This window comes from Pleurodeles waltl, chromosome 3_1, assembly GCF_031143425.1.
Source record: "Pleurodeles waltl isolate 20211129_DDA chromosome 3_1, aPleWal1.hap1.20221129, whole genome shotgun sequence".
Taxonomy (NCBI): domain Eukaryota; kingdom Metazoa; phylum Chordata; class Amphibia; order Caudata; family Salamandridae; genus Pleurodeles; species Pleurodeles waltl.
In genome coordinates this window covers 1,897,187,271-1,898,072,021 of record NC_090440.1, presented here as the reverse complement: position 1 = coordinate 1,898,072,021, position 884,751 = coordinate 1,897,187,271, and the positions used below count along the sequence as shown (strand labels likewise).

The following is an 884,751-nucleotide window of genomic DNA, read 5'->3' as shown; positions in this document are numbered from 1 at the left end:
CAATACTAAACAACAACCTGAGGGTAACAAACACCTAAGAAAGAAAGGGGGGAATCTCCACGCACTGAGACCCCACAGAATAGGTATAATCTTAGAAATAGAGAGAATATAAAAACGCCTGATAGATATCAATATACTGATACATGCCAATCTCGTTCCTTTTAGGACTCATCGGAAAAGAGAAATGAGAGAGGTGGGCGATCGGAGCGGAGAACAGAATATGTGAAACCGAGACAGGAATCACAATGCTCTTCGGAAGTTTCTATTGAGAAGGAAGAGAAACCAGTGCAACAAAAACAACAGTTTAAAAAGAAAAAAGTGGCAGCAGTCTCAGTTAGACATGCCACTCAGGAAGAGGGTTCTCTTGAAGAACAAGAACTGGGTTCTAGCACTGCTAGACAGAGCGGCAGAGGTCACAATAGTTCACCTGAATCTTCTAGAGCATCTGGAGGTGAAAGCAACTGATGACTTCATACAAGTAGAAACAGCAGATATGTGTGTCTCCGAACCCGATCGGTTGTATAGAGTAACTCTACAATTGGAAGGAGACATTGAACGCACCATACACGCAATCTTTTGGGATCGTGTAGTTAAAATACATGACATTTTGTTGGCCGAACAAGATTGGCCACCTGATTTTGTCCGCACCTGCCCTGCTGGCGAGGAAGTTATTAAACCTTCCTTTTCGCCCCTTGTTCCTGAGGAACTCGCTGAGTCCTATTCTATTGAATTAGCTCTCGCACAGGCACCTGCGTTATATAGAAATCACGTAGGGTGGGACAGGGATTCTCCATACCATGTAATTCCCATTAAAGGTGAACCGCAGCCACAACCGCAGTATCCCATAAAACATGAAGCAAGGGCACTGGTGAGAGAAATACTTACACAATTAGAATACCAGGGGGTAATTGAACCCTGTGTCTCGCCGATGAATAATCCCTTATTCCCTGTAGCTAAACCAGACCATTCATATAGAATAGTCTTACAATACAGACATTTAAACGGACATACACGTACATATGCCATACAAAATTTGCATAGCACTGCACTAATGAGCAACATTGTGCAGAAAAAATATAAAACAACTTTGGATATCTCGAATGGATTCTTCTGCCAGAATATAGCGCCTGAAAGCTGAGACTTAACAAGCTTAGCGCACTAGGCTCCCAGAAAAAGTTCTGTTGTTTGCCTCAGGGGTATAAGAACAGCCCAGGACTGTTTTCAGCTTGTGTGACTGCTATTTTACACGAGTTGGACCCTGAAGCATTGTCATATGTGGATGATATATATCTCACGGATGACGAATTACAACATTTAAGACAGGTAGCCTGCATTGTTGTAGGGTTTGCCGAACTCCGCTACAAATTTAATTTTAAAAAAATAAAAAATTGCCTTCCTCAGCGTCCTGTTCCTGGGATATGAGCTGTCGAATGAAGGGAAGAGCCTAGCGCCACAATTTTTTTGAAAAGTGTGCACAATTGCAACCACCAAATACATTTAAAAAACTCCAATCATTGTTGGGTTTTCTAAATTTTGGCAGAACATACATTCCTGATTATGCTACACGCATAAAACCTTTATATGAATTGATACGTCCTGATTTTTCGAGCAAATTCTGGGCAATTGAACATACACATACTCTTCAAGAGTTACAGGCAGATATGTTAGCTGCAAAACATTTACACACACGGGACAATAAGACGCATTTGGTCATCAGGGTGATAGCTGGGGCCATTGGGTTTACTTATGTCACATTTAATGAAGGTGAGACAGTCCTGACTGCATACAAGTCACACTTGTATTCTGCTGCTGAACAACGCTTTCCTCCCACGGAGAAAATTCTCACTGCTGTACAGATGGCTGTTATTAAAGAAAGACCTCTTGCCCAAGGAAAACGCATTATTGTTGTTTCTCCTATTCCGGCCCTTGAGGCTGTTACAAAAGCTAGCATCCCGAATGCAAAAGCACTTCACCCACAATGGATTACGTCTTTAACAGCCACTGATGTAGACTAAATTTTTGACCCAAAGTTACAAACTCAGGAATTTCTACAATATGAAGTTGAATATCCAGTTCCCGCTGACACATTGCCTATTGATCAATATCAAGTAGTCATGTACACCGATGGCTCTGCGCAACCAGCGATTGGAACAAAACATCAATACTCTGCTGCATGTGCGGTTGTGAGCGGCTATACGGAGGGGGAGAAATTCTGTCCCTAACATACCTATACACAGACCTTAGGGGATTGTACAGCACAATTGGCTGAGCTAAAAGCTCTACTAATGGCTCTAGAACATACAGATCCGACACAGTTGACAGTGATTGTTTGTGATTCGTATTATTGCGTCCAGTCTTTTAATGAATACCTGCATTACTGGCGCTTGAATGGGTTCAGAGATTCGAAAGGCAACACCATAAAACACAGACTACTGTGGGGGAAGGTAGCAGACCTGAAAGAGACGCTACCCAAAGTCCATGTTGTGCATACACTTGGACACTAGCGTGTTGGAATACACGTAGCTGGAAACACTTTGGCTGATGAAGCCGCAAAGTCAGCAGTGGCGGTTGCCACTGTAGGTGCAGTGACTCGTTCGAGTTCCAAACCCGGCACAGACATTATGGCTGCCATAAAAGCTACAGTTGATGGTTCGCCTTCTCCTAAAGGATTTCCTAATAAATATCAATACTTGATGGGAAGCATGCTGAATGCTGAGGTTAAAATTCCAGGCGTACGCGACATCCCCAATAAAGATGTAAGACCACAATTGATTAAAGCAGCACATGAGGGGGTGGCATCTGCACATGCTGGCGTGGCTGCTACAATCTCACTCTTGCAGGCCCGTTATTGGTGGCCTGGTCTCGATAAAGAGACTAAGCAGTATGTCCTTTGTTGTGACATCTGTCAACAAATTAAAGTTTCCACGGCTAAGCGCCCGCCGCAGACGCCCCTCTTAATCTCCAACAGACCATTACAATGTGTGTACCTGGATCATTGCGGTCCGTTAACACCGGATAGTGCATAGAAATATATACTAGTCGCTGTTGATTCTTGCTCCAGATTTGTGTGGGTGTGGCCAGAATGCTCGGCTGACGCTTGGACTGTTATTAAAGATTTGCGAGTCTTTGCCGGTACATATGCAGTTGCGGTGTTCCATTCGGACCAGGGCCCTGCTTTTGCCTCAAGGGCATTCAGGGACACCATGGCTTCGTTGGGGATCCAGCTCCAGTACTCATCTCCATTTCATCCCGAGGGAAATTCTGTTGTGGAGCGATTAAACCGTGATTTAAAGCAATCCTTAACAGCCAGAGTCTTAGGTACGGGTCATAGTTGGCTAACCCACCTGTATGGAGTTCAGAGAGCACTAAATAACCTGCCTAGAAGGTCCCTAGGGGGTCGTACTTCATATGAGTGCCTGTTCGGAACACAAATGTTTGTTCCGGATCTTAATGGTCCTGGTGTGGAGGCGGCGGAAACACGTTTTGACATAAATGATCGTGTCACTGTTTTACAGGAATTACAGCAGTTCAGTGAAGATAATTCTTCTAAAAGTGCTGCCTCCACAGGAATCAAGGATGTGCCAGTAACACCTACCGGCTGGATTCCCAGGGTTGGGGATCTTGTGCGTGAAAAGGTTGCAGTGAAAAAAGAATTTGGCCCTTCTTATCGTGCACCAGTCCCTGTGTTGGGGATACACGGAACCAAAACTGTTATTCTACCCCCGTTCCCAGGTGCCAAAGAAAATCGCTTTGTTTCTATTGACAATATCAAGTTACAACATGTGGCCGATTCTACACAGCCGACCAAGAGGAACGTCCAGTAGTTCCCGAATCCCTCTCACTACTGGAGAAGAAGTTCTGCTTCAAGCCTCCCCGAGCTTGGGGAGGGTGGATGATGATTTCGCATTAGTTCCACTAGCAACGAGCAACTTAGAAACATTTGATCAAGTCACCATTACTACAAACGTGACGGTTGGTGCTGTTTACAGTGTACCACCACGGGAAACACCGACTCCTCCATTGACAACGGCAACGCCTTTTGCACGAACTGCCTCTGGTTACTTTGCCGACAACAACGATGGTCTATCAGACTCGTTTGCCTCTTCGACTGCTGACCTGTCGGGTCCACGTAAGCTGATACATTGGCTTAGACTGTCGCGCCGCGCGGTGCGGCGCGAGCCGAGAGCTCGACTCAAGCCGGGCGTTCGGCTCGGGCAGCGCACCGCGTTGCTAGGACACGGCGCGCCCCCAGCCTCTCCTGCGCATTTCGAGGCCCCAGACTTGCATGGGGCCTCGTTCTACCTTCTGCTTTCCACTATACTAGGGGTCTATGACCCCTCTTACCTGTTTTTTCGTTTCTTTCCCTTTTTTCTTCTTTTCTGCAGTCTTTTGTTGTGCCTTTCTTTATGTCTTTTCCCCCTTCCCAGATTCCTGTTCTTTCCCAGCATTCCTTATTCCCTATTCTCTATGGTTCCTGTTCTATTCTGTTCTATGTGTTGTTTCCCTGTCTAAGATGGTGTCCTTTTACTTCCTGTGGGTCACTTCCTGTTTTTTAGTATATAAGGGCTGTGTTTTCTTCTTTCTTTGCGCTGCAACACTTTCTGCTCAGTTACTGTCTTCGCTCCTGATTTTCCTCACCTTTTGGTTCTGGATTTCAGCATTCTGTGTTTCCTGACTTTTGCTCCTTTTGGATTCCTGTTTGTTTGTTCTTGTTTTTTCCAGGAATCTTCCTGTTTGGAGGTTTTTCCCCTTTTTCTAAGGTTTTTTTTCCCTCTGGCGCTATTTTCTGAAGGGCACGGTCTGTTCTTGGCGTCCCCATTGCCTACAGCACCGTGGCTACCAGAAAGAGTCGCCCCTTTTTGGGCCAAAGTCGAACATTGAAGATCCACGCCACCAGATCTGCAAATTCCAGGCGCAAGAAGCACGTGAGTCGTGACAGATTGCAGCGCCTAACCATTCCGACGTCCTCAAACACCATGGATGACACAGTGGCGGCTGCTGCAGATCCGGAACAATCTCTTTTGACCACGATTCAGCAACAAGCTCAGGAATTGCAACAACTACGCAATGAAAATGCTGCGTTACGACAGGCTTTGGCTCTCCGCACCAGTGATGTTCCAACTATCTCCGCTTCTACCCCTTGTTTCTCTGGTGAACCAACCAAGCTTCGCGAGTTCCTGGATGCATTAACAGTGTACTTCGCCTTCCGACCTACCCAATTCTCCCACGACAGGACCAAGGTGGGTTATCTTATCAGTGCCTTATCCGGTCCAGCCTTGGCCTGGGCAACCCCGATGGTGTCCTCCAACGACCCTGTATTGTCGGACCATTCCACCTTTGTGAGTCGCTTCAAACAGATGTTTAGCCGTCCTGGATTGGAAGCCTCTGCTGAAGAAGCCCTATGTGACATCCAACAAGGCTCGCAAGACGTCCTGCAATATATAACCCGTTTTCGTCAGCTGGCGGCAGAGACCACTTGGGTGGAACGTACTCTGGTAACTTTATTTCGTAGAGGACTCAAAGAAGAAATAAAGGATGAACTAGTACATTCTACCAGAGCGGAAGATCTTCGTGGCCTGATGGATCAAGCACTGTCCATCGAATATCGTCTTCAGGAACGGAGATCGGAAAAGAAAAGGAGTAGAGGGTTTTCCCAGCCAAGTAGCTCACGAGCTTGCCTGCAGCGTTCCGAGGAACCTCGCACTCCTGCTAGAGACATCGAAGGGGAACCCATGCAGGTGGATACTACCCGAGGTCCGCTCTCTGCTAGTGAACGAGAAGACAGACGCAAGAGAGGGTTGTGCCTGTACTGTGGTTCTGCTGGTCACATGCTTCGTACCTGTCCTGTACGTCTGCCCAGGCCTTCGGGAAACGCCACCTCCCGTCCTCTGTAAGAAGGGAGGGGACAGGATCTACAGCTATACCTTCCATCAGCTCCTTTAATGACAATACAACCGCCTTGTTCATTTTTCCTGTCCTGTTACAACTTCCTGACGGTCGTCAAGAAAAGACTATGGCATTACTAGATTGTGGTGCTAGTGGTATATACATGGACAAGACGTGGGCTGCTGCTCACCAAGTTCCTACACAAGCAAAAGAAGTACCCGAACAGGTACACACCGTGGATGGATCCTTGATATCCTCGGGTCCTGTAGACACCACTACCCTGATGTTAAGTCTACAGGTGGGAAACCATCAAGAACACATTTCCTTCGATCTTATCACGTCCCCCAACCATACCATCATTCTTGGAATTCCGTGGTTCATCAGACATAACCCGTATATAAATTGGGTAACCCGGACAGTGTCTTTGTCTTCGCAATTTTGTCATGAGAACTGTTTTACTTCTGACAAGTATTGGTCTCCGAAAAGATCCTTAGATACTGAAGGTGCCACTGGTATGTCCATTAATACGGTCCAAGGGGTCCCAGACCACTATTTGGAGTTTCAGGATGTTTTCCAAAAACCGTCGAAACCTGTGCTACCTCCACATCGAGAATATGATTGTGCTATTCCATTGGAACCCGGCACAATTGTTCCTTTTGGGAGGATGTACTCCCTCACGGAACCCGAAAGGGAAGTTCTAAAAGAGTATCTGGACGAAAATATACAGAGTGGCCTATTGTCCCATCGTCGTCTCCGGCTGGGGCTCCTCTCTTTTTTGTGCCCAAGAAGACAAAGGATCTTCGTCCTTGCCTGGATTTTCGAGGTCTGAATAAAATAACAATTAAAGATCGTTATCCTTTGCCTCTCATCAGGGACATACTAGAAGCTATCAGAGGGGCTCAACGTTTTACTAAATTAGATTTACGAGGAGCTTACCACCTTTTACGCATAAAAGAAGGCGACGAATGGAAGACAGCTTTCAGGACTCCATTTGGCCATTTTGAATATAGGGTTATGCCGTTTGGTCTCACTAACGCCCCCGCAATCTTCCAGAGATTTATGGACTCAGTGTTTTCAGACCTTCTGAATCAGACAGTCGTGATCTACCTAGATGATATTCTTATTTATTCTAGAAATCCTGAACTCCATTCTTCCCATGTGAAACAAGTTCTTCAAAGACTTCGTGCTCATCAACTATTTTGCAAACCAGAAAAATGTGAGTTCGACATGACGGAAGTCAAATATCTGGGCTATCATTTAAGTCCCACCGGCATAGCTATGGATCAGGAAACGGTACGAGCTATCCTAGAGTGGCCTTCTCCTTCTTCCATAAAAGAAACACAATGTTTCCTAGGGTTAGCAAACTTCTATCGGCAATTCATTCTAGACTTTGCCAGACTGACTAGCCACATAACTCACACCTTTAAAAAGGAAAATTTAAAGAAAGGGTTTGTCTGGACTGAGGCGGCTGAAGCAGCCTTTCAAGAATTAAAGAGAGCCTTCACCCAAGCCCCCATCTTGAGACATCCAGATACCACCAAACAATTTATAGTCGTAACTGATGCTTCTCAGAGAGCCATCGGAGCTGTCTTACTCCAACGACAAGAGGATGATGGTCTTGAACATCCTGTTTTCTACTTGTCTCATATCCTTTCCACAGCTGAACAACACTATTCTGTACTGGAAAGGGAATTATTGGCTCTGAAAACAGCCTGCCTTGAGTGGAGACAGTTTCTGATGGGTTCCAAGGAACCATTTGAGGTGAGGACAGACCACCGTAACCTACAATGTCTACAAAATTTTGTATGCCAGAATAGTCGTCAGGCCCGCTGGGCCTTTTTCTTCAGTCAGTACGATTTTTTCGTCACATATATTCCTGGATCTCAAAACATTCTGGCTGATGCTCTGTCTCGCCGATATCCAGAGTGTACTCCTTCCTCATCTCAGTATCTTCTGGAACCCAGTAAGATCATTGGAGTGGCTCAGTCTTTCCTGGAAGAAGTACAACTGGAATACGCCAACCTATCGGACCACGACATAGAAGAACTAAGACCATTATTACATAAGAAACAAGGATATTTTTATTATCAAAACCTGATATTCCTCCCTACTAACAAGGTGCAAGAAAAGGCATTACAAATGTGCCATGATTCACCTGTAGCTGGTCATAGAGGCATCAAGGCCACTCAAGAACTTCTTTCACGATTTTTCTGGTGGCCTACCTGGAAGCTGGATGTGGAAAGATACGTTCAGGCCTGTCCCATATGTGCCCAAATCAAGATACCCCATACCAGAACGGCAGGATTACTACAGCCTTTGCCTGTTCCACCGGCCCCATGGCATACCATCTCTACTGATTTTATGTGTTCACTCCCACCATCAGCAGGAAACCGGGTCATCATGGTCACTGTGGATTCTTTCACGAAGATGGCTCATTTCACTGCCCTGAAAAGGCTACCTACTTCTCAAGAACTAAGTCAAATATTCATTGATCATATCTTCCGTCTCCATGGACTTCCACATACCATAATATCTGATAGAGGACCTCAGTACATTTCCCGATTTTGGAGGCATTTTTGTAAAACACTAAATATTAATAGAGCCCTGTCTTCAGGGTTCCATCCTCAGACCAACGGCCAGACAGAGCGTATAGAGCGACTAGAGCAATATCTTCGATGCTTTTGCAATTCTACCCAAAGTAACTGGAACACTTACCTCTTACCTCTCTATAGCTGAATTTTCCTACAATAACTCAGTCCATAGTGCCTCCAAGGTCACTCCCTTTTTCTGTTCTTATGGTTTTCATCCTACCTCTTTTCCTACTTCTCCACAATCCAACTCTCCTCTACCCGCCATTACCTATTTCTCCAAACGCCTTCTCCAAATCCATAGACTAATTCGATCTAATTTGTTATATACCAAGAGATATATGAAGAAGGCTGCAGACAAGAGACGTGCAACCAATCCAGACTATCATCCGCAAGATAAAGTCTGGCTCTCCTCCAAATTCTTACCCTCACGTCTTTCTCAAAATAAGTTCACACCTCGTTACTATGGGCCTTTCCGTATTCTTCAGTTGGTCAATCCTGTCACTGTCCGTCTTCACTTACCTCATACATGGAAGATTCATCCGGTCTTTCATGTTTCTCAGCTTAAACCTTATGTGCCTGACCCTTACTCACGTCAGTTTCCTTGTCCACCTCCTGTACTCGTGGATGATGTTCCTGAATATGAAGTACAGGAAATTTGTGACTCTCGTCTTTTTCACAAACGCCTTCAGTATCTGATTCATTGGAAGGGTTATCCTCTCAGTGAATGCTCTTGGGAAGATGCATCTTCCGTTCACGCGCCTCTCCTGATTCAACGCTTTCACGGTTTATTTCCTCTCAAACCTGGACCTTCGGGAGGGGGACCTACTGTCGCGCTGCGCGGTGCGGCGCGAGCCGAGAGCTCGACTCAAGCCGGGCGTTCGGCTCGGGCCGCGCACCGCGTTGCTAGGACGCGGCGCGCCCCCAGCCTCTCCTGCGCATTTCGAAGCCCCAGACTTGCATGGGGCCTCGTTCTACCTTCTGCTTTCCACTATACTAGGGGTCTATGACCCCTCTTACTTGTTTTTTCGTTTCTTTCCCTTTTTTCTTCTTTTCTGCAGTCTTTTGTTGTGCCTTTCTTTATGTCTTTTCCCCCTTCCCAGATTCCTGTTCTTTCCCAGCATTCCTTGTTCCCTATTCTCTATGGTTCCTGTTCTATTCTGTTCTATGTGTTGTTTCCCTGTCTAAGATGGTGTCCTTTTACTTCCTGTGGGTCACTTCCTGTATTTTAGTATATAAGGGCTGTGTTTTCTTCTTTCTTTGCGCTGCAACACTTTCTGCTCAGTTAGTGTCTTCGCTCCTGATTTTCCTCACCTTTTGGTTCTGGATTTCAGCATTCTGTGTTTCCTGACTTTTGCTCCTTTTGGATTCCTGTTTGTTTGTTCTTGTTTTTTCCAGGAATCTTCCTGTTTGGAGGTTTTTCCCCTTTTTCTAAGGTTTTTTTTCCCTCTGGCGCTATTTTCTGAAGGGCACGGTCTGTTCTTGGCGTCCCCATTGCCTACAGCACCGTGGCTACCCGAAAGAGTCGCCCCTTTTTGGGCCAAAGTCGAACATTGAAGATCCACGCCACCAGATCTGCAAATTCCAGGCACAAGCAGCACGTGAGTCGTGACATAGACATACATATTTTATTTTTCCATGGAACTATCTGTGGCTTGCATGGACTCTCCTAGCATTTTTTCTTTGGATTGGGTTTGTTATTACCTTTTTTCTGTTAATACATGGGCATTTTCTTCCCGAGAGATCAGCGGTTGAACAGGTGGAGGAGGTATTGAAACCACATTTTTCATCACATAAGATTCGAAGAGACTTGTCCTTTGTGAACATTCCTGCGGTGCCAATTCCAGATGGGATTGTGTGGGATAAAGTAATGTTTGATATATACGGTGCTACTGAAATAATTCAAATACCGTATGTGCTAAAGTTATCCATGAATGATATAGTCATACCAGGCATTGTATCTGATGATTGGGATGTGAAAACAGTTGACTTGATGACAGAATTGCAATATTATACTGTCTATGAAAATGAGGATGTTTACCAGTTTAAGGACAATTATGGTGACATGTTTTGCTATAATTATTATGGGCACCACTCATACATAAAGCGAGCAGTCCAAAAACGATATTTGATTATACTCAATGGGAACATTGCCCAACTCCCCCACAAGGGAGTTCAAAAACTTATTTTGAGAAATGTAAGTATTTTTCTGGGCATCATCCAAAAAATGCTGCGTCATATTACTTTAAGGTAACTCCAACTAGGGATAAACAAATGTTGTTGACGAATACGAAATTTATATATTCAGACTCCTTTGTTTCCCGGTTATCAATTGAAGGTTATGAATATTGGTCAAGGAATGTTGATTGGAAAAATGTTTGGGGAACAAAAAATTGGCAAACTAAGGGTAGAGAGACATTGTTTAGAGCATGTCTCATCTACGTTCAAATGATTTTTTTAAATTAAAGTGTACAACAGACCAGTTGTTTAGGCTTAGCTACAATCATAGAATTAAACATGCCCAGCATGCCTGCCCCTGCAAAATTTAATAACTGGCAAAAATACACAAATGCTACGTTCAATGAGCTTAATGAATGGGTGAAGAATGGTACATTTAACACTTCACTGACGCGTCCAGGAGGGTGGTTATTGTGGCCAATAGATACCAATGGGTGTCATCAACGTTTTGTCACCTCCTGTGGGGGTTTCCGGATGAGTAGGTCAGACCCTCGCTCTATATCACCAGAACATGCTGAAATAATTAGAACATATAGTGTGGGAAAGTTGTGCCAACAGTGGCTAAAATCGTCCTCACTAGATGCAGTTAAGACACATCTCACTCTCCTGTCTAATAACACTGATTTACAAGATTTTTTGTCAGGCCCAAAGATACCACGTAGGAAGCGTTTCTTGTATGAAGTATACAATGAAATATGGAAACTTTCCCAACAGGAGGCTGCAGCCCGGTTGAGGCAGATAGATCAGGAAAATCTGAAAGATGCATTAGCTGTTGTGGATAATGGGATTCACACCTTGTCCGACCGAATATATACAATTAACAACATTGTTTCTTCTGCTATAGACATTATACTGTAGTGTAGTCATTTTTATGTATCCTTTGCGCGTTTGCTTCAGGCATTAGGCCTTCGTGCACTTTGCCCTGGATGTATTTTATTCCTTTGCTCGCAGCATCGGGCCTCTGTGCACTTTGCTCTAAATGCATTTTATTCAGCTTCGTACTGTTATTATTCAAATAGCCAGTTCTACGGTCTTGTTTTATTTTTTATATCACACTGTTTAGCCTACTTCAGCACTGGAGTTTTCAATAACACATTTTTGCTCACTCTGTGCTTCAGTCAAGGGTACAGTCTGGTACATTGCCGATAGACGTGGTAGGAGTTTAGTCTTTGGGTTGCAGCTTGCGTAGGGAGATTTTGTTACCACATCGAAACGTTAGTTATAAAAACACTTCCTAGTCCTAATACAGGAGAGAGGGAGATTCCGACCAGGGAACCATAACTAGACGCTGACTGCCCTGTTGCAGATGCTGATCCATATCACAGGCCTTTGCTCAGGTATGAGGGTTGATGTCTTCCCAGGGAATCTGAAAGGCAAGCTTAGGGCTTAACATGCTGTGCTCGAAATGAACTTACTTAGAGAGAAAGTAACCTATCAACACTATGATAGCGTTGTCCTTATGTTTCACTCTCCTCGTGACTATTTCAATCCTACTGTGTTGTATGGTTCTGGTTATTGTGGCTCACGTCTTATTATCTAAAATGCAGTCGTTTTATTAAAAACAAACTATAAAACTTAACCTGTCTTTGTCATTTGTATATGAGATCATACTGTAAATGAGAGAGCTGGTTGGGATCTGAGCGACCACGACTTCCCTGAGAAGTTCTAAAAGATGCCATGCGCTCAGCTGCCCAATCATCCCTTCCCCTTGGAAGAGATGAGGCACTGCTAGTTAGCCGGAGCAAAACCGGATTGAAGGTGACAGAGGTCCTTCTTAGTGGGTTAGACTCAGTCCCCCACAATCGGAACGACCCTGCTACCCAGAAATCCAGTAGTCTCATTTAGGATAATGAGAGCCAATGCAACATGGCGCCGCCAACGATTGGTCTGGCTCTAATTTTCAGGTCCGGCTGACTCTCTCGGTCTCATATATATATTGACTCCTTAGTTCCGTTAACGGAGACGTCCGTGGCACTGAGGACTTCCGCCACCGCGATATAGGTAGATCCTATTCATAGCGGTTGGTTGTTCAAGCTTGAACTCTGAAAGGAAAAACCCCGATATTGGTGTGCCTTCTCTGAACTAGCGCTGTTTTCGAAATGGCGAATCCCCAAGTAATGCACATAGCAGTTAATATGCGCCAACCGCTCACGGTTCATCTACTAGCACATGGTCTAACAAACCAGGGGGGTCCGGTCACGTTTGTGGTGGACGCTCATGCAGCCTATAGAACAGAACTTTTTTATTCTTGGGTCATATTTCCAGCAGTTCATGGGAATTCAAACACCTTTCACGAATACACTCTTGCAAATGTCCCTGGACAATACAAGGCATATGCATATTTAGAAATACCTCTCTCTTATCAAGAACATAATTATTGGCTTGATGGCGCCCTACCCCACACCATAGCCCCTGTTAGGCTAGGTCCACTGAGTAATGATGGTCCTAACTGGCCTTTATTGGCGACATATACACCACATCCAGCGGTTGCTAATTTGACGGTGGCTGAAATTCGTCGTTTATATACAGAATTAACGGCTACATACAGACGCTTAGTACAATTTGTGATGCAGACACTAAACACAAACCCAGCGCGTGCTGCTCCAGCTCAACCACATGCAGTGGTTCCGGGTATCAATCCGGCAACTGTGCACTCTGTAATGGGCAAAGTACCGGCTAAACGAGAGGAAACTCCATTTTGGCTGGCGCAAAAAATTAATACGCTGGAGGCAGTATTTCCCCATACGGGGCCTCAGGATAAACATAGAATATTAACGATGTGTTTGCCGTTTGGTATGGTTCCTACAGTGGACCATTGTAATACATGGGGCACGGTGTTTGCCGCGCTCTACACTACAGCACACGGTACACCGACATTGGCTAACTTACTGTAAGTGCTCAAACAAATTCAAGATGAATATGGGGCTGCCCCGGCCTTAGATTTGGGGATGCAACTGATAGGCAATTTTGCCACGGTTTCGTCCATCATATTGAGTAATCTGAAAGGGGAGGCAGTGGCACTAGCGGTGCGTATGCGTCTTCGTGACGTCCCACAACTAGATCAGGAGCGGGAGCTGCCGAGAATAATAGCGGAAACATATTCCAGTATTGGTCGTGGTAGCCTTGGGGCTAGACCACAGAAACCACAGTTTCAGGGAAAGGGTAGTAAAGATACTACTAAACAACAGCAACCTGAGGGTAATAAAAAGCGCTGGGAGAAAAAACAACAAACACCTAAAAAAGAAAGGGGAGAATCTCCGAGATCGGAGACCCCACAGACAAGGTATAATCTCAGGAATAGGGATAATTTAAAGACGCCTGATAGATATCAATATACTGATACACGCCAATCTCGTTCCTTTCAGGACTCATCGGAAAAGAGAAATGAGAGAGGTGGGCGATCAGAGCGGCGAACAGAGTACGTGAAACCGAGACAGGAATCACAACGCTCGTCGGAGGTTTCTGTCAAGAAGGAAGAGAAACCGATCCAACAAAAACAGCAGTTTAAAAAGAAAAAGGTGGCGGCAGTCTCCGTTAGACATGCCACACAGGAAGAGGGTTCTCTTGAAGAACAAGACATGGGCACTAGCACTGCTAGACAGCGCAGCAGAGGTCACAATAGTTCGCTGGAATCTTCTAGAGCATCTGGAGGTGAAAGCAACTGATGACTTCATACAAGTCGAAACAGCAGATATGCTGGTCTCTGATCCCGATAGAGTTTATATAGTAACTTTACATTTAGAAGGGGACATTGAGCGCACTATAAACGCCATATTTTGGGATCGTGTAGTCAAGATATATGACATTCTGCTGGCCGAACAGAATTGGCCCCCTGACTTTGTTCGCGACTGTCCAGTTGGGGAGGAGGTTATTACACCTTCATTCTCACCACTTGTTCCGGGAGAATTCGCAGAGTCCTATAGCATTAAATGGGCTCTGGCACAAGCACCCGCCTTATATAGAAATCATGTGGGGTGGGATAGGGATTCTTCTTATCATGTAATTCCGATTAAGGGCAAACCTCAGCCACAACCAAAATATCCTATATAATTTGAAGCAAGGGCATCGGTAAGAAACATACTTACACAATTGGAGTACCAGGGAGTTATTGAACCCTGTGTCTCGCCGATGAATAATCCCTTATTCCCTGTAGCTAAACCGGACCATTCTTATAGAATAGTGGTGGACTACAGACATTTGAATGGACATGCACGCACATATGCTATACAAAATTCACATAGCGCAGCACTCATGAATAATATTGTGTGTAAAAAATACAAAACCACTTTAGATATCTCGAATGGTTTCTTCTGCCAGAATATAGCGCCCGAAAGCAGGGATTTTACGAGCTTTAGTGCGTTTGGCTCTCAGAATTTTTGTTGTTGTTTGCCTCAGGGGTATAAGAATAGCCAGGACTGTTTTCAGCTCGTGTAACTGAAATATTGTATGAACTGGACCCTGAGCCATTGTCATATGTGGATGATATATATCTCACAGATGACGAGTTACTACAACATTTAAGGCGGGTAGCCCGCATTGTTGTGGGATTTGCCCAAATTGGCTACAAATTTAACTTCAAAAAGTCGAAAATTGCCTTCCTCAGCGTCATTTTCCTGGGATATGAGCTGTCGAACGAGGGTAAGAGCTTAGCGCCACACTTTTTAGAAAAATGTGCACAATTGCAACCTCCTAATACGATTAAGAAACTCCAATCGTTGTTGGGTTTTCTAAATTTTGGCAGAACTTACATTCCTGATTATGCTACACGTATAAAACCATTGTACGAGTTGATTCGCACAGATTTTTCGAGTAGATTTTGGATGATTGAACATACACATATTCTTCGAGACTTGCAAACTGATCTCCTAGCTGCAAAGCATTTACATACGCGGGACAATAAGATACATTTGGTCATCAGGGTAATAGCTGGGGCCGTTGGGTTTACGTATGTCACCTTTAATGAAGGTGAGACAGTCCCGATCGGATACAAGTCTCACTTGTATTTTGCTGCAGAACAACGTTTTGCACAAACTGAGAAAATTCTCACTGCTGTACGGATGGCTGTGATTAAAGAACGACCTCTTGCCCAGGGCCAACGCATCATTGTTGTTTCCCCGATTCCAGCTTTAGAGGCTGTTACAAAAGCGAGTGTTCCTAATTCGAAAGCACTACACCCGCGATGGATACAATGGGCTACGTCTTTGACAGCCACTGATGTAGATTACATTTTTGACCCAAAACTGCAGACTCAGGAATTTCTCCAATATGAAATAGAATATCCGGTTCCTGCTGGCACGTTGCCTATTGATCAATATCAAGTGGTCATGTACACCGATGGCTCTGCGCAGCCTGCGGTGGGAACTAAACAACAATATTCTGCTGCATGTGCGGTTGTGAGCGGCTATATGGAGGGGGAGAAGTTCTGCCCCCAACATACTTATACACAGACATTGGGGGACTGTACGGCACAGTTGGCTGAGCTGAAAGCTCTATTATTAGCCTTAGAACATACGGATCCGGCACAGTTTACACTGCTTGTTTGTGATTCCTATTACTGTGTTCAGTCTTTTAATGAATATTTGCAATACTGGAGATTAAATGGGTTCAGAGATTCCAAGGGTAACACCATAAAACACAGATTGCTGTGGGGGAAGGTAGCAGATCTCAAGGAGACGCTTCCTAAAGCCCATGTTGTACATACTCTTGGACACCAGCGCGTTGGAATACACGTTGCTGGAAATACCTTGGCTGATGAAGCCGCGAAATCGGCAGTGGCAGTTGCCACTGTAGCCGCAGTAACTCATTCGAGTTCCAAACCAGACACAGAGATTTTGGCAGCCATAAAAGCTACAGCTGATGGCACGCCATATCCTAAAGGATTTCCGTCTAAATATCATTACTCTATGGGTGGTATGCTGAACGCTGAAGTTAAGATTCCAGGCGTTGGTGTACGCGACATGCCCAATAAAGTTGTGCGACCTCAATTAATTACTGCAGCACATGAGGGGGCGGCATCTGCACATGCTGGCGTGGCTGCCACAATTTCGCTGTTACAGGCCCGTTACTGCTGGCCTGGTCTCTATAAAGAGACGAAGCAGTATGTCCTTTGTTGTGACATCTGTCAACAAATTAAAGTTTCAACGGCTAAACGCCCGCATCAGACACCCCTTCTAATATCGAATAAACCGTTACAGTGTGTGTACTTGGATCATTGTGGTCCGCTGACACCAGATAGTGCATACAAATATATTTTACAAATATATTTTGGTGGCTGTAGATTCGTGCTCCAGATTTGTGTGGGTGTGGCCACAGCGCTCGGCTGACGCTCGAACTGTTATTAAATATTTGCGCATCTTTGTCGGTACATATGCAGTTGCGGCTTTCCATTCGGACCAGGGCCCTGCTTTTGCCTCTAAGGCATTCAGGGACGCCATGGCTTTGTTGGGGGTCCAGCTCTAGTTCTCGTCTCCATTTCATCCCGAGGGAAATTCTGTCGTGGAGCGTTTAAATCGCGATTTAAAGCAATCCTTAACGGCTAGAGTTATAGGTACGGGTCGTAGTTGGCTAACCCACCTGTATGGAGTACAGAGAGCACTGAAAACCTTGCCTAGAAGGTCCCTGGGGGGTCGTACTTCATATGAGTGCCTGTTCGGAACACGTATGTTTGTCCCAGATCTAGATGGTCCTGGTGTGGAGGCGGCAGAAACACCGTTTGACATAAATGATCGTGTCACTGTTTTGCAGGATTTACAACAATTCCGTGAAGATAACTCTTCTACCAGTGCTGCCTCCATAGGAATTAAGGATGAACCAGTAACGCCTACTGATTGGATTCCCAGAGTTGGGGATCTAGTGTGTGAAAAGGTCGCAGTGAAAATAGAATTTGGCCCTTTATATCGAGCACCAGTCCCTGTACTGGGAATCCACGGAACAAGAACTGTGATTTTGCCGCCGTTGCAAGGTGCCAAGGGAAATCGCTTTGTCTCCATCGACAATGTCAAGTTACAACATGTGGCCGATTCTGCACAGCAGACCAAGAGGAACGCCCCGTAGTTCCTGAATCCCTCTCACTACTGGGGATGATGTTCCGCTGCAGATGATTTGCACCAATGCTGTTTCCTCTCCGGGCGTGGGGAGGGTGGACGCTGATCTTGCGGTTGTTCCACTGACGGCAAATAATTTGGACTCTTTTGATCGAGTTGCAGTGACTACTGATGTTGCTGAGGGTGTTATCTACAGCGTGCCACGGCGAGAGACACCTGCTGCTCCTTTGTTTACGGTGGCTCCTTTTTCGAGAACTGCCTCCGGATGTTTTAATACCAATGATGATGGTATGTCGGACTCTTTGTCCTCTTCTACACCGGACCCGGGTCCACGTAAGCTGATGTATTGGCTTGAAGATACGTATTTTGTTTTTCCATGGAACTATCTGTGGCTTTTCATGACTCTGTTGGCTTTTTTTCTGTGGATAGGGTTTGTTGTTACCTTTTTTCTAGTAATACATGGTCATTTTCTCCCTGAAAGATCAGAGGTTGAGCAGGTGGAGAAGGTGTTGAAACCACATTTTTCATCCCATATGGTTCGAAGAGACTTGTCCTTTGTGAACATTTCCGCTGTACCTATTCCGGATGGGATTGTGGGGATTAGAGTAATGTTTGATATATATGGTCCCACTGAGATAATTCAGATACCGTATGTTCTCAAGTTATCAATGAATGATATAGTTATACCAGGCATTGTATCTGATGACTGGGATGTGAAGACAGTTGATTCTATGTTGACGGAATTTCAATATTATACTGTCTATGAAAATGAAGATGCTTACCAGTTTAGGGATAATTATGGTGACATGTTTTGTTACAATTATTATGGACACCACTTTATTCATAAAGCCAGTAGCCCTAAAACGATATTTGATTATATGCAATGGGAACATTGCCCAACTCCTCCGGAGGGGAGTTCTAAAACATATTCTGACAAATTTGCATATTTTTCTGGGCATCATCAAACAAGTGCTAAATCGTATTATTTTAAGATTACTCTGCATGCACATAAGCACATACTGCTGACTGATACCAAATTTCTGTATTCAAATTCGTTTGTTTCCCAACTGTCAATTGAAGGGTATGAATATTGGTCCAAGAATGGGGATTTGAAAAGTGTTTGGGGAACAAAACATTGGCAAGTGCGGGGTAGAGAGACATTGTTTAGGGCATGTATTATTCCTGTCTGTAAAGAAATGGCTCCCTGTTGCAGTTACCCCCCACTTTTTGCCTGATACTGATGCTGACTTGACTGACAAGTGTGCTGGGACCCTGCTAACCAGGCCCCAGCACCAGTGTTCTTTCACCTAAAATGTACCATTGTCTCCACAATTGGCACAACCCTGGCACCCAGGTAAGTCCCTTGTAATTGGCACCCCTGGTACCAAGGGCCCTGATGCCAGGGAAGGTCTCTAAGGGATGCAGCATGTCTTATGCCACCCTAGGGACCCCTCACTCAGCACAGGCACACTGCTTGCCAGCTTGTGTGTGCTGGTGGGGAGAAAATGACTAAGTCGACATGGCACTCCCCTCAGGGTGACATGCCAACCTCACACTGCCTGTGGCATAGGTAAGTCACCCCTCTAGTAGGCCTCACAGCCCTAAGGCAGGGTGCACTATACCACAGGTGAGGGCATATGTGCATGAGCACTATGCCCCTACAGTGTCTAAGCAAAACCTTAGACATTGTAAGTGCTGGGTAGCCATAAGAGTATATGGTCTGGGAGTCTGTCAAAAACGAACTCCACAGCTCCATAATGGCTACACTGAATACTGGGAAGTTTAGTATCAAACTTCTCAGAATAATAAACCCACACTGATGCCAGTGTTGGATTTAATAAAAAATGCACACAGAGTGCATCTTAGAGATGCACCCTGTATTTTACCCAATTGTTCAGTGCAGGACTGACTGGTCTGTGCCAGCCTGCTGCTGAGAGACGAGTTTCTGACCCCATGTGGTGAGAGCCTTTGTGCTCTCTGAGGACAGAAACAAAGCCTGCTCTGGGTGGAGGTACTTCACACCTCCCCCCTGCAGGAACTGTAACACCTAGCAGTGAGCTTCAAAGGCTCAAGCTTCGTGTTACAATGCCCCAGGGCACTCCAGCTAGTGGAGATGCGCGCCCCCTGGACCCAGCCCCCACTTTTGGCGGCAAGTCCAGGAGAGATAATGAGAAAAACAAGGAGGAGTCACTGGCCAGTCAGGACAGCCCCTAAGGTGTCCTGAGCTGAGGTGACTCTGACTTTTAGAAATCCTCCATCTTCTAGAAAGAGGATTCCCCCAATAGGAATAGGGATGTGCCCCCCTCCCCTCAGGGAGGAGGCACAAAGAGGGTGTACCCACCCTCAAGGACAGTAGCCATTGGCTACTGCCCTCCCAGATCTAAACACACCCCTAAATTCAGTATTTAGGGGCTCCCCAGAACCTAGGAAATCAGATTCCTGCAACTTACGAAGAAGAGGACTGCTGAGCTGAAAAACCCCTGCAGAGAAGACGGAGACACCAACTGCTTTGGCCCCAGCCCTTCCGGCCTGTCTCCCTCCTTCAGAAGAAAACTGTTCCAGCGACGCTTTCCCCAGGACCAGCGACCTCTGAATCCTCAGAGGACTCCCCTGCTTCCAAAAGACCAAGAAACTCCCGAGAACAGCGGCCCTGTTCAACAAAGACTGCAACTTTGTTTCCAGAGGAGCAGATTTAAAGACCCCTGCAATTCCCACCAGAAGCGTGAGACTTGCAACACTGCACCCGGCGACCCGACTCGACTGGTGGAGAAACAACGCTACAGGGAGGACCCCCAGGCGACTCCAAGACTGTGAGTAACCAAAGTTGTCCCCCCTGATCCCCCACAGCGACGCCTGCAGAGGGAATCCGAGGCTCCCCCTGACCGCGACTGTCTGAATCCAAAATCCCGACGCCTGGAAAAGACCCTGCACCCGCAGCCCCCAGGACCTGAAGGATCGGAACTCCAGTGCAGGAGTGACCCCCAGGAGGCCCTCTCCCTTGCCCAGGTGGTGGCTACCCCGAGGAGCCCCCCCCTTGCCTGCCTGCATCGCTGAAGAGACCCCTTGGTCTCTCATTGAAACCTATTGAAAACCCGACGTGTGTTTGCACACTGCACCCGGCCACCCCCGTGCTGCTGAGGGTGTACTTTTTGTGCTGACTTGTGTCCCCCCTGGTGCCCTACAAAACCCCCATGGTCTGCCCTCCGATGACGCGGGTACTTACCTGCTGGCAGACTGGAACCGGGGCACCCCCTTCTCCCTTGAAGCCTATGTGTTTTGGGCACCACTTTGAACTCTGCACCTGACCGGCCCTGAGCTGCTGGTGTGGTAACTTTGGGGTTGCTCTGAACCCCCAACGGTGGGCTACCTTGGACCCCAATTTGAACCCGGTAGGTGGTTTACTTACCTGCAAGAACTAACAATAACTTACCTCCCCTAGGAACTGTTGAAAATTGCACTGTGTCCACTTTTGAAATAGCGATATGTGTTTTATGTAAAAAGTATATATGCTATTGTGATTATCCTAAGGTACTTACCTGCAATACCTTTCAAATGAGATATTACATGTAGAATTTGAACCTGTGGTTCTTAAAATAAACTAAGAAAAGATAATTTTCTATAACAAAAACCTATTGGCCTGGAGTTGTCTCTGAGTGTGTGTTCCTCATTTATTGCCTGTGTGTATGTACAACAAATGCTTAACACTACTCCTTTGATAAGCCTACTGCTCGACCACACTACCACAAAATAGAGCATTAGTATTATCTCTTTTTGCCACTATCTTACCTCTAAGGGGAACCCTTGGACTCTGTGCATACTATACCTTACTTTCAAATAGTGCATACAGAGCCAACTTCCTACACTGTCCAAATGATTTTCTTAAATGACACTGTACATCAGACTAGCTGTTTGGGCTTAGCATCTATTAGAGAAATGAATTTGCCTAGCATACCTGTCCCTTCCAAATTGAAAGATTGGCAGCACTATATTAATGCCACTTTTACTGAGCTTACAGAGTAGGTCCAGAATGGTACGTTTAACACTTCTTTGACATGTCCAGGCGGGTGGTTATTGTGGCCCATTGACACTAATGGGTGTCATCAACGTTTTGTTACCTCCTCCGGGGGTTTCAGGACAAGTAGGGCAGACCCTCGCTACATATCACCTGAAAATGCTGATATTATTACTACATATAGCGTGGGGAAGCTATGTCAACAATGGTTAAAATCATCCACGCTAGATGCAGTTAAAACACATCTCACGCATCTGTCTAATTATACTGACTTGCAGGATTTTTTGTCAGGCCAGAGAGTGCCCCGGAGAAAACGTTTTTGTACGAAGTGTACAATGAAATATGGAAACTTTCTCAACAGGAGGCAGATAGATCAGGAAAATTTAAAACAGGCATTGTCTGTTTTGGATAATGGAATACATATCCTGTCCTACCGTATATATACGATTGACAACATTGTTTCCTCTGCTATAGACATTATTAGATCAGATATGTCTTCTTTATATCATGGACAGAGTCAAACACGGTCCATTATGCAGTTGGGTTGGACACTTCAGACGTTGAAGGCGGGTCGCGTTCCTTGGCAGCACATCAGAGCCAGGGAAATATTTTTTTCTTTTAATTTGACACGTCAACAACAACTGATGGCGAAAAAGGAAGCGACATATGTTATGTTGAATATTGAAAAATTTGAAAGGTTGCCTTTTACTGTGGCCGAGATTCCCTCAGCTGAATGGTTGATACACGGGGTTATTATTCTGCCTATTTCTACTTTGCAATTCACTTCTTGTTTAAAACATGTTCCGGTGGGCAGATATGAAAAATTGGGAGACAGTTATATACATGAGGTGTGGGAACTTCCCTTTTTATACAGATGTCTTAATGGCATGAGAGAGGTTTTTCTTAGCGGTAGTGAATGCGAAACTTCTGTCAGCCATTCGATGGTTTGTAAGCAGCTGTCCTTGCATGGGGCGTGTAATGCCTCGGTTGAGAACTTGGCTTGCTATCTAAAGGGAGTTCCAGTCCCCATGATTAAAAACACATTCCAGGTGCTTTCAAACGGCAGCTACGTCCTCCTTAACAGTGAAGACTGTTGTGGCATGCGTGCCGGAATAGTTTACGTGGTTTTGGTCACCAAGGCCGTTACTTGCTGCGGGAATGTGTTGTTTCCCCCCACTAAATTAAGGGAGGTAGCAGACATCTGGCCTCACATTGCTACTTCCAAGGTGAATTTCGACGAGTTGAGTCGACTAAGGGCTCTATTATTTCAAAAGCATGTGGCTCTTACATCTGCCCGCGAGACCTACGCACTTCAGGTGGCGAGCATCGGCAGAAATACAGTCCTTGTTAAATACTAACTTTCCGAGCCACTTTGGTGAACTCGTGGGACGTATATTTAATGCGTCAGCACTGCTGGAATTGCACATTTTTTCAAAGCCGTTGGTGCTGGTTTTGCTCATGCCTTCTCTTCCATATTCGGTTTAATACCTTCGCTAATTCATTCTATTTTCGGAAGCATTTTTGGAGGATTTCCGATAACTTTGGCTTTATTGGCTGGTGTTTTGCTGTTGCTGTTGTTCTTCCGCAATGGCTGTCCCGCCGCAACAAGACCAAATGTGGGTGCTCCCATCGGCGCAGCTGTGTCGTGAGCGCATGATGCAGCATTTTGGATCAACACTCCTGGGACATATGGAGTGTGACTGGTCTCTGTCATTCCGACCAGTTTTGGATTGTGTGCAACCCGTGTTTCGGTGCCTTTGGTGCTCGTTTGAACATGCACTGGCTCTCTGTCTCTCACTGCAGCGCCCCCCAGTGGTTGATGCTGATCTATTGATGTTCCCGGTTAGGGCTCATTCCCAGACATGTGCCCTGCGGTTGCGTTTGCTTCGTGAGGCAGTTTACGAGATTCCCTTCCTGGAGGGAGATGGTATTGTCTCGTTCATAGGTCCTGCACGGGATGCCGCCCTGGATGGTTCTGGGGCTTTGGAACACACCTGCTCCATGATAGTGTTTGGCGTGGATTTTCCGGTGTTGACATCTGCCGAAGTGGAGAATATCCTGCTTTCCGTGGCTTCCGTTTGAATTGGGTTTCTTCAAATTTGACATTGTATAAATTTGGCTCTTAAGTCACATGCTTATAAATTTAAATTTAGTTTTGGTGCTTTGGTGTCCTCTGAACTTGTCGAAATGTGTTTTGTAGATTTGTAGATTTTTGTATCTGGGGCATATTTTTTTACGTTTTGATTAGAACCACTTTCTACCGACAAGGGGAGGGTGTAGTGTGGTCATTTTTATGTATCCTTTGCGCGTTTGCTTCAGGCGTTAGGCCTTCGTGCACTTTGCCCTGGATGTATTTTATTCCTTTGCTCGCAGCATCGGGCCTCTGTGCACTTTGCTCTAAATGCATTTTAATCAGCTTCGTACTGTTATTATTCAAATAGCCAGTTCTACGGTCTTGTTTTATTTTTTATATCACACTGTTTAGCCTACTTCAGCACTGGAGTTTTCAATAACACATTTTTGCTCACTCTGTGCTTCAGTCAGGGTACAGTCTGGTACATTGCCGATAGACGTGGTAGGAGTTTAGTCTTTGGGTTGCAGCTTGCGTAGGGAGATTTTGTTACCACATCGACATGTTAGTTATAAAAACACTTCCTAGTCCTAATAAAGGAGAGAGGGAGATTCCGACCAGGGAACCATAACTAGACGCTGACTGCCCTGTTGCAGATGCTGATCCAGATCACAGGCCTTTGCTCAGGTATGAGGGTTGATGTCTTCCCAGGGAATCTGAAAGGCAAGCTTTGGGCTTAACATGCTGTGCTCGAAATAGAACTTACTTAGAGAGAAAGTAACCTATCAACACTATGATAGCGTTGTTCTTATGTTTCACTCTCCTTGTGACTATTTCAATCCTACTGTGTTGTATGGTTCTGGTTATTGTGGCTCACGTCTTGTTATCTAAAATGCAGTCGTTTTATTAAAAACAAACTATAAAACTTAACCTGCCTTTGTCATTTGTATATGAGATCATACTGTAAATGAGAGAGCTGGTTGGGATCTGAGCGACCACGACTTCCCTGAGAAGTTCTAAAAGATGTCATGCGCTCGGCTGCCCAATCATCCCTTCCCCTTGGAAGAGATGAGGCACTGCTAGTTAGCCGGAGCAAAACCGGATTGAAGGTGACAGAGGTCCTTCTTAGTGGGTTAGACTCAGTCCCCCACAACCGGAACGACCCTGCTACCCAGAAATCCAGTAGTCTCATTTAGGATAATGAGAGCCAACGCGACAATACGATCTGATATGTCTTCTTTATATCATGGACAGAGTCAGACCAGGTCCATTATGCAGTTAGGTTGGACGCTTCAGACATTGAAGGCGGGTCGCGTTCCGTGGCAGCACATCAGTGCCAGGGAAATATTTTTTTCCTATAATTTGACACGACAACAACAACTAATGGCTAAGAAGGAAGCGACTTATGTCATGCTCAACATTGAAAAGTTAGAAAGATTGCCTTTTACTGTGGCAGAGATTCCTTCAGCAGAGTGGTTGATACACAGGGTTATTAATCTGCCTATTTCTACATTACAATTCACTTCTTGTTTGAAACATGTTCTGGTAGGCAGATATGAAAAGTTGGGAGATAGTTACATCCATGAGGTGTGGGAGCTTCCCTTCTCGTACAAATGCCTCAATGGCATGAAAGAGGTCTTTCTTAGTGGTAGTGGATGTGAGACTTCAGTCAGCCATTTGATGATTTGTAAGCAGCTGTCCTTGCATGGGGCGTGTAATGCATCAGTTGCGAACTTGGCTTGCTATCTGAAGGGAGTTCCAGTTCCCTTGATTAAACGCACGTTCCAGGTGCTTTCAAACGCCAGCTACGTCCTCCTCAATAGTGAGGACTGTTGTGGCATGCGGGCCAGAATAGTTTACGTTGTTTCGGTCACTAAGGTCGTTACTTGCTGCGGGAACGTGTTGTTTCCCCCTAACAAAATTAGGAAGGTAGCAGATATTTGGCCTCACATTGCTACTTCCAAGGTGAATTTTGACAAGTTAAGTAGACTAAAGGCTTTATTGTTTCAGAATCATGTGGCCCTTACATCTGCAAGCGAGACCTACGCACTTCAGGTGGCAAGATCATCGGCGGAAATACAGTCCCTGTTAAATACAAACTTTCCGAGACACTTTGGTGAACTTGTGGGACGTATATTTAATGCGACCAGCACAGCTGGATTAGCTCATTTTTTCAAAGCTGTTGGTATTGGTTTTGTTCACACCTTTTCCTCCATATTCGGTTTAATACCTTCGGCTATTCATTCCATTTTTGGAAGCATTTTTGGGGGATTTCCAATAACTTTGGCTTTATTAGCTGGCATTTTGCTGTTGCTGTTGTTCTTCCACAATGGCTGTCCCGCCGCAACGAGGACAAATGTGGGCGCTCCCATCAACGCAGCTGTGTCGTGAACGCATGATGCAGCACTTTGTAGCAACACTCCTGGAACATTTGGAGTGTGTCTGGTCTCATTCAGACCGGTTTTGGATTGTGTGCAGCCCGTGTTTCGGTGCCGTTGGTGCTCTTTTGAACATGCACTGGGCGTTTGTCTCTCACAGCAACGCCCCCCAGTGATTGATGCTGATCTGTTGATGTTCTCGATGAGGGTTCATTACCAGACATGCGCGCTGCGGCTGCGTTTGCTTAGAGAAGCTGATTACGAGCTACCCTTACTGGAGGAAGTTGATGTTAACTCGTTCGTAGGCACTGCACGGGATGCCGCCTTGGTTGATACTGGGGCTTTGGAACACACCTGCTCCTGGGTAGTTTTTGGCGTGGATTTACCGGTTTTGTCATCTGCTGAGGTGGAGAATCTCCTGCATTCTATGACTAATGCTTGATTTCGACTTATTCTAGATTGACATATTTCTTTAAATTCGGCATTTGGACGCATGCTCACTTTTAAATTAGCAAATTAGTATGCTTGTGTGTCCTCTTAACTTGTTAAAATTTGAATAGGGTTTTTGATATATTTTAGCTTAGGGCATTTTAGCTTCGGCTTAAACCACTTTCTACAGACAAGGGGAGGGTGTAGTGTAGCCATTTTTAATATAGCTTCATGCACGTTAGTTTAACATACTAGGCAGCTGTGCACTTTGTCCTAGATACATTTTATTTAGCCTTGTACTGTTAATTTACAATAACCAGTTTTACGGTCTTGTTTTAATTTCCTTCTATCACACTGTTTAGCTTAGTTCAGCACTGTGTTCTCAAATAATGCATTCTTGATCGCCCTGTGCTTCAGTCAAGGCTACAGTCTGGTACACTGCCGGTAAACGTGGTAGAAGTTTAGTCTCCAGTAGTCGTAGAAAATACACATCCTTACGTAGGGGCATTTTCTTAGAACATCTGCGTGTTAATTATAAAAACACTTCCTAGTCCTAGTACACGTCAGAGGGAGATTCCGGCCAGGAACCTACAACCAGATGCTGACTGCCCCGTTGCAGATGCTGATGCACATTACAGGCCTTTGAACAGGTATGAGGGTTGATGTCCTCCCGGGGGAACCTGAAAGGCAGGCTTAGAGCTTCACATGCTGTGCTCAACATATAACTTAGAGAGAACATAATCTAGCAGCACTATGATAGCTTTATTCTTGTGCTTCACTCTCATCTTTATTATTTTAATCCTACTGTGTTGTGTAGTTCTGGTTGTTGCAGCTCAAGCTTTGCTATCTAAAATGCAGTCGTTTTATTAAACCAATCTTTAAAACTTAAACTGCCTTTGTCATTTCTATGTGAGACCGTACTGTGAATGAGAGAACGGGTTGGGACCTGAATGACCACGACTTCCCTGGAAAGTGCTAAGATGTCATGCGCTCGGCTGCCCAATTGTCTCTTCCCTTTGGGAGAGATGAGGCACTGCTAGTTAGCCGGAGCAAAACACGGATTTAGAGTGACAAGGGTTCTTCACCGTGGGTCAGACTTAGTCCCCCACACCGTGAACGATCTTGCCGCTCAGAATCCAGTAGTCTCATTAGGATAATGAGAGCCTACGCGACACCTTCACCATACCCGTTCATCTCCACTTGTTTATTGTACATTCCCCCATCCTGATCCTGCACCATTCAGCATATCCTCCTATCCCCTTACCCTACTCGCATAGCACTTCATGTTTCCAACCCATATCGCTTCAATTTTGCCCTACATATTCTTCTCGCTTCGGGCCTACTCCCCTCATCCTCTACCACAGAGCTCTTCCTCTCCATTCAGCTGTTTCTCCTCATCCTCTGCCCTTCGCATCTTTTTACGGTATTCTCCATCCTTCACACGGGCCTTACACTTTTTTATCCCATCATCCTCTTCTCCTGCCATCCTTCCCACCATCTTACTCCATTTTCCTCTGACCCTACACCATTCCAATCCTACAATACAAAGCACTGCCTAGCCTTATGCAATTAATTTATATTGTACTTCTGTATCCTTGATTAGGCGCCAAAGTTGTGCGCTTATCTTGCTTTGGAGCTGCACTAAGACATGTATTGAAGACTGTTTTATTAGGTTTAATCACGATATACACACAAGGGTAGCTAGTCATCATTTCAGTTCATATGAACTTCCCTTACTCACCCCCCCACACTGTTTTTATTTCTCCCTCATATATATACAGCTGCAACAAACCTTGTATTTGCTTGCATTCAACGGAACAAATGTAATGGTCGGTCACGGGAGTCACGTTATCTCGCTCAAGTCTTTTTCCATGTAGTCCAAGACTATTTGCCATACTGATAAAGTCATCTCTTTAAGAACATTTCTCGATAGACGCTCACTTGACATTGTGCACCAGATTTTATTATACCACGTGTATATTGTCAGCGCCATGGTTTATTTCCACATTCTGGCTGTCCCCATTCATGTGATGGCTAATAATTGTAAGCACAAGAGCCATTCTCTTTTCCTAAAGTCTTTCCCAGATTGTTGCTTTCATATCCAGTACTGTAATCCTTGGCTCTGCCGGGTTTATTTACCATATTATTTCCATATTCACTGCTAGAACCTCTTTCCAATAGATCATCCGCATTTTGTCTCATAATTCTTTATAGTAGACCTTTTTAAGCCTTAGCTGCTAACCTATAGAAAGTATGTGACGAGTTTAGCCTATGTGGGGAGTATTTTGATATCATTGAGTGGATGGGAAATATTACGCATACCCTGAGGCACCACATTTGCATAGATGTAGGTGAAAAGTGCGTGAGTATATACCATTTTTTTAAATTGCCTACATAATAGTTTATCTACATTGACTAAAGAACAATGGGAAACTGCCCGGAGCTGAATGGTGCCACCCTTCTTGGGTATAATCTACTATTGACTATCATATATGGTCTAAGGAGTCCAACCAAGAGAGGCATAGGATCAGAATATAGAAAAGGGGCGTTGTACTTCCATGTTGTTTGATGCTTTCATGAGTCTTCCCAGGAGTGGCAGAATAGAAACGTTTATGTTATCAGTCATGGAATGTCCTCTGAGGAGTCCACCCAGGACCAACAGCGTAGCAACCAGAATTCAGCAGGCATACTATATGCTCTGATGGTTCCATTCTAGAGTTGCAGAAAGCAACCCATAAGAATGAATATTAAACAGCAGCACAGGAGCCACCGTTATACACCTAGCTATAATGTGCGCTCTGTGGAGTTCAACCAAGACCGACATGGAACAACCTACAGGAACGAGCATGTCACAAGCAACCACATTATGGTTTATAGCCTCGACTTGCCCCTGGTAGAATAGAAAAACATAGAAATCAATCTTTTTCTTGGTGTGTGCGTTTATGCATAGATGAAAAATACAGAAAACCGTCGAGAACCACTTTACATTATTGACTCGGTCAGTTTCGGGAAAGTCAGCCCGGCAACTTTTGTCTTAAACCCTTCTCTACCCCTTCCCAGTGTACATTAAAAATGCATTGTAGCTTAAAAATCATTAAACCACCCCACCCCCCGCCCCTCATCCACCCCCAGGAGCAATGAGAACAGTACTACGGGGAAGGAAGGCAACTGACCTGAATCAACTCCTAGCAAATAGCTGACCATGCAGAACTAGGTTGTGCGAAACCAGTACAAAAACATCTTAAGGCCAAGATGAAGGGAATGCGGAGTTCGATAAAGCAGAAACCAGCAAACTATTCTGGAAAATGGTGACGTGCAGTAACCCGAGGCCTCATGGTATAAAAAGAAAAATAATTACAATAGAAACCAGAGTTGCATGTTTCAAACCAATATTGAGCAAGAAGAAACTTATCATGAAGGAGACAGGTCCTTTGACAAATGTAATACACCTGGCCACCCACACTGCACGCAGATCTGGATGACTACGTAAGTATCAGGTAACAGCCTGAAAGCAAGAGGGGAAGAAAAAGGCGCAGTTTTAAGGTGGATCACATCGGAGGCCATGTGCAACATTGTTCTCTACTCTGAGTAAGCTGTGATCAAGAAAGTTTCACTGTTTGGCAGGTGCTCATCTGTAAGACCTAAGACAAAATCATGTGGTAATGTTCTTATTACTCTCCAGCAATCTTCATTAAAAAATGTGATGTACTGCAGCACACAATCTTAGCATTCTCTTCCCGGTGTAGCAGGATGGCCTGGAAGCTCATTTACACTAGCAAGACAGCCTGGAACTGCACTTGTAGTGTTGAGCCATCAGTCTTCTTTCGCTGCTTTGCATACTGATACTAATGATTCCTTATACAAAACTTCTTCCTGTTATTTTATCCATCAACATGAAAGCACAAAACTTTCAGGCCACCTTATTTATGCCACTGAACATGCGTTGATTGTTCTTCACCATTATCTTCTTATCAAAGCGTGCAGATAATTTTTCAGTATCAATATGATGTTCTGATGGTTCGGGTCCTCAAAATGCTCTTTTCTCTTCTAACTTTTTCATAACACATCGTCTGCTGTCCTTATACCAATTTGTTTCCCTCCTCTCCTATGCTCTATGGCAATTTTACATCAGGGTCATCAGCTTTTAGGCATGCTTCAAAGTGGCTCTATTCTGATATATTTTTGCAATGAGCCTATGGGTTTATCTGGTACCCACTATCTCCTAAGTGTCTGACAGCACAATGGGCGCATTCCAGCTTAGCAATTCTGTAGCAGTGTTATTCTCGGCACCCTGATATACCTCCATAAAAAAAAAAATAGTTGACCAGAGATTTTGATTTGTGTTTTTGGATCATTAGAGATGTAATTTAAGGTGGGTAGACATTGCTGACCTCGGCTGAATATTTCTGGACAAAATGTTTTAAAAATGGCCGATGTGTTGCAGTCATGAGATAATATTTCAGGAACTATGAGACCTATATTCTTCATTTTGGTGTCAAAACCTAGGTTGTGGAGGGTCGATCGAGACAAAATAATTCCTCAGAGCAAACCTTCTCCCATTTTCTTAAATGGCAGTTAGAATAGAGGGGGACAAATATGGAAATAAAACAAATAATAATGGTTTTTAATACTTTTATGTATACACCAATGTTTCTGACGTGAATATGAAGAGATAAAAATGTTTATCACTCCTGTTTTAGACACATTTGCATAATTCACTTTATTTGTTTCAGTAATCGCTTGTGGTACATTTGCAGAATGTTGAACATCTGAGAAGAGCATATTGATAGCGAGATCTTTTTGTAGCACAGGTTTTGCATGTATGTGTAAGTCATGTCAGTAGAGGCTTTAAAAAAAATGTATAGGTTTTAGCACCCCATAAATATCTTCCCAACCAAATTCACACAGATCTTTCTCTAAATATGCATGATCCAAAACATTTACACATCTTTTGATCAAGTAGAACACTCTTTTAATGTGTCCACGCACAGAATATGACACCAGTGGAAGGTCACTTAGTGGGACTGATCTCTCTTGAAATCACTGTACCAAATATCATAAAATGTGGGACAGTCAGAACTCGTTTTCTACACCTGCACAAGGTATTTTTCTACGTCTTTAAAGTCAAATTATTCGGTCTCAACAAATCCTTTTAGAAACTAAGAATAAGAATACTGGGCATCTCTTGGTCAGGTTTCTTGTACAGAATATGAAGCAGATAAAGTGTCTTCTCTGTCCTTTTCCATAACATATCCGTAACTGACAATCCTCGACTTATTAACAGTGCAACAAATCTAAGTAACGCAATAATACCATCTGTCATTTGACAGTACAATGACTCGATTGGAACCATTTCGAACAGCCCACTCAACGTGGCACAACACGAAGGTCAGCTTCCTCCAATTTGCTAAGTTCTTGAACAATATGGCACATACCTATTGAATCTCTCTCTGCAGGCACCAACTCCTCATTGGCAATCATTTCACTTCCAGTAATTGGAAATTCAGTGTTCACTGTAGCATCTGCGATGTTTTGGTGAATTAACATCTCCAAGTTCATCTTGCCTGATGCTGATGACCAGAATTTATCAAGTTGCACAGGGATAGGTGTCAACTTTTTGATGCAGGCAAGGTCAATTGCTCCACTTGTAGACATACTTCTGATTCTCTCACATTCTGTTAAAGATAATTCAAGATAACTGTCAAAGACAATGTGCAGTTCTTGCAAGGTGCATAACTGACTCGGATATATGTAGAACAGTCTGAACAACCTCTCTGAAGTTTTGCATAGATGAAATCTTGACCATTTGCAATAGTGACACATAGTCCACAACAACAGCAGTTTTCAATGAGGACACCCTTTTGAATTGAAATTCTTCAGGTAAAAGTTTTTTTCAAACTCTTATACGAGTTCACGCTTCACTAGTGTGGTTGCAGCATCTCCATCAAATAACGCTTTTGTAGAAAGAAGATCATGCAACAGAATGTCCTTGGTAAATTCATCCCTTTCTTTTGCTACATCAATCTATGTGCTTTTGATAAAAAAAATATTTTTTGGTGTAACCTGTTGTGTAGTGGCTGGTTGGGTGAAACTCTTACTATGGCAATCAAAGTGTGGAAGTTTAGCTTTAGTGATTAAATCAAACAGCTTTTTCTTATACAATACAAAGCTCTCCTGCTTCAGTTCTGCGTATAGTTTTAATCCATGTTCCAGGACATCTAATAGATGTGTCTTTATATTGTTATCCACAAATTGTTTGGTCACAAACTTGTGTAGTCGCACAGGCTCAGTCAGGTTTTCTTGATGCGGCATGAAACAAAGAAGGCTGTCAACATGTTTATTAAAACGTTCCCTTCTCTTTCCCACAAGTTCGTGGGGAGGAACAGTTTCACAATGGTCCTTTAATTTTGAATTTGCCATCTCTCTGAAAACATTGCAAATAGAAAGGGCTTTTGCCATTGAGCAACATATTCACTTTTACCAGTCTGACCAACAATTGCCTTGGAGCTTTTTTTGTGATCTCTCTGGATCATCTGTTCTAGTTTCACATCTGGAGCCACAGCATTGAACCTTCCCTCTTCCACCACCAAATGTCTTTGGATGAATTTTCTGTAGATGTATAATTTTTCCACCACTAGCTTCTTCACTGTTTCCAAATACCAGGACCCATATCTCAGATAGTTTATGCAATCAAATTCACGAAACACAAAAATCAGTGACTCCGCAGTCTTCATGTGAAGCTCCCAATCACATTCCCGATTAGCACATACCAAGTTTTTCACTAGAGCCATCATGTGTAAAACATTTCTCCAGTACTTGCAAAGTTCTGATTTTATATCACATTCTTTGATAAACTCTACAAACTTGGTTTTAAGGTTTTCTTGTTTTGAACTGAGTGTATTGAACATTGCCTGGCTTTGCATTATGCCTTTTGAATGAAGTGCACCCTGTGACTTGTTCACTTCTGAATTAAGATATGCAAAACCGAATTTGCCGTCATTGTTACAGAAAGCATTCCAACACAATGTTTCTATAGCCTCAGAAATGATAAGCATACCTTGTAACAAACAAACATAATGAGTTCCGCTCAGTACTGACTGGACAGTTTTGCTTCTGAAGATATCAGCCTCAATTAGTGCATTGTCTATGCCACATCCACTGGGAACTTCCTGCAAATTTTGTCATGTGGAAAACACCCATCATTGGATAAAGATCATCAAATTCTACTGGATTGCTCATAAAAATGTCACCTACAATACATAAAAAGCCTTCATTACAGACAATTGTCAGGCTAGGCTGATCTTCACGCTGAGCACGCACATTTTGGAAATTATTTTAGAGCTGTGTATACTGTTGTGTAGCTTGTGACTGGAAATGGTATTGCTGGTAAAAACCCAGCCTTCTTCAGTGTGACAGTATTATGGGAGATCAGAGCATGAATTCCAGCACATGGCTTTTCTCCATCCTTCAGTCTGCACCCAATAAGCAATATGATAAATTCAGTTAAATCAGCTTTGGGGACCATAGCATTAGGTAGAAGAGGATCCATGTCCTCTGCCATTTTGAAACTTTCTGGTAGACTGGGATGGCTTGTAGTGATTTTGCACATGTTGGCAAGGCAGGTGGGTTATGCGTTTGCAGCTTCATTTGTTTCTGACACAGCTTGTTTTCCAGCAGCTACTTCATTGATATAGTCTTGAAAAACGCACCACGGCAGTATCATGTGTGCTGAATGTTATAGACAAAAAAAGACCTGTCTTCAGAATTAAAATTATCTAGAGCAGCAATTGTAAATCTTTTACTGGTTAAAATTTACAAGATTTTACAGCATGAGCTGATAACAAGTTCCTTCTCCATACTATGCCATTATAACTTGTTGATACACCAGTCCTACTGACTGAAGTGATTAGCTCTCTACTTTTGCACTGGTCATAGACTGTATGGGCAGTCATGTGTAGCTGTGTTTTCGTTTGCAGTGATGTAATTTATAAAACACAATTTGGAAAAGGCAGTACATTTGCACAGCATAAGCCTGTCGGTTCATGGGATTGCCTTCTACTTCACTTATATCTTCAAAGCTATTATCAATGTTGTTGGCCTCTGTTCCAAACTCAAGAACCTTAGTTTGTAACAGCTTTGCTGATATTAAGCAATGATATAAAAAATGTTAAGACAACATCAGGCATTCTTGTTGACACCTCTGATTTGCAGTGCTCTGGGGCATCACCAAATTTGTAATTAAGTCCAAAATCTAAATCTTTCAGGGCCTTTCTTAAAATGGTTCCTGATTTTACTGCATCCTGAGATGTTATTTTGGCAGCAAGAACTTTAGGAGTCAAATCAGCTGAGAACACCTTAAGTGTCTCATTCCGTTTTTGTTAGACTGACAATAACGAATTCTTTCATTGTACATTCTCACAGGAAAAATCTTAATTATGGATCAATACACTTTCATTAATGTTGACCATTATTTCTCTGACCTCACTGACTGTAAACCCATAGTCAGCACTCAAGAGTGGCCTTGAAACTTCATTTGCTTTTTCAAAGACGGCAAACTTAACTGAAGGCTGGTGGTTACGTTGCTGCTGGGAGCTCATTGCATGTTCATATTATCAAATTTATGCACAAATGCAGTTCAGGTGGGCATACAAATCCGCTGCAAATACATTCACCTCGGTGTTTAGATCAGCTACATGGATTAAATCTTCATTTTGGAAGATACTAGCTGCGGATAAAAACATATTTGCCCTTTGAGACTCACATACTCTGTACTTTGTTCTTTCATCAATCCTTTTGACCCTTGTTCTGACTAACCCACAAATAACACATCTCACATCCTCTGCTTTCTGAGCAGTTGTTGGAAGTGCATGGTGGGTGGCCATCGATCTAAGTGGATGGGCATTGGGTTTGGTTGTTGTAGCTTTCTCAGAAGTCTCAGATTATTGTTGTGTTTCACTGGTTTCTGCTATTTTTTGACAAATTTGTTCCAGGGTCTTTTCCATTGTAGACGACTTGCAGCACTTGTTGTTACAATGATAAATTATTTGATCCTCTTCATCCAACAGTTTCAAACTTTTGGGAACTTTGTCTTGCCTTTTTTCTCCGGCATCTAGAACCCTCTTCTGTCCAGCGGCAGTTGATGTTAGCTTTCCTTTCAGATTAGTTTGGCATATGACGCATTTTTCTTTGTTGAAGGAGTCCTCAGATTTTTTTTTAGTTAGCAACGCTCTGTCAGGAGGTAAAGACCACCTGTTTCGCTCATCTTTACGAATTACAATCAACAGAAAACTTGAAACAAAAACTTAATTATAATAAGTAACCAATATGATGACTAAAACACGTCATTATAGAGCAGCCATTCTGGAAAATGGCAGCAGGGTTTCTCTGAGGAGTTATTTTCTGTCTCTAGGACTACTTAACCCCCATAACCTATGTTTTGAAATAAAAAAAGAAGTATATAGGTCTCACAGTTCCTGAAATATTACATCATCACTGCAACAGGTCTGCCATTTTTAAAAATGACATCCATATAAATAAATCGGCCCAGATTAGCAATGTCTACCCAAGCTAAATTACTTCTCTAATGATACAAAAACACAAATCAAAAATGAAAATCTCAGGACCGCAATATATATATATTTTTTTTTACAGAGGTATATCAAGGAGCCAGGTCTATATCCATTATTTTCATACATACCATTGTTTTCCCCGGGATGCGTAAAAAGTACTCTCCGCTGTGGTTTCCAACTTTTTACTATAATAGGTCACAATGGTCTTTTAGATTTTCATCAAAATCTATATGTTCTGCTTCAAATGGATGTACACTCCTCAATAATACATCGACTCATTTCTCACATGGCTTTCTTTCCTTCAGGGATCCAATTAATCTCAAATTATTCTGCATAGATTGCCTCTCCAGTCTCTTGTCAGTCACTTTTATGTTCTTGTCATACTTGATAGTTTGAAGGTCAGATCTCTTGATTTGATGCTGTGATCAAAAAGTCCACCCTTCAAAATATTATTCTGCATTTTTCTCCAGCTTGGAATCCACTCTTTGTAAGCTGATCCATTTCTGCTGTGGTGTGATGACTCTCCCCAGGGAGCACTGTCATAATTAAGTACTTCGTCCACCTTGTGTGTGGTGGTTAATGCTCAATATTAATGCTAGAAAGTTTTTTTGCATGACTGACGATACAGGACGACAAGAAAAGATTGATTGGGAAATCACTGGCAGAAAAGGAGACCTGGAGGTCATGAGACGCTAGAGGACTTTCTAAGGGACCTGTGACTTCCATGCATAATTGGGCCAGGCAACTTAGTTACAGGGGAAAAGATGAGCGAAGCCTAGAATCAAAGGCACTCTGGAAAAATGCAGGCACCTAATGGCTTCACCACTGGGGTCTTTAAATCTGTCTAATAAAGATTAGGATCATATTTTGAGCATGTTTTAAGATTAGAAACAAGGTCCAAGAAACAAGATTATCAAATAACCTCCAGCAGACCACCATAACTCAGATACATAAAAAAGGGAAAATCAGTAGAGGAATGTGCATCTTGGCTCCCCAGGTTATTCGCAAATACTGAAACTAATATTCTTGCAAAGATACTGAAGACTCTACACCTACCTAGGCAGGGCCTAAAGCATCACTGAATGTTACGTAACCCACAACACCTGATTTTCTTTTTTTTGGGTGTGTGTTTGGGGAGGGGGTCCCAAACTGTGAGGACTAGTTTGGTCCTCATATTGTAAGTAAACGCTGTCAGTTTCAGACAAACACTATCCTTGTGAGGACCGGTGTGTTAGGAGGCCCAGTGCCCACAGTGTGTTTAGGTAGTTTCGAGCGAGTGCATCAAAAACAAAAAGTGTAGTTTCCTCGGTCCGCTTTATAACCTTACCTGCTATTAAAGTACACGTGGAGTTACAATAGTAAATATAGACTTCATTGCGGGGGGTGAGAGAGAGAATGGGGCCTTATAACCAATGCTTAATCTGGAGACAGAGAAGGGATTCCACAGAGTAAACAAAAGCAGTTTTATAGTCCTTGGGTCTGAGGTTATTGAAGATAAAGAAACAGTTAAGGAATGACATCTTGGTATTGTGTCACTATTAAAAACGAATGCCCAACTTAAACCTTTACACAAATAAGCATATATTACACAATACTCCATGTATTTAAAATGGCAACTGGACATTGTTTTGGGATTGAGGACACCTAGGAATGTTTATTAAGAAAAAAAAGTGCTTCCTCGCATACAAAACTACTATTGGGCCCAGCTAGTGGAGGCAAATAATTAGGCATTGACGTAGATTGAGGAGCCTTCCCCTTAGAATTGACGGAGCTGCTATGGGGGACACAAACTATCTGCATGCACAGTATGGAGGGGTTAACCCATAAACAGCCAGATGCCACAAAAGTTTACATTAATACCTGGAAGGCAACTACATCCTTGAAAGACTAGAGAGTGAAGCATGCAGCTTGAATTTATATATCGGTTAGAAACAAGCTAAATAATTGACTATGCTCGAAAGGGTTGTGAAATGGAATCTGATAGGCATGTCTAAACTTGTGGCCGAATGCAATGAGCCAGCTAAATAAAACATAATTCTATAAATACCCACAACTCATGCACACTCTTCATGTGCTGCGGATTTGGGATAAACTGCAGACTACTTGCCGAATGAGAGCATTAACTGGAGAGCTACACGAAGGCCTAATATACACAAATAAGCATATATTACACAATACTCCATGTATTTGAAATGGCAGCTGGACATTGTTTTGGGACTGGGGACACCTAGGAATGTTTATGAAGAAAACAAAAACTGTCTTCCTCGTATGCAAAACTACTATTGGGCCCAGCTAGTGGAGGCAAATAATTAGACATTTACATAGATTGAGGAGCCTTCCCTTAGAATTGACAGAGCTGGTATGGGAGACACACACTATCTGCATGCACAGTATGGAGGGGATAACCCTTAACAGCCAGATGCCACAAAAGTTTACATTAGGACCTGGAAGGCAACTGCATCCTTGAAAGACTAGAAAGTGAAGCATGCCGCTTGAACTTATGTATCAGTTAGAAACAAGCTAAATAATTTACTGTGCTCGAAAGGGTTGTGAAATGGAATCTGATAGGCATGTCTAAACTTGTGGCCGAAAGCAGTGAGGCAGCTAAATAAAACATAATTCTATAAATACCTGCAACTCAGGCACACACTGCATGTGCGCTATGGGTGTGGGATAAACTGCAGACTACTTGCCGAATGAGAGTATTAACTGGGAAGCTAAATGAAGGACTAATATAGGAAATATGTGAAATATATCATACCGGAAATGGCATGCCTGAGGTCCAGATGGGAGAGGGAAACTATAGGACTTGGACTGGAAAGAGACCTGGATACATAGGAAGATATAAAGAATGCAGTAACTATTTATACCATAGGAGTAGTGCAGAAAATGGAGGAGGAAGTGAGAACAGCTCTGAAAAGGTATAATTGTAACAATCCAGTTATCAGTACTGGCAAAATAAGAGGCTTAGGCCCATACGTTACACTAGACTATAGTTCACTAGGTGCCCAATGGACTTTTATTCTGGGGAAATTGAAATAACTGGGTGCAGAGGAGGCTGTGTTTTCTGAAGACTCCTGGGAAGACTACAGCCTTTGTGTCAGAGTACGGGGCAGATGTTCGTTTTGGAGTCGTTCTGCAGTGTAAATGTTCTTTTTTTCTGGAAAATCCAATAAGAATACATAAAAAAAAAAAAAAAATTCTATATGCACACACTGAAGAGAACTTTGTGAACATTACCATAAAGACTCGGTTCTTATGCACTTCTGAACTGCAAGCCAGTGCAGCTTTCTCAACATGACCATATATAGGAGCTCTAGTAGAACCGGGAAAGTCAGAACTACGATTTATAATTCATAGATCTACAGTTGGCAACATTACAACTAGATCACATATCTTTCCCTAGGCAATATCCAGAGCAAGGGCAATGCTACTCTTTTAAAGGAAAACATGTAAATGCAGCATCATCACTAAACTGCTCGCAGGGAGCAGGAGGGTTAGCAACAGCCAAGCCACACTGGAAAGTACAACACAAGCAGAAGTATAGAAAAAACAAAAAAAAACAGTACACTAGATTGTTTCGCTCGAAATTTAGACATCAGAAATTTCAGAAACTCATCATAGCGGCAGTAGATCTGATTTATGTTGCAGAATACAATTAAATAAGTAAGGAGTACAAATATACCAATACCAAACAAATGCACTTGTGCCATTAATTCCAAAAATGTCAAAATGTGGCCATGCCAATTTCCCCTCGAAAATATAATATAATTCCTGGCACAACCATCAAAGAGGGACAATAGATGGGAAAAACTGTGTTTTTTTTTATTTAAAAAATAAATAAACCCATCCTCTCGATACATAAAGAACACTTTGCGTTTTAAATCATATATTTCACTGGTAACAAGTATTAACATTTGAGAAAGGGCCAGGTTTGTTGTAGAAAGTCTTCATCTGTCGACCTATGAAAGGCACTGCTGAAGGAAGAAGGCAGTCCTCGACGTCGCCCAAAGAGCAAGATTTTTCCAGGGAGCCATTTTGAGACTTAGCGCTGAAAGGCAATTCATGTTCTCATATCAGAGACTGCTGATGCATATCTGTAGGAGTATAGCTTGTTGTCGGCCCCACCACTGAGCAGCAACTGTCCGGAGAAAAGACATAGCACAATAAGCACAATCCAAATCTAACAGCATGCCATTTGGTAGCTATGGTTAGACGTGTGTTCCAGCATTTGAACAATCAGTTCTCACAAATGACAAGCACGAACTAGCATTGTACCCTGAGGTTTGTAAAAGAGGACGAGGAGCCTGGGAGAACTTAGGTGAGAAATGTATTCTCTAAGTTGATCAATTAAGGATTGAATACGGCCAAACCTCCTCACGGGACAGTCGGCTTTGAAAAATCAGACAATCTAGTACCATATTATGCTTTTAACTAGTCATTGTCAAGGCATCAAACACCATGTACAGTGGCACACAGAGAGCATTCTTATATGAAATATGTTTTTATAGTACCAACTTGTACTAATTTTGGACTACTCTTCTGACGATTGGTATGGAAAGTGAAATCACATGAAACAAATAGGGACCTTAGCTATATGGAGTTGAGTCAAGACGACCACGTATTTAAATTTCGAAGAATAATTAAACAAAGCACTATTACTAACTTGTAACTAACCACAGCTCAAAAGTAGGCTTTCTTGAATGGCCATGACTCCAGACTATCAGGAAACAGTTTATAATTACTTTATCCTGTCTAACGAATTCATGGATCTGATAGACTTGTCTCTTCCTCAATGCAAGTCAAGTCGTTCAAAGGACACCTCACTACAGAGCCTCACCCTGCACATTACATTTTACAGTGACTCTGATCGTGCCACTACAACCCGGAAACTGGGATGAACAGGAAAAAAAAAAAAAAAAAAAAAAAAAAAAAAAAAAAAGCTTTTTTTTCTTTTCTTTTTAAGTCAACACTATCCGATTTAAATTCCCTTTATTGAATTTCAACATGCGTTTCTTACAAAGCACATGCCATCGCCTTTGGCATGGTAGTAACTTGCTTAATAGTTCTGTGCATCAGCCCCACAAAACGTTTTGTTTTTAAGTAATAAATAACATGCACTCCACTTACACCCGCATATTGTCACAAAAGACCGTCAGGAAGGAAGGGGCAATAATAGAGGTACAAAGAATGAAAGTTAAAGGAAACATTCCACAGTTAAGAGGACAATTCCCACGCCTTTACAAATCTCACCCCTACCCTTGAAGAAGGACCTCTGATCCACTAGTACCTCCCTTCTCCACCCAAACCCCAAATGTAACCTCAGAAAAAGCAACTCAACAACTGCATCATATCATAATGCAAAGGTCACTCTGGTAAGTTTCCAAAAATTGGGCTATTAGCCTCTGGATGTATGAATTTCTTCCCCTTATAGTTCCACTTACATTTTCACCAGGAAGCCCATTCAGAGTTTAACAACTCTCTTTCCCAATTCACTCTCTACCTTATAAAGAGCTTTCTTCCTTGATAGTGCTTAAGGACTCAAGTCAACACAGTCATACAAAATGTATAATTCAAAATCAAAAATCACATTTTTACAGTCCATGAGTACCCCTACAAATAGATCGGAGGTATGACTGTAAAATTTGGTTACATAATTTGATTTTTGAATTTGAACTACATTTTATATCATCAGGTGTCTATATGGGATTTGTCTGCCAGTATAAATACATGATCAAAATGGGCAGAGAATGCATTTGAAACAGATGGTACAAAGTAAAAACCTGACAATATGGAAATGTTGGAATAGTGGACTGAAGTTATGTGGGTGCTTAAAACGTTGCAGCATTCTTGATTGTTATGATCGGTGGGGGCGTGTAGAATAGGCAATAATTAATGGCCCTTTGATATTTTGTATATGGAATGAATGTCAATTATATGGGGTTGTACCTCTCTCTTCTGATAAACGGCATTTGGACCTATTGAGTATATTATACAGATATGAAATAAGAGGCTTTCTTGTTTCCAAAGTGATGTGGTATTTATTCACATCAATTTATGTTTTGCCTAAATATGCTCTTTGATTTTAATTTTGACATCATTAGTAGTATGTGGGTTACTGTGGAGGTGTTATATTGATGCTATCATATGGTGGAGGCGTCATAGTTTTATATGTTGTTTTTATTGTACATTGCAGCCCTGAAGTACTTCTTTTAAGAACGAAACGCATTGGCTATGGCTGTATACGGTTTTATCAGTGTGACATGAAGGATGTTGGCAGAAAAATAAAGCAGACACACAAAACTGGATGCTTCGGACTTGTTTTTTTCTGAGTGCACCACCAGATCAGTTGTATTACAAGTATCTGTGCTTGCAGTAGTTCCATTTGGTGGATGGAACTAGGGAGTAAGTGCACCAGATTGGACTTTGCGTAACTCAATGGAAGATGTGATACAGTTGGCCTGCCGCTGTCCCCTTTTTTCGTATTGATTTCATCCAATCTGCCCTCCATCGAAGTGAATATTCACCATTGTTAGAAATGGGGTTCCTGGTTGGCTAGGGTAGGCACCTCATCCAGGCAGGGACCACCATTCTAGTCAGGGCAAGGGTGCTACACACCCAAAAATAACCCCTGCTCACCCCCTTGGTAGCATGGCACGAGCAGTCAGGCTTATCCCAGAGGCAATGTGTAAAGCGTTTGCACAACACACACACACCACTAGGGACACAATAAATACACCGCAAAGAAAACTCCACAACAAGTTATACAAAAATAAACTGTATTGCACAAAACATCATTAGACCAAACATAGCATGTATCAGTAATACCCTGCTACACAAGCAGTTGTCAGAATATCGCACTGGTTACTAGTACTCTGCAAGAATAAGTAGTAGTCACTAGGTAGGTCTATAGTATTCTGCAACACAAGCAGTAGTCAGGTCATCATTATCATCCAAAACGCACGTCAAAATAAACACATTATCATGAATACCAAGGCGTCACCATGAATGCAAATAGAATGAAACATTCCCCAAATGGCAAGTCATAAAAACAGTACCCCACCCTCTATAGGCAATGCAGACCCAGAAATAAGCTGGTCACCTCACACACCAAGAAACGCAATGAATGTAACATCAGGCCATCAAATGCAGGGAGAGCACAGGGGGTTAGAAAATTATAAAACTACCAATAATCCCTGGAGTACACCAACCGTAGGATACAGGGCTACCTGCACGCCTACTATAATGATTACAGTCGCTCAGGGAGACTGTGGGGCACTGGGACCCTTGCATGCCTACTACTGTCATTACAGTAATTTTCCATCAAGACTCGAAGGCTTAGGACCTCCGTTGAGGGCTGCCACTCCACCCTGCTAGTGGAGGAGTGAATGCCCCCGCAACCACACAGCAATGGGCCCCCCCTCGCGCCACCCCCAAACAAAGGTATGCGCAAACATGAGGGGATGGGCCCACGCACTTCTCCACTGGTCAGAGGAGGCAGTATTTTGGTAGGTTCCCCCCACGTCAACTCCTAAGGCTATCGTGGCCCGTTTGAATGCTCTCACACAGGGCGCCTCCTGGTTCCTGGGCCCACACCTGACACGCAGCCGAACACCACGCCACTCTAGGGAGCACCCTCGGCTGCAGGCGCCTAGTGAGGAGATCCTCTGGTGACCGGGGAGTCCCCTGCACTCTTCATGCGGTGCCAGCTGCAAGTCAGTTACATAGCTCCTACCACGTCCCAAACGCGGCTTCACCACATGGGGTAGGTGGTGCTTCTGTATAGTGCTGGTGTCATCCTCCTGGGGTCCTTGGAGGGGCCGCCACTCTCCCACTGCCCTTCATGGGTAATCATGGCCCCATGGAGCCCTGGTGAGACTACTGGGGCTGCGGTGGTGCGAACCCCCAAGTACTCGAAGTCCTGCCGCACTAGTTAGGGCTCCGACGGCAAGAGCATGTGCCTGCTTGCTGCCCCGGGTGAGACTAAGGAGTGTGCACCTTATCTCGCAAAGTAAACGCTGCCGTCACCCACCATACTCCTCCTTTCCGGCCCCCTCGCACTGGGGCAAAACAACTCAGCACTCTCGATGGTGCCTCAGAGAGAAACCATGCCTCTGGGGAAGTATACAGTGGCGCTCACCAGGTGCTATACGGCAGAGGGCTCCAGCCCAAAGTCGAGCACTCCAGCGAAAGCAGCTTGCAGTGGAACAGGGGGGCTGTGGGGGAAACACACCACCCAGCCCCTGAGAGAACACTTTGGGGGGGAGGGGGCACCCAGAGTAAGAGGACAAGCAGCGGGCCAGCACATAATGGTCCAGAAAGAGAAGTGGCAGGCCTTCTAGTGACCTAGCAGGTCACAGGTCAGTCCAACAGCAGAGCAGTCCCAGGGCGGTTCCTGGTGAGTCCTTTCAGCATCTGGTTCAGAGGCAATACAGTGTCTGAAAATGTGGGGGACTACCCCCTGTACTTATACTCGTTTTGCTCAGTTTCCACAAAGGTGGGGGAGGGGAGTTCCAACCAGCACTGACCGGTTCCAGGAATGTCTCTTTCTCCTCCAGCACTGGCTCCCGACATCAGTAGGGGGTAAACAAGCCCTTTCTGTGAGGGCAGGACACAGCCTATACAAACGTAAGTGCGACCTGCCTCTCCCTCTCCCTGCCCAGGAAGACCATTCAGTATGCAGATGCAATCTTGTTACACCTCACCCTCCCTGTGTACTGGCTTTCTGAGAAGTATGCATACAGCCCAGCTGTCACTCTGCCCCAGACATGGACTGGAGACAAGCTGCAAAACACAAGAGTCATAAGCACAGAGAAATGCTCACTTTCTAAAAGTAGCAGCATTTCTCGCTACCATTCCAAACATACTAAACATGCTCACACTATTCCTCATAGATCAGAAGATACCACTTAGACACATGTCATGGCATTCCCAACGCAATTCTATGAGAGAAGCAGCACTCACAGTAGTGAGAAACTAAATAGGCTGTTTGCCACTACTAGGACATGTAGTACATAAAGACATAAGTACTAGCTTTTACGTACACAGCACCCTGCCCATAGGGCTATATAAGGCCTACCTTAGAGGTGACTTATGTAGCAAAGGAGTTTATGCCTTGGCAGGTAGTTTGACTTGCCAAGTCAATGTGGCCGAAAACTGCACATGCGGGCCCTACAGTGGCAGGCCTGAGACATGTTTGAAAGGCTACTTCTGTGGGTGGCGCAATCTGTACTGCAGGCCCAATAGTAGAATTTAATTTACAGGCCCTGGGTATATCTTATACCACTTTGCAAGAGACTTGTAGGTAAATTAAATAAGCCAAATAGGTGTAAACCAAGTTGAGGGGAGAGAGCGCATGCACTTTAGCACTGATTAGCAGTCGTAAAGTGTGCAGAGTCCCAAAGCCAACAAAAAGAGGGTCAGAAATATAGGAGGTGGAAGGCAAAAGTTGGCAAGGTCCAACAACCATCAAATGTATTAATAAGATCTGTGAGTGTGAAATGTTCTGATTTGACCCAGTTAACTTTCAAGCCAACACATGCCAATGAATAGCCAACAAATTTGAGATCTATGATGATTGGGAGGCCATTCATTTCTGGAATTTCGTAGTTTAGTACAATATTGTCAGTGTAAAGGGATATCAAAAGAGTCCTCCCTCTGACCTAAAGGCTGCACTGGGAGTGAAAAAGTAAGCAAGACAGAGGCTCAATAGCCAAGGCAAATATCAAGAGACAACGGGCAACCCTGGCAAGTGCCCCTGTTGATGGGCAGAACATCTGAGTAGAGATTATTAACGTTTACATAGGCAAGTGTGGGGCCGGTATATAATAAGTTTATCGGGCTCTAAGTAGGACCATGAGGTTAAGAACTTCCTACACAAAGGTCTATTCTAATGCCCAATGCATCAAAAGCCTTTTTGGCATCTGATAAGATGGTAAACTTTGATCTACCTAGTGTATGATGGCCATTAGTGTGCACAAGTTGAAGGATTTTGACCTCTGGCACATAACCCGAGATTGCTCCAGGAGCACTAACATCTACACCAGATGTTGTAAAATCTGCATCAGGATTTGGTATATTGACTAAGACTAACTGAAGTGTAACGATTGTGTATTTTTTTTTTTTTTTTTTTACTGTGCTGCTCTGCTCCCTAGAGAGCAAAGTGTACTTTTGTTTGGCTATAAACTAATAAAACTTTGTTTTAAGAAAAAGAAAACAAATTAAAAAAAACAGGATTTGGTAGACGATTTTACTACCAACATTTAAATAATGAAAGCAGCCTGTATGGGGAGCAATGATGGGGCCTGAGGGTCATGGCCTGGCTCAGTAGCATAGAGAATTATGGTATCCAGCATTGACGGAGGCAGTTACCTTTAGCAATGGCCCAGTTATACACTTCCACCAACCTGGAAGCCAGGTCATCAGAAATGTCTTTATAAAATTCCATCAGGAAGCCATCGCTTCCCAGGGCTTTACTGCTTGTAAGACTATTGACTGCAATTTTAACATCTCCAATCATGAGAGGGAAGTTATCAATCTTCCACAATCTAGGCGAGAGTAGCATTGTTTAGGTGACCCCCTGTTTCACATGAATAATAATTAGAGGGGGAGGAGTACAGTTAGCCGTAACATTGCTTGAAGACCTGCTAAATATCAGGCGGCTGTCTCGTAAATGAGCCATCGCGTGTAGACAACCAATACGCACATATCACAATTACAGGCCCTCGATACCCATACTAACGGTTTACCTGGTTTATAACCTTTCGTAAATGGACTATCTCAGGCACTGTGGCCCAGATATAGCACCTGACAGTCTGCCATCTCTCTGTATTCCTGTATTTTAAGCAGTATACTACCCTTGCTTAAGTCGTATCCATTTTTGAGATGTCCAAGCTCCTTCCCCAGCTTTCCTAGTTGTGTAAACACTGATCTAAGGGTACCTGCCCTCTTGGAGACCTATACATTCCAAATGTACATGTTGGAAGCTTTCCACAATGATTCTTTTTCAGATATCGAGTCCTCATTGAGTGTAAAATATTCCAAAATACAAGACCTGTTCTTAGACTAGAAGACCTAATCTAACAGGTGAGTCCCTTTTGATCGTCAATATTTAATCGCCTCTGGAAAAGGAGGATTAGATAGTGAAAGCACCACTGGAGGGTGGTCTGATAAAGTTCTAGGCAGAATGTTCACTTCCCGAGCTTTCGCCATTATAGATTGTAAGGAAAGCCATATTAATTCACAAACTTGGGTCATACATTGTCTAATACACACTGACTACAGGATGCAGAGTTCCCCATGCATCTACTGGAGTGTGCAGCTGCATAACGTGGCTTGCTTTCAGCGGTATTCCATAGGGGTCAGAAGATCCATCATGTTGCAGTTAGCACTAGATTGAAGTTGCCACCACAACAACATTGGAACATCCGTAAACATTCAACTCTTAAGCATGACATCATCAAAAATTATAGTGCATCCACACTGGGACCATTTACCAAAACAATTGGCACCAAGTCCAAACACCCCACAACTATTATGACCCACCTGTGAGCCCCCCCACTCCTTCCAGTGGAGTGACGATTATAATTTTCCATTAGTCACCACACCTCTGGAACACGTTGAGTACGAAGCAAAAATACCTGTGCCAGTCCCAGGCGGAGGCCAATGTGGATTGCCTCAATGGCGATCTGTGCATCTCTTGAAGTACAGACACGTAAGTGTTGTGGCGATCAAGGTAAGAATGTATTGACAGGTTTTAAGGGAAATGTTAATCCTGCATATATTCCAACTAATTAGTTCAGTGTGGTGACCCCTGGGAGACATGGTCCATGTGCCCCTGTAATCCAAAATGGGTGTAGTGATATGTGTGAATGTGCCTACTATTCCATTCACAATATGATCTCCCAGTGTCAAACCACTGAACAAACAAGCAGTTTGCAAACCACACAACAGCCCTTACCACCTACAACCCGCCACCCACCTCAACCCAAAACTAAGAAAGAAAGAGCAACCACCACAGTGACTCACATTGTTACTGCAGTTGCGTTAAACACAAGGGGGTGCTTAAAAGTGTGCACCCGAAGAAGGGGAATTAATATTACCCATCAATGTAATAGAAATAAATCTGTTAAACACATGCAACAAATAACAATCAAGATGTGCATCAAGGGCTCAGGAATCGTCAAGCTAAGTTGGTCAGTCGCAGAAGCTTTTACCTCATTATCATACATATACAATGCACAAATTCAGAAGCTCATTCATAACTGATTTAACTATCTGGAAGCACAACAGTATTTGATAATAAGGATGTGATATACAGTCAATCACTGTCACATAGGCCAGATGTTACAGTTCTCCAATCCCCGTGGTTAAATTCTGGACTACTGGACCCAGATCTCGTTCCAACTCTGAATTTTAGACATGTTCCAGTGAATTCCAGTGCCAGTTCAATTTGGCTGCAAAAAAAATTGTTTTTCCACTGTGCTCGACTCACAATTTGGCTTGATACAACATCAAATACTTTTTTGATAAAATATTTTTATTGTTTTATGCAATAAGAAAAAAACAATAGCAACGGCATTGACACTGGCGACAAATCATAGAAGAACACATTTCATCCCAATTCAACATGAAGACATTACTACTGCATAGATCTCTTCTGCTGTCCTCAGCCCTTGTTATCCCGGATGAGTCAGCCACTCATCCTTGTAAAATTTAAGGGGGCATACATGGGTCACGTACAGTTTTCTACAACACAGAACCCTTGATGGCCTATTTCAGCAGCTTTTCGAACTCTGGGAAATACTTTCTGGGTTCTTATACTAATGGAGTAAAGTCAGGATAGAACGATATTGGAGAACAAGATTAGCCCCATTCAGGTGAAGAACATCATCTCTGTCCCATTAGAAGTAAGATAATTGTACTCTTGGATCGGATTCCAGTATGTTCTCCACAAATGTTTGTATGTTGGTCACAAGTGACTTTTCTACAGGAAGGTGCCCCGAAAATGAGGGGGCGCAAGATATATGGATAAGTGTGTTGAACTAGGGCGCCACCTCCAGGGGAGTCCCAAGTCAAGCATTTTTATCACCCGACAATGTGAAACACTTTGTCAGACTAATGGTACATGAGCTGATGGAAAAGTAACAATACCGCCGTAGTGACTGGTAGCTGTATTACGTGTGGGGCGATGCACAGCACAAGCAGCCCAGTCTGCCTGACTGCAAATCAAGGCCCTGGGGGGCTGCGGTCTCAAACACTCACCCCAACTGCCCACTCTCTACTCTCAGCTTCACCTCTAACACCTGCAATGGTAAGCCAGGCCATGTTGCAAAGAACCTCGCGCAGGACTGCTATGTGCAAGATGGCTCCAGAGGTTTCAGCAAGTCATTGGCGATTTCAGACAGGCTCAGTGAGTGCCAATACAATGCCAGCAACCACCCGTCCGATAGCTGTCTCATACCCCGATGCGTCATGATAGTCCGGTGGAGGTCGTGGAACAGATTGCTGTCTGAGCTGCACAGTTGTGACACCCCAATGCAGCACATGACTAGGCAGCCAACAGGCAGGGCAGGCCCATCCGTCCAGAGCTATCCGCACAACTTCCATCGGACGTAACACAACTAAAGCCAAGAGCCCCCCAGATCCCAACACGTTGGGAGCCTCAGCCCCCGGTCGCCCACTCAACAGTGGTAAGCGCCCATAGCAGGCCACTATACCCAGCAGCTCCAGAGTCACGTGAGCAGACTGTGGGCAGACACTCGTAGAGCCCCTTGTAGGCCACACCCAGCCATGTTAGAGTCCGGAAAATGGGCCCAAAGAGAGCCCTCAGTTGGAGAGCTCTGCAAGCTTCCACCAGTCCCGTCGAGGACACAGACTGGTGCCAGGAGCTTCCTGAGCTCTGCCCGAGCAGTAGTGAGCATTCATTGGTTGGCAACAGGCACCATATTTGCTGCTGTTTTAGTTGGGCCAGCGAAGCATGGAATGCACGCAGCCATTGCAATGCACGGCTCCCTAGAACGTCGGGACAATTGATCTTGATGAAGAAAGTTAGGTTTGCATGTTGTCCAGGATGTACTGTACGTCAACGTCAAAAATATTAAAAACAAAATAAACAAATATTGGCAAAGCCAACAGGTCTCGCCTTTAAAATGCCGAGTTGGTGGCTCTGCCAATAAATGTTTGCTTTGGCATTTGGGGCAAAGGGAAAAAGTAAAGAAAAACATAATTCTAAAATACCCACCAATGCATATTATTGTAGGCGTACAAATGGGCAGCCAATAATAGATAAAGCTAAAAAAGCAAAACCACTGCAAAACGGTTGATGATGCGTTCACCTGAGTGTAGCTACATGGTCATGCAGTGGCTTTATTTAATATAAAGTTATTTAAAATAACTTGTATTTAAATTTCCAAGATGGCTGACCGGCAGTTATAAACAATAAATTTAAAACATATTCCACCCCCTCCCCCCTAAAACAGGTCTTGCTAGGCATGAGCTACTGGTTTTGCTACTGTGTTTTAACCATACTGTACACCAGTGTGGCTGCTGTTCAGCATGGCTAAATGTGGCATAGAGGAGAGTGGCATGGAGTGTCCTAGAGTGGAATGGCGAAGACTACAGTGCTGTAAGGTGGAGTGGCAGAGAGTGCTATGTATAGGAGTGCCATAGTGTGGAGTGGCATAGACTAGAGTGGACTTGTGTACAGTGCATTGGTGTAGAGTGTTGCAGAGTACGTTGGCTTAGAGTACAGTGGCATTGAGTGTAGTGTCTTTAAATTCAGCAGTGCACATTACAGCGTCGTAGATTAGAGTTGTGCACAGTAGAGGTGCTTAGTGGAGTGGCGCAGATTAGAGTGGAACAGAATGCAGAGTAGATTTGAGTGGCACAGAGTGCAAAGTAGAGTTTAGTTGCATAGTGCTGTGGCGCAGAGTGGTGGAGAGCAGAGTGCAGTGGCATATAGTGGGGTAGTGCATAGTAAAGTGGTGTAAAGTTCAGTGGTGGAGGGTACAGTGTTGCAGAATTGTGTCAGAGTGCAGTGGTGTAGAGTGGCATAAAAAGGAGTGCCACAGAGTACAGTGATGCAGAGTAGAGTGCAGTGACAGAGTGCAGTTGTATAGAGTCCATTGGTGCAGAGTACAGTGGTTAAGAGTAGAGTGGCGTAGACCACACTGGCGTGGAGTGTCACAGAGTGGAATGGCACAGAGTGGCATAGAGTAGATTGTTTCAGGGTAGAGTGAAGTGGCATAGAGAAGAGTGGGGCAAGGTAGAGTGCAGACGCGTAGAATGGCCGAGTGTAATGACATAAAAGTGGTTTGGAGTGAAGTAGCATAGAGTGCAGTGGTGCAGAGTATATTACAGTGGCATACAGTGGAATGGCATAGAGTTGAGTGCTGCAGAGTAAAGTCCATTGGCATAGAGTGCAGTGGCGTAGAGTGCAGTTGTGCAAAGACTGGTGTGTCCTAGAGTAGTGCAGAGGTGAAGAGTGCACTGGCATAGAGTAGAGTGGTACAGGTAGAGTAGAGAGGCATAGAATGAGTGGTGTAGAGTAGTGCAGAGTGCAGTGGAGTGGAGCCAAGTAGAATGGTGTACATTGGTATAGAGTGGAGTATTCATGGTGTGATGGCACACTGCCATTACAGACAACACATTTTCAATTGAAATGAACATTACATTTGATTAGACATACAGTTTTACTAATAAAACTGTATAGTGTACAGACAAAAATGTTTGGAAATGCCATCACCTATTGGAATGATTTGGTTTGATCATAATATTAAAGTATTTGTTTCCAACACACTTCAGAAATAACAAAAATGTGCTTCATTTGTGTTCCTAATTCTGATGCATTCTGAAATAATTAGAAAGTGGTTTTAAATGTGCACTAGGAAGACAGCACCTGACATTAACCTCAGTCTTTGAATGCATAGCAAACATGACAAGATAAGAAAAAGATTTACAGGCCTGTTCACAGAAAGGGAGCACTCAGAAGGATACTATAAACAAGGGTTTGGCAAGGGACGGAACAAACTCAAGCTGGACAGCCTAAAATAAATAAAGCTAGCAAATGGAAAGCAAGAAAAAGTGAGTTAAAAAGCACAACACCAATGGCAAGCAAAGGGTAGAATATATTCCTAAGTCAGATTTCTGAATGAGCCCAAAATGTCTTTAGCAAACCAGATAGCTGGGCTGGCTGGTAGGATGTGACACCATAAATGTTAGATAAGATAGACATATTGCACTTTAGGCAGGTTCATTTTAGCTGTAAGTTATCACGTTTCTGTCTCAAAGCTGTAATTTTTTTAATTTCCTGTTTCACTACTTGTGAGCAGGTGCCTTGAAAGTTATTTAGGTATCCCTTAAGGTCTGAAATTTTTAAAAGCCCTGTTTTTTCAGACCTCTGAAAAGCAAAGTCATTTCCAAATTTCCTTCTATGAATAGGGGGAAGAGTTCAACAGCTTGCTCTTTCTGAAAGAAAAGAATGCCATGCAAGTTAGGTTTGTTGAAACATGGTACTTTCAATCGTAAGAGTGTATTGGATCAGCAGCTTCATCTAGGGTGGCAGATCTGAAACTGTTGGTACAATTACATACAGCAATTGGTGTACTATGCACTGTGATCTGCAGTGCTATCTGAAGTACAGTGCGGGCAAGTGTAAGGTCACAAGGTCTGAGGTCATATGGTCCTAATGTTTCAGATATACAAGTAGTCTGGGCTGTTGAGTGCATCTTTTGTAATTTGTTTAGAAATGATTTATGGGCTCCTAGATATTAACAGTTCACAAATTCTAGGTGAGAGCGCACATGAACTGCTATGGCTTGAACTCTGTGGAAAGGCTATGTAGGGGAAAATCAGTGGTAAGATTCTGAGCATGTTTGTTGAGGATGTTGACATAACATCTATTTGCAGTTACAGATTAAGTAGTAGGGCCTGAAGATTAAATGTGATAGTGAGAATATGTGACTCCAACAGAAAAAAAACCAGAAGGAAGGTGGCAATCCAGGCCCAAAACTTTTCCCTGAATGCCCACTCACTCCTTTGTGGTCAGCAGTGCTGGGTTGTGGGCCTTGTTTGGAGCAGCAGTGAGGTCTAGAAAGATCAAGACAACTGCTCCATTAGCACCGACTTGTGTTCCTAGTTCTCCAACTATAGAGACCAGGAAGGATTCAATTCAATGAATTCTGGCTTTTGTATGTAGGCTTCGTTTTAACCAATAGCTTCTGTTGGCTATTACTCTGTAGTTTGCAGGGCATTTGCATCCAGAACAGTCTCTTTAGGAGTGACTGACAGATAAGCTTTTGAGCTTTTTTGGCATGATAGTGAAAAAGTTAGTGACATTGTTGCAGCTTTGACAGATGGGATTTTCTTGAAGACAGCCGGGGGCATGTGTCAATTGGTGATCCAGATTTATTGCTTTGTGAAAGTAAGTGGCCTGAAAGCATACTTCTTTAATTTATTTGGATAAGTACTTCTGGTTTGGGGTGGAAGTTATTCCCTGGTACCTGCAAAATAAGTGGCCAGAGTTTGGGAGGGAACAGATTCACTGCAGCAAGCAGCAGGGAATTTAAACAGAGATGATTATGAAGATCTGCTTTGTGGGAATAGATGCACAGACAAGGTGAGAGCAGTAACATTTCTTTTTAGGTCGAAGCCAACTTGACACCATTGATGTCTGGTTGCAAAGACATACTGTGGACATTCTGCAAGTTTACCTACAAATGCATCCCACTCATTGACTTTTTGCTTCGTCACTCAATTGTTTTCCTTCTGTTCACTGTCTTTATTTTTTTTAGCCCATCCATTGTGTCTTTGTAAAGACTCATTTGAACTTGAAAAATAAATAAAATGTCTTCGTCCCTCCAGTGGAGCACAGCCTATTTACCACCTTTCTGATTAGCTTCTTCATTTCTTCCAGTAGTGCTTGCTTTTCCGGGACTCTTTTTCTTTTAAATTAAGCTCTCCATGAGTGCAAGTTTTATCCAGCTGTCTTCCTTGCATGATTCTCCCCATCCTTGTGCTCCATGTCTCTTGTAAGCACAGCGTGATTCTGTGCAACCCCCACACTCCACATTAGTGTTTTGACTGTGTGTTTCTGTCCCCACCCACACCCCCATTGCTCTCATTTACTTGCTTCTGTTTTTTAGGTCGAGCTTGCAAGCGCTCTTATCCGTTTTAATTATTGTGGGCTTTTAACCACGCCCATCTCATGTCCATTACTTTCATTCATTCCTGCGCTTCCCTTTCAAAAATCACTTGATGTCATTGGTAAATGCTTTACGTTTGTCCAACCTGGAGGCTCTTTTTATCACGCCTTGCAGATTGCCCCTGTTACATGGATTAATGCATGTTTGCCGATATACTTCAGCGTGGGTGAACTATTTTTTTACTTATGTCTCTGCCTTTCGTGCTGCATGGCGGCCATGGCGCCCGCAGTGCAAACAGGCACGCCATCGTGAACTCGATCGGCAGTATTGGAGCGCTGGTCACATTGTTCAGAGTTACCTAATCAGAGTAATTTCTTGTGGCTCGCCCCTTAAAAAAATTGAAATTGATAAATGCTTTATGTAAAACAGAAATCCTCAAAGTGAAAGTGGCACTACCGGTAAAGCAGATACTACAATATTCACTGCACTCTGGAAACTCACCCCATAATGCTTTTGCAGGGCATTACTTGTACAAAACATTTTTGCTCATAACTCAACCTGTGGTGGTCCTAGGACAACAAGACCACCTTCAAAACATTGACCACAATGTGCTCTCTGTGTCTACAAAGCTAGAGGGCTGATACTACAATGTTCACTGCACTCGGGAAACTCGACCCATAATGCTTTGCAGGGCGTTACTTTTACAAAACATTTTTGCTCATAACTCAGTCTGTGGTGGTCCTAAGACAATGGGACCACCTTCAAAACATACTGTCTACATCATCTCCGACTCCCCACACTAGTTAGTGGGGGCCTCAAAATAATAACCTCTCCCAATATGCAGTGTCTTTTAAGCTTTCTCATGGCTACAAACTTTTGTTTTACAGCTGGAAGAAATGTTGTTTTAAAGGCCTTGTTTGTAATGTCATTGCAGTAGGCCCGGTAGCCCTACAAATGCCCTCCAGGGGTTAAGTATATGTTTACACTGCATTACTTTCTCGTGTTTTTTCATGAGGTTATGCCTTCTAGGAGCTAACAATAGGGTTACATGACCATGTTTCTTACAAATTATATTTTTGTTGTAGTGCCCTCTAGGAGCTATTTTAAGCATTACAGTCTAATGCCAAAAGTTTACTTCTGATAAAGGTTTATATGATAATTGTATATATTTGAATAACCTCTCCTTATTACAATTATGATCATGATTTATGCCAACTTAACATACTAATTACACTATGAATGTTTGAACATCCTTGATATGTTTTGGTGACACTTCTGGTTTATTTGTACTTTGTGGCTTTCTTGTGTCTTCTTTGAGTTATTGTGTTAGCCAGTCAGCAACCCTGATGGTGGGGTGGTGAAAGTGGTATTCTAATGGAATTAGCATGGCAGATTTAAGTTAGGATGATAAATGGTAACATTTTCATTTTTTGCTGCAGACAGAGGAAGAAGATCAATGGAAGTGCATTCGTTTTATGCAGGGCCACTGTAATTATATAGTAGAACAAGAAGAAATTATGAGACAGGGTTGACCAATTTAAGTGGCAAGAAAAGTTGAGTTATGAATTTACAGTGCCAATAGCTCTAACTAAAGCAAATGTGAGACCCATTGCATTACAAATGCTTGTTTTTAATATATAGTGGTAACTTGGCCCCAGGAGCACTGGATTGCTTTATATGGAGTTCTAGTAATACTACATAAGGGTCACATTCATTTTTTAGGCATGGGGAGAATTACTGATGTGTCAGAATTCACATGATGTTTAGCCAACACTGGGACTCGAACCAGGTTTCCCAGTCTCAGAGTTGGCAGTCCTGGCCCTCAGGCCACATCCTCTATCTTCCAACACTCCCTGAATTCGTGAGCTCATCAGTGTGCTTCTTCACCGTCCGCACTGCTTCAACCCCTTCCCTGATCCACTTTCCACTTAGTTTTTATTAGGAAAGCCAATAGGTCATTAAACAGTGACCTATTGACTTTACAAGTGCTTTTTTTTTTGTTTTGTTTTTTTGCCTGGGCTGCCCTTTTTCCAATATCCCTTCTTCCACCCCACCTGTCCTTGTCTCCCTGCTCTCAGCCGTTGCACGATCTGCTGGAGCAGTTAGGAGGCATTTCCTGTCACACTGCAGCAAGGCCACAGCTGATAACAGACTACAGCTGCCATCAGAACTGGCAGGACGCCATCTTGCCATGAGATGGTGGGAACATATCCTGTTATTCTCTCACTGGGGTATCCGTGGCCTGAGGAAACACAGCAGGGCAGGGCTAGGCGTACAGACCTGCTCAGCACCAGTACACCCTCGCCGGTGATAGTGTCATTTACAAATATGCTCAACATTGTGGCGGAACTGAAAGATTTCTAGGCTGCCCCAGCCAATGCAGCCGTCCCCCACTAACTGTGTGTGTTGGGGAATTCATACAGCAACTACAAATTCTAAGGTTATCAGCAGTGGCAGGTACTTCATCCCTCACACACACACTCTGTACGCTCGGGCGGCACAGTCAGCTTATACTATTTTTTATAATTTTTCTAATATGAGCTTTCGTTAAGCAGTACACAAAATGTACGGGGAAAGAAGAAAAAAAGTCATGAGTAAAGACTCACATCTCTGATTTCAAAGTTCGTCTTAAGCTCTTGTGAGCGGCAGCCTTGACTGAAAAAAGTCTCTTCTCCCCTTTCCGTGCTTCAGGAAGAGTGGTGCAAAAGGCTCAATAGTCTGTATAAGTGAAGATCAATGCTTCCCAAACTTTTTAGAACCACAACTCAATTTTAAGAACGACAAACTTTCGTGAACCACCTAGCTTTAGTGGACACAAGACAGGTAGTTTTCTAATGAATTTAAAATATTGTGTGGTAGCACACTGTCAGTTAGGGGCAGCACATTTGCCATTCAAATGGGCACTACATTTGCACACACACAGTTTTACTAATGAAACTATATTGAACACAAATGATAATGTGTGGAAAAATGGATACAGTGACTATCATTTGTGGATCAGCATGCAAAGTGCCTTGATTTGTTTTGATTGTATTAAAATCTTTTCTTCCATCAAACTTTAGCATTACAAAAACGCGCTTCATTTTTGCTTTCCTAACTGCTGAATGTGTACAGTTCTTATACAGCTATTTACATTTTGCTGTCTGTTATAAACACTGACATCCTAAAGCCCTTCCTTTCACACAAGTGAATTATGTGACATATTGTCACATAATTCATTTACATTTCTTTCTCGGACTACAAAGTGAGAAGAGTTTGTAAACACCAGTCCCTATGTTAAAAAAACATAAGCAGCAATTTGTCAGAAGGCAAAGCCTGATATTCAACCTCTGTCTTTGACAAGTACAGAATTCATAGGCATCTTTATTTATTGCTTGGACTATCACGGCCCACCGAAAATGTGGTCACCACCCACAGCTTTGGAAACACAGGTGGAGGGGTCCTCGATTTAATAAAAAAAACTAGATTTGGCAATCGGTATACTAAGTGCTTTAAACGGAAAACCGAAGTGTAGCTACTCACTCTTTAGAGTACCCGTTTGCTCCCGAGAAGTGTTTGTAATCTTCCATTAAATGTATTGCAGCAGTGCTGAGAAGTGCAGACGCGCAGGTATTCAGTATCGGACAGTACATGCCAATGTAAAGCACTGCACATGCTGTATTAGAATTCTGTGGCATGATATGGCATCACATTCTCTGAAATGCACAGCACTGGGCATCATATCCTGCGTCTAATTCGGCTAGACATGGCAGCCAAAAATGCTGCACCACAAAGTTGGGAGTACTCTAGCTTCTCAGTGCCAAACATCATATACGTGTGTACCCTACACAGTTGCCCAACGAACCAGCCTGCAGACCTATGCAATGTATGTTGTCTTAGCTCTGCCAGGTTGAACCCTTAGTTAGAGCTTTGAACACATTATGTTGTGCGTATAACAGTGAGATCTTCCTCTGGATGTCCGAGCAATAATAACGGGGCTTACCTTCTGAACAAACCCATTGGCCTAAGCTAAGCTAGTGCCAAGAAGGACCATTCAAGAATCCATGTAGTATGGTCAGATGGTCTAGAATAGATGTCTGCTCTGTCCCAGAGCACTGTAAAACCCCCTTTAACGGCATTAAGATTTGGTGACAATGCATCCAGTGCTGTACCGACAATGGACTGGCTTTGAGTGCAAGTGGGTGACTGAATTACGTAATAACCGTACCGATCTCTAAGTGGTGAGTGACTTTGTACATTCGTTTATCTCAAGTGGAAAATGTAAAACCACTGGAGCTCATTATAGAGAAAAAAAGCAGAAGGGTGATGCTCTAAAGATTGAATCAAAGAGCTCTCCCTCCCTCAAGTAAAAGAATGAAGCCAGAGACTGAAGATCACAAGACTTGTTTATATTGCACATGCTTACAAGTTGCAAATGTTCACAGAATGTTGGGTCAAGTTCCTGTCAGGATTAGAAACCAGGGGCCCTGATGCAAGTAAGGAAAGTGGATCCACCGGTGTCTGCAGATCTAGTAGTAAAATATAGCCACTCAGGGGTTTCAGTGGGCCCCTGGTGCAACTCCACCTGCTTTACTGTTTATAGCTACATCCCTGACAGATGTTGCTTGTTATGAGCACCTCTTAGCCACTGGTCCACAATGATTTCTAGGTACCATCCGTAGGTGAAGATACCTGGAGCTTAACTATTAAGCCCTTTGTTACTGCCACAAGGTGCTCACTTTAAAGGAAGTGTGTCAGGTGGGCAAAACAGCAAATATTTACAGACAACTGAAACTGTGGTCTGGCTTGTCTCTAAGAGCCAAAGCACAAACCTAGAGAAAGAAGTCAATATGTAAGAGATACACAAAATATTAAAAACACTTTCTTGTAAACTAGTGTTTCGTTTTGCTACATTAGATTATGTCACAAATGGACTTTAAACAGTAATAACCTTCACATACAGTATTCCCTACCCCGAAAACTCCAATGACTCTGTCATGAGTGAACAAAGATATGGCACTCGGTCATGTGCACTCCAGACATGGCCAGGATTGTTTTCATTCCTGAAACACAACTATTGTCTATTAACTATTACATGTGAGTTTTTATATAGCACACACACACACACTGCACTGAATTGCTTCTAGATGTTCTCATATTTCACACTCAAATAACTGTCACAGTGAACTAAAGGGATTAGCATATGATAACACAAGTTTGGCCAAATTAAAAATTGATTTGAATCATGGTTTCCTGCTGCCAACTGTGCAACAAACATTTGCGATGCAATAGGTCTTGCATTTGCTTGAGTTAGAGCTATTGGCGTAAATGCATAACTGGACACATACATTGGCCAACCCTGCTGCATAATTTGGTCCTCTCTGATACATTATTCCAGTGGCCCTGCATATAACTAAAGCACTTCCATTTACCTTCTTCCGCTAAAATTGTTGAGAGTTTTGGTCTGACTCTATTCTCTTATGCGGATGACACCCAAATTGTGGTCTCTGACGTCTGAAAACCAATGAACCATAAATGCACTTTCCCTCTGTCTTCAGCAGGTGGCAAAGTGGATCTTTGATAATTCTCTGAAGCTAAATGGGGACAAGAACGAACTTTTGTTGGTTGGTAAATCCCCTTCATTGTGGGGCCCACACCTGTGGCCGACATCCTTGGGGGCTCCTCCACTTCACCCCACATCAGTAAAGAGCTTAGGTGTGGGTTGATCAGGAGCTGTCCATGAAAAAACAGAGAATGGTGGCTGCCAAGTGCTTCACCATCCTAAAATGGCTAAGACAAATCCTTTATTGCATTACTTTTGCAGCCCAGTGCACCGTAATCCAGGCATTAGTCATGTCAAGGCTGGACTACGGAAACATTCTTTACCTTGGAGTCAACAAAACCTTTTTAAAATGGCTCAAAGTAGTACAGAATGCTGTGGCACGTCTTCTGCTCCACCCAGCAGAGCATGTTAGTTATGCCACCTTACTATCTTCCCTTCATTGGACTGTGGAAAAACGGGTACATTTCAAAGCACTGTTTCATGTTTAAATGCCTCAACAATGGTGCTCCCTTCTACCAGAGTGCGGAAGTTACTTATTACCTGCTGCACCGGAGCCTTAAATCAAGTGGTCAGCTCTTTCCCGTTATTCCTAGAGCTATGAGGTCCCAGCAAGGTGGATATGCATTCCAGGCTCTGGGACACAAATTATGAACTCTCTTCCGTTATACCTGAGAAACTAATTCCTTGTTGGAATTCAGGAAGTTGCTGAAAACTTGGTTGTTCCTGTTGGCTTAAATCTTGGAAAAGGTCTCTGAATATCGTACTCTCTGGCGAGCACTGGGAAACCCATTAGGGTAGCTACGTGATTTATAAGATGGGTAATCAATCAATCAATGCAGCAAAAATTAGAATATAGCCATTATTTCTTTTTTTTATATTATTATTTTGGGGGCCCCAATCTAGTGTAGGGACCCAGAGATGACCTAGACAGAAAGAGCACATTTTGACATGAGTTATGGGCAAACATATTTTGTAAAGAGAATGCCTCTCAAAGCATTATGCAGCGAGTTTCCAAGTGCAGCAAATATTGTAGTATCTTGACTGTAATGCTTAGAACAGCCCCAAGAGGGCACCACTATAAAAATAACATAAGTAAAAAACATGGTCATGTAACCAAATGTTTAGCCCCTAGAGAGCATAACCACATGAAAACAGAATGTCAGAACGTAATGTAATGTAACCATATATTTTGCCCCGAGGGGGCTAGTGCATTACACATTTTCAGGCCTACTAGAATAATGTTACAAACAAGGGTCTTAAAACACAAACTACTCCCAGCTGTATATCAAAAGTTAAAGCCATGAGAGTGCTTAAAAAGCACTGACTGGTGGGAGGGGTTATTATTTTGCAGTCTCCCCCAACCTAGTGTGGGGACCCAGAGATGCCCTAGATAGGAATAGTGTGGTGTGCTGAACTTTTATATGGTGGATCCATTGTCCTAGGCCACTGAGTTATGGGCAAACATGTTTTGTAAAAGGAATGCCCTACAAAGCATTATGGGGGACATTTCCGAGTGCAGCTAATATTGTAGTATCTTGATTGTAATGCTTAGAACATCCCCTAGAAGACAACATAACAAAAATTGCATTTGTAACAAACATGGTCATCTAACTATATAGTCAACCAATATACAGCATAACGACATGGGCTGAATTTCCCGAGTACAATGAATATTGCAGTATCGGCTCGCTCGCTGTGCTGGGAGAGCCACTTTGAAGATTTCTGTGTTTTTTTCTGTGCTAAATGCTTGTATATTTTTCAACTGTGTTACTCATGTAAAGCTCTCCTCAGATCGAGGTCACGCTATATGAACCTTTATTAAAAAAATAATTAAAACAATTAAAAAGAACTCCCCTCCAGCTTGCAGCCTTTGTGCGCAGACACCACAAGGAAAGAGTGGCATGCCAAAAACGAGGAAGAAACAACATACAGCCACACCTCGTGAAGCAGCTAGGCAAAAGAAAAACAGTGCGCCACACTAAGATATATGGCCGAACGTGCAATAATCCAAGTAACAGGGTCAGTCTCCAAGGCAGTAACAAAGCAGTCACAAGGCGGGACAAACGCAAACCATTTACCTACGAAATCAAGAGAATTTTAAAAGGCAGGCCAAGGAACAAATGAAAGTGATGGGAGTGTTGCAAGCCCACAGATGTAGATTACTACTTCTCGAGAGACCGCGCTTGTGCGCTGCCTAGGCTCAGCCTAAAAAGTGCCCCTATCCTTTTGTAGGTGTGCACATGCTTCTACAAAATGAGGCAGAGTGTTAAGTTATAGTCTTTTTTTATTCTCTAGACATGCTGCACAGCATCAGGGATGCAGTACAGCATTGCTACAAACTACTGGCAAAGCCAAATGGTTCCAAAGGTGCAACTTATTGGCTATGCCAATGTTAATGGTTGTTCTGTATATGTTGAGTTGATGGGTAGCAGTTTTTACAGTCCTTGCCAAGTTTTACCCATTGTTTGTTAGAGTGCTCTGTCAGAGCCTTTAACTGTAGCGAGTTCCTTTATGAACCTATTCCACAATCTGATACTTTTTTTTAATGAGGTGGTATTGTTGGAGGCTTTTGACAGAATTCACAAAATTTTGGAATTGCTGATGCAATGCAGTAAAAGGTTTTGGGAGAAGGTTCGTGGTTGTGACCACAGTTTCCAAGGTGTCCAATTTTAGCTTTTTCAGCCAAATTCAAGAGTTATTGTATGAAGCTGGTTCTTGGAATTAGTATTTTCTGGAATTGTGATGCTGAAAGGAATGGCTGGATCGTGGCTACAGGTTAGGGCTAGAGAACTGGAGGTGCATATGTTGACAATGCTGTTGAACACTCATGCAGTGGTTTGTCCTCTTGAGCACATTGAGCTGCTGCATTTTTTGCAGGTATATTTTATTTTCTCTAGTTGTGATGCTGATCAGAACATTAACGTTTTGGTGGCTGAGGCTGGCACCAGAATCATATAAATATGTTGTGCATGAGGTGCTTTGACGTGGTTGGTGGCATATTAGCAAGAAGAAATCCACCTGCTGAGGACCGGGTAATATTTGACAAGTAGAGCTTCTCATTCAGGTGAGCAATTACATAGGTGAAATATGTTATAGGCTCCTCCCACCTTTTTGTTCAGGTGGTTTTTCATGGCAATCTTATACTGAGGTAATACTTCTTCCACAACGGGGGCCAAGTCATCTGCTAGTTAATTTAGTTGTAGGACACATCGATAACATTTATTTTTGGATACAAATCTTGCATTGAAAAGCAATTATAGTCTTCTAGTATTTGGGTGGATGATAGTGTTGAGGTCAGTAAGAGTTGCATTGGGTTTGGGAGATCTACTGGCCTGCTTATGCTGTTGCGGTGTCTAAGTGGTGGGCTTTACTGCATAACTGTTGGGACACATGGGATGATGCACCCCAAAGGGCAGTTCAAAAGGCATGACCAGTTGTATTTTATGATAACTTTTTTTAGGTTGCTGACAGGTTTGCCTAAATGTCAAAGTTACTCCAGCCTGACACTTACATATGTTATAAGGTGACTCCAACTTGATACTTGTATACTTATCAGCAGACTGAGTTAGGAAGCATGACCTTGTATTGTGGATGTGGTGTCTTAGGATTTACCTACCCTGATAGAAAGGCAGCTGAAATGCATCTGTTTGCTTTTGTGGTTTGTAGTCCTTATGACAGACTAGGAGGCAAGGACGAGAAATTGTGTGTTGGTAGCTTGATTGTGTGGTCTAGTATCCTGGTTTTGTGCATTATTTGGGGGAGAAGAGGGCTTTGTGTTTGGACTGTGGCCCTGGCAAGTTAGATTTTTTTTCAAGTAATTTAAAGGGTGTGTGCAAGAAGAGATGGGGCTGGGTACTGCTGTGTCTCAGAAAGTCTTTAGCATCACAAAGAGAAGGCAAGGCTGAAACATACTGTGACAGGGAAGTGATCAGGAACAAGGTTAGAGCATGAGGTCGAGAGGAGTTTGAAAGAGGGTTTTATTGACTGGGAAGCAAAACGTTACATACTTGAATAAGCTTTAGGTGCTGGCCAGGAGAGAATAAGGACGATTAAATGAGAGGGGATAAGCAGAAAGTCAAATCGTGAATTGATTTGGTTGGAGGAGAACTTTACTCTGATAGGAGTGTCAAGAAAGGGTAGGGGTGATTAGACTGGTTAGGTGGCTAAGACAACAGAATAGGAGAGGGTTCAGGTAAGAGTCTAATTGTATTGCTTGGGTTGGTTCTGCAGTCCTGGTTAAAACCACCAAGTTAGTTAGATGGGCTTGAGGCAGCCTTGGAAAAGACAGGGAGAAATGATGGTGTTATGCGATACAGGAGTGTTAGGGATAAGTGAGGGGTATTGTAAAGGTAATAAAACCTAAGGGCGAGGGGGGCTCGTAGTCCAACTAAGGAAATTGATCAATTTGGTCACCTAGATGCTCTGTGGGGGGGGATCACTGAGTAAATTCCGATCTGCTGAGTGACATAGGGCCTGATTTAAATTTCAGCAGACTGGGTACTCCATCACAGTGGTGACGGATATCCTGTCCGCCGAAATATAAATCCTGTAGGAAATGATGGGATTTATATGTTGGCGGACGGGATATTCATCACTGCTGTGACAGAGTAACCCGTCCACCGAAATCTAAATCAGGCCCATAGTGTCTTCAGGAGGAAAGCTCATGGACCAAGATGAAAAAGGTGGTCCTTAATGTCTGGAGATTAATTAATGTTGTTGCTGGCCTGGTGAAGAGCAAGTAAATTATACCAGTGATTAGTTTACTTGTATATCCTGGGGAAACTGTGTGATTAAGATGCTATGAGCTCTGTGGTATGTCTCAAAAGTATATAAGTCTATGGGTCTGAGTGCTCCTTCTTAAAACGGTGTGGTCGTGGCTTGGGTATTTGCCATTCGGTAAGTGGGCACCCAAGGGATTTTTTCCTAAGAACTGGATTGAAACCTTTAAATATAGTTTGTGGTTTATGGATCCACCCAGAAGTATTTGCGGGCACAACAAGAACACTTTAGGTATCTCACTAGGTCTTTGTGGTCCATCCAGAATTGGGAAGGAACACAATACAAGGAGATTTCAGAAACTTCAGTAAAGGGCCTTTGAAGCATACCATGAAGTAGTCATGTGCACATCAACAAACTTTTACACACCTCAGTTGAGTCTATTAGACTTACCCGGAAGCAGAAGTATTCTGGAACTATTCACAGACATCCTAACAATCCACAGTAGCAGCTCGGAGGGTCATACCCAAGTGAAGTCTTACATGACGACTATTTTAAAGAAACTCCTATATACCTTTTTTCTCCAGTTCATTAACCTCAATATACAACAGCCTCCCTCTGTCAACTTCTGGATGCCACAATCACACCTTCTTCCTCAGTCAATGCTGCAGGATGTAGGAGCAACTCCTTCCTGAGCCACTATGTTGCTTAACATTTCTAAGTATCGGTAGTGTTGCAAGAGATCCACCTGATGGGATCCTGTTGTTGCTTGCTCAACAGGGGAGCTTACATTACCCTAGCACAAGCCAATTTTACCGCAGGTTCTCGAGGAGTAGCGATTCTAATTAGGAAAACTCCCATGCTCCATAGCCACAAACAATGGATCCTGATGAGAAATATGTGGCAGTATGAGGTATGCAGGGCAGGAGAAATGTGACGCTCATTATTGTATATGCCTCGCCTTCACGTTTGCAGCATTTCACTCTGGAAAACGTGACATACTATTGAGCCATAACCCTTCCTTACGCAAAGTGGGTGGAGATTTCAATGATGTCATGCTCCAAGACTTGATTTATCAGGGCACAACGCAAACCGGACAAGAAACAACTTTAGCTTGCTTCGCCAACACACTGGGACTATTAGACCTTTGAGGCACACATAATCCTAATAGCCGCACATACTCCTACTTCTCACGCACTCAGAATCTTCTCTAGGCTAGATTATATCTTTGCCCCAGAGGGAGAGGTAACAGTAATAAACTCTGCCAAGTACAAGGCTAGAGGGATATCAGATCACTCGCCACTCATGATTAGGGTAGGAAACAAAGCCCGATGGCCTAGCACCGGATGGAGGTTATATGCCTGGGAACTGCGAGACCAGCAGGCCCTGAAAAAACAGAGTTGACACAAAGGTATGCTTTGAAGAAAATAAGGCCTCTGTAAGCTCTGCAGTTGTGCTGTGGAAAGAGTGCAAAACTGTGCTAAGAGACAGGGCGCAAAATATTAGCGCCTACAAAAGAAAAACAAGAAATGGAGGATACAGACAACCAACTTGGCTCTTGAAAAGCGTGTAGGTCACGACATGGGACCACAAACTACATACCATGGCAATCGTACAGGAGCAGTACCGTTCCCTAGCAGACAGGGAAGTGAGAACTCAAACCCTGTTGACACAACACAACACAAACTTTATGATGCCAGGGATAAGGCTGGTAGGATACTAGCCTGGCTGAAACGAGTCCCGCTGGGTTCATAGCATTGTAGACACAGCAAGTACTGTTCACACCACTGATGCAGGCCCAGGCATTTGCCAGCTACTATAGGGCCTTCTATGAAGCATGTTCGCAGGCTGAAGCTTCACAAATATAGTCCTACCTGGAAGCAATCTACATGTCAAGTCTTCTGCCAGAAGAGTGCAAAGACCTAGAGGAAGACATTCCCCTCTCGGAGATTCAATTAGCTATTACCCAACTAAAGGCAGGGAAGGTTCCTGGTCCAATCGGGATACAGGTTGAATTTTCCAAATGTAATTCTCGAATCCTTGTTCTGCATCTGCTGCAACTTTACGAAGAGGCCAACCGTGAAGGGAGTTCCCCCCAACCTAGAGAGGGCCATAATAGCAGTTATACACAAACCAGGGAAACTGACCACAAACTGCAGTTCCTATCGCCCAATCTCGCTCTTAAACAAAGAAACTAATATACAAGCAATTATATTGGTCGCAAGATTGGTAAAGTTTATCGCACCCTTGATCCACAAAGACCAATCGAGCTTTATGCCACAATGGTCGACCAGACTCAATCTGGTTTGATTGTACAACTGGCTTGAGACAGTCCAAAATCGAAAAGATCTGCATGTCTTTCTTACGTTAGATGCTTAAAAAGAATTTGATGCCTTCCACTGGTCCTTCTTAATGCAGGTGCTAAGTATGGATTTGGCCCCAAATTCCAAGACTGGATTAAACTGCTATATAGGAACCTTGTGGCTAAGGTTAGGGTAAATGGTGTCCATACATATGGATTTGCAATAGCACGGGGCACGAGGCAAGGTTGCCCCCATTCCCTCTCCTGTTTGCCCTGATCTTAGAGCCACTGACACGTCTCATTCGAACCAAACTGATAATCAGAGGCTTTGGAAGAAAATGAGAGGATTTCACTGTATCCATGATGATATCCCTCTCTGTCACCCGTCCCAAAGAGACCATCCCGGCAATATTACAAGTGCTTGATGAATACGGGGCCAATTCTGGATATACCATAAGTTAGGTCTATACCTAACTGGAGTAGAAACCCCAACTATGTATAATGAGAAATGAGTTTAAATACCTGGGCATCTTTGTCAGTTTAAAAAGAGAGCAGGACCTAAAATGCAATCTCTGTCGAGTAATAGAGTTCCTGGTGGACATGAACAGGTGGGGGGAAAATGGTGCGAACACCGATGGGTCGAGTGACGATGTTCAAGATGATTGCTCTGCCTAAATATCCTCTACATACTCCAAAAAAACTACTATCCTATCCCAGATTAATATTTCATCAAAAGTAATGAGGAAATCCGCCAATTGTTATAGGGGAGGTAAGGAGGATCCCAGAATAGCATTGCAGACCCTACAAAGAAATCCATACAATGGTGGACTAGCCCACCCAGACATCAGGGCGTATTACTGGGCAGCCCATTTGATAGTCATTCATGAAAGTGGATATGCACCTGAGGACCTCCCCACTTACCAAGTAGAACGTTTTCAATTCCTACAATACCTGTATGGAGGTCGGGGATGGAAGAAGTTATTGCCAGCAACACACGTGACAATTGAAGCCTGGATTAGAAAAAGTAAATGTTTAGGCTGGGAGACGAGAAACACCAGGGAGACCCCACTGTGGATAGGGCAGAGATTCAAGGAACTAGGAAAACTAAAGGAGTTCAAGTCCTAGCATCTTATAGGAATATCTAAATTGCAAGACCTTCAAGAGAATGAAGAATTAATCCCTTTTACCTCACTCCAGCAAGACTACCACCTCCATCCAAAGCAGTATTACAAGTATTTGCAGTTGAGCCATACATGGCGAGCCGAGGGAATAGACACAACAGACGTTCCGGACTATGTTCCCCTTGGAGGGCTGGCTACTCCAGGGGGAAATAATGGAAAAAGCGTCTTGCATACATATAAGACCATAAATAATAATAAAACAGATAATATGCAGAACCTGAGACATGGAAAAAGGAGCTGGGAGAACTGGATGACACTGACTAGGAGGCGGTTCTGATGCATCCAAAAGAGGTAGCGATAAAAACAAGGCTGAGGCTCATACAATTCAAAATTCTCCATAGAATTTATTATGATTGTGTTACACTACATAAATTCGGGAGAGCAGTCTCATCTAATTGCTTGAGATGCAGAGAACATCAAGGTACATTCCTACACATACTCTGGGAGTGCCTCAGTATCCGCCAATTTTGGGGGCAAATAATAAATGAGCTAAGTAAAATCCTTAATGTAACCCTACAGGCAGACCCCAAGTACATGCTCCTAGGTATCCCCACAGACAGAGATATCCAGAGAGTGCAGCTGCTTTTCTGACATCTGGGTCTGGTAGTGGCAGAGAGATATTGCCCGAATATAGTGTGCAACTGAGCCACCAAACCCAGAAGAATGGAGGATGGAGCTGGATTTATATATGGTGGTAGACAAAGTTACATACAAGATAAGAGGCTTACAAAAAAAATATGATAAGATCTGGGGGCCCTGGAGTATATAATATGATTTAGATGTGACTGATGTATGATTACTATAAGTCCCATTGTATCTCTGTGTATGAAACAAAGTTTTTTGAGGAAAGTAACCTGCTCGAGGAAATAATAGGGTGCACTATGGGGTTAAATGTAATTCATGATGAGTGTCATCTCAATGCAAATTATTATCTGATTAAAAATACAATACAAATATATATTTTTTTAATTCTAAATATCACATGGAAGCAATAGGTATCGCTCCGAAAAGTCACTAATTCAAGGAAAGAACAAAGTGGCATACAAAAGCTCTGAAAGGCGAAGACATTCAAGGGTTGAAAATAGTAGAGGGACCTGGCACTATCAAACTCCAAATCAGAGTAGATGGGGACATAAATAAAGGAGATGAACTTGAAAAAAAATCATTAAAGGTGTCGGAGTCCTAAGGACAGCAAAACTAGGAAACGAGGAGAGAGTAACTAGGAAAGAACAAACCGCCACCCACTACAGTTATCGGAGCATTTGTGAACTAGGTTCTAGCTCCTTATATAGGAAGAAACAGGAAATTAAGATAGAGAGGCATCAGGAAATTACATGCTTGAGTTGATTCACTATGATAGATTGGAAATTCACAGACAAGGTATTAGCAGAAACATTCTTACTACATTGGGAAAGACATACTGTATCACTTCCTGTTTTCTGGAACAAGGCAAAGATTAGAGCCATATTGTGCACAAGTGTGAATCCAGAGCCACCAAGAGTTGTTTCTAAATTCAGGGTGCAACTAGATAGAAGGGACTCATCCCAAAGAGGCTTCTAAGAGACTGCACTGAGCAGAAGGGACGAGAGTCACTGAGGACTCCACCCGTACACCTGTGCATAGGTAGAAAAATTGGCACTTTGGTCTCCTGTATTTGTGCATATCCTGACTACTCCCCCAGGAGCAATGCAACGCCCTGTGACGTAGGCATCTGTGGGCCCACCCACAGCATACTTTCCTGAAACTAACAATAAGTTCAAAATGGGGCGAGGAGATGAGTCCCAACCTCACATTAACTAATAACAAAATGTTATAGGCTTATGTGTGGAAAGCCCTCCAAATTACTCTGTGCAGCTGTTGAAGTGCCCACGCAGGCACCCTACTGACAGTGGCCCTGAAATGTTGGAAAAGGTGTGTGCAAAAAAGGGCAGGTGCTCAGCTTTATGCACTGGCGCTGCTACTGGTGTGGCTTCTTCACGGAAACCCGCTGGTTTATTTTACTGACACCCAGCTCTCAACCTGGACAGACGCCAGGCTGGTGTTAGTGGGGGACTGCTATCAGATGAGCACCTTGCTACCACTACATGAATTGCTGGACCAGTTTGATTTACCCCCAGGCCAGTTCCTAATATTCCAAGCCAGTTCCTAATATTCTAGGCAGTGGTGAGGACCTTCAGGGACCTCTGGGTCGAGGGGGACGGGAGGAACCCAAGACACATGCAGTACTGCAATCATTGATAGTCGTGGGATAAGCAAGACACCATGTGAAATGGCTCTGCCAGTCACTGGCAGAAATAATTTGTCAGCCCTTGGCGAAGACCCAGGAAAGGTGGGAGACTATATCAGTGTGGGAGATCAGGTGGGCCAGGATACTAGAGTAACCTAAGAGAATATCGAGGAATATCAGACTCAACTACATTAAATTTAAGTATGTTCACATGACATACCGGACACCTAAAATAATATGGATCATTTACGGTGGCAATCCAAGACTATGCTCTAGATGTACCATACTGGATGTTGACTTTGTACATGTGACCTGGAGTTGCCTGCACCTTTGTTTTGTGAGGGGGTGACAATTACACTCACCACTCTTCTTGGTAACATATGTCAATGTACCCTAGATACAAACTTACGTGGCCTAAACCCTAGACCGAAGATGCAGAAAGTGGGCACCAAATTCATAAACCTGGCCTTGGCAAAAAGGTGCATAGCTCTGACATTGAAATCCAGGAGGAGATAGTCACTTAAAATTTGGGTGGGGGAAGTCACAGTTGGGGCACAGGCAGAGGAAAGAGCCCTCATTAGAGAAGATGCCCTAGGCATACGTAGATGCCCAATAGCTAGGTTATAGGTGGAGATCCTAAAGCAATTGGAACACCCAGAGGGGGTATTAGGGGACAGGGTAGACTGTCAGGATTCGGGGGGTGATACCCCCAGTACAGATCATGCAGAGGATAATGAAGGGGAAGATGACAGATTCCAACACAGAAATGCGGTGACCTGAAGGCAGACATGTATATTCTGGAACACAGCTGCTGACTTGTGAGGACTGTGGGATGGCACCTTTCCAGCCATGGTTGCTCCGCCCTATTGCCCTCATGCTTGTAAACACCTGCATCAGGCACTTTCTCCCTTGCCCGCTTGTTGGATCGCCCTCTTCAAAAAGGTACCCTGATGAGGGGCAGGTGGGCCCCTGGGACAGAACAGTTGGGAAGTTCTCATGTTCATGTTTCAACATGTGGGATTCTACGAACACACCCAGGTACTTTATGGATATGTCACTACCAGCACACACTAGACGTAGCCAAAGCCCTAGCTATCTCTGATATATGTACGATTGGCAGGACGGGTAGAGCTGCAAACAACCAGTTGGGAAGTTGGATACGGAGGATTTGCCCACATGGGGTCGAATGAGGAGTCAGAACATGAAGGTACCAACATGGCACATAGTGTATCATCGTAGATGACTCCTCTATAATATACCTGAATACTACAATTATTATATACCTGTACGGTTCCTATTACTAATGTTCTGTTTTTTTGTTTATTTAATAAATTGTGCTGAAAATGTTGAATTGGCTAAGCAATATTTCTTTATTTGTACCTTTGTTTGAAGTGACATGTCGCAGTAATTGTGCTAAAAAGTTGAAATGCCAATAAACATGTTTACAAAAACAATGTGTGAAAAGCCCTCAAAGTTACAGATTCAAGTCACACCTCGCCAGAATCCTTTTGGCCGTAGTTCATACACCAGTCTTTCTCTCATGTTTTGTTTTCAGTTCATTCTATTTCAGCTCCTTCATTATTCTCTCTGAGCAACTATAATGTTTCTGCAGCCTCAACTATGTTCTATTTTGCTGCTGTCTATTTGCAAACCCTCGTATTTGCCACTGCATGTAGGCTGTTGCTTTTTCAAGGGCCATCCATGCCTAGGCCAGGTGAAGACTTTAAACATTTAGACCTTTGTATTTCCACCCCTCTGTAGGATTATCCATTCCCAGCTCCTCTTTAAGTGTAACACTGTTCCACAGAGCCACCGGGGGAACCAGAAATCTTCAATCCTATTTCTGTCAGCAACAATGTCAGGTGCCTCCAATAGCCTCCTGAAGATTTACAGAAAAAGCCTCTGTCCCCAGGTAAGTGTAATTAAGGTCTTAATTTCCCACATCTTTCCAGATTCATGTCCGATGTCTCCTTGTCACCGTAACCTCTAAATCACAGAATGAGGAACTGCAAACAAAGGCAACCACCAAGTGTTGCACGCATTACTAGGACTAATTCTGGTAGGGTAATTGTGTTTTACAGGGTCCACGGTCAGGCCTATCACTGTCTTTTGAAAATATAAAACATTGAGGTTTAGTGCTCTAGGTTTAGCTTGCAGACGTTCACTAGCTTCAATTTAAAAGTTGTAGACACACTGCAATATTCTATGTAATTTCTCTATTTTGTGGTAGTGTGGTCGAGCAGTAGGCTTATCAAAGGAGTAGTGTTAAGCATTTGTTGTACATACACACAGGCAATAAATGAGGAACACACACTCGGAGACAAATCCAGCCAATAGGTTTTGTTATAGAAAAATATATTTTCTTAGTTTATTTTAAGAACCACAGGTTCAATTTCTACATGTAATATCTCATTTGAAAGGTATTGCAGGTAAGTACTTTAGGAACTTTGAATCATTACATTAGCATGTATACTTTTTACATAAAACACAATAAGCTGTTTTAAAAGTGGACACAGTGCAATTTTCACAGTTCCTGGGGGAGGTAAGTTTTTGTTAGTTTTGTCAGGTAAGTAAATCACTTACAAGTCTCAGGTTTGGGTCCAAGGTAGCCCACTGTTGGGGGTTCAGAGCAACCCAAAAGTTACCACACCAGCAGCTCAGGGCCGGTCAGGTGCAGAGTTCAAAGTGGTGCCCAAAACACATAGGCTTCAATGGAGAGAAGGGGGTGCCCCGGTTCCGGTCTGCCGGCAGGTAAGTACCCACGTCTTCGGAGGGCAGACCAGGGGGGTTTTGTAGGGCACCGGGGGGGACACAAGTCAGCACAAAAAGTACACCCTCAGCAGCGCGGGAGCGGCCGGGTGCAGTGTGCAAACACGCGTCAGGTTTTCAATGAGAGACCAAGGGATCTCTTCAGCGGTGCAGGCAGGCAAGGGGGGGGCTCCTCGGGGTAGCCACCACCTGGGCAAGGGAGAGGGCCTCCTGGGGGTCACTCCTGCACAGGAGTTCCGTTCCTTTAGGCGCTGGGGGCTGCGGGTGCAGGGTCTTTTCCAGCCGTCGGGAAATGGAGTTCAGGCAGTCGCGGTCAGGGGGAGCCTCGGGATTCCCTCTGCAGGCGTCGCTGTGGGGGCTCAGGGGGGACAACTTTGGTTACTCACGGTCTCAGAGTCGCCGGAGGGTCCTCCCTGAGGTGTTGGTTCTCCACCAGTCGAATCGGGGTCGCCGGGTGCAGTGTTGCAAGTCTCACGCTTCTTGCGGGGAGTTGCAGGGGTCTTTAAATCTGCTCCTTGAAACAAAGTTGCAGTTCTTTTGGAGCAGTGCCGCTGTCCTCGGGAGTTTCTTGTCTTTCTTGAAGCAGGGCAGTCCTCAGAGGATTCAGAGGTCGCTGGTCCCTTGTAAAGCGTCGCTGGAGCAGGGTTCTTTGGAAGGCAGGAGACAGGCCGGTAGGACTGGGGCCAAAGCAGTTGGTGTCTTCTGTTCTTCCTCTGCAGGGGTTTTTCAGCTCAGCAGTCTTCTTCTTGTAGTTTCAGGAATCTAAATTCTTAGGTTCAGGGGAGCCCTTAAATACTAAATTTAAGGGCGTGTTTAGGTCTGGGGGGTTAGTAGCCAATGGCTACTAGCCCTGAGGGTGGGTACACCCTCTTTGTGCCTCCTCCCAAGGGGAGGGGGTCACATCCCTAATCCTATTGGGGAATCCTCCATCTGCAAGATGGAGGATTTCTAAAAGTTAGAGTCACTTCAGCTCAGGACACCTTAGGGGCTGTCCTGACTGGCCAGTGACTCCTCCTTGTTATTCTCATTATCTCCTCCGGTCTTGCCGCCAAAAGTGGGGCCGTGGCCGGAGGGGGCGGGCAACTCCACTAGCTGGAGTGCCCTGCGGTGCTGGAACAAAGGGGGTAAGCCTTTGAGGCTCACCGCCAGGTGTTACAGCTCCTGCCTGGGGGAGGTGATAGCATCTCCACCCAGTGCAGGCTTTGTTACTGGCCTCAGAGTGACAAAGGCACTCTCCCCGTGGGGCCAGCAACATGTCTCGGTTGTGGCAGGCTGCTGGAACCAGTCAGCCTACACAGATAGTCGGTTAAGGTTTCAGGGGGCACCTCTAAGGTGCCCTCTGAGGTGTATTTCACAATAAAATGTACACTGGCATCAGTGTGCATTTATTGTGCTGAGAAGTTTGATACCAAACTTCCCAGTTTTCAGTGTAGCCATTATGGTGCTGTGGAGTCCGTGTTTGACAGACTCCCAGACCATATACTCTTATGGCTACCCTGCACTTACAATGTCTAAGGTTTGGCTTAGACACTGTAGGGGCACAGTACTCATGCACTGGTGCCCTCACCTATGGTATAGTGCACCCTGCCTTAGGGCTGTAAGGCCTACTAGAGGGGTGACTTATCTATACTGCATAGGCAGTGTGAGGTTGGCATGGCACCCTGAGGGGAGTGCCATGTCGACTTACTCGTTTTGTTCTCACCAGCACACACAAGCTGGCAAGCAGTGTGTCTGTGCTGAGTGCGGGGTCCCCAGGGTGGCATAAGATATGCTGCAGCCCTTAGAGACCTTCCCTGGCATCAGGGCCCTTGGTACCAGGGGTACCAGTTACAAGGGACTTACCTGGATGCCAGGGTGTGCCAATTGTGGAATCAAAAGTACAGGTTAGGGAAAGAACACTGGTGCTGGGGCCTGGTTAGCAGGCCTCAGCACACTTTCAATTCAAAACATAGCATCAGCAAAGGCAAAAAGTCAGGGGGTAACCATGCCAAGGAGGCATTTCCTTACAACTCTTGATAACATTCACAGAAAAAAATGAAACAAAAAAAGTTGGTGGCTGTTGCTGCTAACGACTGTACACACCACCCCTCCAGTTATGCTGATTAGCGAATTTTAATGTTTTTCTGCTTTGTGGTACGTACATCATCATAATGGATGTAATATTACTGTCAACTTACTGTCCTATTGCTTGGCTGCTGTACATCTCCCCATGACATGAATGATATGCTTATGAATCCCCAAAACGCAACAAGGATTGTGTTAAAAAAATGTAAGAAAAAAAGTTGTTTGTGAAGCTCTTACCCCTGCCTCTGTCCAGTCCACACACAAAACCTTATCCTCATGGGCTGCCAAGTCATAGAGAGGAGCCTTGCAACTGAAAATGAAAGATTAAAAACACACTTTACCGACAAAGGGCTAAGGAAAGAAGTTAATCAAAATCTTTGTAACTTACATGAAACTACTTCTGCTTCACAAGGGTACAAGTGAGTGAAATAATCGCCAAAAGGGCAAGATCCTCATTGTAGGCAAAATGATAGACCTGCCAGCCGAAGAAGAGCCAAAACTACAGACTGGGGTGGGCATCAGGCACCACAATACCGGATAAATAAAATTCTGTAGGCAACACAATACTAGTGTAAATCAGAATAAAGTGTCTTACTACAGTTTAACAAACTTTAAGAATTATTCAACCCAGAGTAGCCCCCTTTCTATACACTGAGAGAACTGTAGTTTGCAGAGAAAACTCACTCCTAGTTGACAAAAGGTAGAGCAATACCACAAAGACACATGTAAACTGACAGAAAGTCATCAATCTGAGACATCTGTTTATTCTGCCAATTGTCCTAGCCGTTATGCCCGAGCTAACCTGACTTTTGCCTTCGGCTCTACCCTGTATTTTCTAATATAATCACTGACATTTGCCCTACCCAGACTTGGCTGAATTTAGAGAGGAGTGCCAGAAAGCAGGCAATATAAACTCCAGGTGGTGGAACATTCAGTTCTCAAAGCCATAGTATCCATAGTGGCTGTGTTTTTTCTTCCTTAGTTAAAGGGAACTATAAAAGCAAACAGCAATAAAACTTTCTTTACCTCCTGGTGTCCCAAAGTTTGACAATGTTGTCCAGGGAGCCAGATATAAGCTGCTGCTCATGCACGGGAGACCATTTCACGGAGGTAACCCAGCCGGTGTGAGAGGTCAGCGAGAGGAGCACCAATGAACCATCTATGAAGATCCAAAGAGAGAAAAGATGAATGTGGATGACACAATCTACATGAACAAGATCTACCACCAGCCGTGCTCAGAAACCACTGTTTGATTCCTTCTAGACACATGTAGAGAACCAAATTCACACTCCTGGCTCAAGCTGGGGATCTTTATCTGGCACAGACTAACTAGTTAAAAAAACAAAAAAAAAACACTGGATTTTGAAGGCTCATTCAGTACAATTGCAAACATCACTGAGTTTAGACATCAGATATAAATGGTGAAATAGTTTTAATACAATCTTTTTCTGTCTAATTTGCTCCACATTTTGGAAGCTAAGAGCAAAAGGAAACCTGACTGATGGTGTCCAAGCACTTTTGTGCCAGGCACACATTTTTCTAATTGAGCTACTATGCACTGCTCTATATTCTCGCTGAGCGGCCAGCATTATATTTTTCAGGAGAGAGCAGACATGTCCTATGTTAAGGTTGTCATGAAAGAGCTGGACCTGAGAGGGCCATTCATAATATCAAACCAAACTGGAGTGAGAGGTTCACAGGTTATTTGACTAATAGGAGGGGTATCAGATTAGATGAGTAATGTGATGGTGTATGGTTTGCAATAACCCACTTATCCATGTCTGATATAGGAAAGAAGCTTGTCCATGACACTTCAGGAGCTTTTCTGGAAATAATCAACAGTTCAATGCTGGTAACAGGACGGATACTTTCAATTCTCTTATGTCTTGTACCGTTATGGCAAAGTGATTAGCTTCTGATGGCTAGCTGTTTCTTTAATAGAGGAAGGGAGAGTTTCATAGAACTATATTATGTATAATTTTAAATAATTATTTCGGTTAATTTAGATTGACCTTTTTGTAGTGTTTTCTCTCAGCCCAAGCGTGGACGTTTTTCAGTTTCATGTGGATTTCCTCAATGCCATCTCCGCTGCATGAACAGCTTTTCTGTTGGTATTTCTGTCCTCTGAGAATCATGGAGATAATTTTTGAGTTAATATGAGCCCGGCCATGAGCAGAGACGTTCATATAGAATTTCACTAAGATAGTTGGGATAATGGATGACTGAATCATTAGGGACAAGGTTAGAGTAGGTAACTGGAAAAGATGGTGGACTCACTGCAGACCAGTTTCTTGTTGTCCATAGTTTTGATTGTCCAGTCAGGAGCCATTATTTTGTTTCAGCAGCAGAGGAAGTTATAAAGTCAGATTTTGCAAAGTATGAGGAAGTCAGCTGACCACCACTCCAGTTTAGAAGGAATTGATCTTTTGCCACATAAAGCTTTCAAAATCACTAGGTCAGTTATTGAGCCCTTGTTTCGAGTGGGCAGATGGCAGGGTTGGATCTGGGGAAAAGTTGGTCACAAGAGGAAAGAAGTTAATTTGTCATATAGTCTGAGTTACTCAATGAATACATTCTTTCTCTCAAGAGGGTGGTAGAAAACGAGAAGTCTGACGAGTTAGAGAATGGTGTGTGTGTATATATATGGAAAATGTCACTTACCCAGTGTACATTTGTTCGTGGCATGAGACGCTGCAGATTCACAAGCTTTGCACATCCCGCCATCTAGTGTTGGGCTCGGAGTGTTACAAGTTGTTTTTCTTCGAAGAAGTATTTTCGAGTCACGAGATCGAGGGACTCCTCCCCTTTCGGCTCCATTGCGCATGGGCGTCGACTCCATCTTAGATTGTTTTCCCCGCAGAGGGTGAGGTAGGAGTTGTGTATTATAGTAATAGTGCCCATGCAATGGAGTAAATATGTATGTACATAATGTAGTTTAAAGTGATATATTTACAAATTTACAAATGTTCAAGATCAACTTCAAAACGGCTACAGGCTTCCGGGGAGGTGGGTGGGCGCATGTGAATCTGCAGCGTCTCATGCCACGAACAGATGTACACTGGGTAAGTGACATTTGCCGTTCAATGGCATGTGTAGCTGCAGATACACATGCTTTGCATAGACTAGTAAGCAGTTATCTCACCAAAAGCAGTGGTTCAGCCTGCAGGAGTTGAAGTTGTTTGAAACAAAGTTCGTAGTACTGCTTGTCCTACTGTGGCTTGTTGTGCTGTTAACACATCCACGCAGTAGTGCTTGGTAAACGTATGAGGCGTAGACCATGTGGCTGCCTTACATATTTCAGTCATTGGAATGTTTCCTAGAAAGGCCACGGTAGCACCTTTCTTCCTAGTTGAGTGTGCCCTTGGTGTAATAGGCAGTTCTCTTTTTGCTTTGAGATAACAGGTTTGAATGCATTTAACTATCCATCTAGCAATGCCTTGTTTGGAAATTGGATTTCCTGTATGAGGTTTTTGGAAAGCAACAAATAATTGTTTTGTTTTCCGAATTTGTTTTGTTCTGTCAATGTAGTACATTAACGCTCTTTTTATGTCTAATGTATGTAGTGCTCTTTCAGCTACAGAATCTGGCTGTGGGAAGAACACTGGTAGTTCTACTGTTTGATTAAAGTGGAACGGTGATATGACTTTTGGTAAAAAATGTGGATTTGTTCGTAAAACTACTTTATGCTTGTGTATCTGAATAAATGGTTCTTGTATGGTAAATGCTTGTATCTCACTTACTCTTCTTAGAGATGTGATGGCAATTAGAAATGCAACTTTCCATGTTAAGTATTGCATCTCACACGAGTGCATGGGTTCAAAAGGTGGACCCATGAGTCGTGTTAAGACAATGTTGAGGTTCCACAAAGGAACTGGTGGTGTTCTTAGTGGTATAATTCTCTTTAGGCCTTCCATAAACGCTTTTATGACTGGTATCCTAAATAGTGAAGTTGAGTGCGTAATTTGCAGATAAGCTGAAATTGCGGTAAGATGTATCTTAATGGATGAAAAAGTTAGCTTTGACTTTTGCAAATGTAGTAAGTAACTTACGATGTCTTTGGCAGATGCGTGTAAGGGTTGAATTTGATTATTATGGCAATAATAAACAAATCTTTTCCACTTATTTGCATAGCAATGTCTAGTGGTTGGTTTTCTAGCTTGTTTTATGACTTCCATACATTCCTGTGTAAGGTCTAAGTGTCCGAACTCTAAGACTTCAGGAGCCAAATTGCTAGATTCAGCGATGCTGGATTTGGGTGTCTGATCTGTTGCTTGTGTTGAGTTAACAGATCTGGTCTGTTTGGTAGTTTGACATGAGGCACTACTGAGAGGTCTAGTAGTGTTGTGTACCAAGGTTGTCTTGCCCAAGTTGGTGCTATTAGTATGAGTTTGAGTTTGTTTTGACTCAATTTGTTTACCAGATATGGAAGGAGTGGGAGAGGGGGAAAAGCATATGCAAATATCCCTGACCAACTCATCCATAACGCATTGCCCTGAGATTGCTCTTGTGGGTACCTGGATGCGTAGTTTTGGCATTTTGCGTTTTCTTTTGTTGCAAAAAGGTCTATTTGTGGTGTTCCCCATCTTTGGAAGGAAATGTTTAGTATTTGGGGGTGAATCTCCCATTCGTGGATCTGTTGGTGATCCCGAGAGAGATTGTCTGCTAACTGATTCTGAATCCCTGGAATAAACTGTGCTATTAGGCGAATGTGGTTGTGAATCGCCCAATGCCATATTTTTTGTGCCAGGAGACACAACTGTGTCGAGTGTGTTCCTCCTTGTTTGTTCAGATAATACATCGTTGTCATGTTGTCTGTTGACAAGAACGTGTTTGTGGCTTATTATGGGTTGAAATGCCTTCAACGCTAGAAATACTGCCAGTAGTTCTAAGTGATTTATGTGAAACTGTCTCTGCTGAGTGTCCAATTGTCCTTGGATGCTGTGTTGATTGAGGTGTGCTCCTCACCCTATCATGGAGGCATCTGTTGTTATCACGTATTGAGGCACTGGGTCTTGGAAAGGCCGCCCTTGGTTTAAATTTATATTGTTCCACCATTGAAGCGAGGTGTATGTTTGGCGGTCTATCAACACTAGATCTAAAAGTTGACCCTGTGCCTGTGACCATTGTGATGCTAGGCACTGCTGTAAGGGCCGCATGTGCAACCTTGCGTTTGGGACAATGGCTATGCATGAGGACATCATGCCTAGTAGTTTCATCACCATCATGACTTGTATCTTTTGTTTTGGATACATGGCCTGTATTACATTGTGAAATGCCTGTACCCTTTGTGTACTTGGAGTGGCAATCCCTTTTGTTGTGTTGATTGTCGCCCCTAAGTATTGCTGTGTTTGACACGGCTGAAGGTGTGATTTTGTGTAGTTGAGTGAGAAACCTAGTTTGTGGAGGGTTTCTATTACGTACTTTGTGTGTTGTGAACACCGTTCTTGGGTGTTGGTTTTGATTAACCAATCATCTAGGTACGGGAACACATGTATTTGCTGCCTTCTGATATGTGCAGCCACTACTGCCAGGCATTTTGTAAAAACTCTTGGCGCAGTTGTTATTCCGAATGGCAACACCTTGAATTGGTAATGTACATTTTGGTATACAAACCTTAAGTACTTTCTGTGTGAAGGATGTATCGGTATATGGAAATATGCATCCTTTAGGTCTAGTGTTGTCATGTAGTCTTGTTGTTTGAGCAGTGGGATTACGTCCTGTAATGTTACCATGTGAAAGTGATCTGATTTGATGTAGGTATTTAATGTTCTGAGATCTAATATAGGTCCTAGAGTTTTGTCCTTTTTGGGTATGAGAAAGTACAGAGTAAACTCCTGATCCCTTCTGTTGAATTAGAACTAATTCTATTGCTCCTTTTTGTAGCAATGCTTGGACTTCTAGTCCTAGAAGATCCATGTGTTGTTTTGACATATTGTGTGTTTTCGGTGGGACGTTTGGAGGGAATTTGAGAAATTCTATGCAATAACCATGCTGAATAATGGCCAGTACCCAAGTGTCTGTTGTTATTTCCTCCCAATTTTTGTAAAACTTGGTTAGTCTCCCCCCCACAGGTGTTATGTGTTGGGGATTTGTCACGTGGAAGTCACTGCTTGTTTTGAGGAGTTTTGGGGCTTTGGAACTTCCCTCTACTCTTTTGGAATTGTCCCCGAAAACTTCCCTGCTGATATTGGCTCTGATAAGTGGGCCTTGTTTGTGAGGTTGTGGGTTCTGTAGCTTGTCCTCGAAACCCCCCTCTAAACTGCGTTTTGCGACATGTGCCTCTGCTCTGTGGGGAGTAGAGTGCGCCCATGGCTTTGGCCGTATCAGTGTCTTTTTTCAGTTTTTCGATAGCAGTGTCCACCTCCGGCCCAAACAACTGCTGTCCGTTAAAAGGCATATTCAGCACGGCTTGTTATATTTCCGGCTTGAATCCTGACGTACGCAACCATGCGTGTCTCCTTATGGTTACTGCAGTATTTACTGTCCTAGCAGCTGTATCTGCTGCATCCATTGCTGACCGTATCTGATTATTTGAGATACTTTGTCCTTCCTCCACCACTTGTTGTGCCCTTTTCTGGAACTCTTTGGGTAAGTGTTGAATGAAATGCTGCATTTCGTCCCAATGAGCCCTATCATATCTTGCCAGCAGTGCTTGTGAGTTGGCAATGCGCCATTGGTTTGATGCTTGTGCTGCAACCCTTTTCCCCGCAGCGTCGAACTAGCGACTCTCCTTGTCTGGAGGAGGTGCGTCTCCCGAGGTGTGAGAGTTTGCTCTCTTGCGAGCTGCCCATACTACCACAGAGTCTAGTGTTAATTGCTGCGTGATATACACAGGGTCTGTTGGCGGTGGCTTGTACTTTTTCTCCACCCTTGGAGTTATGGCCCTGCCCTTCACAGGCTCCTGAAACACTTGTTTGGAGTGTTTTAGCATTCCAGGTAGCATAGGTAAGCTCTGGTATTGGCTATGAGTGGAGTATAGTGTATTAAACAAAAAGTCATCCTCAATCGGTTCTGCATGCAAGGTGACATTATGAAATGCCGCTGCTCTTGACACCACCTGTGTGTAGGCTGTACTGTCCTCTGGTGGCAACGGCCTCGCTGGGTAACAGTCTGGGCTGTTATCCGACACTGGCACATCATAAAGATCCCATGCGTCGGGATCATCCTGACTCATTCCAGTATGAGTTGGGGATTGCATCAGTGGTGGAGTGGCTACCGGTGATGTGTGCGTTGATGGTGGTGGAGATGGTGGCGGTGTTGTTTGTCTTGCCACCTTTGCCTGTGGCTGCTTGTCCTTATCTTGAAAGGCAAGTCTTCTTTTCATTTTAATTGGGGGAAGAGTACTTATCTTCCCTGTGTCCTTTTGGATGTGGAGCCTTCTTTGAGTGTAGTCTGGCTCCATTGATTCCAGTTCTTGTCCGAACTTATGTCCTAGCATTTGGGAGGACAGTCCCTGTTCCTCTGTGTAGGAACCGGATTTCGGTTCCGAGGCTGGATGTTTCGGAATGGAAACCTTTTCGGTAGCCTTTTTCGGCTCCGACGACACTTTCTTTATTTTCGGCGTCCCGGTCTCTCGGTGCAGACTCATTTCGGTGCCGCCCTCTCGGTGCCGAACTTGCTCGCCCCCGCTGTCTCGGGCTCGAGTTTGCTGTGTGCCGGTATCTCGACCGGAGTCGGATGACTTCGACACAAGCGTGCCCTTTTTCGGTGCCGATGATCGGTCACCTATTTTTAGGGTTAAGCCATGGCCTGCTGGCAGTGGCGTCCCCTGGGCTTTTGTGGTCTGTAGGAAGTTGGCTCTGTATGTGCTATTTCAAAGTAAGGAATAGCATGCACAGAGTCCAAGGGTTCCCCTTAGAGGTAAAATAGTGGTAAAAATAGATAATACTAATGCTCTATTTTGTGGTAGTGTGGTCGAGCAGTAGGCTTATCCAAGGAGTAGTGTTAAGCATTTGTTGTACATACACATAGGCAATAACTGAGGTACACACACTCAGAGACAAATCCAGCCAATAGGTTTTTGTATAGAAAAATATCTTTTCTTAGTTTATTTTAAGAACCACAGGTTCAAATTCTACAGGTAATATCTCATTCGAAAGGTATTGCAGGTAAGTACTTTAGGAACTTTAAATCATAAAAATTGCATGTATACTTTTCAAGTTATTGACAAATAGCTGTTTTAAAAGTGGACACTTAGTGCAATTTTCACAGTTCCTAGGGGAGGTAAGTTTTTGTTAGGTTTACCAGGTAAGTAAGACACTTACAGGGTTCAGTTCTTGGTCCAAGGTAGCCCACCGTTGGGGGTTCAGAGCAACCCCAAGGTCACCACACCAGCAGCTCAGGGCCGGTCAGGTGCAGAGTTCAAAGTGGTGCCCAAAACACATAGGCTAGAATGGAGAGAAGGGGGTGCCCCGGTTCCGGTCTGCTGGCAGGTAAGTACCCGCGTCTTCGGAGGGCAGACCAGGGGGGTTTTGTAGGGCACCGGGGGGGGACACAAGCCCACACAGAAATTTCACCCTCAGCAGCACGGGGGCGGCCGGGTGCAGTGTAGAAACAAGCGTCGGGTTCGCAATGTTAGTCTATGAGAGATCTCGGGATCTCTTCAGCGCTGCAGGCAGGCAAGGGGGGGGTTCCTCGGGGAAACCTCCACTTGGGCAAGGGAGAGGGACTCCTGGGGGTCACTTCTCCAGTGAAAGTCCGGTCCTTCAGGTCCTGGGGGCTGCGGGTGCAGGGTCTCTCCCAGGCGTCGGGACTTTGGATTCAAAGAGTCGCGGTCAGGGGAAGCCTCGGGATTCCCTCTGCAGGCGGCGCTGTGGGGGCTCAGGGGGGACAGGTTTTGGTACTCACAGTATCAGAGTAGTCCTGGGGTCCCTCCTGAGGTGTTGGATCTCCACCAGCCGAGTCGGGGTCGCCGGGTGCAGTGTTGCAAGTCTCACGCTTCTTGCGGGGAGCTTGCAGGGTTCTTTCAAAGCTGCTGGAAACAAAGTTGCAGCCTTTCTTGGAGCAGGTCCGCTGTCCTCGGGAGTTTCTTGTCTTTTCGAAGCAGGGGCAGTCCTCAGAGGATGTCGAGGTCGCTGGTCCCTTTGGAAGGCGTCGCTGGAGCAGGATCTTTTGGAAGGCAGGAGACAGGCCGGTGAGTTTCTGGAGCCAAGGCAGTTGTCGTCTTCTGGTCTTCCTCTGCAGGGGTTTTCAGCTAGGCAGTCCTTCTTCTTGTAGTTGCAGGAATCTAATTTTCAAGGGTTCAGGGTAGCCCTTAAATACTAAATTTAAGGGCGTGTTTAGGTCTGGGGGGTTAGTAGCCAATGGCTACTAGCCCTGAGGGTGGGTACACCCTCTTTGTGCCTCCTCCCAAGGGGAGGGGGTCACAATCCTAACCCTATTGGGGGAATCCTCCATCTGCACGATGGAGGATTTCTAAAAGTCAGAGTCACCTCAGCTCAGGACACCTTAGGGGCTGTCCTGACTGGCCAGTGACTCCTCCTTGTTGCTTTCTTTGTTCCCTCCAGCCTTGCCGCCAAAAGTGGGGGCCGTGGCCGGAGGGGGCGGGCAACTCCACTAAGCTGGAGTGCCCTGCTGGGCTGTGACAAAGGGGTGAGCCTTTGAGGCTCACCGCCAGGTGTTACAGCTCCTGCCTGGGGGAGGTGTTAGCATCTCCACCCAGTGCAGGCTTTGTTACTGGCCTCAGAGTGACAAAGGCACTCTCCCCATGGGGCCAGCAACATGTCTCTGGTGTGGCAGGCTGCTGGAACTAGTCAGCCTACACAGACAGTCGGTTAAGTTTCAGGGGGCACCTCTAAGGTGCCCTCTGTGGTGTATTTTACAATAAAATGTACACTGGCATCAGAGTTCATTTATTGTGCTGAGAAGTTTGATACCAAACTTCCCAGTTTTCAGTGTAGCCATTATGGTGCTGTGGAGTTCGTGTTTGACAGACTCCCAGACCATATACTCTTATGGCTACCCTGCACTTACAATGTCTAAGGTTTTGTTTAGACACTGTAGGGGTACCATGCTCATGCACTGGTACCCTCACCTATGGTATAGTGCACCCTGCCTTAGGGCTGTAAGGCCTGCTAGAGGGGTGTCTTACCTATACTGCATAGGCAGTGAGAGGCTGGCATGGCACCCTGAGGGGAGTGCCATGTCGACTTACTCGTTTTGTCCTCACTAGCACACACAAGCTGGCAAGCAGTGTGTCTGTGCTGAGTGAGAGGTCTCCAGGGTGGCATAAGACATGCTGCAGCCCTTAGAGACCTTCCTTGGCATCAGGGCCCTTGGTACTAGAAGTACCAGTTACAAGGGACTTATCTGGATGCCAGGGTCTGCCAATTGTGGATACAAAAGTACAGGTTAGGGAAAGAACACTGGTGCTGGGGCCTGGTTAGCAGGCCTCAGCACACTTTCAATTGTAAACATAGCATCAGCAAAGGCAAAAAGTCAGGGGGCAACCATGCCAAGGAGGCATTTCCTTACATGGTCTTCTCGTGAGTTTTATGTTTCAACGTCTTACTCACGGTTTTAGGCGTTTCATCGGGATCGAGCTCGTCCGAGTCCGAATCCTGGATGGAGAAGGTTTCTTCTTCCTCCTTCAAGTGCCTTTGTCCTGTTGGCGCCGACGCCATTTGCAGTCTTCTTGCTCTTCGGTCTCTTAATGTCTTCCTCGACCGAAACGCTCGACAGGCTTCACAAGTATCTTCTCTGTATTCTGGAGACAAACAAGTTACAGACCAGGTGCTGATCTGTATACGGATACTTGTTGTGACATTTGGGGCAGAAACTGAATGGGGTCTGTTCCATCAGCCTTGAAGAGACACGTGGCCGGGCCGACCAGGCCCCGACGGGGGAATCGAAAAAACCCCGAAGGGCCACCGGAGCTCTTCAAAAGTCGGTGTCGAACTGTTGTAACTAACCTGATACCGAGCGCAAACAATACCGTCGAATTTTCAGAGATTCTAACTATCTTTCCGAACCGTAACGCGGAGCAAAAAGGAACACGTCCGAACCCGATGGCGGAAAAAAAACAATCTAAGATGGAGTCTACGCCCATGCGTAATGGAGCCGAAAGGGGAGGAGTCCCTCGATCTCGTGACTCGAAAAGACTTCTTCGAAGAAAAACAACTTGTAACACTCTGAGCCCAACACTAGATGGCGGGATGTGCAAAGCATGTGTATCTGCAGCTACACATGCCATCGAACATATATATATATATATATATATATATATATATATATATATAAATAATCAGATTGAATGTAAGAACCTGGAAGAGGTCAGAATTCTGGGGGTTTAGAGACTTGAATGAGAGATAGTTCCAGTAGATGATCATTTTAAAAACCTCCCTGTTTGTGTGGTCTGTCTGAGTGTGGTAATTTATGTTTGTCTGGTACTAGGAGATCAAGCAGTGGCTTGAAAAAAAGGCATATACCAGATCTCTTTTCACGACAAGGATGTCAAGACTGTGATCTATGACTGAATATGAGAGATCTGGATATAAAGTAACTTAATTTCTCATTGTCAACAAGGACACAATTTTCCATTTTGTGGCTTTTTCATTAATAAGCTGGCATATTCTGGGAATCAGGGTCTTGGTTAATTTCCACAGAACTAACTGGATTCACAAATCTGAACATAAGCATTTCTAAAAGGAAAACCAAGGACTGGACACAGTGTCCTTGGTCACGTGGATTCATACAGTAACCTTAGTGGATTTGAGAGAGAGCAAGAGAAATTCTGTGATGGAAGAAGGGCTTACTCCATTGTTAACTTTCAGTTGTGCTGTGTAGATTGAGTTTTGTAGTGTGTGGATTGAGTTTTTTTTTTTTTATAAACACATTTTTATTGCTTTTCATGAGAAACATAAATAACACAAAAAAGAAAAACTCAACACAACCTGCACCGGTACAAGGGGGTATTACCAATTCTGGTATGCATCCATTTGATATAGAACACATAGGTTATTGTTAGTGCTACTTAACGTAACAAAAACAAAAATGCAGGAACGCACAACCACTGGCTCGACTTCAAACGAACCAGCCCGTACACTTCCACCACACCTTCCCATGTTTGTGGTGACAACCCCTTGATTCATACACCACTTTTTCTTGTGCTGCGCACCAGTCCACTCCACACCTCCATTTCTGGAGGGAAGGACCCCTGGCGGTATTTCAGGCGGCTGCAATGTCCCTCTTTGCAATCAGCAAGGCCGTTCCAATAAATGTTCGGTCCGCTCTATAGCCCTCCAGCTCCTCCATCGTACCCAATAGGACCATTTTTGGGGACAACAGTTGTGACCTTCCTAGTACTTTGTTCAACTCTTGAGTTATCTTTCCCCAATACATCTGTATCACAGGACATGACCATATCATGTGGAAGAAATTTGCCGGGCCCGAGCGCACCGCAGGCATTAAACAGAGGTCCGGAGCCCATCTTATGCAGTCTGTCGGGAGATAAGTATGCTCTGCGTAGGAAATAGAATTGTATCGCCCTCAACCTCGCTGACACCGCCAGTACAGAGGAGCCATCAAAGCCTCCGCCCACTCGGCTTCATCAAGCGGTCCCACCCACGCCTCCCACCCACTCTTAAGGTGACTCAGGTCCCTGGGGGCGTTGTTTATTAACATTCTCTAAGTTTGGGATACACTTTTCCTCCCCAAGCTACCCATAAGCAGTTTAGCCTCGAGTGGGTTGAATTCCGGTATTGGGTCCACGCCAGTCAGATGCGTACTCAGGGCATGCCGGAGTTGAAGGTATCTAAAGAACTGAGTTGGGGACAGCCGAAGCTCATACTGTAATTCCTGGAAGGACTTCAGTGTGTTCCCTTTCCAGACGTCTCCCACCAGGGAGATGCCCAGTGTGTCCCACCTCGTGAAGCCCCCCAGTGTGGCCGTTTCACTCAGCCATTTACCTTGCCACAGTGGAGTTTGCCAGGTGACGACATTGTTCCATCCAGTGTGCCGTAGCGCCGCACGCCATGCAAGAAAGACCGCTCTAGTTACTGGCTCTAAGTCTCGGGGAATTAGTGTGCCGTAGAGGAAGTCTAGAATACGAGGGAACCCCAACTCCTCTAGCTCTATCTGATAGGATGGGTGCATCCATCCCCCGTTGAACCATTCATGAATGACCAGCAGTTGAGTCGCCAAGTAATACAGATATGGATCGGCCATGCCCAGTCCCCCATCGTACACCTCTCTATGCCAGATTTGCGATGCCACCCGGTGCCTCGCACAGCCCCACAGAAATGAGGCAGTGGCTCCCTCTAATTTCCAGAACCAGGAGCGAGGGATCACAAACGGTAAGTTTTGGAGCACATATAGGAGTCGCGGCAAGACCATCATTTTATATAGGGCTATACGAGCCAAAACATTTAAAGGCAATGCTTGCCACCACTGGAGATCTGCCCTGACGCGAGACACAAGCGGCGCCAGGTTCAGAGCCCAGGATAGCTCCGGAAGCAACTGACCCATACTCCGAGATATTTAAAACTCAACCGGCGCAAGGGCACCACTTCCTGCCAGTCAAAGCATTCTCGTGACATCGCCAGGGGGACCAACACCGATTTGGTGGGGTTAATTTTGAGCCCAGAGGCCTCCTCAAAACAACGAAGGAGAAGAAAACTTCGGGGTCCCGTCACACTAGGAGTCTCCATATACAGCAGGACATCATCGGCATATAGGGCCAATCGGTCTTCAAACGAAGGGCCCCACCTCCACCCGCGATGTATTGGATCTCCCCTTATCAGTCGTGCCAAGGGCTCGATGGCCAGGGCAAAAAGGAGAGGGGAAAGGGGGCAGCCCTGGCGCGTTCCCCGATGGATAGAGAAGACTGAAGATAAGGTCCCACTCACCTGTACACGTGCTGTAGGGTTAGCATACAAGGTCTGTACCATTCAACGAAACCTTGGCCCGAAGCCCGCCCACTGGAGTACCAAGAAGAGGAACCCCCAGTCAACTGAGTCAAAGGCCTTCCCAAAGTCTCTAAATAGGAGGGCCAGATTCTGGGGCAACCGGTAATGCCTCGCAAAGGCCACGTGAAGCCGTCGTATACAATGGCGCGTACTGCGGCCAGCCATGAAGCCACACTGGTCTGGATGTATCAGAAGGGGCATAACCTTCTTAAGGCGGGAGGCAAGGATCGTGGCGTAAATTTTCACTTCACTGTTAATCAGGGATATCGGTCTGTAGTCAGCACAATGGAGGGACGGGGGTTGAGTCTTGGGCAAAACGACAACAGTGGCTACATCCAACCCCTCTGGGAAGGAGCCCAGGTAGCCCACCTCTGCACACAAAGCTTTAAGACGCGGCACCAGGTCATCCCGAAAAACCTTGTAATATTCTGCTGGAAGCCCATCAGGCCAAGGAGTCCTGCCCACTCCCGTCACAGAGATGGCCTCTCTAACTTCCGTTTCGGTGAAACGGTTCCTCCAACGCCTGGACCTCCCCCAAGGGCAGTGCAGGGAGAGGAACATCTGCCAAGAACTGATCGGTGTGGCCCGGAACATTCACACCCGCAGCCTGGTACAGGACCCTGTAATATGCGGCAAACGTCTCGGCCACCTCTTAGAGCTTGGATACATGTTCCCCTTGCTCATTACAAATTTCGGGGATGATTCGGGAGGTCTGTTGCTGGGATGCCAGCCAGTACAGCAATTTCCCAGTCTTATTTCCCCAACCATAAACCCTGGCCATGGATGCACACCACAGGTGCTTAGCCGCTTCTAAAGATTGGTTACGGATCTCCTCTTGTATCAGCAAGAGTTGTCTGGTTACCTTTTCATTGGGGTGGACCCCCTGCTCCACCTCCAAGTGTAGGGCCCGTGCCTCTAGCTGGGCAACGCGGGAAGTCAAGGCCCATACAAACCCTGCGTGGTATACCCTGTCGAACCCTTTACGGGCTAAAAAGGGGCTGTGGTTTCTTGCATCAGGAGCATATTGGGTTTGTGTCAGTGGACATGTGTAAATACAGCTGCACGTTTGGTCTTGCCTAGAAGACCATTAACGTTCCAAGATATGATATGAGTCGACCCCATTCATCTGGTTTGTTTGTGGACGCTCACCTCGCCCCTCTCTCTCAGTTCCCTTTGTATATCCCGAAACAAATACCACCTCCTCCTGTGTTGAGTGTGTTCCCTGCCATGACCTCTTTGCTCTACTACCCCCTGCAGGTGCGAGAGATAACAAATCAACGTTAAATTCAGATAACATTAACAGCTGCCCTGTGGCAGGGCAAAAACTCCCATACCCCCCAACTCTCACCCCTCCCCATACTTCCCCTGAGAAGCATCTGTCGCCCTTATCAAACAGCTCACTCCCTAACATAGTGAGTTGAAAACACCAATTATCTGAGCTGTGATGGACCCCTCCATTTCTGCGGATTAAAGAGTTTTAAGTAATAAATAGACGTAATGCAACCACATCGCGATTGGGGGTCATACTGGCCTCTTCCTCTAGCCTCCAAAGGGAGTTACAGCACCGGACTCTGGGACAGATCGGTGTCCTCCACCGTTTCGGGGCGCAGCTGTGCCAGGTCCTCCCCTTGAGAGCCTACCCCCGCACTCCCCGGCTCAGCAGCCACCAGGGGCCCCGAGGACAGTTCTCTTGTAGGTCCCACAAGGGAGCTGGATTGCGAGCCCCGCCGCTCCCTGTGCTTCCTGGAGCGTGTTCTCCGGCGGGGGCCCTGCGGTCGCTGCTTTTGATTGTCTGTCTGCCGCCTGACACGGGTTTGCCGCTGCTCTCCTCCGGCAGAGCCCAACGGGACCTCCTCTGTTAGCCATGTCCAGGCCACACCCGGGGTCTCAAAGAAATATGTCCTGTTATTGTGGAGCACCCTAAGCTTTGCAGGAAAGAGAAGGGGGTAGGGCACGTCCATCGCTCTCAATTTCTGTTTCACTTCTATAAAGGAGCAGCGCTGCACCTGCACGTCCCTCGTGTAGTCTTGGAACACCATGACTTTTGCTCCTTCACATTGTAAGACGCCCCTCGAGCGTGCCGCCTGAAGTATTGCGTCCCTGTCCTTGAAATTGAAAAGGCAGAGAATCACTGGCCTTGGCGGAGAGCCCAGTGGAGGCCTGGCCTGTAGAGCCCTGTGGGCTCATTCAATCGCAAACCACGGTGTGAGGCGGTCCCAGGGCATCCAGGACCAGAACCACTCCTCCAAGGCGGCGGCCAGGGAGGAGGCCGCTGTGTTCTCCGGGAGGCCCACGATCCGAAGGTTGTTGCGTCGGGACCTATTTTCAGCATCTTCAGCCCTGCAGTACAGTTCTGCTGTACGGGCTGTTAGCGTGGACACCTGTGTTATAAGGGCAGTCAGGTCGTCTTCCACAGTGAAGATTCTGGATTCTGCCTCCGTGATCCTGGCTGTTGCGTTGCGGAGGTCCTGGCGTACTAAAGCCACGTCCACCCTTACTTCTCCAATCTTAGCTTCCAACGCTGTCTGGGACGCCTCAATACCCTGAAGGATGGCTGCCAGGTCGCCGGTCGCCGCCTGCTTCCCGCCGCCTGCTTCCCACCACCTTCATCCGACGCCTGATCCTCTTTTCGAGCTCCACCTGGGCCAGTGGCAAACTGGTCTATGCGCATTTGCACAGCAGACGGGCGCATGTCTGTCTGTCTGTCTTTGCCCATTACAACAGAGGCAATCGAACTTGCCGTCAAGCCTGTTCCTGTGCCTCACTTCACAGACCAGCCCCCGATAGTCCTTGGGGCTAGGTCCCTGCTTCAGCCGAACCACCACCTGTGGCCACAGCTCTACGACCGTGGGCACCTATGTAAGTGTATCTTCACCCCTGCAAAATATGTCCTGCAAGGTTCACCCTTCAGTATCTGAGGTCTCTATTTCCTCTCTCGCAACGTAGACCGCCAACAGCGACCGGGGAGTCCCCAGGTTTGGACCCGAGGTCCGGCACCCCCACCCCCTCCCCCAGCAGCAGCGGGCTCCTCCATGGGCCCCGGCCTGCCCCCCGGGGGGGAGGGGGGATGTGGGTGCTGCTTCTGTGCCTCCAGGTGCCTGGCGGTTCCAGTCTTGCCTCCAGCTCCGTTCGCCTCCAGGGGCCCCCGTGCCAAGCAGGACAAAGGGGGAGGGGAGGGAGGCGCCTTGTCACTTCCGGTTTCTCCACCCCCCATCCCCCCAACCCCCCCGGGCAAGTCTTCACATCAGCTCTGCTCCCCCCGAGTCATCCAGTGACTTTCCTCCAGCACAGAACCAGAGGGGGGGAGAGGGGAGGGGGGGGGGGCTCCTAGTTACACTGACAAGTGTCACCATTAACTGTCCTATATGATCTTACACAAGGGGTACCCATCTCCCAATTATGACACAGAGAGTCAGGGTGGTATTACAAAATTAAGAAATAGAATCCTGAGCGGGGAGATGAACAGCACCAGAGTGAGGCAGACAGTCAGTAAACAGCTCCTGTCTAACTATGGCCAGGAACTGGTGCAAACACTGACCTCAGGACGATGACCCGAGGAGAAGAGTGGCTAATGGCCTTAAATGAGCAGACTTGCCGGAAGCAGCAAGTAATCTGAAGAGGAGAGAAGATACAGAGTGAAGAGGCAGTGGCCATAATGGGTCTATTCTTTTACCACAAGACTGCACATCCTTCACCCTTGACTACTGGAGAACACCGAAGACTGCACTCGGATCCAGCTTAACCCCACGTGCAGTGCTGCCTCTCCCAGTGCAGAACAATAGACACTGCAGACATCATTTAGAGGTATGGCGCGGTGGGATAGCCCATAATGGCACCATGCAAAACATCTGTTAATGAAGATGGCAATGGGGTTGTGGGAGGTGAGGGCGCCAGACTACTAAAGGGGTGGCATTCTGATAAGAGCTCAAAAGCTTATTACTACCCCCTTCTGCCTAGGTCACTTCTGTAGAGCGGATTGTGGTTTGCAGAACTGCTGGGGAGAGCATTCCACACTGCTGTTTTGAAGAATCAGGCAGAGTGAGATACCAGAAGACAACAGGATTATGAAACATAGCACTGTAAGAGTGCTGAAGGCTCCCAACTAGGACTGAGAATTGATGATAGAGCACCGCACTACCTTTTCACTGTCCTGTATCATGAGGAGGGTAGAGCTAGGAAAACTGCAACATGATTGCAGCTTGTGTTAAGGAGATAAGGGGACCTCAAAAAACAAAAAAGCTCTCAGACAGTGAAAGAGGACCTTACAATGACATCCAAAAAACACAAGATGGCACCCCTCAACAAGGAATGTTCTCAGCACTACCTGAATGACCTGCATGACAAATTGAGCAAATCTTTGGCAGACCAACTACGTGCTACAATGGCATACATAAATAATGGCAGTGGGAGATCTCTCAAAAAAGATTTACATGCAATTGGAGACATAGTGAACCAGAATGAATAAGCCTTATTGGCGAAGACTGCGACACAGGAACAAGCACAATCTAGTGTCATCAGTGACTAAGGTGCTTCTGGAGATGAGGGACAAGTGTGACGATCTGTAGGAAAGCTATTTTAGAGTAATATATTAGATAATGTAAAACAATATTTGGACAGAACTGACAATTAAATCTTCTTTGTGAACCTGCCTCGACATGTCCTCCAAAGTGGAGATAACGAGGGCGAAAGGCATAATCAGAGCACACAGAACAGATCGGCATGTACATTGCCGGAAGCACGTTCAAGAGTTATTCTGGCCAAGGTGTCTCCTGGACTATCAAAAAGAAGCTAGAATGCAAAGGCAGGATATCAGATACAGTGAAATTGAAAGAATTGTCTAATCAACTGTATCAGGAAGTCAAAGCTGAGCAAACAGCCGACTCCACAGGAGGTTATAAAGGAGCTGAGAAATAAACAAAAGATCTAGATGGGCGCTTACATTCGTATTAATGATTCAGCTGGAGGGGAAGATATGCTGATCAGGTATTCTGAAGAGAGTATGTAGAGCCATCCTGAAGCCATCTGGTAAGGAGGCACCAAACTCCCATAAAAACGCACAAGACATCAATCAAGATATGACGACAGGTAGCAATGGATCCACAGCTGCAGGAAGAAGGGAAAGGGCTGCTCATGGGCTGTAAAATCCCCAGACAACAGACTGGATCTGGAGAATTGTGTATTGCTACTACCGTGTCCTGCTAGGTGGCGCTGCAAGGCTTCACAGTGATTCCAAACCACCCCCGCAGTGACAGAGCAAAGCCACATATAGGTGCCAATGTTGTACGCTGACATCAGTTTCTTGTTTCTTCCTTTCCATGCCTCAGATGCACAGCATGAACAATTATTGGTAAGTGTGCAGAGTACTAACTTGGATCTTTTTTAGATATTAAAAAGAGGCCGTCTCATAGAATAGGGATGTGGGAGGGCAGTGAGGGATCTGCACTTAGAGTGTAGAGCATAAACAAGGTAGAGGGTCCATAGAGTCATCTCACACGAAAAGTACCGCAGAATCGAGAAGATTTAGTCCTTCCTACCAGACCTGTTTGTCAAATTAGTAGTGGTCTGTGAACGTATGCACCAATGGCCACATTGTAGCATGGCAGAGAGGAAGCACAGGTACTTCTGATGCCAATACAGTGGTAAGTGCCTTCCTCTCAGAAGAATGGGCTCTCTGACCTTCTGCGGCTGCTTCTTGGTCAGTACATAGCAGATCTTTATGCATAAGACTATTCGCCTTGACAAGAGCCTCTTCTGCACTTTCTTACCTTTTTTAGCTCAAGAGAACATAGCAAAAAGTTGATCATTCAATTGATCAGCCTTCAAGCAATCCATGTAAAAACTTAAAATTGTTTTGGAGTCCAAATGATGGCACCTCTTTTACTCTTTCAAGGAGGCAGACAGAGAAAATAATGCTGATAGACTGATCGATTACTTAATGTGAAAGGAAGTCAATACCTTTGGTACAAAGACCACCTGAATTTTAAGCACTTGTCTGAAAAAAATGCAGTGTAGAGTGCTTGCATCACAAGCGCCAGCAGCTCACTCATGTGACAAGCTGACGTAATCATAATGAGTTAGACAGGCTTCAAAGTCAGGAGAAGTAGAGAAAAGCTATGAATAGTCTTGAAGGATGCACACATGAGGAATGTCAAGACCAAGTTAAGGTACCACTGTGGTATCACAAATGGGTTGCAAGGGAACAGGTGTAAAAACCATTAATAAACCTCATCAGGTGATCTGAACAAGAAAGTTTACTTTGGCAAATGTAGAAAGCACAAAAGTACCCCGTAAAGGCTTTGCTGGGCTAAGACAAAACAAACAAAAGGTTGGCTGAAGGCTTTGCCTATAAGGGGTGCCCGGCATAAATTGATTTTGTAGATGTGCACCTGTCAGTGAAGAAGACACCCACCACTTTAGGCAGCAAATTCAAAGCAGTCAATTGCCACCTCAGACTCCACACATGGAAGTGTAGATTGCGTAGGTTCTGGTGGAGGATGCAGCCCTGTTGCTGAGAAAGTAGATCCTTGGCAAGCCGATCAGATGCGCATGCCCAAAGGTTCTGGGTACCCATACTTTGCGGGCCCAATCCGAGGACTCTAGGGTGACTTGGGACCACTTGTTCTTGACCTTCTTCAGAACTCAGGGCAGGAGAGATCACGACGGAAAGGAGTACATGAGTACCTTGTTCCACTCCAGCCGGAATGTGTATTCCAATGAGCAATCAAACAAATGAAATTGTTGACGCTGAATGTTCTCGATGGTGGCAAAAAGATCTAGCCAGGGTTCTCCCACAAGTTGGAAGATGCCCAGCTGTAACTTAGGCTGACAATGCCACTTGTTATCTGCCAGACGACATCTACTCAGTTTGTCTGCTGTAACACTACGGGGCCACCACCAAGTGATCGTCAACCAAATAAATGCCCTGGCACTCCGGCCACCTGCCGACACAAAAAGGCTCCTGACTCCTACAACTTCGGAGTGGTAGGTTTGTCACTACTGTGAACTCTGGGTGGGAAAGGAAGAGTGGTCTTCTGCAGGACAAACTGCAGTCAGATAGCCACCATTGCAGATCTTGAGCGGTCTCTGGATGCTTGGCCCACAGGCACTTTTGGTTCTACTGCAGAGCACCCAAGGGCAACCTAGCATAGATGACAATGAGGATGCACAAAGCTAAGAGATCTCCAAGCCTCAGAGAAACCCTCACCTGAATTCAGGATCGAGCTGAAACACTGGGATCATAGTTTGAATGTCCTGAACACGTTGCTGCGGAGGAAAAGCCCTGAACTCCACTATGTCCAAGATCGCCCACTGAACAGAAGCCATAGTGAGGTAATCAGGTGGGACAGCAGCCCAATTATGGTGAATCCCAATGATGTCTGAACAGACAGCTGTGAGCCCGCCTTCAGCTGTCAGTTGTTGAGAGATGGGCATGCAGGGACTCCTGACCTCTGAAGATGGGCAGCGCCCATCACCATCACTTCTGTGAACACCTGAGGAGCACTGGTGAGGTGGGAGGACAGCACAACAAACTGAATTTGCTTCTGGCTGACCTTGAACTGCAGTTAATGCCTGTGAGACTGCAGGAAGGGTGTAGAAAAATACAAGACCCGCATGTTCAAGGACACCATCCAGTCTCAGAGGTCCAGAGCAGATAGGATCTGGGCCAATCTGAGCATTTTGAATCTGTCCTGCGGCAGGAAAGTGTTGAGCGGTCAGAGATCCAGCCTGAAACCCTGTATACTTTGGAACAAGGAAGTACCAGGAGTAGAAACCCCAGTGTTTTCCTGTGTCCAATAGCCTATGGCACTTCTTAAGATCAACAGGTTTACCTCAAGTAACAGGATGGATAAGTGATCTTCTTAAATCAGTTCTAGTGTGGGAGGGATATTGGGACAGGGAAGAAAGAAAAGGTAACAATTTGCAAGACATTGATTGGACGTAATATATCACCTGTCTAGGAGTGCTGGCTCCTTCCTTCCACTGGCTGGCCATGCACTACCAAGGGCAAATGAAAGTGGTTTGTTGGCTACTGTAGGCGGGGGAGAGTAGTTGGAAGACTGCTGTCCCTGCTGAACTGCACGGTGTTTACTGGTTCCGCGTCCCAACCAGAAAGGACTGGGTTGTCGGTTGCATCACTGTCTGGATTAGGCCATCGCCGTTAGCCCTCCTGAAGTAGTGCCTACATTTCCTGAAATAGTGCGGAAACTGTTAGGCAGGGATCAATGTCCCCAAAGAAAGCGCAGTAGCTCTGCCATCTCAAAAGCATTCTAAAGCAGAGGTCACCTTCTCCCTAAAAAGTCGAGAACCATCAAAGGACGTATCCATTAATGAAGCCTGCATATCACCAAAGAAATCGGTAGACATAATAGACATGTCTATGAAGTACAAAACTGGTACCGACTACTTTGCGAATGAAGTCTGTGGTATCCACACCAGCACAGATAACATGTTTAAAAGCGTACTGCCCCTCATGGATTGCCATTCATGTAGCGACTCAAAAGGGAACTAGATTCATGAAGTGTAGTGCTGAACTACCAAAGGAAAACATGTTTACTGAAGGAAAGAATAATTTTGGATTCTTTAGCCGCAGGACTGGTACAAACTGAATTAGGGGTTCCCCTTACCCATTGAGGCCTTTATAATAAGGCCCTCCAGAATAAAGTGCTTGGTGCGAAAGTCATATAACCTGGAGCCAGTGTAGAACACTGGGCTACCTGCCAGTTAATAGATGGGCAAGAACATGGTTTCAACCAAGTAGCCATCAAGGTATCTGTGAGGGCATCAATAAATGGAAGTAAGGGCTCAGAGGTTGCTGGTCCAGGCCACAGAATTTCCATCAAAACAGGAGTTTCATTCTCAATGGAAGACCAGCTGTCCTGTGAACCACCACTGCAAATGAGTCACAAACTTACTTAGGTGGCCCATGTGACAAGTCAAGCTCTTTCTCAGAGGAGGTACTGAGCCCTATCATATTTTGTAAATCAATGTACATTATACCTTCAGTCTAATGAGGGGTGAGTAAGCGATCCTTCCCACATCATCATTATCAATACCTTGGGGGTGCACCCTGCTCAGGCAAAGGATCAGAATCAGAGTCAAAAAGGTAATGGAGATTCTTAATAGCTGTGACATAAGAGCACAGGATTAGTCAGGGTGCATGACAATGTACTGAGTCTTTGTAATTCCACAGCGCCACATCGGTCGAGCTGACATCTTTTCAGGATCAAATAAGGGTGCCAGAAATGGTTCATCCTCCAGTGCTGTCGAAACCAGCGTATATGGTCGGGCCCCAGTAGAAGCCAATAAATGAGTTGGTACAGGCCTGGTAACAGATCCCAAAGGGACAGGCTGCGCCGAGGAGGGACCAGCTAGCATTAACCCATCTGGATTACCTTGTGCTTTGGAGAGACCCAAAGACAGGCAGACGAGTGCTGAAAATTTCAGCATGGCCTCAAAATCTGCGGGGTCGACGATAGCCTGGAAAACGTATAGTGCTTTGGAACTAACAGGAAACAGTTCTATGGCCAAAGACCTTGATGGAACGTGACTTATATCTTGATGTTATTGCACCTTCTCTTGTGAGTCAGTGGCTGAATGAGTTTGAATTCAGCTTATCTTTCATATGTTTGTGGTTAGACTTGAACTTTGAACAGGTAGTGGACTAGCCTGTGACTGGAACCAAGACTGGGCCTATGACTTGAAGGTGGATCTGCAAGAAGACTGAAACGACTTCTTATGCTCGGCCAAATACAGCTCTGCATCCCAGTTTCTCATCACCTTAGCGAGCATTAAGGAGCACTTGTCACACAATTCTGTGTTGTGTTTGGAGCCCAAATGCGACAGGCACACTTTGAGTGTCCATGACCAACGTCTGCTTCCTGCAGCCATGGCCTAACTTGAAGTCTGTTGTGTTTACTGGGTACATCATTCCCTAGCACACCATGAACAAGGCTACAAGAGTCACTGGAAGACAAAGATGGGAGCAGAGCATCAGAACTGTGAGGTAAGAAGCAAAAATAAAGAACTGACATCAGCAAGTAGGGTTGGCGATTATATACGTCTCAGCCCCGTCATTTCCGAAACAGTACGGAACCAGCACAACGCAACCTACCAGTGCACAGGAGCACTGTTATAAAATTCTCAGCGTCCACTCCTGCAGTTAAAAAGTATCCATCAGAACATAAAGTTCACCTCTTTGCAAATTACATGTTAACAACAGTGAGGGATACAGACAGTCCTGAGAAAACTGAACATTCTGAAACATTACAGAAAGCTCTGGCTCCAAGGTCAACCTTGAAAATCAGAACTCGAGTGTCTCACTGGATGGGGCCACTTGAAAAAGGTGGGAAATCACAGTGCCTTTATAATGGGCAATAGAAAATATTAAGCATGTGTATCAATATAACTCCCTCCTTAGATCTCTGTACAACAGTTGCAAACACCACGTCCCTCCTGAACAACCTTGCCACCCTCGGTCTCAAGAAACTAGTGAACCTCCGCACCTACTAAGCAGGTCACGCCCTCGACTCCGTCTTCTCGGCTGGAAACATCACCCTCTCAGACACCTCCGAGCTCCACTGGACCGACCACCGATGAGACGACTTCACCTTTACAAAAAACACCACACGCCACAAAGCTCCCTGCCCCCCAGGCAGAAACTGGAGAAAAGTCACGAAGCCCAGCTCACCGATAACCCCACTGGAAGGCACAAACACAAACCACTCAGCGAGCAACCTGAACTGATGGATTACTGAATGTGCCAACATCATAGCCCCCTTCAGAAAACCTGGCGAAAACCAGCACCGGAAGAAACCTAACTGGTTCATCCAAACGCAACTGCAGATGACTGGAACGAAAATGGAGGAACAGCAAAACAATTGCGGACTGCACAGCCTACATTGATGCAGTCACCATGCACCACCAGCGCATCAGAGCCTCCAAGAAAGCTGCCACTCAAGAACACATCAGCACCAATGCACACAACAGCAAGGAGCTACTGACCATAGTCAAATAATTCACATACCCTGGATCAGACACCTCGGACATCTCCCCTCACCCCAACCCTCCCCACCCCCAACCCCTCAAGACCTCTGTGATAACCTCATCACCTTTTTCCACCAGAAACTTCAGGGAATATACAAAGGATTCAAGAACCAAAAGCCACCCCCACCGCCTACCAGCATCACCACGGACCCCACGTAGCAAACCTTGAACCACTGGACCCCTATCTCTACAGAAGACACCCAGAAACTCATGAACTCCATCCATTCAGTGGCACCCTCGGGCCTGTGCCCGCATCACATCTTCAAGCTGGCCAACACCACCCTCATTCTTCCGGGCCATCAAATGTTCCATTGAAACCGCCACCGTCCCATCCAACTGGAAACACACTGAGTTCAACCCGCTCCTAAAGAAATCGTCCTCCGACCCAAGGAAGATAAAAAAATAATAAAAAAAATACAGACCTATCTCTCTGCTCCCCTTCCCAGCCGAGGTAATAGAAAAGGCCATCAACTGCAACTGACAGTTCCTTGAGTCAAACCACATTCTAGTCCCCTCACCCTCGTTTCAGAAACAACCACAGCACCGAGACAGCCCTCCTCGCAGCCACCAACTACATCCACGCCATACTGGACCACAGGGACATGCCGCGCTCATCCTCCTCGACCTCTCCGCCGCATTTGACACAGTCTCCCACTCCACCCTTTGCACCATACTCCATGATGCTTGCATCCGCGGCGAAGCACTGGAATGGATTCGATCTTTGCTGACACGAAGAACCCAGAGTGTTAGTCTCCCACCGTACACTTTGCTGCCCAAAGAAACATGCTCCGGAGTACCCCAGGGATCCTCACTAAGCCGAACCCTCTTCAACATCTACATGGCCCCGCTCGCCAACATCGTCAGACAGCACAGACTAAAAATTGTTTCCTATGCAGACGATACCCAACTGATTCTCTCCCTGACCGACAACCCATCAACAGCCAATAGAAACTTTCACAACAGTATGAGTGTAGTCACTGCCTGGTTGGAAGCCAGCTGCCTCAGGCTCAACCTGGACAAGACAGAAATCCTCTTACTTGGCTCTACACCCTCCACCTTGGATGACTCCTGGTGGCCAACTGCCCAAGGAAACACCCCCATCCATCACACAAGCACCTTGGGGCTCATCCTGGACTCCACGCTTTCCATGACCTGTCGTCAACACCGTCTCATCAGCCTGCTTCCACACCCTGCGTCTCCTCCAGAGGATCTTCAAGTGGATCCACACCGAGTCTTGAAGGATGGTTACCGATGCTCTACTCAGCAGCAAACTGGACTACAGCAACGCACTCTATGCCGGCATCACAAAGAAGCTACAAGCAAGGCTACAGAGAATCCAGAACACAGCAGCCAGACTCATTCTGGATATCACCCGCCACAGCCACATCTCTGCCCACCTCAGACACCTCCAATGGTTCCCGGCTGGCAAACAAATCACCTTCAAGTTACTGACTCACACCTACAAAGCACTCCACAACATCAGACCAGACTACCTCAACCACCGCCTGACCTTCTACACTCCCACCAGGCAACTCAGATTCTATCATCTCGCTCTCGCCGCCATCCCAAGAAACAGGAAAAGCACAGCTGGAGGCAGATCCTTCTCCTACCTCGCAGCCCAGATTCGGAATACTCTCCATCTCAACCTCAGACAGGCCGCATTACTGAACCATTCCAGGAAGGACCTCAAGACCTGGCTCTTCAAGTGATCAGCATGTCCACAATAGTGCCTTGAGACCCCATGGATAATAAACCACGCTTTAAAAGTACTGATTGACTGAACGATCTGGCACTATTTAGAGAAATGAAGACGTTCACAGGTTGCAGCCAATGCTCATTTGTGGCTGGGAAGAATTAAAGTAACAATGACGAACATTTTTCAGAGTTTACATGATCTATCCAAAGGCTCCCTTACAGGGATAATCAGAAGACATCATGCTAACATACAATTGACATTTACATGTTGACATGGCAATTGAGGTTGGCTCAGCCTTGCCAATCTTAGGAAATATATAATGGCCACTCAACTGCAGATTGCATTTGACTTGTTGCAAGCCGTGGCGAAGCAGAAGCAGTTTGTGGATCAGGCCATGATGAATAGGCCAATCTGGGATATATTATGGCTTCCCAAACGTCATGAAACTAGGCTTGCATAAATTTCCGACATAACTAATGTCAATATGGGATGAGACATTAAGAGGTAAAGGGATTATGCGTCCATCCTCATATACCAGAACCCTGCATTCATACCTGCCCAGGAGGGAACCATTTGGGAAACTGGTGTTGGAGTAAACGCAGGATGTTTGGAAACCTTTCCTTACAATGTCCATCTAGAACTAGTGTGGAGAGAATGTCAACCTATAAATGCAATAAGATGCACTGTTCCAAAAGAAAGGGCTCCCAGCTCCAAAAAGGGTAGTGGGTATTTGCAGTCACCACATGCAATAGTCTTACAGGAACCATTGGGTGAAATGTTTAATCATCGGGCCATGCTCCTCGTCAGGCCATGTAAGGAAATGCCTCCTTGGCATGGTTACCCCCTGACTTTTTGCCTTTGCTGATGCTATGTTTTGAATTGAAAGTGTGCTGAGGCCTGCTAACCAGGCCCCAACACCAGTGTTCTTTCCCTAACCTGTACTTTTGATTCCACAATTGGCACACCCTGGCATCCAGGTAAGTCCCTTGTAACTGGTACCCCTGGTACCAAGGGCCCTGATGCCAGGGAAGGTCTCTAAGGGCTGCAGCATATCTTATGCCACCCTGGGGACCCCTCACTCAGCACAGACACACTGCTTGCCAGCTTGTGTGTGCTGGTGAGAACAAAACGAGTAAGTCGACATGGCACTCCCCTCAGGGTGCCATGCCAACCTCACACTGCCTATGCAGTATAGATAAGTCACCCCTCTAGTAGGCCTTACAGCCCTAAGGCAGGGTGCACTATACCATAGGTGAGGGCACCAGTGCATGAGTACTGTGCCCCTACAGTGTCTAAGCCAAACCTTAGACATTGTAAGTGCAGGGTAGCCATAAGAGTATATGGTCTGGGAGTCTGTCAAACACGGACTCCACAGCACCATAATGGCTACACTGAAAACTGGGAAGTTTGGTATCAAACTTCTCAGCACAATAAATGCACACTGATGCCAGTGTACATTTTATTGTGAAATACACCCCAGAGAGCACCTTAGAGGTGCCCCCTGAAACCTTAACCGACTATCTGTGTAGGCTGACTGGTTCCAGCAGCCTGCCACAACCGAGACATGTTGCTGGCCCCATGGGGAGAGTGCCTTTGTCACTCTGAGGCCAGTAACAAAGCCTGCACTGGGTGGAGATGCTAACACCTCCCCCAGGCAGGAGCTGTAACACCTGGCGGTGAGCCTCAAAGGCTCACCCCTTTGTTCCAGCACCGCAGGACACTCCAGCTAGTGGAGTTGCCCGCCCCCTCCGGCCACAGACCCCACTTTTGGCGGCAAGGCCGGAGGAAATAATGAGAACAACAAGGAGGAGTCACTGGCCAGTCAGGACAGCCCCTAAGGTGTCCTGAGCTGAAGTGACTAACTTTTAGAAATCCTCCATCTTGCAGATGGAGGATTCCCCAATAGGATTAGGGATGTGACCCCCTCCCCTTGGGAGGAGGCACAAAGAGGGTGTACCCACCCTCAGGGCTAGTAGCCATTGGCTACTAACCCCCCAGACCTAAACACGCCCTTAAATTTAGTATTTAAGGGCTCCCCTGAACCTAAGAATTTAGATTCCTGAAACTACAAGAGGAAGAAGACTGCTGAGCTGACAAACCCCTGCAGAGGAAGAACAGAAGACACCAACTGCTTTGGCCCCAGTCCTACCGGCCTGTCTCCTGCCTTCCAAAGAACCCTGCTCCAGCGACGCTTTCCAAGGGACCAGCGACCTCTGAATCCTCTGAGGACTGCCCTGCTTCAAGAAAGACAAGAAACTCCTGAGGACAGCGGCACTGCTCCAAAAGAACTGCAACTTTGTTTCAAGGAGCAGATTTAAAGACCCCTGCAACTCCCCGCAAGAAGCGTGAGACTTGCAACACTGCACCCGGCGACCCCGACTTGACTGGTGGAGAACTAACACCTCAGGGAGGACCCTCCGGCGACTCCGAGACCGTGAGTAACCAAAGTTGTCCTCCCTGAGCCCCCACAGCGACGCCTGCAGAGGGAATCCCGAGGCCCCCCCTGACCGCAACTGCCTGAACTCCATTTCCCGACGGCTGGAAAAGACCCTGCACCCGCAGCCCCCAGCACCTAAAGGAACGGAACTCCTGTGCAGGAGTGACCCCCAGGAGGCCCTCTCCCTTGCCCAGGTGGTGGCTACCCCGAGGAGCCCCCCCCTTGCCTGCCTGCAACGCTGAAGAGATCCCTTGATCTCTCATTGAAAACCATTGTAAACCCGACACGTGTTTGCACACTGCACCCGGCCGCCCCCGCGCTGCTGAGGGTGTACTTTCTGTGCTGACTTGTGTCCCCCCCCCCCCCCCGGTGCCCTACAAAACCCCCCTGGTCTGCCCTCCGAAGACGCGGGTACTTACCTGCTGGCAGACCGGAGCCGGGGCACCCCCTTCTCTCCATTGAAGCCTATGTGTTTTGGGCACCTCTTTGACCTCTGCACCTGACCGGCCCTGAGCTGCTGGTGTGGTAACTTTTGGGTTGCTCTGAACCCCCAACGGTGGGCTCCCTTGGACCAAAAACTGAAACCTGTAAGTGACTTACTTACCTACCTGTGAAACCTAACAATACTTTACCTCCCCCAGGAACTGTGAAAATTGCACTAAGTGTCCACTTTTAAAACAGCTTATTGTGTTTTATGTAAAAAGTATACATGCTAATGTAATGATTCAAAGTTCCTAAAGTACTTACCTGCAATACCTTTCAAATGAGATATTACATGTAGAATTTGAACCTGTGGTTCTTAAAATAAACTAAGAAAAGATTTTTCTATAACAAAACCTATTGGCTGGATTTGTCTCTGAGTGTGTGTTCCTCATTTATTGCCTGTGTGTATGTACAACAAATGCTTATCACTACTCCTTTGATAAGCCTACTGCTCGACCACACTACCACAAAATAGAGCATTAGTATTATCTCTTTTTGCCACTATCTTACCTCTAAGGGGAACCCTTGGACTCTGCGCATACTATTCCTTATTTTGAAATAGTGCATACAGAGCCAACTTCCTACAGGCCAGCACTGCAGTGCCTGACGGGGCCTACCAGAGGGTTCTTTGCCAGAGATGTTTTTAAGAAAGAATGCCGGTAGTGAGTGGATGTGAGAGGAGCTGGAAAAACTGAAACTTGGCTAAAAGGTGCCCAAGAAAACTATCTATCTTTCTTTAATACAACTTGGCACCCCTGCCACGGTTAAAAAGGGGGAAGAACAGAAAACAATGATCTGGTTCCCTACCAACAACTAAATTTATGTCTACCACTGTAATTGAGATGTAGATATTCTGGAACTGTGTGTGGGAAATCCCTACATTACAGGACTCCTAGTCATGGCCAACATGTTTATTGCCTAATACAGTCATACAGATAAGGTGGAAATTCTTCAGGACCTGTTTGTTGTGCCTAAACCTCACTATGAGAGTAAAAAAACTCTACTCCTATTGCCTATGTAAGAAATAACTGACATCTTATGTTGGAATCATAACCTGAGTGGGGAGGCCTAATCAAACAACATAAAACAAGATAAGTTAAAAACAACTCACGGGAACAAAGTAGTGACCACATTTTCCATTCTAAAAAAACATGCGTTTCCGGAGTATGTGAAAATGACATGCCACGCTCATGCAGGACATGGGGTAGAGCTCTTATGGGATTGGCAGCAAAACAATAAAGCTAAGAACTGGGGAAAAAAAGTCAACAATGTCTTAATTGAGTGACGAGGACCCAGTGGCTATGGAAATGCCACCAATATGTCTTTGGAATGAAAGTTAACAACTCAGTAAAATGTAGAAAACGCTGATAGACTATTTAAGTCTTTAAGTCAAGTTACACACATTAAATGCCCTAAAAATGTGCAAGTGCTGGCTTTTTACTGGGATTCAGGATGATAAGCAATACAGATATACTGTATTTGATGAATATTTACAAAAGGAGAACCAGGATGGGAAGCTAGTTTCTACCCATTGTGAATATCACTCAGTACTACACACACACATATATATATATATATATATATATATATATATATATATAAAAATGTTTTGCCTTTGCAGAAGCTAAGATTTGATTGAAAGTGTGCTGGGACCCTGCTAACCAGGCTCCAGCACCAGTGTTCTTTCCCTAAACTGTACCTTTGCTTCCACAGTTGGCACAGCCCTGGCACTCAGGTAAGTCCCTTGTAACTGGTACCCTTGGTACCGAGGGACCTGATGCCAGGGAAGGTCTCTAAGGGCTGCAGCATGTCTTATGCCACCCTGGGGGGCCCTCACTCAGCACATGCACACTGCCTCACAGCTTGTGTGTGCTGGTGGGGAGAAAAAGACTAAGTCGACATGGCACTCCCCTCAGAGTGCCATGCCAACCTCACACTGCCTGTGGAATAGGTAAGTCACCCCTCTAGCAGGCCTTCCAGCCCTAACGCAGGGTGCACTATACCACAGGTGAGGACATATGTGCATGAGCACGATGCCCCTACAGTGTTTAAGCAAAACCTTGGACATTGTAAGTGCAGGGTAGTCATAAGAGTATACGGTCTGGGAGTTTGTCGAACACGAACTCCACAGTTCCGTAATGGCTACACTGAAATCTGGGAAGTTCGGTATCAAACTTATCAACACAATAAATGCACACTGATGCCAGTGTGGAATTTATTGTAAAATGCACCCAGAGGGCATCTTAGAGATGCCCCCTGAATACCAATCCGACTTCTAGTGTTAGACTGACCAGTTTCTGCCAGCCTGCCACAACCAGACGAGTTGCTGGCCACATGGGGAGAGTGCCTTTATCACTCTGTGGCCAGGAACAAAACCTGTACTGGGTGGAGGTGCTTCTCACCTCCCCCTGCAGGAGCTGTAACACCTGGCGGTGAGCCTCAAAGGCTCACCCCTTTTTTTATAGCGCCACAGGGAATCCCAGCTAGTGGAGATGCCCGCCCCTCCGGCCACTGCCCCCACTTTTGGCGGCAAGGCTGGAGGAGATAATGAGAAAAACTAGGAGGAGTCACCCACCAGTCAGGACAGCCCCCAAGGTGCCCTGAGCTGAGGTGACCCCTGCATTTAGAAATCCTCCATCTTAGTTTTGGAGGATTCCCCCAGTAGGATGAGGGATGTGCCCCCCTCCCCTCGGTGAGGAGCCACCCTCCAGGACAGTAGCCATTGGCTACTGCCCTCCCAGACCTAAAAACACCCCTAAATTTAGTATTTAGGGGCACCCCAGAACCCAGGAAATCAGATTCCTGCAACCTGAACTAGGAAGGACTGCTGACCTGCAAGCCTGCAAAGACGACGGAAGACGACAACTGCTTTGGTCCCAGCCCTACCGGCTGGTCTCCTGATTTGATAAACTACAACAGCTACGCATCCAACAGGGACCAGCGACCTCTGAAGCCTCAGAGGACTTCACACTCTGCACACGACGCCCCAGGCTCGAGATCCAGAGAACAAACACCACAGGGAGGACTACCAGGCGACTGCAACCCTGTGAGTAGCCCGAGACGACTACCCTGGACCCCCACAGCGACGCCTGCAGAGAGAATCCAGAGGCTCCCCCTGACCGCGACTGCCTGTAACAAGGACCAGAAGGAACCAAACCTCAGTGCAGGAGTGACCCCCAGGTGACCCTCTGCCTAGCCCAGGTGGTGGCTGGCCCGAGAAGCCCCCCCTGTGCCTTCCTGCACCGCTAGAGTGAAACCCGGGTCCCTCGATTGTTTCCTATACAATACCCTATGCCTGCTTTGCACACTGCACTGGGCCGTCCCTGTGCCGCTGAGGGTGTGTTTTGTGTGCCTACTTGTGTCCCCCCCAGTGCTCCACAAAACCCCCCTGGTCTGCCCCCAGAGGACGCAGGTACTGGCAGACTGGAACCGGAGCACCCCTGTTCTCCATAGGCGCCTATGTGTTTTGGACACCTCTTTGACCTCTACACCTGACCGGCCCTGAGCTGCTGGTGTGGTAACTTTGGGGTTGCCTTCAACCCCAAAAGGTGGGCTGCCTATGCCTAAGAACTGAGACTTGTAATTGTCTTGCTTACCTCACAATCTAACCAATACTTACCTCCCCGAGGAACTGCCGATTTTTGCACGGTCTACTTTTAAAACAGCCATTTTAACAAAAACTGTACATGATATTGCTCTGATTCAAAGTTCCTAACTTACCTGTGAGGCATACCTTGTAGTTTATGTATTTACTTCAAATCTTGAACTTGTGGATACTTTTCTATATAAAAACTATTGGCCTGGAGTTAAGTCTTTGAGTGTGTGTTCCTCATTTATTACCTGTGTGTGTACAACAAATGCTTAACACTACCCTCTGATAAGCCTACTGCTCGACCACACTACCACAAAATAGAGCATTAGAGTTATCTAATGTTGCCACTATCTTACCTCTAAGGGGAACCCTTGGACTCTGTGCACACTATTTCTTACTTTGAGATAGTATATCCAGAGCCAACTTCCTACAATAAAAACACGGGATCGAGTGACTCCTGCTCTTCGGCTCCATTGCGCATGGGCATCGACTCCATGTTAGATTGTTTTCCATATATATATATATACATATGTACAAGTGTTTGTTCAACTTAAACGCCTAAAGGCTTCTGGGGAGGTGAGAGGGTGCATGTAACGAACAAATGTACACTGGGTAAGTGACATTTTCCATTCAATGGCATGTGTAGCTGCAGATACACATGCTGTGCATAGACTAAAGAGCAGTTGTTCCTCCCATAAAAGCGGTGGTTAGCCTGTAGGAGTTGAAGTTGTTTGAAATAATGTTCTTAGTACAGCTTGACCTACTGTGGCTTGTTGTTGTGATAATAAGTCTACACAGTACTGTTTAGTGAATGTATGTGGTGATGACCAGGTAACTGCTTTACATATTTCAGCCATTGGTATATTCCCTAAAAAAAGCCATTGTTGCACCTTTCTTTCTTGTAGACTGTGCTTTGAGAGTAATTATAAGCTGTCTTTTTGCTTTGATATAGCATGTTTGGATGCATTTTACAATCCATCTAGCTAAACCTTGTTTTGATACAGGATTGCCTGTATGTGGTTGTTGGAAAGCTACAAATAGTGGTTTAGTCTTTGTAAATGGTTTAGTTCAGTCTATATAGTACATTAGAGCTCTTTTGATGTCTAATGTATGTAGAGCTCTTTCTGCCACATAATCTGGCTATGGAAAGAAGACTGGCAGTCCCACTGTTTGATTAATATGAAATGGTGATACAACTTTTGATTTGTTCTTAGTACAACTTTATGTTTGTCTACTTGGAAGAAAGGTTCCTCAAGAGTAAAAGGCTTATATTTCACTTACTCTTCATAAAGAATTAATTGCCACTAGGAAGGCAACTTTCCATGTTAGAAATAGAATTTGACACGAGTGCATTGGCTCAAATGGTGGACCCATAAGTCTTGTTAGCATTATATTTAGATTCCAAGATGGAACTGGTGGTGTTCTGGGTGGAATGATCCGTTTTTAGCCTTCCATGAAAGCTTTACTGACAGGAACACTAAATAAAGAGCTATGTTGTATATTTTGTAAATATGCAGAAATTGCAGTAAGATGTATTTTTATTGAAGAAAATGCTAAATCTGATTTTTGTAAATTAAGTAAATAACATCCAATATTTTGTATTGATGCTGTAAGAGGGTCTATATTTTTAGATTGACAGTAATATACAAATCTTTTCCATTTGTCTGCACAGCACTAATAGTGGGTTTTCATGCTTGTTTAATAACTTCCATACATTCTGATGGGAGTTGTAAATATCCAAACTTTATGACCTCAGGAGCCAAATTGCTAGATTGAGTGTCTTGGGATTTGGATGTCTGATTTGACCTCTGTTTTGTGTCAACAGATCTGGTCTGCATGGGAGTTTGAAGTGTGGTACTACCGATAGATCTAGTAATGTTGTGTACCGCAGCTGACGTGCCCATGTTGGTGCTATGAGTATCATGTTGAGTGAAGTTTGACGCAACTTGTTGACTAGAAACGGAAGGAGTGGGAGAGGGGGAAAAGCGTACGCAAATATCCCTGACCAATTGATCCAATTGATCCATAGATCATTGCCCTTGGATAGGGGATGTGGGTGTCTGGATGCTAAGTTTTGGCATTTTGTGTTTTCGCTTGTTACAAACAGGTCTATGTTTGGTTTTCCCCACTTTTGAAAGCACTTTTGAAGTACTTGAGGATGAATCTCCCATTCGTGAGTTTGTTGGTGATTTCTGCTGAGGATATCTGCCAACTTATTGTCTATCCCTGGGATGTACTGTGCTAATACATGAATTTGGTTGTGGATTGCAAAGTTCCAAATGTTTTGGGCTAGAAGGGACAGTTGGGATGAACGTGTCCTGCCCTGTTTGTTGAGATAATACATGATTGTCATGTTGTCTGTTTTGATAAGAACATTCTTCTGAGTGAGAAGAGTTTGAAAGGCTTTGAGTGCTAGAAAGACAGCTAATAACTCCAAGTGGTTTATGAGTAGCTGTTTCTGTTTGACATCCCATTGTCCTTGAATGTTGTGATTGTTTAGGTGAGCTCCCCAACCAATCATTGATGCATCTATTGTAATTATGGTCTGAGGTACAGGGTCCTAAAATGACCTCCCTGTGATTAGATTGGTAGAATTCCACCACTGAAGGGACATATATGTTTGGCGGTCTATCAACACTAGATCTTGGAGTTGACTGTGTGCCTGTGACCATTGTTGTGCAAGGCACTGTTGTAAGGGCTGCATGTTTAATCTTGCGTGTGGAACAATTGCAATGCAGGATGCCATCATTCCTAGAATTTTCATGAGAAATCTTACAGTGTATTGTTGATTTGGTTGTATTTGTGGAATTATATTTTGGAAAGCTTGTATCCTTTGTGTGTTCGGATATGCTAGAGCTTGTTGAGTATTTAGTATCACACCTAAATACGGTTGTATTTGTGCTGGTTGGAGGTGTGATTTTTGGAAGTTTATTGAGAAACCTAGTGTGTGTAAGGTCTGTATTACATAACGTGTATGATTTTGGCATTGTGTACGAATGCTTGATTCTATTAGCCAATTGTTTAGATATGGAAAGCCATGTTTATGTTGTCTTCTTAGTTAAGCTGCCACTCCTGCCAAGCACTTTATGAATACCCTTTGCGCTGTTATTCCAAAGGGTAACACTTTGAATTGGTAGTGTGTTCCTTGAATGACAAACCTGGGGTATTTTCTGTGGACAGGATGGATGGGTATGTGAAAATATGCATCCTTGAGGTCTAAGGCTGTCATAAAATCTCATTTTTGTAACAGTGGGATGACATCCTGTAAAGTTACCATGTGAAAATGTTCTGACAGGATGTAAAGATTGAGGGGCCTGAGGTCTAATATTGGCCAGAGGGTGCCATCTTTTTTTGGAATTAGAAAGTATAGTGAATAAACTCCTGTTCCTATCAGAGACCTTCAGCCCCCCTGTCCCCCCCTCCCTTCGGAGAGAGGTGTAGAGTGGAAGGGAGTGAGGGAAGTCACTGTTTTGGGTGTGTTGCAGGCTGTTTAGAGGTCTGGTATTTTCCTCTATTTCTGGAGTATTGTCCTCTATATGTGCCTCTAAAACCACCTCATTGGTTCTGTGTTTGGTAAGTTGGTTTTGTTTTCAGAGGTTGATGCCTCCGAGAGCTGTGGTCTGAAACCACCTCGAAATTGAGGTTTACGAAATGACCCTCTATATGGTGTAGAATAAAGTGCACCCATTGCTTTAGCTGTGTCGGAGTCTTTTCGTAGCTTTTCTATGACTGTGTCTACCTCTGGCCCAAAAATATGTTTTTTATTGAAGGGCATGTTTAACACAGCCTGTTGTATTTCTGGCTTGAATCCAGAAGATCGGTGCCATGCATGTCTACAGACAGTGACTGCTGTGTTGACACTCCTTGCAGCTGTACCAGCTGCATCTAGGGCAGATCTTATTTGGTTATTTGTGATATCTTGCCCTTCTTCCACTACCTGTGGAGCTATTTTCTGGTGTTCTCTGGGGAGATGCTGTATTATATCTTGCATCTCATCCCAATGGGCTTTATCATAACAATCTAGTAGTGCTTGTGAGTTTCCTATTCTCCATTGGTTTGCTGCTTGGGACGCAACCCTTTTCTCCCCACAGCATCTAATTTTCTGCTTCCCTTATCAGGAGGGGGTGCATCTCCTAAGGACTGACTATTTACTTTCTTCCTGGCAGCACTAACTACAACAGAATCAGGTGGTACCTCATGGATGATATAATCAGGGTCAGAAGGGGCAGGTTTGTACTTCTTTTCTATTCTAGGTGTTATAATGCGTGCTTTTACCAGCTCATTAAAAATTTTATCTGCATATTTTAACATGCCTGGGAGCATCGGGAGGCATTGGTACCTAGAATGAGTTGAGGATAATGTGTTGAATAAAAAATCCTCTTCTAGTGGTTCTGTATGCATTGTAACCCCATGATAGGCTGCAGCCCTAGCTATGACCTGGTTATATACAGTAGTATCCTCCGTTGTTGATGGTTTAGAGGGGTAGCTGTCTGGATCATTGCTTGGGATGGGATCAGGGTCATAAAGATCCCATGGATCAACAGTGTCCTGTTGTGAGTCATATGAATGAGTGGGCGAAGGAGAGGTAGTTAAGTGCGGAGAATGAGGAGGAGAAGACTGAGGAGGTGCTGTCTTCTCTTTCTGTTTTGGCACTTTAGCTGGGGGCTGCATAGTGTCCAATTCCACCTGAAATGCTAGCTTCCTCTTTGTTTTTAAAGGAGGTGCTGAGATAATTCTCCCTGTTTCTTTATGTGGATCCTGGATTGCCTCTCATCCATAATTTGAAGTATTGGTTCGATCTCCGACTCCTCCTCAGAGGTTTTGTGGCTTTCTTTAAGTCTTTTAGAAAGTTTGTGTTCCTCTGTATATGCTGTTTTTTCAGCTCCGAAGTGTGTTTTTTCAGGATCGAAAAGGATGAGGAAGGTTTCGGCTCCGAAACAGGTTTTCTTATTTTCGACTCCGAAAATTAGTGTTTACTGGAGTCTGAAACTGAGCTTTTTGTCGACTCTGTGGTTTACGGAGGGGTGGCCTTTTTCGGTGCCGAACTGGAGGGTCGGTCACCGACAGTCTTTTTTCAGGCCAAGCCATGGCCTTCCGGTAGTAGTGTACCCAAGGTCTTCTGTTTTTTCTTATGTGAGGGTGCAGGGGCAGACGTACTCACATGCTGGCCAGCTGTGACTGGTCTGTCTCCCTCAGATTCCTGCTCCAACTCCGAATCTCAGACTGAGACCGCTGTCTGCAGTTCTTCTTCTACGTCAAAATGTTCTCCGCTCTTCGACGCCATTTCGAGCCTTCTTGCTCTTCTGTCTCTTAGAGTCTTTTTCGATCAGAAGGATCCACAGGCCTCACAGTTTTCCTCCCAATGGTCTGGAGAAAGGCAGAGGTTGCAAACCAGAGGCTAGTCTGTGTATGGGTACTTCGCTTGGCACAGAGGGCAGAATCGGAATGGAGTCCCATCCATGAGGCTCTCCATGTGGTCGGCCTGACTAGTGGGAACAAAGTTGTTTCCCGACGGTACTGCTGTGTCGATGGAAGATTATTAACCTGATCGATACAATACTGACGAAATGAAAGTTTTCCGAATCGAAATGTCAGAGCGAGAAGGAAACACGTCCCGTGACTCGAAAAGACGTCTTTGAAGACAAACAACTTGTAACACTCCTAGCCCAACACTAGATGTCAGAATCCATGTGCACAGCATGAGTATCTGCAGCAACACATGCCATCGAAAATATATATACATACACACACGCGCACACACACACACACATTCTTACCCCCCATTAAAAAAAAGAATTTACAAAAAAGTGTTTTCATTTGGGAGAACAGTCCACCCATTTTCAACTATATTGATATATAGATTTGAAGGAAGCCCCGAAACCACTTGAAGGGGCCAGAGCGCCACCATACACTTTTACGTCAAAGCCTATTTGGTTTGCCAAAGACATCTTGACATCTTGGGGACATTCTGGAAGCTTTCCTGGGAATGTATTCGGCCCAATGCTTACCACTGGCTTGGTGATTTGTAACTCAAATGTGCTTACTTTATATTTGCTGGCTTTATTTGTTTTAGGCTGTCCAGTATGTCTCTGTACCTCCAAAGGAGCACAGCTTGTTTACTCTATTATTCCATGAGTGCTCGCTTTCTTGTAAACAGGTCTTTCAATTTTGTTCTTATCGTGTCAGATTTGCTGTGCATTCAAAGACAGAAGTCAAATGTTAGGCTCTGTCTTCCAAGGGAGCTTAGTGTATACTTTTTTTTTTTTCCTCTGACTTACAAGTGAGATCATTTATCTGACAATCTGGGGTTGTGAAAGGAAATACTTTTTTCTAGCACACAAAATGTAAATGTCTGTAAATTAACTGTGCAAGTATTTCAGAACATATCAGAATTAGGAAAGCACAAATGAAAGTGCTGGAAACAAATATGAGATACAATGAAAACAAATCAATAGACTAGGTGATGCCATTTCCACACATTATCATTGCACACTGTATAGTTTCATCAGTAAGACTGTATGTCTGTGCAAATGCAATGGTCATTTCAATTTAAAATGTGTTGTCCGTATAGCCAGAGTGCTACCACACCATCCATACTCTTTTTCGCTCTATGCCACTCCACTCTATGAAATCCCACTCTACTCCATTGTATGACACACTGGTCTACTCCACTCTAGGGCACTCTATGCCACTGCACTCTGCGACATTCCACATTACGCCACTTCTCTCTATGACACACTGATCCACTCTAATCAACTCCACTCTATGCCACTCCACTCAACACTTAACTCTATGACACTCCACGACATGCTACAACATGACAATCCAAGCTATGACACAACACTTTACTCCACTCAATGCCACTTTACTCCATGACACACTTTACTCTACTCCATGCTACGCCACTCCACCCTACTCCGCTCTATGCCATTCCACTCTACTCCACTCTATGTTACTTTATTCCACTCCACTCTATAACTCTGTTCTCTACTCTATGCCACTGCATTCTACGACACTATGCAACTCCCTCTATGCCACGTTATTTCACTCTACTTGACAACACTACTCCACACCATGCCACCCCACCTTATGACACTCTAGACCACTCCACTCTCAAACCTTCCACTCTACCCCGCTTGGCACTCCTTCACAACACTCCACAGCCTTCCGCTCCACTCTCTTCTACACCACTAACTTTTAGCCATGCTTAACAGCAGACACACTAGAGTACAACATGGCTAACACACATTAGAAGAGCCAATAACTCCTGCATAGGCAAGATTTATTGGCTTTTAATTTTGTGGAGGGCTACCTAGAGGGCAGCAATATTAAACAAGAATTTGTAATGCAATGGGTCTCGCATATTTCAAACAAGTTAAGTGTCATCTTTTGACAACAGCACCCACGAGCCAAAACAAAAAACGAGTGGAAACTGAGAAAAGACGACTTAACAAAATAAAAATAAAAGTTGGCTTTAAAAAATAAAACTTGGCAATTTTTTTGTCCTGCTGGGAATGTATTTGCCAGTCACAAGCCTTTTGTTTGCGGGGCAACGGAAGATACTACCTCGATCCTGTCGGGGGCAGTGGTCGGGCACTAATTAAGTTGCAATCAATTAGTGCTTGATCCCTGCTCCTCACAGAGGAATGGAAATGATACCAGACATGCCTTGACGCAAACCAGCAAACGGTGAACGACAGGCGGGCTTCCAAGCTCTTTACTGAACACAACAGTGTCTCACATGCGATACGCATGTGCTAGCACATGCACTCACAGGCTCAACCGTAAAAATAAAAATAAAAAATTGCAGTAAGTCTCCTGGATATTGAATTCATGAATCCAGGAGAGCTCACAATATTTTAAGCACTCCAAACTAAAGCTGTATGCTCCTCAGACAGAGTGCAGGGGCCCCTTGTGATTGGTTCAAAATCCCGAAAAAGCCACAAGGTTCGTGCTGGTCTCAGAGGCAGTACTGAACACATCTTTACTTGATGGTGGAAAAAAACCTATCTATAGCAGAGTTGGTGCCACGTTCATTGCGGATAATGGAAAATGTTACAGCACACCCTGTGACTCGAAGCTCCTTCAATCAAAAACAAGTTGTAATGTCGGAGCCCAACATCAGACTGCAGAAGTATGCACAGCATGTGAATCTCCAGCCACACGTGCTACATACATAATCACAACTGAGCTCATGGCAGGTGCCTCACCATGGTCAACATAAAGTGATGACTATTTCTCTCAGTGCTGTATATGTCTCACAAATGTGATACATAGCAACCAACAGCACATAACATCAAATTTGATTCTTGTATCTGTTCCTTTACATACTAGTTTGTTTACTCTTCTCTGCAGATGTAGTTGCTTTGCAAGCAACTCAGTCATGTTCTTTTCCTCTGACTCCACCATACTCTTCAACTCTCACTCTCAGTACCTTCCCTTCCTCTCTGCAGCGCTATGAAGCAAGCTAAGGTTGCCACTGAGCACTATAAATGCCTACATAGCATTACACACAGGAGAATGGAAATCGCATGGTGTTCTCTCCCACTCTGGAGTACATCAAGATAGCTGCCAATGCATGACTCCTCTAAGCTGTAACACACATCACAAAGAAAGTGCAAAACAGTATAATTCAGACCTTTCCCAAAAATGCAGAAATGTCTATTGGTGAAACACTGCTTAGGTAGGGGTTCAACTGAAAAAGTTATTTCAAGGATAATAAAACAAGTTACAACAAAACAAACAAATGAGGGAAGGAACCAGAAACAGTTAAATAAGATGAGGAAATGAGTCAAGAATGGAGAAGCAAGTAAGCTCGAGAGACCCAGAACTAGGCAAAGAAAATGATTACTTGAAAACAAAGGTAACAACTTGTAGAAATCCAATGCCCTTAAAGGTATATGGCGGTAGTTATAACTCTTAGATTTTGCCTTTATACCTCCATTAGGACTTTGGATCAACATCCCAAGAATGTTGACACCACTATCATTGTAGTCACATGCCCAAAGTAAATTTAGGAGGTGGCTGTTCACCTTTGGTGCGTGGGTCCCAGAGCCGGATATGCCTGTCGGTGCTTCCTGATGCTAGGCGTCGACACATAGGTGAATAGGATATACAGTTGAAAACTTTGCTACCAGTCTATAGAAAGAAACGAGGGATAAGAAATTAATATTTCTGGATCACCATTAACCACACCAATAAAAGACCTTTAAGAACCAGCCAGTGATAGCTTCAGTGGTTTTTCAGATGCTCTGAGCCAGTCAGTGAATCTTTCGAGTTCCCTACAGGCCACCCTATCTTGAATCCATGTGTGTGCAAAAATCAAACATAAGCTGACCTGACAGGTGGTGGAAGCAGGACTTCCTTGGCAAGTCAATACGTGAGAAAACACCCCAGCATTTATTGCCAAATGAGGCGAGCAGAGTGTGAATGCTTCTACCAAGGGTGACTGATTATTACAGACTTTTTCTCATGCACAATGAATTGAAAGCTCACCAGTGTGGATCTTGAGCCCCCTGTCTCGACATCCCACACTTTGATTGTGTGATCCCAGGATGCACTGCAGATTTCATCTGTGTCAGACCAGAGCACTGAGGAAACTGCCTCACTGTGGCCAGATAAGGTGACAACAGGTGTCTAGAACAAAAACAAAACGAATAACATCATATATAAATACAGCAAAAGAGTTTGCTCTCAAAACCGAGCTGTGCTCAAGAAAAGTGTAGTAGTCTGATGATGTCTACCAAGCACCCTAAAGACCATTTCTTTTCTCAGTGGCACAAATAGCAAGGTTTTCATTTGAGCTGTTTGACTGCATGTGTATTTGGTTTTGTCCGAAGGTCTAACCGAGGAGTCTCCAACCAGTCAACCGTGAGGTGCCAGTAGCTCCAGACACCTTTAGCATAGCTCAAAGCCTTAAGTTAATTTTTTTAATAAATACAGGGTCACATTTTTCTTGTAAAGTTAAGGGAAAGCTGTGTTTTCTTTACATTATCATCATCAGGCTGCAGATAGAGTCTGATAATGAGCAATGCTCAATCAGATTTATGGGCCAGACTGGGACACAAAGGTGAGGCACTGAAGTATTTACCTCGTAAATAAAAGCACTTGTCGACTCAGCATTGGAATAACATTCCATTGTGATAACAAAATGATGTTTCTGAATGCTTTTCAATGTGAGAAAATTAAAATGAAAATTCACTTGAATGACAAACTCTTCCTTTTAATGTTCTCCCATTTCGAAGTGTAGCATTTACAGGCACAGTTTGTTGCTCCCAGTGGCCAGTAGACACCGTGACATGCTTCTAACTGAAAAATAGTAATTTGTTTTAAATGGGAAAATTTTCACGCGAAGAAAACCTTTTCCATGAAACATTGTGTTTTGATTTAAGCGAATTATACCTTAATATTTTATGAAGCATGTTTTTTCACTTAAAATTCCTCCAATTTACACAAATGTATTTTTCTTTTATAAATATAGCACCATGTCGAGAGGCCACTCGGAGCAGGATGCCTGGTGTTTTTAAATGTGACACTTGAAATGGTAGAAAATTGAAATGAGTTATATGGAATCCATATAAACAAAGGTAATTCTTCCGTTTAATTTTCTTGAAACAGTGGCATATTTGTAAGTGAAAAATACAGCCACTATTTTAAGTGGGAGAAAATTCAAGTGCAGAAAAACTTCCATATTCTGAACATTTTTGCATAACATTTTTCTGCACTTTAAATTTCTCCCATTAAAAAAAAAATTGTTGTATGCTTGTGCTATATATGTAACAGTGCCACATATGGTAAAAGGTATTCCTGTGCCACAAGTATATGCAACACAGTCCCTTTGTCACACACACATATAACGCATTCAGATGCACGCATGTTCATACAACCCCAAAGACTAGGCTCTCACTGACACACATGGCAGCCCTGTTATAGAATCCCTTGTCAAAGTATTTTGTTCAAACCATAGTATCTGGCTCTATGGACATTAGACTTAAGCTAAATTAAGATGAGTGCGGGGGCGTCTGGACACAATGCGCGAGTTGCTTTGCCTTCAGTATCTCACAATGATTTTCACTAATCAGAAGTAGCTCTCACTACAGAAAAGGTTGGAGACGGCTGGTCTAACCACAAAGCATAACTCTTAATCCTGCACTTCTCTTTAAAGCTGAATGTGTTTTTGCTGGAGAAAGATGTAGCCTAGAGTTGCTAATGTTTTGTCTTGGGGAGACACCACTGCTTAAGGTATGTTCGCAGAGTGTGCTTCTTCCTTACCCTTGTTAAGCCCAATTGCTCCGTTTTCTGTTTCTTCCTAGGGCGGTCTGTGCTTTCTTCCACAAGATCTTCTTCATCTGTAGGAACTTTGGTTCAAGAGGAAGAAAGAAACAAGCTACTTTTCATAGCTGTCGATCAGGGCAATCAAACATAATACAGCAAGATGGATAGTTTGATGTTTCAGAACAAGACATTAGCAATATATAAGTAGGGGAGGCATGTGCTGTTTGATTACTTTAAGTATAAAAAGATGGTGGGCATTCAGTAAGGTATAAAACATACATTTTAGACAATATAAATGCTGTAAAACAGACCACAATTACATTGCACGAATAAAATAAAAAATAAAAAAAAAAAACCTTGGTGTGACTTTACCCTGAAAAATGGAACAATGCCACTATTAATTACTAGCAGGTGTTCAAGATGTTGATGCACACCTTATTAATTTTCAGTATTCTATTTCATTTTTGGGAGTGGAGAAGTACACAAAACTGAAATTTCCCAAAGCGCTTCCAGCGAGCATGTGTGAGTGGTATTTTAGCAAAGCCACAACCCAAGGTATTGCCTACAGGCTGCAAGATAAAACTTCTAACAATCGCAAGCTCTTATTTGCCCAGTAGCTTCACATAAATCAAACTTGCTCCAGCCTGTTCCTTTCTATAACTTGTCAAAACAGAAAATCATAAGGAATAAAACATATGGGAAATGAAGAAAAAGCTACTTTCCCAAAATATATTTGTAATGGATTATGTGTCGTCCCAAACACTCTCCACCTTATGAATATGCTCCTGGCGCTATAACGCATCCAGAAACCTTTCTGCCCTAGCAATAGCTTTTGCGCACCATACAGATCCAATTTAAGGTGACCACCTCAACCCATGTCATGACTGATGCCTTCTCCACTCCTAAGCTTTTGAGTCGCACCCTAATGCATTCTGGTTATGGTAGTGTTGGTTTGCATCCCTTGATCTAAATAAACTAACCCATCTGATTCCAATTATTTGATTTGCAGAATAAGTCTTGGACTGGAAGCAATGTTCATAAGGACATGGAGTGAGATGGCCATCTTTTTCCTATTACAGGTCCATCCAGCTTCATGTGAAAATATTTGGTTACAGTTAGCAACGTTAACATCAGTTCTTTGATGTTTTCAGTGACCCATCAAGCTATGCATAGGAACAAAAAACTTTTATGATGGAGAAAAATTGCAAAAACACATTTTCAAACCTTGGGATCTTATTAACCCTGGCACTGATTAAGGAAGGACTACATGAGTAATCTGTAGGAAGAAAGTATCCATCAAAAGTACAGGAACTACAGATAAACGTTCTCTTCTAAAGGATTCATAATCCTGCTGATTTCACACATTATGAATGCATAGGATGTGGGATTCTACAATACTGGTTAGCCACAGAACTTAAACAACACTGCCCCAAGCAAGATCTACATCACCTGCTATCTGAGCAGTGAGACTGTAATGCTTTGCAAACGTATACAGAGTGAAACAAGTAGTCGTCTGATAAACAGCAAATACCTGGCAAGAAAACAGGAGCTGTCATTTCCCCCACAGTGTGATCCCAAATGCCAGGTAGAAGACCCTTATTATCCAAAGTGCACCAGATCTTTATACATAAAGTGATTCAATGTAAAATTGTAGGTCTAGTGATTGCCTTGCTCTCCTCTGCCCTGTCTAAACCCGCAGAGCTGCCTGCCCACTCTTTTCTTGTGTAGTAAATGCAGTAAGATACTGTACCGTTGAGGTACAAGTTATCCTATGGAAGCTCTCCACTTTCTTGGTATGTTGAGGAAGAAAGAAGGATGGACTATTTGGTAGGAGGCATCCAAACTAGTGCTAACCAGATGGGAGAAGGGGTCCTTGAGGTCATCTGGGAGATTGTTTGCAAATATTTCAGCCAGATCCAACAACGCTTAGAGGGACAGTTCAAGGAGACTTGTGCAGTGTGCAGGCCTAGCCTACCCGACACAGTCTCCTGCTGATGGAGTCAAGAATTTTAGATTCACGATCTAGAAGAGTAGAGAGGAAAGGATTTAGGATTTAAAATGGCAGTTAATGCTTGTAACATCAAACTCTTCTATGAAGGTTGTGACATCAAACATTTGGGTTGCATGCGCTGGCATAACGCGCTGTGAAATTTGTATGTGGACTGCAAGACTTTAAAAGGGCTTTTTCCCCTGGCAGCTAGGTCTGGCTCAAAATGCAGCAATGCCTGTGAATCAACTGATGGCAGATAAAAGATTTCAGTCAGGATGCTGGACTTCGTTTTAGCAGTGGGCAATTCCAGTGCTTCCCCCTCTTTTAGTACCAGAGCGGTAAAGTAACAAGACTTCTTCTTGAGGGGGATTTGTGGGGCAAGGAGTCCCCCCGCATCTGTCAACTTGTCAAGGCCACTTCCATTTTGTAGTTTAAAGTCAGCTTGTGACTTCTATGGAATTCCATGGAAGGAGATTGCCAGCATTCAAATTATCTGTTAGATCCGACAACCTTAAAGTGGTCTTCCTCCCAACTTTCTGCCTGCCTCCTTCCATTTTCTGACCTGCTTTTTGCTGCCTTCAGGACTCTATGCACTTTATCACTGCTTGCGCTTTCTCCTTTAAAATATTGCAACATTGCATTGATTCGTACTCAAGTGGCATATTTAATTTTTTTAAAGTTCCTAGTAAAGTGCATTACATGTGCCCAGGGGCTGAAAAGTAAATGCTACTAGTGGTCCCGCAGCACTGATAATGCCACCCACTTAAGTAGCCCCTTAACCATGTCCCAGGCCTGCCATTGCAGAGCCAGTCCATCCAGTCTACCCTGCCACTTCGAACTGGCATGATAAACCTCTTACCAGGCCTAACACTCCCCTTTATATACATAAAAGCCACCCCGAAGGTAGGCTCTAAGTGACCCACAGGTGTACATTGTATTTAAAAAGCTTTCACTACTGCAAGGTCTATTTGTCCCATAGGATAGCATTGGGATTACTTTGTTACATCTTATGAGTGTTTAAGTCTCAAGCTGGAAGAGATAAATTTCTCAAGTTTGGTGTCTCTGAATTCACAATTTAAATTCACAACTTATGATGAAGTCAGATTTTAAATTGCAGTTCTGGAAATGCTACATTTAGAAAGATGGCATGTTCTTGCTTTTGCTATTTTGTGCCTACTACCCGTCTTAAATACACAACTGGGGTGGGGTGACAGCTGGACTTGTGCAATCCCTCTAGACAGCCACACAAAAAGTAAGCTTAGGTGAAACAGATAAGCCATCAACATCTTGATGGGGCATCCCGGCCAGTGAGTGTCCTGCCACACCCAAAGAGCTGCATACCGCCCCCTGTAGTGAGTCTGGAGTCAGGGCAGGAAGGGAAGGCCTCTGCGCACTTCTGGACTGAGGACATTCTGCAAGAAAGGAGGACTGCTGTGTTGCTGAAAGGACTTTCAGTCTGTTGTACTCCTGCTCTGCTGTGCTGACCTGCTGACCTACGTGCCTTACTTGCCTGGTAGTGAGCAGGGCTGCACCTGAATCTCTCCAACACAGGAGCAAAGTGACTCCAAGGACTTGCTGGGTTGCCTCACGATCTGAAGTCTCAGGGACATCAAAGAATTTCCTTCCATCTATAAACAGCACCTGGACTTTGCTTCCTGCAAGTCATGCTCTGCCAAGTGGTGCCAATTCATCCGAGGGCCCGTGGAAGTGAGTATAAACTGCTGCATCTGCCAGAATTTGCGCATCAATGTCGCTGCACCAATCGGAACCAATGCATCGCCTGCTGCGGGATCCTTGAACCAGTGCTGTTGCAGGACCAGATTGTTGCATCGCACTCAGAAATGCCACACCGTCTCCGGAACCATTGCTTCGGAACAAAATAATTGCCGCCACTGCATGGAGAAGATCTAGCATTGCCCCCTTCAGTGTGTATTATTCTGCTGTATCACATTCGGAAACGCTACAGTCGGAACCGCCGCATCACAGTCGGAACTGCCGCATCACAGTCGGAACTGTCGAATTGCTGCAGATGCGTGGAGATATTCAGCATAACCCCAACTACGTGGGGATCATCACGCATCTCGTGCTGACAAGGATTAAGGTACTGTTTCTCAGCGGGTCTGTGTGAGACTTGTAGCCAGCCTGTGCTCCAATGCAGGCGTGCTGAACTCGATTTTGTCCTGGTCCAGCGCGACCAGATATGCCAATAGGCGCTTATTGCGTCAAAGCGATACATGCACATTTATTCTTCGAAATGTCATATCTCAACTTCTATTTATTGGACTTTTGTCACTGTGGTCTTATTTTGCTCATAAAAATATAATCTATGCCTGCAAGGCTACCCTCCGGGGGCAGGCTAAACATCTCCTGTGCATGCGTGAGCGTGCACGCTACTTCAAGGTGTCGGAACTTCCGGCCAGGGCATTACGACTCGAACGTCGGCTTGCTGTCTCTGCGCATGCTTCCATAACAAGGCAATTAACCCTAATTAGAGAGAAGATTAGGCACTCGGTTCTCGAAACGGTGAAACATATGTGGCGGGCCTCAGCAGCCCGCGTGTACGGCTAATAGGGTCATCCTCAAGTTTGTTGATGAGTCAGGGGTCCGCTCCAAGACGCGCTGCGAAATCGCGCAGCGCTTTGCCACTTATTATGCGAGACTCTACGAGGAGCAGCCCAGGCCACAGTTGGAGAGGGAGGTCCCCCTGCTGGGGGATGTCTCTAGCTCTAGACTCTCATTGATGGAGAGGCAAAGCCTCGATGAGCCCGTGGGTCTCGAGGAAGTTAGGTAAGCCATTTCCATGCTGGCTGTAGGTAAGAATCCAGGCCCCGACGGCTTCCCGGCAGAACTTTACAGCAAGTATAGTGACATCCTAGGACCTCACTTGCTTGCCATGTACGAGGAAGCCTTTCCTCCGGGCCTGGACCAAGCCACCATAGTGGTGATTCCTAAGACCAACCCCCCATCACAACATTGTTCTGCCTAATTTTGCTTCTCAATTCTGAAATTAAGATACTGTCCACAATCCTCACAAGCGGACTGAAGAGGGCGCTGCCCGCGTTGATACACCCAGATCAGTGCAGCCTTATGCACTGAAGAAGTACCAGGCACTGCATTAGGCGATTACATGTGGCATTGGCCCACCGAGGCCTCTTAATCCCTCCTTTGGCGCTACTACTAGATTTCAAAAAGGCCTTAGACACGTTGGACTGGACATATCTAGACCAGGTGCTGTTGAGCAACGGGTTTGGTCCCAAGTTTGGTGCCCTAGTGAAACTCCTTTATTCTAACCTGATAGCACGGGGGCAGGTGAATGGGGTGCCCCCTGTCCCCCCTCCTCTTCAAGTTGGCGATGGAGCCTCTGGTGAAGCTCATACGGGAGGATCCCCTGATTGACGGTTGGTCTTGGTCCACAGGGCAAGAGGACCGCGTGGCGCTTTACACAGACGATGTGCTCCTATTCCCGGCCAACCCAGCCCACAGTGGGCCCCGGGCGTTGCAGATCCTGGGACCGTTCTCTGAGGCCTCCGGCCCGATCCTTAACCCCGGTAAATCCCTGCTGGTGCCACTGCGCCCCGCTATGGATTGCTTCGACTGGCAGCAGGACATCACTATCAAGCGCAACAGCTTCTGGTATTTGGAAATTACCTTTGGCTCTGTTGTCCGAGCTGGCTTGGGCACTTAATGTTTCGCCACTCACTCGACGGATTAGAGATGACTTCCACGATGGCAGACCCTACCCCTCAATTTATTGCGCAGAATAGCACTATATAAAATGATGGTACTGCCCCGGTTCCTCTACCTGCTACAGAACTACTCCTACTCCATGCCTCGGCGATGGTTTAGGGAAGTAGATGCCGCAGCGCGACAGTTTCTATGGTGTGGCACCCGGCCCAGGTTGGCTCTTAGCACCTGTCAAAGAGATGTATATGAAGGCGGGGGTGGGGATGTCTAACATTTACTATTATTACTTAGCAATGCACCTGCTAGTGATAAACGACTGGATTGGCGGGGGGGTGGGCTGGTCTGACCCTGCGTACCAGCTAGAACTCCTGACAATGGGCTTTTCTGAATTACTCGGAGTGCTTTACAGTAGCCCTATGCCTCGTGTGGTCCCAGAGGTGACCAGGGTGGTGCTGATGGGTTGGCGGGAGGCTCAGAGGGTAACGGGTTGGTGGCACCGTCTCACACAGCAGATCCCGCTGTGGCAGGGGAGATGGTTGGGGGGAGGTCTCTGCATTAGAGGGGTTTCAAAAATGGGACCTTATAGGAATCTCACTACTGGGTGACGTCTGGGAGGGGTCCCACATGCGGTCCTTTGAGGAGCTTCAACAGCAGTATTCGCTTAGCAAGACCCAATTTCACAACTACCTGCAACTCCGGCACGCATTACACATGCATGTCTGGACTGGCATGGTCCTCCCCGAGTTCAGTCCCATGGAGGCCAAGGTGCTGATGGGCGGCCTGGGGGGGTCAGGGGGGGGGGGGGGGGGGGGTCGGGGGAAGTTACCGCTCTCTGGTCACCAACACAGCTCAGTCACTGGACAAACTCCGACAGCTGTGGGAGGAGTGGTTGGGCCCTGTGGAGGCTACATAAGGCGGGCCTCTGGCCCCACACAGAGTGTCCCCGTTGCACCAGCCCTGACGCCGACTTCTATCATATGGTGCGGACCTGACCACGCATAGCGTCCTACTGGCAGGCAGTGGTGACAGAAATTTCTGAGGTCTTGCAGGTGGAGGTGGACACGGCCCCATTGCTGCTTTTATTGGTGGTCATGGAGGGAGTGGGATCCAGCAGAGCTGAGCAGACCTTTTTGGGGGTGGCTTATTTGGTGGACAAAAGAGAAATTGTAGCTGGCTGGAAAGCGGAGGTAGCGCCGACAATAGCGAAGTGGTGCTGCAGAGTGGACTGGTGTGCCCAGCGTGAAAAACTTGTGTACTAAGCGAGAGGGTGCCCGGCTAAATACGAGAGTGTGTGGAGGAAATGGGTGGCTGCCTGGGGTGGGGACTCAGGGGCTGGGTCAAAGGGGCCTTACTGTGGGGTGCCTTATCACTGATTGTCCTGATTACTGTCAAGCATGTGCCTCAGTCATTTGTGCGATATTGTTTGGTGCCATGCCCGGAGGGGCGCGGTTGTGACCCACTTAGTGTACGTCTTGTTACAAAACTAATAAAGTTGTTTATAAAAAAAAAAATATATATATATATAATCTATTTTTGCTAAGCTGGTGTGGTCTTTTTGTGGCTTTTTCACTGTTACTGTTTGACGTGCTGCACAAATACTTTACACATTGTCTCTTAAGTTAGCTCTGACTGCTCTGTGCCAAGCTACCAGAGTAGTTGAGAAAAGGTTAACTTTTAGTGTGTATCTGACTTATACAGACAACGGCTGTGGTTCCTTCTTGGACAGGGTGCATACCTCTGCTGAAAGAAACACAATTTCTAACATGGTCTATATTGAGATACCCGAAACCCATAACAGGGCACCAGAATTGTAAACTGTCAGCTAACTTTAAAGGTGGAAGCAGCGCTGAAATCAGCTCTGTGTGCATCGCTTCTTATGGTGCCCGTAGACAGTGCTGAGGGAACCTAGACCAGAGTTTTTGCAGGAAAGTTGCAAAGCTTGTAGAATTGCGACTAGCCTTGTGAAAGGTCCAGAAGGTACTGGGACCCAACCTGAACATATCTAAGATGGACAGATGATGGGCCTCAGTTTAAGAATGGTTAGCTGACTGAGTTTAAAACTCAGACTTCTTCTACAGTACTGGCAAGTCTGATGAGCACCGGACTGGCATTGGCAAGTCTCCGAATGGTCCACAGAGAAGGACCAATTATGCAAGGAAGAGGACTTCTTCTTGTGAGATTGTTTGTGCTAGTTATGGAAGGATTTTTCGGCGGTTCGTTCCTAGTCCTGTGAACTACTTGAAGAAGTACTATATGGGAGTATCCTTAGCAAGCCGTTGCCAAAAATAGTTTGGCTTCCCACTCTCTGGTAATCTTCAGGTGCATTAGAAAGCAACAGCCACAGGCCGAGGGGTCAATCAAATCCTAGACCCCACATAAAGATGTATGGATCCAACAGAGATTCTTCTTGCAACATCATCAACAGGGTATAAACCTATAGAGTTAAGAACGGGACATCTGCTTTTGGATTCACTGACAATGTTATTTGGAAAAACACCTAGGATAGGTCCAGAACTGTGTTAATGAGGCACTGAAAACATTAAATGAAATCAGCGCAGTAGATGGCATCACAGATAGCCGGATGTTGGCAGATCCTTGGAGAGTGAAACTGTGATTAGAGTCATGTGGTGGTGCTGCAGAGGTATTGGGGGGGGGGGGGGGGGGGGGGGGGGGGGGGGCGGACTATTTCAAATCTTAAGGTTAGGAATACAAGAGAAGATGTAGCTACCACAAAACATCAAGATGTCCAAAGCCAGCAATTGTGAGACACCCAACCAAAAATAAAGAGATTTGGAATAAAAATGTTTCTTAGAAGCAGTAGGTTATTTAGGAAAACCCTCCCTTGAAATGAAGAAACAATTCCTTCCACTCAATAATGGGACACATTTTTCAAATAATGGAACCCAGAAAGATGAAAATCTTAAAGGCCTGAGGAGTGCAGGACAGAGCTGAATTTGTATAGAATATAGCTCTTGGTGATCCTAAATATAAGAGTCCAAAATGGTAAATAGACGAAAATATATTTGAGTGATGTATTGTAATTTCATAAATGCCCACGATGATCACAAAAAGACAGCCAACAAGTGCTTTGCCCCTCTTGGCACAAATGCCTGAGGATTTTCAAGGTGTATAGGTATGGCAGCCAGGTGGAACAATCACTAACGGAAGGATGTGTTCTGCAATTGGTCAGAAGAACATTCAATTATAAAAAAAGCATAGAAGTCCATCAGAAAACAATTCCAGAAGCGCATGTCCAGACCAAGGTTCCATGTATCTGTGTATCAATAGGAAACAGTCCACGAGTCCCACGTCGTCATATGTGAACTGAGGGACTGAATTTCACTCTTTTATATTCAGCATGACCAAAAGCTATATTATATAAAAATTCAGCTCTGTCCTGCTCTACTCAGGTGATATATTTTTAAGTGGCTTAGGGTCCCCCATTCTAAAGGATATCTGAAACCCTGGATTTTATCCATTACCATAGGACAGGTACCTTCTGGGACTCTAATCCCTTTCTTCTATTCAAGGCTACTTGCACAAAAAGTCCCACCACTAGAAAGTCACGTGCTAGATTGCAGGATTTCTGCTGTGACCAAACAGTAACAATGTTGTAATCTTCCTTCACTTCAATTGTACACATTTGCAAAAGTGCTGCATGACAGTCATAGTGGAGGTCCTGTCAACGGCACATGTTACTTGATGAGACTCCTTACTAAGGAAAGAGGGTCATTACTTGTGGCCTCATAAACTTGACTAAAGTACTGTGGAGTGGGTGCTGTAGACACACAGAAGTTTTGTCGCATTCATTAGGTTAGAGGAGTTCTCTTAAGTGATAAAGAATTCCAGAAGGGAGGGTTTCACCAGTGAAGCAGCTTTTCCATCCCAAGTTGACATAGTGTTTCATGGTTCTACACCTCTGAGAAGAGATTCGTTCTTAGGATTGTGGTCTGGAATGTACACTGCTGCCTAGATTTCATCTGCCAAATACATTTTTAGATGCTGGTTTCTGCTGGTTTAGTAATAATCCTCAATAAAAATGTTTTAGTGAGTTTACACTAAACAATACACTAGGACTGGTGATATATGTGACCAAAACTAGCAATTGTTTGAGAGAAAGAGAGAGATAACTGAAATAATATATGGATGTTACACTACTTAAATTAAATACTATATTGGCGAGCGGGGAGTGACAAAGGGGAGTTTGGCACATGCCAAATCAGTAAGGGTAGGCATGTGTCCAGGTAAGTGGTTGATCTTAGAGTGAGGTGGATAGCTTATCACTCATAAGGTGACAAGGGAAGATATGTCTTTGAGGTGAAGATGAATTAAGAGTTAATGAGGGAATGCTGAGGTATGGACTGAAATGGATGGCTAGTAGGGGGCAAGAAGATGGTCCATGCAAGGTAATTAGCTGTAACACCATGTGTAAGTTTGGACCATAAATTTAGGAGCTTGTTGAGGGTTCTTTTTTATACAGTAAGCCAGGTTAGTAGAGGCCTACAGAGTGGGAAAAAAAGAGGACACTCAACACTGGTTTGTAGAAAGACAGGGAACATTTTCATCTAGTTAGAAAGCTATTGTCCAGTCTGCACTAAAGCGTTAATCAGAGTCATGAGGATAAAGGTGGAATGCAGCAGAATTTCAGTGGGTACAGAAGAAAGTAAAAGGCAGAGTTGATGTTGAGTTTAAGGTGGAGAATTTCATTTCACTGTTAAATGAAGACAGGGGTTGTAGGCTAGACAAGGAGGAGGAAGGGAAGAGAAAATGGACTCAGGAGGGAAAGAAATGGTGTGGTTTCTTGTGCAGGGACAGAGCAATATAAAATATTTCTGGCCATAGGTCTTGCAATAGCAAACTGAAGGCTGTCAGCACTTGAGGACAGACAAACTCTGATGTATTCAGCTGAAAGGTAGGAGTGCCTGAAGAAAGTGTCACATAGGTTCTCATTATCCTAATAAGACTACTGGATTTGGGTGGGAGAATCACCTGAATTGCAGGGTACTGAGTACAATCCCACACCATGTGACACCTGTCAGCCTAATCTGGGTTTTCAGGCTAACTAGCAGCGCCTCATCTCTGCCCAAAAGCAGGGATGATTGTGGCAACCGGGAGCACGACAAGAAAGAATCCTCAGGGGAACTGTGGTTGATCAGATCTCATCCCTTTCTCTCAGTTACATTAGTCTCACACAGGCAAAAACAACAGAGGCAGAATATAGTTCAATAAGGGTTTATTGAAGTAACTCAATCTTAGATAAAATGGCATCTATTGCAATAACGAGGATAATAAAACACAATAGAAACAAAATTGTGACAAGGAGAGTGAAACACAAAAACAGTCCCACCATACTGTCACTAGGAGTGATATATATTTTTCCTACCTAAGCTATGTTAGAGCAGAACGTGATAAGCCTTAAACTGCCCTTAAGGTTTCGCCCCAGGAAAGAAATCATCCCCCATACCTGAGCAGGGAAGCCTGTTTTCTAAAAAAGACACCGTCCCCATGTAGGCCAGGGCTTTGGTAGTCTAAGCAAACAGCAATAGTAAAGACGATGCAGTCGTGGTCATCTGGATGGAATCTCCCTCTGACATGCAAGGGACAGAGAAGTGTTTATATAATAAAACAGCCAATGTTCTAGGAAATGTCCCCTTGTAAGAATGTATATGTTTCTGTGAATGTCGGAGACACAGCGTACCACTTTTGCCGGCAATCCTATCTCACTGCAGCCTTGAAGAAAGCACAAAATTAAATGAATGCAGTGGTAAGAACTTAATGCTTGCCTAGGCAAAGCAACAAACCGATAGAGAAAATAAAACAACACAAGAAATGTGGCTCATGCTAGAAAAATATAGCGAGGCTGAATAAAATGTAACTAGGCCAAAGTGTATAACGGACGCCTTGCTAAAATAATGTGTCTAAAACATGGCAAAAATAGTTATACAACAAAAGGTGCCTGTGACTGACATAGCATACAAGGAGTAAAAGGAGAGGACAAGGACAGTCACTGAAATGGCCTCTGGCAGCGAATTAGAGCCCACAAAGCAAAAAGACACAGAGTAAGATCAATCACCCAGGGTACCGGGCAGGCTGAGTGTGCAGCAACCATGATGCCCAAGCTAGACACAGATAAGAAGACTATTTCAAGACTGCTGGCATTAAAGGCATCAGAGGCATCAGAGAGATTCAGGATGAAAATGGAGCTATTGTTGTGATAGACAGAATGTGAAGTTTGAAATTATTGCGACAAAAGACTCAGCAGGAAAACCCTACAAGAAAAAAACAGGACTAGAGCAGAATACACAAGTTCCTGGGGCAAAGCAGACCTTCCAGACAGGAGTTTGGAAACTCTGTCCCTAAAGTCATACATGTAATCCTCCTGCATGTAAATCTCATACTAACAGATGGTGGTTGGGGAGATGCAGTGAAACCACAGCCATGGGTAGGCTTTCAAATCTGAGGTCTGGCTTTAAGGGGACAAGTTTAGTCCATCCATAAAACTGGATCTAGTATAAACCTGGTATGAAGGAGGCAACATTTTGTTTCTTGCTCGTCTGCAACTCTTAGTCTGTACTAACTGCAGCAGGTGGGCAGACAATATTTCCCAAAGCTCTATGTGAAAAAGGGAAATAAATACACTTCTATGAGCTATTTAAATTCTGCCTTGGAAACGGCACAAGGGATAAAAAGACATCTTCCTTCAAGCTACATTTGTGTACTTCGAGGGCGTGGTAATCCTTTCTTTATCATTAATGTTTTTTTCAGTTTCATTCATTTATTTAATATTTTTGGTTTAATGTATAATATTTTCATTTCCATGAAAATTGTCCTTTGTGTGTTTAGCCTTGCCTGGCTACAAACTACAAAGGCATTTATGTACCCGTCATCCAGTTTCACTGCTGCAAAAAATGGCCACATTCAAACAATACCAAGTAAAGATGATTCTTATTGACCCAGACTTGCTATGTCTGTGATGATTGCCATACCTCTTAGGGTTATCCATTCTGCCACTGTGAAGAAATGGTGTGTATTATATGGTGTGGAAGTGAGACATCATAATGTAACAAACTACTGACCCTACTAGAACCAGTCAGGTCTTGTTTGTCAACCCTTATCTCAACCCTGGGTAGTTGTGGCTTTGTGCAGTCAGACTACAACAAAAGAACCAATGTAAAGCATTTAACCAGCACTGAGACAATCGAAGAACAAAGAAACCGACACTGAGGAAATCCGACACCAATTTATAAAAATAGGTTATATTTTTATTAATTTATGGACAATAAGACAAAAAAGATCCACTGAGGGATTCTAAAGCTAGAGACTTTTAAAGGGACAATAAATCAAGACACTTCACTCAACTACCAAACCGCATTGGCAAATTCAATTAATTTGTCACTTAAAAACTTTCTCAGCAAAAGGTTTCACCTAGGATGAATGAAGTTGCTTGGAAGTACTTTGGGCAACAAACTCCATCAGAAAGCAAGGCAAGGTGATTACAAGGTCTGAACAAACAGTTACCATGGCAAGAAAAGCAGTCTTGTCCAGTTCAAGTGCCACTAACTTCTATGGAGTGGGCCTGATACAAGGGATACAGAAGATGTTCAAGGATGTTTAAGATGCTGTACAGGCGATGGGGTCAAAGTCCCTTGAAACCCTTTTTCATCTAGCAAAAGTCCACTCACCACTGGACTGGTCACACAAACCAAGTAGTTTCCTTCTTTTAGCAATAACATTTCTTCTGGAAACCAATCTGCACTCCAATGATTCTCCTGTGTCCAGCGGACTCGGGTACAACTTTTTTGCACTGGACTGCGCTAAAGTGAGGACTGACGATTCCGTGAATCTTGGCTATCAACTCAGCTAGGAAGGCGCCCTCAACTTTTGTGGCCCTGCGCTGTGAACAGAAAGTCAGCCAACCGACTCTTGGAGTCTCTGCTTCGGGCTGGGCTTGGGTTACAGCTTCTCCACAACCAGGACACCACAGTCACAGTTCTAGCTTCGCTTGCTCAAGGAGCAGCAACTGCAGTCCAACTTTGGTGCAGTTTCTTATTTGCCGGTTCCAGGGTCAGCAGGGCAGTCCTTCGGTTCTCTTTTCCAGTGTAGGCAAGATCTGAGTTCTGGGTTCCAATGGTGCCCTTTTATGCCCAGAAAGTGCCCACTGGGAAAGTCGCAGTCACTAGCCAATGGGATACTACAGTCTGTCTCGCTTATTGACAACTTCCTGTGAAATGTGGCGTCTAGCTATTCCAGAATGGCGGGTTCTGCCAACTCGCAAGAAGGCAGAACCCTACCTCGAGCATGTGGCTACCAGTGGACTATACGCCCACAGGAAAAACAATTAAGCAACTGTTTTTTCTCTCTATACCCACTGCCAGGCCCATTGTATGTGTGTGCACCACTTGCCCTTCAAATGTGGCTTCCCCCTTTGAAGCTCTCCATTTGGGTAAATACCCTGACAACCTGTGCGGCTTCTTGCTGGGGAGGGGGGGGGGGGGGGGGGGAGTAACACCTCCTCCAAGTGTCAGGCCTCTATTGTTAGCTTTCCTATGAGTCGTTCACATGTCTCCTCAGGAGGACAGAAAGCAGTCTGTGTGCAGCTTAAATGGGCAATGGAAACCTTAGGCAATCAAAGTGGCAACTTACTAAAGTTGCACTTTGCCCATCAATTACATTAAATTTGATTCAACCATTAATTGGATTTAATGCATTTATTTTTTGATACTATGAAATACCTATCTCAGTAGTCCCAATCAGACAATCGGAAGTTAGCAGAGTTGAAGTGTCAGCCTGTAACTCTGTACTTGCCAATGAATTTACCGGTCTCTCTTATAGTAAAAGCAATAATTAAGGGGTTTTACTGCCAGAATCTGCAAAACACACGTTCTGCTTTGTAACATATCGCACCAGATTTTAGGACTCAGGAGACATACTGTAGGGGTGACAGACATATTCAAAGGGAGACTTGGGGTTTGCTATTATCGTAAATGGCAAAATTGAGTTAGCAGTTAAAACTGCTCTACCAGTCTGCAGTGGCAGTCGTCAAGACAAGTTTCACACTGTCATACTTGTGGTGGCACAACTAGTGCTGCAGTCAAAGAGTGACACTTTAACGTACAGGCCCTAAGTTCCCCTGGTACCATAAACCAGGAACTTACAAAAAGGTTAAGCTATGACAACTTGGTATAGGCCAATCAACTATACACTTTCACAAGGGTCAGGGCACATGCACCGAGTCCCAGTCAGGGCATTTCAGAGCTACTAGACCAGTGCTCAGTAGTCTAATTGGTGCAAAGAGTGAGGCGAAACCTGCAAAACACATGTTTCCTCACATCCACACAGCCGGATTATGTACAGGCCAGTCCATTTTTTCCAAGTTTGTCAGAGAACATTGGGCACCCAGCCCCTCAACTACCATTGATGAACTTGACCACCCAGCTCCTCAATATATTCTTTACTTGGTCAAACATGGCTTACAATGTTCCTGCATGAAAGATAATCTGGCTATAATTATTGCTTCCTCCACATGTCTCAGGCATTGTTTTTCACAATTTCCTGGATTGAAAATGTTCTAGAATGCTTTAGAAAAACCATAACACAGTAAGAAAACCTTCTCCTTCTTGGTAAAGGAAACTGATGGGCTCCTTTTCAGCCAGTGCACAAGGCTGACCTCTTACATTTGTCCTGGAAGGTCACCATTATAGTAGACATCACCTCAGCCAAGGTTGGGGGTGGTGTGGTCTGTGAGCTCAGAACTCAGAAGCGTGGGAGACTCTTAAATTGCAACAAGATTGCTCTAAAAACTAACCATTCTTACCTCCTTTCAAAAGAATATTTAACATTTTCACAAGAATCAGACAGACAACTCCCCTACCTACCTTTTCCTCACACCCTTTCATCCCCAACAGAGAGGTCATTACACCGTTTAAAAGAATGATTTGCTACCACATAGGCATGACAGAAAATATACACAAATCAGCATTACTCATGGTTAACTGGTGCCGATCATGCTGGTTTGGTTTCCTCAAAGAAAGTCTTTGTGCCAGAAAGATGTGCCCTCAGAAGCAGCTTAAAAGAGTATGAGGAAATGCAAGGCCAAGCACTGCAAGGGTTAATGCTAGCTAGGCCATCTATCTAGGCATATTATTTAGCATTAAACCCAACTTTTTAAAGCTGTTCATTCTATATTAAAATCAAAACCTTCCTGTGCAAACACATAAATCGGCTGAGCTTTCAACATGGGTAAGTCCTTCGTATGAGATATAGAGATCATAATATCACAGGTCAAACAAAGTTGACTAGGACTTTATGCATCATTCAGCACTCTGTAACAAAAGTGAACAGGTGCCAAACTGGATTGACTTGGCGTTAGGCCCATCTCCAGTCCCATGGGCAGTGAGTACTTAAGCAAATTAAACTGAGCTTGCTTTTTCATGGACTGACAGTTTCAGTGGTTCAAAAAAGGGCAATATACTTAAAACACAACAAAGTATCTTGAGTAAGTAGATTCAAAAGAAGTGCTTGGGTTGCTTACCTGCAGACCATATCTTCAACATTTTGTCCCAAGACCCACTGCAGAACTAAAGAAACAAAAGACATTTGCATAAAACTGTATCGGAGTCAAAGCCACCACTGCATTCACATGTCCTATGATAGAACATTAACACACAATATCACAAAAAGCAGTGGCAAAGAATAATAGCAATGCAACTCCTACTAGAGAACTACATGTCAAGAGTGAATCTTCCTATTCCAAGGACAAATTTCACTTGCAGCTGATTTACTGAACTCTGCTGTTCAGTGGGCACAGAACCTTAGGTGCCACTGGCTGGTTACAGGGCAGGACAGGCCTTTTATTCCACTGGGCATTTCCCTGATGGTGTGCAACAGCCTTTAGGGAGGGTTTCAAAAGCCCTGGGACGCTCCTGGTGCCACTTTCACTGTGCCTAGCTCCCCAAGGTTAACTGCAGCAGGAAAAGGGAGGCCTCAAAGGAGCGAGAACAAGAAGAGGGGAAGGTAGAAAGAAAGCAATCAGTGAGTGAGAAGAGAGAGAGAGGACAGAAGAAGAGTGACAAGAGTATGGATGGATGGACAGTGAGACTACACAAGTAAACAAAGGGAGTGAGGGAGGTTTGAGCATATTTTACTGAGCTGCTTTTGGTTTCCCACTCCAGCTGGTTATCAAGACAACATTAAGTGATGTTTCTTAAGTATGGGAAAGGACCCTGGCTCCCCAGCCTTAGCTCACATCAAGATGTGCCACCCATAAGAAATGACCACAGTACAATGCCCGGCAGTTTGTTGGCCCACCTGTTCCTACTAAGGGCACAACGGGCGTATTATACATACGGAGCACTTTTCCTGTTTGCGGCATGGCGCACCTTTCAAGGGCAATGCGTTGTATCACAATGAATGTGCCGCCTTCATTGCGCATACAAACTCGTGCTGCCCTGGGGGCAGCACATTCAAGTGAAATGTGGGGCAGTTATTCAAAAGCTGCTCCATGTTTCTCTGTGATGGCGGCATGCCGCCTGCATTTCCGAGAAGGATTAAGGATACCCTTATAGGTGGGTGCGGTGAGTGACTTCACCCACCTGCAGGGGGATGTCTGTGGTCCAGGGGCTGCTTTTACGAGGCACACTGGAAGTGTGCCATCTTTTTGTGGAGCACTTTCAAGTGCACCTTCTAAGGGCATGTTTGCCGCTGCACTCTCATCGGTAATACAGCAAATGGGCAAAGTGATTCACTGATTTGCATGGGGGCACACACCCATGCAAATGAGGGAACGTACTGTCATGATCGTGTTGGGCCTATATGTACACCAGCACTATCAGTATTACAGAAAGGGACACACAAGTTTCTCGGTCCCTTCTATAATCCCACTGTGCCTGGAGGCATACAAAGTGGACGAACATGCCTGTTGCACCCCCAGGGGACAATGTATAATATGGCCCAGGACTTCATTTAAAAAAAATATATCAATACAGTCTTAGACTGCGAACTCTGCAATTGTTTGCAAGCCAAACAGTGGGATTTCACATGAAGAAGAGACGAGCCTCCTTACAAGACACCACAGCATACTGTCCCTCCTCGCTGCTATCAGACACACTAAAGTATACAAAAAAGTTATGGATGGAATCTTAGAATTATCTGCCACTGGTAATTATTCAGGCCGAATCACAGTCCATTGTTATTTTGCATACCATGCCAACTCAGCTTAGACCGAGCCACATGTAAACCAGTCTTGACCTTGCTCCAATGGGAACAGTCCACCTTGAACTGACAGGCCATGCCTTCCCTGAACTGGAACACAAGCAACCCAGGACTGGTTTCCCCTAGTTAAGGCTTATCAGACATATATAGCATGGTTCTAGAGAGACACAGGGGTGTGGAATTTATTAAAATATCTACTTGTCCAAGGGACAGGTTGCTTCTCAAATCTACTTGTCCTGTAAAAAGATCTACTTGTCCCTTTGGTGCCATGTAGTGTGGCAACAAATTATGGCAGCAATTAATAGCCTCTCTGATTATGCCAGGGATACTACCATAGTAGGGCTTGAATACTTACCTACTGTAGCAATTTCCTTATTTTGCCACCTTTCTGCAGATCTGCATACTGGGGCTGGAGGAAGCAGTAAGCAATAGTTCCAGGGCTGGAATGCCTTTGAGTCTGCAAACCTACTAACCTGCATGTTTTAAAGATTTTTACCAGCTTCTCTCTAATATTTTCCCATAATAAGAAAGGTTGGACATTTACTCCGGACAATGGCAGAATTAGAACTTCTTCCAGAGTTGGGAAGAAAGTGGCTAGAGGGAAAATGAACTTGCAAATGCTCAATAGATTTTCACATGAGCAAATCTACACATCGTATTTACCCATGCTAAAATACAGTTCACAAATATTTTACAGAGGTACGACATATACCATGGGTGCACTTTTGTGACTTTCTTAAAAAATTTGAGGCCACATGTAGGTAGGTTCAGATTTGTGACCTGCAAATTGCGAGTCGCAAATCCGAATGTAGGATGGTGTCCTTGACACCATCTGTGATTCGCAAGGGCTTCGCAAATGCCCACCTCATGAATAATCATGAGGTGGGTCGCAATTTGCGACCCCCTCGCGAATGGTGGCCTGCTGGAGACAGAGCAGGACCACTGCCTGCTCTGAATTATTTTTTACAGTGACATTCACAATGGGGAAGGGGTCCCATGGGGATCCCTTCCCTTTTGTGAAAGTGTTAGCACCCATTTGAAATGGGTGCAAACTGCGATTGGTTTGCGCCCGCGTTCGCAGTCACAAAACAATCCTACATTGCACTGCGAGTCGCAATTAGGAAGGGAACACCCCTCACTAATTGCGAGTCGCAAACCCGTTTTGTGATTCGGTAACCAGGTTACTGAATTGCAAAACTGGGTTTGTGCATCGCAATGTGCTTTTTGCACGTCGCAAACAGCGAAAGTCGCTGTTTGCGACATGCAAAAAGCTACCTACATGTGGGTCTTGGTCCCTAATTAGGTCTGGTGTTAACAAAGACATTTTGTTTTTATTAAACTTCTATTTCTCTCTCTTTCGGCTGGCTTTAATGTGAGTGATCGCATTCTGCTCTTCCACAAGGAGCAGATTGCCACACAAAGTAGTTTTGTTCAGTGTCAGGAACTACAGTGGCAATCAGTGACATAACGAAACTGGAGGGTGCCCCTTTGCAAAGAACATGGAGGAGCCCCCTCTCCAGACTCACTCAGGGCTGGTGCTGTGCTGAAGGGGCCCCCTGGGGGGCGGCTGTGGGGCCTTTGTTATGCCGCTAGTGGCAACGTGTGCTTTTAGAGTTCAAAAACTTGGGGGCGGGTGGGGGGCGGTTGCCAGTGTTTGTTACAATGTTGAGGGCCTGGTAGCTCCCACAACAATAAAGTGTTACAAAAGCCATGTCAAAACAAGACACGCATTGATGAAACTAAAAGACTTATAAAAATATGTCAGATCAGTTGGCTTTGTCAGTGTTTGTTTATTTTCATGCTTCCCATAATCGTGTTGAAAATGGTTACATTGATTTTCCATTAGAAATATTTTTGGGAAATACTACCATGCATCAACACATTTTACTAAATGACACTTCATTTGCATATAATCAGAGAGCATTCTGGGAGCATTATACTTAGCATCTTAGCCTAAACTTTTCAAACGTGTGTACACCTTTTTTTTTTTTGTACTGGAACCAACGTCCGTAGTGAAGTGTGACCTTAAAACATTTATTTACAGCACTCACCCGAATAATGAAGGCTTTCAAATAATGAACCATAAATACAAGTTTGAACAGCAGTATCCTTTGGAAACACATTACCTCAACTGCAGAGAGTTCCACTCTCTGTAAACAGGCAGCCAAAGGGTTTGTGCTGCAGGGGGTTGGGCCTACTTGTCCCAAGGACAAAGTAAACATAAAGACTTGTTGCCCTTGACCCCAAACAAGATGTCCCGGGCGTCGGGCAATAGGAATTCCACATCCCTGGAGACAGCATGAACGGGATCCACGTCTGGCCAATCAGTCAGGATAGGCTTTGGATAGGAACATTCAGGGAGGACACTGTGTCTGATCCTATACTTTTAGGCATCTGCTCCAGTTATACACAGTTGCTCTTGCTAATCTAATTATATTTTTATATTTAAATGTGCCTGTCAGCATGTTTTATTATGTCTTCGGGTGTCACACAAGCTTTTTTCAATTCTGTCTCAGATAGGTGTATTCTGCAAACCATCTCACAACCCGCTGGGCTGCTATATAATTTATCTTGTAATCCAAGACTTCAACGTACCCTCAAACACAGGACGTTGAAGCTTAAGTAGTGAAACACTATGTCTATTGGAATTCCATAACGAGCCTAGCAGAACATTATGTATCTTCTTAAACAGGAGAACTGGTACTAGCAAAGTGATACAATCTTACTGCTATTATGCTCAGAACCACAAGCGGCAGGGACCTTCAAAACACAACATTTCCTGTAAGAGAAGTGTAGTATATTTATGGAATGTTAATAGAGTTCCCTTTGAATGTATTATGGAATGGTTAGATGGTTGAGATCTGAATAGACATCTTGAGCGGTGGGCAGAAGCAGCTAAGAGTCGTGGATGATGTGTATTATTACCATCCTAACTAAAGAAGCTGCTTTCCATCTGCTGCGGAGTGTTCCTGCTTTCCTACACTGGCAACAATTGTCAATAACCTCACTTCGTCTCTCCCCTCAACAGCACTGGCAACCTCTTCAAGTAATTTTATTTACTGGACTCTAATAACGTTTCTGAGGGATGAACATTTGAGTACTGGGAGCAACTGGCATCTAATATTTTGTCTCCAATGAAGGTTATTAAAGTTTTTTATAATGCTCTGAAAAAGGGGACCACAGAATCTGAATAAGGTAGCAAAACTGACCTGTGTGATGAGTATTTGTGATTATGAGAAAAAGAATGGTGGTGTTGAAGAATCCAAAGTATGTATTCCACTGGGCATTTCCCTGATGGTGTGCTATAGCTCTTGGGGACGGCAAGAAAGAACCGGTTTATCTGAAAGATTATGAGTGATTTCATAAACTTCCAATGTGTCTCATTCAAGGCATTTTATTTATACTTTGAAGTCTCAATAGTACATTGCATATTAATGTTATAAACGCTTGAAGATGCAAGTACTTTTCTAGGTTTTGTTCCATCTTCTTCTAATATTGTGTAATTAGTTTTACTTCTTTGTTTAAAGGCAAGGAGATGTGTGGTATCTTGCATTATGGAATGTTACCATGGATGGCAACACAGTTTCACTTTCTAAAGAGACAAAATGCCAGCAGAACCTGCCTCAGTGATGAGCCACTAGAAGGTACCCTGAGAAATGTCTCAAGTCACATAGAACAGCTCTGTTCTCAGAGGTGGGTGTCTCTCATTTAGCTGATAAGGTAAAAAAAAACACTCATGATTTATGATCTGAATGGACTGTAGACAGGCCAGGGCTACAGCAAGGATTCTCTGTCACACTCTGCCTACATTTAAAAGCTAGAGCCCTTGCTATGGACAATAATTCTCACCAGCATAACTGCCGACATTCTGTAACTTCTAGCGATTATAATATGCTGCACATGCAAACGCCAGGCTTTACTTCCTGATTCCTAGAACACGTGCTGATCACGTGGTGCTCGAGCTCAAAAGAACTAGACTACTAAAAAGCAACAAATACTAAAACAATGTAGATACAACATTTAGAAAATGGGACTTTCTAAACTTGCAAAACAGCTGTGACTCAAACCGCAATTGCGAGTACAATAAGGCTTGCAATACTACTACGCCTGACACTCACTATTTTCAGGTATTGCTGGTTTAACATGAAAAAGGTTTCCAAACTCACAAGATGGTTGTGACCCAGACTGCAGCAATTAGACCATAAAACTTGTGACGTAGTCAAGTAGCAATACATTGTTGGGGAGCGGCTCTGCGCCTGATACGGTGGGCCCACCACCTAACGAGCCTGACTCACTTGTGGAAAGGCACATGGCTAGAACAACTCTCAACACTAAATCGCTTCCACCAATGGGACCAGATAGGAATGATATACCTGGGAGACATCTACAAAGAAGATATTTTAATGTCCTTTCAGGATTTAAAAGAGCAATATGCTCTAGCAAATACACAATTCTTCCCCCACACACTCAACTCCCAGAATATAGCCCTCTTGAGACTAAGATACTAATGGGGCGTTTGGAGCAGGAGAGCAATAACCCAAATCTACCGATCCTTGCTCACTCATGCTCCGGAAGGCTGTGACTCCCTGAGACAAAACTGGGTAATTTGGGTTGGTGAATTATAGGACACTGAATGGAGGGAAGCATCCCTGGCCCCAAGGGAACTAGCTATATATCCATGCGCTTGCGTATGGTACAGATCAATTACTTCAAAGCAAACTACCTATCCACCTCACACATACAACAAACGTTTCCAGAGGCCCTGGCTGGCAATTTATTAATCCCGCGGCCTTCCTCAGGAGCATGCCAAAGTGTGGTGGGAATGGTGGAACTATCATGGGTTGTCAATATATAAAGGTCCCACCATGTGGAGACTGTCATGCATGCAATGTCACAGTTCTGAATATCTACTGTTCGCAACTAGTATTGTATAGAGGGTGCTCACTGTTTAAAAATAAATTAAATTGGTTATAAAAAAAAAAAACTTGTGATGTGAAGTGCACAGATTTAAACAAGTCTGACTTCCCACCCAAAGGCCAGACTTGATAGTTTGTTGGGGTCAGAGCAAGCACAAAATTAAGATAATTTATTTCCACACCAGTATGGTTATAGTTCAACCATTAGAGCATGCATAGCTGCTTCTGACAACCAAAGAGGCAGGCCTCCAAACGCAACCTAACAGAGCCAGTTGTCCACTGAGTTCGGCAAGCTTGTGGCTACATTTTCCAATACAAATCAATCAGACTTTCCTCTAATTCCATTAGATGCCTAGCACTCTCCCTCCATAAACAACAGGAGTCTGACTTCACGCACTTCAACCTCTAGGCATAAATGTTGAGTTGCAACAATATTTTAACATAGGTTAGCAAAAATACGAGGAGTATACACCAAATAAACAAGGCCTCAAAGGCTTGTGAGGCATGCTATGAGTGTTTGGTGGTGGGTCTCAGTCAGTGTTAAAGTCTAATGTGAACAGCACCTTTGTATTCAGATTTGTAAAACAGCATTGCGGCCAAGCTACTGTATTTCTGGATTCACTGAAGGCATCAGCTGCTGCTGAACACAAATAGGAGCGCAGTATGAGAGTCTCTCCCAAGCAGCAACCGAAAAGGACATTTTCTGGGTCGAGGGATTGGTCTCATCAGTGACAAAAGGGAAAACCTACAAGAAGAATGGAGAAGAGACTGACGCAACATAATACAAACAGAGCATGTGCCAAAGCAGCGACACCAGGACATAACATAAATCCACTCACTATGAAGTCACACCTTGGAAAACAGTGTCTGACATTTGATCCCGGACTTTGAATGCCCAGCAAATGTGACAAGATAAGAACAGGATTTACAGGCCTGTTTACAGAGGAGCTAACAGCAAGTGAAAAGATGAGCGCTCATCTGAAGTGCTCTTTAACAAAAAAACAAAAAAAGTAGTTCCTAAAACAGTTCCTAAAATAGGAACAGTGGATTGAGAGTAGTAATTAGTCCACGCTCTTGGGAGGGCTAAACACAGGAAAAGGCATGATGCATGCATGCCAAGGACAAATGGGGAAAAATTATCTGAGTGTGACGATGTAGCCAGCAAATTCAAAGCCTATGGGTGGGCTGAAGCTCACAAAGTATACACAACAGTCTAATTGAAAAAGAGCAAGCACTGTCTAGCGAAGACGTAAAAATGAGCACTGGTTACCTTAAATACACACAGCTGGGCACTCAGGGCACTAGAGTAATTAGATACGCAGAGGATATTACCATCCCAACACAATATATTGTCAGTATAAAACCCACAGCCTGAAACAAAAACCAAAGCACAGAAACTGTGTAACAATATACAATCAGCCAAAACAATTCTTACTGACTGTAATTAGACTTGCAGTAACTACATAAAATCAGCAGTCAGTACAGATAAAGAGACAGTCCCTCTCCCAGAGCTCTACACTGTGTGAAATGAGCTCACACTATGTCCAGATCCTCAGCACAGTCATTAAGGAGAGGAGCTCAAGCTTTCCTTAGTGCCTGCAATGAGACGCAAAATGTATGGCCAGCACAGTGATCAAAGAAGGAAAACAGAGACCAATGAGATTTCTTTATTGCCTGAAATGAACAGTCCAGTCTGCACAGATCACTGGCAAAGAGACAATAAGGAGGAGATTCAGACACTATTCAGCTCCCTGCAGTGAGCTCAAAGAAATAGAAACTCCCAAGTTCTCTATAGCTTTTACGACAGGAACTTGAAACAATGTATCCGTGCCTCAAGCTCCCTTCACAGACCAAGCACTAAAACAGTGGAAGCTTATTCTTACACATACAGTACACGTACAGCAAGGGCAGAAGCAGTAAATGTATCCATTACACACTACACTAACAACCGAAATGAAAGCTTCGGTCACCCACTCAAGACGCTGTAAGACTACTGCATACACAAAACAGATTTACTATGCCCAACAGAAGTAAACTCCTTCACACACAGAAATAGTCAATTTCTGACTAAAGCAAGGCAGGCTTTCTCACACACTCAACCAAGATTTAGACAAACAGCATCAGCACTCTTTATGCACAGAGAAGTCAGCATAAAAGTTGATATTCCTAGTAGGCACTTTGGTCCAACTGTTGCTATGGCGCTTGAAATCTTTCTAGCTTATGGCTTTACAAACTTAGAAACTATGAACTATGATGCAGCATAGGGAAGGGACTGGAGCGTGGCTACTCAGGCTATGGTAGGGGAGAAATGACCATAGTTCTGAAGGGTAGGGGAGCCTCACACACAGAACATGAAGCAGCACTGCTAGCTCCGCTGTCAAACATTGCACAGGCATCAACAGTGCAGGCTACATGCTACACATAACTGCCAAGGTTTCTTTCATATTATTATGAGCCCGTAACATGGCCTGAAACCTGGAAACATCAGTGGAAAGAGTCTATGTTAATGGCAGCTGAATGTGTGGGTTTGAAAGAGATATTACGTTGGTAATTACAAAAAAGCCGTCCCACAACAGCAATGCTCATGAGAGGGCAGAAAGTCCCTGATGTCTGTGTATGCATCTTCTATTATGTACATTGTCATTCTCCCTTACACTGCTTCTTCCTCTTCACTGCTCAGAAGCTCTCACCTTGGACAGGCATACAAGCCTTCATCAATTAGGTCTTATTCTTTCAGAGATACTTATTTGGCAAAGCAGTAGCAGTATGTGTGTCACTGCAGAGGACAACAAAGGTACAGGCACCTGGGATGGCTATGCGCTACATCTTGTGATCTAGGTGCAGTTGCAAAGGGCTTCTAGCAGCAAGAAAAATAAACTGCAGCAGCATCATAGCAAGATAGGGGCACAGACGTAACCTAGAAGATGAGTTTGCAGAGTTCCTCTAGGTCAGTGGTTCACAACCCTTTGACTGCTGTGGACCCCCACTTTATCATTACTGAACCCCAGGGACCCCGACTGAATCATTATTGGAATCTGGGTACTCCCACACTGAGGCATTACTGAAAGCTGGGGACCTAATCTGCTAATACTATTTAATTTTCTAAGCAGCAAGGACCCCCTGAGGAGGCTTTGCAGACCCCCCCAGGGGTCCCCAGACCACAGGCTGGGAACCACTGCTCTAGGTTATAGATGTTCTTTTCACACCCAACTTGGCTGCTGGACGAACACTGTTCCCCTCTCATTAAAGGACTAGGAAAGAAGGTTTCCACGTTGCTGAAAAACCAAGTGATGAATATGTGCCACACATAGTGCACAAACATAATGCCTCATTTGAATGGCATTTTTCACTTTACTGGGGTAAGGCAACATGCCACTTGAGTTACTCCCAACAGCCATAATATCCCTTCTAGAGCCATTTTTAAATTGTTTATATTTTGTGTTCTATACAACACAGAATTCACCCAACAGAGATTCAGAGCACTGTACATATGTGTGTGTGAAAGCAGCAGGCAGAAGACAACTAGGTGTTGTTCTAAGACTAATCAAATAAAATATTACTTACAATATAGCAAGTGAACCCAGAGGACGTCAGTACACTAGTTAAATGCTGTGTATGTGGAATAACTGAGTATTACAGATCAAATGTGTAACAGTTAGGTAGTTGTGCATTAACTAGCAGATGTGTCATAATAAATAACATTAGCAGTTCCAGATATATTTAAGTGAAGTACAGTTTAGGATGTAGTCTGGATTATCAATAACCAAAATCAAGAAATAAACGTGATTAAAATAAAGCTGTTGCCTGAGGGCCTTTTGAACAGTAGATAACTGGTTTACAAACAATCAAAAGAACAAACACTGTAATACATAACAGCACAGCACGAAGTAAACGTTTTTGCATAAAACAGTCCTACATTAACTAGTAGACATGACATAGAATAACATTTAGTTTGAGGTATATACATCAGTCAGAGCCTAGGTTTCAGCATGAATTGCCAAGTACCGAGCAGAATAAATATTACGTTGGAGGATTCCTTTAGCTTCAACCACCTGGAACAAGTGCTTCCTGTTTCTACACGGCGACACATGAATCTGCGTTCATACACCCTGATTTTTAAATCTACTGCAGTAATGTAAGCAGTAAGCATCCCAGTAATTAAACCCGATTGTCATTACTGCTGGAGCAATCATCGGCCTCAGTCTGTTATCAAAAGAGGAATGGTCGTATGGTACAGTTTAAGAAACTCTGCTGAATAATTGTGCATTACTTTTATGTGTGCAGTCATCAACAACGTGGGATCCAGCTGACTTTCAGTGGGGCTTGCTTTTGGAGACTGTAGCAATTTCAATAAGTTCAGTCGAGACAGGAAGGTACAGAACAATCATGAATACCCCGTTTATATTCAGGTGAGCAGTGAAAAGTCTGTTTTGACATCATGTATACATTCATTTCTTTGGCCTGCATGTAAGTCCAAATAATTCTCACTCAATGGCTCTTTCTAAATATTAAACATAGTGAGAAAAAGACAACACTCTTTGAAAATGCAGCTGGTAACTGCAAATCCTCAAGTCAATGCCTTGCAGGGCGGAAATAAAACTCTGACTCGTGGCAAACAATGAAGTTAAATCACAGTTTAAGCTGTCCAGAGACCTCATCCACCACACTGTCAGTCCAGCAGGGTTCAATGGTTGATGTTGTCAGACAGCATACAGAGATCAAACAATATAAAAACATCTTCTGCTCCTGTTGACCAAAAACCGCCAGGATTTTATTATGAAGATCAATTAGTATTTTTTTCTGTACTTTCCAAGAAAAATTCTAAAGATGTTTCAACTCGAATTGAGTGGGTTTCAATTAAGTCCTGCACCTAGACATTCAACTGTTACCTAGGTCCGCAAGTGAAAAAGAATATTGGAGATTAAGTACAAGTTAGCACACAGCATATAGAGTAATGCAGCCCAAGCCACAATCTGGCATCAGAATGTCTCACAGAATGTTTTCACTGACCATTCTAAATAAAGGCCTTTCATGTGTGCATTGTTAGCCTAACAAAGGAGGTTCTTATTTCATCATGCTTAGGGCAATTTGCAACATACTTTTGGTGCCCTGGACATAAAACCACTAACTGCCATGTTTTCCCTGCTGTAAACGACAAAAAGGCAGAAAACCATATCATGCCCAACTTCAGGCAAATTCAATCACTGTCCAATAAGTCCGAAGAGACTGATGTATGTACTGAATTGCATTGTATTCTAGTATTTATACAACGCTTACAACCCCATATGGGGCGCTGAAGTGCTTGCCTACAGCATGAATGAATATGATATTTCTATCACACAGACCTAGATATAAGACAGAGGAGTGCTGTACAGTGTCAACGCCTAGCATAAACTTAATGAGTCACAGGAGAGGTAGCTGGGTCCTGGACTGAAGCACTGTGATGTAGTGTTCTATTAAGAGGTGAGTCTTCAACACACAACTTTCTAAATTGGAGCAGCTTGGAACAGTCCTGATAATACAGGAAAGTTGTTCCAGATCCTGGGTGCTTAGATGGAAAAGGCTGCTGTCTTCTTTTTTTTTTTTTTTTACACTTCTTAGTCTGGAATCTGATGGCGTGCTGAGAACCACCAGAGATGGTGAGCTTGCCCGCAAGATAAGTAGGGGTGCTGGTCATGGTGGCTCTGTAAATTATGCAGCTGGTTTTGAAGATGGTGCAGGCCGGCAAGGGGAGCCAATGGAGTTTCATGAGGATGGACGTGATGTGATCTTATATTTCTTCAGGCCCTGGATGAGACGTGCTGTGGTGGGTAGGATGGTCTTCAACAGGTGCCAGTGTGGAGTCTGGGAGGGCTGGAGCAGGGTGCTACCTCTCCATATCTCATTAAAACAGTAGCATTGCAACCAAAACAGTTGAATTCCTATCCCAACAAACAGTGTATTGAGTCATTCCGCTCAGATGTAAAAGCTTTTGGTGTGCCCGAGGTCAGCTGAAAACGTAAGACTGCTTCTTTTCTCGACCATGATGAAGGGCACGCTTACTAGGTTTCCAAGTAAAGTGCCTAAAAGTGAGTGGTAATGAAAAATGGCACCTGTTAGGCCTGCAGTGTGTGAACGGTTTTGTCAAGATAGGTCTATGTAACACACAAACACTGCACACCACCATTCACCTTGTCACCCCTGGAAAACAAATATGTGCCCTGGTATTTAAAAAGTATATTTACACATTGCCCAGGTCCTATGTCAACAGAACTAACTGCGATCTACAGTTAAGGTATAATGAGTTCACAATCCTCCACATGATCTCTATCATTCACAACAAGGATGATACACCTTTATTTGATAAACAGTTCACTCCATAAATTTACTTTATAGGAGGCAACCAGGGAAAAAATTCTCACACAGCATATGTGCAATTGTTTAGGGAGCATGCTTTTAAGGTAATTTGAGAAAAGGCACTCTGCAGGTCATCACAGGGTACACCATCCTTTATTGCTCTATTCAGAGCAGACAACAGTTTTTGTCTTGAAATTAAGGATTTGTTTTCATTAGAAAAATGGACTGGGATGCCTGCTCTTTTACACATCTAAAATAGTTATTGTAAATCTATACACATTCTAGAGTCCCTCTTCTCAGACATCTGAAGATATGATTAGTGTGCCACATTAAGTCAAGGAGGCACTTAATTCTTGGTTCCAACCTTTCAGCCTCTGTAGTCATGTTCTTCAGGAATTTCCCCATGCAGAGATCATAGTCACTGATGCCACTAGCCATGAAAGAGAGCAACTCAGATTTGTGAATGTGTGTTCAGCAGGAATTGTACACCACAGAACTACATACAAATGATGATTGTCTATGGGGTCCTAAAGCTCTGATCATTGATGAAGTGCTGCCAATGTTTGTCTGGATCACCAGAAATGGAATGCAACCAATATGATGTAACCTTGTTGAAAATTCAACTGTGCATGTAAGCAGATGTGACTCTGATAATGCTTCAGTGATTCATATCAGAGGAGTCACGTTTTCTAGCTGGCACTGTGTTTTATGGCTAGCTGGTATTTTACATGGTGCACCTGTAGGAAGTTGGCTCTGTATTGAAAATGTCACTTACCCAGTGTACATCTGTTCGTGGCATCAGTCGCAGTAGATTCGCATGTTCTGCAATAGCTCGCCATCTGGTGTTGGGCCGGAGTGTTACAAGTTGTTTTTCTTTGAAGAAGTCTTTCGAGTCACGGGACCGAGTGACTCCTCCTTTTGTCTCCATTGCGCATGGGCGTCGACTCCATCTTCGATTGTTTTTCCCCGCAGAGGGTGAGGTAGGAGTTGAATTGTAGTAATAGTGCCCATGCAATGGAGTGACTAAGTATGCACCTATTTAAGGTTGAGATGATACATATATAAATAATTGAAGGTAACTTCCAAACTGCTACAGGCTCCGGGGGAGGCGGGTGGGCACATGCGAATCTACTGCGACTGATGCCACGAACAGATGTACACTGGGTAAGTGACATTTTCAGTTCGATGGCATCTGTCGCTGTAGATACGCATGTTCTGCATAGACTAGTAAGCAGTTATTTCCCCAAAAGCGGTGGATCAGCCTGTAGGAGTGGAAGTAGTGTGAAATAATGTTCTTAATACGGCTTGACCTACTGTGGCTTGTTGTGCGGATAACACGTCTACACAGTAGTGCTTGGTGAATGTGTGAGGCGTAGACCATGTGGCTGCCTTACATATTTCTTGCATTGGGATGTTTCCTAGAAAGGCCATGGTAGCACCTTTCTTTCTGGTTGAGTGTGCCCTTGGTGTAATGGGCAGCTGTCGTTTAGCTTTAAGGTAGCAGATTTGGATGCATTTAACTATCCATCTGGCTATACCTTGTTTTGATATTGGGTTTCCTGCATGAGGTTTTTGAAATGCAATAAATAGTTGTTTAGTCTTCTGATGTTTTTTGTTCTGTCAATGTAATACATCAATGCTCTTTTGACATCTAATGTATGTAGTGCCCTTTCAGCTACGGTATCTGGCTGTGGAAAAAACACTGGAAGTTCCACTGTTTGATTTAGATGGAACAGTGAAATAACCTTTGGCAAAAATTTAGGATTGGTCCTTAGGACGACTTTATTTTTGTGTAGTTGTATAAAAGGTTCCTGTTTGGAAACGCCTGAATCTCGCTTACTCTTCTTAGGGAAGTAATGGCGATGAGAAATGCCACCTTCCAGGTTAGGAACTGTATGTCGCAGGAGTGCATGGGTTCAAAAGGTGGACCCATAAGTCTAGTTAGGACCACATTTAGGTTCCATGAAGGAACAGGTGGTGTTCTTGGTGGTATAATTCTCCTGAGGCCCTCCATGAATGCTTTAATGACTGGTATCTTATATAGGGAAGTTGAATAGGTAGTCTGCAGGTATGCAGATATTGCTGCAAGGTGTATTTTAATGGAAGAGAAAGCCAGGTTAGATTTTTGTAAGTGAAGCAAGTAACCCACTACATGTTCTGGAGTTGTGTGTAATGGTTGTATTTGATTAATATGGCAGTAGCAAACAAACCTTTTCCATTTACTTGCATAGCAGTGCCTGGTGGATGGCCTTCTAGCTTGTTTTATGACTTCCATACATTCTTGGGTAAGTTGTAAGTGCCCGAATTCTAGGATTTCAGGAGCCAGATTGCTAGATTCAGCGATGCTGGATCTGGGTGTCTGATCTTTTGGTTGTGCTGTGTCAACAGATCTGGCCTGTTGGGCAATTTGATGCAGGGTACCACTGATAGGTCTAGCAGCGTTGTGTACCAGGGTTGCCTTGCCCAAGTTGGTGCTATCAATATGAGTTTGAGTTTGCTTTGACTGAGTTTGTTTACCAGGTAAGGAAGGAGAGGGAGAGGAGGAAAAGCGTAAGCAAATATCCCTGACCAGTTCATCCATAGGGCATTGCCTTGGGATTGTTCGTGTGGGTATCTGGATGCGAAGTTTTGGCATTTTGCGTTCTCCCTTGTCGCAAACAAGTCTATCTGAGGTGTTCCCCAGAGTTTGAAATAAGTGTTCAGAATTTGGGGGTGAATCTCCCATTCGTGGACCTGTTGGTGATCTCGAGAGAGATTGTCTGCGAGTTGATTTTGGATCCCTGGTATAAATTGTGCTATTAGGCGAATTTGGTTGTGAATTGCCCAACGCCAAATCTTTTGTGCTAGCAGGCTTAACTGCGTGGAGTGCGTCCCCCCCTGCTTGTTTAGATAATACATTGTTGTCATGTTGTCTGTTTTGACGAGAATGTATTTGTGAACTATTATTGGTTGGAAAGCTTTTAGTGCTTGAAAAACTGCTAGAAGTTCTAGGAGATTGATATGCAGTTTTGTTTGATGTACGTTCCATTGTCCTTGTATGCTGTGTTGATCGAGGTGTGCTCCCCACCCTGTCATGGAAGCATCTGTTGTTATTACGTATTGTGGCACTGGGTCTTGGAAAGGCCGCCCCTTGTTTAAATTTATGTTGTTCCACCACAGAAGCGAGAGGTAAGTTTGGCGGTCTATTAACACCAGATCTAGAAGGTGACCCTGTGCTTGAGACCACTGTGATGCTAGGCATTGTTGTAAGGGCCTCATGTGCAGTCTTGCGTTTGGGACAATGGCTATGCATGAAGACATCATGCCTAGGAGTTGTAATACCATCTTTGCTTGTATCTTTTGTGTTGGATACATGCGTTGTATGATGGTGTTGAAATTTAGAATTCTTTGTGGACTTGGAGTGGCTACTCCCTTTGATGTGTCTATTATGGCTCCTAGGTATTGTTGTACCTTGCGAGGCAGAATGTTGGATTTTGTAAAGTTGACGGTGAACCCGAGTTTGAAGAGGGTTTGTATGATCTGATTTGTGTGATTTGAGCACTCTATGAACGAATGGGCCTTGATTAGCCAGTCGTCCAAATATGGGAACACATGTATTTGCTGCCTTCTTATGTGTGCAGCGACTACCGCTAGGCATTTGGTAAAGACTCTTGGTGCGGTTGTTAATCCGAAAGGCAGTACCTTGAATTGGTAATGTATTCCTTTGAATACAAACCTTAGGTATTTCCTGTGCGATGGGTGTATTGGTATATGGAAATAAGCGTCCTTGAGGTCTAAAGTTGCCATGTAGTCGTGTAGTTTTAGCAATGGCAATACTTCTTGTAGTGTGACCATGTGGAAGTGGTCCGATTTGATGAAAGTGTTCACTACTCTGAGGTCTAGGATTGGTCTCAGCGTTTTGTCCTTCTTTGGTATCAGAAAGTACAGTGAGAAAACTCCTGTGTTTATTTGTGTGTTTGGCACTAATTCGATTGCATTCTTTTGCAATAGTGCCTGCACTTCTATCTCCAGGAGATTGGAGTGGTGTGTTGTTAAATTTTGTGCTTTTGGTGGTATGTTTGGAGGGAATTGTAGAAATTCTATGCAATAACCATGCTGGATAATTGCTAGAACCCAAGTGTCTGTAGTGATTTCCTCCCATGCTTTGTAATAATGACCTATTCCTCCCCCCACTGGTGTTGTGTGGAGGGGGTGAGTGACATGTGAGTCACTGTTTAGTAGTAGGGGTTTTGGGGCTTTGAAATCTTCCTCTATTTCTAGGGAATTGCCCTCCTCTATATTGTCCCCGAAAACCTCCTCTATACTGTCCCTGGTAACTGGACGGTGTTGCTTGTGAGGTGCTGGCTTGTGTGCTCTGACCCCGAAACCCCCCTCGAAAGGGCGTTTTACGGAATGTGCTGTAATTCCCTCTGCTCTGCGGGGAGTAGAGTGCGCCCATGGCTTTGGCAGTGTCCGTATCTTTTTTGAGTTTCTCAATCGCTGTGTCCACTTCTGGACCGAACAGTTCTTTTTCATTAAAAGGCATATTGAGAACTGCTTGTTGAATCTCTGGTTTAAATCCAGACGTTCGGAGCCATGCATGCCTTCTGATAGTTACAGATGTATTAATTGTCCGTGCAGCTGTATCTGCAGCGTCCATAGAGGAGCGGATCTGGTTGTTGGAAATGGCCTGTCCCTCCTCAACCACTTGTTTTGCCCTATTTTGTAAGTCCTTGGGCAGATGTTCAATGAGATGTTGCATCTCGTCCCAGTGGGCTCTGTCATAGCGCGCAAGTAGTGCCTGGGAGTTCGCGATGCGCCACTGGTTTGCAGCTTGTGCTGCGACTCTTTTACCAGCTGCATCGAACTTGCGGCTTTCTTTATCTGGGGGTGGTGCATCTCCAGATGTGTGAGAGTTGGCCCTTTTCCTAGCTGCTCCTACAACGACAGAGTCTGGTGGCAGCTGTGTAGTGATGAAAACCGGGTCTGTAGGAGGCGCCTTATACTTTTTTTCCACCCTTGGTGTGATTGACCTGCTTTTGACCGGCTCCTTAAAGATGTCTTTTGCGTGCCGGAGCATACCAGGGAGCATAGGCAGGCTTTGGTACGAGCTGTGGGTGGAGGAGAGTGTGTTGAATAAAAAATCATCCTCGACCTGTTCTGAGTGGAGGCTTACGTTGTGAAATTGTGCTGCTCTAGCCACCACTTGAGAATACGCGGTGCTGTCCTCTGGTGGAGATGGCTTCGTAGGGTATGCCTCCGGACTATTATCTGACACTGGGGCGTCGTATAGGTCCCATGCGTCCTGATCTTGGTCACCCTGGCTCATGGTGGTGTGAGCTGGGGAGAGTGATGGAGTTTGTGCTGGTGAGACGTGAATCACGGGCGGAGGAGAGGGTGGTGGGGTAACTCTTTTCACCACTTTTGGTTGTGGTGTCTGTTCAGTCTGGAACTCCAACCTTCTCTTTCTCCTAATAGGGGGAAGGGTGCTTATCTTTCCTGTCCCCTGCTGTATGAAGATACGCTTTTGCGTATGGTCCACATCAGTTGCTTGTAGCTCTTCCTCAAACCTATGCTTTTGCATTTGGGAGGTTAGTGAGTGCTCTTCTGTATAAGAGCCTGAAGCTGGGTCGCTTGCAGTTTGTTTCGGCATCGAAACCCTGTCTGCGTGTTTTTTCGGCTCCGAGGTGACTTTTTTCTTTTTCGGGGCCGAAACCTCTCGGCGTCGATCTGCTTCGGTGCCGCTGTCTCGGCGTCGAGCCGTGTCCACACCGGCATCTCGGTGTCGAGGCTTGTCTCCAGCACTTTCTCGGTCCCGAGAAGGCTGCGTGCCGGTGTCTCGACCGGAGTCGGACGACCTCGGCACTGTTTGGGCCTTTTTCGGTGCCGACGGTCGGTCACCGAATTTATGGGTGGAGCCATGGCCGGATGGCAGTGGCGTCCCCTGGGCCTTGTAAATGTGTCTCTGTGTGGTTTTCGACGTCTTACTCACGGTTTGTGTATCGTCGAATCCTTCGGAGTCTGAGTCTTGGATCGAGAAGGTACCTTCCTCTTCCTGTTCCTCGAACTCCTGTTGGGCTGTCGGTGCGGACGCCATCTGAAGTCTTCTGGCTCGACGGTCTCGGAGTGTTTTTCGGGACCGGAACGCACGACAGGCCTCGCAGGTGTCTTCGCTGTGCTCAGGTGACAGGCACAGGTTGCAGACCAAGTGTTGGTCTGTGTAGGGGTATTTATTGTGGCATTTGGGGCAGAAACGGAACGGGGTCCGTTCCATCGGCGTTCTTCAGCACGCGGTCGGGCCGACCAGGCCCCGACGGGGGATCGAAAAAACTACCCTGAAGGGCACCGGAGCTCTTCGATCTTCGATGCGGTGTGGAATCTAAGTACGCCGATCCCGAACGCAACAATACCGACGAAAATCTTCCGAAATTAGCTAATTTTCCGTTCCGAAACTCGGAGCGACAGGAACACGTCCGAACCCGATGGCGGAAAAAAAACAATCGAAGATGGAGTCGACGCCCATGCGCAATGGAGACAAAAGGAGGAGTCACTCGGTCCCGTGACTCGAAAGACTTCTTCAAAGAAAAACAACTTGTAACACTCCGGCCCAACACCAGATGGCGAGCTATTGCAGAACATGCGTATCTACAGCGACAGATGCCATCGAACATACTATTTCAAAGTAAGAAATAGTGTGCACAGAGTCCAAGGGTTCCCCTTAAAGGTAAGATAGTGGCACAATTAGATAATTCTAATGCTCTATTTGGTGGTAGTGTGGTCAAGCAGTAGGCTTATCAGAGGGTACACACACAGGCAATAAATGAGGAACACACACTCAAAGACTAACTCCAGGCCAATAGGTTTTTATAAAGAAAAATATATTTTCTTAGTTTATTTTAAGAACCACATGTTCAAGACTTGAAGTAAACACATAAAATGCAAGGTACTTCACACAGGTAAGTTGGGAACTTTGAATAAAACCAATATCATATACAGTCTTTGTTAAAATGGCAAAAAGCTATTTTAAAAGTGGACACAGTGCAAAAATCAACAGTTCCTGGGGGAGGTAAGTAAAGGTTAGTTTGTGAGGTAAGTAAGACACTTACAAGTCTCAGTTCCTGGGCATAGGCAGCCCACCGGTGAGGGTTCAAGGCAACCCCAAAGTTACCACACCAGCAGCTCAGTGACGGTCAGGTGCAGTGGTCAAAAAGGTGACCAAAACACATAGGCGCCTATGAAGAACAGGGGTGCTCCGGTTCCAGTCTGCCAGCAGGTAAGTACCCGCGTCCTCGGGGGGCAGACCAGGGGGGTTTTGTAGAGCACTGGGGGGACACAAGTAGGCACACTAAACACCCTCAGCGGCACAGGGGCGGCCGGGTGCAGTGTGTAAAGCAGGCGTCGGGTTTCAGATAGGAAACAATGGAGGGACCCGGGGGTCACTCTAGCGGTGCAGGCAGGCACAGTGGGGGGGCTTCTCGGGACAGCCACCACCTGGGCTAGGCATAGGGTCGCCTGGGGGTCACTCCTCCACTAAGGTTAGGTTCCTTCAGGTCCTGGGGGCTGTGGGTGCAGTGCTGGTTCAAGGCATCGGGTCCCTTGTTACTGGCAGTGGCAGTCAGGGGGAGCCTCTTGATTCTCTCTGCAGGCGTCGCTGTGGGGGCTCAGGGGGTCGCCTCGGGCTACTCACGGGGTCGCAGTCGCTGGGGAGTCCTCCCTGTGGTGTGTGTTCTCTGGCTCTCGAGCCGGGGCCGTTGGGTGCAGAGTGGGAAGTCTCACGCTTCTGGTGGGAAACGTGAAGTCTTTAAAGTTTTTGAAAAGTTGCAAGTTTGTTGCAGATTGTTGAGCAGAGCCGCTGCTCACAAGAGTTTCTTGGTCCTGGGATTCAGGGCAGTCCTCTGAGGCTTCAGAGGTCGCTGATCCCTGTTGGATGTTTCGCTGGTTGCAGGTTTTCAACTCTGGAGACAGGCCGGTAGGGCTGGGGCCAAAGCAGTTGTCGTCGTCCGTCGTCTCTGCAGGCTTGTAGGTCAGCAGTCCTTCAGGTTGCAGGAATCTGATTTCCTGGGTTCTGGGGTGCCCCTAAATACCAGATTTAGGGGTGTGTTTAGGTCTGGGAGGGCAGTAGCCAATGGCTACTGTCATTGAGGGTGGCTACACCCTCTTTGTGCCTCCTCTCTGAGGGGAGGGGGGCACATCCCTAATCCTATTGTGGGAATCCTCCAAAACTAAGATGGAGGATTTCTAAAGGCACGGGTCACCTCAGCTCAGGACACCTTAGGGGCTGTCCTGACTGGTGGGTGACGACTCCTTGTTTTTCTCATTATCTCCTCCAGCCTTGCCGCCAAAAGTGGGGGCAGTGGCCAGAGGGGAGGGCATCTCCACTAGCTGGGATGCCCTGGGGTGCTGTAACAGAAGGGGTCAACCTTTGAGGCTCACCACCGGGTGTTACAGTTCCTGTAGGGGGAGGTGAGAAGCACCTCCGCCCAGTACAGGCTTTGTTCCTGGCCACAGAGTGACAAAGGCACTCTCCCCATGTGGCCAGCAACTTGTCTGGTTTGTGGCAGGCTGGCAGAACTGGTCAGCCTACACTAGAAGTCAGATTGGTATTCAGGGGGCATCTCTAAGATGCCCTATGGGTGCATGTTACAATAAATTGCACACTGGCATCAGTGTGCATTTATTGTGCTGAGAAGTTTGATACCAAATGTAGGAAGTTGGCTCTGTATGTACTATTTCAAAGTAAGGAATAGTATGCACAGAGTCCAAGGGTTCCCCTTAGAGGTAAGATAGTGGCAAAAAGAGATAATACTAATGCTCTATTTTGTGGTAGTGTGGTCGAGCAGTAGGCTTATCAAAGGAGTAGTGTTAAGCATTTGTTGTACATACACACAGGCAATAAATGAGGAACACACACTCAGAGACAAATCCAGCCAATAGGTTTTGTTATAGAAAAATATATTTTCTTAGTTTATTTTAAGAACCACAGGTTCAAATTCTACATGTAATATCTCATTTGAAAGGTATTGCAGGTAAGTACTTTAGGAACTTTGAATAATTACAGTAGCATATATACTTTTCACATAAAACACAAATAGCTGTTTTAAAAGTGGACACTTAGTGCAATTTTCACAGTTCCTGGGGGAGGTAAAGTATTGTTAGGTTTTGCAGGTAAGTAAACCACCTACGGGGTTAAGATTGGGGTCCAAGGTAGCCCACCGTTGGGGGTTCAGAGCAACCCCAAAGTTACCACACCAGCAGCTCAGGGCCGGTCAGGTGCAGAGTTCAAAGCGGTGCCCAAAACGCATAGGCTTCAATGGAGAGAAGGGGGTGCCCCGGTTCCAGTCTGCAAGCAGGTAAGTACCCGCGTCTTCGGAGGGCAGACCAGGGGGGTTTTGTAGGGCACCGGGGGGGACACAAGTCCACACAGAAAGTACACCCTCAGCAGCGCGGGGGCGGCCGGGTGCAGTGTGCAAACAATCGTCGGGTTCGCAATGTAAATCAATGGGAGACCAAGGGGTCTCTTTAGCGGTGCAGGCAGGCAAAGGGGGGGCTCCTCAGGGTAGCCACCACCTGGGCACGGGAGAGGGCCTCCTGGGGGTCACTCCTGCACTGACGTTCCGATCCTTCAGGTGCTGGGGGACTGCGGGTGCAGGGTCTTTTCCAGCCGTCGGGATTTTAGAGTCAGGCAGTCGCGGTCAGGGGGAGCCTCGGGATTCCCTCTGCAGGCGTCGCTGTGGGGGCTCAGGGGGGACAACTTTGGTTACTCACAGTCTCGGAGTCGCCGGAGGGTCCTCCCTGAGGTGTTGGTTCTCCACCAGTCGAGTCGGGGTCGCCGGGTGCAGTTTTGCAAGTCTCACGCTTCTTGCGGGGATTGCAGGGGTCTTTAAATCTGCTCCTCTGTCACAAAGTTGCAGTCTTTTTGGAGCAGGTCCGCTGTCCTCTGGAGTTTCTTGTTCCTCTTGAAGCAGGGCAGTCCTCTGAGGATTCAGAGGTCGCTGGTCCTTGAGAAAGCGTAGCTGGAGCAGGTTTCTTTAGAAGGCAGGAGACAGGCCGGTAGGACTGGGGCCAAAGCAGTTGGTGTCTTCTTTCTTCTTCTGCAGGGGTATTCAGCTCAGCAGTCTTCTTCTTCGGTAAGTTGCAGGAATCTAACTTCTTAGGTTCAGGGAAGCCCTTTAATACTAAATTTAAGGGCGTGTTTAGGTCTGGGGGGTTAGTAGCCAATGGCTACTAGCCCTGAGGGTGGGTACACCCTCTTTGTGCCTCCTCCCAAGGGGAGGGGGTCACAATCCTATCCCTATTGGGGGAATCCTCCATCTGCAAGATGGAGGATTTCTAAAAGTTAGAGTCACTTCAGCTCAGGACACCTTAGGGGCTGTCCTGACTGGCCAGTGACTCCTCCTTGTTATTCTCATTATCTCCTCCGGCCTTGCCGCCAAAAGTGGGGCCGTGGCCGGAGGGGGCGGGCAACTCCACTAGCTGGAGTGCCCTGCGGTGCTGGAACAAAGGGGGTAAGCCTTTGAGGCTCACCGCCAGGTGTTGCAGCTCCTGCCTGGGGGAGGTGATAGCATCTCCACCCAGTGCAGGCTTTGTTACTGGCCTCAGAGTGACAAAGGCACTCTCCCCATGGGGCCAGCAACATGTCTCGGTTGTGGCAGGCTGCTGGAACCAGTCAGCCTACACAGATAGTCGGTTAAGGTTTCAGGGGGCACCTCTAAGGTGCCCTCTGCGGTGTATTTCACAATAAAATGTACACTGGCATCAGTGTGCAGTTATTGTGCTGAGAAGTTTGATACCAAACTTCCCAGTTTTCAGTGTAGCCATTATGGTTCTGTGGAGTCCGTGTTTGACAGACTCCCAGACCATATACTCTTATGGCTACCCTGCACTTACAATGTCCAAGGTTTGGCTTAGACACTGTAGGGGCACAGTACTCATGCACTGGTGCCCTCACCTATGGTATAGTGCACCCTGCCTTAGGGCTGTAAGGCCTACTAGAGGGGTGACTTATCTATACTGCATAGGCAGTGTTAGGTTGGCATGGCACCCTGAGGGGAGTGCCATGTCGACTTACTCGTTTTGTTCTCACCAGCACACACAAGCTGGCAAGCAGTGTGTCTGTGCTGAGTGAGGGGTCCCCAGGGTGGCATAAGATATGCTGCAGCCCTTAGAGACCTTCCCTGGCATCAGGGCCCTTGGTACCAGGGGCACCAGTTACAAGGGACTTACCTGGATGCCAGGGTGTGCCAATTGTGGAATCAAAAGTACAGGTTAGGGAAAGAACACTGGTGCTGGGGCCTGGTTAGCAGGCCTCAGCACACTTTCAATTTAAAACATAGCATCAGCAAAGGCAAAAAGTCAGGGGGTAACCATGCCAAGGAGGCATTTCCTTACACCAAACTTCCCAGATTTCAGTGTAGCCATTATGGAACTGTGGAGTTCCAGTTTGACATACTCTCAGACCATATACTCTTATGGCTTCCCTGCACTTACAATGTCTAAGGCTTTTCTTAGACACTGTAGGGGCATAGTGCTCATGCACATATGCCCTCACCTGTAGTATAGTGCACCCTGCCTTAGGGCTGTAAGGCCTTCTAGAGGGGTGACTTACCTATGCCACAGACAGTGTGAGGTTGGCATGGCACTCTGAGGGGAGTGCCATGTCGACTTAGTCTTTTTCTCCCCACCAGCACACACAAGCTGTGAGGCAGTGTGCATGTGCTGAGTGAGAGGTCCCCAGGGTTGCATAAGACATGCTGCAGCCCTTAGAGACCTTCCCTGGCATCAGGGCCCTTGGTACCAGTTACAAGGGACTCATCTGAGTGCCAGGGCTGTGCCAACTGTGGAAGCAAAGGTTCAGTTTAGGGAAAGAACACTGGTGCTGGGGCCTGGCAGCAGGGTCCCAGCACACTTTCAATCAAAACTTAGCATCAGCAAAGGCAAAAAGCTAGGGGGTAACCATGCCAAAGAGGCATTTCCTTACAGCACCCTAGACAAAGAATTGCTTGTTTTAGCACAGAGGTAACAGAGTGCTATGATCATGGTATGAAATACAAAGGTAGTGCATGAAATGAATGACAATAGTTGTAAATAATCAGGTAATTAACAACCACAGGCATGCAATCCCTAGATCAAAATCCCATATCACCATTCTAAACTCAAGTGTAGCAGATTCTTTCAATACTATTTCTCAAAGTGGAGGCAATCTTTTGGGAACCCATAAGTGGAACAAAGACCAATCTCAATCTCAGAAACAACCACCATTCTTTAAGCACAGCCATCTACAATCAAATCTTAATGCAGGAGTGGGCAATGAGATATAGAAGATTTGGTTGGCATACTTTACAAATCCTACATTGACACTGTTTTGAGAACTCTAACTCTAAGGATTGTACTACCTTATAAAGACATGCAGTAGATTAAATATAATTGTCAGTTTTCCAAATAAAAATGTAATTCAAAGAACATTTAATTCATTGACTTCGGAGCTATGGGTGCGAGAAGTGCTGCAGCACCCCCATACAACTTGAAAGTTCAGATTGAGAATGAAAAATAATGGGGCCCATTATTGTTTCCGTACTGGCAGCATATCCCACCTATTCCCTATGCCTTTAAGGAGGTCTATTTTTGCCCAGAATCCCCCACTCTACAAATTCCAGCACCACCGATTTAATTTAGGATTTGAAGGCTTTCTCTAAACAATTTTTGAGAAATTCAGAGTCAGAGGTAAATGGTTTATCTAAAAGCACACTGAGCGCTAAGCATTTGCCAGAATGTATCAGAGTAGGAGAATAGACGGAGTTTGCAGTTCTCATTTTAAGGCAAACTGTAATGTATACATTTTTAATTACGATGGCCCTTGACTGAACCATGCTATTTATTACCCTTAGTGAGTATGTTTCCGAAAAAAGTTCAGGCTGGACGTTGATTTCATTGTGTTCGATTATCCAAGTCATAAAGGGTATAACTTTCAAACCCCGTGCAACCTCCTACAGTAAGCCTTAACTGCTCTCTCACACCAACTTTGCAGAGTAAGGTGTACAAAGGGCAATCATGGATATCCAATTTGAGTGCAATCTGTGTCTTAGGCCCTGGGACACCACAGTTAAACAGTACCCACAACGTATACTGCCAAGTAAAGTTGCCATATTTATATATGTGGAGGCAAAGGAGACAGGTAATGAAAATGTCACTTACCCAGTGTACATCTGTTCGTGGCATCAGTCGCTGAAGATTCACATGTTGTGCATAGCCCGCCATCTGGTGTTGGGTCGGAGTGTTACAAGTTGTTTTTCTTCGAAGAAGTCTTTCGAGTCACGGGACCGAGGGACTCCTCCTCTTTGTCTCCATTGCGCATGGGCGTCGACTCCATCTTCGATTGTTTTCCCCGCAGAGGGTGAGGTAGGAGTTGTTTGTTAGTAATAGTGCCCATGCAATGGAGTGAATAAGTATGTACCTATCTAAGATTTAATATATTTACAAATGTACAAAGTTGAAGCTAACTTCCAAACGGCTACAGGCTCCCGGGGAGGTGGGTGGGCACATGTGAATCTTCAGCGACTGATGCCACGAACAGATGTACACTGGGTAAGTGACATTTTCAGTTCGATGGCATCTGTCGCTGTAGATACACATGTTGTGCATAGACTAGTAAGCAGTTATCTCCCCAAAAGCGGTGGCTCAGCCTGTAGGAGTGGAAGTAGTCTGAAATAAGGTTCTTAGTACGGCTTGACCTACTGTGGCTTGTTGTGCTGATAGCACGTCTACACAGTAGTGCTTGGTAAATGTGTGAGGCGTAGACCATGTGGCTGCCTTACATATTTCGTGCATTGGAATATTCCCTAGGAAGGCCATGGTAGCGCCTTTCTTTCTGGTTGAGTGTGCCCTTGGTGTAATGGGCAGTTGTCTTTTTGCTTTAAGGTAGCAGATTTGGATGCACTTAACTATCCATCTGGCTATACCCTGTTTCGATATTGGGTTTCCTGCGTGAGGTTTTTGAAATGCAATAAACAGTTGTTTAGTTTTTCTGATGTTTTTAGTTCTGTCGATGTAGTACATTAGTGCTCTTTTGACGTCTAATGTATGTAGTGCCCTTTCAGCTATGGAATCTGGCTGTGGGAAGAACACTGGTAGCTCTACCGTTTGATTTAGGTGGAACGGTGAAATAACCTTTGGCAAAAATTTAGGATTGGTCCTTAGGACTACTTTATTTTTGTGTAGTTGGATAAAAGGTTCTTGTATTGTAAACGCCTGAATTTCACTTACTCTTCTTAGAGATGTGATGGCGATGAGAAATGCAACTTTCCATGTTAGGAATAGTATTTCGCAAGAGTGCATAGGTTCAAAGGGTGGACCCATGAGTCTTGTTAAGACGATGTTGAGGTTCCATGAAGGAACGGGTGGTGTCCTTGGTGGTATAATTATTTTGAGGCCTTCCATAAACGCTTTAATGACAGGTATCCTAAATAGTGAAGTTGAATGGGTAATCTGCAGGTATGCAGATATTGCTGCTAGGTGTATTTTAATGGAAGAGAAGGCCAGGTTCGATTTTTGTAAGTGTAGTAAGTAACCCACTACATCTTTTGGAGATGCGTGTAATGGTTGAATTTGATTATGACGGCAGTAGCAAACAAACCTTTTCCATTTGCTTGCATAGCAGTGTCTAGTGGATGGTCTTCTGGCTTGCTTTATGACTTCCATACATTCTTGTGTGAGGTTTAAGTGTCCGAATTCTAGGATTTCAGGAGCCAGATTGCTAGATTCAGCGATGCTGGGTTTGGATGCCTGATCTGTTGTTTGTGTTGTGTTAACAGATCTGGCCTGTTGGTCAACTTGACGTGGGGTACTACTGATAGGTCTAGCAGTGTTGTGTACCATGGTTGCCTTGCCCACGTTGGTGCTATCAGTATGAGTTTGAGTTTGTTTTGACTCAATTTGTTTACTAGATATGGAAGGAGAGGGGGAAAAACGTACGCAAATATCCCTGACCAGTTCATCCATAGGGCATTGCCTTGAGACTGCCTGTGTGGGTATCTGGATGCGAAGTTTTGGCATTTTGCGTTCTCTTTTGTTGCAAATAAGTCTATTTGAGGTGTTCCCCAACGTTTGAAGTAAGTGTTTAGAATTTGGGGGTGAATTTCCCACTCGTGGACCGGTTGGTGATCTCGAAAGAGATTGTCTGCAAGTTGATTCTGGATCCCTGGAATAAACTGTGCTATTAGGCGAATGTGGTTGTGAATTGCCCATTGCCATATTTTTTGTGCCAGAAGGCACAGCTGTGTCGACTGTGTCCCCCCTGTTTGTTTAGATAATACATTGTTGTCATGTTGTCCGTTTTGACAAGAATGTATTTGTGAGTTATGATTGGTTGAAAAGCTTTTAATGCTTGGAAAACTGCCAGTAGTTCGAGGTGATTTATATGTAGCTTTCTTTGATGTACGTCCCATTGTCCTTGTATGCGGTGTTGATTGAGGTGTGCTCCCCACCCTGTCATGGAAGCATCTGTTGTTATCACGTATTGTGGCACTGGGTCTTGGAAAGGCCGCCCTTTGTTTAAATTTATATTGTTCCACCATAGAAGCAAGAGGTATGTTAGGCGGTCTATCAACACCAGATCTAGAAGCTGACCCTGTGCTTGTGACCATTGTGATGCTAGGCACTGTTGTAAGGGCCGCATGTGCAACCTTGCGTGTGGGACAATGGCTATGCATGAGGACATCATACCTAGGAGTTGTAATATCATCTTTGCCTGTATTCTTTGTGTTGGATACATGCGTTGTATAATCTTTTGGAAATTTTGAACCCTTTGTGGACTTGGAGTGGCTATTCCCTTTGTTGTATCTATTGTCGCTCCTAGGTATTGTTGTACCTTGCACGGCAGAATGTGTGATTTCGCATAGTTGATGGTGAAACCGAGTTTGTAGAGGGTTTGTATGACCTGATCTGTGTGGTGTGAGCACCTTGTCAGTGAGTCGGTCTTGATTAGCCAGTCGTCTAGATACGGGAATACGTGTATTTGCTGCCTTCTGGTGTGTGCAGCCACTACTGCTAGGCACTTTGTGAAGTCTCTTGGTGCAGTTGTTAAACCGAAGGGCAATACTTTGAATTGGTAATGTATTCCTTTGAATACGAACCTTAGGTATTTCCTGTGCGACGGATGTATTGGTATGTGGAAATACGCGTCTTTGAGATCTAAGGTTGTCATGTAATCTTGTTGCTTTAGCAATGGTAACACTTCCTGTAGCGTGACCATGTGAGTGTTCTGATTTGATCTATGTGTTTAGTGTTCTGAGGTCTAGGATTGGTCTCAGTGTTTTGTCCTTCTTTGGTATTAGAAAGTACAGTGAGTAAACCCCTGTATTTGTTTGTGTATCTGGTACCAGTTCTATTGCGTTCTTTTGCAGTAATGCTTGAACTTCTATTTCTAGAAGGTCCGAATGTTGTTTTGATATATTTTGTGCCTTTGGTGGTATGTTTGGAGGGATTTGTAGAAATTCTATGCAATAATGCAATAACCATGTTGGATAATTGCTAAGACCCAAGTGTCTGTTGTTATGTTCTCCCACTCTTGGTAATAATGACTTATTCTTCCCCCCACTGGTGTTGTGTGGAGGGGGATGAGTGACGTGTGAGTCACTGTTTGTTTGTAGGTGTTTTGGGGCCTTGAAATTTTCCCCTGCTTCTAGGGAATTGTCCCCCTCTGTATTGGCCCGAAAGCCTCCCCTTTGGTACTGTCCCTGGTAGGTGGACGGTGTTGACTGTGAGGTACTGGGTTGTGTGGATTGACCCCGAAACCCCCCTCTAAAGGTGGTCTTGCGGAAGGTGTTGAAAGTGCCTCTGCTCTGCGGGGAGTAGAGCGCGCCCATGGCTTTTGCAGTGTCAGTGTCCTTTTTTAGCTTCTCAATTGCCATGTCCACTTCAGGTCCGAACAATTGTTGCTCATTGAATGGCATATTGAGCACCGCCTGCTGTATCTCTGGTTTAAAACCAGATGTTCGTAGCCACGCATGCCTTCGGATGGTTACTGCCGTGTTAACCGTTCTTGCTGCTGTGTCCGCTGCATCCATAGAGGAGCGTATCTGGTTATTGGAGATGTTTTGGCCCTCCTCAACCACTTGTTTCGCCCTCTTTTGTAGTTCTGTGGGTAGATGCTCAATGAGGTGTTGCATCTCATCCCAGTGGGCTCTGTCATATCGCGCTAGGAGCGCTTGAGAGTTTGCGATGCGCCACTGGTTTGCAGCCTGTACTGCGACCCTTTTACCGGCTGCATCGAACTTTCGGCTCTCCTTATCTGGGGGTGGTGCATCGCCCGATGTGTGGGAGTTTGCTCTCTTGCGAGCCGCCCCTACCACAACCGGATCTGGTGGTAGTTGTGAGGTGATGAAAGCTGGGTCTGTGGGAGGTGCTTTATATTTTTTTTCCACCCTCGGTGTTATTGCCCTACCTTTGACAGGCTCTTTGAATATGTCCTTTGCGTGCCTTAGCATTCCCGGGAGCATAGGCAGGCTTTGGTAGGTGCTATGTGTGGAAGAGAGGGTGTTGAAGAGGAAGTCATCTTCGACAGGCTCCGAGTGTAGAGACACGTTGTGGAACTCTGCTGCTCTAGCCACCACTTGTGAATATGCTGTGCTGTCTTCTGGTGGTGAGGGCTTTGTAGGATACGCCTCAGGACTGTTGTCCGACACTGGGGCGTCGTATAAGTCCCAAGCATCTTGGTCCTGGTCACCTTGGCTTAAGGTGGTGTGAGCCGGTGAATGTGAAGGAGTCTGTGCTGGTGAAATGGGAGCCACAGGTGGAGGAGAGGGTGGCGGAGTTACCTTCTTCACCAGTTTTGTTTGTGGTGTTTGTTCTTGTTGGAACTCCAGTCTCCTCTTCCTCCTAATGGGGGGAAGGGTGCTTATTTTCCCTGTTCCACTCTGTATAAAAATCCTTTTTTGCGTGTGGTCCACCTCGGTGGATTGTAATTCCTCTTCGAATCTATGCTTTCGCATCTGAGAGGACAGTGATTGTTCCTCTGAATAGGAACCGGTAGTTGGCTCGGTTGCGGGTCGTTTTGGCACCGAAACCATGTCCACGCTCTTTTTCGGCTCAGAGGCGACTTTCCTCTTTTTCGGAGTCGGCCCCTCTCGGCGTCGATCCTCCTCGGTGCCGCTGTCTCTTTATGGGTTGAGCCATGGCCTGACGGCAGTGGCGTCCCCTGGGCCTTGTTAGTTTTCTTATGTGCTATCTTCGACGTCTTACTCACTGTTTCATGGTCGTCGAATTCGTCAGAGTCTGATTCATGGATCGAGAAGGCTTCTACTTCTTCCTGTTCCTCGAAATCTCGGTGTCCTGTCGGCGTGGACGCCATTTGCAGTCTTCTGGCTCGGCGGTCACGGAGCGTTTTTCGGGACCGGAATGCACAACAGGCCTCACAAGTTTCTTCCCTGTGCTCGGGCGACACGCACAGGTTACAGACCGAATGTTGGTCTGTATATGGGTATTTGTTGTGACATTTAGGACAGAAACGGAACGGGGTCCGTTCCATCAGCGTCTATGTCACACGCGGTCGGGCCGACCAGGCCCCGACGGGGGATCGAAAACTACCCCGAAGGGCAACGGAGATGTTATCGTATCGATGCGATGTCGATGCTATCTAACCCGATCCCGAACACAACAATACCGACGTAATTTTCCGATTTTGAGCTAACTTTCCGTTCCGAAACCCGGAGCGAAAGGAACACGTCCAAACCCGATGGCGGAAAGAAAACAATCGAAGATGGAGTCGACGCCCATGCACAATGGAGACAAAGAGGAGGAGTCCCTCGGTCCCGTGACTCGAAAGACTTCTTCGAAGAAAAACAACTTGTAACACTCCGACCCAACACCAGATGGCGGGCTATGCACAACATGTGTATCTACAGCGACAGATGCCATTGAACCTAATAATACAACAGTGAGAACGAATTAGGCCACATGCCTCAGAGCACTAATACTCCATTGTGGAAAAAACAGTGTAGCACCTACTGATTGAAGCATGGACTTGGTGATCATATAGTGTGTAGGAAGTTGGCTCTGTATGTGCTATTTCAAAGTAAGGAATAGTATGCACAGAGTCCAAGGGTTCCCCTTAGAGGTAAAATAGTGGTAAAAAGAGATAATACTAATGCTCTATTTTGTGGTAGTGTGTTCGAGCAGTAGGCTTATCCAAGGAGTAGTGTTAAGCATTTGTTGTACATACACAGACAATAAATGAGGTACACACACTCAGAGACAAATCCAGCCAATAGGTTTTTGTATAGAAAAATATCTTTTCTTAGTTTATTTTAAGAACCACAGGTTCAAATTTTACATGTAATAGCTCATTTGAAAGGTATTGCAGGTAAGTACTCTAGGAACTTTGAATCATTACTTTAGCATGTATACTTTTTACATAAAACACAATAAGCTGTTTTAAAAGTGGACACTTAGTGCAATTTTCACAGTTCCTGGGGGAGGTAAGTTATTGTTAATTTCAACAGGTAAGTAAGGCACTTACAGGTTTCAGTTTTTGGTCCAAGGTAGCCCACCGTTGGGGGTTCAGAGCAACCCCAAAGTTATCACACCAGCAGCTCAGGGCCGGTCAGGTGCAAAGGTCGAAGAGGTGCCCAAAACACATAGGCTATAATGGAGAGAGGGGGGTACCCCGGTTCCAGTCTGCCAGCAGGTAAGTACCCGCGTCTTTGGAGGGCAGACCAGGGGGGTTTGTAGGGCACCGGGGGGGACACAAAGTAGCACAGAAAGTACACCCTCAGCAGCGCGGGGCGGCCGGGTGCAGTGTGCAAACACGCGTCGGGTTTCCTTCAGTTTTCAATGGGAGACCAAGGGGTCTCTTCAGCGATGCAGGCAGGCAAGGGGGGGGGCTCCTCGGGGTAGCCACCACCTGGGCAAGTGAGAGGGCCTCCTGCACCGAAGTTCCGTTTCTTTAGGGGCTAGGGGCTGCGGGTGCAGGGTCTTTTCCAGCCGTCGGGAAATGGAGTTCAGACTGTCGCGGTCAGGGGGAGCCTGGGGATTCCCTCTGCAGGCGTCGCTGTGGGGGCTCAGGGGGGACAACTTTGGTTACTCACAGTCGTAGAGTCGCCGGAGGGTCCTCCCTGAGTTGGTTGTTCTCCACCAGTCGAGTCGGGGTCGCCGGGTGCAGTGTTGCAAGTCTCACGCTTCTTGCGGGGAGTTGCAGGGGTCTTTAAATCTGCTCCTTGTAACAAAGTTGCAGTTCTTTTGGAGCAGTGCCGCTGTCCTCTGGAGTTTCTTGTCTTTTTCGAAGCAGGGCAGTCCTCAGAGGATTCAGAGGTCGCTGGTCCCTTGGAAAGCGTCGCTGGAGCAGGTTTCTTTGGAAGGCAGGAGACAGGCCGGTAAGTCTGGGGCCAAGGCAGTTGGTGTCTTCTGTTCTTCCTCTGCAGGGGTTTGTCAGCTCGGCAGTCCTTCTTCTTGTAGTTGCAGGAATCTGAATTCTAGGTTCAGGGAAGGCCCTTAAATACTAAATTTAAGGGCGTGTTTAGGTCTGGGGGGTTAGTAGCCAATGGCTACTAGCCCTGAGGGTGGGTACACCCTCTTTGTGCCTCCTCCCAAGGGGAGGGGGTCACATCCCTAATCCTATTGGGGGAATCCTCCATCTGCAAGATGGAGGATTTCTAAAAGTTAGAGTCACCTCAGCTCAGGACACCTTAGGGGCTGTCCTGACTGGCCAGTGACTCCTCCTTGTTGTTCTCATTATTTTCTCCGGCCTTGCCGCCAAAAGTGGGGGCCGGGGCGGGCAACTCCACTAGCTGGAGTGTCCTGCGGTGCTGTGACAAAGGGGTGAGCCTTTGAGGCTCACCGCCAGGTGTTACAGCTCCTGCCTGGGGGAGGTGTTAGCATCTCCACCCAGTGCAGGCTTTGTTACTGGCCTCAGAGTGACAAAGGCACTCTCCCCATGGGGCCAGCAACATGTCTCTAGTGTGGCAGGCTGCTGGAAGCAGTCAGCCTACACAGATAGTCGGTTAGGTTTCAGGGGGCACCTCTAAAGGTGCCCTCTGTGGTGTATTTTACAATAAAATGTACACTGGCATCAGTGTGCATTTATTGTGCTGAGAAGTTTGATACCAAACTTCCCAGTTTTCAGTGTAGCCATTGTGGTGCTGTGGAGTTCGTGTAAAACAGACTCCCAGACCATATACTCTTACGGCTACCCTGCACTTACAATGTCTAAGGTTTTGCTTAGACACTGTAGGGGTACAGTGCTCATGCACTGGTACCCTCACCTATGGTATAGTGCACCCTGCCTTAGGGCTGTAAGGCCTGCTAGAGGGGTGTCTTACCTATACTGCATAGGCAGTGAGAGGCTGGCATGGCACCCTGAGGGGAGTGCCATGTCGACTTACTCATTTTGTTCTCACTAGCACACACAAGCTGGTAAGCAGTGTGTCTGGGCTGAGTGAGGGGTCTCCAGGGTGGCATAATACATGCTGCAGCCCTTAGAGACCTTCCCTGGCATCAGGGCCCTTGGTACCAGAGGTACCAGTTACAAGGGACTTATCTGGATGCCAGGGTGTGCCAATTGTGGAATCAAAAGTACAGGTTAGGGAAAGAACACTGGTGCTGGGGCCTGGTTAGCAGGCCTCAGCACACTTTCAATTCAAAACATAGCATCAGCAAAGGCAAAAAGTCAGGGGGTAACCATGCCAAGGAGGCATTTCCTTACACAACCCCCCCCCCCCAAACGAAAGAGGATGAGACTAACCTTTCCCAAGAGAGTCTTCATTTTCTAAGTGGAAGAACCTGGAAAGGCCATCTGCATTGGCATGGGCAGTCCCAGGTCTGTGTTCCACTATAAAGTCCATTCCCTGTAGGGAGATGGACGACCTCAACAGTTTTGGATTTTCACCTTTCATTTGCATCAGCCATCTGAGAGGTCTGTGGTCAGTCTGAACTAGGAAGTGAGTACCAAAGAGGTATGGTCTCAGCTTCTTCAGGGACCAAACCACAGCAAAGGCCTCCCTCTCAATGGCACTCCAACGCTGCTCCCTGGGGAGTAACCTCCTGCTAATGAAAGCAACAGGCTGGTCAAGGCCATCATTTGTTTGGGACAAAACTGCCCCTATCCCATGTTCAGAGGCATCTGTTTGCACAATGAATTGCTTGGAGTAATCTGGAGCTTTTAGAACTGGTGCTGTGCACATAGCTTGCTTCAGGGTGTCAAAGGCCTGTTGGCATTCTACAGTCCAGTTTACTTTCTTGGGCATTTTCTTGGAGGTGAGTTCTGTGAGGGCTGTCACAATGGATCCATATCCCTTCACAAACCTCCTATAGTACCCAGTCAAGCCAAGGAATGCCCTGACTTGGGTCTGGGTTTTTGGAGCTGCCCAGTCCAGAATAGTCTGGATCTTAGGCTGGAGTGGCTGAACTTGGCCTCCACCTACAAGGTGTCCCAAGTAAACCACAGTTCCCTGCCCTATCTGGCATTTGGATGCCTTGATAGAGAGGCCTGCAGATTGCAGAGCCTTCAAAACCTTCTTCAGGTGGACCAGGTGATCCTGCCAGGTGGAGCTGAATACAGCAATATCATCAAGATAAGCTGCACTAAAGGATTCCAACCCAGCAAGGACTTGATTCACCAACCTTTGGAAGGTGGCAGGGGCATTCTTTAAACCAAAGGGCATAACAGTGAACTGATAATGCCCATCAGGTGTGGAGAATGCTGTCTTTTCTTTTGCTCCAGGGGCCATTTTGATTTGCCAGTACCCTGCTGTTAAGTCAAAGGTACTTAAGAATTTGGCAGCCCCTAATTTGTCTATTAGCTCATCAGCTCTAGGAATGGGATGAGCATCTGTCTTGGTGACAGAGTTGAGACCTCTGTAGTCCACACAAAACCTCATCTCTCTCTTTCCTTCTTTGGTGTGAGGTTTGGGGACTAAGACCACTGGGCTAGCCCAGGGGCTGTCAGAGTACTCAATTACTCCCAATTCCAGCATCTTGTGGACTTCCACCTTGATGCTTTCCTTAACTTGGTCAGACTGTCTAAATATTTTGTTTTTGACAGGCATGCTGTCTCCTGTGTCCACATCATGGGTACACAGGTGTGTCTGACCAGGGGTTAGGGAAAAGAGTTCAGCAAACTGCTGCAGGACCTTCCTACAGTCAGACTGCTGTTGGCTAGAGAGGGTGTCTGAGTAGATCACTCCATCTACTGAGCCATCTTTAGGGTCTGATGAGAGGAGATCAGGGAGAGGTTCACTCTCAGCTTCCTGGTCCTCATCTGTTACCATCAACAGATTTACATCAGCCCTGTCATGGAAGAGCTTAAGGCGGTTTACATGGATCACCCTCTTGGGGCTCCTGCTTGTGCCCAGGTCTACCAGGTAGGTGACCTGACTCTTCCTTTCTAGTACTGGGTAAGGGCCACTCCATTTGTCCTGGAGTGCCCTGGGAGCCACAGGCTCCAGAACCCAGACTTTCTGCCCTGGTTGAAATTCAACCAGTGCAGCCTTTTGGTCATACCACAACTTCTGGAGTTGTTGGCTGGCCTCAAGGTTTTTACTTGCCTTTTCCATGTACTCTGCCATTCTTGAGCGAAGGCCAAGTACATAGTCCACTATGTCTTGTTTAGGTTCATGAAGAGGTCTCTCCCAGCCTTCTTTAACAAGAGCAAGTGGTCCCCTTACAGGGTGGCCAAACAGAAGTTCAAAGGGTGAGAATCCTACTCCCTTCTGAGGCACCTCTCTGTAAGCGAAAAGCAGACATGGCAAGAGGACATCCCATCTCCTTTTGAGTTTCTCTGGGAGCCCCATGATCATGCCCTTTAATGTCTTGTTGAATCTCTCAACAAGGGCATTAGTTTGTGGATGATATGGTGTAGTGAATTTATAAGTCACCCCACATTCATTCCACATGTATTTTAGGTATGCTGACATGAAGTTGGTACCTCTGTCAGACACCACATCCTTAGGGAAGCCCACTCTGGTAAAGATACCAATGAGGGCCTTGGCTACTGCAGGGGCAGTAGTTGACCTAAGGGGAATAGCTTCAGGATACCTAGTAGCATGATCCACTAGGATGTACATATTTCCTGAGGCTGTGGGAGGTTCTAGTGGACCAACTATGTCCACACCCACTCTTTCAAAGGGGACCCCCACCACTGGAAGTGGAATGAGGGGGGCCTTTGGATGCCCACCTGTCTTACCACTGGCTTGACAGGTGGGGCAGGAGAGGCAAAACTCCTTAACCTTCTGGGACATATTGGGCCAGTAGAAGTGGTTGACTAACCTCTCCCACGTCTTGGTTTGTCCCAAATGCCCAGCAAGGGGAATATCATGGGCTAAGGTCAGGATAAACTCTCTGAAACTCTGAGGCACTACCACTCTCCTAGTGGCACCAGGTTTGGGATCTCTTGCCTCAGTGTACAGGAGTCCATCTTCACAATAGACCCTGTGTGTTCCATTTTTCTTGCCTTTGGACTCTTCAGCAGCTTGCTGCCTAAGGCCTTCAAGAGAGGGACAGGTTTCTTGTCCCTTACACAACTCTTCCCTTGAGGGTCCCCCTGGGCCCAAGAGCTCAACCTGATAAGGTTCAGGCTCCATAGGCTCAGTTCCCTCAGAGGGCAGAACTTCTTCCTGAGAAGAGAGGTTCTCTTTTTGGTGTTGTGTTGCAGCTGGTTTCCCAGCTGACTTTCCTTTCCTCTTGGTAGGCTGGGCCATTTTTCCAGACTCCAGCTCTACTTTTTCACCCTGTGCCTTGCACTGTGCCCTTGTCTTGACACACACCAGTTCAGGGATACCCAGCATGGCTGCATGGGTTTTCAGTTCTACCTCAGCCCATGCTGAGGACTCCAGGTCGTTTCCAAGCAAACAGTCTACTGGGATATTTGAGGAGACCACCACCTGTTTCAGGCCATTGACCCCTCACCACTCTAAAGTTACCATAGCCATGGGATGTACTTTAGTCTGATTGTCAGCATTGGTGACTGGATAGGTTTGTCCAGTCAGGTATTGGCCAGGGGAAACCAGTTTCTCTGTCACCATGGTGACACTGGCACCTGTATCCCTCAGGCCCTCTACACTTGTCCCATTAATTAAGAGCTGCTGCCTGTATGTTTGCATGTTAGGGGGCCAGGCAGCCAGTGTGGCTAAATCCACCCCACCCTCAGAGACTAATGTAGCTTCAGTGTGACACCTGATTTGCTCTGGGCACACTGTTGATCCCACTTGGAGACTGGCCATTCCAGTTTTAGCTGGATGGGAGTTAGAAGTGGTATCTTTCTTGGGACAGGCCTTGTCTCCAGTTTGGTGTCCAGACTGACTACAGCTACGACACCAGGCCTTTTTGGGATCAAAGTTTTTACCCTTGTACCCAGAATTGTTTTGTGAAGAGGCTCTGGGCCCACCCTCCTGTGCAGGTTTTTGGGGGCCTGTAGAAGACTCTTTACTATTTTTGTTTTTGGCTGTCTCACCACCTTTCCCCTGGGGAGGTTTTGTGACCCCTTTCTTTTGGTCACCCCCTGTGGAAGTTTTGGACACCCTAGTCTTGACCCAATGGTCCGCCTTCTTTCCCAATTCTTGGGGAGAAATTGGTCCTAGGTCCACCAGATGCTGATGCAGTTTATCATTGAAACAATTACTTAATAGGTGTTCTTTCACAAATAAATTGTACAGCCCATCATAATCATTTACACCATTGCCTTGAATCCAACCATCTAGTGTTTTTACTGAGTAGTCTACAAAGTCAACCCAGGTCTGGCTTGAGGATTTTTGAGCCCCCCTGAATCTAATCCTATACTCCTCAGTGGAGAATCCAAAGCCCTCAATCAGGGTACCCTTCATGAGGTCATAAGATTCTGCATCTTTTTTAGAGAGTGTGAGGAGTCTATTCTTACACTTTCCTGTGAACATTTCCCAAAGGAGAGCACCCCAGTGAGATTTGTTTACTTTTCTGGTTTCACAAGCCCTCTCAAAAGCTGTGAACCATTTGGTGATGTCATCACCATCTTCATATTTAGTTACAATCCCTTTGGGGATTTTCAACATGTCAGGAGAATCTCTGACCCTAGTTATGTTGCTGCCACAATTGATGGGTCCTAGGCCCATCTCTTGTCTTTCCCTTTCTATGGCTAGGATCTGTTTTTCCAAAGCCAATCTTTTGGCCATCCTGGCTAACTGGATGTCCTCTTCACTGGAGTTATCCTCAGTGATTTCAGAGAGGCTGGACCCTCCTGTGAGGGAGCCAGCATCTCTGACTATTATTTTTGGAGTCAGGGTTTGAGAAGCCCTGTTCTCCCTAGATAGGACTGGTGGAGGGGATTCTTCCTCCAGTTCACTATCATCCTCCGCTGTGTTATCCACAGAGGGGTTGGCTCTATCATACTCTACCAACAGCTCCTGGAGCTGTACTTTGGTAGGTCTGGAGCCCATTGTTATTTTTCTTATGTTACAGAGTGACCTTAGCTCTTTCATCTGGAGATGGAGGTAAGGTGTGGTGTCGAGTTCCACCACATTCATCTCTGTACTAGACATTATTCTTCTAAAAGTTGGAATGCTTTTAAGAATCTAAAACTAGTTCTAGAATCTAATTCAAACTTTTACAAACTTTTAAACTCTAAAAGAAATGCTAACAGGGACTAACACAAGGCCCTAGCAGGACTTTAAAGAATTTAGAAAACTTTTCAAATTGCAAAAATCAATTTCTAATGACAATTTTGGAATTTGTCGTGTGATCAGGTATTGGCTGAGTAGTCCAGCAAATGCAAAGTCTTGTACCCCACCGCTGATCCACCAATGTAGGAATTTGGCTCTGTATGTGCTATTTCAAAGTAAGGAATAGCATGCACAGAGTCCAAGGGTTCACCTTAGAGGTAAAATAGTGGTAAAAAGAGATAATACTAATGCTCTATTTTGTGGTAGTGTGGTCGAGCAGTAGGCTTATCCAAGGAGTAGTGTTAAGCATTTGTTGTACATACACATAGACAATAAATGAGGTACACACACTCAGAGACAAATCCAGCCAATAGGTTTTGTTATAGAAAAATATATTTTCTTAGTTTATTTTAAGAACCACAGGTTCAAATTTTACATGTAATAGCTCATTTGAAAGGTATTGCAGGTAAGTACTCTAGGAACTTTGAATCATTACTTTAGCATGTATACTTTTTACATAAAATACAATAAGCTGTTTTAAAAGTGGACACAGTGCAATTTTCACAGTTCCTGGGGGAGGTAAGTTATTGTTAATTTCAACAGGTAAGTAAGGCACTTACAGGTTTCAGTTTTTGGTCCAAGGTAGCCCACCGTTGGGGGTTCAGAGCAACCCCAAAGTTATCACACCAGCAGCTCAGGGCCGATCAGGTGCAAAGGTCGAAGAGGTGCCCAAAACACATAGGCTATAATGGAGAGAGGGGGGTACCCCGGTTCCAGTCTGCCAGCAGGTAAGTACCCGCGTCTTCGGAGGGCAGACCAGGGGGGTTTTGTAGGGCACTGGGGGGGACACAAAGTAGCACAGAAAGTACACCCTCAGCAGCGCGGGGCGGCCGGGTGCAGTGTGCAAACATGCGTCGGGTTTCCTTCAGTTTTCAATGGGACACCAAGGGGTCTCTTCAGCGATGCAGGCAGGCAAGGGGGGGGGCTCCTCGGGGTAGCCACCACCTGGGCAAGGGAGAGGGCCTCCTGGGGGTCACTCCTGCACCGAAGTTCCGTTTCTTTAGGGGCTAGGGGCTGGGGGCTGCGGGTGCAGGGTCTTTTCCAGCCGTCGGGAAATGGAGTTCAGACAGTCGCGGTCAGGGGGAGCCTGGGGATTCCCTCTGCAGGCGTCGCTGTGGGGGTTCAGGGGGGACAACTTTGGTTACTCACAGTCGTAGAGTCGCCGGAGGGTCCTCCCTGAGTTGGTTGTTCTCCACCAGTCGAGTCGGGGTCGCCGGGTGCAGTGTTGCAAGTCTCACGCTTCTTGCAGGGAGTTGCAGGGGTCTTTAAATCTGCTCCTTGTAACAAAGTTGCAGTTCTTTTGGAGCAGTGCCGCTGTCCTCAGGAGTTTCTTGTCTTTTTCGAAGCAGGGCAGTCCTCAGAGGATTCAGAGGTCGCTGGTCCCTTGGAAAGCGTCGCTGGAGCAGGTTTCTTTGGAAGGCAGGAGACAGGCCGGTAAGTCTGGGGCCAAGGCAGTTGGTGTCTTCTGTTCTTCCTCTGCAGGGGTTTGTCAGCTCGGCAGTCCTTCTTCTTGTAGTTGCAGGAATCTGAATTCTAGGTTCAGGGAAGGCCCTTAAATACTAAATTTAAGGGCGTGTTTAGGTCTGGGGGTTAGTAGCCAATGGCTACTAGCCCTGAGGGTGGGTATACCCTCTTTGTGCCTCCTCCCAAGGGGAGGGGGTCACATCCCTAATCCTATTGGGGGAATCCTCCATCTGCAAGATGGAGGATTTCTAAAAGTTAGAGTCACCTCAGCTCCGGACACTTTAGGGGCTGTCCTGACTGGCCAGTGACTCCTCCTTGTTGTTCTCATTATTTTCTCCGGCCTTGCCGCCAAAAGTGGGGGCCGGGCCGGAGGGGGCGGGCAACTCCACTAGCTGGAGTGTCCTGCGGTGCTGTGACAAAGGGGTGAGCCTTTGAGGCTCACCGCCAGGTGTTACAGCTCCTGCCTGGGGGAGGTGTTAGCATCTCCACCCAGTGCAGGCTTTGTTACTGGCCTCAGAGTGACAAAGGCACTCTCCCCATGGGGCCAGCAACATGTCTCTAGTGTGGCAGGCTGCTGGAACCAGTCAGCCTACACAGATAGTCGGTTAGGTTTCAGGGGGCACCTCTAAGGTGCCCTCTGTGGTGTATTTTACAATAAAATGTACACTGGCATCAGTGTGCATTTATTGTGCTGAGAAGTTTGATACCAAACTTCCCAGTTTTCAGTGTAGCCATTTTGGTGCTGTGGAGTTCGTGTAAAACAGACTCCCAGACCATATACTCTTATGGCTACCCTGCACTTACAATGTCTAAGGTTTTACTTAGACACTGTAGGGGTACAGTGCTCATGCACTGGTACCCTCACCTATGGTATAGTGCACCCTGCCTTAGGGCTGTAAGGCCTGCTAGAGGGGTGTCTTACCTATACTGCATAGGCAGTGAGAGGCTGACATGGCACCCTGAGGGGAGTGCCATGTCGACTTACTCATTTTGTTCTCACTAGCACACACAAGCTGGTAAGCAGTGTGTCTGGGCTGAGTGAGGGGTCTCCAGGGTGGCATAATACATGCTGCAGCCCTTAGAGACCTTCCCTGGCATCAGGGCCCTTGGTACCAGAGGTACCAGTTACAAGAGACTTATCTGGATGCCAGGGTGTGCCAATTGTGGAATCAAAAGTACAGGTTAGGGAAAGAACACTGGTGCTGGGGCCTGGTTAGCAGGCCTCAGCACACTTTCAATTCAAAACATAGCATCAGCAAAGGCAAAAAGTCAGGGGGTAACCATGCCAAGGAGGCATTTCCTTACATAGTGTTTAGTAAGTAACTGAGAATGTAGGATAAGTTAATTTAAGAATGCTGACGATATTTGTCACCTAAGGAGGGGTACAAAGGTTGTGGGACTGTGATTAGAGTCTCCAGCTCATCCTTTCAAACAGGAGAGGAAACAGAGCCAAAACCAACGGTTTACAGTATGGGCAGCAGCAGCACAACTTTCACATGCACACATTGGATAGCACCTGCCCTCAAAAGGAAAAATATGGAGGAGGACAACATTTTGGATACTTAGGGTAAGTAAGGGGTTGGGAGGAAGGGGAGTGCTACATTTGGCTGCTTCAATGCCCAACAGACACTGGCTTTATACCCTTTCCAGACATCTTATGTAAGCTAAATATGCAAGCAATCATATGGAGGATATTTACAATTCCCTTAGTACTCACTTTGGTTCTTGAGCTGTCAACTGCAATGGTATCTACGCTCCCGCCGTGGCCCCGGCAACAGTGGAGTGCTTTTACCTTGTTTCTCTCCGCATTCCATTCCCAGAGCAGAATAGTTTGGTCCATGGAGGCTGTGAGTAACAGGCATGACAGGCTGTCTGGAGGAATTAAAAAAAGATCATAAGGCATGAGCAAATGTTAAAAACAGTAATTCCATATTGGGTTTCCTTCTCTTCCCTTTAGATTCACATTTCAAGTCTTTAGAGACGATGGTGCTTTTTCACCTCTATCCACCTGTCTTCTTCTTCGCATGAACAGTAACTTTCATTGTGGTTTACCTTATTTTATAAAGAAATAATAGTATGTTTTGTATACTTTGCAGTTGTTAAACAAAGATAAATGATCATTGCCTATGCTGAATGCACAAGCAAAAAAAAAAAAAGTGTACACCGACATGCATGTGTGATGATGCAGCAGCTTTTTTAAGGATACCAATCATGGAGCAGAGAGAAAACAGAGCAGTCCAATAGAAAACTGCAGGTGCTGTGCCCACAAAAAAAAAAACTTTAAAATAAGGCATCTGGTATGGATGAGTGAGCAAAAAAGGAGCTGGTGCGGTCGATGTAGCTGAGTGACAGGCTGGTGGGGCTGAGGAGCAACAAACGAAAGAAGAAGGGGTTGTAAACTTTTTTTTTTTTTTTTAAGTAGCTGGAAAAAGAAAAGTGGGATACGCAACGGAATAGCTGTGATTTAAAAGCAACTTTGTGAGCTGGGGGATTTGGTGCCCAATTTTGCGACAAATGGAATAGTAGTACACCTGGCCCATAGTTTTTACAAATGGAATAACGGGCCCATAGTGAGGCAGAGATGCTCTAGAAACGGGTATTAAAAAAAAACAAAAAAAACAGAACAGGGGGAGGAACACCATTAAGTTGGGAAATTATTCCAACTAGAAGGCCATCTAAACAACTGCATGAGGCTGACCCAGAGCCTATTATATGTATATGTCTTAATTTCTTAAAGACAATATGTATTTGGCAACAGAAGCTAATGCTTTCCGAAACCGAAAACTAAGGGCAAGTCAGCAAATGCTGTTATAATTAACACAAACTTTATCCAAATGTCTGTACTATTCATTAATAACCTCTTCCAGACCTTGATGTCCAACACCTAACTGATGGTCATTCAGACCCGAACCAAATTCCTGATATTTATTAATAGAAACAAGCAATCACAAGTCCACACCTGGGACATGAACCTAGAAGAATTGAAACCCCAACTTTCACTTGACACCCAAATCACTTGGATTGTTCCTGGACACTGAATTCATCCTCAGCAATACACTGTAAAGAAAAAAAACGAACCAACAACAAGATAAAGTGTACCCTTTGAATGGCACAAGGGCCGGTGTAACAAATGCAACAATTTTTTAAAAATGGCCTTGTACAATCGGTAATTATATGAAAAGTGTATCACAATGATTAACGATGAAGAGAGAGTACTGATATAGTATTACTTTTTATTACAAAAAGTCATAAAATTACATAGTGTGTATGCAACCTTATCAGCAAACCTCCCCATGAATCCTTGTATAGCCACAAAACAGAAACAATAACACAGGTGTTAATATAAAGAAAGGAAAGGGGAATTAAACATCATCAGAAAACAGGCTGTGTCCTCAGAGTCCTTCTGAAAGAAATGCCCAAGGGAATCATTCCCAGTAATAGGCGACCTCTTCTATATTATAATTAGTTGACATTTTGGTCCCTTTCAAGATTTATGCAGGATCATCATCAGGACTATGTGAGGGCCATAATCTATTTTGAAAAGTCTTGAGCCACAGTAAACTTGTGCTCTTGGGGAGAAGGGGAGAGGGGCAAAGGGGGGGGGGGGGGGGGGGGGGGGGAGGGGGGGTCAGGATGGTCAGGGTGTGTGTGTCTGTGTGTGCGTGTACATACACACTACGATAATAACAGGGCCCTCCCACACCCAACACAAAGATCCAGTTTAAGGCAGGTACTCAACCCACAACAAACACAGAGACAGGGCTCTGATAGAACAAAAGCAGGATCTTCCAGTAACCCTACTTTGGATACACAAGAATTGTCTTGGCATCCTCTTCTCTCCCTTGAAATTGTGTCACAAGTGTAGTGGGTGGCTCAACAGACTTGTCAAGAAGGATTTGACAATGTAGTTTCAAAAGGGATGCCACACCCCCTCCATTCATATTCTGCGGACTTTAGAGCAGTCATTTCTGAATATTCAGGTCAGCCTATTGTTTTCTCATAGGAAGCATTTCACACCTTTTTCATACCAATTCGTGGCTGATCACAGGCTGAACTGGCAGAGACTTTTGCTAATTAGCCAACAGCTTAAGCATCTGAAGATTACCTTTCCTGGAGAGCATGGCAGGTAAGATGGCCGACAGGAGGCGCTCCTAGGAAGCGCCGTCTTCCAACCGCCGAATCCTGCAGCATCCTGCACTCACAAGCGCTCCATATACCCAGAGCGCGACTATAAATTATTATAAAGGCCCTAGCAGGAACACAAGGCGTGAACGGTGCGGAATTCTGCTTCTGGGAGGTGGCTATGCTGAAGAGACTGTAGCGGTCTTTTACTTGGCTGAGTGGAGGGCGGCCTGCGGGCAGCAAACGAGGTTTACTGAGCAGCAAGTCAGCAACACTATGGGAGGGCACTGTGCAGCGCCTGTGTCAGGAGTGGCAGCTTAAGAGTGCCCACCCGGACAGCAGCTGCACTTCCCGGACGCCTATGACTGCCAGCTGTGGATTTGAGCCGGACGGGTCTTGCAGTTGTCTGCCTTCTGTGGTCCGCATGCAGTTTGTAGAAACCTGTCGGAATGCTTGGGGAATTCTCGGAGCCAACATGCAGGCCCCGGGAGCCCAGGTTGAGTAGGGGCCCTCAGCGTGCTGATACCGGTTGAGGGGGTGCTAATGAGGGGGGGGGGGGGGGGGGGGGGGGAAGCCTGGAACACAGTGACTAACGGGTGGCCCTGAGACCAAGAAGGAGGCCTGTTGCAGCACGGACGGTTTCAAGAGGACCCTTTGGGAAACTGAGGGACAAGACATGCGGGCCCCGAGGACAAACAGGAACTCCAGAGGCCAACCCAGGAATAAATCAGAAGAGTATGCCCCCGCCGCTTTTTTTGCTGAGGCGCTGTAACAAATGCTACCCGGCTCCTGAATGACAGGTGAGGAGACTTTGGCCCTCATTCTGACCCTGGCGGTCCTAAACCGCCAGGGCCGCGGGCAACGGAAGCACCGCCAACAGGCTGGCGGTGATTCATTGCCCATTCTGACCGCGGCGGTAAAGCCGCGGTCAGAAAAGGGGATCGGGCGGTTTCCCGCCGGAATACCCCTGGCAGGGCTGAACCTCCATGGCGGCGCTGCAAGCAGCGCCGCCATGGGGATTCCGACCCCCTTCCCGACAGCCTGTTTCTGGCGGTTTTGACCGCCAGGAACAGGATGGCGGGAACGGGTGTTGTGGGGCCCCTGGGGGCCCCTGCACTGCTCATGCCACTGGCACGGGCAGTGCAGGGGCCCCCTAACAGGGCCCCACCATGATTTTCACTGTCTGCATAGCAGACAGTGAAAATCGCAATGGGTGCAACTGCACGCGTCGCACCCCTGCAACACCGCCGGCTCCATTCGGAGCCAGCTTCTGTGTTGTAGGGCCTTTCCCGCTGGGCCGGCGGGCGCTCCTTTGGTGGGCGCCCGCCGGCCCAGCAGGAAAGCCAGAATGGCCTCCGTGGTCTTTTGACCGTGGAGCGGCCAAATGGCGGTGACCGCATGGCGGGCGGCTACCGCCGCCTGCCGCGGTCAGAATGACCGCCTATGTGTGGGGTGATCGCTGATGCCAATTCACCAAAGTGGGTGGAAAAACGGGCTAAAGACGAGGCGTGTGGCAACACAAAATTGAACAGCGAGGCTAAGGGGAACAAGGAAACGGGCCCGCATGGCTGCAACACAACACTAACCTGGTCACTGCTGGGCTGGCTACAGGAACAGGCTGCAGGAGACAATCAGGGGAGTCAGAGGAGAATGACATGAGTTGCAGGTGCGCAGATGAAAGGAAAATGGCTGGCATAATGAACAGCAGACTTGAGAATCCAAACAGCATATATACAGTATGGTTGCTTTGCGGGGAGGCTGTTGAACCTTGCTTGACTCCTGGGTGCCCACTTGGACCGCAGGTGCTCTGCAGTGGGCCTTTAGTGATACACGCTGTGTTCAGGGGTGTGGAATTCCTATAGCCTGACACCCAGGACATATTGTTTGGGGTCAAGAGCAACAAGTTCTCATGTTTATTTTGTCCGTGGGACAAGTAGGACCAATCTCCTGCAGCACAAAACCTTTGGCTGCCAGTTTACAGTACCACTTTATGGATCGGTGAAAGGCACTGTCTGCCGTGAAGGTAATATTTGTGTCCATATGTTAATGTTGTTCAAACTTGTATTTATGGTTCATTAAAGCAAAGTCTAAATTATTAGGGTGAGGACTCTAAAGAAGTGCTGTAAGCTCGGACTTCACTGCTGACAGTGGGTCCAGTATAAAAATGTGTACACACATTTGCAAACGTTCACAATATGAAGCTACATATAATGCTCCAACTATGCTCTCTGGTTTGATGCAAAAAAGTTGCAGAAGCTTGAAAAAAAGATTGGTGATTATTTGCTTTCAGAATATAAAGTTTACAAAAAATGCAAGAAGGGAAAAAACGCTTTGCTAAACTACTGTGGAATTTAGATATAGTTTCTTCAAAGCATCAGTCAGTAAAATGGGTTGATTCATGCTAGTATTTCTAAAAACAATTCATAATGGAAAGAAAAGAAAATAGGAAAAAAAAAAACTGGTGTAACAAGTTCAAACAAGAGTATTGGAAACATGAAAATAAACAAGCACTGGCAAAGCCAATGATGGTCAACGTTTTGGTTTTGTCAATGAGTGTCTTGTTCTGGCATGGTTTTAACTTTATTGTTGTGGGATCTGCTGGACCCTCAACATCATAACAAACATTGGCAAAAAAGCAAAAATATATTTGGTCCTAAATAGTACACCTTGCCACTGTACTTCAGGGCACTGAACAAAACTACTTTATGTGCCAATATGCTCTTTGGCAAAGAGTAGAAGGCTGTTACTCTCAGCGAAGTCAACCAATAGAGAGAGGTAGAATTTTAATACAATCAATAAGGGGCTCAATTCTTAAAGAAAATCACAAAAATGCACAAATATAGTATATGTCCTTCCATTAGTGCAGACTTACAGCTTTCATGAATTCACACTAATTTACAGAAGTAGGCCAGGAAAATGTACAAAAAATATTTGGGAACCGTATTTTAGCACAAGTAAGTATGCATGTGTAGATTTGCTCTTGCAAATGAGCATTTACAAGTTCACTTTCCCTCCAACCACTTTTTCCCAACCTTGCAAAATCTTTTACTTCAGCCCTAGTCAGAAGTAAATTTCTAACCTAACCTTTCTCTATATGGAAAAAGACTCGAGAAGAGCTGGTGTAAACCCCTAAAACATGCAAGTTAGTAGGTTTGCACAGACTCAAAAGGGCATTCAAACCCTAGAAGTATTGCTTACCCCCATCTCTAGCCACAGGACATAGATCTGCTGAATGGTGCCAAAATAAGGAAATAAGGAAATTGCTAGTATTCAAGCACTACTACAGTATGAGCCCTTGCATGATAAAGTCTATTATCTGAGTTCCTATAAAATGAGATTGCTGCCATAATTTGGCACCAAAAGGACAAGTGGATTTGTTTTACAGGCCAAGAAGATTTATGAAGCAACCTGTCCCATGGACACACAGATTTTTTTATAAAATTCCACAACCCTGGTGTTCCTGGGTGTTACTGGTCATAGAACCTTGGACTAGCCTGGATACAGTGCCACACGCTGTGCAGGTTGCAACATGGGGAAAGCACCGGGTATCACCATTACCCAGTATGCAACCCCGCGGCAGGACACGCAGCGGCTTACCAGGCAGGCCTGGGACTCTCCAGAGCGGTCCCCTGAGTGGCAGGAGGAGCCTTCACGGGCTGCACTGCTGGAGACCTTTCAAAGCCCAAGAGTGGCACTGGAGTGGTAGATTGCTGGAGTGCCAGTGGAGGTCACTCTGCTAAGGGCAGATCCGCACAAAGTGCCAAACGAGGTGTCTGAGACAGAGATGAACGTAACAACCCTACAAACTAAAGTGAGCCAACTCAAGCAACAGATGACACACAAGGGGACAGGAGGACAGGTCCCAGAACAGTTCCTTGAAAACTGGGTGCAGACAGAGTTGAAACCCACGGGACTGTCTGAACACTTCTTGATAGAACAAGCATAGAGAGCACTTGCTCGAAGGGCACCATTTGGCACAGCTCCCCGGGCCCTTATAGCTAGACTCCTAAACTATAGGGACAGAGATGTCATCTCTAAACAATTTGAGGGACGGACTATTGCGATTTGCCTAGACTATATGCACAAAATACAAAAGCACAGCAAAACCTTCCTTGAGGTGAAAACAAGTCTCAGAACTATGAACATACATTACATGCTCCTTTACCCGGCCAAGTTGAAGGTCACATATGCTGGTAAAACGCACTTCTTTGAGCAACGGGACAAGGTGTGGTCCTAGCTGGACATGGCTGATGTGACTCGAGGAGCCAGCTAGCAGAAAAGGAAATACCTCACATAAATGACAGGCAGCACTGCCCTGCCCGACGGTCATGATCTGGCGGGGTGATCTGTGAAGATGGTACGATGGCAGCAGCTACAACTGAAGGTCCTCAGGAGGCTCCAGAGACTGAGGGAGACGCCTCCTCCGGTGAGGTTGAGAACTACATCTCACCCCCTAGCCAGGAGGATGTTATCCCGGAGACAGAGGTTGGGGCCTTGAGTGACCCCTAAAGCCATACATGAGGGAATCAGGATGCAAACATATGATCAGACTCAGACTTTGACATTGACATTGACATGTTATAGGATGCTATGTTTAGTCTGTTGCACAGGAAAGCAAGCTGGCGCAGAGAGAGGCGGTGAGGCCTACAGCTGAGAGGGAGCAAACGTATGTGTGACCGACTGATGAGGACACCCAAGAGGAGCCGAGGGCCCAGAGTGGGGTGAAACAGAGAGGTAGGTGGGAATGGAGTACCTGAATTTGAGAAAGGTCTGTAAGCGTGGATGTGGAACGTACTTGTCCGCATGGATGCGATGAGTATATGGATCGTATGATAAACATTACAAGTTGTCTGGATCCCTTATATCCCACTGAGAAAGAGGTTCTATCAGAAACAGACGCACTATACCAGAACTTTTGAACAAACGCACTGGCTCTGGTAGGGCTTAACTAGAAATTTTGAATTAACACGGAGTTGTTTAACATGTTGTCACTGTGAGAGTGGGGGTTGGAAAAGTGGGGACTTTCCCAGTAGACTGGGGAGGACAAAAAGCCTGCAGGTGCACTGAAGGGTTGGGGGGACGATGGTGCAAGTGCTGGCACATTAAGTATTGTTGGAAAGGATGCAGCACTTGTTAGCAGTTTCTTGTCCAGTGTGGGAGGGGAACTTTTGTTGGGTTGTTCTATTGGTTATGCTTTTAGGGTCACTGCTATATTTCTATGATGGCTTTTATCCAAATAGACCAAATGCAACTAAACGATAATGACCATCCCAAATAAGCTGAAACTCCTCTCCTGGAATATACGGAGATGGGATCCTATCCGAAATCGTACAGATTGTTATCCCTGCTAAAACAGCCCAGAATAGGTATTGCGTGGGAAAAATTACTTTGCAGAAAATTAGCTGGCCACACAGTTGTGCTATAGAGTGGGTCCTCAGGGTTGGCTGTGTGGGCCTTTCATGCAGGGTGCGCAAAGCCCTTCATGCTGGACTTCTACATAAGGAGGAAACCCTGCCAGCTGTTCAGAGGCTGCCACTAGAGGAGAAGCAAGGGGAGGAGCAAGGAGGGAACAGTGGCAGGTAGTATCGGTGAGGGATCGACTTGAACATTACTCACTGAAGTCATACCGCCAAGAGTCCCCAGGCAGTGATGGCTTCCCGGCAGAGTTCTATCACGCCTACACAGCGGATATTAGCCAGCATCTACTGGAGGTATATTTAGAGGATAGGGCAAGTGGAATCCTGTCCCTATCCATCAGAGAAGGATGTACCACAATGATAGTGAAACCAGGCTCGAATTCCTCAGACCCATCCTCATATTGACTGCTTACAATGATCAACACGGATACAAAGATCCTCTGTAAATTGCTGGCACTCCGACAACCAGGAATTTCGAGGTTGGTAGATGTGGACCAGTGTGAGTTCCTACCTGGCACACAACCATGAATTTGAGATGGTGAATACATGTAATGCATGAAATGGCAGACTCTCAAGAGGAGGTGGTGGCAGTGCTTATAGATATAGCTAATGCGTTTGACACTCTAGACTGGCAGTACCTCATGAGTGTACTGGAAGCGATGGGATTTGGAACTTAGTTCCGATCATGGATACAACTGTTAAATACTGAACCTACTGGCAGGGTCAGGGTGGGCTGTCTTTGTTTGACTTCTTGGACCGAGGGCAGAGGGACGCGACAGGGTTGCCCACTGTCGCTATTGATTCACACTGGCTTTAGAACCCCTGGCGATCCAAATCAGACAGGAACTGGTGAGATGGGGGGGGGGTCCAAGTATGACTCACCTGGTTACCATATAAGCGGACAACATGCTTTTCTTCCTTAAATCTCCTAGGGAGTTGTTATTCATACTACTGCAGTACCTAGATACAGTTGGGGACATTACAGGACTCTGATTCAACCAAGATAAATCTCTGGTGTCCCCACTGGGGAGACTGGCAAACCCTTTCCACTGCAATGGGAGAAAGATATGCTTGGCTACCTGGGTATAGAGATAGCATTAACTCAGCAGAAACCAACACAATATAATATAAGCAAAGTGACAGAGGGCCGAAGAGCTTCGAAACAATTCTGGACTACTCTTCCTCTATCAGTGACTGGTCAAGTTGCAGAGGTGAAGATGTTTTTGCTACCCCGCTGCCTCCACACACTACAACACTCCTTTGACACTCTCCCCAGGGGGCATTCCAAAGCTTGCACTCACTGCTCACTACACTTATTTGGAAGGGTGGAAGGTAAAAAAGTAGCTTGGGAACATCTGCATTGGCCAATATGGGAAGGAGGTCTTGCAGTATAAAATATGGAGATGTACTATCTTGTATCCCAACTTCAGAATGCCGCACACTAGCTAACAGAAGGGGAGAACTGGGAGAAGACATTAACGGACAGGAGAGGGCTACTGTGCTGCCACAACAGGTTACACTCTGGTGGCCGGGCCACAGAAACAGTTGCAGCTCACAGCTCTTGCAGCATGACAGGGAGGGGAAGGGAGGACATGGGGAGCGGGGGAATACATACTTTTTTTTTTTTTTTTTAAACTTGCCTGAATGCAGGCCACGCTGCTCCTCAGTCTCTGCTGCAGCCGGCTCAAGGCACAGGCTCCCAGCCTGCCCTGAGCCAATCCTAATGCTGCTCAAAGCAGCATCAGGATTGTTTGGAAGAGCCCAGCCAGGCTGGGAGCCTGTGCAGCCTCTCAGCCCGGCAACTGTGTTGCCGGGCTGGAGACAGCCTACCGCACATGTGTGTTTGGCTGGCCCAAGACAGCTGGCCAAGCACACATGCGCTCTGAGGGAGAGTGCTGAGCACTCTCCCTCAGTGTATGTCGCCCCTGTGGCCCGCCCCTTTCAGAACAAAAGGATATTAAACATAGTTTATTATCCTTTCGCTCTGAAAGGTTTGCAGCTGTGGGGGGTGGGTGGGTGGGCCTGACACTCCTCCGCCCTCATGAAGGAGCCGCCCCTGCACAGAGAGTGGTGCATCTCATTACACACACAGCAACCCTATGGGAGCGCTCTGTAAGAGGGATGTTGAGGAGAGCTCCTTTCACCAGAGAGTTTAATTCCTGGAACTTGCCTGGTTTTCGCACTCCGGCTGAAGCATTAGAAACAGCAGTATGGTGAGAAGGGGGATGTGACCCACTGGGAGACATTTACCCTACTGACGACTATTACCTTCGAAGCTTCACAGGACATTTGCCCTTGGGGATCGTCAGTTTCTACTGCATGCTAGTATAGCTAACATGGCTAAGGAGCTGTGGCCTTGCTACCAATCTGCCCCTCCATACTCAATACTATTTTGGGCACTGCTGGAGCTCGGAGGGGCAAGACATTTGATCTCAACTATCCAAGGCTATGCTAGCTGACAGACCAAAAATCCAGTTCCCAACTATAACTACATAGAAAGAAGACTTGGGGGTGCAGATAGAAGTGTGACTTTGGCATAGGATGTGCTACTGGTGCCTACGGTGTCTTGTAATGTGAGATTTAAATTAGCCTACTTTTATTATCTACATTGTACATATATTACGATTACGCCACTGTTACTCCATAGGATGGACCCCCACGAAGTCGAAGGGATGCCACTGCTGCAAGGAATGTACAGCATCCTTCATACACCTGGCTTGGTATTGCCCACCGGTTAGGACTTTCTGAGAGACTGTGGTACAATACCTAGGGGCCGCTTGTGGGATGCATATAAAGCAGGACCCACCGGTTCGCCTACTGGATGATCTAACCCCACATGCAGGAAGACAGATGGAGAATACATTTACCCCAGTCAACGCTTCTATTGGCAGAATGTATTGTGGCCATCATCTGGATGGGTTAAACAAAACCAAGTGTGGAACAATGTGATGGAATAGGCGGCGGCGAAGGATGTTTGTCTTAGATGAATTCAGAGAGACAAAAAATGTTATGGGAGATCTGGGGAGCACTATTAAACACATTTGAGGAATGGGAAAGCCAATCATCAGGGGAGTCAACTGAGGGGGAGGAATGAGGGTGGACAAGGGGTAAACTGGTATCTTCACAAAGACGGAAGGGGGGTAAATGACAATAGTCATGTACATAAAAAATGCAAAACATACATGGTCCAAATATAGGGTGATACTTGTAAATCACAAGCCAAGTGATTCAACATAGAGGTGATCTTAAAAGTTTTAATGTAGTTGATATGATTGTTAGAAGTACTAGATATGTGAATAAGAAATTAATAATAAAAAGATTCTTATAAAAAAGAAAAGAAATATATATTACCTTTCCTTAATATTTATTGAAAATCTGACTACCATTGAATTGGCTTTCAAATAAGTATTAAAAATAGTTGTTTATTTTTCTGGCTCTTCTCATTCCCAAGACACAGTATTCACATTTAAATATGTACGCTGGTTTTCTATATAGGACAGCCAGGGCCCTGTCACTGCAGAGACATGGTAATAATTTTCTATATGTCCCACTTTTAAGGAAAAATTCTCTTTTTTTAACTTCATCTAAGTTAACAGGAATACCTTGCATTCAGTACCCATTTATGTTGCCTACAACCTATAGTGCCAGCTATTTGGCTATGACCTGATGTGCGGCGTTTAAACCCAGTGTCATATGTACATACCCCCTGTGAGAACGCAAGGGGTATGTAAATGTGTTAGGGAGCCCAAATAACGTAAGCAAGAAATTGTGGGTTAGAGGTCTCAAAAACGCTGCTTATATCGTCTAACACTTGTTCCTAAAAGCGCAAGTGCTTGGGACAGAGCCAGAACTAGTGTAATAGGATCCCAGTGGTACCACAACCCCCAAAGCACTCTTCTGATCTGTGGGTTGTCCACTTCCGGAGCCTCTGTGGGGTAAGGTACCAATAAAAGCAAATCTTGTAGGCAGTCTCCATTTCGGCTATACTATGTGCAGTGTGAGGTACTCTGTAGTGTATGTCGGACCAGACTTTGTCAGAGAGAGGCCTCCCCAGTTCCACTTCCCACCTTAGCTGACTTTTGGTCTTGGGCGGAGGCGCACCTCCCCCCATAAGTTGTACAAGTCTGAGTCCAGGAGCTGGTTGTCAGTTTTAAAAATAATCCATTTTCAAAGGACCGCTGTGCTCTCACCCCCCGCCTGCCTCAATTGCTCGGCCCAATGCCCAGTGGTGTAGCTGTAGGTATTAGATATAATCCGAATTCGACAGGGAGTAGTCAGCCTTATGCTGATCAAAAGGGATAAGCCTTTCAACATCAAATAGCGAGCCAATGTGTTTAATCCACCCTCACGCCACCATTCAAAACCTTTGGGGTGTAGACCACAGGGAAGTCAGGGTTAGCTGTAAGTGGCCTCATAGGGGAGGATTGGAGGCCGCGCTTGTAGGAAGTTGGCTCTGTATATACTATCTCAAAGTAAGAGGTAGTGTGTACAGAGTCCAAGGGTTCCCCTTAGAGGTAAGATAGTGGCAAAATTAGATAATTCTAATGCTGTATTTTGTGGTAGTGTGGTTGAGCAGTAGGCTTATCAGAGGGGAGTGTTAAGCATTTGTTGTACACACACAGGCAATAAATGAGGAACACTCACTCAAAGACTTTACTCCAGGCCAATAGGTTTTTATATAGAAAAAAATATTTTCTTAGTTTATTTTAAGAACCACAGGTTCAAGATTTGAAGTTAACACATAAAATGCAAGGTACTTCACTTAGGTAACTTAGGAACTTTGAATAAAAGCAATATTATATACAGTCTTTCTAAAAATGGCAATAAGCTATTTTCAAAGTGGACACAGTGCAGAAATCAACAGTTCCTGGGGGAGGTAAGTAAAGGTTAGTTTGTGAGGTAAGTAAAACACTTACAAGTCTCAGTTCCTGGGCATAGGCAACCCACCGGTGAGGGTTCAAGGCAACCCCAAAGTTACCACACCAGCAGCTCAGGGCCGGTCAGGTGCAGAGGTCAAAGAGGTGCCCAAAACAAAGACGCCTATGGAGAACAGGGGTGTTCCGGTTCCATTCTGCCAGCAGATAAGTACCTGCGTCCTCGGGGGGGGGGCAGACCAGGGGGGTTTTGTAGAGCACTGGGAGGGACACAAGTAGGCACACAAAACACACCCTCAGCGGCACAGGGGCTGCCGGGTGCAGTGTGCAAAGCAGGCATCGGGTATTGTATAGGAATCAATGGAGGGACCCGGGGTCACTCTAGCGGTGCAGGCAGGCACAGGGGGGCTTCTCGGGACAGCCACCACCTGGGCTAGACAGAGAGTCGTCTGGGGGTCACTCCTGCGCTGAGGTTTGGTTCCTTCAGGGCCTGGGGGCTGCGGGTGCAGTGCTGGTTCCAGGCGTCGGGTGCCTTGTTGCAGGCAGTCGCCGTTCAGGGGGAGCCTCTGGATTTTCTCTGCAGGCGTCGCTCCAGGGTTCAGGGGGGTCGTCTCTGGCTACTCACGGGCTCGCAGTCGCCGGGGAGTCCTCCCTGTGGTGTTTGTTCTCTGGATCTCGAGCGGGGGTGTCGGGTGCAGAGTGTGAAGTCTCACGCTTCCAGCGGGAAACGTGAAGTCTTGGAAAGTTGCTTCTTTGTTGCAAAGAAGTTGCTGGTTTTGAGCAGAGCCGCTGCTCACGGGGGTTTCTTGGTCCTTTAGTCCAGGGCAGTCCTCTGAGGCTTCAGAGGTCGCTGGTCCCTGTCGGATGGGTCGCTGGTTGCAGGTTTTCGAAGTTGGAGACAGGCCACTAGGGCTGGGGGCAAAGCAGTTGTCGTCATCCGTCTTCTCTGCAGGCTTGTAGGTCAGCAGTCTTTCCTGTTTCTTCAGGTTGCAGGAATCTGATTTCCTGGGTTCTGGGGTGCCCCTAAATACTGAATTTAGGGGTGCGTTTAGGTCTGGGAGGGCAGTAGCCAATGGCTACTGTCCTTGAGGGTGGCTACACCCTCTTTGTGCCTCCACTCGGTGGGGAGGGGGCACATCCCTAATCCTATTGGGGGAATCCTCCAAAACTAAGATGGCAGGGGTCACCTGAGCTCAGGACACCTTAGGGGCTGTCCTCACTGGTGGGTGACTCCTCCTTGTTTTTCTCATTATCTCCTCCAGCCTTGCCGCCAAAAGTGGGTGCAGTGGCCGGAGGGGCAGGCATCTCCACTAGCTGCAATGCCCTGGGGCGCTGTGACAAGAGGGGTGAGCCTTTGAGGCTCACCGCCAGGTGTAACAGTTCCTGCAGGGGGAGGTGAGAAGCACCTCCACCCAGTACAGGCTTTGTTCCTGGCCACAAAGTGACAAAGGCACTCTCCCCATGTGGCAAGCAACATGTCTGGTGTGTGGTAGGCTGGCAGAAACTGGTCAGCCTACACTAGAAGTCGGATTGGTATTCAGGGGGCATCTCTAAGATGCCCTCTGGGTGCATGTTACAATAAATTGCACACTGGCATCAGAGTGCATTTACTGTGCTGAGAAGTTTGATACCAAACTTCCCAGATTTCAGTGTTGCCATTATGGAACTGTGGCGTTTGTATTTGACAAACTCCCAGACCATATACTCTTATGGTTACCCTGCACAATTGCTAAGGTTTTGCTTAGACACTGTAGGGGCATGGCGCTCATGCACATATGCCCTCACCTGTGGTATAGTACACCCTGCCTTAGGGCTGTAAGGCCTGCTATAGGGGTGACTTACCTATGCCACAGGCAGTGTGAGGTTGGCATGGCACTCTGAGGGGAGTGCCATGTCGACTTAGTCTTTTTCTCCCCACCAGCACACACAAGCTGTGAGGCAGTGTGTATGTGCTGAGTGAGGGGTCCCCAAAGTGGCATAAGACATGCTGCAGCCCTTAGAGACCTTCCCTGGCATCAGGGCCCCTGGTACCAGGGGTACCAGTTATAAGGGACTTATCTGAGTGCCAGGGCTGTGCCAACTGTGGAAGCAAAGGTACAGTTTAGGGAAAGAACACTGGTGCTGGAGCCTGGTTAGCAGGGTCCCAGCACACTTTCAATCAAAACTTAGCATCAGCAAAGGCAAAAAGTTAGGGGGTAACCAAGCCAAGGAGGCATTTCCTTACTGCGCTGCAGCCAGATCTCCCTCCAGATGTGGTAGCCAGATACCAATTGATCCATAAAGGTCCAATGCTTCTCCATCAACACATAACTGAGTTGGACTGCCTGATAGTTTCTCAAAATCTGAGTTACCATGAGTCCTCCCTGCGTTTTGGAACAATAGAGCAGGTGTTTAGGCAGATGTGGCTTTTTGCTGTCGCGTTGATGGCCACTTGTATTCTCTTTAAAACGGTTGGTGGGGGAAAGGAGGAGCATTTGGAATGCGGGGGAGTAAGGCCATCTTGACCACCGCTATCTGTCGTATCCAGGACAATTGGAGGATGCTCTACACATTGAGATCCCGGTGTGGCTGTGTAAGGAGGGAATTCACAGTTACTGTCTTGTGGATCGAGGATGCAAGCCGGATGCCCAGGTAGGAGAGGGAGTCAGGTGTTCACTCAAACAGGAACATTGATCAAAAGGCAGCTTCTAGGACGTGGAATACCGTTAGGTTGAGTATTTGTGATAATTGAATATTAATTTTAAACCCAGTGTAGGAAGTTGGCTCTGTATGTGCTATTTCAAAGTAAGGAATAGCATGCACAGAGTCCAAGGGTTCCCCTTAGAGGTAAAATAGTGGTAAAAATAGATAATACTAATGCTCTATTTTGTGGTAGTGTGGTCGAGCAGTAGGCTTATCCAAGGAGTAGTGTTAAGCATTTGTTGTACATACACATAGACAATAAATGAGGTACACACACTCAGAGACAAATCCAGCCAATAGGTTTTGTTATAGAAAAATCTCTTTTCTTAGTTTATTTTAAGAACCACAGGTTCAAATTCTACATGTAATATCTCATTCGAGAAGTATTGCAGGTAAGTACTTTAGGAACTTCAAATCATCAAAATTGCATGTATACTTTTCAAGTTATTCACAAATAGCTGTTTTAAAAGTGGACACTTAGTGCAATTTTCACAGTTCCTAGGGGAGGTAAGTATTTGTTAGGTTAACCAGGTAAGTAAGACACTTACAGGGCTTAGTTCTTGGTCCAAGGTAGCCCACCGTTGGGGGTTCAGGGCAACCCCAAAGTCACCACACCAGCAGCTCAGGGCCAGTCAGGTGCAGAGTTCAAAGTGGTGCCCAAAACACATAGGCTAGAATGGAGAGAAGGGGGTGCCCCGGTTCCGGTCTGCTTGCAGGTAAGTACCCGCGTCTTCGGAGGGCAGACCAGGGGGGTTTGCAGGGCACCGGGGGGGACACAAGCCCACACAGAAATTTCACCCTCAGCAGCGCGGGGGCGGCCGGGTGCAGTGTAGAAACAAGCGTCGGGTTTGTAATGGAAGTCAATGGGAGATCTAGGGATCTCTTCAGCGCTGCAGGCAGGCAAGGGGGGGGTTCCTCGGGGAAACCTCCACTTGGTCAAGGGAGAGGGACTCCTGGGGGTCACTCCTCCAGTGAAAGTCCGGTCCTTCAGGTCCTGGGGGCTGCGGGTGCAGGGTCTCTCCCAGGTGTCGGGACTTAGGATTCAAAGAGTCGCGGTCAGGGGAAGCCTCGGGATTCCCTCTGCAGGCGGCGCTGTGGGGGCTCAGGGGGGACAGGTTTTTGTACTCACAGTCTTAGAGTAGTCCTGGGGTCCCTCCTGAGGTGTTGGATCGCCACCAGCCGAGTCGGGGTCGCCGGGTGCAGTGTTGCAAGTCTCACGCTTCTTGCGGGGAGCTTGCAGGGTTCTTTAAAGCTGCTGGAAACAAAGTTGCAGCTTTTCTTGGAGCAGGTCCGCTGTCCTCGGGAGTTTCTTGTCTTTTCGAAGCAGGGGCAGTCCTCAGAGGATGTCGAGGTCGCTGGTCCCTTTGGAAGGCGTCGCTGGAGCAGGATCTTTGGAAGGCAGGAGACAGGCCGGTGAGTTTCTGGAGCCAAGGCAGTTGTCCTCTTCTGGTCTTCCTCTGCAGGGGGTTTTCAGCTAGGCAGTCCTTCTTCTTGTAGTTGCAGGAATCTAATTTTCTAGGGTTCAGGGTAGCCCTTAAATACTAAATTTAAGGGCGTGTTTAGGTCTGGGGGGTTAGTAGCCAATGGCTACTAGCCCTGAGGGTGGGTACACCCTCTTTGTGCCTCCTCCCAAGGGGAGGGGGTCACAATCCTAACCCTATTGGGGGAATCCTCCATCTGCAAGATGGAGGATTTCTAAAAGTCAGAGTCACCTCAGCTCAGGACACCTTAGGGGCTGTCCTGACTGGTCAGTGACTCCTCCTTGTTGCTTTCTTTGTTCCCTCCAGCCTTACCGCCAAAAGTGGGGGCCGTGGCCGGAGGAGGCGGGCAACTCCACTAAGCTGGAGTGCCCTGCTGGGCTGTGACAAAGGGGTGAGCCTTTGAGGCTCACCGCCAGGTGTCACAGCTCCTGCCTGGGGGAGGTGTTAGCATCTCCACCCAGTGCAGGCTTTGTTACTGGCCTCAGAGTGACAAAGGCACTCTCCCCATGGGGCCAGCAACACGTCTCTGGTGTGGCAGGCTGCTGGAACTAGTCAGCCTACACAGACAGTCGGTTAAGTTTCAGGGGGCACCTCTAAGGTGCCCTCTGTGGTGTATTTTACAATAAAGTGTACACTGGCATCAGTGTGCATTTATTGTGCTGAGAAGTTTGATACCAAACTTCCCAGTTTTCAGTGTAGCCATTATGGTGCTGTGGAGTTCGTGTTTGACAGACTCCCAGACCATATACTCTTATGGCTACCCTGCACTTACAATGTCTAAGGTTTTGCTTAGACACTGTAGGGGTACAGTGCTCATGCACTGGTACCCTCACCTATGGTATAGTGCACCCTGCCTTAGGGCTGTAAGGCCTGCTAGAGGGGTGTCTTACCTATACTGCATAGGCAGTGAGAGGCTGGCATGGCACCCTGAGGGGAGTGCCATGTCGACTTACTCGTTTTGTCCTCACTAGCACACACAAGCTGGCAAGCAGTGTGTCTGTGCTGAGTGAGAGGTCTCCAGGGTGGCATAAGACATGCTGCAGCCCTTAGAGACCTTCCTTGGCATCAGGGCCCTTGGTACTAGAAGTACCAGTTACAAGGGACTTATCTGGATGCCAGGGTCAGCCAATTGTGGATACAAAAGTACAGGTTAGGGAAAGAACACTGGTGCTGGGGCCTGGTTAGCAGGCCTCAGCACACTTTCAATTGTAAACATAGCATCAGCAAAGGCAAAAAGTCAGGGGGCAACCAGGCCAAGGAGGCATTTCCTTACACAACCCCCCCCCAAACGAAAGAGGATGAGACTAACCTTTCCCAAGAGAGTCTTCATTTTCTAAGTGGAAGAACCTGGAAAGGCCATCTGCATTGGCATGGGCAGTCCCAGGTCTGTGTTCCACTATAAAGTCCATTCCCTGTAGGGAGATGGACCACCTCAACAGTTTTGGATTTTCACCTTTCATTTGCATCAGCCATCTGAGAGGTCTGTGGTCAGTCTGAACTAGGAAGTGAGTACCAAAGAGGTATGGTCTCAGCTTCTTCAGGGACCAAACCACAGCAAAGGCCTCCCTCTCAATGGCACTCCAACGCTGCTCCCTGGGGAGTAACCTCCTGCTAATGAAAGCAACAGGCTGGTCAAGGCCATCATCATTTGTTTGGGACAAAACTGCCCCTATCCCATGTTCAGAGGCATCTGTTTGCACAATGAACTGCTTGGAGTAATCTGGAGCTTTTAGAACTGGTGCTGTGCACATAGCTTGTTTCAGGGTGTCAAAGGCCTGTTGGCATTCTACAGTCCAGTTTACTTTCTTGGGCATTTTCTTGGAGGTGAGTTCTGTGAGGGCTGTCACAATGGATCCATATCCCTTCACAAACCTCCTGTAGTACCCAGTCAAGCCAAGGAATGCCCTGACTTGAGTCTGGGTTTTTGGAGCTGCCCAGTCCAGAATAGTCTGGATCTTAGGCTGGAGTGGCTGAACTTGGCCTCCACCTACAAGGTGTCCCAAGTAAACCACAGTTCCCTGCCCTATCTGGCATTTGGATGCCTTGATAGAGAGGCCTGCAGATTACAGAGCCTTCAAAACCTTCTTCAGGTGGACCAGGTGATCCTGCCAGGTGGAGCTGAAGACAGCAATATCATCAAGATAAGCTGCACTAAAGGATTCCAGCCCAGCAAGGACTTGATTCACCAACCTTTGGAAGGTGGCAGGGGCATTCTTTAAACCAAAGGGCATAACAGTGAACTGATAATGCCCATCAGGTGTGGAGAATGCTGTCTTTTCTTTTGCTCCAGGGGCCATTTTGATTTGCCAGTACCCTGCTGTTAAGTCAAAGGTACTTAAGAATTTGGCAGCCCCTAATTTGTCTATTAGCTCATCAGCTCTAGGAATGGGGTGGGCATCTGTCTTGGTGACAGAGTTGAGACCTCTGTAGTCCACACAAAACCTCATCTCTCTCTTTCCTTCTTTGGTGTGAGGTTTGGGGACTAAGACCACTGGGCTAGCCCAGGGGCTGTCAGAGTACTCAATTACTCCCAATTCCAGCATCTTGTGGACTTCCACCTTGATGCTTTCCTTAACTTGGTCAGACTGTCTAAATATTTTGTTTTTGACAGGCATGCTGTCTCCTGTGTCCACATCATGGGTACACAGGTGTGTCTGACCAGGGGTTAGGGAAAAGAGTTCAGCAAACTGCTGCAGGACCTTCCTGCAGTCAGACTGCTGTTGGCTAGAGAGGGTGTCTGAGTAGATCACTCCATCTACTGAGCCATCTTTAGGGTCTGATGAGAGGAGATCAGGGAGAGGTTCACTCTCAGCTTCCTGGTCCTCATCTGTTACCATCAACAGATTTACATCAGCCCTGTCATGGAAGAGCTTAAGGCGGTTCACATGGATCACCCTCTTGGGGCTCCTGCTTGTGCCCAGGTCCACCAGGTAGGTGACCTGACTCTTCCTCTCTAGTACTGGGTAAGGGCCACTCCATTTGTCCTGGAGTGCCCTGGGAGCCACAGGCTCCAGAACCCAGACTTTCTGCCCTGGTTGAAATTCAACCAGTGCAGCCTTTTGGTCATACCACAACTTCTGGAGTTGTTGGCTGGCCTCAAGGTTTTTACTTGCCTTTTCCATGTACTCTGCCATCCTTGAGCGAAGGCCAAGTACATAGTCCACTATGTCTTGTTTAGGCTCATGAAGAGGTCTCTCCCAGCCTTCTTTCACAAGAGCAAGTGGTCCCCTTACAGGGTGGCCAAACAGAAGTTCAAAGGGTGAGAATCCTACTCCCTTCTGAGGCACCTCTCTGTAAGTGAAAAGCAGACATGGCAGGAGGACATCCCATCTCCTTTTGAGTTTTTCTGGGAGCCCCATGATCATGCCCTTTAATGTCTTGTTGAATCTCTCAACAAGGCCATTAGTTTGTGGATGATATGGTGTAGTGAATTTATAAGTCACTCCACACTCATTCCACATGTGTTTTAGGTAAGCTGACATGAAGTTGGTACCTCTGTCAGAAACCACCTCCTTAGGGAAACCCACTCTGGTAAAGATACCAATGAGGGCCTTGGCTACTGCAGGGGCAGTAGACGACCTAAGGGGAATAGCTTCAGGATACCTAGTAGCATGATCCACTACTACTAGGATGTACATATTTCCTGAGGCTGTGGGAGGTTCTAGTGGACCAACTATGTCCACACCCACTCTTTCAAAGGGGACCCCCACCACTGGAAGTGGAATGAGGGGGGCCTTTGGATGCCCACCTGTCTTACCACTGGCTTGACAGGTGGGGCAGGAGAGGCAAAACTCCTTAACCTTCTGGGACATATTGGGCCAGTAGAAGTGGTTGACTAACCTCTCCCACGTCTTGGTTTGTCCCAAATGCCCAGCAAGGGGAATATCATGGGCTAAGGTCAGAATAAACTCTCTGAAACCCTGAGGCACTACCACTCTCCTAGTGGCACCAGGTTTGGGATCTCTTGCCTCAGTGTACAGGAGTCCATCTTCCCAATAGACCCTATGTGTTCCATTTTTCTTGCCTTTGGACTGTTCAGCAGCTTGCTGCCTAAGGCCTTCAAGAGAGGGACAGGTTTCTTGTCCCTTACACAACTCTTCCCTTGAGGGTCCCCCTGGGCCCAAGAGCTCAACCTGATAAGGTTCCAGCTCCATAGGCTCAGTTCCCTCAGAGGGCAGAACTTCTTCCTGAGAAGAGAGGTTCTCTTTTTGGTGTTGTGTTGCAGCTGGTTTCCCAGCTGACTCCTTTTCTCTTGGTAGGCTGGGCCATTTTTCCAGACTCCAGCTCTACTTTTTCACCCTGTGCCTTGCACTGTGCCTTCGTCTTGACACACACCAGTTCAGGGATACCCAGCATGGCTGCATGGGTTTTCAGTTCTACCTCAGCCCATGCTGAGGACTCCAGGTCATTTCCAAGCAAACAGTCTACTGGGATATTTGAGGAGACCACCACCTGTTTCAGGCCATTGACCCCTCCCCACTCTAAAGTTACCATAGCCATGGGATGTACTTTAGTCTGATTGTCAGCGTTGGTGACTGGATAAGTTTGTCCAGTCAGGTATTGGCCAGGGGAAACCAGTTTCTCTGTCACCATAGTGACACTGGCACCTGTATCCCTCAGGCCCTCTACACTTGTCCCATTAATTAAGAGCTGCTGCCTGTATTTTTGCATGTTAGGGGGCCAGGCAGCCAGTGTGGCTAAATCCACCCCACCCTCAGAGACTAATGTAGCTTCAGTGTGACACCTGATTTGCTCTGGGCACACTGTTGATCCCACTTGGAGACTGGCCATTCCAGTTTTAGCTGGATGGGAGTTAGAAGTGGTATCTTTCTTGGGACAGGCCTGGTCTCCAGTTTGGTGTCCAGACTGACTACAGCTACGACACCAGGCCTTTTTGGGATCAAAGTTTTTACCCTTGTACCCAGGATTGTTTTGTGAAGAGGCTCTGGGCCCACCCTCCTGTGCAGGTTTTTGGGGGCCTGTAGAAGACTCTTTACTATTTTTATTTTTGGCTGTCTCACCACCTTTCCCCTGGGGAGGTTTTGTGACCCCTTTCTTTTGGTCACCCCCTGTGGAAGTTTTGGACACCCTAGTCTTGACCCAATGGTCCGCCTTCTTTCCCAATTCTTGGGGAGAAATTGGTCCTAGGTCCAGCAGATGCTGATGCAGTTTATCATTGAAACAATTACTTAATAGGTGTTCTTTCACAAATAAATTGTACAGCCCATCATAATCATTTACACCATTTCCTTGAATCCAACCATCTAGTGTTTTTACTGAGTAGTCTACAAAGTCAACCCAGGTCTGGCTCGAGGATTTTTGAGCCCCCCTGAATCTAATCCTATACTCCTCAGTGGAGAATCCAAAGCCCTCAATCAGGGTACCCTTCATGAGGTCATAAGATTCTGCATCTTTTTTAGAGAGTGTGAGGAGTCTATCCCTACACTTTCCTGTGAACATTTCCCAAAGGAGAGCACCCCAGTGAGATTTGTTCACTTTTCTGGTTTCACAAGCCCTCTCAAAAGCTGTGAACCATTTGGTGATATCATCACCATCTTCATATTTAGTTACAATCCCTTTGGGGATTTTCAACATTTCAGGAGAATCTCTGACCCTAGTTATGTTGCTGCCACCATTGATGGGTCCTAGGCCCATCTCTTGTCTTTCCCTTTCTATGGCTAGGATCTGTTTTTCCAAAGCCAATCTTTTGGCCATCCTGGCTAACTGGATGTCCTCTTCACTGGAGTTATCCTCAGTGATTTCAGAGAGGTTGGACCCTCCTGTGAGGGAGCCAGCATCTCTATTATTTTTGGAGTCAGGGCTTGAGAAGCCCTGTTCTCCCTAGATAGGACTGGTGGAGGGGATTCTTCCTCCAGTTCACTATCATCTTCCTCTGTGGTGTTATCCACAGAGGGGTTGGCTCTATCATACTCTGCCAACAGCTCCTGGAGCTGTGCTTTGGTAGGTCTGGAGCCCATTGTTATTTTTCTTATGTTACAGAGTGACCTTAGCTCTCTCATCTGGAGATGGAGGTAAGGTGTGGTGTCGAGTTCCACCACATTCACATCTGTGCTAGACATTATGCTTCTAAAAGTTGGAATACTTTTTAAGAAACTAAACTGGTTCTAGAATCTAATTCAAACTTTTACAAACTTTTAAACTCTAAAAGAAATGCTAACAGGGACTAACACAAGGCCCTAGCAGGACTTTAAAGAATTTAGAAAACTTTTCAAATTGCAAAAATCAATTTCTAATGACAATTTTGGAATTTGTTGTGTGATCAGGTATTGGCTGAGTAGTCCAGCAAATGCAAAGTCTTGTACCCCACCGCTGATCCACCAATGTAGGAAGTTGGCTCTGTATGTGCTATTTCAAAGTAAGGAATAGCATGCACAGAGTCCAAGGGTTCCCCTTAGAGGTAAAATAGTGGTAAAAAGAGATAATATTAATGCTCTATTTTGTTGTAGTGTGGTCGAGCAGTAGGCTTATCCAAGGAGTAGTGTTAAGCATTTGTTGTACATACACATAGACAATAAATGAGGTACACACACTCAGAGACAAATCCAGCCAATAGGTTTTGTATAGAAAAATATATTTTCTTAGTTTATTTTAAGAACCACAGGTTCAAATTTAACATGTAATATCTTGTTTGAAAGGTATTGCAGGTTAAGTACATTAGGAACTTTGAATCATTTCAATTGCATGTATACTTTTCAAGTTATTCACAAATAGCTATTTTTAAAAGTGGACACAGTGCAATTTTCACAGTTCCTGGGGGAGGTAAGTTTTTGTTAGTATTACCAGGTAAGTAAGACACTTACAGGGTTCAGTTCTTGGTCCAAGGTAGCCCACCGTTGGGGGTTCAGAGCAACCCCAAAGTTACCACACCAGCAGCTCAGGGCCGGTCAGGTGCAGAGTTCAAAGTGGTGCCCAAAACGCATAGGCTTCAATGGAGAGAAGGGGGTGCCCCGGTTCCAGTCTGCCAGCAGGTAAGTACCCGCGTCTTCGGAGGGCAGACCAGGGGGGTTTTGTAGGGCACCGGGGGGGACACAAGCCCACACAGAAATTTCACCCTCAGCGGCGCGGGGGCGGCCGGGTGCAGTGTTAGAACAAGCGTCGGGTTCGCAATGGAAGTCAATGAGAGATCAAGGGATCTCTTCAGCGCTGCAGGCAGGCAAGGGGGGGCTTCCTCGGGGAAACCTCCACTTGGGCAAGGGAGAGGGACTCCTGGGGGTCACTTCTGCAGTGAAAGTCCGGTCCTTCAGGTCCTGGGGGCTGCGGGTGCAGGGTCTTTTCCAGGCGTCGGGACTTAGGTTTCAGAGAGTCGCGGTCAGGGGAAGCCTCGGGATTCCCTCTGCAGGCGGCGCTGTGGGGGCTCAGGGGGGACAGGTTTTGGTACTCACAGTCGTAGAGTAGTCCGGGGGTCCTCCCTGAGGTGTTGGTTCTCCACCAGCCGAGTCCGGGTCGCCGGGTGCAGTGTTGCAAGTCTCACGCTTCTTGCGGGGAGATTGCAGGGTTCTTTAAAGCTGCTCCTTTGGATAAAGTTGCAGTCTTTTTGGAGCAGGTCCGCTGTCCTCGGGAGTTTCTTGTCGTCGTCGAAGCAGGGCAGTCCTCAGAGGTCGCTGGTCCCTTTGGAAGGCGTCGCTGGAGCAGAGTTCTTTGGAAGGCAGGAGACAGGCCGGTGAGTTTCTGGAGCCAAGGCAGTTGTTGTCTTCTAGTCTTCCTCTGCAGGGGTTTTCAGCTAGGCAGTCCTTCTTCTTGTTGTTGCAGGAATCTAGTTTCTAGGTTCAGGGAGAGCCCTTAAATACTAAATTTAAGGGCGTGTTTAGGTCTGGGGGGTTAGTAGCCAATGGCTACTAGCCCTGAGGGTGAGTACACCATCTTTGTGCCCCCTCCCAAGGGGAGGGGGTCACATCCCTAATCCTATTGGGGGAATCCTCCATCTGCAAGATGGAGGATTTCTAAAAGTTAATGTCACCTCAGCTCAGGACACCTTAGGGGCTGTCCTGACTGGCCAGTGACTCCTCCTTGTTATTCTCATTATTTTCTCCGGCCTTGCCGCCAAAAGTGGGGGCCGGGGCCGGAGGGGGCGGGCAACTCCACTAGCTGGAGTGTCCTGTGGTGCTGTGACAAAGGGGTGAGCCTTTGAGGCTCACCGCCAGGTGTTACAGCTCCTGCCTGGGGGAGGTGTTAGCATCTCCACCCAGTGCAGGCTTTGTTACTGGCCTCAGAGTGACAAAGGCACTCTCCCCATGGGGCCAGCAACATGTCTCTAGTGTGGCAGGCTGCTGGAACCAGTCAGCCTACACAGATAGTCGGTTAAGTTTCAGGGGGCACCTCTAAGGTGCCCTCTGTGGTGTATTTTACAATAAAATGTACACTGGCATCAGTGTGCATTTATTGTGCTGAGAAGTTTGATACCAAACTTCCCAGTTTTCAGTGTAGCCATTATGGTGCTGTGGAGTTCGTGTAAAACAGACTCCCAGACCATATACTCTTATGGCTACCCTGCACTTACAATGTCTAAGGTTTTGCTTAGACACTGTAGGGGTACAGTGCTCATGCACTGGTACCCTCACCTATGGTATAGTGCACCCTGCTTTAGGGCTGTAAGGCCTGCTAGAGGGGTGTCTTACCTATACTGCATAGGCAGTGAGAGGCTGGCATGGCACCCTGAGGGGAGTGCCATGTCGACTTACTCATTTTGTTCTCACTAGCACACACAAGCTGGTAAGCAGTGTGTCTGTGCTGGGTGAGGGGTCTCTTAGGGTGGCATAATACATGCTGCAGCCCTTAGAGACCTTCCCTGGCATCAGGGCCCTTGGTACCAGAGGTACCAGTTACAAGGGACTTATCTGGATGCCAGGGTGTGCCAATTGTGGAATCAAAAGTACAGGTTAGGGAAAGAACACTGGTGCTGGGGCCTGGTTAGCAGGCCTCAGCACACTTTCAATTCAAAACATAGCATCAGCAAAGGCAAAAAGTCAGGGGGTAACCATGCCAAGGAGGCATTTCCTTACACCTGGTCAAGCACTTTTTCCACATCAATAGCTATTAAAAGCACTTCCAGTCTTGAACGGTGTATTTTATCAATTAAGTGTAGGATTCATTTAGTGTTGTCCTCTGTCTGCTGGGTCGATATGAATCACGCTTGGTCAGAGTCAATTAGTCCGGGTATTAAGGGGTTAAGGTATTACGCTAAGATGCTAGCGAAATGTTTAGCATCTAAGACCAAGAAGGAAACTGGACGGTAAGACCTGCACAAGGCAGAGTTTTTACCAGGCTCAGGTATCACCAAAATGGTGGCCTCTCCCATGGGCCCTGTGATGGAGCCTGTGTCAACAAAAGAGTTAGCTTGTTTAGCTATGGTGTTAATTCAGAGCAAAAAGTTTTAGAAAACTAGGCAGTAAACCCGTCAGGGTCGGTAGCCTTCAGGCAGACTATGGTGGAGATCACCTACTCTAAGCGGATGAGGTCATCTAGTGCTGTTGCCTCGTTGTCGGGTAGGGGTGTGAGCTCCGTTCCGCAAAGTAAGTCATTAAATCACCACATGGGCTGTCTGTTGTTGTATACAAAATGCTATAGAAGGCCCAAAATGCCTCTGCGGCCTCCTCCGCAGTCTCCATAGTGGTGGAAGGGCTGGTACAAATCGTTTTGATTTCTCCGGCGAGGACCTGGCTCCACAAACGGTGCAAGCATATGCCCCTGACGGTTGCCATGTAGGTAGAATTTATGCTTAAGACGCAGTATTGCGTACTCTGCCCGATCATGATCAAGACTTTTAAGGAGGAGACCGGCTTTTTTCATGTCCTTCCGTTTGTTTGTGTGTGGACTCCAAGTCTGCCACCTCTTTTTCTAGAGCCTCTCTTTTCTCCCTCCTGCGGCGGTTGTCTGCCGCTGATATTGCAATCAGTTACCCCCTAATAACCAACTTCAGGACTTCCCAGGTTGAGGCGAGCGGTGTGACCCCCATGTAATTTGCCTGTAGGTATATCGTTATTGCTTTTTAAGAGTAGTGAAGTTGGCCTGGGAGTGCAAAAGATTGTCCTGCAGTCGCCAGGGTGATCTCGCCAATCGGGACTTGGGTACCCACACTGACAGGTGCAGTGAAGCATGGTCCGACAGGGATCGTGTCGTAATGGTGTTGGCTTCTACTAGTGCCAAGAGGGTGGGGATGGCTAAGAAGTAATCAATTCAAGCATAGGCTTTATGCACGGCTGAAAAATGGTGTAGTCACAGCTCTTAGGGTGGAGGTCACGCCACACGTAAGCAGCGAGCCACTGGAGCCCCGCATTGGATATTGCTCCTCCCTGCCCATACTGCTGTCCTGATATAAGTGCATATCCATTACTGAGTTGAGTTTATGAATATCGCTGCACCTGGTGTCTGTAGTACTGGTGCAAGGAAAGAGGTTAATAATGTTTCTTGGTGCTTGTTGGGCACGTAAATGTCAGGGTCATTTTGAGCGATCCTAGCACTAGGTTTAAGGCTAGTAGGTGGCCCCGTACTCCACCCCCATGGTCGATAGGATTTCCTCCCTTAAACCGATGCGAGAGGAGGGCCACTCAGCCTTTCTTTGCTGGACCCGATGACCAAATTTGTTTAGGGAAGCGGCAGGAACGCATTCTATACACATCTTTTGAAAGCAGGTGAGCCACCTGAGGAGGCATATATCCACCCCCGAATGCTCCAGGAGGAATAGAACAGCGAGGCGCTTGGCGGGATTGTTGATCCCCCTTACATTTAAACTGAGGAGTTTCAGGTCCAAGGGTTCTAGGGAAAAAAGCTAGATGTGCACAGAGGCCACTTTAAGCGGCGACGTGCCCCGCTTGAGCCCAGTCTGCCCAACCCTAGACGCCCGGTCACTGCACTAGTGAACAGAATATAACACAGGGATAGGTTATACACAAACACCTCAATCAAACTCAACCAACAGAACCAAATGAAACACTGGAATAAATCATACAGTATGGCAAAGTCAATAAGATGTGGCCCCAATGGATCAGGGGGACAATTCGCCTGTCACATTGAGACAGAGCTCCAGCTTGGATGCAAAGGCAAGTTCCATATCGCTCTCCAGTGATGCACACCCCGTCCCCACTGCCACCTGCCATTCCCTCCTGCATCCAGCTACCAAGTGGTAAGGGCCGGTCAGGGCGGGGCTTCATGCTCAGGATCGCCAATCAGTGTGGCCAAGACTGGTTTTTGCTCCAAAGCCATAGCGGTCGGGTCTGAGCCCCACTAATAGTTACTTGGCCTTCTGCTTGCACTTGTGCCTAGTGGACACCTGTGGGCGAGGCTTCGTTGGGGTAGTCTCCCTATCTGGCTCCGTTAAGCCGAGCACCTCTCAGACTTCCCTTGTGTACCCCGTTTGGTAAAGCTTACCCTCATAATGAAAGATAATGCAGAAAGGGTGACCCCATGAGTAGGAGATCCCCGCATTACTTACGTGTGCAGTCACAAGCCAAAAATCCCTCCTTTTCTGAAGGGTGATAGCAGCGAGGTCCTGGTACAACAGCGAGGCATTGTCTCAAAAGCGGAGGTGATTTAGCTCCCGAGCTCTGCGGAAAATGTTTTCCTTCAAGACAGTCATGTATCCAGGAGGGCCGGAGACAGGCGCAGCAGACCCACCCTGTGTAGGCAATCAAATTTAATGACTGGCAGCGTCGCTTCCCCTAGAATAAAGCTTACATAGGCCTCCAAGTCCTTACCCTCTGCCACCGAGGGGACTCCCTTGATGCGGATGTTATTCCACATGGAGCGATTCTCCAAGTCTTTTGCATGGGACTGCAGTTCTATTTGTTGATCCTGGAGGCAGATGATTTCTTAGGTCCAGGCACGCAGCCAGGCGCAGACCCACAGGGCCCAGGCAGCAAAATTCTACATGTAGCGGAGGGGACCGGCGTTGCCTCTAACCCAACAGGGTTTTAGGGCCCCCCAGCATCTCAGTCCAGGCCAGAGGGCCACTACCATCAAGACATATTGGGGCATGCGCTGCAGGAGAGCAGAAGGAGCGCTACGGCGGGCCCCACCAACCGTTATCCTCCTCCATGCAGTTGCGCGGCCCAGTCCAAGTCCCCAAGGCCGCTCGCAACACTCAGATGGGGCAGCCCCCAAACAGCAATGTCTCCCCTGGGGTCAAAGGAGGGAGAGGGGTGAGCAAATACAGGGGCCCAGTCCAGCAGGGCCACCCCTGGCCAGATCCATAAGGGCCCAGACACCAACAGGGCCCAGCACCCACCCCAACTGCAGCAGGGAGTGAGACCCTCCACCACGCGGGTCCAGAAGAGCTTCCCGCACACCCTCCGCCAGGACCCGGACACTCCCCAGCTGGGCACCCTCAACTCAGGGGGAGATCTAGTCCGCAGGCATATGTCCCACTTTTAAATACTGTGCATTCTACTTTGTGGGTTACAAGGCTCACAGAGGGGTGACATTCTGATTTTAAAAGGGAGGTTTTTAACTGTTAAAAGGGTTTATTTTGACAGGTCGCAGTGCATGTTTTGTACTGTTACAGTCAAGCTGCAGTGGTAGACCTGAAGGCATGTCTACACTGCCACTAACTGATGGCACAATAAGTGCTGCTGTCGAATAGTGGCATTTAAAGCTAAGGCCTGGAGTACATTTTGTACCATATACTAGGGTCTTATAGTCATGTTAAGTATACCATTTATGAGTATGTCAATTCAACAGGTTCTGTACTACTGGTCACCTGCAAAAATGTGCACAGAGCTCTAAAGCCAGCAAAAATTTAAGGTCGAGCAAAGGTGAAAATTCTGGGGTGATCACGCAGTAAAGGCATATGTCGTGCAGTATCCATCAGAAATAGTTACCAAATAGAAATAGCTTATCTTCTGATAGGTATTTCTAGCTGCAAGTTTTGCACCCTGTGAATCAGTATCTAAGCTAGTACCACCACATAGGCGGTCAGACTAGGTTATCACACAAAAAACTCTTGCAGTGTTGACATATCAAAATAACCATCTCTGCTGACTTAATTGAAGCCTGACAGGTATCCAGAAGAGGAACACCCGTGGGCAAAGACACAGAGGTGGGTTTAGCTCAATAGCATGTGCTCAGGAGCCTGCCAGAGGTTACATCTTGGCATGGGCAAAGGACAAGTTAATGCTTAGGTCAATTCAACAGAAATAATTCTCTTCTGGGCCACCTTGTCCTTCTTGGTATCAGAAAGGCCAAGGAAGAGCTTACTGTTCACACAATGGCCCTGTCAGTGTGCAGGCTCAGTGCCCGGAAACGGTCTAAACGAGCCAGCATCTACTCCCCCTTGGCAGGGTGCTGAGGCAAGAAAAACACTGGTAATTGACTACTCTACATGAAACAGAGAACCTTTGGCAGACTTTTGACCTGTCCTAAGAAGGAGACCTCAGAAGACGTAGGACTCAATTAATTTATTTTTCTCCAAGCAGATTTATCCTTGGAATGGTCTTGTCTCAGTGACTTATCTGCTGAGGATCTGGAATGGGGACAGTCTTGATGTGACGAAAACTATTCTGAAGAGCTTGACTTCCCTGTCATTTATCCGGATGGAATATATGAGGTCATACTTCTGTTGAGGACCCCAGTCATGTCTGGGGTCCAAACTCCAAAGACAGACACTATAACTTTGAGAACAACCTCTGCATGTGATAGAAATAGCACAGTTGGACTCCTGATATCTTGGAGGGGTAACATGGCAACAGTCAAAAGTTAGAACTCTGACGAAAATTTGGTAAACACAAAAAGAGAGGCGTGCCAGTTAGCCAATCAAGGGCGCTGAAAATAAATGAATAAATGTCAATGCATACAGCGACGTCTTACATAAATCAGATGCAGAACTCAAGTCATGACTGGAGACAGCCACCTGCAACTCTAGAGGAGATATTGCAAGAGGCTAAATTTAGCGCCTGTATGGATTCAGAAGATGAGGAGGAAGAAGCATGATTATTTGAAGAAAAAAAATCAAGACTCAACATTTCTGGAACTCCTTTTTTAAAGCACTAAAGTGTATCCTAGTAAAAGATTTTGTGTGATTAGCATGTATTAGAAACATGAAGTTGAAAAGGTAGTTGTCAGTCTGAGGCACTAAAGTGATGAAACATTTAAAAATATTCGGCAAATATTATCTGCGATAGAAAAGGTTATCCAGTACAGGTAAAGACTACTGGTGAAAACCCATCAGAAAGAGAATGGACAAACAGCCCAAGAGACAAGTGGAGAGAGAAAACTGACAAAGGGGGAGGGAGCAAGAGGACTACGGAGTAGAGAAAAGAGATAAATGAAGGGCATGGGAAAACATAAGGACAGAGAAGACAAATCTAAACAAATTAGCAGCAATCCAAACAGTGATATCACAACACTCAAAATGTGCTTTGATCTCATTTGAGGGCCTTGCCTTGTACAATGGGTGGGACTTGTAAAACTTCATTGAACTGCTATAATTTGTGAGGCTTTACTCACCATACACTATTCTCCTATTCATTTTTTCCAGGAGGCCTCATATAAGCCCACTGCCTTATACAGGCATTCTGGTGTGTGACACTACTTCAGTGATCCGAAGACATGACTAAAGGGTGTATGGGGGAGGACGCTATTTAACTGGGATCGGCTTAATGAGGAAAAGAGGATTATGTTCTTCACTATATATTGCTAAAGCATTTTATAGTTGGACTTGTAGATCATAAACTCTTTTCAAGTGTAATCACACCTGGGTGGTGCCACGGTCGAAATTCTCTTACTAGTGGAAGGTCATCCATTTTAAGCGGTTTACCTTTTTCAACTAGATGGAAATTGCCCTTCTCCAAGAAAACTAAGTGAGATAGGGTAAACTTCAGCTCAACTGATAATTGATGAAAGTTCCTGTTTCTTTGTGAAGTGGAATTATCAATGGGATTTGGAATGTGTCTTTAAGGGGAAGCGCCAATAAAATGCAATTAAAAAAAAACATTTGCCTGGGCACCTCAAATACATTGTACTATTAAGAACAACCAAACTGTGTAACAGGAAGTAACAAAAATTGAATGCCTTATACAAAATAATTTTGTTAAGATACACTTGCATTTGCTCTCTCTCTCTCACACACAGATAAGTGCAAAAGGGTTAAAAAGCTTCAAAGGATCTTGCAAATAAAAAGAAAGATAATACAGAGGCTGGCCTCACCTTTTTTCACCCAAGCTATGTCTTTTACAACTTCTGTATGTCCAGCGAGGGTCATGATAGGTTTCCCCTCGAGGGACCATATGCGAGCAGTTTTGTCATAGGAGCCAGTCAGGATCCTGTGTAATAAGAGAATAGAAGCAAAGCAACACTGAATACATTGTTTCTATTTCTGGAGGTTAAAACTTTCAAAGATGGTCATTGTATGTTTCAGAAACCTTATTAGGGTATGGGAGGGATTACATGTGTATACTTAAAAGATGGAAAACGAGGGAGCTGCAGATATTGTAAGCCATTTAAGAAAGCACTAAAAGAGATAAATATATTCCATCTGAATTGTGGCTCTAGAACAAAAGATCATGAGTTAAGAGTTGTTGTGGAGACAACCAGAAGTAACGGAAGTTAGTCTTGGAATGCATGGTAGGTGGAGTACACTGCCTTGTTACTGATGGATATACAAAAAAGTGATGGATTTAATGTTTGAATTAATCTCAGCCACTTCCCAATTCATGATTATTTTGCACACCACAGCCCCTTAGTATGGACCCAGCTATATGAAAATCAGTCTTGACCAATCACAACAGTCCAGCCTAAATGCCAAGCTAGGTGCTCTTTGATAGAGGGCACTGTTGGGTCTAAACTCAAAGAGGAATTTTAAAAAACTGAGAAAGAGTACTTATATTGCAAGCCTATAATCCCGCATTTGTTTGGAAAATGGGTAATCTGAAATGTGCCAGTTAAACTATCTCCGATCCAGATCTATGCATTTCTGCATGCACTTATAATGCAGTTTCCCTGACGAGATGCATAGGACTGGCTAGTCCAAGTAAAGGAGCAAGACAGTATCCATTATTGATAATTATTACTGACTAGAGCTTAGAACCTTCACCACAGAACAGTAAGATTGTGGAATCAAGAGGCTACCTTACATTCCACCTAAGTCAGTGGTTCCCAACCTTTTTACTTCTGTGGACTCCAGATAAGTTGCATGGGCTGCAATGATTAGGATAATGAACAGTGCAGGAAACAGAATGGTAAAGACAAGAGTCATTAATACAAAGACCCCCACCATCTTGCATTCATATGTAATGACATGAAGTGTGTAACGTGTGCTAATACCCTATCATGACAGGCCTAACCTCTAACCTAAAGGAAAGCTGTGTATGTTAAACCTAATCTGCCAATGCCATGTCCATAAGAAGAGCCCCCAACCCTTATTACCTTGGAATGAGGTCTCTAGCTCAGACTTCGCAGGAATACGAAGACTAGGTCAATGTCAAGGCGACGTGCCGCATCAATGGCATTGGGTCGGAATCCCTCTGACTCTCTGCTTAAGTGAGGACTATTTATACAGATCTACTAGACCCCTGATGTAGGTGTGTTCCCAAACAATAAATAACAAGGCGTGCTTGGGACAGTAATTAATATAAACAATTCCCTTGAAAGCATGAAGAGTGAAAGTACTGAATGTGAACACCTGCAGTTTGCTTGTCTTTTGTCATTTAGTACTGACGCCTTAGCGCGGTGGCACTGATAACGCAAACTAAAACAATGGCCTAACTATAAACAAGGCAGCCATCTTAAAAGATTTAATTAAATAAATGCGCTAAAACAGAGCAAGCTAAATAGGTTAAAAGTCACTAGGTGACGGGGGCACGAGTCTGCAAGCCAAAAGGCTAAGCTAACTCCTGTATCCCATTAAAACAAACTCGGATTCACTACACCCTCCCCATTAAGTATGACCCCATAACTTGATGCCACCGAAGGTGAATGAATCCAAATGCTAAAATTTGCTCTGGACTAGAAGCATTAAAAAAAAAAGTTAAAAAGGTATACTTAAAACATGTTAAAATTAATAGCTAAAAAACATACGAAGAGATAGAATGTCGACCATGACAAGCACAGCAGGCCAAAGTAAGGGCAATAAATGTAAACTTGTTTTTTTGGTGGAAAAAGTAAATCAGCAAATTGTGGAACAATAGTCATGATCTTGAAGAGCATCTCCGAATTCACTGAATGGAAAGGACTCCAAAAAGGAGGCCAAGTCGTCAGATGTTAGATAGACCACAGGATGGGCAGACGGATCCACGGAGCAGAGGTGCGTAGCAGTCTCTTGCGCAGGTCCACTTGCAGTAGTGCCATCCTCCATAGAATAGAGAGCCAACTCAGTCAGCAAGGAGTATAAGTGGCCTTGCGGATCAGCCTTAGTCTCAAGGGGCACGACCGTGACTGAACCCTCATTGGGGAAATCAGCAGCTCTTGGTCCACAGGATGCACTGGCGTGACCGCAAGACAAACTGTAGGGCAAGTGTTCTAAGAGGCACCACGCGCAACAAAAGACTGCCTGCATGCACCAGAGGAGTGGTCGGAATGACAATGACCAATCTTGCTCCAATTCCTCCAGCAAGGAAGCAGAGAAGATCTGAACTATGCATCCACAGCACAGTTGAGCTGGTGGTAGCTGCTCCATTGCTTCGTGTAGCTGGAAACAAACAACCACTGCGAATCAGAAGAAATAGCAGCAGGATTCCGCCAATCAATGCCAAAATTATTGGACAGCAGCCAAGCATACTTGAAAAGAGTGAGTGGATGGCCGATGGGATGACTCCGAAGACAGTCTGGAAGATGGACACAAATCCAGACCAGACAGCCTTAAAGAAATGGACAATCCCCGCAGCGCTCGAGGCGTTGAAAATTCTGGATACCAGTTCTGCAAAAGGCTTGGGGAAGTTGGTATTTAATAGGGATTGTATCTCGGCTGATGATCTTACTATCTGGAGAGCATACGTCTCTCTAGCTGATGTCATCCCGACCTGTTTCTGAAAAAGTAGCGCCTTTAGTCAGCTCAGCTTGTCATAATTTACATTAAGAGTATCAACGTGAGGCCACATTGCTGATACCTTTATCTGTTGTGTGGGGCAGAATAAAACATTTCCACAACATGTAAGGACCTTAGAGAACGAAATTGCATAGGCAATTCCTGGTCGCATACCGCAACAGCTTTGGTCGCTCAGCACCACATAACTTCCATTCGAAAGTACATGAAATGCTGCAGAAATCAAAGGGACGGGAGTACACTTCAGAAAACAGGGCAAGTACGCGACCCCCGTATTTAAAAAGCCACGAAGGTACACCTGCTTGCAGATCATTGAATGACTAACAGTAGTCTCACATTCGCTTCGCTAAGAAAGACCTCTGTTTCGCCATTCAGGCATTTGTAATCAAAGGGCAACTCCCACTCTTCCTTAATATAGCTATCGTCCAGTCGCTCATACCTGCCCACGGCAAGATGTTTCAGGCATTTCAAAAACCGAAAAGTCAAAATGGGCAGATTAATGATGCCATGTAAGAGCAATCCTGTTGAAGGACTCTCTGCAACCTTGAAAGGCAACTTTACTAACTTCTCTATGTGAAGCATGGTGAAACTCACTTCTCTTTTAGCCATTGTCTGCTGTGCCCTGAATAAATTAAAAGCAGTGAACAATTCACTACCGTTAATGTACTTCCATGGAATACGTCCATTTTTTAATGATTGTAACGTCCAACCTAGCTGCATAATGGAACGCAGCTAACTTTGTCTGTGGTATAAACGGGACATGTCCGTCTGAATGATGTCTAACGCAGACGACACTATGTTTGTCGGTGAATAAATCTTGTTGGACAATGTATTCATGGAGTTATCGCCAACAGCCAAAGCCGTTTCTAAGTTTTCCTTATCTATGTGCTTTAAACATGCAGCAGCTTCTGTATGAGAAAGCTTCCAGATCTCATTATACATAGCATAGATGAATCTTTTAGTGTGCTGTTTCCTAGGACCTAACAAAAAGTCCTGCAAGTCTACATCTTCAGAAAGAGTTTTAAGATTTTCTTTTACTGCGGCTGACTGTACCCATTGTTGGCACAGTTTACCCACACTGTATGTTGTAACTATACCCGTGTGTTGACCAGAGACAAGGCGAGGGTCTGGCCGGCTATTCTTGAACCCCACTGAGGAATAAAAATAAAAAAAACGCACCTGTAATCCATTGGTGTCTATTGGCCAAATTAACCACCAGCCGGGACTGGAAAGTGAAGAATTATAAGTATCATCGTGAACCTTTGCATCTAGCTCTTTCTCTGTGACATTCAGGAAGAATTGCCAATTAAAAATATTCGCCGGTGTGGGGAAACTGGGCGTGTTTATTTCTTTTGTTTTTGCTAACCCTAGACAGGATGTCTGTTGAATGGTGTCATTTAAAAAGATCATTTGCACAGGAATCAGGCATGATCTAAATAAAGCTTCCCTACCCTGTATTTGCCAATCCTGTGTTCTCCATACACTCTTTAGATCAACAGTGTTCTTACAGTATTCGTAACCTTCAACTGCAAGACGGGAAACAAAGGAGTCTGACTAAATCAGTTATGTGTCAGTTAGCAAAATCTTTCTAATTTTTGAAGGAGGGAATTTGAAAAAAAATATGACTCAGAATGTTTTGTGTCATGCCAAGAAAAATAAGTGAATTTCTTTGAATAGTTTTTTGGGCTCCCCACTGGTGATGTCGAGCAATGTTCCCACTGTGTGTAGTTAAGTACTGGTCTGTGTCTAGTTGTACGGTGCAGGTAGTAATGTCCCCAATTATTGTAGCAGAACATTTCCCCATAATTCATTGTATTTACATATACATCATCACTTTCAAACACTGAATAGTCCTTCATTTCAGTTAACATAGAATCAACTGTCTGGACATCCCAATCATCAGATACAACACTAGGTGTAATAACATCTGTCATAGACCCCTGCCACAGCGCCTTGAGACCCTCACGGGTGAGTAGCGAGCTCTAACAAATTTTTTGATTCATTGATTGATTGATAGATATTTTAAATACATATGGAATTTGAATGACCTCAGTAGGCCTGTATATATCAAATGGAACGCTGTCCCACACCATCCCATCAGGAAGTGGTACAGCTGAAATGTTCACAAGGGACAAGTCTCTGCGGACCTTATGTGAGGAATGATATGGAGTTAAGACTTCATACACAGGCTCTACAGAGGAGCGTTCAGGAATGTAATGACCATTTATGAGCAAAGAGAAAACAGTCACAAAACCAATCCATAAAAACAATGCCAAAAATGCCAGGCAGAACCATAAATAGTTCCATGGGTGTATTAAATAAGTATTTCTAAGCCATAGGTACAGCTTACGTGTCTTTGAAATATTTTCAATTACTGGAGTGGATGAGTCTGAAGAAAAGTCATCAATGCCAACGAAATAACCAGAGGCAGTCTCCGCAAAAACAGGAGCAGGTGCATTATTGGTAGATTGATCCACTTCACGTGGAGGCTCATGGTAGACTGTGTCTTCAGTCTGTCTAGTGTTGGTATAAAAAACAGCCAAATCTTGGACAGGAGCTGTCGTTGATGCGGTAAGTGGAATCAACAAGAGCTCATTTTCCACCCTCCACATGGTCGAGGTGGTGCTTGAAACATCATTGGACATCGTTATGTAGTCCAAAGTAGCGATGTTGAGTCTGCTTTGAAGAGGTATGCCCTCTTGGGTAGCGAGAGGGAATCGGGAACTACCCAAGGGACCTCTAGGTCTACTGTGCAGTATCAGCTACATGGTGAACTTCCGTGTCATCAATGGAAATGAATCTGTTTGTTCTGGTACCAGGCAGTGGTAGTAAGATGACAGTTCTGGTACCTTGCACTCCCAAGACTGGGACTGGTGCTCTGTAGGATGGACCGAATTCCTTCTTCACAGCGATATTCTCACAAACCAGATCCCCAACTTTCGGAATCCAGCCAGTTAAAGTTGTTGGTAATTCCCTTATTCCTAAAGTGGCAGCACTGGCGGATGAATTATCATCACGAAATTGCTGAAGCTCCTGTAAGAAAGTGAGTCGTTCATTTATGTCAAAAGGTGTGTCTGTTGCCACCAAACCAGGGCCATCAAGATCTGGGACATACATAGGTATCCCAAAGAGAACCTCATAGGGAGTGCGTCCCCCCCCCCAAGGACCGTCTTGGCAGATTATTTAGTGCTCTCTAGACCCAATATAGGTGATGAAGCCAGCTGCTGCCAGAACCTAATACTCAAGGACTGCTTTAGATCACGGTTCCGCCTCTCCACAACATCCGCTTGGGATGGTATGGTGAGGAGTAATGGAGTTCAACACCCATCATCCCCAGGGTGTCCCTGAATGTCTTAAAGGGCAAATGCAGGTCCCTGGTTCGAATGGAATGCTGCAGCCGCATATGTACCAATAAAGATCAGCAAGTCTTTTATAACAGTTTGAGCGTCAGCCGACCACTGAGGTCATACTCACAGTAATCTAGAACAAGAATCAACAGCGCCTAAGATGCATTTGTATGCACCATCAGGTTGAAGTGGACCGCAATGGTCCAGGTACACCCATTGTAGTAGCCTGCTGGACACTAAGAGGGATGACTGTGGTGGGCGTTTGATGTCCGAGCCCTTAATTTGCTCGCAAATGTCACAACAAAGGATGTATTGCTTTGTCTGTTTGTATAGACCTGGCCACTAGAATCTATTCTGCAAGAGTGTTACTGTGGCCAAAATACCAGTATGGGCAGAAGCGACACTCATGCGCTGCTTTTACTAGATCTAATCTCTGGTCTTGGTTGGGGATTGCTTGACTTTCAACCCCACAAAGTGTTACACAGGCAACATTCTGTGCACTGATGTGGTAAGAATATTTAGTAGGGTATCCTTTTGGAAGTAAGTTGCCTTCAGCCGAAGCTTTCACGGCAGTCAGAATTTCATTATCCAATCTTGTATGAGAACGAGTCACTGCAGCCACAGAAGCCGTAGCAACTGCGGATTTGGCTGCTTCGTCAGCCAAAGTGTTGCCGATAACGTGTACTCCTACATGTTGGTGGCCCAATGTATGTACTACATGGACACACGGTAACTTATCCTTAAGATCAGTCATCCTCCCCTACAATGTTTTGTGTTTTATGGTGTTCCCTATGAAATCTCTAAACCCGTTCAACTTCCAATGATTAAGATAATCATTGTAGGATTGGACGCAGTAGTATGAGTTGCAGACAATTAAAGTCAGCCATCCTGGCTCTGTGCGTTCTAGCGCTAAAATAAGGGATTTTAGTTCAGCTAACTGAGCTGCGCAGTCCCCTAGGGTCTGCGTGTAGGCCTGCGTTTAGGTATTGTGAGGGTGGAAAACTCCATCCTTCATCAAACCACTCACAGATGCGCAAGCGGCTGAGTACTGATGTTTGGTGCCTACAGCTGGTTGAGCTGAACAACCAGTGTAGATGACAGTACGGTATCTGTCAATAGGCAAGCTATCTAGAGGAGCGGGGTACTGCTGTTCATATTGGAGAAATTCTTGTGTCTGGAGTTTTGGATCAAAGATGTAATCAACATCAGTGGCAGTCAGGGAGGTTGCTCACTGAATCCAACGTGAATGTAATGCTTTAGCATTAGGAACGCTTGCTTTGGTGACGGCCTCTAAGGCTGGCACTGCGGTAACGATAATGACGCGTTTTCCTTGGGCAAGTGGCCTCTCCTTAATGACAGCCTTTTGAACTGCAGTCAGAATTTTTCTGTGGGTGCAAAACATTGTTCTGCATTGGAGTATAAATGTGATTTATAGGCTATGGGCACTGTGTCGCCTTCCTTGAAGGTGACATAAGTAAACCCAGTTGCACCAGCAATTATTCTGATGACCAAATGTGTTTTATTGTCAAGTGTTTAGCTTCTAGCATGTCCTGTTGCAATTCCCTAAGGATGCATGTGTTTTCAACTGTCCAGTGTTTGCTAGAAAAATCTGGGCGTATTAAGTCATAAAGTGGCTTGATACGTTGTGCATAGTCAGGAATGTTTGTTCTGCCAAAATTAAAGAAACCAAGTAAAGACTGTAGTTTCTTGAGAGTGTTAAGTGGGTGAAGTTGTGCACATTTCTCTAGAAAGTGCGGGCCAGGCTCTTCCCCTCTTTTGATAGCTCATATCCCAGGAACAATACACTGAGAAAAGCTATTTTACTTTTCTTAAAGTTAAATTTGTAACCGAGGTCTGCAACCCCGAAAATGATCTTATCCACCCTGACAAGATGAATGTTGAGGTCGTCATCCGTGAGATAGATGTCATTCATGTAGGAAAGCGCCTCAGAATCAATATCATGTAATATTGATGTTACACTGGCTGAGAACAGTCCTGGACTGTTCTTATAGCCTTGGGGCAAACAGCGGAAGTGTTTCTGTGAGCCAAATGAGAATGCACTCTGGTCCCGACTTTCGTGTGCTAAGTTTCGGCAGAAGAACCCTAGGAAATATCCAATGTTTTTTATTTTTTGCACAATATATTGTTAATTGGTGCTGTGCTATGTGAACTTTGGATAGCATAGGCACAAGGCTTAATTACTCCCTGGTACTTGAGCTGAGTGAGGATCTCCCTCACTGGAGCTTTTGCTTCATGTTTAACAGGATATTGTGGCTGACGTTGGGGTGTAGACCTGATAGGTATTACATGACAAGGAGAATCCTTGTCGCAACCTACATGATTGCGGTATAGTGCAGGTGCCTGCATTAAAGCCTAATCGACAGCGTAGGCTTATTTTACCGCCTTTGAAACAAGATCAGAGAAAGAAGGCAAAATTACATCTTTCCCATGTGGGAGCTTACGGACGTGTTCAGATGGCCAGTCTCTTTCGGCCAATAGGATATCACAATTAAGTTCATCCCAAAGTATCACCTTAATAGTGCGCTCTATGTCTCCTTCAAGCTGGATCTTTAAATCATAAACCCTGTTGGGTGGGAGAACGTGCCTGTCGGTTGAATCAACTGTAATAATATCGCTAGTTGCTGTCGGATCCAAATGATCTTGCAGACTCTGGCGACATATCATGATCTCTGCTGCGTTGTTTAACAGTGTCACTGCGCACGACCTGTTCTTCGGTAATGTTCTCAAGTGTACCTGCATTTTTAATTGACAGTGCTGCCACCTTTTTCTTTTTAAATTGTGGCTTTTGTTGTGGAGTCTTTTCTTCTTCTTTGACTGCAGACTATGGTGAGTCTTTCTTTTGTTTCACGTATTCTGGACGTCGTTCAGGGCGGCACCCTCTCTCACTACGTCAATCCGGTGCATCGTGAAAGGAACGAGAGGGACGTGAATCAGTATATCTGTCAGGAGTTTTTATATTTCCGAGAGTATATCTCATGTCGGAGTTCTCCGAATGTGGAGAATCAGCTCTCAGATTTTGTCTATCTTGAAACTGTTTTTGCTTGGCCCAGGGCCTTTTAGAACCCTCCTGTGCCTGTTAAGTACATTCCTTCGGGGTGGTACTCTGTAATTCAAGATTCTTTGGCTTGGCTCCCAGACTATCCCGTCCTATACTAGTATAAGTATCGGAAATAATTTTCGGTAGCTGTCTCTCCTGTTCCAAATGTGAAGTTTCTCGAAGACGCTGGCGTTTAGCCAGTGCTACTGCTTCCCCTTTAATGTTACTGAGTATTATTGAGGAAACTGCGTTGAAGTTACACATTCATTTCATCCCCAAATCTAGTGCAGGTGCTGCCCCATGCTCATTCTGTATTTGTTTTTACACTTCGGGTAAACTGGCAAGTGTCGGGGTACCATGAGTGGTAGTATAAATTGCAGCGAAGACTGCATCCTATGTGGCGCAGTCATCCAGCGAGGGAACCATCCTGAAGGGTAAGCACATTGTGAGAATTCTATTTTCTCTTGTGGTCCTGTATGGAGAAACACAGCTTCCAACTGATTTGTTTTCTGGGCTATCCAGAACGGTATTCTCTCGTTCTGTGGGTCTTTACCCATGATAGTATGCACTGTCTGTGGATTAATCCCAGTAGCCAATTGGTATCCAGCAGGTGCTGGTGATGCTGGACGCGCTGGTGTTGTGTTCAAAGTTCGCATTACGAACTGAACAAGCCGTCTATAGAGTGTTACTATCTCAATGTATAAGTCTTGCAGGTCTGCTGCCTGCATGTTTTGAGGTGTGTATGTGGCAAACATAGGCCACGTTGGTCTATCATTTCCTAAAGGACCTAATCTCACGTGTTGTAATACATGTGGTAGGGCGCCTTCAAACCAGTTCTGATGTTCTTGATAAGTGAGCGGTATTTCATGATACTGGTAAGCTTGGTATCGCTGAGGTATGTTTGCAATTCTATATGTGTGGAATGTAACTGATCTTTGGTCTTCCTCCGGAAAGGTGACCCAAGAGTAAAATGTTTCTGTTTGGTAAGCTTCATTAGCTTCTACTATGAAAGTGACATCCCTGCCCTCTTCTGTTAAACCATGCGCTACTAGGTGTAATGTTTATGCTTGTCTAGCCTTCTCAGGGAACTTTTATGGCGTTAGCCATATTTGAAAAATGGGTATAAGAGATGGAACACCAAATGAGGAGTAAAGTCCTTTTATGAGTTCAAGCTCGAACAACTTACAGGCAAATTAGGTGCTCCCTGTTCAGCTGAGGAGGGTCTTCCTCAAGACCATAGACGCCTCCGTATAATGGTACTTAGGGTACCTGTTGTATGTGAGACAGTGATAGTCTGGGTATCTGTAAATGAGTGCCTAAACACCATTGTTGGTGGCGCCATGTCGTAGTTGGACTCTTGCTCTAGGCAAGACTGCTGGTTTAAGGATGACAGTACTTATGTTTGCAGGAGGCTATGCCTATCCTACAACAAGTCGCAACTGTCTCCCCAACCCTTCCGGCTCACTAGCAGCACCTCACCAAAAACCCAAACAGTAAAAGGTGATTTGTGGCAGCCTTTACGCATGGACTTGAGAATATGACATCTCAGGGAGTGTTGTGGTTAAACGAGATTACCCCTTTCTCACAGAAACATCATGTCTCGTTCATACACAGGCAATAAAGAAGAGGCAGTAATGTTTCAATAGGTTTTATTTGAGAAAAACCGCAATAAGTTGCACGGGCTGCAATAATAAGGATAATGAACACTGCAAGAAACAGAATGGTAAAGACAAAAGTCATTAATACAAAGACCCCCACCATCTTGCATTCATATGTAATGACATGAAGTGTGTAATGTGTCCTAATACCCTAGCATGACAGGCCTAACCTCTAACCTAAAGGAGAGCCGGGTATGTTAAACCTAATCTGCCAATGCCATGTCCATGAGAAGAGCCCCCAACCCTTGTTACCTTGGAATGAGGTCTCTAGCTCAGACTCCGCAGGAACACGAAGACTGGGTCAGTGTCAAGGCGACGTGCCACATCGATAGCAGCGATGGCATCTGGTCGGAATCTCTCCGACCATCTGCTTAGTTGAGGAATATTTATACAGATCTACTAGACCCCCGACGTAGGTGTGTTCCCAAACAATAGATAACAAGGCGTGATTGGGACAGTAATTAATATAAACAATTCCCGCAAAAGCATGAAGAGGGAAAGTACAGAATGTGAACACCTGCAGTTTGTTTGTCTTTTGTCACTTGGTATTGATGCCTTAGCGCGGTGGGACTGATAACGCAAACTAAAACAATGGCCTAACTATAAACAAGGCAGCCATCTTAAAAGAATTAATTAAATAAATGCGCTAAAACAGAGCAAGCTAAATAGGTTAAAAGTCACTAGGTGACAGGGGCACGAGTCTGCAAGCCAAAAGGCTAAGCTAACTCCTGTATCCCATTAAAACAAACTAGGATTCACTACACCCTCCCCATTACCGTAACAAGTATGACCCCATAACCTGATGCCACCGAAGGTGAATTAATCCAAATGCTAAAATTTGCTCTGGACTAGAAGCATAAAAAACAAGTTAAAAAGGTATACTTAAAACATGTTAAAATTAATAGCTAAAAAAACATACGAAGAGATAGAATGTCGACCATGACAAGCACAGCAGGCCAAAGTAAGGGCAATAAATGTATACTTGTTTTTTGGTGGAAAAAGCCAATCATCAAATTGTGGAACAATAGTCATGATCTTGAAGAGCATCTCCGAAGTCACTGAATGGAAAGGACTCCAAAAAGGAGGCCAAATCGTCAGATGTTAGATCGAACACAGGATGGGCAGACGGATCCACAGAGCAGAAGCGCGTAGCAGTCTCTTGTGCAGGTCCACCTACAGTAGTGTCATCCTCCATAGAATAGAGAGCCAACTCAGTCAGCAAGGAGTATTCATAAGTGGCCTTGCGGATCAGCCTTAGTCTCAAGGGGCACGACCGTGACTGAACCCTCATTGGGGAAATCAGCAGCTCTTGGTCCACAGGAGGCACTGGCGTGACCGCAAGACAAACTGTAGGGCAAGTGTTCTAAGAGGCACCACGCGCAACAAAAGACTGCCTGCACGCACCAGAGGAGTGGAATGAGGTCTCTAGCTCAGACTTCCCAGGAATACGAAGACTGGGTCAATGTCAAGGCGACGTGCTGCATCGATAGCAGCGATGGCATCTGGTCGGAATCCCTCTGACATCTGCCTAAGTGAGGTCTATTTATACAGATCTACTAGACCCCTGATGTAGGTGTGTTCCCAAACAATAAATAACAAGGCATGCTTGGGACAGTAATTAATATAAACAATTCCCTTGAAAGCATGAAGAGGGAAAGTACCGAATGTAAACACCTGCAGTTTGTTTGTCTTTTGTCATTTAGTATCGACGCCTTAGCGCGGTGGCACTGATAACGCAAACTAAAACAATGGCTTAACTATAAACAAGGCAGCCACCTCAAAAGTATCAATTAAATAAATGCGCTAAAACAGAGCAAGCTAAATAGGTTAAGAGTCACTAGGTGACGGGGGCATGAGTCTGCAAGCCAAAGGGCTAAGCTAACTCCTGTATCCCATTAAAACAAACTAGGATTCACTACAGGAACTCCCCTGATATCACTGCAGAATGCAAAGCCATGAGGGGTACTATTCTCTATAATAGTTATTTGACATCTGCCATAAGTATGGACTCCCAGGGTAGTACCATATACCAACGGAGCACTAACGTCAATTATCTTGGCATCAGAGGGCATCGGACTGCAGAAAAGCTCCGAATAATCCTTCATTAACTGTTTGATGACTCATTAAGAAAACAAGAATAGAAACACGCTGGATCGTCCGATTCTTTATGTTGCAGCCAGATTGTGTACTTAAGGTCTTCTGTGGCTAGGGCAAGTGGAGTAGATATGACAGAATAGGATGAGGCTGAGTTGGGATACAGTCCTGGACACTTGCACCAGTATTACTCTGCAGCAATGCCTGAATTCTAAATGCTCAGGAACCAAGCGGCAAACCCGGGGCTATCAATATCAAAAAAGCCTTCCCACACCACCGGGTTGGGGGTGAGGTTGTGGGAGGGGGGGTGGGGGGGAGGGCAGGGGCTGGGCTGGGCGAGAATGGTTGAATGAGAAATGGTGAAAAGGCACAGGCAAAGACATTCAGTCATAACATCAAGAAGACACTGGTTCTGGAGCCCGGCTGCCTGTATACGCTTGTATAGGATAGGCATTCATTTGATCTGCAGAGTGATGACCAGGTTTATGCTAAGATGACCATCACTTACTGAAGATTCACTATTCATATCAGCAGAGATCCCACTCATGACAATCCAAAAGGGTGTGGCTGAGGGTATCCATGTGCTAATTCTGACTCCCTGGTAGATCATCTACTCTATATGCTATTGCCAAGTCCCATAATAGTTGTGCCTCCTTTGTCAGGGTGCGGAACATCGTGCCACCTTGTTTGACAAGGTAATACATGTATGTCATGTTGCTGGTTCTAATCAGAATGACCTGGTATGCCAGCAGTGACAGGGATGCTTTATGACCCAGTCGGGTGGACTGCAGTATCCAACTTCAAACATATTACAAAAATATCTTGTATATGAGCCCACCAACCTTCCATGAAGATCGATCGTCCTGATGATTCTGGCTGGTGTGGACTGAAATGAGAGGCATGAGAGGAGTTTTTTTCCACAAATCACTACCACAGCCAAGCCTGAAAGACTCTTGCAGTATCACCCATGATCCTATTACTTGATATATAGTCTATGTTGGATCTGTCCCATCTACTGAAAACAAAATTGAAGGAGTCCTTAGCTGTTCAACATAAGAACCAACAAGAACTATAGCTTCTGAAATAAAACTTTAGTGCGTCGCCAGAGATGAGGATGTTGATGTGGCACTGACATAGGTAGCAGCAGAGGATGTTGCTGCGGAAGCAAATGCAAAGGCACCTGCTGGAGAATACTGTAGTAAAGTTGGATTTCTGGAACCAGCTTTTGGAAGATCACCATCATTTGCTGCAGGGTGTTAAAGAAGCTTGTAGGAACTTGTATCATAGGGATGGCCTGGAGCTGCTGTCTAGATTCTTAGGCTCACCCATAGCCTTGCTGCTGGTAATCCTACTCTTGCTGGTGTTCCTTGAAAGCCATTGTGAAGCCTCCATCACAAAAAGATGCACCGTATTCACTGCCAATGGGCTCCAAATGAATCAGATCACAGGCTGTATCTGAAGGCTGTTCCTGGTCACTAATGTCTGCTTATAATTCGAAATCCAGAATATGGACTATTGCATAGATACCTTAGTGGGAAAGTACGCTTCTACAAAAACATATTGGTCAGAGATGGAATAGTGATATCTTGAGCCATTGTCTTTGATAGTGTTGACTAGGATGTTGTGCTTGATGTTGATAGGGGAATCGTTGTCGAAAGTGTCTGTATGAGTTTCGACAAGGCAGTGGTCAATGGGACAGTTGCCGAGGGAGAAGACAAACTTTGTAGTGCTCTTTCATACCTTTGTTGTCAATGGTAACAGCATCAACAGTACCCTGTTCTTCGTCAACAGTAAGCCTCCGATGAGCAGAAAGATTTGAAGTGTTTTTTGGTGCATTGTCAGACAAGGTTGGAGGCTCTTTGTGGGAAAATTATTGTGAATCTCACAGTGAGAGGCTTTTGATATACAAGCAATATTGACACATCATAGGAGGGTCAAGAGTGTAGATCTTTTGCTGCTCATAAAAGGAATAGGTCTTGAACAGACATCTCTGCTCATTGTCTGTCGTGATTACAGTTTGAACGTCTCCCCAGGCCGGAAAATGTCAAATTACTCCAGAAACAATAGTAAATGTAGCTGAAGCTAGGGGTGATGCAAGTTGAAGGAAAGGCTGAAGTCCCCTGAAATGTAGCAAATATGCTATGATAGAGCAGAGCTCTTTCTGGAGTCTCGCTCATACAAAACAAGTAGAGGAATTGGAACACTGGTGGCAGCTAGGCAGTGTAAAGAACCCAGTACATCCACCTTATTGGGGGAAGTATGGGTTGATTCAAATGTGTTAAAATTCGTCCTAACGTTTCAGGTTCATGCAAATTATAGTATGCACCTGAAGCTGATCAATAAAATGCTATTAAAATAAACACATTTGTTTTGATCTGATCTAGGACTACCAATGGGCAGGGTCATGCAATTCTCTCATTGTACAAAATCAAGTATTTCTCTTTGTGCAGTTGACGGATCAATGAAATTATGTTCATAATGATGAAAACAGAACATCTCTTTATAATTGGTGGCATCCTTATATGGATCCTCATTGTCTAATGAGATATATTATTTGGGATTGACCAATAAGTTGTTCAACAGTGTTATTGTCCCATGAACGTAGAAAAGGACCTGGAGTTACAATGTCATCCAATGAAGATTAAGGAATTCTAAGAATGTCAGCTAGGTCCAAAATCTGGTACGGCACTTTTGACCACGGCACGCCATTCCACAAAGGATAAGCAGTGATGTTTACAGAAGAAGTGCGTCCCTCTATGCCAGGCTACTGGCTGCTCTCCAGCTACCTGTAGGTAGCTCTTTTGCGTGCATCCCAACCTATTAAATGCAATTGTTTTTTTTTGCTTAATATTTGTGTACAAAAAATGAAAAGCATGGTTTCAAGATCGAAATGTGTTTAGTTTTAGTTATTTTTTAGATGCTAATGTTTAAAGAAAAATGGTTACATTTAAACCTGATGTGTGAGATAAAACATGGTGTTCAGGAGATTTATTGTTCATATTATTAACTTGGTGCTACAGGCATTGCAGCTATGGCTCTTGTTTGTTATGTAGATGCTGTAAAAGAAAGAATGGCGTTGCAAATCTTGAACTACAATAGGCAGTATAAAACCATCACCATTATTTTTAAAATGGTCACCTTATTTCCCTGTATTCTGAGCGCATATGACAACGCCTGGATTCCTCACTGCTGCCAGGCAGAAAGCACTTCTAGCTCACATTCGCTCACAAGGCATTACAATCAATGATTAAAGGTATTAATTGGTAACCTTTCACCTGCGGGGTAAATCCTTGACAAACAGCATGGTTTCCTTTCATTTCACACACAAACATAGAACCGGTGAAACTAAGTCAGGGAACAAACAGCAGAAGCATGGCTTCTTTCAAAAGTTGAAGAAGCCACATTGCAAGTATTTCTTTCCAGCTTTAACAGCATCTTTCCTGACTGCCCTAGAATCATGTAATTGGTCCAGAAAACACTTTCTCTGCAATAAAGAAGAAAAGGCATGGTCATGCCCTCATACCCGTGCAATGCAAAAGGTCTAATGTAGCAGTAAATGCCAGGATAAAAGCCACTCAAAAAAATAAAACATTTTCAGGACAGCAGTCTGGCCATTTATATTGTTCTTGGCTATTATAATTATTTTCTTTTTTACACCAGAGAAACTTTCTTTTGTAATTCAGGTGCTACTGGTACAACAATTTACTTTACTTGAAATATTCCTTTATTTTACTGGTATTCATATTTGTCAGCTCCCAAAGATGAAAGGTGAAGCAGAACCTGGACCATTTCAACGTGACTTGCATGGGGGCCCTAAGGTGCTGAAATATTTTACTATCTGGTATAATTTAGGAAGTTACACACAAAAGTTCTCTTTAAGTAGTAACTATTGTTGTCATCCAGCACTGTGCTACATATGTTAAAAATGCTTGATATGATCTCTGTTATCGCTCTGATATTTTAATGGCAATTAGAGTAAACAAACTAATAAAATGTGGATATTTACTTATTTGCATATATTAAACAATGCTATGCCAAAACTCCCTGTCTGCAAATTAGAAATAAGGTAGCTATGAGCAGCTAACATGCTCAGAAGGGATTTTCCCCGGTAAAGCTTATAAGGTTGGGTAGAGTCTATGATACATCAGGCATTTCAAACACTTTACCTTTCGTACTTACCTCACAGATGCCCTTACCTGCTGTGAATTTTCTAATGAGAACCAATGCCACTCCAGATGACGTAATTTCAAGTTGCACACCTATGTTAACATGTCCAAAGAACAAATAGATAACCCATATCAACACAGAAAGCCTTCCACCTTCCAGTGCCCAACCCACAGTTTTGGGCACAATTTGTCCTGTTCTGGGTTAGTAGCACAGGTTTTTTTTTTTTTTCTCCTGCTTTCTAGGAAAGTAATTCCACTACTCCTTAGCTTGTTTGCTATTAATCACACACGGTGAACTCTAATAACAGAACAAGACACATGGCTTCTGGTATCATTATCCAGTACAGTCGTACTCAAAGTATGGCCGGAGACACTTGCGGCCCTCCTGACCTTCGCATGCAGTCCCCAGGTGAATGACTGCACTGGACTGCTGTTTACTTCAGAAAGCAATAACTTTCAAAAAGATGTTAAATAAACGGGAAAATGTTTATTTACATGCTCAATGGAGTAAAAGAAAAGAAGCAAATAAGGGGTCCTGCCAAACCTGACTTTAGGAACACAATCATTTTTCAGCACATCTTGCAAAAAGTATAAAAATATGATAAAATCTCTTCCAAAGTCAAAAAGCGGATTAACATGCAGAAGCATTACACCTTAGAAATATTCATGCCGCCTCACACCTTGACAACAATGCCAATAGTGAACTAAGAGGCAAGTCTGTTGCCATGATGAACCCTCTAGGTGGTCAGGCTTGTAATTATACATGGACAACATTATAGTTTATTAAATCAAACTTAAGAGGCTTGTATAGCTTGAATCCTGAACTCATGTATTCAAGGTGCTATTTTATGTCATAATGAAGAATAAGGAGGCAAAGAGAAATTAGGCAATTGCCTAGGATCAAGCAATTGGGTCACGTGGGGAAGATGGGACTGATCATAGGGTTTCTGGTTTCACATTGGGCAATTCTATTTTAATTCAAAAGTTGTAGCATTTTCATGCTTGCCTCGTCCAAGGTTGCAACAGCAAGCAGAAAGGCTTACCCCAAGGTGCGGTAGAACGATGGCAACTTAGATACAGAATTACAAAGTGTTGTAAAATCTATTACTCTTCTAGAGACTATGGGGTTACTTTAGAGAGCAATATAGAAGGAAGCTCTGAAAATAACTTCCTGACCCACTGACCACACCATGTATGTGATTTGCTTCCGCCATACCCCCCCAACACACACAAACAAAGCCCCCCTCCCACCTTGCTGGCATTAATGTGGACTCAGGCACACCAGAGACCATAGTTTGTGGCCCCTGAGGAAACGTTTGTGAGTACCCATGATCTACTACTACTTCGAACACAGCTAAAATCAACATACATATATAGGCTGCATCACTCCTTCTTTAAAGAGGTTTTAATTGTTAGAATCCCAAAAAACTTTTTGCGGGTCTTTGAAAGAGCTTAGTACAAAACACACTATCAGGGTTATACATTTGCTATATCCATGTAATACTAGATAATGTAAGTGTGTTCTTTATCTCTCTCGACACATACAATTAACCACTTTTGGGGGGACCAGAAGACATTTTAAATCCAGAAATAGCAGGGCATCTGCACAGGCGGGATTAGTAACAACTGCAAACCCATTTTGGGTTGAGTTCATTGAAAATAAGACTCTCAGTTGTGCAACCTATTAGAAGCAGCAACTGGCAAACTAAATGTTGCATTGCCAGACATTTTAGAAATAAAATCTTGATAGATTGCCTCATCTCACTTTTGCCTTATTTTCCCATCCAAAATGGTAAGTAGCTCATTACGATAGCCAACTATGAAGCTCTCTTATTCTTGATTTCTCAAGTACACTTCCAAGCATTCTATTACAGCATATAGGAAAAAAAAACAATTACAGGGAATACTGATGATCACCCACAAAAGGAATGATGAAATTGCTGCAAATACTCAGATGTATGACACAGTGGGTGGAAGTATTGGTCATTGCTCCAGCCACAGGTAAGCATCCATATGCATCGTTGGTTGACTATGTAAGCTGAAGTTTTTGGTTCGCCTTGAATAGGATGTTGATCGGAATCATCAGGGTTGCTGGGTTCATCACTCTTGACAGTGCAATTCCTCGCATTTCAACCATAGAAGATTTTCTTCGCTGTGGTGGTGCATGCAATGTTGCAGCAGTAAGTACCAAACGCTGTAAAGGCCACAGCGAGGTAAGTTATCTAAGATGTCACTTGCACCATATCAGAATCTACATTTGTTGTTGGGTGTAAAGCTGGAGGCACATCACATTCACGAGTCTAGGTACGGAATGATGATTTCAACTCTGCTGTACTCTTCTTGGGGAGATTCAGGAGTAGGATGTGGCTCTGCAAGCTTACTCAAAAACCACTTTGGCAATGGTGGCGGGCCGCTTTAACAAAATCAGCCGTAATGTTTCTTTGATGTAATTGATCAAAACCTTGCTATTTTTCTTCACTCCAGAAACTAGAGGAAGGATTATCAAGAGTGTTGTGTTTGCGAGTGTCTTCTACCACAAGAACTGGAGCATATGGCCTGTAGGACGGTCCAAGAGGCTCTATATGTCTAGAGTCCGTTCTTTAACTAGGTCTCCAGTTTTAAAATCTAGACCTGAGCAACTTTGGTTTTATCTTCAATATCAAGGATGGAGTCTTTTATGTTAGAATGCTAGTTTCTAATCTATTGAATTTCTTGGAGTGATTGTGGACTGTGCGAGATGGCATCTGTCAAATTATATTTTGATTCTGCCCGTTTTCTAGCCTACTCAAAACACTATGCCCAAAAGTTATTTTGTGAAAAAGAACTCTCACCCACATTGTCATTGTGGCCTGCTTCATCATCAAGGTCTCATCCGAAATGGTGATACATCCGGATGGGCTTAACCTTAGAATATTAAGCAGAATATCAAAGAGCTCTTATAATAAGAGCTTCTTACTTAAGTCATTCATGTGCATTTCTCCCTGAAATTTTCATGTGCGAAGAAGGAAAAAGATACCATTATTACCCCCTTCCTAAGAAGGGTATCCCTTTGAAAGAATGAAGTCCAATCATCATTAGCTAGGTTGAGGTTAATGGCGTGTGATTAATGTGACCAAAATACTGCTTTTTTCATGCAATACATTCCCGTCAATCTGAATTCCTACATTACAAACCCCGTCAGGATATTTTACGAGTTCATCTGGTGTTCTCCGATGGAGTAATGACCAGATATTCTTTCGGAGTCTAGCAAACTATAGTTACTTTCACTGAAATGTCCAGAAGTGCTACTGCCCAGCTGTTGTTCAGAAGAACTACTTGCAGTTTCTAAGGCATGCTTTTTCTTTGTTAAACTTGACACTATGTTCTTTTTAAGATGTGTTTTTCAATCTGAACTTTTCTATTTGTGAGTAATTAGAATTTCATGCATTTGTTTCTCACTCTAAAGTCTAATGTATTCAAACTTCCTGCAACCTTCAGTCTGTCTGCTCCTTTCTGTCTTCCGACTCTCCACGGAGTCCTATGACAAACGAGATGATGACTTTCTAATTTTGTTACTGACCCTCAAATTGTAATGACCCCTACCAGACTTGGACTGTGGTTGAGATCTGTTTTGCTTTCTACGTTTTCTTAGTTTCTAAAGTTTTTTCCTTACTACAAACCTCAGTCTCATTTTCAAATTTGAGCTGCGCTTTTGAAGGAGTACCACCAAGGGTATCTTAACTTACAGAAGTAAATATATCTGAAAGAACATCATCTTACATGGGAACTGCAACATAGTGCTGGTGCACAGTCAGTATTGCCACTGCCCCCCAGATGTTACTAAGAAATACTGAAGAAACAGTCTCAGTCACTAAATCACCAATTTCATACCTAAATCCACAGCGGCTCCATGTTCTACTTGCATGTTTTAATTCCTCTGGTATTGCAGGTAAAGAGGGTGTGCCAAGAGTAGTTGTATATATAATAGCAAATACTGCTCCCCACATAGTACAGTCAACAGGGCAATATTCGGTTCCACCCCAGATTTGGCTGTAAAATTTGATGACGGTAAACTTGACTGAGGTACCATATACGGAGAGTGACCTACTGAAGAGAAATGGTCAGGGGAAGAACTGAGCATGCACATCAATTGCTTGGAATTCCTCATCAGTTCCTTCATGGTAAGATGCTGGACAAAGAAAAAAGATGAGATGCTGTGTAATTCTAAAGATGGACAATGCCTCAGTAGTAAGCTACGCACACTATCTAGAAGGAACAAGATCGAAGGCACTCAGGGAACTGGCCAAGAGTACCTGGCACTTTTGTCTGCAGAATATCTCCCAGGTCGTCACAAAGTTGCAGTCAACTGGCAGGACTCCTGGGTGTGGAAGCCTAGGATGGACATCTTACAAGTGTTGATGGGAAGATGGGGGATGTTCACAGTGGATCTGTTTGTATCCCGTCTGAATCATCAACTGCCCGCTATTACAGCTGGAGACTAGACCCACTGGAAACTGCCACTGATGCTTTCCTTCAAGACTGGAAGAAGGAAAAGATATATGCATTTCCACCATTCACCATGATTGCAAGGGCTGGTGGCTCAGGAAGTGAACCAGATATTGATAACACAGATCTGGAGGTCTCAAGTTTAATTCCCAGTTGACTGAACATTCTTGGAATTCACTGATCTGCCCCCCACCATCAAAACATGCTGTTGGGTTAGCAGGGATTCTACTGCGCTTGGTATAGCAGTGACCATGTGGTTCAGAGCTTGGAGGATTACTCTGAATGCTGGGAGAACCGATGGATTTCTCAACAGGCTAAAAACAAGCCCTGCAACAGGGGACAAAATCAGGTTAGTGTTTACAACAGGTCCTGAATCCTGTGGAGTCCAAAGTTGACCATATCCTGAATTTTCTTTCAGATATGGTTGAAAAAGGGGAAGCTGACATGTTGGTAAATACTTTAAGATCTGCTGTTTCAGCAATTCATCTGGGTTTTGTGGTAATGTTAACAGAGCACAGAATGTATTTCTTTCTTCGCAAAATAATGCATTTTTATCAAGGAAGGAATTATAAGGTAAATTGCCCATGCAAGTTTGACTAGTGTTGTGTAGAAGGGTGTCAGATATTAGACCCTAGACAATGCTTGCAGAATGTTTATACCACATAGGTAACAGTTGCAATTGCTAGAATGATGAAAATAATTACAAAAGTTATTTTGCATACCAAAATTAAAAAGAAGAAGCCATGAATGAGTAAGATATTGATTTCATTCAGAAAGCCATCCCTGGTGGTCTCATCTCCCTCAGCCCATGCAGTGCAGGCGGGTGCATTGGGTTATGCACAGGTAAGTGCAAATGAGGTGCTATTCAGTGAGGAGGATGAACGAATCTAAAGCTTTCAACTTAAGGGTTTGACTGAAAGACTTGATGAATGCAGCTAAGTGGTCCTCAATGCAAATACAGACATTTCTACTTCAAACTAGTAGTGGATGTGGCTTTATTGGTTGTAAGGAAGTTTAGAACTAGCATAATCCTAGCCTCCAGTCCTGACATAGTATTCAAAATTTCCTGGCTATTGTGAAGGAAAGCTTTAAATTCTATTAAAAGACACAGAGGCAAGGATTATCCAACCAACTCAACACAGACAGAAGAAGTACGCAACCCTCCCAATAATACCATTGAGAGTAAATAATGGGACTTGGGTTTCATGCAATACTGTATTGAGACAGAATGATACTGTAGATGTATATGTTGTAATGTGATGATTGTTTTTAGGGTCGAGCGCGCAAGCACTATGGTCTGTTGTAATCGCTCTGTGGGCTTTTAACCACTCCCACTCTTGCTTCATTTTTATAGGTGCATTTTGTGAAATTTCCTTCCTTTGTCTGCTGAGTTCCCTCCCAGGCGATTTCATTAAAGTGAACATTTTTGTTGGCCATCACACTACGTCACACTTTCTCCTGTTACAGTGTATGATGCCCCCCCCCTCCGGTTTGCCTTTTATCCCAGCCACGATTCTTCCTAGACATTCAAGCAGGGAGCCAATAACGCTCAGGCTCACGCTGATGGTGGCTATGACGCTTTCAACTGACTTGCTTATGTCAACTGCTTGACTTTTCATTTTCAATTTATGTGGCAAGAAACGTCCAGTTAGGAATTTACAGCGCTAATAGCTCTAAGTCAAGCAAACATGAGCCCCATCGCACTGCAAATGCTTGTTGACATGTTGCTATGACAATTGCAATTATTGTAGGTTAAGACCATTGATTTAGTTTCCCATTTTATACCGTACTGAACAAAAGCAGGAGTAGACCCAATGACAGTATAAAGGCGGGTTAATGCTGCACGGAGGAAGATAAGTTCATGGAATGTCATCTGGATAATTTGAACTTGCGGGACAACTGTTTTCCCACTGTTCCTGGGAAATGTTTTTTCTGTTTACTATTGACTGCTGTTGGAGAATAAAAGGAAGGTGAAAGGCATAATCCTCACCTCTGTGTCCTTAACTGAATTGACAGTTTTCCTACACAGTAGTTATAAATTTTGGAGACCGCATCAGAAATACCAACAGCTTGCTGTGAATATGAATGGTGGTTGAGTGTCTTACAGACCGTTTAGGTGTTAAGAGTTTTGGGGCAAATGTGAGCCTTGACATGTTTCCCAGAATCTAGCAGGTTGGACTGAAAAGCAGTCAGCAGACTCTATTCCAGGTGGATTGTTCCCAAATGTCATGTCCCACCGGTAAAAATGAATAATAACGCATTTAAAAGGCAGGTCAAGATGCTGAATAGGATTATGTTTTTTGGTATTTTAAGAACCTAAGAGCTGGGAGACTGGGCTGCGAGACCATCAACAATCATGCTGGAGAAACGCCAGAACACTGTGCTCCTCGGGGTGTCCAGAAAAACAGTATAAGGGCAAGGTGTGAGGACAACTGAATTGAAATAAGCAAAGATATTAAACATTGCTCCCCACAGGACAGCCAACAAGAACAGCGGTGGAAGTGAAAACGAACTCTTCAAATGGTTGTGAGAGAAAGAATAAGTATCACTTACCATTCCTCAGTGGCCTCTACTGAGCTGATCCAATCATCATGGAACATGCATTCCTCTGGCTGTGGTGCAGTGCATTTCTCTACATACTCTATTTCCACCACATTTTCCTGCAGGTGTAAGAAGAAAAGCATCAATGGCCTAAGGCTCCAGTCCCATTCCACATGCTGGGGCAAAGTTAGAGGTAAACAGAGGGGAAAACATTGAAAAGCTACCACATTTATCTCTGTATACCACTTTAGTCTATTTTCCACAACATACTCCTTTCAGTTCTACCAGACAAAGCAAAATAGGATTTCCAGACAATATCAGGCGTGTAGAACCAAATAGACTAATAGCGCAAGTGTTGTCTATCTAAGAAACGTGAGTTCTAATCCCAGCTTTCATACTTCACTTTTTTGTGTCCCTCTGTAAATTACTATCACCCGGTGACACACTGCCAGAATTAGTAGTCAATAAAAACTACAGTATTAAGCACAACAAAAAAATCAGCTTTGCGTTGTGCTAAGTTACCCCCCACAGCACTGCAAAACAGAGTTAAAAAATTACCATTTCTGTTTTTGCATACACTTATTCAGCTACAAACGGACTTCTAGACTTCCAATTTACAGCATTTATAATTAAGATTTTAATACTTAATGGCGTTCAATACCATAAACCATTTACTTATGAAAAGCTGTTCCAAAAACAATCCAATCATGAACTTCTTTTGAGAATATCCTTTGTTTGCTTGCACATCCTTGGCATGGGAATGTAAATGAAATATGTTGCATGTGTCGCTGTAGATCCACATGCACTGCGTGCTTCTGCCGTGGTGGGTTCAGACATTACAAGTTGTTTTTCTTCAAAAAAGTTTCTAATCACAGGATACTTAGAAACTCTTTCCTCAGTCGACAATGCGCACAGGCACGGTCGCCACCCTTTGACAGTTTTTTCCCCACTATTGGCTAAGGACGTGATGAGCAACAGTTCTAACACCAATGCAATCACTTGCTGTGACTTCAAGCTCAGTTTTACTCTGTCAGTTTCGGTGAAAGAGAACAATCAGGTTAACTGGCTGCACGGCGCCCACTTCTACCTCTTTCTATTACCGAGGATTTGGCCTTGGAGAATGTCGGCAGATGGAGCACACTATGTTCTGATTTTGCTCCACTGTAATACTAAGTATCGGTGGGCCAGTCACCAGGAGGTCTGTAACCTCGGTCTCTCTTGATCACGAGGAGTTGACATGCAATTCTTGTCTCTTCCAGAGCAAGACGATGGTGCATTGCCAGACAGAAAGATACTGGGCACTTCAGACGTTTTCAGAGAACAGGACCCCCATGAGGTTGACAAAGAGTAGGTGGAAACCTCTGCCACACCAGCAGCCCAGCGTAAACCCAGTTCAGAGACAGCGTCTTCGAGTGCTTCTGAGAAAGAAGGGGCACATCATTTGAATCAAAGTCAGCAGTACCCCGCACCTAGAAAACACCATGGTGTGTGTGTGTACCACCTGTAAATGCCAGAGCACTTGGCCCGAGGAAGTGATGCTTTGAGACCAGTACCGGCCAAGAAAACGGCTTCTGATTCACCATTGCCCTTGGGCTCCGGTTGGCACTGATACAAAGGTTCGGAGTAGAGACACCATCCACTAAGGGGCTTGGAACCAACCCCCACCCTAACATCTTATTGGCTTAAAGGCACTGAGCATCCACCTTTGGAGATGAAATTTGCCTAGACTATGTTGGACTCAAAGCTAAAGCTGAAATCCCTCTTGGCGCAGACCAACGAAAGCACCTACGCTCCCATCCTTGAGACTTCAGGAAGAATTAAAAACCAGGTAAAAGCATCTGTTTATTCATCCCGAAACATGGAGAATTTAGCAAACTTATCTCAGTTAGGGCCAGTTTCCATGCTCTCTCCTATTTCTAAAAAGTGGAGGATGACTTTCAAGGAGGTACTTGACTATAAGACACTTCAACACAAGTGCACAAGAAAAGCACGGATGAAACAAGTCCTCTTCCACGACCTACCCACACAGGCATGCACCACCAAGGCCATACACACACCAACATTCCCTTCACCACCAAGGCCAGATTCACCACTGCCACCACTCCATCTTCCACTTGAATCCCTTGAGGAGTCACTACATTCTTTTTGAGATCCAGGCAGCCCCTATGGGTAAGGGAAACATGAAATAAAATTTATAAAGCGTTCTAATACTGATGGATTACAGTGGCTATAATAAACAGAAGAGGTCTATTCCACAGTTTCCCTGTAGCAACAATGAGGAAAGGAAACTTGTAGACGCTGCTAGTACTTGAGGTGCAGTAGGGGCTACTATGCAGTGACATATTGCCATTCAGTCATGTTACTATCATGGTACAACAGGTTTCACAGGGAGAAGATGGATGCACTTATACAGCAACTCCCTGATGCCCACAAGAAAATGTGAGTAGCTGGATGTAGAGGGGAAAATTATCTCATACGCCAATCTTCGCGCTGCCCTAAATGCTGTGGACACTGCCTCCATAAACATGCTTCTTGACTTTGCATCTCAGGCTTTAAACTGGAGGTTCAACAATACCTCCTCAACATCCCATTCGAAGGAGAACATATTTTTGGACCACAGGTGGATTAGACGTTAGACAAAATTTAAAAAGGATACAGAGACTGCAACACCCACGGAGACACTACAATACAACGCTTCAAGGCTGACCTTTAGGAGGCAACACCCAGGAAAGGAGTAAGGGGCTACACAGCTGCAAATGTCCCAATGACAGCAACAAGGCTCTTCATGACCACCAGTCTGGTAGGAGTTACCCCAGAGCAGCAGGCAGAGGCAACACATATCAACCACACATGTATCAGGGAAGAATAAAGGATTTCCACTCTCAGTGGGTGGAAATCACTTCAGATTAATGATCCCTAGCAGTAATCCTTCAGGTCTACTAAATAGAATATCCTAACCCGTCCACCCAACATACCATTATGTTAGCATGCACTCAGTCAGTACCACCTTCCTCTCTTACAAGAGGAAGTTTAAGTGCTCCTTGCAAAAAGGGTGCCATAATCCAGTACCCTACATGAATGTGGAAAGGTTGTGTATTTAATGTACTTCCTTTTCACAATAAAGGAGAGAACTTTACAGCCCATTCTAGACCTCAGCCCCCTCAATCAATTTATCTTGTCGGAGTAGTTTCAAGATCATCATGCGTTGCTTCCACAGGGAGACTCCATGACATTGAATGTACCTCCAGAACACCTACTTCCAAATACCTATCTTCCCTGCCCATCAGCAGTACCTCAGGCTCGTGGTTAAGTAGACAGCACTACCAGTTAAAAGTATTACTCTTTGGGCTTCCAATGCCTAGTGGTGATGGTGGCACGTGTGCGGAAAGCAGACATCAACATCTTTCCTTACCCCGATGACTAGCAGCTCAAGAACAGCAGCAGACAGAAACGTCTAGCACATACTCGGACACCTTTAATTCTACACAGTTTGGGGTTTACTGTAAACGCAAAGAATTCCCACAAACACTTCAGCAGAGTCAACCATTTCTAGGATCAATCCTAAAAGCTGTGATAGGTAGAGAGTCATGGCATTTCAACAGGCTGCCTATTTACAGTCTACTCAACCATTAACTTGAAGAACTGGAATGAGTTGCTCTGTATGACAGCATCTTGCATTGTACTAGTACCGCATGCCAAGCCCCTATAACAGAGCTGCGCGATTCAGTGGTTTCAAGCAGAAGGTCAATGGGAAGATCTAGTGTTGATAAAGGCCAGCACTCTGAGCTCTCTGCAATGGTGCAACGCAACAATCTGTTACTAGACAGGCCTTTTTTGGACCCTCTTTCACAGGTGACAATCACTGTAGGCTGATGAATCATAGATTTGGGTGCACATCTGGGAGATCTGACTGTCCATGGGAACCTGGAACCCTCTTCAATGGAGAAGGCAGGTCAGCTGCCTGGGGTCAATAAGCTATTCGTGGAGGAAGCTGGCCTGGTGTGTGGTGAGCACCTATGGTGTTATCACCTTATACCAGGTCCAGGTATCCCCTATTAGTGAGTTGTAGACAGTGTCTAGGAAGCCAGGGCTCTCTAGAGGTAGCTGTGGATGAGCAGCAAAGACTTATCTAGGTGACTTGCAGAGCTTATGCAATACCACTACAGTCACACAGTACTTACACACATTAAAGAACTACACAGTGTTACAAAAATAAATGTACTTTAACCCCTTCCCCGCCATGGACGTAATGGTTACGTCCATGGCAGCGCCCGTGTGGCGCCATGGACGTAACCATTACGTCCTGGGACTGGCCGCCGGGGGAAGCGCTAGCGCTTCCCCCGAGGGCCGCCCCCCCACCCCTCCAGGCCAGGGCTGAAAGGGGAATACCTTCCCCTTTCACCCTCACCCCATGACGTCAGCGCGCGATCGCGCGCTGATAAGAAGAAGGTGAGTTTTTCACCTTCGTGCGGGGGGGGGGGGATGCCTCTGAAAGAGGCATCGAGGGAAAGGAAAGGGTTTTCCTTTCCCTCGATGTCTCTTTGAGCATTCCTGCTGCCCGATCGCGATGCGATCGGGCAGCAGGAATACCCACTAGACACCAGGGATTTCTGTATGTGTGTGTGTTTATAGTGTGGGGGAGCGACCCCTTGGGCAAGGGTCGCTCCCCTTTGGGGGCAAATGTATTTTTCTTCATTTCTGCCCCCCTTGTGGCCTTATTTTTAGGCCGATCTGGGGCAGAAAGCCAGTAGACACCAGGGATTTTATTGTTGTTTTTTTTTTTTGTGTTGGGGGCGGCCCCTTGGGCAAGGGTCGCCCCCAGAGGCCCGTATGTATTATTGGGTAGTTCTGCCCCTCTTGGGGGCAGATAGGCCTATTTTTTTTAGGCCTTTCTGCCCCCAAGGGGGGCAGAATCCCCATAGCGCCAGGGATACTATATGTGTGTGTGTGTGTGTGCTTTGTGTGGGGGTGTGGCCCCTTGGGCAAGGGTCGCCCCCCCAAAGGGGGCAATGTAATCTGGGCGATTTCTGCCCCCCCCCCGGGGGGTAGATTGGCCTATTTTTTTTTAGGCCCATCTTCCCCCAAGCAGAGAACACTAGACACAAGGGAAAATTAAAAAATGGTTGGTGGCGGAGTGTTTGTCAACTGGCGAAGTATTTGCTTTTATGATAATAACAGTTTTTCTCCTTTTTGTTCTAGTTCAAAGCTTTTGCTGACTTTGCTGTGGCTTGTTGCAGTTTTGGCAGTAGTTGTCCTGCGGTTTGCGTAGTTGCATGTTTTAGGTAAGTAAATAAATTTACTCCAAGTGAGTATTGTTGCCATGCATGAATGACATGTTTGTAGGTGGTGTACTGAATGCAGGATTGTGTGTGAAATTGTCCTTAGATTTATGCACGATTATTGTGTTGTCTTATGTCTAATTTGCTTTTTTTTTTTTCTCTTTTCAGTGGGATATCATTGGTGATTGCTGTGGCTGTGCAGAGTAGTTGCTGGTGAGTCAAGCTTTTTCAGGCAAGTGAGCAGTATAGTTTTTGAGTTTATAACTCTTAGTGATAAAGCTACACTTTGTTACTTATCTTACAAAGTGTTGGTTGTTGGTGGTGTATTTGTCCAGTTAATTTTCGTAGGAAGGATCATGGCTAGCCGTAGGATGACCGCTCAGCAGGTTGTTAGTGTGCTTTTTGAGTCATCTTCTGACCATGAATATGAGACTGACTCTGCATCTGAGGCAGAGGAGGAAGTGCAGGATTCTGGAAGTGAATTTTCTGTCAGAGATGAATCATCTGATGATGAAGCTGCTCTCAGTGCTGATGAAAGGCCTGTTTTAGAGGAGGACAGTGATGTACCGATGGTGCAGGAGCCAGCGGCTGAAAGGCTTCCCATTGGAAGACCTGACACGTGTGTTGCACCAAACATGGAGAAGCCACAGTTGCCTGCGTTTACTGGTTTTCCAGGGTGTCGAGTTAATACGGAAAACTTTTTGCCCGTCAACTTTTTTGAGTTGTTTATGGACGATATATTTTTGGAAGAGATTGTTGAGCAGACTAATTTGTATGCAGAGCAGTTTTTGAGGGACAACGCTGCCAGACTTAGGCCACACTCTAGAGCTAGCCGGTGGATTCCCACAAATCTGGAAGAGTTGAAAAAGTTCTTGGGTTTAACTTTTTTGATGGGGCTGATAAGGAAGCCCTCGCTGTCTTCATATTGGTCTACTAGTCCCTTGATGGCAACTGCTATATTTCCTGCCATCATGAGTTGTAACCGGTATGAGCTTCTTCTTTGGATGTTGCATTTTGTAGATAATGCTTTAGCCTTGCCACGAGATCATCCTGATTCTAACCGTCTTTTTAAGATTAGACCTGTCCTTGATCATTTGGTAGATCGGTTTTCAGAGATCTATGTTCCTGGGAAAGAAATATCTGTAGATGAGTCTTTGGTCCTGTTCAAGGGTCGTTTGGTTTTTAGGCAGTACATTCCTAGCAAGAGGGAAAGGTATGGAATTAAATTGTATATGCTGTCTGAAAGTAGTACAGGATATGTTTATAATTTTCGGGTCTACACTGGTAGGGATTCCAATATTGACCCCCCTGGTTGTCCACCCACTTTTGGAGTTAGTGAGAAAATTGTGTGGGAACTTGGTAGACGACTGTTTAACAAAGGTCACCATTTATATGTAGATAACTTCTACACTAGAGTTCAGTTGTTCAAGGAGTTGTTCGGAGTGGACACTGTTGCTTGTGGCACAATCCGCTCTAATCGGAAAGGCTATCCAAGAGAGCTTGTCTGTAAAAAAACTTGAGAAGGGACAGTGCAGTGCCTTGCGGAATGATGAGCTGCTAGCTCTGAAATTTGTAGACAAGAGGGATGTATACATGCTAAGCACCATCCATGATGAGAGTACTTCACCTGTGGCTGTTTGGGGTCAGGTTGCCGAAGTGCGCAAACCTGTGTGCATCTTAGACTATAATAAGCACATGGGTGGTGTTGATAGAGTAGATCAGAGGTTAGAACCTTACACTGCTGCTCGTAAGTTTTATGTTTGGTATAAGAAATTAGCGGTTCACTTGTTCCACTTGGCAACTTTTAATGCTTTTGTTGTGTTCAAGGATAGTTCTCCAGAGTCAAGGATGACATTTGTGAAATTTCAGGAGTCTATCATAGCTAGCCTTGTTGTGCTGGAACAGGCAAGAGTTCCTAGAGAAGCTGTGGTGGAGGATGTGGCTAGATTGAAAGATCGTCACTTTGCTGAGCACATTCCTCCCACGGCCCCAAAAAAAACTTTCCTGCTAAGAGATGTAGAGTCTGTGCTCGAAGAGGTATCAGGAAGGAGACTAGGATGTACTGCCCTGATTATCCTTCAAATCCTGGGCTGTGTGTGGGTGGCTGTCTCAGGAGCTACCACACACAGAAGAATTATTGGGAAATTCTGTGAGCGTAAACTGCTGTTTTATATTTTTATATGTTCAGTTTCACGGTTGGCATTAGTCATGTATTCAGTTAGAGCTTTTGTGTTTGTAGTTTTGTACTTATTTATGATTAGTGGTTTCTTTGTTGTTTAAAAAAAAAAAAAAGGGATGGTATGTGTGGGGTGGCACTTAGCTGGCGGTGTGGCGCATGGCTGGCGGTGTGCGTGGGATGGCGCTTGGCTGGCGGTGTGCGTGGGGTGGGGCTTGGCTGGCGGTGAGCGTAGGGTGGCGCTTAGCTGGCGGTGAGCGTAGGGTGGCGCTTAGCTGGCGGTGAGCGTAGGGTGGCGCTTAGCTGGCGGTGAGCGTAGGGTGGCGCTTAGCTGGCGGTGTGCGTGGGGTGGCGCTTGGCTGGCGGTGTGCGTGGGGTGGCGCTTGGCTGGCGGTGTGCGTGGGGTGGCGCTTGGCTGGCGGTGTGCGTGGGGTGGCGCTTGGCTGGCGCTGTGGGTGGACTGGCGCTTGGCTGGCGCTGTGGGTGGGATGGTGCTTGGCTGGCGGTGTGCGTGGGGTGGGGCTTGGCTGGCGGTGTGCGTGGGGTGGGGCTTGGCTGGCGGTGTGCTTGGGGTGGGGCTTGGCTGGCGGTGCCAGCCAAACGCCAGTCCACACACTCATCAGCTGGTGTGATTGCTGTATCAGGCATGTGGGCGTATGAAAGTGATGGGCCCTTGACTGACGCGGTCTGTCAATGCGAGTCTTGTAATGTGCTGGGCCCGTGGCTGGCGGCGTGAATGGTCTTGTGCATGTCATGTATGAAAGGTGTGTGAATGGACTGTAAAGCGGTTGGTGCCTTGTCGTGGATTTACAGCTCACGAGCTGTGAGTCATTGGTTCAGTTTTTTGGCCTTTCAGTTATTACCAGTTTATTTCACTTTTGTGAAATCTCTTGTTAATAAAATTTGATCTACTGAACCATCACTCACCCTCGTGCTAAATCCAACCAGTATGTGTGGTACAAATGACAAAACCTGCTTCGCTGTAATCAGGCGTCGCAGCACACTTGAGACACGCTAGGTGTCTCACGTGGGACCCCGATGATGAAGTATGCCACCAACTTGGTTGGTGGGTGAGGGGTCTTTTTCACATAACCTAAGTGCGTTTCTTTTCATAATTTTAGTGTTTGGCACATCACAGACGTATGTGGACACATCAAAATGATATATTACAAAAGTACCTGTGTTTGGGGGGGGAGGGGCCACCTATGTTTTTGGTCCTGGGTGCGGCCTTCATCTAGGGAAACCTACCAAACCCAGACATTTTTTAATACTAGACACCCCAAGGAGTGCAGGGAGATGTGGCTTGCGTGGATCCCCAAACATTTTCTTACCCAGACGCCTCTGCAAACCGCAAAATTTGCTTAAAAAAAGCATATTTTCCTGACTTTTGTTTGTACGATCACCGCTCCAGCACAAAATTCCTACTCCCCAGCGTTCCCCTCAGTCTCCAAAGTAAAATGACACCTCACTTGTGTGGGTCCCCAAAGCAGAGTCAGCCTAAAGATGTATAAAAGAAGAATATGTCCTTATCAACTCGCTGTTCTATCCCCTCTATCTCTACAAGTTTTTGGCCTTATTCTGTTGCAGGCACCTGGCCCACCCACACAAGTGAGGTATCATTTTTATCAGGAGACTTGGGGGAACGCTGGGTGGAAGGAAGTTTGTGGTTCCTCTTTGATTCCGGCACTTTCTGTCACCAAAATGTGAGGAAAACGTGTTTTTTTTAGCCAAATTTTGAGGTTTGCAAAGGATTCTGGGTAACAGAACCTGGTCCGAGCCCCACAAGTCACCCCATCTTGGATTCCCCTAGGTGTCTAGTTTTCAAAAATGTGCAGGTTTGCTAGGTTTCCCCGGTGCTGGCTGAGCTAGAGGCTAAAATCCACAGCTAAGCACTTTGTAAAAAACAGCTCTGTTTTCTTTCTGAAAATGTGATGTGTCCAATTTGTGTTTTGGGGCATATCCTGTCGCGGGCGCTAGGCCTACCCACACAAGTGAGATACCATTTTTTATCGGGAGACTTGGGGGAACGCTGGGGGGAAGAAAATTTGTGGCTCCTCTCAGATTCCAGAACTTTCTGTCACCGAAATGACAGGAAAAAGTGTTTTTTTGGCCAAATTTAGAGGTTTGCAAAGGATTCTGGGTAACAGAACCTGGTTCGAGTCCCACAAGTCAACCCCATCTTGGATTCCCCTAGGTGTCTAGTTTTCAAAAATGCGCAGGTTTGCTAGGTTTCCCCAGGTGCCGGCTGAGCTAGAGGCCAAAATCCACAGCTGGGCACTTTGTAAAAAAACAGCTCTGTTTTCTTTCTGAAAATGTGATGTGTCCACGTCGTGTTTTGGGGCATATCCTGTTGCGGGCGCTAGGCCTACCCACGCAAGTGAGGTACCATTTTTATCGGGAGACTTGGGGGAACACAGAACAGCAAAACAAGTGTTATTGTCCCTTGTCTTTCTCTACATTTTTTCCTTCCAAATGTAAGACAGTGTGTAAAAAAGACGTCTATTTGAGAAATGCCCTGTAATTCATATGCTAGTATGGTCACCCCAGAATTCAGAGATGTGCAAATAACCACTGCTTCTCAACACCTTATCTTGTGGCCTTTTTGGAAATACAAAGGTTTTCTTGATACCTATTTTTCACTTTTTATATTTCAGCAAATGAATTGCTGTATACCAGGTAACGAATGAAAACCCATTGCAAGGTGCAGCTCATTTATTGGCTCTGGGTACCTAGGGTTCTTGATTAACCTACAAGCCCTATATATCCCGCAACCAGAAGAGTCCAGCAGACGTAACAGTATATTGCTTTCAAAAATCTGACATTGCAGGAAAAAGTTACAGAGTAAAACGTGGAGAAAAATGGCTGTTTTTTTCACCTCAATTTCAATATTTTTTTATTTCAGCTGTTGTTTCTACACAAATGACCCCTTGCTGAATTCAGAATTTTGTCTACTTTTCAGAAATGTTTAGCTTTCTGGGATCCAGCATTGGTTTCACAACCATTTCTGTCACTAACTGGAAGGAGGCTGAAAGCGCAAAAAATAGTAAAAATGGGGTATGTCCCAGTAAAATGCCAAAACTGTGTTGAAAAATTTGTTTTTCTGATTCAAGTCTGCTTGTTCCTGAAAGCTGGGAAGATGGTGATTTTAGCACAGCAAACCCTTTGTTGATGCCATTTTCAGGGGAAAAACCACAAGCCTTCTTCTGCAGCCCTTTTATTCCATTTTTTTTTACAAAAACGAAATTTTCACTGTATTTTGTCTAATTTCTTGGTCTCCTTCAGGGGAACCCACAAAGTCTGGGTACCTCTAGAATCCCTAGGATGTTGGAAAAAAAAGGACGCAAATTTGGCGTGGGTAGCTTATGTGGACAAAACGTTATGAGGGCCTAAGCGCAAACTGCCCCAAATAGCCAAAAAAAGGCTTGGCACCTGAGGGGAAAAGGCCTGGCAGCGAAGGGGTTAATATAGTAACACAAACACTAAAATACTGACTAGGCAATACTCCAATAGGAGGTAAGTAAACACACTATTATGTACACAAACAGAAGTCCGTGATCAGCATAGAAAGCAATAGCAAATGGCAAAAACCATAGCAAATAGTAAAGGCCCTGGGGGAAGACCAAACCATATACTAAGTATGTGGATTGTGAAAGACAGTCCCCCATCCAAGAAGTGGAATCAGTAGAGGGGAGCTGGAGGAATTAGGGAGCCCAAATGTAAGTACCAGGGTACCCCCAGCGACCAGGAGAGAAGAGGTAAGTACCTGGTTTCTCCCCAAACCCACAGGAGAACTTTGGAAAAGGACTGTGCAAGACCTGAAGAAACCAAAAGTGGATCCTGACATAAGAGGACCTGAAAAGGAAGGGGACCAAGTCCAGTTCATGCCACTACCAACTCTTCAGTGGATGCAGGACCAGGTCGATGGTGGGTGAAGAAAGTCAGCAATGCAGCACAGGAGCAGAAGAGGAGTTCCAGAAGTGATGCAAGTGATGTTCCACGTCATCAGTCACAATGCAGTCAGTCAGTGATGCTGGGAAACCACAAACAAGCCTTGGCAAATGCAAGAGTCAGAGAAGAGGGTTTTGTAAGGCTGAAGAGGACCAGCAAGGCCCAGCGGACGCGACCCAAGGAGGGGAGCCTGAGGAGACCCTCAGCAGCTGGAAGAGTCACAAGAAGAAGAGGCAGCCCTCATAGGCGACCCACAGGGAGCAGGCACAGGAGTCACAGTGAGGCTCACTCATCTTACATCAATAGGAGTGCCATGTCACTGGAGCAGCAGGTAGGAGGCTGTGCTTTGCAGGGAAGAGTGTTGGAGGCCGGGACTATACAGAACCTTAAGATGCCTTGGAGGAGGAACAAACAAACCTTGGTAGCTGCAAGAGTCGCAGTGCACAGGTGTACGGTCCTGTAAGGAGAGGCAAGGGCTTACCATCTCCCAAGTTGGAGAGATGGTAGAAAGGACCAAAGGAACCACTCCAGACCACCACATGTGAAGCAGAATCCACGCAGTTCTGGAAAAGAGAGGATCCACACAGCCAATCGTCGTTACAGTTGGTGCCTGTGGATGCAGGAGAGTAACTCCTTGACTCCAAGGGAGATTCCGTCTCACTTCTTGTGCAGGCTGAAGACTCGTCGCCCTCAGAGTAAGCACAGCCAGGGAAATGCTGCAGTTGCTGGAAGGAGCCAGAGAACAATGTCGCAGAGCGGAATCGTCGCTGGAGTTGCAGATTATCGGTTCTTGGAGGGTCCAGTTGCAGTCCCAGTGGCCAGAAGATAAAGTAAATGATGCAGAAGAGTCCTGCTGGAATCTTGCACATCGAATCTGGGGACACATCCGAGAGGGAGTTCTAAATAGCCTAGGTAGGGGGATTGGACCACCTGTCAGGAGGGGGCTGTGACATTACTTGCCTAACCTGGCCACGCAGATACTCCCAGGGGCCTCTGCCCATCTTGGATTCAGGATAGAAGAATCAAGTGGCCACCTGGAGGCGCTCTGAGAACCACCCCTGTGGTGGTGATAGACAGGGGAGTGGTCACTCCCCTTTCCATTGTTCAGTTTCGTGCCAGAGCAGAGACCGGAGGTCCCTAGACTGGTCAAACCCGGTTTATGCATGGAGGGCACCAAATGCGCCCTTCAAAGCATACTGGTGGCTTGGGGAGGCTACCCCTCCCAAGCCATGTAACATCTATTTCCAAGGGAGAGGGTGTTACCTCCCACTCCCAGAGGAAATCCTGTGTTCTGCCTTTCCCTACCTGAGCTGGTCAAGCAGCAGGAGGGCAGAAACCTGTGTGAGGGGTGGCAGCAGCACAGGCTGCCCAGAAAACCCCAGAAGACTAGTAGGGGCAAAGCTGGGGGTCCTCTAAGGAGCCCCCAGGGTGCATGGAAACATACAACCAATACTGGTAACTAGTGACCTGTGTCCAGTGCATGGGTAAAATGACTTCCCCGAACTTATGAAGTCCAGTGTAATGGAGCTGGAGTTCATAGAGGGACCTCTGCTCATGCAGGGGTGCCCTCACACACTGGGCTAGGATGGCCTAACATAGGTGTGACTTACAGTAACCTGGTACAGTGACCTGTAGTGAAAGGGTGCATGCACCTTTTCACGCAGGCTGCAATGGCCGGCCTGCAGACACATTTTGCATGGGCTTCCGAGGGTTGCATAATACATGCTGCAGCCCATGGGTAATCCCCGGTGCCCCAATGCCCTGGGTACCCAAGTAACATATACTAGAGATTTATATTGGGGCACCAGTATGCCAATTGTGGGGAGTGCCAAGTCCTACGCAAACAAATTTAGAGGGAGAGAGCACAGTCACTGGGGTCCTGGTTAGCAGGATCCCAGTGAACACAGTCAAAACACACTGACAGCAGGCAAAACGTGAGGGTACCACGCCAAAAAGAGGGTGCTTTCCTACACCTAGCACTCAGTTTTTCATTCCTTCATGCAGCAAAGTAATCCTTGTGAAGGCAGAAAACATGACAGCGATGTATTATGCACAAATCAAGAGGGCACCGTTCCCCTTGACTGTCTGCCCTCACACAACAGGCACTGGGCAATTAGCCACAGTATCCAGCTCTTGGCAGAACAGCTTCCATGGGTCAACAACGATTTTACAGACCACAAATAGGAAATCCATCCACAGGTTCTGCAAAGGTACTTTCAGGCATGGGGACCCTAACCATTGACCTATTCACCACTTAAGATAGCACAAAATGCTCAAACTTTGCATTCTGGTACCCACAACAACAGTTCATCAGCAATGCACTATGGATGAGTCAGGGATATTTGCCTATGATTTTCCGCCTCTCCCACTCATTCCATATGTGGTGGGAAAAATGAGGCAGGTCTCCATGACCATCATACTAGTACACCAACGTGGGCTAGACAGCCTTGGTACTCAATGTTACTAGAAATGTCCATCAGTCCCCCCAAGAAACTTCAGAAGATGGACCTCCCCATTCAAAAGCAAGGCATAACCAGGCACCCAGACCGAAATAGCTCAATTTAGAGGCCTGAGATCTTATGTTTTAGGATACCCAAAGTGTGTATGACAGTATTGCAAGATGCACGCAGACCCATCACACGTGCGTGCTATGCTGCAAAGGACAAGTGTTTTGTCTACTACTGCAACTCAAAGCATTTACAGCCCTTCTGTGTTAGGGCAGAAGACATCATTTCTTACTTTTTATCTGTACAGAAAGCTAGCATACACTTTTGTGTGACTTGATTAGCGAGTTACAAGCACAGACTACTCAGGGCTGGAGTAGTCCTACGCTCCAATCCCAAATTCTTACCTAGCGTAGACTCACCTTTCTATTTGAATCAGACTATTGAGCTATCTTCTTTTTCACACAACCAGGATTCTGCTCGGAGAGACTGTTAAACACTCTAGATGTTAAACAAGTACTCACGTACTGTATTGATAGGACTAGGTTTCCCATAAGACTAATCAACTTTTTGTTGCTTATGCTAAACCATGTAAGGGTCAGCCAATTTCAAAAGCAGACATTGCAAGGTGGATTGTGAAATGTATCCAAACTTGTGATGCCAATGCTAAATGATTACTCATCGCACCTCTTAAAACAAAGACTATACACATTAAAACTGATATCTGCACGGTAAGAACTTGGTCAACAAAACCAATGTTCATAAAGGTTGACTGTGTAAACAGATTAGCTTGTCAAGAAGCTATGGTTGTTCAAACCACTTAAATAACTTTATTTCAAATATCTGCCTCATCTGCCTACTAGCCGCCACTACCAGGAAAGTGCTTTACAGTTGATGCAAACCATGTTTATCAACAGCCATACATGCTATGAACTAAAAATGTTACTTACACTGGAAGCATTTGTTCAGTGTGTAGTGCTCTAGATTCACATGCACTCTCCCTCCTCCGCAGAAGCTGGCAGTGACTGCAGGTCCTTTTCACTGCAATATACATTAAGTAACTGCAATGCATCAAGCACATATACTTATTCTAAACTCCACTATCACCCTCTCTGTGAAAAAACAAAATCTAAGAGTGGAGTTGGTGCCCATGCACATTGTGGACTAAGGAAGAAGTCCCTCAGTATCTTGTGATTCAAAACTTCTGTGAAGAAAAAAATAACTTGAAAAATCTAAGTCTATCACTAGATGCCAGGAATATACAAATCATGTGATCAATAGCACTACACACCCCAAACAGATGTTTGTAGAGTAAGTAATATTTTCCTTTCCAGTATCCGTCATTCTCCTACTAAACATCAATTTATAATTCTAATGAGAGACACAATGAACACTGGTAGTTTTATGCTTTGCTGTGTATAGAATTGTTTGCATTTAGACAGTGCATAATAAAAAATACTTCGATCAATAGTAATACTAAGTGCAAATGGAAACCTAGGCACCTCCAGGGAGAAAATATACAATTTAGATTGAGAGAGCACGGAGAGTTAAAACTTCAGGAGGCAATAGAGTAAATAACAAATATCATCCAGAAAGGTGAAAGAAGATGGGTGAGGAATAAAACAAAAACATTGTAAATAAAAAAGCTGGTGGAAATATATAAAAATGGAATTCTGAAAACCATAAACCATCGTTGCATGTATGTGATAGTTTTTAATTAAAATGAAGCAGCAACTGAGACATAGCAACAGCATTTTTTGATAGAAACATATTTGAAAAATAAGAATGCGTTATCTAATTCAATATCTGGCTGGACCACTTTGATACTGCCCATTAAGGACAACACCAGAGTGGTACACTGGGATAGGTAGGCTTTTGCTGCCAATTAACCTGTCAAGGAGCCTCACCACTCTGCTGAAACTGAAGACTACCTACCGTTGAGATGCCCTCAATATCCATATGCTTGGCCAGCGACATCCGCAGGAACTGGCCACTGATGAGGAAATCGAATTCGATGTGCTTGTGGTCCGCTGTGGCATAAAAAGAGGAAGGAGACAAATGTCAGACTTCATGTGACGTAGTACCTCTTTGCAGGTTAATATCGTAGTGGTGCACCTTGTGCTACTCCTTCTAAGACAGCTAAAATGTGTGTTGCACTGCCTGAAATATTTGGGTTGGATCATAAAACATTAACTGGCTGTGGACTTGCAATGGTGGTACTACTGGGAAAAGCAAATTAAATGGAGGGTGCTTGTCGAGTTGGGAATGGTTTAACAAATCAGGACATAAAGAGGACTCACTCAGACAGACGGTCGTCAAGGAGAAAGCAACGCAATTCCCTTGCCAGGCCAAAAAAATAACTCAGACAAGTGGGGTGGTGGTAAGGGTCAGTTACAAAGGAAGTCAAATCTCCAGTACTAGAAGGTTTTCAATGTATGCCTGAAGCGGTTTTGGCTTAAAGAAACAGAGTAGAAGCCAGTAGCCTATCACAGACAACAATAAATAACCAAGAAGAAAGGGCGCACTAACGCAGGGCAAGATATAGGTACCAGTGAGTCAACTAAATAAAATAAAAAGAAGAGTGCGTTCCATGGGAACCGTCTTAACGGGCCAGCGTGTTTTCCATGTAGGATTCAAAATATATCCCGCCAAGATCACTGTGGATGATCAACATGCATACAGAGACTACCCTTAGAACACATTTTGGAGAAAAAAAATGCCATTAAATCTAGCAAAAATAACGTAATAGTACAAATTAGGATAAGCTTAACCTATTCGGTAATTCTATAGAACTCATGTTTAAAAACATTATGTTGTAGGTAATGGCAGTCTGGAGTTTCCTGGGTAAAGGATGTTTTAAACTTAGCAAAACCTAGCATGGTTTTTCATGACAGACATTGCATAAGGGGGGATTAAACAAGACATCCAACTGCTTTGACCCAGCGTTTCCCAACTGTGGATCGTGAGCCTATTTTTGGTGGGTTGCGAAGGTTCTGGTATATGTTTGTAATAAGAGTTTTGAGCCCAAGGGACTTACTTCAGATTATGTTACAGACAATAAAATATGTGTATAGTCGAATTCTGACCCCTATTTTCGCAGAAACTAAATTTGTATCACTGGAATGTTCTTGTCGAAGATGTTGAGATGGGACGATCAAGAAATGTGTCAGTGGTTAATCTGAATTCAACAGGACAATGCTGAGAGGAAAGCAGCCATTAAAACGCAGCTGTTAACCACAAATAGCCTTTAACACGCATACATTACAACAAATTATCATGAAAAGGTCTGAATGGTAAGGGCTATGCGTGGTAACAGAGATAAAGGCTATCAGCCTCGTTAGACGAAACAGAGAGATTCTTCTGTTTCCTCTGAACAACCTGCGCCACGCCTCAGAGGAGCTGGCCCTTCCTTATGGAGAGGGAGGTAAAGGGGATTGGGCAGGGGATATGGTTTTAGGGCTTGGGCGGTGGGGGGGGGGGTATAGTTTTAGGGAGGGGTGGGGATGGTGTTAGGGAATGGAGTGGGGAGGTACTGTTTTAGGGCTTGGCGAAGGGGCAGTTTTAGGGCTCACAGTGGGGGATGGTTTTAGGGCTCACGGGGGGGGGGGGACACGGTTTAGGGGCTCACAGCAGGGGACGGTTTTGGGGCAGGAGGCAAGGTCGGGGGATGGATGTAGGGCAGGGACCAGGGACAGTTTTAGGGCTTGGAGCGGGGGAACTGTTTTAGGACAGGGTGGCGTTTTTTGGGCTTGGGGTGGGGGAGACTGCTTTAGCGCTCAGGGCGGAGTGGGGTAGGGAGGGTACTGTTTTAGGATTCAGGGGAGGGGTATTTTTTTTATTTTTTATAAGGGCATGGGGGAAGGGGTGTCCTGCTTGGGTTTGGTTTTAGGGCAGAGGTCGGGTAGTGTTTAGAAGGGCTCAAGGTCGAGGGAGGCGTTGCGCTGGGGTCCGGTTTTAGGGCTTAAGGCACGGATCAGGTACTTTTTTTTAGAAGGGTTGGGGACCGTGGTGTCATGATGGGGTCTGGTTTTAGGGCTTAGGGCAGGGTTGGGTAATTTTTAGAAGGGCTGGCGGCTGGTGTTCACCCACGGGTCAGTGTCAGCCACGCAGTTCAAAGAAATTATGGAGTAATCCATTTTCAATCCACAGAGGTCTTTCAGGGTCCGCAGAGAAAAAAAACACAGGTAGCCACTAATGTTAACATGACATTACCATGTGCTTTAGGTTTTGCAGTGTAACTACAACGCCCCTTCAGCCTCAACATCACATGTTTATGGGAGTTTCTATGCATTTTTAAGGCAATGTTTTTCTATTCTGAATATTAAACCATAACTTGTGTATGGATCTGTGTATACATGTGTTTTGGTTTTGTGTGTGCATATATAGGCATATATCTCCACCCTCATGTTCCACATTTGCCTGCTTTTATTTCAGGCAAACTGAGGTTTTGAAACCCATATTCTACAGGAATTGTATCATTACTCTGAATTATTTTAACTAATTCACAGATAGGACATCACAATCAATTTGGGATTTCACGATAATGAGGCCTATTTACAGTCCGATTTCATTTCCCTCTTTGTTTAATCAGCATCTTCATTATGGATGGAAAACAAACCTGCACATTCTAATTGCAATCATGGCGCTCAATAGGCTGTAACTTGCAAACAAGGCCTTAAAAACCTCTCACATATATTGTCACTATAGACAGAATGTGCCAAGCTCAATAAAAAAATATCTTGACTTAAACCCAACCTTCTTAACATAATTCAACATTTTCTTTTCATTACTACAGAGAAACAACTAGTGTAGGAGTTATTTACCTTATTTTCAAAAGAAAAGCATGTTCCTGTTTGAAAACGCACACTTTTTTCAAGCTACTATCTCAAAATAATTATATAATATCAACAATACTTAACGGGTAACCATGGTCTCACTGTTTTGGTGGCTACGCTACAGATTGTTTATTATGTTTCAGAAACATCTGTTGCATTACTGGACCATGATATATAGTTACCGGTCATGTATATTTGCAGCTATGGCCTAAGGTAAGGCTTTTTTTAGTTAGGCACAGCCTCACTGGTACATACAGGCCCAGATTAACTTTAATTCTGCCAGGGCCCAATGTCTCATCTTCCAGGAATTCAGCCAAAAGTAGACAACTAGATTGTTTACAAAGTTTTGAAAGGGCCAGGAAACAAAATAAAATTGATTAAGTTTTTTAACCTTCGAGCTTTCAGGAGCGTTATAAAAAAAATCTCTCAACTTTCCGAATTTTGGACAAAATAACAGGTGCCGGTTGAAGCCACATCTATATATTAACAAAGGGGGTGCCACAGGACTATTGTCCATCATGGCCACGGAAAATAGTCTCCTTTTCTTGAGCTCGGTGAGAGCACTCATAAGACTGATGGCTTTTTTCGATCACAAATCGTCAACCCAATAAGGTGGTTTAAATGTCCCATCCTGATTGCCTGGCCACTTTGGGCCGATCACATTTTCACAAAAGATTTGATCTCGGAGTAATTTAGCGTCTGAATGTAATTTATTTAACTGCAATAGGCTAGCATTTCTATATTTGAGTTCATCATTTTAGTCCTCGGGCTGAACTGCTCAGACAAGGTCAACTACTTAACAAAACGGTGTCCGTTTCAAGGCATATTCAGGGGAGAAACAGCAACACAACATTCAAGAGGCAAAAATTGCAAGAAACAGTCCTCACCATTTTGTGCTTCCAGGAGTTTGTTGATGACATTGCTGAGGTCATTGATGTCTGAGACTGCCGGAATGGAAAAGGGAACGTCATCTATCGCATACCTAAAAGGTTGTGAACAAAAAAACTATTATGAAAGCTAAAAAGAGGTCTTCATTAGAATCATGGCCTTTTTATTGACATCTATTCAATGGCTCAACTGGGTCACACTACCGTGTCTGTTACAGAGAAACTGGCTGTAGTACTGCTTAAGTTGAGACTTCCCTTGGAAATAGATTTTTTGATTTGCTAGTAACTCTGGTACAGTTTAATAAACCTCCACGAACTTTTGCAAATGCTTAATTCATCCAAGTAAGATTCTTCATTTTAAATATGGAGCAGATTGGGGGCCAGTTATTAGGGGTAATTTAAATGTAATGTTTCCAAATTTGAGCTCAATAAGACCTTTTGTGCTGTGTATAACAGAAACTGATGAAATTAATTCAACAAACATTAACTTCGTGCAAATCCACCTAGTACTTTGAAATATTAAAAACAAGGCGTCAGGCTTTGATGATTTAGGGCCTCATTAGGAGGCTGGCCGTCTTAAGACCGCCAGACTCGTGGTGGCAGTTGGACCTCTGCACTCTTGGCGGTCCAACTGCCAGATTACGACCCTGGTGATCGGACCTCAGCCACTGCCGGAACATGGTGCCCGATGGGGTGGCGGTGGTTGGGGTCGTGATCAGCCACAGAGGCAGTGAGTTCAGCAGGGCCGTGCTGATCACCTGTCCCCTTTCCTCAAGCCTTTTCATGGCGTCGTACCCACCCAGCAAACAACCACCCCACCACTCACAATGCACACTGTCTGCTACGGCAGACAGTACACATTCCGAGGGCAATGGAGGCCCCCTCTGTGCGACAGGATTGGCCTCGGAGCCAAGGCCAATGACGCCACACTGTTTCCGCGGGGCTGACCGGAGGAAACCTCCAAATATGGAGGTTCCCGACAGTCAGCCCTGTGGAAAAGATGTAATAGGGCTCCACAGTGGTCACCTCCCCACGGGGCTGTCAGGCTGGCTGTCAGAAAGCCAGGTTTGTAATGAGGCCCTTAATCTTTTGTAATGGTAATTTATAAATTGACTCAAATGAGAATACATGGAAAAACCAGTGTTAATTACTTTTCTAAATAATTCTCTTATCAGACGTGGGAGCATTCTTTTCCATCAACCATTTTAGTATCAGTGAATCTGAGGCAAACCAGCTAGCCCTGGCTGTTAAATTTTGTTGAAGGCCACTATTAGATGTTGAGAGGACCACAAGTAGTTGTAGAACCTACATCACAGGAAACACACCAGAAGTCTTAAGAGGGCTATTGCACCATCCCTGGGTGGTACAGAGAGGAGGAAGAAGGCAATTATGGATGGGTGATCCTGACTTTGAAATACAAAATGTGTCAATTTGAGACTAATGGTCCACAGAACCCAACAGGGAGCAGTGCTTTATTGCAGCCACTGATGGACCCATGAATATTCACTGACTGTGTGATGCAGTTAAAAAAATAAAAATAAAAGAGTGGAGTCTTAACAAAAACATTTAAAAACATAAAACTAAACTGAAATATATTTCTTACCAGGAATGAATAGTTCTTTACTCAGAAGAGAAAATTTGCTTTTTAAAAAACTATAACTTTTCCTCTAAAGAGAGAAAGAGGAAAAAAAGAGAGAAAGAGAGGAAGAGAGAGAAAGCGAGGAAAGAGGAAGAGAGAAAGAAAACAACATCTGAAGAAACTTTACTGGTTATAAAGCAAAAAAGTAAACAACTGAAATGCAACTGTTATGGTTAGGATTCCAACCATAATTACTTCTCTGTGTAATGCTTACAAACTCTTAGAACCAATGACAACATACATTTAATCATCAATAACTTCAATGGAACTATTAAACAGCCAGGGCACTCAGTACACACTGTGGTTAAAAAGTGGAGTTTGGCCTGCATCTAGAGCTCAATGGACACGAGCAAAGGTCTTTAACAAATAGTGTTTCTTACTTGTAGGCCCCAACCTGGGCCAAGCACTGCATCTAAACATCACTATGCTTACTGGGTTTTTAAGTACGAGGGATAAGTGTAAGATGTAAGTGAAAGCCAGACACCCACAGCAGACTGAGCATAGTGGAAGGTCTTGACCAATCAATAGTAGAAGTCAGGGCATTGATCTCACCAATCCCTGCACACAGAGTTGGCTAAACACCACTGACATGTGTTCTGAGCACATCAACATTTCACAATCTACTCAAGACAGTAATGAGGTCATTTCCGGCTGGTTTCTACAGCTTGCTGGTAAAGTCAATGTGTGATTCTGGCGGGTTTAGTTGTGTAGGTAGCAATGTCAATTATGATGTCTGTCAATAGTGATGGGATAACTAGTGATGCCATCAATTATGCCATTTGGGATGTCACCTATGATGTGTGCGGTTGGGAGTAGTCCAAGGGGGTATGTTTGCACTGTTCATCTTAGCTAGAAAATGACAACTGTTTTTAGGTTTTGGATCAGAGTTTATATGGGGACGTTTTTAAAAAATGCAACCATTTTACTTCTGTCCCAAAACAAAGTTGTGCTGATACAATACAATACACTTATAGAGCGCACAGCTACCTCCGAAGAGGCATCCACGTATTAGTGGGAAGAAACATCTTCCAGTGATCTAACTACAAGGAGCCAAACTGACATCAAGGCAGGAAGCCTTTCCTGAAAGCGGCTTCCATTGGACTGCTTTTTAGCTCAAAAGGGAAAGCATTCCACAGCTTAAAAACTAGAAACACAAATGATCTCCCACTTGTTCTGGTCTTAAGGATGCATGGGACTTGGAGAAGTTTCAGATTATTGGATCACACTATCTCGCCCGAGAGTAAGGTTTAAAGCAGAGCTAGAGATAGAGAGGACCTTTGTGATTAAGCCCTAAGTTAAAAAATGAGAGCCTTAAACAGAATCCTATTTTTCACTGGGAGCCAGTGCAGAAGTCAAAGATGACCCGATACTGATGTCCGGGGGCAAATCTTGAGAATAAGATTGGCAGCCGCGTTCTGAATGATTTGAAGACGCTGGATCAGAACGCGGTTAGCCCCAGGTACAGAGTGTTGGCATAGTCCAGCTGAGATGTGATCAAGGCATGGACAATCGTTTCACCAAATTCCATAGGAATAAGGTACAACATCCTCCTTAAGGACCTAAGGGTAAAGAAGCAGGCGGAGGACAATGCCTTGATTTGCGGCTCAAAGGTCAGATTAGAGTTGAATTTTACACCCAGATATTTAACTACTGAGGCCAGGAGATGAGGGATACACAGTTCAGGTGGCCATCAAAGATCAGGAAGGGATTGGATGCCAAAGAAAGTAATCTCAGTCTTATCGGAGTTCAATTTCAGGCAGCTAGAGTTCATCCAATCTACTACTGCTGCTTTAAGGCAAAGTTTAAAGTAGAATAAAGTTGAGGGAGCATTTTCCTGGAAAGCAAGAAGTGCTGATGCTAAAGGAAAAGAAGTGACAAGGTTACAGACATGCATAAGACTATCTTATGGAATAAGTGGAAAGCAAGAGAAATTTAGTAAATGCCAAATTAATGTGCATCAGTAAACAATATATGTAGGCTGAACACCTTAGGTTGCCTATTTTCAGTGATCTAGGAGAAGTAGGGTCTGAAGCCAAAGATTCTTTCTTGTACTAACTTAGTCAAACAAGGTTGTCACAACAGTAAGTCACTCTTTTGCTAAGGACATTATTCACTGAGTGATGATTCTAGATGCTATGGACACTAGAGTAGAGATCTAGAAAGATTGCAATGTCATGATAAACCCAGGTTAAAGGCGAGAAGAACCTTAATACTGAGCCCAGTTATCTGGGTGCAGTGGTGTGGCAATGTGATACAAGACGGACACAAGGAGGATAAAGTCACCTCAATCTTCTCCCAATGCTAATCAAAAATGGTACCAGTATCACAGACCTGCAGATTATTCCCAAGAGTATGTACACTCCACCAGATTACTGTAGCTTTGAGAGCAAGAAATAAAGTTGCAGAATATTAGGAAACTAAATAGAATACTTCCACAAGACACTGAGGTATTTAAATGCCTGACCCTAAAGACAAAGACATTTTTAGAATTAAATGTGGACTCAGTAACTTCCAGATTAGTTTGGGAAGCAACATGTGCCAGCACTGGGACGGCATTTCCCACATAAAAGAGATGTAGAAAATAAAGGACTGAAGACACCCATGGCACAGAGAGAGATACCCGGGTCACCCAAATAGGTAGAGTCTTGGGACCTAGAGAGGGAGAAGACACAGCTTTTAAACACTAGTAACCATACTGTAAGAGAACTTGAACTGTTAAGATAACTGGATGTTTACATAACACAGAAAGGTAATGAACACACTCAGCGAGGAAACCTAAAGGGAACACAGGCAAGCACAGACGAGAGGCAAAGTATAATGGATAAAACCCAAAATCCACAAAACCCATTATATGAGCTTAGGGATGCCCACAGCCTCTGAAGATTTGGAGTTTTTTGGAAAATTACTTCTACAGTTTAAAAGACATCAGCCCAAAGTTGTGATTCAAAATGGCTGGGTGAAGTCTAGATTTGCAGGTACACCATGAATTTATAGCACATTTGTGAATCCCTTCTGTGAGAAGTATTCACTGCCTAAATGATTTTCTAAAAAGCTAATATGTGAGCGGTCATATGAGATGGCGATTACCAAACTACTTTGCTGATATGAATTTGCTTATACAGATGCCAATAAAGTGTTTAGGTAAAACATTTTCAATAGCATATATTTCTTATGTCTGATGCTCATAAATAGCACTATCCCAGATGTCCTTTATACCAGAATCCCCTGAGAGACAAAAGATCAAATAAAAAAAATAAAAAAATCAGGTGGATAAGCAGATTTTAGATGTAATCAGGATGTGCTTGCAAATCAAGTTTCAAGCTATACTTACTAGACCAATCTCTGAACCTACTGAGTGAAATGGAATAGTGGTTGCAATTCCCAATGTTCATTTTCCAAATTATTTTCACAAACAAGCATTGACAAACCAATAGGTCTGCTTTGCCAGTGCTTCATCCATAATTTTTATGTTTTTTTGGAACATTGTAATGCTATCAGATAGGCCTGGTTCTCGCCAATAAATAAATAAAGAAAAATACAGTGGCTAATTGCACAAATATTTTTGTTCTCAAAAAGCACACATTGACATTAGGAATCCTCACACTGAAGGGAACTACTTTGTGTGTTGAAGTGTGCTCTTTGTGAGAGAGCAGAACATGGTCAACTCACAGTTAAGTTAGCTAATGGTTGAAGTGAGCTGACTCACTCCCCCCATTCTGCATGCTGCAGTGGGTGGAAGACAAATGTGAATGACAAAACAAAAGTGTAATGGTTAAACAGGGCTGACCGTAAATCCCTAAAGGTATATTTTATATATAATTTTAGGAAAATCAAAATTTATGGCAAAAATAAGAAAAGAAAGCGGATATAATCTGAATTAGAGCATCAACAATAGAGACTATACTACATTTGTGAACACATTCATGCAATGTTTTCATATTTGTTTGCTGCTCCTAGCCTGGTGGGATTTGTGCAGGATTGAAAAGTGCTGGGAAAAATAACTCTCCCATAAGCAGTGTATTTCCGTAGCTGATAAACAGTTCCAAAAAGTTTTTTATGATTGTGTACTGTATCATTGGCTTTGGCCTTGTATAGCACTCTGCTCCCTTTAACCTAGGTTTTGTGCTGAACAAATACTGCATACATATATTGCTGTCCGCTCTTTTGTCACGGATAAAGTTGCAGTACTTCTAGGACTAGCTGATTTAAAAACAGCTTCAATGATGAAGATAAAGAGAGGATAAAGACAACACCCACAATTCACAGTAAACATTGCTTGCAAATATTTCTTACAGGTTTCAATGGCTTCTATGTAAGGCTACTGCAAATGTTGCTTTAAAAGTGTGAGTGTTAATGAAAACGTTCACACACTTTTAGTAACATCTTTTATTTATGAAAATCATTCCTAATAGTTGCCAATTGTTACTTTCCACCAATTCATAAAACATCAATTTATGTTGACTATAAAAGCAACACAATGCTTGTCAAACATTCAAAGCAGAGAACTGGTCTCCAGGGCTCTGGTTTTTTAGTTACATCATCTGGAATACTGAATCTGAGCCCACAAATACAATGTTAAAAGCAAACTTACAAGTTGCAGAAAATGTATTACAGTCTAAAAAGGCATGACTGGCTGAACATGCAATACATGATGACACAGGCCTCATGGCAGCACATGTTGAAGAGCAATGACATTTAATTAAAAAAGAACAATGTTTGAACTTAAGTATTAATGAACCAATGGAAAATAGTGTGATCAGATTAATTATCTTTAAAATGGCGCAAATATTGCAATAAATTGGCACCTGTGGTTTTCTTGAAGTGTTGTGAAGTACAAGGTTTACACATATACACATAAACGTTCAATATACAAATAGAGAACTTGGTCCATTCCTTGCGGTGGATATGTATATAGTCAGATCTTGTTTTTAATAATTCTAGATCTTGGGGTTACTGTCACTGGACAATGGAGGGGTCCCTCTCTCTAAGGCGAAATGAGAAAGAGTACATCTTTGGCAAGAGGTTTTCCAGTATAGATTGCATGCCTGAGTCCACATCTGGACACCACTCACATTCAAGTACTTTAAGCTTCGAAATTTGATAACTGCATGGAAGAAGAGTTTAATAATAGTCTGACACTGGTACAAATACACAGTAAGTAAGGTTGTTACATGTCTACAGGTTGTAGGTCCAAAACATTAAGGGACGACAAATATGAAAGTAGGCACTGAAAGTACAAATTGGCTTTATTCCAAATGCCGCAAGTTAAAAGAAAACTCAACAAAATGTAAAACCTAAAAAAGGGTCCAGATCCGGGGCTGTTGACACTGAATAAAAAGAACTAATAAGGAGCTAAAAAACATGGAAAAGGGATATGAAGATAGCTTATATTAACACTAAATGGCAGGAAATGAATGTGGTAATTGAAACGAGGGAACAAAACCGGTTCTGAAATTAGTTTTAGTGTATTAGAATTAAAATCACCCTCGTTATTGAATAGAATACACGAGGATGAACGGAAATGCCATCTCCAAAACATTTCTGGATTGCCAACTGTAAACGTCTCACCTGTTAAACATGCGATTGATCTTGGAATTGGTAAATCCTTCTCAGTTGATTAAAAATAAATAATATCACTGCTCACAAATGGGACAGAATGCAAGTGTGGAAAATAATCTATTGTTTATTCATTTATAGTGCTGCAGAAAGCCCAGTACACCTCCGACCAGCAACTATGCTGAAAGAAATATGCACACAATATAGAAGTTCAAGACACCATTTATTATAATTGAAACAGATGAGTCAGGAAATAAAAATATCACTGTGGGTGCAGACATCCTTGAAAGGATGTGGCTATACATGTTCCTGACAGATGTACCACTTTTGGACTTCTGTAAGTTTAGACTTCTCGTCTTCCCTCATTAGGCCTTTTCTGATTTTTGTATGAAACTAATCAGGGGCTTTCCAGGGTAAAAATCACAACTCAGCAGAACCTCCTGCAGACCTCAGCTGTCCTCTCCTGCAAAAGAACAAACCTTGAGCTATTACAAGTCAGGAAAGAATAACCCCATTCAGCTGTTCCTGAGAGTCAGGAACATTTGGTGGTCAGCGGTATGTGAACAGATAAGTATTTCTCAGAAATAGAACAGCATGTAGACGGGACAACTAGAGAAAAGGATTAACTGAAACTTTGCTGGCACAGAATAAGCCAGAACTGCATAAAACATAGAAATTATAAACGTTCTCAATCCTTCCTTTTTGAATTAACATTCAATAATTTGTTCAACTTTCATCTATTTCTATTTTCATCATATCATATATTTCATCACAATTATGAAATTTATGTATGGCCCTTGGTCTTGCCATCATCACCCTAGTAATTTGAGGTCAACATGTAACTATACAGGCTGAGAAAAACAGCTTGGTAACAAATTCACTAACAGACAACACCCAACTAGTAGGGCAAGTATTATTAGTGCCCATTTAAGCAGGACTGTCCACCACGGCCCCCAGGAACCAAAGAACAGTCCTATTTTATCCCAAATTGTTGTTTCCGTTAGGGCATGTAGATCTTGCCCTATGTGATGGAAAGTTTCTATAGCCTTATAGACATTAGGGGCATTGTCAGGAATAAAGGTGCAGCATTCAATGCCCACAATGTTGCAGACACTGCCCTTTTCTGCTAACATCATGTCTAAAACCATCCTATTTTGCTACTAAATGTACTGTAGCTACTTCTACTGTTAGGATAGCTATTCCCAATGATGTTTCATTTATTGTTGCTTCCAGCAATCTACCAATTCTCCTGATCTCCACAGAAATAAAGATATCACTACCCAAGGTATAAAGAGACCCCTTGCAAGGTTAGAAACTCTTTCTCCCACTGAATCTTCTTATTGGGTTTCCCTTTTTCCCCTCACTTGTTTAAAATCCACCATCCAATACTTCACACTGTCTCTACTGTGATCTATGACATGGGGAATTCCAATTAAGGCAGCAAGTACCTGCCCAATTTAAAGGTAGCCAGGTGTAGGCTTTCACTCCACATATCCAACAGATTTCGTTTCCTGCATATAAAAGGTATGCTACGCCATGAAGTATTGGTAGGTAAAAATGTAGTATTACATACACTTTCCCCCACTATGACAGCCATTTGTATTTTTGTGACCCCACAGGCATGTATACATAATTGTCCTGGAATGTTAGCTGGTAACATAAGATATGGAATATTGGTGTCTTCTATTTCTCAGTTATTCAGTCGCCTAAGGAACTCCGTAGATCTCCAATTGATGGTAGTAAAATTTAGCAAATCTCTCTATGCTGGGACGAATCAGATAATTTTAAGCCAACTGAACAGCTTACCTTCTCTTGATGCAGATGTAGTTAAAGATGTTGAATAATTTGAAAAAGAATCATTGACGTCAGCAAAATATCCAGAAGTGGTTTGTGCAAACACTGGAGTCATTGCCAGAGAAGAAGAACTTGCAGAAGTGTCCTTTGGTGGTCCGTAGTAAACATTTCCATCCGTTTGTGTTGAATTTGAGTAAAATTGTTCAGAACTTTGGACATTTCTTGTCATAGATGTAGTAACAGGTACTAATGAAAGTTCATTTTCCACTCTCCCCAAGTGAGGGAGTCAGTGAAGTTTCATCTCTGATGGTTACATTTTGAAGCAACACATCCTGACTGGCAAGGAGGGGTTTAGGAACTGTTCAGGATTCCTCATGGTCTACTGTGTAGGATTTGCTACATTGTGTAACTTGACATTCTCAATTGAACCAAAGCCGTTTTCTTTGGATCCAGGCAGCAGTGGTAGGATGACAGTTCTTGTACTGTGCACTCCCAGGACTGGAACCAGTGCTCGATATACAGGGCCAAATTCCTTTTTTACAGCTATCTTTTCATGCCCTAGGTCCCCAACTTTTGGAATCCAGCCAGTAAGACGCTGCTGGTGATTAACTTATTCCCAGGGTGCAGCAAATGCAGATTAGTTGCCATCACCAAACTGTTGTAATTCCTGCAAGACTGTGACACGTTCATTTATGTCAAAAAGTGTGTCCGCTGCCACTGCCCCAGGGCCATCAAGATCTGGGACATAAGTAGGTAAGCCCAAGGACCTTCTAGGCGGATTATTAAGCTCTCTCTGTACTCCATACAGGTGGTTAAGCCAACTACGACCTGAACCTAATACTCTAGCTGTTAAGGATTACTTTAAGTCTCAGTTCTTCCGCCCCACATCAAAGTTTCCCTTGGGATGATATGGAGACGAGAAATGTAGTTGGACCCCCATTGTCACCATGCTGTCCCTTGAATGCCCTGGAAGCAAAGGCAGGGCCCTGGTCTGAATGGAAAACCACTACTGCATATGCCCAGATGAAGACATGCAAATCTTTAATAACAGTTAGAGCATCAGCTGATCATTGTGGCCATACCCATAGAAATCTGGAGCAGGAATCAACAGTGGCTAAGATGTATTTGTATTGACCGTTAGGTGTTAGGGGACTATAATGGTCCAGGTACACAGATTGTAATGGTTTGTTGGAAATTAGGAAGGGTGTCTGCGGTGGGTGTTTGTTGGTGGATTTTTTTATTTGTGCCAGTTGTACGATAAAGGACATACTGTTTGGCCTATTTGTATAGACCTGGCCACAACAGAATTTTTGCAATGATGTAACTGTAGCCGCCACACCTGCATGGGCGGAAGCAACCCCTTCATGCACTGCATTTATTAGGTCTAACCTTTGGTCTTGGTTAGGGAGCACACGATCACCAACCACTGTTACGAATGCAATATTTTTGGGTGCTAAGATGGTACGAATGCTTGGCAGGATACGCCTTTAGCAAGGGCTTGATGTCAGCCAAAGCTTTCACAGCAGCCAGTGTTTCATCATCCAACCTCGTCTTGGAACAACTAATTGCAGCAACAGAAGCCGTGGCAGCTGCTGACTTGGCTGCTATATCGGAAAATGGGTTTCCTGCAAAATGTATTCCTACAAGGTGATGGCCCATTGTATGTACTACATAGGTATTTGGTAGTCTTTCCTTTAGATGTACTACATTCCCCCACAGGAGTCTCTGTTTGATGGTGTTTCCTTCTGAATCCATTCTGGCACCAGTAATGCAGGTATTCATTAAAGGACTGGACATAATAGTAAGAATCACACAAAATGAGTGTCAGAAGACCAGGATCCATATGTCCTAGTGCCAATGACAGAGCCTTAAGCTCTGCCAATCGTGCAGTGCAGTCCCCTAAGGTCTACGTGTATGTGTTCTGAAGGTGGAACTTGCCACCCCTCATGAATCCGCTAACAGCCGCACAAGCGGAGGAGTATTGATGCTTGGTGCCTACTGCTAGTTGCACTGAACTATCAGTATATATATATTTTCATTTGATACTGATCAAGAGACAAAATGTAGGTGTTGGATATTCAAGCTCATATTGAAGGAACTCTTGCGTCTGAAACAATCAACATCAAATGCAGACAGAGAGGTGGGCCACTGAATCCTACATCGATATAATGCTTCTGCGTTTGTAAAGCTGGCTTTTGTCACAGCCTCTAAGATTGGTATTGGAGTCATGACAACAATGCGTTTCCCCTGGGCTAAGCGGTCTCTCTTTTATGACAGCCATCTGAACAGCAGTCAGTATTTTTTCAGTGGGAGCGAAGCGTTGTTCAGCTATTGCATACAAATGTGATTTGTATGTTATGGGGACGGTATCACCTTCATTAACCCCTTCGCTGCCAGGCCTTTTCTCCCTCCTGTGCCAGGCCTTTTTTTTGCCTATTTGGGACAGTTCACACTTAGGCCCTCATAACTTTTTGTCCACATATGCTAGCCAAGCCAAATTTGCGTCCTTTTTCCCCCCAACATCCTAGGGATTATAGAGGTACTCAGACTTTGTGGGTTCCCCTGAAGGAGGCCAAGAAATTAGCCAAAATACAGTGAAAATTCAGTTTTTTTCCAAAAAATTGGAAAAAGTGGCTGCAAAAGAAGGCTTGTGGTTTTTCCCCTGAAAATGGCATCAACAAAGGGTTTGCGGTGCTAAAATCACCAGCTTCCCAGCTTTCAGGAACAGGCAGACTTGAATCAGAAAACCCAATTTTGCAAAACAAATTTGGCATTTTACTGGGACATACCCCATTTTTACGATTTTTTGTGCTTTCAGCCTCTTTCCAGTCAGTGACAGAAATGGGCGTGAAACCAATGCTGGATCCCAGAAACCTAAACATTTCTGAAAAGTAGACAAAATTCTGAATTCAGCAAGGGGTCATTTGTGTAGATCCTACAAGGGTTTCCTACAGAAAATAACAACTGAAAAATAAAAATATTGAAATTGAGGTGAAAAAAACTGCAATTTTCTCTACGTTTTACTCTGTAACTTTTTCCTGCAATGTCAGATTTTTTAAAGCAATATACCGTTGAGTCTGCTGGACTCTTCTGGTTGCGGGGATATATAGGGCTTGTAGGTTCATCAAGAACCCTAGGTACCCAGAGCCAATAAATGAGCTGCACCCGGCAGTGCATTTTCATTCTATACCGGGTATACAGCAATTCGTTTGCTGAAATATAAAGAGTGAAAAATAGCTATCAAGAAAACCTTTGTATTTCCAAAATGGGCACAAGATAAGGTGTTGAGGAGCAGTGGTTATTTGCACATCTCTGAATTCCGGGGTGACCATACTAGCATGTGAATTACAGGGCATTTCTCAAATAGACGTCTTTTTTACACACTCTTATATTTGGAAGGAAAAACTGTAGGGAAAGACAAGGGGCAATAACACTTGTTTTGCTATTCTATGTTCCCCCAAGTTTCCCGATAAAAATGATACCTCACTTGTGTGGGTAGGCCTAGCGCCCACGAAAGGAAATGGCCCAAAACACAACACATCACATTTTTTCATAGAAAAAACAGTGCCTACCTGTGGATTTTGGCCTCTAGCTCAGCCTGCACCTGGGGAAACGTAGCAAACCAGCGCATTTTTGAAAACTAGAAACCCAGGGGAATCCAAGATGGGGTGACTTGTAGGGCTCTGACCAGGTTCTGTTACCCAGAATCCTTTGCAAACATCAAAATTTGGCCCAAAAAAACACTTTTTCCTCTCATTTCGGTGACAGAAAGTTCTGGAATCTGAGAGGAGCCACAAATTTCCTTCCACCCAGCGTGCCCCCAAGTCTCCCGATAAAAATGGTACCTCACTTGTGTGGGTATGCCAAGCGCCCACTAAAGAAAATGGCCCAAAACACAACATGGACACATCAAATTTTTTCACAGAAAACAGAGGTGTTTTTTTGCAAAGTGCCAACCTGTGGATTTTGGCCTCTAGCTCAGCCGGCCCCAGGGGGGGGGCAGAAATGGCCTAAAATAAATTTGCCCCCTAGGGGAGCGACCCTTGCCTAAGGGGTCGCTCCCCACCTCCAAAAAAAAAAAAAAAAAAATGATCCCTGGTGCCTAGAGGTTTCTGCCCCCCCCCCGGGGGCAGAGCGGCCTAATAATAGGCCGATCTGCCCCCCATTGGGGCAGAAAAGGCCTTCCAAAAAAATGCCCCCTATTGGGAGCGACCCTTGCCCAAGGGGTCGCTCCCTTATGTCACTTTCATAAAAAATAGAAAATCCCTGGTGTCTAGTGGGCGTTTCAAAGGGAAGGAAATACATTTCCTTCCCTTTGAAGCCTCTTTGGGCCTCCCCCACGTGATCGAAAGAGAAATGCAAGCATTTCTCTTTAGGCCCTGTGACAAATCAGCGGTGATCTCGTCCAAGGCACCCGGGACCCTGGAAGAGATCACCTCGTCCAGGGCACAGTAGGGGTTAACTGTTATGTAGATTAACCCAATGGCACCAGCAATTACTCTGATGACCGAGTTTGTTTTATCACATGTGTTAAAGAGTTGTGCTTCAAGCATGTCCTGTAGTAATGCTCTGAGAATGTGTGTGTGTTCAACCATCCAATATTTACTTCAAAAGTCTGGACGTATCAAGTCAAAGTGTTTTTGTGAGTTGTACATAACCTGGAATGTAAGTTCTGCCAAAATTTAAAAAGCCCACTAATGACTGCAGCTTTTTGATGGTGTTTGGTGGTTGTAATTGTGTGTACTATTCTAGAAGGTGCGGCGCAAGACTCTTTCCTTCATATGATAACTTGTATCACAAAAACAGGACACTGAGAAAGGCAATTTTTTTTTCTTGAAAGTAAATGTGTAGCCTATTTCAGCGAAACCCACCACAATGCGGTCCACCCTTCTTAGGTGTGCGACCCGGTCGTAGTCTGTCAGGTAGATGTCATCTACATAGGACAGCACCTCTGGGTCAGTGTTGTGTAGTACACATGTTACACGTGCTGAGAACAGTCCGCAGCTGTTCTTACACCCTGGAGGGAGTCCAAAACATTTCTTTACGAGTCTAATGCACTGAAGGCAGTCAAATCCCTGCTTTCAAGGGCTATATTTTCGCAGAAAAACCTGTTGGAAATATCCAGATTGTTTTGTATTTTTTTGTACTAGATTGTGAATGAGTGTATAATAAACAGGAGTATCCTAATCGTTTCGCCTCTCTGAGTAATATGGAAGATCTAGATTGACTGCAGGAGAACCCGAGTAGGAAAACTATTTTGACGCATAACGAAACACGACTCATCACTACAGTGCCCATATCCAAATCTTTAAATGGTAATGGCGACACTGAGCCAGATGGGGGACCTCTAGTAGGAGACCTAATTACACTCATGTCATGGAACATAGCTGGAGTAAAAACAAAAATAGCAGAGAAGGAATGGCAGACTATAATAAACTCATCACATATAATCTGCCTACAAGAGACTTGGCATACGGGATCCTTCTATATGGAAGGTTACGCCACTTTCTCCACATCAGCCTCGGCTGCAGCCAGGGGAACGGCAAAAGGAGGTCTAGCAATCCTTATTTCAACATTGATACCCTATTTATTGGTGAAATCCTCCCTTGACTCCCCCTACTACCAGTTTCTATACTTCCGGATAAATGGGATCTCAGGATTTGTATTAATAAACTATTATAACAACAAATTTGACGGCACTAATAGAGAAGTGGCATCGATTCTTCAAGATGACCTAAAGGTTTTTGTAAATGATATAACTTCAAGCTACATAATAATATGGGCTGGAGATTTTAATATCGGGGTATGCAAGAATACCATAGGGGAGACATGTGGATTCACCGACGAGGGGGGACGAACTCAATTGCACTTCCCACACAATAATTATGGTACTGCATTGAATGAAGTACTATTTAGACATGATCTAGAGTTGATGGAACAAGATGGGCATAAAGGAGAGAAGCTCCCATCGTTTGTAGGAAGAGGGCACTTCTCGACAATCGACCACATATTAATATCAAAGAGCCATTTGGATACGGTTGTTTCATTGAAGATTGAGCCCACCATATATAGCGACCACTACCCCCTGATACTGACTATGAGACTAGCAAAACCCTTTTATATAGGTGAAAGACTAGCAATGGACATAGGAATAAGAAGTGGAAAAGGATTTGCAATCAAATGGACTGGGATAAATGAATAAGATGTGATGAACAAAGTGGTGACACAACACCGCCAAGAAATCATCATATGTACAGAATATAATCAAAACTCACAAATGATCCTAGGGTCGTTTAATCAACTTAGAATTGCCATTGCAGGAAGTTTATTGAGATTTTCGGGGGGGAAAAGAGTGGTAAAGTGGGGTGGTTCGATAACCATTGCTCATTAGCCAGCAAGGAATTAAAACAAGCCCTGCAGGCCCGACCGAGAAACAGAGAAAAAATAATTATTAAACGTTCTAATTACAAACTCGTATTGGAAACCAGGAAGGCAAATTTGAGAGCTAGGGCATGGGCAAATCTTGAACAAGCAACAACACTAAGAGATAATACCCTATTTTGGAAAACAATCAATCAACCTTTCCTAAAAGATAGTGATGCACCCGAAATAACAGTACATATCCCCTCATTGGAATGGCTTTCTCACTTTGGATCCATTTTTAACCCAGAGAATTTGACTATTTTCCCGCCATACAATGGGATAATTGAGATCAACCCACCCTTCTTGAAACCAGTCAGTCTAGAGGAAGTGAAATTTGCCATGGGAAGATGTCCGAAAGGGAAGGCACCAGGCCCTGACGGGGTGCCAGTAGATGCCTATTTGACACACGTTGATTTATGGAGCCCCATCTTGACCCAAGTCTTTATGTGTGTGACAAAGGGATATATTCTAACATCATGGAGTGAAAGTATAATTGTCCCTATTTTCAAAAAGGGGCACAGAGGCGACCCCAAATGTTATCAACCAATCTCACTTTTGGATACCTCTGTTAAACTGCTGGGGAGAGTACTTGTAGAAAGATTAGAAACCTGGGCAACAAACAACCATATACTTACAGAGGCTCAATTGGGGTTTAGGCCTGAGGTAGGCACCCTGGAACAATGTATAAATCTTAATTTAATTATAAGCAAGTATACCATAGCAAAGAAGGGTCATGTATTTCTCTGTTTTGCAGATCTTAGTAGTGCCTTTGATCTAGTGAATCATGCAAAGTTGTGGAAAGTCTTAGTAGATATGGGCGCGCCCCTTGATATAATAAGCTTCTTGGCACAACTATATAATAATCTAACAGCACGGGTGAGATATGGAAAAAATGGAGAATGTACACCAGGTTTCAGGATAGGGAGAGGAATACGCCAAGACTGTGTCTTGGCGCCGCTCTTATTCTCCCTTTATATAAATGGTGTAGATGCCCACTTAAAAAACCTAAAAATTGACTGCCCCAAAATAGGAAATTGCTCTATCCCAATTCTTTTATACGCAGACGATGCAGTCTTATTGTCACGAACCGCAAACGGGCTACAGCAACTAATGGAGGGTTTTACGGAATTTATCGAGGAAAGGGATATGATGTTGAATATGAGTAAAACAGTGGTCATGACAAGTGGAAAGGGAAAGGCTAAGAAGAAAACTTATTTTATTAAGAGCCACGAATGTGAAGAGGTGAATGGATTTACATATTTGGGTATACAATTTTCTAATACGGGATACTGGAAACAACACTTAGAAATTACCAAAATGAAGAAGTATATTAGGACTACGGAGGCAATCTTTAGATTCTCCAATAAAATTGGTAACAAACCCCTAAGGGAAATGCTGCAGATTTACAAAAGTAAATCAATCAGCAGCATTACATACGGCTCTGTCCTTTGGGGCTTGATACCCGAGATCCATTCATTACAAGTGCTAGAGAATAAATTCTTCAATAGACTACTTGCAGTCCCAAACTCCACTTCCACATACATGGTACACAAGGAATTGGGTAGTCCCTACGTGGAGGATTGAATACATATAAATGCGTTGATGGCCTGGCATGGTATCTGGTCAAAGGAAGGGACGCATTTTACCCGAAAGATTATCAAAGACTGCCTTACATTAGAACACCGGGACAGAATTCCATGGTTCATGCATATAAAAGATCTACTGAGAGGTATAAATCTAACACCCAACTTAGATAACCCAGGCATAGTTCTCCAATTTAGTAAGAAAGAACTGAAAAATCTTTTAATGGCTTGGAGGGCTAGCGAAAGAGGAAATAGTGAATGCAAGAAATCAACGGTAGCTCCTTACATGATCGAAAACAATGAGGTTATACCAAATTACTTACTGACAGTTGTGAACACTCAGCATAGATTTTATTTGACCCGATTACGTTTTAGAAAGTTAAATTTTTTAGTAGCCTTCCCAAAAATGAGAATTTGGAGTAAAAGCCTACCGAAGTGCCCCTGTGTGGGACGATTTGCACAATCTACAATGCACTTTATTTTATCTTGTAAATTTTATCATGATATTAGGAAACAATTTTTAAAACCACTATTTATTATTAATAAGTTATTTTGTTGCAGAGAAGCTTTTAACTATTTATTTAAATTGGACACGAATGAGAAATGCGAAGCAGTGATAAAATGTATCTTATACGCAATTGAGCAGAGGAAAAAGCTGTCTTATCTAGAAAAACTCCGATATGAGAATGAGTAATCGCATTGTCACAACAAAGACTTTTATTCTTTTATCAGTATGTATTTGGAAAAACTTTTATTGTATATTTCTTTATTTTAAAGAGATTGTTCTTTTTCTCCTTCTTTTATGGAGTAAAATCCGAATAAAGATTGTTTTGAATTGAATTGAATTGAATGAGTGTTGTGCTCCAGGAGCTTGTAGGCACACTAAGCGTCTATTTTGCCCCTTTGCAGGTCCCGCAATGTAGGGGGGAGGCACAGTGGGTAGAGGACGAAACTGCAACACAGCACTCTCGCTGTCGCGCCCCAAACCCAGCACCAGCCTCTCCACTCCCTCAGACAGGGCCATACTCTATGGCCTGTCGCTTTTTCTTCAGAGGCTCAGACCTCACAAGTCCCTTTCCGGTCAATCACAATAGTCTCAAGCATGAGGAGGACTCCCAGGGCGAGGAAAGGCACAGTGTGCAGGTCCATAGCCAAGAACCCCCTGCGGCTCATGCCGAGTTTTCAGCGCCGGCGACAGTGCGACCACGCCAACGAAGCCACACCTAGGGGCACTACACAGGAATTCGGCCTTAAAGGGCACCAGTCAATCGGGGAGCCCACGGGCATGACCCACCTGGGTGCCCCTATTGCCCCGATGACATCTACTTGGGGGGGGGGGGGGAGAGGGGCAAGGGCTCTCCGCCAGGCTCGCTGTCCAAACAGTAGGGAGGGCATCTCTCACATACAGCTCCTCTCCCTCAATCACTCCATTCTGGGCCACAAAGTCTGCTGCAGTATCTCTCTGCCCTGATCACTGGGTGATTTCACCATCTGCTTCTTTCAGGGCTTGGGGAAGATTGTGCATCAGTTAATTGCAGTAGTCACGGGTGATGGTAGAATTTGTACAAGATTAATGGCGGGCGCGGTACACAGCGAACTTAAGATGAGTCAGTCACTGCCACCATCTTGGTCATGCCCTTTCCTATTTCATATATCCTGTTCCTTTTTAAGTGCTTGAGAATAAATTGAGAGGGATTCTGTGAATTCTTGTTGGATTTGTACCCAAGTGTATAAACGACCTTGGAAACTGAAAGGGAATAGGTATTGAGAACCAGGATGTAAAGGAATGCAAAAGAAAGCATTCTTTAAGTCAATAACAGAAAAATATGCCACCGTGGGAGGAATACTACTACATGCTGGTTTTCAACTGACAATGCACTGCGTCCGGCTAATCAGACCTCAGTGACAGTGCTCTTTCCACTAAAAAAGTAAAGTCTAATTGTAACCCAACTGGCATGGACTTTAGCACCCCTGTAAGTTACTAGTATGTGGTACTTCTGGTACCTAGAGCATGGGTACTAAACAGGGTCCCAAAGGGCCGAAGCATGTCTTATGTCACACTAAGTGACCCACACCCAAAATTACTCAGACTGTGTGACATGGTGCAAACCATATTTGAAAACATGACATGACACCAAAAGACACTGAATGGGCTATATGTAAGTCACCCCTACAGCAGGCCTTGGAGCTCTAAGGCAGGGTGCATTTTATTACATGGGTGGACATATCTAAAGAGCATATGTGCCCCTGTGATGTCTAAGTCAATTTTTAGAAATTACAATGGAACAGGGAAGCCATCTTCAGATATGTACTGGGCACTGGTCAACACGAGTTTCCCAGCTACATAATGGCTTCACTGAAACCTATAGTGTTTGGTATCGAACACCTCATAATAATAAATCTACACTAATTCCAGTGATGGAATTATTAATACATACACCAAGAGGGTACCTTAGAGGCACCCCCTAAGCCGAACTAGATCTCTGGTGTGCTGGATGACTGGTACAGTCCAACCTACCACCATAGACTGGTTTCTGACCCTGTAGGTGAGAGCCCAGGCTCCCAGAGGCCATAAAGGTGTTCATACCTCCTCCAGCAGGATGGCTGGTGATTTAGCATACCAATGCCAGTGACGTCAAAGTCCCAGCCATCTTTGATATACAACCTTAGATATATAACTTCCTCCAGTCCAGGAAGATGCCACCCCCCTGAGGCCCATTTGCAACAGAACAGGCAGGGAATCAGATAGTCAGACACTCCCAGGCTAGTCACACCTCTAGGGTGGGGAATACCTGAAATGAAAACAAAAAAGGAATTCCACTGTCTTGTGTGTGTTGGAGTTAGGCACTCTGGGCCAGGGTTATGCCCACTTCCCAGAGGATGTGGCCAAACAGGGGGTGTAGTGACCCCAAGGGTAAGTAGCTGATTGGCTACTACCCTTCAGTTCCCTTAACGTCCCTAAAGTCAGTATTTAGGTGGCCCCCTGACACCAGGAACTCAGATTCATTGTACCTAAGAAGGAGTACAATAAAGAGCTGCGAAAAGCAAACACTGAAGAGCAGCAACTCACTTGAACTCTGCTGGCCTGCCTGCTGCCTCACAATTGTGCCAAAGTCAACTCCTCCTGCAGCTGCTCTGCTTTCAAAAGTCTAGAAGGACTGCCAGCACTTCAAGGAACTGCTAGCATATCCTGTGGAGTAGAAGAGCTACTACCCTGCAAACTTCAGGGAGCTAAGTTGAACAGTGAGAGTCCCGGACAATGGAAAACCCAGCACCAAAAAGCACCACTGCACTCGAGCCCCCCAGTCCGAGTCGAAGTGGGCCAACTGTACCAATGAGGTCCTGAGATCCTCCAGAGATGAACCCCACTAGTCTCCATCTGCAGCCTCTTTTGTGCAGCAACCAATATGAGTGTGATCGCACTGGACAAAGCACCTCTGAACAAACCCCCCAGCCAGAGTAGTTGTGGACTGACGGGGGCCCTGTGTGCACAAGACCTTGGAGAACTGAGCCTCCCTTTGGGTCCAGTCAGAAAGGTCACCCAGTCCCCACGTGCAGCCTCTTCTCACCAGAACCGTTCCCCATTAAAGTGAATGGGACACCCAACGTTGTAAAACCCGGATGCCCCAGAGCTGACCGGGGTAACATGTAGGTGCTTCTTTAGACCTTGCTCCATATTTACTTTAACTCCTGAAGAACAGTCTTGTAAGTCATTGCCAAGTACCCGCATGCAGTATACGCTTCTTTTCCCATAGGATAACATTACCGCATTAAAGTCAATCAAAACAAGTGTATTTGCTGTACACTCCTCTTTTAAGCTGCTCGACCACCCTACCACTAATAAAGCACTTGGGAATTTTAAAGAAAGCCCTGTCCATTACTAAGGGGATACCTGGACTCCATACACAGCATACCTCTTTTTGGTGTACTATATAGAGAGCCAGTTCCTACACAGGACAACCACTAGACGCCACTGATCACAATTTGTTGAGTTATTTATTTATTTTTTAAGACAAGTAAAAGCAGACATTAGGTTGTAGTACAATGTGAACAGGGTCAATAAACATTGCACCTACATATTTTTTCTCTACTACCCATATTCAGGTGCGAACACTTTCCTGCAAAATTTGGGGTAATCTTTTCAATACCTCCTCCAGTACTATATGTGACATACATACAATTGAGGACACGAGGGTAGTCTTCATGACATTCAAAATATACCTCTTCTGGTGTACATCTTATTACAGCTTTTAGTCTTTTCAGAAAGTTCATTCCCAACAAATGTAATGCACATTTGTCAGTAATTACAAAATAATACTTATCAGTGACTGGCCCAATAGTATATGACAAATGCTCACAAACAGGATTAGAAATCGCAATATTAGAATAACCCCCAGATGTAGTCATTTATGACGAGAGGGGTACAAATGGGAGGGCTTGTTCCTAAATAGAAGAGCTAGTGTTCCCAAAAGCTATTTAAAAAAATGACATCCTTCCCCTGTGCTTTGGCATCTATAAAAGGACCTCGCTGATCTACAGGTAGTGAGATCAGCTTACCTCCACCCCCTCTTGGGCCCCCATAGTGTGCTAGTAAAAAATCATAATATTCATCTTCTGCAAAGGACACCATTCAATGCTGAAGTGCCCTGTTATCAAAATAATTCTGTGAAGAGGGTGGAGTATACCTGTTTGGAGTGTGAGTAGGTGGCCATTGGCAATACATATAAACCTCACCCTCAACCGCTGAAAGTGGACATCATCCCTCTGATTCTGGGGCCTCTCTCTTACCCACTGGCCAGCTGCCCCACAGTTGTGACATATCCCAGCATTGGGAATGTACTGGTGGTGGCACAGAGTACCCTCTGCCATCTCGTCACCCGTACATTTCTCATAGCATTCCTCGCCCTCTATTTTTACTCTGTTGCAATTGTTGCAATAAAACTTGGCCCTTCAAATCCTTTCTGGACTTGTCCTTTCGAATTTCATTATCATGCTTGTCAGACTAATACTGTGCTATGGACAGCATTTCTGTCAGTGGTTTTGCATTCTAACAAGGTATTGATTAATTCCTAGGTTTCTTACATGATCTTCTAATCCTTAAACTAAACAACTAACCAATGCACTTGCCGCTCCTTTCTCCCTGGGAGTTAATTTATTTCAGTCTACTTCTTTTCTTGGTATAATAATTAGTGAAAATTTTAAAATTAACGTTGGCAGTGCTTGTATTTCATCATGTATGGTCCCGTCATCCTTTCCTTCCCTTTTTAATGTTGCATTGGCCACTTCACTACCTGTTGGTCATCTATACACTTTTTCCATATTTCTGCTGGCAAACTGATGGAAAACATCTGATGTAAGTAAGTCCCTTATTGTCAACTGTCCTATTTTATTATCCTTTCCATGTGGGTATAACATTCATCTGCACTTTTCCGAACGTTTGGATAGTCATTAGCGAAAGCTAAAATGTCTGCCTTAGTCCAAGGTGTTTGTACATGAAATACAGGCTGTGTAGCGTTAAACCTCTTCTCGCATTGGAAACTGGCAATTAATAGGCGATAGCTTTATATTTTCAATTACGACTAATAAACGCATCAATAGGCATGGTGCTTCTTCTTCCATAATTTGAAGGTTGCAAGTCCAGTAATCAATATCCTGCTGCTCTGCATTCCATTCACATTTTAATTCCATTTTCTTGTCATGTGCCCTGGCCCCATGTTTTTTCAAATCCTGAAATACATATTTGCACATGTGTTCTAAATCATGTTTTTTTCATAATAGTAAATTCTCCGGGGAATTACCATTGCCATTGGGTATCCCATTGTCTGCACAAACAATTGTGGTGGACAACGCGCTACCTACTGACCGCTCAGGTTGTTGGGAGATGTAACTGGTATAAATGTTTACGCTTTAGACTGTACAGGTGATTCACTTCCGTCTTTCTGTCTATTATCTATCTTAGACTATTCATATGGAGGAGGACGTATCGTTCCATTTAGTATCCTACCCACAATAAGGTCTCCCTCTTCTGGCTCCCATGGTGGAGTGACATTCTTCTTCTATTATTTCATTCTGCCTACTTTGTTCCTCCCTTTGGTCTCTTATTTCCCTAGTCAAGTCTCTATTATTCTTTCTCTTATTTGTTTTTACCATGGCCTGTTTTCCCATTCACTCCCTGGCATAGTTCTCCCATATATTTAACAATTCAAACTGTGTTAATATTACCATTTTCTTACCTAGTGTATACAATGTTTCTTGTAGGTAATCTAATTTATCAAAGGCAAACGTGCCCATAGTCAGAAATTGTAAGTCTGAAATTTTCCTGGGGTAGTAATTCCACTGTTTCAGAAAAAGTCCAGATTGAAGTCCTTTTTTCATCATTATTTCAAAAGCAGGCAAATCTTTGGTGGTGTGGCCGTGCTTGGTCCATCTGGGTAAATAGGTTACCCAGTGTCTTACATCTCAGGAACCCCATAAACATGCACAAATCCAGAACATTTTGCATAGGCTGGAAATGTAACACGGTTATTCAGGGGAGAAACAGGACACCAAACTCCCTTTACTTTTTAGGACTCTAGCCCTTACTATTTTTTGGAGACTCTAAACCTTTTTGCTGTACCGACTGTTGACTAATTAATACATCCGAACATAAAGGAGAAACCTCTGAGATTTCAGTCTTACCTAATCTTGAAATCTGCATTCGCAACAGTTCGGGCAGCAAGAAATCAGTCTTGCGTCTCGAAGTTACACCGTCAGTCCATCTGTTGGTGCTGACTCCAGGAAAAGCAATCCCCTCTGGAGGTGTGCACGTCAGACCTTGGAGGAAGCAAACTGGCCCCTGGACCATGGCATAGACAAACCGGCAGGACTAATTATGTCTATCTTAGCAGTGCGCTCCAGTTGATTGAGAATAAACAATGTGACTGCTCACAAATGGGACAGAATGCAGGCATGGAAAATAATCTATTGTTTATTCATCGACAGAGCCGGGTACACCTCCAACCAGTAACTCTGCTGAATGAAACATTCACACTATATATATATATATTCATTCAAGACACCATTGATTCTAACTGAAACCGATGAGTCAGGAAACAAAACTTATCACAGTGGGTGCAGTGTAATGCTATCTGTATTTAACTACCAACTCCATCTTGACCACGGATTACATTTTGTGCATAGCTTAGCTTCAGGTGCTTGCCCTCACATCGGTGTTGCAGGATTTTTCCACACTTGGCTTGTTTTCCACATAGAACAAGTTTGTGCTTCTTCCCACCAGGTTGCACTGTGCAGGAACATAACACAACACTGTCCACATGGATGTGGACAGTAGACGCGATAAGACAGTCTCAGCTTGGGAATGTTTTCATTACGGAAGAGTACTGCTCCTCTGTCTCAGGAAAACGCATCCGGGCAGATCCAGTTCCTTTGCGTGTTTTCGCAGCAGACAGAGTACAGCCAGCGCTTGAATTTCATAACATCTGCAAAGGTAGGGGGAGGTTGCCCTTGTGTTTGTTTAAGGTATCTAAGGTGTGGAAGCTTGGCACTGAGGCAGACAGAGTTAATTTTGGGGGTAGACGCACTGGCCAGAACAAAGTCCCATTGGGGAAGGTTTGTTTTGTCTCGGCTGTCCAGGGTTCCTTCCGCTCGACGTTGGCAAGGATGATGTTGGATTCAATCCCCATGGTGATGCATTTTTATTCTTAATCATCTAGCTTGGCTGTGTGTATTCAAGTTAAATGCTAATGTTCATGTTTTCGTGTGCTTTTATTTGACATCATTATAAACTCATTACTCAAACTAGAAGTGCTGCATTCCTAGGCATCATGTTCCTCTTAGTTTGAAGCAGAAAAGAACATGCAGACATCCTTGAAAGGATGTGTGTATACATGTTCCTTACAGATTTACCACTTTTTGACTTAATTTCATACTTCTGGTCTTTCCCTTATTCGTTTTATACATAAATTAGAGAAGGAATAATCAGGGAATTGCAGGGTAAAAACACATAACTCAGCAGAATTTCCTGCAGATCACAGCTGTCATCTCCTGCAAAAGATCAAGCATTGAACGTTGAGCTATTCCATCACAGGAAAGAATAACACTATTCAGCTCTTACTAAGTATGAGGAACATTCGGTGGTTAGTGGTATGTAAACAGATAAGCATTTCTCAGAAATAGAAAACAGAATGGTCAACTAGCGAACAGGATTAACTGAAGCTGGTCTGACAAAGAATAAGACAGAACTGAACGAAACATAGAAAAGTAATTTTCTCACAGTAAGCAACGTATGAAATGTCATCCCCGTTTCTGCAACTCTCCCCTGCTGCAGGACATGCTAACATCCCAGCTCCGACAGTCCATAAATATATGAATATTGGGCAAAAAATGTCACCCTTCTATTAAATTTGATCTTGGCGACAGGTGAATTTTCAATGTCCTAAAAAGGTGCTGTAGTAAACCCAATATTTGAACAAGCATTGGCAAAGCCAATAGCTCTTGCCTATGCAAGAGCTATTGGCTTTGCCAATGTGTTTTAGCCCTATTGTTCACCAGCGTGGCGGCTGTTCAGCATTGCTAAAAATTAGTGGCAAAGGGGAGACTAGCGTGGAATGTCAGAGTGGAATGGCGAAGAGTGGAGTAGAGTGCTGTAGGGTGAAGTACCAGAGAGTGCCGTGTACTGGAGTGGCATTGTGTGGCGTCATGGAGAGTAGAATACACTGGAGTAGATAGTTTAGAGTGGATTGGCATAGAGTATTGCATACGGCAGTGGCGCTGAATTGAGTGTTGTAGAATGCAGTAGCACAGATTAGAGTGGTGCATAGTAGAGTGGAGTGGTGCAGAGTAGAGTGGCTCAAAGTACAGGGCAGTGGCGTAGGGTGCAATGGTGCAGAGTAGAGTCAAGCGGCATAGAGTGCAGAGTAGAATTGAGTGCATAGAGTGCAGTGGCGTTTAGTAGAGTAGTACAGAGGGGTGCAGATTAGAGTATGATGCCAAAGAGTGCAGTGACGCAGAGTGGAGCAGTGCAGAGCACACTGACCTAGAGTGCAGTGGCGGAGTGCAGTGTTGCAGAGTATTGTCCGAGTGCAGTGAGGTGGAGTGGCATAGAGAGCAGTGGCACAGAGTAGAGTACATTGGCATAGAGTACAATGGTTAAGAGTAGAGTGGCGTAGAGTGAAGCAGTGTAAAGTGGAGTGGTGCAAGGTAGAGTGTAATGGCACAGAGTAAAGTGGTGTAGATGCAGTGGTGCAGAGTAGATTAAAGTGGCGTACAGTGAATTGGTGTAGACTGCTGGGGCACAGTGATGTGTGTTACAGAGTAAAATGCATTAGCGGATCATGCAGTGGCACGGAGTGCAGTGTTGCAGAGTGATGTAGATTACAGCAGTGTAGAGTGGAGTTGTGCAGAGTAGATTAGTGTGACCTAGACTGGAGTGGCAGAGAGTACAGTGGCGAAGCGTGCAGTGGTGAAGATGAGACTGTCAGAGTGCTTTGGTATAGAGTTGAGTCGTATAGGGTAAAAAGGCATATCGTGCAGTGGAGTAGAATGCAGTGGCGTAGAAGGAACTGGTGCAGAGTAGAGTCAAGTGGCTTAGAGTGCAGTGGTGTAGAGTGCAGAGTACAGTAGTGTGGTATAAATTGCAGTGGCATAGACTGTTGCAGACTAAGGTATAATGCCACAGAGTGCAGTAGTGTAGAGTGGGGTCGTGCATAGTAGAGTTGCGGAGAGTGCAGTGTTGCAGACTACTGTCCAAGTGGTGTGGCGTAGAGAGCATCGGCATAGACTACAGTGATGCAGAGTAGAGTGCATTGGCATAGAGTACATTGATTAAGAGTAGGGTGGGGTAGAGTGCAGGGGTATAGAGTGAAGCAACGTAAGGTGGAGTGGTGCAGGGTACAGTGCTGTTGCATGGAGTGCATACAGTGTAATGGCACAGAGTAAAGTGGTGTAGAGTGCAGTGGTGCAGAGTAGATTAGAGTGGCGTACAGTGGATTGGCGTAGACTGCTGGGACACAGTGAAGACTGTTACAGAGTAAAATGCAGTGGCAGAGAGTGCAGTGGTGTAGAGTGCAGTATTGCAGAGTAGTATAGAGTGGAGTTGTGCAGAGTTAATTGGTTTGGCATAGACTGGAGTGGTATAGAGTACAGTGGTGAAGAGTGCAGAGGTGTAGAGTAGATTGTTAAAGAGTGCTTTAGCATAGAGTAGAGTGATACAGGGTAGAGAGGCGAAGGTGCAAAGTAGAGTCAAGTGGCAGAGAGTGCAGAGGTGTAGAGTGTAGATTAGAGTTGAGTGGCATAAAGTGCACTGGTAGAGTGGTGCAGACTAGAGTATAATGCCACAGAGTGCAGTGACAGAGTGCAATGGTGTAGAGTGGAGTAGTGCAGAGTAGCGTAGCAGAGAGCGCAGTGTTGCAGAGTACAGTGATGCAGAGCGCATTATCGTAGAGTGCAGTGGTTAAGAGTAGAGTGGTGTAAAGTACATTGGCAGAGAGTGCAGTGTTGCAGAGTGGTGCAGAGTACAGTGGCAGAGACTGGAGTTGTGCAGAGTAGACTGGTGTGGACTAGATTGAAGTGGTGTAGGGTGCAGTGGCAAAGAGTGCATTGGCACAGAGTAGATTAGCAAAGAGTGCACTGGCACAGGGTAGAGTGGTGCAGGATAGAGTAGAGAGGCATAGCATGAAGTGGTGTGGAGTGGAAGAGATTGCAATGGCATGGAGTTGTGTAAAATGGAGTGGTGCAGAGTGGAGTGGCGTAGTATGGAGTATTCATGACGTGGCAGCACACTGCCATTATAGACAACACATCTGCAATTGAAATTACCATTACATTTGCACAAACATAGTTTCACTAATAAAACTATACAGAGCAAGGACAACTGTGTAGAACTTGTATCACCTAGTTTGATTATTCGTTTTGATCATACTAAAATAAATGTTTTGAACACACTTCAGAAATAAATAGAAAAATGGGCTTCATTTGTGCGTTCCTACTTCTGATATATTCTGAAATACCTATATAGTTCATTTAAACATTGTCATGTGCTAGTAAAAGATTCTTTCCTACACCCAGTATCCAGCAAGATTGCCACATAAATTTTCTCACTTTCAAGTCAGGGAAAGAAAAGTAAACAAGCATCCTTGGAAGACGGGCTGAGATTTTAATAAGGTCTTTGAATGCACAGCAAATGTGACGAGATAAGAACAAGATTGAAAGGCCTCTTCACAGAAAGTAAGTTTGTGAAAGGATACAGATTGCACGGTTTACACAAAGGGAGGGAGAAAATGCACCTGAAGAGCCTAAAGCAAATAAAGACAGCAAATGGAAAGCCAGAAAGTGTGAGGTACAAATCACAAAACCAATGGCAATCAACTAGCAGAATGCATTCCTAGGTCAACTTCCTAAAAGTCCCTAAGATGTCTTTAGCAAATCAGACAGCTGTGCTCAAGTTGCTGCTGTGATATTTTTGTATGCAACTAGGCAAAGGGGCAGCTAAAGGATCCAGTGCTGCTAAGAAATATGCAATATGCCGCTTAGACTCTCCATGTTGCTTCATAAAAACCGAAAGTGAGCACCTGTCTCTTTCAGGACCTAATAAATAAAAATTATTTTAGCAGACGTACAGGAATGAAGAAAAGCAAAAATATTAAACCTTTGGAGAGCAGGTGTTTCTCTGGCCATTAGAAGGTGAACCACTGTTTTGCTCAGTGGGCGCTAGTTCCAGTCACTAGAGGCTAATCAAAGGCTCTGCACGTTTTGTGTTGTTGATGTTTAAAATGCCTTTGACATGGTGGACAGTGGTTCCCTCTGAAGAAACTGATCTTGTGGTAAATATTGTTTGACTATCTCTCTTTTTTTAAACTATTTAGAAGGGTATTTCGCGTAAGAGAAATACAAAAAAACAAGCATACAGAGGTTACAATCTTTAGAAATATAGATGACAATCTACAACATCTCCTTAAAAAAAAAAACAATTGCGGATTAGTAAAACAAACAGCCAGGAAAAAAAAAAGAGAAAAGTGAGACAAGAGAGGCGAAAAAAAATCACAGAAAGAAAAAAGGTTTATCTAATGTGCTGGCATCATGGGGATGAAGGAGCATCCCCCTCAACATCCCCAGCTGGGGGATCCAGGGCTGCCAGATAGATCGTGAGCAGTTCTCATACATCTTTAGGTCTGGAAGACGGGGATTGGAGAGAGGCGTAGATTTCGCTGGTGATGCTGCAGTAAGACATATCCCGCAGTCAGGCTGCCACGGTGGGAAGAGTGCTGCTGCCCCAATGGAGGGCAATCGGATGTTTAGGCAGTACTAGTGCGAGTGCAGTAAAGCGTTGAAGAACCAGAGGCTTGACATAACCAAGGAGCGCCGGCAGCGTGCCCTATTTAATAGTATCTTTGCAGACATTATAGGTATCTGTGCTCTTTCATGTATTGGCTTGTTTAGTTAATAATGCATATGTGGACTATGCCTCCCATAGAACACTATCACTGACTTTGACTCCAAATCAAGGCTGAGTCTATAGCAGGTCCAAAAGACTTGTGTTCCATTTGGCTGTGTAACCAAGTTCTCTACTGTCAGTCTGTCAGCCATTAATACTGTGCTTGGCATGTAGAAATGCAGATGCCCTAAACTGGGTTCTAGATGGCTATATGTTATTCTCTTTGTTACACATTACAACACCACAGCAAATAAAGTATGCAATAATGCATTGCCTGCTATTTTCCCCGGCCACTTACACTAGGTTGTATGTGCATTATATTTGGCCTTGATTTCAGATGTGCATCTTTTTGCGAATGCATCCTCACCTTTCCAAAGGGATACACAGATTTGTTTCAGTGTTAGGGGGTATTTCTCACTAAAAGGTAGGTGGGATTTATTTACATGCTTGTTGTTCCTATCCATAGTTCAAGGACCCCAAACCATCTGTGTTTTTGAATACATTAATGTTTATGTCAGATTTAAACATATTTAAGCATATTAAAATGCAACATAACAATATGAAGTGATCATTTCAGTTTCTCACTTGCAATATCAGGGGACTAAATAACCCCCAGAAATCATGGCAAGTTCTTGCATAGGCCATAGCATTGATGTGGCACCTCCCAAGGAAACTTATCTGACCAGGAACTCAGAGAAGCAATTTGTATACAGGTAGAATGCTCACAAATTCCTTGCTTCATACTCCTCATACTCTATGGACATTGCTATTTTCATGACCCACGGTACGCCATTCTGCAATCCAAATGTTGCACCAGATACTGTTCCTCAATAGTCTGCGCTTATTAGCTTGTCAATTCTTTGCGTAGACCTCTAATGATCAAACTAGCTTGGACTTCTTATTAGGTGGAAATCTCTAACTGTACCTTACAAAATATGTGGATTTACAAGGTGCTACTCAGCAGGGGTTTCCAGGTTGATGCCAGGGGGTTCTGGGGTGGGGAGTATAGAGCTAGATAGAGTCTCTACCAGATAATGTGCTCCCGAAGTTAAGTAACTTGTTCTTTTATGCTTAACATGTTCATAGGTCATGCTCCTAAATAAGTTGTTATATTAGATACTTATGAATCCCTGCTTGGTTTTCAGATCACAATGAGCAAATGTTATCTTAACTATTTAACAGCAAGCATTTCGCTATTGAAAATTGAGGAAAGATAAATGAATGTTATAAAAGTACACTTATTAATTATCAAATATTACAAATCTTGAAAGTCTGTGTTTATACAACTTTACTTCTCATATTATTTTAGCCATTATTATATTACTTCCACATATATTCCCTTACTATGTATTTACATATCTATTTACTACTGTAGTCCTACTGCACTGAAAAAAAAAAAAAAAAAAACAACATCTATAATTAAAATTTAAAAATATTTAAACAAAAAAAAATGTTTTTAAAAATATAAATGTTACTCTCTCGTAAGCTTTACTCTGTCTCCCCATCACCCTATGTCTCTATCAATCTATCCTCCATCCCCACTTTGACTCATCCCAAACCCATTCTACTACTTTGATTTCCAAAATAACCCTGCCTAAGCTCTTCCCTCCTCTACCGCATCTAGCTCACCCCAAACTTCAGTTTACTACTATGATCTCCCAAACAACCCTACTAAATTCTCCCTCATTTATCTCACCTTTGACCCATCCTAATCCCCTTCTGCTACTATAATCCCCTAACCCCTTTCCACAGACTCTTCTCTCCTCCAGCTCTCCTTTACTCATCCCAAACCTCATCCCATTACTATAAACTCCCAATTAACTCTTCTGGATTCTTCCCTCCTTCACCCCTCCATTACTCTTACCAATCCAACTAACAAACTCACATAACCTCTGCTCAAATTAACTCATACTCATACTGTACTCATATGTCCCTATAATAATCAACAATTAATTCCTCTTGGGTTCCGGAGCAGCATGTTACTCACCGAAAAGCGCTTCAACGCCTCGTCAGTGGTAGTAAACGCGAAATAAATACAATTACAATTTTTTTTTTTAAAAAGCAAGTTCCAGATAATGCTAGAATCTGAGGTTGAAAAGACAAAGCACCTTTAAATCTGACTCCTAAATTCCTGGCCACCTTCATTGGGGGCAGTGGAGTCATTAGATTTCTGGGCCACTACTCCGGTGGTGAAAAAACATGTTTTTCCCGAATAAAGTATCTTGGTTTTAACAATGGTTACAATCCATCCAACAGATAATACAGATTAAAGAATTCTTAAAAGTTTATACAGAGTCGAAAAAGTTCTTGTTAAGCGGCAAGGTCAACTGGGAATCACCCACATAAGGGGTGGTAGAGATACCAATGAAATCAAAGGGGGCATCGGGCTGAGGAAAGAGCCATGAAGGACACCGTACTTCAAAAATATGAGCGGAACTGACAGATGGAATCCGCCTTTTTATACAAGCAAAGTGTCACTCAAAGTGTAACACATATCGAAATGTCATACGTAAGCACACTGGCAACATGGTAATGTCACTCATAAAGAAACAGAAGGTTTGGCAGTTATGTACTTTCCTGAATGTGATAAACGTCTCACTCAAAGCACCTCTGAGGCGGTCAAACGTAACACAAAGGCACACAGCAAAGAGAAAGGTCACACATCTTAACACAGAAAGCTTGGCGGTTATGATGGTTCATAGAATCACGCAAAACCATGATGAGCCTTCTTAAAGTTCGCGTGTCTGTTTATCATCCATACGGTGCCTACGAGGATCCACCACTTAATTCGCAATCATCTCTCTCGTGGGTCTCTTCAGTTCCAGTCATCTTTCCTTCTCGCAGGTCGCAATCAATTGACTTCGCTGCTCTACCAACCTCCTGTCCAACAGCTTCAAACATCATCGTTCAATTTGATCTCAGAATCAACCTTGCCATTAGCTGTCTCCACTGGTCTAGCCTCTAAGTTCATTAAACTCCCTTATGCTTTCAATATTTTCAGCCCTAACCCGTTTCTCTCTGCTCCCACACACTAACCTTTGGTTCTGGGTGTAGAAGCGGGCCTGGAGCTGTGCCATGCTTGGGCAGGAGACTACGCGGGGCAGACTACGGGGTGTGTAAAGGCAACAGGGAAAACTCAAACCCTGACAAACAGACACCACGTGGCTGCAGCAGTCCGAACAATCGAACACCGGAGGCGTTTTCACCAGCAAGACGCACGCTTCTATCGGTCACTGATTACCTCAGCCTGCCGCAGCCTCTGGGAACGAGGTTCTAAACAGTTATGAGAGAAACCCGAAGTCAGTGGATTTGGTCAATATTTGCAGCAGCGAAAAATATCTATAAAAAAAATACAGGCCAAATTACGATATGTACAGTTTACTTTATACGGTTACACTACTAAAACAAATAGACATATTAATGGTGAATCAATCCAAAACGTTTTTGTAATTTGAATCGTAGAGAAGGGAATATGTTCTTTGAAGTTTCTAATGAGGTAACAATTCGAGCTAAAGATGTGCATTTTATTGTTCTGTCTGTTACTCTTTCATAGAAAGACGCAAGTGTTTGTGGCAGCAAATACCTACTTTTCCGTTTTCGATAGAACCGAAACATGGTAGCCCTGTTGGAAGGGGAGTAGTTCGTAGCCTCCTCCAAGTCTCAGAAACAAGCAAATGTCTATTTAAGCAGAGCTCCCATCTCAACATTTCCCTTTCTGTATGATTTACGTACATCACCTATCTCACTGTCCTTTTTGGTTTTGCTAATGATTTGGTACAAAAAGTCTACCGTTAATGTAATAATGTTTGCCTGTCTGTAACATGGATGCCATTAAGGACATAGGCCCACACTACCTGCGCGGTAGGATAGATTAAGATGTCCACAGGCGTCTCTCTTGAACCGCGTCTGCGCATTCTTGAACCTAGCCTCGTTCTGGATGGTGGCGTCGGCGGCATCGAAGACGAGGTTGAGTAGACTCGTTTTGAAAATATGTGTCAAGTGGGGCGGGCGCTGTGCTTTCCTTCCTGCTCTCAGTATTTTTTTCCGCGTGGGCTTCAAGGAGGTTGTGTTTGGGAATGCTACAGATCTGTTCTTTTTCATTCCCAGTTCAAGAGCACGTATCACCCCATAATAAGCTCTTCGTTAGTGTTTATAAGCTTCAAACATGGCGGGGAGCAGTTTTTCCCCACCAAGTTGCGATTTATGGTCACTGACTTTACCCACGTTGGCCCAGTATGAAGCAGTTATTGTTTTACAGACCTGTTCCACTGCCTTTGAAAATATGGTTACAAAATTATAAAGTGAGTTATTTATTCTTTTGGAAAATGTGCGCAATTAAAGGCGTTTGTTTTTCAATGCAATTCGTTATTTTTATTTAGATCGAAACTTTTTTTGTTATTAATCTTGCTTTTATAATGCGATACGTTTAAAAAAATATATATATATTTTTTAAAAAATAAAGCAACGCAAATGTACCAGAAGCAAACCACACAAATCAACCTCGAGAAAGAAAATCACAGGTAGTTCCGTCTATGAGATGATGATGATGACCTTATAAGCCCTAAACTAAAATGGATACACCATTATTTATCCAAATGATTTATATTTTGTGCATTTATTTTCCCCTCCTGAATTTCGATTTATTCCCATACAAGCCCACTGGAGTGTACACTTTTCTGTTGGTTTCAAAATGCGCTCACGAGTCTTTACAAATGTTATTTATGACTAAGGCTCCCTGTTTTTACCGATTTCTTACAGATAAATACAGACAGAAAACGATCTGTTTCCTGTTTGTATTTATTTTAAAAGCGGAAAAATACAGACAATTGTTCTTGTGAGTGACTCCCCACACTGTATTTCACAAATTTCTGACCAGCTGCTAAGCAGGTAGACTCCATGAGATGTTAAAAACAGGATGAGGTTCCCAAAATACAGGCATAAATTAACATACGTTTGTGTATAATGTTAATATTTATCTGTGGATGTAGTGTTTTGCTTAATTTGCTAAAGCGCAATAGGCATATCAATGTATGAGTACATGTTTATCAGTTAAATAAATATGGACATGTACCATTTTGCTACTCCATTTGGTTTCAAACCACAAAATAAATATGGATAAATACCAATACAATGGCAAAAAAATAAATATGGATAAATACAGATGGAAATGTTAAATAAATACCATAAAACCGGGAGCCCTATTTATGATTAGGGCTCCCGGTTTTGTAGTTTTTTTTTTTTTTTTTAAACATTTCTGTCTGTATTTATCCATATTCATTTTTTGGCCATCATAGTATTTATCCATATTTATTTTGTCTTCTGTGAATAAATGCAGGTGTAAAATGGTATATTTCCACATTTATTTATCTAATAAACGTGCACTAATACTTTAACGTCTGTTGTGTTTTAGCGAATTAAGCAGCCATATTTAACATAACAATACACCCTCAGGTAAATATTAGCATTATACTACAGTACAAATGCATGTTGACATATTTTGCTATGTAAGGAGATCCTATTTTGTTTTTAACTCTCCATGCCATCTATCTGTCCAGCGGTTGGCTTGGAACTGATGAAAACAGTGCAAAAGTCACTCAAAAGAAGACAACATTTTCGGTATTTTTCCATTAAAAAAAAAATACATTCAGACAGGAAACACTTTGTTTTCTGTCTGTATTAATCTGTAAAAATCAGTAAAAATGGAAAAGAGGGAGCCTTATTTATGATCAGTTGTGGAAGTGGAAAAACGTTACTCTGGGAACTCATAAATTGGGGGTCTAATGGTGTCTACAAAAAGGGGGTTGGGTCACAAGGGTGGAGTCATAAAAAAGCAGTCTGAAACTCTATTTACACATTTAGTATTTAAAACATCTGCCACAAAAAATGGACAACAACAGGAAATGTGACAGTAAATATGTTCTGGTGTAATTGGGTGCAAAGGATGCATTTCAAAATACTTTGTGGGATTAGGGCACCTATAATAGAGAACTTTGTGTCTGCCAAGCAATTATCAGGGAATAATTGCAGCCCTTCATAAATATTACAGTGAGCTATGAACCAGCATTAAGGACCTGCATACAAACTGCCAGGCAAGGGTTTAGACCCTTATCATTTTCTCTAAATCTGTTATTATAAGACTGCTAAAAAGGGTTTCTTTGGGTAGTAATAAAGTCTTATAAGTATGGACTACCCCAAGCACTGTGCTAGGTTTTAATTCCTACATTTGTGTTTCTCTCGGCCATGCACTCTCAACATATAACTACCAAGTGAAGACAATGTCTGACTCGTACACCATGACTTTCTCATTGTCTTGTGTGACATCCTGTACATTGATTTACACACTAGGATGATTTACTGTTGATGTATAATGTGCAATTGTGCTTTAAATCGCTTAGACACCTAATCTTGAGATGAGAAGCGCTATAAAAAAATTAATTTTGAAAAATGAGTTCCATTTAAATTGTGTAAATACTCGTACAGGCCGATACATCCGACATTCTTACAGTGCATGTATATCTCATACAGGGATTGAATAAAGTAAAAAACATGCTTCTAAATCGTAGTTACCCTCAAGTAGCTGTGAATTGATGACAAGATGTGTGCCTTTATTTCCGTCATTGCATTGGTGTCTAGGTGTTAGGCTCCAGATGCTTCCCCGTTACCATGATACTTATACAAAACAAGGGCTGATGGGCCCTTAAATTCGACTTTTGTACCTGTGTCCAGAATCTAAAATAAGAAAGCTGCTTGCATGCTCCTACTGCTAACAGAAAGTAGGTAATGTGTGGTTGCTGCTGAATGATTTCCCGGTGCTAGCAAATTACACGGAGACACATTCAACATATTTCACTGGGGCCAGACATATCCCCGATCTTGCTGAATAATAGCTGCCGGATCTGACTGGTTCTTCTTTTATTCCAGCACTGTTTATGATTATCAACACATTGACACACAGGAGTGGCTAGCCCCAAACAATAGAATAAGGAAGTGGAACAAAATTCAAAATGAAGAACTGTGAAAGGCCAAAAACGCTGTGCGTATTCTTGCTTTTGACAAAAGCCAAATGAGTATCTTGACCAATGCAGTGTCAAAAACCGATTCATGTAACTCCCAACTCTTTTGGTGTCCCAAAAAAATACACAGGCTACTTATACTGAGAGGAAGTTATAAAGTGTGAGTTCCACAATTTGCCAGATAGACACTATTTTAGGAGCCACAACATTTAGAAGCCCATGGCAGTGCTCTCTGACCACTTTGTTCATAAGCAAAACATTTATTGTTTGACATAGGCCTGATTGAAAAGAAAATTAAACTCATAGTTTATGAACCTCATTTGATGCACTACCACAATGTAACTTGCACAGAAAAAGCCTCATGGCACATGACTTATTAGAAGCACTTGAATACGTGTCCTATGGTGCAATGCGGTGTGTGTGGCTCATTCAATTAAAAAAATGTATCAAGTGCATGGCAGCCCAATGGGCTTCCCAGCGCTGGGAGATCTGCCAGGCTTTATACAAAAATCTTAAGCAAACAGATATGTCTTGAGTTGTTTCCTGAAGCTGAGTAGGTTTTCAGTCATTCTAAGGGTTAGGGGTAAGAAGTTCCTCTGTCTGGAGGCAAGGTAAGCAAAAGCGTGCCCACTACCCCTAGCTTTCTTAATCCTAGGGATGGTAAGAAGGCTCAGGTTGCTAGATCTTAGCTCTCTTTTGGGACGGTATGGGCAGACCAGATGAAAAATCTGTTCCTCAGATTTGCTATAAGTAGGAGAAGCTGTGGCACATTCATCTTGTGAGGTGGACTGAAAGGTGGGTTAGGCTGGGGGATAGTTGTTTAGAGTCATAATATACATAGCTGAACACGTCTGACTCTGCCTTATGAATCACTAGCCTGTTGTGCAATTTCAAGAATTCACCAGGAATGTTTGGTCTATAATCCTGTATACTTACGTTCCAAATAATATTTTGAGATGCAGGCGCATACTGTGTACCCCTCAAAGTGTTCCAAAGCAGACATCTGGCAGCATGAAGGGCTATATAAATGTGATAAATGTAACCAAATGATGTAATGAACAAAAACGCTCTAGTACTAGAAAGGACATGTTATAACCTATTTTAGTGGGCTGAGTAATAAAGAGAGACAACAAGCCAGATATTTAGCTTAATCTACTGAAAATTGCAAATGCTGATTTTTATTTCAATTGTACTGTAGTTCTTGGCTTTTACTTGCTGGCACCGTCTCAGGTTGGCGTCTAAGGTTACCCCTTACTTGAAAAGGAGTAAAAACACACCACGAGCCGCAATGCAGTGGGTGCCAATCATAACCCATCTTTCTGGCTCAGGGCAAATTTCCAACAATGGTCTGTTCACCTACACGTCTACCTTATTATCCTGCATCTGCTCTGAAAAGAGGCTCTAGTTCTCCTTGATAAATCCCGGTGGGCTCTTTCAGCTTCTCTGGGTAGTGGACAGCAATATGGCAAGTTAAAATTGGGACTTGTGAACCACTGTGAGGCGAAAACACTAATTTGCGCTGTTGCCGGTCCAACCACAATTTTTCGTGAATCACTTGCATCCAATGGATTGGGAAAGACATAAAAGCAAATTACTTTATTTGCAAAACAGAAAAAAGTGAGAACATGGCACAATTTTATATAAATTTTTGTTTTTGTTAAGAAGAGGTCGGAACACATTTTTAGGTCGCAGCCTAACAGACAGCACAGCTGTCTAGTTTGCTAAATACACCTTGGGGACATTCAGAAAGCTGACCTAGGAATGCATTCTGCCCATTGCTTGCATTGGTTTTGTGGTCTGTATTCCGTTTGCTGGCTTTATTTGTTGGTTTTAGGCTGTTCATCTTGAGTTCGTACCTTCCTTAGCCTAAACCTTATTTACAGTATCCTTCTGAGTGCTCCCTTTCTGTAAACAGGCCTGTAAATTTTGTACTTATTTCGTCACATTTGCTATGCATTAAAAGGCCAAGGTCAAATGTCAAGCGCTGTCCTCTGAGGACGCTTGTTTACTTTTCTTTCTCTGACTTCAAAAGTGAGAGGATTTTTGTGACAATCTTCTTGGATACTGGTGGTAGTAAAAAGTTTATTTCTAGCACACGACAATGTTTAAATTAACTGTAAGTATTTCAGAATTAGGAACACAAACAAAGTACATTTTTTGTTATTTCTGAAGTGTGTTGTAAATAAATACTTTAATATGATCAAAACAAATCATTACAGTAGGTGATGCAATTTTAACACATTTCCATCTGTGCACTGCATAGTTTTATTTATAAAACTGTATGTCTGTGCAAATGTAATGGTCATTTCAATTGAAAATGTGTTGTCTTCGGCTTTGAAGATGCATCTGAATTACTAAGTTAAGATTCTTGTTCTGTTTGAACACAGTTCATTCATTGGGCTGATACCAAGGGCAGACTGGCCATACCGGGCATCAGGCGTTTCTCCGGGAGGCTGGAAGGGTGAAGGGGCCGCTTTTGTTACTGAGAGTCCAGTTTTATAGCAGTGCAGCAGTTTTAAAAGCACTGCAGAGTTCCTTGAATATCCAACAGTTTTCAGGCAACAATAAATGTGCCAAGATAACTCTAGTGATTAAGTACCTGCGGGAGAGAGATCGGGATTTTGTCTAATGGCAGTTTTGACTCATCTATGGAAGCGCAGAGGAATAATATGCCTGCTGCAAAAAACATGTACTATGTAGATAACAGAACAGTATTTGATGTCCACTACTCAGTGGAATACTGCTTTTGTCACAGAGGCACTTGTGTTACTGTGCAGTTCATAAGTTACAATCATAATCTAGCACAGTGAGCTGTGAACTGCCATCAAAAAGTTGCATGCAAACTGCATTGTACAGGTTAGAAAGTTATATGTTTCCAGTCTTTGGTTATCCTAATTTTGCTAAAGAAAGGGTTTGTTTGGGTAGAAATAAATTGTAACTAGTAAATTCAGCCCTAACCACTGTGTTACGTTGTGAATCCCGAGTTCATGCTTCCTCAGACCAAGCTTTCTTAAAAAATACCTACCAGTATGGATGACATGTGAATCCTACACTTTATAGTTCCCTTTGTCAACATTTTCTACACACTGATTTACACATGTGTGATTCATTGTGTCTGTATGTTTGTGTGATGTAAAGTGCTCCAACATGGTATACTGGTAAGTGAGGTTCTATAAAACAAATTAAATACATGTGAAAGGGGGGGCATGTAGAAATAAGAAGCACTGTTAGAGGGTAATAGTGAGGGAACCCCAATAAAGATTGCTGAATCCTGGTGCACTGTAAGGTCATCATTTATTATGCTTTAAAAACAAATACAATTGAATATATATTGAAAAATGTCGTGTAGAATCCACCGTTAGTGTCATTTCCCCCCCCACGTTTTCTTGGTTGGGAGAACCTCTCAAGCCCCACTGTAGTGCCATGCACCCTATGGGGGCTGATCTCACAAAATTTGCCAGGGCTGCTTTGGGTTCCCAGTCCGGCCCACGCTGATACACTTCCCCTGATACCTAGTACATGCTTCTGTATGTTCTTCATGGTTGCAGTCTATAGATTATCCATCTTTGCTGCCAGATTCCACAATCTGTGCTTATGGCTTTACTAACCGTCTCCGGTCTTCCTTGAACGACTCCGATCCTGTGCCGCAGCTCCTGCTGTTCAGTATGCTGATGTATCCCCATTACCATCAATATTCTGTACTTTATCAAAAACCAATTTTGGCATTCAGTGTATTTGATATCCTGAAGCCGCTTTGATGGGTAACTTGATTGGGAGCACCAATATATTTCCTGCTGACTGCAGAAACACTGCTGTGCAGGCTCTACTAGGAAGAATGACAGATATGAATTTCTCCGTCTTTTTCTGCTGCCTGTGGCAATCCCTGGACCGAATGGAGTAACTGTTGAGTGGCTGGAGTGAGGATTAAAGATTGTCATTGGCATTTTGATTCCTCCTGCTCCTTTTTGGTGACCACCACACTTTTGTGAGGTTTTTCTTGTGGGTAGAGGTTAGTGGTCATGCTCATGCTCATGTTTTCTGTGGCTGATGTCTGGGTTTAGAAGTGGCTCAGCAGAATTGCATTGTGGGGATAAAGAAGCTGATAGCGAAAAGGCTCTAAGTTTGGAGGTCAACAAGTTCTGCCCCTATCTTCAGGCCCCAAGTCACCATATTCAGGCATCCAACAAAATCACCTTTAGCTTTCTTCATGTCACAGTCAGAGCGACACCCCAAAGGGAGAATTGTAGTATGAAATACCACATAGGGTCTATCGAGGTCATGCATTATTCTGACCAGAATATGGAGGGTTAAAATAGCAAGAAGGTAAGTGCACAAAGGTAGGTATAGATTTACTATTTTATCTACATACCTTGACTATATATGTGTGTGTGTGTGTGTGTGTATGTATATGTGTGTATATATATATATATATATATATATATACCGTAGTTTCCGGCGTATAAGACGACCCCCTACTTTTCCTGTTAAAATATAGGGTTTGGGCTATACTTGCCGTATAAGACTACCCCTCTTCCAACGCACACCAAATAAAAATTAAAAAACATCAGATTTGATTTTAACATGGTAATTTTAATTCAAATGCTTATGACATGCAGGTACGTAGTAGGAAAACTGTCACTTATAAACATAAGGCTGTTTGTCATCAAACATGTAAACATAAAAGTGCAAGTGGATTAAACTTTTCCTAATTCACTCTAAAGCTGAAAGGAAGGATAAGACAATAAACCCATGGAACTGCCATGCTGTTTGTTTTCTAAGCTGTCAACCAAACTGGAACTGATGATGATAGGGGGAAGATAACAAACAAACAGAGAGAGAGAGCAAGTGCCGGGCAAGTTCCTGGGGAGTCAGCAACGCCCATCATAACTCCAAGCTATTTTTACAGGACTTACTGGCTTGACAGTTTCTCTTTAAAAGCCTTCAAAATCCTCCTGTTCGTCATCTGATATCATAAGCAAATCAATTACATCTTGTGGTACATTTGTAAGGCAGTCATCGTATGGATCTAATTCCGTATCAGATGGTGTGGTCTCAGCTTCGGCTTTCACTTCATCTTGCCACAAGTAGTCGTCCTCCATACCATCTAATGAATTTGATATGCCACACTTCTTGAAAGACTTGATTACTGTTTCTGCATCAATATCGTTCCAGGCTTTTATGACAAACTTGCACAAAACATCCAACTGTGGAGCACGCATGTTTCCTCCTTTTGTGAATGACTTTTCGCCGCTAACCATCCACTCATTCCACTGTTCTCGAATGCGATCTTTAAATGGCTTGTTTAGGCACACATCCAGTGGCTGTACCAACGATGTCAATCCGGCAGGAATAACTGCCGCATCTGTGTTTATTCTTGCCAGCCTTTGCTTGGTGCTGGGAGTTAAATGAGCCCTGAACATATCCCAAACCAGTAGACTACGTTTTTGAATAAGTCCACCTGGTCGCCTGCTCCATACATTATCAAGCCATAGCTTTACCCCATCTTCATCCATACAGCCTTTTTCATGTACATGTACAAAACAACCAACAGGAAACTTGAGTTTCGGCATTGTTTTTCTTTTAAAAATAATCATTGGTCTCAGTTTGGCACCATCAGCTGTGCATGCTAGTACCACTGTAAAACTGGACTTCTCATGTCCTGTTGTTTCAATTAAAATTGTTTTTTCACCTTTTGGATGGACAGTTCTATTTCCAACCATATCAAAATTCATTGGAGTTTCATCCATATTTCCGATACTACTTAACGCATAGCCATGTTTATTGCGCTGTTGTATTACTTATCAATGGAAACTATTTACTTTGGCTTCAACATCTGCAGGTAATTTTTGTGCAATTTTCGTCTTTTGCCTCAGTACCAGATTATGCCTTTCAAAGAATCTAGTACACCAGGATACAGTGGCCTTAAATCTGTTGCTGTGATCTGGGTTAGATTTGGCCCACTGAAGGGAAAACAAACGTATTTGATTTCGTGTCACTATATAACCACTTTGGCGATGCTCATTCACCATGTCTGCTACATGTTTTTCGAGTTCTGGCCAATGTGGGGTGCCTCTTCTTAATGCACACTTACCCCTTGGCATACTCCTTAATGCTTTTTCATTTGCTTTCCAGTCCCGAACCATCTTTTCTGTTACTCCATATTGTCTTGCAGCAGCACAGTTAATATGTTCCATGGCAAAGTTTACAACTTTAAGTTTGAAACCGGCTTCATATTTCTTTCTTCTTGCTGGTGGAGCCAGGATGGGGTCTTTTCTGTTAGCCATTTGTATACTGTACTGTATGAACTGGTACAGATACTGGTACTGGTGCTGTGCTGTACTGTATTCACCACCACATGTATCTGCTCACCAGATAGACTGCCTTCCCTCAGAATCACCAAGTATACAACAACCAGCCAATCACGGAGAATGAATATTACATTTAAGATTGTTGAAACTGCAGTACAACCAAAGTTAAATGCGGTCACAATATATATTTTTTTATAATATTGTCATATCCCAATCCAAAATGGCAGTTACTATATGGTAATCTCCTAATATGTGCCATGCGCGAGAAGAAAGAAACAGAAAACGGAAAACAAATGTTGTTTCTATGGTACCGTAATCGCGTGCTTTGAATAGCCTGGGGCACGCGCAGGAACATGCGCCTGCCCAGACAACTGCCAGCGAGGATTTCGGCATACGGTAAGACCGTCCAGCTCGGTGTCCACAAGTACGGTAACTGAATCTTGTGGGACGCGGAACCCATCGTACGCTTGAAATTCATTTCCAAATGCAGCGTACGGTGGCTCAGCTACAGGGCGCCTGTCCCTGAAGTTTCAGCACGCCGTACACCGGCTTATAAGACGACCCCCGACTTTTGAGGAGATTTTCAGGGGTTAAAAAGTCGTCTTATACGCCGGAAAATACAGTATATATATCTATCTATATATATATCTGGTTCTCCTTGCCCAAGGAGAAATAAGACGCACTCAACATTCGGCTCCAATCTTCATTTACTGCGTTGCAACATGAAACAATGCGTGCCTCCCCTACACGTTTCGGTCCCTTGACCTTGTTCACAGGTACAATCGTCATCACATTACGTGGCTCAAGAAGGAAATTTGCCATTTATCATGTAATGGCCTTAAGTGTGCCGCCCCTTTGGGAACTGCATTTCAAGGCATTCTGGTCCTTGTAGTTATTGCCCAATATCGCTTAAACCCTCCAGTGGGTACGTTCCAATCCTGCTGCCTTTCCAACTTGTGCATGCCTGAATGTTCCAATTTCAGCCCTCTTTTTCAAGGCTGATTAGACATTCAGGCATCCAATGAAATCTCCTTTACCCTTCCTTCATGTCACAGTCAGAATGACACCCCAGAGGGAGAATTGTAGTATGAAATATCATATAGGGTCTATCGAGGTCATTCAATATTCTGACCAGAATATAGAGGGCTAAAATATCAAGAAGGTAAGTGCAGAAAGGGAGGTATAGATTCACTATTTTTATTTCCACATCTACATACCTTGACTATATATGTGTATATATAGTGTGTGTGTGTGTGTGTATATATATATATCCTCAAGCAAATATGGTCGGAAAATTGTTGAGCGGCGCACTCCACTGTCGGTGCCAGTGACGGAGAGGACCAGTCTCGTAAAAATGTAAATTTAAAAAAGTATTCACTGCACTCCACGAGGTATCAATACAGTGTGAACAAGACTCCTGAGGGAGTTGAAACGCGTTGGTGGTTGTTATTTGGATTACATTTGCACTATTGATACCTCGTGGAGTGCAGTGAATACTTTTTGAAATTTTTATATATATATATACATATATATATATATATATACATACATACACACACCTGTCAATATTTTGGTCCTTGATATTCCCTCCTCGATATTTCAAAATCACAGCCAAAGTGAGGAAATGTCGAAGCTCATGCGCTCCCATGCTAGTATAGTGTATGTGACGGGGAATAGCTGCCTTACATTGAACAACTATCTGGTGTGATATCTGTGCTCTGTTACTTCTCTTTTGTACTTTTGCTGGCACTTTGGCTTCTTCTGCATTCTTCTGCTGAGACTCCTATATCTTCTAGACTCCCGTTGACAGTCTCTTCTAGTGATCTGTGACTGGAATCTGAACCCACTTCTTCCAACTCTGGTTCCTCAGTGACAGAAATAGGCCTAGCTCTTCAGGAGGCACAGGAAGCAAAACATAGTAGTGAGAGTATGTTGATTGGTAGATTGTTAACACCTGAGCTAGGATGAGGCAAAAGTACTACTGACTCTTGACACCACTTATTATCCATCTGGGCTGCATCAAACGCATGATCCCATCCAGCTAACGTGGGATTATGAACTCCAGACTACATTTCCATCTGGATGTAGTTCTCAACCGAATGAGGCAGCATACCAGCAGCTCTATTTTGTGAGGAGAGGCTCTTTTTCTCTGCCACTGTACAGCTCTAGATACTTATGCACTCTTCATTATTGATTTTGTAAACATACATCCATGTTCATGTAACCCTCATGCAGTAACACTTAGGGCCTCATTTCGAGTTTGGTGGGCAGCAGTGGGCCCCGCCAAACTCTTTCGGACGGAAAACCACCAAACCGGTTTTCCAGCCGCCGGCCCTATTATGAGTTTTCTGCTGGCCCAGCGGAATACTCACCACAACATTGCAGCCGGCTCGTAATGGAGCCTGCGGCAATGTTGCGGTGCGTCGGGGCAGCAGCACACATCGCTCATTTTACCTCCTGTAAATCGGGCAGTGAAAAGCGTGACGGGGCTGTCCATGGGGGCCCCTGCACTGCCCATGCAAAGTGCATGGGAAGGGCAGGGGCCTCCATAGGTGCCCCACACCTCCTTTCCACCAGCATGGAGGTGGGAACACCATGTAAAGGCTGGTGGAAAGGGGACTTGTAATCCAGAGGGCAGTGCTGCTTGCAGCACTGCTCTGGCAGATTGAGACCACCGTCTCCGCCAGGCTGTCGGTTGGCAGCAACCTGGTTTTGCCGACGGTCGGACCATGGCAGCTCCGTAACGGTCGTGATGTGGAGGCCGGGCCATTGCTTTGGCGGCAGTCCGACTTCCACCGCGGCCCTGGCGCTCTCATGACTGCCGGGGTCATAATGAGGCCCTTAATGTCAATTCCCTTCAAAAGTGCATCACTATCCTTGGCCCACAGTTCCCTGCTCTATAAATGCCCCTAATCTAAAATAAGATTTCCTGGAAGATCAACCAGTGCCTTCACTTGTTTTGAAGGGCCATTTTTGATCTATGTTTGCGCGCTGTTATGATCCTATGGCACAAGTCATGCATGTTATGTTACAACATATTTATAAAGCGCACTTACACCAAAAAGGTTTCATGGCGCTGAGGCAAAGAGGTAAGGAAAACCCAAAAGCTTAGCTATAAGCCTGTTTAAAGAGCCAGGTTTTCAATAAGATCCTGAAGTGACAGGGCTGTCCATGGGGTCTCTAATGTATGCGGGAAGAGAAATACATACATTTGGGCAGTCACAACAAACCTAGTAACACCCAATCTCTTCCTGTTGAATTTAGGGACTTCTAATAGATTTTGGTGGGTTGATCTAAGATTTTGAACCAACTGCAGCCTCTGACTCAATCCCTTTGGAAATTCCAGGCAGAGGGAGTTAGCATAATAAATTCAAGATATAACAAGGGCAATAATAATCTGAATTATGGCTCCTTGAATAAAGTATTTCCAATTTTTTATATTTTCCAGAGCTGGTAAAAATAAGACGAAGTTACTTCACCTGTCTGAAGCTTCATGGAAAGGTCTATAGCAACAAGAATCCCAAGGCTTTTGTCCTCTTTTGTTTAGGAATAGAATGAGTGCCCATCTCTAAAGGCCAGAAGGAGGGGTTCTAGCTATACAGTTTGTTTTTAATCATCACAATGTTGGTTTTGTCAGAGTTCACCCTTAGCTGATGGTGGGTCATCCAATTTCGGATGTATAAGTTAGTACTCTGAAAGAACTGTAGATTCTGTTGTGTCATCAGTGTTGAAGAGCAAATTCATGTCATCTGCATAGTTGTATATTTTCACCCCTCGCCTCTGAATGGTACGAACCAGTGGGCGAATGTAGATGTTAAATAGATGGAGGGATTAAGAAGAGCACTGTGGTACTCCATAGTTAAGCATAAACTTGGATGAGCAGAAAAGAGCAAGACGGACTGATTGAAAGCGGTCTGAGAGAAAGGATTTCATCCATTCTAATGCTTAAAGCGGTCTGAGAGAGAGGATTTCATCCATTCTAATGCTGATCCCTGCAGACCCGCAGTCTTGGCACACGTCATTAGGATATCATGATCTACTGTGTCAAAAGTCGCTGATAGGTCCAAAAGAACTAATGCCTTAGCTAATACTTTGTCTGCATCTTCTTTTAGATCAACTACGGAAAGTGTTACAGTTTCTGTAGAGTGGGCAGGACGGAAGGCTGCCTGGTGAGGTTCTAGAAGGGAGTCATCCTCAAAGAATGAGCAGAGAAATTGGGCAATATGTGCCTCTAATATCTTGGCTAGATAAGGAAATAAGGAGATTGGTCAGTAGTTCTTCAAAACGGAAGGCTCTCCACCAACTTTTGAGATAATTACCACCTTCTTAAAGGTGTGAGGAACAATGTCCTGACTTAATAATAGGTTAAGCAGGAAGATCACTGGCTCTGAGAAAAAACAATCATTTGAATCCGAGGGGAGCAGATATCTTCAGAGGATCGAGATTTGACTTTACTCATCAGCTTCAGAAAGCAATCTTTGGTAATGGCTGGGAAAGCCTTGAGTTTTGTAGGATTCATATCTTCTAAGGGAAAGGCACAGGTGAAGGTACTGAGAGGAATGCTATCCTTTATCATCTGTGTTTTATTGACAAAAGAAGAATTCAAGTTGTCACACAGTTTTTGAGTAGGGACCACCGGAGTATATGAGCAATCTGCAGGCCTTGAAAAATGTACTCGCCCACTCGCTATGGCGAGTGAGATTTTATCACCTCAAGATATTTTTAGGACCTACTCATCCCATTATGGTGAGTGAACCTGAGCTGGAAAAGAACAGGTGTTCTGTTCATTCAGAAAATGCATGAGCAATAAAGATGCCTTTTAAATCTTGTTTATGTTGACATATTTGCTGTCTGCTCAAGGACTGAGGTCAAATGTTAATTTGTCTTTTTACTAAGTGCTGCTTACCTTATCCTGAAAAATGGTGTTTACTTTTTTTCTCTTACTACAGTTAGAGGATTTTGTAAAGTGAGTTATCTAAGAATCATTGTCAAACAAAAGGCTGTAGGATGTCAGTTTACATTTATACAACTATTTCAAAATATATCAGGAATTACAAATGCACTTTTTTGTAATTCGGAAGTGTGATGCAAATAATAAATAGGAGCAAAACAAATCAGAACACTTTACTTGGTGAATATATGACAAATATTTGCAGAAACTCAATTTCCAATCATTACTGTTTGTGCACCATATAGTTTTATTAGTAAAATCGCAAGTCACTTGGAAATTTTGTGGCTATTTTAATGTAAAATGTGCTGTTTGGAAATGACAATACGCTACCTCTTCATGCTTTAATTACATATTTATTAAAAGTGATAGTTTTTAACCATGATTAGAGAAACATTCTTGCTCCGGCCCGATGACCATGCTATTAATGAAGAAACAAGTCAGGGGTCATGTGTATCCTATATGCAGCTAGATTTGTATTAAAGGTGGAACAAACATTTAGGCCCCAATTACAAGTCTGCAGTGGCGGTCCGACAGCCACATTATGACCGTGGCAAAAGCACACTTGGCATAGGCAGTGCAGGGGGCCCCCATGGGCAGTCCCGTTGCACTTTTCACTGCCTGTATTGAAAGGCAGTGAAAAGTGAAACGGGTGCTGTCGCACCAAATGCACTGCAACAGCCGGCGAGCCAGTGTCAATGTTGTGGGTGGTTTCCCGCTGGGATGCACTGGGCCACGCTGTTTCTGCCCACTGGCCCAGCGGGAAACTCATAATAGGACCAGCAGGCAGAATACTGGAGTGGCGGTTTTGCGACCCGCCAAACTCATAATGAGGCCCGTAGTCTATTAAACAAGAGTTTTTTTGAACAGCAAACATCCTGCACTACCATGTTAATGGAAGTACAGCAGACATGCCGCACTACTATATTAATGGTGCTGTCATATGTGGTAATGAAGAAAATGGTGGCTCAGTGAATTAAAATATTTGCCTAGGATCACATAATTTGAAACCAGTTTATGGGTCAAGAGCATTACAGTTAAGTGGAGTAGATTATTTAAGTCCCTAAACCTGCAGATCTGGTAACATTTTAAAGATTTTTCAAGGCCTGATCTGGGTTGGAGAGTTCAGTAACAATGTCACGTATTTCTTTAGTTTTGTTTTCGGAGTTTAAAATTTTATTTGAAAAGTAGGTAGATTTAGCCTCCAAGATTGCTTCCTTGTAGGCCTTTAGCCCCAGGAAGTAACTATCCTTTTTGTCAGGTGTAAGGAAATGCCTCCTTGGCATGGTTACCCCCTGACTTTTTGCATTTGCTGATGCTATGTTTTGAATTGAAAGTGTGCTGAGGCCTACTAACCAGGCCCCAGCACCAGTGTTCTTTCCCTAACCTGTACTTTTGTTTTACACAATTGGCACACCCTGGCATCCAGGTAAGTCCCTTGCAACTGGTACCCCTGGTACCAAGGGCCCTGATGCCAGGGAAGGTCTCTAAGGGCTGCAGCATAGCTTATGCCACCCTGGGGACCCCTCACTCAGCACAGACACACTGCTTGCCAGCTTGTGTGTGCTGGTGAGGACAAAACGAGTAAGTCGACATGGCACTCCCCTCAGGGTGCCATGCCAACCTCACACTGCCTATGCAGTATAGATAAGTCACCCCTCTAGCAGGCCTTAATGCCCTAAGGCAGGGTGCACTATACCATAGGTGAGGGCACCAGTGCATGAGCACTGTGCCCCTACAGTGTCTAAGCAAAACCTTAGACATTGTAAGTGCAGGGTAGCCATAAGAGTATATGGTCTGGGGGACTGTCAAACACGGACTCCACAGCACCATAATGGCTACACTGAAAACTGGGAAGTTTGGTATCAAACTTCTCAGCACAATAAATGCACACTGATGCCAGTGTACATTTTATTGTAAAATACACCCCAGAGGGCACCTTAGAGGTGCCCCCTGAAACCTTAACCAACTACCCGTGTAGGCTGACTGGTTTTAGCAGCCTGCCACACTCGAGACATGTTGCTGGCCACATGGGGAGAGTGCCTTTGTCACTCTGTGGCTAGTAACAAAGCCTGCACTGGGTGGAGATGCTATCACCTCCCCCAGGCAGGAGCTGTAACACCTGGCGGTGAGCCTCAAAGGCTCACCCCCTTTGTTCCAGCACCACAGGGCACTCCAGCTAGTGGAGTTGCCCGCCCCCTCCGGCCACGGCCCCACTTTTGGCGGCAAGGCCGGAGGAAATAATGAGAATAACAAGGAGGAGTCACTGGCCAGTCAGGACAGCCCCTAAGGTGTCCTGAGCTGAGGTGACTCTAACTTTTAGAAATCCTCCATCTTGCAGATGGAGGATTCCCCCAATAGGGATAGGAATGTGACTCCCTCCCCTTGGGAGGAGGCACAAAGAGGGTGTACCCACCCTCAGGGCTAGTAGCCATTGGCTACTAACCCCCCAGACCTAAATGCGCCCTTAAATTTAGTATTTAAGGGCTCCCCTGAACCTAGGAAATCAGATTCCTGCAACTTACGAAGAAGAGGACTGCTGAGCTGAAAAACCCCTGCAGAGAAGACGGAGACACCAACTGCTTTGGCCCCAGCCCTACCGGCCTGTCTCCGTCCTTCAGAAGAAAACTGCTCCAGCGACGCTTTCCCCAGGACCAGCGATCCCTGAATCCTCAGAGGACTGCCCTGCTTCCAAAAGACCAAGAAACTCCTGAGAACAGTGGCCCTGTTCAACAAAGACTGCAACTTTGTTTCCAGAGGAGCAGATTTAAAGACCCCTGCAATCCCCGCAAGAAGCGTGAGACTTGCAACACTGCACCCGGCGACCCCGACTCGACTGGTGGAGAAACAACGCTACAGGGAGGACCCCCCGGCGACTCAGAGACTGTGAGTAACCAAAGTTGTCCCTCCTGAGCCCCCACAGTGACGCCTGCAGAGGGAATCCCGAGGCTCCCCCTGACCGCGACTGTCTGAATCCAAAATCCCGACGCCTGGAAAAGACCCTGCACCCGCAGCCCCCAGGGCCTGAAGGATCGGAACTCCAGTGCAGGAGTGACCCCCAGGAGGCCCTCTCCCTTGCCCAGGTGGTGGCTACCCCAAGGAGCCCCCCCCTTGCCTGCCTGCATCGCTAGAGAGACCCCTTGGTCTCCCATTGAAACCTATTGAAAACCTGATGCTTGTTTGCACCCTGCACCCGGCCGCTTCCGCACTGCTGAGGGTGTACTTTCTGTGCTGACTTGTGTGTCCCCCGGTGCCCTACAAAACCCCCCTGGTCTGCCCTCCGAAGACGCGGGTACTTACCTGCTGGCAGACTGGAACCGGGGCACCCCCTTCTCCATTGAAGCCTATGTGTTTTGGGCACCACTTTGAACTCTGCACCTGACCGGCCCTGAGCTGCTGGTGTGGTGACTTTGGGGTTGCTCTGAACCCCCAACGGTGGGCTACCTTGGACCCAAACTTGAACCCCGTAGGTGGTTTACTTACCTACAAAAACTAACAAATACTTACCTCCCCCAGGAACTGTCGAAAATTGCACTGTGTCCACTTTTGAAATAGCTATATGTGTTTTATGTAAAAAGTATATATGCTATTGTGATTATTCAAAGTTCCTAAAGTACTTACCTGCAATCCCTTTCAAATGAGATATTACATGTAGAATTTGAACCTGTGGTTCCTAAAATAAACTAAGAAAATATATTTTTCTATACAAAAACCTATTGGCCTGGAATTGTCTCTGAGTGTGTGTTCCTCATTTATTGCCTGTGTGTATGTACAACAAATGCTTAACACTACTCCTTTGATAAGCCTACTGCTCGACCACACTACCACAAAATAGAGCATTAGTATTATCTCTTTTTGCCACTATCTTACCTCTAAGGGGAACCCTTGGACTCTGTGCATACTATTCCTTACTTTGAAATAGTGCATACAGAGCCAACTTCCTACACAGGTGTATATGCTTTCCGCCATTTCCACTCGGATTGGGGTAACTCAAGCTTTGCTCTCTTTAAGTCTTCTGTATATCATTTTGATGCTTCATGGCGACAGATAGGCATGTCTGTTTGTATCCCAGCTTCTCACACTGCTGCTATGTGGCATATTTTATTTTTATTTGCAGCCACCGAGCAGAAGCCAGCTGATAACACTCACTGGCTCCATGCAAAATCCAAGAACAGCAGCACTCTCTGTAGTTGCAGAGGCCCACCACGTTAACTTTCATACGGACAACGGTCACAAGTCTCGAGGAGTTCATAATGAGTCCACAATGAGTCTTGCGGCAGACATGGGCCATCATACCAAAAATTATAGGGCACAAATCAAAAACCTTAATGCGCATGATAATTCATCACTTTGAAAAAATTGCGAAAATACTCCTGGAAACTCCCTTTCTTCTCTGCACTTTCCTCAGTTTTTCATCATTTTGGCACTCATTATGACTTCAGCGGTCTTTCTAAAAGACCGCCAAAGCCGCAGGTGCCACTATACCACCAGTGCTGATGGTATTTGTGGCTCCCTATTATGGCTTTTCCGCTGGGCCAGCGGACGGAAACAGCGTTTCAGCCGCTGGCCCAGCGGAAAAGTCACATCAACATTGCAGCCGGCTCATAATAGAGCCGGCGGCAATGTTGATGTGCAGCGAGTGCAGGAGCACCCGTCGCGCATTTCACAGCCCAAAATTCGGGCAGTGAAATGCGTGATGGGGCTGTGCCTGGGGGCCCCTGCACTGGCCATGCCAAGTGCATGGGCAGTGCAGGGGCCCCCAGGGGCACCCCAAGTCCCCCTTACCGCCATGGACAGGCTGGCAGTTGGGGATTATGACCACCAGGCAGAAGCTTGGCGGTATGTTGGAGGGGCCGGCGGTATGGCCGCGGCTAATGCGTCACAGTCATAATATGCTGGCGGTACACCTCCAACCTGTTGGCGGTGTTACCGTCAGCTTACAGCCAGCCGCCAGGGTCGTATTGAGGCCCTTTGTCTATTTTGTGTAGTCCCTCTTATTTTTGTGGAACACACAACAAAATGTAAATACCTGTGAATGATCTGCAAATATTCAGCAGTTAGGAAAGCAAGCACATGAATGAAGCACATTTAAAGTGATTTAAAGTGTGGCGAACGGGCTACTGCATCACAAACGTGACAATTATCCTGCCACTGTATTACGATTTCCATAGGATAGAAAGGAATCGTAATACTACGGACAGGATACCCATCACGTTCCATCTGCCAAACTCTAAATCAGGCCCTTAGTAGCCATTTCAGTGGTAAATATGCTGTCTGCGCTTCCACCCAATCCTTTAGTTACATTAAAACATTGCTTGCCTCATGCCCATCAAAGCTAGGTGTATTGCGCATGTATGTTTTTCTAAAAAATTGGGCCATGGTTCTAAAAAGTTTGGGAAGCACTGTTCTACAGGAACATACAACATTGCATTCACACTTAGTTCTAGGAACACTCACCTTCTCTGGACTGAGGTACTACTGTCTCTTGATGTGCTTGTTGACATTATGAGAAAATCTTTACCCCATGACAAAACCCATAGTTTTGAAAACCATAACCTGAAACAGCTTCTTGTTTAGAGAGAAGGGGTTCAGGAGAAGATGGAGCAGGTGTGACCAACACTGGTATGTAGGGTAGTGGTTTGGAATAGGGGTCATGATTGTTTGCTTCCATCTGAAATGTGAGGATCATGGGTGACAAACATAATAAAAACTGTTGGTAATGGTGTCCAGGTATTTACCTACATAAGGGCCTATCTTTGCACTACTACCCTGCTACCTCAACAATCCCAAGAAGATCCTAGACAAATCCCAAGTGAATCAATCACCTTACTTTGTGTCAGTATAGCAAGGTGGTGCACAAGGGCAGGATCACATGATGGTCTAAACTTCCAGTGTCATAATGTAGGCCAATAGAACTGTTTGGTCAGATTTTGTGTCACTGGGAAAGAGTAGCTTAGCATCATACTCGTGCTACATACGTGGCAGGGTCTACTTCTTGGACCTCAGTCCATACGTACTCTATCTCACATACCAGTTGGAAGCCCTATTAGTGGTAATCAGACATGTTGGACCGACTTACTGCATAGCTGTACAGAAGCCTGATTAGTAGTAAATCCCAAATGCATTTATCATTACATCACACAGCGCACACCTCCTTGAACCAATAGACAGCAAAGGCAATTTCCAATGGAAGTTGCTTCATCACACTACCTTGTCTTCTTGTCATAAATGTGCTACTTATTTTATTTTGTGAGATTTTTGTTGACATCCACATATGCTATTGAGGTGACCCTCAATGAAAAAAACACATAAATAACGTCAGTCCAATCGCACTAAGTAATTAGGACATAGTTGAGTTTTAACAGCATATCAAAATGTAAACTGGCCATCAAATAACACCACTCTAAGAGGAAGTTTACTTTGCACATTGGTCTAGATATTAATTGTCAGTAGGAGTTGCAATGGAGAACGACTACATCCTTGCCTTATAGCTCTGCCAATGTCCAATGTTTTTGATGGGTAACTACCTGCATTGTCTCTGCACAATGAGTCCTTTGTCAAATTAGATTTAGCACTATATAAGTAAATTAAATGTCTTTTTGTGGGGAAGAAATTAGGAAATTGGCCTTTAAACCAAAAATCCATTCAGTGGCAAGAGGTAATGTTAGGAGAAAACCTTCAGCCTTTACAACTCCTGATGTGGAAGTGCTTATTAATGGCATCAGGAGTGAGGACTCAAAGCATGCTCAACCTTTACCATGTTGAGTCATCCTGCAGAATAGCGTTGGGGCTCCTTTCTTGACATTCGTTAGTTCTGTGTCCACAAGCCATTACCACCGTAGCCCAGTAAAACTTGCTAGTCCTATAACTACTGACGCAACATCAACAATCGGTCGTGCTTCCTTGACGCACTTCAGTTGAACATTCATACTTGCTTAGAATATCATGGTAGAAGCCACCACCCCACACTTAATCTTCGTCCAGCAATAAAACCTCTACCATATAATTTGGAAATAGGGAATCCAGCCTCAAAAAATGCCTGACCTAACACACCTTCTGATTGTGATGTTTTGAAAGTAATCATCGCAGTTTTTCAAAGCTATCTTTAAGTCTGTGCAGTTTGAGACTACACATAAACTGCTATGTATTAAATGTGTCGCTGTTTTTTTAATGACATTTCAGATCATGACTGTAGTGGCTAGATTGTATTTCTGCCTCATCCTTGTTGGTAAATTGGTCAAGACAACACATACATGAGGTGCACACTTTTGCCTTGGTAATAGTAACAAATTGCATGTTAGTAGTTTGAAGATTTCTTATATGACGAAATTTGCATCCCTAGGTTGAAACCACTTCTAAATAGCTGTGTTTGGAGTATTATTTTTGGCATTGCAGCAGTGGCATTTGGTTAATGTTCCCTCTATTATTATGAAGATGCCACAGTGTTGTATTGTCTGCCAGTATAGATCAATGGGTCTCTTTAACATTTAAAGTGACCTTGTTAGCATCCCTTATCCTGGCAGTTGGTCGATTTCTGTACCCAGTCATCAAAACCAGTAGTTGGATCCCTTGATGCCAAGGACCCACTCTCGCAAAATATGTCATAGGTAGTTAGAAAATAACTGTTGGCTATTTCCAAAATCCTTGGTTGATATAGTCCATGGGTACTCACACACATTTTCATAGAGGCCACAAAGTTTTGTCTGTGATGTGACGAGGGCCACATTGATGCCAGCAGTATGGCGGACAGTGGTTGGCTCTAAGGTGGGTGTAGGGAAAGCAAAGCATATACATCTTGTTTCTGATCTGCACAATGTGAAACCCAAAATTGGGGATTAATTCCAGCTTCTCCACTTAACCAAATTGTGAGATACTAGGCAAATATTTATTTCACTTCCCATCCTTTTTCTTCTTTACCACATATGAGGGCCTCAAAATACATGACGTCAGGCTGTGTGCTGGACAAAACCTTTTCATTTGTTTGATTTTATAACATTTAATTTTGTTCAGGTATATTTGGAACACAGTTCACTCAAAGAGTGGCACATAACAACTGACTTGCCTCTTAGTTCACTATTGGCATTGCTATCAGGGTGAGGCAAAGACTGAGGTGGTCATTCTGAGTTTGGCGGGCGGCGGAGCCCGCGAAACTCAACCCGCCACCTGACCGCTAATGCCGCCAGGACACCACGGGTCCTATTCCAAGTTCACCTCAGGGCCGGCAGGCGGAAACAGTGTTTCTGCCCACCGGCCCTGTGGTGAAGAGGACTTTAACATTGATGCAGACTCGGAATCGAGCTGGCGCCAATGTGTAATTCTGGCAGTAAAATGCGCAACGGGCTGTACATGGGAGCCCCTGCACTCCCCATGCCATGTGCATAGGCAATGCAGGGGCACCCCCATTCTGCCAGCTTTTCCGCGGCAGTGTAAACCGCCATGGAAAGGCTGGCAGATGGGGACTCGTAATCCGGAGATTACAACCGCTGGGAACGCCAGGCTGCAGTCAGCCTGCAGCCTGGCGGTGTCGGCAGTTGGACCGCTGCAGCTCAGCCTCAGTTAGAATGGGGCGGATCAGACCACCACTACCGCAGCAGTCTGACAACCACCCCGAGTCTGGCGGTCTCAAGACTGCCAGACACGGAATGACCCCCTGAATGTTTCTAAATTCATAATTGAACACTTACCACTTTCAAAAAATATTTCTCATTGCACTGATGTAATCTGATGTATTAAGGTGATATGGTTCTGCATGTTAATGAAATACACTTTTTGAATTTTGAATGCACTTTTTTATATTTTTACACTTTGGCTACAAGATGTCTTTAAAATAAAGGTATTTCTAAATTTAAGCGGTCAGGACACCGTAGTTACTTTATTTTGTTAACTTCAATTAACCTTTAAAGAAATGCTTGCTTGCTTGCTTGCTTATTTAACATATTTGTAACATTTCTGCTGAGTCGAGTAAAGAGCAGCCCAGTGTTGCTGTTGACGAGGGGGCCAGGAGCCGCATATAAAGGGAACACTGCTGCTATTGTACCTATTAGGTGTGTTGAGATCATGTCGCAGGATCAGCAAGTGACTACATGCTGAGACTGCAAGACGTGTTTATAGAGGGATTCCCGTGACTGAACAAGTTTCTTCTAATTATTGAAAGATAACTCAAGGGTTGTTGGTTTAGCTGCCTACTTGAAAAATATTGTTTATGTAAACCATTATACCTCTTCTTGTCCTTCTTCAGGTATTCATTGCATGGCACTTCAAGATGCTGATTTGTAAAATGTGCTGTAAATATGCGTTCACAAATTTGTTGAATATTTCAGGACCATTTACACTGCTGTCTCTACTTTTGTAATGATGGTCATTTAACAGGCTCTTAAAGTGTCACCCTTAAAAAGTGGTTCTACAAATTTGACAAATCCATCTTCTCGCTAGTGTAATGTTCTGCCAGTTTGTCAACGTTTGGTAACCATGCCTGTTTGTTCTCTTTCTTTACTTTAATAGACTGTTGTAAATGTCTCCCTTCACAATGTTGACGACATATTTGACAAATCTAATCTCTGACTAGGATAATGTTCTGACCATCCCATCAAAATATTGTAACACTGTCTTTCTACGCCTTTTATATGAAGCCCTCAATGGAGATTTTTGTTTTTAACCTTCAGTAAGTTGCCCTAGCTCTGCAACAACTAACGTCATGCTTTAGCTCACTGATGACACAATGTAACTAGAAGACATGGCTATGTTAGGTTCTAAAAAAGAGATACATTTGTCAACGCTATGTATTTTGATGACTAAGGGAGCTATTGACTTAATAGGGGCACAGGGTCAAATAGCTAAAAGCGAGTCTGATTTAACTTGACTGTCTTAAAACTTTCAGGTGGTCACAACATGGATGGAAATGCGGTTGATGATAACGTGAGCATGAAGGAAAGTGATAAGGTATTGACTGACAACAGCCGTAGCACAGAAGAAACTGAATCAAATGGCGAGATATTCCAGGTAGGAATCAGTGTTTGTAAGATGTTTGATTTTAATCCACTAAAAACATGATTATTTTCAGTTTAATACTTCCAGCCATAATAGGTTTAGCAAGAACAGCAGCTATGGTTTTTGTTATAATGACTGTAAATCTTCAGGTGTTATAAAGTCTTTTAATGTTATAATTTAATGAATGTAATCGTCCATAAGGACCACTTTCTGCCTCTTTTCTTAACAAAAGTAGCATAAAGAAATATTAGCATGGGGAGTGACACACAACGTCCAGGTGGAAGTTGAGGTCTCCCAGGAAGATGTAATGTTCGGATTCAGTGACGAGGGGTGATGAATTTGGTTATGGCGTCGCTGAGGTTAGTTTATAGTACTGACGGTCTGTATGTGAGGGTCCTCTGATGGTGGCATTGTCATCGGTGTGGAGCTGGAAGGTCATATGTTCCATGATTGATGTGGTTTCGTCATTGGTGATGGTGCAGGTGATCGACTCCTTGAGCATGATGGCGATGCGCATCTGGGTCTGTTGTCATGGTCGCAGTGTTTCATCTTGTAACCAGTGGGTGTTGCTGTGGAGATGTCAGGGGCTGATTTAGGGGTGAGCCAGGTATCTGTGATGAAGGTTACGTCGGGGGCGAAGGTGGTGATGGTGTCCCAGACTTTGGTTGAGTGTTTGCAAAGCGATCTGGCATTGAATTATAGTAATACAATTACCAATATCATAACACTAAGCTTTAAAAGGATACATAAATAAACTGAAATGCAAAAGCAAATAAACATAAAAGAATATATTTACAAAGTAATAGCTGTGCAGGGAGCATTTTGTCACCAGCCTTGTTAATCTGCCAGCAGGGAAACCAAAGCAAGTGAGCTTGTGGTTGCTTGAGAAGTTTCATAAGAGAGATGGTCTAGCTAGTGACGATATGTAGAACAAAATAATTGAGTGACCATTTTATTTACTAAAAAATCACAAAATTAGTATGACTCTCCTCTTCAAATCAAAAATGTATCTGCTTTGCAGAATGCGGTGTTGCAGCTATCCCAGGCCCAGCCTTTTACTGAGCAATTCCATCTGATGGACCAGAATGGCCGAACTATCCATTACGATCTTCAGCCGTTGGCCGGTTCCAACACGCAGATGGTGAGTAATAGCGTACCCAGAAACAAGAGCATGGATCAGCAGCTTTATTATTTTTAGTTTCTAATTTTAACTTTTTCACGCTGTAAATGATCGTGCTACCATAATGATATGCCAAGGTGGTATCTATCGTTGCCTGAGCTAGAACTGCCTGTTTTATATTCTGAAGATGTTCTCATGATAGCTAAAGGTGATGAGTATGCTACTGGAAATGGCCCTCATACCTGGTGCGATTCAACACTTACAACAAAACACAGACATTAGCATCCTTTTTTAAATAAATATGTATTATTAGTTTATTATTTATTACCAATACCCCTAAAAGATTCAAACACTTTGTAGCTGATTGGAGTGGTTGGGGATGTGTGAAAAAAAGTGCAGTGATTCAAGATGTTTCGAAATATTAAAATGCACTATTGAAGGATAAAAGAAACGTTTTTTGATGTGTTTTAAAGCCGGAATGAGATGAAGTACATGACATGGATTTTGGGGTCCTAACATACAGAAATGACAGATCACAGAATTCTGGGGATGACCTTTCCATCTTGCCATTAATGTATTAGTGGGAAGGATACCTTCTCGTAGCAGTGAGAGCAAACCTTTCATCTTATGAGAAATTTGATAAAAAAGTTATAAGGCTGAGCTTTACCTAAACTGTTATTCGCAATAAAACGTCTATAGATTTTCAAGTTACTGCAGTATATTATATCTTGTAAGAACTTAACCTAGAGACTTTTAACTTGAAAAAACTGCTGCAGCTGCCTTGGGGACCAGATCTTTAACAAGCTCCTAGTGCAGTTGAAACTCTCCAGTGTAAATATTTCGTCTTGGGTCAATTCAAGATCCTAATGATAATATCCCTTAAGTAATTAGCAGGAGCATGAAGGGGTTTGTAGTTCCAGTGTATTATATTTGCAAGAACTTGTGTTTAGATTCTAGCTAATCTAATTTCTAATCTTAAGAATTGTATTGGTATAGCCAAGCTCAAACTCCAAAGTTTTTGTAGGCTCCTCTCTTCATTTTATCTAAAAAAAGGGCCAGCTCCAAAATGGAGTATACTTAAGGATATAAATAAGAGTTGGAGGGATCATAATTTTGCAAATATGTTATACATTAATAAAATGCTTTTTCCTTGTAGAATTATAAACATCTGTCAGGGGTCCTAAGTGGGCCAGTGCTCTTTTCCCAAGGTTAGTAAAATGCAAACTTTTTGAGAGACTACTATGAAACATTATGCAAAAAAAAACTAAGTATCAGCCACCTCAAGTGTTCCTTGAAAGTGCCCTTATAAACTAACACCTTTTTTACAGTATTAACTTCTTAAAAAAGCTTAATTTCTGCACATTTCTGCAAAACAATGGAATTTAGTTCAAACAGAATTAAATAGTCAGCATACACAAGTGTGTGCAATGGGTAGAACCCCAATTCGGGAGAAAAGCTATTCAGCTTTGGAAATTGTTGTGGGAAATCAGACTCATAATGCAAAAACAATAAAAGGTGCTATTAGACCACGTTTTTTCTGCCCATTTTGTATTGAAATGGATAGGGAAAGACCTTTTGTTCCCCCAATAAAACTTTGCACTATGTCAAAGAATGCAGTGAGATTTTTAATCAAAGCAGTTTACCAGGTGTGCCAGAGCTGATAATTTTTCACCATAAAGTAGATCTAGCTACTAGATCAAACACTGTTGAAAAATCAAAGCATGGATACATCTTGGTGATTTTCTACAACATATTTGTCCAGAATGGACTGCAACACCGATATTCTGTCCGTTACAGAATGATTGGCAATACAACCTAACTGTTCCTTGGGGCCCACATTTCCAGGTGTCCCAAGATTCCACAGGCAAAAATCTTCCCAACTGCATCGAGCAGGGCAATTTGCCTATAGTTTCCTGGCGTTCATTTGCAACCTTTTTTTGGGAGCTGTACGATGATGCTCCCCTTCCAGGAATTCGGAATAAGACTAGTGACATAGCAATATGCAAATAATTGGCTCAGCATTTTTGCCCATGATTCAGCATTTGCATTGTACACCGCAACTATACACTTCTCAGTCGTGCTCAACTATAGGATTTACAGAAGTCTTCATTTTTGTGTTTCAGCTCAAGGCTACGATATGACAAAACTCTCTAGAATTGTTTTCTTGTGGCGCATGATACAGACAAAACCAATTCAAGTAAAACTGTAGGTTCCTCTGGGCAACACGTTTCCTACTTTGTTTCTTCCTTAAAGATCTTATTATTTGTATATCTTAACAGGAAAATTAACTAAACAGATTTCTTGTCAGTTCGTTTATCTCTTTTGACAATTCATCATTCTTCTGTGGTTTATTAAAGTGGGAAGTTTCCTTTCCTGAAACTTTCATGTATTGCACCATGTAGGAGGCTGGCCTGGCTTATAGTGGGTACCAATGGTAATTACACCTTGTGCCCGGTCCAGTTATCCCTTATTAGTAGAGTAGTAGTATTCTAGCAGCTTAGGCTGATAGAGGTAGCTATAGCAGAGCAGCTTAGGCTGAACTAGGAGACGTGTAAAGCTCCTACCATACCACTTATATCATATAGGTACTATATCATAAGAAACACAATACTCAGAGTTACTAAAAATAAAGGTACTTTATTTTAGTGACAATGTGCTAAAAGTATCTTAGAGGATATACTCCCTTTGGAGGTAAGTAAAATACACAAAATATACACACAAACCACAATCAGGTAAGTAAAACAGTCAGAAAGTAGTGCAAACACTCTAGAATACAAAAGGATGCAATAGGCCTAGGGGCAACACAAACCATATACTAAGAAAGTGAAATGCGAACCGCGAATGGACCCCTAGGCTAGTGTAGTGTGTAGAGGGTCGCTGGGAGTGTAAGAAAACACTAAGGGTGTCCAAGATACCCCACCCCAAGACTCTGAAAAGTAGGAGTAAAGTACTACTATTTACCCAGAAACACACTAGAGTCATGATAGAGGATTTTGCAAAGACCACAACAGACTGCAAAGCACGGAAGACGGATTCCTGAACCTGAGGACCTGCAAAGGAAGGGGACCAAGTCCAAGAGTTGCGAAAGTGTCCTTGAGGGGCAGGAGCCCACTAAACCCCGGATGAAGGTGCAAAATGGCTGCCTCCGGATGGAAGAAGCTGAAGATTCTACAACAACGAAAGGTGCTAGGAACTTCTCCTTTGTGCAGAAGATGTCCCACGGAGTGTTGGAGGATGCAGAGTTGTTTCCTTGGCGAAATACCGCAAACAAGCCTTGCTAGCGGCAAGAGTCGCGGTTGAAGATAAAGGGTGCTGCCCGGACCCAGGAAGGACCAGGATGTCGCCACTTGGGAGAGGAGACAGAGGGGGCCCTCAGCAACGTAGAGAGCCCACGCACAAGAAGGTAGCACCTGCAGAAGTCCTTGAACATGGGTTCAAGAAGTCTGAACACAGTGGTCGTCTAAACACTACAAAAGAAGGTCCCACGAAGCCGGAGATCAACTCAGGGAGCTGAGCATCACAGGACAGAGTGCTGGGGACCTAGGCTTGGCTGTGCATGAAGGATTTAGTGGAAATGTGCACAGAAGCCCTTGTAGCTGCAGTTCACGCTGTGCACAGGATTACTGGATGGTGAGGGGAGGCAAGGACTTACCTCTTCCAAATTTGTACAGTTGGACAACTGGACAGTCTGGGTCACTTGGGTCCACCACCTTTGTTCCCGGGGCCCCACTCGTCAGGATGAGAGAGAGGTCCCAGAGTACCAGTGACGCTGAAGTTTACTGCCTGCTGAAGCAGGGGGAAGAGTCTGTCAACCCACAGGAGATTTCTTCGTGGCTTCCAGTGCAGGATGAAGGCGGGCAGCCCCCAAAGCATGCACCACCAGGAAACAGTCGAGAAAGCCGGCAGGATTAGGCGCTACAATGTCGCTGGTAGTCTTCTTCCTACTTTGTTGCAGTTTGGTAGGCGTCCTGGAGCAGTCAGCGGTCGATCCTTGGCAGAAGTCGAAGAGAGAGGTGCAGAGGAACTCTGGTGAATTCTTGCAAGTCGTTATCTGAGGAAAAGCCCACTGGAGAGACCCTAAATAGCCCTCACAGGAGGATTGGCCACCTAGTGAGGTAAGCACCTATCAGGAGGGGTCTCTTACGTCATCTGCTGGCACTGGCCACTCAGAGGCCTCCAGAGTGCCCTCACACCTCTGGATCCAAGATGGCAGAGGTCTGGGACACACTGGAGGAGCTCTGGGTACCACCTCTGGGGTGGTGATGGACAGGGGAGTGGTCACTCCCCTTTCCTTCGTCCAGTTTCGCGCCAGAGCAGGGACTGGGTGTTCCCTAAACTGGTGTAGACTGGCTTGTGCAAGGAGGGCACCATCTGTGCCCTTCAAAGCATTTCCAGAGGCTGGGGGAGGCTACCCCTCCCCAGCCTTTAACACCTATTTCCAAAGGGAGAGGGTGTAACACCCTCTCTCAGAGGAAATTCTTTGTTCTGCCTTCCTGGGACTGGGCTGCCCAGATTCCAGGAGGGTTGAACCCTGTCTGTGGGGTGGCAGCAGCGGTAGCTGCAGAGAAAACCCCAGAGAGCTGGTTTGGCAGTACCCGGGGTCCATAGTGGAGCCCCAGGGATGCATGGGATTGGCACCCCAATAAAAGATTTGGCATGGGGGGGACTATTCCATGATCTTAGACATGTTACATGGCCATATTCTGAGTTACCTTTGTGAAGCTACGTATAGGTATTGACCTATATGTAGTGCACACGTGTAATGGTGTCTCCGCACTCACAAAGTCCGGGGAAATGGCCCTGAACTATGTGGGGGCACCTTTGCTAGTGCAAGGGTGCCCTCACACTTAGTAACTTTCCACCTAACCTTCAGCAAGTGAAGGTTAGACATATAGGTGACTTATAAGTTACTTAAGTGCAGTGAAAATGGCTGTGAAATAACATGTGCGTTATTTCACTCAGGCTACAGTGGCTGTCCTATGTAATAGTTTGCCTGAGCTCCCTATGGGTGGAAAAAGAAATGCTGCAGCCCATAGGGATCTCCTGGAACCCCAAAACCCTGGGTACCTAGGTACCATATACTAGGGAATTATAAGGGTGTTCCAGTGTGCCAACTGAAATTGGTAAAAGTGGTCACTAGCCTATAGTGACAAATTTAAAGGCAGAGAGAGCATAAGTACTGAGGTTCTGATTAGCAGAGCCTCAGTGACACAGTTAGGCACTACACAGGTACACACATTCAGGCCACAAACTATGAGCACTGGGGTCCTGGCTAGCAGGATACCAGTGAGACAAGCAAAAACAAACTGACATACATGTAAAAATGGGGGTAACATGCCAGGCAAGATGGTACTTTCCTACACACCAGTGTTGACATAGTAGATTCATATTAAGAAATGGGGCCACCAGGGAGGTGATTGAGAAATACACTCTCTAAAGTGTCACCCACATTATTAAAAACCTTGATATTTTGCATGAACCAGTGAAGTCTTCGTTTTTTTTTCTTTTCATTATCAATTTGACCAGATCCTATTTCCAGCAAACAGTCCATAGTGTTTTTTGATAAACAGGGCTATTGCTAAACAAAGGAAAACACGATCATTATATACTGTGTTTACCACCTTCAATTCTGTAACAAGATCAAAGGCCATATAGGTTTCTATCATATAGATGATGATGGAGGGGCCCTTAAGCCCAAGCCTTTTAGCTGGAATATCTAGGGCTAATCTTCAATTTAGGTTTATTGTGCCCAAGGCCTGCAGCTCTCCCAGGAGTAGATGACCCCATTTGTCTGCTTGATAATTACCTGGAATCTGGGCCTTTTCTAACTCTCTTCCAGTTCGATAGTCCCAGACACCTGCAACAGTTCATTGGAAACTTCAGCATTTAAATAACTAGAGATAATAACTCAGGTGGCCCTCTCTCTATCAGTTGTTAGATTTATGAACTCAAAAACTTAAGTAAGTATGTATTTATACTGGACAGGAGGTATATAAATATAAATAATAGTAAGCAATGCCCCCCAAATTTCGTATTCAACAGTAGGTCGGTCCTTAAGCTCTGAAGATATTTTTTCTGGTAGGAAATGAGATGGATGGTCCAATCAACAAAAGAATAGCAAGTTCTCACGTGGATCGAATGACATTACTAGGGAAAACATAATAAGATGTAAGTGACAAGCCTACGACAGGCAAAGGGCCTGATTAGGAGTTTGACGATCGAAAAACCCAACTGCCAGCCCGTGGCGAGGAGACCACTGCAAAGCTGGCGCTCTCTCCACTGTCCCCATTACGACTTTTTCCACTGAGCTGAAGGCAGAAACCAAGCTTTCTGCCAATTAGCCCAGTGAAACACATGCCGTGGCATTGGACTCGGCTCCACAAGAGGCCCCCCTGGCACCCTCGAAATGCACACTCGAAATGCGCACTCTGCAAAATGTCGTGGGCAGTGCAGGGGCCCCCATGGTAACCTGCACTTGTTCTCCGCCAGCATTTTCATGGCAGTTGAACTGCCATGAAGAGGCTGGCGGAGACATGGTTGTAATCAGCATGGGGGGTTACAACCACGACCACCGTTATCCTGTGGGGATCAGAGATCCTGGTGGAGACAGGGGTCTTTTGGCAGCCCGACCGCCGGTCTTGTAATATGGTGGTCAGACCCCCACATCTGTGGCGGTCCAAGCTCCACTGCGAGTCTGACGGTCTTCGGACCGCCAGACCCGTAATTGGGCCCAAAGTCTCCTGGAGGCAAATAACAGTTGCTTTTTGCATCCTTAAAGTCTACTTTTGTTTTATCCAGCCCAGCCATGTTCCAAGAAATCAGCAACATTTTATTCTGAAATACAATAAGACGACTGAACATGGCCTTTATTGCCATTCACGGGCTCTGAAAACCAAGACCACAAAAGATTGAAATTCAAGCCTTGAGTCGTGATGTTTCAAGCCTGGGTCTTTATTAATCTCTTGGATGTTGAAATTCCCACCACTATAGAGCGGGACAATTTTTGCAGTGACTGCAAACTTGCGAAAGGACTACCACCAGTAAATTCTAACACACCAGAATCAAACGATATAGTTACTGCTTGCTGTCTATGGTATGTTTTTGAAAATCCTTTACTCAGAAAACATCTTAACTGTTCTTCCTGAAAAAGTCTTAATTCCCCTGAATAATATCAGGAGCGAGCCTAGACCAAACTTTCACTCTACTACAAGAGAGATCATTCTTGTCGGAAAAGGACACTCTTTGAACTTCACCTGAAGAAAGAGATTTTAAAGGTGGGAACAAATGTAAAAGTTTTTAAATATTGGCTCGCTTGAGAGGGCCAGCTTCCACCCCCCTTAAACAAAGAACAGAAGTTGAGGGTGTGGTGTGAAGAAAGACAGTCTTTAAGGACATTTGGATGGCCCACAATCATTGTAGAAGGCCTGCAGAGTGCAGGAGAACGAGAGTAAGGAATCTAGGAGTCAATATCATCTTTGGAAAGCTTATTAGATTAAAAAGCTGTGGCTAATTGATTCAAACTGGAGCGGGTAGAACTTTTCCAGGAATTATTCCATGTTGAGGCATTCTGTCCTGTTGGATCGTCCCCCTTGATGCAGTCACCTAATATATTACAAGAGGGTTCATCAGAAAGAGTTAGATTGCTGGGATCAGGGCTAATTCAGTTAGGCTCCACAAGGTAGAATCTTAGCTTTCTTCTACTTGTTTTTAAAACCTCAATTTTTTTTATCTTCCCCTTTTTCTTTTGTTGCTTCATAGAGGATTTACTACTTAGTTTTGAATCGGCTGGTAGATCCAGTTCACTAGTTACCTCTTTTTGAGGCGATATCTTGTTAGTGGACCCTTCTTTTCAATTAAATAAGGGAAACAAAGCTGTTTATCTATGGCACTAGTTAAAACAGAGTGCTTGGGAGACATGAACATAAAAAGCTGGTGGATCAATAGTACTATTTAAAAGTAACTCAAGATTATTAGAAAGATCTCCACAGGAAGAGGGCTACTTTCAAAAAGAGCAAATGTCTTTCTTGGTGGAGGAATATTTTCCAGTTCCTTTAGAATGTCTGTAGAGTCTTCCACTCTTCAGAGAGAAGGCTGACAATCAAGATCAATATTTAGAAGTGTATAGTCGAATAAAAATGTATCAGATTAAATGTATTCTGGAACCTTCCATTGCACTTTTCCTAATTTGCCCTAGGTTTCAAATTTCAAAGTTGTGAGAAGGGCTAGAGGAGCAACCTCTAGAGACTCCTGGGAGCTAGTTGGGTGACTTTGAACCCAACTTACTGTTCTCAAGTTTATAGATTCTTCTGAGTTTGAAACCTGTTTGTCATCTCAGTCACCAGCTCCATCACATAGCTGCGAAAAAAGGATGTCATCTGGGGCAAACCAGTCAGCTCAACAATGTAGGATGATTTTCTTTGGACCAGGTTAGAGCATTTGGAACTAGATGATAAGCGTGAAGATAAGCATGCTGGTTTCAGGGTTATATTCCTGTTTCTTAGTTTTTAATAGTCATCTTGGTAAAGGTAACAGATTAGTGCACCTGTGCTGTGCTCTAGAGTTGGAGGCTGTAATACACTGCCATACTACACCCTTGTAAGCTGGCCTCATGGCCTCATTTTTAATTCTTTATTGGCATGAGTATAATCACTTTTTAAATAGTAAAATATCACTTTTTATGTAGTATCTACATCAAGCCTTTTACTAGACAGAGACAAGATTGAGGTAAGTAGGTAAAAAGGATCAAATTCCCACCAGAGCAAAAAGAAATATATACAAGAAACAAATCCCACTTAGAGAGTCCAAGTTGGTCTGTGATATAACAATGAGTTTCCGATATTGTAGAGTCAAACTGAGCCAGTCTTGCATAGTCCTAGGAAAGCACACAAGTCGGTGATATAGGTGCCAGCTCATCTCGGTCCTGAGGGGTCCTACAAGCCGCACCCATGTCACCTTCACACCAGCCAGAACACCACGCTAAGAAACCCCACCCTGCACCCACCTCCGCGGGCGGGGTCTGACTGTAACTGGATGTGGCTATGGGTGGCGAAAAGTGGATTCAGAACACCATATGAGAGGTGGTGGAAGGAGAAAGAACTAAGAGGTGATTGGCTGTGCACAAGCACTCTCCAACTGCTTTCTCAAGCTCTTCAACGGCTTGTAACTCGCTGCATGAACTCCTAGTCGGGAAGGAGCAAACACTTGGCTTGTAGTTGGCGCTGGTCTTTGCCATTTGCGCTACTCAAAGCTGCGCTGTTTAGGGGTTAGAGAAAGGGGGCTGGCTTGAAAGTGGTGGGTGGGTGTAAGGTGTTTTTTACTGTCCTTTTCAAGATACACCTGATTGCCAGAAATCTCCCATTTTTTTCTATTAAAGTATGTCTAATGGTAATTTTATATTTAATTTTAAAGTTATCTTTGCAAGCATGTGGCCGCCACAGTTAGGTGGCATGTTTTTCTTTTTTCCTTCTTCTTATGTGATACATGGTTGCAATAAAGAGTAAAAAAGTGCCCTTTTATCTTTGCAAATATTTGTTTAGGCATGGTTTTGATGCAATGAAGAGCAAAGGAATACATTCTAAAAAGATCTCAATGGCTTTCGCTACTCTCCTCCCCTTCTTTTCGATCAGCCATGATCAGAACTTTGACCTGACTCCAACACAGTAGCGATGTGCCTAATAAAAATATAAGCTCAAGATGAACTCTCTAAGTACTTAATTTGTAAAATAAGAAGTGCCGGTGGCCAACGTTTTTCTCAGAACCCCATGGCTGGTGCTGCTAAATGTCAGGGTTGCCGAATACTAAGGCTGTCTACTATTGATTCCATCTCATGGCTCTTTCATCCCCGCTTTTTTCCCTTTTCACCTATTTTCCATCAGACGCTTCATTATTCTTTCTCCCTTTTTTTTTTACCTTTCTCTCTCTTGCCCTGCATCAAAATCTGATGAATGAAAAATAAGTCCCAGTCCCAAAAAATAAGTTCCAATCCCACAAAAGAAGTGCTAGTGGGCCTACTGCAACTACTGTCTCAAATCAAGCACTGAACTCATACTACCTATTACTTACTACTATTTTAATACAGAAATACACAGACAGTATTATATAAAAAAAAAGTTACAATTTGTAATTGCAGTTCATTCAAGGTTTTCATTTCAACATATTGAAGGATGCTTTGAAAAAGAACATATAAACGGACGTACCACCTTCTTCAATAATTCAGTTCTCCCAGTAACAGTAAGATAATATTTATCCCACTTGGTAAAATCTGTTACGACAATAGTTTATACCACTGTTGCTTTATTATCATCAGTGAATATTGAAATTGGGATGGGCATTGCTCATCTGATACAATTTTTTGTTTCAGCTTGTTGTAACTGTTTCATTAGAATTCGCATTGTTGCCAGAGACCTTTTCAATTTGTCTTTGGAAAATTTGACATCAAGTGCATATAACAATATGTTCGATGGCATCTGTCGCTGTAGATACGCATGTTCTGCAATAGCTCGCCATCTGGTGTTGGGCCGGAGTGTTACAAGTTGTTTTTCTTCGAAGAAGTCTTTCGAGTCACGGGACCGAGTGACTCCTCCTTTTGTCTCCATTGCGCATGGGCGTCGACTCCATCTTCGATTGTTTTTTTTCCGCCATCGGGTTCGGACGTGTTCCTGTCGCTCCGAGTTTCGGAACGGAAGATTAGCTAATTTCGGAAGATTTTCGTCGGTATTGTTGCGTTCGGGATCGGCGTACTTAGATTCCACACCGCATCGAAGATCGAAGAGCTCCGGTGCCCTTCAGGGTAGTTTTTCGATCCCCCGTCGGGGCCTGGTCGGCCCGACCGCGTGCTGAAGAACGCCGATAGAACGGACCCCGTTCCGTTTCTGCCCCAAATGCCACAATAAATACCCCTACACAGACCAACACTTGGTCTGCAACCTGTGCCTGTCACCTGAGCACAGCGAAGACACCTGCGAGGCCTGTCGTGCGTTCCGGTCCCGAAAAACACTCCGAGACCGTCGAGCCAGAAGACTTCAGATGGCGTCCGCACCGACAGCCCAACAGGAGTTCGAGGAACAGGAAGAGGAAGGTACCTTCTCGATCCAAGACTCAGACTCCGAAGGATTCGACGATACACAAACCGTGAGTAAGACGTCGAAAACCACACAGAGACACATTTACAAGGCCCAGGGGACGCCACTGCCATCCGGCCATGGCTCCACCCATAAATTCGGTGACCGACCGTCGGCACCGAAAAAGGCCCAAACAGTGCCGAGATCGTCCGACTCCGGTCGAGACACCGGCACGCAGCCTTCTCGGGACCGAGAAAGTGCTGGAGACAAGCCTCGACACCGAGATGCCGGTGTGGACACGGCTCGACGCCGAGACAGCGGCACCGACGCAGATCGACGCCGAGAGGTTTCGGCCCCGAAAAAGAAAAAAGTCACCTCGGAGCCGAAAAAACACGCAGACAGGGTTTCGATGCCGAAACAAACTGCAAGCGACCCAGCTTCAGGCTCTTATACAGAAGAGCACTCGCTAACCTCCCAAATGCAAAAGCATAGGTTTGAGGAAGAGCTACAAGCAACTGATGTGGACCATACGCAAAAGCGTATCTTCATACAGCAGGGGACAGGAAAGATAAGCACCCTTCCCCCTATTAGGAGAAAGAGAAGGTTGGAGTTCCAGACTGAACAAACACCACAACCAAAAGTGGTGAAAAGAGTTACCCCACCACCCTCTCCTCCGCCCGTGATTCACGTCTCACCAGCACAAACTCCATCACTCTCCCCAGCTCACACCACCATGAGCCAGGGTGACCAAGATCAGGACGCATGGGACCTATACGACGCCCCAGTGTCAGATAATAGTCCGGAGGCATACCCTACGAAGCCATCTCCACCAGAGGACAGCACCGCGTATTCTCAAGTGGTGGCTAGAGCAGCACAATTTCACAACGTAAGCCTCCACTCAGAACAGGTCGAGGATGATTTTTTATTCAACACACTCTCCTCCACCCACAGCTCGTATCAAAGCCTGCCTATGCTCCCTGGTATGCTCTGGCACGCAAAAGACATCTTTAAGGAGCCGGTCAAAAGCAGGTCAATCACACCAAGGGTGGAAAAAAAGTATAAGGCGCCTCCTACAGACCCGGTTTTCATCACTACACAGCTGCCACCAGACTCTGTCGTTGTAGGAGCAGCTAGGAAAAGGGCCAACTCTCACACATCTGGAGATGCACCACCCCCAGATAAAGAAAGCCGCAAGTTCGATGCAGCTGGTAAAAGAGTCGCAGCACAAGCTGCAAACCAGTGGCGCATCGCGAACTCCCAGGCACTACTTGCGCGCTATGACAGAGCCCACTGGGACGAGATGCAACATCTCATTGAACATCTGCCCAAGGACTTACAAAATAGGGCAAAACAAGTGGTTGAGGAGGGACAGGCCATTTCCAACAACCAGATCCGCTCCTCCATGGACGCTGCAGATACAGCTGCACGGACAATTAATACATCTGTAACTATCAGAAGGCATGCATGGCTCCGAACGTCTGGATTTAAACCAGAGATTCAACAAGCAGTTCTCAATATGCCTTTTAATGAAAAAGAACTGTTCGGTCCAGAAGTGGACACAGCGATTGAGAAACTCAAAAAAGATACGGACACTGCCAAAGCCATGGGCGCACTCTACTCCCCGCAGAGCAGAGGGAATTACAGCACATTCCGTAAAACGCCCTTTCGAGGGGGGTTTCGGGGTCAGAGCACACAAGCCAGCACCTCACAAGCAACACCGTCCAGTTACCAGGGACAGTATAGAGGAGGTTTTCGGGGACAATATAGAGGAGGGCAATTCCCTAGAAATAGAGGAAGATTTCAAAGCCCCAAAACCCCTACTACTAAACAGTGACTCACATGTCACTCACCCCCTCCACACAACACCAGTGGGGGGAAGAATAGGTCATTACTACAAAGCATGGGAGGAAATCACTACAGACACTTGGGTTCTAGCAATTATCCAGCATGGTTATTGCATAGAATTTCTACAATTCCCTCCAAACATACCACCAAAAGCACAAAATTTAACAACACACCACTCCAATCTCCTGGAGATAGAAGTGCAGGCACTATTGCAAAAGAATGCAATCGAATTAGTGCCAAACACACAAATAAACACAGGAGTTTACTCACTGTACTTTCTGATACCAAAGAAGGACAAAACGCTGAGACCAATCCTAGACCTCAGAGTAGTGAACACTTTCATCAAATCAGACCACTTCCACATGGTCACACTACAAGAAGTATTGCCATTGCTAAAACTACACGACTACATGGCAACTCTAGACCTCAAGGACGCTTATTTCCATATACCAATACACCCATCGCACAGGAAATACCTAAGGTTTGTATTCAAAGGAATACATTACCAATTCAAGGTACTGCCTTTCGGATTAACAACCGCACCAAGAGTCTTTACCAAATGCCTAGCGGTAGTCGCTGCACACATAAGAAGGCAGCAAATACATGTGTTCCCATATTTGGACGACTGGCTAATCAAGGCCCATTCGTTCATAGAGTGCTCAAATCACACAAATCAGATCATACAAACCCTCTTCAAACTCGGGTTCACCGTCAACTTTACAAAGTCCAACATTCTGCCGCGCAAGGTACAACAATACCTAGGAGCCATAATAGACACATCAAAGGGAGTAGCCACTCCAAGTCCACAAAGAATTCTAAATTTCAACACCATCATACAACGCATGTATCCAACACAAAAGATACAAGCAAAGATGGTATTACAACTCCTAGGCATGATGTCTTCATGCATAGCCATTGTCCCAAACGCAAGACTGCACATGAGGCCCTTACAACAATGCCTAGCATCACAGTGGTCTCAAGCACAGGGTCACCTTCTAGATCTGGTGTTAATAGACCGCCAGACTTACCTCTCGCTTCTGTGGTGGAACAACATAAATTTAAACAAGGGGCGGCCTTTCCAAGACCCAGTGCCACAATACGTAATAACAACAGATGCTTCCATGACAGGGTGGGGAGCACACCTCGATCAACACAGCATACAAGGACAATGGAACGTACATCAATCAAAACTGCATATCAATCACCTAGAACTTCTATCAGTTTTTCAAGCACTAAAAGCTTTCCAACCAATAATAGTTCACAAATACATTCTCGTCAAAACAGACAACATGACAACAATGTATTATCTAAACAAGCAGGGGGGGACGCACTCCACGCAGTTAAGCCTGCTAGCACAAAAGATTTGGCGTTGGGCAATTCACAACCAAATTCGCCTAATAGCACAATTTATACCAGGGATCCAAAATCAACTCGCAGACAATCTCTCTCGAGATCACCAACAGGTCCACGAATGGGAGATTCACCCCCAAATTCTGAACACCTATTTCAAACTCTGGGGAACACCTCAGATAGACTTGTTTGCGACAAGGGAGAACGCAAAATGCCAAAACTTCGCATCCAGATACCCACACGAACAATCCCAAGGCAATGCCCTATGGATGAACTGGTCAGGGATATTTGCTTACGCTTTTCCTCCTCTCCCTCTCCTTCCTTACCTGGTAAACAAACTCAGTCAAAGCAAACTCAAACTCATATTGATAGCACCAACTTGGGCAAGGCAACCCTGGTACACAACGCTGCTAGACCTATCAGTGGTACCCTGCATCAAATTGCCCAACAGGCCAGATCTGTTGACACAGCACAACCAAAAGATCAGACACCCAGATCCAGCATCGCTGAATCTAGCAATCTGGCTCCTGAAATCCTAGAATTCGGGCACTTACAACTTACCCAGGAATGTATGGAAGTCATAAAACAAGCTAGAAGGCCATCCACCAGGCACTGCTATGCAAGTAAATGGAAGAGGTTTGTTTGCTACTGCCATATTAATCAAATACAACCATTACACACAACTCCAGAACATGTAGTGGGTTACTTGCTTCACTTACAAAAATCTAACCTGGCTTTCTCTTCCATTAAAATACACCTTGCAGCAATATCTGCATACCTGCAGACTACCTATTCAACTTCCCTATATAAGATACCAGTCATTAAAGCATTCATGGAGGGCCTTAGGAGAATTATACCACCAAGAACACCACCTGTTCCTTCATGGAACCTAAATGTTGTCCTAACTAGACTTATGGGTCCACCTTTTGAACCCATGCACTCCTGCGACATACAGTTCCTAACCTGGAAGGTGGCATTTCTCATCGCCATTACTTCCCTAAGAAGAGTATGCGAGATTCAGGCGTTTACAATACAGGAACCTTTTATACAACTACACAAAAATAAAGTCGTCCTAAGGACCAATCCTAAATTTTTGCCAAAGGTTATTTCACAGTTCCATCTAAATCAAACAGTGGAACTTCCAGTGTTTTTTCCACAGCCAGATACCGTAGCTGAAAGGGCACTACATACATTAGATGTCAAAAGAGCATTGATGTATTACATTGACAGAACAAAAAACATCAGAAAGACTAAACAACTATTTATTGCATTTCAAAAACCTCATGCAGGAAACCCAATATCAAAACAAGGTATAGCCAGATGGATAGTTAAATGCATCCAAATCTGCTACCTTAAAGCTAAACGACAGCTGCCCATTACACCAAGGGCACACTCAACCAGAAAGAAAGGTGCTACCATGGCCTTTCTAGGAAACATCCCAATGCAAGAAATATGTAAGGCAGCCACATGGTCTACGCCTCACACATTCACCAAGCACTACTGTGTAGACGTGTTATCCGCACAACAAGCCACAGTAGGTCAAGCCGTATTAAGAACATTATTTCACACTACTTCCACTCCTACAGGCTGATCCACCGCTTTTGGGGAAATAACTGCTTACTAGTCTATGCAGAACATGCGTATCTACAGCGACAGATGCCATCGAACTGAAAATGTCACTTACCCAGTGTACATCTGTTCGTGGCATCAGTCGCAGTAGATTCGCATGTGCCCACCCGCCTCCCCGGGAGCCTGTAGCAGTTTGGAAGTTACCTTCAATTATTTATATATGTATCATCTCAACCTTAAATACGTGCATACTTAGTCACTCCATTGCATGGGCACTATTACTACAATTCAACTCCTACCTCACCCTCTGCGGGGAAAAACAATCGAAGATGGAGTCGACGCCCATGCGCAATGGAGACAAAAGGAGGAGTCACTCGGTCCCGTGACTCGAAAGACTTCTTCGAAGAAAAACAACTTGTAACACTCCGGCCCAACACCAGATGGCGAGCTATTGCAGAACATGCGAATCTACTGCGACTGATGCCACGAACAGATGTACACTGGGTAAGTGACATTTTCATTTCTATTCAAATCTGCCACTATTAAAGTTAGATATTGGCAGACGGGCTACTCCGTCACAACGGTGATGGATATCCCGTCTGCCAAAATTGAAATCCCATTATGTCCTATGCGATTTACATTTCGACAGATATCCGTCACCATTGTGATGAAGTAACCTGTCCACCAATACCTAAATCAGGCCCAGAATTCTCTCTAATATGGATCGTAAATGGATCAACATTAAGAGAAAACACGAGGGGTCATAGAGGGCACTTCTGTCGTTATAAGGGCACTTCCTTTTATCTCTGTCACAATATTTGGGAACATAAATCTAAGAATAAAATTCATTGTCATGTTTTTCTGTAAATAGACCAATCGTACAGAAACTGTTTTTGAGCATGAACACATAGATGGTAAGAGGAGTTTTTTTCCTCAGGTCCCACATCTTTCTAGGTTATTGGGTTATTTGTTTATATTGTTATATCTGAAGCAGGTGTGAACCAGAGATGTCAATTCATCAAAATGCCAGGGATAGTGGAAGTGACATCACACACACACTTTGGCCTTAATGACGTCACAGAAAATGACACCATATGACTTATGACCCTGACTCTTTTTAGATCGTGATGTTCCACGATCTAAACCCTCATGGCACCAGAATTACTGACGCTGAAGTTCCATGCTGAAGTTAATGCAAGATTAACATAATGTCACAGCACAGGCAAATATCAATTTTAGTTATCACATATTTTAGGGTGCTGACATGATCTTTGAACTTGAAGGGGAGTACTGCTTGCCCTGATTTGTAGCAAACGAATGAAGTGAATGAACTAGACCTCTCATAGGAGGGCTCAAGGTGGTCTTCTTTGAGAACATATAGGAAATAGTTGGGCCATAGAGTGACTTTTAAGCACTTTTCACATAGATTTGCTAAAAAACACAGGCTCTGAAAGAGCTTTCATCAAATATTCAAGAACTTTCATAGTGTTCCCAGCCGATGAAACTTGACGCTTTTCAGGAGTTGACCCCATTTGTTTTCAAAATGTGCTCTGGGTGCCCCTATACAGGGGTGTGGAATTTATTAAAATATCTACTTGTCCATGGGACAGGTTGCTTCTTAAATCTATTTGTCCTGTAATAAAATCTACTTGTCCCTTTGGTGCCATGTAGTACGCTGACAAATTATGGCAGCAATGTAATTATGTAAGACCTCTGATAAAAGTCTCTCTGATTATGCCAGAAGCAGTAAGCAATAGCTCCAGGGCTGGAATGCCTTTGAGTCTGCAAAGCTACTAACTTGCATGGTTTAAGGATTTTCAAAAGCTTTTCTTTAATCTTTTCCCATAATGAGGCGGGTTTTAGGATTAAAATAAGTACAGTTGATCAGGTATTTTGTTTCCTTACCATTAAATGGAAAACGGTGGATGGGGACACTTTGAAGCTTTTTGTTGCGTTCGTAGACCTGAAGTCCGCCTTCGATCTCGTCCCACGCCATAAGTTATGGGAGGTTATGAGTAAAGTGGGGGTGCCGGGCCCCATGTTCAATATAATTAAAGAGCTGTATTCTGAGAACTATGCCAGAATTCGATGGGGGACAAAAGGAGAGTTAACAACTGAGATTCCTATACGCCGAGGCGTGAGGCATAGGTGTGTGCTGGCCCCTACTCTCTTCCTCTTGTTTATTAACGCATGTATCCCCTACCTTCTGGACTGTGTTAATGATGCTCCCAGAATAGGCGGGTTAAAGACTCCATGTTTGCTATTTGCAGATGACACTTTGTCATTATTCCAAACGGCCGTTGGTCTCTCTAACTTGCTTACAAAGTTTTTGGGTTTTTGTAAAGTTCATGGTCTAGAAATCAATTCAACCAAAACCAAGAATATGGTATTTGGGGACACAAGCAACAAAATGAAGAAATGCATACATCTGGAGGGCGTTGTATTAGAAAGAGTTAAAGATTTTGATTACTTAGGGATCACGTTGGAGGACTCACACAAATGGCAGGCACATTTATTAAAATCATCTTTGAGTCTAAAACAGAAGTTGGGGGGTATTCTGAGATATGCAACTAGGTCTTCCAGATTTGCCATTACTCCTGCCATAGAAATATATAAAGCTCAGGCAAGGGGGGAGCCCTATATGGAGCAGAGCTTTGGGGCTATTGCAATTTGGAAGACCTAGAAAGAGTTGAAAATTATTTTATAAAAATGTTACTAAAAGTACCTACTAGCACTCCTACTTTGGCAATCCGGATGGATTTAAATGTCCACTCCATTGCCCATATTGCTGCTTTAAGGCCATTAATATACTGGATCCGGATTTGGTCATCAGATACCTTCATCCCATATCGAGCCTGGCTGAGCGATTTGATGTGTACTAGCACTACAAATAAAGTCAGGTGGTGCACTTACTTCGAAAAAACTCTTATCAATCTTGGGTTGGGAGATTATTGGACAGACCCTTCCCTCCTCCCAAAAAATGCCACTCAGGTTGTGAAGGATGCCTATTGGCTAAATGTACAAGCAGCCAAATTAGCAGGAGTGCCCACATCGGGTATGATTAATCGTTTTTTTACTAATTAAATACCACTATGCGTTTGAGCATTATATGGATGCTATTTTATCCCCACTTGCACGTGCACTTTATATTAGATTCAGATTAGGGTCTCTTCCTTTATGCACCTTAACTCATAGATGGTCCAAGTCTGATAACTATTCTAAATTATGTCCAATGGGCTGTGGAACTGTAGAATGTGTTGCTCGTGTTCTTTTTCAATGTCCAGCGTATTTTAACCAGAGGGCTCTTAGGAATCGTTTACTAGCTCTCAGGATTTGCAAATCAGACCCAAATGTGACAGTGGCATGTTCTCTAGCAAAGTTTCTTGAAGCCATCTGGCATTTTAGACTTAAAATTTTAAACTGATATTTATAGTGTTGTGTATTATTTGTATGGGGAATTGCATCATAACAGCTTAAGCTCTTACACATAATCCATGAATAGTAGCACTTAATCAGGTGATGCACTGTTGTTCAGTAGTTTAAGCACGGATTTGGGTCTTAATTGTATAATATATTTAATTTATATTGTATTTTAATGCTTCGCTAAAAGGATATTGTTTTTATATTCTATTTCTATTTTTTAAACGTTTTTGTACTGTGCTTTTATGGTATAATTTTACCGAAATAAAGCGGAATTGAATTGAGAATTGAATTGAGAAAGGTTGTGAATTTACTCCTGACAATGGTAGAAGTAGAAGTTCTTCCAGTGTTGGGAAAAAAGTGGTTGCGAAGAAAGTGAACGCTCAATATATTTTCACATGAGCAAATCCACACGTACATATTTGCTAGAAGAAGAACCGTTTCCTGGTCTACTTCTGTAAGTGCTTGTGAATTCATGAAAGCCACTAATTCAAAGACAAATACATGAGTGCACTTTTGTGACTTACTTTAAGAATTGGGTCCCTAATTAGGTATGGCGTTAACAAAGACATTTTGTTTTTTATTAAACGTCTATTTCTCTCTATATCTGTCGGCTGGCTTTACTGTGAGTGATCACATTCTGCTCTTCCACAAGGAGCATATTGGCACACAAAGTAGTTTTGTTCAGAACGAGGAACTACTGTGGCAATCAGTGGCTTAACAAAACTGGAGGGGGCTCTCCTGCAAAGAACATGGATGCACCTTCAGACTCACTCAGGGCAGGTGCTATGCTGAGGGGGCCCCCTGGAGGGTGGCTGCACGGCCTTTGTTACGCCACTGCTGGCAATGTGTACTTTTTGAGACCAACAACTTTTTTTTCTTTTTGCTAGAGTTTGTTAAAATGGTGAGGGCCTGGCAGCTCCCACAACAATAAAGTGTTACAAAAACCATGTCAAAACAAGACACGCACTGACGAAACCAAAAATGTTGGATCGGTTTGCTTTGCCACTTGTTGAAAATGACTACACTGATTTTCCATTAGGAATATTTTTTTAGAAATACTAGCATGCACTCATACATTTTACTAAATGACGCTTCAAAGAAACAGCACCTGAAGTTTCATAGTGGCGAAACGTTTTCTCCTACTTGCATTTTCTTATGAACATTTTATTTTGAAAGCAAAGAATCATTACTCTTGCTTGCAAGCTTCTGCAAACATTTGTATCTAATCAGACAGCATTCTGGGGGCATTATACTTATCCTCATATTGTTAAACTTTTTAAAACATGTGTACACTTTTTTTAAATTAAACTGGAGCCATTGTCAGTAGTGCAGTGTGACCTTAAAATGTGTATTTACAGCTCTCACCCTAAAAATGAAGACTTTTCATTTTTTGAACCATAAATACAAGCTCGAATAGCATTAAACCATGGACACTCATTACCTCAACTGCAGACAGTTCCCTTCTCTGTAAACTGACAGTCAAAGGGTTTGTGCTGCAGGGAGTTGGGCCTACTTGTCCCAAGGACAAAATAAACATGAAAACGTGTTGCCCTTGACCTCAAACAATATGTCCCGGGCGTTGTGTGATAGGAATTCCACATCCCTTCCCTATCTGTCCAGAGACAGCATTTTGCCATGGACATCCCTCATATTCTATGGCTCCATGTATGCCAAAAAATGTCATGCAGTATGCCTGTGCTAGAATTCTACCATTAAATCTGTCTATGCCTCATGCTTATGTCACACTCGTACTTTCTCACACTCACTGATACTCTCACTCCATTTTCACTCACTCTGACTTATTCTCACTTTGACTCATTTTCTGTCACTCATTCAAACTCACTCACATTCACTATTAATCTCACTCTCTCATACTCACAATAATTAGCACTCACCGATGCTCTCACTCACTATCAATTACACTCTGTCATTGTTACTCGCATTCACTTTAAGACTACCTCACACCCATTCTTATTCCTACAATCTCACAGACCTGAAGTCCCTCTTGCTGTCACGCATTCTGACTCTCTCTGACTCACTCATACTTACTGAGACTCAGGTGGTCATTCCGAGTTTGGCAGTAAGTGAACCGCCACGCCTGAACAGCCATATAACGAGTAATATGGTGAACCCAATGCAACACAGACAACTCACCGCCACCGCCAAAGAGCAGCATCCGACGGCCGAAGTCAACTTCAGGCTGCCGGAAGCCAATGTCTCACCCGCCATATTCAGAGTCACCACACCGCCAGGATATCCGGTGTGGGCTGTCCGCCATGAAAAACCTGGCAGAAACAAAAAGTACAAAAGGAGACACTTACCTCCAGGCACAGGGATGCCTCTGCGGCCGCCACGGCAGACGAACTGCTATTCTTCCCAGTGTTGTATCTCGCCATACACCTTCAGGGCCACCGACAACGACGAAGACAACAACTGTAAGTACGCCTAGCACAGAGGGGAGGAAATGGCAGTGGTACAATCCCACACATAACACATTCCTCGCACAGACAGCTAAGGCCACACACAGGCACACACCATATATACGTCAATGCCAAGTACCCAATACACACACAAAGCCAAGCTGATACGTGCCAAACATATAGCAGAACGCACACCAACACCACCAACACGCCCCATAACCACACAACAACTAGATCACAAACACCTCAACGCAGGCATAGACAGGCACATTGTGCAACACCATACATACATACACACACACCATGAACTCTATGTAGCAATGATACACAATCTATAGCTGTGAACACACATCCAAACACTGATACAGGTGACCCAACATGCACAACTAACAATCAAGGAAATCTACACATGCAGCACCATACACACGGACACATATAACACCTCATACAATCACACATGCAAGCAGCCACACACATCACAACATCCCCATGGCCCAAACCATCTACCCAGCGCATGCAACAACACAGACACAATCCGTACACAGACCTCACACACCTTTGCACACAGATGTCACACCACCATGTAGAAGGAAACCAGGACAAGCATCTCAACTTGACAACCACAGCAATGTGGGCAGCTGTATTCAACAACAAATTATTAAAATAAACTATATACAAAATGTGTCAATGGCAAGTCCAATGTCTAGGAATGCAGGACTCAATGTCCATGAATCATGGGCCCAACTTGACTCCTGACAGCAAATAGGCCTCCACATCATATGGGCATCAGTGGGATAGGCAGGCACCTCAGGGGTGTGAGCATGGTGGGGGAGGCTTGGATGTGGAAGGAGCATGTTTCGGTTTGGGCTTAGGAGGGGTGACGTTGGCACTGGGATGTGTGGATTTCTTGCTGGGTGGAGGAGCAGGGGAAACACCAGAGGGTGCACCTGAGGAATGGGAGGTGGAAGGGCCTGAGAGGGGCAGGGGGAAACAGCGTTTACAGGGAAAGTGGGATGGGAGAGGAGTAGGGAAGAGGTCAAGGGCGGCAAGGAAAACTTTCTTAGGTACACAGGGCAGTCACATGATTGAAGGTTGGGAGTGGAGGTGTGCTCGTCTGACGTGTTGGTGTGCTGTACGTGGATGCTGGTGTGTGCAATGTCTGTATGTGTGTGGTGGCTGAATGTTCGGTGGGTGAGTGTGTGCAGGTGCATTCTTTGGGAGGTGGGGGCAGAGATGCAGGGAGAGGGAATGGGTGATGTGTGAGTGAATGTAGCGGTGGTGTGAGCAAGTGAGGTGGATGTGCTGCAGGTGGCAGAGACGGTAGTTGTGGGGAGTGCAGATGTGGTGTGTGGGATGTGTGTCTGTGAGTCTTCTGTTGTGGTGATTGAGGGTATGACAGGAATGGTAGCAGGACCAGTGTGGGATGATGTAGTGCTGGCAGGTGTGAGTGGAGATGTGACTGCAAGTGAGGAGGTGGTGGGGGAAGTGTCAGTTGTTATGTCTGCAGATGTGTGTTGTGTGTGTGCGTGCCTTTGTGAACATTTGTGATGCCTATGACTCTCTTTGCGCACCTTGTCTGTTGTAGTGGATGTATGCTGGTATGTAGGTGTGCTTTGGACGGGTATAGGGGGAGAGGTTGTGGATTGGGAACAGGTAGCTGGAGGGGGGACGGAAGATGAAGGGACACTGGCTGCCGTCAACGAGGAGGCCAGAGCCTGAAAAGATCTCTGTAGGCCAGACAAGTCACCGTCAATGCTTTTCAGGAACACATTGGTCTGCTGCATCTGGGATGCCAGTCCCTGGATGGCATTCATGATTGTTGTCTGAACCACAGAGATGGACCTCAGGAGATCAATAGCCTTCTCATTGAGGGCAGCAGGGCTGACTGGGGCAGGGGCAGAGGTGCCTGCGGCGAAGAAGACAACCACCCTCCAGGGTGAGCGGGCACGGGCAACTGGGTGGGGTGCTACAGGGAGGGCAGTGCTGGTAAGGGGGTGGCAGACAAGGATGGTGCTGGGGTGGTCCTACATGGCTCTGCAACCACCAGGGAGCCTCCATCGGAGGAGGAATCTGAATCAGATGTGTTGGTAGCTCCAGTCTCCCCCATGGTGCTCCCCTCACCCTCCGTCCCACTGGTCCCCTCGGCTTCGCTGGTGTCCACCTCCTGGGACCTGTGGGCTGCTGCATCCCCACTCACCAGTGCCCTTTCTCCTTCGCCAGATGATGCTAATGCACACATAGACCGAGGTGGAGAGAGAGAAGGAGGGTGGGAGGAACAGAAAAGGAGGAAATTATGGTAACCCACACATCCACTTTACATACAAACAATACAGATTACAGTGCCTGCCGGGGAAACAAGAGAACATTTAGCAATCATATACTATTGGGTCTTGCAAGTGATACCCACACTCACCTCATCCCTGCAGCCTAAACGCCTGAATGAAGACCACTACATGGCTACCAACTGCATAAATGACTCTTCCAACAGTCCAACACTGGACCATACCCATACACGTGTCATCCATTATGGGATGATACAAATCTGAGCACAGAGGGACTAAGAGCACTAACTAACTGACAGGAATGTGTAGAGTACATTTGCTACAGAGGTCCATTGATGTGGCAAGTTAAAAAAAATGCACTGCTCATGTAACATGCCTGTCATTACACATATACAGTGCCCAAATGACCACCTTGTACTACAACAGTACACGCAGAGTTGGAGGATGCAGCCAGTGACATCATGGCATACATGAGCGTCCCATACCTACAGGTGAACGTGTGTCACAGTACCACCACTTCTTCTCCTGCATGGCTCAACGTAGCTAACGTCACACACTCCTACATGATGGGTGTAACAACCAGGACTGTACATTTTCTAAATCACATCTGACTACGTCAGTTCCTAATCCAGTGATGGTCACAGTACACAACTATGCAGTAGTCACCTGACATTCAACACTTACCACCTTGTGGCTGCTTTGCTTCCTTCAAGCACCCATCCAACTCTGGGTACGCCATGGCAAATATGCGGGCCTTTAGGGGGGGTCAGGGACCGACGGGCACCCCTCCCACGCTGGGAGGCCATTCCCATCTGGGCCTCCATGGTCTTCTGGGGCCAGCGCCTCAGGTCCTCCCACTGCTTCCTGCAGTCGGCGATCCGACGGCTATGGACCCCCAGGGTCCGCACTTCCTTGGCGATGGCTCTCCATAACCCTTTTTTCTGGTGGGCGCTGACCTGCATGGGAAACATTCATTAAAGGGGGGACATGATGTTAATTACAACAATGCAGCAGTAACTTTGGCGACACACAACAAACAGGGACCAAGCACACTGCCAATATTCCACACATATCCTGTGCATGCTAAACACCTCATCCGTCATGACATGCCAATGTGCACACACATACATCGCCAAACACCACCGGACATGTGGGCCAAAGGACGTTGTACTGATCTGTTGCCCTGGAGCACTGTACAACCGCCCATACAGGGGTAGGACCACTTCCACCAGTTTATCCAGTTCCTCCGTAGTGAAGGCTGGGGCCCTATCCCCTGCAGTGCATGCCATCGTTGGTCCAAGTGACAGGACACAGCAGCACACGAAGTGGAGGTCTGTTTTGCCCGAAAGCCAGGAGTCAAGTGAGCTGGCCCATACAAAATGGCGGTTACGACCGCAGCAGTCATGACAGTCACTGCCGGCGGTGAACGTCATTGGTCCTAGTTTCCCATAGACGTCAATGTAAACCAATGGGGAGTTGCATGGCGGTTCAGACCGCCTTCTGCCATGACGACTTCTGCCGGGAGACAGGCGGATGCCATATTAGTCTGTGACATTACTGTCCTGGGTGCACACTGCGTAATTTCCTGCATGTAGTCACATATAGATGCATTAGGTCACACACTGTGGATAATGACACATATAGTGAGTGTGTGGTGACATCATCACATGTCACTGCAGTTGTCAGCATATATGATCAGTGTAGTGGAACACATGGAAGGTGTACGTGTACATGTCCTGTATACGTCCATCGCCTGTCGCGCCGCGTGGTGCGGCGCGAGCCGAATGTTCGGCACAAGCCGGGCGTTCGGCTGGGGCCGCACAGCGCGTTTCTAAAACGCGGCGCGCCCCCAGCCTTTCATGCACTTTTCGAGGCCCCAGGCATTGCATGGGGCCTCGCTCTGTCGTTTTCCACCGCCTTGCTGGGGTCTCCTGACCCCCCTTACCTGTTCTTCTTTCTTCTTTCTTGTCCTCTTTCTTTTCTTCTTTCTGGGGTCTTTTTGTTGTACTTTTTTTATGTCTTCTTCCCTTCCCAGGTTACCTTTCTCTTCCCAGCATTCATTGTTCCCTATTCTCTATGGTTTCTATTCTGTTTTGTTCTATGTACCTCTCCCTGTCTAATATGGTGTCCTTTTACTTCCTGTGGGTCACTTCCTGTCTTTTGGTATATAAGGGCTGTGTTTTCTTCATTTCCTTGCGCTGCAACACTTTCTGCTCAGATAGTGTCTTCGCTCCTGATTTCCTCACCTTTTTGGTTCTGGATTTCATCGCTCTGTGTTTCCTGAATTTTGTTCTTTTTGATTCCTGCTTTTTGTTCTTGTTTTTCAGGAGTCCTCCTGTTTAGAGGTTTTTTCCCCTTTTGTTCTAAGGTTTTTTTTCCCTCTGGCGCTATTTTCTGAAGGCCACGGTCTGTTCTTGGCGTCTCCATCACCTACAGCACCGTGGCTACCAGAAAGAGTCGCCCCTTTTTGGGCCAAAGCCGAACATCGAAGATCCACGCCACTAGATCTGCAAATTCCAGGCGCAAGCAGCACGTGAGTCGTGACAGATTGCAGCGCCCAACCATTCCGACGTCCTCAAACACCATGGATAATACAGTGGCGGCTGCTGCAGATTCTGATCAATCTCTTTTGACCACGATTCAGCAACAAGCTCAGGAATTGCAACAACTACGCAATGAAAATGCTGCGTTACGACAGGCTTTGGCTCTCCGCACTAGTGATGTTCCGACTATCTCCGCTTCTACCCCTCGTTTCTCCGGCGAACCAACCAAGCTTCGTGAGTTCCTGGATGCATTAACGGTGTACTTCGCCTTCCGACCAACCCAATTCTCCCACGACAGGACCAAGGTGGGTTATCTCATCAGTGCCTTATCCGGTCCAGCCTTGGCCTGGGCAACCCCGATGGTGTCATCCAATGACCCAGTTTTGTCGGACTATTCCACCTTTGTGAGTCGCTTCAAACAAATGTTCAGTCGACCTGGATTGGAAGCCTCTGCAGAAGAAGCCTTATGCGACATTCACCAAGGCTCACAAGATGTTCTGCAATATATAACCCGTTTTCGTCAGCTAGCAGCAGAGACCACTTGGGTGGAACGTACTCTGGTAACGTTATTTCGCAGAGGACTCAAAGAAGAAATAAAGGATGAACTAGTACATTCTACCAGAGTGGAAGATCTTCGTGGCCTGATGGATCAAGCACTGTCCATCGAATATCGTCTTCAGGAACGGAGATCGGAGAAGAGAAGGAGTAGAGGGTTCTCCCAGCCAAGTACCTCACGAGCTGGTCTGCAGCGTTCTGAGGAACCTCGCCCTCCTGCTAGAGACGTCGAAGGGGAACCCATGCAGGTAGATACTACCCGAGGTCCGCTCTCCGCCAGCGAGCGAGAAGACAGACGCAAGAAAGGGTTGTGCCTGTACTGTGGTTCTGCTGGTCACATAATTCGAAACTGTCCTGTACATCCGCCCAGGCCATCGGGAAACGCCACTTCCCGTCCTCTGTAAGAAGGGAGGGGACGGGATCTACAGCTATACCTTCCATCAGCTCCTTTAATGACAATACAACCTCCTTGTTCATTTTTCCTGTCTTGTTGCAACTTCCTGACGGTCGTCAAGAAGAGACTATGGTATTACTAGATTGTGGTGCTAGTGGAATATACATGGACCAGACGTGGGCTGCTACTCACCAAGTTCCTACACAATCTAAAGAAGTTCCCGAACAGGTGCACACCGTGGATGGATCCTTATTATCCTCTGGTCCAGTGGACACCACTACCCTGATGTTAAGTTTACAGATCGGAAACCATCAAGAACACATCTCTTTTGATCTTATCACGTCCCCCAACCATACCATTATTCTTGGAATTCCGTGGTTCATCAGACATAATCCATATGTGAACTGGGTAACCCGGACAGTTTCCTTGTCTTCGCAATTTTGTCATGAAAACTGTTTTGCTTCCGACAAGTATTGGTCACCGAAAAGATCTATAGTCACTGAAAGTATTACTGGTTCTTCCATTAATACAGTCCAAGGAGTCCCTGAACACTATTTGGAGTTTCAAGATGTGTTCCAAAAACCATCCAAACCTGTGTTACCTCCACATCGAGACTACGATTGTGCTATTCCCTTAGAACCTGGCACAATCGTTCTTTTTGGGAGGATGTATTCCCTCACGGAACCTGAAAAAGAAGTTCTAAAAGAATATCTGGATGACAATGTCCAGAGTGGTCTTATAGTTCCCTCATCTTCTCCGGCCGGGGCTCCTCTCTTTTTTGTACCCAAGAAGACAAAGGATCTTCGTCCTTGCCTGGACTTTCGAGGTCTGAATAAGATAACCATTAAAGACCGTTATCCTTTGCCTCTCATCAGGGACATTCTAGAAGCAGTTAGAGGGGCTCAACGTTTTACTAAACTTGATCTGCGAGGAGCCTATCACCTTTTACGCATAAAAGAAGGAGATGAGTGGAAGATAGCTTTCAGGACCCCATTTGGTCACTTTGAATACAGAGTTATGCCGTTTGGTCTCACTAATGCCCCCGCAATCTTCCAGAGATTTATGGATTCGGTGTTTTCTGACCTTCTGAACCAGACAGTGGTCATTTACCTAGATGATATTCAGATTTATTCCAGAGATCCTGAACTCCATTCGTCCCATGTGAAACAAGTCCTTCAAAGACTCCGGGCACATCAACTATTTTGCAAACCAGAAAAATGTGAGTTCGACAAGACGGAGGTAAAATACCTGGGTTATCATTTAAGTTCCACCGGCATAGCTATGGACCAAGAAAAAGTACAAGCGATTCTAGACTGGCCTTCTCCTTCTTCTATTAAAGAAGCACAATGTTTTTTAGGATTAGCAAACTTTTATCGGCAGTTTATATTGGACTTTGCAAAACAAACTAGCCACATAACACATACCTTAAAGAAGGAGAATTTAACGAAAGGGTTTATCTGGACTGAGGCGGCTGAAACAGCCTTTCAAGGTTTAAAGAAAGCTTTCACACAAGCTCCCATCTTACGGCATCCAGATACCAACAAACAATTTATTGTTGTCACCGACGCTTCTGAAAGAGCCATCGGAGCTGTCTTACTCCAACAACAAGAGGATGATGGTCTTGAACATCCTGTTTTCTATTTGTCTCATATCCTCTCTACAGCAGAACAACATTACTCTGTACTTGAACGGGAATTATTGGCTTTGAAAACAGCCTGCCTAGAGTGGAGACAGTTTCTGATGGGTTCCAAAGAGCCTTTTGAGGTTAGAACAGATCACCGTAACCTACAATGTTTACGAAATTTTGTGTGCCAGAATAGTCGCCAGGCTCGTTGGGCCTTTTTCTTCAGTCAGTATGATTTTTACGTCACCTATATTCCTGGATCTCAAAACATTCTGGCTGATGCTCTGTCTCGTCGTTATCCAGATTGTACTCCTTCCCCATCTCAGTATCTACTGGAACCTAGTAAGATCATTGGAGTGGCTCAATCTTTTCTGGAGGAAGTACAACTGGAATACACCAAACTATCGGACCACGAAGTAGAGAACCTAAGACCTTTGTTGAATAAGAGACAAGGATTCCATTATTATCAGAACTTGATATTCCTCCCTACTGACAGAGTGAAAGAAAAAGCATTACAAATGTGCCATGATTCACCGGTGGCTGGTCATAGAGGCATCAAGGCCACACAAGAACTTCTCTCACGGTTTTTCTGGTGGCCTACCTGGAAGCAGGATGTTGAAAGATATGTTCAGGCTTGTCCTATTTGTGCTCAAGTCAAGATTCCCCGTACCAGACCTGCAGGATTGCTACAGCCCTTGCCTGTTCCGCCAGCTCCATGGCACACCATCTCTACCGATTTCATGTGTTCGCTCCCACCTTCAGCAGGAAACCGGGTTATCATGGTCACTGTGGATTCCTTTACTAAGATGGCTCATTTCACTGCCCTAAAAAGGCTGCCTACATCTCAAGAACTAAGCCAGATATTTATTGATCATATCTTCCGCCTTCATGGACTTCCACATACCATTATATCTGATAGAGGACCCCAGTACATTTCCAGGTTTTGGAGGTATTTCTGTAAGACACTCAATATCAACAGAGCCCTGTCATCGGGGTTCCATCCACAGACCAATGGACAGACCGAGCGTCTGAACCAAGGACTAGAGCAATACCTTCGCTGTTTTTGCAATTCAACCCAAAGCAACTGGAACACTTATCTCCCTATTGCTGAATTTTCCTACAATAATACTGTCCACAGTGCTTCCAAGGTCACTCCTTTTTTCTGCTCTTATGGTTTTCATCCTACCTCCTTTCCTACTTCTCCTCCATCCACCTCTCCTTTGCCCGCTATTACTCACCTCTCCAAACGACTTTTACAGATCCATAGACTAATTCGATCCAATCTGTTACAAACCAAAAGATATATGAAGAAGGCTGCAGACAAGAAACGTGGAACCACTCCAGACTATCACCCGCAAGATAAAGTCTGGCTCTCATCCAAATTCCTACCCTCACGTCTTTCTCTGAACAAGTTCACACCTCGTTACTACGGACCTTTCCGTATTCTTCAGCTGATCAATCCTGTCACTGTCTGTCTTCGCTTACCTCATACTTGGAAGATTCATCCCGTCTTTCATGTTTCCCAGCTCAAACCTTACGTACCTGACCCTTTCTCTCGTCAGTTTCCTTGTCCTCCTCCTGTGTTGGTGAACGATGTTCCTGAATATGAGGTACAGGAAATCTGTGACTCTCGTCTATTTCACAGACGGCTTCAATATCTGATTCATTGGAAGGGTTATCCTCTCAGTGAATGCTCTTGGGAAGATGCATCTTCTGTTCACGCTCCTCTCCTGATTCAACGCTTTCACCGTTTATTTCCTCTCAAACCTGGACCTTCGGGAGGGGGACCTACTGTCGCGCCGCGTGGTGCGGCGCGAGCCGAATGTTCGGCACAAGCCGGGCGTTCGGCTGGGGCCGCACAGCGCGTTTCTAAAACGCGGCGCGCCCCCAGCCTTTCATGCACTTTTCGAGGCCCCAGGCATTGCATGGGGCCTCGCTCTGTCGTTTTCCACCGCCTTGCTGGGGTCTCCTGACCCCCTTACCTGTTCTTCTTTCTTCTTTCTTGTCCTCTTTCTTTTCTTCTTTCTGGGATCTTTTTGTTGTACTTTTTTTATGTCTTCTTCCCTTCCCAGGTTACCTTTCTCTTCCCAGCATTCATTGTTCCCTATTCTCTATGGTTTCTATTCTGTTTTGTTCTATGTACCTCTCCCTGTCTAATATGGTGTCCTTTTACTTCCTGTGGGTCACTTCCTGTCTTTTGGTATATAAGGGCTGTGTTTTCTTCATTTCCTTGCGCTGCAACACTTTCTGCTCAGATAGTGTCTTCGCTCCTGATTTCCTCACCTTTTTGGTTCTGGATTTCATCGCTCTGTGTTTCCTGAATTTTGTTCTTTTTGATTCCTGCTTTTTGTTCTTGTTTTTCAGGAGTCCTCCTGTTTAGAGGTTTTTTCCCCTTTTGTTCTAAGGGGTTTTTTCCCTCTGGCGCTATTTTCTGAAGGCCACGGTCTGTTCTTGGCGTCTCCATCACCTACAGCACCGTGGCTACCAGAAAGAGTCGCCCCTTTTTGGGCCAAAGCCGAACATCGAAGATCCACGCCACTAGATCTGCAAATTCCAGGCGCAAGCAGCACGTGAGTCGTGACATCGCCACAGGGATCACGTGCCATCGTCTGGTTAGGAATGGAGTGTGAGTAATGTGTCTTCCCACAACATGACAACCAACTGGCATTGATTACACTTCATGACTGTTGTATGTCATACTTGGTGCCCTACATTGTGAGTGGTTCCCAGATTGTTGTTTGTGTCCCCGCACAAATATCGCCACAATGGAGTGATGAGGAATGCACCAGTTTACCGGCCACTCGTAGATCTTGATACCATGAAAGAGCACCACACAATCATGACCTATGGACTGAACCATTTGTGCATCAGGAAATTGGTTCCCCAGTTGAAGCCAGACCTCCTGCCGGGTTTGAGAAATCCCCATGCCATTCCTCCAACAGTCCTTGTGTTTCACAGCCCCAGTTCAGTAAGGTGTTGCAGAATGTGCTGGATGCCCTACTCAAGCATGTACATTAGGTTCCCACAACATCCTGAATTGCCCACTGTAAAAGCAGCCTTCTACCACATATCAAATGTCCTACATGTAATTGGGACCATTGATGGGACTCACATTGCCTTGGTACCTCCGAGGACCAATGAACAGATCTACAGAAACAGGAAGAGTACATATTCGCTCAATGTACAAGTTGTGTGTCTTGCAGACGAGTACATAACAAGTGAAAGCTAAATTCCCAGGATCAGTACATGATTCCTACGTCCTGAGGAACAGCAGTGTCCCTGCAATTATGTCACAGCTACAGGGAGAAAGGGCCTGGCACATAGGTATGTGTACTACCCTCCATGTCAGATGTTTGTACCCCTCATAACACAGTCAGCACTCTGCCTAGCCTTGTTACCTATGGTCATGCTCTCTTTTCCACCCAGGTGACTCCAGATACCACAACATACCCTGGCTCCTGACACCTGTGAGACATCCAACTACAGGCGGGGAGAACAGGTACAATGAGGCACATGGCCAGACGAGACAAGTGACTGAGCGAACTTTCAGTCTCTTGAAAGCTAGATTTGGTTGGCTTCATGTTTCTGGTGGTGCCCTGCAGTCCCGACCAGGGAAAGTCTGCAAGATCATTGTTGCATGCTGCATGCTCCATAATCTAACCCTCAGAAGGCACATCCCACTGTTGGAGGAGGGGGATATTGATGCTGGAGCAGTGTTTGGGGCCGGTGACTCTGATGCTGAGGGGGAGTAAGATGAGGATGAGGCACATGACAACAGGACTGACCTGATTTATCACTACTTTCAATGATGTACAGGTATGTGTGAATTTTATGTCATCTGCACATGGAAGGTGTATTGCTGAAGCCAGTCACTAGCCAGTATTTGCATGCATCAAGGTGTGTGTGGGGACTACAGCCTTCCATCTTTGTTTCCGAGCTTGAAGGGTAGTAGACTTACCATGAGGGATAGTGGTAATGCACTGCTGCTAAGTTCATGTGTGGAAGGCTGGTGCCATTGTGGTACAGCCTTATTGGTCCTCAGTCTGTTTTGGGATATGTTAGGGGGAATTATCAGTGTTGTCCTGCTGTGTAAGCATGTCATGCTGCATTGTCAGCTGCTGTGTGGCAGGTACCTGTTCCTGACCACTCAGGGAGGCGAACAATAAATGATGTTACCTATGTTACAACTTTCCTGTCCCACATGTGTGTGACTGCCTATGCAGACCCTTACATATGTGGAATCATAGCTGCTGGGCCTGTCATCCTGTATATGTGTTCAAATGCTGTAGATGTATGTACTGTTTACATGCCTTACAACTTTGTGCCTGATTCCATTTCGTTTTCCCCCTTCAGGTCACATCTCTGTCTGCAATCTGATTTCTGTATTGTCTGTTGCCATTGTTGACACTGGAAATCATTACAATTTGGATTTACTTACACACCTGCTTGGGTGTCCCACTGCATTTGTCACTTCAACATTGTTGTGGTGCTGACATGTGTATTTATTTGCTGCTTGGAAACAGAATTGCTACTACTTACAATGAAGAGACATGCACCATGACTTGTGTGAATTTGTGTTTATGAAGTGTATGACATCACAGTCCAGAGGAGTGGGATATTGGTGTGGATGCTGGTCAGAGTGGGTGGTACAGCTGTTTGTCTCACAGGTCCTAGATCCATTTGCCCGGTATGCTGTGTACTTGGTATTGGACAGCCAACAGGGTGTAACAGTGGCACACAAGGGTGACAGTTCAGAAGAAGGATCACTTCCCGGTGGGGGGATTGTTCTTGGCCTGAGGTCCTGCAGGATGTATGGATAGGCTGCCTCTTTTGCAGGGGGGTCCCTCAGCTGCAAGGTTAGGGGTGCTGGTGGCCTTTGGGTCCTCCTGCAGTGCCTCAGTTCCAGTAGCAGGTGCTGATGTTGTTGCCAGTGGTGTTGCCTGACTAATGGATGTGGCTTGCTGTTGGGTTGAGGATGACCGCAGGATGTTGTCCAGTTCCTTGAACTCCCCCAATATGGAGACCATGGTGGCATTGAGTGCCTGCCACTGTTGCTTGGTCTCCTGGTGGTATTGCACCTGGAGCCTTTGCGTGTCCTGCAAGGTGGTGAGTATGTGGCCCATCTTGTCCTGGGTTTGCTGGTAGGCTCCCAGGACTCTGGAGACGGCCTCCTGGCCAGTCGTGTTCTGTACCAGCCTCGTCCCTTGGCCCACAATTGCCCTCCCAGTGGCCATTGCCCCCTGTGCCTGTGCCCCTGGTGCAGCGTGCCCCCTCCCACTGACACGAGGACAGTCATTGTCTTGGGTTTGCACTGTTGACTCCTGCCCCTGTCCTGTGGGGCACACTGTTATTTGATGTGACCTTGGGACACAGTTATGGGAAGGTGGGCTCTGCTTTACACTGGCTGCCACAGGGGAGGTGGTTTCAGTTGTGGGCAGGGTGATGCTGGTGGTGGTGGACTGACCACTCATGTCTGATGGGCCAGGTTCATCGTCCATATCCATACTTCCAGGGGAGTCCTCCCCAATTGGCCCTGCTTCCAGGCCTGGGCTGTCTGTCACTGGGCTCCTCTGCTGTGTGTCAGTACTTGGGAAACCTGTGTAATGAGAGATATTGTGTCAGATGATGATATTGTAGCAGTGACACACATGGTTGTATGCCATCATTAACTAGATTTGCAGGGCAGTAATGGCATTGACAGTTAGAAGTCCACTGCTTGTGTTCCCATCAGTGGAATGTTACAATGGGCCTATTTTGGAGGATAGTTCATGTTTGCCTTTCCACTGTCATTGCCATGTACTGATGTGCATTCCTAATAATTATTGGTGATGGGGAGTGACATGGTTCAAGGTGCAATTGCAGTGATGTGATGTGGATGTAGCAGGCATGCAAGGGTAGGGAGTGTTGCATTGTGGTAGATATGGTACTTGCTGCAGTGTGGAGTATCCATGCACTATGTGGGCCTGGGAGGGAATGGTGTCAGTAGTGTGCTGTGGCATGCAGGGGTGGGTATTGGGGCCATGGTGAGTTTGTGCACATTAGAGTGGTGTGAGGGGGTGAGAGGGTGGTGGGGGGGTACATGCTGTGCACGGGGACATGTTGGCCAGGGAATACGGTGGACTTACCAATGTCCAGTCCAGTAGGTATTCCCATCAGCCCTTCTGGATGTAGTATGGCCAGGACCTTCTCCTCCCACGGTGACATTTCTGGGGGGGGTCTGGTGGGGGCCCACCACCTGTCCTCATTACAGCGATTTGGTGCCCGGAAGCCATGGCTCGTACCGTCCCCCTAAGGTCGTTCCACCTCTACCTAATGTCCTCCCTTGTGCGTGGATGGTTCCCCACTGCATTCACCCTGATGACTATCCTCTGCCCTAGGTCGTTCTTCCGGGCTATGGATGTGCTCCAAACAGTCGCGGCTACACTCTTGACAATTTCATCAGCCATTACCCTGAGCTCCTCTTCCTTGAATCGTGGTTTTTTTTGTGGTGCCATGTGGCTGTGTTGTAGGTGGGGATGTTTGTTGTGCAGGGATTCTGGGTGTGCTGTTTGTTATTGTGAGTTTGTGTAGTTGTATGTGTGTGTGCTCTGTGGTGTTTGTGTGCAGTGGTGTGTTGTGTGATGCGTGTTCGGTGTGATGGTGCCTGTGGTATCTAGGTGCAGTGCCTCCTTTCAGTGTGCTCTTGCCTCACACTGTCAGAGTTTCTAGTTGCAAAGGGTTCTGGGTATGTGTGGGTGTGTGTTTTGTAGTGCTGTGGACAGGTGTGTGTATGTGTCTCAGGTATTGGGTAATGATATTGTCCAATATGGTGCAGTGTTGTGGTGGTGCCTTTTTTCCGCACGGTGGTTCTGACCGCCAATGGATTGCTGCTGTGTTGGGTCCGCGGTGCTGATTTGTGAATTGTTATTTGGCGGGCAGGATGTTCTCAGCGTGGCGGTGTTGGTGGTGCAGCCGCCTCCTTCACGCAGTTGTTTTGCCCGATGGTGTCATATTTTGGGTGGTGTTGTGTGGATGACTAGTAATACGGCGGTCTTCACTCCACCATCACTGGCGGTCTTTCTGTGGCCGCTTGCACGGCGGTCTTCGGTGATGACTGCCAAACTCGGAATGACAACCCCAGTCTCACCCCCATTATCACCCATTGTCACTCACTACCTGTCAATGACTCACTCAGACATATGCTCACAAGCACACTCACACATACACACTCTCACTCAACCTCTCGCCTGCAAACATGCATACAACATACATTTATAAGTATTTGTCTACTTAACTTAGCTGCCAGAAAAGTCTAGTTCCAGCTCCTGGAGCTCAATTTTTTATTACACTAATAGTGAATAATAAAGTATCTCTCGCTATTAGTGTAAAATGGGCAGTAAACAAGTAGAGTGGAGCCCCACCGACTAAAACAGCGGGCTCTCCCTGTGTTCTTGTCACTAATTTTGCCACCTCTGGGGATCCCAAAAGCAGTGGCAGAGATCGCATCCCCGACCCCTGGTGACCCCAAAATGACGTCCATGGTGTGAACGCTTGTTGATCAGGGCTAAACCGATTCTATGTTATGTGTACTGGGCTATGTGCCCATATCTCAGCAAGGATATGGCATTTCAATTAATAAGGCTGATTGGTCGGTCAGTATTACACATATTGAGTATTTTCTTCTTTCAACAAACCCGGTCCTATTCAAATTCATCCAAGATTCTCTGTGTATATACATTCCATGCTAATGTCATTTCTTACACCATCAGTCTCAGCTGAACACCATTGCTTTATTCCAAGCCCTAACACCTCTAGTCTTACAGACGTTGTGGCAGAATAAGAGTACTTTTTGTCAGTGATTGCTTCCTTGGATGCTAAAAAGGCAATAGATTATGTGCAATGGAGGTTTCTGTTGGTGGCACTAAAAAAGAAACAAAAGAAGGGGTTCCTTCCTGGTTTCATTGAGGTTGCAATTTGACGATCCTGCACAGTTTACCAACAGTTTACCTGTATAGCACCGGCAAAAGCAGTTGGCAAAGCCAATAGGTCACAACTGGCTAGTATCTGCAATGAATGCCATTATTATACTCCCATTTCTTTCTTTCCAGTTTTTTATTTTGAGATGCAGCAAGTATGCAAATATACACTAATCATACTTCCTTTTTTTATTTTTATTGTTTATTGAAGAATATAGGGTGGTACAGAGTATATAGAATTATACCTTCAAAGCATTTCTTTACAACAGATAATTACACAGTAGATATATAGACATATGCAATCTAACAAACATTCTGAATATTAGGTTGAAGGGTTGTGGATAAATAGTTAGGGAAGGGATTGAGAGAGAGAGAATATACAACGAAGGAAAAGGTTGGTCATGGGGAGGGATGGGGAGAGGGATATCATATAAACTAAAAGGGGGAGAGGGAGGTTGGGAGAGACAAAAATAAATGAGTGGGTAGGGAGCCTTGGGGCCAGAATGTCAAGGCTGGTGCGTAAGTAGTCCGATTATTCCCTGTCTAATGTGGGTTGTCGTGTGGGATTAAATAGTATGGTGTATGTGCCTAGATGGTTGTAATATGAGGTAGAGGTTCCAGTACTTGAGGAAGGACAGCGCCAGGAAAGGAGCAATCAGGGGGATATCCGTGGAAGTATATAGATTAGAGCGTTTTTTTGGGGGGTGGGGTCCTTCTTATGTGGATTAGATGGTCATACACCGATCGGGTAGGGAGAGGAGGAGGAATATATGTTTAGTCGGCCCGAAGTCTAGGACATTTACCAGGGCGGATGACCTAGGGGGTGGGGGAAAAGAAAAGAAAGAAAGGGAGGGGGAAATAAAAGGGAGGAGGAGAGGAGTAGGGGGGGCGGAGAGTGGAGGTTTCTGAGATGACGATTGCCGCCCGCCGACCGTCCACCAGCTGCCTCATGATCTTGTCAGGAATGGGCGACAGACTTCTGTGAAAAGATTGTAAATTACTCGCTCATGGGTGGCAGTTTGAAACATGGCTGTCATCCATTCTATTGGTGTGGGGGCAGTACTGGACCTTCAGTGTCGGAGTATGCAAATTTTGGCTGTGGCAATTGCCGTATGAAATAACCGTTTATGGGCTCGTGATAGGGAGGGGTACGGGCGTGTATCGTGTAAAAGAATGAGTGATGGCGGGATCGGGTTTGGTATCTGTATAGAGTCTATCAGAGTGTGGCGCACTGCTTCTCATAAGGGTTGTATCGTCGGGCAATGACATAGGATGTGGAGTAAATCACAATGGGGGTCTGCACATCACCAGCACTTCGCATGTGGCATCAAGCCTGCCCTAAAGAGTTTTATGGGGGTCCAATACCATTCTTGGAGAGCTTTAAATAGACAGAATTTCAGGCGGGCTTTGCGGACTCCCCTGTCAAGGGCTTCTATTATGTCCGACCATTCTTCTTCAGTATAGGTGATCTCAAGTCGGTCCTGCCATTTTAGGCGCAGTCGTTCGAGAAGAGGCTGCGAGTAAAGATGATTTGTTAGCTCTGGATATAGACCAGCCATAACTGTGTTGGCCCCATTTCTGGAGATAGGTGACAATGGGTGAGGCTTTGAGCGTCCACGGGGGGGTTCCTAGGGCTCTGCGCATGTAATGCTTAAGCTGCATGTATCGCCACTCTTGGTTATTGTGTGTGCCAAACTCTTCCTGAAGGGAGGCGAAGGTTCGGAAACTATCACCTTCTATGATTTGAGATATGTTATGGATACCAGCGTCGTTCCATTGGGGCCATCTGAGGAGATTTCCTCCTATTTTTATGCTTTTATTCCCTGCTATAGGGGCCTGGGTGTGCAAGAAAGGGTGTGTGCCAAGTAAGCGGTGGGCTCTGCGCGATGCTGTGTTTGTGGTCATAAGGATGGGGTTAGGCAAGTGGGGGTGGTCAGTGTATATCCCTCCTATCTCCGCATGCTGACCTCTTAGGAGTTTCTCCGTGGTTACCCATTGTGGGCGGTCCGGTGTATCTGGGAGTGTGTACGCTAGCTGTGATAATTGTAAGGCTAATGAGTATTGTTCTACTGAGGATAGGCCTAAGCCTCCATAGGGTCGTCGTGCCAATATTGTTGCAGGTTTCAGCCTTGGGCGTATGTAGCCCCAGACGAAGGTCCTTATCGATGCGTCGATCATGCGGAGTGAGGAGAGAGGTATCTGTAGAGGGAGCATGTCTAATATGTATGTGAAGCGCGGGAGGATGACCATCCTAACCGCCAGCGTCCTGCCCCACATGGATAGGCCCAGTAGTGACCACTTGGCGAAGTCCTGTTTCATTCGGGATATAAGAGGATCTAGGTTGTCCCTGAATTTGTGTTCCAAGCCTCGATTGATAAACGTTCCTAAGTATTTAAGGCGAGTCGGGATCCATTTAAATGGGAGGCCATGGATTGCAGCTCTCGTCGTTACGTGGGATAGTGGTAGCGATTCGCTCTTATCCCAGTTTACCCGATATCCGGATAAAGGTGCGAAGCCCTCTATGATAGAGAGTAGTGATGGCAGGGAGCTTTCGAGATCGGACAAAGTTAATAGAATGTCATCTGCGTAGAGATAGATTATGGATGAGCCCCCTGTTAAAGGGATACCTTTTATCTGTTGGGAGTTCCGTATAGTAGCTGCCAGGGGTTCCATTTCCAGCAGGTATAGGAACGGTGACAGGGGGCAGCCCTGGCGAGTGCCTCTTCCAATGGGGAATGGGTCTGATAGAAAGCCCCCCCCATTAACTTGTGCCGTGGGATGGTCATACAACAATCGGACTTTGGAAATAAATTGTTCTCTGAAGCCAAAGTGCTTCATGGTAGTAAACAGATAGGGCAATTCGATACAGTCAAATGCTTTCTCCGCATCTAGAGATAGAGCTAGGGCTTCCTCTGGTAGTTGTAATGATTCCAGTAAGGTATGACAGAGGGTATGCATATGATTTCTGGAGGTACGACCCGGTACAAACCCCACCTGGGTATTATGAATCAAGGACGGTATCACTTTACTTGGACGTGCTGCTAAGACGCTGGCTAGGAGTTTAACATCTTCGTTCAGGAGGGAGATGGGACGATAACTGCCACAGAGTAGGGGGTCCCTCCCTGGCTTAAGTAAGACGACAATCGTGGCCCTGTTGGACAGAGCACCCAAGGAGCCTTCCTCACATGCTTCCATAAGTGCCTCATGCACTGCTGTGATTGTCTCTTCCCCAGCCCATCTATAAAATTCTGCAGGGAATCCGTCCTCTCCCGGAGATTTATGATAGGGGAGGTTTGCGATAACTTGTGTTATTTCTTCCCTGCTTATATCGCCTTCTAGGAGGGCTCGACCTGCCTCCGACAAACAAGGTAGGTTGGCAGCATTAAGGAATGCCTCCGTCTGTACGTGATCGGTCGCTATTTCAGGGGCATAGAGATGTCGTTAGTACGTGGCAAATTCGTTCACAATTTCTTGTGGGCGGGTCAATATCGCTCCTGAGGAGGACGTTATGGCCGGGATAGCAGAGGCAGCCTCTCTCTGTCGAAGCTGTGCTGCTAGGAGACGTCCTGCCTTCTTGCCTTGTTCATAGTGGCGACCGCGTAATATTTGCAACGCGTATTCCGCCTGAGATGTATAGAGTTCATTATGTGCCATTCAGTCCTGTTCTAGGGAGCGGCGCAGCGTGAGGAACGGCTGGGCAGTGTATTGTTTAGTGAGATTCTGGATTGTGGTTTCTAAGGTGTTTTGGCGGGCTACTCTGTTTCTGTTGGCTAATGCTGCGTCGCGCATCATGTTCCCTCTCAGGGTCTCCTTTGCCGCTGCCCATAGAACCCTTTTGGTAGTCACAGTACCCATATTTTCGGCCATATATGTGGATATATGGGCCTTAAGTTGCTCCTTCCCTTGGGGGGAGCGGTATCTATGTATAGCGAAGCGCCATGGTTTTCGACTGGGGGAGGTTAAACCTACTTGGATCAGGAGTAATATCGGGGAATGGTCTGAGAGACCGCTATCTAGGATACTGGTGTCTAGCATTTGAGGGATTATAGTATGTGATACATAGAATAATCCAGGCGTGATTGGGTACCATGGACAGATGACAGAAAAGTATATTCCTTATCTGCATCCGTGGTTAGGTCCGTTAGTAGTGCCCTGTCATGGTTATTGCCTACATCAATGGGGCCTGTCCTGTCCAATATGGCATCTCGGGCGAGGTTCCAGTCTCCCCCGATTATGTAGCGGGTGGTTCCGATTTCAGTCAGGAGGCGATTTAGTTGCAGGAAGAAGGGGCGCTTTGTGCCGGTTGGTGCGTAAACAGAGCCCACGCATAGGAAGGTGTTTCCTAGTTTTAATTTAGCGAATATATATCTTCCCTATGCATCATTCCATGTTTTAATGATTGTAATCAGGTGGGTCTTGCACGTTAGTATCGCTACTCTGCATTTGCGAGGCGTGACATTCCCGGTCTCTTGGTCTGTTGGGCAGCAGCTAAAAGCAACCTTTCCTACCCAGTCCCGTTTAAGTTTACTGGATTCCAGGTTATGGAGGTGTGTTTCTTGAATCAGGGCAATGTCTGCTCTTTTAGATTGAAGATAGGACAGTATCTTTTTCCATTTAATATAGCTCGTCATGCTGTGTACATTCCAGCAGAGGATTCGTAGTGGATGTGTCCCATGGGGTGCGTTCCCTGACATTCTAGGTGGTAGTGTAGGGTCTCGACGATGCCAGGGACGGTGATACTGGAGAAGGGGGCTACTTCAGCTGTTGGGGTGGGGGTTGTGCTTGTTATAGTGTGATGGCTTGGAGAAGGGAGGGGACAGCTGGCGGGGATCGGGTGTTCTTTCTATAAAAGGAGGGGGGGTAGGGGTAGGAAAAAGTAGGGGAAAAAAAGGAAAGGAGGGAAATAAGAAAGGAGAAAAGGAGATAGAGATAGAGATAGGGGGAGCCGAGAGATAATTTTGAGAAGAGAAGGAGGGATATGAAGATTGATATGTGGGATAAAATATGATAAAATAAAATAACAAAAGAAGATGCTGAGAGGGGAGATAAAAGGGAGAGGGATGGGGAGGCTAGGGGTCCAGCCCCTGTGGTTAGGTCTGTAAACGGCGGGTCCGATTCCTCTTGGAACTCCCGTGCCGTCGGGGTGATCTCTGCCGGGGAGGCGAAGGGGGGGCAGAGGGCAGCCGATATCAATTTATGACCGGAAAAGAAATTGTGCGGGTCCCGGGGGGGAGGGGGTCACAAGTACATTGTAAAGAGAAAAACTTGGTGGGGGGGGGAGTTAGTGACCATGATAATGATGATGACGATGGTCAAGTTTTATCATCCTGGATGAGGGTAGGATTGGATGGAGAGGTGGTTACATTTGGACAGTGGGGGGGGGGACTTGGCCCACAAAGTATTGTTGATTTTCTGGAGGGGTAGCGTTGTGTTAATATGACGGTGATGGGGGGGGGGGGGGTTGGGGGTTCGTAGTTGTGTATGGGAAAGGGTCTGCTCGGTGACAGATAACTAGTGTGATGTCTTACGCGGCTCACATGTTTGCAGTTTTGGGGTAGAGGGCAGCCGTCGTACGTGGGTAGTGCTGTCGTGTAGAATCATACGTTGTGGGGGTGATTTGGTAGGGGAGGAGAGGAAAGGGGTCAATGTAGGGGGTAGAGGGTGTATTATGGGAGTGGAGGGGAAGGACGGGCGAGATGGAGGGAGGGGATGTTTGGACAGGGGGGAATGGGGCAGTGTAGTACTGGTGCGGGCGAAGGTTCGGAGAGGTACAGGCATAGAATAACCTGAATACTTCCATACATCTACAGTGTCACCGTATCACATAACACAACATTACTGTAACCTGTTAATTCTGATAACATAATATATCATAGTTCCTTGTCATACTGTTATATTATCGTCTGTTAAGCTGTGTGCCAGAAGGCTTATCGTAGAGTGAATAATGAGAACTGACGAATCCTGGTCTATGCGTAACCGGTGTATGTTTCTTACTTCATTGTATATACCTTATATTGTATTATTACATCATAATACTATGAAGTAGAGTATATTCAGATATTGCCAGTCTGTTAGCTAAACATGTGATACAGTTGTGATCGCCCTGTCCCGTGTGGAGGTTGCAGATGTCGGCAGTAACTAGTCTGGATACGAGTCCGTGTGCTCAGTATGGGCTATTAACATTTATGTTATAATACCGCGGTTTACAGCATTGCATTATAGAGGGCACTCATATGCATTGGGTTTTGTGTTGCAGAGTATAGTTGAATTTAATTTAGTTTGATCTTGGCCCCTGGGTGAGCGATGGGAATTAACTAGCTCTGGTGTAGGTGTTAGCCATATGGATTACGTGTTAGGTCAGATTTAGTTCGTGTTGTATTGTTTGCTGCTACAGGGTATTCTGTAGTGCGACGAGGGCATGTCAGTTTGTTTAATAGGTGTTTGGTAACGCCATTATAAAGCTAGGCCTTGACTCTTATGTAGCCTGTGGAGATCGGTGAGGTCTAGTCCGAGTGCTAATATGTGTACCCTATCTTATACTAGAAACAATTTACATTATATTGTCACTTTATAAGGCCTTATATTACTTTGTGGAGGACATGGGTGTATTAACCACCTATTATTAACAATGACACCAGCGAATATAAACAGCTATGAAAAGATACAGATATAAGATCCGAATATGTACTCATCCGTCCATGAGGTTGTCGGCGGCTGCGTATCAGTGTTCTTGCAATTGTCTCACATATGGACTGTATTGAGTCGCCATCTCAGGGGGATACAGTCGTTGGTTTTAAAGGGGAGCGGGATTTGTCTCTTTCCGATAGCTGAGTATGGACTGCCACAGCGTGTAAGACCTGGCCCCTGTCATCGTGCGATCTAGCTAGTCTCTCCATGTCCCTGCCCCTTTGACAGGAGTCAGAGTCATATAGGGCTGTACTTGCTTTCTCCATTCCTGCGGGGGAGGTTCCATTACCTTCATCATCCCCTGAAGTATCTTGCGGGCGGTTTGTGCTGGTAGAATCCATAGGCTGATGTTGGAAAGAGTTAAGGAAAAGTCTCAGTTCTTCGGGGTTGTAAAAATCCTTGGATGCTCAGTTTGTGGTGACCCACACTCTTGCGGGGTCAAAAAGGCCATATTTCATCTCCAGTTGACGAAGTCGGGGTCTTAGGGCTAGAAAGGCCTTTCTACGTTCATTGGTATCTTTAGAATACTCAGCAGTTATTCAGATGTCATGCTGGTCTATCCGGAAAGGTCCGTGGCTACACGCCGCTTGAAGTATTTGACGGGTTTGATTATGGCGTAGTAGGCATGCAATAATTGGTTGAGGCCTTGAGGATTTGTCAGAGTGTTTTGGGCGTACTCTGTGTGCCTGTTGGAATTTTAACGGTGGATCGAAATCCAGTGAGGTCAGTTTAGGAAGGGTAGAGCCCAGAAAGGCCTGTATGTCTGTGCCTTCTTCGTTTTCCAGAATCCCGAGTAGGAGGATGTTGTCTCTTCGACTTCTGTCCTCCATATCCGTTAGTTTACTCCTGAGGTAGAGGAGGTCTTGGTCTCTATCCTGGGATGCGGCTGCCTGCGTTTCCAGTGATCCATGCGTTGTTCCAGTCCTGTCACCCTGGATTGGAAGCCTGCAATGTCTGATCGCATAGATTTGGTCTCCAGTGTTAATGAGGTTATAGAGGCGTCCATTCCCTCTATTCGGCGGCTGACAGCGGTGATCTCCTGTAATATCCGTTCCATGGTTGTGGGTTGTTCGTTGTCAGACATCGTGATGGGCTCAGTTGGGGGTGGTGATGCGTGAGGGCCTGTCGTTATAGGAGTTGGGCGTTTATGGTGGAGCGCTTCTGAGAATAATAGTTGCTGTGCCGGTTTGCTAGCGGGTTTATGGTTTGGTTTGCTACCCGGCATCGCCTTAATGGTCTGCAGGGACTACCAAGCTGGAGCCCAGGTTTTTCCCGGGGTCCGATGGGGGCAAAGGTTTCCGAGTCGGCCGGGTTCCGTTTCTGTTCCGTCCCCTTTTTTGTTATCTGTTTCCGTCTGTTTACTTTTCTCCTCTTACCTTTTACCCCCTTTATTTGTACCGATCCAGTGACTGCTGCAAGGTGTGGCAATCTACTGTTGTCATCATGCAGGGAGGGAAGTGATAGCGATAAAGGCACCAAAGTGATGGAACAGGTGTGGGGCCTGTTGTATTCCAGAGTATTGATGAAGCTGTGTCCACTATTGTGCCAGCGTTGGAAGGAGACAATGTAGGGCACTCCTTCAATTAGGGTGAGTTGCAGGTGGTATTGGGGGGGGGGGGGAATAGGCACGCCCTTCTTCATGTCTTTTTGCCAGCAGTCCGTCGTGGCTGACGGCATGTATTCCTAGACACCCCTCCTGTAGTCCGTATTTTTTGTTATTATTATTATTATTTTCTTTTACAAGGGGAGGAGTGGGGGAGAAATGCGATGTCCCGGTGGAGGGATGCCGGCAGGGTGGCACAACGTCTCCCGTTAACGCTGGGGAGCAGGGAGCCGTACCTGTAAGGCCAGTTGTTTTTTCGGCGGTGAGGCCGCTCCGCCTCGGGTTCCGAGGGAGCGGTTCCACCCCTCCAGCAGTGCCTCTGTCCTTGTCGCTTGTTGCAGGTCCCCTGGTGCTCCAACAGGTCCCCCCGTCGGGGACCGGGAACCTAAAGTATCGGAAGGGTCTCCGAGGCCCTCCGCCACGATCCTCGCCGCCGCCGAGCCGGCCGCGGCGTCGGAGCAACGCGACTCCGCCCTCCAGGCAGGCCTCCTCCTCCGAGGCGAGCCGTGGGTCCACAGGCTTGCGACGGCGGGCCCTCCTAGCTCGTATCCGGAGCACAGCGGCAACAGAAGGGGTCGGCGCCAGGCAGGATGATCGTTCTGGCGGTCTCTGCGCCCCCGTCGCCTCCCTGGGATCGCCGCAGCCCGGAGGTCACTATTTAGGTGGCCATCTTACTTCGTGGCCCGGCCACGCCCCCCCATATTCACTCTTAAAATGAAGGAGGTGAAATTAAGGACTCTGCAGATCGATGCTTGGCAGGACATCTATAAAGAGTTCATAGTTCCAGATAGTTCTGTAACATTCAGGACTTCCTAACGTTGTCATTTATTCAACTGCAAACTAGAGAGCTTAATTACGAATTGAATTGCTGGGGAACTTTACAAATCTACATTTATTTAGGGACTCCTTAGAAATGAAACACATTTAAAAGGTATTTACTTATCTGTTGATATTTGATGTCATTTGTTAATAAGAAAACTCTGGTTCACTTGATTTTGTTGATATGGTTTTCTCGCATCACCTCTATTAGACTTATTCTTGTCTAGCTGTAAGAAATGGTGGCAGACAGTATACCAATTATTTGCAGTACATTTGTTACTGATCTCATTATTTCAGCTATTATACAGGCACTATTAGGTTCACTTAATTATAAAACCTAGATCCTGATTCCCCTACCTACCATTCTTGGACTTCACCTATCTCCGCATAGACTGAGAAACCAGGGAATTCAGAACAAAGCACTATGCCCGAAATGCTTTGGGAAAAAAAGGTCCCAATATCACTCATAGTTTGGTGAACTGATGATTACTGTAAGAGCATTAGGAAGGTGTTTTAGAATATCAGGAGACATTTGCATTGAAACACTTGGTCTCACCAGAGTAGCAATGTTGTTTGGTTACAACTTTAATCAGTTGACAAACATGAATTCTTTATTTGGTGTAAAGGCATTCACAGAAATGTTTGAGCTTTATCTGCTAGCAGTTCACTATTCTAGACTATTTTGTTCTTGTTCTTAGCTCGTATACATGTATAATTGAAGTATTTATTGTAATTTACTTCTGTTGTTATGTAGGTATATAGGATGTAGTGTTTTAATATTTGGCAATTTAAATGTATGTTTTTTTTTTTACTTCAGACACTGTAAAAAATTGCATAATTTCAATAGCCCTTCTTATGAGTCAAATTATTTGTCTTTACGGCCTGTCTATTACTGTCTGAGTGGAACCCCAAATATACCCTGATACATTTACTAGTCACCTAGGCCTTTGCCATTTGGTCATCCTTATGTCATTCATGGCTGCCCTACAACCAACACACACATCACATCCTGGAACCAGGTCTCCTTTGCAGTGTTCTGCTGAGCTCAGCATGTGCACTTATGCCAACTGGCCAGTGCACAGGCTAGCAGAGACATAAAGCCAACAAACAGGCTCTGCCATGCCCTTCTCATTTATGTAGAAAATCTGAAAAATATCCACTGTTTGACTATTTTTATGGTCATCTGTTTGTTACTTGAACATCTTTCAGAAATGTACTTCCTGTTATGTAGCACTCTACCTTGCACATCAGTATTGCTGAGTTTCCAATTTGAGCTAATGAATGGAAATAGCAGGCGTTTCTCAATGAACAATTGGCAGACACCCACATGCTAATCATGGCTTTGTTGTGAGATGGGACCGCTTGATTAAAGTCTCCAAGAAGCTGTGAAAAATCAGGGGAAATGCATCATTTCTCAAGCATATTTTGAAAGTCTGGGCACTCTGGAGAAACAAAAGAGAGATGTATTTTGGCAGGTTTACTTTAAAGGGAATGACCATCGTTACATGAGCTCTCCAAACCAATCAAGAGAGAAAATGTGTCACCCCCATATAGCACTGTTTTGAAAAAATGCACTGTTCCCCAGCAGCGGATGACTCTTACTTAAAATGAGGGGGAGGGCAGGATTACAATAATAATAAAAGAAAACAAACAGCGCTTACCTTTGGACGGACGTCTCTCCTGGGTTAAACGCGCGACGGGACCCAGGAAACTGCACTAGCCAATCCTGGTGCTGCTTTCATGCTGGTAACCAGTGTCAGGATTAGTGGGAGCAGGCTCTCCCAGCGCTCCCTAGAGCGCTGGAGGCCTGTGCCTTTTCTAACCCACCTGTCTTAAAACAGCTGGGTTAGAGATGTTTAAAGTGCACATGTCAGGCTGTCTGTCTCAAGATGGCTGGCGAAAGGGATATACGCACTTTAAACAAGTGCACAGCTCCCTGCTGCCACTTGGCAACGAAGTGGCAGCAATTGCCCGCCCCATCCTGACACTCTCTGTTCAGGACAGGGCGCTGAAAAATAAAATGGCAATACACCAAGTTTATTACCATTTTATTTTTCTGTCCTGGGTGTGCTCTTGTTTACAATTCAATCAAATAGAACTCGGAGGCACAGGGCCTGATATTCGCAATGCACTTTAAAAAATATATACTTGCGTAGATATTTTCTTAAAGCTTGTAAAGATTTGGAGTTAAGATTGCCTTGGAAGTCCTGGCCCCACCGCCACCTTGATACATATGGAAGAAGTGAAAATGCAGGAGATAGGCTGGTTTCTGTGGAAGAGAAGGAGAATTTATCTTCAGATAATTGTCCTTCCTGTTCAGTGATGTTAGTGTTAGGTCCATTGTGCTGCATCCTTGGTCTGCTGTAACTCATGCTTAATCATTTGCTCTTTCGCTGTTGTTATTACAGATGATTGTTACTGGCCAGTCGGAAAATGGACAGGTTCTCCATGTGATTCCTGCTACTCAGTCAACAATGGCACAAGTGATGTTACCTCAGGGTCAAATTCTCAACATAACCGCTACCCATGGTGAGCATTCTCTAATGAATTGCTTGAATTTTGTCTTGTTTAATTAACCTTCATCATTCAGTTCTGCCTCTGTCATGGATGAAATGATGTGTTGCGTCTGAAATAAAAGCGCCTTCATTTTTGCTTATTCAATATTATATAATGACACTTTTATGCAGTCATCCTTATATTGTATGTTTAGTCATTTTTCTGCATCAGACTTAGGCCTTTATTACAACCCTGGCGATCGGTGATAAAGTGGTGGTAATACCGCAAACAGGCTGGCGGTAACAAAAATAGAATTATGACAATGGCGGGACAGACAGCCACTTTAACACACCGACCGCCACAGCAATATCAACAGGCACCACGGCGGTAACCGCCAACAGCCAGGCGGAAGACAATGTACCGCCCACACTATTAGGATAGGCCTATTCGCCACCTTTTCTGAGGCGGTACCAACTACATCAAAAGCACGGCGGAAACAGAACACAGACGTCAGAGGACTCGCCTCTGGAGACTCAGCGAACAACCATGACGCCATGGAGCCCGAGCTACACATATTTCCGATGCTCGTCTACCTTTTCCTGCATTATGAGCAGCAACGCCGGCAAAGACGACCACGGTGAGTACTGCCGCCTAGCACACAAGAGAGGAGGGAGGAAAAAGATAGTGACACACACACGCCACATCCCCACCCCCAACACCATACTCCCAATCAGAAGCACACACATTACATATCCACCCCATACCCCTCAGGAATAATGCAAGGACAAAATGATTGGAAGAAAGTGAATGTAATACGATAAACACAAACGTATATACATATTTACAAATTTAGGGACACTGCCCAGTCCTCAACGTCCGTGGGCCACCTGGCCACATCACATAGGCCAAAGCCCCACCTCACTCCTGCAACAACACAGAGAGAACACTGTAGGGGCATCAGGTTGAAAATCCATAGGCACCTCCGGGGGACAGGGAATGGAGGGGGCTACATGCCCTGTGCGATGTCCTGGGGAGTGCAAGGCCACAGTCTCTCAAGTGGGTGGTTTGCCCACTGCTTGGTCCTGGGGAGTGCAAGGCCACAGTCTCTCAAGTGGCTGGTTTGCCCACTGCTTGGTCCTGGGGAGTGCAAGGCACAGTCTCTCAAGTGGGTGGTTTGCCCACCGCTTGGTCCTGGGGAGTGCAAGGCCACAGTCTCTCTAGTGGGTGGCTTCTCCACTGGTTCTGGAGGGGGCCTTGTGCCCATTGTGCTTCACCCTGGGAAGTATGGGGTGAGTGGATGGCTTCTTCCACTGGTTCTGGAGGTGGCCTTGTGCCCAGTGTGCTTCATCCTGGGAAGGATGGGGTGAGTGGATGGCTTCTTCCACTGGTTCTGGAGGGGGCATTGTGCCCTGTGATGCAGATCTTGGGGAGTGCAAGGTCACAGTCTCTCACCTGGGTGTCAGACCCACATGCTTTGTAGGGGCTAGGACACAAAACAGCCCATGGAGACAGGTCTACACACTGTCCGCCGGCAGTGATGTCTGCTCAGTGGTGGCAGTGCTGGTGGCGGTGCTGGGGGCAGTGCTGGCAGTGGTGGGGGGAGGCTCCAGCCCATCCCCTGCAGCCTCGGACGGCTGCCCACTGGGGCTGCTGCTGCTGCTGGCAGTGGTGCTGGTGGCAGTGCTGGCAGTGGTGGGGGGAGGCTCCAGCCCATCTCCTGCAGCCTCAGACGGCTGCCGACTGTGGCTGCTGCTGCTGGCAGTGGTGCTGGTGGCGGTGCTGGTGGCAGTGCTGGCAGTGGTGGGGGAAGGCTCCAGCCCTTCCCCTGCATCCTCGGACTGCTGAACCACCATAATTGGTGGTGTGGGCTCCGAATGAGTCCTAGCGCCAGGCCTCCTGTCCTTCCTTCCTGCTGGTGCAGGCCTCTTGCCCTTCCAGTCAGCAGCCGGGGATTGCCCCTTGCCCTTCCCTCCTGCAGCTGGTGGTGCCTCCTTGCCCTTCCCTGTCACAGCTGGTGGTGCCTCCTTGCCCTTCCCTGTCGCAGCTGGTGGTGCCTCCTTGCCCTTCCTTGATGCACCTGGTGCAGGCACCCTGTCAGTTTTGCTGCCTGGGATCCTCTCCCACCTGCAGTAGCTGTCGACACTACTGTGACCGTGGACTGTGTGGGCTGAGGTGCTCACCTGGGTCCGACCATCCTGGCCCGACGAGAAGGACGGGGTGGGGGAGTGGTAGGGAAGAGGTCAAAGGTGGAGAGGAAAAGCTTCTTAGGGACATTGGGGCGGGAAGAGTGTGAAGGTTTGGGAGTGGAGGAAGAGGAAGTGGTTGTAGGAGGAGTCTTTCTGCTGTGTTTGGGTGCAGGTGCATGGGCTGGATGCTGTTGTGAGGTGGATGGCTGTTGGGTGTCTGAGTGCTTGCATTTGTGTACTTTGGGAGGAGAGGGCACAGACACAGTGGGAGAGGACACAGGGGACATGTGCATGGATGTGGGGGTGGTGACTGCCAGTGAAGGGCGTGTAGTGATAGGCGTGATGGTGGTAGTGGATGGGGATGTAGTGCATGCAGGTGTGAGTGTAGACGCAACTGGGAGGGAGGTGGAAGAGGAGGAGGAGGGGTATGTCTGCATCTGGATGGTGTTTGTGTGAGTGCCTGTGGGATGATGTGTGGTGCTTGTGTTTGTCTGAACCACTCCTGTGTGTTGTCCTGGGTGCATGCTGGTCTGCCTGTATGCTTGGGATATGTTCGCTTTGAGGGGAATGGGATTGGGAAGATGAGGTTGGAGGGGGGAGGCTAGAAACAGTGACAGTGGCTTCCATCAGGGAGGAGGCCAGAGCCTGGATTGATCTCTGTTGGGCCGCCATGCCAGAGTGAATGCCCTCCAGGAATGCATTTGTTTGTTGCAAATGGGCTGCCAGACCCTGGATGGCATTCACAATGGTTGACTGCCCAACAGAGATGGATCGCAGGAGGTCAATAGCCTCCTCACTCAGGGCAGCAGGGCTAACTGGGGCAGGGCCTGAGGTGCCTGGGGCGAAGGAGATGCCCACCCTCCTGGGTGAGCGGACACGGGAAACACGCTGAGGGGCTGCTGGGAGGGCAATGCTGGTACGGGGTGGCGGATGTACCTGTAGTTGGGGTGGGAACAGAGGAGTCCGCCACCACCAGGAAGCTTCCATCAGAGGAGGTATCACTGTCAGAACTGTCCCCTCCAGTCTTTGCCGTGGTGCTCCCCTTGCCCTCCGTCCCACTGGTGCCCTCACTGTCATTGGATTCAGCATCATGGGCCCTGTGGGAGGCAGCTCTCCCCGTCGCCGGTGCCTCTACTCCTCCACCAGATGATGCTAATGCACATAAGGACACAGTGACAAAACAAAAGGGGGGGGAGACAAAGGATACCCTTTGTCAATGGCGGCAACAACACCACTGTTGGCGTACACGACACACACACACACACACAGGGAACAGCCCTACGCACTAGGCAATGCACTAACAGTCACAATTCTAGTCACCAGCCCATGGACTGGGATACCTAATGCCAATTGCATCATGCCTACTAGCTTGGTTGGAGGAGGTGTACAACAGACCCTGCCCAACATGAGCCCTACCCTGCAATGCCCTGCGTGGCATAGGGGCACCCACAGGCCCACATCCCCCACCCGGATGCCACCCCACCACGCTCAAGTACTATATTGGGGTACTGTACTCACCCCCTTGTGGCTGCTGTGATTCCCCCAAGCGCCCATCCAGCTCCAGATAGGCCACTGCCAGTATGCGGGCCATCAGGAGGGTCAGGGTTCAATGGGCACCCCTTCCTTCCAGCTGGGCCTCCGCCATCTTCCGTGCCCAGCATCTCAGTTCCTCTCACCATTTGCGACAGTAGGTGCTCTGCCTGCCATAGACCCCCAAGGTCCGCACATCCTTGACGATGGCACGCATATGCCCTTTTTTGATGGGCGCTGCCCTGCAGAGAAATACACATAGGAAAAGGTATCAGTTAGACCGTCCTGCCTATTACACTCATGGCCCACCATAGCCCTCACATCCCCTTATGCACAGGCATTGCCCACCATACATGCAGCACGCTGCCCAGGGCCCTTCCACCAACCCCTCCTACACGTGGCCCTCACACACAGCACTCCATGACCCATGCATCGTGCTCACAGTGTACTCACCTGTTGGTCTGGAGGCCCATACAGCATTCGGTACTGGGGTAGGCCCCTATCCGCCAGTCTCTCCAACTCCACAGCGGTGTAGGCAGGGGCCCTTTCCCCAGTGACACGAGCCATGGTCAGTTCCAGACACAGGTCACAGCAGCACTTGCAGTGTAGGGCCTCTCCTGTTGAAGGTCAGGTAGCAAGTGAGTGAACAGATAGAAATGGCAGTGACGTCCGCGGCGGTGCGTACCGTCACTACCGGCGTACATCACCATTGTCCACTGTAACCCATATAGGGCCCAATGGTATCCAATGAGGAGTTGCACGGCGGTTCTCGATCGCCTCCCGCAACGGCGCGCAACGTCAGCGGAATTTCCTCATTTCTACCTGTCCTTCCATAGAGGACAGGCTGACACCATTTCAGGGGGGGGCAGGCCATGGCACCTAACTGCATCACAGTACACATAGGCACCATTTGGGCCTATCCAACAATATACTGTTACAGTCACAACATGCAGTGTAGTGTTTGGAAATATGGAATACTGACCAGCTGCTCACCGTTTGCCCCCTAGATTGCAACCGCTGCGGATGAATAGGAGATGGAGACATCTCCCCATGTACAGGCCCCTGGTGGACTTGGCAACAATGGAGGACAGGCACATTATCCTCACCTATAGATTGGACAGGGTCACAATCACAGAGCTGTGTGCCCAATTGGAACCTGACCTGATATCTGCTATCCGTCAGCCCACTGGGATCCCCCCTCTTGTGCAAGTCCTATCAGTGCTCCATTTCCTGGCAATTGGGTCCTTCCAAGTGACAGTGGGCTTGGCAGCAGGAATGTCTCAGCCAATGTTCTCAATAGTGCTGACCAGAGTGTTGTCTGCCCTGATTAAACACATGCACAGCTACATAGTTTTCCCCCAAGTGGAGGATCTGGCCACAGTGAAAGCAGGTTTCTATGCAATGGGGCATATCCCAAACATTATTGGGGCAATAGATGGTACACATATTGGATTTGTCGTTCCCCCCCCTCCCCTCCCAAGGAAGGAACAGGTGTTCAGAAATCGAAAGAGCTTTCACTCCATGAATGTGCAGATAGTGTGCCTGGCAGACCAGTACATCTCCCATGTCAATGCAAAGTATCCTGGGTCTGTGCATGATGCCTTTATCCTGAGGAATAGCAGCATCCCATATGTGATGGCTCAACTCCAGAGGCACCAGGTGTGGCTAATAGGTGAGCCCTGGTTCCCACCCAGTAGGTGTTGGTGTATGGGTATGGTGTGGGACCCAAAGGGTTAGTGTGTGTCTAACAGTTGTCCCTCGATATTTGCAGGTGACTCTGGTTACCCCAACCTCTCATGGCTACTGACCTCTGTGAGTAATCCCAGGACAAGGGCAGAGGAACGTTACAATGAGGCACATGGGCGAACAAGAAGAATAATAGAATAGACATTTGGCCTCCTGAAGGCCAGGTTTCGTTGCCTCCATCTAACAGGAGGATCCCAGTACTACTCACCCAAGAAGGTGTGCCAGATCATCGTGGCATGCTGTTTGTTGCACAACCTTGCCTTACGTCACCAGGTGCCTTTTCTGCAGGAGGATGAGGCTGGAGATGGGCGTGTAGCAGCAGTGGACCCTGTGGACATTGAAGATGAGGAGGCAGAGGATGAGGACAACAGAAGTGCAATAATATGACAATACTTCCAATGACACACGAGTAAGACACTGTAATTTCACTTTTCATTGACAGTTTTGTGTTTGACATTGTCACTGACAGGCTGATTTTCCCACTTCTATGGCCACTTACTGTACCCTTTTGCATCTCTATTTTCAGATCTTTGTGCCCCATTATCACTTCTGGTGTGTTGACTGCAGCCAACTACAGGTCATTCCTATGTATGCATTACTGTACAGTTGTATTGCAGTGTTTAAAGCTTGTTAAACAAACACATAGTTCAGTCATTTGACATACTCCATACATGTATTTATTTAAATGGTGTTTATTTAAGTGCTAATAAGTAGAGGGGGATGTGCAGTGGGCTGGGGTGATGGTGGAGGAATGTCCAGGATAGAGTCCAGTCTATTTGTATCACAGGTGCATTGTCCAAGGGGGCATAGGAAGTGGAGCAATGGCAGTTCAAGGTGGACAGGGTGACAGAGTGGGACACAAGGGTGACAATCAGGAGAGTCTTATTTCCTGGCGGGGGTCTTGGCAATAGTCTCTGGCTTCTGCCTGGATCGCAGGGACTGTGTGCGGGGTGGTTCTCCTTCTGCAGGGGGTGGGGTGCTGGTGGCCTGTTGTTCCTGTGGCGGGGCCTCCTGTCCATGAGCGGCAGCGGAGGTGGAAGGCTGTTCATTGGTTTGGCTAGTGTCAGGGGCCCACTGGGGTGCCACTGCCTCCCTCATGGTGTTGGCCATGTCTGCCAGCACCCCTGCAATGGTGACCAGGGTGGTGTTGAAGTCCTCCCTGATCCCCAAGGAGGACTTGTCCAGTATCTGGCCCATCGTCTCCTGGGAATGATGGTATGCTCCCAGGATGTTGGTGAGTGCCTCCTGGAGAGTTGGTTCCCTGGGCTCTCCTCTCCCTGTCGCACAGCAGTCCTCCCAGCTTCCCAGTTGTCCTGTGCCTCTGTCCCCTGAACCGTGTGCCCACTGCCACTGACCCCAGGTCGCAGATCGTCCTGTGTTTGTGGGGTTGCCTTGGGGTCCCTGTAGTGGTGGACACACTGCTGATTGACATGTCCTGGGAACAGAGGTATGGGCCCGCTGGGTGGGTACTGTGCTGGTGTTTCCTGAGGGAGGAGGCTCTGTGGTGGTATGGGACTGTGCCTTGGTTACCGACAGTCCGGAGATCCCTGATGGGCCAGGTTGGTCATCCAGATCCAGGCGTCCAGAGCTGCTGTCATCACTGTGGACCTCTTCTGGGGTCGGGGGATTGGATGTTGCTGGCACCTCCTCTCCGGTGACATTGTGTGGGGGACCTGTGGGGATGTAAATGCAGTGTTATTGTTTCTGTGTGTGTCATCTTGTGCATGGGTGTGTTGCCCTCTGTGGTTGTTATTGCCCTGTCAGCTTTGCCTTGTGTGAGTAGTTATGTTGTGGGCTAGGTGATTATCTCTAGTGTGCATGCTTTAGTGATGGGTGTCCATGCAGGTTTGCAATGGGGGTCCGTGCATTGGTGTTACATGCAGGGCTTGGTATTGGGAGGGGTGGGTTGTGATGATGGGGTGTGTGTGAGGTGGTGGCGTGATGGGAGTGAGGGTAAGGGTGGGGGTTTGTGATGGCATGCAGGTAGGGGGGGTAATAGTAATAGAGAGTTGACTTACCAGAGTCCAGTCCTCCTCCTACTCCTGCCAGGCTGCATGATAGCCAAGACTTGCTCCTCCCATGTTGTTAGTTGTGGGGGAGGAGGTGGTGGTCCACCGCCAGTCCTCTGTACAGCGAGTTGGTGTCTTGCTGCTGTGGAACGCACTTTCCCCCGTAGGTCGTTCCACCTCTTTCGGATGCCATCCCTTGTTCTGGGGTGCTGTCCCACAGCGTTGACCCTGTCCACGATTATCTGCCATAGCTCCATCTTCCTAGCAAGGGATGTCTTCTGCACCTGTGATCCGAATAGCTGTGGCTCTACCCGGATGGTTTCCTCCACCATGACCCTTAGATCCTCCTCCGAGAACCTGGGCTGTTGTTGTGTTGCCATGGGTGTAGTGTGAGTGGTGTGGGTGAGGGTGTGTGGGTTGATGTGTTCGAGTGTGTGATGTAAGGTGTGTGGATGGTGTATAGGTGATGGTGGTGTGTGGCTGTGGTCTTGTCTGTGGTCTTGCTATCTCTCTTGTGGCAAGTGTTTGTATTCGTAAAGGGTTGCGGGTAATGAGGGTGTGTGTTTTATAGTGGTGTGGGTTTGGTGTGTGTATGTGTGTCAGGTGTGTGTTATTCAAATTGTCCAATGTGGTCTTGTTTTGTTAGGTTGTGTGTATTTTGAGCGCTGCGGTATGTGGTATGGTTTAGTGCCATTGAATGTCCGCCACAGTGATTCCACAGTGATTCATGGGTCATAATGCTGTGAGCGTAGTTCTGTTGGCGTAATGGTGTGGGTTTTGCTACTGCCAGTTTATCACTTACCTTTGGGCTGACGGACTTGTGTGTGGCTGTGTGGTTTGGCCAAATGCTATATACTCTGCAAATCTTCCAGTGCTAATACAATGGAAAGAAGATTATATTTGTACCTTCAGCCTTGGAAGAACATCATTCAGGACTCATTGACCTTCTTTTTTGTCAACGTTACAAGTCCTTAGTACTTTTTTCAGTGCATCTCCTTATTTCACCCCAACTCACTGTCTTGGGAGTTGCTGATAGAAGTAAAGACATTTCTGGACGTTGGAAACTAGAACATGGTCTATTCAACAAGTGTGATCATGGATTTACTTGTCCTTTTTCCTGTCAATAAGAGTAATCGAGGTATGTAACCATTCTAGACCATCACCTGCTCAATTTGTTGACCCACTGTAATTCTTTAAAGGTTGTGACTGTGCCAGATGTTCCCAGCCATTTAAGTTGAATCCATATCCTGAGATGGGCTTCACAAAGGAATTTCCAAAACATGCTTCTCTTTTGCGCTGTGCTCCCTGCATCTTTACCAACTCAATAACTGTGGTTGCAGTTTTTCCTCATGAGCAAGGAGGTCTACACATAATACTTCCTGGCAAATGGCTGGTCAGGTTCTCCTCCTCTTAGAATACTTTAGAACTGGGTCTTTAAGACAACAAGTCTGATACGTTTTATTCACACTAGACATTCTGGTCACTTCTGGAACGGCATTAATCTCCCACAGAGATGGCAGTGCTCATTCAGCAGGTTCTAATTCATTTGTTTTGCAGATGTCACACCACGGCATGGATATTCGTGGGGCATCCGTGCTCATAATCCTCTGTAGTCCCTTTTGTCTGCCTGAGGATGCACAGGACTCTGTTACCTCCTGCATCGTCGCACATCAGGTGCCTGTTCTCCAGCCAGCTTGGGTCCCTTTTTCAAAATTGGTAAATCAGACCTCTTTTGGTGGCTTCAAAAAAGCCAAGATGTTGGTGGACTGCCTATATTACCTCTCAATTCTCTGAATTCTGTCACCTTAGAATATGTATGAGGGACTGTGCTGCTCGATTGTGAGATTAACAACCTCTTGCATTTGCAGTATTCTCTCTGCCATATTGTTATAATTAGTTATCTCTTATAGCACGCAATATAAATATTGCATTGCACTGCCTTTCTGTAGTCATGGATGTGACTTTACCAATTGTTTAGCATTGTTCTGGAGGTAAAGGCTATCTATTTGGTCCTTAAGCCTTGCCACTATTTCTTAAAAGAGCCAAAGGAACCTGGATGCAGATTGTGGTCAAAATCCAACTGCAGTGCTTTATATAAATATGCAGGTGTTTGTCACTCACATTCAAAGGTCCGCCTTGCCATGGCAATGTGGCTGAGGGGATTGTCAAGTAGAATGTTATGGTTGGTGATCCATCTGATCCATCCTCTCATTTTCTGAACTTACCCACTTAGTCATGAGGCTCTTGTTCATGCCATCTGTTCTTAAGAGATTCATGGATACGCCTCCTGTGACTCCTTATTTCCTGGTTTTGGAAGAACCCCTAAAAGACACTGTTTATGCGAAGTCTTCATCCAGATGTTGGTTGCCCTTTGTAGTTTTGCCACTGCCTCTTCTCTGAATCTTTTCACTGTGCCTCAGTGCCATGTACGATTATGTATTTATCTTCTGGGTACCTGGATCTGGTACAGATTGACAAGCTCTTAAGTAGATCTTTTTCATTTCACTGGGGTCACATACACTTAGTGGAAGTAATTAAAATGGGATACTTTAAACTTTGAGTTGTACAAGGTCCCTTGTACCTGGGCATATGCAGTCTTAATTTCCCATCTTTTATCTGTTCTTGAATGCGCCTTCCTGCAGATGTCGAACTTTCAGTATAACTTTTTCCTGTCTGTCTTGAGGTCTTTGTACATAAGTGATTGCAGTCTCTGCCCCTGTCCAAAACATCATATTAACGCAAACGTGTGTGTGGGTTCAGGAGCCCTTTGAAAGTCTTACAGATTTCTCTGCAGATAGTGACCTGAGCAGGCATTAAAAGCCTTAAAAGTCTCCTGTGCCTTATGGAACACAAGGGATGTAAGGCTATCTGCTCAGTATACTCCCTTCTATTGTGGTTAGTTCCAAGAGTGTCTCCTCCTCAAGAGTTCCCTTCAATAGCCTCTTCTTTCTTGCACCATTTTCATGTGAATTGAAAATGTGCCACACTGTAATACAATTCTAGGAGTAGCAGACACGGCCCCCTTCCTCTTCACCTAATTTTAGTGTACCCAGAGATACTCTACTTCTCTTCTCAGCCTGTAAAAGAGATATATTTAAGCTTTCTAGCTTTAAATATGGATATCAGAAAGAGATGGAGTACTATTTTTGCAATGTGATTCTACCCACCATGGAGAGCAGGAGGCTGTTCCAAAACTGAACTGATATCTTTGATCCCTGAATCACTCTGCCGATATGGTAAGCATATTGTTTATCATAGGTATGATTTGGTGGAGGGTGAGGCTGCTTGATTAGTTAGTGTCCTTTTATCATGACAGGCGGTCATTATGAACATGGCGGAAACAACCGCCGTGTTCATGCTGGCGGTCAAAACACTGACCGCCAGCGACCCCGGAACCCCGCCGGCCACATTACGAACTTTACTGTGAGCCAGCAGGTGGAAACCTTGTTTCCGCCCGCCGGCTCACAGAAAGGCTCGCCAGGACATTGCCGGCGGCTCCACATGGAGCTGCCGTCAATGCCTCTGTGCGGCAGGTGCAGTTGCACCCGTCACACAGATCCCTGCGCGACGGGGCTCTGCACCGGGGCCCCTGCACTGCCCATGCAAAGCGCATGGGCAGTGCAGGGGCCCCTAGGGGTGCCCCAGGGCACCCCCTCCACCAGCCCACCAGGAAAAGGCTGGCGAAAAATGAAACATAATCCGCAGGGCAGCGCAGCTACCCTGGCTGATGGTGTTTCAACCCGCCGCCAGGCTGCCTGATGGCGGGAGCCTGGCGGTGAGTGATGGCTGCCGCTGGTGGCCGTCACCATGTGTTTTATATGGTGGTCCAGCCCGCCATGCCGGCTGGTGGATTCAGCCACCACTGCCAGCATGGCGGGCTGAACTGCCATGTTCATAATGAGGGCCATAGTTGTAAAACAGTTTTGTGCAGAGGAAGGCAGAACGAGACATGAGACATGAACTCATGAGTTCAGCCAATGTACTCCTGGACAAGTGGCTATTTCCTTAGATGCAACTCTCACCACGAGCCCCTGTTGAAAGACTGTTCAGGCTGAGAGTCGACCAAAGTTTTCGAACTCTGTTGTTGCATGTTGACAAACCAAGTGGGGGAGTTTGCTCTACACTGTATTGAAGATCTGCATTGGCGAGTTGCTAAATGTGTGCATTTGATGTTGGTCATTCAGCTTTTCTTGTTGTCCAATCACTTCCAAGTTGTTTTAAGATGGTTGCATAAAATGTACGAACCAAGTAGGATGTAAGACCAGTACCACTTGATTTATGCAGCAGTATAGGTTCAAAGTATGCGGGGAGGTTTGGTGAGTTTTCAGGAAAGCACGGAAAAAGCTAATTAGACAAAACATTTTGCGTGTAACTTATATTACTCTGACATTACCAATTGCTTTTTGAAACGTTTCACCTTATGCTTAATGTGGACATTTCTTAGTGTTCCCATTGTTGCACTTCTCAAAGCAATCGATTTATATCAAAAGAAGGCAGCCTGGAATCTAGTTAACTGTTTTTATGCCATTGTCTTAGTGAGCAGTGGTTTGAATTAAAAATGTAACATTTACTAACAGTTTGTTTTATAACTAATGCTTTGACTACACTGTAATGTAAATATGAACTACGTTAATAAAAAAAAATACACAGCCAGTTTACAGTGAATTGTAACAATTTAAACAAAGATAACTATGGTATCACTCTAACATTTGGAGCGTTTGTTGAACGTGATTTCATTTCCTGTATATACCAGAGTAATATGTAGCAGGATCATTTTAGGCTAGCAAATATATGCCTAATGATGAAATTGACCTCATCTGTAATGGGAATTAAAATATCAGATATTTTTTGATAGAAAGATAGTTTTTCGACGATCTCGGTAACTGTGAAATTGCTTGATAGAAAATGTATCCTTTTTTTGATGTGTATGTTTTGATCTTTTTGAGGAAGTATTTTTCCAGAAATTGGCAGAATACATTGCAAATGATGGATCATAGGTCAATGTGATATTTCCCAAATTATCCATATTTTTAATATTGATAACAGGGCACTGGGTTTGCAAATAGGCAGAACAAATGAAACACATGCAAAATATCATTGGATGTAAAGTGTGATCTGTTTAAGACTGACTTTTCTGACATTTCTTAGAACCTTCAGAAGAGAACGAAAGCGATGGGAACCTGCATACGGTAGCAATGGCAGCTATTGCAGGCAATGTAAATGGCTATGTCATAAAATCAGAAGACCCCCTTGCACAACCAAGCAAGACAATCAGGTCAGTGAACTGACAAGTTGTAAATTACCAATTAGTTTTGTATGCAACTTTCTTCACAAGATTTTAATTTATTGCTCTTGTGTACACAATTTATTTTACCCTTATGTATGAAAACCAAGCAACTGAACCCCTGTACTAACAGTATTGTCTATCTTTAAACAAATTTGATGTTTAAAGAAAGGGGCTGGACTCCAGCCATCTCCAGAGATGTTAACACCCACTGATTACGGCTGAATCAGAAGGGAGCAACAACTACTCTACCATTATTGTTATTCTGATTATAAATAAAGCCATGTGACAAACGTGTTGTGCAATATCATAAACAAATATGACCACAGCACTCAACAACGTCCAGATTAAAAATACAGGTGAAACCTTGCGTGTAGCAGCTTTGTTAATAAATTATTCGGTATTCTTCTTGGTGTTCCAGAAGGCCGTTTATTAGGATTAATTTTCGTAAATCCAGAAATACATTCAAACAGGCACAGCCTGTATTTTTAATCTGGGCGTTGTTGAGTGCTGTGGTCATATTTGTTTATGATATGTTGTGTATATCCTTATACACTAGATTGTGCCTTCAGGTAGTAGGGCACTTGACCGTGCGCACCTAATTGTACTGCATTGCTTTTTATACTTACCACTGTGGACACCACGCAGAAGTGCAATATTCTGCCATTTACTACCTTTTCATTTTGATTACATGTTGTGCAATATGTCAAAGGAAGTCCAAACGTGTGCTGAACATGTTTACTTTACTTTAAGGACTACGGGCAATGGACACCCTATAATTTCAGCCATATGCTACGATGCCATGGCAGTCACTCTCCATGCAAGAGATCTTGACTTACTCTGTTGCCTATGGGTAATGAAATAAAAGTAATTCCTCTCTTATTACTGTACATGCAAAGACATGAGGCGGCATTGCCACATTAAAGGGGTTTGAAGGGTGTGTGGCCAAAATGATGGTGGAGGGAGAGCAGAATATTGCCACTCAGCTGCCTACCTGCCTAACTGTTTATTAGGGTGGGGAACTGACCACAGCATCTATAGGTCTAAGGTGGCTTGCTGACTCCAGCAGCAGACGGATGGGGCTCAATCCTTCCCTGGGATGTAGAACATCCGCACAGCAAAGAGGAAGAGTGTGCACAACTTTCAAAACGACACCCAGGCGTCCCCAGAGCCCGTAACTGTCCTTAAATGGCACAGTGGTACGTTGCACATCAGGAAACATGTATGTAGTGAGAAGAGCATAGCCAGGTTAAGTGAGTGCGACCAGAAAACAAGATAGGAGAGATTGGTGGAGGGCAGGCACGGAGCTCCCACATAATGGTGCTCCTGCATCTCTCCTGAAATGAGGCCCCAGTTCTGGAGAGCCTTGACAATGCAGATCAGAATCGGGAATCATCACCAGGAACACAACGAGCAACATCAACCACTTAAAATAGAAAGCGCTCTGCCCTAAACATGCTTATGGTACAATTGAGCACTAGGGTACTGAATGAAAATAGAAAGTGGAGAGGAAAGGCCTTGTGAGACACAAAGATTAATGTCTAACTAGTGTAGAGCCACCCCGGTCCCTCTGCATATACAAGAAGTGATCTATAATCACTGGAGAGCAACGCCGGTCTGGAAGGTGGCCTTTGCTTCATCTTTGAGGTGGCAAGTGAAAAGTGCCCCACCTTAAGAAGACTAAAGCAGTTCAGTGAATCCAGAAACTCCGGGCAGGAGTGAAGCAAAGTAGACAGGTGAACCTGGCACTTGTCACTTTAAGGTTGCAAGGATGTGAAGTAGTTTCCCAGTTTGTGGCATAACTCAGGCTGGAGCAACAGAGACTGAGTTGACGTGACTCCAGGCCAATTCAGTCTTCAACCCACCTGAGCCTCCATGGATATGGCAGGGAAAAAACCAAGAGAGACACTACCTTAAAGGTCATGCTTTTTAAGACCGCATCAAAGAAGTAGGATACACCAGTGAAACCAGGAAGCAGGGTGGGTTAAAGCCAGGACCGCCAATAGTCAGCACAAGGAGACCTGGAAATCCCTATCACAAACACCTTTATGGATGAGCTGTTCAGTATTCTTAGAGATGATATGTCCGCATTGAGTGATAAGGTTGTGAGGGATGTAACAGAGATGGAACAAGATATGGGAGTTCTGGGCGCCACATATGCTTTCTGGAGTACCACAGAAATTCTAGAGAGATGGAAGTTGAGACCTTCCAACAGGAAGTAATCAAATGAAAGGAAGAGAATGTGGACTTGCAACGTCAACTTGAAGATTTTGAGATCCTGCCTAGAAGGTTGAATATCAGAATTTGGGGCATTCTGCAGGAAATGGAGAAAGGTGACATTGAGGAATACGCCAGTAGACTACTTGGAGATATTTTACCGGAACTGCAGTGGATTGAGATACAACTTGACAGAACACATAGTCAGAAGGTACATCAAGGGATCCAAAGGTTCCATAGACATATTGACTTGCATCCATCACTACTGGCAAAAGGTGAACATTTTGGCAGCTAGGCTAATGGTAGGCACAATAACCTTTGAGGAGACTAAACTGGCTATTCCTGGTCTTGGAATAAAACACATTGCAGAAGCATCACCTTCTCCAACCCATGACAAGCTTCCTAAGAGAGAAAGGAGATAAATGTAAATGAGGCCATCCATTCAGGCTCCTCTTCCCATGGGATGGCAATTCTCATCAGATATGCCAAGATCCAGCTCACTTGTGACATTGTGGACACACCTGGAGGGGAACATACATTAACATCAGAGTCCAACTGAAGCTTCCCCAAGGGGTATGGGCAGGGAAGTTGTAATCAGATAGTAGCACGGAAGGGAGGCATGAAACCCAATTTGGAAGAAATCCTGTGAGAGAGTAAATCTGTCATCAGAAAGTGGAAGCAGATGAGAGAGAGGGGTGAGGTGGATAATGAGTAGCAATACCCACGAATGATACTGCTAACAGCTGGTCATGTGGAGGGAGTGATGTTGGTTATTCGAGTGGGTGACACCTGGGTCACACTACAATTAAGACTTACTTGGAGAGGGCTGGATCAAGTAGAGGGTTTATATTTCACCATTCAAGAGGATGTGTTAGGCTATAGCGTAGGGAGGCATGAGAAGAGAATATTATCTTATCATTTTTCTTACCACTCATTGGGTGTGGGGAGTGTTGAAGGGTGTTTTTGTTTTCCAGTTCTAAAGGTTAGGGCACCTCCAGTAGAAGTATTTCTACAAACAAGACAGTTAACCCCCATTCCATATTTAAACACATAAAAGCCCTTTTCGGTCAGCTCGAGAAGAGACTCTTGGGCAAAACGCCCAAACATTAATAGTCAGGCTCTGACTAGTGAGCCTGAATGTTAAGGCTCTTTATGGTCCAACCCAGAGGCTGTCATTATAAAACATGCTTCCAGACTCTGGATGTGACATATGTTTTCCCCAGGAGACTCATTTATTTAAGAGGGACTGGAGTCAACTTAAGTCGAAATGGTTCCCAAGGCAGTTTTTCTCCTCCGGTCCCAATAAGAAAGGTGGAGTAGCTATCCCGCCAGTCAGCTTTTTCAAGGGGAGCGCTGAATAGGGTCAAAGACAAGCATAAAAATGAGTAATAGGAGAGGTAGCAAGTTTGAGGATGGTTAATGAATTGTGATGTAGTGTTCTTTAAAGAGGTAAACATTTAGCTCTTTCCTAAATTAGAGCAGTGTTGAGGCAGACCTGGAAACCACACTTTTTTCAGCTTTGCGATGGACGTATGCTAGGCTGGATAGTTTTCTAGGCTCCCTACAGGCATTCACTAAGACAGAAGCAGTAGAGATTGGGGTATCAGCCCTTTCTGATTATGCATCCATCTTCACTATGCTGCACACTCCCCAAGGTAAATAGGCCCTGTAACCACTGAAGGTTGAAAACAACCTGTTTGAAAGTGAATAGAATGAGGCTGAAATTCAGAGAATGGTCCATCACTTAGTCATGGAAAACGACTAAGCAGACATTAATTTTGACACTTTACGGGCACATAAAAGCTGATGCTTAGGTGGGGGCTATTCTAGCCATAGCCGCTAAGAACAATCCAGTTAGAACAGAGAAGAAGACAATATGGGAGAAACATGTAAGGGATTTAGAAACAGCTGACGATTGGGAGCCCAGTGTGTCTGGCAAGCGGTGTCTGCAGCTAGATCACAACTTACATAATTAAATATGGATAAGGCACAGTATGCATGATTCTGTACATGGCAGTAAAACTACAGAGGGAGTAATAAGTGGGCATATTGCTGCCTTGTAAAATTAGAGCAACTAATATGTTATGGAGATCCCAGACCAAAATGGTGAGGCTGTAAGAGCATACAAAGCAATCACCTAGCATTTAGACTGTTCTAAAAGGACCGTTAAACAGTTGAGATGTGATAGAGACATATCCAAGTAAAACGGCAACACATACACTCTTGAAGCAGCAGATAGACACACTAGACTCAGACATAACAGAAAAAATGATCTTGGGCATTAGTAAAGTCTTGAGTCCAGATGGTTTTGCATTATTGTTCTACAAAACATTTTGTTATTCTGCAGAGCTAATTCTGATGCGCCTCTCTAACTCATTTAGCTCTAGCTGTGCCTTATTCCCTATTCGATGTGGATCCCCAAATTTTCACAGGCTTACTAGTGAGAAGACTGGAACCATCCATGCACCGTCTGATAGACCCTGGCCAAACTGGATTCATTCTAGAAAGAGGATGTGGGGAGAAGACACCACCGGCTGGACAACATTAAATGGGCTAGGAAAATGGATGTCAACTGGCAATTGAAACTGAAAAGGCATTCAACAGAGTGCATTGGCTGCTCCTGAAATGAACTCTGAATAAACCAAGTATGGGCACCAAGTTTAAGGCTTGGACCCTCAGTGGCTATGCGAAACCAAGGACTGGAGTCAGAGTAAATGGGGTCACCTTAGACACTTTTGAAGTGGGGAGGGGTACAAGAAATGGTTGCCCCATCTCTGCTCTCAAGGTTGAGGAGAAGGGTGGGCAAATGACCATCTGCAAAGAGTGCAAGTGACAAATATGCTAACCTTCAAGAATGAGAATGGATGAGTGGTGCAAGAATCATTGAAAGTGCACCAGTTGCGCTTTGCTACGTGTGGAGCATTTTCTATCTTTCTCATGGCGGGAAAGTAAAAGTACCTCTCTCGATACAAATGACACTCCATTGACACAAATTCTTCCAAGACTGATTTTTTTTTTACAAACTTAGTGCATCTAAAATCTCTTAACCACCCAAATGAAACTGCAGTATCCTTCACTGTTCTTCCTTGACCATTTGCCCCTGTGTCTGATACAGGGGGGCACCATTCATGATTTTACAATAATGGTGAGGGACATATCCATTGCTTTGTGAGATTAAAGAGTTTACCCCTTTGGCAGGAAAGCTCTGCTGCATGGATGTATTTTATGCCATGTGCATTTTGTTGGAATATTTTCTAGGTCTTGCTTTGTCCCTATTTCCCTCGCTTTGTCCCTATTTCCCTTACAGTTGTAGGTGAGGGATTGAGCAGTCATGCATGGGTTAAGAGGATACAACAATGATCCTATTTCAAAAGTACTGCTACCAGGTGCTGTACTGCCCCCTCCCTGATACTTGCTGAGCTTGAGCACATTTTGGAGGGACCTTTGGATAACAAAGAGAATTTCTTCAAAGTCTTCCTGCGTAAAAAAAAGAAAAGCAGTAGCCTTTTTGCAGCCACAGGGGTAGAGGAAATTAATTTACCAGGCATTTTAAATAAAAAAGCCTCATTGCCTCAGCAACCCATTCGTAGAAAGAACCACTTTTTCTAGCCTTTTCCTGGAAAGATCAATACTCTCTAGCTTCTCTGCAGCCTTTGTACACTTCTTATTAAAATATAAACATCAAGCAACAAGGTTGTGAACATGCTTAGTCATCCCTTAGCGAATCCAAAACAACTCATGGCGTTGTATACCCTATGTGGCAAACTGCTCTGTTTCCAACATTTAATTCATATTATAACTTTAAGCAGACTGGACATGAGGTACACTTTTTTTTACAAAGTAGTTTACAAAAATATTTACCGCTCACATTCAATGCACTGGTAGGTGATTTATTCTTAATCTAGCAGTACTACTCTAACACAAGTATTCTCACTACATGAGCAACTAACAGGTCAATGCAGCTTTCAGCAATTCCATCTTTGGTTCTTTGTAAGGTAGTCCATCTTCATGAACATAGTATAGTGTTGAGTAACTTCAATCAATCAATCAAATACATTTCTTAAGCACACTACTCACCCGGTAGGGTCTCAAGGCGCGGGGGGGGGACTTTGGGGGAAGTTACTGCTCGAAAAGCCATTTTTTGGATTAGTATTTCCTCACTAGCAGCAAATTATAAGCCCTGTTGTGAGAGTGGTATTGGTTGACAGTCTGGAAAACTCTAGTGGAAGCTACACCTCCCCGGTTTACATGTGAAACGTTTAACAGTTGTATTTACGCGTAAGAAATTCTGCACAGTATTTGGTATACTTTGCATAATGAGGCTTGCAATCAGCTAGTGAATGGAGTGGTTGCTCTGTGCTATATGATTATTTAAAGTTCACATTAGCTATTCACTCTCTTATAACATATTAAAAACTTGAAAAATCTACACACAGGCCAAGTGACTTAATGAAGTTCCATTTTACCTTATTTTGTTAACCTAGAAGTAAAATGCACTGTATGTATTAAATAGTCGTTATTTCAAATAATGAATATTTTAAATCATCAGGCATACTGCATAACGGGTTTTTAGCAAGATTCTGGGACAGTAACAGTCGCATGTTGGGAAGCCGTTATTTGAGAGTTCAAACTCGGGTGGCCTTTCAGAGGTGAGACTAACTTGTGACCTATTCTTGCACTCTCCAGCCAGTCTTTCAGAAGCAGATATTTTGTGAACCTGACTCTTATCGAGCCCTAGCACCTGTTTTAAGGTGACACAAGAATGTTGCAAACTCTTTCATATTTCTAACCTACGTTTAGGTATGAACTTGATACATGACTGGATTGTCTGTACCCTAGCCCTGCGTACTATTAGAGATGATTCTGACAGTTGAAAACAGTGCTACCAAGTTTCTTCATGTCAGAAGTGATGTTTTCAGATGGTCCTGTTATCTAGGCAGCAGTAACAGAGCCTTTTGGGACAGCTACAAAAATGTCAATTTTGAGCATGCTTCTTCCAGTGACTGATTTGAGAACTTGAGAACAAGTTTAAAAACATATGGAAAGAAAAGACTTAATCCATGCCATTTACTAACTATCCAACCTTGCGAAAAACTCAAAGGGGCACTGCTACTGGCAACCGAATCTGCTGGCAACTTCTGCGGAATGAAAAAGTCAGACTGCATCAGTTCATTACTTTTAGATTGTATGGCTCAGTCACCCTTTTTGGTGCAGAATTGCTAGACAGAACCCCATTCTCTGCTTCAGCATTGACTCCAATATTTGAGTTCTCATGGAAACTTCTTACTGCAGATTCCTCAACAATAGAACATCCCCAGATGCCTGACTAGACCCATAGAATTCTTCCTTCCAGCAATGATCCTGTGTGCTGGTTGGTGGTGCCACATGAGACCACCTTGGAAGTTACTGAGTGGAGACACATGTAAGTGGTACCACTGTGTGCTGACGTAAGTTCCTTTCTTTCTGAGCTCTTTGACAAGTATCTGGAGCGCTCCTCCCAACTTTGTTGGTCTTTGTTGGTGTTAGGGAACGATGTACCTATCAAAAATGACAGGATTCATGCTGTGCTCAGACTGCAGGAGGCAGATGTCAGTCACATCCCCTCACAATATACACCTACTGTGCTTGGGCTCAAGCCATGATTTTTAAGCCATGCAACATGTGTGCCCTCATGGATCCTCAGGCATTTTAGGTCTAGTAAGCTAAGCTCTGTGTTCCTGAACAGAAAAAGATGTCACTGTTGTTTCACGACGTGGGTCAATCAGAATCCCGGCTACGCGGGCACTCTTTGAAAAGTCCACTTTTTACTGGTTCCAGTAAGTCCAAGTCGAGGCACAAGCATAGAAAGAACAAGTAGGACTCGACTCCATCCTGTCACCTGAAATCTAGTGAGAGGGCTTGATGGCATCATGAAAAAGGTGGCACTCATCCAATGTCTCCTGGGTCAAACCGACCCTACCGTTGGTTCTCCTGCTCCCCGATTTTTCTGGGCCGTCGTTGACCCCACAGCAAATAGCATCCTTTAAAAAGCCATGCTGCAGATTTTTGGTGCTATTCTGTCTCTCTTTCTCATGCCTTTGAGCCCCATTGAGGCGCTATTGTTTTCAATTGTCTATCCCTGACACCATAAGCCCCTCAGGACCTGCTACTGTGCCTGTACTGACTCCCATACTGACTTTTACTCCAATGCAAAGATTTATGTCAGTTCCTTGTGTACCTTGGATTGTGCTGCCAGTAATTGTTGCTGCACTTCACCCCTCGAAAAAGAAGGAGAGGCTCCATCAACCTGACCTTTTGAGGTCTCTCATCTTGTACATTGACAGCACAAAGCGAATGCATAGATGATCTTCTGGGTTTCTCTGGCAAAGAAAGGGAAGGCTGTGCAAAAGAGGCTCTTGACCAGGTTAATAGTATTAACTGTTAAAATCTGTTATGTACTGGCCAAGAAGCATCCTCCGAGGGTAAGTGGATTTATTCCACCAGTGCAAAAGCCACCACAACAGCTTTGACACAAGAGGTGTTTGTTCTACATTTCTGACAGACTGTGATCTGGGTGACAGTGCTTATGTTCCAGAAACACTCCTGCCTACACAGACTGGTCTGACGCAAAGGTCACTTTGCATGCCCAGTTCTGCAGGACTTTTTGGTCTGAGTCCACTACCCAGCAGACCCTCCACTTTTGCGAGGTACTGCTCTGGTATCTATTTTATAGGTAAGGAATCTGCTTTAAATATCCATCAGAAGAACAAGTTACCTTTGATAATACTCTTTCTGATGAGTACTCTAACTGTAAGTTTCTTACTGGCCGCCCTCTTCTCCCTTCTGTAGAATAGACTCTTTACCATCTAAAAAAAACCTGAGTTAGGGATCAGCACACAGTCTTGAACAACTTGTTCTATGCTCCGGTCGGAGGGAGCAGAAGGAGCAAGAAACTGCTCTCAGCGTACTTGGATGGCCCTTATTTTTGGCTCCATGCCGTCACTTCTCGGATGGTATGAAGTCACTGCTGAGTCATGGACTGCCAGCTAACGGTTCGTTGAGTGCCACTGGATGAATTCCCAAGATATTCTAAAGATGAGGGATATGCGGTCAGATAGACTATCCACCCGAAAAGTCATTAGTGCTGGTAAGTAACTTGTTGAGTCTTTTGACTTTCATTGGTATGGCCTCAATTTTCATCCATGGAAGTTTTGAACGTCTCACAGAAAATGATTATTGATGTCACAGTGAAGCCCTTGCCTGTTGCATAAAGAGAACAAACAACTGAGTTAGCTAATCATATGATAATCAACTGTTTTTTTCCTGATAGAATTTTCCAATGAGACAAATATTCATAAATTACTAAATGCCTCATTTAGAGTGGCCCATAGTAGGGCACTTATAAAAGGTTGGCAGACTCCTTGTCCGCCAGTCCTGTCATCCCATGCCTTATTCAGAGTGGGGGAGTTGCCATTGGCAGTATAGACCTGAAAACCCCCTTCTGCGTTTTCAACCACCAGCTGACATTGCATCGCAAAGTCTGAATTAATTAGAGCAGACCTTCTGACATCTCAGGCTTTGTTAATCCCCTGTCCGTTTTTGCCTTGTATGCCATTACAGTACTAGACCAACATTTGGTTGTGTGGACTTTCAATGGAAATGTTAGGTAGTTGACAAAACAATTACAAAAAAGTAATTTTTACATGTAAATAAATGAAATATTCACTTTCAAATTCCACTCAACCACCTGCTCATTCGTGAATAAACATTTGAATTCATGTAGCCGGAGCCCTGCATCAGAACGTGTGTTTTGAAGGCAGCCTTTCTTATATGTCATGGGACTCGTATGGAATTATTTTTCTTTTTAGTGCGTGGCTCGTCAACACCACAGTGTCAGGTTGGGCTTATCACTTGTATTGTCAGAAATCCTAGAGAAGAAGCTTTTATTTTGAATCTGCAGATTTTCATTTATATGCACCAGCACATAGGTAAGGGTTGCTATTTTTTATATTTTGCCAAACCTTCATTCTTATGCTTTCCACAAAAATCTAGGCCAGTAAATTGTCTACACAATTACATTTTCAGCTTGACTAATTATGTATAACTATCTTGCTAGAGTAATCTATTACTTTCCAAACCCACAATTTGTTTATGCTGTATGAATTTCATTTTTTTCAGGCAAGAAGATGATCTTTTCCCTCTGCCCCTCCAGCCACTACCATCAAGCGCCCCTGCATGGGCCCATCGTCTGCAGAGCTGTGAGGTGTGTGGCTGTGTAGGATGTCAATATTATTGTTTTGTCCTTGTCGCCTCACTTACATATTCCCATATCCTACACATTCTACTCTAATCTTGTATTCATTGAATTGGTCAGTTTTCTTCTAAGAGTGTAGATTATCAGGAGCTCTCCTTCCTCTGCCCTTCCCTTTGCAAAGTTGAGCAAACATTTGTGAATCCTATTTTACCAGCTTCAGAGGAATGTGTTCATAGAATATTAGAGGTCAGATGAATATTGGCTAGTTTGTTCAGTATATGTCTCATAGTAAGAGTTCTGCATGGAAGCTGTCACTCGAGACCTATTTGAAGGGGTTGTACATAATGGACACGGCCCGCATCCACTTTAAGACACATTACAATGGTTAAAAAAGAAAGACATGAAAGACATGACACAAACATTGATTTTGAGCAGAAGAGGTGTGAATACAAGACAGTGCAGGGAGGCTAAACTGAACTTTACTGCTAGTGATGTTATGGACTATGTACTGTTAATGTGCTACTGGAAAGGCTAATTTTCGAGCATGCATCAGCAAACAAAGGTGCTGACTCATTCTTATAGGTGACGCACTATGTTCAGGGGGAATTTTAATAGAATAACTATGTCATTACTTGTAGAGTGTTGCAAGTGACGGTTGAAATGCTACACATTTTCTCAGTGGCCTAATCCTTAACATTTAAGAGGCTGTGTGAATTCAAATTGGGATCAGTTTCGTTCTCAAACTTGGTAGCATTAAGCAAATGAGGGGCAAGAGGTTTGCAGTGTCAGCATTAGCTCTGTTCAATTTAGGCACTGAACATTTCATTTCTATTAGCAGCACTGTGGATTCTGTGGCAACATTTTTGTTTGCTACAGTGTTCAATGCACCAGCAAATACACACTCTATGGTGCCTCAGTAAGCCACAAATGCAGGCAGCTCTTATCAATACATGTATACTTTGTAAAAGGAAATCTGTCCAGAGCCTTCCTTAATGCCCAGAGTTCTTGGATCAACGGTTTTGAGTTCACACTTGGTATTTACTCATACCTAGGGAAGTCCCTTGAAGACCTCTCTCTGCTTAAGTGTCTGTAGCTAGTAGGAATTTTCATGGATAACCTCCATGTTTCCCAGGATAGTCTGTTGGATTCTCAAGTCTGTGTCTGATGTACTATTGCTGTAAGTCGAGGAGGAAGGGGTCAGGCTCCTCCCAAGGGGAAAAATGGTGGTTATGAGAAAACCATCCAGCCTGCCTCCAACTTCCCTCTGCTCACATCCTCTCTCTGCCTTATATAGAGGTCTAAGGAGGATGGACCTGTTCACTCTCTTCTGCTGCCCAGTGAGGTTTAAGATCTCTCTGTTACCACCTCCCGAACTGTGGTCTCCCATCAGGCCCTACATGAGTGACCTACATTGCTGCATCGGAATATCCTGGGGCTAGAACTCTGTAGAATAAAACTCAGGCTTCCAGTTCACCCAGCATTCGCCATTGCACTAACCGTGACAATGTGTTTGTAGTGACCTTCATGACAAAGCCTTTATTTCTCACCTGCGCAACTGTGGTGGATCTTTGAGACCCCACTGCTCAATTTATAGTAAGTCAAGTAATGTGCATCCCTACACATGCTTCTGCTGCTTGCTGTGTATCACTTATGTTCTATCCAAGTTGTTGATTTTGGGTGCTTTTTCAGTTGACTAAAAGAATTAGGTACGTTATTGCTTGAATATTGACTTGTATCAGGTTATGTTTCCCACATTTCCGTGCTGCACATTTACAGTTTGAAAGTCATAGGCTGGCCTTGGGTGGCTAAAATCTCAGATAAAATTTTGTGTTTTTCACTTTGTACCTTGTGTAGGCTTATTGGTTTTACATTTGGATAGGTGTCAACAAACCCTTTACATTTGGGAGGTGGTATCCACCACAGAAAATGTATCATCCACCAGCCTCCCTACATCATTCACATTCTTACTGAGTAAGAGAGACTTGCAGCTTTGAGATAATTTCCTCAGCAACACTGACAATCCCACCTTTTAGTATCTGCCCCATGAGGCAGGCCTGTCCAGGTGCTGACATTGATAGTAGAACACCAGAAGGATCAAGAAAGACACGACCACCCCCCATCCTGATCACTTGGCTGCAGCACTTAGTGGGGTTGCAATCACGAATTGCACATAGATAAGGGTCGACTGATTGCATGCAGGAATTGCAGATAGATACAGGGGCAAAAAACAGAGACGGAAGACCCAAGAGGCACAGAGGTACGCAATACTAGCATCAGTACCATCCATTAGTCCCCTCACTCCAGGTGTTCCTGTTATAATATTACTCAAAAGTCACAAGGCTTCTGATTTGGTGCCAGACGATCAGAGGATACCAACGTTGAGAAGGCAAGGTGTACTTGAGGTTTCATATGTAAGAACTTTCTGTTCATTATGATCAAATTATATATAACTGAATACATGTCCATTTGATTCCTCACTTTAAAAATGAAGTCCGTAGATGCCTAGGTCAACAAAGCAGTAAAAACAAGCATATACACAACAAACCCTGGTACAAAACTAATTTGTCTTTGCAAGCTAAAGAGTCTCACTGGCACAACAAAACCACATTCGCAAGTCAATGACAGGTAATCACCATCAACAACAAGGCAGGTTAACAAAGAGCATTTGTGTCACGATCTGAATGCTCCTTACCACGGTTGTCTGTCAATCTCGAGGCACCACCTGGTCTCTTGCTGTTTCTGGACTGACCAAGGTAAGGGTGACCCTTTCCAGTAGCCACTGTGCTACTGATAGAGTAACACCAGGCAGACCATGACCTCCAGAAGGAGTCTCAGAGGAAAAAAAACAATCCTGGGAAAAACCTCAGAAGCAAGGAACTCCTGAAAAAGAGGGAAGAAAAAAACAGAAGCGTAACATGAACTGGAAACAGCAAAAAACTTCAGACACGAAAAAACAGGAGAAGTCCAAAAAATCACTGGATACAGAAGCGAGGTGCACCCTAAGAACGGAAGTGTTTGCAACACAGGGAACAGAAGACCAACTGTTCTTATATACTGCCAAACAGGAAGTGACACGCAGGAAGTTCAGAAGACACCATCTTGAAATGGGAAAAGCCACATTTGAGTGAATGGAAAAATAGCTATGGTGTAAAAGAGGAAGCAAAGCATGCAGGGAAGGAAACACAGACTCCTGCGAAGAAGAAAAGATGGCTAAGAGGAAAACCATAATGAAAGAGAAAACAAGGAAAAAGAAAAAAGACAGAAAGAATAGGTAAGAGAGATTATATGGGCAAAAAGAGGGCGCAGCGCGAATCAGCGCCAAAGAAAGATGTACTGGTCACGCTGTGGACCGAAAAATAGGCAGCGGCCCGAAACGCGACTCAAAACGCAGCTCGCAGCAGAAACTGTCATCTAGGACACAGACCGCCGATCTGACCACGGTCCGCAAGTGGGGCGCCACAGGTCCTCGCGGCGTCACAATTTGTATATCTTAGTCTTTCATAAGTAACAGCAAATGTTCATTAGATGAGTACATTTTCAGTGGAACAGTCAATTAATCAAAGGCAAGCAGGAACTTAGGCATACTGTGCTTTGCCTGCCTCCACTTTGTGCTGTATTTACCCCAGATGGAATTTGGGTCCCTCACTAGTGTTTTTGAGCAGTCACCCCCAATCAGCTCTCTCATCAAAAGGAAACAATAGTGACAAATCCCGTTTTTAGTGGTGGTAGATCCAAATGAGGGTTTAAATCACTTCACCATCAGGACAGGTGCGTAAAGCAAGCATCTGTGGTGCAGGTGGGCTGCCCGTATTTCAGGGGGCCTGATTTTCAACTTAATGATAAAGTATTTCTGTAATATATGGGAATCCCGGCGGCAGCTCAGCACATTCTGGGGGTGGGGGACAGCATTTTGTGTTACACAACTGCATTGAGGACCAGTACAACTAGTCGATTGTGGCCATAATGTCTGAGTTTAAATCTACATCACTGTGAACACAGGAACCTTTGACTGCAAGGCTGTCGCTACAAAGAATGGGGTCCTCAAATTAAGGATCACTGCGGTTGAGTCCCCCATCAGTAATTTGAGGCCGGAGGTTAGAGCAAATGGGCCAACAGTTATGGAATAATTTCAGCTGGCCTTGAAAGAGGGAATGCTGGCAACCCCAACCAGTCAAATCTGTGTATAACATAGATAAGATAAAACAAGACAACCTTTTGTCCCTGACTGAGTTGCTGGGCAGAACACTTTGATAGCAATAGCAAATAAAAGAGGAAGGGGTAGATGAAGTGATGTCAGTATAGGAATGGAGTTGCCTACCTTGTTAAAACCCACTGAGCTATTATAACCACCTTAAAAAAGTGCTTCAAATGTGTGTTCACATTTTAAAATGCAGACTAGAGAATAACAGCTTCACAAGCAGTGAGTAACTGTCCTGAAACACAGGAAGCAGGCTCAGCAGCAAGCAGATAACGAGAAAAACATCACTCAGAAGGGCATCAGGTAGAGAACGATGAGGGTATCTGAAGGGAATAAGAAAGAGAAAGACAAATACAGGCAATACAAAAGTAATTTAAAAAAAAAAAAGTCGTAAGAAATACAGAAACTGTGGGGGTCATTTCAACCTCAGCGGTCTTTTCACAAGACCACCGAGGGACCGCCGTGCTGAAGACCACCAGTGGTGGCAGTTTTCCGCTCGACGAATTATGACTGCTGGCAGCCCTCCGTCCTTTTCCAGACAGAGAGCCGCCAGCAGCCATACAGGCGGTCGGTGGGGAAGTGGAGGTTGCTCCACCTCCACCGCCCTGTCAACAGAACACCGCCCACCGAATCATTTTACGTGATTCGGCGTGGCGGTGTTCTGTTGACGGGGTGCTGGCGGCAGAGCAGCCCCCATGGATCCTGTCCCCTCCCGGAGGATCAACGGACCAGGTACGTTGATCGTCCGTTAGGGGAGGGGGTTGGGGTGTGTTGTGTGCATGCATGGGGGTGTGCAGGGGGTTGGGGGGCGTCGGGGAAGGACTCAGGAGTGGGAAATCCATGGCAGTCAGCCGGGTCATGATACCGCTGGCGGTCTTGTGACGGCCGCCGGGCTGGAGACCTAAGTCTCCAGCCCAGCGGTCGTCTCCACTCTGGCGGTCGGTTCGGAGAAGTGGCGGATACCGCCATGGTCATGATTCCAATTTTTTTACCGCCAGCCTGTTGGTGGTAAGACCGCCACTTCTCCGCCAACCGCTAGAGTCGTAATGAGGGCTATGTTTTCTAAATCAACACTTCATCATAATTTAAAATTGTTTGTGGTAGTTAATACTCTAGGCCTGATTTTGAGTTTGGCGAATGGACTATATAACTTCACCATGGCAGAGTATGTTATACCTACCATGATGAGGGTATTCCACCCACCAGTTTTAGAGGTGTTTGCAAGCTCAGCGCACATCTCTTGCATTTCCAGGAACTACTTTCATGGCAGTTCCTGTACATGCACTAAATGTTTGACAGACTACTCTGTCGACATCACAGAGCCGTATGTCAAACTTTCAACATTTTTATTTTATGTTCAAAAACAAAACCTCAAAGCAGGTTGATACCACCACATTTTATATGGCAGTATGTGAAAGCGAAAATTGGCTATGTGATTGCCCATTCTTTTTTTGTTTTTTTGTTTCATGATTCTTTATTAAGAATTATACATAGAAAAGTAACATCTTACATGGCAGTTACAGTGTAAAGGAACAGCATGAACTTCCACATGCAATACTGTACACCCAGCAGTTCGACAGTCATAATCGCCTGATCTATAGGGACGAGATTTCGTGCAATACGTGTACTTATACATACTAGTGAGTAATGAGAACTTTTGTACATGTGTCCGTGGTTCCAGTCCCTTTCCACTACCGCCTTCTGAAAAAAAAGGAGCAGGGCACTATATAACATCAGTTCCAGCCATAAGCCGGGTTATAAGTGGGGGCTCAACACCATGGCTCACTACTATAATAGTCATAGGGCTTGAGTCTGGCATACTATTACCTTATAAGAGGGGGCGAGCCTGGTAGAGGAAGGTAGAAGAGGGAGAGGTGCGGAGAAGAGAGAGATAAATGTAGAGGGAGGGGGGGTGTATATTGAAAGTGTCGGGGAGGGGAAGTGGGGAGAGCTGAGAAATTAAAATCAGACAGCATGCAGAGAGGGAAAAGAGAGAGAATAGAGTGCAAGGGGGGGATAGGGGAAGAGTAAGATAACCAGAGATGGGGGATTGGAGGGAGAGAAAATAAAAGGAAGGGAGAAAGGGAGCTAGAAAGAGAGAGAGAGAGAAAGAGAAAATGGGAGTGGCTGGAGAGTTATAGAGGAGGGGGGGAGGGACAGAATGGGGAGGGTGTAGTGAGTGGACGTGAAATTCAGTGTTCTGCAAGCTGGAGAAAGGAGGCCCAAGTTTGCTGACACACCTCTGTCTGGTCCTGTATGACATAGATAATGCGTTCATGGGCAGCAGTTTGAAACATTGATGATAGCCACTCATCATGGGGGGAGTGGGGGTTGTTGTTCTCCAATGTCGTAGGAGACAAAGTTTAGCCGTGGCCAACGCTGTATATAGTAGGCAGAGTTGCGTGCGGGATATATCTCTACCACCGCCAGTATCATGCAGTAGAAGCAAGGGTGCTGGGAGAGAGTGTGGGAATGGCAGTACCTCACTCAGCATGGCCCCGACTGCCACTCAGAATGGTTGTATGATTGGACAATCACATAGTATATGCATTAGGTCACAGCACGGGTGTGGGCAGCTCCAGCATTGCACATGAGGCAAGAGCCCAGCTAAACAGCGCTTCAGGGGTGTCCAATACCAGTTGTGTAGGGTTTTAAAGAGACTAAATTTCATTTGTGCTTCACGGATACCCTAATCCCGAACCTCTATCAGAGCAGACCATTCTTCCATATCATAGTCTACCTGTAAAAATGTTTGCCACTTCGCCTTGAGGGATAAAAGAAGAGGTAAAGAGAAGAGGTGTTGGTTCAGTAGTTTATGCATGCCCAACTTCACTCCACGAAAAGAGCCCCGGGTTTGAGATAATCAAGCACCGGTGAGTGGTGCTGAGTCAACGGACGAGTACCCATGTGGCTATTAAGAAAATGTGAAAGCTGCTGGTATTGCCAGGAATAATGAATTGGTAGGCTAAATTCGGCCTGAAAAGTCGGAAACAATTTTAGTAGCCTGTTCTCAAGGGAGTTGGTCGATAGTTAGAATACCCTTAGTTCGCCAGCCTTCCCAGTCAACCATGTCTCCGCCTATCATTAAGCCGATATTACCCCAGAGTGGCGCGTGAGTGTGAATCTGAGGGTCTACTCCTAATAGACGGTGTGCTCGACTCCATGAATGTATCATGGCCTGCACCAATGTGTAGGTGGGTTCTGTTGTTCGAGGCGTTGACACTATAAAGTACATCCAGGCCTCTTGTTTTACTCAGGAGAGTATGTTCCACCTGTACCCAAATGGGCGGATCTGGTTTGCCCGGGAGCATAAAGGTCAGCTGAGACAGGTGGAGCGCCAACGCATAATGTTCCACGGAGTGCAAGCCCAGGCCTCTGCATTTCCGTTGCACGGGAGCGTGGCTTTGGATAATCTTGGCTGCATAAAACCATACTAATTTATGTATGCAGGAGGCTACTTTCCTTAGCATTGGTAATGGTACTTGTAGTGCCAACATCCCAAGGACGTATGTGTAGCGGGGTAAAGTTACCATTCGGACAGCTTGTACCCTCCCCCAAAGGGAGAGTCCCAGTTGGGACCATTTCGCGAAATCTTGTTGGGTGCGGATGAGCAGGAGTTCTAGGTTATCTTGCACCATGTGTTCCAAGCTTCTGTTGATGAGAATTCCTAGGTATTTAAGGCGCGATTGTTTCCATTAAATGGGGAAGGCCGTTATAGCTGCGCTTGTAGTCACCGGAGTCAACGGAACGGCCTCACTTTTGTCCCAGTTGATTTTATATCCTGAAAGTGCTCCAAATTCCATTAGAATAGCTCGTAGAGCTGGAAGCGAGTGAGTGAAATCTGTGAGCATAAGAAATATGTCGTCAGCATGTAAATAAATCACAGAGCGACCACCCAGGATGGTGACACCAGCGCTGCTAAGGGTTCAACAGCTAGAAGGAATAGCAGAGGTGATAGTGGGCATCCCCGCCGCATCCCCCCGTTAATGGGGAATGCATCAGATATGAAACCCCAGCAATTGACCTGCGCTGTAGGCAAGTCAAACAACCATTGGACTTTTCTGATAAAGCTATCCCCTAGGCCGAAATGTTTTAAGGTTTTAAAAAGGTACCACCATTGTTTTCTATCGAAGGCTTTTTCAGCATCAAGGGAAATAGCCACAGCCTCCTCCCTGGAATCCCTAGTAGCCCAAAGTGTATGTGCTAGTGTGCGGAGATGATTTCTCCAGGTACGAATCCTCCTTGGGTATTATGAATAAGAGATGGGATGACTTTTTGAGACAGCCCGCCAAGACACCAGCCAGTATTTTGACATCTCCACTGAGGAGGGAAATGGGGAGGTAGCTGCAGCATAGTAATGGGACTTTCCCGGGTTTTGGGAGGACCGCTATGGATGCTCTATTGGAAAGAGGGTTCAAAGAGCCTGTCCTTTCCATGCCCTGGAAGGCTTCATACAGGGAGTCCACTGTCTCAGATCTTGTCCATTTATAGGACTCCGCCGGAAACCCATCTTCCCCAGGGGCTTTATGGTAAGGTAAGTTATAAGATGGCCAGCTTAATTTCCTCTTTGCTGATCTCTCCTTGTAATAGTCCTCTACCCTCCTCCGTGAGACTGGGTATTCGGGCCTCCTCAAAGAACGTAGTTAGACGGTCATGGTTCTCTGCAGTTTCTGGGGTATTTAGGTTCTGGTAGAAGCACCCAAGTGTACCGGCTGTGTCCTGTGGGTGTGTGAGGAGCGTACCATCAGTATCTCCTATTGGAGGGATGGCTAACCCGGCCTCTTGTTGATGTAATTGGACTGCCAACAGTCGCCTTTCCTCCCCCCCCCCCCACTCATAATGTCTGCCCTTTAGCCTTTGTAGTGCGTACTCCGCCTGGGAGGTATACAGGGCATTAAGCTCCATTTTCACCTTTTCAAGGTAACATCGTGTGGCTGGGGAGGGGTTCGCAGTGTATGCACCAAGTGCAGGATATTATCATTTCCCCTAGATCCTGTCATTGGGAGCAGTTCCGGGTGTTAGCGAGGGCAGCATCCCTCATAAGTTATCCTCTGATTGTTGCTTTCGCCGCTGCCCAGAAAACCTGAGGGGAAGAAACCGAACCCCTATTATCAGTTACATAAGTAGTGACGTGAACACGAAGTTGATCCTTGCCCCCTGGTGTACGATATCGAGATGCGTTTAGATGCCATGGCTTGCGACCTGGAGCTATACGACCCAGTTCTAGTGCTAAGAGCACTGGGGCATCGCCACCTCCAGGATCTGGGAGTCCCTAGCAATAGGAACCAGTTTGTGAGAAACAAGGAAATAGCCCAGCCGGGACTGCATGCTGTGGACCGGGGACATGAATGTGTACTCTCGATCGAGCGGGTGGGACAGGTGCCAGCGGTCCACACCCCGTGGTCTGTCAGTACATCTCCCCAAAGGGCTCTGTCTGCATTGTTCCCGTTATCTAATCTGCCCATGAGGACTAGAACCACGTTGCGAGCCAGGTTCCGATCTCCTCCCAAAAGGTAGTGAGTGGCGATTAAAATGCAGGAAAAATGAACGTTTGGAACCCGTGGGAGCATAGACGGACCCTACACAGAGCGTGTGGACTCAAAGTTTGAGTTTGGTGAGGATGTAGCATCCGTCCGAGTCAGACCATGATTTGAGCACCTTGCACTGTATGGAGCGGCAGATTAGTATCGCAACTCTGCATTTCCACGCGGTGCCGGAATCCCCCGGTGCGGACGATGGGCTTCTGCTAAATAACACTCAGCCCACCCAATTCTGGCATAATTTCTCAGACTCTAAGGGAGACAGGTGCATTTCTTGCAAAAGGGCAATATCTGTACGCTTACATTGTAAATAGGATAGGACCTTCTTTCTTTTGATATAATGCGTGAGGCAATGAATGTTCACGACACTGTCCTCAACGGGTGGGTAGTTCCCATGCCTTGGGGTGTCACTCAGGTGGGGCAGGGCTGTTGTTTTCAGGTCTTTAAAGTTCGCTGCGGGTGTACAAGCTGTCTGTGTTGGGGTAGAATATACAATTGTGATATCGGGAAGGGAGATAAGGCGGGGGTGGGAGGGGAACCATGATCGCACTCCGGAGGATAGGACCAAGCAAAGAAATAGGGAGGAGTATGAGATGAGGGGGAAGGTAGGGGATGGATATTGGGATAGAGGGGAAGCAGGAGACAAAAGAAAGTAGTGGGAGAAGGAAACAAGCAGAAGAGAGATGCAAGTCTCAGAGAGAGATGAGAAAGTGGTCCAGGTTTGTTACAGAATCTAGTGATATATCTCGTAGCAGCTTGGTGCTGTTGAACTGCGGGTCTAATCCTGTGAAACCCACAGCCCGCCATGTCCGAGGGAAGGGGGGGAGGGGCAGAGAGCCGGTGGGAAGAAACTAGGACACATCATAGCCAGGTTGGTGATGGAGGGGGGAATGTGGGCGAGGAAGGGGCGAGGCTGAGGGAGGAATCTAAATCATGCACTGGCGTGCCTGTTGGCCGTGGTGAGAATAATGCGGGTTATGGAAGATCCGTCCGGGAGAGAATAGAGATGGGTATCGTAAAGTACACCCCAGACGATCGGGATGCGCTTAGAGAATCATGTTGACGAAGCTGAACAAGGAGAACAGCAGGGGCCTCTACATAAGTTATCGAAAATGCAGGAGGGATGTGATGGAGGGGAAGAATACTCGCCCCATGGTCACCAATTCAGTTCATTAACGAGATACATACAGATATATACATATATGTATATATATATATATATATATATGTGTGTGTGTGTAGGTATATATACATATATATATATATTTATATGTATGTGTGCATGTATGTATGTATGTATATATATATATATATGCACACATATATATATATAGCCTGGCGGACGTGGAGGAGCGAGGGGCTCCACCCTGATTGTCCTAAGTATGTCCAGTGCCTGGTGCAGGTACTCATTGTTTGGGAGTGTCTCCAATCTAACTAGTATTATGACTACATCAGCAATAACAGCAGCAATAAGAAGAACAAAAATAACAATGATACATTATAACAATAACAGCATATGTAAATATGCTTGGTACTTAACGCTCAACCAATGGTTGTCCGGTAGTCTCGCTGGTGCAGTGTAGGAGGTCCATCAGGCATCTCCAGGGGACATGCCAGTGAATCAGTCAGCAGGGAGCTAGTGCTTCGGGGGGGCCTTGATTTGTCTCTGAGCGGCCCCTGGGTGATGTCACCCACAGCCTGGAGGGCCACATCCCTCCCATCACGAGATCTCGTGCGGGCCATGAATCTGCCCCTTTTTTGCGTTGCAGACTGAATGTAGAAGTCACTAGGTTCAGCAACTGTGTGTGAAGTAGAGTCACGTGGCGAGGGGGCGTTCGTCGTGAAAGCCCTGGATTCTTGATCCATAGGTTGGGCAGAGATATTATCCAAGAAAGAATGCAGATCCGCAGGATAGAAGAAGTCTCAGGATTTTCCATCCATCATTATCCACATTCTGGCTGGCTCAAAGAGCCCAAATTTGAAATTCAGATGGCGCAATTGAGGCCTGAGAGCAAGGAACGCCTCCCTTTTCTTATTTGTCTCTCGGGAGAAGTCCGTCGCAATCCATATCTCTTGGCCATTTTGTCGGTATGGACCATGTGCCCTTGCAGCTGCCAATAGCTGGCAGACTTGTTTGTGGTGTAGAAAACAGGCAATTATGAGGCAGGCCCCTCAGCAGTTTGTTTGTGAAGGGGGACAATTCTATGGGCTCGTTGGAATTCCACAGTGGGGGGGAAAAAGTAAGGCCCGTACGGGTGGGGATGAAGTCACGTAGGAAGGCCCTCATGTTTGTGCCCTCCGTTTTTTTCCAGCAGGCAAAAGAAGTGGACATTGTCCCTACGACTCTGATCTCCTAGATCCGTGATTTTGTGTCAAAGGTATTGCAGATCTGGCTCGTTATCCGGGAGGTTTGCCACTTGACTTTTGACAGTGTGGAGACAGTGGTCCACATCTGTAACTTTGGCCTGAAAGCTTGCAATGTCCACTTGGATTGATTTGGAGTCGGCTGAGAGGCCTGTAATCTTGGAGTCCATTGCTTCCAGGCGACGGCCTACAGTGGACATTTCCTGCAGTATGCGCTCCATTGCAGTGTCTGGTTGGGTGCCCGCCGGGGCGTCTGTGGTAATGTTATCGGGATGGACGGCAGAAGATGACATTGGTTGCGGTTGCGAGACAGCTTCTGAGAAAAGTAGTTGGCGTGTAGTTTACCAGACGATTTGCCAGATGATTTACCAGGGGACATCTCTTCCAGGTGTGGAGAATGAAGAACTCCAGAAGAGCCGGTAGGGCACAAAACCGGAGGCCCCGGGTGGCAGGGGTGACTATTAGTTACAGCGGCAAGACCTTAGGTTTACTGGCCTCCGCTCTGGACTTACACAGCGTTCAACAGTTCTCACTTGGTAAGTGGGCCATCAATGAGGGGTGGGGGGGAGTAGAGAGAGTCCCCAGGTCGCCGTTAAGCACCCTTGAAGTTCTATACTGTCCGTAAGCGGGCTCACATTGGTTTCCTCCGTTGTAGTCCATGAATTCTTCCTACTACCCAGAGGGAGCAGTGACCTCCCACAGAGTCCCACTTTCGAGTCACCTCAGCTCCCAGCCGAGCCCGTCCGCTCTCGGTAATTGGAGAATAGTTCCTTGGAGCCCGTGGCACTGATTGGTACCGTCTTGGATCCAACCAGCACAGGATGAAAGGAAGATGACGCCTCAAAGCACTTCCACAAGCGCCTTGGAGCCCTGGTTGGTACAGTTGCGGGGTCCGTCAGCACCCGGATGAGAGGGTGGCAGTATCTTGGGATGCTTCTGATATCGCCTTGGAGTCAATCAATCAATCCAATCCAATCCAATCAATATTTGTAAATCACGTCTACTCACCTGTGAGAGTCTCAAGACGCTGGGGGAGGGGATGGATCTCATACGAAGAGCCATGTCTTGAGGTTCTTCCTGAAGATGGTGAGCGACGGGCTTTGTCTAGAGTTGTTCCAGCTCTTTGCTGCCGTGTAGGTGAAAGATCGTCCTCCGGCGGTGGTTTTGCGGATGCAAGGGACGGTGGCCAGGGCCATCTGGGCAGAGCGGAGGGATCTGGCGGGGGTGTGGAAGGAGATATGGTGGTTCAGGTAGGCTGGTTCTGCGTTGTGTATGGCCTTGTACATGTGGGTGAGAAGCTTGAAGGTGATTGATTGAATCTCCACTCTGGGAGGTGTGGGGCCCCTATGGCGCCGGGCTTTCCTCGCAGTGGGGGGAAGGTGCTTCGGTAGGTTGTGGGCACTCCCCTCTGGTACAGGTGTGGGGTGTTCACCAGCAGCACTACGCACTCCTGTCGTAATTTTTTTTGGGGGGTTTTGCTGTTGAAATTTTAATTTGCTCTTCTTTGCACTCAGGTCCCCTTTCACTCACTGAGGCCCACGGCTCCTGCTACGTTCCTGATGTGGGCAGTGGGTGCTGCTCACATCGTGTATGGGTTTGGTGGTCGTGCGGGGCCCCTCTCACGGGTCACTGCTGCGCGCCGTCAGGACTTCGCTGTGCTTCTAATGCGGGCCCCAAAGAGAGTAGCTGCTGGCCTCTCAGCTGTCCCTCAGTGCCGGTCCCACCCTCAATCTGGGTGTCGCGGCTGGAGTAGGTGCTGCGTGCGGGTCCCTCCTGGTGTGATCCTGCCGTCGCGTCCGAAGCCGGGGAACAAACTAAGTCAATCGAGCCTGCAGCTGCCTCCTGCACTACAGGCCACGGGCTCCAATGTCTCTGCCGCACTACCTCAGGGGGCCCACTGGGCAGGTGGGTCTGCTTCCTGGAGTCTTGAGGGGTTCCCCCGGCTTCCAACCGGCTCCACCACCTCCCCAAGGACACACTGGGCCGTGGAGCTCAGTTTCAGGCGGCCATCATTTTAGTGGCTAGACCACGCCCCCTGCGATTGTCCATTCTAAATAGAGCAGGTGGACAGAGGCCAAATCTCTAATGGGCCTTACTCTTTTGGGCCATCAGAAGTGTATGTAGGCAGCTGAGATAGAGTAGTCTCTCTGTCATCTACATACAGAAGTTCTGCCCCACTCTAAATGAAGTGTGAGGAACTTCGCTTTGGCAAAGAGGGTACTCTCGCCTTTGCAATGGAGTACCCTTTCTGCCTAAGTCGAAATGAGGCTGTCTGTCTTTAGGGAAATTTATAGACTGCTATGAGCATGATTAACACATATGTTGGTATTAGAAATAGCATCCAAAGATATAAAATCAAACTCTTTTATTATAGCCTTATAGTCCGCTGCCAAGGGCCATAATGGTTGTTAAATACCCTGAACCGGAGTTATATGGCCGAGCCACAGATGAGGCCCTATAACGATAGGGACAGCCTTTACCAACCGATATGGCCTGAGCCAGAAGAACTATATGGCTATTAAAACATTCACCCATTGAGGGTAGAATGGTCTAAATTGGAACAGAAGGATTATACCAGCCAATATAAAACCAGAGCCACTGGGGCTTCCCAAACTCCAGTGTTTTAATAAACTATACACACAAAATGTATCCATTAAAAACACAGTCATTGGAACTTAGTCATTACAGTGTCATCGTAATAACTCCTCACAATGTGTGGAATTCATCCATTATACTGCATAACATAAGTGTCTTACGTCGATCTAAATGAAGGAGTATTACTATCTTCACCGTCTTCTCCCTATTATACCCATGTGCCATACAGAAGATTTTATCCAGATTATTTTATTATTCTCCAAACAACAAGCCCAGCTCCGTCACAAAAATTGGCGTCTGGGGACGTCATTAGAAGTCTTCATCAGTACTACAAACGCATTCACAGAAACATTATTGTTACGAAGCATGTACCTTTTTTGTCAAAATCCAGTCATTCATGGACTCCTAAACTTTTCAGTCATATGTGTAACTGCCTTATTGAAAATACTACCTTCCCCTTCTTTTTCAGTCTGCCTATTCCTAAAGGCTTGTGTGAAAAGGCTGTTCAAGATGCTTTCAAATGTTGCTCTTGATTGATGCATAACATTGTTCTTTTTTTGTGGCGTCAAAGACTGACCGGAGTCTTTTATTGCTGGGGGTTGTGCATAATCCTATCTGTGGCACAAATCCATGCAGTCCCTGAGTGCTTGGGAAAAAGGAAAGAGGGAGAAAGACTGCAGGCAAATAATGAGGTACATAACCCAGACAGCAATGAAAGAGAGGCAACTAGCGATTATTAAGTGAGCTGAAGTGTTTACTGACTGAGATCAATGAATGAGAAATCCAGTAGCTGGGGAACAAAAGGGATAGACTACTGTCTTCTTTTTAAAAGTCTCTTTTTAGGTTGAGCATATCAGACAGTGCAATACCTATTGTAGGCTTACCAAGAAGCTACTGAGGCTTAGAGCCCTCCTATTGCTTACCATTAGTTAGCTTTATGTCACTCTCATTTCCTTGCATCTTATTTTATGACTTTCCTTGTCCATCTTAAGCTTGTCCCTCGCCTGGAAGGTAACCACTTTTAATTGGCTGACTTGCGTGCTTTAACTGCTCACTTTTAGGGAATTACATTTTTCTTTTTGGTTCAGCACTTCATAAGACATGCATGTATTTTCCAGCTCTTGGCTCATTTTGTCCCCCCCCCAAAAAAAAAAATCCCTGCCCCTGTGCTTGCTCTCTCTCTCTTGTGGCTGCCTTCTCTCTATATCACTCTCTTTCTCTAATGTGTACTTCACCCCTGCATCTCCTCCACCTTCCGTGTTGCTGACTCCCTCGTCTGCTCCTCCCCCGCCCCTTGTTGCTCAGTTCCCCATGCCCTTTGCCAGTCACCGTTGCTTCCTCCAATACACTCCCCACCCAACCGGGCCTCCGTTGCACCTGCCATCTTAGATTGGTCGATAAAAAATCAAAGAAAATGAAACCCTCATCATTCTGCATATGTGTACATGTGTGATGATGCATGCGTACTCCTACAGAATAACTTTACCACCAACAGCTGCCTCATTATTGTGCTTTGTTTTTTGTTTATAATAAACTGAACCTGCAAAAAGCATTGTTTTTACCAATGATGTTCAGCATCAGGAAAATGTATTAGCAAAGCTAGTAGGTTCTAAAGGTGAGACTTAGTGACTTTGCCAATGCTTGTCAAAATGTATGTAGATTCAGTATGTGTACATATGTGTAAGCATGTTTTTGAGGGTAGTGACCAGTTGTTAGGTGGCCCTGGAAGACTGTGTTATGTTATGTTAGCAAAATGTTTCCCTAAAGAGCATGTCCTGGAACTAACTGGCATCATACATATCAAAGAATCCCAGAGTGGTGGTGGCTACCACTCCAAGCAGCTGTGAGAATTTGAGCTATGACTTCAACAAAGAGTGTCTTCAGTCTGATGTGATTTCCTGAGTGTACTTGGTAACTGTACCCTTGCCACATGGAGAAATACAATATGGATGAAAATTTTACCCTTGACAGCAGCGCCATGCGTGTTGTTACTTTCACTTGTTTAATTTTGGGCAGAATGACTTGGAAGTGATCAGGGACGGCAAAGGTCACTGTTAAAATCTGTATAGCTGTAGGTTTCACTATCTAATGGCTTCTAGCTGCAAATTCCTTACCTTAGAATAATCCCCAGGCGTCAGACTGGATCTAGAAATGTTTTAGTGAGCAATACCTCTGCGCTCCAGTAGGTGGCATCATTCAGCTCGTTGTGGCATTTTCCGGGCCATAAGTGACATGCGTGGTGCCCCCCTAACCAGTTCTTTTCTTTCCCCACCAGTCAGCGTAGATACGGGGAAGTGCTACTCCCAGTCTGACTCTTTTTGTGACTTTCTTTCGACTAACTTTTTGAGACGTCTTTTTGTGTGGCAGGGATGTCTAACAAGGAAGGCTGCCTTCAAGCCCTCTGGCCCGGTCACTGACAAATGTTGGTGACAAACCCACATCTACAGTGCCTTGAGCGTTACCATGACACCAAGACTTGTGCTGATTGTCATGCCATGCATCGCAAACACTTGAGGGAGTGGTTTCACAAACTTCTTGCTGCTCAACTTGCAACACCTCAACAATCTTGATCCCGGTCGAGAGGAAGGTCCCAGGATCAGTCAGGGAGCCACTTCATGCGGTCGCCGTGACTGTCGATGTTGTCCGTGCATTTGGGTAAGTCCGACAAATGTTAAAAAGTAAGAAGTCAAAGAGGTCTTTTACTTCGCCCTGTCCATCAGTCATCCCACGAGACAAGGGAGCATTGGCATTCGAGGTCTGGCTCTGTGGTTGAGCCTGCGCAAGGGCCATTTCTGTGCCTTGCAGAGTTTCCTCGAGCTGGAGCAACCCCTGCCCAACTTCCTGAATTTTATGAGGCCATTCACCTCCTTTTGGGTCAGCCCATCCCTGCTAGAGGTCCCTACTGGTCTGTGAGCAAATTCGCCCCTGCCACCAGTAGGGCCCTTGGATCCATGGATGGATCAGGAGTGGCGCCTGTCGAGCCACCTTGAACTTACCTGGCACCAGCTCCACTGCCAACACAGTCCCCATACTCATCCCTGACTCCAACACTGAGATAGACGGGGGTAATCCAATGCCAGCTGGGGGCAGGCCATCTGTGCCCTATTTCTTTGGGCTAGATGATTGAGTGGGGCCACTGTATCCTGATGAATACCAGCCCATAGATGTTACTGACGACACCTAGTGTGAGGATCTGGATGATACTAGTGGGCTGGACACCTCCTCAGATACTGGCTTGGTTTCTCCTCCTACCAGGTCTACGGAGGAGAGAATCTCATTAGCTATGGTGGTTAGAAGGGCAGCTGAGGTCCTAGATCTTCAGCTGCCTTCTGTGGCTGTCAAGATGAATATCTTGACAGAGGTGCTTCAGCTGGGAGTTAACCCATCCGATCCTCTCCTCCCATTTAGCAAAGCCCTCACGGACATCCTACTCAGGGTCTCATCAAAGCCCTGCACAGGAGCTTCTGTAAATAGGTTGATTGCCCGCATTCTTTGCATTGCCCCAAAGAACCCCAGTTTCCTCACAACCCACCCTACCCCAGAGAGCTCAGTGGTCCAAGCCTCCACTTCCAAAGTAAATCCTGGACATTCTCTTTCTCCAGCCTGGCACTGCAGATGGTGAACACTGCATACCTTTTAGGCCGATACTCCCATTCGATCTGGGATTCGGTTTCACAGGTGCTGCCTATGGTCTCAGAGGGGTCCTGAGCTGTAAATTCACAAGCTGCTGTTGACAGGATAGATGCAGCTAAATTTGCCATACACTATGGGCTGGCTATGATCGACTTTCTAGGCAGAGCAGTTTCATTGTCTGTGGCCATGCAACACCACACCTAGCTCAGGGCGACTGGCTTTTCTGGAGATGTCCAGGTCTCACTCATGGTAATGCTCTTTAATGACTCCTATCTATCGGGGACAAGAGGGACTCAGCGAAGGAGCGCTTCAAGGACAGCAAGGCTATGGCCAGGTCCGTGAGCCTTTCCATGGCGCCTCGCCAACTATTATTCACCTTCTGCTCCTCTTGTGGCCATGGAAGGGGTTTCTTTTCAGTGGCAGACCCCTCTCCCTTCCCCAACCAGATTTTATGGTAGTGACAGACACGTCACTCCTAGGCTGGGGTGGACATGTGGGAGAGGTGGAGATGTAAGCACTCTAGTCTCCGGTAAAATATGGACTCCACCTCAACCTGTTGGAGCTTCGAGTGATCCAGTTGGCACTGAAAGCATTTCTACCCTCCATCAATGGAAAGCTAATGCAGATGTACACGGACAACACCACCACCATGTGATACTACAACAAAAAAGGGTGGGGTGGAGGGTCATGGACCTTCTATCAAGAGGCACTGCATTTGTGGGCATGCCTGGAATGTCAGGTAATTTCCCTGGTGGTTAAACACCTGGTGGGCTCTCAGAATACTCACAAACTCATATGAAAATGCCTAGCTGATCACAACTGGCGTCTCTAACTGGAGTTGGTGCAAGCTCTCTTTCAGTAGTGGGAAGAGACGTGGTTAGATCTGTTTGGCACTGCTGAAAAAATGCAGTGTCAGCAGATCTGCATGTTAGATTTTCCAAGGCGGTTTTCGCTTGGAGATTCTTTTCATCTCAAGTGGAGCTCTGACCTCCAGTATGCCTTTCCGCCAATACCACTCCTGCCCAGAGTTCTTAAGAAGATCAGAAACAACCAGGCCCAAGTCATCCTTGTGGCTCCAAACTGGGCTCAGAGAGTCTAGTATCGCGAGCTGTTGAGCATGTCCATCAGTACTCCACACAGGCTGCCCCTTCAGAAGGATCTCATGTTGGAACAGCAGGGGAGGTTTCTCGACCCAAAACTGTCAACGCTCTACCTTCATGCATGGAGGTTGGCAGCTTTTGTCCTTCCGCCAGAAGTCTGTAATGTTATTTTGGCAGTTCAGCATATACGCCTAAAAGAAATCCACACCCTTTCTGATGTGCTTAACAGGTCAATGTGTGTGGAGGATATGGATTGGTAAACTTTCATAGGCAAGGCAGTCAGGCTTACTCAAAAGCACTTGTCCAGGAAACTGGAAGACCAAATAAAAAACTGATCACACACCAAGTCCAGGTTGGCTTCTGCAGATGCTCACTTGTGGACATGTCTAGTGTATAGCTGATACACTCACACAGTCAGTGTTGTGAGTCCTCAGGGCTACAACGCACCAGTCACCATGCTACTGCTGTTCAGTAGCATATCAATGAGACTCCAAGGTGTCTACTGATTGCCTGATTACTTACCATCAAAATATTCATTACTCTTAGTCCATCTCATCATTGTCACAGTCATTACTAAAGAGGTGACTGCCCCCTTGAGACAGGAACAAAGCAGGGGGATCCTAAAATCCAAGTCCCACTCATACTGGGTACCATAAAACACAGAAAAGGTGATGGGAGGAATATTTGTGGTAAGTCTTACCATTGGCAATCGCTCGGTGTAGCATTCCAAACCATCATTTAAGCCACCTCAGTTTGGACCCATCCACATGTAAATCAGTCTCGACCCTACTCCATTAAAAACAGTCCAGCCTAAACTGCCAGGCCAGATCCTCCATGACCTGGAACATAAGCAATCCAAGACAAGTTCCACCCTGATTGGTACTTGTCAGTCAGGTGTATCTTGGTTCTAGTGGCACAATAAGCACGACCCCCACATCTGGGCATACCCTTGCCAAATAGGGTGTCACATTAAACACACAAGTAGTGATGGAAGGAATGCTGGAATAAGTCTAACCACTGGCAACCACTTGGGGTATATATACTAGCCCCATCTAAGGACCGAAAGGAAGGCTGGTGGGTGGGGTGTAATGATGAGGATGATATTGACTAAGATTAATGAACTTTACCGGTAAGTAATTCGGCCATTACCCATGTGTCCATTTTTCAACCTCCAGTCATTGTCAATGAGACACAGCAAAGCTAGTCATTTGACAATTATCTGGAGGAATCTTAAAAATCATCACAAAATGGTGTGCCATTCCGCTGAAAGACCAAGGAGTAAATTTGTACTTAGGTGCATCAATATACACAGATCTCAGTGGATCCTCATTTTAAGGATGCAAAAGGCCTTGCCCACCTAGGTGGCATGCATCATCATCAGGTATACTCCTCACTGGGTGGGTGTTGCAATACCCAGCGGGCTTACAGAGACTGGGTTACTTTGTCCGAGATCCTTTTTCTCTAACCCTGGCCTATTATTTACCTGAGATCAGGGTATTGCCATAGGTGGTAGACTGTAATTGAGGAATTAAAATTGGTAACGGTCACCCCCTCAATAGTTTTTATTACTGATAAGTGATAAGTGACTGTGTCAAGATTAAAAACAAAACTGAACCAAAAGTGGCATAATTATGGTCCTTGATTTATGTTCAGAAGGGTCAACATGTTTCATGCCTACAGTTGCCAAAGGGGTTTAGGCATTTCATCAGGACTAAGAGTGGACCCTAATCTACTCAGTATTAGAAGTTCCCAGTGCGGTAGTATTGCACTATATAATCAAGGTTTCCTAGAGCCCCTCTTGATCTGTAGGAAAAAGAGAGAAAAGACAACACAAAAACACTTTTTATAAGAATATGTGGGTTTATACATGAAGGGCAAACACAGGTTGGTGTGCATCTTCCATGCTACACACGTCAGACGTCCCCACAGGGACATGCTGAAAAATGAAAAAAGAGTTGTATGAGCATGACAAGTATATTTGCACATAGGCATGAAGAATCAGGATAACATACCAATTTGGTCATCTCATAAGGGCCCCTTCATGTAAACTCAGAGCGGCAGCTCCTTACCAAAGCTGTGCAGCCAATAAAATATATAGTAAGTAACTTACATCAGGAGGAGTTCCGGTATCAGGTCATCCTCGAACATAGTCTGATGTGTACCTACTAGGATTTGAGGAGGCACCGTGGGTATCCTACCCTACTTCCAGAGTCCCTGGTAAGTAGCCATTGAGATGCGTGGAGCCGTACTTCAACCTGGCTTCCGGGTGTGCAGCTTGACCACTCCCAGCATTAGCACATACTGTGCATGCTTGTAGAGGCTGTCGGCATCTTAGAGTAGGGGCCACAGGCACTGGGAGCGCTCATTGTAATGAATGTTTGTCGTGATACAAGTTCTATACGATTGGTACATTGCCTCAACCGGCAAAGGGTTGACGGATATCCTTTGGCTCATGAAAGGATCACTGTTCCCTGCGTTTTTACTTTGAAAAAAAGGGAGGGGGAGAAAACGGGAGGCAGCCCTGTGCAATGGACATACAGACAAACGTTTTTGCCAAGATTGCAGTAAAGTATCAAAACTCAAAATAGAGATATAAATTAAATAATTATGTGATTACCTAGATGCTTGTTTTAGAAAATAAATTATAAAAGTGACAAAATTATCGTAATAGCTATTCTCGAATTAGATTCAATTCTGAATAATAGATTTCGAAGAAAGAAAAAAAAATAAAAAATAATGTTTTGCCATCAAGGGAATGTATGTCATACATAAGTGTTTTAGAAGGGAAACTAAATGAAAACCAGATTAGAAACTGTAATACTTGAGTTCAGTGTGATATTGTAACCGGAGGGTAGACATACCCTAACACCTAAGAGGACCGGGTTTCAGGTAGGGTGGACAATAAGCCCTTAGGTAATGGCTCAGTCATAGCAATTTGAAAGAAGTGTCCACAGAATGTGACCATTAAGGTCTACCACATCTCTGCGGAGCCTGAATACCCATCTCTGTTATCTATGGAGAAGTCACTTTTGGACATCAGGGCCTTCTTGTAATTTCTCAATTACAATCCGGTGTGTATCTTTGTTCCATATAATGATTTGTAATTGTGTTTGATATAAAGTCAAATACAATGTTCTTTTCTTCAAGCTTAAGACTTTATTTTCATCTCCACTGCTTCAATTCTTCATGCCCTCCACACATCCTTTTTGTTCACCTTCACCTCACAGCTTCTCCAGTGATATCACACATTCTATTCACCCTCCAGCCTTCAACTGTCTGAATGTTCCATCTCCAACAAAGGGGAGCAGAACATACCAATTCTAATAACATGGAACTTCTGACAAACTATTATATTTCCACTACTATATAGATTACCCTTTACCCCTAATTATGACTACTTTATCTACAATACAAGAAACTATATTACAACACATCTTCCCCTTACAATAATGTTGAATTTTGCCAACTTTTGTAGATAGTCAGACATTATATACAAGGTTATTACAAATACCATTTCCACATAGTTTTTATGAGGTAAGCTTTACCTCCTCCAGGTGTGACAGTTATCAATTAGTAATCTTATAGTCCTTGTGCCATGTTGGAGGCCTGCTACGACGGTTACTTGATGTTCTATGGAGATCACTCAGTGTTGTGTTTTGCGATGCTGCTCTCTATCTGGATCTCTCACACAGGTTCTCCTCAGTTTTTGTTGACAGTTGCTTCACTATTTTATCCATGCTCCAACATTGGCCATTTTCCAAAACAACTACATTGTTTTTCACTCTTAATAATACCGAAGGGACCCATGAATTTGGTTTCTTTCATGCCTGACCTTGTACCTCCCATAGGTTTCCTTACATATACTTGATCCCCTACTTTCCAATGTTGCTGTTTCACACCATGTTTAATATCATATCTATTTTTATACTTTTTTTGGTGTACAGATACTCGGAATCTAGTATGTGGAATCGAGTGTTCACTTCTTCCCCCCACCTAGCAATGATGGAAAGAACTTCGTGCAAGGTTTCCTGCCCTTTAATGCTGAAAAAGGGGATATTTTTGTGACCGAATTTGGAGTGGTGTGATAGGCCCATAGAATATCTCTGATCGCATTTTCAACATTCAAATGGTTGATACTAGCTAATTGAATACAATCTTTGAGCATGCGATTGGCTCTTTCTGCCAATCCATTAGCTCTAGGACAATATAGAGCAGTGGTAAGATGTTTTACCCCAATGGATTTAAGGAAGTGTTTCATCATCGCAGAACTTAATTGAACCCCATTGTCAGTGATAAGAGTTTCTGGGATACCTTCCACAGCAAAGATGTCCTTGAGAAAGTTAATAACTGAATCAGTAGTTATTTGATTAACAAATTTAGTAGTGATCCAATGTGATTGATAATCAACAAGTACTAATACAAACCTTTTGCATAGTCCAGTGTAATTGAGAGGACCGATAATGTCTAAAGCTAACTTTACCCAAGGTTTATCAGGAATCTGAACTGGAGAGATGGGGGCTTTGTGAATTATTTTACTTTTGTCGCTTAGCGCACAGATGGAGCATCCTTTGACTTCATTTTCAATCATGGAATCCATGTTAGGAAACCAAAATCTTTCTCTGACTCTGGCTTTGGTGGGACTCCTACCTAAGTGACCTTCATGGGCAAGTGTAATGATTTTGTGTCTTAAACTCTGAGGAGGTATGATTTTATCATTTCTGAGCACAAAATCTTCATTTTCATTCATTTCTAATCTTACTTCCCAGAAGTTATTGATGATTTCCTCAAGATCCTTCTTAGCTAATGGCCACCCTTCCTTGGCTTTTGCTCTCAAAAGGGATAAGGTTTCATCTTGTTGACATGCTGACCTCCATTCATCATTACTGATCGAAGGTATGTTAATTAACAAAATGGGATGTTCAGCAATTTCAAAGTCTTCCTTGATATCTAACGGGACCCTAGATAGAAAATCAGCTGCAGTATTTCTATTGCCAGGTAGATAATCAACTTTAAAACAAAAAACTTCTAGACCTAAGATCCACCTAGCAATTCTTGGAGTGCTATTGTAGGACCTTTAGTGAAGAACACATACACCAGAGGTTTATGATCAATGCGCAAATTAAACTGTGTACCCCACAAGAAAAGTTTTAAGTGTTTAATGGCCCAATAACACGCCAAAGCCTCTCTTTCAATTACTAAATAATTAGCTTCTGCTTTGCTTAAGGCTTTGGATGCAAAAGCTACTATTCTCTCTTTGCCATCTATGATTTGGGATAAGGTCGCACCTAAACCTAATTTACTGGCATCAGTAGTTAGAATAGTTTTTCTCTTATGGTCGAAATTACAAAGATAAGGTGCCCTCACTATGGCTAGTTTAATTTCCTTAAATGCACGATCATGGTGTTCTGACCATTTGTAGGGTACGTGATTTTTTAGTAACTCCCTGAGCTCAAATGAGATTGCAGAAAAGTTTTTAACATACTTTGCCATGAACTCGGCAAGACCAAGAAATGACCTCAGTTCATCTTTATTTTTGGGGGCTTCAGCTTTCTTCACAGCATCCACTAGGGAAGTTTTGGGTTTGAGACCGTCTTTAGAAATGTTGTGCCCTAGATACTCCACTGAATTTACACCAATTTGGCATTTCTCCTTCTTTAAAGTGAGTCCTGCTGTTTTCAATTTGTTAAAGACATTTCTTAGATTATTGTTGTGTTCCTCCTCTGTGGCTCCATAAATTAGAATGTCATCCTGAAAACAGAGGGTTTTAGGGACATCTCCTAAAGTACTCTGCATGATTTTCTGAAATACAGCAGCCGCTGATGCAAGCCCAAAAGGCATCCTATTAAACATAAAGGAGCCCAAAGGGGTGGTGAATGCCGTAAGCCATTTGGATTCTGGATGCAATTCTACCTGGTGATAGGCACTTGAAAGATCAAGCACTGAAAAGCATGCTGCTTCACCCATAGTGCTTAATATCTTGTGGATCCTAGGCAGGGGATGTCTTTCAACCCAAATATTCTTATTTAAGTTCCTCAAATCCACACAGATCCTAATGCTGTTGCAATTTTTTTTTTTGTTGCAATAACTATGGGAGCCAACCACTCCGAACATTCAATAGGCTGTATGATCCCTAGGGTTTCCAATCTCTCCAGTTCTTTCTTAACTGCATCTTTAAGTAAGTGCAATATGGGCATGGTTTTGTGTACTAAAAGGTTTGGATTTGGGTCTAAGTTTGATTTTATGTTGAATTGTTTTTAGTAGACCTAGTTTTTCACAAAACATTTCCAGAAATTATTGGACAATAGGTTCATTTGAATCAGACGTGTCAATACTTAATACCTGCTCTGGATTGTTAGGGTCCAATTTTATTCCCAGCTCCTTTTGATGCTGCCATCCCAGCAAACTGGAGCCTTCCTCCACTACGTAAACCTTTCCTACCGTGGAACGACCTTTGAATGATATGATACCTTTAAACATGCCTTTCAAATGAATGAGATCCCTATTGTATCCTTTAGGATTAATGTCTGGCTTTAATAGTTCAATACCGTTACCATACTCTATTTTATTGAAATCTGAAGCATTAATGATCGTGAACGTTGAGCACTAATCTGCATACACTTTTGTCATTTTATCATTAATTGATATTATACATTCAGGGTACTGAGAAAGGTTAACACCCTCTGTTTTAACCTGCAGCACTATTGTTTTAATCATTTGAGAATTATCATCTGATTTCTTGTTGTCATAAGATCTGATTGTGTCTTTGCACACCCTAGCAAAATGGCCTCTCTTATTGCACTTTCTGCAAATTGCTGACTTGGCTTGGCAAGATGAGGAATTGGCCAGGTGATTGCTGCTCCCACAGCGGAAGCATATTAAATTAGCTCTTGTATTACTATACTTTTGAAGCAGCTTTTCACCACTTTTGACCTTGAGAATCTTATCCTCCATTGCGTTGTCTGTGATTTCATTTATATGGTCCTCCAAAGGTGGAGACCTGATCTCTTGTAGGCATATTGTGGTGTGCTCAATGGATTTCGCTATTTCTATAGCTTCTGGTAAATTAGGATGCCTTTGTAATAGCTTCTCTTGTATCTTGATATTATTAGTGCATCAAACTAATTGATCACGTATAAGAGAATCATTGAGGTCCCCAAAATCACATAATGAACTTAAACCTCTTAGCGCAGCAATATAATTAGTTACACTTTCCTGCTTTCCTTGACTGCGGGGAACATTTTTTATGTTGTTCTAATCCTACATTAACTCTGTCCCCAAATTGTTTTTCCAACTTTAAATATGTAGTAATATATTCATCTTGAGCTTGACCCTCAGGAATATGTGCTTCTGGTAGAGATTCATAGATTTTCCTGCCATGTGTCCCCAGATTGTGTAGTAAAATATGTTGCTTTCTATAGGATTGAATTTATCCCCCCCCTATAGCAATTAGGTACGATTCAAATTTTTATCCAATCCTTCCACTGAACATTCGGTTCACCCATTTCATTTAAGAAAGGGATTGGTTGGGACATACCCGCAGCCGCCATTGCACTATATTAATTACAGTCAAATTCTCTGAAGTAAACTTCAAATACATTCAATGAAAACATTCCCTGAAGTAGATTTCAAATTTAATTTCAATTAAAACATTAGATTACAATCTACACTTCTTCCGATACTATTACATCATGAAAATCATACTTTTGCAACTATACTAGTGTTTATGAGGGATTAGAGGAAAGCTATTAGTATCAGTAATATCCCACCATGCAGTACATTGAATTAGAGGAAAGACCGTATCAGAAAAAGTTTCCCACCATGCATTTGTAGGCATACAGACAAGTGTGATATTCAGACAGGTAAGCAGTGTTTTTCTTTAAACTGTAAATGAACTTTTCAATGAATTTCGGTGTTCAGTTCAAGCTGTTCCTGTCAGCGTAAGCGTTAGCAGGTCATCCTTATGGTTAAATAAGCGCTTAAATGTTTCCTTTGCCGAGGAAAATTCTCATAGAATGTTCCAAGCTGTGCCTGTCAGCGCGATTCTTGACAGGCGAGCTGAATGCTAGGTTCGTTTGAATTGCCTGAGGTAAATGAAGCTGTGACGTTCGATTCCCAGACGTTCGATTCCTAAAAAGCCTTAAACGTGCGCCGTTGCACGCGAGTGAAAGAAAATTAAAGATGGTCTGTTGAAAGTCTCAACCCTGTGTCTGCTAACGCTGACAAGCCGTACCGTCAGGAAACACACTCGCGTGAAAGCTGTGACATTCAATTCCTTGAAAGCCGTTCTGTCAGGAAACTTAAACGCGCGCTGTTGCACGCGAGTGAAAGAAAATTAAAGATGGTCTGTTGAGAGTCTCAACAACCAGTGTCTGCTAACGCTGACAAGCCGTACCGTCAGGAAACACACTCGCGTGAATGAAATTAAACGCGCGTTGTTGCGCGAGTGAATGAAATTAAAGCTGATCTGTTGAGGCAGCGCTTAAATAAATCTTGCGTTGAAATTCAGCACTGGCAGCCCTCCATGCAGTAAATACGAAGAGATGTCAACCTGACAAGGTGAAATTTAACAAGCATTGCTTGTTAGTGCCACCGCCGCAAAGTGTTCAATACTGCTAAGAAAGATGATTAGGAATTTTAAATGCCTACGTGGTCTAGTGCAGAGTTGAAGATGGCGTTAATTGAAGTAGTACCTGAGAAGGGGTAGAGATGAGAGTGCCCCCTTACGCACCAACTCGTCGCCAGTGATATAAATTCAAATACAATGTTCTTTTCTTCAAGCTTCAGACTTTATTTTCATCTCCACTGCTTCAATTCTTCATGCCCTCCACACAGCCTTTTTGTTCACCTTCACCTCACAGCTTCTCCAGTGATATCACACATTCTATTCACCCTCCAGCCTTCAACTGTCTGAATGTTCCATCTCCAACAAAGGGGAGCAGAACATACAAATTCTAATAACATGGAACTTCTGACAAACTATTATATTTCCACTACTATATAGATTACACTTTACCCCTAATTATGACTACTTTATCTACATTCCAAGAAACTATATTACAACAGTGTTGCTGCACGTTGGCACTTAATTGTACTCCGGTGTTTGTTTAACCTTACTTTAATTGGGCGTGTTGTTATTCCAACTCATAAGGAGCATGGGCATTGGATCAAGTAGACACAATTTTTACAATTGCAGTTAGTATGCTCATGTAGTTACCATTTCTTCAGAAGGCCGACGTCATCTGTTTGTTTGGTCGTGAAGTGACAGGCATTATATACCCCACAAGGGAAAAGACCTGCCACCTTCGGGACACCCCAAATGGTGGTTATAGAAGGTAAATCAGTTTTAATGCCACATCTAGTATGTACTAACTAGTCTTCTAAGATTTCTCGATCTTTTGAAAGGTAGAGTGTTGTTTTCAAATGTAATTTCCTAACATTCAAATTGTGACATCTTTTCATTACAGTTCTCTTCACAACATTTGATATGGGGGTGTTTGACATTCTGCCTTTTCTTGGCATGTTTCAAGTAGAGCTTCTCTATTGTTCCTAGCTCAATTCCATGCTCCTCAAACAGTTTTAGTGGAGAGTGATATACTTTAGTAATGAGCTTCTCAGGTAGGATGTTATCTTAAATATGCCACATCCAAATTTAATGCATATAGAAGAGTACAAAAAAATAAATATTTCAGAATGTACCCAATTTGCTTGCACGTCTGACACATTATTCAATAGATAATATCAAACAAAAGTATGCTGCGCTGACCATGTTGAAGCTCTGCAAGTATCATGAATACTCAGTGCAGCTCAGCCCACGTTGTAGCGATTTCTCTTGTTGATCTTCCTTGGACTGGAAAATTCCCAATGCCTTCTTGTTCTGCCAACGGTATAGTTGATTTTATCTGCTCAGTCATTTTTGTAACCTTCTTACCCTTTCCAGATTGACCAAATGTCACAAATAAGTGAAGTTTCTTGTAATGCCGAGATCTGTCAGTATAAATTGAGAGAAACCACATTTTCATTTAGGCAGCAAAATAAGATGGGTAGAAAGAAGGAAGTATAAACTGGTGAGATATTTGAAAAGCAGAGTTAGCCACAGGAATGAAAGAAAGATCAGGCTTAAATATAACCCAATTTTCCAGAAATCTGATAAAAAGAAGAGGACACTTTTTAAAGTGCCTACAGAACCTTGAAATGCATACATTTTAAATTGATAACATCCAATGGTTCAAAGGTATAAACCTGTAAATCTCTTTAACTCTGAAGGAAGGTCCAAAGCAAGAGACACAATTTGGAACAGGCTTGGTCACTGAAGAGGCATTAAAAAAAACTAAAAATACAAGTGTCCACCTCTAACCTTTGCTCAGAAACTATCTAAAAACCTTAATAAAAAAGCCATTGAGGTCTCAAGGTTGAAAGCGAGAGATTAAAGTGAAACCCATCCAGCAGAAATTGCAAGACCAAAGAAAAATTATAAGATAGAGCAGAAACATTGTGTACAGATACCATTTGATAAAGAACTCCAAGTGCATAGAGTAAAATTTTAATGTGGATGGTCTTGGATCTTGAATAATCTTCAGCGATCTTGGAGAAAATCTCTTTGCTAACAAATTCAGCCTTTCAACTTCCACATCAATCATGTGAGTTTGAGAGGAAGTGATAGAGCAGAAGAATTAAGAGACAATGATGGAGATACAGGAAGTACTCAAGAAGAGAGCACTGCCAGTGACTTCAGCAGAGAGAACCACACCCTGCATTGCCAAAAAGGGATCCACCACTATTAATGTTGCTTCCTTTTCCTGTAATTTGGAGAGAACCCTCTGAAAAACAAAAAACAGAGAAAAGGCATAAAGAAGGCTCTTGCGTCACTTCATCACAAGTGTGTCTATACTCCAAACTCCCTCCTCTGAGAACCTGGAGTAAAACCTGTGAAGGAGAACGTTGCCCTTTGTAGCAAACAAATTTAGTGAGGGTTGCCGATCTTCTTGCATACTCTTCTGAAAGTCATTCTGAAAAACAAAAGTTCCTGGGATCAAGCAAACTGCCTGTTCAAAGTCTATTCCTGTGATGTAAGACTCAACAAGTTCTTATCTGCCTAAGAACCTAAATGACTCATTATTCTATTATTACACTATTATTTGAAACCTTTGGTCTGAGTACTTCCTTGAAGATTGATGTATGAGGCTGAATTGTGGTTGTCCATTTTGAGCAGAACATTTTGCGAAGTACTAACCCATGACAAAACTTCAGTGTTCTGAAGACTGCCATCAACTTTCTCCAGTGTGATGATTTCCAGCTCTCTAGAATTGACCATCTGAATTGGCAATTCTTGTTGCCCAAGGTTGCTGCCCAACCGGTGTAACTGGCATCCGTTGTCAAAACAAGTGAAGGATCCTGATGCATCTTTACTCCTTTGGACAGATTCTTTACCTTTAGCCACCACATCAAGTCTTCCCCGATTTCTGGAAAAAGCAATACCAGCTTTTTCATACTATGAACTGCTGGTGACCAGAATACTACAGAAGAGAGCATAGATTAAGCCTTGCCCACTGGACTGTCTGAACACATGCTGCCATATGACCCCTGACCTCCAAACACACACACAGCCTGGCTGGAGCCTTTTGGGTAGACAGCAAATTGGGCGGTACCAATTGGAGGGACACAGTTGTCCTCTCTGGGAGAAAGATCTTTCCGGTGTCAGTTCTGCAGCGTACCCTGTTGAAGATCAGGCCCTTGAACATTTTGGAATTTTCAGAAGTCTCAGACCTTTGATGATAATTTTCGTGCAAATCCGAGAAACTTCTTTCTCTGACAGAGCATGAAGCAACCAGTCATCACGTTAACGAAACATTGGTATTTAATGCAAATGAGCCACAACTGGAGCTACCATCATCGTGTAAAACCTCAGGGCAGACCTGAGACCAAAGCGGAGGACTTTGAACTCCCAATGTTAATTTCCTCCAGAGAACCTTAGGAACATGAGGTGGCATTCTGCAATGTTAATGTGCAGATAGGCATCCATGAGGTCCAAAGTTAGCAGAAAGTGATTGCATGTTATGCTATGTTGTGTGTTGTGTTATGTTATGCTATTTTGTCTTATGTTGTGTTATGCTATAATCGGCTATGTTGTATTATGTTGTGTTATGTTATGCTATGTTATGTTATGCTATGATGCATGTTGTGTTATGTTATGCTGTGTTGTCATATGTTGTGTTATGCTATAATAGGCTCTGTTGTGTTATGCTATGTTGTCTTAGTTTGTTATGCTATGTTATGTTGTATGTTGTGTTATGTTATGCTATTCTATGTTGTATGTTCTGTTATGCTATGTTGTCTTATGTTGTGTTATGCTATGATAGGCTATGTTGTCTTTTGCTGTGTTATGCTAGGCTATGTTGTGTTATGTCATGCTATGTTGTGTTATGTTATGTTGTGTTATTGTGTTATGTTGTGTATGTTATGCTATTTTATGCTAAGTTGTGTTATGTTATGCTATGTTGTGTTGTGTTGTTATGCTATGTTGTGATACGTTATGCTGTGCTTTGGTGTGTTATATTGTGTTATGCTATGTTGTGCTATGTTATGCTATGCTGTGTTATACGGTTACGCTATGCTATGTTGTGTTATATTGTGTTATGTTATGCTATGGTATGTTAAGTTATGCTATGTTGTGTTATGCTATGCTATGTTGTGTTGTGTTATGCTATGTTGTGTTATTCTATGTTGTGTTATGTTAAGCTATGCGTTGTGTTATATTGTGGTATGTTATGCTATGTTGTGTTGTTATGCTATGTTGTGTTGTGTTATGTTATGCTATGCTAAGTTGTGTTATTTTATGCTACATTGTGTTATGTTATGCTATGCTATGTTGTGTTGTTATGCTATGCTATGTTATGTTGTTATGCTGTGTTATGTGATGTTATGCTATGCTGTGTTATGTTATGCTATGTTGTGTTATGTTATGCTACGCTATATTGTGTTATGCTATGTTATATTGTGTTATGTTATGCTATGTTGTGTTATATTGTGTTATGTTATGCTGCTATATTGCTATGCTATGTTATATTGTGTTACGCTATATTGTGCTATGTTGTGTTATATTGTGTTATGCTATGTTATATTGTGTTATGCTATATTTTGCTATGCTATGTTGTGTTATATTGTGTTATGCTATGTTGTGCTATTCTGTGTTGTTATGGTATGCTGTGTTATGCTATGTGTGTTATGCTGTGTTATGTTCTGCTTTGCTATGTTGTGTTATGTTATGTTATGTAGTGTTATACTGTGTTATGTTGTGTTGTGTTATGTTATGCTATGTTGTGTTATGTTAAGCTATGCTATGCTGTGTGATGTTATGTTGTGGTATCTTATGCTATGTTGTGTTAAGTTATCAGAGGCTGTGTTAGGTTATGCTGTGCTATGTAGTGTTATACTGTGCTATGCTATGTTGTTTTATGTTATGCTATGTTGTGTTAAGTTATGCTATACAATGTTGTGTTATAATGTGATATATTGTGCTATGCTTTGTGTCAGCTGAAAGGACAGGGAACTCAATCCACCAAGCTAGGCAGAATAAACACCAGCAGCCAGGCACTTTATTTTTTATTCATTTTGTGGACCTCTATAATGCGCTTGAGGCCCCCCAAAGGCGGTATACAAGGGGAGCGACAGCATTAAAAATATACTGAATGGAGGCATATCTCAGAGGGTAGAAGGAAATTTAAAAGTGCATTGTATCCTTACTAAATATTCTGAATAAACAGGTAGGATTTATACAACGAGGTCATGCTGTTGTGCCTGTTCCCAATGTGAGCGTCATGACCGCCATGCAACGAGAAGCAGCCAGACAAAAGAAACAGTTTGCCCAGGCTGAAGTATATCGGCAATCGTGCAATTATCCATGTAACAAGGGCAGTCTGCAAGGCGTGACAAAAATAACCTCAAGGCTGGACACATAAAACATTTACCAATTACATCAAGTGAGTTCTGAAGGCAGGGGTCGTGTCCAAGATGGCGACCGGAGCGGTAGCTTGAATCAGAGGTCCGCGCTCGGCTGATTAAATATCCTGTACAGTGGCAATTGCTGGATCTCTTTTCCTGTCTTTCGCTACTCCAGCCCTCCCCGGGCAATACAGTTCCTAGTGGGCTGCTGAAGGAGGCGATGTAGCGTGTGGAGGGCACCTATTGCCCGTCTTCCATCTGGCCGGGCCTTGGGACGGACTTGCAGAGATGCCTGCGGCCCACACGAGGACACTGGCTCTTCAACAGGCGACGCATGAGGATGCTTGGCTGTTGAAGTGAGAGGCAGCGGGGCTCCCCAGCGGCATTGGAGCAAGAAGAGAAACAGCCCAGCATTAATAACGAATGCTGATTTAAAGCAACAGCGGTCCGGGAGGAACAGATTACGTCAATCGCAATTACGTTAGCAATTTGTGAATTAATACAAGGGGGACCTGAGCTGCCAGGTGCCGCATTACCCTGCACGTGCACAGATTACATATTGAAAGGTCACATAAATAATAACACTAGAGCGTACAAGCCGTAGAGCTCCATCTCAGATGACGATGGAGCAACGCTGGCAGCGAACTGATAGATCACAGGAGCCTTGGGGTTTCTGATGCCAAGAAAGCACGGTGCAGGGCCTGCCACATACATCACTTAATACACTGCAGGCACCAGCCAAACAGTAGAACTCACTTCTGTGCCAGCCTATTGCAACCAATCCACCACCGTGAAACGCGCGGTGTGACAACAGAGTGCTCAAGAGCGTACTGGCCACAGACGCAGTGTCTGAAAAGGCCACATTCACTTGGGTGAGGACTCTATCATATGTACTATAGACTGTAAACCCTATTTGCCAGCCGTTCTCTGGGAGGGACCCCACCACCAGCACTGGGATGTCTATGATACTGCATAAATGCTACACACTCAGGAAACCAAATGGGGAAACTGAAAATACCACGAACGCCCGCTGTGGTGATGGCTACTCCAACGACTCTGACCGCATCATAAGAGAGGGAACAACTTATGCCCTGCAGCAAATGGATGCCACCCTTCATAACCATACATCTCAATTTGAGAAAGTTCTGCAAGCTATCTTAGACAATAAAGCGTCCCTGGAAACAAAAATTGATGCCATAACACAGGATTATAACTTACTTTGCGTGGACCACCGCAAAATTGTCCGAAAGAGTTGGCGAAACGGAATCTGATATAGCGGCAATTCAACCATCAATTCAGGAACTACAGTGTCACATGTAACAACTGAGCATAGAGGTGGCCTCACTGCAGCGGAGAGCAGAAGATGCAGAGGGAAGATCACGGCGCAACAATATCTGTCTGGTGGGGTTCCCGGAACGAGCGAAAAGTCCTAACGTCGAACTGTTTTTGGAACAGCGGCTTACAGAAACGGTCTTGCAGGATAAAGTTCTGAAATTCTTCTCAATAGAGCGGGCCCATAGAGTGCCGGGCAGACCACCGCCACCAGGTGCTTCCCCAAGACCTTTCATAGCTCGCCTTCTTAATTATCGAGACAGAGATTTAGTGCTTCAACTCTTTCGCACACAGGGGCCATGGAAATTTGAAGATGGGAATATTACAGCCTACCCCGATTTTACAGCAGAAGTAAAAAAAAAAAAAAATGCGATTCCTTTTTTATGGCGAAACAACGTCTCTGAGAACACAACATTAAGTATGCCCTACTCTATCCGGCAAAATTGTGCATGCCCCATGGTGCGAAAATCCACATTTCTGATGGATACACCTACCTATGGATTCCTCACCTAAAGAATTCTCCCCTCGCGCCAGCCTCAATGGAAATTTCTTCTAGCTCTGCACGTCGACGATGACGTCACAATCGCCCAACTCCACGCGACGCCGTATGACATCATCTAGGCAATAAGAAGCCCTCGTCAACGTGCAAACGTCGGTTCCCTTTTTTCCGTGCCTCAGAGTAACAGTTTTTCTTCGAGGCTCACAGGGAGCTACAGTTGCGGTTCGACGGTTACAATGTCGCAGCCAAGGAAATCCGGCTTTAAGCCATGTAACCAGTGCGGGGGTCGTATGTCGGTTACCGATCCCCATGAGAATTGCCTCTGGTGCCTTAGCTCGAATCATGCGGCTCCTGCCAGCGCATGAACCCGAAGGGACTCAAGGAAAGAGAGGCAAAATTGTTCTTGGCCCGTTCCAAGAAAAAGGAGAGGCATCATCGGAGGGAGTTCTCTTCAAGATCCTCGAGGGCTCATCATCACCATGGTGACTCTCGGCGCCGTCACGACTCCCGCCGCCGATCGAGTAAGGGGCGGTCCTGGTCCAGATCGGCATCTCCGTCAGCTCGGCGCCGTCTGACGTGGGAGATTAGCCCGACCGTCACCCTTCCACCTCCCACGACTCCGACTTCACCTGGGTAGGTTTTCGAGGTCGAGCCTCTTCAGAGACCAGAGGGTTCTCCTGGCCAGGAGTTACCTGGTCCATCTGCGGCGTCTATGCCGGCGCCGGCGCAACAGCAATACCCGGCTTTCCCGGTGCCGGGTACGGATCCTGCGGCTTTTTTGAATGCCATGTTTAATATTTTTTCCACCATGGCGCGAGTGGAGGACAAGCAGGTCCGTCGGGCCCTTTGGCCTTTAATTTGGGTGTTCCAGCGTCTTACAAGTCGACACCTTTCACACCATTTTTGCCTGCTGCAGCTGAGCCGGCAACGATGCCTTTGACGTCGTCTAGAAGACCTACTACACCTGCTACGGCGCCGATGGATTCACCTCGGATCCAATCCACAGTCAAGCTTCCTGTGGAGCCGGAGGGTCAGGCGTCGGATGGATCCGAGGTTCGGCGCCGAAGGAGATCTTTGCCGTCAGCCGATGCCTTATCGACGCCGGGTCTCAAATCTAGGCTTCGATCTAGACGTCTGGCTTTGCGCCTTCTGGAGGAGGAAGAATACAGCAGACAACACCTGGAAGAGGTTGAGATCTTGGAGCCTTCTGGTGACTTTCAAGGACTTGATACTGCAAGTGGCATCAACACTTCCCCTGAGTGGGATCTAGCTTCCCCTGGGGAGTACACTGAGGAGGCTGCTTCTTTCCATGCAGTAATACGGAAGGCTGCAGACTTTTTAGATCTCCCTCTTCCCGCTGCGGAGGTGAAGAGGAACCTGTTGACGGAGGTGTTACATCCTACTTCTGTAACAGCAGAGCCTCTCTTGCCTTTTATTGATGCTCTTCTAGATCCTATTAAAGACATCTGGAAAAAACCTGTGTCTTCAGCGGCTGTAAACAGAGCGGTGGCACAACGCTATCGGGCGGCACCAGGTGACCCTGTCCTCCTCTCCAAGCACCCGACACCGGAGAGCTTAGTGGTTCAGGCCTGCTGTTCTTCCAGGTCCTCTCCGGGCTCGTTTCCAGGAACCCCTGCGGACAGGGAATCAAAGAAAATCGACCATTCTGCCAAAAAGGCCTTTTCTTCATGTAGTATGGCTTTAAAGTCAACCAACGCGACCTGCATTTTGGGACGTTATATCCACGCCCTTATGGAGGAAGCGAAAGGCCATCCAAACTTTTCCCAGGAAATGTTACAGTTGCTGACGGACGCTCAGGCGGCGGCGACCCAGGTGATCCAGTCTGGGTTAGACACTTCAGACTCAGTGGCAAGAGCTATGGGCACGTCCATAGTTTACAGACGACAATCTTGGTTGCGTTCGTCTGGCTTTTCCATCAGATGTGCAGGCGACTCTCCTGGATCTGCCCTTTGATGGCGAAAAACTCTTTGGAACAAAGGCAGACTCTGCTCTTGAACGATTTAAGGAGAGCAGAGCCACAGCGAGGTCACTAGGTCTTCAGTCGGCTGCCTCATCCTCCTTTAGATCTTATAGGAGGTTTAGGGGTTTTGGACGTGGCTCCTCCTTTCGTGGCAGATTTCAAGGACCACAACAAACTGCAAGCTCCCTGCCATACAGATCCTTTAGGGGCAGAGTCCGTATAAGAGGAGCCACCCAGCAGCACTCTTCCTCTTCCTCTTCCTCGGAAGGGGTGCAGCAGGGAAAGCAGTGTTATATATAAACAAGCAGGGAGGAGTGGGGTCGTATCTTCTCTGCAGAGAAGCTTTTCTACTCTGGTCTTGGCTTCAGGACCACAAGATTTGCTTGGTAGCACATAATTTTGCCGGGGCTCTGAACGTGCGTGCGGACGTTCTCAGTCGACGCAACTCGGTCGACCACGAGTGGCGTCTTCATCCAGATCTGGTTCTGTACATATTCCAAATGTGGGGAAGTCCACAGATAGATCTGTTTGCAACTCAGGAGAATGCGCAATGCCCGCTATTTTGCAGCCTCCAGTATCCGGTGCAAGGAGCCTTGGGGGACGCGTTTCAGATGTCCTGGAAGGGTCAGTTGCTTTACGCGTTTCCCCCCAACCCTTGATTCCTCGGGTTCTGAGGAAGATCCGTCAGGACCGAGCCCAGGTCATCTTAATAGCTCCGGATTGGCCAAGAAGGGTGTGGTATTCAGACCTTCTCCCACTCTCTCTGTGCCCTCCGCTCCGTCTCCCTTACAGGGTGGACCTCCTCTCGCAGTCGCAGGGGCAGATTCTACATCCCCACCTCCAGAGCCTGCACCTTCATGTCTGGAGATTGAACGGGGCAATCTGAGTGCTTTTTCTCTCCCACCGGAGGTGATGGATGTTATTTTATCGGCCAGGCGACACTCCACCAAATCGATCTATGCAAGTTGTTGGGCTAAATTTGTATGCTGGTGTGGAGAGAATAGAATTGATCCCTTAAAGGCTTGTTTGTCTGACATATTGTCATTTGCTCTTTTCCTGGCACAGAAGGATTGTGCGGTTGCCACAGTCAAGGGATATTTATCTGCACTGTCGGCTTTTCTGTGCCTTCCTGATCAGCCTTCCTTATTTAAATCTCCTATTATTTTAAGGTTTCTTAAGGGGCTTACTAACAAATTTCCACCATCACCATTTGTTATGCCTCAGTGGGACCTTAATTTGGTATTAACATTTTTAATGGGGTCCCCATTTGAGCCGATGCATTCTTGCTCTTTGCGGTTGCTAGTTCTCAAGACGATGTTCCTGGTGGCCATAACATCGGCCAGAAGGGTCAGTGAGCTTCAGGCTCTTAGTGTAGAGCCCCCATACCTTTCTTTCTATAGAGACAAAGTGGTGTTAAGGACCAAGGCGGCTTTCCTCCTGAAGGTTGTTACACCCTTTCACCTGGGGCAGTCCATTACTCTCTCTTCCTTTTACCCACCACCTCATCCATCCAAGGAGGAAGAGAGGCTCCACTGGCTGGATCCACGAAGAGCGCTGAGCTTCTATGTCGACAGGACGAAGGAGTTCAGGCAAGATGATCAGCTCTTCATTGGATACGTGGGGAAGAGGAAAGGTAGAGCTGTCCACAAGAGAACACTATCCAGGTGGGTCATTCTATGTATTAAGATTTGTTATTCTTTGGCGAAGAAAGAACCACCTGTGGGGCTTCGTGCCCATTCCACCAGAGCTAAGGCTGCTTCTTTGGCTTTGGCTAGGGGTGTTCCTGTGGCTGACATCTGCAGGGCAGCGACTTGGGCGTCCCTCTATACTTTTGTTAAACATTACTGTTTGGATTCTGAGGTTAGGAGGGATGGCCATTTTGCTTGCTCGGTGCTGCAGGATTTCTTGGTTTGACCATTCGGGCACCCACCTCCGGAGGTTGTACTGCTTTGGGACTCTATTCTTTAGGTGAGGAATCCACAGGTAGGTGTATCCATCAGATGAATAAGTTACTTATTCTGTAACGCTTTTTCTGGTGGATACAGTAACTACCTGTGGATTCCTTGCGGTCCCACCCGCCTCCCCGTTGCTTGACTGGTCATACCATGAAATCCAAGGGTGAGCATCCTTTGCCTTGTTTATTTGTATATACCTGAATCATGTATATAGTTATGACATCTGTAAATACATTTCTTTCTCTAATTTAAATAATTCAAGGAAAACATGTTTGGACTTGAATGATATATTTTACTTTTCTATATAATAAATGTTCTGTTTTCATTCATTCGATGCAACTATGTTCTCTTAAGGTTAACCTGTTCGCCTCTATGGCACGTAAAAAATGGTGATAACTGACGTCTGCACGTCGACGAGGGCTTCTTATTGCCTAGATGACGTCATATGGCGTCGCATGGAGTCGGGCGATTGTGACGTCATCGTCGATGTGCAGAGCTAGAAGAAATTTCCGTCAAGGCTGGCACGAGGGGAGAATTCTTTAGGTGAGGAATCCACAGGTAGTTACTGTATCCACCAGAAAAAGCGTTACCGAAGGTAAGTAACTTATTCATTTGCATCACCTGAGGACACTTGGACCTGGCTTCATGCCAAGGGCCTGGCCCAACCACCACACACGGCGGACACAGCGGAGCAGTAGTTGACCCCCCAAGAGGAAACGCAAACGCCGCACAGCACTAGGGGCTAAACCTACACTTGCGCAGGTTGAGGAGTAACAGTCCCGGGCATTGCTTGGGGCCACACAGTTCACGTCGATCCCATTTGCAACACTTTAGGAGTCCCCTGGCAGAGATCCTGAGTGAGAAGATCATAGTGACTCTGAGGAATCTTTTCCGTGGTCCGCCACTCACTCCTCGCTCAGCTGATGGTCTATTAGGTTATGCTCCTTCGTTGAGTGTCAGTGCTTATCATGGACCACCCACTCAGCCTCATAGGAGTAAAAACAGAACCACATGGAGTCCCATGTTGCTTGCAATAAAATTGCTCCTTTGGGAACGTCGACCCCCCACAGATAGACTAAGTTATAGAAGCGTTTTGTACCTTTACCATCCCCATTTACTGACTAAGGCTGTCCTATGGGCTATGCCAAGAGCACTATAACTTGCATGAGGGAACAAGATAAGCATGGAGTGGTTCGAGGGAACAACTCGACATCCTGTGGGCCGAGCGTACAAGCCAAACCACACAGGACACCTACACCCCACAAATTGTACCATATGGACCACAGGTAACGTAATCCTAGCTTAATGTTGTTCGTAAAGTGTTGCTTCGATTTTCTGTTAGGCCTGCTGCCATCCTTAATTATGTATGTTATCACTCCCCTGCTACTATCGCCAATCTTTGTTAGTGAGTTGAGAGTCAAGAAGGATGTAGGTTATATGGAGAGGGGCAACAAAATAAGAAGGGAACATACAAGCCATTTTGGTATAGACAAAGGGAGGGCGATTTGGACCCTAATGCAATGTCTGAATCACGTACATACATGGCTACACAAGCACCATCTTTTATAACACGCTATAATGTGTTTACGTGGAACGTAAGAGGTCTGGCATCATCACTTAAGAGACATCATAAACATGCATACTTGAAGCGACATCAAGTACATATAGCCATGCTCCAGGAAACACACATATTAGAAGCCACCCTTAAGAAACTTGGCTCCAGTTGGAAGGGGCAAGTATTCAGTACTGTGACATCGTCTTTTGCGTGGGGTGTGGTAATATGGGTCGCACCAGGAGTACCCTACAACTCAGAACGAACACACATAGATCCTAATGGTCCGTACATTGTAACTGAAGGCCACCTGCATGGTACACCTTTGACACTCGTAGGAATATATGCACCAATGCCAATCAGGGGAACTTCTTAAACACACTAACACCCAGTTTGTTTCGGGACCCAGCTGGGGACAGTCTGTGGGGTGGGGATTTTAATTGCGTACCTGACATGGTACTAGACTGGTCCCACCTACCACTACTGTGTGCAACGAGTAGATATACCTCCCAAGAGTTCACAGCCTGGAGGTTAGATAGCGGACTATACGATTTATGGCGACAGGGGCACCCATCAGAGCGCAAATACTCCTTTTATTCTCCAGTCCATGACCTGCATACTAGAAGACTCTGCTGTTGGCACCAGCAGCCATGATACAAAGAGTACAGAGTTCTGCATATCTGGCTCACACCATGTCTGACCACTGTCCTTTGAGGGTGGTTTTTTATGTTGGGGCAGACTGATCACAAAAATACTGAGTTGGTGCTTACGGGTAGAAACACTATCAGATCCCCCTTTTCATGAGGACATAAGCAAATGTATATCCACATATTTTGCACAGAATAATAATTCAACACCTCGCCGTGCCACTGAATGGGATGCATACAAGGTAGTGGTACACAGCCACTGCATGTCTGCCTCTCTGGGTGTTCCACAGGTATTGCTCTGTGAGATGACCACACTGGAGACAAAAATACGAGAGACAGAGGTGGCCGTTTCCAACCGGACAGCCGGCCCTGAGATTCTCCGCGAGATACGTACCAACTATAGGGAAGCCAATGCTCGGCTAGGTAGATACAACTACATGACACGACAATATGGGGAGGGTAACAGATTGGGCCGCCTACTGGCATGGTTGGTTCGGGACACACCACAGCGAACCCCCATCGGAGCAATTAGACTGGACTCAGGTGAAGTAGTTAACACACAGGGGGCCATAAATGTAGCCTTTTAAACCTACTACCGATCATTGTATGTGGCTGCCCCAGCACCCACACCCGTGTAAATGTCCTCTTTTTTTAGACACGCTCCCTCTACCACGACTACAACCGGAGCAAATGAATGAACTAGATGGTCCCATCAGTTTAGAAGAGGTTCGCACAGCATTAACTCATATGGCCCGCAATAAGGCTCCAGGCACAGACGGTTTGCCCGTCGAATATTATGCAGCACATGCGAACCACCTTTTGCAACCTATGCTTGCCATGTTAAATGAAACACACATGACTGGCCAGCTGCCAGAGTCATTACGTGAGGCCCTCATAGTCGTTCTGCCTAAGCCTGGTCGTGATCCCCTAGATGTGCGCTCTTACCACCCACTCTCCTTATTAAACATAAATTGTAAAAATCTTGGGGAAAATTCTATCTAACAGACTTCTCCCCTTAATCCCTCACTTGATACATGAGGACCAGTCCGGTTTCATTCCCAAACGGAGCACTTTCCTGAATATCAGGAGATTGATATGCCTCCTCCACAGCACCCCAGGGTCAAATCACAACAGTGTGGCTATATCCCTTGATATTGAAAAAGCATTCGATACTCTCAATTGGGAATTTCTTAACTAAACCCTACACAGGATGGGCTTTGGGACGGGATGTATGTCTTGGATCAACACTTTGTACTCTAACCCGATAGCCTGAGTTAAGACAGGGCAAATTATCTCGGATAGGTTCTCCATACCCCGGGGCACCAGACAGGGATGCCCACTCTCTCCTTTATTGTTCGCAATAGCGATGGAACCTCTGGCAGCCCGACTGCGCCAGAATGCACGGCTCTGAGGCATACTAGAAATGCACATGCATCACGTCATATCACCATATGCGGATGATGCCTTAATATATTTACGTGACCACACAACCTTCCTACCAGAGGTTATGTCCCTATTAGACTCCTTTGCTGCAATATTAGGGCTGAGAGTGAATTGGACCAAGTCTTTTATTTTTCCATTAGCACCCGTCCCCTTGGACGTGCAGCCCATCCTCCCAAGCTATCATCTACTGTGGTGTCATACCACTTTTAAATATTTGGGGATACAAATATATCACACCACTAAAGACCTGAGGGAGGGCAACATTGATCACGCTATCAGGTCCATAAGAGGCTCACTTTCCTTCTGGGGCTCACTCCCAGTATCACCCATGGGCAGAGTGGCCATAGCTAAAATGCTAATTCTTACTAGACTATTATATTTCTTTGCGGCGCTGCCAATTATCCTTCCCTGTTCGCTTTTTAAAACTCTGCATAGTTTATTAACAGACTTGCTTTGGGGGAAGGACAGGTGTCGAGTGGCATTAACCATGACGCAGTGCTCACAGGACAAGGGGGCCTGGGTATGCCTAATCTTGAATTATATTATGCAGCAGCACAACTGCAATGGCCACTCCAACGGATGGGGGAGCCTCAGATGGCAGAAAAAACTATCATATCTAACCTCCTTGGCCAGACCCCAATATACACATGGCTGACCAATAAGACATAGCCCCCTCTTTGAGGTAACATCATGACAGATGCAGCTAGAGCCTGCTGACTTAGATACATTCACTGCAAAAATCCTAACATACCGTACTCGCCGCTGATACCAAACTCACACTTACCAAAGGCCTGTGCTACACTTGGACAACACAACATGGCTCCATGGTGGGCCGCAAATCTTGAGCTGGTGGGAGACTATTTTTCAGCAGGCACACTACTGACGTTGGACGATTTAAGGGACATTAAAGGCCTACACGCTGGTGCATTTTTGACGTATTGTGCATTAAGACGCCTAATACAGGACACCTGGAATGAGGGAGACAAGTAACCACAGACATCCCAAATACTCACACTGACGCTATCTACACCTGAGACCAAAAAAGTGATATCCATGATATACAATACCAAGATCATTACTGTCTGCCCGAACATGGAGTCCGCCCGAGTTTGTTGGGACGCGGAACTCACTATCCCTTTGTCACAGAAGTCCTGGACATTAGCACTACGTACTGGTAAAAGTGTGTCGCGTAACCCCAAGTTTCGTTATACATAGTTTAATTACTTACACCAATCCTATCTTTCCCCATCTCGAATTAAACTGTTTCCTATGACGGAATCCAAATGTCCACGTTGTGCGGTGCCTGACGCAAATTGTTACCACATGGTATGGGATTGTCCATCCTTACTATCAGCCTGGCAACAAATAGTCAAGTCTATAGCCGATATAACTAATCACGCCCTAATACCCAACCCAGAGTCCTGCCTCTTAGGTCTACGCCAAAGAGCAAAAAACGAGAAAAATATCTCCACAGATTTATTGATGTTGCATTCGTAACATTTAAACTCCTTATAGCACACATTGGAAAACACCCTATACTCAGCACTTGCTGCAGTGGTCCCAGGCGGAGGCAAGGATGTTACGTCTGCTGTAGGCTAAGGGCTTAGCACGAGGTGGTTGTGAAGTGTGGGACACATTTATTGTAAACATGGAGGCAAAAAATGACACACAACCCCCATGAACACATCAGCATATCAAAGTCCTATCCGGGAAACATCATGTCCCCCTGGGTTAGCTATGTACTCACGACCCTCACGCCATACCTCACTCCCGAAGAGAAAAGGGGTGGGGGCAACCTTTCTGTGAGTCATCATTTGTTGTGGCCCTTCTCCACAGCCTAGCCCTACAATCTGCATTGTTACAAGGGAAGACACCCCACTAGTTTAGAGGAGCTACTAACTGTAACAGCATCGTGACGGGTTGGGCCTCTATTAACAAGACTTGTAAACTTGTATACTTGTTTCTCCCGTATAACTAATAACACAGCGCACTCAGCGGCCTCACACCCACTAACAAATAGAGGTTCTGTGGTTTATTGTCTACAAAAGACTAATACACTATCCCCTTCACTTATACTTGAGACAAATTAATACCCGCGGTGCCCCATCCTAGTAATGTACTACCGGCAATCTGGTTTTTGTAATGCTATTCCCTGTTATTGTCTACTATTGCAACTAACTGTATGATAAAACTAAACCTAATAAAGAGATATGAAAAAAGTGAGTTCTGAAAGGCAAGCCCACGAACGAGTAAAAGTGAGGGCGTGAGATGGGCATGGTTAAAAGCCCACAATACTAAACAATATAAATGTCAAAGCACTTGGGCCTCGACCTAACAAAGGCGAGGCCTATTAAAATGACGCCACACACGTATGGTGAAAACACCATCTCGGCAAGAGCACGAGAATTCTGCGTGCTAGCGACAATATATTAATGTAATTTGTATTACATTTATTTGCTTGCCTTCATTATACGCAGTACGTGAAACTGAGAGAGGGCACCAATGGCGCGTGTCAATTGGCATAGGTGAGACAGTACACTGACCGGGCATTACAAATAATAATTTCATGTTCAGTGTGATATTAATGTTAAGCTCCCTTTCTTGTGCGGAATATTAGATACAGGGTGTGAATATTATTGCTGCTCTGTGCAAATATCTGTGTTAGTATATATAATTTATCTCGTTTTATATCATTGTCTTGTAACATTCATCCTTGCAGAGAATTGGGGACTCTTACCGAGGATACTGTACAAGCGAGGATGAGCTCGAGAGCATTCTAAATTTACACAAACAGCAAACCCACAGCATGTGGGGCACGCGACAGTCTCCAAGCTCAGCCAAACCGGCCTCGCGGATGATGTGGAAATCGCAGTATGTTCCCTACGACGGCATCCCTTTCATCAATGCAGGTAGAACAAAACTCTGTGTACCTTTAGAGTAGGTCACCAGATGCACCAGGTGCCACGCGTTCGTGTGGTCGAAGTTTGACTAATTCAAGTTTTGCCACCATACAAATTCGTGGTAAAGTGACATCCAAAATGTTAGTATTGCACTGCAGTCACATTTATGTCCTTTGTTATAAAGATTCTTGTATTCTGAACCTTTAATTTCTGTGGTTTTCTGTAAGAAAGTAATTACAAATAGAAACCTTCTGCAATTCGCGGTATCATCTTCAGGTTTTGGCACAGGATACAATTATGTTTGATGGTATATAATCTTATAAAAAATGTTCCTCTGTTTTATTTTTAAAGATAACCTTGTTTATTTAATTAGCAACTCACATTTTGTGCTTGCACTCTTTGAGAGCTTTTGTACATTCAATAATATTTATCTTCCAGCTCTAACTTGAATCTTTTTTTTTATTTTTGTGTCTGTACACTTATTCTACTAAGGTCTCTAATAACTTATAACAGGTACACTATAAAAATACAAAATTGAACACATTTTATGACTATATCAACGAATGGTTAGGTTCATTTGCTTAGGTAATTTTAAGACTTCAATTTCATTTAATGAGGATCTGATTTGAAGGCGAGTGGCACAGCAGCGGTAATCTCATGCACCGCTAAATATGATTCTGCAGATTTACCTGATTTAGGGGTTTCTGCACTGGAATGGCAAATCTTTTACTTATAATTATGTTTATGACAACTTTTCTGTACGTTTATGCAGAGTATTGCCCACCGGTGGTAATGGACATGTTTTTCCATGCTGTCCTGTAATATTACCACATTCTAAACATACACTGTATATTTCAGTTACCTCATATTTAACTTGAGTCCAATCAGCTGGACTCCAAATGAGCCCACAAAACGTTTTTACACGAATGATATCTCATTAGTTTTTGTTGGAAATTTAGTTTTTATCCCTAATCATTGCCATCGCAAAGCACATAGTCAGGCCCTTCGTCTTACAATAATTTTTTCTACTGTCTTAAAGAGGTGTGGTGCCCTTCAGCAAGGCCTAGCTGACGTTTTTGTACCTTCACATTTGAGAATCATGCCTTCTAGGAATTCCCCTGTATTTTGACTAGCAAGGCTCCCAATACCACCATTTGATGCTTAGGCCATGCTGCAGCAGACTGAAAACCTTAATTCGCCTGTACACCTGTTTTAGCTCCACTGGAAAGTGTATAAGTAAGGTAAATCAACCACAAATGCCTGGGGCTTGGCCCACTCCATGTACTGATCTCTACGTTTATCTCAGCTGCTGGATCATTGCATGGTTGTTCTACACAGTGGGGTTTGGGTCTGTACCTAGCAATGGATGGAAATTCACGTCAACAGAGAACAAAACTAGGAGTAAGAGACAGTGAATCAAGTGTAATGGTTATCTTTTGTTGAGTTTCTGGTACCCATCTCTTTTTTCAGTCTGGAGCGCCTGAGGGGTAGGGGGGGGCAGGCTCTGTTTTGGTGCTGGGAACGACTGTCACTGGTCTCTATGACATGGCATAATCACATTTTGCTGCCCTGTAATGCCAGGACCTGGGCTCTCTCCTTAAGGGGAGACAGCCCTGAAGAGATGTGGATGGCGGATCAGTCTAAGGTCGATGGCAAGTGCTGGATCAATTGGGACTGTCATGCATGGAGGAGCCTGGCTGCCCTGTTTGTTGGAGGTGGAAATAAACGAGGAAGTTATCCCCAGTGGTAAAGGCTGGAGGTGACAGATACAGTCTAGGATGAGCCACAGCTTAAAGGCTGCCAGTAGCGCTAGAGAGGGGATGATATGAAATAGAGAAAGTATGTTTTTAATCGGCAGCTGGAAAAATGAAAGGGCCTGAGGCATGCTGGACACTACTGCTGCTTCAGAGGAGTTAGTGGATAATCCTACGGGTGTGATAATGGCCCTGCAAAGGGTTGTCTGGAAACTGGATTCGGTTGAGGAGGCAGCAGTGACTGCAGAGTTCTTTTTGGATCGCATTGAAACTAAAATGTCAGGGATGGAGGTCACATTGAAGTAATTTGTTAATAAGGGTCGTCAGTTACCGGGCACGGTTGATCGAGTGGAGGCTGACCGGCAGACTCATTCGGACTTCCAGGACAGGGCATGTGGGGTACCACTGCTCTCGGACAGTAACCTCAGAGGCTTGGCTTAGGGAGAGGTGCTGAGCTTTCCCGATGTTCCCTCTGGCCCAGCAAGGCTAGAAGCCTGGAGAGCTTGTTCACTGAGTGCCTCTCCCTCTCACTACAATGAAGAAAACGTTGTTGCAAAAGCATTCAGTACATATGGAGAATAACTGTCATGGCACTATTGTAGTGACCCTGATGGGAAAGACCTAATTGTAAAGAAGAAAGCTTGTATCAAAGATACTCGCAGATACAAAGTATACATATATTCCTTTTTCACAACTTTATTCCACAGTCGAATCCAAGTGGAAAGTTCTTTTAAACCGGGAAGTCACCAGTGCCTTGTGTTCTTGGAGATTCTGCACAAGATGTGGTTGCGAGCTCATTTATATATGTTGCAGGAGTGCAAAATGTTAGTCTTTACTCAGACTTGTGAAGCTGAATTCTGCCTCACCTGACGCAACTGGTTGAGGTTTATTAGGTGCAAGGAAGCAGTGGCTGGCGCTGCCTGATCGATCCACATGTAGGCCTTTTAACTGAATGTGGACGTTATAGGGGGATCTTGGTGAGTTACATTTCAAGAGACATCGAAGGCATTTTACTAATACTTCTCATGCTTCCCCCTTTCCTTTTTACTTTCTTGCCACTCTTATTTTTTATCCACTGTTCTCTTATCTTCCCTCCCTTATGTTTTCTGGATGGAGAGATATGGGGGCTTATTATAAAACTAAAAGGACGGACCTTTGTGCCTTTGTGTGGCATTTAGCATGGCCCAATTCATATGGTTGGATACGGGTTCTCCTTAAGGGAAGTGAGTAGTTGCAGCATATATTTGTTAAGCCATCTTTGTTGTGCAATCGTTGCCTACTGCAAAATGTGAATACAAATGATTTAAACTTAAAACAGTTCACAGGAAAATATTTTTAAGGCCAATCCAAGTATATGACAGTTGATCACATTCGAAACACAACTAGTGGGAAGACAACAATGACTGTTGGAACTTTTCATGCATATAAGAATGTGGTAGCTAGTTTGGTATCTAAGAGCAACTTTGAATAAAACTGGAGTATGATTTAAAAGACATGCACCATTTAGTCAATTATTGTAATGACACATTTGAGCTATGACCCAATATTTTTTATACTGACACTGAAGAGTTAGCGGCTCATTTAAAGGTAGCAGGACAGGAGGATTGCCATTAGTTGGAGGTGTTGTGATCCCAATAAACTACATTTCCCGTTACATTTACAATAGGGTGAACAGCAGGGTTTTCGCAGGCAAAGCCTGAGCTTGCTCTTTTGCCCAAAACCCTTGACCTGGCCACCTGTCCTCCTCCAGGCTGGAAGGTCATAGTGAGAGTAGCACTGCCTTATTCAAGGTGTGGCTAAAGTCACAGATATTTCCATTCTTGGACCTCTAGGCAAGGACGAACACAAGAAGGACATTTTTTGCAAATATCCCTGACTTGCAGGGAGAAACTTAAGAGCATGTAAAGCACATTTTTCTTTTGCTTTGCAACAAAAAGCCCCCACCAACCTGGTAGAAATGCCAAGTCACATTCCTCTCTTTAAATGTGTCTCTTGCACTGTTCCAAAAAGATTTGGATTGTGAGAATTCAGGTGTCTGCATTCCCTCTTCCTGACTCCTCTTCTTTTGAAAGCCTTTAAAAAGTTCCAGGACATAAGATGCTCAGTCATCATTCAAGTGGTCGAAATTCTTGGGCACAATGCGTTACTACCAGAGGGAGTCCAAGCTGTTCTTATCAGCTGAAATCCATACATTGGTGGCTGGAGAATTCTATCTCTCTCATTTCTTTCTCATTCCTGTGGAACTAGCCATTGCCTACTTCAGAGCTTCTTATAATAACCTTTACGGAGTGGCCCTCAACCCAGTGCAGTCAGTGGGAGTTTAGGATGGCTGTAAATATCATACTGACTGTTGTTGTATGATATGAGGAAAAAGGCCAGAAGGGCCAGACCCTTAGAAAGTTAACACACTCATATCAGCCCAACTTGGTCATATGAATCCTCACTTTACTCCTTTCTGTGCATGGCCAGTTATGGCATTATGCCCATGCCAAATTTCGTATCCATCAAAGCCCTGCAGCACCATGCAGGGGCAAGTGCTGATGTGATCTCAGAAATGTCAGACAAGATTTGAAGCAATTAAGATGTATATTCCACAACATGGTGTATTTTGATTTGCCCCTTAAATAGAAATTGTTGTTGATGCCAGTTTAGGTCCCATCCTCAATCGGTATGACCGGGATCATGAAACACCTAGCACGAGCCAGCAAGAGCCTGGCAAAGCCTGAGAAACCCTACTCACAAGCAGAAACGTAGAGCCTAGCAGTGATCAGAGCTGGAACGGTTTTCATCTGTCCCTTTACAAGTAACGTTTTCAATGTTGTCCTAGATCAGCAGATTCTTGTTGCTAGTCTCAGAAACCCCAGGGCACAAATGCCACCCCCGGATTGAACAATGCAGTCTGAGGATCAATAACTATCACTTCTGCATTTTACATAGACCTGCTAATGATCACAGAACTTCTATCTTATTTTCCTAATTTCCTTCGTGGACTTCGATCACTGGAGAGTGCCTTCATTTTACCAGATCCAACCAGAGACAATCAGCAAGAGAGACGTCTAAAGGCCACTCAATAGAACTTGATTGAAAGGCAGGGTCAGAAATATGCAAGTTTCCGTGCTGAAGAGGCTTTTAGCAAATGAGAGCTCAGCAATCTTGAAGTCTCAAAGTAATCTTTGATGAGAATTTGATAATCATCGCAAACGTTTAACACTCCACAGTACTGGTCCTTTCCAAGACAACAGTTGGGTAACTTGGCAAATAAATGCTATTAAGCTAGGGTGACCTTAAATAACCCGTTGCTGTAAAAGGTATGATTTTACTTCCTAAACAAGATGGTTGAGAAGATGATCAGTTTGTTAGAGTAGCACACCTAAACTACTCCGAATGCCCCCACTGACACAGGAGGTCCTGGAGGAAGTAAACATTGAATTCCACATTTCCATGGGACAGTATTTTCGGGTTTTCATGGATGAGCAATCCAGATTCCTTGAAGTCCTGGCTATATCCAGCGTGTCTGCAGATGTTGTTCTCGGCACTGAACAAGATCTTTTAAACATATGAAATACCAGAAGTTGCTGAGTGAGGTAATGGGACTCATTCAATAGAAAGGACTTTGAAGACTCTGCTAACTATCGGGCTTGGGTGATTGCAAAATCATTCTGCACTGGCTGCAATACAAAGGCATTATGTTTGCCTACATAGCTAACCTAACGGAATCTAAGCAACTTGTGAAACTAACCCAAAAAAAAAACCTCCACCTATGTCTTTTTCCAGGTCCCTGATGATAAATGGTAGGATACCTATGGGGACCTCAAACTGATTAAATAAGTCAAAACGGAGTCCCAGGACCACAATCACCCAATGAGCCCAACCGAATTGAGAATAGGGTCTGAGATTTTTACATAAGCAGTAGGGATACAAGTTGTGTAAATATTTGAATTTCGCCTTGCTCTACCAGGGTATTCACTACACATTGTGAGTAGATTAGGAATAATTAGTCTAGGTTCTGATAAATCAACCTTGATCCACTTTAGGGCAGAAAATGCGTGAAACATATTGACCAATCGATAAACTTAGGGGTCATCATTTCTCAAGAGTGCTTTTCTGCTTTTAACCTTAACAAGGATTCCAAAAATATTAAAACAGTCTAAATTGTCTCTCAGTTAATTTTAATATACGAAATTCGGTCTAACAATCAGTGGCTGATTAATATATCCAGGGACATTGCAGACAGTTTGGCGAATCTCCAAAGAGGTCAGCAAGAGAAAAGATCTCAGGCAAAGAGCCCCTTCGTGGGACCCCTTTGTTCATTGCAGCGCCTACCCAACGAGGAGCAAGACCCAATGATGAAGCATACCACTTTGGTGAGTGAGGGTCCGTGCATCCTGGAAAGGATGCTCTCTTTTAACTACAGAGTAGCTGTTGTTTAAAAAAAAATAATAAAGAATCACACATTTGAAACCGAAAGTCACAACAGATAATTATACAAATTCTTAGGGAGAATGTGTGCTGGAGAGTCCAGCCTTCCTTTCCCCTCATTTGTTGAGCCTATTATAAAATCTCATCTGCTTAAGAAGACACTGACCCTGATAACTTATTGGATGAGAGCCCTCCACCTTGATGTTATATCTTTTGGATCCTCCCCACTTCTTCAAGTTCTACACTCACACATCCCCTTTCCTGCCCAGCTTCACCACTGTCTTTTTCGTACGACCCTGAGTGACTTCCTCTTGCCTATGTCTCAATAATGTCTAACCTCTTGAAAGATCAAGCACAACCATGGACTGAATGTTGCAAGCGAAAAGAAGGAAATAGTGTTGTTGCTCCCAAGCATGCCTGTTGATATGCAACTGCCAACACAATTTCAGGTTCACACATTCACTGAATGTACCACTTCAGACAGCATCAGAGCTGGAAAGGAGCAGGGAAGTCATGGCCATGCTCCACTTCAGAATACTTACTAAATGCCGTGCAATTTAATTTCTTGAGATTTTGTATATAGCTAACAATATGTTTCTATTTCCATAACCCGCCAACTCACTGACTTCTGTAAAACATCCCTGGATGGTGTACTCTAAAGCTTCCCTGCTGCTAACAAAAAGGGGATGTGAAGTGACTAGGCCACTGTCCAGTAGGAAGTTTGAGGTTATTCCAGAATAATATTGCACCAGTTGTCCAGAGTCACTTGTCTGCTTGAGGTAATTATTGTTCCTATTTTTGTGCTTATGCCTATGTCCCCTTGTGTTAATCACCCGTCTGGCAAAAATAACCTTCTAAGTTGCCACCCATCTGTTTGGTACCAGATTTTCAGAACAGAAACTGGTTTATTTTCCATTGTCCTATTCTTATACTCTTAAAAGTCTTCTAGATATAAAAAATATTTGTTTTCTTTTGCTTACATCTTCTGACTCATAGCATCATGATATCATGGGTGACCGCACACTTTAAGTAAAAGCTAGTTGGCAGTCTTGGGATCCCGTAAAAAGGCCTATACATCACTATTGTAATCAGCTAGCACCAACTGTTGGTAGCAGTATGGTTCTGTCATGGGATTGTTAGTCAGCCAAAAGGAGAATCACTTTTGTATCCCTATAATCCACAGGAGTCTGATACTCATTTGGTGGACAACAAAGTAATTGTAGAACCATTATCAGTACGTTTATGGCACAAGTTGCCTGCACAAGAAAACATAGCCTGCATAAATAATATGAGAAGCAAGTTGTCACATAGGAACTGCACCAGGGATTTTCTACCCAACATTCACTTTTTCTTTTTGCTATTTTTAATTTATCTCAGTAGGATGTTCTGCTATATTTAGACTTAATACACATAAAGCTTATTATGTAAGTAGTAATTTGCCTTTTTGGTTGTTATGCATTTGCATTTTACAGTATTTTCTTAACATCAAGTTCATTGTCCGATCAAAGGTAAGACATTATTATTTAATTGATTGTTTCGCTTTTATTGCTGAATAGAGAAAAACTGCTGGTGGCATACAGATGATAGCAGTAACCGGAAGGGGGTGACGGTGACAGGAGAGAATCAGTGGCAGGTGACAGATTGACAGTGACACTAGAGAGAAGGTAGTGATGGCAGGAGATAGGAGGCCAGTGATTAGATAGGGCAGAGGTAGTAAAAAGAGCGCACCTGTGGCAGTGCACATCAGTTTATGTATCATTGTGAGTCAGAAGGTATTCTGGGAAAGCAAACATGTGCTGTCTTGTCATTTCATTTAATGTTTGGCAATTATGTGCCGCGTGCACTGAACTCTCACATGAGGTGTGTTGGTAGGGGCTGCCAGCTTCTGTCCGAGCTTAGCCTCTGCTTTTCTGTGCTTCACATGGAATGTCTCCCTCAATCCATGCTAACGGGTGGGAGTGACAGGCAGGGAGCAGCATGTAGGTCGGGGTTTCATGACATGACTGTGGGTGTGGCAGTAGGTAAGCTTCCATTGCTACAGTCCTATTTTTGCCCTTTTTATGGTCGAGCCTGCGTTGCATGCGCATCGCAGCGAGACGCTTTAGTATTTAGAAAAGGGCTCGGAGCCCTGTCAACTTCACGTCAGTGTTTTTTATTGGTTCGTGGGCTTGCCTAATAAAATCTGCTTGCTTTGATTAGTCGAAGGCACGCATAAGTCATGCCTTTTCCGGTAGCTAGCCCTCCTCGAGCGCAGCGACCAAGTACAGAAAACATGCGAGGCTTGCTGTTTTCTGTCCGGCTCGTGGACTACTTTTTCTCTAATTTACGAGCGCGATCTCGCTTGGCAGAAGTCGAGTGCTTTACATAGTTCATTTCACTTTTTCGGGTTATGTACATAAATGCACTTTTGCCCGATAGGTGAAAAGTCGGGTTAGGAGTTTACAACGCGATCAACTCTAACATGAGCAAACGCGAGACCCGTTGCATTGTAAATGCTTGTTTTGTTTGTGAGTAATCATGCCTTGCCTCTGTATACATTCTACCGATACTATGTGAGAGAAACCTGCAGTGTTGCTAAATATAGTATCCCTGATCTGTGTGCGAGGTAAGCTTGCAGTGTTCCTGAAATTGCTAAGCTGGTTAGGTGTCAGCGATGTAGGGTGTTCTGTGGGTGGTTGCCCTATACTGTGAGGGATGGTTTTCTGGACTGAGTAGGTGCTGGTTTTGACCTGATACTGCATTGATTGGACATCTCCAGCCTGAAGAGTTTACCTTAGGATAAGTACAACTAGTTTGTCAGTTTCCTGGTACAAAAGGTGGCCCTTTATGTATGGCACTGAATATTTGGCTGCATAGGTGCATGTAATATGATTGACAGTACGGTTAGTTGGTCACATGGATCATTTTAATGATTGCTATGCTCTTGCTTGCTACACACTGTCACAGTTCTGATATTAGATCGGCTATGAAATTAGTTCCCCAAAAATCCTGACTAGTGGTACATCCGTTTGAGTATACCTGCCACTTTTGTTTACTAATGGATTTGTTATTGTTTAGTTTTGGCCAAACCATACATTTTCTGTGTAAAGGAAACTTGTTAGCCACATTGTACGTATACTGTGTGAACTAGAGATGTGTCCAAAACCTTTTCACTCTGTTTCGAATACACAGACTGTGGTCCCCGGAGGGCCGCTGGATAGTAGCAGACTATGGTACCCCATTGCGTGTAACCAACAGTAGTACTTTTTGAGTGTTCTTCCCTTCTGTCTTTCATCGCTCTAAGAAAATGTATCTGATGTTGTAGAATGTGGGATGTACCCAGAGAATGCCACTGGGCTGTTTTGTTTGTTTCTTGCCTTTGCAGGTACTTCCAAGAAAAATATATTTGCAAGCATTTTCACGCTACAAAAGGCCAAACAAATGCATTTTTTTCTTGTGGCTTAAAAGAAAAAAGTGATAAGGCTGCTGAAAGTTAGAGTAGAGGATAGTGCGTAGCCCGCGTGTATGTACTTTCATATGTGTGGAAACAGTCATGCAGAGATCTGATCCACTATGTTGAGAAGCTGTTTCTCTTTTCAAAACATACCGTTAACCTGGGAGCAAAGAGGGCTAATGAATTAAGAATTACAGATCCACTTTAAAGCCAAGCTTCACACGTTTTTGGTTTTAAGTAAATTTAGATGTTTCCTTCAAGCACCAAACCCTCTTAAACCCCTTTGATTTCTTCTCAGCATCAGGTACTGACTCCTTCAGCTTTTCAGGTACTTAAACCTTTTTGATCAACTACAGGCTGATGAAAAAAGATGTTCACAGACAATTGTGATGATGGTGTTTTATGCATCTAATCTTAATCTAACCATGATCAAAGTTTGACTTTTGTAAGGCTTCTAAACAAAAACGTAGACAACATGAAAGTCAGGCTGTTTCTACAAGGTAAGAGTCAGTTTATTGAGTTCCCATATCACTTCCGGTGAGGATCTCACTGTTTTGTTTCACTGAGGTGAAATCGCCCCCGATGCTCAATTCCTAGAATGAAGGTCCTATTAGAGATAATCCCAGGGCATCTATGCATATGTTCAATGTTTCATGTTCACAAAAGACACAGCTGTGGACTTTGGAGCTTCAGGTCCTCCTGCCCCTTAAAACCGGAGGCCTGACCTTGTGGAAGGTTATCTTTAACACCACGGGCCTCAAGGTCAGTGCTGATCCTCATGTAAGACCTCTGTTTAGACTGTTCTCCATTCGTTTTTTTTAAATATTCATTTGATGTCTTAGACTTTCATGCTGCAGGGTTATTTGACACTATTGGAGCAACTTGTAAGCTTCAAGTGTCGCCACTTATTTATCTGTGTTGTACTTCAGTCAATGTTTCTGCCTTGAGCAAACATAAATTACTGCACTCCTTTATACTACCACAGATACTTTTTCCAATTGCCCTGATTCATTTAGTATGAACCTTTCCCTGCAACTGTTATTTGAGGATCTCAAATTGAGCTGAATCTGCATGACTGCACTGGATGTAGGAGAAACCAGAAGAGTTAACTTCACTTTGGAGTTTAATATCTTTAGATACTAGGAGATCACTCAATATACATGTGTTGAGTCTCCCACTAAGTGTATTTGACTTTGGTTTTCACCAATGTTTGGGTACAAATGTTTTTCAGTGATATATCCTAGTTCCTATTTTCACTTTGCATTACTGTTGCAGTGGTTGCCAGAACTGGGTAGTTTAATATAATTTTTGTAATGTAGTAGGGATTCTCCCTTTGCAGGAAGTCGAGCAATAGTAATGGAGTGCCAATATGGTCCCAGGAGAAAAGGAGCTCTGCCCAAAAAAGCAGTGAAGCAACAGAGTCCACCTTGTCAGAAATACAAAGCCACTTGTCCCGCACGGTAAGCAGCAAATACATTTTGAAGAAATGTTTGAATCTTAATAAACTCTGTTTTTATTTATTTTATTTATTGTTTGAATTAGTCATATCTAGGCTCAATAGACGTTACAATGGTGTATAAAGGATGATGGTGAAAAAGTGATGAATAATTATACATATCAATATAGGTACATTAGAAAATATGATTTAAATAGGCACATAGTTATTTATGAATATATGATCAGTGTTAGGTGAGAAGAGGAAACTTTGGAGTAGTACAGACAAGCCAATCTAGTGTAATGATTAATTGTGCATCGTCTGCATATGATAGTCACTTGAGGCCAAAATATCTGATTAGCGGTGATAGGGGGGCGTACATAGCTATTAAAATAGTGACAATGAAGATCCAGAAGGAGCTCCACATTTAATGGGTCATACCTGAAAGGAAGGTGGCCAATGACAACATCTGAGTGCTGTCGATGATAATGATTTAAACCATGGGAGTACAGACCTGTGTTTTGTTATTTCGACCAGGTGTGTAATTATTGTGCTGTGGTCAACTGTATTAAAGGTGATTGATAAGTTATATATATGTTTGTGTGTGTATGTGTGTGTATATATTTATATATATATATTTTTTCACTTAAGTTGTTAACATTTAATTTTCAAAGGAGTCATGATCCCCCTGAGTAAGCTTTGCGGTCTCGCTGTATAGGCTTTGCGGATCCCCCAGAGATCCCCGGACACAAGTAAAGAACTGCTGATCTAGTCCCACTGCAGGCCAAAGTCTTTGATTTATTGTAGTTTTTTTGTCATTGGCCCAGCATAGCCTTGCAGTGAGCACAGTTAAGGGTTGCTTGTTGTCCTTTAAATGTTAGCCTAATTAACCGTCTGTCTTTCTATCACAGGTTGTGATGTATTTTTGAATGGCTTAATGCATATGTTCCCTCCAAAACAATTTGTTGTGCCTCAGTGGGATATACATCTAGTTATTAAATCCATCATGTACAGACCCTTCAAGCCCATGCACAATTGTTCACTATGGGTTTGACAGTCAACGCACTCTTTCTTATCACTGTTGCATGCTGGTGGGTGAACTACAGGCATCCTCTGTGCAACTTTCCTACACCAGCTTTTTCCCCAGACAGGTTGGTGCTGCTTACTTGGGCTGCCTATCTGCCGAAGGTGGTATTACCCTCCCATCTTAGTCAGTTGATCACCCAGCTGACATTTTTTTCTCTTCCACCCTCCTTGAAAGCAGAAGAAGGCTCCACTGGTTGACCCTAAGAGATCATTGGGTTTTTCAGTCCATGTGGGTTGACATCCACTGCACACTGGTTAAAAAGTAACCTCTGGAAGGCTGTGGGCTTATTCTAACAGGACCAATACAGCTAAGAGCACATTGGCTGAGGGGATTAGGGGTTTGATGTGGGCTTTGGTGTCTACATTAAGAAAACACTGCTGCTTTTGAGACTTGACAGTCAGGTCTGACATCAGTGCTGTTTTGCCCTTTAGGTTCTGCAAGACTTCCTAATCGGAGTCCACTTCTCAGACTCTCCTCCGTTGGGACTTAGGGCCAGATGTAGCAAAGGGTTTTTCCCATTCTGTGTCAATTGGAAAATGTGTTCGTACATATGGCCCTTAGTGCTGTGATATCTGTTTTAAATGTGAGGAATATGTGATAAAAAATATCCATAAGACGAACAAGTTACTTAACTTTGGTAAAGGTTACTCTATCTAACCACGGATTCTTCACTGCCATCCCACCTCCCTTTTCCAGTCTGGTGTGTAGAAATATTCTAAAGGTAAGGAATCTGTGATTAGACAAAGGATCCTCTAGAAAGAGCATTACCAAAAATAAGTAATTTGTTCATTTTGCTACCACCACCACTGATTACACTGTTAGGAGAGATAATGCCTGTTTTAGGTTTGGAATGAAGGCGGAGAAAGGTTGGAAGTGAAGCGATTGAGGTAGACTTTTGTGCATAAATGTGGTAACTTAAATCACATTAGGAAAGACTTGCTACATCGAAATGTAGCTGCACTGGGGATGTTATAGTGCAAGTAGGCATATTAATAAAACAAATTATAAACCAAACATTAATAGACCAGCACATTTAAACAAGCAGTGGCAAGACTTACCTCAGTGTTCTGAGTCTCCTGTTCTCTGTGTTCTAGCTCCTCTGAGCGCTCCCCACACTCCACCTTTTCATTCTGTACCTTTTCTTCTTCTCAGGGATAATCTTCTCTCATATCGAACATTATTATTCTTTCTCTCATTTACTTTATTTTCAACCCTTTTAGACTCGCTATTCTTGGTCTCAACTAGACAATTTGTCTATATCATGCTATTGTTAACTAATGCTTGTTTATACTGTTTGTGCCTGTTTCTGTTGCCGATCATCTGCATGGCTTGTCGCCTTTTGCCCTCCCTCTTCAAGGCATATGTAACTTTTCTGCTGCTGTTGTTTGTCTGTGAACAAATGTGATCTCTGTTGCTGTCCCAACCTGACTTATATGTATTTATTTTCCCTTGTGCTATAAAAATCCTTAGTACCCTGGTTCTTCCCATTATCATGCCACTACTTTTTCTCATGTTTTCTGTTATGATTGTTTTGTGAACCCTGATCATAACCTTCACAGGACGTCTCTCCCTCTCAGGTGTGGTACCACAACTGAAATTCTCTCTTTCTACAGCCTGCCTAACCCATCAATAATTATTCTCTACCCTATCTCCATTCACTACTCTCCTTTCTTATTTGGGTTATGGTGTACTGTTAGCCCTAATTTGTATGATTAGTGTTGCTGCTGTTGACCTTACCCTAGTTGTGCTTGGGATTTTATGATGCTGAGTCGCATCACACACTTATATGTTCAGATCACTTGTGCCATTATCATAAACCACTGCTTTAAAAATTATGAAAAATGTTATATTTAGAGTGTATCTGCTATTTCTGCTGTTTACTTATACACTACCAAGGTCAACATATGGTTGACTTTTTATTTTGAAATATGCATTTCACAGCAAATTGAATCACAGTCCTATGGAGTCTGCTGTATATAAGCCAACAAGCAGATAAAATAAATGAAGATAAAGCAGAATCATTTGTTTTCCATCAGGATCTACATTAAAAAAGTGGAGAAGTTTCCAGCATACAGAGTACCCACCGATGAGAATATTGACCGAAAGGTTATACGAATGCAGCAGGAGAAGGCTTTTAATGAGCTCAAGAAGAATATGTTGGATGCTGAAGGTGTCTTCAGGTACCAATGTGACCTTGTGTGATTGAGGTTTGCGGTAGCAGCGCATGTAAAGCACAGCAAATAGGAACTCCTTTTGTATTATGTTAATGTTATGTTATTTCACCTCTCAGAGTGCTGCTTACACTGTCAGCGCAGTCTTTTATCACTGGCAGGTTAAAGAAAATGACACAAGGCGGAATCATTCTGTTTGAGTAACGTACATGGTACAACACAAATACATAGGTATTTAGGCAGTGCTTTAAAAGGCACTGATAGCAATATCTTTCAGGGAACTTTGAAGGGCATTCCATACTAGTGTATTTTATTTGTTTCTGGGGGACCGAAACGTGCCCTTCCTTTTGTGGAATTAACTGAAAACTTAATGTTGTATGGAAATTCAGAGCTGCATACATAGCCTCGTCCAGACTGAAAGGTTTAATGGTCAAACAATATTGTTCTATTTGAATATATATTAGTTATTGTCTGACTTTGACTATATTTTTTTTAATCAGTTGCAGAGAGGCAAAATAAGTATTTTTTTACGTTTGTATATTTTGAGTTGCATACAATGATGAACCTTCTGCGCCTTTCTGCAGTCTTTGGTCACAGAGCACCAAAGTCTCTGAAATAGGTCTCTGGGACCGCCGTCCAAACGGCATGCCTCCTTTCCATCATTCTTCTGAGATCCTTTCACTCCTCTGCCATGATTTCCTGTGGAATAGCACATGGGTTATCTCCCCTACTTTTAACATGTATGTACAGACCGAACTGACATTGTACATAAAGACACATGGCTTCTATTACAGTGCAATGGGGACCCAATGTTATGTTCCACTCTCTGAAAAATATATCAGTAATATTAAGGGACTCATTAAAATCTGCAGCATTGTAAAATCTTGAATGTCTAAATAGTTCAGCGCCTTACTTTTACTGCTGGTATTTCCACATCACATAGTTAACAAGCTTCTGCTTGTTACTTAAATGTCTAGTTGTGCAGGATCTGACTGCAAAGTGAGCCAAAATCAAAATCCTTGGGCTGTTTTTTCAGTGAAGGCCTAGATAAACAATATGGTCCTCTGTTGCGCCTACCATCCAGTGGTTTATACAAAACGGTATGTCTAGATACAACCTAGCTCTAATGTTGCTCACATACTGTCTTACACTGCTGGACTTTTTGCACTGGAGATGCTCTTTACTGAGCTTCAAACTTCTCGCTAAAAGTTTAGTTGGCACCAACAAGGTGTTTCAAGACAGTCCAATTTGAGGGGAAGTGTTTGGTTTTCTGTTACAGGCTCTAAGCTCTACACACCGACTTCCTAGGAAATTTGTGGTATCTCTCTTCTTAGCAAATTCCTAAACACGCATATTTGAGTTCTGGTAAGTCTTATGGTATACTGGAAGACTAGAAATGCATCAATGTAGGTGGAGTTTGTTTGCAGCACACACATCAAATTTCTTGGTTCTCCCCGACAGGCATCCTACATTAACAAACCCAGTAGCACTGCTTCTGATAAGTAGACATTCTGAGGCAGCCAGGTAGAGAACACCAACAATGGAGGCACATTTTATGTAATATTGCCCTTTGAGCTGCAGCAGATTACGTGACAACAGTCCTGTAAGCTTCAGTCTGAGCCTCGGATTCAAACTGAATGTTTCCTGTCATACGTAGGTCGCAGCAAAAAGGCAACTGTTTTGAGATTTGCTTGGCTTGAGGACTATGATCTTTGCACAGTGGAATCATATGCATTGGCTTCCCCTTTACAGTACTTTAACACATGATGTTTCTACTGTATCATTTTTTTCTGGTGTTGGGTTCAGATGTCAAAGGCAAATTAAGTGTTGCTGGCATAGCATTTCTTTACTGCCTTCTAGCTTTTTCCACTAGTTATCCTGTGCCTTTATACTTTTTATCATGGTCTCGGGTTCACACATTTTATTTCCAACATCTGCATAAACGTACATCCAGCTTTTGTAGTCATGATTTTGTAATGCTTTTTGGTGCTTCTGGTTGGGTGAAACTGGCTTAATAAAGACATGATTTAAAGCCAACTTAATTTTGAAGTTATGCTGTACAGAGATTCTCTAATTCCAAAAAAGATGTTTTTTTCTTGATGTGCTTCATGCCCCACATTGTGTTGACGTACTGCACCACCTGTCACTGTTTTCCACTGGCACACGGTTGTAGCTAGGATGGCAATATCATTTGTTTGGTAGAAAAGATAAATAAGATGAGGGAACCAGTGGCTACAGGTGGGCCCCTTTGTGCCCTGAGGGACTTGCAAAAGAAACAAGGAAAACCCAAAATTATACAAAAAAAACAGTGAGTCCCGTTGAATGACACATTCAGGTAATAATTTGTTACTTTCAAAACTAATAAATGATGAAGCATGCCAGTAGATATAAACCACAATTATATATGAATTTATTGACATGCCTGATTATTTGTTAGTTTTCCAAATAATATATTTATAAACGAAATATATAATACATCTACAGTGGAACCAGTGCCCAATCCTGTGTACCTGGAGAGACTAGCAGTTCTGCCTTTTCTCGTTGACTCTAATACATGCCCAGCAGATTGGCAAACTGCAACATTCATAACCTCATTTAGGACACTAAGACCAACAAGAAGGACTTATAAATGCTGTATTTTAAAATTAAGAAAATCGTTGTTATTGCTGAGATTCTCTGTACAAAGTGTCTCTCATCTTAATGGCAAGTTCACTTTATGGACTCTTGATCCTTTGCAAGACAGTGCATTCTTGGGCCTGGGGGATCATTCTCCATTTGGCTCCAGCCTGGTCCTCCTCGACCACTTACACATTCTAGCATTCAGCTGAGAAGGGGAGGGTGCCCACTCCAAAATGTAGCCAAAGCAAATACAGTCAATAGGATGTTGACTTTTCATGACATGCTTTGTCTTTCTGACCTGTTTGGTGTACACATTCATTCATGGGAAATAACAAATGATCTAGTTCAAATAATAAAAGGGTACACTTCATTAATGAATTGAACTCAAGTTATGTTCTATCCACCCACCAGAAAATGGACTGGCCATAGCTACTGCGTCTCCTTCTGTGGCAAAATATTAGAAAGCAACACTTTACACTGTGGTGAAAGCCATTTCTGTACATAGCCACGAATTGTAAGGGTGTTATATTCACTTTCCCTCCTAAAAAAAAAAAAAGGATTTGCTCATGCCTTTCAAGTCTCTGACCATTTCCAGAGTGGGACTGGAAAATGGAAAACAAGTATGTTTCTCGGTATCCCCAAACTTTCAATGGGATTCTTGCGCTGGAATGCCCTCTCACTAGCTAAGGGAGAAAATGTACTGAAATTAAACAGTACATTTGAGTAAATTTTTCTCCTCAGAAGGCCTCACATTTTTTCATCACAAGCTTGGCTTTTTTTGTTGTAAACATACTTTTATTGATATTTTTCGTCATTAAATGATCATGCAACCTTAGTGAGGTACAAAATATTTCAACGCAATGGCTTAGCTCAGTCAATTCTTCTTAAGCCCACTACTACGCTGGGTCCTTAAGAGCTAGTCAACTTCCCTCCACCCTTAACCACCCCACCTTCTCTCCCTTTCCCCAGTGAGTCAAAATTTGTGGTGCGGGATGAACATTGTGCATAGAGGTCGCATATGTGCTGCCACCCCTTGTGTGAGGTAGAGTCAAGTTCCTACTCAGTAGGGGTGTCTGCTATCAGGTGCGATGTGATTGGGTTTTATCAGTCCGTCGTTCATTCAGGGGTCAGGGCAATCGGGGTCACCTCTTCCATGATCACAAGCTTGGCTTCATACTTGTAGAAAAGGTAATTGCTATTTCTAGGTTAAATTTATTTATACATACATATACATTTTTGCATTGAACTGACGGTTGGATTTTATTAGCAGAAATAATTTCACCTCAAATTTGTTTGTAATTGCCTAACAAACATCACATTTTGTTGTAATCATCGAGGAGTAGATACAATTAAGCAGGTGGATTCATACCATTAAGTAGGAATATTGCAGGATCGAAGGAAGAGACACAAAACCCACTTGAACGCATGGAAATGTGTATCAGCCATCTTTCCACAGTTATTAAGTAAGCTTAATATCAGATTTGTTTAGTCCATCTGTGTCCTCCATTTACCAATCCTAAGTGCTAAATATATTTTGTCCATGATGTATGGAGTCCTCAATTCGGGAATAGGTTGAACCTGAAACTTGACAAGGTTTTGAGCAACTGTGTTCAATACATCTTTGGCTTACCATGCAACTGTCCCCATCCCAACTCAGACTTGAGTTTGTTCAGGATAATATATTTTGGATGTACAATTTATCAACTACTGCCATAGGCCGATAAGTGCTTGTGTGGTTCTTTAAAGCCTTTATCAAAGCCAGAAGTTACTTGTAACTATAAGGATGCCACCTGTAGCATAGAAATAATTTATAACGTGCTGAATAATTTTTATGCATATATATATTGGCGCATTGTTTTCCAGATGTCTGTACTTCTTGTGGGGGAGATTGGCTTAAAAGCAAAGCTGCTGCAGGTTCCTGCTGCAGGTGAGACCGATACCCCATACATCTCTGATGAGGAGGTTCATCCTTCAGCCACGATGAGAGCTAGAAAAATACCACTGAAGGCTACAGAAGCCTACGTTTGTTCATATGACTATAATATGAATTCAGTAACAAAAATAAATGCAATTGATGGTCACCTCCTGTCTCTTGAAACTCAAATCAATTATGTACATAGACCGCTAAAGATCAACAGGTGATAATAGACGGGGGCGTGGCCAACGGCTGATGAAGCTGCACGCTTATGGCAGAGCTCCAGGGTGGTAAACGGGGCCCGGGCCGCTTAATTCCGCTGATCGGCACTCGGAAATCGGGCTGATCGCAGGCAACGGCATTGCAGGACCCCTGGATCACAAGGGGCCCTTGCGGACTTGAATCCGGCTCGGAGAGCTGTATAAAGTGTTTCTCTACACCGCGGCCGCCTGAAACAAAATGGTGACGCGATCGTCTGAGCGAGCGGCAGACCTGTGGCGAGGTACAAGGGAGCCGGAGCGAAGGCCGTGGGGGCTGGAGGACTGTTGCTGGTCGGCAGAGCCGCCTGAGACGAGCGACCCATTCGGCAGAGCAGGGGAGAGACCGGTGAGTCGGGGGGGGGGTGAACGTGGGGGCTGCAGCCCCTTGCCCGGTAGCGGATCGGGCTCGGACCCGGTGGCCCCTGCCGGGAACAGCGAGTGGGGCGAGGGAGCCCCCGGCGAGAGAGGGGCGAAGAGGGGAGTGCGGAAGTCCCTCCCTCCACCCCCGTGGAAGTGCATCTCCCTGGGGAGTCAAGACGGGAGCCCCCCCGGCGGCTGTGGATTGCTGGGTGGTGCAGGGAGTTGGGGGCGGCCTGGCTTTTGGGCCCCCCCTCCCGCCGCTGACCGGCGAGGCCGGCGAGACCCCACCCCCGTGGCGCTGAATTTCAAGAGGGGAGGGAAAAGAGGCGAGGAGATCGGACATTGTGACCTGCGAACTAGCAGAGGGGGCACGGAGGTGCGGCGGCACTGGTCCAACCCCATAAAGACAGCTCGCTGGCCCGGACCTCGAGAGGGGCCACTCCGGCGCCGGGGGTCCCTCGCCGGGCTTGAGGACAGACGATGAAAGGAGGAATGGGTGCAGACTCGCCTCCAGAAGCCTTTGAAAAGCTTAGAACTGCCTGAAGGGACCCCCAAAACGAAATGACACAGCAGGCCACAAGTAAGAATCGGAGAGGCACCACCTTGATAGCCCCAGTAGCATAGAAACAGCTGGAGCAAAGAAACCCTGCAGCTGGGAAAAGTACAAGGCCCTCGCACTCTCAGCTGGAAGGGGAAAAGTGATCGAAGGCACCCCTGACTCTCCCCCCGCCATCCATTCTTGCTGCGACTCCGGGGCCCTTAACCTCCCCACTGCGCCCGTTCCATGAGAAAAGGCGACGAGTCCTAAAGACCCCCCAGCACAATAAAAAAAAAAAAAAAACAACATCTAATCTAACGACCCCTCCAACAATGGGGAAAACCAAAAAACGTGAGGAGCAGAGCCAGGGCGAAACAGCAAGCGCTAAACCTTCACACCCCTCAGACGATTCGTCACTACAGGAAACAATGGTGGACATGGTCCTTCTGGCCATTAAAGATTCTCGCGAAGCACTAGAGAAGAAAATAGATAATTTAGCAACGGACCTTACTCTACTGAGAGATGACCATCACAAATTAAGGGAGAGAGTAGGAACCAACGAAACGTCGCTCACGGCGATGATTGTGACACAAAAATCAACAGCTACCGAACTCATGGTCCTCTCCTCCCGCATCAAAACCTTAGAAACTAGAGCAGAAGATGCCGAAGATCGTGCACGCAGGAGCAACCTCAGGATAATTGGGACACCAGAGCAAACCGAAACGTCTGCAGACAGTATGGAATCCTTTTTAGAAAACTGGATTAAGACCACAGTGGCCCCGGAGGGCCTATCAGCATTCTTTGCAATAGAAAGAGCACATAGGGTACCTGGCAGACGGCCACCCCCAGGAGCTAGACCGCGACCAATAGTGGCTAAATTACTACACTACAAAGACAGAGACTATGGGGGTTATTCTAACTTTGGAGGAGTGTTAATCCGTCCCAAAAGTGACGGTAAAGTGACGGATATACCACCAGCCGTATTACGAGTTCCATAGGATATAATGGACTCGTAATACGGCTGGTGGTAAATCCGTCACTTTTCCGTCACTTTTGGGACGGATTAACACCTGCTCCAAAGTTAGAATAACCCCCTATATTCTTTCACAAACATGTCAACTCGGAGAGATCACATGTAACAACCAGCAGATTATGATCTTCCCAGACTTCACCAAGGAAACGCAAGCACAAAGGGCCTCCTTTAATGACTCCAAACGTGCATTACGCGATAACGGCATAAAATATGCCATGCTATTCCCAGCCAAGCTTCGGGTGGAACACGATGGCAAAACGCACTTCTTTATATCACCGCAACTGGCACGCGAATGGCTGGAATCTCAGAATACATCTACTCTGACCCAACCCTCTAAAACCCCACGCAAACCGGATGGTCAGATCCTCCAAAAGAATCACGGAGGCGGCCCCCTCGAGACACCAATCCCTCCGCGAGAGGCGGAACTCGGTGGAAGCAACAGCAGCCTTGAGCGGGGGAACGAGCCCTCCTCCACAAACTCCGTAAAATGCATCGGATCTTGACTCAGACTGTGGGAGTTCCTCAACATTGCGTGACACCTTAACAAGTCTGCCTAAAATCACACCAGGCACCGCGGAGGAGATTATCTAACCACTAGCGTTAAAGATTAAGATTTATGTGAGTACTAACATGATAATTGCCGACACATATAAGTCACCAAGCAGAGTCCCCTTCAAATCTGCCGACGAACTAAACTTACTACGTATACTTTCTGGGACCTAGATATAACATAGCCGGGCCCCGGGAGCAGCTCGGAGCGGGGGCTCGCGGCCTCTGTCACGCCACCCACCTATAGGACTCTAAATTAAGATTGTTTATGGTTTGGACGGGGATAGTTATGGCTACCGGTCCTGGGGAATGGGTGTTGGGATTCAAATTTGTTTTTATAGTTAGAGGGGTTTACATCGCACCAGTCAACCACAAATCTAACAACTCTAGTAACCACTCATTAGCAAATTCATATAACAGAAGATTTGATCAGCGGTCCGCACCCGACAATAGTCACCAATTTAAAACTCATAGTTCATGGCTGTAGTCTACAAAATGATAACATGGAACGTTAGAGGCTTAAATAACATGTCCAAACGGTTTAAAGTATAGAGCTACCTCAAACGTAGAGTGGCACATATAGCTCTACTACAAGAAACTCATCTACTAGAACAGGAGGTCACAGCACTCAAAAAAAGATGGAGAGGCCAAATATTTGCCACAAACTACTCAGCATTCGCTAGGGGGGTATTAATATGGATCCGACCAGGGGTGCCATTCCATTCAATGATAGATGAAGAGGGGAGATATGTGGTGGTCAGGGGAAGGCTGGATGGAAAAGAAGTGACAATTGGAGGCTTATATGCGCCAAACTCAGACCAAAAACATTTCTTAGATAAACTATCACGGGAACCAGGCCCGACCCTCACAGGCCCAAAAATACTTGGCGGGGACTTAAATTGCATAGATAACACGCACTTAGATAGATCCCACCCCCCCTTACAACACACGCAAACTCCAAAAACTGCCAAATATTACGCGGAATGGCAGCAGCACTGGCAATTAGAAGACTGTTGGAGACAACACAACCCTCTCGGCAGAGACTACTCCTACTATTCGACAATACACGATCTACACACTATACTAGATACCTTTCTGGTTTCCCAGGAACTACAACATAGTGTAGTTACAGCCGAATACGTAAGTCGCACTATGTCGGATCATAACCCCCTGAAGGTCTCGCTGGCGTGGGGCGGGGAAAAAACGGCAATCCCCACCTGGCGAATGCGAACAGAGGCACTCGAAGACGATGCCTTCAAACTCACTTTACACCAAAATATTGAGGAATTTTTCTCACTAAACGCAGGGTCAACATCCTCCAGAGCCCTAGTATAGGAAACCTTCAAAATAGTAACAGGGGGTAACTGCATAGGCGAGAGTATTGGGGTTCGAAAATCAATCGAGACTGAACAAAAAAAACTGGAGGACTCTCTCAGAGAAACTGAGCGCAAGCACCCAACACATCCCGAACTGCTGTCCCTCCTAAATGAAACGAAAACTAAAATAATTGAAGCTAACTCAAGATTATCCCGCTTTGACTACAAGCAGCATTTGAACAAACAACACGCAGAGGGTGACAAAGCAGGGGCCCTGCTGGCATGGCTTGCTAGGCCCCATAAATAACAAACTGCCATAGTCGAGATCAGGACACCCACAAGTGGTAGTATACATGGTCAAAGGGAAATAAACACCTGTTTCCTCGAATACTAATCAACCCTATACGCCCCACCTGCGGATACTATCAGTAACACCCAGGTCCAGGAATTAGAGACACTCACCCTCCCCAAATTAAATATAGAAGACAGTCAGGCCCTAGCCGCACCTATCTCAATCCCAGAAATTAAAACAGCAATACATGGCATGGCTAGAGGTAAAGTCCCAGGAACGGATGGACTCCCAATTAAGTTTTATGTGTTGTACCAAGACCTTTTAGCCCCAAAACTATGCGTATTATATGCTGAAGCCTGGCATAACAATAAACTGCCCCAATCAACTAACGAGGCCATAATGATCCCCCTGCTAAAACCCGATAAACAACCCACGGACGTTCGCTCCTACCGCCCACTATCCATGTTAAACCTGGATTATAAAATATTAAGTCGAATACTGGCAAACAGACTGCTACCCCACATGACATCACTAATCCACCAAGACCAGGCAGGATTTATCCCGCAACGCAGCACAGCGCAAAATATTAGACGCTTAGTTTCAATCCTACACAACAATACCACAAGCAGCGATAATATCAGTAGACATTGAAAAAGCCTTTGATAGCCTAGTGGTGGGACTACCTGCAACTGGTTATGCTAAAACTAGGGCTAGGGGAGGGCTTCACGCGCTGGACAAGGCTACTCCATACTAACCCCACAGTGAGAGTACGCACAGGTGGCATCATCTCCGATTCATTCCCAGTGGGCAGGGGGACCAGACAAGGCTGCCCACTATCTCCCCTCCTGTTCGCTATGGCAGTGGAGCCCCTTGCACAAACAGCGAGGTCTAGGAGGCAATATGAGGGTATACTGATCAATAATCAAACACACCTCATAGCACTATATGCAGATGACATGTTACTATTTCTTAAAAGGCTGGATGCAGGTTTGCCAGGGGCAATAGATATGCTAGAAAGCTTCGGTAAGGCTTCTGGCCTCCGAATTAACTGGAGAAAGTCCACCATCTTTCCGCTGACTGCTGACACTCCTGAGCCCGCAGATACCAGAGGCCTCCCCTGGTCCCCGAATACATTTAAATATCTGGGGGTCAACATATACCATAAAGTAGAAGATCTCCTAGAGGGAAATGTACAGAGAGCTATTAGAGGACTCAAAGCCAATATGCAGTTTTGGAACACACTTCCCCTGACTGTCTTTGGGAGAGTTGCCCTACTAAAAATGATAGCACTGCCCAGGCTATTATACTACTTCTCCACCATCCCCCTAATAATCCCAAAAAGAGTATTCAAAAACATAGACACCCTAATTGGGAGTTTTATATGGGGGTTGAATAGACGTAGAATCACACTTAGCACACTCCAGAGGTTAGCTGCACCAAACTTTGAGATTTACTATTGGGCAGGACAACTACAATGGATAGCAAGGGTAATCAGCGAGTTCCTAAATACAAACAACTCACAGACTTTATAAACTGTCCTCTAGAAAACATTTTAAATACCTTACTGAACCCCAAAAAACCAACACAACAGCTCCCATTAGAATGGGAGGCGCCTAGACATTGCTGGGACCAATTCCTAAAACGCACGCGCAATAGAACCCCCTATACACCCGAGATCCCCCTAATAGCTCTAAATCTCATCCCAAGGGGCCACATCGCAGCACATACTAGCAAAATGATAAAATATAACATCACGAAAATGGGAGATTTGCTCAACAATGGTAAACTCTGCGATTACATGGAATTACAAGAGCGGTTCAATCTCCCGTCTGGCTTGTTCCTCACTCACACTACTTTAGTCAACACTGTTTAAAAGCTATGGGGCGCAAAATCAAGTGTACCAGACACACATGAAGGCTGCCACCTCCTTGGCACAATGGGAGATCAGAAAGGGGTAGTATCGAGAATATATAAATCTCTACAAAGCGACACCTGCCTACCACTGAATAAATTTAGATCCAAATGTCAGTCCGATCTAGACACTAGCCTTGAGGATACTCAATGGACCAGAATCACCTCCCATATTTACTCCGTATCCAGGAATGCAAGGTTCAAATTGATAAATTTATGCATTTACCATAGAGCTTACTTGACCCCACAATTATTAACCAAACTTTACAATACGAATAATTCTAAATGCCCAAGATGTGAAGAACTATCAGCAGACCTTCTGCACATGCTTTGGAACTGCCCGAAATTAACTTGTACTGGACCGAAGTGCTCAGAAAAATCACCTCCAGCACAGAAAGAACAATCTCGCCCACCCCAATAGTAACAATACTAGGAGATTTCCCTCGCCTCTCAGCACAAAAAATATCCAATAGATTCATAGATCTGGCGCTAATACTAGCAAAGAGAGAAATAACTTCCCACTGGAAAGACCCGGGAGGTCCCATGGTGGACAGATGGCACAATGCTTTAGTGAAATGGGCCGAAATCGAGAGCACGGTACTACTGAAAGAAGCACTGCAGGGTCAAAGACCTAAAGACAATGCCAAACACTGGGATGCACTGCTGGACAATCTTAAGACAATGGATGCCTCTACCTCAGAGGATAATACATCTGACTCAGAATCTGACTCCGTACAGACAACAAGTGCTACGACATAAAATACACTAACGAACACCGACTAATCTCCTGGCAGCAGTGGAAAGCAATAAGAATAACGGATGGCGGACTAAATGCGAGAGGGGGGAGGGGGGTTAGAATACTCAGTTGGGACTAATCTCGTATCTGTATCTGTGATGCAACATAATCCTTTGTTTAAAGCAATAAAAGATATATTTAAAAAAAAACAGGTGATAATAGACGTTTTGAGTTTTCAGTAAGAGGGAGGTGGTAAAATGATTCCCTGTTACATCTGTGCCAGAGCTTACATATAGGGATGGCCATGCACTTACAGTTGCTGCCAGACATCACTTTGCAGAAATCTATACCAGCATTTCTGTGATTGCAGTCACCCTAAAGCAGTGGTTTTCAAACTTTTTAAGGCTGCGCCCCCCTAGTGGAAAAATGTAAATCATCAGGCCCCTCTCAGAATTTCTCACAATTATACTATTAAGATGGCAATGTTTAAATATGTGTAGACTTATTTAAACAGTGCAGATAAGTTGTTACGTTTTTAAAAATAGAATATTTTTTTCGACTTAAAACAAAACGCTGTTATCTGCACAATGCTTCTTTTAGCCAGAGCCTGGTGCCCTCCTTCCTCCCCCTCCCCCCAGGATCACTGAGACCCCCCCCTCCCCAGTTTGAAAGCCCCTGCCCTAAAGGGTGCTGTGTGACTTGTGAGAAATGTCAGGATGGATGAGCGGCACCAGGCAAAATATGGCAAACTTGGTCTTCTCCTTTGTGTGCCTCATTGATGGAGTGTGTGACAGCAAGGGGTTTGTCTAAGCCTTATGAAATGCCCTTTCAAAGATGGTGGTCTACCCAGGGATTAATATGTGAGCTTCTCAAGCCAAAAGGAACTTGAAACTTTTCTTGTGAAGTCAGTTCCTATTTGAACTATATATGAAGAAGGTATCAATGAGTGATGGATGTGTGAAAACACATTTATTTCCTTTTATTTCATCACAAATATTGCCAACTTGATATCACATGTATTGTCAACTTAATATTATTGTTGTCCCTGATGTTTGTTCATTGCAGCCAGAATTTCCTTTGGATCTTCTATTGGATATCTTGGTTTGGCTCTTTTCTCTGCTCTTATGTCAGGATGGGTTTGGCGCCCTTGCTTATGCCTGTATTTATTTTTAATTGTAATTGGAACTCTCTTAAAAAGGCACTTGATGCATTTCATGTGAACTGATACTCACCGGGGACGCGCGTCAGCAGCACCTGGGGGCCCGGGCGCAGGAGGAACAGTGTCCAATCCAGGAAAGGGCAGGAGCCCTTTAAAAATCACGTAGCGCTCCCACCTCGCGGGACGCGCGTCAGCAGCACCTGGGGGCCCGGGCACAGGAGGAATAGTGTCCTATCCAGGAAAGGGCAGGAGCCCTTTAAAAATCACATAGCGCTCCCGCCTCGCGTGACGCGCGTCAGCAGCACCTGGGGGCCCGGGCGCAGGAGGAATACTGTCCAATCCAGGAGAGGGCAGGAGCCCTTTAAAAATCACGTAGCGCTCCCGCCTCGCGTCCCGTGCCTGTCGGAGACCGGAGGAGACTGGGCTGGGCCCCCCCTCTTTCACCTGTAAAAAGAGACCAATTTGCTACCCAAGAGAATAGAGACTATTCCATACTGAGTAGTAACACTTTTATTTAGCTATACTAACACTAGACTCTCAAGTTTATCTGCTGATACCGGTGGCTAAATTTGGGGGGCGTCATTAATCTAGTATATAGTTCACGATTGGGATGCTGTTACCCCTGAGAGAGGCTTGGCAGGTAGGGTAGTGCTTACCGGAATCGAAGGGGACTATAAAATCCAGTCTGCCCAGGGGTTTGGTATCCCGCGCTTGGTACTTTAGGATAACTCAAATAGCACCACCAGGCAAGAGCCTAGAGCCCTTGTATTAGATCTAGTAGAGGCGAAGAATTAAATAGTTGGGAAGAAGATATGGGGAAACGTAAGGCATCAGAACCCCCACGGGGGAAGGAGAAATCCACAAAAAAAACTTAGGAATGCAGGCGAGAATTGTACGATATCTGAAATTGATGACCTAGAGGTAGAGTCTTTACTAAGTAATAGGACCGCCCCTCGGGAGGGCTCTGGAAAAAATATAACTTCCTATTATACAAAGAAAACAGAACTAGGGGAAGATAAATCAATTTATAGGAAAGAGAGTGATAGTCAGCAAGAGGAAAACCTACTCCCCGTTATCAGGACAACTAATCACAAAGATGATATAACGCGGGCTATATGTCATCACCCAACTACACTAGGAAGTATTAGGAAGAAGGGCCATGTGCAGAAGAGCAACATTGAGTGTTCTAACAAGTATGCAGTCCTGGCAGAACCCGCTACCAATAAAGCTCATAAGGTCCAGGAGGGGAAACCCGTGGGTAATTATGATCAAACTATCCCCTTAGTACAGATAGCTATAGAGAAGTCATCATTAGCTAACCAAGACCCAGAATACTGTTTAAAATGTAAAACCAGGAGTCTAACAGATCTTTATGACTTAATGATTGGATTAATGCAGGAAGTTAGAGAGTTAAAACTTGAAGTAGGAACATTATCAGCTCTTCTGAACAATGGGGGGAGTATAGGAACCCATAGAGACCAGAGTGCAGAGGAGACTTCAACAGTATCACTACATTTACATGGTAGACCCATGTCCCCCCAAAGCTCGAATGTCCAGTCCAACTCCACTTCAACTACAGCCAGTATTCCATATGCACCATTAAGAGTCATGAGAGGGGAAAATGGGTGTAATATGGGGTCACGTAATTATTCTGTAGTTAAGGTAGGAGAGCTACGACAAGATTCCGTGAATCCCCCAAGGGAGCCCAGTCTTGAAACAAGGTCACAAGAAGAGAAGATGGAACGTACATTAAAACTCTATACTAAATTATATAATGGTAGCATGCCCCCTATTATAAGGAGTAGAATCCCTGAGGGAAAAATAAGGCCTTCTAGGGCTGAGGTAATTTATTTGCTAAATGTCCTGTAATTGGCCCAAAATAGTATAGAGGATGAGGATTCCCTAAAGAACAAAACTATACACTGGATCAGACATAAACGACATTGCTTATCCCTAATCCGCTCAGATATTACGAGGGCGGAAAGGATGCCAGGAGAGGTTAGGAAGTAAGATGTTGTTGCCCTGATATTAAGGGATGAAAGACTAAGTGAAGGTCTGATCAATATGGAACAGAGAGCCAGTGCTCCCATAAAAAATGCTATGAGGTTTAGCCTGGATCCACATACCTGCAAGTTTATAGCTCAGAGGAATAAACACAGGAATTGGGGAGAGCAAATGAAAAAAGGAGATTCTGATCTTGTAACAGTTGATTGACTAACACAACTAGACCAAGTATATTTGGGATCGATTAGCGACCAAATAGCAGTTGAATCCCAGGATCAAAATAATCACCAAGTTATAAGAGTAGGGAGCATTGAGGAATACTTGCCCCGTAGAAAGGAATTGACCATATCTCAGAGCCCTATTACCAATGATATGATTTCAACTAGAAGGGGATTAGTCTCTATGGTCTCTTGGAACGTAGCAGGCCTAAAAAGCAAGCTTATAGACCCTGACTGGCATGATTATATTAGACAATTTCATGTTTGCCTCTTTCAAGAGACTTGGTTAAAGGATCCACCACACAAACTGGGGTATAAAACCTTCTTTATCAGTGCAACTGCTGCAGCAAGAGGGAGGCAGTCTGGGGGGCTGGTTGTATGGGTGAAAATTTCCCTTAATATCAAGATATGTAAACATGATGCAGAGTCTCCTGACATTCTGTGGTTGGAATTAGGGGACAAAAATAAGGTGTTATCCCATTTGTTTAATGTGTATATAAGGCCCAGAAGATCTAACCAGGAGTCACATGAGATAGAAATATTAGTGGCATGCTTAAAACAATCCCGGTAGGAGAGACAATTATGATAGGGGGAGATTTTAATTGCAATTACGAACCTATAATTGGCCTTGAACTTTTGGCAGAGGATGAAGACCTAGCAAGAGTAGTCCCCCACCTATCAATTGAAGAGTCCGTCCCCGGTACGGTTGCTGCTTTGCAACTTATGGGCCTCACATTAAAGCATGGACTGAGGGCGTGCAACGGTAGAGTGGGCCAAGGTGGTCTTAATATGGATACTTTCCAGAGAGGTAACATAGGCTCAAAACTAGATTATATTATGCATTGCACTATTACATGGGAGAGAATAGTGACTTTTAAAATAGCTAAGAAGAGGGAAAGTGACCACTTTCCGTTAGTAATTGAACTTAGGGGTTACCTCATAGACCTGAATTGTATAGAAAAGGATAAGGTGGAGTTACAACCCACTCTTAGTAATAACCGAAGGGCAGTAAAATGGCCGGTGATAGTGGGCAACTCGGGTGTTATGACAAACATTTATAACACATATACAGAACTGCTGAAACCCCATGCCCATAAAAATTGCACTGACATCCCTATCATGGATATTCATCAATTAATGAGTACTGCACTAAGACCCTATTTTACTAAACAGATAAATCAAAAGTATAAAAAGGGCAAGGAGCAAATCACTCCATCTAACCCCTGGTATACTACAGTATGTAGAGAGGGAAAAACATTATTGGTAGAGGCCCTAAAACTGAAAAATGTAATAGCCGTGCAAAAGGCAAGGGCTGGTTACAGGAAAATTCTAGCTACAGCACAAAAAAACTGGGAGGACCAAAAATGGCATGACCTCTTTGAGGCAGCCAAACGCAATGACGCAGTGGCTTTTTGGAAAATAGTTACTCATGGCAGGAAAGAGGGGACATATAATACTTAACATCATATAGATCCCAGTGTGTGGGTCAACCATTTCATGCACCTCTATTCTGATTTTTCCAATCTTGATTCAGATTCATCTCTGTACAAAGAAGTACCCTCCTGAGGCATTTTACCTGATATACAGTTTAGTTTGGAAGAAACGGTGACTGCCATTGAAGTGATTAAAACAGGCAAAGCCCCAGGTCTGGACAAAATCCCTGGGGATTTGTTCAAATATAACATAGAAATTTGGGCACCCTATGTAAATCTACTCTGCAATGCTATAGCAAGGGGAGAGCCAGTTCCTGAGACATGGAAAGGTGCGGAAATAATCCCTGTCTATAAAAAAGGTTCTAGAGAAGACCCTGGGAATTACAGGCCAGTTAGCCTTATCGATGTCATGCCAAAAATGTATGCTAGGCAGCTGCTAAATAGAATAGGCTGCTGGATAGAAGAAAAAAGCATTTTGACAATATACCAGGCAGGTTTCAGGCAGCAGACAAGCACAATTGACCAGGCCTTCAGGTTACTAATAATAATGTGGAAATACACAAAATTAAAGAAGGGCCACCTTTATATTGCATTTGTGGATTTGCGAGCGGCCTTTGATCTGGTTCCAAGAGACTCTTTATGGGCTGCGTTAGGGAACCAGGGTATGCAGGGGAATATCTTGTACCAGACAAAGAGGTTGCACGAAAACACATACGCAAAGGTACGATTGGGTCCAAATGGAGAGCTGACTGACCCAATACCTATTAAGAGGGGAGTGAGGCAGGGTTGTGTGCTTGCCCCAACCCTCTTTTCGTTATATATCAATGACCTGGTAGAGTATCTCAAACGGAGTAACCATGACTCGCCAAGATTGAATGGAGATCCAGTCCCCGCTCTCCTGTTTGCGGATGATACCAACTTACTATCACAAACTCCCATGGGTCTTCAAACCTTACTAGAAACATTTAGTAAATACTGTAGTTTGAAGGGGCTGGAAATAAATGCAAACAAGACAAAATATCTGGCTGTCAATCCCCATAAAGCACTTAAAAGAAGTATCTTGATTAAGGGGCACGAACTGGAGCAAGTAAAAAACTTTAATTACTTAGGGATATTGCTGGATGCTAAGTTGTCCTGGACGCCGCATGTTAACAAAGCTGCAACTTCTTTAGTTCACAGTTCTATGGCGATAAATAACAACTATAAAAGCTCAAGAACCGGGATCGCTTCACCAGTGTTTGAAGTCTATAGATACAAAGCGCAGGCTGCTGGTTCATATGGTGCTGAGCTTTGGGAAATTGCAAACCTAACCCCATTAATATCTCAAGAAAACAGTTTTATGAGGGGGGTATTGGGATTGCCAACATCTACTCCACTGATTCCTCTCACCTATGACATAAACATGAAGCAAATAGGTAAACTGGCAGCTCTGAGGCCTTTACTTTATTGGTGTAGACTTTGGACAATTCCTGAACTGATCCATTACAGACAAGCACTAATTGAGATAATGGACCTTGACAAATCAGTTTCACTTCCGTGGCTTTATCACATAAAGTATTGGTTTTATAACCTAGGGCTGAAATCTTATTGGGATGATCCCCATACAGTTACGTCACAATCCAAGACTCCATTAAAGCAAGTTTACTGGGAGTTTTCTTTGATTAGTCTTTTCCGCAGCAAGGACTTGGGTAGACTGACCGAGTTTTTTTTACATTAAACCAATACCAAGAGCTGAGGAATGGTTAGATATAATTCACCCTAGGCGAGCGAAAGCACTATTTTTGAAGTTTCGATATGGAATCCTTCAGACCAAGGCATTCACCATCAAATGGGGTCCTCAGAGCGAGAATAGTCATGAGGCGAAGTGTGGATTGTGTAACATGGAGACCATCGAAACGGTGGATCATGTCTTGCTAATCTGTAAAGCCTACGATAAGCCAAGGAAAAAATGGATTCGACCTATTTGTAGGAATGTAGGAATTAGAAATTATATTGAAGCGGCCAGACTGTTAAGGTCTAATACTACCCCATCTATTGTCTTTGGAATAAGTCTCTTTCTTCTAGCAATGTCATTTATTAGGGACAAGGAGGGCTTGAGGTTTTAATAAGTTTAGACTTAATATTTATAGATACATTTTATGATGTTTTAAATGGTAAACGGGTTCCCCTCCTTGTAAGCTAATACACCTTGGGTAGTTATTTTGTTTAAGATATTAATCTAGTCTTACATTGAAGGAAGAATATAGTTTTCTTTGTATTTTAAGAATATCACTCCATATTTATTAATTGTTTTTCTACAATGGTTAAACAGCTATCTAACAAAACAATGCTATTATTTCGGGCAGGACATAAATTTTAGGAATTTTAATATATATTGTTTTTTTTGTAAGTAATGACGAAATTGATTGCTAATTATTGATCTTAGGAGCACCATTTGTTATTTATGCAAACTGGTTCTAGTTTTTATATGATTACCTGTTATTTAAACAATGTTTCTTTTGATTGTATTTTCCTTTTATGGCTGATAGCCGAATAAAGGTGTGTTGATGATGATGATGATACTCACCGCAGTGATGAGAAAATATCCTTTGTCCATGACCTCTTCAGCTAAACAATTAAAGATCCAGATGTGACCGAAATTGAAGTGGACCAAACTCCTATGATCTAAACAGCTAATCAAAAGTAGAGAGATGTTTCACTCGACACAATAGTCATAGTTTGTTACTATAAAATGAAGGGACATATTATAGCCTCTGTTCACAAATCCACGAGCATTAAATGTTCCAACTCTCGAGTACGCCCTTACAAAAACCTTCTTTAGTCAGCCCACACCAGTCATGGGCAAGTAAAGCATCAATCTGAAATTGCAGAAAACAAGCATCCTCTACCCACAAAGCTTTCCTTTCTGCCTAATTTTCGTGACCTGGGAAAGAGTGTCACATACAGCAAGAACGAAATCTGCTACAAGACAATCTTTCATGTTTCTCTTATTCTTCTTTTCTTTTTTTAACTCTGGACCTATTTTTTCTTGGCTAGGCCGGTTTATGATGTGTCGATACCCCACTGATACTAACAACACAGTTTCAGTTATGACTATGAAACTAACTTCCACTTTCCTTTAATGGCCGAGTAAAAGAGTTGCATGTGAAATATGCAGTCATGATGTAGACTCGGGGGAGAGAAACTAGATACTCACTTAAATATGTGGGTTTTAGTCGCCAATATGAATTACAGCCTTACTAGTGTTTTCAGAACTTTCACCTGGCGCTCACTGCTTAAGGTTTCAGGGTCCTTAATAACATGCACAAAAAAACTGTTAATAAAAGCTTAAGGTCCCCTAGTATCTCCCTAGTTCTCTGGAATTGTATTTAAGAATGTTTCTGTGTTACAGGTGGTATGTGCAGTTACCCGATAAGGAGGCCCACCAGTACCATGAGATGGATTCATCCTGCTTTCCTCCTTCACCATGCTCTTTCCCCATTCCTTCCGAGGAAGAAGAGGAAGCAACTGTAGATGAAAATGACAATTTATCTTCACGACTTCATCCAGAAGTAGCTAACAAAATACGCGAGCTTGTGAGTCAAGGAATAGATGAGGTCTACGCAGTAAGAAAACAGCTGAGGTACAAGCTTTTATGTTGCACAAATTTTTGTTGTTGTCTCAAAATTGCTGTGCTTGTCTCTATGCTCCTAATTGTGAACTCCTTGAGAGGGAATGAATGACAGGCATTTATGCAGCAGCTTTCAATTCAAAACGTTCCTCTTGTGAGGACACAAATTTTCTTTTTTGCTTCCCCTTTGATTTGTGTGCCCTTTTTTCACTGTTTTCAGGTTTTCTTTCCATCTTTTGTCTTTTCTTCCAATTTTGGTAGATGTTTCCTATTTTGCCGATTTGACTTCCTTTTTTGACATTTTTTTATTCCCTATCATAACATGAGTTTATTATTGTGAGGAAGCCTTTTATTGCCAGGAATATTTTTATTTTTTTCTTCCAGACTGATTGTTATTTTTGCCCTTTTTCGGTTTAGGAGTCACCCTTTTCAATTGTGCCATTACTGAGAGCCATTTTCTCCTTTTCAATTGTGCCATTACTGAGAGCCATTTTCTCCTGTGGTCTGTCTGAGATCAGGTCTGTGTGGGGAAATTCAGGGCCTACAGGCCACCTTTGTAGCAGAATACAAGGGCTACTGAGGGTACTGCTACTTTTTATTCAAGCCAGTTCTTCCCGTGCAGCTGAGGTCACAACACTTGCGCCAGAGAAGTAGAAAGCTTTCCCTCTTTGTCGTATTAGTTTGAAGGGTATCAGAAAACATGGACTTTCTAAACCGAAAACATGGTTATCGAGCTCACATTTGTTAGCATTATCATTTAGAAAGTTAGTCTGCTCTTCTAGGCCCAGTGCCTATTGTCGACAATTTCTATTATTAATATAGGTATGTGTACATACAGTTCTGCCTGTCTTATGTGTAACATGCATTATTATCCTACGAAAGCTCTGCCACAGACTCCTCAGAGGCCCCTGCAAGACCATCAGTGAACGGCCCACTGCCTCTAACTTACTCTGCCTTCTCTGTGTTGCTAAGCACACATCTCAACTTCATGAGATCTTTTCATACTTACCTTGTGACTGTTGTATCATTACTTCTTATTACAAAGTATGGGCAAAAGAATGATGGATTGAAATGTTGCCCAGAGTAGTTACTGATATCTGAAAGTAAAGCTTTCCATGCAATGCCTAGAGACCAGACAAATGGTAGATCATACTTAATAGAAGCAGTAATAAGTATTAGTATGCCTCAAGTTTTGTTTTTCTCTGTGAGACACCTTAATTGCAACAGCCATACTCAGATATATTATTTGTAATTTCTGTTCCATAAATCTCAGACTACTATTAAATGAAGGGGGTCCAACAATGCTGAAGAATTTCTAGGGTTAACTGTGTTTCCTTGTGGAGGTGAAGCAGCCTAATAGTTCAGAGTACTAGGAATGTTTACCAGGGTAATTGCCAATGGCTAATATGAATGCCGTTATTTAAACCATTACTTTTTTATCTTTTACCTGTGAGATGGTCAATGTGCTGCAGGTATGCTCAGTTGCCTGCTCACCGAGGCCATATTACTCTTGCAATACCTCATTAATTAGGCCTAACAAAGCCAAATGTTTTTTTGTGGTTGCTTGTTTTCCTTTGTGAATGAAATGTGGCCTGGCTGTTCTGACAGAAATGTTGTTTTTGGGGCACAGCTAAGGTTGATTTGTTGGTCATTGTCTCTAGTAGCATAGTGACAAAAGGGCTTGAATGCAGTGCTGGGTAACTTCCAGTAGGTGAAATTAATTTAGGGATTCCATCTATTACTTTTATCTTTTAAATTAAAAAGCTCTTGATAAACTTTTGAACTCGCAGTGGCAAAGGAGTAATAGGGGAGCACTAGGGGAGCATTAGCACGGATTCTGTTATGTATCCCTGTCCCAAAGGTAAGAGAAAAAAGTTATCTGCCATCCTTGACCAACCCCTACCGCTTTCCCTGCCTTCCTTCCCCTCCTGCAGGTGGGCTTCCTGCTTTCAGTCAAAGCAAACAAGCAGAGTTGTGCTGACACAGGTTATCAGGGCGGCAGCATGGCACAGCAGTTAATAACCACTTTTGTTATCAACTGTTGCTATGTCGTATGTTAGAGTGTCTCTATGAGAGCCATACATAACATATAGAATTATTGATACGTATCAGTGAAATACGAGGGCTTTGAGTGATCAAATAGACAACAAAAGCGAAGCTTGAGTTGTGTATGATGTCACTCAGAACCCAGAGGTTCTGAGTGATAAGTGAAGAGGCGTTACAGAATGTATTAGTCAGACAATTGCTATATGCATATACTAAAAAAAATGGCAAAGTTTGGGCAGGTATTTTCCTATTAAACATTTTAACACCAAGCCAACATATTTGTGGAAGGCAATTTAGAGGAAGGGTGGTTTATCTGGGTGATTGACCACATCTTTTTAGCTTGAAACAAAAGGGACAGTATAGGATTATGTATCAATTTAATAGAGATAAATATCAATATTACGGGGATTCCAGTATTTTTTACCAAGTATTGACAGACCTGTCTGTGTTCAGTTTTAGATTTTTACTACATGTTTCAACAAAGTTGAATTTGACATTGTGCATCTGTTTTATGTGTTAGATGTGAGATTTGAGAGTGTCCGGTGAAGAAGTTGATTGGGAGTAATGTAATTTGGATTCCTGGAATGCTGCTTGTCATCTGTGAGGGTATCCGGGTGCTGAGTAGGTGAGTGCAAGCATGTGGTGAGGCTGGGCCTGAATACAGGCAGTCTCGATGGTCCTGCAAGACTACTAATTAAAAATTCAGGTCTTCAGCATCTTGCAGAATTCAAGAAGTGAGCAGGAGGCGCTGGTGTGTTGGGGGAGGTCATCGCAGGATTTGGCAGCTTGGTAGGAGGATGATCCGACCTCCCGTTCTGCTTCTGCGAATGCAGGTGTGCGCAAGTAAGAGGAATGATGAGCAAACTTGTCTGGTGGATTGGTGGAAATGAAGCCAGTGATTAAGGTATAGTGACTTGAATGCATGCGTGAGAAGTTTGAGCTGGGAGCGCTTGTGGATGAAGAGCAAGTGGAGCTCTCTGAGTGATGTGGTGTGGATTGAGCACAGGAGGTAGAGGACAAGTCTGGCGGTGGCGGAGTGGCAATAAAAGTGATGTAGTTGAATTAATGAAGGTAACATTTTGCGGAGAAGGGGTTACTGAGGTGCTTAATTACTAGCAATGGAGTTTAACAAGTATCTCCAGAATTAATGGATGATTGCTGATTGGGACCTGTTACCACAAGACTATTTGACCTACAGGGTGTATGACAAACACAGATGTTTCATAAAATGTTAAAGGTAGTGGTGCAAACTATAAGTGTGAGTTATTATTGGCATAGCAACATATGGGATAGGACAAGGTTTGGGAGATTAAAGCTGTATTTTGTGACTAGGATGAGACTTTTTCAGATATTCAGAGGAAGAAAATCTGAGTATGAGGGTGTCTCCTTGTAGACTTACGAGAGTGATTTTCTCTCTGTTTTCTGTTAAACAGTTGAGGAACAGTGTGACAAAATGCTTGAATAGAGTCAGATTGTACCTCATGCATAAAGTAAGTTGACTCAAGATAAAAGCTTTGCACTTTTAGACATGTAGTGAGTGTAGACAGATGCTGCTCAGGAATGGTGATGAAATGTGAGTTATACAAAAAATTATGGATGGAATGCTTGATTTAATTTCAACCCCTGGAAATTACTCAAGGCTGTAAACCAGTTCATCATTATTTTGAACACCATGCCACCTCAGTTTGGACCAAACCATGTGCAAATCCATTGGGAATAGCCCAGCCTGAAGTGCCAGTCCAAGTCCTCATGAACCAGATCCCAAACAACCAAATACCAGTTTCACGTTTATTAGGACTCACAAATCAGGTATAGCTTGGTTGTGGTGGCACAGTGTGTACTCTATCATGTCCCACTTGGGGCTTCACACTATTAGGGTCTAGATGAATATCACTGGGGCATCTAGATGGCATCGCTCTACAGCTATACTTGAGAACCTTTTCGTTTTTTCCACTTTCCATGTTAGAATGGACTAATGAGAATATCCCTTGTCACCAAGAATTCTGCGTAGATGCAATAAATGTTGACACTCATAACAACATGGCTTGTAAATTATATACATATATAGTTCTTCAAAGACAGTTTTTTCATGTCAATACATTTATGATGTTTAAACAACATATATTAATTGTTTGTTTACAAAAAAAAAACGGGAAATTACTTTCATGTAATTAAACTTTTAAACATGTTTAAATGAAAAGTTTGCCTACTATTTGCCAATTTTAATAATAACTTTCACTAATAACACTTTTTACTAATAATTTTATCATGCTTTGGTAATCTTGCTTCTCTTGTAATAGATCTACTCTGTTTCCTACAGAAAATTTGTCCTAGGGGAGCTGTTCCGTCCGGGGGAAATGCCTGAAAGGCACAACCTGTCCTTCTTTCCTACTGTGAATGACATCAAGAACCACATTCACCAAGTTCAAAATGCCCTAAAGAATGGAGAGCTAGTATACGATTGTGCAACTATCCCAGCAACAGTAGGGCAGCAGTCTTATATTGGCAATCATATGTTGTTTCTTGCCATTTTTGATATGCAGTACTTAAAGCAAAATTATAATGAAAATGTGGTGGTCTGTTTATGCAGGATGTCATTTCCTCTGTGGAGGGTTGAATTGTTGAATAGATATTTGAATGAGAATGTTGACAGATACTAACCATGTTAATATCCTAATAGTCGCCTTGCATGCTTTCACACTGCAGAGTTATCAGAACATTGCTACATTTAGTTTAGCTGCAAGAAGTGTAGCAGCCCCTCAACAATATTAAACAAATAAGGAACAGTAAGCTTCCTGGGTCATTAAATCCATGACCTGAAGAGCACTTATCATTGTTTTTAAGAACTTCTAACTGGAGCTCTACCTCTTCAGCTGCAGTGCGAGTCCCTCTTGTGTTTGTTTTCATTATTGTTTTTTGATAGTTGTTTGTGGGGTGAGAAACAAAACCAACATGTCTCTGAGTCTTACTTTTAACATTTTTCAGCCCACAAATTGCAGTATTAAAATCTATGTTAAAAGAAAGACTCACTATTATCAAACATTGCATTGCGTGAATTACTGAAAGATACATTAGATGAAAAATATGGGTTATCTGTGGAGAAACATTTGTATATATTGATATGCTCACTTGCTCACTCCTTGGGAAAGCCTAGAGGCTTGCATTTTATATTTTGGTGTTGTGACTCTTTGAGAAAGTCAGTAAGTCTGCCTAAGTGTGGCAAGGACCTGCAAGACCAACCACGTGCTGCACATGCCAGAAGGCCATGTGTGGCGTGGGGTTGAATGCAGGGCCTGCCTAAAGGCCATGCACGGCAGGTGTAAGCTTTCGTATGGTAATAAAATATTGCGTTACATTAAAAAAAACTAGAAATTCACTGAAAACGGAAAGGTTAAGTGACGTTATAGTTATGTGAAAATATCAGTGACAAAGAAGCGTTTTAAACTCAAAACGGAAAGAGCCACTGGAATTCACCAGTTATAATTATTTCTAGTAATTATAACACATGCCCTAAAGTAACTATATCTCACGCCTTTGCCATGCACAGCTAATTACCCCACATATTACATCACTCATGACATGTTCTATAACATCATTGATCACATCACTGGAAAATTTGAAATACTATTGATGTGCATGACAGGGGCGTGAGTTGTAGTTGCTTTAGGAATGTATTATATATATATATATATATATATATATATATATATATATATATATATATATAAATGCACAAACACACACACATGTACATATGTATATATACATACTGAGTAATTATGGCTCAGATGCATTGTCCGTTGAAAAGGCATTTTTGATTTGCCTGTAAGTTTGTACACAAAAGGTGATGGAAGGATGCTTGCAGTAAGTATCACTGGCAATAGGTTGGGATAGCACTGTAACCTATCGTGCTTTTGCTCTTCATGCCACTTAAGTTTGGACCTATATCATATAGGAACAGTCTAGCCTGAACTTCCAAGGAAGGTCCTCCCGAAACCAGATCACAAACAACTCAGGGCCGGTTTCACCCTAGTTATGGGCTCATCAGCCATTTACAGGTAGGTTCCAGTGACACAGTGAGCATGGGATCCACGTCTGGGCATACCCATGCCACCTAGGGTGGTACATTAAACGCAAAAGGTGATGGGAGCCTGCTTTAAATGCTAAATGTGGATTATATTAGATATTAAGTATTAAAACATATACTTGAGATATGATTCCTTCAGAGCTGCATGCATCAGCATATCACATGTATAAATTATGTCTCCCCGTACTCAGAAAGTATCCAATTTTAACATAATTTGGGTTATCAGAATTGCAGGGCAGTGTTCAATTTTGAAAAAAATATCTATTTATACTTCAGGACTGTTAGAATTACCTCCACATCTTCTCCTCTGGGTGTTCATTGTCTTCTTACAATGCCAGCATTAGAAGTCCTCTCAGTGTGGTTGTCTGATAGAAAATATCAATGAGAGGGGCATTTAGGACATTGCATGGGATCCTACTTCTAACTGGCTGGTATTGGACCAAAGTTTTTGTGCGGTTTGTCTGATATTTATAAGGTTGCAGGGGCATTTAATGTAATACACAACATTGGTGGAATTACAACTAGAAACAAGATTTCAGATCATGTCTGATGTGGTGATGTTGAAATACCTTGGTCTTAGTTGTATCAATACAGGACAGAGGTTTTGCACATTTAACCCTGTTTGGTCGGAGTCCCCACATAGTGAAAATTGTACAATCATTAGTGGGAGCTTACAGGCCCTAACACTATGTCCCTTAATAGTGCAACCCCATTTGAATGAAACCAGCAGTTGGTCCTCTGTAAGGTCACTTGAACTCAGTATAGTCCAATACGTTTTAATAATATTCACTGCCTTGTTGGTCAGTAGACAGACAATAGTTACACAAGTTTTGTTAAGAGGGTGCTTGACTTTTGGAATTGGACATGATAGCCAATTGAATACCTTTCTTGACAACCTGACCATTGCTTTCAGGATGGAATAACACCACCCTTTTGTGAACAATACTTGTTCTGAAGTTTGTTCTGAAGTTTCCTAGAAAGAAACAGGATGTTATTGTCCATAATAGGGTTCTGAGGAATTCCCTCCCAACAAAACACATCTTCCAGAATCTCATTGGCTGTATTACTAGATACTTTGGCAACATTTCAATTGCATGCCACTTGGGATACTATTCAACTAAAAGTATTTCTTAAGAATCCTCCTGTACCAAAATATCAAAAGGACCAATATAGTGATTGCTAGCTTACACCAAGGTTGTTGGTGGAACAGAACATTGTTTGGCATATTTGCCACTCCTGGTGCATTCATTACTAAACATACAAAAAAGGTGTACACTGTTCCAAATGGAAAAATATAATCACTAGGGGAACATTAAAGTTCAGGAGCAAGAGCCCTTACACATCCGAGAGGATGTCATGCTTCATCATCGGGTAGCTCCTCGTCAGACCGGCGCTGCAATGTCTGACGGGCTCCCCGTAAGGGGGCTCTTTGACGGAGATCTTTTAGGTAGCAGCCGTGGTAGCGGACACTACAAGACCTGGAGTTGCGGTCAGGCGCTAATCCTGGCAGGAGAGTGAAAGCTAAAATTGGTTCCCAGTCTTAATAGGAGCGAGTCAATTTAATTAATCAATGGAATAAGACCGGGACCAAGATTAAAAACAGAAGGAAAGTGTAAAATGAGGAATAATGCTCAACCACTTTCTGCATGGTGCTGGAGCTTAAGGAGATTATCGTCGGGCTCCTAGGACATGTTCAACATGTTTCGCGTACAGTGGTCTAACAAGATCCTATGACGCTTCTTCAGGACCAATACATAATAAGACTTCTCCTGTCTATATTACCGAAAGTTTGCAAAAATGTCAAACAAATCATATAGTCACTTACATTGAAGTTCACTAATTGTCAGAAACCTCTAATGGTCGCCCTAGAAAAATACAAACAAATCATTTTGATCAAAACACATGGAAAAATAAGGAAGGACACCCGTGACACAACAGTGTGTAGTAACCAGTTGTGTAAAAACATAATAAGACAATATGCTTACCATCCCTTGCTACATGGGAGGCCCCTTGGGAAGTAGCATGCCGAAAGCGGTCACTACTAATAAAGTGGTAAAGCAGACACCATGAATGCAGTGTAATCAATCAGAACCAAAACAGTCACATTTACTACTAGAGGTCGGTTGGTTAAATTGATTATGAACATCAAGCACATTATTAGTCCATGTCACTTGGAAATTCATACACATACTCGTCACTAGCATTTATGACATTTGTTGAAGGAAAACTGGGAGGAATAAAACTGTTTTACAACAGAAAATATTTCTAAAAAGGCTTGGCAACATTTCAGTTGCATGCCACTTGGGATAATATTCAACTAAAAGTATTTCTTAAGAATCCTCCTGTACCAAAATATCAAAAGGACCAATATAGTGATTGCTAGCTTACACCAAGGTTGTTGGTGGAACAGAACATTGTTTGGCATATTTGCCACTCCTGGTGCATTCATTACTAACCCTCAGCATCCTTGCCTCATCCTCAAAAAATTGACAAACTCTGTTTAGTGCAAAATATAGCCATATAGTTTACGTGACCTCTGTGAATGGTTAGCATAAGCAGGTTGAAAGGCAGCACGTCAATGTTGCCACACACACACAGACATCATTCTATAAAGCTAGTTATCCAGAATTGGATCTTTCATAAATTCACATGCTTGAATTATCCCCGTCGTCGAAGTGAGAGTCCCACGGTACATGAATAAAGCAGTGAGTAAAAATTTCCATAGGCTATAATGCTAGTAGAATCACACATATGGCCTATTCATGTCTTTTTGTAAAAAGAACCAAACTTGGCTTATGAGCAATCAGGCTCCAGCACCCTCTAGAATACTCCCCAGAGAGGCTCATTCCCTCAGATTTTCTACTGCACGTCGTGTGAAGGGTGTCTCCCTGAGCTCTGCTCAGTTTTTTCCTCTCAAGACAATTTTTTCCTTCAGAAGATGTCTGATTCTTCCAGAAAAGTCCTTTTCCGCCCTTGTAAGACCTGTGGCAAAAAGAGGCTGCATGTGGATGATCCACATAAGGACTGTTTATATTGCTTACATCCTGTACATCAGGTAAAAGTCTGTAAGATATGCCGCACCTTATCTGCGAAGACCCTTAGCAACAGGGAAGGAAGACTGTTAATCTGGTTACAGGCTAAATCCTGTACTTCTGGTGAGGAGAGTGATTCAGAAATACCTCATAAAAGGTCCAGATCTGCGGACCTGGGGCAGGCTGAGAAATCCAGAAAACATCACATAACGCACCATATGGAGGGTGCAAAGAACATACAAAGCTCAATTTCATGTGAGCCATCTTCTCCTCGTCGCAAAAAGGAGTCCCGCCATCGTTCTGCTTCATCAGAGCCTTTCACTTCTAGAAAGGTTTCACTTAAATTCAAGTCGACGACGACACAACTGTTGACGACAGTGACGACGACGGTTTCCACAGTTACCGTCTCCACCATCTCGTCGATGAGACCATCGTCGACTACGTCGACATGTGTTATAAAGGCTCCAATTCCTTCAGTCAGTCACAGATAAGTTGCATCCGTCGCTGGAGCTGTTGACGAAAGGTGCTCCAAAAAAGACCTAGTCGTTGAAGGGTACGTCAACGAGAACATCGATGGCAAGTGCACCGTCGTCGACACCATCATCGTTGACACCATCGTCGACGAGACCACTGTTGATGACACCACCATCGACGAGACCGTTTGGCGGAAGAGACGTTGACGCCAACTCCGTTGAACACCATCGACGATGCCACTAGTTCCTGTCAGTCAAGGCAGTGTGATCCCCTTTTCCCCAGGATCTCCCGACCTTGAAGCCACAGTGAAAATTACTACAGTGTCTAGGCCTACTGTTTACCCAGCAGATACATCACCAAGTAAGGTAACAACCTTACTTCCTAGTTACCTGCTAGACTGAGAGGAGTCGGATGAAGGCCCGTTTGGTGATGCACACAGCCCATCCCGGTTACATGTCAGATATCAGGAGGAGGATGATGAGGATGAGTACGAACAACAGTATCAGTCTTATTATACTCATCATTATTATGAGCCTTTACACCAGCCAGGAGACATTGTGCAAATGCCTGCCTCTTTAATTCAAGACTTGCAGTCTGTGTTACAGGATTATAAGAGGAAGAGACGTAGCCGCCTCTTCCTTCCTCTCCTGCTACACCAAAGAGTATATCTCCACCTCCATAAACTCCCAGGTTTACACCTTAGTCTAAAATAGCCGCCCTTCCCAGAGAGGATGTCTCCCCTTCAGAAGATGAAAGATTTCAACACCCCAACATCCTAACGATGAATGGGACGAATATTCAGCTCCGACTGCATCACCACCACCTCCTCATCCATCAGATTCTCCACCGGAGGATATAGGAGGTTTTCATAATTTAATGGATAGAGCGGCCACACGGTTTAATTTACCAACATCTGTCTCACAGTCAGAATGATTCCTCAATGACTTTAAAGAACAAGCAAGAAAGTCGGTGAGGGCAATTTCAATCCTAGACTTTATTTGGAGTGAAGGCATTAATATTATGGAGAATCCAGCTACTGTTCCACCAGTTCCACAAAAGCTGGATAAAAAGTACAAGGCTACACAGGACTCTCCAGTGTGTTTGACAGGGCATCCAAAGCCAGATTCTGTCATTTACCAGGCTGCCCAAAGGCGTTCCAAGAATCTGTTGACGCCTATATCTACTCCTCCAGATAAGGAAGGCAGGCATCTGGACAATGTGGGCAAGAGATTCTCGGCCATGTCAGCTATAACTGACCGTGCAGCTAACTCTCTAGCGATTTTGGGTCGATATAATCGCCAGATGCGGTCTGACATGAACGTCTTCATAGAGCTAATTCCTGAGAACAAACAACCTGATGCACGTAAAATTCTGCAGGAGGGAGAACGTACTTCAGAAGAGATCATCGACTGCGCTTTAGATATATCGTCCTCGGGCTTTCAGCAGCTTGTGGGAGCAGCTGTACTGCACTGTCAGGGATGGTTGAAAGCAACCTCTTTCGAGCCAGAGGTCCAGTCCAGGATATTCGATATGCCCTATGATGGAGAAACTCTCTTTGGTAAGCATATAGATGACGCCTTACAGGCCATCAAGACGGACACTGCTCGTTCTCTGGGTACCCTGCAGTACAGGAAATAGCCCTTTCGGGGAGCAAGAGGTAGGGGTTTCTCTACGTTTCGTGGCTCCTGCCATGGGCAGTAACAACAGCCACAATATTATATTTGCCACTCCTGGTGCATTCATTACTAACCCTCAGCATCCTTGCCTCATCCTCAAAAAATTGACAAACTCTGTTTAGTGCAAAATATAGCCATATAGTTTACGTGACCTCTGTGAATGGTTAGCATAAGCAGGTTGAAAGGCAGCACGTCAATGTTGCCACACACACACAGACATCATTTTATATAGCTAGTTATCCAGAATTGGATCTTTCATAAATTCACATGCTTGAATTATCCCCGTCGTCGAAGTGAGAGTCCCACGGTACATGAATAAAGCAGTGAGTAAAAATTTCCATAGGCTATAATGCTAGTAGAATCACACATATGGCCTATTCATGTCTTTTTGTAAAAAGAACCAAACTTGGCTTATGAGCAATCAGGCTCCAGCACCCTCTAGAATACTCCCCAGAGAGGCTCATTCCCTCAGATTTTCTACTGCACGTCGTGTGAAGGGTGTCTCCCTGAGCTCTGCTCAGTTTTTTCCTCTCAAGACAATTTTTTCCTTCAGAAGATGTCTGATTCTTCCAGAAAAGTCCTTTTCCGCCCTTGTAAGACCTGTGGCAAAAAGAGGCTGCATGTGGATGATCCACATAAGGACTGTTTATATTGCTTACATCCTGTACATCAGGTAAAAGTCTGTAAGATATGCCGCACCTTATCTGCGAAGACCCTTAGCAACAGGGAAGGAAGATTGTTAATCTGGTTACAGGCTTAAATCCTGTACTTCTGGTGAGCAGAGTGATTCAGAAATACCTCATAAAAGGTCCAGATCTGCGGACCTGGGGCAGGCTGAGAAATCCAGAAAACATCACATAACGCACCATATGGAGGGTGCAAAGAACATACAAAGCTCACTTTCATGTGAGCCATCTTCTCCTCGTCGCAAAAAGGAGTCCCGCCATCGTTCTGCTTCATCAGAGCCTTTCACTTCTAGAAAGGTTTCACTTAAATTCAAGTCGACGACGACACAACTGTTGACGACAGTGACGACGACGGTTTCCACAGTTACCGTCTCCACCATCTCGTCGATGAGACCATCGTCGACTACGTCGACATGTGTTATAAAGGCTCCAATTCCTTCAGTCAGTCACAGATAAGTTGCATCCGTCGCTGGAGCTGTTGACGAAAGGTGCTCCAAAAAAGACCTAGTCGTTGAAGGGTACGTCAACGAGAACATCGATGGCAAGTGCACCGTCGTCGACACCATCGTCGACGAGACCACTGTTGATGACACCACCATCGACGAGACCGTTTGGCGGAAAAGACGTTGACGCCAACTCCGTTGAACACCATCGACGATGCCACTAGTTCCTGTCAGTCAAGGCAGTGTGATCCCCTTTTCCCCTGGATCTCCCGACCTTGAAGCCGCAGTGAAAATTACTACAGTGTCTAGGCCTACTGTTTACCCAGCAGATACATCACCAAGTAAGGTAACAACCTTACTTCCTAGTTACCTGCTAGACTGAGAGGAGTCGGATGAAGGCCCGTTTGGTGATGCACACAGCCCATCCCGGTTACATGTCAGATATCAGGAGGAGGATGATGAGGATGAGTACGAACAACAGTATCAGTCTTATTATACTCATCATTATTATGAGCCTTTACACCAGCCAAGAGACATTGTGCAAATGCCTGCCTCTTTAATTCAAGACTTGCAGTCTGTGTTACAGGATTATAAGAGGAAGAGACGTAGCCGCCTCTTCCTTCCTCTCCTGCTACACCAAAGAGTATATCTCCACCTCCATAAACTCCCAGGTTTACACCTTAGTCTAAAATAGCCGCCCTTCCCAGAGAGGACGTCTCCCCTTCAGAAGATGAAAGATTTCAACACCCCAACATCCTAACGATGAATGGGACGAATATTCAGCTCCGACTGCATCACCACCACCTCCTCATCCATCAGATTCTCCACCGGAGGATATAGGAGGTTTTCATAATTTAATGGATAGAGCGGCCACACGGTTTAATTTACCAACATCTGTCTCACAGTCAGAATGATTCCTCAATGACTTTAAAGAACAAGCAAGAAAGTCGGTGAGGGCAATTTCAATCCTAGACTTTATTTGGAGTGAAGGCATTAATATTATGGAGAATCCAGCTACTGTTCCACCAGTTCCACAAAAGCTGGATAAAAAGTACAAGGCTACACAGGACTCTCCAGTGTGTTTGACAGGGCATCCAAAGCCAGATTCTGTCATTTACCAGGCTGCCCAAAGGCGTTCCAAGAATCTGTTGACGCCTATATCTACTCCTCCAGATAAGGAAGGCAGGCATCTGGACAATGTGGGCAAGAGATTCTCGGCCATGTCAGCTATAACTGACCGTGCAGCTAACTCTCTAGCGATTTTGGGTCGATATAATCGCCAGATGCGGTCTGACATGAACGTCTTCATAGAGCTAATTCCTGAGAACAAACAACCTGATGCACGTAAAATTCTGCAGGAGGGAGAACGTACTTCAGAAGAGATCCTCGACTGCGCTTTAGATATATCGTCCTCTGGCTTTCAGCAGCTTGTGGGAGCAGCTGTACTGCACTGTCTGGGATGGTTGAAAGCAACCTCTTTCGAGCCAGAGGTCCAGTCCAGGATATTCGATATGCCCTATGATGGAGAAACTCTCTTTGGTAAGCATATAGATGACACCTTACAGGCCATCAAGACGGACACTGCTCGTTCTCTGGGTACCCTGCAGTACAGGAAATAGCCCTTTCGGGGAGCAAGAGGTAGGGGTTTCTCTACGTTTCGTGGCTCCTGCCATGGGCAGTAACAACAGCCACAATACAGACTTATAGACAACCATCCACGGCCTCCTACATCAGACAGGGTGGGAGAAGGAAACAGAGCTCTCAAACCCGGGATCAACCTCGCAAGCATTGATCCTTGTCTGGCACCGGCTACGCTTCCATATTTTCCACAATTCCATCAAGTCGGAGCGAACATCTTGAACTATCTTCAGAATTGGAAAAACATAACATCGGACAAATGGGTGCTGGATATAGTGACTCAAGGTCATATGCTGCAATTTGTACAAAAACCACCACACAACCCGCAGGGAAAATCGCAACCACTTCATCTTCACTTGCTTCAGCAGGAGGTTTTCCTAATGCTCTCCAAGGGGGCGATAGAAGAGGTCCCTGTGCAACAGAGGGGACTCGGATTCTATTCCCGGTCCTTTCTAATAAGGAAAAAGTTGGGGGAATGGAGACCAATCCTAGACCTCAGAAAATTGAACAAGTTTCTAAGGAAACAATCCTTTCGTATGATCACACTGTCAGATATCCTGCACCTTCTCAACACTGGAGATTACATGGCATTGTTGGATCTCCAGGATGCCTATTTCCACATACCAATAGATGCAAAGCATCACAAATATCTCTGCTTCACTGTGGCCAGTGCCCATTATCAATTCAAAGTTCTCCCATTTGGTTTAAAGTCAGCGCCAAGAATCTTCACAAAATGTCTCGCTCTGATAGCAGCTTTCTTTTGCAACAAGGGTTTTCAAGTCTTCTTATATTTGGACGACTGGCTGATAAAGGCTCCTACATCACAGCTGGCGTCCAAAGCTGCCAACGCCTGCCTAGGATTATTCCACAATCTAGGTCTAACAGTAAACTTCCAAAAATCGTTCACTCTTCCGACACACAAGATGGTCTTTTTGGGTGTGGAACTCAACACCGTCAAGAGAAAGGCTCATCTTTCAAAGGCACAGCAACAGAAACTGACCAACATGGCTATCAGGGTCTCAAAAAGAAGGTCCATTTCAGTACGAACGGTCAAGTCACTCCTAGGCATGATTTCCTCATCAATCACCTTAGTCCACCTAGCGAGGTTGAAAGCTACAATTGACCAATCTCAAGAATCCTTCGAGGATTCAATCAATATTACACCAGGATGGTGGAGGCTCTGCGGTGGTGGTCCCAGACCTACCATCTCTCTCAGGGATTGACCTTTCTAACTCCAATGACAGATTTCATTATCACAACGGACGCTTCATTGGAGGGCTGGGGAGGTCATCTGCAAGATGTGCATTCAAGGAAAATGGTCAAGCATGCAGAAGAGGCTGCACATAAATCAGCTAGAGTTTAAGGCAATATTTCTTACGCTCAAAGCGTTCCTTCCGCAGATTTAAGGCTCTTCAGTGTTGGTCCGCACAGACAACAAAACAAGCATGTTCTACATCAACAAGCAGGGAGGAACAGGATCTCTTTCCCTCTCAATAGAAGCCCAATCTCTGTGGGAACGGCTCACACTTGACAAGATTTGTCTGAGAGTGGAACACCTTCCAGGTATCAACAACGCCCTAGCGGACTCTCTCAGCAGGATGGATGACAACTGCCACGAATGGGAACTCGATCAGAGGGAACTGGACAACATCTTTCTATGCTGGGGACAGCCAACGCTGGATTTGTTTGCCACCAATCAGAACACCAAATGCCAATTTTACGCCAGTCGATACCCACTCCCAGGGTTGTGGGGGAATGCTCTTTCGATGCAATGATCCGGGATCTTTGCATACGCTTTTCCCCCCTTCCCATGAATCCCCAGGCTTCTGAAGAAGATGAAATCAGAGGGGTGCAAGCTCATACTCATAACACTGAGGTGGCCCAGACATTATTGGTACACGGAACTCCTTCTCCTGTCAGTGGCCAATCCCTTACAACTTACCTGCAAGCATGACCTTCTAACAAAGAGTCAAGGTCAGATGTTTCATCTAGATCCGGCATCTCTCCAATTGCACGCATGGCTTCTGAATTCCATGAATTCCAGGGCATGAGCATTGAGGAAGAATGCAAAGTTATTTTGTCCAGGGCACGAGCTGACAGTACAAACAGGAATAACAGGCTCAAATGGACAAGGTTTTGTATCTGGTGCCATCAAAACAATTTGCATCCGTTAAAGGTCTTGCCAGAGCAAATTATATCATACCTTCTTGCTCTATCAAAAACTGGGTTCGGTCATGCATTAAGGTCCATTTGGCTGCTATATCATCTTACAGGCGCTCTGCGGATACGCCCTCCCTTGGTTCATCCAGGCTAATAAAACCGTTTATGAAGGATCTGTTTCGCACTTTCCCTCCTGTGCGACCACCTCCTCCTCAATGGCATTTAAACATAGTACTTTCACAATTAATGAAAGCCCCGTTCTAACCTATTCACAGAGTGGATCTGAAATATATTACATAGAAGGCAGCAACTTTACTTGCTCTTACGTCCACAAGAAGAGTCAGTGATATACAGGCCTTTACTACTAAGGAACCCTACCTTATTTTCTCAGACGACTTTGTTCTTCTTAGAACAAACCCAAGATACATCCCTAAGGTGCCTTCATCTTTTCATCTGAATGAGCCAGTGATATTAAGAACCTTCTTTCTGAATCCATCAACTGTGGCGGAAAGGACTCTCCACACACTGGATATCAAATGATGCTTTAAGTTCTACCATCAGCATATTAAACAACTCCGGAAGACAGACCAGCTACTAGTCTCATATGCCCAAGGTCGTCAGGGTACAGGAGTTACTAAAGCTACGATAGCTCCGTTGGATTGCATCCACCCTTAAGTTTCGCCACACGAAGGCAGGAAAACCATTAACTAGCCACCGAAAGCACACTCTGTAAGAGCAATTTCCACATGAGTTGCTCTATTTCAAGGGATCGCCCTGGACAAGATATGTCAGGCTGCAACGTGGAAGACTACGCCTTCTTTCGCGCAGAATTACTGTTTGGAATCAGCACAAAGTGCTGATTCACTTTTTGGACAGGCGGTCCTACGTCATGTTTTTCACTGAGGTGAGATTTTTACTTTAATGTGTATATCTAATTCTATATGTAATAGTTTATAACTCCTACGCAATTATTGCTTGATATGTTTTACTCTATGTATGTGTAGGAATGTATAGAGATATGTTTATTTATATATATATATATATATATATATATATATACATACAGGGAGTGCAGAATTATTAGGCAAGTTGTATTTTTGAGGATTAATTTTATTATTGAACAACAACCATGTTCTCAATGAACCCAAAAAACTCATTAATATCAAAGCTGAATATTTTTGGAAGTAGTTTTTAGTTTGTTTTTAGTTTTAGCTATGTTAGGGGGATATCTGTGTGTGCAGGTGACTATTACTGTGCATAATTATTAGGCAACTTAACAAAAAAATATATATACCCATTTCAATTATTTATTATTACCAGTGAAACCAATATAACATCTCAACATTCACAAATATACATTTCTGACATTCAAAAACAAAACAAAAACAAATCAGTGACCAATATAGCCACCTTTCTTTGCAAGGACACTCAAAAGCCTGCCATCCATGGATTCTGTCAGTGTTTTGATCTGTTCACCATCAACATTGCGTGCAGCAGCAACCACAGCCTCCCAGACACTGTTCAGAGAGGTGTACTGTTTTCCCTCCTTGTAAATCTCACATTTGATGATGGACCACAGGTTCTCAATGGGGTTCAGATCAGGTGAACAAGGAGGCTATGTCATTAGATTTCCTTCTTTTATACCCTTTCTTGCCAGCCACGCTGTGGAGTACTTGGACGCGTGTGATGGAGCATTGTCCTGCATGAAAATCATGTTTTTCTTGAAGGATGCAGACTTCTTCCTGTACCACTGCTTGAAGAAGGTGTCTTCCAGGAACTGGCAGTAGGACTGGGAGTTGAGCTTGACTCCATCCTCAACCCGAAAAGGCCCCACAAGCTCATCTTTGATGATACCAGCCCAAACCAGTACTCCACCTTGCTGGCGTCTGAGTCGGACTGGAGCTCTCTGCCCTTTACCAATCCAGCCACGGGCCCATCCATCTGGCCCATCAAGACTCACTCTCATTTCATCAGTCCATAAAACCTTAGAAAAATCAGTCTTGAGATATTTCTTGGCCCAGTCTTGACGTTTCAACTTTGGATGTCTTGTTCAGTGGTGGTCGTCTTTCAGCCTTTCTTACCTTGGCCATGTCTCTGAGTATTGCACACCTTGTGCTTTTGGGCACTCCAGTGATGTTGCAGCTCTGAAATATGGCCAAACTGGTGGCAAGTGGCATCGTGGCAGCTGCACGCTTGACTTTTCTCAGTTCATGGGCAGTTAGTTTGCGCCTTGGTTTTTCCACACGCTTCTTGCGACCCTGTTGACTATTTTGAATGAAACGCTTGACTGTTCGATGATCACGCTTCAGAAGCTTTGCAATTTTAAGAGTGCTGCATCCCTCTGCAAGATATCTCACTATTTTTGACTTTTCTGAGCCTGTCAAGTCCTTCTTTTGACCCATTTTGCCAAAGGAAAGGAAGTTGCCTAATAATTATGCACACCTGATATAGGGTGTTGATGTCATTAGACCACACCCCTTCTCATCACAGAGATACACATCACCTAATATGCTTAATTGGTAGTAGGCTTTCGAGCCTATACAGCCTGGAGTAAGACAACATGCATAAAGAGGATGATGTGGTCAAAATACTCATTTGCCTAATAATTCTGCACTCCCTGTATATATATGTTCAATGGCATGTGTAGCTGCACATACACATGTTGTGCACTGTTCCTGCCATCCAGTGTTGGGCTTGGAGTGTTACAAGTTGTTTTTCTTCGAAGAAGTTTTTTCGAGTCAAGGGACCGAGTGACTCCTCCCTTTCGACTCCATCTTAGATTGTTTTCTTTCCGCCATCGGGTACGGACGTGTTCCTCTTCGCTCCGTAATTCGAAACGGGAAAACTTAGGAAATCATCGAAATCCGCCGGTATTGTTTGCGTTCGGGTCCGGTTTAGTATCATCACATCGGCACCGACAAGACCGCTTCGGCGGCCCTTCGGGGCTTCCGCAATTAACCAAGGCCTGGTCGGCCCGACCACACCCATCGTCGAAGCTCATGGACCGTTACCCCCTTCCGTTTCTGTACGAAGTATCACGCCAAGTATCCTTACACAGACCAGCATCGGGTCTGTAACCTGTGTTTATCACCCAAACACGGAGAGGATACTTGTGAGGCCTGCAAAGCGTTTCAATCCAAGAAGACCTTAAGAGATCGACGCGCAAGACGGGTACAGATGGCGTCGAAGCCGACACAACACCTCGACGTCGAGGAAGAAAAGTCACCACCACCACCACATTTCTCACCACAAACGTCACCACTCCAATCACCGCAGTTGTCACCAGTGGGTACACCAATGGCACAATCACCCACACATACTGGAATGACACAGGAAGATGTGGACCCCTGAGATCTATACGATGCACCAGTTTCGGACAACAGCCCAGATTGTTATCCAACAAAACATTCACCTCCAGAGGACAGCACGTCCCACACGCAGGTACTGGCCAGAACAGCAACATTTCACAATGTAACAATGCACTCGGAACCAGTGGAGGATGACTTTCTGTTTAACACTCTGTCATCCATGCATGCATCGTACCAACGCCTGCCAATGTTACCGGGCATGCTTAAACATGCGCAACAGGTTTTCCAGGAACCAGTAAAAGGGAGAGCCATCACACCAAGGGTTGAGGAAAAATATAATCCCCCTGTCAGACCCTGTGTTTATTACACAACAGCTCCCTCCGGACTCAGTGGTAGTGGGGGCTGCGATAAAACGGGCAAATTCACAGTCATCTGGGGATGCGCCACCCCCTGACAAGGAAAGTCGTAAGTTCGACGCAGCAGGGAAAAGAGTGGCATCGTAAGCGGCCAATCAATGGCGTATTGCCAACTCACAAGCCCTCCTTGCCCGCTACGACAGGGCACATTGGGACGAGATGCAAGACATCATCCAACATCTGCCCAAATAACATCAAAAACGTGCCCAACAAGTGGTGGAAGAAGGACAGGCCATATCAAACAACCAGATCCGTTCTGCACTAGACTCTGCTGATACAGCGGCACGGACTGTCAATACAGCAGTCACAATAAGAAGGCATGCATGGCTGCGAAGTTCTGGCTTTAAACCAGAGATGCAGCAGGCGGTAATGAACATGCCGTTCAATCAACATCAACTATTCGGACCAGAGGTGGACACCACAAAAGAAAAAATGAAAAAGGACACGGAAACGGCCAAAGCCATGGGCATGCTCTACTCCTCTCAATACAGGGGAACATCCACTTCCCAAACAAAATCCACTTACCAGGGCAAGTACCAGAGAGTGGGGTTTTGTGGTTCCTACAGAGGACAGTTCCCAAGAGGAAGAGGGAAACATCAGCCTGCTAAGCAAACCCCTAGCAGCAAGCAGTGGCTTCAATGTCACACTTCCCCAACACACTTCACCAGTGCGGGGGGAGATTAACAAAATACCACAACAATTGGACACACATTACCACGGACACATGGGTTCTATCAATTATCCAACATGGTTACTGCATAGAATTCACAAGATTCCCTCCAGATGTTTCCCCAAGAACGTACAAAATGTCAATACAACACTTAGACCTATTACAAATAGAGGTCCAAGCACTACTAGCAAAACAAACCATAGAACTGGTACCTTATCGCCAGAAAGGAACAGGGGTTTACTCCCTGTATTTCCTTATCCTAAAGAAAGACAAAACATAGCAGCTTATATAAGGAGACATCACATGCACGTATTCCCGTATCTAGACGATTAGCTAATAAAAGCCAACACTCAACAACAATGTCAAATTCACACCCAATATGTAATAGATACTCTGCACAAATTAGGGTTTTCTATAAATTACCAAAAATCGCATTTACAACCATCTCAAATACAGCAATACTTGGGAGCAACACTCAACACACAAAAAGCAATTGCCACTCCAAGTCCACAAAGAGTTCCATCGTTTCAAAATATAAGATCAAGCATACAGCCAAACCAACAATACACGGTCAGGTTTGTAATTAAACTACTAGGCATGATGTCCTCATGCATAGCTATTGTCCCAAACGCAAGACTACATATGCGGCTCTTACAACAGCGCCTAGCAACACAATGGACGCAGGCACAGGGTCAACTCCAAGATCTAGTGTTGATAGACCGCCAAACACACTCTTCGCTTCAATGGTGGAACCCTGCAGTGTCTCACGCCATTATCACAACAGACGCCTCCATGATTGGATGGGGAGCACACCTCAACAATCACAGCATACAAGGCCAATGGGACAGTCAACAAAAACAACTTCACATAAATCACTTAGAACTGCTAGCAGTCTTTCTGGCACTGAAAGCCTTTCAGCCCCTTTTTAGTCCACAAACACATTCTTGTCAAGACAGACAATATGACAACAATGTATTATCTAAACAAACAAGGGGGGACACACTCGTCACAACTGTGTCTCCTAGCACAAAAAATTTGACATTGGGCAATTCACAACAACATTCGCCTGATAGCACAATATATACCAGGTATTCAAAATCAGTTAGCCGACAATCTCAGTCGAGATCACCAGCAAACTCACGAGTGGGAAATACATCCCCAGATACTACAAGATTACTTCTACCGCTGGGGGACACCAAACATAGATCTGTTTGCAACAAAACAAAACGCAAAGTGCCAAAACTTCGTGTCCAGGTACCCACACCCTCAGTCCAAGGGCAATGCTCTATGGATCAGCTGGTCAGGGATATTTGCTTACGCTTTTCCCCCTCTCTCGCTCATTCCTTTCCTGGTCAACAAACTGAGTCAAAACAAACTCAAACTAATACTCATAGCTCCAACGTGGGCTCGCCAACCGTGGTACACCACACTGTTGGACTTCTCGGTAGTACCGCACATCAAACTACCAAACAGACCAGATCTGTTAACACAACACAAATAACAGATCAGACACCCGAATCCAGCATCGCTCAACCTAGCAATCTGGCTCCTGGAGTCTTAGAATCTGGATATCTAAACCTTTCAAATGAGTGTTTGGAGGTCATTAAACAAGCAAGAAAACTGACAACAAGGCATTGTTACGCTAATAAATGGAAAAGATTTGTTTTCTACTGCCAGGCAAATCAAATCACACCGCTAGACGCCTCCATACAAAACATTGTAAGTTATTTACTACACTTACAAAAATCTAATTTGGCTTTTTCTTCCATAAAAATCCATCTCACTGCGATATCTACTTATCTGCAGATTAAACATACAAAATCGCTTTTTAGATTCCCAGTTATTAAAGCCTTTATGGAGGGACTAAAAAGAATCATACCTCCAAGGACACCACCAGTACCTTTGTGGAATCTTAATATTGTACTTAGACGACTCATGGGGCCACCATTTGAACCCACGCATTCTTGTCAAATCCAATTCTTGACTTGGAAAGTAGCCTTTCTAATAGCTATCACTTCACTACGAAGAGTTAGCGAAATACAGGTGTTTACTATCCAAGAACCCTTTATACAAATACACAAACATAAAGTGGTTCTCCGTACAAATCAATTTTTTTTACCAAAAGTCATATCACTGTTTCATCTAAACCAAACAGTTGAACTCCCAGTCTTCTTTCCACAATCAGACTCAGTAGCTGAAGGGGCACTGCATACATTAGACATAAAAAGAGCGCTAATGTATTACATAGACAGAACAAAAGCATTTCGTAAAACAAAACAATTGTTCATAGCTTTCCAAAAACCACATGCAGGTAACCCTATATCCAAACAAGGCATAGCCAGATGGATAGTCAAATGCATTCAGACTTGTTACCTTAAAGCTAAAAGAGAATTACCCATTACACCAAGGGCACACTCCACTAGAAAGAAAGAAAGGTGCCACAATGGCTTTTTTAGGTAATATACCAATGACAGAGATTTGTAAGGCAGCCACCTGGTCTACACCTCACACATTTACTAAGCATTACTGTGTAGATGTGTTAGCAACACAACAAGCCACAGTAGGTCAGTCTGTATTAAGAACGTTATTTCAGACAACTTCAACTCCTACAGGCTGGCCACCACTTTTGGGAGGATTACTGCTTTGTAGTCTATGCACAGCATGTGTATATGCAGCTACACGTCATCGCACGGAAAATGTCACATACCCAGTGTACATCTGTTCGTGGCATGTTGCGCTACAGATTCACATGCGCCCTCCCACCTCCCCGGGAGCCTGTAGCTTTTTTTAATTTGCATGTAAATTGTATATATGTAAATAATATTCCTTTACTACACACTATGTACATACATATCTACTCCATTGCATAGGCATCTTTAATATCTTTACTTTACCAACTCCTACCTCACCCTATGCTGGGAAAACAATCTAAGATGGAGTTGACGCCCATGCGCAATGGAGCCGAAAGGGAGGAGTCACTTGGTCCCGTGACTCAAAAATACTTCTTCCAAGAAAAACAACTTGTAACACTCCGAGCCCAACACTAGATGGCAGGAATAGAGCACAGCATGTGAATCTGCAGCGCAACATGCCACAAACAGATGTACACTGGGTAAGTGACATTTTACGTATATGTGTGTGTGTGTATATATAGGCATATAATTAGAAAGATTACAATGCTCGCACCCACCATCCACTGCGGGCAGAACGGTTATTAGGAGTACTGCTGGCTATTCAGATTCAAGCATGTGAATTTATGAAAGATCCAATACTGGATAAGAAAACAAGTTACTTAGCTGGAACTACAGTTATCCAGTATTGGTATCTTTCATAAATTCACATGTGACCCACCCTCCTCCCCTTTGAGGCTCACATTTCTTTTTCATTACATATTCCTCACTCTTGTGCTAGAAAATCTGAGGGAATGAGCCTCTCTGGGGAGTATTCTAGAGGGTGCTGGAGCCTGATTGATCATAAGTCAAGTTTGGTTCTTTTTACAAAAGGACATGGATAGGCTATATGTGTGATTCTGCTAGCATTATAACCTATGGACATTTTCACTCACTGCTTTTTTCATCGACTGGGATGATTCAAGCATGTGAATTTATGGAAGATATCAATACTGGATTACTGTAGTTACAGGTAAGTAACTTGTTTTCTTCGCCTTTAACCTTCCTGAACGCCTGAAGCCCCTCCCTCAAGTTCGCCTCCTCAGGTCAACCAACCCAGTTGAATTTCCTGAACATGATCAAATTTGGTCTTTACCAGCTTTTTTGCCATTTTCCTGTGAGGCATTGTGTTGGTAATCTGACATGAAATTAGAACCTTGATCTAAATCTCCTGATAAAAGAAACCTCAATTTATCTTTCTTTTGCCACCACACCAACATCTTACACTTCCAAAGGCATCAGTCAGCATTGGCATTTATTTTCATGAAATATGTTTATCATCAATCCAAAAAGTCTCTCATCTTAGACACCAGTCAAGCCAACCTCATGGTAAGAGTCCCTCCTTCAGTTTAAAGCATGTTAAGCAATGGCCTGTGATCTGTACACATAGTAAATCTAGTGCCCCGTACCATATGTGAAATCCCATCCTTGTCACTCATGTTACAAAGTGAGTTCCACATTGAATACAATGGATGTCTTTACACTAAGGGCCTGATTTAGATAATGGATGACAGGTTACTCCATCACACAGTGACAGACAACCCTGTCCTCCGAAATCTAAATGCCATTATTTTTTATGGGATTTAGATTTTGGCAGATGGGATATCCATTACCAGTGTGATGGAGTAACCCATCCGGCAGTATCTAAATGTCTAACATGTAATACAAAGAGTGGCAACACCATAGACTGGACAGTAAGGTGACCCTTCTTCAATTGACAAATGTATATTCAGCACCCACACAGCTTTTTGAATTTTCACAGGTCATGCCCTGTACACCACGTACATTCTATGTACCATTTGTATTTCCATGCAGCTATTATCCATTTAATACTGCCGTAGCCACATCCATTTCACAAAAATACACACAGGCTCTTATCTTGTTGAAAGTTGCAGTGTTCCATCAAGTGTTATCCCATACAGCAATTCCTCACCCACAGCCAGCGCAGCTGCACATCTACTTATTCTCAAGCGGGGGCAGAGGGCAACTCCCTTGTGTCAATATTTGATGACTTCTCCTTATTGTCTCTAGACTGTCACTTATGCACTGCAGCTCCTCCCACACCTGTGCAGCCTTCTCTACTCTCTCCCCTATGCCTCAACCTTCAGCGCCACAAAGGGTCCTAAAGAGGTGCCCACAACCCTCCATACCCCACCTAGTTTATAGAGCTGTGATGAAGAGCCAGGGAACTAGCTGCTCAACAGCCCTCTAAATTAATGACTTTTTAGCTAAAGTTAATCTGACATAAACCTGAAGGAACCTTACGATGTATGACTTAAAGAAGATGATTGCCAGAATAGCCCACAAAACAATGGCTCTGATTGACTACAATTTTATCCACTTTAACAAAGTACTGTTTTCTTTCATTGTAGCTGCAGTGGGCCTCAGAGTCAGAAAATGCTGTCAAAGAAGCATTAACTGTTACACTTGCCACTCCCCATACAGATGGTATGTTAATACGTGTATATGCTGTGCACGAGTAACTGTGATATACTTTTTTTCTGTTTTAATTTTACTTGTATTGGGACTCTGAAGTAAGTCATACCATCACACAAGATGGGTTCTTTCATTGATCTGAGACTCACCACTAAACCATATTTAAACTTGACTGTAAGTATGACTTGTTTAAAACACAAATGGCAATTGAACAATATATAAATTTGGTGAACTCTGTTTGGTAGTGTCTTTAGTTCTTGCTCTACATGCATCTCTTCTGTGGGCCCTCTCTCCACTACAATTTGGTGCAGTCCATTGTTTCAGCCAATACCATACTTAATGTTTCAAAAAGTTCCATCCTTTTTCATGGGGTTGTACCAGAGCTTCAGCAACCTATCTTGCAATCTGTACCATCCCTAGTATGTCTACTCTAGTAATGCCCTAAACGTAAAAGGACCACGGACTTCTCTGTTATTGTTACTCATTTGAATGACTGTACTGGCTGTCAAGTGGGAAGGGTTTTGTCCTTCCTCTTCTGGTTGTTGTTGTAGTTCTTTCCATGGCCATCCAGTCTTATCATTTTACATACCACTTCTCCATCTCTAGACACTTCATTATTTTCCGCTATCTGGTAGTTAACACCTTAATTTTACTTGCTATTTGGAATATTAGTGATCAATCTGCCCTCGACCTTTAGGGGGATCTGGTCTTGTGCCCTGGATCATTTGCATAGGATAAGGTAGCACAGTATCTCTTTTTTAACCACTCGTTATTTAAAAATGAAACAGATGTTTATGGTGAGCTCATCATATGAGAGAGCTGAACTTTTCCACTCTACAAAGCCTGGAGCACTTGTCTATGGTTCCAATGGACATGCCTTTAATATGCTAGTCATCAAATACTACCCCATCAATGTATTCTTCCACTATTTCTCAATTTTCTTTTTTTTGTAAGCCCTTCCCCTACTTTTTGTCCTGGGATTGAATGTCCAAGTTTGTCTCCTATTTGTAAATCTGCCTCCACTTACAGGGCATGTTTTTTTTCAATAGAATGGTGTTACAAACTACTTTTAACATGCTCTTCTGTTTTTTGGTTAAGAAAATGCATCGGATGCCATCATCGCCAAAGTGGAGTCAAGCCAGATCGGAGACTCCCTGTCTCCAGAGACCGTCCATCTGCTCTCCTCGTTGTCCTCACTGCAACCAAAAATCTTCGCACAATTGCAGGTACACTAGGGTTCAAAATTACTTTCCCAAGTGGCAGCTAGCTACCACTGTTCATATTTTGAAAATTGTTATTTGAACATGATATTTAGAAAAGATAGCAAACTCTGCACTTGATTTAGATCTTGGCGGTGTACCGTCAATCCGTGGCAGCAGCAGACCTGAAATGCTAGTCAACTATGTTCCGCCAGACATTTTTAGATATATTGTGGATGAGCAATGCTTTTCCTAGCCATCAGTCTGGTGGGTTCCCACCGACCCTATTTAGATGTTACAGTCCTGCAGGCAGTGTACTGGTGGCGAATTAGAGACAGAGGGAGACAGTCACTGGACCCAATGGTCATCGAACGATGGCACTGGCCGTGGAGTAGAGGTAAGTCTCTCGCACACACACACACACACTGCCCCTTAGCCATATGTGTCCCCCTGCATTACACAACACACTACATACACATTTATATCCTTGGCCATTTCTCCACAACACGAACATGCCGGAAACACACATTGGCATACATCAATGGCACATTGTTGACATCGTACTCACACTTGACAGAACCACAACAATCAATACAGCTACACACACATCTACACAAACACTCTCACACACAAGCACAACTTCACTCCTCACAACAGCGACAACCACACAACAACACTCACCGGAACGTGACACACAGCAACACAACAACATTGAACCCACATACAAGTGGCACACGTACAGACACAACCACATGATCCACTCCAGCTCCCATCGCCTTAACTAGCCAATCGCGGTGTGCACACACACATACATGTACTGACTCGCATACACAACTGTTAGCACATCATCACATGTACAGATCCCCTTGCAATGTGCACACATGGCCATTGTCGATGGGTGTGAATGTAACGTCACTGTACTACCAGCATTCATTTGCTAATGAATACTGACACACAATGACAGTTGTGTATGTGTGTGATATGTGTCATGTACCAGTGTGTCCCCATCCATGTTCTACACAAATGTGTTTCCGACATATGCATGTCATAGTAATTAAAAAAATTACTTTGACGTGGTATTGTGTTCATTTGCAGTGACCACACAACATACACAGCCAATGCGGGTTACCTACCTGTCAGTCGGGCGACGGGGTGGGGGTGAATGTGGGGGGGAGGCAGTTGTGTTATCAACGTGGTCCGGTGGCAGCAGCCACAGAAGGTGGTGTCCAGTGACGTCCAGTCGAAAATGGAAGAGGAATGGAGGAAAAGAGTAGGTTTGTACCTCATTCCCCCCCCCCAATCTGCCATCTCAGGTGTGGAGGTCAGACCACCACAGTTGGCTTGGTGGTAAGGCACATCCAAATCTGCTTGGCAGTAAAGGTGACTGGAGTCCCATCATCAGCCCCAATTCTTAAGGCTGCCGTCGAGGTGGCTGGAGATTCTTGGCGGAGTTGCTGGGGACTCGGGTGGTCTCTTACCTATGGTCCCACAAACATCTAGATTGGGAGGGCGGACAGTCAAGGCAGTGGTCTGGTTTTCCAATGGAAAATCGGTGGCGGGACCATTACCGCTAAGATCTAAATCAGGACCTCTGTTCTGAATGGGCCATACACTTTGAGTTCATATTGCATTTGCTACAATTTTCTTGAGCTATTTATTTGAGGGACCGTATATATTTGCTGGGATTAGGGTAAGGATGTGATTACTTTTTGAATGCATTTATTGACTGGTATCATTGCTGAGGGTGATACTTAGAACCTGCAACAAAGAGTTTGTTTCATGAACACTTGTTATTTGGAAGATGAAATAATGGCACAAGTGCATTTCACCAACATTTCTCCAAGACCAGTAGTCACTTACAGCATTCCAATTCAGCATAAAATAAACTGCACTTATTTACTTTTGCATTGCTCATAAAATTGCTCCATTCACTCACTCTGTAAGCTATTTCTAGCATGATCATACACTGATTAAAGGGGAATGCCTAGCTTGCCTAATCCCTATGTTCCTCAGTAGCTCTTTAGACCAGTTTACGTTTGAAGGAGTGCAGCTGATCATAATGTCTGTTGGTTCCTTAGTAAGATACCAGGGGTCAACAATAAAGGCCATGGAGCATAAACAAAGCTTTTTAAGAACATGCTTAACTTTAGCAGAATTTCATCATTCTAAAAATAAATGCAGAGGACAAAAGCTGTGCGCCAAATCGTGCTGCACATTTTCTAGCTGCTGTTCTTAGACATGTTGGGCAAATCACTTTGTTTGTCCATGAGGTTCTAAAATGCACTTTTGCTACTTCTTAACATGGTGGTGGGCTTTTAAACCCATGTGAAGAACTTCTGTGCTGGAGTGGACTTATGCAGGAGCTAAGCAGGAAACCCTAGGCTGCAACTACCTGTAGACCCAGCTTGACTTCATGCTGCTGCCCTGCTGTGAGGGTTGATGCTTATCAGAGATCATGCGACTGGCCCACTGCCACCGCATCTGTCTAAGGGTTGGAGGGGATGGTGAGTAGAGACTTTGCAGGGACATAGGGCAGAGAGGAGAACATGAGCCGGGGTAAATGCCATCCCACTCAGGGCCTTTGAGGAACGAAGAGGTTTCGGGTCCATGGTCTTGGTTGGCCTCTGTTTAAGGCCCATTGAGGGGACTGATTGCTGACTAGTGTGCTTCTGAAGTGGACTGGGGCCTCTTGTGGTGTTTGCATTGTTCTGTTGACTTCTGCTGCTGCACTTAACAAATGTGCTTGCTGCTGCACTCGCCCTTGTCTGCAGGGTTAGTTGAAAGCCTCTTCTTTGTGGATTTTGTGTTACTCTAATAATATTTTTGGAGACAAAGGCCTTCCCTCAAACGTGATGCCGACCTGTGGTTTACTATTTTGCTTCATTCTGTGCTTTGATGCCGTAAGCCATGCTCTGCAATCGATGACACCCTAGAGACTCCTGCCTAACTGTCTTAAATTCTTTCACTCTTGTGACTGATCTTCTACCACTTCACTTCCTCGTAACGCAGGGCTGGAGACTGGTAAGTGCACTGGGAAGTTTGGTCTGCTTCTACCCATCAGTTAAAACATACGGATACCTTGTGAAATGAATGTGTTGTAGCAATTTGCCCTACACCATTGACCACTTGCTGGTGCTATGCTATGTTCTTCAGTGGGAAGTACCCATCCCATGTTGCAATCTGCAAAGAAGCTGAGGCAAGGCAAGATTAATCATTTCTCCAACATATAAACCTGGCAGCATTAACTGGTTGGTTCAGCGTGCGTCAGGCAGTTAGTCACAGAGGCGCCACTTTTGGTACCAAAATGAACATGTCTCTTACTAAAGAGTATTTCCTTTGTTTTTCAGCCAACCTAAACGAGGATTTTAGTAAAGACACATGCAAATTGACTGGATAAATTGTGGGCTGCTATCGACAACTACATTGTCGGCCTTCTTAGGGATATGTAGTCCACTCAGTCTATGATTGCTGCTAATGAACAGCTTTCTCAGTCTACAGCAAAGACTGACTGTGATGACTACTACCATCACTATGCTAGATTCTCACGTGTAACAACTGTTTGACAAGTGTGAAGATCTCAATAGGACAGTGTAAGCATACACGATCTGAAGGAGGACAATGAGGATGTGCACCCCTGGGTGACACTTATTTTGCTTAAAGAGCAGAAGGATTTTCCCTTAAGAATGGATTGCCTGCACAAAGTAAATAGGAAGACTGTGAAGAAGTCCTGATGAAAATCTTTTGCAATGCTCTTACTACCTACATCTTTTTTCATTCATCGTATTGTCCATTATTCTTGGTTTGCATCATCAGCTTGGAAGTGGCCGCTGGAATATTTCTGTGCTCATTATCAGGGTAGGAGGGATTCATCTTTTACTCGGGCTGGACTGGGTGTGGAGTGAGGATTCATGAGGGTGCTTCTATTATCTTGCACTTATGCACCTAGTGTTACACTTCACAGCCTTAAATGTTAGAGGTCTTAACTTTTCCAGTAATTTTTTTTAGATTTTGGCTGCATGTTGATTTGCAGGAGTTAGATGTGCTTTTTTGTGTAGGAAACCTACCAGCTAAGGTGGGCCCAATTTTTTATCTTGCACAGGTGCCATTAGGGACACTATTATTCCCAGCCACTTCCCGGACAGCAACATGCTGACATACATATTGGTACTATCGTGACCACATTGGTTTGTGTTTACACATTGTTTGCCTAGGTGATATTCATGTAGGACCCCTGCCTATCATTCATACACGGCCTGAGAGCCCTGTAATACACTGCAATTGTATTACATTTGTGTATTTCTTTTACTGTATTTCTACAAATAACTTTTTTATGTATTTTTTTATGTATTATGATCATTATAGTGTGATTATTTATAAAATTTGCAATTGTATAGCTTATGCGTATTAGCTTCCCATATGAATGATTATAGGTTAGAATTCCCAAGAGATTCTTCTCACTCTATATCACAGATCAAATAGTTGCTTTCTCATGATAGACTGTGATGCAATATAGACAGTGCTTGTAGCTCCAGGAAGCTTGCTTGTTTTCTCCACCATCAATGACATTGACTAATAAGAAGCTTGTTCGCACAGTCTGGCTGCGAAGGCTTCTGGCTGCCTACTTATCCAAACCGGAATGCAACAATGCATTATACATTGTCTATGGCTTACCATTAGTGCTAATCAGTATTGAATGAATGAATAACACTTGTAACGTGCAAACCGCTACCCCAAAAAGGGGTGCCTTGCCACTGGAAAAAACTGAAGAACGGAGAGCAACAAAAGATTTAAACACATTTAAGCAGCTGGATCTTGAGTTTCTCCAGTATTGGATCTTTCAAAGATTCACATGCTCGAATCATCCCCGTCGTCGAGGTGGGAGCCTCACGGTAACCTGAAATACACATAGCAGTACACTTTATACACTAGGCCCCAAGGGCCCCCTTAGGTTCTTTTATAGTCTATCCATGTCGTTTTGCAAAAAGACCCAAAGTTGAACCTCAGCCAATTAGGCGTCAACACCCTCTAGAACACTCCCAACAGAGGCTCTTTCCCTAAGATTTTCTACCGCAAGTCGTGTGAAGAGAGTCTCCCTGAGCTCTGCTCAGTATACCTTTCTGACAGGAATTTTTCTCTCAGAATATTTAACTTTTACTGTTCTAGCATGTCTCAGCAAGCTAAGAAAGGTCTGTTTAGAGATTGTTGCAGCTGTGGGAAGAAGAGACTTCATGTTGATGACCCCCCCACAGAATGTGTATCTACTGCCTCTATCCTGACCACAAGGTGAGAGACTGTAAAATCTGTTGCACCTTTAGTCAGAAAACCCTCAAGGACCGTGAGGGTAGGCTTCTGTTGTGGCTCCAGAGACAGAAAGCCATGGAAAACCCATTCTCAGATGAGAGTGAAGCATCATCTCACTCCCTCAAACGTCAGGGAGAAAAGGGAAAGCTATCTGAGGAAACCCCAAAGAAGATGATGAAAAAGACAAAGCATAAATCTATGGAGAAACAGGGGCACCAAGAGCCTACTACTGCCAGATCAGAGACCCAGTCAAAACTCTTAAAAAAGGTTTGTTCAGAGCCTACGACGCCTGTGGGAAAAAAGGAACCCGCAAAAAGTGCCTCTCTGTCACTGTCGCCGACGAGTGATCCGGTAAGGCCTCCCTCTGATGTCACCAAGAAACATTTGTTGATGACGGCCCCGTCGACGACACCGTCGACGGTCTCAGCGACGACGATGACATCCACGTTTACGACGGCAGTATCTCCAATGATTATAACATCATCACCGCTTTCATCGACGACGATCATAACGGCCAAAATATTCAAAAAGCCATCGTCGGCGAAGACATCGTCGACAGCGGAAGCAGAAGTGGTCCACCCGTCTACGACAGCACTGCCGTTGATGAAGCACCTGACCTCGAGAATGAGGAAAACGACGTCGACAGGACAACCCCCGACGAGAGATCTGTCGACGAGAGACCCGTCGACGAAACCACCATTGTCGACGACAGATCCATCAATGCCACAACCGCCGACGAGAGAACCGTAGACGAGGGGACTGTCGACGACGAACACTGCAATGTCAGCAGCAGGGATGGAAGTTCTGTCCACTCAATCGTCGACCATCATGCCCCCCTCTGGAGATTTTGAAGCACAGCAGGAGTCCACAAGATTCCTCCCTCTTTCTTTTATCTCCATGGGAGAAAGGCCATCATCAATCCTTCCACGGCATACGTCTCCAAGCAAAGTCTTGCCATATCCCCCGCAGCATCTGCTAGATGACAATGAAGACAATTATTCCCAGGATGAGGGAATGTTCGGTGCAGCCAGTAGCCCATCTCAGCTGCATGTAAAGTGCCAAGACTTAGATGAGGAGGAGGAAGAACAGCAGCAGCTCTATTATTCCACAACGGTATATCAGAAGGACTCTTCATACCCAACGGGGGAGCAGGAACCTTCTTTCCCCATGCCCAGGTCTCTGGTGACAAATCTACAGGGTATGCTCAGGGACTACTATAGACGATTCCCGCCGTCAACGCCGGCAACTCCATCTAGGCCGTACAGTCAACGGACACCTATACAAGCCCCTTTTACTAGCCTTCCAGGAACACCGCACAGAAGTGTCCCATTGGTACCACCGCCACAGGATGACCACATCTCGACAGATGAAGAGAGGGAAGAAGGAGACATTTCTGAGGCAGCCCCTAATGAGTGGGATGACTACCTCATTCCCACGCTGTCGCCACCGCCGGCAGGTCCAGTTGATTCCCCCCCTGAGGACATCATAGGTTTCCACAATTTAATGGAAAGGGCGGCCAAGAGATTTGACTTGCCTATCGTTTCCCAAGAAACAGATTGTTTCTTATACGATTTCAAAGAGCCATCAAGGAAATCTGTAAGAGCAATCCCAATAGTGGACTTCCTATGGCAAGAGGGATTGAAGGCAATGAAGAACCCAGCCACAGTGTCTTCACAGATGCCAAAGCTCGAGAAGAAATACAAGGCCCCTGACAACACTCCAGCCTGTTTAATATCACAACCAAAGGCGGACTCGGTAATATCCCAGGCTGCACAATGCAGGTCGAAGAACCCTTCGGCACCTATCGCAGCGCCTCCAGACAAGGATGGGAGGAGGTTGGATAACATCGGAAAGAAGTTCTCCTCGGTAACGGCGATCACTGTAAAGGCGGCCAACTCCTTGGCCATACTAGGGAGGTACGATCGACAGATGTGGGCGGACATGTCAGCTTACGTGGATTTGTTATCTGTGGATGTCAAGGTGGAAGCAAGGAAATGCTGCAAGAGGGTGAGCGGATCGTAGCGGAAATCATTGACTGCGCGATAGACATCTCCTTAACAGGATTCTGCCAACTCGCAGGAGCAGTGGTCTTGCGTAGACAAGTCTACGTCTTTCCGCCCAGAAGTCCAGAGCCGCATCCTAGATATGGCGTATGATGGGGAAAGTCTATTTGGGAAGCATGTTGACAACATGCTACAATCCATCAAAACAGATACTGACACTGCGAGATCGCTTGGTACCTTGCAGTACCACAGGCAGCCCTTTCGTGGGGCAAGAGGCAGAGGAAATTACTCCTTTCGCGGGGGTTTTCAACAACACAGACCCCTGTATCAGTCCTCTACAGCAGGACCCAGACAGCAATACGGCCAACATCAACAACATTACCGGTTACCACCTACCGCGGCATATCGGCACCCGGCGAAGGGAAGACCAGTGCCACGGGGAAGAGATACCAGCAGGAACAAATGACCAGCTAGCCATACCAGCTTCCTACACTACCAGGGGCTCCAAGGTCGGGGGTCGCATCACTTCTCACTTCCTTCGTTGGAAGGTCATAACATCAGAGAGGTGGGTGTTGGACGTAGTGGCCAGAGGACATACTCTGGAGTTCATACAGAAACCACCGGACGTCCAGCCGTCGGGCCCTACACCTCCACGAGTAGCCCAGCTCCTCAAGGAAGTACAAGTGATGCTGCGCAAGGGAGCAATAGAGCTGGTCCCTGCTCCTCACAGGAACAAGGGGTTCTAATCACGCTTCTTTCTGGTGAAGAAACCTTCAGGAGACTGGCGTCCCATTCTGGACTTAAGGTCGCTAAACAAGTTTCTGAAGAAACAGTCGTTAAGGATGGTAACACTGCAGGACATCTTGCGCCTACTGAGTACCGGAGATCATATGGCATCCCTAGACCTCCAGGATGTGTATTTTCATGTTCCAATACACCGCAACCACCGGAAATTCCTCAGGTTCAAGGTAGCTGGTATGCATCTGCAGTTTCGGGTCCTACCTTTCGGTTTAAAATCAGCCCCCACAATTTTTAAAAAGATGCTGGCTCCAGTGGCGGCTCATCTTCACCAGTCGGGCATACAGGTGTTTCCCTATCTCGACGACTGGCTCATAAAAGCACTTTCAAAACACCAAGTGGTGCGTCACATATCTCTCTGCCTCCAGTTGTTCGACGATATGGGACTTACCGTCAGCTACCAGAAATCACATCTTCATCCAACGCAGACATTGAGCTTCTTAGGAGCGGTACTGGACACTGTCCAAAGCAAAGCGTACCCGTCGCAGGAAAGAAAATTAAAGCTCAGCGGGTGAGCCCGCAACCTCTTGGCAAAAAAGTGTGTTTCAGTTCACGCTTACAAGTCACTGCTGGGAATGATATCGTCATGCATTCCACTGGTTCCAGACTGCAGGCTGAAATGGCGCCAGGTTCACAGATCTTTCAAGGACAAAATTCTCATCACACTGGAGATGAGAGCAGCCATAGATTGATGGGCAACACTGGCAAATTTGGCCAGAGGTCTCATGTTTCTTCATCAGGTGCCTCGCTATATCGTGACGACGGATGCTTCCCTCGAAGGGGGGGTGCCCACATTCAGGATCTTCGCATCAGTGGGTCTTGGCCTCCAAAGGACAGACAACTCCACATCAATCACCTGGAGCTCAAAGCAATAGATTTCGCTCTAAAAGCTTTCTTGCCAAGGCTTCAGGGCTCAGATGTCTTGATCAGAACGGACAATACCACAAGCATGTTTTACCTAAACAAACAGGCTGGCACGAGGTCTCTACAGCTCTCACAACAGGCTCAAAACATATAGAAATGGGCCAAAAAGCACAACATTTCTCTGAAAGCAGAGAATATCCCAGGACACACCAACGTGCTGGCGGACACCCTGAGCAGGACAATAATTCCCTACCACGAGTGGGAACTGGACCAGGAGATTCTGGATCAGTTCTTCCAGTTATGGGGCAAACCAAACATCGATCTATTTGCCATGTTCGAGAACAAAAAATGCCCCTACTACGCAAGCTGGCATCCCCAGAGAGGATTGTGGGGGAATGCGTTTTCGATGAGATGGTCCGGCATTTATGCCTACGCTTTTCCTCCGATCCCACTGATACCAAGAGTCATCAGCAAGATGAAGGCGGAGGGTTGTCGCCTCCTATTAATAGCACCGAGATGGCCCAGACAGGTGTGGTTCACGGAGCTCCTCATGCTCTCGGAACAACCACATGTGCTACTCAAACAGAAACCAGCCCTATTAACGATGCACCGGGGCCAAGTCAGACATCCGGATCCGTCATCTCTCCACTTATCGGCCTGGCTCCTGAATTCCATAAGTACTCCAACGTAAACATCTCTTCTGAATGCAGAGAGATTCTAGCCAGAGCTAGAACGGATACTACCAACAGGACCTACAGGCTGAAATGGAAGCGTTTTTGTCTGTGGTGCGCAGCTGAAGGGATCCACCCGATCTCCTCCCCTCCAGAACAGGTATTACCGTACTTGTTACACCTGGCAAAGTCTGGACTCTCATACGCTTCGATCCGCGTGCACGTGGCGGCAATTTCAAGATACCGCAGATCTCAAGATGCGGTTTCATTGTATTCCACCAGAATTGTAAAGCAGTTCCTTAAAGGCCTGTTTCGTACTTTTCCACCAGTGCAGAAGCCTCCACCGATGTGGTCCCTAAACGTGGTCTTGGGGCAGCTCATAAAGCCTCCTTTTGAGCCCATTCACAGAGCAGAGTTAAAGTTCATTTCGTGGAAGACAGCTTTGTTGCTGGCTCTTACCTCCGCTAAGAGAGTGAGTGACATACAGGCATTCACCATTAAAGAGCCTTTTCTTCAGTTCACCACTACTAGCGTGATTCTGAGAACGCATCCTAAGTACATTCCGAAAGTGCCCTCAACTTTCCATCTGAATGAACCGGTTGTTTTGAAAAACTTTTTCCTAATCCGCAGACGGTGGCAGAAAAAGCACTGCATTCCCTGGACGTTAAAAGATGTCTGAAGTTTTACCTACAAAAGACTCAGAGCACACGCAAGTCAGACCAGTTGTTTGTAGCCTTTGGAAAAGCAAGGAAGGGCTTTGCAGTATCCAAACAGACTGTAGCTAGATGGATTGGCCTGGCAATCCAATTCCGTCATATTCAGGCTGGTAAGTCCCTCGACAACAGGGTAAGAGCCCACACAACAAGGGCGGTAGCTGCATCGGCTACCCTCTTCGCAGGAGTACCCCTACGGCAGATCTGTAGATCGGTCACATGGTCCAGCCAGCATACGCTCACAAAACACTACTGTCTTGATGAAGCGAATGACATGGACACAGCAGTGGGTCAAGCAGTCTTGAGGCATTTGTTTCGCTAAGGTGAGCCTCTTGGATCATCCCACCTCCACAACCAGGGTAAGGTGAACAATGGTTTTCTTATTATAATCTAGATTAAATCTGTTCTATTTCTTATGCTTATGCTAGAGCCTGATTATCGTAGCATGCCACATATTTGTTGTAAAGCAGAGATCTGTGCTTATTATGACTGATGGTTACTTACAGAGTAACATTATTACGTTACCATTGAACACTAACTAGAGGTACTGTTGCTCTCATTTCTATTGATATTCTAATGTTGGTTCGTATTGTAAAGGTACGGCTATATGTGTACTTAATCAATATTACTGCTCGCTACTCTAATTCAAGCATGTGAATCTATGAAAGATCCAATACTGGAGAAGAAAATTAGTTACTTACCTGTAACTGTGGTTCTCCAGTATTGATATATTTCATAGATTCACATGCAAACCACCGAGGATGGTGGCTTGGAGGTGCTGCTCTTGGAGTTTTATTATATCACTGCTATGATGCAGCACATGGCCTGGTTGATAGCGGAGTTCAACAACTGGAAAAAAAGACTACTGACAGGCTTGGTAGACTGCTGAACTGCTGCCATTGTTGAGGGAGGGGGCAGACATATCAAACACCTTACTGTATGTGGTCAGACAGACTGCTTGAATGTGGCAGCCGCTGGTGAGGGTGGTACTCTTGTCCAGGCATGATGGGATGGGGGCTGTAAGTTGCTGCGGAACCTTTTCCTCAGTGAACACTTTATTTCCTTTAATGATGCACAGGCAGAGATTGAGGTGGGACCCAGACACTTTCTACACTACTGTGGTCAGGCTGACCTTGGCAGGCAGATTTGGACGATGTTCGCCGGGGTGCCCGTGTCATGGAACACTTTTGGAACCTTGTTGAGTTGTGGGTCGGGGTGCCATTTGATGTCACAGCTATACAAAGCTATGGTGAGGGATGTTTCAGGTGTCCTTTATGCACCTGGCTGCATTGGGAGAATGACTTGGGCCCTCCCCTGATAGATGCTCACGTGTGCACCCTGACGGGGACTGTATCTAGCAATGCCTGCTGTGTTCAATACTTTAACTTCCTTCATTATATCTACACGACATCCCTAGCTTTACACTGGCTGTCACGGATCCAATCAGCAACATTCCCAAATAGCGGGTTTTTGGGGGGTGATTTCCTGCATATGGCCTCGGGCTGCCCTGGACTTCTGGGTCGTGGTGGTTGATAGGCAGCCCTTGGCCCCAAGAACTGTTGACTAGAAAATGTTAGCAGACCTAAGGGAAATAGGATGACATATGAATACTTACAACTGGCACTGGTGTTGGCCCAGAGAAGAGTGTCAATCGGATGGGGAGACTCGCCCGGTCATAAGAGTATTACATTAGGGATGTGATTAATGGTCTTTAGCTCAAGAAGTTCTTACAAAACACAGCAGAAAAGATGACAAGTTGGGGGATGACTTGGTAGGCCGGGAGGCCCTAGAGGATAGGTTTTTGGCCACTAGGGACACGTCACCAAGTGAGGAGACTACAGACATAAATGATTAAGGACCTATGCACTTAGTGTGATTGATGGAGAAAGTCAGAGTGCCCTGGATGTTCCACTGTTGTGTCGCTGGTCCTCTGACCACTGTGCATTTATTGTTCCTCCATGGAAATATGCCTCCAACTGCTCACTCTGTACTGTAACTGAAGTTTACAAGAGCTGCTCTGTTGGTTGCAGTTGTTAACCTGAAACCATATAAATAAAGGTTAAAAAAGTAGAGATTTAAGCCACCCCAGAATGGAGCTGCAGATTCGATGTTCAGTAAGCACAGACTGAGAGGCCAAGCCAGAAGTCACGTAGAGATCAAGTAGGACCAAAGTGGCCGATCCCCATCGACTACGGCAAAAAGCACGGTGTGTTCAGTGCACTAAAACCCGATTGAGTCTCATCAAGTAGCTAATTAGCTTGCAGAAATGCTTACAACAAAGAGATAACTTATTTTTCGATTAAACTTGGCTTGAAACAGTAGAGATAGAAGGGTCTAAGGTTGGATAAAACTCTAGGATCTCCCACAGGTTTCTTAGGAAGAGGGGCAATAAAAGCATTCTTCTGGCAAGCAAGGACCTCTGGTTTGGTAAAGGACCTGTTATAGATGTCTGCCAAATGATTGGCTACAAGGTCCACTGTCATAGCCAGGATCTGAGGGGGGCAGGGACCAAACTATGAACCAGGTTTAACAACATATAACAAAGGGCTCACCCTTTTCCTAGTCATGGGATCAAACTCTTACCAGCTAAGACTGGCTTGAGTCATGTAGTCTCGGTCGCAGTGGTCCCAGAAAATTAAATCTTATGAATTTTATTCTGAATGAACTGTGTCAAATTATTGCAGAAGTCCTGAGAATGACTTGCAGTGATACATCATTCAACAGGGGAAGTAGGGCTTTTTAAAACAGAGAAGAACTTTTCAGTATAGTTTTTAGTACCTCCAATCCTAGAAGCATATAAACAACACAAAAGGTGTGAACAAGATATTAAGATTAATTGATAGCCTTATGATAGACCTATTTGGCTTCCACGTAGTAATCTTTTCCCCATAACCATTCAATTTGTTTACAATGGCTTTTAGCTTCTCTCAAGTCATCAGAAAACTAGGGAGATGATGGTATTATCCTATTAAATCCCTTATCATTGACAGGAGCAATTAAGTTTAATGAGCTAGAAATCCATGTATTAAAAGATAAAGGCGGTCATTACAACATTGGCGGTAAAAGCCGCTTACCGCCGTGCAGAAGACCGCCAACATTCCGCCACAGCTATTATGATCCACATTTCGGAATCCGCCAAAATTCAGACACCACACAAGTCCGCCACACCAAAGGTCAGTGATAAACTGCGAAAACAAAACCGACACCGTCACGGCAACAGAAATACACCCACACTATCACAACACACGAATCCACGCCGCGGTCTTTCAACCGCGGTATTCCATTGGCGGTACACACCGCCGCGCTCAAAATACACACACATTTACAAAACACAGCCACATTGGACAATTCAAAATACACACACCTGATACACATACACACACCACTCCCACACACCCATTACAATATAAAACACACACCCACATCACCCACAAACCCCCACGACCAGAATCACAGAGAGAAGGCCAGAGAGAGACACCACAATCAACAAACTAGCATCCGCAGGCACACAACACCATCACCCACACAACTTCCACGCACCTCACACAACACACCACTACATATCACCACACTTATCACCACACACTCCACCCCACACATCACCTACACCACCCCATGGCACGGCAAAGACACCCCAGGTTCTTGGAGGAGGAGCTCAGGGTCATGGTGGAGGAAGTCGTCCGGGTAGAGTCACAGCTATTCGGAGCACAGGTGCAGCACACCTCAATTGCAAGGAAGATGGAGCTATGGCGAAGAATAATGGACAGGGTCAACGCAGTGGGACAGCACCCAAGAAATCGGGAGGACATCAGGAAGAGGTGGAACGACCTACGGGGGAAGGTGCGTTCCATGGTCTCAAGACACCACCTGGCGGTTCAGCGGACTGGCGGCAGACCCCCACCTCCTCCCCCACAACTAACAACATGGGAGGAGCAAGTCTTGGCGATTCTGCATCCTGAGGGCCTCGCAGGAGTAGGTGGAGGAATGGACTCTGGTAAGTCAAAGCTTTACTATTACATCCCCCACCCTACCTGCATTCTATCAGATACCCCCACCCTCACCCCCAGCACCCCAACTCCTCACATATGTCCCAACATCACAAACCACCCATCCCAACACCAAGCCCTGCATGCAACAACAAAGCATGGACACCCATCACCAAAGCATGCCCAATGCACATACCCATACACCCCCCTAAACCATCATCACACAAGGTCCCACACAGGAATGCTAGCACTGGGGTACATGGTCACCCACCCATTGCACACCATTACACACACAGATTTAATAAACATCCTTTATACCCTTGCAGGACCCCTACCCAACGACACCGGACAGGAGGGTCCACACATGTCCACACCACCAACAGAAGAGGCCCACAGTGATGACAGCACCTCTGTCCAACTGGATCTAGACGACCAGCCCGGACCATCGGGGACCTCGGGACAGTCGGTTCCCCTCACACAGGCACAGGCCACCACAGACCTTCCCCCCTCTGGAAACACCAGCACAGCACCCACCCAGCAGGCCCATACCTCCGTCCCCAGGACACGTCAATCAGCAGTGTGTCCACCACTACAGGGAACCCAGGATAACCCACCACCCCAACAACATGGACCTGGGGGCAGTGGTAGTGGGCACACGGTCCAGGGGACAGAGGCCCAGGAACACAGGGGAACTGGGAGGGCTGCTGTGCGACAGGGGGCGGACAGGCCAAGGGAACCCACTCTCCATGAGGCCCTCTCCTCCGTCATGGGAGCCTACCACCACTCCCAGGAGACGATGGCAACGGTACTGGCCAAGTTTCAGGAGACCCAGCGCATGCAGGAGGAACATTTATATGGGCTTCAGGGAGGAACTCAGAACCATCAGCTCCACCCTGGGCACCATCGTAGGGGTGCTGAAGGAAGTACTCAACACCAGGAGGGACACTGTGGCACTACAAGGGGCCCCTGACACTAGCATGGGCGATGAACTGCCCACCACCTCTGCCGGCGCTAGTGGGCAGGACGCCCCGCCACAGGACCACCACACCAGCACCCCCCCTCCCCCTGCAGAGGGAGAACCACCCCTCAAACGGTCCCTGAGATCCAGGACAAAGACAGAGCACGATGCCAAGACCCCCGCCAAGAAATGAGACCACCCTGATTGTCATCCTACTGTCCCACTTTGTCACCCTGTCCATACTTAAACTGCCCCAGCTCCACTTCCTATGCCCATATGGGCAATGCATCTGTGAGACTAATAGACTGGACTCTGCCCTGGACACTCCTCCACCATCACCCCTCACCATTTCACTACCCCCTCCAATATTGAGCACTTAAATAAACACACCTAAAGCACAAAACGATCTGGTGTCTGTCTGTGATTTCGAAATAGTGTATTAGCAATTAGAGTGACAAAATGCTTTTTAAATAGTAATGTCAACATACCTATGTCACACAGCTCTAGTCCATGAGGAATCTAAGCAGATGTCACACAGTGGGACCCACATCTGTGAAATCGTAAGGGAAAGTGACAACTCAGTGACCATACACTGGGTGAAAATGGCAGACAGTAGAGGTAGTAGTGTTAAAGTACATGTAGTAGGCAGGTTTGTATTCTTACCTGTGTCTCACTGGAAATATTGCAGGATCACTGAGTCCCTGTTGTGCATGTCTTCTTCCTCTGCTTCCTCCTCTTCACTGTCCACAGGCTCCACAGCTGCCACAACACCGCCATCTGGACCATCCTCCTGCAGAAAAGGCACCTGTCGTCGCAAAGCCAAGTTGTGAAGCATACAGCAGGCCACGATGATCTGGCACACCTTCTTTGGTGAGTAGAATAGGGATCCACCTGTCATATGGAGGCACCTGAACCTGGCCTTCAGGAGCCCGAAGGTCCGCTCGATCACCCTCCTAGTTCGCCCATGGGCCTCATTGTAGCGTTCCTCTGCCCTTGTCCTGGGATTCCTCACTGGGGTCAGTAGCCATGACAGGTTGGGGTAACCAGAGTCACCTGCAAATGGCGAGGGACAACTGTTAGACACACACTAACCTGTAGGGATAACCCCAGACCCAGACAACCATTCCCAATGACTTGCTTCCAGATGCTCACCTAATAGCCACACACAGTGCCTCTGGAGTTGACCCATCACATAAGGGATGCTGCTATTCCGCAGGATGTAGGCGTCATGCCCCGAGCCAGGGAACATGGCATTCACATGGGAGATGTACTGGTCTGCCAAACATACCATCTGTACATTCATCGAATGATAACTCTTCCGGTTTCTGTACACCTGTTCACTCCTGTGGGGGGGGACCAAAGCCACATGTGTCCCATCAATGGCACCTATGATGTTGGGGATATGTCTCAGGGCATAGAAGTCACCTTTCACTGTAGGCAAATCCTCCACCTGAGGGAAAACGATGTAGCTCTGCATGTGTTTCAGAAGGGCAGACAATACGTTGGAAAACAGAGGCTGGGACATCCCTGATGCCATGGCCACAGTTGTTTGAAATGAGCCACTTGCAAGGAAATGGAGCACTGACAGCACCTGCACTTGAGGGGGGATTCCTGTGGGATGGCGGATAGCTGACATCAGTTCTGGCTCCAACTGGGTACACAGTTCCTGGATTGTGGTCCGATCAAATCTGTAGGTGATAATTACATGTCGCTCCTCCATTGTCGACAGGTCCACCAACGGTCGGTACACCGGAGGATGCCGCCATCTCCTCACATGTCCGAGTGGACAGTGCCTATGAAGGACAACAGCGAGCACAGAGTCAACCAACTCAGAGGTACGTACCCACAGTTTACACAGAACACCATTCATACACAAAAGGTGGCCTGTATGTGTGTTGAGTCTAGGCCTAGGTCGGTGTGACGCAGTTGAAAATGAAGCCATGTGGGCCCCTGAAATGGCGGCTGTCTGACCTCTAAAGTGGGACAATTGGATGTGAGTTAACTGCGCTGGCGTTGTACACCGTCGCGGTGCAATGCTGCATTGGTTAACATTGGACCCTATGGGTCCCAGGAGCCAATGACGATGTACGCCGGCGGTGACGGTACGCACCGCCGCGGACGTGACCGCCATTTTATATCTGTTTAATCACTCGATACCTGATCTTCGACAGGAGAGGACCTACACTGCAAGTGCTGCTGTGACCTCGGTCTGGAAGAGACAATGGCTCAAGTGTCTGGGAAAGGGCCCCTGCCTTCACATCGGAGGAGTTGGAGAAACTCGTTGATGGGGTCCTCCCCCAGTACAAGCTACTCTACGGTCCTCCAGACAAACAGGTAAGTACACAGAGAGCATGTTGTATGGGCTATGCCTGTGTGGAGAGGGCTGGATGTAAGAAGGAAGAGGGCAGAGTGCTGCGTGCATGAAAGACGGTGAATGCATGTGCCACATGGCAAGGGTAGGGATGTGGGCCAATCACTTTGATGGTGCAGTTGGTAATGACTTCTCTTTTTCCCCTGTACATTTCATGTAGGTCAGAGCCCACCAGAAGAAAGATATTTGGCGTGCCATCGCCAAGGACGTCCGGACCCTGGGGGTCTACCACAGACGGAGCACCCACTGCCGTAAAAGATGGGAGGACATTCGCTGCTGGAGCAAGAGGACTGCGGAGGCTCAGCTGGGGATGGCCTCCCAACGTGGGAGGGGTGCCCGCTGCACCATGACCCCCCTGATGTTCAGGATCCTGGCGGTGGCCTACCCGGAGTTGGATGGGCGCTTGAGGGCATCACAGCAGACACAAGGGGGTGAGTACACTCTCTTTCAGCTGACTTTGTGCGCATTACGAGGTGTCTGGGTGGTGGATGTGGGCTGTGGGTTTCCCTAGGCCAGGGCGAGTTCAGTAGGCAAGGCCCCTCCGTAAGGCAGGCCATGTGGCACCCCACCCCACCTCTGTAGAGTGCCAAGTACAGCTATTCATGCCCCTGTCCCATCTATGTGTGCAGATGTCGTCCATAGCCTTGTAGGCCATTTCCCAGGAAGTGCACTGTAGAGCCCAAGTGCGCGGCGTAGTGCAGGGGGCTTCTGTGTCTGTCTTGTCCGCCAACGGTAGCGGTAAGCCATGCACTCAACCTGTCTTTCTTCTGTTCCCCCCCCCTTTTTTTGCGGTCTCCCTGTTCTTGTGTGCATTAGCATCATCAGGCGGAGGAGCAGTGGCACCGGAGCACGAGGGAGCTGCATCCCACATGGCCATGGAGGCCCACACTACGGACTCGGAATACACCAGTGGGACGGAGGGTGAGGGGAGCACCACGGCGGTCACAGGATCTGCAACCAGCGACATGGACTCGTCCTCCGATGGGAGCTCCCTTGTGGTGGCGGCAACATCTGTGCCCCCCATTTCAACAGGTACAGCCGCCACCCCCCCTACCACCACCGCCCTCCCAGCAGCCCTTCAGCCTTCGCCCCGTGCCCGCTCACCCAGGAGGGTGGGCATCTCCTTCGCCCCAGGCACCTCAGCCCCTGCCCCTGTCACCTCTGCTGCCCTCAATGAGGAGGCCATTGACCTCCTCAGGTCCCTCACTGTTGGGCAGTCTACCATTTTGAATGCCATCCAGGGTGTAGAAAGGGAGTTGCAACACACAAATGCATTCCTGGAGGGCATTCATTCTGGTCAGCCTGCCCTTCATCGAACCGTTCAAACTCTGGCCTCAGCACTGATGGCAGCCATTGTCCCTGTGTCTAGCCTCCCCCCTCCAACTTCCTCCACCCAGACCCAATCCCCTGTACCTCTGCCTATCCCAAGCACACCCTCAGACCAGCCTGCACACACCTCACCACACAAGGGAAGCACAGGCAAACATAAGCACCACACATCCCACAGGCACTCACGCAAGCATCACACACATACAGACACACCAACATCCACTGCCTCCACTGTGTCCCCCTCCTCGTCGTCTACCTCCTCCCTCCCAGTCTCGTCTACACTCACACCTGCATGCACTACCACTACAGCCACTATGTCCCGCACCAGCACACCCACTACCATTCACACGTCCCCTGTGTCCTCTCCCAGTGTGTCTGTGACGCCCCCTCTGAAGATACACAAACGCAGGCACACACCCACCCAACATACATCCACCTCACCACAGCCTCCAGCGCATGCACCTGCACCCAAAGCCACAAAACGTACACCTCCTACAACCACCACCTCTTCCTCCACTCCCAAACCCCCTCCAGCTACCTGTCCCAGTGTGTCCAAACAACTTTTCCTGTCCACCCTTAACCTATTCCCCCCCTGTCCAACTCATAGGTCCCGAACTAGCACCTCGGCCACAAAATCTCCGGGACCAGTGGTGCCTGTTGTGACAGGTATGTGGAGTGCACCGGCCACCAGGCCAGCCAGTGTAACACGGAGCCAGAGCACAGCCAGTCCCCCCCCCCCCTGTCAAGCACCAGAAGTGCAGAACAGGGCAAGGACCGCCAACTCAAGCACCGCTGAACAGGGCTATTTCACAGGAATTGAACAGTGGAGCCCAAGAGTGCGGCGTAGTGCAGGGGGCTTCTATGTCTGTCGTGTCCGCCAACGGTAGCGGTAATGCATGCACTCAACATGTCATTCTTCTGTTCCTACCCCCCCCCCCCCCCTTTTTGTGGTCTCCCTGTTCTTGTGTGCATTAGCATCATCAGGCGGAGGAGCAGTGGCACTGGAGCACGAGGGAGCTGCATCCCACATGGCCCTAGAGGGCGACACTACGGAGTCTGAATTCACCAGTGGGTCGGAGGGCGAGGGGAGCTCCACGGCAGGGACAGGAGCTGAGACCAGCGACACAGACTCGTCATCTGATGGGAGCTCCCTTGTGGTGGCGGCAACATCTGTGCCCCCCTCATCTACAGGTACAGCCGCCACCCCCCTACCAGCACCGCCCTCCCAGCAGCCCCTCGGCCTTTGCCCCGTGCCCGCTCACCCAGGAGGGTGGGCATCACCTTCGCCCCAGGCACCTCAGGCCCTGCCCCAGTCACCCCTGCTGCCCTCAGTGAGGAGGCCATTGACCTCTTCATGTCCCTCACTGTTGGGCAGTCTACCATTTTGAATGCCATCCAGGGTGTAGAGAGGCAGTTGCAACAAACCAATGCATTCCTGGAGGGCATTCATTCTGGTCAGGCGGCCCTTCACCGAGCTTTTCAGACTCTGGCCTCAGCACTGATGGCAGCCATTGTCCCCGTCTCTAGCCTCCCCCCTCCAACTTCCTCCACCCCGACCCAATCCCCTGTACCTCTGCCTATCCCAAGCACACCATCAGACCAGCCTGCACACACCTCAACACACAAGGGAAGCTCAGGCAAACATAAGCACCACACATCCCACAGGCACTCACGCAAGCAACACACACATGCAGACACACCAACATCCACTGCCTCCACTGTGTCCCCCTCCTCCTCGTCTCCCTCCTCCCTCCCAGTCTCGTCTACATTCACACCTGCATGCACTACCTCTACAGCCACTACGTCCCTCTCCAGCACACTCACCACCACACCCCGCTCACGTGCAGCCACCACCCCCACTACCATTCACACGTCCCCTGTGTCCTCTCCCAGTGTGTCTGTGACGCCCCCTCCCAAGATACACAAACGCAGGCACACACCCACCCAACAGCCATCCACCTCACGACAGCCTCCAGCGCATGCACCTTCACCCAAAGTCACCAAATGTACACCTCCTACAGCCACCACCTCTTCCTCCACTCCCAAACCCCCTCCAGCTACCCGTCCCAGTGTGTCCAAACTTTTCCTGTCCACCCTTGACCTCTTTCCCACACCTCCCCCACCCCGTCCATCTCATAGGTCCCGAAGTAGCACCTCAGCCACAACATCTCCGGGACCAGTGGTGCCTGTAGTCACCGGAATGTGGAGTGCACCGGCCACCAGGACAGCCAGTGTGGCACGGAGCCACAGCACAGACAGTCCCCCACCTGTGAAGCATCAGAAGTTGGCCAGTGCCCGGCGGGAGAGGGGGAAGACTTCCGCCACCAAAGCCGCTCCTAGGGGTCCCGTTGGGAGTGTGGAGTCAGCTGTGACACCTTCCAAGGTGGGGAAGGGCCACAAGAAACCCGGCAAGTCTGGGAAGAGCAGCACGGCGGAGAAGACCGCCACCATCCCCGCTGCCCAGGAGGCCACCGCCAGCCCCAGCCCAGCTGCCTAGGAGGCCACCGCCAGCACCAGCCCAGCTGGGCCATGAAGGACCGCCAGCAGCTGAGACCCTGCAATGTAGACCGCCATCTGAAGCACCGCTGAACAGGGCACCGCGATCTGAAGCACCGCTGAACAGGGCACCGCCATCTGAAGCACCGCTGCACAGGGAACCGCCATTTCAAGCACCGCTGCACAGGGCACCGCCATCTCAAGCACCGCCAGTCAGGGTACCGCCATCTGAAGCACCGCTGAACAGGGTGCCGCCATCTCAAGCACCGCTAGCCCATGAGTGGCAGGGGCACTGACGCAACTGGGTCCGTCACAGGGTGAATGATGCACTCTGGGCACCAATCCCCCTCCAGAACCAGTGGAGAGATCCATCCACTACCTCTGTTCTTAACAGGATGAAGCACACTGGGCACCAGTCCCCCTCCAGAACCAGTGGAGAGATCCATCCACTACCTCTGTCCTTAACAGGATGAAGCACTCTGGGCCCTAGTCCCCCTCCAGAACCAGTGGAGACTGTCATCCACTTGAGAGACTGTGGCTTTGCACTCCCCAGGGTTGAACAGTGGGCAACCCACCCACTGTTGAGACTTGAGAGACTGTGGCTTTGCACTCCCCAGGATTGAACAGTGGGCAACCCACCCACTGTTGAGACTTGAGAGGGGGTGTTGCGTGTGTGTCCCTGTTTTTTGCCTCCCCCCCCCCCCTGTGTCGTAGGTGCTGTACTCACCGTGGTCTTCGCCGCCGGCGTTCGTGCTCCTGGTAGAGGAGCAGGAAGACTATCGCAGGGAGAATTTGGAGTTCTGGTTCCATGGTGTCCTCGTGGAGTGTGTAGAGGTGAGCGTTTTCCCTTAGAAATTCCTGTTTCCGCCGTGTTTTTATCCGGGGTGAATCCGCCCCGGAAAAGGTGGCTGATTGGTAGGTTGTGATACTGTGGGCGGTACATTGTCTCCCGCCTGTCTGTTGGCGGTGACCGCCGCGCTGTTTGTTTGTACCGCCGTGGCGGTCTGAGTGTTAAAGTGGCTGTTTTTGTTGGCGGTTTCCGCCACGGTCGTAATTGCAATTTTTTTACCGCCGGCCTGTTGGCGGTCTTACCGCCGCTTTAACACCGTCCGCCAGGGTTGTAATGACCACCAAAGTATTTTGTTCGTTCAAGTGAGAATGGATATAGGAATTGGTATGTAAGGCTGCTACTAAGTTCCCTGGGGCCACTTTGCATCAGAATCTAGTGGGTTTCTTAAACTACTTAAACTGTGATATGAGTACTAGTTCAGTAGTGGTTATAGAAAAGGGTACTGCAAAATGGTCAGACCAAACAAGGGGCACATGCGTGGCTGATGTTAACAAATTTAAAGAGTTGAAAACTGGGTCAAGAGTATGTACCACTGTGTGTGGGGCTACATACTACCTGTTTCACCCCCAAGGATTCCAGAATGTTAATTAACTCCAGAGAGTCTCTATCATGAATCTTTCTGCCATAAAAATATTTAAATCTCCTATTATTATGAAATTAGAGGATTTTAGAACTAGGGGAGAGACAAATTGGAGCACAGGGACTTTTTTGTTCCTGTGAGTGGGAGCCATTGGTTAGCTTTCTTTTGTGGGACTGCCATGAAGAGACATGTAGGCCATTCATTCTTCCAATTAGCTGTGCACCCAGCCAGAGAGTGGCCATTTGCTTAAGGACAGATGGAGGCAACCCCAGCAACGTTTGGCCAGCAAGTTGTAGAACACTACTGTATAAAGAACATTCTCTTGTCCAGCATGGTATTATATTCAAGCTATCTGTTTCTTATTAAAAAAAAATCGAACCCTCAACCATACATTTTTATTATTCTCTTTATTGCCATTTTTAAAGTACAGATATACACGTAATAAGCAGCAGTAGTTCATACAGACCAAATGATGAGCCCAATTGTGCAACCATTCAAGTACTGAGGCAATTAACGGACTGTAGTAGACAGGGTTTCATGTGCGAGCTGATTCATCAAACATTTAATACATTGACAAAGCCAAGAGAGAATAACAATAACCACAGTAACAATTGTAATGCTGGCTTCTGGTTGGGAGGGGTCTCCCTACTGATGTAGAGAGAAGAAGGAGAGTAATAAATGAAGCAATATACACACAGCAGCAATGATCCTGAGGAACTACGAGGAGAGCAAGGGGTCTACATTATGAAACATATGGGGGGGCATTTCAAGAGGGGCTGTGCTATTGAAAGTATCTTGGATTGGAGGGGGGATAGCACCCAAGGGTTAATCTATGTGGTCAGCAAACATGGGAGGGCCTGAATGAAGGCACATTAAGGAGGTGGAGGATGTTGCCTGTCGAAAAGATTTTGGGCATATGTGTCCCAGGGCATGGCGGCACCCGCTCCGCCCGATGAAAGCAGACGACAAAGCATCTGCTTCCGCCACCACCCGCTTATGTGTCACATGGAGTTACAGTAGAACCTCATGTGGCTGAGTTGCCTTCTAAAACATGGCTATCAAGCTTTTGATTATGTTAATACTAAGTTTACTAGCCTTAAATATTGTTTAGAGCGCTTCAAGCATTAAATGATTCCCAGTAAACCAAATAACAGATCACGGTATACTTGTATGTCAATCACTGCGGAGGTGTGTTCCAGTACCTGGGTCCAGGTTCCCGCCAGTAACGGGCATTCCCAAACCATATGTAAGAATGTGGCCTCGTCATGCCTGCATTTGGGGCAGATAGGCAGGGTCCCAAGAAAATCAAGTGAAGTCAGTGTGGGGTTAGGTAGGTCTGATGTGATCATTAAATTGTGTAAATTCAAGGCACACGTTCCAGGACACCTGTTTGACGTGACCTAGCGCCACTGACTATTGTTTATCTGTGAAGGTAATGCCCAAATCTTCCTCCCATCTAGGTTGCCCCTAAGTGTCTGATTCACAACCAGTGCCAGGAGAGCCGCATAAAGACAAGATATAGCCTTCCAACTTAACGCATGTGTAAGAAAGCAGTGCAGCCCCTGATGGTGCGTAGGCTCAATGTCTCCCATTGACCTCACGTCCATAATAACTAGTGTCAGAGCGTGGTAGGTGAGTAAGGAACCCGCTTCCAGGTCAAAGGCTTCTTGAAGTTCCTGAAATGACTGTATGGACCCATCTTCAAGGAGGTTGCCCAACTGGAGCGGCCCTGCCTCCCGCCATAGAAGAAATCTTGTGGCAGGCAGGTCCCAGAGAGGGAGGGAGCTGTGGTGCATATGGAAGCACCGAACGTCGGGGTTACATGTATCTATTCCATACCTTTTTGGCCACACGCAATGGCTTGTTCAATTCCTTGGCCGGGCCTCCTGCCAATAGCAGCCAGTGCAAAAAACCTGCACCTCGAAGCTGACTGAGCACGAATTTATACTATCCTATTTTGTCCCTCAATAGCCATCTTATAGGGTATTGCAGCTGCGACGCTGCTACTTATAATTCCAAATCTGGTATTCCCAGGTCTCCCTCCTGCATAGGAGGGTGTAGTGTCTGTAGCTATACACGCTTTTGAGAGGGCCTCCAAATCAGGTCTGATTCTAGTCCAATGAAATCCTTGAAGAAGGTCCTGGGAGGCAACATTGGGAGTATCAAAAAGAAATATAACAGCCATGGGAGGACAAACGTTTTAGCAATAGCTGCTTGGTGCATAGGTGACAAAATGAATCGCCTCCAGAAAGCCAGCGAGTGCCGCACAGAGGTCGAGGCCTACAAAGATTAACATGTAAAATAATCTTTGTCATCATCATATACAATAATCCCTAGGTAGCAAAAGGTCTCAAAGTGCCAGGGAAGGCGATCCTGGCCTTTTTGGTTTCACCACCCAGTTTACTCGAAGTCCTGGTAAATCACCAACGGTGTCTAGAAGGTTATAAATGGCAGGAAGGGATCGAGTATGATCTTGCAGATATATGAGTATATCATCTGCGTAGAGTTAAATGCTTTTCCAGTTCATGTGGATCCGTAAACCCCCTGGAGGGGTCTATGGCTTACAGAGCAGCAGCCCAAGGTTACATGGCCAGCACAAAGATTATGGGTGAGAGGGAGTAACCCTGTCTAGTACCTAGAACGTAAGATGTAACCTCTCATGCACACTTTAGCCCACGAAGCTGCATATAATAGTTTTCACCATTTAAAGAACTCGAGCGCATGCCGAAAGCCTCTAATGCGCAGGTCAAATAAGTTCAGCCCAATGTGTCAAAGGCCTTCTCAAAATCCACCAGAGAGATCGCCACAGGGTGGGCCTCAGTTTCTTTGAAGGCTCCCATTACATAATACAGACAATATGTATTATATGTGGTTGCCCGATATGGAATAAATTCACATTAGTCAGGGTGGATCAGAAAAACCAGCATGGGGAGTAATATGTTGCCTGGAACCTTGCTCAGGATCTGGTTTTTGCCTTGTTTCAGCAATACTACTATAAGGGCCTCTAGATGGAGGCCAGGTAAAAAGCCCTGTTGATGTCCTTCTGATACACTGCTGATAGTTTAGAGGCCAGAATAGCCCGGTACACAACATGGAATTCTACAGGGAAGTCAGCTGTGCCTGGGATCTTGCCCCATGCCATCTGATGGATGACTAGTTGGAGTTCTTCCAATTGTGTGGGATGCTCTAATTCCAACAGCTGTAGGGGGGACAATAGCGGGAGAGCATCCCCTTGTCAGAAGGCCCTTAGAGCTGGCAGGAAAGGGTTAGTTGTGGAGGCATACAGCACCTCATAATAATTAGCAAAAACTTCATTTATTCCCACTTGTGTATTCACTGTGCGGCCCATAACGTCTTGAATGTCAGCTATGACCATGCTTGGAATCTCGGAGCCCAACAGCCATGCCAACATTCACCCTGGCTTATATCCCTCTGCATGCTGACGCACCACAGCAGTTTTAGAATCAGTCTTACGCAGATGCAGAGCCTGCCCTTGGTACTGGCAGTGAAGTTCCACCAGTTGCAGGCTTGCAGTTGCTACAGTCATCGCTTCAATTTCTATGATCATATCTGTGCCTCAAAATCCATGAAGGAGTGCAAAAGTGTAGATCCTGCACCCCAGGAAGGGTTAATGCAGTGCCCCCTCATGACTAACTTCACGGTGTCCCATTCATGCCCTTGGGTGGTGGCCGTATCGTCACTGTCTCCAAATATTGTGTGAAGTGAGTGCCGCTGACCTCCCGGTAGAGCACGTCTCTTAGCATCTCCGTCCGCAGTCTCCATGTCGGTATGGCAGATTGAGTCACCCCTCCAACTAAAGGTTACCTTGAGCGGATTATGGTCGGAAATTGTCCTGCCCAAATACTCAGAGGACTGCACCAAGGGGCAGTACTCTGAGTTGCAAAATATATAATCCAGTCTGATATGGATCTGATGGCTTTGGCATAATAGGAGTACTCTGCATCATGCCATCATGTTCCTACAACATAAAGAAATCATGGTGCATACCACTAATAAGGGAAGGTCCATTCAGATGTTTTTCAAAGAAGGGGGCAGACCAAGTCAGCCAGTATGTGCGGAAGATCCTCTGAGCTCAACAAATGGAATTTAAGTAACATGCCCCAGTACGCACAAGCATGTCCAGCTCTGGAGTCATACTTTACCAGACACAAGAGAGTGCACAATGTGAAATTATGAAAAGGCCGTGGCTGTCAAGGGTCTGGGATCTCTGTCTGGGGAGAGCCCATTGGGGTGATCAGAGAGGCAACGGACCCAGGAGCCCCTATCTCTGAGTCAACATCAGTGCCCATAGCCAGGGCTTGGTGTCGGTTGTTTTTACATGTTGAGACCTCCTCAACCACCCGTGCCTTTTCTTAGGCTGCATGTTCTTCCGTGGGGCGGGAGCGGACGGAGGTGCTTCGGCCTCCCATCTGACCAACCCTATAGATCGCCCTGACAGTCATTGAGTTGGAGTTGAATACCCTTGGAGCACAACTAGGCTGCTTCTAGGGAAAAGAAAAAGTGTGTAGAGCCCGAGTCAATCACTCATAGTCAGGCAGGAAAAAGTAAGGCATACGAAAGGCCCAATGAGCAGAGCTTTGCCTTAACCGCTACAAAGGTGTTACTCTTCTTCTGAACGCCTGCTGTGTAAATAGGATAGGCTGTAATTGTAGCGCTTTTTTAAGTCCAGGGGCCTTTCGCTCTGAACAGCTGCAGTAGCAGTTCCCTGTCCTGAAACTTGGAGGCGCGCTATGATGGGCTATGAGGAGGATCCCAAGGGAGTAGGGCACCCAGTATCCTATGTGCCCTCTTGATGGGAAAGAAGTTTGGGAAGTTAGCCATGAGTACAGTCGTCATCAGCCACCCCTCGAGGAACAACTCCATGTTTGGGTTCTCAGCCCCTTCAGGAAAGCCCGGGAAGCAAATATTATTACGCCTGGAGTGGCCCTCTGCATTTTCTGCTCTCGCCGTAAGCTTCCTCGCCTCCTTTTGCAGAGTCTTAACTTGCTCCTGCAGTTTCTTTGCTGTGGGCCCAATTAGCGATAGCTTGGATTCAGTCCATTCCACTCATTCCACAAGTTTGGCCTGATCTGCGCGTAGTAGACCAGTTTCAATTTGAATCGTTCTTAGCTTTGTCTCCATTGCAGTCTAAGTGTCCTGTATGGCATGCAGAACCTTGTCATACATTGCCCCATGGTTCTCCAAAGTGTTCTCCAGTTGACGCATTGGATCTGTTGATTACGGGGTGGCAGAGAGCATGGCTATTATGGATTTCTGGAGCATAAGTTTAGTTGCCTTAAGGTGCACCATGTCACCAGGAGATCCCAACACATGCAAACCAAGGGTGTCTCTCAGGGATAAAGGTGCAGCATTTACAAAAATGCATCAGGTGTCGCCCTGAGAAGAGAATCCCGAGGCACATCCAGCACCCCTACAGTGCACAAACATTCAGATGGGTGGCATGTTAGAGCTATCTAATGCACATTCAGAGGCCCAGAGGGTGAGCGCATAAGCTGGATGAAGGCCGGCATCAGAGAGGTCCTAGTGCAACACATAGCAGGATGAACTACCTAGACCCAATCACAGTGCCTCTCCTCTGAGCCCAGAAGCAAATCAGCAGTCAGTCCAGAGGAGCCCCCAAGGTGAGCCAGTAGTCACTTCGTTAGGCCCACTCGAGAAAGGCACCCCTAAGACAGGCATTGCAAACAAGAGTACAGCCAGCTGCATCTACACTCCTGTAAATAGTGGAGGAGAGTTTGCTGTGTGCAGAGGAGTCTACTGTATCATGTGGTGTGGGGATAGTCAAGGACCCCATCTGTTATTGAAGTAGAAGCCCCTGGTCTATGAGGTCCCTCATCCAGGCCACACTGGGAGCACCTTCAGCTGCAGCACCTTTTCAGGCTGCCGAGTCACTGCCATGGAGCCGTCCTCAGCCACACCGTCTGGTTAAGGCCCCAGGCGTGCCACAGCAGGAGGGTAGCCTTCCTAGGCCACAGGGAATGCCGTAAAGGTGGGCATTTCAGATTAAAGCAATGCAGGTAGACTGCTTCACCCCCCACCCCATCCCCCCAAACACCGCTGGCAGGCACGTCTCAGGCTGTGGAACTGCAGCATTGCATGAGCACCTTCAGTTTTTCAGTGCTCCTCAAGTCCCCATCACAGCTGGGGCCTGGTGGTGATCTCGTCCAGCAAGTTGTGGCTCCGGATTAGGGAGACTGAAGTTATCTGAGCCACAGCGTGAGGCGTCTGATCACAGTGCCATCCCTCACCCTTCCCCCCAACAATACTATATTGCATCCCCAGTCGCTGGTGAATGCCCTGTTGATAAGTTAATATGAAGTCTTTGCATACGCTTTTCACTCCCATACCATTGATCCAGAATATTTTAGAAAACTTCAGGATCTCTAATATGACAATGATTATCACTGGTCTGAGGTAGTCTATGCAGCCATGGTTTTCACACCTACTCCAGTTACAAAACAACAGTATGTCCTAATACCACTACACAGGGACACCCTGACCATGCAGCAAGGGGAAGTATTCCACCCAAACCCAGGGAAATCGCAGTTGACAGCATTGTCCTGAAATAACAAATTTGAACACTTAAATCCGCCAAAGGCCACATTACATATCATCAAAGAATCTCAGGGACCAGCCACTAGGAAATGCTATGCCTTTAAGTGGGAAAGGTAAATAACATGGGTACCAACCCAAGAAAATGCAACACATACTCCATCAGTACACGGTCATAAATAACTAATGCAGCCCACAAAATGTAAACTCTCAAATGCCTGTCTAATGGTTCATTGATCAGCCATCGCGTCTTACTTGAAGGAATTACACACACACACACAACCACACAACATATTTTCACTTACATTAGAAAAAACATTCATGGAAGAGATCAAAATATTTTTTCCCGCAAGAGAGATACCTGGATTATGAATCTTGTGTTGGCGGGATTGATGAAAGCGATGTTTAAACCAATGCATAGGGACACACAGAAACTCCCTACATTAACTACTAAGGAGAGTGAGGGAGAAACAAGAAATAACGGTACAAAAGCATACATATCCATGCCTAAGAATACAGTAATAATAATGATTCACCAAACATTTCTGCCAAAGGTCATCTCACCTTTTCACATTAACCAGACTATCGCAATACCAGCTTCCTTCCAAAAGTCTTTAAAAGCAGCAAGAAGAGTTTCAAACCCACTGCATGCCAGGACCGACAGTAATGTACTACATGCAGGCAGCACAGAGTAGAGAAAGACACACTTGTTTTTCTGTGGGGCATTCAACTCCTCTAGGATCAGCTGTATCTAAGAACACTCTTTTTTTTAACCTCTCTTCATTAGTTAATTAATTCGACAAACAGGATTACATGAGCAAATTAACATGCCATATTAATTTTTTTTAAACCAAATTTTATTGATTTTATACATAATTCAAAACAGTTTACATTGTATTTTCTTCTTCTCCATCTTTTTGTATATCACATTAGTTTAATTTATTCGTTCACTTAAACTGGTATAGAATCAATTTTAATAAACATTATTTATTTGGTATTATCGAAATCCAACTCCCTTCCTCCCTCCCTCTTCCCACCCTAACCCCTTGGTCCGAATGCTTATTCAATGCTGGTACTTCTGCAATAGGAAATTTGGAGACTTTCAATTACTTTAATTGTGTCTCTGGGGGTAGTTTGCATGCATAGGGGTCTGCTGAATTTGTCTGTATGATAGCTATGTTTTGTTTTTGATGGCTGACTGCTCTGGTGTATTTGTATAGGCAACTTGGGTGTTATTGTGGAGTGTTGGGGGGATGTTGTATGATTAGTTCGGTTTTTAGTGAATCCATTATTAGTTCCCAGTTAGCTGATACTTCAGGAGGTCTGATCCCGGTTCTGGCTTCTTTTTGTAGCAGAGTGCCTTCAGCAGCAGCCCACCTGAGTAGTTCATTTTTCCAGCTTGTCAGTTTAGGGCCCCCCGGGTTTTTCCAGTTGCTGGCTATTTCTCTTTTCGCCAGGGTTAGAGCTAGGTCTAGGAATCTGTCCGAGGCTTTATGTTTAGTAGAATGTGTAAATATGTGCAAGAGGCAGGTGTCAATTGAGCATGATACAGTTCTACCTAGTATCTGGGATAATTTTTGGCAAATCTCAGACCAATAAGATGTCAGTATCTTGCATTCCCAAAACATGTGGTTGAATTCTGCATCTATTGTCTTACATCTTGGACAGCACTCTGTGGTTTTGTTGAAGTATTTGTTAATACGGGCGGGTGTAAGGTAGGCTTGATGCAAGACATAGAAATTAATCAGTTTAAATCTGGCATTCCGCGATGCTTTAGGTAAGTTCTGTAGTGCACGTTCCCATTCTGTTTCAGAGATATCTCTGTTAACGATTTTTTCCCATTGTTGTTTCAGGTATGGAAGGGGGGCTGTATTATCTGCTCTAATCAGTGTATATAAATTAGAAATAACCCTAGTCTTGGGAGTTGGGGATGCCAGATACGTGCACATATCCTGCGCTGATGGTTCAGAATTTTTTGTTCGCCAGTGGTTGCCTATGCTAGCCCTTATAGTCCCGTAAGTTAAAAAGTGTTTCGCCGGTATGTCATATTGTGCTCTAAGGGTCTCAAACGATTTCAACTTATTGTTCTCGAATAATGTGCCTAACGTATTAACCCTGGCCTCCAGCCAGTCTCTAAGTTCAAGTTCAGCCCTTTTCTGAGTTATTGCTTGCAGTGCGCTGAGAGGAAGTTCTGCTGAGTAGGGAGTTTTAGTTTTAGTTTTGTGCAAGTATGATTTCCAGCATTTAGCTATTATTTTCACTTCTGAGCTGTCTTGCTTTTCTTCTTTTGTGGGGTTCAGCAGTATTTCAAACAGTCTCGTTTTCTGTGGCACGGAGGACTCTGCATTAGGTTGTAGCACCAGACTGTTAGAAATCCAAAGTGCCAGCCACTGTAGTTGAGCCGCAATGTAATATGACTCAAAGTCAGGAGTTGCTAGACCCCCATTTGACAGCTGTCTCTGGAGCTTATTCAAGCCACCCTTTTCCTGCCGCTACCCCATATAAATGAGCTTGCTATTGAGTTCATATCCCTGAAGAAGGACTTAGGAATCCATATCGGAAGGGCCGCGAAATGGTATAACAGTCTAGGTAGTACTATCATCTTAAGAATCGCGATGCGACCCATCACCGAAAGAGGGAGTGTTTGCCAGAATGTAATGCAGGATTTTATGGAGCGGAATACTCCGCCCAGATTTCCCTCAAAAAGGTCTCTAGTTTCATGGTATATTTTTACTCCTAGATATGGAAGCCCTTCAGGTATCCATCTAACCGTTCCCAAGGTCAGTGGGGGTTGATGATGTTTCACTAGGGGGAATAGACCTGTTTTGTCCCAATTTACTTTTAGGCCTGAATGTTTTTCGAAGTTGGACAGCATTAGTTGAGCTACTGGGAGATCCCTCTGCATGTCACCCAGAAATATCAGGAGGTCGTCTGCATATAAGGCTATGAAATGTCTCACATTTCTGATCAGTATTCCAGGTCCTCCCTGTCCCGCCCTGGCCGCCGTAGCCAGAGGTTCCATGGCTAAAGCAAACAATAGGGGGGAGAAGGGGCAACCTTGTCTCGTCCCACGTTCCACTGCGTACCTGGATGATATAATACGTCCCGTACGGACTCTAGCTGCCGGGTTAGTGTAAAGCAGTTTCACCCACGCGATATAATCAGGGCCAATTCCCATTTGGGCCATAACTTTATAAAGGAAGTCTCACTCTAGGCTGTCAAAGGCTGTTTCAATGTCTACTGCCAATATGCCCGGAGATTCAGTCGAGAAGGTTATTCCGTTCATGACTGAGAAGAGCCTGCGTATATTTCCTGCTGTGTTACGGCCTGGAATGAAGCCTGTTTGGTCTGGGTGAATGAAAGAAGGCATCAGAGGAAGGAGTCTGGTTGCTAAGGCTTTGCTGAGTATCTTGTAATCGAGGTTCGACATGGAGAGGGGCCTGTATGCCCCCATCCCAGTTGGATCCTTGCCGGGCTTGAGCAGCGGGACTATAATGGCTTCCCTAGTAGTTTCAGGTAATAGGCCCTGATCCTTTGCGCATTTAAACATTTTTTTCCAAGCTAGGTGCAAGTATCTCAGCAAACGTTTTGTAAAATTCGGCAGGCAGGCCGTCAGTTCCAGGTGTTTTTCCCCTTGCCAAGTCTTTCACAGCCCCTTTGATCTCATCTGGTGTGATTTTTCCTTCTAGTGTATCGGTGGCTATTGGTTCCCAGGGTTTTAAGTTTAATGTTAATAGGTATTGCTCAGTTAGGTCTCTACTTAGGTTAGATCTTTTTTGGTATAGTGATTCATAAAAGGCCAGAAACTGGGCATTAATCTGTTTCGGGTCGTGTATTTGGGTCCCATCTCCTGTGGTTAGGCTCATTATAGGGGGGGATTTTTCTGACTGCGATATTATTCAGGCAAGCAGTTTACTTGCTTTATCTCTTTCGCCATGCACTCTTGCGAGATACTGCTTATGGTCGAAGCATCTGAGACGTTCGACACAGTGTGTTACTTTTGATCTGTCTTCCTGTAGTTGGGATTGTAAATGAGGGTTTCCAGGTCTATTTTTCTCTGTTTCTCTTAATACATCTTCGGCTTTCTCAGTCTCTCCTAGTAAGGTTCTACGTATCCCTACTGTTTCAGCAATGCATCTCCCTCTTATTACTATTTTAAAGGCATCCCATTCTATCAGTCCGCTAGTCGTGGAGTTGCTATTTTCTTCAAAATAATGTTCTATGGCTTGTCAGATATCATCTCAGAAAGGGGGGTCTTCTAGTAATTCGGGTTTAAGTCTCCATGTGGGTATGCATGGGGTGAAGGACCCCCATCCTAATGACAGCAACTGGGGGTTATGGTCGGATATTGTGCGAGACAAGTATTCTGTGTTTAATACAAGTAAGTGTATGTCTGGCGAGCACAAGAAGGAGTCTAATCTAACATGGAGCTCATGGAGGGCAGAGAAAAAGGAGTAGTCCTTGGCGCTAGGATGTAGTTTACGCCAGGTGTCGATGAGGCCCCAATTTGCCTGCCATGTGGTGAACTGTTGAGCTATCTTCACTAATGGAGAGTGTGGTAGGGGAGGATGTGATCTATCTGCACTTACGTCACTTACACAGTTAAAATCACCACCCACTATTACCAGTGCTTGCAGGAATGTTGCTAGTGTACTGGATAGTCGAGTGAAGAAGTCACCCTGTCCAGTGTTAGGGGCGTATACATTGATTAGCGTTATGTCCTTCCCCTCCAGTCTGCCCTTGATCGCTACGAATCTCCCTTCTGGGTCCACCTGGCTATCTGTCAACTGAAATGGGACCCCTGCTCGAATCCAAATCAGAGTGCCCCTTGAGTATGCTGAATAAGTAGTATAAAATGCCTGACCTCTCCATCTTTTTTGTAAGGCTTTGCCCTCCTTCGATGTTAAGTGAGTTTCCTGTAACATAGCTATTTGGATACCCCTTCTCTGCAAATAAGAAGATATCTTATATCTCTTTACTAAAGAGTTCATACCCCTGATGTTCCAGGTAAGGACCTTATACGATTTTGGTGTAGCCATAGTAGTGTTTTGTGGTTCTACTGGGGGGTGATTCCTGGCAACCTAGTAGTGTGATAGGTTCCCTGGTAATTTCTTGTTCCCTGCTCCATTTTGCACTTTCTGTGGTAATTCTCGGACCGATTTTAAACCCTAGTAAATTCCCCAACATAAAAGCTACCCAACTCCCCATCCCTGGGACAAAAGTCAAACCTCTCTCGCCCAAACTTGTGTGAAATAAAGAAAAAGTCAACTGTCCAACCACGTGGGGGGTGCCTCAGTTAGCAAACCGAAGCTCAGCAAGGCGATCTCTCCTCAGCCTCCGGGTGGAAGAAGGACTGAAATTCTGCGGCTCCAGGGTTTTGATTATCGGGCGTCAGCGAGTTAGTTTCTTCTTGCATACTTTTAATTCGGTTTTAGAATCTGTGAGTGTACGCCTAGTTGTCCCAGAGGTTTACATACATCATATTTCCCAGGAGTTCTGTTTGTGCTTCAAGGATGTACTTCATGTTATGGTGTCTGACGTCCCTGGGGTTACATCCGGGCCCTTTTGGTTAGGCGTGAGTGACAAATCTGATTCATGTTCCGAGTCTGATTGATTTACGTCACTATGCGTTTGCTTAGGTGAGCTCTGTTCATAACAGCCGAGGGACGCAGCTGCCTCCACTGCTTTTTGACAGTCGTTTAAAATCTCCAGAGGGGATGGACTAGTGCGCCCTGTACTGTTTCTGCTGTTAGTTTTTCCTTTAAGGTTTAGTTAGTGTTTTTCAAGGTTAATTCGTTTCTCGTTGGGATGTTGCTTGACCATCCAGTTCCAAACCTCCTCCTCCGAGTTAAAAAACTGTGTGCCTGTTGTGGTTATTATTCGGAGTTTGGCCGGGAATAGCATCCCGTATTGGACCCCTAAATTTCTGAGTCTCTGTTTAGCCTCCCTGAAAGAAGCCCTCTGCCTTAACACTTCTTGCGAAAAGTCGGGGAAGATCCGAATCACTTGGTTGTCCAATAAGCAGTCTCCCTTTTTCCTACTTTGGGTGAGTAAATGGTCTCTGTCTTTATAGTTTGGCCACCACCGGTCTAGCAGGAGCGCCCGGTGGAGGAGGACGTGCTGGGACTCTATGTGCTCTTTCCACTGCAAAAAATTGGGACCGTCCCTTGTTCGCTATATTTTCCTTCAGCCATTTTTCAAGGAAGTCAACCATGTTGTTTCCTTCGATTTTCTCCGGTAGTCCCATGATTCTGATGTTATTTCTTCTCGATTTGTTTTCTGCATCTTCCACCCTCAGTTCCAAGTCTTTTATTCGTTTCTCCATTTGTCCTGTTGCTTTGGAAGCGCCTTGGTGCTCTGGTCCCAGTTCATTCAGCAGTTTTTCTGTCGAGGTCATTCTTTCTGCTAGGCGCCGGTGATCGTCTCAGAGTACTGTAAGGTCCGACGCGAGGGAGTCTATTTTCATCTCAAGAGCGTTTCTGGAGGCTGCGATAGCCTGTATTACATCTTGTAGAGTAGGTTCTTTTGTGGCTCCCCCCTCTGCCGAGGAAGATCTCCCCATAACCTCCTGTTCTGGGGGTGCATTGTCTGCTATATCCCTAGTATTATCGGTTTCTCGCCTTCTATTTGGTTTGCCCATCTCTGGTGTAGTGCAGCGTTTTTGCTGGTGATCACTTGATAGTGTAAAGGTAGTATGGAGCCGATGATAGTGTTTACCTGTTTTTCCAAAATTTGCTGGATGGGCCCACCTGGGTCCGGCACCTGGGGGGTGGAGGCCTGTCTTTTATTGAGCCAAATGTCTTAGATTATTAAACTGAATTGGCGAATAATCAGTATTACTTGTCTGAATTTAGGGGTAATGCGTGTGGCCGGGCTGTATTTTTAAGTTACCCCGTTGTCCCTTTCTTTATTTGACCGCTAGTCGATTTATCTGTTAGAAATGTCTGATTTGGATATTGTTAGGTCGGTGTCTTCTTAGTGGCCGTTTCTCACTGTTCTGGTTTGGGGAGGCGTCTCTCTGCTCCGGTTCCCCGTATCACTGGTCCGGCCGATTTCCCACCCCTTCTTAAGCGGCCTCGCTAGGTTTCAGCCTCGTTACGTCAGGCCCCTTCTCACCTTTGGTTGCTTTCTCGCTATTCGGGTCTCCAGATTACAGCGCCCCGGGCCATCTCCCCCTGGTGAGCCTATCACGGTTTACTGTGTCGGATTGCTGCGCTCTCGATCCTCTCTTGGCGCCAGGCCTCCTCACCTCCTTTTATAACGACACCGCTGTGCCGGGCCGTCTCCTCCAGCGTTGCCCATCGGTCGATTTCTTCCTTCTTTCTACTCGTTCTGGCTCAGTATGGTTCGGTCTAGGTCTCCGTGTTTCTCTCAGTCAGCCGAGGTGCTGCCCTAGGGTGTTTTCCCGGTCGCCCAGGTTCCGGAGTGCATGGCCGCCGCCATCTTGTCCCCTCAAGTTTTTTTCCGATTTGCATCTAGCCCATTCGTATCGGAGCCCAATCGGCAGTTTCTGGGGGTCAGAAGCCGAACATCGGTAGTCCGGGGGGTCACCACGCACTCCGCTCCTTCTGTGCGGAATCTGGAGCCGAATTGATTATTATAGCCCCGGAGGCGAGGAGAGAAAGGCGGGAGCCTCAAAAAGAAGCTGCTGCCGCCATGGCACCAAGCCACGCCCCCCCTTAACATGCCATATTCATATATGTGTAGCCAAGATATAGTGGTTATGTAAATAAGATTCCTTTAGTGTGTATAAATATTGAAACAGATAATCACACAGTCAAGTAACTTCAGTTCTGGCATCAAAGCTGCCACCCCACTGGTTTTGACTGTAGCATTCACTGATATATTTAGAGTGTCTGAAGTCCAGGGGGATCCCCGTTCCTACTTACCACAAGAGGTTGGTGAATTTTCTTCATGCAGCAAGTATGCTGGGCAGCCATATGTGGCTCAGAGCATACTCTTTCAAAGCATTACAGTAATGACTTAAGCTGGCGTAAAGAGGTTGAAGTGGGAAAAGCAATACTCCCTCTCCTACCTATCACCACAAGGCAGGTAATACTGCTACATAATCTGAGCAGATCATGGGAATCTAGAAGAGATTTCATGCTGCAAAAAAAACAGTTATTTATCTGTAATTATGGTTTGCAGCTTGAAATTATTCTAGATTCACATGCGACCCTCCCACCTCTGTGTTGAGTAGGTTTGTGGAAGGAAGCAAAGAAAGACACTAGGATGATGGGCATGCACATGGGCATTGTGGGATTATAGTCCACATCATACCTATATCAACTCCCACCCTCAAGCTAACAAAGTTTTGAAAAGACACTACCAGACACTACCAGACCCACTCACTCGAAAGTGTGATTGTGAAAAGCATATGAATTTAGAAGAGTTTCAAGCTGCAAAACCATAGTTACAAGTAAGTAACTAATCTCTTATTTGGTGCCTATAACATCAGTTAAGTTCATCAGTGATCTGCAAGCTCTGCGTTATCTAGAATAAAATGCTGTGTTTCATCTGTACATGGTGGTCCTGGGATTCTGCCCCCCATTCTATGGTGCCATCCATTGGCTAGTGTGACTACTAGAATTAGATTCATTTTCACCCGGTTTTACTAACTGAAAAACTGATGAAAGCAAACCTCCAACCTCTGTCTGAACACAATTGACAAGAGATAACTTAACTATTGTGACATTCTCCAGGCATAAACCTGTATTTTTTCCAGTTTAAAACACTTTTAGCTGCAGTCTGCCCCCCTAGGGGCAGAACGTCCACTAGACACTAGGGCAACATATATGTGTATAACAAATGGAATGGGGACGACCCGTTGAAGAATTGTGTCTAACTCCTAATCCCTAAAACACCAAAAGTGTTCCTGCTCCCCCAGTGCAGATTGGGAAATGTACTCACAGTCTGCCTAGTGGGTGGGGAGGAACAGAGATAGCCCACTAGATGCTAGAGATACATTTCTTTTTTTAATGGGGTGAAGCGAGCCTCTCATGGCCATTGAGACTTACCCCTATCTCTAAATCTACAGCAGTCTTTCTAGCTCCATGAGGCCTACAGCCCGAATACTCAGCCAGCCCCATAGCAAGAGAGAAGAAATTTGGATGATTTGAGCATACTGTTGGCATATGAGTCTGCAGAGAGGGAGTTAGCTCCTATGTTCTGCTTCCCCTTGAGCAGCAGTGCAGTGCCGGGACAAGCAAGACCCATTCTGTTTCTCACTTTTTCCCTTGTGGCCCTGTGGGCTTTTTGACCCTCTCCCCTCCAACATACTGAGACCATGAAATAGGTGGTAAACTCCTCAGTCGACCCTGTGACTGACAGTGCACACGACTACTAGAGAAAAATAACAAAAAATGTGTTGTGGTGCTGGGCCATCTTTGAATCAGACCCCACCACCAGGCACCAGGTATTTCTGCCCACTGGGAGAGACTAAGTATGGGATGGGGGGAGTTTATATTCTGTCTGCTAGCCCATATGTCAAAACTATGCCAGAGAAAATTCCAATTTCGTCCTGCTCGCCATGGTGAATGGCTGTACTATTCGGCTTTAGGTCTGCCGGCATCAAGAGTACCCTACCAACCGTGTGCATTTCTTAAACCTACATGCCCAGGGGCATCCACAGCACATTTTCTTAACTTGAATACCATATGAATGTCAATGTATGGGTCAAAAAAGCATACTTTTCCCATATTTGCATGCCAGAAACTCAGGCATTTCCAGCCAGTGGCCTAAGTCTTACCACCCTGCTTTCCCACACTTATGCTGGGTGATACAGGAAGGGACCAACACTTTAACCATGTGAATACCTTTGACACAATATTGACTTTACATGGTCTGAGGTATGAGCGATTCCTGTTGTGGACCATAGGCCCACCCACCTAAATGGGGTATTGTTTTTATCGGGAGAATGGTGGGAATCCTATGTGGCAGAAATGTTGTTGATCCCAGCAGATTCTGGAACTTTCGCCCATAGAATTTGAGGAAAATAGGTGATTCCTCATTGCATTTTGTTTCCTTTCCTGCTGCAGGCAGTAGGCCCATCCTCACAAGTGTAGTACCATTTTTTTGGGAAAAGTTTTTGAACTCTGGGTGGTACAATTTCTTTCCAGTCCCCAGAGATACCCAAACTTTATCTCAAAGAAATATGAGGAAATCGGATTTTAGCCAAAGTTTGCTGTTTGCAGGGCATTCTGGGTAAGACAATGGAATTGGATCCATGCAAGCCCCATTACTATGGACACATAGGCCCTCAATGTTTACCTCTGGTTCAGTTTGAAATAATTAGTCAGCTGAACCTTTACCCAAAATATATTTGTCAGGATAATGTTCACCATCTTGAAATTTCACCAGAATGGCATAGATCCACAAAATATACCACAGAAGCAAATACTTGATGTCATCAGCAAGTGAAACATGAAAGTTATAATTTCATTTTGTGGCCAGTGTAAGTTGAAAACAAAATAATTTAACTGCACATTTTAATGTAAGTACTTACTTGCATAACATATGTAACAAAGCTTGTTCTTTTTTTGCAGGGACTCCAGCTACAACCGTCATTTTCCTCTGTTGATGGAACAACAGCTCTGATCACAGTAAGCCCCAATGAACCTGAGAGTCCTACTATCATGTTGGACCCAGTGCTAAACTCCCTAAGTGGCCAGTCACTGGTGATCCAGCAAACTCAGAACCTACAGTTCACAGACAGTATGACACAAAATGAAACCACTGTTTCTAACCTGGACAGTGGCCCTGCCACAGGCCAGAATGTGGTTATGGTGGGCCAACTTGTCACTGTTGAGGACTCAGGCAGCCTTGAGGGAGAAGTACATCAAGTTCTGTTTGGAGATGGACAGATCCTACCCATAAGGATCTTGGATGGTGGTCAGTTTGGTATGTATGCATTCATCTGATCCAAAACTATGAAACATTTTCCATCTAAATCACAAAAAGCAAGTATAGCATGTGTCCATCCTCTGCTCCCCATCCTTACTAACTATGGATCTCTCCCTCTCAAAATGTGAGTGTCTAAAGTGTTTTATCAATGCATCTGCAGAACCCAAGCGAGTGTATGGTTCCACTACTGGTTCCAAACTTTTCTACCTATCCACTCAGTTACCCAGATTGCTAAATTGGAGTGTTTATCTTGGCACTGCTTCTGATATGTTGAGAATGGCAAAGGGCCAAGAAGTAGGAGTGGTCTAAAGGTACCTTTATATTGACTTGCTTGCTCTTTGTTTATAGGCTCCATCACATTATCACGTTTATCTTAACAAAATTGTAGTCTTCATCCTGTCTGACAGATTTGGTGCAGTGGTATTCATGATCAAAGTACCTGAGGGTTTAAGGAATATGGGTCTTAATGTTGCTCATTCGGTTTGGTAAACTGAAGATGCACTGGCTCCAATTCCTAGTTCCTGTACAAAAGGTGTAACATTTTGGTTGCTTTTCATCTAGGCTTTCAATTTCGATTTACGGGCAGTGATATGCACGACGGGTGCTGCTGCGCCCGCCGCACTGCTACATTGCCGACGGCTCCATTTAGAGCCGTTGCCAATATACAGGCCCTGCATTCTGCTGGGCCGGCTGGCAGAAACACTGTTTCCGCCCGCTGGCCCAGCAGAATGTTGTTTATTTGGCCAGCAGGGTCTTCAATGTGTTGGCGGCCGTTGTTTGGACCGCCAGCACCGAACTTGGCGGGATTTCCACTGAGTTCGTAACGAGGGCCTAAGTCTACCATAGCATTTCTGAGGATCAGTAGATTCTTCATTTTGTGCAAAAAGACAGTAACTCATTCCAGAGTTTAGGACCCAGCGTGTTGAGAGCTCTATGTCTGCTGTGCTTGAAATGGGGAACATTAAATAGAAGACAAGACTCAGAACAATGTGTTCTCAAATATTTGTATTGGCAGAGATGACTAGTCAGGTAGGCAGTGCTACACTCATACAAAGCCTTGAACTCTTAAAGGAATAGAGAGCTCCTGCACTGATATATGGTCCTCTGAAACTTAGTTCCATTTTCCTTGATTGAATGCAGCAATAACCGCTTTATTACAACTCTCTTAGTGGTTGACGCAGTCACATGCAGAAAGGCCCAAATAGAAATTGTTGCAGTAAACACTATGTGACTTTATACAAGATACTACTACCTTAGCATGATGGTCCCAAGGGAGGAATAGGAAACTATTTCTAATAAGGCGCAACAGGATGAAACATGCCTTTGTGGTGTGTTGGTCTGATCATTGAGGGAAAGCTTTTGATGTAAAATTACTCACGATAATTTCCTGTACAAAGAGCATTTGAGGATTCACCCATAGAAGATGGCCGGTAATTGATAACATCAAAGATGTACAGAGAGGAGATCAGTTCAGATATTCAGCCTCCTGGGACAAATCTGCCTGTGAAGGTGTCATTGATAAGATTAGTGATATCCTGAACAATAGTAGAGTAGATCACTTATAAAGTTTGCACAGAGCATAAATATTCAGGAGCACAATATTTCAGTAAAGGTTTATGAAGTGTTTGGGTCCTTACCATGCCTGAATAGCCCTGCTTTAGCATGTATCTCAGTCCATTTGTTCCATCTATGCCAAGAGCTTAGCAGAACTTGCAGGTATCAAGAAGTAGCTGCACATACAGCACAGTCAGGGGTGTTGTAGGAGGCTGTGCTCAACACATGACTGAGCATACTAATGACCTGGACCATTCTGGCTTTATTGGGTTTCCTGAGGTGTGCTCAAATCTCCAATCAAGATCAACAAGATTACCAAGGAGTTTTATTTGCCTTTTGTGGCTTCCTTTTTCTCCTCACTGGGGCTCTTTAAAAGATACTTTATACTTTACACATGAACTGTTATGTAATGGGTAGCACGATGGCTCCTGGGAGGAGTCACTCTTTCCGCTTTTAGAGAGAGGACAAAATCTATATGCCCTTTCACAGACAGAAAATATCTTTTCAAATGGAGTTGGCACAGAGATGATCCTATGTTGCGTAGGTGGCGCAGACACATCTTGTAGATTTGGGTCAGCAACACAAGAGGGACCAGCAGAAGAAATCATATTCAGTGTTGTCCTCTTGGGTCCATGAACACTCAAGTTTACAGTCAAACCAACAATTAAGAGTTGTTTCATGTGTCAAACATCATTCAACATCACGCTCCTATAAAGTGCCACAAAAGATTCTGCTAGGTGTTTCTACTTAATCAGGCATCAGGGCTAAGTTCGAATGGTCATATTCACTATGCAACAAATATTTAAAACACACTAAACATTCATTACTCTACTTTTGTTATAATGTCTTGCATTGTACTCTCCATATTCTGACCAGCTCTAAGCCACTAGGCCTGTGATCTCAGTTTCACATCAAGGTGTCACCTTTGGATCCAAAACCTGTTACACCTTTTACTGCTCTGGAGTCTCCACTGTTAGAGGCATTGGCCCTGACCCTAGATTTGTGCCTGTGCAAAAACTGAGAAAGATTAGATGCAAGAGAGTTGCCCCATTGAAAAGATCACTAGGGTTATAGCATTTAAACCTGTGGCTTCAGGGCGATTTTTCAATTATTGAACCTATGGAGGAAATGGAAGCTTCAGAAAAATGTACTTATCATCCGACACTCAATACGGATAAAGAAGAGGAAGCTTCCCCCATATTGAATACTAACAGTAGATTTACTGGAAATGATTCCCTTTATATCAAAAGGGGTTATTGAATAATTAATCTTTAAACATTGTGGGGTGGGAGATTAAGACATACCTTCTGGTCCCTAAAAAGGGAGGGTTTTACATTCCTTTTAGGAAATTAGGTAATTTTTCAAATTCATAAAATGGGCATCAGCATCAAGACTTAAGCTAAAATCATTCAAACCTTGTATTTGGCAAATCAGATGATCTGTCTCTCCAAGATGCCTTATTTCACATCTCAGCAATTAAAAGCTGCAGGAAATTCTTTTGATTTGTGGTCAGTGAGTAGCACTACCATTTGGCCTCAACTCATCCATGAGAGTTTTCTTACATGTTTTTTGAGTTGTTGGTGCACATCTTAGTGGGAGGATACAGGTTCAACCCAGGCCTTTTACCTGAATGAGTAATTGAAGAATACTGGTTGACCAAGAATACTGGAGATGCACCTACATAAGACTTGTCAGCTTCTCTACACTCACCAGTGGGTGCTTTCAGATGAGTGGAATTCGTTTTGGTGGTGCCTGTTGAATTCTAATCAATGCTTCACATTATGGCTTTGGGCCTTAAGAGGTTGTTTCAAAGTTAGTGTGTTGAGAGGAGAGCTATTCTGGCTGGAGAGCATAGTGATAGAGGCTTCTGCCTCTCAGTGGGAATTATATCTGAGCAATCTATATAGAAGCAGGGCATTTTCCTAACCAAAGCATCAGGATCATGTCAACCTATGAGCCATCAGAATGATAATACTAGCCATTGTCTTATCAGTCTGGGAAGAGATGTTTGGTTACTGGAAGAGCAACACCATCATCTTGTACTGTCAATTATCAATAGTCATTCTTGCAGAAAAAGGCAATTATCAAGCTGAATGCCTGAGCATTCTTACTTTATCAAACCACAACTACTGCTGCTGGAAGAGGGATGTTCCCGGATGGCTCCCCCACTGCCACATAAATTTGTTCACATCCGGCACCACCTTCAAATATGGAATGTTTTGTTTCAATGATTTCCTATGGGAGACAAATTTTGTCTTTCACGATGTATTATGTGTTCCCTTATTTTCCCTCTTATTCCCAGAGCCCTGCAAAAGATCTGGTTCTCTGGAGGCTAAATGAGACTCATTACACAGGACTGGGTTATGCACATATGCTGTATGTTTGCCCTCATTTAAGTTAAGTGAATCTCCTGCCTCAGGATGGATGATATGTACTCCATATACACTATAAAACCTTTTGCTTTCTGGCATGAAGGAATTGCCAGTCTTTGCAAACGTGCTGTTCCCGCATCATGTTCTGGATGTAGTTTTGGCTGTGATAAAATATTTTAATAAAGTCATGTATGCAGCTTGAATAGATACTTGACTTTGAGCCAGGGGAATGCAACATTATGCCTTTTTCAACTCCAAGGTTTTCTGTCTCCCTTTAATGTTAACTTGAGCAAGGGTTACCTAACAAAAATATTGTCTTTGCTTATTCTCCTGAAGAAGGTTAATGTGCTGTCGGTTTCAAAGTTTTCAAACGGGTTGGTCAATTTGGTTCCAACAAAACCTTTTATTTATGTTCCATGGAAACTTAGGGCTTGGTTTAGAACCCAGCAGACAGGTTACTCTTTCACAGTGGTGACGGATATCCTGACCGTCAAAATCTATAACCCATTATACTCTATGGGATTTAGATTTTGGTGGATTGGATATCCGTCAACGTATGGACGGAGTAACCTGTCTGCTGAGTTCTAACTCAGGCCCTTAATGTTCTGCTGAAGTTATTATCTGGGATTCTGAATTCAGATATTTAGCTTAGACCCTAATTTCTTAATGGTCATACAGGAGAAAAAATGTATTCTGTATAAGGCCATCCTTCAATCTAGTAGCAATGTCAAAGCTCCAATTTAATCAGAAGCTTCCTCTGTCAGTTTCGTTTCCATCACGTTGCCTGAGGAGGGCCCTCCATTTCTAGGTCTCCAGAATGCTGGACACTAGATTGTAGTATGCATCACATTTTGTCTCCAGTTAGCCAAATGAAAGCCAACAAAGGGAACGAGAGCACATTCAACACTCTGTTCAGCTTCTACTGCTGCGCTACTAAAGAATGTTCTGTTGCGTTAATGTACTTTTTACTAGCGGATCCCTTGATCATTATTCTTTGTGGAAGGTACTTATCCCAGTATTCAGGGGACTACCAGTTATATCTACTTTCTAGACCACTCCCAACTGTTGCTATTAGTGTTTCTGTTGCATAAGAATTCATCTCTATTTTCATTCTACCAGGGCCTTTCAACTTTTTCTTGGCAATTAGTATTATCATTTAGCTGCACACAAGAAAACATAAGGCTTTGTCTTCTGAAGGCAAAATACCTGGTCACCTTCAACTATATTTGGGTGACTACAGAAAGAAGAAGAATCCTATTATCAGGTTAAGTCAATGCGGGACTAGTAAATTGGTGACTGAGCATAGACAGCAGGAGCTAGAGGTTAAAAAGTGATTTTCCAAGGTGTGTGACATTAACTAGCATGCAGGAGTCCTTCATGAGTTTGCTCATCACTGCAGAAGCGAGTCAATTGTGCTTCTGAGGAGGGAGGTGCTCATGTCGCCACAAAATCTCCCAGCAAAGGGACCAGATTGTCGTATGTGAGAGTTGCCACTGAGAGCTAGTTGCACTACCTGTGATTAGGCATGTGCATATGTTTCTGCCAGGAGCCTGGACAGTGAATGAGTGAAGGCCGAAATGTGTGCTAAAGGATGCTGTGGGTTGGTGGCCATGTGGTGGAATGCTGAATGTGATAGTGGTATCCATATCCTCTAGTTGTCCGGAATATCTGCTCTCAATGGGTGCAAGTTTCAGTAAAGAACTACTGTATTTTGAATATAAAAAGAGTCAAAATGTAATAACATGGAGGTGGAGTAGTAGAACCTCTTGTTTGTGTGTTGTATGATGGTCAAGACAAACTCTGGCCTGGAACTGGAATTTACTTGCAAGTTGGAGTCAGCTCTGTGTCATGGAGGTGGAGGACAGACTAGCTCAGTGTCAAGGAACTGGAAGAAACGCAGGCACAGCACACCATATTAGGTAGGGAATAAAGACAAAGAATAGGGAAGAAAGTCGTTAGTGTACACTCAAGTGGTATATATTAAAAGAAGATGTAGAAAAATTACTTTTTGTAAGAAATTAGATTATTGGCTGAGGTGGGTGAGAACCCACTTCAATTAATAATCACAATCCTTGTCAAGTTAAACAACAAAAGTCACTAAATAAATTTATGCTTAACCCTATGGCAGCGTGGCACAAAGGCAGTCAGGGTTAACTTAGAGGCAATGTATAAAGTATTTATGGTGTCCCAAACTAATCTATAAAAATAGAGTAAATTGTAATAATTGAAATGACAGCAAAATGTCAAAAATCTAATCAGTAGAACCGGAATACCACATTTTTAACGTTTAAAGTAAAAACTAGAGGCAAAGGGTGCATAGTGCCAACTGCGGGTATCTGGCTATACCGGACTGGGATAAAGTCACAAGTTTAGGCTAACTGTAATAGAGCGAGGGCAGTGTACAGGACCAGGTTCGGCCCTGTTCGACCTGCTAGGGGTTGTACCTACTGTCTGCCATGCAGGGGCTATATGGTGCTACGATGCAGGATTCTGCATCGGGTATCTTGAAGCCTCTGTTTAAGAGCTTTGTGGTATTGCGAAGTTCGCCTCTGCATCGCTGTGTCAAATCCAGTGATGCCACCGATCACAAGTTGTGTGGTGCTACGATGCGAGGCCCTGCTTCTTTCCTTGCACTGCTCTCAGTCAGATCCAATTAAACCTTAAGTTAAACAGGGTGAAGTTTACTATGACTCCAGCCAGTGGTCCAGAACCTTCAGGACAGCACTTGAGGGTCAAGATTCACTCCCGTAGAGGCCAGGAGAAAGGACCAACTCAAGCCCAGTTGGGTCTGGTAAGCTGGAAAACAAGAAAGGTTTACAGAAACGTGTGTCCTTGTAGCTCAAACAAGAGGTAGTCATTTCTTGGGCTCTGGGTTGAAGGCAAAGAGGCCTCATCTTACTTCTTAAAAAATCAGGCAGTCCTTCTTCTGTATCTTCTCAGGTCCATGAGTGTTCTCATTTCAGGTTCTGGGGATGCCACTTTTACGCCCAGTGACAGCCTGTGGTATACTGAACTGGAAACATGTAATACCCTAAGTAAAAGGCATGTTCGACAAGCACTTTATGATTGTGTGCGCTCACGATTAGGCACTGAGGCTGAGAAGCCCAGTATTACTTTTTTCTTGCTCGCACTTAATTGTCCCACTGATTAACTGTGGCATACCCGTTGACTTTTGGAGCATTCCCGATTATTTCATTATAGAGCCAATACTGTAATTTTATTGTTGTGCTTTCCGCTGGGTTATATAAAGAATCTAAATGTCCTTGTGATGGCAAGTCTGGACAATCAGTGATGCACTTTGCACTTTTTTGTACATTTTATGGAAGGTATACTAGACACTTTTCAATTCTGCTTTTAAAGATGAAATGCCGTAACATTACACATTGCAGACTAGCTTTTAATTTTTTATTACAGCTGTCAGATGAAGGTATTTTGCACATCGGTCCTTTTTAAGAGCTGCTACTATGCTTTGACAAAGCTGTTACAATGTTTCATTGTTCTTATATTGCTGTAACAATTGCTTTGCACTGTTTTATCACTTGGTTTTTATATTGTGTGTTTTTAATTGTGATTGCCACTTTTATGGATGCCTATTGCCTCCGAATAACGTTTTCTGAATGAATGAATGAATGACAGCCTGTGTGTGGGGTACATCCTTTTGTGTAACCTTAAACTGGTTCTGGTCAGCTCTCCTCTTTCATCTGGGTATGGCTCCAGCTTGTCTAGTGAAACAAAAGGCAGGCAGGCTCATGTGTGAGCTGCATCTGCTAGTGAGAAGGTTATCTTCTTCTAAAGGGCTCGGTACAGGCCCCAGTTTACCCTTTGAAGTACAATCAGGGCAGGGGCGGAGCTTCACCCCTGGCATCCTGTCAGGAAGACCCACTCCCCTCTAAACACACGTCCATTTGTCTAACGTCTGGCCCCAGTACACATTTCCCATTGTCGATCCATCACCTGTCCCAGAGCAACTCGCCACACACAGAAGGACCCTAGAAATTTTAGGCAGGGAAATGCCAACTCTCTAAAGCTGACATTTCCAAAATAATAATTTGAAATCCATCTTTAGCATTTAAGAGTATTTTACACATGATTAATATGAGTGTAAGAACTCTCTCTAGCTGTTCGCAAACTGAATTTAGCACTTATTAAATGTAATAATGTAAACCAGGGTTACTCTATGGGAAACCAGTCGTGCCACGTTGAAACATGTCTTTGGGGGCTATTCACTGCCAGGACATGTAAAACATGAAATATACATGTTCTACTTGTTAAATACCATGCAAGCTGCCATGTGAGTTGTTAGGGCCTACTTTAGAGGTGACCTATAATTATTAAAAAGGAAGGTTTAGGCCTGGCAAAAGGTTTAATTTGCAGGTCAAACTAACACTTGAAGACTGTTCGCACAGGCTTCAAAACCAGGCCTGTAGATGTGTTTTCTGGTGCTACTTAAGTGGGTGGTACAGTCAATGTAGCAGCCACTTGTAGCATTTGATTTACAGGCCCTAGGCTCACATAGTACCATACATTAGGGAATTATAAGTAAATTAAATGTGCCAATTAGGTGTATGCCAATGTTAACATGTTTGAAGAGGAGCACAAGCATTTCACCGCTGGTTAGCAGCAGTAAAGCATGCAGAGTCCTAAAGCTAACAAAAATGGGTTCAGCATAAATAGGACATGGAAGGCAAAAGATTGTCATTACCAACACAGTTTTTCTAAGGATTCTAAAACTTCACATTTAGTTTTGCCAACAGTAACAGTGGCTTTTTATTGTTTTGATTTACTGTATCAGTTATTTAATTTGTTATTTTATCGTTTTATGAATTTGCTGTGATATTTCCTGTTATCGATTTTTATAGCTGCAGTAGCATTTTTCAGCCACCTTTATTTCTAAACAAAGCTGGTGAACTGGTTTGTCTTGAAAGGTATGGCTCAAGCTAAATTCTGTGTGATAGCTATTGGGGGAGAAATTTACTTAATTCAGGAAGTAACTTTTTTTGCATAATTTAGAAGTTGAAGTAATGAAAGTTTACAAAACTGTGCCTGAAGTTATAAACGGTTAAATTGGTGCAAGGGATATGTTTGAAAAGTCCCTCAAAATGCAAGAAGACCATTTTAACCGCGAGCAAATTGTGGAGTTGAAGTACCACAGATTCTTTGTCTGCGTTCCAGGCTAACACAAATGTTTTGACATGTGTGGCAGTTTTAAGGGGAACATGAAATGTCTGTGAATTTGGTAATCTTTGTGACTCAATTACTAGAGATCATTTGGTGCAGTGCATCAGTATCCCGCAAATCCAAGAAAAGCTATAGGCGCACAACCCTGATATAAAGGAAGCAATCACTGTTATAGTAATGGAAGAATGTATCCCAGTCTGTATGAGAAAGTAACATCAGTGGGGAATTAGTGTTGTATTCTGTGAAGTATGGGGTGAACGAGGGGTGAAGGTTGATGATGGAGTGAAAGGGCATGATTTTGGTGAAACCAAATACAATGGTGTATAGAGTCAGAACAAAAATGAAAGGTTTCTCTTGTGGGAATGTGGGACCCCTGGCGAGCTGTCTAAGGTGCTTAATGAGGAACATAGTATTCAGAAGGTGTATACATCAAGTGTTTTTGCATGAGTTTGCAAATATGTGACTAGGAAGAGGATGAACTACTCTGTAGTGGAGAGGGAGGTATTGGGTATTATTGGGTGATTAACCATTTTACATTTTCTCTTACTGGGATTACCCTTTGTAATTCAAACCAATCCTAAACTCCTTTTATTTGTCCTTACACACGAAGGGCTAGAACATACTACACCAAAGGTTACTAGATGGATGTTAGAACTTGAGGAGTATGATGGGTTTTTTGCCCTGTATGAGGATTGTAGACGTGGATTGCCTTTTGAGATTGACATGGTGAGAAGAACGAGGGAGGCAGGTCAGTTGGAGCGTTCATTTTGCCATTTGATGCCAAGCTGATAAAAGTAGTGCAATTTGGTGGAAAACATTAAGGTGCTGGTTTGTAAAGGAAAAGTGGTGATTGGTTGGTGTAAGTAAGTAGTTAGATCGTTGAAGTTGATTAAGTTTCGGAAGTAAGGGATGTGTCTGTTGGGTAGTGATGTGGACAGAAGTTGTGAGTTAGTCCTGCCCTTTAAGTGGAGAGACTGATTAACTGATCCAACCCATGGGTGCCATTTGATGAGGAATCGTACGAAGAGTAGCGGCAGAGAATGATATTAGTGATTGGGTTTAGATAGAACAGAAGGTTTAGAATTGTATTAATTTTACAGTTTTGGCATATGTAGAGTAATTGGGAAAGCTGCTTTGCACCCACTTAAAGTTCCTGACAGGCCATGGGTGAGAGTAGCTCTGATGGATTTATAGAGGTTCGATGGCAGATGCGTTATCATCATTGTGGATTACTACTCAAAATGGTAATTTATTAAAGTCATAACTCTGTGACTACTTGAGAGTTGTTGTTTTTGAGTCATGCATTTTTGTTGAAAGCATTGCAGCACAGACTTCTTTCATGGGAAAGATGGCTTACAAGTGCACATGAATTCCATGATAAAAGAAGAAGTGTGATCCAGGAAACAATTTGGTCCTATCATGTCAACCTCGGTTCTTTAATGGGCATTTCTCCACTGTATTGAAGAACAGTTTGGAATGAAGTTGGCACTTCTATGGTTGTGTGAAGTCAGGTGGCTAAGGGCAATCTTAGGAAAAATATGGAAACTTTGGTGCAGTGTCAATACAAGGGAACATATATTCAGTGTGGGGTGAACCAGAGGTTGTGGGGAGTGGGAGATTTAGTCTGGGTGAAACAGCTTAGAAAAGGTAATGGCTGTGTTTCTAAATTTGTGGGATCTCATGCCATTCCGTGAATGGGGAAGGATGTTTTTTTGTTCTGATAATGGGCTAATTTGGAGCTGGGGTTGTTGGTTGTTGGGTGGTGCCCAAGGCAGGTCTTTGAGTGTATTGAGAAAAAATTATACAGATCGGATGGTAATAGACCTAGTCCTTTTTAGCTGGAAGATGTTAATAAAGGCTTTGATCCTTCATATTTGTCTTTTAAGGGACGTTTTGGTTATTATCGGGGGAAATGTGGTAATTTATTTTTTATTGTATGTGGATCTGGGGCATTAAAGCATTCTGTGTAGAAGATCAAAGAGGCCTTGAAATGTGGCAGCTATCTTGAGTGTATAGAAAGAATAGACCCATTTCTTCATGGAGCTTGAATACGAGCGAAAATTAAATCATTGCAGTGTGAAATTAAATTCCTGGTTGATTAAAATGGTCTCATCTTTTTTTCTGTTTCATCTTTACAGTTGTCCAAAAGCCAGCCAACAATACTTGCCAGGACCAAGCCGAAACAGAATCCAGCCAGCAGCCAATAACCGAAACCCTTTAGAAGGATAGAAACATTATCACAGACTGCCCTGGGACCTAATGCTGCTGGAAAAAGACAAAGGCTTCAAGGATTTGCTTTTTGGATCATCTTAGATGCCTTGATACAGAGGCTTTCGCAGTGATGATGGAACTGAAATGATTTCAGTCTGGGTGCTGGAAGACTGCTGTTTCGGACTGTATTGTAAATGGCTCACAGCCCACGTTGTGTCTTGTATGGGACCACATTTTTCGAGACTGGTCATGTCTAGCAATACTGTTGGAGTTCTTGCTGACATAGCAGAGGGCATACATACGTTTATATGAAATGCTGACTAAGCAGTGTGAAACACTGAATCGTGTACTTTAAAAGCAAGGTTATATAACATGTATGAAAAAAGGCATCCAAGAAGGCGGGTATGATCCAAGAAGAACAAATCTAGATATTGCACTAGAATGCACTTTGCTGGGATATTCAAGGTGGTAGTTGTTAATTTTGGCTGAAAAACTCCAGAATGTCAGGATAAATTTGTTGGTGATCGATGGGAATGTGAAGAATGAACAAAGTGAAGAGAAAATAAAATTAGAAGGGGTTTTGTTACGTCTGTTCCACTTTATAAAATGCGTCGGTTGCACACTCACTTGCCAAGCCAAATCCCTATTACTATTGTCTTCTAACTGAAGAGTCCTGGAAACTGTATCACAGTCCTAATTTTATTTATTAGCATGTGAGAAATGTCTTTCTTTACGTATTCCACCATGCAAAGTATTGTCTGTGTGAAGTAACGTATTATTTTTTTTTTTTTCATGAACTTTCTTTTGGTCCAACATATAGTGCATCTTCCTTTTCCTAGTGGGTCTTCCGTTTTGGAGAGGTAGCATGGCGCTGTTGACTTCTGCTGGGCTGTATTTGGTATCTGGGGAATCTGCACCCGTTTACCCTTGGGACCCTACGGAGCTACTGGATGCTTAATGGAGACATATAAGATAGAAATTTGAGGTCTAGTTCTTCATAACATTATTGACTTTATCACCTTCAGGAGATGTTACAGTAATTACAGTGATACAGTACTGGTACAGTACCAAGTTCAATCAATGCTAACAGGATCAGCAATATTGTGTGGCTGATCACTTTTTGACCAAGCTTTTGAAAATGTTGATCAGGCTCCAGCAAAATACCTTTCCAAAAGCTCATGTTGCTTTGGTTCTTGTTGATCCTGATTTATATTGACATTCTATAGAAGATACGGCGATTTTGACTAGAATGCACATCCCTCTTTCATGCTGCTGCTAATTTTCGTTCATGACTCCTCGTAATTGATAGCTACTTTTTGATTACTTCTTAGCTTGCTGCTGTAGACGTGATATGTCAGTGCTCTAGGTTTCAGCCTAAACCAATTGCTTTTTTCAACTTTGAGCAGAGGGTGTTCAAATTCTCCCACCACTAGTCACAATTCCCCACCCTCCTTCTTTTCACCGTAGACAGTGTAACGTATTAGCCTTTAAGGCTTCAGCATTGTGGGTTTTACAGAAACTTGTTTCCAACCACGTTCTTCTTTTCCTTTTATTTGGATAATCTGAATGACAGAGAAGAGGAAACTTCCTTCATGTCGACATTCTCCTATGAAATAGACTACAGCAGGGGAGGACAGGATGATGCATGTTCAACGTGAGGGCACCACAACAGTATCAGTAAAACTGATTGCTCCTATCTTGTTCCATTTATTGATCCCCGCGGTCTATATAGTTATTCACCTATCCTGCCTTAACACGCATTTTCTGAAGGGAATGTTGAACTTGTTTCATTTGTTCTGTAAGCACTTCTTTTTAACTTAGTGGAAGTCCCTCAAATGCTTTACATTCTTCTGAATTTTTGGTCTACCACAGCTCTTATGCCGCCACTACTTGTGAGGTGCCCCACTTGGGGATGGGGGAGAAATAAATGTGAAGATGACTCTCGAACTGTTCTCTAACCCCAAAATATGGTTAGGAGGTCTTTGAAAGTCTGTGAGACAAGTTGAAAGACTAAACCCTCTAAAGTGCGTTGAAGCTGCATCTGTTCTGTCTGCTTGTACCCTGTCCATTTTATATGTATTTATTCATTCATTTACAGTTTTATATAGTCCGTGGGCACTGGAAGGAGTAGATGTAAATAATTATGTTAATGAGATTTATTGTGCACCAAACTCACCCTTAAAGGGTATCTGGCTCAGCAGGAGCAATAGCAGTGGAGCTGCACATCTAACTGCGTGTCTAACTTAATATGGAAGCAAGGATACCAGTAAAGCCAAGTTTTAAGTAGTTTCTTAAAGAGGAGAGGCTGGCGGGCGTACGAAGATTCAAGGGAAGAGTGGTCCAGTGGTGGGCCTCCAGGTTTGAAAAGGAGCATCTGCCAGTTCTAGCGAGATGAATAAGGGAGAGGTGTGTGCCAAGGCTAGTGTCGGCGATTGGAGGGCTGTATTTGTCTGTGAATGGATATTCCTCTGCAGAGGTAGTGTGGGCATTAGGAATAAAGGGCTTTGTGAGAGTGGCACAGAAGTTTGAAGGTAGCACATTCCATACTGGAAGCCAGTGAAGTGCTCTTAGTGTAGGAGTGGAGGGCGGTCTGGAAGTAGGATTGCACACCATGCGAGCTGCATAGTTTCGAATGGTTTGGAGTCGAGTAAGAAGATAATCGGCGATGCCCACATAAAGAACTTTGCCATAATATAGCTGGCTTGTTATAAGGGCTTTAAGTGACTTGTTTTCCTTCATTGTAGTGGGTCTGTAGTGATGTATTGGTTTGTATGTAAAAGAAGAATGCTATGACATCAGGGGCAGTGGAATGTTGGGGCAGTGGAATGTTGGGGCAGGCTGTGACTGGGGATTGGAATGTTTTCATATGAAAGGTTGGAGTTGTGCCGGTTTGGGGATGGCAAGCACATGTATCTCTGTCTGTACATTATAACTGGAAATAAACTTGTAAGGAAAGAACAAGAAGAGCCAGTGTACTTACTTCACATGGCGACGAGCAGAATCGTAAAGCAGCAAGCATTGGACTAAGAAAACTGTATTGGAAGGCAACGCTACAGACATCAGACTGAGGATTGGAGAGCAGCTATTTTCGGACCTGCTTTGTTAAAGGCAACTTATTTTAAGCAAGTGAGGGAAGTTATTTTTTATTATTATTTATTTATTTTTATTTTTCTCTTTCTCTAATACAGTTGCCGTTTGTTTATTTTGTTTGAGGCGCGTGTGTACTGCTCAAACGTTAGATTTCTCATCGCGTCGGTCCTCGCGTGCACCCCCGCATGGTTACTGGTTGCCTGGACAACATAATGCTTAATAAAAATGTCTTGTGAACGTGCTGGTTCTTGCGCTGGAAGTTACATAGGAGCAGGAACAGCGCCCTTTTAATGTTAATTAGTACCAAGTACATGGTATTATTTTTACTATTCTTAACTTTTTAGCAACTTCATTGCTGAAGTTTATCCGGCACAAAGGAAAACTAACAGAAATTATTATAACAGAGATACATGTCTTGCTGAAGAAGTAAGCTAAAGAGTTATATTTTACAGCTATAATTTTTAGTACACTATGTCTTCGAGTGGAGATTCTTCTGGTACAGGGACGTCGCTTTCTTTGCAGTTGAGTACACCAAAGGAATTTTTAGCATCTCCTGGTGAACCAGCTGTACAATGGAAGGAGTGGAAGGAATATTTTTTGAATTACATAGCAAACTTAGAAGATTGCAATGGTTTAATCTCTGCTGAAAGAAAAAAAAGGATCTTAATGCACTGTTTAGGCCCTGAAGGTCTTCGTATTTACAATCAACTACAAAAACACGATAGAGGCGATGAAGATGTGTTTCAAAGTGCTATTTTGGATTTAAATGATCATTTTTCTCCTGCTGTTTGCATAGCGGTTACTCGTCACGCATTTTTCCAATAGGAAACAAGAGAAACATGAGGACATAGAGAGCTACGTTTCTGCTTTAAAACATTTAGCTAGCTCATGTAGGTTTGCTGGTCTACATGATGAACTGGTACGGGACCAGATTGTAATGTATACTAAAAACAAATCTATTCAAGAGAGGTTGTGGATTGAAGGCGAATCCAGTCTAAAGGATATTATTGCTTTAGTGAAGAAAGCGGAATTATCCGAAAGATGTGCGAAAATCACTTTGGCACAGGATAAGAACTTTGAAGAAGTTGTTGCCAAAGTTAGTGATCGCAAGCACAACAAATGGTCCATGGATAAGCGGGATAATGACTTTAAAAAAGAGAAAAATCAAACTTTTGCAAAGAATCAAAAATATAACATGTCTGATCGATCCAGAAATGAGTGTTTCCGTTACGGGAGTTCCTTTCATTCTGCAAAATTTGATGGGTGTCCAGCTAAAAATGCTAACTGTTTGGAATGTGGAATTGTAGGCCATTTTGCTAGGGTGTGCAAGAAGAAACAAATGAAGAAAGTGAACAGTAAAGTGGCCTGCATTAAGGAAGTGGTGGAAGACTGTTCTGATGACAGTGATGAAGACGTAAATTATAAACTGAGGGGTCACAAAACTGTGGTTTTGAACATTTCAGGACAAACGTCAAACAAACCCTTGTGTTGGGTATCATTTGGGGGAGTTATGCTGCAGGTGGCAGCAGACTCTGGTTCCCGATACAGTATTGTTTCAGAATGCACATGGCAAAAGCATTTTGTATATAGTTTAGGAGAACATTTAGAAACCTCTGACATTTCGCCTGAAAGTTACACTGGTGATAGAATAGATATTATTGGTTTTAGATTGCTGGTATTCAAATTTAAGCAAAGACAAGCCGTATGTAAATTATATGTGGCTAAGGATGGTCCGTCGGTATTAGGCTGGAAAGACCAAAAGAAACTGCATATTGTGCTTGATCCTAACAGTGTAGAGCAAGTCTTAGTAATGTGTGATGAAGAAGACACAAAAAAATGGGTCACACAAGAGTTTCCAGGAGTGTTCAATGGGCAAGTAGGTCAACTGAAAGGCTTTATACATCAGATTAGACTCAAAAAGGATGCCAAACCAAAAATTCATAAGGTACAGAATATTCCGTTTATTGTCAGGGAAGAGGTAAAAAAAGAGTTGGACAGGTTACAAAATTCACAGATTATAGAACCAGTTGAAGCTTCTGAGTGGGTTTCACCTTTGGTTGTTGCGCGTAAAGCTAATGGCAAAGTGCGTTTGTGTGTGGATTTGAGAGGTTTGAACAATAATATCATAGTAGATCAGTTTCCTTTGCCTCGTATTGATGAGATGTTGTCTGCCACGAGAGATGCTAAGTGGTTTTCCACTTTGGACTTGTCGTCTGCTTACCACCAGGTTAGGTTGGACTATCATAGCAGACATCTTACAACTTTTTGTACACCATGGGGTTGTTTTCGTTTCAAACGTATGCCATTTGGTTTGGCGTCGGCGGCTGCCGTCTTTCAAAGGTTGATGGCGCAGTTATTTGGACATTTGCCCAATGTTACATTCTTTCAGGATGATATTTTAGTTATGGGAAGTAGCAAGAAACATCATGATAAGGAATTGAGGAATGTTTTGAACATCTTACAAGAAAAAGGTCTGACCGCAGAGATCAGTAAATGTAGGTTTGCACAGAGAAAAGTAACGTATTTAGGACATGAGATTGACCATGAAGGCATAAGACCTAAAAAAAAGTTGGTGGAAGCTTTTAAGAATGCCCCATGCCCCACATCTAAAGATGATTTGAGATCCTTTTTAGGTCTAGCCGAGTTTTATTCGAAATTTGTAGAACATTTTTCAGCTAAAACCTACCAAATGAGACTGTTACTAAAAAACAAAGTGAAATTTGAATGGAATGTAAGTTGTCAGAAAGCTTTTCAGGAAATTAAGAATGCAATTGTGAGTGCTCCAATGTTGCATGTGTACGATCCAAAAGCTTGTTCTATTATCACTACGGATGCAAGTGGTAAGGGCCTTGGTAGTGTATTAACACAGAGTGACAATGTGGGTAAAGAATATGTGGTTGCATTTGCATCCCGTTCTTTGTCTCCCACAGAGGAAAAATACTCTGTAATAGAGAGAGAAACTTTGGCATGTGTATGGGCATTAGAACACTTTCGGAAATTTGTTTGGGGGCAAAAATGCATCATACGGACTGACCATAAGCCTCTTACTAAATTGTTAACTACAGAAGGTTTATGTAGAGCATCTGCGGGAATAGCTAGACTATCTATGAGACTACAAGATTTCTTATATGAAGTGCAGTATGTTCCTGGGGTAAAAAATGTTACTGCAGATTTTTTAAGTAGAATGTCCTTACCTTTAAGAGAGTTGGATCAACATCCATGGAATGACTGGTGTGTAGCTGGTGTGTTTGATGAGAATACTTTAAGCTCATTGCAAAAAGAAGAATGGATCATGGAGTATGAGAAAGACGAAGTGTTGAAAGAAGTTAAAAACAAAGTGATGTTCGGCTGGTATAATGACAAGAAAGTCAAAAGCAGTGATATGTTAAGAGCTTTTTGGGAAGTGAGAGATGAATTGAGTATTGAAGGTGATTTTGTGTTTAGAGGTGGGAAGATTATTCCCCCCTGTGGTAATAGAAATAAACTTATCGCTATTGGACATGAAGGTCATTCAGGAATATCTCGCACCAAAAGAGGAATTAAAGTACTTTATTGGTGGCCAAAAATTGATGTAGAAATTGAGAGATATGTACGTGACTGCATGGAGTGTGAGAATAGTGACAAATCTCAAAAGACACTTAACCCGCCAATTTCTTCTTCAAGTTGTCCTAATATACCATGGGAAGAAGTTGCTTTAGACATTATGGGTCCTATTACGTGGCATGATGGGTCTTCAAAGTTTATCGTGGTTTTAGTTGATTTGTTTTCAAGGTGGATTGAATTTTCTGTGTTACAAAAAATTTATACCAAGGCAGTGATTAATTTTTTGGAGGAAATATTTTTGAGGGAAGGATTTCTCAGAATTTATTGACGGACAATGGTGTTCAATTTAAATCTGAGGAAATGAAAACTTTTGCTAAAATGACTGGTATTGAACAAAGGTTTACAGCTTTATATCATCCCAGGGGGAATGCTGTAGTGGAACGTATAAATAGGATTTTCAAGGGCATCATTCAAATTGCAAAGCATGGAAACAAAAGTAATATAGATTCTGAGTTAAGGAAAATGTTATGGGCTTATAGAGTGACACCTCATGAGACAATAGGTCAAAGTCCGTTTGATATAATGCGAGGTAGAATTCCATTTTCGAAGATTAACCCTGGTTGGATGCAAAGAAGCAGACAAGTACTTTGGAGCAAAGAACATGTAAGAAAGTGCATAAAGAGTTCACAAGAAAAGAACAAGAAATATTTTAATAATAAATATGGTACTAAAGAAGCACATTTGAATGTGGGAGATTGGGTGAGAGTGAAATCCGTAAGGAAAGTGGCTAAAGGTGAGAGCAAGTTTGGCGAGCCTATAAGAATTAAGAAAGTGATGAGAAATACTGTCATTTTGGATGATGGCAGTGTATGTCACATGAGTCGCGTTGCTATTGCTAAGCCTTGCAAACAACAATTTGTGCAGTATGATTTGCTGGAAGGTAATAATAACAAATATTGGTGGTTGGAGTGTGATATTGATGGTAACAAAGATTCTAGAGTTATTGGGGAATTGGGAGCTAGGGGCTGTCAGGAAGGTGTCCAGACTCGTATTAATATGGGAGAATTTGAATGTAATGTGAATGAGCGTGAACAGAATAAAAATGTAGCTTGTGGTGAAGTGAAGAAAAGTTGTTTCAGCAGGGTTTTGAGAAAACCTAAGGTATTAGAAAATTTCGTGTGATTAAATAAAAATATATATATTTATTTATATACATATTATAATTTTTTTTTCTTGTTTTTTTGTTATTTTTTTTTAATGGAAGGGGATGTGTAGTGATGTATTGGTTTGTATGTAAAAGAAGAATGCTATGACATCAGGGGCAGTGGAATGTTGGGGCAGGCTGTGACTGGGGATTGGAATGTTTTCATATGAAAGGTTGGAGTTGTGCCGGTTTGGGGATGGCGAGCACATGTATCTCTGTCTGTACATTATAACTGGAAATAAACTTGTAAGGAAAGAACAAGAAGAGCCAGTGTACTTACTTCAGAGTCGTCTAAAAAGTTTGTGCAACGTGCACAGGATCCCATGGCAGGCCCCACACACAGTGGTTACCTGCTCCTTCATGGATGCACTGTTGTCCACTATGATGTCAAGATTTCTTGCAGCTTTGAAGGGGTAGGAGCAGAGCCAAGTTCTGTAGGCTATCACTTTCAAACCATACAGTGCTGACTTTGCTGAATAAAATTATGTTTGTCTTACCACCCTTTTAACTTTAGGCAATTGTTCATCATCCATTCTGAACAGTTCTCAGACAGACCAAAAACCTATTTCTTATTGCTTTAACGTTAGCAACGATAGAGATAATTAGCTGTGTCAGACTAAGGGAGAACCAGTGCTTCATTTGAGCAGGTGGTTGTGGTGGGGCTACCAGCACTTATTATTTCGTATCAAATATTTACCAAGAGAGGTAAAACACACAAAACGGAGAGACAAAGAGAAAAGTGGTAAAAAAAAATCACAAAGGGAGAGATCAGGAACCTGCAAGAGTGAGATAAAGAGGTATTAGGTGGATTTAGGACTACCAGCCTTGGTATTTGGCATGCCAAAATGTTATTGCACCAGCTGTGAGTGTCTGAGCACATCTTTGGGCACTGGGGCACTCTTTCTTTCACAGGTTAAGCACAGGGAGGAACCTTGCAGGATCCAGTTAAGGTCAAGAGTTGGGTCTAATTTGAAATTAGGAAGTATTGGGATCTCCCAGAAAGGAAAGCCTGAAACTACCGAATATCTTTAGAATATATACAAATCTCGTTGATTCTTTTTGATTAATGTGGCATGTGACACCATAGCAAATGCTTCAGAGAGGTTAAGCAGGATATGGGCCACTAGCCTGCCCTCATCCAAACTTAACCTGAGGTAGCAGTAATGTGAGCAGTCCTCAGACCTGACTGTAAGGGATCCAAAATGTTGTTTAGCTCTAAATAAGAGGTTAGTTGGGTGTTTAAGAGTTTTCCAAACCCTTTTTAATCACACCACACAGAACCCTCTATTAAATTCACCCGGGTATCTGAGTAGGTGTTTTTATTTCCCTAGCATAGCTGGATCCCCTTTTCCAGAAATTAAATTAATTTACGCACTCCCTCCTGTTCTTTTAACAGCGAGGTTGAGTCCGCCCAGGTGGCACTGTCCTACCTGGGTGGGGCTAGGTGGTCATATGATGAAGCATGACACTATATAGTGTGTGAGACCACCTAGTCCGTAAAGGAAATCCCCCTTACAGACCTTACACCACTCCACAGCTCACTTACATTTCACCTCTAGTCGAGGTATACGAGTGGTCTAGTGTCACAATTGTTACACTATCGACCTACTTACGCTACAAGAACCCCGTACTCTCATTTGTGATTTAAGAGTTTTTCAAAACATTTGGCATGGAAGGGGAGTAGGGAGATGGGTTGATAACAGTACAGTTTGGAAGGGCCTGCAGGTTACTTTTTGTAGCAGGGGAGAATACTTATAATGTTTTCAGGCAGTCAAGAAATCAGGGGTGTAGAGAGATAGGTTGAAGATATCAGTCAGATGAGCACTGAAGAGGTTAGTGTTGCAGGTAATTATGTAACGGCTACACGACCAATTGGAGAAGCCCAATCTTATAGACTGCTTGACTTTCTCCACTTCTGAGATGATGATGGTGCTCTAAGATACTGTTGGTTTTGGAATTAGACTCCTCCTGTATGTATGTGAGAGAGGCAAGAGAAAGCTGGGTGTTGAAGTTGGTGTAGATTTGTTTTCATTTTATCTTGAAAGAAGGTGGATAGAGTAGTGCACAGGGGCAGTGAAATAGGAATAGATTGGACACAAGTGGAGGGATGAGTGAATTCTTCGACAATTTTTTATATCTTGCTAGTGGAATGTTTGTTGGCATTTATGCATGATGTATGATGAAGCATGACACTATTATGTGTGTGAGACCACCTAGTCTGTAAAAGGAACTCCCTCTTGTAGACACACCACTACCATAGACACTCTCTTCACACAGCCCCCCCCCATATAAATTACGCGCTGAGTCAGCACCACTAGTCGAGGGTCCACTAATCCAGTTTTACCCTCATTTGATCTCCCCACACTTCCAGTGGTATATGGATGTACCCAATTCCACTTAAACATGGCGTGCCTCCCACCTAAATACACATGATCGGCTCCACAAAGTCCTGGGGTAAAGGAGATGGATGAGAGAAGGATAGTGACACCGGAGTTGCAGGACTGGATCCGGACACCTAGTGATGGTTCTTGAAGAGACAGTCTTTCCTATGATAAATTACACATCAGTCAAATAAAAAAGATCTCATAACCCATGTATACTGTTAAACTATGATGTGCAAGCTAGATGTACCTTTTGGGGTCCTGTTTCCCGCTTTTGATGGCTCTCCCTCTCTCTAGGAATTTTCAGAAACTATGTGGATTACCTAAAATTAAATAAGAGCCTTGAACCTCCTACACTGTCTATAACTAGTCCCACTTTGATCCCAGATTAGTCCCTTGTCACCTCAATTAAGCCTACCTAGATGTTTCTTGACGTTCAGTGGATATTTTGCGTGTTTCACCTTGATGAGATTTCCCAAGATGCTGACTCACTCGACTCATAGACATTTACATGGGCATCCGTAATAAGAACAAACTCAGGTAATTACATTCTCCAGATATTCATGAGTTAATCATTGTATTGTTTAAATCACTCTGAAAACATTGTGTTACTATCAAGGATTACGGTTCACATTTTATTACTATGACAACATAGATTTCATCAACAGTGTTCAACTTCATGTACAACCGGTATATCACTTACATCACAGGGTAATTTTGAGCATGGTAAAGATAACCTTTAACTTTGTTTAAGCGCCAGACACAGAAACTTCTGTGCCACCTACAAGAATTTGAAATAATGCACATGCCACTTTGATAACCGTATTCACAGTGCATCGTATCGCGAACAACAATAGTAATGCCACATTAAACTCAGCAAAAATAAACATATTCACATATATCATTTTCATAATAATTGTTCAATCGAAACTCCTTTCTTTGGTATAATGCAAGCAACTACAATAAGCGTTACAGCATGACAAGTGGGGAACAATCTAATGACCTTAAAACCCAAAGATGTGGCCTTTTAGCGCATTGCATCCTGGAACATTTGCTTATCAAGTTTCAGGTCAGCAAGTATCAAGTTTTAGCAATCAAAGTTGTTAAAGCGCGTGCAGTTGATTCCCAATGTCTCTTCTGCCAGAAGTGGCCTCCAAGATGCTGGACAGAACAGAATTTGAAGACCAAAAGCACAGCAGCAGAGATTCTGTCTCTGCAGCCGGTGACCTTTACATCAAGCAAGTCACTCAGGCTGGATGTGGTTTAAATACCTGCTGCATCCAGCCACACCCAGTCTGAATAATAGGGGCACACCCAGACTGAGTCATAGGGATGCTGGAGGCTTGTGCAACATGTGTTCCCAAACAAGCATTGGTCTCTAACAAGCATTAGTTCCAACAAGCATTCGCCTCTGCAAACAAGCATTGGTGTCTGTAAACAAGCCCTGGAAAGGCAAATGATCAACTCATAATTTTTTTTACTGGGGCATATCCAGGTTTGCAGGTCCTACAAAAAAGGGATATAAAATGCCTTAAACAAAAGTACAAGCAGACGATAAAGCAGGCCAGAATTCAGTATCCTCAAATGAAAATAGAAGTGTCCCCTAGCACAACAAAAGAATTGTTCTAAAAAATTAAGAGCTTCATGACCAAGCCTCAGGATCTTCACCATCCACTGAGTGCTGTAATATGTTGACCAATTATTTCATTAACAAAATCAACAAATCCTTACTCTCCTCCCACCAGCTACTGTTCCCAGTATCTATGGACAAGACAAGGCATACACCGGACCACCCTTCACAACCCTGCCAGCTATAAATAGCGAAACTATGAAATTGATTCTTGAATCCATCAAGTCTGGTCTGCCAAATCTGAGATCCAGCCCCACCAGATATCTTAGGGCAAGGGGGTCAGCTGGTGTGTGAACCTATTAGGAGCACTCTTAATCACTCACTTGAATCTGCACATGTACCAAAAGCCTGGAAACATGCCCTCGTGAAGCCTTTATTAAAAAAAAATAAACTTTTGCCAAAGCTCAAACTAGCAGATAGCTATAGACAGATCTCCTTGCTCTCTGTAGTCAACAAAATACTGAAAAAACATGTTAACCAGCATCTATACAGTTTTTTAGAAATGCACAGGATTTACCCAGACAGGCTTCAGGTCAGGTCACAGTACAGAAAAAGCATTACTGGCAGCCACTGAGGAACATTGTTCCATGGTGGATCAAGGTGGCTCAGCAGCAGTGATCCTGTTGGATCCGAGTGAAGCCTTTGATACAGTCTCACATGCTATCCTAATTCAGAGAACGAGGGAGGTTGGCATAACAGGGACCACTATTAAATGGATGGAATCCTTTCTGACTGTCAGGAGCTTTCAAGTGTGCAAGGACTCCTTTGCTTCCACTACCTATGCTCTGACACATGGGGTCCCACAAGGCTCGTCAATTATCCCCACTTCATTTAATTTGTATGTACGTCCACTGGCAGACATTGTTCGCTCTTATGGGCTGGCTTTAGTGTCATATGCAGACGACACACAGATTATTCTGCCCTGACACCTAACAATACTCAAGATGCCGAACAATTGAATTCCTGTCCCAGGGAAGTCACCAATTGGATGTCTAATAGCAGATTAATGGTCAATGGGGAGAAAATGAAAGTTTTAGTGGTAGGCAACGCTAGTTCTACGTGAGATGAACTTGCATGGCCAGACTATCTTGGTGACAGTCCAAAACCATCCCAATCAGTAAACAGCTTGGGTGTCTGGATAGAAAACAAGCTCACAATGGACACTTAAGCCAACAAATTGGCTGGGGTATGCTTTGGCATGTTAAGATATTTCAGAAAATTCTTGCAGATGCTACCTTTCGCCACAAGAAGAATAGTGGTACAGAGTCTTATGAACTCCCGCCGAAATATGTGATTAAGAGGCTCCAGGTGATACAAAACGCTGCTGCAAGAACGCTCTACAGAATTCCAAAATATCAGGCAGCCATGCCAGCTTTAGCATTGCTGCACTGGCTTCCGGTCCAAAAAAGGATCTACTTTAAGGCCCTATGTATATCTCACCGGGCCATTCAAGGGAAAGGTTCCTCGATCATTTGGTCATTATTCAAGACCTATATTCCAGGAGGAGCCTTACACTCTAGCAACCAAGGACTTCTGGTGGTACCAAGAATCAAGAAGGCACGGTGTTGAGGTTGCTCTTTTTTTTTTACCGCCAGGCTCTGGAATGCCCTTCCAGTGTTCCTCAGAAAGCAAGCATCAGAAGCCAGCTTTACGAAAATGCTAAAAACACATCTTTTTTTAATGGCCGCATGAGGAACTAGGGGTAGGTCTGTAAAGGGTTGTTTTGCATTTACTGCTTGGAGGCCCAGTTTGGGTAGCTATGCGCTATACAAGCTCCTTGGATTTGATTTAGCTGAGGCAGGCAGATGGAGAGTGTTGGTCAGATTTTCTTTATTATCACACTTTCACGGTCTAGATTTTAGCATAGGTGATTTTGGGGCTGGTCACTTTCTCAAAGAGGCCAACGGCCTCAAGATCATCTCCCAAGTTTAATATCAAAAGAATCGTCAAAGTGAAAATCAACCCCCCCCCAATCCCTGAACATGATAAAGCTTGATGTTAAAGAGGGCCAGGACTTTGGCTGATATGTAGTAACGTTTTTGTTTTTTAGGCCTGGGAAATCTCTATAGTAGGTCTCCTATGAAGTTTAGTAAGTTTGATGACATGAGAAAATACTTTGTGGGTCTCACGATTCGGTCGAGGATGATGCAATAAAAATAATGGCAACCCCTCCGCTTGTAATATTTAGGTGCCCAGGTTTGATGATCTTGATTTGGGGGATAGCTATCTCTCAAATCATTGTGGCACTGAGTCATGTTTCAGTGAAGAAACAATATCTGGTAATGATTTTTGAGTGACATCCCAGAACTGAATACTGGGTTTGGCGAGGCATCTGGCATTTAAATAGGAACAACTGACTGTAACATTGGGAGGAGATATACAGGAAGTGACTTCTAGTGACTCTTTGAAAAACGCCAATGCCCCTTGGTCTAAAAATAATCTCTGGTGATTTATATAGAACTAAACCCGTGGTCTGATCTAGCTATATAAATTTGACATTCAATGCTATATCAGCGAGAGAGGGAGTCCCTGACTCATGGAGGGGGGTTGAAATTATTCCAGTCTATAAGAAGGGGGATGCTGGAGTACCCTCGAACTATAGACCTATAAGTCTTATCAATAATTTGCAGAAGAATTTTGTTTGACAAGGTTAAGATAAGCTATTGATCTGGGTGGAGGATGAAGAAATTTTGTCCCCATTACAAGCAGGTTTTCGACCGAGGACAAGTACTTCAGACTAGCAGATCTTTATTGGAAATACGTATTTTTGTCTAAGCAAAGTCTCTATGTAGCCTTTGTTGATCTTATACGTGTATTTGATGTGATCCCCGAGACAGTCTGTGGCAAGTTCTGGCTAAAATGGGTGTGCCTGGAAATTTCATAGCGTTAATTATTAAACTCCACACTAAGAATTTTGCACAGGTGAGATGGGACAGTCACGGAGAACTGACAGAACGCATCCCCATAGAGCGTGGAGTTCAGCAGGGGTGTCTGCTTGCTCCTACATTATTCACACTTTATTTGAATGAGGTGGTGCAAGTACTCTTTAACTGTAATAATGACTCACCATCGTTGAATAACTTGAAGGTCCCTATTCTTTTATTTGCAGATTATTTTTTGCTCATCCCCAAAATGCCTAGGGGATAGCAGCTTCTTATTATTGATAATGTTGTTAACTTCTGCACATCAAGGGGTCTAGAGCTGAATGCCAGCAAAACAAAGTATATCATACTGGGCCGAAGTGCTATGAACAAAATCACAATAAGGGTTGGAGAAGAGATATTAGAGAGGGTTAACAGCTTTGACTACCCCAGGGTCAAATTGACTGATAAATTTAAGTGGTTGCTTCAGCTAACCACAAGCTTACTAGTAGTCGAATACAGAACACAGTTAAGGGGTTTTAGAAGACTAATTCGCACTCAGTATCACCAGCAATGGAGGTCTATCGAGCCAAGGCCCAAAGTGCGGCATTATTAGGTGACGAGATTTGGGGCTATAGTAAAACAAATTGTTTGGCTAGTGCAGAGAATAAGTTAATAAGGAAGTTACTCTCTGTGCCAGCAAGTACACAACTCCCCCTACTCTTCTTTGATTTTAAGTTAAGAAGAATTTCAGATTTGACAGCACTCAAGCCCTTGGTATAATGGGTGCGCCTTTGGACTACCCAGGAGTTGAGCAGTTACAGAGATTGCTTAGAAGATTTGCTCAATACTACTAGCTCCAAGACTACCTTGGTTGAGATTTGTTTTCGAGTGGCTGCATAGAATAGGTTTGGGTAGTTTTTGGGCAGAGCCAAGATCCCATCACAATGCTGATCTCCAAGTTCTGAAGGCTCGTTTTGGAGCTTACATCTTGGAACAACAAGTACTAAGCAGGGATAATGGTTAATTAACATGCACGTTTTTGGAGTTTACAATATACACCCTTTTTAAACCATTTTAGGATAGGATCACTCCTTTATTAGCTAATAGTATATTCCTCCGTTTCAGGGTTTGCTCCTTGCAGCTGAGGTCTTTCACCAGCAAGTGGGGCAAGGAAGCTGGTCCTGATGTATGCCCAGCCTTTGGGTCAGAAGTTGCAAATGAGGCCCATGTTTTGTTTTTCTGCCATGGGCAAGTGGATTCGGCCAATCTGTTTGAGTCTTGGGGTTAGAAGCTATGAATTAGCACTGAGGATCATGAGGAGCGATACTACACCATCAATTGTCTTCTCAGTCAGCAGATTTTTAATACACTTGTGGTGCTGTTGGCAAAATGTATCTGAACTAATGCTGTTTGATTTCCTTTTATCATGGATATTATTGCTTTTTTATTGTTTTACTCGTTTTAGTGGTTTTTATACTTAATGAATTGTAAATATTGTATTTTTACTGCTTGTGTATTGCTTTGATGGCTGTGTACAACCGAAAGTACTTTTTATGATGACCTCTCCCATACTGAAAGGGTGATGGTACAGTATTAGACTATTTGGGAGACCCAAAAGATGTGTCTGCCGAGGCGGATAGTCATCACCGTGCACAAAGACAGCAGGAGCTGCCAGAAAATGAAATTTTAAATATAATCAGTCCAAACCAGTTCTGAAACCTTAGACAGTGCAGCCACATCCCCCGCCAGGAAAATGTGTATAAAATAGAATCCAAACAGCCACACCTGGTTCCAGTCCCACCTTCACCTTACTCAAGGAAGAGAGTGCTCCATGGAGTACTCAGAGATGCTGTGTGACTAGGGCGGATTTCTGCATGACAGTTAGACTTTCAGAGGTGAACGGACATCACCTAAAGCTGCTCAACCTGATGGGGAAGCTGTGGGTCTGGCTAGCATCGAGAAGACTGCCGGGATGCACAGAGGAGGAAGTAGTTCCTGACTCTGTAGGAGAAGAGACTGTTGAGGAGAAGCCAGCTTTGTTCCGGGCACGTAGACTACCCAGATGCTGCTGCCCTTGGGAGCATAGCCAGAGCTTACCCATGTCCTGTGGGGTCTCCCGGTTTCCTTTTGCAGATCCTGCAGTTGCCATGTACAGAAATCAAACCTGATAAATAACCACAGGCTGGTTGGCACCCCTGTAACACCCAAAGCTGTGGTACTGCTGCAGATGAACTCCAAGCAAATTCAGGGGTGATGTTCCTGTTGCAGCTGAAGCCTGATCTGAGTTCGGAGGCTGCCTCTGTCAAAGAGGCACCTCCATGTGATCCCAGCAGGAGGTCGCAACTGATCAAAATATGCAGCCGACAGATCTCAGTCCGGAGGCTGCACCTGCCAGAACAGGCACCCGCTGACCATGCCTGCTTGCATCTCAGCCACAACGTCCGATTTCCGGAGTGGATTTGCAGCACTGTCCAGTGTCAACAGTTGTCACTGAAAGCGTCTAACTGGAAAATGCCCACAATTGCTGACTGACTAGAAACTTGGGAAGGTAATGTGAAAGTCCGAGTAAGACATGCAGACCATGTTCTACTGCAAAAACATCAAAACATGACTGTTACTTGTGTAGTATAGTCTGGGTATGAATTACTGAACGGATCTATGAAATATTTCACATGAGGAAAGAGCTAGTTAACTGCACCTGTACCTAATCTATGCCTATGTTTTAGTAAAAGTCCCATAGATCCCCCCCTAGAATGGGGATACAGTGCCATAGAGGGTCTAACCACTTACATCAGAATAGTAGATGGAATCACAGTACCATAGGTGAGCCCCAATGAACTGTGTAATATTACATTTTGCTGCGTTATTAAAGTAGTTTCTTTCATTAACAAAACCACTGGGATGGGCACTGCATTTTTGTGTCCATTTATTAATGGGTGAGTTCTGAGCTATTGCCCACCACACTACCTCTTCGAGAAGCTGAATGTTCAATCTTGCTACTCTGACAGTCAAGTATAGAAGTGATTTATTGGGCCCAATTTGCATAATATAATAGGATAGACCTCAGACCACCAATAACAGATCCCAACCCTGGTGGTTGAGGTCTTTTGATACCCCTTTCGGCTCTATGGCATCCAACCCCTCCCCCCACCAAAACAAAAACTGGGGATGACATGCTGCTTCTGAGCAACAAAACACTCTAATGAAGGAAACACCTACTCTTCAAAAGGAGAGTGCTTAGAAGCGCTTTTCTGGGTAGGCATTCTCTAACAAAAAAATCTCAAACCTTTGAAAGGTTTTGAACTAAAAAAACAATAATCCAAGTCAAGGTGCATTCGTACCCCAAGCAGATGCACACCTCAAGGTGGTACTGGACTACAAGTCAGTCATATTCATTTTTTTTTTGTTTTTTTAATATTTTTATTTAAGTTTCATTACAGATCTAAGTATCATGACTTTGTGTTTACATTAGTAGGATTTGGTTGATCTGATATAACACTTACATTCAAACAAAAACAAAAAGAACAAAACTTAGGTCTTATTATAAAATTCAATATATTTGTCTGCTATACCTGGGTGATGGATCTTGTATTTTAGTATTTAGTGACCCCTCGTTTAGCTACTTTGTTACACTATTCCCTGACGGTTCCTGCTTTATATGTGGTGGTGGGGGATGCCGGTCTGATGTCTATTCATGGTATGTGTTGGGATTGTATTTGTTGTGCGTGTTCTAATTATTTACTCATCACTTGTTGGGTGTCGTGGGTAGCAGTGACTTTAGGGTGTGTTCTCGTCTAGTATAGTGTGTCTCGCCCGGTTACTTTATTGTGTTAGAAATGGTCAGGTACTATCTAGTTTGTGTCTAAGGCTGTATCCTTACCCTGTTCATGGCGGTCTCATCATTTTTAGCCACTAGTCTGGTTACTAAAGTTTCCCAGGCTTCACATCCTGTGTGTTGTTGGCCCTCTCGTGCTAATTTCCTTAGTACCTGGTGTTCTCTGCGGGTCCAGCGCAGTGTCAGGGTGTGCCAAGTTTTCAAGTCAGGCGCTTTCCAGTTCATAGCTATCAATCTTTTGTATATCACGTATGCTAGGTCTGCAAACTTATGTAGATGTCTATGTTTCTTTTCTCTTGTCCTCAGCCCTAGCAGACAGGACTTAGGGTCAACTGCCAATGCGATACCCGTCAGTTCTGAGATTTCTTCTACCACTCCACTCCACTCCACTCCTTTTGTACCTGGGGACACTCCCAGACCATGTGGTAGAAGTGTGCCAGTGGGGCATTACATCGAGGACAGGTTGGGTCCGACCCAGGGAACATGCGTTTAATCCTGGCTGGTGATAAGTATGTTTGGTGTGTGTAGTTGAATTGTGTGTAACGAAATCTGGGGTTTCTCGACACCCCTTGAGTATGATATAGGACTTTCGTCCAGTCCTCTTGAGGTATTGGGTCTGGCAGAACTGTGTTCCATCTATCCCTTACTTTCTCCAAGTTTGGTTCAGGGGATTTATTCAGGATTTTTTATAAGTTCATCACTACTTTTATTTGATTATCATATTGCAGCATGTGATGTAGTGTGGGGGAGATCACTGGCTCTTGGTCTCCAGCCGCCCATGTCTTTCTGATTGAGTGACATATGGCATAGTAAGCTAGAAATTTCCCCAGACTCACTGCTGTGAGGGCTTGTATAGATTCAAATGTCATCAGTTTCCCATCTTCGAAGCAGTCTCCTACCGACTATATGCCCGCCTCCGTCCAAGTCGTGAGTGAGTGCGACCTAGCCGCAGCCCAACCAGGGATCTGTTCCAGAGGGATGAGCGGCGAATAGGGGAGCACCTTGTGTCCTTTTTGTATGTACCTTCCCCAGCATGAGTGTGCCACCACCATTAACGGATTGTCAGACGCGCCTTTTGGTGTTTTATTTGTTAGCTATGTGATCAGAGGTTCTCCCTGTAGTCGCGCCAACAGCCATGTGGATTCCGCCAGTGTGGGCCTGTGGATCCAGTTTAGTATCCACTGTTACTGTGAAGCGCTTCCTTTCCATACATATATTAGGGTGTCATTTGCAAACAGTGAAATGACGTGGTATAGCCCATTTCTGATTATTCCCCATCTATCTTTCATTGCACGTATTCGAAGTGGCTAATGGTTCCATCGCTATAGCAAACAACAAGGGAGAGAGGGGGCATCCCTGCCTGGTGCCTCTGGTGATCGGGAAACTATCTGATATAACCCCTCCCGTTTTCACCCTAGCTTGTGGTTTGGTGTACAATGTCTGTACCCGGCGTATATAGTTAGGGCCAATTCCCATGCGCTGCATAGTGGCAAATAAAATGTCCCACCCTAGTGTGTCAAATGCCTTCTCAATGTCTAATGAGAGTACCATCTCGTCATGTGCATCCGGGAGGGTGTCTCCCATGACACTCAACAATCTCCGGATGTTTAGAAAAGTGTTACGTTTTGGGATGAATCCATTTTGGTCATCATGTATCAGGGTGTGTATGATGGGAGCTATCCAGTTAGCCAATATTTTACCTAGTATTTTACAATCTAAATTTAGGAGTGAAAGTGGTCTGTAAGATTTAACATCTGTGGGATCGCGCCCTTGCTTAGGAAGGACCACTATCATTGCCTCTCTCTGTGTTGGAGGCAATATCTTATTGGACCATGCCTCCTCGAATACTTTCAACAAAAGTGGCTTTAAGTGTGTCGAATAAGTAGAGTAGTGTTCTATTGGGAGGCCGTCTGTTCCTAGCGCTTTGTTCCTAGGCATCTGCGCTAAAGCTAAGTACAGCTCCTCCAGCGTCAGAGGAGCCTCCAGTGTCTCCCTATCTGCCTGCGACAGCTGCGCCAGTGGTGAACCTGCAAGAAAGGACTCAAGTTGTTGGGTTGTGCATATTGTGAGTTTGGTATAGAGGTTCGTGTAGTATTCCCTGAACGCCCCATTGATCTCTTCTTGCGTGGTGGCCATTGTGCCTGCATCTACCCTTATAGCCCCTATGGGGGACTGCTGATGGTCCTCGCGCAGGAGCCACGCCAACAGCCTGCCCGATCTGTCTCCCTCTGTTTGTAGGTGCATTAAATGATATTTGTGGTCATGTCAGCGGAGACGGGAATCTGCTTTGTTACTCTCAGTTCCTTTTCCAAGTTGCTGACCTCCGCATGTAGGGTGCGTCTCACTCCCCAAGTGGTTTAGATGCAATGACCTCTGACTACAGCCTTATGCGCTTCCCATTCTACTGCTCTTGAGTCTGTGGAGTCTTTGTTGATTTCCAGGTACTGTCTCAGTGTTGTGTTCAGTCCTTCTGCAAATGCCTGATCTTGGAGAGCTTCCACCTGTAAACACCAGGTGGGGATTACTGAGCGTCTCCTGCCCCAGTTCAGTGTTATTCTGAGCGGCGAATGATCCGACAGTGTCTTGGCCAAGTATTCTGTCCTGTTGATCAGTGCGCATATGTCCTGGGTTCCCCATATTATATCTATTCTGGTGTGTACTTTGTGGGGTATTGAATAGAAGGAGTATTTCCTCTGTTGTGGATGTTTCATGCGCCATAAGTCATGGAGTCTCATGTCGCCCGCCCACGTCAGCAAAGGGCATCTGACATTTCTATTTGTTGACTCTTTCGGGTGTGTGTTTGACCTGTCTAATACTGCGTTCCGTGTGCTATTGAAGTCGCCACCCCAAATGGCCGGGGTTTCGGGGTTTACCAATAATGCTGGAGTAAGTATGCCCAGGAATTCAGCTATCGCACTGATGGGGGCATAGATCCCGATTAACAATAGTTGTCTCCTGTCTAATTGCCCCTCTATTACCACGTATCTGCCCCTTGATCTATCCTATGCGAGGTTTGGACATATGGGACGCCACCTGCTATCCATACCAGTACTCCTCTAGCAAAGGCAGAGTATGTTGTGCCTATGACCTGTCCTCCCCACTTCCCGCGCATCTCCTGTAGGTCAGACTCCAGTAGGTGTGTTTCTTGTAAAATGGCGATGTGTGCTCCCTGACGTCTAAGGCGTGCATGTACCCGAGATCTTTTGCTTGGTGCACCCAGACCCCTCAAATTCCACGTGACTATTTCATATTGATGTGTGATGTGATTCGCATTTTGAGCCATGTAACATTGTGTGATGTACCTGCATGTGACACACTCCAGGTTACAATACCCTTCCGGGCTCCACCCATCACTGCCGGATATATAGTTAAGACTGACAGCCACAGCAGTGTTTCCTGTATTTTGGATTGACCTATAGTGTACAAAGTAACTGTTTTCCCCCCTCCTCCCGCCCCAACTAATTCCCTAACCCAACTATAAACTTGTAATAAACTACACAACCCGCTATTGCTTAAGAAAACCTGTATCCTTGTGGATATCTGTAGGGGAGCTATTTTGGCAACCAGATGTGGCTCTCATACGGGGCTCACATCCTTCCACAGACCTAGTGTGCATATACATATGGACGCTCCCGGAGTGTTTGCCCCCCAAATCACATGCTCAATGACCGTAAACAATGCTCTCAATAAAGAGGTATAAGTTGTTCAAAAGATACTCATAGGTGGAAGTCACATCCTCCATCGTATAAGTTCACACACGGATGTTCTGTGCCGTCCTTCAAGTTTATCGCTCAGTTCAGAAGGAAAAGCGGTTTGACAGCTTGCATTTATAGTGCATCCGCAGATCTGGGGGTGAGCTTCGGGCCCTTTAACACTTCTGTTAACGCCGAGTCGGAGTCCAGGCTGTCTGCAGGGATCGCCCAAAGTGCCTCAAAGGAGTTCTGTGTGTGCAGGGGAGTTTCTTTCAAGACTTTTGCCCTTTCTTCTGCTGCCTGTTTTTCAGTGGGTTGTCCCTTGGGTCGTTTCTTGGTGCACTTCCGCGAAGGGGAGATGAGCCATTCCTCTCCCTCATCCGTTCCCTCCTGGGATCGTGCAAGACCCTTGGCGTGTAACCAAGTCCAAGCGTTTTCAGGAGAGGTGAATACGTGGGTGCGATCGTCTGATATCACTCTTAATTTAGCGGGAAACAATAGGGCGTATTTAATATTATGCTCGCAGAGGCGTTGCTTGATTTTTGCATAGGAATTACGTTGTCACTGTACCTCTTGGGTAAAGTCTGGGTAGGCGTTAACAACTGAGTCCTCATGTCGGAATGGGCCTTTGCTACGGAACTGCTGTAGTATTGCATCGCGGTCTCTGTAATTTAACAATCTAGCTATCAGCGGTATAGGTGGTTGGCCCGGGGCCGGCGGCCTCCCTGGGACTTTGTGCGCCCTTTCCACGGAAAAGAAATTCGATGGGGCCCCATTCAGCACTTCTTTGGATAGCCATTGTTCTAAGAATATTTCCGTGCTCTGGTAATTTTTCGGGGAACCCTAGAAAGCGTACGTTATTGCGGGGGGATCTGCCTGCTGCTTCTTCAGCCCGTCGCCATAAGATCTTCACCTCTGCGTCCAGTCGTTGAATTTGTTTTTGATTATCCGAGGCCGTAGGGTTCAACTCATTCAACATATCTTCTGCTGATTTCACTCTCTCCGCCAGTTTGCGGTGGTCCACTCTAAGTAGGTTCAAATCTTGTGATACTGTGTCTATTCTATTTTCCAAGGAGGATTTAGTATCCATGATCGCCTGCCATACTTTTTCAAATTGTGTAGAGTGGGCTTGGAGTGTGCTGTCCAATGACTGTAAGGTTGGTATTAGCTGTTGATCACCAGGTGCTGGTCCATGTGTATTTCGGTCTTGACTTTTTGCAGATTTGGATTTCCCGGCCATACTGCTTTACTGTTGGTCAACTTTCGTGGTGCAGAGCGGCGTGACTATGTGCTGCTTGGGCGACGGATTTCACTATTGGTGCGCAACCGCCCCTCAGTGTGTGTTTCTTCACCTTGGCGCAACCGGGTCCGTTTACGTTTCCCCCTGAGCCAATCATTCGGCGCAGCACAGGGCACAAGCATATAAATGACAGACACTCCCTCCAATTGTTAATGTCCTGGGTCAGGAGCGTGTTACCTCCAGCGGGCTACCCGGCCGTCGCCAGTGATGTAGCGTTTTGGGCGGCCTGGGTCACCCCCTCCAGTCCGTCCCCTGTATTGTTCTTATGCATAAATTTGGCCCCTAGCGGGGACGGGGGGAGGCCGGGTGTCAATGGTGGATGAGGAACAATGGTGGGGGGGCGGGGACTCCGGTCTCACCCACCCGACCAGCCCCTTCACAGGACCTGTGTGACCGTTGCTCACGTTAACGGGGGGAAAGAGTTCTGCTGTTGATGGTGTAAAGGGAGCTGTCCCTCTGGCTCCTGGGCATCACCGCTGGGCCCGGGTGTGCGATCACTGGCACGGCGTGGCTTACGATCACACGCGGCTGAGCTAATTCACCTCCTTTCACCAATGTTTCTTTCCTCCCCAGGTGGCAGGCAAACACCGTGGAGCAGAGCGCGGCTCCAAACCTCAGCGCGCGGGCTTCTCTGCACTTCGTCCGCTGGGGCGTCCCGCCCGGTGGCAAGAATATGGGAGACGCAGCGGCCGCCTCCGCTCGATGCGGGGGGGGGTAAGAAGGGGGGAGAAGCCACAGTCAGTCCTGGCCTCCCCCAGTTGGGAGTCCCCCTCCGTTCCCACCCACTCCCCGCACGCCGATGCCTCGCGGCCGGGACAGCGGGCAGCGCCCAGCGCCGTCCCAGCCTCCGGGCCTCCAGGGATCTCTCCATGCCGCGGCCGCCGGGCTCCGGGAGTGCCCTATAGGATGTTTTCCGTGAGCCTGCGTCGGAGCTCACGCTTTAGGCGTCCTTCTCGGCCGCCATTTTGCTCCTCCCCCAGTCATATTCATTGATACAGTGCACTGACTGAACAGAGATACATTTCGACAGTCTCAATAAGGCACCTATTTACGGACTTTGCAAGTTGCCAAATTACGATCTTCCATAAGAATTTGGCCTCAGGGGATGCAATGTTTAACATATTCACTCTCACCCAATGCTAGATTTTAGGGTTTCTGTGTGACTAAAGAGACCTCTCCTCTCTTTATTATCGGGGGTTCACTGAACTGCTGATAACATCTTTCTTTCTACCAAGTAAGCAACAAAATGCTTTGTAAAAAAAACAAAGTGCCTGGAGCAAGCCCCCTCCTTCTGAGAATAAATGAGGATAAACCCCCTAGCTGGTTTCCGTCACTGGATCATATTTATAAGAAAAAGGCACAATTCTGTTCCACCCTCGATGGCTCCACCAAAAAAGGAGGGCAGGAGGATAAGTCAATATTAGACAGGAAGCTTGTGATGTGGTTGTCACTATCATTAAGGGAACACACACTTATTCACTATTAGCCTATTGTAGGAGAGCAGTGTGGGAGTTAAAGCAGAGATTCTACAGCAGTCTCACTAGGGAGAGAGGCAACATTTTGAGAAGATACCTAATGTGGCCTCTTTGTCTCAACCCAGGTGATTAGTGTTGGAGCAGATATCATCCTTTCACTCGGGAATAACGCCATCGAATATCAATGAATAGGTTCTCTAAACCTGATGCTCGGTGGAAGATCATTTCCTTTTTCTAGAAAGTGTTTATGTGCATGCTTCATAGACAATTATATTCTTCATTTGAAGTTGGAGGCAGAAATCATGTAAGCTGAAGGGCTAGAAAACAGGAGTACCATAAAACCCAGTACTAACACTAGAGAGAGTATTTCCCTCTCAAGAGACTCCACTACTACCTTTTTTGCAGACACATCAGATACCAACAGCAGCCATTCCAACACATACAAAGGGAGCAGAGGTATTAGCCATCAGCTTCAAGTGGGAAGCCACCTGCCAATAGAAAACAATGACTTCCCTCTAATTTCTAGTCGGTCAGCCACTTCATCAAGTTCAGACAATGGGCCGAAGATTAGAAAAGACCGAGAGAGGTTCAAAACAGTAGAAAATGGCTTTAACTTAAAGCTTCAACTACTTCGCACTGTAGTTAGTCCGAAGACTACTTATCTAAAGGAAGGGGATGAAGAGGTTCATTCAGCAATGGATGCAGAAGCAGACAGCAAAATCTCTTGCGTCATCACAAAAAATTAAAACAGATTTATTTTGTTTAAATTAAAGGTGCAAGTCTGGGTTACATACCTATTCTGGGCTTGCAAGCTGCAACGAATGAATGACAAATTTAAGTTTCTGTTGCTTACTGTTTACCATGTTTTCTCAGTTCCATTAAGGTTATTAATGAATATGAGCAGTTGAATTCAAGTTACGTGTTTTATATTATTCCTATTTGTTTTATAATCACAGAATAATTATGTACTATTTTTATATATTAAATAGCATTTTATATATATTTAAATATATGTAAACAAATCCAACAGTTCCGCAATTCTACCAACATCATCCACCAATCGTGGCTGGTGCTGGCAAATGGGTGCAGATCCCGTTTAAAGTTTGTAATCCAGTCCTTTAGCGATATATCACCAAAAGGAAAACTGCACACAACGTCTCAGCATCTTTTCAAAAGTTTAATTTGGCTACGCATTTCAACCCGAAAGGGTCTTGATCACGGCATAGTTAAAAAAATTGTGCCCAATTCACCACAGATATATGTACACAAACCTAACAGACATGGAAAAAAACTTTCTCTTTTCCTTTTAGGAAGCCAAATTCATTGATTGCACTGAAATTTATGTCCCAAAATCATGAAAAATATAAATTTAAAATATACCTCACATTAAATTCTAATTAATTCATTCTCAACAATAAAGTGATAAAATGAATGGTGATACTTAAGATAATGTCCGTAAAATTATTCTTTTTCGTCATTGAAGATTTTCATCTCTAAGCAAACAAAATCTAGCTCATACTCATGATTCAAAATTGTGACTACATAATCATGCAATCATTTATCCAAGCAAGTTATCTATATATTGATCACCTCCAAAGAAGGCCAAGTGGCCAAATATTCCAATTAAGTATAATCATATTATATTGGAGGCACATATCAAAACATAAAGTATAAAATTCAAACTTTTTCAAGTCACGAAAACCCAAAAAAAGATCTAGTGGCCACATAATCCAAATAAACATCATCAAACTGCATTGAAGACACATATCAAATCATAAAATTTAACATTCAAAATGTTGATATCACAAAAAGCCAAGTGGTCAATACCATATTACTTAAGCTGCATAGATTTATCTCATATCCATATCCAAAACCCCTTCTAAATAAAGGACCCTGAAATATACCAACCCTGCAGAGAGAAAAGGAGAAGAAAAAGAGAACAAAAGAAGAAAAATCCAAAATGTAGTTAAAGTGCAATAGATACCTAAACCACACAAATTCCATTTCTAAAAAACAACAAATTCAGTTGAAGCGTATGAGCAATTCATCCAGAAAACTAACGAATTAAATAAGACAAAAGAGAGAAAGAGAAGGGGAAGAACAGAGGAAGAACTGCAAATAACTTAATACTATCACGTCAGCTGATGTGCACATAAAGTTCTTCGTCCTTATTTAATCCTCCAGGAGATTTGCTACCAAGGAGGATGATAGATTCTGATTCATTGATTCTCAGTCTCCTTTCTCTATCTCCACCACGTACAGTCTTCTCAATCCTATCAAAGCTAAAAAACATCAAAAGGTCTCCATCTTGGTTATGTATTTTTGCCCAATGCCTGGCAACAGAATAAGATGCATCATTGTTCTTAACTGCTCTATAATGTTCAAGAACCCTCTTTTTGACAGAACCAATAGTACTGCCCAGGTACTGATGTCCACAAGGGCAATGTAAAACATAAACACAATAATCCGATCCATAGGAAATACATTTGTTTATCCTTCTAACCTCGCCCAAAGCCATGTTATACGTTTTAACATTCTTACTTCTCTTACACGCCTTACATCTCCCACATTTGTAGAGGCCTTTCCGACCTTGAATCCGTCCAGTCTTAGTGCACTGTACACTCAAGGGACTATGTACCAAAATATCTCGCAAAGATCTAGGTGTGCTGTAAGTAAACTGTGGAGAAGAGGCAAAAGTCTTCCAGATCACTAGGTCTTGTTGAACCAGATTCCAGTGCTTTGCCACTATTTTCTTAATAGCTACATTTTCACAATTAAAAGTTATTACTCTAATCGCATCATGATTTTCTTCAAACTGTCCTCTTTTAATCAAAAGAGTTTCCCTGGTAAGATTTGACACTTTTTTACTTACTGCCCTAAGAACTTTCATTGGATAGCCTCTTACTCTAAACCTGATAATCATTTTCCCCTCTTCTTCTTCGTAGGCTTGTTGGGTACTGCAGTTCCTTTTAGTTCTGTGTAATTCCCCATAGGGGATACTCTACTTTAGATTTACAGGGTGATGACTACTCGCATGGAGACTGCTATTCCTCGCAGTACTTTTGCAATGTAGCTCCTTTTGCAATTTCTATCCCACAACCTTTATTGACACAGCTAGAACATCCATTTTGTGGGATGTACTCTATATGTAAATGCCAGATTTAAAGTGTTCCGGGATATATGTCCGAAAAATTCCACAAGTTCCTGATGTGATCCCTCCCAGATGACAAAGAGGTCGCCTATGTATCTAGTCCAAATTGAAATGTGTCAAGTCCATTTTTCATTATCCTCCACCCACACGAGTCGCCTCCCACCAACCCATGAAGCTCCCAGCATAACTTGGGGCAAAGCAACTTCTCATCACTGTCCCAAACAACTGACGATACTAAGTATCATTAAAGACAAAAATGTATTATTCAAACAGAATTTTAACATCTCCAATAGCATCATGGAATGGTCATACTTGCATATTGGCCTGTCACAAAAGAAATATCTACATGCCTGGATTCCTAGGTCATGCCCAATGCAGGTATACAGTGACACTACATCAGTGGTTATGAGTAAATAGTGCTCTCCCCATGGAATCCCTCTATTTTGGTAATAAAATCAGTGCTGTCCCTGAAATAAGCCAAGACATTGGGCAAAAGGAAAAAAATCACGGTAAATGGAAGTGTGTTCAAGGAGACTATTATGTGGAGAAATGATCCATCTCCCCGGCGGATTTTCTTTATCCTTATGCACCTTAGGTACCATATAGAAACAAGGGACAGTTGTTTTTTTGGCAAAGAAAAAATTATATTGATGAGCAAACCCCATCTCTCCAGTTTAACAACTTCAAATGATATTGCCCTATAGCCATATTGTAGGCTTGGCTAGTGGTTCTCTCATAATTCCCGTGTTGTCCAACTGCCTAAATGCCTCACTGCAATATTTGTTGATATCCCAGAGGACAACATTAACTCCCTTATGCAGGGGTTTGATAATAATGTCATGATCATCTAAAAGGGTTTTTAGAGCACCTCTCTGTTCCTTGCTTGGGTTAGAAGCGTAATTATTACTCGCTTTACGCCAAATCTTCATGAGATCTCGAATCATAACTTCATGAAAAGTATCAATAGAGTAATGTGGGTGGAGGGATTACATATGGATTTTGGTCTAAAAGAAGTAGTTTCCACCCTGTCTAGTTCTAAATTCAGGGACTCCAAGAATTCCCTCTCAATCGCCCATGTTACACCTCCACCCTCTAAGTCCACAACGGTTGACAAACTCTCTATGCCACCAAGACATAAATCATTAAACATAACACGATGTGCTGGTGCAGTGCCAACATTATCGACATATTTGTTCTTCTTATTTTCCTGTCGGAGAAAGTTTTTTCCTAATTTCAGTTTGCGAGAAACAGAAATAAGTCAATTCTAGTTCTACAAAAATCCAAATTTGCCATAGGGGAGAAAGACAAGCCAAGTTCCAATAAAGATTGTTCATTTGGAGTCAGACTTTGAGCAAAAAGATTAATAATCATAAGGGAATTCTCACCCATCATTTCCTCTTTGTTTGCCTTGTTGACCTCCCATGAGGCATTATGTCTTTGGGTGTTCCTGTTCCCTCTCCTTGTCCTTTTCCTCTTATGCTCCTTCTTCCTCTTTCCTTGGGTGGTTTCCCACGTACAGTTTGATTCCTCTGTAAAAAATTGTATTCATCCAATAAAGTGAAGGGAAGAGGGTCCTTGTTTGATACTGGTTGTAATTCCTCATAATCAGATGAATAATTATTTGATCCTGATTCCGATGTAACCAATTCCTGTTGCGTCAAAGATCCAACCTGTTTAAACTGTCTTATGGCATCATCATACCTCCGCTCAAAAGTTAGAATCCTTCCTTGTGCATAATTGTGTTTGTCTCACAAGACTTTCCATCTTTTCTTTTGTTTTATCTCTTCCTCATATTTCTGTAATCTAATCTCCATTTGATTTAAAAAAAATGTATTTCCTCTTCTTCTGGGTATTTGCCTGATATCTCCTTAAGTTTAGCTATTGCCTCTGTAACTTGTTCCAATTCCAAAGCGGCATACTTCACCAGGAGCCCCATTATTGCTGTACACATTTCCACCATAGGTTTAGACCACTCTTACAAATATTTAGGATTGGGATTTTGATAAGTGGGAGTTATAAGAATCCTGAGGCCACGGGAGACCCTACCCACTTCAATATCATTTTCCAATGACATAACTTCCCAGCATCCGTTAATCTCCTTCTTTAATAATTTCTCATATAGTGCTAACTGTTGTTTAACTGTTCTGCCAGCACTGCAACCCCATTGAGCTGCTGTCTCCAAATCCCCTGGGGGTGACTCATTGAGTTCATTAAAAAGGCTTCTCGCAGCCTCCAGTCGTTTCTGATGTACTTCACTCATAATGTCATGCACCACAGAGGAAAATAAACTACAATTAAATCTGCAAAATGCTTCAATTGCATCTTGAAACACAAAATAGAAAGATGCAAACGACACGTTTCACCACCAATATGTTTCAGCTAGTGACACTCCTGCCATTTTAAATCCAATACAAATAGAGGCACAAAAACGTGTGGGCCAACTGTTACACAGGTCTTAATATGCTGAAAAAAGAAAGAGGAAAGCAAACAAAGAAAGGACGTGTCCTCTAACCTCATCACTCACCTCCCATTTCCCGCCACCTTTCTTGTCTACAAGGAAGATGGGACTGATAAATCCTTTTGGATGGGGGGATGAAGGGCAAATAGCTCCTTTTTGGAGGAGAGACAGAATCTCTGAACTTATTACCTCTTGATCGGGACGGGAAAAATGAGGAATGGGAGGACGAAACCGTTGGATGGGGGATTGATAAAACTCCAACTTGAAACCCTGGATGGTCTCTAAAAACCCAAGGGTCCCTGGTTAATTTTCTCCATTATAAAAGACATGTCTGAACTCTGCCCCCAAGAATTACTTCTGAGAAAGGAATGAGTCTTACCTGAATTGGAGTTATCTTGGGAGGACACCTGTTGTCCTTTGTAGTAGTTCTTGCGGAAACAAGATCTCCCTCCGCGGGGACCCGAGGGGTAGAATGTGGGGTCTGCTTGTTGGTCTCTGTAGTACCCACAGTAGGAACGGCCTGACGAACGGCCCCGCATGCGCCCGGCCCTCCGAAAAGAGTTTCTCTAAAAAACGTTTTTAAGGAAAGTTGTGCCTTGTCCATTGAGTTGAAAGTAGCTGCAAATTTTGATATTTCCTTAATGAAAGGAGCACCGAAGAGGAGACCTTGAACTACCTGACCTGCTTCAGAGGATGCTAGTTCGTTTAGCTGGGGATCAATGCGCATCAAAATAGAGCGCCTTCTTTCTGTGGGTATCGCTACATTAGCATTACCTAAGAGGCAAATAGCTTCCTGAGCCCATCCCACTAGAATACCTGGATCAGTGGGCGTGTTTGATTCTTTCGAGATATATGCCATTTACAAAATCTTTGCTAGGGGACCTGAGAGATCAAGAAGTTTGTCTTGACACGATATCCAAGCTCGGTCCAGTCCCTTCTTGGGATCTTTGGCCCACTTCTTCATAAAAGTAACCATTGTAGGGTCAATATCAGGAGTGTCAGTGACCTTACCATCTCGGTCCGGTCTAGGGCATTCAGCTCAAAGTCTTGCTCTGACATCCTTATCGAAGCTTGCCCTGATGTGTTCCTGCATGTAGAGGGCTGCCTCTGGTGGAGGGGTCCAGTTGGAGGATCGAGGATGGACTATGTCTTCTGGATTGAAGGTCAAAACTCGGGGAGCCTTAGGAGAAGTGTTCTTAGCCTTGTCTGACCTCTTACGTTTGCTAGGGCCAGGGCGTTCGCTCCGAGCAGAATCAGATTCGGAGTCCGAAGAGACCTTAGAAGAGGAATGATCAGATGACTGATCCGTCTCTTGCGCCTCTTGTAACTTGGAGGAGCTATAACCATGTTCATTCTGGATAGAGGCAGTTAACTTTTCAAAAAGTTCTGAATGGGCCCATTTTTTAGATTTAGATTTGCCCTTGGAGGTAGAGGGCTGGCTCATTTGGGCATCTTTAGCAGGTGTAATGGTAGGGAGCCATCCCTTATGGCGAGCAAAGCTCTCAAAGTGTTGGGTAAGGGGTCCCAAGGCTTTAGCTAGAGCCTTATTCACAGATAGCTGAACGCTATTGTCCAGGGCACCCACTAAATTTTCTTCAAAAGATGGGGTTTTTTCCCCCAAATATTCTTCCTCCTCATATGCAAATGAATGAGCCATAATTAAAGTCGTCAGTCTGAGGAACTGAAATCAATGGTAGTCAAAGACTACAGTCAGGGGGAGTGCAAAACCCCAGCAGGCTAGAGGGCACCAATAAAGCTATATAACGTGGAGGGAGCAGCCTGCAGCACTCTAGGCAGAGCCTATGCTAATTTTCCAACCCTGGGCCGAACAACAGGTCCCAGGGCGTCAGGGAGCTTTTATTATTATGTAATTCTCGATTTCCAGGAGTACTCAGCTCAGTGTTGTTGCAAAAAACGCTGTTAGTGAAAAGAGAAAGAGGCGAGGAGCCTCTAGCACGCAATTGTTCTGCTGAGTGAGCGACAAAACCTTTGAAATCTGAGGTAATGGGCGGTCGTAGGCAGGAACAATCGCGTGCACGCAAAAAAGAAAAAATGACGGTACTCCAGGTCCTGAGGGACCAAAATCGTCTAGGGGCGGAACGCCTCGTAGAATGCTCCCGCTCCACAATAAATGTGCCCCACAGCAAGTGCGATTGCGCGGTAGTTATACAAGCAGTGTCAATAACGAAGAAAGTAAATGCATATAGCTGGCTGCGGCAGCAGCAAAGAAAGAGGAAGTTACTTATCCTCGCATGTTTATATATGGTGTACAGTCTCTATGGTGATGACGTTATTCATTGAATGTTGAGATTTGTTTTGCTTTGTTATACTCTCTTTTCATTGGCTGCTGTGTGAATAAAGCATAGAAAGAGAAGCATAATCTGAGCCTCCGTTCCTGACATAGAATTCAAGACGCAATCAAATCCTGCATCGCTCCCGTGGGGCGTACAAACTCAGCTTCCCAAAATTCCTTGGGCAAGTTTGGAAGTCACAGCGTCAGGTTTTCGTTTGCCTCCTTCCGGGTTGAAACGCGTAGCCGAATAAAACTTTTGAAAAGATGCTGACATGCTGTGTGCGGTTTTCCTTTTGGTGATATATCACTAAAGGACTGGATTATAAATTTAAATATATTTACTATTTTAAAGAATTTAATTTAGTTCCTATTAGGTTTTATTTTAAGTCCCTACCACCATTATTTGTATTAGGGGGTGTTGCAGTACCAGTGGTTGACCTACTACAATACAAAAGTGTAGTTTGTGTATATTGAGACGTAGTAAACTTACTCAAGAATGTAACTTATTCAAAAGCGCAGTATGTTGATCAGGTCCTTTGTAGCAAAAATACTTAATTGTAGAGACAGAGATAACATTCTACAGACACTTCACAGTAGAAAGTGTGAAGGAGATTATTTTTCTGGATCATACTGTGGCGTTCCAGCATAAAAGAGCGAAGAAGAAACTGAGGCTTCTCAATCTAAAATACCAGCCAAACGGAGAATAACAGCCAATCAGTGTTCCCTTTTCTTCATCAAGCCAGAATCAGTATAGGACTGGGCAGAGCATTAATGAGCTATACCACGAAATTAGAACGAACACAAACAGAAAACGCATCTGACAATCGTTCAGAATAGCCACGGAGTACAATGAATTCAAATATCGGTCAGCAGAAGATGCCTACATCACTGCAAATACAAGAAGGACAAAAGGGGACCATAGCTATGGCTGCAGCACTACAAGACACATGACAGAGCTCGAGATCTACCCCATGCCTACTTTATATGTTAAGCCCTGGGGGAATTGACAAGTGATTACTGTTGAATGACTCGTCACATGGAACACCTGTTGCTGTCATTGAGCCACCCGAATCCACACAAGACTCATCAGCATACGACAGGACAGAGATCTAAAGGCCCACTGGAGTTGGGCCTCCAGATATTTTTTGCCACATGTAATGCCTGTGGCTGTTACTGAGCCGCCCTGAATCCAAACAAGACTCCATCAGCATGCAACCAGCCAGAGATCTAGAAGCCCACTGGTGTTGGGCCTCTAGATATTTTTCAAGAACTGGTATACCCAGGCCTCCATGTTCTACAGGTAACTTAACTATGGCAAGAACCACAATGTGCCTCCCGGCTACCTTAATCAGGTCCCTCTGCAGTTGGTCTGAGATGCTGAAAACTTTCCTACGTAGGATATGGGGCAAGTTAGGAAAACAGTTAAGCAGTCAGGGCAATACTACTATTTTTTGTTATTGCTGCCTGGGTGATCACCAAAAGAGGCAATGTGGTCCAGAATTTAATTTGTGTTTTCAGTGACCTCACTGCTTTTTCCAGATTGCTCTCCAGAATGTCAGACATAGAGTGATAAATTAAGTCTCGAGTTCACATAGCATGTTACGCCACTCCGAGGGAAGCTCAATCCACGGGGTCAATGACTAGGGGGAGAATACGGATGGTTTGGATTAATTAATCTTCAGACCAGATATTTTAAGAAATGTGTTTAACATTTGGTAATTGCAGGTATTAGCACGTCTGACCTTCTTTGGTTTCTTATCTTTAATTTATAAGGGGACAAGTTAGAAGTTCAATGAATCTTTTGACTGGGCTTAGAGAAATTCGCACCATAAATCCCAATAGAACACAAGTCATCAGTAAAAAGCAGTGAATACCTTTTAAGTCAATGATCTTCACGCACCATGACCCATTTGGTCATGAATAACCTGACCTTTTAGTAAAAGTTAGAAAGTTTATTGCCCTAGATCAACAATGCTAATATCACATAAATTAGTCTCAAAATCATCTGGTACACATATAAGAACAACACTGGTGGACCAAACCTTCTAAAGAATCTGAATTTAATTAATGCATTGATCACTAAACCTTCTAGAGTCACAGTACAAATTAGCAATAGGAGTAACTGCACAATGGAAATAGCATAGGTTCAGCAACTGAGCAACACCAAGTAATTAGTTAATAACAACTGTTAGCTTGTCAGGGTCCCCCTTTCGAACCTTCGGATCAGAATAGCATGTTTGGGCTTCATGCAAAACAGTTTTAGGCAACATAAATCTGGAAAAACATCTAGCTATGGCTCTGTCAAAACAGCGGTTGGTACACATAATTTGCAACAAGAACATTAGCATTGGTTATACCTCTCCTCATATGGATCAGCAAGCTGTGATTCTTTTAGTCAGTTGGACATCTGTTCGGTCTGCATCAGCAATCAGCCAAGAAAGGGAATGGTTCGGAAATGGGTAGCCTAAGTTCTCCAAACCATCAGAAAGCAATGTCTAACGGCTCAGCATGCAGCATCAGAAGTCTCAACAATTAAGTTAGGTAGAATCCTCTCAGGAGGTTTCAAAATAGCAATGAGCATACCTCTACAGAGGTACAATGGGAATGAGTATCTTCTTTCTGTGAAGTCAGGTTATGTTAAAATTGTCTAAAGAACTTCCCACATTGCCATTGGTCAAAGAATTGTACTTTTGAAATTAGTCCAATAGAAATAAAAGTTCAAATTTAAGATATAGCTAAACTGTCTTTCACATGTCGATGATTGGCTCCTCTTCTTCTGTTCCCACTGTCAGGCTCGTCAGGTAACATTTTAGTATCCATCCGTACTCCAGTCACTGCATCCATTGTTAGCTCCTGGGAACATTGCTGTCTCATGCATCAACTATATGATGTTTCAGTAACTAGTACACGATCTTCTAGCAAGCAGTTCTCATGAGAAAGTTATAGACATCTGCTAACGTTTGGTCAACAAAGAGGAAAAACAATACATGAAATAATTTCTCCAGTCATTCATTTCCCACGATTTATTAGAACAGTACAGTTTAACATAAGGCTTTGCAAACTAGGCCCAAACCTCGCTAACTTAAGGCCTACTCTTAATTAAAGCAAGTACATAATGCAAATTAATTAATGCACCCTACTACTGCATTTTATTAGAGTAAATACTTCAATTAATATTAATAAGCCTCTAATAAAGACACTTCGTGATTAATGATAGCCACACAAGTGGGGACATGTTCCAAGTCGCACATTAATTTTCTGTTAAGTCAAATTCTATGCAGATTCATAATCCAAAAAAACATGAATATTCATTAGTAAAAATTCAGTGCTCACAATCCCTCCTCTGATGACTAAATATGTCATCACATTTACATCCTCCCATATACTACAATACAATTTAGATATTCCCCATGCTCCAATTATGCACATTACAATAATCAATATCCCTTGTATTATTTTTGCTATTATCCCTTTCTCCAGGTTGCCAAGCCAATTTCCCATGGAAGCAAATCCTTTGCCTACATTTTCCCAAACTCCTGGTTCTTTCAGCTCCTTTAAATCAGCACTATCATTAGTCAGGTTGTTGATAAGGCTCCTAATTTCTTTATTATTGTTAAGTAAGTATGAGCAAGAATTCGAATTCAGCATTTTACAACTCTGCCCTTCTTTACTCAAAGGATGCTAGGTGGCTCTGAAGAGTCATAGATCTTACCGCAGCCATTTCTGTGTACAATAGGATCATGGCTCCTGAAACATTTATCAGCATGTTAACCAAATATTTTAATTTTGAAAGAATTCAGAATAACTACTGCTGAAGGAATTATCGCTCCAAATATGTCTCCAACTATGCTAGAATATGATTCTCGCTTTCGTCTAGTATGATGTAATTCAGTCATCTTAGGTATCTCACTCAAGTTTTCTAGCTGAAAAATCTTTGGGAAAACTATCTCCAGGTAACATGTGCCATACCATCCTCTAGGAAGACGGTAATATGCATTTGGTCCACAGATGTATTAAACTACTGGAATTGCTGGGTCTTGTCCATTCAACATGAATGCCCATTTATTCTGAAACAAAAACACAAGTCTACTGTAGCCGGACGTCCGTCGACGCCGGACCAAGTACGGCCCTAGGGGCCGTATGAGCATACCCCCGGGGCACGCAAGAGAGCCTCGGAGGCATGACGTCAGACGCAGAGGACGTCTTGCCGGGAGGAGAAAAGAACGACGGCCAAAAGACAGGAGCGCGCATCGAGACGGGAGAAACGTGGAGCCGAGAAGCCAGAACCCAGAACCCAGGACCCGAGGACCAACGGGACCAAGTCCGACGCGAGAGAAACAGAGCGAGAGGAGGAGAGAAACCACAGGGCGCCTCCCGCCCCCACCGAAGTGAAGTCGGGAGACCGCGGAACAGCCGGCCACGTCCCCGGAGGGGCGTGGCCTTTACAGGTACGTTCGTACCGAGCCTGGGGATTCATACCCGAGTGGCTCAGGGGAACGAGGGAACAGAGAGGGAATACGGGGAGGATAGCGGGGAGGCCCTGCCAGGAAGGGGAGACCCTATAAAACCAGGGAACCCTTATTAACCCTATTCCTCCCTAATCTCACGGGGAAACCCAGGGAAGAGAAAAGAAAGTAGAAGAGAGAGAGAACACCACCGGAGAAAGAAACTAGACAGTTCACGGGAAGGCGACGCTCACCATTGGAGTGAAAAGTATCCCAACACAACCCTCATGTGTACCTATCCTCACACCCCCTATTAACCCTATATAGATCCTTCTTTACCTATACACTTACCTGTTTTTCGTTCTCCTTTTTCTTTTGGGGAACCTGGGCGACATCCATACGAGATAAGACCGGACCTCTTCCCAAGTCAGAATCAGACCCCAGCGGGACCAGGACAAGAACCCTGAAAAGAGAACAAGGAGTTGAACGACCCTAACAGGAAGTTACCCTGTGGGAAAAGAGAAAGGACAAAATTAAATCTTAATTAAGAATAAATAAATCACTTATCCCCTCAAACCTGCGCCTATCTAGTTATTCCAATATCTCTCCCACAGGAGATAAAGAACCCATTACAGTGGTGTCAGAAGTGGGATATTGGAATAGGCGCCAACTAGACTGAGACCATGGAGGGTACTCCCACGATAGCAGACATGATGCAGCAATTAGCTGAGGGACAAAGACACCTGCAAATCGTGTGGGAGGAACAGCAGAAAGAAGCAAAAGTGGAGAGGGAGGCACTCCAGAGCGCCCTCAAAAGTCAGGCCACTATCATGACCAATAATCAATTGGTACATGAGAATGCACTAAAAACCCTCACGGATACTATTGCGGCCACCCGGGTACATCCAAACGTGCCCAGCTCGGTCTTACAGAGGTATCAGGAAGGCGAAGATCCGGATGCCTTTTTTACCAACTTTGAGCGCGTTGCCACTTCCGCCACCTGGCCTCAGGATAGATGGGGTCAGTATATTGCTCCTTTATTAACAGGGACTCTCCAAGCAGCTTATCAAGCGGTAAACCCGGGCGGCATGACACCCTATCAGGACATTAAAAAGAGTATCCTGGAACGGGTGGGCTTTGACACAGAACATTACCAGGTCCGGTTTAGGAAAGCCAAGTGGGGACCCTCTGAGAATCCCAGGGCGCTATACTTTCGGATTAAAGATTTGGGGCTCAAATGGCTAGGACCCATTGGAACTAACAGGGAAGATATTATTGAAGTTGTCCTCTTGGAACAATATTTAGACGCCCTACCCACCAATACCCGCAACTGGATCAAACAACACCCGAGCCCTGATACGAACACCACCATTGAGTTAGCCTGAGCCTTTCACCGCTCCCTCGAGTTCAAGACACCCCTCCTACGTACACCGCCCAACCCCGTCCGACAGAACCTCAGACAACCCTCGTCCCTGGGACGAAGAACAGCAGAGGACCCCGGGAAACCACAAGGAACTGAAAGGCCATATGTACAACAACCCCAGTGCTTTAGTTGTGGGGAATGGGGCCATATTGCCCGGGTTTGTCCCTTGAAATCTGAGAAACCAGAACCTATGGAAATAGGAGTTACTAGGGGGAGAGTCTTCTTTACAGGGGGAAAAGAAACCCAATACAAGAAGGTGCTTTTTATCAATGGGAGATTAACGGTGGCCCTCATCGACTCAGGGTGCAGTCAGTCCGTAATTAGGGCAGATTTAATAGATAGCCATACCTTCACTCCGGGACTTACTGTATCCATTTGTTGTATACATTAGGAAACCAGAGAATATCCCCTAATTTGGGCTACCCTTTCATGGGTAGGAAAAGAGACCCCCATAAGGATGGGGGTGGTTGAACGACTGGTTGAGGAAGCCATCATAGGAATCGATTTCAAAGACTTTTAGGTACTTCTATATAGTACAAGGAACACAGAGGACATGAGTGCCTGGTGGAGGAGCGCTCCCTTCTCTAACCTACCAATACAACCTCTGGTTGTTCGATACAAACCTACTAGAAGAGAGAAAAGAGAAGCAAGGAAATCCTGTGTCAGGAAGCTCGAGCTACAATAGGGTAATTACACAGGTCCCTACCCTTACTGGTCTTCCCTCCCTTCCGCAGTTGTCAAAGGGAAGATCCGAGTTTGGTCAATGCCTGGAAACATGCCCGACCCCGAGCCCTCAACAACAAGGGTCCGTCTTTTACGATAGTTAAAAATCTATTATATCGGATCACTGGCAATAATAGAGAAGAAAAGAAACAGCTACTAGTTCCCGAACCTTATAGGCAACAGGTTCTACACCTAGCCCACAGTCAGCCGGGGGGTGGTCACTATGGGAGGGAGAAAACGGAAGAGTACCTGTTAAGGAAATTCTACTGGCCCGGGGTCTTTTCACAGATTAGAAAATTCTGTCAGCAATGCCCTAAATGTCAATTGATCGATCCTGGCCCAAAGAAAAAGGCCCCATTACAGCCCCTTCCCATTATTGACATACCTTTTTCAAGAATAGGAATGGGCATTGTAGGTCCTCTCCTACCTTCTTCTAAAGGCTACCGTTATATACTCGTATTGGTAGATTATGCCACCAGATACCCCGAGGCCATCCCCATCACCAGTATTAACACCAAGAGTGTTGCCAATGCCATGATAGGGTTCTTTTCCCGAATAGGTTTCCCCCGAGAAATTTTAACAGACCAAGGTACTCAGTTCATGTCCAATTTGATGGCACAGATATGTCAACTTCTGGGGATCAAACAATTGAGGACTGCGGTTTATCATCCACAAACAGATGGGTTGGTGGAGAGATATAACCGCACCCTGAAAACTCTCTTAAAGAAATCGATTTCAGAGTCAGGTAAGGACTGGGATAGGAAACTCCCATTAGTGTTATACGCCATCAGGACATATGAACAAGCTTCTACGGGGCATAGTCCATTTGAATTGTTGTTCGGTCGACAGCCTAGGACGCTATTAGACATGGCAGCAGAATTATGGGAGGAGGAGGAAGATGGGGAAAAGTCCCTCTTGGAATACACCAGTGATTTAAAATCCCGCTTACAAACAGTATGGGAAAACGTAAGGGAACATATGGAGAGGACCCAAGATAAGCAAAAGCGATATTACGATAGGAATACTCAAATGCGGACCTTTACAGAAGGAGACAGGGTGTTAGTGCTTCTTCCCAGTTCCGACAACAAATTGTTGGCAAAATGGCAGGGACCATATAAAGTGATAGGAGTGGTAACACCTGTTACCTATAATGTCCAACTCACGGCCAACCCCAGAAGGTCTCAGATCTTTCATGTCAATTTGCTAAAAAAAAGGGAAGAACCTATGGGAGACCCGACCATTGGATGTTTAGTTAATACGGTTAAGGAACTGGAAATAGGATGGTGTCCCACTGACCAACCTACCGGAAACGAGATACCTCAGATAAATACAGAAATTTCATTGCAACAGAACAGACAGTTAACCCAACTCCTCAACGGCCACACCCATGTGTTCTCCCCGATACCGGGTAGAACCAAGTTGATACAACATCAAATCATAACTCAACCTGGTAAGATAGTTCGGTTACGGCCCTATCGTATCCCCGAAGCTAGGAAGGTTCTGGTAGAAAATTAAATAGAGAAGATGTTAGACCTGGGTATTATAGAACCTTCCCACAGCCCCTGGTGTTTTCCGGTGGTATTAGTGCCAAAGCCGGATGGGTCTATACGTTTTTGTATTGATTTCAGACAAGTCAATACCGTATCCCAATTCGATACGTATCCCCTCCCAAGGGTAGACGAACTCCTAGAGAAATTGGGAAAAGCTAAATACATGTCTACCCTAGATTTGACCAAAGGGTACTGGCAGATTCCTTTAGCACAAGAGGATAAAGAAAAAACGGCCTTCTCTACTCCCTCAGGCCTATATCATTTTAATGTTCTCCCTTTTGGGTTACATGGGGCTCCCGCCACCTTTCAGCGTCTCATAGATACCATCCTACGACCTCATACCAGATATGCAGCCGCCTATCTGGATGACATCGTTATCTATAGCGAAACTTGGGATGACCATTTGTCCCATTTAACCAAGATACTTACAGTCCTACAAAAGGCAGGGCTGACAGCCAATCCCTCCAAAAGCCGACTAGCGTTTAATGAAATCTCCTACTTTGGATATTATATAGGGAGAGGTATCATTAAACCCCAAATTAGTAAAGTAGAGGCCATTCTACGCATAAAAACACCCACTACAAAAAAAGAGATCCATTCATTTCTAGGCCTAGTAGGGTACTATCGGAGATTTATACCACACTACTCCACCTTGGCCGCTCCCCTGACAGATCTACTGAAGAAAGGTCAGCCCAAAAATATTGCAAGTCTTAACCCAGCACAGTCCCATAGTTACCACACCTTACAGAGGTGTCTTATTACCCAACCGGTTTTAAAGTGTCCTGAGTTTAACCTTCCATTCCACCTGCAAACGGATGCCTCGGACGTTGGTCTGGGGGCCGTACTATTTCAGAAGGATAGGAATGACGTAAGCCACCCAGTAGTCTTTATTAGTCGTAAGCTTTTTCCCCGAGAACAGAAATATCCCATACTTGAACAGGAGTGTCTCGCCATCAAATGGGTGATCGAAAGCTTACAATATTACCTCCTAGGAAAGGCTTTCCTATTGTATACGGACCATGCTCCTCTTACCTGGCTCTCGAGATATAAAGATACCAACGCCAGAATTCTGAGATGGTTCATGGAGCTTCAATCTTTCTCCTTCCAGGTTTGCCATCTCCCTGGTGATCTTATGGGTCAGGCTGACTATCTGTTCCGGTTCCCGGGCCCTTTGGGTCTCGAACAGCCCCATTTGAGGGAGGGGATGTGTAGCCGGACGTCCGTCGACGCCAGACCAAGTACGGCCCTAGGGGCCGTAAGAGCATACCCCCGGGGCACGCAAGAGAGCCTCGGAGGCATGACGTCAGATGCAGAGGACGTCTTGCCGGGAGGAGAAAAGAACGACGGCCAAAAGACAGGAGCGCGCAGCGAGACGGGAGAAACGCAGAGCCGAGAAGCCAGAACCCAGGACCCGAGGACCAACGGGACCAAGTCCGACGCGAGAGAAACAGAGCGAAAGGAGGAGAGAAACCACAGGGCGCCTCCCGCCCCCACCGAAGTTAAGTCGGGAGACCGCAGAACAGCCGGCCACGTCCCTGGAGGGGCGTGGCCTTTACAGGTACGTTCGTACCGAGCCTGGGGATTCATACCCGAGTGTCTCTGGGGAACGAGGGAACAGAGAGGGAATGCGGGGAGGATAGCGGGGAGGTCCTGCCAGGGAACCCTTATTAACCCTATTCCTCCCTAATCTCACAGGGAAACCCAGGGAAGAGAATAGAAAGTAGAAGAGAGAGAGAACACCACTGGAGAAAGAAACTAGACAGTTCACGGGAAGGCGACGCTCACCATTGGAGTGAAAAGTATCCCAACACAACCCTCACGTGTACCTATCCTCACACCCCCTATTAACCCTATATAGATCCTTCTTTACCTATACACTTACCTGTTTTTCGTTCTCCTTTTTCTTTTGGGGAACCTGGGCGACATCCATACGGGATAAGACCGGAACTCTTCCCAAGTCACGATCAGACCCCAGCGGGACCAGGACAAGAACCCTGAAAAGAGAACAAGGAGTTGAACGACCTTAACAGGAAGTTACCCTGTGGGAAAAGAGAAAGGACAAAATTCGATCTTAATTAAGAATAAATAAATCACTTATCCCCTCAAACCGGCGCCTATCTAGTTATTCCAATATCTCTTCCACAGGAGATAAAGAACCCATTACATCTACATTCACTCGTTCCCACAAACAAAGTATCAGTTCTAGATTTTGGCCTATATACACAAAGCTTTTCTATGTGTCGTGCATCTAAAGCTAACCTCCCTTGTGTCTTTATGTCACTAAATGCATGATCATTTCTATATGTCCTATTCTCTAAGCCTTTCTCTAATCGCTCCTTTAAATCCTTTCTCCTATCATCTGTCCGATCTAAGAAGCTCTTTTTTATAGGTGTCAGCAAGCATGTCAAGTTATTGCGGTGTGCGTAAGCGGTGCCAAAAGCCAACGTAGGTTCAAAGAATCCTCTTACTAATTCTATAGTGTTTTCCTTAGCTAGTCTACTCAGGTACTTAATTATAGGGATAAATAAAAACACCACATTGTGGTTCGAATAGAAGTACTGAGTGTACTCCTGGTTGTAGACTCTGGTTAGTAAAAGACTACAACTCATCCCATAAGTAAGGGGAAAACTATGTTAAGTAACTCCCTCCTCTACTGATGAAGGAATTTGCATGCAGACATAAAAATCTCTCACATCCATCATATCAACATAGTCACACAATAAGGGATAGAAAACATTAGACGAAAGTTCTCCTTGTGCATTATTTACATGGACATATTTCTCATCTATCCTAAATCTATCTATTTCTGTGAGTGTAGTAGTTATCTCTATAGCTGAGGTATTGTTGGCCACACTCTTGTCAAGAAAAGCTACGCTCGCAATCAACACCAGACACAATATCATACCTACAGTCGCCAAACCAATACCCACATATTTACAGCACCTATTCTTCCTACACTGTTGGCTAGGGTTACTCATGATCTGTAAAGAATCAGAAAGTCGAAGTGAAAAATATATAACTATACAGCAAAAATCAAAAACAAAAGCTTCTTTAGCAGTTATTTACAGCTTTCAGTCTTTCTTCCACAAATCTTTGTCAAAAATAGGTAGCTGGTCAAAATCAGTTTAGCAGTTTGTCAAGTCAAGTTATCAAAGTCTTTTCCTGTTACTCTCAATAGTCTCTTTTTCTTTTTCTCAGTTTACAGTTTCCACAAAGTTCAGTTCATTTATCAAAATATTGACCTGGAATGTCTCAATCAAAACAAAAAGACAAAAATTATTTCTGCCACTCACTTGTTGTTACATACACCCATTCAGGACCTGCGTACCTTCGACTTGCAATTCTTTTTCTTTTCTTTTCTTTCTTTTTCTTTTCAATCTCAGATCTCTGTTCAGCTCTCCATCACTCAAATCTTTCCTTGTTGTGTCTACTTCCTCCTCAATTGTTGTAACTGTAACTACTTCCTTTCTCTTTTCTTGTGACCTTGGCAACTTATCTCCTTTCAGTGGACCTTTTGTCAATGCTCTTTTTAGTGCTGGATTTGCAACTTCTCTTTGTTCTGCATGATTTTCTCTTGACGTACCTGTGACTGGTTCAGGAGGAGTCAGACCACTTTGGCTTTGATCTGCCTCAACTCTTTCCCCCCTCAAGATTTGTTGTGTGCTCTGTTTGGCTTTCACGACCATCTGCTTCTGGGAATACCCTCCTCTGACTAGACTCTGCTGCTATCTCAGTCGAGGTTGGTTCGCTGTCACTTTCCTGTGGGTCTTCTCCTTCGTCTCTCACAGGAGTGTTTGTACTGGCTTCAGTTTGCTCAGATTCAGTCTCTGACTCTCCTTCTCCCCTCTCCAATTCTGGAGCTGGCCTGGATGTTGTTGGTACTCTCAACTAATCCTCTTCATTGTCCAATGGACATGGTACTCTTTGAGTATGGCTGGCATGGATGCAGTTCAAAACTTCAGCGCACTTCACAGCTGTAGTAGTGATCAATACTACTTGGTATGGGCCCTTCCACCGAGGCTCCAGACACGTCTTCCTCATGTGCTTTCTGATCACAAACCAATCACCCACTCTCGGGGTGTGGCTTTGGTCTGGAAAGGGTTGCAGTGTGGTGGCTTCCACCTGATGTGAGAAAGAGCGAACAACATCAGCCAGACCTCTGCAGTAGTCCAATACCATATCATGTGTCATGTTCACAAGAGCATTGGCAGGAACCGCTGGCAACCTCATTGCTCTGCCCATGAGGATTTTATGCGGCGACAGTTCTGTTTTCCTGTCGGGTGTGTTTCTCATAGTCATCACAACTAACAGCAGTGCATCGGGCCATTTCAGATTCGTGGATGCACACATTTTCACCATTCTTAATTTCAAGGTACCATTCATGTGTTCCACAAGTCCTGAGGCTTCTGGGCGGTAACTACAATGCAACTTCCACTCAATGTTTAAAGCTGAACACAGCAATTTGATTACTTCATTGTTGATTAGATTTCCTCTATCTGATTCTAATGAGACTGGAAACCCAAAACTTGGTATAAGTTCCTTAAGCAATAACTTTGCACTGTTAGGCTGTCATTCCTTTATGTAGGGTTAGCTTCAATCCAATGACTAAAAATGCAAACAATCACAAACAGATATCTCAAGCCTCCACACACAGGCATCTCAATGAAATCCATCTGCATTCTGCTGAATAGACCTCCCTCTCTTCCAATGTGGCTCATTTTGGCCACTGTCCCTTTGCCCACGTTCATCTGTTGGCAGATGATGCAACAATGGCAAACTGCTTCGGCAACCTGTCTAAATTTTGGATTAAACCACGTTTGTTTGAAGGTATGGACCATGGCATCCATCCCAACATGCGCTTGACCATGATAATATCGAGCCATTTAAGTTAACAGGCTCTGAGGTAGAACCACTTGTCCCTCTCCAGACACCCAGACGTCATCTTCACGCTGAACACATTTTAGTTTTACCCAATTCCTTTTTTTCATCTTTGTCAACATTATCCTGTAATGTTTTCAGCTCTTCCAAGGTATCTATAAAATGCAATGCATAATTTGGGCACATTTCACTTACTGGTACCAATTCCCACTTATCTTTGAACAATATACAGTTAAATGTGCAAAATCTTGCAACTTGATCCGCATATCCATTTCCCATTGAAACAAAATCTTGTGATTTCAGATGTGCACTGCATTTCACCATGGCAATCTTTTCAGGTAATTGAATGGCTTGTAACAACTCATGGATTCTTTCACCGTTTCTAACTAGTGAACCAGAAGAGGTCAAGAAACCTCTCTGTGACTACAGCTGACCAAAGTCATGGACTATTCCAAATCCATACGACTGTTGGTATAAATGGTAACTTTAAGCTGTGCAGAAACATGGCACGCTCTACTAAAGGCTACCAGTTCCGCTACTTGAGCAGAATACACTCCTCGAAGCCAGGATGCTTCGTGTATACCAGAAATTGTGCACACAGCATATCCTGCTCTCAAGGTTCCCGTGTTGTCTCTTAAACAGGAACCATCAACAAAAATAATTTGGTAATTTTCCTCCAATTTAGTATCTCTGATATCCGGTCTTAGTTTTGTGCACAATTCAGTTACTTCCAGACAGTCATGTTCTTCCTCATCCAATTTGTCAATTTCAACATTCTCTTTTGGAAGCAAAGTTGCTGGGTTAAGCACTGTACACCCTTTGATGGATACATTAGGGGACCCCAGGATGACCGTCTTATAACACGTCAGCCTGGCACTGGTGGGGTGCTGAGTCTTGGTTCTTGGAGTAAAAGACCATGACAGTTAAAGGATGTCCCATCACAATGCTCTCACTCTGAGTGAGGCTCAGTCCAGTCCAGCCACTGCAATGGACCACAGACAGCCTGGTAAAGCTGCTGCAACTGGGTCCAAAGTAGCTGAAAAATATGCTACTGGTTAGTTTACGCCATCATGGACTTGAGTAAAGACAGACAGAGAAAATGCATCAAGCTCATGACAGAACAACATAAAGGGTTTTGTGTAATCAGGCATTCCCAAAGCCTGGGCTTTGCACATACTTTCTCTCAGCTCAGTAAAAGCTTTCATGCAGGCTTCGTCTAACAGTAGGGGATCAGTAATTTCTTTGTGAGTCAGCTTCTGCAGGGGGTTTGAAGTGACTGAAAAGTTGGGAATCCATTGACGATAATAGCTCAGCATTCCCAAAAACACCCTGACATCTCTCTATGTTGCTGGTGGATTCATCTGCAATATGGCTGTGACCCTTTCTCTGAATATTTTCCTAATTCCCGTCTCGATTAGGTGACCCAAATATTTCACTTCTTTCTGACAGTACAGCAGTTTATCTGGAGACACTTTAGCCCATATTTATACTTTTTTAGCGCCGCATTTGCACCGCTTTTTGACGCAAAAACGGCACAAACTTACAAAATACAATTGTATTTCGTAACTTGCGTCGTTTTTTTCGTCAAAAAGCGGCGCAAAAAAAGTATAAATATGGGCCTCTATGTCCATTCTTCCATAAATGGTTCAGCAAGGCAATAGTATCATACTTGCATGCCTCTTTTGTCTTGGAAGTGACTAATACGTCATCAATATACTGTACCAGCATTGATTGGTAAGGCATTTCCAATGACTCCAGGTTCTTTTTCAAGATCTGATTGAAAATGGAAGGTGACTCTGAAAACCCTTGAAGAATTCTGCACCAACAGTAAACTTGAAACAGAAGAGGTACAGAAAAGAATGCTTGTGACAGGTCCACTACGGTGAACCTTTCAGCATTGTATGGGATCTGAAACAAAATCACTGCTGGATTTGGCACCACGAGACAACACTTAATCGCAATGCCATTTACTTTCCTCAAATCCTGAACAATTCTGAATTTCCCACATGGCTTTCGCAATCCCATTATCGGTGAGTTACATGGACTGCTCAATACTGCTTTTAAGACACCTTGGTTTACAAATTCTGCAATTATGGGTGCAATTCCTTCAACTGTTTCTTGTGTCATGTGGCATTGAGGAATCTTGGGGAAAATTGCATTTGGCTGGACTGGGACCTTAACTGGCTCAAATCCTTTTATTAGACCAATGTGCCTTCCTGTAAAATCCCACACTTTCATCTTGACTGTTCCCTGTAAGTCAGAAGGAAGATCTCTCACTGCGAAAACTGGAAAGAAGCTAATCAAAGGGTACTCCTCATTCACTGTGTCACAATTGGTTTCTGTGGGCAAGTCATTTTCATCATCACTATTTGTCTGGACGGCAGGCAATTCCATCATTTGAGCAAGTAATTGAACATCTCGTTTTGCACAACAAGTCCCTTTCCAGTAAGGATACTAGACTTGAGTCACAAACTACGAATTTCTGTAATCCTTTAAAACTGCCAATTTTAACCTGAACTGCTTCTGTAATTGGGTTAGTCAGATGCTGATTTTCAACTCCTACAATCTGTCCTGTTTTCCCTGAAAGGAGCAGGTCTGGAACTTCTGCAGTTCTCACTGTACAGCGTGTAGCTCCTGTGTCAACTAGAAATGAGACTTTGTGACCCATTACTTTCCCTTTCACGTGTGGACCTTTCTGATCTACTGCTAGTGAAACTGCTCACACACATTCTTCCTTATCCGAACTGTCGCTCACCCGGTCTTCATTTATTCCATCCTCACTGTGTAACAGGAATTGGTGTATTGTATTGTTACTCTGATGGAATCTCTGACCTGTGACCTGTTGAGAAAGCATCACCCACTGCTGCTCCATTGGGGCTTGAGGTATTTCAATTTGCTGTTTAGGTACCATTTGAACTTTCAGTTTCATTTGCTGCGACTGGGGCATCTGCAAATGTGGTAATTGCACCTATTGCATGGGTTGAAAACCTTGCATCTTATTTACGTGGCTTTGAAAATTTGGATTGTGACCTCTCATTCTCTGCCCTCATGTTTTGAAAAGAATTGATATTGCTCATTTGCTGAACAGTACTTTCCTGACTTACCATCGGACACTCCCGTTTCCAATGTCTGAGGCCACTGCAAGCATGACATGGCAACAATCTCTTCATTCCTTCTACATCACCCTGAGCTACTACAGTCCTCAAATCAGGACCACGGTTCACACTTCCTATTACTCCACGACGGGAAACATCCTGAACAACTAGGTCTAAACCACTACTTGCCTGAACCACTACAGCTAAACAACTAAAAAGTCTCTACAACTAAGTACTGAACAACTACTGTCTAAACAACAATTGTGCCTGAATAACAATTGCCTGAACAACTAATTTTAAGGTAAGGTTTTCCTTTTGGTTTTTATGGTTTATTAGTTGTTTAGAATATATATATATATATTAGTTGTTCAGGCAATTGTTATTCAGACACAATAGTTGTTCAGACAGTAGTTGTTCAGTACTTAGTTGTAGAGACTTATTAGTTGTTTAGCAGTAGTGGTTTAGGCTATAGTTGTTTCGGACCTAGTTGTTCTGTCACATATTCCTCCACGACCTCTACCTCTTGCTTGATTCTGAAACTATACATTTCCCTGCTGCTGTGGAAAACTTCTCTGCATTCCTGTTTGTGCCGTTTTAATCTGCATCACCATTGTCTTCTCTGTCAACTTTCTATGATTCAGCTCAATCTCGTCACTACAGTATTTTGCATATTGCAATACTTCATCAATCGGCTTCCCTTGCCAGCAAATCAAATGACTCTTAATCATTTGACTAATCTCGGGTCGCAATCCTTCAACAAATCTGAACACAAAATGAATCATGTCTTTCGGCTGAATTGTATCCCTGAGCTGTCCTGTCTATTCTCTGCCAGTCAATGTTCTTATGCAAAATTCTCGTTTTCAAAAATTTGATCACTTTATAGTAATATTTCATTATGTCAGGGGATGGTGAACCTGTTACTGGATCTCTCTGAGACTGAGATGCTCCTTTTGCACTCGACCCATAACTCTACTGGGACTTCTATATCTAACAAGGTGTTCAGGTCTTCCTATAAGCATTTTACGAACTTTACAAACCAATCTGTTGTCTGGTACCATTCTACCAGCTTCTCTTTCAATCTGGGGTAATCATTTGTAAATGACAGAATGTCACTTCAGCTCCAGGGGACATGGACAAAATTCCCTCCTGGAATCTCTCTCATTGGTAGAAGTATTACTGGGTCCTCAACCTGCTGCACATTTGCTCTTCTTTTCTCTTTTTTCACCTATCTGCCTCCCCACTTGTCTAAGGCTTCCCAGGTTTGAAAGCTCTGAATCAATTCCATAAGGTGAATTTTCATTCCCAGAACTCTCATGTTTTCAAGATCTTTTGAGTCAACATCTAACCTGCAACTCCTTCTCAAGTGCTTTGTTTTCTCAATCTCTATATCATATTTTTCTGCTAGGTCCGCTAGTTTCTGATGTGCTATTCCCACTTTGTTAGTAATCAGCTTGCACAAGTAACGCAACTCGTCTTCTCTGAATGTGTCAATCCTGTCTAATCTCATTGCTCCCTCAATTAGGTCTTCTGCCTATAATCTAAACCTGTTCAAATTCAGGGCACGTCCATCACTGGAATCTCCTTGAGTGCTACTCAGTTTTTCTAACCACTCGGTTAACTACTGAGCTGTCAAACCCTGAAATGAAACGTTGTTATGTCTTACTCCTGGCACTTGCTGTAGAGTTTGGTTTGGGTTTCTGGTGTCACCATGCTTGGATTAGGACCGATGTATGATCCCACCTCATTGTTTGGAGGAGTCCTGAAAGGATTTAAATCAATTAACGGACCTGTTCCATTAAATGTTGGTCTCATGGGGGTTGTCATTCTTGCATCTTCCTCCCTATGCTTGGGTTCAGGATTTTCTGCTCACTGTTTCTGTTATTTCCCTGGGCAAACAATGGTATGACTGGACCTATGGTAACTGGTACTGACACTACATCTGGACTTAGTCTGACATTTGGGTCGCTCAGGTACATTATTCCTGTATACTGACTAGTCAACGCAGAAATTTCTGTCTGTGATCCTGCTATGTGAGTGTATCTCAGGATCATTTGTGTCTGTATTGGGGACATCAAGTTCAGGGTAGACTCTATCTAGACCAATGTCGGCTTCTGGTAAAAGTTTGTCCTGTCGGCACTACTAGGTTTGTTGCAGTATCTACAATAGGTACATCAGGGTAAATTCTGGGAATATCCATCTGCGGCATAGGCTTTTGGATTAATGAAGTAGTGGGTCCACTATGGCTAATCTGGCTATGGGTCGGTTCAACTGGTATGGGGGCTGTATGATCTATACTGGTGCTTAAGCTTCCCTCATGTACTGCATATGGCAAGGGACGATTTCTCAGTAACTGTAAAATGATCTTGTCATCCTCTGATTCTAGACCCTGTCGATCTCTGCTCCTTGTCATCAGAAGGATACAAATCTCTCTTTCTGGTGCTCTTTCTAGTCTTGTTCCTATTCTCCTGGGTGATTGCAGGAAACAACTTAATTTTCTGTAAAGTCTCTGTTCTCCAAAATTTTTGATCACTATTTCATCTAGCCTCTGCTAGTGTCTTTTCAGCCTTTTTCATTCTTCTCTCAAATTTCAGCAGTTGCTGTCTAGCCACTAGTTCCCAAATTGCTAATGCTTCGAACTGTGCTGGTCTTGGAGGAGGTTTCAAATCATAGATCACCCTCATCAAATTATCTAAAATCCTCAGATTAAATGTTTCATGGGCAGGAAATGCTAAACTCCCATCTTTCTTCATCTCTTTGCACCACTGTTTCAACCAAAGACATGGTGCAGCACCCTGTTCTTCGAATACAATATATGCGGGTGTACCTTCTAGTCATGTAACTTCCCCTATTCTCTACTGAATAAACGTATCTCCCCTTAGGGCACTCTTTAAAGCTTTAAAAAAATTAATTTCTGGTATTTATGCTACTTTCAATCAAATCAGGAATGGATTTTCATTCCCAAAATCCTTTTCGCCAGCTTTTTCAACCAATTGCACGTCATAGTTGTCCACCAATCCGTGCGGAACTCTTCTCATTAACTAACCTATCCCAACGCGGCTCCAATGACGTCACACTCACACGTACAAGGGGTGACAAAGTCTTTCGGTTTGCCCTCCTCAACTCACTTCACGCAAAACTAATGCAAAATATTGCTAGCAATAAGTAAAACCCAAACCCAATTTGTCTGTTTACTACAGGTAGGTAACACAATTGCTTCAGAAACCTTACTGATTTTTCACCGACGGCCTTTTTTCACTCTAACCGCTACTCTTTCTTTCTCACTTTCCCTGATTCATAAAGCGAAATATGACCCGCAAATTTCACTCTCAACTGGTCATTTGGTCTGTCCTGGTGCACATAGGACTCGCCAAATCTCAGTCGAAAAACATTTAATTCACTTTAACACACAATTTTGAGTTGGCAACCATGCCTGATTGATTACACCAGACAAATTACAACAAAAACCAAGTGTCTCATACACTTTTCAACACTCCGGAGTCTTAAACCACGCAGGGTCCGTATACTAACAAACAAGTGGACAATTTTTTAGCACAAAGTGGCACACACATGTGAAGTTCGACGACTTCCCTACTGTCATACTTCAGAGTACGCAAACTCCTTCAACAACTTCCTTTGGAGTACGCAGACTCCATATATCCTCACACACATCACAATTCACCTGCGATTTGCTTAAGCTGTGCAAGCGCAACACCTAATCCATTCACACTATCACTATAACGCCGAGAACATCCTCAAAAAAGAATTGGCAAGCTCCAAGGTTTTGATAAAGTTACTGTATGTTCTTAGGGCAACATTTTCTTTCCAATTTGCATCATCGAATATGAAAATCTTAACCTTTACCAATTGCTCTCGCGAAATCTATGAACGATTTTATTTTGATCTCTTTAGGAGACTAACCATACTACTCTGTCATCATTTCTAAAGCAGAAAGGACCACACAATGGATTCTTTAGGAGACTAACCGTCTCTGGTGTGACTGGCTCTTAAGGCAAAAAACCATGTACCTGGCCTTATGGTGAGCTCGTAAGGAGAAAAAGCATGTACCAGGCCACATGATGAGCTCACAAGGAGACAAACCATGTACCGGGCCTTATGGTGAGCTCTTAAGGGGACAAACCATGTACCAAGCCTTATGGTGAGCTCTTAAGGAGACAAACCATCCTACTCTGCTAACATTTCTGTTAGAGCGTCTAACCTTATTTGGTTTCTTATCTTTAATTTATAAGGGGACGAGTTAGAAGTTCGATGGACCTTTGGACTGCGCTTAGAGAATTCCCACCATAAATCCCAAAACAACACAAATCATCAGTAAACAGCAGTGAATACCTTTGGAGTCATACTCTTTATGCACTGTGACCCATTTGGTCATGAATGACCTGACCTTTTAGTAAAAGTTAGAAAGTTTATTACCCTAGATTAACAATGCTAATATCACGCAAATTAGTCTCAAAACCATCTGGTACACATATAAGAACCACACTGGTTGACCAAACCTTCTAAAGAATCAGAATTTAATTAATGCATTGATCACTAAACCTACTAGAGTCACAGTACAAATTAGCAATAGGAGTAACTGCACAATGGAAACAGCATAGGTTCAGCAACTGAGCAACATCAAGTAATTAGTTAATAACAATTGTTAACTTGTCAGGGTCTCCCTTACTAACCTTCGGATTAGAATATTATGTTTAGGCTTCATCCAAAACAATTTTAGCCAACATAAATTTGGAAAAACATCTAGCTATGGCTCTGTCAAAACAGCGGTTGGTACCTAGAAACAAAAGACAGAATTTGCTACAAGAACATTAGCATTTGTTATACCTCTCCTCATATGGATCAGCAAGCTGCGATTCTCTTCGTCAGTTGGACATCTGTTCGGTCGGCATCAGCAACGGCCATGAAGGAATGGTTCGGAAATGGCTACTCTAAGTTCTCCAAACCATCAGAAAGCAATGTCTAAGGGATCGCCATGCAGTACCAGAAGTCTCAACAATTAAGTTAGGTAGAATCCTCTCAGGAAGAATCGGAATAGCAATGAGCATACCTCTATGGAGGTACAATAGGAATGAGTATCTTCTCTCTGTGCAGTCGGGTTAAGTTAAAATCGTCTAAAGAACTTGCCACATTGCCATTGGTCAAAGAATCATACGTTTGCAATTAGTCCAATAGAAATAAAAGTTCAAATCTAAGATATAGCTAAACTGTCTTTCAGATGTCGATGATTAGCTCCTCTTCTTCTGTTCCCACTGTCAGGCTCGTCAGGTGACATTTTAGTATCCATCCGTACTCCAGTCAGTTCATCCATTGTTAGCTCCTGGGAACATCGCTGTCTCACGCATCAGCTATTCAGTGTTTCAATAACTACGACCCGATCCTCTAGCAAGCAGCTCTCCTGAGAAAAGTTAGACATCTGCTAACGTTTGGTCAACACAGTGGAAAAACAATACATGAATTAATTTAGCTAGTCATTCATTTCCCACGATTTATTGGAACGGTACAGTTTAACATAAGGCTGTGCAAACTAGGCCCAAACCTCACTAACTTAAGGCCTACAATTAATTAAAGCAAGTGCATAGTGCAAATTCATTAATACATCCTACTACTGCATTTTATTAGAGTAAATACTTCAATTAATATTAATTAATCTCTAATAAAGACACTTCTGTGATTAATGATGGTCACTCAAGTGGGCACATTTTCCAAGTTGCACATTATTTTTCTATGTTAAGTCAAATTCTATGCAGATTCATAATCCAAAATAAATGAATATTCATTAGTAAAAATTCAGCGTTCATACAGGTAAGTCAGCGGTCATGACTTTGGTAGGTATCAATATGTCATCCATGTATAGCTAAACTAAATGACTATAGCTATTCACTGGAGCTGAGAGTTCATCCCATATAAACTGCAACTGAACCACTAATGACTCAATTGCTAGTGCGAACAAGTGAGGTGATGGCATCCTTCCTTTCGTCTGCCCCTAATAATGCTCACTAAGGTTGGTATATTTCGTCCTCTTTTCACTCTGGCTGCTGGCTCAGTGTAAAACACCTAAACCCATTGTCTGTCATAACCGCCAAACCTCAGCATATACCTATAGTTACAAGAATCTAATTCTTTCTCTAGATCTAATGCTCTGCAAACAGTGTGCCTGTTGGTGTGAGACATTTTCTGTATCATTAGCAGCCTCCTGATGTTCATTGAAGTATTTCATTCCAGGATAAATCCTTTTCAGTCGATATGTGCTGGGTTTTGTAGATCAGGAAGCAATTTATTAGCCAACATTTTACGGAGGATTTTATAATCTGAATTTAATGTAGAATATCATCTACATGCAGCTATATCAGCTGGGTCTCGAGCCAGGTTAGGTAATAATGACATCTCTAAAAGTGGGGGAACTGACCCTTCTTCAAATGCTGTTGCATACCTTGCAGCTAACCTGAAGCTAACACTGTAGAATTCTGCAGGGATTCCATCAGACCCTGGGGTTTCCCCGGAGGGCAAATCATGTAGAGCACCCCTAATCTCTGGTTTAGTGATTGCAGATTCCATCACTTCAAATTGTTCTGGTGAAAACCTTAGCAGCACTGTTTGCTCCAAAAATGTGTCTATCTGCACATCAGAAGCATCCTTTGTAGTAATATCTGGTATTCTATAGCCCTGGAAAAAAAGAGTTGTTGAGTTTCCCCTGTGTAAATAGGACTTGTTGATTATTGTATTTAACCAACGTGATCGTCGTGTGAGATTGATGCGGGTTAATCAGCTGTGCTAACAATTTGCTTTCTTTGTCTGCGTTGTTATGAGTTTTGGCTAAATAGGTGTGTAGTCTAGATATTTAAGTCCCCATACCATCTGTATGTTGCTTCTTTAATTTTTCTCTGCATTGTTGCCTACATGCTATTTGTGATTCTAGAACTTTTTTCATATTTGTTTTATTAATTTTTCAGATAGTAACCATCCTTACTTTCAATACAGTAGCTACACATGATTACATTTTATAAATAAGTTGAAGGTACTATCAACTAGTTAAATGAGTCTAGATGATATTTGATGCATGTATCATGTATACACACATTAGAAAGCAAGGACATTAAAAGAAACAAAATAGAAAGAGAGGAAAAAGGTGAACAAAACCGTAATTTTCTATGTTGCATACACTAAACCAACATCTCAGACATTAGCTTGACAAAATGTTGACATTTTGTCTACTGGCAAAGCATCAGTCTTTATCCTCATTAACCATTCCTGGATACCAGTAGCTGGTTTAGTCACTTGGCTCTAGTTCATAATATGCCCCATACCATGGTTGCAACCGATTTTGTATTCCAATGGGTTTTACTGTGCAAAACTGTTAATCCTTTTAGTCTAATCTCGTTGTTTTTAGCTTCTAGTTTCTCAACAAAGGCACCCCAGTTTTTCCCTCCCTGTATTGGTATCCCCTTCAATTTCATATTGAAGTAATAGACAGCCTCGGCTCGCGTCCAAACCAGAAGTGATTTTAACTATTCTGTCACCTCCGTAGCAGTGAAGGTTTTCCACTGCATAGCTATTTGGCGTTTAAATATAATTAAAGCTAAACTGATAAATCTATGTGTTTGTATTACCTCTGGATTACGTGCTCGGATCCCCAGGATGCAGGACTCCAGTGCATGTGCTAAGCCATGTTCCGTGAGTTCACTAATAGTTCTCACTATTATGTCCCGAGTATGCTGAAGAGTGGGGTATTCCCATACCATGTGGTAAAAATTCACCCCAGGGGATGCACATCGGGGAAATGTTGAGTTCTCCATTGGAAACTTGGCGCTATTCTATGTGGAGACTGATGTGTTTGATGTATATAGTTGAATTGCGTGTATCGCAAACATGCGTTTCGAGAGACCCATTTTATCTGTTGCATTGCCTGTGTCCACTGGGTGTCTGTTAGTGGGGCAGCCAGCACTGTGTCCCACCTCACTCGAGCTTGTGTGCCCCTTTTAGGTATTGTGCCCTGTAGTGCCAGGTAAATGGTCCTGAGAGCACGCTCATTGCACTCAGTCGTAAGCAGAGTATGCAGGCAGCACCAGGGAACACGGAGGCTCCCTATCACGGTCTCCCATTTGACTAATAACCATATTCATTATGCATAATAAGAATCAGAAAGTGACAGGTGGGTTTCTTGAATTTATCTCGGAGGTCTTGAAATGATACATGGACAGTGTCCTTATATAGATTGGAGCCGAAAAAGAGATATCCTGCTTTACCCTAGATTATTGAAGGGACTCTTGATTCCTGGGTTGGCCTCTGGATTTTGAAACTCTTGTGGAATTCCTACCCCTGAATTGGAAGGTGGGTGAGCATGGGTCACAGGGCACAATGTGGAGGCTTCTTTAGACAAGAACTGAAATCTAGATCTAAATAGGATGGAGAATGCGGAGTACAGATTCCAGACAAAGAATGGGGTGGGTGTTGCTGTATACAGACAACCACATCAAGCAATGCTCGATTCTGACTCACACATTTTGAATACCTTAATATATTTTAATCTTACTCCTTGCATAAAATAAACCTCGAAACATCGGAGGACAGACCGAGATGACAGTCTGAGGAAGCAAATTGGATACACATGATATGGGCACGTGGTGCTGTACATAACATTCTGGAGATGAGTGGCCATACACTTTACTAAGCTGCTGGAAACTTGATAAAACTAAACATAAAATCATTCCTGTTAGGAATGCACCTATACTGTGGAATGACTGCACTGGGAGACAGTGGCATAATGGAAAATGATAGGGGCTGTCCTGCAGCATGTGATGCGAGGCCCCTTTTCCCCTATATCTCACAGATATTCATTGACCTTAGGCTGAATGCCCCCTCCTTGAAGGGGTGGGGTCCCCATGAAGGGCTGGGGTCCCCTGTATCGCAAGGGTTGCAGTGGCCTGTGTTACGCCTGCTGGGATTCCTGTTAACTAAAAGACATATAGCTGTGGATTGGATGCCGTAGGAGGGTCCAGCGTTCGGCCTCTGGTGCAGAGGTATAAGGGAGCAGTTGCTGACTGAGGAACTCCAAATCGCAATAGTCTGTAAAAATCCTAAATTGGATGATGATTTGGGATGTTGTTGAGAAATGAGCAGGTTCCTAGGTAACACTGCAGAATCAGTTGAGTCTTCAAAAGATGAGATGTACAGGAGCAGCTTTACTCAAAGGATAAAGTAAATGCATGTGCTCGCCCCACCCACTCTATAACTGTGTGTGAAATATAGGTCTGCACTTTGTTCCATATTGTCTAAATTATTATTTAGCCCTTAAAAACGACAGTGAGAATGTTATTAAAAACAAGAGGCTTGACAACGGAAATGGACAAATGTATGCTGGAGAAAATGATGATGTGTTCTGGTTAATCCGGTTGTGGTATCACAATGGTGTCAGTGGCACAATGTGGTCTGTTATTTGTTGGGGTTATTTAGTCTAAATGATGAATTTCAAAGGTGATAAATAAAAGGCTACACTTACATGTAGGATCCCTTTTAAAGCCACCTATTTAGACGCACAAAGATTCCTGCTCAACGTTGGCTATCAGAAAGGTCTATTTTCAAAAAAAGACCCAAATGGCTGTGCAACGTTCATGGATATATAGTAGACATTGAGAAATGGTCATACTCAAATATTTTCCAGCAAACAAGAGAATTAAAGAACACGTAGAAAACACCATGAAACATCCATGGGTCAAGTTCAGAAACTTCAGACAATCTGCACTCAGTTCTCACTATACCTCTGATCACAATAATTTCACATAATGAAAGTATAACAGTTCTTTTAGCCTACGAAAGTTGCAAAGAAGAAGGACAAATCAAGAATGTCAGGAGAATTTTGATTTACGGTACCCAGTGATTCAGTCATTTCAAATGGTATATTTTATTCTCTTTTTGAAAGCCTTTTTGTATTTGCTTTATCTTGCTGGTTCAGTTAATCTAGAGGTGATGATTACATCATAGAAAATGTAGCCATGGTATCGAATCAGAGTTCTAAATGAGGAACTCCCTACTGTGATGCCTTTGTACCGAAGATTTAGCCCTTCTCTGAGGTGGCGGGGACTTGGCTACCTGGCAGGCAAAGATAGGGTTAATGAGGGATTGTCATAGAAAAAAATAAATCTTCAAAGAAAGAAAAGATGCTAAAAGACGTTCACTCAGGCTCAGTCTGGAAGGCTTGAAGATGGATGCCAGAGCTAAGAAGGAAAAAGGTTAGTACGATGTTCAGTCCGTACATGCTCTATAAATACATTTGCCGGCCCAACCTGTCCATGGACCCTGCCACCACTGTCTTTCTGATAGCTGCAGGAACAGAAAGCAAAGACTGACAAAGCCAATTTCTATTGTTTGCTGCCACCTTTTTAACTTTGCCAATGCTTGTTTTGCACGTGGAGATGATACCTACACAATTCAAATTAAATGGTTAAAATAAAAAATATATTGTGTGTGCCAAAAACAAGCATAGCTACCATAGTATTCCCAGGCCCTGAAGGGAACCACTTTGAGGGTGATGTGCTTGAGCAGAGTGCTGACAAAGTAAAGTTAGCCAATGGTTGAAGTGGGCAAATCCACTGCCCCGTGCAGTATGCTGTAGTAGTCGGGGGAATAAAATAAGAACAAGTGAGTGGATGAAGAGGTCTGTCTGAAAGCCCCTATAAGTAAATATGTTATATGTATAATTTTAGTAAAATGAAACGGTTTTGGCTAACATCAGACCTTTATGTGGTGTCGGGCCTTTAGAGTGGTGGGCCAAACACTCGGGGTGTGAAAAACAACACAGACAGGGTGATGTGGTTTCTTGCAGGCGCGCGACTGCCAGAACAGCCCCACCCATGCACTTTTATTCACTGAGCATGCAGAGCACTGGAATAAACCAAACCCTCCTGCATGGTAAGCATGAAGCGTTTTACTTCTCCGTTAGTTATGGCCAACATGCAACTATCTTTTGGTGTTTGATGCCCCAAGATCCGAGGCTATCTGAAAATTCTTAGCTTTGGAAAGGCGGCCCTTTGTCTGTTTTTAATCTTTTATCCAACCATGCCTGGCCATCATCTTCTCCATCTTTGTGATGACATCAAAAGCCATTTGGGGTTCTACTAGTTCAACTTTGGGATATTTATTGTAATGACAAGTGTATATGATCCATCTGGAAAGTGACCAAAGTCAAGGCTGACATGTCCCTAGGGCTGCTGGGGACCTGGTTCTGTGAGTACTGGGGCTGGTGTATTCGAGGATCCTGACACTTGACACTAACGGCATGACTTTACTGCGGTTTCAACCATTTCATCTATGTAAGGAAACAAAACTTTGGTTCAGTGTCTGCTCTTGGTTTTGTCTATCATTGATAGCCATAGTGGGCAAGTTGTACAGCTTGATATGTTAAGATGTGGGGTATAACCAGGTGATGTCCTCTTCTTACACATCCTTCTAAATCAGTGGTGAGTTTGTGGCGAACGTTGATTAGTGACTCAAGAGTCCTTCTCTCCTTTGGGGTCCTTTGTGACAGGTGTGCTTTTACTGTGTGCCATTGCCTGATTGGATGGTGGTGATGACCAACTAGAGGCTTTTGTCAGCTTGGGTGGCAGACAGGATAGCTTTGATGACAATGGGAGTGGCCTGCACATTTAAACAATGTAACAGACATATTCTTCTATCTTCTCAGCTTCTTCTGCCTTTTTTGGAGTTGCCATCTCAAGGATGAAGTGAGAGGTAGTCCAAAGGGTTGTTTGCACCTAGCCGGTATTCCACTGTGCAGTCATAATCTTATAGCTACAGCACCTACTTTTCAATGTGGGGCTATGGCTTGGATGCCTAGCCTTGTAAAGAGGTGTATTACGGCTTGTGGGTGGTTATGACTACAAACAGGTGTCTATGGATGTAAAAGTGACAGTGTCTACAGGGCCAATTTATAGTGATGGCCTCTTTCTCAATTTGTGAATACTTCTATTCTGTTTCTGTGAGTGATCTGCTAGCGTATGCCACCGGAGCCCAGTCTCCTCTCAGCTATAGTTGTGTAAGGACTGCTCCCAACCTTTGGGGTTTGCATCAATTGCAAAAGTTGTCGGCTACTGCTGGTCAAAGTATGAGACTGGGTACTTGTTGAACGGGCTTGTTTGGTTCTCTAGAATGCTTCCTCTGAGCTGTTCCCCATGTCCACGGGATGTTGGCTTTTGTGAGTTACTTGAGTGCTTGAGTTGGACTGGTGATGTCGGGTATGAACCACCCGCAACACTTTACCATGCCCATGAAGCTTCGGACTTCTGATATGCTGGTGGGTGCAGGGCCTTCTTGGACATCGCACACTGATCTGCTATTTTAGGAACTCACATTTTTCTCGGTGGATGGTCAGCCCTGATTCCCATATCTTTTGAAGGACTGCTCGCAGATATTTGTGGTGCTCCTTCACAGATTTGGTGAAGATAACACGTACATTAATGACTCATGGATGGTATTTTGGAAAATTTCAGCTGTACTGGATATTCCAAACTTGAGGCAACGATATCTTCTCAAACCAACATGGGCTGAAAATGTGGTTATGTATCTGGAGTCAGGGTGGAGTGGTAACTGATGGCATCCTGAGCGCAGGTCAACTTTTGAGAACCACTTCATACCATTGAGTTTTCCTAGAATGTTGTTGACTGTTGGAGTTAGATGATGTTCTTGCTTGATCAACACATTTGGGAATCTCATGTCCACACAAATGTGAACTGCTTCAGAATGTTTCTGTTTGTTAGCAACTATAATTGGGGACACCATGGGGTTAGTCCGCTTACTTTTTCAATGATTCCTGCTCTTTCGAGCTTTTCAAGCTCCTCTTCTAATTTCTGCCTGAGGTGGAATGCGATGTGCCTGTGGCACAAGACCAATATTTGAATGGAACTATCATGGTATAACTTGATCTCCTTGCCTTTTAGGCACCCTATCCCTTGAATCAAGTCATCAAATTTAGCTAGGATGTTGGACAGCTCTTCGACTTGTATCCCAAACGCATAAGAAATCAGATTTAGCGATTCTGCAGTGTGGCCAGTGACCAGCATACTGTAACCTCTGTCTGCCATGTAAATGGTGGTTTCTGTGCTTGCATAGCTGTGGGAGAGTGATGAATTGAAGCTCCCGAGAATCTGCATGCATTGAGACTGTCCATATGCACACACTCTCACCCATACTTTTTGGGGTTGCATGGGCTTTGCTAAGGCATGATTGGTGTAGGCGGACATAAGGTCTATCGAGGCCCCACCTCCATCATCACTATGACCCTGTGGGTTCCCACCTGTATCTGGCATTGGGCAAGCAGGAGCCGTGCTGAGTTGGTTGGTCCTACTGCAAAAACAATGTGGACTGTGTACTCTACCATGTCCTCATACATGTCTTCTGGCTTGCTGATGCCTTTTACCACTGTTGTAACTGTTTCATTTACGGGTGGCTTTCTCCTTGCTGATCTGCATACTTTAGCGAAGTGATTGTATTTTCCCCAGGATGTATATTTTCTGCCTTTTGTTAGCCATTCATTTGGTCTGTGGGACAGTCTTCTGCAGTACTCACAGGATCGCCTTACTTCAGCATGCCTTTTTGTGGCATTTTGGACCTAGCTTGGATGGATAACATTAACAGGTTCTTTCTTTTTTTAATGGCTCTTTGGAGTGCTGCCTCCATGTGGAACACTCTCGCCTTTGAAAGTTCTTTGTATCTACAGAACGTCAGAATGTCTTGGAGTGCCTTTCCTGATTCTTGTAGTATAGTGTCTCTGAATTTGATGGATGAACAACCTTGGATGATTCGGCCTGTTCATCATGGAAACTGCACATGCTTTCTAGTTCTTTGAGGTGACTGTGAAATGTGGAGTGACTCTTCAGGTTCTTGGCGTGCCGGCCTGAAGACAAATCCTTCTCTGTTTGCCATAGGTTCGAAATGCGCATTCAGGGCTGCGATAAGTGTGGTATATGTCTTCAGAGTCACCTCCATTAGCATTTTGTAGATCTAGTGAGTATCTTTGACTCACAGGTGCAGAATTAGGGCACAGCACCTTTCTCCCACTATGTCAGCTTCTTCAAATTAGAGCTGGAGATGCTCTACCCAGTCTATCCACTTGGGTGCTTGTGATAAGGGGCATCTTCAACAATAAATAGTTCCATTGCGGGGACTGTAGCCATAAGGCCACTGATGATGTGTAGAGTTTGATAGTTGCCGTGGCACCTGCTGATCTGCCTCGAGGCATGAGCACTGCCACCGCTGGGACCCAGGACTGTGGCCTGACCGAGAGTGAATTGTGCTGCTGTTGAGCGGTGTGGTAGCTTGGTGCGGGCCCTCTTTATGTTTGAGGGGCCTTGTGATTCTGGCCGCGCTTTGCTTGTTGCTGTCTGAACCCTTGCGTGAGATGGTGCAGGTTTTTTTTGTTGCATCTAATTGAAGACTTGAGCGCGCTGGCCTTTTATTTGCATCGTGTCCCTTAGGTGTGAATTACTTGTATTTGCCTTTTTGACTTCATGTTGTACCCTTTCACCATCTTTTCCCAGAATCTTTCAGCAATGATTAGTTTCTTTTCTTCAACTGTTGTCCATGGGCCTGCAACCACAGGTAATGCTGAGACAGGGTGCCAGGGCACCCATTGTGTGCCATCAAGTGAGTGTGTGGTGGTACACTTACCATGATTAGTGGGCCTGTTTCGGTCAATAGCTGAGTAATTCCTGTCAGTTTCCACAACAGCCTGTGAGTCAAACGCTTCTGTTTTCTCCTTCCCATTCTGAAAATGTGAAAGGACAGCCCCACATGGATGTGGTGGCATCCACAGTCACAATTGATTTTTTTCAGATTAAAAGGAGTTAAAACTCCAGCTTCCTCCTTCTTGATGTCCTGAAAGCCTTTTCTTGTGCTTTACCCCACAACTTCATCCCTTTCTTTAACCCCTTCACTGCCAGGCCTTTTCCACCATCAGGTGCCAGGCCTCTTTTTTAGGCTATTTGGGGCTGTTCGCGCTTAGGCCCTGTTAGACCTGACAGCCTTAGGGTGGTCACCCCTTACTTTTTGCCTGCCTCCCTCCACTTTTTGGACACTGTTTTTGCTGGTTTTTAGACTCTACGCACTTTACCACTGCTAACCAGTGCTAAAGTGAATATGCTCTCTCCCTTTAAACATGGTAACATTGGATCATACCCAATTGGACTATTTAATTTACTTATAAGTCCCTAGTACTGTGCACTATATGTGCCCAGGGCCTGTAGATTAAATGCTACTAGTGGGCCTGCAGCACTGGTTGTGCCACCCACTTAAGTAACCCCTTAACCTTGTCTCAGGCCTGCCATTGCAAGGCCTGTGTGTGCAGTTTCACTGCCAATTCTACTTGGCAATTTAAAGTACTTGCCAAGCCTAAAACTCCCCTTTTTCTACATATAAGACACCCCTAAGGTATGCCCTAGGTAACTCATAGGGCAGGGTGCTGTGTAGGCAAAAGGCAGGACATGTACTTAGGTAGTTTACATGTCCTGGTAGTGTAAAACTCCCAAACTCGTTTTTACATTGCGGTGAGGCCTGCTCCCTTCATAGGCTAACACTGGGGCTGTCCTCATATATTGTTTGAGTGGTAGCTGCTGTTCTGAAAGGAGTAGGAAGGTCATATTTAGTATGGCCAGAATGGTGATATAAAATCCTGCTGACTGGTGAAGTTGGATTTAATATTACTAGTTTAGAAATGTCACTTTTAGAAAGTGAGCATTTCTCTGCACTTAAATCTTTCTGTGCCTTACAATCCAAGTCTGGCTGGGTTTAGTTGACAGCTCCTTGTGTATTCACTCAGACACACCCCAAACACAGGATACTCAGCCTCACGTGCATACATCTGCATTTTGAATGGGTCTTCCTGGGCTGGGAAGGTGGAGGGCCTGCTCTCACACAAAGGACTGCCACACCTCCTACTGGGACCCTGGCAGACAGGATTGAACTGAAAGGGGACCTGGTGCGCTTCTAAGCCACTCTTTGAAGTCTCCCCCTCTTCAAAGGAACACTTAGGTATATAAACAGGGCCTCTGTCCCTTCCTTCCAACTCAGATACTTCCTGGAGAAGAAACTTGTAACCAGAACCTGCATCCTGCCAAGAAGAACTGCCTGGCTGCCCAAAGGACTCACCTGACTGCTTTCATTGAAGGACTGCTGCCTTTCTGTTGCCCTGCAGCCTGCTCCCTAGCTGTGGTGAAGAAGTGTTTCCAAGGGGTTGGATAGAGCTTGCCTCCTGTTCCCTGAAGTCTCAGGACCAAAAAGACTTCTCTCTTGCAACTGGATTCCTTGTGCAGCAAAGATTCGACACACGGCTTGCTAAAAACGACACAAAGCCTGCCCCACGATGAGAAATTCACTGCACGCCAAACCGGAACGACGCAGCCCGACTTCGCAAGGAGAAGATCAACGCAGCGCCTGCATTGCAACCGGCCCATCGGATCAACGCACAGCCGACCTGGGACGACGCGGCTCGACTTCCAGAGGGGAAATCGACTAAGCGCCTGCTGTGCGGAAGAAATTTCCACGCAACGCCCACCTGAACGACGCAGCGCTTGTGACTCCGCTCCACAAGCCCAGGATTCCACGCACAGACCCTGGAGCGTCTGAAAACCCTGCAACCCGAAGAGGATCCACGAGCGAGCACCGGAAATCAACGCACAACCGTCCCTGCGTGGAAAACTAAATGACGCATCACCGTGTGAGGCCCGAGAAATCAACGCACACCTCCTTTGTTTCCACGCTTCTCCTCCTCTGCGGCCCATTGCGGAGATTTTTCACGCAAACCAGGTACTTTGTGCTAAAAAGAGACTTTGTTTGCTTTTAAAAGACTTAAGACACTTTGGGCCTGATTCTTACCTTGGCGGGCGGTGGAGGCCGCCCGCCAAAGAACCCCCGCCAGAACACCGCACCGCGGTCGTCAGACCGCTGCGGTGATTCTGGGATTTCCACTGGGCTGGCGGGCGACCGCCAAAAGGCCGCCCGCCAGCCCAGTGGAAATCAACCTTCCCACGAGGACGCCGGCTCTGAATGGAGCCGGCGGAGTGGGAAGGTGCGACGGGTGCTGTTGCACCCGTCGCGTATTTCAGTGTCTGCAAAGCAGACACTGAAATACAAAGTGGGGCCCTCTTACGGGGCCCCTGCAGTGCCCATGCCATTGGCATGGGCACTGCAGGGGCCCCCAGGGGCCCCACGACACCCCATACCGCCATCCTGTTCCTGGCGGCTCATGGCAGTATGGGGTGTCAGAATACCCATGGCGGCGCAGCGAGCTGCGCCGCCATGGAGGATTCTTATGGGCAGCAGAAAACCGGCGGGAGACCGCCGGTTTTCCTCTTCTGACCGCGGCCAAAGCGCCGCCGTCAGAATGCCCTGCGGGGCACCGCCAGCCTGTTGGCGGTGCTCCCGCCAACCCTGGCCCCGGCGGTCCATGACCGCCTGGGTCAGAATGACCCCATTTATATCACTTTTCAGTGATATCTCTACATTTACTTATTGCATCTTTGATCGTTTTGACCTGCAAATATCCGGATAAATATTATATATTTTTCTAAACCCTGAGTGGTGTATGTTTGTGGTGCTATATTGTGTTATTGTATGATTTATTGCACAAATGCTTTACACATTGCCTTCTAAGTTAAGCCTGACTGCTCAATGCCAGGCTACCTGAGGGTGGGCACAGGATAATTTGGATTGTGTGTGACTTACCCTGACTAGTGTGAGGGTCCTTGCTTGGACAAGGGGTAACCTGACTGCCAACCAAAGACCCCATTTCTAACAGGCCCTCATAACTTTTTGCCCACATAAGCTACCCATGCCAAATTTGCGTCCTTTTTTTCCAACATCCTAAGGATTCTAGAGGTACCCAGACATTGTGGGTTCCCCTGAAGGAGACCAAGAAATTAGCCAAAATACAGCGGAAATTTCGTTTTTTCAAAACAATGGGAAAAAAGGGCTGCAGAAGAAGGCTTGTGTTTGTTCCCTGAAAATGGCATCAACAAGGGTTTGTGGTGCTTAAATCACCATCTTCCCAGCTTTCAGGAACAGGCAGCCTTGAATCAGAAAACACAATTTTTCAACACAATTTCGGCATTTTACTGGGACATACCCCATTTTTACTATTTTTTGTGCTTTCAGCCTCCTTCCAGTTAGTGACAGAAATGGGTGTGAAACCAAAACTGGATCCCAGAAAGCTAAACATTTCTGAAAAGTAAACAAAATTCTGAATTCTGGGAAATTTGTGTAGATCCTACAAGGGTTTCCTACAGAAAATAACAGCTGAAATAAAAAAAAAAATGAAATTGAGGTAAAAAGCAGCCATTTTTCTCCACGTTTTACTTTTTCCTGCGATGTCAGATTTTTTAAAGCAATATATTGTTACGTCTGCTGGTTTCTTCTGGTCGCAGGGATATATAGGGCTTGTAGGTTCATCAAGAACCCTAGGTACCCAGAGCCAATAAATGAGCTGCAGCTTGCAATGGGTTTTCATTCTATACCTGGTATACAGCAATGCATTTGCTGAAATATAAAGAGTGAAAAATAAGTATCAAGAAAACATTTGTATTTCCAAAATGGGCACAAGATAAGGTGTTGAGAAATAGTGGTTATTTGCACATCTCTGAATTCTGGGGTGCCCATAATATCATGTGAATTACAGGACATTTCTCAAATAGACGTCTTTTTTACACACTGTCTTACGTTTGGAAGGAAAAAATGTAGAGAAAGACAAGGGGCAATAACACTTGTTTTGCTATTCTGTGTTCCCCCAAGTCTCTCAATAAAAATGGTACCTCACTTGCATGGGTAGGCTTAATGCTCGCAACAGGAAACGCAACATGGACACATCACATTTTTACATTGAAATCTGCTGTGTGTTTTGCAAAGTGCATAGCTGTAGATTTTGGCCTCTAGCTCAGCCGGCACCTAGGGAAACCTACCAAACCTGTGCATTTTTTAAAACTAGACACATAGGGGAATCCAAGATAGGGTGACTTGTGGGGCTATCACCAGGTTCTGTTACACAGATTCCTTTGCAAACCTCAAAATTTGGCCAAAACACACTTTTTCCTCACATTTCGGTGACAGAAAGTTATGGAATCTGAGAGGAGCCACAAATTTCCTTCCACCCAGTGTTCCCCCAATTCTCCCGATAAAAATGGTGCCTCACTTGTGTGGATAGGCCTAGCGCCCGCGACAGTAAATGCCCCAAAACACAATGTGGACACATCAAAATTATCAAATACAAAACTACCTGTTTTTGCCGGGGGTGGGGGGCACCTGCGTTTTTGGTCCTGGGCTCAGCAGCCATCTAGGGAAAACTACCAAACCCAGACATTTCTGAAAACTAGACGTCCGAGGGAGTCCAGGGAGGTGTGGCTTGCGTGGATCGCCCAATGTTTTTTTACCCAGAATCCTCAGCAAAACTCACATTTAGCACAAAAAATCACATTTTTCACACATTTCTGTGTGGGATCACCGCATGGAGACAAAGTTCCTACCACCCAACGTTCCCCTCAATCTCCCGGTAAAAATGATACCTCACTTGTGTAGGTGGGCCAAGTGCCTGTGACAGGGAAGAGCCAAAAACATGTTGAAATTGAGGGGGAACCAAAGCGGGTCCAAAAGGATAGTTTGAAAAAAAACATTTTTAGTGCAGCAGAATTTTTATCGGTATAGATGAGACAATATTGGGTGGTAGGAATTTCGTGGATTCCTGCAGATTCCGGAAGGTTCCATCACTAAAATGTGGGGAAAATGTGTGATTTCCAAAAAGTTGGAGGTTTGCAGGGCATTGTGGGTAAGAAAATGGTGCAGGTGCATGTGAAGCACACCACCACAACCAGATGTTTAGTTTTCAGATGTGGCTAAGTCTTGTGGATTTTTCTACATGGCAGCATCCCAAAGTAAAAAAATGCAGCCCTCACCATTCCAAGTGGGATGATTTTTAGACTTACCAATCTCTCATGGCCCAAATGTAAAACCCAAACCCAAAATAATCAAATATCCTCTTGTTTGCCGTGGGATAAGATGTTTTAGTGTGCGGGGACAGCTGAAAGACTGTTACCCCCTTCAGTTGGGGTGGGAACATAACCAGGCCCATACTGGTTGGTAGCCACCACCCTACTATATATATATATTTTTTAATTCCCTGGCATCTAGTAGACTTTCTGCCCCCCCCCGGGGTGTGGTTTGGGGGTAATAGCCCAATCTGCCCACTGGTAGGCAGAACAACTTTGGCCCCTTTTATTTGGGTTGGGAGTACGGCCTTCCCTGGTGTCTAGGGGTTTTCTGCTCCCCCTGGGGGCAGAAATGGCCTAAAAATGATTTGGCCCCCTGGGGAGAGGCCCTTGCCCAAGGGGACGGTCCCCTTATTGAAATATGAAAATCCCTGGTGTCTAGTGGGCATTTCCGCTGCCCGATCACATCGCGATCGGGCAGCAGAAATGCTTCGAGAGACATGAAAGGAAAGGAAAGGTCTTTCCTTTCCTTTCATGCCGCTCCTGCCCCACCTGCCGATCAGAGGAGAAATGCTTTTGCATTTCTCTTCCGGGATCGTGCTGGAAGCATGCTTCCATTGCCCGGTGACATCATCAGACGTCACTGGGGGGGTGGGGGAGGTCGGGGGTGGAAGGGGAAGCGATTCGCCTTCCATCCCCGACTCGGGGTGTGGGTGGGTGGCCCACAGGGGGAGCGCTAGCACTCCCCCTGTGGGCCGGGTGCAAGACGAGCTGATCTCGTCCTGGGCCCACGGAAATCGTGTACCAGGACGAGACAAGCTCGCCCCAGGCACCCTAGGAGTTAACATCTGTTTTCAGTCATGCTTACAACATTTTGGTCTTTATCTATGGGAGTGGAAGCAATAACAACGGCCCTCACTAGATCTGCTTATGGCCTTACACCTTTCAGTTAGATGACATATTTAAGCTCTTCCACCTAAAACTTTCATTTTTCTCTGTACTTCCTTCTTTCTTCTCTCTAAGTCTGTTATTGCAATTACATAGGATGTACATGACATTAGAATTGAACCATAATGTCTTTCTGAAATTAGTAGACAGAAAGCATGGCAAGATCATGAAAACAATTCCCAACTTTCCCCCGCCTCCCTCCCATGCTCTTGACAATGTTTTTCATACAGTAGCATACAGCAAATCTAAGCAAAAGCCCAGTTCCCAACCTCAAGTCACCCAGTCGGCCTCCCCAGATGACAACACCGCAGGAGGACCCTTCAAAGCAGATAATATAGCTGTCCAGGCTCTCAGATCACTTTCAAGCTTGCCTTTCATACGAAGATGTTTCATCCAGATTTCCTCCGCCATAGCCCACTCAGAAAAATCCCTGAGCCAATCTCCATATTTAGGGGGAGCTGCACCCAACAACCCAACAACTTTATGGCTATCCGGCATGTTGCCAACTGCAGGCCTAACAGGACCAATTTCCTGCTATGGTTCCTGGTGGGGGAGAAGATGATCAGACCGAGGAGCACCTGTCGTAGGTCATGGCGTATGTGCCAACCAGCAGCTCTGTTCAGATTGACTAAAACTTCTTGCTAGTAGGAAGTGAGTGCCATTCAGGACCATGCCATATGTATCAAATCCACAGCCGGGCTCCACAGTAGGGACAGGTATCTGAATGAGCAGGGTATATAGTGTGTAAGATTTTTAGGAAGAGATATGTTTGGTGAATATAGTTATATTGAATTCATTTAAAGCTGGTGCTGGAGCTGACTGTCCTGACCTCCTCATGTATCCGTGCCCATTCCCTCCCCGACACTGGCTCATCCATCAACTCCTCCCATTTAGTCTGTATGGGGAGAGCGGCCTCCTGAAAATCACTGCATAGTGACCTATAGATGTGGGAGACAAGCCGGCAACCCCCGCCATATTTAACAGGGTTACTAAGCAGAGGTCACTGCTGGGTCTTTGCCAGGATTGTGTATCATCACTATTAGGGCTTCATGCATCCTGGCTGAGTGGGAGCCCCTCTGAAAGGTCTCCTCATAGACCACCATGTGTTTATCTGTCACTACGTCCACATATTTACGGTAAAACTCAGTGGGAAGGCTGTTGCTACCCGGCATTTTCACCGTCCTCGAATTGCTGAAAGAATTTCCCCGCGTGTGATGGACCTGTGGGTCAAGCCGCAGGAGCTAGACATTTGTCAGATATTCTTCAGCTTGAGCCAATTGGATTGCCTCCCTTCTAGTGTAGAGTTTACTCAGGTGGATTTGGAATATCCCATTTATGGCCTGCTGTGGACAGACCATGCAGCCTGTATGATCCTGTAGATATAGGATTGGAATCTGAGGATTACCCTGCCTAATTAATCGGGCTGAAATCACCCCTACTTTATCTCCTTGACGGTACACGGTTTAGTATGTTTTTGTAGCCTACCCAAGTAATCTAGTAAAGCTTTGCAGGTTTACCGCCAGCTCGCCAGGATGCAGGTGTAGCTCTGACTCAATATCACCTAGGCCTCTCTCACGTCTTTGGATATCCCACTCCAGATGCTGCCTGACCCTGTAGATGGTCTTAAGGCATACCCCTCGGAGAACCACCTTCATCACCTCCCAGTCCATGCCTCTATTTCCAGAGGTACCCCAGTTTTCGTGGGGGCAGTGTGTTAGTGTGTTGTTAACTACAGTCTCGAACAGGGGGTCAGTAAAGGCTTCCTCCCTCAGGCACCAGAACGGTATCACTCTCTAAGTCCTTATACTGGATCTTTATGTTAGGATCTTCTATGTCATAGGTTACACACACCCCTGTCAGCTCTCTCCTGAGGAACTGTTGACCTCCAATTTGTCACCAACTTGTTATGTAGATGTATTGGAGCCTCAGTGATGATGCACGAAAGTTTTTTGGGAGTCGGATAGCAATTCTGTAATTGCCTGTTTGGAATGTCACAGAGCCACATATTTAATACGGATTGTTACTGAGTTCTAAAGAACCTAAAATGTACAATGCTGTCCTTTTCATACAAATCGTTAAATGATCTATTTGCTTGTTTGCAGCATAATCCACTCTAAGTAGCAACTTCTTAAACAAAAACAATCCAAATTTGTTAAGCCTCTTATCCACAATATAGGTCATTCATCCACTACTTAGGGCTCCACCCATAATTTCTAAACACCCCAAAAATATCAGGCCCTTGCAATACCCATAATTTATTAATAATAAATTAGCCAAAACCAGGCTTCTATATCCAAAGGATGCTGACAAAACGGATACATGATTTCTTAACATCCAAATTTTCAATGGGTCATTTGAGTGGATAACCTTGGCCATTACACACCAATTCTTACAATATTATTTCTGTTTTTCCCTAATAAGTGATTTATATTGGTTTTGAAGCAGCTTCAATCCCTCGATTTCCCATATTTTCCATTTTCCACATTTTGATTTTCCTTATGTGACATGACTTACAGAAACACCCTGTAAGATTTTGGAATATTGTTTTGGGTGAGTGACTACCCACCTCCTGGAATAATCCCAACCCTTGTGAGGGTGTATCCTCAAAGTCAATAAATTGACCTGAGCTCAACCCTCAACTCAGTAGTTATGGCACACAGCACACAGGCTTAACTGAGGGTAGGGGTCTTCAAACTGGGTGGCGGGCCCCCTTAGGGGGGCATCAAGTGATCCTTGGGGGGGGGGGTGCAGGCTCAGAATGCATGTTTTGCATCAGTTATATGATTGCATTTTTAAAACAGTAACAAAACTTAACTGTAATGTTTATATAAGTCACACATATTCAAACATTGGCAATAGAATAATTGTAAAACATTTGGAGAAGCGTGATTATTTTAGGGCAATGTATAAAGTATTTATGCAGTACCAAAACAGTAACAAAAGTCTATAAGTTTTACACCAAATCATAAAAATAAAGTCAAATTTCAAAAACAAGTACGGATAGCGCCAAGAAGCACAAAATGCCACTGATGGTTAATGGTCACAGTAGAGCAGGAGTATGGAGATGCCATATTTATGCCTTGCATGAGCTTGTGGGTGGGAATAATCCCTAGGTATTTCCTAACCAATGAAGTAAAAGATCCTGGGGCCAACGTTCCCTACTTTAGGCATTTTCAAGATGGTGGAAGATTTTGGCCTCTTTAAACTTGGGCTGTGAGGGCTGGTGGTTTGAGTCGGTAGTGTACTATATGAATCCTAGTGTCCTCCTATATCTAACACAAAAATTCAGTTTGGGGCAGTCACTATAGCCACAAGACAGAGGAGACAGAAGTCTGGTAAAACAAAGCAGGGTTTTCCTGCAACAAGACAGTGGACACACAAGAATAGTTTTGCAATCCTGTTCCCACTCTTTGTAGTGCTCACAAGTTGCAATATATAAACCTCCAGCTGACCTGTCAAACAGGATTTAATATTCAAGCAAGATTTGACACTGTAATAAAAAAAAGGCCAGTGGTGGCTCCTCCGCTATGGCAGAGAAGCGTCGCACCCCCGCCTGCAGCAGAAGCTGCAAACTTTTCACAACGAAGGGATAATAAACTATGTTTATTATCCCTTCGTTGTGAAAGGGGTGGGGGCATGTGGGTGATGAGCAGCGTGCATGTATGTTTGGCTGGCCAACTCGGGCTGGCCAAACACACATGCGTAGTAGGCTCTCTCCAGCCCGGGACTGTGTTTCCGTGCTGGAGAGAGCAGGAAGAGGCTCCCAGTCTGCCTGGGAGTTTCCTGGCTGGGTGCTCCCAGACAATTCTAAAGCTGCTCTGAGCAGCGTCAGGATTGGCAGAAGGGTAGGCTGGGAGCCTGTGCCTGCACTGCAAGACAGAGGACCGGCGGCGTGGCGAGAAGCAGAGCAGAGGTAAATTTATTTAATATTTTTCAAGTTAATTAAAACAATTACCCCCCCCCCCGCATGCTGCCCTGCCCCCTGCAACCCTGGCGAGCGGTGACTGAAAGAGGCCCACTGTGATTGAAGGCTGTCAATCTGGGCAGACAAAAGAAGGGCCCTGCCCAGATGCCAGCTAACTTTGCCTGGGGCAGTTGCGGCCTCTTTCAAATGCGCCCCAAGTGTTATATGTAAAACGCCAAATGACCTGTCTGTCAAGCAGGAGTTGACACTGAAGTATAATTCAGCAATGTAATGTGAGCCTTTAGACAGGGAAAATTGAACTTTCTAAAAGTATCAATAATCTGTCTTCACCATTGAACTCAATTTTTACTAACTATTTAAACAGTTTTTTGATGTTTTTCTATCTGTTTCCTAACCGAACTTAGCATTATTAAATGTAATATTGTGACTCAGAGTTTTCCTATGGAACTACCAGCCTTGCTACAGTGAATGTAACTTTTGGGCCTTTTTTCACGATAACAATGTGTTAACATTACAGTTCTATGTGTTCTACTTTCAAATAGCATGCACCCTGCTTTTTGGGCTATATGGCCTTCAGAGGGGTGTCTTATAAACATTTAACAGGAATGTACTGACCTGTGAAAAGGTGTTATTTTGAGAGGTCAAATATGCAGTTTAAAACTGCAGCAGCCAGGTTACACCTAACTGAAAGCAAGCTCTTTTAATTCAATTACTGAAAAAACAGGGGATGCAAGTCCGAACAGTACTCATTGCCCCATCTCTCTATGTTTTTTTCATTCTAAAATAGCTAAAAAAATGTCAGCTAGCAGTTCACTAACCACATCTAGGAGAATTCCCTTCTAGCTGCGGCTTACGCTAGTTTATGTGCATTTCGTGGAACTGAGGTGGCTCTTATAAGCAAACTTCAATAAATTCAGTATCAGGACAGAATAACCACTCTAAACCAGTTGGATCTATCGACCGGTTTTTATGCGTCATGTAGTTCTAGTTCTGCTTGAGACAGTTATTGATGCCCTCAAAAGGCTGTCTTCTTTTTTTGAAGAAAACATTGCAAGCAGTTTAACTTTCCCTCTTTTAAAGAGAGTACCTGTGGAGTTCCTCAAAGCTCCTTACTGAGTCACACTCTTTTTAACCATTGTGTTGTTCTTTTGGCTAACTTCAATTTATGTCCTATGCAGATGATGCCCACAACATCCCAAACCAACTTCCTCAACTATTCATCTGTGGTTCTAAGCTGGATGAAAACTAACTGCCTAAAATGCAATACTGACAAATGGAGGTGGTGGGCCCAACTAGGCTGTGAATCAACGGTTGCTCACTCGTTTGTAGGTCCTTCCTCTCATTAGCTTAACGTTGGTGCCTTGTCTGGCATAGACATTTTTGTGAATGCAATACAGTCAGATTACACCAATATTGACATGTTTTCTAGAGTTCTTCTCCGGAACACGGCCTGAAAAACGGTTGTCTAGAGTCTATGGTACTAAGGACTTTGAGCCAGATGTACAAAGAGAAGGAATAGCTATTTCCCGAAGGAGATTTTATCCAAATTGCTATTTGGAACTTTTTGTTTGATCCTTGAGATTCCTAGTGGGTTGCAAATCGACCTACCTCATGAATATTAATGAGGTAGGTCGTAATTTGCAACCCATTAGGAATCGCTGCCATCAAATGGATGGTGGCCTGCTGGGGTCAGCCGACCATCATGTCTGTGATTGCTTTCAAAGAAAGCAATCATTTTTTTGAAACACAGCCTGTTTTCCTTAATGGAAAAGGGCTGTATCCAAAAAGAAAACAATGAAACTTTGAAGTTTATTTTTTTTTTAAGTAGGCATTGGTCGGTGGGCCCACTGCCTGCTCTTAATAATGTTTTTCCAACATTCACAAAGGGGAAGGGGCCCTAGGGGGACCTCTTCCAATTTGTGAATGTATTGCTGCCAACTTTCAGTTGGTGGTAAAATATCAAGGTTTTGCAACCATATTTCTGTTGCAAAACCTTGATGCATAACACCGGAAATCACTATTTGGAAAGGACACCTTAAACTTGCCCTTCCAAATAGTGATCTCTATACCCAAACTGCAATTCTGAAGAACCACAGTTTGGGCCTTTGCACTTTTTGAAAAGCTTTCTTGCTGTTGCAAATGGCCCGATTTTGGAAATCGGGCCGTTTGCGGTGGCAAAAATGTTTCGTACATGTGGCCCTTAGTCAGTGTATTAATACCTCTGGTAATAATCATTTCTGTGAGACTCACAGGAATAGTTATTGAACCCCACATTTTCTTTCATCATGAATAGACACACTCAAGAGCAGCAGAAATTAGGAATATATTTTCAAGATGTATTAAAATTCAAATCCTTCCTCTAATCCTCACTCCCCACTTCCGATGTAGCGAAAGCAGAGTTAACTTCTTCTCCTACCTGGCAGCGGAAACAGGGAACAAGCTACCCTTTCATATTTAGACCTCCCAGCTCTTCCAGAGTTTCGAAAGTCCCTGAAATCCTGGCTGTTCAGCTAATCAATTGGACCCTGCCACCGCCTGGATACCCTTACGGGTGAAAAGAAGCACTGTACAAATCTACTGACTGGTTGATTAAATAGTAGTTATTATAAAACAATGGTGGCTATGATATCTGTCAGTAGGCACAACAACAGGAAATATTTTAACATTATCACAAGGTTTTAGGGTTTGTGTACATCGATAGCCCCAACCTCTTCCTTATCTTAACTAACTGAGCTGCTCTTAGCACCAACTGAGGCCTACTCGAGTTTCAAAGATGGTCTACACCCACATACCTCTTCTGGCACACCCACATACATCTTCCAGAACACAGAAGGAGTGTTCAATAAGGCAACAGCAACTGTTCTTGTAGTGGCAGCTCTTGAGCTTAAAGGTGGTGGTGCATAATCTACGACTCAAATTCCAGTGAGAGAGCCTGACTTCTTTTTTGAAGGCTGGGGGGTGTTCTCTTGCACTTGGTCTCATTCACTCATTTCCTCACTTACCTCAGTTTTGCTCACTCTAACTCAGTCTTACTCCATCCCCTTGACTCACGCAGCCTCACTTACTCTCACTCTGAGCCACTCAATCTCACTGTGACTTGCTCATTCTCACTTACTCTCTCTATGTCTCATTCTGACTTAGTCTCATTCTTACTCCCTTGGTTTGAGCCGCACTGACTCATTTAGTCTCCCTCATTCAGTCTCATTCATTCTCAGACAGTCTCACTCAATTTGACTCTTTCTCACTCAGTCTCACACAATCTCACTCAGTCCCACTCATTCTCATTCTCTCTCAGTTTTACTGTGGTTCAACAAGTCTCACTTTTTTCACTCAGTCCCACTCTTTCTACTTACTCAGTCTGACGCTCTGATTCTCATTCGCTCAGTCTCACTCTGACTCATCTACTCTCGCTCGGTCTCACTCATTTGAACTCAGTCCCACTCATTCTGACTCACTATGACTCATTCAATTTTAGTCTGACTCACTTTGAATCTATCAGTCTCACTGATTCTTATTTTCACTCAGCCTCACTCCTTCTCTGACTCACTCAGACTCACGCAGAGTAACACTCGGTTGCACTCACGCCATTCTCCCTCATTCATTCTCATGCACATTCACTTTCCTATCGCTCATACTCACTCACTTTGACTCACTCTTTCATTGACTCTCTTTCACTTTCACCCATAAACACACACAAACATGCTCACACATACACTCTCACAAACACACACTTTCTCCCGTAAATACACACCATTGAAAAAAGTTTTTTTTATCTACCTTGATGCCTACACAAGTCCCGTTTGGACCCATCCTGTTCCATTTACTCTTAGGCAGCCACACCGTTCTTTTCAGCTTCAAGCACTGAAGCATGAAACTGAAATTTCGAACCTTTACCCCATGCTTTCTGAACCCTGTGACGATTTGAGAAACGGAGGGAAGACAAGCTGATTGGTGTTAGCCCCAGGCATTAATCGGTTTAAGCCTACAGCACCCAGGGCTACCTTTAGCAATGATACTTTAGTATGTCACAGATTGGGAAAGCCCTGAGGTGTGCCGGGGCCCTGGGGCTAGGGCTGGAATTTCATCCGCCCGGGACTATCTCTCTGATGGCTGGTCCAGCACCTTCATGTGCCTGCCCCACCTATCAGTGACTAGCTGCCTCTTGCTAATGCAGAAGTAGGTCTGCATTCTTGACTATACCATTTTTTTTTTTAATGAAAAATTAAGGTATCAAGATATCCAATTCTATAAAACCCTGTTGTTTGTTTAAGAACAATAACAAGAAAATCAAAGTCAGGCAAACACTGCAGTGAATCAAATACCTCAGCAACATTGGTAATCGTGCATTTGCATTTGAAAACGTACACCTGAATAAATATTAACACATAGCATGTAAAATGTGGATAAGTATACCCTGAGGTATATGATATTTATATCAATAGCTTCGTTGTCGTTTACACAGACACTTTTATTACTCATCCCAAAGTTGTTCTGAAAATGGAGCCCATCTCTTTTGGTCAACGGAAGCAGTAGAGAGGACTTAGAGAAACACGTGTTTACCACAGCTCCTGTTTTACGACCCCCTGTTATTCAATATCTTTTTTTTATCTCAGCAGATACTTTGAAAAAACAATTGAGGTCTGTAATTCCTGAATAATCCAGAAAATTTACAAATGCTCACAGTCCTTTTTAAAAAAATAGTGCAATAATCACTACTTCCTACCCAGGTAGGCTGTATTTTATATATAAGGATGGTCTTGTTTTTATTTCAATACTTCATCCCACTTCTTTGGCTTGGAATTGTCCTTCTATAAGTGCGGGTTTTAGATATCATGCAATCAATATCACTCCCATACCAGCAAATTATTATTCATTGTCCTTGTATGCAGCGTAAGCATTACAAATTCATGTATTGTGTTTTAATTCAATAGAACACACTTTTCAAATTATGATATATGTCTAAACCTTTGTTGTCCAATGCTGTTGTATCAGTGTATTTCAATCTGCATCGTCCCTTACAGACTACCATTTGTTGAATAATGTATTTAATATTCAGAGTGGTGTAGATATAATAAAATGTATATATCACAACATGCTATTTATTCTTATTTATAGATTCTTAAGAATAGATAATGCCTACAGTTCAAAAAGAAAAGATGGTAAAGGTAAGTACTTCCTTACAACAAGGTGTATTGTTTTGTTTTCCTAAGCTGGAATTCAGAATATATCAAAGATTGATATTGTCATCAGAGCCAATAATATCTAGGAAATAGACCATGACTGTTAGAAAATAGAATGGAAGACAGACTTAAACCAGTATCGCCCAGTCCGAGATGTGTCTAGTGTTGTAAGAAATGCTCAAGAGTAGGTTCCTCTAGCTGCCCATTTGGACCACCCTAAGTCATGTTGGATGCATTGGCAGGGCATTGTCTAGGAGTAAATGTATATGTTTTCAAAGTACGGAGTGGAAGCACCAGTCACACTTCATTGTCTACTGCGCATTGCAGGATCTGAAGGCATTCAGGACTAGTGAATAGGAATCCAGAGCAGGCATGGAAGTCATCAGCTATGGAGCTGGGCTTACATCCAGTCCAGAGGGCATGATGATCCTATTCTTCCAAAGGGAGATTTAACCATAGGTGTTTTACACCAGCTAAACTCTACACAGGGCTGGTTAGAAAAGAGAGATCACCTCTAAAAATCATGGGTATGGTAGTTCAAGCTTAGAACGACATATACTTTAAAATAATTCTGCTTTATAACTTTGTTTTGACCTCTGCTTGGTTTAAAAATCAACCATTGCTCTCTGTGTTCATCCGTGTTTTAAGATTTTACTCTCTGGTTTACATGTCAGAGGTTATAGAGCTGAGGATCACACCTTAAACTCACATTACATTTAAAGTGTCTGAAAGGGATTCATAGCCTTGGAGGAAAAAATACAGTACACACCATTTCTAAACCCAGGACATCCATTATGGGATAGGTAGCATAGTGGTAAAGGGTGAGATACCCACATCAAAGGGCTCATGTCTGTAATTTGTTCTTATTTTCCTTTCTAAGACCTTCCGGAAGCTGTCATGGGAGGTCATGATGATGTGCATCATCTGCAAGATGTTCCGCAAGGGGCTGCTAGAGTTCAAGGAGTATGAGTTCACCGCGGCTTTAACCCGTACAGACAATGAAAGGGTGGACACCATGGAAGCGGTAACATTTTTCTTTATCAACATTCATCTCCTCCTTCTAGTGGTCTAAATACTTCAGGTTTCACTTATAAAAAAGGAGTAGGCCACACCTTTGCTCTATTAAAATGTGGTATTATACTGTAAAGGATTACATCAGTATGGGGGGGTCTTAACTTTACTCTTTGCAAAGTGCATCAAGCCTGGGATTCTCAGCGAGTCACCACTGGGCAATTGCCCACTTCACCAAACTTTAAATCACTTTTTGCAATAACTCAAAATCTTTTTGCATATCTCAACCAAAAGCAGGTCTGGCAAGTGTCACACATTTATGAGTGAGGCTAAAGAAAATCACCAAATGGTCTGAGGTTAGACACTCATGTCTTGCATGTTTGAACTGAAACAAGCACTTGAGGGCAGATCTTATCAATGATTGGTGGGATTAGCTAATGACCTGCCCCATTTTCTGCCTCCCTGAATCCTAGGCTGCAGTTCCCACCAAGGAAGACAGGGCACTAATGCAGCCAGGACTAAAAAACCTCTGAACAGTTGTATATCAAAATATTGAGTGCAAAATATTGTCTTGCAAAAATATTATAGCTAGAGTATCAGCTATCACAATATTGTGAAGGTAAGCATACATATGTAAGTACTATTCTTAAGTCCACATCTCTGTTCTTTGAAGATATATATATTCTGTGTTATATATATATGTCAAGGTACAGAGATCTTGAGCTATTTTAAGAATGAAAGGCAACATTTCAGGTCACACCAAAGAATACTTGTAGGTTTATCTGGGTCACAATGCCTGACACCCTTTGGTAGCACCTGCAAGTTCATCTCAACCTTCCATCAGTCTCAAGGTCAGTACATTGATTACCAATGAATTGGTAGAAATGCATTTTGACTCGCTATGTAAAAACAAATTATTGTTAGTGTTATTATTTTTATGATGCTGCCCTGGCTTGCCTGCATCAATGCATCACTTTGCCCAGTGCTGCCTCCATAACCAGTAGTGTTCTGAAACAAATTATGTACACTCATAAATAACATACCCAAAGACTCTGACCCCTCAAGAGCAAGTGGGGGCCGACCCGAGCTCAATGGAGGACAGGGACTGGGAGGTAGCCCTGATACACCCCAGAGTGGTAGCGATAAAAGGGTGTTTGTGGCTTATACATCTGAAGGTCCTACACAGGATTTACTATCATAAGCAATGACTATTTAAGATGGGCAGGGCACAGACCCCTAACTGTTTCTGAGGTGGGGATGGTGAGGGTTCCTTTCTCCACACCATGTGGGACTGCCCAACTCATACAATCATAAAATCATACAATCATACTGGAGGGAGGTGACCTCCAAGTTGACCTCCATTTTGGTGGCGCAAATTGCACATACCCACTCCACCTGCACTTTCTTACATTGAGCATCCCCAGTGATGTGAATCTCCCAAGTAAGCACCTTCTTTTTTGCACATTAGAGTTTGCCCTGGCAAAGCAAGATATTGCCAAAGAATGGGGCAGTCCGACCTGAGCACGTTGAATCAATGGGTCACAGGTATGATGCATTGCATGGTGCCAGAGAGGAGTGTTAGCAGTGCAAAAATATATCACAGAGTGTGGGGTCCATGGCGAGAACATCATGGTCTGGACTGGGACTCTGGAGCTACTCTAATCACCCGGAAGAAAAACGGGGGAGGTCCCCTGTAGGCCAGATCCACATCTCTCTGACATTGTTACCTGGAGTTTCTAGGCATTCTACATAAGTATTCCTCTGTATTTATTTGTGACTTGTGCTGATTGTACAAGACAAGATGGTGACTTCTTATTTGGTGTTGTTACGACCATATGGCCATTAAAAGCAGCTAAAAAATAAATTAGGAGGGGGTTTGTGACAGCAGGGAGACAATCTGGACATGTCCTGTGTTGACTGTGGAACATAGTTTGACTAGCAGGCACATCACATTGTTTTATTAATTTAATGGTGCTGAAGGGCAAGGTACATCCTGATGGACAAGTACCAAATGAAGTAACAAAGGCCATGATCAGATTAATTAAGCCCATAATTATAGCTAAATAGAAGACACACTTTAAACTGTTATTCATTATTTTTGAAGGGACAGTACTTTTCAGATACTGGGCTAGTGCCATAAATCAAAGGGCAAGTCTTATAGATTAAAATATAGTGCACAACTTCCATTATTTTCCAGTGACCACCTAGATGTAGGGGTAGAGGTTGAAGGCCAGTAAGGCCATGTTTGCCCACAACCTTGGCTTACAAGACAAACCTGGTTGAGATAAAAAGTGTAATGCGGATCATAAAAAAGTACTTCACTCTCCCACTGATCACATCACCCCCATCCCAATGGAACCTGTTAGACTCCTATTCATGACCTGCACTATCTTCAAAACCAGCTGCATCATTTACAAATCTATCACAACCAGGATCCCACTTATATTGCATACAAGCTCACCATCTCTGATGGTTTTTGGCACACTCGCAACCAGGACACCATCAGACTGCAGACTAAGAAATGTAAAAAAAAGAAAAAAATGTCAGGGCTTTTCCATCTATACCCCCGAGATCTGGAACAATATCCATATATCCATCAGGACTGCCCTAATGCTGCTCCAATTTAGGAAACAGTTGAAGACTTACCTCTTTAAAGAACACTACATCACAATGAATTAACAGTCCACAATGCAGTTTCCTGTCCTTCTGCTCAATGACTTTATGCTTCTTTTTGACCAGGCACAGTCCTCTGCTGCCTTTGGCAAGGTTTGTGACATAGAAATACCATATACATGTATAAAGAAATCACAGCAGAAGGGCAGGAATGGCAGGAAAACAGGATGTGGTGCGAGGCAAGAATTGAAACAGAAAACAGGGAGAAGCAGATAGACCTAGGGTTGAGTAGCCCTAGCCCTGGCGTTCTTGCATTCCACATCCAGCTCCTAGTCCCCATCACCACACCCACAACAGCAAACAAAACAAGGAGCTCACTGGCATGAACAGTCAGTGATGTAGCAAGGCTGCCATGAGCCCCAATGCAAATAAAGAATATGGGCCCCTCTCCCCTCAGTTGAGTGGTGAAAGATAGTCATGGTCAGGTAGCAGTGTACCCCTCACCACTGTACCTGCTACACCCATGAAAGCTACGCCCATACAGGGCAGCTACAGCCATGGGCTCAAAATATGGCTCTGGTTAAGATAAAATGTGCAACAGGTATCATAAATGAGTACTTCGCGTTCCTAATTTCTGCTGTAAAAACCTGGTGCGTGGCACGCCGCCCCACCCCAACTGCTGACAGTGATACCTAAGAAATAATGAAACAGCGTCTCATCCCAGAAACATCACCTTATCCCTAATTGGAAAGACAGACACAATCAGAAAGGGGCATGCTCTCTGCAGAGCAGCTCAGCAAACCACGCCATAACGTCTACACTACAAACAAGTTATAATCCTAAGCAACCTGGTCAGCCCGGTGTTTCACTTCTTGAAACCTCAACTGCTTTTATAGCTACCAACTGAGGAATCATTTCCAATGACGGCTTGTGGGAAGAGGTGTATCAAACAGAATTCACAGCATTTTGCTCCTCTAATCCATGTCCTTTCAAAATGGACCAACTCAGTATTCACTAAATGGAGATCAATATATTAGCGTAAGATTGTTTTTTGGCAAAACTAGTCTCGGTTACCATTGACGTCTGGTCTGCAAACTTCAGTCCTCCCACCGCCAACCAGTAGCAGAAGATTTCCAAGACAGATGATCTTTTTGGCAACTTGAAAACTTGAATTTTTGGCTCTCCAAAAAAATTCAAAAGCGACTACCTCATAAGACGTTTATGCTGCCTATGGGACAAATGTTGATATATCAGCTTCCTTATTTATCAAAACTGATTGAAAAAGCTGTTTGATTAGATGCACAACTGTGTTGAATCAAAGAACAATTTTCACCCTGCACAAGCTGGGTTCTGGACAGGCAGCGGCACCAATATTGTCATGACCACTGAATCAGTGTCACTCAGATGAAGGCGATTACTGCCCCTGACGAGGTGTCAAAGCACTTTTCAGCTAATAGCACACTACTCCGGAGCCCAAAAAGGATTAGTGGTGGATACGTATAGGGAAATATGAGTTAATTTGAGCAATGGACATGCAAGTCTGTTAGTTGGATTGAATAGGATAATGAAGGGATAGAAGAGGGAAGAGTCTAGAAAGTGTTATTTGGGGTATCATAGTAGGTTTGAGATGAGTAAAAGGAGAGATGGAGGAGGGAAGAGTCTCTATATATTGATTAGGGAGATCATACATGAGGGAGGAATGTTGAAAGGGTTGTTTGGGAGATCTTTGTAGTAAAATTAGGTTTGGGTGAACCAGGAAGGATAGAGGAGAGAAGAGTCTAGGAAGGGCTGTATATGGATTTGCAAAGGCAGCTGATTAATTACTTGGATCAGTGTGTATATCTATATCTATATATAAATAGGTGCATATGACACAAATGTGACCATCCAAATACAAGGTACACTTTGTTGAGCAGAAACAATCTCATCTGGACTAGCTGTTCCTAGTGCAGAAAAAAGACTGTATAGAGTATAGGGCAGTTTTAGAATTTCCCATCTGCTCTCTCCTAGATTTTAGAATATTTTCAGACTATGATGGTCCATTGTGGTAATTAAGCACAATTGACACACTGTTGTGCGTTGTTGGTACACTTAAGATATGGTGGCCTTCTTGCATTTGCAGAAATAGAGTGTCTAATGACAGATACAAAGGGCAGATTTGTGTACGAGTGCCACAGACCTTTTTGCGCACTATCTTGGGAGAGGCGTTTTCTGACCAATCCCAACCACTTCCTATTGACTGGAGCCTTTTGCTCCCTCTACACTTGTGTAGTGGAATGTTTGTCATTGAACAACCTTGTGCATTTGAGCTCAAGCATGCTATGGGTGTCATACTTGCAGCACACAGTGTTGTCATCCCCCTTGCACTGGATATGTTCATTCCAATTTGCTTTTGCCATGAGGATGAGCGCCACAGCGCCAAAAACTGGTATTGTTGCTATTAGCTCTGGTGCCCGAACTGCGTGAGGCTCAATCCGCACCCTTTAAATCATTAGTGCCCTCTGAATTTTTTGTTCAGTCAAGCAACTTCTTTAGACCCAAACCATGAAGCGCTTCAGCCTCATATCGCACTCAGAAATGTACATTCAAGAAAGAATCGCTATCGAGGGTAGCAGGCTATTCCTACTTTCAAGATGGGCCTATAGATATTTTAAATGAAGGTTCAATCGACATAGCGCTTTCCACAGCTGCATCCAGGATCGTAGTTCTAGAAAATGGATAGTTATCCTAATCCGACAAGGAGAGTTAATTTCAACAGTCTTCACAAATCGAGGCTGCCCTGGAAAGAGAGAGTGTGGGTTTGCCTGCATTTATGTATATTTATAGCAGAATGCCCCTTGACAAATCGGGAGGAGGCTCTCGGACGACATATTTTTAGAACCGCACACCTCTTCGAGGCCTTCAGGCGTTAATTAAGGTTTCATTAGATGCATGTGTAAAGCAGCTTTTGAGCATAACCCATCCAATGTAAAAGGATTTTCTTTTTTCACCTTTGAAGACAAAGCCCTGAACAGTCATATGGAAGCTATCCTAGCTACCTTAAGAGTATCGTAGTAACCGACCGAGCTGTAGTACCATAAAAAAGCATTGCCAACAGAGAAATTTATGTCGCATTTATTTTTCATGTAAGGTGTGTGCATTTTATTTTATATGCAGTTACCTGCAGGACACGTTACATAATCTTTTGTTCTTTTAGGCACGTGTTGACCCCGCCCCCACACTGGCTGATCTTGGCCCCATTGTACCCAGGATCACAGTTCACATAGCTTTTTATGGGCTTCGACCGCTGGTCTACACCCTGGAACACGCGAACTACACTGTCTTGACAATCCAGCGCAGGAACATCATAGATATTACATTTGTTTGCAACTTTTGACACCAATGACCAACAGATTCTTATTGAAAGACTCGGTGATTGATGTCCAAAGTACAGTTCTGACCTGATCACAAAATGCCACAGGGCAGAACTCCACAAGTGACATTACCCCCTCCCCACACGCTTCTACGTCGAGCACTCTGTCATGTGGAGCTCTTTACCTTTATCCGGTGGCATATATGATCCAGCCTTTGGAATTCATATTTCTTAAGTTTGCCGACCCCACAGACACATGGGTTTAAACGGATTTAAAGATCTGAATCTGTATGCTCTTCATTTGCACAACTGTCTCAAGTGACTGGATGTTTTGCAACTAACTGAAATGAAATGATTAAAAAACAGTCCTATTATTGCCCCTGATTAAGAAAACCTCACTCTGGCACAGTCCTTTCTGGTTGCTTGTCCTCGCATGCCACTGTACTTCGTCAAAGACGAGGGTATTAAGCTGGGCTCTAACCTGACCATCAGTCATCAAACACGCTCTGTGATAGTGGTGTAGTGCCAAATGATGGAGCCCCTGCAGGACATGGTGAGAGGTCCCTGAGACTCCCATATCACACAGATATTTATAGGCTTTGAGCTGGCTGGGGCCCTCCCTGCACTGCAGAGGCTTCACGGGCCTTTGTTACGTTCAAATACTGTTATGGCTGTCTTGTTCTGGAAGGAGTGAGATGAGAATCCCTTGCATTCCATCACCTGCCATTCTAGAGCTTTTGCACAGGCCCACAATAGATATTTTTCAGGGGGAGCTACTCAGCATGCATGAATATGTTTCATAACCCATTATTGGGGCTTTTGGCCGCATACACTTTTACTTTAGACGGAGTCAACTTATGACTAAATCAGACATGGTTTATCATCAAGGAAAACGGATGCCTGAGGAAATCAATATGCAAGTGTTCATGATGTTTTTACTGTCTCCAAGGACATAGTTATAAAAAAAGAAGCTGTTCCAAAAATATAAAGTTCATCAATCAGCCTGTCAGAGAGTCTCAGTTTAACCATCCACATGCCACAGTTACATGGGTGATGATTACAGCATGTTCCAGAACTTGACTCATGAAGAGGATAAGGTGTAGCATGGACTATCTTTACACTTTCTAATATTTGCCAGGGGGATAGTGTTTGGGTGCAACGTAAACCAGGGTGGGCTCGGCCATATTCCAGGGAGCTCTTATGATATTATTCTACTGGGGGTCTTATCATAAATTAAAAATACCTAGAATACACCCTGGTATCTCTTTATATAGTGGGTGTCCCTGTTATCGATAAGAACAATGAAATGGGTGTTAGCAGGACATGATGTTCTTACACCCTTGTCAGTGTCAATATGTTTCAGCTTCTTTTATGACCACTAAGGATCTCAGGCTTTCAGCAGGACAAAAAAGGATGTGTGTCTATTTGACCTTTTTTGTGTCATATTCTTAGTCTAATTATCTCTTCCTTAATAAGTGTGGACTAAATGCAAATAACATGCAGAGGGAATATTTTCAAAAATATTTTTGCATACATAGCTGTTCAATATTGTAGGAAGACTCTGTGTGGGGAAGAAGGAAGGGAGACATGCCCCTGTAGTCACACAGTTGTCACAAGGGTGCCATGTTATCTTTAACACCTAAATATGTCCCAAGCTCTTCTTATTCAGCCATTTATGGCCAAGCTCATCTTGGTCTTTAGGTACCAGGATAAGACCAAATCATGAAGCATGCCTTTGTACAGTGGGTGAGGGTTGTCAATAACAACGATGAAGGCTGTCTAGGAGCTATCTGCCATTGGTGCCCATAAGTTGTTTGATAGCCTTTTTTGTGTGAAATTCAGATTATTCTCCATTCCAATTTATAATGCTAAAAGAGCAGTGACACACACTAAATGTATCTGCTAGATGTCAATGCTTGGTATATAGTCAAACATAAATAAATAGATAATGCTGTAAAATGAGGATAAGCACATTGAGATTGTTGAATCGAGTAAGGTTGCTGAGGGTATGAACTATAAATGTCTAAGGGCCTGATTTAGGTCTGGGCGGAGGGAATACTCTGTCACAAAGGTGATGGATATCCTGTCCACCCTATTGTGATCTACATAGGATATCATGGGGTCGTAATAAGGTGGGCAGGCTATCCGTCACGTTTGTGATGGAGCATTCCCCTCGGCCCATACATAAATCAGGCCCTAAGTGAAGTCTGCTCGAGCTACAAAACAATAATCCACATCAGTGCTTTAAATGTGCAGAGATTTCTAATGGGAGAGTATCTTCGATTTCAAATGAAAAGAGAGAATTTGAATTAAAAAAGGGAAATGTATTAAACACTTATTTCAGAAAGGGACTGCTCAGTGCAGAGTGCAAGGGCTGACTACTAATTCTGATCTTCTTGAATTAAAGAAAATGGTCATAGCTTTCATTAGCCACTGTCCCAGATAGTGAGAGATAAACACTAAACTGAGGAATGTCCATTAAACAAACTAATATTTGAGGGAATAGCCAGTGACATAAAACATGTCATAAGTAAGTCAGTGCTGATTTTCAGGTTGAAGCAGAAAGGATCTATTCACACAATAAAACTGCTTGATTTAGAGAAGAGAGAGCTAACAGTAAAAAAGAGCTAGCACTCCACATCAGAGCCTCCTCCTCTCTTCTTGAGTTCCGTAAGAACGTGAAGACCTGGCTTTTCAATCAACCAACCTACCAAAGGCAGGGCTCGGCGCACACACCTGCTCAGCGCCAGGTTACCCTCGAGGGTGATAGTGCACTTTACAATACACATAAGGGAAAAGATCTAGAGGTTCCAAAATTCACAGTCACAATCACATACGGTTTTTTGGGGAAAGTTTCGCATTGGTATTTGTACATTTCAAGCATACCACAATTTCAACAATAAACTAAACTAAACTATTGCTCTGACATGTGTCCCCAAATCTTGCATCGCTTCTCTCAAAGTGGTCTTCCACATGACATACTATCTGGTATCAAATATAAAAAGATTTCAGGGCTTAATAACATTAATTGTATCCCCGGGGGTCTCCTATGGAATGTTGTTTGGCGTAAAGACAGTATGCATTACCATCAAGGAGATCCACACATACAAAAATGAACAACCATCATAAAAACCCAGACCTCTGATTGAGATTACTAAAAAAGTCAAGCTCTGCTCTAGCTCGACACTCTACATTTAGAATTACCTCCAATCTCAAACAATCTTTTTCTGAAAAAGGGCCAAAGGTTTGGAATACTCTCCGGGTACATATCAGACAGGGAACATCAATTTCCGCATTTAAGAGGAATCTAAAAAAAACATTTTCTAAAAGATCCTGCACCTTTCTTTATACATTTAATGGGGTTTTCCAACATACATACAGCACAATCGCCAGCCATAAACAGCGCTGGAGAGGAGATACAAAAAAAACATTACAGCAGGCAAGAGACACAGTGGAACAACAATGTCTTACAGAGCACGACTGAATTTGGCCAATGCAGAGGGACACGCAATGGGGATATCAGTAGCAGGATGTGGGGTTATCAGGCACTACAGGGGCTAGCAAGGCGGTAGGGGAGGTCCACCGACAGTCCCCCAGTGCTGCACAAGGCATCCCTCAGTCAACCTCAGGGGCTCACACCTTAGGGACCGTAGTGGACCACAACTGTCCTCTTTCTACTCATGCAAGTCTTTCAGCGAGCTAGAAAGCAACAGTTACTCAATATCATGACTTAATAGATACACCTGCAGGGGGCCCCAAATGTTTTAGGCTGCTGAGCCTGAGGCAGCATAGAATAATAAAGCTTCAGCTGGTCATTGCAAAAAGCCGTATCTGTCAGCCAGTCTCGAGTCTTGGGTTTGCCGTGGCCCCTCCCCACACACAAAATTCTCTTTTCACCACAAACAAGGCCAAGGGCACTAATCACTTGGTCCTCATTGGGTCCCTCTTGGTAAGGTCCAGCAGCGCCAGTTTAGGGGACATGCCAACTGTAATTTCCACCAGGTCAGACAACACCTCACCCACCCCTGCCCAGTACTCCGTCACCAGTGAACAATGCCACGTGAGGTGCAGAAAACCTTCCTTGGGTGAGCAGCACTGCATGCAGTGCGAATGTGTTCTGAGGTGTAGTCTAAACAGTTGTGGAGTATGATAAATATGATGGAGGTTTTTGTAATGAACCAGTCGTATCTGCCCATTGGGTGGCCCATCAACTTGAAGTACCCAATCCTCATCAGATATCACCTCCCCCAGGTCATGGTCCCATTGCTCTTTGGCTTTGAGGTGAGTCTATGTTGTCTCCTGGATTGAATAATAAAGGTTGGGCACTATGCAGCTTGCAGTAGGTGCAGTCAAGAACATCAACAATGTGGATGACGCTGGGGGGTCCTGCGAAAAGGTAGGGTAGTGCAGCCTACATAGGACCCGGACATGATAGTAAAGAAAAATGTCCATTGGGGTGGGATCAGCATTAGCTACCCGCGTCTGGCAGTCAAGGAAACGGCTGTCTGGAAACAAGTCCCCCATTGTAGCCAGCACCCACACTCACAGACATTGCAGTAGCATAGCATTATTAGTAAGAGAGGCCAAAGGAATTGGCTGAGCGCCTGTTTGGGAGAGTAAAGGCTAGGGGAACATAGTCTCTGCCATATCTTGTCCCAAGCTAATTGATTAATGGGGATTGTGTCTATTTCAATAAGGGCATGTTGAGTCTGTCCCAAGAGCGCCATAAGTAGGAGTGGGTGGGCATTGTCATGTTCAATGGCAATATGTGCCAGCCAGCCCTGCAACTGTCTTATTGCACATGCCAAGGGTTCCAAGGCAAGGGCATACAGAAGAGGGAAGAGCGGACAGCCCTGTCTAGTGCCCGACTGATGGGAAAAACTCCAATAATTTTCTCCCATACATATCCAAGCCATTGGGAGGGTGTACAGCAACTTCACCCAGTTTATAAATTGAATGCCCTGGTTGCGTCTAAAAAGATTGTAACCACCCCCTCTGTTGGGCCTAGTTGGTGCATTAGCGCAAAGAGGGTGCGCTGGTTATGGGAAGTAGACCTACTGGAATAAAACCTGCTTTTTCTGAGAGGACCAAAGAGATCATCAGCAGGGTTTGTCTGTTAGCCAGAATTTTGGCAACTATTTTTGGTTCTAGGTTTCTGAGAGATAGGGGGCAAATAGAATCAGGTCTATCTGGCTCCTTGCCAGGTTTTAGCAGTATGCTAAGTATAGACTCTTATAGAAGTGGGGAGCTCCCCTCTTTGCAAAACCGTGTGGTACACTTTAAACAATCATGGGGCCAAGAAGGGCGCTAAACATTTATAAAATTCAATTCGGAAGGAAATCTGGCCTCTCCGGATGCCCTACGTGTGGGAAGCCCTGTCATGGCAGACTGTACTTCCTCCAAAGTAAGGAGTTCCTCTAGAAGGCACCTGTGCAGACTCTCTATCCAGGCCAACGCCAGCTGAACAAAATATGGTGCATAATTCTCGGTATGTGAGGCAGAACGAGGGGCAGTATAATAATCTGCCAAGTCTAGTAGGATTTAAGACGCATCATAGGCTACAGTGCCATCCCCTTTTTTCAAGCATGTTATGGCTTGAATATGCCAATCGAGGTGCAAAAGTTCTGCCACGGTATGGCTTGACCTCTCCGCCTCTACATAGGCCCTTGCATGCATATACTTATGCGTGTGCTTGACTTCCAACTCTGATAGTCCACCTCAAGTGGTTTTAAAGTTTCCTCTATCTGCACTGGGCTGGTGCAAGTGCCTTATGCAACCTGTGCTGCTTTGCTATACCGATCCCCAGACGTAGACTTTAAAGGCCTTCCATACCAGTCCAGGGGATGGCACGGATTCCTCATTGACCTGAAAGTACCTTAGTTTGGACCTCGTCGGCAAACGCTGCATCAAGCAGAGCCTGGGGAGAGAGATGCCATGCAAAAGCACTGTGTTGTGGTAGTTCATCTGGTCAGTTGAATAGGTGAGTAGTCAGACAGGGTAAGAGAGAGATCGTCTATGTTAGTCGCCCACCCACTTACATCCGATGTGCCTATCCAATAGTCGAGGCGAGCCCATGTCCCGTGAACCATGGAGACATGTGTACCCTCTATACGGGCAGGGAAGCATGCCTGCCATAGATCCCTTAGGTGATGCGTAGTGATGATGGCTGCCAGCGCAGTCGCGGCTGACTGGTGAGTGCGGGCGGTGGCATTAAAGCAGTCAAGGTGTCTATCAAGGACAAGATTGAAATCATCGCCCCAAAGTATAGTATGTGGTGCTAGGACTTGGCATTTTGTTCATAAAGTTCAGATGGAGCCGAGGACATTGGTATTGGGAGTGTAGGAGTTGATTAGCGTAATATGTTTGCCCCCCAGTATTATATTAGTATGTTATGGCGCACCTGTGGGTCATTGTCTTCACGAAGTATAGGATACAATACCCCCTTCCTAATAACAGCCAAACCCCGGGAGTATGAGGAGTAGTTAGAAAAGGAACGGTGGACCCCCCGATGATAGGCAAAACTAGGTTGGGAGCAGAGCATGAGGTAGGTCTCCTGCAATACAGCATGCCAGTGAATACACCAAAAACAAACTTGCAAATCATTTGCAACAACATAACAAAACAGTAATAAACTTCTACAGAATGCGAATAAGTATTGCAATTAAGGCAGGGTCATCCCATGGAGGAGTCCAGAGCGCCAGCCTATCAGCACTATTTCTGAGGACATGCTTGCTGACACACATGCAATAGGGAACAACGGAAAAACATGAGCTGTCCGCCGTAGATGTGGGTGTGATGGCGTCTTCGATGAGTGAGGGAGCAGCCAGTCCACCCAGGCTGGGCGAACAGCTTTCAGCAAGGCCCTCAAAAAGCGGTCATTTATTGTGAGCCACTGTGTGCAGTAATCTGCGTGTGCGCCCCCTTGCCTGACACGGTGTTCCTTCAGTCATTTTTTAAGGTAGGTTAACGCGGTTTGAGGCATGCTAAAGAGGTGAGATTTTCCTCCATGTGTGATCTTGAGGCGAGCAGGGTATATCATTACATAATTTATTCCAACCTGGCGCAGTTTCTGCTTGATGGGCCCGTATTCATGGCATACCTCTTGCACAGCTAGTGTGAAGTCCGGAAAGGTGGGAATTTTTGAGCCCTCATGCATTAAGTCCTGTTTCTCTCACGTCAGACGCAGGGCGGGATCTCAGTCTCTGTAGTTAAATAGACAGGCAATTATGGGGCAAGAGGGTGCCCTAGGCGGGGGCATGGGGCTGAGGGAGTGATGTGCGTGCTATACCATGACAAAAGGGGAGAAATCCTCAGTCCCCAGGAGCGTTTTGAGAAGCGTTTCAACATAGTCCGTCATGTTTTCCATTGCTGTTGTCTGGGGAGGCCACTAGTCGGAGGATAATGCGGCATGACCTGACCTCTAGGTTTTCATTTTTTGCTTTCATGACGTTGAGCACTTCCCCAATGTCCAGCAATTTCTCGGCTTGCCCAGCAGCGTCACCCTCTAGTTTTGAGAAATGGTTCTGTACAACGCCAATACATTTGTCAAGGCCACTGGCAATTTTATCCACATGAGCTGTGAGGTTATCAATCTTGGCTTCCCTATTTTCAGCTACAGGGCACAAAGGTGCTTTGATTATAACCAGAACGTTGCTCCTCACTGCTCCTGCCCCAAGCCGCCTGGTGTAATGCAGACCTTCGTGGTTGGTGTGAGGATGGGCTGGGGGCCCTGCCTCGGCCTCACTTGCAGCACCAGCAGGCCCCTGATAGTGGTGCATCAGTCCTGGGCAGGCAAGCAGCAGTCTTATTTTCGTCCCTCCATGGGGAACACATGCAACCAGTCAAGCCCCGCTCCATGGGTGCGCTCACTCCAGGGCCAGTGATGTGTAAAGGAGCATGTGGGAAAATTGCAGAGGTTCAACAGCAATGCAGCCCCATCTTTCTGAACTTGGGATTGGCCCTGGTGGGGCATTTGTCTCCACACGAATCACCCCTGACATGAGCAGGCCTCAAGGTGCGATCTGTACCACTGCTCGTGCTCCTCCAGCAGCAGTCACAAGGTTTATGGCAGGGGACTGTCCTCCTCAGTGTTCGTCCCTTGATTGACAGGTCCTGCGACAGACCCCAGCACAGCTCTGCAGGGACAAGCAGGCCTCAGCTCAACCCCAGCTCCGTGAATCTCCAGCGGCACTAGCTGCAGGTAAATGGAAGGAGGAGACAGGTTTCAGATGGGGCGTTTTCCAGCATCAAGGAGAAGGCCGGCGGACCCTGTGCCAGTCAGAACGCCATGGGCACGAGCACCTCACCCGCCCCACAGTTTTATTGTTGGACTGCACGCCTCTAGTGGCCACGGTCAAGCCCCTGGTGGGAGGAAGGTGTTCACCTCCCACTGTGCTCCTTCCCACTTGGCCCTCACTCAAGCACACTCTTAAATCCTGGTCCAAGTAGAATGCTGCAACAGTATATATCCTGATGAAGACTTGCCAATCTTTAATAACAGTTGAAGCGCCTGCCGATCATTGTGGCCATAGCCATAGAGATCTGAAACATAAGTTAACAGCGACTAAAATGTATTGTATGCACCATCAGGTTGTAAGGGACCACAGTGGTTCAGGTATGCACAATGAAGTAGTTTGTTTGAAACTAACAGGGGTGTTTGCATCGGCAGTTGATGGTGGACTTTTAAATTTTTTGTCAAATGTCACAGCAATGGACATGCTGTTTGGTCTGTTTGTATAGACCTGGCCACCAATAGTATTTTTGTAGGAGTGAGATGGTAGCCAACACACCAGCATGGGCATAGGCAACCCCCTCATGCACTGCTTTGATGAGATCTAATCTCTGATCTTGGTTGGGGATCACACAATCACCCACCCATGGTATTTTTGCAAATGCAACGTTTTGGGCACTTACGTGGTAAGAATATTTTGTAGGATATGCTTTAGGTAAGGGCGTGCTGTCAGCCGAGGCCTTCAGCAGCAGCCAGTGTTTCATCATCCAGTCGTGTATGGAAATGAGTAATCACAGCAACAGAAGCCGTAGCTACTGCAGATTTAGCTGCTTCATCAGCCAAAGTATTTCCTAAAACGTGTATACCAACACATTGATGGCCCAATGTATGAACTACCTGAGCCTTTGGTAGCTTGTCTTTAAGATCTTCTACCCTCCCCAACAGAAATTTATGTTTGATGGTGTTCCCTTTTGAATCTCTGAATCCATTTAGACACCAATATTATAAATATTAATTGAAGGACTGGAGACAGTAGTACAAATCACACACAGTCAAAGTAGAAAGTTCATGATCTGTGTGTTTCAATGACAAAATTAGAGCCTTAAGCTCTGCAAGTTGTGCTGTGCAGTCCCCTAGGGTCTGTGTGTATGTATGTTGAGGAAGGAATTTACAATCCCTTATTATCCCACTAACAGCTGCGCAAGCCGTGGAGTATTAGTGTTTGGTACCTGCAGCTGGTTGGGCTGAACCATCAGTATACAGTAAATGATGACTCACTATTGGTCAAGAGACAAGATGTTAGTAGACATGAGGTATTCTAGTTCATATTGAAGAAATTCCTGGGTCTGCAGTTTTGGATCGAAAACATCAACATCAGTGGCCATCAGACATGTTGCCCATTGAATCCAACGGGGTTGTAATGCTTGTGCGCTCAGGATGCTAGCCTTGGAAACAGCATCAAGGGCTAGTATTGGGGTAATTACAATAATGTGTTTTCCCTGGGCAAGAGGTCTCTCCTTTATGACAGCCATTTGGATAGCAGTCAGTATTTTTTCTGTGGGTGCAAAACACTGTTCAGCATTGGAGTACAAATGTGATTTATACCCTATAGGTAGGGTGTCACCCTCATTGAGAGTTACACAGGAGAAACCAATGGCGCCAGGAATTACCCTGATAACCAAGTTTGTTTAGTTGTCACATGTGTGTAAGTGTTTAGCTTCAAGCATGTCTAGTTGTAATGCTCTGAGAATGTATGTATGTTCAGGTGTCCAGTGTTTGATTCAGAAATCTGGATGAATTAGGTGATAGAGAGGTTTTATGCACTGTGCATTGTAGCAGGGTTGGCGCTGCCCTGCTTCGTTATGTTACCCCGGGGAACCTAGAACAGTGCTCCGGGGGAGCCTTTCAGCTCACGGACGTAGCGTCATCTGACTTCAACCCGGACATCAGGAAGGAAAGCCCGACCTCCGTGAACAGCACGACGTCTCGGAAAGCTGAGGTGGATAAAGCTGCCGAAGAGAAGGAGAACGTGTATGGGACGATGACGAACACCAGGATGGAGGGAGCGTCGTGCATGACGACTCCAAGTGAAACTTCACCCCGGAGAGACGAGACAAGCACCAGAGCCAGCCATGTTCCTGGAGGCACTTGGCTCACGCAGGTACGTGCCTGCTTGCTGAATCCCTCAGGATATTACTGGAAAGGGATCGCTAAGGATTTTTATTTTTATTTTGCTTCTCTGTGTTGATTTAAAAAAAAAAAATGTTCTTATAAGACGGGGCTCCACAAAAGAGGTCAAACGTTTTGGAGAACAGTCTATTGAATACCTATACCCTTACCTGGCCTGGGGTCCCACACTAACTGTTCACCAGAACATTTGTTACTCACACAAAGATCACTTACTTCGCTATGATAAGAATAGTCACTTGACTTTGCTTCCACTAGAGTGTTGGTGTATCCCTGCACTCCTTGCCCTTTAACTTTAATGAAAGAAAAGAACCCCTACATACATTTTCTGAAATGTATGTTTTGACAAAGTTAAAAAAAAACAATAAGGACTGTTTTTGATGGTATTTGGAGGTTGTAATTGCACAAGTTTCTAGAACTTGGTGTGCCAAGCTCTTTCCCTCTTTCTTGAAATTTAATTTGTAGCTCTGTGTAGCAAATCCCAGAACAAAGTGATCCTCTGGGTCAAATGTGTGTTGAGGTCGTCATCTATGAGATCGATGTCATCAACATATGACAACGCCTTGGAATCAATATCATGTAATATTGAAGTTACACGGGCTGAGAACAATCCTAGACTGTTCTTATACCCTTGAGGGAGATTACAAAATTTCCTTTGAGATTCAAGCACAGAGAAGGCACTTAAATCCCAGCGCTAGCTTTTGGCAGCAAAACCCATTGGAAATACCCAAGGTTGTTTTGGCATTGTTTTACACACTATGTTTTTAATAACTGCTGTGTGGATTTTCTATTGCAAATGTGCACATATAACTGTTAAGATGTCTATTATCTAAGTCTATTCTATAGGAATGATCTGGCTTAGCTACGGGAAACAAAGGGTTATTCATTGTTGTAGGAAGTTGGCTCTGTATGTGCTATTTCAAAGTAAGGAATAGCATGCACAGAGTCCAAGGGTTCCCCTTAGAGGTAAAATAGTGGTAAAAAGAGATAATACTAATGCTCTATTTTGTGGTAGTGTGGTCGAGCAGTAGGCTTATCCAAGGAGTAGTGTTAAGCATTTGTTGTACATACACATAGACAATAAATGAGGTACACACGCTCAGAGACAAATCCAGCCAATAGGTTTTTATATAGAAAAATATCGTTTCTTAGTTTATTTTAAGAACCACAGGTTCAAATTCTACATGTAATATCTCATTCGAAAGGTATTGCAGGTAAGTACTTTAGGAACTTCAAATCATCAAAATTGCATGTATACTTTTCAAGTTATTCACAAATAGCTGTTTTAAAAGTGGACACAGTGCAATTTTCACAGTTCCTAGGGGAGGTAAGTATTTGTTAGGTTAACCAGGTAAGTAAGACACTTACAGGGTTCAGTTCTTGGTCCAAGGTAGCCCACCGTTGGGGGTTCAGAGCAACCCCAAAGTCACCACACCAGCAGCTCAGGGCCGGTCAGGTGCAGAGTTCAAAGTGGTGCCCAAAACACATAGGCTAGAATGGAGAGAAGGGGGTGCCCCGGTTCTGGTCTGCTTGCAGGTAAGTACCCGCGTCTTCGGAGGGCAGACCAGGGGGGTTTTGTAGGGCACCGGGGGGGACACAAGCCCACACAGAAATTTCACCCTCAGCAGCGCGGGGGCGGCCGGGTGCAGTGTAGAAACAAGCGTCGGGTTTGTAATGGAAGTCAATGGGAGATCTAGGGATCTCTTCAGCGCTGCAGGCAGGAAAGGGGGGGGTTCCTCGGGGAAACCTCCACTTGGTCAAGGGAGAGGGACTCCTGGGGGTCACTCCTCCAGTGAAAGTCCGGTCCTTCAGGTCCTGGGGGCTGCGGGTGCAGGGTCTCTCCCAGGTGTCGGGACTTAGGATTCAAAGAGTCGCGGTCAGGGGAAGCCTCGGGATTCCCTCTGCAGGCGGCGCTGTGGGGGCTCAGGGGGGACAGGTTTTTGTACTCACAGTCTTAGAGTAGTCCTGGGGTCCCTCCTGAGGTGTTGGATCGCCACCAGCCGAGTCGGGGTCGCCGGGTGCAGTGTTGCAAGTCTCACGCCTTTGGCAGGGAGCTTGCAGGGTTCTTTAAAGCTGCTGGAAACAAAGTTGCAGCTTTTCTTGGAGCAGGTCCGCTGTCCTCAGGAGTTTCTTGTCTTTTCGAAGCAGGGGCAGTCCTCAGAGGATGTCGAGGTCGCTGGTCCCTTTGGAAGGCGTCGCTGGAGCAGGATCTTTGGAAGGCAGGAGACAGGCTGGTGAGTTTCTGGAGCCAAGGCAGTTGTCGTCTTCTGGTCTTCCTCTGCAGGGGTTTTTCAGCTAGGCAGTCCTTCTTCTTGTAGTTGCAGGAATCTAATTTTCTAGGGTTCAGGGTAGCCCTTAAATACTAAATTTAAGGGCGTGTTTAGGTCTGGGGGGTTAGTAGCCAATGGCTACTAGCCCTGAGGGTGGGTACACCCTCTTTGTGCCTCCTCCCAAGGGGAGGGGGTCACAATCCTAACCCTATTGGGGGAATCCTCCATCTGCAAGATGGAGGATTTCTAAAAGTCAGAGTCACCTCAGCTCAGGACACCTTAGGGGCTGTCCTGACTGGCCAGTGACTCCTCCTTGTTGCTTTCTTTGTTCCCTCCAGCCTTGCCGCCAAAAGTGGGGGCGGGCAACTCCACTAAGCTGGAGTGCCCTGCTGGGCTGTGACAAAGGGGTGAGCCTTTGAGGCTCACCGCCAGGTGTTACAGCTCCTGCCTGGGGGAGGTGTTAGCATCTCCACCCAGTGCAGGCTTTGTTACTGGCCTCAGAGTGACAAAGGCACTCTCCCCATGGGGCCAGCAACATGTCTCTGGTGTGGCAGGCTGCTGGAACTAGTCAGCCTACACAGACAGTCGGTTAAGTTTCAGGGGGCACCTCTAAGGTGCCCTCTGTGGTGTATTTTACAATAAAATGTACACTGGCATCAGTGTGCATTTATTGTGCTGAGAAGTTTGATACCAAACTTCCCAGTTTTCAGTGTAGCCATTATGGTGCTGTGGAGTTCGTGTTTGACAGACTCCCAGACCATATACTCTTATGGCTACCCTGCACTTACAATGTCTAAGGTTTTGTTTAGACACTGTAGGGGTACCATGCTCATGCACTGGTACCCTCACCTATGGTATAGTGCACCCTGCCTTAGGGCTGTAAGGCCTGCTAGAGGGGTGTCTTACCTATACTGCATAGGCAGTGAGAGGCTGGCATGGCGCCCTGAGGGGAGTGCCATGTCGACTTACTCGTTTTGTCCTCACTAGCACACACAAGCTGGCAAGCAGTGTGTCTGTGCTGAGTGAGAGGTCTCCAGGGTGGCATAAGACATGCTGCAGCCCTTAGAGACCTTCCTTGGCATCAGGGCCCTTGGTACTAGAAGTACCAGTTACAAGGGACTTATCTGGATGCCAGGGTCTGCCAATTGTGGATACAAAAGTACAGGTTAGGGAAAGAACACTGGTGCTGGGGCCTGGTTAGCAGGCCTCAGCACACTTTCAATTGTAAACATAGCATCAGCAAAGGCAAAAAGTCAGGGGGCAACCATGCCAAGGAGGCATTTCCTTACACAACCCCCCCCCCAAACGAAAGAGGATGAGACTAACCTTTCCCAAGAGAGTCTTCATTTTCTAAGTGGAAGAACCTGGAAAGGCCATCTGCATTGGCATGGGCAGTCCCAGGTCTGTGTTCCACTATAAAGTCCATTCCCTGTAGGGAGATGGACCACCTCAACAGTTTAGGATTTTCACCTTTCATTTGCATCAGCCATTTGAGAGGTCTGTGGTCAGTTTGAACTAGGAAGTGAGTCCCAAAGAGGTATGGTCTCAGCTTCTTCAGGGACCAAACCACAGCAAAGGCTTCCCTCTCAATGGCACTCCAACGCTGCTCCCTGGGGAGTAACCTCCTGCTAATGAAAGCAACAGGCTGGTCAAGGCCATCATCATTTGTTTGGGACAAAACTGCCCCTATCCCATGTTCAGAGGCATCAGTCTGCACAATGAACTGCTTAGAATAATCTGGAGCTTTTAGAACTGGTGCTGAGCACATTGCTTGTTTCAGGGTGTCAAAGGCCTGTTGGCATTCCACAGTCCAGTTCACTTTCTTGGGCCTTTTCTTGGAGGTGAGTTCAGTGAGGGCTGTCACAATGGATCCATATCCCTTCACAAACCTCCTGTAATACCCAGTCAAGCCAAGGAATGCCCTGACTTGAGTCTGGGTTTTTGGAGCTACCCAGTCCAGAATAGTCTGGATCTTGGGTTGGAGTGGCTGAACTTGGCCTCCACCTACAAGGTGGCCCAAGTAAACCACAGTTCCCTGCCCTATCTGGCATTTGGATGCCTTGATAGAGAGGCCTGCAGATTGCAGAGCCTTCAAAACCTTCCTCAGGTGGACCAGGTGATCCTGCCAGGTGGAGCTAAAGACAGCAATATCATCAAGATAAGCTGTGCTAAAGGACTCCAAGCCAGCAAGGACTTGATTCACCAACCTTTGGAAGGTGGCAGGGGCATTCTTTAAACCAAAGGGCATAACAGTAAACTGATAATGCCCATCAGGTGTGGAGAATGCTGTTTTCTCTTTTGCTCTAGGTGCCATTTTTATTTGCCAGTACCCTGCTGTCAAGTCAAAGGTACTTAAGAATTTGGCAGCACCTAATTTGTCTATGAGCTCATCAGCTCTTGGAATTGGATGAGCATCTGTCTTGGTGACAGAATTGAGCCCTCTGTAGTCCACACAAAACCTCATCTCTTTCTTTCCATCTTTGGTGTGAGGTTTGGGGACTAAGACCACTGGGCTAGCCCAGGGGCTGTCAGAGCGCTCAATTACTCCCAATTCCAGCATCTTGTGGACTTCCACCTTGATGCTTTCCTTAACATGGTCAGACTGTCTAAAGATTTTGTTTTTGACAGGCATGCTGTCTCCTGTGTCCACATCATGGGTACACAGGTGTGTCTGACCAGGGGTTAAGGAGAAGAGTTCAGGAAACTGTTGTAGGACTCTCCTACAATCAGCTTGCTGTTGGCCAGAGAGGGTGTCTGAGTAGATCACTCCATCTACTGTGCCATCTTTTGGGTCTGATGACAGAAGATCAGGGAGAGGTTCACTCTCTGCCTCCTGATCCTCATCTGTTACCATCAACAGATTCACATCAGCCCTGTCATGGAAGAGCTTAAGGCGGTTCACATGGATCACCCTCTTGGGGCTCCTGCTTGTGCCCAGGTCCACCAAGTAGGTGACCTGACTCTTCCTTTCTAGTACTGGGTAAGGGCCACTCCATTTGTCCTGGAGTGCCCTGGGAGCCACAGGCTCCAGAACCCAGACTTTCTGCCCTGGTTGGAACTCAACCAGTGCAGACTTTTGGTCATACCAAAACTTCTGGAGCTGTTGGCTGGCCTCAAGGTTTTTGGTTGCCTTTTCCATGTACTCTGCCATTCTAGAGCGAAGGCCAAGTACATAGTCCACTATGTCCTGTTTAGGCTCATGGAGAGGTCTCTCCCAGCCTTCTTTAACAAGAGCAAGTGGTCCTCTTACAGGATGACCAAACAGAAGTTCAAAGGGTGAGAATCCTACTCCCTTCTGTGGCACCTCTCTGTAAGCGAAAAGCAGACATGGCAAGAGGACATCCCATCTCCTTTTGAGTTTTTCTGGGAGCCCCATGATCATGCCTTTTAATGTCTTGTTGAATCTCTCAACCAAGCCATTAGTTTGTGGATGGTATGGTGTAGTGAATTTATAAGTCACTCCACACTCATTCCACATGTGCTTTAGGTATGCTGACATGAAGTTGGTACCTCTGTCAGACACCACCTCCTTAGGGAAACCCACTCTGGTAAAGATACCAATGAGGGCCTTGGCTACTGCAGGGGCAGTAGTCGACCTAAGGGGAATAGCTTCAGGATACCTGGTAGCATGATCCACTACTACCAGGATATACATATTTCCTGAGGCTGTGGGAGGTTCTAGTGGACCAACTATGTCCACACCCACTCTTTCAAAGGGGACCCCCACCACTGGAAGTGGAATGAGGGGGGCCTTTGGGTGCCCACCTGTCTTACCACTGGCTTGACAGGTGGGGCAGGAGAGGCAAAACTCCTTAACCATGTTGGACATATTGGGCCAGTAGAAGTGGTTGACTAACCTCTCCCACGTCTTGGTTTGTCCCAAATGTCCAGCAAGGGGAATGTCATGGGCCAATGTTAGGATGAACTCTCTGAACAGCTGAGGCACTACCACTCTCCTAGTGGCACCAGGTTTGGGGTCTCTGGCCTCAGTGTACAGGAGTCCATCTTCCCAATAGACCCTATGTGTTCCATTTTTCTTGCCTTTGGACTCTTCAGCAGCTTGCTGCCTAAGGCCTTCAAGAGAGGGACAGGTTTCTTGTCCCTTACACAGCTCCTCCCTTGAGGGTCCCCCTGGGCCTAAGAGCTCAACCTGATAAGGTTCAAGCTCCAAAGGCTCAGTTCCCTCAGAGAGCAGAACTTCTTCCTGAGAAGAGAGGTTCCCTTTCTTTTGCTGTGTTGCAGTTGGTTTCCCAACTGACTTTCCTGTTCTCTTGGTAAGCTGGGCCATTCTTCCAGACTCCAGCTCTACTTGTTCACCCTGTGCCTTGCATTGTGCTCTTGTTTTCACACACACCAGTTCAGGGATACCCAGCATTGCTGCATGGGTTTTTAGTTCTACCTCAGCCCATGCTGAGGACTCCAGGTCATTTCCAAGCAGACAGTCCACTGGGATATTTGAGGAGACCACCACCTGTTTCAGGCCATTGACCCCTCCCCATTCTAAAGTAACCATTGCCATGGGATGTACTTTTCTCTGATTGTCAGCGTTGGTGACTGTGTAAGTTTTTCCAGTCAGGTATTGGCCAGGGGAAACCAGTTTCTCTGTCACCATGGTGACACTGGCACCTGTATCCCTCAGGCCCTCTATTCTAGTCCCATTAATTAAGAGTTGCTGTCTGTATTTTTGCATGTTAGGCGGCCAGACAGCTAGTGTGGCTAAATCCACCCCACCCTCAGAAACTAGAGTAGCTTCAGTGTGGACCCTGATTTGCTCTGGGCACACTGTTGATCCCACTTGGAGACTAGCCATACCAGTGTTACCTGGATGGGAGTTTGGAGTGGAACCTTTCTTGGGACAGGCCTTGTCTCCAGTTTGATGTCCATGCTGTTTACAGTTATGACACCAGGCCTTTTTGGGATCAAAGTTTTTACCCTTGTACCCATTGTTTTGTGAAGAGGCTCTGGGCCCACCCTCCTGTGCAGGTTTTTGGGGGCCTGTAGAAGACTCTTTACTATTTTTAGTTTTGGTTGTCTCATCACCCTTCCCCTGGGGAGTCTTTGTGACCCCTTTCTTTTGGTCACCCCCTGTTGAAGTCTTGGACACCCTTGTCTTGACCCAATGGTCCGCCTTCTTTCCCAATTTTTGGGGAGAAATTGGTCCTAGGTCTACCAGATGCTGATGCAGTTTATCATTGAAACAATTACTTAACAGGTGTTCTTTCACAAATAAATTGTACAGACCATCATAATTACTTACACCACTGCCTTGAATCCAACCATCTAGTGTTTTCACTGAGTAGTCAACAAAGTCAACCCAGGTCTGGCTCGAGGATTTTTGAGCCCCCCTGAACCTAATCCTGTACTCCTCAGTGGAGAATCCAAAGCCCTCAATCAGGGTACCCTTCATGAGGTCATAAGATTCTGCATCTTTTCCAGAGAGTGTGAGGAGTCTATCCCTACACTTTCCAGTGAACATTTCCCAAAGGAGAGCACCCCAGTGAGATCTGTTCACTTTTCTGGTTACACAAGCCCTCTCAAAAGCTGTGAACCACTTGGTGATGTCATCACCATCTTCAAATTTTGTCACAATCCCTTTGGGGATTTTTAACATGTCAGGAGAATCTCTGACCCTATTTATATTGCTGCCACCATTGATGGGTCCTAGGCCCATCTCTTGTCTTTCTCTTTCTATGGCTAGGAGCTGTCTCTCTAAAGCCAATCTTTTGGCCATCCTGGCTAACAGGAGGTCATCTTCACTGAGAGCATCCTCAGTGATTTCAGAAATGTGGGACCCTCCTGTGAGGGACTCACTATTTCTGACTAACACAGTTGGAGACAGGACTTGAGGGGTCCTGTTCTCCCTATTTAGGACTGGAGGAGGGACATTGGCCTCCAAGTCACTAATTTCTTCCTCTGTGAGGTCATCATCAGAGGGGTTGGCTTTTTCAAACTCTGCCAACAGCTCCTGGAGCTGAATTTTGGTAGGTCTGGAGCCAATGGTTATTTTTTTGATATTACAGAGAGACCTTAGCTCCCTCATCTTAAGATGGAGGTAAGGTGTGGTGTCGAGTTCCACCACATTCATCTCTGTATCAGACATTATTTTGCTAAGAGTTGGAAGACTTTTTAAAGAATCTAAAACTGTTTCTAGAATCTAATTTCAAACTTTTAACAAACTTTTTAAACTCTAAAAGACAATGCTAAACAGGGACTTAACACACAAGGCCCTAGCAGGACTTTTAAGAATTTAGAAAAATTTCAAATTGCAAAAATGAATTTCTAATGACAATTGTGGAATTTGTCGTGTGATCAGGTATTGGCTGAGTAGTCCAGCAAATGCAAAGTCTTGTACCCCACCGCTGATCCACCAATGTAGGAAGTTGGCTCTGTATGTGCTATTTCAAAGTAAGGAATAGCATGCACAGAGTCCAAGGGTTCCCCTTAGAGGTAAAATAGTGGTAAAAAGAGATAATACTAATGCTCTATTTTGTGGTAGTGTGGTCGAGCAGTAGGCTTATCCAAGGAGTAGTGTTAAGCATTTGTTGTACATACACATAGACAATAAATGAGGTACACACGCTCAGAGACAAATCCAGCCAATAGGTTTTTATATAGAAAAATATTGTTTCTTAGTTTATTTTAAGAACCACAGGTTCAAATTCTACATGTAATATCTCATTCGAAAGGTATTGCAGGTAAGTACTTTAGGAACTTCAAATCATCAAAATTGCATGTATACTTTTCAAGTTATTCACAAATAGCTGTTTTAAAAGTGGACACTTAGTGCAATTTTCACAGTTCCTAGGGGAGGTAAGTATTTGTTAGGTTAACCAGGTAAGTAAGACACTTACAGGGTTCAGTTCTTGGTCCAAGGTAGCCCACCGTTGGGGGTTCAGAGCAACCCCAAAGTCACCACACCAGCAGCTCAGGGCCGGTCAGGTGCAGAGTTCAAAGTGGTGCCCAAAACACATAGGCTAGAATGGAGAGAAGGGGGTGCCCCGGTTCTGGTCTGCTTGCAGGTAAGTACCCGCGTCTTCGGAGGGCAGACCAGGGGGGTTTTGTAGGGCACCGGGGGGGACACAAGCCCACACAGAAATTTCACCCTCAGCAGCGCGGGGGCGGCCGGGTGCAGTGTAGAAACAAGCGTCGGGTTTGTAATGGAAGTCAATGGGAGATCTAGGGATCTCTTCAGCGCTGCAGGCAGGAAAGGGGGGGGTTCCTCGGGGAAACCTCCACTTGGTCAAGGGAGAGGGACTCCTGGGGGTCACTCCTCCAGTGAAAGTCCGGTCCTTCAGGTCCTGGGGGCTGCGGGTGCAGGGTCTCTCCCAGGTGTCGGGACTTAGGATTCAAAGAGTCGCGGTCAGGGGAAGCCTCGGGATTCCCTCTGCAGGCGGCGCTGTGGGGGCTCAGGGGGGACAGGTTTTTGTACTCACAGTCTTAGAGTAGTCCTGGGGTCCCTCCTGAGGTGTTGGATCGCCACCAGCCGAGTCGGGGTCGCCGGGTGCAGTGTTGCAAGTCTCACGCCTTTTGCGGGGAGCTTGCAGGGTTCTTTAAAGCTGCTGGAAACAAAGTTGCAGCTTTTCTTGGAGCAGGTCCGCTGTCCTCGGGAGTTTCTTGTCTTTTCGAAGCAGGGGCAGTCCTCAGAGGATGTCGAGGTCGCTGGTCCCTTTGGAAGGCGTCGCTGGAGCAGGATCTTTGGAAGGCAGGAGACAGGCCGGTGAGTTTCTGGAGCCAAGGCAGTTGTCGTCTTCTGGTCTTCTTCTGCAGGGGTTTTTCAGCTAGGCAGTCCTTCTTCTTGTAGTTGCAGGAATCTAATTTTCTAGGGTTCAGGGTAGCCCTTAAATACTAAATTTAAGGGCGTGTTTAGGTCTGGGGGGTTAGTAGCCAATGGCTACTAGCCCTGAGGGTGGGTACACCCTCTTTGTGCCTCCTCCCAAGGGGAGGGGGTCACAATCCTAACCCTATTGGGGGAATCCTCCATCTGCAAGATGGAGGATTTCTAAAAGTCAGAGTCACCTCAGCTCAGGACACCTTAGGGGCTGTCCTGACTGGCCAGTGACTCCTCCTTGTTGCTTTCTTTGTTCCCTCCAGCCTTGCCGCCAAAAGTGGGGGCCGTGGCCGGAGGGGGCGGGCAACTCCACTAAGCTGGAGTGCCCTGCTGGGCTGTGACAAAGGGGTGAGCCTTTGAGGCTCACCGCCAGGTGTTACAGCTCCTGCCTGGGGGAGGTGTTAGCATCTCCACCCAGTGCAGGCTTTGTTACTGGCCTCAGAGTGACAAAGGCACTCTCCCCATGGGGCCAGCAACATGTCTCTGGTGTGGCAGGCTGCTGGAACTAGTCAGCCTACACAGACAGTCGGTTAAGTTTCAGGGGACACCTCTAAGGTGCCCTCTGTGGTGTATTTTACAATAAAATGTACACTGGCATCAGTGTGCATTTATTGTGCTGAGAAGTTTGATACCAAACTTCCCAGTTTTCAGTGTAGCCATTATGGTGCTGTGGAGTTCGTGTATGACAGACTCCCAGACCATATACTCTTATGGCTACCCTGCACTTACAATGTCTAAGGTTTTGTTTAGACACTGTAGGGGTACCATGCTCATGCACTGGTACCCTCACCTATGGTATAGTGCACCCTGCCTTAGGGCTGTAAGGCCTGCTAGAGGGGTGTCTTACCTATACTGCATAGGCAGTGAGAGGCTGGCATGGCGCCCTGAGGGGAGTGCCATGTCGACTTACTCGTTTTGTCCTCACTAGCACACACAAGCTGGCAAGCAGTGTGTCTGTGCTGAGTGAGAGGTCTCCAGGGTGGCATAAGACATGCTGCAGCCCTTAGAGACCTTCCTTGGCATCAGGGCCCTTGGTACTAGAAGTACCAGTTACAAGGGACTTATCTGGATGCCAGGGTCTGCCAATTGTGGATACAAAAGTACAGGTTAGGGAAAGAACACTGGTGCTGGGGCCTGGTTAGCAGGCCTCAGCACACTTTCAATTGTAAACATAGCATCAGCAAAGGCAAAAAGTCAGGGGGCAACCATGCCAAGGAGGCATTTCCTTACAATTGTTGATATGCAGGGTTCAATTACTCAGTTACTTGAGTTGTGAGAGTATTTCTCTCACTGGTGCTTTAGCCTCATGTTTAATCAGATATTGAGGTTGGATCTGTGGAGTTGATCTAATTGGTATAACGTGGTATGGGAATTCTCTATCCCACCCCACATGGTTGCGATACAGTGCTGGAGCCTTGCGCCAATGCCCAATCTGCAGCATAGTCTTCTTTTTCTGCATTTGTAATAAGGACTGAGAAAGAAAGCAAAATTACATAATTCCCTTGTGGGAGGGTACGGACAAATTCAGGTGGCAAATCTTTTTCTGCCAGGAGGATGTAATAACTAAGTGATAATCTTCCCCAAAATATAACTTTAATAGTGCACTCTATGTCTACCTCAATTTGAATTTTTAGCTTGTAAACCTGTCGGGTGGGGGGCATGGCTACGGGCGTCAAGATGGCGGTCGCACTCTGAGAGTGCTCTGGACCCCTCCGTCATCCGCCTGAACCTACTGCCATACCTGATCCTGTTTTTCTTCCCAACCGGGACTCGGAGGGTGCCCCGGTGTCCCCTGGTTCCGGTGGACCGGGGTCCGGAGCGCTGAGGTGCCTGGGTGCCGTCGGGAGGCAGCGCCATCCAAGGGACCGGACCGCTTCCGAGAAGGGGGCCGCCCGACGCCCAGCACCGTGACGCAGGCTCCCGAACAGACTCTGCTGGCGGGGGACTGCTGAGACCGCCGAGGCCGCGCCCGGAGGCGCTGCGCCCTCCCAGCGCACCTGGGGAGATATGCGGCGGACTGCCGCTTGAGAGGCGAGTGAGGCTGGGCCTGGGTGGCTCCAGGACCGGCGGGTTCCGGGGGTGGCCGGGGCCCGGTGGAGGGTCGCCGCCCCGGGGGAGCCCAACAACTGAGCACATCCTAGTCTTTTGGCCTGACGAGGCGAGGAGCCCGTCATCTGCTGGTCTGATTCTGGGACCCACAATGACAGAGGAAGGGCGACTCCATCTCTCCCACGGAATAACTGAAGGACCTGGTGCCCCCGCTTGTGAGTGTTGCCCAACTTCCGAGCGCCCTCCTGGCTGGACTCTCCCCCCCTGGGGTGAACGGTTTGACTTGGAGCCACCCCGGAGAGAAGAGACACAAGATCCCTGACACGGCTAAGCTTCGTCCCCGCAGGGATGTAACTGCGCCTGCTCAACCCCTCGGACAATATGGGCAAGGACAGAGCCTCTAGACAGGCGCAGCCGTCCCAGCAGAGGATTGATCAATTTACCACACCGACGGCTCCTCGGACCGGAGGTGACGCTCTGCCTACTGACCATGCCGCAGACGGGGTCAGTGCCATCCTTCTTGCAATCCAAACTTCACAACGGGCAGTGGAAACCAAGATTGGAGAGGTGAGAGAAGAGATGGGCCTCGTGAGACAAGATCTTAGAAACGCAGTGGGCCGAATTACGGAGGTAGAGAACCGCGTCTCGTGGACGGAGGATGACTTGACCGACCTTAGAACCAAGGTGGCCCAACTACAAACTCGGACTGGCGAACTTCACCACAGGGCTGAAGATGCTGAGAACCGCTCCAGGCGCAACAACCTGCGCTTCGTTGGCATACCGGAGGGAGCCGAGGATGGCAAAGCTACAGAATTTCTGGAGAATTGGATTAAGTCCTGGATGCCGGAGAACTCTCTTTCTCCGTGGTTCGCGCTAGAACGAGCGCACAGGGCCCTGGCCCCACGGCCTCCGCCGGGCGGCCCCCGAAGACCCCTGATAGCGCGCTTTTTCAATTTTAAGGACCATGATGCTATCCTCAGAGAAGCCAGGCGCTCCCCCGACCTCCTTTGGGACAATCAGAAAATGTTAATTTTCCCAGACTACACCCGCGAAGTCCAAACCAAGCAACGATCATATGAACAAGTAAAACAGAAACTGAGAGCGATGCAACTCTCCTATATGCTCCTCTTCCCAGCACGCCTGAAGGTAATCTTGGCCGGCAATGCACACTTCTTCGAATCGCCCGAGGATGCGTGGGACTGGCTGACAGAAGAAGGTATTGGGAACCGAAGGGGCCCAACTGGTCCGTCGGAGGGATCCCGAGAAGTACGTCCGGACGCACGAGCGGACACGCGGAGAGGTCAGAAGCGTACTACATCCAGACGTGGAAGACTCAGGAGCTCCAATGCCCGACCAGATGAGGGCACCCGCCCTGTCCTGGACCCCCGCCGGGGGAGGGACCGGTAGATCACCCGGGGGATCGAGCCTCAGGAGAGGAAAAGAGAGACGATCGTCTGAGCCAGTCCCCCGAACTTGGTTGACATTGGCCTCGCACGTGCTGGACTTCGGTTCACTGGGACCCAGCGGCTGCGCCGGGTACCGTACCACACAAACGGAGCAGGGTCACACGCACGACGGCGCTGTGTTGTGCACCCCAGCGACTTTATTAAGGGTAGGGGTTTCTCGCTAGTTAATTGCAATTGATCCGACGGACAGGAGGGGTCCACCACTCCACTCAATGGCAGTCTATACGGCTGTGTTGCCCCTGTTGGGCATTAGGGCGACAGATGCTTCAAGGGTAGAAGTATGGGGTGGAGGGAGGTTGGAGGGTTTAAAGCTCACGTTAGGGCTTATTGTAGTGGTTATGATAAGTTACCGTTGCAATACCTACACCTGCCGTACAGATCCTTTTCAGTCAATATGTCCGTCTCTGGGTCCCTGGTCGAGTCCCCGATTTCCCACCGCACAGACATGGCACAAGTAGTTCCCTCACTGACACAGATTCTCTCATGGAATGTCAACGGCCTCCTGGATAAAATCAAAAGATCTGCAGTGTTTAACACATTGCGTAGATATGCCCCTTTGGTGGTCCTCCTACAGGAGACCCATTTACTTGGAACCAAATGCCCCATCCTAGCACGGGGGGCTTTGACAAGGTTTTCCACGCAGGCTTCTCGAGGGGCTCAAGGGGGGTGGCCATTTTATTCCATCGCTCACTACCCATAGTGGTCACCTCCACGCAATCAGACCCACAAGGTAGATTTGTAACAGTGACCGGTACATTACACGGGTCACCGGTTAATTTCGTATGTGCATATGCTCCCCCAGCAGGCTTCGATGCCTTCTTACTAACTCTCCACCGGACGATTATAGGCCTCCCGCAGGGACTCACACTTATCGGAGGAGACTTTAACTCTGTCCTGGACCCTAAGCTAGATGTATCCGGACCTACCTCCTCCACCAGAGCCGGGAGGACAACCAATTTAAGCTGGTGGACGGCAGGCTTAGGGCTGTGTGAGGTGTGGAGGACATGGCACCCCAGATCACGGCAGTACACACACACTTCAGCGGCTCACCACTCTCAGGCAAGAAATGACCTTGTGTTCATGCCTGCACTAGACATCTCTAGAGTCACTGGCGCTGAGATATTACCTCGAGGAGTCTCAGACCATTCTCCAGTACGAATCCAACTGGGGGACATAGCCCCGAATCAGTGTCCTACGTGGCGCATGAATGCATGGTACCTACAGAATAATGATTATACCCTTGAAATAAGGGATCACCTCATCCAATATTTTGATCAAAACTTGGGGTCCGTACAATCCCCAGGCATAGTTTGGGCGGCATGTAAGGCCACACTTAGAGGCTACGCTAAGCACCGCGTGCGCGCCCGCGAATGAGCGCGCGACCTGCAAGTGACAGCCCTCGAATCCAAAGCCCTAGCCCTAGAGCGGTCTGAGACCACCGCCACATCAGCTTCCGCTTTGAGATGTCTAACAGTGATTAGAGAAGAAATAAAGCAGTTGGTGCTTGAGGCCACAAAGCACACCTGGAGGGCATCGATAGCTCGTGTGTATGGATGGGGCGATAAAAACGGCAAACTCCTGCACTGGTTGGCCTCACGCCCAATAGCCGACAGAATTATCCCTGAGGTCGCGGACGAGGCAGGCTTGGTCGCGAAGTCTCCCAGTGAAATTGCTACGAGTTTTGCCTCCTACTACGCTCAATTATACGCGGTGCGCCCCCGCCCACTAACTGAAAGGGAGTCCCCCCCTTCTAGATGACATGACTCTTCCCAAAATTCCGCAGGTGACCAGGGAGATCCTGGACGAAGCCATAACCCTGGGCGAAATCACGACAGCCATAGCCGGACTAGCGTCAGGCAAAACACCTGGACCAGACGGCTTCCCATCTGAGCTCTACAATAGATGCGGGACATTTTAAGCCCCCACTTGCTTAATATGTTTGACGAAGTGGAGAGGATCAGCCGTTTCCCCACTGGGATAGACCAAGCCACAATAGTGGTGATCCCGAAGACCCAACCACCCTCGCGTGACCGCTCGGCTTATAGACCAATCTCCCTGCTGAACGCCAAGATTAAGGTGCTATCAACCTTGCTTGCTACCAGGCTGAGGGTGGTGCTTTCCTCACTGGTACACCCAGATCAATGCGGCTTTATGCCTTCTCGCAGCACCAGACATTGCATTAGGAGACTGCACGTCGCACTGGCTCAACGCAGCACCTTAACTGGGTCCCCCCTCGCCCTCCTCCTGATAGACTTTGAAAAAGCCTTTGATACTGTGGACTGGTCATACCTAGAACAAGTCCTAAGAAAGAATGGATTTGACCCAAATTCCGGGGCCTTGTAAAACTACTTTACTCCAACTCAACCGCCTGTATCCAGGTAAACGGGGTGACTTCCGATCCATTCCCCATCCGTCAGGGATGCCCGTTGTCACCGTTGCTCTTTGCCCTCGCGATTGAACCATTAGCCAAATTGTTGAGAGAGGACCCACTGGTAGCGGGCTGGGCATGGCCCGTGGGCACGGAAAACCGGGTAGCATTGTATGCGGATAATGTCCTCCTTTACCTCTCTAACCCAGCAGTGAGTGGCCTGCGAGTCTTAGAACTCCTGGACCTCTTCTCACAGGCCTCGGGACTAACCCTGAATCCCAGTAAGTCCCTGCTGATCCCCCTACACCCCTCTAGAGATTGCATAAGCTGGCAAAAAAACATTCCAATCCGCCGCAATAGTTTTAAATATCTGGGGGTTCACATAACTCTGCTCCCCGAACTAACATGGGAACTAAACATCACACCGCTCCTTAAGAAGTCCAAAAAAGATCTTCAACGCTGGCGGAATCTACCACTCAACACGCTGGGCAGAATAGCACTATACAAAATGATACTCCCCAGATTCCTATACCAGCTGCAGAACTTCCCACACCCAATCCCCCGGAAATGATTTAACGAAATCGAGACGACGGCGTGCCAATTCCTGTGGCACGGTTCCCGCCCCAAATTATCCCTTGTTACATGTCAAAGGGACATCTACGAAGGGGGACTGGGAATGTCTAACATTTTTTTTTATCATCTGGCCATGCGCCTACTGGTGATTAACGACTGGCTGTCGGGAGGCTGGACAGACCCTGCATATAGATTGGAACTTCAGGCGATGGGCTATAACGGGGTTTTCAATGCTCTATACGGAGGTGTGATCCCGCAAACCATCCCTGAGGTGACCAGACTGGTTCTTACGGGGTGGCGAGCGGCGCAGAGGGTCACGGGGTGGTGGTCTCGTCTAACTCAACAGACTCCTCTTTGGCAGGGGAAATGGCTGAGGGAAATCTCCACACTGGAGGGGTTCCGGAAATGGGACATTATTGTGATATGTATACTGGGCGACATCTGTGGTGATTCACAAATCCGGTCCTTTGAGGAGCTTCAGAAAATATACTCTTTAAATAATACCCAGTTTCACAAATACTTACAGCTCAGACATGCTCTACTAGTACACGTACGACCAGGGGACAGCATCCCAGAGTACAGTCCACTGGAAGCGAAGGTCATGATGGGATACCTAAACAAAGGGGGAATCTCCCAGATTTACCGCTCCATCCTTGCTAATACATCCCCCCCCCTCGAGGAGCTTCGCCAGAAATGGGAGGGATGGGTGGGTTCCATAGATGACTTAGATTGGAGAGAAGCATTAACGGCCCCTCGAACACTAGCTATATCCACACGATTTCAGTTGCTACAAACCCTTTACCTACACGCAGCCTACCTTACCCCTAAGAGACTCCACCGGGCTAATCTCCGACCCACAGATGAATGCACCCGTTGTTCTCAACCAGGAGCCGATTTCTTTAACATGGTCTGGGCCTGCCCAACTATAGAGTCATATTGGAGATCAATTATGGGGGAGATCTCCGAGGTATTACAGTCAACGGTAGAGATATCCCCGATACCACTTTTGCTAGGGGCCATGGGTGAGACAGGGCTAAACAGAGCGAATCGAACCTTACTGGGAGTGGCCTGCCTGGTGGCAAAAAGAGACATCATGTCGGAATGGAAGGCTGTAAAAGCGCCGACCCTCAACAAATGGAGACGAGGAGTGGATTGGTGTGCAGGGTGCGAAAAACTTGTATATGAGGCCAGGGGGTGCCCAGACAAATACAATAGAGTGTGGGGGAATTGGGAGAGTTTACTGGCCACTTGACCAACCTAGGACAACAGAAATCTCTAGAAACTCCCTTGAAGCAAAGATTTACCCGGGGGGAAGAGGCACCGTTGCCTGTAATCCTAGCTTTATAATGGTTGAGGGGCCAAACCCATGCCATGTGATGTGAAGATTATGCCGATCTCCCTCAGATACTGTAATAACGGGGGTTATTGACCCCGTGATGTAGAGGTGGGATCAAACTCTAATATTTACTCCAAACTTTATGGAGCCCACGGGGACCAATAGGACGTGTAAGACGGATGTGACAGATGATATATCTCAAAGAAGGTGTTAGGGTATTGGTATTGTACTCACTGTTACAATGTATCTCCATTGTGTTTTGTTTTCGTTCTTCTCTAAAATAAATAAAAACTCTTTATAAAAAAAAACTGTCGGGTGGGGAGACGCACTAGTCCGCAGTTTCAACTTTAAGAAAGTCATTTGTTGCTGTCACACAGAAGCTCTTGAAGATTCTGGTGAACTACTGTGACCTCTGCCATGCTGGCTAGCAGTCACTGCCCACGTCCTGTTCTTCAGTAAAGCTCTCAATATGTGTGCCATATTTGGGTGAAATGGCTGCAACCTTTTTTATTTCTGATTTGGAGTTTTAGTTGTGGAAATTTCTCTTACTTTTTGATTGAAACTTCAGATGAGCGTTGTGTGTTTTTTCTTGGCTTCACATACTCATTTCGGTGTTCTGACCGATGTCCTCTCTCACTGCGTTTTTTGGGTGAGCCCTGGAAGGAACAAGATGGGTGATTGTTAGTATATTGGTAGCTATCAGGAGTTCTTAAAGTTTACCTATTTCTAAAGTTGTATCATTTCTCAGATGTCTCCTCTTTCTTTTTGATTATCTTTGTTATGCTTTTGTTTATACCAGCATTTTTAGAACCCTATTGTGCTTGTTTGGTAGAATACTTATGATATTGACCTTGTAATTGTGGTTTACCTGATCTCGCTCCCAGACTATCCCAACCTATACTGTTATAGGTTTCAGCAATAATCCTAGGCAGCTTGCGTTCCTGTTCCTGTTGAGGAACATCCTGGTGCCGCTTGCATACTGCCAATGCTATTACTTCCCCCTTAAGATTACTTAACATAATTGAGGACAATGTGGCAAAATTGCCCATCAATTGCATCCCCAAGTCCAGGGCTGGGGCTGCCCAGTATTCGGCTCAAACTTGTTTCAGCTCTTCTGGGAGATTTGCAAGTGTTGGTGTACCATGTGCTATAGTATAGAGTGCAGCAAAAACCCCAAGTTGCACAGTTGTCCACTGAGGAAACCATTCCAAATGGCAAGCACATTGTGAGAATTCTATGTTTATCCTGGGGTCCCGTATGGGGAAACACTGCTTCCAGCACGCTTATTATTTGTGGTAACCAAAACAGAATATTTTTGCATTTGGTGGGTACCTTACCCATTAATGAATGCACAGTCGCTAGCTTTATCCCTGCTGTAGCTAAATGTGGTTGAGCTGGAGCAGCCCTCGCTGGGGCGGTGTTTAAGATCCGCATTACAAATTGTATTAAATGTCTATGTAGTTCTATAATGATTATGTAAGCAGTGTACATTTGCTACTGACAAGTTGTGGCATTACGATGTGGTGCATATGTGGCCAATTCTGACCATGCAGGACCTCCATTTCTTAAAGGACCTAATCTAACATTTGGTGAAACATGTGGTAGGGCACGGTCAAGCCACTTTTGATGTTCTTGTTAAGATAATGGTATTTCAAAATATGCATATGGTCTGTATTGTGGAGATATATATGCTACTGTGTAATTGTGAAACGTATGTTAGTTCCCATCTGCTGCTGGAAAGATGCCTCAGGAATAGAACATTTCAGTTCTGTATGCTTTGTGTGCCTCAACCACAAATGCAACTTACTCGCCCTCATCAGTGTTCCCATTATTTAACAGATGTTGTGTAAGAGGTTATCTCATGTTTGCTGCAATTGCTACCTGTTGGGGGTCCGTCATATTTAAAAAATGTTTGGTTAAGAGATAGAAACACCAATTTAGAGAAAACCTTTTTAAGGTTCAAGCTTGAACAACCTACAGTCTAAGATAGGTACTACCTATTTAGCTGAGGAGGATATTGCCCTAATACCACGGACATCCCATAAAAGGTGAGTAGGGTGCCTTTAATAAGTAAAGAGACAAAGGTACTCAGGAGACCGGTAAAGTTAGTGCCTAACCAACATTGTTGGCGCCATGTTTTAGGACTCTTACAATGAGGTAGGACTGCTCGTTTTGGGCAGCAGCACCACTGCGTGTGGGTCACTGAGTCGATCCCACACTGTCTGGAAACTGTCAGCCTAACCCTTTCGGCTAGCTAGCAGCACCTCACTCAAAACTAGAAAGTAAAGGTGATTTGTGGCAGCCTGGAGCATGACACTCTGACTCCCCAGGGAAGTTGTGGTAGAACAGATCTTGCCCCTTTCTCTCATTTGCACAAGGTCTCATACATGCAAGACAGACAGAGAAATGCAGGACATTTTTCAAAATATTTTATTGAAACAACTGTATTCCATGTAAGAAGGTATGAGCTGCTATTATTATGAAGATGAAACACAATACAATTATTATTGTGACCATGAGCGTGAAACAATGAAAAGTCCCAGTATCCTGGCACACTAGTGAATTTAAAATCCTTAACTACACTTCTAGCATTTACATGAGAGCATAGCAGTGATAGCCCTTCTCTGCCCTTACTAGTCCCTGGAAGGTCTCCCCAGCATCATACCTGAATAATAAGGAGAGGTTTTGCCTGTGGTCTGCTGGCAGTTCTCCCAAGTGGCTAGAGTGATGAGACCAAGTCCAGCAGAGCTGCAACGACATGGTACAATGTAAGATTTTTGGCTGGATATTTTGCCAGTATGGTGTTTTTATAATAAAGCATTTTGTGTTTTAAGAACTGGTCTGAAGTGATAATGTGTCTTTCTGTGTAAGGTTGACTTTATACTCATGGTCAGGCAATACTTGGTAGATTATCATTTCCATCTTGAGCAGGAGCACGAGATGAAATGTTGTGCAAAGGAATCAATAACAATGCCTGCGTAAAAAGGCAGCTGATGGAAATAATAAAACAGCACTGCTAAAATGAAGCTATGCTAAAATATTAAAAAGGAATAAATGAAATAAACTAGGCAAAAGGGCACAGGCCCAGGCCCGAAGCTAAATTAAGTGTGCCCAAGTAATGTGCTAAAATGAACCCATAACAGGCTTGCCTCTAACACAGGGAGTCTCCACCAGCACTAGCAGGAGGTAAGTGGAAGAGGGTGACGTGCTTTAGATGGGGTGCCTTCCAGCATCAAGGGGAGGGTCGCCTGCAGTGCCATTCAGAACGGGCACGAGCAGGCTGCAGCTAGCCACCTCCCCCACTCCTCAGTTTTGTTGAGGGGCTGCATGCCCCTATTGGCTGTGGTTGGGCCCCAACTGTCAGGTGGGAGAAGCGTATTTGCCTTCCAAAGTGCTCCTTTCCATGGGACCCTCACTCAAGAATACTCTTAAACAAGCAGTGTGTGGGAGGAATGAGTCCCAGACACGTCCTTAGTGCGGGCCAAGAGTAACCGGCACCAACACTATTTTCTGAAAGGACTGGCCTCCGTTTGGGACAGTTGCGGTCGCTGTGGGGTTCTGTCGGGCCCGCAGTAGCAGTCAATGGCAGTTAAGGAAGGAGAGGCATTTGCCTGCACTGTTGGGTCTCTCCTTTGAGCGAATTACAGGGCGGATGACGAGAAATAATGAGACCAGCACAAGGAGTCCCTCTAAAGTGCAGCCGTCTTGGAGCAGGCACTCTGGCACCCCGGACCTTGCATGATCTTTACCCATTGCCTGACCCCCCCACACACACACACAGCACTCTCCAAATAACATGCTCAATGCCCTAGGGCCTGACAAATTGCCCCTATCTCTCTAAAGAAATTATCTTATTTTTTGTGGTCCTGTAATCTGTAGAGCGGCAGCCGCAATGGGACCAGGTGCCTGAAATTTTTTTGAAATAATTCCAATTTTCCAAACGGGAGGATTGTGATTTACCAATAAACTGTAGGTCTGTATTTTTATTCAGCAGACAAGATATTTGACATTCTATGTTTTCCTAATTCATTTATGCTCAAGCAGGTTTTAAACAACAAATGGGCACAGTACAACAATGCCTAAAGTGCCACCTTACAGTGGCGAAATATGATGACACCACTGCAGAATCATCAGATCATGGATTATGGCTATTATTGATATCAAAACAACTTTCAACAACATTAACGACTATGATTATGGGGAACTGTGGAGGCCTCTTACTTTCTGGGGTTGTTCTGTCCATAATAAAAAGGGAAGAGATATGACATGGCAAGTGTGCCACTGCAAGATTTGGCATAATTTGAGAATGCACAGATCCTTTATTAAATTTGGAGTATGCAAGGGGTATGTTCTGACACCCACACCTTAACTTATTATTCATATGGATAATATTTTTGGGGTACACTGAGGCTTTTTTTTTACTCATGATGTAGCACATGGTATTTTGAGAAACATCGCCCTAGAAAGCTCTTGGAAATTAATACATACAAAATCGAGATGCTGATATGTAGACAAAAAGTAGGGGTTCATTTAGAATTTGGCTAGCCTGGAGAACTGTTGTAAATCGGAGATTCTACCCCACGTCAAACTCAGCCCCTCCCTCCACAGTGAATCAAAAGTGACAGTCCACCTGCAACAAGATCATCATCTTTCCAGGTTCAAGAGGACTTCCCTATTTAGGGTTGTCCGCTTGAGATCTATTTTCCATGCCTAAGCCAGCCATGTTACACATGAAGGCCCCGTATTTGGAAAAGAAACAATGATCCATGAACGCTGTAACAAAACTTCCTGCATCCCTCAAGGCTAATGATTTTTTGTTTTTCACAAATAAATTCCTCCTCGAAGAGTTTTCTAAAATACTAAAATGGACTGTGACTCGGGTGAAAAGACACTTGGCTCCTGCTCTGCATTCAGCTCTTCAGACATCGTCTGTTGCCGGGGAGAATGCACTTTCAGCAAAGGGTTCCAACCAGGCGAGCAGGGGTCTCGACCTATGCTGCGGGCGGGGCCCTCTACCAGGTGGGCAGACAGCACCGCCTGCTATACTATAGAGCTGCCAGTCACGGTCAAGTTTACCCTGCTAGCCAGCGAAGAAGGGTGGACCACAGTCACCATTGTGACTATTTAGGACTCCACTTTACAAGGACAAGCTAAAACGAATGCTGAGTAGAGCAAATTCCTACAACGATGTGCTGTAGTGGAAAACTCTGCCACAAACATGGGAGAAGCAGCGCCACTGTACACGTGAAGTTCATAAAGCCAAAGCAAGATTAGCAGCTTTTTATGGGCTAGAGCTATGGTGCACAAACAGTGTGACTATTAAACCCAGGAAAATATAAATTTCTCAAGAGAACCTTAAACTCTTAGGCCCAGATTTATACTCTGTTTGCACTGAAATAGCTTCATTTTTTTATGCCAATTCAGCGCAAACTTAACTCCATATTTATATTTTGACGCTAGACCCGTCTAGCATCAAAATATAGGAGTTAAAGTCATTTTTGGGATATGTGAACATACCTTGCATCAATGAGATGCAAGGTAGGCATTCCCATCCGAAAAATGACTCTAAGGCCCTCGCGCCTTATTTATTCTCCTGTGCAAAAATGGTGCACAGGGGAAGTGGGCCTAAATAATTGCGCTAGGCCTGCTTAGCGCCATTATTTAACGCCTGGGTCAGGGCAGGCGTTTGCGGACCTGTGGACCCATTTCTGTGGTCAAACACCATGGAAAGACCCCACAGGTGCCCACCCCAAATCTCAGGAACACCCCCTCCCACACCAGAGGGACACCAGGGGATGGGGGACCCCATTCCAGGTAAGTATTAGTAAGTATTTTTTTTAATTGTAAAGTGTCACTGGGGGCCCTGAAATGGGTCCCCTACACGGCACTGGGTGCAACGGCCATGCCCAGGAGACCCTTGTCCCCTATGCTGGCCATTGGGGTGGTGGGCGTGACTCATGTCTTTTATAAGACAGGAGTCATGTGGTATGGATGGTTTTGCATCAGGAAATGACGCTAGGCTGGTTAGAGGCATTTTTTGTGCCTCTAACCAGCCTAACGTCATTTTTTGGTGCAAAACCCCCTTCTCCCATTCCTGCACCTTCACCCACCTAACGTCATTTTCTTTGATGCTAGTCCACCCTTTGCACCGGCTTGTGGGATTCCATAATTTTGCAGCCCGGCTGGCACCCTGGAATCATGCAAGCTGGTGCTATACTTTTTGGCACGAAACTGCATTTGTACAGTTGTGTGTCAAAAAGTATAAATACGGGTCTTAGTGTTCACACTCACGATCACCCGTTGGCAGCAGAGCAGCGTGAGAGAAACTGAGCAGGTTACTGCATTAGAGGTCTTTATACTGTGCATGAGTAAACAGGCCAGTCCAGCAGCCAGGGACGTAGCTTCGGGGGGGGGGGGGTGGTTTGGGGTGTATTTTGTTATAAATAGATGGGTACAGTTGCTTTCAGTAGGGTATGGTGCGTTGTCTGTTGGATTTCACCAGGAATATTTGAACACACAGACAAAAACACACACACACACTCTCCCTCTCTGGAAGGACTTCAAAAATGTTGGTTATTTTTACTTAATAATGTGTTTTCTCTCACTTATTACCCCTACCAATCCACAATCCTCTGCCTGTCCGCTGCCCCTTAAGCCTCTCTTGTGCGCCTTGCTTATCGTAGAATGTGTTTTAACATTATATGCCAGCATGATTGTTTGTTAAATCTGAAGCTCACATACCCCCCAAATCCTACTGATCAAGCTACTCCCCTGCCACCAGCTGTAGTCTAAAAAAGTAAATGATGCATGAAAAGACTTTCATTAGGTTAAATGACTGACATCTATTGTGTTGTGGTCACAGAAGGTAGAACAAAATAACGCCTGCGACCAACTAGAGAAGACAACTGTAACATGAAAGAAAAATTGTTGAGGCAGGTTGTAGGGCTCAGATTCAGGTGTCTGGTAAAGCCAAATCTAGCTCCAAGCAGTTACTGAATTTCTACCATAGTAAGAGGTTTCCTAGCTCTGAATTTCATATACACTAGAACTGCACGCAACTGCTGGGATATAGATTTGGAGTATTTTAAACATTTTTATTGATCTTACATATAGCAATTGTCCTGTAACATTCAGTAGTCTTTGAAACAGAGTAAGCTATTGCCATTACACTACCAGTTGCGACTGTGGAACATGCATAAACAGGTATTATCAACTGTTGGACCACAAAACCACCCCCTAATAAACTACTTCTTAGCTATGAGTACTGAGATGGATTGAGTGCAGCACATGACTATCCAATTAGCCTATTTTGGGAGCTGTGGGCATTTTTGGTTTGATCGTGTGATTATACCCACTCCATGAGGGCGCATTTGTTTTCCAGCTGTCTCTCTCGTGTACTTCTCTCCCCCTGCATGATGTGTTGCCTTTGGTCATCTGTGTGCTTCTCTCTGCCCTCCATGTTGTGCTCGCCCGTCAGTACTTCCCCCTCCCATGTTGTTTTCTCACCTGTGTGCTACCCCCGCCCACTCCACATTGCTCTCTGTAGTCCATCGCTTCACTCTCCCATCCTTGACCTCCATGTTACGTCTGTCCCTCCAGGCGCTTATCTGGTTTCACAGACTGACGGAAACTAGCCCTTTGCTTACCCAAATACATGCCATTGCGCCATGTGACAAAGGACCATGTGAGAATATTTTTCAATGTTGCAGTCAAAATAATGTGTAATGTTCAAACATGTTTATTTTGTTATTACAAGTCATTTAAAACTTAGTATTCTCTTTAGGTGTTTTTTGAAAAGTATGGGTATTATCAGTTAGATACGTACTCAGTGCTCTGGAAAAATGTGCAGTTTGTTCTAAAACGTCAGATGCTTTTGGCACATTGCTCTTTAGGAGGAGGAAATATGCTTATTCTGAAATAAAGTTTAGACTATAAATATTTACCACCCTTTCTCGGCGCCACAAGAAGTCTGTGGCCATTCATCCTTTTGTTTTTTGATCTGATTTCGAACAGTCTTTTTAAAAGCATAAGTAAGTGAAGTCAATTGTGTTGTATATTTCAGAGGGAATCAGGTCTGGAAGGACTGGGCCACATGTTTCTGTAGATCGGGAAGGCAAATGCGTTATCTCCGTGCCTGCCTCTCCTAAGAGCTTCTTGAGCTCTAGAACTTTGGAACGAGGCATGGCATCTGCCACAATATTCTTTTATGTCATGGGAATGTTTCACTTTAAAGATCACAGTATTGTGCAACCTAGATACAATAAGTTTCTTGGGTTAGCATAACACAATGAGTTGTAGAATTCATAGACATTATTTTTTCAACTTCTGTTTAAATACAAGCACCAGAACATACATAGCCAACATGGGTTCAATAGTATATAGAAATTGTTTTTCCCCGAGTATCAATATAGATCAGGGCCTTACACAGTTCAATTAAACTGGTACTAAATGAGTACTATAGAGTGGAAGAAATTCAGAGATGTTCCCCATATTATTTTATGTTTTTCTGGGCAACCATGTATTTTTTTGATCCATCCACACATATATCTATGCCTGTAAGCCATTTGGATATTGCCAGAGCACTAGCAGCTCTCCATTACCGGGCTATATCCCTTGTTGCCACAAGGTAGTTAACTGATAGTAATGTTTTACCCCCGCCCGCATCACATTCCAGTATATATGGATTCCCAAGATCACAAGCCTGGGGCTCATTGGATGATGTCATCAGCGATGTTATGAGTGACAACACCAATTATGTCTTTTGAGTTGTCATCAGTGATATAATCAGTGATGTCATCTGAGATGTCATCGGTGACGTCATGGAACATGTTATGAATGATATCATATGTGAGGTCATAAGCATTGTATGGCGGGCCACAAGTTATAGTTAGTGCTGCTAACTATAACTGGTGAATTTCTGTGTTTTTTGTAGTTCAAAATGTTAAGTTGCCACTGAGAAGGTCACCTAACTATAACAGTACTTTAATCTTTGTTTTTTCAGTGAATATCTAAGGGGGTTATTACAACTTTGGAAGAGGTGTGAATCCGTCCCAAAAGTGACGCTAAAGTGACGTATATACCACCAGCCGTATTACGAGTCCATTATATCCTATGGAACTCGTAATACGGCTGGTGGTATATCCATCACTTTACCGTCACTTTTGGGACGGATTAACACCTCCTCCAAAGTTGTAATAACCCCCTAAATGTTTTGTTTAAAGTAAATACATTATTTAGGTGTGTGCGTGGATTGTAGAATGATGTTATAATATATGTTTTGCTTAGATATTATTTTGTAAATGAATGTTTTTTTCTTGTAACATAACAGGGTAGTAAACAGATAAACATTCAATATTTCAGTAGTGAATGTGTAGTTGCTCTGTTCTTGTAACCCTCATATGGATACATGATACCATCAATCTGTTATAAGGGGTCATTACTCCCACAAGAGCCTCTACACTGTTAACTAAAACAGCTCTTTAAAGAGCAACCCTCTAGTTTTATCATATATTGCAAGAGCCAGAATAGCCCATTATAACCAGCAGCTCTCGCCAGGCTCTTGCAAGAGTCCGCAAGAGGCAGGAGGGCAATCCTTTGCATGGTGTCCGAGGGGGGCAGTGCTTCCTGGTTTGTTCTCACAAGCCTCTCGCAAGATCATACTTTTTATAATGGAATTTGCATTTACAAAGAATAAATCCTGATTTAGTATTTATAATTTATATACACCAGAATAGTAACAGTGTGTTTAGTTTAATGAAATGCAATCCATTATATAATTGTCGGAAAAAAACACTTAGATTTATGAAAAACCCCACCTGGTGTATGGAGAGAGACTGGTCTCTCTTGTCAGACCTGTCTCTCAGATGACGGGATAGTGTAGCAAGGTATGTGCATGGACTGGCCTCTCCGTTCAGACCTCTCTCTCAGATGGCGGGTAGGAGGCTATGTGGAGAGAGACGGGCCTCTCCACTGAGACCTCTCTCTTGGATGACAGTTGTGCAGAGTATGCTCTGTCCAAGGACTATCCTCCCTGCTAACACCCCTCTCCCTGATAATGGGTTTGCATAGTAGGGTGTGGGAAAAGACTGTACGCTATTCACAACTCTTACCAAGCCAATGGGGATAAATAGTAGAGTCTGATAAACCCCATCTCCAATAACACTCCTTCCTACACTAGCAAATGTGCGTACTAGTGTATTCTAAGATCACGTACTCCTTTTTACTTTTCACGATTCCACAAGAAATTTGTGAGATCATAACATTTATTGAAAATATGAATTTACAGTATTTTATCTCTTACACATGTTCTCTCAAAAACAAGGACCACACTATGTAGTCCTACTAATGGAGTGTACTGAGAACTCATCTACCTCTTTTTACTATTCATGATCCCAGGAGAGTCCCACAAGATCGTAAAAATTATTTTAAAATAATGTACATTTATTTTCTTCATAGTAGTTATCCCTTAGATACATCCTATCTAAACTTAGGGGGACAGCATACCTTTCTGCTGCTCCTTATATAGCTTTTCATTTCATTTCCACAACACCTCCGATTTTTCACAGTAAACAGTAATGGCGGCCATTTCATTCTATAATTCTAACAGCCAGCCAATCATAGTGCTTGCTGTTGCGGGACTCGCAGGAGCCTCTCACTCCTGCGAGAGCATGAAGGCTCATTGGAAAAATGGGCCTCTCACCCAACCACATCTCCATTTTTAAATGTGTGGCCTCACGGGACTCATAGGGGACTATTGCGAGCCCAACCATCCAAATATACAATTATTTTTAACCCTTAATTTCTCAAAAACGACTGAATAGATTTACACCAAATGACAAAAAGTACAATATGCAGGGCCAAGAGCTAGCTTCCTGTTGAAATTGATTTAATTCCGTTCAGCAGTTTTAGCTGTAGTCATGTCTTAAGACGTTTATGGAAAATTCATGAAGATTTTACGTTTTGGTACTACCCTTTTTATTCAGCACCTGCTTGATGGATCAACCAAAACTTTCCAGGAAGGAGCTGAGGTGGATGAACACTTCTTTTTTGGAAAGATTTGTGAAGATTCATCCTGTGGGGCCAAAGTTATTAGCAAACCAAACCAAAATGCTCTGTCTATGGAAAAGAAGACCTAACATTATCTATCTACCTATCTATCTATCTATCTATCTATCTATCTATCTATCTATCTATCTATCTATCTATCTATCTATCTATCTATCTATCTATCTATCTATCTATCTATCTATCTATCTATCTATCTATCTATCTATTAATATATATATATAGAGCGAGAGAGAGATAGATAGATAGATAGATAGATAGATAGATAGATAGATAGATAGATAGATAGATAGATAGATAGATAGATATGTTATGTAATGTTATGTAATGCAATATATATATGATGAAAAACTATGTATGTGTGTGTCTATACACCTATACAGGTATATATATATATATATATATATATATATATGTATATATATATATATATATATATATATAGTAGTATAGGTAGTTATAGTTATAGTCAGGACCTAGTTTGCATTGAAAAAGCATTTTATCTTTGGCACTGCTTAATGAATCTTCACAAAACTTTCCAAAAAGATGCTACCTAGAATCTTGTTGTGCATGGAAAGTTTTGGGGTGATCTGTCAAGCTGGGGCCAAGAAAAATGGGGAGGGTAAAAAAAACATGTGTTTCCTATGTTAATTCCTATAGACTCTTTAGACACGCATGCAGCCCGAACCACTAAACGGAACTACACCTAATTTAGTAAAAAGGTAGTTCTTGGTCTGCAGATGAGCTTTTTTCTTATTTGGTGTACAACTGTTCAGTAGCTTAGTAGAAATTAAAGGAAATCCACATTTGGATATCTAGGGTCAAGACAACTTCACAAATATTTACGATCTCATGCAGAGATTTGATTGGCTGCCAAGACTCCAACCAGGAAGTGCTGACGGCCATTTTGAAATAAAAAAATAAACTTTAAAAAAAGAAAAGGGGGCAGGGTACCTTCACCTTACTGCACTAGCCATGGTGCAGGGGTCTTCCAGGGACCCCCCTCCCCCCACAGGCTATAAAGCATTTTTTTTAAAGAAAATGCTGCAAAAATCACGATTAGTTACAATTAAAAAAAAAGAAAACACAGTCTAGTGTGCTTGCTTTCATTTACCCCCGGGTGGGCCAGTTCCAGGGGGCATATTATTTTAAGGAGGGGGGTGCACAGGCTTACTGAAGCCCCGGGGACCACCACCTCCCCGGGTCAAAGTTGTAAAAAAATATAGGAGGGGTTCCTATGGCTCCCCTCCTGGGCCCGGGTAACCGCCACCTTCCTGGGGCTATAAAGATAAAGTGTACCGGGGGCCGTGTGGCTCCCCCTGGTCCCTGGTGACTATCACTTTCCTGGGGATGTAACCATAAAATGTGGGGGGGGGGGCACATGACCACCCGCAGCCCAGGTGACCACCACCTCTCCAGGACAAGGAATAGTCCTGGGGACCGCCACCTACCTGGGGCTGAAATAAATTAATGTAGGGTGCCCTTGTCAGACCCCTGGTCCTGGAAACCACCACCATCCTGGGGCTAAATTAAATGGGGGGCACATGCCCCCAACAATAAATGGCCCTGGGGACAGCCACTAGCCCAGTGCCGGCTCTTGCTACCCCCGAGGTGCCCACCCTTGGGAAATAGCTGTTTGCTTTTGCTTGGTGGGAGCTGTCAGCTCCATTTCTTCAATCAGATACCTGCTTGCATGAGCAATGCCAGCTCCCACAGGAGGCAGAGTCTGCTGGGACAGTGGGAGCTGTAAGGCTCCCCGAGGTCCTCCCAAATTAAAAAAAATAATAATAATAATTTCATGGTGGAACTGCAGATTTGTAGTTCCACCTTGAAAATTATCTAATGAAGACGCTTGAGGAATAATCAAATTGACAAAGTTACAAGTACACAAGGTCAATGGAGACATTTTACGCAGCTATTGTGTAGGAGATGCATTATATATAAGACTGCTAGTTTCTGTTTTTACTGATTTTTACAGATAAATACACAGAAAACAGTGTTTTCTGTCTGTATTTGTTTTTAAAAGCAGAATATAGAAAATTGTGATACTTGTGAGTAACTCTTCATGCAATCCTTCATGAATTCTGAGCAGTTACAAGCAAGAGGAGTTAAAAACAGGATGGGATTTCTTTAAATACAGGCATATGTTGGTATATATTTGTATGTAATGCTCATATTTATCTGTGGGTGTAGTGTTTTAATATATTTGACTGCGTAGTTTGCTAAAACGTGACAGGCATCAAAGTAGGAGTGCATGCTTGTCAGTTAAATAAATGTGGAAATATATCATTTTACGACTCCTTTTATTCTCAAAACACAAAATAAATATGGATAAATACAAATAAGCTGGACAAAAATAAATATCAATAAATACAGACGGAAATGTTTAAAAAATAAATACCATAAAACCAGGAGCCCTAATTATATATTTACCCAAGGAGGTAGCACTCACTAACTAGCCAGTAGAAAGTATTCCAGTTGGGTAGACATTTTGCTAAAAACGGTGGCCTCTTCTTGGATAAGTATGTATGGCAGGATTCATTGTGGCATCATACTCATTTTACAGAAGTTAAAACTCAGCGGGAAGCCCTTACACATACAAACAAAGCAGGTACCCATGTTGACGTTCCATTTCTGTGAAGTACTAATCATCTTAACTTCGTGTGCACGGCCAAGGCAAAACAAGTGTGTTTTCTTTGCATTTCCACCTTGAAAAGTTATCTGTATTCCTTTATGGAGGTGTTTGCATCCCTCCCTTTTTTGAGTGCAATATCTCATGTAGTGACTGTGACAAGTGGGTTCTTTCTTGTCAACTGCTGCTGAGACCTAACCCTGCTGTTCACGGCCAAAGTCTGTGCACGACATGGGGTTTGGTGGTTAAAGGGGGGTGCCTCCAGGCCCCGCGCCACCCCTGCCGTGCACAGCTGAAGGTCGTGCACGGGGTGGCTGAATTAATGTATTGTAATTTATATATACATATATATATATATATGTTTATATATATATATATATGGATATTTTCATATATATACATATAGCATATATAACATATATACATATCCACAGACACACTAAAACACATTTATATAAAATTCCACAAAAATGCTTGCTAAAGTCTTATGATGTAATTGAACTAGTTGTGAAGGACAACCCGTGGTCTTACGCACACGGTAAAGGCATACATTGTAATGGTATGCATTGTAAGCACCTGTATCCTCTCATGATTATTGTGCTAGCATGGGTCGCTAGCCATCAGGTATAATTAGAAATATTTCTAAGTGGTTGACAAAACACAGTCTATTCATTCTAACTTATTACACATTATAACATTGCAATCAGAGATACATTCTGCCCAGGCTGCAAAGTTATTTATCAGAAATATGTCCTCAAGCCCCATATACCGAAAAGCTTTTCTATTGTTACAGAGAGCTTTAAGTGCTTTGCTTAGGACCCACCAAATATTGTTCTGTAATTCTCTTGGCTCTGTGCTCCTCAAAAATATGTGTTCACACCATGATATGCAAGGTGCTTATGAAGAGACTCTACTTCAAATGTTTTCATTATCATTTGAGTGTTATTGGTTACAGCACAAACAACTTTCAGTAAAAACAATAACAATGTTTTATATTAGAAGACTGAACATGATTGGGTACCGGACAGAGACGGCTTGAGTAATGAATATTTTGTTATTAATTATACAAACAACATATTATCAATGCCCTCCAAATAAATATACGTGTGAAAAGTATTTCGAAAGGAAGAACATCTCCAGAAAGTTGTCTTCGAATTATACATCATGAATATGCAAGATGAAAAAAAACTAAAAAGCAAATAAATGTCCAGCTAAATAAAAGAATGATTTTCAAAGAGTAAAAAACAAAGGTGTAGAAACATAACACTAAAACCACCTAGTAAAAAACAACACAATTTACATCTTCCAGATGAAAACCACACGCTTGGGGCAGACCTCAAACACCGGTAATACTTGTCTGTTTACAATTAGTAGTGGTTTAGTTGTTTTTTTGGCTCTGAAATACAAATGGCCTCTGTCCAGAAATAAGTATCTGTTTAAAAAACAATTGGCAATTGTGGTAGATGTCAAGTCTCTTTGACATTTCATTAGATGGTTGAATGTAAGGGATTTAATTCCTGAGGCAGATGTCATGCATGATATCATATTAGATTCTTGAGTGTATGGAATGTTCTGCCTCAGCCTGTGGAGAGAGATGGATGTTCTTCAGTTGTGAGTGGATAGGATACTCCTAATAAAGAACCTACTCATCTTATCTGGACTTCACATCTTCATTACATTTGGTGACGAGGATGGGATTTTTGGAGTATCCTAACACAGTTTCAAGAGTGTAACCATTTGGATCACATATTTGGGACCTTATTCATCATCTTCATTCATTTGAAGACTGTGAAGGAAAACCTTTAATACCACCTTCTTTAAACTATCGCCTTCTGGTGAGCCAAACCTTATTTTCATTGGGAACTCTTAAATATAACATTTCAATCTTCAAAACGTTATTATTTCAATATTAACGCACCGCTCTTGTGTATTTGGATCGCGCGCCTTCACAACAGGAAGGATTCCAGGCCGTGCTTTCGCGCGCATGTGTTCGCTCTCTTTCAGATCCGAGACGAACTGCATGCGTACCGTGCGCATGCTTCTTGCTTGCACGTGTCATCCTTCCAGGGCATTCAGCTGTTGTAAAGAGGTTCACTGAGGCATTGGAAGTCTCTCCATTTACGACGTCACAGTGTGTACAAGGGGTATTTCCTTTAGAAAGCAGATCTAGTGCTTTCCCATCCTACAACAGCAATTTCTCTCTACTTATGATGACGTCACAGTATGGATAAGGGAGATTTCCTTTAGAAAACAGACCTATTGCTTGTGCATTCCACAACGATATAGACATAAACTGGATCTCATCGTATCTCTATCAGGATCAAACCCCACAGTTTTAAACATATTAAATAAGTGCGATGGATGTTACAATAAACGGATTTATGTGTTTCTTATATGCATGAAACCTCGTTTATAGTTATAAGAGATAGGAAAATTTGTATTTGTTCTTTTGCTTTCCTTGACTATGCAAATATTGCATTAACACAATTATATATTAGTTTGGATTTCACAATGCAGAATATATCACCTCCACCCTTTTTCCTAACCATGCCAGGAGAACCACCCATAAAGTGGTCAAAATGGAAAAAGACATTTCTTCACTACTCTAGGGTATGTGGCACTAATCTATCTAATGAAAGGAAAACAGCTTTGCTTATGCATTGTTTAGGGTACGAAGGACAAGAGATTTTTGAAACTCTACCCTGCACAGGTGATGAAGGAACTGATTTAAATGAGTTTGAAATATGTTTAAAAAAACTAGACCTGCATTTCTTACCAAAAATTTGCACCATTTTGGAACATTATCATTTTGGCATGAGGGAGCAGAAATCTGGGGAAAGTATTGAAGAATAAATTACTGCTCTAAGGAAGTTGGCATCTACATGTAAGTTTGGAGCTACAATTGATGAGCGGATTAGAGACCAGTTTATGTTGAGGTGTTCTAGTGATAAAATCAGACAAGAACTATGGAGCAAGGATGATCCATCCTTACATGAGGTTATCATCTTAGCTAAGAGCGTGGAACGCGCTTTAGCTTGTGTTGAAGAATTAGAAAGAGTAAAAAATACTGCAATAAATAAAATTACTACAAGAAAGGAAAATGTAGGAAAAGAAGCAGATAGTGATAAAGAGGAAGAAAAAACAGTGGGCCAGATTCAAAGACACAGGGTGTTTCCGTTGTGGGAATAATGGTCATTATGCCTCATATAAGAAGTGTCCAGCCATCAATATGACTTGCAAACTGTGCAATAAAAAAGGTCACTTTGCTAAGTGTTGCAAGTCTACCAAAAGTCTAATGTCGGTAAAAGTTGTTGAAGACTGCATTGTATCAGTTACTACGTGCACTCAGATGAAAAGGCATCCAAGAGATATTGTTGCTATTTTAGGTGTTGAGAGTGAAGTACTGTTTGACTCAGGAGCATGGTTGACTTTGTTATCGAATGATTTATTTGACAAACATTTAAGTCACAAAGTTAACCTGAAAGATTCTGATGTTACTCCTGGTGCGTATGGTGGGCAAATCATTGAACTGAGAGGTTATTTTGAATCTGAAATTTCTTTCAAAACAAACAAAAATTTTGGGAAAATGTATGTTCTGGTTAAAGGGGACAGTGTGTTGAGCTGGCCACACCAGAGGGAGCTGAATATTATTCTGGACCCCAATTCATCCACACCTGTTATGATCAAGAACAAGTTTATTGAAAGGCTGCAGAGTGTATGTGAACTTTCTGTGCAAGATGAAAAGGGAGAATTTCCACCAGACTTTGTTAAAGATTACAAGGAAGTGTTCAGTGATAGATTAGGTTGTCTAAAGAAGTACGTTCATCGCATAAAGGTTAAAAAGGGGTCTGTTCCTGTGGCTGCCAAAGTACGTCCCATTCCCATATACATGAAGGATGATGTTGAGAAAGAAATTAGTAGATTATGTGATGAAGGGATAATTGAGCCAGTAGAATCCTTTTAATGGATCTCACCCATTGTCCTTGCACGCAAACAAACAGGCGAAATTAGGTTATGCGTAGATTTGAGAAACCTTAATAAGTGTGTAGTCAGTGATCAATTTCCGCTACCTAACATAACTGAGATGGTCACGTTACTGCCTGGGTCTAAATATTTCAGCATGTTAGATTTGACCTCAGCATATCATCAAGTTATGTTACATGATGGGTCAAAAGACTATGCCACATTCATCACACCATTTGGAACTTTTAGATTCAGAAGAATGCCTTTTGGGTTGGTGTCTGCAGCAGCAGTATTCCAATGTATGATGTACAACTTGTTCGGTTCAGAACTTGGAGTAAAATGTTTCCAGGATGACATTTTAATACATGGACAAACTGAAGCAGAGCATGAGACGAGGGTTAGAAGGGTTCTTACCATTTTGAAAGATCATGGTTTGACCCTCAAGCTTAAGAAGTGTTCTTTCTGCAAAACTGAAATCGAATATCTAGGCCATAAAATCACCGCAAAGGGTTTATGTCCAAATGAAGATCTTGTTACGATCATTTTGAAACTACGTAATCCTGAGAAGAAAGAGGAATTATTGTCTTTTCTTGGAATGGTAGAATTTCATACCAAGTTTTTACCAAATCTAGCCTCAAAAACAGTACACATGCGTAAACTGCTAAAAAAGGGGATTGAGTTTGTGTGGGATGATAAATGTAAAGAGGAATTTGAAATTATACAAAAGGAACTGTCAACCGTTGGGAGCTTGAATTCGTTTGATCCGGATAAGAAATGTGTGATCATGACTGATGCCAGCATGAGAGGTCTAGGGGCAGTTTTGCTACAGGATATGGGTGAAAGTGATCTCAAGCCCATAGTGTACAGTTCCAGGACTTTACGAGGTGCTGAAATGAATTATTCTATGATTGAGAAGGAAGCCTTGAGCGTATTTTGGGCAGTAAACAAATTTAAGAATTTTGTGTGGGGAAGAGAATTTCAGATTTTCACTGACCATAAACCTCTTGTGGAGGTTTTTACGAAGAAGGGTCTAGGTATGATTTCTAGTAGGATTAGTAGGTGGATTGTCGGCCTACAAGATTTCTGTTTCAGGGTGTTCTATGTTCCTGGACCTAATAATAGGACTGCTGATTGTTTATCAAGGCTTAGTTCTGAAACAGAAGAATGCTTGGAAAAGAGTCAGGAAAATGAAGTTAGTGTGTGTAGTGTAACAGGAGGAATTGTAGAACAAGATGAATGGTTGAGCGGTAATTGAAGATTCTGTTTTACAGCGTGTGTGCAAAGGACGTAGGTATGGGTGGGAGTTGAATGTTAAGCGAGATGAAGAATTAGGAGGATTTTGGAAGGTGAGAGAGGAATTGTCTATGGAGAAAGGTCTACTTTTGCGTGGTTTAAGATTAGTTGTTCCGATTGTTCTGAGGGATAAAATTATAGAATTGGGACATGAGGGACATCAAGGGATGAGTAAGACGAAAGCTATAATTCATCTCAACTATTGGTGGCCAGGCATGGACCTAATGATTGAAAGGAAGGTCAGAGAATGTCCAGATTGCTGCAATAGTGACAAAGTGTACAAAACTAGAGTACCACCAATGTGTATTAGAGATATTCCAAACAAACCTTGGGATGTAGTAGCTGTTGATGTTGTTGGACCAATTCATGGGAAAGGTGGATCCCACTATATCCTGGTTTTGGTAGATCAGTTTTCCAGGTGGGCTGAAATAAGTATCAGTAGTAGTATGGAAACTAAGAAAATAATTGAATTCATTAATAAAATTTTTAGCCGTGAAGGTTTGCCGAATACTGTCGTGACTGATAATGGGCTGCAGTTTCTTTCTTTTGAAATGGAAGAATACTTTAGGTGCAGAGGCATTGAACATAGAAGGTGTTCTTTATATCATCCAGAAGGAAATGGTACAGTGGAGAGATTTAATAAGTGTATAAAGGAATTTATACAATTGGAAGTTGCAGCAAGCAGGAATTGGAAGGATGTTCTTAAAAGTTTTCTTCATGCTTGCAGGTTTTCTCCTCACTCTACCACAGGTAAAGTTCCTTTTGAACTTTTTAGAGGTCGGAAAGCTAACACACTTTTGGCACCAGGTTGGGTATGTTGGAGAGAAAATTACAGTATATCTTGGCGTGACATGAGTGGGGAAAGTGATTGTGAGAAGAAATGTATACAAAGAAGGAAATAATATTTTGATGAAAAGAAGAACACATGTAACATTGAAGTGAAGGTGGGGGATGAAATTCTAGTTAGGAAACCAACCCTATGTAAAAGTGGAAGTAAGTTTATGGGTCCATTTGAAGTGATCAAACTGTTCAGGAACGCTTTCAAGATTAAAGATGCGAGGGTATGGAATCTCAATCGCGTTGTCATTTCAAAGAGAGTTTCATGACTTTAAGCGTATTTACATAATTTTCCATAATTTATTTTGTTTCTATTGTTGTTGTTATTGTTTTGAACATTATAACCTTGTATTTTGTCTTTAAGAGGGAAGGTGTGTGGTAGATGTCAAGTCTCTTTGACATCTCATTAGATGGTAGAATGTAAGGGATTTAGGGCCATATGTACGAACACTTTTTCCCAAAGACACATAATGGGTAAAAACCTTTGCTACATCTGGCCCTTAATTACTGAGGCAGATGTCATGCATGACATCATATTAGATTCTTGAGTGTATGGAATGTTCTGCCTCAGCCTGTGGAGAGAGATGGATGTTCTTCAGTTGTGAGTGGATAGGATACTCCTAATGAAGAACCTACTCATCTTATCTGGACTTCGCATCTTCATTACAGCAATCTCCTTAGCAAAGCACTCATAAGTTATCATGTGTGGTAACCAGGGCCGGACTGGGAACCCAAAGTAGCCAGAACAAATTTGTCGGACAAGCCCCTGGGTTGGGGGGGGTGGGTGCAAGTGCGAAGCACTGCTGCTTTTGTTATTGGGGGCCTATATTGCAGCCCAGCTGCAAAAACGCACTCGAGTAACAAAACCGGCCCCACTGCTCCAGCCTCCTGGGGAAAGGCCCGATGTCAGCTGCGGCCAGTCCGGCCTTGGTTGTAAATATCATTTTACCAGGGCAAGTTATTTAGTATATGTGATAAATACACCATATACCAACCTTTTAACTTGCAAATGAGGCATACCATGCGAAATTAGCATTTTACATACTTACTCTGCAGGATTTGCCTTTTAATGTGCCTTTTCCTATGATGCATTTCAGCATGTTTAAGCTGCCGGAATGTGTCAGGGAAAAACTGTGAGGATGTGATAATTATGACAACTCATAATTACTCTCTCTTTGTGTAAGCTGTCAGGGAATGTAATTTAGCAGTGAACTTGTGATGAGGTCCTAAATGTCCTTGGCAGCATGTGCGCATCAAACTGAAGCAGTCAGTAACAGGGACAGTACCCACTGTGGGATTTTCTTCTGGAACATTCCATGGCTCCTCCTAATGCACGCTTGAGAGGAGGTGCTACATGTACCCGACCTCCCTCTGAGAGGCATATACCATGTCCTCTCGAGGCCATCTTCCTTCATGCAGATGTCACTGTAATGGTATCATCCATACAGCCAAAGGGAATGCCCTCATTTTCTTGCAACATGCCTTTACTGAAATTAGGAAATTCGCACTTATGTGTACAGCCACAGCTAAAGTCGACATACATTTGGTACTACAAAGTGAGCTCTTACGATACATCTATAACACCGAAGAGATGATTTTATAGGGCAAACAGCACCAATATGCATGGGTCACCCCTCTAGCAGTTCAGCTCAAGAAGGCACAATCACCCTCATTTGAAACTGGAAGCCAGGTTTACATTACCTGCTGGGATGTGCACTATCAGTGTTGGGCACTATTAAATCTTATTAAATGGAGTGCCTTCATAGTCTTAGAGACGCAAGTATTTGACACGTGTGAAAAACCCATTTACAATGTTTGAGGCAGAAGAGCACAATCTACACAAGCAGTAACAAGTGCAAGTGATGCATACACTGTGCACACATAGCTGTGAAGTTAGATAATGTGGGCATTGTGAGGGGAATGCCTCTGAGACTTGGACAGCGAAATATAATGCAAATGAAGTGAACACACAGGCAGTGATATCCACGTATCACTTGTACACTACTACCAGCTATACTCTGCAGTAGAATAAAGGGATACCTTTTGCCATCAAGCAAAAAGTGACAGTTGTCCCGTCCTGGAAGTGATGTCACTTTTTGCTTGATGGCACTTCCGTTACCAGGACTTCCAGGCCTGTGAACTGGAAATGATATCACATCTGTGGGTTACATCACCCTAGTCACATGCTAGTCACATGCCAGTCACATGCTCATGGTCCAGACACGTGGTTAGGGATATGCAGCAAACCCCAGTGAGCCAGAGCCTCTGGAGCTCATGTAACCATGTGGTGATGTAGAAGAAGACACCCACCTTTTTGATGCACAGAATGCACATAAGGAGCCTCCTAAGCAGCCTATTCAAAACCTTGGAACCAGCCTCCAGTAAGAGAGTGTTTGGTCATTATGAAGAGATACAGCCACCTCCCCAAAAATATGTTCTCCGCTGCTGTTTTAAACACTATTGATAGATATTATAGGAGCCTGACACCAGCGAAGTTGGAGCAGCCCCGTCACTATGTCACCAGTTTTGCTGAGGAGCTTTGCAGGTGGTTTGAATTGTTCAGCCTCAAGGATTTGCCACAACTGATATCTCCTATTAAGGGCTTCAGCAGCGGCAGCAAAGCCTCGAGTACTGAAACAAGGGCTGAAAGCAATTTCATCAAAATGGAAGATGGTGAAGAATCTACAACAGCTCCTAACTCACCGTTCTATGAACATATGGGTTTTCTGGAGGAACCAGCTCCGGAGGCTGTCGTTGTGCATCATCCGCAAGCAAACTCTGATGCCGGTTATGCCTCGATGGCCCTCAGCGACTCTCAAAATTTCAGAGCCACCACGCGTCCGTCGAAAATGATGAGGTTAGTAAAGATCATTATAGACACTTACATACACTGTATATACAGCTATATTTTTAAATTTTAACTAATAGTTTGTCTTTCTGTCTTTTTTGAACCGTAGAAAGAATTAGCAAGAATCACTGTGGTAGAGGGGACACCACCATCGATTAATGCCGTAAATTTTTATTGCTTATGCTCTTCAAAACAGACTGAAAGTTCCACAATCCAAAACAAAGACCCTCATAAGAAATGTGTTTGCAAATACAATATTACAGATTTTGAAAGGGAAGCCCCAGGCATACCCTGCAATGACATATGGCCTTTTTTAAAGGTTTTGCTGCTGTTATTGTGAGCGGTTGTCTTAAACTTGACTTTTATATTCTCTGTTATGGCCATGAAATTAATGATCCACAGAGGACGCTCACAAGTGTATATACACCTGATACACGTCAAGAAAAATTAGTCATGTATGTAGCTTGCTAGACCCGTATTAAGTGTATAAACTGTTAAGGTTGGCGTATGGTATGTCAGAGGTAAAGAAAAATGTTCACCCTGATATGATTACGATCTCGTCGACCATGCTCAAAGAGATCCGATGCGTGTGTGAGCTGAGCTCAAAACTTGGTCGCATGCAAGGCTCGATTACGTATTTTGTTAGAAGGATGGCAGAAAAGGCTATAGAAAGGCATTTGTGCAATATTTATGTTAAAAATAGACAACGAGTCGGCTCTTTAACCCCATGAAAACTGTTTAAAAATGATGAGTCCCAACAGTAGTGTGTCAATAATGTCTTATTTAACGTTACATACGTACTCACTTTTAGGACAAGCACCAGAATGTCGGTGAACAAGCTGAGTCTGAGTTACGTTCGGGATTCATATGTATTGCCAGATTGGTATATGTGTTACTTAAAGAAAGAATAGCCGAAATACAACCTGCAACTCTCCGCTATCTGAAGTTTGGTGATCTACCAGTGGCGCTGCAGTGTGACAGTCCTACGTGCAAAGCCAACTGGTGTCTCAATGCGTGGCTCCCTACAATGGACGAATACTGGAGCGTATACCAACAACATGTGCAGGAGTTAACACTATCACCGATGACCTGCTTACACATCACCTTGGAACGCTTGTCTGAAGATTATTTCAGAAATAAAGGTTTTGTATTGTACGACAGAGAATTGTACAGTCTTTTGAATGCCATCAGTATCCTAAGTGTACAAAGTTATAGGAGGGGTGATCGCGAAGTCCTATCTAGAGCTATGGACTTAATAGCTGTAAAAGTTTCAAAACTTGTGATGCTGCGACAAATTATCTGAAGGCCCCTTAGGAATATCTGTACAGTGTGTCATATTATGTATTCGTAGTGAAAGGCCTAAAGCTCTCCACCAACATGTGCATCATGAAACTGTAAAGTTTGCCCTGTTTATGTGTTCCTAACTATCTTGATTATTAATAAAATCACCTTACACAAAACCGCCGTCTTTCATTTCATGGGATGGTGGGGCTGACAAACATGTCTGTTGGTGGTTTAATGAAGATTTATTACGGTACAAGAGGGGTTGGAAGCTTTGGGGCTCTAGTTGAAAATGAGCCTGTAAACAGAGCACAGGTGAATACATGGTTATCTGGGGAAGAGGCGTATTCCCTCCATAAGCCAGTCAGGAAGCATTTTAAGAGGAGACTGACCATTGTTACTGCACAGCTAAATTACCAGTGGCAGGCAGATATAATCAGTCTTCAAGATCTAGCCAATTATAATAATGTAGCTCGATATATGTTAACGGTTATAGATGTATTGTCGAAGTACGCCTTTGCAGAAGTGCTAAGAGATAAAATTGGGAGCATCACCACAGCCTTTAAAGCCATCTTCAAGTAAGGGTGAAACCCTCAAAAACTGCAAACAGATGCTGAAATAGCACGCAGTTCAGCATTTTGTCATGCGCACAGAGGTAAAATCGGCTGTAAGAGAGCGTATCTTAGAAATCTAAGATGTGGAGATATTTCAGGGCTTACAACACATACCACTATGTGGACGTTTAACAGGTGTTTATAGATGTTTATAATGGCAGTTACCACAGTTTCATCAAAATGTCTCCAGTGGAGGTAACACCTAATAATTCCTTAGAGGTGTGGTGAACGGTGTACGGGTGCCGTTTCACTGACGTGAAGAAGACTCTCTTAAAAGAAGGTGATCATGTTAGGGTGTCAAAGTTTAAATGGGTCTTTACGAAGGGCTACCAGCAGACTCTTAGCAATGAAATATTTAAAGTGGAGAGCCTAGAGCTTAAAGAAGGTGTATATATTTACCGGATAAAGGACTACAACAGTGAAACTGTGTGTGGTGCCTTTTACCACGAAGAGTTACCAAAGGTCCTCACAATCCAAACAGGGTGTACAGGGTTGAAAGGATTCTGAAACGTAAAAGTAGCGGGGCTAACAAACAGGCCTTTGTCAAATGGATGGGGCTGCCCGATAAATTCAAGAATTGGGTGTTGGCCAGCTCTCTGCAGGGCGTGTGAGCATGGTGCGTTCTAAAGGCAACAATATGGAGATGGCATCATTTTATATCACCCTGCCATTCAATGCTTCAAAGGACATGTTTCCCAGCAATCAAATTTCTAATTATCCCAGGAAAGTTGCTAAACCTGTGGACCGAAAAGAGGACTGAGAGGTAGCCCTAACCGAAATACAAAATCTGAGTACAGGAATACATTTACTAAGCTGGAGGCCAAATTTACTATTAAGCAGGATCAGGACCCGTTGATCACCGACAATGGCTTTCCTCATGGCTATGACCCAGGCGTCACAGAGGTGGGTGAGACCATCAACAAATCCATAGCCAGCATCGAAACGTATTGGAATATTCAGCTGGTATTAGATAATGTTAGAAGGAAGGTGTTTCTTTTAGCTCCAAATCTCAATACAGAGTTTAACTGTGCAAGTAAATTAAGAAGGACTTTAGGCACAGTGCAACATGTAAAAAGCCCTGTAGAACCTGACCCCTCGTGCCCCAATATTAATGGGGGGGTTCTATACACTTTACATGTATAGTGATATTTTAGAGCCACAGAGGGTCGGGATAGTTATTAACCATTGTTAAGATGGGTGCAAGTGAAGAGGAAAAATAACACTGTGGTTAATATTCAATATATCAAACCAGACTATGCTGCAATTTCTAAAAAACATTTTGACACTATGTTGATCATGATCTTTGACGACCAGTCTAAGCCTGCGGCCTTTGAATATGAGAAAGCGATTGTTAAGCTTCATTTAAGGCTGCAACACAACAGCAAATATTAAGAAATCATTATGGTGATCATGAAAATATATGACAACCACGCTCTGTATAGGTACTATTACATACACCAGGCCGGGTATGGAGGGCCACAGTTCTTTCAAGGGTCCCCTGTTATGTACGGGGTGGGCCGGGGCTAGGAGGTTTCTTCCATAGTTTGTTTAGAAGAGCTATGCCTTTCTTGAGAAGAGGCTACGAAATTGCAAAACCCCACGTTAAAGTGGAGGCCTTGAACATTGCCCAGGATATGGTGGGATCCGAGACTTCTGCTGTCGCCGAAGTCATGAACAAACAAGCCCAAGAAGGAGCGGGACTCATATACAGACCAAGCATGAGTATTAAAAGGAAGCGAGGGGCTTCGAGGCATAGGGGGTTGCCAGTGCCCTATAAAAAAAGGAGGCACTCTTCAAAAAGTGCTCACAAAAGAAGATCCGTAAGATGGAAGAGAGCATTGAAGAACAAGAGAACACCCGCTAACGTACATATTTTTTAAAACACAATAACCTGAAACCATGGCTTTCGTGCACTGCCCATCAGGAGAATGTGCCAAATCGGAGTTAGATTTGTTTTCTCTAAAGCCCACAGAGACCAGCATCGAAATCAGTTTTTTCATGGAAGTATCGACTCTAGCTGCTTTGATGCCTTTGGCACCAATAGAGTTTTTTGTGTCAGGGTCCACGTATATGTATCTGGATCTCAACAGTGCTCTGCTGCATCTTGTCTGTAAAATCACAAAGGCGGATGGTACCAACATACTTGCCGCCGCTAAAGTGGCGACGATCGCTTACGCCATTGCAACCATGTTTAATCAGGGGGATATTACCCTCGGCGACTGACTCATCACACAAAGTGATAGCATGTATGCCTAGAGAGCCTACATGGAGAGCATTCAAAATTTCAGCAGCCACGCCCTGGACATGCAGCTTTCAGCAGGACTCTTCTGCAAGGATACTTTTGCACATTTTGAAGACAGGGAGCTAGACGGTAACAATAAAGGTTTTGTAAAAAGAGCGAGCTTTGCCACCGGCAGTAGACAGTTTGACCTCCTCAGGCATATACATTCAGACCTTTTCTTCCAAGATAGACCCTTTCTGTCTCATCAGCGGGGATGTGGAACAGTGTAAACTGGTCATACTGACTGCTAGTTTGTTTATAAAAGCGAGTGAAAAGGGTCCCAAATGTCAAATTGTCTCACGCCAAAGTTTCTTAGCTGGCAAACGCCAAGTGTGCCGTTGAGAGAGTAGCTCTGAAGATATTGAGCATCCCAGCCGGCACCAGATTAACCCAACAGCAAAATGTATTTTTGGGGCAACTGCTGAAACTTATTATCATAGGTTTTGTTGACAACACAGCTTTTAGCGGTCTCTATACATCAAACACTTTCAATTTCAAACACTATGCCTTCAACTACACAGCACTGTTCAATGAGGGGGCTGTGATTCCTGCAAAATTTACACACCCAGCTTTGGAGACGCTAATTTTATTAGGGAATATCTGGGCTTGTTTTTAATAATGGGAAGCACCTGTGTGACTCTGGAGTCTTCGTATCAAGAGAAGGATATGGGTCGGGCTACAAGCTGTTCACTTTCGATCTGGCTCCTGACATGGAAGATAGCGACCACTTTAACTTGATCAAAAACGGAAATCTAAAAGCTGAAATACATTTTAGGCAACCCCTGACTGCGAATGTGAACATGGTTGTGTTCTCTGTATTTACAACGTCATTCAGATGAATCACGCCCAACAGATTTTGTTTCACTATCTTTAAAATATTGTCAAATTGACACTTTTCAGATTCAGGATTTCTTAAGATGCCATAAATATGCCAAGAAATACTTTTTAGGTGTATTTCCAAGAAACTCTCTGCCTGGGTAAATAGGGTCCGAAAGATTGCCACACTCTCGTCTTTACACAGAGCTGCACTACAAGGGAGGAAGTCAATGGGCGGCCTTATTTTCAGATCAAGACAAGGTTATAGTGTTTGACAGAACAGCCACATTCCCCAAACATAGCATTTATACAAGACTTATATTCAAATGTATAAAAAAAAAGCTGCAGCGAGAGTGGAGTACAACAAAAAAAAGGTACAGGATTCTCTTGCCGTCACATGAGGGGAGCATTGTACATATTTTATTAGTAAAATGTTAGACGGTATGGCATTTAGAAATGTTTTAAATCTATATTTGAGCAATCTAATTCACAATGATTGTGTTGTTATAAAATATATTACTCAGTTTGTCAAAAGTGGAAGGTCGTGTAACGCCTTTTATGTGTAATGATGGCTGTCTGAAATAAAATAATTAAAAAAAATACAATAAAAAGACATTTAATGCAGAGTCCGCATCTTTATTTTGACGCACGCATGCCCATTCAAACTGTTTTTGTTTTACAAAGATGACAGAAACATGTTGAAAAATTGAAAGGTTTATCTACATCGCAGTTTTTGTAGTACAAGCAACACAAGGATAAAATTTACCAAAGAAATAAAAGAAGAAAAAATGTCAAATGTTAACTATGGCATAACTATACACACAAACACAGGCACACATATACATAGGTTCAAAAGTCAGAAGAAACATCAGACATTTAACCAAGTGTTAATTTTGGACAATGTAGTTTTTTTTTTAAGTTCCAAAGGCAGAGTCACAGTGCTCAAAGAGGGAGGTAGCTGGGGAAAGAAAGGGATTGTTGGCATCTCAGGGTGGGGGGTTAAAAACAACAGGTGTTGGAGTTCTTGGGGGGCTGTAAGTCAGATCTTTCATACTTTCAAGCAGTCATCTGTGTTCGGCATTACCGATGATCGTAGAAGGAATGTTGAGTTCCTCAGTGGCTTGTAGAAACTGTTCCCAATCTCCAGGCACTTTCTGGAGTGATAGTGTTTTGAGGTGCATAAGACCTTTGACCAGGTCGTACAAGTGGGAGCCTACAACCGGTTGCTCTTTGTAGAGGAATTCTCATTTCTCATTCCACGAAGCCAGGTCTTTAGAAGCTGCCATTTTACTTAGCAACATTTGCGCGGGTCCTTTGTACCTTTGACATATTTTCTAAAAATTCATCAACAAAGGTGTCTGAAGATGGGGTTGGTGGTTCTTGAGGCGCTGAAGTGGGTTGTAGAGGCTGTTCAGTGTCAGGGGCATATAGAGTCAACCTGTTTTTTCCAGCATTTAGTTGCCTGTAATATTTTAAAATGTTTTGAAGAGCGCTAGAGTAAAGACCTACTTGGTCGTAAGGTTTTAAATCAGAACGGTTCAAAATGACTTTAATCTCTGCATCCAGGCACTGCCTCTCATTTTTCTGTATATCCCAGGTGTCTCCCGTATACGTCCCCAAATGTTCCAGCTGCTGCCGTGCCACCAAGTAAATTTTTGGGGCATTCTCTATCAGGTCCTGCTAAGGAGGCTGGTGATTAGGGGTATAACTATGGCCAACAAAGAACCTATAAAACCTCCCAACCACTTTACCAATTTCTTCTTAGAAACGAGGGAAGCCCATTTATTACTGAGCTTCTTGATAAGGTGGTACTTCTTCCTTAAAACATGGAACTGGCGCTCTGATATAGGGATATTACCTTTTAGAGTGTTTTAAGTAATCTCTGAAATGGCAGCCACTTAATCATCTGGAGCCGCGCACAGGATGGCTTTTGTTTGCTAGGGCTCGCCGTGACTAGCATTTTTAGTAGGGCTAGATTTCGGCATAGACACGCCAACATGGTCAATACCTTGTATTATAATGTCTAGAGTGTAACTGTTCCTGGAGTCTCTTTACTGATTCTTTTTATAGGCTTTGGACTTGGTTTTAAGCATGTAAGTGGCATATATATTGGGTGGGAAAATAGCCGCCCACAGTCTGTAGTCTTCCAGAGTATTGGGCTTTAAGTCTTCCAGTAAGTAACTGTGGGGTTTCTCTGCAGCGTTGTTAAAGGCTTCCAAGAAAAGCGGAGTGTTTTCAGGGTACATCTGTTTAGCTTTGATGGATATCTGGTGTTTGTCATGGCTGTTTTTAAATAAAACCAGGTATGAGGCATTGAGAAATATAGACCAACTGCCCTTTCCCTTGTAAAACATGTTCTGCACGATATAACACATGCTTAGATTGAGATGGTGTGACTATTGAGTAAAAGCTTTCTCTATCTCAGGGTGATCCGCGCCTTCGCTCATAAGGGCGTCTGCAATTACTATGTTTACAAGGCCTGTAGGTAACAATGCATCGTCGTTGAGACTATTCAGTATGCCTGCTATAAATTTGATGTGCGGGAACCTTAGGGATAGTCCTGTATAATGATCTTGCCAGCAGAATGAATAGAACCAAACAATAGTATCAGGGTTTGGGATAAAACACTAGGAGAATTTTCTAATAGTTTCTTTATAAAATAGCATTTACCTCAATTTGAGGGGCCTTCTAAAATGCAGGAGAACGGGTGCTGCAGCCTGATGTCCATCGGGGGGGGCGAGACTCTAATGACCCTTCAGTATTGTATGGCAGAGTTTTGTAGTCATCAGTCAGGACCCTTTAATCAAACAGTACTCATAAGGTTTTATGCAAAGGCATGGTTGTACTTTCCCACCGTTTTTTGGACCGGATGAAGCTAGGTTGTTTTACAACAATCATTATATCATTTTCACAGTTGTCCAATGCAGATTATTCATTCACCAGATCCTATAGACTGTCAAAATAGATTTTGACTGTGTTGTTAACACTTAGGATGTTGCCTTTGACTTTCATCCATACCGCATTTTTTGATGTATGATTTTTTGGGACCGGCTGAGCTCAATTCAATGATGTATTCATCGTTTCCTAGCTTGCTGATCAAATCACCTAAATAATCACCTAGCTGAGAATCTTCTTCCCCTAGTTTGTTCACAAAAACAGCAGAGTCTGTATCGTGGTACACACACCAATCCTGAAGTTTATCCTTCATCTTGAAAAGGTCTAAATGGGTGTGAGTGTTTGTAAAACGCGCGATGAAGATGGTTATATTGTTACAAATTGTAGGGTACTCTTTTGCTTATTTCCAACACAGATCAGCGGTTTCATCGTCGATAAACTCGCAGCTGGACACCTCATAAGATGCCCCAAAAAGATATTTAAACAGTTTGTCAGGATCTGTGACGATGGGGGTGTTTGACAAGTTTATACGGTGGGCGAATTTTCCCCATAAGGAATTGAGGCTGAGTTTAGTTTAGCTAACTGTCGTCTGGTGGGGTTGACTTCTATGTACTCGGGTCTAAAGCGTATACCCTTGTGAGCCTAGTAATCATCTATATATTTCTGCTTCAAGGTCTTGTTAATACACCATTCTGGAAACCCCGATGGCTCCTGCTTATCTCTGAGAAATAAGTTAATATACTCAGAAAAGAGCTGTGTCATAGTCTGTTCAAAGTGCCAAACTTTGTGTATTTTTCCAAGTTTGTAACCTTTCTCCAAGGACGCCTGCACCTCGATTGTACACCATGTCCCAGTGATCACCCTTTGCTCTTCAAAGTGTCGGCACTCGGTAGTCTCTTTACTTTCAGCGCATGTTCGACATAGGGGAAACATTAGCTTGCCATCGACTCTGTACAGTCGTACAGGGAAGTAAAGCAGTCGGGATGGGTAAACTTGACATTTAACCAATCCAAAATATTAATTGAGGGATTTAGAGTCCTTATATAATGCAGGGGTGCCCTAAGGGGTATAACGTCATCTTGCTGACAAATGGATACAGGCTCATGAAATCGTAGTAATGTATCTTTCACCCTCTCCCGCAGCCATGTAGAGTTGTATAGCGTTTTTTTATGCCCCCCTAATAAGGCATTGCAGGGCTCCAGAGGCTCGGGTAACTCCTTGCTCTTAGCGAAGGAGCACAGTTCTGTATCTCGTGTTAACATATCAAGCCACTCGTGCTCCCTAGAGGGTTCTCAAAAACAAAACCACTGTTTTCAAGATATTGCATTTTCAACGGAGTACGTCTATGCAAGTGTTCAATTTGGTACCCACCAGCTTATTAAGCTTGTGGGTTTTGTAGCAGCTAGGACAACCGTGGTAAAAGCAACCATTGTATTCAAAGACCATTGGCACGCCGTTAATTACAGCGTACCCGTCTAGGAAATACAGACCCACATGGTATTCACCACCATGCAAACCTTGTTGGATGAAGATGTTTTCCTTTTCAGAGACGTACAAGAGCTATTGAATAGAGGGTGTAGAATAACTTTCTGCTTACTGTTATAGAGGTCAGGTGGCAGTAGAGTGATGCTTTCAGGTTACAAAAATGTGCTTGTAGATAGACATACACATGGAAGCCAGCATTATGTGCTGAAAAGGGTCGATGTACTCTCTGAATTTTGGCATCTTGGTGGTATTGGGTTTCAGAACCTTTTCTTGTTTTGTCATTTCTACAACCACATCTCTGAAGAGATTCCATGCTTTTCTCAAGATCATTGCATCTGCCTGACAGCACGTTTTCAACTCGGTTTGAAACTGAAACATTTTTTTCACGGTTTTCACCGTCCCACTGTAGAAAACTATCTTTCTCCTCGGGCATCATATACTCAACCCCATAGCTGTTGAGAGGAGACATGTGGCTCTTGTAATTCTGATTAACCCATGTGTTTAAAAAGTGTGGGAAATAACCCTTACAGCCTGGAAAGCCAAAGGCTTTTGGCAACTTGCTCAATTTCATGGGTAGAAAATTCAAAGTATCTATGAACCTTATATGCAAAGGTACAGCCGTTAGCAGCATCAGTTTGGAACCTTGGGTGAGGAGATCTACAGATATCTTTTAACATATCATATTTTGCAAAATAAAAAACGAGCTGTACCCTTTTGAGTTATGGGCGATCGGGGTATACCCTTTGAATTTTGTATACATGAAGGTGTTAAGGAATTTGTTGATACAAGAAGGGCCTTCAAACTCCCAGTTTTCATCAGAAGTTAGATGGTTCTCAAAAATATAGTTAGGATGGGGCAAGCCGGTCTCTTGGGTACACTCTATATTGAACACTATTGGGGCCATTATGACCCCGTCGGTCGGTGTAATAGTGGCAGTAGTACCCCCCACAGGCTGGTGGTACATACCTCCACTATTATGACATTGGTGGTTTGGCCAAAGCCAAACCGCCAAGTTAACTCACTGACCACCACAGCAGTAACGCCCGCCGGGCTGGAGACTACCGGCGGCCGTCACTAGGCTACCCATGGAATTTTGACCCCCCCCCATCGCCATGGTTTCCGTGGTTTCTGTACCGCCACGAAAACCATGGCGGTAGGCACTATCAGTGCCAGGGAATTCCTTCCTTGTCACTAATAGGGGTCTCCCCCGCCCCCCCTCCCCAGAATCATCCCCCACCTTCCCCCTCCCACTCCCAGCCCCCCATATACACGCACATACATACACACCCATACACACAAGCATACACACATTGACCCACGCATGCATACACACTCACAGCAACACTCACGAACATACATCCAGGCACACACGCAATCACACGACACAACATGCACGTACACACACACCCACTCATGCACACATGCCTTACACACGCATGCATGCATTCAGACACAGTCACACACTCCCCCACACACCCACACAACACTCCCCAGCCCCCTCTCCTGTCGGAGAACCCGACTTACCTGCGTGCAGGGGATCCTCCGGCAGAAGACAGGACGCGGAGCTGCTGCCAGCAGCAGCGTCCGCCAGAAAAACACCACCAGGCCGTATCATGGGACATGATACGGTAGGCGGCTTTTTGCTGGCGTGGTGCTGCACCTTACCGCTGTCCACTGCCATGACCTTCGCTGGAATTCCGCCAGCCTTCTGGCGGAAATGCGGCTACGGTCATAATTTGATGGACTGTTGGTAGCCACGGCGACGGTATGTTGGCGGCCGTCACCATGGTGGTAGGCGGCATTTGCCGCCAATGTTGTAATGAGGGCCTATGTATTCTTCTGTTTTGGTCTGTGGCCGGCCTTTAGTCATGTAACACATGTGTTCTGTCCCCGGGTGAAAAGACGCCTTCCAATGGGGGCATTTCATACATTTACATTTGTGATTGGTGGCTGTGTAGCGCCTGCCCCCCTCTGTTTAAGGGATGCACTGAAAAACCCAAGTGTGTATGCTCAAGCAGTTTTGCAAGCAACAGAATAGATTGCATCTAGGACACTTCACCTACAATTACGATGCAGCCGTTTCTTTGACACATTTTACAATACATTTCACACTGAGCTTTCTGTGCGATGAAGATGTGATCGCAATGGGAGCACGTGTACTTGGCCCCTAGAAAACCCTTCAGGTTCAAGATATTGTAGAAGTGGTTTTCATGATGTAGTATGTAAACCATCTTACTTTTCACAGGCTCTACAGATGTGAAGTACTTCCACGAGCTGCTGTAGTAAAGAACTTTTAAATATCAAAATAGTTTTCAAACAGACCCAGTTCTCTGAAACCGACCAGTCTGTTGGGAGGAATTTCAAGGTCAGCATGGGCTTGAGCATCTCTAGACAGCACGACTGTGCCGCTGATGCTGCGATCCATAGGTAGCCCTGTGAAGCTCGCCTCCAGACACGTGACGGTCTCGCCGTTGTTAAAGTTGGGCAACCACTGTTGTGTTTTTTTCAATGACTTTACTGTAAAAGATTCTCTTTTTAAAGGTCTAGACATGCCCCCTCTTGCAAACCCCTAACAATGAGGGTGACTATTCTAAAGATTCCAAAGGAGGTGATTTCTGCTTTACTATGTGAAAGTTTAGAAAGATTTTCTAAAAACTCCACACAATCAAACACATCGCACGTCGATCGTCTGGTGGATAAGTGGGTACTGATACCCTGACCGTGGAGAGAGAGCTGAAAGAAATCTTCAGGGCCCACTTCGTGTAACGAGCACTGTATGAGAGTTTTTATGGCCTGGTGAATAGCTAAGAGACCCTGATCAGCTGAGTTTATGCTCTCTACGTTAACAAACCTGAATTCTTAATAAAGCTCTGTGGCTTTAACTCTCCCTACATTTCACCGGTACCATCTGACGCTCTCTAAAAAACACCACCTCTGAATCCTCAGAGCGGTGGTCTGTGGTGGATGCCGAGCTCTCTGTCCAATCATTTTTGGGTGGGCTGGCTCTGATTCTGGGGCATTGCATTTTTAAGCCTCCTTGTAGCAAACATTCTGGCTTTCTTTAATTTACTGACTAACAGCCTCCAATGATTGTTGCTATTAGCCCATGTGTGCGTGTCTCTTACCAGTCTACTTGCTTTCAGACAGCCCCCAGAACTGGTATCTCTGGAGTATTTGCTAGAGGTGGCCTCCCTGATCCCATGGCTGGCACATTTTCTTCTAGACCAAATATGTGATTGCTGTGTCCATGTCTCTCAGATTTTCCCCATGAACGCTTGAAATGCCTGGAGCGACTGTGGCTGGCTCTTAAATTTGTTTTTGCGGTTCTAACCTTTGCCTTCTTAGGGTGCGCTGTGATGGTATTTGGAACTTTTAGACCTGGTCTGCAGGGTTCTAACTTCCTATTGGCTCTGAGGCCTTGTATGAACCGTTGATGATGTATTGTACACTCTTTTTATATTTGGGGCTTTGGACTGGTTTAATAAAGCTGGAACCTCAGTGTTTTAGGAATCGCCGCAGCACTATTAAAATGAAATAGACTCAACGTCTGTAATGGCTGATTTGCAAGACTGCAGCACTTCATTTGTACACCTTTGAACCCTCTGAATTATCTCCTTCTCTACAACCCTCAAGGGTTGGTTCTTGGTTTCTGTCTTCCACAGGTTTATGCCCTTAAGGTTCAGATTGAATTTTAGTTGTCAATCTGGTGCATGTCTTTCACATATGACCTTAGTAAAGCTTTTTGAGCTAAAAACCCATATTCTGGAGCATTATCTGTGAATGGAGGGGTGGGGTGTATATTACCCTCAATCTCCCCGAGCACCGCTCTCTGATTACCACCACTAACGCTGTTCTGAAGGTCTGGAATCGCATGGCTTGAAACAGACGGTTCCCAATCTGAACACCCCAAAAGGTATTCACTGGCTGCTCCTGAGGAAGCCTCGCCAGTAGATTCTGTTTCAAAGCTCGGATTATGACAACAGCTCCATCCTGTGCTGCTGTCGGGGTATGTTGAGGAGGCTAATGGAGGTTTTACACTTGACGGATGGTTGGTGGGATCATACGCGTCTGGTGGGATATCCGGTGACAGAGGATATTGGGAATTTACATGTTGGTCATAGTATCTCTGTGTGGTAGAGCAGTAGGAGTTGCTGGGGCTGGGAATGGGTGGCTGCTGTACCTCAGGGTCTACACTAGAAGGAACACTGTGAACAGCTGCGGATGCGACTGGTGTTTCAGAATTCACTGGCTCCCCTGTCACCACCTTGAGAAGCCGTGAGCCTACAGGAGGTGTGTCCGGTACGCGATGATCAATTTCAAATCCTTCATCAAATAGGTTCTGTGAGATTTTTATAGATGTCTGTGGCACACCGGCTATGCCCTGAGAAGCAATATACTTGCAGACTACTGGTCCGGGATAGGATGATTGCTTTCAAGCCCTTCATCCCAAAGTTATGTGAGATATTTGTAGACGGTTGTGACAATCCTCTGGGGAGTACATCAATATTCAACCTCTCTGACGGGAAACAGTTACCTGTGAAAAGATTATGGGAGTCTGGCGGAGTTGTAACTGTATTTTTTAAGGCTAGATCTAGAGGGTCGGTTTGTAGGTCAGAGGCTGAGGTTTGCTTCTTTAAAGAAAAACGCCTTGAGTTTGTTGTTTGGAACGTCAGATCTACCTCCTGCTTTTTAAATGAGTGCGGCAGTTGTGTGTCTGAGATTAGACAGGGACACCCCATGGGGTCTATGTGCTCGCTGTATTGGTTTCCGCTTTTGCTGGTCGAGGTTAGGGTAGCTAGAGTCTCAAAGGCCTCCCTCTGTAGAAACTGCGCATGGATAGTTATGACGCACAGTGGCGCTGTTAGTTTGTTTTGTAGGAGGTGTGTTATGTCCTTTAGAGGCGTTGACGGTTGCTTTGCCTTTCGTGATACTTCGGCGTACGTTTTTTGTATTGGAACTACGATGGAAAAGAACAAAATGGCCATTAATTAAAAAAAACTGCTTATGATTGCTTCATTTTTATCTATTTTTTATAGACCTTCCTAGATGCTGGAGAAAAACATTGCTTTAGACATATGTACAATAAGGTTCTTAGGGAGCTACATTATGTAAAACACACCTGTTTTGTCCCTTTGAAGAACTCCTTTATTGGTAGCTGGTCTGGCTATAGGCCCGATGGCTTAGTTTTTTTTAATGAGTTTGTGACCTTTCCAGGACTCTTTAAGGGCTCCACCATCATTTTTGCTGTGGGGTCTACCCTTTACTGAGGTTTAGCATAAATGTGAGTTTTTAGGGGAACTGTGAAGATAAGGAATCAATGTCACAGTTCCAATATAATAAATTGTTTTAGGTTCCTCTCTGGGGGTTAGATGGAGTCATGGGGTTTGTTTGGAAGGTACAAAATACCCTGTGCACTCGTTGTCTATCTTCACGCATCCTTCATACAACATGTTGACCCTTTATTCACCTGTAATAACAGTATTATGTTGCACGCTGTTTAGTGCGTCTTCTTTAGACTCTAAGATTCGGTTTTGCTCTTCAACAGCCAGGTGTACTTTAGCCTCATAACCTGTAAAAACACGCACTATGAATAACTTTTTTTTAAAAAGCTGGTGATGTTCAGATAACTCAGAACTAAAACGCTCTAAATATCTGTACCTTGTTGAGAGTCAACCGTTTCCTCATGGCTCCACATTAATGGTGGGAGATTCTGCAAGCAGAACAAACACAGTTTGCGTTAAAAAAAAGGGCTTGCACACACTGTAGTTTTATACATTATATTTTTATTAAATGACGTGTTTCTGGACAGATGTTGCTCTTTTAAAATTGCTGGAACTGCCATTCTTATTGACCTACTGTAGCATGAAGGGCTAATTAACGCAGAGGCTCTGAACAGTCCCTAACCAATTCAGGCGCTTAAGCATAGGAATGCATTTGATCCTTAACTCCTACAGAAACATGCAAAGAATATTAGAATCAAAACAGCCGGCTTAAGCAAGAGATTGTTTATACATCTTATATTGCAAGAAGATCCATGAGCAATTTGTATTATTACACAGAAAATTGAACAATTACAAGACAAAGGGCCAGATGTATCAAAGAGTTTTACCCATTCTGTGTCAATGGGGAAATGCTTTGGTACATATGGCCCAAAATGCTTCGGTCTTTTGCTCAAAAATAAAGTTGCACACCACTTTCATTTTTAAATCATTAGTGCTTAATTTGTAAATAAAAACGTGCCGGTGTGCAAAGCTGCCCTCTGAAACACCCAGCTGCTGCAAAAAAATGTGTGACCACTGAATACAGAGGCAGTGTAATCAAAAAGCCATCTCAGGCCTATTTAATCCATTTACAGCTTCAGCTCACTCTTGCAGCTTTCTGCTTTCTCCCTTTCTGCTGCTTTTTTGTTTTTCTCTTCCTCCGTCTTTCCCATATATGTCTTTTTCACACATTACTTGATTGAAGCAAAAAATAAGCACTGGCCCTCAAAAATAAATGCTGGCGCCCACACCAGAAACCATTGGCTCAAATTAAGCATTGGAAATCATGGCTGCTTAAGCTGTTTTGAAACATACATACAAACCCCCTTTTTTCAACCACATTGCTTCAACCCAATAGACTACCTTAGCTCTGACTACGGAGCCTGTTCCCCCACTCCACATCCCCTCTCAAAAAGGGCTCAGCACTACACTGCCAAAGTGAAACAATTGCTGCGCTCCACCACCCGCATTCTAAGGACATTAGCTGCCGGCATCTTTGTAAAAGAACTCCATGCATTTTGAGCCGGTTTAGTTAAAAAGACATATAGGCATAATTCAACAGTTTTAAAACATGCACATATTCATTTGGGGGTAATACCGATGTAAAATTCTCCACATTTAGGCTTTGTACATGACTTACCAACAGTTCAGCATACTAGAAATAACTCCTTTTTTAACCCCTTGTAAGGTTCCAGTCACACAGAATCCCTTAACTAATGTTCTTTAAATTTAAAGCAACACATAAAACTATACACATACACCAGAAGCTGGCCTGGTGTGTGGTGGGTACCTAAGGTATGTACACTTTATACCAGGTCCAGGTATCCCCTATAAGTATAGTGTAGGAAGTGTCTAGAAGCCAGGCTCTCCAGAGGTAGCTGTGGATGAGCAGTCAAGGCTTATCTAGGAGACATGCAACGCTCTTGCAATACCACTGTAGTCACACAGCACTCACACACACGAAAGAAAACACTCAATGTTACAAAAATAAAGGTACTTTATTTTAGTGACACAATACCAAAAAGTACTAGAGAGGCAACCCTCCAATAGGAGGTAAGTAGCACACTATATATATATATATATATATATATATATATATATATATATATATATATATACACACTAGTGACCAGAAATAGGCATTGAAAGTGATAGAAAACAGTGCAAATGCAGTTAGACAATAGTGACCTTAGGGGAAGATCAAACCATATACTAAAAAGATGGAATGCAAACACAGGACCCCTACATAGGTAAGTGGAATATGTAGAGAGGACCTGAGGGTACTGGGAAGCCCCAAAGGTAAGTACCACAGTGCCCCCTAGCAACCAGGAGAAAAGGAGTAAGTTAGTGGATTTTCCCTAAACCACCCAAAAGGAAGGAAAAGAAGAAAATGTAACACCCAGACAAGACTGCAAGAACTGCAGTCGGTGTTGGTGCAGGAATTCCACCAACAAGCCTTGGTTGAGTTCTGGGCACCGCCCCTGGGGTGGTGATGGACAGGGGAGTGGTCACTCCACCTTCCATTGTCCAGTTTCGCGCAAGAGCAAACCGGTCAATACTGGTCTATGCACGGAGGGCACCAAATGTGCCCTTCATAGCATACCAGTGGCTACCCCGCTCAAGCCATGTAACACCTATTTCTAAAGGGAAAGGGTGTTACCCCCTCTCCCAAAGGAAATTCTTTGTTATGCCTTCCAGGGCTTGAGCTGTTTAAGCAGCAGGAGGGCAGAAACCTGTCTGAGGTGTCTTATCCAGGTGTCTGGTTGACACCTGTTCGGTATAAGTCAATAAGGACGCTCAATGAAGGACCACACGCCAATTATGAATACAATTTAGCTTCAGTAGAATTTCAGGTGAATATATGTATTTAGCACATCAACAATAGTAGAATAAGAATAGCAATGAAAAGCATCTATTTATATATGAGTACACTACAAACAGCATCTATGCATATATATAAGCAAAGAGTTAATTGACAGATATAAGCTTTGATTAACTGTATACCAAAATGCATCACACTACGATGTTCAGGAAGCAAAATATAAATGAGTTGAATACTTCAAATAAGCTTTGATTTACTACACACCAAAATGCATGTTTCAATTACTGCAGCAGGCTCACACTATGATGTTCAGAAAACAAAATATAAACGAGCTGAATACTTCAGATTAGCTTTGATTAACTGCATACCAAAATGCATGTTTCAATTACTGCAACAAGCTCACACTACGATGTTCAGGAAGCAAAATATAAACAAGCTGAATACTTCAGATTATAAACACAGTGCAAGCATAATAATCAATCATAATAATAGAGCAGCGAAACAAAGGCCTTTCATCCCTGTGTGGAACTTAACTTAGTCCATGAGATGCTGGGAAGACTCTACCACCTTTCCTACCGCAGCTTTCACAACCCCATCTGCGAGCTTCAAATCCCTCACCCGCACTTCAGTGCTTAAATAACTCGAAGCTTGGATTCTATCTCTTTCTGGCATTTTCTAGCTATGTTATCAGCACTTGGCTGCTCTGCCCTTCCCCAGCCTTTGTTTTCAATCCATCTTCTCCCTGTACTCTCGTTCTCAAGGTTGAGACGGAGTCTTCTACACAAACAAGCTTGAAAATAATATAATGAACTTTTCCACGTTGTTCGGGGGTTTCAGCAGGCATCACGCTCATCTACACTGCACAAGCTAATTAACCCTTTACGTCACAATGTCCTCTGCACCTTTCTCTATACTGATCAGAGAGATGGCAACCACTTGGGCTGCTTGGAAAACCCTGGAAGACTGGTAGGAGCAATGCTGGGGGTCCTCTAAGGAGCCCCCAGAGTGCATGGAATCATACTTCCAATACTGGCAACAGTATTGGGGTATGATTCCAACATGTTTGATACCAAACATCCCTAGGTTCGGAGTTGCCATATGTAGCTGGACATAGGTAGTGACCTATATCGAGGACCCACATAAAATGGCATCCCCGCACTCACAAAGTCCATAAAATTGGCACTGGAGTTTGTGGGGGCACCTCAGCTAGTGCAGGGGTGCCCTTACAGACAGGTACTTGCACCGTGCCCTCTGGGCTAGGAGGGCCTGCCGTAGGAGTGACTTACAGTGAAGTGGTGCAGTGGCCTGTAGTGAAAAAGGGTGCATGCACCCTTTCACGTAGGCTGCAACGGCAGGCCTGCAGAACACTTTTCATGGGCTCCTCATGGGTGGCATAATACATGGCGCAGCCCATGGGAATCCCCTGGTCCCCCAATGCCCTGGGTACCTGTCTACCATATTCTAGGGACTTGCATGGGGGCACCAGTATGCCAAATGTGGGGGAGAAAATGGTACAAGTTACCAAGTTAGAAGGGAGGGAGCATTATCACTGTGGTCCTGGTTGGCAAGATCCCAGTGAACACAGTCCAACACACTGACAACAGGCAGAAAACTGAGGTAACCATGCCAAGAAAGAGGGTACTTTCTTACAACATATATATTTGTTCTGCACAATAAAGCAAAAGGGTTTTGGGGTCTGTGTAACACTATGGATTTTTTTCATCATCAAGTGCTTAAGCTGACACAAATTAGTGGAAATCCTGTAAACGATAAAATACAGCATTGTTTAACCTGTAGAAAGTCTGCTCCTGTGGCTATGGTTTGCTCAACCTGACCATCTCAACGCTTTTCTTCATATTGCTTGAGGACCACGGCTGCAGGCAGGCTTAAAATAAGCCTTGTGGGTCAGACTCTGGCCGGGGTCTCCCAAGAACGACATTTTATACCTGGTAGAGATTGCTAATTATGCGTTGTTTTCCATAGCTCAAAAATCTGTGAATATGACTAGCTTTCAACAATGAGTTAATGAAATAAAAAAAATTGTGATTTGTTGAAGAAGTTGATCAATTTGGAGTGTAGGACGCATCTGCGTTTGAGTTCCTTTTCATATCAGATTGGATTCTTTTATAAATATGTCTAGACGTTTTGAAACAAAACACCTACTTAAATCAGCTTTTTTCTGACTAACTTCATAATGAGGTGTCGGCTACTTTTGGGAGACAGTGGGTCCTTTGGGATTGTAGCTGCCTCACTGAGGATTCTTGTGCTCCTAAACTACGTGACAGGAATCCTTGGCTAGGGTAGTCAGAGATGGGCTCTGGCTTATATAAGTGGACCCACAAGGATGCGTTGCAGTCTTCTTTTCATGCTCCTGCTATACACTACACAAAAAATGTTTATGTTAATATCTCTCTCTTTCTCTTTCTCTCTCTCTCTCTCTCTCTCTCTCTCTCTCTCTCTCATTTTCAGGCCCCACACCTCTCCAAACAACCCTCTTTCTGCCGCCTTCTATACATCTATCCCCACTACCCCTCCCGACTCTGTTTCCTCCCAAACCCCAAGACCGTCAGTTGCGCTTTATAATACAATGCAGCAATTTATTCCTTATTTGACAAACTCCCATTGCAGCACAAAGCTGCATAATAAATGGGGAGTCTCTGACAAAACATGTCCGGACCTGTTCAGGCAACCGCAAGGCAGCTTGTGTGTGTGTGCATGCGTGCGTGTGTGTGGGAACAGGCCCGGGCAGGTTTTGCTACAGACTTCCAGACTGTGCACACAGTGAGTGCTGTAATTTTACCTGAGACAGCACCCTAGACACAGTGGCTAAGACCTGTGACGGTTGCCACATAGCCCTAATCACATGTCCGGGCCATGAGCATGTGACTAGCACATGACTAGGGTGATGTCACAACACACGTAACCCAACACAGTCATGTGATCCCTCACAAGTGACGTCACTTCCGGGGCAGGACAAGTGTCACTTTTTCCTTTTCATTTTGAGTAGGTCTCTTGTCAGTGGCCATTACAACACTAAAATATGCATTACATCATTTGTTGGCACTCATTTTTCTGTGCCTGTACCACCCCCTTCCCCCGGCTATTCTCGGCCACATATCACTATCAAAAACTAAATTAACATTTCTCATGCCAAATGCACCTTTCTTTGTGCTGGAAAATATTTGCTAACCAACAACATTTTCTGTGGTCAAATGTATTTTGTCTAGTACACATTGTAAAGTAGGAAACCATATGAAATGAAGGCAGTCCGGCAGTAAATAGAAATGCTGCCAGTCGCAGCTCGCTGCTCTCTGAAGGGACTGGGCGGGTGCCATGTGGGGGACATTTTATTTTTTAAAAAAAGAAAGAAAGAAAGAAAAACGTACCTCCTCTGTTGCTGCCGCACCGCTCCTCTGTCTCTCGTCACTCCAGGCCGCAGGCACAGGCTCCCAGCCTGCCCTGCGGCCAATCCTGATGTTGCTCAAAGCAGCTTTAGGATTGGCTGGGAGCGCCCAGCCAGGGTGCTCCCAGGCAAACTGGGAGCTTGTGCAGGCTCTCTCCAGCCGAGAGCCTACTGTGCATGTGTGTTTGGCGGACCCGTGATAGCTGGCCAAACATACATGATCACTGAGGTGAGTGCTATGTGCACTCTCCTCAGTGCTCATCACCCCCAATGCCCCGCCCCTTTACAAGAAAACGATAACAAACACATTTTATTATTGTTGTCTTGTGAAGGTTTTGCAGTTGCTGATTCTGGCGGGGGCGATGCTCCTCCACCCTAACGGATGAGCTGCCACTGCTGCAGTTATTGTCAAATGTGCATTATTGTGGCTTCATTATATCTGGGAAAAAACTGACTTTGTAAAGTATTTTTCATTGCAGGATAGAAAATACAGACATCTGACCTTTGGCATCAGTCGGTTCAAGAGCAGTCAGGTAAAACTGCATTTCCTTACATTCGTTTCACTTTGTTCAAGTAGAAGTTTTGTTTATAGATAGTTGTGAAGAAACTTTTTACTGGCTCTAAAAAATGTGGGACTCTGGACAATATTAATCTGGATTCAAGTTTCTAACCAAAGCGCCCCTTCTGAATGCCACAGCAACATCAGAAAGCAGACCCTCTTTGTTAAAATCTACGGTAATTGGGCAAAAATTATAGATAACATATTGGGAAAAGACACTGGAAATAAGCAAAATAATGCAACCCCTTGGGGTCCAGCAGTTAGATCACTTTTGGATGCAGCTCTATGAAGTGGTCCTAGTTATCCACGGTTGGTTCTGTTCCTTCACTCGGGCCTAAATATAACGTTTCTCATAACTCTAGCGCTTGCGGTGACATCACCCATAGAAATCAGTTTACAGAGCCTGCCTCTAGGCACAAGCCTTCTCCCTGAGCGCATGCGTGTATTTTTCCAAATGGACCTTAAAATACAGATGTATTAAATGGTCTGCTTTACATCCAGGTTGTAGACACGGATAAAAGAACTTCTGGTTATATTCATGAACGTCAATTCACCAAAATGGCAGGGGTAGTTGAGGTGACATCTGTTATTGCTGAATTGTTTCTAATGATTATGAGTTAACATAGAGAAATAATACACACATTTGAAATTGCGCCTACTTGAGTGGCCACCCATATTCACGAAGTGTACTTATTAATAGCTTATTAATGTTAAATGTTGAGCTCATGTTTGGATTATTGTAGAAGTATTTCATATTAAAGGTTATGTATTATGTATATGCTTTATGAATCGTAGGCCTTACTTTAGCAAGATCTTGGGCCTAGTTGCACGGCCTCATGTCAAGCTGCATTTCTTAGACAAACTATAAAATGGCTGCTTAGAGAACTAAATTGTGATTTTCCACTGCATTGACCAAATGCTAGTAGCTGGAATTCTTTCCTATTAGAACTGCTTGTTAGAATATGCGGTACTAGCTAAAGATACATTGTATAACTTAGTGTGTGTAAAGACGACCTTCCCAGGAGCAGACAATGGATGCACTGACTGGAGTATAAGCTGATACAAATTTGTTACCTGACAAGCCCAACGACGAGAACAGGAGAAGAGGGGCCAATCATTGACATGTGAACAGGGGAGTAGTAAAATCTTAGATTTGGGGTTCTACTTTCATTGGACTAAAAGTAAATGTACGATTCTTTGACCATTATCAATGTGGGAAGTCGTTTTAGGGGATCTAACTTAGCCAGACTGCACCGATAGGTGAGAGGCCATTCTCCCCATTCTTCTTGAGTGTTTAAATGTTATTCTTCTCTGAACTGCATGAACAGACTTTGCTTTCCTGAACTTTAATGCTGAATTGCGATGCCTTGTTGAGCGAACTGATGTCCAATTGACGAAGACTGTCACAGCTTGCTGAACCATAATGAGGAAAGGTATAAGGCGATATTTACTGATTGTTAGGTCTATTTGCTTTTGTCTCTAACTACCAACCGCTAATTTTGACAGGGCCATAGTTAGATGTTTTCCTAATTTGTGTAGACTAAATTGTTTTGCATGAAGCCCTAACATGCTATTCTAGTCTGAAGGTTAGTTAGGGTACTCATTGATGATGCTCGCTACATGTAATAACAGTTGATGTATCTTCTTTGCTGAATCTAAATGTATGCCATTTCCTTCGCGCAGTTATTCTTGCTATTAACTTGTACTGTAATCTTAGAATGCGTAGTGGGGGAAACATCCTTTTTTACCCACGAGTCTGGTTTTTTGTGCCTTAACTACGTATGTTCTGAACAACGAACATGCGTGGTTAAGGTACAAAGAAGGGAGTTGGCGAAGGTAAGTGGTGGGTTTAGGTTTTGGGGAGGGGGTGGGGGGTCAGGGGGTTTTAGGTTTTGGGGTGGGGTTGGGGGGGTGGGGCGTTTTTGGTTTTGGGTGGGGGGTCAGGGGGTTTTAGGTTTTAGGATGGGGCGTTTTTGGTTTTGGGGAGTGGGTGGGGGGTCAGGGGGTTTTAGGGTGGGGTTGGGGGGTGGGGCGTTTTTGGTTTTGGGGAGTGGGTGGGGGGTCAGGGGGTTTTAGCTTTTGGGGTGGGGTTGGGGGGTGGGGCGTTTTTGGTTTTGGGGAGTGGGTGGGGGGTCAGGGGGTTTTAGGTTTTAGGGTGGGGTTGGGGGGTGGGGCGTTTTGGGTTTTGGGGAGTGGGTGGGGGGTCAGGGGGTTTTAGGTTTTGCGGTGGGGTTGGGGGGGGGTGGGGTGAGGGATGTAGGGTGAATGGTGCCTATTGCTAATGATTTTATCAGGAATGCCTTTACAACGAAATATCGTTAAGGCATTCGTGGTAAAATAATTAGTAATAGCAACGAGGTCGGTGTTCCGACCTCGTTGTTAAGGCAGTAGTTGTTTTTGAAGTTGTTGTTTCGTCGTACAATCGCGTAGTGGTCCAAGCTTTTATTAAATTGCAATTCTTTAGGAGATTTGGGCAGCCAGTATTGTTCCTGTATGCTTACCATTTGATTTTGATGCTAAGTTACGTGACTTTAGCATTGTTAATATAGGGAAATAAACATTCTAACTTTTACATAAATGTGCGGTTATTCATGGCCAAGAGGTCACGGTGTGTGGAAATTACTGACTCTTATGATTGTCGATGTTATTGATTGTTATTGCTATTGATTTGTATTGGTACAGGGTCTTATGGTGGGAATTACTCTAAATGCAGTCAAAAGGTTCATCGACCTACAGACATGTCCCCTTATAAATTAATGTCAATTAACCAAATAAGGTCTGACGTGCTAGCACATCACACACCATTTAATATTTACTTCCACTCGCACACGCATTCTTACGCATAGCCACACATTTACACATACCCACACTCATTCTCACATTAACAACCACTTCCACAAACGCGCACACAACATACATTTAAAATATTTTTTCACTTTCCTCAGCTGCCAAAGAGGGTCATATTCCAGCAAATTGTAATTCTTTATTACACTAATTGTGAATAAGATTTTACTCATTATTAGTTTAATAAAGAATTGACAACCACAAAGAAGGTGGGTTTTCCTTTATGTCCCTGGGATTGATTTTGCCAAATCTGAGGCCAGGGGTCGCATAAGCAGTGCCAGGGGTCGCAAGGGGCAAACCAGAGGTCACAGCTGCGACCGCTTAATGATGTCCATGGTTGCTTTTCTCTCTGTGGATCTAACGGGGCTGCGACTGGCGCTCTCGCCTGTTTCCCTGAAATTCACTACAACGATACTTTGAATAAATTAAACCCCCTATACCTTATACATGAAGGAAAACAGCAGTTTACTGTGACCATGTCATGGTAGCTGGGACATGTGTCCCTTCTAAAGGAACATAATAGTGAAATTGTGTGTTGTGTTTTCCTCACTCGTTTATTAACTCCAGTGCCTGAAAATGATTGCAATTTTGTAGACCTTGTATATGAGTAAGCTCTTAACACAATGGCAAGGTAGATGTTCTATTTTTATAAACAGCATTATAATTACAAATCTGAGATCTCGAATGCTTCTTGTATAATTAATAGTTGATTTTGTCATAGATAGACTATTTATAAATTGTGTACGAGTACTGTGAATGCTGAATGTATTACTAATAAATATTTGTGTACTTTGGATTATGAATCTGCCTAGAATTTGATTATCATAGAAAATAATGTGCAACATGGAAAATGTACCCACTTGAGTGGCCGCCATTAATCATGAAGTGCCATTATTAAATGCATATTAATATGAATTTAAGTTACTATGTTATTTTAGTAATGTGGTATATTAATGATTTTGCATTATTTGTTGCTTTATTCAATTTAGGCCTTAAGTTAGCGAGGTTTGGGCATAGTCTGCACAAGCCTCATATTAAGTTGCACTGTTTAATAAAATCATGGGAATGTATGACTAGAGAAATCAATTCATGTATTGTAAACACAGTGTTGACCAAACCTTAGCAGATGTCTTTAACTTTCTCATGAGAACTGCCTGCTTGAAAATTGTGTATTAGTAATTGCTACATTGTATAACTTGATGCGTGAGACAACAATGTTCCCAGGAGCTAACAATGGATACACTGGTTGGAGTACGGATGGATACAAAAATGTTACCTGACGAGTCTGACGATGGGAACAGGAGGAGAGGAGCCAATCATCAACATGTGAAAGACAGTTTAGTTTTATCTTAGACTGGGGAGTGATCTTTATTGGACAAATTGTGAACGTACGATTCTCTGACCAATAGTAATATGGGAAGTTCTTTAGGTGATTCTAACTTAGCCCGACTGCACAGGGAGGAGCGCGCCTTTTCCTACTTTGATTTACTCCATAGAGGAATATTCTATTCTGTCTGAGGAGCTGAACAGTTCCTGATGATTTATTTCTATCCTTAACTTTATTGCTTAGACTTCTGATGCTGAATGCTGATCCCTTAGGTATTGCCTTTAAATGGTTTGGATAGCTTAGAGTCCCCGTATCTGAACCATTCCCCTTTCACTGCCCGATGCTGATGCTAACCGAACTGATGTGCATCTGACGAAGATAATCACAGTTTGCTGAGCCATACAGAGGAGAGATATAACAAGATGCTATTATTCTTGTTGTAAGTTTGTATTTGTTTCTAGGTACCAACCGCTATTTTGATAGAGCCTATAGAGTCACAGTTAGATTTTTTTTCAAATTTATGTTAACTAAATTGTTTTGCATGAAGCCCAAACATGCTATTCTAATCTGAATGTTAGTTAGGGAGACCCACAAATGTTGACAAAGGATTGAAGTTGTTCACTTGCTGAACCTAGATGTATGCTATTTCTATTGTGCAATTGTTCTTACTTTTGATTTGTACTGTGATTCTCGAATGCTTATTAATCAATGCACTAGTTAAATTGCGATTGTTAAGAAGATTTGGTCAACCAGTGTTTTTGTATGTTTAACAGATGGTTTTGAGACTATATTGGCATTGTTAATATAGGGAAATAAACATTCTAACTTTTACATAAAGGCGTGGTTATTCAAGGCCTAATGGGTCATGGTGAGTGAAGATTTCTGACTCGAAAGATATTTGTTGTTGTTTATTGATGTTGTTGAAGACATAGCACTGTAATTTGGATTTATGGTGGGAATCACTCTAAGCACAGTCAAAATGTCCATCGAACCTCTAACGCGTCCCCTTATAAATTAATAGGACAGAAGGCTCTAACAGTGCCACCAGTTGTTTACAGGTTGCAGAAATGGCACAAGTGTATTGTAACAAGATAGTGCACCTTTTGCAATCCACTCCCTTTGTGTCAAAAGTTTTAGCCATCATTTTCTGCAACATTAAATATGATGTTTTTATACGTCTGTGCATGGTGGCAATCCCTGCGCTGTAACGGCTAGACTGGATCCATTGCTTACACTTGCATAAAACATGGAATTTCCCAGACTTTTTAGGTCAAACGCACAAACTTTTGCGCCTGTTGCTGCTTTTAGCCACGTCCACCACTATCACTCATTCATGGGCTTGCCTTTCAAAAATCCTTCGTATCATTGTTAAATGCTTAGTTATTTCCTCCATTGGGCAATTTTGTTACCACCTTGGCCATCGACCCTGTTACATGGATAATTGCACTTTTGCCGATACATTTGACTGCAAGTGAACTTCTTTTTCCTTTTGTGTCTCTCCTTCGCGCTCATGCTCCTGGTGGCCATTGCACTTTGAATCAGCTTGCTTATATCAAATGTTTTACTTTTCATTTTCAATTTATGTTGCAAGAAAAGTCCAGTTAGGAATTAACAAAGCTAATAGCTCTAACTCGAGCAAACGCAAGACCCAGGGCCAGCCTTAGCACTAGTGGTGCCCTTTGCATCAGTCTTTTTTGGCACCCCATGACCAACTCCTCGGATTTCCTCACTACCACCTGGCAAATGTGCTGCTTATTTCTCCATACATTAATTTGTTATAAAGCACTTGCAAAGGCTGGCTTTACTAATCCACTCAGCTATCCACAGAAAATATAGTTCTGTTCTTTGCAGCAGGCACTTTAACCCTCTGTGCTACGTTATGGCAAGTCAAAACTGCCTCTAGACAAAACTACATCTATCTCTCTCTCTCTCTTGCAGGAACATTAATCATAAGAGGTATCTTGACATTTTAATTGCTTCCTGAAGGCTGGAAGCAAGGAACCTTTCAGCAGCTGCTTTTGAATGGCACGTTTCATAAGTTATTGCTAAACACAGTGTCCCCGTGAGGTCAGCGCCTGCCAATCCAGGCCAGTACCCAGTGCGGCCGCACCGCTCGCACCACCCTAAAGCCACTCTGGCGAGACCCATTGTATTGCAAATGCTTGTTTTTAATGGAGTGACTGTAAAACGTATGGGAAGCAATTACTTGTTTGATGCACAGAGGAGAACAGCTCCACTGCAACAACAGACACCCGAATGAGCACCAGCCACCGGCTGCAGCAGGTTCAAGGACAGGATGAAGCCCCTTCCAAGGACACCTGCATCCCACAGCAGAAGTGCACCAGGCGTCTGCATGTGCCCCAACCCAGGGGGCTCACACATCCTGCTCTCCTGGCAAGAGTGCTCATCGTAAACAAATCACTGCGCAAGAGCACTGGATTCACAACAGTCTGACAAATCTACTCACCACCTAACTCAAAAGAAAGCAGAGCCGATGAATAAACTCTGCCTTCACTGGTCCAAAATTAACAAACAATTAATAAGAAAGCCTAAAAGGAGCTAATCTTTCCAGATAAACCAAATGTGCTCTCCTAACATTCAGGTGATGCAGTTTAACCTCCACCTCAGAAGTAGGAGAGTCAAGAAATGAAGGTAGAATTTACACATGATCCCTGTGAAAAGGAATATTAATCTTGGGAACAAAGGAAAGAAGAGGTTTTAAAATCAGTTTATGCCCAAATATTCTGGAAAAAGCACGCTTGAAAGATAAAAAGCTCCCAATTCTCCACTTGCCCAGCAGAAGTCACTGCCACCAAGAAGAAAGTTGTAAGAGATAAGGTATTGATATTTATCTTTCTAGAGGTCTAAAGGGAGGACTCATCAAAGCGTCTAATACCAAGGAAAGATCCTTGGGCCCTGCTTCCCAGGGGAAGGAAAAATATTATTTAAAGATGGCAAATTATACCCTCATCCGAGACGTTTTTCCAAGAACGTCTGGAAGCTTTGATTGCTGCCTACTGAAGTTTCAGTAAAGCCATCATTGGCCCGGGAGAAGCACCACCCTAAAGGAAAGACATAACCTGAAATAAATATGTGGTCATAGGATCTAACTCTTTAGACTGACGCCACTTCCTTAAAGAGCGCCAGTGTCCTAAATGTGAACTTACAGTTGACAGTCTCCTATTTTGCCTCACGTTCTTTGTCTCTTTATCCTTGTTTTTTGCTTCTAGCAGTTAGAGTTTCTACTGGATTCTATCTGGGTGTTCTTGCTCGTGTTTTACTCTTCTCTGATGCCAGGGTAAGTTTAGTGCCTTGCTAATAATCTTAGTATTAATACTCATTATTAAGAGCTATAATATTTTATTTCCAAAAAGATTTTTTATCCTTTGTGGCTTTTTCCTCCTCTCAGGGCCCCTTTTAAGAAGACACGTAAAACCTTTTATATTCTTCTGTGCAGGGGGAACAGTGGCTACTTGGAGGAATAGCCTTTTCATCAGACAAACAAGAAAGGGACTTAACAGATCTTCTCAGCATCCAGTTCTTGATACCGTCTACCAAAGGGTGCACTAATTCCAAACACACACTGGCCACGGAAAAACAAGGGAAACGCAATCACATGGGAAAAAAAACGCCAGTAGACACTCCAACGCAACAAATGACACTGCTAGTCCGTGGCAGATGCTTATGTCCACTGGCTTAACTAGCCGGAGAACCCTTGAAAGTACTGAAACCATACATATCAAGATTTTGAAATGAGAAAGAGGGAGATTTTGAAAAAAAATCGGGAACAGTATTTTCCCAATGAACTTTCATTGAAACAGAGGCAATTTCAGGCAGGAGACTGCTAAAAATAAAGCTGCTTTTGTTTAAAAAAATGAAGAGTCCCTCACCTGGATGGGTTCTGTTGGCATGTATGTACAACTGACAATAATAACATGATATGTCACACCAGAAAACACAAAATATGCACCCATTTCATTGAAATAGAAATGCTGCTCATTTTTATTGAGGTATATTTACACATAAATCTTCTATAATATTTTAAACAAATCACTTAGATCCCCACTGAATGCTTGTGTTTAACTATATTGATGTCGACAATATCGACCCACAAAAATATCTCTCCCACTATATTGCCTACCAAATCATACGTTTACTCTTCACTCTACATTTACTTACCTTGACAATGTAATTATAGGAGGTGAAATATGTAGAGTGCCACCCGGCCTCTCCGCGACCCATAGTTACAGCAACATGCACCCTGGAAGACAGGCTTCAGCTGAAGGATATAAATGCAGGGGGTTGTGCGATGTTCGTGACCACGCCCGAATAGTATATGCTGTTTCTTGTGTGTGCTTACTTGGAAGGTGCCAGGCCGTCACCACAATGCCTGCGTACCTCTACAATACAGTGACTGCAAATACTTTATCATGAGATGTATCACAGGTGCTATAGTAAGTATATACTCAAAAGAATCCACAGTGATTCAGATATAGGCTGCACGCAGTGCACAAGTCGGGGGTAAGTGCGGGCACACAGCGTCCGCCCATTTTTTCACAAGGTGGATGCCGTCTGTAGTGTTTGCCTGCGTTCTGGCAAACCCATTATGGCTATCCCTAGTCAGAGTGAACACACCCCTCCTCTGCGAGGAGCCGTGGTAGTGTCGCTGTGACGTCTGGCCGAAGGGTTTATATAGGAGTCGCGTGGCGGCGCAAAAGTTAGTTAAAAAGGGCGGAGTATATGCAGGTGAAGAAATAAAGACGTGCTATTTAAATTTAGTTCGAGGCCCAGTGTCATGTATTGCGGGACCTTACACTACACCGTCTACCATGCTAAGTAGTTGTGTCGCACTGTAATATACTGAACTCGTCCCAGTGTGATGTTTAAACACTGCGACGCATTCAGCAGAGCCTGCATGTTGTCTGCTTTACTGCTGAGTAGCAACGTGCAGGCGGCAAGGATGGGGCTTTTTTATTTTAAATTCGAGCTGCTGCCAAAACAAAGGCCAAAGTTAAGTGGCCATTAGGTCTCCTTTTGTTCTCGCTGGAGCTGTGTGGAGCTTCACATCTACCTGCAAATGCAATGGAGGGGATACAAAGGCACACAGCTTGTTGTGACTTCACAGGTACTTGAGAGAGGCATAATTGTTACTTTGGTCAGTCCCTGGATATAAGAGATATGCATGCACAGTAAAAATGTCAGATATGCTGGTCTGTTTCTGTATTTACCCAAATAGCAATTTAAACATCACTATTTTGTTTTCTTTCTTTTATAGTGCGACTTATCCCAGTTCAGAGTGTCAGTGCTTTATGTCATATGTACAAATTATTCATTGACCATAAATCATAAAAGTATAAATCTATGTACAGGATGTGTTACATAGGATAGTGAGGGTTACAATGTGTAAGAGTCACATTTCCTTCATAGCTCACTCTGCTATATTAGAAGGATTACAATTTATGAACTGCAAGTAACAAAAGGATCTCCATGTTAAAAAACAGTAGCCCACATAGTTATCTACATAAAATAAAAATCTCTCATGATGTGTGTGAAAATGTTCATCCAGGGAAGAAATCCACACAATAAATTAACATTGAAGCATAGTTTATTGCAGTAAGTGAAATTCCAGCCACAGTCACAGTCCCTGCTTCCTCCATCTGTCCCTTCACAGGTCTTTCTTCAATAGCCCACATTCTACTCAGAACCCTCAATAAAGATGAGCTCACCATAGTAACATTAGAGTGTTGCAAAAGTTAAAGAAACAACTATGTACACTTTACCACACACCTCCCTCCGCAATAAAGAAAAAGAGAAAAAAAACAAAAACACAACCCATGACTGGAAACAGAAACCCAAATCGATAAAACAGTTCATTAACAAATTAGGAAATTACTCTTTTCAACTTTTTTTTACTTCCCCTAAATAATTAAAATGATAAATAAGACCATCATCCAATTTTGCAGCTCTCTTTAAATTTTCACCACAGTGTAGGTTGTGCTGAATTTTGAATCCCTCCAAATTCTTCTGGGACCTTAATCTTGACCAAGTGTCCCACATTTATAGGCAGGGCCGGCTTTAGAGCTGGTGGCGCCCTGTGCGACAATCTTTTTTGGAGCCCCACACTCCATGACCACCTCCTCGCATTCACTCACTTCCACCTGGCAAATGGGCCCCTCATCTCTCAATAGCCCCCCTTTCACATACATTAATTTGTTGTAAACCACTTGTAAAGGCTGGCTTTACTAATCCACTGAGTTATCCACATAAAATATGCCTCTGTTCTTTGCAGCAGGCATATTAACCCTCTACGCTTCTTTATGGTAAGTCAAACCTGCGCTAGATAAAACTCCCATCTCTCTCCCTAGCAGGAACATTAAGCAAAAGAGGAATCTTGACATTTTCATTGTTTCCTGAAGGCTGGACGCACAAGGAACTTCTTAGCAGGTGCTTTTAAATCACACGTTTTGTAAGTTATTGCTAAACAGAGAGCCCCCCTGAGGTTAGCACCCCCCCCCAATCCAGGTCAGCACCCCGTGTGACCGCACCACTCACACCACCCTAAAGCCAGCCCTGCTTATAGGTAAAGTTTAACAGGTTCACGTCCATCATAGTTCACCTTCCTTTCATGTTGTAACTTTGCTTCTCTCTGTCTGCTTTTCTCCATCAATTCATCAACACCTACCCTGCCCTCCTTGTACTTTCTTATGCAAGATGGATCTATCACAGTATATGGTTTCCATTTTTTAAGTAATACAAAGGGACATACTCCTGTAGTCTAGTGAGGAGCAAACCTATATTCTTCTACCCGCAATGCCGGGTTGGAGAGAACCTAGTGTGCATGTGTGTTTGGCCAGCCCGAGATGGCTGGCCAAACATACATGCGCACTGAGGGGGAGTGCTGTGTACTCCCCCTTTGTGCTCGCCACAGCCCCATGGCTCCGCCCCCTTTACTATAAATTGATAATAAACAAGTTTACTATAAAACGATAATAAACAAGGTCTATTATCGTTTTGCAGCTGATGGAGTGTCAACCCTACCTCAGGCCACCTGGAACTCATGTCCATAACAACTAACAAGTACTTGGAGAATCTTTCATGTAAATAGGCCCTAATATATCAAACACAACTTTATCCCATACCTCATTGGGTGTGTCATGACACACCATAGGTGATGTTCTTACCTCCAGACTCTTATCACTCATCTTGCATTCGCACCAATCACAAACCAACCTTTCAACCATTGCATTCATCCCAGGTCACCAATAAGCACATCTGCGTCGTTTCTTAGTTTTGCTGATACCCTGATGACCCAAATGAACAAAACGGTTTTGTGACACTTTGGGGTGGAACCAATCTGGAGTCTCGCATCAGAATGCCATCATTAACTGATAACTTGTCAACAATCTTACTAAACGCAGAAAACTTCTAATTTTTCTCCAACTAACATCTCCTGTCTGAACAAACTTGAGCATTTCTTTGATCAGCTCAACATTATTTATCTCACCCTGCCACTCAGCTTCTGAGACACAACCCATAGTCACACTGCACACCTTTATTTAATCATCTTTCCACCAAGATTCAGAATCTACTTTAGATTCAGAATCAACAGTAAGCCTTGACAAACAGTCAGCAACTTTGTTGTCTACACCAGGTAATTAGGAAACTTCAAATTTAAAATCTTGCAAAGCAATCACCCACTTGCATATTCTGGATGAAATGCAGTCAAGCCCCTTTCTTTCAAATACTCCCTGCAAATGTTTATGATCGATACATACCGTAAATTTCACACCCCACAAGAATTGGCAAAACCTTATTGCCCAATACACAGCAAGGGCCTCCCTCTTAATTGTAGACTACCTTGCTTTGGCCCCTCTCAAAGACCAGGATGCAAACGCTATTGTTACAACTTCCTTGCCATGTTTTTGCTCGAGAACAGCTCCAAGCCCCTTTTCAGTAACATTAGTGATGAATGAACAAGGCAAACCAGGCACAAAACCTTTTAAGAATTGAGCAGAAGTCAAAGCAATTTGATATTATCAAATACATCCTGACACTCATTTGTCCAAATAAACTGAACACCCTTTTTTAAGAGGCTTCTGATGGCAACAATGCAACTTGCAAAATATGGGACAAATCTAGAATAGTACTCAGCCACACCTACAATTGCTTGAACATCCTCTTTCTTGATAGGTTTGGGCATTTTGGGAATTTCATTCACAAGCTTAGCCCTTGGTTTCACTCCCTGACTTGAAATAACATGTCCTAAATATGTTATCTCAGATTGGGCAAACTTACATTTACTAATCTTAAGGGTCATTCCATCCTTATAAAAAATGCTAAGCACTTCTCTGAATTTATCAACATGGTCAATTAAATTATCATTAAGACCCTCATTAAGACATTGGCTGTAATGACCGCCTACCGCTGTGGCGACGGCCGCCAAAACACTGTTGCCGCAGCTACCTACTGTCCGCCATATTATGACCGTCAGAAGGCTGGCGGAACTCCGGCTATGGTCATGGCGACGGACTGCGGTAAGGTGGCGCTGCTGCCAGCACCAGCACCACGCCAGTAGACCGCTATGGCCATGATACGGCTATCCATGATACGGCATGGCGGTGTTCTGCTGGCAGACGCTGCTGCTGGCAGCAGCGCTGCGCCCCATCTCAGGCCGGAGGACCCCCTGCAAGCAGGTAAGTCAGGTGCTCTGACAGGGGAGAGGAGTGGTGGTGCTGTCTGTGTGTGTGGGGGGGTGTGTATGTGATTGTGTTCGTGCACGCGGGTGTGTGGCGTGTGGAATGCGTGTGTGCATGAATGGGTGTGTGTGCGTGTATGTTGTGTGGTGTGAATGCGTGTGTGCTAGAATGTATGTCAGTGTGTGTTGATGTATGTGTGAATGAATGTATGCATGGTGGGTGACTATAGGTATGAGTGTGTGTATGCGTGTGTATGTTGGTGCGTGAATGTGCGTGTATGTCGGGGGGTTGGGAGGGGGAGGGTTGGGGAGCAATCTGGAGAGGGGGACGGGGAGACCCTGGCACTGATAGTGCCTACCGCCATGGTTTTCGTGGCAGTAAGATTGCCACAAAAACCATGGCGGTAGGCAGGGTCATTATCCCGTGGGTGGGACGGTGACGGCTGCCTGGCTGGAGACTGAAGTCTCCAGCCAGTCGGCTATTACCACCCTGGTGGACGGAGTGGTACATTGGCAGTTTGGCTTAAGCCAAACGTCAATGTCATATTTTGGGGAAAGGTACCGCCAGCCTGTTGGCAGTACCTTTCTCCAAAATACCACCGTCCGCAAGGGACATAATGAGAGCCTAAATATCAACACATCATCTTGGAAGAATTTTACATTCTCCACTCCTTTTAAGAGATTTGTCATGAGTCTTTGGAATACTGATGCTGTGGAACATAAACCGAAAGGCATTCTATTAAAACAAAATACCCTGAAAGGTGTCACAAATGCTGTTGGATTTTTTGATTCCCCACTTTATCTGACCTGATGATAGGTCGAAATCAAATCATGTGTGGTAAAATATTTAGCATTCTCCAACAATGTGACCATTTCCATCATGTTTAGTAGAGGAAATTTATCCTCCACAACATCTTTATTGAGATGGCACAAATCCACACAAAGTGGAATTTTGCCTGAAGCCTTCGCAGCTACGACCACAGGAGCCAGCCATTCAGAAGTTTCTATGGCCTCAATAATCCCTTCAGTCTTAAGTATCTCTGGTTCCTTTTCCACAGCTTCATGTAGACTTAAAGGAATGTTGCGCAGTTTACAAGTAACTGTGACGGCTCCTTGTTTAATTTTTCATACACTGAAGATATCCTTTAATGCATCCAACTTTGTCAGAAAAGATATTGGGAAATTCACTCTGCATCTGTTCAGCTAAAGTGTCAACCTTTCTGTCCTGTACTGGCTGATACATATTGAGATCAAGAAATGTCCCCAATAATTTCTGATGTGACCAGCTTAAAATGGAATCCCCCTTGATGGAACATACAGTTTCCCTTCAGCTTTATTCCCCTGGAAATCAAATTCAGCTTCAAAGTATCCAACCAAATCAATAGGCTTGCCACCATTACTTTAGGCAGTTATACCTGGTGGTATCAAAACCTCCTGGAGACTGGGGTCATTCTTTACCCACAACTCCTGTCTTACTTTTTCTTTTCTACATTCCAACATAAATTGATCCTGGATATGCTCCTCAGTATTCTCTCCAAAATGACACTGAGCACCAAATTTCCTAAGAGCAGTAACAAAATCTTCGACAGACTCATCCTTATTTTGCTTTTTTTCCTAAAATAATACCTTTCCCAAATTATAGAGATTTTGGGTAAATAGTTTAAATCTAACTTTTTCAAAGCCTTTTCAAATTCAATTAATGTGTCATCATCCTCACTAAGACTTGGTAAATATCCATACACATCCTGACCCTCCGCCCCCAAGCAATGAATTAGCATGGAACGTTTTTTTCTCTGGAGACACATTTGGTCCACATACCTATAATAAATTATGAACACTTTTTCCCACTTTGACTATGTTTGGGGTGGATTCCCTGCCGTAGAGAGAAAGAAAGGGGGTGCAGTTACATTTTGCATATTGCACACATACAAACTGAAGCAGATTCACTATTATTAATATAGAAATAACCAAAGAAGATATATTAACTGTATAAAAAAACTATACTTATATCAGCAAAAAATGATATGCTTCAAGTAACTAAATAAGTTCAGCTATAAATGACGGTAACACCAATGCGAGCAGAGCTCCCAGTGAAGTGTAAATTATGTTCCTTTAGGAATCAAAGATAACGGCGATAACTGCATGAAAAAAAGCTCCCAGTGCAGCGATAATTATGTCCACTTGTTGAAAACTTCTTCGTGACGCATGAGGATTTCTCCTTATTTAGGCAAAGACCGGAGGCCTCCTCAAATAGATAAGGAAGCTCAAGGGCGTGTGATCCCGAGGCCGCTGGATCTGCGAGATACAGGAGGACATCATTGGCATGCAGTGCAATTCTTCCCGGCCTCCTGTCATTTTTGATCGGTAGGTGGGATGCCCACTAGTAGAAACGGATGTCCACCGCACCAATGCCCCCATCATAAACCGAGCAGCGACATTTACTCTGGGCGATGCGAGGAGGATGGCCCCTCCAAAGAAGGGATCGGAACAGCGCCACCACCTCATTGTACCAAACCTTGGGAAATGGAGTGGGAAATTTTGTAGGATGTATATGAATCAGGGCAGTACCATCCTTTTTATTAAAGCAACCCTACCCAAAAGATTTAAGAGGGATATTTTGTCATGCCTTCAGGGTGGTTTTGGTCCCCTTCAGGAAGGGTACCAGACCAAGAGCATGGGGAAGTTAGGTTACACTTGTGATGTGCATTCCTGAGTATTTAAAGCTGAGGCGATGGATGGGGATGCCCACCCACTAGTCACTCGCTGCGCTACTCCTTCACAGTGGAATAAGTAGAGATTTCTCCTTATTTAGGCGAAGACTGGAGGACTTCTCAAACAGATGGGGAAGCTCAAGGGTGTGTGGACCCAATGCCGCTGGATCTGCAAAATACATGTCCTAAATACGTTATTTCATATTCGGCAAACTTACATTTACTAATCTATAGGGTCATTCCATTGTTCTCAAAAATGCTAAGCACTTTATTAACATGGTCAATTAAATTATCATTAAATATCAACACACTTATAGAAGCAAAAAATAATATGTGTCAAAGAACTAAAAAGTTCAGCTATAAATTAGAGTAACACCAACGCGAGCAGAACTCTCTGGGAAGTGTAAGTTATGTTTCTTTAGGAATCGAAGATAACGGCAATAAATGCACGAGAAAAAGCTCCCAGCACAGCGATAATTATGTCCACTTGTTGAAAACTTCCTTGTGACGCGTTGCTTAGTAACGCGTATGCATTTCTTCTTCATTAGGCAAAGACCGGAATCCTCCTCAAATAGATGGGGGAAGCTCAAGGGCGTTATCTCAGCTTGGGCAAACTTACATGAGGACATCATCAGTATACAGTGTGATTCTAACTTAACATCAGAGGCCACATCAGCGCCAACCCTTCATCTGTGCATCGCATTGAATCAAACGTGTCAAAGGCTCAATGGCCAAAGCAAAAACGAATTGGGAGAGGAGACAGCTCTGACGGGTGCCACACCCGATTGACAATATGTGGGATAACTCCCTGTTAACCATGACCTGGGCCGTCGGGTGGGAAAATAGAAGAGATACCATCGCCCGAAAATGGGCCCCAAATTCCATCTGGCTAACCACTGTATCAAGTTAATCCCAATCAACCATGTTGAATGCTTTTAAAACTTGTAATAAGGCCATAGCTTCTTTGATTTCACCAACGGGGGCGAGGGCAAAGTGCAAACTTCGTATGTAGTGCTTAGTGCTGCAGTCTTACATGAAACCACATTAGTCTGGGTGCACAATGGAGCTGATAACTGTCTGAAGGCTGGTCTCCAATAATTTGGCATAGATTTTGACATCAGCATTGACCTTGGAGATAAGACCCGCAATCTGTGGACTACAATACTCAAGAGTGCACCAAGAAGAGGATAGAGGAAAGAGAGCATGGGGAAAAAGGGGCTCGCTCCAGTCTGAGGCAGCCCAAGCACCAAATTGCACAGTACAAGCATCTGTCTCCCCCTTGACCCATTTGCCCTGGTCAGGGACAGCACAAGCAGTCAGGGTGAGATGTGCAGGACAACAACTGTGGACAAATGGTCTGGGTCTCTAACCCCCCAGACCTGCAACCCTCAGGCCATCCCCACCATTCCGTGGATGACAATACTGCGGCTGCCGGTAGGACCAGGGCAAGCTATGGGTCGATGAGGGCTCCACCAATCCACACGCCTCACAAACAGGGCACTACCACCACAGTCCAAAATGATCCAGGATCAGCTGTCCACACAGGAATATTGGTGCCAGAGAAAGGAGTTAGAGGAAAAACATTCAGCAGTCACACTGCCCGAAGGTCAATCTTTGTTATGGTGGATTATAAAGAGAAATAGCTTCCTCATTCTTATAAGCAAAGTCAGGGTGCAGGGAAGTACATTCTTTCTTGGCATGGTTACCCTCATTTTCTGCCTGTTGTCAGTGAGTTTGACTGTGTTCACTAGGACTCTGCTAACCAGGACCCCAATGATTATGCTCTTTCTCTTCTAACTTGGTAACTAGTATCATTTTCACCCCACATTTGGCATACCGGTGCCCCCATGTAAGTCCCTAGTATATGGTACACAGGTACCCAGGGCATCGAGGTACCAGGGGGTTCCTTATGGGCTGCATCATGTATTATGCCACCCATGGGGAGCTCATGCAAAGTGTTCTGCAGGCCTGCCATTGCAGCCTGCGTGAAATGGTGCATGCACCATTTTTACAATAGGTCACTGCAACAGGTCACTATAAGTCATCCCTATGGCAGGCCCTCCTAGCCCAGAAGACAGGGTGCAAGTACCTGTGTGTGAGGGCACTCCTTCACTAGCAGAGGTGCCCCCACAAACTCCAGTGCCATTTTTCTGGACTTCTTGAGTGCAGGGATGCCATTTTATATGTGTACTGGACATAGGACAGTACCTATGTCCAGCTACATAATGGTAACTCTGAACCTAGGCATGTTTGGTATCCAACATGTCGGAATCATACCCCAATACTGTTGCCGGTATTGGATGTGTGATTCCATGCGCTCTGGGGGCTCCGTAGAGGACCCAAGCATTGCTCCAACCAGTCTTCCAGGGTTTTCCAGGCAGCCCAAGCTGCTGCCACCCCTCAGACAGGTTTCTGCCCTCTTGCTGTTTGGACAGCTCAAGCCCAGGAAGGCAAAAAAAAGGATTTCCTTTGGGAGAGGAGGTAACACCCTCTCCCTTTGAAAATGGGTGTTACGTGGCTTGGGAAGGGTGACCTTGAAGGGCACTTTTGGTGCCCTCCGTGTATAAACCAGTCTACACCAGTTCAAGTACCTCCAGTACCTGCTCTGGCGTTAAACTGGACAATGGAAAGGGAAGTGACCACATCACCACCCCAGGGGTGGTGCTCAGAGCTCCTCCAGAGGGTCCTTGGGTTCTGCCAATCCAAGGTAGGCAGGGATCTCTGGGTTCATCTGAGTAGCGAGGCCAGGCAGGTGACATCAGAGCCCCCTCCTGATAGGTGGTCACCTAGCTAGGTGAGCAATCCCCCTTTCAGAGCTATTTAGGGTCTTTCTCTTGGGTGTGTCCTCAGATTCGGCTTGCAAGATTCCAACAGGACTCCTCTGCAACCTCCACTTTTACTTCTAGCCACTGGAACTACGACTGGACCCTCTAGGAACCGACAATCTGCATCCACGAAGAAGACTCTTCTTGCAACATTGTTTCAACGGCTCCTTCCAGCTTCTGCAACATTTGCCCAGATGTGCATCCTCTGAGGGTGGTAAGTCTTCAGTTTACACGAGAAGGAAGAAGGAATCTACTTGGAGTGAAGGAGTCACTCCCCATGCATCCACAGGCACCTATTGTAACAACGACCAGCTGCGTGGATCTCCTCTCATCCTGAGCTGCATGGATCCTGAATCACAGGTGGTGGTCCGGAGTAGTCCACTTGGTCCTCTCCACCAGCTATCCAACTTTGGTGGAAATAAGCCCTTACCTTCTCATGCAGGACAGTACCCCTGTGCACTGCATCTCTTGCAGCTGCCAAGGTTGTTTGTATCTCCTCCAAATGGACTTCATGCTACATACAGCTCCAGCCTCTAGCACTCCTTCCTGCGATGCACAGCTCTCTGCGTGGTTTTCCTACGGCATGGGGCCCTTCTTCTCTGTGCGGCATAAGCTTTTTCTGCAACTCCTGGCTCCCTGCCCTGTGGGACTCCTATAGGTGCTGCCTCTGCTCCTGTGGGCTCTACGTGTCACTGAGGGTCCCATCTGACTCCCCTCCTGGGATGAGTCCTCCTGTGCCTTGCTGGTCCACAGCAGCACCACTTTCCCAAACCGCGATATTTGCCTTTGCAAAAGCTTGTTGGTGGAATTTCTGCACCAACACCTGTTGCAAACTTCCTTCCAGCGTGGGACATCTTCTGCATCCCTAGGGAACTCTTCTCCAGCTCCAGGACTGCAGTGTTGACCTTCTCTTCATCACCATCTCCCTACTCCTGCAGGTACATCTGGGTGGGTAGTAGCCCCTACTTCTCCTGGACTCAACTGTGACTCTTGGACTTAGTCCCCTCTCTCCACAGGTCTTCCTCTCCAGGAATCTAACGGTGGTTTCTCGGGGTCTTGTCTGGCTGTTTTTTTTTGTTCTTTTCCTTCCTTTTGGGTGGTTTGTGGAAATTCCAGTAATTTACTCCTGTTTCCCTGGTCGCTGGAGGGTACTGTGTTACTTACCTCTGTGGTTTTCTAGTACTACCAGCTCCACTCTACACATTCCACTTACCTAGGTGTGGGTCCTGTGTTTGCATTTCATTATTTTGTATATGGTTTGGGCTCCCCCTAGGGTCACTATTGTTTATTTGCAACTGCACTGTTTTCTAACCTTTTTTATGCCTATTGCTGTTCACTAGTGTATATATTTAGTGTATTACTTACCTCCTATTGGGGGGTTGCCCTTCTAGTACATTGTGGAATTGTGTGACCAAACATAAAGTACCTTTATTTTTGTACAACTGAGTGTTTTCTTTCATGAGTGCTGTGTGACTACAGTGGTTTTGATGAGCTTTGCATGTCTCCAAGATAAGCCTCCACTTCACTAAGAGGGGATATCTGGACCTGGTATGAGGTGTAAGTACCTTGGATACCCACCAGGCCAGCTTCCGACACAGGGGGAAAAGAATCATGCAGAGGTCTCCCCTGTGTATGACTGTATGGAGCCACCTACCAGGAGCAGTGCAGATCAGATGCAGAAAGAGAAGTCCAGTAGGTCTCTGTGAAAGGAGACAGAAGTCCAGGCATGCAGAGTAGTGCCTCCAGTACTGCCAGGCAGCAGTGCGACCCACGTCTCCAAAGCGCTGCCTGGGCACAGCCACAAAAGAGGAACAGTCATAACGCCATGCCTGGAGGTGGCTAGCCCCAGGTGGCAAAGGCCCCCCTACAAGTTCAGCTACTGGACACCCCCAGGGCTATCCACGGCCACAGGTATGCAGAGCAGTCAGGGCCAGCGTAGGAAGGCGGGTTGTGGGCTGCCAGAGAACACCAGCACATCTCCAATGTGGGTGTTTGTATCGGTGTGGCCAGCAGCTCGCCTGGGCCAGAGAAATGTACGACCAAGCAGGAGACAAGCGGCGCATGTCGAAGTCAGCCACCCTCCAAGAGTGCGACCAGTGTCGAAGCCCTGGGAAGTCACGGCCACAGCGGTGATGATTGTGTAGTGTTGCAATTGGAGGTCGCATAGGGGGGTACCGTGTGTCAAAGGCCCCTTCCTCAACTGTGACTTCCGGTCGTCTCCAGGGGCCCCAGCGGCTGCTGGTATGCTGGGTGGGGCAGGGGGTGGTATGGAAGGCCCGTTCATGGGCTGCTAAAGAGATCCAGCTTGGTCCCCATGCAGTTTCAGATGTCAGTGGGGTCCTCGGTCCCCCTGTCGCCTCCTGGGTGGGGTTTCCAGGCCAGAGGTCAGTAAGGCCGAGTAGGAGGCTGGCAGCACCAGCCCAGGTCAGCCATCCCCCAAGAAAGCATCCAGCTGCCAGCGTCAGAACCCCCAGGCAGCCACAGACCACTGCCCCAATGTGTGTGTGTGGTGTTAGACCTGGAGTCCACGGGCAGCCACCATTTTGGGTGTCAGAGAGGTGGCACGGCCCAGGACTGTTATCTCCACTTTCAGGGCTTCAGAGCATTGTCCAGAAAGCCCCATCTTCCGCAAGTGGTTGGAGTGCCAACTCTGGCGATCACTGGCAAATTAAAGGACCCACGGTGCCGGATGCGAGACGATTATCTAGAGGGTCTCAGGATCGTTTTTAGGATGCTTCCTCCATCTTGGCTGGCTATGTAATTATATTACTCCAGGAATAAAACAGTGACAGTTAAGAAGGACACACATCAAATTAGAAGTGATATGTTTTGAATGGTAAATTTCTCTTCATGTACGGCCTTTCCTGTGTAGGTTTACTGTGCACAGTATTCTTGCTTGCTCTTCATCACTGGCCTTAATTTGTAAAACAATATTTATTTTAAAATGTTTGCTGGCTACTGAGTACAAACGTTTTTCAGGTTGCAAGCAGGCACAAAGAGCTTGCTGCACATAGGATTCAATATTATTCAGAAGCCTACGAAAAACCAGATTGATAGCTTGCCCCCAGTTATTATGTTCATGGAAAACCCCTGGTTAATGATGCTTCGTACATAGTCAGCCACAGATGTCTGTGGGTTTAACCTTGCTTTGGCTAATGTAGTTGATTGATAGAACCTCAAACTCTTCATCAAGTGATGCTACTGTGACCTACCCTCAGTCAGTTAGCTCTTCCCAGGAGGAGAGAGTTGGGCTTGGTCTGAACAGAATTGGGGGCACCAAACAACCAATCAGCACACAGAGCCATAGATGGCATACTTAGGCATGGCTTAGATGGCAGGAAAGCAGATTCTGTGGCACTCCTCCATTGTCAGGTGATGAGCTCAATCAGCCTAGTCTTACAAAACGCTTGGTAGGAGTCAGACGTTTTTACTTTGAGCTGGCAAGTCATCACAGAGCACCAACAACCAAGCAAAAAAAGAGCCAGGGGAGGTGTGGTTAGTCCACAGACATCACTGACAGGTTAAAAACAATGCCCGGAAAGGGCAAAGAAGCAAATGATGGCACAAAGTTCTGTGCTGCTTAAGAAAATGTGTTGTTACCTGACCCTGAGGTTAGTATTCAGTATTAAAGAAATCAGTTTCCGATTCAACCACATAATTATTACAGAATAATCATTGCGAAAACTGTCATACACACAGAATGATATTTGTATACAAGTGATTGTGGAAAGGTCAGAAAGGAGGCATGGGTTGTGTGAGTGTGCCAGGCCTTATTTGGTCTTTGGTAATTTATTTATAGAGGGACATGTTAGAGGTTCAATGGACCTTTTGACTCACGCTAAGAGTGATCCACCATGGCCACAAATTTCTACTCTTGACCTAACCAGCGTCGGTAATCTTTACATACCATGACCCATTTGGCCACGAATCACCACATCTTTTAGTAAAGTTAGAAAGTTTATTTCCCTAGATCAATAATGCTAATATCATGTAAATGAATCTCAAGACCAAATTATATACATATACGAACAACACAGGCTGACCAAAGCAGCTGAAGAATCTCAATTTAACCAAAGCATTTATCATTAAACATTCAAGAGTAACCGTATAAATTAATAACAACAATAACTGAACAACAGAAATGGCATACATCTAGATTCAACAGATGAATAAAATCAATTCTTTGTTAATAACGTTTGTTAACACATGGCACACTAACTCAAAAGTTAATGTGGAAATCATCTAACTAGTGCTCTAACAAAATAGTGATTGTTACCTAAAAGAAAGAACAAAAACCTATAACAGAAACAATAGCATTTTTATATTATACCTTTCCTGAATGGATCAGCAAGCTGTGATTTCTTCGTCAGTTGGACATCTGTCTGGTTAGCTCAAACACAAGGGACAGTGAAAGTGATTGGCTCAACCATGGTTGGGCTCTAAGTCAACTGGACCAACTTAGAAAGGGCATCAAGCTAAGAAACAGCATTAATAGCATTAAACACAATTAAGCTAAAAGGCTAAAGTTAGGAAAAGAAGATATCAGGAATTGCTCTGCTCCTCGAACAGGACTGGAACAAGAATCTACTACTAACTGCTAAGCTGCATACTGTCTACTGCTAACCGTCAAACTGCCTTACGACTAGACACCATTCTTCATGTAGTTGGGGTTAAACTAAAAATCCATAAAGTATTTTCTCACAACGTCATTTGTCAGACTATTGGGTGTTCACAGTAGAACCAATAAACATTGATTTCCAAATCTATGATTTAACTAGATAGCCTTTCACATGTCGATGATTGGCTCCTCTTCTCCAGTTCCCATCAGCAGTTTCATTGAGTAACTTTTTAGTTGCAGTCATACCTCCAGTCAGTAATGCCATTGTTAAAGCCTGAAAGGGAAAGGTCCGGAACAACGAGTCTGAAACAACGGTGTTGTTTACATTGCAAGCAGAACGTTGCTTGCAGGAACAATGCAGAGATTTTTCTCTGCCTTAACCACACATGGGCTGAACAATGCACATGCGTGGTTAAGGCAGAGAAAAAGGGAGAGGGCATCGGGAGAGGACAAAGTCAGGTAAGTCGGGCTGGGGCAGGGTTGGGGGAGTTGGGCCATTTTTTTAAAGGGGGCACGGGGTTGGGTAGTTATGTTTTTTAGGGCAGGTTCGGGGGTCGGGGTAGTTATGTTTTTAGGACGGGTGAGGGTTGGGGGTAGTAGTGTTTTTAGGGCAGGTGGGGGGTGGGGTAGTTGTGTTTTTAGGGTGGGTGGTTGGGTAGGTATGTTTATAGGGCGGGTGGTGCCATTTGTTTTTAAAAGGGTGGGGGGTTGGGGTAGTTATGTTTTTTATGGTGTTAGGGGGTGGGGTAGTAATGTTTTTACGGTGGGTTGGGGGGTCGGGGTACTTGTGCTTTTAGGTCGGGTGGGAGATCGGGGTACTTGTTTTTGTATGGCGGGTGGTGGGGGGTCGGGTAGTTATGTTTTTTAGGGCAGGTAGGGGCGTCAGGGTAGTTATGTTTTTAGGGTGGGGGGTCGGGGTACTTGTGTTTTTAAGGCGGGTGGGGGGTCAGGGTAGTTATGTTTTTAGGGAGGGTGGGGGGTGGCATGCTAAAACCACACATGACGTTCCACACATGCCTTTACTAGGCATGCTTTTACAACAAAAAATCGATGTGAAAGCATGCCTGGTAAAGGCATGAGTGTAAACAACACGGTCGTTGTTCCGACTGCGTTGTTCAGGCATGCGTGATTCTCGCATTAGTTGTTCCATCATACATTCGGCCTGAGAACCTTTGCTTCTCTTGCATCAAGGATGCAAATGTATGCTTAGGTAGTACACTACATTTCAGCAGACAGTTCTCACAAGAAAGTTTAAGACATCAACTTGTTCAACATTGCAACATTACAAATCTATTTGGTCAGCACTGCGTGAGCAATGAATAAGTGTTAATTCTCTGTTTTCACAAAACAAATATACGAACATTTGTTTATGCCATGAAGACATGAGGCCTTGCGACTAGGCCCAAAAGTTCACATTTACTCTCTGCATATTATTTTAAGCAAATACATATTGTTAATACTTTATTATGATCCACTAATACATTTTATTCTACATGTGCACATTATTTAAACTATTAATGCCAATTCTTTATTAAATGTTGTACATGTTGTGGTGGCCACTTCAGTGGGCACATTTTCCAAGACACTCGATTTTCTCTACGTTAGCATAATCCATGTAAATTCTTAGCTATTAATCAATGCAAATGCATTAGTATTGAATTCAGCTTTCACAGTTGGACACTCTGAGAGCTGTGATAAGGACACATTTAATTGTTGCATCTACCAGAGCGACGGTGTTCTGTAGGTATTGAGAGTTAGACAAAGGCCCAGAGCTCTAGCTGATAAAGCGTGTGTTGACATTTAGCATCTTCGTCTTGCTCTTTTTGAAGGATCACTTCCCTAGTAAAGGCCTGAGAATCACCCAGAAAAGACCAGAGTGGAGGACCCAAGAGGAAGTCAAGCAGTTGCGCCGAATCCTACTTGTGTTGCCGAGCTACCACCGGTACAGCTTCAACCTGCAGCTCATGCTGGCCAAAGTGATCCGCTTTGAGAGGTAGGTGTCAGCACTCCCTTAGGTCATGCACATTGTTTTCAGATACTAACATGTTTTTCCTTATTATTCAGTGAGGTGTTTTAATATGTAAATACATGTTTCCAGGTTCGAGTTCCTTCCACATTAATGAATATTCATTATTTATGATTGTCCCCTTTAATATTCTTGTAAGTGCATGCCCGTTTACGCCATTTTTGCTTAGAGGTTTGGCGTCGGGAGGGGGTGGGTTGGGGAAGGGAGTGAGTACCAGCCCAAATTAAAAAACAATAAAATGATAGTACTCGCACAACTTTGTGTGTTGGATTTGGCCTACACGGCGGTGCAATACAATACTAGTGAAAGAGAAAAGTGAGAAGACATAAACTGAGCTAGAAAACAACGCTTTATGTGGATTTTCTACCAATCAAACCTCTGTAATGTATGATGTATACAGAGTAGAATGAGGCAGTATGCCCCCGAGGTGAGTGCATCCCCTATTTTCCAATACTTCATGTGAGAAAACGGCCATAAGGAAATATCCTGATCCTGGTTAATCAGGATATTGTATTACGTTGGAATATCCAGATTAAAAATATCAAACTGTTTAATCATCAGATTATTTTACCCTTCCCACTCCCCCTCCTTTTTTGGACACCTCTCTTGCCACCCCTCTTGTCCCATGCTTCATCCTGGATCACATCTGCCCGTTCTGTTTTGCAGATTTCTGGCAAAACTGCCTTACCACCCTCCCTAAGAGCACTGACTGCATAGCTGGTCTCGTAGTAGGGGCTAGCTGGGCTCTGCCGCGTAGCATCCAAGGTGGGCAATGTGTGCCACATTTCCCACCTATCAGTCAGCCCTTCTTTCTAGTATGATGATGCCCTTTATCCGGTTGCTAACTCAGAGATTGCTCGACACTGCCCAAGGGGTTGATACCCTGTGGTGCTACCCATCGCTCCATTTGGGTTCCCTTTACCAGCACCCTACTAATTAGAAAGCCCCTGAAATATTCAATATGAACGTGTTCATTTCTACCCCTGAAAAATGAACCCCGTATTCCACGTGGTATCCAGTACCTTTGGATTGATGAGGCCATGCCTGACAAACTCGAACACCATGCTTTTGCAAACTTTGCATGCAGCTATAATGAGCCTTCTTCTAGATTTCTCAACTGCGCTAGAAAAAGTGCCCCTCTCCACACAAATCTGGATTATACCAGGCAATCACCCTTGTTAGTTCAGTAAACTCAGTCCTAGTTTCAGTTAATAACCCTTTTCTCCCCATTGTTGCGAAATTGTTGTTCCAAGAAAAATCATTTTGGTCAAGAGCTGTTTAATTGTAGTGTTAAGCAGCCCCCATGCTGAGCCGCCACTTGATTTTAGAATTAGCTAACAGAACGCCTTTCCAGACCTGCCAACCTGTAAACAAATTTCACAGTCTCATTAGGGGCTAGGGCCTTGTAGGGGGCAGGCCTCATCCCGAGAGCTACGTAAGAGACACACTGCCCTCCACCAAGCCCACCAGCCCCTCCCCACCCTACTCCTCAAAAGTGTAACTGCGGCTGTCATTGACATCCTGGTGTGTTTTCACACTTCTTAGTTGACATTGGCTGCTTACGGCTGCAAAAGACAAGCTGGAAATCCACAATATGCAGAGGTTTCCAGCTCGCCCTGCCTGCCACTGTGTGATTTCAGCTTCTCACTGGGTCACTGTGTGAAAGAAGCAGAAATTGTGTGACATGGTGGCACCATGTGAGATGGCAAGTGTGCCTTTGGACTGCCAACTACTGTAGGCCCCTCTCTGTGTCCTGCTTGTGTAAGAATGGCCAGTGACTCAGACCTTCTTCTTTCGGAAGCCCTTAGCACATGTTAAGACACAATCCTGCAGAATGGGCCCCAGAGTGATAGCAACACTAAATCAGATGTTGATAAAACTACAGATGAAAACCCTGTTCTGTCTGCAAGACCTATGAGTCCAAAGTTTAACCACTCCACTTGAGAAAAAAAACTCTCTCTTCCTGCTCCCAGTTTGACCAGTGAAAAGAAATATTGTTTACCAGAAGTTCCCAGCTTGTAGAAGCCACCTCTTCTATTGTACCCTGTGAAACATCCTCTGGTCCCACGAGCTGTGGAGGGGAGGAACATTGGGAATTGGTTTTGATCCCATTCAACACGCCATCTGGGATTTGATGTATGTGGCAGTCATGCAGGAAGGAGGACTCACAAAGCATCCTTTGTCATGGTCAGCCTGTTTAAAATGGCCTCATTTAATTTTATTTTAATAAATGCTGGGCTTTGATGCCTCCATTAAGGGACTACTGAAAAGCACATTACTCCTGGACCAGTTTTTGATGTGACGCCCAGTTTTCAGGTCCAATCAAATGATATGGACTTGTGCCACTCTGTTGAGCTAACGCAATTTTGTGTTCCTCAAGGGACGTCTAATGTGCTGGGACCATCCAGCTACAATATCCAGGTCCACTGCTGAACTTTTTCCCTGGGCCTTCTAACCCTAGGACCAGAATATTTTTTAAGTAGACCTAAAGGATGTCAGACAGATGTGGTCTAGGCCCTTCTCAGGATTCTTAGAACATTTCCAAGATAGTTGGACATATTAGGGGTTGTTTCAGGTATCCTAGCACCCTTACTCTCCAAGGAAGAGAATGGATATTCTGTCTTAAGGCGATTTTGGACTTCCTTTTCGATAGGTCTAGGCAGCATGGCTTTTATATTTGTGGCTGTCCTGGTGCTGCCCCGGCCTCCTTATCAGTCATTTAGACTCTATTTGGTCAGCTATGAAGTTGTTCCACATGCTCATTAACCTTTACGTCAACAATCTATTTTTTACTGTAGCTTGTCAGCATCCCCACCAGTCTATCAACACCCCTATTTCTAGGAGCACTGTAAAATACTTACCTTACCCACTATTTATATTCCATTTGATAATTACAGTTTGAGTGTCTTATCATATCAACTACTCATCACTTCTTCCAGAGCGTATTTATGCCCATGCCTCAGCCACAAGTTCCAGGACTGGTGGGTAAAACCATACACCATTTTGGTTGTTCATATCTCTGCAGTCGCCAGTCTGTCTTTTCCCCTCTAGAGATGTGGCCTACAGACCATAGTATAATAAACGTGAAGAGCCCTTTTGGGTGGTTACTTATTTTTTCATTTGTGCTGGTTGTTTAAGATTTCTAAATGTTTAGTTAACCGTATTGCATAACTTGATACACAGAGTTTATTTACTAAGAAATCAACAACTGGATAATCATTTTTGAAAAGCAATCTCTAAAGTTCAGTTACCAAATTAGATGCCCTTACATTTCCTTGATTCTGCTGCACTTGGCTTGGTGGTCGCTCCTTTACTGCAAAGGTTGCTATTATATGGCATCCTCTTCCCATTGCTCTCCATGTTGCCACAGATCAACTTTTTCCATAAAAAATTTAAACTAAACTGTCTAGGCGGATGAAAGAGAAACCATCATAGGACATCTCAATGTTGCAGGATGATCTAGAAGTTCACAAATCAATCAATCAGTTAATCAGTTATTCAACATCTTTACGCAACATGATAGCTATTAACCTTCAGAGGTAGTAAACCTTAGGGTGGTTGGCTAAATACATTTAAAGGGCACATTGACTAATATTACAAAGAGTCTTAAGAATATGGCTAAAATGGAATGTAAGTGTTTTTTGTTTGCGTGCACAAAGCCAGATTTTGTGAAGAAACACAATAATGAGTAACAGTGCTGTTTTTCTTCAGGTTTGGACGCCGTAGGGTGGTTTTAAGGCTTGGCCATCGGGGTAACAGCTTCTACTTTATTTACTCTGGATCTGTTGCTATCACCAAAGACAAGGATGGGGGCAGTGCCTTCATTGATAGTGAGCCCATTATCCTGAGAAAAGGTGTTGCATTTGGGGTGAGTACATATTTTTACCTAAAATAATATTGACCATTGACAGTACACACCACTACCTGAAATGCTTCTAAATTGTATAAATTGGGAAAACTATTGCTTGCTGTTTTAGCTGGAGTTGTGAAGAGGTGTAGTGCTTAGTATAATGTGCAGGGATCGCTGCAAGAGTTCATACTAGAATAGTGCATGAAAATAACTTTCATTCATATCATTTTGGGTAGGGTAATGAAAGTCCCAGTAGTGGATATTTGTGACTCATAATTACCCTCAAAATGCTGAAGGTGTCATCATAATCACTCATTGGTAACTTGCAATATGTGTCTAGTTTAATGCTGCACACTGATACAAAGAAATATTGTTAAGAGTTTTGCATGCAATATTTACATTGCATGTAATATGTACATTGTAATTGGTGGCTTGAGCTGTAGTAAAATTAGAAGATTTCTGCAGAGGTCTCTGTGCAGTGCTATGAGGACTGCAGAATAATCAAGCACATGTAATCCATGAGTAGGGTGTAACCTTACGTTTTATTAAATGACATCACAGGCATTCTGACAAGTGGTCATATCCCTTCTGGCAGAGGTCCTATGCAATCTAGCCGAACCCCCGTCTTAAGAACTAGACTCTGTCTTTCATTCTTGATTGTTCGAGGAACGATTGACTTTTCCCACTAGCTATGGTGTCACAGTGTGTGTGTGTGTGTGTGTGTGTGTGCACGTATAACCCGGATAAACGCTGACAGGTCCACCAGGCAAGGACCATCTTTGTCAGTACGGGTGCGTTATGAGGCCTGATACCCATAGTGTGTTTAAGCAGTTTTGAGCAAATGTATCAAAAAACTAAAAGTGCAGTTATATTTACCTCGGTCTGCTTTATAACCTACCCTACTATCAAAGTGTGCATGGAGTTGTATGTATGATTGTGTGTGTTAGGAGGACAAAGTGCAGAAAACCCTCCTTGGCAGCATTGGTAGTTTTTGATTGCAGGTGATGAGGGGTGATACCCCAAAACTGGTCCCAGGATGCTTGTTTCTGGTCCACGGAGGACCTGGCCTAGCAGTTCGGGCTGGACTTTTCCCAAGGGGAGCAGGGTCAAGACTGATTTGCATATGGCTGGGTCCAAACTAGAATGGTGTGGTGAGCAGATAAATTATAGATTTTCTATTCTATTCACATTACTTATAATACCTGAACTGGCTAGAGAGGAGAGGATTAGCAGAATTAGGGATAAAGATAGGGCTTTAAGTGTTTTCTAAAGATAGATTATCATCTTGTCACAGGCTGGTCGGTGGAGATTTCCAGAGTTTAGGTGCAAGGTATGTGCATGAGTGACCTCCACCTCTGGCTCTCTTGATTCTGGGAACGACAAGGAGACCTTGATTGTTTGATCTGAAATCCCTATTGATTTGGTAAGGTGTAACTAACTGAAGGAGGATACATGGTCCATCTTTATATTTTGTACGATGTGTCATACACAGGTCCGTGTATTGGATTCTGCGATTGATTGGCAACCAGTGAAGAGTGTTAAGTGCCGCTCCAGCTGATTGTGTTTTCGGAATACCCATCAAAATTCAAGCCACAGCATTCTAGATGATCTGAAAGTTTTTAATGACAAACGCTGGACTACCTAGGTAAAGTGAGTTTCAGTAATCAAGGCAAGATAGAACAAGCCCTTGAATCACTGTTCTGCAGACCTCCGTTGCCATTTCAGTATCTTCCTTAAAACTCTAAGGAGGCTGAAATGACTGGCAGCTACCTCCTCTACCTGGGACGTCATGGAGAGATGTCTGTCCAATATAATCCCTAGACTCCTAACTTTCAAATTAAGGTAATGAAGCTCCCCAATGGACGGAGGCCAATTAATTTGGTCCCAAAGTGTTGGGTTATTACCAACGACCAGGACCTCCGTTTTAACCCCATTTAGTTTTAAACACTGGCTGCCATCCAATTGGACACCTTCTTGAGGTAATTGTTAAGTTTTAGAGAGGTAGATCCTACATCTGGGTTAAGAGAGATAATGATCTGAGTATAATTCACATAAGAAACCATTGTAAAACCAAATCAGCAGATGATATCAGACATAGGGCGGACATGCAAGCTGAAGAGCATAGCTCAGGGAAGAGCCTTGTTGTACCCTGCATTTCAGCTGACGATTTGCAGAGAGGAAAAGACCCTCACTGACCTGAAAGCTCTGTTTCCCCAAAAATGATCTGAACCAATTTAGGGCACGTCCTGTTATGCATGCTTCTTCCAAATGGTAGAGAAGAATAGGATAGGAAACCATATCGAAAGACACACTTAAATCAAGCAGAATTAGTGCTGCAGATCCAATCTGGTCCAAATCTATTTTAAGATTTTCAGTAGCAAACAGGAGCGCGGTTTCTGTACTGCAACCAATGCAAAATCCTGTTTTGGTGGGGTGCAGAATATCATTGGTTTCTAAATATTCTGTCACATGCCTATTTATAATCTTATGTAGAATTTTGCTGGCCCCCTGGGAGTAGCGATAGCGGTCTGTAGGTTCCTGCTATCTCTGGGCCAGAGTAGATTTCCTCAGTAGAGGGCATACAATGGCATGCTTCTATGCCTCAGAAAACCTCATTTTATTTGAGGGGGAGTTATATCTGTCAAAGTAGAAAGTGTAGGAAAGTGCCCTCTTTTTGGCATGGTTACCCCCACTTTTTGCCTGCTGTCAGTGTGTTTTGAATGTGTTCACTGGGATCCTGCTATCCAGGACCCCAGTGGCTGTGCTCTCTCCCTCTAAATTTGGTTGCTTAGGACTTTGCACACCCCACAATTGGCATACAGGTGCCCCAGTATAAATCTCTAGTAAATGGTACCTAGGTACCCAGGGCACTGGGGCACCAGGGGTTCCCCATGGGCTGCAGAATGTATTGTGCCACCCATGGGAGCCCATGCAAAATGTGTCTGCAGGCCTGCCGCTGGAGTCTGCGTGAAAAGGTGCTTGCACCCTTTCACTACAGGCCACTGCATCAGGTCACTGTAAGTTACCCCTATGGCAGGCCCTCCTAGCCCAGAGGGCAGGGTGAAAGTACCTGTATGTGAGGGCACCCCTGCATGAGCAGAGGTGCCCCTACGAACTCCAGCTCCATTTCCCTGGACATCATAAGTGTGGGGAAGTCATTTTACCCGTTACTGGACACAGGTCAATATGTCCAGCTATGTAATAGTAACTCGGAACCTGGGCATGCTTGGTATCAAACATGTCTGAATCATACCCCAATGCTGTTGCCAGTATTGGGTGTATAATTCCATGCACTCTGGGGTGCTCTTTAGAGGACCCCTAGCATTGCTCCTACCAGTCTTCTGGGGTTTTCCAGACAGCTTGCGCTGCTGCCACCACTCAGACAGGTTTCTGCTCTCCTGCTGCTTGACCTGCTCAAGCAGAGAAAGGCAGAATAAAGGATTTATTTTGGGAAACTGAAGAAACACTCTTTCCCTTTGGAAATAAGGGTTACATGGCATAGGAGGGTTAGCCTCCCCAAGCCACCGGTATGCTTTGAAGGGCACATTTGATGCCCTCTGTGCATAAACCAGTTTGCACCAGTCCAGGATCCCCCGGTCCCTGCTCGGGCATGAAACTGGACAATGGAAAGGGAGTGACCACTCCCCTGTCCATCACCACCCCAGGGGTGGTGATCAGAGCTCCTCCAAGTGGCCACTTGATTCTGCTATCTTGAATCCAAGGTGGGCAGAGGCCCCTGGGAGCATTTGAGTGGCCAAGTCAGGCAGGTGACATCACAGCCCCCTCTTGATAGGTGTACATCCACCTAGGTAACCAATCCCCCTTCCTGGGCTATTTAGGGTCTTCTTCCAGGGTGGGTCTTCAGATTCGAAGTGCAAGATTCCAGCAGGACTCCTCTGCATTGTTTACTTCATCTTCTGGCTATCGGGACTGCAACTGAACCCTCCATTAACCAACAATCTGGAACTAGACTCCATTCTGCAACATTTTGTCTCTGGTTCCTTCCAGCAACTGCAGGATTTCCATAGCTGTGCATCCTCAGTGGGTGACAATTCTTCAACCTGCACAAGAAGCAAGAAGGAATCTCCCTTGGAGTGAAGTAGTCACTCCCCTGAATCTGCAGGCACCAACTTCAATGATGACTGGCTGTGATGATCCTATCTCCTCCGGAACTGCGTGGATACTACATCACAGGTGGTGGTCTGGAGTGGTCCCCTTAATCCTCTCTACCAGCTGTCCAACTTGGGAGATGGTAAGCCCTTGCTTCTTCTCGCAGGAGAGTACCCCTGTGCACCACAACTCTTGCAGCTACTAAAGCTTGTTTGTTGTTCCTCCAAGAGATCTTCAGGCTATGTGTAGCCCTAGCCTCCAGCACTCTTTCCTGCAAAGCACTGTCTCCTGCCTGCTGCTCCAATGGCGTGGGAGTCCTCCCCAGGTGTGCTGAGTGGGCCTCACTGCGACTCCTGTGCCTGCTGCCCGTGGGTCGCCTGTGGGGGCTGCCTCCTCTTCTACTGACTCTCCCAGCTGCTGAGGGTCACCGTGGACTGCCCTCCTTGGGTCGAGTGCGCTGGGCCTTGCTGGTCCCCTTCAGCCTTGCAAAACCTTTTTCATTGACTCTTGCATTTGCCAAAGCTTGTTGATGGTTTTACAGCACCACTGACTGACTGCATCACGACTACCAACATGGGACATCACTTGAATCACTTCTGGAACTCTTCTGCTCCTGTACTGCACTGCTGACTTTCTTCATCCACCATCGACCTGGTCCTGTATCCACAGAAGGGTGGGTAGTGGCTCCTGCCACAGCTGGACACTCCAACTCGAACTGGACTTGGTCTCCTTCATTTTCAGGTCCTCTTCTGTCAGGATCCACCTTTGGTTTCGTTTTGCACAGTCCTTTTCCAAAGTTCTCCTGTGGGTTTGGAGAAAGACCAGGTTCTCATCTCTTCTCTCCTGGTTGCTGGGGTGCAACCTGGTACTTACCTTTTGGGGTTCCTAGTTCTTCCTGCTCCCCCTACAGATTCCACTTCCTCTGGCGGGGGACTGCCTTTCACATTCCATTTACTTAGTATATGGTTTGGTCTCCCCCCAGGGCCTTCACTATTTTCTATTGTTTTACTGTTTACTATTGCTTTCTATGCTAATCACTGACTTCTAATGTCTATATGGTAATGTGTTTACTCACCTCCTAGTAGAGTATTACCTATACAGTATTTTAGTATTTTTGTTACCATAATAAAGTACCTTTATTTTTGTAACACTGTGTGGTTCTTTCATGTGTGTAAGTGCTGTGTGACTGTAGTGGTATTGCATAGGCTTTGCATATCTCCTAATTAGGTCTTGGCTGCTCATCCACAGCTACCACTAGAGAGCCATGGCTACCTAGACATTGTCTACACCTCACTAATAGGAGATACCTGGGCGTGGTATAAGGTTAGAACACTATAGGAGCTCACCACACACCAGAAAGCATCCCACCCTCCCCTGTCAATAGAATATCTATTGGGACAGGGTCAAGTGGTGAGCCTGATTTAACTGTCCTGGCCACTGCCATGACTTCCTCTTTGACTACTTGAGGGAATGAGGATAGTACAGCATTAGTTTAACTAGCTAGAGATCTATAGGCTACTGAATAGGGCTTCATAAATACTCCTTGCTTTTTCCAGAAAGTGATTGGCAAATATTTCACAACATGCTACTGATGGGGCGGGGGGCTGATCTTAACACATCACATTTTAGAAAGGAATTTACAATGGTAAAAATGTATTTTGAGTCAGAGGATCGATTGATCTGCTCTACAAGATAATTCATCTGGGCCCGCTGATAGTGTATTGATATTTTTTAAAGGCCCTTTTTATAAGCCTCTCTACACACATCATCATAGTTCGCCCTCCACTTTCTTTTGTTCTTTTGCACTCTTTTTTCAGTTATCTTACTTCCTGTGTAAACCATTGACTTTTATCCTGTTGCTGGGTTTTCTTATTGTTCTTTAATTATATTAGATCATCCTTGGCCGTGGTGATCCAATTTTTAAATGCAGGATAGTGTGTAGAAACATCTCACTCTTGTGTTAAATGTGTCAGTGAATTGCACAAAGTCTGCTTCCAGCTAGCTGTGTCCAACTTGATCATTGTTGAGTAATTTTAGGCTGGCTTGATTTAGAAGTGGATCTTCCTACTTTAGTAATTGAAAACGGGATGAAATAATGGTCCTACCAAACGACTGGCAGAGGGGGGTTACTGCTGTGTTGGGAATATTGGTAAAAAATGAGTCCAGTATATGGCCCTTATTATGTCATGGGGAGGTGATCAGCTGAGTTAAGTGGATCACTGAGAGGTACTGCAGCCTGAGTATATGCGGTGTCTTCCAAATGAATATTTAGGTCACCTAATATTGTAAATTTGGCTGTATGGAGACTGTGAGCTGCCAGAATATCTGGCATGATCTGCAGAAACTCTGTAGCAGGGACTGGTGGGCGGTAAACAAGCATCCCTGAAAAGTTGTACGTGTGAGAGAGCTTGATAGAATATAGAAGGCTTCCACAATTTGTTACTGCAATTGGTGTGAATTTGCAATCTAAATCCCTATTGGTAATTAGAACAACACCTCCCCCAGCCCTGTTGGTTCAATCACACCTAGCAATTATTATATTTAGATTGAAGGAGTACTAATATATATGCGGCCAGCGGTCTTTGTAAAGCCAGTTTTCCATAAAAAACTGAACTTCTGTTTGGTTTCCTTCTAAAAAGAAAAATAGCTTTTTTTTATGCTTTGGGAGTGACCTACAGTTAAATACAAGTGCCACCAGTGGGCTGGCTGACCTTGAGTGAGCCGGTTACTTTTGTTTTAGGATAAGGATCATTCCGCTGCTACCATTGTGTTAGACATATAGAAGGTGCAGTTACAAAAAGAACACTCACCTGAAAAATGGCCTGGGTCCAGATAGTGATGGCAGGCCTCATTAGGTAACCTATTCAGGCTATTCAAATTTGCCGAGGAGTAAGTTATCCTGTCTGACCCAAATGGGCAGGGGTCAAGACCCCTGTCCTGTACGGCCATGGACGGGTGCAGACAGACTTGCCTTTGGCATGCCAGCGGGCCGCCCGGGCACCAGCCCTCATTAAATGCTCTGGTCAGGGAAAAAACTAGAACACCGACCATGATGGCGTCCGGTTAACAGTAACAAAAGATTACCGGCACTGAACCTGGCCGAGTAATTAAAACACCTAAAATGCCCCCAAGCGTCACCTAAGAGCCAAAAAATAATTGCCCACCCGGAGACGATATAGCTGTCTGCTCTCTTATCGACCCTGTTGCTACTCAGTACAGATGCAAAGTGCAAGAAAAGTGCCAGAGGATAAAACTCACTTTAAGCAAATGCTTAAGAAAATGTTAAAAACACTTAAAATCACTTACAAATCATATGGATGGGAGTTTAACGCTCGCTCTCCACCTAGCTGCTGCGTCTGCGCATCGGCCCCCATTAAATGCTCCGGCTGGGGAAAAGACTAGAACTCCTTCCAATATGGTGTCTGGTCAACAGTAACAAAAGACTACCAGCACTGAACACGGCTGAGTAGTCAAGACACAGAAAATGCCCGCAAGCGTGACCTTAGCTTCAATCAGCAATCGCCCTCCAGGCACCGATATAGCTGCGATTTAGCAGATTTAGGCCCAGATCTGTGTCTGGGATTGAATGTTTGACATTGTCCAGCATTCTGTGAATCGTCTGTTCTTTTTACACTAGTGGGCCTGCAGCACTGATTGTGCCTCCCACTTAAGTAGACCTTTAAATGTGGCAGGCTTGCCATTACAGCCTATGTGTGCTGCTTTAAACTGCCATTTCAACCCTGCAAAAAACTTTTTGCCAGGCAGAAACCTTTCTGTTTAATACATATAAGTCACCCCTTGGGTAAGTCCTACACAGCCAATAGGGCAGGGTGCAGTGTGTTTAAAAAAGTGGATATGCACTTTTAACTTTTACATGTCCTGGTAGTGAAAAATTCTTGAATTTGTTTTTCACTACTGCAAGGCCTACCTCTCCCATCAGATAACATTGGGTTACCTTATTACATTTAATAAGAAAACACTTTAAATTGGGAGCAAGTAGGGAAGTTGACTTTGGTATCTAAATAATTTTGATGGCCATGTTCCATGGTGACAAATCCACTGAGTCAAGTGCCAAGGCTGCTGTATCTATTTGAGGTGATTGAATGGCTTTCTGCAATTGGCCCTGCCATGGGGACCCCGGTCTTTCAAAGCAGTCTTTCAGACAGACTTTCAGGAATTGGGTGGGAGCCCTTAGTATCCAGATGTAGTATTTGAGAATATCTGATGCACATACTAGTTGTTGGCTTGACAGTCCAAATTCCAGACGAACTCTGGATCTTTTCACATATCTGGGAAGTTGCAAAACTTTTATTGTATCCTAGGGTCTGCAGGTGGTCCAAGGTGGTAGTGCAGACCTCAGGGAATGTGCGGTGTCCGTAATGGAGTGCTGGTAAGAGGCAGGCCTTATTGACTTTCAACTTTGGGGCTACAGATGAACTTACTACTATTACTAACCAGGCCTGATCCTGCTTAGCACGTCCGAGATTGGGTGCATTGAGGCCAGGGTGGGAGGGCAGGCAGCTGTTCGCTGCATGTGGAACTTTGAGAATTACCCGAAGTTTTTAGCCAACTCTGCAGAATTCCGTGGCGTAGAACTCCGCGGGCTTCACCCACCCTTACTGAGAATCAGATCCCCAAGTAATGATTGTTCTTTGTTGTTTTGATTGTACTGTCCCCTATTCTCCACGTTAATGTTTGCTTTCTCTTATGGCGCACAAATACTATAACCTTGGTCTTGTCTTGGTTAATCTTGAGAAAGTTTGTCTTGTTGTAGGTGTGGACCTGGTCTATTATAACTGTGGCGTCAGTATATTGTAGTATTTTGAGGGTCGTATGCCCAAGGTTTGGGGGTACCAGGCTGCTATTCACTAAAGCTCGCCCAATATCTGCTGTATATAAGTTGACGAGGAACGGGGCAAGAATGCAGCCCTGTTTCAAGCCGCCCACGCTAGGCATTCTGGAAGTGACTGTGTGGGGCTAGTTTTGACATGAACCCACGTCTGAGTGGAAAGGGAAACTATAGTCCACAGGAGGATGGGGGAATGCCCTATGTACTTAATTTCCTCCATACCGCTGGTCAGTGGACTCTATCAAAAGCGGCGCTATAGTCAGTAAAACATGAGAAGAGGGAGAGCTGTCCCCTTTGGGTAGCTCATTGACTTAATGCAGCGAGAGCTATGATGTTATCCGTAGTTGATGCAGCTGCCGGCCGGAAACCTGTTTTAACAAATGGAAGTGTGTTGTTGTCCTGTACCCAGGTTTCTAGCTCCTTAAGCAGTAGCCGTGCATAGGCCTTACTCTCTAGGTCAAACAAAGCGATTAGTCTGTAGTTAGATGTCCTTTAGGATCTCCCTTCTTAAAGACTTGGCTCAGAATCAAGCCTCTCCACTACTCTGGGATATGTGCAGTCTGAAAGACGTTTTTATAGAGGGATGTTAGCAGCGTGGCTCAGTCCTCCACTGTGCATTTGAAGATTCCAGCAGGGAGCCAATGTGGTCCGGGGGCACCATTTTCTTTCATTTCTTTGATGAGGTGGCATACCTGAGTCGTGTTTGTGAGTGGTGACAGATTCTCGATCAACTGGATGTACTTTTCCACATTTCCCTGGTCTGTTCGGGCTTTACCATTGCTCAAGTATAACACTGTTGCATCGATCACCCAGTCTTCTTCCAGAATTCCATGTTCTCTAGTACGGTACGGAGATTTTAAGTTGCTGACATAGTTCCAGAAGCATGTTAGAGCTCTTTCCTGCAGCATACTGTGGACTTTTACTCACTCCTTCTTCAGTTCCCATACTGCCTTTTTGTATGCCTTGAGGGCTTTGCTCCGTTGCCTTGCGGTAGTTACTGTGCTGTAGGATTTGTGAACACGCCATGCCCTATGTTAATTACTTTTTGTGTTTACAATGACGGGGTCATGCGGCATTGTATCCTGCGGCTTCCTTGCTCTTTTTGGGGGGAGTATGCTAGCCCCTCATGCTTGGAGAGTTCCCGTAAGTTCTGTTAGAAGGGTGCTCCATCCGGTGAGTGGTTCATATAGCTGGGTTCTAAGGCCTGTTAATACCTTGCAGAGCCATTGAGACACAGGTATGGTGTCAGCCATCCTCCATTTCAGCCTTCTGATTTGTTTGGATACTTCGATGCCCATGGAGGATCCCACTGTCAGATGTTTCTCATGTGCGTGAGCTCCCATTTCCACAGTTAGTGACAGTGGATTATGGTCACTCTCTGTCCTGTTGTGTATCTCAGTTCGTAGAGTTGCTATCCAGGTTTTCCGATAGGAACATATACTCAATTGTTGAGATACTTCTGAATGTCTGAGAGGGACATGTTTCGGCAGATGCAAGTTTTAGCACTTGTGCTGCCAAAATTAATTTGAATGTGTTCAGTAGAGAATTCATTCTGTCATGTGCCTTGCTGTTTCTGGCAGCGGCGACCTCGGATCCTAGGCCTCTCAGGTAAAGTGGCCTGTCAGAAGGACCTTGTGTGAGGTGTGTTCCAAGAGGAGAGATTCCAAGCTGTTGCAGAGTACTTCTGTCGCATGTTGTTTTGATATTTTCGATATGTTAAGATAGCAGTTGATCAGGAGCAGTGGCCTTTTTCTATGGCCAATGGTCAACCCTGTGACTGTTGCCACTTGCAGGGCTGGGGAGCTGGAGTCGAGAGGCACAACTTTAATCCAGCCATTTTGTCTGATGTAAAGTGAATGACCTTCTGAGGGTCTGCCAAATCAACGTAGTTTGCTTGCTGGTTTGAAAAGCTCGTAGTAGCCATATAATGTTGTTGGGGCTGATGCCCACATTTTCTGCAGACAGATAATGTCACTTCCTCGCAGGAATGCGTGTGCTGATTTGCTATTCAGCACAGCTTTGAAACCTGCCACGTTCCATGAGGTTATTGTGTGCTTGGGTTTTTCCAGGGTTTTCTGGGTTAGTTTTTTAACTGTAATGTGTTGGCTAGTAATGCATCTTGTGAGTCCTCCTCAGGGGCAAGATCTGCTGGTTCAAAGTGCCTGATTCACTGCTCTTTGTTGTGCAAGTTACCATTCTTTGATTATGAGCAATTTGAACTTCCAAGGAATTGTAGGTTTTTGTAGCACCAGGGGGAGCCAATTGTGGGTGGCACTCCAAGCCCCTTTCAGACATGATCTCTGGGGACTTGGTTCCACTTGCAGGAATATGACATGGGGGGATTTGGGTAGCCAGAGTTTTAAAAGTTTGATCCCCCAGCCCTCAAAGGTCTTAGATTCCTTCAGGATGGCTTCGATGAGATCAGAGCTTTGCATGCTGTTATTGTGGCATCTGTGGAGCTTATCTCTGCTATCATTGCAAACTTTACCAGAGCTTATTGTCTTCAGTGCTGGAATGAATTAAAAAAGATGAGGTAAGTTCCCTCTGTTTATCATATCATATGCCCCCTTTCGGATATAATGCAGGATTAATGTGAGTTCAAGCTTATCTATGGCCCTGGTTTGGCTGAGATCCCTTCGTTTTATTTCACACGTTTCAGTCTTCCGCTGTGGATTCTCTGAGTTGTGTAAGGGAGGACTTGCTTGATCACAGAGAGGCCCGTATGCTGGATTGAGTGACCTGCTGGGTAACAGCTGTGGGCAGGGAAAGTTGTTAGGAGGCCTTTCTGTATAGCCCCAGTCATTGTGTGGGTACATCTCTCATTCATTATCGGGATTGTTCGTATTGGACACTTGTCCGTGATGAGTGGGGTTTCATTCAATCCAAGGGGACTGTTCTGAGGAGTGGTACGACTCCTAGGTGGTTGATCCAGGGAGAGATGCACTTGGTCCATGTACTGGATCGAGCACCCTACTGGGTAACTACTGTGAGCAGGGGAATTTGTTGGAAAGCCTCTCCTGACAGCCCCAATCATTGCATGGGCACATCTGTTGTTCATTATCGGGGCTGTTTGTATTGAACACTTGTTCGTGATGAGTGGGGTTCCATTCCACCCAGGGGGCTGTTCTCAGGACTGATGGGGCTCCCGGATGGTTGATCCAGGGGTGGATGTACTTGGTAAACTGTTGATTTGCCAGTTCGAGTGGTGAGGGCTGCTTGTGTGATTGACAGGACCGTTAAAAGCCCCTGGGGTTTGATTGCACTGAAGAGGTGGTGTATTGGAGCCCATGTCAGCCGTTGGTGCCCTTTGGCCTGCTTATGCCCGTTGGAATCACCTTATGCTATTGGGGGGTGGAGCCAGTGTCTGGGCCATGCTAAAACTCTCTGTTGTAGCTATGGACAGGGCTGGTTGGACAACTGTGTGATGGGTGTCATCTCGTTCTCGTGATCTAGCTTGCATCTTTTCAGGTGGTGCTTGACGGATATGGTGTGAGATTGTAGTGAATCCTACTTCGTTTTAATGGGATAACAGGAGTTAGCTTAGCCTTTGGCTTGCAGACTCGTGCCCCCGTCACCTAGTGACTTTTAACCTACTTAGCTTGCTCTGTCTTAGCACATTTAATTATTTATTTCTTCTAAGATGGCTGCCTTGTTTATAGTTAGGCCACTTGTTATGAGTTACTTTATCAGTGTCACTGCGCTAAGGCATCAAGATCAAGCAACAAAGGCAAACAAACAGTATGTGTTCACACTTAGGGATTTTCCCTCTCTATACTTTCAAGGGATTGTTTATATTAATTGCTGTTACAAGCATGTCTGTTATCTATTGTTTGGGAACACACCTACGTCAGGGGTCCTTGTAGATCTGTATAAATACATCGCACTTTAGACAGATAATCAGAGGGATTCCGACAAGAGGGCATTGCCACCATAGCTGATATCGATGCTGCAGTCGTCTTGACGCTGACCCAGTCTTCGTGTCCCTGCGGAGTCTGAGATAGAGACCTCATTCCAAGGTAACGAGGGTTGGGGGCTCCTCTCATGGATATGGCATTGGCAGATTAGGTTTAACAAACCCAGCTCTCCTTTAGGTAGGAGGTTAGGCCTTTCACATTAGGGTATTAGGATATATTACATCTTGTATGTCTTTCTTATGCATTGCAAGATGGTGGGGGTCTTTGTAATAATGACTCTCCTCTTCACAATACTGTTTCTTGCATTATTCATTATCCTAATCATTGCAGCCCATGCAACTTATCGCAAATTGCAGTTATGTTGAATAAAAACTATTGAAACTTTACTGCATCTTTGTCATTTCCTGTGTTTGTATGAGACAAGGTATATCTGTGAGAAAGGGCTAATCTCCGTTTAACCACGACACTCCCTGAGATGTCTTATTCTCGAGTTCATGCGTAAAGGCTGCCACAAATCAACTTTTACTATTGTGTTCCTGGTGAAGTGCTGCTAGTGAGCCGGTAAGATTGGGACAACAGTTGCGACTTGTTGTAGGAAAGGCGTAGTCGGCTACAAACAAAAGTACTGTCATCCTTTAACCAGCAGTCTTGCCCAGAGCAGCGCCTCCCTGATAAGCGGATGTTATCATACCACAGGTTGTAGCTGCCCTACTGAGTCCTTCTGAGAAGCTGTTGGTCCTTGAGTACAATGACGGGGGTGGTCCTAAGGTCATTATCTTATTTGGGCACCCTTGCGTATTGACAGTGGCCACCGGGCTGACATGTCCACTGATACCCATTGCCTCTTGATCTGTGAATTCCAGCCCAGTTCCAGAAGCAGGATCTGATGTTGTCATCCTTGTGCATTCCATGGGTCCCTTAGTTTTAATTGGGTTAATAGCAGAACTAAATACGGGGAAGAGCTTTGGGGGGTCTACCCCTTGATTTAGGTGTGTGGTACTCCTGGCCCCTATGATTATGGACCTCTGTGAGGTGAGGCTCTGCTTTTTTGTGTGTTTTCACACTCTCTTTTTTGCTTTTCCAACAGTTTGGGAGAGTTTGATGTATCAGGAGGTTCTGTTAAGCCCGACATGTTGGTGGCCATGTCCTCATTCCTCTGTTGGGGAGGGGGCAGTGCCTTGTTTATCAGGAGTGTCCACAAGGGGTTTACTGTTGCTGTCAGGAACCCCTGCCATCCCCCCAGTGAGGACCCTGTTTAGGCTGAGGGGCTTACTTCAGGGGGAAATCTGGTAGGAGTATTCATTGTGTTTGTTGTCTGAACTCTGTCAGCTGTTGTCCTGTTCAGGTCAGCTCTTGGAGCCCTAGGGTAAGTTTTTAACACTCTTGATGAAGGTCCTTAGTACCTCGGCCAAGGTGCTCAATTTATCAATCAGTGGTGAGCATGCATGTTTTGGGTTCCAGTCCAGTATCCTGATAGGACCTAAGGATGTTAATGTGTTCTGGTGATAATGGAGGAGTAAGACACTGATGCCACAAACTGATGTGTAACATATGTCTATTTTTCTTATCAGCAAGTACTTCTATGTTTTTCTTGTTTAGTCAAGAATACAGAGTGGTGATTCTGTGGCAGTCCTAGGCGGTGTAATTTCAAACCAGTGCCTCTTGTGTCTTACCCTTTCCCCGATTTTTCCCCTTGAAACTAATGGAGCTATTACTATTCAGGAACTTGATTGAAATAGGCTGATTATTGGGACTAACAGCTGCATTCGCTTGGTGTTATATTCTATCTTACAAAAACGGACATACCTACAATACTCTTCAGCAATGCTTATCTTTACTATTGACCATAAAGTCACATCAAATGGTCCTAAAAGTCTTGCATAGGCTCCCTTTCAAAGCCAGGATGGCTCATTCGACTAAATGTTCCCCAAAATATGCAATGTGCTGAAGCTTCTGGGTTCAAATCCCAGCAAGGCAGCCTCAGCCTTCCATACTTTGGTAAATGAATATCATAAATTGGATAACAGTAACATTTAGAGCGCTTAGCAATGGAGGAAGTGCTGTATATAGCACTATCTAAAAAAGCAAGTTATTAAAAAGAGAGATTTAATTTCAAAATATTCACTCTCAAACCGAAGAAACTACCTGCTTTGATGTCCTTGCTCCACACAGAGACCTTTCCGTTCCTCCAACAAGAACCTGATCATGCGAGGCTTTTGCTTTAGATAGCAGAAGATTCAAAATCTTCCTTTTCACAAAAAAAGCAGAAAATATTACTCTTCAAAAATGCCTTTGGCCAATGTACCACACTTTTGTTTCTGATTGGATGACTGTTGCTATCTTGATGCATCTTGCAAGTAAGACATTGCACAAGCTGACAATGTGATACTGCACTGTGGTCGACAATGTGGAAAAGTCACACCGGACTGTAAGGACCAACCAACCCTGTGATACAACAGCATTTCAGCTTTCGCAACCCCATGTACATGGCAAACCCTCATATGGCAGCCACGCAAGCCACATGCACATTAGTGAGGCACTCTGTAACTCATTCACTGGTAGCGAATCCACAGGTAACACACACCACGCACAATGCAAATATTGTTCAGTAACAATGTGGAAAAATTTGTTTTATCTGTAGAAAAACAGACGTGGAAATGCAGTCCATAGAGGAACACACACAATGGTTGGAGAGGGCGGGCCAAGCACAATAGCCAATCAAAAAGAGAAATGCCAGCATACAGAACATATCTCATAACTAGTACACATCTACCAGAATCATATGGGTATAATTTGTACAACAGATTATACAGACAGATTTGAACTGAAACACCAAGGTGAAAAACCACAGTGCCATTGCAATGGCTACTTTTGCTGCATAGCAAACTCACATGCATCCCCATGAATGCCACAGAATGTCTCCATATAGCAGAAGTATCTGTAGTGAACTCCACCTCTTGCCTACGCTTAACTACCCACACCCTGCAGTATAGATATACAAAAGAAGCACACTTATTCAGAAAGGAAGCAGTTCTACCGCGTGGCAATTCTGTGGTTTTCTATATTACCAAACTGGCAAGTACACAAACATGTGTAAAGCAGATCCCAACAGTACACCTGCTGCTCTGGCAATCAATAAACGAGAAAACCATAGTAATCACACCCCAACAAGTTAATAATGCATTTGTTTAAAACGGTCACCACCAATGAAAAGGCAACACAAATGCACCCAGAAAACAAAACTTAGGGGGTCATTCCGACCTTGGCGGGCGGCTACCGCCGCCCGCCAGGCGGAAACCGCCATGCGGCCGCCAATGTGGCCACACTCACACGGCCCCCATTCCGACATTCCCGCTGGGCCGGCGGGAATGAGGCCGCAACACAGGAGCCGGCTCCGAATGGAGCCGGCGGTGTTGCGGCCGTGCGTCGGATGCAGTTGCACCCGTCGCTCTTTTCACTGTCTGCTATGCAGACAGTGAAAAGCTGGCCGGGGCCCTGTTAGGGGGCCCCTGCACTGCCCATACAATGGCATGGGCAGTGCAGGGGCCCCCAGGGGCCCCAGGACACCCCTTACCGCCAGCCTCTTCCTGGCGGTGAAAACCGCCAGAAACAGGCTGGTGGTAAGGGGGTCATAATCCCTAGGGCAGCGCTGCTTGCAGCGCTGCCCTGGCGGATTATCACCGCCGGGGCAGAAACGGCGGAAAACCGCCGGCCCCGGCGTTGCGACCGCGGCTTTACCGCCGTGGTCAGAATAGGGAAGAAAGCACCGCCAGCCTGTTGGCGGTGCTTTCAGTCATTATAGCCCTGGCGGTCTCGGACCGCCAGGGTCAGAATGACCCCCTTAGTGAGTCACTGCAGCAACACACCACAAAGGCAGTAAGTATCTCTATAGGTGAAGGTAAGTCCAGAAGCCTGCAGACATCAGTAGTGTGTTAAACCACAACCACTACACAAGATCTTGGCATAAAAAAGAGACCAAAAAATCAACAAGCAACGGGCGGGCCATGGCAACACAAATAGCACAGACAGGCTGTTAGTTTCGGAAAGTTTTTCAACACCAGTTCTATCGTGCAAGGAGGCTGCCTGGTGTGGGTTTGGGCCGAGGTAAGACAGGGCAACAGAGAGCAACAGTTCTGTGGTGCGCCACACACCTGCTACTCTCCTCAGAGCATACACCGTCACAGCTGGCAGATGCACGTGGGTTTCACCACCTTCTGACCGCTTGATATGCTGCACCTCCGTGCTCGTGGTAGCATGGTCCTAGATTTTGTCAGCGCTTTCTTTTCTTCCTACAGTCTCAGGCCTCTTCACACTTTACCAGCCTCCCACTAAACGTCCCAATAATAGAGCTCCATGCAGCTAGTTTAGGGCAAATGTGACTCCCCCACGGACCAAAAGCCAAAGGCTCCTCCAGCCAGTGAGCTGCTGGGGTCTGTGTTACGCCCCTGCAACAGAGCATCACCTTATGTTCCATAAATGGCTTAAAATCTCTATCATACCTTCACTTTCCTCCTCCTCTCCAATCTCTGTAGCCATTTTGACCCTAACAGTCATTGTGGTACTTGGACCCCCTCCCTCACTTTGACCTCTAGAATGCACTTATGTAAGCCTAGAAAAGGTAGATTATTTATCAAACCTGTGTGAACGTCCTACAGTCCCAAATGATCCACAAGGATTATAGTGTGCTCCATAAGTAATCTGTACCATACCAGTACATTATTCCCCAATGGAGCTGAAGGCTCCTCTCCACTGTGCCTTCAGGCCATGATATCTAACTCTAAAGCGGTGACCCAGGTAAGTAAGAAAAGTTGTTAGCTGTAGAATAAAGAACGAGTAGTAATGGTATATCACGCACTTGATCTTGGAGCGTGTCTGAGAGTAATGAACCCACATGTCTGTTTTCAGGTTTTCAGGACGGGCTGTATATGGCATTGGTAGACATAAATGGTGCTGTAAGCCTATGCTGGCGTAAAGTATTTTTAGGAAAGATTTGTGGTTCGTTTTCAGGTACAGGGAGTGCAAATGCCTGCTCCCAACAGCTGCTGTTCAGGTTTTAAGAACCATCCCTTTCGGAATGTCTTGCAGTACATTAGGGTTACGTGTTAGGTTTCCGTATGAAACAACCCCTCACCATCCCAGGCTCAATAGGAAATTAGGCATACTGCAACCCCCAGTCTTGCTGTCTGCCTGAGTTTGGTGGACAGAATCAGATGTACCCTCTAGAGTGAATCCTAAGAGGCAATTCACTGCCAACTTTAAGGAACCACTGCTTGCTAGGATAGAACACTGCATGGCATGGGTAACTTCAGTGATAGGAAAACAGGTAGCAGAGATACCAAGGGAGCTGAAGCTAGTAAGGGCAATAATCAGTAAGATGTTCTCATAATACAATGTAAGGTGAGTCTATATTTTTAGTAGGTCACTCCCTGACTCTCTACTGTCAGACTTCCCAAGTCAACCATCTAATCCAGAATGCACTGCTGCTCAGAATTTGAATACCCAGTCCCAACAAAGGGGAATTGTGAGAAACCCATCTGCAGACTGATAGGAAGCTGCCACAATTATAAGTCTCTGGAATCAGTCAGCGGGAACCCCACAATAATAGGTTCACTAGATGAGGAGTGGAAAGAATCAACATAGGAGAGGCCAGGAAAGAATCAGGGAGGAGCAAGAACTAATGAAACTCTCCTAATGTAGGAAGGAGAGTAAAACAGGAAATGAAACAAGGTCTATGGAAAGTCTAGGTACATAAGCAGACAAGGCAGAAGGCAGGAGCAGTTATGGTCAAAAAGATCACTCTGATTTAGTTGACTCTCAAACTGAGAAACATGCTGAGATGCTGCCCCTCTGTGGCTGTGTCTTTTCATTGACCTTTCCCTAATTCACCTTAACAAAACCAGATTAAGAGGGATGCATTAACTTTGTTATAAGAGATTAAAGGCATTTGACTGATAGTTCCATGTATATTTTTGCCTCTATGTTAATCAGGGGAATCAGCCGGACGTTTTTGGGAATGGAGTGGTCTTTCACTTCTTTGGGGGTGACAGCAAAGGTGGCTTCGGCTGCTGTGCTAATAACTTGACCCGCAAAATGATTGAGCAGCATTTCTAGAGGGGGCAGAAGTGTGTAAGCAAATGTTAATGGGCACTACGCCCGAAACGCGTGCCCTTCCATAAGGAATTAGATGATTGCAGACATGATGTCGCTTTCGTCAATCAGCTCATTTAGAGAAATGTTGTCATCTTCTTTAAGAGGTTTCATGGGGACATTTTGTATAAATTAGTTTTAGGCATGCCTTCTTGTTAGCTTTCAGTGAGACCTCGCCTGGCACTTCGGAAGCTTATCATCAATAGACCAGCAGGGGGACTGGGCCTGCCTTCTGTGGATCATTACTGTCTAGCCCTACATTTGGCACAAATGGCGTACATGCACCCATTAATCCAAGACCCCTGTTATGGGTTGCAATAGAATGCTGACTCCAGGAGGCCTGGTTGGGACTACATGCCCTCTATCTTCCTGACCCCCTGCCACCGGGTCCCCCAACCCCATGCTGAAAACCATATACGTTGCCTAGATGTGGACTCAAAAGCTCTTTTTGGTGGGCTCACACCTACATGACAAAGCTCCCCTCTGGAACAATACTGATATCCACATGGGTGGCCATGCTCGATAGGAGCTCCTGGCACAGAACCGGGAGTTCTGACTCTTACACACCTCATATCCAGGGGCAAACTCAAGTCCTCTGAGAAACTGCTGGACGAATTTGGCCTGTTGCATACTCAACAATGGCTCTACACACAACTGCATCATTGCCTGCTGAGCAAACTGGATCCCCATCCATGGACCATATCATGTTCCCTGGTGCTCTGTTACCCTAATACTTGGGTCAGTTTAAAGGTGTGATCTCCTGATTATCCACCTAGACACTCAGCCACAATTGCCTATCCTCAGGATGACCAGGGCAAGCTCACCTATAGGTGGAATATGAGGAAGAGGAATGAGCAGAACTTTTGGAGGCCCTGGAATGGAAAGTCCAGGAAGCACCGATGAAGTTCAGTCTTTTTAAGATCCTTCAGGGCTGGCACTGGATCCCGGCCCGGCTTCAAGTTGCAGCATTGCTCCCTCATCTGCCTGCTTGTGATGCGATCAAGTGCCCCATGATATTGTTCATATCTTACTGGATTGTCCTGCCATTTGCCCCTTCTGGATGGCAGTAGGGTCTATGCTGTAGGAAACTATCGATTTGCCCTCGCCACTTTCGGACCCCCTGATTCTCCTCCATGACTTATCGGATCTTTCCAAGCTGACCCGCCACACCTTTTGCTTACTCGTCACTGCCCTCAAAGCTGCCAAGATCTGTATTCTGCAACATTGGCGTTCTCCACAGTCGCTGTTGCATGAGCAATGGCTCATCCTAGACTGCATCCTATGAAAAGGTAATTTACAATTTAATGGACAAAGCAGGCATTTTCTTCTCACATGGTCCCCCTTTCTGGAGGATGCTCCCCCCTAACTCTCATTGAATCGTTATTCTTCCTCATCATGGTCATTGCATCCCTCCTTTTTTCCCCACATTACTATACTTGTACTTTGCCTGACCAGCCTTCTCCTCTCTTCTCTTCTTGTTTTTTTTTATTTACAGATTTTATTGGTTTTCATTGATATGAAACAACAAACAGGCATGGTAATTTCGAGACATTAAGTTACACAATTGTCATTGTAGTATTGCCATTACCATTAAAACATTGTAATCACATTCAACTATTAGTCTCCCACCTACCCCCAACTCCTCCCCTGTGACTCCTAGTGACGACTTATGAAGGTGGTGTAGGCAAAGTGTGATCTACTGTTTCTAACTTGTCATGGTAAACGTCAAAGTCACTCATGTGCGCTGAGAGCTTATCCCATGGTCAACATACGTAACAGATATTGTGGGAGGGATATTAATAATCCTTGAGGTAAATGTTAGGGGGACACAGCTGGTGTTCCTGTGGAGAGGGATCCGGGTGTGCCACACTATCTACCAACGCTTTCCAGGCCTTGGCCATACCCGTTGATCCTCTGCCACATCTAGCCTTCGTAGCAGCATTGTCACTTCATAAACTGCCCATCTCTCAAGTTCCCTTCACCATCCTCCCACCCGGGGCCTGTTCTGGGCTTTTCAATTGCATGTAACCTCTCGCTTTGCAAGTAAGAATGCTAGGTCCTGAAACCTGCTCGTGGGTTTGGTTTTAGCGGTGTTTGGAAACCAGCAAAAAAGGCAATGTTGTGGGGTGCATGATATCTCTCTTTCGATTATATCAGTAACCACAGCAGTAATTTCCTCTCAATAGGGTGTAAGTATTGAGCAAGACCAGAACATATGTATAAAGTCAGCTCACTCCTCCCCACACCGTGGACATTTGGCACTTGATGTAATAAAATATTGGTTAATCCGGCCCAGTTAAATATGGCCTGTGCAACACATAAAAATGTACTCGCTGCAACAATTCTCTTTATTTGTCATCGTTTCAACACACATCAGCTAATACAGTGTGAGGCATTATGATGGAGCTCGTCTAATGGGGCGTTCGTACTTATTAAGTAGATTTAAGAACTGACATTGTATCAGACCTGAGGAAGTCGTTGGGTTATTCCCTAGGACGAAACACGTGTTGGCTGAGGTACAATTGAAATCCAACATACACAGAAGGACAAGAATTGTGCTTGAAACTAATAAACTACAAACTAGTTGAACCATACAGAAGAACTGAGACGCTATATATTTGCTCACTATGTGATCGGATCGTCTCCATGACAGTGTGATTTCAACTTTGATGGTTTATCTTTCCATGATCAAGATATTTGTATGGACTAAAAACCAATAACGAACGACACGAGTTATCATTTACTTGAGCGTGTGCCTCTGATGTTGCTGTATTGTTCTGATTAACATGGTTTTTCAGGTCTAGGAATGAGGGTGTTTCCCTTCTGAGAGCACCGCTTAGTTGATATTTGTGTAACTTTATATGTGCTAACTGGGTCTTTGAGCACCATTTTTTTCTCCACTGGCTAACATCCCCCGTATGTATGCACATAAAAATGTATCAGTTAAAAGTGAGCATTCCCCAACACTTTGGGTACCCTTTCCAGTATTTCTATTTAGTCCTTGTCTGGTATGGGGTTCCCTAAATCTGCTCCCACTTGGTCCGGAGAGCAGTCAGGGGCTGCAGCATATGCCCCCTTATTGTTCTATACAAGCAAGTTATGGCCTTATATGTTTATTTACACGTCCCTGTGCTTACGTTCAACGTTCATCACTGCTCTGCGCAATAAGAAATGTCCCCTTGGCAGGTAATATTCTGTTCTGAATTCTTTTGCCTCAGTCCTGAATAGGTCACCCAGCATGGATGCTCCAGCAGCTACCCACTCCATTAAACCTTGCCAGTCCCCTCCATGTGGTAGCATCCCTAAGTATCTCATAAGTTTGTCCTGTGAGTACAGGACTCTCACATGAGTCTTGTGCAGGCACTGAGCCCAACATCGACGCAGCACTCGGAACTCTGCTGAGTTCATCGCGTCAGGGCTTTTAATTGGTATAAGCACTTTGATCAGCTTGTGGGCGTCTTGTACATATAATCCCAACTCATGCCTGGGTGTCAGTCTGCCCACCACGCACTATGTCAGCCACTGGAGCTGTGCCGCTACATAGTAATCTCAAAATCTGGCACCGCTAGGCCTCTGTCACTCACCGGTCTCTGCAAGGTAGTTAAAGCTACTTGTCTGCGGCCCAGTCCCCAGAGGAAAACTGTAAACAGCTCCCTAAACAGAGCTCGGGTACCCATATCGGCAGCACCACAAAGTAGCAGAGCAGCCACAGGAGTGCTATCGTTTTTTATAGTATGACTCTGCTTGCTACCGACAGGGGGTGCATGCTCCAGAACTCCATGCTCTTCCTGAGATCTCTGACCGCCTTTCCTGCATTCCTCTCCAGCAAATCAGTTGGGTCATGAAAGACTCGCACTTCCAGATATTGGAAACAGTGGGCTTCCTACTGCAGTCCAGCCGCCTCTCGCAGAGTGACACAGTCTACAAGTAAAAGGAACAATTGCTACTTTTGCCAGTTAACTCTCAGACTTGAGAGCAGTCCAAAGCAACCCAGCAGCTCACGGGCACTGGTCAGCACCTCTGTTACACTGTGCAAACAGATCAGGAGGTTGTCAGCATATAAGGTGATGTGGTGGACCTGCCCTCTGTATTCAATAACACGGTAAGCCCTCCTGTTCTATCATAGACAGCCAGAGCCTCCATTGCCAGAGCAAATAACAAGGGTGACAGAGGGCATCCCTGTCTAGTCTCCCTGCCCACCTGATAGCACTCCAATACATAATACCCTATGTGTACTCTGACTGTGGGGGCCGTATACAGGAGACTATAAAGTCATCACCTAACTGGAAGTGGCGCACGACGGTGTACAGAAATACCCATTCTAGCCTGTCAAAGGCTTCTCTATATCCACCGCAGCAAATATCGGCACCTCTGGATGATCATACGTGTCATTGTCAAGTAAGGCGAGAAGTCTTTGTATATTAGTTGCCATATTTCGGCTAGGTATTAAGCCCACCTGGTCAGGTTGTATGAGATTGGGCATATAGGGGAGAAACCTAGTAGCAAGTATCCTGCAAATTATCTTATAATTGGTGTTTAACATCGACAGTGGGCGTAGGCCCTTTTGTCATGGGCCGGTTTTCCTAGTTTCAAGCGGACTGTCAGGGCCTCACATAGGTGGAGGGTGGCAACATGCCCGTGTCGTGAGCTGTGTTGTAAAGATCTACTAGTCTAGGAGCCAGATCTTCTATATCGGTGGTGTACAGCTCCATCAGAAGGACATCAGTGCCTTGCCCCTAGCCATTGCTTTTATTGGCACTCTAACCTCTGGCAGGGTGATCTCTCCACCCAATGCTTCTGCCTCCTCACGGGATACTGTCAGAAAATCAAAGGTGCTAAGAAATATCAGTCGTAGAGCAATAGTCATGGAACTCCTGAATAATATCCACCTGACTGTGCTGTTTTTGCCCAGAGTCAGATTCAATTTAAAGAATCAATGAGCCCCGTTTTGCAGAGTTTGCCAGGCAGGCCAGTGCAATCTTGGTGTTCCTTAGTCAGATAGGCCTCCTTTTTCTTAGCTTCCAAGAGCTCCATTTGCATTTCCGGGTAGCCTAGTCTATTCAACTCAGCTTTCCACAGTGACTCCTCAAATGCTGAGCTTTCCTCTAGTAGTGTGTGCCTCACCCCCACCGACTCAGATATACACCTACCCCAAAGCCCTACCTTAAAGACATCCCATTCCACTTGTATAGAGGAGGCTGAGCCAGCATTATCTTGGATATAATGTCTAATGTGGCCTCCCCAGTATCCCAGAAAACTGAATCCTCTAAGGACTCTGGCTTCAGCTTCCACTTTGGAACTCAGGGCTGTGTCTTTTCCCAGATCAAAGTCAGTAAGATTAGATTATGCTCAGACACAGTTCTGCATAGGTATTCAATGGCCCTTATAGAGCCATGAACATCCGGGGTGCAGAGAAGCGCATCTAAGCGCACGTAAAGGTCATGCAGTGTCAAGAAAAAAGAGTAGTCCCTTTCCTGTGGGTGCAATAATGACCAGGAAGTCCCCATTCTGTTTGTCAGTTCGTGAATGCTCAGGCCGGTTTCACAATAGGAGAATCGCGCAGTGGGGGGTGATAGCAGTTAGGGCAGGGCTGGTGATAAAATTATAGCCCCCTTCCCATAATAATTAAGCCCCCTAAATGGGGTGCCAGCACCCGGGGCAATTCGGCAGAGTGTTACATCTTGTCTATTTAGGTGGTCCGTTACCACCACATATCTGATCTCCAGGACAATTAGGTCCCCCGGGTGCTGGAAGGGGATATCAGGTCTGATCCATATTAATATGCCCCTTGCATAATCCGAGTAGGTGGTACAGTATCTTGCCCCCTCCGTCGTTGTTGCAGTGCTGCCCCTTCTTTGGCTGTCAAATGCATCTCCTGGAGGAGCGCTATTTGAACTTCCTGTCAGTTAAGATATGAAAATACCTTGTATCTGTTGGCCACTGTGTGCATCCCCCTTATATTCTAGGACATAAATTTGTGAGTCAAAGACTGTGCCATCCTAGATCTGTAGATATAAGTAATGCATTCAAGCGTGTTGTAAGCATAACCACACACATTTCTGTTGAGCTTTGGGATGGTAAGAAAGGCACTAGCAGGGCACAATCTCTGAAAAAGTCTCCAACAGTCAAACAACAAACTTCCTAACTCCCACACCCCAGGACAAGCAGGCAAACTCCCCATCCAAACTCAAGTACTTGTGGGTGTACCCGTGTCAAAGACTAACACGAGAGTATTGTGATCCTGTGGGAGTACTTCAAACCCTCAGGGACCACTTCGTCCCTCAGACATCCTTCCAAAAAGGTCAGCATGGTGTTCCCTTCAATTCATTCAGGCAGTTTCAATACTTGGATGTTATTCCTCCTTGATCTGATTCCAGCATCCTCCACCCGTAGTTCTAATGCATAGACTTTCCCTTCCATGCTTGTGAGTCACTTGTGTATGGCCATTAGATCTGTGGGTATGTCCATGATTGCTCTGTCAGCTGTTGTGACCTGTTCTGCTAGTCGTCAATGGTCATCTTTAAGGATGCCCAGGTCTGCTCCGAGTGCCAGTCTATCTTGCCTGGTGGTCTTCGCAGGGCCACCTAATGGCATTCCAGCCACCTCCAGAACTCTCTTTCTGGTCAATCTTCCCATGATAGCAAAGGGGAAACAGTGTGAGTGGAAGATAAAGTAATGCATGACCACTATTCAGATGCACCACGGAGGACCCCTCAGCAATTCCTGAGTGCTTGAATGTGTGCCTGAGCCACTCTTGCCGGGTGTTGGAATGCTGGGGAGTAGGAGCTCTACGCTGGGCCGGGCCTCTCCCACTCTCCCAGTGGGATGCTCAGAACCAGGGGATGGTGGGCAAGAATTGTAATCAGGCCTCACAAAGCTGCCATCATGTGCAGCAAATATCAGTTGGAACACTACATGAAATGCCTCCTCCCAGCCACTATCGCCTCTAGGATATCACCAGAGAAGCGATTGTTACTTTGAGTAGGTTCCCAGAAGGGTGCTCTGCAGGTTTGCAGCTATCGCCCAGGGTGCATTTATTAGGCTGTCTTTCCACCAGGTCCTCCAGTGCCAATATAGTCAAAAACAAAAGAGATCCCTGCGGCCCAGCAGCCCGTTGCTCAGCCACATTACTGTCCCGCAGTTCATGCCAGCAGGACTTCTCTGCCATGTGGTCACTGTTCAGTGGCCCTTCCTGCAGCCCTCCCTTGCCATATTCTCAGGTGGCCACGAGAAGGGTCTGAGTGCCCTTGTTGGCTGTGGCTTGGGAGGGCGTGTAGTACCCACTGCGTAGGTTTTCCAAGTCCGTAGGGAGAGCACCAGTATCTTAATCAGTCTGTGCAGGAGGTAATCACCCCCTTTCCTCCCGCATTCGTGCAGCGGCTGTGCAGGACTCTGTGGTGCAGCGAAGCTCCCCTATGAGGAATCCCAGGTAGCGCAATCTGTTCGAGTTCCAGCTCTCCCAAGGGCACAATCAGTCTCCCGGCGCTCTGTTACCTCGATGTGATCACAGGTTTCGGGGACGAAGCAGACGGGCCTCGGCAGCAGGCTCCGTCATCGGCCTCAAATTGATATCCATCCCACGAGGCCGTTTTTGTCCCAGTGGGCGGGGAGGAGCCCCCAGGCTTTCCCGGTCCATCCAATTCCCAGGGGAATTTAGCTGGTGCCGGAGGTTCTATTGGGTTGGCAGCTCGCTGATGCTGTCCTCTGCCCTCGCAGGGTTCCATCCGCCGGCCATTCGCCTCAAGCCCCCAAAGCCGTGCCTGTTTGGTCAGAGGCGGGCGGCACCCAGGCCCATTTATTCTGTGCTCCTTCTCTACCCCGCCTCCTGCAGTTCGTTCTGCATCTTCCACACGGCCTTTACTTAGGGCATGTGGCTGCCATTTTTACACCACAGGGCTCGTGCAGCACGATCAGGCTCGGCTGCCGGCAGGGTGCAGGTGATTTGGTGGTGGTGGTGGTGGGGGTGGGGGTGGGGGTGGGGGGGGGGCTATAAAGCAATGTACAATGGCCCCTAGGCAGTGCTTGAAATGGAAAAAATAAAGTGCAGGTACTCCGTGTGCAGAGTACCTGCTTGTTTCTGAGAAGTGCCGGTACTCTCCAATTAAAAGTATTACGTTTTTCTTGAGATGTGCAGGTACTCTCCCTCTCAAAATAAAAAAGTGCCGGTACTCAGTACCGGACAGTACCGGCCCATTTAAAGCACTGCCCCTAGGCCTCATCTAATTGTCAGGATGGTCACAGATGGAGGTTCATGGGCCGGAGCTCCAACGGAGCACTCCTCACTCCATCGTCGCTTGGCCACGCATGTTCCTGACGGGCCTTCTCTTCCATGCTTTGTAGATCTGTATTCCCTCCACTCTTTTCTTTTTGTCCTTCTTCACTTCTCTTTACTTTCCTCTTTCTCTACCTTATTTTCTTACCCCTCTCTTTCTTATTTCTCTTTCTTGTACATTAAGATTGTTTATTATTGGTGCACGTAAACCAATCAACATTTGTATCTTGATATGGGTCCTTCCTGGACTTGCATGTCACTGTATTTGATTTTATTTTACTTAATTTATACCAATAAAAATAAATGCTAAACAAATATTTGTATCCATAGCCAGGCTAAAGTCACCTCTTAAATAATGCAAGCAGACTGAGATAGGCTCATCAATTTGATATTCAAGGATGAACAGAATTGGGGGTTGTTATTGTTAGGAGCATAGAAGTTGACAGCATATAGTTCCATACTATTCCGCTGTAATCTGGTAATCAGCCAACTGCTGCATCATTTTGCTACATTGCAATCGCAAAACCTGAACTTTTAGAGATTAGCAAGATCTCTCACTTTTGTTAGATACAGCTGCCAAGCAGGATAAATCAGAGCTCCAGCCAGAGCACATAGATAATGCATCTTTGTATCCAATGTTGGTTTCTTGCAAAAATATTAGATCACCTTTAAGGTTGTTACAGTAATTGTTAGAAATGGGTTTTTTGGTTGGCAGTCAGGTTACCCTCTGTCCAAGCAAGAACCCTCACTCTAGTCAGGGTAAGTCACACACAATCCAAAATTATCCTGTGCCCACCCTCTGGTCGCTTGGCACGAGCAGTCAGGCTTAACTTAGAAGGCAATGTGTAAAGTATTTGTGCAGAAAATCATACAATACCATAATATAGCACCACAAAAATACACCACACAGTGTTTAGAAAAATATATAATATTTATCTGGGTATTTGCAGGTCAAAACGATCAAAGATGCAATATGAATTTGTAAAGATATCACAAAAAAGTGATATAAAGTATCTTAAGTCTTTAAAAAGCAAACAAACTCTATTTCAAGCACAAAGTACCTGGTTTGGAGTGGAAAATCTCCGCAACGGGCCGCAGAAGAAGAGATACGTGGAAAAATGGTGTGTGCGTTGATTTCTCCTCTGCACACACAGACTTGCGTTGTTATTTTTCACGCGGGGAAGTCATGCGTAGTTTTCCGGCGCACGGACAGTCTCTTTCGGTGGGTCGCGGGATTACCAGATGTCCCGGGGTCTGTGCGTGGATTCTTCGGCTTGTTTTCCGGCTGCGCGTCATTCCGCGAGGCTGTGCGTCGAAGTTTCGATCTCACGGCAGGCGTCGCATCGATTTCCCCTCTGGAAGTCGGGCGGCTTTGTCCTTGCGAGGTCGTGCGTCAAAGTTCCGGTCGCCCCGAAGGCGTTGCGTCGATCAGCGTCGGTGTGCGGCGTTTTTCTCGCCGCGGAGCAAGTTGTGCGTCAAAATTTTCGGCGCACGAAGAGTCCAAATGAAAAAGATAAGTCTTTTTGGTCCTGAGACTTCAGGGAACAGGAGGCAAGCTCTATCCAAGCCCTTGGAGAGCACTTTTACAGCCAGACAAGAGTTCAGGAAGGCAGCAGGCTAACAGCAAGGCAGCAGTCCTTTGTAGAAAGCAGACAGGTGAGTGCTTTGAGCAGCCAGGCAGTTCTTCTTGGCAGGATGTAGTTTCTGGTTCAGGTTTCTTCTCCAGCAAGTGTCTGATGAGGTAAGGCAGAGGCCCTGTTTTATACTAAATTGTGCCTTTGAAGTGGGGGTGACTTCAAAGAGGGGCTAAGAAATGCACCAGGTCCCCTTTCAGTTCAATCCTGTCTACCAGGGTCCCAGTAGGGGGTGTGGCAGTCCTTTGTGTGAGGGCAGGCCCTCCACCCTCCCAGCCAAGGAAGACCCATTCAAAATGCAGATGTATGCAAGTGAGGCTGAGTACCCTGTGTTTGTGGTGTGTCTGAGTGAATGTATAAGGAGCTGTCAACTAAACCTAGCCAGACGTGGATTGAAAGGCACAGAAAGAGGAAATGTTCACTTTCTGAAAGTGGCATTTCTAGAATAGTAATAATAAATCCGAATTCACCAGTCAGCAGGATTTTGTATTGCCATTCTGGCCATACTAAATATGACCTTCCTGCTCCTTTCAGATCAGCAGCTGCCACTTCAACAAAGTATGAGGGCAGCCCCAATGTTAGCCTATGAAGGGAGCAGGCCTCACAGTAGTGTAAAAACGAATTTAGGAGTTTTACACTACCAGGACATATAACTACACAGGTACATGTCCTGCCTTTTACCCACACAGCACCCTGCTCTAGGGGTTACCTAGGGCACACATTAGGGGTGACTTATATGTAGAAAAAGGGGAGTTCTAGGCTTGGCAAGTACTTTTAAATGCCAAGTCGAAGTGGCAGTGAAACTGCACACACAGGCCTTGCAATGGCAGGCCTGAGACAAGGTTAAGGGGCTACTGAAGTGGGTGGCACAACCAGTGCTGCAGGCCCACTAGTAGCATTTAATCTACAGGCCCTAGGCACATATAGTGCACTCTACTAGGGACTTATAAGTAAATTAAATAGCCAATCATGGATAAACCAATCAATAGTACAATGTACACAGAGAGCATATGCACTTTAGCACTGGTTAGCAGTGGTAAAGTCCCCAGAGGTCAAAAGCCAACAACAACAGGTCAGAAAAAATAGGAGGAAGGAGGCAAAAAGTTTGGGGATGACCCTGTCAAAAAGCCAGGTCCAACATGACCCCCTACCAGCCTAAAGCCAGGGGAGAACAATCACTATCCTGATGTACTTCCCTGTTTGAGGTGACAGAACAAGGACCCAGGCCCACAACAGCAGGGGCATGCTCCAGTTCTTCGCCTTCCTGACTCCAATTGGGTCCCTCTGTCCACACTCTCAGGGCCCACTAAGCCAACCCATGGGGAACCTTTCTCCTTACCTGCGCATACCATCTGTGCAGCACCTAACCTTATGTTGCCCACAGATGTATCCCAGGAGCAGGATAGTACCACCAGGACCAACACAGTGGTGTTGCCCACTCCACCCTCGGGGTGTGACTCTTGTCCCCTCCCCAGGGATAACTCTGTCCACCTGGACAGCAAGCCACAGTGGTTATTGACAGCTGTCAGGGATGAGAGCCAGGCCCCAGGCCTCTCAAAGCTCTCCCACCACTGTGGCTGTGGAGAGTGGGGGACGGTAGCCACAGGTGCTAAGCACCCTTTAACCACTCTCCCTTCCACCAGGTCAGGGATGACAGCCTGAACCTGGTCCTCCCCTCTGGGGCTCCGTACCCTCCCTCCTGGAGCGGTACCCCCAGAGTCCAACATGGTCAGGGTGCTTATAGAAGCCGCCCTGCACCATTCCTCCACAAGTGCAGGACTGTTAACCTGCAACTGGCCCTCCAACCTGGGGTCTGTACCTTCAGGTTGGACTAGGGCCCGGGGTGAGGCTTCCCTCCCCCTGCCCTCCCTTCTGGGGTCTAGCACCCTCCAACTGGGAGTGGCCTCCTCAGAAGACAACATGGTAGGGGCACTGTTATCAGTAGCCCCTCCCTCCAAGTCCGGGAAGGACACCCTGAACCTGGACTCCCAGCCCCGGGTCTGTACCCTCAGACTGGATCAATGCCTGGCAAACCAGGACTTTCTGGGGGGCACACCTACCCCCCACCAGGTCAGAGTTTAACCTCTGCACCTGACCATCCAACCCAGAGTCACCACCCTGAGGTTGAACAATTGCCTGACATCCCAGGACTTTCTGGGGGGCACACCTACCCCCCACCAGGTCAGAGTTTAACCTCTGAACCTGGCCATCCAACCCAGAGTCAACACCCTGATGTTGGACAATTGCCTGGCACACCAGGACTTCCTGGGAGGCAAACCTACCTCCCACCAGGTCAGAGTTTAACCTCTGAACCTGGCTATCCAACCCAGAGTCACCACCCTGAGGTTGGACAATTGCCTGGCACACCAGGACTTTCTGGGAGGCACACCTACTCCCCGCCAGGTCAGAGTTTAACCTCTGAACCTGGCTATCCAACCGAGAGTCACCACCCTGAGGTTGGACAATTGCCTGGCACACCAGGACTTTCTGGGGAGCACACTCACCCCCCACAAGGGACACACCATCCCCAAGGGCCACACAAGAGTCTGGTTGGCGCAGGTCTCCCAACCTCTGCCCATCCGGCAGGGTCTGGATCTCCCCCAAACCAGAAACGGTTTCACCTGGGTCATTCCTGGGGGGCTCTGCTTTCACAGCTGACCCCTGACTCTCCAGGATCTCCACTGGGGTACGCAACCCCCTCTCAACCCTCTGTCTGGACTTCTGCACCCCCTCACTAGGAGTGGTACTGCCAGACACCAGAACTGCTGGGATGCTGGCTACAGTCACCCCCCCCCAAGTTCTTCTGACACTGCGGGGCCTCCCTCAACAGGTGGCCCTATGGTACAGGCTAGGCTTCCCTCCTGGCATTCCCTCATGGAACCCTCTAGGACCTAGGACACTACAATCCTCTCCCACCTCACTTGGTTGGGAAACACCTAGACCACTCCCTTCAGGAGCACCTCCAAATGCCTCTTCAGACTCTCTGGTATTCATCCAGAAGTCTGTCTCCATTGTAAGCTCCCTGGGGTCAGAGAACTCACACTCCACCTGGTGTTGGCGTAGCTCTGGAAAATAAGGACCAGACATATGCTCTCCAGCAATTACATCACTCTGCCCTTCACATGTATTAACCACAGTACCCTTCACCCAACTATCCAGTGACTCAGCCTTGAAAAAGCACTCTACATCACCCTCCTGAGACTGGTGAGACAGTATCTGACTGTCCCTGACACTCAACACATACTCTTCTGGGATGTCTCCACACTCTATATCCAGGACGTCCACCGGGGGGAACTCTTTTCTCTGTCACTCTCTGCTAGAGCCAGTAAAGTGTCCCTCCCCCCAGTAGGAATATGACTCCCTGTGCCAGTTCCCGAATCCTTCTCAGGGACCCTGTGCATAACGGGAACTACCTCATACTCTTAAACCGCCTGGGGTGTGTCAACTCCCTTCTTCAAGTTGGGCACCACATCTCTGGGCTTGTGCCCTTCTTCAGCAGTACTGGATGCAAGATTTTTGCTGCTACCATCTGAACTGGACTCAGTCCTTCCGGCTTCCAGTTTCAGCTCTTCACAGCTCAGCTCTTGAGCTGCAATCCTTTCTTCCTCCAGGGCTAAGGCTCTTGCTGCCTCAGCCCTTTCAATAAAGTCATCTAGCTGCTCCAGATACCGCTCTCGAGCTAGGAGATATTCATCTTTCATTGGTTCTCTTTCCTCATCTGAGTAGTCTTCCTCCTCATCTGAGCAGTCCTCCTCCTCATCTGAGGAGGACTTAGCCATTTGGTTTTTTGCTGCTTCTTCCTCTGCCCATCTTTCTTCCCCCCAGGTTATGTAGGTATCTAGCAGTTCCATCTTAGTAGATCTCCTTGATATAGGAAGGCCCCATTTTCTGCAAAGCCTCCTTAGGTCAGCCTTAGTGAGGGATTCAGTACGCACAAAGAATGACACACGGTAGATATCCATTCTCAATCTGATAAGGTATCACAGGCAAAAACCAAAATCCAAAGTCCAAAATATCAATAATATATCCAGGAGGACATCAGAGAACCAAAAGCAAAAAGATGAAAAATCAAGTTGACCTTCAACTGTGGGTAGGTAGTGAAATACTTAGCTACTGTATGTCACTGCACAAACACAAGTCCTATCCTCACCGCTGATCACCAATGTTAGAAATGGGGTTTTTGGTTGGCAGCCAGGGTACCCTCTGTCCAAGCAAGAACCCTCACTCTAGTCAGGGTAAGTCACACACAATTCAAAATTATCCCGTGCCCACCCTCTGGTAGCTTGGCACGAGCAGTCAGGCGTAACTTAGAAGGCAATGTGTAAAGTATTTGTGCAGCAAATCATACAATACCATAATATAGCACCACAAAAATACACCACACAGTGTTTAGAAAAATATATAATATTTATCTGGGTATTTGCAGGTCAAAACGATCAAAGATGCAATATGAATTTGTAAAGATATCACTAAAAAGTGATATAAAGGGCCTGATTCTGACCCTGGCGGCCGGTGACCGCCAGGGTCACCGGCCACGGGAGCACCGCCGACATGCTGGCGGTGCTCCGAAGGGCATTCTGACCGCGGCGGTTCAGCCGCGGTCAGAAAGGGTAAACCGGCGGTCACCCGCCGATTTACCGCTGCCCTTCTGAATCCTCCATGGCGGCGGAGCGCGCTCCGCCGCCATGGGGATTCAGACACCCCCTACCGCCATCCTGTTCATGGCGGGAAACCCGCCATGAACAGGATGGCGGTAGGGGGTGCTGCGGGGCCCCTGGGGGCCCCTGCAGTGCCCATGCCAATGGCATGGGCACTGCAGGGGCCCCCATAAGAGGGCCCCGCAAAGTATTTCAGTGTCTGCTATGCAGACACTGAAATACGCGACGGGTGCCACTGCACCCGTCGCACCTTCCCACTACGCCGGCTCAATTCTGAGCCGGCGTCCTCGTGGGAAGGTTGATTTGCCCTGGGCTGGCGGGCGGCCTTTTGGCGGCCGCCCGATAGCCCAGGGCAAATCTCAGAATCACCGCAGCGGTCTTTCGACCGCGGTGCGGTGTTCTGACGGGGTTACTTTGGCGGGCGGCCTCCGCCGCCCGCCAAAGTAAGAATGACCCCCAAAGTGTCTTAAGTCTTTAAAAAGCATACAAAGTCTCTTTCAAGCACAAAGTACCTGGTTTGGAGTGGAAAATCTTCGCAATGGCCGCAGAAGAAGAGATATGTGGAAAAATGGTGTGTGCGTCGATTTCTCCTCTGCACACACGGAATTGCGTTGTTATTTTTCACGTGGGGAAGTCGTGCGTAGTTTTCCGGCGCGCGGACAGTCTCTTTCTGTGGGTCGCGGGATTACCAGATGTCCCGGGGTCTGTGCGTGGATTCTTCGGCTTGTTTTCCGGCTGCGCGTCATTCCGCGAGGCTGTGCGTCGAAGTTTCGATCTCACGGCAGGCGTCGCGTCGATTTCCCCTCTGGAAGTCGGGCGGCGTTGTCCTTGCGAAGTCGTGCGACGAAGTTCCGGTCGCCCCGAAGGCGTCGCGTCGATCAGCGTCAGTGTGCGGCGTTTTTCTCACCGCGGGGCAAGCTGTGCATCGAAAGTTTCGGCGCACGAAGAGTCCAAATGAAAAAGAGAAGTCTTTTTGGTCCTGAGACTTCAGGGAACAGGAGGCAAGCTCTATCCAAGCCCTTGGAGAGCACTTTTACAGCCAGACAAGAGTTCAGCAAGGCAGCAGGCCAACAGCAAGGCAGCAGTCCTTTGTAGAAAGCAGACAGGTGAGTCCTTTGAGCAGCCAGGCAGTTCTTCTTGGCAGGATGTAGTTTCTGGTTCAGGTTTCTTCTCCAGCAAGTGTCTGATGAGGTGGGGCAGAGGCCCGGTTTTATACTAAATTGTGCCTTTGAAGTGGGGGTGACTTCAAAGAGGGGCTAAGAAATGCACCAGGTCCCCTTTCAGTTCAATCATGTCTGCTAGGGTCCCAGTAGGGGGTGTGGCAGTCCTTTGTGTGAGGGCAGGCCCTCCACCCACCCAGCCCAGGAAGACCCATTCAAAATGCAGATGTATGCAAGTGAGGCTGAGTACCCTGTGTTTGTGGTGTGTCTGAGTGAATGCACAAGGAGCTGTCAACTAAACCTAGCCAGACGTGGATTGAAAGGCACAGAAAGATTTAAGTGCAAAGAAATGTTCACTTTCTGAAAGTGGCATTTCTAGAATAGTAATAATAAATCCGACTTCACCAGTCAGCAGGATTTTGCATTACCATTCTGGCCATACTAAATATGACCTTCCTGCTCCTTTCAGATCAGCAGCTGCCACTTCAACAATGTATGAGAGCAGCCCCAATGTTAGCCTACGAAGGGAGCAGGCCTCACAGTAGTGTAAAAACGAATTTAGGAGTTTTACACTACCAGGACATATAACTACACAGGTACATGTCCTGCCTTTTACTCACACAGCACCCTGCTCTAGGGGTTACCTAGGGCACACATTAGGGGTGACTTATATGTAGAAAAAGGGGAGTTCTAGGCTTGGCAAGTACTTTTAAATGCCAAGTCGAAGTGGCAGTGAAACTGCACACACAGGCCTTGCAATGGCAGGCCTGAGACAAGGTTAAGGGGCTACTGAAGTGGGTGGCACAACCAGTGCTGCAGGCCCACTAGTAGCATTTAATCTACAGGCCCTAGGCACATATAGTGCACTCTACTAGGGACTTATAAGTAAATTAAATAGCCAATCATGGATAAACCAATCAATAGTACAATTTACACAGAGAGCATATGCACTTTAGCACTGGTTAGCAGTGGTAAAGTGCTCAGAGGTCAAAAGCCAACAACAACAGGTCAGAAAAAATAGGAAGAAGGAGGCACAAAGTTTGGCGATGACCCTGTCAAAAAGCCAGGTCCAACAGTAATCAACAATCTTTTTGTGTTTCACCGAATGGTTAAGACCTTTAGTGTTGCTAGAGATCACTTTTAGGACGGCCATGCAGGAGCTTTAGGATGGCATGATGACTAGTGCGGTGAGGAGAGGATAAGAATAACTGGTTGTATGTAAGAAACCTGTATCCTGGTGAAAGATGTAAAAGAAAGAGCATTGTGTCTCTCCCGAAGAGAGGAGAAAACATGTTCTTATTTTAAAGGGAAAGTCTCAGTGTGTAAACTGAACATGTAAGCAAGCATACATAACTGATAAGACTTAATGGTAGTATAAGGTTAAAGTTGAGGTATGCAATATGTTTGTTATAGCTTGGCATGAGAGCCTGTTTATGGGCCAAGGTGCATGCAGCCGTTATTTGGTCTCAATTAAGGTGATTGAGTCCATATGCCTCTGGTGTCCCAGGGCTGACCTATGATGACTTTGTAAAGTGAGCACCAAGGTTCCCTTCAGCAGTTGACTTTCAGGATAGTGATGCGAGTTTTACAAGATTTATTCAGGGACAATGGTGTAGGGGTTAAAGACTCCAAACTCAGTAAATCACAAAATAAAGCTTAATAAAACGATTGTTCAGCCAGTGCTGTGTCCACATATGAAGAAGGCATTTAAGAAGAAGGTCTGTAATCTACACCCACCACAATACCATACAAATGCTCTGTTAGGGATACAGGAATTTCTGAATCATTGCAGGAAAATTAGGCAGGCAATATATAACAGAGATCGATTAATTTGGCTTTCGCCTATGCAAGGTCCATCTTTCAGTTTTCCCTTACTAAACTGTGCCTTTTTCTAATTGTAACCCACTTCAATGTCAGAAATTAAGGGAAGTACCGGGCCGTTTACCTCATCGGTGGTTGTGTAAGCAGACTCCCTCTTTCAGACACACCACACCAGTGCTCGCCAACCCCAGTCTTCTTGTCTTCTCCTGAGAGCTCTTCCGGTTGTGATCAGGAAAAGTCACACTCTTAGAACTGACACACACAAGCCCAAGCGAACCCCTCCCCACCGAAATGAGATGAGAGCCCTCAGTCCCCGGCATGCTTTTTATAAACAGGGCAGTCAGGGACATGCACAGTATGGGCTGGGACACAGGCTCTCACTTCTGATCTCTCGGGGCCAATCTACACCAGGTGCTCCACTATGTAGATGCAGCCTGTGATTTCGTGGTTGGTCTTATCTCTGGGCAGCTCTTCAGTCAGGTAGCTGCTACTGGGTTCGCCTTCGGGCAAACTCATTCTGCAGAGACACCCCCTGCACTCCTGTGTCAGAAACATGGCAGGCGGACTCCTCATCCAAGACAGACTCTCATCTCCTCCAGCAGTTAGTTCCCTCTTCACCTGACTACGAACCTAGCTGTCAGAGACAGAAGCTCTGGATCTCAGACGATGCCTCCACTGTGGGGTGTCACCTTGTACTGGTCAGTGAGAAGTCCTAGATCAATGACTGGTGGTTCCAGCCTCATTTTTATATCATCCTGTAGACAGAGTTTGTGTATTCCTTGTCACGGTTCTGGGACTGGTTTGTGATGTATCAATCTCCCCACAGGCCCGCCACTCTCTCGTTGTCTTCCAGTGTCAGAGGGATTAGGAGTGGAGCTGTGAGTGTTTTACTTACAAAAAAGCAAAATCATGGGCAGAAAGGAAAGAGACACATTATCAACCATGTCAACCTTTTTTTAGTAACTCCTCCAGGAACTCCAGGAATAAACTGTCGGAATCCAGCGGAGATTCTACCAGGGACCTTTCTCCACCGTCTGTACAGGATGATTAAAGAAATGCTATCAGTGGATTATTTCCAGAATTTACCAGTTAATGCAGAAACAGAGGATGTTTCATTACCACAGAACTCTAAATCCTGCCCTATGACATAAAGAGGGATATTTAATTTGTTAAACCTGGTTCAAGTTGGAGAAAATTCCACTAGGCACATCCTTCTCACTGGTCGGCATAAATCTGAGGTAAATAAGAACAGTGTGCAAATACTTAAGATAATAGATGGCGATCTATGAATGAAACTGCTATTTAATTTCCTGCTTTCCCCTCTCCATCGTTTAGGAAGTTGCTCTGATGAAGGGTTCACGTAGAAATGCCACAGTTGTCTGCATGGAGGACACAGAACTGCTGGCTGTAGATAAAGAAGACTTTTTTGCCAATAAATTAGATGTGGAGCAGGCAAAAGAATTGAAGTACCGTTATGACTTCTTCAGGTAATTCCTATGTTTCCTATAATGTAACTTTACCCAGTTAGAGCTGCTTTGAGTGCCATAATGTCATAGAGGAGTTATATAGTGCAGAAGTGCTATTGTGCCAAAGTTGTACTATCTTAGTTAATGATGTGCAGCGAGACATCTAACGAATTGATGACCATATCCAGCCTGCCTTTAATGAAGAAATGCTATAAAACTGTACTTTTGTTCCTTTCAGGTACCTAACTATGTCACTTGTATTAAGCTTTGTAGCAACAGATCATGAGAGGAGGGCACTGCATGTGACATGAAATGATTTTTTTTATTCCATAGAGGGAAAATTTAGAGGAAATTGCAAGGATTAAAATACACAAATCGCCTTGTAAACAGGTGGCAGAAATACTAGTAACAAATGTTAAGTAAAATTAGTTGTCTTGATTTGGGAAACAGACTTATGGTTGTGCCCGCTGACAGACGTAGACACTTTTCAGTCCGGATGCTGCAGAACCTTAGCATAAGGTGACACTTTTGTCGTCACTACTTGTGTTTCTATTTTGGTCTAAAGGACTCATGATAAACGTAATGAATAGAGTTTTGTTACCTTTTGTCAGGACATTTTAGGCACAACATAAAGACCAGCATGGCCTCGACCATTTGCACCCAGGTGGTATAGTTTCTGTGAAAGACCTAATCCAAGATGGCCATTTCCAATGATCTTTTAGATCTCTTTTCCCAATCTTTGATGGCTGTTTCAGTTCCTGTTCTGTCACTTCTTATTCATCCATCCACATTTCCTGTTTGCTTCATTATATAAGAAGCCTGTGGCCTTTGGTTAGTGTCTTGAAAATGCTCCAGTAGTTTTTTAAAATCACATTCTTCACTCATTCAGTCTGTATTTTGTACCAGCATTTATGTGTGATTTTTTAACGGGATTTAACCAGCTTTAAATGTCACTTGCATTAGACCCCTTCCTCCTCAAGGTAATTGTGTGGTTGGGTGTCTCATCTTCAATATTTTCGTCCCTTCAGTTCTGATAGCTCCATTGGGGTTATCGGCTTTCATTTGCTTTTTCCTCCAATCAGTGGCCAATCTTTGGACACACGTACCGCCTACAGGTAAAATAATAGTACAAGTGGGTAAGTGGCTCCAATAAGACGTTGCACTTTCTTCTGGCAAACAGGGTGCACCTGATGTGCACCACGGTTGGATCCGACATTTTACATCTACTTAGCAATCATGAATACAGGTTCCAAATGTTACAAGAAAGAAAAGAGTATAAAAATGAAAATATCTGTGTGTACTACTGCTGGGATATCCTTGACCAACAAGCATTCAATATTCTTGATTCAAGTTTTCTAGTTAACAATTGGTTTAAACTATATTCAGCTGTGGCACAGGGAGTTTCGTACATTGGACTGTATATGGTGAGAAGAATGACTATTATACCTAAAAATAAACCTGACATCATCAAGCAACATTAGGCACCATTAAAAGGTGATGACATCAAAAAAATGATGCAAACAGAAACTACATTGTTAAAGAAAGGGTTCAATGACTCATTCTTTTCAATCAGGAATAGTTCATGGCCCTCTGCCAAATGCTACAATCATCATACTTTTGGAAAAAAAATAAACAGAAACCCAAAGATACTTGCTAACCACAGACCTATCTCTAACCTCTCTTTTTCTCTGCAAGATCCTAGAAAAAGATGCAGTGAGACAGTTTCAAGAGTATCAGATCCCGAATATCTCCTCCATGACCAGTAGTCTAGTTCTAGATCTACAGTGGATACTGAAAGAGCCACAGGAAACACAAGGGAGGAGTTCCTCAATTCAATGGAGAAAACTGTTATAATATATCCTAACCTGCCTGTTGCGTAGGATATTGTTGCCTACGTACTTTTGTCAGGTAGCCCAAAAACCGGGAGCATTACTATATCATGGGTTTAGTGCTTTCTCTCCAACCATAGTCAAAAATTGGGTTTAGTTTTGGAGCAGCACAATTCTCCAGATACTCAGTATTTTGTAGAGTCCACAGGACTCATCCCACTCATGCCTGTACGCATCTACGTTTGCCATCTGGTAGAGCTTCTTGAGTAGTATCAAGCAAACTGTCAAATATACTCTGATGATGCTTAAATTCATTTCCAGCTATGCAGTAACCCAAATAATTCCACCAACCTCACTTCATGGATGACGTGTAACTTCCTCTTCATGCACCAAGACTGATCTCATTGTTACTATCCCACTACAGTTTGATTTGCCTTAAAGTCTTGGGACCCCCTCCACTACCCCATAAATTTGGAAATGGGAATACATTTTCAGTTTTTATAGTTTAAAGTTATTTAATTATAATTTTCTTTTACCATAAAAATTAGATACAACAATACAAAATTAACCAAGACCAGGCTCACAGCTTGGACCTCCCCTTCCCTTTAACACTCTCAGCCAGATCACACTTATAAAGAAGACGCTTCTCTCGCACTTCCTATATATCCCACAGAACGTCTGGCTTCACATTCCAAATGCTTGGTTCACTGAAATTGCAGCGCAGTTTAGTTCCTTTATCTGGAAGGGTAAGCCCCTGCATATCACATTCACTAAATGTTGTGTCTCTGTCTACGATGGGGGTATGGGTGCAGTGGATGTCCAGCTATGCTACTGGGCATCCCAGCCTTTGGTTATCAGTGATTTGATGACCAGGGGCTGGACTGACCTGGCTTACCAACTGAACTGGCCTGTCTTGGCCTCGACAGGGTGATGCATTACCCTTATGGCAGGTCAGTCCCCCTTTCTGTCCCAGAAATTACTAGGATTGTCTTCCTGGTGTGGAGGGCTGCCAACAGATTTCTCGGCTGGGATAAGAAACTGACCAAACAGAGGGCCTGATTTAGGTCTTGGCAGAGCGACATACATAAGAAGAGGGAGGCAAACCATTGAATGAGAAGCTATTAAAAAGAGTGACAATAAAGCCAACCAAAAGCAAGAAATGGTCAGGTTCTAAGCCCACTGTATGTTTTTGGCGTGGTCCTTAAGAGATCTTTCGGAAACAGGTAGCTAAAACTGCCTGTGGGTGAAACATACAAAGTAACAACCATTGGCAGAGGCAAAAGGTCTCTTCTTTGGGCCCTTTTGACGTTGCCAATAGCTTTTAAAAATTAAGTACAGCATCCCGATGCTGTGCAGCATGAGTTCACTTTATAAAAAAGGCCCGTCCCCCACATTGGGAAGACTTGGGGAACACACATTGTGCACACCTACAAAATGATGTGGCCCATTCAGCCTGGCAAATAAAAAGAAAAATAATGAAACGTGAAAGCATTTTTTTAAGTGGGTGGGGGAAATAATACAGGTGGGGAGGAGGGGCGCAGAAGCAACATCTGGAGGTGGTGACTGAAGCAACAGAGCAGTATGGAAAAAATATCGATGGCACCAATGGCGGGAGGCAACATGGAGCGTGCAAAGGAGCAAACAGGCGAGAGAAAGAGCAACGTGGAGCACAAAGTACATGCGAGAAAAGCAAACGGGCGTGAGAGAGAGAAAGAGAGCATTTGGAGTTGTGAGGGCATAATTGCACACTGGTTAGAAAACAGCGAGGGGTGCGCATCAAAGAGTGCGGTGGTGGAGAAACACAGGTAAGAGAGCAGCACGGAGAGAGGCAGAAAAGCACACTATAGGCGCTGGAAAACATAAAAACCTAAACCTAAAATAGTTTAAAGACAAAGTGACCACTCTATAAACAGAGGTGATGTGTTCATAACACAAAAAGAAGAAGGAAAGACCCACACGTGCTGAGGAATATTAGAGGCAAGCAAATGGGAGTGACATAGAAGCTAACTGATGGTAAGCAGTGGGCGGGTTCTAAATCCAATGTAAGCTAAGACAAGACGTATCGCAACAGCTGTTTCATACTAATAGGCAAGATTTAAGAACATGGATTACTGATTAGAAAGTGGCTAAAGGAAAACAATATGGCTATAAAGAAAGACGTTACATGCACCACACACTTTGGGCCACTAGATGGAGCCCATAAACCCTATGTTGTAGAAGGTTATTGAGAATAAGTATCATATCAAGGTTTTTGTAACTTTATGAGGATTTTGGGGAGCTTTTGCAAAATGTGTAGGCTAGTTCACAACAGTGCTGATTTTGCATTTGCGGTTTGTTTGCAAAACACAAAATTACTATGCCCTAGAGCTTCAGGTTAGTCATCAGAGGTGGGGATCCCATCATACTACTGGCCTTCCTTAGTGTTTTTCAGCATTTGAACCTTTGATATTTGACATCTGGTTCGGGCTGCTGCCTATTATTAAGACATCAAGGCACATAAGGTTGCAACGGGGAACGTCTGCACCAAGGTTCTGTAAGGGCCCTATGGCAACCCATTGAACCATAACATTGGAAAACTGCAGGACCAGGGTTCGTTGACCAAATCCTAGACCTCTGCTCCTTACAGGTCCACCATTTCTGGAAGCAAACCCTGTGATAGACAAAGTGGGCTCCTACCTGAATGACTACACAGATGTGGCCTCTTCACGGGAAAATTCCTTTATTGAGTTTCAACAGCCGATATAAACAAGGGCAGAAACCCACCCTCCAACAGGTAAAGAAACAACGGAGTAAAACAGCCCATGGCCAATATCCCCCCCAACCCCTCACCTACCCTCCCTCTCCCCAAGGTGCCTCAGTGACCCACAAACCTGGGAGAATGCGTTCAATACTATTATGTCCCACTATCCCTCGTTGCTCTGTGGACTGTCGCCTCCTGTGAGACCTGTAGGTATTTAAGGCAAGTCAGCTCTCGGAATTCCCCAGCAAGTAAAGTCAGAAAAGGGTGCCACAGTTCTCTATATGAGTGGTCCCGCGCCTGCAGAGTAAGAGAAGTCCGTTCCATCTCCAGAATCTGCCATAGCCGATGCATCCAGCCCAGCTGAGGGGGAACTTGTGGGGAGCCTAGTGTGTTAAGATGCTCTGGAGTGCAGCGCCTAGTGCGAGGCTAATCTGGCGTGCTTCAGTGATTTGAGTGGAAATGTCAAGGGGTTTGGTAGGCCCAGAATGATGTAGGCCGGGAATCTCAGAAGTTGTGTGGTCATGTGACAGTCAATGTCATCTAGGATGCCCCCCCAGTATGTGGCCAACTTTGGACATTCCCAGAGGATATGTGTCAGCGCACCTGGGTCCCCACAACCCCTTCAACACAGAGGTGAGTGCGAAATATCACTCCTTTGGAGCCGAGCCGGAGTGAGGTACCACTTTGTGGCTATTTTCACTGCAGTATCAGTGGCTGCCGTACTTCGTGCCGTGTGTCTGGCCTTATAGTAGATCCTCTCCCACTCCGTGGGTGTCAATTGTCTCCCCAGTTCTGTCCCCCATCTCTTCTGGCTTGGGATTCTAGGCTGCTGGCCTGCGTTCTGTATCAAATCATACAGTTCCAGGATTACGTATTTATCTGTTGCCTTAGTCAGTAACCATCTCTCTAACTTCAGAAGGGGTTGAGCTGCTCCCTCACGCATCATGGGGTTCATTTTTTTTTTTTTATAATTTTTTTTATTGGTTTTACATAGCAGATAACAGTACAAGCGTTGGTCCGAAATACTACTGGATCACATTTATCTGAATTTATTTTTCGTTTAAACAGCCAAACCCCCCCATTTACACACTTAACTAACCATATAACACTTACAATATTATTGTTTTCTGCTGCATTGCACATAATGTTGGGCTTGAGCTGGTTATCGGAGAGGCTCCCCCTATGGTTGCTATGGGACAGCTACTGTTTATGATCGCTCCCCAGTGGGGACTTGAGGTGTACATTCTTGCGCTCGTTATCAGTAGGCAGTGGGAGTACCTGGTGTGCCCTGTGTTTTTACTATTTCTCCTATGTCGGTGTGCACATAAGGGTTGACCCCTTTTTAGGAGTGTGGGGGTAAGCTCTTCATCACGGTGTGCTTGTCTTAGTCATAACCTTTACTGTTACGACTGGTTATGTTCCAGTGAGTGTGGTTTAAGTGGTGTAGGGGCCCCATCATGGAGGTTTGTCGTCATTTTTCGCTTCGAGTTTGGATACCAGTGTTTCCCAGGTGTTGCACCCCGTGTGTGTCTCACCTTCTTGTGTCAGTTTTATGAGCACCTGGTGTTCTGTGCGGGCCCACTTCAGTGTGAGGGTATGCCAGGATTTCTGGTCCGGGGCGTTAGGTGCTTTCCAGTGCATTGCTATCAGCCTTTTATACATCACATAGGCTAGGTCTACAAATTTGTGTAGGTGTCTCTGTTTTTTTGCCCTTGTCCTCATTCCCAGTAAGCAAGATCTGGGGTCCGCTTCCAGCACTACTCCCGTCCAGTCTGATAGTAGCTCCACTACCCTATTCCATTCTGTTTGCACCCGGGGGCATTCCCAGACCATGTGGTAAAAGTGGGCAGCTGATTCCGTGCATCTAGGGCATGTCGGTGCTGTGTCGGGGAACATGCGTTTCAGTCTGGGCGGTGACAGATACGTTTGGTGTATGTAGTTGAACTGGGTATACCGGAATCTTGGGTTCCTCGATATCCCCCGGGCGTGACTCATTACTTTCGGCCAGTCTTCTTGAGGTATCGGGACGGGTAGAACAATATTCCACCTCTCCCTGGCTTTTTCTAGGTAGGGTTTTGAAGATTTGCTTAGTATTTTGTATAGCCTAGAGATTGCTTTTGTTTGGGCATCATCCTGTAGTATGTGGTGTATTGTGGGGGACGTCTCTGGTTCTAGGGCTCCTGTTCCCCAAGTTTTTTTAATTGCGTGGCATATAGTGTGATACGATAAAAATTGACCAGGGTTCACATCCGTAAGGGCTTGGATGGCCTCAAATGGCATTAGTTTACCATCTTCAAAACAGTCACCCACCAACCGTATTCCCGCCTCTGACCACACTCGAGACGAGTGCAACGTTGGTGTCTGTTGATCTAGGAGATACTCCAGTGGGACATACGGGGTGTATGGGACCGCCCCATGCCCTTTCTGGACATACCTCACCCAGCATGTATGTGCCACAGCCAGTAGTGGGTTGGTGGATTCATTTTTGGGGTATTTATTTGCCAGCCATGTTAACATGTGAGCTCCTTTTATCTGATTCTGCATCCATACAGACTCAGCAGCCGACGGTCTGTGGAGCCATAACTGCAGCCACTGTAGTTGCGCTGCTGCGGAATAAAGCTCGAAGTTAGGGGCCCCCAGTCCGCCCATGTCCACCGGTAGCTGCAATGTAGATAGTGCCACCCGTGCTCTGCTAACCCCCCATATGAGCTGCAGCAGCGTTGTATTTAGGTTACTAAAAAAGCTGCATGGAAGGATGATTGGCAGTGCCGCAAAGTAATATAGTAGCCTAGGCAGAATCAGCATGTTTGCAATCGCTACCCTGCCCGGTGGGGAGAGCGGTAGTTTGTTCCAGAAGCGTAAGGATCCTTTCATGGAGGCTAGTGCTCTCCCCAGGTTGCCATCTCTGAGGTCTTCCGTGCTGTGGTATATGTGAACCCCCAGATATTTAAATGTTTCAAAGCACCATTTCAGGTGCCCACATGGTGCCACCTCCTGCCTTACTGGTGGCCATCTTGACAGTGGGAACACACACGATTTGTCCCAGTTTACTGCTAGGCCAGATATCCTACCGAACTCCGCTAGGAGTGCCATAATAGAGGATAACGACTCCGTGCCCTTCCGGGTATATATAAGAGCATCGTCTGCATATAGCGAGATTGCGTGGTATGTTCCGTTCCTGATTATTCCCCATTTATCTGCCATGGAGCGCACTTTGGCTGCTAGTGGCTCCATTGCGATCGCAAATATTAGCGGGGAGAGAGGGCAGCCCTGTCTCGTGCCTTTTGATACGGGAAAACTGTCAGAGATCACTGCACCCGTTTTCACTTTGGCTTGCGGGTTGGAGTATAGTGTACGGACCCAGCGCACATAGTTAGGACCTATTCCCATCTGTCTCATTGTAGTCAAGAGGAAATCCCACTCCAGCGTATCGAACGCCTTTTCAATATCTAATGACATCACCATTTCATTATATGCTTCAGGGGGGGTATCCCCTATTACACTCAAGAGTCTTCGGATATTTAAAAAAGTGTTTCTCTTCGGGATGAAGCCGTTCTGGTCTTCATGGATTAGGGTATGAATGATGGGAGCGAGTCTATTGGCCAGTATTTTACCCAATATCTTACAGTCTAAGTTCAGAAGTGAGAGTGGTCTATAGGATTTGACGTCCGTGGGGTCGCGGCCTGGTTTAGGGAGTACCACTATCATGGCATCCGTCTGGGAAGGGGGCAGGAATTCAGTGGTCCAGGCTTCCTCGAACACCTTCAGTAGTTGGGGTTTCAAGCGGGGCGAGAATGTGGAGTAATACTCTATTGGGAGGCCGTCTATTCCGGGCGATTTATTCCTGGGCATCTGTGATAGAGCTAGGTCTATTTCCCCCGCTGTGAGGGGTGCTTCTAGTGTGTCCCTGTCTACTTGGGATAATTGCGGTAGAGGGGAGCCCCCTAAGAAAGACTCAAATTGTGTGGCTGTGCACGAGGTGCACTTGGTGTATAAATTCTTGTAGTAGTCCCTGAATTTTTCATTTATCTCTACCTGTGTGGTGGCCATGGTGTGGGCATCCACACGGATGGCTCCAATGGGAGAATGCTGTCTATCCTCACGGAGTAACCAAGCCAGCATTCTGCCCGACCTTTCGCCCTCCGTTTGCAAGCGCATTAAGTGATAGTTATAGTCGTGACACCGAAGTCTGCTGTCTGCTTCGTTATATTTTATACGGGTTGCTTTTAATGTTGTGTAGGGGGTTTCCCCCCGAGCAGTTGCTATTTCCGCCGATCTTAGATCCTTTTCAATTTTATTAATTTCCGTGTGAAGTGTGCGCCTTACTCCCGAGCTTGTATTGATGCACTGCCCTCTGATCACTGCTTTATGTGCGTCCCATTCCACGGCCCGTGAGTTTGCAGTTAGATCGTTTGTTTCCCAGTACTGTCGTAGTGTGGTGTTTAACGTGTCCACAAAAGCCGAGTCTTGAAGCGCATCTACTTGTAATCGCCAGTTTGGGATCTCCCGTGGACTCCTGCCCCAGCCTAGTGATATTCTCAACAGTGAGTGGTCTGAAAGTGTTTTCGCTAGGTATTCCGTTCCAGTTACTAAGGCGACTATGTCCTGGGTGCCCCACATCATATCTATTCTAGTATGTGTTCTATGAGGGGCTGAGTAGAATGAATATTCCCTTTGGAGGGGGTGTCTTGTGCGCCATATGTCATAAAGCCTCAGGTCGCCCGCCCAGTGTTGCAGTGGGGTTATGATGTTTCTCCTTGCTACTGCGCTCGCTTGAGCGCTGAATCTGTCCATAGTGGTGTCTAGTATACTATTGAAATCCCTGCCCCAAACTGCCGGAGCTGATGGGTTTGTTAGTAATGCCGGTGTGAGGGTGCCCAAAAATCCAGCTGTGCCACCATTTGGAGCGTATATACCAATTATTGAAAGTTGTCTACCGTCTAGCTGGCCCTCCATTACCACAAATCTACCTCCTGGGTCTACTCTATGTGCTGTTTGGTAAAATGGGACTCTACCTGCAATCCATATCAATACTCCCCGTGCGAACGCGGAGTATGTTGTGCCTACCAGTTGTCCGCCCCATTTCGCACGGAGCTCCTGCAAGTCTGGTTCCAGTAAGTGTGTCTCTTGGAGGATAGCGATGTGTGTTCCCAGTCGCTTGAGGCGTGCATGGATGCAAGCTCTTTTATTTCTTGTGCCCATACCCCTCACATTCCATGTCATTATGTCGTATTGATTACTGTTGCGGTTATTTTGTGGTGTCATGAGAGAGCGTGGGGTGGGTCTGCTTCTGTGTCTCAGTCTTGCTCGTTGGTCTTCCGATGGGTTGCCCCTCCGATTGTGCCATTGAGTATGTTTGCCTATCCCAGCAGTGCTTGCATATTTGTGATGGATCTATGGTGTTTGTTTCTATTAATTTACTACTACCCTCCCCCCCAACTAATCCCCTCACACTCTTATCTACTAATATGAAACTACTTAACTCGTATATATATAAAAAAAACCTGTATCCTGCTGGATAACCATGGTGGTGTTTTCATGACGGTCTAATGTGGCTCATTTGTGGGGCTCACATCGGACCGTAGACTTTGTCTGCTAATGCTGGTGGGCACCCCCGGAGTGTGTGTCACCCCCGGTCCCCTCCCCACGCCCAACCACCACCCAGCCCGCAGCCCCGCCAAGCAAGGATGAGTTTATGCAAAAGAAACACATTTGTTGAATAGGATGCTGCTTCTCCGGGGATCCGCTTCGCGCCTAGGACCTCCGGAACGTCCGGCCACATCTCCCCAGAGTAACAGAACAAAGATGGTGTCTTTGGGAGTGGTCAAAGATCATCCGCCGCTCTGGGGGTGACCCTCGGCCCTTTTGAGTCATCTATTATAGTAGAAGCAGAGCTGGTTGTGTCCGAGTCCGAGTTGATCTCAGGTAGTTCCCTGATTACTTCAAAGTTGTTTTGTGTCAGCAGGGGGGGTTCTTTCAAGACTTTTGCTCTTTCTTCCGCTACCTGTTGGGCAGACGACTGAACCCTAGTACGCCTTTTGGATCGTTTCCTTGATGTCGAGGTCAACCATACTTCTCCCCCCTCCGCTTCGTCGGTCATGCGCGCCAGGCCTTTGGCATGTGACCACGTCCAAGCGTCTTCCGGGGAGTTCAATATGTGGGTGCGCTCATCTGCTATCACTCTCAGCTTGGCAGGAAAGAGTAATGCATATTTAATGTTGATTTCACGCAGGCGTCGTTTGACCTTGATGTATGAGTTGCGTTTTCTTTGCACCTCTTGGGTGAAATCTGGGTATGCATTGATGGTTGCTTCCTCATAGTTGAATGGGCCTTTGTTGTGGAATTGTTGTAGAATTGCATCACGGTCCCGGAAGTTTAAGAATCTGGCGATCAATGGTCTGGGTGGTTGCCCAGGGAGCGGGGGTCTGCCCGGGATTCTGTGCAGCCTTTCCACAGTGAATAACTTAGATGGGGCCCCGCCTAGCACCTCTTTGATTAGCCATTGTTCTAGGGATATTTCCATGCTTTGTTGTTGCATATTTTCGGGAAACCCCAGAAAGCGAATGTTATTCCGGCGCGTTCTACTCTCAGCTTCTTCCGTTCGTTTCCATAGCGCCTTCAATTCCGCATCCATGCGTTGAATCTATTTTTGGTTATCCTGGGTCGTGGGAGATAGCTCGGTCAGTCCCTCCTCCACTGTTTTGACTCTTTCCGATAGTTTGCGGTGATCCACTCGAAGTAGGTTCAGGTCTTGCGATACCGCATCTATTCTACCTTCCAGGGAGGTTTTAGTGTCCATTATCGCTTGTAGTACCCTCTCCAATTGCATGGATTGTGACGCAAGTGTGCTCTCCAACGTTTGTAGAGTCGGATTTGGCTGTTGGTCGGTGGCCGCTGGGCTTTGCGTGGTTCGATCTTGATTCTTGGCTGATTTCAGCCTGCCCGCCATCGTGTACGCCCGGTGGGGGGCGCCGCGGGTCACAGCAAGGCACCCCTCGGTGTTGAATTGCGGCAGGCTCCCCCCCACTCGAAGTAGGTTCAGGTCTTGCGATACCGCATCTATTCTACCTTCCAGGGAGGTTTTAGTGTCCATTATCGCTTGTAGTACCCTCTCCAATTGCATGGATTGTGACGCAAGTGTGCTCTCCAACGTTTGTAGAGTCGGATTTGGCTGTTGGTCGGTGGCCGCTGGGCTTTGCGTGGTTCGATCTTGATTCTTGGCTGATTTCAGCCTGCCCGCCATCGTGTACGCCCGGTGGGGGGCGCCGCGGGTCACAGCAAGGCACCCCTCGGTGTTGAATTGCGGCAGGCTCCCCCCCCCTTTTGTCCCTCTTCGCCTGCTCAGATTATGGTTCCTTGTCGCCAGGTCTCGTGGCAGGGGGCAGGCTTTAGTTGGACCTAGTTTGCTAGCCTGGTGTTCATGGCCTTCCCCTGTTGACTTTCAGGGTGCTCGGGGGGGCGTCCGGTCTCAGTTGCCCCCGGTGCAGGGGGGAGGAGTCTGGTCCAGACTGGCTGGAGGCTAATTATGGCAGCCTTTGTTCTTATAGTGCCCTAGTCCGTTCCCGCCGGTCCCCCCGCGCCAGCGCACATCCAAGGCGGGTCCGGCGCCAGGTGGGGCGCCCCGCTGGGGGGTTGTGGGAGCAGGGGGGGAAGGGGAAGGGAGAGGGGAGGCGCGGGCCCAGCCTCTCCGCCCCACCCACGGTTGGTAGGCCACAGCAAATTTTTCCCAAGCCCCCTCTTATTGTCGCACCCCGTTATGCAGGACAGTCCGTCAGCCTGGAGGGGAGCAGGTCTTTAGGCGTCTGCGTCCGTCTCAGACAGGCAATTCTGCCCATACAGATATAGCGCCTCCGCAGTGGCCGCGTCCCCCACGGGTCTAGGCAGCGAGGGGAGCACCCTGGGGGCGTCCTGAAGGATATTTGTAGCAGATCCGGGATGGAGCGCTCGCACTAGGCGTCCATCCTGGTCGCCATCTTGGCTCTCCATCATGGGGTTCATCACACAGTGCCATATCTGGAACTAACGCATTCTCTCGGTCTCAGGCAGTGAATGTGCCTTCCTTAAGCTATCAAAGGACATTATGCCCTCTCCGTCGAATAGGTGTCCAACAGAGCAAAATTGTGGAGTGGACCAGAACCTGTAGGATCCCTGACTCTGGTCCGGCTTGAACTCAGGGTTCCGCACTATGGGGGTCAGAAGGGACGGAAAGGTGGTAAGCGCCTTAGTGCGGGCCACTTGGTCCCATGCCTTCATTGTTGCTCCGGTGACGGGGAGGAGTATAGACCCCATGGCCTATGACAGCGCTGGAGGAAAGGAATCTTCCACATGGTGGTCCCTGTGACTGCTCTATCCATGTAGAGCCATCGCTTATCGGACTCTGGCCGGGACCACTCGTAGAAGTATCAGAGTTGGGCTGCCCTATAATATTGCTGAAGGTCAGGAATACCCAGTCTGCCTTTCCGCGCGTGTTGACAGGATAGGTATCTGGTCATTCTGTGCCACCCGCCAGCCCAAATAAAGTGGCTAATACCACGCTGTAGCGTATGGAGGGCTCCAGGTGGGGGTTCTGCCGGAAGCGCCTGAAAGGGGAATAGAGCCCTAGGCAGGACAAGCATTTTTATGGCCACTATTCTGCCCAGCCATGAGATGGGATGTGCTCTCCACTGGGCCAGGTCTCGTCTGACACTAAAGGAGGAGCTGATAATTCAAATGTGAGGACTCCACAACGATCTTAGCTATCTGAATGCCTAAGCATGGGATGGATTCCGGTTGCCATTGAAATGGATACCACTGGGACAACAGTTCCACTGTGTCCTTCGGGAGCATGAGGCTAAGAGCTTGTGATTTTGAGAGGTTCATCCTAAAACCAGAAACCTCCACAAAGGCCTCCACCTCCTTCAAGAAAGCCGGCAGGGCCCTCAGTGGGTCATCCAAGGCCACCACCACATCATCCACATAAAGTGCTATTACGTGTTCTTCCCCGCCAAAAGTAGCCCCCTTGATCTCTGGGTCATCCCTTACGCACTGCGCAAAGGGCTCCATATAAAGGGCGAACTGCAGGGGGGGGAAAGCGGGCACCACTGCCAGGTGCCCCGGCCTACCGGGAATGAGGCAGATGCTGTCCCGTTGACGGTGACTGTGGCCTTTGGGTGACTTTACACACTAGCAATCCCTGCACGGAACCTGGGCCCCAGCCTGAAGTGCTCCAAGGTTGCCTGTAGATGTGGCCAGTGGACCCGATCAAGTGCCTTTTCAGCATCAATGCTGAGCAGCATCTGTTCTCTCCCCGAGCGCTGAGCTTTGTCTATGATATGCATGATCCGTTTGATGTTGTCCCTGCACTGTCTGAGTGGGATAAAGCCCGCCTGGTCCGGGTCCACCGTCCGGGCATCAGCAGATTCAGGCGGGAAGCCAGGATGCCCATGAGCAGTTTGATGTCTACATTTAGTGAGATGGGTCTATAAGACAAGCAAAGTGCGGGGTCTTTCCCTGGTTTTGGGATGATCACGATGGATGCATCTAGCATGGTTGGTGGAATTGTCTCCGGACCAGAGATAACACTAAAAGGGCGCGTCAGTATCGGGGCAAGCTTGCTGCAAAAGGTTTTTATAGAACAGGCCTGGGAAGCCGTCTGTTCCCGGAGACTTCAGGGCGTCCAGCCTGGCTATTGCTGATATAACCTCCTCTATTCGTAAAGGAGCCTCAAGCGGGGTTGCCTCGTCAGCTGAGAGTTGTGTCGTGTGAGCGCCATTGAGATATTGCCGAGTGGCATCAATGTAGGACCTATGGGGAGTGTACAGGTCCCAGTAGAAATCTTGGAATGCCGCGGCTATCTGCATGTCACCCACTGCCTCCGTTCCGTTCCCAGACCTCACTGTCTCCACCAGCGCGGATAGCCTCTGGGCGCGGAGTCTGTTGGCCAAGAGGCACCCGTACCTGTTCCCCCCACGTAAAAGGAATGGCGTAGCCGAAGTGCTGCGTATTCTGCCCTATCGATGTCTAGGCTTGCTAACTGTGTCCTGGCCGCATTCAGCTTCCCCCAGACCCTCGTGGCCCCGGTACATTTGTGAATACTCTGTAGTTCCGTCACCTCCAGTTGTAACTGGGCCCTCTTCTCTCTTCAAGCCTTTGTCTGCGGATGAGATGGCCATGAACTCGCCCCTCACAACTGCCTTCATTGTTTCCCACAGAAGGGAGATCGAGGTGTCTGGGGTGCCATTAAAGTCTAAAAAGTTGGAGATAGCGTCCGTATCTGAGCCACCACTTCAGGCCTCGACAAGAGAGTGGTCCTGAACCTCCAAGGCCGATGGGCCCTGGGGCGGTCTGTAATAGTCAGTGTAAGGGAAACAGCTGCATGATCCGACAAGCCGTATGGCACTATGTATATCTCCTTCAGACTCTGTTGGACGTCTCTAATACCCAAGAAAAGGTCAATGCGGGTATAGGTTTTATGAGCATGGGAGTAGAAGGTGTAGTCCCTGGTTGTGGCGTGTCTGTTTCTCCAAAGGTCGCACAAGCCTAGCTCCTCCAATGTCTGTAGTCCCCTTGGTGACAAAGCTCCTGCCCCCGTATCTAGAAGCCGACGTGTCCCAGTCGTTGTTGGGGACAATATTAAAGTCGCCCCCAATGAGTACCTGTCTAACCTGTGCAGTCATGACCTCACCCGGTGCTCAACGTATGAACTCTTCGCGTTTCTCATTAGGTGCGTAAATGGAGGCCACGATAACCAGAGAGTCGCCTATGTGTACCCAGAAGGCCAGTATCCGGCCCTGTATATCCGACACTTTGTCTGCCACCTTCCCCTGGATTGATCGTGTCACAAAGTGTCATTCCCGCTACCTTGTTCTCTTGTGAGGAGAAGTGTTGTATTGGGAAGGCCCATGATCATAATCTATGGTGTTCTGCAGGATGTAATTCGGTCTCCTGCAAGAGACACAAGTCCGCTCTGGTATTGTCCAGGTAGGAAAGGACGGCCCTATGCTTGGTTGGGTTATTCAGCCCTTTAACATTGAGTATTATTACTTTGAATATGCTTGGGGTTGTGCAGTCGCTGAGTCACGTGCCCGTAGACGTCTACACCTTCTCTGTGTCCCTCTCCCCTGGAGTGGCTAAAGCATTTGTGGTCCACTTCATCCCCATTGAGCTTCATATGCCTGGGTGTACGCTTCAGGGCACCTTCCCCTGAAAAAAAACCTTAAACAACAATCTTAACAGCCCCGTCAGGGGGAGCCGGAACATCCGGCGTAGTCCAGAAAGATGTTCCATAGTCTGGAAGAAAAGCACCCCAGTAACCATTCCACCATCGAGTGTCCCCCCATCTCCCTTAGCCACCACCCCCCTGGTCTGTTTATAGATGTCTGCAGGCCCCTCATTTCACCCCCAACAGGCGTCGCTTAGTCCCTGGCGAGGGTCACCAGGACTGCCCTTCGCTCTGACGCTATTGTCTCTGGGTCTGGCTTGGTGCTCCTCAGTGGGACAGTCTGCCACGGATGCGCTTCCGGCACCCATGGTCGGGTCTCGATGAGTGAAGGTGATCCTATGAGGGTAGCTACAATTGCAGCAAAGTACAGGCTTCTTGCAGTGCAGTTGGTGGAGTTTGCCGTCCCAGCAGAAGATCAGGCAGAAGGGATGACCCCAGGAGTAGGAAACCCCTTTGTCCCTGAGGTATGAGGTGACTGGCCTAAAGTCCCTCCTCTTCTGTAGGGTGATTGCTGCCAAGTCCTGGTAGAGGAGAAGTGAGTGGCCCCGAAACTTCAGTGGGTGTTGCTCCTTTGCTAGGCTAAGAATACGCTCCTTAAGAGGGAAGTCATGAACACAAACCAAAATGTCCGCTGGGGGTACATGGGCCTGTCTCGGTGGGCCCACCCTGTGAACTCTGCCCATTCCTACTTCCTTATCTATGTCCTCCCCTAAAATCTGGCAAAGGTGAGAGCCGACGTGCTGGGCGATGTCATCCTCCTCTGCCCCAGTTGTGGCCCCCCTGATGCGGATGTTATTCTGCCTAGAGCGGTTCTCCAGGTCCTCTGTGTGTGCGTGCTTGGAGCATGATTTGCTGCTCCTGTAGGCGAACGACTTCTTGCTGAAGTTGTTCTATCTCCTCATCGCAGTTGTGTTCTGGCTCCTCCAGCGTGTTCACTCTCTTTCCAACTGCTTCTAATTCGTGTCTTACTTCCTTCAGGTCCCTGGAAAAAATCCCACTTTACCACCTGTAGTTCTTCTTTTATGAGACTGAAAGAGCCCCTTGAGGAAGGACCGCATGCTTGGGCCCTCACCTTCTTCGTCATCTTCTCTTCAGGTCGTAGTAGGCGTGGGGTTACCCCCCTCTGGATTGCCCTTCATAGTCTTGGCCAACATGTCCTTGACTGATCTTTCCTTTTTGGGGCGTGCCGTGGCCATTGCGCCCCTCTTCGACTGCCAGGTATTTGAGGGGCCCCCTTTCTCTTTTGGGTCCTCCCTGCACTCTCGTGGGACCTCCAACTTCGTCTCACCTCTGGACTGGCGATGTGGTGCAGCTCCCTCTCTTCTGCCATCTCACTCGGACTCCGATGGAGCCCGTCCGGCAACCCGGCCTTGCCTAAGTTATTGTAGGTCTCTCTTGGGGGGGAATCTGTGGGTCCCACCTGACCCCGTGGATCCGAGGGCCGCCCCTCCCTTCCCCAGAAGCCCTCCTGCGAAATGTTGGTAGGTCTTCTTCTCACCTTGGTTGGGGCCCCTTTTTGCCTCTCCGACACCTGGTTCTGGCCTTCTCACCCTCGGGGGATCCCTCGTCACAGCTCAGGCCTTCCCCAACCTCCTCAAGGACCTCCTTGGTTGGGCCAGCCCCACCGTGTTCTCTGCGTGCCCTTGACCACTGAAGGCCTCAGTGAGGCCGCAGATCTGGTGCCCTTTCTTTCCTGCAGCCTCATCGCACAGACTCTTGGCCTTATGACACTCTTGTGCCCGCTGATCCTTCTTTAGTGTCTAGGCCCCAATGGGCTCATCCGCAACCGACGTGCTGCTGTGTCCATGTGCCAAAGTGCGAGGGGGAGATCTTCATCGTCTCCCAAGACGTCACCAGGCCTCTCTGTGCCGCTCTCCACAGGCAGGCTCCACTTTTGTCTCTGCGGGGCCCCGGGCGTTACCTCCTCAGCAGCAGGGCCCCCCCTCCATCTCCGCCCCCATTTCACAGCTGAGCTTCACAGGCACCATCAATTTGGGAGCTGCGGGGTCGCAGGCCAGTAGGCTCACCCTTCACTGCCCGCCAGCTCCCTCTGCCACTCCCTGCGCACTTCTCTGGCTCCTCATCCTCACCACGCATGCCACGGGCAGGCTCCACTTCTATCCCCATGGGGCCCGGGCATCCCCTCCTCAGCTGCGGGGTCCCCTCTGTGCCTTTGCCACCATCTCAAGGCCGGGCTCCTGTGGGCGCTGCCATTTTGGGAGCCACGTGGCCTTAGGCTGTCAGATTCTCCCTCCGTCGCCCGCAGGCTCCCAGTCCTCTCCGCCTCTTCGGGGCTGTGCTTCTACTGGCCCCTGGGAGCCTGCAGGCTGCAGGGGCCGTAGGCGGAGAGACACAGGGCTCTGTCTCACCCGTCCACCATCTTAGGGGCATGTCCAAAGGGCATATTTTAAAAAACAAGCTATCCAAACATCAGATTTGGAAGCCTCAGGTACATTGGTGTACAGAGACAGCTGTGAGATATGAGGCGCCTTCCTGACATCTGCTGACGGAAGTATGGTATCCATGTTCATAATCACCTCCGTTCCCCATCTCTTGATTGTTCTTTATGGTAACATAAAGAATGGTGGAAAGGCGAAAGGAAGACCCCGAGGCCAAAGACAGGACAGCACCTCTGTTTCCTGACGGTCTGGCTCAGGGACCTGGCTACATAAGAGAGGTCATTCTGCTGTGAAGCGAAGAGGTCCAGTGTAACCCTTCAAGAACTCCTGGAAAGGTGAGAAAATGCTTAGGCTGAAAAAGTAAAATCCTGAGAGGGAGGAACTATCTGCCTTTAGTAGACCCCCAACGCATTGTTCTACTTTTGAATATCACAGAGAGACCTCAGGTGTCCCTCTACAAAGTGTCCTTTCTCTGTAGCTGGTCTTGTCAGTTTCGTGGGTTTGGATCTGCTCAAGTGATTGACGTGTTCTTGTGGTAACGATGTTGGTATGGACTAGCACTGAGACCCCTGCATCCCACTCTCATCAACTCATCTCACTGTCATCGGCTCCCATTTCACTGAACTGTCCTGACATATGGACTACTGAAATCTGGTGATTTGGTATTTCGGAGATATGAACTGCTGACTAATACCTCTAGGGTGCATCGTTACAGGAGAGTCAAATTTTATGGCAAGACCAGAGGCTCATATTTTGCTGTCTCTAATCTTCGTTTAATGAATAGCAGCAGTCAAGGAACTTAACAACTACACATCCCACGAGGCCAAGAACAACAGGCCAATGGAAACACAAGAATTTCATTGTACAATGCACCAACCAACACTAAGGAATAGTCTATTATACCTAGGTTGTCTGCTACCAGCCCTCTTTTCTTGTTGCCCCAGTCAAGATAAGTACCCTGAAGCTATTTCACAATTAAATATATTGTTAATATATTATATTGTTATTGCTTATTTCTTGTTTGCTACCTGGTTTCTTCTTTAATAAATCATTGTTCTGACCTTTACTCTCATATATATGCGCTTGAGCGTGTTCTCTGTATTTCCTACCCGCTTGTGTGGTTGTGCCCGCCCTTGTCTGTGATGCAGCATGACTTCCTCCCCCTCTCCTCAAATGTTCCCAGCTTCTATGTTGACTTCTCCCCAACGCTCCTCATCTTTTCCTGACCTCTCAGCTCTGTCCTTCCTGCTGACAGTTGTTCAGACAAGGTTGTTTCTTCAACACACATTTGGGGTGCAGACTTGCTCTCTGTCCTGAACTTAGTTAACACGCAGCTGTTCCCTCTGGGAGGCTCCATGCTCTCACTCCTGCCTCTACCGCAGCTTACTCAACAAGCGACTCCTCCCTCTGGGTGGCTACTTGCCTCAAGTCTACAAATGAACCCTAAAAGTCATGATCTTTTTCTTTCTATCTTTTTTATACTACTGCCAGTATTTCTTCTTTTTACTATCATTGTGGAACTGGACAATTCTTTCAGTTTTGAAGAAAGTTATTATAGTGAGGAAGAGTTTAAAAATAATTTAAATTATTTTATTCAATCCTCCGTGGCTAAAGCTGTTTCATCTTCCATGACTAAAATAACAAAATATTTTGAAAATACTGTTCTCAATTTGATGTCCCTGTCCAACGTTACCCTGTCTGTGGGGGAAAGCAGAAAGCTCAAGGCCACGGTGGGCCAACCATTAACTCAATCTCTTATGTCCACTTCAAAACATATTTCTGTGCTATTGACTGGTGAGAATTCCTCAAATGGGGTTGAGGACAATGTTCCTCCAGGGCCTCCATCTAAGAGGGTAATACTTCTGGCACTAAACACAGAAATAAATATAAACATTCAGAGACCAGTAACCCAAAAATTATTATATCTACTATCAAAGATATAGATGATGAAATGGGGGACCTGGATACCGACAATGACCCGGATGCGAGGGATGAGTCCGACTTTTGGTCTGACCCACAAACAAAGAAAAATAAATTAACTCCCTCCTCTCATGATCCTTTTCATGCCAAAACTATACTAGATACTGAAGGTCAACCCATGTTTGATCCCAGCTTGATTCATCACCCCAATATCATGGAATGTCTCCCTTCAGAACATGTGGGGGATAAGCAAACAAAACCAAAATTACACAATGAATGCTCCAGACCTTCTCTTCCTTTTAAGATCACCTCCACACCTTCAATAGATCTCAATATGTTAACTTTCTCCTCCAAATTCCGCTAGGACCCTTGTAAAGGTGTCGATAAAGCATGGTCTAATTGTTAGGAAAAAATACTGGACATTGTTGGTCCATTATCATGCATATTTGATATAGCTCAAGTGGCCAGGATGAATAAAACATCCGTGGACGCTCAGGAGTTATCCATGTGGACACAAAGAGCCTTTTTGTCTTTTGGAAATGCCAATCCTGCATTTACACACAAACACTGCAAAGGTTTATTACTTAAACTATCCCCCAAGTTGGCAAATCTCGCTACTATGGATTCTGCTTTCAAGGCAGATGGTTTACGGTTTGGCAATTCCTTTATCAAGTAACTCAGTAAATATGTTACCACCTTTGCTTTACTTGATAAGGCTCAGCCGTAATTGAAAACATTTTTTTCAATTGTATTTTTGCCAGGGCCGGTAGAGGCAGATGTCCCTCTACCTGCCAAATTCCCTGAAATCAAGGTTACAGAGGCTCCTTCAATTCAGGTTATCAAGACTTCCAACCACAATTCTACCCCAATGATCAACAGGTTTCTGCAGCTGCAACCAAAGTAATACCAGAACTCCACATCCAGCAAGTAAGTCTTCCTTCTGGCCACACCCCCTGTAGGGGGTCGTTTAAGATTTTTTCTACACACATGGCAGGCCATCACTTCTGACCCTTGGGTATTAAACACCATTCAGGGTTATTTCATAGAACTTTATGAAACACCTCTTCAGACTTTTCCACCTCCTCTAAAATTCTCATCCGAAATGTCTGTTCTAATTTCCCAAGAAATTCACACTCTCTCACACAAACATGCATTCCAACCCTCATAAACTCACCCTTCAGGTTTCTTAAGGTCACTTTTATTAGTCCAAAAGAAAAAAAAAAGACCGGTGATAAACCTAAAACATTTCAATCAGTTTGTTATTTATTGCCATTTCAAAGTGGAAACTATTTTACATCTCCAGGATACATTAATTCAAAACAATTGGATGGTACGTTTGTATATTCCGGATACATATCTCACCATCGCCATTCACCACAATCACAGGAAATTTCTTCAGTTTCAATGGCAGGGCAAAACATATAACTTTTTTTCCCTTCCTTTCGGACTTTCCTCTGCACCATGTTTCTTTAACAAACTAATGAAACCTGTTGTCTCATTCCTCAGGTCACAGGATATCAGATTGATCATCTGTTTAGACAACATTCTCCTAATGTGTCAAAACCTGCAAACCCTTCATTCCCACATTCACATCACTTGCTCTCTTCTCTGAGAGATGGGTTTCCTTACAAACAAAGAGAAATCAATTATAACCCCTGCCCAACAGACGGAATTTCTAGGTTTTCTCAAAATTTCAACAGACGCAACTCACACTTACCCCAATCAAAAGTGAAAACAAAAAAAAATGAAATCCTCCACACCCTTCAACTCTACCACCTCCCTCTGATTTTTTGCAAGGATTGTCATTCTGCTTTCCTCATCGATTCAGGCCAGATTTCAGGCCCGCTTCACTACAGAGTTCTCCTGAGATTAAAGATTCAACATCTTCACAGGGGACGTGCCAATTCAGACTCCATCCTTCTAGGCCATGAGTTCAGGTTGGAACTTCAAAGGTGGCTAGACCATCCAGATGTCTAGAGCAGCAGGAATTTTTTTGCTTTGGCCTCAGATCTTGTGTTAGAATCTGGTGCAAGCCTGACAGGTTGGGGCACCCGGTGTGATCAAATCTTGGCTGGAGGTAAATGGTCGCCACAAGAGTCCTCATTGCACATCAACTGTTTAGAGATGCTTGCTAGCCCCTTTGCAGAAAATGGTTCAATGCTCCATTCTTCTTGATTTCTTTGATCTTTCAGCAGTGAGATACATAAATCACCTAGGCTGTACCATATCAAAACCCTTAGTGGAACTGGCGAATTTCTGGGAATTTTGTCTTCTTCACAAACTTTCTTTTCGTGCAGAATACTTACCAGGCAATCTCAATTCCGTAGCAGACGGCATTCTTGCTATCTTCATGATTACAGCAATTGGAGACTCCATCCTTATGTCTTCGATTTGCTATATCATAATTGGGTCCTTTTCAGATAAATCTGTGTCCAGTCTGAAAGCTCATCTTCCCCACTTCTTCAGTTGGCATCTGGATCCTTCAGCATTAGCAACAGATGCTTTTCTTCAGGACTGTTCCCAGGTCACTAATTACACCTTTCCTCCCTTCCTCATGATCAACAGAGTCTTAACCCAAGTCTGTCCTCAAAAAGTCATTATGATATTTTTCTGGGAATCACAGGTGTGGTAGAACATGCAATAGATTTCCTCATTCTCCTACCTTCATTCCATGATATCCTTCTAGATCTGGAGGGCCATGCCCACAATTTGATTCTCAACATCTCCCTTTTTCTAACAGCCTAGAAAGTAGCAGGCCCTTCCAACATTACCCAGGCATCTCGGCAGAAGCTGTGGAATATATCAGCAAATCCTGAGCCCCAGGCACTACCAAAGCCTATAAGTCAGCCTAGTCTCTTTGGTCTAGCTGGTGCGTGGGAAAATCTCTCAATCCATTTGCAACAGATAAAATTTTCATAGCTAATTTCTTAGCATCTCAAGCTACTGTAGGCAAAACTTATAGCACAGTAAATCTTTAACGTTCTGCAATCTCCACGAAGCATCCACATGTCAACAGAAAGCCAGTCAGAGAGCAACCTCTTAGACATCAGAAGTAAAATGTCATAATCCACCTGTCCCAAAGTAAGGTAAAGTGTGGGATGTTAAACTGGTTTTGCAATTGTTTATTTCTTTGCCTGAAAAGGCTTCTTCTTTACTAAAAATGCTTTCAGACAAATTGACAATGTTATTGTGCTTAATTTTGATCAAACGCTTATCAGACGTAAAAGCTCTTGATATTTCATCTCGCCGTTTGACTCCCACAGGTATTCTCTTCAATGTCAGGAAATGTACCAAAACTAATTTGACTTCTGGATTTTATCCCTATTTTCCCAACCAACCCAAGTTATGTGTGGGAAATTGTCTTAAAGTTTATGAGCACAAAACTATCCTTCTCAGAACGTTCCCTAATTCCCAACTCCTCATTACCTTTCATAAATCTCATAAACCGGTTTCCTCCCTCACCCTGCCCCGCTGGGTCAAATGGGTCATGTCCCTAGTTGGTATTGATACATCTTTCTTTGGAGCCCATTGTTTCTGAGGAGCTGTGGCTTCCAAAGCCTTCTGGGCGGATTCCCGTCCAGAGGACATTCTGAGCTCAGCCGATTGGTCTAATTATGTTATTTTTCACACCTTTTATTGTAAGCCTGTAATAATTCTGTGTTTTTCCCGCCCTAACATTTGCATCTGCTTCTGTCTCTACTTCCTCAGAAGAAGCCTTTGGTCTTCAGTGACATCCACTGCTTCTACAAAGGAAACAGCTTCTAACTATACCCTCTTTTCCACTACTTCTTCCACATATTCTGCATCTATCTGGATAGACTGTTCAAAACGTGTGTGTTTTTATCTTAGCCATTTCTATTGTATTATGCATTTTTCCTGTGTTCATTACTTACTCCTAACTCCGCCCACAAGAAAAGAGGGCTGCGTGCTGTCAAGTTATATGTAATAGACTATTCCTTAGTGTTGATTGATACATTGTACTACAAATATTATTCTTTCCCATTAGCCTGTTGTTCTTGACCTCATAGGACGTGTAGTTCTTACGTTTCTTGATAGCTGCTATTCATTAAGGCAAGATTAGAGACAGCATAATACTCCCCTCTGTGTCTTAAGACTTTCTTTTATAAATTACTAGGAAAATCTACATTCTAGCACAGAGTCCCCCTGCACCGAGTGCAGCTGTGTTCCATGTGAATACTGCCAACGGGACTCAAATAACTAGGTTAACTGGACATTGTGGCTTTGGCTTGATCGATGGCACCCTTTTTTACTTTTGGAATTGGCGGGGGGCAATTCAGATAGTAGGCATTGGAACTCCTTATTAGAAACTCAGCCACACAGACAAAATGCTAGGGTAGGGGGCAGCCATATCATATATAATAGGATACATAGTCCTATTGACTGCAGATAGTAAAACTCTTTGAGCCAGTTAAAACGTATGAACCAGCTATTACAACTTGTAGAGCTGTTTGGGTGGGAGGTGCATTTTGTAGGTTCTTTTGAGCGAGTTGAGGTTAGCCTTTTCTAGTCCACTTGCTATGTCTGGAGACTCAAGTGCACAAAGGGGCAACTTGGTGATCAAACTGGAATGTGTTCCTGAGGCCCTGGGTCATCGGTGTGAAACTGATCATTACTGACTGACTGCCCCTATACCATATGTGAGGTCTCACAATCTGGATCATTGTCAGACAAAAAATACAATGCACCCTGAGACTAACACCAGACATCTTCCATCATCCCCTCCTTTGGTGAATAAATACTTGTATGTAAACTGAATGGAAATGTCCAAGATGCCACTGCTGCAACATTCAAAGCTAGAGTTCTTAGTAGGAAGGTAAACTTCAAATGATGTCCTCACATATAGCAGACAATACTTTAAAATAGAAGCCTAAATTCTAACCATTGGGAAAAATCATCAGGAGGGTCAACTTGGATTCTCAGGTTAAAATCCAACATTTGAAAATAGGAAGGCTTCAGAAGAAACTCTGGTCATGCACCAAAAATCAAATGCTAGGTTAAAAAACAGACATTAACCGAACAAAAGTAAGGTTACACGTCAAAGAACACTTAAATACGAAAACAGGGATAACCCTAAAATATGTCAGGTTACACTTAGGGGGTCAAACACTAGATTCCAGGATAGCCAATACTCCTTGCAGCAGATATTTCTACCCAATGAGTCTGCATGGGGACCTGCAACAGCTATTGTAGTTTTTACAATCTCCAGGTCTCATTTGTGTGTTGTTATCTATACATAGCTGGCCCATTGACACTTTCACTCAAATCATACATCTTCCGACCTGACAATTATTCTCTCATTTGCCTCCATGTCTCCTGTATGAGAAGGGTTTCAGAGAGGGTAAAATATACCTCTCGTTTGGTTGTAACAAGCAAAAGGTATATTTTACTCAAGGAGTACCACACCAATCTACTGAGACACTAGGGAAGACCAACGTAGGCTAATTAAGCCAGGAATGATGTCCAAGGTGGTTGATATGGTTTATAATGGACCATCTTTTCAAATTTAGATTTGATCTTCTCTGCACCCTAGTAGGGTTTGTGACTGTCAAACATGTGAATCAGCGCCTTTCACATTTTGAAGAAAAGCAATTGCTTGACCTTCCTATCCACATGTTTTCTTCTCAGGTCTCTTGATCTCTTCGCAACCTGGTCGGACAAGTTGATTGAAAACGTAGTTGGGAGATGCAAAACCGAAGAGTTCCACCATGGACAAGTGATCATATGGGACAGCAGCAAGACAGCCAGCATTACATTTGTTTCTAAGGTAAGATCTGTGTGTTGAGGGTCAGCTGAAGCCTGCCTGGTTTGTTGGAGGTCAACTGAAGGCCGGGTCTTCCAGTCATCAATAAAGGTGTCATTGCAGTTTACTTGCAAATACAGCCGATTATGCGTAGCTGACTCAATTTTTATTCCATTCCCTCGTAGCCGCCAAAAATGCGCTGTTGCCGAAAGTTGCTGAAAGTTACTGTCTGGGTTTTGGTGACAGCCAGAATGATGAAGACGGATTTTTGAGGCTATAAACTGGAAAGCAGCACAATGAATTGTCCGATGTGCAATTGCCAAAGCCTTAAACAGAAACGTCTTCATTATCAGTAACCAATGAAGGTGCTCAAGAATAGGTGTCATGTGCTCCCAGGGAGAGATGCCTGACATAAACTGAACAGCCACATTCTGAACCAGTTAAAGATGTAACTTGAAAGCATTTCGGTGAGGCCCAGATAGCAGGCATTGTCATATTAAAGGCAGCACAGAACTAAGGCCTGGACTACTGGAATATGAAGACCAGCGTTAATATGAGCTGCCATTTTTCTCGTTTGAGCTGCCATAAACATATTTGCTGCCTTAGAGACTTGATGTTCCATGGAAAGTTATGCGTCTAGGTAGATGCTCATATTATTCAGACCTTCAGTGGTAAAGGACAGGCGCACATCATCCTGTGCAATGTGATAATGCTCTCTTGTGGGCTTGTGAATGTCGTTTTTTGGTAGAGGGGTGTTTCTTATTTGCATATGCATGGTATGCACCAAAATGAAGCAGCACTTTTTTCTTCAGCACATATGCCAAAATGTTATAAGCTCCAGGATAAAGGCTTTTCACAAAGTGAACTCAACTTGGGTTTTGCACTCCAAGGATAGCCTTTGAGAGAATTCAGGGGGATTCCCGAAAGGCAAATTGGAGTAGCCTGATGCCAGCATCCGAGACTGTGCTCTGTGTGTCTCTGTCACACTGCTCCTTGGCCTTCTGGCCCAATGGCTCCAGTGAGAAGAATGGTAGTTTCTGGGTGTGTGTTCACCACGCAGGGGACTGTTACTGAAAGCTGACCTTTAGGGGCAGAACACCTCCTCCCCACAACATTCTCAAGCAAGCCTGAGTCACTGACTCACATGTGGGATCAGGCACCTTGGTTTCTGAAGGAGCTTATTACCGTAACAAAATTAAACATGGCTCATTCTATAGTAGAAGAATTGTGGTTGCACAATTATCTATTAGTTTCTTACTCCATAAAAGTTGTTTTATTGAGCGCCACCCACTTTATAACGAATAGTTGCCGGATTAATGTCTGCCTTAGCTTTAAGTCTGCTTTGAGTTGATTGTCTTATGCCTGAATCGTTCAGGGGGATTCCCGAAAGGCAAATTGGAGTAGCCTGATGCCAGCATCCGAGACTGTGCTCTGTGTGTCTCTGTCACACTGCTCCTTGGCCTTCTGGCCCAATGGCTCCAGTGAGAAGAATGGTAGTTTCTGGGAGTGTGTTCACCACGCAGGGGACTGTTACTGAAAGCTGACCTTTAGGGGCAGAACACCTCCTCCCCACAACATTCTCAAGCAAGCCTGAGTCACTGACTCACATGTGGGATCAGGCACCTTGGTTTCTGAAGGAGCTTATTACCGTAACAAAATTAAACATGGCTCATTCTATAGTAGAAGAATTGTGGTTGCACAATTATCTATTAGTTTCTTACTCCATAAAAGTTGTTTTATTGAGCGCCACCCACTTTATAACGAATAGTTGCCGGATTAATGTCTGCCTTAGCTTTAAGTCTGCTTTGAGTTGATTGTCTTATGCCTGAATCGTTTGACATCACAACAGCTCAATCATGGTTCTTACTAGACTTTGACAGTAAGGTCCAATGTACTCAATCTTCATTTTCAATTCAACCTTTTTCCAGCTCCTCTCCCCTTTCAACGCATGGATGCAACTGGTCTCAATTGTCAAATTAGATCAATTGTAGTTTTTGGAGTGGAAATCAGCATCTCTTTTGATCCTTGTCTGGTTATTTTGGGATATAGGTGATGTCATCAATGACTTTCAGATGGGTTTGCAATCCTCACAGAGTAATGATAATGTTCTCGTGTTCGATTTGGATGATTTGCCGCAGGGGGCTAATGTAAACGGTGTCACATTCTAGGTTCTTTTGGATCTGTTAGCAGTGTTTGACCTCAAGTACCAGGATATTCATCTGACCACGTTGGGGAGATTGGAATTTTGGGCCTAATTGCTATTGGTTTCAGCCAGCGGTTTTAACAAATAACGATCAAAGTGCTAAAAGCCTTCCGTGCTGTCTGAGTTTGAAGAGATTCAAGATAATCACCCCTGCCATATCATTTTGGCTAAAAAAAGTAAGTACCTAAAGAAGGTTAGGAAGGTCATTACATCTCTAATTAAATATCTGGTACTCATGGGATATGGGGTTTCAAAGATCTCTTACCCTGTCCAGCAATGACACAATCCTCCCTAAAGAGAGAACAGAGAACATGAGAGCTGGTATCTAAGGAATTAGATACAAAGCGTGGCTTTTTTAATTTGGCAACAGATTTTGGAGATAGAGCATCCATTAGGCTTACATATTGACTGCTTTGGTGAATTAATTAAATGTTTTCTACATGGGTGGAGGAGGTTGAGCGTCCTCACCAGGCTGCCTTTCCAAGGCTCCTACCGCCCTACTAATTATCTTTCAATAGCAGCCTATTCCTCAGAAGCCAACAGCAGTGGTTTCCATGTAATTCTCTTTAGCCCACTGAGAAACAATTCTTGGAGAGACTGTGCCATAGAGGACAGGGCAACTCCCATCCCAATTCCAAGACAAGTTTACGTTATAAGTTCTTCCCCAAAATGTGGGTGGACGATTCAGATGTTTGTTTCTCAGCTGGAAATAAATAATGCCTGGCTCATTAATGATTTATATTATGCAGGCATGCATGTCACAGTTTTCATCCCTGTTTTTTTATATTGGACCCTAGTTTTCCTTTGAAGGGGTGCCAACTGTTAGGTGATTAAAAGGTTAGAGACTTGTCTCCAGATTAGCTTTCAGAATGGACTCAACACACTTGCTGTGTAATTTCAGCAATCCTCATCTGATAGCAAGGAGGCCAAGAGTTTCCCATGAGTGACAAATGTACTACTCCAAGTGGATTTTATAAACATTTTGGGATTGAGGGTATCCACTTTCTCAGGGCGTTTTCATATTATCTGATTAAGTTCATGACAGATCTAAAATGTACTCACCTAATGCTCTCTACTTTTTGCTCTCAACCACATTATCTTACCTTCCTTTTGGTCACTCCTCCTTATGTTTGTTCCTTATGTTTGTTGACAAATCTGTGGCAATGATGCAGAGGTCAAGGGACATTTCTATGATAGTATGTTTGAATGATGCACTTTTTCTGGCCCAACCCTGCTTCAGAAAATACAATTTACAACTCGAGTTTTAAAGCAATTGTACTTTTGCAATTTCCAGAAGACTGGAGAAGTTGATAAAAATCTGGTTTGTTTAGAGATTTAGGCCAGATAAGTTACACTTTTCTGGTCAAAAAACATAAAAAACTAAGTTTAGTTTCATTATAAAACGGATTTTCTCCATCCCTTATAAATATATCTTTGCTTTCATTCATGTGAACTTTCCATCCCTAAAATCCTCAGCCTCTGAAAGAGGCTCTCTTGCTCCACCCCTATTTCACTCTCCGAGGGTGCAAGGGAGGGACCGAGTTAAATAAATGGACTTGTAGCATAGAATGGCCAAAAACACCAAACAAAAACAATACCAGTTTCATGCACAATCCAAGTACATGATACCTGTGGTTGGTAGGTTAAGAGGAAGGACAGGGACGACACCTGTCTCAGGCCTATGGAATTTAGGAACTAAAAAAAGTCAGCTGTATCCAATCGTAGGCCTTGCAACAGTTTGCTAGGACCAGACATAGATATAGGGAGTTAATAAAGAGCAAAGCAACAGATAAAGACATACAAATAGTCAGTTTCGAATGCTGAGCACTTTTAAGGACTTACTCTGGACACAGTACCACACCACACAAAAGTTAAATGGTTAATGTGAAGTTCCCGAAAAGGGTGAAAAAATGCAACAAGAAATTAGGAGATCTAGTCAAGATGGAGACTTAGCAAGAGTGTTGTGTAATAGAAAGAAGGTAGAATCTTATAAAAACAGCGCCTTATAAGGTATGCAGAGCCCAGAAAACTCGGCTATATCGTTGTCATGTTGAAATGAGTGCACATCACACTAAACCAAATACTTAATAAATGTCCAAAAATAGATCCACTCATATTTGAAAAATCAAACCAATAAAAGAGATTTGTGAAAGATGGATAGAGTCATGCACCTTAATAATTAAATTGTCTTGAACTATTTTGAAGTTATACCCAAAAGCAATAGAGTAATTCATTGTTAATTTATTTTCATGTAGTATCATAAACAGATGGTAGTTTCACGTGCTGTGCAGCATAAAACGGTACAATATGGCAGCTGACATATAATCGAAGTCTGTTGTTGAATAAAGATTCCGTAAGCTTTATGCATTTATATTTTTATAATGTTTTCTTTTAGGGAAGTTGTGAACTTTTACGGCTCGTGGAACTCATCAATTGTCCATCTTACCACAAGTGGATCAATCAGCATACGGATCATGATCAACAGACACCTACCAAGTCAGACCCTAGTATGTGCTGTTTCAACTTGCGGCATGTCAACCTTTTAAAGGAAGATAAGTAGCTGTTCTGGTGGCACTCTCAGGTGGTCGATGGTGAAGCTGTAGGCTGAACACTGACCACAAGGTCTATTCCTCCCAACTGTTTGCCAGTTGGAATCCTCTCTACTTTTTTGAGTCTTTGAAGAGAATTTGAAAGTTGAGGTTGATATGCCTTTGTGCCTGTAAAGAACACTTTCAAGGCACACACGAAATACATGATATAAAACGAAAACACATGTGCTGCATAACCTATGGCCCAAAGTTATCATACAACAAAATTGGTGCTTTATACCACTCTTAAATAAATACATCACTAAATAAGGCACATATCCTCCAGTAATTGATGCTGGTGGACTATATGAGGACTCATAATTTGGAAAGCTTTAAGGCTGCATCGTTTGCTTAAGCCAGACCAAACCTGTGATCTTTTAAGCTTTCTCCAGAATTGGCTAAACTTCACGTCCTAGTCGAGTTGGTGCTACCTTTGACCCAAACAGCAATTATCCAGACCCCAAAAACACAAGTTGGTCTAGCCAAATCCTAACAAACCCTAACAGGTAGTAACACAAAGCTATACACATGCAACAGATCACTATTGTAAAGAGCATCGTCTACCTTATTTAACATTTGTATCCCCATTGAGGTAGAGATGCATTTAGAAGTTTGACCTCAGCTTTCACTTTTCTTTAATTTTTTGAATAGTATTTTCAACCCCAGGAATGATCAGGGGTTCGTTATGTGTTGCTAAAGGGCATTGTTTGCTGAACACATTTAGGGCCAGATGTAGCAAAGGGTTTTTCCCATTCTGTGTCAATGGGAAAATGTGTTTGTACATATGGCCCTTAATCTTCTCTTTAACAGGCGTATGCTGTCAGTGAGAAATCAGGATCTATCTTGTTACCCACAACGATCGGTGAAGAAGTCTTCACAGTTACTAGTTGCCTGGTCTGTGCTGTCTGTCATGCGGGATGCAAAAATAATTGTACCTTACACAGGCACATTGGTGGTACTAGATTGGAGTAGCTGGCAGCACCAGTCCACTAGCTCGACCCCAGTAGGACCTCTCACTGCCAGACCTTAGGTAGACACACATGCACTGACGCTCAACACAGCATCAGTAACCACTCAACAAGGGAATCCATAGACATTGACACATAATGATAACCCATGGCACACCACAATCCCTACGTGCCTTGGGTTGTGACTGGAAGCTCGAAAAGCCACCCCTGGTCCCAACACACTCAGAACTTTGTGTCAACAATTTACAATCATAATTTAGCCTTCAGCGACAGGGAATACATTCAGTATGAAAACACACACTTAGATAATCTGAGCACGAAATATACACTAGAAAAATAGGTGCTTTTGACCTCAGGTCATCCAGCATAAAAATTACACTAACATGGTTGTAGTTGCAGCTCGCAATACCTAATCTCTTGCAGCAGCACCACCCTCCAACCCAACACCAGGCTGACAAACCTCAAAAAGCAGCAACCAACTCACTAACTAACTAACAACTAACTTACCTTATGTACAACACTGTTTCATAATGGAACGTATAAATGAGGCCTTAAAAGGAGCCTGATGTGCACCTGCAGAACACACCTGCTCTCTTTCCCTTTGATGATGTAATCTGCTTCTGTCCAGCCTTTTTCTTACAGTACCCCAAATTGGGTTATTACGGGCAAAGTTCAGTTCCCTTTCATGTATAGAAAAGCATGTTTGGTAACCGTAGTGAAATGTATGTCAATCCGTGACGTGTGTTCACACCCTGGAGAAAGGCATCCAGTTGCTTACCTAAAAGAAAAAATAAATCTTCCCCCTCTGTGTGTGACAATAAACGATACAAGACCACCTCTACCCTGAAACCTATTTATTCTCCCTTGTCTGGGGGACACTTGCCTTATGCTTCCTGTCACGGACTGAAAATGTGTGCATGTAGGCCCTATGTGAACCATTTCTTCGTGTTGGTAGCAGTTTCCTTCTGCTGTGTACAGTGTTCATTCGTTTACTGGCTTCCTGGGTGCCCGCTGGGCTAGTGACCTGGGTTCTGTTTGCAATGTGTGCACCACAACTCCCTGCTGAACGCGCTTGGGCAGTGTCATGCTTGTTTCAAAGTTTAATCTGCCCTTCCTTGGCTCTCTACTTTCATTGGGATGGGGTTTTGGATGCTTGCCTTGATGTTGTGGGCCTTGGTCAATGGATGTGGATCCATCCCCTTTGTGTGCTCCCTGCTAAGCTTAGGGCAGGGCGTACCTGCTCAGTGTGTGGCACTGGACACCCTTTTGCTGTTGGACAGGTACCTGCCTGTCTTCATTTTCTTTTCCTCTGGTGCAGGCTGAGCTTTACACTGTGCTCCATGTAGAGCTTTTGGGATGTTTGCATTTCCCTGTCTATTTGTTTCTTGTTTAGCTATTGTGTGCCTCAGGCCACCTGTGAAGCTTGTTTGGACTGTAAAGTGCTGTTGTGATGTTTGGCCTGCCCTTCACTGGATCTCTTCTGGACGTCTGCCAGATTTTGGGTTAACTCTGTTTGAGAACACTGTTGACAAATGCAATAATAAACAATAGTGAGCCTTTTTTTCTTGGGTGTCTTGGTTTCTCATGGGATTTTTGGGTTTCTCATGGGATGTCCTGTGTGCCCTTTTAGACTTGGCTTACATACTCTGTGTGCATTGCTGGGTGACCCAGTGCTTGTCATATGGGCTTTCCCTTCCCTGGCTTCTGGGCCACTTTGGTGTAGGGGTTTGCAGTGGACTGTCTACTGTTCCTCTTACCTGTTTTTTTGGAATTGCTGTGTGTTGCTATTTCTTGCTTTATCTGCCCTATTTTGATTATGATGTTCCAACTGTGGACTCTGCAGGGCCTTTGGGTTTGTGGGACATAGCCTATGCCTCCATTGCCCTTGCTGCAGCTGGTTAGGTAGGGCATCAGCTGTGTGTGCTTAGCATCTAAACTTTTGCCTCCTTTGGCCCCAGGCTGATATTGCTGGGTGTGCCCCCTTTTGTGCATGGGTCTGCTTCCTTTCCTGCTCACACTGACTTCCCTTCCCATTTTTCTATGGATAGTGTTTGGTGTTGAACAGTTCCCTCTGCTTTCCTACTATGAATAGGTTGAGCCCATGAGTGAGCTGCAAATGTGGGGTTGGTGACGTTTGTGCTTCTCTGCCATTCTTACTATGAGATCCTTGTTTGTTTGGTCTTTGCTGGCTTTCTCTGCATGGTCGCTCCTTTGCGGTTCTGTGGTCCTGACTACTTACTGGGCTTGGATATTGGGAGCATAGAGTGCTTTGGGCCTGTTTTGTTTGATTGGCATGACTTTTATTGTCGGGTCTTTTGTCTTCACCCCTTCTGTATTAGAATGAGTTATGGTGGTTGACTCCTCCTGTACTCCATGGTAAACTTTGAGCTTTTGTCTAGTCTGGGTATGCTTTGCCTACTACTTTGTGCCTTTTGTTTGGGCAGTAGACTCCCGTACCCTTTACCTTATTTGATATGATGTTTTGTCTCACACGTAATACTTCTGATAGAGCACATAGCAAGGGTCAAATCTGCTAATGGTTTAGGCTATTTGGTTTCTTGTTTCAGGTTCCCAGGTAATTGTCTGTTCTGTTGTACTTGGGAGGTGTGCCTCGGTGCATGAAGTGCATGTCTGTCACGTGCTGGGCTTGCACTCTTCTGTAGCTTGCTACGTCATGACCTTTGTATAGGGTTTAATTCACATGAGGTCTTGTTGGGGTTTTTCGCCTGCTGTGCCTGATTCAATGGGCGGGGACTTTCGATGGCTAGTCACTGTCTTGCTGCCTTGTTGGTGACTGTTTTCTTTGCATCTAACCTTGCCCTTTATTTTGCATTTGATTGCGCCCTGTGTGCATTTGTGTCCCCATTTTGGGTGTGGCAAGGTGCTTCTTTACAGCCTCCCCTCTTATGCTCCCCAAGGTTGCTGTTTTTTTTGGAGGCCTGGGTCCCTGTATCAGGTCCAAACCTTTCCTCTTGGTGTTCCTGTTCCTGACTCCCACTTGGCGGTTGAGATTAGCTATACGTTTGTTTTTGCTTCAGCTTGGTGAGCCTGTTCTGCTGAGAGTTTACTTGCTGCTGTGTTTTCGTCCCTGCTGGCTTGCTCTGGCTGGCAGCTACTTTTGGCTTTCTTGGCTCTTCTCTTGCCTCATGGGGGGTCGGCTATTTCGGGTATTCCCACTTTCGGGGGCCTGTTCTTTGCACATGTGTGCCTTTTACCTTTTGGGCTCCTGTAACCTGTTGTCTTGCTTTAGAACTGGCACTTGGGCCTTTGCTGACTTTATGGATTTAGTGTTCCCTGCACTGTGTCTGGACTTTGCCCTTTCTGGCTGGCTACCTTGGCTAATGATCAATTCTGGTTAAGCCTGCTTTGGTACATTCTCATGATGCAAGGACTGGAATGAGGAAGGAAAGAGGCAGTAATGCTTTGATTACTTACCAGTGATCTCATCACTGCGTCTGCTTCCTCATTGCAGCCCGTATGACCCTTCCCCCTCCCTGCTGTGTGCTTGCCTTCCATCAGAACCTGTTGGGCTGCTTTGGAAGGTGCTTTCAAAAATGATTTCGGTTAATTTTAATTAAAACCATTCTGTGTAGGAAAATAAATAAAATTATCAGGGATGATCACATTTACTATTCAAGTATAATACTGGGTGCAAAGGAGCAGTAAATTGCTTTACCCGCATAGGAGATGATTTATGAGAAAAGTTCAGTGGAGGAGTATCAGGTCGAGATGGACTTTGCTGATTTGATTTAGTCCACAAAAAAGTGACAGTGCTGTTCTCAGATGGAAGATAGGAGGTAAAAACGCCCATACTGAGGCTGAGTGAGACTCTCAGTTTTCCCCAAAGTCACATGACAGGTGGAGGTATTGAGTACTCAGATGATCAGAGTAACAACCTGTGAGTGTAGTTAATGAATTGAATTAGTCCGTTCACCCCCTGGGCTGTCCTCCTTGGAGACAGAAGATGCCAGCATGGCGGCAAGAGTGAACACCGAACTGGTTGAAGGCGCGGTGTAACCACAGTCTGCGATCATTGAGTAGAGTAGCGCAGGTGCAAAATTTATCAGCCGAAGTTTCCAGTTGCTTATTGCAAAGCCGACATTCCTGCAAGGGTAGTTTTTCCACTCATTTCGACAAAAAGTCCAAAGATGGAAGGAGATCAAAATGAAGTTGCATCAACCTTACTATGTAGTACGCTTGGAAGGTGTCGGCTAGATCATGTTGTTTTGGTAGGTGCCATAGACGTGTTCTGGGTAGAGGCTGCACTAGACCTCATAATGTAAAGAATGGGCCAAGGAAGGAGAATTAAAATAATGAGGTTATAGTAAACTAATCACATCCCAGTGTAAAACAAGCCAGTAAAATTAACAGACTAAACTTCCTTGTAATATTATGTTATCTTGTAATGTTTTACATAATGGACTGCTGTCACCAAAGAGACCGCTGAGATCAAACACAATAGCATGATATACGGTGGGAGCAGCACAGACCGGGCTTGCTCTAGATTAAACGAGGACGCTTTAACGATATTGCTGAAGGCATGGTGATTATCAGAGCAGTAGCTGAAAACTGGCCAAGGGTTGTATAATTTTACTGCTGTAAAGGCTGCACCACCTGTTCTCTTTTCAAACTGAGTCATAATATGTTGCTGTATGTGGATCATCACAGATAAACAAGAGTTCTACCAGGAAAGGAGACAGTAAAGGGGAGCGTAGAAGAAGAACCCCGTGGGGAGAAATGACGGTCCTGTAAGATGCAGGGTCCTGAAACCAGTACAGAGAATATAAAGTTTAATGTGAAAAGAAATGGCAGACTGGAGCCCAAGTGCACATGGGCAGCCAATGAAGTGCTTTGAGTACTGATTGAGTGAGTAGCTGCATTGTTATGTGTCCAGCAGGACACTACATTCCTCCCAAAACCCAAACAAAAGGACAACAGTCCCAACCTGTGGAAACAAAATAAACTAGACGCCACTGTCCAGCATTGGATGTATGGATTGATGACTGATGATGCTGGCATAGGATATCGTTGCTTGCCTTTATAATGTAACTTGTGTGAGACAGGACACAGACATCGGTTCAAAATTCCAAAACCTTCTTGCAGCATATCAGCTGGAATCATGTTCATGGTACTGAGTTGGTCCAAACCACGGATCAGTGGCAGCTGGTGACATTTGAAGTGGTGGGGTGTAAAAGTTGAGGATTAGTTGTACATAATTAGCAAAGGGTGCAAGCTCGACCAACATAAGTGGTGCCCTGAACAAAGTTTTAAGAAAAACGGTGGCAAATTGTGCATTTTGAAGCACATTTTATTAACTTAGGGAGAATTTGGGCATTTTTACATAGCACAAACCTTGCAAAAGGACATATCTTATGTCCTTGAGCAAGAATTATTCTGTGTAAAATTCCTAAATAAAATGTGGATTCTGCATACCAGCTCTTCACAAGACAAAAGACACTGCAGCAGTGCTGTGTGGTTTGCCGGGTGGTGATCGGAGGCCAGGATCTCAACCTGCTTCTCCATGATACAAGGTCGGCAGCTGTATCTGTGAGGCCACATCCACTTCCACGAAAGCTCAGCTCGTTTGGGCTCAAGAAAGGTGTGGAGTACAAGATTTGTTTATTTTTATGAGGCCGACCACAAATGTGATCAAACGTGGATCACTGAGCTCAGACACTGTTTTTAGACACTCAGAGCTTTAGTGGAGTTTCTCAACACACAAACACAGATAAACTGCCCAGTGTTTCTTCTGACTGGTAGAAATGGCATCTGAATGCTTGTTGTTGATTAATGTGAGTCTTGGCAGACAAATGATCTTGTGACTTCAGATAACATAAGATACTTGTGCACATATGTATCTGCTGTAGGCTAAAGACCAGCCAGTGAAGCTTAGAGCAAGAGCTGTGTAAGTGCGTTAAGGGAGCTAATGCATACAGGCACAAACCAATACACTAGACATTTAGGAATTAAAGCCCAATCTGGTCTTTTGACAAACATTCTCAATTGCGTGTTTTAACTGTGTGTCCAAAGGACTAAGAAGCTCTACTGTCAATTAATTGTGCTCTTTTAAAATGCATTTACTGATAAGAATGCCATACTATCCAAGCTAACTTCTTTTTAGCAACTTTAGGCTAACTAAAGACTGCGGAATAAAGCAATGCCTTGCAGTTTACGTGCAGCTGTTTGATAGTATCTCACTTTGCTATATAAGGATTGTAACTTGTGAGCTGCAAGTAAGAACTGGATTGCTGTGAGAAAAACAGTAAGTCACTGAGCTATCTACATAAAATAGATAAAATACAGTTCTGTGATCTGCATGGTACATGTTGTGCTTTGCGGGAGGCACATTAACCCTCTAAACCAGTGGTTCGCAAACTTTTGACTTCTGTGGACCCCCACTTTATCATTATTGGAACCCACGGACACCTACTGAATCATCATTGGAATCCGGGGACCCCCACTGAGTCATTACTGGAAGCTTGGGACCTAATTTGTCATTATTTGTTAATATTTTTTCATTTTCTAAGCAGTCGCGGACCCCCTGAGAAGGCTTTGCGGACCCCCAGGGGTCCCCGGACCACAGGTTTGGAACCACTGTCCTAAACCATGGGAAATGAGCCAAAATTGCCACTAAACAAAACTCTGATCTCTCCAGCAGGTACATTAATCATCAGTGTTACCTTGACGTTTTTATTATCGAATAGTAATATTAGGAAGTCTGAAACATCAATGCGTTAAAGGCATCTATAGCAAACTGCATTCACCCACCTTAGCGCTGTGTCCTGAAGCTGGCAATGATTGTCAGCCTCAGAAGCGAATACATTAGGCGCTATCCTAACCCTAGGCTACTGGGACTCACAAGCACATTTGAGTCTGGAGGGTGCCAAACTGGTTTGTCGCAGCACACTACAGCAGCAGTATTATGCTTGAGCTTTTTTGTCTTTTTCCCTTTCTAGGATATTAGAATAGTACAAGACGTGAAAATGTGAGGAAATATTGGCCCTGGTCATTATTTGTTTTTTCCTCTTTCTAGCCAGCTGCGTCTCCCGCCATCAACGGGGCATTTATTATCTTTTAATGGCACCACCCACAAACATACGTCGGAACAACGATGGCGAAATAGGGACCAGACGTACTAAGATTAGCCCCACAAAAAATATTTGAAATTCTGCACCAACGTTTTGCAAATCCAATCTGATTTTGTGAACAGATCCATGTTGTAGTAGTGTGGTTTGCAAAATAAGTATGCCCTGTGATTGGCTAAAAACACAGAGTTGGTGGGTTTTTTAAATAAATGAGCCCAATTTTCCCTAAAGGAAACTGGGCTAGTTTTACAAAAGAAAAGAAAATCCATTAAAAAAAAAGTTCAGTGAGAGTTAGCAGTAGTCGCCTAGACTACTATGCCTTTACAATTCAGTTACTACCTCAGTCAGCAACCAATCAGAAGTTTCCATCCGGAATTCCAGTTGCAACCAATGATGCATACCTTACAGGCTCAATTTGGAAAGAACGTGCAAAGCATGTCCCTTTCAAATTACTGTCGGTAGTCTAACACTTCATTTAGCGATTCATAAAAAAGTTTCCAAATTGCAAAACAGGGTAAATAAATTAGAAAAAATATCATGCAATCACACACTTGTGAATTTGTGAATTGCAAAATTCCTTTGCAAATATGGCCCATCATGTGGAAACATCCATGTCCAAGGCAATTCCACATTCCACAGGGGGAAATCTGGGAATAGTGTTGTAATTACACAGCCATGGAAACAACTGATCCTTGTGAAATCTGTAAATCTGGGTACAAAATTTCCGCATTGAGAGTCCCATGACGTTTTGACTTGTGCTGCCTATTAAATTCTTTGATGACTGCTCTGGACCGTACATTTTTGGACACCCTCAAGAACCACTTTAGTAGTATTATCAAATACATACATTGTAGGCCTGATTTAAAGTTTGGCTGAGTACCCACTCCACCAAATCAGCCATGGAGCCTACTTTGGCTCCATCACTGACATACTCTCCCGACAGCCCGATGGACTATATAACACCGCTCATCCAATTTAGAGTGGATGGTGTTTTGTATTTTTTTTTACTGTTCGTTTTACCTGGTGAAGAAGAACAGTAAAGAAAAAATAATGATCCCCACACTATAAGAGACAAATCCTCTGGTGTGGGGGAGTCATTCGTTTTTGCGTTTTTTAAAACAAAATTCTGCTATGAAATTTATTAGGCATGTAAGGATTAATATGCACTTTCAGTTACAACAAAAATGAAATTGAAAATCAAGAGTGAATTATATCGGTACAGGTTACGGAACATTCAGATATTCAGAATGAAGAAGCAGTTTGAAGGTACACACATTTCAGATTTTGCATTCTTAGCTGCTGGAACAGTGATGGATATCATTGGTTTCAAGTTCAAGTTCAAGTTTATTTATTCAATGCATAGTTAATAAAAACCAATAAATCTCATTACATACAATATACAATCCGGAATAATAACTATGAAATCTAATATATACATATAAATAAAATATTATTTATGAATTTTTCTAATAAATGCCTCAGATTCCAAGGTTAGTGCAAATTACCCATACCCATATGGGTTTGGCTCTAAAAAACAATGAGGAATATATTTTTACTATCTTACTTAACTGGGCCTAAAAATAATATATTTGTGCTATTTAAGATCCTATTTTAAAATTTTGGGATATTAAACGTAAAAACTCGGTAAATTTGGCATTCAAAGCAACCTCAGAGGGTTTAAAACAGGCAAGTCTGTATCCCCCTCTGATTGAATACTGCCTTCAATAAGGATTTGCATTCATTTCGTAGGCTATAACAAATACAGATCAAATGGATTATATCTTCCCGGCCGCACAGCCTGCACTGAGGGATTGTTGCGGGGTGTTCCCACAGTACTAGATGGGCACCACCGGGAATGATGCCAAATCGGTATTTGATTAAATGATCCTTGTCTGACTTTGTCCACCCAGCTTTCAAGTAAGGCTAACATTTCAGGAGTTTATATTAGTTTATTATCATCCAGGAATGTGATCTGGAGGCCAATAAACTCTTGTCCATGATCACTGATCTTTTTCTTGTTACTCGGTTTAGGATTTTTTTTAAAGCAAGGTAGGAAAGATTTGAGTCCCATAATTCCACTACTTCCAAGTCTTTTATTGCTTGGTCTACGTACTGTTGAGATTTAGCTTTAGAGTTTGAACTAATCTCCTTCCAAAGTGCTCGGCAGAGCTGATTGTCCTTTGCTAGCTGTAAGTGCTTCCAGGCTTTAATGTAACTGGCTTTCCTATCTATACATTGGTTTAAATAACCAAGTTCCAGCTTAATTTGTGCTTGGGAGGTGATCGGTATAGGGAAAGGTGCGGAAGACATTGTGACGCGAAGGGTTAATTAGCTTGAACAGCGTAGATGAGCGTGATGCCTGCTGAAACCCGAACAAAGTGGAAAAGTTCACGATGTTCGCTTTCAAGCTTGTTTTTTTTAAACATTCCATAGATAAACTTATTCGCAGCTGCATGTGTAAGAAACAGGTTGTGTAGGAGATTCTGTCTCAACCTTGAGAACGAGACCACAGTAAAAAGATGGAATGAAAACAATGGCCAGGGAATGGCAGAGCAGCCAAGAGACATGTGCTGATAACATAGCTAGAAAATGCTGGAAAGGGATAGAATCCAAGCTTCAGGTTATTTAAGCACTGAAGTGCGGGTGAGGGGATTGAAGCTCGCAGATGGAGTTGTGAAAGCTGTCATCTCCAGGCCCAGCGCTGCCTCCCTGTTTTGCTGTTCAGAGACCGTGACGCTCGAGGGGGAGAGAGGTCTAAGCGGGCAGTAGAGGGCTTCCCAGCATTTCGTGGACTAAGTTCAGTTCCACCCAGGGATGAAAGGCCTTTGTTTCTCTGTTCTATTATTATGATTGATTATTATGCTTGCACTGTGTTTATAATCTGAAGTATTCAGCTCGTTTATATTTTGCTTTCTGAACATCGTAGAGTGAGCTTGCTACAGTAATTAAAACATGCATTTTGGTATGCTGTTAATCAAAGCTTATCTGAAGTATTCAGCTCGTTTATATTTTGCTTCCTGAACATCGTAGTGTGACGCATTTTGGTATACAGTTAATCAAAGCTTATATCTGTCAGTGAACTCTTTGCTCATATATATACATAGATGCTCTTTGTAGTGTACTCATATATAAATAGATGCTCTTCATTGCTATTTTTATTCTACCATTGTTGATGTGCTAAATGCATACATTTACCTGAAATTCTAGTAAAGCTAAATTGTATTCATAATTGCCATGTGGTCCTTCATTGAGCGTCCTTATTGACTTATACTGAACAGGTGTCAACCAGTCACCTGGATAAAACAGGAGGTATACCCCGGAAGCTGGAATAGGGACCTAACAATCTTCCCAGGGATTTTATTTAGGATAATAGCATCTTGATCACATCGGGGTTTGCTTCCGTAGCCTAAAGTTGGAATTAACTTGGCTGCAATGACTTGAAGCAAAGGCCGATAACTAGGGCCGGTGAGCAGTTTTTTGAAGGAGCGGAAAGCAAACAGTAAAACATTTCCTTTTCTGTATAGTTCCTGTTTCTGGGGAAGAAATGAGCCCCGTTCCTCAAAAAGTACACACAGATATCTATACTGGTCTACTTGTTCCAAAGCACCTCTTGGTGTAATCCTTTTTTTTACTTTCAAAGTTTTTTTGCTAATTTCCATTACTTTGTTTTTTTTCTGATTTATTTCCAATCCATTTTGCTCTGCATACTCAGATATCTTTATAATGAGCCGCCGTAGCCCTACTTTGGTTTGACTCAGGAGTACTACGTCGTCGGCATATAGCAAATTTGAAATAATCAGATCACCAAGCTTTGGGGGGTGCGCATTTACCTTATTTAGTTCGGCAGTCAGGTCTGATAAAAAGAGATTAAAAAGATATGGTGCCAGCACACAGCCCTGTTTTAGTCCTTGTTTTGTTTTGATTTCCCTTGAAAGGAAAGATCCTTCCCCTATCTTAATTTTTACCCATGTATCTGTGTATAGCTGTTCAATTGCCTTTAGCAGATTCTCCGGAATCCCCCCGGAAACTAATTTCTCCCATAGGAGAGGTCGCTGTACTAGGTCAAAGGGCGATTTAAAATCCACAAAACACAGATACAAGGGGTGATTATTTTGTTTGTACTTATCAATAATCAAAGATAGACTCAAGATATTTGTGGCAGTACCCAGACCCTTAACAAAGCCTGTCTGATTAGAGGGAATTATGCTATTTTCGATTGCCCACCTGCGAAGATGTTCTAGTAAAATCCCTGCATAATATTTGGCTTCTACATCCATTAAGGTAATTAATCGATAACTCTCAGTTTGTGATTTATTACCGCACTTGAATATTGGGTGAATTATCGCCCCCCCTCCAAGATTTTAGAATGCTTCCTAGCGCCATACAATGGTTGAAGGTCAAAGCCTTTTCACCCCAAAAGGCAGGATTCAGTTTAAACAAGGCATTTGGGATCCCATTTGGACCAGGAGCACCCCCAGCTCTGCTATTTTTTATTAAGCTCATAATTTCGACCATTGTAAATATTATTTCTTTGGTTTCATTTTAGTGTGTGAAGGATTTTAATTTTATTCTTTTTAGACTTAATCTGTTTTCTTCCTCTTCTAGATTTTTGCTGGCTCTCTTTTGTTCACCAAAATGTTGAGTTAGGTAATCAAACCAGACAGCTTCCTAAATATTAGAGCTGGTCAGAGTCATTGGGGCTTTATTCAGGGCATTCACCATTTTCCAAAAACCTTGTGTATTTGATTTTTTACTTAAGATTAGGGCCTTTGCCCAAAAATCATGGTTTCCCTATTGCTTGTATTCCCATATTTGTTTCCGATATATGTTGTTTAAATTTTTTAGGTCAGCTTTCAAATAAAAGTTTATTGGATTCTTTTTATGTGATCTTAAAGCTCTATTTTGTTCTTTTCTTAATTTAATCATGTGTGCTGAAAAGTTTATATTCCTTTTTGTCTTCGCACCTCGCCCTTGGTTTTGATACCTCTTTTGTGGTTGATCTGCAGAGAGAGCAGCCGCAAATTTATCTAGAAAGGATGACCAGATCACTACTGGGTTCCCGGTTATGCCCATATGGCATTGGTCGATTATCGCCATTGCCCGTTCACCAATGGATTCTTTTAACTTTTCAGTCCATCGAAGTTTTTTATAATTTATTGTATTAATATCCCTGGGTGTAGTTAGTGCAGGGTTAAAGTTAGAGGGACCACATTCTATCTCCAGGCATTGTTGGCCATGGTCACTCATATCTGATTTTACAATATAAAATTTAGTAATAAGCGTAAACAACAATAAGGAGGCCACAGTATAGTCAATTGTCGTTTGGTTTTCAGTGACGTAGCAGGTAGATGCCGGCAGAGTATCTTGCGGATATCTCCCATTAAAAAGTCTAAGCCCAAGAGCCTCAAGATCTTTTACTAAGGAGAGTGCTACTGTCCTGGTTTTTTCTATCTCCGTTACCCCCAGGGACTGTTGTGGTACTGCCCATAATTGATCTTGCAGGGTAGTTTGTGTATCCCTTTCAAAGGGGTTTAATAATTTCAGATTGAAGGGCCCAGCTATTAAGAGTTCCAAAGATCCTAAATCCCAATGGGCAGTTAAAATTGTATCTATCAATTTGAAAGCTATATATTTTCTGGATCGAGCATCAGGATGGATATAGACATTAATTAACAGGAGTGGACTTGAATGTTCCTTATTACGCCCGTCTAGCTTTACTAGCAGGAAATCTGTGTTTTCCTCATATAATCGAGTAACTAATATGTTTAAGCCTGCTGAGATAAAAATTGCTAATCCCCCCTTTGGAGGTCCATACCTTTTCTGCTTTATTGCTGGGGAAAAAATCCCATATATCCATCAATTGAAAAAGGGTATGTAGGCCAGGTCTCCTGGAGAAGAATAATTTGAAATTTCTTTAGTAGGCTTAGTAGATCCTTTTGTTTGGTATTTGATCTAACCCCATTTATATTCCAAGAGCAAACTTGGAGAGGGTTTTTATGCAAAATTGTCAAATTATTGTGTGTCCTACTACTCATAAGTCACTGATGTTGGTCTAGGTGGATTATTTCCAATATCCAACCTAAATCTAGCTGTGGTAAACGTGTATTGGATATGGTAGACCCTAAGGGGAAATCGTCCATTCTTCCACTTGCCGATCTAAGAACAGAGAAAGGTTTATCCAACTCTTTTGGATTAAATTGTTTAGGCGATTTAATCTGTTCCCCTAGCGGGTCAGGAGAGCCTACTTGTTTGGGTAAGCTGAGTTTGATTCCCCATTTTAGAAAGGTGCATTTTTCTTTAACCACTCTTTGTATTAAATGTGATGACCTCCAGGTTACCAGGGTTAATTCGTTTAGACCTCTTTCATTTGTATTTTACCTTGGTAAAAACTCTATGGAGACAATATCAGTAGATTTTATATCTTTTAGTGCAGGAACAGCTTTCATTAGTTTTAATATATTTCCTCTATTTAAGATGTAAAATCGTCCCCTAGATTGGTATTGTGGTTCCAATATTAATTGTAAACAATCATTTGGCAGAGCGAATTAGGAACAACCTATAGTATCCACCTGTTCATCTAGTTGGGCGGCTCTTAGATGTTCTGTTGCCTGACTCCCTGACGGTGGCTCTCTATCAGACCGTTCTAACTTTGTAGACTTTTGTTTTGCTATTGAGCCACTTAGGTATTCTTCCTCCAGGGGTGGTCTTGACATTCTTCCTTTTTTTGCTTGATGTTGGGTCGAATGAGCTCCGATTTGAGCCCCATTATACCCTACATATTCCGAATCTGCGACCATTATTGTTAAACCCTCTTCTTTAAAGGGCCTCCTATTTATTATAGGACTAGGACTCATTACAGCTTGTGTCTTCCATTGATGTAATTTGATATTTTGAGGTTCCTGCTCTGAATTGCCTATATCATCTAGTATTACCATAATTCGTTGGTCATTACTTTTTATATACTCCTCATTGAAGTGTGGGTCGATTTCATTTTTCTTCTTTGGGTTTTGGATGATTTGGCCCCCTCTCTAGTGTTAAATAATGGAAACAATTTATCTGCTGTTGAAGTACTCTTTAAATTTGTCACGAGGTCTTTGGACATTGGCATATTATCTCTTATGACCTGGCTTGAGGAGGATTCAATTTTATAGCCGGGGGGGGCATTAAGGCCACTCCTTTTTTATTTCTCGCTTTCCGTTGCTTTTTCTTTTGTCTTTTAGTGGGTGGTTTTACTGATTGAAGCGGGGGCCCATCTGATTTTGAAGAGACAAGGGAGCCTATAGTTTCTTTACATGCTCCTCCCTGATCACATATAGATTCTTCAAGGGATTCCATATCTTTGTCCTTTGATTTCAATGTACACCAATTCGCTCTGTTCCCAGAGTTTTTGGTTTCCCCTGCCTCCCTCTGATACGAGGGGGATCCTTTGGTTATAGTTTCCTCCTCTTTTCTCATATTTAGATTTTCTTTGAGGTTTGTTATCAATAAGTTTAAAGCTTCTGGGAGAGTGGCTAACTTATCAATTATTGGCTCGCAAGTGCATTCTATTATTGGTATTTTGGCAAGATTCTGAGCTCGCTTAATCAAGTTGTTTAGATTTGCCAATTTCAGATCAATCCCTGCTACTGATTTAGCCATGGCATTCAGTATATCCACCTGGATATCCATTTTTGAGGCCTGATAGGACAGAGCGTGCAGTGTAAGCTGTGAGGTTTTAAAGAAGATGTCCCATACCGCATTTTGATCCAGTTGCTTATTGGTATTTTGTGCTTGTGGTGAGTTCTCCTTATTTTCATCCCTACCTTCAGATTCACTTGTTTTTAAATTTAATGTAAAGAATGCATTTAGGGATCTGCATTTAGAGACTGAGATATCCGTTTGTGTTTCCAAGACTGCAATTTTATCTTCTTGCAGGGACATTCCCGTATCTTTGTAAAATGGGTTGTTAAAGATGCACGTAGTGGGGCTCGAATGGTTTATTTGGCAAGAAAGAATTAAGTTGAACAAGTCCGGATTATTGAGATTTTCAGAAATATGATTAGATTCTGACGAATTATTCAATTTCTTCACTTGGCCATGCTCCTGTTTCCTCACAACAGGTTCATTTCAGGATGAGCCATTCAGCCCTTTGATATTCACATTTACCTCGAATGGAAGTTGGGTACCTAGATAGGGAAAGCTAATTTGATTTTCTAAGGATGGGAAATTAGAAGTAGCAGGGGAAGGTGAAGACAACCTGAGGTTCAATAATTCTAGGTCATTAATTGAGCCCCAAACATTTTCTTTAGGACTTTCTTCAATTTGATTGTTATTTTTTCTGAGTCTAGATTTTCCAAACTGGCCTTCCTCCTTAAATCTACTTTTATCATCTTGCTCATATAGCAGGCTACGTTCACTTTTTATGGGGGAGATTGGATGAGGTAGGCTCACGGAGCCATTAGGTAGAGAAAAAATCGCATCCACAGGGGCCTTTAAAAAATCAGATTTATGGGGAACCCTTACCGATTTTTTAAGCCTGCTGTCTTCATTTTCCCTTCCCATTTTGGCGTTATTGGTGAAAGTATGGGCTTAATTTGCTTCTTGTTTCTCTTAGATTGTGGCTGAAAAGCCCTTTCCTTCCCTGATCTCATCTTCACCGTCTGTGAAGATTTCCTTTATATATTCCTCCTTGCTTATCTGATAGTGCATACCGCCACACCTCAGAGGTGAGGGGCAGGTACACGCGTGATTGTCTTCAAATGCTGCCCAAATGAACTCCTGGATCCTATTTAAAGCCCAAACAGTCTTCTTCCTTTTTCCTTTTCCGTTGAATGAACACGCCGCCACACCTCTTGGTTGAGGAGCACGAGCACGTGTGGTCCTCTTCTGATACTATCCCAGCCAAGATACGTTTCAAGTCACGGGGAGGTCTGTTGAAGGGCGTCTGTGATTGAGGTAGCAGGCCGCACCACGGGGATCCGCTGCCCAAAAGAGATGCTGGCTCCTGTTAAAGTCCAAAAAAATCTTCTTTCCTTTTTTCTTTCCAGTCGAATAAACACGCCTACACACCTCTGGGTTGAGGGGCAAGAGCACATGTAGTCCTATTCTGGTACTATCACAGACAGTACGTTTCAGGTCATGGAGGGGTTTGTTAAGGGTAGTTTGTAGTTGAGCCAGTAAACCGCACCATGGGGATCCGGGGATCCGTGGCGGCTTCCGCTGACCGGACTCTGTTGAACACTCCTGTGTGTTCTATCTTTTCTGAAACCACCCCTCTGGAGCTCTGGGATCCCAGTAGTCTTTTAAATGTTTAACCGTTTAATATTTGGGTTGGATTGCCAGTTGGTTGGATAGCTAGGCCTCCCACCTTTGAAATCCACATCTTTATGTCCTTCGGGGGAGGACAGCCTGACTAAGCGCAATCTTGGCAGTCTTGCAATCTTCGGCTCAGACAGGCTGTACAGTATTTATTATTATACTCGGACCCTCAGGGGTCAGGAGCTCAGGCGCCAAAACAGAGGCGGAGGGATGGCTTTCTACAGCCTCCAGCCTGCAGGTCAGGTACGGCCAAAGAGATATATGGACTGCTGGACTGCGAGGGGCGGGGTACTGGGAATTATATCAGTACATGTTACGGAACATTCAGATATTCAGAATGAAGACATTTCTGATTTTGCATTCTTAGCTGCTGGAACAGTGATGGATATCACTGGTAAGTTATGTGCAGAATATAACATTTGAATTACTGTTTGGAGTACCTTTGACTTTGATTAGATATGTTGGTCTCCAAGCAGACGCTGGTAAACGCTACCTCAAGAGGAGAGTATGATGGAGCTCTGAGAAAGAGTGTACATATAGAGATAAAGAGATGGTTGTCTGAAGGGAAGGATGGATGACGACAAAGACTAAGAGAAGATAGATACAGAGAAGAAAGATTGGATGCAAAGAGTAGAAATAAGCATAGAAAGAAGGAAGGAAAAGCAAAGAAAGGAATAAAGAAACAGATTTTTTTAAAAAAAAGGATGGATGAAATGGACAGGAAAACGAATGAGAGGACAGATAGAGAGATGGAATACAGGAAGAAAAAGACAGAAAAAAGGAAGAAAAGGACATAAGGAATGGACCAAAAGAATGATATATAGAGAAGGATGAATGGAAAAAGAGAGGAAAAACGGTGGGGGAAGAATTAATAGGTAACTGAAAATAAAAGAAGGATGGAGAAAAGGTAGGAAGTTAAGAAAGAAAGAAACAAGACTGAAAGGAGTATTGAGAGAAGCAAGGAAGAAAGTTCAGAATTTTCTCAGGAGAGCAAATCCTGAAATACTGCCAGACTCACTTGCTCGTCACTATTTTGTTTATGGCTCAAAGTGAGAGTAATTTATTTGGCTACTGCTTTGATTTCCCATTCTATGTATGTGCCTCGAAGTGCCAGTATGCAAAATACTGTGTATTATATGACAATGAGCCACTTAGCAGCTATAAATCAGATGTCAGACAACCATTTATGCATTTCCTGCATTTCTCCTTAACTTGCAAGGAACGTCAGAAGAGTGGGTGCCCACATTGGAATACTACAAGAAACACATCTATTGGATAGTGAGGCCCCAAAATTGAAGAGGTAATTAAGGGGGCAACTCTTTTCTACCACGTATTCCTCCTATGCCAGATGGGTGTCCATATGGGTGGTTCCAGAGATCCTGTTTCAGTTACACGGCCACACTGCAGATGTGGCAGGTGCAAAGTGCTCTTACACGGCATTCTGGATGGCAGAGAGATCTGCCTCCTTAATGTATATTCACCCAACAACTATGACAGTGAATGTAGGAAGCTGTCTCTGTATATACTATACCAGAATGAGGTATAGTGTGCACAGAGTCCACGGGTTCCCCAGAGGCTTAACAGAGGCTAACGTAGATAATACATTAGTATTAGTTTTGCAATAGTGTGGTTGAGCAGTTAGGCTTATCAGATGGTAGTGCAAAGCATTTGTTGTACAAACAGTGTCAAGAAATGAGCCACCCACTCAGTGACTAACTCCAGGCCAACTGTTTTTATGTAGCAAAAATATATTGTGTTACTTTCTTACTAGAACCAGAAGAACTTTTTTGCAGGTAAGTACAGTTGTTAATAGGTATCAAGCATATGTATCAAATGTATTTTGTTTGTTTTTTGTAAATAAAGCAGTTTACAAGTAAGTAGCAATTTTCTATTTCAAAAGTTGACACTGAAATTTTCTGTAGGAGTCCAGAGTCCTCAGGGGTGGGGGCACGGTGGGGGTTTGCACAGAAAACAGGTAAGTACACAATTTACAATCCCAGTCTTCTGGAAATAGGATGTCCACAGGTCAAAGTTGAGGCTGACCACCAGCAACACAGGGATGACTGGGTGCAGAGATCAAAGTTGGCGTCCCAGGATGGAATCCAAGAGGACTGGGGGTGCTCAGTAGAAAGCAGATTGCAGGTAAGTACCCACGAATCCAGAACACAGGCCTGGGGCGTTTAGATCAGCACCAGGGGGGCCACAGATTCACACCAAACAAACACCCTCAGCGGCACAGGGATGGCCGAGTGCTGGGTGCAAACACAGAGCTGGGCACCCAATGCTTTTCAGTGAGAGACCCCGAGGGCAGTCACAAAAGATGCTGCAGACTGGGTCCAGGGGGTCGGTTCTGGGAAACCAAAGGCTGAACAGGCAGGAGAGGTGCCCCCTGGACATTTCTGGACCATCGGTTAGATTCCCCAATGCCAGGGGCTGCGGATGCAGAGGTACCTTTAAGCGTCAGGAATCTTCATCAGATCCAGTTGCCGTCAGGGGGAGCCTCTGGATTCAGGCTGCAGGCATTGTTGTGTTGGCCAGAAGGGGTCAACCCAGGATGGACTCAAAGCAGAATCGCCCGAGGACCTCCTCTGGACTGGTGAGCTACATAGACTCGGACCGTGGGGGTCAGGTGCAGAGTGGACAGGGCTCGTGGGTCCAGGGCGGTTCTAGAGTCCTTTTGGTGGTTTCTTCTGGACAGGGCCGCTGTCCTCTGAAGTTCTTGATCCTCTGCTGAGCAGGCAGTCATCTGAGAGTTTGGAGCGGTGACTGGTCATGCAGGATGCATCGCTTTCTTGGAGCAGGGTCTTTGAAGCTGCAGGCAGGCCGGTAGGGCTGGGGCCAAGTCAGTTGCCGTCTGGAGTCTTCACTGCTGGGGTCGACTAATCAGTGTTTCTTCTTGCTTCTTCTCCTTGAGGCCGCCAGGAATCTGGTGAGTGAGGTTCAGAGGAGGCACTAAACACTAGATTTAGTGGTGTTGCTGGGGCGTAGTCAGTTGTCGTCTAGAGTCTTCACTGCTGAGGTCGGCTAAGCAGTGTCTCTTCTTTCTTCTTGCTTCTTCTACTTGAAGATACCAGGAATCTGGTGAGTGAGGTTCACGGGAGGCACTAAATACTAGATTTGTTACAGGGGTCAGATGACAGTAGCCAATGGCTACTGTCTCTGAGGGTGGCTACAACCTTCCTGTGCCCACTCCCTTTGGGAAGGAGTGCACATTCCTAACCCTATCGGTCCCTACCCTCCAAAACAAGATGGAGGATTCTGCAGGGAGGGGATCCGTTAAGCTCTGGACACGTTAGGGGTGGTCCCAGCTGACGCGGTCACTCCCTCTTGTTTTTCCTGATTTTCCCATCTGACCTGCTGCCAAAAGTGGAGCTCGGTCCGGCGGGCAGGCATTTCCACTAGCTGGAGTGCCCTGGGGCACTGTAACATGAGGCCTGAGCCTTTTAGGCTCACCGCCAAGTGTTACAGTTGCAGCAGGAGGGAGGTGTGGAGCACCTCCACCCAGAGCAGGCTTTGCTTCTGACCCCAGAGAGCACAAAGGCTCTCACCCTGTGGGGTTAGAAACTTGACTAGTTGCAAGCTGGGACAGACTGGTCAGTCCTGCATTAAAGGGTTGGGTAAAATACAGGGGGCATCGGGGGCATCTCTAAAATTCCCTCTGTGTGCATTTTACAATAAATCCAACACTGGCATCAGTATGGGTTTACTGTGCTGAGAAGTTTGATACAAACTTGATACAAAACTTCCCAGTTCTCAGTGAAGCCATCATGGAGCTGTGGAGTACATAATTACAAACTCCCAGCCCATGTACTCAGTCGGGCCACACTGCACTTACAATGTCTAAGAATGGACTTAGACACTGTAGAGGCATATTGCTCATGCCCTCACCTGTGGTATAGTGCACCCTGCCTTAGTGCTATAAGGCCTGTTAGAGGGGCGACTTACCTATGCTACAATTTGCAATAGCAGGGTGTATGTGTTTGATGAGGGGTCACTTAGGGTGGCACAATACATGATGCAGCCCATAGGGACCCTCAGTGGGTGCAGAGCCCTTGGTGCCACTGGTACCTTTTTTCAAGGGACTTAGCTGTCTGCTAGGGGTTTGCCAATTGTGGAAACAATAGTACAGTTTAGGGAGAGAACACTGGTGCTGGGGCCTGGTTAGCAGGATCCCAGCATGCACTCAGTCAAGTTAGCATCAATACCAGACAGAAAATGTGGGGTAGCCATGCCAAAAGGGGCACTTTTCTACAGTGAACTTTATGGGGAACAGTCTAATATAGGTGTATAAGAGGACATATGTGTGTGTATGTGTGGTGTTTCCCTATCGTTCACACTTGTTCTCCCACTAACCACCTCATGGCCGTCTTCGGTCCCCTTTTCCCCTGTTTCCTCACCAATCCTCTGCTTGGGCAGAGGAGAGATACCCACACTGGACAACACAACCCCTTACCCCATTCCTCCCTTTTTCTTCTTCTGGGGGAGATGAGACACTCCTAAGCTACAATTTTCTTTTAAATTCTTTGGTCAAAGTCAGGCAGTTAACCTGATGATATAATGATGAAATAAAACTTACAAGGAACGTAGTGGGAAAGTGTTTAATAGCAATGTTGAAGGTATCTGTCGCTTTCACTCAGTACCACTTGAAGAAGGAATGTTGGTTCATAATGCAAAGATTGGTGTTCCGGGCTGGCTTTAGCACTGGAGGCGCCAGGCGTGACAGTGTTTGTTGGCACCTCCCAATGACCACCTGAGCCATGGATTCCCTCACTACGACCCTTTAACAGTGCCCCTCAAATCTCCATAAACACTCTCTCAGATGCATTTAATTAGTTTTATGGCACCACTCATACTAGTGTAAGGTATCAGAGCACTTTACATCAATCAATCAATCAATCAGTATTTATAGAGCGTGGCTACTCACCCGTGAGGGTCTAAAGGCGCGGGGGGGGAGGGGCCTCATCCGAAGAGGCATGTCTTGAGGTTCTTCCTGAAGATGGTGAGCGACGGGCTTTGTCTGAGGTGCAGGGGGAGGTTGTTCCAGCTCTTTGCTGCAGTGTAGGTGAAAGATCGTCCTCTGGTGGTGGTTTTGAGAATGCGAGGGACAGTGGCCAAGGCCATCTGGGAAGAGCGGAGGGATCTGGCGGGGGTGTGGAAGGAGACACAGTTGTTGAGGTTGGCTGGTCCTGCGTTGTGTATGGCCTGAGTGTGGCTGAGAAGCTTGAAGGTGATTCGCTTCTCGACTGGTAGCCAGTGGAGGGTCCTCAGGTGTTGGGAGATGTGTTCTCGGCAAGGGATGTCCAGAATAAGTCTGGCGGTGGTGTTCTGAATGACTTGAAGTTTTTTAATGTTCCTAGTTGAGGTGTAGTGTAGCCATTTTTAATATAGCTTTATGCGTGTTTGCTTAAAGTATTAGGCCTCTGTGCACTTTGCCCTAGATGCATTTTATTTAGCCTTGCACTGTTATTTAACAATAACCAGTTTCACGGTCTTGTTTTATTTTTCTTCTATCACACTGTTTAGCTTACTTCAGCACTGAAGTTCTCAAACAATACATTCTTGCTCGCTCTGTGCTTCAGTCAAGGATACAGTCTGGTACATTGCCGATAGACGTGGTAGAAGTTTAGTCTTTAGGGTTCATAGACAGTACACATTCTTACGTAGGGACGTTTCTTAGAACACCGGCATGTTACTTATAAAAACACTTTCTAGTCCTGGTACACGTAAGAGGGAGATTCCAACCAGGAACCCACAACTAGATGCTGACTGCCCTGTTGCAGATGCTGATCCAGATCACAGGCTTTTGCTCATTTATGAGGGTTGATGTCCTCACGGGGGAACCTGAAAGGCAGGCTTAGAGCTTAACATGCTGTGCTCAAAATATAACTTAGAGAGAGAACGTAATCTAGTTGCAATATGATCGCATTATTCTTATGTTTCACTCTTCTCGTTACTAATTCAATCCTACTGTATTGTATGGTTCTGGTTATTGCGGCTCACGCCTTGTTATCTAAAATGCAGTCGTTTTATTAAACCATTCTTTAAAACTCAAACTGCCTTTGTCATTTATAAATGAGACCGCACTGTGTATGATAGAACTGGTTGTGACCTGAGTGACCATGACTTCCCTGGGAAGCACTAAGATGTCATGCTCTCGGCTGCCCAATTGTCTCTTCCCTTTGGGAAAGATAAGGCACTGCTAGTTAGTTCACCGTGGGTCAGACTCAGTCCCCCACACTGTGAACGATCTTGTCGGCCAGAAATCCAGTAGTCTCATTTGGTCTGGCTCTAATTTTCGGGTCCACCAGTTTCTCTCGGTCTCATATAATATAATGAACCCTCAGTTCCTTTAGCGGAGACGTCCGTCGCACTGAGGACTTCCACCACCGCGGTATAGGTAATCCTAATTACAGCGGATGGTTGTTCAAGCTTGAACCTTAAAAGGAAAGACCCCGTCTTGGTGTGCCTTCTCTGAACTCTTGCTGTTTTTCTAATGGCCAATCCCCAGGCAATACAAATAGCTCTTAACATGAGACAACCGCTAACAGCACATGTGCTTGCGCATGGTCTTACGATCCAGGGTGGTCCAGTCATGTTTGTGGTGGCCGCCCACGCAGCCTATTGAACTGAACTTTTTTACTCTTGGGTCACATTTCCAGCAGTTGATGGGAACACAAATACATTTCATACATATACGGTTGCGAACACGCCTGGACAGTACAGGGCGTACGCATACCTAGAGATACCTCTATCTTATCAAGAACATAATAATTGGCTTGATGGCGCCCTACCCCATACAATATTACCAGTAAGGTTAGGTCCACTAAGTAATGATGGTCCAACCTGGCCTTTATTGGTCACATATACACCATATCCTGCAGTTGCAAATATGGCAGTGGCTGATGTTCGACGTTTATATACAGACTTAACGGCTATATATAGACGCTTGGTACAGTTTGTGATGCAGACACTAAATACAAACCCAGCGCGTGCTGCTCCAGCAGAACCACATGCAGTAACGCCAGGTATAAACCCGGTGACTGTACACTCTATTGTGGGTAAAGTTCCAGCAAAACGAGAGGAGACTCCGTTTTGGCTGGCACATAAAATAAATACGCTGGAGGCGGTATTTCCCCATATGGGACCTCAGGACAAACATAGAATACCAACTATGTGTTTACCATTTGGAATGGTTCCCACGGTGGAACATTGTAATACATGGGGCACGGTGTTTGCCGCGCTCTATGCAAAGGCACACGGTACACCAACATTGGCCAACCTGCCGGAAGTGCTTAAACAAATTCAGGATGAATACGGGGCAGTCCCGGCCTTAGATTTAGGAATGCAACTGATGGGCAACTTTGCCACGGTTTCTTCAATAATCCTAAGCAATCTTAAAGGGGAAGCAGTTGCACTTGCAGTGCGTATGCGTCTTCGTGACGTCCCGCAACACGATCAGGAGCGGGAACTGCCAAAAATAATAGCAGAAACATATTCCAGTATCGGTCGAGATAGCCTAGGGGCTAGACCACAAAAACCTCACTTTCAGGGAAAAATTTGTAAAGAAAATGCTAAACAGCAGCCTGAGGGTAATAAGAAGCGCTGGGAGAAAAAACAACAGACACCTAAAAAAGAAAGGGGAGAATCTCCACGTACGGAGACCCCGCAGAATAGGTATAATACTAGAAATAGGGATAAAATAAAAATGCCTGATCGATATCAATATACTGATACACGTCAATCTCGTTCTTTTCAGCACTCATCGGAACAGAGAAATGAGAGAGGTGGGTGGTCAGAGCGGAGAACATAGTACGTGAAACCGAGACAGGAATCACAACGCTCTTCGGAGGATTCTGTCAAGAAGGAAGAGAAACCTATACAACCAAAACCACAGTTTAAGAAGAAAAAGGTGGCGGCAGTCTCAGTTAGACATGCCACTCTTGAAGAACAAGACATGGGCACTAGCACTGCTAGACAGCGCGGCAGGGGTCACAATAGTTCGCCGGAATCTTCTAGAGCATCTGGAGGTGAAAGCAACTGATGACTTCATACAAGTTGAAACAGCAGATATGCGTGTCTCAGAACCCGATAGGGTGTACACGGTGACTTTACAATTGGAGGGAGATATTGAACGCACTATACACGCAATCTTTTGGGATCGTGTAGTTAAGATATATGACATTTTACTGGCTGAACAAGATTGGCCGCCTGACATTGTGCGCATCCTGCCCGGTTGGGGAGGAGGTTATTAAACCTTCGTTCTCGCCCCTTGTTCCAGGGGAACTCGCAGAGTCCTATTGCATCAGATGGGCTCTTGGCACAAGCACCTGCCTTATATAGAAATCACGTAGGGTGGGATAGGGATTCTCCATATCATGTAATTCCGATTAAAGGTGAACCTCAGCCACAACCGCAGTATCCCATAAAGCATGAAGCAAGGGCACTGGTGAGAGAAATACCTACACATTTATAATACCAGGGAGTAGTTGAACCCTGTATCTCACCGATGAATAATCCCTTGTTTCCTGTAGCTAAGCCGGACCATTCATATAGAATAGTCTTAGACTACAGACATTTGAACGGACATACACGTACATATGCTATACAGAATTCACATAGTGCTGCACTGATGAACAACCTAGTGCGGAAAAAATATAAAACGACTTTGGATATCTCAAATGGATTCTTCTGCCAAAATATTGCACCATAAAGCAGGGATTTAACAAGCTTTAGCGCGTTAGGCTCTCAGAAAAAATTTGGTTGTTTGCCTCTGGGGTATAAGAACAGCCCAGGACTGTTTGCGGCTCGTGTGACTGAAATTCTACACAAGTTGGACCCTGAAGCGTTGTCATATGTGGATGATATATATCTCACGGATGACGAGTTACTACAACATTTAAGGCAGGTAGCCCGCATTGTTGTAGGGTTTGCCAAAGTCGGCTACAAATTTAACTTTAAAAAATCGAAAATTGCCTTTCTCAGCATCATATTCCTGGGATATGAGCTGTCAAATGAAGGTAAGAGCCTAGCGCCACATTTATTAGAAAAGTGTGCACAGCTGCAACCTCCAAATACGATTAAGAAACTCCAATCGTTGTTGGGCTTTCTCAATTTTGGCAGAACATACATTCCTGATTATGCTGCATGCATAAAACCTTTATATGAATTAATACGTCCAGATTTTTCGAGCAAATACTGGACAATTGAACATACACATACCCTTCGGGAGTTGCAAACAGATATGCTGCCAGCAAAACATCTACATACACGATGATAGCTGGGGCCATTGGGTTTACATATGTCACACTTAATGAAGGTGAGACAGTCCCGATTGGATACAAGTCACACTTGTATTCTGCTGCTGAACAACGATTTGCTCCCACGGAGAAAATACTAACTGCAGTACAGATGGCTGTTTTAAAGAAAGACCTCTTGCCCAGGGAAAATGCATTATTGTTGTTTCTCCTATTCCGGCCCTCGAGGCTGTTACAAAAGCTAGAGTCCTGAATGCAAAAGCACTGCAACCAAGATGGATACAATGGGCTACGTCTTTGACAGCCACTGATGTAGACTACATCTTTGACCCAAAGTTACAAACTCAGGAATTTCTGCAATATGAAGTTGAATATCTAGTCCCCGCTGACACATTGCCTATTGATCAATATCGAGTAGTCATGCATACTGATGGCTCTGCGCAACCGGCGATTGGGACGAAACACCAATATTCGGCTGCATGTGCAGTAGTGAGCGGCTAAATGGAGGGGGAGAAGTTCTGCCCCCAACATACTTATACACAGACCTTAGGGGATTGTACAGCACAATTAGCTGAGCTAAAGGCTCTACTGCTGGCACTAGAACATACGGATCCGACGCAGTTCACACTGATTGTTTGTGATTTGTATTATTGCGTCCAGTCTTTTAATGAATACCTCCATTACTGGCGCTTGAATGGGTTCAGAGATTCAAAAGGCAACACCATAAAACACAGACTACTGTGGGGGAAGGTAGGAGACCTGAAAGAGACGCTACCCAAAGTCCATGTTATACATACACTTGGACACCAGCACGTTGGAATACACGTTGCTGGGAATACTTTGGCTGATGAAGCCGCTAAGTCGGCAGTGGCGGTTGCCACTGTAGCTGCAGTGACTCTTTCGAGTTCCAAACCAGACACAGAGATTATGGCTGCCATAAAGGCTACGGTTGATGGCACGCCTTATCCTAAAGGATTTCCTAATAAATATCAATACTTCATGGGAAGCATGCTGAACGCTGAAATTAAAATCCCTAGCGTAGGCGTACGCGACATTCCCAATAAGAATGTAAGACCACAATTGATTAAAGCAGCGCATGAGGGAGGGAAACATCCTTTTTTACGACTTTTTTATTACGAAAGTCGTGGTTAACGAAAGCGCAACAACGCTTTCTTTAACCACGACTTCGTTTTTTTGTGCCTTAACTACGTATGTTCTGAACAACGAACATTCGTGGTTAAGGTACAAAGAAGGGAGTTGGCGAAGGAGGACGACGCAGGTGACAAGGGGTTGACTAAGGTAAGTAGTAGGTTTAGGTTTTGGGGAGGGGGTGGGGGGTCAGGGGGTTTTAGGTTTTGGGGTGGGGTTGGGGGGATGGGGCGTTTTTGGTTTTGGGGAGGGGGTGGGGGTCAGGGGGTTTTAGGTTTTGGGGTGGGGTTGGGGCGTTTTTGGTTTTGGGGAGGGGGTGGGGGGTCAGGGGGTTTTAGGTTTTGGGGTGGGGTTGGGGGGGTGGGGCGTTTTTGGTTTTGGGGAGGGGGTGGGGTGTCAGGGGGTTTTAGGTTTTGGGGTGGGGTGGGGTTGGGGGGATGGGGTGAGGGATGTAGGGTGAATGGTGCCTATTAGTAATGGTTTTATCAGGAATGCCTTTACAACGGAATATCGTTGTTAAGGCATTCGTGGTAAAATCATTAGTAGTAAGGACGAGGTCGGTGTTCCGACCTCGTTGTTAAGGTTAGTAGTTGTTTTTAATTCGGTGTTCCGTCGTATAATCCATGAGGGAGTGGCATCTGCACATGCGGGCGTGGCCGCTACAATTTCCCTATTGCAGGCCCGTTACTGGTGGTCTGGTCTCTATAAAGAGACTAAGTAGTATGTCCTTTGTTGTGACATCTGTCAACAAATTAAGGTTTCAACAGCTAAGCGCCCGCCGCAGACACCCCTCTTAATATCCAACAGACCATTACAATGTGTGTACTTGGATCATTGCGGTCCACTAACACCGGATAGTGCATACAAATATATACTAGTCGCTGTTGATTCTTGCTCCATATTTGTCTGGGTGTGGCTTCAGCGCTCGGCTGACGCTCGGGCTGTTATTAAAGATTTGCGAATCTTTATCGGTACATATGCAGTTGCGGCATTCCATTCGGACCAGGGCCCTGCTTTTGCCTCAAGGGCATTCAGGGATACCATGGCTTCGTTGGGGGTCCAGCTTCAGTACTCGTCTCCATTTCATCCCGAGGGAAATTCTGTCGTGGAGCGATTAAACCGCGATTTAAAGCAATCCTTAACAGCCAGAGTCATAGGTACAGGTCGTAGTTGGCTAACCCACCTGTATGGAGTTCAGAGAGCACTAAATAACCTGCCTAGAAGGTCCCTGGGGGGTCGTACCCATGGGTACAGTCCAGCCTGAACTGCTAGGCCAGGCCAGAACGATGGATTAAACCCACATCTGTGACTGGGGGTGAGTGTTTGCATTGTCAGCACTCCGTCCATCATCCTTTTGTGTTGCTAAAGTTGCCCTAAGTGGGAAGGGTATGCCCAGACGTGGGTCCCTTGCTCACTGTGCCACTGGAATCAAGCTAGCCTGGCTGCAGAAGGGTGATACCCTGAAACCGGTCCCAGGATGCTTTTTTCCGGTCCAGGGGGGACCCGGCCTGGCAGTTCGGGCTGGACTGTTCCCATGAGGAACAGGGTCAAGATTGATTTGCATATGGCTGGGTCCAAACTGGGGTGGCATGGTGAGCAAAAGAACGATGGATTAAACCCAGATCTGTGACTGGGGGTGAGTGTTTGCATTGTCAGCACTCCGTCCATCATCCTTTTGTGTTGCTAAAGTTGCCCTAAGTGGGAAGGGTATGCCCAGACGTGGCTCACTTGCTCACTGTGCCACTGGAATCAAGCTAGCCTGGCTGAAGAAGGGTGATACCCTGAAACTAGTCCCAGGATGCTTTTTTCCAGTCCAGGGAGGACCCGGCCTGGCAGTTCGGGCTGGACTGTTCCCATGAGGGACAGGGTCAAGACTGATTTGCATATGGCTTGGTCCAAACTGGGGTGGCATGGTGAGCAAAAGAACGATGGATTAAACCAAGATCTGTGACTGGAGGTGAGTGTTTGCATTGTCAGCACTCCGTCCATCATCCTTTTGTGTTTCTTCTTATTGAGCACCAGTCCCTGTGTTGGGGATACACGTAACGAGAACTGTTATTCTGCCGCCGTTGCTGGGTGCCAAAGAAAATCGCTTTGTTTCCATTGACAATGTCAAGTTACAGCATGTGGCCAATTCTACACAGCAGACCAGGAGGAACGTCCAGTAGTTCCCAAATCCCTCTCACTACTGGGGAAGATGTTCCGCTTCAAGTTATCTATACCAACACTGTCGCCTCTCTGAGCTTGGGGAGGGTGGATGATGGTCTCGCATTAGTTCCACTGATAACACATAACTTAGAAACTTTTGATCAAGTCACCATGACTACTGACGTGACGGATGGTGCTATCTACAGTGTACCACCGCGAGAAACACCAACTCCTCCATTGAATACGGCGACACCTTTTGAACGAACTGCCTATGGTTACTTTGCCAACACCAACGATGGTATATCGGACTCGTTTGCCTCTTTGACTTCTGACCTATCAGGTCCACGTAAGCTGAAAGCTGATGTGTTGGCTTAAGGATACGTATTTTGTTTTTCCATCGAACTATCAGTGGCTCTTGTTGACTATGATAGCATTTTTTCTTTGGTTAGGGTTTGTCATTACCTTTTTTCTGTTGATACATGGTCATTTTCTTCCTGAGAGATCAGCGGTTGAACAGGCGGAGGAGGTGTTGATGCCACATTTTTCATCACATAGGGTTCGAAGAGACTTGTACTTTGTGAACATTTCTGCAGTACCGATTCCGGATGGGATTGTGTGGGATAAAGTAATGTTTGATATATATACGGTCCCACTGAGATAATTCAAATACTGTATGTCCTAAAGTTATCTATGAATGATATAGTAATACCAGGCATTGTATCTGATGATTGGGATGTGAAGACAGTTGATTCAATGATGACTGAATTACAATATTATACTGTCTATGAAAATGAAGATGTTTACCAGTTTAAAGACAATTATGGTGACATGTTTTGCTATAATTATTATGGGCACCATTTTATACATAAAGCAAGTAGTCCAAAAACGACATTTGACTGTACGCAATGGGAGCATTGCCCAACTCCCCCGCAAGGGAGTTCCAAAACTTATTCTGACAAATTTACGTACTTTCTGGGCATCATCAAATGAATGCTAAGTCATATTATTTTAGGTTAACTCCGTTTAAAGATAAACAAATGTTGTTGTCTAATACGAAATTCATATACTCAGATTCTTTTGTTTCCCGACTGTCAATTGAAGGTTATGAATATTGGTCAAATAATGTCAATTTGAAAAGTGTTTTGGGTACAAAACATTGGCAGACAAGGGGTAGAGAAACATTGTTTAGAGCATGTCTCATTCCAGTCCAAATGATTTTTTAAAATGAGACAGTACAACAGACTAGCTGTTTAGGCTTAGCAACAATTAGAGAATTTAATATGCCTAGTATCCCTGTCCCTGCAAAAAAAAACTGGCAGAAATACATAAATGCCACTTTTAGTGAGCTTTCAGACTGGGTCCAGAATGGTACATTTAACACTTCATTGACACATCTGGGCGGGTGGTTATTGTGGCCCATAGACACCAACGGGTGTCATCAACGTTTTGTCACCTCCTCGGGGGGTTTCCGGACGAGTGGGTCTGACCCTCGCTATATATCACCAGAACATGCTGAAATAATTACTACATATAGGGGGTCATTACAACCCTGGCGGACGGTGTTAAAGCGGCGGTAAGACCGCAAACAGGCCGGCGGTAAAAAAATGGGAATTATGACTGTGGCAGAAACTGTCAACAAAGACAGCCACTTTAACACTCCGACCACCACGGCGGTACAAACAAACAGTGCGGCGGTCACCGCCAACAGACAGGCGGAAGACAATGTACCGCCCACAATATCACAACCTACCAATCCGCCACCTTTTCCGGGGCGGATTCACCGCAGATAAAAACACGGCGGAAACAGCCATTTCAAAGGGAAAACGCTCACCTCTACCCACTTCACGAGGAAGGAGGACACCATGGAGCCGGAACTCCATATACTTCCTGCACTAGTCTTCCTGCTCCTGTACGACGATCATCAACGCCGGCAGCGAAGACAACGGTGAGTACTGCACCTACAACATAGGGGAGGGGGAGGCAAAAGACAGGGGCACACACACGCAACACCCCCACCCCCACCCTCACCCACTACAACACACACACCAATGCATATCCAAACATTACAGTAACAACCCCCAACCCCCCCGGAAGAATGCAAAGACCAAAGGAAATGAGTGGAACCATTGTAATATATCAAAATACAGTAACCAATATATATATATATATATATATACACATTAAACAAAATATACACCACGAATAGTAGTGCAGGTAATGCACAAGTCATTGTCCGTGGACCACTGGGCCCAAAATGCATGGGCGAGGCCCACACAAGATACCTGACCAGAAACGGAGAGAACACTGCTGGGGCATCAGATACAAATACAACAGGCACCTCAGGGGGAAGGGAAGGGGGGGGCACCTCAGCCAGATGAGTGCAGCACGCCAGATCCACGAGGGGGCTCCATGCCCATTGATGTATCCTGGGTAGTGCAAAGCCACAGTCTCTGAAGTCTCTACAGTGGGTGGTTTGCCCACTGTTCAATCCTGGGGAGTGCAAAGCCACAGTCTCTCAAGTCCCTACAGTGGGTGGGTTGTCCACTGTTCAATCCTGGGGAGTGCAAAACCACAGTCTCTCAAGTCTCTACTGTGGGTGGTTTGCCCACTGTTCCATCCTGGGGAGTACAAAGCCACAGTCTCTCAAGTGGAGAACAGTCTCCACTGGTTCTGGAGGGGGACTGGTGCCCAGAGTGCTTTATCCTGTGCAGGACAGACTGAGTGGATGGATCTCTCCACTGGTTCTGGAGGGGGACTGGTGGCCAGAGTGCTTCATCCTGTGCAGGACAGACTGAGTGGATGCATGTCTCCACTGGTTCTGGAGGGGGACTGGTGCCCAGAGTGCTTCACTCTCCCCGTGACGGTCCCAGTTGCGTCACTGCCCCTGCCGCTCATGGGCTAGCAGTGCTTGACTTGGTGGTCCTTGCCCTGTTCAGCGGTCCTTTCCCTGTTCAGCAGTCTTTGCCCTGTTCAGCGGTGCTTGCCCTGTTCAGCCGTGCTTGCCAGGGCGGTCCTTCATTGCCAAGCTGGGCTGGGGCTGGTGGTCCTTCATTGGGCAGCTGGGCTGTGGTTGGCGGTGGCCCTCCTGGGCAGCTGGGCTGTGGCTGGCGGTCCTTCATTGGGCAGCTAGGCTGTGGCTGCCGGGGCCCTCCTGGGCAGCTGGGCTGTGGCTGGCGGTGGCCTCCTGGCCACTGACGATTGGGCTACCCTCCTGGGCACTGACTCTGGCGGTGGCCTCCTGGCCACTGACGATTGGGCTGCCCTCCTGGGCACTGACTCTGGCGGTGGCCTCCTGGCCAGTGATGATTGGGCTGCCCTCCTAGGCACTGACTCTGGCGGTGGCCTCCTGGCCAGTGACGATCGGGCTGCCCTCCTGGGCACTGACTCTGGCGGTGGCCTCCTGGCCAGTGACGACTGGGCTGGCGGTGGCCTCCTGGGCAGCGGGGATGATGGCGGTCTTCTCTGCCGTGCTGCTCCTCCCAGACGTTGGCGATTTCTTCTGCCCCTTTCCCACCTTGGGAGGAGTCACAGCTGAGTGGACACTCCCCCCGGGACCCTTGTGAGCGGCTTTGCTGGCTGGAGTCTTTCCCCACTCCCGCCGGGCACTGTCCAACTTCTGGTGCTTCCAGGGGGGGGGGGACTGGCTGTGCTGTGGCTCCGTGTCACACTGGCTGCCCTGGTGCCCGGTGCACTCCACATACCTCTAACAACAGGCACCACTGGTCCCGGAGATTTTTTGGCTGAGGTGCTAGTACGGGACCTATGAATTGGAGGGGGGGGGGGTGGGAAAGAGGTCAAGCTTGGTCAAGAAAAGTTGCTTAGGAACACTGGGACGGGTAGCTGGAGGGGGTCTGGGAGTGGAGGAAGAGGAGGTGGTTGTAGGAGGTGTAACGTTTGTGGCTTTGGGTGCAGGTGCATGCGCTGGAGGTTGTCGTGAGGTGGATGTATGTTGGGTGGGTGTGTGCCTGCGTTTGTGTACTTGGAGGAGGCGTCACAGACACACTGGGAGAGGACACAGGGGACGTGTAAATGGTAGTGGGGGTGGTGAGTGTACTTGAGCGGGGTGTGGTGGTGGGTGTGCTGGTGCGGGACCTAGTGTTCTGTAGTGGTAGTGCATGCAGGTGAGAGTGTAGACGAGACTGGGAGGGAGGAGGGAGACGACGAGGAGGAGGACACAGTGGAGGCAGTGGATGTTGGTGTGTCTGTATGTGTGTGATGCTTACGTGAGTGCCTGTGGGATGTGTGGTGCTTATGTTTGCCTGAGCTTCCCTTGTGTGGTGAGGTGTGTGCATGCTGGTCTGATGGTGTGCTTGGGATAGGCAGGGGTGGAGGGGATTGGATCTGGGTGGAGGAAGTTGGAGGGGGGAGGCTAGACATAGGGACAATGGCTGCCATCAGTGCTGAGGCCAGAGTTTGCAGGGTTCGATGAAGGGCAGCCTGACCAGGATGAATTCCCTCCAGGAATGCATTAGTGTGTTGCAATTCCCTTTCTACACCCTGGATGGCATTCAAAATGGTAGATTGCCCAACAGTGAGTGACCTGTGGAGGTCAATGGCCTCCTCACTGAGGGCAGCAGAGGTGACAGGGGCATGGGCTGAGGTGCCTGGGGCGAAGGTGATGCCCACCCTCCTGGGTGAGCGGGCACAGGGAGAAGGCTGAGGGGCTGCTGGGAGGGCGGTGCTGGTAGGGGGGGTGGCGGCTGTACCTGTAGAAGTGGGGGGCACAGATTTTGCGGCCACCACAAGGGAGCTCCCATCGGAGGACGAGTCTGTGTCGCTGGTTGCTGATCCTGTCCCCGCCGTGAAGCTCCCCTCACCCTCCGTCCCACTGGTGTATTCTGAGTCCGTGGTGTGGCCCTCCATGGCCATGTGGGATGCAGCTCCCTCGTGCTCCGGTGCCACTGTACCTACGCCTGATGATGCTGATGCACACAAGAACAGGGAGACCACAAAAAGGGGGGGACGACAGAAGAAAGACAGGTTGAGTGCATGGTTTACCGCTACCGTTGGCGGACAATACAGACACAGCAGCCTTCTGCACTAAGCCGCGCTGTTGGGCTCTACAGATGCAGTGCCTGGGATATGGCCTACATGGCTATGGTCGACATCTGCACACATAGATGACACAGGGGCATGTATACCTGTACTTGGCACTCTACAGAGGTGGGGTGGAGTGCCACATGGCCTGCATTACGGAAGGGCCTAGCCTACGGAACTCAGCCTGGCCTAGGGGAACCCACAGCCCTCCTCCCCCACCCAGACACCTTCACAGCACGCAAAGTCCGCAGAATGATGTTGTACTCACCCCCTTGTGTCTGCTGTGATGCTCTCAAGCGCCCATCCAACTCCGGGTAGGCCACCGCCAGGATCTGGAACATCAGGGGGGTCATGGTGCGACGGGCACCCCTCCCACGTTGGGAGGCCATCCCCAGCTGAGCCTCTGCCGTCTTCTTGCTCCAGTGGCGAATGTCCTCACATCTTTTCCGGCAGTGGGTGCTCCATCTGTGGTGGACCCCCAGGGTCCGGACGTCCTTGGCGATGGCACGCCAAATATCCTTGTTCTGGTGGGCGCTGACCTAAATGAAATGTACAGGGGAAGAAGAGAAGTCATTAGCAACTGCACCGTCGAAGTGAGGGGCCCACATCCCTATCCTTGCCATGTGGCACATGCATTCACAGTCCATCACGCATGCAGAACCGTGGCCCCTTCATTCTTACAACCAGCCCCCTCCACTCAGGCATAGCCCATACAACGTGCTCCCTGTGTACTTACCTGTTGGTCTGGAGGACCGTAGAGTAGCGTGTACTGGGGGAGGACCTCGTCCACAAGCTTCTCCAACTCCTGTGCAGTGAAGGCAGGGGCCCTTTCCCCAGACGCACGAGCCATTGTCTCTTCCAGACCGAGGTCACAGAGGCACTTGCAGTGTAGGTCCTCTCCTGTCGAAGATCAGGTATCGAGTGATTGAACAGATAGAAAATGGCGGTGACGTCCGCGGCGGTGCGTACCATCAATGCTGGCGCACTTCGTCATTGGCTCCTGGGACCCATAGGGTCCAATGTTAACCAATGCAGCATTGCGCCGCGGTCTTCGACCGCCTACCGTGACGGTGTACAACGCCAGCGCAGTTACCTCACATCCCATTGTCCCACTTTAGAGGTCAGGCAGCCGCCATTTCAGGGGCCCACATGGCTTCATTTTCAACTGCGTCACACATACCTAGGCCTAGACTCAACACACATACAGGCAACTTTTTGGATTATGTTTCGTGTTCTGTGTAGACTGTGGGTACATACCTCTGAGTTGTTTGACTCTGTGGTCGCTGTTGTGCTTCCTAGACACCGTCCGCTGGGACATGTGAGGAGATGGCGGAATTCTCCGGTGTACCGACCGCTGGTGGACCTGTTGACAAAGGAGGAGCGACATTTAATCATCACCTACAGGTTTGACCATGCCACAATCCAGGAACTGTGTACCCAGTTGGAGCCTGACCTGATGTCAGCAATCCGCCATCCCACAGGAATCCCCCCTCAAGTGCAGGTGCTATCAGTGTTCCATTTCCTTGCTAGTGGGTCATTTCAAACAACAGTGGCCATGGCATCAGGGGTGTCCCAGCATATGTTTTCCAACGTGTTGTCCAGAGTGTTGTCTGCCCTTCTGAAACACATGCGGAGCTACATCGTTTTCCCTCAGGTGGAGGATTTGCCTACAGTGAAAGGTGACTTCTATGCCCTTGGACATATCCCTAACATCATAGGTGCCATTGATGGGACCCATGTAGCTCTGGTCCCCCCCCACAGTAGTGAACAGGTGTACAGGAACCGGAAGAGTTATCATTCGATGAATGTACAGATGGTATGTTTGGCAGACCAGTACATCTCCCAGGTAAATGCTATGTTCCCTGGCTCAGTGCATGACGCCTACATCTTGCGGAATAGCAGCATCCCTTATGTGATGGGTCAACTCCAGAGGCACCAGGTGTGGCTATTAGGGGACTCTGGTTACCCCAACCTGTCATGGCTACTGACCACAGTGAGGAATCCCAGGACCAGGGCAGAGGAAAGCTACAATGAGGCCCATGGGCGGACTAGGAGGGTGATCGAACGCACCTTCGGCCTCCTGAAGGCCAGGTTCAGGTGCCTCCATATGACAGGGGGTTCCCTATTCTACTCACCAAGGAAGGTGTGCCAGATCATCGTGGCCTGCTGTATGTTTCACAATTTGGCTTTGCGACGCCAGGTGCCTTTTCTGCAGGAGGATGGTCCAGATGACGGTGTTGTGGCACCTGTGGAGCCTGTGGACAGTGATGAGGAGGAAGCAGAGGAAGAAGACATTGACAACAGGGACTCAGTTATCCAGCAATATTTCCAGTGACACACAGGTGAGAATACATTCCTGCCTACTACAAGTACTTTCACACTTCTACCTCTATCCTGTCTGTCGATTTCAACCAGTATATGGTAACTGAGTTGTACGTTTCCATTATGGTTTCACAGGTGTGGTTTCCAACGTGTGTCATCTGCTTAGATTCCTCATGGACTTGAGATGTGTGACATAGGTATGTTGACATTACATTTGAGAACGCATTTTGTCACTGTCATTGCTATAATACATTTTCTAAATCACAGACTGACTCCAGGTTGTTTTGTGCTTCAAGGGTGTTTATTTAAGTGCTAAATATTGGAGGGGGGTTGTAAAATGGTGAGGGGTGATGGTGGAGGACTGTCCATGGCAGAGTCCAGTCTATGAGTCTCACAGGTGCATTGCCCATATGGGCATAGGAAGTGGAGCTGGGGCAGTTCCAAGATGGACAGGGTTACAAAGTGGGACAGTAGGATGACAATCAGGGTGGTCTTACTTCTTGGCGGGGGTCTTGCCATCGTGCTCTGTCTTGTTCTTGGTTCTCAGGGACCGCTTGCGGGGTGGTTCTCCGTCTGCAGGGGGTGGGGTGCTGGTGTGGTGGTCCTGTGGCGGTGCCTCCTGTCCACTAGCGCCGGCAGAGGTGGTGGGCAGTTCATCGTCCTGGCTAGTGTCAGGGGCCCATTGGAGTGCCACAGTGTCCCTCCTGGTGTTGAGTATCTCCTTCAGCACCCCTACGATGGTGCCCAGGGCGGTGCTGATGGTTCTGAGTTCCTCCCTGAAGCCCATATACTGTTCCTCCTGCAGGCGCTGGGTCTCCTGAAACTTGGCCAGGACCATTGCCATCATCTCCTGGGAGTGGTGGTATGCTCCCATGATGGAGGAGAGGGCCTCGTGGAGAGTGGGTTCCCTAGGCCTGTCCGCCCCCTGTCGCACGGCAGCCCTCTCAGTTCCCCTGTGTTCCTGTGCCTCCGTCCCCTGGACCGTGTGCCCACTACCACTGCCCCCAGGTCCCTGTTGTTGTTGGGGTGGTGGGTTATCCTGGGTTCCCTGTAGTGGTGGACACACAGCTGATTGACGTGTCCTGGGGACGGGGTATGGGCCCGCTGGGTGGGTGCTGTGCTGGTGTTACCAGAGGGTGGAAGGTCTGTGGTGGGCTGTGCCTGTGTGAGGGGAACCGACTGTCCCGAGGCCCACGATGGTCCGGGCTGGTCATCTAGGTCCAGTTGGACAGAGCTGCTGTCATCACTGTGGGCCTCTTCTGTGGGTGGGGTGGAGATATCTGGACCCTCCTGTCTGGTGACGTTGGGTAGTGGTACTGAAGGGGTGGAAAGGCATGATTATTGCATCTGTGTGTTTCATGGTGTGCAATGGGTGGGTGACCGTGTACCCCAGTGCTGGCATTCCTGTGTGTGGGCTTGTGTGATGATGGTTGAGGGGGGTGTTATGGGTATTTGCAGTGGGCATGCTTTAGTGATGGGTGTCCATGCTTTGTTTTTGCATGCAGGGCTTGGTGTTGGGATGTGTGGTTTGTGATATTGGTACATTTGTGAGGAGCTTGAGTGATAGGGGTGGGGGCGAGGGTGGGGGTCTGTGATAGCATGCAGGTAGGGTGGGGGATATGATAGTTAAGATTTGACTTACCAGAGTCCATTCCTCCACCGACTCCTGCGAGGCCCTCAGGATGCATTATTGTCAAGACCTGCTCCTCCCATGTTGTTAGTTGTGGGGGAGGAGGTGGGGGTCCACCACCAGTTCGCTGTACTGGGGTTTGGGGCTGGGGACCACGGAACGCACCTTCCGCCGTAGGTCGTTCCACCTCTTCCTGATGTCGTCCCGATTTCTTGGGTGCTGTCCCACTGCGTTGACCCTGTCGACTATTCTTCTCCATGGCTCTACCCGTACGATTTCCTCCACCATGACCCTGAGCTCCTCCTCCGAGAACCTGGGGTGTCTTTGCCGTGCCATGGGGTGGTGTAGGTGATGTGTGGGGTGGTGTATGTGGTGATAAGTGTGGTGATATGTAGTGGTGTGTGATGTTTTGTGCGTGGAAGTAGTGTGGGTGATGGTGTTGAGCGTCTGTGGCTGCTAGTTTGTGGATGGTGGTGTCTCTCTCTGTGCTTCGTTCTCAATTGTTGTTGTAGGGGTTTGTGGGTGATGTGGGTGTGTGTTTTATGTAGTATTGAGTGTGTGGGAGTGGTGTGTGTATGTGTCTCAGGTGTGTGTCTTTTGAATTGTCCAATGTGGCGGTGTTTTGGAGATTTGTGTGTATTTTGAGCGCGGCAGTGTGTACCGCCAATGGAATACCACGGTTGAAAGACCGCTGCGTGGATTCGTGGGTCGTGATAGCATGGGCGTATTTCTGTTGGCGTGACGGTGGAGGTTTTGTTTTTGCCAGTTTATCACTGACCTTTGGTGTGGTGGACTTGTGTGGGTGTCGGAATTTTGTCGGATTTGGGTATGTGGGTCATAATAGCTGTGGCGGATTTCCGCGGCCGCAGCGGTGTGTTGGCGGTCTTCTGCACGGCGGTAAGTGGCTTTTACCGCCAATGTTGTAATGACCACCATAGTGTGGGCAAATTGTGCCAACAGTGGTTAAAATCATCCTCGCTAGATGCAGTTAAGACACATCTCGCTCTCCTGTCTAATAACACTGACTTACAAGATTTTTTGTCAGGCCCAAAGATACCACATAGGAAGCGTTTCTTGTATAAAGTATACAATTAAATATGGAAACTTTCCCAGCAGGAGGCTGCAGCCTGGTTAAGGCAAATAGATCAGGAAAATATGGAGAAGGCATTAGCTGTTGTGGATAATGGAATTCACGCCTTGTCCGACCGAATATATAAGATTAACAACATTGTTTCTTCTGCGATAGACATAATACGATCGGAGATGTCTTCTTTATATCATGGACAAAGTCAGACCAGGTCCATTATGCAGTTGGGTTGGACACTTCAGACATTGAAGGCGGGTCGCGTTCCGTGGCAGCACATCAGTGCCAGGGAGATCTTTTTTCCCTTTAATTTAACGTGACAACAACAACTAATGGCTAAGAAGGAGGTGACTTATGTCATGCTCAACATTGAAAAATTAGAAAGATTGCCTTTTACCGTAGCTGAGATCCCCTCTGCAGAGTGGTTGATACACGGGGTTATTAATCTGCCCATTTCTACATTACAGTTCACTTCCTGTTTGAAACATGTTCCGGTAGGCAGATATGAGTAGTTGGGAGATAGTTATATCCATGAGGTGTGGGAGCTTCCCTTCTTGTACAAATGCCTCAATGGCATGAAAGAGGTCTTTCTTAGCGGTAGTGAATGCGAGACTTCAGTCAGCCAGTCGATGATTTGTAAGCAGCTGTCGTTGCATGGGGCATGTAATGCCTCGGTTGCGAACTTGGCTTGCTATCTGAAGGGAGTTCTGGTCCCCTTGATTAAACGCACATTCCAGGTGCTTTCAAACGGCAGCTACATCCTCCTCAATAGTGAAGACTGTTGTGGCATGCGTTCCGGAATAGTTTACGTTGTTTCGGTCACTAAGGTCATTACTTGCTGCGGGAGTGTGTTGTTTCCCCCCACTAAATTAAGGGAGGTAGCAGATATCTGGCCTCACATTGCTACTTCCAAGGTGAATTTCGACAAGTTAAGTAGACTAAAGGCTTTATTGTTTCAGAAGCATGTGGCCCTTACATCTGCACGCGAGACCTACGCGCTTCAGGTGGCAAGGTCATCAGCGGAAATACAGTCCCTGTTAAATACCAACTTTCCGGGCCACTTTGGTGAACTCATGGGACGTATATTTATTGCGTCCAGCACGGATGGATTAGCGCATTTTTTCAAAGCTGTTGGTGTTGGTTTCGTTCACACCTTCTCTTCCATATTCGGTTTAATACCTTCGGCTATTCATTCAATTTTCGGAAGCATTTTTGGGGGATTTCCGATAACTTTGGCCTTATTAGCCGGCATTTTGCTGTTGCTGTTGTTTTTCCGCAATGGCTGTTCCGCCGCAACAAGGACGAATGTGGGCGCTCCCATCAGCGCAGCTATGTTGTGAACGCATGATGCTGCACTTTGGAGCAATACTCCTGGGACATTTGGAGTGTGGCTGGTCTCTGTCATTCAGACCGGTTTTGGATTGTGTGCAGCCCGTGTTTCGGTGGTGTTGGTGCGATTTGGAACATGCACTAGATGTCTGTCTCTCACAGCAACGCCCCCCAGTGGTTGATGCTGATCTGTTGATGTTCCCGATGAGGGCTCATTGCCAGACATGCGCGCTGAAGCTGCGTTTGCTTCGTGAGGCTGATTACGAGATACCCTTCCTGGAGGAAGTTGATATTAACTTGTTCACAGGCTCTGTACGGGATGCCGCCCTGGTTGACACTGGGGCTTTGGAACACACCTGCTCCTTAATAGTCTTTGCCGTGGATTTTCCGGTTTTGTCATCTGCTGAAGTGGAGGATCTCCTGCTTTCCATGACAATTTTTTTTATTGAATCTAGTCTAAATTGACACTGTTCTATGAATTCGGCATTCAGCCACATGCTTATTTTTAAATTGAGGATTAGTGTGCTTTGTTATCCTGTTGACTTGTTGAAATTCTGTAGGTTTTTAATTATGTTTTAGCTTAGGGCACTTTTAGCTTTGACTTGAACCACTTTCTACCGACAAGGAGAGGGTGTAGTGTAGCCATTTTTAATATAGCTTTATGCGTGTTTGCTTAAAGTATTAGGCCTCTGTGCACTTTGCCCTAGATGCATTTTATTTAGCCTTGCACTGTTATTTTGCAATAACCAGTTTCACGGTCTTGTTTTATTTTTCTTCTATCACACTGTTTAGCTTACTTCAGCACTGAAGTTCTCAAACAATACATTCTTGCTCGCTCTGTGCTTCAGTCAGTTATACAGTCTGGTACATTGCCGGTAGACGTGGTAGAAGTTTAGTCTTCAGGGTTCATAGACAGTACACATTCTTACGTAGGGACGTTTCTTAGACTACCGGTGTGTTAGTTATAAAAACACTTTCTAGTCCTGGTACACGTAAGAGGGAGATTCCGACCAGGAACCCACAACTAGATGCTGACTGCCCTGTTGCAGATGCTGATCCAGATCACAGGCTTTTGCTCAGGTATGAGGGTTGATGTCCTCCCGGGGGAACCTGAAAGGCAGGCTTAGAGCTTAACATGCTGTGCTCAAAATATAACTTAGAGAGAGAACGTAACCTAGTTGCAATATGATCGCATTATTCTTATGTTTCACTCTTCTCGTTACTATTTCAATCCTACTGTGTTGTATGGTTCTGGTTATTGCGGCTCACGCCTTGTTATCTAAAATGCAGTTGTTTTATTAAACCATTCTTTAAAACTCAAACTGCCTTTGTCATTTATATATGAGACCGCACTGTGTATGAGAGAACTGGTTGTGACCTGAGTGACCACGACCTCCCTGGGAAGAAATAAGATGTCATGTCCTCGGCTGCCCCATTGTCTCTTCCCTTTGGGAAAGATAAGGCACTGCTAGTTAGCCGGAGCTTACCCCGGATTTGGGGTGACAAGGGTCCTTCGCCGTGGGTCAGACTTAGTCCCCCACACTGTGAACGATCTTGCCGCCCAGAAATCCAGTAGTCTCATTAGGATAATGAGAGCCTACGCGACAGAGGTGCCGGCCTAGAGTGCGTTGCTGTAGTCGAACTTGCTCATGTCTAAGGCGTGAGTGACTGTCCTGCGACAGTCTGCTGGGATCAATCTGAAGATCTTCTGGAGTTTGCAGAGTGTGTGCCAGCAGAAGGAGGCAACAGAGTTTACCTGGGGGGCCATGGAGAGGGAGGAGTCGAGGATGATTCCTAAGTTGCGGGCATGCTCAGTCGGCGCAGGGGGGGCACTTAGGGGTGTGGGCCACCGTGAGTCATCCCAAGCTGAGGTGACATTTCCGAAGATGATGAGCTCCGTCTTGTCCGAGTTGAGCTTCAGGCAGCTTTCTCTCATTGAGGTGGCGATGGCTTCCATTCCTGTGTGAAAGTACCTTTTGGCCATGTCCAGGTCTTCGGTGAGGGAAATGATGAGTTGTGTGTCATCGGCATATGACACGATATTCATACTGTGGCTTCTGACGATGGCCGCAAGAGGGGCCATGTATACGTTGAACAGCGTGGGACTCAGTGAAGATCCTTGAGGGACTCTGCAGTTGACTCCTGTGGGTCTGGAGTTGTAGGTCGGGAGTCTGACCCTCTGCGTCCTCCCAGAGAGGAAGGAGTGGATCCATTAAAGGGCTCTTCTGCAGATTGTTATGTCGTAGAGTCTGGTGCGCATAGTGCTGTAGGAGACCACCGAAAGCTGCTGAGAGGTCGAGGAGTATGAGTGCTGAAGTGTGGCCGTGGTCTGAGAGTAATCAGATGTCGTCGGTGGCTGCCAGGTGTGCTGTCTCCGTGCTGTGATTTCTGCCGAAGCCAGACTGGGAGCTGTCCAGAAAGTTGTTGGCCTCGATGAAACTCCGTAGTTGTGCGTTGATTGCTTTCTCTAGTACTTTGTCGGGATAGGGTAGCAACGAGATGGGCCAGAAATTCTTTAGTTCTGATGGGTCGGCCGAAGGTTTCATCAAGAGAGGGCGTATTTCGGCATGTTTCCAGTCTTCAGGGAAGGTGCCCGTGCTGATGGAGCAGTTGATAGTGTTACGAAGCGCGAGGGTGACAGATGTGCTAGCTCTGATGTATATGTGGTGCGAGCAGAGGTCGGAGGGGGCTCTGGAGTAGGTGCTGTTCATGATGTTGACTGTTTCCTCTGTGGTGGGCGTGGACCAGTCGTGGATGGTGTGGGCGGGTTCTGGGGGGGGGGGATGGGTTGGTCGCAGGTTCCATTGGGGGTTGGGGGGCAGAAAGCTGTTGTAGATGTCCTGGATATTGTAGTGGAAAAAGGAGAAAAGGAGACAAGTTTGTCACAGAGGTCCTGATACAGGGGGATACAGGTGGCTTCTGCAAACTCGTTGATGACTAAGAAGAGTTCCTTCGAGTTGTGTGCAGAGGAGTTGATGCACTCCCGGAGTGCATCCTTCCTTGCTTTCTTGATTTTTCGTTGGTGGGCGGCCGAGACAATCATCATATGTGTGTAAATCAGTATAAGACAGATGGCTCCAAGGTGTAGGAGTCACATGTCACCCATACTGGTAGGCAGCATTATTAATAAGGACGTGGTCTGAAGAAGCACAAACTCAGAATTTAAAACATAACACAGTCGTTGGGGACTCTCTTTAATAAGAAGAATTGATTTCTATTGAAATTAACCCTTTTCTCAACATTAGGATAATGAAAGTCTGAAGAAAAAATCATAACGCTCTAATCCAGTGGTTTCCAACCTGTGGTACGGGGACCCTGCGGGTCCGCGAAGGCTCCTCAGGGGGTCTGCGACTGCTTAGAAAATTAAATAATATTAACAGATTAGGTCCTCAGCTTTCAGTAATGACTCAGTAGGGGTTCCCCGGATTCCAATAATTATTCAGTGGAGGTCCCTGGGTTCCAGTAATGATAAAGTGGGGGTCCACAGATGTCAAAAGGTTGGGGACCACTGCTCTAATCTATACCTCGTAGTTTGCATGCAGATCTTTGATGACAGTTAATTGCTCATTGTTCTATATTACGATTTTAAGTTATAACCTGCAAGTAACATCAGGATCTCTCTGAAACAAAGCAGTAACCCACTGACCTATTTACATTATGTGCACTTTGTGATCTGCATGGTACAGGATTTTTGCAACAACAGTGCTGGATTAAACCCTGTGGTGGCCCCTAGGCAGTCAAAATTTCGGGGCCCCCCTAGCAAATTATCTCCTAATGTGTTTTAAATTTTACCAACCAACAATTTGAATAAACCAGTTTTATTATACAAAAACTAAACATTACATGTATGAAGTTTGCAACATTCTTTTTACAAGCTGACAGAAGATGAGCTTTTAAGAGAAACTGTTATGTGAATCTGATGTCTGTGGTTCATGTACTTTCAGTTGTTAATGGGTTCATTACATTAATACAGCATGTTCTCTATAGAGTATTTAATGTAAAGTTTGGGTTTCTTTGAGTTGATTCATTTTTTCCTATCTTTTGGAAACAATTTAAGAAAGCTTGATTGTCATTTTGTTTCAAGATCAAATCAATATTATTTTGATCCACTGTCACGGGGCCCCTAAAACGAGTGGGGCCCGTAGGCCTGTGCCTATTTTGCTTATTTGGGAATCCAGTACTATGCAGCAGGCATATTAACCCTCTGCGCTAGCCCTATGATGAGTCAAAACTTCCCCTAGACAATACTACGATCTCTCTCCAGGAACAACATTGACAGGAGTTATCATGAAATTTTTATTGTTGCCTGAAAACTGCTGGAGGCAAAGAACACGGCAGCAGGTGCTTTTAAAACCATATGATACTTGCAAACATGGCGCGCCCACCCCAAGTCAGCACCCAGTGTGGTGGCACTGGTCGTATTGCCCTAGAGCCTGTCCTGTTGGTGGTTTCCATTTGGAAGGATTTGTGGTAAAAAATCACCTTAAATCTCTTATCCAAGGTCAATAGTATGTGCGGCGAGAAGTGCCTCAAATGCAATGTATAGTTTCTGTAGGGTGCACAATTTGCAAAACATTGTCAAGTGTTTATAAGGAAAGATGTTCAAAACAAATGTATATTTACATTTGAAAATCACTGTATGAATATTATTATACCCTTAAACGTCTTTAATGAACAGATATTCCAAAATGGACAGACATAACAAAGGTTTTTTTATTTTGCTGCAGAAACCATCAGCAGAAAAAGATTTGAGAAGATCATGGTGAATTCACTTTGTGTTTTGGATCCTATCTATGAGAGAGCTCCCCTTAACCACCTGCCTGCTAGGCTTCATGAGCAACAAGAGGAAGAGGTGAAATTCACATTACCCCCACTAACCACAGAAGCAGCCAAACGTGTACATGAGCAGAGACGATTCAGTGAGAGGTAAGCTGTAAAACAAACCTCTAGTAAATGGCCCTGAAGTTCCGCAGTAGAGACTGGCACACTCACCACCCAACTCTCAGAAAGCATTATCATAAGACATTGATCGAGCCTTACATGTGTCAGTATCTACCGTGAAATTGTGAATGCAGTTGTCTCTCTCATACCATAAAGTTGGGTGTAATGCATGTTTTGCCAATGCCTTTATTGGTTGAGCAGTTTCTTTGGCCTGGATTATATTTTTCCCTAAAGCTAATTTTATTGGCCAGGTATTCTAGCCTGTTTGGTAAACTAATGAGACATATTCTCAAACTGCATTTTGTACTACTACTGTTGGACCTGGCCTTCTCTGCAGGGTAACCCCCACACCTTTTGCCTTCCTCCTACGTTTGCTGGCCTTAGGACTTTGCTGGCCTTAGGACTTTGTGCACTTTACCACTGCTAACCAGTGCTAAAGTGCATGTACTCTCTCATCTAAACATGGTAGTAGTGGCTTATCCCCAAATGGCACAATTAATGTACTTCAAAGTCCCTAGTAAATTGGTACTACATATACCCAAGGTCTGTAACTTAAATGCTACTAGTGAGCCTGCAGCATTGACTGTGCCACCCACGTAAGTAGCCCTGTAACCATGTCTCAGGCCTGCCATTGCAGGGCCAGTGTGTTGGACCTGCCCCTTTTCTGCAGGGTTATCCCCAAACGTTTTGCCTTCTTCCTTCTATTTTTTCTGATCTGTTTTTGCTGGTTTTTGATACTTAGGGAACTTTACCACTGGTGACCAGTCCTAAAGTGCAAGTGCTTCTCCTGTTTAAATTGTGATTATGATTGGTTATCCATGATTGGCATATTTGATTTACTAGTAAGTCCCTAGTATAGTGCACCATGTGTGCCCAGGACCTGTAAATCAAATGCCGCTAATGGACCTGCCGCACTGCCTCTTTGCTGTGTGTGCTTTGCTGGGTTGGCCTGCAGTTGCTGCTTCTGCCTTAGAGAGAATAAAGACTGGAATTTGCTGTATTTCCTGCTTGTGAAGTTTCTCCAAGGGCTTGGACTGAGCTTGCCTCCTATTAAAAAGTCTCAGGGACATGAAAGACTCCACCTACAAGCACCTAGGCTCTTTTGCTGAGTCCCCCTGACTTGCCAAGTTGTGCCATATCCAGTCCCTGGGTCCTTGGAAGGAGAAGTTGGCAGAACCTGAGTGAAAATCCACGCACCAGAGCTGAGTGACAGAAAAATCAACAATGCACCGCTGCTGAAAAATCGATGCAGTAGCAGTGAAAGCGACACATCGCTAGCCCAGTGCGGATTCATCATTGCTGTGCGTCGGATTTTCCATGCATCGTCCCTTGGAATCAAATCTTCAACATCACCACACTGACCCGGGGTTCCAAATAGGAAAAGATACTTCCTTCAAGTTTGGTGACTCCGGGATCACAATTTGAAATCCTAAATCATGGTGAAGTCAGGTTTTAAATTGCAGTTCTGAAAATGCCACTCTTAGAAAGTTGGCATTTTTCAGGTCTTAGCCATTTGATGCCTGCAGCCTGTTCCTGGTCACATGGCTGGGTGTAGCTGGCAGTTGGGCTTTGTGTATTCCTCCTAGATAGACGCACAGTGGGAGCTTAGGTGTTATTTGATGGCCATCTAGGGAGTGATGGGAGGGACGACCTGAACACTGCCTAGCTTACATCTGAATAGGCTGTGTCATGTCCACACACAAAGGGTATTGTCACTCCATGCAGCTTTAAGCCAGGGCAGGGAAAGCAGGGAATTCTTTGCACTTCTAGGCCACTGTATATAACTTTCTCCCACAACCAGGGCACAAAGGTATAAATAATGGACTCTGCTGGACTACTTCTTTGCTGTGTTGACCTGCTGCCTGCTGCCTTCTTGCTTGGGCGAAAAGGACTTGATCTGCATCTCTTGAACCAAGAACCCAGAGTAACTCCAAGGGCTAGTTGCCTGGCCTCCTCATCTGAATTCTCAGGGACATAACAGACGTCCAACCTCTCTGCTTCTGCACCTGAACATGGACATCTGTGATTTTATCCTACCAAGTGGTGTCCCCCAGTCCTAGACCCTTGAACGTGTGCTGAAAGTGCTTGCCAGCTGAACCAATGCATCCTCTCTGCTTAGTGATGCATCCCCAAGTAAAACCAATGAATCTCCTGGGCTGAGTAACGCATCACTAAGCAGAACTAATACATTGCCCCTGCTGTGTGTATTGAGCCCTTTGTAAAAGACTTGCTTCATGGCTGTATCCCGGATCTTGGGTCCGACGCATCACCTTTGGCACTGCGGCTTCACAATGCTTTCTCGAAGCAGAACATCACATCTATCATTGACGGCAGCCTCAACAACGACTCCAAACCTCCACATCACAGCTTTGTCGCTCTTCAGAATCAACGCATCGCCTCAACTGCACAATGCATCCTCGACACCGGCCTTAGTATCGCAAACCCCTTTGACGGGATCCTCAATGTTAACACAACAAGATCTCGCACTGCAAACTCACCGCAACTGGGAACAGACGCAGCACCTTGGCTGTGTGACGCATCTTTGATGTGGATCCATGCAATGCTTAGCAACCAGGATTAAAGGTACTTTGTTCAGTGGGCTTGACTGGGTTCCTGCAGCCAGCCCACACTCAATCATGGTCAGCCTGAACTTGTGACTTAGTCCAAGTCCAGCGCAAACAGATGTACCCAATAGCTCTTTGTGCTTCTTGACGCTATTTTTACTTCAAACTTAAAATTCAATTTCTCCAGTTCTACGAATTGGATTTTTGTTGTTTTGGTCTTCTTTTGTTTATTAAATTCTACTCTATTTTTTCTAACTTTGTTGTGGGCTCCTTTTGTGGTGTGTTTTCTCTGTTTTACTGTTTGAAGTGTTACACAAATACTTTACACATTGCCTCTAAGTTAAGCCTGATTGCTCTGTGCCAGGCTACCAGGGGTTGAGCACAGGTTAATCTGGGGTTGCTTGTGTTTTATCTAGACAATGATCGAGGATGCTGTTTGACCGGGGCTCAGAGCCCAGTCAGCCAACAAGCCAAATTTTGACATCTACCATACTACAAAATGCTATTCATCAACCTACGTGTGGAGGTCTCTGCCTCTTCTGATTTTTCTGCGTGGATATCTCCACCACAACTATGGAGATCTCTGCACACTTAAGCATAGATTTTAAAAGTAAATCTGGGACGGATGAGGGAGTAGTTTGAAAATGGGGAATACTTACTACAAAATGGAGCAGTTAAAGGAGAAGTAAGGAGGTTTAGGGAGTGGTTTTGGGAGGGAGCAGCACCCACCCACGAAATAGTCAGCCGATTGCAATCACAGATTGCCCTTCTATAGTTGCTACAGCCAAAAACGACCAAAACAGTTGCAAATGTACTGCAGCTCAGGGCTGGAGTATGTTCAGCACCATATGTGGCCGACCACTGGAACTGCAACACCCTTCCATAGAACAAGAGACTTAGGCCCTCGTTACAACCCTGGCTGTAAATGCCGCCTCCCACCGTGCTGACGGCCGCCAACATACCGTGACCACGGCAGTATACCGGTACGGGTATTATGACCCACACATAGAAATCCGCCACTATACAGACACACACACAAGTCTGCCAGACCAAAGGTCAGTGATAAATTGGCAGTACCAAAACCCACACCGTTACGCCAACAGAAATACGCCCACAGTATCAGGACCCACGAATCACTGCAGCGGTCTTTCAACCGTGGTAAACCATTGGCGGTACACACCGTTGCGCTCAAAATACACGCACACCAACAAAACTACACAACATTGGACAATTCAAACTATACACACCTGACACACATAAACTCACAACACCCACACACCCACATCACTATAAAACACACACCCATATTACCCACAACCCTTTCAATGAAAAAAAAGATTACCAACTGAGAGAAAGACAAGCCAGGACCACCCACTCAATCTGAGCCACAGAACACCATCACCCAGACACCATCCACGCACCTCACAGCACACACCCCAACACAGCACCCCACACACCCTCACACATACCACTCACACCACATCCATGGCACCCGAAAGACACCCCAGGTTTTCAGAGGAGGAGCTAAGGGTCATGGTGGAGGAAATCATCCGGGTAGAGCCACAGCTATTCGGATCACAGGTGCAGCAGACGTGCATTGCAAGGAAGATGGAGCTATGGCGGATAGTCATGGACAGGGTCAACGCTGTGGGACAGCACCCCAGAACATGGGATGACATCAGGAAGAGTCCCAGTCCCCTCAATCCCAGCCTATCCCAAGCACACCTTCAGACCAGCAGTCATCCAAATCAACACACAGAAGTGGCTCAGGCAAACACAAGCACCACACTTCATCTCACAGGCACTCCCACAAGCACCATCCCCATGCAGACACACCAACATCTACTGCCTCCACTGTGTCCCCTCTCCTCCTCGTCCACCTCCCTCCCAGTAGTGTCTCCACTCACACCTGCATGCACTACATCCTCATTCACTACCTCCATCACCAGCATGTCTATCAATACACACCCCTCACTGGCAGTCACCACCCCCACCTCCATGCACACGTCCCCTGTGTCCTCTCCCACTGTGTCTGTGACCCCTCCTTCCAAAGTACACAGACACAAGCACACACTCACCCAACAGCCATCCACCTCATAACAGCATCCAGCTCATGCACCTGCACCCATACACAGCAGGCTGACACCTCCTACAACCACTCCCTCTTCCTCCACTCCCAAACCTTCACCCTCTTCCCTCCCCAATGTCCCTAAGAGGCTTTTCCTAGCCAACATTGACCTGTTCCCTACCGCTCCCCCCCTCGTCCTTCACCTCGGGCCAGGGTGGCCAGAACCCAGCCCAGCACCTCAGCCACCAAGTCCACGTCCGCTGTGGTTTCTGCAGCTGTCAGAGGCTGTAATGGGCACCAGTCATGCCAGCCAGTGTGTCGCCAACCCCTGACAAAGGCCAAGAAGATTCCGCCACCTGGCAAGGTCAAGAAGGGGACAGCATCCAGCAAGGAGAAGGGGCCACAACCACCCAGCAAGGCCACGTCAAAGATTCCAGCTGGCAGACCCAAGGTGACACCACCATCTGCCAAGGGCAGGAAGGGGCACAGAACACCAGCCAAGGCACTTCAGCTGTCTGAGCCTGCAGGTCAAGGCCTGGTGGCTACCAGCACAACCGCCAGCACCGCCACCTGCACCACGGCCATCACCGCCGCAAGCACCGCCACCTTCTCCGCCGCAAGCACCACTACTGTCAGCAGCAGCAGCCCCAGTGGGCAGCCGTCCTAGGCTGCAGGGGAAGGGCTGGAGCCTCCCCTCACCACTGGCAGCACCAGCACCTGCACCGCGGCCAGCACCGCCAGCAGCACCGCCGCAAGCACCGCCACCTGCAGCACTGAAAGTAGCACCACTGCCAGCAGCAGCAGCCCCAGTAGGCAGCCGTCCGAAGCTGCAGGGGAAGGGCTGGAGCCTCCCATCACCACTGCACCCCCTCCAGCACCGGCACTACCACCACTGTTCAGCCGTACGCGCCGGCGGATGGACTGTAGTCCTGCCTCCATGGAATATCATGAATCCTGGCCACTGCAAATCTCATGGCTCTGACACCCAGGTGAGGGACTGTGACCTGGCACCCCCCAAGTGCTGCATCATTGGGCACAAAGCCCCCCCAGAACCAGTGGAAGAAGGCATCCACTCACCCTATCCTTGGCAGGATGAAGCACACTGGGCACAAAGACTCCTCCAGAACCAGTGGAAGAGGCATCCGCTCACCCTATCCTTGGCAGGATGAAGCACACTGGGCACAAAGCCCTCTCCAGAACCAGTGGAAGAAGGCATCCACTCACCCTGTCCTTGGCAGGATGAAGCACACTGGGCACAAAGCCCCCCTCCAGAACCAGTGTAGGAGCCACTCACTAGAGAGACTGTGGCTTTGTACTCCCCAGGACCAAGCAGTGGGCAAACCACCCACTTGAGAGACTGTGGCTTTGCACTCCCCAGGACCAAGCAGTGGGCAAATCACCCACTTGAGAGACTGTAGCCTTGCACTCCACACGACCAAGCAGTGGGCAAACCACCCACTTGTAAGACAGTGGCTTTGCACTCCCCATGACCAAGCATTGCGGAAGGAAGACCCCTCCAGGAGCAGTGGTGTTGTCCTATCTTCCAGCTGAGGTGCCCCCCTTCCCCATCCCCCTGAGGTGCCTGTGTGTTTTCGACCTCATGCCGCTGCAGTGTTCTCTCCGTATTGAGGCAGGAGTCAAGTGTGGGCTTGGCCTATGTGTTTTGGCCCAGTGGGCCGAGGACATTTTGAGTGGACAATGCCCCGCCTTTTGTAAATATTGTATTTTTGTAAATACTGTTTTTGAGTTCTAAACGTATTTATAACTATTTCTAATATAATACTTATTTGACTCAATTCCTTTTGTCCTTGTGTTATTCCTGAGGGTTACGGGGTGTTTATGTAATGTTATTGCATCTGTTTGTGTGTATGGTGTTGGGGGTGAGGGTGGGGGTGTTGCATGTTGCGTGTGTGTGTCACTCTCTTTTTCCTCCCCCCTCCCCTGTGTGCCAGGTGCAGTACTCACTGTGGTCGTCGTCGCCGGCGTTGGTACTCCTGGTATATGAGCAGATACACCAGCATGGGAAAGACGTGCAGCTCGGGCTCCATGGCGTCCTGGTTTTTCCTTGAGTGTCGAGAGATTAGTCGATTCTCTTCAGAACACTTTTTCCGCTGTGCTTTTGATGTCGTTGGTACCGCCCCGGAAAAGGTGGCGGATTGGCCTCTCATAATACAGTGGGCAGTACATTGTCTTCCGCCTGGCTGTTGGCGGTTACCGCCGTGGTGCTTGTTGTTACCGCCGTGACGGTCGGAGTGTTAAAGTGGCTGTCTGTGTTGGCGGTTTCCGCTGTGGTCATGCTTCCATTTTTTTAACACCAGCCTGTTGGCGGTGTTACCGCCACTTTACCACGGACCACCATGGTTGTAATGAGGGCCTTAAACTAAAACCCATAGGAACACAAGTGAAATTGAATTAAATTATTTCAACTATTTAAAAATGGTAGTAAATTGTATTTAATGTAAGAAAATGGCTATAACTAAAAGATAATTATTATTTTCTTTTAAAATATTTTATTAACTTTTTTTTTAAATTAAAAATTGCTATAACAAATATTTATTACAAAAAAAATTAATTACTGTTAATTATTTTAAACATCATTTCTAATACATTTTACTGCATGAGTTTTTTTTAATACTTTAGCTGGGATTTTTTTTAAAATTTAAACTTCAAACAACAAAACATATTTTGTATTTTAGTATATTAAAAAAATGTTCATTTTTAATTTAAAATAAAGTTTCTTTACAGTTGTGTTTCATGCTTTTGCTGACCCCACCCTCTGTTTCAGTGGTTGGGGAAATGTATGTTTACATTTTTGAGTAAGTTTACACTTGAAAACGGTGAATAGCTGTACTAAGTTGGCTCTGTATATACTATTTCAAAGTAAGAAATAGTGTGCACAGAGTCCAAGGGTTCCCCTTAGAGCTAAGATAGTGGCAAAAAGAGATCATTATAATGCTCTATTTTGTGGTAGTTTGGTCGAGCAGTAGGCTTATCAGAGGGTAGTGTTAAGCATTTGTTGTACACACACAGGCAATAAATGAGGAACACACACTCAAAGACTAACTCCAGGCCAATAGGTTTTTATATTGAAAAATATATTTTGTTAGTTTATTTTAAGAACCACAGGTTCAAGATTTACAAGTAATACTTTAAATGTAAGGTACTTCACTCAGATACTTTAGGAACTTTGAATAAAAGCAATATCATATACAGTCTTTGTAAAAATGGCAATAAGCTATTTTCAAAGTGGACACAGTGCAAAAATCAACAGTTCCTGTGGGAGGTAAGTAAAGGTTAGGTTTGAAGGTAAGTAAGACACTTACAAGTCTCAAAGTTGGGGCATAGGTAGCCCACCGTTGGGGGTTCACGGCAACCCCAAAGTTACCACACCAGCAGCTCAGGGCCGGTCAGGTGCAGAGGTCAAAGAGGTGCCCAAAACACATAGGCTTCAATGGAGAACAGGGGTGCCCCGGTTCCATTCTGCCAGCAGGTAAGTACCCGCCTCCTCGGGGGGGGGGGCAGACCAGGGAGGTTTTGTAGGGCACCGGGGGGGACACAAGAAGGCACAGAAAGTACACCTTTAGTGGCACAGGGGCGGCCGGGTGCAGTGTGCAAACAGGCGTTGGGTTTTAGATAGGAATGGAGGGACCCGGGGGTCACTTCAACGATGCAGGCAGGCACGGGGGGCTCCTGGGGGCAGCCACCACCTGGGCTAGGCAGAGGGTTGCCTGGGGGTCGCTCCTGCACTGGAGTTCAATTCCTTCAAGTCCTGGGGGCTGCGGGTGCAGTGTTGGTTCCAGGCGTTGGGTCCCTGGTTACAGGCTGTCGCGGTCAGGGGGAGCCTCTGGATTCTCTCTGCAGGCGTCGCTGTGGGGGCTCAGGAGAGTAGTCTCTGGTTACTCATGGGCCCGCAGTCGCCGGGGAGTCCTCCCTGAGGTGTTGGTTTTCTGCAGGTCGAGCCGGGGGCGTTGGGTGCAGAGTGGAAAGTCTCACGCTTCCGGCGGGAAACGTGAAGTCTTTAAAGTTGGTTCTTTGTAGCAAAGAAGTTGCAGGTTTTTGAACAGGGCCGCTGTTCACGGGAGTTTCTTGATCCTTGGGTTCAGGGCAGTCCTCTGAGGCTTCAGAGGTCGCTGGTCCCTGTTGGATGCGTCGCTGTTGAAGTTTTCTTCGAAGTTGGGAGACAGGCCGGTAGGGCTGGGGCCAAAGCAGTTATTGTCTCCGTCTTCTCAGCAGGGCTTTAGGTCAGCAGTCCTTCTTCTTGTTAAGGTTGCAGGAATCTGATTTCCTGGGTTCTTGGGTGCCCCTAAATACTAAATTTAGGGGGGTGTTTAGATCTGGGAGGGCAGTAGCCAATGGCTACTGTCCTGGAGGGTGGCTACACCCTCTTTGTGCCTCCTCCCTGAGGGCAGGAGGGCACATCCCTAATCCTATTGGGGGAATCCTCCAAAACCAAGATGGAGGATTTCTAAAGGCAGGGGTCACCTCAGCTCAGGGCACCTTAGGGGCTGTCCTGACTCGTGGGTGGGTGACTCCTCCTTGTTTTTCTCATTATCTCCACTGGACTTGCCGGCAAAAGTGGGGGCTGTGTCCAGGGGGCGGGCATCTCTACTAGCTGGAGTGCCCTGGGGCATTGTAACACGAAGCTTGAGCCTTTGAGGCTCACTGCTAGGTGTTACAGTTCCTGCAGGTAGAGGTGTTAAGCGTCTCCACCCAGTGCAGGCTTTCTTTCTGGCCTCAGAGAGCACAAAGGATCTCACCCCAGGGGGTCAGAAACTTGTCTCTCAGAAGCAGGCTGGCACAGACCAGTCAGTCCTGCACTGAAGGATTGGGTAAAATACAGGTGGCATCTCTAAGATGCCCTCTGTGTGCATTTTTTTATAAATCCAACACTGGCATCAGTGTGGGTTTATTATTCTGAGAATTTTGATACCAAACTTCCCAGTATTCAGTGTAGCCATTATGGAGCTGTGGAGTTCGTCTTTGACAAACTCCCAAACCATACACTTAATATGGCCACACTGTACTTACAATGTCCAAGAATAGACTTAGACACTGTAGGGGCATATTGCTCATGCAGCTATGCCCTCACCGGTGGTATAGTGCACCCTGCCTTAGGGCTGTAAGGCCTGCTAGAGGGGTGACTTACCTATGCCACAGGCAGTGTTTTGTGTGCATGGCATCCTGAGGGGGATGCCATGTCGACTTTGTCTTTTTCTTCCCACCAACACACACAATCTGCAATGGCAGTGTACATGTGTTAGGTGAGGGGTCCCTAAGGGTGGTACAACACATGCTGCAGCCCTAAGTGACCTTCCCTGGTCACAGGACCCTTGGTACCACTGGTACCTTTCACAAGGGACTTACCTGTGGTGCCAGGGGTATGCCAATTGTGGAAACAATGGTACAATTTAGGTGAAAGAACACTGGTGCTGGGGCCTGGTTAGCAGGGTCCCAGCACACTTCTCAGTCAAGTCAGCATCAGTATGAGGCAAAAAGTGGGGGGTAACTGCAACAGGGAGCCATTTCCCTACACAAGCCCCCCCAGCCCACAGGCCAGGAGACTCAGCCAAAGCTGGGAGAGTCTTCCTAGTCTGTCAGGCGAGGAAGAGTAGGGGAAATAGGCTTGTTTGTTGCAGGGCCCACTCTGCCTTACATCCTCCTGTTCAGGTCATTCCCTCTGGGGAACTGACGCACTTCCACAGTGATAGGACCTAGTCTGAATTGCCTCTTGTGTGTGTCTTTGATATCTTCTCCAATTTTCTCTATTTTGGGGTTAGAGGTATCCACCTTTGCTAATTTTATCTTAGCAAGGGTCACCCCTAGCTTACCCAAAGAGGTTACCCATAGCTGGAGTAACCCCGCCATGACCAACAGGGTCAGGGGGCCTAACTTGCTATTTGGCATGGGGTCAGACCACCATGCCAAGGATAGTGCAGCCATAAAGGCTAACACTCAGCAGAGATCACTGACAGCTGTCAGTGCCCAGAACCACACCTTTAGCTCTTCACTTACAAGGGAAGGAGCTAAGTTACAGGTTTCTTTGGGTTCAGGGTGCCTGTCTGCTATGTTAGAGTGGGGGGTTACTACATCTTGTAGTAAACACCCTTCTTCCACTCTTTCATCTGTTAACTGAGGAGCCACGCACTCAGGCTTAACAGTTGCCTGATTAGCCAAGACTTCTTGTGGGTCAGGTTGGACCTTACCAGTACCACTTTAGGAGTTCTCCCCTACTGGAGCAGAATCTCCTTGGCTTGCTGGAACTTTGGCTAAAGGTTGTCCACCTCTCCTACTCTGTTCTATTTTCTTTTTCTTCTGGGGCCTACTTGCAGTAACTGCAGGGGTAGCACCTCCAGAATCCTTGGGAGAGGACTGGCACTGGACCAGTTCCTCTCTTGGGCTCTGACTCACCTCTGGATAGTCATTTCCAAGGAGACAATCAAGGGGGAGGTCTGTACTGACTACCACCCTTCTCCAGCTAAAAGTCCCAGCCACTTCTATGGGCACAAAAGCCACAGGCCTATCAGTGACCCTGTCTGGGCTAACTCTTACTCTGGCAGTCTCACCTGGGATGTAATGGTTTGAGAACACCAGCCTGTCATGCGCAATAGTGTGACTGGCACAAGTGTCTCTCAGGGCAGTGGCTGGGATTCCATTCACCAGTAGGTGGTGGAAGTGTCTGCTTCGCTCTGGAATCTCCAACTCACCTGTTGGGCCCTTTTTCCAGTTGAAGGCTATGAAGACCTCCTCATCTGAGGAGTCATCCCTAATGGCTACACTGGTCACCCCAGGGATTTTTCTGGGGGTTTGTTTTGGGACAAGAAGTGTCCTTGGTGTGGTGCCCTGTCTGTCTACAGTTTTGGCACTATGCTTTAGTGGCATCCCAGTTCTTACCCTGGTACCTACCTTTGTTTTGGGTTGTGTCTTGGGGCCCACCCACCTGGTCTGGTTTTTGGGGGCCTACAGAGGACTCTTTTTTTTTGTTTCTAGTGTCTCCCACTTTCTCCTGGGGAGGCTTTGTAACCACTTTCTTTTGGCCTACCCCAGTGGAAGTTTTGGTTACCCTAGTCTTGACCCAGTGGTCTGCCTTCTTTCCCAATTCTTGGGGAGAAATTGGATTTAGGTCTACCAGATACTGAGGCAACTTTTCATTGAAGCAGTTACTTAAAATGTGTTCTTTCATAAATGGATTATAAAGCCCAACATAGTCATGCACTTCATTTCCAGTTACCCAACCATCCTGTTTTCACTGAGTAGTCTACAAAATCAACCCAGGTCTAGCTCGAGGATTTTTTAGCCCCCCTGAACATAATCCTGTACTCCTCAGTGGAGAATCCAAAGCCCTCAATCAGGGTAGCCTTCATGAGGTCATAGGACTCTGCATCTTTACCAGAGAGTGTGAGGAGTCTATCCCTACACTTTCCAGTGAACGTTTCCCAAAGGAGAGCTCCCCAGTCAGATTTGTTTACTTTTCTGGTTGCACAAGACCCCTCAAAAGCTGTGAACCATTTGGTGATGTCATCACCATCTTCATATTTTGTTACAATCCCTTTGGGGATCTTTAGCATGTCAGTATTCTCTCTGACCCTGTTTAAGTTGCTGCCACCATTGATGGGAGCTAAGCCCATCTCTTGTCTTTCCCTTTCTATGGCTAGGAGCTGTCTCTCCAAAGCCAATCTTTTGGCCATCCTGGCTAACAGGAGGTCATCTTCATTGAGGCTGCCCTCAATGCTTCCAGAGTAGCTGGACTCCCCTATGGGAGAAGCAGCATCTCTGACTATCACGTGTGGAGTCAGGGTTTGAGGAACCCTGGGCTTCCTAACTAGGACAGGAGGGGGGAAATTCTCCTCCAGGTCACTAGTTTCCCCCTCAGTAAGGTTGTCTACAAAGGGGTGATCTCTAGCAAACTCTGCCAAAAGCTCCTGGAGCTGTACTTTGGTAGGGTTTGATCCAGTTTTTATATTTTTTATTTTAAAGAGAGTCCTTAACTCTGACATCCTAAGATGCAGGTAAGGGGTGAGGTTGAGTTCCACCACCATCTCTTCTGTACTAGACATTATTTCTCTAAAAGTTGGGATACTTTTTAAGAATCTAAAACTATCTCTAGAACTTAATCAAAACTTTTACAAAATTTTTAAACTCTAAAAGAAATGCTAACGGGGACTACTAACACAAGGCCCTAGCAGGACTTTTAAAAAATTAGAAAAATACCTAAAATTTTAAAAATCAGTTTCTAATGACAATTTTTGGAATTTAGTCATGTGATCAGGTATTGGCTGAGTAGTCCAGCAAATGCAAAGTCTTAGACCCCACCACTGATCCACCAATGTAGGAAGTTGGCTCTGTATATACTATTTCAAAGTAAGATATAGGGGGTCATTCTGACCCCGGCGGTCTTAGGGTCGGCGGGAGCACCGCCGACAGGCCGGCGGTGCCCCGCAGGGCATTCTGACCGCGGCGGTTCGGCCGCGGTCAGAAGAGGCAAACCGGCGGTCTCCCGCCGGTTTACCGCTGCCCTTAGAATCCCCCATGGCGGCGCAGCTTGCTGCGCCGCCATGGGGGATTCTGACACCCCCTACCGCCATCCTGTTCCTGGCGGTTCGCCCGCCAGGAACAGGATGGCGGTAGGGGGTGCCGCGGGGCCCCTGGGGGCCCCTGCCGTGCCCATGCCACTGGCATGGGCACGGCAGGGGCACCCGTAAGAGGGCCCCACAAAGTATTTCAGTGTCTGCCTAGCAGACACTGAAATACGCGACGGGTGCAACTGCACCCGTCGCACCTTCCCACTCCGCCGGCTCAATTCTGAGCCGGCATCCTAGTGGGAAGGTTGATTTGCCCTGGGCTGGCGGGCGGCCTTTTGGCGACCGCCCGCCAGCCCAGGGCAAATCTCAGAATCACCGCCGCGGTCTTTCGACCGCGGTGCGGTGTTCTGACGGCGGAACCTTGGCGGACGGCCTCCGCCGTCCGCCAAGGTTAGAATCAGCCCCATAGTGTGCACAGAGTCCAAGGGTTCCCCTTAGAGGTAAGATAGTGGCAAAAAGAGATAATTCTAACGCTCTATTTTGTGGTAGTGTGGTCGAGCAGTAGGCTTAACAGAGGGTAGTGTTAAGCATTTGTTGTACACACACAGGCAATAAATGAGGAACACACACTCAAAGACTTACTCCAGGCCAATAGGTTTTTATATTGAAAAATATATTTGCTTAGTTTATTTTAAGAACCACAGGTTCAAGAATTACAAGTAATACTTTAAATGTAAGGTACTTCACTTAGATACTTTAGGAACTTTGAATAAAAGCAATATCATATACAGTCTTTGTAAAAATGTCAATAAGCTATTTTCAAAGTGGACACTGCAAAAATCAACAGTTCCTGGGGGAGGTAAGTAAAGGTTAGGTTTGAAGGTATGTAAGACACTTACAAGTCTCAAAGTTGGGGCATAGGTAGCCCACCGTTGGGGGTTCAAGGCAACCCCAAAGTTACTACACCAGCAGCTCAGGGCCGGTCAAGTGCAGAGGTCAAAAAGGTGCCCAAAACGCATAGGCTTCAATGGAGAACAGGGGTGCCCCAGTTCCAGTCTGCCAGCAGATAAGTACCCGTGTCCTCGGGGGGCAGACCAGGGGGGTTTTGCAGGGCACTGGGGGGGGACACAAGAAGGCACAGAAAGTACATCCTCAGCGGCACAGGGGCGGCCGGGTGCAGTGTGCAAACAGGCATCGGGTTTTAGATAGGAAGTAATGGAGGGACCCGGGGGTCACTTCAACGATGCAGGCAGGCACAGGGGGGGGCTCCTTGGGGCAGCCACCACCTGGGCTAGGTAGAGGGTCACCTGGGGGTTGCTCCTGCACTGGAGTTCGATTCCTTCAGGTCCTGGGGGCTGCGGGTGCAGTGTTGGTTCCAGGCATCGGGTCCCTTGTTATAGGCAGTCGCGGTCAGGGGGAGCCTCTGGATTCTCTCTGCAGGCGTCGCTGTGGGGGTTTAGGGGGGTCGTCTCTGGTTACTCATGGGCTTGCAGTCGCCGGGGAGTCCTCCCTGAGGTGTTGGTTTTCTGCAGGTCGAGCCGGGGGCATCGGGTGCAGAGTGGAAAGTCTCACGCTTCCGGCGGGAAACGTGAAGTCTTTAAAGTTGCTTCTTTGTTGCAAAGAAGTTGCAGGTTTTTGTACAGGGCTGCTGTTCACAGGAGTTTCTTGTTCCTTGGGTGCGGGGCAGTCCTCTGAGGCTTCAGGGGTCGCTGGTCCCTGTTGGATGCGTCGCTGTTGCAGTTTTCTTCGAAGTTGGGAGACAAGCCGGTAGGGCTGGGGCCAAAGCAGTTGTCGTCTTCTCTGCAGGACTTCAGGTCAGCAGTCCTTCTTCTTGTTAAGGTTGCAGGAATCTGATTTCCTGGGTTCTTGGGTGCCCCTAAATACTAAATGTAGGGGTTTGTTTAGGTCTGGGAGGGCACCCCTGAAGGGTGGCTACACCCTCTTTGTGCCCCCCCCCCCTTGAGGGGAGGAGGGCACATCCCTAATCCTATTGGGGGAATCCTCCAAAACCAAGATGGAGGGTTTCTAAAGGCAGGGGTTACCTCAGCTCAGGGCACCTTAGGGGCTGTCCTGACTCGTGGGTGACTCCTCCTTGTTTTTCTCATTATATCCCCTGGACTTGCCAGCCAAAGTGGGGGCTGTGTCCAGGGGGCGGGCATCTCCACTAGCTGGAGTGCCCTGGGCCATTGTAACAGGAAGCTTGAGCCTTTGAGGCTCACTGCTAGGTGTTACAGTTCCTGCAGTGGGGCGGTGTTAAACATCTCCACCCAGTGCAGGCTTTGTTTCAGGCCTCAGAGAGCACAAAGGCTCTCACCCCAGGGGGTCAGAAACTCATCTCTCAGCAGCAGGCTGGCACAGACCAGTCAGTCCTGCACTGAAGGATTGGGTAAAATACAGGGGGCATCTCTAAGATGCCCTCTGTGTGCATTTTTTTAATAAATCCAACACTGGCATCAGTGTGGGTTTATTATTCTGAGAAGTTTGATACCAAACTTCCCAGTATTCAGTGTAGCCATTATGGAGCTGTGGAGTTCATTTTTTACAAACTCCCAGACCATACACTTAATGTGGCCACACTGTACTTACAATGTCTAAGAATAGACTTAGACACTGTAGGGGCATATTGCTCATGCAGCTATGCCCTCACCGGTGGTATAGTGCACCCTGTCTTAGGGCTGTAAGGCCTGCTAGAGGGGTGACTTACCTATGCCACAGGCAGTGTTTTGTGTGCATGGCATCCTGAGGGGGATGCCATGTCGACTTTGCCTTTTTCTTCCCACCAACACATACAATCTGCAATGGCAGTGTGCATGTGTTAGGTGAGGGGTCCCTTGAGGGTGGCACAACACATGCTGCAGCCCTTAGAGACCTTCCCTGGTCACAGGACCCTTGGTACCACTGGTACCTTTTACATGGGACTTATCTGTGGTGCCAGGGGTGTGCCAATTGTGGAAACAATGGTACATTTTAGGTGAAAGAACACTGGTGCTGGGGCCTGGTAAGCAAGGTCCCAGCACACTTCTCAGTCAAGTCAGGATGAATATCAAACAAAAAGTATGGGAGGGGGGGTAACTGCAACAGGGAGCCATTTTCCTACAATAGCCAAACATTATAAAGTTACTCAAAACTGTAAGAGTAAACATGCAGATTTACCTTTGTGAGTAAGCTCCAAAATATTTAAGATTTAAAAGATTTCAGAACATATAATCATTTTTAAATACACCTCAAACAAATTAACTTTGAGAGGAAATCGCAAAGCCATAGAGAGAGATGCTATGGGCCCACTAACACAAGGTGTTGTCTATGTGCTGAACAATCCAAACCTCGAGGGTCTTCATTGTGGGTGGTGCAATTCTGCCTGGAGTGATAACTGTAGGTGGAATTATACCACCCAAAATTAAAAGTGTCTCAGGGCCCAGTAATAGTGGGTCTGCAAACGCCAGCCTGGAGACACCGGACATCAGTTTGCGGCTGCAGGTTTTGCGGACATCAACATAGCCCAGTCCCACCCAACCCCTTCAGCTACAGGGGGAAGTAGACAGCACTACTCTTGGAAAGACGGCAAACTGATGTGACCTCCACGAATGCAGTTATTACCGTTCAGAATCAGAGATTCGGGCCCCCGGTATTCCTGCGCCAAATTCTGGCCAACTCATAATCGAGGCCTAGATTTCTACTTGTATGTACGTATGTGATTCCACATGTGAGTTGTTGATATAGATTTACAGCGTCAGTTCTTGAAGGAAGTCTAGCGCCGCACAGTGCTTGGCATACACACAAGGTAAGTAAGTCAGAGATATCCGCTAGGACAACAGGAATGAGAGAGTGATTAGCAGAGTTCCTGCACCACCCATTATCCAGAGTTTTGCAAATAGGAGCAATTCATATGACGTCCTATGCTCATTTTGTAGTGGCAGATCTCAAAGGCTTAACTCCTAGAGGTTGGGTGCGGTGCAGAAATTAATTAGAATAATTGCAATCCATTCAAATATATAGTAGTTCAAAGTTCAGGAAAAGTGGTTTGATAAAAATAGGAAATTTTTAATAAACGCTAATAGAGGATAAAATGGAAAAAACACAGGAAATTAGTTTAATCCCTTAACTTGAATCTGGGAACCCATGCATATCGGTAGTCAATTAGCGTCCGTTAAAGTCTCTAAGGAAGTGAGGGATGTTCAGAAATATTTTATAGGCATTTGCGCGGAAAGGGACCCCAAGGCAGGCTGAGTTGTGAGCGGATCTGGTTTGCCTCAAGTAGGAGTTTTCTATGCTCATAAAACCTACGTTCTCTATTAGTCTTTCTTCTGGAGCAAAAGATCTTCAAGCAGAGGCAAGAGGTAGGCGCTGGCTGAGGTTGGCTCCACGACTCGAGACTGCATAATACAGGCCACTGAGATGGCATAATTGAATAGATAAAAAAGTCCAGGCATAGAAACGCACCTTTGCACATCTGACTCTAGGTACATTGTCGCATGATCCTTGACATGACAATTCCCTACAAGTTTTTTAAGTTGTATATTTTGTGGAACTCAGTCCCTACCAATAGTGGTTATCAAAGTCAGGGATCCAGTTAGGGCTCAGTAAGGCTACATAGATCTCATGTTGGAGGACTTCTGTTAAGTCTCAAAAGCACAGAAAGGGTGGTCAAATTGAAGAAACCCCCCAGGATGGTTAGTTCTTCCCCAGATGGTTGTTAGAACTATGCCCTGGACCATCTGATTACGCACAGCCATATTTACATTTACTTTGCCTGGGTTTTCTTAGTGCCAGATGATTTCTGTGGTCATTGAATTCTGCAAAACACATTGCTTTGGAAATCTTCGGAATATGATGCTGAAACATCTTGTTCCCATGAGCCATACTTTTGGTCAGCATCTGCAAGCAATGCAGTGATCAGCTCCTCCTACAGTCAGGAGCTGCAGTATCTTAAAATTGGCCTTCTGGTCCTCTCCATGTGTGCTGCAGATGCCTCTTCAGTCCTTCAGTCATGATCAGCAAGGGATAACTCAGGCAGTGCACCTCATGAGAGCCCGCAGGATCTTTGGGAGGTCCACATATCTCTTTCAGCCCATGTACATGATTTTCTCAGCATGGATCTTTAAGGCGTATTTCTGCATTTGGGTTCTACCTCACTGGAAACAATGGCATCTTGTCACCAACAGGCCATCGTACCCGCTTCTCCCATGGTGGCAAACTGTTGCATATTCATTAGGTGACTGGCTGTGTAGTGCTGCATTGCACAGCCCACCCTCTCACAAAGCATGAGTTGTGAATCTGCGACCTGCACAACTGGGAGAGATTTGGAAAGTTTTAGAAGAACTATCAACATTATTGTTACTGATAAAGAGAGAAAAAATGAAGCGTCTTCTATGACAAAGGGGATTTATTCCCATAGAAACACCATCCAAGCCAAGTTCTGCAGGCTCTTCAGGATTCACTACCACAGCAGGAACTTCCAGTAGATTAACCACAAGTTAGTTGGTCAACGAAAAAACAACAAGGGGTTTGCTATATCTATTTACAAATATTCCTATGGTATTATCGCAATTATTTTTCAAGAACTTCAGGTCATCAATGATTAAGTTGGTATTGGCATGGAAACAGACCAAGAGGAACTGGATGATGCCGATTCTGCTTTACAAAGCTAGGAAGATCGCTGCCCCAGAATTCGGACTAGGGGCCCTATTGCAAGTTTGGTGGATGGGAAATTCAATCTGCCAAACTCCCAACACGGTGGCACCTGCCTACACGGTGGCCTCCCCGCTGGAGTTATTAAGAGTTTCCTGCTAGGTTGATGGACAGAAACCTGAGTTCAGCCCACTGGTCTAGTGGGAAACAGGCTGCAGCATTGTCTTCGGCTCATTAGGGAGCTGGCAGCAATTCTGTAGCCTGGAGGATGCACCAGCACCCTTCCAATGAGAAGCAGACAGTGAGCATTGCGAGGGTGCTGGCCGGATGGGCCCTACACTGCCCAGGCTAAGTTCATGGGCAGTGCAGGGGCCCCCCTGGGGCTCCCTGCACCTGTTCTCCACCAGCCTTTTCATGTCAGTGCTACCGCCATGAAACTGCTGGTAGAGAAGGGAGTCGTAATCCCCAGGACATCGCTGCTTGCAGCGCTGCCCTGGCATATTAGGACTGCCACCATCCTCCAGACTGCCGGGATCTGAGATCCTGGCGGAGCTGGCAGTTCCCTGATGGTTCGACCGCCAGGGTTGTAATGTGGCGGTCAGGCTGCCGCATTGACGGCAGTCCAGAGTGCCACCATCAGTGTGGCGGTGTAGAGACCGCCACACTTGTAACCGGGCACTTTATCTCTATGCATCAGAGGCGCGTTTAGCGCAGTCATCGTGCTCCCACACATCAACCACATTAAATCTGGGTAATGGAGGTGGCGTCTGAGCTTGTCAATCCATTGGCAGACAATGTGGTTACTCTGTTAATCTCTGCCGTCCTTAAGTGTCTCTTGAGGGTAGCGAGGAAAAGGGAAAGGTGAGAAAGAGGGGTTGCAGGAGCGGCTTGTCATAATGGTGGATCATCTGGAATGATCAGAATGGACTAGCATCTGCTATGGACCGAGTCACTGAATGTTTCTGAATGTATACAAGGATGATTTCTAGAGAGTGTGTTAAATAAGGTTGTTAAGTTTACATGATATAAAAAGTAACACTCATGCAGTGTAGAGTTACTTATAATGGGACAACGTGACTTACCCCAGTCTATGGCAGAGAAAGTGGTAATGAGACAAGACTTCGACCAAGAAATCAACACCAATGCCCAGGATGCCAAGGAACAGGAGACTCACAGAACAGCAGGAGACAAATGTTTAAACAAACAATATACAAACATTCAAGGACAAACAACCCACAAAAAGTAATCTTAGAAAGGACCTAACCTGAAAAGGAACTGGGAAGAAAGGTAGTGGACTATAAGGCCAAGTTTAAGGAACTAAGCAGGAGTAAGAGCCAATAACAATACAAATCTTCACCTGGCAAGGAGACGTGCAGTGTAGGTAAGTATGTGCTGTACCACTATTGACCTTGAAGTGGATTTCTAATGTAGGAGTTTTCCATTCATATGGTAGTTAGTGGTCTAGTCTTTCCCAAATGCCATTGCCTAGTCTTTCATAGATTTCATACCTTCCCTTCCCAAATCAAGCGAATCTATTGTTGATGAAGGGTGTGACTGCAGGTCACAACTTCAGCAAATTTGCCGGTGTGTCATTCCCCATTCTTGATGGAAATCCTTAAACAAATGCTGTTAATCACGGGCTATTGCATGTTTCTGTATCAGGTATGCCAGCTCAAGATAATGAGTTAGAGTGCCAGGTATTGTGATGAATGACTGAATCTCCCTTCTTTTCATGCACTGGTATACTTCTGATAACGCGTCCCTCTATGATAATTTATTACACATCAGGACTCGTTTTAGGCCAATGAATCTTTTGACCCAGTTGAGAGACACCTTAGGACGAGATAGCTAATCAGCATGTCAATCAATACGTCAATAATGTCATCAATATTTATCACAACAATGCATTCCACTTTAGTCAATGACATTTAATCAATTCAAGACAACACCATGACCTTTCAGTCATGAATAACCACACCAGTTTAGTATAATTTTAGTAATATTTATTCCCTATTAGTTACATTACTACTAGCATGTTTATTAATCTCAAAACCAATAAGCACAATAGCATAGTCACGATATGGCAACTCTGATAAGACTTTATTAAAGCAAGACTCACAAACATCAGAACATAGCACGGCGTGAACATAAACTATCTTTAGCAGAGTATCGTCAACAGAGCATTGGTTCAGTCATTTGTCTATTTGCGTCAGTCTAGTGAACTCCTCACCTATCCTCGAATTAGCATTGGCATGTTGGGCTTCATGCAAAACAATTTAATAACACAAATTTGGAAAACATCTAGCTATGGTCTCTGTCAAAACAAAAGCAGTTGGTACATAGAAGGGAAAAGCAAACAGACAATCACAATTTAATTGTCATATGGTTACACTCCAAGGTTTGGGTCAGCACTCAAGTTCGGTCTTCGTCTTCAGGACATCAGTTGACTCGCCATCAGTCAGGAATTCAGCTCAGGCAGGAAGGGCAAAGGGGCACTTCCCTTATAAGGAGGTAAACTGTAAATGGGCAATCTAAGGACAAGTCTGGTTCTAGATAAGTCAGCCAGTCACTAATAAAAGTGACAAAGTTTCTGGATCCTAAAATATAGCATCAGCATCTCCCCCTCTCCTAGTCTCCTATTCCCTAATTCTAAACCACTTCCTGGTGACAGGGGTTTTTATACCCTTTTCGTTGTACATTTCCCTAAAATCTGGTTGGACAAAGGTTGCACCCCACTATCTTTAACCATTTAAAAACACATTGTGTCATTAAATCTTTTACCCCGCGTTAGTTCTCAGGCAGTTTATTGGTCCATATGATTGACGTCTTCAGAGGTAGAATGTCCGGTATGATTTAATCCTTTTGTAATTCTTTGCGCATCTTCGGTCAGTAGCTCCATTGTCTGTACCGGTTTGGTCAACCTTGTATTCAACATTAGTCTACACTGTTGCATTTAGCTAGTACATTTCTACAAGCAATATGAATTTTCATGAGAACGGATCTACTACAGTTACATTCAGCTTCTAGTTTGAAGAAAAGAGTTCATGTCCTTTAGCAAGTCAGCACATTGCACGTTAGGAAAAATACATTTAATATGAGAGCCAGGCAGCTAGGCTTCGGCTCATGCTAACTTAAGGCCTACAAGATTTATTAGCCAAACTTTAATAACATAATCATTAATAATTAGTATAAAACTATTTAAATGCAATACTTCGTAAACATTAGTCATTTTCATTAGTCCACGTATACATTGGCGGACACTCCCCGTGGTCACATTTCAAATGCACGTTTGGCACAACATGTTAATATAGTTTCTATGCGGCATAATTATACATTAGTTCATAAACATTTCATGTCAATATAGATTATATAAGCTACGCCCTCTCAGTCCCTCCTCTGATGACCCTAGTCATCACACAACCTTTCCCTTTCAACCTTTCACTTTCAATTTTTCACTTTGGGCATAATGCACATTTCAACATCCTGTCCCTTGTGTGAACTTTCCCAAATTTCATGAAACATTTTCTCCCTTTCATTTTCTTCATTTCTTTTGCTTCATTTAGTCCAATTTCTTTTGATTCTTTCATTAATTTGGCATGCTCCCCATAAACCCATTAAACAGGCCAAGACAATTAATAGACCTCCTAATATTTTTGCAAGAACCCCGTTCCAAATATTGCTAAACCAGCTCCCTACTCTTGCAATTCCTTTCCCAACTTTCTCCCAAACTCCAGTTCCTTCAGTTCCTTCAAATCTGCACTATCTCTTGTTAGGTTAGTAAGCATACCTCTAATCTTTTTGCTATTATCAGGAATGAACGAGCAACAATGACGATTGTTATGCATCTTACAGACTCCGCTGCTCTTTGCTAAAAGAATGTCTAAAGCAAGCCGATTTTGAAGAGTCATAGCTCTTTCTGCAGCAAGTTCAGTATCCATCAGGAGTATAGCCCCTGTAAAATTTGTCAGCATGTTATCCACAATAGTAGACAACTTTCTACTTTATAGAGTTTAAAATAACCCCTACTGAAGGAATTATGGCTCCAAATATGTCACCAACGACAGCAGCCGCTGTCTCTCGTTTTTGTCTAGTATCTTGTAATTCAGACATTTTAGGTATTTGTTTTAAGTCATCAATCTGGTAAATCTTTGGGAAAACTATCCCCAAAAAACATGTCCCATGCCATCCCTTAGGGAGACGGTAATAAGCATTAAGTCCACAGATATAATAGATCCCAGGGATCGCTGGATCCTGTCCATTTAACATGAATGTCCATTTACTCTGAAACAAAAACACATTCCTGCATTCACTCGTTCCCACAAATAAAGTGTCATGCTCAGATTTCGGCCTATATATACAAAGCCTTCCTACATGTAATGCATCTATAGCTAATTTGTCTTGCGTCTTTATTGCGGTGTAAGCATAATCATTTGCGTATGTGCGTTTTTCTAGTCCTTTTTCTAGTTTTTCCTTCAGTGCTTTGCGTCTTTCATCAGTGTGATCTAAAAAGCTTTTCTCTACAGGCGTTAGTAAGCAAGTCAGATTGTTGCGGTGCGCATAAGCTGTCCCAAATGTTAGTGTCGGCTCAAAGAACCCTCTAACTAATTTTATACTATGCTCCTTAGCTAATTTGTTCAGAAACTCAAACATAGGCACAAAGGAAAACACCACATCCAAATTAGAATAAAAATATTGCGCATGTTCCTGGTCATAGAATCTTGTTAGCAGCAAACTACAACTTATTCCATAGGTTAGTGGCAGGCTATGGTAGGTGACCCCTTCTTGTACTGATGAAGGAATCTTTGTGCACACATAATAATTCCTCGCATCCATTGTATCAACATACTCATTCAGCAAACTATAGAAGACATTAGTGGAAAGTTCCCCCTTTGAATTAGTTCCCTCATGTAAGTGTTTTGTATCTTGCTCAAACTTTTCCCACGGTGTTAGTGTAGCAGCCTCAGATTTCGGAGCATTGTTAGTCACCTTTTTATCCAACCAAGGCATTCCCACAATCACACCTATAATTATTATTGCACATACAATACCTAAGATAGCACTTAACCAACCACACATTTTACCCTTTTTGCTACTACCTCTAGTGTAAGCCATGATCTGTAAAGAATCAGAAAGCAGAATAACTCAAAACAAACAATCAACTTGAGGACGATTTAAAAGCTCTTTTTTTTTTCTCTTAATGCAAAGTCTTTCTTTCTCTCTGCGTGTATTTACAGCGTTTCACTCACCCCAGGACCCTTTTGTCAAATCAGGTTTATCAGCTTGTCATAATCGGTTTCTCAAAGTCAAATCAGGTTATCAGTGTCACATCCGGTAATTTATAAGTCTCTTTTCTCAGCTTTTCAGCTTTCAATTTAAATTTTAACACAGTCTCTTGCTCAACGTGATTTCAGGTTCCGTAGTATTGACCTGGTATCTCTCGGTCAAAACAGAATGCTAAGAATTCTGGTTGCCATTCAGATGTTGCTGCATATGCCCATTCAGGACCTGTGTACCTTTTATTTGTGACTCTCTTTCTTTTCAATCTGCGTTCATTCTGCAACTCTCCTTCACTGAGATCCTCTTTTCTAGTGGTGTCAATTTCTTCCGCTATTGTGTCACCAGGGACCAGTTTCTCTATTGCAGCTTGTTTCTTTGGCCAGTTATCACCTTTATGCGTTTTCTTTCTGCCTGGTCTTTCAGGACGTTGAACAGCACCCTCTTCTTGTGCTATGGTTTTTTCTCTTGACGGACCTGCAAGTGGCTCAGGAATCGGTGTGCTTTGACCTCCCTCTGCTCTTTCCCCCTCGTCTTCAGGGTATGTAACGGGCTCAAGTTCTAACCCGTATCCGTCTACTTCTGGGAGAACGTTTCCTTGTCTTGGTTCTCCTGCTGCCTCTACTGAGATAGGCTCACCGTCACCTCTCTCGAACTCGTTTACTGTTTGAGGGACTAGGCCGTCCTCAGTGGGCTCTCCTTGAGTCTCAGTTCCCCTTTGACTGTTCTCCGGCCCTGAGACTTCCTTCTCTGGAATTGCTGAGTCGGAAACTTCAAGTTCCTCATCAGTCGGACATGTCACCTTCTTTGTGTGACTGGTGTGTATCCAGTTTGGAACGCCTGCACATTTCACAGCAGTGGTTGTTGTCAATATTACTTGATATGGCCCCTTCCAGCGCAGCTCCAAACACGACTTCCTCACGTGCTTCTTGACAACCACCCAGTCACCGGCTTGCAGTGTGTGACCTGGATCACTTATCTGGTGAGAAAAAGAGCGGACCACATCAGCCAGACCCTTGCAGTAGTCCAACACCATATCATCCGTGATATGCACAAGAGCATTTGCAGGTACTGCGGGCAACCTCATAGCTCTGCCCATGAGTATCTCATGTAGGGATAGTCCTGTCTTCTTATCAGGTGTGTTTCTCATTGACATCAGCACTAAGGGCAATGCATCTGGCCATTTCATATTGGTAGCTGCGCACATTTTTGCCATTCTCGACCTCAAGGTACCATTCATCTGTTCCACTAGTCCTGATGCTTTGGGGCGGTAGGTACAATGCAGCTTCTGTTCAATGTCTAATGCAGCACACAAGAGCTTAATCACCTCATTGTCGAAGTGTCTGCCCCAATCTGATTCTAAAGAGAACGGAAATCCGAACCGTGGTATTAATTCTCTAAGCAACAGCTTCGCTACTGTGAGACTGTCATTCCTACGTGTAGGGTATGCTTCAATCCAATGACTGAAAACACACACAATCACCAACACGTACCTCAAGCCTCCACACACAGGCATTTCAATGAAATCCATTTGCATCTTGCTAAACGGACCTCCAGCTCTCCCTATGTGGCTCAAAGTCACCACAGTCCCTTTTCCTGCATTCATCTGTTGACAGATGATGCACCTGTGACAGGTAACCTCTGCTGCTTGTCTGAATTTCGGATTGAACCAGTCAATTTTGAATAATCTGATCATTGCGTCTCTCCCAAGATGTGCCTGCCCATGATAAAGCCTTGCAAACTGAGACAAAAGACTGTTTGGCAAAACCAACTTCCCCTCCTCTGAAACCCACAAGTCGTCAGCTCTTTGTACACATTGCATTCTCTGCCAGGAGCGCTTTTCCTCTCGGCTAGCACGGCCCTGCAGTGATTTGTAGCTCATCTAAAGTATCAACCACTCTTAATGCAAAGTTCAAACATGTTTCATTTTCAGTTTGCGGTAACAATTCCCACTGATCCTTGAACGATTTGCAGTTCAATGCGCAGAATCTCGCGACTTGATCTGCACAGCCGTTTCCCATTGACACAAAGTCTTGTGACTTGACATGAGCATTGTATTTCACCACGGCAATTTCAAGAGGTAACTGAATCGCATGCAACAAATCCTTAATTTGTTCGCCATTTTTCACTGGTGAGCCAGAGGAGGTCATGAAGCCCCTCTGTGACCATAATTGGCCAAAATCATGTACAATTACAAATCCGTATCTGCTGTCAGTATAGATAGTGACTTTCATGTTTGCAGCTGCGTGGCATGCCTTAGTAAGGGCAATTAATTCAGCCACTTGTGCAGAGTACACTCTTTCGAGCCAGGAAGCTTCTAAAATACCGGTGATTGTACATACAGCATAACCAGCTCTCAGTATTCCGACTGAGTCTCTCAAACATGATCCATCAACAAACATAATGTAGTCATTTTCTTCTAACTGTGTATCTTTAATGTCAGGTCTGGGTTTGGTGCTTAGTTCTGCTACCTCAAGACAGTCATGCTCCACTTCCTCTGTATTGCTAATCTCAGCATTTTCAATAGGAAGTAGAGTTGCCGGGTTCAATATTGTGCACCTCTTCAAAGAAACATTTGGAGCCCCCAGTATAATGGTCTCATATCTCGTTAACCTAGCATTTGTCATATGCTGAGTCTTAGTTCGGGTTAACAGAATCTCAACTGAGTGGGGAACCATTACTGTTAGGGGATGTCCCATCACTATGCCTTCACACTGTGAGAGGCTCTGACCAACGGCTGCAACTGCGTGCAAACAACCCGGTAAGGCTGCTGCGAATAGGTCCAAAGTAGCTGAAAAATATGCTACAGGGCGGTTTGCACCTCCATTGACCTGTGTCAAGACAGACAAAGAACAAGCATCACGTTCATGACAAAACAGTAGAAAAGGCTTTGTGTAATCAGGCATACCCAGAGCTGGTGCTCTGCACATGCCCTCTCTCAACTCCATGAATGCCTCAAGTTCTTCTTCGGACAGAATTATGGTACACGCGTCATCCTTAACTTCCTTGCCTGTCAGTTTTATCAATGGCTTAGAGATAGTCGAAAAGTTGGGAATCCACTGACGACAGTAGCCCACCATTCCCAAAAACATCCTGACATCTCTCTTTGTTGTCGGGGGGTTCATCTGCAGTATGGCTGTCACCCTCTCTTTTGATATCTTCCTGGACCCTTTCTCAATCAAGTGCCCTAAGTATTTTACCTCTCTCTGACAGTACTGCAGCTTCTTTGGGGACGCTTTATGTCTGTTCTTTCCCAGATGATTCAATAAGGCAATTGTGTCATACCTGCAGTCGTCTTTTGTTCTGGACGCAATCAGCAAGTCATCAATGTACTGCACCAGAGTCGAACTGAAAGGCAGTTCTAATGACTCCAAGTCCTTCTTCAATATCTGATTGAAGATGGATGGTGACTCAGAAAACCCTTGAGGAATTCTGCCCCAACTGTACACCTTGTCCAAGAATTTGAAACTGAAGAGAAATTGGCTGTCCTCATGAAGAGGCACCGAAAAGAACACTTGTGACAAGTCCACAACCGTGAACCATTCTGCATCACACGGAACCTGAAACATGATCACTGCTGGGTTCGGCACTAAAGGCCAACATTTTACCACAATCTCCTTTATTTTTCTCAAGTCCTGCAAAATTCGAACCTTCCCACAAGGCTTTTTCAGACCCACTATGGGTGAATTACATGGGCTGCTCATCACTTCCGTCAGAACTCCTTGCTTTACAAAGTCTGCAATTATCTGTGATACCTGGATGAGGACATCTTGTGCCATGTGATACTGCGGCACCTGGGGAAACACTGCGTTCGGCTTAACCTGTACTTTAACCAGCTCTACTCCTTTTATCAGTCCCACTTCCTTTCCTGTCAGGTCCCACACTTTCTCTGTCACCATACCCTGCAACTCAGCTGGTAAATCAGTCACTGTAAGCATCGGGAATAAGGTTATCAAAGGGTAGTCTTCGTTTGTGCTTTCTGACTCTAGGTCTGTAAATTGCCCTTCGTCCCCTTCATCATCACTATTTGTCTGCACCTCAATCCCGTCATTAGAACAGGTAATCGAACACTTCATCTTGCACAGTAAGTCTCTTCCCAGTAGGGACACAGGACTAGAATCACAGACTACAAACTTATGCAGTTCCTGGAAGTTTCCAATCTCAACCTGAACCGGGTCTGTAATCGGGTTCGTCAAATACTGATTTGCTACTCCTACCACTCTTATGGTACGCCCTGAAAGTGGCAGTTTTGGGACCTCTGCACTTCTGACTGTAGAGCGTGTAGCTCCTGTATCAACCAGGAAGGAAACCTTGTGACCCATCACCTTTCCCTGTACATAGGGTCCCCTCTGATCTACTTCTAGGGACGCTGCAAGCCTGCACTCCTCACTGTCTGAACTATCATCCGACCATTCATCGTTTATTCCATCCTCACCACGCAATGGGAACTGCTGTACTGTGTTATTTTGACTCATCATTTGGACTGTGACCTGCTGAGGAAGCATCACCTGTTGCTGTCCCATCGGAGCTAATGGTAATTGCATTTGCTGTCTAGGTAACATGGGAACCTGCTGTTGTACTTGCTGCATTTGTGCTGGTTGAACACGGGGCATTTGTATTTGCTGCATGGACTGTATCCCCTGCATCTAAACCATGTTATTCTGGAAGTTCTGATTTTGACCTCTTGATTTTGGGCCCCATATATTTTGAAATGCACTGACATCAGTGCTCTGTTGAACAACACCATCATGCACCACATTTGGGCATTCCCGCTTCCAATGCCCCACACCCCCGCACGCGTGACATGGTGACATCTTTTTCATCACCTGTGCATCACTTTGAACCACAACAGTATTCAAGTGCGGACCGCGATTCACAAATCCTCGACCTCGGCCTCTCGGCTGTGCCTGAAACATGCCATTCCCTTGCGGTTGCTGCAGTACCATATGTTGGATTCCATTCCCTTGCATACCTGCCTGTGCTGCCTTAATCTGCATCACCATCACTTTCTCCTTCAACTTTATCTGTTTCAGCTCAATCTCTTCACTGCAGTATTTTGCATATTGTAACACCTCATCAATCGGCTTTGCTTGCCAACAGATCAAATGATTCTTAATCATCTGGCTAACCTCTGGTCTCAGCCCTTCAACAAATCTGAACACAAGATGGTTCATGTCTTTCGGCTCAATAGTCTCAGTGCCACTGTAATGTTTGAACGCTTTCAACAATCTCTCACAGTAAGCATGAATAGACTCTTTAACCTCCTGTGAGGTTCGATCAATTTTCTGCCAATCAGTCACTTTCTGCGACACTTTCTGCTTCAAAAACTCAATCACTTTATGATAGTACTTCATCACCTCCTCACTTTATCCCTTGCCGGCTCCTGTGTCGGCCAGTCCACACCCCTCTTGCACTCAAGCCATAAGTCAGTTGGAATGATAATCTCAAACAGGGTATTCCAGTCTTCCCAGAGACATTTTGCAAGCTTCACGAACCTATCTGTCTGCTGGTACCATTCTAATGGATTTTCCCTCAACCTGGGATAATCATTTGTGAATGACAGAATGTCTCCTCTAGACCACGGTACATGGACTAGAACCCCTCCAGCTGTTTCCCTCATTGGTAATATCTTTACTGTCCCCGTGTCCGGTGAAGCTTTAGTCTGATTTGATACCGGACTGTCACTTTTCTCCTTATCTCTTTTCTTTGCCCATCTACCTTCCCACTTTTCTAAAACTCCCCAGATCTGCGCACTTTGCAGTATCTCTTTAAGATGCGCTTTCATTCCGGCAGACCTCATGTGCTCAAAGTCCTTAGAGTCAAAGTGTAATCTGTAGCTTCTTTTCAGATGTTTAGTATTCTCAATATCTACATTGTATTTATCTGCCAGGTTCGCTAATCTCTGATGTACCTTGCCCACTTCTTTAGTCATTTTGGGACACAGATACCTCAATTCTGCCTCTGTGTATGATTCTAATCTGTTTACCCCCATCGTCCCTTCCACTAGTTCTGCAGCTTCTACTCCCAGTCTCACAAAATTTAGGTATTCTTCCCTTTCTGGCTTCTCTGCAGTTACTGCAGTATTTTGGGAAGCATAAGTCTTTTCTAACCACTCATTTAATTGTTGCACAGAAAAACCTTGCAACAAAATGTTCCCTGAATGCATCAATGGTGACTGTGATGTATCTGTACTTAATGTTTGTGGGGTTAGCACACTTAACCCTGCTTGTCTCATTGCCTCCAAAGGAGCCCCAATCGGACTGAGGTCTAACAAGGACCGGAGTCCTTCTGCTGACTGTTCTATTGGTGGTAGTGGCTGGGGAGTTCCTGTGAACCCTCCTCTTACTACCTCTAGGGTTTTCACATTCTGATCACACACATCAGGCTTACCCTGCACATACAATGGTACTGGTGGACCGACAGTAATTGGTAATGATATGGCAGCTGGTGTCTGACCTGGTCCCAAACCCCGTGGAGCAGTAACTCCCAGAGCTTGACTCACTGTGGCTGGTGCAGGTACAAACGGAGGTCCTGCCGCTGGACTATAACCTGGAATCAGAAATTGCTGCGGCTGGGGCAGCAATTGCGGAGTTGGCTCAATCTGCACTAACCTCGATTTTGTGGCACCTTCAGACTCATAGTAGTCTCCAGTACTGGGACGTCTGGATATATCCTCTGTATCTGTGGCGGAGGTTGCAACTGTATCTGCATGTCTGGCGCAGTGGGTACACTGACACCATTCTGTATCAAACCCGTATCACTTGTTTGCACTGCATTTGTAACTTCCTCACTCTGTGTCTGGTTCCCAGGACCCGCACCAGTGCTCGGGGCATTGTCATCTATCGCATAAGGTGGTGGGCGATCATGCAATAATTGATTAAGAAACTCTTCATCATCTGCATCATCTTCATCTATCCAAGACCTCTTAGTCTCTTTAGGCTTATTAGAGTCCTTGTCTGTCTTGCAGGTGGCTTTCTTTCCCTGTGTTTCGTCTCCCTGTGTTATTGCTGGAAACAATTTGAGGCCGTCAACTATCCCCCTTCTCCACATTTTGCTCTCATTATCCCATCTAGCCTCAGCTAAAGTCTTTTCTGCCCTCTTCTATTCCTCTCAAATTTCTGCTGTCTTTGTCGTGTGGCCATTAAATCCCAGACTGCTAGTGCCTCATACTGAGCTGGCCTTGGAGGTGGCTTTTGTACACTCAACATCCACCTCAAGTTCTCTAAGATCCTTGTATTGAACGTTCCGTGCTCCGGAAACGCCAAACATCCCTCCTTCTCTGTTAATTTGCACCATTGCTTCATCCAAAGACAAGGCGCGACTCCCTTCTCCTCCATTACTATATAAGCTGGAGTACCCTCAGGCGGTGTAGGCTCCCCCTCACTCGCCATAATATATGCGTCTCCTTTCTGAGCGCTCCTAAAAGCTTTAAAAAAATTCATTTTTGCGTCTTTACTTTTATTTTGAATCTAATCAGAAGGTGACTTTAATTCCCAGGACACTCTTCGCCCACCTTTCTCAACCTATTGCCTCTCACAGACGGTTGCAAATCCGTGCGCGACCCCTCTCGACAACTGACCTATCCCAGTGCGGTACCGCTGATGTCACACTCACACACTCTGGAGCTGACAAAGTCTTGTGGCTTGTCCTCCTCACACTGGATTCACACCAAACTCATGCAATATATTGCGAGCACCTTTAACCATAAAACCCAAATTTGCCGGTTTACTACAGGAAGGGTAACACATTCGCTTCAGAACTTTACAGAGATTTCACTTGAAGCCTCGGCCGCTACTCTCTCTTTCTCAGCTCCTGTACCCGCAAGCAGAATTCGACCCGCAAATCCTGCTCTCGACTTGTCAATGGTTTGTTCTGGTGCACTATAGAACTTGCCAAATCTCCACCTAAGGTTTCATACACTCAATTAGACTCAAACTCGACTTGTCAACCACGCCCGATTGACCTATTAAACCGCACAAATTACAACATAACCCCAAGTGTCAGCTACACTTATCAATACACTCCATAGTATTAGACCACGACGGGTCCATACATTACCAACCAACCACGTGGATAATTTTTGAGCACAAAGAGCCACATTCATATGAAATACGCCGTCTTCCCTACTCTCATACTGCGGAGTATGCCCACTCCTCCTAAAACAACATTACCTAGTCTAGACATACACAAACTTCACAAATCACCTGGAAAATACATAAGCTGAGCAAGCGCAATTCTACACCACACACACTAAAACGTCGGGAACATTCACAACTCACTTAAGCAGGCTCTGAGATCCTGGGAAAGTCATGGGGAATTTAGAAACACATCATACCTCTAATTTGCATTATCTCAGAAAAACAATCTAAACAATAATTCTCCGTCCTAGAGCCCCAAAGGGCCTAACCGTCGCTCTGCTACCAGAACTGATAACGCGTCCCTCTATGATAATTTATTACACATCAGGACTCGTTTTAGGCCAATGAATCTTTTGACCCAGTTGAGAGACACCTTAGGACGAGATAGCTAATCAGCATGTCAATCAATATGTCAATAATGTCATCAATATTTATCACAACAATGCATTCTACTTTAGTCAATGACATTTAATCAATTCAAGACAACACCATGACCTTTCAGTCATGAATAACCACACCAGTTTAGTATAATTTTAGTAATATTTATTCCCTATTAGTTACATTACTACTAGCATGTTTATTAATCTCAAAACCAATAAGCACAATAGCATAGTCACGATATGGCAACTCTGATAAGACTTTATTAAAGCAAGACTCACAAACATCAGAACATAGCACGGCGTGAACATAAACTACCTTTAGCAGAGTATCGTCAACAGAGCATTGGTTCAGTCATTTGTCTATTTGCGTCAGTCTAGTGAACTCCTCACCTATCCTCGAATTAGCATTGGCATATTGGGCTTCATGCAAAACAATTTAATAACACAAATTTGGAAAACATCTAGCTATGGTCTCTGTCAAAAGAAAAGCAGTTGGTACCTAGAAAGGAAAAGCAAACAGATAATCACAATTTCATTGTCATATAGTTACCCTCCAAGGTTTGGGTCAGCACTCAAGTTCGGTCTTCGTCTTCAGGACATCAGTTGATTCGCCATCAGTCAGGAATTCAGCTCAGGCAGGAAGGGCAAACGGGCACTTCCCTCATAAGGAGGTAAAGTGTAAATGGGCAATCTAAGGACAAGTATGGCTAGATAAGTCAGCCAGTCACTAATAAAAGTGACAAAGTTTCTGGATCCTAAAATATAGCATCAGCATCTCCCCCTCTCCTAGTCTCCTATTCCCTAATTCTAAACCACTTCCTGGTGACAGGGGTTTTTCTCCCCTTTTCGTTGTACATTCCCCTAAAATCTGGTTGGACAAAGGTTGCACCCCACTATCTTTAACCAATTAAAAACACATTATGTCATTAAATCTTTTACCCCGCATTAGTTCTCAGGCAGTTTATTGGTCCATATGATTGACGTCTTCAGAGGTAGAATGTCCGGTATGAGTTCATCCTTTTGTAATTCTTTGTGCATCTTCGGTCAGTAGCTCCATTGTCTGTACCGGTTTGGTCGACCTTGTATTCAACATTAGTCTACACTGTTGCCTTTAGCTAGTACAAGCAATATGAATTTTCATGAGAACGGATCTACCATAGTTACATTCAGGTTCTAGTTTGAAGAAAAGAAGAGTTCATGTCCTTTAGCAAGTCAGCACATGGCACGTTAGGAAAAATACATTTAATATGAGAGCCAGGCAGCTAGGCTTCGGCTCATGCTAACTTAAGGCTTACAAGATTTATTAGCTAAACTTTAATAACATAATCATTAATAATTGGTATAAAACTATTTAAATGCAATAATTCATAAACATTAGTCATTTTCATTAGTCCACGTATACATTGGCGGCCACTCCCCGTGGTCATCTTTCAAATGCACGTTTTGGCACAACATGTTAATATAGTTTCTATGCGGCATTATTATACATTAGTTCATAAACATTTCATGTCAATATAGATTATATAAGCTACGCCCTCTCACTTCTTCATTTTATAACTTAATAGCCAACACCGAAAATTCACAAGAAGATGCAGCCCTGTGGCGAATTTAAGCAGACGAGCAAATAAAGTGGTGCAGGGAGCCTGTGAATACCCACAATTAGAACTGTGAAGCTGGGGATGCAGAAGGGGAGAATTGTCATGTTCCGTGGTTAGGAGATAAAGATGAAAGGATGGGGAACCCCCAGGGTACCAAAGGAAAAGGACACCAACAGTAAGAAAAAATATCTTTATGTCCTGCAGCTCAGTGCAGAAAGGAAAGGAACGCATGATGGATGAGGCACAACGAGAGATTTTCTTAGGTGCCAAGGTGAAAAACGAATTATATTTATATCCTTTGATAAGTTGTGGAAGAGGTCACATGAACTACAGGCAGTTGCGTTGTAGCTGCTCAGCTGCCAAAGAGTATTTGCAGATGAGTAGCATTCTACTGCTTAGGAGTGCTTGAAAGGGGGAGTTGGATATGTGTCACATGGCCTATGTTGGTAGTGTTTTGAATTGGTTCATAAAGACCATAGTAGTGTTGTTATCTTGCCTTGTGTATATTAAAACCCAAAGAGGTGATGATGCTTAGTGACTGGATGGCAAGAAAGTATGTAAGTGCAGTATGGCATATGTGGGAAGTGTTTTAATTTCTGGCACGTTTGGTTGAAACTATTCATACCGTATCACAGCATTCATGTAGCTCCACATATCCTTGGGTGTAGGAGAAATGAGTGTAAGTAGATATGGTTGGACATATATATATATATATATATATATATATATATATATATATATATATATATATATATCCTACTGGTGATAGCCAGTAGGTAGTTATGTTTAGGACCTCCTTACCATATGAAAAGTAGTTTTGTTTTGCTAATAACTTTGGTGCCATTTGACGAATCTTTACAAAATTTTCAAAACTAGTGTCCTGGTCACTTCAGCTGCTGTGTGGAACGATTCGGGATGATCCATCAAGTGGAGCCGACAAAAAGGGGGAAGGGCAAAAATGTTTTCCCCATGCAATTTCCCATAGGGAGTTTAGACACGACTACAGCCCAAACCGCTGAACAGATTTACACCAATGTGTCAGAAAGCTAGATCGTGATCCAGAATCATCTCTTTTTGTGATTTGGTGGTACAGGGATGTTATAGTTAGGTTGATGTTTGACACAAAACTATAGATATTCAGCATTTATAGATATACTTATAGTTTGACTTATCTAAAAAAAACTATAACTCTTGCCATTAATTAACTTTAGGCTACGAGTTAGAGGGCCAGATGCAGCAAAGGATTTGCGCCTCGCAAACGGCGCAAATCGCCGTTTGCGAGGCGCAAATGCCTCTTTGCTATGCAGAAATGCATATTGCGAGTCGGGACCGACTCGCAATATGCATTTCCGAATCGCAAATAGGAAGGGGTGTTCCCTTCCTATTTGCGATTCTGAGTGGTATGCAATACCATTTGCGACCGCATATGCGGTCGCAAATGGTGTCGCAGTTACCATCCACTTCAAGTGGATGGTAACTTCCACTTTGTGAATGGACCCACAAATATTTTTTCAGGGTAGGTAGTGGTCCAAGGGACCACTACCTGCCCTGAAAAAAAACCGAAACTAAAGGTTTTTTTTTAAGTGCAGCTCAGCTCGTTTTCCTTTAAGGAAAACGGGCTCCACTTAAAAAAAAAAAAAACTGCTTTATTTAAAGCAGTCACGAACATAGAGGTCTGCTGACTACAGCAGGCCTCCATGTTTGCGAGTGCCTAGACTCGCTATGGGGCCGGAATTTGCGACCCACCTCATGAATATTCATGAGGTGGGTCATTGCGACCCCATAGCGAGTCGCAGTACGGTGTCTGAGACACCGTACTGCATACCAATTTGCGAGTTGCAAATTGCGAGTCGCAGGGACTCTCAATTTGCAAGTCGCAAATTGGTTATTTGCTACATCTGGCCCATAGTTTCTTAACATAAGTATGACAATAACTATAACCGCTACATTCTTTATGGTTTTGTATGGATAAAACATCAACCTAACTATAATGTCCCTGTAACCTTTGTATTTTTCAGTGAATATATATATATATATACATATATATATTATATATATATTTACATGTATATGGAGAGAGAGAGAAAGAGATTAAGTGCATGTTTTTTTCTGGCCTGTTTTCTTTCTGTATCAGCTTGCCATTTCATGCTGGACTAATTTGTCTGTTGATGCTGCCCCCTTCAATGCAGATTTAGACTTAGGGGGTCATTATGACCCCAGCGGTGAGTGCTAATGTGGCGGTAGAACCGCCAAGAGGCTGGCCGTACGTACCACCACTTTATGAGAATGGCGGGTTGGCTGCCACTTCTCCACTTATACTGGCATGGCGGTATCAGCCGCTGGGCCGGAGATGTCAATCTCCAGCCCGGCTGCCAGCATAGTACCACCGCCAGCATTTTGTGCCTGCCTACCACCATGGTTTTTGTGGCATTATCAACGCCACAAAAACCATGGCAGTAGGCAACTCCCCCACCACCCTCAACACACACCTGACACCCCCCTCTATCCAAACTCCTCCCACCCCCTCCGATCCTCTCACTCCCCCACCCCCTCCATCCAAACTCCCCCCACCCCCTCTGATTCTCTCACTCCCCCACCCCGATCCTCTCACTTCCCCCGACCCCACATACACGCACACACCCACAGACACGCACCACGCATGCACCCAATCACTCAGACAAGCATTCTTACACGCATACATCCAGACATGCTCGCACACACTTATACACGCACTCACTTCACCATTCTTACTCTCATTCACTGACATGTAGACACCACACACACAGACACATTCATGCACACACTCACACATTCATGCACACAACCAGACACACACACAACACCCTCCACCCTCCTCCCATGTCGGAAGCCCAACTTACCTTGTTCTAGGAGGTCTTCCGGCAGGGAACGGGAAGGGGCGCTGCTACCACCACCAGCGCCTGCCAGCAGAACACCGCCAGGCTGCATCACAAGCCATAATGCAGCTGGTGGCGTTCAACTGGCGTGGCGGTGCTTATGGTAGCAGCGCCAGCCTACCACCGTCCGCCAGTGTGATCACTGCCGGATTTCCACCCTTCTTGTGGCAGAAGTCCAGCAGTGATCATAGTGTGGCAGATGGATGGTAGCCGCGGGGATGATATTTTGGTGTCCATCACCGTGGCGGTAGGCGTTTTTTACCGCCAATGACAAAATGAGGGCCTTAATTTGAAAGAAAATGCTGTCACAAACAGGGAGCAGTTTTTGTTTAAACACAGCCAACTAGGTCTGAATATCCTCGATAGCTAAGCGTTCTACAAAACATCTTTTACTGAGCACATGTGTAACTGTTCTCTCTACTGCATCATTGCTCAGTGTTTGAGATTGTTGAAGTCATTAATTACTGCAGTTTAACAGCACAGGTTGAAACATGATGTTAACATTTCACAAACATGCAATAACTCCCTGTGCATTTCTTTCGCTGGGTGTGGGTTTCCTTGGCCTAGTGTTTTTGTGTTACTTGGGTACAAACCTGCTTGGATCTCGATTGAGCATTCATACCCATTGAAATGTTCTTATCTCATTTTCCTAATAATTCATTTTTTAACATTTAATAACAACTGTTGTCCTTGTGTATGGTTCTCTATTTTTAGAATTCATGAAGCCACAATAACAGAAGGGCACTCCATGATGGTGTCCAGCCCATATGGAAGAATTCACAAAGGTTTTAATGCTGCTGTATATCTCAGAATTGATGAGCTGCAAGAGGGTGATTGTCTGGTAAGCATTTAAATAAGGGCTCATTGTAGAGTACCATTGTTTTAAGGAAGTGGATATTTGTTGTTAATATTACATGGTGTAACTCCAGTTACTATTAGAGGGATTACACTTGCTGTTCCCACACAGATTAGTGTATATAGATCTGGGTAGAGGACAATTGTGTTATTCCACAAGTTTGACTTCATCTACCTTACACTTTTATGCCACACTCCATAAGCGCAACTTGAAGATTGTTGTCAAATGACTGGAACATTCCTCTTTAATTACCCAATGTGATACCAAATACTTTTCCTATAGGCCACAGTACAAGCCCACAACCTACCAACCAAGCACGACCACCAAGATGGTACATGTCTGAAAATGCAACTCTAGCTATTTTAACACTCTCTGCTTCACTTCACACATGAGGAAAACCACAGGTTTGCTATTAAATACTTGGAGCACATTACTGGCCCTCACTAATGACACCAATTGTTTCCCACACACAATATCATTAACAGGCCTAGAAAAACCATACAAATGACACCAACCCTGCAGGTCTAGTGACTTGATTAATCTATTCAGCCTAACTGTAATGTGCTTGACCCATAAATTGGTCTCAAAGTTTGTGATCCTAGGCAAATCTTTTATTTCACTGAGTTGTCTTTTTCTTCAGTATCACGTATCAGAGCACCATCAAATATGTAAGTTTGGCATGTCTGTTGTACAAAATACTCTTTTGTTAAATTTAATGGACTAAACGTTTGGTCTTTTGATAATGCAAACCTTGCTCATATACAGGGTAAACATGACCCCTGGCGGGCCTCTTAGTTCACTAGTGACATTGTCATCAGGGTGGGAGCTGAAATGTTTCTGAGCTCATGTATAAAAACTTCCACTTTTAATAAATATATTACCAAAGCATGATGTGGTAGCACACTGTTATTGACAGACAGCACATTTTCCTCTGAAAACGCCATAAACTTTATCACTGACCTGCATTTTTTCTGCTAAAACTATATAGCAATAATGTGTGGAAATCAGGTTTCTGCAAATATTTATCAGTTGAAAATCACCTAGTAAAGTGTTCTGATTTGTTATAATCCT

At 44.9% G+C, this 884,751-nt stretch overlaps 3 protein-coding genes and 1 long non-coding RNA gene across 4 annotated transcripts; 3 read left to right on the top strand and 1 right to left on the bottom strand.

The window, feature by feature from the left end:
• Positions 1-39,789: 39,789 nt before the first annotated feature.
• WDR12 (WD repeat domain 12) lies at positions 39,790-286,953 on the bottom strand. Its single transcript, XM_069226036.1, has 13 exons — positions 286,786-286,953; positions 254,325-254,419; positions 250,538-250,632; positions 234,768-234,874; positions 210,574-210,689; positions 178,559-178,713; positions 135,793-135,838; positions 119,585-119,670; positions 117,809-117,949; positions 117,346-117,451; positions 76,185-76,317; positions 75,396-75,468; positions 39,790-40,355 (listed from the first exon to the last, which is right to left on the bottom strand). The coding sequence occupies exons 1-13, from the start codon at positions 286,824-286,826 to the stop codon at positions 40,278-40,280; spliced, it is 1,272 nt and encodes a 423-aa protein (XP_069082137.1). The 5' UTR covers positions 286,827-286,953; the 3' UTR covers positions 39,790-40,277.
• Positions 286,954-287,631: 678 nt separating this feature from the next.
• Positions 287,632-544,120, top strand: CARF (calcium responsive transcription factor). The gene is made up of 15 exons (XM_069226035.1): positions 287,632-287,715; positions 311,896-312,017; positions 313,027-313,146; positions 361,663-361,783; positions 374,370-374,496; positions 384,880-384,964; positions 430,452-430,641; positions 441,578-441,698; positions 444,797-444,940; positions 464,666-464,896; positions 469,251-469,413; positions 490,562-490,637; positions 491,724-491,851; positions 531,862-532,216; positions 543,462-544,120. The coding sequence occupies exons 2-15, from the start codon at positions 311,907-311,909 to the stop codon at positions 543,542-543,544; spliced, it is 2,055 nt and encodes a 684-aa protein (XP_069082136.1). The 5' UTR covers positions 287,632-287,715; positions 311,896-311,906; the 3' UTR covers positions 543,545-544,120.
• Positions 544,121-714,712: 170,592 nt separating this feature from the next.
• LOC138283639 (cyclic nucleotide-binding domain-containing protein 2-like) lies at positions 714,713-768,881 on the top strand. Its single transcript, XM_069221577.1, has 4 exons — positions 714,713-714,793; positions 726,779-726,942; positions 730,687-730,843; positions 768,726-768,881. The coding sequence occupies exons 1-4, from the start codon at positions 714,713-714,715 to the stop codon at positions 768,879-768,881; spliced, it is 558 nt and encodes a 185-aa protein (XP_069077678.1).
• Positions 768,882-772,311: 3,430 nt separating this feature from the next.
• LOC138283477 (uncharacterized) lies at positions 772,312-883,666 on the top strand. The gene is made up of 4 exons (XR_011201262.1): positions 772,312-772,490; positions 794,591-794,729; positions 845,527-845,725; positions 883,539-883,666. It is a non-coding gene; the product is annotated as an uncharacterized lncRNA (long non-coding RNA).
• The last annotated feature ends 1,085 nt before the right edge of the window (positions 883,667-884,751 follow it).

What these genes read in the sequence shown, in the direction of transcription:
- LOC138283639 (XM_069221577.1), top strand. Translation starts at nt 714,713, where the DNA reads ATGGCGGTGTTCTGCTGGCAGACGCTGCTGCTGGCAGCAGCGCTGCGC. An exon ending in AAAGTGATCCGCTTTGAGAG is followed by an intron (nt 726,943 to 730,686) that starts GTAGGTGTCAGC and finishes GTTTTTCTTCAG; the next exon opens with GTTTGGACGCCGTAGGGTGG. An exon ending in GAAAAGGTGTTGCATTTGGG is followed by an intron (nt 730,844 to 768,725) that starts GTGAGTACATAT and finishes TCCATCGTTTAG; the next exon opens with GAAGTTGCTCTGATGAAGGG.
- CARF (XM_069226035.1), top strand. Translation starts at nt 311,907, where the DNA reads ATGGATGGAAATGCGGTTGATGATAACGTGAGCATGAAGGAAAGTGAT. An exon ending in CAACATAACCGCTACCCATG is followed by an intron (nt 361,784 to 374,369) that starts GTGAGCATTCTC and finishes GACATTTCTTAG; the next exon opens with AACCTTCAGAAGAGAACGAA. An exon ending in AAATCTTCGCACAATTGCAG is followed by an intron (nt 491,852 to 531,861) that starts GTACACTAGGGT and finishes CTTTTTTTGCAG; the next exon opens with GGACTCCAGCTACAACCGTC.
- WDR12 (XM_069226036.1), bottom strand. Translation starts at nt 286,826, where the DNA reads ATGGCACAGCTCCAGGCCCGCTTCTACACCCAGAACCAAAG. An exon ending in GTAGAGGCCACTGAGGAATG is followed by an intron (nt 210,690 to 234,767) that starts GTAAGTGATACT and finishes CTTATTACACAG; the next exon opens with GATCCTGACTGGCTCCTATG. An exon ending in CTGGGACCCACGCACCAAAG is followed by an intron (nt 76,318 to 117,345) that starts GTGAACAGCCAC and finishes GGATCTTCATAG; the next exon opens with ATGGTTCATTGGTGCTCCTC.